The sequence below is a fragment of the Balaenoptera musculus genome, chromosome 3, assembly GCF_009873245.2.
Source record: "Balaenoptera musculus isolate JJ_BM4_2016_0621 chromosome 3, mBalMus1.pri.v3, whole genome shotgun sequence".
NCBI lineage: Eukaryota > Metazoa > Chordata > Mammalia > Artiodactyla > Balaenopteridae > Balaenoptera > Balaenoptera musculus.
In genome coordinates, this window is record NC_045787.1 from 112,803,285 (window position 1) to 113,865,785 (window position 1,062,501).

The following is a 1,062,501-nucleotide window of genomic DNA, read 5'->3' on the forward strand; positions in this document are numbered from 1 at the left end:
AAAGAAGTTAAACTATTGAAGAAATGATTTAACCATTTAAAAACTAATACACTTTAGAATTCTGATTTGAGATACAGTAGAATTTTATTAACAAAGGGCAAATCTCATTTTTACAAAGTGGAAATGTGTTGCTACTGGAAGGACAAAACCAAGTCTGGGAAAGTGTGACTCAGGTGATCAGCAGCCCAAGGTGAAATTAATACAGTGCTCAATGTCCTATTCATGAAACCCAGAAGGATTTCCTTGCCCTCTGACCCCTCTCTTCCCCCCCAAAAAACCCCAGGATGGCCCAAAGAAAGATATATGTAAAAATAATATCCCTCATATATGGCTTTTGGCCAGATCCTTGTGTAAATGAACATCTATCTCTAAGTTATTTATTCATAATATTAGCTCACATCCGTTGAACATAGGGATCATGTAGGGCATCTTACAGGTAATATTCCCTTTTCCTCTGTAACTCTATGGGGCGGGTATAATGATTTTCCTCAATTTACAGACGCTCAGAGGAATTGAGCAACTGCCAAGGTTAAACAGCTTCTAAGTGTGAGTGTTGGCATCCAAATTCTGGTCCATTTTCAAGGCACACTTTTTTTTTTAAACGATGCTTTGTGGTCTCCTGATATTTTTATTAGTTTCCTTGATAAAACTGTAGGAATTATATACCTGTAATCGTCAGTCCTAAAAGGCTTGATAGCTGCCCTTTGAAAAAGCCAGACACTCTCCTGCCTCAGGGCCCTTGCACCTGCTTGTATGTCTCCCTGGAATGTTCTTAGCTCAGATGCTTGCATCATTCCCTTCCTCATCAACTTCAAGCATCCTATTTAAATTGCACTCCGTAGCAATCCTTATTTCTCTTCCCGTTATTTACTTTTCTCCATAGCGCTTACATACCGCTTACATATTTTATACTTTATTTATTTGCTCATTATCAGTTTTCTCTCACTAAATGCAGGTTCCAAGAATGTAGGGATTTTTGTTGGTTTTATTCACCACTCTGTCTCCAGTATTTGGAACTATGCCTGGCTCATAGTAAGTGTTCAGTAAAAGTTTGTTAAATGTATTGTAAATAAATATGTATTATGAATAGAAAAACCAAGATGACATGTGTACTCATTAGAATGTAATTTCCATGAGGGCAGGAACTGAGTTTTGTTTGTCACATGGTCCCTGGTGCCCTGAAGAGGGCCTGATACATAATAGACATTCAGTATACCTTTATGAATTGGATGGATCAGAGCTCATTAATAAAATGATTGGAAATATTACTAGGTTTTTAAAGGAGAGATGAAGAGAGGGAGAGAAGAAAGAACAAGACAGAGAATGAATAAGTATTTGTATATAGAGCTCACTTTCATTTTACATTGGTTTTACAGAGATTATATATAGTTTATTAGGTTAGAGCTACAATTTCAAACAAAATTTGCAATTCCCCAAGAACAGAAAATCAAATTGTGAATAAATATAGCTTAACATGAAAACTCATATAGACTCCCTGTCAGCTGCCTTTTTTTTTAATGTATCAGTCGGTCTGAAGTGAGGTGCATTTAATGGTATGTCTTGTAAGTCTTGGCTGTACTAATCATATTCTGTATAGATGTCTATAGATGTTTTGGAGTCATATATAATCCAACAACCATTTACTCCGTAGAGAAAATAAGAAAGATTACTCTTGCAAAGTTCATTCTTTGTGGACCCAGGGACAAAACAGGCACTTCAGCTTTACCATGAACCAATCATCATCTACCTGGGAGGGTGCAGGGAAGGGGAAAAATATAAGATGAATTATAATGATGAACAGGACACTAGCATTTGAAGTGCCTGTTTATTACAAAAATGGGAAAGCTTCAGAGTTATTCTTTCTGCTGCCTGGGAACCAGAGCTAAGCAGAGAGAGGAAAATTGCCTTTGATTGAAGCTTGTGGCCAGCAGCCACTGGTATGCTGTAAAAGCAGAAATAGACATTATAAGATACAGAGGATCACTGTTTGACCCAGGTTATCTTTAAATATATTAAAGCCCATTTCTTAACATGGAGAAATATTAACAATGCTATGAATTTTTAGAATTTGGAATTTAGATGCTTAGATGTTTAAATAATCAAAAGTGTTCAGACATAAGACAATACAAGGTAGAACATAATACCTGAAAAGGATAGTTAAATTAAAACTGGGAGGGATGGACTTCCCTAGTGGTGCACTGGTTAAGAATCCACCTGCCAATGCAGGGGACACGGGTTCGAGCCCTGGTCCAGGAAGATCCCACATGCTGCAGAGCAACTAAGCCCGTGCACCACAACTACTGAGCCCGCGTACTGCAACTACTGAAGCCCTCGTGCCTAGAGCCCATGCTCCGCAACAAAGAGAAGCCACCATAATGAGAAGCCTGTGCACTGCAACGAAGAGTAGCCCCTGCTCGCCACAACTAGAGAGCCCGCGTGCAGCAACGAAGACCCAATGCAGCCAAAAATAAATTAATTAATTAATTAAAAATAAACAAATAACTAAATAAAAATGGGAGGGTGTTATGGGTGGCAAAATATTAAGCTTAGTCAGCAAATAATTAGTTTGGAGAAGGAATCTTGGTTAGTTCAGGAAAAATGGACAGTTAGACCTATTCAAGACTTTAGATAAGGTTCCTGTGATCCATTCATTGTATTATTGTGAAAATAAGCACTAGAACTAACTCCCAGCCTATTTCTAAGGGAGGAGTTTACTTCCTGACTCCTTGACAGCAAGCTTGGGCATCTGATTTTCTTTGGTCAGTGAAATGTAAACGGAAATGACATATGACACTAACAAAAGCTTAAAGAGCCATCATGAGATTCTGCCATTTCTCTTTTCCTTCTACCGTGACGTCAGGATGTTCCATATAGGGACTGTTCTTCAGCCTTGGTCCCCAAATGGAAGGGGCACGTAGTATATTCATAGCCATTTCATAGGGACATAAATGTGAGTCAGTGAATCAGCCTTTGTTTTTGCAAGCCAGTAATGTTGGAAGTCGTGTTATTGTTGCACAACTTAGCCTAAGCTGACTGTTATTGTCTCTGTATCTGTGAGGAGTATTGAAAACATAGTCTGGTCTTCTCAGAGAACATTCTCAGAGGAGTGGTGTCATGACTTAGATAGAGAACAACAGAGTTGTAAGAATTCAAAGTTTCTCCAGGTGTGGTACCACATCAGAATTAACTGTGAGCTGGTGAAACCTGCAAATTCCCAGGCCTCATCCCAGAATTAGTGAATCTGCATCTCTGGAGGTAAGGCCTGTGTATCTGCATTTTTCCAGACTCCTTAGATGATCCTTGTATAAACCCAAATCTGAGAACTTCTGGCCAAGATGTTGACCTAAGACTGAAGGGCTAGAGGAGAGAGGTAGTGAACAAGAAATTAGAAAACTTATTTCACAGGTCTTGAGATTGGGCCTGGTGTTGCCTGCCACTCATTAGCTTTGGGATCCTGAGCTAGTCACTTTAGTTCCAGTATTTGGATTTCTCATGGCTTCCATGGTTTTGGTGACAACCATTCCCACTACCTCTCAGACCTGTTGTGATAAAATAATGTGAAAATGCTTCATAAACTGAAAAACACTTTGCATTTCAAGATATTGTGGTCTTGTTAAGATATCATTTGCAGGGGGGAGGGGGAAGCTTTTCTCTAGGGACATTGGGAACTTCTGAGACCATATATTGAATCAAGATGGAAATCAACAGCATAGCATTGGAAAGCAGGCACAGCCTAGTCAATGCTAATTGTATTTTGCTCTTTTAATAACAAGTAGGAAAATGAATTAGGGATTATTCATGTCTAAAAGGTGGCTTAATGTCTAGAGCCCATCAGATTTAAGCTGCAGAACTGAGAAGACAGACACATCCCTGCTATTTCAATTGAGAATCCCAGATACTTGGAGAAGCCAAGAAGGGAGAACCTGCCAAGTTGTTCTTAGACAGCTCAATAAAGGAAGGGTAAAAGCTCCTCTAAACTCCTCCCCAACCCTGCTAAGATAGGGCATTTATTGAGTGCTCATCACGTACTCAGCATGTGCTAAGCACTTTAACTGAGGATTCACAATAATCCCAAGAGATAGGTATTTTTGCCTACTTTTACAGATAAAGAAACTGAAGCTTGGCAAGATAAAGTTGCTTGTTTGTCTAAAGTAACCCCTCTAATAAATGACGGGGCATGATCTTAACCAAATTTTGGCCTGACTCCAGAGTTTTTGCTCTCAGTCACTATGGTTAGTTTTTCTGTACAAAACAGATACAGTCATTGTTGATGAAAAGATGAAAACACAGGTATGTATTGCTTTTATAACCAGAAAAAAATAAAAGTGATATTTGGAACCAATGAAACTCACCACTCAAATACCAAGACATTCTACCTAGCTAGAATAAACTAGAAACTATAGTACAATAAATTATAAAAACCCAGTAACTCTCATAAAAACCATCTTCTTATCTTACATTAAAAAATAGTAAATGTAAAACAAAAAGACACCCTATGGAATGGGGGAAAATATTTATAAATGATGTGACCAACAAGGGATTCATTTCCAAAATATACAAGCAGCTCATACAGCTTAATATCAAAAAAGCAAACAACCCAATCAAAAAATGGGCAAAAGACCTAAACAGACATTTCTCCAAAGAAGACATACAGATGGCCAACAGGCACGTGAAAAGATGCTCAGCATTGCTAATTATTACACAAATGCAAATCAAAACTGCAATAAGGTATTACATCACACCAGTCAGAATGGCCATCATCAAAAAGTCTACAAGTAATAAATGCTGGGGAGGGTGTAGAAAAGAGGGAACCCTCCTACACTGTTGGTGGGAATGTAAATTGGTGCAGCCATTTTGGAGAATAGTATGGAGGTTCCTTAAAAAAACTAAAAATAGAGTTACCATATGATCAAGCAATCCCACTCCAGGGCATATATCTGGAGAAAACTCTAACTTGAAAAGATACATGCACCCCAGTGTTCATAGCAGCACTATTTACAATAGCCAAGACATGGAAACAACCTAAATGTCCATCAAGAGATGAATAGATAAAGAAGATGTGGAGTGTGTGTGTGTGTGTGTGTGTGTGGGTGTGTGGGTGTGGGTGGGTAGATGTGTAATGGAATATTACTTAGCCATGAAAAAGAATGAAATAATGCCATTTGCAGCAACATGGATGGATCTAGAGATTACCATATTAAGTGAAGCAAGTCAGACAAAGACAATTGTCATATGATATCACTTATGTGTGGAATCTGGAAAAATGATACAAATGAACTTATTTACAAAACAGAAATAGACTCCCATACATAGAAAACAAACTTATGGTTAACAAAGGGAGGGGGGGAGAGATAAATCAGGAGTCTGGGATTAACATGTACACACTACTATATATAAGATAGATAAAAAACAAGGACCTATTGTATAGCACAGGGAACTATGTTGGGTATCTTATAATAACCTATAATGGAAAAGAAAAACACATCCAGTGGAGCCAACTCTTTTTCCTGCAATTATAACCCATTTGAAACGGGCATCCTGTGTCTTCTTAAAGTGCTTTCCTTGATTTGCTCATCACTGTAACTCAAAATAATTCCTAAGGAAGGCATGCCAAAGAAAAAAATGCCCTTACAATCAGGAAAATAAAAATACTCACATTTATATTTTAAAATTGCAATGTTCTGAATTACGGTTAAGTACTTAAATGTCTGGTTATCTATTATATTTATACCTAATACAGGGCCAGGGTAAAGGAGCTGCTCTGGCAATAAAAATATTTCATATGCTAATATATCAAAACATAATTAATAAAATATGAATTTCCTTTACATGATCTAATGCACCTTAGTTTTTGGACCATTCTCTATCCAGCAAACTCCTGTGGCTCTAAATCTTTAAAATTCACATAAAAACAGCTGACACGCAATAGAGGCTACCATGTGGGAAAAGCTATATTGTCAAGAAATGGAGTACATAAAGAGAAGTAATAAGGCCAAGCAAGAGCTTTACAGGACTTTAAAACGAATCCAAACCCATAATGAATGGTGACCGTTTGAGTTCTTGGAATTACTTAAGAATTCATTTAACCATTTTATTAGTTATTTTCTTAGGCATATTTCAAAACATATAGAAATTGTCTTTTACTTTCCTCTCTTTTTCCCTTCCTCTTCTCACCTTTCCTTCCTCTTTCCTTTCCTTCTCCCCTCCCCCCACCCTTCCTTCCTTTCTTCCTTCCATCCTTCCTTCCATTGTTTCTACTATTCTTCCTTCCTTTTATTTTTACCAGCAAAGGAGAAAAAGCATGATTCTTTTAAGAAGTATTACAGCAAAGGTAAAATGCTGCTATATAAATAATCCCTTGCTCAGACTAAATAATTTTAAAAATTCTGAGTGTCTACTGTTGCTTTTTTTAAAAAAAATCACAGACTTGTTACTCATTCAGTCATTGTTTTTTGAGCACCTACTGTGTGCTAAGCTCTAGGCGTTTTCCCTGTCATATCCACACCAGGAGGGAGGTAGAGTTTCAGAGCAGGGAAAAAGTTTCTGGGGTTCTTCATTGATGAACTCTGGCTTTGGCACTTCTGTCCCATGGCCTCCCTTGCTGAGTGGAGTCAGAGACAGACTCTCAAGGTCAAGACAGGTGAGGGTTCCCCTCTTTTCCACTTCACTTTGGTCCACTTCTCACACCTCTGCAAGTTGACATTCCTTTACTGAACATTCCTGACCCTGAGTACTGCTGGAAATCGGTAACCCATCCACTTGTATTCTGTGGATTGGTACCTGGACAGCCAAGCACTGGCTGGAGAAATTATACCATCTGGCAATTATACCAGTTGGTTCCATTATAAACTCATGGTTACAGCTTCAGCTGCCTTCAGTGTGGACCTGTCTTGGCCCATCCAGTTCTCGTACCTGCATAAGATGTCTAAATTTGCTTCTATGCCCTTCATCCTCTCAGCAGATGATCTCCTCTTAAAGAGAAAGTAGAAGGCATGGGAGAGGAGTCCCTGGCCCCTTATCTGCAAGCCTCTTTGCCTTCCTCCTCTCAACTCTACTTGTAGTCTGCGTTCTCTCTCTTCCGTCTTCTCAGGAACCGTGTGCTGTTAATTACTCCCCCTCTCCCCAGTATCATCAATGTGATATGTCTCGATCTTCTTGGCAGCACTTTAACGTGTTCTGGTTTCTCCCAAATTACGAACAACTCTTCCTGAACGGTCCTCCAGCCTCACTATGCTTCCTCTAGTTTACTATAATGCCAAGTAAGGGACAGTGATTTTGTTGAGGTAGCTAATGCAAGCTGGACTTTGAGGAAAATGTGTGTCTTTCCACCTTAATAACTCCTGTGAAGAACTATAAGACTTCATGGACTGAGATTTATAGAAAATGCTTGCTAGTATATACTGAAACGGCCCTTCCATTTCTGTAGACAACATTAACAAGCTCAACAAATTAAGTGATTAAAAGCTGCTAGAAGCTGGCCTTCATGCAAGACATATCTTTCTCTGTTTCTCCTCAATGGCACACTTTTTTTAAAAAATAAATTTATTTATTTAATTTATTTATTTATTATAAATTTATTTTATTATTTTATTTTATTTCTTGGCTGCGTTGCGTCTTCATTGCTGCATGTGGGCTTTTCTCTGGTTACGGCGAGTGGGGGCTACTCTTCGTTGCAGTGCGGGGGCTTCTCATTGCAGTGGCTTCTCTTGTTGTGGAGCACGGGCTCTAGGGAGCGGGCTTCAGTAGTTGTGGGTCATGGGCTCAGTAGTTGTGGCTCATGGGCTCTAGAGCACAGGCTCAGTAGTTGTGGCGCACAGGCTTAGTTGCTCCACCGCATGTGGAATCTCCCCGGACCAGGGCTCGAACCCGTGTCCCCTGCATTGGCAGGCGGATTCTTAACCACTGTGCCACCAGGGCAGCCCGGTAGCACACATTTGAATGGGAAGTATTCACTTAATCATGGAGGATAGGTAAGAATTTAAGCTGAAGAATGCGTAAGAAAAACCAGTGTCAGAGTGCATGGTTCGTGGCCAGCCTGGACTCAAAAGATCTGAAGAATAGAATTTTTAAAATCTAATTTCCAGTGAGTCAGTAAAATAACTTTTTGTCTCTCTACTCTGAATTGTATTAAAAAGCCTATAGCTAACTTAATTAACATCATTCTAGTGAGGCTAAATAAAATAAATATGGAAAGAAAAAAACTCTGAGCCCTAAAACAAAACTGCTTCTGATAGTTTAGAATGAGCATTGGATTGGATACATTCTGATATTCCATTTCTGTATATGTATCCCATGGCTCCATGCACTTTAGGGAGGTGTGGGTCTCAACTGTAGAAAGCCCAAGCCCTAGATCTCAGTTGCCAAAACCCTTGCTCCTCTCTACATACCTGCAGCTGGAAGCTAGCGCACATGGAGAATATGGATGTTTATATTTTGAGGCTGAGCTCCCATTCCACATAGGAGAATTGGCTTTTTTCATCTGTCAGTATCAAAGGCAGAATAAATGGCTTCATAACACTTTTACTTTTGCTAATAGTAGTAATAAATCTGGATTTTATACTGACCTCTGTCCCAAAGCACTTCACAAGCATAAAGAGAAGTACAAATGTCCCACAAAGATTGCTTTATATAGTCAAAAGCCATTTCCTATGAAATGAAAGGCACTTGCTGTCTAACAACCCACGGATATGTTACAGAACAATTTGAGGGAGGATTATCCAATAGTAACCAAAGGCAGAATTGATTTAGGCAGGATGCAATTACCTCAGACGCTCCTGATCTCCATTTTACATGCCATGTGAAGGGACATTAAGGAGTCCAGTTAGCACACAACTCTCTATTTGGGTTCCATCCCGACTCCTTTTGGGGGGATCAGAGTAGGTGGCGCTAGTCCCTATGTGGAAAGCTGTTCATTTGACCCCAGGGCCCAGGCTACCCTGGTGAACCAAAGATTTTTCTCTTTATTTTTGTCTTCTTTTGCTGGTCAGTCTGTTCAGAGGCTCACCTAATTTGACTGTCTTTCCCTTTTCCAATTCTCATTTTCCTCCCGGTGTAATCCCTTTAAGCTTGGGCTGGAGCAGCATTTCTTGCCCAACACTTCTCAACAACCACAGTTCTGAGAAACAGTTACGAAAAATGATTCTAATCGTGAAACTGTTTGCAGTATTCTCCCTCTTGGAGACTTTCATCATCTACTAACAAATTAAAGGCTCTGAGAATTCCTGTAGTGGTACTGTTGGACTTTGCTTAAGTCAACATTTCCTAGACAAATTCAGTGACATTATTTTCTCCCTCTTTTGTGAAACAAATATTAACATCTGGCAAAACTTAGTCTCCAAGGAATACTCTTTCAAAAATGCTGTTTAACAGAGTGTCTCCCACATTGAGTTACCTTCTTCCAGGTTTTCTCATCTATGGAATAAAAATATTATTAGACTGGAACTTTTCTGAGATCCCTGTCAGTTTCAAAATAACATGCATATAATGTAAAATGTACTGCTGGAGGAAGTCATTCTCAAGGTGACCCTAAGTGTATAAAATAACAAAATTCTTCTCAACCTATACTTTCCAATAAACTCTCACCCAATATTCCAATTGATTTTTCTCTGCTAAGAACTGGAACTCTATTGTCAATAAAATCTAAGATTTATTGGTAGAGGGGTTTTATTAGCTGGCAAACACAGGAACCGAACAAGAATTCTCCTGAGGAGAGTATGTTCTTTATCTTTTCTCTCCTAGATTTTAATCTATCAGACCTCTGGATATTAGTCATAGACTCCATACACTACCTAAAATTATCTCAGTGTAAATCCTGAATTAGGAATGGATACAGACTAGAATTCTCGTTTTGGTCTTTAGCAGTCACTGTAAAACAGCACCTCTGACTTTGGCATATAACAAATGAACACATCAAAAGAGCCTAATAGGAGAAAAGGAGAGACATCTCAATTTTTCCTTTAGATCTCTGGATTATTTTGACACATGCATTCCAGTGATGATTTGGGGAATTTAGACAGATCTTTTAGTCAAGGATAATGGAAGAGTTTAGGCCGTGGAGGGTCAGTATACAGCAGTTGCTACTCACTGAAATGTAAGAACCACTAAGAGATCATTGAAATTTTAAATAAGTACTTCACCTGTTTTTTTCCTTCCTTTCTTACCTAAAGTTTGGCACTGATATTGAATCTGTTGGTGAGAAATTTTCTAAAGGGTACATGAGAAAGGAAGTACCTTGGGGCTATCAGTTCATTTAACACCAGTGCATTGGGCGCCTATGGCAGACTAGGTGCTTGGTGCTGGAGATACAGAAGCGGATGGAGAAGGCACATACAGGTACGGTTCCCTCTCTTGTGAGCTAGGAGTGTGAAGAGGGACACAGATGGTAATCACTTGACCACATTGCCAACTCTGTGACTTCAAACTAAGATACATACAGTCTCTGAAGGGAAGAGGTATGTTTCTGTGACAGCATCTATTCAAGGGGTCTGACTTAGAACAACAGGGGCATAGACCTCTCAAATAGGATACACAAGGATTTTGTGGAGGAGTAAGAGTTCTCTGAGTTGGAAAGAATATTCCAGACAAATGAAACATCATGAACCAATGTGCAGTGGAATGAAGGATACTCACAGTATGTGTAAGGAGTAACACGTTGGTATTTTGGGGGTACACAATTTTTGGATAAATTTGTACCTCTTTTTGGGTACATTTCTAATTGGGAAAGAGGACAGGAGGTGGTTGAGAGGAGACTGAAAAACAGGAAAGAGGTAGATCAACGAAGTACTTGGGTTCTGTGCTGAGGAGTGGCATACCTGCAGCATGTTGCATTCAGTGCCCATGGCAGAGATTGCCAGTCAACTGTAGGAATATTTACTGCTGAGTCCTGAAATCTCAGCCCAGAAATCTACTGTAATTGACTTGGGATTGGTTCTTGAGCTGAAGCCTATTTGCCATTCCTGCTGTAAACAATGAGGGAAGATTATTATTTTTTAAGCAATGTAGGTATATGATTAACAATGCTTTAGGAGGATCAATGACCAGAGGATTGATCGTAGAGGAGAGAGGAGTAGGAAGACCAGTTAGGAATAACCTTGAAAACAATGTGAATTATTGAGCCATTATTATTGAGTATTCATGTATATTTATGTGTAATATCTCATTTAGACTTCCTTGTAACATCATTGAGGTATATTATTATTCCTATTTTTATAGATAAGGAAAGTCAGCTTAATAGTGGTTTAGTAGTTAGGCCCTGGTCACATAGGTAGAAAGTGGCAGAGCTGGACTTGAATTTTGCAAGGCTGGCAGTTTAATGGCCCTTGCTCACTTATGTGGCCTCATTTCACACCACCTTCTCCCTACCTTTCTGGGTTCTAGTCATATTGGTGTTCTTTCAGTCTACACTCCCTTCCGTAGGGCCTTTGCAGAAACATGCATTTCTCTCTCTCTGAAACAACCTTTGTCCCTCTTCATATTCTTGACTCCTTCTTCATCAGTCTTCTCCATCTCATCACTTCTTCGGGGAAGGCTTCCCTAAAGACTTTTGCAGCACTCTGTTCATTTCCTTCAAACCTCTTGCCTCCCTTTGTACAAACACATTTACTTATTTCATAATATGATTAATGCCTGTCTCTCCATGATCTAAGTCCCTTGAAAGCAGGGACTGTAGCTGCTTTCAGTGACCACTGCATCCCAAGAGGACAAGGCATGATTTAGGGGAACAATATATATTTATTAAATCAATTATTCCATATCTCCTTCATGTTGTAGTTACCAAATATACCTCCCACTCTGGTAAGAAGGTAAAAGGGAGGACTGGAAAATGGTTATAGAGTTATGAGCTCAGAAAATAAGAGAAAAAGTATTGGGTAAACCGTATTGATTTTCTTCTGTTCCAGAAGAAACGTAATTAGCTGGATGCTCCTGGCAGCCCATAAATACAAGAAAGACATCATTACTCTTAAGTGATAAAAGAAGCTTTCTGTGCTATTATTAAAAGAATTTGATTATGCCAGATTTCCTTAGGAAACCATTGGACAAATTAAATCACTTTAAATTCATTAAATAAAATGAAAGGAGAGAGAGAGATTGGGAAATTCTTAAGCAAAAAGCATCAACCAAAATATTCTAATTCAGAAATAAAAACAGGCAACACAAATCCAAAAGACCAGAAGGGTCTACCAAAGAGAACCACAACAGGCACTTCAAATAATACTTAACCCCTTCTCTTATCTACTGTCAGAATATAAACACGCCCCTCCAGTATCATCAGTTGTGATTCTTAGACCAAAAAGTAAAAATACAAGTGTTGTGTGGCTTTGCAAAATATTTTCACATTTGAATATAAAAAACTAATCTTAAAATACCTTTAAATCATCTTAGAAAATTCCTTTTAGAAAATATCTCTCTCTGAGGTATAATACCTATTTAGGCAACAGGCTTTATTCATCAGAAAACGTGCATCAAATGTGGTATTTTTAAAAGCTAAAATTTTAAATTATAAATCATATAAGATCATTGTACACATATAAATGATACAAAAGTGTAAAAAAAAAAAAAAACGTTCTCAACATGTACCTGTGCCACTGACAATCTCACTGCCTATGGAGGTAACTGTAAAGATTTCCATTCTTAAAAAGTTTGTTGTGACCTCCGCAGTTATGGTCAATTGATTTTTGACAGGGGTACCAAGAGATTTCAATGGGGAGAGAATAATCTATTCACAAATGGTGCAGGAACAGCTGAATATTCTCATGCAAAAGTATGAAGTTGGACCCCTTCCTCACAGCATATACAAAATAAACTCAAAATAGATTATAGACCTAAATATAAGAGCTAAAATGATAAAACAATTAGTAGGAAATATAAGAGTAAATATTTGTGGCTTTAGGTTAGGCAAAGCCATCTTAGATATGATACCAGAAGTACAGGTAGATATAAGACAAAAAGATTAATTATAATTCATCAGAATTAAAACAACTATTTGACAAACTATAGATTTCTTATGAGAAAACATGGAGGTGAGAGGTTAGTGGACTAACCTCAGTGGAGGTTAGTGGAGGTTAGTCCACTGACTAACTTTAAAATACTGAAAGGAGGCTTCACAGGTGAATTCTATCAAACATTTAGAGAAGAGCTAACACCTATCCTTCTCAAACTCTTCCAAAATATAGCAGAGGGAGGAACACTCCCAAACTCATTCTATGAGGCCACCATCACCCTGATACCAAAACCAAACAAAGATGTCACAAAAAAAGAAAACTACAGACCAATATCACTGATGAACAGAGATGAAAAATCCTCAACAAAATACTAGCAAACAGAATCCAGCAGCACATTAAAAGGATGATACACCATGATCAATTGGGGTTTATCCTAGGAATGCAAGGATTCTTCAGTAAATGCAAATCAATCAGTGTGATACACTATATTAACAAATTGAAGGATAAAAACCATATGATCATCTCAATAGATGCAGAAAAAGCTTTCGACAAAATTCAACAACATTTATGATAAAAACTCTCCAGAAAGTAGGCATAGAGGGAACTTACCTCAACATAATAAAGGCCATATATGACAAACCCACAGCCAATATCGTTCTCAATGGTGAAAAACTGAAACCATTTCCTCTAAGATCAGGAACAAGGCAAGGATGCCTACTCTCACCACTATTATTCAACATAGTTTTGGAAGTTTTAGCCACAGCAATCAGAGAAGAAAAAGAAATAAAAGGAATCCAAATCGGAAAAGAAGAAGTAAAGCTGTCACTGTTTGCAGATGACATGATACTGTAAGTAGAGTTCTGGTAAAAAGTAAGAGTTCTGCCCAGATACGAGGATTAATTATGTGATAACCAGATTTAAAAACGGCCCACTACTGTCCATTTAGACTCTGTTCCCTACCTCCAGGGAGATGAAGTTTCTGGATACCCACACTAATAAAAGAAATAACATATGAGGCAGGGACTCCTGTGACATGTGGCAGAGAGGTAAGTTTCCTGGAGGAAGTGAGGTGTAGAGAGCTACCTCTTTGCTTGGTGTATTTGTCAGACTCCTCTGTATTGCTGAGGCTTGACCAGGCAGCAGCTATACCTGAGGCTTTGGTGGGAGTAAGTGAGAGCAGCCTCTGCCTTGTTTCTAGAGGATATGGGATGACTGGAAACAGGGCCTAAATGCGAGGAAACTGACTTGGAGCAAGTGTTTTGGGATGTTACAGCAGACAGACCACTTGACTCCTGATCATACAAGGTGGGGAGGAATAATGCACAGTATTGAGGGAAAGGGATTGTTTTAACTTAAAGGGATTGTTGTTTACTGAGTTCCTACATATTCCAATAACAGGATGTATTATGGAATGAAAGACCTTAACTTATAGCCTTATTAAAGCAGGAAAAACTAATCTAGCCATGGAGGGTAAAATATTCATTGCAGATATTTGGATTTTCCAAATATGTCTAATTCCTTAAAGAAAAAATACCTTAAGACAAGAGAATTTGAGAAAACCAATTCATTAACTAGAGGAAGTGACAATGGTGGACTGAAGCAAAGCATGACGGAAATTTCTTGGTGCAGGTGCATGCTTGTGTCTGTCTTTAAAGCACCTCTGCATCCCAAGATACTTCCTTACCTGGGCTCTTCTGATTCCTGTTCAAACACTCCCAGGCATCTTGAACCAGGGAAGGGAAGGAAGGGTGGTAGAAGAGAAAGGAGGACAGTGTCAAATGAAACTGTGACCAGTGTTACATAGTATTCATGGTTGTCTTTGTGAACTTTCAAAAGTTCTCTGTGTTTTTGGACTTACTTCCAAGTACTCTCTCATGTAATGGTTTTGGTGGTCATTCCCAAGTCATCTGCATTCATCCACTCATATTTTGGGGGATGGAACACGCCCATTATTTAATTCTAAGTATGTATCAAATTGTCACTTCAGGCTGCCAACCTAGATTTCTGGCACAGGATCACAGTTGGATTACACTGTGGGTGTCATACAGTCTACATCTGTTTGCTTTTCCATCTGAAAACTGATCACTAAAACTTCAAAACTTAGACACCCATATATAGATGACATGCTAATGGAATGTTTCATTCCTGCAGGTTATTGGAATGGAAAAGGGGGGGGGGTGGTTAAAATGCAATGCCTCACTTACAGAAATATTTTTGTGATGAGATTTATTAGTTAAGCCACCATAGAGGAATACAGTTTCTTCTAATAGGTTCCATTCTGGCTCGCTAGGTAAACAAAATACTTCTCAAAGAAATTTATGTATTTATACGTAGGCTGGAGATGAAATTGTTTTTGAAATTCAGTATTTAGTGGGCAAAATACAGCTCTAATTCATTCTAGATATAAAGTTTACAAAGACCTTGGCTGGGAAATTGATGAAAGGTCACCTTTTTAAAAAAGAGAAGGATAACAGACAGAGAAGACTCTCAGACGTGTAAATGTCCACTCAATGTGGGTGGTGGTGGGGATGAAAAGATGTATACTTTGGGCAAGGAGGTGATCACATGGATCACTTCAGACGCGGCCACTGGGATATGCCTTGTGGTTGTTTCTGATTTTCATGGCCTTGTCTATTCCTCTGCTTCTTAGCCTACAGCTTTCCTAAAGCACTAAGATGTTGTAGTTTGAAATAAGCAGCAATGTGTTGGGCAGCAGTAGCAATGGGCAGGAACTGTTTCACAGTTTTTGAATTTAGAAAAAAGAAAACCTTTACTAATGTGACTACTTGATGGCTTTACAGTGGTATATACAAAGTATTTTATCATCTTAGCATTTTAACTTTGGTTCTGTTACTCCTAAGATGAAGGTCATTAAGTTGCAATCCAAACATTTCTTGAACATCTACCACATACAGGGCCTTTTGCTAGGTTCTCCCAACTGTGAATCATTGATAACATTCTGAATTTCGTGAGGCAGCAACTACTAGAAAGGGGTGCCTTTCCAGGGACTACTTTATCTCACATGAGTCCTTAACATGACTGAAGACGTTTTCTAACTGTGAAGGCTGGTAGATTCAGTCCCAAGGCCATGGTTTTCTGGCCAAGGCCAAATGGATGTTTTCCATTGCTTTGTTTGTTATGTAGCACTTGGCTTTCCTCCAGCGAGTTGGAGTCATGGAAGACTGTTCATTACATATGCTTAATGGACAGGAAATTAACACAATGGAAAAATATGTATTGCTGCCCAGTCTTTGAGAGTACTTCATTTTAAACTAAGTACAGAGAAGAAGTATCTTGTTATTTTACAACATTTTAAAATTATTCCAGCAATACATATTTACTGTAGAAAAGTTAGAAAAATACAGATAAGCAGAAAGAAGAAATTAAAAGTCATCCTTGATACCTAAAGATAGCTGTTACTAACATTTTGATATATATCTTTTCAGAGTTATTTCTATGTTTTGATTGGATCATGCTGTTCATGTTTTACAATATGATTTTTCTTTGGTTTAGTAATATATGATTAAAAACTTCCTCTGTTGATAGATATATTTCTATAACACTTACAAATGGCTACATAGTCCGTTATGATACTTTGTATACCCCTGTTCATTTATTTGAACCCTCCATTGGTAAACATTTGTAGTATTTTCAATTTTTAGATAAACTAAATTGCATTGCAGTAAACGTTATTGAAATAAAGTTTTTATACACATTGATTACTTCCTTAGTAAAAATTGCTTAAAGTTTAATTGCTTTGTCAAAGGGTCTGCATTTTTATGTATTTTGTTATATGTTGTCAAATTGTCTTTTAGGAAAGTTATACCAACTTACACTTACAATAACATTGTGTAAGAGTGATCATTTTCTCTACATTCTTGACAATTTTAAGTATTATTACTTAAAAAATCCTTATCAGTTCTGATAGGTGAAAACTAGTATCTCATAGGTTAAATTTCTTTGGTTACTGGTGAGTTTAAGCAATAGTTTTATGTTTATTGTCCATTTTTACCCTTTTTTTTTTTGTAAATCACCTGTTCATGTCCTTTGTCCATTATTCTATTGATATGTTTACCTTTCTCTTATTGAAGTAGTCATCATTTTGGGGGATATCAATAACAAGATGATTTTCAATGTAATATTTATTTAAGAGTTAAGTTAGAGTTAAAGAAGAAACTATGTGAGCCAACCATCCTGGACTCATAGTTAATGAACACTAAAGATGTTTATATTAATATTTGAAATTTAATAACTGTCATTTATTAAACAGAGTTTACAAGGAATTCTCCATAGCTTACCATCCCAGAAAATATCTGTGCCTGCCTCCCCATCTCTCTTTCAGTAGGCGTACTATAGTAAAATAAATGAGAACCACAGATCTTTCTTCTTCTCTCATATAGGCTTTTTGCTTCAAGCTGAATGGAGGGATGCCATTAGCCCTTCTCCCACATCCGGTTAGATCCCTTTACCTTTTTTTATGCACCCTAGTTCCCAGGGCATTTTCACTCCAGACAGCCAGCACCTGCGTTTCTTGGTGGAAGGGCTGCCCTCCTGCTGTCTTAACTCCCTTTCCCTGCAGGGACCTGTGGACACACGCCTAGAGGCATTACTTAACCAACAACTGGGGCTGTGCAGCCCCCTTGTCCCCTGAGATGGGCAAGTCTGCAGTGTGACCTGTCCCATCTTAGTAGCTCTGCTGTGGAACTGCCAAACCTACCCTCCATTGGACTTGGCTTGATTTACACCCTAGCCTGACCTCTTTCCTTCTCAGTTACCACTTCCCCTTCTCCACTTTACTGAGAATATTTACCATTACATCAGTTTTACACAAATGCTGGTTGTTGGATGGGCCTCTGGGGAATGCCCCCTAAGGCACATATAACAACATCTAGAACTTATACTATTATGTCAAGGAAGGTCCCTTCATACTGTGAGCTCTAATGGCTAATGATAGCTACAGTAACTAACATTGTTGAGACTTTACTGTGAATCTAGCACTATACTAAATGTTTTTTCACATAATAACTCATCTAATCCACATATTATAGCATATCTATTTTTATCCGCAGAGGAGAAAACTAAGCTTAATTTCCTTAAGTCCACATAGATTCTCAGTGGCCAAAGTGGGATTCAAAGCCAAGTCTAGTAGACTTTAGAGCCCAAGTTCTGTAACCACAATGCTACTCTGCCTCATAAGAGGCTTGGTGAGCTCTGCAGCAGGGTCAGAAGTTCTTCTCAGCACCCTGGGGGCATTCTTGGGCACAGTCTAAGGTGCACGTGCACTGACCGGCCAAGGCAGTGTATGACTCAGTGTTCTGCTGGATCACTCACATCTACACAAGTTGCCTTTAAAGGACTACCCTTGTTTTCAGCTCAGCACAGTTTTGTAGGAGAAAGAAAATATGACAGAACTTTCTGTTGGGTGGAAAGTCAGGATAGAGACATATTTGGATGGTATAGAATCTGAATCATCAGGGATTTTTTTTTCTTTTTCATTTAGTGGCCTAAGTCTTCCCATAAAGTAGAATAAATTATAATTATTTATATGCACTTGAGCATAGCATGTAAATAATTTTGACTTATTTCTAACTTCAGTGACATGATGCTTTTATTTTGACTCTAGCCTATAGACCCAGACCAAAAAAAAAAAAAAAAAAAATACTGAGATTTAAGAGATTTCTGTACATTCCAACTATTTACTTGTTAGCTAACTCAGCCTCCTTATATAGAAATCCTTACTTGTAGGGTGCTAGACATAGGAAACAACAACAACAAGATACCCTGTTAAATTTGAATTTCAGATAAGCAATGGATAATTTTTTAATGTAAGAATGTCCCATGTAATTTTCCTCCATGCAGTATTAGGGATATACTTATACGAAAAAACTACTTATTGTTTATCTGGAATTCAATTTAAACTGGGCATCCTGTATTTTATCTGGCAACCCAGCTTACTTGGATGCCCACCCCAATAGCAATATTCCTTGTGTTTCAGCTTCTCATAGGCTGTCACAGCTATTCTCATGTGCTAAAAAGTGTCCCTGCTCAAGACAGGTGGCTTGGTCCCCACAGAGGATCTCTTACTGGTCCCATGCTTCCAAATTGCTGTCTACAAACTTGTTTCCATCCAGCTGTCTGAATGATTGTTCCAAAACATAAATTATACCACTCCCCTCCTCAAAACCCTTTGGTGGATTTCTGTCATGTGCAGAATATCTAAAGGGCTGGGCACATGTTCTATAAATCCTCACCTGGCCGGGTCTTCCTTACCTCACTGACCTCCTGTCCCTCTCCCCAGGCAAGAGGGCAATTTCAGGTCAAGTCTGAGCCTCCTCTGATTCCCCAGCAGAGCAGTGGGAGAGTCTTTCTCCCCTCAAAGGAGCTGGGCTTTCATCTTCTTGCAACAGTCAGTCATTGGCTAAGGTTTACTCTAGGAACATGTGACTCCCCTGGATTTTAGGCTCTCAGTATCTGGGTGAAGCAGCTTCAGTAACCAGCAGTTAGTTCTCTGATGAAGATTTCTAGAAGATATGAGCCACTAGGAGCAAACAGTACAGAAGCTGAGCAATGGATCCACAGAACCATTAAGGGAATCTGAGGAAGTTTGGATGGTTCTAACAGCATCCACTACAGCAGGACTCGGACAGGATCCTAGAGGCATATTGGCAGGGGAGTTTGGCTGCCTTCATTGCAAAAATGTCCCCAACTGTTGGCAGCAGCCTGTTAGATAATTAAGGTTCCCGGGCAAGTCAGGGAGTAAGAACGGGACACTCCAGTCACACTGAGGGTCAGGGAAAAACCAATGAATATCTGATTAGTTTAGTTATGAGACAGAATGAGCTGCTCGCTGGGCTTCTTTGGGGGAACAAAAGCAGAAGTGAGTTCTGTCCTCTTGGAGCGTAGCATTTTCAAAAAGGCGTTTGGCAGTATAGGGTGAAGAGACAGAGTATTAAGCAGAGCTTCTGATGAGCAAATCTTTAAGAAAGAAGCAGCAGAATGTAGTGCCCTCAAAGGTCTGAAAGTGGTGGTTGAGAAAATTGAAAGAGTATTCATTATTTTATAAAGGAATAACCACATGTAAGAGTCCAGTAGAAATATCTACATGCTCTAAGGAAATTTTACTTCAGCCCTAATGTGTGCCTAATCTTAAAAACTGCAGGGGTGTGTATATATCACCCATCAGGATGTAACAGCCAGGGAGGATGAAGGCACGCGGAAGGATCCTTCAAGTATACTTCTAAAAGCACACTGCTGTGTTCTGTGATCACTGCTTTATAATTGCTATAATCCGTCAATTTAATATTGTCATGAAAAGTTCTAATAAATCATGACGAAGTCATGATTGATAAGACATGAATAGGATCCTGGGCTATGCACTGAGTCCCCCTAATTTATTAGCCCATTTATTTGAAATGGATTGAAATTAAAGATCCTTTCACAATACTAGTTAAGTGGCTTTGGGCAGAATTCTGTACAGTGTTCAAATGAGGAAATCCTTTCCAGGATGAACTTGAGTTTGAGAGATTTTACCTGAAAACTCTTTTCCTCCCCATGTCCTTTCAGAAATATGAGGGGTCTGGGTCACTCCCAGGAATTCTCCCAATCCTCTAGACTATATACTATGCATCCCCAACTGTGCCCAAGTAACTCTTACCAAACTACCCCAATTCTAAATAGTTCAATCATCTTCAAGGTATAAGATCCTTTGGAAAGACTTTTTCAGAATTGAATAGACCTATTTCTTTGATTAAAAAAAAAATCCTTTCAATCAAAAAGGAACTAAAAATGTAGGCCACTCTCTTTAGAAATCAATTTCCTAAATTGTGCTCTTAATCAGAAACTTTGATTCTTTATTTTTGTCAGTGATTACTACTTCAAAAGGCCAGATGTCTGAAAAACATCTCTCTTGGTCTATGACAGTCATAACCTATTGCAAAATCATATGCCTATTACAAAATAGTTTTTTCTACAGCTGGATCCGTGTGTCTGGCTCGTTTAGAATGGTATCAAATCGTAAAGGTGTATGTTTAAAAATGGGAGTTATGTTTTTATAATCAATAAAATACTAGTAAACAAATGAAGGAGACCCTCAATCTTACTGGTAATCAGAAGAAAATAAACTAAAACAATAATGAGATGCTTTAAAGCCTGGCAGTGCCAGGGGTGGTCAAGATGGCAAAGAGATAGGACTCAGCCATCTCCCGTCCTTCTCTAGACACACACCAGAATGCAGGTTCCGTAAGGTCAGGAGCCTTGCTTGTTCAAATGGGAGTGTGAATTTGAACAAGCAGTTTGACAATAGCTGCTAAAATTGAAGATAAGTAAAACCTATAAGCCAGCTACGCTACTCCTGAGAATATATCATAGAGAAATTCATGCACATATGCACCAAGAGACCTAAATGAAGAGCTATTCATTACAGAATTATTTGTTTCAGCAAAAACAGGTAACAACCCAAATGTCTTTCATTAGAGGAAAGGAGAAATTAACTCAAGTATGTTCATAAAATGACATACTATGACACAGTAAAAAAGAAGAGATAGATCTATTTGATCAATATAGGTAGATCTCAAAAACAATATTGGGTTAAAACAAAACAAAAAAACCCAGATTGCCAAATGCCATGTACAGTATAATATGTTTTATATAGAAATATATTGTTAAAGCATATATACATAGTTAAAGTATAAAATGGCCTGGATTCATGCCAAATTTATGTTAGGGGTTACATCCAGGGGAGGAGAATGGGAATGTAATATAGAGAACAGGGGACACATCAACTTTATTTTTAGAGTTTTCTTTAAAAAATATGAAGCAAATATGATAAAAATGTTAGCATTTATTTCTCTGAGTGGCAGATACATTGATGTTTATTATCCTCTGCATTATTCTGTATTTTTAAAATTTCATAATGAAATAATCAATATGAAAATGACAATCATCCTGGAAGAAAAATGGGCAAAGAACATAAACATGGAATTTCTAACCATGCATAGAGAAATACAGATTAAAAGATACAAGTATTTTACATGTGACTGCCAAAGATTAAAATGAATGACAGTATTTGGGACTATAGAAGGTATAAGGAATTGTGAACTCTTAAACATGGCTAAAGTTAAAGGAAGTTGATACGATATTTCTGCAAGGTGATTTGGCTGTATATTAATGGTAAATAGGTATGTAGATAATTAAAAACGTTCAATCGTGTTGCTCCAACAATTCTTTTAGAAATTTATCTTATAACAGGAAATGTGTTCAGAAATTTATGCAATTATATATGCTTGAAAATGCAGAGAAGGTGTATTGACTGACTCACAAAAGAAGTGTTGACTGTGTCTCTGGGAAAGGGGGTGGGGCAATACAGGTTTGGGGTGGTATGGGGAATTTTCATTGTATATATTTTTATAGAACCTGATTTTTAAAGTCAAGTTCATGCTTTTCTTTATAATAGCTTTATTGAAATATAATTCCCATACCATAAAACTCACCCTTTTAAAGTATATAGTTCAGTGGGTTTAGTATATCCACAGAGTTGTGGAACCATCACCATTGTCTAATTTTAGAATATTTTCCTCATTCCCAGAAGAAACCCTATACCCATTTCCCCCTTCCCTTGGCATCTGGCAACAAGTAATATGTTTTCTATCTCTGTGGATTTGCCTGTTTTTGATATTTCCTATAAATGGAATCATACAATATGTGGTCTGGATTATTTCACTTAGCATGTTTTCAAAGTTCATCTGTGTGTCGCATGTAGCAGTACTTCATTCCTATTTGAGCCAGCATAATATTCCATTGTATGGATATACCACATTTTATTTATCTCTTCATTGGGATTATGGACATTTGGGTTGTTTTCCACTTTCTGGCTATAATGAATAATGCTGCTGTGACCATTTATGTACAAATACCTGTGTGGCCAAATGTTTGCATTTATCTTGGGTATGTAATTAAGGAATGATATTGGTGGGTAATATGGTAACTCTATGTTCAATTGTTGAGGAACGTCCAGACTGTTTTCCAAAATGGCTGTATCATTTGACATTCTCACCAGAAGTGTATGAGAATTCTAATTTCTCCAAATCCTTCCCCACGTTTATTATTATCTGGCTTTTTGATGTAGCCATATTAGTGGGTGTGAAGTGGTACTTCACTGTGGTTTTGATTTGCATTTCCATGATAGCTAATGATGTTGAGCATCTTTTCATTTACTCGCTGATTTTTTGTAAAATGATCAGTGAGTAAAATTTTCTTTGGTTAAATGTCTATTTAGATTATATTCCCATTTTTAAATTGGATCATTTGTCTCTCTGTTGTTGAGCTGTAAGACTTCTTTATTTATCCTGAATACAAGTCTCTTATCAGATGTATGATTTGAAAATACTTTTCACTGTTCTGTGGGTAGTATTTTCATTTTCTGGTGATGTCCTTTGAAGAACAAAAGTTTTTAATTTTTAAAAAATACATTTATTTATTTATTTATTTTTGGCTGCATTGGGTCTCTATTGCTGCACGCGGGTTTTCTCTAGTTGCAGCGAGCGGGGGCTACTCTTCGTTGCAGTGCGCAGGCGTCTCATTGTGGTGGCTTCTCTTGTTGTAGAGCACGGGCTCTAGGCGTGTGGGCTTCAGTAGTTGCAGCATGCTGGCTCAGTAGCTGTGGCTCATGGGCTCAGTAGTTGTGGCTTGCAGGCTCTAGAGCGCAGGCTCAGTAGTTGTGGCGCACAGGCTTATTTGCTCCACGGCATGTGGGATCTTCCCGGACCAGGGCTCGAACCCATGTTCCCTGCATTGGCAGGCGGATTCTTAACCACTGCGCCACCAGGGAAGTCCCAAGTTTTTAATTTTGATGAAGTCCAATTTATCTGTTTTTTTCTTTTGTTGCTTGTGCTTTTGATGTCTTATCTAAAAGGCTTTCATAACCCAAGATTACAAAGATTTACTGATAAGTTTTCTTCAAGGCTTTTTGGTTTTACACTGAGGCCTGTCATCCTGCTTTGAATTGATTTTTGTATGTGGTGCGAGGAAATGATCTAACATCATTCTTTCGCATATGTGTATCCTGTTGTTCCAGCACCAGCTGTTGAAAGACTTATTTCCTCCATTGAAGTATCTTGGCAACCTTGTCAAAATCAATTAACCATAAATGTAAGGGTTTATTTCTGGACTCTTAATTCAGTTCCATTGATATATATGTTAATCCTTATGTCAATACCACACTCTCTTGATTATTGTAACCTAGTTTTAAAATAGGGAAGTGTGAGTTCTTCAACTTTAGTTTTTTCAGAATTGTTGGCTATTTGGTGTCACACGTGTTTCCCTGTGAATTTTAGGATAAACTTGTCAATTTCAGCAAAAATTCCAGCTGAGATTTTGATAGGGATTACGATGAATCTGAAAATCAGTTTGGGGACTATTACTATCTTAACAGTATTAAGTTTTTCAATCCATGATCATGGGATGTCTCTCTATTTAGGCCTTCTTAATTTATTTTACCAGTGTTTTGTAGTTTTCAATTTACACTTCTTTTGTTAAATTTATTGCTAAATATTTTATTCTTTTTTGACGGTATTTTAAATGAAAAAATTTTTTTAAATTTTGTTTTGCATTGTTCGTTGCTTGTGTAGAGAAAGACACTTGATTTTTGTATGTTGGTCTTGTATCTTGCAACCTTGCTGAACTTGTTTATTAGCTCTAATAGCTGTGTGTGTGCGTGTGTGTGTATATGTGTGTGTGTGTGTGTGTGTGTGTGTGTGTGTGTGTGTATTGCTTGATTTTTCTATCCACAACATCTTGTCTTCTTGAATAAACATAGTTTTACGTCTTCTTTTCTAATCTGGAGGAATTTTGTTTCTTTTTCTTGCCTTATTACCCTGGATAGAAGTGCTGGTATAATGTTGAATAGAAGTGATGAGAGCAAACTTAGACATCCTTGTCTTGTTTCTGATCTTAGCCGAAAAGCATTCAGTCTTTCATCATTAGCTATGATGTTAGCTGTCGTAATTTGTAGATGTCCATTATCAGATTAAGGCAGTAACTCCAAATTCTTAGGTTTTTGAGACTTTTTATCATAAAAGGGTGTTGGATTTTGTCAAATGTGTTTTCTGCCTCTAGTGATATGATCATGTGGGTTTTGTCCTTTTGCCTATTAATATGGTGTATTACGTTAAATGATTTTTGGATGTTAAGACAACTGTGATGGTTAATTTTGTGTGTCAGCTTGACTAAGAGATGTCCAGACAGGTGGTAAAACATTATTTCTGGGTGTGTCTGTGAGGGTGTTTCTGGAAGAGATTACCATCTGAATAGGTACACCGTGTAAAGATCGCCTTCATCAATGTGAGTGGGCATCATCGAATCCGTTAAGGGACTAAATAGAACAGGGTGGAGAAAGGGAAAATTTGCTCCCTTTGCCTGAGCTAGGACATCCATCCTCTGCTCTTGGACTTGGATGCTTCTGGTTCTTGGGCATTTGGTCTCAGCCACGGACTTACCTCATTGACCCTCAGCTCCTGCTCTGGTTCTTGGGCCACTGGACTCGGACATACACCATTGACTCTCCCGGTTCTCAGACCCAGATTGCATTGTATTACCAGATTTCCTGGTTCTCCTGCTTGTAGACAGCAGATTGTAGGACTGACAGGCCTTCATAATTACATGAATCAATTCCTATAATCAGTCTTCTAATCTATATCTCTATATATCCAATTGCTCTGTTTCTCTGGAGAATTCTGGAAATTAACCAAAGACGTGGAACAGTACAACAACAGTCAATTTAAGAAAGATGACTGAATCTCAATTAGAACAGCCAGCTTTTTTCCCATCCTTCTCTCCAGATATGTTACAGTAACCTTGATACAGCAGCCTCACAATCACAGATGCTGAAAACCCAGCAGCCTCGCAGCCACTGGAGGGGGTAAAATGGGGTTGGAGCTCCCCCAAAAGCCCCATCTCCAGAGATTGTCATTATTTCACTTATTTGGCTGCTCTTTGCAAAATCCCCCTTCACAGCATTTGTCCTTATTTGACCTTAGAGCTTGCTCAATATCCCCAAGGTGTTTATTGCCACTCCAGAGGTTCTTCTCTACATGCATTACCTTTGCAGTGAAAAAAGTACTTACTTTTTAAAATGTTTGTATGGTATAATTGAGTTATTTAAGGAGTGATCAAGTAGAAACAACCTAAATGTTTAAACACTGTTCTAAAAAGAGTGATATATCCATAGCCTTCAGAATGAGTGCATGTGTGTATAGTGTGTGTGTAGTATGTTAAATAATAATAACTTTGCATTTGGCGATAAAAGTGACAGATAAACATATCCCCAAATATTGACGTTGGCTATTTGGAGAAGGATTGGATTATGGATGATTTATTTTTAAAAAATAATTTTAACTTTGTGCTTTTAAAAATGTGTATCTATGTGTTAAGTTTTCTGCATTAAGCATGTACTTCTGCAATTAAAGTATGATTAATATATCTAAGATAAATTTACTTCCTAATTAAAAGAATATATTTTCATACCATAGTTCTTTTAAAATAAATTGATACAGGCTTGCCAGCTATCTGTAATACACAAGTGGACACAGAATACTTTTTGATAGGTAATTTTCTACCTATATTGTTACTTTGAAAACCTGGGTCAGAAAGAAGGAAAAATAAAAAGATACTGCCTCCTGACCATTAGGTAGAGCATGTCACTTTCTCAGTTTAATTCAGTTGGGGTCCGGAGACACTAACCTATTCCCAGAACTACTTTTGCTTTTAGAATCTGCACAGATCCCTGGGAATGTATAATTTCTCCATTGCTTAGCAACCGTTCCACTATTTTCAGGAACTTGTTAAATGAATGAATGCATTTTGATGACAAGACAGCTTTATTCATGCCATACTCTGGGCCACCATGTAACAATAAGAGATAACAAAATGAAATATTGCAAAGATCATGTCTCTAGTCACTCTGCCCACAAAAGCCCTCAGAAGAGCTGGGTTGGAAAAGAAACTTTTATGCAAACAGATTTTAAAAGCTAATAGAAAAAGCATATTGATCTGAAATACTTATATTGTGGACACACATTCACATGTTTTTTTATCACTTCTTGGATGACCGTCCATGAATAAAATACAAGCAGAAGTGCTATGTGGACATCAGTCTTTAACAGTTTCAAAACCCCTAAAATATCTCTGGTTTCCCTTATACTTCTGCGTGTTAGAAACTCAGACCTATGTTGGAAGGTAACTGGTGGATGATCAAGATTCTCATTTTAAACAAGCTCAAACATTTGGCCAAGAAAGTTTGCAGACTGGAATAACACATTCTACAGGACTGGTTCCTCTGTAAGAAGCAAATGCTGTGTGTTAATACTCTTTGAATAGAAATAACAATTCTAAACAATTATGGCTTAAAATACTTACATTTTGGGTTTGACTGTCAGAAAACTCAGAGCAAAATTTTGGTGCCTAAATTCCAGTAACAAATTTACCCTGAGGTCCTGACAAATCTTATTTCCTCCTAAGAATGTTGAAGGAAACATATACATGCACATACACACAAACACACCCGTGCACACAGTGAATAACATTGACAACAAATATGAAAGGTCTAAAATGTACCAAGTTATGGGATTATGCCACCTAAAATATGTATGAATAATGAAATTTTGAGAATTAAATATATTCTCAGGCTTAAAGTCAAGGGGCAGGGGCAGCACTTTACAGTCTCCCTGCTTAGTCCCCTCTCTTTAGCTCAGGGAAGCTTTGAACCTTGTTCAAGGTAGAACCAAAACTGGGAATCAACATTTCTACTTCCAATTCATGCTCATCCAACTCACTGCGCTTCTCTTCCTGCCAGAAACTTTAAGCTCAGGGTTATAAGTAAAACTTTTGCTGTAAAAATCTAAATAATACAAAAGTACATGGAGTAAAAACCTCTCTGATTCCTCATTTGTGAAATTTTTATGTATGGGTATAGCTCTGCTGTTGGTTCTTAAGAAAATAACAAAAATATACTTTAATTACACAACTCAGTTCAGCTCAACAATTAAATTCCATGCCTTGTGTCTGCAAGCACCACCATTTGGGAAGTGAGGCAAATGGGGTCAGGGGGTGTACAGACATGTGTGCCACAGCTCTTGTCTTCGATGAGCTTGTAGGCTGTTTGGGGAGATAAAGCAAAGACAGGATCACAAATATTGTCAAGATGTGTAGTTCGAGAAGATATTATGTACTTCAGAGAAGGATAAGTTATGAATGAATGGTTCATGAAGGAAGTAGAATTTTAGGTGGGTCTTGAAAGATGGGTAAGATCTAGAAAAGCAAAGGGAAGAAAGAAAAACTCAGACTGTTTAATTTGCACACTACATTCTTCCCCAGAGGATTGTAGTGTGGGTTACAATAAGACAAACTACTTAACTTCTTAGTGCCTTACTTAGTTTGTCCTTGGTAAAATGAGATAATAAAAATAGAACCAACTTCATAGTATTGTGAAGATTAAATGAAATTCTATATCTAAGTAGCTCAGAAGAAGCGCCTAGAAGACAGTAAGGGTTCAGTCAGTGTTTACTACCTGTACTTCTGTTATTCAGAATGAAGTATGCAGGGTCATATATAACTTTGCAAAAGTTTCATTCATTCCTGTTCCTCACCAAGGAGAACAGTGATACTAAGTTTAGTTCAATTAGGCCCTTGAACGTGGAGGTGATTACTAACAGAAGAAGGGAGAGTGCAAATCCGTCAAGATACTTCTCAGAACGTGAGATGTAGTTTCTTACTACTACTTAACTTTTCTCTGTTGTTGAACTTGGAACTAAAAACAAAAAATCCTTAATATGTCTTGAATTCTCCTAGCTTAAAAGCCATGTCCTTTAGAATTGAGAGTTTAGGGTAATCCAGCTGAATATCTTAATATGCTATCTACTTAGACCTCTGAAACCCATAGAAGCTGGGCTTCAACCCATTGCATGCTCTGGCCTGAGGTACCTCAGCTGGTCATTTGTTGGGACTAGACTCAGTCCCTCCTCTCATCCCATCTCCATCCCAGCTCTGTCCAAGCATCTTTCCTAGTATCATGGATACTGCATTTCTAGTTCTGATAAGCGTTTATTCAGATGTGTTAACTAAAACCATAAACCTTGCTGTTACCATTATCCTTTTGTAGAAGCATCCTTGAGTCAAGGATGACGCAGAAGGTTCACGATTACTCCTGCAGTAGCAGACCAGAAAAATCAATCTGTTCCTTCTTAGGGAAATAACATTCGAGTGCAGTTAACTATAATGGGAGCAAGGAAATATTTCTTTAACAAGAAAAATATTAATGATTAAAAAGAGTGGGAATGGGGGAGCTTCAGATCAGCAAAGAGGCTGGAAGTGACTCCAGAGGTGGCAGATTTTGTCAGTTAAAATCTGTCTTAAAATGGGCTGCTTATTAAGATATTTTAGGCTGAATTTGAAAGCAAAAGTTGCACTTTTTTTGCATTTTCCTTCTAAACTTGTTTTAAAACCATTTGTATTGTAGAATATTGTACACATACAGAAAATACATAAAATATACATGTTTGGTTTAACAAATTATTATAAAGCAAGTCACATTTAACTACCTTCTCAAGCCAACACCCCCAGAACATTGCCAGCACCCCAAAAGCCTCTCCCAGCCTCTACCCATTATGACCACGTCCCTCCTCCTCCCCACTTTTCTGACTTCTATAGTAATCATTTCCTTGCTGTACTTCATAATTTTATCCCCTAAGTATGAATCTCTAAACACTGTACTAGTCTGTCTGTTTGAAGTTTAAATGAATTGAATCACACAACATGTGTTCTTTATGTCTAGCTTCCTAAGCATAACATTCATCCGTGTTGTGTGTAACTGTGTTCATTACTTTTTATTGCTGTATGGCATTCCATTGTGTGAATATACCCCAATTATGTCTCCGTTCTCCTGTTGATAGACTTCTGGGTTATTTGCAGTTTAGGGTTATCACAAATAATGCTGTCATGACCATTCTTTTGATTTCTTCTGATGCACATGTGCACACATCTTTCTTGGGCATACAGTCAGGAGTAGAATTGCTGGATCATAGAATATGCAAATCTTCAACTTAGTAAATAATGCCAATGGTTTTCCAAAGTGCTTGTCCCAATTTACACTCTTACCAACAGTATATGACAATTTTCTCTTAACTTTTAAGAGAGGAAAGATATGTTAAAATGTATTTAACTACATGAAATCCATACATTTGACTACTGCAAAAACAGGACGCGTTTTATGGACTAAGTTCCTACAAATGGTATGAGTGGTGTGCTCAATAAGTGCTTTTGCTCTGGGCTCTGAGAAACCTGAGTTCAAATGTTGGTTCTGCCACCTATTTTATGTGTTACATTAGGCAAGGCATTTAACATTTCTAATTGTTTTCTTATCTGTAAAACAGGGATGAAAATAGCATGTAATTCGTAAGATTGTTGTGTTGAGATAACATATTTAAGGTGCCTAGTACCTCGTCTGGCCCAGAGAAAAACTGAATATAATAGTACCTATTACATTATTATTATTATTATTATTATTACTACTACTGTTATGTATACTCAGAATTTCCTTTCTAATCATAGCAGTGAGAAAGATTAGGAAGCAGAAAGTTAGACTTGACCATCTACACTTGTATATTTTCCAGTAACGTCCCACATCAGGAAATAGTGGAATAGTCTCATAAAAGGAGAATCAAGTTGTTTATAAGCCAAGACTCAGTTTTGCCTGAGTGGCATCGTCAAGAGAGGACCTCCCAGGTCACTTTGACAGTTTTACCTTTCTTGGCATCTCACACAAAGTGGTTGGAACCCTGAGCTCTCCACCACCTGGCTGGGGCGCCCAAGTGCTCTGTTGCCCTCATTCCAGGCATAGCCCCTGGCGTGCTCCTGACTTCTGAGACCACAGCTGTGGTAGCAGCATGGCAGCCGCATCCACTTGGACCTCTGTTCACCATCGCGCTGGGATGCAGCTGCCAGGCTCTGCTCCCAGAGGACTATGGTGGCTGGCAGCCAGCAATACTGAGAAACATGAGTCATGGAATCCAGGATACAGGGTGGAAATTATTGTAAAATATCCTACAGTGAGTGAGCAGGAAGGCTGCCGATGAAATTCTGCACCAAGGTTGACTGATCCCACAGCAGCTTCTCTTCAGCACCTGTTCCTTTTGTCCATTTTTCTAAGAAGATGCCCAGAAGGCATCAGGAAGATTTCTGCAGAGCTCTGGTAGTTCTCTACATGAATGGCCCATCACGGTTTCATGGGGCAGGGCCTTGGGCTGGAACTCCTAAAGGCAGGAGGGATGTGACACCACATTCCTTGTCCTTTTAAGGCCAAGCCTTCCCACTCCTGACTTCTTCATTTTAGAGAAGTGATGTATTGGGAAAGGCTCAAGAGTCTGCTGGATAGGGAACTTGAGTCTGGGCTAGCCAAAAATCTGAATCAGAGTACACACACACACACGTACACATGTGCGCGTGCAAGTTCAGTGACTTTAAATTGGCTAAGTGGGTCTTGCATTAGAGAATCTATTTAATAAATCTTGGAATCACTCTAGACTACTCATTCTTTTCATGCTGCATATTGTATTTCTCCACTCGAGTCATTTCTCTCTGAAATGTTCCCATCTGGTGTTTCCCTTCTTACTTTGAATCTTGCTACCTTTATTCCTTTGTTACTGCAAAGATCTCCCACTCCAATCAATTTAATATCATTTAAGCAATTCTTTTATCATTTTAGGATGAAAAGCTCAAAAAGCCTCCCATCTACCTATGCAGTAATACAAAAATTCTTCACCCTGGAACTTAAGGTCCTTTACAGTCCATCAGTTTTTTAATTCTCATTTCCCACCAGTTTTCAGTGAATTCTTACATACAGTCAAATTAGGGGACTCATTTTTCCCTTTAACAAGCTACACCCTCCGTTCTTCTGGGGCTCACCTTCTGACACCATTCACTTTCTTTCCCTCTTCTACCAAGCTCAGTATTGACAGCATGTGATATGGGTATCTCTGGTGTCCCACGATATGATTAGGTGGTAGACCAAACTTTAAAAACTTTAATATGTAAACTTTTAATAAATATGTTTTATAGAATAATCAGATTATCACATCACACTCATGACTTTGTGGATATCATTGTCCAGGCTAGTCTAGAGCAGGTAATGCCACAGTATCTCACTTATGCAGACTGAATAATTATAGGTATTCTGCATCATTAGAATATAAATGGGGTAGTCACACACCCTTAGCCAGACTGGTTCAGGGAGAGGCACATGGTTCAATTCAGTCCATTGAGAAGAGGTCTACCAGGGACTTTGAGAAAGAATTTCCTCACTCTGAAGAGCCAGCCATCAGAAGTGATGGCCTCCCCTCTGTCTCTTTTTCTGGATGTTGACGCTGCAGATAAGAAAACTGAAACTGTTATAGTTACTTTGGTACCATAAAGGCAGGCAGCCAGAGGACAAATTCAGCCCCATGGTGAGGATAAAGTTGAGAGAAGTTCAGCAAAATCTGCATTAAATATTAAACTAATTCTAAGTGGACTTTTAGTTACATAAGCCAATGCATTTCCTACCAGGCATTTTAAGTTGGCCTCTCTGCCATTTCAGTCCAAAGTATCATAATTGATTCAGTATGGATGATACATGTTACTAATATAGATCCATGCTTCCTCATTTTTTTTTTTTGATCTAATGGCTATAATAGAAAAATGGCAAACCTGAAACATACTGGTGTAAATGGATAATACTGCTCAGAATCAGAGGGAAAGGGCCCCAGGGTCTCTGGCAACATCAGCTCCACAGAGAGCTGAGGGATTGATATGTTGGGACCTTATAATCCATTTGTGGTGAGTGCAACAATCCAGCATTTGGGAGGCTCTGCTGTAGATGATCCGTGCCTAGGGTTCTTTCTTTTCAGAAATGTGTAGAAATTTTACTTCTAGAAGCTGTCATTCATTTAGAAAGTGAGATATAAACATTAGAGTTAGGATTTTACTCTTTGTTTTTCTCTTGTGTAGAGCCCATTAGAGAGCCCTGGTTAAAAATGAGATTTTTACAGTGTAAAGGTGAGCCCATATTGGAAACATAAGTACTAGTAGTGACTGGTGTTTGAATGATTGCACTGGAAGTTAAATCTGCTGACCACCATATTCTGGCGAGCTTTATGGAAAGGTGGGTACACACTAAAACAATTTCTGTTTTGTTCTGAAGTTCTTGGGCTTTCAGATAGAAAGGTCCTGAACATCTATTACAAATCAGTTCTCCTCACTCACAGCTCAGCAGTCTTCCCCAATCAGTCTGCCTCCACAAAATAATGAAAATATGTATGTTTTGGGCAAGCCATAAACTTCATTTGTTTAGAAGGCTCTGGTCAGAAAAGAAGATGAAGAATTGGGTAAATGAGAGAAATTTATCATTTTTTTCAGTTACGGAGATAATTCACTCCAGAAAATAGGTATGGTGCCAAATACCTGCGAATGAATTCAGCATTTCTGGGGAATAGAATATTCAAAGAAACACCATTTATCACATGATTTAAAAATAGCCAAGATGAATGGATAAAGAAAATGTGGTCTATACATACAATTAAATATTATTCAGCCTGAAAAAAGAGGGAAGTCCTGTCATATGTGACAACATGGATGAACCTGGAGGACTCTATGCTAAGTGAAATAAGCCAGCCACAGGAGGACAAATACTGCTTGATTCCGTCTACATGAGTTATTTATAATGGTCAAACTCATACAAATGGAGAATAAAGTGACATCTTCCAGGGGCTGGGATGTGGGCGAAATGGAGTGTTGTTGTTCAATGGGTATAAATTTTTGGTTATGCTAGATGAATAAGTTCTAGAGATCTGCTTTATAACATGGTGCCGATAGTTAACAACACTGTATGTGCAATTAAAAACCTGTTAAAAGGATAGATCTCGGAGGAGCTTCAAGATGGCGGAAGAGTAAGATGTGGAGATCACCTTCCTCCCCACAAATACATCAGAAATACATCTACATGTGGAACAACTCCTACAGAACACCTACTGAACGCTGGCAGAAGACCTCAGACCTCCCAAAAGGCAAGAAACTCCCCACGTACCTGGGTAGGGCAAAAGGAAAAAGAAAAAACAGAGACAAAGAATAGGGACGGGACCTGCACCAGTGGGAGGGAGCTGTGAAGGAGGAAGGGTTTCCACGCACTAGGAAGCCCCTTCGTGGGCGGAGACTGTGGGTGGCGGAGGGGGGAGCTTCGGAGCCACGGAGGAGAGCGCAGCCACAGGGGTGCGGAGGGCAAAGCGGAGAGATTCCCGCACAGAGGATCGGTGCCGACCAGCACTCACCAGCCTGAGAGGCTTGTCTGCTCACCCGCCGGGGCGGGCGGGGGCTGGGAGCTGAGGCTCAGGCTTCGGTCGGATCCCAGGGAGAGGACTGGGGTTGGTGGCGTGAACACAGCCTGAAGGGGTTAGCGCACCACAGCTAGCCGGGAGGGAGTCCGGGAAAAGGTCTGGAGCTGCCGAAGAGGCAAGAGACTTTTTCTTGCCTCTTTGTTTCGCGGTGCGCGAGGAGAGGGGATTAAGAGCGCCGCCTAAACGAGCTCCAGAGACGGGCGCGAGCCGCGGCTATAGCGCGGGCCCCAGAGACGGGCATGAGATGCTAAGGCTGCTGCTGCCACCACCAAGAAGCCTGTGTGCGAGCACAGGTTACTATCCACACCTCCCTTCCCAGGAGACTGTGCAGCCCGCCACTGCCAGGGTCCCATGATCCAGGGACAACTTCCCCGGGAGAACACATGGCACGCCTCAGGCTGCTGCAACGTCACGCTGGCCTCTGCCGCCGCAGGCTCGCCCCACATCCATACCCCTCCGTCCCCCCGGCCTGAGTGAGCCAGAGCCCCCGAATCAGCTGCTCCTTTAACCCCGTCCTGTCTGAGCGAAGAACAGACGCCCTCAGGCGACCTACACGCAGAGGCGGGTCCAAATCCAAACCTGAACCCTGGGAGCTGTGCGAACAAAGAAGAGAAAGGGAAATTTCTCCCAGCAGCTTCAGGAGCAGCGAATTAAATCTCCACAGTCAACTTGATGTACCCTACATCTGCGGAATACTTGAATAGACAACGAATCATCCCAAATTGAGGAGGTGGACTTTGGGAGCACCAATATATATATATTTTTCCTTTTTCTCTTTTTGTGAGTGTGTATGTGTATGCTTCTGTGTGTCATTTTGTCTGTATAGCTTTGCTTTTACCATTTTTCCTAGGGTTCTGTCTGTCCGTTTTTTGGGGTGTGTTTTTTTTTTTTTTTTAGTATAGTTTTCAGTGGTTGTTATCATTGGTGGATTTTGTTTTTAATTACTTTCTTTTTTTTTAATTACTTAAAAATTTTTAAAAATAATTTTTTGTTTTTTATGTTAATAACTTTTATTTTATTTTATCTCTTCCTTCTGTCCTTCCTTCCTTCTTTCTTTTTTTCTCCCTTTTATTCTGAGCCGTGTGGATGACAGGCTCTTGGTGCTCCAGCCAGGCATCAGGGCTGTGCCTCTGAGGTGGGAGAGCCAAGTTCAGGACATTGGTCCACCAGAGACCTCCCAGCTCCACATAATATCAAATGGCAAAAATCTCCCAGAGATCTCCATCTCAACGCCAAGACCCAACTCCACTCAAAGACCAGCAAGCTACACTGCTGGACACCCTATGCCTAACAACCAGCAAGACAGAAACACAACACCACCCATTAGCAGAGAGGCTGCCTAAAATCATAATAACGTCACAGACTCCCCAAAACACACCACCAGATGTGGGCCTGCCCACCAGAAAGACAAGATCCAGCCTCATCCACCAGAACATAGGCACTAGTCCCCTCCACCAGGAAGGCTACACAACCCACTGAACCAACCTTAGCCACTGGAGGCACACACCAAAAACAACGGGAACTACGAACCCGCAGCCTGTGAAAAGGAGACCCCAAACACAGTAAGTTAAGCAAAATGAGAAGACAGAGAAACACACAGCAGATGAAGGAGCAAGGCAAAAACCCAACAGACCAAACAAATGAAGAGAAAATAGGCAGTCTACCTGAAAAAGAATTCAGAGTAATGGTAGTAAAGATGACCCAAAATCTTGGAAATAGAATGGAGAAAACAGAAGAAACGTTTAACAAGGACCTAGAAGAACTAAAGAGCAAACAAACAATCATGAACAACACAAAAAATGAAATTAAAAATTCTCTAGAAGGGATCAATAGCAGAATAACTGAGGCAGAAGAACAGATAAGTGACCTGGAAGATAAAATAGTGACAATAACTGCTGCAGAGCAGAATGAAGAAAACAGAATGAAAAGAACTGAGGACAGTCTCAGAGACCTCTGGGACAACATTAAATGCACCAACATTCGAATTATAGGGATCCCAGAAGAAGAAGAGAAAAAGAAAGGGACTGAGAAAATATTTGAAGCGATTATAGTTGAAAACTTCCCTAATATGGGAAAGGAAATAGTTAATCAAGTCCAGGAAGCACAGAGGGTCCCATACAGGATAAATCCAAGGGGAAACACGCCAAGACACATATTAATCAAACTATCAAAAATTAAATACAAAGAAAAAATATTAAAAGCAGCAAGGGAAAAACAACAAATAACATACAAGGAATCCCCATAAGGTTAACAGCTGATCTTTCGGCAGAGACTCTGCAAGCCGGAAGGGACTGGCAGGACATATTTAAAGGGATGAAAGGGAAAAACCTACAACAGTATTACTCTCCCCAGCAAATCTCATTCAGATTTGACGGAGAAATTAAGACCTTTACAGAGAAGCAAAAGCTAAGAGATTTCAGCACCGCCAAACCAGCTTTACAACAAATGCTAAAGGAACTTCTCTAGGCAGGAAAAACAAGAGAAGGAAAAGACCTAAAATAACAAACCCAAAACAATTAAGAAAATGGTAATAGGAACATACATGTCAATAATTACCTTAAATATAAATGGATTAAATGCTCAAACCAGAAGACAGAGACTGGCTGAATGGATACAAAAACAAGACCCGTATATACGCTGTCTACAAGAGACCAACTTCAGACCTAGGGACACATACAGACTGAAAGTGAGGGGATGGAAAAAGATATTCCATGCAAATGGAAATCAAAAGAAAGCTGGAGCAGCAATTCTCATATCAGACAAAATAGACTTTAAGACAAAGACCATTACAAGAGACAAAGAAGGACACTACATAATGATCAAGGGATCAGCCCAAGAAGAAGATATAACAATTGTAAATATTTATGCACCCAACATAGGAGCACCTCAATACATAAGGCAAATACTAACAGCCATAAAAGGGGAAATTGACAGTAACATAGTCATAATAGGGGACTTTAACACCCCACTTTCACCAATGAACAGATCATCCAAAATGAAAATAAATAAGGAAACACAAGCTTTAAATGCTACATTAAACATGATGGACTTAATTGATATTTGTAGGACATTCCATCCAAAACAACAGAATACACATTTTTCTCAAGTGCTCATGGAACATTCTCCAGGATAGATAATATCTTGGGTCACAAATCAAGCTTTGGTAAATTTAAGAAAATTGAAATCGTATCAAGTATCTTTTCTGACCACAATGCTCTGAGACTAGATATCAATTACAGGAAGCAAATCTGTAAAAAATACAAACACATGGAGGCTAAACAATACACTACTTAATAACCAAGAGCTCACTGAAGAAATCAAAGAGGAAATCAAAAAATACCTAGAAACAAATGACAATGAAAACACGATGGCCCAAAACCTATGGGATGCAGCAAAAGCAGTTCTAAGAGGGAAGTTTATAGCAATATGGTCCTGCCTCAAGAAACAAGAAACATCTCAAATAAACAACCTAACCTTACACCTAAAGCAATTAGAGAAAGAAGAACAAAAAACCCCCAAAGTTAGCAGAAGGAAAGAAATCATAAAGATCAGATCAGAAATAAATGAAAAAGAAATGAAGGAAACGATAGCAAAGATCAATAAAACTAAAAACCTGTTCTTCGAGAAGATAAACAAAATTGATAAACCATTAGCCAGACTCATCAAGAGAAAAAGGGAGAAGACTCAAATCAGTAGAATTAGAAATGAAAAAGGAGAAGTAACAACTGACACTGCAGAAATACGAAGGATCATGAGTGATTACTATAAGCAACTATATGCCAATAAAATGGACGACCTGGAAGAAATGGACAAATTCTTAGAAATGCACAACCTTCCCAGACTGAACCAGGAAGAAATAGAAAATATGAACAGACCAATCACAAGCACTGAAATTGGAACTGTGACTAAAAATCTTCCAACAAACAAAAGCCCAGGACCAGATGGCTTCACAGGCGAATTCTATCAAACATTTAGAGAAGAGCTAACACCTATCCTTCTCAAACTCTTCCAAAATATAGCAGAGGGAGGAACACTCCCAAACTCATTCTACGAAGCCACCATCACCCTGATACCAAAACCAGACAAAGGTGTCACAAAAAAAGAAAACTACAGGCCAGTATCACTGATGAACATAGATGCAAAAATCCTCAACAAAATAGTAGCAAACAGAATCCAACAGCACATTAAAAGGATCATATACCATGATCTAGTGGGCTTTATCCCAGGAATGCAAGTATTCTTCAGTATACGCAAATCAATCAATGTGATACACCATATTAACAAATCAAAGGAGAAAAACCATATGATCATCTCAGTAGATGCAGAGAAAGTTTTGACAAAATTCAACACCCATTTATGATAAAAACCCTCCAGAAAGTAAGCATAGAGGGAACTTATCTCAACATAATAAAGGCCATATATGACAAACCCACAGCCAACATTGTCTTCAATGGTGAAAAACTGAAACCATTGCCACTAAGATCAGGAACAAGACAAGGTTGCCCAATCTCACCACTATTATTCAACATAGTTTTGGAAGTTTTAGCCACAGCAATCAGAGAAGAAAAAGAAATAGAAGGAATTCAAATTGGAAAAGAGGAAGTAAAGCTGTCACTGTTTGCAGATGACATGATACTATAAATAGAGAATCCTAAAGATGCTATCAGAAAACTTCTAGAGCTAATCAATGAATTTGGTAAAGTAGCAGGATACAAAATTAATGCACAGAAATCTCTTGCATTCCTATACACTAATGATGAAAAATCTGAAAGTGAAATTAAGAAAACACTCCCATTTACCACTGCAACAAAAAGAATAAAATACCTAGGAATAAACCTACCTAAGGAGACAAAAGACGTGTATGCAGAAAATTATAAGACACTGATGAAAGAAATTAAAGATGATACAAATAGATGGAGAGATATACCATGTTCTTGGATTGGAAGAATCAATATTGTGAAAATGACTATACTACCCAAAGCAATCTACAGATTTAATGCAATCCTTATCAAACTACCACTGGCATTTTCCACAGAAGTAGAACAAAAAATTTCACAATTTGTATGGAAGCACAAAAGACCCCGAATAGGCAAAGCAATCTTGAGAAAGAAAAACGGAGCTGGAGGAATCAGGCTCCTGGACTTCATACTATACTACAAAGCTGCAGTTATCAAGACAGTATGGTACTGGCACTAAAACAGAAATATAGATCAATGGAACCGGAGAGAAAGCCCAGAGATAAACCCACGCACATATTGTCACCTTATCTTTGATAAAGGAGGGAAGAATATACAATGGAGAAAAGACAGCCTCTTCAATAAGTGGTGCTGGGGAAACTGGACAGCTACATGTAAAAGAATGCAATTAGAACACTCCCTAACACCATACACAAAAATAAACTCAAAATGGATTAAAGACCAAAATGTAAGGCCAGACACTGTCAAACTCTTAGAGGAAGACATAGGCAGAACACTCTATGACATAAATCACAGCAAGATCCTTTTTGATCCACCTCCTAGAGAAATGGAAACAAAAACAAAAATAAACAAATGGGACCTAATGAAACTTAAAAGCTTCTGCACAGCAAAGGAAACTATAAACAAGACGAAAACACAACCCTCAGAATGAGAGAAAATATTTGCAAATGAAGCAACTGACAAAGGATTAATCTCCAAAATTTACAAGCAGCTCATGTCAATATCAAAAAAAAAAACAACAAAAAACAAAAACAAACAACCCAATCCAAAAATGGGCAGAAGACCTAAATAGACATTTCTCCAAAGAAGATATACAGATTGCCAATAGACACATGAAAGAATGCTCAACATCATTAATCATTAGAGAAATGCAATCAAAATTACAATGAGATATTATCTCACACTGGTCAGAATGACCATCATCAAAAAATCTACAAACAGTAAATGCTGGAGAGGGTGTGGAAAAAAGGGAACCCTCCTACACTGTTGGTAGGAATGTAAATTGATACAGCCCCCATGGAGAACAGTATGGAGGTTCCTTAAAAAACTAAAAATACAACTACCATACGACCCAGAAATCCCACTACTGGGCATTTACCCTGAGAAAACCATAATTCAAAAAGAGTCATGTACCACAATGTTCATTGCAGCTGTATTTACAATATCCAGGACGTGGAAGCAACCTAAGTGTCCATCAACAGATGAATGGATAAAGAAGATATGGCACATATATACAGTGGAATATTACTCTGCCATAATAAGAAACAAAACTGAGTTATTTGTAGTGAGGTGGATGGAGTTAGATTCTGTCATACAGAGTGAAGTAAGTCAAAGAGAAAAACAAATACCGTATGCTAACACATATATATGGAATCTAAAAAAAAAAAAAACTCATGAAGAACCTAGAGGCAAGACAGGAATAAGTACACAGACCTACTAGAGAACTGACTTGAGGACACGGGGAGGGGGAAGAGTAAGCTCGAACAAAGTGAGAGAGTGGCATCGACATATATACACTACCAAATATAAAATAGATAGCTAGTGGGAAACAGCCACATAGCACAGGGAGATTAGCTTGGTGCTTTGTGACCAGCTGGAAGGGTGGGATAGGGAGAGTGGGAGGGAGGGAGACGCAAGAGGGAAGAGATATGGGGATATATGTATATGTATAAGTGATTCACTTTGTTATAAAGCAGAAACTAACACAGCGATGTAACGCAATTATACTCCAATAAAAATGTTAAAAAAGAAAAAGGATAGATCTCATGTAAAGTCTTCATACCACAATACAAAAGCAAAGGGGCAGAAGGAAACTTATAGACGTGATGCATATGTTTATTACCTTGATTGTGGTAATTGTTTCATGAGTGAACACATCTCTCCACACTTATCAAATTGTATATATTAAATAGATCCAAAATTTTTTTATGTATCAGTTATACTGCAATAAAGTTGTTTTCTTTTGTTTTTAAAGAAATCCCTTTTAGAAGCTTTTTTACACAGAAACATATTTTGGAATATGTATGATTGCTTTTTATAAAGTATAGAATTTAGCTTGTTTCATATGCAGTCGATACATAGAAAAGTCTGACTGTAACAGGTCAAGGCTCTTAAGGGAAAATGCTGTATTATTAATGGTAAATAAATATAGCTGCTGTGACAGAACTCTGAATTCCCAGTGACTTTACACAGTACAGTTTATTTCTCGTGTTGCAGCCTGGTGCAGGTTAGAGAGGGTTGATCATTTAGGGACCCAGTACCACCCTCCTCTGGGTTCTAGGAGTTCTTTCCATCCCACCAGCCAATGGAGAGGCAGAGAGAGAAACACACATGGGAAGTAAGGGCTAGATTGAAAATTGCACATGTCACTGCCACTCACTTTCTTTTGGCCAGAATTTAGTCCTAGGACCAGATTAGCTTCATGCCAAGCTTTATGCCAAGGAAGTAAGAAGCTCACAACTTTTGGTGAGGACCAGCTTTCTCACAGTTCTAACTAAAAGGAATCTACACAGTTATCCAAATTAGCAAACTTTCACCTACTCTGGCAAGGCACTGTGCTGGAGGGGTCATGGGTCTTTTCACCATGAGAATGTTCTAGGGACCCCAGCATCCTGTTTGTGAGTCCTACCACAAAGTGACAGGCTAACAGAAGCTTCCTCTATGAAGAATGAAGGCCTCAGATATGATATAGCCCTTGAATACCTGGCCTGGGTCACTCCTTTGCAACAACAGTAGAAGTTGTTAGGTGTCAGGCATAGGCATGAGGGACATGAGAACCCAGTTTGTTTTCAGAATATATGAAACATTAGAAGGAGATGTAATGCTCTAGAGTTTTCCTAAGACTTAAGAAAATAGACTGTGGACAGTCTGAATGTGCTCAGCTTGAAGCCTTCCTGGATAGACTGTGGTTCTGTTTTTCTTTCCAAGTACTTCTTTTTTTTTTTTTTTTAACAGTGACAGAACTCTCTACTTTGAAGTGTTTGTTTATTTATTTATTTATGGCTGTGTTGGGTCTTCGTTTCTGTGCGAGGGCTTTCTCTAGTTGTGGCAAGCGGGGGCCACTCTTCATCGCGGTGCGCGGGCCTCTCACTATCGCGGCCTCTCTTGTTGCGGAGCACAGGCTCCAGACGCTCAGGCTCAGTAATTGTGGCTCATGGGCCCAGCTGCTCCGCGGCACGCGGGATCTTCCCAGACCAGGGCTCGAACCCGTGTCCCCTGCATTGGCAGGCAGACTCTCAACCACTGCGCCACCAGGGAAGCCCCCCAAGTACTTCTTGCTCAAAGATGTGTTTCCTCCTGCTGCTTGAAAATAGACGCCTAAGGAAGAAATGAGAATGGTTTTGCAATGAAAGGTTAAGGCAGGCAGCAGTTATTGATGAGAGAAGTAAGCTGTGATAGTATGAGAATGTGTTTTACCATTTGCTTACTTTACCGAGCATAACTGACTGAGGGCCTCAGATGCTACTCTTTGAAAATTGTCTTGGTTTTGCACTGAGGCCACACTTCCCATGAGCAGGTCTCTGCTTCTGATAGTTACCTCTGTTCAAGAACTCCCTGATGGGTTTTTTGAACTTTCCTTTGACTTCATGAGTCTCAGACACTTCTACCCAACTTTCTCTCCCCCTCTCTCTTACCTGGGGTCTGACTTGCATCACAGTCTGATGCTCTCCCAGCCTATCCTGGCTTCTTCCTTATTGCCTTTTACGTGGGCATTTTCCTCAGAAAGTCCCTGCACATCCTTCTTGACATCTTCTTCTTGGAAGACTGACACAAAAGCATATGCTTAATATTACTTTGCTGACTGTCACTTACAAAGAAAACACATATACAAACATGCACACCACACGTTTCCACAGAGGTCAGTTAGAATAAGTCTTTCTTTAAAATTCCTGTGAATTAAGAGAGGGAATTGAACAACCAGGAACTTGGGGAGAGAGTTGTTGGGGAGATCGTGAAGCTTGGGGCACTGTTAAGTGATATTTGGCTAGGGAACGAAGAAGCCTGAATTCTCTCTCTCTAGGTCCTTAAGAGAAGAACATACACAGGAAACAACAGCAAGTGGGTGATAACGTACTACTTTACTGTTTATTATGTTTATTATTGGCTGGCTTGAACTCAGTGAAGAGCTTTCTAGTAGGCTGGACTGGACTTGAGCACCCAAGCTAGACTAAAGACCTAATGGACTCTTCAAAATCTTTAACTCAAACCTAAATTCCAGAATCCACCTACCCTTCAGCCAGACACATGGGACAGGAGACAAGTGAACAAGAATACCCAAGCCCATGTGCTTGAAGAAAAGAGAGGGCAAGATGGCTGCGTCTCCTCCCACATGGGAGTGGACTCTGCCTTACTTCACCACCTAAGCCAGGGGGAGAAATGGAACAATAAAAGAAGTCATCCCAGAAATCACACTGACCCCACCTGCTAGTGAACAAGACCTAGTCAGAGTCTTGGAAACCAATCCAATCAGATTACTATTTCCTTTTTTCAGGGGGAGAGAGGAGAGAATAAGGAGGAGCAGATAATATTCTCTCTCCTCAGGGAGCATACCTAGATCCTTACTAGAATGGACATCGTCAGCTAAGAGCTCTGTGTGTGTGTGTGTGTGTGTGTGTGTGTGTGTGTGTGTGTGTCTGTCTGTCTGTCTTATAGGAGGCAATCTCTTCCCTTGAGGAGTTGAAAATTTAATTGGGAGATGAAACACATGCATACAGAGCAATCAGATAACAATTTATAGCTCAGCTCTTTGATTCTGATCAATAGGATGGATGGGAACAACATGGGTCAGGCTGACTAGCCTGAGCTTCCAGGAAGAGTTAAACCAGAGTCAAGAGAGATGGAAGGAGGGGCATTGGTTAAGTGCTCATGTCCTGGCATGCAACAGACCTGGGTGCAAAACCTGACTCCACATCTTGTGAGGTTTAGCAGGTTGATGAATCTTTCTGAGCCTCATTTTCCTTATCTGTAAAATAGGAATAATAATCTTATATGACAGGTTGTTGCAAAGATTAAGTGGTAGATGACTGCCTATCATGATAGGTGGAGGGGAGGAACCATTCCAGCGGAGATGAGCAGCAGTAGCAGAGATGCATGTGGGGGACCAGGAGGAGACCAGCTGGCCAGAGAGAAGAATGCACTTTGTAAGGTCTTGGAAAGTCAGGCTGGCTCATGTAATGGGCCTAGTAAGGCTGCAAGGCTGGCTGATATTCCAGCTTGATGCAGAAAGAAAGGAGATTAAGAAGGTTTTCCAGTAAGCAGTGGCAGATGAGGGTGAGTGTTTAAATATTTAAATCCCTGGGAACAGTAGGGTAAAAGGGTTCAGCTGGACTTTTTTTTTTTTTTTGTCAGAAATGAGACTTGTACTCTTCCTCCTCTAAGGGTCCCACACACAGGATCCACAGCATGGAAGAGAAGATTGCATTTTCTCATATCAGTCAATCAAGGAAACTTGGAATTAGGGAAACTTGCAGAAGACCAAGTGGAGATTTTGCCTGTTGTGATGCTAATTGCTTGCAGAATTGTGTTCACTTCGTATAGCTACGGCTGCATTTGCAAATAAGATATGTAAGGAAGCTAAATGCAGAATGACAGTGTGGAGTCTTATTGAAAAAGTTATTTCTCAAAAATTTACAATTTACATTTTTTTAATCAATCACAACAAACCCAGATAAAAGGCACTTGGCCTCTAATTTTTATTCCAACCTAATTACAAAATGACTAATCTATTTACTGAGCTCTCTAATATTTATCCATATTTCCCCTGCCTGTTGAGTTTAATACACATCCAAGCCTTTTTGGTTCTTGGACCTACACAGATGTAATTTTCTATGTTATTTTCACATTAAGTTAAATACTCCTGGTCCTTCTGACCTTTTTCCTCCATTGGTTTTATCTTGACTTTATCCCAGACTCGACATGCATGGCTGTCTGTTTTTATTAAGATATTTTGGTCCGCCTTGGAAAACAAAAATTGCATGTGATGTAGCCCATTGGGATTTTAATCACAGCAAAAATGACAGCAGGATTAAAGACTCACAGCTTGATTTAAACAGTCTTGTGAATAAGAACTCCCCCACCCCCAAGATTCATTCCAGCCAAGGAGCACAGGCAATAAAATTGGCCAGCCCACATTTTTTCATCAATCATTAGTCTCCTGTTGCCCTGGTTCTGATCTAGTGGAGAGAATAAGATCTTCAGGGCCTGTGACTGCTCTGCTTTCCAGTATATTCTGGCTTGGTCCAACTCTAAGTCAACTTGATGGCTGTTTTTGTGGCTAAACTGGAGCGTCAGATTTCTTTCCTGCTTATCTCAGTCTAAAGCCCCAACGCCACTCCCCACGCTGCAACGAGGGATGCTCCTGAGCCAAGGGAATTACAGAGGCAGTGCATGGATTCCTTGCTCATGGACAGCTTCACAGAGACATCAACATTGGATGAAGAGGGTTCCTTTTTCTCCACACCCTCTCTAGGATTTATTATTTTTAGACTTTTTAATGATGGCCATTCTGACTGGTGTGAGGTGATACTTCATTGTAGTTTTGATTAGCATTTCTCTAATAATTAGTGATACTGAGCATCTTTTCATGTGCCTGTTAGCCATCTGTATGTCTTCTTTGGAGAAATGTCTGTTTAGGTCTTCTGCCTATATTTGATTGGGTTTTTTTTTTTTTAATATATTGAGTTCTATAAGCTGTTTGTTTATTTTGGAAATTAATCCCTTGTTGGTTGCATTGTTTGCAAATATTTTCTCCTAGTCCATAGGTTGTCTTTTCATTTTGTTTATGGTTTCCTTTTCTGTGCAAAAGCTTTTAAGTTTACTTAGGTCCCATTTGTTTGTTTTTATTTTTATTTCCATTACTCTAGGAGATGGATCCAAAAAAATACTGCTGTGATTTATGGCAAAGAGTGTTCTGCTTGTGTTTTCCTCTAAGAGTCTTATACTATCCAGTCTTACATTTAGGTCTTTAATCCATTTTGAGTTTATTTTTGTGTATGGTGTTAGAGAATGTTCTAATTTCATTCTTTTACATGTAACTGTCCAGTTTTCCCAGCACCACTTATTGAAGAGACTGTCTTTTCTCCATTGTATATTCTTGCCTACTTTGTCATAGATTAATGGACCATAAGTGGGTGGGGGTTTATTTCTGGGCTTTCTATCCTGTTCCATTGATCCATGTATCTGTTTTTGTGCCAGTACCAGACTGTTTTGATTACTGTAGCTTTGTAGTATAGTCTGAAGTCTGGGAGCATTATTCTTCCAGCTCCATTCTTCTTTCTCAAGATTGTTTTGGCTACTCAGGGTCTTGAAGAGTGTTGTTAGGGTCCATCCATAGCATGCATCAGAATGGTTTAGGGATAACCATGTACCAATATTGTTCAGTAATTTGCTTCCCAAGTGCTTGATGAGGAAGGAAGGAGTGGTACATGATGGAGCTCTATGGTTGCTATGAGGAGAGGAGCATGAAACTTGATCTGGTTGCTAACTATACCCAAGGCTTCTCTGAGCACCTGCACAGCCTCATGAAGGGCTTCCACAACCTGAGAAGCCCCTGGCAGATAAAATCTGTGCCCAGGAGCAACTGTGTGCTAGAAGAGGAAAAGAAATGCAGAGAAAACAGAAGGGCATGAAAATAAGAATGAGGAGAAGAGGGAGAAAAAGAAGGCAAGAAAAAGATTCATGTCATAGGGAAGGGTAGGGAAGGGACATCTAATGATATCCACAGTTGCAGCCTTAACTTCTCTGGCTTCCTAAATTGAATGGACATGAGGACCTATGCCCTGTATTTTCCAGAGAAAGTTTGATTTTAAATCATTGTTCTTTTTGTCATGCTGTGGATCTTAAATTTAAATTCAGAAAAATGGCCATCTGATGGAAAACACATGAAAATAGATGCCCTCCAAGTTACATGGACCGCACAGACATGTATGACAATCGACTTCTGGTGCTGGTGAACATATTGAATGTAACCTATTATTGAGAGTAAGTGAGTTACATATCTTACAATAGACAACATCAGCTCTGGTGATTGCTTCTCTGAATTAATTATGGTTGGCAGGGATTTCTTGGAAATAACTTGTGCTTAGGGATTTTTTTTCTTAGGGACTGTGTGAGCCTTATTTAGCTGGCATTTCTAATGCCTTTAAAGTTTTAGAAGTTAGACCCCTAGTAAGATTGGGCAATTACTGGCATTTAGCCACTGGTACTTTTGGTTTTCTTTTTAATCCAGTAGACGCCATTTAAGGAATAAAAATTTTTCCAAAATAAATAAATCTTCACTGTAGAAAATTTTCAACATACAGAAAAGCACAAAGGAGAAAGACAATATTATCAGTAGTCCACTCAAGAATAATGACTATTAACATTTTGGATTTTTATTTGTGGCCATCAAGCCTTTTCTCCAGATTGTGTGTGAGTGAGTGAGTACATACTTCTTCCAGGCCTATAAAAGTTGGGCTCACATCCTACATACTACTATTTTGTGGGCTGTTTTTTCACTTATGATTGTCATGAATTTATTTACATATCATTAACTTTGTTTCTACAGCATATTTTTAATAGCTGCATTTTATTTTGTCATAAGGATATATTATAATTGAAACAGTTCTCTGTTACTTGACATTAGGTAATTCCCAGATTTTTGTTTTAAAAGTACTGATATAAATATCCCAGACTATCAACTTGCGGTCACACGATGATGATTTCCTTAGAGAAAATGCTTCTAATTGGACTTTCTGGGTCAAAGGTTATTGGCATTTTAGGGACTTTTTATTTATATTATCTAATTACCCTCCAGAAAGAGAATTGGACTTCAGTTTCAGACTCGCAAGCAGTGTGAGCAACTGTCTGGTCACTGAACCTTTGCCAACACTAGATATTGACCATTGGTACATTTTCATATCTTTTTTGCGGTCGTATTAATTAGCTACACTAGAGGATTATAAAATAATAATAGCTACACACTGGCCCCTTCCTAATGCCAGATCCTAAGCTGAACACTTTACACACAAACATTTCCCTTAAAAGTCCCGTCCATCCTAGGAGATGGTGTTATTAATATCCCCATCCTTTAGATGAGGATATGAAGACAAGAATGGTTAAGTAACTTGCCTAAACTCTCACAGCTAGTAAGTGGCAAATTTGAAACGAGGATTGTGTGATTTCAAAGTTTGAGTTTTTACTGACAAACCATCCTGCTTCAATAGCATAAGTTTTTAGATGCTACATAATCTGTCTTAAGTTGATTCCCCAGAAAGGGATTCAGACTTTGAGATCTGTGTGCAGGAGAATTATTGGGGAGTGCTCTTGGGAACAGTCCCTATGGGTTCAGGGCAGGGGCAGAGAAGCAAGATGGACAGAGGGAGAAGTTAAATAGCAAAGCAGTTGTGACGAAGGCCTCAGTGAGTTCTGGAGCCAGGGTGGGGGTGGGAGGTCCTTCAGAGCGTCCTGAGTTGGGGCCAGAAGGCCAGACCTTCATAACCTTGTCACTGAATGTGGCCCTGGCCAGATAGTGACTTAACCTTGGATAAGGCAGCTCCATTTGCCCAAAGGCAAGTCCCAGAGAGACTCCGCTGTGAGCTGTCAGGCAGGCGCTACCCCTGGCAGCTGGGGGAGTGAGTGCCTTGGTGCTGCGTGGGAGTATGAGCGGCACACCACACCTCCACTCAGAACTCAAAAACAGTTGTTCAGGGGACTGACCTGATGAGTCAAGCATAGGCCCAGAGTCTTGCCTGTCTTTAGTCCTTCTGGGAAAAGTATAGTTTTCCAAGGAATTTTTCCTCCTTTTCTGGGACTAGCTGGGGAAGGTCATTGTCGCGGCTGTAATCAGCTTCAGAATGTTGGTGATGGGGGTGGAGGAAAGAACTGAGGCTGTGGTCAGAAGTCCACTGGTCACTGTTCATTAGCTGGTGATGTCACAAAGGGCCTTGTAGGAGACAATTTCTGGTGTCCTGTGACAGTGCCCCTCTTTCACTTCAGGAATCACCTCGCCCCATTTTCAGCTCATATGGTTTTATGGGGCTGGCCCTCTCCCCAGCCCCAGGAACGGGCACAGGACCAAATGCCTCTGGCTACAGTGATTGGTTAAAGGATAAACAGGAGACTTCCCCAGGGTAATGAGAGTCACACCTGGGACTTTGGCTGGAACATTTGGGAAAGAGATTCTCTTTCTACCATAGTTGCTCTAGCCTGGAGTTTCTGATGGCCATCTTGTCCTTTACTTGGAGAGTACTCACTGGGAGAAAACAAGAGGAAAAAGACACATGGAGGTAGAGACAGAAACAAAGAGATACAGAGACAGAGAGGGACTGATTTCAGTGACATGGTTTTAGCACTTGAATTCAGACAAGCCTGTGGTTATACTTATCACCATTCTTCAGGCTTTTCAATTACCATAGCAAATAATTTCCTTTTTCTCCCTCTTAAGAAAGTGTGGCTTGGGTTATGGCCTTTGCTTTTGACAGAGTTCTCATGATAAAAGAGATAGCTGAAGGTCTCAAAGCACAGTAAACAGGGCTTCTTGGCCACCAGCGGCAGTTTGGGGGGCGGGGGTGGTCTAGTATCCTTGAGCATCACAGAAGGCTGTAGTGACCACCAGAGAGGGGACGGCACTTACCTAGGGTCACACAGGTGCTGGAAAATCCAGTCGGAGGACATACCTCTCCCAATGCAGAGAAGGAACTAAATGTACACTGACCTTCCCTAAAATCTTTATGTGATAAATAACACGGGTATTGATGGCTGGCGAGGTGAGATGGGCTGCGTTATGTGCTGAGAGATACAAAGATGAATCAGTCATGAACTCTGGCCTCAAGGGGCTGTTCTCAAAGTTTTTTTCTTTTCTTTCTCTTTTTTAAAATAAATTTATTTATTTATTTTTGGTTGCATTCGGTCTTCATTGCTGCGTGTGGGCTTTCTCTAGTTGCAGTGAGTGGGAGCTACTCTTCGTTGAGGTGCGCGGGCTTCTCATTGTGGTGGCTTCTCTTGTTGCGGAGCATGGGCTCTAGCCATGCGGGCTTCAGTAGTTGTGGCACACAGACTCAGTAGTTGCAGCTCACGGGCTCTAGAGTACAGGCTCAGTAGTTGTGGCACACGGGCTTAGTCGCTTTGCAGCACGTGGGATCTTCCGGGACCAGGGCTCAAACCCGTGTCCCCTGCATTGGCAGATGGATTCTCAACCACTGCACCACCAGGGAAGCCCTCAAAGTTTTTTTCTTAAACTCAATGTATTTGAGGTAGAATTGACAAGATTTGAGTATCAGTGGAATGGAGGAGAGGAAAGGGATGATGGAATTAAGAATGACTGTAGCCAAAATGATTAATTAAGGTGGGGAGTAGAGGAGAATCTGATTAACTGAATTCTAGTTCACTGAGTCTTATTCATTGTAGGAAGAGCTGTGAGCCATGCAGTTTTCTTCCCTTCTTCCCTCCCTTCCTCCCTTCTTTTTCCCCTTCGTTCCCTTCCCTTTCCTTCCTCCCTCCCTCCCTTCCCCCTCCCTCCCTCCCTTCCCTTTCTTATGCCAGAGGTATTCATGAAGTCTGAGAGGCCAGAATTGGGAGTGCAACATGTGACAATTAAATGGCAGTGTCATAAAACTATCACTGTGCTAGATTCCAGGAATAAAATAGGATGTATTTGTACTGATTTAAAGTTATCTATGTTTATTTGCTTTTCTACCACTTGCTATTTTGAATGAAAGAATTACTTAATGTGTCAAAGATTATTTTCCTTAATACATGCCTCCTTATTTACCACTCACTCTGCTTCATCTCCTCTCTTTTTTCCTGTTTCCTCTTACTAAAAGCCAAACGTTGATAAGAAAGTAAAAGAAAATATAGAAGTTGTGTCTAAATAAACTTAAATTGTGTTCATTTCTCCCCATTTTTCAAATTGTCCAATTTCATCAGACAATGACCTCAGTCTAGCCTAGAATAATAAAGGCAATTATCAGCTACTCTGCTGCATGAATAAGCCCTAGTTTTACTTTGCCAAGCATTCCATTAACTGTTTGCTGGATTCTTCTATTTTTCTTCTTTGTGTCGGAATCAAGGCAAGCATCACAAGCCAAGTAGCCATACTGCAGACTGGAAGATAAGTGGAGAGCCAAACAAGGAAAACAGACTCAGGGACGATCAGTTTTCCCTGAACGAGAAACAACCTACTCTGATCAGAGAAGACCAGTGTCACTTAACATATGACCAACTACTATCCATGGAATGAATTACCATGGTAACCCAGGACTGCAGAGCACAAAACTTCTGGATCAGCCCCATTTTGTGCTCATTGGTCACATCTTGTGCCTTCTGACTCTTATTGAATATCTACTATGTGTAAAGCATGTGATGAACTTCATCATTACTAAATAGAATTTGGACAAAGCCTAACCCCCCTTTCCAATTCAAAATGTACCTTAGGAATAAGATTGAGCAGAAATATAATTCCATTCCATGCCCAGAGACTATACAGGTATCCACTTGAGATGGGACGATACACATTAGGCTTAGTCCTGATGCTCCAGGCAGGCCCACTTCAGCTCACTCTCAGGGCTGAATCCAAAGTACTAGGGTGGATACTGTCATGTGTCAAACTGACTACACAGCCAGAGAAAACACTGGAGAATAACCAAGCTGAAAGCATCTTTCCAAGTCAGGGCTTACACTATCCACAGATAGACCTAAATCAGTCTGTCTTTTGACTGTGGAATTGGAAAGGATCCTTAAATTGGACTGATGTCCATGAAGCTCAGAAAAGCTGGAAGAGAATAGGATGACATTTGGCACATAATAACCTTACCTTCAGGGAAATCCACAAAGCTTACTGGTTGTCAGAAATTCCCACAAGGAGCTCTGGCCCTGCAGGAGTCTTGCCAATTACAAAAAATTCAAAGCTTATTGAGGAGTCACTATCAGCCTGGCACTCTGCCAAAAGCTTTGTAAGCGTTATCTCACTTTAAATCATCCAGTGAGTATGATATAGTTTTTAATTAATCCCATTTTAAAGAGGGGAAAACTGAGGCTCCAAGCGGTTAATTAATTTGACTAGAATCACAAACTACAAGGTGGTAGAACCAAAGTAGTCTGACCCCAGAGCCTATGTTCTTATCAGCTCTGCTTTGCTGACTCAATGCCCAGCTTCTTTACCTGGCAAGGAAAACTATGGAAAACTGTGTATACGGACTGTAGGGCCCACACAGAAACATCTTACTTGAGCTGTCCTCTAGTATTGTTCCCTCTGCTTTGCCAGAACGTAAATGAGAGACTAACCTGGCTGAACCATGCCCTTATATCATTTGTGGAAATGTAGTAAAAGGCATTTGTTCCCTGCTATTCACTAATCTAAACAGGGATTGATTTGATTTATTTCTAAATAGTTTTACAGATTAATTTGGAGGCAGTATGCTGTAGTGGTAAAGAGCACAGCCTTAGGAATAAGCCTGCCTGGGATCAGTATCAGCTCTGCGTCTTACAGCTAACCCGCCTGACCCTCAGATCCTTTATGTGTAGAATAAAGGTGATCACGGTTCTCACTTTGGACGATTATTATGAAAATTAAAATACTTAGAAGTGTTCTGAGCACCGAGTTAGCCCTCAGAATTAGATATTAGAATTATTTCTCCGCTTGCTGTTTTCAGAAAGTAAGTTACATTCCCAGAGTCTCTTCCCTAGAAGTCTTGCAGCCAGGTGTGCTTTAGAAGTCACAATTTGGGGGATTTTAGAAAGGTAACAGGGCATCTGTACTGTATGTGCTTTATGATGTAGCTTCCTCGGGGGGGCCTGGGACAGCACACGATCAAATGCAGGAATATTTCTCCAGCAAAATGTATCACTTCTTACTCTCAGTGGGATAAGCAGAGACGATAAGAAGTCTCATGTCTTTTGTGGCAAGTGAGTTTGCCTGGGACTACAAATAAGTAAATAAATAAATGGGCTTGTTTTCAGAACTCTTTGCCTTTCAGAATTGTGGACAAGAGACTGTAGATCTTAACTACAGGACAGGAGTTTCACTGGGCATCCACTTCCATGCCCAGCTTCAGCCATCTCCTCACTGAAACGGATCCCCCATCAGCACTTCCTGGACTCACTTTCATGTCCAGGTGCAGAAAGGACAACTCCCGGTCACTTCCTGTTGGTACCGCAGGCCCGACTTGTTTTCTTTCCCATCAGACCTGCTCCTCCTCCCATACTTCCTCTCTTTATTAGCAGCATCTCAGGTTCCAGTCCCCTTGGAATCCCACCTCCCCGGCCAGTCGCCTGCACTGCCCTGCTGCTGGTGCTCTCCTGCTCTCCCTAAGTCTCTCCCCCATCGTCTGGTTGGAACCCCTCTCCCTCCCTGGTTGTCCCAGCCTGGCTGTCAGACACAGGCTTCTGGGTCCGTCTCCCCACATTGCCGCTCAGATCCCGGTCCTACACATTGGAAGATCCCTCTTGCTTTCAGGAGAGTCCTAGCTCGCCAGCCAGCTCTTAAGGATCTGCGGAACCTCTTCTTAACTTCTCTTTCCAGTCTCGCCTGCCCTTGCTCCACCACACCTGTGGACTTGCTGTTTGTCCCACAACCCATGCAGCTGTCTCTGTGTGTTGGTGTGTCCTCATACTGTGCCTACTTTACCCTTCCTCATCTCCATCTCTTGAAACCTTACTCAAGCCATTTGCTGCTTCTTCCCTGAAGACTGTTTTGATTGCTCCAGCGGGAAGTGTTCCCCTCCCACCACCCCATCATCCTTTCCTTGTTGCTTCCCTCATTCTCCAGTTGCTCTGTTCATCTTGCTGTCTGTAGGGAGGCTGCATAACATCGTAGTCAGGAGTCCAGGCATTACTTACCTCATCAGGTTGTTTGTAGCAGATTTACTGCTTTGCTGTGTGTAAAGGAAACCATTTAGCAGAGTGCCTTGGGGACAGCGAGTACCCTATCGTGTCTGATATTTTGTTGTTGTTGTTTTTCTTATTCTGTACGTTATACCATGAGCGCCCTCATGGAAGAAACATGTCTAGTTCATTGTTCAAATCCTCTTCAGTGCTTTTCATAATCTCTCACACACCATGGGTAAAATGAACATTTGTCAAATGGAATTCTTGTACCTTCATACTCTTCCTTTTTAATATTCAACTCGCCTACAGCCCTTTTTGGAGTGAAGGTCTCAGAAGCTCAAAAGAATGAAAAGGTAGAGCCAAAGTGAGAAGATTGTGTTCTTGTGTGTGTGTGTGTTTTTAGTATTTATCTGTATGTATAGTATTTTAGTATATTTTAGTATATATTTGTATATGTAATATTCGTATTTAAATACACAAGAGTCATAGGGACTATATCCATTTCTTTGAATGGCTCAACCTAAATAAAATCTGGAAAATTCTATATCCATCAGTGCTCCTGAGGAATAGCATATGAAGAATGAATGAGAAATAAATCAGTTTAGGGTATGAGAAGAGGACCACCTGGCAGAGGCAACGGGAAGCTTCATTACGGTCTGTTAAACCCCAACTACTAGGTCAATAACAGGGGGATTTGTTTTGAGCTCTGTAAAACCGTAAATATGTTTAATCGCACTGTGTAATCCAGGCAAACCGTTGACCCTTCTCAGATGCTCTGCTGTCAATCCAGCTGCTGTGCCAGCTGTTTCCTTTCATGCCGGAGCCGCTCCCCCAGGTTCAAGTGAGCCAAGGCAGCCGAGGAGATAAAAGCCTTTCCTCTCACTGGAACTGGATGCCTGTGTGACAGACCGTCCGCCACAGTCCTGCAGTATCTATCTGATCAGATCCCCCTCTGCCGCGGCTGTGGGAGGGGCAGCTGGGGAGTTGAGAGCAGAGGCATCACAGAGACCAAAACAGAAAAACTGCATCTAGTCCAAGTCATCGGATCCAAAGGGAAAGACACGCTTTACAAACAGAGGGCTTTGAAGCGTACGGTTGAGTTGCAGTGTGCGCAAAGAGGGTCTGCCTTCATCCACCGTCTCCAGCCCTGGAGGTAGGTGGGCACTGCCAGGACCCTCCTCAGGATTCCAGGTTGGACACAGTCGGGGCCTAAACATGCCATCCTGAGTGTGTGCGGCTTTTGCTTGGTTTTTTCTCCACACATAATCCATTCTTAAGAGCACCCCGCTTTCCTCTGGGGAATTATCGCATTCTGCAGTGTGCAGTCATGATGTGGTAGTAAATCCAGGGCATGTGTCCCCCAATCTGCAGTTGAATATTCCATGCCAAACCCTTCGGCCTTTACTTAGATCCTGCAAGTGTCCCCATTGCCTTCTAGAAGATTCCCTCTCTGCTGAAGTTTGCCAAAATAAGTTTCTATGGCTTTTAATCAAGAACCCAAACTCAGACCCTGTCTGACTGATGGGCATCTGAAAAGGGATTTTTGATTTTGGCCTTTCTACAGACACCATTTCCATTCCTTCTGGCCCTTCCCCAGAAGGCTTCCAGGCTTAAGGGAACATTCCCCGGAGAAGAAGAAAGAAACAAAAGACTCCCATAAACAAGTAAGCCAGGGAGCCAGCTGTGGGCAGCACGAGCAGCGGGGTGGCACTCACCCAGCGTCTCCGGAGCAGCTCTCTCTGGCTGGACCCTGCAGGGAAGTGTGGGCTGAGCTCATCAGCTCATTGAAGCCTCACCCAGCTAAGCATCCAAACTGAGTTTATGCTCTTTGGTTGAAAACCTTTTCTAAAATTTACTGATACGTTTTACATTTCTGCATCAAGCTCTAATGCAGCGGTGCCCTCAGTGCCCATTTCTTGGGCCCCCTGGAGTTGTTTGCCTCTGTACTAATTGCCGTGCTACTTGAGTGCCTCTGTCATTTTTAGTGTTCTCCCCCTCCCCACTTCCTTGACTTTGAGTAGTTTTCTCTCACTTCTCACCACTAAACGTGTCTGCACACTGTATCACTCTTCTAATTTTCTAGCAGCTTAGAAACCAAAAAGTCAAGCTGGTTAGAACTAAGTGTAAAGCAAGAGTGAAGGCTTTGGTTGTGAGTAAAATGCATCTCAGCACATGGGCTTTGTGGCATCACCTTTCCTCCTATAAAAGGAGTTTTCTCTTGTATTCTGAAATGATAAGATTGTCAGAGCTGAACTCCAGACACAAGAGGCGTTACTGTGCTCAGAAACAAATTTTATTTCTCTCAAATTTTACTGAACTTCCTCAGCTGCTTTTCCTCCTCCAATGGACTGTTAATCATCTTGACAAAAATCAGTAGAAATCACTGAGTTCTTACAGGCTGTTCTTGATGAGATGTTTACACCAGAGTCCACTCTTGTCAGAGAGGAGACGTGAAAGATGGATCAGGTAGCTTTTGTTGCATAACAAGCCACTCTGAAACCTAAGAGTTTAGAATGACAATCTTTGTCTGTTCATCTGTGATTCTGTGGTTCAGAAATCAGGCTCAGCTGGGGTGGCGTGTTCCTGCTCCACTTGGTGTCACTTGGGGACTTTAGCTAGGACACCGGGGATGGCTGGGAAGGCTGGTTCTCTCTCACCTCATGGTCTCATCCTCCAGGAGGCCAGGTGGCCAGCTTGAGCTTCTTCCTGTGGATGCTGGGTTACAAGACAGTGAGGATGGAAGCTGTGAGGACAGTAGGCTCAGAAGTCCCACAGTGTCACTTCAGCTGTATTTTGTTGGTCGAAGCAAGTCACAAGACTGGTCTACACTCAAGGAGTAGAGAAATAGACTCCATCTCTTGATGGGAAAAGCTGCAAAGATTTGTGATCATTTTCAATCTATAACAGCAGGAACCCCCAAACTCATCACTTTATAGAGGACCAATAAGGCATAAACTCTTCTGATTCTAAAATAATCATCTTTCCCTGGCCTTGTCCAATCTCTTGTTATCTGATTAGTGCTTGTGAATTAACAGATTGCTTTCATGTTCTGTATTTCATTTATCTACATGACAGGCTTTTGAAGTGTGTCATTTCCTGTTTTGAGATCAAGGATTAGAAGCCCAGTGAAGTTAATGACTCACTCAGGGTCCCACAGCTATGAAACAGGGGCACCTCAAGTCCTGTGCTTGTCCCCTGTGCTCTTCTAATGAGGAATTCCATTTATTTCAAGAGGTCGGTCTGCTTATTTAGTATCATGTTTGAGATCAGATTGAAGCTGGTTCTTCCCCCGGTTCAGGGGGAAGAGTGCTGGTTCAGGGCTACCACTGAATCATGGGAGATGAGCACACATTCGTCTGGGATGCACTTCTCCCTAACCACAGAGTTGTGCTTACAAATACCACATGTGCTTTCAGTGGGCTCTTTTATACCAGCAGCTAGATGGGCTGCACTGCAAGGAGAAGTATTGGTATGTACAGCTGGTACCCCTCAGAAGGGCTATTAAGCCATATCACTATAAAATGGTAGCAGCAGACTGGGACCTTTTATGGCTTCTAAACATATATAGTGAAATTCTTTAAACCTGTTTCCTTCAGAAATCTATAGCATCTAGCTATCCTATTAAATGAGGTATGCATGCCATGGTTCTCTAGCACAAATGAAGTTTTGAATTCAGCTGGAAACATGTTTGAGCTGTTAAATAGTCATCTTAAAAAAAAAAAGGAACGTTCTACCCACCCGCCTGAGAATCTTGAAAATTTACTAAGGGATGCTTTAAAAACGAAATGTGAATAAATTAAATCATTCAACAGAGCCTCCACACTGGACAGAAAGTTCAAGGATAGAGGGATCAGAGATCATTATTGCCAACTGTGAAGGAATGTCAGCCTTAAAATGACCACAGTGATACACTATTTATTTACCTACTGCATTTCTGTGCTTCCTCTAGTTTTTCATTTCAGATACCAAGGAATCTGAGGCAGGGTTCTCAGAAAGTCACTTACTTTTTGTACCTTGTGACACTTAGCGGTATGCTGTCATTGATGCTGCTTTTGAAGCTTCACATTTTTATTATATGGAGGATTCTTACTTGTAATTCCTTTCTTTATTCCCAGTTCTGTGAGAGAGCCAGGGCAATTTCTCCAGCGTCTGAGTGAGGAAGCTGAGACTATGAGGCTATTCTAAAATCACAAATTTAGTTAAGTCAAAAGTGAAGCTAAAACCCCTGTTATAATTCCTTCCACCTGTCACACTGCTGGCTTTTAAAAATATGTAATAGTCTATGGATCATTTTCTGAATATCAAATAAATAAATGCACAAATAAATAAAAGTCTAAACAAGAAACTAAAAATTATTTAAGATCGCACCACCTAGAAATAACCACTGTCATTCTGTCATTGGCTGGCTCTTTTTTCTTGTCTTTAGTATTACTGGAATTATATGTGTATACAGATTTTTATCATGATTTTTGTTGTTTGGCTTGTTTTGCTTAAACTTAGATCAAGAGTATTTTTCAATGCTATTATAAAATCTTTGGAAATATAACTATAAAATGCTGCAGTGATACTATGTCATATGCATATTCCATAATCATTTAATCAGTGCCCTATTGTTTGACATTATCATGGATACTATCTTGTTTTTAATCTAGTAAATAACAATGGAATGAAAAAGGTGTTATGTATAAATTTTCTTTTATATTTCTGGCTTTTTCCTTAGGACATATTCTTATAGAACTGTAGGGTCAAAAGCCATTATGTTTTTTAAGGCACTTGACATTTCTTAACTATTAAATCTCCCCCATTAAATTCAGGCGAAACTCAGACTGTGAAAGACAACTTCTCAATAGGAAGCACCATGGTTCTCTCTACTGGAAATTCTCTTCTAGGAGAGGCAGGAACATATTCGATGGACAGTGTCTTGGTCTCACAAATTAGACCCTACACAGAGATTGGTAATAATTTCTTTAATGGGCTTTGCTGTCTTACTTTTGCTCTCTGTGTCCCTGTTCTAAGATTCTGCTATAACTTCCACAAAATTCTCCACTATGAGATTAAAAAGTGGGAGTGAGAGGAATAATTAAAGTGTGGAAATCTGGTGAGAAGGCTGTGTTGTAGTTATCCTGGGCCTGCTCTCCTTTGCATCTATTCCTTCTGCCTGGAATGCTCAGTACAACCTTTTCATTCAGTTACTTCAACTCATCTTCAAATATCAGCCTAGTCCTTGCTTCCTCTGCGAAGCTTACTCTGTCCTCCTCCCCATTAAATCTCACTCTAATGGCTTCGTAGTACTTACTGCCTAACTGTGGTATTTATCACATTTTAAACTTTACATTTATTTGAAGACTTGTTTGGTTAGTATCTGCCTCACCTTCTAGATTGTGAAGTTCAATCACATCTGATTTTTGCACATTATTGTATGTTCAGTACTTGGCATATAAAGATTCAATAAATATTCGTTCACTTAATAAATGATTGAGTGAATGGATGAGTGAATACAAGGCTATATAAGTATCAAAATAGAAGAAGTCAGGGGTCAGGGAAAGTAGGGAGCAAGGAGGTGAGTGTGGTTCCAAAAGGGCAATATGAGGGATCCTTATGGTGATGGAAATATTCCCTAGCTTGACTGGATCAGTGTCCATACCCTGATTTGGCAAGACGTGGGTAAAGTGTAGACAGGATCTCTCAACTGCATGTGAATCTACAATTATTTCAAAATGAGGTTTAATTTAAAAAATAGAAGTAATGTTCAATCTGTGGAAGTTGGCCTAAAACACTTTTCTGTACACTGAGTTAAAAGGTGAGGAAAGGGCTTCCCTGGTGGCGCAGTGGTTGGGAGTCCGCCTGCCAGTGCAGGGGACACGGGTTCGTGTCCCGGTCCGGGAAGATCCCACATGCCGCGGAGCGGCTAGGCCCGTGAGCCACAACTACTGAGCCTGCGCGTCTGGAGCCTGTGCTCTGCAATGGGAGAGGCCGCGATAGTGAGAGGCCCGCGCACCGCGATGAAGAGTGGCCCCCGCTCGCCGCAACTGGAGAAAGCCCTCACACAGAAACGAAGACCCAACACAGCCAAAATAAATAAATAAATAAATATATTTAAAAAAAAAAAAAAAAAACACAGAAATAAAAGGTGAGGAAAGCTCCAAACTACTTAACATGGCTGCTGGTGGACTTGTCCACTGCATGATGAGTATAAGAATGTTGCAGGCGCTGTTTCTGTCACTGTGCTCCTACTATAAATGTTTGGCTGGAGAAAACCCAGATGTACATTTTCTGAGACATACAGAGGGTGTCAAATGTGAATGGAATGTTTAAGAGCTCTATTTTGTAAGGAGTAGAGAGCGGCCTTTTTGAGGATATTAGACCATCTGTAGTCATGGTCTGGCTTTTCTAGCACTGTAACGTATGAGCATACCATTCAGTACTATCTTGATATATCCTGCAGGAAAATATCTTCTCCTCATGCTTTTTTTTGGTACAGATTTATAAGTTTATGATGGAAGTGACTGTTACTCAGCCCTGGTCAGAATGTTGCCTGGGATCTACAAAAGCCAAGGTGTTTGCCATTGGTTTACAGAGCAGAGAGAACTTTCAAGATGTCAGTGGTAGCTGAGCTCTCTTCCCTAAGCAGGGAAAAATTTATTGCAAAAATCCTTTACTTAGAAAGTAATTTGGCGTCAGATAAAATAGGAGGGAGACCTTATCAGTATTAGGGTCATATCAAGAGCTTATCTTTTGATGTTTCTTTAACATATATATGTATATATTTTTAATGATCTTCCTTATAAACACATTAGGCTTTTCTTTCTCTTCAGATTTGTTATAGTAGCTGTGGAAGGATTCCCTTTAGATTTGGTCAGTGTCTGGTTAGTATATAAATCTGCATGTTTCTTTTCTAAAGGACAAGAAAATTTTGTCTTCAGTTCTTATAAACTACATTTCAAAGGCAAAATTTATTTGTATTTCTTATACAGTTCTTTGAGTATTTAAAAAATTTTTCTCCCAACTCATATCCTGCCTCTTCCTTTCTTCTATTTTCTCTGATTACTATCCTCCCATAGAATTTGCAGAACAAAATAACTCTGCAGTAATAGGTTGTAACTGCTCAATAATTGCAAGCACAGTGCTTGAGTGCTTCACGCAGTGGGTTGGTACAAAAACAGGACCCCTTCAGATCATCTCTGCTGGAGATATTTCTCATCAGAGAGATGCAAATACAGTCATCTGGAAAATGCTTTTTTAAAAATTAATTCAAAGGATGTTGGGTAAGAGTGGCCAAAATCTCATGATCCACAAAGCTACTAGCAATGAGAATAACGGAGTACAGAACACACAGAAGCAGCACTCGATTGATGCTAAAATGAAGGAAGGTTTTTGGGAAGGAGGCTGAAGAGCACAGGATAAGTCAGTTCTTGTTTGACAATCTGATTACTAAGAAATAAGAGAGAGTAAACAGCCTACTGGATTAAAGGGCTGGTGGGAACCAGTAAGCTGCTCTCTGAGCACAGTTGCCAGGGTGGTAATAAAACCATTGAGATGTGCAGAGAGATGGACATGGATCTTCTAGCAGGAGAAACAGCAAGAATAATGGAAGTGAGCATTGGCAAATATTTTCCGGCAAACTTGCAGAAGCTCTGTTCTTTGCAGCTAATGGGTAATGTGTTAGTCTTTATAAAGCTGCACTCAAGGCAAATTTTATTTTTCTTGTATAATGAGGTATCATAAAAGATGTGACTGGAAAACAAAACATCACTGAGAAAAGGACTTGAAAAACTTGAGGTGGGTAAGACTTCAGAGATAAGTTATCTACACTTTTCTTGAAAATCTCTGGAATTAAGTAGTAATGATGCTAAGTCCACAATACCAAATATTTAGAATGACTATAGGTCAGTTGAGTTATCCAGTCTGAGAATAAAAGAAATCAGAAAATAGTTTGAGATGAATGAAAATGAAAACACAACATACCAAAACTTACAGGCTGCAGTTAAAGCAGTATTTATGGGGAAATGTATAGCTGTTGATGACTGTATTTTTAAAAATGGATATAGATATCAAATTAGTAACCTAAACTTTCATCTTAAGAAACTAGGAAATGAAGAGCAATGTAACTCAAAGCAGCAAGTAATGAAGATTAGAGCAGAAATAGATTAAAGAGCAAATAGAAAAATGATAGAGAAAGTCGTTCAGTAAATATAGTTGAGCATGTTTATGTGCCAGGCATTGTACTAGGTATAGCTAACACCACGTCTTTCTCATCCCCTTGGCTCTGGGTTCCTCATGGGAAAGAGTTTGAGCGAATCGCCTTTGTGACCTCTACAGTGGTTTTTAGGTAGTACTCAATGAATGATAGTTGTTGAATGTGGCCCATCCGACTGAAAGATTAGTACTCACTCATCCTTATTTCTATCAACAATACTCAGAGGTTGCTACAGTTCATTAGGCCTGTTTGTGTAATAATATCACTAGCTAGAAATTTTTGAATACTTTCCAAGAGACAGACTCTACCTTAATCACTGATGTTCACAGAAATTTTGAAAAAAGTATGAATATCAGCCCTTTTTATGAATGAGGAAACTGAATGTTGAATTGTAGGTCACAGATAGTAATATGTGGTAGAGATGAGATGTGAGCTGAAGCCTGCAGTACTCTTCCCACCACACCATGGTGAGTACTAAAGGAAAGTGTCACTTGAATTGGACCGAATATTATGGAAAACAAGGTACTAAGGATTCCATGTTCCAATGTGCTAAACGACATGACCTCTGAGAACAGCTGCCCAGGTAGGCACAGCTGTCCAAGAGGGGTGCCTGGGAATGTCCTCCGACAGTAGCTGCTGCCTTTCATGGAAAGTGAGCTTTCAGACTTCAATGCTGAGAGCTATGTAAGGCCTTCCAAAATTGATTTTTTTCCTATGATGGCTTTTGTACTCTTTAGCAACCCAGGCTTATTTTTTGATTGAACTAGACCCTAGTAGTTTCCAGACTAAGTGGATTTCAGAAGTTCCAAAAGGCTGAACTGTTTGAAAACTACACAGCCTACATGTGGCCACAGAGGGAATCTTCCTCTTGAACCAACTGCATTCTGAATATTGAAATGTCATTTTTACAGCTAATGCAGTTTTTCCAGATGGATTCTTTTTCAGATTTGGTCGACATTACCAGAAATATAAGTTCTTGTTATTAAAAAAAAGAAACATTTATTTGAGTTTGAAATAAATCAAAGTTAGAAATAGTGTTCTGTGAGTGGAAATGTGAATTAAGATGCCTCTAATGTCACTTGTTCCTGATACAGTTTTCCCTGAGAATGTTGTCAGCAATGCACTGTGATTGAGAAGGAAAAAGAGCTACTTTATAATGCTTAGTAATCTCCCCAGAATTAATTCCATAAGGGACAGTCAGTACATCCATTTTGGCTAATAACCACAGTATATGGTAGTTATCCGAAGTAAGCACCCTTTCCACCTGGAAGACAAATTTGAAAGCTAAATTCTGGATTTTATCTTGGAGATGTCTCATTTTGTGGTGTCCCTGTGATTTAATTATCAAGCGTCTATGTTGCAAAGTTTTGTTTTTAACTTCTTAATTGAGGCATAACATGTATATAGTTAAGCATATAAATCTTCTGTGAACAATCCAGTAAATGTTTCCATATGTATACATCTGTGTAACCACCATCAAGATCAAGATACAGAACATTTCCAGCACCCCCAGAGAGCTCCATTGTGCCCCCTTTTAGCCAATAACCTCTTCAGAGGTAACCGTATTCTAACTTCTATCACTATATATTTGTTTTGCCTGTCCTTAAGCTTTGTAACCATGGAATCGTGAGTGTGTATTCCTTTGTTTCCGGTTTCTTTTGTTCAACATTATTTCTGTGAGAGTCATCCATGTTGCATGTAGCACTAGTTTATTCTGTTTTGTTCTGTGTAGTATTCCATTGTACCACATTTCCTTTTAAGGATCGTAGCCAAGATGACCATAAATTTACTCAGTGTGATAGGCAAAGAACCTATCACCGCTAGAGGAAGATACATTAAATTTTTAAAAATCCTATGATCTTATCTCATCCTACAGAGAGAGACAGAGAGAGAGAGTAAGCGAGAGAGAACATCATCTAGCCAGAAAAACTTCATCTCACATCGGCAGACAAGTCAGCCCTTTATTGGGTCTGAGCAGTTTCACTTTTCAACTGCCTCTACAATGGTTTGCAATATTCAGGGATTCCTAATAAGAAGGTAGTGTTGTTAATTGACAAGCGTGGAAGAAAATATTGCCTTTTTGGTTCATAATCAGTAAAGCGTATTTAGTCATTGAAACATCATTGGCAGCTTCAAGAAGAGGCAGTTTCTAGGAGCAGTACTCTTGGGTCAAGCGTTGATGGTGTGGAAGCCTGAGTCATGTTGACACTCAGCAGAGATCAGTGCGTGGAGTGTACTCAGTACACTCAATACGTGAGTATATGAGGACCAGGAAGAAAGAGGCTCTATAGGCAGTGCTCACCATAGACATGAAAGAGCAGGACAAAGTGAGATGGGTGAAGAGGTTTAATGGAAAAAAACCTGAGACTGGGGTGATTCTATATAGAAATACAATAGTATGGTGTATCTGAACACATATCACAGTTACAAGGGGGTGGAGATGAAAAGAGAAATGGGAGCCTAGATCATCTTCTAGCATTTGAGACTGTTTTATGATCTTGTAGGGGAGTGAGGCATTCTGAGGTCATTACAGCATGAAGTGCACAAAACGCCAGACCTTATTAGTGCCTTGTCTTGAGCCAGCCATCCTGATAGTCGTGCTAACTAGAAGCAGAGAGGCATTTGATAAAATAGTAAAACAGGAGGATGATGTAGAACTCATATATCATGAAAGAAAGAGCTTGAGGTGAGAACATAACTTTTAAACTCTTTCAGCTTCACCATTCCAGTTATAGCATTAAAATAAATATGTATTTTGTCTACAATTCATTCATTCATTCAACTAGTTTTTGTTGAGCTCCTACCGTGTGCCAGGATACGGGAAGAGACTTATAGGTACCAATGCCCATTGTCAATAACCACACTCTGAATCAGCATCTTAGTTATTTTTCAAGGACATTTTATCTTACAGCTGTTTTTGCTGCCTGTACTTTCAAGTCTGTGACTATATTTAGAGTTTTCTTTTTGCCTTTGACATTTGCACTTCTCAACTCAATGCTTCAGTAACTCTCCATGCCCTTTACATATCCTGCAGCTGATAGCTACGCTGCTTACCTAAGAAAAATAAAAGAATCTTGAGTTGGGAATTTGTTGAGAACTATGAGCCAAAAGCTCCTACATCCTGACTATGCATTTTCTGAGCATGGTTTACAAAGGAAAAGCATCTGGGTTTGCTTGGGTGTGGACGGAAGAGAAAAGTAGACATCTGCTGGTACTTGGGGTGTCGATAATGAAGTTCCTTCACTGTCAGGTACCCCTACTATAAGAGGGAGGGGAATTTGGTTTTCTTCATCCTTTAGGTTCAGATGGTCTGAGAAATGTATCTATCACGCAAGTTGCTCAGTGCTCAGGACAGGAAATTCAATAAGAAATGTCATTCAGGGGCTGAATTGGGTTCATTCTGGGTTGAGAAAGAAGGTCCAAGGAGGAGGAATGGAGAAGATATAATGGACTGATAAAACAAACCTGGAAGGAGAGAAAGCATTTGACCCTAGCTGAGGTTACAATATTACAACAGGACTCTTGTTTTTTGAGCACTTACTACTTGTCAGACCCTGTGCAGCTCCCAGGGCTTGCAGTATCTGATTTAAGCTTTCTGGCAATCTGACCAGGTATCTACTATTAATTTTATCATATTAAGAAGAGGAGACTGAAAATCAGATACTTTCCGTAGATCACAGAGCTTATACACAGCAGATCTGGGATTTGAACTCTGGCCTGAGTGACCCCAGAAGCCATGAATTTAACCAAGTGGCATGCTGTCCCCATCTCTATCTGTAGGTTGAGATAAGGGAAGCGGTATAGGACAGAGTGCTTTTCACTAGGAGGTGAAGGTAATCAGAGGCAGAGGTACCTGCACGTTTGGAGACAGAGAATTGGAAGGATGGATCCTCAAGTTTTATAAAAAACCAGGCTCTCTGCAAACCTCCGAATACTCCAGTGCATCAGGTAGCTCTATACTTGGAGGGGTGGGTATCACTGCCAGTCAAACCTGGATACGTCCTTCTATATGGAAACCTGATTTTCTTGTCTTTGTTCATCAACCACTCTGAAGCTAAACCAGGACCTCCACAACTGGAAAAGCTCGCTAACCTTCTAAGAGCTCTCTCCTTATGATGTCTCATCTGCATCTCACCATGCTGCTGTGAAGTATGATGCAGATGTAATTACTCCATTTTCATAGATGAGGAGTCTGAGCCATAGGAAACTACATGGAATTGGACTAGCTGGGTCCCTGCCCCCTCTCTGTTCTCCAGGCTGGTTCAGTTGTTTGTGCTTCAGTCTGTGTAACCCTGCCAAAGAACCAGTGCCAATTCTTGTCAGAATTTAAATTAAATTTCAGAGGGTTCGCAGGCTTGATTTCTTCTCTTGTTTGTTTGGTTTTTTTTTTCCCTTTTTAGGAAAATGGTCTCAGAGACTTGATGTGTTTAGTCACTTCGAGTCCTTCCTACTCTAGAGCCAATTCCACAAGCTGTTTCTGGGAAATGCAGGGAGCAGAGCCTCACCCAGACCCGCTGAAGCCTGAAGGGTGGCAGAGCAACCAAGGGCCTCCCTAGTGATTCTGGAATCATGAAGACTGCACAGCCTTCCCTACTGACTCCATCCCTGCTAGTTGGGCTATAGTCATGTCTTGCTTACTAAAAAGCATCAGCTCTTCATTATGCCAGGCATTATGCTGTGTGCCAGGGATTTAGAGGTAAATGAAACTCTGTCCTTATCTTCAAGGCGATCATAGCTCAGGCAAAGTGTGTTTGGGGGATAAGCCTGTTAACAGCCTACCCTTAATAAGCCATGGTTAAGCGTGAGACCAATTGCATGAATAATGTGCTACAGGATTTCTGAGGAAGAAAGAATTGATTGTGCTTTGGGTAAGGAGAATGAAGGGGGGAGGCTGTTTGAGTTGGGCTTTGGGGCACGAGGAGGATTTTACAGCAGAGGCAGCATTATGAGCAAAAGTGAGAAAACATAGGAATAGTTCGAAAATAATAATTCCAGAGAGGGTTCTGTGATTTTAATTACTTCCTTAAAGCCGTATTCATTTACTTGTTTATTCAGCAAATATTTGCTGGGTTGCTACCTGTGCCAGGGCCTGGCTAAGCTCTAAGGATGCAGCAGTGACTAGGACCAGCCAGATCCCCGCCCTGTGGGAGATGCAAGTCTCATGGAGGAAGGCAAAAGCTAATCGGCTAATTACACAAGTATTTCTTTGGTAACCGTAATGACAAGTAGAAGTAAAAGGGTACCAAAAATGTGCCTAAAAAGGGGCCAGAGCTTGTCGTTGGAGAGTGAGGAGGCAGTCAGGATGGGCTTCTTTAAGGAAGTAATATTTAAGTTGGAATCCAGAAGATGATTAGGAGTTAGTTAAGTGAACGGGAAAAGCATTCCTGACGTAAGAAGTCGTTATGGGCTGATTTGTGTCCCTCTCTCTGATTCATATGTTGAAGGCCTAGACCCCAGTTCCTCAGAATGTGACTGGATTTGGACATAGAGACTTTAAAGGGGTGAGTAAGTTAAAATGAGGCCATTAGAATGAACACTAATCCAATGTGACAGGTGTTATTCTAAGAAGAGGAAATTATGATACACAAAATGATACCAGGGGTGCAGGCTCACAGATCATGTGAGACAGTCACTTGCAAGCCAAGGGGAGAGGCCTCAGGTAATCAACACTGCCAACACCTTGATATTGGACTTATAGCCCCCAGAACTGTGAGACAAATTTCTGTTGCTTAAGCCACCCAGTGGGTGGTATTTTGTTTTGGCAGTCCTAGCAACTAATACAGGAGTAGGGTATGCTGAGGCCCTAGGGTGTGTGGGGCTCTGTTTGAGGACTGGAAAGGTGGCAGCTGTGGCTGATGACAATTTTGGTTTTGACTTGGTTAAGTCTGTCCCCTATCCCTGGAACTTGGAGTTCTCTCCTTGTAAGACAAAGGTCCTGGATTGATTGACCATCTCTGAGGTTCCTCCTGGGTCTGTGATGCTCTAAATTCAGTGCATGAATCCTGATAATCCTAGGACCCTAGGGAATAAATGGGCAAGATGATTATTTGAGAACCTTTCAAAACATTCATTTTTCCTCTCAGCTTTATTGAGGTATAATTGACAAATAAAATTATATACTTTCAAGGGTACAATGTGATGATTTAACATACATAAACTTTGTGAAATGCTTATCACAACCAGGTTAATGATCACATCCATCATCTCACATAGTTACTCCCACCCTTTTGTGTGTGTGTGTTGAGAACACTTAATATCTGCTCTTTTAGCAATTTTAAGTATGTATTATTATTAACTGTAATCACCATGCTGTACGTTAGATCCCCAGAACTTATTCCTCTTATAACTGAAGGATTGGACCCTTTGAGCAGCCTCTTCCCCAACCTCTAGCCCCTGGTAACCACCATTTTATTCTCTACTCTCCATTTCTATGAGTTTGACCTTTTTTTTTGGATTACACATATAAGTGAGATCATAGAATATTTGTCTTTTTCTATCTGGCTCATTTTACTTAGCATGATGTCCTCTTGGTTCATCCATTTTGTTGCAAATGGCAAGATTTCCTTCTTTATCATGGCTGAATAATATTCCATTCTCTCTCTTTCTGTTCACACTACATCTTCTTTATCCATTCATCCATTGATGGACACTTGGGTTGCCTATCTCTTGGCTATTGTGAATGATGCTTCAGTGAACATGGGAGTGCAGATATCTCTTTGAGATACTGATTTCATTTTCTTCAGAAATATACCCACAAGCGGGATTACTGGATCAAATGATAGTGTCATTTAAAAATTTTTGAGCAACCTTCATACTGTTTTCCATAAAGGCTGTACCAGTTTACATTCACATCAACAGTGCAAAATGTCTCCCTTTTCTTCACATCCTTGGCAACACTTATCTTTTGTCTTTTTTATAAGAGCCATCCTAACAGATGTGAGGTGATAACTCATTGTGGTTTTGATTTGCATTTCCCTGGTGAGTAGTGATGTCGAGCACCTTTTCATGTATGTGTTGGCCATTTGATGTCTTCTTTGGGAAAAAGTCTACTTGGGTCCTTTGCCCATTTTTATATTGAATTATTTTGTTTGTTTGCTGTTGAGTTGTATAAGTTTATTATATATTTTGGATATTAACCCATTATTAGATGTATGGTTTGAATATATTTTCTCCTATTCCACAGGTTAGCTTTCCATTTTGTCAATTATTTCCTTTGCTGTGCACAAGCTTTTTAGTTGGTTGTAGTCCCACTTATTTTTCTTTTTGTTGCCTGTGATTTTGGTATCCTATCCAAAAAAATTATTGCCATGGCCTATGTCAAGGAACTTTTTTCCTATGTTTTCTTCTAAGAGTTTTTCAATTTCAGGTCTTATACAGTAGTCCCCCATTATCCATGGGGGATGCATTTTAAGATCCCCAGTGGATGTCTAAAACCATGGATAATATCAAACCCTGTATATGCTACATTTCTTCCTATACATAGATACCTATAATAAAGTTTAATTTATAAATTAGGCACAGTAAGAGATTAACAATAATAATAATAAAATAGAACAATTATAACAATATATTGCAATAAATGTTATGTGAATGTGATCTCTCTCTCAGAAAATGTCTTATTGTATGATACTCTTCTTCTTGTGATGATGTGGAATGATAAAATGCCTATGTGATGAGATAAAATGAGATGAATTACGTAGGCATTGTGACACAGTGTTGGGCTACTACTGACCTTCTGACAATATGTCTTTGGATGTTTTTGGATCATTGAGCCATGATGATGTTGATGGTTGGATGTCAGGAGGAGACTGTGTAGATGGTTGGGGATCCCAGGTAGGATGGAGCAAGATAGCATGAGATTTTATAATGCTACTCAGAAGAGCATGCAATTTAGAACTTATGAATTGTTTATTTCTGGAATTTTCCATTTAATATTTTCAGACTGCGGCTGACTGTTGGTAACTGAAACCATAGAAAGCAAGACCATGGATGGGGGAGACTACTGTGTTTAAATCTTTAATCCATTTCAAATTAATGTTTGTGAGTGGTGTAAGTAGTGGTCTAATGCCATTCTTTTGTATGTGGATATCCAGTTTTCTCAACACCATTTATTGAAGAGACCATTCTTTCCCTATTATATGTTCTTGGCACCCTTGTCCAAGAGTAGTTCACCATTTATGGTGGCTTTTTTCCTGGGTTCTCTATTCTGTTATATTGGTCTGTGTATCTGGTTTTATGCCAGTACTATACTGTTTTGATTACTATAGCTTTGTAATATAGTTTAAAGTCAGAACGTGTAATGCATCCACATTTGTTCTTTCTCAAGACTGCTTTGGCTCTTTGGAGTCTTTTCTAGTTCCATACAAGTTTTAGGATAGTTTTTTCTATGTCTGTGAAAATATCAATGGAATTTTGATAGGGATTGAATTGAATCTTTATATTGCTTTGAGTAGTATGGACATTTTAACAATGTTAATTCTTCTAGTCCATGAATATGGGAATATCTTTCTATTTATTTATGTCTTCTTCAGTTTCTTTCATCAGTATCTTAATAGTTTTCAGTGTTCAGATCTTTCACCTTCTTGGTGAAAGAACATTTATTTCTAAGTAGTTTATTGTTTTTGATACTGTAGTAAATGGATTATTTTCTTAATTTCTCTTTCTGATAGTTCATTGTTATTGTATAGAAATGCACGTGGTTTGTGTGTATTGATTTTGTATCCTGCAACTTTGTTAAATTCATTTATTAGTTCTAACAGTTTTTTGGTAGAGTCATTAGGGTTTTATATACATAAGATTATGTCATCTGCAAACAGAGACAATTTTACTTCTTCCTCTTCAGTTTGGATGCCTTTTATTTTCTTGCCTAATTGCTCTGTCTGGGACTTCCAGTACTGTGTTGAATAGAAGTGGCAATAGTGGTCATCCTCATCTTGTTCCTGATCTCAGAGGAAAAGATTTCAGCTTTTCATCATTAAGTATGATGTCAGCTGTGGGCTTATCATATTGGCCTTTATTATGTTGAGGTACATTTCTTCTATATCTAATTTGTAGAGAGTTTTTATTATGAAAAGAAGTTAAATTTTATCAAATGTTTTTTCAGCATCTGTTGAGATGCTTGTAAGTTTTATCTTTCATTCTATTAATGTGGCATATTACATTTATTGACTTCCGTATGTTGCATCCCTGGGATAAATACAACTTAATCATGATTATGATCTGTTTAATGTGCTGTTGAATTCTATCTGTTATATCTTGTCTTTGATACTGATTTCTGGTGCCCTGGCTTAGTGTTATTTCATCTGGCTTCTGGTATCTTGGATGTCAATAGAGGTGTTGATATTTTTCCCTCCAAAAATAATAAGTAACATGAATTGAGCATAAACCGTGTTGTGGGCGCTGTACAGAATGTGTTACATCCATCTTATCCCTTTTAAATGAGGAGATTGAGGCACCAGGGGTTTAAGTAACTTGCCCAAGTTTCCACATTTACATGTAGAGGAGCAGGAACTTGCATCTAGCAGCCTGTCTCTACACACCATATTTTTAACCTCTATTATATACTGCCTCCTGTGTAATTATGGTATCTATGTTGCAGGGATGTGTGAGGACTAAAAGAGATACTGCATACACTGATCTGTGTACACAGGAGGCACATATTGTATTATTATTATTAAAAGAGAGAACACATGTTGGCTCTAATCTGCACGGCTCTACTATCATGCTTGATGTCCACATTCTAGCACAGAATAGCCAAACAGTGACAGATATGGATGCATTTACACTCCCATGTTTAAGAAGGATGGAAGAATGTGTGGCACTGGATTCTGAGGGGTTTAGTAGGGACAGACCTTGAGGACTTTGTGGGGAGCCGGCTACTTAGCAAGACCAGCGACCAGGAGCTCCTGTTTCCATACACCTTCAGGAGGTCATTTTCTGGTCTTCAGGCCTAGATCTTGTAGGCACAGGCCTGACCTCTGTCACTGCAGCCTGGCTTCCTAGTTTGTGCTTGGCTTGGGCAGACTCCCCAGGTGCCCTCCCAAACTCCCAATCACCTTTCCACTCTGTTAAAGTAACTTTGCTCTGGGGGAAGAGACAGGAAGAGTTAAGCTATTCTCCAATGATGTCAAATAAATTGGCAAGGTATCCAGGGAGGGAAACTGGGTGACTGGAACAGTGGTGTAAGAGATACTTCTCCCTGTATACCTTTTTCAGTCTTTTGGCTTTATATCCAGTGAATGTATTATTTATTCCCACAAAATGAAATTCAAAACTAATGCATAAATAAACGAATACATAAATCATGTTCCCTGGGTGGTTCTGCTGCACAACCAGGTTTGAGAATCACTGCATTAACTCATCATAAGGAAAATAAAGTCAAATTGCTTAGCCCATTTGTCAGTCTTCTAGTGTAGGCATCTGCCTTGTATCCCCAGTGCTTAATACAGGGCATGGATGAAGGGTACTCAAGAAACATTTGTTGAATTTAAATCATTCTTCACCTGACCTCTACAACAGACTGAGGTGAGCTGGTCTGATGTTCTGTGTGTGTATCTTTACCTGCCACCTGTAACACTAAGGGCCACATCATCATGTCCTGCGTGAAAAACTCTAATTTCTAAATATCTAGCACTGAAATGCATTTCACTGGGTAGCCCCAAGGAACAGTGGGTCTCCTGCGCTTATCCTGTTCTTTCAAAATTGTGGCCTTTCAAGGTAAATTTGGAAAGAGCCTCAGGGCAAAAGTCAGAACTCTGTGTTTACAGGGAGTAATGCAAGCTTGGGAACATCTCCATGGAGGAGGGTACATCTTGACCCAGCCTATGAGAATGGCTAGGATTTCATAGTGCTGTCATGGGACAGGTGGACTTGGGGGCTAATACACTCCAGGTGGAGATATGGAAATGGCAAAGCATAGCATGGGGAAATGCTTCAAGTGGGAAAGTATGTGGGTGTTTATGGGAAAATGGGAGCAGCCAGCTACGGGAAAGGCGAACTAGGAGATGCAGGCTGGAGAAAGGAGTGGGCCAGATTGTGGGAGGCCTAATGCAAATAGTGTAAAAGTATTTGACATGATACACACACAGAGGAAATGATTAATTGCTATCTCATTAGAATTATTAAGACGTGGTTGAAGAAATAATGCAGATTATGGCCTTGTAGCTAAATTGGGCTGCTATTTTAAGCAAGAAATATACCACAGAGCTTGCTGTAAAAGCAGATAGCACATGTGAAACTACACTCTCCAGAAAAAGAATGAGTTCCTGGGACAGATTCAGGCAGGTTTTGATGTTGAACCTGCTGAGAATAATCAGGAGGGAAATAGTGAGTGGGAAGAATAAGACCATCATTCCTTAAAGAAAGAAATGTAGAAGCAGAGAAAATAACTGTTTTCTCGTCTCAGTGTAACAGGGAAAGAAAGGCTGAGTTAGGTGATGATAAAAGGTGGCCCAAGATGAAATGGAGGATCAAGTGACAGAAATCGATTCCCTGGCAATTGTATATCCCATCCTGGGCTCAGAGACAGAGCCACCCTAGACTTTTGTTCCATATTCTCAGCTCAATAAATTCCTCTCCTTTTCCCTAAAGCACTTCTCACTGAGCCTTTGTTGGAAAGGATGGGGTGTGCTCTTCCATCGCGGTCTGAAAGCTGCCAGGCAGCCTGAGTGCGAGCCATGTCAGCATGCCTCCCCACAGATGGCAAGGAACCCTCGACAACATGAAAGAGTCCAAATTAATGGAAAACAGAGCAAAATAAAGTACTCCATATGTGAGCCCTATTTGCCCACAAATGTTTTGAGGGAGGAAATAGGAAAGACATCAAGCAAAATTATCTTCTTTCAGAAAGTCAGTTTTATTCCTCTAGGAGAGCAAAGGAACCTGGGGAGTATGGGTCACAGTTATAAATTCCACCCCCAAACTGGAAACAGGTATTTGTTTTATAAGCTAAAAAATCTTAAAACGTGGGAGTTACCTTTTGATACAACCTGATGCAAAATATCCCCTCCCTAATAAGTTTCAGGTCTTATAAATCAAGGCACATGCCTTAATAGGATTATTTTTTTCTCTTTCTCACTTTTAATGTTCAAATTCCTATTAACAGCTCTTTTCATGGGAGATGGGGATGAATTTAGGAAAGATGTTCTTCAGAGACTAGATGGAGCCCACACTGTTTCCCTGTCAGGCTGAGTGAAATTTCCTCTTAGGCTAACACATAACTAGCTTACTCCAACTTGGTGTGTAGGGAGCTATGGAATGTAAATTTGCATGGAAAAAGGTCTAGGGCAGAATAAAAGATCAAGAGAGTCCATTTGCTGTTGCAGCTGAAAGATCAGCCTCAGCAGGGCCAGTACAAGGTTGTGGTGAGTAAGGTGCCTAAGGCTAAAATTTAAGGAGGCACTCACTATTAGGGTTATTTAAATGCAGAGTAAGCCCCAGGAGCCTCCTTAAATTTTGCTCCCCATGTGCCTCATTCTGGCCCCTGCCCAGAACCTCAGTGTTCTACTCACAAACACCCAGACATTTTATGTCTGCCTTGACAGTTTATGCAACTAGGTCACCATTTATCCAGTAGGTATGTTTCTAAATATTATTCACAAATATTGAGAAGCTTGATCTGTTTCTTAGGAACTTCTACTGGCAAGGGCCCCAACCCTGTTAATTTTCTATTTACCTTATTGCTTCATGCAGAGAACCTTAAATGCACTGCAAGAAGTTAACATTGAATGAATTGGTAAAAGAAAAATAATCTTGGGTGTTAATGATCACCTCCCAAATTTACCTGTTTTATAATTTTGTTTTCCTGTTTGATTTTCTACAATTTGAGACCACCTGTGATAAATTTGGATTTTTGCAGTTAACTGTCCCTCCAACCAACCAGGAAGCTAAACAAAATAAGAGTTACCATGACTCATCTTACTGCCCATTCATCATGCATACATTCTAGGTCAAAGCTATATGCTGTATTTAAGGGTCTTACAGTACCCAATTGATCCCGTATTCTCAGGGTTGAATTAATTGGGAACCTACTATTAACCACCTGGAGAAATGGATTCTCACATTCTATGGTCCTTGATTTAGCATCTTGCTAAATAAGGGCATCTATATCAATCTGGATAACAGGATTCAAATCATTTGGTTTTAATCTCTTTTTTTTTTTTTTGTATATCATGAGGTAAGTTTTGGCCAGTACAAGCCTGAATCCAAAACAGTTTTAAGACTATGGCCAACAGAGGACATTTTCAGGTCATTTCATCCTAAGTATCAGACAAGTTGTGTTATCTACATCATTCATTGCTGAATGCTATGGCAATATGATAACTGAATATCTAAGAGGGATACTTCTCACATGTACAACTCTATCAATACCTTTTTTCTGACTGTTTCCATTGCTTTTATGCTTAGAAGGTCCTTTACTATTAAAAAACAAAATTCAACTGAGTAAATTTTAAAAATCATATTAGCTTTATTCAATGATTCATGAATCAGGCAGCATCTAATCTAGCAGACAGAAAGAAGTTCCAAGGAGCTGTACACAATGAAAGACTTTTATGGGCAGAGGGAGCAGGAACAAGGAAGTTACATTGGACAAAAAAACCGATTGGCTATAGCAAGGTTATTTCCTTTAGGAGATGGTAGGGGTCTATTGGGCAGAGTACCTAACTAGCTCTGATTAGGTGATTCCTGATTGACTGGTTTAAAGTGGCATTTCTGGGAGAGCTGAATCTTTAAGAGTTGGTTTGGTGATGTGGGGCCTAGCATAAGTGACTCCATTTTGGGCTTGTTGTCTTGTTTTAAAAAATTTCCCCCTGATCAGACTCTCAGCCTATCTGAGAGATGTGATTAAAAAGTTAAGGCGTGGGACTTCCCTGGTGGTCCAGGGGTTAAGAATCTGCCTTCCAGTGCAGAGGACGCAGGTTTGATCCCTGGTTGGGGAACTAAGATCCCACGTGCCACAAGGCAACTAAGTCCACGTGCTGCAACTACTGAGCCCACACCGTCTAGAGCCCACACGCCATGACTACTGAGCCTGCACGCTCTGGAGCCCACATGCCACAACTAGAGAGCCCGAGCACCACAACTACTGATCCCACGTGCTCTGGAGCCCGCACACTGCAACTACTGAGCCTGTGCACTCTGGAGCCTGTGTGCCACAACTAGAGAGAAGTCCGCCTGCCGCAGTGAAGAGCCCATGCGCCACAGTGAAAGATCCCACATGCCGCAACAAAGATCCCGTGTGCCACAGTTAAGACCCAACTCAACCAAATAAATTAATTAATTAATTTTAAAAAGTTAAGGCATCAGCTTAACAGCTAAGCTACTCCCAGCTACCACTCTGGAGTTCTCACAGGTTTTGCTGAGGCTTTGTGTGATATTCACAGGTCACAACATTGGGTTCACATTCTTTGTTAGTCATTCTTTGTTCCTTTTCTAAGGTTCTAGTCTTAGGAAGATCATTTTCTTGGTGGTTCCTATGTTCTAGATTTAGAGCTGTTTGTCTTTGGAAAGTTTTTCTTTCCCTCTGGGTACATCGTTTCATTTAGCTTAGGGGAGAAGGTCTAAAATAATTTCCCCTTAGACTCTGAATATCAGCTTCCTAATGGCCAACTTCTGACCATAGAGCTACTTATAAAAAAATCCTTTCAAATATCTTGTCAGGTTTCAGCTGGAACAAATGCTAAATAGTCCTGGAAGTACTGAACAATGCTTTGGACAAAGAGGCATCCCCGAAGAGGGTGCAAAGGAGACTTCTCTCCCAAGATTCAGAGCCATTCCCCAAAGATAGTCAAAAGAAAGAAAGACTTAGTTCCTCTGAGAGCTGGCAACAGGTGGTAGGACCCTCACTGCAAATGGAGTGCAACCCACGTTTCTGTCTGGCCATATTTTTGGGCCCCCAACCTGATGGTTGAGCTGCCTGTGTATGCAAGAACTAACAACTGGCATGTCCCAGGCAGGCAGAAAGCCAAGCTAAGTTCTCAGGATACAAAACAAGACAGATAAGAAGGAAAGAGCTGTCCCTAGGAGAGAAAGGATCAACAACGAATGGGTACCCCGAAACTGAATTCCCAAGAGTCTAAATTTGGAAAGGAAGGGACAACCTGAAATTTTACTTTTCTCTCTCAACTGGGCACTACAAAGATCCATGAGAGCTGACTCTGGTAAGATTTCTCATGCTCCACTGGCTTTTGCCACTTTCCCCAGGACCTGAGAGTGGGGTTTAAAGTAGAGAGTGTAGCCCAAGATTCTACCAGAATTTGTCAGTTTTTACCACTAATTTTAATTTTGGTTTCCCCTTGGCTATTTAAGGGAATAACTGGTGCAATTTAGCAGAAAATCCCTCAGAGTCCCATCAACCCTGGGAGGGGCCCATATGGGGTCACTGCTTCAAGGGAGATATGGGGACTTCTGTAAGGATACTAACTTGGCAGACTTTTGTTTACAGTCTTGTGATCTCTTCAGAGTGGAGTGGCAGTTGAGCTAGAGGATTTGTAGACTGTGTGTACTCAGGGGAAGGAGGGTAGAAGGGAGTAATAGGAGCCATGCGAGTCCTAACAGTCTTTTGTTTTAGGTACCACTTGTGTCTTTAATTTGCATTAGCCTTTTGCAATGAATTTTTCAATGAAGCTATTTTGGAATTTTGAAACATTTTTGGAGGCTTTTGCATGCCAAAAATAATTTGATTTGGGAAACTTGCTTTCAAGTGCACCTCTTAAAAGAACGATCTTGTTTAATTGGAACATTCCCCATAATGGCCATTGTCGTTCTAGGTTGTCTTAGTAAGATTTTGCCATTTTTGTGGATATCTACAGCTTCTGGGACCACAGTTCTTAAATATAAAGTAAGTAGGTGTGCCAGAAGGTGGCACATTCAATTCTTTGAAACTTGAGGATCCCATTTCTTCAGCTAGGCTTTGGGTCTCTCAAAGCCAAATTAATACCTAAGAGGTATTAAATACAAGCAGATAGGGACAAACCACCAATGGCCACAAGATCTTCATGGTGTTGGCATTTTTGTGGAAGAAGGAAACAACAGGGCAGCATCTGATAGAACTGAGAGTAGGAGAACCCAAAACAGTCAATAGGTATTCACTGGAAAGCAAGCTAGGCTGATTTGAGAGCAGCAGCTGAAATGAGGAGGGGTGTTTCTTTCTCTAATACTGGGTGAGTGCAAGGAGTCCACACTGAAAAGGTTTGAGGGAACAGCAGTAGTCCAGCCCCTGTGAATTCTCAAAACCAGCCAGCCAGAGCTCCTATCAGGACAGTCCCACGCTGAGGAGTAACTGCTGGAAGTAGAATGAAAACTGAGCAGGACAGAGACAACAGGGACAAGGAAAGACAAAACCAGGGAGTGGAAGAGCCAGGAAGCCTCAAGAAGTAAGCGGCCCTATTTTTGAACATTACAGCACAGCTGAAAAGGGTGCTGTGAGAAGTTTTAAACACTATCCCGAACCACGCCTCATTCTAAAAGTTCAGGAAACCAACTGCACACAAAAATCAGCAACAGAAAAATATGGAAGTCAAATCCATACCAAGTTATTATAAGATAAAAGAATAAGGAGCAGAATAGCATCCCTACAGACAATGAAAGCATGCCAGAAAGATATGCTCTCAAAATGGAATAAAACTATAACCTGTTATTTTAAAACAAACTTAAAGAGACTAAGAAAAAGACATAAGATATTAAAGAACAGTACAAATCGGAATTAGAAAAACTCAGAAATGAGGTGGCAAAACTCAGGAAAGGACTAAAAGTAATATAAAAGCTTGTGGTCTTCACATAAACTTTCTTTTTTTACCAAGTAACTAGAGAGAGAATAGATCTAAGGGCCAGTAGTGAGTATTGGATACATAGGTACGTATAGAACTAAAATGAAATGAGAGCTAAGGAGAGGTTGTAGTTTATAATTATATCAGTATTGTCATTCCAGTACTGTCGTGTGTATAATGTGTGAAAAGAGAAATGAGTAATTATTAAATATTCTTATTCTGTCAACCCTGCTGTCCTTGAATGCCAGGATCCTCAGTGTGAAATAAAGGAGGTATATATATACATATATATATAAAATACAGAAAAGGGTAAGTAAAAGTTGTGCAGGCTTAAATTTGAATTTTAAGTAGCAAAGTGAACTCATGAAGTCCTGTGTGTGTGTGTGTGTGTGTGTGTGTGTGTGTTTCCTAGTTCTGTGTACTAATGAAAAAGCCTAGAGATAATGACCAACCCAGTAGCAATGAGTTAGTACCCAGACTGTGGTCTTGAAATAAAATTTTTTGCTAAAAGTAACTTAGGCTTCATAAAGAAATAGCTGATTCTAGGTCTGGGGCAGGAGAGCTAAGATGAGCATGGAATATCTTGTCTCACGCCCAGAGGGGACTGCTCAGAAGCTACCAAATCCTACTTGGGTCATGACAAAAGGACTCTCCCAGCCAACTTAAAGAGGCTCCCACTGGATAAGGGTGGGGCAAATTGTGTTTCAATAATGATAAAAATCACAGTGGGTTGAAGCCCAATAAATGTGTTTAAACCCATGAGTTTATAGCATTAAAAAATTAATCACCTTCAGAGAATGACAGAAAACTACTTCATTGAATTGAAAACCTGTAAATAAATGAAAAGGACCAAGCATCTTCCTTCCTTTCCCGTATGAACTGTACCACAAGTAGTCAAAGAGTAGAAGAGGACAAGTGTCTCTTTATAAAATATTCCAACAAATAAACTAATAAAATGTCTGACTCTGTTTTTTTGATGTTTGACTGCTGTCAGCTTTTAAGCCTCATTCTTTCTCTTTTCACCTTTTGCTCCGAGTCTGGGCAAGCTGATAAGACTGGGTGCTCTCTCCTTTGGCACCTATGGAAAGTTCAAACCACACAAGTCCCATCCATGCATAGAAACCCTCACCTCAGCCTCACCTTCTAATCAAAATAAAAACCCTAAGCCAGTGTCCTTTTCTTGGTCTCTCAGGTCATTTCTGGGCTAGCTGAGAAGACCAGCCATGCTGCTCTAGAAGCTTCATTATGTAAATAATAAGCCTTTTCATTCCCTCTCGGTATGTGTGTGTGATGTTATCAGTCTTGACATCCAAACCAATTTTGGATGGGGATCCATTCTTTCTCTTCAGAATGATCTCGTCATAAACTAAAATGAAAAGATAGACTTAGAATGTTTGTAACACCCAATTAAAAAAATGTATCTAAGCATTCAGTGTCAAAGGCTACTAACATCATAAAATGAGAGACACTTCAGACATGTGTTCCTCCTATAGTTTTGATAGAATCTGAATCTGTGTGTGTGTGTGAGTGTGTATTCAGAACAAGTTAAGACATGATGGATCTGGTTCTCATACCCTGCTTGTGGAAATATATATTGGTACTATTTTTCTGGAAAGAAATTTGGGAATAAATTTTAAGAAGCTTAGAAGTTGTGAAGTTCTTTGTCACATCCTTGCAGATATTAAGTCTGAGGAATGATTAGTGACATGATAAAATATTTATACATAAATATATATTTACAGTATAGTAATGTAGTATCATTTAAAGTAGCTAAAGAAGGAGGATATGTAATATCTAAATGTAAAGGAAAAGGCTGAATGACATACAATAAATTAAACGATGCTTTTGAAAAAAAATGTAATAAACATCAATGCTTGAAATATGTGCCATAGTGTTAAGTTTTTTTAAAAAGCAAGAAACAAATGAGTGTTTAAAATGGTTATATATATGACTAGTAGAAAACCTGGGAGAAAATTCAGCAATGCAAACTCTATGACTCCTGATGAAAACCAATGTTTGAGAACCATTCTCCAATCAGCCTGTGAGAAATGAGAGCTCCTTAGCAAAGTCAGCAGGCAGCACTTACCACATTCTAAGGCTACATGTTCACTGTAGACTGGGTCTATAAACCTCATTCCTTCCTTGGTCCAAATACTCTTGCAATAATAAGTAGGGAAAGGAGCCTTAACATTCCCTAAAGGGGGGTGATAATAGAGAATGCCTTCACCTTTTCAAATAAAAGATGCAGGTCATCATTATCATCATCATTGTCATCAATCATCATTGATTCTGTGCTTGTCAGGGATGGGCTCATCGATCCCAGAGCCCCTGGGGCACTGAAAGGCAACTTTTCGTATCACACGAGAACACACACATGAGAATTTTAGTCTCCCTGGCAAGACTGTAAGTTCCAAGGAGCTGAGTGTGTGTCTGTCCTGATCCCTGCTGGGGCCCTGGCTCCCAGCCCAGAGGCTGGCACAGGAGAGTACCTGATTAATATTTGTCAAATGGATGAACAAATGTTCCTGTGACAGATGTGCTCCTAGGGAACCAGTTCTCCAGTGTTTAAGCCTTCTTTCTCTAGTGAGAGATGGACTGAAATTATCTCTAGGAAAGGATGTTCTATGCCCTACCCCAACATAATGGATTGGTATTAAATGTGGGAAGCCTGCTACTTCAATATTAACACTATCTACCATTTATTGTACCCTAGAAGGTATAATAAATATGTGTTGAATATTTCATATTCATTATGTCTAATACTTGAACCATGTTATCTCTCCATTTTGCCTATATGGAAATTGAGACTCAGAGAATTTAAGTGACTGGGCTGAGACCACAGAGCTGGGAGCCCCCAAGTCAAGGTGACTGTATGTTTCTGTAGCCCACATGCAGTCATAAGGATCAAATCAAGAAAAGAGAGAAGATGAAAGTTACCTCTAGATGTCTCCAAAGGAGGGAATGAATAAATAAGAATATCATCAGTAGGCGGTGAGCTTAAGTTGGTGGGAAAATCCCGAATATTTCAGTTGGTTTGCTCATTTTCATTTGATAAGGAAAAATGGAGTTCTTCAATCAGTTACCTTAATCCTATCTTCAGGGAAGGCAAAACATGGTGTTAGAGATGAGAATAGCTTAAAAAAAAAAAAAAAGAGCTTGAAAATTCTTGAAAAGATGAAACACAAGGGATGCTGAGGAAAATGGGGACTTGAATCAGGTAGAGATTTTTTTTCGGGTTTTTTATAAACTTTGGCTGTATGGAGATTCACTATTGGTAGGTGAAGAGGAATGAGCAATTAATTAATGTATTAATGGGACAAACGTTAGCAAAAATGAAACAAATATCCAAATGATTTCCATTTGAATATTTCATCTAGAAATGTATACGCATGGAATTTTAATTTGTTTATTGACACTAAAAATGGAAATTAAAGGATAGTTTCTATTCTTAAATATTAATCATTTAGGAGAAATGGTTAATAATGGGGAATTGAAATACTTTCATAAATGGGATTCAACACCAATAATAAAAGTAAAGATTTTAAGATTAAAACAATGAAAACCTGATTGTTAAACAGTATTCAGCCAGAGAATACAGTAGTGATAAAAATAATTCAAGTGTTTTATAGATGCTGACATTTTTGGAGAATTTGTAAAGTCCTTACTTTTGTAAGAAGAATTTATTTTACCACCCTGAGACAGAAAATGTTCTAGGTGTCTTAAGGAAAGTTAAATAATATACAGATTTGCAAGATTCTTACTGACCATTATCGTCCACTGATTCTCAATACTGGCTGCACATTAGAATCACCTGGATAGCTTAAACAATGTTCATCTTGGGTCCCTACCCCAGACTAATTAAACCAGAACCTCTGGGAATGAAAATCAGTATTTTTAAAAGCTCCCCAGATGATTATATTTTGCTGCCAGGGTTGAGGATCACTAATTTAAACAGTGATGAGTAAGATTATATACCTGATGAAAGTAAGAACCATGCATGATTTATTTAGCATGGTATCTGGGACATGATAGATACTCCATAAAGACTTGTTGAATGAATTTAGTAATGCTGTGGCATATCTATAATTAGGGAAGCCTACCAAAGCTTCCTCCCCCATAATGTCATTTTTTAAATTGCCTGTGCTGAGTGATAACTTATTTCCACTTCTCCTTGAGTATGTGTTCAAATAATATTTTCTGATTCGTAGTCTAAAAAACTGAAAGGTCCTATGAAATGGGACTAAATTAGAATGTGGCTATTTCTTGTCACCCAAAGGAACCAGCTAACTCTCTTGCCATCAAATGGTCTCTTAGCACCTGATACTGGGTGGGACAATACTGACATTCTGACACCAGAAGCCATGCTTTGACACATTTTTGATGGTGACCTGCTGTAAGATATATTCTACATAAGAACCAGTATATCCATACATTTAAATCTGAAACGAAAATCAGTACTTCCCTTTAATATGTGAGATAATCTCTGATGTTTTCTATTCTATTTTGTTCGTTTAAAATGTTAGTAAAATGTAATTTCATGACCCGCTAGGGGATCTTCACTCACACTGAAAGACACTGCAATAATTGGACAGTGCACATAGAATGGCCAAAGCAGAATAACAATGCTTTCCTTGCTGTGGAAGAGAAAATGGACTTTCAGTGCTTATAACTAACTCATAATACACTTGCCGGAAATGTAAATTTATTGTTTACTGTCTATTTCTTGCAATATGAATGTATGCTTCCTGGGGGAAGAACTCCCATCTGCCCTGTACATCATTGTTATCACCAACCAGATAGAAACACAGTGCCTGGCTCATGTTAGCCACTCAAAACATGCTCATTAAATTGATGAACAAATCAATGAATAACTGTACTATAATGATTTCCCAGACACAATAACATTACATGAAATTTTCAATTATTTTCCAAACAGCTTTCATTTCCAAAGTCCTAGTTATACAATTTTCATCCTCTTGAAAAGCCAGCAATGTCATTATTGTCTTAAAAGGGATTATTAAAGAGATACATGGCATATTCAGTGGAAAATATCATGCGGCTCCTACAACTCATGCCAGAGTTTAAAAAAAAATCGTCTTTGTTCATGGCCCTGAGACCTATGAACCGAGAGAGAGAGACAAATCTATCTTTTGAATATTTTTCTGGGAATAATAATTTCCAAATATCTTGGCAGGGAATTAGGGAGCCTTTGGAAGTAAGAGAGCCATCAAATCAGGAGCCTGGGAGCCATGAATGGTGAATACCAGTGAGGCTGCCGAATCACAGGAAGGTCCTGACCTATGAAGGAGGGGATTGAGAAAAAGTGAAAATGACCAGTAATAGCCGCACAGTGGAGGAAATGAAGAAACAAAGGGCTACACGGCAGGGGACCTGGGAGCACAAAGGCAACCCAGGGAAAGAGAGAACAGAGGAAAGGGTGAGAACATATATCTATAGCTATCCATCCATATACACACAGAGCATACCACAGATATCACATAAGTCTACGTCAGCCAGCTCTCATGGAGCCAAGTGACTCACAAGGTTCAGCTCAAAGATTTGTTGCACTTAGAGGTACATAGTCCAAGCTTCTGGTGTTGATGGAGGTTGCGAATCCATCTGTTCACTTAGTTGGTGAATATTTATTGAACATTCGCCTTGTGTAAGTATTAGGAAGAGAATGGCCAGTATAGTAGACGCACTACCTGTCCTTATGAAATTTTTATTCTAATGGGGAATTTAGACACAGTTAATACTAATAAATGAATTATACAGTTAATCGTTGATCTCAATTTAAAAGATTATGGAGATGGCCAATGGTATTGTAAACACTTGAGCTATGATCTAAAGCATGAAGAGGAGCCAACTAGGGCATTCCAAGTAGAGAGGACAGTATTTGCAAAGGCCCTGTGGCAGGGAAGTCTGTTCCATTTGAGGACAGTATGGCTGGAGCGCAGTGAATGAGGGCAGAATCACTAGGGAAGTAAGCAGGGTCTGGACTTGCAGAGCATGCTAAGGATTTGCTATTTTCTCCTGAGAGAAATGGGAATCCATTCAAGGGTTCTAAGCAGAGTTCAGAGGGGCAGCACTGGGGAGAGATCAGGGGCAGGATTTAACATGAGTATATCTGTCTAAGGCCGATTCTGTGGCACATGTTCCAGCCTGCTGGTTGTCAGTTGCTGTGAGCCTCTCATTCTATTTCTAACGGATGAGGTTTTGTTAGGCCCAACAGCTTTAGTTCTTTTACTGAATGATCTTTCCATTATGTCCCTGAATCTGTCCATGTTACTGTGCAGAGAAGTTCCCCGTTTTAAACCATTTCTCATTAGAGAATGATTAAAAAAAAAAACAAGCTTTGCCTCTCTGTTACTACTGAAAAAAATGTTCTTGAGAGAGAGGCTTGTCTTAATCTTGGGCCTGTAACTCGTGCACTCCAATAATGATTTGCAATAAATCTGCTTAAATCCTCATCGTATCTCCCTTTTAATCCACAGCTCCTTCCCGACATATCAAGCTTGGGAAGACACAAATCCCCTCACTTATTAAAAGAAACCCACGGTTCCATAACCTGAGAGTGTAGTTCCATTTGTACAAGAGTGTGGCTAAGTACAGCTTTGTGAAATTTTGATGAAAATGGAATTTTACTTTCCAGATGAGGAAGGTGAGAGCCAGAGGGCTTGGGACTCTAACAGTCCAAAGAGCCCTATCTAGGCAGCTAGGATGCATCCTTCTAGGGTTTTTATATTGCTTTTCAGATTCGATCAAATTCAATTTGACTATGAACCATTATTTCTAAAAAAACCTATTCTTGAAAAAATTCAGGTGTGAAATCTGAACCTTAGTGGGAACATTTGAGTTTAATTACCACATCTAAAAATGAGGGAAGATTGGGAAAATTCTTTTAAATATTTATAAAGGAGTTATTGTGTGTCAGGCACTGTGCCGAACACAGCTTTAGATGCACTGTGTCATTTTACCCTTGTAACTGTTCTATGAGGTAGATGCTACTAACATCTCCATTTTACAGGTGAGGAAAATGAGACTCAGAATGGTTAATTCAGTGCTTGAGATTGTGGAAGAACCAGGATCTGAACCCTGTTTATACATTTCAAACACCCTCTCTTTTAATTCCAATACAATACTATAATATTAATTACCTAAAATGTATGAACACCAGGCCAGTTTTGACAGGTTCCTAGTATTGTCTAATAATGTGACGTTAGTAACTCAGGCTGGCATCTAGGAAAGGTGGTGACTTGAGTTTAGAAATCAAACCCCTCCCTCCCCTCTCTTCCTTCCCGTAAACTGACCAAAAAGACCAAAGGATCCAAAAACAGGGGGAAGAAAACTTGCGTCAGTACAAGAGACCAGAGATGGTGCCATACCCATGTCAGAAACTTGCAAGAATTTCTGATATGGTACAGAAATCACATGTGAAAGTAGGGCAGTTTTAAGGGAACGAAGCAGAAAGGAATCTGCAGAATCCTTAACAGCCTCTAATTTGGACTCACATTGGGGTGGGGTGAGGCAGGCTGCAGGACAAAGGGGTTTCCCTCAGAGCCCCTGCTACACTGGGGTCAGTCAGCAGCAGTCAGCCCAGCAGGCAGAGGTTCCATCAGGGAAAAAGCCCTGGGGAGGTGGACTGCACATTGAGAGGCAATTTAAGAGCAACTGGGTGGATTTATTTTCTTTCTCTCCATCCGTGATGTCAAGAAGGTAACAAAACATTACCTACAGCAAACATTTCAATCAGAACATGCAATTCATTTAGAATACAAACTTCCTAAGTAAGATAGGTAGTCTGTCCCAAGGAATGGAACATGCATTTGTTTCTTAGCCTTGGGATTACACGGGGAAGAAAGATTCCATTGGTATTTGTGGTGCAGAGAGAAAGATGGTGTGCTGTTTGCTGGTTTTCAAGGTGTGGAAAGTTGATTCTTATCATTCCTTTTTTTCCTCTCTGTAAGTTCTACCCCCTGCCTATCCTATAAGACCCAGCTCAATTGCCCATTCTTTCATAAAACCATTACTAACCTCCTTATTTTTCATCCCCCTAAACCAGCAGTAATGTCTACATCCTTTTGTGTTTGTTTACTAATTGTTGTTGTTTACTTAATTTTTAAAGTTATAGTTGTATAGGGTTAAAATCAAAACTCACTACTAGGAGGGTATAAGATGAAAATATATCTCCCTACCACCCCAGCCCTCTACCTTCTCCCCAGAGGCATTTTCTGTTTTCAGTTTCTTAACTATCTCTCCAAAGATAGTCACCTATACCAGCAAATAGAAGTTCCCTCTGCACATTTTTCTGCCCCTTCCCTCCTTCATTTTAGCATGTATCTTGGAGATTATTCTACATCAAACATAAATCCACCTCATTTATTTCCATGGCTGTCTAACATTACATTCATGTCTCCCTCTTTTGAATCCCACTGGTGTACCTGCATTGCTGCTGTTAAGAGACATGTCTCATTGACCTTGAGATCTAGTGTCCGTACACTTCTCTGCTGGATTTTAATTCATTAATGGCAAAGACTATATATTATTCTTTGTTACATTTCTTTAAGTCTTATTATCATCTTAAGGTAGAAGTATGAAATAATTAAATTATAAAGCTCTGTCAATGTACCATTTTGTCATAGAATAACAAGTTTTTTTTAAAAATTGAGGTACAATTTATAAGCAATAAAATGCTCAAATCTTAAGTGTTCAGTTCGATAAGCTCTGACAGTTGTAACTAACGGTCAAAGTAAGATACGGAATGTTTGCATCACCCTGGAAAACTCCCTCATGCAGCCCTCCAGTCAATTTTTAACTGTCCCCCACACCAGAGGCAATGATTTTCTGATTTCTGTCACCATATGTCAATTTTCTATTTTCTTGTACTTAATTTAAGTGAAATAACGTAGTATGTATTCTTTGGTTCCTTTTCATTGCTGAGTAATAACAACTTTCATGTATAACATACAGCAGTGTTAATTATATTTTTCATGTTGCACATTACATCCCTAGTACTTATGTATCTCACAACGGGAAGTTCGTAGTACCTTTTGACTATCTTTATCCAACTCCCCCCTCTCTTACCCACAACCTTTGGTAATCACAAATCTGATCTCTTTTTCTATGAGTTTGTTTGTTTTTGAAGTATAGTTGACCTACAACACTATGTTAGTTCCTGTTATACAACATAGTGATTTTTTCTATACATTTTAAAATGATCACAACATTAAGTCCAGTCACAATATGTCACCATACAAAGATATTACTTAGTTATTGCCTATATACCCCACACTGTACATTTTGTAATCATGATTCATTTGTTTTGCAACTGTAAGTTTGTACTTCTTAATGTCCTTCAACTATTTCTTTCTTCCCCATGCCTCCCTCTCCTCTGGTAGTCACCCATTTATTCTCTGTATTTATAACTCTGTTTCTGTTTTGTTATGTTCCTTCATTTGTTTTGTTTTTTAGATTCCACATGTAAGTGAAATCAAGCAGTGTTTGTTTTCCTTTGTCTGACTTATTTCACTTAGCATAATACTCTCTAGGTCTATCCATGTTATTGCAAATGGCAAGATTTTATTCTTTTTTATGGCTTAGTAATATTCCATTGTGTTTGTGTGTATGTGTTATATATATATATATATCACATCTTTTCATACTCTTTATCCATTCATCTGTTGATGGGCACTTGGGTTGCTTCCACAGCTTGGCTATTATAAATAATGCTGCAATGAACATAGGGGTGCATATATCTTTTCTAATTAGTGTTTTTGTTTTCTGTAGATAAATATCCAGGAGTGGAATTGCTGAATCATATGGTAGTTCTATTTTTAATTTTTTGAGGAACCTTCAAACTGTTTTCCATAGTGGCTTGGCTGCACCAATTTATGTTCCTGCCAACAGTGCCTGAGGGTTCCCTTTTCTGTACATCCCTACCAACACTTGTTATTTGTTGTCATTTTGATTGTAGCCACCCAGACAGGTGTGAAGTGATATCTCATTTTGGCTTTGATTTACATTTCTCTGATCATTAGTGATTTTCTTCTAGAAGTTTCATGGTTTCAGGTCTTACATTTAAGTCTTTAATCCATTTTTAATTTATTTTTCTGCATGGTGTGAGAAAGTCCAGTTTGATTCTTTTGCATATAGCTGTCCAGTTTTCCCAACACCATTTATTGAAGAGGTTGTATTTTCCCCGTTTAATATTCTTGCCTCCTTTTCCATAGATTAATTACCCATGTAAGCATGGGTTCATTCTTGATTCTCTATTCTGTTCCCTTGAGCCATGTGTCTATTTTTGTGCCAGTACCATACTGTTTTGATGACTGTAGCTTTGTAGTATAGTTTGAAACCAGCTTTTTTCTTCTTCCTCAAGATTGTTTTGACTCTTCAGGGTCTTTAGTGTTTCCATACAAATTATATAATTATTATAATTCCGTGAAAAGTGCCATTGGTATTTTGATAGGGATTACATTGAATCTGTAGATTGCCTTGAATAATATGGTCACTTTTACAATATTAATTCTTACAATCCATGAACATGGTATATCTTTCCATCTGTTTGTGTCATCTTCAATTTCTTTAATTAGTGTCTTATCAATTTCCAAATACAGGTCTTTTACCTCCTTAGTTGATTAATCCCTAGGTATTTTATTCTTGTTGATATGATTGTGAATGAGATTATACTTTTAATTTTGCTTTCTCATAGTTTGTTGTTAGTGTTTAGAAATCCAGCAGATTACTGTATATTAATGTTGTATCCTGTAACTTTACTGAATTCATTGATGAGCTCTGGTGGGTTTTTGGTGGCATCCTGAGGATTTTCTATGTATAGTATCATGTCATCTGCAAGCAGTGACAGTTTTAATTCATTTCCAATTTGGATTCCTTTTATTTCTTTTTCTTGTCTGATAGCTGTGGCTGGGACTTCCAATACTATGTTGAGAGAGTGGGCATCCTTGTCTTGTTTCTGATCTTAGAGGAAATGCTTTCAGCTTTTCACAGTTGACTATGATGTTAGCTATGGGCTTATTATATATGGCCATTATTATCTTGAAGTATGTTTCCTCTATACCAACTTTGTGGAGGTTAGTTTTATCATAAATAGTTGTTTGATTTTCTCAAAAGCTTTTTTTGAATCTATTGAGATCATCATATGGTTTTTATTCTTCAATTTGTTAATGTGGTGTATCACATTGATTGATTTGCAGATACAGAACAATCCGTGCATCCCTGGGATAAGTCCCACTTGGTCATGGCGTATAATCCTTTCAATGTGTTGTTGAATTTGGTTTGCTAGGATTTTGTTGAGGATGTTTTCATCTATGTTCATCAATGTTTTAGGCCTGTAATGTTCTTTTTTTGTGTGATATCTTTCTCTGGTTTTGGCATCAGGGTGATGCTGGCCTCACAGCATGAGTTCAGAAGGCTTCCTTCCTCTGCAATTTTTTGGAATAGTTTGAGAAGGATAGGTGTTAACTCTTCTCTAGAAGTTTGGTAGAATTCATCTGTGAAGGCTTCTGGTCTTGGACCTTTGTTTTGGGGAAGTTTTTAAAATTACTGATTCAATTTTCTTCTGGTAATTGGTCTGTTCATATTTTCTGTTTCTTCATAGTTCAGTTTTGGAAGAGTGTACATTTCTAAGAGTTCGTCCATTTCTTCTATGTTGTCCATTTTATTGGTGTATAATTGTTCATAGTAATCTCTTATGATCCTTTGTATTTCTGTGGTGTTGGTTATAGCTTTTCCTTTTTCATTTCTGATTTTATTGATTTGAGCCCTCTCTCTTTTTTATCTTGGTGAGTCTGGATAAAGGTTTATCAATTTTGTTTAACTTTCAAAGAAAAGTTGTAGTTTCATTAGTCTTTTCTATTGTTTTTTAGTCTCTATTTCATTTATTTCTGCTCTGATCTTTATGATTTCTTTCTTTTCACTAGCTTTGGGTTTTGTTTATTCTTCTTTTTCTTACCTTTAGGTGTAAGGTTAGGTTATTTGAGATTTTTCTTGTTTCCTGAGGTAAGCTTTTATTGCTATAAATTTCCCTCTTAGAACTGCTTCTGCTGCATTCATGGATTTTAGATTGTTATGTTTACATTTTCATTTTTCTCCAGGTATTTTAAAATTTCTTCTTTGATTTCTTCAGTGATTCATTGGTTGTTTAGTAGTATATTGTTTAGGTTCCACATGCTTGTGCTTTCTGCAGTTTTTGTCCCTATAGTTGATTCCTAGTCTCATAGTGTTGTAGTTAGAAAAGATGCTTGGTATGATTTCAGTTTTCTTTAATTTACCAAGGTTTATTTTTTGTCCGAACATGTGATCTATCCTGGAGAATGTTCCATGTGCACTTGAAAAGAATGTGTATTCTGCCATTTTCTGATGGAATGTTTTATATATATATCTATTAAGTCTATCTGATAATAATGTGTAGTTTAAGGCCAGTGTTTCCTTATTGACTTTCTGTCTGGATGATCTGTCCATTGATGTAAGTGGGGTGTTAAAGTCCCCTCCAATTATTACGTCACTCTCAATTTCTCCCTTTATGTCTGTTAGTATTTGCTTTATGTATTTAGGTGCTCCTCTGTTGAGTGCATATATATTTACAATGGCTATATCTTCTTTTTAGATTGATCCCTTGATCATTATGAAATGTCCTTCTTTGTCTCATGTTACAGTCCTTGTTTTAAAGTCTGTTTTGTCTGGTATAAGTATTGCTACCCTGGCTTTATTTTTATTTCCATTTGAATGGAATGCCTTTTTCCATCCCCTCACTTTCCCTCTGTTTGTGTTTTTAGATCTGAAGTGAGTTTCTTACAGGCTGCATATATATATAGGTCTTGTTTTTGTATCTGTTCAGCCACTCTATGTCTTTTGATTGGAACATTTAGTCCATTTACATTTTAAGTAATTATTGATAGGTATGTATTCATTGTCATTTTATTAAATTTTTTTTAGTTCTTTTTTGTTCCGTTCTTCTTTGGCTGTCTTCCCTTGTTATTTGATGACCGTCATTATTGTTATTTTCAGATTCCTTTCTTTTTTCTGTGTTTATATTATAAATTTTTTGTTTGTAGTTGCTGTGAGGTTTATAGATAGCAATCTATCTATATGTACATATCTGTATATTTATATCTATATCTATATGATTATTTTAAATTGCTGATCTCTTAAGTTCAAACACATTTTAAAAACCCTGCATTTTTATTCCCCCACACCACATTTACTGTTTTCAGTGTCATATTTTGCATCATTTTGTTCTGTGTATCCCTTAACTACTTATTGTGTATGTAGATATTTTTACTACTTTTGTCTTTTAACATTCCTACTTGCTTTATACATGGTTGATTTACTACCTTTACTGTATATTTGCCTTTACCAATGAGCCTTTCCCTTTCATAATTTTCATGTTTAGGTTGTGGCCTTTTCTTTTTCACTTAGAGAAGTCCCTTTAACATTTCTTATAAAGCTGGTTTGGTGGTGCCAGCTTTTGCTTGTCTGTGAAACTTCTGATTTCTCCATCAAATCTGAATTAAAGCCTTGCCAGGTAGAGTATTCTTGGTTGTAGGTTTTCCCCTTTCATCACTTTAAATATATGCTACTCCCTTCTGGTCTGCAGAGTTCCTGTTGAAAAGTCAGCTGATAGCCTTATGGGAGTTTCCTTGTGCATAACTTGTTGCTTTTCCCTTGCTGCTTTTAATATTCTCTCGTTATCTTTAATTTTTGCCATTTCAATTACAGTATGTCTTGGCATGGTCCTCTTTGGGTTGATCCTATTTGGGACTCTGTGCTTCCTGGACCTGGATGTCTGTTTCCTTTCCCAGGTTAGGAAAGTTTTTCAGATATTATGTCTTCAAATATGTTCTCTTCTCCTTTGTCTCTCTTTTCCCATCTGGGACCCCTATAATATGAATTTTAGTACACTTGATGTTGTCCTGGGGTCTCTTAAATGGTCCTCATTTATTTATTTTTTAGTTTTTCTATTCAGCTTCAGTGATTTCCACTATTCTGTCTTCCAGCTCACTGATACATTCCTTTGTATCATCTTATCTACTGTTGATGCCTTCTAGAATATTTTTTTATTTCAGTTATTGTATTGTTAAGCTCTACTTGGTTCTTCTTTATCTCTTCTAACTCTTTTTTAAACTTTTCACTGTGTTCAACCATTCTTCTCCTGACTTCTTTGAGCATCTTTACAGTCACTACCTTGAACTTTTTATCAGGTATGTTGCCTAGATCCACTTCAGTTAGTTCTTCTTTGGGGGCTTTACCTTGCTCCTTCCTTTGGAACATGTTCCTCTGTCTCCTCATTTTGCCTAATTTGCTGATTTTATTTCTGTATCAACATTTGGTAGTTTATGTTTCCCAACCTTGGAGAAATGGCCTTTTGTAGGAGATTGTCCTGTGTGTCCCATCAGCTCACTCCCCTCTGGTCACCAGAGCTATATGCTCTAGGGGTGCCCCTTATTTGGGCTGCATGGGTTCTTCTGTTGTGGCAGGGTTACTCAGTGGGTGGTCTGGTAGGCATGGCTGGTCCTCTGTCTGGTTGATTGCCAGATTCTGCCTTGTGTGAAGGCTGGCTGCTGGTGAGTGGGACTGTGTTACAAGGCTACTGGCTGTGGGCCCAGGGTTGGGGGTCCTGGGACAAGTGCTGGCCCACTGGTGGGCAGAGGTAGGTTCTGGAGTGGTGGACGTAGGGCTTGGGGTCTCGGATAGAATGTCAGCCTGCTGGTGGGCAAGGCTGGTTCCTGAGATGGCTGGCTATGGGGTCCAGGGAGTCCCAAAGCTGGTGTTGGCCTACCAGTGGGTGGGGCCAAATCCCAGGGTGGCTGGCTGAAGGGTTCTAGTGGTCCTGGGGCTGGTGTCTGCCAACTGGTGGTCAGGGTTGGGGCCCAGGGGGTCCCAGGGCTGGTGCCTGACAACTGGGTTGTGAGGCTAGTTCCAGGGCTAGTGTGAGCCCACTGGTGTGTGTAGCTGGGTCTCACGGTCTCTGTCTGCAGGGCCCTGGTGGTGCCGGGGCTAGTTTCAGCACACTGGCATGCAAAGGCAGGTCCAAAGCCCTCTGGTGGACAGGGCTGGGTCCTGGGGCAGCAGGCCTGTTGGTGGGTGGGGCTGTGTCTCTGCCCAGGTGTTGCTTGGCCTGAGGCAACCTGGTACTGGTGCTAAGAGCCTATTGGGTGGGGCTAGATCCTAATATTAATAAGCTAGAGGGAGAATTCCAAAGTGGCACTTGCCAGCACCAGTGTGCTCGTATTAGAACATGCTCCCCAAAATGGCTGCCACCAGTGTCTGTTTCCCTGGGGCGAGCCCCAGCAGTTTTCTGCCTCTCCAGGAGGCTCTCCAAAATCAGCAAGTGGGTATGATCTAGGCTTCTTTCAAAATACTGTTTCTACCCTGGGTCCCAGAGCATGTGAGATTGTATGTGCACCCTTTAGAGTGAAGTCTCTATTTCTCACAGCCCCTAGCTCTCCTGAAAGTAAGCTCTACTGGGCTTCAAATGTCCTGGGTGCTCGTCTTCCCTATGCAGGACCCCCAGGCTGTGGACCCCAATGTGGGACTCGGACCACGTACTTCTTGGAGAGAACCTCTACAATTATAATTATCCTGCTGTTTATGGGTTGCCCACCCATGGCTATGGGCCTTGACTATACCATGTCTCTATTTCTCCTACCCTCTTATTATGGTTCCTTCTTTATATCTTTATTATTTATTTATTTATTTATTTAATACAGCAGGTTCTTATTAGTCATCAATTTTATACACATCAGTGTATACATGTCAATCCCAATCACACAATTCATCACAACCCCACCCCCACCCCCCTGCCGCTTCCCCCAACTTGGTGTCCATACGTTTGTTCTCTACATCTTTGTCTCAATTTCTGCCCTGCAAACTGGTTCATCTGTACCATTTTTCTAGGTTCCACATACATGCGTTAATATACGATATTTGTTTTTCTCTGTTGTTCTCTGACTTACTTCACTCTGTATGACAGTCTCTAGATCCATCCACGTCTCAATAAATGACCCAATTTCGTTCCTTTTTATGGCTGAGTAATATTCCATTGTATATATGTACCACATCTTCTTGATCCATTCATCTGTCAGTGGGCATTTAGGTTGCTTCCATGACCTGGCTATTGTAAATAGTGCTGCAGTGAACATTGGGGTGCATGTGTCTTTTGAATTATGGTTTTCTCTGAGTATATGCCCAATAGTGGGATTGCTGGATCATATGGTAATTCTATTTTTAGTTTTTTAAGGTGGTTCCTTCTTTATATCTTTAGTTGTAGAAGATGTTTTCTGTGAGTTTTCTGGCTTTTCTCATCAACAGTTGCTCTGTAAATAGTTGTAATTTTTGTGTGCCTGTGGAAGGAGTTGAGCTCAGGGTCTTCCTACTCTACCATCTTGGCCACGCCTCCTTGATTACTATAGCTTTATTTTGAATTCATAGAGTATAAGTTTTACCATTTTGTTCTTTTTTAAGATTGTTTTTTCTTATTTTAGACCCTTTGAATTTTTATATAAATTTTAAGACTTTGCAATTTTCTTCAACAAAGCCTGCTGGGATTTTGCTTAGGACTATATTAAATCTATAGGTCAATTTCAAGAGAATAGACACTTTCACCATTTTAAGATTTATGAGTCATGAAAATTGTATACTTTTCCATTTATTTGGATCTTATTTAATTTCTCTGAGGATGTTTTGTAATTTTCAATGTAGAGGTCTTACATATCTTCCATTGGGCTTATTCTAAGGTGTTTGATATTTTGATTGCTATTATAAATTTAATTTTATTTTCCAATTGTTTATTACCAGAATAATGCAATACAATTAATCCATGTATTATATATTGGTATATATTATGATAGTTATGATTTATCAATGAATTGCTCTTTTAATCATTATGAAATGTCCTTATTTTTCCTCTTGTAACTTTCCCTGTTCTGTCTTCTTTTTCTGATATAATATGGCTGTGTCCCTTATATGTTGTGGTATGCATGGTATATCTTTTTCAACCCTTCTAATTTCAACCTGTCTGTGACTTTATGTTTAAAGTATGTTTCTTGAAAACAGCATATAGTTGGATCTTGCTTTTCTATTCAGTCTGACAGTGTCTGCATTTTACATATAGTGCTAATCCATTTACACCTAAAGTAAGTATCAATATTGTTGGATTTTAAGTTTAGCTTCTTGGTATTTACTTTCTGTATGTCTGTATTAGTTTGCTAGAGCTGCTATAACAAAGTACTACAGACTGGGTAAGTAACAGAAATTTATTTTCTCACAGTCTAGAGGCTGAAGGTCTTGAGATCAGGGTGTTTGCAGAGTTGGTTCCTTCTGAGGGCAATAAAGGAAGGATCTGTTCCAGGCCTCTTTCCTTGGCTTGTAGATGACCATCTTGTCTCTTTGTCTTTACATTGTCTTCCCGCTATCCCTATGTCTGTATCCAAATGTCCTCTTCTTATAAGGATATCAATCATATTGGGTTAGGGCCCACTTTTAACTTAATTACCTCTCTAAAGGCCCTAGCTCCAAATGAAGTCACATTCTGAGGTACTGGGGCTTAGGACTTCAACATATGAATTTTGCGAGGAGGCACAGTTCAGCCCATAACAGTGTCTCAAAGGTCCTTAGTTCCTTTGTTCCTCGTTTCCTGCCTTCTTTTGGATAAATCAGGTACATTTTTAGTGTTCCATTTTATACTTTTTACTGACTTCTTAGTTTTACCTCTTTGTGTTATTTTTTAGTTGGTTGCTCTAGAGATTACTATCTGCAACTTTAACTTTTCACAGCTACCTTCAAATATTATACCACTTATGAACATTCTAAGAATATTACCACACTATTATTCCTTTTACCCCAAGCTGACCTTTGTGCTCTTTTTGCTATATATTTTACTTTTACATAAAGTAAACCCTATAGTAATAATGTATGTAGAAATAAATATGTTTATAAACCCTATAGTATATTGATATTAGTTTTACCCTAAATAGTCAGTTATGTTTTAAAGATACATGAAAATGAGAAAAAGTTAATAGTCTTTAAGCAATTATGTATAAAAGTATAATTAAAAGATATATGGTATTTTAAAGAAATATAAAAATACGTAAACGTATTTATTTCTACATGCATTATTACTATTATTAAAAGTAAATAAAAATATGATGTATTTTCATTTGGCAAGTTGTACATACTGTTCTGTTGACTCTGGCCTCCATTAAAGCAGCAGTTTCTAACCTTAGCTGTTACAACCAGAGAGATGAAGGCTAAGTGCAAAGGGAAAGTCCCTATAAAGGAAAGAAATCAGTCTTCCATGTAATACTGGGCTTAGAAAATACTACTCCCTGCTCAGACATAGGCATACTGCATTCCTTCTCTACCATGGCCCCAGGAAGCTCTTTGTCAAGGCTCAGCAGGGATTTTGCACACTATTAGAAAGATATACCTTCTGAATTTTAGCATCCAGTGAGTCTGCATAAGAAATCACAGATGGATCTTTATACCACCCATCACTCACCTTTTGCAAGGAAAATGGAATAGGGCAAAGGCAAAGAGAGAATGAGGTCTTCTGAAGATAAGAATGATCTGGTTTACAGGAGTGACTCTCCACTGGTGAAAATACTGGGGCTTGGAGAGATTGAGAGTTTTTTTTGGTATGTAATTGTAGAGCTACCAGTGAGGATGGGGTGGTTTTGATGGTCCTCTCTGTCCTTCTGAGCAGCCCTCCATTATTCCCATCACATAGCCTTATGGCCTTTATGGCAGAAATGAGAATGAAGATGCGATGTGCAAAGTGTGGGTATCTTGGCATTAGAAAGGGCAGTGCTTTGCATGCTTGTCGTCTCTCTTTGCTTCACATACCCCTGGCTCTCACCCTGGTAGTGCCAGCTCATATTCTGAACTGAGATTCTCATTTGAGGAGACCCTAAGCCTTCTAATATCAGGCAGGGTCCTACTGCCTGAATGAAAAGAGAGTCACTGAATTCAAAATGAGAATGAGTAGTGGTAAGTGCTTCATCTAAATTATTTCATATGCATAGTGCTTTAAAATTTGCCATATGTGAATGTAAATGAAACCTCATTAGAATATGCCATTATGCAGTGATCATTATGATCTGATAGATTTGACAGATATTTGCAAGTCATTTTTTCAGATATCAGCTGAAATTGCAAATATCCATAGTGACTTATGCTTAGAAAATATTGCTAGGTATTTGTTTTACACAAATGGTTAATACTTGGCGTGAACATTCTCAGGCAATAAATTGAATAATCTCAGAACCTGCTTGTCTGTCATCACCAGTTAGGAATATTTTGGTTGTAAAAGAGAGAAAAAAATGACTCCAACCAAATTAAGCAAAAAATGGGAGTGAGGAGGGTAGTTCTTGGCTCACAGATCTGAATGATTCAGAAATGATTCAAGCAGTGCTTTATCCGATAACATATGTGTTGTAACCAGAACCTGGTTTTTCTCTTTTGCTCCGTCTTTTGTAGTGTTGGCTTCATCTTCAGGCTCTACACACTGCCCAGTCCCCATTCCCAGATCTTTTCTTTCTTACAACTGGCTGCTGCTAGCTGCAAGCTCATGACCAGCCTTGAACTACATTGTCCAAGGGAAGAGGACGGGTCCCCTCTGGTTGTTCCTGCCTAAATCCTTAGATATCCTATCTCTTATTGGCTCACATTTGTTCATGTGTCCCTCTTGAATCAATCATGGTGGTTAGGGGAGGAGGAGACCATGTCTGGCTTAAATCCCTCAGGGCCTGGCCGTGGAACCTAGTGTGAGTCAACCCTACCGGAACCACAGAGCGTCAGAGGAAGGGAGGGAGGGATGGTTCCCCACCGTGGTCTGGGGACACTGGCCTGGCACCTGTGTTAGCATCTTGCTATCACTGTCTGGAGATGGTGACCTAAGAAGTGTAATATTGCATCACATTCAGTCCTTTCCTTGTTTTATAAACCCCAGGCTTTGGGATTTTCCTTATCACATAGCTGATGCCTCCTTTTAGGGCATCTACAGGTATGTTTTGCCCTTAGCAGGGACCTCCCCTTCTTGTCAAGTATAAAAGTACCTCTAATTCAAAGACTTCCAGCAACAAAATTAAATAGTCTGTGTTTCATTTCAAAATGTATACTTAGCTGTTTTATTCCTGGGTACTGTAAGAAGTGTATCTACCTACAAGCTGCAGAATTGTTTGAATTACCATCATCATCATCATTTTCACTGTAGACACTGTACTAGGTACATTGCATGTGCTGTTCTATTCCAGTCTTGGAAGTCACTCCTTTTTAAGTCATGTACACATTTCAAGGCCGAGTTTCAGATCTTCTTCCTCCAGGAAGCCTTCTACAATCACCCTTACCCAATATCTTCCTTGGGTGATCTTTTTTGTCTGAATTATTTATCATGCTCTGCTTTAATCTGTCTTCCAAACTGGATTGTTAGCTGCTCAAGGGAGGTGGCCTTAACTCCTGCTTCCTGTATCCTCAGAGCCTAACACAGTGGCCTTGAACATCAGGGGCTCAGTAATTATTGATTATTACTCAAGATTGTGGGACTCTCATTCCTTGGAGGAAATCAGGAAAACTTTGTGCCACATAAGAAAGCTATTTATGCAGGCCATATCCCAGGACATTCTCCTTTGTCTGCAGGTTTATTCTGTAAAATTACATTGTTCTGAACACTTCTCACACTAAGGAGACTGAAGACCTAGGACCAGAAATGTTTCCCTTAGCAGTTCTATTTTCAGCACCATTCCCAGTAATGGCACTGGGATAAGCAATTATAATATCTGAACTTTGTGAAAGTTAGAGAAGATTGGCATAAGACAGAAGGATCACAGAGCTCGGAATCACATAGATCTGGGTTTAAATTCTACATCTTTTCACTTACTACCTGTATTACCTGATGAGAATTACTTAATGTTTCTAAACATTAGCATTTTCCCCTATAAAACTAGAAATATAATTCCTACATCAAAAAGTTGGGAACTGTTCTTGTCTCCATCCCAACTGGAAATGCTGCAATACAATTGAATTCTGACACTAACCACCTGGAGTTAGCATCTGACACCACAGGTTTAGGGCATGGTCCACAACAAGACTTCAGTTCAGGCACTAGCCACTGGGATCCTCAGGCCACCTACACCTCAGACCAACAGGCTATCAGTCCGTGAGTTTCCTGCAATGCCCCTCAGATTTGATAATTTGCTAGAACCATTCACATAACTCAGGAAAAGAGTGCTTATGTTAACAGTTTGGTTATAAAAGATGACCATAGGGCAAAGTCTGGGAGGTAACACAGAGCTTCTGTGCCCTTTCCCCATAGAATCAGAATGTATCACTCTCACAGTACATTGATGTGTTCAGTCACCAAACTCCACTGTGCTTTGGTGTCCAGAGATTTTATTGGAGTTCCATTATGTAAGGATGATTCATTAGATCAGTGGTCATGTAATTGAACTCAATCTCTAGCTCCCTCTTCTCTCCAGAGGTTGGGCTGGCTCAAGTCCCAAACCTCTAATGACATGGTAGGTCTTTTTGTTGACCAGCCCAGCTAGCACAACTGAAGCTAAGGGCTCCACCATGAGTCACCTTATTAGCATAACAAAGACACTCCTATTGCTCAGGGAATATCAAGGGTTTTAGAAGCTCTCCACCAGGAAACAGGACAAGCAGCAGACAAATTTTTTGTTATGCTTAAGGAAGTTTATGAGGTAATGAATGAAAACATACCTTTATGGTAAGAAAAAGTGAACATGGAACTAAGTAAAGCATTGAGTTTAAAGGCTGAGTTTTTAATGATTATATTGTTAGCATGTTGTCCCTTCCTCCATTTTTCAGTTCTTCAGGACTCTACCAAGATTCCAGCCATGAAAAGACACAGAACACGGAGTGGGTAGTGTAATCGTGGCATTACTCAACATGAAAAGGGATCTGTTGTAACTTATGTTTGGATTTAATTAGTGATGTATAGGACAGCTTCTGAGTAAAGAAACTATTTTAGCCACTCTTCATAAATAATGTTTCCATAACAAGAAGAACAGAGAGAAGGCCAGGTAACCTACTTAGGATAATGTCGGGAGGAGGAATGACAATGGAAACAGGCTTAGATCTCATCAAGTTACAGATATAATGAACACACATGCTGAAGACTTAGATATGCCAGAGTAAAAAGCTGTGATCTTCACATTCTGCAGTGCTACTTTGGATCTGTGTCCCTGGATGAACTCTTTTGAGATTCCACTAGGTTTTCATATCACATCTAGCCTTGAAAATAGGCAGAAAATACTTTGAGAGAGTCTTTCGGTGGGACCACTATGGCGAGCCACTGGGAGCCACACATCCATTTTCCAGCCATGGAATACTATAAGAGGTCAGAATGAGTGATATAGACAAATGTTTGTATTATCATGCTCAGTAAAAAAAAAAAAAAAAAAGTCACAAAATTAAACACGAATATGATCCTATTCTTATCCTCATGCACACATGCAGATGAACATAAAAATACTGGGAAACATGTCAGGATATTAATAGTTCAAAATTTCTGAATCATGGCATTACCATTTAATTTCCTGCCCTTCTTTATTCTCTTCAGAATGTTTACATTGCTTATGCATTAGTTTTATCATAATAAGAATATTTTAAGACAACACGGCATGCTTGTGTATATATCGCTCTGTAATTATTTTCACTTTATTCCCTGTGTGTCTAAATGATAAGCTTATCTCCCCAAGTGGAATTAAGCACCTGAAAGAGGCATAATGCCTCCGATTTTAGGCACGTGGTTACCTTTATGTTAGGTTCTCACTGTTCGTCAGTTTCTGGGTGGGCACATTTGCTGCCCACATTTGCTTTCTCTGAGCAATTGAAAAAGGTAGACTCCTAGAGACCAAAATTTGGAATGAATGTGTAAGGTCAGCAAAAATATTTGTGGCTTAATTTTATGTTAAAACTCTACACAATCTTCTCTAACCCCTTTCACAATAAAGCCCATAAGATTTTAGACAGCCATCCATTCATAAAAGTTCCCTACTAAGTCTAGACTTGGCATATCACAATCCTTAAAGTAAGGCTGATGATTCAAACAAAGTACCTGGGAGCAGATTGCCTTTGAATGGATGCTAGTTCATTTTTAGAAGTAGAGGACTGGGAGGAAATATTGAAGAATGAGTAATGTTTTTTCATGGACTATTGCAGAGCAAGCCATTCATTGATTCAAAAAATATCATGTTAGAGCTTTTAGAAAACTATGGTGAGCAGAACAGATGAGGTCTTCATTTCATGGAACAAACCCTTTCGATGCAGAGAAAAATCCTCTCAGCAAATATATAACTTAAGAGCATTTTCCCCTAGCCCATAATGTGTCATTGGCAATAGGTGCTGGCTATAAAAATAACCACTTTTGAACTTAAAGACACCTCATTTTCTACTTTGCTGCATCATTCATTCATTTATTCATTCACTCCCACACTTTTCATACAAACAAAATTCAAAAAAACCAGCAGGCACCTTCACTATAACACTGTGCTAGGCATTGAGGGAATATGGGGGGTAGAATATTAGGTCTGACATATTTCTGTTGAAAACCATCACCCAATAGACATGATGCTTCTGATCAATGATGCATATTATCTGGATTTCAAAGTTTTTCCAGCCCTCATAGTCCTCAACTTAAAATGACTAAATCATCTTTTTTCTTTGCAATCTATTAAATATAAACTTCAACATAATTTAGAACACATGGATTTTGAATATACCAAATTTTAGTATATAAGACTCTTTTCCATCTCCAAATAACTAAGAAATAAGGAAACAAGATTTCCTTCTGCATATTAAACTTTAAATTGAAGTAATGAAGCCTCCCATTTTCTGATCCATGGGGACTGGCCATGGTGATCACAGCTGACCTTCTTCAGGTAATGCCCCTGCTGTTGTCATGAATTAAATATTGACAGTAGAAATCTCACCATACAGAACCAATTAAACAATTCAGAAAAGTTAAAGAGACCTTAAGAGGCCCAAAGATAAAATACACATATTATTAGGTGAAGAAACAAATTTCCTAGAGATGTTTAGAAATATGCTTTCTTAGTGAGCTCCAGAAGCTTTTTCTCCCTTTGTGATATTAAAAAAGGAATAGACTCTGGCAGAAGGTCTTACATCATCTTTCCTGCCAAGGTGAATTCTGAGATAGGCATTTTCTAGTAAATGTCCTTGTTTGCAATAATTGCTTCCCTGGCATTGGGATATAATGCTGCCATTTCCTTTAATCTAAGTTGTACGTGTTTCAATACCTGACCATTCAAGCTATTATAACAAGAGATACAAAAAGGAATTACTTTGGCCAGTTTCCTGAGATGTTAGGATAGATGCTGTCATTTACAGTCATAGGTGAGGAGAAATCTCTTTAAAGGACAGGGGAATCTGTCCCTGAAACCTTATCTGTGTTATTGCAACATGATGGAATATGAACACCATCACATATCGTGTTTCCATCCACTGATTGACTAGGTCTTTAGTCTTAAGTGATGGTGACAAATACAAATACTCATTGACTTACCAACAAGATGAATAGGGATTTACCATCAATCATCTTATAAAAAGCCCCAAATGAAATTTGAAACTAGGAAAAGGAATTCAAGCAAAATAGAAATTCCTCATGGGCCCATCAGTCACATCTTTGTGTCTCCGCTAAAAGTACCTCTTTCTCTTTCTCTCCAAGATGGGCAAGTGGCTCATCTCCCAAGACCCTAGCTTCACTGAATCTGTGCTTCATCCCCATGCATGGCCTCAGGGACTTCCCTTTCTTGCAAATATAATTTGTCTAGGAATTGATTCAGTGTTTCAGTAGGAAATTTACTCTACTGTTATGCTGTGTGCATAAGCAACTAGGTGATTTTCTTTAAAAAGTCAAATAATGGGTCATTTCAGCAAACAGATCTCAAGGGCTGATGTCGGATCAGCATTTATTTAAACTTTGCATGATCAAAGAGGGACAGTTCTTTCATTTCTAAAGATTTATCAAGGCCTTAGTTTACACTAGGTGACGTTCTGGGATTTTGGTGGTATAAAGACAGATAAACTTCCTCCTCTCATGGTAGGTATGTTGGGGGAGAACCACAATGAGTGAATTAACAAAAAGGGAGAGAAAGGGCAGGAGAGAGAGAGAGACGGAGAGAGGGAGAAGGCGAAGAAGGAGAAGGAGAAGAAGGCAAAGGCTACGAAGAAAGAAAGGAAATTATAAAGAAAGGAGGGAAGGAGGGAGGGGGGGATGGAAGGAGCAATAAGAACTCTGAAACAAGCAAGAGATAGAGTATACGTGTGTAAACCATGGCCTTACAAGTATCACAACTCTAGTTCAATGGAACTTACAAATTAGAGCCACGTGATTTTAAAAGTCAGAAGCCTCTAATAACCCAGCAGCTCTGAATTATGTCATTGATGGGCTATGGCCGCATTGGTCTCTGCAGTGTTCCTAAAATAATGTGATGTGAAAACAAGACTCCACTCCCTACTCCTACAGTAGAAAGAGCACTGAGTTTCACTTATACCCCTTTCTTGAAGAGTCATAACCAATATTACCATATGAAAGATTCTGGAAAGTTACCTATTCTATTAAACTTATTTTGATGTGGAAACTTTATTCCTGTTCTACTTATTAACCTCCACCTTACTTGTGTCCCAGTGGTTATCACATGAGTAGGATGGCTAGTGGAAGAGGCATCTTTAAACAAAAAGCATTATCACGTGGGCACTCAGCCTTATTAGAGAGTAGTCAAAAGACAATAAAAAAAGCAGTATCCACCTTCTAAAGATTTATAATATGAGCATGGGTCAGTTCAGTTCATTAGCACCCATCCTGTACCAGTCCTGGGAATCAAGATATGAGTAAGGCACAGTCTGCCTTCAAGAAGTCCCAAGAAGGTATGGTGTAATAGAAAAGGTATTTCCATGTAAATTAAAATGTAATTCAGTATTACTTGCTACAGTAGAGAGAAAGGCACAAGATACCAGGGAAGCACAGAGATTACCTGGTAAAGTCTGAAGGAGTCCTAAGGGGTATCATGGAAGGCTTCATAGAGGAGGTGACAAGAATTACACACATAACATCACTGGAGGATAATCCATGACAGTACAGCTATCATATGGGAAATGCTCTCGGTTCCCAACCCTAAATCTACAGACCTATTTCCACCTGCTCTCACTCTCTCTTCCTTCTCTCATGCTTACTTCCCTTTTCTCCAGGACTGCACGTGGACGATAGATTGTCCTTCTCGTTCTGTTTTCAACCTTTTTCTTGAAACCATCAACATCTAAACATGTTCAAGTGCCTCTTATGAAAAACAAACAAGCAAAACCAATTCTCCCGTTAAAAAGTCCTCTCCTGATACTATGTCCCTCTCCACTTTCCTTCCCTTTACAGCCTGTCTTTTTGTAAGAGTTGCCTTTAATTGTGTCTCCATGTCCTCACCTATTACTGCTCACCCAGTCCAAAATGCCTTATGATCACATCAAGCCAACATCACAGTGCTTATTAAATGATCAGTAACCACCACGTTTCTAAATTCAGTGACCACCTTTCAGCTCTCCATTATTTAATCTCTCTGGAGCATTTCTTGGTGTTAACTTACCACTCCCTACCCTCTTGAATCACACTGTCTCTTTGGCTTCTGTGACATGACATTTTCCTGATGTTCCTCTAACATCTCTGTTCAATCCCTCTTTAGGTCATTAAATATTAGAATTAGTCAGGCTTAATCACAGGACCCCTCTACTTTGCACTCTGTACTCTTTACTCTATACTTCCTGCCTCAGTTTCACTGATATCCATGGATTCAGTTATTACTTACACATGATGAACCATTAATATATATCGTCAACTTAGCTTCCAACACGTAGACCTGTCTACCTGGCATGTACACTTGAATACTTCTAGGTACCTTGATCTCAACATATGCACAATATCCAGTTTAGTCCCTTTCCATTGTCTTCTGTCTCAGTGAGTAGCATCCCCATGTGTCTAGCTCCATAAGCCAGAATCCTAGGAGCCAGACTTGACCTCCTTCTCCCTCACTCTTGCATATCCAGTCTATCAACAAGCTCTCTCAACTTCCAAATCTGTGCATACCTCTTTCCACTGTCACAATCTTAACCCAAGCAGCCATCATTTTTCATTTGTCTTCACTATATGGTTAGCCAAGTATTTTCTAAATGCAAACTGACCAGGCCTCCTGCCTACTCTTAGCTGGAAGACTGAAATCTTTAGCATGGTCTACTAGGTCCTTCTTTTTTTTTTTTTAATATGGACCATTTTTAAAGTCTTTATTGAATTTGTTACAGTATTGCTTCTGTTTAATGTTTTGGATTTTTGGCCCGGAGGCATGTGGGATCCTAGCTCCCTGACTAGGGATCGAACCTGCACCCCCCGGCATTGGAAGGAGAAGTGTTTGTTTATTTATTTATTTATTTATTTATTTATTTATTTATTTATTTATTTGGTTGGTTGGTTGCACTGGCTCTTAGTTGTGGCAGGCAGACTCCTTAGTTGTAGCTTGCCGGCTCTTTAGTTGTGGCAGGCAAACTCTTAGTTGCGCCATGCATGTGGGATCTCGTTCCCCGACCAGGGATCTAACCCAGGCACCCTGCATTGGGAGCATGGAGTCTTAACCACTGGACCACCAGGGAAGTCCCTATAGGCCCTTCTTGTGTTTATTGTTGCATTGCTTGATTTATTCCTTTAAGAAATGTGTTTTGAATGCCCACACTGTTCAAAGCACCACAGAAACAGTGGTAAAGAAAACAAATACAGCTCCTGTCCTCATGGAGGCATGGAATATATATTCTAGTTGGGGAGATCAACAATTAAAAAGTATGAAAAATAGAGATTTATTTTCAGGGGTGATAAGGACTATGAAGAAATATTAAATAGTATAAGGGATTAGGGAGTAACTAGCTAGGAGTAATTTTAGAAAGGAGGTGGAGGAAGCCTCTTTAAAGAGAGAACTCCCATGCAGAATACTATAGGAGGTGAGAGCATACTTGGGGCCCTAGCTCTCTGCTCTCCCTTGTTCTCTGTGCTCTAGACTGGCTGACAGTTTTTATATTCCCCAATGCCTAAGGCTACCCCAGGGCCTTTACACATACCCCCAGCGCTTCCTCTTTACCTCCTCATATTCCCCTGCTTCTTCTTCTTTTTCTCTTCTTCCAGTACTTGTAATGCTCTTCTCCCCTCTCCTCACTGGACCTCTTTTTCTCCTAATCTTCAGATCCAGGCTAAACTCACTTCCTCTAGGAAAAACCTTTTTGGCCCCCTAGACCAAATCAAACTTTGTTATCATGTATTCTTACTGATTATGCCCTTATCTTCATGTTGTCAGTTGAGTTTTGTAATGTATGTGGGTGGATTTTACACATTCAGTGGAATATTTACTATTACTTGTATTTTAATTAATACTAAAATTACTGAAATTGAAATTTTTAAAAACTAGCTTCTCTTAATAAGTTTTAATCTCAAGGATGAATCACTTTTTAAATTTACAGATCTAGTTATTTTCTGTATAAATATAAGAAATGTCTTATTTGTTATTTGATTAATATAATTTGATTAATAGTAATGTTAGTTATAAATTTAACAGATTACGTTTTCCATAACACTTAATCTAACTTGTTTAGTTAATTAATCATATCTCCTTAGATGTTTCAAATTACAATCACAAATGTAATAGATCTGATTCTCCCAGGGCACAGTTATAGGCAGATCTAAAACTCAAACACAATTTTCTTAGACACTTGAACACTACTTTCAAAACTAATAAATCTCAAATTTTGGACGTAAGGGATCAGAGTATCAAATAAACAGTTTACAAATACAATCAATCTCATTATCCTATACATTTCCAATTAAAATCACGTTACCAGTTAACCATTTAAAATCAAAATAACAAGTCCAGTGGGTCAGTCAGCTTACCCATTTCATACAGTGTAAATCAGCGTTTATCCCCCAGTCTGCCCAGTGTGTCTCAGGAATTGATGTCCTCAATCTGTGAGGCAGGTGGGGCTTGAGCTGGTCAGAGTCCATGGCCGGATTGCATCCTGCCAAGAACAGCCTCATATGGGGTTCCAAATCCCTCCAGTTAGCAACTCCAGTATTCCTTTGAAATATTATTTGTCTCATGACATGGTAACGGTTGGGAAGCACTGCCACAGATAACAAACACACAAATTATTATGATTGCAAAACCTGTCAAAGCCAGATAACAGAAGTGTTAATACTTATGGGTGTGTTTTACATATTTTACCACCTCTTGGCTTTATTTCGAGACCTCACAGAATGCAAAGACACTTACCCAGATAAGCAGAGCAGACTTGCCATCTCTGGTCAACTGAGGTCACTGGCCTAGGATACAGGATATTGATGGATTTGGCTACATGTCCAGAATAATTCTACCTGAGCCTCAGATTTAAAAGCTGAGCCCTATTTTGTAGTCAGGCTCTGCATCCTTTCCTAGTTCTTAGAAAACTGCAACCTCTTTCTGATTTGAGTTGGTTCTACTCACCCTACCTGGACTGAAACTAACTCCTTTCCTATCACGTGGAAAATGTCTACATTCCTTATATTTTAGCTTCTCCTGTCTCTCTTGCCGCCATTATTCTATAGTCTCTTATTTATATATAACGTTATCTCAGTTTTAATTTTACATTTAAGACCTTGATTACTTGATTCTTCTCTCTCTCCTTCACTGGACTGTGAATTCCATTAGAGACCTGACTATGTCTGCCTTTTGCTCAACATCTTATCTGTATTCTGTGGGACAGGATACGTATATGATCAGTTTACCAATGAGCAAATGAAGAATGAAGAAATAATTGTCCAGAGCTGTGGTATCCACTAAGATATAAGAGAAATACATACAATGTGCTCTTAACCTGTTACATTTCACTGGACCTCAAATCTAGAGCAATCTTCCTTATAACTTGCAAAAGTCATCATATAGGTAATACATAGATATACATCAAGGGATATGTTCCCTGGACAAACAATTTGGCCATAACAAATATCTAATTGCTTTCAGAGAAATGAACAAAACATCAAAACATAATAGTTCGGGGTAGTTATGTACAAAGATAGAAAATATTCCAGGCCAGTGGGATTAGTTTGATTTTTCAACAAGAGGATGCTACTCAATGGGATACTCACCAAGGGAGACACTGAAATTAGCCTTCCTAGCAACGTCCAGTGGAAAAGGTACCCAAGGACACCTGGTCTGGACTTTGAGGAAACCGTATCTCTACTGTGGAAATAATATCGTCTTCGAACAACCCTGCAGAGCAAAAGGCCTACAGTTAACGAGCCGAGAGAACTAAGACTTGGACGCTCTTCCCTGCCTCCCTCTCCCTACCACTCCCAACAAGCCTTGTCTTAACTTCATCTGCTACTCTTAAGCCATCCTTTAGGTCTTAGCTCCAGGATCACTGCCTTTAAACTCTTTCCAACTCCCCTCCACTTCAGCCCCTCTTACTGGGAGAGAGGTCTCTGCCCCGGGCTCCCATAGCATCATACACCTTCCATGTCACATTATGCAAGTTCCACGTCATTTCATACTCACTTCTCTACCTGTTTATGTCCTTTAATAGATTGTGGATTATATGATGGCAAAAGTGAAGTATGATTTGTTTATCATTCACAGTGCCTTGCACAGAGCCAGACTCATAGCAACTGTTCAATAAGCACTTATTGAATGAATAAATTGTTCTGCTCCCCTGTTTAGAAGACACTTTCTGATTATTATCGACCTTCGCATGACAAGAGGGTGCACAGGGAAAGGGGTGCAAGTCAAAAGAAGAACGTGTGTCATCTCTTTAGGATTTCTAATTTCACTGCAAAGTGATAAGTTGGTGCTCTGACATATACATCAGTCCCTGGGCGCTTAGTGAGTCCATTCTCGAGAGAGAAGTCAAGTTTGGCCAGTTTCTTCAGCAACCTCCCTCAGGCAGATCCTCTCTCCATCTGCATCTCTTTCTGACCCCAAGCTTTGCTTTTGAAACATTCATACATGGGAGGAAAAAATGATTCAAGACTCAACCTGAAGGCAATTCTACACTGAAAGAGATGAGCTAGTAAATGATAAAAAGTGGCTTGCACAAAGACTGCATTCATTGGAGGTGCCCTGACGTTAGATTTTTATTCAATTTAGTGGCTGTGTAGCTGTTTAGCTATTGAATGTTATGATCTAAATTTATTCTACATTGAATCTGAAAAGAATTTGACCTACAATGAAAAAACAGCTTGTCTTACTGGTTTCATCCCAGGAACCTATTTTCACCTTAGGTGAAATATCATGCAGGGCTTTACTTTCCTCTTTTTCCAGAAGCCTTGGGGTTTAGTGAAAATGGAACTTAAAGCAGAGGTAGGGAAATATGGAAGGCACTCTCACTGCTGCCTCAGGAGGGTGGTGTCCAAGGGAGGGAGTGTTTTCCATGCCAGGCCAAGCTCTTGTCTCTTCATTGCATTCTTCTGATCTTAACTTCCATACTGATCAGCTGACCAAAAGGAAGGGCTAAGTAGCAGGTCTTTGGGAGCCATTTGAAGAACTTTGTACCATCTTTATTTTAAGAATGGACCTTGGCTAGAGTTACTTTAACTTGTAATTGTGATTTGAATGATTACTACCATTATTGCATATTTTCAATATCCCAGACCCTGTGCTAAACCCATACTCTTCATTTATCCCCTTTAATCCTTACAATGGTCCTATAAGTTTGGCACTCATTCCGTCAATTGCCAAGGCTTAGAGACATGAAATGACTTGTCCAAAGTCACAGAAAGGGAACTGGCAATGCCACGACTTATACTCATGTCCGTCTGATGCAGAAGTTCATATTCTTCACCACTGTGGTGGCTTCCACAGGAGCAGGTTAAACATCGCTTGGTAAGCACTGGCAGTTCTGACTCAGTGGTCACTGCCACCAGCCTGTCCTAGGCTATAGTCTGTTGTGGTTTCCATAGCTCTTTGAGGCCACAACCTCCAACCTTACCGTGGATAATATAGCAGAGTGATGATTACTTATAGGACAGTCTCGCCAAAAGTAAGAGTGACATATCAAGAATGCTTCCCAGGCACTGAGACAAGAACCACTCTGGGTTAACCAAGGGAAAAAATTCAAGGTCTTTCTCTGCTTTCCAGGTTAAAGGTTTTGAACATTTTAAAGAAAGAAGAGATACATGTGAGCGAGCGTGTCATGTTCAGGGTGAAATAGAATTATTAACATTCAGATAAGGCCAGTCATTTGTGTTCAGTATAGATAAAACAGGTAGCATTTAGTAAAATGAAACCCAATCACATGAAATCAGGGCTCATGATTTCAATCTTTTATTCAACAAATATTTAGTATTTAGTTTACTTTGTGGAAAGCTCTGTCCTAGATGATGGAGATTTTTTCCTCCACTTAAGCTTCTATTATAGTTCTCAGATCATAATGTAATTAAAGACAACCGGTGATGATTCAAGGATGACATGGGATCCAAGCTTTCCCCCAGAGCGAGGGCCAAAGCCTGCCTCTTGGTGCAAGGAGTCCTGCAGGGGGACGCTGTAAACCAGCAAGGCTGTCTTCAGGAGTATCAGATAAGGGGCCAGGACACGATTCTGCGCTTTGAATAAGGATTTGGGAGAAGGGGAAAGAATGGTTATAGAATTACATTTAGCTTTGTATTGAGCATTATCCCGAGGTGCTTTACACATGTCTCGAAGAAAGTGCCTAGGATCTAAGGAAATAGGGTACTCTGAATTTGCTTTTTTTTCCCCTTGGACTTCTAAAAATGAACTTCGTAGATAAGGTCAATTGAAGTTCAGTGCTTCTTTTTCTTGGGTATTTGTGTCCCTAAGATATACAAATCCTCCCTCCATACCAGTAGACTGTGTGGCCTATCCCTTCTTTTCAAACTTCTGAGAGGATTTGCCTAATATAAAATACATGATGTGATAGCTAACATTTTACTCAGGACTTGCTATGTGCCAGGCCCTGTATCAAGCATTTTTATAGAAGCTATGTCGGGCTGGTTTTCTTCTTATGCCCATTGTATGGATGAGGGAAACTGAGGGTTAGCAGATTTAGGTAGTTTGTTCAAGTAAGTGACAAAGGTGGGGTCAGATCCAGGTCCAACTTCAATGCCCTTGACCTTAAACAAATACTATACTCACCACTGAACAAGTAAGTATGGAGTGCTGGCTGTGTGCTAGATCCTCTAGACACTGGGGATGTAGAGGAGAGGAGAATAGGCAAAGTTGTTGCCTGCAGAGATTTCTTCTGGGATGTGGGGGGAACCATAAACAATGAAACAAACGTGAAATCTACTATCAGGGAGTGAGAGTTGTATAGGCAATGTGATCCTATATTGATAGCTACATGTGGATATGTGACTAAAAAAAAAATAAAGACACATACCATAAGGGTGATTATCTCTGGGTGGTCAGATTTTTATTCTCTTCTTTACACGTGTTTGAAAATTGTCAAGTATTCTGTAGCAGCTATATACTCCTGATATAATCAGATGAAACCCATAAATATTATTAAAAACAGAATTTGATATTAGAAAATCCTGACAAACTGCATATAGTTTAGGCACACTCCTCTTAGCCTTTTTCATTTCAGTCCTTTATATTATAAAAGAAGCAAAGTTTGTTTTTTTTTTCCATCTGTATGAGTCTGAAATGTTTATTCCTCCCCCAGGAATCGTGCGGGCTCCCTCTGCCCCAGGCTTTTCTGAGTTTGTGCGCATCAGGCCTCTCAGTGCCGGCTCCACACTTGAATCTCCTGGGCAGTGTTTCAAATACTGATGCCAGCGCCTCAGCCCCCAGCCCCGAGACCTGCTAAAGCAGAAGGGGTGTGTGTGTGTGTGTGTGTGTGTGTGTGTGTGTGTGTGTGTGTGTGTGTGTGTGTGTGTGTGTGTGTGTGTGTGTGTGTGTGTGTGTGTGTGTGTGTGTGTGTGTGTGTGTGTGTGTGTGTGTGTGTGTGTGTGTGTTAGCCTCCCAGGTGACTCTCTTGTGCAGCCAGGGTTGAGAATCCTTGGATGGTGAGCCCCTTCCCCCTGATCCGCAGAGCCCTCACTTTCCGGGGAGCAACCAGAGCCCCAGAGAGCACATCCTCAGCCCCTGCCTTCCTCTCTGTCTCACTGGGTCTGGGATGGTCAGGGAAGAGAAGGAGGAGGGAATGGGCCCAGGCAGGTGGCCAGAACCAGGCAGAAGCTGGGCAGATCCTGAGCGGTCCCAGCACCTGGCTGCAGCCCCACCCCACCCTTCTGACCTACTTACTCAGGGCCTGCAGTGTGAGCGACTCGGGCCTGGAGGAGAGCGGAAATTGTTAACAAAAGCCAGACACTGCGCAGATGGGGAGCAGGGGACACACTCCAACCACAGGAGAATTCTCACCTTTCCGGAACACAGCACTCGCTGTCACAGCTTTGGGCCTTTGCCTGTGCTGCCCTCTCAGACTGAAATGTCCTTTGATGCCAGCTCTCTCCTCCCCTGGGGCTGAGCTGTGCTCCTCCTTGAAGGCTAAGCTCCGTGAGTTCCTCCCTGACCCTCTGCTCCGCAGACGGGACGACTCGCTCCCTCTTCACCTGTGGCTCCCACCAGCAGGAATTTGTTCCCAGCATTAAGACAGCACTTCGAGGCTTGTGTCGCCTGGGGAGGTGTCTGCCTCCCTGACCAGGTGGGGAGTCCTCAAGGGCAGCGCATGTCCTCATTCATCCCTGTGCCTCACACGACTGACGGGCGAGTAGAAGGGCCCAGGTCTTAGAGTCAGACAGAACCTGGTTCAGTCCCGGCTCCGCTCTTATGGCTGATTACATACCCAACCGCTGAGCCTGTGGTACTCACCGGCACAGGTTAGACATGCAGAATCCTGAGTCCCGCCCCAACCAGTCTCTGCATTTAGCAAGATCTCCAGGTGATTCAGATACACACTCAAGTTTGAAAAGCATCAGCAGGCCCCTAATCCTCAATTTCCTCAGCAGTGAAATGGGCATAGTAACCGCGAACTTACAGGGTTGCGTGAGGCTTGAATAAGGCAACATGCTCAGAGAGTCTACTGCAGAACGGAGCACATAGGAAACATTTTTATTGCTTCTGCTCAATGAATGTTGCCCTGGGAGCAAGCAGGAGTCTGCGGTGGCCCACATTAACGGCTCTGGGGTCTGCCCCATTGAGACTTAAAGCACTGTAGTGGAGCAGGCTTCCCAGCCCACCAGCGGGAACTGGGAGGGGTACATAGTCTCCCTGTGGCCCAGGTTTGAGTAGGGGCTGTGGTCTCTGCTGTACTTTTTTTTTTTTTTTTAACATCTTTATCAGAGTATAATTGCTTTACAATGGTGTGTTCATTTCTGCTTTATAACAAAGTGAATCAGTTATACATATACATATGTTCCCATATCTCTTCCCTCTTGCATCTCCCTCCCTCCCACCCTCCCTATCCCACCCCTCTAGGTGGTCACAAAGCACCAAGCTGATCTCCCTGTGCTATGCGGCTGCTTCCCACTAGCTATCGATTTTACGTTTGGTAGTATATATATGTCCATGCCACTCTCTCACTTTGTCACAGCTTACCCTTCCCCCTCCCCATATCCTCAAGTCCATTCACTAGTAGGTCTGCTGTACTTTTTAAGGGGCCTTGATCCCTGCAAAGAACAAGTGTGTGTTGAGCTGCAGTGCTCTGCCGTGCTGAGCTATCCCCTCCCCTGCTCCCCCCAGTGAAGTCCACCTTGGTCTCCCTCACTTTGTGAGGTCCAGTATCTGAACTGGGAAAACCCCTTTAAGATCTCAGAGAGCTGCAAGCAATTCATGCACAACTGAGCTGCGGAACAGGAAAGTGTGGCTATTTGGATTGGGCATCTTTTTATTAATTAGACGTTAGTACTGATTACTAATTCCATGTAGTGCAAGGAATGTATCAATATCACATCATCACTCATTTATGAGAACTTTTTTTCAATTGTCTATATCATTTTGTACTTATTTATTTAATATTTGAGAATCATGATGAGCTCTACACAGAGATCAGTTTTGAGGGAAGTTATTAGGGTTTCAGAAAGATAGCCGGGGAAACACTGCTCCCATGTAGTGATGTCTTTTCGCCCTGGAATTCCCTGACTCAGTTGCTGCTGGAGAGATAGGCCCACGTGTCTGTCGGGCTCACAGGCTGCCTCTTTCTGGGGCAGGGACAGAACTGAGACATCTTTCTGCTCTCATCAGATCCTGCTAGCCAGGGCAAATAGCCAAGGGAAACGACATCATTTCAGCGACACCAGCCTCAAGTTTGAACCTTCAGACCTCTCTCCCAGACAAATTAGATCAGGGTTGCTCTTCAGTCTACTCTCTGGGACGTGGTAGAGAAGCCTGACCCAGAAAGCCAACAGAAGCCCCTGGGGAGATGCAAATACATACGGGCAAAAGGCATGTGCATCTTTCAATGACATGGCCTGAGGCTGGTTCAGGCCAGGATTGAGAGTTGGGGACTCTGGGCAGCCAGCAGGCATTTCTGGCAGGGCTAGAAGGCAGTTGCCAGGGTGGGGTCAGGCTGACTTCTAATGACACAGCAGACTCAGGACCCACAATAGATTGGAGCTGCTAGTAAGGTGGCAGAGCAGGGAGTGGGAAGCCAGCAGGTGCAGCACTGGGGGTATCTAAGTATGAGAATTTGCCTTTCAGGACCTTATAATCTAATAGGAGAGATTAGACTCCCAGCGAAAAAGAGTTCAGATAAATGCAGTTGTTGCCAGGGTGACTCAGCATCTGCTCCAGCCTTAATTCTCAGATAGGGCTTGGAGGTTGTAGAGAGTGAATGAGACTAGAAAGTGAAGTGTTGAACGTGTTTTTACACAGTGTGATGGAGGGATAATTGACATACAATTAACTACACGTACTTAAAATATACAATTTGATATGTTTTATGATCTGTATACACCTGTGAAATCCATACCACAAACAAGGTAATGAACATATCCATCACCCCCAAAAGTTTCCTGTGCCCCTTTGTAAATCCTTCCTTCCATCCTTCCCTGCTCTCCCCAATCCCCAAGCTACCACTGATTAGCTTTCTGTCACTGTAGAATAGTTCGCATTTTCTAGAATTTTACATGAATGGAATCATGCTATGTATACTCTTTTGTCAGACTTCTTTCACTTAGGATAATTATTTTGAGATTCACTCATGTTGTTGCATGCATTAGTCATTCATTCCTTTTTGTTGCTGAATAATATTCAATTGTATACCACAATTTATTTATCCATTCACCTGATGATGGATATTTGAGCTGTTTTCAGATTTCGTCAATTATTGCTTTATTTTGTTTTATTCTATATTTATTTATTTTGGCTTTATTTCTGCTGTAAACATGTATATACAAGTCTTTGTATGGACCTATTTTTCATTTACCTTGGTAAATGCTTCAGAGTATAAGGACTGCATCATATGGCACATGTGTATCTAACTTTGCAAGAAACTTCTGGACTGTTTTCCAAACTGGTTTTATGCATAAAATATTTGGGATACTTACACTAAAAAAACTACTTGTTTATCTGAAGTTTAAATTTTACTGGGTGCCCTATATTTTATCTGGCAGGCAATTCTATCCCCAAATAAAAGCCCAAGATCAGACCATTCTCTCCCAGATCAGGAACTGAGAAACTTTTTCTGTAAAGGCCCAGACAGTAATCAATTTAGTCTTTATGTGTTATATGGTTGTAGTTACTCAACTGTGCCATTATATTTTGATGACAGCCATAGACAATATATAAATGAATGAGCATGGCTGTGATCTAATAAAATTTTACTTACAAAAACAAGGGGCAGCTGGATTTGGCCCACAGGCCATAGTTTGCTGACCTCTGTCTTAGGTCACTGATTCCCAAGGTGTGGTTTCTGTTATCAAATGCAACTTTGTGTGCCCAATGCACAGTGAGGCCAAACAGTAGTGAAATGTCAGAGTTTGTAGCAAAGAAAGCTTTATTGTAGGGCCATGCAAGGCAAACGGGTGGCTCATGCCCCCCACCCCAAACCCTGAACTCCCCGAAGGGTTTCAGCAAAGCATTTTTTAAAGGCAAGGTGAAGGAGGGGGTTGCTTGTTGCAGACTTCTTGGTGTCGGAATCCTTTGTTCTTGCAGCTGTCTATGTAGGTCAGGTCATGATGTTCCTGTAAATCTCCAGCAAGAGAAATATTGTTCTCTGTTCTGCAGCTTTTTATCTCTATATGGATGGAAAAGTGTTATACCCTTAAAGGTCAGAGCCTTGAGAATGGGCTATCCTGTATGTTTCAGGCTATAGGCAACATTCTTAACTTGAAGCAAAAGCAATAGAATACAAAGATTAAAATAAAAGAAACAGATCTAATATGGAGTCAGATTTGTTCTTCCCTATTACAGTTCCAGGATCAGGAGCATGAGTATCACCTGGGAACTTGGTAGAAAAGTAAATTCTCTATTTCTGCCTGAGACCTACCAAGCCAGAAGCTCTAGGGATGGGTGGGGCTCAGCCGTTTAAGCCCCGGGAAGTTCTGATGCACACCAAAATGAAAGAACCACTGCTCTAGAGTCTTAGTTCCCAAACATGGATGATCATCAGAATGCCTGGGGCACTTCTTAACTATAGACATAGGTTTTTCCCTTTCACCACTTTAAATATGTCCTGCCACACCCTTCTGGCTTGCAGAGTTTCTGCTGGAAGATCAGCTGTTAACCTTATGGGGATTCCCTTGTATGTTATTTGTTGCTTTTCCCTTGCTGCTTTTAGTATTTTTTCTTTGTATTTAATTTTTGATAGTTTGATTAATATGTGTCTTGGCGTGTTTCCCCTAGGATTTATCCTGTATGGGACTCTCTGTGCTTCCTGGACTTGATTGACTATTTCATTTCCCATATTAGGGAAGTTTTCAACTATAATCTCTTCAAATATTTTCTCAGTCCCTTCCTTTTTCTCTTCTTCTTCTGGGACCCCTATAATTCGAATGTTGGTACGTTTGGTGTTGTCCCAGAGGTCTCTGAGACTGTCCTCAATTCTTTTCATTCTTTTTTCTTTATTCTGCTCTGCGGTAGTTATTTCCACTATTTTATCTTCCAGGTCACTTATCCGTTCTTCTGTCTCAATTATTTTGCTATTGTTTCCTTCTAGAGAATTTTTAATTTCATTTATTGTGTTGTTCATCATTGTTTGTTTGCTCTTTAGCTCTTCTAGGTCCTTGTTAAATGTTTCTTGTATTTTCTCCATTCTGTTTCCAAGATTTTGGATCATCTTTACTGTCATTACTCTGAATTCTTTTTCAGGTAGACTGCCTATTTCCTCTTCATTTGTTTGGTCTGGTGGGTTTTTACCTTGCTCCTTCATCTGCTGTGTGTTTCTCTGTCTTCTCATTTTGCTTAACTTACTGTGTTTGGGTTCTCCTTTTTGCAGGCTGCAGGTTTGTAGTTCCCGTTGTTTTTGGTGTCTGCCCCCAGTAGCTAAGGGTGGTTCAGTGTGTTGTGTAGGTTTCCTGGTGGAGGGGACTGGTGCCTGTGTTCTGGGGGATGAGGCTGGACCTTGTCTTTCTGGTGGGCAGGACTGTGTCCGGTGGTGTGTTTTGGGGGTGTTTGTGACCTTATTATGATTTTAGGCAGCCTCTCTGCTAATGGGTGGGGTTGTGTTCCTGTCTTGCTGGTTGTTTGGCATGGGGTGTCCAGCACTGGAGCTTGCTGGTCGTTGAGTGGAGGTGGGTTTTAGTGTTGAGACAGAGATGTCTGGGAGAGCTCTTGCCGATTGATATTACATGGGGCCGGGAGGTCTCTCATGGACCAAGGTCCTGAACTCGGCTCTCCCACCTCAGAGGCTCAGGCCTGACACCAGGCGGGAGCACCAAGACCCTGTCAGCCACAGGGCATGAAACTGATATGAAATCGTGCTACTGCGAAACTGGCAGACGTTCTTTCCTGCTCTTGACTGAAAGACTCTCCACTGAGGATCTGGGGTATCTTTTCTTTTACACTTCATTGGATTCATCCACAGTTAATAATAATAACCATGATGATGATGATGATGATGATGATGATGTAATAGGTGGTGTCTCTTGATAATCCAAAGATTTTCTCATATGAAATCCCTGTACTTCTTCCCAGTTCTCAGTTTTGTCTCCAGTGGTGCTAACTGGCAGAGGCACCTCTGCGCCCCTGTCTCTGAGGGCTGCTGCCCGCCTTCGCCCCAGCCCAGCAGCCCCTTGGCACCTAGGAAGTGGACCACGAAGCCCCAGCGGCAGCCCAGATCTGCTCCAGCCACTTGCGTGCACCTAAGAGTTTTACATACTTTAAATGTGAGTATGTAATACTCGTAAGAACCCTTTAAGGGAGGCGTCATTTGTGTCAATTAACAGGTAAGCAAACTTAAGAGCAGAAAAATAAGTTGTTTGCCTTCAGCTGACATAGCTGATTAGTAAACTAGCAGAGATTTGAACTGAGATCCATTCAGTTTTAAAATCTTGTCCACCGCACATTTCTTCTTCTCTTTAGTTTCTGTACAGCTGAGTAGATAACAATTGAGTAGCTATTAATAATAATACAATAAATATAATAATAATAATTTTAAAATACATGTTTTTATTAACTTTTACTTACCCCAGTTAATTTTCTTTCTACCTCAGTGGAGTATAATCATTGTAAACAACTTCTAAAATGTCAAAGTTGGAAATAGTCAAAGTGAGCCCAGTAAGACCTTGTATACTTGAGTGCTAGTATTTATTTTCTTTTACTGGAGCAATGCAAAATTTCTTCTACCCAATTATCTTGGGGTCTAGAGACAAAATAGTGGTCAAGACCATGGACAATTCCAGGCTCTACCGCTTGAAAACTGCATAATTTTGGACAGTCTCAATCTCCATATTTGTAAAGTGGGGATAAAAGTGGCATTTATTTTATGGGGTTTTTGGCGGGTTAATAACATATGAAAACCATTGGCCTATTCCTAGCACATAATAGGCATTCAGAGAGTTTTATTTTCCCTTTCTGCTTTCTTTCTGATCTAGTTTGCCACTATTTCTAAGCTCCTATTTGATAAACATGACAGGCAAATACACTCTACTTATAAACTTGAAACTCTGTCCCACTATATATACATATATATGTGTTTAAATATACGTGTGTGTGAGAAATAAAATTTTTCTTTAGTTTTGTGGCATGTAAAAATGCTGTTATCTAAATCCTTTCTGCCATTTTTTTGAGTAGAAAATCCCTCTCTCCGAATATTTCCTTTTCTATTATTTCAGTCAGCAAGACAAATAGACTAAGGAAATCACAGCCAAAAAACCCAAAACAAACAAAACACACACACAAACACACACACCAGGGAAGGCGTTGTACGTCAATCAAAAACAGAAAGAAGGAGTCTTGCTCATCTGAGAGCCCTTAAAATCTCCTTGAAGATTCTTTCAAAAAAGAAAAAAAAAAAAGCATCTTTTTCATTAAGAAGGCAGGAGAAACTCCCGTGTCCCTCTCACCCTCTCAGCCAGGTACAGAACCAGCTGATGCTCCAAGGGCGTCATTAAGTTAACTGAGGAAACCTCACTGACAGGTGGGCCAGACTGGAAGGTTTGCATGTCCTGGGCAGCTCTCCGCCCAGTCCCCGCTCCACTGCCTGCCAGCACCTGCCAGATCACAGAGACGGAGCAGCTCAGCTCCTCTCAGGAGCAGCTTCGAGATCAAGCCAGGCATGTTGAAAGACCCAGCCTACGTTCAGGGCTCCGGAAGCGGTCTTTTGCCATTACCAGGAGGCACCACTCTCCTCCGTGGAGCCTTTTTGCAGCCCAGGCATTCCCCCAATTTTTAGTAGGCCAAAGGGAGATTTTGAGCTTGCAGTAATAAGATTTTCTTTAGAGAATTAGGGAGAGGTGACAGCATTGAATAGCCCTCACTGAGTCGTCGGTCTTTGTATCTTCACGTGTAATAGCTCCCATGTATTGGGTGTTGGCAGATGGGGCACTTTTTATACATTATCAAATCTGACCTGGATAACAACCCTACAGGATAGTTATTATTATCATCTTCAGTCTGTTCATGAATACAGAGGCTTAGAGAGGCTAAGTCACTTTCCTAGGGACGTACAGCCAGTAATTGGTATAGCTGGGGTCTGCTCCAGGCCTGTGCTTCCTTTCTTTTTCTTAAAGAGTAAACACTAAGTCCTAAAGAGGAAAGCAGAGGTGTGGACACATAGTAGGCCTACCTGCAAGTGGCTCATGGTTTCTCCTAAAGCTCTTCCTGGCCTGACATAAGTTTCATGGAGGGTATTGGATTTGGGCACTTGAACAACAGACAGGATGGCTCTGGGCCACCCTCATCCTGAGCATAGTATGTATTGTGTGGACCTATAAGCAATATTGCATAGCCTCTCACTTGGGTATCACATGGGGAGCATTCAGGGATTACTTTTGAAGAGAGCTCTGTCATTTCTGGTCGTTACAGAACCACCTTAATATGAATTTTTCCATCCACAGAACAGAAATGCAAGAGCAGCACCTCCTGAGAGCAGGGACTGTTGAGATGGGCAAAGCAACAAGAGAAGAAGGTTTTGCCACCACCTTAGTATGAGCCTCAGGATTCCTCAAGAAGCTGTCAGCATATCCTGAGCAGGCTGGTCAAATCTCCTTAAACCACCTACCCCTGGAAAAGGCAGCCTTGGGCAGCAGAGAGCATGGACCGGGGGAGGCCCCTAGCAGATATCACTTACTGGTAAATGAGAAACTAAAATAGGAATGTTATTCTATGCCATTTGAGAACTATTTTACAGTATTCAAAGAGCCACCGCAGGTAATTATGGGATTTGGTCGTAAGTCCAGTGGAGTCTCCACCCAGTCTAATTGTGCATGAGGAGCAGATTCGAATTCCTTTGTCTCTTTTGTAAAGTCTGCACCTCCCACACCGTCCCTGCCCCACTAGTACACTCGGAGACCCTCAGTGTGACAGCACTCTCTTGTAGCTCTGCATCCCCACTGCCTAGCATGGTGACTCAAGGTATGTTGGTTGTTGAACCGAATTGAATGGATTAAGCTCATTAGCCCTCTTGTTATTATGGGACTCCTCACCTAGCCCAGATTCCCAGACTTAACAAATCATTAATACCAAGAAGACGTCCTCAACGTCCCTGATGTGTCCATTATTAATTTCTTGGAAGGTTTATACAGCGGAGGGGAGACCACTCTGCACGCTGCCCACATAGCCTTGAGCTCCAGTGGATGACAAAGGCTTCTGACCATTACCCACCGAGGACATGTGTTTTCTGAAGTTCCTTTGACAGGGTCCTTCTGCACTTGGATTCCACCATCTGTTAATGTGTCTATAAAACTCTACTAAGATCCCATCATAGGGCAGGCCTCGCTGGGTAAGGAGTGGAGGTGTCTGATTAACGTTAAGCAGGCATATGAGATTCTATCTTAGGTGCATGACTTGGTTCCTTAGTGACCTCATCGCAGAGCTGAAGCTACATGATATCTCTCAGTAGCAGTTGTCCATACGAGCACCTGCCCCTGGAGGAAGAGCTGCTGACATGGCAGAAGATCCCAGGCCCCTCCATCTGATCCTTGACCATCCTCTCCATGTCTTTGCCTCTGCGTGGCTTCTTTGGAAGAGGCTGAAAGAACCTGTGGTAAAGAGAGATTGGGAGAGGATCCTTATGAGCTGTGCCAAGCTGAAGCTCTTCTGATTCCCCTTGCCCTGAATTTGAGAACCCTGAATGGAGAAGCCCTGTTTGCATTGCTTTGCATTCAGTTCTGCCAATGCCATTTACCCTGGTTTTGTGGGACCACATGGACCTCAGTTACCTCAAAGGCAGTAGAATAGGAGTGGAACGTGGTAAAAATTGCAAAAAGAAGCTGAGCTTGGAAATAATGAATTAAAATTTGTTGGAAAACAGAATGTTAAGCTGTATACTACCACACCATATACGCATCCAATGTGAGGATGTGTACGTGCACGCAGCCTGCAGGCACAGGTGTACAATATGCGTGTGAGGTCATCATCCCATGACTCAGTGCATACCTGCCATGTCCAAGGCCAGCAGCTTAGAGTCAAGGAGCAATTCCCAGTCACCTTAGTGTGTCTCAAATAAGCAAAAAAAGCAGAGACATATTCAAGAGTTTCTTACGTGGCCAGGGGACGGGAGACTGGATTCGAAGCTTGACGGTAGCACATCAAGGAGGGTTTAGCAGGCATCCAGGCACACAGTAAGTGCTGAGTACAGTGACATCTTATTAGTCCATCTCTGAACAAGCAGACAGAATCACTCTGGCCCCAGGTGTGGCATTTTTGTGAAAAATGGGGTCTCAAATTTACTACTTGGCAGAAGGTTGCTTCACAGCATAATTAGAGACAGAGCCCACAAAGGTGACAAAATTAGATGAGCTGATCCACTACCTGAGACGCTTTTGACCTTGTCCATCCCCCTTGGAAGAGCCAAGTAAACACCAGTCTCCTGGAGACAGCAGAGCTTTCATGAGAAAGGACTCTGGAAGCTGCCACTCAGAGCCACCAGAGCCCTTGAGATTTACACAGCAGAGAAGGAAGACAAGTCTCCTTCCCACTGTGTGGCTTCTCCACCCTACTCTGTGTGGATGTGCCACACCCCCCTCCTACCTTTCCATTCTGCTGCTACTGGGGAAGAAGCCCAGTCCACTCAACAGGCATTTACTGAGCACCTCCTGTGTGCCAAGTGCTGTGCTTACCCACATATCCCTGCGCCCCCAGCTGAGGACATGAGTCACCAGTTCAGATCATGAGGGATTATTAACTATTTTATTAATAACGACTGCTTCATACATATCTAAAATGTGCCAGGCAGTGAGCTAAAGAACTTTATATGTGTCATTTCAGTTAATGGTCCCAACGATCTAGTGAAGTCGGACCTATTATTATATGTGAGGCTCAAAGAGGCGAAATAGCTTATGGACATAGAATTAGCCGGTGGTGGAACTGGGTGTGAACTCAGGCTCCAGAGTCCACACTTCAGCCAGATCGCTAAGGAGAGGTGAGCCAAGTAGCAAAGTGGGAGTGAAGCCTCTCTGTGCCTTGGTCGGAATCTGGGCAATATCAGTGCTGAAGTGTTGATGACGCATGGCTTTCTGGAATGGGACCATGGCAGGCAACAGAAGAGGGAGGGATGTGGGAGTACAGCTTTTGCTCCAAGAACTCCCTACAGGCCTCTGTGCTCCTCCAAACTCTAGCTGGGCCGCCCAGGCCAGGAGCTTTGCTATTACACAAACCTCTGTTCTGTTGCTTCCCAGACCAGTGACCCTGGACAGCTTCCTTAGCTTCTCTGAGCCTCGGTTTGGTTCTCTATGGAAGGAGTTGATATTCCTCCTGTTTAAAGTGCATTAGAGGATTAAGTGAGCGACCGCATTTAAAACAAAGTCCGCCACAAAGTGGATGATCAATGAGAACTCACCAGATCATCTCCTCTTAATTCAAAGGATCGTGGCTGGCCTGTGAACCCAGATGTACTGTAATCATTCACTTATGCCTCTTTCCAGGCATCGCACAGACTTGATCCATTCAGTTAATGTAATAATGCTGGCTCTGGTCTCAGAATGCCACGGTTCAAATCCTGTCTCCACCACTTACTACAGTCTTGAGCAAGTTACTTGAATTCTCTGAGCCTTGGTCTTGTTATCTGTAAAAAGGGGATAGTAATGGTACCTACAATGTAGGGTTGATATGAAGATTAAATGAGATAATCCATGTAAAGCAAAGTGTCCAGCACGTAGTAAGCCTTCAATAAATAGTACACAGTAAGAGAAAAAAAAAGCTATAAACCAATATTTACACAGCATTGTCTGTGTGTCAGACCCAGCACCAGATGCCAGGGATACTGTGGTAAATGAACTGACCTGGTCGCAGCCTCCCTGGAGGTCCCAGAGTCCAGAGAGGAAGACCCACAAACCAGTAAACCAAGAAATAAATCTAACATTACAAATTGTGGTTCAGCCTGGGGAAAAAATGAACATGGTTTGGTGATAGAGAGTAACAGGTGGGACCTACCTTGTGAAGGTCAAGGAAGGTTGTGAAGTCTGAAAAATTCTGCATATTATAGTTCCCCTCTTCGAAAGTCATGTTCGTTAACATATTAAAGACTGAGAAATCTTCAATAAAGAAGTGAAGAAATCCATTTAATTTTGTTTAACCTAGGTTTTTCCAAATTGTTTTGACTACAGTCTGTTTTTCTCTGCAGAAGACCTTTTAATCATCTTTTAAAAGTTAGTGTTCTGCTGAGCACATTTCAGAGGCTGAACTAAGCTAATATTTCTCTGTAATTAGCTGTTTTTGGCAGCCCCAGGCAAGAATCTTTCATTTGCTTATTCTTTAGATTACAATGACAATACTGCTTGTGAAAAATGTGTTTCCAGGTGTCACATTCATCCTGTTTTTCTTCAGTGCTATTGATTCCTTCTCTCTCTTGGAACTTCTTTCTTGGTGTATTTCTTCCTGTCTCTTTATTAGCAAACTGGTTTTCAGTCTTGTCTTTTTGCAGAGGGGTGAAAAAGATCCTTTTCAATGGGCAGTGAATTCAGGTGAGTTACACAGCGGGCATCACAGCATGAAGGCTTGACGGCATTTTCCCAGAGCCAGCTCGAGGCATCTGTACCTGGGTTGTGAGAGCAAATGTCCTGTTTAGAATTCAGAAGTGACAGTGAGGCCGTCAAGCCAGCTGGCAAAGATGTCCAGGGCATTCCCTGATCCGCACCACCAGGTAAGAAGAGAGAGAAAAGAGATACAGAGCTTCCAACCTCAGTGTCACTCTCCAGAGTAAGTGAGGCTAATCCATTGCTGCTCAGCTTCACAGTAGAGCCTGGAGTAGGCAAAGAATGACCTTGGGGCACAGGAAAATGTCCTTGTGCACAAAATGTTTCATACTTCAAACTTGAGAGGGAACCAGAAATTCTACTATTTGTCTACCATGGGGAGGGCTTAATAAAATACCAGTATTTCCTGAAATTGAATTGCAAATATTTCATGAACTTGGAATCAGATGGACCTGTATTTATCCTGACACCACACGGAAGCTCTGTGACCTTACTTACCCTCTCTAAGCCTCAGATGTCTCATCCATAAAGTGGGGCTACTGCCACACACCTAATATGAGGATTAGCTGGGAAGGTGGCAAGTGCAGTGGCAGGCACTTGGTAGGGTGTTTTAAAAGGGCATTTTGCCTCTCCTGCCCTTTGTGAGCCACAGTCAGCTGGTAACACCACCAGGATGAGTAATTCACTAGATTAGTCCTGTCACAGAGTGGGGGCAGGGAGCAATGGTGAGGAACAGAAAAACGGATTTGAAAATGTAGGAGCACTCAAATATATGGGGCACAGGGCCCCCAGGGCTTGCACCCCACTGGCTGCAAACAGTAAAGTGTGGAGGCCTTAGAGGCATATAGAGAAGGAAGGAAATGCAGGGATGAGTATGGGAGGGCTCCAGGGAACACTTTGGATCCCTGACACCATGGCTCAGAGCAAGACGTGGACCTGCAGTACACAGTGAGAGCCAAGGACCAGTTGTGTGACCGGCGGTGATGTTCTGCTCTGTGCCCCAGGTGGCCACCTGGTCAGCAGCAAAGCGCCGTCTTTCTCTTCCCGAGGATGCCGCAGCTATTGGCACCGAGAAGTATACCGGACAGGACTTTAAAAGATCATCCCACTCAGCTTCCTCGTTACACAGGTAGAGAAACTGAAATACGGGACAAAGACTGTTCTACTCGGTGGGACAGTGTAATCTAAGAAACCCGGCTCTTAACCCCTAGTTTCCTCTTTCCACTAGACCTAATACTATACACCAGGACAAATAAATAGCCTTGCATGGGGAAAACTTCCCTGCTAATAAGCTTTTGCTTTGGGAACTAGGAATGTCTCAGTACCTGGCATAATGCACAATGCCAGCCAGTGTATGTGAACCCAAATATAAAGAAGACATTTTTTTTTTTTAATTATCCCCATGATATCATTTTATTTATTTATTTATTTATTTATTTAAATGTCTTTATTGGAGTATAATTGCTTTACAATGGTGGGTTAGTTTCTGCTTTATAACAAAGTGAATCAGTTATACATATACATATGTTCCCATATCTCTTCCCTCTTGCATCTCCCTCCCTCCCACCCTCCCTATCCCACCCCTCTAGGTGGTCACAAAGCACCGGAGCTGATCTCCCTGTGCTATGCGGCTGCTTCCCACTAGCTATCTATTTTACACTACCAAAGAAGACATCTTTTATTCTATCCCTTTTCTCCCTCCTCTTTTTGCCTTTTTTGAACATGGTGATGGTGCAGCGACCACTCTGTGACCCTGAGCATACTTTGAGGATGGGGCCCAGCACCAAGGAGGAAGGGGAGAAAAGTGGAAGGAGGCTGGACCGTTGAAAGCCATTCATGGAGCCACCATAGCTGTCTGGACTGTCAACTGTGGGTTTATTTTACATGAGAAAAAAGTCTCCATTTTACAGTGGGTGTGGGCGTGGTATGGACCTATAATACAATGTCAGACAAGCTTGGCTACAAATTCCAGCTCTTTATGACTTTAAATAGCCTAGTTAATTTTTTTCTGGAATTTCCATTTCTTTGTAATCACATAAATACTGATTGCCATTAATTACTCTGTGCCAGGAGTTGTGCTGCCTACTTTACATGCATCATAGAGCGAGTGTCACCTCCATCGTACAGATGAGAAAACTGAGGCTGAGGTTGGCAAGTAAGTTGCCTAAAAAGGAATTCAGACCTAGAATTATCTGACTCTGGAAATCTATGTTCTTAAAACAACAGGTATCCATACCAAATGGATGAAAAAGTTTTCTACGTCAAGGTTTGTTGGGAGGATTATGTAAAATTGTGTACCAATGGAACACCGGAAGCCCTCATTAAATGGTAGCTTACTATAATAATTTTTAGATAAAGTTTTTTTTATTAGTTTTTATTATTATTTTTTGGTTTTTGTTTGTTTGATTTCTGAGACCTAGAAAAAATCTGTGGGCCAAAAAGGGAGTAATCCCAGAAGGTAAGTGAAAGGATTAGGATAGGAGGGAATTTTTCCTCTGTTATTCCTGGCAGTGGCCAATTATTTATAGATGATTAGAAGCTAGTACTTTCTACTGTATCTCAAGGCCATCAGAAGGGGCCCTGCCTGGGAAATAGTAGGAAATGTGTTCTAATCCCAGTGTATTAGTAACTCACTGTGTGAACCTAGACAAATCCCTTCCATCTTCTGGATTCTAGTTTTCTGCTCTGTAAAAGGGGATGGTTAGATTGGGTTATCTCTAAGGACCTCTTCCTGTTGCTTCTCTGATCATTTCACGCTCACGCAGAATGGGCGTACCCCCCATAGAATACTTATTTCAATGAAGTCTTCAGTCCGTCATTTCAAGATACTATATATTCATACTCAAGACCTATATTAATTTCAAGGCCACTACTCATATATGTTAATTTTAGCATCTTATCACCATATCATTTTTCCTTAACACAGGTACTACAGTTACTTCCAAAAATTCCTTTTAAGGTATTAGAAGTAAGGAAAACTTACAGATAAAATCAAAGTATCAGTAATCCTAAAATTCGACTTCCTTTCCAAATTATGTTTTGTTTAGACCGCTATGAAAAATGAATCAGTATTTCCCACCTGACAACAACACAAGGTGTTTGCAAGCTTTCAGGATAAAGAAGAAGCAGCCCAAATTACACATGCATTCGTAGAAAGGCTGTAAATCACTTGAGTGACTCTGGCAGCTGTCCTAATAAAAGCTGCATTCTACACTCACTCCCATTATATATACATTCCAAGATCCCAAGGCTTCCAAGCTGTCAGCAGTGGGAATAATTGTGAGGAAGATTCAGAGACAATCTTGGGGAAGATACCTATCCAGGAGATTGCTGGAAATTGGTGTTGTCTTCTCAGCACCAGCCCTACATGCCCATCCCCAGAGGGCAGAATAAGAACCCGTGGTCCAAAGTATTTAGGAAAATATAGGGAGGAAGTTCCTAGCCAGCAGCTACTTATAGGCAGTGACTTCCTTGTCATCATAAGAAGGCAGGTCACCTCTTAATGGTGATGTTGAGGGATCAAACTTTAGGTAGAGGTTGGCCTTGATGAATGTCATCTTCGCTTCTATCAAGACTGACTAGGAGTGCAGGCTTTGTTTGCGTTACTGTTAACTAAACTCCAGACTTTGTTTGGATTTCATTAGTTTCTCCATTAATGTCCTCTTCCTGTTACAGAGAAATCCAAGGAACCACACTGCACTTAGTTGTTATGCCTCCTTAGTTTCCTGGGGTCTGTGACAGTTTCTCAGTCTTTCCTTGTTTTCCATGACCTTAACGATCTTGAGGATTACTAGCCAGGTACCCTGTGAAGTCCCCCAAACTTGAGTGTTTCTAATGTTTTTCTCATTGTTACATGGCTGTTATGGGTTTTTTGAAAGAATAAACAGAGGTTAAAGAAGTAATATCATACCAGGGGACACATGACATCACATGACAACACTGGTGAAGTGAACCTTCATCACCTGGTTAGGGTGGTGTTTGCCACATCTCTCCACTGCAAAGTTACCGTTTTCCCATTTCCCTCTGTTCTTCAGACATGAGTCACTAAGCCTAGCCCACCTTCAGAGGGTGAGAGGGGACAGAAATTAAGCAGTAAGATCCATAAGTGGTATCTTTTTAAATTGTTCATTTGAGCTGTTTTTGCTGGTATTTAAAAGAACAGTTTATTTTTGCATGTTGACCTTCCATCTAACAACCTTACTAATTCACTTATTACTCTAAAAACTTTCTTTAGATTCTTCTGAAATTTCTGGGTACAAAATCATATCTATTGTGAAAAATGACTATTTACGTCTCTCCTTTTCAATCCTTAAACATTTATCTTTTTTCTGCCTTATGACACGGACTTTCAGTATAATGTGAAATCGATGTAGTTATAGCAAGTATCACTGTCTCACTCTCAGAGAGAAAGTTTTCAACACTTTACCATTAGGTATAGAAATAACCTATGTGATACTTAGAAAGTTCCCTTCTATTTCTATTTTGCTAAGAGTTTTTATTATGAATAGATGTTGGATTTTAAGAAATCTTTTACTGTATCCATAAAATTGATCATATGATTTTTCTTTTTAGTTTGTGAAGGTGGTAGAATATATTGATCAATTCCAAATGCAAAATCAACCTTGAATTCCTAGAATAAATGTGATCAAGATGTATTATCCCTTTTTTGTATTGCTGAATTTGGTTAACAGATTTTGTCTTTTAGAATTTTTGCAGCTGTGTACATGAATTATTATAGCCTCATTAAATGAGGTGGGAAGTGTTTCATTTTTTTTAATCATCAAGAAGAGTTGTTCTAAAAATTCTTGTATCCCTTTCTTAAATGTTTGATTTTACATGAGGAGATACCTGAGTCTGCATTTTGGTGGTGGGGGTGAGGGGCAAGTTTTAAATTATGGATTAAATTCCAGTAATATTTAGAGGAGCATTCATATTTCTATTTCTTCTTCTGTCAGTTTTGAAATTTTTATTTTTCTAGAAATCTGACTATTTCATGTAAACGTTCAAATCTATTTACATACATTAGCTTATAGTATTCTTATCCTGTGTTCTTTTTTCATTCCTGATGTTTGGTATTTGTGTCTGCTCTCAATTTTTTTAACTTGATCTGTCTTGTCATGGTTTATCTGATTTATTAGTCTTTATAAGACCAACTGTTTCTCTTTATTTTATTGATTCCTGCTCGTACCTTTATTGTTCACTTCCTTTTACTTTGGGTTCAATTTACTTTTATTTTTCTAATTTTTTGAGAAAACCTTTTGTTAATGCCTAGACTTCTGATTTCATAACCGTCTCCCTCCGCCCCACTTATACGTATTTCAGGCCATTAATGTGTCTCAAATACACTTCTAGCTTCATGTTACAATTCTGATGTTTATGTTTTTTATTATTTTGTTCAAATATTTTCAGATTTCTACTACAATTTCCATATTGACCCATGGTTTATATGGAACCATGCCTGCTAATTTTGAAACGCATGGGGATCTTCTAAGACACACACACACACACACACATTTTCTGCTTGTTCTCAGTGGGGAGGTTGGCCTTTAATCTCTCATTCCCAGAAGCAGAACTCCCTTTCCTGTTTATTTTTGAATACTTTGTAAAGACTTACTTCTCAATGAAGCTTTCTCTAATCATCCCCATTCCATTCTCTTCCCTCAGCGTATCCTGTCTGGTTCCGTACTGCTCAATGTGCTCCTGTATTTCCGACAATGGGAGTTATGCTTGCATTCATGCTCCTTCCCACCACTGCTTACACCCAGGACACTGTATTTTAATTCATCCATGTCTCACCTCAGCACCTCACATGTAGGAGGAAATGCCACGGATGTATTCCAGCCCCTGGCTGACAGGTTAGCCTGCCACTGGTCATGCCTCTCGAGGGGGCATCAACCACTGCCTGCTGGTAGAGAAATGGTGGTCAATGGTCAGTGACTGACTTTGATGCAGTTACCCCACCAGACACACAGCTGACCACTCTCACAAGAGTAGGAGTGCTTGTCTTCCCACCTGGCTTCTCTCCTTCTATATCTGGAGCTCTGGCTTTGTTATCTGAGTTCAGAAGCCTTGACTACTGTGGAACAAGATGGGTCTGAATCAAGCGTTGGCCCTTCTGGAGCTCAGATGAGGCACCTAAAGGAGATTCTGTCAACTTGGACTCTTATCACAATTGTTTAGAGAGAAAAATGAGGGTGTTTGGGAGTGATTTAGCTGTGTGGATTGTGGTGACTTGCCTTGCTACTGATTTTATATATTCAGGGGTCTCTAAAGTGATTGTTCTTGGAATGGTCAACCACCACCACCACATCGATTTCTATGAATCTGATGGTATCTGGAGAGGGTCCAATCCTGCTTGGCAGAATACATTGGGAAGTGAAGTGGCAGGCCCTTTCTAATGAGGCTCAGAGCAGAATGTTGAATATGGAGGAGTGAGGGAGGGAGGTGGCGGGCTCAAAGCAGATTGCTTTAAACACAGCCAGCATGGTCCACTTCTGTGTCCCCTTTCCTTCATGTGCAAATCCAGTCCTGTCCTGCAGTTGGACATTCATTCCCCCCCGCCCCACCTGCCCCAACCCTGGGATTCTGGACTCTAGGATAAGAGGGTCCCCAGAAAATTTTAGTATAAGAGGTAATTACTTAGTCCTAATACCATTCTTATTTGAGTTTGTATTTGCACATGAGAAGAAATATATGTATCAGTAAAAAAGGTAAACGTATTAGCAGTGATTATCTTCTGGTAGATAGAGCATAGGTTATTATAATACTCCACAATTATTTTTTATATTCAGAAATATATTGATATGGCCAAAAATATATTTCAATAAAGGACTATGTCCTCTGACTCAATGGTCTGCCTCTTGGAATATATCCTAGGTTAGTAATTTAAAACACAGGAAATATAGTTATGTATAAACATGATGATCTATAACAAACTAGTTTTTGTAACAGTGAATGAGCTATACTTTTAAAAATAATCTAAATATGCAGTAAAAAGAATATATAGGATTACATAGATGTTGATACAGTTATAGTGTGGACTATTATGCAGACTTTAAAAACATTTTTAAAGGGTTTTTAAAGATTTGGGTGAAAGCACAGTGTGTACTGTGAAAAGAAAAATGTGACTTTCAAACTTTCTTCACAATATAATATGTTTTAAATATAATTATAATTCTGTAAAATATACAGAAAAATGTTCAGTAGGTAGCTTTGGATGGCAGAATACTGGGTGACTTTCGCATATTTTTTTTCTACTTCGTTTAACTTTTCCTTAGTGAACATGGTTTATACACACACATACACACACATATCCATTGAAAAATTCATATCAGAAGGAGCTTTAAACCCTGGGAGTTAGAGGTTTGCTTACTTAAACTCTGAGGAGAGCAATCGAGGCTTAAATGAATATAAATTTTTATGTTCATGTAATTTTTTCCCTAAATTCAACATTAAATTCTTATGCAATTATTGAACCAATATCTAGAATAACCCCACCAATTATTTGGAAATCATGTTAAATGGAAATGCAAAGGCACACAACTCAAATGAGCCAGAGGGTCTGAAGTCAGATGTTATTCCATCTTCAGAAGATGATACTCCAGCAGGTGCATTAATCAGCCTCTGTCTTTCTCTAAATAAATGCTTATTCTGCTCAGAGACCAAGTTCTAATTTGATCCATTCATATTTGAGGGGGTTGGCATTTATAATTCATTATGGGCTTTGGCTTATTGCTGCATTCCTCACATTGCCACCAGACTGTACAACTGTGAGAGGCACGGTTCTCTGTGTTCAGCACACCCTGGAGCACTCCATGCAAGCCATCTTGAGAACTGTCCTCTAGGATGCAGTTTCCACATAGCATTCTGGTGGACAATGCCCCCTGGAGTAGCAGGGTCCCTGAATTTTACACAAATTCCTGCTGTACATGACTTCTCACCTCTCTTCTCCCATCTAACTTCATAATTCAGTTGGGAATTGTTTATATTAACCAGAAACTGAAATAGCGGTCAATATAGACATCAGAGGAGGAGGTGGAGGTAGTTAAAAATGTGGGGAAATATGACAGTTCTTACCCAAATCAGATTCTGTAATCCTTAAAATAGCAAGTGTTTTAAGCTTCACTTCCTAAATAGAGGTCTACTGACTCTACTGTTATGGGAAATTGTGATCAAATCAATACTGTATATTACTAATATTATATTGTAATGTGCCAAGTTTGAATGGGAACAGTAGGTTTAAAGCAGGGTCATTAGTTTGATTGGCTAAATTTTTTAAGTGGCTGCACATTATGATTATAGTATATATGAAGATTCAATCAAAGCTGAGCTCCCGCCTCCCCCCAGCCCCCCAAAAAGAAACAAAGGGTAAAAGTTTTTTTAAAAAAGGGTGTCTTCATCAGGGTGGCTAGTCTCGTCCATGCTGCAGTAGAATAACGCCCCCCCCCCCAACGTCTTAGGCTTACAACAGCAAAAGTTTGTCTCTCACATCAGTCTGATGTGGATTGGAGACTTCCTGAGTGATTTCTCTACAGGCAGTGGCTCAGGGACCAAGGCCACTTCCATCCTGCTGTTGCAACATCTTGGAGTCTTTTGCTTCTGACTGTTCAGATAGATGACAGAGAGAGGGACCAAAGAGAAAGCACTCCCATTCTTAATTCATATGACACCCCCCCCCCAAAAAAAAGATGCTTAGTTACTGGCTATTCAGTGAGGAGTTACAGCCTCTGCCACAGGCAGGAAGTGAATTGTTGCATTCTAGCTGGAACAGTTTGTTCCCATCAGGGAGCTCATGTACCTCATGCGGCAGCTTGGTACCTTGTGGGCTCCTGTGTGAGTCCCCCAAGGAGAATGAATCTGTCTACAAGGCTAGTGAGTTCCTGACATGAAACTCAGCTATCCTTTCAACCATCGCCCACTTTGGTGACATCTTCTTTAAACTAACACGTCCATTCATTCCCCAGGACACGTGCGTATTCCGACTTTCCAGTTTCCTTGAGAATTGAGACATCCACCTCTGGGCTTTTATTCACCCTGCTCCTTTCTGCCATGATGACCCCTCTACTCTAACTCCAAACCCTACTTGTTGAAATCCTTCCTTTTTTAGGAAACATTCTGAATGATGCCACTTCTTTTACGAAGTCTCTGATCCTATCAATTAAATGTTCGTTTATTTAACAGATATTATTGAACATTTCTTAAGTGAGAAGCACTGTCTTAGTCCCTGAAGAACTAGTGTCAAACAAAATAGATAAGTTCTCTCATCTTGTGGAATTTTATCTTCCAGTTGAAAGAGACAGTAGTAAAGAAAGTAAAGGTTTTTAAAATCACCAATTGTAGTAACGGCTGTGAAGAAAAGAGAGTATTGTGACAAAGGGAGGTGGACTGCTTTAGTTTGGAAAGAAGCCTTTTTGAGAAGGTAACACGTGGGCTGACACTTGAATGTGTGCACTTTCCTTCGTCCAGGGCTCACAGCAGAGTGTTTGTACCACTTATAAAATACTTCTCATAATCTATGTGATATTTGTTTTCCCTCTACCTCCTGGCCCAATGTGGTAGATTATGAGCTTCCTGAGGGAAAGAACTATGTCTTATTTATCCCTTTCACTGAAGTAGCTTTAAATTCTAGTTTCTAATTATGACATCTAATCAAATGGCTAATACCTAACATAGTGCCTGGCACTTAATAGTTGCCTAATAAATGGAAACCTAGCTTACTGAACACACACACACATACACACACACAGAATAAGTGTTCAGACATGGGTGTTGGATTGAAGAGAATTGAATTGACTAGACATCATCAGAAGTAACCCACAATGTTAAAAACAGTTTCCTCAGGTCTAGCTTGACAGTGAGTCAGCCTCTCTGTGGCATCTCTCAAGTCATTTTGAGAGTCATCCCCACTTTCTCCATATGCCACTCTGAGCACACAGCTAGCCCAAAGGAATTGCTTGGCATCCAAGCACATTTCCTCATGCAATTTAGTGGCTAGGGCTCATGCTTAAAAGAATAGGATAAAATATATTCTCCTACAGAGCGTGGCATCTTGTCAAAGAGTGAATATGGAGTGCACCAGACTGCTCTAGCTATCAATCAGTGCAGTCCTGGCCAGTTTCTAGAGTGCTGAGTGGAGAAGGCCATACTGGACTTAATACCCTTGCTGTTACAAGGCAAACGGTATAATACTACTTTTATTATTGTTATCGCTCTTGTTATTATCTTGTTCCCGAGCAAAGCCCTTGACCTGTCTTATTTCTTTTAATCCTCCCAACAGCCTTTTGAAATCAATTCTGTTACCTCCATTTTCCATAATGAAGAGCTGAAGTGTCACCAAGTTAAGAAACGTGTCTAGCTGGCAGAGCTGGTAAGTGGTAGAGCCACGTTCGGAAGTCTCATTCCAGAGCCCATGTGTGTCATCGAAACTCTTAAGACCGACATTGCTCTATTAATTAACTTGGCACTGCCTCTCCTGTGTAAGGCAGGGAACATTTCCCGGGACCTCCTTCTCCACGTGGTCCTGAGTTAGGGCCACCAGAGGAACTTGTATGAGATCTGGGAAGTGGAAGTGAAGCAGAGGCTGTCCTCTCAGAGGGAGAGCAGCCAGGCACGATGACGAATGATGCCCAGGTGCCTGGGACGCCTCAGCCAGCCCCTGCTCTCTTCCTGTTGCTCGTGCAGTTCATCTGTTTTCTGCCACCCAGCAGCAGCCTCAGGGGCACTCCCACGTGCTTGGCCCCCGGCTGCAGGTGAATTCCTAAGGGGCAGCTATTCTACAGAGCAGGAGTTGCCCAGCCCTCTCCAAGAACTTCCCCTTTGTAGCCCCTTGTTGACAGACAGGTGCACGCAGCTTCTCATGTTTTCCTACAAGCTCTGACCTGTCCGCCTTCACCAGTGTATCAGGTGCGTGTGGCTTGTGACTCTGATTCTCTGACGCTTACTTCAGGGTTTTCATTTTCCCATATCACCATTTGTATGAACAATGATTCTTCCACTAAATCCTTTATTCTCATAATAGTTGTAGAGGCTCTGTTTTCATGATTGACACACATGTGAAATAGAAATGATAATAAAAAATAGATGATAATGATAAGACCACCACTCCCTGCAATGTAGCAAATGCCTCATGCTAAGGGCTCTGTATGCTTTACCTGGTGATTATGCAGATTGTTTCTTACATGAGGCCATTTCTGAGTTATGCTGGCCATTCTTCTGGCAAAGAAAAGGACTGGGTTTATAAAAAGGAATTTATGACTAAAAACCCCAGCAAGGTGACTTTCTCAAACACATAGGACTTTGGTGCTGATGTGCCTGCCTGTTTAATTGCCCTCTTTAGTGCTCTAGTCTCTCAAAAGGATTATTTTCATGAGCCGTGAGTGACTTAGCTCATATGGTGACGTGTATCCTTCATCTGCTGCAGCTGAGAGGCGTTAATCAGCACGCTCACAAGGTGACTCACCAGGGATGTTCCTGCCAAGCAAGTATTGGGTGTTCAGACAGCCCCCATGTCAGAGTGAATGTAAGCCTCAAATTTCACTTCACCTCCTTAAAAATCTTTCCCTTTCAAGAATCGCTCTCCAGTTCCAGCTCCACAAGCTGTGTGATAAATATTTTTATGCCAAAAATTAGCCTTGCAAAGGGTAAACTTTATCATTCTTTCCAAAGGATGACCACAAACGTTTCACTCAAGGATGATGAAGTTCTTGATGCCATCATTATCAATTCGCCTTCTCATACCAGCACCCTGATCCCATCTCTTAAGTGTGCGTATCACCACACATCCAGAGGCAGGAAGCTATATGCAGCTCTTCTTTATTTGACCACTGCAGTGAGTCACATTGTGTGAACCGATAGGCCTTCAAGGCCTTGCCTGCAAAAAAAACTCTCAATTCCCAATAAGTGGGTACCATAGCCACCTGTACATTCCACTTTTAGAGAAGTTAAAAAGCCTACCTTACAAGAATAGCTAACCCTCATCTGACCTCATAGAATGGAGGGATGCAGGATTCAGGCCCGGGACATTCATAAGGAGCTGCCTGTGGTTATAGGCATAAGAGGGACCAATGATTCTGAAAGTGGGTACCCCACAACCCCAAGGTATAGTGTAATGAAGTGTCTCCTGCTCCCCCAAATGACTCCTTGACACTATTCCTTGATCACTGTAAGTCCATAGGTCCAACAATTAGCTCGCTACCTTACACAAAGAGAAAACTCAATAAAATGGTAGATGAATGAATGGCAAATGAAAAAAGTCCATAGGAATCCATGTGTGAGACGACTAAGGCTTTTCTTCAAGGGGAAGTAACTTGGATCACAACATAGCAATAAGCAGAGTTTCAAGGGACTTGGGTGCCGGTTTATAAATTGTGTCTTTTAGAGTAAGCTCCATCTGTACCCAGTGAAAATATGGCCCTCAAGACTTCCTGCATCCAGAGATACGGACAGATGGTGGCTAGAGGGACCAACTCAGCCACTTAGCTGGCTTCCTAGTACCAATCAGTGTACCACCTGAGAGACAGGTGTATTTCAGGTAGAGACCCATGAGTTTGATGAGCAGACCATGACTTTACCCAGACCTTCATGTGACTGGATGTACCTGTTTACAAAACACCTCTCTGAGGTTAGATGTACTATATGTGATCAAAAGATCCATCAATCTACCTACAGAATATGGGTCTTGCCTCATTCTCCTAACCCTGTAACCACCCGACTTCCCATAGCACACCATTCCCATCTTCCTTGATTCAGTGTTGTCTGTAAGTATATACACTTGAAATGAAAAATGGCAATAATGATGGTGAGGATGATGATGATGATGGTGAGCCTTTAAGAAGTGCTTGAAAGGCTAGGTACCTCTTTTAAAATTTGATCTCCATGCAGCAGCAGCTATTATTCTCATTTTACGGATGAAAAAACTAGGTCTTAGAGTAAACATCTTGCGACGGTTAATTAGAGCTTAATTTGCTTACTTGGTTGATCCTTTGCACTCTGAGGAAAGCACCCTTATTTTCTTCTGTTTTCTGACTAATTGAAAATCAATTCTTCCTACAAAAGTCTTATAGAATACTTACTTTATATTTCCTTCACAATCCATAAGAAAAATGAGTTGAAGTTTGCTAAATTCCATTCCAGTTTTTCTTGGTATAATTCAAATTGTTTCCTTGGAACATGTTGATCAGTAGCATAGTAGAGTAAAGATGTTTTAAAGCCATAAAGATGAGCACAGCATAATTTTAACAGCAGCCACAGAAACATACATATAAAGCTATCTTAGAGTATTTAAAGCACTTATATTTCTAAAATCTAAATTATCCAAATAGCGTCGTTAAAGAGGAAAACATATAAAACGTATAAAATTAAAGTGATTTTTGGAATAGCACATATGGATTTTGTGACAAGCTGTGGGCTATGTCAGGAAAAGGTCACTTGCTGGTTCTTTTATAAATGATGCTGTTTGGGAATTCTTCCCAGGGTTGTTAGAGACGGATGCAGAGCAACAGTTCTTAGTCTGCATCTCTTTGCCAAGTCTGTGATCAGCGGGCTACATTTGCTCCCTGGTAGACAATGGATTTGAGCGGGAGCTGGGAAATTCTATCCCTTCATCTTACATGCTTTTCCTCTTGGCTGAATGTAGGATGAGGACAACAGTGCCAGCCCCTAGTGGTGTGAGGTGCTGGTGTAAAAGACGAAGCGATGAAAGACCAAAGCGATTTTCAAGGCTGGGGGTCCTCACAGAGTTTGGCCAGGATTCTGGCTCCCAACCCACCTCCCACCTTCACTCCCTTACCTGATCCAGACCTGTAGCCTATTCAGAGACATACTAGGACTCAGGGCCTTCTTAGCTTTGGACTGGTTGTTCTGGTACAAACATAACACGACTGAACTTCAGGACAGTGAGCAATTATAGATCTGCCAGGGGGCACATGCTAGAGAACTGCTCTTCTTATATTGTTTCACACTAGGTCCTGGGGGCAGGATCAAGTTTTGTGAATGCCAAAGGGCCCTTGAGAATGATCAGCATTTTGGTCTTGCCAAGCTGTTTTTAGGTCTAGTGTGTATTCCTTTTTCCTCCTGGTGACATGCCTTGGCTCTGTAGGCAGCCCACCCAGATCATGGTTTGCCCCTGTCTGGTTCAGTAAGAGCTCACTGCAGGGCAAGCCAGCAAAGCGAAGAGCAAAGCATCAGGCCTCAGGGGACCACACACCAGATTACTGGACAGTTTGACCAACTCTTCTAGGTTTCTTCTGTTTCTCCCAAGACATCTCAGAGATGTTTTCTGTCAGATTTATTTCACTGTGCCATCTTTATTTCAGCCATATTTTGTGAGTTAAGCTTTGTATTTAGGAAGCAAATGGTTTTCATGCTAATTTCTCCCCGAAGGCTCTCTAGGCAATGTATAAACCAATATTTGCTTTGCTCCGAGGTACAGGAATAATGATCTTTATGCAAAACACATTAGCTTCTTTGGGCCTCTTTCCTATTTCCAGTACAAATGTTTTTATAAACACATACCTGAAGAATTTTAGCAAATGTATCACTTTTCTTCTTTGTTCACTAGATATTTGTTAGATTATCTCTAGTATTCAGTTAACTTTCAGTTGGCCAGAAGAACAGGAAGCTAGTGTGCTTTGGGAGAGTAATGGAGTTGAAGGGCTAATGAGATGATTGCCCTGAAGTTTCCTTGCAGTCCGACAGTGGACTTGTGGATGGGAGGCTGTGTTACAGATAGGTTATGTATAAAGGTATAGAGCCGCAGAGCTGGATTTTAATGCCTGCTCTGGTACTCACTGAATATGTGACCTGGGCAGGCCTCCTAACCTCTCTTAAGCTTGGGGTTTTCAGAATATGGAGATTGATTATCCCCAGATCAGAGGGTTAGTGAAAGGATAATATGAATTTATATATATATATATACCAATAGGTGCTTAGCATTGAATCCAGGATATGTTAAGTATTCATCACAGTGTAGCTGTTATTACTACAAAGGACTTCAGTGAAGGGGCTGGCCAGTCTTAATACTATTATTGACTGAGATCCTCACGTCAGGACTTGTGTGAACCTGTATCTGGATTTACAATTGCAGAAAAGTAAATATCAGCTTTCCAAAAAGCATTGAGTGGATCACTAAGGTCACCGAACAGCTGGTTATTTTAATACAGAAAATTGCACCACTAAATAATATTTTGGTCTTACAACTCTCCTCAGCCAATTCTTAAATCACTTCTAAGACCATTACGTGGAGAAAGCCTTAGGTAATATTCTGATATCTGTTCTTCCAACCTGTTTCTCCGCCCTCACCACCCTCTATTTACACACACACACAGTATTACATAAAATCAAATGGGATGATAACATATAGAATATTTTGTAGCCCTTTTTTTTCACTGAGTGAAATACTGTGACTATTCCAGTCTACCTAATTAATAGCTGTATGGTGTCAAAAGTTGACTTCATCGACTGTTTGAAATTTATTTCCATTTTTAAAATATTCTAAGTGACATTTTGATGAAGATCTTGAAACATATATATGTGTACATATTGCTATTATGTTCTTATCAAAACTTCTAGATGCAGAAGTTTGGGGTTCTAGGATATACACATATTTTAGGGCTTTTGTTGCATCTTGTCAGATTTCTAACAGAGATTCCAGATCAGTTTATACTCCTGTCCGGTGAATTCTGGTTTCTCCTAACCATTGTTAACTGTGGTATAGTCATTTAAAAAACTTGCCAACTTGAAAGATGGAAATAGTCTATCAATCTTCTTTTAATTTGCATATCTTTGATTCTTTTCACACATTTATTGGCTCTTCCTCTTTAGTAAACTGCTTTTCCAAACTTTTTCTTTATTAAAAAAATTGATAAGTTGTGGGATGAAGTTGGGAATACAATATCTTAACATATTTTGTTGGCTTTCAGGACTGAAAGTAAAGTAAATGTAACAGCAATGATAGACAGTTGCTTCTTCACAACAGGAACTGTGCCCAGTAGAACACAGTGATCTCTGGAGACGCTAAGTGTGCTGTGGACGTCTGACAATGGTTAGAACAAGGTCTTCTAACAGTAAAGTCATGATAATTAAGGATTTAGCCCCCAAATAACTACCATGAGACAATGAACGAAAACTCCTCCATCTTAAAATATAAAGGTTTATTATGGCTCACCTAGAAATGGTACCTAGACCAGTTTCCAGATTTTTTCAGGAAATCTGGAAAGACATTTCTGCAAATCATACTTGTAGAACACTAAGTTAATAGTCATACAAAGACACTCAGAAGTTCAGAGATATATAATATATAAGGTCCTATGTATTATATATATAATATATGAGGATATAAAAATACAATATATAAGGATATATATATATACTTATATATGTATCTACAGAGAGAGAGAGGAAAAGAGAGAGAATGTATGAGAAGGTCATTCTTACATCATTTCTGTTTCTGTTTTATAGTAGGTGTTTCACAAAAGCTGTTGTATGGATGGTGGTCATGGTGACTTTCATGCTTAACTTGCCTCTAGGCTTAGCATTTAAAATGAAAACCTCTGAAGGAAACTTCTACCATAAGGCAATGTGCCCTGGAGATCAGAGAGAGCCCACTCACGTTCAGACCTCGTTAAGGCTTATAAATTCACCCTTCCTGGACCCAAACGATTTAAAGTGACAAGTCCTGGTTTGTGAGTGAGCATGTGTAAGAGTGTGTGTGAGAGAGAGAGAGTGTGTGTGTGTGTGTTTAGAGGAGCACATGGGAAAACCCTTGATTATAGGGTCACAGCTCACAACTCTGAATCAAGGGCCCGGAGTTGCAGAATGGATGCTTAAAATGAGAAATTGTCCATAGAATTTGAGAAATGTAGTTGCAATTTAATCTGCTTCTCCTTCTAAGATCCAAGGACAAGTGAAACACTTGAGTACCTCACCCAAGTGAAACAGGCCCAGTGCTCTCACACACACACACACACACACACACACACACACACACACTTGTGCACACTCTTGAACACAGCCCACTCTTGAACACAGCCCTCTTATCCCTAACATAAAGGCTCCATCTCTCACAGCCAGCTCTCATGCACACTTCCCTGGGAGGTATATAGGTCACAGATACCTTCTCTGACCCTGCTCTTCAGCTTCATATCATGACCTTAAATCCCTTCTCCTTCAGTTTAAAGAGCAACGTGGTAAAGAGGTGGACAGTTTCTGCTTCAGAGCCTGACAGATAAGGATACAGTCTGACCTCTGCTACTTACTAGCCCTGTGACCTGAAAAAAGTTACCAAAAGAAAAGAAAAGTTACCAGCTTCCTGTTCAGTGAAAAGAGCATAAAAATAGCATCACCTTCCCAAGCTAGTCATGTGTATTAAATGCGATAAAATGTGCAAAGAATTTAACCAAGCGGCACAAAGTAAGTGTGCAGTAGTTGTTAGCTCTCATTGTGGTTGTGACTGAAACTCTCCCAAATAGAGATTCTGCAGTTAATGAAATATTGGCCCTGAACTTCACACAGAAGGGAGGGTGAAAGAAGGGCAGAGGTTTGTAGTATTTAATGATAAAGCAAAATTGCTAGACACCTCTGTAGATTCTCTCCCTCAGCTCCTTTCTGTTGCTTCCAGCTGGTTCTCAGAATAAGCTATGTGTACCTAGTTAAATTTCCACTTAAAAATAAGGCAAAGCCACTTTCCTATTTCATTTTAAGAACTGAACAAGGGAGAGAGAGTCAGCTGAGGAAACAATGGTGCACCCCAGGTGGAAGGAGCCTGAGTCATCCTCACTATTAGGCACAGGGCACTCTGCTGGAATTCTGGCCCCCTACAAGCTCCTCCTGGCTCCAGGAACAAGGCAGCTCCGTGCCAAACCCATCTCTTCTGCACTGAGGCAAACGTCCCAGGCTAATGTAGTGATCAGATCCTTCATCGCATCTGTAAAAGGAAAGAAAGAATGTTAACAATATTAAACATTTTTCCTTTTTAAAGTTATCTCCATTTTAATTATAAAAATAACATTTGTTACAGCAAATGTTGGAAATTCCCCCCAAGTACAGTAAAAAAGTTAAGTTTATTATAATCACATTATTGTTAAGATATTGGTATATGTCCTTCCAGACTTTTACATATATATTAAAAAGGTGGGATAATATTTTAGCATCATTTCCCCACTGAATAGAACATGAGTATATGTCCATATAAATAGTTAGATATAAAACATAATTTTGATGGTTCCAGAGTACTCCACCTTGTAATGATATCCTTAGTTCTTTAACCTACGTCTTATTTTTGTACATGTGACTTGTTTCTGATTTTTTTTTATTCTTATAAACACCTAAGTGATGAACAGCCTTCTAGCTACATCTATGAGCCCGTCTAAGAGCATTTCTTCTGGAAGAAGTAGAATTGTGGGTTAATTGGCATATGTAGTTCTAATGCTTTTGATTTTTTGCCTGGGAAGTTTGCATCAGTTTATACTCTACTAGCAGCTTATAAGATTTAATTCAGACTCAGGGGATAAATCTTAGCTAGTTTAAACCAGTGGTGGTGAATTCCATATCCCTTTCTAGTGACTAAGTTAGTCATGGGCACATCACACAGTCCTGGTCAGTAAAACTGAAGGGACATCTCCTTGAGGGCATCTAGGAAATGTATTCCTCTTTGATTAAAAGAGACACAGAACGGAAAACTGTCCATTTTTCCAGTTCTTGAAGTGGAAGAGGATGTCTGGAAAGAGCTTCTGCACCCAGAGAGTGACCATGAGGGTGCATACATAGAGGACAAGAGACAGTGTGCAGAGGATGACAGAGGGGAAGATGAGAAAAGTGAGTCCTTGACAGTGTGGAGGCACCAAATTAACCACCAGGGACCATGTCCAGACCAGACTCCTGTATGAGGTAATAAACGTTCTAATTTTCTGAGCTACATTTATCCAGGTTTTCTGTAATTTGCAATGAAAAACATCCTACCTGCAAAAATGATATACAATTGGTTTAATGTTCATTTTCTTGATTACTTGAGCTTTTTTTGAACTTGAACTTGAGCTTTTTTTTTATAACTTGGCCACTTATGTTGCTTCTTTTGTGAACCATCTGTTATGTCTGTTGCCATTTTCCTACAAATGTATTGCCTTCATATTGATTTACTAAATTTTCTTTAAATTTTAAATATTAACCCTCTGTTGTATGTGTTACAAATATTGTTACTACTTCCAAACTTTTCAATATATTGAAGTTTTAAAATTTTCTGTATTTGACCTATGAATCTTTTTTTCCTGCTTTCTTCATTTGATTTTGTGCTTAGTATTTTCTCGCACAGAGAACAGATATTCATCTATATTTTGCCCTAGTTATTGATCGGTTTTATTTTTTATATTAATTCTTTAATGTACATTTTGGTGAATAATATGAAATAAAGATCAAGTTTTCCAAGAATGCAGGGAACTCCTAACACTATTGAAAATGACAACACTTCCCCTATGATTCATAGTATCCTTATCTGTATTTGTACTACACCCAGGCCTGTTGGATAGTTTCCTGGTCTTTTTTGTGAATATCTATCTGTTCTCCTCTTATACTAGTTCATACTACTTTAGTAATTGTAACTCTTTTTTTTTTTAAAATAAATTTATTTATTTATTTATTTATTTTTGGTTGTGCTGGGTCTTTGTTGCTGGGAGCGGGCTTTCTCTAGTTGCGGCAAGCGGGGGCTACCCTTTCGTTGTGGCGCGTGGGCTTCTTATCGCGGTGGCTTCTCTTGTTGCAGAGCACGGGCTCTTGGCACGCGGGCTTCAGTAGTTATGGCTCACAGGTTCCAGTAGTTGTGGCTCGCGGGCTCTAGAGCACAGGCTCAATAGTTGTGGCACACGGGCTTAGTTGCTCCGCGGCCTGTGGGATCTTCCCGGACCAGGGCTCAAACCCGTGTCCCCTGCATTGGCAGGCGGATTCTTTTTTTTTTTTTTAAGAAAGAGGGGAAGGGACAGGAGTCAGCATAGGTGAACTTTTTTTTTTAAATTTTATTTATGGCTGTGTTGGGTCTTCGTTTCTGTGTGAGGGCTTTCTCTAGTTGTGGCAAGCGGGGGCCACTCTTCATCACGGTGCACGGGCCTCTCACTATCGCGGCCTCTCTTGTTGTGGAGCACAGGCTCCAGACGCACAGGCTCAGTAATTGTGGCTCACGGGCCTAGTTGCTCCGCGGCATGTGGGATCTTCCCAGACCAGGGCTCGAACCCGTGTCCCCTGCATTGGCAGGCAGATTCTTAACCACTGCGCCACCAGGGAAGTCCTGTAACTCTTTAATATATTTTGTTATCTGGCAACACAAGCCCAACTTCACTATTACTTTGCAAACTTTTTTGGTTACTCTCACTGATTTCTTTTTTATATATGGGTTTTAAAATCATGTTTAATCATGTTTAAATGTCCCCCAAATCCTATTAGGTGGTTTGTTTTTTTGGGGGAGGTGGGGCTGATTACAGTAAGATTATAAAATAATGTAAAGAGCTGATATCTTTATAACATAGTGACTTCCTGTTCAGGACTGCATTTTATTTGACACATCTTTTAAGTCTTATTTGATTTTCCCCAGTATTTTGTTTCAATTTCTGCATGTAGTTTCTATCCCTTAATTTTAATATTTTCTCTAAATGATTAGATTTTTAGAAAAGTGATGCATTTGCCTCTATGGATTATCAGAGAGGCTTTTTAAAAACTGTACAATACAGATGTCAGTAGCAACTCTTCGGTACTAAATATAGTCAGTTAATTATGCAGTTCTCAATCTTTCAAAAATATTAATGCATATTAGACAGAGCAGGATCCAAGTAGACACTTAGCTTTCATCAGTGTCCTCAAAGTTATGAACTTTCTGCTGATGCCAAGGTGGCAAACAATCTAATTTTAGAAAAAAAGAAAGATAACCATCATCCAATAAACCTAAAATCTCTCAAAGGTTGGACAGGTTAAGATGATCATACCAATTACTAGATAAATACAGCATCTGCCTATTATATGTTTAAAGTCAAATAAAATGTGAATAAAACTATTTTTACTAAATTACTTAAAAGTATTTATAAGTCAGTCTCCCACTTGGCATTTTTTACATAAAAATAAGACTGTTTCATAGCACAAGATAAAAGGATAGTATTTGGAGGAGCTTTGAAAATACTACACATTCAGAATCTGGTTTTCTTGGGAGAAGCTCAACCATGTTAAGAAGAGCCCCAGCCTCTCCCCCCTGTCTAGAGCAGACTCCCTAAAATTTTAAATTGATGTTACTCCTCACCCGTTTTTAAGTTTTAAGGTCTTATCACTATCACATTATAAATTAAAAAATAACATTTTAATTTGTTTTATGTTCTTTGCAATGTATATTTTTTAGTTATGTTTTTAGAGGTTACTCTAGGGTTTATCATATATATCTAAACTCATAAAAATCAGTATCACATTTATATTAGCTTAATTCCAGTGATGTATATAAATGTTACTCCTATAAAGCTCTATTCCCTTCCCCTCCTTTTGTAGTATTATTGTTATACATATTACATCTATCAGTGTTACAAACCTAGTAATACATTGTTAAAATTATTGTTTTACCATCTGCAGTAATTTCCTTATCCCAACACAGTTTTGCTCCTACCCACCACCTTTGTGCTATTATTGGCAACTGTAATACACGTATGTTACATTTCTATATGTTACAGGCCCAACATTATGATATTTACATATTATTATATAGTTGCTTTTTAAAACAGCTGTCAGAAAAAATGAGAAGATATGCATTTATACTGTTTTTTATACCTTTACCAGTGCTCTTTGTTTTATCATGTGGATTTGAATTACTATCTGGGGTCACTTCCCTACGGCCTGGAGAACTTCCTTTAGTTATTTCTTTTTTTTTTTTTTTTTCCTTTAGTTATTTCTTATCAGGTGGTCCTACTAGCAACAATTCTGTCAGTTTTTGTTATCTTGGAAAGTCTTTATTTCACCCTCATTTTTGAAAGATAGCTTTACTGGATATAGGATTCTTGGTTGATGATTTTTTTACTGAGAATTTTGAATGCTGTCCACTGTCTCTGGTCTCCGTTGTTTCTGCTGACAAGTCAGCTATTCATATTATTGTGTTATTTTTGTAAGCGCTAAGTCATTCTTCTAGCTGTTTTCAGGATATTCTCCTTGTCTTTGACTTTCAGAATTTCAGACACTGTGATATGTCTTTTTGTGGATCTCTGTTTTTTATCATACTTGTAGTTCATTGAGCTTCCTGGATATGTAGATTATTGTTTTTCAAAAAATTTGGGAAGTTTTCGCCATTATATTTTGAATATTTTTTCTGTTCCTCTCTCTCCCCTCTCCTTCTTTTACTCCTTTTATGTGCATGCTAATGCACTTGATGGTGTCTCACATTTCTCTGAGGCTCTGTCTACTGTTTTTCATTCTTTTTTCACTGTTCTTTGGCTCACACAACCTCTGTTGCTCCATCTTCAAGTTTGCTAATTTTTTTTCTGCCAGTTAAAATCTACTGTTGCACCCCTCTAGTGATTTTTTTTAAATTTCAGTTATTGTACTTTTCCACTCCAGAATTTCCACTTGGTTCTTTTCTCATAATTTATATTTCTTTATTGATATTCTCTATTTGATGTGACAGTGTCATTATATCTCCCTTCACTTCTTTAATCATGATTTCCTTTAGTTCTGTGAACAGATTTGGAATGGCTATTTTAAAGTCTTCTTCTGATAAATCTGACATGTGTTCTCTCACAGGTTGTTTGTGTTGTTGCTTTTTTCTCCAGCAGCGTAGCAACTCTGGGCACTGGTCTCCCTCCTCCGGGGCTTGTTACCATTATTTGCTGGTATATATTTTAGTGGCTGGATCACTGTAGTGGAGTCTGCCCCCCGCTCCCTTCCCCATCCACAGTGTGTAGCCTCTGGTGTTGCTCCTGAGGGAAGCGCAGCTTTGGCTGAGCCCAGTCACCCCAGGATGACAGTGGTTTGGGCAGGGCTCTCTTTCTTCCTTTCCCTGATCACATCCACGTGTACATGCCATTGACTGCTCCCTTGTTTTCAACAAAGCCCTGGGCATAAATTGCTCTACAAACAAATCCAGTCAAATTGTGGCTCCGCGGAAGGACATAGTTTCTGAGGTTGGTGTTTGATGTTTGCTCTGTCCCCAGGCGGGGGTGGGGGCGGTAGAGGACGAGGGGCTGCTCTCAGCTCTTTTATTCCATGATTTTCTGCTACCAACTAGCCAGCCTAAAGTCCAGGCTGTATCTTCAGTAAATCCACAGATCTCCTCCCAAGTTGCCTCTCATCTCAACCTCCTCTCCTCTTGAGAGCACCTTTGAAATTCTTCACTCTCTATTGCAAATGAAGTTAGTTCCCTTGCAAAGATATTAGGAGCTATCTGTTTTATGGTCTGCTTCTCCCTTCCAGGCATAATCGCCCAGCCAGGGCTCTGGAGCTAGAGGTGGGGACAATGACGAGCTGCTCTCTGAGTGACACTTCTGCTCTAGGACCTGAATGCTCATTGTGTGTGGGTGTGGAGAGGAGAGGCTAGTAGCCTGAGGTCCTCCCAGACGTGGAACCACGATGTCATGAGCCAGCAAGAGTGTTGAGGGCATCAGTATTCTCAGCATGCTGTGCCCAAGGTAGAACCTGCATTCCACAAATGGGGCCTGGGTGGAAGAAGGGAGTCCCCATCTCTCGACTGGATTCAACTGGGACTTAGCATCAGCAACGAGTAGCTTGGGGCATGATGAGAAATGCTGAAGCCTTGCTCCCTCCGGGAAGAAAACCCTCTAACTGGGAGCTGGCAGGAGAGGGCGCCCTGTGTTCTTGAGGGCAGCAGTCAGGAGTGGAGCCTCGGCCTTGCTGAGCTAGGAGGTGGGGAGGAAGGAAGGTTTTTGCTCAGATACCGCAAACTCTAGTCTTTCTTAACAAAGTTTTCTAGGTTTTCTTGAACATAATGTTTCTTCCTCTGCTGTTTATACATAGGACTATTTCCAGAGGCTTTAAATTGTTGTTTTTAATCATTTCCACCAGTGTCACTGGGGAGCAGGTCAGTGGAGCTCTTTATGCTGTCCTGCTGGAGGTAGCCCTCTTCTAAGAGGAAAGACAGAGAGCAGTCGGCCTCATTCCCACGACACAGCCCTGTGCCCTTCCTATAGGTGTAGGTACCTAGTAGGTCATTAAAGCTTATTTATTGACTTGACTTTTCTCAGTTTAGTAAAGCTGTATTTCCAGCAGCGTTTATAGTTATAGTTTCTTCTACATACACGTAGTTGTGCTAAAAATCTCTTCTTTCTATAAACATCAAATATAAGTTAGCACTCTTTCCCTTGAAATAACTCAGAGAAGATTTTTCAGAGTTTATGTTATTCAGTTGCTTTAAAACACTTGGCATCCAATCTTGCAGTTTACTGAGACTTAATAAAAAATGATTTTTCTGAAGTTTTTACCCAAGTAATCAATTAGATCAGTAGGACCAAGTCACATACCCACTGCTACGATTTTATAATCTCCTTCTGGTAGGTATCAAGTAACAGATTTGGATTTATTGGTGATACTGTTTGAAGCTGAAGATAATTAATTGTATTACTTTGAACTATTCATGCTTAATTCCACTCAAGTCCAATCCGGAGGAGGGGCGTGATGAAGGATTACTGACAAAAGCAGGACAAGACTCCATATGCACTTAATTTACATTTAGCTTCTGGCCCATATTTGGGATGGGTTGCATCCATTCACATTCTGTCCGGGGGAGAGGGTCTCCTGCTGGGCTCTCTGCCCCTGCCGTTGCTATTATAGTTGTGGGGATTCTCAAAGTGTGGTAAAGTTTGTTGAAAGTACAGATTCCTGGGCCCCATCCCAGAGATTCAGGTTCAGTAGATTCAGGGTGTGGCACAGGAATCTGCCTTGTGAAGAGTCTACTGGGCTGGTCCTGATGCAGGTAGTATCCACCGGCACTCACGCTGAGGAACACTGAGCCAGGTGCCACTCAGCGAGCACATCATCCAACTCTTCTTGCTCTCATTTTCTCCTGGCCAAACATACGAGCGCTTGATTTCCCAGTTGCTCATTGACTAGGAAAGAACGTGGTGGTCATGTTGACATTCTGCTTATTAGCTTCTTTCTCATTACAGATTCATAAATTGATATTTGGATTTTATTAAATATCTGTTTACAGACCAAGTTTGAATCCACCCAAATCACCAAGGCTATTCATATTAAGAGGTAGCTATCTTTATACCTGCAGATTTCAGATCATCTGACCACTCCTGGGAAGAATGTAAGCCACCTTTCTGAGAGCAAGCTGGCATTAAGGGCACCAGTATCTGGTATCTTGACTCTCTCAGTGATCTGTAGAACACAGCAATTCCTTTTTCTCTTTAAGAAAGGAGATAGGATGGTAAAAAGATTGAGTATAGGCTTCGGAGTTGGGCAGACCTGGGTTTGAATCCTTTGTGTGCAGCTTCTGAGCAGTGTGGACTTAATTCAGTTGCTTATTCTCTTTGAGCCTCAATTTCTTCATGTGCAAAGTAAAAGTAACAAATTCAATGGGTAAGAAATCTCTGGTTGAGTCAGAAAACCCACATTAATCTGGCAAAATATATACATACATAGGAATATCTTGACTCCAAAAGCTCTGAGGTAGGGCTAGCCTCAGGCAGAGTCGAATCTAGGCATTCAGATGAGTTCATGTGAACCCATTTGCTCCCCATCTCTTGGCTCTGTGTTCCTCCCTGTAGACTCCATTCTCAAGCTCCCTGTGGCTGCAGCCAGCAGCTCCATTTATATATATCTTTATATATATCTTCCCAGGTTAATAATGTCCAGCGGGAGAGAACAAATGCTCGTGCCTCCCTGAGCAATCTCAGCAAGCATCTCGTTGTAAATCATTCTCTTTGGGCCAAATGCCCATCCCTCAATCAGTCACCATGACTAGGGAAACATGATGTTCTGATTGGCCAGGCCTGGGTCCCATGACCTTTTGGAGCTAAGGATACATCAACTCCACATGCATCACATGGCTGGGAATAGTGTGGCCTCCAGAGGAGAAAGGAAATGCTGCTACCAAAAGGAAGAGCTAGAGAGAATACAGGACCAACAATCTGCAGCTCTCTAATACATGAAGACCGACATCACAGGTCTTAAGTGAGGTAATCCTGGTAAATCGCCAGGCACACAGTAAGTATTCAATACGTGATAATGGTTTAGAAAATAAACCATTTCTTACGGTGAACTGCATCCTGTCTTTATCATAAGCTATCACTTGTTAGGAGGATCATCTCCTAAAGGAGAAAAAGATGACCTGAAATCATTTCTTTTTCCCCTAAAGTCTAAATGGAAACAAAGTTCTTAGACGTTCGAGTCTTTCCAAGGTTGAATCCCTGTAGAGAGAGGTCAAGGTAAAACAGAGGAAAAGTGGGAAAAAGAAAGGGGAAGGGAGGCATAGCGCACTGCTGGCACCCAATGAGAGCTGGGTTTGAACCCTCGTTCCAAGACTCTCTGAGCCTCAGTTTCTTCATCTGTATATTAGAAATGATGAGTATTGCCCACTTGCTTTTCTATAGTGATAACCAAACAATATGATGGCTGTGAAAAATGAAGAATAACAAAGGGAAAAAAATTAAATAGTCAAATTACTATGAAGAGAATAATAGCTATATTGATATGCTAGGTACAAGTGAATATCGAATATCTGGGGGCCAGGCACTGTGTTGAGTTCTTTAACAAATGTCATCTCATTTAATTCTTGCAGTCATCCAAGGAGGCAGGTACTACTATTGCATCTTCACTTTACAGATGAGGCTCAGAGAGATTGCATAGCAAACTCAAGATCACACAATTTATACGCTGGGATTCAATTTAGGTCTCTGATTACTTCTTTTCATTCAGCCTTATAGCGTGCCCTTTCTTTTTAGTCCGATGCCCCTGTGAATGTGCTGGGACAGTTGTGGATGGCTACTTACATCTCTCTTACCCAGTCATCTCCAGTCGCATGCACACACACAGTCACGTTAGCACATGCCCCTTCCTCCTCCCTCTTTTCAGTGGAGTCACTTTCTCCTCCACTTTATGTTCACTAGTCAGAAGTTCCTCCAGGTAAAGGAGACAGCCCTAGAAATCAGAATCTGCACAGACTACCTTTCTGCAGCAGCCAGGATCTTGGTAGCCTCCCAGGAGCCGAGGTGTAGGGGAGCACCTTCCCCACTAGTCTCTGCCTGCCTGCTCTTGAAGAGCTGCTCTGTGTTTACCTTCAGTAAAGTGTACTGGCTGCCAGGGGTCCAACTTAATAGAAATTCAATGGCCCTTAGGAGATTTACGATGACATGAACCGTAGAATTTGGACTCATCATATTTATCGTATAAAGAACCATTCTAAGAGCTAGAGAGGGAACAGAGGGAAGCTTCTGTGTGCCAAGCTTATATGTACAGATTGCACAGTCACAAATTGGATGCATTTCCCCATAAAACCCTATTTTATGGCTTCATGTAATTTCTTTGTCCCTGGGCCTCCATGCATTTCAGGCGTTCAGCACAGGCAATCATTCTAGTCCGATCAGAACTTTATTCTGGTACAAGACCCCGTGTCTCTGATTTCCCAGGTAGTTCCCATGAGAGTACTTGAACTTCTCATCCGTGTGTCCTGATTTTTGTTCTTGTGCATTTGGGCCCATTAAGGCTCATTACACTCTTGAATCAGGCCTCTTACCAGCTCCTGAACTTCCTCGATGCATGATGTGGGGCAGATATAGGAACACTTGGGGACTATACTTCTGCTTTGAAACAAGGCAGAAATACAGCACAGAGAATTTAAGCAAGTTGCCAAAGGTCACACAGCTGGTGAGTAGTAAAACCATGTTTTGATGCTAAAAAGTCTGGTCTCAGAGGCAGTGCTCTTAGTTACTACTCTGTCACTGCCTCTGATAGCAAGTATTCAACCGGTGTCACTTCCTCTTTTTCTCCTTTTGTATAATAAACTGTACTGGCAATAAGGCCTTGATTTCTGTTTGGAGTCATGAAATCCTTATTGCAAGCCACTCCTTTGAATCTCAAAAACCCTTACACAGAGAGTCTCAAACTTGGCTTTCTGTTGTAATCACCTGGGGAGCTTCAAAAAGTAGTAATATCTAGGTCTCATCCTGAAGGTTCTGAGGGAATGAATCTGGGCTGCGTCCTGAGCGTGAGGGTTTTTGAAGGCTCCTTAGGTAATTCTGATGCACAGCACGGCTGAGAAGCCTGGCTCTAACAAACCTGAGCAGTAGCACGTTCACCTGGCCAGGACCATCGCACTCCATCTGACCCGATTTTATTGCCAGGTGTTGGTGACACAAGCAGACACACACACAATGTGTCAGTTTAGACACACAGCCAAAGGGAAAATTCGGGTCCATCACATTCCCGTAACACAGGTTCACACACATGCCTGTAGCTGCCGGATCCCTGTTTTTGCATGTCCTTCACCACTGGGCCCTTGAAGGGTGTGTGTTTAGGTGTAATAACACGGTGCTGTGTCTCAGACTATTTATACTAATCCCTATAGTTGGTGAAACTGTCACTTCGTAAACGCCATTGTAATATGAAGGGCTTTTCTAAAAATAGAGTGTTTTTGTCTTCCAAAGTCTATGCCACCTGGAACCGTTGAATGCACACAGCTCCAGTGCAACTACAGTAAAGGTGAAAACCTGCTTACCTTCTTTCTGTTTTACACCTGCCATTGCTTCTAGATAGCCTTACCCCCCTAGTGGAGCCAGGAAAATATTTAGCAATTTGAATTTTTATATTCCCAAGTAAAATCATGGCAGAGTAGCATACACTAGGGCTTGTGAGAAAGCTCAGCCGCTCCCAGGAAAGTGACTGGCTCCTCCTTCTGGAAAGGCAGCCCCTTTTCTTCAGAAAAGAGTCTGAAATGCAGACTGGTTCCAGTGAGCTTTGTTTGATAGGCTGCTGAGGGAGGTAAGGTGGCCACGGAAAGCCAGAGCTCAGGATTCGCTCACACATCCATCCACCAGCATGTTCATGCCACGAGCACCTGCCCTGGCCTCTGGCAGGCCCCAGGGGCTAGCAGTACACAAGGCGAGCGTGGCCCTGCCTTATGGGAGCTCATGGGCTAATGAGGAGGATGGACGTTAAATGATAAAGTCACATAAGTCCACAACTACAAATTGTGATACGTGCTGAGAAAGAAAAAAAAGATGCTGTGAGACAAAGTAGTAGAGGAGATCTCCTTGAGATTGGATGGTGGTGGAGGGACAGAGCAGCCACCCCAGGCCTGAGGGATGAGTCAGGCCTGGCTAAGGGAGAGGGAGAGGAGTATCCGAGAAGGGGGCTTTATGAGGGAACGCTTACCCATCCCTCAAGGAATTAAAAGGACTGGAGGCAGTGAACCAGGGCAGGAAGGATATTAGGAAGGTGGGAGAGGGAGGTAAGGACAGACCACTTAGGGCCTTGGAAGCCAAGGGGGCAACTTGGGATTTTATCCTGAGCCCCATAGGAAGCCTTGAGGGCGGTTTAAGTGGGGGTCTGCTGGGGGAGTAGATGGAGAGATTGCATGACCACTGTTTGCCGTCCAGGTGGAGAAAGGATTGGAGAAGCACTAATGGATGTGAGGACACAGGAGGGAAGGAGAGAGGTGATGGCTCACAGCATCTTTGCCCTTCTGATCAACCTCACCTGTCTCTTGGCTGTATCCTTGAGGAGAGGAAGCGGCAGGTATGTCCGTTGCAAGTCAGCACTTGTGTTTTCTGTATCTGGAGGGATGAGGCGGCCAGGATGGAGTTTGGCCCTGCCTCTGTGTCCTTATTCTCATCCGCACTGTCCTCTAGGACCAGCAGAGCTGCAGGTCTGCTTCCCACCTGACCAGCAGGATTCTTGCCCTTGCGTGTCTCTGTCCTTTGGTGATAAACAAACACCTGGTATGAATATATTTACCCATCTATCCAGCTCCTGTCTGTCTCCTTTCTTGCAGCCTTTCTGCCAGTGTCTCAGTCTGGGCCCTGACCTCCTTTCGCCTGGCTTGCTGTAGTAGATTTCTAACTTCCCTCGCAACTGGGTTTAGAACCTCCAATGCCTTCTGCTAATCAGGCCTGTCTTGAAATCTGACTCATCCTTCCAAACCCCAATCTTCAGAACATCACTCCCCTGATTTTTCCTCAGCTCATCATTGCAGAACTGAAGTTCTTTCATTTGCATTCAGGTCTCCTGCTCCCTGGGTTCTCGACCAGATGGGACCGTTCTTTATTCTGGGCCCATGGCCTTTGGTCTCCTCTCTTCTGTCTTTGGCATATGCTCTGCCTGACAGACTTGAGTGATCCCTTCTGTGAGGGACAGGAGCGTGTCCTCATGTGATTTACTCCCCAACCTCCATCCTCGCTCTGCCCTGTACTTGTTCCGGGAGGGCAGGTACCATAGCTTGTTCCTCACTGTCGCTGCCCGTCTTAGTCATGGGGCCTGGAGACACTGAGCACACGTGGACACGTGCACCTGGAATTTTCTTCCCTTTTCACCCATCCTCGGGGGACGCTATCAGTTTAGCAATGGATCAGAGCTGAGAGACACCTCTGTTCTTTACATCTAGAAGCTCACTTGCTTTCTCATCCTGCTTTGTCTCTTTCAGCACCAATCTTGCCAGTCAGTGTTTTCTTTTAACAGAATAGAGGGCTCGAGAGACTTCTCTCTCAGCCAGTGTAACAGTATTTGCAGCAAGCCTTCCACCGTGTCAGCTCCCCAGCTCCAGAAGTCCCTTTCCTTAGTGATGGGAAGGTAGAAGAGGACCAGTTCCATTTTCACCTGCTCTGCTTGCAAATGGCCACAAATTGATAGTGCGAGCCAGCTGCTGGTTGACTCAGCCCCACTGAAGGGAGTGAAAGCCTTGAATGTGTGTTACCTTCTCTGGGTCCCTGGTGGGTTCACAGGCTCCCACGTCTGCAGAGCCGTGTTAAGTGGGCATGTCATAAGGCATCAGCAGATCGTTAGCTGATGCAGAGAGTACCCTTAATGAAGTGTCAGGAAGCATAACCATGGCCCCTGAATGGCATGGCTTCCAACACTGCAGCTTCTGATTGCTGAGTTCTCAAGGACCTTCCTAGGCTTCAGGGACGCCACAGCTCTTAAATGTCAAAGACAATAGGGACGGTGCCACCCAGGACTTAACGGGGAAATGTCTGATGACAACTTGACAGGCATGGGGCAAGATTCTCCAAAAGGTCTGTACTGTCCCCAGCGTCCTGACTTCCTCTGCACACACCTTCTTAACTTTCAAACTCCATTCAACAAGAAATTATGAGGATACTGACAATACCAAACATTGGTGAGGATTTGGAGCAACAGGAATTCTCATCTGTTGTTGGCTGAAGTGTAAAATTGTACAACCACCACTCTGAAAAAGGTTTTCATCTTCTAAGACTAAGTATACGTTTGTCCTATGATCCACTCTTAGGCCTTGCCCCAAGAGAAAGGAAAATACATTCATAGAAAGACTTCTACGCAGATGTACATAGGAGCCTAAGTGTTCACTAATAGAAGAATGTATAAAGAAACTATGACGTAGTCATACAGTGAAATACGACACAGCAATAGCAAGGAACACACTACTGATATATACCTCAACATGGATGAACCTGGAAAACATGATGCTGAATGAAAGGAACCTTACGCAAAAGAGGACATATTGTGTGATTCCATTTATGTGGAATTCTAGAACAGGCAAAACCAACTTATAATAGAAGTGATCAGAACAGTGGTTGCCTCTGAGGGAGCTGAGGGCAGGGATCAACTGGGAGGGGCCATGACAGAACTTTCTAGGATGATGGTACTGTTCTCTATCTTGATAGCAGTTTGGTTTACTCAGGTGTCTGCATTTGTGGAAACTGAGAATGTACACTTAAAACTTGTGCATTTCATTGTATGTAAATTTTCATCAAAAGAGAAAACTGTACACAAATATTAACCTTAATGATTTTCATGCTGAAGTATTTAGGAGGAAGTATGCTATTGTCTGCAATTTACTTTGAAACAAAAAACATAAGATGGATCAGTGGATGGAGAGAGGGATGGGTAGATGGATGAAGATGTGATAGAGCGAGTATAGTTGAGTGTCAATGCTAGGACATAAATGATGGATGTATAGGTATTCATTGTAAAATTCTTTCAACTTTGCTGTATGGTGAAAGGCCTGAAAGTAAGGTTCAGTATTATGTGCTGCCTTGACACCTGGTAAAATCAGGAGGGCCTCGAATGGCCTTACCTCAGGTTCCCCTCCCCACTCTGCTTGCATGGATAAGGTCCCCAGCCAAACAATCCTCTTTACCCAGGAGGCCAGATGCACTGCCTGTAGATGCAGTCCCTGAGCTGGGGGCTTCAGTTCCCTGCTAGTCTGAGGAATTATTCAACCAAGTCAGTCCCATCCTCCCATGGGGCCAGGGGCACCCCATCTCCTTGATACTACAAAGCTTGCTCACAACCCTGGTTGTCTACTCTGTTCCTGGAGGCAACCTCTATGGGGTCCTGTCCAGTGTGTGGTGTCCTCCTCCCCAGGCTGTGAGTATATGTGGCTGATTTGGGACTGACATGTACACACTGCTGTATTTAAAATGGATAATCAACAAGTACCCACTCTGTAGCACAGGGAACTCTGCTCAATGTTATGTGGAAGCCTGGATGGGGATGGGAGGGGAGTTTGGGGGAGAATGGATACATGTATATGTATGGCTGAGTCGCTTTGCTTTGGACATGAAACTATCACAGCATTGTTAATCAGCTATATTCCAGTATAAAATAAAAAGTTTAAAAAAAAAGAAATATGAAAAAAAAAAATCTCATCTGTCCCGTGTCGGGTGTTGTGTGTCTAGCCATCCCCATTACTCCAGGGTGGGATCCCCCCCTGGCAGATGGAGTGAATAGGAGACAATTAAAACTTGCTATATGTTTGAAATTTTACTTTAAAATGTTGGGAAAAAATGTACGTGCCCAGTAGTGAATGATGTTACAAAGGAGAAAGCATTGCTTCTAACTTTATTGAGCTTAGAGTTTACTTAGGGAAATTCTAAGTAGTATTAAACCACACACTGGGCACTTAAATGTGGCACACACTTTACCTGCTCTCTGTCATTAAATCCTGACTTGCCCAGCATCTGTCAGTGAGTAGAACAGTATGAGAACTAATGTATGAGAACCTAGTGGCCTGAGGGTAGAAAGTCCTGCCCCACTTTCTAGCTCCGTGACTTCTAGGCAAATGACTTCCCTCTCTGGACCTCTATGCTTTGTCTATAAAAAGCAAAGGTTGCCACAATTCACCCTTTCAGCTCTAACAGTCTAAAGATCTGTAATTTTTAAATCAGTGTACTTATAATTACCTTATGACAGGAGAAAGGAAAGAGGCATCTTATTTCTGGGTCCCTGATCCCTGCATTGTCACTCATTTGGGAAATAGTTTATTCCAGTGCACACTTACCCCCTAGTTTCCACCTGAACATAAACCCCCAAAGAGCAGGAAATTATTTGCCTGACTCATTTAATCATCTGGTTTTGAGAATTTGCACATCAGCCAGGGAAAATAGCTTTTTTGTTGCTGCTGTTAACACTAATACTTCCCATTGTGAATCACATAGTCAGATAATTCAACCCAGCTTCCTTCTGGACAATCATTTAGAGGCAAACCGTGGTTTTCCTCTAACTCTCAGGAAGGTTAGTGTGAGGATTTCATACAGGGACAGGCCACATCTGTGCAATGAAGCTGAGTGTGTGACTAAGCAGTCTGGATGTGTGGATAAAATTGTCGCACGTGGTCAGGACAGATTCACTGCATGTCTGCAGAGATAGCAGCTTTTTCCTTTTATTCTTCTCAGGCTTCAGCTCTCTGAAGATCAGTGAAAGATGATGGCTGATCTGGGGCATATTCACTGAGGACAAAAAGAGACAGATTGTGCTTTGGACACATCATTCTGAGGTACATTAAAATCTGGCTGAAAGCTTGTGGGAGAAAGGACAGATAGTCCCAGTTATCTGCATATACCCACATACCTCTGCCTGTGAAAATAGTCAGTTACCCATCACCAATGGGAATGTTTTCACTGTAGGAGGAATGGGCTTGCTCTAAACCAGGATTTCTCAGCCTCAGCACTAGTGATATTTTGGAGATCGTTTTTCATTTTGGGAGCCTATCCTGGGCATTGTGGGATGTTTAGCACCATCCCTGGCCTCTTATCAGTAGATACCAGTAGTATCTCCCTAGTTGTGACAACTAAAATGTCTCCAGACATTGTCAATTTCCCCAAGCTGGGAATCACTGCTCTAAACCATCCACACTGCCTTTACTTGACTTCTGGAGACCAAGCTAGACATTTATGAAAAGGTTGGGTAGGGTAAGGGAAGGAGCAGATGCTTCACCACCCTGACCTCAGGTGGCTGTGAAGAAAGCTTAGTTTCTAAAGAATGCCCTCAACTTGGCACACATTTTTTTAATTGTGGTAAAATACACGTAACATATAATTTACCATCTTAATCATTTTTAAGTGTGATGTTGCTAAGTCTATATATATTGTTGTACAACAAATCTTCAGACCTTTTTCATCTTCCCAAACTGAAACACTATGCCCATTGGACAACTTCCCATTTCTGTCTCTACCCCGCCTCTGGAAATTACCATTCTACTTTCTCTCTCTTTGAGTTTGACCACTCTAGGTATATCACATAATTGGAATCATACAGTATTTGTGTTTTTGTGACTGGTTGTCACTTAACATCATGTCCTTAAGGTTCATCCATGTTGTCGGAATTTTCTTCCATTTTAAGGCTGAATAATACTCCGTCATACTGTTAATTCATTCATCTATTGGTGGACCCCCTTGGGTTGCTTTGGGCTATTGTGAATAGTGGACGTGGATGTTCAGATAGCTGTTCAACATCTTGCTTCAGTTCTTTGGGGTATATACCCAGAATTGGAATTGCTGGATCAGATGGTAATTCTAGTTTTAATTTTCTGAGGAACTGCCATACTGTTTTTCATAGTAGCTGTACCATTTTAGTTTCACAACAAGAGCACACAAGTATTGCAATTTCTCTATATCCTAGTGAACACTTGTTATTTCTGTTTTTTTTTTAATAGTAGCCATTCTAATGCATGTAAGGTGGTATCACATTTGGTTTTGATTTGCATTTCCCTAAAGATTAGTGATGCTGAGCATCTTTGCATATGCTGGTTGGCCTATATATTTTTGAAAAAAATGTCTATGCACATCCTTTGAACATCTTTTAATAGAGTTATTTGTTTTTTTGTTGTTGTTAAGTTGTATGAGTTCTTAATATATTCTGGATGTTAACCCTTTATTAATTATATGATTTGCAAATATTTTCTCCCATTTCTGGGTTGCCTTTTCATTCTGTTAATTGTGTTCTTTGATGCACAGAACTTTTTTTTTTTTTTTTTTACTTCATGATTCCATTTATATATCATTTTTTAAAACATCTTTATTGGAGTATAATTGCTTTACAATGGTGTGTTAGTTTCTGCTTTATAACAAAGTGAATCAGCTATACATATACATATATCTCCTCCCTCTTGCGTCTCCCTCCCACCCTCCCTATCCCACCCCTCTAGGTGGTCACAAAGCACCGCTCTGATCTCCCTGTGCTATGCGGCTGCTTCCCACTAGCTATCTATTTTACATTTGGTAGTGTATATATGTCCATGCCACTCTCTCACTTCGTCCCAGCTTACCCTTCCCCCTCCCCGTGTCCTCAAGTCCAGTCTCTACGTCTGCGTCTTTATTCCTGCCCTTCCCCTAGGTTCTTCAGGACTTTTTTTTTTTTTTCAGTTCCCTATATATGTGTTAGCATACGGTATTTGTTTTTCTCTTTCTGACTTACTTCACTTTGTATGACAGACTCTAGGTCCATCCACCTCACTACAAATAACTCAGTTTTGTTTCTTTTTATGGCTGAGTAATATTCCATTGTATATATGTACCACATCTTCTTTATCCATTCATCTGTCGATGGACACTTAGGTTGCTTCCATGTCCTGGCTATTGTAAATAGAGCTGCAATGAACATTGTGGTACTTGACTCTTTTTGAATTATGGTTTTCTCAGGGTATATGCCCAGTAGTGGGATTGCTGGGTCATATGGTAGTTCTATTTTTAGTTTTCTAAGGAACCTCCATACTGTTCTCCATAGTGGCTGTATCAATTTACATTCCCACCAACAGTGCAGGAGGGTTCCCTTTTCTCCACACCCTCTTCAGCATTTATTGTTTGTAGATTTTTTGATGATGGCCATTCTGACTGGTGTGAGGTGATAACCTCTTTGTAGTTTTGATTAGCATTTCTCTAATGATTAGTGATGTCGAGCATCCTTTCATGTGTTTGTTGGAATTCTGTGTATCTTCTTTGAAGAAATGTCTATTTAGGTCTTCTGCCCATTTTTGGATTGGGTTGTTTGTTTTTTTGATATTGAGCTGCACGAGCTGCTTGTAAGTTTTGGAGATTAATCCTGATTTTGATGTAGTCCAATTTACTTTTGTTGTTCATGCCTTTGGTATCATATCCAAGAAATCCTTGCCAAATACCACATCATGAAGCTTTCCCCCTATGTTTTCTTCTAACGGTTTTATAGTTTCAAGTCTTAGGTTTAGGTCTTTGATCCATTTTGTTGGGTGATACACACTTTTATATTTAATATTATCACGTGACATAGTTCTCTGAGGCCTGAGGCAGCCAGGCCTCACCTGGTCGCTTACGCATGGAGTCATGGTTACCCTGATAAGCTACATTTCCCAGGATCGTTCTTCTCTAGCTACAACCTCCTGTAACGTCCCTGACACCATTCTTTTTTTTTTTTAATGATATTTGTTTTTATATTTATATTTTTATTTTTATTTTTTTGGCCACGTGGCTTGTGAGATCTTAGTTTCCCCGCCAGGGCTCGAACCCGGGGCCCCAGCAGTGGAAGCTCCGAGTCCCAACCCCTGGACCACCAGGGAATTCCCTCCCTGACACCATTCTTGGGAGTACCAGCAGGGCCCGCACATGAGCTCACAGGCAAACTTGGTCAGCCACTGTAGTTAAGTGCCCTTTCAACTGGGCATCACCAAGTCCAGTGAATACCACTGCCTTGTCCAGACCTAAATCATCTCTCAACCATTGACACTCCTGCCAGGCATGCCTCTACTTTTCATTAAGCACTGCCATTTCCCATAATCCACTGCTGCCACTTCCACCAACTCGCATGGGGACTGCCAGCACCATCCTGGAGCTGGGTGCCAGAGCTGTGCGGGAGATTGGGTTGACGTGCGGGCACGTGTCTACCTCTCTATGCTGGTACATTGTCCTAAAGGGGCTACCCAGCTTGGATTTTGTTTTTTGTTTTACTTTAGCAATAAAGCACTTTCAGCATTTGCTGCCAGTGTCCTCTCTCCCTAAAACCAGACGTGAATGCATGGGGGTAAAGCTAAGCTTGAGACATCCAGTGGCAGGGCGGCCACCATGCCGTGCTCAGACCCAGCTCCAGTAACAAAGCTTTGTAACAGGGTGAAGCTGGTGGAACCTAGCTGCTCTTTCCCTTGGGATGAGTACTTTCCCATCATGGTCCCCAGTCCCTCATGCACATGGACTTCTGTCTCTCTGCCTTTCAGTACTCCAGCTTAGCATTGCCCTGAAACCCCCCACCTTAATTCTATTAGAACAATCGTGAGCTCAGGAGAGCGGCTTGCCTGCCATGCTGAGGCTTCGCTGTGCTTTAGTCATGGCACTGAATAAAAGCTCCAGTGTAGGGTGTTCCCAAGCAGGTGCATAAATCTCATCTATGAAGAATCTCTACGCTTTACTTAAAAGGGGTATTTATCATATACCGTCCAATATTTGAGTTAATTTGAATCCCACGATGGAACAAAGTACAGTATCTCCCAGAAAACACCAGTAATCCTTCCATTGTGCATCACTGTTGACACTCTGTAAATTTCAGTCTAATTGCACAATCTAATTGCTGAAACATTAGCGTCTGTGTGGCAGTAATTCAAAGTGTTCCAACTCGAGGGGGATGGGAAAACAACGCAAAATAAGCTGGCAGTGAAACCATGAAAAAAATGGAATTAGGAATTGCAGCATCTGGTTGTCAGCACCTGTTAGGTAGGCAGCAGGGTTAAGTGGCACCAAAAGCCATAGAACTTTCCCCTGGTTGAAGAGAAAAATGATTTTGCTTTGTGCCTAAACCTCTCCTTGGAGTCATGAATGGGTTCTCTAAAGTTATATGGATAATTAACAGGTGCATTAATAAAGAGGTGTTCAGTGAGGCTTTAATGAGACGATGCAAGGAGAGCAGGCAGCACAGCCTGGTATTTAGCTCAGTAAATACTAGTTTAAAAAACTTTCTATTCCTTTTTAAATGTACACTGAGTGCACCGTGTGGTATGGAAGAAAGGAAATGTGCTTTGGAATCCTACAATTGTGATCCAGTGACAGTACTTAACAAAATAACCCCTCTTCATTTACCCTGGGAACCTCATCTTCCTCATCTATAAAATGGAGACGCCATTACATTCAAAGAATTGGTGTGAAGATTAAATGAGATAATACAGTGCCTAGCAGAGTGCCTAGTTCATCACCATCATCATCATCATCATCATCATGTAGCAGCAATAACATTTAATGTTTGTTGATCGCCAACTGTATGCCCAACACTTAGCTTAACATTCTAAGTAGGTGCTTTTATTATATCTATTTGATAGATGAGGAAACTGAAATTCTTACAGGGTAAGTGACTTGCCCAAGGTTGCATAACTAATAAATACTCATTTTTTTAATTGAAGCCATATTAGTTTGATGCTCAAGCTCATGAATTTAATCACTCTGCCAAATTGACGTGTCCCTTTGTTGCAGGACTTTCAATGATGCTCAGTGGCTTGGGGTCTGAGAATCCAGAAGGAAGGCTGACTGAAGGTAGGGATGGATGAGGCAGGAGGATGGGAGAGGCAAAAGTTAATGGTCCCAGGGAGTACTCTGTTGAAATGGCTGTCTGTGAAATGACTCAGACAAGAGAGTGTGTGCATGTGTGGGTGGGAGAAAGGGACATAGAATAGATGCTAGGAAACTGACATGAAGCCAAAGGAGTAATGAACTGAGGAAATTGAGCAAGTCAGATGATTAGAAGGCAAGATAAAGTCCCCAACTATTCACCCAAGAGGTCTCTTCTTCAAGCAGCTATGGATCCAATGGCTTGTAAAGGCTCCTTAGTGAAAAGTGGAAACACACTGTGCTAAGCTGACTGGATTCTAACAGTGTGATACTTGTAGAAATGAAACCACATCCAGAGGAGGAAAGCCATGGTAATCTCAGCATCACTCACAATGTAGATACCTTCCTCTAAAAAATTTTAGGAGGGAAGAAAAATGCATGGTTGAGAATCTTAACAGCATAGGAAAAATAGAGTTGAGAGGACCAACGTCACAGAAACCCTATGAACACCCTTATAAAACTTTCACATTCATCACTACAAAATAAATCCAACTCAGTCCAATTAAAAGAATATCAGCTGTGTTTAATACATTTAAAAATAACATTAACTGGTACTATACAATTAATTTATGTGTCATAGAAAATTTTAATATTACCCTTCCTTGAGGCTTCAGAAGAATACCTGGAAATTCATTTTGCTTTGTCATAGACATATTTTTTGCTATTTGATTTTCAATCTAAATGTATAATTCCTTTTGATGAGATGACTCAGACTTTTTGACTCCCATCCCTCTGGTCTTATTGTGGTCCCAGGGACTGAGCCCTAAGTACAAGCACATCCATCAGTATCCTCCTAGAGATTTGTACAACTCAGCTCTCTCTTCCAAACACATGTCAGAATGTAGCTCTGAGCCCTGATTGACCTCCTTTAGCTTTTTTTTACTCTCTCCCAAGTCTTCACCATAAAAAACCTCCATTCTACTTTGTTCTTTTCTATTCTCAAGCCCTGATTTCTGCTTTTTATGTTAACAGCTAATAGAAGTGACTCATATGCTGTCACTGGAGTTCTTATGGATGTATAAAAGCTGATGCAAGGGAAGCTCTGTACTCTAGTATTTTCAGCACAGGATAGGCAAGTGGTTTGGGAAGGATTACAACCTAGTGCTTCAGAATCAGAATCAAAAGTATTTTCATATTGTTCGCTGGCAAAAAGTTTCTTTCCAAATTCAGCTTGAGGCGTATCCAGTGAACTCTCCCTCAGATAAAGCCATGAAGGTCATTTCTATCCAGTTGTCTTTCTGTGGAGCCTCACAAAGACCCAAAACAACCTCTTCATTAGAACTGTGTGTGACATTGATTGACATGGTACTGTTAACACACCCAAAAGATGGAAAGAGCATTTCAAAAATGTCATTTAGTGCCAATTGAGGCAATGAGAATGGATGTTAGCCTGCAAATTAACTAAAACTGTTTTACTGACGACCAGCGTTGGCAAGAGTGTATTAAAACAGGCACTGATACACAACCAGTGAGATCATAAGTTGGTATGTGCCACCCTCCTGAAAAGAGACTTGGCAATATGTTCTAAGAGCTTTTAGTGTTAGATTTCATATCCACAGCAACTTCTAACTTAAGTTTGGATTCTTATGTTTATCTCTTTTGGGGAGAGACAGCACTGGCATTGGCACGGCCTATAGAGAGTGATTTTTTTTTTTTTTTTAATCATAAAATTGGCCCTGTGAGTCTACTTAAGGCTATGAGAGCTGGAATGATGTGAGTCTGTCCTAAGAGGCAGCTCTCCTTCGGAGACTCCAGCAAAATCAGGCATCTGGACCTATGAGACTGAAGGCCAGCCCCTGGACTGTGGTTAATTGAACAGACTGAGTTCCCTGGGGAGACCTCTTGACGGCGATGCCATTGACAATTCTCTGCAACACCTTGGCCAGCTACTTCCTGGTCATGCAAACTGTGACAGAGAACATAGATATAATTTACTCTGAGAAGAAACTCAGACGATGATGTGCCTCAGTGCTAGAATGGGAAGAAATGGTCCGAGAGAGCAAAACAGAAATATGAGCAAAGGTGAAGGGCAGCAGTAGATATCAAATGCATTTTAGTGTCATTGATAGTTTTGAGCCTTGAATGAATAACTTAGGTACAGGTGACAACAGAAGTGACTCAAGAATCCTAAGGCAGTCAACCTGTTGAAATAAGGTGATTTTAGAAAAACGAATTATGGCAGGTTTTGGAATCATTTCTTGTCCATTACTGAGGTTGGGGTTGTGAGGAACAAAAGAAGACAGCAGTAGATATTAGTGAAAAAGGAAGAAACTTCAAGGACACATGAGGTAGAGTCTCCTGGTTGTCAGGGGCTATAACCCTAGAACTGGATGCTGTTGAGGCAAGGATTCCTATCACTGGCAATTTTCAGGGAGGAAACTGATACACCACCTTTCCTGTCTAGTTTAGCCAGACAGGGGCCTGGATTTCGTAACCCCTGAGGAATCTGAACCAAGTCTTAAAGATTCAACTGTGATTATAGGGAAAGCTATTTGCTTTCCTGCCTCCTTCATGTCATCTCTAGTCTTCAGCTCCCTAATTCTGTCCCAGATTATCTGGGAGCACAAAATTCAGCTCCCTATTTCTGTCCCAGATTATCTGGGAGCTGTTTGCATTTTACAGAAACAAGTTAAGGGAAATTGATTGTTAGATTCACAGTGGATTGCTTAAATCTCTCACAATATGCAATCTTACAGTGAGTGTATTTACAGAAACAACAATGAAGCCTACTTTCTCTAGATTACTTTTTAAGTTGAAAATAGAGATGCTAGTATTTTTTCAGAAAGCAAATGTTTTTTTTTCATTTCAATGAGTATTAAAGTGTGTAGTACTTTGATTTACTAATAAAAATGATGGTATATTACTTATTCAAAATCCAAAAGGATGGTGTGTGAAATAAACTATGAACACTATACCAAGCATTATCAAGATGTATAGAAATGCATATGCTTTCAAATCTACAAGTTATAAAGCAATCTTATCATCATAAATGTTATAGCAATGAAATAATGGCTCTAATTTAGCTAAACCTATTGAGTGAATATTGTAAAATTCCTAAATGGTATAGTTTGAAGAAAACAAGCTGACAAGAACCTTGATATATTGAATTTAAACCACATAATTTATCAGTTAAGATGATTTTAAATGCAGGAAATAGTAACTCAACTGGCTTTAAAAATAAGAGAAATGCTGCTCTTGCATAAAAGCAAGTCAAGAGGCAAGGCAGGATTTGGGGCTGATGGAGTTGGGGGTTCAGCCATATCATGGTGGAACCATGGGTTTTTCATCTGTCTGGACTGCCATGCACAGCATCAACTTCATCCTAAAGCCCCAGAAAAATGTTTTCAACTCTACAGCTTGTTTTCTTGTTTGTAATACCACAGTTGTAACACTCTCTGCATTTTCTTACTTAGCAGGTCTTTCTGCTTCGAGATGAACTCCAAGAGAACTCCAGGCCTTTGATCTCCCAGGACGCAGGTCCAGATTGCAGCTCCCACAGCAGCCAATTCAACCTGGTCCTTGGCACCTCCAGTGCCTGCGTCCCCACCACTCTTGACCTGGGGTAAGGGGCATGGCCAGGTGGTGGTGAATTCTCGGTTGTCTTGGCCTCCAAGCAAGGAGCGGAGCAGCCTCTCAGCCTCTCAATCACGTAGTTCTCTTTTGGGTTAAAGGTAGGCTCTTGTATTGTAAATAGAACCAATAGGATGTGTGTATATATATGGAGGGAGAGAGATTAATTTTAACCAATCTTCTCACGCAGCTGTGGAAGCTCCAAGTGGAAAATCTGCAAGGTAGGCTGGCAGGCTGGAGACTCAGGCAGGAGCCGATACTGGATTTTGGAGCCTGAAGCAGTCTGGAGGCAGGATTTTCTCTTCCTCCGGGGACCTCCTTCTTTTTTCTCCTAAAGCCTTCAACTAATTGTATCAGACCCACCCACATTATTTTAGGTAAGCTGCTTTACTCAGTCTGCTGGTTTCAGTGTTAATCTCATCTAAAAATACCTTCACAGCAACATTTAGACTAATGTTTGATCAATATCTAGGTATCATGGCCTAGGCAAGTTGACACATATAATTAACCATCACAGCCCCCATGCTGAAAAGTGGTCCAGCAGAGGCAAGGTGTTCCTGGGGGCCAGGCAGATAAAGGGGTAGAGCTGGTAGTCCACTGACCCCGCCTGAAGCATCAGGATCACACCTGGCTACAGAGAGTAAAACCCCAGGCTGGACAGCACTCCATGCCTCCAGCTGCTGTGTCTTTTTTCTCCCATGACACCAAGAACACACTGAGCCTTGGAAGGAGCCCATGCAAGTGAGGATCCTTGGTGCCGAAATTTCATTATCTTCACGGTAAGTGTATTTCTGCCTTTGGCTAAGAGACAATTATGTTTTTAAATTCCCAAGCCAAACCATTACTCAATAGTAAAGAAGGAATGGGTTAATAATCCTAACACTTTCTATTTAGAAAGGAGAAAAAGGAAACATTGTGCAGCGGTCCCGAGTAGTGGTGTACCCTGCTGCTTGACAAAACTGGTAGGAAACTTCTGCCCTGGGAATGGAATGAATCTTTGGCCAGCCAACTTGACATTCCTTGATTCTACTGTCTGGGACAGTACTTCTCTTGTTGCAGTTTCCTCCATGGCTACTCCTGACATGTGTACTGGGGGATGATTTGTGCTCCTTTGGGGGATGCATAGTTTCTGCAGTCCAGTTCCTAATACGACAAATTCCAAGGTCAAGGGATTGCTTAGAAATTAGGTTTGTAGGCTATGGTCAGCCAGACTGGGGCTTTCTTTAGCCATAGAGGTCCCTTCTAAACTCAGTAGTTTCCAGTCTATTTGCTTCTAGGAACATAGAAGACTAGGCCAAGCTGGAGGTGACTGTGGTCTAATATAAGACTCTGTGCTGTGTACTTATATCGATGAGGATGTTTTGGCTGCAAGTAACAACAACAAACAGTAAAGGTGGCTTAAATCTGTAAGGATATTTCTTGTTTACAAAAAAATACAGGAAATCTGGAGATAAATGATTCCAGGGTTGATTCAGAGGACTAGCAATGCCAGGGCTCTGGGTCTACACCCTGCAATGCTCTTGGCCTTTCACTAAGAGTAACAGGATGATTACTGAAGCTTTAAGCAACATATTCTTAAGTAATATTCCAGGCAGGCTGTAGGGCAGGGGTAGCAAAGGAGACCTTCCTCTTGCAATATTCTCTCTTTTATTATGAAGGAGAAGGCCCCCCAGCAGATGTCCCCTTAGTCTCACTGGCCACACTGGGTCACATACCCCCATCCAGTGCAATCCCTGATGGAGGTGACTGGCGTTACCTGGCCAGCTTAAACCGCTCACCCCGGGGAGGTGAAAATGCCAGTCTTCCCTGAGGCCACTGCTGCCTACCTGCTGCCTACAGGATAAGGAAGATCAGGGGTGGCTGAGGGAAGGGCGTCTGCCACAGATCTGTAGAAAGAGAAACACCTGAAGACTGGAGAAGGTGGTGCCCAGAAAATGTCGAGTATTTGTGGAATCCTTTTGGAGACATACTAAGGAAGGGTGTAAGACCTGCATGAAGTTTCTGCTCCACTGGTTCAGGGGCCGTAGCATGAGATACAGACAACAGAGAACAAAAACAACCCAGCACAACAGGGGAAGGGTAGAACAAAGGAATGGAGAATCGAGGAGGGAAAATGGCAAAGGAAAGGGGAAATTGGAGAGCACAGGGAGGCAGAAAGGAGCCTTTTTTTCTTTTTTTTTTTTTAAAGATTTTCATAGTGAAAAGGTTATGAAGGTTTTCAGCATTTTCTTCTGGGAAAGAGAGGGTACATGGAAAAAGACTCATCCTGTGGACAGGGGTCAGTCCAGGTCTTAGGGGGTCTGAACCTTATACAATTTGAAGGGTCTTCTTTAAGAAAAAGAAAAAATTCTAAGTATAAAATTAGATATAAAAGTGAATATTTATTTAGAATGAGGAAAGAGATCTAAATAAACTACAAATTTAAAAAATATGACAAAAACCAGAAAATGACATTATTTTTATTAACTGGCTGACACACCTCTTGAATAAGTTTTCCTTCAGTTTTGCCTGTGTACTCAATACCTCTTCATACTGATGATGATTTTGTAATATATTTCATAGCTAGCTTAGGAAGATAATTCAGTCTTCTAGCATAGTTGGTTAAAAAAAGATATTTTTTATTATAGTTAGAATACGTAAAACATATGACATCACACACAGATGTCCTCACTGCTTGTTGCACTGCTTCAGGCTTGTGCCCTACAAACGTAGGCATTCGGTTAAATTCTGTTTCACACAATTCCATTCAGAAAAGGGAAACATGTGTACGGTGGAACTGTCATTGCATTCCTGACCATTTTGACAAGGTGTCGATGAGAACCAAATTCTCCACTTAGAATTTTACACATCTAATGAAGTTTCCCTGACTTGGCTTCTGGCTCTGTATTTTAAACCTTGTCCGTCCTCCCTATTCACATACTTGCAGCGCCAGGCCCTTGAAGCATGTGTCTGTGCTGGCAACCTCACCTTCGCTGTCATGGGCCCAGGTGAGTGAGCAGAGCAGCAGTGTACCTGGATAGTATTCTTCCACCAGATGGCTAGCAATGACTACGCACCCCCCATAAACATATCCCACTAGGCCCAAACTAAATGTGTTCAGAAGCCAACTTCTCCTGAGCCAGATCCAAAAGAAATTGTCACAGCTACTCCAGCACCATCCGACACGAGGAAAGTGACAGAAGGGAAGTTGGCATGGGAAAGAGATAGCAGTCTCAACCATCTGTGGTTCAAATAGCTGATTTTTCAAATTTCACAGAAACATATGACAATGTGTAGAGATTACTAGATCCCTCCCAGGACCTAAATCATAAGCTTCCTTTGCTTTGGGTAAAACTACCTCTGTCTGGAGGGAACAGAGGGTATTGATGGGAAGATGGGGGTCACTAATAAATAATTTCATCTTCTTAGTGTTTATTCCATGGCCCACCATGCAAGTTTTGCCACCAGATTCCTGACTCAAGTGCCCCTCTGTGACCAAGGCAAGATACCAAGCTGCTGACCTTTGTTGTCACCTCAGGCTAAAATGTGTTCCTTCTTCACACATGTGGTGAACTCACCCTTCAAGGCTGCAATTCCAACTCCATGAAGTGTTTCCTGATCTCCAGAGCAAAGCTGATTTCTCTTCCCTTCCTTTAAGTCATCACTGTACCCCTTCCAGCCTCTCCTAAAACACTTTTGGAAATCGTTCACGTAGACTTTGGGCTCCTTCACTTTCACAAGGCATTTGACGGCATCACTACATCCCAGTGCTTAGTCTGGTACCCAGCATAGTAGAGGCAGCCCTGGAGATATGTTTTGAAAAGAAGTTTGGAGAGAGTGCACTGATGTTAATATAAATAATAATATCTTCATCATTAATAACATCAATAATAATAGCAGATAGGAGTTTTGAGCATTTACAACGTGGTAAGCCACTTCATATAGTTATTTTCCCATTTACACAATAGCCCTATAGAGTAGGTACACTTATCATTCCTACTTTATAGAGCTCAGAAAATTGAGGTAGCCACACAGCTGGTAAGAAGCCAGAATTCCAACCTAGGTTTGTATAACTCACCAAGCCCATAAATAACAAATTCACCTTCTGTGTGGAGATCACAAGGCTGACCCCATGAAGATTATATGGTCCAGGATAGTCAAATCTATTCTCTTTTAGTCATAACTGATGGAGATGATCAGGACACTTTTGTCATCGACTTTGGAAGTAATGTCTGCATCCACTTCCAGGAGCTACTCTCATATCACTGGAGGAGGGATGAGAGCTGAAACCTACTTTTCTCCCTGCATCTACTCCATCCCCTCAGTCGAGAAGAGGGGTAGGCAGTGCAGAGAGGGGAGGGCACTTGCTCAGGTTTAAAAAAGGAACTTGTTTGTCTGGGTCAACGACCTCCACTTTCCATTCAGTGGTCTTTGATCTACAACATGACCACTAACCTCATATCTGGTAATTGACTCTTTGTCTTGGGATATGACTCCTTAAAAGAAATTCCCAGTGAGTTAGTGTGATTTAGACAAGCTATCATAGCTGTTTGAGAAGTTAGGTCTTTCTGTAGAGAGCTACATGCGGCATTTCTTCCAAGGACCTTTTTACCCTACAATTCATCTAAATATGTTATACATATCCCTAGTAGATATAACTGTACAAACATATCAACTCTGAATTATAATTTGGCCTCTTGCTCTTTCCTTTTTCAATTTTATCAATTTTATGGTGATTCATACTCAGCCAGTCACGTTAGATCTACCAATGGCAGAAACTAATATATTATGAGTGTTGAAAACTGAACTTGGAAGACAGAATTTGCTTCCCAGAGTACTCCAACCTAATTTACATCAGAAAAATATCAAGTCAATTTTGGCCAGAATGGAATGAAAAACACCTAACCTGAACTGATGTGTAATACATGCCTCTCTGGAGCCTCAAGTTGTCTGTCACTAGAAATGAAAATGTGCGTGAGCAAACTCAAAAGTCAAGCCATGGTGGCAGCCTGCACTGCACCTGTGCCTTTAAGGCTGGCCTTCCTCCCAGTTCCCTGAGTGACTCCCTAAGACCTCTTTGGGCACTGCTTGCTCACCACCCCACTGAACCCTGCTGCTTCCGCCAAGATTCTAGTCTTTCCTTTCTCAGACTCAAGCAAGTCATCTTTTCTCTATCACTGAGTTCATATTTCACAGTTCTCTTACTCTTCTCATCTCAAGGCATTTTCCATTCCTCCATCACATCCTGAGAGGCCCATTGAGAGCGTGCTTACAACCCAAGAAGTGAGGTTAGAAGCAGTCACACAGGCTAGATGAAAGACCACTGGGTGGAGAGTAGACACTTGAGTCCTTGACCTAGACCTACAATGAATTCCTTTGGTAACGCTAAGCAAATCTCCTTGCTAGTCCCTTAAAATTATCAAGATAAATGTTCTTTCAGAATCTCCTGCGTGCAAATAACATGTTAGCAAACAGAGAGTCGATCAGGTTTCAGAAATTCACACTCTATTTGAAGCCCACATGTTGCCTCTAGATCTGAGGAGCCCTCCAGCCTCAAATTTGCACATCCCACCCTTGAGCTCTAGACCTTTCTATTGCCAAATCCTAATGCCTCCATCCCGTCTTCTCTGAACGCTGATTCCTCCTGGTTCTTGTCAGCAGGTACTAATGTCTTACTTCTGCCTAATAACAAAGTTGCATTCAGTAGGGGCCTTTAGTTCACTTCAGTGCAGCCTGCATTTGAGGTCCTTAAAGGCCACAGTGTGACCCTGGCCAATGAGAAAGATATTCTGAGACTAGTTTGGTAACACAGCAGGTATCAACAAGTGTTGGGTGAGCTGAACTGAATTGCGTGGTGTGTCTTTTAGTACCTTCCAAGTCAGTCTTTGGCTATTCCACCATCCTGCTGCAGATGGAAAGATAAGATATAGAACAAAAAGCAGACGACGCCTAGACATCACCTCAGGAAGGCAACAAGCCCCTCCCTCTGATTTATGGAATCCGCGGCAAGGGAAAGCATTATAACATGTATTCTGCACCTACCGCTTTCCAGAAAGTGCTAAGTGCTTTCCAGTGCTGATCGTGCTCAGCTTTCTAATAGGACAGACCATCCTGTGGGTTCCAGTGATACCACTGACTCGCAGGTGAAGGTGTGGCTTTGACCTCTTACGTAGCAGTGGAGATCTCACAAACTCATCCACTTCTCTCCCTCCTCCCTGTGCTGCTTTAGTTTCTTTATCCATCCGTCTCTTGAAGGGCATCTTGTTCCTGCTTTGTGCTTATGAATGAAGCTACCGTAGACATTCATTTGCAGGTTTTTGTGTGGACATGTGATTTTTTTTAACATCTTTATTGGAGTATAATTGCGCTACATCGTTGTGTTAGTTTCCGCTGTATAACAAAGTGAATCAACTATACGTACACATATATCTCCATATCCCCTCCCTCTTGCGTCTCCCTCCCACTCTCCCTATCCCATCCCTCTGGGTGGTCACAAAGCACAGAGCTGATCTCCCTGAGCTATGCAGCTGCTTCCCACTAGCTATCTGTTTTACATTTGGTAGTGTATATATGTCAATGCCACTCTATCACTTCATCCCAGCTTAGCATTCCCCCTCCCTGTGTCCTCAAGTCCATTCTCTACATCTGCGTTTTTATTGCTGGCCTGTCCCTAGATTCTTCAGAACCATTATTTTTTTTTTAATCCATATATATGTGTTAGCATACAGTACTTGTTTTTCTCTTTCTGACTTACTTTACTCTGTATGACAGACTCTAGGTCCATCCACCTCACTACAAATAACTCAATTTCATTTTTTTAATGGCTGAGTAATACTCCATTGTATATATGTGCCACATCTTCTTTATCCATTCATCTGTCGATGGACACTTAGGTTGCTTCCATGTCCTGGCTATTGTAAATACAGCTGCAATGAACATTGTGGTACATGACTCTTTTTGAACTACATTTTTCTCAGGGTACATGCCCAGTAGTGGGATTGCTGGGTCATATGGTAGTTCTATTTTTACTTTTTTAAGAAACCTGCATACTGTTCTCCATAGGGGCTGTATCAATTTACATTCCCACCAACAGTGCAAGAGGTTCCCTTTTCTCCACACCCTCTCCAGCATTTATTGTTTGTAGATTTTTTGATGATGGCCCTTCTGATCGGTATGAGGTGATACCTCATTGTAGTTTTGATTTGCATTTCTCTAATGATTAGTGATGTTGAGCATCCTTTCATGTGTTTGTTGGCAATCTGTATATCTTCTTTGGAGAAATATCTATTTAGATCTTCTGCCCATTTTTGGATTGGGTTGTTTGTTTTTTTGATATTGAGCTGCATGAGCTGCTTGTATATTTTGGAGATTAATCCTTTCTCAGTTGCATCATTTGCAAATATTTTCTCCCCTTCTGAGGGTTGTCTTTATGTCTTGTTTATGGTTTCCTTTGCTGTGCAAAAGCTTTTAAGTTTCATTAGGTCCCATTTGCTTATTTTTGTATTTTTTTCCATTTCTCTAGGAGGTGGGTCAAAAAGGATCTGCTGTGATTTATGTCATACAGTGTTCTGCCTATGTTTTCCTCTAAGAGTTTGGTAGTGTCTGGCCTTACATTTAGGTCTCTAATCCATTTTGAGTTTATTTTTGTGTATGGTGTTAAGGAGTGTTCTAATTTCATTCTTTTACATGCAGCTGTCCAGTTTTCCCAGGACCACTTATTGAAGAGGCTGTCTTTTCTCCATTGTGCATTCTTGCCTCCTTTATCAAATATAAGGTAACCATATGTGTGTGGGTTTATCTCTGGGCTTTCTATCCTGTTCCATTTATCTATATTTCTGTTTTAGTGCCAGTACCATACTGTCTTGATTACTGTAGCTTTGTAGTATAGTCTGAAGTCAGGGAGCCTGATTCCTCCAGCTCCGTTTTTCTTTCTCAAGATTGCTTTGCCTATTCGGGGTCTTTTGTGTTTCCATACAAATTGTGAAATTTTTTGTTCTAGTTCTGTGAAAAATACCAGTGGTAGTTTGATAGGGATTGCATTGAATCTGTAGATTGCTTTGGGTAGTAGAGTCATTTTCACAATGTTGATTCTTCCAATCCAAGAACATGGTATATCTCTCCATCTGTTTGTATCATCTTTAACTTCTTTCATCAGTGTCTTATAGTTTTCTGCATACAGGTCTTTTGTCTCCTTAGGTAGGTTTATTCCTAGGTATTTTATTCTTTTTGTTGCCGTGGTAAATGGGAGTGTTTCCTTAATTTCTCTTTCAGATTTTTCATCATTAGTGTAAGGAATGCAAGAGATTTCTCTGCATTAATTTTATATCCTACTACTTTACCAAATTCATTGATTAGCTCTGGTAGTTTTCTAGTAGCATCTTTAGGATTCTCTATGTATAGTGTCATGTCATCTGCAAACAGTGACACTTTTACTTCTTCTTTTCTGATTTGGATTCCTTTTATTTCTTTTTCGTCTCTGATTGCTGTGACTAAAACTTCCAGAATTATGTTGAGTAATAGTGGTGAGAGTGGGCAACCTTGTCTTATTCCTGATCTTAGTGGAAATGGATTCAGTTCTTCACCACTGAGAACGATGTGGGCTGTGGGTTTGTGATATATGGCCTTTATTATGTTGAGGTAAGTTCCCACTGTGCCTACTTTCTGGAGGTTTTTTATCATAAATGGGTGTTGAATTTTGTCAAAAGCTTTTTCTGCATCTATTGAGATGATCATATGGTTTTTATCCTTCAGCTTGTTAATATGGTGTGTCACATTCATTGATTTGTGTATATTGAAGAATCCTTGCATTCCTGGGATAAACCCCCCTTGATCGTGGTGTATGATCCTTTTAATGTGCTATTGGATTCTGTTTGCTTGTATTTTGTTAAGGATTTTTGCATCTATTTTCATCAGAGATATTGGTGTAGTTTTCTTTCTTTGTGACATCTTTGTCTGGTTTTGGTATCAGGGTGATGGTGGCCTTGTAGAATGAGTTTGGGAGTATTCCTCCCTCTGCTATATTTTGGAAGAGTTTGAGAAGGATGGGTGTTAACTCTTCTCTAAATGTTTGATAGAATTTGCCTGTGAAGCCATCTGGTCCTGGGCTTTTGTTTGTTGGAAGATTTTTAATCACAGTTTCAATTTCAGTGCTTGTGATTGGTCTGTTTATATTTTCTATTTCTTCCTGGTTCAGTCTTGGAAGGTCATGCTTTTCTAAGAATGTGTCCATTTCTTCCAGGTTGTCCATTTTATTGGCATATAGTTGCTGTAGTAATCTCTCATGATCCTTTGCATTTCTGCATTGTCAGTTGTTACTTCTCCTTTTTCGTTTCTAATTCTGTTGATTTGAGTCTTCTCCCTTTTTTTCTTGATGAGTCTGGCTAGTGGTTTCTCAATTTTCTTTATCTTCTCAAAGAACCAGCTTTTAGTTTCATTGATCTTTGCTATCATTTCCTTCATCTCTTTTTCATTTATTTCTGATCTGATCTTTATGATTTCTTTCCTTCTTCTAACTTTGGGGGTTTTTTGTTCTTTCTCTAATTGCTTTAGGTGTAAGGTTAGGTTGTTTATTTTAGCTGTTTCTTTTTTCTTGAGGTAGGATTGTATTGCTATAAACTTCCCTCTTAGAACTGCTTTTGCTGCATCCCATAGTTTTTGGGTCATCGAGTTTTCATTGTCATTTGTTTCTAGGTATTTGTTGATTTCCTCTTTGATTTCTTCAGTGATCTCTTGGTTATTAAGTAGTGTATTGTTTAGCCTCCATGTGTTTGTATTTTTTACAGTTCTTTTCCTGTAATTGATATCTAGTCTCATAGCATTGTGGTCGGAAAAGATACTTGATATGATTTCAATTTTCTTAAATTTACCAAGGCTTAATTTGTGACCCAAGGTATGATCTATCCTGGAGAATGTTCCATGAGCACTTGAGAAGAAAGTGTATTCTGTTGCTTTTGGATGGAATGTGCTATAAATATCAATTAAGTCCATTTTGTTTAATGTGTCATTTCAAGCTTGTGTTTCCTTACTTATTTTCATTTTTGTTGATCTGTCCATTGGTGAAAGTGGGGTGTTAAAGTCCCCTACTATTATTGTGTTACTGTTGATTTCACCTTTTATGGCTGTTAGCATTTGTCTTATGTATTGAGGTGCTCCTATCTTGGGTGCATAAATATTTACAATTGTTATATCTTCTTCTTGGATTGATGTAGTGTCCTTCTTTGTCTCTTGTAATAGTCTTTATTTTGAAGTCTATCTTGTCTGATATGAGAATTGCTACTCTAGCTTTCTTTGATTTCCATTTGCATGGAATATCTTTTTCCATCCCCTCACTTTCAGTCTGTGTGTGTCCCTAGGTCTAAAGTGGGTCTGTTGTAGACAGCATACATACAGGTCTTCTTTTTGTATCCATTTAGCCAGTCTATGTCTTTTTGTTGGAACATTTAATCCATTTGCTTTTAAGGTAATTTTCTATATGTATGTTCCTATTACCATTTTCTTAATTCTTTTGGGTTTGTTATTATAGGTCTTTTCCTTCTCTTGTGTTTCCTGCTTAGAGTAGTTCCTTTAGCATTTGTTGTAAAACTGGTTTGGTGGTGCTGAATTCTCTTAGCTTTTGCTTGTCTGTAAAGGTTTTAATTTCTGCATTGAATCTGAATGAGATCCTTGCTGGGTAGAGTAATCTTGGTTGTAGGTTTTTCCCTTTCATCACTTTAAATATGTCCTGCCACTCCCTTCTGGCTTGCAGAGTTTCTGCTGAAAGATCAACTGTTAACCTTATGGGGATTCCCTTGTATATTATTTGTTGCTTTTCCCTTGCTGCTTTTAATATTTATTCTTTGTATTTAATTTTTGATAGTTTGATTAGTATGTGTCTTGGCATGTTTCTCCTTGGATTTATCCTGTATGGGACTCTCTGTGCTTCCAGGACTTAATTGACTATTTCCTTTCCCATATTAGGGAAGTTTTCAACTGTAATCTCTTCAAGTATTTTCTCAGTCCCTTTCTTTTTCTCTTCTTCTTCTGGGACCCTTATGATTTGAATGTTAGTGCCTTTAATGTTGTCCCAGAGGTCTCTGAGACCGTCCTCAATTCTTTTCATTCTTTTTTCTTTATTCTGCTCTGCAGTAGATATTTCCATTATTTTATCTTCCAGGTGACTTATCTGTTCTTCTGCTTCAGTTATTCTGCTATTGATTCCTTCTTGAGAATTTTTAATTTCATTTGTTGTGTTGTTCATCATTGTTTGCTCTTTAGTTCTTCTAGTTCCTTGTTAAACGTTTCTTGTATTTTCTCCATTCTATTTCCAAGATTTTGGATCATCTTTACTATCATTACTCTGAATTCTTTTTCAGGTAGACTGCCCATTTCCTCTTCATTTGTTTGGTCTGGTGGGTTTTTACCTTGCTCCTTCATCTGCTGTGTATTTCTCTGTCTTCTCATTTTGCTTAACTTACTGTGTTTGGGGTCTCTCTTTTGCAGGCTGCAGGTTTGTAGCGCCTGTTGTTTTTGATGTCTGCCCACAGTGGGTATGGTTGTTTCAGCGGGTTCTGTAGGCTTCCTGGTGGAGGGGACTGGTGCCTGTGTTCTGGTGGATGAGGCTGGACCTTGTCTTTCTGGTGGGCAGGACCGAATTTAGTGGTGTGCTTTGGGGTGTCTGTGAACTTATTATGATTTTAGGCAGCCTCTTTTCTAATGGATGGGGTTGTGTTCCTGTCTTACTAGTTGTTTGGCATGGGGTGTCCAGCACTGGAGCTTGCTGGTCATTGAGTGGAGCTCGGTCTTAGCGTTGAGACAGAGATCTCTGGGGGAGCTCTCGCTGCTTGATATTACGTGGGGCCGGGAGGTCTCTGGTGGTCAATGTCCTGAACTCAGCCGTCCCAGCTCTGAGGCTCAGGCCTAACACCGGCCGGAGCACCAAGACCCTGTCAGCCACACGGCTCAGAAGAAAAGTGAGAAAAAAGAAAGAAAGAAAATAATAAAATAAAGTTATTAAAATTAAAAATTAAAAAATATATTATTAAAATAAAAAATTTATAAAGTACTAAAAAAAATGGAGAGAGCAACCAAACCAATAAACAAATCCACCAATGGTAACAAGTGCTAAAAACTAAACTAAGATAAACATGTAAATCAGAAACTAGTTAGTCGCATATAGCAAATCCCAAGTCTACAGTTGCTCCCTAAGTCCACCGCCTCAATTTTGGGATGATTCGTTGTCTCTTCAGGTATTCCACAGATGCAGGGCTCATCAAGTTGATTGTGGAGATTTAATCCGCTACTTCTGAGGCTACAGGGAGAAAATTCCATTTCTCTTCTTTGTTCGCACAGCTCCCGGGGTTCAGCTTTGGTTTTGGCCCCGCCTCTGCATGTAGTTTGCCATCTGGCGTCTGTTCTTCACCCAGACAGGAAGGGGTTAAAGGAGCAGCTGATTGGGGGCTCTCGCTCACTCAGGCCGGGGAGAGGGATGAGTATGGAATGCGGGGCAAGCCTGCGGCGGCAGAGGCCAGCATGACATTGCAACAGCCTGAGGCGAGCCGTGCGTTCTCCCAGGGAAGTTGTCCCTGGATCACGGGAGCCTGGCAGTGGCGGGCTGCACCGGCTCCCGGGACGGGAGGTGTGGATAGTGACCTGTGCTTGCACATAGGCTTCTTTGTAGCCACAGCAGCAGCATTAGCATTTCGTGCCTGTCTCTGGTGGTCCACGCTGATAGCCACAGCTCGCTCCCCTCTCTGAAGCTCGTTTAGGCAGTGCTCTGAATCCCCTCTCCTCGCACACCCCGAAACAATGGTCTCTTGCCTCTTAGGCAGTTCCAGACTTTTTCCCGGACTCCCTCCCAGCTAGCTGTGGCGCACTGGCCCCCTTCAGGCTGTGTTCATGCAGCCAACCCCAGTCCTCTCCCTGGGATCTGATCTCCGAAGCCCGAGCCTCAGCTCCCAGCCCCCACCTGCCCCGGTGGGTGAACAGACAAGCCTCTCAGGCTGGTGGGTGCTGGTCGGCACCGATCCTCTGTGCGGGAATCTCTCTGCTTTGCCCTCTGCACCTCTGTTGCTGGGCTCTCCTCCGTGGCTCCAAAGCTTCCCCCCAACACCCCCCATCTCAGCCAGTGAAGGGGCTTCCTAGTGTGTCGAAACATTTCCTCCTTCACAGCTCCCTCCCAGAGGTGCAGGTCCCGTCCCTATTCTTTTTTTTTTTTTTTTTTAAATGATTATTCTGTGTTTATTTTATTTATTTTATTAATGGCTGTGTTGGGTCTTCGTTTCTGTCCGAGGGCCTTCTCTAGTCGTGGCAAGCGGGGGCCACTCTTCATCACGGTGCGCGGGCCTCTCACTATCGCGGCCTCTCCTGTAGCGGAGCACAGGCTCCAGACGCGCAGGCTCAGTAATTGTGGCTCATGGGCCCAGCCGCTCCGCGGCATGCGGGATCCTCCCAGACCAGGGCTCGAACCCGTTTCCCCCGCACCGGCAGGCAGACTCTCAACCACTGCGCCACCAGGGAAGCCCCCGTCCCTATTCTTTTGTCTCTGTTTTTTCTTTTTTCTTTGCCCTACCCAGGTACGTGGCGAGTTTCTTGCGTTTTGGGAAGTCTGAGGTCTTCTGCCAGCATTCAGTAGGTGTTATGTAGGAGTTGTTCCACATGCAGATGTATTTTTGATGTATTTGTGGAGAGGAAGGTGATCTCCACGTCTTACCCCTCCGCCATCTTGAAGGTCCTCCTCCTGTGGACATGCGTGTTGAACTCAGTTGGGTAAGTACCTAGGAACATGGTGATTGCTGATTCTTATGTTTACTTTTGTAAGCAGCTGCCAAACTGCCTTCCCAAGTGGCTGTACCATTTGTATCCCCACCAACACTGAATGCATTCCTGTTGCTCCTGACTAGCATTTGGTGCTGTCAGTGTTTTGGATTTTAGCCATTCTATTAGGTGTGTAGTGATACTTCATTATTGTTTTCATTTGCAATTCCCTTGTGACATATGGTGTTGAGCATCTTTTCTTACGCCTATTTTTTAAATTGAAGTATAGTTGAGTTACAGTGTTGTGTTAGTTTCTGGTGTACAGTAAAGTAATTCGGTTTTATATATATATATACTTTCAGACTTTTTTCCATTATAGGTTATTGCAAAATATTGAATATAGTTCCCTGGCTATACAGTAGGTCCTTGTTATCTACTTTATATACAGTAGTGTGTATCTGTTAATCTATACTCCTAATTTACTCCTCCCCCTGCTTCCCTTTGGTAACCATAAGTTTGTTTTCTATGTCTGTGAGTCTGTTTCTGTTTTGTAAATAAGTTCATTTGTATCATATTTTCTAGATTCCACATATAAGTGATATCATATGATATTTTTAATCTGTCTCACTTCACTTAGCATGATAATCTCTAGGTCCATCCACATTGCTGCAAATGGCATTATATCATTTTTTATGGCTGAGTAATATTCCATATATGTGTGTGTGTGTGTATATATATATATATGTGTGTGTGTGTATACACACACACACACACACCCCACATCTTCTTTATCCACTCATCTGTTGATGGACACTTAAGTTATTTCCATGTCTTGGCTATTATAAATCGTGCTGCTATGAACATTGCGGTGCATGTATCTTTTTCAATTAGAGTTTTTGCCTTTTCTGGATACAAGCCCAGGAGTGGGATTGCTGGACCATATGGTAGCTCTATTTTTATATTTTAAGGAACCTCCATACTGTTCTCCATAGTGGCTGCACCGATTTACATTCCCACCAACAGTGTAGGAGGGTTTCCTTTTCTCCACACCCTCTCCATCATTTGCTATTTATAGAATTTTTGATGATGGCCATTCTGACTGGTGTGAGGTGATACCTCGTTGAAGTGTTGATTTGCATTTCTCTGATAATTAGCGATGTTGAGCATCATTTCATGTGCCTGTTGGCCACCTGTAAGTCTTCTTTGGAGAGGTGCCTATTTAGGTCTTCTGCCCATTTTTTTAATGGGGCTTTTTGGTTTTTTGATATTGAGCTGTTTGTATATTTTGGAAATTAAGCCCTGGTCTGTTGCATCATTTGCAAGCATTTTCTCCCATTCCGTAGGTTGTCTTTTTCTTTTGTTTATGGTTTCCTTTGCTGTGCAAAAGCTTTTAAGTTTGATTAGGTCCCATTTGTTTATTTTTGCTTTTATTTCTATTGCCTTGGGAGACTCACCTAAGAAAACATTTGTACGATTTATGTCAGAGAATATTTTGCTTATGTTCTCTTCTAGGACTTTTATGTTGTGATGTCTTATATTTAAGTCTTTAAGCAGTTTGAGTTTATTTTTGTGTATGGTGTGAGGGTGTGTTCTAACTTCATGGATTTACAAGAGGCTGTCCAGCTTTCCCAGCACCACTTGCTGAAGAGACTGTCTTTTTCCCATTTTATATTCTTGCCTCCTTTGTTGAAGATGAATTGACTTTAGGTGTGTGGGTTTATTTCTGGGCTCTCTATTCTGTTCCATTTATGTGTTCTGTTCTGATTTATGTGTCTGTTTTTCTGCCAATACCATGCTGTTTTGATTACTGTAGCTGTGTAGTATTGTCTGAAGTCTGAAGGGTTATGCCTCCAGCTTTGTTCTGTTTCCTCAGGATTGCTTTGGCAATTCTGGGTCTTTTGTAATTCCATATAAATTTTAGGATTATTTGTTCTAGTTCTGTGAAAAATATCATGAGTTTCCTATGCCTATTTGCATCTTCTTTGGTAAGGTGTCTGTTCAGATATTTTGTTTGTTTTTCCATTGGATTATTTGTGTTCATAATGTTGAGTTTTAAGAGTTTTTTGTATATTTTGGACTCAAGTCCTTTATCAGAAGTGTTTTGCAAATATTTTCTCTCAGTCATTGGGTCCTCTATATGATTATTGTATGATTCTAACTAAATAACATTATGGAAAAGTTCAAACTACAGAGATGGAAAACAGATCAGTGGTTACGAGGAGTTGGAGGAAGGCAGATGGATGAATAGTTTATGCACAGGGCCTTTTTAGTGTGGTAAAACTGTTCTGTAGGATACTTGTGATGGTTAATTTTATGTATCAACTAGACTAGGCTATGGGGTGCCCAGATATTTGGCCAAATATTATTCTGTATGTGTCTCTGAGGATGCTTTGGATGGGATGAACAATTGAGTTAGGTAGACTGAGTAAAGCAGATGCCTTCCCTTATATGGGTGGGCCTCTTCCAATCAGTTGAAGGCCTGAGTATAACAAAAAGGCCAATCCTCCCTTGAGTAAGAGGGAATTTGCTCCTGTCTGACTGCCTTGAACTAGGACATCAGTTTTCTCCTGTCTTTAGACTGAAACTGAAACATCAGCTCTCGAGTCTTGAACCTGGAGACCTTTGGACTCAGACTGGGACAATACAATCAACTTTCCTGAGTCTCAGCCTTGCTGGCTGAAGATCTTGGGATTTGTCGGCCTCCATAATTGCATGAGCCAACTTCTTATTTTAAGTATGCATGTATATGTAAAATAACATTTTAATTAAATAATATTTAATATTAATAATGTAAAGTAAAATATATTTTATTGGTTCTGTTGAACCTATACCTATATATCTCTTAATGGTTCTGTTGAACCCTGAGTCATACAATACTATAATGGTGGGTACATGCTATCATGCATATAGAACTGTACAACACAAAGACTGAATCATGATATAAACTAGTTCATAGTATAAATATAAAGTATTTCATCATAATGTGTCAGTATGTGTTAATTACTTATAACAAATGCATCACATTCATCCAAGATGTTAATAGGGAAACTGTGTGTAAGGGAGAGGGCGGATATGGGAACTCTATACTATCTGCTCAGTTTTTTTATGAATCTAAAACTGTTCTAAAATGTAAAGCCCATTAATTAAAAGAAAGGAGAGTATGCAGGTCTTGGTGGTATTTGAGGGAAGTAAGACTGATTGTGCAGTGGATTTATGGTTGCTGCTGTGAGATGCCAGAAGCAAACTGATAGTTAATTCAGAGAGTAAGAGTGTTTAAGTAGAGGTGGCCAGGTGCAGTGCAGTGCTTCCCAGGAATTTCCAGATGAATTGGTTGGTGATGGTGGAGGTGGTAGTGGAAGCTGTGAGTTTACTATTACATGTGGGTTTGGCATCTGAACCAATTTAAAGTAAAAGTTAAAGGATTAAGTGACTTAAATGGTATTGTGTAACCCCTCAGTCTATCTGCAAGTTTGGAAATGACAGGTAGGTACCCCATCACCAAAAAGAGAAGTAGATTAAGCACACTGAATTCAGATGGTGGTGCAAAATATTTCTTGACTTTCCCCCTGATTCACTTGCAGTATAAATGAAGTCTGCCTTGGAGGGCTGTCCAGAGGACTCCTTTCTCCCTGTGTTCTCCAGTCACCCTGCCCTTGAGTCTTTCTGTCTTTATATCCTGTCGAGCCAAGCCTCAGTTCTCTCCTCAGGACCTTCATCTTCATCCAGGAGGAGGGCTGCAAATGCTCCGTGGTCACTCTGAGCCTCCTCCTGGCCATCTACGGTGGGTCTTTAGATGCTGCAGTGTGGATGCCTCTTGGGACTTGGGATACTTTCAGCAAAGCCTCAGTCTCTCTACACTGTCTTATCACAGATACCCTCTTCACTAGGGAGGAGGAGGGGAGGAAGGAAGACATGAGGATGAAAGGAAACCCTATCTTGCCCGCATTAGGTATTATTATTGTTATCATTATCATTGGTATTGCTGGCACCTAGAACTGCCTGCTGCTTGACTGCTTTTCTGTCTCTGCTCCAGACCCTGGATATCCCAACACTAAACCCTTTTTTCCTTTGAAGTAGCATGAGTGAGCCTCTGGCCAGGACATCAGCTGTTCTCCAAACCCCCTGATCTTCACACTGTGGGGCAGGGGCTGCTTATGCTGCAGGAGATGAGAAGGGAGCACCATCCAGGTGCTTCCACAGGAAGCATCCAGTTGTGTCCACAGGAGGCAAAAAAAATGGAGAGGTTGATACCCAACATCTCCGATGTCATCTTTTAATGAGAAATACATAAGGAAGAAGGCAGCTCTGACAGGCCGCTGCAGGGAAGGACCTGGCTGACGGCATGTGGGGTAATGATTAGGAGCATGCGCAGAACTGACTCGGCAGCTCTGACTGCTGCTGCCTGTCTGATCTCCCACTGCTCCTGCCGTTTCTGCTCCATTCCCAGGCTGAAGGTTAGCCCCCTTCATGAGCAGAGGTGTGGCCAAAAGGCTGGGGCCAGCCCGCCCTTCCAGCATCCCATTTAGACACACCAACCTTGTACATCAAAGGAGGATGAGCAATTTCACTTTCTGCCCTGAAGGCCAAAATAAACAGACATTGTAATGCTAGCCCTTAGGGAGAGAGGGCAGAATCGGAGCCTTTTAATCCAATTCATTCATATCAATTTCAGATCCAGAGGGTTGGACGCCTTTGTTCATAAAAGGTCACAAGAAGAGCATGTTGACTCCAGTAAGCATTCTTAAGCAGTCTCCTGGGTCAGACCATTCCGGAAGGCTCTGTCTTTGGAGCCATACCACACAATGACAAGAAACACAGAAAGGGCATAGCGTTCTCACAGCTCAAAATTCTTTGTCTAATTATCCGGAGCCCACTGTGCTCTGCCAGAATGGGTTCTGAGCTCTGGTCCTGTTTCTGTCTCATACCTGGTAGGGGAGTCCGCTCTCTGGGGCCTCAGTTTCCTCATTCTGCAAAGTGTGAGGATGGACTGCACCAGAACAACCACCTACAACTCTGGGTCCACTTTGGAAGAACCTGGCAAGCTTCTTTTTTTTTTTTTTTAATTGGAGTATAGTTGATTTACAATGTTGTGCTGCTTTCAGGTGTACAGCAAAGTGAATCTGTTATACATATACATATATCCACTCTTTTTTATATTCTTTTCCCATTTAGGCCACCTCAGAATATTGAGTAGAGTTCCCTATGCTATACAGTAAGTCCTTGTTAGTTAACCTATTTTATATATAGTTGTGTATATATGTCAATCCCAGTCTTCCAATTTCTTCTTTCCCCGCCCTCACCCCCTGGTAACCATAAGTTTATTTTCTACATCTGTAACTCTATTTCTGTTTTGTAGACAAGTTCATTTGTACCCTGTTTTTTAGATTCCACGTATAAGCGATATCATATATTTGTCTTTCTCTCTCTGACTTACTTCACTCAGTATGACAATCTCTAGGTCCATCCATGTTGCTGCATATGGCATTATTTCGTTCTTTTTTTATGGCTGAGTAATATTCCGTTGTATATATGTACCGCATCTTCTTTATCCATTCCTCTCTTGATGGACATTTAGGTTGCTTCCATGTCCTGGCTATTGTAAATAGTGCTGCAGTGAACATTGGGGTGCATGTATCTTTTCTAATTATGGTTTTCTCCAGATATATGAGAGGGCTTTTTATTTTTGGCTTAATGAATGCAGATTCCTGGGTCCAATGCCAGGCTTGCTATGTAAAGATGTCTAGGGCTGTGGCCTAGACCCTTGCATGTTTAATAAGCTTCCCTGGAGATGCTGAGGCAGCCAGCTGGGTACTCAGAAAAAAACATGCTTGGCAGCCACTGAACTAAATGATCCTTAAGGGCTCTTTCTCAGATGATTATTGTTAAAATATTTAACTATATTTTAATAACATAAAATATAGGCACTTTTCAGAAAAGTGGAGAAAATAGAATTTTTCAATGATAATCATTCTACCAGGCGGAGATCTCTATGTCGTTATTTGTCCTTATACAGAGTTTTCTGGGTTTTTCACTTTTGTTGGTTTGCATAATTATAACCACACTACAGATACAAATCTGCATCTTGCTTTTTCTTTTAACATTACCTTATAAACATTTTCCCTTGTTTCATCTGTGTTTTTGTAACTAACATTTTAAAAAGTAAATGACATAATCTGAGAGCATGGTCCCTGGCTTACTTTCTCACTGCCTTCTACTGGGGATTTTCAGCTCCATGAATCTGAATCACTTGCTCTGTTGCAGAGCTCCTCCTCTGAGGGATATGAGAGCACTGGGGGGGCCTGTCTACCCTCCTTCCCTGGCTTGGCAGAAACCTGACAACCCATGTTCTGCCCACAAAGTGCCCTACTCTGGCATTTGTGCCAGATGAGGACCAGTTCACTGAGTCAGATGCTGCTAAGTGAAACCAGCACGGGTGCCTCTCCATTGCTCTGTGACTCCTCTCCTGAGAATCCTGTATCACTGCTGCTGGTGGAACACATTAACGGAGAAACTGATGGATCTGACCCAGAAAACATCTCCTGATCGCTCCCAGTCAGTTTTCATTTGCTATGGTTTGTTTGACCACTTAAGGGCTGCAGTGAACTTCAGTCTTAATTGGTGAAATCTCAGCTTTGGGAAGCTCATTCATCGACCCAAACATGAGCCCCCTCAGACTAAGTAACAAGCAGAAAACTCAGGGCTAGGCTTTGGGCAGAGAGGATGCTTGATATCTGGTGGCCCAGGGCATCATGACTCTCAGCAAGCTTCTCTTCATAGACGCCAGAAGCCAGAGAATCCAGCTATGCCACACGTTATTCAAGCAGGAAGCTGAGACTTTTCCTGGGGAAGGGACCTATTTAGGGTCTCACAGTGAGTATGTGGCAGAGCCTGTAACCAGGATTGGCTGCCTGCCCCTGACACCTGGCTGAAGTGCTGATACAAGGTGTCTGTGACTGCTCCTCCTTCAGGATGTCCCAAGAGCTCAGATTGGCTTTGTCACTCCACCATATTCCCCAACCAACTACTTTGCCTCGAGCCCATCATGTCAATATAACGTCCTTATGGTCCTTGCCTTCCCTTCTCTTCCCATCCTTTCTTTGCTTCTTTCCTCCCTCCCTCCCTTCCTCTTTTCCTTCCACAAAGTTTTTTGAACGTTAAGCAAATGTCAAGTACCGTACTGGAGACTGTGTAGGTTCACCAACTATTGGGAGTGACAGACTGGCCCACCTGTATGGTAGTTTCAGCCCCAGTGTGATGAATACCGTGATGGGGCTGTGGGAGCAGAGGGAAGGGCGCCGATCCCAGACTTCAGAGGGGAGGGGCTTCCTGGAGCGGGTGACCTCTAAGTCGAATCCTAAAGACTGAGTGGGGATGCACAGAGAGAAGTGTGGGAAGGAGCAGAGAGAAGTGTGAGGAGGATCGTTCACGCTTGGGGCTATGTGTAAGAAAGCACATGACCCACGTGAGGGACCGCAAGTCATTCTGCATTTAGGGCCCACAGGGTTTGGAGTGATGGAACATGACCCTCCGTGCGAGCGGTGTGCCGTATGCCACTGGCGGAGCCTTGTAGGCAGTAGGTTTCCACTCCAACAGGGGAAGAGCTATGGCTCTGTGTGCTGGGGAAGCGGAGGGGTCTACCTGAGTCCCGAGAGGGAAGGAAGTCTCCTTTGGTTGAATAACACTGAACGCCTCTGTAAAGTGCAGAGGTGACCAGGAAGAGGCTGTCATATTCAGCAGTTCTCACTGGCTGACCTTGCCGCTCTTCCTGTGCTTAATTAGGCGGGCACCCAGCCAGGCACGGAAGTGACAGAACCTAGGAGTGATGGGCTTTGTGGGGAAGAATCAGATATTTCTGGAGGAGAACGTGCCCAGATGGGACTCCACTGTGAAGGTCGCCGGGCAGCTGGGCAGGGAGTCGGCACGGGCAGAAGACGCCCACAGAAAGGACTGACTGAGAAAGAGAGCTGAGAGCACCAGCTTTGCCTTGTCCTGTATCAGCTCTGTCCTGAAAGCCGAGAGCACCCTTAACTCTGGGCTCAGAGCATCTAGTCTGTTTAAAAGCCAGTGCCCTGGGTTTTCTTTCTCATAGCATCTAATTTATTAAAACTCAAGCACCATGGACAAGACTTTTTTTGTTTGTTTGTTTTATCAAGACAAATGGTGGTCTAAGCCTTTTATAGGAGTAATCTTCTTCTTGAGGAGTTTGGATTTCAGTCTTTATAAAATCATCTTCACTTGAGACATGGGCTAATTCTGGATGATCTCAGCTCTCACTGCCCTCCAAAAATCAGATAGCCGGACATTATCTATTAGTTTTTGCTTTTAAATCTACACTTGTTACTAAGCATCTCATAGAGTCATTTCATAGGCATGCAGTCCGGCTGGTGTCTGTTCTCAGGATAACTCGGGCACAGCTAAGAGACAGGCAGCCCAGAATAAACAGGAAGAAGAGAAGAGACCTGCAGTTACTAAGTGGCTCTTTCACGAATTTTATTTAATCTTCCCCACAAGTCTGGGAGATAGGTTTATTTATCCAATTTTCCAGTAGGGAAACTGACATTCAAAAGGGGCTAATGTAGCCTGAGGAGCTGGGGTGAACAGAAAGCTAAGATGAAACCACTGAACCTTGCCCTTGTATAATTCCTTTCCCTTGAATGTAAACAGAACCTGTGGATGTGATGGGTCAGAACTGTCCTAATTAGGTTATGTTATATGGCAAAAGGACTGTGCATATGTAATTAAGATTACTTATCGGCTGACTTTGAGTTAATCAGAAGGGAAAACATGCAGGTGGGCCTGACAAATCACATGACCCTTTAAATCTGTGTGGAGAGGCCAGAGACAGAGAAAGTCAGAGATTGGAAGAATGAGAGAGGCTAGACATGAAGGACACTCTCCATTGCTGGCTGTGAAGTTGGAGAAGGCCATGTGAGAAGGAACACAGGTAGCCTTAGGGGTTGACACATTCCCAGCTGACAGCCAACAATAGAACGGGGCCTCCATCCTACAACCTCAAGGAACTGAATTCTGCCAACAACCACTTGCGCTTGAAAGCCCTGAGCCCCAGAAAGGAACTCAACTCACCTGATGCCTTGACTGCAACCTTGTGAAGCTTTGAGCAGAGAACGCAGCTCAGCTGTGTCTGGACTCCTGGCCTACAGAAGCCAGGAGATAATAAACAGCTGTTGTTTAAAACCACCTAGCTTGTGTTAATTGGTTGCACAGCCATAGAAAACGAATAGAGAAGGTGATGGACCAGAATTTAAAGCCAAGGCTGTTAGGACTACGGCCGGGCTTGTCCTACTGCAGCAGCTACCTCCTCTGCCCTCTACTCCATCGGGGGGAGAAAGTGAGAAGGGCTTATTGGACAATTAAACTCTACAAGTGTTCACTGAGAGGCTTTAGGTGCATAGCCCCGGATTAGGCAGCGGGTTTATGAGATGATTAATACTCAACAGCATCCCTCAAGGGGCTCACTGTGTAGCGTGAAAGACAAACAAGAGGCAGATGGTGGAAGTGATGTGGGAGAGCCTATGGCAGACAAGCAGCAATGCACTGTGAGAGTTGGACTCAGAGAAGGCTCCAAAGGAAAGGAGGCTTTGAGCTTGGACTCGAAGACTGTGCTGGAGGTCACAGCAGACAAAGTGGGAAGTGCATATGTGAAACATGTCAAAACCAACTGCACACCGAGTGAAACAAAGCAGAAAGGTGAGGTTATCACGAGGGTTTCAATCCACAAGCCAGGAAACTCAAGGCTGCAAGAGGCGATGAGTTCTGAGTTGTTCACAGACTAAGGGATTTTCAAGGGGTAAATGCCAAAGTTCTTGCTTTTTTAGCTGATTGGTCACCTGGTGGTCTTCTTCCTTATTTGCATCAGGTAGCTGAGTCAGGGGAACAAGGAAGTCCAGAGATGGTGTGAACAGACTTGGCGTTTGGGGATTGGCTGGCATCCTCTGCTGATCTCTGAGAAGAGCTGTAAATTCCTACAACTTAGGTAAGGTTAATTTGCATTTTCTTAATGTGCCTGCGTTGGTCTACTGCGTTTTTTCCCTGACATAGTGACTCCATTTTAGTTTGGTTCTACAGAGGGTGACAAGATGGGCAAAAGCAGAGACAGGACACACAATAAGCACTCCGTGGTATCTGGACCGTCAGTTGCGTGCAGGGCAGGTGGGAGCTGTAGCTGGGAGTGTGGATTAGACCAGAGAGGGGCCTTTCATCCTGTGATACAGCGTTCCGGCCATTTCCTCTAGGCGGCTAGAATAATTTCTCTATTCTGCCAGCCCTGCCTGCCCAGAGATCTCATAAAAATCAAAAGGCAATTTACTAGATGACATTCTAGGCTGCCTTAATATGCATTAAATATCAAAATCTACGACCTCAAATGGCTGCCATTTCTTTGGTCAACTCCTTTTCACTTAATTTAATCTGGGGTTCATTCCACGAACATTTCCTGTGCAGCAACTCTTGCTGGACACTGTGTGGGCCCCGGGGGCACAGCAGGGAACCACAGGACGCCCTCCCCTCAGGGAGCTGCACTGACCAAGCCTGTGGCGGGGGTGAGGGAGGAGTGACAAGGGTTAAGAAAGTGTGTCCAGAAGGAGAAGGGAATTTGATTCCTGGGAAGTGAGGGAAGGAAGAGGCCAGAAAGCGTCAAAGGCTTCCTTTTCCAGAACACTCCGGAATTCTCTATGCTCCGAGAACCTGTTGCTTCTGAGGAATCGCTGTCAAGCTTCAGCTGGAAAGTTTATACAGGTTACGAGAACCAGTTCAGAGCTGGCAACTGCGTGCAGCCTCACTGGATGCTCAGGGCTGAATTACCGTGAATTCTTTGCCTTAATTGCATAATGGCTTCTTTTCTTTGTTAAAATTTGACATAATGATATCATAGGCAACAAAATATTTCAAGGGGCATTTTGGAAAGGATTATGGTTTTTTTTTTTTTTTCCTACAGCAGATTTCTCTTTCCTAGTCTCAAGTTTAAAGTTTTTCAGTCTGTTGTAAAAGGAATAAAAAATTGGGGTAGGTGGATAGAATTGTTTTGTTTCCTGACTGTAGTGGTGGTGGCTTCATGAGTGTCTTAGCTCAGGCTGCCATAACAAAATACCGTAGATTGGGCAGCTTAGACAACAGAAATTTACTTTCTCACAGTTCTGGAGGCTGGAAGTCTGAGATCAGGGTGCCAGTACGGGCAGGTTCTGGTGTGTGCTCTCTTCCTGGCTTGTAGACGGTCACCTTCCCACTGTGTGCCTGCATGTCAGAGAGAGAGGAAGAGAGACAGAGAGGCAGAGACACGGAGAGTGACAGACGGAGGCAGAGAGACAGACCAAGACAGACAGACAGAGACAGAGAGAAACAGAGACACACAGAGAGAGACAGAGACACACAGAAAGAGACAGAGAGAAAGAGAGGGACTGAGAGAGAGATGCAGGGAGACAGAGAGAGAGAGACAAGTAGAGCAAATAAAGAGAGACAAATAGAGACAGAGACAGAGAGATACAAAGAGAGACAGAGAGAGAGACATGAAGAGAGAAAGACAGAAGGAAAAAGAGAGAGTGCTCTGCTGTCTCTTTCTGTTCTTATAAGGAGAATAATCTTATTGTGTCAGGTACTTCATTTAACCTTAATTATCTCCTTGTAGGCCTCATCTCCAAATACAGTCACATTGAGGGGTTAGGGCTTCAACATATGAATTTTGGGCGGACACAATTCAGTCCATAGCAATCTCTGTATAAATCTGTCAGAACTCATCAATTTCTATGCTTTAATTAAGCACAGTTTATTGTAGATAAACTAAACCTCCATAAAGTTGTTTTAAAATGTATATATAGAAGAAGAAGCTGGAAACAACCAGACGTGGCCTTTTAGATTTAATGCAGACCGTAAATGTCAAGTTAGTCCTTGCTCTAGGATTGAATGACTAAGTCGCTTGCTATTCAGGAGAAGAATTGGAGCAGGAGCCACCGCCTTCCCCAAACCCCCGTCCCCTTGGGCTTACACCTGCCCCTCTGTGACAGAGGACACGACTGGATGCTGCCTTTGGGCCCACTGACCACAAGCTGGTTCCTCCTCTTCCTCAGGCAGCGTTGGGCACTGGTAACCCCCTGCACCTCACTTGGCTTGGGGGCTCTCAGAACCCAGATAAAAGACTGACCTGCCCCTGCTTTTGAGGAGCAGGTCCATTTTCCACCTATCTTTGAGCATAAGGTATTTCCAAAGGGCCCTGGAAGAGCTGTGCAGTGGATGAAGGGTCTCAACCAGTGCTGTCCCCACTACACCAGGACACCCACCAAGGCTGATCCCTTCTAGAAGGCGTCATGCTCCAGCATTTTCTGCCCATTCTGGACCCCCTCATGACACGTGCGCTCTGTCTCAGGATCTGCAGACTCAGTGTTCAGATGATGTACTGGTGGACGGTAGTGGCTTGCATGACCCCGGGTTGCCTCTGAAGGTAACAGAAGCATTCTGGAGACAGCATCTGAACCCCAAAGAGTCTTGATGGTTTTTTTCTACCCCCATCTGAACTCTAGCCCATCTCCCCTACCATGTCAGGGGGATTCTTCTAAAATGCTAAATGGATCACATCACTTGGCTGATTATAGTCCTTCATTATTCATTCCTTTATCCTTCCAGAATTTATATATCAAGTTTCTGCTGTTCTCAGCATTGGGCATACAGGAGTGAATAAGACATAGTGCCCACCCTCTAGAAAATCACTGTCTAGCAAAGGCAGATAGACTTGTGAATACATAAATGTGACAAAGGGCTTTAGGTGCTTTGAAAGAACTGAATATGGGATTTAGCAGAGCCCAAAGGAGGGAGATGTCATTCTTTCCTGGGAAGCAAGAGGGTGTCAAGTAGGGAAAGCTTCAAAGAAAAAGTGACCCCGAGCAAGGTTTTGAAATGAGAGAGTCAAGACATTTCTAAAGAGGAAACTACGTGGAGGAAAGGCATGAAGCAGTGTAGACATACTTATCCCCATTGTACTTATAAATGTTGAGGCTCAGACAGGTTAAAAGTTTGCTTATAACTGTACTGTTCAAATTGCTAGAAAGAGCTTCTACCACATATTGTTATAGGGGCTAGGAATACAGCGGAAAACAAATTCAAATGCACGTACAGGGCTCTCTCCACCACTTAACACTGCAACTCATCTTTTCAAGTTAACAATTCTATCAAGCATCCCTACTATGCACAAGGCACATTGGGGAACATGGAAATGAGCTCTACAATGCTGCCCTCAGAAAATAAATGTTATATAGGAAAGGAGATGATATACAGGCATAAATAATTGTGTGGTCCTTTCAACTTTGTAATTTTATCTTGAAAAAAAAATCATTGTTTTGTTTTGCTTGTTGTATTTTCCTGATGCCAAAGTGCAAACATTACAACAAAACAAAAGTATTATTGACCTGGTACTTAGCACTTGACCAAGGTTTCGATTAATATGTTCTTATGAACAAAATAAAATGAGCTCCGACCCAAAGGCAGTTGGGAACTGTTCTATTTGTACTCACACTTAGGCCAAGTAACATGAGTTGTCATTCTAAGAAAGGTCAGTCTTTGTAGTTAAGCTGTTGGGTCTGCCATGTAGACTCCTTGTCCTATCTCCTGGAGGGACCTCCGAATCCATAAATGAGAATCAATACTCAATCTACTTTAATGCCGAGAAGCTTTTCACATGGATGCTTGAACATCTATTTCTGGCTGTCAGAGGGAAAAGCAATGATTAGATCCAGATAGATAATGTCACCATCCCCCACATGACACTTGGGTGTTAAGTGAAGGTGAATCATGTCATCTCAACTCGAGTCTTTACATTCCCCTAGGCCCTCCTGGCCTGGGCCAGTGGCATCCAGGATTAATGATGTCCTGGACCATAGCACAAGAAACTTGAACATCACTTCTCTGTATGGGAGAGAGGGCAGGAGCCTGGGAATGATTCTTGCTCACTGAAGCCCACCCAAAAGTGCCACCCCCATCCGAATCCCCAAGTAACCAACAAGACTTCTGGAAGCCCTACCTGACCCTACAAGGGATTTAGGTCCCAAATTCCAAAAATATCTGTGTATAAAACATGGGGCATCAAGGGTAGATTCTGTTAGATTTTTTTCAGGGCCAAGAGGTCTAGGAACACTGCCTGCCCATAATGTATTACTTTCCGTATGAATCCCCAAGAGAAGTAATGTACAGGACAAAGATAAAAGACAGGCTCAGTTTAGTGTTAGCTGGGCTTTTGACCCTAAACCCCAATATAAGAATGACAGTAAATTAGACTGGGCCACATTAGTTGTGCCCACTCTCTAACCCTGGGCCCGTGGCAGACATCACTAATCAATAATGGTACTCTACTATAGCTCCCACACTTAGCCTCAGACTTCTTTTCAATACAAAGTTTCAAGAAGCCATTCCTAATTCATAAAATTAGTACAAAGATTAAGCCCTTTTGCATTTTTTTTTTTTTTTAATTTGGACCAGAAGATGAGTGAAACTGCTTTGTACTGTCCCTGTCTTGCTGCTTCCTACTAGGATCTCCTGCTGTTCTAAGCTTGGCTGCGTACCCACAGATTTCATGCTATTAAGAAAGATGTCACATTCTTGGATTCGGGTCACTGAAGCCCTGCCATGTATCTCCTCTCCTTCCTTAACTCCTACCAGCCAATGATAAGAGAGCGTTGTTTTCCATTGATCTTCCTCCATTTGTGTTTTCCCCTCATTCTGAGTTGAGTCACAACCCTCTGCTTGGGTTGTAATTTTTTCATCCTCTCCCCGCCAGCTCATATACTCTAATGGTTTTCATAAAAATCATATCTTGGAAAGTTTAAACAAAGAGTCATTTAAACTTTCTCTTTCATTGTTAATAACATAGAGAGTCTTATGTGCCAAATGAGCTGGTACCTCTGACTCCAGTGTCTCTTAATTTATAATGGAAAATGCTGTCACCCACTGTCTTGGGGGTATTTTATGTCCCACCATCTCATGTTGTCTCTGAGGCTCTTCTTAAGTAATATTACTCTCAGTGAAGTCTGAAACCTTCCTGCCTCTTTTAGAAAACTTTCTCTGCTTGATCTTATCTTCCCTTGGCTTCCCAGGCTGGGCCTAAATCTCCCTTTAGTGCCCTTGCACGAAGTCAGGGGAAGATGCTAGTGCATAGGCATAAGTGGCCTCAGTTACTAACAAGCCCAAAGGCTCTTAAGAATTGATAATTTCTTAGTTTCTTAATAATTTCTGCTTCCTCTAGAGGATGGAATTCAAATCCATGTTTCCCTCTAACTCCATTGATTTCACTCTCAGGGAGGTATTAATCTGATTGGTCAGATTCCAATAAGAGACAAGTCTTAAGGGCATAAACAAGCCCTAGTGGACAGACACGTTCTCTTTGATTTCATCCCCCTTTTAGCTGGTGAATGTCTATTTTGCCTGATAATAATAAGATTCTCAAGACTTGGGTGTGGAAGCAGTGGTAGGTGGGGAATAGGCAGAATGTCCTCATGGCTTCTTTTATCTAAAATTACTTAAGTTCAACTCAGTCCTCACAAATGTCCAGAGACAAAAAGTGTCCTCACCGTCCTTTATCAGGACTGTTAAAATGACTCTTCAGAAGTCTCTCATTCTCCAGCCTTGTCTTCTTCTGATGCATCCTGCATCCTGAAGCCATCGTGATTTTATGAAATGTGAATCTGATCATATCTCTGCTCTTGGAAAGAGGAAACACATGCAGAGCTCAGGACAAGGATCAGAAAGTGATCTTGCTTAAGGAAGAGTGGCCCCCGCATGCCCACGAGTCATGGCTTATTAGAGAATTCAGGTTCTGATAAAGGGCCACCTATACTTCAGCCTCTCCAGGGAAGGCTATTACGGTGAGAAGAAAAATGAAAAGGAACTAGAAAACAATTTTTAAACATTTAAAAATCTAAGGGTTTTGCAAAATAGGCAAACCCTTGTAGGATGCTACATTCTGATTTTTTTTCTAGTAAGTGCATATGGGGTCTCCTCCCAAGCAGAGAATTCTGGGTCTACTTTTATATAGGATTATGGGGCTGTAGGCCCCAGCAGTGCAGGCTGGCCTGTTCCCATTTCTGGGTGAAGCCAAAAGCACAGCTTGGCTGCCCTTTTTCCCCTTCCAGGACTCTGGGCCTGATTAAGAAGCAACTCAGATGTACCCAGCTGGGAAGGAGCCTCTCTTCCTTAGCAGTTCAATTGGAAGCTGTCGCAGCCAGCTGTCAGGACTGAGGCAGGAGAAGCCAAAGTGGGGAGCTGAGGTCAGGTGTAGGGGAGTGGGGCCAGCGTCAGACTTGGGAGTGTGAAATGAGGCCAAGCTGGGGCAGGGAGGATGGAGGGGTCTGGAGTCTGAGGCTGGGTCAGCTCTACAGGAGACATCTAATCTGAGCAGTGTGTGAAAATTGGAATTTGGAGTCAGATTCAAGGGCAAACAGAGCTTGTTAGAATGGCAGGGCCAGCCTTCAGATCAAATCCTTGGCCAGCTGAAAAAAAAAAATCCCTTCTGGGGATAAAAGACCAGAGAGGCCAAGCCTGTCTACAACCTCCCCACTGTTCTGAGAGTTTCTACCACCTCTGGTCTTAAAGGCACAATCATCCAAAACTAGTGTCTGCTATAGGTTGAGGTGCCAGCCCCCATTATGCAATCAAGACATCAGTGTTGTTTGGGGAACCCAGGGTTGTCCACATCTTAGCAGAGGAAGAAAACCTGTGATCATTACCTTGTTGTGTGGGGCTCACTATTCATTAGTTTGTGGTACAGGCATAAGCTGGACAGCCCAGCCCTTCTTTGGGTCATAGGCATATATATTGGCAAGTGCCTTTTATTTCAAAACATTTTAAATTTTCTGTGATGAATTTTGAAATAGTTATTCATCCTGAGGCATCGTAAAGCTAAAACTGAAAGCCACAAACATGGTAGCTTTGCTATGGACCCGTGCCACATGCCATCTCTTACCTTCCTCCTGTCCTCTGTGAGTACTTACTGAGCACCTTTCTGAGCCAGGATGCCCTTCCCCCAGTGGAACACACACTCTAAGTCAGGCTTCTCAAAACACACTGGCAATCTCTGCTCAGTCTCCCACCTCTCCAAAGACCTAGACTGCTGACTGATTTTTTCATACTCATTTTCTAAGTTAAGAACAAAAGCCATAAAATGGCCTTATTCTTTTTTAAGTCAAAACAGTGGTCAAAGAGAAGATAAACCATCTGCATAACTCAGGAATGCTGGATAAGAGTAATGTTTATGTTAGGATTTTTTTTTTTCTCTCCATGATGTCTCTTTGCCTGGAGGAGAACTTTCAAACAACTCTCACATTAAATTATATGTAATTCAATAGGAAAAAGTAGTGGGCAGTCTAGCCTCCCACTGAGTGCTCTGACTCATAATTTTAACGGCCTTGATTTGCAATGCCCTGTACCTGACCTTGAACGTCGATAGAAGGGATGCTCTGAACAGTCAGTGTTTGCAGCCTAACCTTGGAACCGTAAGATGATCATATAGGAAATCCCCATTTCTGATGCTGGGACTGTCGAGGGTGTTGATTAAAGGAATAACTGTCTTCCTTTTGTGCAAATATCCTCCCTGAAATATCCGTTCCTAGCCCTGTGCCATCATCACCTGCAAGGAGCATCTTGAGGGTGAGGCCAGGTGCTACTCAACCCTGCTTGCCTCCCTGATCTTCTCACTGAGTCTTCACATGCGTGCTGAGTGCAGCCTCATTCAGGCCAGCAATCATCCCCTCTGAGAACCACCTGCAGCCCCCACACGAGTGGTTTTTTGCTGGGAGGCAGCTGGTACACTGGGAAGAGTGGTTTTTGGCAACAGAATCACTCAGAATGGAATCCTACTGCTGATATACTTGCTAGATGTGTGGCTTTAGACACAAGACCCTCATCACTGAACCTGCTGCTTTGTTAGAAAGAAGAAATGAGATGACAAAAAGAACGCCCGTATCGTAAAACTGAATTTGAAAACCATGAATGTGCGTAACGGTAGCTTTGAGGATAAAAAGAACAGGGCCCTGTCCTGCGCAGCCTCTTTGCTTCCTTCTTTTGTCCACTAGCACTTCCTGAGCGCCTCTCTGTGCCAAAAGCAGAGCCAAATGCTAAGGGTGTAGCCATCACCAAGAAAAACATGACCTTTACCCCAGAGCTGATACCTGGAGGCAAGCGTCTCACAAATCATTCTGCCCCTCCCTTGTTTTGGTCTTCTGCAGCCAAAGAGAGAGCAAGAATCGTTGTTCTTTTCTCTGTAATTAGTACAGTGTTCCCAGGAAGAGTTCAATAAAATGTTCGTCACTTAACTAGCAAAACTCAGCTTCCAGGCGGGATTTTTCAGAACAGCCTACAGTGGCAAGAGTGGCATATTGAAAATCACATCTCACACTTTGAGCTCTAGGTCGAGACCGAAAAGGGAAAAAGAAGAAAAGTATTTGCTCTTCTATAGTTGGCTGGGTGAGGCAGGGGGTCCCACAGAGTAATCCAGGCAAACTCGTATAAACAGGTCACCTACCACCAGTGGGGAGGGACACAGACGCAAAGACAAATGTAGCTTTGCTGGGTCTCACTAACACCTTATGTTTACTTTGCCCATTTTACTACTATGAGAAGCAACCAGATAAGGGTGTTTGAGGAAAAAAAGTAAATAAGCGCATAAAATGTATTTGTTACTCAGCGTGGCGTAATGTAGGTCATTTTAACAGCAGGCAAAAATAAGCTCCTTCAGTAAATCAATTCGATTGTGGTGACAAAGCACCCTGAAGTCAGAGAGGCTGCCCCTGGCAAAGCCTCGGTTCCTTGGCAGCAGTGCTGAAACCCTACGTTATGTAATTAAAACAGGGGAAGCTCCTTTCTGGGAGAACGAGCCAGGAAAACCAAATAAAATAGCAGCTTCTCCAAATGAATTTTCTTCTCCTTACTCTTCAAGAAAACACTGATCAAATGAGCAGAATAAGTTAGTTTTGTTTCTGAAATAAGAAGGCTGATGTCTCGGACAGTGGAAGTTATGCCTCAGGCCCTTTTCTGTTGAAAGGCAGCTCTTATATCTCCTCCTGTCACAGATGCCCAAGGAAGCCCCTCCTCACCATAAAACCAGTGCAGCAAAAACCACACCAGATTCATTGTGGTTCTGACTCTCAGAAATGTGAAGCTAAGGAAAATCAGGAAAACCAAATAGGAAGAACTTCAGATAGTTTCTACCTACATTTGTTTTTCTTATTTATAAGTCTCATCCATGTGGACATAGACATCACACAGTTTATTTCAGTTTTGTTGAAAATGTTACACAATTGTTTGGTAAGTGAAAGCTAAATAAACTGTGTGACTGGGGTACCCGCTGTGGCCCAGGGCTGGGGGAGATTCCAGCAGAGCCCGGCTTACGTTCCTCGGTAACCTCTCGTCACCGGAAGCAGGCCTCCACTATCCGGCCCTGGCCAACCTCCCCGGCCTCATCCTCATTGTGCTCATCTTGAACTGATCTCGCTCAGCTGTTTCCTAGCGCCATGCTTTGTACCAACCCTCCTCTCTGCCAGAATGTCTCCTCCCTTCTCCATCTCCTCCTCCCTGGTGCAACTGAGAAATCCCCACACATCCCTCAGACCTGGCTGCAGAGTTTCTCTTCTAAGAATCCTCCCATGGCTGTCCTCCCCTTCCTGACAGCCAGCCTGGCCCAACTCTCTCCCCAGGGCCTTGCCCACACCTGGCATGGCTCTCTTGACAGGCATGACCTTAACTTACAGGTTTGCTTGTAGTTGGTTTACCTGTCTATCATTACTCCTGAACTCAGCTCCTCAAGGGCAGGGGCTATGTTAACACTCGTTTCAATCTCCCGCACTGCGAAAGTGCCTGGAACACCGTAATTGAGCCACTGGTGGTGGAAGGAAGGAAGGGAAAGAGAAAGGGATGGTGGGAGTGTCAGGACAGAATAAAACAGTTACCTGAGAAGGTCTGGGGCAGAGCGTGAAGGAGGCACCAGTGCTGCCAGGGAGAGGCCAACACAGCCAAGGAATCAGAAGAAATTATGAAGCTTCACAGAGGAAATGGAGGGTCTACCTTGCTTACAGGGATGATAACTTGAATGAAAGAGGGAATCCTGGGCACATAAAGGTAGATGGTCCCAGAGTCCCTTTCTTAGGTGTACAGAAGCCTTACATAGAAAGGCCCAGCTTTGTTTGTGTTTTAGTCAGGGACCTCCAGAGAAACAGAACCAGTAGGATGCATGTATACATAGAAAGAGATTTATAATCAGGAATTGGCTCGTGTGACCATGGAGGCTGACAAGTCCCAAGATCTGCAGGGAATGTCGGCAAGCTGGAGAGCCAGGAGGACCACTGGTGTCGTTCTGATCCAAAGATTGGCAGGTTTGAGACCAAGGAAGAGGTGAGCGTTCAAAATAATTTCATAATAAGGTGCTTTTGAAAGAGAATGAACAGAAGAAAAGGCTTCTGCTAGTTTGAAGACTCCCACACATACCCAGGTCACAGGTTTGTCTCAGCAAGATGATTTCTCATTAGCATACATACCTGATATCAGATTTGGGTGAATATTCTCACCCTATTGCCCCACTCCTTGGAACTTTATTATTTTTTTCATTTTTTTGCAAATTATAGTCCATTATAGGTTATTACAAGATATTGGGTATAATTCCCTGTGCTATACAGTAAATCCTTTTTGCTTATCTATGTTGTATATAATAGTTTATCTGTTAATCTCATACTCCTGATTTGTACCTCTTCCCCCTCCCTCCCCTTTGGTAACCAAAAGTTTGTTTTCTATGTCTGTGAGTCTGTTTCTGTTTTGTATAGTTTGATTTGTATTATTTTCTAGATTCCACATTGAAGTGATATCATATAGCATTTGTCTTTCTCTGTCTGACTTTTTCACTAAGCATTATATTCTCTAGGTCCATCCATGTTGCTGCAAAAGGCAATATTTCATTCTTTTTTATGTCTGAGTAATATTCCATTGTGTGTATATATATATATATATATATATATATATATATATATATATATATACACCACATCTTAAGCCAGTCCTCTTTTGATGGGCAATTGGGTTGCTTCCATGTGTTGGCTATTATAGATAGGGCTGCAGTGAACGTTGGGTGGATGTATCTTTTCAAATAAGAGTTTTCTTTTTTCTGAATATATACCAAGGAGTGAAATTGCTGGATCATATGGTAGTTCTATTTTTAGTTTTTTTAAGGAACGTACACACTGTTTTTCATAGTTGCTATACCAATTTACATTCCCACCAAGAGTGTATAAGAGTTCCCTTTTCTCCATATCCTCTCCATCATTTATTACTTGTAGACTTTTAAAAATTATTTATTTATTTATTTATTTTGGCTGCACCAGGTCTTAGTTGCGGCATGCGGGATCTTCGTTGCGGCATGCAGAATCTTTAGTTGTGGCATGTGGGCTTCTTAGTTGCGGCATGCGGGATCTTCGTTGCGGCATGCAGAATCTTTAGTTGTGGCATGTGGGCTTCTTAGTTGCGGCATGCGGACTTCTTAGTTGCGGCATGCATGCGGGATCTAGTTCCCTGATCGGGGATTGAACCCAGGTTCCCTGCATTGGGAGCACTGAGTCTTACCCACTGGATCACCAGGGAAGTCCCACTTGTAGACTTTTTGATGATGGCCATTCTGACTGGTGTGAGGTGATACCTCATTGTGGCTTGATTTGCATTTCTCTAATAATTAATGATGTTGAGCATCATTTCCTGTGCCTGTTAGCCATCTGTATGTCTTCTTTGGAAAAATGTCTATTTAGGTCTTCTGCCTATTTTTTAATTGGGTTGTTCCTTTTTTTGATATTGAGTTGTATGAGCTGTTTGTATATTTTGGATATTAACGCCTTGTCAGTCCCATCATTTGCAAATATTTTCTCCCATTCTGTAGGTTGTCTTTTCGTTTTGTTGATGGTTTCCTTTGCTGTGCAGAAGCTTTTAAGTTGGATTAGATCCCATTTGTTTATTTTTGCTTTTATTTCTTTTGCCTTGGGAGACTGATCTAATAAAATCTTGATATGATTTATGTCAGAGAATGTTTTGCCTATGTTCTCTTCTAGGAGTTTTATGGTGTCATGTCTTACATTTAGGTCTTTAAACCATTTTGAGTTTATTTTTGTATATGGTATTTGGGAATGTTCTGATTTCATTGTTTTACATGTAGCTTTCCAGCTTTCCCAACATCACGTGATGAAGAGGCTGTCTTTTCTCCATTATATATTCTTGCCTCCTTTGCCAAAGATTAATTGACCATATGAGCATGGGTTTATTTCTGGGCTTTCTATTCTGTTTCATTGATTTATGTGTCTAGTTTTGTGCCAGTACCTTGTTGTTGTGATTACTGTAGCTTTGTAGTTTAGTTTAAAGTCTGGAAGGGATATGCCTCCAGCTTTGTTCTTTTTTCTCACGATTGCTTTGGCAATTCTGGGTCTTTTGTGGTTCCATATAAATTTTAGGACTATTTCTCTGAGTTCTTTGAAAAATGTCCTGGGTGTTTTGATAGGGATTGCATTAAATCTACAGATTGCTTTGGGTACTATAACCATTTTAACAATATTAATTCTTCCAATCCAAAGGCACAGAATATCTTTCCACTTCTTGGTATCATCTTCAATTTCCTCCATCAGTGTTTTATAGTTTTCAGGGTATAGGTCTTTCACCTCTTTTGTTAAGTTTATTACTAGGTACTTTATTCTTTTTGATGTGATTTTAAACAGAATTGGTTTTTTACTTTCTCATTCTGATATTTCGTTATTAGTGTGTAGAAATGCAACAGATTTCCTTATATTAATCTTGTACCCTGCTTCCTTGCTGAAATCATTTATTAGTTCTAAGAGTTTTTGTGTGGAGACTTTAGGGTTCTCTATATAGAGTAGCATGCCATCTGCAAATAGTGAGTTTTACCCCTCCCCTTTCAACTTGGTTACCTTTTATTTCTTTTTCTTTTCTGATTGCTGTGGCTAGGACTTCCAATATTGTGCTAAATAGAATCCATGTGAGTAGACATCCTTGTCTTGTTCCTGAATTTTAGAGGAATGCTTTTCAGCTTTTCACTGTTGAGTGTTATGATGGCTGTGGGTTTGTTGTAAATGACCTTTGTTATGTTGAGATATGTTCCCTTTATACCCACTTTGATGAGAGTTTTATCATGAATGGATATTGAATTTTGTCAAATGCTTCCTCTGTGCCTATTGAGATAATCATGTCTTCCCCTTTGTTAATGTGGTGTATCACATTGATTGATTTGCATATGTGGAACCATTCTTGTGACTCTGGAAAGAATCCAGCTTGATCATGTTGTATGATCTTTTTTATGTATTGTTGGATTTGGTTTGCTAATAGTTTGTTGAGGTTTTTGCATCTATATTCATCAAAGATATTGGCCGTAATTTTATTTTTTTGTGGTGCCTTTGTCTGGTTTTGGTATCAGTGTAATGGGGGACGCATAGAATGAATTTGGGAGTGTGCCCTCTTCTTCAATTTTTTGGAATAGTTGAGGAGGATAGGTATAACTTATTCTTTATTTGTTTGGTAGAATTCCCCAGTGAAGCCATCCAGTCCTGAACTTTTGTTTCAGGGAGTTTTTGAAATTAAAGATTCTATTTCACTTTTAGTGATCAGTCTGTCCAAATTGCCTGTTTATGCTGGACTTAGTCTTGGAGACTGTATGTTTCTAGAAATTTGTCCATTTCTTCTAGGTTGCCCAATTTGTTGGCATATAACTGTTCATAGTATTCTTTTATGATTTTTTTGTATGTCTATGGTATCAGCTGTTGTTGTTCCTATTTCTTTTCTTATTTTGTTTATTTGGGTCCTTTCTCTTTTCTTCTTGATGAGCCTGGCTGGAGGTTTGTCAATTTTGTTTATCTTTAAAACAAACAAACAAACAAAAAACACAGATCTTGGGTTTATTGCTCTTTTCTCTTGTTTTTTGATCTCTTTTTTATTTATTTCCTCTCTGATCTTTATTATTTCCTTCATTTTTCTGACTTTGGGCTTTATTTGTGCTTCTTTTTCTAATTCTTTTGGATGGTAGGTTAGCTTGTTTGAGATTTTTCTTGTTTTTTGAGGATGGCCTGTATTGCTATGACCATCCAACTTAGAACTGCTTTTGCTGCATCTCATAGATTTTGTAAAGCTGTGTTTTCATTTTCATTTGTTTTGAGATATTTTCTGATTTCTTCTTTGATTTCATTGTTGACCTGTTGGATTTTTGGTAGCATGTTGTTTAGTCTCCATGTGTTTGTTCTTTTCCTGTTTTTCCCTCTATGGTTGATTTCTAGTTTCATATTGTTGTAGTCAGACAAGATGCTTGATATAATTTCTATCCCCTTAAATTTGTTGAGGCTGGTTTTGTGACCTAGTATGTGATCTGTCCTGGAGAATGTTGCATGTGCACTTGAAAAGAAAGTGTACCCTCCTTTTTTTGGATATAGAGTTCTTTAGATATCAGTTAAGTCTAACTGGTTTACTGTGTTGCCTTATTGATCTTCTGTATGGATAATCTGTCCGTTGATGTCAGTGGGTTGTTAAAGTCTCCTACTATTATTATATTATTGTCAATTTCTCCCTTTATGTTTGTTAGTATTTGCTTTATGTGTTTAGGTGCTCCTATATTGGGTGCATATATATTAATGAGTATAATATTCTCTTCTTGTATTGATTCCTTTATCACTATATAATGCTCTTCTTTGTTTTTCTTTATGACCTTTGTTTTAAAGTATATTTTGACTGATGTGAGTGTTGCTACCTCCACTTTCTTGTTGTTTCCATTTGCATGAAATATCTTTTTACATCCCCTTACTTTCAGTCTCTGTGTGTCTTTCATCCTGAAGTAAGTCTCTTGTAGGCAGAGTATTGCAGGTTTTTGTTTTTTTTTTAAATCCAGTCAGCCACTCTATGTCTTTTGATTGGAGCATTTAGTCCATTGATATTTAAAGTAACTGTTGATAGGTATGTTCTTATTGCCATTTATTATTTTCTGGTGGTTTTTGTAGTTCTTCTTTGTTCATTTCTTCTTCTTTTTGTTTTCCCTTTTGTGGTTTGATGATTTTCTTTTGAGTTGCTTTCTTTTTGGTTCTTGTGAATCTATTCTATGTTTTTCGTTTGTGGTTACCATGAGGTTCATGTGTGTTGACCCATAACTATATATACTTGCTTTAAATGGATAGTTATTCAAGTTCAAACACGTTCTAAAAGGTCTACATCTTTTTCTCCCCTTCCTCACATTTTATGATTTTTAACGTTCTACTTTACATCTTCATGCTTATTCTTTTACTGTTTATTGAAGCTATAATTCCTTTTACAAGTTTTGTTTGTTCTTTAATCTATGTACTGGCTTATTTAAGTGATCCTCAGTCCTTACTATATATTTACCTTTCCCAGTGGGTTTTTCCCTTTCCTATAAGTTCTTGCTTTTTTTTTTCCATTTAGAGAAGACCCTTCAATATTTCCTTTAGGGTAGGTTTAATATTGCTGTATTCTCTTAGTTTTTGCTTGTTTGAGAAATTCTTTATCTCTCCTATTCTAAATGATAATCTTGCTTGGTAGAGTATCCTAGGTTGCAGGTTTTCCCTTTCAGGACTTTGAAACTTTGAATATATCATGCCACTCTCTTCCAGCCTGCAAAATTTCTGCAGAGAAATCAGCTGATAGCTTTAGGGGGGTTCCTTTGTATATGACTCTTTATTATTCTCTTGCTGCCTTTAGAATTCTCTCTTTAACTTTTGCCATTTTAATTACTGTATGTCTTGGTGTGGGTCTGTTTGGTACATCTTTTTGGGAACCCTCTGTGCGTCTTGTGCCTAGATACCTGTTTCCTTCTTTAGGTTTTGGGAATTTTTCGGCCATAATTTCTTCAAATACCTTTTTAAACTTCTCTCTCTCTTCTTCTTCTGGGACCCCCTATAATGCAGATTTCAGCACATTTTATATTATCTCATATATCTCATATGTTGCTTTCATTTTTTTTTCATATGTCTTTCTGTCTGCTGTTCTGATTGGGTGATTTCCATTATTCTATCTTCCAGATTACTTATGCATTCTTCTGTGTTATTTAGTCAGCTATTCATTGCTTCTAGATTGCTTTTTATCTTGGAAATTGAATTATCTATTTTTGATTGATTCATCTTTATAGTTTTAGTTCCTTATTACAGTGGTCTGCATTTATATAGATAATCTTTATTAATTCAGTTAGCATTTTTATTACCAGTTTTTTGAACTCAGAATCTGGTAGACTGGTGAGCTCTATTTCATTATTTATTTTTTTAGGGGATTTCTCTTGCTCTTTTAATTGGAAGTAGTTCCTCTGCTTTTTCATTTTACTTAACTTTCTCTGTGTCTATAAATACAGGAGAAACAGTTATGTAGTGTGGTCTTGAAGGAGTGTTTTTATGTGGGAGCATCCCTGTGTAGACCGTGTGTCTGATGTCTTTGGTGAGAAGGCTGGTTTTGCTATGAATGCCAGCCACATCTTTCCTCAGGATGTGTTGGCTGCTGTCACCTTGATACAGGTGTGCTTGGTGTTGGAGGATCTAAAGCCTGTGCAGGGTGTGAGGTGGGAGTTCCTTTCTGCTCTGTGGCTGTTGCTGCCCTATCAGGAGCAGGATCCGCTCCCCAGTTGTTGGAGTAGGAGCCCTGGGGGTTGGGCTTGATTAGGTTCCATCCCTCTTGAGTGCATGCCCTGCCCTAAAGGAGGGGAGTGCTGAAGCAAGCCAGGCCTGTGCAGTCACAGAAGACCAGTAAACCACCTGTGTAGGCATCCATGGCTCCACTTAGACGTCATCCAAGGTCATGTCTTTACCCCCACTGTGGTCATCCCTGATCTAGTACAGGGCTGCGGTGTGGAGTGGGCAGGGCTGGAGCATTTGCTAGGCTGGGACTGGGGGTCAGGGTGTTGTGCCTGTAGGAACTGAGGTGGCCATGCTGCCGCCAGAGATCTGGGCTGCCTCTGTGCCTCTCTCCTCCCAGGACCTGTCTGCCCCAGATCCAGCACCAAGTTGTGGCATGCAGTGGGAAGAGCCAGAACACTGGCTTGGCTGGGAGATGGACCAGGCATGCGAGATGGGGTATCTCTTGTAGCACTGCCCAACTAAGTTCTGACAACGGCCGCTGCAGCCCCACCGGGACCACACCCCAAGTCCCCGGGCTGTCCATGCAAAACTAGACGAAAGTCTTTTCCCAGGGCTCAGCTGGCCCAGATCTTGTGCCAGGCTGGGGTGTGGAGTGAGCAGGGCTGTGGTGTGCGCCCTTTTCATATTGGGAGGTGCAGTGACATGGCAGCCACCAGTGCAAGGCTCTCTCCACCCTGACTGTTGGCAAGCCAGCATGCATGCACTCCCCACAAGCAGAGACTAGGCTTCTCTAGCCCTTCTATCTGTCCTGGTGTAGTGGGGGACAGCACTAGTTGAGCAGGTGGGTACCTGGGACCTTTCATCCACTGCACAGCTCTTCCAGGGCCCTTTGGAGATACCCTGTGCTCAAGGGTAGGTGGTAAAATGGATCTGTCTCTCAAAAGCAGGGGAAGGTCAGTCTTTTATTTGGGTCCTGAGAGCCCCCAAAGCCAAGCGAGGTGCAAGGGGTTACCAGTGCCCAGTACTGCCTGGGGAAGAGGAGGAACCAGCTTGTGCTCAGCCGGCACAAAGGCAGCATCCAGTCCTGTCCTCTGGGGCTCAGTCACAGAGGGCGGATGTAAGCCCAAGAGGATGAGGGGTTTGGGGAAGGGAGTGGTTCTCCCAGCAGCCACGGGGGCTTGTCTCTTCCCTGTAGGACCCCAGGCTGGGACACTCAGTCTGTGGCTCCACCTGCTCGCTACCCAGGGGGAGAGTCTGCCTATGCAGACCTTCTCTTCCTTTCAGATCCCTCCAGGGGCCACAGATCCCAACCTTATGCCTTTATTCCATCCTTCCTGGTTATGTGGAAATCTGTCTTTCGGCTTTGGTTGTATAAGAGTTCTTCTGCCAGTTTCTAGTTTTCTGTGAGATTTGTTCCTCATGTAGGTGCACTTTTGATGTGTTTGTGGGGGTAGGTGAGCACCATGTCCTCCTACTCTGCCATCTTGATCCAACCTCTCGGGCACTTTAAAAATTACCCATATTTTTCTTTAGGCAGCAGGATGATTTGTGGGACCCAGGGGGTGTTCCATCTCAGTGGGGCCTAACTGTCAGGTTGGGAGAGAGTCACTATTTAGGAGATCCTCTGTATAGCTGGAATAGAGGCCTAACAGGAACTAGGGAATAAATAGGACCCTCTGGGGTCTTGAATGGAGGGAGGAGTCTCCCCCCAAAATAGAGCCAGATTGGCTGGGTTCCAGGCTGATTTCTCCATGTATCAGTTTTCTGATTTGGGGCAAATTCTGTAACTCAGTGCCACTGTTTCCTGGAGAGATGACATCTCTCTTAGAACTTTGTGAAAATAAAAAAAGAGGTATATAGCCCAGCAGAGCTGTGTGGTCCATAGAAGGCACCAAACATTTCTTCTTTCTCTCTTCTTTGGCATCCTTCCCATCTTGGAAGGGTAAATCCCATCAGAATATCCCAGTACTCAACTCTATGGCCATGGGATTTTTGCTTTACAAATGATTTTGGTCTAAGTACCAGGGAAAGAAAGATGGATTATTCCAAGGCTTTAGTCAAAAACAGATGATTTTGTGCAGTCCTTATTCCAAATGGAAAGACAGACACTGAACTGGAGTCAGGAGAATTGGGCTATCACAGATTCTCTCACTTTCTCCATGGTTAGAAGGAAACATGCCTACAGTCTCTTATAGTAGTAAGATAATATAATTTTAAGAATAGAGGAATGTAAAATAGTTAGAAATAAGGATAACTGTAAGAAAAAGTTTTTATCATTATTATTCCATATATACAGTCACCATATGGGTTTATGGCCTAATTCTTATTTACACAGTCATCATGAAATATGAATATGGGAACCATAATTAGCATGGTTCTTATTTGATGAATGTTATTCAAAAACAAGGCACAAAGTGAACTCTGTTATTTTTTCTAAGTACTCAGAGACCTATATAGGCCTTTTCCCTAACTGTGGGTGATGAAGTAGCAGAGGCCCAAGTGTATTAATTTCCCAGGTTCCCTTAGCTAATAGCAAGAACATTCTGTCTAGTACATTTAGTAAACAGTTTGTACTCTGATTTGAATTCTGAAATTTAAAGGTTGTTGAAGGGAGAAACTACCTGAAAACGGCTTTTTACAGTTTATTCAGGTCACCATGATTGAGCTTTAGGTTATTGAAAATTGTCATTTCCTTCCCTGTTTCGGAATAATAATTGTCCATATGAACAACCATTGTTTGCTTATTAAAGCAGGACAGCCAGCTGATATGTCTTAGGAAGATTTTCAACCCCGCAGGTTGAAATTAAAAGCTTCTAGGGCTAAAATAGAGTTAACCAGAAAATTCAGTTCAGAAAATACTATATTCACTGATATTCCTGGTGACTCAACATTTTGTTATATTTTGCATTAAAAAGGAAGATCAATCATGCCCTGCTTGATGAAATGCTGCCTGGCATAATAGGGTGGGCGGAAACAAAGCAACTCAGCTTTGTTTTTGCTCTGCTGTGAATTAGTCTGGTGGTTTAGGGAAACTGTGTAACCTCTCTGAGGCTCAGAGTGCCGACCTGGAAAATTAAGGATCAAATTAGAGACAATTTGAAACCCTGTAGCTCTTGGTGCCTACCTTGTACCAAATCATCTACCAAGTACTACAGGTAAAGCCAGAGGCATCAACCAAGAGTTATCTTCAAGAAGCTCAAGTGTAATATTATTAATCCCCTCCCCCAAACTTTCAACCTATTTCCCAATCCCTGTTGAACAAAGTTCTGAGAATAACATTGAAATATTTTTATCTCTGAGGTTAAAGGAAAGAAAGGAAAGGGACCATCTTTGCCCCCCGGATCTGTAAGTGAGAAATAAAGTCACTTTCACCATTGTATTTTCTAACATAGCAATTTCTGCTAAGCCAGCAGTTCAACAGAGTGATGGGAGGTTTTAAACAGACATGACGTCTCCCTTCTAGGGACCCCCCAGGGTCAGTGTCAGTGAGGACTGAATGGATTCTGGGATTCTGGGTCCTGGAAGCTGTGGCAGAGACTCACTAGCTGGTTACCAAGGCCATTTCCCTCTCCTGGGAACACAGCTGGGTTAAGTATCCCAGCCTCCCTTGCAGGTAGGTGTGACTTTGCTCCTGAGCTCTGTCCTATGGAATATGGATAGAAGATACCTTTTCTAGTGTGACTCATGAAAACTTCTCACCTGATCCTCAAGTCTCTCTCTCTACCCATCTGTCAGCTGAGTACCCATGCCCAGGGCAACTTTGAAAGAAGTCACACATTGAAAGATGGAAACCTGTAGCCTGGGTTCCTGAATGAATGTCTCCACTACAGATTGGACTTTGCAAGAGTAAGAAGTAAACTTTTGTGTTCACCTGCAGAAAATTTGGAGTTTATTTGTTACAGCAGCTAGCTGCATATAAAAATGCCTGCCTGCATACAAAAATGGTATTTGCATTATTGATTATTTCATGGCATACAGTCAGTTAAATGGCAGCTTTTAAGGTTTCACCTAATTAAGTCAATAAACCATCCGCTATGGTCCTGAGATCTTAATGAATGAATATTGAATAAGTCATCGGATACATAAACAATGGATACATAAACATTGGATAAATAAATAAACAGTGCTGTCAGGAGTGGGTAAGATGGCAAAAATGTCTTCTTCCCTGTGTCTTCTTAGCTATGTGTGGGTCAGCTTAGAGCCACCGCTGATTACTCTTGTAGAAGTGAGACATAAATTGTGATGCAGCCACAGGACTCTCTGAGGCAGTTAACAAGAGACCCAGAAAGAGACTGACTGACCCACAGGTGCTGCCCAGCTCCGGTAGGGATGAGGGAAAGAGACAGATAGGCGGAAGTGCCATTAAATCAGAAGCCAGGGCGAACACACTCCTGGAACTGGGAAAGAAAGAGAGGCTGTCTCCCCATTCTCCATCCTGCAAGGGAAGCTGTGTACAATTATAATTTTCAAACATTTAAAAGCAATAACTCTTGTAATATAGAATGAATATGTGTCAAAGATTCTAAACTAAAGTAATGAGGGAGCTGGTATGATGATGGTAAAGCTGGTTCAAAGAGCATTTTGAAGAATAAGGGTTATATGATCTATCAGAAAAGGCATTCTGAAATAAATTTGCTGAGTTAGACACAAAGCTGGAATATCCTACAGTCAAAACATAACCTCTAGGGTTATCTTTTTCACCTGAGAGAAATCTACATGGTAAATTCATTGGGTCTAATCCCTTAATAGCAGAGCCAAATACAGGCATATTCCCCTAGATAGGTAATTAACCCCTAGATAAGGCTGTGAAACAATTCTCCAAAATAACATTAAAGAGACATGCTGCCCCCTCTTTGCCTTACTTAAAAGTTTCAAAAGATTATTCCTAACAGCCCCCCTATTTTGATAATAAATAATATGCAAAAATTATTCCTGATCACAAAAAAAGGCTGGTCTCATTATATTTTAGCTTGATTATTTACCAAGGTGAAGCAAGAGGTATTAATTAACTATATAATCCTCCTTGAGCATATAGTATTGAGCAAATACTTAGGCCAGAGAATTAACTTCTATCTGGAAATTTCATTAAGAAATCTCCTTAAGGGTGGGCTATTCAAAAGGCTTGATTATTTGCTCTTCTATTTTGAGGCTAGAAACTAGGCCCAGGAAACCCCACCAGACTTCATATGCCATATCAATCAATACTGGTGAGTTCTTCTCTCTTCTAGATTCTCCAAATTTTATTAAGGTCACTAGCATGCCAGAAAGTGCCCTTCCACACCTCCCGTGAGTCTGGGATCCTGTAAGCCACAGACACGTCACAGGACAGATGTCCTAAGCGGGCTTTGTAAACATGGGCACCACATGTTAAATGTACCTTTTTAAAGGTGAGCTTGTCATGCTTGATTAAATGAGGTCAATTTTAAACATGGAACTCCAGATATGACCTTGGTTGCACAGCTGATTTATCAAAGTACATCTTGGTAAAAAAGGAGACCAAATTCTCACTGAGCATATGCAAACAACAATACTGATGTGTAAAATGAAGAAACTCAGTATTAGTTTTTGAGTTCTGAGGTATCAGTGAGAAACAGATACAATTAAAAGTGTCATATTTCAGTTTGCCAAAGCCTCGTCTACTAAACTAGAAATAGATTAAAAGGAAAGAAAAGATATTTCCTCATATACCTATCAAAAATAGAATATTAAAAATGATAACAATATTCAAAGTAAATAAGTATAATTATATTTCTCTCATCAGTTAATTCAGTCCTATGTAATTAAGTTTATTTCACTGGGTCTTGAGTCAGCAGCTGCTTTCCTGAAATTGTCTGCTTCTTAACCAAAGAATTCTGGATATTCTGACCAGACCCCTGTTACAGCCTGACAGTTGTCTAAGTAATGTCAGCTTTACACTGTGGAGCTTGTACCCATGAGTCTAGTCCTTGAAACATCAGTAGTTATTGGTACCTGGTACAGTCCTTTCCTCAAGACTCTGAGTCTCTTCTTCTTTGTTGAAGATACAGATTCTAGCCTGTGGGCCTTTAGGAAAATATCAGAGAAAAGTGGAAGCCACCTGTAGATGAGACCATATGTTTGTGGTTCACTTTTTAGTGAATAATATCAAAATAGAGGACAATTAAATTCTTTGTTGGGATATAATATATAACTTTTTCCTGAGAAGTCAATGTCCGTCTTGGACAAGATCATGTTATAGACAATGAGAGTGCTGGAAAACCGCTAGCACCTGCCATTCCCCTCTGTAAAGTATACACCTCTGGAACATTATTATTAATAACATTTTACCTATATGTACAAAACTATTTGATTTCACAGATCAATTTTCATCATTCAGCTCTTACAACTGTGCTGAGCAGACTAAGAAATATGCAAAACAAACCTAATTATTTGAAGCATCCCTCTTTTTATAAAACTAAAGAATAAATCTTCATGAGTTCCCAGCAGAACTTTGGAACATCACAAAGATGTTTATGTCTAAAAGAAATGCTAATTTTTTATAAGTTATAGTCCGATTTGGTGGTGGCAAAATCAAGAATGATTAGAAGAAATTTGGGCACCTGATTAAGATAGAAATAATAGCTTGGTTACCCATTAATCAAAGTGGCAATACAGTATTTTAAATAAACAGAGAGGAAGGTGACACAGTTTCATGGAACCTGAGCGCCTTGAGAATCAAGGGCATAAAAAAGTTAGCACAAAGCACGGAAAATTATTCCAATGAGAATTGTAATCCTTGCTATCCAGGCAGATAACAGAATGTAAAGAATAAGCTTTTATTCCCCTTTTAAGAGCAGACTAAATGCTCTAAGATCAATTTACCTTTTAACAGAGAAAAATCAGATTCCAGCTGTATGTTAATATCAGATTTGACAGTAAGAACTCTCTAGCTCCTCCCACTCCATTTATTAAACTTATCTTACGAATAAGCCCATCAACACTGAACACAGTTTTCCAAAATTTTAGCGCACTTCTTTACTTCTTGCAGGATCATTATTTGCAGGTGCTATAAACCAAGGTAAATAAAATTTCATTTCTACAAACCCTCTACGACTTTCTGTATCCAAGTTTTGTCTTTAATTATTCTTTTCCACATTCAAGAACAGCCAGATACTATACTTTAGGTCAAATCTAACCTTTTTTTCCCTTGAGAGACACATCCCATTATCTTACAAGTAGTTGAATTTCCTTGCCATTACTCCTAGTATAGTCTTAACCATTCATATTGATTAAAACTTTTAACTAAAGTAAACAAATTCTATTTTAAAGAAAGAACTGTGAGGTAGGTAAGTAGCTGAGAATTTCCCATCATACACAAGGACTTCAGCAGACCAAAAAGCTCACAGAACACATACTATGACCCCCAACAGCTACCCACATTCCTTTATACCCTCTTCACATGACAAAAAGGAACACATTCATTAATAAAACACAAAGATATAGCTGCTCTATGACATATGAAAATAAGAAGCAAAAGTACATATATGTATTTATATAATAAGACTGTACTCTGTAACCAAGATTTCTGTATTCTCTTTCACCTAGAAATTATCCAAGTATCTAAAAATTATTTATCAATTAACTCAATTTAATATTAGCCTATGGTTTTAAAGTGAACTAAGAGTGTTGGAAATTATGTTCAAACTGGCAAACTACAATCGTAATTGCTGTTGATATAAAAGGTTTGTCAGAATTATAATTCATTTTAGTTGTAATTTTTGCATTTTTCACAATCCTAAATATTATGTAGGAGTAACTTTAGATTATCTGATCAGTAAATTAGTCTAAAAAGTTTAAGAAGTTCAGGTTAACTAGTCTTTTCATGAAAACATACCAAAACCTTACTTTTTAAAAGATATTGCATGATACCTCATAGTGATAAAACCAGAGAAAACATAGATAACTATGGTTAAGCTAAAATTTTTAAATCAATCTGATTTGACCAAGGATTCACCTTGATTACCTGATTTTTTATTCTTTTTTTTTCATTTTTATTTCATATTGGAGTATAGTCTAACAGTATTGTGTTAGTTTTAGGTGTACAGCAAAATGATTCAGTTATACATATACATGTATCTATTCTTTTTCAAATTCTTTCCCCAGTTAGGTTATTACAGAATACTGAGTAGAGTTCCCTGTGCTATACAGTAGGTCTTATGGGTTATCTATTTTAAATATAGTAGTGTGTACATGTCGATCCCAAACTCCCAATTTATCACACACACACCCCCCACCTTTCCCCTTTGGTAAGTTTGTTTTCTGTGTCTGTGAATCTGTTTCTGTTTTGTAAATAAGCTCATTTATATCATTATTTTTTAGATTCCTCATATAAGCAATATCATATGATATTTTTCTTTCTCTGTCTGACTTACTTCACTTAGTATGATAATCTCCAGGTCCATTCATGTTGTTGCAAATGGCATTGTTTCATTCTTTTTAATGGCCGAGTAATATTGTATATATGAACCACATCTTCTTTATCCATTCATCTGTTGACGGACATTTAGATTGCTTCCATGTCTTGGTTTTTGTAAACAGTGCTGCAATGAACATTGGAGTGCACATATCCTTTCAAACCATGGTTTTCTCCAGATATATGCCCTGGAGTGGGATTGCTGGATCATATGGTAGCTCTATTTTTAGTTTTATAAGTAAACTCCATACTGTTCTCCAAAGTGGCTGTACCAATTTACATTCTCACCAACAGTGCAAGAGGGTTCCCTTTTCTCCACACCCTCTCCAGCATTTATTGTTTATAGACTTTTTGATGATGGATATTCTGACTGGTGTGAGGTGATACCTCATTGTATAATAGTTTTGATTTGCATTTCTCTAATATAGCAGTGTTGAGCTTCTTTTCATGTGCCACTTGGCCATCTGTATGTCTTCTTTGGAGAAATGTCTGTTTAGGTCTTCTGCCCATTTTTTGATTGGGTTTTTGTTTGTTTGTTTTTTTTGATATTGAGCTGCATGAGCTGTCTGTAGATATTGGAGATTAATCCCTTGTCAGTAGCATCATTTGCAAATATTTTCTCCCCTTCTGTGGGTTGTCTTTTTGTTTTGTTTATGGTTTCCTTTGCTGTGCCAAAGCTTTTGAGTTTAATTAGGTTCCATTTGTTTATTTTTGTTTTTATTTTCATTACTCCAGGAGACAGATTGAAAAAGGTATTGCTGCGATTTATGTCAAAGAGTGTTCTTCCTATGTTTTTCTCTAAGAGTTTCAGAGTATCCAGTCTTATATTTATGTCTTTAATCCATTTTGAGTTTATTTTTGTGTATGGTGTTCAAGAATATTCTAAATTCATTCTTTTACATGTAACTGTCCAATTTTCCCAGCACCATTTTATTAAAGAGACTGTCTTTTCTCCATTGTATAGTCTTGCCTCCTTTGTCGTAGACTGGTTGACCATAGGTGTGTTTAGGTTTATCTCTGGGCTTTCTATCCTGTTCCATTGATCTATATTTCTGTTTTTGTGCCAGTACCATACTGTTTTGATGACTGTAGCTTTGTACTATAGTCTGAAGTCAGGGAGCCTGATTCCTCCAGCTCCGTTTTTCTTTCTTAAGATTGCCTTGGGGACTTCCCTGGTGGCGCAGTGGTTAAGAATCTGCCTGTCAATGCAGGGGGCACGGGTTCAATCCCTGGTCTAGGAAGATACCACATGCCATGGAACAACTAAGCCTGTGTGCCACAACTACTGATCCCACGTGCTGTAACTATGGAAGCCTGTGTGCCTAGAGCCTGTGCTCCTCAGCAAGAGAAGCCACCGCAATGAGAAGCCCACACACTGCAACGAAGAGTAGCCCCTGCTCGCCACAACTAGAGAAAGCCTGCGCAGCAGCAAAGACCCAACACAGCCAAATAAATAAATAAATAAATCTTAAAAAAAAAAAAAGATTGCTTTGGCTATTCAGGGTCTTTTGTGTTTCCATACCAATTAAAAAATTTTTTGTTCTAGTTCTGTGAAAAATGCCATTGGTAGTTTGATAGGGATTTCATTGAATCTGTAGATTGCCTTACGTAGTATACTCACGTTGACAATATTGATTCTTCCAGTCCAAGAACATGGTATATCTTTCCATCTATTTGTGTCATCCTTGATGTCTTTCATCACTGTCTTTTTTTTTTTTTTTTTTTTTATAATGCACATGACCTGTCAGAATACAGGTCTTTTGCCTCCTTAGGCAGGTTTATTCCTAGGTATTTTATTATTTTTTTATTATTTTATTATTATTTTTGGGGTGTTAAAGTTCCACACTGTTATTGTGTTACTGTCAATTTCTCCCTTTATGGCTCTTAGTACTTGCCTTATATATTGAGGTGCTCCTATGTTGGGTGCATATATATTTACAACTGTTATATCTTCTTCTTGGATTGACCCCTTGATCATTATATACTGTCCTTCTTTGTCTCTTGTAACAGTCTTTATTTTAAAGTCTATTTTGTTTAATATGAGTATTGCTACTCCATCTTTCTTTTGATTTCCATTTTCATGGAATACCTTTTTTCATCCCCTTACTTTCAGTCTGTATGTGTCCCTAGATCTGAAGTGGGTCTCTTGTAGACAGCATATATATGGGTTTTATTTTTGTATCTATTCAGCCAGTCTATGTTTTTTGGTTGGATCATTTAATCCATTACATTTAAGGTAATTATCAATATGTATGTTGTCATTGCCATTTTGTGAATTGCTTTGGATTTGTTTCTGTAGGTCTTTTTTCTTCCCTTCCTCTTTTGTTCTCTTCTCTTGTGATGTGATGACTAACTTTAGTGTTGTGTTTGGATTCCTTTTTCCTTTTTGTGTGTGTATCTATTGTGGATTTTAGGTTTGCAGTTACCATGAGGTTTTGATCTAGCAGTGTATATATAAACAAGATTGTTTTAAATTGCTGGTCTTTTAATTTCAAATGCATTTCCAATATCCTGCATTTGTACTCTCCTCTCCTCATGATTGCTGTGTTTTTTTTTTTAATTAATAGATTATTTATTTATTTATTTATTTATTTTTAGCTGTGTTGGGTCTTCATTTCGTGCGAGGGCTTTCTCTAGTTGCGGCAAGTGGGGGCCACTCTTCATCGCGGTGCGCGGGCCTCTCACTATTGCGGCCCCTCCCGTTGCGGGGCACAGGCTCCAGATGCACAGGCTCAGCAGTTGTGGCTCACGGGCCCAGTTGCTCCGCGGCATGTGGGATCTTCCCAGACCACGGCTCGAACCCGTGTCCCCTGCATTAGCAAGCAGATTCTCAACCACTGCGCCACCAGGGAAGCCCATGATTGCTGGTTTTGATATCATATTTGTGTGTGGATGATTTCCTACCTTTTCCATATGTTTGCCTATACTGGTGAGCTTTTCCATTCATAATTTTCTTGTTTCTAGTTGTGGCCTTTTCCTTCCTGCCTAGAGAAGTTCCTTTAGTGTTTGTTGCAAAGCTGATCTGGTGGTGCTGAATTCTCTTAGCTTTTGCTTGTCTGTAAATCTTTTGATTTCTCCATCGAATCTGAAAGAGAGCCTTGCTGGGTAGAGTATTCTTGGTTGTAGGTTCTCCCCTTTCTTCACTTTAAACATATCATGCCACTCCCTTCTGGCCTGCAGAATTTCTGCTGAGAAATCAGCTGATAACCTTATGGGAATTCCTTTGTATGTTATTTGTTGCTCTTCTCTTGTTGCTTTTAAATCTTTTCTTTGTCTTAATTTTTCTCAATTTGATTACTATGTGTCTCGGCATGTTTCCCTTTGGGTTTATCCTGCCTGGGACTCTCTGCACTTCCTGGACTTGGGTGACCATTTTCTTTTCCATGTTAGGGATGTTTTCAGCTATTATCTCTTCAAATATTTTCTCAGGTTCTTTGTCTCCCTCTTCTCCTTCTGGGTCCCTTATAATGCAAATGTTGGTTCGTTTAATGTTGTCCCAAAGATGTCTTAGACTGTCTTCATTTCTTTTCATTCTTTTTTCTTTATTCTGTTCCACAACAGTGATTTCCACCATTCTGTCTTATAGCTCACTTATCTGTTCTTCTTCCTCACTTATTTTGCTATTGATTCTTTCTAGTGAATTTTTTATTTCAGTTATTATACAGTTCATCTCTGTTTGTTTGTTCTTTAGTACTTCTAGGTCTTTGTTAAACATTTCTTGTATCTTCTGGATCTGTGCCTCCGTTCTTTTTCTGAGATCTTGAATCATCTTAACTCTCATTACTCTGAATTCTTTTATAGGTAGATTGCCTATCTCCACTTCACTTAGTTGTTCTTGTGGGGTTTTATCTTGTTCCTTCATCTGGGACATATTCCTCTGCCATCTCATTTTGTCTAACGTTCTGTGATTGTGGTTTCTGTTCCGCAGCCTGCAGGGTTGTCATTCTTCTTGCTTCTGCTGTCTGCCCCCTGGTGAATGAAGCTATTTAAGAGGCTTGTGCAGGTTTCTGGTGGGAGGGGCTGGTTCCCGCCCACTGGTGGGTGGAGCTGAATCTTGTCCCTGTAGTGGGCAGGGCCATGTCACGGGGTGTGTTTAGCAGGGAGCTGGTGGTCAGGAAGACTTTAAGCAGCCTGTCTGCTGACGGGTGGGGCTGTGTTCCTGCCCTGTTGGTTGTTTGGCCTGAGGTGTTCCAGCACTGGAGCCAACAGGCTGTTGGGTGGCGCCAAGTCTTGGTAAGAAAATGTTGGCCTCCAGAAAGGCTCATGCCAATGAGTACTTGACAGAGCTGTTGCTGCCAGTGTCTTTGTCCCCACAGTGAGCCATAGCCATCCCCGCCCTCTGCAGGAGACCCTCCAATACCAGCAGATAGGTCTGGCCCAGACTCTTATGAGGTCACTGCTTTGTCCCCTGGGTTCTGGTGTGCGTGTGACCTTGTGTGGGCCCTCCAAGAGTGGAGTTTCTGCTTCCTGCAACCCTGTGGAATTCCTGAGATCAAACCCCGCTGGGCTTCAAAGCCAGATTCTCTGGGGGCTCCTCCTCACGTTGCCACACCCCCATGCTGGGGAGCCTGACATGGAGCTCAGAACTTTCACTCCTGTGGGAGAACCTCTGTGGTATAATTATTTTTCAGTTTGTGGGTAGCACACCCAGTGGGTATGGGATTTGATTTTATCGCAGTTACACCCCTCCTACCGTCTCGTTGTGACTTCTTCTTTGTCTTTGGACGTAGGACATTTTTTGGTAGGTTCCAGTGTTGTTGTTGTTGTTGTTGTTTTTGTTGATTGTTGTTCAACAGTTAGCTGTGATTTTGGTGTTTTTGTAAGAAGAGGTGTGGTCACGTCCTTCTGCTCCACCATCTTCAGATTTTTGATTCTTTATAAAGATGCCTCTTAGCTAGGATTTTCTGTAAGAAAGGATTTTTGTAAGCCAGCCCATTTAAAATATTAGAAGTTCAGCTTTTTTATTTTTGGGGAATTCTGGCAATATTATTTGTGTGTTTAAAATTTCTATGAACCAATTAATTAACTGAATTTAACAGACATTGTATTCTAATTTATTAATGCCCTTTGGGAGAAGGAAAATATTTCATGCCCTCATAATAAGAAGCAAAGGCCTTTCTTAATTTCAGACACACAAACCTACAGTGAACTTGCAGCTTCAGTTCTACAAACTCAGTCATAGATCAAGAACACACATAGAAACACAAAAATTCATTGGTCCAGATCTCAAAGGGCTATTCAAGGATGAACAAAATTTATTTTTCGTTGTTTTGAGCTCACAATTAGCCAAATAGACAAACAGAAAAGACTGCAAAACTGCATTATCTGTTTCTCACCCAACAGAGAATAGATCCCATTATCCCAGTAGAAGTGGTCAGACCATAAGACTGGAGTCCCAATCACAGCAGTCACCAATGGAAAATAACAAACTGGTGATGCATAAATCAGAATGAGGACTAAAGCTGGTCAAGGACCAGAAGTAAAAAGAAAAACACAGAGCTAAGTTAGAGAGAGAGAGTGTGTCAGGGAAGATGAAGTTTTATTACCATTTGGGATCCATCCCAGGGGCCAAAAAAGCATGCTAGGCTGAACATGAGGTGCACTGCCCTGCACCACAGCTGAATTGGCCCTGATAGGTTAGTCCACTTGGCAATCTCATTGAAGTCTCCCAAACTGATGATTATAATTATTACAATTTTCAAAAAGTTAAAAACATATAGCTATAGAAGGAACATGTGTCAAAGATTTACTGACTTATCAGTAAGAGAACCAGTAAGATAGTAAAGCTAGTTAAAATTGCATTTTGAGGGACAGAGGTTATATAGTTTACCACCCCCTCTCCCAAAAGCATTCTTAAATAATGATGGTTCTTACAATGTGGTAAGCTGAAAAATGATTCCTCAAAGATGTCAACTCTCTACTCCCCTGAACCTGTGAATGTTATCTTAATGGCAAAAAGGATTTTGGAGATGCTATTTAGGCTAAGCATCTTGAGATGAAGAGATCATCCAGTATTATCTGAATGGGCTCAGTTTAATCACATGAGTCTTTAAAAGTAGAAGAGGAAAACAGAAGGGTGGGTCAGAATGATGCTATGTGAGAAGGACCTGCTACCGCTGGCTTTGAAGGTGGAGGAAGGGGGCCATGAGCCAAGAAACATGGCAGCTTCTACAAGCGGGGCATGGCCCTCAACTTCCAGTTAGCAAGAACACAGGGACCTCTGTCCTACACCTGAGAGGGACTGAATTCTTCTAAAAACTGGAATGAGCAGGAAAAGTATTTTCCTCCAGAGCCTCCAGGAAGGAACACAATCTGCCTACCACTTGATTTTAGTCACATGAGACCTGTGCTGAACTCCTGACCTCCAAATATGTGAAATAATAAGTTTATGTTATCTTAAGCCCCTAAGTTTGTAATAATTTGCTATGGCAACAGTAGAAAGCTAACACAGTGAGACAGAGATAAAATTTGTTAATATCCTATAGGCCAATAAAATGATAACCTTTGAGGTTATCTTTTCTACCAGATAGATCCCTACATGGTGCATTTAACTTCACAAGAATCTAATTTCATAGCTAATAGTAAACAGCCAAGTCAAACACAGGTACATTACTCTAGATAATTAAATAATCTTTGAGTAAGTATGTTAAACAATACCCCAGTTGACATTGAAAGAACATGCCACTCACCTTTTTGCCTTATTTCCAAGTTTAATTAATTTTTTCTCAACAGGCGAGACAGGAAATATCATTTCATTTTACAAACAATAAGTTCCATGAGGGCATCACCTTATTTATATCAATTAATGTTGTCTTTTCACAATACTTGACACCTAGCAGGTTTGTTGAATGGATAAAGAAACCCCTGCAACCTCATCTCCAAATATTTCCTCCTATGAAATCTGTGATTCAACCACACCAATTTCCTTCTTTTCTTTAAATATAAACAAGGCATGTTCTCTCTCACCATGAGACTTGCATTTGCTTTTCCTTCCGCCTAGAATCCACACCCCCATTCAGCTTGGCTAACAAGCAGTCATACGTTAGGTCTCAGCTTAGACATGACATTCCCTGGGAAGTAGTGTCTAGTCGCCTCATCTTCTCACATGTGACTCTTTCTGCGCTTATAGCTTCTGTAATTAATGCCACAGCACTTAATACATTAAACTTGCCTTATACAGACCCCCGTTGATGGTCTAATGCAGCAAACTGTAGTAGTTTAAGCATCAACTCTGGAGTCAGACTGCCTGGATTCACATCCTGGCTCTGCAGCTAACTAGCTGTGTTATTTTAGGTAAGTTAACTGATCTTTTTGTGAATCAGTTTTCTCATCTAAAAATGGGGATAATATTAATATAACCACTACATAGAGTTGTGGTGGGGATTAAATGTTAAGGGCTTCGGAAAGGGCCTGGTATATGGCTAGAACGTGGGAAGCTGTTATTGTTTGGTAAGTTCCTTGAAATCAGAACCACCATCTTGTTCACCACTGTCCTCAGTTTCTGATGCAGGATGCCTGACATTAAGTGCTCAGTATCTTTTGGTGACTTGAGTCGACTTGTGACCCACTGAGAACCATCCTTTTCTCAGACCAGAATTGGAGATAAAAGAGCAACGTCTTGATAGTGAGATAAGCTACCCAGAGAGACTTAACCCTAAAGCCAGGAGAGACCTTCCCCCTGAAATGTCTGGAAGTGAAAGTACTGGACCTAGTGCTCCCTGAAGGAGGCTGTTGACTTGAGCCTTCTGCAACATGGGCCTCATTACATCACAGGTGCAATTAGCCTAGTCCCAAAAGGACCATGGGTTCTCAGTAATGGCAGACCCTTCCATCCCTACCTCTCTCTCTCTCTCTCTCTCTCTCTCTCTCACACACACACACACACACACACACCCCTTTCTCCATCCCATCCTCATTCTTCCTGGACCAGGAAATTCTTCAGCAGCCTAGAGGCCCATTACACTGACCCCAGGGATCAGCCTTTCAGTTTCCTAACAAGGTGAGTTTCCAAGCTTTTGCTCAGGATATCCCTTGGAGGAATATAAAAGAGCTTGCTCTGGCTGAGAGAATGTAATGCGACTCTTTTCCTTGTTTGTTATTGGTGTTACTAGCTGAGCCATCACACTCTTTTTGATACACAAACTGAGAACTGTCCTCCTTCAGCCCTTCTTCCCAGGGGGATCTGGAAGCACCAGCCCAGCCAGGAACAGCACAGAGCCACCCACGCGGGCTACAGCCTGCAATGACTTAATCAAACTCAGACTCCTGCAGGCATCGGCGTTCAGCCCCCACGGAGTGAAGAGAGAACATAAATTATGGGAAAGGCACAGTCATTTTGCAGAAATTACCACGAGCCAGCATGGAATTTGTACATGGACAGAAGCTATGAGATTTAGTATGAATTTTTAAAGGCCTGGTCTTATTACATGCTGAAATGGCTGTTTGGGCTGCATCTAAATGAGCTATGAGGAAGCCTCACCGATGATTGTCTACACCCTCCTGGTTTCCATCTGTTATTGAAGAAGGTTTTATAATCATTACCTTTGCGATTCTCATTTCCATGCTTTTACTTCCCCTAACACTAAGGAACTTGAAAACACTACACAAATACAAGCATTAAACAATGAAATAAAACTGAATGGCATCCCCCTGAATAATAATAATTATTATTTTGCCTTTGAGAAAGGTGAGTCAGAAGAAAGTTACACAAAATTTCTCGTATAGTATGATAGCTACAGAGAGCAGACTACTGGATTCCAGATTTCTAGAAACATTACCCCATCGAATTCTCATTCTACGAGTTGGGTGCTGTTATCCCACCATTATACAGCTAAGGAAGCACTCTCTTGAATGAGATGAGACTGGATTCTGAGAGTAGATATTTAATGAAAAAATATAGTTAGAATTTTGCATACTTGGGTGACTGAGAAAATTTTAACTGTAAGTAAAGGCATTCAAAAAGCTTAGCAGTGGTGGCAAGGGGAATTCCAAATGCCATGCCCAGGCTGACTTTCTTCCCCTCATCTCTCTAGGATAGCGGTTTGTTGACGTTTGAAGGTTTATGTTCCCAGAAGGCAGCTTGCCTGGGCCCATGGCACTGCCAGAAATCCTAAGACCATGCTGAAAAGACACAAAGAGGTTCCCCCTTTGGCTCTAGGCACCTCCTGGCTTGAATAAAAGATAGCATTTTGGCAACACTGGACTGCCATTTCAGAGAATATGGCATTTTGGCATCAACCCTTTGAAAAATACCATCTTGAGTCCATCTTAGGAAAGAGTGGGAAGTAGGATTGTTTTCAAACCTAATCCCCTTCTAGCACTTCCATCCTCTGCAGCTCTCCCAGGTAGGTGGGTTGAAGGGGAAACACTAATGCTGCAAAAGGGTCAAGGCCACCCCTTGATAAACAAGGAGAAGAATTTGACTTACCAGAGGCCTCCTTTCCCAAGCTTTAGCCTATAGTTATGCATTGTTCCCTCTCTGCCCCCAGGAAGGCCTTGCTGGGCAGAGCCCTGTCTGCTCCTCCTTTGCCATCTTTGCCGTCTCCCTCCCAACCTTCACTCCTGGAAAAGACCCACCCTGGCTTCTGTCTCCAAAGAATCTTGAAGCAGCTTCCTGGTGAGTACTTGAGCTACTTTCTCCCTAACTGGTATTGGTTAATGTGTTCTACCTACCAGGTGATATTATCCTGTTTTAACAAGGGCTTCTTGAGACAGCTGAGACAACATCTTTTTTAAGAAAAATTATTTGCCTTTTGAAACTAACTACATGTCTTACTTTGATTAAGAGAGGAGTTATGTAAAAGAAGAAAATCATTGAGGTTTTACACATTAGTTTTCCCCTCTGTAAATCAAATAATTACAGTTCTAAAACAATTCCTTTTGAATAAGTCATTTTCCAATTTTTATTATTTGATGTGATTGATTCTTCCCTGTGAATTCCCCCAAAACTCTCAATGTAACCAAAATACTTCCCAAAGGACCCCAAAATATATGTGATCTGATATATACTTCTCTTTTTAAATTTTTATCTTTATCACATTTTTCTTGGCATTTATCACTAATGTCTAATTTATTTATTTATTTTTAAAAATCATGTAATTGCTACTGTTTTATTTTTTAATTTTTATTTTTATTCATTTTTATTGAGGTATAACATTGACATACGTTTTATTAGTTTCAGTTGTACCACATTCTATACATGTATATACTGTGAAATGGTCACCGCAATATAGTTAACATCCATCACCACACATAGTTACAGAATTTTTTTTCTTGTGATGAGAACTTTTAAGATTTACTCTTCTGGCAACTTTCGAATATGTAACATAGTAGTATTAACTGTAGTTGCCATGATACACCTTACATCCCCATGATTTGTTTATTTTATAACTGAAAGTCTGTATCTTTTTCTTCCTTCACCCATTTGGCCCACTTCCACCCCCACCCCTGACAACCTCCAATCTGTTCTCTGTATCAATGAGGGTTTTTGGTTTGTTTTTTTGTTTTTAGATTCCACATATAAGTGAGATCTTACAGTATTTGTCTTTCTCTGACTTATTTCACTCAGCATGATGCCTTCAAAGTCCACTCTTGTTATCACAAATGGCAAATTTTCATTGTTATAATGGCTAAATAATATTCCATTGAATATATATACAGTTCGCCCTCTGTATCTGCAGGCTCCGCATCCTTGGATTCAATTAACCACGGATTGAAAATATTTGAGAAAAAATTCTGGAGAGTTCCTAAAAGCAAAACTCAAATTTTCTGCATGTCAATGACTATTTATATAGTATGTACATAGTGTTAAGTATTATAAGTAATCTAGAGTTGATTTAAAGTATACAGAGGATGTGCATAGGTTGTATGCAAATACTATTCCATTTTATATAAGGGACTTGAGCATCTAAGGATTTTGATATATGGCATGGGGTCCTGGAACCAATCCCTCATGGATACTGAGAGATGACTGTTCAACATTTTCTTTATCCATTCTTCCCTGCACAGACACTTAGGTTGTTTCCACATCTTGGCCATTGTAAATAATGCTTCAGTGAACCTGGGGTGCATACATCTTTTTGAATTAGTGTTTTCATTTTCATCGATAAGTACCAAGAAGTGGAATTGCTGGATCATATGGTTGTTCTATTTTTAATTTTTTGAGGAATCTCCATATTGTTTTCCATAGTGGTTGCACCAATTTACATGCGCACCAACAGAGCACAAGGGTTCTTTTTTCTCCACATCCTCATCTTACCTTTTTTTTTTTTTTTTTAATTTTTTTAAAAAATTTATTTATTTATTTATTTATTTTTGGCTGTGTTGGGTCTTCGTTTCTGTGCGAGGGCTTTCTCTAGTTGTGGCAAGTGGGGGCCACTCTTCATCGCGGTGCGCGGGCCTCTCACTATCGCGGCCTCTCCTGCTATGGAGCACAGGCTCCAGACGCGCAGGCTCAGTAGTTGTGGCTCACGGGCGTAGTTGCTCCGCGGCATGTGGGATCTTCCCAGACCAGGGCTCGAACCCGTGTCCCCTGCATTGGCAGGCGGATTCTCAACCACTGCGCCACCAGGGAAGCCCCTCATCTTACCTTTTGATAATAACCATTCTTACAGGTGTGAGGTGATATCTCACTGTGGGTTTGATTTGCATTTCACTGATAATTAATGATGTTGAGCATCTTTTCATGTACCTGTTGGCCATCTGTATGTCTTCTTTGGAAAAAAGTCTAGTCAGCTCCTCTGCCCATTTCATAATTGGATTGTTTGTTTTTTTGATGTTGAGTTGTATGAGTTCCTTATTTATTTTGGATATTAACACCCTCATCAGATACATGCTTTACAAATATGTTTGCACATTTGGTAGGTTGCTTTTTCATTTTATTGATGGTTTTCTTTTTCTTGCAGAAGCTTTTTAGTTTGATATAGTCCCACTTGTTTATTTTTGCTTTTGTTACCTTTGCTTTTGGTGTCAAATTTTTAAAAATCATCACCAAAACCAGTGTCAAGGAGCTTACTGATTATGTTTTCTTCTAGGAATTTTATGATCAGGTTTTTCATTCAAGTTTTTAATCCATTTTGAGTTACTTTTTGTGTATGGTGTAATATGGTGGTCTAGTTTCATTCTTTTGCATGTGACTGTCCAGTTTTCCCAAAACCATTTGTTGAAGAGACTGTCCTTTTCCCATTGTATATTCTTGGCTCCTTTTTTTGTAAATTAATTGACCATATATGCATAGGTTTATTTCTGGACTCTCTAGTTTGTTTGATAGTGTTTTTATTACTGTAGCTTTGTTATATAGTTTGAAATCAGGGAGTGTGATGCTTCCAATTTTGTTCTTCATTCTGAAGATTGCTTTGGCTATTGGGGTCTTTTGTGGTTCCATACAAATTTTAGGATTATTTGTTCTAGTTCTATGGAAAAATGCCATTGGTATTTTGATAGGGATTGTGTGGAATCTATAGATCGCTATAGGGTAGTATGGGCATTTTAATAATATTAATTCTTCCAATCTGTGAGTACAGAATATCTTTTTATTTATTTGTGTCTTCTTAAATTTCTTTCATTATTGTCTTATAATTTTCAGTGTAAAGGTCTTTCACCTCCTTAGTTAAATTTATTCCTAGGTATTTTATTCTTTTGGATGCAATTATAAATGGGATTGTTTTCTTATTTTTTCTTTCTGATAGTTCATTATTAGTGTATAGAAATGCAACAGATTTTCTGTATATTGATTTTGTGTCCTGAAAATTTACTGAATTCATTTATTAGTTCTAACAGTTTTTTGGTGGAGTCTTTTCTATTTATAATATCATGTCATCTGCAAATAGTGACGGTTTTACTTCTTATTTTCCATTGTGGATGACTTTTGTTTCTTCTTGTCTAATTGCTCTGGATAGGACTTTCAGTCCTATGTTGAATAAAAGTGGTGAGAATGGGCATCCTTGTCTTACTCCTGATTTTCAAGAAAAAGCTTTCAGCTTTTCACTGCTGAGTGTGATGTTAGCTGTGGTCTTGTCCTATATGGCCTTTATTATGTTGAGGTGCATTCCCTCTATACTCACTTTATTGAGAGTTTTTATTGTAAATGGATGTTCAACTTTGTCACATACTTTTTCTGCATCTGTTGAAATGACCATATGATTTTTATCCTTCATTTTGTTAATATGTTGTATCACATGAATTGATTTGTGGATGTTGAACGTTTGCATCCTTGGGATAAATCCCACTTGATCATGGTGTCTGATACTGTTAGTGTATTATTGAATTTGGTTTGCTAATATTTTGTTGAGGATTTTTGCAACTATCTACATCAGGGATATTGGCCTGTAATTTTTCTTTCTCGTGGTGTTGTTTTCTGGTTTTGGTATCAGGGTAATCCTGGCCTCATAGACAGAGTTTGGACGTGTTCCCTTCTCTTCTCATTTTTGTAAGAGTTTGAGAAGGATTAGTATTAATTCTTTTTTGAATGTTTGGTAGAATTCACCAGTGAAATCATCTGGTCCTGGACATTTGCTTTTTAGGACGTTTTTGATTACTGATTAAATCTCCCTACTGGTAATTAGTCTGTTTAGATTTTCTACTTCTTCATGATTCTGTCTTAGAAGGCTGTATATTTCTAGGAATTTATCTGTTTCTTTTAGGTTGTCCATTGACACAGTATTCCAATCTAAAAGTGTTGTGGTAACCAGAGGGAAGATTACCTGGGGGTTCTTGAACTAACTTCAAATAGGCAATGGCTAACAATAACTTTCTCTAGCATTTTTTTGTTATTGTTGTTGTTGTTTTACTGAAGTATAGTTGATTTACAATGTTGTGTTAATTACAGCAAAGTCACTCAGTTATACATATATATACATTCTTTTTCATATTCTTTTCCATTATGGTTTATCACAAGATATTGAATATAGTTCCCAGTGCTTTACAGTAGGACCTTGTTGTTTATCCCTTCTATATATACCAGTTTGCATCTGCTAGTCCCAAACTCCCAATCCATACCTCTTCCACCCTCCTTCCCCTTGGCAACCACCAGTCTCTTCTCTATGTCCGTGATTCTGTTTGTGTTTCATAGATAGGTTCACTTGTTCTCTGGCATTTGTTAATTGCGACGGCCCCTCCCCTTACCCCAGTGCTTGACTGGCTCCTCTAGATAGGGCCAGGAGAAGGCAACAGGTCTCAAATGGCAGTGTATATCAAAGCCTGGCTCACCAGCAATGCCTGCTTCTGCCCAAGCAGGTAGGAAAGATTCCAAGGAACCTTTCAGAAGCTCCATATCTCCTAGCCTATTATCCCAGGTGATCACGGGCAGGTATAGACAAAGCGTATCCATATCCACACATGAGTCTTGACTGCAGAGGAAGGGGAATGATTAAGAATGTTAGTAACTCTGAGAAAGGAAGAAGAAAAGTCAAACTATGAGCCATGAACTCTCAGGATTTTTATGACACAGAACAGCAGAAAATGAAGACTTGAAAACACAATGGCTGTTTAGGGTGAAAAGAATCTGGGAACTTAACAATGAAAAATCACACGACCAAGTGAGTGTTGTTCTTCAAAGTAGTTTTCTTAGCAGACTTGATACTTATTCTAAAAATGCTTCTTTGCTCAAAATGTTTGGCCAACTCCAGCTTCAAAATTACTTCCCAAGCTTGTGATACATTCTTTTGATATCTCCTTAGTGATGCCAAGTCTTTGTCTTTTGAGGATGAATTTAAATTTTGTAAAAAGGACAAAGGTCATTAAGAGTCTCATCTGTTGGGTAAGTTGAATTATACCATCCCATCACTTCCCCTGATCCTCTGCAAAGTGATTGTGAGGTAATGAAGCTAAATTTCTTGTACAGTTTGTAAAATGACCCTAAGAACTATCTTAAAAGAAGAATAGAAGAGTTACTGAAAGGTCTGTTTGGAGCAACCAAAGCATCTTTGGAATAAGTATACGACCTTTCAGAGTTGTTACATAGAAATGGGTAACTCACTAGGGTGCACAGGTCTGAGGAAGATTCCTTAAAAAAATACAGTGTGCGTCTATCAGAGCCACAGTCAAATCTAGCCACAATCAAAAACACATAATATTTTGCCTTATCTCCATTTCTGAACACTTAAATAAGGGAAACAAACTCCTTAAACTTCCAGAACCTTCCAGAACCCCCTCCTCTCTTTACCTCCTGCCACATACACAAGCCAGCAAGAGACTGAGAATGAGCATGAGATCATGTGAATATGAGAAAGCAAAACATAGTGAATTTTGCCAGTGGCTTCTGCCGGTTTCCTTTTCCTCCAGCTGGAACTGTTTCTTCACTTGATAATTCACTAATTCACTGTAGAAAGGCTGAGTATTGGGTCTCTTGTCTCTAAGCTCTTTAGCCCAAATGTGTAAATTCTATCAGTGCATGCATTTAAATCGAAGGTGATTATAAACACAAAATATAATTTGTAAAACACATACACACAGATCGAGTGTATAAAAATAATTCACGTTTAGCATTCACAAAGGCCACGTTACTGATTTTAGAAACCAGATGCCAAGAGAATAGAAGTGTTGAATACTATAACCCCACTGTTCTGAACTGAGCAGAAGTAAATTTATTTGAATAGTTTGATTAGATCTTTTAGATCCTATTCTGCCTGTCACTAGAGCACAGCCAGTCCTGTGAGACCTCACTCACTGCTAGATTGCCCACTGACCAGAGGTTGAGTGTGGTACGTTGGAATTTGGGTCAATCGGAAACCTCCCCATCCGAGTGCCACCTTGCCAAAAGGAAGCAGCAGGAGTGGGTCGACGGTGAGCTGGTACTCACCATGCTGAGGCTGAGGCAATGTGGTCTGATGGAAGGCTGGAATCTTGGGTTCCCCTTCAGTCTTCCCTCATGTGACTGCCTGCAGTGTCTCACATCCACCACGGGGCCAAGACTCAGAACAGGGAGCTTTGGAAAGAACCTAGATGGCTGGGCATGTGTCCAGCTCCCTGGACAAAGTGTGCTGCCTGAAACCAGTAATGGTGTCCCTCGGTTCCCCTCCCTGCAACCGCAAGTCTGCAGCAGAGCCAGACTCCCTCCCCACTTCTCTTAAGGCTGCTCTGAGCTCATGGGCAGAGGACCCAGCTGTCATTGAGGAGGGGAAGACCTGAGAAAGAAGGTGGAGCCAAGATCAAGCCCTGGACCCTCAGGGAATTGCACTACCTGCACAGCTCCCCCAGATCCCAAGGATGACCCAGGTGGGCCCTGGAAGTTCCCCCACTCCCATCCCTGCCCAGGACACTCATCTCTCCCAGCCCTTCTGACCTTCGACGGAACTAAGGGTCTTAACCCTGAGCGCAGCTGAGGCAGGATGATGCAAATAGTGCAGCAAAGACCAGGAAGGCGCAGGCACTCTCCTCTCCCTGCAAAAGGAACAGTGATCATGATGATGGTGATGATGATACAGAACTTGGGAGAGCAAATACCATGTGCCAGCCATTTTACAGACTTTATTGTGTTAATATCCAACGAAACTTTATAAAGAGGCAATGGGGAAACACAGCTTGGACTAGATGAGTCACCTACCCCAGAGTCTTTATTCTTTCTGCTTGCTTTTCTTTTGGGGCGTGACCCAGATGCCTCCTCCTGTGGAAGAGCTTCCCTGCCCTCCCTCCCTCCCCCATAACGGGGTGAGCATCTTCCCCTGTGCCCCCATAGATTCCTGGGTTTCTCTCTGTCGGACCACTCCTCCCCCCTCCGCCCCCCCACCCCGCACTGGCGTTGTCTGTTAAACGTACCTGTCTCCCTCTGTTAGGCTGTGAGTCGCAAGACACTGGCTTGCGTGGGGAAAAATATGGAGGTTCCTTAAAAAACTAAAAATAGAGTTACCGTATGATCCAGCAATCCCAGTCCTGGGCGTATATCCAGAGAAAACTCTAATCCATGCACTCCAATGTTCATAACAGCACTATTTACGGTAGCCAAGACATGGAAGCAACCTAACTGTCCATTGACAGAGGAAAGGATAAAGAAGATGTGGTGTACAGTTGCAATGGAAATTTCTCAGCCAAAAAAAAAAAAAAAAAAAAAAAAAGATGAAATAATGCCATTTGCAGCAACATGGATGCAACTAGAGATTATCACACTAAGTGAAGTAAGTCAGACAAAGACAAATATCATATGATATCACTTACATGTGGAATCTAAAAATGTGATACAAATGAACTTCCTTACAAAACAGAAACAGACTCACAGACATAAAAAACAAACTTATGGTTACCAAAGGGGAAAGGGGGTGGGGAGAGGGATAAATGAGGAGTTTGGAATTAACAGATACATACTACTGTATATAAAGTAGATAATCAGCAATGTCCTACTGTATAGCACAGGGAATTATATTCAATATCTTGTAATAACCTATAATGGAAAAGAATCTGAAAAAAAAAGAGACTGGCTTTATTTATCTCTGCTAAGTTGAACCCAGCCCAGCAGAGGATGTACTCAGCAAATGGTTGTCACATACATGGATGGATGGATAAAAATCTACACACAATGCTTATAAAATAGATATTGAATACCTTTTATGTGCCAGGCATTTTGTTAGTGCTAAGAGTTCAACAGTCACCAGACAGTCAGGGTTCTTGCCTTTAAGGAGCTTCTAGCTGGGTTTATAAGTTTATGAGCCCCAACTCCCTTCCTTCTCCCCACCTGGGGAAACCCGCCTCAGAGTCTCTTTCTCGGTGTTTGGAATGTGCAGCCAGCCTCCCCTGTGTGTAGAGGACAGAGTAGGGGTCTGGGCCACATTCCCAGTCCTCCCTGGAGAAAGGATCATGTAAAATGGATGGCAGTGGTGGGAAAGAAGCATATGTTTCTGTCTTTTGCTTCGCTATCCAGAGGCTCCTACTGCCTGTGACAGTTGCTCTCAAGGCCACACTGCAGCTATTCACATTTCCAGGTGCCTGCTCTCCTGCTGACCTCCTTGGTCATGATCTAGTGCAGCAGATGCCAGAACTTTCCGTCTCTCCACACTGAGTGCACGTCACATAGTATCATGTAAGACCGACCCCAGCACCGCTCACCTTTGTTCCCTGCCCTTGGGGAAAGGAAATGATAACAGCCTGCTTTTGAGCCCATGGTGTACCTCAGGCAATTACTTTTCTAAGCCCTCAACCCAACTGCAAGATAAGCATCGCAAATAAGCGAACAACGGAAGTTCTCAGAAGTTGTGCAGACTTACTCAAGACCACACAGGACTTGAACTCAGGTCTTGGTAGATCCATAGCAGGTGTTCATCCCACTACATCAGACTTTATGGAAGAAAATGAAGGGCTCCAATTTGGAAAACCAGTTGGGGCCATTTGCTGAAATGAACAAACCGAGATTCTTTGCAGTCTTACCGACGGCTGTGGTATTTCTCTGTGGAACTGCAGTCTTTCCTCTTACAACCTAAAGAAGAAACTAATATTTGCCCATGGAACAGAACTGCCAGGAAGGAGACCAGGAGGGCTTACCAGGGTACTGTTAAATCGCTGGTGAGCCAGAGAGCTACGGCAAATGCTTCACTCATGAACAACTTTATAATCCAGCTGGGGGGCGGCACGCTGCCTGGCATGCAGATGAAATGCCAGGAAGATGGGCTGAGGTCAGGGAAAATTGGGACTTATTCCCAGAGGATATTGTGAGCTGACTTCTGGGGTGCTCTTGAGACCCCAGTGTGTGATGGCGGGTTTCAATCATGGCAGCTAACGCGTGGCAGGCACTACCTCTGTGCCAGGCTGTGGGCTGGGCTAAGTTTTCAGCTATGATACTGGCAGTGCCCAGGGGATGGTGAAGTGGCAGTCAAGCAAATAGAGGTCGCGCAGCGTGAGAAGTGCTAAAGTAGGGGTAACTCCTTTTCGCACCTCTGCAAGTGTAAATAACAGGTCCTCACTGCCCTCCGGAGCTTACGGCTGGGCTGCTGTGACCTGCATAAGAGAAGGGCACAAATACCTGACAGCACATAGCACTCCTCCATTCACTGAGCACCTATAGACCAGTGAGAGGACAAGGCTAGTTAGACACAGCCCTTAATCGCAAGTTGCCTGTCTTTTCGTCATCATTCCACACATTTTATAAAAGAGAAAAAATACTTCCAGGAGGCTTGTTAATTTGCCTGGGGTCGTGGAGCTGGCGTGTGGCAGATGTAGGACTAGAACACTAGGCTATCTGACCACAAAGCCTAGATCTATCTTTGCATGACACAACAGATGCTGAAGTGACTCTGAAATGGCCCTCTAAGTGAATTTCACATGACCTGCCTCCGTCTGTAAGCATTCTCAGGAGTGTGGAGAGATGCGCTGATACAAAGCCAGTGGCTTGTTCGTGAGCCCAATCGGGCCAGTTAGCTCAGAGACCTAGAAAGAGCCGAGCTGTTGCAGAAACTCTTCCTGGGAGCCAGTTCATATCACAGAGGCGGGGACTGTAGGCCTCGCCTGAGCAGCCCACAGCAATTAGATACTCTCCATGGAAGACACAGAGAAGCACCACCCCGATCCCTTCAGGGAAGGCCCTGCTGTCCAGCTGGGGGAGTGCAGGCAACAGATACCCCACACTGTCAGCCCCAGCTGCAGGGGGCCATCACGCCTGGGGCCACACCCTTCTGGGGCAGCCGTGCTCAGTGGTGCAAGGCCAGGCTATTTCAGCTCAGCACGGGATGGGTGATGCTGGCTCCCAGGCTCCCCACCGGGTTGGCCAAGGCTTTGTGGAGCCTCCATCATAATTCGACTTTTTCCTCTGCCCAACGCTGCTTTCTCCCATTCCTTTCATGGGTTCATCCCTCATAAACATCTTGGACTCCACCGTCTATCTCAGCATCTGCTCTGGGAGACTCGAGTCTGCAACAGTATTGAAGCCTGTAGGGGTATGTGTGTGTGAGGGGTGGGTGGGGGAGAGTGATACAGAGATACAGCACAGCCCTTGCTCGGAAGATGCCCATCATTGGGCACGAGGGGAGAAATATGGGTAGCTCAGCTGAGACTCCCATCTGCAGATGAGCTCAGAGTAGAGTCCTCCTGCCTCTGCCCAAGAGCCAGCACAGTGAGGCCATCCTTGGTGCCCCGCCTGCAGAGGGATAGTCACAGAGGTCTGGGGCCACATGAGGTGTCCTTCTGGCCCCAGACACCAGCTTCGTCCCGGCTGATCCACCAGTTATTTCTCACAGCCTTCCCTTTGTATCCATGGGCACCATTAGGGTCCAATCCACCAGCCTCTTTTCTGGGCTATCCTGCCAGCTCCACCTCTAGCCCCCTGCTTCCGGTCATTCTCCGCAGCCACAGTAAACTCAAAATACAAGGCAGAGCACTTCCTTCACTGCTTAAAGCTTTCCAATGGCTTCTTACTGCTTTTAGAATAAAATCTATACCACTTAAATGGTCTGTGATATTCTCCATGGTCTGGCCCTGCCTATGTTTCTGACCTCAACTAATATTTTTTTGAGGATCTGCCACATGCCAAGCACTGTGCTAGGTGCTGGAGATAACAGCAGCGAACAAAGCAAAGTTCCATCGTAGTGGGGAGCGACAGGCAACAAACAAACAAACAAATAACAAATGTGTCAGATAGTGCCAAGTGTCATGGAGGGAAAAAAAGAAAGTGCCTGGGGTGAGTGAGGGGGGCAGCAGCAGGGCAAGGAGACAGAGTGTCCGTAATAAATTGACATTTTAGCAGAGACATAAAGGGCTTTAAGAGAGGGAGCCATGTGGATATCCGGTATGTGTGGGTGGGGCGGGGTGGGGCGGGGCATGCACCAGCAGAGGAAGGAGCCAGTGCAAAGGCCCTGAGGTGGGTGCGTGCTCGGTGTGTTTCAGGGAAGCAAGGTGGCTACTGGAGCAGAGTGAGTGAGGAGGAATGGTAGCAGAAGAGTTCAGGAGCATGTAGGGTCTCATGGGTGACCACACGAGCTTTAAATTACACTCTGAAGGAGATGGGAGCTGTGAGAGGTTTGAGCAGAGCAGTGCCTTATCTGACTTATGAATTAAAAGGGTGCCTCTGGCTGCTGGGGGGTGGGGGGTGAGAGGGGAAGCAGGAGACCAGGTAGGCATACTCCAGGTCAGGGTAGACTAGGATGGCAGCAGCAGAGGTGGGAAGAGGCAGTCAGAGGCTACACGTACAGTGGAATTGACTGGACTTGGCAGTAGTTGGCTTTAGGGTGTCAGAGAAGATCAAGGATAACTTGGGACCTGTACAGTGTAAGGATAGCTTTTCCTTTTACTGAGATGGGGAAAACAATGGGGGAGGGGCAGGGTTTGTACGGGGAACTGGAGTTCCACTTGGGCATGTCAAGTTCAGCATTTCATCTCCTACCACTCCCCCTGAACTCACTGCACTCTCACACTGGCCGTTGGTCAGATTCTAGAAGATCAAGTTCCTTTAACCTCAGGGCCTTTGCACTTGCTGCTCCCTTGGCCAGCTGCTCCCTGACTCCGCTTAGGCAGCGGGGAGCAGCTGTCAGCTAGACAGGGCTCTGACCTTCCGGCACCTTCTTCCTGCAGATCTCAATACGGCTGTCACTTCCTGCACATATGTTGAAAGTAGCTACCATCCCCTCCCAGTCACATAAGTTGGTGTTTTGCTTTTGTTTTTGCTTTTTTTTTTTTTGGTAGCATTTATCACTACACATAACCTTTCTATTCCTCTGTTTATCTGCGAGTCTGTTAGTTCCATGAGAGTCGGGACCATGGCTCTCTTGCTCCTAGCCCTTAGCTCAGTGCCTGGCACATTGTGGTTGCTCAATAAACATTTGTTAAATTAATTTAACAAAGAACAGGAACTGTCACTATACTCCAGGGGCTCACAGCCCAGGAAAGGAGGAGATGTCACTAATTATTAGTCACATGTAAGAAAGAATCAGTGCAGACAGGGCCAAAGGAACACCTAGTGACAAAGGGGCAGATATGGAGTCTGGCCGAAGCACCTGGGCAAGGCTGGCTCAAGAAGAGAGCTGGAGCAGGTGGGGAGCTGTGAGGTGCAGGCAGGAGGGGGCAGTGTGGACTTTCAGACCCAGGGCAGGTGGGCCAGGCCCGGTGGGAGGGGAGCAGAGGCAGGCAGGGTAGGCCAGGCTGGCCTTTTCTTCTCCTCCGCAGCTAGCAGAGGGAGAGTGAGCAGTGCTCGGCCAGGGCCAGGGCAGGGAGCACCAAGCATGGAACGATCAGCATCGCCTGCCACAAAGCCCTTCCAGAAGCTCCTTCTCCAGGGGGCGGAAGGACGTGCAGGGACCATAAATCAGAATTAATTGCAGCTGTCACGCAGAGGGTAGTTCCCCTTACAGACACCAGAGGAAAGAAACCCCACTGGGTTCAGCCATCAGGACCCGTCCATTGTGTGTTCTAGCCCCACGCGCCCCTGCTGGACCCCTGCAACTGCAATCAAACTTCTTTGCTGACAAGTCCTGTCCTCAAAAACCCTTGCCTTGAACACAGTTGGAAAGTAGCCCTCCTGCCAAGGACAAGGCCTAAAGGAAACACAGCTGCTAAAAATACTGAAACACTCTCTGTGCTTCATACCACACCCACCCCCTTGGACCCTCCCCTCCCCAGCCCAGAAGGTTTCTAGGAGGCTGTCTGTGGGTGAGGCCCTGGGGAGCAACTTTTCCACATCACCAGCAGAGGGAGGCGGGTTGTGTCAGCTCAGAGCAGAGAGCAGGGGCCTGTGGTGGGGCAGGACAGCTGTGCTGGGGACTCCAGTAGGGATAGAGCCAGTCTGGCAGGTTTCCTGGCAACTCTTGGTGCTGGCTGTGTTTAGCAGCAACTTTCAGAGCAAAGCTTGCTTGAGCCCATGGATTCCTCTCTTCTGGGGTATTTTTCTTGGCTTCCTGAGGCCTTAGTGTGGTCTCTCCTCCCCATGACTCTGGCTGGGGTCTGTACCAGGGTTAAGCTGTCTTCCCTGAAGGACAGGCCCCCACTGCATCAACACTGTGTCTGGCACAAAGGGGGAATACTCAAATGGAAGAAATGCCCCCCCACCAGATTTCTGGGCACCCCAGTGTCAGCCGCAAGCACTTCTGGGTTTATAGGGGGCATACCTACAAGTGTGGGAAGATTGGAAGGACCTGGCTCTGGGTCGTTTCCTCTCCTGGGTTTTTCACCCTCCTCTGAATTTTGTTGGAGAACTCTCTCTGGGTCATCCTCCCTGATTGTGCTGTGACGATGACACTGTTACCTGAATACCCACCTGGGTTCCTGTCCAGAAGCCCCAGACACGGTCACAGTCTTGTCCTCCACTGCCCCCCAGTGTCTGACTAGGCTCACTACACCCTGACTGCTGAGCCTTCCCTTAATTCCCTTAAACTTTAGACACTGCATTCTTGCCATACACCTAACCCTCTCCCTAGGGCTGTAAGAGATGCAGTGCTTGCCCTAAAAAGAATAAAAACTCCCCAGGAGGTGAAGGCATACCCACAAGGGGACACTGAAGCCAAATAAGGCAGTATGTACTCTCAGAAAAGTGTGAGATTATTATTTACAGTAAGAAATATATATTTGACCTTTGTCCACTGTTCTTGGCACAGAGCTCTAAAACCCTTGGAATTTATTGATTGATGAGAGTGGTAAAGGTGTCTTTTGTTAGGTTAACGAGGTGACTTTTCAAATGCACCCGAGGTTGGGGCTGGTTTCCAGGAGAGCCAATCATGTGATTAAGAGAGTTGAAACTTTTCAGGCCCATCAGTCCTCCAGGGTGGCCCCATACCTCTGACCTCCAGGGCGAGACGAGAGGCTGGAGGTTGAATTAATCACCAGTGATTTAATCAATCATGGCTAAGTAATGAAACCTCCATAAAACCCAAAAGGACTGGTTTGGATACCTTCCAGGTTGGTGAACACGTGGAGGTTCAGGGAGAGAGGTGCACTTGGAGAGGGTATGGAAGCTCCTCACCCTTTCCCCATACATTTCCCTGGGCATCTCTTCCATATAGCTGTTCCTGAGTGTATCCTTTTATAATGAACTGCTGATCTAATAAGTAACATGTTTCTATGAGTTCTGTGAACTGCTCTAGCAAATTATTTGAACTCAAGGAAGGGGTCCCTGGAGCTTCCCATCGATAGCTTGTCAGTCAGAAGTGCAGGTCACAACCTGGGCTTGTGACTGACATCTGAAGTTGGGGGGCAGCAGTCTTGTGGGACTGAGCCCGTAACCTATGTGATTTGATGCCCTCTCTGGGTGGCTAGTGTCAGGATTGAGTTGAATTGCAGGACACTCAGTTGGAGTCTGAGAATTGCTTGATGGTATAGAGGAAACCACCCCTCTCCCCCAACATACATATGGGCATTGGGTTCCAGAACCCTTTCAGTTGGTGTCAGGAGTGGGATTTGCTAGATCGTCCCTGGCTCACAGAAACATGGTTTGGGAAGAAAGGATGAAACAGTGAGGAATGAAGAACCTTTGATTCTTGGGCCACATGGTCACCTGTGGCATGGAGCACAGGGGTGCTGCAGTCAGCTACTGAAGGTAAAAGTTACCAGTGGAATTTAGAGATGGGTCCAGGTCCTGGGGCATGGAATCACTGGATATATAAGGAAACACAAAATAGTAAGCATGCTCAGGATATAGTCGCTTGATTATTGTTATCTGTAATAGCTAAAACAAAAGTGGAAGAAAGTGCTGGGTTGGACCTTGATGCTAAACCAGGCTCAGATTTGGATCCATCTGAGCTTTGGCCACTAGCCTCCAAGCTGTCTAGACAGGGAAAAATTATGCAGGGGCAACAGAAATTACCTCCAAGACCTCTGGTTACCAAGAAAGTAGTCAGTGTAGGGGGAGGACAAAACCAAGAAACTCCTGAAACCAAGGAGTGTAATGTAAGGAACTGTCTCATTTTGTATCAGTATCATCAGCTTCCTGAGGAACCCTTACTGAAATGGATTGTGAGAGTAGCTAATTTAGGAGCCTTGTCTTTGGTTTTGAGTGCTGCAGAGTGGAAGAGCATGTTTGGGTTGACACAGAACCCACAGCTCACTATGGAACAATCACAGATGTCTGTACATGAGCTGGACATACAGGAGGTTACTCCCAAAGGGAACTCTGTAAGGTCTATTTACCCTGAGAAGGGGGACTGCCCATCTCCCCCTATGAATGCCAAGTGGAAACCCCAGAGGAAGCAGCTGATATGCTTTCCATGCAAGCCACGTGGGACTGATTTTAAGATGACTGGTATATTCACCTGCTGAATATGCCTCTTACCCAGGTCATGGTAACTGTTGTGGTTGAGGGGGACCCTTCCACATGGGCACCCCATATAACCTTATTGTTGCAAAACCAAAGGATAGTTTGGGAAGCTTTATCTGCCACTGGAGAGGGGCACAGTGACCCTGGCTGAGTCTTCTAGCATAGGGAACATCTTGAAGGCCGGAGGAAAGGAGTTTTTCCCCTTCAAATCTCAGGAATCTCAAAACAGATGCAAGATGTATCTGAAGCTGAGCATGGCGTTGGTAAACTCAACAGGCTCCAGGAGTAATAAGCATAAAGGGAGCCCTTCAGAGGTCCAGCCTGCCCCCGCCTTCTTGAAGTAGCTCATCCATGGAGGAGGAGAGGTACTGACACCCAAGATGGCCTGAATGTGTCTGATCCATGTGAGGTGTCTTATCACCTGCTGCCTTAGTTAAGCCACACAGTGGTCTTGTGTGGGAGGCATGTAAAATTGTCCCCACTTCACAAACGGGCAAACTGAGGCTCAAAGAGGTCAAGTAGGAGGTCACACAGCTCGTAAGTGGCCAAGCAGGGCTTCAAACCCCTCAGAGATTCCACAACTGGCTGCCCCTTAATAACAACAACAGCTAACCCTGCGTGTGAATTCATAATCTGCATGGTGCTCTCATATGTTGTAAATTTAATCCTCATTGTCAACCCCATGAAGCTGGAGGTGGTGTTTCCATTTTACAGGTAAGAAAATAAAATCCTGAAGAAGTAACATACCCATGACTCATTGTGTAATGGGTGGCTGAGCTATGATTTAAAATTTAAGCAGTGGTGTGTCTGGTAACCCAGGATCCTTTATGACATCACAAGGTTCTGGGATTTATCCCTCTTGCCATTAAAATCTGGCGACTGAGAGTTTTCCTGGAAAAGTTGTTCTGCTGTCTCCCAGCCGAAGCTGGCTATCCCCTAAGCCCCCCTCCCCATCCCTAAACATCTGCCCTGTCACAGGCAGTCAAGAGCACATGCCCTCCAAGGAAGTCAAGTGCCACACGCAGTCCCCACCCCCACCAGCAGGGCTGGCTGGTAGTATTGTCATTTTTGTCCCTGCTCCCCTGAGCATCTCCACTGCCAGGTCCTGTGACAGGCCACGGTTAGGAACAAATGTCCCTGAGATCTCTGCTAGGGCCCCTCAGCATGTCCTGTTGAAAATCACCCCTGCCATCTCCCTTGAGAACCCTTTTCCCCTGGAGCTGAACATTTACGGGCATTCCCTTCATTTTGAGGGCTTGCCTTTGGGGGAGAAATAACTCAGCAGCAGGTCAGACACACATCCAGAGATGGGACGGCAATGATCTCCACTCCCTGAGTGTGGGCCCAGGATGACTGAGTAACAGAAACACAAGAGGCAGTGCAAAGCCAGCATTCGAGCAACTCAGGGGCAAAACCAGGGCTCATGCTTACTAGGATTTGACCTGCTAAGTACTGGATGTGCTCCACTCCAATATAAACATCATCACAACCCAGTGAGGGCAGAATTGTCATATTCCTGATTTACAGATGAGAAAAGGGAGACTTCGTAAGCTTAGGTAATTTGCTCAAGGGCTCATAAACTGGTCAGTTTGATTCCTTCCTCTCTGTTCATAATCATTTTGATACAGTACCTAAAGCAGTGGCTCTCAGAATCACCTGGAAGGCCCTATCCACAGAATTTTTGATTGAATAGGTCTGGGGTAGCTTGAGAATTTGCATCTTTTAAATTTAAGTATAGCTGATTTACAGTGTTATGTTAGTTTCAGGGGTACAGCAAAGTGATTCAGTTGTACATATACATATATATGTGTGTATATATATCTACATCTATATCTATATCTATATATCTGTTCTTTTCAGATCTTTTCCCTTGTAGGTTACTACAAAATATTGAGTACAGTTCCCTGTGCTATACAGTAGATCCTTGTTGGTTATCTATTTTATATATAGTAGTGTGTACGTGTTAATCCCAAACTCCTAATTTATCCCTCCCCTGTCCCTTTCCCCTTTGGTAACCATAAGTTTGTTTTCTATGTCTGTGGGTCTATTTCTATTTTGTATATAAATTCATTTGTATCGTTTTTTTAGATTCCACATAAAAGTGATATCATATAGTATTTGTCTTTCTGACTTTTACTTCACTTAGTATGATAATCTCTTGGTCCATCCATGTTGCTGCAAATGGCATTCTTTCATTCTTTTTTATGGCTGAGTAATATTCCACTGTATAAATATACCACATTTTCTTTATCCATTCATCAGTCGATGGTCATTTCCATTTTTAACAAGTTCCCTGGTGACCTGGGAACTTTGAGAACCACTGCTCTGGAGGCTGGATGGCTTAATGAAGAGTTTACTCAAAACCAACCCAAGTGCATGGCAAAAGGGATTTGTTTCCTTCAATATGTACCATCTGGTGATGCCAGAGGGCTTCTTGAGCTGTAGCAGTAGCCGACCCTGAACCTGACCCTCACCCTCAGGGCTGGCTCCCATGGAGAGGACAGGGAGATGGGCTTTGCACTGTTGAACATTTAAGGAACCCAAACAGGGACTCCAGTTGGCTAACCCATCAGACGAGGACAGCACCACAGTGGTGGTCTTAAGGGTCTCTGCCTGGCCAGTGGGTGCTGCGCCGAGGGAGACCTCACCAGCCCTGAGCATGACCAGGGCAGCCAAACTCTACTCCTCCTTTTGTCCAGACCACAAAGGTCTGAGTCCCTGGGGGTTTGGTTTCAGTGTCGCAGGATCAAGAAGCAAGCATACTTGCTCTGCCTGCAGCTGTGAGGGCAGGCAGCCTCCTCCCTAGCCCTGCCCACCGGGAGACAATGACGGTTGGCAGGAGGAAGAAAGGGAGGGGGAAGAGGCAGCTAGGTTGGGGGGAGGTGCTGAACGTGGGAGCTCAGAAGACCTGACCCCTTCTTATCTGAGGCACTGTCTGCTGAGGCCTGGCCAAGGTCAAGTTGCAGGTGGTGGCAAGAGATTGAAATTCACAGTAAAAGAACAGTTACCATCCTTTCCTGTGTGGCTGTTTCTCTGTGCTCTGCTGCAGGTCGGGCTGACCCTGGGCTCTTCATGTGGACAGACAGTCCAAATGCAGCTATACTGTGCGTGCAAGGAGTCATCCAGCTGGCAGACACACTCTCCCATGACTCCACACTTTGGATCTTCCTTATGGGAGCAGTGCAAAATCAAGGAAGCAGGGAATTTGTAGGAGCTCTGTCTAAAGGCCTGTGTTGAAAATTCATTGCTCTGCAGCAGCTACATGGTACTCTTCTGGGGAGCCTGCGTGTCACATGTCCTCACAGGGATGGGGGGCATTGGTGGGTCACATGGCAATATCCAATGGGAAGATAGAAATGGTTTTCAAAAAAAACGTCTTAGTATATGGAACATGACCTTACAGGAAGCCGGCCACGTAGATTAGGAAGCAGAAGTCACAGTTCCATTTGTTTTGTGTCTATTTAAGATTCACAAAATTTTAAAATCAAGGTAAATACAAAGCAAAACAAAACAAAAAAGAATGAAAAGGAAAAAATAAGGAGAAAAACTATTGGGTTGGCCAAGAATTTCGTTCGGGTTTTTCCATAAGATGTTACAGAAAAACCTGAACAAACTTTTTGGCCAACCCGATGTACGTGTACGTGTGTGTGTGTGTGTGTGTTTCTGTCTGTCTGTGGAGTTGCACCTCCAGATGCTCAGATCATGCGCAGCCAAAAAAACCAAAAAACATCTGCTACCTCTTCAAGTAACATTTTTTTGGTACATGTGAGAATGTGGTAATTCTGAATTTTTTCTAAGAAAAATTACACCAGACAGACAGGTCTTAGATAATTTTTCCCACTTCACCACCATTCTCTTGTCTTATTTTTTTAAAAATTCTTTTAGAAGTGCCTCTTCCAATCAAAGGATGGCCATTTATTTCAAGATCTATAAATAGCTTTGGTTTTTTTAAGATTCTTCTAGCATATTGTATTCCTCTTCTCTCTGCAGTGTTCAATTTCTTCCCAGTTTTTTAATACCTACACAGCCTGAAAAATATTTCCCTGTGGGGAAAGTTATGACAAATGCCCTAAAACAAAAGCGACCATGCCAAGTGCTCAGAGAGTGCTTAGTAATTAATGAATGAATGGAAAAATAGCAAAGTGTCTTTCTAGCCCAGGTATAGATTTCAGCACTAGGAATCACCACACATTCCTAGGTAAATATATATGTCACAGTTCTGGAGAAATACCTAGAGAAAACTGTGCTGTTATAAACTTTGCCAGCAGCCACTACCATAAGCCATTAGATAGACTGACTGTCCAATCTCCGCTTTCATCTCTGCTCTGAATCTCTACTGCATCTTGGGGAAAACCTGCTTGGATTCAGAACGAAATGAAAAGAACTGAGATCATTTGGTGACTTAGGGACTTTGTTTATTGCCACTTGAGATAATCAAATTATTTTTATTTTTTATCTCAATCAATTCACCTATTTTCTGCATTCATGTTTTTGTCTTGTTCCTATCTTTAAACCATGCATCCTTCAGTATGACACATTTAGGCATGCTTCCAGGTTGTCAACCACCTAATCTTTAGGAGTAGCTAATGACTGAGCAAAATGTTTTGTTTCAGGATTTAAATCAAATATGTCTAAAAGATATGTTTCGTATGTCTAAAAGAAAATCGACCACCAGGAATCACGCTCAAATCTTTAGTGGACCCAGCTTGTCTCCTCCCCAGTCCAGGGTTTGATGGTCTGTGGAAAAGACCCTAGATTTTGGGAAGACTTGTTTTTCAGTCTGTTCTCTGCTCTTTCCAAAGGTGTATTACTTTTTCAAAGAGGAGTAAAAGTGCATTGTTTGGAAATTTAGTTCTTGTTTTGGCTAATAGGGTGGGGTTGGTTATTTATCTGATTGTATTAATTGTTGACCTGCCCCATGATGACCAATCTTAAGGAGACTAATCAGTTTGGAGAGAACACAGGTAAAAACAGACACAAGATTCATCAGCCCCCTCTCAGCTAGACTGTCCCAATATGCCGCTCTTTCACAAGCCCTGTATTTCCATACCAGAATTCCTTAATGGTGTTTCTCCACCAGTTTCCTGAATTCCCAATTCTGAGAAAAATGGATCAAGAAGTCTGGAAAAGGGGAAACAAGTATTAGAAATCTCCTCTGAGAATTAAAGCTTAACAAGTTGTAGAGACTTTGCTGGTCACAAGGAATCCACTGACTTCAACTTGAAAGCAAGAGCAGAGAAGCTGACAAGGGGAGTGAAAGTTTGAGGGGGACATTTCTGGGAACCTAGTCGTTGACAATCTAATCCATTCCCCTTGTAGGTTTTGCCATGCTTGTAAGTGGGTGGCCGTGCTTGTAAGTGGGTGACCCTGCACCTGTCTGCTGCTAATGGTGAGTCATTCTTGCAAATAAAATAAATATTAATAAGATTATACACATAGTATACTTTCTACAAATCCTATGAGTGATGTTCCAAGAAGTAATAAGTTTTGCAAACAAATGAAGTCCTTAAATTGGCAATTTTAATATGTGATTCTGTGTCATGTCATTACTCTTCCTGGGAGATCTGAATGCTACATTATTGGAACGCTATCTTATAATGTTTGCTTGTGTTTATCCAGGATGTGAATATTGCTGTAAGATACAGTTCTTCATAATGACATTAAACTTAAAATTTCTTATTCTTCTTATTTATTCTTATATATCAAACAAATTTTCAGATTATCATAATATTGATTGAGTATAAAGAGTCTTAGAAGTATTTTAAGAAAAACTTATGATTTCAGAAATTCCAGAGAATTCCCGAGAATTCTTCCTTGCCCTCAACTATATCTCCTAAATTTCTCTTAGAGTCTGGTGCCCTATCTATAACCCTGACCTGAGCTGCCATCCCCTTTGGAGAGACCTCATAGAAACACAAGTGTGTCCATTTCATCCCCTCACATAAGACATTTTAATGGCTGCCCGCATTAAAAGGTACCCAATCTCATTAGCAACCTGAGAAATGAAAATTGCAACCACAATTAGAGATCAGTACATACCTATCGTCATGGCACAAAATGAAAAGTCACAGCTCCATGAGGCAGAGACAGTATTTGTTTTTGCTCACCATTTTATTTATAAGTTTAGCACAGTGCCAGACATGTAGCTCAGTGCCCCTCTGTAGATGGATGAATGGGTGGATAAATGAATGAGAATGGACACACCAGAGCTTCATGCTATATATCGCACACAGCATCACCCAGACACCTGGCTAAATAGAAGGTCCTTTGGGTATTGTCCCAAGTGGCTTTTTTCTCTGAGGCTGACAGTCAAGGTCCCTTCATTTATCCACAATGCCTTCTCCTATCACAGTGGAGAAATTGATTCTTTTGAGCCCAAGTTTTCCCATCTTGAACATAGGCCTGGTATTTCCTTCCTTTTGAAAATTTATCAAGCTGTATCAAATTATATGAAACTCCATTCAAACATAGCCTAACATCAGCGACACCATTTCCTCATGTTTTGCCGAATTGCGGTGAGAAACAAATGAGATAATGCACATAAAATTTCTCCATAAAGCACAAGACATCGTGCAGGATTAGTATCCAGCATGATTAAGTCAGCTTGCCTCCAATCACAACCCTGTCCACCTGAGCTTACACCACAGGGCCTGGGCTCAGCCTTGAGCCCACCTGGAGAGATCCTCTGTCTATCTGGAAACCCCTTCTTTTCTGGCTCTCTCTAACCTGCTTTGGGTGCCTAATATTCTAGAACTTAACTTCGTTAATCAAGGTCCTCATTCTCTCTGGACAAAAATGGATTGTAGAATGAAACCCATTTGGCTTTGGGGCTTAGAATTTCCTTGACCCTTGACCAGTTTCTTAACATTTCTGAACCTCAGTTTCTACATCTGTAAAACGGGAACGATAATCCCTCCTTAACAAGGACGTTTTTGAGAACTGAATAAAGCTGCGTGCTCAAAGTAGCATTCTCACTATCTGGTTCACAATGAGTGTAAGATATACATTAGTTCACCTCCATTTCCCTCTGAGTGATCTCAACTAATTGAAAAGCTCATCTTCACTAATTGAAGAGGGCAAAAATGCAGGGTTTGGTATGACAAAAGGTGGAAATATCAGGTTGGGCGAGGTAGCTTTCAGTTCCTTAATAAAGCAAAGGGTGAGAGATTTCATCACACAGAAGCCCTCCAACCTCTCCTAGTGATCACTGAACCTTCTGGGTGATGGGAGGATTGGAATACTAAGAGCTGACCTGCTGAGCAAAGACCTTTGTCTGAAAGTATGTTCTAGAAGCATGATGGTTTTATAGATCTCAAAATCATGGCTAGCTGGAACTTGCCCATCCTAAGTTTGAGTGGGCCACTTCAACGCATTCTGGGAACCATGCCAGCAACAACTGAATACCAGTTGGTCGCCCCCAAATCACTTACTCCATAAACCTGGACTTTTAGTCTAAGGAATTATTTTCTTGGACCAAGACTTGCAATAGGGTGCCCTTGTCATCGGCTTGTAGTGAGAGTTCATTTAAGACCACCCCTTGCTGCGCCCTCCTCTGTGCACCTACGCACTGAGTAGGCTGGGTCTGCACAAAGGACCCTCCCCAGTCTTGTACTCTGTCAATCAATAGTGTAAACCTTTGCACATGGAAACATACCTCAGGATCAGGGAATGTTTCCCTTGGTTTTGAATCAAAATAATTCCTGCTGTATTTGAAGTATGTTTTTGTTGTTGTTGTTGTTTTAAACAGAGAAGGAAGAGCTTTTCACTGTTGCCAGCTCCCAGAACCATCCTTCCTCTGGTTTCTGATTTCTTGCTGCCCACTCACACTGAGGTTCCCGGCCTCAGCTCTGTGACAACCAGGGTGCTGGCTGTCGGCACCATGGATGTCGCGTCATCCCTGAAATGCTTTGGTTCTGTGTCCTTTCTCCGTTGCTTTCACACAAACAAGGATTTGGTACACAGTATACAAGTTTGCCTATTTCCACTCTGACTCAATACATGCATTGAACCTGAAGGGACTGTAATCAGACACAAAAGGCTCTTAAATATCACCACCTCATGCCAGGGATCCCCTAGCAGAGTCCCGATTTCAAATATTACATTCTATTTCTAAATCAGGAGTTTTAAATGTCTATTGTGAAAACAGTCACTTCGGTGAAGATTAAGAGCAGGAAAATGGTGGTGAAATTGACCTGTCAGACATGGAAGTGCTGAGGAGGGTCCATGTGTAGTAGTCAGGGCAGAATCAACCTAGGCAAGAAGAAAGTATGCATTTTACAAGAGCCTTTTTTCACTGTGGAACCCACAACAACAGGATGTGCATTTTTAATTGAGTGTGGTTTTACTGCCCTCCAGTGTCTCAGAGTGTTAAGGACTTATTGAACCTAAAAATGCCTTCTCACCACTGGCTATGGATTTTATAGTCACTGGAAAAATATTAGAACTCAATGAAAAAACCATTAGAGATAGTCTAGTGAACATCATCAGCCTTTGTATAGGTGGAAAACCGGGGGCCAGAGAGGAAAGGCAGGCTCAACCTGCCAAAATTAGAGACAGCATAGCAAGGATTAATCATCTCATTCATTCATTTGTTCATTCATACATTCATTCACTTGTAGCATGTGTTCCTTTTCTTGTATAATATTGGAAAACATAAATTGTATTCTTTGTTCCCTACGTTATATCACTTTCTCTGAAGTCCCTGAGGACTCCAGAGCCAGAGTTCTTAATTCAAACTTTGTCCCTCAACTCCTTTATATCCCTTAGGAGAGAGGAAAGCCTGGGTCCTTGTCACTCAGAACTCTGTTCCAAGTACTTTACAGAGTTTGGCACATGTTAGGTGTTAAATCAGTATTCATTGAAGCAGTCAACCAACTAATGAATGGAAGGATAATTTGTTGCAATGTTAATTGTGGTGTTATTGTTGTTGTTCTCATTGCTATAGGTATGTAAGCATTTCATTGAAAGAGCAGAGTTTAACAGGATACCAGCATAAAAGAAAACTCTCTCCCAGTTACTGTACTTTTATACCTGCTTGGTGGGCTTTTTTTTTTTTTTTTTTCCCCTTCACACATTGCTTAAATTTAGGTTGGGTCTTACGACGCTTGTGGTGACTTTCCGATATAAAAATGACCTCTGGTCACTTTTAAACATAGTGATTTAATTTTCCAATCACTTGAAGGTGGACTTCTCCACTGTTCTAGTACTAACCTTAGACATGGGGAGAGGATCATGATGAGATACCACTTATGCTATCAAACTGACAAAGACAAAAGCATGTTGTAGTGAATTTCTGCTTCTCGAAATATCTGACTAACGTATTTCAGGCCAACCCTTTTCCCACAATTAAAAAGTCTGAAAAGAAGTTTGAGAAAAATTTGCTGACAATATTAGAAGAGAGTTATAAAAACAAGTGAAACTTGAGAGATTCAAGATTTTTAAGACACAGGAAGCCCAGAGAGGTGACCTAACGTTTGCAAGGGCTCCTTGCATGAAACAATTAGAAATTGGAAAGCCGTGACAAAGACTAAAAAGATGAGCAGAATGCAGTAGGTGAGAAGCTGAGAATCTGAGCAGAGATTTTATCTGTCTCATAGGATTGGGGGGAAATTGGAATTCAGGGCTTGCCATAGAGAGGGGGCCTTGGTAAATATCCCAGAGTTTCAGTCTTGACCTCCTTACCCCTGAGGACTTCACAGTGGGTTAGGCTAGCCTCCACAAAGAATGAAGCTTAATCCATAACTGCATTAAGATGATTTGCCCCCAGGCTAGCTGCCTTCTGGAAGTAACAGTAAATCCTCTCTAGAGGAGAACACTATCCACAGCCTCAAATGATCTCTATAGTTGTTTAAATGCACAAGCCTCATACTCAGTCAAAATTAACTGGACATAACAGAATATAAGATATCACCCAAAATAAAATCAACTAGACAATAGAAACAGACTCATGGAAGATCCAGATACGGAGTTATCAGACAGGCACTTTTTTTTTTTTTTTTTAATAAAGAAGGGAGTCATTATTTTTTGAAGTATTTGTTTATTTATTTATGGCTGTGTTGGGTCTTCGTTTCTGTGCGAGGGCTTTCTCTAGTTGTGGCAAGCGGGGGCCACTCTTCATCGCGGTGCACGGGCCTCTCACTATCGCGGCCTCTCTTGTTGCGGAGCACAGGCTCCAGACGCGCAGGCTCAGTAATTGTGGCTCACAGGCCCAGCTGCTCCGCGGCACGTGGGATCTTCCCAGACCAGGGCTCGAACCTGTGTCCCCTGCATTGGCAGGCAGATTCTCAACCACTGCACCACCAGGGAAGCCCCAGACAGGCACTTTAATAGGACCATGAGTCATGTGTTCAAAGAGTTAAAAAAACAAATGGAGACTTACAGTAGAAAACCATAAAACATAAAAAGAAAAGGATAGAAATTTAAGAAATAAAAAAAAAATAACTGAAATAAAGATTTGATATAGTTAAGGATAGTTAATAAACCAGAACATAGATCAGAGGAACATATCAAGACTGAAGCACAGAGAGACAAAATAATGTCAAATACACAAAAGAGCATAGGAAACATACATATAATTCGAGTCCCAAAAATTGGGATGGTAAAGAATGGACCAGAAGCAATATTTGAAGAGTTAATGGCTGAGAATTTTCCAAAGCTGATGAAAGAAATCAAGCCACATATTCCAGAAGCTCTGAAAACACAAAATAAGATAAATACAATGAAAACCACATCTAAGTACATCATAATAAGTCTCATTAAAAAAAAAACAATCAAAGGCAAAGTGTCTGGGAACAGTGTCAAAAAAAGCATGGACAGGGCTTCCCTTGTGGCGCAGTGGTTGAGAGTCTGCCTGCCAATGCAGGGGACATGGGTTCGAGCCCTGGTGTGGGAAGATCCCACATGCCACGGAGCAACTGGGCCTGTGAGCCACAACTACTGAGCCTGCGTGTCTGGAGCCTGTGCTCCGCAGCAAGAGAGGCCGCAATAGTGAGAGGCCCACGTACCGCGATGAAGAGTGGCCCCCGCTTGCCACAACTGGAGAAAGCCCTTGCACAGAAACGAAGACCCAACACAGCTAAAAATAATAAAATAAATAAATAAATAATAATAATAAAAAAAAGAATTCCTTTTTAAAAAAAAAAAAGCATGGACAAATAAATTGTGATATATTCACACTATGGAATGTTATACGTTAGTAGGGATGAACAATTTATAATTACTTGCAAGAACATTTTAAAATCTCTAAGCATAACACTGAGCAAAGAAGCCAGACACAAAAGGGCATATATATACATATATATATATATATATATATACATATATATATATATATATGTATATATACACACACACACATATATATATTTTAAAATAAGTTTATTTATTTATCTTTGGCTGTGTTGGGTCTTCGTTGCTGCATGTGGGCTTTCTCTAGTTGCGGTGAGTGGGGGCTAGTGGGCTTCAGTAGCTGTGGCACGAGGGCTCAGTAGTTGTTGCTCAACAGACTCTAGAGCACAGGCTCAGTCGTTGTGGCGCACGGGCTTCGTTGCTCCACGGCATGTGGGATCTTCCCAGACCAGGGCTTGAACCCATGTCTCCTGCACTGGCAGGTGGATTCTTAACCACTGTGCCACCAGGGAAGTCCCCAAAGGGCATACATTTTTGAGTCCATAAAAATCTTAAAGTACAAAAAAAAAACAAAATCAGCATAGATTTATAGTGAATGAAATCAGAACAGAGGTTAACTTTGGAGGGATAATAGTAATGGGAGGGGGCTTCCCTGGTGGCGCAGTGGTTGAGAGTCTGCCTGCCAATGCAGGGGACGCGGGTTCGAGCCCTGGTCCGGGAGGATCCCACATGCCGCGGAGCGGCTGAGCCCATGAGCCACAACTGCTGAGCCTGCGCGTCTGGAGCCTGTGCTCCGCAACAAGAGAGGCCGCGACAGTGAGAGGCCTGCGCACCGTGATGAAGAGTGGCCCCCACTTGCCGCAACTGGAGAAAGCCCTCGCACAGAAACGAAGACCCAACACAGCCATAAATAAATAAATAAATAAAAACAAAACAAACAAACAAAAAATCCTTCCTTGGCAAAATAAAAACTTGGTAGCCCTAAGCCAATCCCAATTAAAAAAAAAATCTGCATTATTAATTAGTATACACAATAGAATTGGTTTAAAAAAAAAAAAAATAGTAATGGGAGTATGAGAGGTAAAATGTGGTTAAATCTATAAAAAGGTTTCATTAAGCTATAATCATAATACTGCCTTGTGATATTTAAATATATGTGAATATACAGACCCTCTTATATATGTATGCATATTTATTAAAATATTTTAATATATAAAACAGATTAGAAAATTATAATACATGCATATTAAAGTAAACAATAACAATATACAATAGGCAGGACAGAGTTAAACTGGAAATTAAATATTCTAAGGTCTTTGTATTGTCCAAGAAGTATAAAAAATAACCAATCTGTATTAAAAAATACCAAGCTATGTTTTAATATTTAGAATGATAAATAAAAGACTAGTAAAAAAATATATGGCTAATAAGCAAATGGAGGAGAAAAATAAAATAATAAAAAAGAATTATCCTAAAGAGAAACTAAGACAAAAGAGAAAAAAAAAGATTGTAGAACAGATGGAATAAATAGACAACACAGAAAGATAGCAGATTTAAGTCCAAATATGTCAGCAATCACATTAAATATGAATAAATTAAATATGTCAATTAAATGACAAAGATTGTCAGACTGGGTGAAAATTTTTTTAAAAACTATTTGTCACTTACATGAGACACACTTTAATATATAAGGATAAAGAAAGATTCAAAGTAAAAAGATGAAAAAAGAAATATTCTGTAAGCAGTATTGCTATGGTCTGAATGTTTGTGGCCCTCAAAATTGATAGGTTGGAATCCTAACTCCCAAAGGTGATGGTACAAGGAGGTGGGAGCCTTTGGGAGGTGATTAGGTCAGGAGGGTGGAGTCCTCATGAATGAGATTAGTGACCTTTTAAATGAGGCTTCAGAAAGATCCCTCACCCCTTCAACCATGTGAGGTCACAGTGAGAAGTCTGTGACCTGGAAGAGGGCCCTCGTTCAACCCTGCTGGCTCCCCAATCTCAGACTTTAGCCTCCGAACTGTAAGCAGTAAATTTCTGCTGTTTTTAAGCCATCCGGTCTGTGGTATTTTGTTATAGAAGCCAGAATGGACTAAGGCAAGTGTGCAGAAGAAAAGCTTGTATACCAATACTAATATCAGACAAATTAGATTTTAAGGCAAAAAGCACTGCTAAAGATCAAGAGATACAGTGATAAAAGTTTCAATTAACTAGGAAGGTTGTGATGGTTAATTTTTATGTCACCTTGACTAGGTACAGTACCCAGATATTTATTCAAACATTATTCTAGATGTTTCTGTGAAGGTAATTTTTAGATGAGAGTAACCGTTAAATCAGTAGCTTTTGAGTAGAGCAGATTACCCCTCATAATGTGAGTGGGCCTTATCCGATCAGCTGAAGGCCTTAATAGAAGACTGACCTCCCCAGAAGAACAGGAGATTTCTGCCAGTAGAGAGCCTTTGGACTCTTCCCTGGGTCTCCAGCTGCCAGCCTACCCTGCAGATTTTGGACTTGCCAGTCTCTACAGTCATATATATGTATATATGTCAGAGATGATCAAATATATATGCATGTAAAACTACTTACTGAGTTTGTACCTTGATCAAGCCCCCAAGATATCCTTTTACTACCTTGTAAGGTTGGTAGTTAGGATATTCCCATTTATAGGCACAATAACAGTACTAAATGGTTGCATAACTTGCTGAAGGACACACACCTACTAATTATTAGGATCAGATCAGAACCCACATCTTTCTCACACCAAACTCATTTTCTCTTCCCATTGATTCGTCTCCTCTTTTCAATAGTCTTACTAATTTAGTCTGGCCTATTCCCCCGTTTTGAAGAGGGAGATGATGGACTTGATTTTCTAGCCTGATGGACCCATAGCACAGCACCCGTGGAGCTCGCTGGGGGGCCCCTGTCTTTCCACACAGGCTGCCCTGCCCTGCCGACTCCCTGCCTTTGCTCGCAGCTCTCTCTGCCGAGTGCACATCTAACGCTTTCAGGGCACTATCACTCTCCAAGTGACAGATCTTAATGCTCCTAATTGTCACCCATTATATCATCATTACTTTTTCTGTGGAATTAAAATCCTTTTCATGAAAGGGCAAAAAAAGTTCATCTGCCTTACAGCATATCCCAAACTTCTCTATTGGAATAGTTAGTTCTTTAAAATTTCCAGCTCCGGCTCCAGAGTGACTTTCATTATCTTTCCCCGTGGCAGTTTGTGGGAAGGCTGTTGCAGTCACACAGTAACCTCTCCTGTCAGTGTCTTCCTTTTAAAATGAAAGCTACTAAACAGTGAGTCCTGGAGGGTAGAGGCTATATCTTAGTACCCTCTGTGTGCCTGGCGCCGTGCCTGACACATCATAGGTGATCATTACATGCTTACCAAATAAGTTATTGGGCCTTCACCATTCCTTTTTTCAAGCACATTTGAATCCTCTGCCTTCAAATCTATGGGGTGGTCCTCAAGCTTGATAGAACTAGAGCAAAACAAATTTAAAAAGATACAGGTGGGAATTTTATGTCCCATTTTACAGGTGGCGAAACTGAGGCATGAGGCACTGAGATGCCGAAGCCAAGAGCTACACAGCAGAACCACAGCAGAGGCAAAGCCAGTCGGAGATGATCAAATACCTTTCCTCTCTGCATCCTTCCGCCTGGACCCCTCCCAGTCTCTTGGGTTGGTTCACTCTTTCTTTTCTTTTTTCTGTTGTTGCCATTGCAGAAGTTCCTCCTCTCTTAAACCAGTGTAGAAAGTACTGGCAGCATAGGGTCAGTGAGGTATAAACCCTTCTTCGTCAACATCAGAGCAGGGACCAAAGGCAAGCACTGTGAAATTCCTTCCCATCTAAGCTTCCAAGGCAGCACCTTTGACCCATGGGTCAAAAGAGAGTGGCTCACGTCACATTCTGTGGCCATTGTTTGCTGGCCTGTTAGTTTCCCCATGGGGTGGCTGGAGGCTCCTGGAGAGACCGTGAGGAGTCATCAGGGGGAGAGTTCAGACCCTGGAGTTACAGCCCAGCTCTGGGGCCTTGGCTATGCGCTCATTCAGTAAACACTGACTGACGGGCACCATGCTGCCACTGGGGGATGTTATGGTAACAAGATAAGCATGGTCCCTGCTTCATGGAGCCTTCAGGGTTACATCTAGAAGATAGGCATTTGATGAATGAATAAAAACATGGCTAATGTTTATGAGTGCTTACTATGTGCCAGACGCTGTGCAGTTTCATGCATTATTTGAAGAGGAGCCAGTAGGCAGCAGAGCTAAAGATTCAAACCACGTCCATTTCTGTCTGACTCTAAGGCCCAAACTGATGAAAAGAGAAGATATAGAAAATACTGAGTAAGATGTCTAGCACTTAGTGAGCGTCGTGGTAGAATGGAATGAATCTGGATTTGAGTCAGAAGGTTAGGGCTTGTATCCTGCGTCTGCCCCCTCTGTGATGATGGACCGCAGGGGTGAGGCCACATCAAGGGAGATGAAGCTCCCCGGGGCAGGGCCAAGCAGGTTCACCACCTTGCCCTTAGCATCTGGCACAGAGAAGGTGCTAGAGTTCAATTACATTGGCCTGACTTCAAATATCTTGGGATGCTACAACATGGATGAACCTTGAAAACATTGTGCTAAATAAAATAAAGCAGACACAAAAGGACAAATATTGTGTGACTCCACTTAGATGAGGTACTTAGAATAGTCACATACATAAAGAAAACACAGTAGAATAGAGATTACTAGGGGGTGGGGAGGAGGTTTAGTCTTTAATGGTTACAGAGTTTCTGTTTGGGATGATTAAGAAACTCTGGACGTAGATAGTGGTGATGGTTGCACATTGTGAACGTACTTAATGCCAGTGGATTGTTCCCTTTAAAAATGGTTTAAAATGGTAAGTTTTATGGTATGTATATTTACCACAGTAAAAAGTAATATTTTTTAAATTAAAAAATTAAATATCCTGGGAAACCAAGCACTGTCACAAGAGCTTAGAAAATAGTCAGAGGGGACCGACCTGCAAGATACAAATGGAGAAATCATTTCTTGATGATATGCTGTGGCTGATTACCTACTGATACTGATTCTCACTAATAATACCTTCCCGTGTACTCTGTGTACTCCACTACCACCAGAATAGAAGCTATTATTTCTCTTTTGCACAGAAGAGGAGAGCTTAAGTGCTTTCCTGTCAGCTCCACACTGGTAGAGTCTGGCCTTGAACTTAGGTCCTTGAACTCGGATGTAAGCATCCCAGCAGGCTCCCCTTCGGGAAAGCAGCCTCAGTCCAAGCAGACCCTGATTGGGGTGGAGTAACAGCTGTCATTTGAAGATGAGTTTTAATGAGATTCCAAGGTTTCCTGGACCTGAAGACTGAGTTTACTTTGGAAGCAGTCACAATTAAGATAACAGGAAAGCTCTAACCAAATCCGTATGCTCTCTGGGCCAATCAGATCTTCTGCTAACAAGAGCTCTATACAAATAATGGTGCACATGAAATGGGATTTCTTTTTTTTTTTTTTTTAATTTGTTTATTTTATTTATTTATTTTTGGCTGCACTGGGTCTTTGTTGCTACATGCGGGCTTTCTCTAGTTGCGGTGAGCGGGGGCTACTCTTCGTTGCGGTGCGCGGGCTTCTCATTGCAGTGGCTTCTCTTGTTGTGGAGCACAGGTTCTAGGCGCGCGGGCTTCAGTAGTTGTGGCACACGGGCTCAGCAGTTGTGGCTCACGGGCTCTAGAGTGCAGGCTCAGTAGTTGTGGCACATGGGCTTAGTTGCTCCGCGGCATGTGGGATCTTCCTGGACCAGGGCTCGAACCCGTGTCTCCTGCATTGGCAGGCAGATTCTTAACCACTGTGCCACCAGGGAAGCCCAAAATGGGATTTCTTTTGAGCTAAGGAGGAAGACTAGCTTTTCTCCAGTGGTCTAGTCCTCAGCTGTACCTTCTCCATCCCAGGGGAGTGGATGAGTGCGTGAGGCTAGGCAGCTACCATTCCTTCTAATGCAGCATCTGTCCATTGCCCTAATATAGCGCTTCTCCAGAAGTTGCCATATGTCCTCGAGGGGCAAATTTTCCCCTGGTTGAGAACCACTGCCCTAAGGGAAGACCTCTGTGGGGAGGGATTGATTCATTCAGGTACTCAGCTCTCCTTGGTGTGCTAGTCTTTTCTCCTGCCCCTGCCTGCTCAGTGTGCTGCTGAGCCTATAATTCAGGAATGGTACACGCTGAATTAAAGAAGGGAGCAATTCCGATCCCAGACTCGCCCCACATCTCCCTTTTATTGTATGTGGAAGGCCCTGTGGGAGCTATAAGACATTTGCAGTGTGTTATTCAGTGATGTAAATGAATGAAGAAATTAAATAGATGTTACGAGTGGTTGCTGAGGGCCCAGGCCCCAGATAGGCCACTAAAGGGAATCTTGTGGTCCTAGCTCTTGGATAACCTACCAGAAATGTCTCAGTGAAGGGACTTGGCAGGTGTGTCTCAGTGCAGCGGGCCACACACGTGCTGGAATGCCTCGTCCATGGGAAACGGACTTTGCAAACTCCCATACTGGGGATGCTTCAGCCTGTCCTTGGGGGTTGGTGTGTATGAGAGTCACCTCAACGCATCAGAAAGCCACCCTGCCACCCCCCTTGCCCCGTGAGGACAAAACAGTGGAGCTGTTAACAGCAGGTCACAACAAAGTCACAGGCAGAGAGCAAGACAGTGTTTAGCCCATTATGAACTTTCAGTAACTGCTGGTCAGGACTTTTCTTCTGGATATGACAAAGGAGGCAGCATGTTCTCTGCCAGATAAGAGAGGACCTACTCCCTGTTAGTCACAGTCTCATAAAACAAAGGTCAGCAATTTCTGAACAAATTCGATTTTAGAGTAACATTTTCTGTTTACTGGTTTTGTTCATTTTAGACTCTTTTAAAATGAATGATAAATGTAATATTTATTACAGAAAAAGTAACTATCTACAAAGAAGTGCAATGGCACAGAAGATAATTCACAATAATCCTACTGCCAAAGAGAGTGCAGCAAACAATTTTGACGTTTTTATCATAATTTTGTCAAGGCTTTTTTTCTTCCGTGATTTTTATTTATTTTATTATAAATTTATTTATTTGATTCATTTATTTTTGGCAGCGTTGGGTCTTCGTTGCTGTGCACAGGCTTTCTCTAGTTGTGGCGAGCGGGCGCTCTTCTTTGTTGTGGTGCACGGGCTTCTCATGGCGGTGGCTTCTCTTGTTGCAGAGCACGGGCTCTAGGCGCGTGGGCTTCAGTAGTTGTGGCACGCGGGCTTAGTTGCTCCGTGGCATGTGGGATCTTCCCGGACCAGGTATCGAACCCATGTCCCCTGCATTGGCAGGTGGATTCTTAACCACTGCGCCACCAGGGAAGTCCTATTTTTATTTTTAGAAGTAATGTGTCGTATTACAGTCCCACCAAAAAATCAGCGATACTTGAAGAGAGTTTAGTGAAGTTACTGTTAATAAGGGAGTGGGCAGGGTGTAAGGAAACCGCAAGAGATGGTGCAGCACCCACCCCGGGGTCTAGTGACAGGGAGGCACCATCCCCACCCCCAGCCTAAAGAGGATGGGGGAGAAACAGTGATCACACCCAAGACAGTGAGCTGGAAGGCTGCGTCGGGGGAGGACCCCTTGAGAAGAAGAGGGGTGATGGGACATCACAGGAAGGGAGTAAATACCTTGTCCTCCAGCTTCTGCCTCCCTGCAGGGGCCCCAGAAACCAGTCAGCATGGTTGCAGAAGCACATGCCAGGGTGGGCAAGGGTAGAGGGCCAATCTGGAGGAGCAGACAGACATCCAGCCCAAACAGGAGCACGTTCCTGTGGTCTAATATTCAAACGTTATGGATAAAGCTACCCCTCTCCACAAAGAGGTGACCATTGGTTTAAGTGTGGTCCAGATCCTTCAGACATTTTTCTAGGTAGTTAACTGTATACTATGTGCCATCATAAAATGTGCAGTTTTGTTCTGTGTATATGTGGGGCGGGGGTTATAAATGGTATGATGCTGGTATTGTTAGACAACCTGCCTTTTCACTCAACAGTATATCGTGGACTCTTTCTGTCAGCTCGTGTAGAGCTAACATGTTATTTTAACCCACTGCAAGGTGTTCCCCAGTGTGGTCCATGGGAAGCCTGTTTCCCAATATCGTGCTTCTTGCTCTTGACTTTTGGGGCCATGGCAAGATTGCAGTTCCCTTCTCTATTAAACTCAGGTGTGCCAGTGCAGTTTCCTTCAGTCAAGGACATATAAACCAAAGTCCCATGTGTTACTTCCAGGGACAAGCTGTAAGAGCCAACAAAAGCTTCCCCATCTCTCTCTTTTCCTCTGCCACCGGGACTAGGAATGTTTCAGACCAGTGATGTCCAGTAAAAATGTAATACAAGCGGCTCTGTAATTTGAAATGTTCTAGAAGCCACATTTTAAACATTTTTTTAATAGATAAAATTAATTTTGATTATATGTTATTTATCCTATATATTCAAACTATTATCATTTCACCATGCAATCGAGATTAAACATTATTGAGATACTTTACTTTTTTTTTAGACAAAGCCTTTGAAATCCAGTGTGTATTTTACACTCACAGTGCATATCCGTGCCAATCAGCCACATTCCCAGGGCTCAGTAGGCACTCGCAATAGCCTCAATAGATAGCAGCTTCCATATGGGACGGCACAGTCCTACCTGGCTCTCAGGATGACACAGAGCTGAGCTCACAGCCAAAGCATGATAGGCATACAGTGTGGCTGAGAAATAAGTCTTTTCTGTTGTTTTAAGGCATCAAGATTTGGATGTTGTTTGTTCCTACAGCATCACCTGGTCCATCCAGACAGGCACATATCCTAACTCATGTAATCATTTTCCTATGGATGGACATATAAGTTGTTTCAGGTTTCTCACTGTCATAAAAATGTGTTGATAAACATCCTTATGTGCATTTCTGGTGCTCATATGCAAGTTTTTCTCTGGAGTAATTACCCAAGAATAAAATTATATGAACACATTTTAACACATATGTCTAAAAAGTTGTCCAGATGGACTGTACAAATTTTCACTTCCATCAGCGGTATCTGAAGGTAACTGTTTTTTCCATATCCTTACCAATATTTGATATCATCAAATTTTTCATTTAAAAGTTTGTTTTCTTTTTTTTGTATTTACCTTTTGATATAATACTTGACAAAATAGATAGCTGTTCTTTTTAACATCATAAATATTTTAATCTAATTAAAAACTTTTATAAACCTTGATTTTAAGTGGCAGCATAAAAACATGGTACAGATATGCAAAGTTTATCTAGCCATTTCCTTAGTTTATTTGACATTTGGATTGTTTATAACTCAGGTTATACATAACATAATGAACATCTTCGTACATTCAACTTTTTCCACAGTTCAATTATTTTTCCTTAGGAAAAATTCTAAAAGTGTAAGTTTTGGGTCAAAGACCCATAAGCTTTGTTTTAGGTTTCTTGATATTTGCTAACAGATTTTTTTTTTTTTTTCTCCAGAAGAATTGTATCAATTATACTCCTTTAGGGAAATTTCAGATTTTTATATAAGATAATATTGGGCATTTAGCATGTGCAGATGCCCTCAGATGCATTATTGCACTTAGTGCTCACGAGGGTGAGCAAAGGGGAAATGACCTGTCCAGGGTCACATGGTAGGTAAGGGGCAATCCTGACCCTTGAACCCAGCTTTGGACCACAAGTTTAGGCTTTTTGTTTGTTTGTTTTGTTTAATGCTTCAGCTGTCTCCTTTACACTGCTGGTGAAAAATAGCCTTCTCCTTGACCTTTATTCCAGCCACCACTCGTCCCATTAATTAGCTAATTAATTAATTTAGGTCTCCAAGTAGAGAGAAGTAGTATTAACAATGGCTTCTTTCTATGGGAAAAACCTCCTCAGTGTTTGAAAAAGGGCATGTCAAGCTATAACCTCAAGGTGCCAGGAGAGGGCACTGCTGGCCCATAATATGCTTTAGAAATAAACAGAAAAGCTGTCAAGAGGAGGCCGACAGTTTTTGAGATGGTTTCCCTAGGAGAGAGAGAGACCTTCTACTGAAGGAAATTAAGCTGTTGTGTGGCATACAGAGCTGTTTTCCAGTGAGACTCATCGGGGTTCTTTGTTCAGGTGATTTAGCCACACAAACAAACTACCTTGTTTCAAAATGAAACGGGAGTCACCCTAAGGTGTTTTAAGTGGAAACCATCACAGATATTTCTTAGTATAGTTCTCACCATCGCAGACAACAGTGAAATGCAAATGGAGAAGTAGGGCTAAATACAAAATTTCCTTTTAGCATGCAATAGAGTTGAGTGTGTTAGAAAAGATCAGAAACCATCTCTGGACATTTTCCCATTTTGTTCTTTGGACAACTGTTGATGTTCTGTAAATGTTAGCTGAAAGCAGGTTTGTGCTCACTGAGGATGGACAGAGCCATCTCTTCTCTGCTGCAATCTGAGCTCTATTCTTGCCTGGACCGTGGCCATAGTTTTCCTGATTGGTTTTCCTTCCCCCACTGCCACATCTCCAACCCCACTCCTGTCCCACACTGAGGCCTGAATGGACTCTCTAAGAAAGACTTGGATCCCATCACCTCTGTCCTGAAAACCCCGTAGTCATTCCCCACCACCTTTCAGATAAAAGTCTTTGCACGTCTTACCCTACTTTCAAAATCAAGCCCCACCCCCACTTTCCCAATCCCATTTTATGCCACTCTTCCTGCACCCCTCCTACTACTGTGTTCCAGCCACACTGAACTTCTTGCCTTCCCCCCAACATGCTTTGCCCTTTAACATCTCCATGCTTCACACCTCTATTCCCTCTGCCTGGGAAGTTCTGCACCATTTTTTTTCAACCTCTCAAGTTCCTGCTCATTCTTCAAAACCCAGCTGACAAGCCACTTCTTCCTGATGTTCTCTCCAAATCTCCAGGCACAGTCACTTCTCTGTTGGTACTCTCATGGGTGATTCTAGGTCTACATCGTGCTGCTGTTTTTCATTCTGTTTGTCCATCAGTACCTCTGTACAGAGAGCTCTTACAGGAAAGGGACCATATTTCATATATCACTTCATCTAAGCTTAGCTAAGCTTATGCCTGGCATGTAATAGATCCTCAATCAACTATTGTTATTTGCATTTGCATTTGGATAGAGAGGCTTTCCATCAACTTCACTAATCTGGCAACATGCCATATATATATCATTCTAAAAGTTTTTAGAGGTTCTAAGCTATCATTCATAATTTTATAATTTCATACTTGAGATGGAAATGTTTGTTTATGCTTACTTTTATGTCTTTCTTCTGGATGATTTTATTTGGAAAGAGGATATCTGAGGCTAGAATTTGGACAAAGACCAGCATAAGTTTCTTGACAGAGGTGTAATTTCAATGAAAGGAGAGTTTCTAGTGGGTAAGAAGGGAAACTCGCTCCGAGTATTTAACAGAAGAAAACAGAAAGATTAAAGTGGAGAGGGAAGCAAGGATCCTTGAGAGCTGGTTTGTCACACTCTAGGGCAGGCGAGATGGGAGATAACAAGAGTGAGTTAGGAAGGAGAGAGAAGGGTGAGTATGGGCATTTATTCCTCCTCCTACAGCTTCTATTTTTGCTCCCAGTGGCAGGAATTAACATTGGTGAAAGTCAATTGCCAAGTTTCTACCAACTCCCCATATTCTTTCATATGGTAATGAGTTCTGAATGATCATTACATCTTGAAATGTAGAAGGTCACTAAAGGGAACATTATTCACTCAGAGATCTATGGAGCTTGTCACTTCACAGTGTACACTATTTTAATGAGTCTTGAAACTCTTTGTACTGGTCCTATACGCACACAGAGAGTTATAACTAATAGCCTATAAAAGCACATGCCTGCACGTGCACGCGCATGCAGACATGGGGCTTCACACATCCACTATCCCACATGGGGCATGACTCCATTTGCCTATTGATGGATAGAGTTCTTAGCTTGAGATGAACCGTCTGTCTACCAAATGGCATTTCTACTGCTTCAATCACATCTCCAATAATCACTTCCCCTAAATACATTAGTGGGAAATGATGTAAAAAATAATTAAATGTAACTATCCATTCCATTAGAAATTGATGATATCTGTGTTTTGTAAGTTAGAGACATGTAGGAGAAAATGATTATTCTCACAACTCATTGCTACAGAAAGATCTCTTCATTATCGCATAAAATGTATCCTAGTAAGAGGAATATTTGAAAACTTGGTGGTTCAAAGGAAAGAAGTAAAGACTTTAAATCAAAGAGGTTCTTGGAAAAATAGAGGAGACAGAGATACTAGGAAGCTGATGATAAGGGCAAGTAGAAAAAAGGGGTTAAGCCAGTAAAACTTGCTTCTCAGCTTAGGGAAATTAAATACAGTCTAGAATTGATTAGCATAGCCTCTATGACCTATGAAAATCAGGTAGACATTTTGGTTGTTAAAATGTTGGCTTCTGGCTTAGCCAGACACGGTGTTTCTCAAATTTCCATTAACCCACCTATGGAAAAGCTCTTCTCATCCTAAAGGAAGTAGATAGAATCTTTGTTCACCACTGTCCACGTGGTTCAAAACACAACAAAGAAAAGGGGGCAGTCCCTTTCAGTTGTTTGGATGTTGTTTTTTGGGTAGACAAAATATTGCTCCTTTATTTCTTCAGTGCACTATTCACACAAACACACACACACTTTTTTCAGCAAATTTTTTACTATTCAGGGACATAAACTCTGAGAAAACAACTAAAGAAAATGTGTTAGGAAGGGAGTGTGTATGGTGTGTACAACTCTCTCTTTGTGTGTACAACTCTCTCTTTGTATGTACAAGCATGTTTTCCTCGAGTGGTTTTTTGGGGGGGGGCTTTGTTTTTAATTCTCAGTCATAAGTAAAATTATTCAGATACGCATGAAAGAGGTATTCTGGTAATAAGGCATATTTGGAGTCATAGCTTGTCACATTCTCCATTCATTAAGAATGTAAGAAGTCCAGGAAGGCTAGTAGATGCCTTCTCAGGCTAAATAAGGACTCTGGCTGAGTGCCTCATGGAAACAAGCAATTGGGCTGGCAGCTCTGCATATCATTTTGCTCTTTGGTTATAAAATAAAGAAAGAAAAGTTGACTAGTGTTCAAAGGGACCAGAGATGGATAACACATATAGCAGTATTTAGCTCTGGATAAAGCTCACTTATTCAAGCACATGAGAGAAAAAAACACTATGGGGTTTATGAGAATAGTCTCTAGGATTGGTGAAAGGTATATTATTCTGAAGGTACAGGGGAATAGCAAATCTTTGAAGATAAATTACTACAGGAATCAGAAAAAAAGTTTAGAACATTATTAGACTACATTATAAGATGCCAGGAGATATGGCCTCTGTGAAACAGAAGCAGAAATCCTCAAGGATGGGATAAGCGAAAATGAAAATACAACATAAACAAAATAAGGATTTCAGGGACGATAGAGAAAATAAAGATAGAAAGAGGTTTCAGGTAAACTAAAAATGCAGAATTAAATCTACATTGAAGACATCAATAATCAGAGATTGCAAAAAAAAATCAATATACTTTAAAACATGTATGATAATTAGAAGAATGGAACAAATATTAAAATGGGAGTGATAATATATATAGAAAAAAAAAGACACTAGACATCCCACTTAACAATGATAAGAATTTCTGAGGAAAAATCCAGAATAATTGGTATTGAATTGTTAATCAAGAACATAAGCAAAGAAAATACTGCAGTTTTTTTTTCTTTTTAAAGAGGTATTTTAATAGGAAGCTCTCCCAGGGTAGGGGAGACAGAAGTTACTACATTCCCACATAGAATCAATGAAAATGACTATACCTAAATATAAACCTGAAATTAACTATTTTATTTATTGTATTTATAAATAAAAAGAACATAGTTCTGCAAGCATCCTTTCAGATGACACACTAATGACCCACAAAGAAACATATGTCTGGCTGACCCCAAACTTTTCTTCTGTTTTTCTGATACTAAATAACAGAGGATAAGAGAACAAAAATTTTGAGGGGAAAACAGTGAGCTCCAGTAATCCATATGTGAAAGCAATAGGAAAATACTCTAAGACACACTGATGTTAAGTAAGTGTACCACTCACAAAGCCATCCCATAAAAAAAACCCCACAACTTGAAGATATGACTTCAATTGGTAAAAAGAGTCTCATAAATCAAGAATTAGGACAACATGTATAAAAGCACGGGCATTTCTGCTGCATTTGAAGTTTCTGTTCTAAGGAAATAATTTTATATTCTACATTTTATTGTTCAGAGATATTAATTGAAGCATTATTTCTTTGAGCAAAAGTTGTAAACAAGCTAAATGTTTAACATTATAGAAATATCCAAATGATGGATCATTAAAAGTGATATTTAGGAAGAATTTTAAGGATGTGAGAAAATATTTATGACACAAAGTTTAATGAAGGAAACATGGTAGGAGTTTGTGTAGAATAACCTTTATGATGTAAAAAACACCAAAGAAAATAGATTAGATGAAAATATAATGAATGTCAACTGTGGATGTCCCTAAGGAGGGGGATTAGGATTGAGCTTTATACTTTTGTGCAGTTTCTAAATTTTCTAGGAAAACCATGAAGGTCAGGATGGAGAAGGCAGAAAGAATTATAAAATTTTAGAACTCGAAAGGACTTAAGTGATTGTCTACTGTTGTAATTCCCAACCATGAGCCCATTTTAGAACTCCTCAAGCCATTTTTAGTGCTTCAAGTAATAACAAACTACATTTATTACACATTGGTTGTGTGCTAGTCACTATAATTTCTTTAAATATAATCCCTCCAAGTTTAAAAAGTGTCATACATTTATTTATTCATCAAAAGGTCAAGAAACTATATCTCAGGTTTTCTAACAACTGGTCTAATAGCCTTTCTAATTCCCCACACTTTGCATGACCTGGAGTGTTCTCACAGGACTAATGGTTGAGACACCTGGCTTAGACTGGAGTAGATCGTACTGTACTCCAGAGAGGAGAATATGTGGCATCTTTTTGCAGAAGGAGACTTGTCATGCAAAGTGCTTGGAGTCTGACAGAATTGGCTTTCATATATGACTCAGCAACTTAAAAGCTGGATGATTTTAGGTAAGTCAACGAACCTTTCTGAATCTCTATCCTCACAGAAGTGTTCTAAGAATTTAATCAGATGAGGCATATGGAGCGCGAGGCACATTTCCTGGCATATAGATCCCGCTTATGTCTACTGACTCTCTCTACCCTGTCACAGAATCTTCAGCATCCACACTGATGGTCCGTTCGACACGCTGACCTCTTAATCTGAAACGGGCAGCACTCTATGCCCTGTTTTCAAACATAATGGGACCCGCTCCCTTTGCCCTGTAACTTGCTCCAAGCGCCCCCTTTTATTGCACTTTCTAACTGAATACTGAGCACTTAAGTCCCTCTCGGCAGGAGCTCTCAGTGGCGTCCTGCTCCCTGCAGATCTGCCTCTGATACAACCTATTTTCTTTGCCTCTCACAGTGGCAGCACTAGCCCCTGTGGAGACCTCAGCCAGGCTGGCTAAACCACGGGGAGCGGACAGCTACCTGACATGCAGGACGGACATCTCTGTTCAGACCCCAAGGCAAGGGTGAAGGAGGAAGGTTGAGTTTGAGCCGTAGCTGGCCCCAGACTACTGCTTCACCCCTGTCCTCCTCTCATCTTCTCACTGACTGGCATAGACCACCCTGCCCTCCCTTCTGGAGCATTCTTACATCCCCTTGTAGCTCTCCAGGTGGTAGCCATCCTTTAGTCCTCGTTCTGATCTCACTGCCTGAGGAATCTCGCTCTCCCTGGCCCAGCCCACCTCATTGCCTACCTCCCGTCAACAGCTGTGGCACTAGTTACTCCCCTTACTCAGTTGTGTTTGAGAATTAGGACGCTGGTGCCAGATAGAATAGATCTGAATCTTGGCTCTTCCTCTTACTAGCTGTGTGATCTTGAGAAAGCGACTGATCTTTTCTAAGGAAGAGTTTCCTCACTTGTAAAGTAGGGGTACTAATAGTACATGCCCCGTAGAAGTGCTATGAAGATTAAATTAAAAAACAGAAAAGTGCCTTGCACATAGCTAAGTGTTTAGTGAACATCTCCTAAGTTGCTTATATTTTTCAAAGTAAGCTCCTATATGACAAGATTGATCATCTATCCATCCATTCATCCATCTATCCATTACTTGGGACCCAGAGGCAAACCAGACCCAATCTTCGCCCTCAGGAGCTGGCAGTCTCACTAGGGAGACAGAAGTGTGAGCACACTGATTATGATGTGATATACCTGAAGGGCTTAGGACTTGCCAACTTCCCCATTGATGCGGCAGCTAAGACAGAGCATTCTCATTTGGCTGCAGTGTGCTCTCTGCCCATCGCTCCTGGCTGCTCACTGAAGCCTCTTGGTCCCAGAGGAAAAGCTGGAAGCTATGGCTACACTGAGGTCTGGAGGGACCTGTGCTCTATCCTGATTCCAAGGCCGCAGTAACCTCCTCTTTTACTGTGTGGGAAATGGAAGAACTTCTCAACGTAGCCTGCTGGAGCTTCTAGGACCTTGACCAGGATTTTAATCCATCCACACCAGTTCTTCCAAGCTGAGGGTCAGTGGGCCAACTCTGGACTTGATCCTAGAGTCAGACAGCAAAGCTTGGCAGTCCCCTGATACCCTCTCAACACCTTCCACCCAGCAGATCTGTCTGAACCATCCCCAACAAGGAATAAATTCTATCTTTGGAAGATTTTCAGGGGAGTCAGTTCACAGATGCCCCTTCCAGTATGAGATTATTCATAAAGCCTCTGAATCATCATACAAAGATGTGAGAGCACACAAATATAGAAATAGTGTCCAATTAGCTCAGAGGATTACAAAAGCCTGTGAGCCTGGCCTTGGTCAGGGCTGTGATTCCCACATAAGCCAGCTGGCCTCTCTCTGATGCCTGCACACCTAATGCTGATTGGACAACATGTGGTCTTCAGGGAGCAGGGGAGAGCATGGGCAGCTCTGCAGAGTCCCCGTGACCCCAAATCAAAGGCTATATCCTGAATTACCTCTGTGCCTTTGCCCATAATATTCTTTACAATTGACACCCTACCTGGCAAGATCCCTACTGTTCTAGAAATACATAGCTTATGTGTCCTCCCTTCTGTGAGGTTTTCCCTAATAGACCGTCCATCACCTGATGCTTCCAGTTCTGTTCAACAGGCATTTATGAGGTTCTCTTTTTATTACGATGTGCATGTGTCACTGCATTTGATGACGTGTGTACATGTCTCTGTTAGACTTGAACTACCCAAAAGCAAGGTCGTGTCCTCCCTATCCCAATGCTCAGCATGGAGTTGGAATTAGATGCGAATAGATAGGACCAAGTGCATAGATAAGAGATCCTAATTCCAACCACATTAGTGGGGAAGGCATAGAGTTGCCATCAGCAAAGATTTGAGAGGAATGGAGCCTCTGATAGTCTCCAGGTGAGAGGAGCTGAAATGGTCAGTTTCTGAGCTGAGATGGAAGATATCAACCCCTTATTGGCTGTTTTCCCACAATGCTTAGCAACTCTTTTACCTCCTTGCTACCTGGCTTTGCTTTTTTCCTAATTATTTTACTACACTTTACTATTATTTAATCTCTCAAGCTTATGTACATCTACTGTATCTGTAGGTGAAAATACTATATAATGGTACACCATGGAGATACAATAGATGTAAGTAACCTTAAAAGCAAAGATAATAGTAAAATGCAGCAAAATAACTATAAAGTGATGTTTTGACTATATATTACTTTTGTTTTAATGTACTTTATTTAATCATAAATTTATATAACTTCATATTTAACATGGCTGTGTTTAACAACCAGCTTGGAAAATTCCTAAAAATGTTAACGATCAGCACCTGTGAGGGGGCGTGGGCCAGCTCCAGCCTCATTGTCAAGATAACTAACCCTGATCACTGCCAGGACCACCCCTCCAGGACTCCGCCCACCGAAGGGAACGCTCGGTAGGAGAATCCACGCTCCCAGGACTAGAGACTTGAGCCTCAAACTGGCTCAGATACACAGAAAAGCGAAGAAAGTCTGCCCGGCTGGAGAACTGCCACTCTGCCGTCAGAGAGATTGGAGACCACAGAGGCTACAAACAGGTCCGTCCTTTCCTCCGCTTGCTAGAGGCTGGGTTGCTGGAGGTCAGGGTGTTTCTGAAACAGAGATTTGTGTTTACTGGGGCGCGCGGTTGGGAACACCACCTGGGAGGGAGTGGAGGCCGCAGGACCGGGCAGGGAGAAGTTGAGCTGTGATGCAGGTGCAGTGAGGGCCCCAGTGATCCCCTGGGGAGCCCCAGCACTGGGCGGGCTCTTCAGGGCTGTTTTGCTGTGAGGCACAGGGCCAGGCCTTTGCAGGCCGCGTCACCCCGGTCATGGGATGCGGGCTGTCCCCGGAGCGGAGGTGGTGTTGGACCGGCAGCTCCCTCTGCCAAGGGCAGTGCCTGAGGAGGACCGTGGCTGTAAGCCGCCCAGCAGGCAACACTCATGGCAGCGGGGATGGGAAATGAATGCTTGGCCTTACAGGGGTCTGGTCTGCACGCCAACCCTCCCTTACACCAGAGTGGGCCCCAGAGCAGCATCAGCTGGGAACTTGTCAGAAATGCAAGCTTTTAAGGCCTCGGGGGATCGGGCCTAGCAATCTGTTTGAACAGGTTTCTCAGGTGATTCTGTTGCAGCCTGGTGTCTGAGAGTAACTGTCTCACACCAGCAGTTCTCAAACTCTGGTCTCAGAACCCCCTGATTGTCTTAAAACTTACCTAGGACCTCAAAGAGCTTTCGTTTATGTGGGTAATATCTACCTGTATTTACCACACTAGAAATTAAAGCTAAGAGATTTTTTAAAAATAGTCTATCGGTTTGTTAAAATAACAATAAAAGCCTATAATTTTATGGAAAAAGCTAGATTTTCAAAATTAGAAAAAAATTAGTAAGAAAAGTGGCATTGTTTTCCATTTTTGTGAAATTTTTCAATGTCTGGCTTAGTAGAAGGCAGCTGGATTCTCATATCTACTTTCATATTCAGTCTGTCGTAACATCAGATGTCATGTAGCTTCTGGAAAACTACTGTACACTTGAAAGAGAATGAGAAAGAAACAAGGCTCATAACATCTTTGCATCATTCTAAAAATAGTTTCGACACTGTAGGCCTTAAAAGCGTCTCAGGGACCCCCGCTTTGAGAACTGCTGCGCCTCACTGTCTCTCCGGCAGGAGGTCAGGCCTCTAGGTCAGATACTGGTAGGTTTTCATGTGTGGAGTAGTTTGGGATTGTGCCTTGGACCTTGTGAATGTCACGTCGAGGAGACTCTGGGTTATGTTATATCCTAAGAAGAGTGGTTTCTGTCTTCGTTTTTGTTCACCAGTAGACAGTGCACTTGGTTGGGCTCAAAAGGCAAGCTCTGTCTCTGGGGCAGCAGCTCAGTGCATTCCTGCAGTCTGTCCTGTGTATGTGTGTGGTTCAGGGCTCAGCCGGAGACTTGGGCAGAATTTAAATGTAGAATTTGGGGCTTTCTCCTTTCTGGGTACCCCCCTCACTTTTCAGCAGCTATGGTCGTCCCATACTCAGCTGTCTGGTTTCCACTGGCGTTTTCATGTCCGCCCCACCCCCGGCAAACACAGAGTGCAGATTCCCACTGGCCATCAGACCAAAAATCCCCTTAAAAATCTCGACCGCATGATGCCATTCCTTTGTTCTGTGTGTCATGTCCCCTCCAGAACCTGCCTGATTTTGTTCGCTCTCCAGTGCCTTTGGATCATTGTTTTTGGTATTTTGTTAGGTCTAGTTGTTATTTGCAGGAAGGTAGCGTCATCAGGAGCTATCCAGTCACAGGGGAGAGGAAGGGGCATGGGACATTGGAGGGGACATTCTCAAGCCTCCTCCTTCCCTCATCCTCACTTCCCTCTGGGGTCCTACCAAGAAGGAATAATACTAATATAGCTTCCAGGACCCTGTGAGTAGAATTGCTGAGTTAACACTTGGTACATGGGCATGATTCTCTTTTTAGCTGCTTCCCTTCCTGTGGCAAAGGGCCTGGCAGACACAGGTCCACTCCCTCCAGCTCATTCAGCCAATATCTGTTTTTCCCGGGATGCTCTTCTTTCTCGTGCTAGGCAGTGGGCCCAGGACGTCTGCCTCAGCTGAGGACCAGGATGGCTCAATGCTAAGGACCCTTTCTTCTGCTACCACTTCTCTCTGGTAGCATTCCTCTGATTGATGCGTTTGTACTGGATCAAACTCTGGTCTGCAGTTCTTTAGGCCTAACTGGCTCAGGAAAAAGGTATTTACCAGATTGCTAGAGTTCTCTGTTTTGGGGTTTGCGGCAGAACCCACAGCTAATAATATATTGTTTTGTTATATTTGCTGTATTTTATTTTTGCCAGGCATTTTCCCATATTTATCTCTCTCTCTCAGACCTCAGAGGGAGGAAGATGGATTGGCAGGGCAGGGTTAAGGAGTCCCCAAGAGTGCTTAGCAAAAACGGTATCTAACAGTACCCCAGAGTCACCATCAGTGCCACCTGCAGGCACCATTGCAACTTGGCAGGCGTGTTCCTTCTCTCATGCTGCGTCCCAGAACCACAGGATCTGAAGGCAGAGTCCAGAGTCTGTAGACATGGGAGACCCTGATCTGGGACAGAAAGCACCCAGGACTTGAGGCTAACCCAAGCCACACATCTTTCAGGGCACCTACCAGGCTGGGGGCACAGCTGTTACAGTGTGTGACATACTGGGCTGCAGGTGTCTTTCAGTCTTGTCTCCTCTGCTAGAATAGGAGCTCATCTCTTTTTCCTTTTACCCCTGGCAACCTCGTGGCACTCGTTATTCTATTTCTGTTCTCAGACTCAACATGCTCAGAAGTCAGACAGATTCGTTCTATTTCAGCTCCTTCCACAGAACGTGAAAGGGGCTGGTAGCGCCATTCAGCATGACCCCTACTCCAGTCCAGAGGACCCCCTCCCCACCCGGCACCTGCAGCACCTCTCTGACCTTCTCTACCTACCACAGACCCCACTGCCACCCTCAGCCCCCTCTTTCAGGGATGCTCACGGGCCTACTTCACTGACAGCCCCTCCTCTTCTCTGTCTAAAGCTTTCTGTGTTCTCTGTACCAGTAAGAGTCCCAACAGGGAACAATAGCATATACAAGCTGGATAATTTAGGAAGAATTTGATAAAGGGACGTTTTACAAAGGTACAGTCAGGGTATAAAGAAAAATCAAGGGATGGTATAGTCGTCTGGGACTGGAGACAGAGGTGAATGTTCCTGGCACCTGGAGAGGGGCCTCTGCGGTGAGGATGGGAACTGGCCTGTGGTAAAGGGACACAGGCAACCTGTGGGCCACCCACCAGAGACAGAGGCAAGGAAAGCTGCCCCAACATTCCTCTCCTCCTGTCTTCTGATCTCCTGCCTTGGCTTCCACCGCCACAGATCAGTGCAGTGATTTTCCACTGCAGGTGACCTCAACCAGAGGCCAGAAGGCAGGAGAGCCTGTTGAAGCAATACTTAGAGGTCCAACCCCTGGGCACAGGGCAGAGTGGTGACGGGAGATGGGAGATGGGTCTGGAGGAGCAAGGAGAAGACGATCCAAGAATAGAGGGACTATTTTATCCCATGGAAGGTAGTACGGTATAATGGATAGACATTTTTGTTTTAATCTTACCTGCTGTATGATCTTGAGCAAACCGCTTAATCTGTGTGCACCTCAGTTTTCACTTCTGCAAAATGATGATAATACAGGGTTTTTATGAGGCTGTTGTGGGTATTAAGTCCATAGGCTGAGGCCTATCGCATAGGAAGCCTTAGTAAATGGCATATATCCTTACCAGGACAGTCTTTTCTTGTGTGCCCTTAATCATATCGATATTCCCTCTAGCTTTTGCAACTTCATTCTCTCCAAGGAATTCTTCCCTTTTGTCTGCAAATATGTCTGGATAGCTCTTTTCCTCATTCAACTTTAGTTTGGTTTACAAAGATAAGTGCAGTGATGGGCATTCTCAGAGTGCTGGACACTTTTGGAGGGCCAGAAAGCTGGTCTGGTGCACGGCCTTGGGCCACCAGCATGCCCTTCATTTGTGGTCAACCCAGGGGCCATGGCCAGCAAATTATCTTAACTATCTGATTGACTCAGACTGCAGGAATCCAGGTGAAGGATGATGTTTGTTAGCAAAGGCAACACCAAAATTGGGCAGCCAATCCCATTAGGAATGGTCGTGTTAAGTTTTCCACAGAGAAGGAGCAAAAGACAAATCTGAAAAAGACTGCCTGTTTTGGGGTCTGATTAGTTATGAAGTGTGCATGTTTATGGTTCATTGACCTCTTCCAGTTGTGTCCTGAGAGTAAACAATCCTCAGGCCCTAAGGGTCAGGAGAGGTTCCTTATTGGTGATGTGATAAAGTCACAGCTCTTAAGTAAAGTCTAACTACCATCAGGGTTAGCAGCAAGTTAATGATATAAACTATCAATACCCAGATGCCCTCTGCATTAGTTTTCTAGGGTTGCCATAGCAGAGCACTACATATTGGGTGTCTTAAACAATAGAAATATATTGTCTCGCAGTTGTTCTGGTGCTAGAAGTCTAAAACCTGTGTGTCAGACGGTTGGTTCTTTCTTGGGGCTGTGAGGGAAGGATCTGGTCCAGGCCTCTCTCCTTTGTTTGTAGATGGCCATCTTCCCCCTGTGTCTCTTTACATTGTCTTCCTTCTATATGTGTCTCTGAGTCTAAATTTCCCCTTTTTTATGAGCACACCAGTTGTATTAGATTAGAGTTCAGCCTAATGACCTCATTTAACTTGATTATTTCTGTGAAGACCCTTTCTTCAAATAAGGTCACCTTCTCAGGTCCTAGGGTCTGGGCTTTCAACATGTGAATTTGTGGGGGGGGGGTCACAATTCAACCCATAACACCCTCTAATGGCTCTTGAATCAATGGAGACTCATAAAAATAAATATATGTAGAAGATTCTCAAGTTGGTCACATCTCCATAGTTTATTTTCTAAACAACCATTTTCTTGTGAAGGGAAAACTTCTTTCCCATCCTCCTTTGCAATTTTTTGGGGTAGTGCTTATGTATGCCAAATGGGTTAAAGAATTCACACACAGTGCAGGGAAGTTGACCACACTGGCCTCTTCCTTTTGCACAAATCAGGGCAGGTCCCTGGGTATCCTCCAGTGAACTAACTGGCAGAGAAGTCACGCTTTCAGCCTGAACCTGTCTGTTCACCTGAGTCTGCCTCTGTCCCGTCCTTGGGTAATACTGTTTGAAAGCCATTATTTGTCCTGTCAACACAGACCAGGAAAAGAACATTAAAACCGAGCTCTGTCAACCTTGTCTTTTCCACATCTTGTCTTATACATCGTCTCCAGAATCCCAGAGTGTGCCTGGCACCTACCCTCAGGGCAACATGAGGAAAAGGCTTTCTCTCTCCAGGGCTTTAACTGTTCAGACTGATTCCTCTGGCTTCAGGCTGCTGAGTCCACAGATGTTCTGCTGCAGAAAGCTGATGTTTATCCAGGGTTCAGAGGTGGTGGAGAGACAGTGGGCTTCTGGTTCCCGCATGCAGTCTCTGAAGAGAACTATGCGCTGGGAGCTGAGCAAAGCACGGGGGAGGGGGAGCTCTGCCCCCAAGGGCCTTAGAGTGACTCTGAGAGACTTAGGTGGGCAGTGAGGAGATTCAGGCTGAGGGGAGTGGGCTGGAAACATATTGACCTGGGTTTGTGGCCCTGCCTGGACTGGACTGTTTGGGGATGCATCTCACGGGTTTGTCTTGAGACTGAATAACCCAGACTCTGGGGTATATTGATGTTGGTCTCTTGTGTGGTTTTCTTCTGAGGCCCTTAGGATCAGACTGGTGATGGAGGGAATCCCGAAGGGGTGGAAACTATGCACTATGCATCATCTAGGGCAGGAGGTGATTGGGAAGGCAGGCTGTAGGTTGGCATCAGGCAAAACTCCCCCCACCCCAGGGTCCATCTGACCCAACTCTGAGGCATGGAGGGGTCCTGATTGAGGGGTAGATAGAGGGGAGATGAGCTTAACCTGCCAAAAGGAAGCCACTCCCTTGTGAGTAAAAGAAGCAGTGGGATGAGAAGCCCCAAGGATGGGGCTTGCTGCCCTGCCGTTGAATGCTATTCCTCTGTATTATGCATCTCTGTCATCGTTCTTGAAACTTTGCTAAAATTGCAAAGTTACACCTGGTCCATGCCCTACTACAGGTAGTGAAGGGAAGGGCAGGTCCCCTGTCATGGGGAAGCAGACAAGACTGGGGCGGAGAGTCCTCTGAGGCCGTGTGGTAATAGAAGCTGGGGCAGGAGGCATGAAGGCTCTGTGTGCTCAGACACGAGCCCCTGTGAGGGGGCCCCTGAGGAATCGGGGGACAGGTGGAAGAGGGCATTTCCTGACAGAAGAGCTGGCGGAATACATGTCCCTGTGATTCAAGTTACACACGTAAGCAATCGGTTGAAATTCAGCCCGATAAATCCTGCGGGACAGGTCAGCACAGATGTGAGGAGAAACCCAAAGTGGTGTGGATGGTGGCTCAGAGCCTGGGAGTCTGACTACATAGTTAGAGAGGCTCAGAGCTTGCGTTCAGACAGCTTGGTTTGAGGGCCTTTGGCACCATTTGCTGGCCGTGTGATTGTGGGTAAGTTAATTTGGCTAAGCCTTGGCTTCCTCATGTAATATGGGGATGATAATCGTACCTTGTGGGATTCCTATAGGATGCAGCGAGGTAGGTAATCCATGTAGGGTACTTAGTATCATTCATTCGTTCATTCATAATTCAAGTGTATATGGATCACTTCCAATGTGCCAGGCCCTGTTCTAAGCACCGGTATACATCAGGGAATAAAAGCAGAGAAAAATCATGCTCCCCTCTGCACCACCACTGAGTTTATATCCATGTGGTGTTGAGAGTGAGCCCACAAAAAAGATAGCAATATGATCTTTCTTATATGAGAAATCTATACATGAATGAATGAATGAAATCAAGCTCATAGATACAGAGAACAGATGGGTAGTTGCCAGAGGCAGGGGCTGGGGGTAGGAGAAATGGGTGAACTTTTTTTTTTAAGTTTAAATAAATTGGATAAAAATCAATAAAATTTATAAACCAAGACAATAAGCTGCCAAGTAAAATGTCTTTCTACCTTACAAATACACTTTTATAAGGAAAAAAAAGTGTCAGTAAGTGTCTATATACCTTAGGTTAGTGAATAATACACTGAAATATTGCTAACTATGTTGTAATATTAGAAATTCAGTATGGTATTCAGTGATTCTTTTATTCTTAGTCATCAAAAAACAATACAAAATGTAAGATGAAAGTAAATTGGAAAATTAGAAAGGGAGGGATGCTTATAATTCTGCTTAAATATTATTGGCTAGTTCATAACCAGGTACAGAGTGAGAAAGTGAAATGGTTGTGGTATGAGTTATACACTGTGGATACTTCTGTGAAAAACAAACAAAAGCAAAAGTCTGTTATGAGAGAAGCTTAAGTGACTATGAATAAAAGGGTAAAGGAGAAAGAATTTTTACATCTTGGGCAAGTAATCAAGATTAAAAACTCCAATTTTTGTAGTCATAGAGAAATAATTCAGTTATTCAGCAATCTAAAGGTATCACTTGTGATTAAAGTACTGAATAGATAAGTACCATTTCCTTACAGTTTTGAATATGTACCAAGGTGGAAAGATGGGGATACTTTAAGGTGTTTCAATGGTCTGTTCCAGCTGTGAACCATCATTAGACTATAAAGATGTCGATTAGAATCAACTTTTCAGAAGCTGGTTGTCCAGTTAATCTATTTCCATGTCCTGTTTCTCAATATTTGTCTTTTCTTTTCCATTGTTAGCAAAAAGGAGAGGCAATGGCCTTGGAAGCAAAATTAGTTGATTTTGTGTAAAATGTAACCTGAATTTTAGGTATAGTTGGGGATTAAGAAAAACCCTTAATTTAAATAAAGTTTGGGTATCCCTTAAAGATTTCACTTATTCATGTATTTTATTCCTGAACAAAGTACTTTCAATATGTCTGTGTATTTATACCTTGCAATAAGATGCTGTCAAATAATGCCATAAATACACTGAAAAAATACATTTTCTTTTCAATAAATATGTGAGTATATAATGATGGACAAATGATTTTTTGATACTTTACACATTAAATTATTGTTTATTTCTACTGTTAAACAGTAAAGTATTTCCAATTTAAATCAACAAATCGTTACCTAATAATAGACTTTGGGTTTTGTTTTTTTTCTCAGAGATATTTATTTTGCATAATCCATGCCAGAGCTGCCTCATTTTCTTGCTCTATATCTAACTATGGATTGGTTAATACTATCTGAACAGGAATTAAAATGTTCTCCTGATTTGCTCCCTAATTTTCCAATTTACTGTGTAGGTAAAATCTCATTATATTTTAAAATATTTTTATATTGATGATAAGGCTTTGCTAGTATTCCCATCAATAAAAGATAACTTTGAAAATAATGGAAAAAAATAAAGATTATTATTCCTCAGGTAGCATTTGAGAAAGAAATTAAAGGGTGAGTGAGGAAATGGGAAAGCAGAAAGGAGGTGAGGTAAAGGCATTCCAATGGAACCATCAGCACAAGCAAACCTGGAGGTGACATAAGGTACATATGAATTGGGATTTCAGTGTCCATTAGGCGTTTAAATCCTCAACATGCTTTCCTGCGAGCAGCCACGTCAAGGCAGCCCCCCGAGTTGGAGAGCATCTCACCAACTTTGTAGCTGAGATTTCCCATTTTCGATCCTAGGGATTGCTATAACTCACTGAGTGCACTTTCAGATGGCCTGCACCACACAGACTGGCTGAACTGGAGTGAATTCCACAACGGGAGAACCTTGCCTCACTTTTCAAATTTCGGTAGCACTGTGGCAACCTTCCAGTTATTTTACAGGGTCGAATGAAAAGGGCAATTAGAGAACGAGAAAATTATATAGGACTTCAGCCTGAGAGAGCATAGACATTAGCAGTTCATTATTGGAATGGAAAATGTGACAAAGGGATTTTGAGAGTGGTGATAACCTAGCTGAGACAGGCAGCTGGTAGAAGATTCTGGTAACACTGTAATAAACCATCTCCTAGTTCAACTGAACTAAAGGCTCTCACTGCTTAGAAAATTGTGCAGCATTCTTTCCCTCTCATCGCAGGGCCCCTGCCATTCCGAGCAAGCAAGTGTGCATGTGATGTTTGCAGGGCTTATTTGCAGAGAATCTCCATTTGTTTCTGGTGTAATCAGTTCTCTGAGTGCTGTAAACCAATCACCACCTATGATCCATGTGGGCTGTTTGCAGTGTGTGCTGTGCAGGAACACTTAATGGGATCCTAACACCTGCCTGGATCTCAATGCAGCCTTGACAGAAGAGCCAGGCATAGGATGTTAGCCATCGGCATCATTACGTTCTGGGAGCCAAACTTGAGTCTTATGACCTGTCTAGAAGTGATAATTATAGAAGAAGAATAGCTAACATTAATTATGGAATAATAACCACTAACTGGAGTACTTAACTATGAATAAGGTAGTATGATTCTAAGCATACTACATGTACTATGTTAATCTTCACAAAACCTCTTTAAGATAGGTACGATTATTTTTTAATTTTTAGTTGATTTTATTGCAGTATAGTTGATTTACAATGTTGTGTTAGTTTCTGGTGTATAGCAAAGTGATTCAGTTTACATGTATATATATAGTAGTTTGCATTTGCTAATCTCAAACTCCCAACCCATCCCTCCCCCACAGCCCTGCCACCTTGGCACCACAAGTCTGTTCTCTATATTTGAGAGTCTGTTTCTGTTTTGTAGATTGTTCATTTGTGTCATATTTTAGATTCCACATATAAGTGATATCATATGGCATTTATCTTTGTCTGACTTACTTCATTTAGTATGATAATCTCTAGGTCCATCCATATTGCTGCAAATGGCATTATTTCATTATTTTTTATGGCTGAGTAGTATTCCATTTATATATGTACCACATCTTCTTATCCATTCATCTCTCAATGGACATTTAGGTGGTTTCCATGTCTTGGCTATTGTAAATAGCGCTGCAGTGAACCCTGGAGTGCATGTGTCTTTTTGAATTATGGTTTTGTCTGGATATATGCCCAGGAGTGGGATTGCTGGGTCATATCTGGGTCTATCTTTAGTTTTTTGAGGAACCTCCATACTGTTTTCCATAGTGGCTGCACCCATTTATATTCCCACCAACAGTGTAGGAGGGTTCCCTTTTCTCCACACCCTCTCCAGCATTTGTTATCTGTAGACATTTTAATAATGGCCATTCTGACTGGTGTGAGGTGGTACCTCATTGTAGTTTTGATTTGCATTTCTCTAATAATTAGTGATGTTGAGCATCTTTTCATGTGCCTATTGGCCATCCATCTGTCTTCTTTGGAGAAATGTCTACTTAGTTCTTCTGCCCATTTTTAAAATTTTTCTTGCAAATTGAGTTAAGCATCAACAAGGTAACACTCTTCTTTGTGAATCTGTGAAGCAGTGGTCACCATCTCAAGTTACTGGGCATCGAGAGGCCAAAGTGCAATGTCTCCAGCAGCCCCTGTTTCCTTGGACGGCTCCAGAGTCCTGCACAGAGGGTATCATGGCACTTTGGCTTCGGTCTAATGGGGTAGCTCTTTCCTGTCTCTTCTCCAGGGGGAAGGGATGATTTCTATCAGACTGGGAGATGTTTCCCTATCTCTAAGCCAGAGAACAGAAGGATGCTGGGCCCGCGGGGACAAGGCAGTCACCCAAGGTGCAGACCCCACCCCCAGCATATTCCCCTTAGAGAACCAGAGCTGCCTCCTTCTCAAGGACAGAGAGCCAAGACTAAGATGCACAATGTCCCTGTATACGAAGATCCAGTGTTGTTAAAATGTCAACACTCCCTGAATTCCAAATCAAAATCCCAACAGGATATTTCATAGAAGCTGTCAAAATGACTATAAAGTTTATATGGAAGAGAAGCTGTTTAAAAAAAAAGAAATAAAGAACAATTGAAAGAGACCAGTGATGGATTACTTAACATTTATCAAAATATACAACAAAGACAGTAACTAAAACAGGAGAAATTAAGTGAGTAGATCATTGGAATAAAACAAAATACAAAAATGGTTCCATGTATATAGAGGAATTTAGATTGTGGGAAAGATGGAATTTCACATGGGTAGAAAGAGGATGAACTATTTCCCCTGAAACTGAGAGCTAGTTATCCCAATATCATTGGTTCAGTGAAGCTAGACGTGCCCCAAATCACCACTCCCAGTGCCAGTGAGATGGGCTAAAGAGCTCTTTATGCAAAGCAATAATAATATTAGGTGAAAATGAATGAGAATATTTTGATAACCCTAGAGTAAGTTAGAGCTTCTACGTAGGATGCAAAATGCCAGAAGTTTAAAAAAAAAAAACCACTTTTAACAGATTGTGAAATAAATTTAAACTCTGTATACAAAAAACATAAGGGAAGTTAAAAGAAATAAGCAACATTGTTTCAATTTGCTGAATGTTTGAAATTTTTCATAATAAAATTTTGGGAAAACAATAAATGCCAAAAAATGAAAAATTGACAAAGAATACATATAGGCAATTAAGAAGAAATGCCAACAGATTATAAACATAGGAAAAGTAGTTCAAATTGACTAGTAATCAGGGAAATGAAAATTAAATCAACAATTACCTAACATTTCTTATCCGTTAGATTGGAAATAATTAAACATATTGATCATATTCTGTGTTGTTAAGGAAATAGACACTCATCCTCCTTGTTTGAACTGTTCATATCAAAGTCTTTGGGAGGGCAACCTGGCAGTATTATTAACATTTTAAATGTGCACACCCCTTAATCCAGAAATTCTGTATCTCGAAATTTATTCCAAAGAAAGACACATTTGCTTCAAGATTCATGTAAAAACATTGGGGGAAATGCCCATTGTTAGAGGAATAAACTGTTGATACACATAAACTATAGTCACTAGGAAGAATATGGTAAATACATATGTATTGACACAAATTTTTTTCCAAGGCATTTTTCTTTGTCAGTGAGAAAGGCCAGTCAGTGAACGACTCATAGGGCATGATTTGCATTATATAAAGGAAAAACAAAAATTCTTGTTTTTCATGGATCCGTGAGTGGAAGAATGGCTATTACATTTCCCCCTCTCTCTCAAAGCTAACAATTCCCCCATCTCTCCCTAACCCCTTCACAAAAATAAAAGCATGCGTGCGCACACACACACATGCACGTGCACACACCACTTACAGCATTACATCCGAATTAGGTTCTAAGCTTCTTTCCCTACTCTGTGTTCTCATAGCACCCTGTACTTCCACTTCCCCCGTCTATATCATAATTGTTGATTCAAACTCTCTTTTTAACACTAGCTTCCAGAAGAGAGGGACAATGCATGACATGCTGGTGTGTTACATATTTGGGACTAATTATATGCTAGCCCCAAGGCCCAGCACTGTGCTTGGCACACAGCAGGAACTCAATATTTGTCAAATGATAAATAACTCCTTTGTAAAAAGGCAACATTGAAATACATCAATACATTGGTAATTAATAAATAAAATGACCAATAAATTCACATCCCCTCTATCAAATGACTGATTAGAGGAGAATAAGAAATTTGCAGGTGAAGAGTGGGGGGCTGTTTCATAAGCACCCCCTCTTCCAAGGATACATGCAGCATTGTTTTCTCTAGTTGGCAATGAGAAGAGGTCAGCTGTTTGTCCTCACTTTGTATGGATATGAGCCGAGACTTCACCTGGCATCCTCTCCATGCATTTGGTATGTGAAATCTCAAAGGAGAAGTGACAGGACAGTGGATAGAAGAAGTTTTTTTGTTGTTTTTTGTTTTTTTACAGTTTATCAGGGGAATACTGGCACCTCAATTTTTTATTAAAGATAAAGAAAGAAAGCAAGCAAAGATAATGTGGAATTTGGGTTCCAAAACATAGATAAATGATGGAGGAAACGCAGTTTTCCTGTAAATACAGATAATATATTACGACCAGAGAAACCCCATATCTCACGGGTGGAATGGATCTGAGAGGATATCCATTCCAGTGAAATTACATTTGGTATAACATAAAAATCTTCAGTAGATAAGTTATCACTATGTGTAAGTTTTCAGAGAGGGATAAAGCTGTATGTGGGTGTTGGGAGGAAGAATGCCATGTGGTAAGGACAGATGGAACTTGTAAGAAAACTGGGTAAAGCGAACCCTCTTGTCTTTGTCTTAATCTTCAAGCCTGCTTCTGGTCACGTTTGAATGTATTTCTAGCAGGCAATGCATCTGTGGGCTTTGTGAAAGCCCTGTGAGAAAAATGAGATGAAATCACCAGGCAAATGTATAATATCACGCTCACCCCTTGAGCTGGAATTCCCTGTGCACCTGTCTGTCTCATCAATCCGCGGGAATCTGTTAACTGCCCAGTTCTCCGGTCCAGGTGTCACCGGGATGTAGTAGGCAATCCAAAGAAGTTTATTGAACTGATAATATTAGATGCTTTTTTTTTTTTTTAACATGGAAAGCATGAGCTGGTTCTTTATTTGAAAATGATACATGGCTTTGGAAGATGGGAAAAAAGACAAAACGTTTTTTATCTCTGAAATATTCTTTAGGATTTGGTATATGATTTTTGCCCTATTTGATAAATAACATTGGAGACCTCGAGGCTCAATAGAAAGTAAGTCTTAGGCTCATTATTACTCTACTCTTAGAGGATTACTGTCTGTCAGTCGTTCCCCTTTGAGAGGGGATGGGTAGACCAGAAAGTAGGGAAGCAAAAAAGTGATTCCAAGTTTTTCTGTTGTGCACATTGTATTTTTCTCAATAAGCTTCCTTGAATTTTGTGGTTCTGCCCGCAGCCCTATTCTCTAGGAAGTCCCTCCATCCACAGATAGCCTGTTGCAAGGGCAGCCCTAGACAGTGAGCAGAAGCAACCAGGCTGAGTGAGAGTCTGTGGTGGGTGAGAGACAGGAGAAAAAAGATCAAGATATTCAAACACACAGACTCCGAAGCTATGTATAGTGACCTGCCAGTGGGCAACTGGGAGATTGCCTCCTGATGATGAATGCCCTAAAAAGGGTCCTAATTTAGGTGGATGTCTATTCCTTGCTATCAGTAATCTCTGACTAAGACGTTTTTGTTTGATGAAAGTAAGCCACCTTTTGAGTAATACTTGCTGGTGCGGGGTGTTTGTGTGTATGTGCCTGTGTGTGTACACGCTCTCGCCTCCGTCTCCGGCCTCTAAGAGTTCCGCTCGTAGTCTCTCCAGGCTTCTGTGTGTTCTCCACCAGTAAAGACACATACCCATTACCAGATGGTAACAATTTTAAATGGAAGAGTTGGTCTCTAGAAACTGAGCTCCCTAAGTATATGTTTAATAAGGTTTATTAATACACAGAATTTTAGGGATGTTCTATCTAAAACAAGGTCACGTTGAATACAGGTCCCATTCTCACCTGTCTTTCTCTGGCCAGCAGCATTGTTGCCTTTGCCTTGCAGCATCTTTACACTGTTAGGGACCTAAACTGTTACAATCCTTTCCTTTACAGATGAAGAAACTGAGGCCCAAAGAGGTCAACTGACCTACTTACCCAGGGTCACAAAGTGATGCAGGACAAAGCTAGACTGGACCTCAGGTGTCCTGAAATGTCAAGTCCCATGACACTCCCCTTTCCTCGGGTAGTCTCCTTATCTTGCCAATGCTCACTCCATCCCAGGCTGTGACAGGCCTCTCTTGGCTGGCTGGATCTAAACTTATACTTTCTTTCTTCTCCAGTGAAGTTTTTCCATATGGTTCTTTATATATATATAATTGGTCCTCAGCTAGAAAAGAAAATGTATGCTGGTGTCAGGAGGTAAACCCTCTAACTGTTCCAAAGTTAGCTTTCTGCCCGCTACACTTTTCAGTTACAGAGCCAAGTAAATCTAGGACAAATGCTCTCATGAATCACTGATGGGGTCTGTAAAGAAGGATGTTTCCAGGCCCTCAGAGACCTAGCTTGAGAAATGCAAGTAGTTTTAGAAAAAGAGAAAGGCTGCCACTTTTCAAACCACTGCTTTGTCCACCCTCTGAGTCTCTGACCTGCCAGCACAATATTAGCTCAAACAGACATGATCCACTCAGCTTCACCTGGCTTGTCATCTCAAATCCCCAACCACATTTGAGGAGCAACCCTGTTTGGAGGCAAAAGACTACAAAAGAACTAGAATAACAAGCCCAGGAGAAGCAAGAGAGTCAAGAGGGAGAGACACTTGGCAATGGCCAGAAGCACTGGAGCTGGTGGGCAAGAAGTTCAAGAGCATCAAGAAATCTCATTTCCCTGCCATGTTCCTGCCCAGGGCACCGGCATTTGCTACTGCTAGTGTAAGTAGGTGGAAAGCGCCAAAAGGAAGGAACTGAAGGCATGCACACAGCTTGTAAATCCTTGGGATGAAGGAAGCAAGGCTTCAGAGACAGAAACTAATCAACCATGAGAGAAATACAGGACCAGCCTTTAAGCATGTGCTTTGAGCCTGAGCTGGGCCCTTCTAAGGACCAAGTACTTCCTGAGGGGGAAAGGGGGAGGGTTGTCCCAAACCCTCCCAGCTCTGTTGCACACTGCTTGGTACAAATAGTAAGAAACACTTAGCATTTCCCCTAGTGCTATCCTGGGCACTCTTTCCAAGTATTAGGCATTCATTTAATCTTCTCCCAAAGTCTGTTATTATCCCTATTTTCCAAATGAAGAAGCAAACTCTGCAAAGTGAAAAATCTTCCCCAATTTACATATTTGTCATGGAGAAAAGCCAAGATTAAAACCAAAGTTTCTCTGACTCTAGCACCCACAGTCTAAATCATTAGGCTAATTATCTCTTGCAGTGCGTTTGCTGTACAAGAACTTGCTGACCCTCTTGCTAACCATGCTTAGATGCGGCCGAGGTCATTCAGAGGGCCCAGGATTTCTGATCAACTTAAAAGGAATCTACGATGTTCTGGAATGTCCCATTTCCTCCCTCCTTCTCTCTCGCCTTTTCTCTTTCTCTTCTCATTCTGTTTTCGTTTCCTTCTACATCTCTACTGAAGCTCTCCTTGCCCCAAACAATATTGTTGAAGCCAGTATTTGGTTCTGTGTGTCAAAAAGTTTTCTATTTGGGGCCAAAAGTCACACTCTTTCCTTTCCTTTTGGAATTTCCAACTCTTCGCTTATCAGAACTTACTTTCAAGGGTCTAACATTTACAATAAAGTATAAGTGGTTGACGAGTCTCATAAAGGAGGTGCCAAGACCTACCCATAAAGAAATATCACCCAGAGACCAAGAACCACAGAAGAAATTAGATCAAAATGGAGATTAAGTCACCAAGGAAAGGAATCAGTCACCAAGAAAAATTGAAGGTGTCATCAAGGCCAGACGGGGGTGTGGGGAGAAGAAATGGCTAGTAGACTGAGTATATGAACCTCCTTAGTTGACTTTCATACCACCAGCTGGCAGTGGTCCTTCTCCCAAGGCTGCCTCCCTACAGCCCAGCCCAGGAAATGGCCAAGCTGTCTTCTCTCCACCCCGCTCTTGCCATCCTTCTTTAGCTGACCCAGAATCCTGATGCACGTCCTGACCAGCATGCGTCTCAAGGCAGCGCAGTTCCTCCTATCCTGTGGTGTGACTGATTTATCCAGGTCCTGGACGAGGAGTCTTCATGAACACCATTCCTCCCTCCCTCCACCTTCCTCACCACAAGAAATTGTATGCGGGGATCACACCTAGAAAAGAACATTCCCAGAGATATTCTCAGAAATTGCAGCTTCTCACTGCTGGGGTGAACAGAGAAGCTAAGGGAACTCCTATTCCAAGCCATGGAATTACAAAAACAGCCAACATCACTGAGGACCATCTCTCCCTGTTCCTGTGTTTCATTAGCTCAGCATCAACTGACTTAACTAGAACAGACAAAGGCTCATTACAATATCATGTTGGACGAGATGTAATTCTCAGAATAATGTTAACATTAAACAAGCAATTGGGAGACGGCATTGCTCTGGCCCTGCAAGGGAGAGAGTATTTTTCAAGGTAAGCACTCTTCTTGCCAGTGGGGTTTGGATGCTGGGTGGAGGGAAGATGATTATGGATGAAGAGGCTGTTACTGTGAGGGTAGAAACTCTATGTTGACTACACCAGGCCCTATTCTCTGAATATTTGGCTTCTCAAAACGTAACTCTTTTCTAAACCTAAGCGCAGTAATGACATCTCTAAACTGACTACTCAGCAATTCTTCCTTACAGGTAAACCACCTGTCCACTTTTAAGAGAAGCTGTCAGATTAACTCTCGAGTTTGCCAGTCATCTTCCCCGTAGAGAGGCTCAGTCAGGTGTGAGGCATTGTGGGAAATATCACTAAGGCAAAGGAATTTCAGAGGTAGCTGGTTTGGTATAATATAAAGGACATTGCCTTGAGTTAGATCTCACTTTTAGTACTAGCTCAGTCACTGTACTGGGTTGAAGGGTGTGCCCCCCAAATTTATGTCTACCCAGAACCTCCAAATGTGACCTTATTTTGAAATAGGGTTTTTTTTTATTGTTTTGTGTGGTTTTGTATACATATAATTAATTAAGATGAGATCATACTGGATTAGGGTGGGCCACACTAATGACTGATATCCTTATAAGAAGAGGAAAGGCACACAGAGACACACAGAGGGAAGAAGCCCATGTGAAGACAGGGGCAGAGATTGGGGTGATAAAGCTACAAACCAAGGAGTGCCAAGGACTGCCAGAGCCACCAAAAGTAAGGAAGAAGCAAGAAGGGTTCAGAGTGAGTGTGGCCCTACTAACATCTTGTTTTAGGACTTCTAGTGTCCAGAGTTGTGAGAGAATAAATTTCTATAGTTTTAAGCCATCCAGTTTGTGGTAATTTGTTGTGGCAGCTTTAGAAAATGAATACAGTCATTAATTAGCTGAGTAAACTTGAACTAGTTAGTTATTCTCTCTGAGCCTCAGTTTCTTTGTCTAGACCAGAGTTTAGATCTATGACTTTGGTGAGTTATTTAATCAATTTTCTCATCTTAAAATGAGGTACTATAACTTAATATTTTGATAAAGAGAATTAGAGTTAACATGTGTAGGGCACTTAGTACATCATAAACATTAATAGGCGTCTCACTAAATATTTGTTACCTCTTTCTATATCCTGCCTTGGTCTGAAAAGAAACTGAGATGGCTTAACAAATTCTTGTCATAAAGCATGATGCACTTGCACAGAATTTAATGCTAAGCTTTCCAACATCCAATGCAAAAAGGGAATAATGACATTTTATATAACTCACATAACCACAGGGCAAATTATCACAATTTTTAAAATTTTATTTTATATTGGGCACAGTTGATTCACAATGTTGTGTTAGTTTCAGGTGTACAGCAAAGTGGTTCAGTTATACATGTATATATATATCCATTCTTTTTCAGATTCTTTTCCCATATAGCTCATCACAGAATATTGAATAGAGTTCCCTGTGCTATATGGTAGGTCCTTGTTGATCATCTCTTCTATATATAGTAATGTGTATATGTTAATCCCAAACTCCTAATTTATCCCTCCCCCAGCCTTTCCCCTTTGGTAACCATAAGTTTGTTTTCGAAGTCTGTGAGTTTCTTTCTGTTTTGTAAATAAGTTCATTTGTATCATCCTTTTCGATGCCATCCATAAGCGACATCATATGATATTTGTCTTTTTCTGTCTGATTTACTTCACTTAGTATGATAATCTCTAGGTCTTCACTTAGTATGATAATCTCTAGATAATCTCTTAGTATGATAATCCATGTTGCTGCAAATGGCATTATTTCATTCTTTTTCATGGCTGAGTAATATTCCATTGAGTGTGTGAGAGTGTGTGTGTCTGTGTGTTTGTGTGTATGTGTGTGTGTATACACACACATACACACACGCACCACATCTTCTTTATCCATTCCTCTGTCATGGACTTTTAGGTTGTTTCCATGTCTTGGCTATTGTAAATAGTGCTGCAATGAACATTGGGGTGCATGTATCCTTTCGGATTATGGTTTTCTCTGGATATATGCCCAGGAGTGGAATCACTGGGTCATATAGAAGTTCCGTTTTGAGTTTTTTAAGGAATCTCCATAGTGTTTTCCATAGTGGTTGTACCAATTTACATTCACACCTACAGTGTAGGAGGGTTCCCTTTTCTCCACACCCTTTCCAGCATTTATTGTTTGTGGAATTTTTGATGATGGCCATTCTGACTGGTGTGAAGTGATACCTCATTGTAGTTTTGACTTGCATTTCTTTAATAATTAGTGATGTTGAGCATCTTTTCATGTGCTTTTTGGCCATCCGAATGTCAAATTATCACAGTTTTATCCTGGCAATCTTAGGGGAGATACTGGTGGGCCAAACTGTACACTCCCATGGACCCAGAGTTTTCCTGTATATGTTTCCAGATTTGATTTAGCCTCACATGTTATTAAATTTCTACCGTGTGTAAGACTAACAGTAGCAGAAATAAGGAAGGATGCAATTTCTGTCCATAAATAGCTTTTAGGCCAGTAGTAGGGTAGTGAGTGGAGGGCAGTCAGATAAGTCTACAAGAAACTGATGTGAGGCATGATAGGATCCTGTCCTCATTCTTTGAAGGTTGAAAAGAGAGATAAATCAGTAACATTCTGAAACAGCACAAACCTATGTCTTATCTTACAGCCAGGGAACACGTTTCTTACCAAGTAGTGGTAAGGTCATTTCACCTCCTGTCCCCAGCCTAGTGCCCTTACGGGGCAGTTTGGAGGATAAAGGGCTTCATTTTCCTGATAAGCCTACTCTGAAGATTGCCATTTCCAAGGAAGTTAGAGTCTAGAAATTGAAGCAAAAAGCAGTGTGCTCAGTGCTGGGAATATACTGGTGAGAAAAACAGTCGAGATCCTTGCCCTGATAAGGTTTTATTCTCACAGGGGAGACAGACATCAACTGATCATCACCAAATTGAAGGTGAAAATGTTTTGTACTAAGAGAGTAGCCAATAGAGAGAATTTTTCTAGCTGGGGAGGTCAGGGAGGTTGTCCTGAAGAAGGGATGTCTGAGCTGAGATTTGAATTTATCTCAGTGAATAGGGGAGAAAAGAGCATTCCAGACAGCACGGGCAGCATGTGCAAAGGCCCTGAGATGAGCAGGGCTTGACTAGTAGAAAGGATAGAGTCGAACTCAATACCAGTGCTCTGGAGGAACAAAGGCAAGGCACAGAGGGAGGAGGAGCCTGCTGAGTGAGACGGCAGCAAGACCATGAAGGGCCTCGTCAGCCACGTTAAGTTTCGTCCTTATCCCAAGAGAAATGAGAAGCCACTTGCAAGCTGAGAAGTTTGCAGCACAGTGTGGTTCATGGATCAGCAACATGGGCGCCACAGGGTGGGCAGGTTAGAAAAGCAGAGCTCAGGCCCAGCCCACACCTACTGCTGAAACAGAAGCTCTTCCCCATTTGATTGGCGTGCATATTAAAGTTTGAGAAACACCGGCGTAGAACATTTTCAGGTCGTGTAGGAATTGCACAGTGTGGAACATCTACAGGAAACATTTGTGTTATTTAGTATGTGTGCATGCATGCGTGTGTGTGTGTGTGTGTGTGTGTGTGTGTGTTAGACAGGGACGATACTAAATCCCAACAAAGACACCTGGTTAATGGTAGCGTGTGTCCTGTTGTCCTGTGAACGCTTTCCTTGAGAGCATTTTCTACTGTGTCAGAGCCCCTCTGTGCACTTGGGACACTGCTGAGTATGTTTATTATGCTCCATGATCATTGTGGCCCAAGGAAGCCTCTCTCCATGGTGGCACATGGCTCAGGCATCTTGGCGGGGCCGGCTCCTGCCCCAGACACCTCTCACTGATCAGCCTTCTTTTTACCCTCCGTTTAGACATGGCCTGAGACTCTCTCCACACAGTTCACCAGTGCATACCAATTGATCTAAATTGCAAGATTAGATCAATTCCCCACCCTCAATTTCTTTGGGCAAGGCATGAAAACGAATTTCTGCAACAATCAGCATTTCTGAAGCTTCAGATGTATTTGCCCAGGATCCTTTAGGCTTGCAAGCCTAATTTCTAGGAATACCTTTCCAGGAGGGGAGCAGAATCGCAGCCCCTTGGAGCTTGGCCACGAGGGGCTGTGAGGGTCACACAGTAGGCTCCCCAGCCAGAAAAGGAGGAAGAGGTACCAGCTCAGAGAGCCTGCTTCTCGCAAAGGCAGCAACAGCTCAGGGAGGAACAGCAGAGACTTCTCCAAGAAAGCATTTGTCTTTTTGAACCATCAGAGCTGCCTCTGGGTCTGCAAAGAAGGATGGCTGGAAGCTATTCAGAAGGGCAACTTAGGAGCTGGGCAGCTTCAGCTACCACAAGCTTAGACAGAGACGGATAGGTTGTCAAACACCAAAAATTAATCCTGAGTCTCTGAACCAAGCAAGATTCCCAGCAGCATGAGTGTCCAGCTTCATTTTTCCCTCAAATTATTTATAAAAGAAGAAACTAATCTTTCTCTCCCCCCAACACATGCATAGAGGTGAATGATAAAACTGGATTTGCCACTGACTGTCCCAAATCCAATATTTGGTCAGTCCTTTCAAGAACAAGCATTTTTCTGCACACTCAGATACAGGGCTGTGATCACATGAGATTGATTGTGTCTGAATGGATCAACTTTATTATTCTGGAGTTACGTGGACTTGGCCTAGATCAGCATTTAGTTTGTATCCACTTGGTAGATTCAAAAAGACCGCTGGACACTCCCATATTTGAGTTTCCTTTGAAGCCTAGTGGTAAGAGGGACAAGCAAGAAACTCAGGGCACAGCTGCAGTCCTCAACATCATTGCCATCATTAACTGACATTTTATCCATGTGACATCAGCAGAGGCAAACACATGGCAGACTAATAAACAGAGTTAACATCGACCAACCAAACAGAAGGATTTGGGTAGTGAGGAAAAACCAACAAGGCATAGTTAACGATGCAGTACATAACACTACAGTACAATGGGATATAGAGTAACAGTATAGCACAGTATTGCTAACCAAGGCTGCAGGCTCAAAGGAAGAGGGGGAGACATAAACTGAATGCTAGGAGTTGAAAAAAAAAAGTTGAGCTGTTGAGCAAGTCATCCAGTGGCTTCCTTGAGCACGTTCAGAAATTCTGAGTTGACACAATACACCTTACATCTAGAACAGTCTTCCCAAGGAGACAGTCAAGGATGCCTCAGATTGGCAGATCTTGAAAGGATGATCATTGAAACAGGTAAAGACATTTTTCCAAACACGAGTTACTTCTCTGCAATGTTCAGAAAGGCTTACTCTGAAACACAAAATGTAAGCAGCTAATTCCAGCTTTCATATCTGAGTACTATAATTTCTATATTCCCCTGGGAGTTATTCCATCATAGTTTTATTTCATTACTGTGTTCAGTTCTATGCACGGCATGAAAAGCTAACTTTGAGCCACCAGATCCCATAATGCTGATTCAATTTTTTTTTTATACTTTAGCTAACTCCTCTGGGGAAAGTACTTTTGAGCTGTATTCCCATTTGAGAGAGCTATGATTGTGCTAATTACACAAAGCACGCTGCTGAGCAAAAGACATGGATCTGAGTGTGTTCATGATGCATCCTTGGCATGAGTGTAAGGCTCTCTATACAATGAGGAAAGTGTCTATTTATTATTTATTAAAATGGTAACTTTCTATTTTTTCCAACTTTATTGAGAAATAATTGATGTATAACATTCTGTAAGTTTAAGGTACACAACTGTGTTAATTTGCTACACCTACATGTTGCAAAATGATTACCACAATAGAGTTAGTTAAAACCTACATCACCTCACATAACCGCCACTTCTTTTTTGGATGAAGGGAGAGAGAAACGGGTATCTTTGGCAGGGTCCTGCATAACTGGGGAGGCTGGGTACTCTCTCGCATGATTTCACTTTCCCTTGAGAGGAAATCATACTCTGAGAAAGTCTCTCTTGGCCCTGAGCTATGCTGCCTTCGGGGAGGGGTGATGCAGAAAAAGTTTCCAATGTGTCCAAACTCCTTTTTTTTTTCTTTTGTTGCTCCATTGGTGTGCTAGGACTTCTCCACTGGAAACCTTGACTCCCGCAAATGCTTTCTTGTCTGTGGGTGATTGCTTAAGCCAGTGTTTTCCAGGGTCTTCTGGACCACACCTGACAGGGGCTGGAGCTGGTTCATGAGCCACTGTAGGGTCCGCTGCTAGGACCAGAGGTCTTGTATGCCTTTTACCTGATGCACGGGCGGGCGAGACTTGTCTCGGGTCCCATGGCATATGGTGCTGGATCCCAGAATTCTCACAATGACACTTTTGTCTATGGATGGATGCCAAATTGTTATTGCTGGGAGAGGGACGTGACAGGGTATGCCTTATTCAGTCGTGTTGCTGATGTAAGCTGTCAGTTCATTTAGAAAGTTGGTCAAAGCAGTTGTTGATTTCAAACAGAACATCTGCATGAGGTATGGAATTTAAATGAATTGTTTGAAATTCATTAATGCAGTGGTTTTAATGAGGAGTGGGAGGATATATAAAGGAGCCGTCATGTTATTTAGCTCACTTGCTTGAAATGGAGATCTAAAACCAGAGTGACATAGACTTTAAGCAGTAAATAAAAGTAAACACATCCCAAGAAATAACCTTCTGCTCAATTCTGATCAGATACAATGGGAAAAAAATGCATTTAGATCTGGGCTCCTCTTCTTAACAAACATAAATTTTCATGGAAAAGTGTCCAGGGTGGTGAAGTATTTAGAAACTGCATCACGTGAGGAACGACAGAGGCTGCCTAGCCTAATTTTAATCCTGGGAGGAAGCCTTCAGAAAAAGTGTCTTTGAATGACTGAAAAACTCCTTTGTGGAAGTAAATTCCTCCTGTGTTGTCCTAGGAGGGCAGAAGCCGTAAAGAAGTAAAGCACAATGACAGAATTTCCAAGCTATCAGAACTGCCCAGTGACTGAATCGGGGAGGCAGCAGCAGAACAAGATGTGACATAGCAGCTGAAAGACCCATTTGGGACAAAAAAGAAAAAAGAGAGCTAGGTCAAAGGGTGAGGAATTGAATTCTTTTTCCTGATTCAAATTCTCTATAAAAAAGGAATCAGAACAAGGAGAGGCTTTTTAAAACAAACAAACAAAAATAAACTTTAAGAACAGTTTTAGATGTACCAAAGAATTGATAAGATAGTACAGAGAGCTCCCATATACCCCACACCCAATTTCCCCTATTATAGTAATAGCTTACATTAGTGTGGTACGTTTATTACAATTAGTGAACTAATATTGACACAATATTGTTAGCTTACTTAAGTCCATACTTTATTCAAATTTCCTTAGTTTTACCGAATGCCTTTCCAGGATCCCATCCAGGATGCCACATTCCACTTAGGTGTCATGTCTCCTTAGGCTTCTCTTGGCTGCAGAGGTTTCTCATGCTTTCCTTGTTTTGGATGAGCTTAACAGTTTTGAGGAGTACTGGTCAAATATTTTGTAGGATGCCCCTCAAAGGGACTTGTCTGATGTTTCCTCATAATTAGACTAGGATTATGGGTTTGGGGGAGGAAAACCACTGAGATAAAGTACCATTTTTATCATCTCATGTCAAGGGTTCATATGATATGTAGTTTATCACTGTTGTTGTTGACCTCGATCACCTGACTGGGATAGTGTTTATCAGGTTTTCCCCTGTAAAGTCACTTTTCTCCACTTTTCCTTGCTGTCCTCTTTGGAAGGAAGTCACTGTGTGAAGCCCACTCTTAATGAGTGGGATTTATGCTCTCTTCCCATCCCCTGAGAGTGGAGTATCTACATAATTCATTTGGAAGTCCTCGGCAAGGGAAATTTGTCTCTTCATCAATTATTTATTTATTCAATTATTTTTTTATATCAGCAAGGACTCATGGATATTCATTTTATACTCTGGGTTGTAATCCAATACTACTTTATTTTGTTGCTCAAATTCTTCTAGCTTTGACCCCTGGGAGTTCTTTCAGTTGGCTCCTGTGCTCTTTCAACATAACTCATCAGTGTAGGTTTTGTTTTCGTTTTTGAGCACTTCCTTACTTTTAGGCACTTGAAGAAGCTCCAGGCTCATCTTGTATATTTACTGCCCCAGTACTAGCATCAGCCATTTCTCCAGGGAGTCCTGGCTCCTTTTAACAGAAGATGGTATTATAGACCAAGATCTGGGTGCTAGATGTGTTCATTGCTGCTGGGTTCTTCTTGCTTTTGCACCATCTCCGCTGACAAAACAAGGACACATATGTGTGTATATTAAACCACTTGTATACATTTATCCGTAAATATTTCCATATGTAGCTATCTGTAGGTATATTAACACTGAGTTCATACTGATGTCTTCAACTCTCATCTATTACCACATGGACTATTCCAGCCTTCTCCCCTTGCTTAACTGTGATCCCCACTTGAACAGTAAGAAACCTGGCTCCCTCAGTCCACCATCCATTTACTTAATTGTTCAATTCCAGTGTCTGAATCGTTCATCTGAACCCCCATAGGAAACAGTTTTTTCAGCTAGTGTACAGTGTTTATGTGTGGCTCCTTTTGCCTTTAGTCTTGCAGACTCCAAAGTTACATAGGTCAGCACCTTTCCTCTCACCCCTTTAATGAGGTAGTTTCATTTATTTTTGATACAGTTAGATTCTCTTGTCACAGTCTGAATTCTTTCCTGGAATTCCTTGACCTCATTTGTTTGTTTTGTTTTTAAATTTGTTTTCATTAAGTTTCACTCTTTGTTCTGTAAAATTCTGTGGGTTTTGAAAATAATATCTTCAATAATTTTCAAATAATTTTGACAATAATGTATCTACAATTAAAGAATCATGCAAAATAGTTGCCCTATGTTCCCTGTGCTTCCCCTATATAACCCTCTATTTCTCCCCTGAAAACCCAGGCAACCACTGATCTGTTTACCATCTCTATAGTTTTGTCTTTTTCAGAATGTCATATAACCAGAATCATTCAGTTCGTAGCCTTTACAGTCTGGCTTCTTTCACTTAGTAATATGCATTTAAGGTTCATCCATTCTTCTCGTGGCTTGATAGTTCATCTCTTTTTATCAGTGAATAATATTCCATTGGGAACAAACCACAATTTGTTTATCCATTCATCTATTGAACAACATCTTGGTGGCTTCCAGTTTTTGTCAATTATGAATAAAGTTGCCATAAAACATTCAGTTGCAGATTTTTCTGTGGACATAAGTTTTCAGTTAAGTTGCGTAGATACTTAGAAGTGTGATTCCTAGATTGTAAGGTAAGAATATGTTTAGTTTTATTAAAAAAATGCCAAACTGTCTTCCAAAGTGACAGTACTATTTTTCATTTCCACCAGCAATAAAAAAGAGTTCTTATTGTTTTGCTTCCTTGCCAACATTTGGTATTGTCAGGTTGGTTTTTGTTTTGTTTTCTTGGCCATTTTAATAGGTATGTTGTAGTGTCTTGTTGTTGTTTTAATTTGAAATTCCTTAATGATAGATATTGTTGAAAATCATTTCATATGGTTATTTTCCACCTGCTTATCTTCTCTGATGAGATGTATGTTCAGATCTTTTGCCCAATTTTTAATTGGGTGGATTGTTTTCCTTTTGTTGAGCTTTGAAAGTATTTGCATTTTGGATATAAGTCCTTAATCAGATACATGTTTTGCAAATGTTTTCTCTCAGTCTGGGGTGGTCTTTTCATTCTTTTAATAGTGTTTTTCACAGACCAGAATGTTTTAATTTTAATAAAGCCCAATTTATCAATTTTTTTCATGAATCATATTTTTTGTGTTGCATCAAGAAAACCTCATCATCAAACCCAAGGTCACCTAGATTTTCCCTTATATTTTCTTCTAGAAGTTTTATAGTTTTGCATTTTACATTTAGCTATACAATCCATTTTGAGTTAATTTTTCTGAATGGTGCAAGGTCATGTCCAGAGCCTTTTTTTTTTTTTTTTTTTTTTTGCATTTGGACATCCAGTTGTTCCAGTACTATTTGCTAAAAAGACTATCTTTTCTCTACTCAATAGCCTTTGATCCATTGATGTGTTAACTCTCTTTGTATGGATTTATTTCTGGGCTTTCTATTCTGTACCACTGATCAATGTGTCCTTTTTCACCCCCACCAATACCATACTGTAGCTTTGTAGAAAGTCTTGACATCCTATCATGTCAGTCCTCCAACTTTGTTCTTCAGTGTTTTGTTATTTGCAATCTTTTGCCTTTCCATATAAACCTTAGAATAAGATTATCGATATCTATAAAATAGTTTGCCTGGATTTTGACTGGTATGGAATTGAATCTTTAGAAGAAACCTTGGGAAGAATTGACATCTTAAAAATATTGAGTCTTCCTATTGATGAACACAGAATCTCTCCCCATTTATTTTGATCTTCTTTTATTTTTCTTATCAGTTTTATAGTTTTCTGCATGCAGACCTTGTACATATTTTGTTAAATACATAACTAGGTATTTCATTTTTGTTCTACTCTAATGGTGTTGTGTTTTTAACATTTTAAAATTCCAATTGTTCATTGGAATTGAGAGATTACATTGGTATATGAAAGAGAGAGGGATTTGGGAGAGGAAGAGAGAGAGGAAGGAGAGAGGGGGAGGGAGAGAGAGAGAGAAGGGAGAATTGGCTCACAGGATTCTAGTGGGCTGGCTGGTCCAAAATTTGTAGGTCAAGCTGGTATAGGCTGGGAATTCAGGTAAAAGCTGATGTTGCAGTCTTAAGTCACCAACATTTTCAGGGCAGGAAAGCAGGCTGGTAACTCTGGAGGGTTTTCTGTGTTGCAGTCTTGAGGCTCTAAATTCCTCCTTCTGTGGGAAACCTTAGTCTTTATTCTTAAGGCCTTCACTTGATTCCATGAAGTCTCCCCATGTTATGGAGGGTAATCTGGTTTATTCAAAGTCTACTGATTTAAATGTTAATCACATCTAAAAAAATCTTCATAGCAACATCTAGACTAGTGTTTGACCAAGCAACTGGTCATGATAGTCTAGCCAAGTTGACACATAAAATTAACAATCACATTAGTGTACCCTCTGATTCTATATATTTTCTGGAAGAGATTTGGTATTATTTTACTCTTAAATGGTTAATAGAATCTACCAATGAAATAATGTAGACCTGGTGCTTTATTTTTGTAACATTATTAATTATTGACTACATTTCAATATAGACCTTTTCAGATTGTCTGTTTCTCCATGAGTGAGTTTTTAATAGTTGTGTCTGTCAAAGAATTGGTCCATTTCATTTCAGTTCTCATATTTATGGGCATAGAGTTGTTCATAGTATTCTTTTATATTCTTTTAATGTCCAAGAGAGCTATAGTGATGACCCCTCTTTCATATCTGATATAGTAATTTCTGTTTCTCCTTTTTTCCTTGGTTAGCCAAATAATCATTTTCCCTCACTCCGTACAATTTCATTGATTTCTGCTCTAGTTTTTATTTTCTCCTTCTTCCTTAGGCTTGATTTATTATACTATCCTCTGTTTTTTAAGTGGAATTTTAGATTATTGATTTTACATCTTTCATCTTTCCATACATATATATGCATATATATATATATATGCATTTTAGTACTATGAATTTCCCTCAAGTACTGCTTTGCTGAATCCCACAAATTTTGATGTTACATTTTCATTTTCGTTTAGTTCAAAATATTTTAAAATTCTTTGAGATGCCTTCTTTGGTATATTTGTTGTTTAAAACGTTGTTTAATCTCCAAATATTTGGGGATTATCCAGCTGTCATTTTATTATTGATTTGTGGTTTAATCTCATTGTGGTCTGAAAACACACTTTGTATGATTTTAGTTCTTTTAAATTTGTCAGGTTATGCTTTATGACCCAGAATGTGGTCTGTCTTGGTGAATGTTCCATATGAGCTTGATGAGAATATGTATTCTGCTGATATTGGATAAAGTATTCTATTAATGCTAATTAGGTCCAGTTGATTGATGATACTGTTTAATTCAACTATCTTAGTGATTTTTGCTTGGTAGATCTGTCAACTACTGATAAAGGGTTATTGAATTTCTGACTATAATAGTAGATTTGCCTATTTCTCCTTGTAGTTCTATCAGTTTTTGCCTCATGTATTTTGATGCTCTGTTCTCAGATGCATATACATTAAGGGTTATATCTTTTTGAAGAATTGAGCCCTTTATTATTATGTAATGACCCTCTTTAGCCCTGATAATGTCCCTTGCTCTGAAATATGCTTTGTCTGAAATTAATATAGCAACTCCACATTCCTTTCGAAATTAGTATTAGTATGGTATATCTTTCTCCAATCCTTTATGTTTAATTTATCTGTCTTTATGTTTGAAGTGGGTTCTTCATAGACTACATGTAGTTGGATGTTGGATTTTTATCTGATATTACAGTTTCTGTCTTTTAATTGATTGTACTTAAACCATTTTACATTTAAAGTGATTATTGATCTGTTGGATAATACTTACTATGGTTATAACTATTTCTTCTTCATTGTAATTTCTTTATTTCTTCCTTTTTCCCCCCTTCTTCTGGTTTTAATTGAGCCACTTTATATGCTTCCATTTTCTCTCATCTCTTTATCATATCAATTCATTTTCTTTTGAAAAATTTTAGTGGTTCCTTATAGTTTGCAATATACATTTACAGCTAGTGTAAGTACACTTTCAGATAAAACTATACTGCTTCCCAGATGGTGCAAAAACTTTATAACAGAGTATTCCTAATCCTTCCCTTCTATCCTTTATAAAAATGATGTCATTCATTTTACTTATATATATGGTATAATCACATAATACGTCTTGAACAGTTATCTATGATACCAATTTAGAATAAGAAAAAAAAAAGGTTTTTAACCTACATTTATTCCTTCTCTGATGCTTTTCCTTCCTTATGCAGGTCCCATTGTCTGAGCTTTATCATTTTTCTTATCCCTGAAGAACTTCTTTTAACGTTTCTTGCAAGGCTGGTTTGCTGGCAATGAATTAGCTCTGTGTTTGTTTGTGAAAGTTTTATTTTCCTCACTTTTGAAGGTTTATTTCACTGGATACAGAATTCTAGGGTGGTGAGGTTTTCTTCCTTTCAACACTTTAAATATTTTACTCCACACACTTAACTTCTTAAATGGTTTGTTATGAGAAGTCTGTTATAATTTTTCTTCTTTTTCCTCTAATGATAAGGTGTTTTTCCCTCTGGCTTCTTTCAACATTTTCTCTTTGTCTTTGGTTTTCTGAAATTTGAATATGATATGCCTTGGTGTAGAATTTTTATTTTTATTTTGCTTGGTGTTCTCTCAGCTTGCTGAATCTGTGGTTTGGTGTTATTGATTGAGAGAAGTTCTCAGTAATTTTTACTTCTGTATTTATTCTACTTCATTTGTTTTTTACAATTAAGCATAGGTTATATACCTTTTTAAGTTATCTTGTAGGTCTTGGGTATTATTTTCCGACTTATTTTCATTCCTTTTTTCTCTTTGTATTTCAGTGTGGGAAGTTACTAACGTATCTTTAGACTCACTGATTTTTTTTCTTCTGCTGTGTCTAAAACCGTTTGTTAAAGGCATTCTATATCTGTTACAGTGTTTTTTATTTCAGCATTTCCTTTTAATTCTTAAAGTTTCCATCTCTACACTTACATTACCCATCTGTTCTTGCATGTTGTGTACTTTTTCCATTAGAGGATTTAACAGATTAATCATAAATGTTTTAAGTTCTCAGTCTAATAATTCCAAAATCTGTGTCATATTTGAGTCTCATTCTGATGCTCGCTTTGTCTCTTTAGACTCTTTTTTTCTTGCCGTTTAGCATGACTTGTAATTTTTGTTGAAAGCTGGACATGATATATTGGGCAATAGAAACTGAGGTAAATTGGCCTTCAGTGTGAGGCTTTATATTAATCTGTCTATGACTCGAGTTGTGTTTAATGTTTGATGCATCTGTGGGTGCAAGGGCTTCAAATTCCTCTCTAGTGTCTTTGGTTTTCCTCCCTGTTGTCTTTGGGTTTCCCTAAGTACTCCTTCTTAAATAGAGTCTGTGCCTTTCAACTCTTCTAGTTGCATTGCACTATTATTGTACTGGAGCACTGGTGATGTGGTGGTAAGGCACAGGGAAGAGAAAATGTTCTATGATCTTACAATTAGGTCTCAGTCTTTTAGTGGGCCTTTCTCCGTGGGCTAACACCCTCACAAGTGTTTCTTAGCTTTACCTTCTGTTTCTTTAGGTGAGACAGAAAGGCTACAGGGGGCTGAGGTTGGGTAATTGCCCTTCTACCTTCTGCCTTGGTAAGTTAAGGTGATGATAAATTCTTTTTCATTGGAGAGTAGGCCTTTGTTATAGAGAATGCTCAGAGTACATTTCAAAGTGTTCACTTTTCCCCTCCTCCTGCCAGAACCATGAGGTGATTTTTTTTTTTTTTTTTTTTTTTTTGGCTCTTCATCATGAGAACCTGGTGGGTACCTGAAGTTAAAAACCACAAAAGTTTAGCCCACTCAAGAAACAGCCCCCAGGGGTTTCTCACTGTCAAGTTACCCACATTCCACCTCCAGCAATTCATCAAAATTGCCATTTAAATATTCCTACCAGTTTATGACACCAAGGTCTTTCACACTAGGGAAGCAGAATCCCCTGGGTTCCTGAAGAATCCCCTGGCCATGATTTTCTGTATTTTGGGATGGTGATTTGTCCTGCAACCTCAATTATCTGCTAAGCCCAAGAAAAGTTGTTGATTTTCAGTTTGTTAAGCTTTTTTTGTTGTTATTGTTGTGAGTATGGGAGTGATGATTCCCAAGCTTTTTACATGATGTAAGTGAAACCAGAAAACTTTGGGAGAATGAGGCAAGGAAATAAATTACAAGAGAGGTGCAGATTTATAATTTTATATTTTTAGTCTCAAAAAAGATTTTCAGCTGTGTCCTACTTTTTCTCCCATCAAATGAAGGAGTCTGTGAGCATACAGCATAAGATGTTCAGCCATAGAGATGGTGAGACATCCATTCAACCAATCTGAGGTAACTAAAACTCAGAGAAGGCAGGTTTCTTAGGCTTTCATCTGATGTGGCATGGAGGGAGGGCATGAACTGCTCATGATATCTATGTCATATTATGTCTGGGTGCTCTAGCAGATGGCCCAAAGCTGGAAAACATACTGTTCTCATTTGCTAGCGTTTTTCTTTTTTTTTCTTTTATTAAGGCAGAAATTTATTAACTCATTGTTAATGTTTGTATTATTTGCTTAATCATCCACTATATATAGACAGATCCTTTTTTGTCTGAACTATTTGTTAATTGCAGACTTCTTAATGCTTCTCTCTATATATCTCCTAAGAATAGGAATTCTCCTCAATAACTACAATATAATAATCACACTCAGAAAATTTAATATAGACTCAATATGATTATCTAATATCCAATTCATTTAAAATTTCCAAATTCTTCCCAAGAGATTATTTATTGCAATGTTTTGATCCATTATTCAATCAAAGATAATGACTTGATTTAATTGGCATGTATCTTAAGTTTTCTTTGATCTAGAATAGTTGCCCAAACTTTTTTTCAGGGGTTCTTTTATGACATTAACAATTATTAAGAATCCAGAATATTTTTCAGAGTGTCCCTATGTTTGTATTTGTCTTATTGTTTTCTGATGACTTGATTCAGGTTGAACATCTCAGGCAGGGATTCTACATTGGTTATTTTGTGTTCTTTTAAGGAATCACTTCAGGGGACACAGGACATCAGGTTTTACCTCCATTGGTGACATTACATTTGATCACCTGTTTAAAGTGATCCACCAGAGTTTTCTATTATGCAGGAATCTTTTCACATTTGTAATTAATAAGTAATTTGTGGGGAAACATTTTGAGATGTTGTGAATCTTTGGTTCCCCAGAATTCTTTTCCTCAGTAGTTTAAACATCATTGATGTTTCCTTCCTGAACCAATTTTTAGTCCTTAGCTATAGAATGGTGGTAATTTTTCTGTCATTTTCTCTATATTTATTACTTGGCATTCTTCTGTAAAATAGAGCTTCATACCTCCTCTCTCTTTATTTTTTAATACTAGTAAGAATGCATGTATATATGTATGTATATGTGTATACATACTGGGCATTAAAGGAATTTGAAGCCCCTAGCACCTACGGCTATAGATAATATCAGCATGAGCTCCTAGGATCCTTTTTATTTAGTGTATCATAATCCATTCCTGTTATTTTTATACTCAGTTATACTCTAATTTGTCCAGTGATTACCTCTTAAAACTGGCTGTGGAATCCTTTTGACACGTTCCCTTTAGTCTTTGAACAAGTTCTTATTTTCTGTTACAACTAGATATTCCAGGTTTGCTTTATTCCTTCTATTTGGAAGACCTAGAATCAATCATTTCTCAAAGAGCCCAGATTCCTTTTAGTGAGAAACAGTATTTAGAAATCAAAATCTGGGCACTAAGTGTGCTCATTGTTACTGGGGTGCCATTGCTCCTATCCCCTTTTGGTGGACAAAGCTAGAACATATTTTTAAACTCCTATTCATTCTAATATCTTTAATTCAATCCAGTATCACAGAATTCTTCATCTTTTTCCTGTATTCCATATTTGTATCTTCTCTCATTGTGAGAACCAATATTGTACAAATAGGCATAGTAATAACTCTGGTTCCCAGCATCAATATATTTACTCATTTGCTCAAATCTACAATACACAAAAATAAATAGTTTCAGAGTTGCTACATCAATACCACTACCAACAACAAATCTCCTAAATAAATTTCAAGATTTCTTTGCTGTTCTTTTTGTCTTTAGAATAAATCTCAATGAAGGTATCTGGAGTAGTGTGTTCAAAACTTACTTGAACAAATCCTATTTATCTTTTGTGTAATTTTGATGTCTGTTTTTTATAAAGAAAAGATAAATTGCCTGTTTATATTAAATTTTATCCTTCCTATCTTTGTCAATATATTTTGATTGTTTGAGCGTGTAAACCTAGAATCAAAGGAAAAACTAAATAAAAAGATATGCTCAGAGATGTACCGATTCTTTCTCTTGCTCTGGCACGCTATTCCCACCCATCCCCTCTGGGTTATTAATTAGGTAGCTAATTTCATTAGTTTCTGGCTTATTTATCCTTTTAGTATTTCTTTTTGCAAAAATAATAGACATTTTCTTATTCTCTGATATTTTTACATAAAGAGTAAAATACTATATATAATCTTTTGCATGTTACTTCTTTCCACCTAAAGACACATATCCTGAAGATCACTCCATATCAGTTCATAAATAGCCTCCTCGTTTATTTTTACGGATGTATAGTACTTCATTATGTGAATGTATAATAGTTTATTCAACCAAACTTCTAAGGATAGGCATTTAGTTCATTTCCAGTATTTTGCTACAATAAATTATGCCTCAGTGAATAATCTTGCTCACATGCTGTTTGTTTCTTTTTGATATTATTGCAGATAAATCTTTAGGGTAAGTTCCTAGAAGTTGAAACAAAGGGTTTTTCAGGTTTTTTTTTTTTCATTTGCCATGAACAATTAGACTCAATTTTGAAAGCAGGTTTTATTATTTTTTTGTATTGTGGAGGTGTGGGGAAGCATATAAGAATATTTTGGTTATGTAAAAGTACCAAAACTGAGGCAATGAGGAGTCAAACTCTTGAGTGTAATAATAATTTAAAAGTTAAACTTAACTGTTGCAGATCTCCATCAGGAGGCAGGCCTAAAATTGGAAGTAATGAGGAAACTAGATTTATTCTCACTCTGGACCTCAAAATAAACAAAGAGCTGGGAACCAGCATGGTTGCCATACTGCCAACTCCATGGGTGCTGTGTTTATGGAATAGAAATTGAATAGTGTCCCCCAGGAGTTATGGCATGTGACAGCCCTGGGAACTTGGACTACAGAGAGGGATAGAGCTATTCAGATCATTGACATTGGGCACCAAAAAGAAGGGTGTCACTACGGACTGGAGAAATCAGGAGTATCTGGACAACATCAACAACAAAAATCTGTTTTGGAGCCATTGGATGGATTCGACTCCATTCAACCCACATTTATTTGGCACACACTGTATACAAAGTTCTGCAGGATACTTGGAAAGCAAACTCTCCACGTGTACCTACTATATGCCATAGACTATACTGTTCATTATTTCAGTTAGCATTAACAGGTTTGTAGTGAGGTAATATCAATATCCCCATTATATAGATGGGGAAGCTGAGGTTCTGGGTGGTTCAGGTATATGTCAGATCAACCTATTTCAAATTGCAGTTCAGCTCCTTACTAGCTGTGTGATCTTGGGTAATTCAGATAACCTGAGACTCCGTCTTCTCATCTGTAAAAAGGGGAGGATAATAGGAAAATTGGCAACATAATCTAGAGCAGCCTGGTGCCATTAGCATCTATATCACCTGGCAACGTTTTAGAAATGCCTACTCTCGGACTCCACCTCAGAACCAGAATCTCAGAGAGTGGGTTTAGCAGTCTGTGTTTTCACAAGCCCTCCAGGTGATTCTGATTTTTGGAGTTGGAAAACCAGTTGTGTAGAGGTTAAGAGCATGGATTCTGGATCCCGACTCCATGGGTTGAATCCTGGCAAGACTCTGCTTTTTAGCTATGTGATACAAGTTACTTAATCTGAGTTCACACCTTTGAAAGTGGATATAATAATAGTACCTACCTCGCCGAGATCCCTCTGAGGATTTAATGTACATAAAACACAACAGTGCCTGGCACATAGGGAGTGTTACGGTGAGTATTTTAAAGCTTTTTGTTAAACAGAATAGATAAAGGTTGCTGGGGGGGGGTTTAGATAGTGTGTATAAATTGTGCTTGGCATATAGTAAGCCTCAACACATGTTAACAGTTATTATTGTTAGTAGTGATAATGCCGTAAAAACTTGTTCTAAAGTCCCAGAGCCAGTAAGGGAAAGCACTAGGACTGGAATGAACTCTGTCCATTTCTAATGTCTGTACCCTCCCTATACATTACACTGTATCCCACATGAACAGTCTCTGCTTTCAGGGGGAGATAAACATAAAAAGTCCACACTAAGCAGGTGGGCATCATGGCAGAGATCAACCTAGGAGCTGTGGACAGATGCATGCAGACAGAGCTGCAAGAAACAGAAACTCTGTTGGCCTCAGAGGGAGGAGGATATCGGTATTGGGGAAGTGATGGAGGGAAGAAGTTGATGACCTGCTGGGTAAGAATTTAAAGGGACACATCATTTCAGCTGGAAACACTCAAAACATCATTATTTCGAAATTGCTGAGCAAAGTCAATGGCTGGTATTGCTGTGCTAATGTGTTAATAATAAATCTGCAGTTAGGGACAAGCCTGAGCTTTTAGCATTCAAGGCCACTTAAATTTTAAAGAGTCATTTTATGGAAAGTTTTCATTAGCTCTGGATTGGAACTAACATTCTCTTTAAAACTGTGGTGGACGTTTGATTAGGTCTGGTTTCCAGTGGATGGAAACTAAAGCTGGATTTTACTCATTGCTCTGCCTTTGGGGCCAAGGCAGTTCATCTTCTCTGTGGCTCAGCTTGAACTCCATGTAGCAAGGCATTGTGCCCGCCAGAGGATTCAGGCCTGCGGGTCCCCTTGTCCTCTGTGCAAAACGAGAAGGGTAACAGGACCACTCAAGGCTGAAGGTTGGTCTGACCTCTGACTACAGCCCCTGCGTCTCCTCCCTCAGCTTATATTCCTCCTCCTAACGCCTAGATGTCCTGCCTGGTTTTCAGGACAGTCTCCTGGGTACAGATGCACATTCCAGCTTCATGCTGTGCCTTCACCTGCCTTCTAAAACCCCGCTGAGATGTGCAGGCCCAGCTCTGTTCACCCTTTTTTTTGCAGCATGGTATGGTGGGACCAACATGAACAGGGTGCTAGTAGACCTATGTCTGTAAGCTGACTTTGCCATATGTAAACTGTATACTTGAGGGTTTTTCATCTCTCACACTCAGATTTCTCATCAGTAAAATGGAGATAAAATACCTTACTGTGAGGATTGGAGATAATCCAGTGGTTGGCCCATAGTAAATATTCAAGGAGCGATTATTGCTTATCATCATCCCATCACTTCCAACCATTCTCCACTTTAGTTCTCTTCTGCCTGTGTCCTTCTCGAATTACTTTATGGAGTCTTCCCTTCAACCCTGAGGGCTGACCTTCTTTGAGTCCCTTTCACTGCTCTCGCACCCTAGTTCCCCTGTGGTGATCACATTTTTGCATTGACTGGAAGCCCCACAGCAAATAAGCACCCTTGTTACTGGTGGAAATGGGTTCTTGCAAGTAGCGGGGCTCATGATGGAGGAGTATAAACTGGCTCCAATGGTGTAGCACTTAACCAGCAAGAAAAATAACCAAGTTTAAGATCTGGAACTTTAAGAACCATGCTGAGTTTGGCAGTACCAGGAAGCCCAGGTCTGAGGGCTGATGGTGCAGTTCTGGGATCTGTTGTTATTTGAGGGTCTGGGAGGCTCACAGGAAGTCCAGAGATTGAGGGGGGTGAAGTGAATCTCACTACACCTATGACCGGGCAGCACGGAGCAGAGAGTCCAGCAGGGGAAATCAGCCAACAGGAATGGTGTGTCTTCAGGCCGCTGTCCCAAAGTGGATCCCAGGGCTTCGCATAGCAGAGTAGAAGGGGGGAAACCAGAAAGGCACCAGAGAGTGTGCTGCCAATGACATCCGTGAGTTTCTTCCAGTGGTGGACCACTTCATACCTCATGACTATCTTCCTACCTCTTTCTGGCCATGTGCCTGTTTCAAATGTGACTGGTGAGTTTATCCTTGGGAACGAGAGCTCTGATTTTTAGATTCTGAAGTTTGGTTCTTGCCCTGTGCCTCACCACAACAGAGAAGCTAAGTGGAAATATGCAGACAGTATGGTCTTTGGAATTAATCAGATCCGAGTTTGAAGTCAGGCTGTAGAATCTACCAACCTCTTTATATTGGACAAGTCTCTTCATATCTTGGCAAAATAAGGCTTATCTTTCAGCTGTGAGGTTTCTTTACTAAGGCACATGTAGCCTATTGCCTGCTCAATGAATGGTAGCTATTTGGTGCTTAATCCCATTGGTGGCTCTGATGAGGTCTTGGCCTAGAAGATTCGGTGAGTTGTTCAGGGGATGACAAACTAACCCCAAGTGTCTAAGGCTCTTCTTTTCTTCAGCTAATGTAGTCCAACCATCTTTAGCTAATTCAATCATTTCTCATTCACCAATGCATAAATTGTCCTCATCATAGGCTTAACCATGCAGCTAATATGGTTTGGAGAGAGATTGATTAACAAAGCCCTAATTGAAGCTCAATAAATTAGATAAATCCGAAAGTCTGTAAGATCAAGCAGCAGTCCAGAGATGACCATTGGCAATATTCAGTTATCCAATTCATCTAGCAATATTTCAACAAATACTTATTGTGTATACTTTATGCATGTCAAGCCTAGGACTATCTCCTTTGTCAAAGATGGATATTAAGGGAATGCCAACTCAGCCATGGTCAGTCTGAGTAGACTATAATTAGGAAAGATGACCACTGTGGGGGTCAGAGCTAGGGCAGGAAGTTTAAGGCAAGTCAGGCGATGGAGACAAGCTGAGAAAGGGACAAGAAGGTGAGGCCAAGAGACCATAAGGAGGCAACTAAAAGGTCCAGAGGTAGTTATCATCTACCAGAGGTGAGGAACAGAGCAGAAATTGGTGACACGGGGATCCGGGAGTGATCAGGCTGAGACCAGTGTCTGTGCATGTGGTAGATGGGTGAGGGCTGGGATTGGAAGGTGAAAGAGTTGAACACAGATTTCTTTTATACTCTGGTGGGGAAAGGTGTATTGGTGCATGCTTGGGTGAGTTCATGTGACTTACAGGGACCAGACAGACCACAGGTTTGTTAGAATCAATGTGAAATGCTACATGCTCAAGTCAAATATGAGCTGTTGGCTTTACAGTTGTGAGCCTATTTGTTCTTCCCCCTGAGAGTAGGTAACTGCACAGATAAGCGAGTATGTGTCTGTTTCCCTTGACTTTAATTGTGGTCTCAGCACTGAGCCCATGTCGTCTAAATTTACTTCACGTTGTATTTTCTGAGTTGTTCCCATCTTCACACACTTGGCTCAGCTTGCCGAGGTCGGATTCCAGGCACTGGGTTTGTGCCTTTTCCAGTCTTCACAAAACACTGTGTAGGCTAGTAGAAGTTGACTCGGTGGCCACTTTATTGTTCAATTCAAATTGGGCTGATCACCCTTTTCCTAATAGAAGTGTTTGCCAGTCTTCACCCTCATCCTGGTACCTCTGTCCCCTCTGGCAGCTATGGCTAAAAACAGAGATGGAGTGAGAGGACTCTGCATTCTTCCTGGACACTTTTAAACAGATCCTTGATCACCCCCTCCACCTCCATGCAACCGAGCTCAGGCAAGGAGTGTTTGAACTTAACGTGCATTTTCTTCCCTCTTCTGTAATCAGCTGATGTCTCCTGTTGCGCCTTTGAGTGGACTTGCTCCGCATGTTAGCTCACAGAGCCTATTTCATCTACCTAGGGTCTTTATTTCTCGGGTTCTTTGTCCTGCCTCAGAAGGATGTGTGCTGTTTAAAGAAAATAGTGTATTGTGTGATATGAAATTTCTCTCTGTCTGCGGTTCTGGAAACCAAGGTTCCAAAAAAGGTATCAGTTTAGGGAAGTGTCAACAAACATTCCATGGGCAAAAAAAACTATTCTCTAGTGACGTGTCTCAGTATCAGTTAGCCCCTGAATATGCCCTAAATTTCTTCTGATGTTTGACTTGGTTATAGTTAGTTGGAAACGTCGCTGATCAGGGATTATATCCTACCACTGAAATGATGATTGTGCTCAGAGAGCTGTGGGACCCTAGGAAAAGGTTTAGAGGGCCTAGAGCTCTCTAATCCTTCATACTCTTTCTGAGCTTCTCTTTCTTTATGTAAAAGGAGAGATAACTTCACTTCTTGAGTCCCATTTTAGAAATGCAACCTGTAACAGAAAGCTTTTCTAATAGCAGATCAGTTTCCCCCCTAATTGGGGGTGAAAGAGAGATCATTAATTTGCAGGGAAATCAGTGTCATCCTTATCTAGCTTCAGCTCTGAAGGTTACACAGGCTCGAAAGAAGCTTGTTTACAGGAACACTTGTATGCTCCCATCGCAGATGTTAGACATCAGCCATGGTGCTTAATGCCCCCTATGTAATATTCTGAAATGAGTGTGGACTTACTCTTCTATGTCATCTGTCATGGGGAACTTGAGGAATAGAAAAACTTGCAGCACAATGCTTTCCTCGGGTTCAAACTAGTGGCTGGGCAGTTGGAATCCTCTGACCTGCACCTTAACCCCTTTGCTTTGAGTTAGAGGGCCTTTCCTTGCACAGAGCATGTGTTGACTTCTACTGTTAATTATTTAAGTAGGCCCCATGACTCTCCCCTCTCAATGGCTGGAAACCACTCCTACGTTCCTGTTTCTCAGCTCATCTACTTCTAATCTAAATTCTTCGAATGTATTTTTAGAACAAGTATGCTTAGAAGTAGGTTTTTGACATTTTCAAATATTAGAATTGGAGCATATTTTTTTCTGTATCAAATGCACAATGGCAGAATGTACTCTTAATTTCAAGAAGACTCATTAAAAACTTCCATCTTGATACATAATTATCAGGAGTCAAAGTGGTCATGATTAGTCAAGCCTCACAATTAAAATCCTCTGTTTGATGGACTTTTGAAATAAAATGCCATTATTATCTAAAACCTCAATCATCTATGATAATAAGGTTCTCAATTACTTCTTTTGTTCTTCACAAAAAGATTAATAATGCTAGTTCGTATTTTTTTTTTAAGTATCAACATCTGCAAGAGGCATACCACATAAACCATATGTAGCTAATCTCTTCCAAAGGGAATAAGAAACAGATTGAGGCATATGTTTTACGGACAGCTAATATTGCCCTACAGTAATTGTTCATGCTAATTATCTTTCTTGAATTGATTATTGCTAGTTTCAGGAAAATGTTCAAGAAATAATTGGTGGTTAGTATAAGTGACCTTGCACTGAGTTAGTGTTCAGATAAATGCCACATTAAGTAGATAATTGTTGTGATCTGATTCTTACCCTTAACAGCTCCTTCTGGTCCAGCTGCTGCTTTAGAAATCTTGAGCACCCAGGTGGAATTCTACAAGTATTAAGAATACATTTGAACCTCTTAGATAAGTCCTTAAGTTTATGCGGAATATTGTCCTGGACATTATCACGACTTTAACTTAGGTGGCCATTTGTGACTATAGTGATGACCTTTGCTTGTTCCAAGGTAGTGATCCATCATGAGAGCCAAGGACAGATTGAGTCTTCATTTATCAATAGGACCCATGGCTACAAATGCAATAGACTAAGGCAATATTTGATCATCTCCCTATACAAACTCTCCCAATGTTCATAGTCTTCATGATCAACAAGTTCCTCCTTTATAATTGAAATTTATTCTTCATCATGTGTTATCCTTGGTTGCAAAGATAACTAGGAACTAGGTGCTCAAACTTCATTAGTTTTTTTTTTGAATTTTACTTTATTTTTTTATACAGCAGGTTCTTATTAGGTATCCATTTTATACACATCAGTGTATGCATGTCAATCCCAATCTCCCAGGTCATCCCACCACCACCCCACCCCACCCGCCACTGTCCCCGCTTGTTGTCCATACGTTTGTTCCCTACATCTGTGTCTCTATTTCTGCCCTGCAAACCAGTTCATCCGTACCATTTTTCTAGGTTCCACATATATGCATTAATATATGATATTTTGTTTTTCTGACTTACTTCGCTCTGTATGACAGTCTCTAGATCCACCCACATCTCTACAAATGACCCAATTTCGTTCCTTTTTATGGCTGAGTAATATTCCATTGTATATATGTACCACATCTTCTTTATCCATTCATCTGTCAATGGGCATTTAGGTTGCTTCCATGACTTGGCTATTGTAATTAGTGCTGCATTGAACACTGGGGTTCATGTGTCTTTTGAATTATGGGTTTTCTCTGGGTATATGCCCAGTAGTGGGATTGCTGGGTCATATGGTAATTCTATTTTTAGTTTTTTAAGAAACCTCCATACTGTTCTCCATAGTGGCTGTGTCAATTTACATTCCCACCAACAGTGCAAGAGGGTTCCCTTTTCTCCACACCCTCTCCAGCCTTTGTTGTTTGTAGATTTTCTGATGATGCCCATTCTAAGTGGTGTGAGGTGATACCTCACTGTAGTTTTGATTTGCATTTCTCTAATAATTAGTGATGTTGAGCAGTTTTTCATGTGCTTCTTGGCCATCTGTATGTCTTCTTTGGAGAAATGTCTATTTAGGTCTTCTGCCCATTTCTTGATTGGGTTGTTAAACTTCATTAATTATTGGTAGGCCATTGAGAGAGAGTAACTATTTATAGAGAAGTATGATCCACAGTAGCTAACAGCATATATTGATTACCTACTGCATGCAGGTCCTTGCATGTTTTTGTTAGGGAAACAACTCATGAAGTAATCAAGTACAAATGGGGTTCAAGCTAAATGTCTGGATTTACCTTCAGCAAAATGAGCCGAGGATCCTAATATTTCTAGGTCTTACTTTTTATCCCTAATATACCACCAGCACAGCAATATTCAACAAATACGTGAGCCATTCTTATACTGGATCCTGCAGAGCACAGTTGTGAATAAGACATTCATTTCCCCTGAGCAGTCTTCTGAGGGATATGAAATAGGTAATGGCAAAAAATAAGGTCATGACAATACAGGGTTACGGTGTGGTTAGGGTATGGGATGTCCATGGAACTGGAGGATCACAGAGAGGTGCACCTAGTCTAGGAGGGGAGACAGAAGATGTCTGGTAGCAGTGACATCAAAGTCAAGTTCTAAACGATGAACAGGAGTTAAGAGAATTCGAGGTGAGCTGGGCGAGGATTGGGGAGGCACACAGAGAGTGAGTTCTGGCTTCTTGACAACGGGAACACATATATAAGTTCCGAAGGCCAGGAAGAGTGTGGCACACTTTGAGAACGATAATGGAAGTTAGTTCAGGATGGCTGGGACATAAAGTGCAGATAGTAGCTGAGCCTGTAGGTAGAAGTTTGGCTTTTGCACTGAAGATAAAGGAGAGCCATTGCAGTGTTGGGAGGGGAGGGACATGCTCAGATATGCAGTTTAGAAAACACACGGTGATAGCAACCTGGACTACCATTGAAGGGAGGGCAGGGGAGACCCATAAAGATGCCGGAAATAGAATCTAGAACGAAGAATGGCCCCCTCCAAACACTCTTGCTTTTCCATGTTCCCTGCAAGTAAAAGCCCATTTAGGAACCAAGTTAACAGTTGAACGGTGTTTTTCAGTTATTCTGGGGCAATACTATAATCTACTTCCTATGAGAAGAATGCTGTTTGCCATGGCTGAAAAATGCTCAATTGGTAGTTCTCTGGGAGAAACTACTCAATTTGCTAAAATTTAAATACCCACAGAGTAAAAACAAAAGAACCTAATAAGAAATGTGTCACTGAAATTGAACAGAAGCTAGAAAAGTCCCATTTCTTGTTCTGTTTTATCTTTTCAAAAGCTTGGCTCCACAGCAATTTACCCACGTTATCATTCATCCTTTGTATCATTAGCATTTGGGAAAATGCCTGAAACTGTCACCATGAGACAGGCAACATGCAGAAACTAGAAATGTGGCTTGAGGAAATTAGAAAATAAAACTCTTAAGGAGGAGGGATGAACGTTTCATTAAATATAAAGATGATGCTAAAGAAAATCCTTCCTGACTTCGAGTTGCTGGCTACTGAAATGTCATCATGAATTCAGTCTTCTCTGCATGCTCTGTGGTACAAAACCAATTATTCTGACAGTCCCTGTTCTCGGAACACAGAGACCACTGATGTGGGCAGACAAAACAAGGGCCAGTTTTGAGCCAAACATATATTAAAGCAGATACTAGTTTTAAAAAGAAAGGCATTGGTATTTATTCATTCTTTTATTCATTCACGCCGTCCATATCATACATAAGGCAGGGGCCCCAGTGGAGGCGGGCAGTTCCAGGAGAACTAGATGTGGGCATGCCCGTGGTAGGCTTAATTATAGTCGAGTAGAAGTGTTAAGTCATGGCCTTAAATGGCGAAAATAAAGTGAAAGTAGTAAGTTAAGTGTCAGTAGAGAGTGTGCTTTCAGTAAAAGTGGGTGAGGAAAACAGTGGGGAGTGGGTGAGTAGAAGGAAGAGGGAAAATATAGCAATTAACCATTTTCCCTGAACCAGGCACTGTATTTAGTGTATACATATCTTATCTACAAATGGATATCATGTGGTACGGACTGTAATTACTCCATCTTTTAACACGAGGAACTAAGACTTAGAAAGAGTCAATAGTTTACTAGCCCTGGAATCTTAGCTCCTGTTAGCACTGGGGGTCACCCTGGTACCTGTTGGGACTTCATGGTACATCATTTTATTTCTAGTACTCTGGAGTTGAGGGTCTCAGGTAAAGAAGAGATTAATGATTTTGGTTTCAAGATTTTGCAGACTTCACTAGTTCGAGGAACCATGAGAATTTCCATGTATATTCTTCAAGAGTAAGACAGAGGACAAAAAGCATGGAGCTGATGTGTTATAGGGTCTCTTCTGGTATGGTACCAGCATAGGGAGTTCAGATTATGAGAATCTCGGTATGCCAAGGAGGCTTCTTAGAAGAGGTGAAGGCATAGCTGGACCTTTGAAAGTAGGACTGACAAAAAGGAGAACAAGGGAATTCTTTGGGAAGGAAGAGAGCTGAGGAAATAAACCAATCCTGCACCCACTGGAAGGGTAACATTGATGCCAGTTCAGATAACTGAGAAAGACCTCTCTCTACCAGTGTCTGACTTGAGGTGAGGAGACCAAGAAATAACACCATGAGGTTGTACACCAGATATGATCTGGGATTTTGGCGTTGGGAAGAGACATGATTTAGAGAGGCGGCCGGTGGTAGACAGGAAAAGCTGAGCAGCTCCCTTGGTCTCCACTTGCCCCTCTCCATTTTTGGATATGCACAGTGGACATTCTCCAAGTTTTGACAAATGCAGTTTTAAACCTTCCTCTCGTCCCACCTGGCTTCCAAGTAGAATGTATTTATTTGCCCCTCTTAACAGCCAACACTTCAGAGAAGGATGAGTTAGAAGGAAGAGGGTTGGGGATATTAGAGTGTACCACTGATTCTCTGGCTGTCATTGTCTCTGTCTACTTTTTAGATTTATTTACCTGGTTTGTAGTTTTCCTCCCATCACTGGCTGAACATACCAATAAATACATTCAATGTTGGAGAGTTTCCTTTCTGTCTGAACATGGCATACTCTGGTAAGGGTTAGGGCAGTGGGAGAGAGGGCCAGTTGCTGAAGGTAGGACATAGGATTTGGAGACCTTGAATACAGTCTGGACATTGGGCTCAATCATAGCTGAGACATAGGAACAAGTTTGTTTTTATGAGACCTGGGTTATGTCCTACACAAATCAGAGAAGTGTGGGCTGGAAGGAAGAGGGAAGAGTGGCATTTTCTTAATGGCTCTCTACTTCTCCATTTGAAGTTTGGCTCTGTGATACATGGCTTGGATGTCATAGGCGGATGACCAAAAAATGCACTGAATTCTAAAGAGCTCAGCTCTGCCTGTAATGGTGGTAACTCTGTTGAGTTACTCTTGGAGTTCACAGGTGGAGTGAACTATGGAGGCTGAGGATCACTGACATAATTTAGAGAAATAGAATACGTTCAACAGGAGCATACATATAGCCTCAGGGAAGCAGTCTTCCTGGGTCACAATTTGGTAGCATATTTCAAATTTGGGTCTTTTGACACAGAAATTTTACACCTAAGTATTTACCCTATAGAATAATAAAAATAATTGGCTTATAGCTAATGCCTACTGTACATTTACTATGTTCAAGGCCCTCTGCCAAGCAATTTTCCTGCTTTATCCATTTAATCTTCCCGACAATCCTGTGAGACAGGGACCGTTAGGTACTATTATTTCTTCGTCTGGGGAAAGAAAAGGTCACCCAACTAGTAGGCAGTTAGAAAATAAAATAGTTGCTTCCTGTTAAGTATTGTTTTAATTCTGAAAAACAACTGAGACAGCTTAAAATTCTAATACAGGAATTTGTTAAATTATGTCTCAGTTATTCAATGGAATTCAGCCATCTTGACATTGAAAGTAATGGTGTAGAATATTTTTAACATACACAGATGTCTCTGCTGTATTAAGTGTGAGAAATAAGTTACAAAAGAGTGTATACAATATGATTTCATTTTTGTTTAAAAAATAGTATCTGTATATTTTCCTGTGTATATACAGACATCTTTATAAGTCTCAAAATCTATACATCAAACTATTAATAGAATTTATGTCTGGAGGGTGGGCTTGTGCCTGGCATTTACTTTGTTCTTTTTGTTGATTGCTTCTTATTTTTTTCTACATTGAACACATTTTTACTTGTTTAATATAAAAGGTTGCTCCCCACCCTGAAGTCTTTGAAAAACAGAGCAAAGTCAGTTAATAGTTGTTCATTTTTATCTCAATTGGAAAATAGAAGATCCAAGGGCAGTGTGCTCAGTGGACAATAAAACAAAGCAGGCTGAAGAGAAATAGGTTTCAGTTGAACTCTCTAAAGATTTTCTTGACTAGTAGTGAGTAAAAATTGAAGTACTCAGCAGAGGTAGATTTAGAGCTACATGGCTTTATACAGAGCAAGAAGGAGGTTCTCTGAAGCTCAAGTGCTCAGTCATTTCCCCAAGTACTCCAACCTAAAACAGGCAGGGATTCTAAACTTGGGTCTCCGTGGGTCCCTGGATAGAATCAGGGATGTCCATGAACTTGGGTAGAAGGAAACTGCATCTTAATCTTCTTAACTGTCCAGCTACACATTAGAACTTCCTTCCAAAACCACTATTAGTGGCGCCTATGACTTTGTCACCAATAGAAAGCCCATGTATTTTCATGTCATGTTACAGACTTTTTTTTTAGTTTTTGGCCACACCCCACAGCATGTGGGATCTTAGCTCCCTGACTAGGGATCGAACCCATGTCTCCTGTACTGGAAGGCAGAGTCTTAACCACTGGACCATCGGGGAAGTCCCCAGATGTTTTTATTGTTATGTTTATTATTACTTTGAAATTATCATAGATAATGCTTCACAGATCTGTTCCTTAGTCTTATTATTTAATGCAATAATAAAGAAGAATACATACTGCCGTATCTTTTTTTTTTTTTTTTTTTTTAAGCTAACCATGTTTCAATATCATGGTTTCCTTTTGGAATCCTGTGTCTCTTAATCTTAGGTGTTTAAAAACATGCCCCTGAACAGGGGTCAGTAGACTTAACTGGATTGCCAAAAGAGTCCATGGCACACGATCGGCTAAGTGCCTCTGATGCAAAATCTGTAGATCAGACAGCTCTGGCCATTCGGAAGGCATCTCTGCTCTTCTAAGTTCCTCCATGAGGTGTCTTGCCTTGAGGTTGAAAGATGGGTCACAGAGCTTCTAGTTACAAGAGTGTGAGCACAGCAGCTGGCACACAGTAAGCATTTTAATATAGGTGTGTAATCTTCTCTCTTTCCATTCTTTACCTGCCTCTTTGAGTGGCCAGCAGCTATCCCTGTCCCACAAGCCAGTTAAAAAATAAAAAGTTAGCATTAACTATTTTTTTAAATGGCCATCTCTTTCGCTGTATTGAATGGGGCTTATCCACCTGACATCTGTATAAACAGATCATCCTTTCAGACATCTGCTGAGCACACTTCAGGTACAAAGGCCCACAGTGTACTTCTTGGAGGCACAAACTGTTGGCCCTTTGTCCTCCAGGAGAGCATCGTCTGACAGGGGAGAAATGAGGTACATGCAAACCGTTTTCACAGAAGGTGGTCAGTGGAAGGAGCAGCTGAGCTTGAGTTTGGGGTGTGGTGGCACACTTATTTCTGGAATTCTGTGCTTGCCTACCTTTTTCTTTATGGAAGTATGGTTAGTTTTTGTTGTTCTTGTGAAAAAGGGACGCACACAAAAAAATACTAACCACCCTTTCTCGTTCTCCTATTTGAGTTATTTTTCTATCCCTTTCACCGTTATGTCCCTACACTTGCCCCTGAGCAACACGTGGTAGGCATCCGATTGTTATTTGCTGATGGATGAAGGTAGCATGCATCCTGGTTTACAAGACACCATTGACTTAAACCAGTGTTTCTTAAAGTGTGATCTGAGAAACAGAGAGATTGTTAAAAGTAGATTCCTGAGGCTGACCCCAACCTTCTATGTCAGAATCTCTGAGCTTAGGCTACAGAAACCTGAACTGTAAAGAAGTTCTCTCTCTTCCCTTTCTGGTCCACTTCTGTGGTGATTCTTACACACACGAAAATTAGAGAACTACTATCTTACATGATCCTCCAAAAAATCCTATAAATTAGGTACGGCCAGCACCATCAGCCCATACCAGAAATTAGGCAGATGAACAGAGGAGAGGTTAAGTAGTTTTACAGAAGATGATACATTTATAATGTGGCAGCTGGTTAAGAGTATTATTCAGAGAGAAGGAGCTCGGCAGGTAGAGGAAGGGAATTTTACAAGCCAGAGCCTGTAAATCCAGTCCCAGAGAATGGAGAGTGTAAGGTGGACGTGGAAAGTCTGAAGCTCAGGCAGAAAGATTGCGCAGGAAAGTTCATCCAGGCAAGGGGAAGTGAAGGCTTCAGCGAGGGCAAGAGTGCTGGGTACGAGAAGGAGAAAGTACAGCCAGTTCTCGTCATTCGCGCATTCCGTATTTGCAGCTTCACCTGCTAGCTGAGATGGATCTGTAACCTGCAAATCAATACTCAAGGTGCTTTCGCTGATATTCACAGACTTGCACAGAGTGGTGAAAAAATCCAGGTGCCCAGCCTGCATGTTCCCAGCTGAGGTGGAGCAAGGCAATTGCTGTTTTAGCTCTCAGACTATAAATACATGTCCTTTTTGTGGTCTACCTAGTAGTGCTATGTGTTTTGCATTTCTGTGCTTTTTGTTGGTGGTTTCTCTGTTTAAAATAACCCCCAAGTGTAGCAGTGAGGCACTGTCTAGGTTCCTAAGCACAAGAAGGCTGCGATGTGCCTTAGGGAAAAAATACGTGTCAGATAGACTTCATTCAGGCAGTAATGAGAGTGTGGGTGGGCATGAGTTCAATGTTAAAGAATCAACCATGTATATTAAATAAGGTGTTTTAAAACAGAAACAAGCATTAACAAAGTTATATATTGATCAGTTGATGAGAATATTGTGATAAGAGGCTGGTAGGAAGCTAACCCTGGATTTCCCTGGGAGCCGTGGCTCAGTGTTCACTAATTCAGTGTTCCCGGTGACGTCATAGAGTGCCTTTATCAGGAAGAATAAGACTCAACTGTAATTAACTGTCAGGAAAAAAAAGACTCAACTGTAATTCTTGTAGCAATGGCACCTGGAAGTGTCTACCCTGCCCCAGTCCCTCTGTGTTTTAGTGTCAGGGCTAGGAAGCCTTACAGCACTGCAGTGTGTTTTGCCATGATCTATGTGCAAGGGTTGGGAACTGAAGCTCAGAACTGTGAGTTGATCTGATGTCACTCAGCAAAGAAATACCAAATGCTGGTTTGCCATAGACATTGCAGTCATAACCAACAGGGCTTTACTTACTGTTGGGGTGAGTGGGCAAGAAAGAAGGGAGAGTTGTAAAAATAATCTCAAGATGTCAAGCCCAGGAAACAGGAAGGTGATGGTGCCACGAGGAAGAAGAGCAAGGTAAGATTTAGTAGCAAAGCAAGACTTGATTTTAGCTCTAGATCTGGAAGTCACCCACAGAGATTCATTTATAGTCAGAAGAAAGAGAATTTGGCGGAAAAAAAAGGTTTGTATTTAAAGAAATAGAGGGAGAAAAGGGAAGCCAAGAAAGAGAAAACAGAAACCTTAACCAGATGTAGGGAAAGAATAGAAGACTACAGGTATGGAAGCAAAAATGGATTTTCCAAGAAGCGGAGAAGAGATGGCCTACAGTGTGAGACACTCAGAAAGGTCGAGCAGGATGAAGACTAGAAAAGGTCACTGCATTTGCCGATGGGCTGTCACTGGCGACCTTTGGAGAGTGGCTTCTGTGACGGTGGGGACGGAAGACAGAGAAGGAAGGAGTGAGTAGGTCCTGAGCCGTGGAGGCTGCAGATGTGGATGGCTCTTCTCCCAGCTGCAGATTTCCAGAGGGGTGAGATGGGAGGGTAGCTTAGAGGAGACAGGAGCAGCCCTGGAGACAAGGAAATGGAGTCCAGGGAAAATGAAAAGGCAGAGAAGATGTCATTTTGAAAACCCAGAAGGGGCTAAGAGGGAAGGAACACGCAGATTTGTCCTGTGGGAAGAGAAGGAGGTGTTTTTCCTCCTTGAGGCGGTGTAAGGCTCGCATCTGCTTGGGGCCTGGAGAGACAGAGGAATCTGAAGTTTCAAGCTAAGACCCAACCAGGACTATGGTCATCCTGAAAGACGGAGATGAATGAACAGCAGGACGATGGAGACACCTACTAGGTTCACATTTTCAGTCTCAGAGAGATGATGTTGTCATCATCAACTCTGATTGCAGAATGTCTAGTCATTTTGGGAAACAGCCTTGTTGGAGACATAGACTGTTATTTCAAAGCAGTTAGAGTTACTTGGCTACTTCTAAAAAGTTATGACCTAGAAATCTTGCTGACTCTGCATTGCCATTAATAACAACTATTTAGGAGCTGGCATTTTCAGGCAGACACCTTGCTTAAGTTCTTCACAAATAAAACAAAAGAAGTCACTTAATCTCTCAAGTAGGTTAAACGTTTTCCATCCTCACTTGTCTGTTTTCCTTATTCATCAAGATATCTGGCAAGCCTTTTATCTACAGATGTTGCAGAGGCAAACTTCAGCCAGGCTTATGTGAAATTGTCACAAACCCCACATTAATAAGACCTGACTGCCTAACACGCACTCCAGCTGGACCTGAGTGCCCCTAATAGCCCTGCCCATGGGAGTAGGAAAGTGAGCTCGGCGGTGTTACTGCGTCTTGGTTAAGACTCTTCAATGATAAAATGCTTCCAGGTATAGAATGTTCCCAACAGCTTGTTCCCTGGGAAATGCTGTGTAGAAGCTGACGGGTAATAGCGGCTCGCTCAGCAGAGTCCAGCCTTGAGAATTGAGATATTAAAGTTTGATATGCGAGGGAAGCAGTTCTAACCCTGAGTCCAGCTCACAGCTCTTACTCTCTCTGCCCCACCACCGGGCTCGGAAGGAAACTGCTCACCATCTCACCCGATGCCCCTGTTCCGTAGCCTCCAGCTTGACCTCTTGGTACGAGGCAGCCCTCCAGCTGCATCCTTCCCCAAGTCTTCTGCAGTAGACCAGACCTGGATTCAAGTCACCTATGTCCCTTACCAGTGGTGCAATTTTAGGCAACTTACTGAGCATTTCTGAGACTGTAAAATGGAAGCATAGTGTTGTCATAAGATGCAAACGGGTGTTTCTGACACACCCAGCAGTGGGCAAGATGCATAATAGGCTGCAAGGCAGTGCTTACTGTTATCATTCAGTACTGTTTGTTATCTTAGATGCTAAGCAATTTAATATTTCTAACCATTTTATTATTCTTTTTAATCTCAGATTCCAGTAATGTGTGCTCGTCATAAGTCAAACAGTAAGAAGTGTGCAAATAAATCTTTTTTTTTCCTTCCTTCCCTTCTACCACCTCACAACGCCCTTCCAGAAAGTATCCACTGCTAAGTTCTGTGGGTACCCCTCACACCCTTCTTTCTATTCGTACTAACACATTCATAAATATCAGGGATTTCCCCCCTAAGTGTGTATGTGGGGTTTCTGTAGTTTTTTGTAAAATGGGATCATACGGGGCTCAAACTTACTCTTTCTGATGTCACAAATGTTTCTCTAGGTCAGTATTCCAAATAAACATATTCTTTGGAAGAGCCACATGTTACCCTAAACAGCTTATTAATAATATAATCTGTGCATAATATATTGCTGCTGTAATTGCCTCAACCAGCCTCCTATTGATGGAGAGTCAGGCTATTTATAGTTTTGTTTCTCTAGCATAAATATTATCATTATTATTTCATCATGGGCATAAAACTGGGCCTCCTGTAATATCACAGTTTAGATGGGAAAACCAGAATGCATAATTAAGTCTCGTATTCTGCATTATTCTTTCTTCCACTCTACCTTATCTGCCTTCAATTCTGCTGTCTCCCTGCTCTCCCCCTCCATCTCTTTCCACCTCTCCTCCCTCTCTCAAACCTCACCGTCTTTCTTCTCTCCATACAGTTGCTTCTCACATCCCTGATAAACCTGGGAGCAAGGGGAGATTGAAGGTTTGTTTTATTTCTGCATTTTATTGGATCTGGCCTTCAGGGAGCCTGTAGTCATTTTTATGACAAAGCATTACTTGTAAGAGGACTTTGCAGTCTCTAAGCAAATGAATGTAAATGAATTCCTTATGTAAATGAATTCCTAGGCTGTGCCCTACCTGCCCAGTGGGCACCCTGTTGGGTTCATTTTGTTCCATTTAGTATCCTCAGGAGAATTAGAAATATGAGATTCTTTTAAGCAGAGGAGAGCTCTTATTTCACTCTGGAGAAGCCATGTTGGAAATTTTGGACACTTTTGCTACAAGCTGCATTTTTAGATCCGCAGAGTTAAATGCATAACCGCTCCTGAAAGTTTAGTTTGTTCGCTTCTCCCCATATCCTCAGCCTCTGGCACGTGTAGAGACTGGGCTTATTTTGAAGCCAGAGACCCAAAGCCTTGGCCCATCTTGATACAGTGGTGGTACCCACAGGTGGCCAACACTGGACACACAGAGGCTAGGCCAGTGCTGGCAGAGAGGGATGGGGCTGGTCCCTGGTAGGGACAAATTCTGGCTTCTAGGGCAGGAAAGACCAGTTCAGGCAAGCCCTCATGCTTCTGTTTGACAAAGAGAAAATTCCTTTAGCCTAATCCACTATATTTAGTTCAACCTATAGTGTTTTAGTCACTTGTAGTTTAAAAGTCTTGCCGAGGTATTGAGTCAAATTTACATTCTGTCATATTTAGGAACTTTTCTCAATTGAGAGTTCTCCCTCCAGGTTTTACACACACACATACAATTGATTCCAAGCTTCTTTTTTTTTCCTTTTGGAAGTTCTTTTATATATATATATATATATATATATATATATAATATATATCTATATTATAGTATATATATATCTTTGAGTATAATTGCTTATATGTTGTAGTTTCTGCTGTATAACAAAGTGAATCAGCTATATGAATACATATATCCCATATCCCCTCCCTCTTGAGCCTCCCTCCCACCCTCCCTCTCCCACCCCTCTAGGTCGTCGCAAAGCACCGAGCTGATCTCCCTGTGCTATGTGACTGCTTCCCACTAGCTAGCTATTTTGCATTTGGTAGTGTATATATGTCAGTGCTACTCTCTCACTTCGTCCCAGCTTACCCATCCCCACCTGTGTCCTCAAGTCCGTTCTCTACATCTGCGTCTTAATTCCTGCCCTGCCACTAGGTACATCAGTACCGTTTTTTTAGATTCCATATATGTGTATTAGTATCCGGTATTTGTTTTTCTCTTTCTGACTTACTTCACTCTGTATGACAGACTCTAGGTCCATCCATCTCACTACAGGTAACTCAATTTCATTCCTTTTTATGGCTGAGTAATATTCCATTGTATATATGTACCACATCTTCTTTATCCATTCGTCTGTCGATGGGCATTTAGGTTGCTTCCATGTCCTGGCTATTGTAAATAGTGCTACATTGAACATTCTGGTACATGACTCTTTTTGAATTATGGTTTTCTCAGGGTATGCCCAGTAGTGGGATTGCTGGGTCATATGGTAGTTCTACTTTTAGTTTTTTAAGGAACCTCCATACTGTTCTCCATAGTGGCTGTATCAATTTACATTCCCACCAACAGTGCAGGAGGGTTCCCTTTTCTCCACATCCTCTCCAGCATTTATTGTTTGTAGATTTTTTGATGAAGCCCATTCTGACTGGTGTGAGGTGATACCTCATTGTGGTTTTGATTTGCATTTCTCTAATGATTAGTGATGTTGAGCATCTTTTCATGTGTGTGTTGGCAATCTGTATAAGACCTCACACCATTAGAAAGACCAGAAAGAAGGAGGAGGAGGGGTCTACCTATGGGTGCCTCTCTGGGTCCTCCTTCCCCACCCTCCTGGAACTGGAGGTGTGGAAGTTTCCACCAGCCTTTGTTATGCTCTCTGGCTTGGTCTTGCCCTGCTGAGTGACCTTGGTGCTGCCTGCTACGCTGGCCCATGTCCCTGTTGCCTTCTTGCCCACTCTAGGCCCACAGGAATCTGCTGTGCCAGATCGGGCTTGCAGGTTAGGGACCAAGCTTTGCCACCTTCTTCCCTCACTCTGCCAATCTACTGTCATTGCTGTTTTGCTCATTTCCCCACAGGGATTCTGCTCAGGAAATACCAGTAGAGAAGCAAGTACCAGACCCTATGTTCATAGTCACCCCCGAGGTAAAAAGAACATTCTCTTGAGGTCACCCAGAGAGGAGGGGTCAGCCCAGAGATGTAGTTTGTCCTCCTTGTCAATTTTCCCCAAAGCCCCTCTCCTCTCTTTCCCAGTCTTTTTTTTTTTCGGTAATATTTATTTATTCATTCATTCATTCATTCTGCACCAGGTCTTAGTTGCGGCATGCGGGATCCTTTGTTGTGGGGTGTGGGATCTTTAGTTGTGGCATGCATGCGGGATCAAGTTCCCCGACCAGGGATTGAACCCGGGCCCCCTGCATTGGTAGCGCCAAGTCTTACCCATTGGACCACCAGGGGAAGTTCCCCCAGTCTTTTTTAACCTCTGTCTTGGTGGCAAAAACCTCCAAATCATTTGTGCTTTATTTTCTACTTGGCACAGATTGGGAGAGTCTGGCCCTAGGAAGTATATCTCTTGTCATTTAGGAGACGAAGGATTTAACCTCTCTGGTTATCAGCTATGAGCTTGCTCTTCTATAATGGGGGTATTTGGTTGGAGGAAGGGACTAGTGGATAACAGGATAGAGAAGGGAAGGCATCTTTCAGGTGACACTTTACGTCATCTTGTCCCAGCATTCCATAATCAACTATGTAACCATTTGCTTTGTGGCTGTGTTTCTGTGGTGGCGGTGATTGTACTGTTGTATCCCCAACACTCTCCACTCTGTCACAGGTGCTCAGCTGACATTTGCTGAATGAATGAAGGAGCCATCACACCAGTGCCCAAGATCAGAACCTGCCTGCCCACAAAGGTGAGCTCTGTCAACCCAGGAGGGCTAACTGGTGAGTCCTCATCCATGCGCCAGAACTGGTGAGAGAAGCTGGGGAAACCCAGATGAGCAGTTGGGAGAAGAGGGGTCAGGATGTGGGGAAGGAGGTACGACCTCACAAAAGGAGGAGATGGAATACCTACTATCTCTATAGCAGTCTCTTTTTTTTTTTTTTATTTTATTTATTTGTTTATTTATTTATGGCTGTGTTGGGTCTTTGTTTCTGTGCGTGGGCTTTCTCTAGTTGCGGCAAGTGGGGGCCACTCTTCATCGCGGTGCGCGGGCCTCTCACTATCGCAGCCTCTCTTGTTGCGGAGCACAGGCTCCAGACGCGCAGCTCAGTAATTGTGGCTCACGGGCCTAGTTGCTCCACGGCACGTGGGATCTTCCCAGACCAGGGCTCGAACCTGTGTCCCCTGCATTGGCAGGCAGATTCTCAGCCACTGCGCCACCAGGGAAGCCCTATATAGCAGTCTCTTGATCTGAGATGCCAAGGGCTTCTGAGATGGCCATTTTCTATGCCTTAACTTGGGTTGAATTCGTAAAGGAAGGGAAGAAAGGAATCTAAATCCCATCCACTTCACTCTTTCATTTGAAAGGGCTTTGTCTGTGTGCCTGGCTGCACGTGACTGAAATTTACAAGTGTGGTGCTCTCCCTTCATTCTTGTACCAGCATTTGTTATTCCTGATTTATGTGGGAGGCAGAATAATACAGTGTTTCAAAGGGTTTGGAATCCAAATTCTGCTACTTGTTAGCTCTGTGACCTGTTAGTAAACTCGCTAAGCCTCAGTTTCTTTATCAGCAAAGCAAGGGAATGGGCTTGCAATAAACATACAATAAATGTTAGCTTACCTATCAGGGGGAGAAAAAACACCCCTCCCACACTTACCTCTGTTGTCCAGTTAGTCTCACAAACATTATGCAAACTTAATTTCATTCATTCTTCTATAAACTCATTCATCTGACACATCTTTTTTTGAGCCACTGCAGTGTAGTTGCTGAGACCACAGACTTTGAAGGTCAACTATCTGGGTTTAAATTCTTGTTCAGATATTTGCTGGCTGGGTCACCTTGAGCAGGTTACTTAACCTCTCTATTCCTCAAACTCCCATCTGCAAAGAGAGTGTCCCAGTGGTATCTATCTCATAGGTGATTATGAGGATTAAATTAATGGGTTAAAAAGGTGGAAAGTATCCAACAAATATTAACTGTTGTTATGGTTATGAGCCAGGTACTGTGCTAGGGTGTGGAATATGGTGGTGAGTAAAAATACATCCCTGACCTAACAAAGCTTACCACCCAGCAGAGAGGATGGTCTACAAATAATTATACAAATATAATTATCATTGTAGTAAGTGCTAAGAAGGCAGTGGAAAGGGAACAACAGTAGGCCAGTGGATCAGGGACTTGAAATGGGTAGAGAAAGGCTTGAGGGAAGATCTCCCAGTGAAGTGACAGTCAAACCAGGTTGTGAGGATTAGGGTGAGTCGACCAGGCCAAAGGCAGAATCTGAGCTAGAGGTACAAAGGCCCTAGATGAGCAATGAATGGTGTTGTGGTGGGGAAGACAGAGGGTGACCAAGCAGGAGATGTATGCAGACTTTGGAGGCGAGGTAAGGATGTTAGGCTTGGTTCAGAGAGCATCGGAAGACACCAAGGGTTTTAAAACAGGGGGGCGATATGGCCACTTTCTCCCTGCCTTGTTCTATCTTTGGAGCTACAAGGTGAGATTAGGACATGGCCCTCTGGCCACTGGGTCATCCTAATGTTTTCCTTCTGCATATCTTCATTAGCTAATCCATCTCAGCAGTCTCAAAGCCAGGAACACATGTGAGAAAACTCTAGGGGCTGGACATTCAGGGCCTCAACCATTCTGTCTGGCATTCCCCTGTACGAGGACATACTGTGGAGGAAAATGATGACACATCCTTGTCCTTCTCGAATCCCACCCTCAGTGCCTCACACAGTGTGAGGTGTGATATGAAGTGGTCCATCCATGAAGGGTGGTGGTTCCGAACCATCACCACGATGACGTCATCAGGAGCTCATCACACCATGCCCGGCTCACCTTTCACTCTGGTCTTTGTGGCTCTGGCAGGTGGGACTGGGGCAGAGGGCCTGCCCATTGGGTTTCTGCCCTGAAGCCCTGGCACAGCCTGAGTCAAATTTATTTCTGATTTTAGGAAACTGTGAGGTTCACAGGGACAAGATGCTGTGACACAGCTTTTAGTTTTATTTCTGCATGTTGCTCTCAGCAGCCATTTGTTCCCTCCTCTTATACCTCTTTGCAAAGCTCCGGATTCCCTAAGAAGGACTGAAGCCATTTGAATTACAATACATTGTGTTCCCAGCCAAGGTGTCTGTGCTGGTGAAACCTTCCCTTGATCAAACGCTACACCTACCGTTGAGCGTTTGGAACAGCATGGCGCTTTCTTTACTATGCCTGAGGAGTGTATTTCAAGAAGAAAACACTGCATTCTCAGAGTAACAAGTCATACCTGTCAGGCAGGCTGCCCATCTGTGGGAGCATTAAGCACAAGACCAAACTCTCTGCTCTCTTCCCTGAACCGCAGCTGATTTCTGGAACACTGATTAAACGGCAAATGCAAAGTCTGTACAGACAAATATAGGTCATCTTCCCCTTTGATGGCTGAATTGCTAGCGTGCAGCTGGAGCTGCTACATGTCAGATCCCTGACAGGGTTTTGTTTTACATTCCAGACACAAGCAGGCTCCTGGAATCTTCTGCCACCCACATACGCTCCGTCTCTTAAGCTCCCCCTGCACAAACACGGCCCTCTGCTCCTTCCGCAATGCGAGGACTTGAACCAAATGAAATAACAGTACAATTCAATTCAGATTCAGTTTAGGGAATATTTTGATTTTCTGGTTGAATAATTCTAGAAAAGATACAGGTTTAGTCCTGAATCCAACTGGCTTATTGGATGTATGTATTTAAAAACAACTTTGATTTGCTTCATAGCTCACTTTAAAATAAGCTGGGCTTCATCTGATTCTGGAAATGAGCGTGACCTCTCCTCACTTTCTGCCCAGTGTTCAGTTCGAGACCCCAATGCCCCACACATGAAGCGACATGAAGCTCAGTTCTGAAAAATAAATCTTTCAGGGTCCTCGTCTGACTGTGCTTGGGATCCAAGGAGAGTTGAAAAGGCCCAAGAAGCCCATTTTATGCAGAGAGTTGGCCTACAGCCAGTTTTAATAAAAACACCTTCACTTTGGGGCAGTGAATGTAAGACCAGCATCCAAAGCGCAAGACAAGCTTACAGGGTAGCAACTGGACATTTCGCAGCTAATCTAAGCTCTTCCAGGAAATAGAGAATTGACTGTAGTGCAGTTCAAATCATAATGGGCTAAAGGCTTCTCTGTGATCTCTTATTGTGTGTCTCACTTTTTCTTGATCCCCTATTGTCTGTAAGTTCATTATTCCTCTTGCTGTCCCCGGAACTAAGCACTGGGCCTGATGTCTAATAGGTGTTTGCCATGTGTGAGTTGAATTGAACCCAAATCTTATCTTGTAGAAGTTAGGATTAGGTTTGGCTGCAAGGAACAGAGATCCCCTAAATGGTGACTTAAACAAGATTGGGGTTGGTTTGTCTGTTGGGTGAAAGGAGTTCAGAGGTGGGCAGTCCAGGACTGACGTGGTGTCTCCACAATGACCGGGAGCCCTATTTTCCCTCTGCTGTCTGTACTGAGTAGCCCTCCTCCTCCATCAGGGAAGGAAGGAAGAAGCCCGCCATTCACTCTTTTTTAAAAATTTTTTACTTATTCATTATGGAATATAACACACATGTAGAAAAATGTAAAGAAAATATATACAACTCAATACATTATCATAAGACAGGCAAACATATAATCAATATCCAGGTCAAGAAATAGAACATTGCCAGCATCCGCAAAGTTCCCTTTCGGGTTCCTGCCTAATCTCTCTCCTCACCACCACACACCCCCCGCCCCAAAAGAAAACTACCATCCTGACTTTGATAGTTGTCAGTTCATTACTTTTCTTTATGGTTTTATCAATTCAGTTTATCCCAGTTCACTACAGTTTAGTATTGTCTATTTTAAAGTTTTTTTAATAAATGGAATCATCTAGCATGTGCTGTTGTACAGCTGATTCCTTTTGCTCAACATTATGTTTGTGAGATTCAGCCATCTTGTTGTGTGGAGAACGTGTTTGTTTTCATTGTGTAACATTCTGGTGAGTAAACAGTGGTATCTCCTCGTGCTGCTAATTAGCATTTTCCTGATTACTATTGTTGTTAAGCGCTTTTTCATGTGGATTTTAGCTATTGGGATAACTTCTTTTGTGAATCACCTGCTCAAATCTTTCTTTTTTTAAAAATTTGCATTATCTATTTTATTTATTTGTAAGAACTCTTTATGTATTCTGGATATAGTTTGTTATTTACTGTGTTCCAAATACTTTCTCTTACTCCATAGCTTGCCATTGCATCCCCATAGGAGTGTCTCTTGATGGTAGAAGTCCTTACTTTTAAGGCAGTCAGAATTATCATTCTTTTTTTTTACAATGGTGAGTGTTTTTGGTGTCTGGCTAAGAAATCTTTCTGTACCTTGAGGTCACAAAGAAATTCTCCTGTTATTTTCTAGAAGCTTTGTTATTTTGCCTTTCATATTTAGATCTACAGTCTAAATAGGGATTGCTTTTTATGTATGTGTGAGGTAAGGTCTAGGGTCCCCCCACTGGATATCCAGTGATGCCAGTCACCATATATTAAAAAGCCCATCATTTCCCCTGCTGCTCTGCAATGTTACCCTTTACCTTAATCAAGTGTCTATATATACATGGATCTCTTTTTGAGCTCTCTATTCTATTCCATCAAGTTATTTGTCTCTCCTAGATTCAATACCACATAGTAAAAATTACTGTAGTAATTTTACAATTGTAACTTTACAGCAGATCTTGATATCAAGTAGACCCTGTCTTTTCATTTTTTTCTTCAAGTTTCTTGGCTTTTCTTTTAAAAAATTTCTGTATACATTTCAGAATCAGTTTGTCAAGTTATACACACACACACACACACACACACACACACACACACACACATACACACATACCTGTTGGGGTCTTGGTTGGAATTTCATTAAATTTATAGATGAAGTTGGGAGAGAACTGATTTCTGTATAATACCGAGTTTTCAAATCCAGGAACATGGCACATCTGTTTTTCTAGTTAGGTCTTCTTTAATTTCTCTCAGTAATGTTTACAGTTTTTTATGTGAAGCTTTTACACATAAGTTATTTATAGATATTTGATACTTTTAACATTATTGTAAATTGTTTCTTTTAAAATTTCACTTTTTAACGAATACATAGAAATGCAATTAATGTTTATGTTCTGATCTTATAACCAACAGTTTTTCTAAGCTCAATTATTATTCTAATTATTTCTCTGTGGATTATTTTGGGTCTTTTACATATATAATTATGTCTATAAATTATCTTATGTAGTTTAGGTCTGTTCAAGTTTTCTATTTTTTCTTGGGTCTGTTATTATTAACTTCTTTTGTTTTTATCTCATTCTGTCTTCTGCTTGCTTTGTGTTTCGTTTGCTCTTCTTTTTCTAGTTTTTTAAGATGGAAGTTTAGATCATCAATTTGAGTCCTTTCTTTACTAATATAGCCTTTTAAACTAATAACATTCCTCTAAACATTGCTTTAGCTGCATCCCAAGATTTTTGATGTTTGTATTTTTATTATCATTCAGTTCAATATTATCTAATTTCTCGTGTGATTTCTTTTTTGAACCAAAGGTTATTTATACTTATGTTGTTTAACTTCTAAATACTAGGGATTTTCTTGGTTACTTTATTGTTATTGTTGACTTCAAATATATTTTTTTGCACCTTGACACTCTCTTCTCCTGTCGCATTTCAAATATATGTATGCTTCCGCCTTGATATCATCTAATAGGTCCATAGGGTTCTGTTAATTTCTTTTTCAACCTTTCTTCTTCATCTTGTATAATTTCAATTAATCTATCTTCAAGTTCGCTTACTCTTTGCTCTGTCATGTCCATTTGGCTATTAAGTCCATCCCATGAATTTTTTTTTAACTTTGGAAATTGCATATTTCAGTTCTAGAATTTCCATTTCTTTCTTTTTTTATTATTTTTATTCTCTGCTGAGGTGTTCCTTTATTGAAACATGTTTTGTTTTGCATCATTGAGAATAGTTATTTAGTGCTTTAAAATCCTTTTATATTGGTTTCAACATTTAGCTCATCTTAGATTTGGACTCAGTTGACTTTTCTCTTGAGAATATGCTCCATTTTCTTGGTTCTTTGAAAGTCATGTAATTTCAGATTATATCCTGAACATTATGAATGTTCGGTTATGAGAATTTTGGAATCTATTATTTTTACCCAATTTGTGTTTCTTCTTTTGTTTTAGTGAGTAATTTTCTTGGCTGGGTTTGGCTTGCAAATTCTATTTTTGGAGGCAGCAACTTTGGTCTTAATGCAGTTTTTTTGTTTTTAGCTTAGGTGCTCTGAATCTGTTCTGTGCCTGAGTCATTCAGGGGTTATACAGAGATAGGGGTAAACAGAGCTTAGAGATCCCCCATCTGGCTCTTTCCCTTTTGAGGGTCCTTCACTCTCTTTAGCACCTGTGAGTGCCCAGGCTCACTTTTCTGGTTCCCCAGGCCAGAAAAACTATAGGGTTTTTTGTTTGTTTGTTTCCTGCAACCCTACCTGCTCTGTATATGCAGCTTAGCCCCACGCTAAAAGCCTTGGAGGTGGGAGTTTATTTGTATAGCTCTCTGGCTCCCTCCTCCAAGCTAGCATGCACTCCTCACCAGTCAGTCTGCTTCTGTTCATTTTCCAGCACCTTCAGGCAGTTGGCTTTTCAGTTACATCCAGGATTAGTAGTTGTTTTCTGCAGGAGAAGGGGAATGTCTTAGTCAGTCATACCCAGAAGTGGAAGTCCTCTTTCAGAATTCCATCAGGACAGTGAGGAGAAGAGGAATCCAATGGCAGTGAGTCAGGCTCCAGACTGGCCTATTGCTCCATTTGATATAAATTCACCAGTAAATTTCCTTGTTTCTAACACTAGGATAAGGGCAATAGGCTCAGATCACTTCTCTTTCTATCTAAAATGCCCAGACACACTGGCCTTCTGAACAGGTGGCCTCAAAGTGACATGCCTACAATAACTATGTGGAAAGTTTTTGGCTTTCAGATATGTTTAGTAGGATGTGAGTTAAGTCTGGAAATCAGAATCTCTTGTTCCATGAGTAAGACACTTCCCTGACTCTTGTCACCAGTATTTTCCAGTAAGGATAGTATGTATGGTCTTGTAGAACTCAAACACAGGAGAATTAATCAGGAAGGGCTGGAAGCTGGAGGAAGACAGGAAGGACCCACCATGAAATTCAAATAGGGAAATAGAAATATAAAAAGTACTGGAGTTTATTATTACTGACTTACTGAACCATCTGGGAAATAAAGTCAGGAGCAAGTTATGGGCACACAAAGGGATGCTCAATATGTCCATTTGGGACATGTGTTCCAGGGAGCGGGGACAGCTAGGTATTGAGTGCCCACAATGTTCTGGGGCTGCCACAGCTGCCTTATGGCCCCTCTTTGGCAGAGAAAGAAATTGAACCTCAGACAGCTTTTATCACCTGCCCAGTATTTCATGGCTAGGGAGTGGCAGATTCAGTCTGAATCATGGTCTGCTTGGCTCCAGAAGAGAGAGAACTTTGACCCATTTTCTGAGTCAGAGGTTCTCAATCTTTACTGTAGTATAAGTAAGACAGATAGTGGATCTTTATCACCCATTAAAGAAAGCAAATTGAAAAGCAAATGGGCAAGACTGCCATTGCTAAAAAAATTAACCATGAATCTCAATTAATTTAAGAAAAGAAAAAGTCATTTGCACATTGCAGTATCTTGATCATTATTCATAACAAATTACTAGAGCCACCACTTTATAACTTATCCCCACACATTTCATCAGGGTGAAAGCACTCAAGGGCTAGAGAACATTAACCTGGAGAAAGGGAAATGGCCCACATTTGGATGCAGGGACTCAGTGAGAAAGAGGCTGAAGCAGACAGTTTCCTCCAGCCCCTTATAGCTGAGCAGCAAGAGGCAACCAACCAGAAGCCTGGTTTCTCTCATCCACTCCCAGACCCTCTCCACCTCCTCGGCTCACTCCTGCCTGCAATCAATCTGGCCTCTTAGAGCTATTGACCGGCTGCCTCACAGTCATTGCCCAAATTCCATCTCCTCTAAAATCCATTTTCCCTGCCTCAGAGAGAGCCATTGGATTTCTCAATTATCAAATTGTACAGTCATGAGCTTACATACTTCTAAGAGGTAATACGGTGTAAAGTTTCTTTTCCGTGGAAATGTCATATTGGTTCCTCTGGGGAGTGAATGGAATATTTAAAATATTCTTTCAGCCTCAATAGCCCATTAAGAGGGATGCAAAGGTGAAATGTGACTTTGCTTAGGCTGGAATAGAAGTGTGTGTTCTTTGAGAAGCTCTGAGGCAGTTTGCTTCCTGATAGCATCACTGCCTAATCTTTTATTATCCGTCTCGCTTTCTACTTTTTGGATTAAAAAGTACATAAATGGGCAAATGAAATTTCTCTGCTAACACACACCTTTGATAAACATAATTTTAGGCACGTAGTTATATGCACGTTTACAGTTAATTCAGTCAGCGTTGCTTGTTTATTTTTTAAAATAATAAATGCAGCTACCATTTGTTGGATGTGTACTTTGTGCCAGGCAATACTTAGGCACTGTACAAGTGCTATATAATTTTATAAACTAATTTTTTGGCTATAAAAATAATATATAATTACATTCTCCTTATAAAAATTCAAATAATTTAAATAACACTGAAGTCCAGTTTGATCTCAATCCCTGTCCTCACCCAAGATTCTGCTGTCCTACCAAAAGGTAACAGCTTTTTCACCTTTTTGTGTCCTTCCAGAATTTTCTATGTACTTACATACATATGTTCCTGTAAAATAGATATAGGAGTGTGGTTTTGTGTGTATGTTTGTTTTGTAAATAGAATCATCACTGTGTTTCATGCTGCGATTTGTTTTTCACACTCAACAATATGTCTTGGATATTTCCCTGTGTTGCTGAGACAGTTCTGGCTGCCTTCTTTTAAACTCCTATTTCATTGTCCATAACAGCATAGCACCAAATTTTACTTAGTTATTCCCTACTAAAGCAGAATTAGGTTGTTTTCTTTTTCTTTTCTTTTTTCCTCTTGCTATTACACACAAGGGTAAATTTCTATAATTGGGGTATTTAGCGTTTATTAGCTTCCTTGTTAGCAATAAGAGGATGCCAATAGTCAGCCAAGTGTAGTGTGTAGCTCACACAGACAGATTTCAAAACCTCAGTTCCAGTACTAGAGTACAGACAGGATTATCTGCATTTTATTTTGAGAGTGGTAGGGGGTGAGGGGAAGGGAGGAAAAAAAGAAGCTAAAAATACAAATGATAACTATTGAGATATCACATCTGGGATCAGTTACATATTTTTCAGACAATAAAAAAGGACATCCAAACCATAGGAAACACATAGTTGTTATTTTCATTTTGGCTTTTTTGTGTTTTTAATTGGAAACCAGCAGAAATCTCCTGGACAGATGAGGAAAACAAATTCTTAATTAGGAAGCATGTATTAGGTACGTGGAGAACCTGTTTCTCTCCAGACACTCCATGTAAACGCTACTTCCTGTCCTCCCCATGAGCTCTTGAAGGGAAGCAGAGTATGCCACCCCAAAATATGCCACTTTGGTATGTGGATTGTTTTGAGCTGAAGGCAATCAAGACCCCAAAGACTCAGGAGAAACTTCTACCTCTCCCTTAACTACCTAAAAGAATTTAGACAGGGGTCCTATACCAGAAAGAGAGCTATTGGCAGAGAGAACTTTTCTAATCTGAAAGACCTCTCTACGTGGAAGAGCAAACTTCTAATTACCAATCAGCTGCTCTTAACAGCCTGTGAGTTACGCTCCTCCCCTTTGAAGCCCCAAGCCCCTTTCACATTCCTTAATTCAGGATGGCATAGAAATCTCAATTGCCTGACTTGCTCCTGGGGCTCATCATATCTTTGGAGAGCCCGTACATATAAAATTAAATTTGTTTTTCCCCTGTTAGTCTGTCTTGTATCAATTTAATTATTAGACCAGTGAAAGAACCTAGAAGGGAAGAAGGGAAAATTTTTCCACCCCTGCGCTCTGATTACACTGCTGTGCTCATGGCTCCTGATGGCAAGTAGCTACCCTTCAATCCTGCAACCTTCAGAAGAACAAAACACAAACGTTTGCATTTGTTTATCTTTCCAAAATTGGTAGTGTTGTTTAGGAGGTTTTATTATAAATCTGACTTATTCTTATATGAGATAGTCAAGCATATGGAGATGTTTAAAGAAGAAATTTTTAAAAATCTCCCCCAATGTCTCGATCCCAATATTAATTAACATTTTGGTAAACAGCTTCCAGATAGTGCATTTTCTATCTTTTCTGAGAAATATAATTTTCTATAAATGTGATTCTAACACTCATGCATTTTTATAGCTAACTTTTTTTTTTTTTCACTCAACAGCATATTCTATAAATCTTTCTTTAACAATGCTAATAGATGTGATCTCTCCTTGATATTGACTAAATCATAGTCAATCACGTGGTGGTGTGGTACGTTTGACCCTTCGTTCTTTCCCTTGGTCCCTCATCCATTTATCCCCCAAATCTTTGTTTTGTGGCCTGTTGTAAGTCAGGCATCATGCTAAGCACTGAGCATACAATGGTGGGCAATACAGGTGCAGTCTGAGGGCCTTAGGAGTTTAGGTCTAGTAGGGAAAACAAACAAGCAATTGTTTGTCTTGTGATAAACCCTATGGGTCTTGGTTTAGAAGCTGTGATTAAGAGAGGCTCCTTGGAGGAAGTAATAGCCATGCTGCAGCATCACAGAGGATGAGTGGGAGTTTGTAAGACAATGGGGGGGGGCAGGGGTGTTTAAGCAGGGGGAACAGCATTTGCAAAGACTTGGAAATGAGAGAGATCTGGCCCTTCTGTAGAAACCAGGCTGCTGCTTTGTCTTTATAATGGGCTGTTGACACTGCCTAGCTGAGATCAGTGATCTCTAGGGCTGGTGGTGGTTGGCAATGGTGGTGGCACCCACCCTGATGTTTCTTCATGGCTTTGGTACTTGGCTAGAAAGAGAAGGTATAAGGAGGAAGCAAGAGCACTTCCTCTGCCAGCTTCAGCAGGGAGAGGATAAGAAACCACAGAGAAGGGGCTTTCCCCAGACCCCCAAAGCTCTGCCTGGACAGAGTTCCAATAGGCTCCCAGCAGCCTGGGTCCTCGCAGGGTCAGAGTGAACCTGCTGAGGGGTGAGGGGCCCACTGAACATGGATCAGTGTCAGAATTGCTGGCTTTGAAAGACCAAGGGACAATTAGCAAGATTCTGACCTCAAAGATGGGGATAAAGGGGCTAACACAGGCAGTCTGAAATTAAGCAATAACTTATAATTTTGCCATTTGAAGGTAGTGTCATTTCCTCAGATGTGGCTGTGAATTGGCATTTTTATACCCCCACCAAGGGAAATTCTGATAAATGTAAGTAAAGCCATGGTCCTCCTTGCTTTCCAAATTGTAATTCCCCGAGCTTTCTGGTTAAAATATCCATTTTTTCTCTGTGTTGAGTAAGAGTATTGAGTGCCTTGCAGGACACTAAGGTAAGTTAGGGACTGTCCAAGTATCAAAGGAAAAAATACATTTGATCACCTTTGGACCCCAATAGTCAGGTTGGAAGCACATCATCCCCAGACAGTGGGAAAGGATTTGCAAATGAATTAAATTCCTGTGACTGACACTGCAGGTAGCTGCACATTCCAGGGAAATGTTTATTGACTACCTATTACACTGAGAAATAGAAAAGATAAATATTTGCACTTCCGTTGAGACACATTTAAAATTCCCAAACAGCCATCATATAATCTGCTAAGCAATTTACCCAATTGTTTTACATTTTTTTTTTACTGAACAGGTGATTATAATGATATTTATTCTAGTCTGTGTAGATTTGTTATTGGTGATTATTTGTGGCTGTTATGCATCTGCTGCTGAGGTTTTTTTCTTTTGAGGGGGTGGTAACAACTTAATAGAAATCACATGTAAGGTACAATGATAAATCTCTTCTGATTTTTAAAATCAGAATCAACTTGGTGTCTCCAATGACAAAATGTACAAATCCACAATCTTCAAAATTGCTTGCGGTACTAAATTATTAATTAGGTAGTATAAACTCTGCTTTAAGACTTATGGAACTGGGCTTCCTGGTTCTTCAAATACACTGGCTAATAAAATGTTACCACATATACAATACAATTAGAATACAATAAAATGCCTATCACTAAACTGGATCAAACTGGTATTTTTCTTTGACGTTAAGTAGGAACCTCAAGATCTTAGAATGCCTTGAGGGGTCACCATTCATCATTCCTTACTGTATAGAAGATCTGTGGAAATAAAATGCATTAGAGAGCTCTTATTATCCAAATGCTGAATAGCAAGGGTTCACCATTCATTTTGCTCATTTCCCATTTTCATATTCAGAGATTGCTTGTTCAGAAGACTAAATGGGATGAAATATTTTAGGAATACTCACCTGGCAAGTACATATATGATAGAAAGGATTAAGAGGAAATGGGAGTGGTAAAAGACCAGTAATGAGGTTACAGGATCAACCCACGCAAGAAATGAAGAGGGTCTTGAGGAACATGAGGGCAGCAGAAGCAAAAGGAAAGAATGAAAGTTGGCCAGGAAAGAAGCCAAAGAGTAGGGAAAAGGAATCAAATATGTTCAAGTTTTAAGGCAGCAGGGATATGTGGGTTTAGGGGAAAAGAGGCGTTTGGTTTATTACTTACAGAGACTGCGGTCATCCAAGACACTCCATGCTCCTTTGGGTCATGTTGGCATTCTGTATTTGTGAGAGCTTTTTTGGTAGGATTTAGTTAATGCAAGAACTTTCCCTATGTATTATAATTGCCTTTTGCCTTTCTCTTTCCCCAAACCATGAACTCTTTGATGGCAAGGTCTTTGTCTTTCATCTTTGTATTCCTAAAGCACCTAGCACCATACAGGGCACATAATAGATACTTAGTAAATGTTTGAAAAAGGAGGCATGTGGTGAAGAAATCAAAGGAAGTTAGGGACTAAGTGGAAACAGGGCAAATGTCATTTGATATTTGTCTTAAAATTTAATATCCAAAAGGAACAAATTCTAGAGCAACATCCTTAATTTACCAACTGGTAAACTGAGGCCCAGGCAAAGGAAGCAAGTTGTCCAATCAAGGTCAATCAAGCAGTTAGAGGCAGAGGTAAGGTCAGAAACTTGGTTTGCACTGCACACTGCTCTATCCTCACCTGGTGAGTACTCCTGCCCCCTTCAGAGAAAGCAGTGCCTGTTTTATTTTATTTTATTTTTTCTTTATTGAAGTATACAGTGTTGTGCTAATTTCTGCTGTACAGCAGAGTGACTCAGTTATACACTTATATACATTCTTTTTTATATTCTTTTCCATTACGGCTTATCCCAGGAGATTGGCTATAGTTCCCTGTGCTATATAGTAGGATCTTGTTGTTTATCCATTCTAAATGTAATAGTTTGCATCTACTAACCCCAAACTCCCAGGCCATCCCTCTCCCTCCCCACCTTCCCCTTGACAACCACAGGTCTGTTCTCTGTGTCCATGAGTCTGTTTCTGTTTTGTAGATAGGTTCATTTGTGCCATATTATAAGATTACTTATATGTAATAAGTGATATCTATGGTATTTGTCTTTCTCCTTCTGACTTCACTTAGTGTGATAATCTCTAGGTCCATCCATGTTGTTGCAAATGGCATTATTTCTCTCTTTTTTATGGCTGAGTAATATTCCATTGTATATATGTACCACATCTTCTTTATCCATTCCTCTGTTTATGGACATTTAGGTCACTTCCATGCCTTAGCTATTGTAAATAGTGCTGCAGTGAACAGTGAGGTGCATGTATCTTTTCGAATTAGAGTTTTCTCCAGATATGTGACTAGGAGTGGGATTGCTAGATCAAATGGCATTTCTACTTTTAGTTTTTTGAGGACCCTCCATACTGTTTTCCATAGTACCTGCACCAATTTACATTCCCACCAACAGTGTAAGAGGGTTCTCTTTTCTCCACACCCTCTCCAGCATTTATTGTTTGTAGAATTTTTGATAATGGCCATTCTGACTGGTGTGAGGTGGTACCTCATTGTAGTTTTCATTTGCATTTCTCTAATTATTAGCGATGTTGAGCATCTTTTCATGTGCCTACTGGCCATCTGTATGTCTTCTTTGGAGAAATGTCTGTTTAGATCTTCTGCCCATTTTTCAGTTGGGTTGTTTGTTTTTTTCGTTGTTGAGTTGTAGGAGCTGTTTGTGCATTTTGGAGATTAAGCCCTGGTCAGTTACATCATTTGCAAATGTTTTCTTTCATTCTGTAGGTTTTTTTTTTTTTTTTTTAATGGTTTCCTTTGCTGTGCGAAAGCTTGTATGTTTGATTAGGTCCCATTTGTTTATTTTTGCTTTTATTTCTGTTGCCTTGAGAGACTGACCTAAGAAAACATTTGTATGATTTATGTCAGAAAATGTTTTGCTATGTTCTCTTCTAGGAGTTTTATGGTGTCATGTCTTAACGTTTAAGTCTTTAAGCCATTTTGAGTTTATTTTTGTGTATGGTCTGAGGGTGTGTTCTAACTTCATTGATTTACATGCAGCTGTCCAACTTTCCCAGCACCACTTGCTGAAGAGACAAGCAGTGCCTGTTTTAGTTCTCTCCGAGTGACCAAGGATTGGGACACAAAGAAGCAACTCCATGAAAAATATCTTTTACTAAGCAGAGATGACCCTGATGACCCTGACAGAGCTAGGTTCAAGCCCATAAGACTGACCACAAAATACAGAGGTATTTTCCAGAAAATTGAATTTTAAAAATTATTACCTGATTAATTTTTGATGGGTAATACAATGGCATGATTTGAAACCTTAAAAGAATAAAGAGGTATAGATGTTGAGAAGTCTCTTTCCCTTGCCTGTCCCCCACCAGGCCAGTTACCACCCACCATATAGGTATGTACTTTTTTAGTTTCTTACGTATCTTCCACAGTTTCTGTACAGTTATATAAGCCAAATGTGAATAAGTATTCTTATTTACTTCCTTTTTGGGTAAACAAAATGTAGCATATTACAGACACTCAACTGCACCTTGCTTTTTCTTTAACTTAAAATTGATCTTGGAGAATTCTCATACCAATACAAAAAGAACTACCTTTACTAAGCTATTACAAAGTAGTCTATGGAATGCATGTAACATAATTTAATTAAACGCCCCCATGTTTGTGTATATTTGGGTTATTTCTAATCTCTGGATGTTAGAAAAAATCCTTTAATGGCTAATATTGTATGTACACCAAGGGTTTGTGCATTTGTAATTTTGACATATTGTCAATTACCCTCCTAGTGGTTGTACCAGTTTACATTGAGTTGGCAGTTTGAGAGTACCCGAGACTTAACAGCTTCTACATCAGAGTTTGTTATCAAACTTTAGGATGTTAGCCAACCTGATGGGTGAAAAATGCCATTTCAGGGTAGTTTAATTTGCATTTGTTTTAGGAGTGAGGTTGCACATCTTTAAAATGCTAGAAAATGGAAATAGAAAAACCAAAACAGGATTTCCTCCACTTACCAAGATCAATAACCAGCACACAGTTGGCCCTAGAGAAGGAGACCTCTGCCACCTCTGAGAGGCATTTGAAGCCGACTACCCCTCAGTGCCGGCACTTCACATGGATTATCTCATTCAGATTCACAAGCCCTTGAATAGTAGGCGCTGTATTCCCATTGTACAGATGGGGAAACGGGTTGACAGAGGGTAACCTTCCCAAGATCTGGTAAGTAACAGACCAGGGGCTTGAACTTCAGTCTGGAGTACTCCAGGACCCTGGACCAGCCACTCCCCTGCACTGTAGAGGATGCTGTCTTTCTGCAGAGAGTTTGAATGAGGTCATTTGTATGTCGTTCTACTCCCATTGGATTTATGCTCTTCTCCCTGGTCTAGGCATCTCCCTACCCTGCGCCTGGTTTGGAAGGATATGTGTTTTCTTTAATGTGGCTGTGCTTCATTGCTTTTCCCTGTAGGATTTTGAGATGCAGCAAGTTTACTCTTGGGCAGTCTCTCCCTCTCTGCACTTTACCCTTTTCTGCTGCTGTCTTTAAACAAGCCACTGTGTGTTTGTAGCAAATTACAAATATTGATCTGTTTTCTCTCTCACCTTTTATATTAACATGGGAGTTTGGGCATTGGGCTGCGTAATGAAGAAAAACATTAAAAAAAAAACAGTTGGGAAAATTTATTATTTTCTTGGTTATATATGAGGAATGAACTCAACGTAATCATGTGAGAGCAAAATAAAGTAAAGTAAGACTGTCAACTTCTGAGCTAACCACAACTGGACTTTTCCAAAATTACCTGAGAAAGCCTAGCTCTCCCCAGGTAGAACTATTACTTGGAAAGGGGTAGGGAGTTTACAGTGCCACCCACCCTGTTAGAACTGGATTGTTAGCCCCATCAGCTGCAGCTGTCTATCTAGGAAGCTAGGAAATAACTAAGGTGTGCATGACTCTCTCCTCTCCAGATCCGTTTGCAAACCCTTCCAGGTTCCTTTGATCTAATTATTGTCTGTAGGCATATGCCCCCTCTCCCAGTAGTCAAATTAAGAATTCCTCCTGTAGGTATGCAGAGCAGCACTTCTAGAAAGCACTTCTGCCTTCTCAGTCTGGCCCTCTCAGTTTTTCCTCCTATCCTGAAGCCTCAGCATGCCTGCTGAAGGAAGGTAGGCTTTATGAAAGCCGGGTCCCATTCCCATGAACCCTGCACCACCACCAACTGAGTATGACAGTCTCGGGTCATAGATGTCCGGGAAACCAAGGACCAGATTAAGGCTGTTTCCAGGGGCAGGACTGGAATAAAGGCTCAGACGTAGAGAATGGAATTGAGGACACGGGGAGGGCGAAGGGTAAGCTGGGATGAAGTGAGAGAGTAACATTGACATATATACACTACCAAATGTAGAACAGATAGCTAGTGGGAAGCAGCCTCATAGCACAAGGAGATCAGCTGGGTGCTTTGTGACCACCTAGAGGGGTGGGATAGGGAGGGTGGGAGGGAGATGCAAGAGGGAGGAGATATGGGGATATATGTATATGTATAGCTGATTCACTTTGTTATAAAGCAGAAACTAACACACCATTGTAAAGCAATTATACTCCAATAAAGATGTTTAAAAAATAAAATAAAAATAAAAAAAGAAATGATTGAGAAACAGTAAAAAAAAAAAAAAAAAAAAGGCTGTTTCCAATCAAAATCAAATCACTTAAAAATGGCTGTGAAATGCACCTTTCAAGTGCCTGACAGGCACTTCAGTTGACTGACAAAGGGGATCAAAGGGATCTAGAGAACTGCCAAGCCATGCACTGCCATATACCTCATCCCAGGGCATTTTTCAGGCTGTTGCTTTCTGTCCTGGGGAGTCAGGAAGAAGGGCTTAGCAGGAAGAGAGGGAAGAGGAACCAAGACGCAAATACTACTCTTTTTCTTTTCTCTGCTTCTGCTGTGAACAGCCTCTTTTTAGTTTATTTTTTTTTTTATTTATTTTTTAACATCTTTATTAGGAGTATAACTGTTTACAATGGTGTGTTAGTTTCTGCTTTATAAAAAGTGAATCAGTTATACATATACATATGTCCCCATATCTCTTCCCTCTTGCGTCTCCCACCCTCCCTATCCCACCCCTCTAGGTGGTCACAAAGCACCGAGCTGATCTTCCTGTGCTATGCGGCTGCTTCCCACTAGCTATCTGTTTGACGTTTGGTAGTGTATATATGTCCATGCCACTCTCTCACTTTGTCACAGCTTACCCTTCCCCCTCCCCATATCCTCAAGTCCATTCTCTAGTAGGTCTGTGTCTTTATTCCCATCTTACCCCTAGGTTCTTCATGACCTTTTTTTTTTTCTTAGATTCCATATATATGTGTTAGCATACGGTATTTGTTTTTCTCTTCCTGACTTACTTCACTCTGTATGACAGACTCTAACTCCATCCACCTCACTACAAATAATTCAATTTCGTTTCTTTTTATGGCTGAGTAACATTCCACTGTATGTATGTGCCACATCTTCTTTATCCATTCATATGTTGATGGACACTTAAGTTGCTTCCATGTCCTGACTGTTGTAAATAGAGCTGCAATGAACATTTTGGTACGTGACTCTTTTGAATTACGGTTTTCTGAGGGTATATGCCCAGTAGTGGGATTGCTGGGTCGTATGGTAGTTCTATTTTTAGTTTCTTAAGGAACCTCCAAACTGTTCTCCATGGTGGGTGTATCAATTTACATTCCCACCAACAGTGCAAGAGTGTTCCCTTTTCTCCACACCCTCTCCAGCATTTATTGTTTCTAGATTTTTTAATGATGGCCATTCTGACCGGTGTGAGATGATATCTCATTGTACTTTGGATATGCATTTCTCTAATGATTAATGATGTTGAGCATTCTTTTTTTAAAAAATATTTATTTATTTATTTATTTTTAATAATTTTATTTATTTATTTATTTATTTATTTATTTATTTATTTTTGGCTGCGTTGGGTCTTTGTTGCTGCGCACAGGCTTTCTCTAGTTGTGGCGAGTGGGGGCCACTCTTCGTTGCGGTGTGCGGGCTTCTCTTATTGGGAGCACCGGCTCTAGGCACTTGGGCTTCAGTAGTTGCGGCTCGTGGGCTCAGTAGTTGTGGCTCATGGGCTCTAGAGCGCAGGCTCAGTAGCTGTGGCACATGGGCTTAGTTGATCCGCGGCATGTGGGATCTTCCCGGAGCAGGGCTCGAACCCGTGTCCCCTGTATTGGCAGGTGGATTCTTAACCACTATGCCACCAGGGAAGGCCGATGTTGAGCATTCTTTCATGTGTTTGTTGGCAATCTGTATATCTACTTTGGAGAAATGTCTACTTAGGTCTTCTGCCCATTTTTGTATTGGGTTGTTTGTTTTTTTGTTATTGAGCTGCATGAGCTGCTTGTAAATTTTGGAGATTAATCCTTTGTCAGTGGCCTCATTTGCAAATATTTTCTCCCATTCTGAGGGTTGTCTTTTCGTCTTGTTTATGGTTTCCTTTGCTGTGCAAAAGCTTTTAAGTTTCATTAGGTCCCATTTGTTTATTTTTGTTTTTATTTCCATTTCTCTAGGAGGTGGATCAAAAAGGATCTTGCTGTGATTGATGTCATAGAGTGTTTTTCCTATGTTTTCCTCTAAGAGTTTGATGGTGTCTGGCCTTACATTTAGGTCTTTAATCCATTTTGAGTTTATTTTTGTGCATGGTGTAAGGGAGTGTTCTAATTTCATACTTTTACGTGTAGCTGTCCAGTATTCCCAGCACCACTTATTGAAGAGGCTGTCTTTTCTCTTCTGTATATTCTTGCCTCCTTTATCAAAAGATAAGGTGACCATATGTGCGTGGGTTTATCTCTGGGCTTTCTATCCTGTTCCATTGATCTATGTTTCTGTTTTTGTGCCAGTACCATACTGTCTTGATCACTGTAGCTTTGTAGTATAGTCTGAAGCCAGGGAGCCTGATTCCTCCAACTCCATTTTTCGTTCTCAAGATTGCTTTGGCTATTCGGGGTCTTTTGTGTTTCCATACAAATTGTGAAATTTTTTGTTCTAGTTCTGTGAAAAATACCAGTGGTAGTTTGATAGGGATTGCATTGAATCTGTAGATTGCTTTGGGTAGTAGAGTCATTTTCACAATGTTGATTCTTCCAATCCAAGAACATGGTATATCTCTCCATCTATTTGTATTATCTTTAATTTCTTTCATCAGGGTCTTATAATTTTCTGCATACAGGTCTTTTGTCTCCTTAGGTAGGTTTATTCCTAGATATTTTATTCTTTTTGTTGCAATGGTAAATGGGAATGTTTTCTTAATTTCACTTTCAGATTTTTTATCATTAGTGTATAGGAATGCAAGAGATTTCTGTGCATTAATTTTGTATCCTGCTGCTTTACCAAATTCATTGATTGGCTCTAGTAGTTTTCTGGTAGCATCTTTAGGATTCTCTATATATAGTATCATGTCATCTGCAAACAGTGACAGCTTTACTTCTTCTTTTCTGATTTGGATTCCATTTATTTCTTTTTCTTCTCTGATTGCTGTGGCTAAAACTTCCAAAACTATGTTGAATAATAGTGGTGAGAGTGGGCAACCTTGTCTTGTTCCTGATCTTAGTGGAAATGGTTTCAGTTTTTCACCGTTGAGGACAGTGTTGGCTGTGGGTTTGTCATATATGGCCTTTATTATGTTGAGGAAAGTTCCCTCTATGCCTACTTTCTGTAGGGTTTTTATCATAAATGGGTGTTGTATTTTGTTGAAAGCTTTCTCTGCCTCTGTTGAGATGATCATATTGTTTTTCTCCTTCAATTTGTTAATATGGTGTATCACATTGATTGATTTGCGTATATTGAAGAATCCTTGCATTCCTGGAATAAACCCCACTTGATCATGGTGTATGATCCTTTTAATGTGCTGTTGGATTCTGTTTGCTAGTATTTTGTTGAGGATTTTTGCATCTGTGTTCATCAGAGATATTGGCCTGTAGTTTTCTTTCTTTGTGACATTTTTGTCTGGTTTTGGTATCAGGGTGATGGTGGCCCATAGAATAAGATTAGGAGTGTTCCTCCCTCTGCTATGTTTTGGAAGAGTTTGAGAAGGATAGGTGTTAGCTGTTCTCTAAATATTTGATAGAATTCGCCTGTGAAGCCATCTGGTCCTGGCCTTTTGTTTATTGGAAGATTTTTTTTTAATGGCTTATTTATTCATTTATTTATTTATTTATTTACGGCTGTGTTGGGTCTTTGTTTCTGTGCGAGGGGTCTCTCTAGTTGCGGCAAGTGGGGGCCACTCTTCATCGCGGTGCGCAGGCCTCTCACTATCGCGGCCTCTCTTGTTGCGGAACACAGGCTCCAGACGTGCAGGCTCAGTAATTATGGCTCACGGGCCTAGTTGCTCTGTAGCATGTGGGATCTTCCCAGACTAGGGCTCGAACCCGTGTCCCCTGCATTGGCAGGCAGATTCTCAACCACTGTGCCACCAGGGAAGCCCTGTTGGAAGATTTTTAATCACAGTTTCAACTTCAGTGCTTGTGATTGGTCTGTTCATATTTTCTATTTCTTCCTGGTTCAGTCTTGGCAGGTTATGCATGTCTAAGAATTTGTCCATTTCTTCCAGGTTGTCCATTTTATTGGCATATAGTTGCTTGTAGGAATCTCTCATGATCCTTTGTATTTCTGCAGCGTCAGTTGTTACTTCTCCTTTTTCATTTCTAATTCTATTGATTTGAGTCTTCTCCCTTTTTTTCTTGATGAGTCTGGCTAATGGTTTATCAATTTTGTTTATCTTCTCAAAGGACCAGCTTTTAGTTTTATTGATCTTTGCTATTGTTTCCTTCATTTCTTTTTCATTTATTTCTGATCTGATCTTTATGATTTCTTTCCTTCTGCTAACTTTGGGGTTTTTTTGTTCTTCTTTCTCTAATTGCTTTACGTGCAAGGTGAAGTTGTTTATTTGAGAGTTTTCCTGTTTCTTAAGGTAGGATTGTATTGCTGTAAGCTTCCCTCTTAGAACTGCTTTTGCTGCATCCCATAGGTTTTGGGTCGATGTGTCTCCATTCTCAGTTGTTTCTAGGTATTTTTTGATTTCCTCTTTGATTTCTTCAGTGATCACTTGGTTATTAAGTAGTGTATTGTTTAGCCTCCATGTGTTTGTATTTTTTACAGATCTTTTCCTGTAATTGATATCTAGTCTCATAGCATTGTGGTCAGAAAAGATTCTTGATACGATTTCAATTTTCTTAAATTTACCAAGACTTGATTTGTGACCCAAGATATGATCTATCCTGGAGAATGTTCCATGAGCACTTGAGAAAAATGTGTATTCTGTTGTTTTTGGATGGAATGTCCTATAAATAGCAATTAAGTCCATCTTATTTAATGTATCATTTAAAGCTTGTGTTTCCTTATTTATTTTCATTTTGGATGATCTGTCCATTGGTGAAAGTGGGGTGTTAAAGTCCCCTACTATGATTGTGTTACTGTCGATTTCCCCTTTTATGGCTGTTAGTATTTGCCTTATGTATTGAGGTGCTCCTATGTTGGGTGCATAAATATTTACAATTGTTATATCTTCTTCTTGGATCGATCCCTTGATCATTATGTAGTGTCCTTCTTTGTCTCTTGTAATAGTCTTTATTTTAAAGTCTATTTTGTCTGATATGAGAATTGCTACTCCAACTTTCTTTTGATTTCCATTTGCATGGAATATCTTTTTCCATCCCCTCACTTTCAGTCTGTATGTGTCCCTAGGTCTGACATGGGTCTCTTGTAGACAGCATATATACAGGTCTTGTTTTTGTATCCATTCAGCCAGTCTGTGTCTTTTGGTTGGAGCATTTAATCCATTTACATTTAAGGTAATTATCGATATGTATGTTCCTATTCCCATTTTCTTAAATGTTTTGGGTTTGTTATTGTAGGTCTTTTCCTTCTCTTGTGTTTCTTACCTAGAGAAGTTCCTTTAGCATTTGTTGTAAAGCTGGTTTGGTGGTGCTGAGCTCTCTCAGCTTTTGCTTGTCTGTAAAGGTTTTAATTTCTCCATCACATCTGAATGAGATCCTTGCTGGGTAGAGTAATCTTGGTTGTAGGTTTTTCTCCTTCATCACTTTAAATATGTCCTGCCACTCCCTTCTGGCTTGCAGAGTTTCTGCTGAAAGATCAGCTGTTAACCTTATGGGGATTCCCTTGTGTGTTATTTGTTGTTTTTACCTTGCTGCTTTTAATATGTTTTCTTTGTATTTAATTTTTGATAGTTTGGTTAATATGTGTCTTGGCATGTTTCTCCTTGGATTTATCCTGTATGGGACTCTCTGTGCTTCCTGGACTTGATTAACTATTTCCTTTCCCATATTAGGGAATTTTTCACTATAATCTCTTCACATATTTTCTCAGTCCCTTTCTTTTTCTCTTCTTCTTCTGGGACCCCTATAATTCTAATGTTGATGCGTTTCATGTTGTCCCAGAGGTCTCTGAGACTGTCTTCAGTTCTTTTCATTCTTTTTTCTTTATTCTGCTCTGCAGTAGTTACTTCCACTATTTTATCTTCCAGGTCACTTTTCCGTTCTTCTGCCTCAGTTATTCTGCTATTGATCCCTTCTAGAGTATTTTTAATTTCATTTATTGTGTTGTTCATCGTTGCTTGTTTCCTCTTTAGTTCTTCTAGGTCCTTGTTAAATGTTTCTTGCATTTTGTCAATTCTATTTCCAAGATTTTGGATCATCTTTACTATCATTATTCTGAATTCTTTTTCAGGTAGACTGACTATTTCCTGTTCATTTGTTAGGTCTGGTGGGTTTTTACCTTGCTCCTTCATCTGCTGTGTGTTTTTCTGTCGTCTCATTTTGCTTATCTTACTGTGTTTGGGGTCTCCTTTTCGCAGGCTGCAGGTTCATAGTTCCCCTTGTTTTTGCTGTCTGTCCCCAGTGGCTAAGGTTGGTTCAGTGGGTTGTGTAGGCTTCCTGGTGGAGGGGACTAGTGCCTGTGTTCTGGTGGATGAGACTGGATCTTGTCTTTCTGGTGGGCAGGTCCACGTCTGGTGTTGTGCTTTGGGGTGTCTGTGGCCTTATTATGATTTTAGGCAGCCTCTCTGCTAATGGATGGGGCTGTGTTCCTGTCTTGCTAGTTGTTTGGCATAGGGTGTTCAGCACTGTAGCTTGCTGGTCGTTGAGTGAAGCTGGGTCTTGGTGTTAAGATGGAGATCTCTGGGAGATTTTCGCTGTTTGATATTACGTGGAGCTGGGAGGTCTCTTGTGGACCAGTGTCCTGAAGTTGGCTCTCCCACCTCAGAGGCACAGCAGTGACTCCTGGCTGGCGCACCAAGAGCCTTTCATCCACATGGCTTAGAATAAAAGTGAGAAAAAATAGAAAGAAAGAAAGAGAGAGGATAAAATAAAATGAAATAAAGATAAAATAAAATAAAGTTATTAAAATAAAAAATAATTATTAAGAAAAAAATTTTAAATAGTAATAAAAAACAAAAAACAAAACAAAACAAAAAAAACAAACAGGCGGACAAAACCCTAGGATAAATGATGAAAGCAAAGCTATACAGACAAAATCTCACACAGAAGCATACACGTACACACTCACAAAAAAAGGAAAAGGGGAAAAAATAATATATCTTGCTCCCAAAGTCCACCTCCTCAATTTGGGATGATTCGTTGTCTATTCAGGTATTCCACAGATGCAGGTATATCAAGTTGATTGTGGAGATTTAATCCGCTGCTCCTGAGGCTGCTGGGAGAAATTTCCCTTTCTCTTCTCTGTTTGCACAGCTCCTGGGGTTCAGCTTTGGATTTGGACCCGCCTCTGTGTGTAGGTCACCTGAGGGCATCTGTTCTTCGCTCAGACAGGACGGGGTTAAAGGAGCAGCTGATCTGGGGGCTCTGGCTCACTCAGGCCGGGGGGATGGAGGGGTACAGAATGCGGGGCGAGCCTGCAGTGGCAGAGGCCGGCATGACGTTGCACCAGCATGAGGCGCGCCATGCGTTCTCCCGGAGAAGTTGTCCCTGAATCACGGGACCCTGGCGGTGGCGGGCTGCACAGGCTCCCGGGAGGGGAGGTGTGGATAGTGACCTGTGCTCACACACAGGCTTCTTGGTGGCGGCAGCAGCAGCCTTAGCGTCTCATGCCCGTCTCTGGGGTCCGTGCTGATAGCCACGGCTCGTGCCCGTCTCTGGAGCTCGTTTAGGCCGTGCTCTGAATCCCCCTCTCCTCGCGCACCAGGAAACAAAGAGGCAAGAAAAAGTCTCTTGTTTCTTTGGCAGCTCCAGACCTTTTCCCGGACTCCCTCCCGGCTAGCCGTGGTGCACTAGCCCTTTCAGGCTGTGTTCACGCCGCCAACCCCAGTCCTCTCCCTGGGATCCGACCGAAGCCCGAGCCTCAGCTCCCAGCCCCTGCCCGCCCTGGCAGGTGAGCAGACAAGCCTCTCGGGCTGGTGAGTGCTGCTCGGCACCAATCCTCTGTGCGGGAATCTCTCCGCTTTGCCCTCCGCACCCCTGTGGCTGTGCTCTCCTCCGTGGCTCCGAAGCTTCTGCCCTCTGCCACCTGCAGTCTCCGCCAGCAAAGGGGCCCCTAGTGTGTGGAAACCTTTCCTCCTTCACAGCTCCCTCCCACTGGTGCAGGTCCCAACCCTATTCTTTTGTCTCTGTTTTTTCTTTTTTCTTTTGCCCTACCCAGGTACGTGGGGAGTTTCTTGCCTTTTGGGAGGTCTGAGGCCTTCTGCCAGCATTCAGTGGGTGTTCTGTAGGGGCAGTTCCACGTGTAGATGTATTTCTGTTGTATCTGTGGGGAGGAAGGTGATCTCTGCGTCTTACTCTTCCGCCATCTTCTCCTGGCACATGTTGGCCATCCTTGGTTTCACATCAACGTGGTCTCAGGCACAAACCTCCTTGTTTTTGCATTTTGTCTTTAAGGTACTTGTTGAAACAACCGGCCTGCCGTCCCCATGACTGTCACGGCTTCGGCCACTGGGGCCCCTCCAGAGCCGGCAGCCTCAGTGAGGCCGCCCTCCCCTCGGGCTCCGGGGCAGTTCCGTGACGGCGGAGGGAAGAGACCCCGAGCTGGGAGTTGCCTCCTTTTACTTTAAATGGTGGTTCTCAGCCTTGGATGCACATTGGAATTACCTGGAGAGTTTTTAAAAATACTGATGTCTGGATCCTATCCAGAGATCCCTAGACTGTTTGGATAGTCTAGGTGCAACCTGGACACTGAGTTGTTTTAAAACTCCCTGGAGGTTACACCCATGTTCATAATAGCACTATTCACAATAGCCAAAAGGTAGAAGCACCCCAAGTGTACGTCAGTGGATGAATGGATAAACAAAATGTGGTATATCCATATAATGGAATATTAGTCACTCTACATGCTACCACATGGATGAACCTTGAGGACATTTTGTTAAGTGAAATAAGTCAGACATGAAAAGGCAAATACTGTTATGATTCTATTTATATGAGGTACCTAGAGCAGGTGTAGACTTTTTTCTCCCATCATGGACATCGGTAGTACCCCATGACAGTCTCCAGATTAGCTCTGTGAGAACCTCCAGGGGCCTCTAGTTTCCTTCCGAAGATTATAGTCAGAATTTTAATGGTCGGAGCTTGGGTCTATGAATTTTTATCATCTCCCCAAGTGATTTCTGATGTGCTGCAAGGATTGGAAATCACGGCATGTCATAAAATCCAAACTCCTTGATTTTACCTGAAGGTCTTGGGCAATCTGGCTCTAGCATGCTTTTCCAACCTTACTGCCTATCTTTGCTGTGTCCCTCAGACAGAACTTTTATCCTCATCCTAACACCCTGCACTTTCATGATGCCCTGGTTCAGAATTTTCTTTCTGCCTGGAGTGATCTTCTGCTACTTCTTTGCCTATTACAATCCTCCTCAACCTTTGAGACTTGGACTGACTCTTACCCCTTCCACAGAACTTTTCTGGATTCCTTTCCCATCTTCATGCCTTCTCTCTCCTCTCCCTCGCCACTGGTTATCATAGTTTTGAGCTTTAGGGTCCTTTCCATTGTACGTGATTATTTTACTCTCAGCATTTCCAACATATGGTCTTATGCTTGAGACTGATTCTCTGGGAAGACAAGGTCCTAGCATGATGCTTGGCTCAGAATAAGTGTTCAGTGTTTATCACATGAAATTTAATTTCACTTTCCAACCCTGAGCTTACTTCTAAGCTCCAGATAAATATATCCAGTGGTCCACATGATGTCTCAAGCTTTTCAACCAAAACACAGTTAAAACAAGGTTTTCATTTAGCACTGCACATTTACCCTCCCCTCCGTGTCCTGCTTCTCAACAGTAGCATCTCCAGCAACCTGATTGGTCGTTCAGCTCAAAATGTTGAACATCACCTTTTATACCTCTCCATTTCTCACCTCCTACATCCAATCAGCCATCAGGACGTGACAATTCCATCTCCAAGACAGAACGTAACCCTTCTCTTTTCTCTTCATCTCTGCTGTCAACCGCCAGACACCAGCTCTCTGTCTACACTGAAGAGCCAACTGGTCTCAAACATTACCCCTCACTCTGCACCCCTTCCAGTTGGTTCTCTTGGCTGCAGTCAGACTGGAGTGCGTAGCATGTCTGGCTATGTCACTCCATTGTTCAAGCCCTTTCATAGATGTCTGCTGATCCTGACAGTCACAGGATTTAATAGAATCTAGAAGGCTCTGTGTCTCCTGCCACTCACCCTGTTTTTGCTTCCTGTTCTCCCAACACCAGTCCCTTCTCTTCTTTATTTTGATCTTATGTCTTTCCTCCATCAGAAAATTTGTTCACAAGGTTATTTCTGCCTAGGATGCTATTACTGTGTCCCAAACCCTATGACTGGCCACCTACTACCCTTCTTTCCGACTTTATTCTAAATGTCACTGCCCCAGGGAGACCTCTCCTCAGCCCAAGTGTAGTAGCTTACCTTCTCAGAGCACCCATGATTTTTCCATCTTAGTGTGTAACACAAGTGTGCTTATAAAAATTTTTGGATACTCACTTGATTGGGTTTCATCCCTGATTGTATGCCTGTATTCAAGCATCCACAAATTGTTCAATAAATATTTACTGCACGAATCAGCTCCATACAATCTGCCTGACTACGTAGACCGTACTCATTTTCTGGGAGCCACTCCCAAAGGAGTGAAAATCATTAATACTTCTGCCACAGAATTGCTTCTTTCTTGAGCTGACCCAAGCTAATCATTGAAACATAAAGTGGTGGTGGTCGGGGGTGGGTGCTGGCTTAGGAGGGAGAAATGCAGGAGTGGGTCCCTAATCACCATCATGTGGAAACACTCAAGTCCTCCAGCACATCTCTGAGCTCCCGTCACAGCTGGCAACACAGTTCTGTAGCCTCCAGTCCCCTACCCACCAGACTCCCTACCTAGAGTTGGGGGGTGGGAGGGAGGAAGACCCCACCCCTTTCTCTCTCCCACTCTGGGCACATTATCATGAACAAAGAAGGGAGAGGAAGATTATTTTCTTGTGATGAATGCTGCATTTTAAGCAATGTTCCCTAGGCATTTAAACAGTCACATTTATTCTACATGCAACAATAGTTTCATTATATATAGTGAAAGTCCTTCTAAATGTTAATGTAACATTGGCCCAAGAACCTCACATTTGGAATGAATAAACCAAGAAATGGCCTCACATTAGTGAAAACTTATTGAGCCCAGTTTTCTCTCTGCTGCAACACGTTTTAGGGAGAAAACAGTTTCTCATAGTTGTAAAGAATACAGCCTTTGAAGTCGGAAAGATATGGGTTCAAATCCTAGGTTACTAACTCGGTGACTTTAAGAAAATTATTTACTATTACTGAGCCTACTTTAAAGAGTTTTTGAAAAGATCACATGAGAGAACATATATCAACTAATGAGTACAGAAGGCTGTTAGTATGTGGTTTATTGTATATAGTTATAATGTATAGTATAGATAGTATATAGTCAGTACTCAGTAAATGGTAATTAGTAGTAGTTACTAATATACAAATTCTCTGTCTTCTAGCTCAGCAGTAAAGCTTACCTTGGGTCAAATTGAAAGTTGCCTAATATCCATAATTTATCCAATAAATATTTCTTAAGCCCCTACTATGCTCAGGCAGTGCGCTTGGTACTGGATAATATTTGAGTGAATAAAATGGGCATTTTTTAAAACTTGAAGTATAATTGATTTATAATGTGTTAGTTCCAGGTGTACAGCAAAGTGAGACAGTTACATATACATATATATCTATTTTTTTCAGATTATTTTCCCTTATAGGTTATTACAAAATATTGAGTATAGTTCCCTGTGTTATACAGTAGATCCTTGTTGGTTATCTGTTTTATATATAGTAGTGTGTATATGTTAATCCCAAACTCCTAATTTATCCTCCCCCCACCCTTTCCCCTTTGATAATCATAAGTTTGTTTTCTATATCTGTGGGTCTATTTCTGTTTTGTATATAAGCTCATTTGTATTTTTTTTTTAAGATTCCACATATAGATGATTATCATATGATATTTGTCTTTCTCTGTCTGGCTTACTTCATGTAGTATGATAATCTCTAGGTCCCTCCATGTTGCTGCAAATGGCATTATTTCATTCTTTTATATGGCTGAGTAGTATTTTATTGTATAAATATACCACATTTTTTTTTAAAGGAATTCTAAATATACATTTAAATTTTTATTTATTTATTTATTTATTTTTGGCTGTGTTGGGTCTTCGTTTCTGTGGAGGGCTCTCTCTAGTTGCGGCAAGCGGGGACCACTCTTCATCGTGGTGCGCGGGCCTCTCACTATCACGGCCTCTCTTGTTGCAGAGCACAGGCTCCAGACGCTCAGGCTCAGTGATTGTGGCTCATGGGCCCAGTTGCTCTGCGGCATGTGAGATCTTCCCAGACCAGGGCTCAAACCCGTGTCCCCTGCATTGGCAGGCAGACTCTCAACCACTGCGCCACCAGGGAAACCCTATACCACATCTTTGAGAACAGTATGGAGGTTCCTTAAAAAAACTAAAAATAGAGCTACCGTATGATCCCTCAATCCCACTCCTGGGCGTATATCCAGAGAAAACCATAATTTGAAAAGATCCGCGCACCCAATATTCATTGTGGCACTATTCACAATAGCCAAGACGTGGAAGCAACCTAAGTGTCCATTGGCAGAGAAATGGTCATGGTTTTGCCCTCATTGAGCTTAAAATTCAGTGAGAGACAGTAAAACAAGTAAGCAAACCAATTAATATATAGCTATAAAATGTGCTGAGCCGCACAGGGGAATGAGCTGCATGGTCTGAGAGGAAATGAGGGAGAGGGGCTATGTAGATAAAGAAGTCAGAGGAGTGCCAAGTGAGCAGCTGACTGGCTAGGTCCATGGGCTTATTCCTGTTCCCACCCCAACACAGAATCAAGAGAGACTTGGTCAAACACCTTGTTTATCCATCGTGATACTTTTCAGATTTCCTGATACATTTTACAAAGCTGCCCTAACTGATGCTCTAATCTGACCAAAACTGATGAGTGTGGAACAAACATCCAACCTACAGGCGAGCAGATGAAAAAGCAAAATCCTTAAATAAAATGCTAGCAAATTAAATCCAGCAGCATTTGAAAAGGGACAAACTCCAAAGGTAGATTGATACAAAGAAATCTGCTAATATCATTTATCCTATCAGTTGGTCAAAGGAGAAAGACTGTATCCTCATATCCTACAAGGAAGAAAAATCCTTTCATTGTATTCAACATTCAGAATAAGGGTTTCCTTTACTAATCATTGCTGTGGTTGGTTTGTCTGAAATTCTAATGCTACCAAATATCATGATGCAAATCAGAAAACCTTCAAAGCTAGCAAAAGAAAAAAAAAGCGTGTGTGTATGTGTAGAGGGGGTGTAAACTGGCCATCTCTACCAGGTTAGTCTGGGTAACATCAGTATTCGTAAGACTTCAAACCAATATAAGCACCATTCCTGCGCAATCCGAGCAGTCTGCTCAACCCAACAACGTTGACAGAAGCAACAGAAACAAACCCCCAGAGGCTGTGGCTGTTCACATGTGACATGGTTGATGCCAGCATGTAACTGACTGACAGCCTCCATTTTTGAAATTAATTACTTTTCTTCTGGAGTTAAATTTGCTGATGGTGCTTCTCACAAAAATATGAGGTCTTTCCATAGCAAATGCTCTAATTAAATAAGAATAAAGGCAGAAAACTTCCAGACCTAAATGAGATACATTTATTCTGTGCATGTGCTTGAATCTTTAATGATTCGAAATGTAACAGTCTCTTCCCTCCTGGGATAGCAATGATATCTTGCTCTTTCCTAAATTTGCATCTGGCTCCTTTCTAATGTTTATTTATGACTGTGGCAAAGAGGATAGGTGCATTCATTTTGTTCTTTCCCTGCCATCCCCTACCCAGTCTCCCAACCCCCCAGTGCAGTAGACTGAATTGTGTCTCCACAAAATTCATATGTCGAAGCACTAACCCCCAATGTGACTGTATTTGGTGATATGGCTTTTAGAAGATGATTAAGGTTAAATGAGGTCATGAGTGTGGGGTCCTAATCCAATAGAACTAGTAACCTATAAGAAGAGGAAGAGCTTTCTCTTTCTCTCTCTCTCTCTCTCTCTCTCTCTCTTATCCCATATCTTCCTTATCCCATCTAAACATTCTTTCCGGCTTTTGACATTTGGCCCACTCAGGGAAGAATGCTTGTTTCTTGTGTCCTTTGAACTGGCTTCTAGGGCCCCAAGGGCTTGTGTACATTTCCCTGCATTAGGGACCACAGACATTATTGTTGTCTAAGAATCAATATCCCTTTTCTGCATTCCTCCTCCTCTCCTCTACTCTCTTCACGTGAAGGTGCATGGAAGAAACAGTGAGGACACTATGTGTCAGATACCGGGCCAAGCACCACAGCCCAAGATTAGCCCCTTTAATCCTCATATCCGCTGCATCAGGAGAAACACAACAAAGGAGTCCCCGTGCCATATCTCCTGTAAGTAGTAGATTTGGGGTGTGTCTGGCCTTGAAGCCATTGCTCTTGGCACAGTTCTGTACCCACTTTGTGGTGCTCTTAAGAACCAATAATCAGAGGAGCCACTGCTGTCCAAGAACAGGTATAATGCAGAGATGAAGTTGATTTCCAAATGGCCAGGCTACTGTCAACTTCTACTTTCCCACGCCTCCCCAGTCTCCCTTACACCAGACCTGGATCCATTAGACAAAGGGGACAGAGAAATCCCAGCACTCCACGCCCTCAGAGCTCCCCAAGGTTACTCTTTGATGTATTGGAGGAAGGGGAAGCCAAAGAAAGAGAAGATATCAAATCAGAATCTTTGAGTTGCAAGCTCACTTGGGAAGGGGGTGGGGAGGAATTTAATGAAAGAAGAGTGCTATCCCGCACAACCCAAGAGCAGAAAAGTGTCTGGGCCTTGGGAAGGGAACTAGCAGAACTAGGATGTAGGAACTGGACAGAATGCCTTCCGTCTCTTGTTCTTTGCCCTTCATTGCTTAACTGCCTCGTTCTCTGCCCTTCCCATGTGACAGTTGCTTTGTCCAGTCTGCAAGGTGGAATATGGTTGCCTCACAGAGTCAAGGTTATATATTCTTATCTCAGATGTCCAGAAACTTTTGGAATATCTTTTAGTTACACTTCACCCTAGGAGAGAGGACCTGATTGACCCAGCTTGGATGAGCATTCCACCCTTGTCCATGTTGCTGTGGCCCAGATAGGCATGATCACAGAATAAGCTAGTAAGCAAGGCAATGGGCTAGGGATAAAGAGGCCTCCCCCTAACCCCCGCAAAAGTGTATACCACAGGAAAAGGAGAGGAAGGAGGACAGAGGTGGAACGCCAGCTGGCCAGCTTTTGTTGAGTTCCTATGGGTTATCTTACATGTATTCTAGACGCCCTGATGAATGCCTAGAGAATAAACCGTGATCCTCTAAGGGCCTAGTTGGGGAGACCAGGAATACCTAGAAGAGACAATTCCTGAGCAATATGAACAGTGTTACTCAAGAGCTAAATGATATGGCCCAGGTGCAGTCCTCAGAAGTTCAGAGAGTGATTAGGGTCTGTACTGGTGAGAAGGAAACTCGTGTTTACCGTGACAAGCACCTGTTAGATGTGTTTACATGTTTTGCCTGATTCCAGCCTCTCAACAACCCTGTAAGATAAATGCTATCTGAGAAGACTTCCTGGAGGATGCAAGGAAAGGGCATTCTACTGGAGCTCATGGCATGAGCAAAGGCTTGGCAATAGGAGAGACCGTGGTTTGTGCAGGGAAGAGGCAGGTGACCAGTCTAACTGAAGCAGAAAAATGCTTTGGAAACGGTGGGATTTGTAAAAAAGAAGCTCAGTAAAGGCACAAACTAATGAAATTACCACCATTCATTTATTCGGTTTACTTCTTGATCCCTATGGTGGTATGGCAGGCTCAGGAACTTGGCACTGGAGATGAAGAGACCAGTGAGGTGCAGCTCAAACTGAGAATTCCACAGCCTAGCAGACAGAGGAGTAAGTGATGGAAACAACAGGCACGCTCTTCACACATTTCAGACATGGAAACATCACCTGTGGATTTTGGCTTCTCAGTATATGAGCCATGTTTTGCCATGGCAAAGAGGGAAAGCAGAGAATTAAATCCAGAACATCACTACTGCATTTCCCCTATGTCTCTATCATTTTAAAGGGCCCTGAAGAAGATTTTTAAGAGATCTAATCATCAAATGGCCAAAACTTTGGGGATTTTTAGGGTGACCTGGTATCCAAAACAACAGGCTGAAGACATTAATCTGTAGTGCCAACTATGCATAATTTTCCAAAAAAGTTGATGCCATACCATTGGGCAGCAACTTTGCTATGCTGTTCATATAGAATAAATCTCATTTTTAATAAAAATGTATCTTTAAGATATATACAACGATTACCCTAGAAATAGATTGGACTGTCTATTATATTGATATATACACAATCTCGGAAATTTGTCTCTAGTGCCTGGTTTACTATATATACACCAACAGAATTTAGAGCTCAATAAAAATACTTTATAGTATTCAGGCAGCAATGTTCCTATTTCTTATGTGGATACACTGGAAATGTGGTCAGGGCTGTCATTCATCCCTGGCACTTAAATGTTTTCCACAAATAGTTGCTGCCTTCGGAAAGCATCACCAAATAAAATGTTTTTATTTGGTTCTTCAATGATACGTCAATAGACATTAAATTAAAAACTTCCTTGTACTGAGGTGCTATACCTCCCTTCAGAATGTTTTCAAGGGGAGCTGGAGGGTCTCTAAGGACCCATCAAGGGGGATGAGGAGGCAGAGCTGGGGGGTTATTACCTCTTAAAAGGATGGCTTTGCTATTGGCCACTTCACCTGTATTGGGTAGGAGGGAGCATAATAGAATTTTATTAAGATGTACCCTCACCTGTCCAGAGGGGGATCACCATATCCCTGTGCCTCGTGTCTCTGCAGCACAGGAGAGGAGACCTGCAGATCACACGTGTCCTTCTTTCCAGACACCAAAGTATGAAGGTTTCCCTTTCTTCAAGCAAACTCAGTCCATGGTGGTATTTTTACCCACTGGATGTGGCTGAAGAGGAGGATGATATGTAGACTTTGCCAAATGATTCATCTATAATCTGTTTAAATAAGGTGGTTTGATAGGACATTGAAAATAGACTTTTGCATTCATAAGTTACACCTGCCTGCCCAGTTGTATTACAGTCAGTTCCCCATCCACAGACCAACTGCAGATCAAAAAGTATTTGAAAAAACAATCCAGAAAGTTCCAAAAAACAAAACTTGAATTTGCTGTACGCAGGCAGCTATTTACATAGCATTTCCATTGTGTTAGGTATTGTAAGTAATCTAGAGACGATTTAAAGTTTACGGGAGAAAATGTACAGGTTAATATACAAATACTATGCCATTTTATATAAGGAACTTGAGCATCCATGGATTTTGGTATCCAAGATGGTTCTGAAACCAATCCCCTGAGGATACCAAAGAATGACTGTACTTGGAGTGGGTCACATAAATATAATAATAATAATAGTATTACTACAAATAACAGTAGCACTCCCATAAAGCCCCCTTCCTTGCCTTAGTTTTCTACATAACACTTATCATATTTACCATTTATTTTATTATTTATTATTTACCTTCCTTCACTAGAATATATATCCTATACAGGAAATGATTCTGTCTTTTTTTTTTTTCCTCCACTACCCCACACTTCAGTGCATGGAACAATTCTGGCTCAAAGCATGTTCTAATTAAATATTTTTTGACCAATTAATCTTTATTAACTTTTATTTAATATTTATTAATCTTTATTAAATCTTGATTATATTTTTATCTCATTTAATTAGTATAATACTGTACATAATACAATTTGTTATTCCCATATCTTTAACTTAAAAGAATGAATGAATGTATTTTTCTTTTTATTGAATTTTATTTTATTTATTTATTGTATACAGCAGGTTCTTATTAGTTATCTATTTTATACATATTAGAGTATATATGTCAATCACAATCTCCCAGTTCATCCCACCACCACCACCCCTCTGGCTTTCCCCCCTTGGTGTCCGTACGTTTGTTCTCTATATCTGTGTCTCTATTTCTGCCTTGCAAACCAGTTCAACTGTACCATTTTTCTGGATTCCACATATATGCGTTAATATAATATTTGTTTTTCTCTTTATGACTTACTTCAGTCTGACTTACTGTCACTCTGTATGACAGTCTCTAAGTCCATCCACGTCTCTACAGATCACCCAATTTTGTTCCTTTTTATGGCTGAGTAATATTCCATTGTATATATGTACCACCTCTTCTTAATCCATTTGTCTGTCGATGGGCATTTAGGTTGCTTCCGTGACCTGGCTATTGTAAATAGTGCTGCAATGAACATTGGGGTGCATGTGTCTTTTTGAATTATGGTTTTCTCAGGGTATATGCCCAGTAGTGGGATTGCTGGGTCATATGGTAATTCTATTTTTAGTGTTTTAAGGAACCTCCATACTGTTCTCCATAGTGGCTGTGTCAGTTTACATTCCCACCAACAGTACAAGAGGGTTCCCTTTTCTCCACACCCTCTCCAACATTTGTTGTTTATAGATTTTCTGATGATGCCCATTCTAACTGGTGTGAGGTGATACATCATTGTAGTTTTGATTTGCATTTCTCTAATGATTAGTGATGTTGAGCAGCTTTTATGTGCTTCTTGGCCATCTGTATGTCTTCTTTGGACGTTCTTTAGGTCTTCTGCCCATTTATGGATTGGGTTGTTTGTTTTTTTAATATTGAGCTGCAGAGCTGTTTATATATTTTGGAGATTGATCCTTAGTCCATTGATTTGTTTGCAAATATTTTCTCCCATTCTGAGGGTTGTCTCTTTCTCTTGTTTATAGTTTCCTTTGCTGTGCAAAAGCTTTTAAGTTTCATTAGGTCCCATTTGTTTACTTTTGTTTTTATTTTGTTTATTCTGTTTATTTCCATTACTCTGGAAAGTGGGTCAAAAAAGATGTTGCTGTGATTTATGTCAAAGAGTATTCTTCCTATGTTTTCCTCTAAGAGTTTTATACTGTCCAGTCTTACATTTAGGTCTCTAATCCATTTTGAGTTTATTTTTGTGTATAGTGTTAGGGAGTGTTCTAATTTCATTCTTTTACATGTAGCTGTCCAGTTTTCCTAGCACCACTTATTGAAGAGACTGTCTTTTCTCCATTGTATATCCTTGCCTCCTTTGTCATAGATTGGTGGACCATAGGTGTGTGGGTTTATCTCTGGGTTTTCTATCCTGTTCCATTGATCTATATTTCTGTTTTTGTGCCAGTACCATACTGTCTTGATGACTGTAGCTTTCTAGTATAGTTTGAAGTCAGGGAGTCTGATTCCTCCAACTCCATTTATTTCCCTCAAGATTGCTTTGGCTATTTGGGGTCTCTTGTGTCTCCATATAAATTTTAAGGTTTTTTGTTTTAGTTCTATAAAAAAAATACCATTGGTAATTTGATAAGGATTGCATTGAATCTGTAGATTGCTTTGGGTGGTACAGTCATTTTCACAATGTTGATTCTTCCAATCCAAGAACATGGTATATTTCTCCATCTGTTTGTATCATCTTTAATTTCTTTCTTCAGTGTCTTATAGTTTTCTGCATACAGGTCTTTTGTCTCCCTACGTAGGTTTATTCCTAGGTATTTTATTCTTTTTGTTGCAGTGGTAAATGAGAGTGTTTCCTTAATTTCTCTTTCAGATTTTTCATCATCAGTGTATAGGAATGCGAGAGATTTCTGTGCATTTATTTTGTATCCTGCAACTTTACCAAATTCATTGGTTAGCTCTAGTCATCTTCTGGTGGCATCTTTAGGATTCTCTATGTATAATATCATGTCATCCGCAAACAGTGACAGTTTTACTTCTTCTTTTCCAATTTGGATTCCTTTTGTTTCTTTTTCTTCTCTGATTGCCGTGGCTAGGACTTCCAAAACTATGTTGAATAATAGTGGTGAGAGTGGACATCCTTGTCTTGTTCCTGATCTTAGAGGAAATGCTTTCAGTTTTTCACCATTGAGAATGATGTTGGCTGTGGGTTTGTCATATATGGCCTTTATTATGTTGAGGTAGGTTCCCTCTATGCCCACTTTCTGGAGAGTTTTTATCATAAATGGGTTTTGAATTTTGTCAAAAGCTTTTTCTGCATCTATTGAGATGATCATATGATTTTTCTTCTTCAATTTGTTAATATGGTGTATCACATTGATTGATTTGCATATATTGAAGAATCCTTGCATCCCTGGGATAAATCCCACTTGATCATGGTGTATGATCCTTTTAATGTGTTGTTGGATTCTGTTTGCTAGTATTTTGTTGAGGATTTTTGCATCAGTGATATTGGTCTGTAATTTTCTTTTTTTGTGGTATCTTTGTCTGGTTTTGGTATCAGGGTGATGGTGGCCTCATAGAATGAGTTTGGGAGTGTTCCTTCCTCTGCAAGTTTTTGGAAGAGTTTGAGAAGGATGGGTGTTAGCTCTTCTCTAAATGTTTGATAGAATTCACCTGTGAAGCCATCTGGTCCTGGACTTTTGTTTGTTGGAAGATTTTTAATCACAGTTTCAATTTCATTACTTGTGATTTGTCTGTTCATGTTTTCTATTTCTTCCTGGTTCAGTCTTGGAAGGTTATACCTTTCTAAGAATTTGTCCATTTCTTCCAGGTTGTCCATTTTATTGGCATAGAGTTGCTTGTAGTAGTCTCTTATGAAGCTTTGTATTTCTGCAGTGTCTATTGTAACTTTTCCTTTTTCATTTCTAATTTTATTGATTTGAGTCCTCTCCCTCTTTTTCTTGATGAGTCTGGCTAAAGGTTTATCAATTTTGTTTATCTTCTCAAAGAACCAGCTTCTGGTTTCATTGATCTTTGCTATTACTTTCTTTGTTTCTATTTCATTTATTTCTGCTCTGATCTTTATGATTTCTTTCCTTCTACTAGCTTTGGGTTTTGTTTGTTCTTCTTTCTCTAGTTCCTTTAGGTGTAAGGTTAGATTGCTTATTTGAGATTTTTCTTGTTTCTTGAGGTAGGATTGCATTGCTGTAAACTTCCCTCTTAGAACTGCTTTTGGTGCATCCCATAGGTTTTGGATCGTCCTGTTTTCTTTGTCATTTATCTGTAGGTATTTTTTGATTTCCTCTTTGATTTCTTCAGTGACCTCTTGGTTATTTAGTAACGTATTGTTTAGCCTCCATGTGTTTGTGTTTTTTACAGTTTTTTTCCCACTGATTTATTTCTAACCTCATAGTGTTATGGTTGGAAAAGATGCTTGATATGATTTCAGGTTTCTTAAATTTACCGAGGCTTGATTTGTGAGCACTTGAGAAGAAACTGTAATCTGCTATGTTTGGATGGAATGTCCTATATATATATCAATTAAATCTCTCTGGTCTGTTGTGTCATTTAAAGCTTGTATTCCTTATTAATTTTCTGTCTGGATGATCTGTCCATTGGTGTAAGTGAGGTGTTGAAGTCCCCCACTATTATTGTGTTAGTGTAGATTTCGTCTTTAATAGCTATTAGCGTTTGCCTTATGTGTTGTGGTGCTCCTATGTTGAGTGCATATATATTTATAATTGTTAAATCTTCTTGGATTGATCTCTTGATCATTATGTAGTGTCCTTCCTTGTAACATTCTTTATTTTAAAGGCTATTTTGTCTGATATGGGTATTGCTACTCCAGCTTTCTTTTGATTTCCATTTGCATGAAATATTTTTTTCCATCCCCTCACTTTCAGTCTGTGTCCCTAGGTCTGAAGTGGGTCTCTTGCAGACAGCATATATATGGGTCTTGTTTTTGTATCCATTCAGTGAGCCTTTGTCTTTTGGTTGGAGCATTTAATCCATTCACATTTAAGGTAATTATCAATATGTATGTTCCTAGTACCATTTTCTTTTTTATTAATTTATTTTTAATTTATTTTATTTTTGGCTGCATTGGGTCTCATGGCTGTGCATGGGCTTTCTCTAGTTGTGGCAAGTGGGGGCTACTCTTCGTTGCTGTGCACAGGCTTCTCCTTGTGGTGGCTTCTCTTTCTGTGGAGCTCAGGCTCTAGGCTTGCATGCTTCAGTAGTTGTGGCATGTGGGCTCAGTCGTTGTGGCTCCTGGGCTCTAGAGCGCAGGCTCAGTAGTTGTGGCACATGGGCTTAGTTGCTCCGAGCATTTGGGAGCTTCCCGGACCAGGGCTTGAACCTGTGTCCCTTGCATTGGCAAGCAGATTCTTAACCACTGTGCCACCAGAGAAGCCCACTAGTACCATTTTCTTAATTGTTTTGGGTTTGTTTTTGTAGGTCCTTTTCTTTTCTTGTGTTTCCCACTTAGAGAAGTTCCTTTAACATTTGTTGTAAAGCTGGTTTGGTGGTGCTGAATTCTCTTAGCTTTTGCTTGTCTGTAAAGCTTTTGATTTCTCCGTCGAATCTGAATGAGAATCTTCCTGAGGAGAGTAAACTTGGTTGTAGCTTCTTCTCTTTTATCACTTTAAATATATCATGCCACTCCCTTGTGGCTTGTAGAGTTTCTGCTGAGAAATCAGCTGTTAACCTTATGGCAGTTCCCTTGTATGTTATTTGTCATTTTTCCCTTGTGGCTTTTAATAATTTTTCTTTGTCTTTAATTTTTGTCAATTTGATTACTATGTGTCTTGGCATGTTTCTCCTTGGGATTATTCTGCCTGGGACTCTCTGCTCATTCTGGACTTGGGTGGCTATTTCCTTTCCCATGTTAGGGAAGTTTTCGACTATAATCTCTTCAAATATTTTCTCAGATCCTTTCTCTCTCTCTTCTCCTTCTGGGACCCCGATAATGAGAATGTTGGTGCATTTAATGTTTTCCCAGAGCTGTCTTAGGCTGTCTTCATTTCTTTTCATTCTTTTTTCCTTATTCTGTTCCACGGCAGTGATTTCCACCATTCCGTCTTCCAAGTAACTTATCCATTCTTCTACCTCAGTTATTCTGCTATTGATTCCTTCTAGTGTATTTTTCATTTCAGTTACTGTGTTGTTTATATGTTTGTTCCCTAATTCTTCTAGGTGTTTGTTCTTTAATTCTTCTAGGTCTTTGTGAAACATTTCTTGCATCTTCTCGATCTTTGCCTCCATTCTTTTTCAGAGGTCCTGGATCACCTTCACTATCCTTATTCTGAATTCTTTTTCTGGAAGGTTGCTTATCTCCACTTCATTAGTTGTTTTTCTGGGATTTTATCTTGTTCCTTCATCCAGTACATAGTCCTTTGCTGTTTCATTTTGTCTATCTTTCTGTGAATGTGGTTTTCATTCCACAGGCTGCAGGATTGTAGTTCTTTTTGCTTCTGCTGTCTGCCCTCCAGTGGATGAGGCTATCTAAGAGGCTTGTGCAAGCTTCCTGATGGGCAGGACTGGTGGTGGGTAGAGCTGGCTGTTGCTCTGGTGGGCAGAACTCAGTAAAACTTTAATCCTCTTGTCTGCTGATAGGTGGGGCTGAGTTCCCTCCCTCTTGGTTGTTTGGCCTGAGGTGACCCAGCTCTGCGCCTACAGGCTCTTTGGTGGAGCTAATGGCGTACTCTGGGAGGGCTCATGCCAGGGAGTACTTCCCAGAACTTCTGCTGCCAGTGTCCTTGTGCCTGTGGTGAGGCACAGCTGGCCCCCTGCCTCTGCAGGAGACCCTCCAACCCTAGCAGGAAGGTCTGGTTCAGTCTCATATGGAGTCACTGCTCCTTCCCCTGGGTCCCAATGCACACACTACTTTGTGTGTGCCCTCCAAAAGTGGAGTCTCTCTTTCCCCCAGTCCTGTTGAAGTCCTGCAATCAAATCCCACTAGCCTTCAAAGTCTGATTCTCTGGGAATTCCTCCTCCCATTGCCAGACCCCCAGGTTGGGAAGCCTGACTTGGGGCTCAGAACCTTCACTCCAGGGGGTGGACTTCTGTGGTATAAGTGTTCTCCAGTTTGTGAGTCACCCACCCAGCAGTTATGGGATTTGATTTTACTGTGATTGCGCCCCTCCTACCATCTCATTGCGGCTCCTCCTTTGTCTTTGGATGTGGGGTATCTTTTTTGGTGAGTTCCAATGTCTTCCTGTCGATGACTGTTCAGCAGTTAGTTGTGATGCTGGTGTTCTCGCCGGTGGGAATGAGCGCACGTCCCTCTTCTCCACCATACTGTCCGCTTCCCTTGGTGGCACAGCCACCTCCTCATCCACGTTGGTGGCTGTTCACCTGGATGCTACTCCTGACTCTTGCTCCTTCCCTCTCACTTCCCCCGAATGTATTTTTCATATAAAGCGTTAAAGTACCACTGGAGCCTAGATTATGGTCTTAAAATACCATTTCCCAGGAAAAGAAACAAGGTTTCCTAGAGAAGTGGCTGATTCCAGATCTGGGGTGGGAAGTGCACAGGATGAGGCTGGAACATCTTGCCAGAGAACAAGGAAGCTGTCAAACACTACTTGACTGGTTTCAAAAGGTCTAAGAGGCCAACTTGAAGGAGCTCCCACTGGGCAAAGATGTGGAAATTTAAGAATAAAAAGAATAATTGCAATAGCATGAAACCCTGAAAGTCTTAAAATCCATTAGTTCATAATGGTAGTTTTTAAAAAGTCCTGACTGGTTACCTGAAAGTAGTAAATAAAAGAATCATGACTTCCTGTTTTGTCTCAGAGATCTAGAGAGCTGGTAGCAGCGCTGTTCCCACACTTACAGCAGGAAAAACCTGGATAAATGCAAACGAGTGTCTTTTCTTGAACTTATAGTGAGCTGAGGTCACAGGGCAAATAACTAACCTGAAATCTGGTGTCAAAGACATAAAGCACCAGACCATTAAGGAGGTGATTTTATTCAGACTACTGCAGTAGGACCGCACCCAGATTCAGAGATCAAGGCCTCTCAGTGGTGGTTTTGCCTTAGGCTTTTATAGGGAGCAGTAGACAGGTTACAAGTGGGGGATTTAGAGGTGGGATTGTTTTGCAGTCAGGGACAGTCTCAGCTGAAGTGGAAATGTTTATTTCTGTGTCTGGCTGGTTTCAGGGGGGAACTAACAGTTCTAACTTTAGCTATTCCCTCATGAGACAAAAAACGGGGAGTCAGCCTGAGGTGAAAGGGGAAGGGCTGGTTTTGTCAGCAGGTTCAGGCAAAAGGGGGAAAAGTCTGTGTTTGGACCCCTGTCAGGTAAACATGGGAGTCACCTTGAGGGTTATGCCAGTCATGACAAAGAGTAAACAGCAAGTCTTATCTGAGTCATATGGGGAAGGGTGGTTCTTTGTGTTAAGCCATTTCCTGGAACAAAGAATGGTAGGGGGATTTCTTACTGTCACTGTTTGATGGGAGCACAGGGTGAGGTAAAGTTCAACGTTGTCACTGGAGTGACAGGTGGCTAAGGGCGTCTAACAGTCTGCAGCTGCTTCCCAGGGACAGACTACCAGCTACCAGAGAAGTGCACAGGAGATCCAGGCAGAGACTTAAAAAAATTCCTAAAGGCTGGTGGTGGGCTATGTTAAAGAGTGTGAATCCCAGACATAGGGAGGTTTGCAAAGTCTTACAGGTGTGTTTCTCTCAAGAACTGCACCAGGCGTTCAGCTAGGTGCTGGCTGGGGGAGGGGGATGGCAGCCCTGCTGAAACTCCGCTGAGACCAATCTCCCCATGAAACAAATGCCTTAATCTTGCTGAGGAACAGGAGGCTGGAGCCAATCCTTTGCAGCTGGATATGGGGAAAGGAAGAGAAAAAGCTCTACTCCAGGGAGAGGGGCAGGCATAGTGTAAAGCCCAGCACTAGGTCTGGAGGAGGGGCAAGATCACTCGTGAGACCATGCCCCCAGCCCGAGGGGTACGGTGATTGCCCACGGCTGAGCCTCAGTCAGTCGAGGGTCAGAGGACATCTCCGTCCCTGCATCTCTCAGCACCACACTAATGAGTATCAAGGAAAAATAGCAGTGGAACATGCATGCAAGAAGCGCAGGAGAGAGATTTTCTCTGGGAAGCAGGGCAAAGGGAAGACTGGGAAGATGAAATACCAAGCAGGGAGCAGACTCTGAGAAACACACCCCAAAACAAGGTAGAACTACTTATGACTGAAATGGGTTTGTAGTTGGTTTTTCTTTAATCAGCATAAAATATTTCATCCTTTTTTGCCTTCTTTTCTACCTCATCATATATTAGCAATTGACTTTCTGGTTATTAATACTTGCTTTCATGTTTTTTCATTCCTTTATTTTCCATCTTCCTATGTCACTTTATTTCAGATGTTCTCCTTGTCAAAGCACATCTCTGCTTTTGTTGATCCTTGTTGGTATTTGTTGTGTTGATATTTTATAATGGCCTTTTTGATTCTCTCCAGAGAGGTGTATCCTTTGAGGGTTTAGATGGGATCCTAACCTTGGTTAAATAACTTGTTTGGCATAATGATTGTAGAGCATTTGCTTTATCTTTTATCTCTTTTTACATGGGCTCAACCCTTATGATAGCCATCTCTCTAGAAAGTAGGAGTGCACCTAAAAGTTCCTTAACTTGCTGTTCATGTGTGATGGGGGTTCCAGCAGAGGTGAGAAACCCCCTTTGTTTCCAAAGCATCCCAAAGTCATGTACTACTCCAAAGGCATACCTACTATGTGTATATATGCTTACTCTCTGGTCTTTGGCTAGTTGACAAGCTCTTGTGAGCACGGTAAGTTCTGCCATCTGGGCTGGTTTTACCTCAGGTAGAGGACTGTACAGTATTCTATGGGAGAGCTTGGATTAGTGGTAGCACATCCTGCTGGATATCCTCTAGTTTCACTTTTGAGGTCTGGTCCATCAGCAAATAACATTAGGCTGAGGCCTCAAGAGAAGTCTTTACTAAATCTAAGCAAGGTACAGAGAGTTTCCTAACTGAGGTATACCAGTGTTGAGGCTCCCCTTCTCGTAAGGGCAGGATTCAGGGTGTTGCAGTGGTGAATGGTAAAGTGAGAGGGAGAGAGTAATAGAATTTCCTAAGAAGTTAATCAGTTGGCTGAAAAGTGCCATGGGTTCTCTGTCAGCAGTAATGTCTGTATACTGCATGTGGACCCATGAGGTCAAGCGGGAGCCTAGAACTGGTTCCGGCAGAAACAGCATTGTGATGTGGCAGCTGTTACCCTAAGACAAGGGGGATAAGTCTTTGCAGCTGGGTCAAGGATAAGGCTATATTAAGAGATGGGTTTTCAATGTTTCCCATGGAGCTCAGTTAAAACCCCAAGAGATTGTTTAGATGGCTCACACACAAATGGTTGAAACAACTTTTTGTGGTTAGGGATGCCTGGGGAAGGAGGTTGTTGAAGAGCCTCCTCCAGATTATATACAGCTGGTTCTTGTTTGAGCTCTCAGAGCAGAGAGTTCTTACCAAGGACTTGGTCAATTCATAAAAAGCGTTGCAATTTCAGAAAAATCTGGCACCCCTTGTTTGCAATATCCAGTGAAACCTCAATTGTTGTTTGTTAGGGTCTAAGATATATTTGAACAGCCTTCAGTCCATTAGGAGAGAGTGATTTTCCCTCTTAAATAGGTCATGCCCTAACTAATAAACTGTTTGGCAGAATTTAAATTTTTTTTTTTGAACCTTTATGTCCCTTTTCTGCTGAGACTGAGTACGAGTATATGGCATCCTTTTCTTAGGCTTCTTTGTTCTCTGAATAAAGTAGATCATTTACATATTGTATCAGAACTGAAAAACAAGGGGGAATTTAGGTCTTTTAAGTCATGATTGAGGACCTGGGAAATGTAGGAGGGGGGCTTCAGTGAACCCCGGGGACATGACTGTCCAGATAAACTATTGTGCTCCCCAGGCGAAGACAAAGAGAGGAATTGATAGTCCTGGTCTAGAGGTATCCTGAAAACAGGCAGAGCAAAGATCCACTGTGGTGAAGCAAGTGGCTTCAGGAAGAGTTGATGACAGGATTGTATTTGGGCTAGGTGCTATAGGGAAGCAAGGGATAATAATTTTGCTGATGGCCCTGAGGTCTTGAACAAATGGATATTGCCATCCACTTAGTTTCCTTGCTGGCAGGATGGAAGTGTTACAAGGACTAGTGTAGGGTATGAGAAGACCTTTGGATATAAGGCTTCCAAATAGATTTGATGACTCTTCTTTGCTGCTGGTGTCAAGGAATATTGTGGAAGTTTAGATGATGGTGTGGTTGGATGTATCTGAAGTTTTAGAGATTCTATTCCAATTATTTTGCCTATGTATGTGAAATTTTTAGCCCGTAGAGTGTCAGGTACAATGTCAAGATCCCTGTTTGTGGTATGCACTAAATATAATGAAGGAAGCAAAGGTACCTCCAGAGCAGACACAACTTAATTATGAATAGACAAGTCCTCTAGAACCTCAAGAAATAGTCCTTCTGGAGTGCATTTGATTTTACAATTCCATTGGCAAAGTAAGTGTCTCCTTATTAAATTTGAAAGGGTGATATCACAGAGCAGGAAGAAGTTTTTATCAGTTAAGGGCTTGCTCATATGGGAAATCTGTTGGCTTACTTGAAATACGTACCATCCATGTGATATGTTACTCTGAGGAAGAGGTTGAGCAAAAGTGGCAGGATTTAGTGCAGAAAGAGTGGCACCCATATCTCCTTGAATATGAGTGGCAGGAATTGGTGAGAAAGACTTTGTATTTATAGTTAATTTGCCTTGAGTGTTTAAGGATATGTGTCCAGCGTTTAACAAAACCACTGCATAATATTGCTGCCTCGGCATTCGTTTTGTGTGGCCAAGTGGCCTGCAGGGGCCTTGAACTGACATTAGCCCCTCCCTGGAGTGCATGCCAGAGATGATAGCCTGCAAGGGCACAAGTCAAGGTAACTTCCTGATATGATTCCCCCACCTCCCAGGGCCTTGACCTTATAACTCCATGGATAAGAAGACCCTCAGTGATCCTAAACGAGGGATCTTCCTTTGTCTTGGTTTTCTTTCATAAGCTGGGGCAATTCTTTCCTCCATGTTCTTCTGTAAACAATATCTACAAGTGTCCTTGTCAGTAGGTGGTTGGTTGGGTTGTGAGCCACCTAGGTGTTTGATCTGCAGGGCTAAGTTTACTTTGTTAAAGTCTTGTTTCATTTTTGTTCTAAAGCCCTATCAAAATATTCTGCTAGGTGTTAGTTACAGTTTAGCTCAAGTGCCTATTTTCCATTCTGTTTTCTGTTTTTGAATTAGATCTCCAATTTCACATTTAACTCCGTCATCAAAATGAGATGGGAGATCTGCTGCTACATCAGCACCTTCTTTAACTCACAAGTGTTGTCAGGAGTTATTTTCTAGTCAACCCTGAAAATCTCCTATAGTTTCGTCTTGTTTGCATACCTGAATTATGGTTCAGTCAACTTTGGAGTGGGAAATGCTTCAGGTATGGCTTTTAGGAGATGAATTTCTTTTCTGGCACTATATTTTCTTTTTAAGTTTATTGTGGTTTATTGTGGAAAGGGGGGCCTGTAGGTCCCTTTCCAGATAAGTCCAAACAGCTTTTGCCACCCAGGATTTAGCATCTGAAGTTCCAGCCAACGTGTGTACAAGTTGACATGTCAGGTAATCCTAGGTCATATGTACCCAAAGAATTTTAAATTCTTCTGTGAATATTTGTGATCTTGTTTGGATTTAAGGAAATCTTTAATTATAGCTCTTAATTCAGCTCAGGTCCAAAGCTTAAATTCTATAGTTTCTTGTACACCTGGCTCATGGGAGGGATGGATCCTTACAGGCAACTGGTATTTTGAGGTTTTAGGTAAGTGGTTGGGAAAAGGTAGGGTGTCTGGACAAGGGGAGGAGGGAGGAGGAAGTATGGAAGGAGAGAGGGCAGAAGAACAGAAGGAAGAGGGAGGGCTGAATGGAGAGAGGCGGCCAGGGGACAAAGAGGGGAGGATTTATTAGGGAACGAATTCTCCTTCGTTCTTGCAAGTTTGTCAAATTTTCCTTAGCTTTAGGGCAAAGAATCTTTTAGTGAAGTAATTGCTTATTCAGAATTTCATTTGGAGGCCTCTGCATACCAATCAAAAAATGATGCTCAATGGGATTGTGAAATCTTATTCCCTTTCTTTTCTAAGGCACCTCTCAAATGAACAGTTTTGTTCAGATCAAATGTTCCCAAGAGACGCCAGTGAAGGCCCAAATCATCCTTCATGAGGCTATGCCACTTAGAAAGTTAGACACAAGAATTAGGATATTAATCAGAGTACATATAGGAATCAGTAGTTTTTCTAGGTAGTAGAGAGGATTTAGACTTAGGTGACCCCAGGAGAGCTGGAGATGGTTGGCAGGAATGTAATACTTATATTCCTTGTGTCTTGGGCACCAGCCTGAGAGCTGACCACCTCCTAATGCAGACCCAATAATCTGTGCTCCTGGCAGGTGGAAAACCAAAGAGAATACTCTCTTTAGATCAAAGCCAACCTTTTAGGACATAATGTAGAAGGGAAAACTTATCCGGTTCTATTGGTGACACACAGCAAAGTTTATTCAGTGGATGCCAATCTGGTGAGAACTGAAAACTCAAAAGGTCTGTGATGCCAGCTCAAATAACAGGCATTCTGCTCTATGAGTCTCCTTCATAGAGCAGTTTTGTCCTCCTTCATAGGACAAAAAATACTTTTAGACAACACAACACCAAACAGTAACACAAAAGAAAGCAAAAAGAGATGAAAAAGAATGGTCTCATTCAACCAAGGAGGCCAACAAATGTAAACCAATAACAAAGCCTATGTACCACACAGAGAATAAATAGCTGAGCAACTCAACACAAAGAGAGAAGAGTTCAGACCTGGTGATGGGTCATAGACTAGACCAGCAGCAAGGCACAAGGAGGCCCTATGGGTACCACACATGGTTGAAGATAACTATGGAAATACAACCAAATGAGAATAAGCTAATGTTATTTATTCAGAGGTTGCTATAGAGGCAGACAGAGGAGTAAGAAAGCTTTATAGTGGAAAAAAGGGGAAGGCTTCTACGCCCTGATTGGAGGCTGCTGGTGCAGGGAAGTTGTAGGCAGGCTAACTAGAAGTGGGACATCCTATGTGGTTGGTTAGGGGTACATACTTTGCTTTCTCTGGTTGGTTCTTAGTTGGAAACAGGGGTAAAATTAGGGAAGCTATCAGTTGTTAATAAAGTCCTGGTCGTTTGGGGATGACTATGACAGAAGTTATTGCTTGGCTTCCCACAAGTCTAACTTACAGAAAGCAGTCTGCCTTCCTAGCGTACGTACTACAGATCATGGATTGGCTTCCTGGGCAGGTTGCTGCAGATTGCGGGTGAGAGTTGTAGTTATGTATAGCCTGCCCAGTACTGTCTGTATATTCAGTCTCCCACGTCAATCTGTTTTTTCATGTATAGGTATTTATTCTGAGTTTCCTAGCAGATTTTAGAGTTTTACACGCATGCTTGATATTATCTTGCTTGACACTCAGTGGTTTCTTTCAGACGGAGGACTCATCAGTGTCCATCTTCAGTTTTGGGCTGTTCTTCCTTTTCTTATTGCTATCTCTCCATTATCAGTTCTCATTCTCTCCAGAATTTCCCTTAGAAACTTTTTGGTTTCTGGATTTATCTTTCACATTTTTTAACTTACCTGTCCTCTTTTTCATCTTATCCCTTTGGCTTCGTTCTGAAAGAATTCTTTAACTCAGTCTTCCAGCTCACTAATTCTTTCTCTCTGTGTGTTTATTTGGCTTTTTAATCCATCTATTGTTAATACTCCGGAACCCTATCAATTATGTTTGTCACTTGAAAGAGTGAATAAACAATGTGTTTTGTTTTAAAGTTTCTGAGTACAGTAACTATCTTTTTTGAAAAAGTCCTCTTCTGACTGCAATATTAATTCTTTGTCCTCAGATATAAATTCTGCCATTGGTTGAGTTTGTTGCCTCTTTCAATTTTGGGTGATTTTCCTGAATTTCCTGCAGTATTGGATGATTTTTGGTTGTGTTTATCTCAGTGATTAACATTTCCTGTTAAATTATCTGTTTTCTCTGTGCTATGGGGCCTTACCAAGTGTACTGTTTTGAATGAACTGTGTATGGTGAGAATGGGTAAGTGTGGCTTGACGGCTGGGTGGAGTATTTGTCATTCTGTGCTTGAGCAGCTGGTTTCTCCGGGCACCAGAAGTTCTGTCTAGCCTCTCTGATCCTGGCTCCCACCTATAGACAGATACCCCTCGTTGCTGCTGCCTGGTCTCTGAAGAAGACAGGAATGATGCACAAGGTTTTATCTGCCTGGAGTGCCTCAACTTAGCTAGCACCCAGTTAATTGTTTCTGGGTCACCTTCAGGTTTTGAATTCCATCATGTCAATGCATGGACTTTTTAATGCTTGAATGCTCCTTCAATGAATCCCCCCAACCCCGTTCTTTTATTTTTTTTAATTTTTATTGGGATGTAGTTGATTTACAATGTTGTGTTAGTTTCAGGTGTACAGTAAAGTGAATCTGTTATACATATACATATATCCACTCTTTTTTAGGTTCTTTTCCCATGTAGGCCATTACAGAGTCTTGGGTAGAGTTCCCTGTGCTATACAGTAGGTCCTTATTAGTTATCTGTTTTATATATAGTAGTGTGTATATGTCAATCCCAAACTTCCAATTTATCCCTACCCCCAGTTCTGTCATGTTCTGTTTTTTAAGCCCAGCCATACATTTTTTATTTTAACATATTTTCTGTAGTTCAGTTTTGTGTAGGAAACAGAAGATTGCAACATGTGTTCACTTTGCAATCTCGAAACTGGAAACTTTTTAGTCTAGGGCTTGTTAAAGTATGGTCCAAGGATCCTGGGTGGAGAGGTCCCTGAGACCTTTTCCGGATTCCACAAAGTCCTTCCTTTTCCAGCTTTGTATTTGTGTGAAGTTGGATTCTCTTCACATACTTCAACCAAAACGACATATTGCAATAGATTGAATGCTGAAGCAGCTATAAGAATTCGGCTGTCTTCTAAGTCAGATATTAAAGAGATTTGCATAAATGTGGAATAGTGCTACTCTTCTCATTAATTATTTTTTGTTTTAGATTATATATTTTTCTTTTTTTAATATTTATTTATTTGGTTGCACTGGGTCTTAGTTACGGGAGGCGGGCTCCTTATTTGTGACAGGCAAGCTCCCCAATTGCAGCTCCAGGGTTCCTTAGTTGTGGCTTGCCAGCTCCTTAGTTGCAGCACACAGGTTCCTCAGCCATGGCATGCGAACTCTTAGTTGCAGCATGCATGTGGGATCTAGTTCCCTGACCAGGGATCGAACCCAGGCCCCCTGCATTGGGAGCACAGAGTCTTATCTACTGCGCCACCAGGGAAGTCCCAGAATATATGTTTTTCATAAAATATATTATTGATATCAACATGCAATAGGTTTCTTATTGTTATTTGATTAATGAAGAAACAGAAAATATTGATAGATATAATGACCCATATAAACAATACATCTTTGAGGTCCTTAATCATAAAAGGGTCTTGAGACCAAAACATTTGAGAACTGCTGTATTAGTCCCATTTCACATGTGAGACTTCTTGCCCCAGGGTCTCACCTAGAGGACGATGGCACTAAGAGCCACACCCATGGAATCTGACTGCAGAGCTGTGTACAGAACCACCATGCATACTGTTTTCCTGTATTGCAGCCATCTCTCTAGTATCTGCAAGTGTTTATTTTTATTTAACTGATTGTATCACAGAGAAACTATAAGTGTTCTCTTGCCAAAGTAGGGCAGGTGTATATGGTGTGGGTGCACACACATTAGTCTATCCCCATTGTAAAGTGAATAGAAATTGTTTATTGCTGTGTTATTAATGCCTTCCTGTAAGGGGCTTTGGAATTGGAACTTAATTGCACTAATATCATATTTTCATAGATTCCACAATCTTTCACATGCCCTCTTTTTTCCCCAGAAGCTTTCTTTCCCTATAAGCTGTTTATGTTGTTTTAATTAGATATCAAATACATACAAAGACTGTATCGTAAACATAAAGTAAAAAGTAGTTAAACTGGATGGTAGGTACCCAAACATCAAAGAGTATCAGTCCCCTAAGTCTGTTTTCTGATCTATGTCCCACCTTCTACCACCCTGAAGTAACTACTTTCATGAATATAGTATTTATCATTTTCTTGCTTCTCTTCATAATTTTACCACATATGGATGCATTCTTAACCAAAATATTTCCTGAAGTTTGACCCATATGAACCATACATAGAATACATTATATTAATTTTTCTGCAAATTTTTTCCCCACAATTAGAATTTTTTGGAGATTGACCTGTGTTGATATGTGAAGCTGTAAATTTTTCATTTTCCTGCTGTACAGTTTTCTGGTGCCTAAATATATCATGATCTATTAATTCATTCTCCTACCAAAGTGACATCTAGATTGTACACAAGATTTTTTCACTATTAAAAAATTTTTTCTGAGACTTCCCTGGCAGTCCATTGGTTAAGACTCTGTGCTTCCACTGCAGGGTGCACGGGTTCAATCCCTGGTCAGGGAACTAAGATCCCACTTGCCACACAGTGTGGCCAAAAAAAGAAAAAATAACTTTTTTCTATGAACATTTTAAAAACTTTTTGAGATTATTTTACATTCACATGCAGTTGTAAGAAATCATACGAAGAGATCTCTATGGACTTCTTCCAGTTTCTCCCAATAGCAACATCTTGCATAACTATAGCACAATATCACAGCCAGGAAACTGACATTAATACAGTCCATTTACCTTATTCAGATTTGACTAGTTCTCATGAACTCACGTGTGTGTATGTGTGTGTGTGTGTTTAGTTCCATGACATTTCATTACACAGTCAAGATACAGAAAAGTTCCATTATAACACTCTTTTATGCTACTCTTTGATGGCCATAGCCACCTCTCTCCCTTTCTTCTTCCCTCACCCCCGGCGACCAATTTGTTCTCCATCCCCATAATTCTGTCATTTCAAACCTGCTATATGAATGGGAACTCACAGTATGCAACCTTTTGAAATGGCTTTTTTTTTTTCAGGCATCATATTTCCTTGAGATCCATCCAAGTTGTTGCATGCACCAACAGTTTGTTCCTTTTTAACTGAGTAGTATTCCATGGCATAGATGTACCACAGTTTAACATTCACCTGTGAAGGACATTGGGGTTGTTTCCAGGATGGGGCTAGTTCACAAAGCTGCTATGAACATTTGTGTACTGGATTTTGTGTGAACGTAGTTTTTATTTCTCTGCGATAAATGCCTAAGAGTGTGATAGCTGGGTTGTATGGTAAGCACATGTTGAGTATTGTAGGAAACTGCCAAACTATTTTCCAGAGTGACTGTGTCATTCTACATTCCTGTCTATTAACATTTTTATATGTCCATTTTGTGTACACACCCGAATACATCCTAGGTATGCACCCAAGGATGGGTTTGTTTTCTAAAGTGCATGCACTAATGTATTCTTCAGTATATACAAGCTCTGTTTACTCCTTGTCCTCAGTGACACTGGATAATGTCTAACATTTTCATTTCCTCTCTTTGGGGGAAGTATAGGCTATCTTGTGGGATTAATTCACACTTCCCTAAACATTTTTCTTATGTTTATTACCATTTAGTTTTCCTCTTCAATGATAATCCTGTCCTACTCCCTTATCCTTGTTTCTCTTGGGTTGCTTGTCCTCTGCCTAGTGATTCTTACAGCCAGGATACTAAAATTTTGTCAGATATAAATATTACAAACATCTCATGTTTGTGGTTTGGTTTTTCATGGCCTTTCTGAAACCTTTTTGGGAATAAAATTATTAATTTTAATACAGTCAAATGTATAAATATTTTCTTTTATAGTTGATGTTCTTGTGTATGTTTTCCTATATTCTAAAAGTTTGATAGGCTAATCTCCTCTATTTAATCCACTTGGAATTTATTTTAAAGCATAGTGTGAGGTGGGAATCCGAATTCACTTTTGTCCATAAAAGTACCCGGTTGTTCCCATATACTTTCCTGCATTCCATACTCCATTCCCAATCACTTGCAATGTCAGTTTTGTCATATGTCAGTTTTGTCATATGTCCATGTAAGTGTGGCTCTGCTTTAGGGCTCTCTGTTCTGTTATCAATCACTGTACTAATTACACAGTGCCTTCCATATAGTATTACTATAATTGTATTCTAAATTTTGATATCTGGTTGCGTAAGTCTACTCTCCTGCCCCCAGCCTGGTTCTTTATTCCCAGGAGTGTTTGTCCATTCTTCCCCCTTTGCTCTTCCCTGTAAACATTTTGAAATGCCTTCTCAAATTTCATCAAAGTTTGGAAGGATTGGAGTTAAATTGAAACCATAGAACAATCTAAGGAGAAATGCATCTTTATGGTTATAGTTTTTCAACCTCTACATGTGGAATCACTCCATGTATTAGATCCTCTATGAATGTCTTTCAACAGAGTTTTCTAATGTACTCCAAAAAAGTCTTGCACACCTTTTATTTACTTTTATATAAGAAACGTATATTTGGTTGCTATTACAAATGATGTCTTTCTTTATTACATCTTTTAAGAAGTTGCTGGTATATAGAAATGCAATTAGGTTGCTAAACCATTCTCTTTTCACATTATCCCGAGTACTTATCCTTTTTCCTACTTGAGCTTTTTCTGTAGTTATCATTTTCTAATATACTGTATAATTTTCTTCCTCATTTTGTTTATTGTACATTTTCCTTCACCAGAATGTAAGCTACACTGGGGCAGGTACTTTTTCTATTTTGTATACTACTTTTCCTCCAGCATCAAGAGTAGTATTCTGCTTATAGTAGGTATTCAATAAATATTTGTTAAATAAGTGGATGAGCTCTTATTAATTTTAATAATTTATTGTACATATTTTGGGGGGACACTGTGCAGTTCAATTATATCATATGCAACTAATGACAATTTAATTTCTTCCTTTCGGCCCATGTCTTTTTTTGTTGTCTAGTTGATCAGGTTACTTCCCTTCATATAACATTGGATAGAATTGATGACATTGGTGAGGGTGGTATTCTTTTCTTGCTACAGATTTTAAAAGTAAAACTTCTAGTATTTCTCTGTTGCATATGATGTGTGTACATGTACATTTTTTATGAGGGGGAGATTTTCTTTATCAACTTAAGAAAATTTCTTTTTACTCCTAGTTTGCTAATTAAAAATATATATTAAAAAAACTGGATATTAATTTATTGATGTTTTATTTGTATCTATTGATAAAGTCCTATGGGTTTTCATCTCTAATTAATTAGTATGGTGAAATGGATTAACAATTTCTAGTATTAAACCAATCTTGGTCCTGCTTTGGTTACTTGAGGTAAATCTGAGTTTTAATACTTGGTGTCATATTATTTTCTTACATTGCTTTATTTGGTTTGCTAGCATTTTTTAAACATGAATTTTATGTCTACTTCTTGAGTAAAATTGGTCTTCAATTTTTTATTTCCTGTAATATCCTTCCCTAGGTTTGGTGTCAAGATTTTGCTAACTTGATAAAAAGGATTGGGAAGCAGTCTTCTTTCCTAGTCTTGAAAAAGTTTGCCTAAGATTATAATCTGTTTCTTCAGTGTTTCGTAGAATGCTTGTATAAAATCATCTGAGCCTGGGTATTCTTAAAGGAAGTTGTTATTTTTAAAGTTAATTATTCAATTTTTAAAAATAGTTTTAAGGTTTTGAGTCAACTATTGTAGTTTATATTTTTTCCAAGTAGTGTTCGTTTTCATTTAGGTTGTAAAATTAGTAAGCATAAGGTTCATAATTATTTTTATTACTTATATAGGAGCTTTTAAATCTCTGCTACATCAGTGGTTATGTCCCATTTTCATTCCTAATAGTATGTATTTGTATTTTTTCCTTCTTTCTTTGTTCTTACTAATTTGTCAAATTTATATATTTTAAAAGAATCACTATTAATTCATCTTAATTCAATTTCACATTTTCTATTGTATCTTTTTTCTCTATTATTCCTAAATTCCAAACAAATGAATTTTTTTCTATTTACTTTTTAGTTATTGACTTCTAACTTTGAGCTCAGAGAATGAAGTCTGTCTGATAATTATTGCTTGAAATTTATTTTTGTTTTTTATATTTAAATATTTTTAAATTGAAGTATAGTTGATTTACAATGTTGTGCCAGTCTCTGCTGTACAGCAAAGTGACTCAGTTATACACATATATACATTCTTTTTTAATATTCTTTTCCATTATGGTTGATCCCAGGAGACTGGATATAGTTCCCTGAGCTATACAGTAGGACCTTGTTGTTTATCCATGCTAAATGAAATAGTTTGCATCTACCAACCCCAAACTCCCAGTTCACCCCTCTCCCTCTCTCCTTCCCCCTTGGCAACCACAAGTCTAATATCTATGTCTGTGAGTCTGTTTTGCAGATAGGTTCATTTGTGCCATATTTTAGATTCCACATATAAGTGATATCATATGGTATTTGTCTTTCTCTTTCTGACTTACTTCACTTAATATGATAATCTCTAGTTATGTTGCTGCAAATGCATTATTTCTTTTTTATGGCTGCAAATGGCATTATTTGCTGCAAATAGCATTATATCTTTTTTATGGCTGAGTAGTATTCCATTGTATGTATGTACCACATCTTCTTTTATCCATTCATCTGTTGACCTAAACAAACACTTAAGTTGTTTCCCTGTGTTGGCTATTGTGAATAGTGCTGCTGTGAACATAGGGGTGCGTATATCTTTTTGAATTAGAGTTTTGTCCTGGTGTATGCCCAGGAGTGGGATTGCTGGGTCATATGGTAATTCTGTTTTTAGTTTTCTGAGGAACCTCCATACTCTTTTCCATAGTGGCTGTACCAACTTACATTCCCACCAACAGTGTAGGAGGGTTCGCTTTTCTCCACACCCTCTCCAGCATATGTTATTTGTAGACTTTTTAATGATGGCCATTCTGACCAGTGTGAAGTGATACCTCATTGTAGTTTTGATTTTCATTTCTCTAATAATTAGTGACATTGAGCATCTTTTCATGTGCCTACTGGCCATCTATATGTCTTCTTTGGAGGAATGTCTATTAAGGTCTTATGCCCATTTTTCAATTGGGTTATTTCTTTTTTTGTTGTTGAGTTGTATGAGCTGTTTGTATATTTTGGAGATTAAGCCCTTGTTGGTCGCATCATTTGCAAATATTTTCTCCCATTTCATAGGTTGTCTTTGCTTTTGTGTGTGTGTGTGTGGTTTCCTTTGCTGTGCAGAAGCTTATATGTTGGATTAGGTCCCATTTGTTTATTTTTGCTTTTATTTCTATTGCCTTGAGAGACTGACCTAAGAAAACATTGGTACGATTTATGTCAGAGAATGTTTTGCCTATGCTCTTTTCTAGGAGTTTGATGGTGTTGTGTCTTATGTTTAAGTCTTTAAGCCATTTTGAGTTTATTTTTGTGCGTGGTGTGAGGGTGTGTTCTAACTTCATTGATTTACATGCAGCTGTCCAACTTACCCAGTACCATTTGCTGAAGACTTTTTCCCATTTTATATTCTTGCCTCCTTTCTCAAAGATTAATTGACCGTAGGTGTGTGGGTTTATTCCTGGGCTCTCTATTCTGCTCCATTGATCCATATGTCTGTTTTTGTACCAATACCATGGTGTTTTGATTACTGTAGCTTTGTTTGTATTGTCTGAAGTCTGGGAGAGTTATGACTCCTGCTTTTTTTTTTTTTTTTTTTTTTTTTCCCCTTCAGGATTGCTTTGGAAATTCTGGTTCTTTTATGGTTCCATATAAAATTTTGGATTATTTGTTCTAATTCTGTGAAAAGTGTCATTGGTAATTTGATAGGGATCACATTAAATGTGTAGGTTGCTTTGGGTAATATTGCCATTTTAACAATATTAATTCTTCCAATCCAAGAGCATGGGATATCTTTCCATTTCTTTGAATCCTCTTTAATTTCCTTTATTAATGTTTTATAGTTCTCAGTGTATAAGTTTTTCACCTCCTTGGTCAGGTTTATTCCTAGGTATTTTTTTTTTTGGTGCGATTTTAAAAGATATATATTTTTTTACATTCTCTTTCTGATATTTCACTGTTAGTGTAAAGAAATGCAACCGATTTCTGAATATTAATCTTGTATCCTGCTACTTTGCTGAATTCATTTATTAGATCTAGTAGTTTCTGTGTGGTGTCCTTAGAGTTTTCTACATATAGTATCATGTCATCTGCATATAGTGACAATTTTACCTCTTCCCTTCCAATTTGGATACCTTTTATTTCTTTCTCTTGTCTGATTGCTGTGGCTAGGATTTCAATACTATGTTGAATAGAAGTGGTGAGAGTGGGCATCATTGTCTTGTTCCAGATTTTGGTGGGAAGGCTTTCAGCTTTTCACTGTTGAGTATTATATTGGCTGTGGGTTTTTGCATCTATTATATATTCATCAAAGATATTGGCCTGTAATTTTCTTTTTTGGTGGTGTCTTTGTCTAGTTTCGGTATCAGGGTGATGGTGGCTTCACTGAATGTCTCTGGGAGTGTTCCCTCCTCTTCAGTCTTTTGGAAGAGTTTGAGGAGAATCACTATAAGTTATTCTTTGTATGTTTCGTAGAATTCACCTGTGAAGACATCTGGTCCTGGACTTTGGTTTGTAGGAAGTTTTTTGTTTTTTTTTTTAATTACAGATTCTATTTCACTTCTATTGATCAGTCTGTTCAAATTATCTATTTCTTCTTGATTGAATTTTGGTGGGCTGTGTGTTTCTAGAAAGTTGTCCATTTCTTCTAAGTTGTCAAATTTGTTGGCCTGTAATTGTTCACAGTATTCTCTTATGGTTTTTTGTATTTCTGCAGTATCAGTTGAGATCTCTCCTTCTCATTTCTTATTTTGTTTATTTGGGTTCTCTCTCTTTTCTTCTTGGTGAGCCTGGCCAGAGGTTTGTCAATTTTGTTTACCTGTTCAAAGAACCAGCTCTCGGTTTTATTGATTTTTTCTATTTTTTTAAATCTCTACTGTATTTATTTCCTCCCTGATCTTTAGTATTTCCTTCCTTCTGCTGACTCTAGGTTTTGTTTGGTCTTCTTTTCCTAATTTTTTTAGGTGGTAAGTTAGGTTGTTTATTTGAGATTTTTCTTGTTTTTTGAGGAAGGCCTGTGTCACTATGAACTTCCCTCTAAGATCTGCTCTTGCTGAATCCCATAGATTTTGTATGGTTGTGTTTTCATTGTCATTTGTCTCAAGGTATTTTTTAATTTCCTTTTTGATTTCTTCATTGAACCATTGGTTTTTTAGTAGTATGTTGTTTAGTCTCCATGTAATCATTTTTTTTTTCTCATTTCTTTTCCTTGGATTGATTTCTAGTTTCACGCTGTTGTGGTCAGAGAAGATGCTTGAAATAATTTCTACACTCTTAAATTTGTTGAGGTTAGTTTTGTGCCCTCATATGTGGTCAGTCCTGGAGAATATTCCATGTACACTTGAAAAGAATGTGTATTCTGTGTTTTCTTGGATATAATGTCCTGAAAATATCAATTAAGTCTAACTATTCTATTGTATCATTTAGGATCTCTGTTGCGTTACTGATTTCCTGTCTTGAAGATCTGTCCATTGATGTGAGTGGGGTATTAAGGTCTCCTACTATTATTGTACTCCCATCAATTTCTCCCTTTATGTCTGTTAGTATTTGTTTTATGTATTTGGGTGCTCCTAATTTGGTGCATATATGTTGACAAGTGTAAAATCCTCTTCTTGTATTGATCCTTTTGTCATTATATAGTGTCCTTTTTTATCTTTCTTTATAGCCTTTGCTTTAAAGTCTATTTTGTCTGATATGAGTATTGCAACTCCTGCTTTCTTGTCATTTCTGTTCGCCTGAAATATCTTTTTCCATTCTCTCACTTTCAATCTATGTGTGCCCTTTGCCCTAAAGTGGGTCTCTTGTAGGCAGCATATTGTAGGCTCTTTTTTTTTTATCCAGTCTGCCACTCTGTGTTTTTTTTTTGGAGCATTCAGTCCATTGACATTTAAGGTAATTACTAATACATATGTATTTATTGCCATTTTAAACCTTGTTTTCCAGTTGATTCTTTGTTTCTTCTTTGTTCCTTTTTCTTTTTTGTTTTTCGTTTTGTGGTCTGATGATTTCCTTTTATTTTATGCTTGTGTTCTCTTCTTTTTGGTTTTTGTGAATCTATTGTATGTTTTTGATTTGTGGTTGCCCTGTATGTTAACCCCTTCCTGGATCTGCTTGCTTTAGACTGAGAGTCATTTAGGCTCAAACACATTATAAAAAAAAAAAAGAAGCTACATATTCTTACTCTCCTTCCCCATATCTATGATTTGATGTCCTTTTTTACATCTTCATATTTATCCTTTAGCTGTTCTTTATGTTGATCATTGCTTTCACAAATAGGTTTTTTGGGGTTTTTTTTGTTTGTTTTGTTATTTTATCTGTATATTGGCTAATTTAAGTGATTTACTTTCCAAATGTGATTTCCTTTTTCCTATATCTTCTTGCTTCTTTTCTATTTCGAGAAGGCCTTTCAATATTTCTTTTAGGATAGGTTTAGTATTGCTGTATTCTTTTAGTTTTTGCTTGTCTAAGAAATTCTTTAATTCTCCTCCTATTCTAAATGATAATCTTGCTGGGTAGTGTATTCTAAGTTGCAGATTTTTCCCTTTTAAGACTTTGAATTTATTTTGTCACCCCCTTCTGGCCTGTAGTGTTTGGTTTTTTTCCTTTTAATGTTTATTTATTTTATTTATTTTCTTTTATTTATTTATTTATTTATCTGCATTGGGTCTTAGTTGCTGCACGCAGGATCTTTCGTTGCGGTATGGGCTCTTCATTGCAACACTCAGGCTCTTGGTTGCAGTGCACAGGCTTCTCTCCAGTTGTGGCATGCAGGCTCCAGAGCACGTGGGCTCTGTAGTTTGCAGCACGCGGGCTCTCCCATTGAGGCATGCAAGCTTGGTAGTGTGGCAAAAGGGCTTAGTTGCCCCGCGGCTTGTGGGATATTAGTTCCCCGACCAGGGACCGAACCCATGTCCCCTGCATTGGAAGGTGGATTCTTTACCACAGGACCACCAGGGAAGTCCCCTGGCCTGTAGTGTTTCTGTAGAGAAATCAGCTGACAGCTTTATGGGGGTTCCCTTTTCATTAACTCTTTGTTTTTCTCTTGCTGCCTTTAGAATCCTCGCTTTAACTTTTGCCATTTTTATTATAATATGTCTTGGTGTAGGTCTGTTTGTGTTCATCTTGTTTGGGACCCTCTGTGCTTCCTGTACCTGGATACCTGTTTCCTTCTTTAGGTTTGGGAAATTTTCAGCCATAATTTCTTCAACTACATTTTCAATCCCCTTTTCTCTTTCTTTTCCTTCTGGAATCCCTATTATGTATAGACTGGCATGCTTTATATTATCCCATAGATCTCTTATATTGCTTTCATTTGGCTTTCTGTCTGCTGTTTTGATTGGGTAATTTCCATTATTCTATCTTTCAGATTACTTATTCTTTCTTCTGCATTATTCATTCTGCTATTCATTACCTTAACTCAGCTTTCATCTCAGCAAATGAATTTTCTAAGTTTTTTGGCTCTTCCTGATGGTTTCTAGTTCCTTTTTACAGTAATCTGCATTTCTGTGAATTGCCTTTCTTAATTCCTTCAGTATTTTCATTACCTCCATTTTGAAATTTGTGTCTGTTAGACTGAAGAGGTCTGTTTCATTGTTTGTTTCTTCAGGAGAATTCTCTTGGTCTTTTAACTGGGAGTGGTTCTTCTGCTTCTTCATTTTGCTTATATTTCTCTTACTCTGTGAGTGTAGGAGAAACAATTATCTACTGTAGTCTTGGAGGGCTGTTTATATGTGGGAGCATCCCTGCATAGCTTGTGTGGTTTAATATTTTTTTGGCGTGAGGGCTGTTTTAGGTTGGCATGCTTGCCATCTCTTTCCTCAGTGTGTGCTGGAAGTTATGCCCTTGATAGGGGGTATGCAGGTGGACAGCCCACACATGCTCCCAGGAAGGCAGGGGAAGCAGTTGGCTCCCGGTTGAGGGACCCTCGGCGGCAGTGGCAGCCAGCTGCGCTCACTTCCAACGAGGTGGGAGCAGCTGCTTGAAATTTATTGAGCTCTGCCTTATGGCCTGGCTTATGTATTTTTTTTTCCTCACGCAGGATTTAGTTATGTACCTGTCTATTAAACCAGCTGTTAAGTATAGCATACAATTCTTTTATAGCCTAACTCTTTTTCCCCATGTTTGATTATCAGAGAGGTGTGTTTTTTTTAACTCTCATATTATTATGGTGAATAGGGAATTGTATCTTGTAGTTCATTGATTTTTTTTCCGCTTTTTTAGGGTTAGAAGTATGTCATTAGGTATATACAAACCTAGAATTTTAAATCCACTTCTTGTGAGTTTCTTAATTTTGTTCACTGCTGTATACCTAGTGGCTAAAATAGTGGTTAGCATATAGTAAACTCTAAAAAATGTTTATTGAGTGGATAAATTGATATTTTTATCTGTCTCTCTGTCTGTCTGTCTATCTATCTATCTATCTATCTATCTATCTATCTATCTATCTGTGATCCTGTAAAACTCAGTAATTTCTTTTTTGTAAAGTGTATTTGGTCTGAGAGTAATGAAGTTTTTTTATAATTTATTTATTTTATTTTTGGCTGCATTGGGTCTTCGTTTCTGCATGTGGGCTTTCTCTAGTTGTGGTGAGAGGGTCTACTCTTCATTGCAGTGCACAGGCTTCTCATTGTGGTGGCTTCTCTTGTTGTGGAGCACGGGCCCTAGGCACGTGGGCTTCAGTAGTTGCGGCACACAGACTCTAGAGCACAGGCTCAGTTGTTGTGGCGCACGGGCTTAGGGGCTCCGTGGCATGTGGGATCTTCCTGGACCAGGACTCAAACCCATGTCCGCTGCATTGGCAGGTGGATTCTTAACCACTGCGCCACCAGGGAAACCCAGTAATAAAGTTTTTAATAACAAAATTTTGGTTTGTATTTGCTTCATACAGTTTATACTATCATTCACCTTTCAAGTATTCTACATCCTTGTGTTTTAGCTGTAACCTATATACAGCAGGTGCCTGAGTCTTAATTTTTATCCAATCAGACAGTCTATATTTTAACTGGAGCGTTTAGTCCATGTATACTGACTATGATTATTGATATGTTTGCATTATTTTCTACTAATTTTTTTCTTTTTGTAAATACCCTTAGATTATATTTTTTCTTTTCATTTCATTCTATACTTTCCCTTCTACTGATTATGTTAGTATATATTCTGTTACTGTTCTCAGAGTGAATATACTGGACATCTTAAATTTATATTTAAATTTATAAGTCTAAATTTAATAAAAATGTATTATTTATTCTCAAATAAAATAAGGATCTTAGAGATAGCCTCATCCACCAGAGGGCAGACAGCAGAAGCAAAAAGAACTACAATTCTGCAGCCTGTGGAATGAAAACCACATTCACAGAAAGACAGACAAAATAAAAAGGCAGAGGACTATATACCAGTTGAAGGAACAAGATAAAACCCCAGAAAAACAACTAAATGAAGTGGAGATAGGCAACCTTCTAGAAAAAAAATTCAGAATAAGGATAGTGAAGATGATCCAGGACCTCAGAAAAAGAATGGAGGCAAAGATCGAGAAGATGAAAGAAATGTTTCACAAACACCTAGAAGAATTAAAGAACAAACAAACAAAGATGAACAATACAATAATGAAATGAAAAATACACTACAAGGAATCAATAACAGAATAACATGAGGCAGAAAAACGGATAAGTGACCTGGAAGACAGAATGGTGGAAATCACTGCCACAGAACAGAGTAAAGAAAAAAGAATGAAAAGAAATGAAGACAGCCTACGAGACCTCTGGGACAACATTAAACGCAACAACATTCGCATTATTGGGGTCCCAAAAGGAGAAGAGAGAGAGAGAGGACCTGAGAAAATATTTGAAGAGATTATAGTCGAAAACTTCCCTAACATGGGATAGGAAATAGCCACCCAAGTCCAGGAAGCGCAGAGAGTTCCATACAGGATAAACCCAAGAAGAAACACGCCGAGACACATAGTAATCAAAGTGGCAAAAATTAAAGACAAAGAAAAATTATTGAAAGCAGCAAGGGAAAAACGACAAATAACATACAAGGGAACTCCCATAAGGTTAACAGCTGATTTCTCAGCAGAACTTCTACAAGCCAGAAGGGAGTGGCATGATATACTTAAAGTGATGAAAGGGAAGAACCTACAACCAAGATTACTCTACCCGGCAAGGATCTCATTTAGATTTGATGGAGAAATCAAAAGCTTTACAGACAAGCAAAAGCTAAGAGAATTCAGCACCACCAAACCAGCTCTACAACAAATGATAAAAGAACTTCTCTAAGTAGGACACACAAGAGAAGAAAAGGACCTACAAAAACAAGCCCAAAACAATTAAAAAATGGTCATAGGAACATACATATCAATAATTACCTTAAACGTGAATGGATTAAATGCTCCAACCAAAAGACACAGGCTTAATGAATGGATACAAAAACAAGACCCATATATATGCTGTGTACAAGAGACCCACTTTAGACCTAAGGACACATACAGACTGAAAGTGAGGGGAAGGAAAAAGATATTCCATGCAAATGGAAATCAAAAGAAAGCTGGAGTAGCTATACTCATATCAGATAAAATAGACTTTAAAATAAAGAATGTTACAAGAGACAAGGAAGGACACTACATAATGATCAAGGGATCAATCCAAGAAGAAGATATAACAATTATAAATATATATGCACCCAACATAGGAGCACCTCAATACATAAGGCAAATGGTAACAACTGTAAAAGAGGAAATTTACAATAACACAATAATAGTGGGGGACTTTAACACCTCACTTACACCAATGGACAGATCACCCAGACAGAAAATTAATAAGGAAACACAAGCTTTAAATGACACAATAGACTGGATAGATTTAATTGATATTGATAGGACATTCCATTCAAACACAGAAGATTACATTTTCTTCTCAAGTGCACACAGAACATTCTCCAGGATAGATCACATCTTGATTCACAAATCAAGCCTCGGTAAATTTTAAAAAACTGAAATCATATCAAGTATCTTTTCCAACCATAACACTATGAGGTTAGAAATAAATCAGTGGGAAAAAATGTAAAAAACACAAACACATTGAAGCCAAACAATACGTTACTAAATAACCAAGAAATCACTGAAGAAATCAAAGAGGAAATAAAAAAATAACTAGAGACAAATGACAATGAAAACAGAACGATTGAAAACCTATGGGATGTACCAAAAGCAGTTCTAAGAGGGAAGTTTACAGCAATACAATCCTACCTCAAGAAACAAGAAAAATCTCAAATAAGCAATCGAACCTTACACCTAAAGGAACTAGAGAAAGAAGAACAAACAAAACTCAAAGTTAGTAGAAGGAAAGAAATCATAAAGATCAGAGCAGAAATAAATGAAATAGAGACAAAGAAAATAATAGCAAAGATCAATAAAACTAAAAGCTGGTTCTTTGAGAAATAAACAAAATTGATAAACCTTTAGCCAGGCTCATCAAGAAAAAGAGGGCGAGAACTCAAATAAAAAAATTAGAAATGAAAAAGGAGAAGTTACAATGGACACTGCAGAAATACAAAGCTTCATAAGAGACTACTACAAGCAACTCTATGCCAATAAAATAGAAGAAACCTGGAAGAAATGAACGAATTCTTCTAAAGGTATAGCCGTCCAAGACTGAACCAGGAAGAAATAGAAAATATGAACAGACCAATCACAAGTAATGAAATTGAAACTGTGATTGAAAATCTTCCAACAGAAGTCCAGGACCAGATGGCTTCACAGGTGAATTCTATCAAACATCTAGAGAAGAGCTAACACCCATCCTTCTCAAACTCTTCCAAAAAATTGCAGAGGATTGAACACTTCCAAACTCATTCTACAATGCCACCATCACCCTGATACCAAAACCAGACAAAGATGTCACAAAGAAAGAAAACTACAGGGCAATATCACTGATGAACATAGATGCAAAAATCCTCAGCAAAATACTAGCAAACAGAATCCAACAACACGTTAAAAGGATCATACACCATGATCAAGTGGGATTTATCCCAGGGATGCAAGGATTCTTCAATATACGCAAATCAATCAATGTGATACAGCATATTAACAAATTGAAGAATAAAAACCATATGATCATCTCAATAGATGCAGAAAAAGCTTTTGACAAAATTCAAAACCCATTTATGATAAAAATTCTCCAGAAAGTGGGCATAGAGGGAACCTACCTCAGCACAATAAAGGCCATATATGACAGACCCACAGCAAACATCATTCTCAATGGTGAAAAACTGAAAGCATTTCCTCTAAGATCAGGAACAAGACAAGGATGTCCACTCTCACCACTATTATTCAACATAGTTTTGGAAGTCCTAGCCATGGCAGTCAGAGAAGAAAAAGATATAAAAGGAATACAAATTGGAAAAGAAGAAGTAAAACTGTCACTGTTTGCGGATAACATGATACTATACATAGAGAATCCTAAAGATGCCACCAGAAAACTACTAGAGTTAATCAGTGACTTCGGTAAGGTTGCAGGATGTAAAATTAATGCACAGAAATCTAGATCTTTTATAAATCTAGAATACACTAACAATGAAAGATCGAAAGAGAAATTAAGGAAACAGTCCCATTCACCAGTGCAACTAAAAGAACAATGACCTAGGAATAGACCTACCTAAGGAAGTAAAAGACCTGTACTCAGAAAACTTTAAGACACTGATGAAAGAAATCAAAGATGACACAAACACATGGAGAGATATACCGTCTTCTTGGATTGGAAGAATTAAAATTGTGAAAATGACTATGATACCCAAAGCAATCTACATATTCAATGCAATCCCTATCAAATTACCAATGGCATTTTTTACAGAACTAGAACAAAAAAATTTTAAAATTTGTATGGAGACACAAAAGACCCCAAATAGCCAAAGCAGTCTTGAGGGAAAAAAATGGAGCTGGAGGAATCAGACTCCCTGACTTCAGACTATGCTAGAAAGCTACAGTCATCAAGACAATATGGTACTGGCACAAAAACAGAAATATAAATCAATGGAACAGGATAGAAAGCCCAGAGATAAACCCATGCACCTATAAAGGAGGCAAGAATATACAATGGAGAAAAGACAACCTCTTCAATAAGTGGTGCTGGGAAAACTGGACAGCTACATGTAAAAGAATGAAATTAGAACACTCCCTAACACCATACACAAAAATAAACTCAAAATGGATTAGAGACCTAAATGTAAGCCAGGACACTATAAAACTCTTAGAGGAAAACATAGGAAGAACACTCTGACATAAATCACAGCAAGATCTTTTTTGATCCACCTCCTAGAGTAATGGAAATAACAAAAATAAACAGATGGGACCTAACGAAACTTCAAAGCTTTTGCACAGCAAAGGAAACCATAAACAAGACGAAAAGACAACCCTCATAATGGGAGAAAATATTTGCAAAGGAATTAATGGATGAGAGATTAATCTCCAAATATATAAATAGCTCATGAAGCTCAATATTAAAAAAACAAACAACCCAATCAACAAATGGGCAGAAGACCTGAATAGACATTTCTCCGAAGAACACATACAGATGGCCAAGAGGCACATGAAAAGCCGCTCAACATCACTATTATTAGAGAAATGCAAATCAAAACTACAATGAGCTATCACCTCACACCAGTTAGAATGGGCATCATCAGAAAATCTACAAACAGCAAATGCTGGAGAGGGTGTGGAGAAAAGGGAACCCTCTTGCACTGTTGGTGGGTATGTAAATTGGTACAGCCACTATGGAGAACAGTATGGAGGTTCCTTAAAACACTAAAAATAGAATTACCATATGACCCAGCAATCCCTCTACTGGGCATATACCCAAAGAAAACCATTATTCAAAAAGACACATGCACCCCAAGGTTCACTGCAGCACTATTTACAATAGCCAGGTCATGGAAACCACCTAAATGCCCATCAACAGACAAATGGATTAAGAAGAGGTGGTACATATATAAAATGGAATATTACTCAGCCATAAAAAGTAATGAAATTGGGTCATTTGTAGAGATGTGGATGGACCTAGAGACTGTCATACAGAGAGAAGTGAGTCAGAAAGAGAAAAACAAATATTGTATATTAACGCATATATGTGGAACCAGAAAAATTGTACAGACGAACCGGTTTGCAAGGCAGAAATAGAGACACCGATGTAGAGAAAAAAACGAATGGATACCAAGGGGGAAGGCGGGGGTGGGATGAATTGGGAAATTGGGATTGACATATATACACTAATATGTATAAAATAGATAACTGATAAGAACCTGCTGTATAAAAAAATAAATATAAGGATCTTAGAATGTTTTAAATCTGATCATTCCAATTTTGTATGCTTTTTTATTCTTGGATAGTACTTCTAAATTAACTTTTGTAGCCCTACAGATTAGAGAGTAATATTTTTGTTTTGCACAATTAATGTTGGCTTAAATTAATGTTGGTACACATTTACCACTTTCTGTACTTCCACACTCTTTCTTCCATCTCAGACCTTCCTTCCAGGATAATTTTTCTTCTAAAATCATATATTTTAGAAGTCATTTCAGTGAAAGTCTATTGGTAAAAAACTGTCAGTTTTTGTTTGTCTAACAACATCTTTATTTTGTACTTGCTCTTGAAGGATAATTTTCCTGGGTATCAATTCTAGGTTAACAGTGATGTTTCTCTTGGTGCTTTACAGATATCGTTCTGTTTTCTTTTGTCTGATACTTTTGCTCTTTATAATGCAAGTATCAGTCTAATTCAGTGGTTTTCAAAGGGTGGCTCCTACACCAGTAGCATTTGTATCACCTTAGAGCTTATTAGATATGCATTTCTTTCAAACTATTCCAGACCTACTGAATCCACACCCTGTGGTTGGAACATAGGAATATGTGTTTTAAAAAATCCTCCAGGTGATTTTGATGTATCCTGATGTTTGAGAGCCGTTGATATAACGTGATTCCTTTGAAGGGGAAAAGTAATCTTTTATTTTTGGCTGCTTTTAAGATTTTTTATTTGTCTTTGGTGTTCTATAGATTATGATGAGTATAGGAATTTCTAAAAATTTATTTTGGTTAAGATTTCTTGGGCTTCCTGAATCTAAGGATTTGCGGCTTCAATTAATCCCAGAAGACTGTAACCCATTACATCTTTAAATATTTCTTTTACCCATTTTCCTCTACTGTATTCTTCTGGAACTTCATTAGACTTACATTGGACCCTCTTACTTCATAGTCCTTATTTTTAACTATTTACCCATATTTTATGTGTCTTTGTTATCTTTATTATATTTGGGGTCATTTCACCAGTTATCCTCCAAAGATGATTTATATTTGCTTCTGCTTGGGGCACATTAAATTTGATTTACATCTTGGGGTTTTGGACCACATAAGAGATATGAATTCTACCCTCAAACCCATGTGAATTCAGATTGTGTTAGGTATTCTCATGGGAATGTTTTCTTTCTTTCTCATTCTGCTCTAAAGTGAACCAAGGCTAAGACTTGGATGCTTAGCTTCCTCCCCTCATTTCCTAATTTTTAAAAAACAAATTAATCCCCTGAGGTCATTGCCTTTTGAAGGTCTTGGCTTCCCTGGTGTTTCTGAGCTTAACCCCATCCTGCTGAGGCCTAGTCTTTGTCTTCTATCTCCTGTACCTATGAACTATTAAAACACAGCTAGAGACTGCCAAAAGGTAAGCAAAAGCTAGCTCTAATATTAGGTTAACCCTGTGGATTTTTGCTTTTTTGTTTTTTGGGGTTTTTTCCTGCTAATTAAGTAATTAGCGTATTGATCAATAACTGATCAAGGATGGCTTGATGGCTGAGCTATCAGGAAGGTAAATGAATTTTATTCAGTATTTTGGGAAATACTGTATCAGGAGTAATTTCTCTGAACACCTGGTCAGCCCTATTGCCAAACGTTGAGATCACTTGAATTTTATTCTAACCCCTCCTATCAGTATCCATACTCCTCATCGAGCATCCTGGAACTAGTGACCATGCTGGCCCCAGCACTCAGTGGATAGTTTGGAGAATTCACTTGCTCATAGGCTCGGGAGATGGGGTGGTAGGCATGTTCAGATGCCTTGGGTGGCCTGTAGGTATTTTGTCCAAAAGAGCCCAAACTTCACCCTGGCTTCCCCAAAGTGTCCTGACCCGAGATAACCTGACAGCCAACTTGAAGGAGGTGGCCTTTCGGGGTCATACTGCCGAAAATTTTCCTTCTATCTCAGCTCAGCAGGGTCAGGCCCTAATATGTCAGGGAAGCACAAACAAGAAGGTTGCAGGTCAGAAGCCATAGAGTAGCGGCAACAGTACACTGAGTATCTTAGATCTAGACTGCAGTCCCACAGATGTGGCCCCAGAGAGTGGACATTCCCTCTGCTCTGAGTGTCATAGATCCTAGGGTGGAAAAAAAAGTACCCATCAACTAATACAGGACGAAATAGGAGCACAATAAATATTTGTCGAATGGATGAATTTGGAGAGATTTCTCTGAGCCTTGGAATATTACCAGATGTTCTAGTCCATGATGGGCCCTGGTTTATTACCATTTCTTTGTTCTTTCAAGATGTTTGTATTGAGCAACATGTACTATACCTTGTTCTGTGCAAACCACATAAAAATAAACTTGATATTTGCTATATTCAGTTCAGAAAATGGTCCCTAAGCATGCAGCAGCCAAAAGGCCCAGGGCTATGTTTCTGTGGAGCAATAGAGAATTGGCACCTTCTGATGGTTGAGGGGAACCATAGCAGGTGGTTAGACCGTCACCTGAAAGATGTCAGGGATGAGGCATGGGCTTCAGTCAAGCACAAAGATGGTAAGAAGTGAGAATATTCCAGAAACAAAGAAAACTACTGTAGGATACAGGTAAAGCATGTTGAGGGGAAGGATTAAGATGGTAAAGGAAGTCAGGGCCCATAGTGTTAGTACATTGAAGAGAAGTTGTGGAATTTATATATTATTTACGTAGCAAAAGGGAACTCTGGACTTCTGATCAAAAACGGCCCAGGATATTTTCATGTTAACAGAGGTGTTTGAACCCAGGCCATACACAGGCCAGACATTTTACATTGGGGTAGAACGGTTTCAGGGTGTCTCTAGAGTTCCCCTCCGAGTGACTGGTACAGTTGGTTTCAGGTGAGTAGGGACTGTCTGGTGTCAGGAACGGATGGCCAGCTGGCTGTGACATTAAGTAGTGTCGTTACACTCAATGTGATTCTGGAATGTGGCTTCATTTCTATCAGTTAACGTTAGGCAGCTCCTAAATCCTGGCTTGGTGCTCATCCAAAGTGCTAAGATCCTTTTTTGGCGAACTATTTGTTAAAGTATAAAACAACTCAGAATTCCTCTGCACGCACAAAATGTCAAGCGGCAGAATAAATAACCATTCCCCGCATTAATCTCTATGGGCAGCATATGTTTGAGAGCTTGGCTTTTCCATAATGAAAATATGTCAACCCTGAATATACATTTGCACTCTTGAGACATGTATACACTACCAAATGCAAAATAGATAGTGGGAAGCAGCCACATAGCACAGGGAGATCAGCTCGGTGCTTTGTGACCACCTAGAGGGGTGGGAGAGGGAGGGTGGGAGAGGGAAGGTGGGAGGGAGACGCAAGAGGGAGGAGATATGGGGATATATGTATATGTATAGCTGATTCACTTTGTTATAAAGCAGAAACTAACACACCATTGTAAAGCAATTATACTCCAATAAAGATGTTAAAAAAATTTTTTTTAAATAAAGAAATATGGCAGTTTGTGGTGAATGAGGCGCCCAGTGCAGTAAAGTTGAGATCGAACTTGGAGAAACCACAGAGAGGCTGAGATCAAGCGAGACAGGGGAGGGCAGCGTGTGGTGAAAGTGAAAAGCAATACCAAGGAAAATTCATCTTTATCTATGCCCATTTTGAAGAGAAAGCTGTGCTACATAATACAGCTGGGTGTTTAAGAAATACGGGAGGCTTTGTTGTCCTCGAAGCTGTGGAAATCAGCAGAAGTTCTGCAGTCAGGGTTTGATATGCAGAAATGGTGTAAACACAGGAAGCAAAGACCACAGGCTGCAGTGAGTGCAGAAATCACAGGGGCTCAGAGACCAGAGCACCCAGCGCATTCATTTCACAGGCAAGAAAGCTGAGGCCTAGAAAGGGAAGGGACTTGCTTAAGGAATCACAGGGAGCCAGTGCAATTCTTAATTCACGATGGCCTATACTCAGGCTAGCCTCTTCACTTGACGGTGAACCCAGGCTGTGTCTGTCTGTCCTCTGCTCTAGCACAGACATCTGGAATTCTTTGAGGACAAGGTCTGATTGCCTCAGCAGACAGTGCAAGGTACATGGTAGGTGAGAAATGTTGTGAATTGATGTATTGCCAGACCTTTTCCCAAGGTCCAGGGTATCTCTTTTGTGTGTGTGTGTGTGTGTGTGTGTGTGTGTGTGGTTATCTTTTATTTCACTTACTTATCTATATTTCATTTTTTTAAGTCAGCACACAGCCCCACAGTGTAATTTAATAGTGAAGAACATGGGCTTTGGAGACAGCCCGTCCTGGTTCAAATCCTCACTCTGCCATTTACTAGCTGTGTGACTTCAGACAAGTTGCTTAACCTCTCTGTAAAAGAGGAAGAGCAATCACACCTATGTACGGAACTGTTGTGAGACTTGTAGGAGATAATATAGATAAAAGTAAGCAGCCTACAGTCAGCCTTGGCATCTAGTGATGGTTGTTACATTATTTCCTTCTCCTCCTGACTCACTCCCGTACCAGTTTTGCCATGACAGGTTAGAGGTGCAGAGGTTGAACTGCGTCCATTTGAGACACAACCTTCTTTGGCTGCCTGTCACAGCATTGCTGCTCTTCCTGGCTTGCAAAGACGGCTCCAGGCAGTGTTGTCCCCACTGGGGGATGAGTGGAGCCGCTGAGTAGACTTGATGTTTTTCAATGGTTTTTGAAAATGAGCCCAGATGACCAGGAGATAATAAAGGCTGCCTAGGGTCCCAGATCCACAAGACACGGAAACAGTGTCATCTGGTCCCTATTTTAAGAACTAGCCACAATTTTGAGAAGAACTACGTTATAGATTTTAATGAGTCTCATTGTTTCTTTTGACAGAATGTGATTAGTACTACCACTTTAAAAAATCAAGCTTAGATTTATATGAATAAAGTTCAAATTTGTGAAAAAAAAAGTGGGAAGAAATTTTTCTGTACACAATCTCTAAGTCCTTAAAAAAGAAAAAGAAAAGGAAAAGGGTTAATAGTAAAACTAGAAATAGTAGAGCAGAATAGTAAAAACATCAGGAATGTCAGGAAAAGAGGATGGCTCTCCAACTTTGGAGAACATGTGTTATCAGCTTTGTTAACAACATGTGTTAACAGACCCCCTCTTACAGAGACTTGCAAATCATTATTTGGCACCAGGATGGCCATCCGAATTTGTAACCTTTAAACTTGTGAGTAATAGAACTCATTGGCATGGTATATTTGTCATCAATAGTCCTACAAAGAGCCCACATGTTATAGGATTGCCTCTATATGAAATGTTCAGAAAAGGCAAGTCTATAGAGGCAGAAAGTAGTTTGATGATTGCCTGGGGTTCAGGATGGGAAAAAGGAAGAACTATAGCTGGGCATGAAGTTTCTTTTTTTTTTTTATAGTTAACTTTTTTTTTAAACATCTTTATTGGAGTATAATTGCTTTACAATATTTTGTTACTTTCTGCTGTATAACAAAGTGAATAAGCTATACGTATGCATATATCCCGATACCCCTCCCTCTTTCGTCTCCCTCACACCCTCCCTATCCCACCCCTCTAGGCGGTCACAAAGCACTGAGCTGCTCTCCCTGTGTCATGCAGCTGCTTCCCACTAGCTATCATTTTACATTTGGTAGTGTATATATGTCCATATCACTCTCTCACTTGGTCCCAGCTTACCCTTCCCCCTCCCCGTGTCCTCAAGTCCATTCTCTACGTCTGCATCTTTATTACTGTCCTGCCCCTAGGTTCATCAGAACCATTTTTTCTTTTTGGATTCCATATATATGTGTTAGCATACGGTATTTGTTTTTCTCTTTCTGACTGACTTCACTTTGTATGACAGACTCTAGGTCCATCCACCTCACTACAAATAACTCAATTTCATTTCTTTTTATGGCTGAGTAATATTCCATTGTATATATGCGCCACATCTTCTTTATCCATTCATCTGTCGATGGACACTTAGGTGGCTTCCATGTCCTGGCTATCGTAAATAGTGCTGCAGTGAGCATTGTGGTACATGACTCTTTTTGAATTATGGTTTTCTCAGGGTATATGCCCAGGGTATAGAGGGATTGCTGGGTCATAAGCTGGTTCTATTTTTAGTTTTTTAAGGAACCTCCATACTGTTCTCTATAGTGGCTGTATCAATTTACATTCCCACCAACAGTGCAAGAGTGTTCCCTTTTCTCCACACCCTCTCCAGCATTTACTGTTTGTAGATTTTTTGATGATGGCCATTCTGACCAGTGTGAGGAGTTACATCATTGTAGTTTCGATTTGCATTTCCCTAATGATTAGTGATGTTGAGCATCTTTTCATGTGTTTGCTGGCAATCTGTGTATCTTCTTTGGAGAAATGTCTATTTAGGTCTTCTGCCCATTTTTGGATTGGGTTGTTTGTTTTATTGATATTGAGCGGCATGAGCTGCTTGTATATTTCTGGAGATTAATCCTTTGTCAGTTGCTTTGTTTGCAAATATATTCTCCCATTCTGAGGGTTGTCTTTTCATCTTGTTTATGGTTTCATTTGCTGTGCAAAAGCTTTTAAGTTTCATTAGGTCCCATTTGTTTGCTTTTGTTTTTATTTTGTTTATTTTGTTTATTTCCATTACTCTGGAAGGTGGGTCAAAAAAGACCTTGCTGTGATTTATGTCAAAGAGTATTCTTCCTATGTTTTCCTCTAAGAGTTTTATAGTGTCCGGTCTTACATTTAGATCTCTAATCCATTTTGAGTTTATTTTTGTGTATGGTGTTAGGGAATGTTCTAATTTCGTTCTTTTACATGTAGCTGTCCAGTTTTCCGAGCACAACTTATTGAAGAGGCTGTCTTTTCTCCATTGTATATTCTTGCCTCCTTTATCAAAGATTAGGTGATCATATGTACGTGGGTTTATCTCTGGGCTTTCTATCCTTTTCCATTGATCTGTATTTCTGTTTTTGTGTGAGTACCATACTGTCTTGATTACTGTAGCTTTGTAGTATAGTCTGAAGTCAGGGAGCCTCTTTCCTCCGGCTCCATTTTTCTTTCTCAAGATTTTTTTGGCTGTTTGGGGTCCTTTGTGTTTCCATACAAATTGTGCAATTTTTTGTTCTAGTTCTGTGAAAAATGCTATTGGTAGTTTGATAGGGATTGCATTGAATCTGTAGATTGCTTTGGATAGTATGGTCATTTACACAGTGTCGATTCTTCCAATCCAAGAACGTAGTATATCTCTCCATCTGTTTATATCATCTTTAATTTCTTTCATCAGTGTCTTGTAGTTTTCTGCATACAGGTCTTTTGTCTCCTTAGGTGGGTTTCTTCCTAGGTATTTTCTTCTTTTTGTTGCAGTGGTAAATGGGAGTGCTTCCTTAATTTCTCTTTCAGATTTTTCATCGTCATTAGTGTATAGGAATGGAAGACATTTCTGTGCATTTTGTATCCTGCTACTCTACCAAATTCATTGATTAGCTCTAGTAGTTTACTGGTAGCATCTGTAGGATTCTCTATGTATAGAATCGTATCATCTGCAAACAGTGACAGCTTTACTTCCTTTCTGATTTGGATTCCTTTTATTTCTTTTTCTTCTCTGATTGCTGTGGCTAAAACTTCCAAAACTATGTTGAATAATAGTGGTGAGAGTGGGCAACCTTGTCTTGTTCCTGATCTTAGAGGAAATGGTTTCAGTTTTTCACCATTGAGAATGATGTTGGCTGTGGGTTTGTGATATATGGCCTTTATTATGTTGAGGTAGGTTCCCTCTATGCCTACTTTCTGGAGAGTTTTTATCACAAATGGGTGTTGAATTTTGTTGAAAGCTTTTTCTGCATCTATTGAAATTATCATATGGTTTTTATCCTTCAGTTTGTTAATATGGTGTATCACATTGACTGATTTGCATATATTGAAGAATCCTCCCATTCCTGGGATAAACCCCCCTTGATCATGGGGTATGATACTTTTAATGTGCTGTTAGATTCTGTTTGCTAGTATTTTGTTGAAGATTTTTGCATCTATGTTCATCAGAGATATTGGTTGGCCTGTTGTTTTCTTTTTTTGTGACATCTTTGTCTGGTTTTGGTATCAGGGTGATGGTGGCCTCGTAGAATGAGTTTGGGAGTGTTCCTCCCTCTGCTATATTTTGGAAGAGTTTGAAAAGGATAGGTGTTAGCTCTTCTCTAAATGTTTGATAGAATTTGCCTGTGAAGCCATCTGGTCCTGGGCTTTTGTTGGAAGATTTTTAATCACAGTTTCAATTTCAGTGCTTATGATTGGTCTGTTTATATTTTCTATTTCTTCCTGGTTCACTCTCGGAGGTCATGTTTTTCTAAGATTTTGTCCATTTCTTCCAGGTTGTCCATTTTATTGGCATATAGTTCCTTGTAGTAATCTTTCGTGATCCTGTGTGTTTCTGAAGTGTCAGTTGTTACTTCTCATTTTTCATTTCTAATTCTATTGATTTGAGTCTTATCCCTTTTTTTCTTGATTAGTCTCACTGAAGGTTTATCAATTTTGTTTATCTTCTTGCCACTCCCTTTTGGCTTGCAGAGTAACCTTTTGGGGATTTTCTTGTATGTTATTTGTTGCTTTTCCCTTGCAGCTTTTAATATTTATTCTTTGTATTTAATTTTTGATAGTTTGATTAATGTGTCTCGGCATGTTTCTCTTTGGGTTTATCCTGTATGGGACTCTGCACTTCCTGGACTTGATTGACTATTTCCTTTCCCATGTTAGGGAAGTTTTTGACTATAATCTCTTCAAATATTTTCTCAGACCCTTTCTTTTTCTCTTCTTCTTCTGCGACCCCTATAATTCGAATGTTGGTGCGTTTAATGTTGTCCCAGAGATCTCTGAGACTGTCCTCAATTCTTTTCATTCTTTTTTCTCTATTGTGCTCCCTGGCATTTATGTCCACCATTTTTTTTTTTTAATTTATTTTTGGCTGTGTTGGGTCTTCGTTTCTGTCCGAGGGCTTTCTCTAGTTGCGGCGAGTGGGGGCCACTCTTCATCGCGGTGCGCGGGCCTCTCACCGTCGCGGCCTCTCTTGTTGTGGAGCACAGGCTCCAGACACGCAGGCTCAGCAGTTGTGGCTCATGGGCCCAGCCGCCCTGCGGCATGTGGGATCTTCCCAGACCAGGGCTCGAACCCGTGTCCCCTGCATTAGCAGGCAGACTCTCAACCACTGCGCCACCAGGGAAGCCCTATGTCCACCATTTTATCGTCCAGGTCACTTATCCGTTCTTCTGCCTCAGTTTCTCTGTTATTGATTCCTTCTAGAGTATTTTTAATTTAACTTATTGTGTTGTTCATCACTATTTGTTTGCTCTTTAGTTCTTTTAAACTCTCGTTAAATGTTTCTTGTATTTTCTCCCTTCTGTTTCCGAGATTTTGGGTAATCTTTACTATCATTACTCTGAATTCTTTTTCAGGTAGGTTGCCTATTTCATCTTCATTTATTCGGTCTTGTAGGTTTCTACCTTGCTCCTTCGTCTGTAACAAATTTTTTTTGTCGATTCTTTTTTTTTTTTTTAATGGGTGGTGCTGTATTCCTATCTTACTGGTTGTTTGGGCTGAGACGTCCAGCACTGGAGTTTGCAGACAGTTGGATAGAGCTGGGTCTTGGTGCTGGTATGAGGACCTCTGGGAGGCCTCACTCTGATTGATATTCCCTGGGGTGTGAGGTTCTCTGTTAGTCCAGAGGTTGGGACTCAGAGCTCCCACCACAGGAGCTCGGGCCTGACTTCGGCCCTGGGAACCAAGACCCTGCAAGCTTCGTGGCACAGTAAAAAAATTAAAAAAGAAAAAAAAGGAAGGAAGAAAGAAAAGGAGCAGTACAATATCAAAGAATAAAAAACAAAATAAAATTAGAAAGATAAAAAATATATTAGGAAAAATAAAACTATATTTGAAACAACTGGTCGCTGGGGGTTCCTCCAGTCCCTTTAGGTGTCCTTGGTCCCCTACTGGTGCCTGGTAGGTGCCATAGTTGTGAGGAGACGTGAATTCTGTGTCCTCTTAGTATGCCATCTTGACTCTGTCTCTCTGAATTTTCTTTATAATATCATAAAATTAGATATGATGTGGTTGACAACTCTATACATTTAATAAATGTCACAGTTAAAATGGATAGATTTTATACTAAGTAAATTATACCTCAATAAAGCTGTTTAAAAAATCCAACCTTATGTGAATTGATGGAAAAATCCAACCTGTGTGAAGGTATTGATCAAACGTCATCCTTTCTACGAGGTCTATTTAGAAAAAAATCTTTCCATGCAGAATTAACTTGTCAGTCTTTTTTTTGTTCCCATTACTCTTTGCTTGTATTCAATACTCATCCAATAGACAGTAAATGATAACGATGTATTGGGCACTGAGGAATGAGAAAGAGCAAGATAGAACGGCATCTCTTTCTTTTTTTCCCCCTTTTTTTACTGTGGTAAAATATATATAAGTTATGATTTTAACAATTTTTAGGTGTACAGTTCATTGGGACTAAGTACATTCACATTGTTGTGCAATCATCACCATTGTCTCAGAACTTTTTTCATCATCCCACACTGAAACTCTGTACCTATTAAACACTAACTCCCCTTCCCCCATCCCCAGGCCCTGGTAACCTCTAGTCTTCTCTGTCTCTGTGAATTGGACTATTCTAAGTACCTCATATAAGTGGAATCACACAGTATTTGTCCTTTTGTGTTTGGTTTATTTCATTTCGTATAATATTTTTAAGATCCATCTAAGTTATAGCATGTATCAGGATTTGCACATTTTCTTTACCCATTCATCCACTGATGGACATTTGGATTGTTATCTTTTGGCTATTGTGAATAATGCTGCAATGAAGATTGTTGTACAAGTAGTTGTTCAAGTTCTTGTTTTCAGTTCTTTGGGGTATATACCTAGGAGTGAAATTGCTGGATCACATGGTAATTCTGTGTTTAACTTTCTAAGGAACTGCCATTATATCTTCCACAGTGGTTGCAACAGTTTACAATCCCACCAGCAATGCATGAGAATTTCCATTTCTCTACATCTTTGCTAACTCTTTAATAACTCTTGTTATTATTATTTTTTTTTCTCTAAAGCACTGCATTTTTTTTGAATTTTTAAATTTTATTTTATTTAGTTTTTATACAGCAGGTTCTTATTAGTTATCCATTTTATACATATTAGAGCATATATGTCAATCCCAATATCCCAATTCATCACACCACCACCACCAACCCCCACCGCTTTCCCGCTTTGGTGTCCATATGTTTGTTCTCTACATCTGTGTCTCAATTTCTGCCCTGCAAACTGGTTCATCTGTACCATTTTCCTAGGTTCCACATATATGTGTTAATATATGACATTTGTTTTTCTCGGACTTAATTCACTCTGTATGACACTCCCTACATGCATACACAACTCTACAAATGACCCAATTTCGTTCCTTTTTATGGCTGAGTAATATTCCATTTTATATACGTACCACATCTTCTTTATCAATTCGTCTGTCAATGGGCATTTAGGTTGCTTCCATGACCTGGCTATTGTAAATAGTGCTGCAATGAACATTGGGGTGCATGTGTCTTTTTAATTATGGTTTTATCTGGGTATATGCCCAGTAGTGGGATTGCTGGGTCATATGGTAATTCTATTTCTAGTTTTTAAAGGAACCTCCATACTGTTCTCCATAGTGGCTGTGTCAGTTTACATTCCCACCAACAGTACAAGAGGGTTCCCTTTTCTCCACACCCTCTCCAGCCTTTGTTGTTTGTGGATTTTCTCATGATGCCCATTCTAACTGGTGTGAGGTGATAGCTCATTGTAGTTTTGATTTGCATTCCTCTAATAATTAGTGATGTTGAGCAGCTTTTCATGTGCTTCTTGGCCATCTGTATGTCTTCTTTGGAGAAATGTCTATTTAGGTCTTCTGCCCATTTTTGGATTGGATTGTTTGTTTTTTTAATATTGAGCTGCATGAGCTGTTTATATATTTTGGAGATTAATCCTTTGTCCATTGATTCGTTTGCAAACAATTTCTCCCATTTTAGGGTTGTCTTTTTGTCTTGTTTGTAGTTTCCTTTGCTTTGCAAAAGCTTTGAAGTTTCATTAGGTCCCATTTCTTTATTTTTGTTTTTATTTCCATTACTCTAGGAGGTGGATCAAAAAAGATCTTGCTGTGATTTATTTCAAAGAGTGTTCTTCCTATGTTTTCCTCTAAGAGTTTTATAGTATCCTGTCTTACATTTAGGTCTCTAATCTGTTTTGAGTTTATTTTTGTGTATGGTGTTAGGTAGTGTTCTAATTTCATTCTTTTACATGTAGCTGTCGAGTTTTCCCAGCACCACGTATTGAAGAGGCTGTCTTTTCTCCATTGTATATTCTTGCCTCCTTTATGAATAATAAGGTGACCATATGTGCATGGGTTTATCTCTGGGCTTTCTATCCTGTTCCATTGATCTATATTTCTGTTATTGTGCCAGTACCATACTGTCTTGATTACTGTAGGCTTGTAGTATAGTGTGAAGTCAGGGAGCCTGATTTCTCCAGCTCCATTTTTCTTCTCAAGATTGCTTTGGCTATTCGGGGTCTTTTGTGTTTCCATACAAATTGTGAAATTTTTTGGTCTAGTTCTGTGAAAAATGCCATTGGTAGTTTGATAGGGATTGCATTGAATCTGTAGATTGCTTTGGGTAGTAGAGTCATTTTCACAATGTTGATTCTTCCAATCCAAGAACATGGTATATCTCTCCATCTGTTTATATCATCTTTAATTTCTTTCATCAGTGTCTTATAGTTTTCTGCATACAGGTCTTTTGTCTCCCTAGGTAGGTTTATTCCTAGGTATTTTATTCTTTTTGTTGCAATGGTAAATGGGAGCGTTTCCTTAATTTCTCTTTCAGATTTTTCATCATTAGTGTATAGGGATGCAAGAGATTTCTGTGCATTAATTTTGTATCCTGCAACTTTACCAAATTCATTGATTAGCTCTAGTAGTTTTCTGGTGGCATCTATAGGATTCTCTATGTATAGTATCAGGTCATCTGGAAACAGTGACAGTTTTACTTCTTCTCTTCCAGTTTGTATTCCTTTCATTTCTCTTTCCTCTCTGATTGCCGTGGCTAGGACTTCCAAAGCTATGTTGAATAATAGTGGTGAGAGTGGACATCCTTGTCTTGTTCCTGATCTTAGAGGAAATGCTTTCAGGTTTTCACCATTGAGGACAATGTTTGCTGTGGGTTTGTCATATATGGCCTTTATTCTCTTGAGGTAGGTTCCCCCTATGGCCACTTTCTGTAGAGTTTTTATCATAAATGGGTGTTGAATTTTGTCAAAAGCTTTTTCTGCATCTATTGAGATGATCATATGGTTTTTATTCAATTTGTTAATATGGTGTATCACATTGATTGATTTGCGTATATTTAAGAATCCTTGCATCCTTGGGATAAATCCCACTTGATCATGGTGTATGATACTTTTAATGTGTTGTTGGATTCTGTTTGTGAGTATTTTGTTGAAGATTTTTGCATCTATATTCATCCGTGATATTGGTCTGTAATTTTCTTTTTTTGTAGTATCTTTGTCTGGTTTTGGTATCAGGGTGATGGTGGCCTTGTAGAATGAGTTTGGGAGTATTCCTTCCTCTGCAAGTTTTTGGAAGAGTTTGAGAAGGTTGGGTGTTAGCTCTTCTCTAAATGTTTGATAGAATTCACCTGTGAAGCCATCTGGTCCTGGACTTTTGTTTGTTGGAAGATTTTTAATCACAGTTTCAATTTCATTACTTGTGATTTGACTGTTCATATTTTCTATTTCTTCCTGGTTCAGTCTTGGAAGGTTATCCCGTTCTATGAATTTGTCCATTTCTTCCAGGTTGTCCATTTTATTGGCATAGAGTTGCTTGTAGTAGTCTCTTAGGATGCTTTGTATTTCTTCGGTGTCTGTTGTAACTTCTTCTTTTTCATTTCTAATTTTACTGATTTGAGTCCTCTCCCTCTTTTTCTTGATGAGTCTGGCTAATGGCTTATCAATTTTGTTTATCTTCTCAAAGAACCAGCTTTTAGTTTTATTGATCTTTGCTATTGTTTTCTTTGTTTCTATTTCATTTATTTCTGCTCTGATCTTTATGATTTCTTTCCTTCTACTAGCTTTGGGTTTTGTTTGTTCTTCTTTCTCTAGTTCCTTTAGGTGTAAGGTTAGATTGCTTATTTGAGATTTTTCTTGTTTCTTGAGGGAGGCTTGTATTGCTATAAACTTACCTTTTAGAACCGCTTTTGCTGCATCCCATAGGTTTTGGATCATTGTGTTTTCATTGTCATTTGTCTCTAGGTATTTTTTGATTTCTTCAGTGATCTCTTGGTTATTTAGTAACGTATTGTTTAGCCTCCTTGTGTTTGTGTTTTTTACATTTTTTTCCCTGTAATTCATCTCTAATCTCATAGCATTGTGGTCAGAAAAGATGCTTGATATGATTTCAATTTTCTTAAATTTACTGAGGCTTGATCTGTGACCCAAGATGTGATCTATCCTGGAGAATGTTCTGTGCACACTTGAGAAGAAAGTGTAATCTGCTGTTTTTGGATGGAATGTCCTATTAATATCAATTAAATGTATCTGATCTATTGTGTCATTTAAAGCTTGTGTTTCCTTATTAATTTTCTGTTTGGATGATCTGTCCATTGGTGTGAGGTGTTAAAGTCCCTCACTATTATTGTGTTACTGTCGATTTCCTCTTTTACAGCTATTAGCAGGTGCCTTATGTATTGAAGTGTTCCAATGTTGGGTGCATATGTATTTATAATTTTATATCTTCTTCTTGGATTGATCCCTTGATCATTATGTAGTGTCCTTCCTTGTCTCTTGTAACATTCTTTATTTTAAAGTCTATTTTATCTGATATGAGTATTGCTAATCTATCTTTCTTTTGATTTCCATTTGGATGGAATATCTTTTTCCATCCCCTCACTTTCAGTCTGTATGTGTCCCTAGGTCTGAAGTGGGTCTCTTGTAGACACCATATATATGGGTCTTGTTTTTGTATCCATTCAACGAACCTGTGTCCATTCATGTTTAAGGTAATTAGTGATATGTATGTTCCTATGACTGTTTTCTTAATTGTTTTGGGTTTGTTTTTGTAGGTCATTTTCTTCTCTTGTGTTTCCCACTTAGAGAAGTTCCTTTAGCATTTGCTGTAGAGCTGGTTTGGTGGTGCTGCAATCTCTTAGCTTTTGCTTGTCTGTAAAGCTTTTGATTTCTCCATCAAATCTGAATGAGATCTTTGCTGGGTAGAGTAATCTTGGTTGTAGGTTCTTCTCTTTCATCACTTTAAATATGTCATGCCACTCCCTTCTGGCTTGTAGAGTTTCTGCTGAGAAATCAGCTGTTAACCTTATGGGAATTCCCTTGTATGTTATTTGTCGTTTTTCCCTTGCTGCTTTCAATAATTTTTCTTTGTCTTTAATTTTTGCAAATTTGATTAATATGTGTCTCGGCATATTTCTCCTTGGGTTTATTGTGTATGGGACTCTGTGTGCTTGCTGGACTTGGGTGGCTCTTTCCTTTCCCATGTTAGGAAGTTTTCGACTATAATCTCTTCCAATATTTTCCAGGTCTTTTCTCTCTCTCTTCTCCTTCTGGGACCCCTATAATGCAAATGTTTTTGTGTTTAATGTTGTCACAGAGGTCTCTTACCTGTCTTCATTTCTTTTCATTCTTTTTCTTTATTCTGTTCCACAGTATTGAATTCCACCATTCTGTCTTCCAGGTCACCTATCCGTTCTTCTGCCTCAGTTATTCTGCTATTGATTCCTTCTAGTGTATTTTTCATTTCAGTTATTGTATTGTTCATCTCTGTTTGTTTGTTCTTTAATTCTTCTAAGTCTTTGTTAAACATTTCTTGCATCTTCTCGATCTTTGCCCCCATTCTTTTTCCGAGGTTCTGGATCATCTTCACTATCATTATTCTGAATTCTTTTTCTGGAAGGTTGCCTGTGTCCACTTCATTTAGTTGTTTTTCTGGGGTTTTATCTTGTTCCTTCATCTGGTATATAGCCCTCTGCCTTTTCATCTTGTCTATCTTTCTGTGAATGTGGTTTCCATTCCACAGGCTGCAGGATTTTAGTTCTTCTTGCTTCTGCTGTCTGCCCTCTGCTATTATTTTTTGATAATAGCCATCCAAATGTTGTAAAGTGCTATCTCATTGTGGTTTTGATTTGCACTGCTCTAATCATTAGCAATGTTGAGCCCCTTTTCATGGACTTAATGGTCATTTGTATATATTCTTTGGAAAATGTCTGCTCAAGTCCTTTGCTCCTTTTTTAATTGGGTTATTTGTTCTTTTGTTGTTGACTTGTAGTCATTCTTTCTTTATTCTGGATATTAATCCCTCATCAGATGTATGATTGCATATATTTTCTCTGATTCATTATCTTGATAGTGTTCTTTGATGCATAAATCTTTATGTTTTGGTGAAGTCCAATTTTTTTTTCTCTTGTGGCCTGTGCTTTTTGGTGTCGAAGAAATCATTACCAAATTCTGTGTCATGAAGCTATCTTTCTATGTTGTTTTCTAAAAGTTTTATAGTTTTAGCCTTACATTTAGACCTTTGTTCTACTTTGAGTTAATTTTTGTATATGGTATAAATAAAGGGCTTAATTTCATTATTTTGCATGTGGATATCAGTTTTCCCAGCATCATTTGTTGAAAATACTGTCCTTTACTCAGTCAATGATGTTGGCACCCTCATTGAAAGTCATTTGACCATATATGCAAGGATTTATTTCCAGGCTCTCTATTCTATTCCATTAGTCTAAATGTCTGTCTTTATGCCAGTACCTCATAATTTTTATTACCGTAGCTTTGTAATAAGGTTTGAAATCAGGAAGTCTAAATCTTGCAACTTTGTCCTTTTTAATGATTGTTTTGGCTATCCAGGTTCTCTTGAGATTTCATATAAATTTGGGGATGGATTTTTCTTTTCCTTCAATAAACATCATTGGGATGCTGATAGGGAGTGTGTTGAATCTGTAGATTACCTTGGCTAATAGTGATAACTTAACAATATTAACTCTTCCAATCTATGGACACCAGATGTCTTTCCATTTATTTATGTCTTCATTAGTTTCTTTCAGCAAAGTTTTGTAGTTTTCAGTCCATAATTATTTCACCTACTCTTTTGAATTTATTCTTAAGTACTTTATTCTTTGTGCTGCTATTGTAAATTGAATTATTGTCTTAATTCTCTTTCAGGTAGTTCACTTTTAGTGTATAGAAGCACAGCTGATTTTTGTGTGTTGATTTTGTACCTTACAATTTTGTTGAATTCATTTATTAGCTCTAAACTTTTTTGTGGGATCTTAGGGTTTTCTACATATAAGATTATGTCATCTGCAAACAGAGACAATTTTACTTTTTCCTTTCTTATTTGGATGCCTGTAGTTAATTTTTCTTGCCTAATTGCTCTGGCTAGTACTTCCTATACCATGTTGAATAGGAGTGGTGAAAGCAGACATTCTCATCTTGTTCATGAACGTAGAGGAAAAGTTTTTCAGTCTTTTACCATTGAGTATGCTGTTACCTGTGGGGTTTTCATATATGGGCTTGATTACATTCAGGTAGTTTCCTTCTATCCCTAGTTTATTGGGCTTTTTTCATGAAAATGTATTGAATTTTGTCAAATGCTTTTTATGCATCAATTGAGATGATTACTTGGTTTTTTCCCCTTCATTCTGTTAATGTGATATATTACACTGATTGAGTTTCATAGGTTGAACCCCATCTTGCATTCAAGGGATAAACGGTTTGGTCCCGGTTTATAAACCTTTTAATATGTTGCCAAATTTGGTTTGCTAATATTCTGTTGAGGATTTTTCCATGAATAATCATAAGGGATATTGGTCTATAGTTTTATTTTCTTGTAGTTTATTTGTCTGGCTTTGGTATCAGGGTAATGCTGGCCAAATAGAATGAGTTAGGAAGTGTTCCCTCCTCTTCAATTTGTTGAGAAGGGTTTGATAAGAACTGATGTTAATTCTTCCTTAAATGTTTGGTAGAATTCACCAGTGCAGCCCTCTGGCTCAGAGACTTTCTTTGTTGGGAGATTTTTCATTACTGATTTAATCAAATTTTCTATTTCTTCATAATTCAATTTTGGGTGGTGGCGTCTTTGTAGGAATTTGTTTATTTCATCTAAGTTATCCAATTTGTCATACAATTGTTCACAACATTCTCTTATAATCCTTTTTATTTCTATAAAATGAGTAGTAATGTCCCCCACTTCCATTTCTAATTTTAGTAATTGAGTCTCCTTTTTTTCTTAGTCTAGCTAAACTTTGGTAGTCAATTTTGTTAATCTTTTTGAAAACCAACCTTGGTTTTGTTTATTTTTTCTATTTTTCTATTTTCTATTCTATGTATCTCTGCTCTGATCTTTATTTCCTTCCTTCTGCTACCTTTGGGTTTATTTTGTTCTTCTTTTTCTAGTTATTTAAGATGTAAAGTTAGATTGTTGATTTGAGATTTTTTAAATGTAAACATTTAGAGTTATAAATGTCCCTCTTAGCACTGCTGTTGTTGCACCCTGTAAGTTTTGGTATGTTGTGTTTTCATTTGCATTTGTTTCAAGATACTTTATAATTTCCCTTGTGATTTCTTCTTTGACCCATTGGTCATTTAGGAGTGTGCTGTTTAATTTCCACCCATTTGTAAATTTTCTGGTTTTTCTTTTATTATTGACTTCTAGTTTCATTCCACTGTGATCAGAAAAGATACTGTATGATTTTAATCTTTTTTAATTTATACAATGTAAAATCTTAAAACAATAAGATGAGTTTTGTGGCCTAACACATGGTCTATCCTGGAGAATGTTCAGGTCCACGTGTAAGAAAATTGTATTTTGCTGTTGTTGGACAGAGTGCTCTGTATATGTCTCTTAGGTCCTATTGGTTTATACTGTTAAGTCCTTTCTCTCCTTATTGATTTTCTTTATAATTCTATCAATTATTGAAAGTAAGCTATTGAAGTCTCTACTTATTATTGTAGGGCTGTCTATTTCTCTTTTCAAGTCCATCAACATTTTTGTCACATATTTTGTAAGTGTAATTTTTGTTGCATATATGTCTTTAATTGTTATATCTTTTTGGTGAATTGACCCTTTTATCATTATATAATGCCATTCTCTGTCTCTTGTAAGAGTTTTTGACTTAAAGTCAATTTTGTCTGATACCTGTATAGCCACCCTTTCTCTTTTGAATACTGTTTTCATGAAATACCTTTCCCATCCTTTCAGTTTCAACCTATATTTGCCCTTATATCTAAAGTGAGTCTCTTGTAGACAACATATAGATGGATCATGTTTTGTTTTTGCTTTTTAAATCCATTCTGCTAATCTATGCCTTTTGACTGAGAAATATAATCCATTTGCACTTAGTTAATTATTGATAGAAAAAGTCTTACTTTTGACATTTTGTTGTTTTCTGCATGTATTACAGCTTTTTTTTTATGTCCCTTTTTTCTTCTGCTATTGCCTTCTTTGGGTTTAGTTAATTGTTTTGTCATTCCCTCTTTTAAATATTCTATACATATTTGTGGTTACCATGGGGATTACATATAACATCCTAAAATTATAAAAATTATTTTAAATTGATAACAACTGAAATTCACTTGCATACAAAACTCTACCCTTTTATAGCTTCTTACCTCTCCTTTATCTATTCTTGTCCCAAATTACATCCTTTTATATTGTGTACCCATTAACATAGATTTATAATGATTTTTATGCATTTGTCTTTTAAATACTGTTGAAAATAAAAATGTTAAAAGCCAAAATTACAACAATACTTTTAAAAAATATTTGACCATGTATTTACCTTCACCAGAGAATTTTATACCTTCATATGGTTTTGAGTAACCATCTAGCTTCCTTTCATTTTAACCTGAAGGACTCCATTTAACATTTCTTATAGGACAGGTCTAGTGGTAATGAATTCCTTCAGCTTTTGTTTATCTGACAGTGTCTTAATTTTTTTGAAAGATATTTTTACTAGTTATAGAATTCTTTGTTGCTATGTTTCTTTCTTTTTTCTTTGTCACTTTAAATAATTTCATTCCACTGTCTTCTGGCCTCCAAGGTTTCTTGCTGGTAAATTGGCTGGTAATCTTACTGAGGATCCCTTGTATGTGATGAATCACTTTTCTCTTATTGCTTTCAAGATTCTCTCTCTTTCAGTAGTTTGATTATGATGTGTCTTGGTGTGTGTCTCTTTGGATTTACCCCACTTCCAGTCTATTGAGCTGCTTGGATGTGCAAATTCATGTCTTTCCTCAAATTTGGCACATTTTCAGCCATTATTTTTTCAAATAATCTCTCTACCCCTTTCTCTCTTATCCTTTTGGGATTTTTATAATGTATATACTGGTCTACTTCATGGCATTTCATAAGTTCCTTAAGCTCTGTTCACTTTTCTTCATTTTTTTTTCTGCTTCTCAGACTTGATGATGTCATATGTACTAATTTGATTTTTTTCACCAATTTTTTTTCTTATGCCTGCTCAAATCTGCTGTCAAACCAGTGCATTGAAATTTTCTATTCAGTTCTACTTTTCAGCTCAAGAATTTCTATTTGTTTTTCATATATATAATTTCTATCTTTGTTCATATTCTCATTTTGTTCATGTATCATTTTCCTTGTTTCCATTAGTCTTTTGTTCATGTTTTCTTTTAGCATTTTGAGCATATTTATGACAGTTGTTTTAAATTCCATTGCCTTTGCTTCTTCAGGGGTTATTTCTGCCACTCTATTTTCTTCCTTTGAATGGGCCATATTTTCCTGATAGTTTGTGTACCTTGTGAAAAATAGGGCATTTGAAAAAAAATCCACCTTTTTCAGACCTTGCATACCAGTTCTGTACCAGGGAAGTCCTTCGCTAATTAACTGGTCATATATGAGGCTTGGGATCAGTCCAAGGTGAAGATGTAAGGTTTTCTCATGTGTCTTAGCTGAGCATGCATTTTGCCTGAGCCTGTGGGCAGCATTTTTTGATTCTCCTATGTACACAGTTGCTTTTAAATGTCTTAATTTCCCAAAGAGTTTACTTCACTTTACCCATACTCTTCTGTCTCAGGTGTCTGCAGGTCTCTAGTACCCTGCAGCTTTCATGAGCAGTGCTAGCTGTTTCTCCCTGCCTGAGCTTTGAGTTAGGCATCACAAAGTCCTGTCCTTTAGGAAGCCCCAAGATAGGTTAGAATATTGCAGAAAAGGTCTTTTTTGTTCCCTCTGGTTCATGGGATAGAATTAGGAACTCTGCTGCCACCTCCTCCAGATCAAGACCATTATGCTCTGGGGAAGCAGTGGTTCAGGGCAAGTAAAACACCATGGAATTTACTACCATTTTGAATGTGGCTTTTTATTGCTTGGGTGTTCACTTGGTTGTTGTAGACTTTAACCACTTAATAGCATTCCTATAAGGTTATCTTAGCCAGTTTTGGGTTATTTTTGATGTCTCTCTGGGGGAATGATGGCTTAGAGCTTCCTAGTCTGCCATTTTGCTTTATCTATGGCTTTTGAAAGGTTCATATTTGATGAGAGAATTGGACATGGCAGTTACCAAGCACTGGTTTGCAGATGCAGGGTTCTAGAGAAAAGGGGAGGAGTGCTTGGTAATTCTCAGAGTAATTGAAAAGGATTCCTAGAGGAATAATAATTGAGCTGGTACCTCTCGGGTGTTTTGATAAAGGAACTATCAGGAACACAGGCAGAAGCTTGAGAAGGGTGGAGGTGCTTGGGAAAAAGATTAGGATTTGAGATGTGAGGAATGCAAGGAGACAAAGAGGTGGAAAGGGATCAATTACAAAGGAGTGTATTTTCCAAGCCAAGTAATTTAGATTTGGTCGTGAGAGTGATGAGAAACCTTGAAAATTTAGTAGGGCAGTGACATGATCAGATTTGCCTTTGAGAATAAATTACTTTGGCAGAAGCAGCATGTAGGATGTATTGGAGCTGGGCAAGAATAAAGCAGGGTCACTGGTTACAAAATTTCTAAGACAATTGAGAGAGAGGATGGTGGTCAGAACCATGACAGCAGTGGTGAGATAGAGAGAAAGAGATATTTAGAAAGAAGAATTGACAGAATTTGGTGACTTACTACAGTTTGGGAGTTGGGGAGAGAGGGGTAGATGGTGGTGCTATTTCTGAAGTCAAGGAGTGTATGAGGAGAAGTCTAGAAGAGGAAGCTAATGAATTATTTTGAAATCATACAAGACATGGTGTATTGCTTTCATGATAAAAAGCAAAAGTGAAACATAGAGATGAGGCTGATCAGTTCAAGTCCCAGTCCTTTCCTCAGAGGTCACCACTGCTACCAGCTTGGTGTGTGTCCTTTCAGACCTTGTTTTGTGTATCTCCATATTTACTCAGAGAAAGTGGATGTATAATCTTTTATATATCTAACTTACATATTGCATACTCTATATCACTTCATTTTTTTCTTCATACAACAGACATTTTAGAAGTTTTGATAAGTCAGTGCATATGAAATTACTTCATTATTTTTGACTGCTGCATAGTATTCCACAGCATAGAGTTGCCCATTGTGCCCACTGATGGATACTTAGTTTTGTACCAAATTTCCTGTTCTAACAAATGATGCTACAACGGATATACATACATTTTACATATATCTTTGTAAATTAGTGTGATTTTTTTCCTCTAGGAGTAATTACTGAGAAGTGGAATTATTCAGTCCTAGGGTATTCACTCTTACTTATCTAGCTGTTACCAAACTGCCCTCCAATGGCTGATTGGACTGTACAGTGTGTAAGAGTGTTCCTTATACTGCACTCTCAACAACACTTGACATGATCATGATTTTTTTCTGAGTGAAACTGAGAGATCATTGCTTAATTTGTGTTTCTCTGATCATGAGTGAGGTTAGGCATGGTTTCTTTGCCATCTGTATGTCTTCTATGGCTCACTTGTTTTTATCTTTCCCCATTAGTCTGTTGAATTCTATTTTTCTTATGGATTTGTAGGAGTTAAAAAATTTTATATCCTAATCCTTCATCTGTTTTATGTCCTCATTATCTTCTTTAGTCTCTCGTTTATCTTTTAAATTTGTTCATGACGTGCTATTAATTTTGATGGAGGAAAATTTATTAATCTATTCCTTTATGGCTCATGTTTGCTAGGAATTGTTTTTAAAGAAGCCTTGCTGATTCCTATTTTCATAGGCATATTCACTCTATATTTCATTCTATCATTTTGATGTTTTAAGGTTTGAAATTGAGGTGTTAATGGGAAATTTGAGTAGAATTATCTAAATGTCAGGTGACTTTTTCAGAATGGAATCAAAACCTGCACTTGAAACATAGACCGGGGCTTCTCCAAGTGGAGGAGTTGGTTGAAACCACTGATGTAGATAAGATTGTCTAGAGAAAGCATGTAAAATTAAAGAGGAATGGGCCAGGGACACAGATCTGAGGAACACGTATATGAACAGAACTGGGTGAACAAAAGGAAATACAGGAGACCTAAAAGGAATAGCCAGAGAGGTAGGATGAAAATCAGGGAATGATGGATATGAGAAACCAAGGAAGGTGAGCTTTAAACAAGGCTGCAGTAGCCGTTGGTGTCAACTATGATATCCATCAACCCATACTGTAACAGTTATTTGTCTTTTTCAAGGAGATAACTTTACAGAGCAGGACCCCCTAGGTCTTATTCACTTTTCTTGATATATTCCTAGCACTGAATGTGGTGCCTGCCCATAGTGGCATTCATCCATCCATCATATATTAATCTATATATATACAAATCTTCTAATTAACCTTAAAGTCTTGTTGAATGAATAAATTTTGAAATCTTCCTCTTTCCTTGAACCAGTTTGTCAAAGCAAATCTGAAAACTGACCCAGAATTTTGAGAGGTGCTGGGACGTTTTTACTCACGCCATATAACTAATATTCCTTTGGTCCTGGCCTTTAATGGACAGAGGTGGCTTCCATGAAGACACAACTTGAGGAGACATGTGGGGTTTGACTGTAAATCTGATGATTTAAGAGGAATTTCGGGAGTGTCCACAAATGCCAGCTGCTCTTTAATGCACCCTGTACCTACCCTGGAGGCTTCATATTGGCCACTGTTCTTCTGACCTTAGTTATTTTGTAGATTTAGGAAGCACCTTTCCTTGAACTGTCAATCTGTAAATTGTCTGTAAGATGCAGTCCATTGGGTAAAGAATTAGAATTATTCATAAGATAGATTCTACCTCAGCTGGTGGTGAAATTACTCACTCAGGGTATAATTAAGTCATGGATACCCTGGCTTTAATGTGGATAAAGGTGGAAAGGAAATAATTCCTGTTCCAATTTGGGTGTTTTCTGATGTTTGACAAGCATCTGGTGTGTTCAGCCATAAACTGAGCACATCTCAGAGTCCCTGTAAAGGAGTTTTTTTTTTTTTTTTTTTTCCCCCAAGAGAATTGGAGAATAACTGACTGGGGAGGGAAGGAATAAGAAGAATTGAAAAAGCGTAAGGTTGCAAACAGGATGATAACAGTGAAATCTGATGCATAAGGACTAAGTAAGAAAGTTGTGGCTTGAGAGAGGAGAAAGCAGCAGAAAGAGGGGTCGGGTGAGAAGGTTCTAGGCTGAGGGGGCACAGGGCACGGATGGGCCAGGGTGTGCTGGGAGGGGTCAGGACAGGCTGGACCACCAGCAGGTTGGCCTCACAGAGGGCCCTGCATTGGTGATCCCCTTGACCTGCCCATACTCTTCTCCAGAGGTCATGTGTGGACATGGCCTGGCGAGTGCACGTGCAAGCTAACAAAATACAAACACTCCGATGTTGCAGACAAATTAAAATTTATTGAGACAGACAGAAATGCACCTACCCAGGACTACAGTTAAGCATTTACTATTAACCAAAGAGTCGTGTTCACATTCCAGATAAGTCTATGTGGGAAAGCATTCAGAATTTACTAGGTTTTTCTACTTTGCTATTTCATCTACAATAGGGACAACAAACTGACACTCAGGATTTGGAGGGCTCTCATTACAATGCTGCACATTGAACAGAGACAAACATCAGTGACTTTGAGAAAAAGGTATAAAAAGACCAAAACCACCCACTGTAGAAAGGGCTCTCGGATGTTACTGTACAGTGTGGTCAAGGTAAAAACTAAACAAAACTGTAGATGGCATCCCGTGAAGAGGAGAGGGGCAGACCTGGACAGATGTGCTGTCATTCACTGCTGGGCGTGGGAAAATGGGCATAAAGGAGGAGGACCTGATATAATACCTCGAATTCAGCATGAAAGTATTCCCATGCCTAGAATGTTCGTGGAAACAAAAAGACAGTAATATGGTAGACAACTAACCATTGTGGAAGAAAATTCTGGGGCTTAACTTAGATGCCAAGGAAATGGTATCAAATAAAAGAACCATTTATGGAATAAGAATAAAACTATTTACTAAGGAGGTTCCAAAAATGAGCCAGTGAAATTTCAACTCCATATCTGTCTCCAACTAGGAAATGATTATCACAGTACTATTTTTTTTTAATCAAGATTTTTATGTATACTCCATCACTAGCTAAAGGGCTCCTGCCAAAAGAGAGGAAAGCAAAAATTCTTCTAAGGATGAGGTAACTAAAATATCAAATCTTTACTACTTATGCAAAGTACCTTTAAAAAAAATCTAATGCTGTCTTGCCAAAGTGAGGCATGAAAAGTGGCGTTAACGTTGCTCCATTGATTTTGGGTTCCAGTCTTAGGAGGGCTTTTTATTTAATATTTTAATGAATCAAAATATCTTCTTGGAATGTCTCTGAAAATGAGCATCTCATTACCTTCCTGGGAATTGACTGGTGAGCACTCTTCTCCATCATTAAGTTAATGCTAAGGATCTTTAAGTGTCATCTTAATTTGACACTTGTCATAAGATAATTAGGCAAATTAAAATCAGTGTGGTTCACTCTGTTCCTAGAAGTTTCTCTAAGTGAAATCAATTTGTCGATTTTAATTTGTTCTCTTGTGCATTTTTCCAAGCTCAGAGGAGATAGTAACCATGGTTTTCTTTGATGGTCTAAACTGAGATTTTTTTTAGTATGTCTCGATTCTTTTATACATTCAATTGTAATTTAGCTGCAATTAAGCACCTGTTTTCTAAATTATCATCTCAGAGTTTTGTTCAAGTGAGAAAAAAAAAAACAACAACTGAAACAGAGGTGAAGGAGTTGAGGTCCCAATACAGAGCTTGCCTATGGTCATCTGATACCTAGGGTCCTGGCTGTACTCATGTCTATCAGGCCAAATGAGTTTGCCATATCAAGTAAGTTCATGTCCCATCTGAGCCAAGTCCAGGGATAATGCCACTGCATCTGGCCAATGCAGGGATTGGAAAATACTAGTTTGAGGTGGGCTGGTAAAGTATAAACAAATAGTTAGTTTGGAGCAGGGGCTGGTCAGCTGCCGCTGTAATCATGGTTTGGCTGAGTATATTTTTCGCCTGAGTTTATGTCGTCTCCTTGTAGACTGGCTGGAGTGCAGGAAGGGAAGAAAAACAAATGTGGGCAAGAGAGCCTTGCTGGCTGGCTGATGAGGGCATCCATGTGGGTGGAAACCAGGTGGGGCAGGAGCTTAAGGCCCTGTACTGAGCTAAATGGGGCCACTTTGAAGACTACTCTTTGGTACTTGTATGGGGGCCAGCTTGATAGGGGGAGAAATCCTAAAGACTATAGAGATGATGACCCTACCAAATTTGGAGATAGACTCTAGTCATGAGTTAACTTAGGGAAAAGAAACGCAATGGTAAAGGGCTTTCTTCATTAGTACCTTGACACTAGTGTCGGGGAAGGGATGAGGGCAGGACTAGCTCTTTAAAATCTAGCCCTAGTTTCCCATGTGCTGTCATGGAGTTCTTTCTAGGCCTCCAGCTGAGATTCTTTACAAATGATGAGCGATCAAAAATCTGTAGAGCTTTTATAGCCTCATCATGATGTGTGGATAGAGAGCGGCAAAACTGCAACATTGAGTTAAGCATCCTGAATTTTCTTCTGCTAAGGAACAGCGAGGGACTGTCTTCCCAGAGAGCAGAGGGTACGTGTACATGCCTTAGAAAAAGCCCTTGAGTAGGTAGGAAGGGAGGGGCCTGCCGCACACAGGACTGCTGCAAGCCCGAGGGGGGCTTGAGCTGAAATGAGAGAGATGGCTTGTGAAGCTGCCCACGTGGGAGTCGCATGGCTTCTGCGGGGAAAGCAATTTAGGCAGACAGAGGCTTATCCAAATCAAAGAGGCTTCCAATAACTCTGCTGCCGCAGACGGAAGCAGCCTCCTCAGTCTGCGGGCTACAAGTGCCAACTGTTAGTGCAAAAAAGGACTCTGATACACATTTCCTATTCCAGAAATGATGATCCAGGTCTGGACAAGCTGACAAATGTGTAATTGTTTTTCAAATGAGTTTTTAATAGATAGCCAAACCCTTTTTTTCTGACAGGTGTGTACAGTGTCTTCTGTACGTACTTACGTGTTTATGTACGTACAGAGAGAAGCATCCAGACACCTCTTCTAATAAAGGAGATCAGTTCCCCAAAAGGACTCTGGACTGAATTAAGGCTGTTGTTTGTAGGAAGCCAGATCGAGTAATGTGAAAAACTAATTTGTAATAATAGACCCCAGGGGTGGTGGGGGGCAGGGGGAACAAGGTACAGTGCGGTGTGTTTTCCACAACATCTACAGGACACAAGAAAAGCACTTAGACACGGTAAGGCCGGGAACCATGCTGTACTAACCACCAGTGTCGGTGATCGTGAAGGGTCTTTGACGTTTGAGGGTAGGGGCTCCCTGCGCTGTCAGAGTCCCACATAAATCACATGCTTGTTGCAGAAAACTCACGGGAGGGAAGGAGGCTCTAACTCAGCCAGCCTTCCCCTGTCTAAAAAACAAAACACAACACCCTTTTTCCCACACGCCGTATGCAAAATCAGAATGCTCCGGGAACAAGGAGTTGTCTTCCTCCGAACCTTAGGTTGGGTGGAGAGGGCAACAATGTAGAAGAGGCCGTGTGCCGTGGAGTCTCAGATACAAATGCAGGAACAGGAAGTGACTTGCAGTGTTGTGCGGACCTCACGTCCTCCTCCTTGTGGGGACTACCATATGTACCCGACCTCATCTTCTTTCTCGTCGTCCTCGTCCTCATCATCCTCCGTCACTGCCCGGGCGTGCACCCGCAGCTTCCCCGCTTTGTCCTTTGGTCCCAGCTCCCATTCATCCTCTAGGTCATCCAGCAGGACCACAGAGCCACCACTGCCAAAATCCCCTGAAGTTTCCTGCTCCTCTTCTGAAACATCATTAAGAAGGAAGAAAAGATCTGAGGTTAGTTTCTGCTTATGCCTCACGACTTCCTTAACTGTAGGGCAGAATCATGCAGTTCACCTTCTGAACATGAGAGCATCCCTGCCTACCTGGCATGGACCACAGGCTTTATTCTGATATGAGCCCCAGAATTCTTGAGATGTTTCTACCTTTTTGGGAGGTTTATCTGAGTCGCTCTTTGCCTGCAACCGTTTCTGACTGTCAAAAACTGTTGTCCAGTTCATTGGTCATAGTGAGCTCCTGGCACTTGGAAAACTAGCTATGCATTATCTCATGTGATTTCAGGGTTACTTTATCTCCATTGTAAACTCACTCACTGTAGACCATAACGACCTCTACAAATTCTTCTGCCCAGATCCTCATACAGTGAGTACCTGTAAGTCACCAGAGGTCATTGGGGGCTGATGCAGAAGGGCTTACTCACCACAGCTCACAGCACCCTGTTTCCTGGAGCCAGCCAGCTCGTTCCCGTATTTATCCACACACCAGCACTGCCCTGTGCTGCCGTGGCACTGCGTGGCTTTGTAATAGCCCTCCTCATTACACCGAGGTATGAATGCTCCTGGGAGAACGAAAGGTGCAACTTGAATCAGAGAAGTGCACAGATACTTGAGTTAATGCCCTCAAAAACAGACAAGAGGGCTCACACATCAGACAGGGTATTTACTGCAAAGCCAGTGAGAAAGAATGGCATGCTTGGTTATTACCTAATCAAAATTACAGGGCCCTAGGACTTGCTCAAGGTTAGATAGGATTCCTTCTTGGATGAGTTCTCTTTTTCCCTGTGGTTCTACTCTTATTAATAACTTTTTATTACAGAAGTTTTTCCAGTTTTATTGAAATGTAATTGACCTATAACTGACACACAGCACTGGATAAGTTTAAGGTGTATAGCGCAATGATTTGACTTATATGTTGTGAAATGATTACCACAGTAAACTTAGTTTACATCCATCATCTCATATAGAAAAGTTTTTTTCCTTGTGAGAAGAACTCTCAGGATTTACTCTTAACAACTTTCATATCTACCATACAGCAGTGTTAACTATAGATATCATGTTGTATGTTATATCCCAGCACTTATTTATCTTATAACTGGAAGCTTGTACCTTTGGACCACCTTCATCCAATTTTCCCACTGCCCATACCCTGCCTGTGTTTACCACCAGTCTCAAAGTTTGTTTTTAGATTACACATACAAGTGATCATACAGTATTTTCTTTCTCTGTCTGACTCACTTCGCTTAGGATAATGCCCTCAAAGTCCATCCATGTCATCACAATTGGCAGGATTTCCTTCTTTTTTCTGGCTGAATGATGTTCTTCTCATATATATATATAAAAACATATATGAACTTCTTTAGCCATTCATCCATTGATGAACGCTTAGGTTGTTTCCACATCTTGGCTAATGTAAATGATGCTGTCATGAATATGGGTGTGCAGATATCTCTTTGACATAGTTTATTCATTTCCTTCAGATATATTCCCAGAAGTAGAATTTCTGGATCATATGGTAGTTCTATCTTTAATTTTTTGAGGAACCTCCATACTGTTTTCCATAGGGCTGCACCAATTTATAATCCCAGCAACAGTGCACAAGGGTTCTCCTTTTTCCACATCCTTGCCAAGATTTGTTATCCTTTGTCTTTTTCATGATAGCCGTTCTGACAGCAGGACCTGATATCTTACTGTGGTTTTGATTTGCATTTCCCTGATGATTAGTGAGGCTGAGCACCTTTTCATGTACCTGTTGACCATTTGAATATCTTCTTTGGAAAAAATGTCTGTTCAGTTCCTTTGTCCATTTGTCAAATTGAATTATTTGTGGAATTTTTTGTTTGTTTTGTTTTTGCTATTGAGTTGTATGAGTTCTTCATATATATTGATATTAACCCCTTATCTGATATATGGTTTGCAAATATTTCTTCTCATTCCATAGGTTGTCTTTTCGTTTTGTTGATTGTTTTGCTGCGCAGAAGCTTTTAAGTTTGATGTAGTCCCACATATTTTTGATCTTGTTGCTTGTGTCTTAGGTGTCATATGCAAAAACTCACTGCCAAGGCCCATGTCAAGAGCTTTTTTCCTATGTTTTTTTCCTAGCAGTTTTATTGTTTCCAGTCTTACATTTAGGTCTTTGATCAATTTCAAGTTAATTTTTGTGAGTGGTGTAAGATAGGGGTCTAGTTTCATTCTTTTACATGTGAATATCCAATTTTCCCAGCACCATTTATTGAAGAGACTGTCTTTTGAATATATTAGTTGATTGTATATGTATGGGTTTATTCTGGGCTCTCAATTATGTTCTGTTACTCTATGTGTGTATTTTTATGCCAGTACAACCTTGTTTGTTGACTGTAGCTTTATAATACAGCTGGAAATCAGGAAGTGTTCTTCTTTGTTCTTTCTTAGAATTGCTTTGGCTATTTGGGGTTTTTGTGGTTTCATATAAATTTTAGGATTGTGTTTCTATTTCTGTAAAAAAAAATGCTACTGGGATCTTTATAGAAATTGCTTTGAATCTATACATGACTTTGGGTACTATAGACATTTTAACAATATTAATTCTTCTAATCCATGAATATGGGATTCCTTTCATCAATGTCTTACAGTTTTCAGCATAGAGATCTTTCACCTCCTTGGTTAAATTGTATCATCTGCAAACAAAGAAAATTTTACATCTTCCTTTCCTTTAATGTGCTGCTAGAGAATTTTTGCATCTGTATTCATCTGGGATATTAGCTTGTAGTTTTCTTTTCTTGTAGTGTTTTTTATGGCTTTAGTATCAAGGTAATGCTGGCTTCATAAAATGAGTTTGGGAGTGTTCCCTCCTCTGAAATTTTTTGGGAAGAGTTTGAGAAGGATTGGTGTTAATTCTTCTTTAAATATTTGGTCAAACTCACCAGTGAAGCTATCTGCTCTTGGTCTTTTCTTTCTTGGGAGATTTTTGATTATTGATTCAATCCCCTCACTAGTAACCGGTCTGTTCAGATTTTCTATTCCTTCCTGATTCAATAACATTAATACTTGAGAGAATCGTAGGATTTTTTATCCTTTATATGCTTTTAATGAGTGGCACAATTTTTAAAAATATATCTTTGCTTTCCTGGAATAAATACTACTCGGTCATGATATATTGGATTCAATTTGCTGATCCTTTTGCATCTATGTTACTAAGTGATAGAGGCATATAGTTTTGTTTCTTCAATTTCTGTATCAAAGCAACTAATTTGTAAAGTGATTCAGGTATTTTTCTTTTTCTATACTCCAGAAGTTTTGTATAAAATGAGAATGATCTCTTCCATGGATTCACCCATAAAAATATTTTGAGCCTGGTGCCTATTTTAGGAGGTGACAGTAGTATTTTGATTTAAAATTAATGTGTTTTTTTTTTTTTAATCCTGTTGGGTCTTCTTTTTCTTCATGGCCCATACTCATAGTATCCTTTTCAACTAGGTTTTCGTAATTGCTGTAAGTTGGTTTATAGCAATGGTTTCCAAAGTGTGGGCCCAGGACCAGCAGTTGCATCATCAGTGGGAAACAAACTGCTTAGAAAAGCAAATTCTTGAGCCCACCTCAAACCTACTGAATTAAAGACTTTGAGAGTGGGGCCCAGCAAACTATGCTTTAATAAACTCTTCAAGTGTTTCTGTAGTTCTCAAACTGTGAAGTTTGAGAACTACAAATTTATACTATTCATCTATATCTGAGGTTTACAGCCCATTTTTAAATTCATGAGAGTATTTGAGGCTTTCACATTGTCAAAGTTTTGTCTATTTGATTTCTTTTTGCTTTAGTCTTAACTGTGTTGTCCTTATAGCTTTTTGATTTGAAATTTTAGTTTTTTTTTTTTTTCCAGAAATGCATTTGAAGCTATGAATGTTCCTCTAAGTTTCATTTTAGTTGCTTCTCTGTTTTTGGCACATAGTGCTTTCATTTTCATTCAGGGCTAAATGTTTTGTATTTTTACTTTATTTCATCTTTGACTAATTATTAAAAAAAAAAAAAACCCAGACATATAAGATTGTGTAACCTCCTTTTTTACTTCTATTTGTATTGTGTTGTAGAGAATGAATATCATCTATGATACTTCTTTGAGATGTTTAGTTTATTTTCTTTTGTGTAATCTATGACAAATGTCATGTGTGTTTGAAAAGACTGTCTATTCTATGCCTATGTACAGGAATACATATATAAAAATGCTAATGAATTATGTTGTTCATTTCTTCTTTTGTATACTTGAACTGTAAGTTTTCAAGAAGAGGTATATTGGAGTCTCTGATTAGGCTATAGATATGAAAACTCCTCCTTGCAGTTCTGTTACTTTGTGTGTGTGTGTGTTTTTTTTTTAATTTTTATTTTATATTGGACTATGGTTGATTTACAATGTTGTGTGAGTTTCAGGTGTACAACAGAGTGATTAAGTTATTCATATATATGTATCTATTCTTTTTCAAATTCTTTTCCCATTTATGTTATTACAGAATATTGAGCAGTGTTCCCTGTGCTGTACAGCAGGCCCTTGTTGGTTATCTATTTTAAATGTAGTAGTGTGTACATGTCCATCCCAAACTCCCAATTTATCCCTCCCCACCTCCACCTTTCCCCTTTGGTAACCATAAGTTTTTCTATGTCTGTGAGTCTGCTTCTGTTTTGTAAATAAGTTCATTTGTATCATTTTTTTCGGTTCTGCATATAAGTGATATATGGAAACAATGGAATATTACTCAGCCATTGAAAAGCAACATGGATGGACCTGGAGATTATCATACTAAGTGAAGTCAGACAGAGAAAGACAAGTATCATATGATATTGCTTTATATGCAGAATCCAAAAAAAAAAAAACTATACAAATGAACTTATTTAGAAAGCAAACAGACTCACAGAATTAGAGAATGAACTTATGGTTACCAGGGGGAGTGGGGGAGGGATAGACTGGGAGTTTGGGATTGACATGATCATATGGTTTTTATTCTTCACTTTGTTAGTGTGGTGTATCACACTGAATGATTTGTGGATATTGAAAAATCCTTGTGTCCCTGGGATAAATTCCACTTTACCATGGCATATGATCCTTTTAATGTATTGCTGGATTCAGTTTGCTAGTATTTTGTTGAGGATTTTTGCATCTATATTCATCAGTGATATTGGCCTGTAATTTTCTTTTTTTGTGGTATCTTTGTCCGGTTTTGGTATCTGGGTGACAGTAGCCTCATAGAATGTGTTTGGGAGTGTTCCTTCCTCTGCAATTTTTTGGAAGAGTTTGAGAAGGATGGGTGTTAGCTCTTCTCTAAATGTTTGATAGAATTCACCTGTGAAGCCATCTGGTCCTCGACTTTTGTTTGTTGGGAATTTTTTAATCACAATTTCAATTTCAGTGCTTGTGATTGGTCTGTTCATGTTTTCTATTTCTTCCTGGTTCAGTCTTGGAAGGTTCAGTTCTTTCTAAGATTTTGTCCATTTCTTCTAGGTTGTCCATTTTAGTGGCATATAATTGCTTGTAGGAGTGTCTTAGGATCCTTTGTATTTCTGTGGTGTCAGTTGTAACTTTTTCATTTCTAATTTTATTGATTTTCAGCCTCTCCACTTTTTTCTTGATGAGTCAAAGGGTTTATCAATTTTGTTTATCTTCTCAAAGAACCAGCTTTTAGTTTTATTGATCTTTGCTATTGTTTTCTTTGTTTCTATTTCATTTATTTCTGCTCTGATCTTTATGATTTCTTTCCTTACTACTAACTTCGGGTTTTGTTTGTTCTTCTTTCTCTAGTTGCTTCAGGGGTAAGGTTAGGTTGTTTATTTGGGACTTTTCTTGCTTCCTGTGGTAAGACTGTATTGCTATAAACTTCCCTCTTAGAACTGCTTTTGCATCATCCTGTTTTCATTGTCATTTGTCTCTCTCTAGGTATTTTTTGATTTCTTCAGTGATCCATTGGTTGTTTAGTAGCATATTGTTTAGCCTCCACATGTTTGTGCTTTTTTCCAGTGTTTATCTTATAGTTGATTTCTAATCTCAGCACTGTGGTCAGAAAAGATGCTTGATATTGACTGCAATTTTCTTAACTTTACTAAGGCTTGCTTTGTGACCCAAGATGTGATCAATCCTGGAGAATGTTCCATGTGCACGTGAAAAGACTGTGTATTCTGCTGCTTTTGGATGGAATGCTGTATAAATATCATTTAAGGCCTGTGTTTCCTTATTGATTTTCTATCTATCTATCTATCTGGATGATCTGTCCATTGATGAAAGTGGGGTGTTGAAGTCCCCCACTATTATTGTGTCACTGTCAATTTCTCCTTTTATGTCTGTTAGTATTTGCCTTATATATTGAGCGCTCCTATGTTGGTTACATCTATAGTTACAATTTTTATAATGTTACATTTTGTTTTAAAGTTATGGGTATAGCAATTGATGACATAACAACATAGTAAATGTAACATTTCAGCAAGATAATAATACCTCTTTCTCTTAAGAATTGAAAACAAAGTATTTGCTCTTGTCAGATTTTCTCAGTCTCTGTCTCATAATAAATGAGTTTGGCCCAGTCACATTTATGGTGATTACAGATATGCGTGTTTTTATATCTACCACTGTATTTTGTGTTTGCTATCCATCTTCCCCCTTTCCTGCTTTCTGTTGAAATGATCAAGTTTTCTTTATTCTGTCTTCCATAGGTTTAAAAACTATATATTCTTTTTCCAATATTTTTACTGTTACCTTAAAATATGCACTGAGAAGCATATTTTTCTTAAGTCTAAAGTTAATCTATATTTTCTTTTATTCCTGAATAAACCAGACACATTTTTCTCACTGACCCCAGCAGTCTGAAATTTTAATTCTACCTTGATATCAAAACATTTTTATAGTTCATATTTGTTTAGATTTAGCAGCATGCCTTATTTCTTTTCCACATTGTATCTCAATAATTCCTTCTGGTATTGTTTGTCTTCTGCATATTAAAACCTTTAGTAAGTCTACGGTTAGTAAGCTTACTGAATCTGTGGTTTGAGAACATGTCTGTCATCACACTTGGATGATCACTGAGATAAATTTAACATTCTAGGTTCAAAGTGATTTCCTCTCAGCACTCTGAAGATAATATTTTCTCTGCTTAAATCAGTGGTACCAATCTGATTCTCACTCAACTGTAGGTAATATTTATGACAGTTTTTAGTTTTCATTTTTCTTAGGGGGCATGTGTGTTTGATGATTGTGTGCTCATCTACTATGGGACAATTCTCCTCAGTGTAACCTGAGTAGTAACATTAATCAGCCATGTGAAGATGGAGGTTTCTGCTTACCACTGGCTTCTACTGCCTAATTTTATTTGTGATTTTTTAAGAGTGACTGTGTTTTTAAATTGACCTTTTATTTTATTTCATAGAACAGATCTGGAAAGAAGAGTGGCATGGCAGACAGCAACCTCAGATCCAGCTGATTGTAGCAACTGCTCACCAAGCTATTCCAAGATGACCACGTTCTCAAAGATCACAGCTAGGAAGTTGCCCCCAGAAAAATCCCTCCTAAGTGACAGGTAAGTCTGCTGGTGCTGCAATTAGAAGTAGTGCCCATACTCTTAGTTAGTTACTCAGCCAGCACCCCTGGTCTTGAGGGAACAGAAGGAAGGACAAAAAAAAAGCAGATGCTTTCAATAACCAAAAAGCAGAGAAGTTTTTGAGAACAAGTAGAAAGGTGAGGAAATGCTGATCCTCCTCCTTGAGCTGCAGTTGGAAAACAAGAGCAGTTAATAGACCAAAAAAAAAAAAGCATACTGGGTTGAAGCCCCAGGTTGGTAGGAAGCAGATGCTGCTCTATATCTATAATGTAATATAGAATTACCATTTTTTTCTAAGTAGGCAGTAATTATAACTGACTATAATTTGTTATTGCTAGGAATCTGAATGCCCCTGAATACACATGTGTTATATTAGGAGATTTCCCCATGCAAAAAATAATTTGTAAGCAGAGAAATGGTATTTTTATGAGTCAGCTAGAATAATATCCCTATGTGGGGAGATGTGGTAAAGTGAGCTTTAAAACTAGGTGGGCTTCACAGTAGGAAAAAGATAGGCCTTTCATTCCTGTGAACTGGGGAAAATAAAAGATGAGACATTTTATCTGAGGCCACATACTTTAAAAATATCTCATTATCAATGAAGCAGTAAGAAGATATCCATGCATCCAAAAATAGCACTCTCTATTAGTTCTCTTAAGCACATCACTCAAACCCAAAATAACCTCGCACATGGAAGAATCAGATCCTTGAGCACAAGTCCTTGCACTGGAGGAAAGCCCAATGGAAAAGAGATCCAGAAAGATGCTTTTATGTCGTCAACGCTGGAGAAGAACCTACACTCAGGTCCAGATCACAGTGACTTTGGAGTTCTTGGTGAGCTGAAAAGGGTGTTATCAGAAGTGGAAAGTCTAAGGCAAGCCAGTGAAATAAGTAATTTTCAAAAGTAGAAGGAAGGAAGTAAGATGCACTTTGAGGTGGCACAAACATCAGATGAAGAGGAATGGCCAGAGTTCACAGACCAATCTGCAAAAAACGTGCCCGTTTCCTTCAAGAAAATAGATAAATGCCTGAAATGGCAGGCTGTTTAGGCGGTGAACCTGCTTCTGAATGCTTAACAAGAATAATTCGTGTTGTAGCTGTCAGCTCTCTTTTTAAAAAGCAAGGGAAGCAGTGCAGCCTCTTTTTTGGGCAATGGCCTGGTCTGCGTGCTGCGGAAAGGAGGGTTTGGAGCTAAAGGGAGCCTTCAACAGCCAGCATTTGTTACCTTTACCTTGGCCACAGATTTGCATGTCAGGGAAAAAACACACTCGCACAACCCACTTGCTTCCTTCCACCTCAACATTTGGACAAAAGGTAAGAGGAGAAACGTAGAGACAGGGTCCAGTGATCATGCACATGAAACACATGTGTTTAAGTGCACTCGAGTCCTTGGCCCCTGTCTGATAAATTTAGAAGGGACTCAGCTCATCTTCCTCGTTGAATGGACAACTTGATCTGGAGAATATAGGAAATTCTATAATTTAGAGATCTTATCATTTTAACTTGGAAGGAACACTTGAGAGCTCCGTTTAATGGCCATACGTGAAAGAAGGAAAAGCCAAGATCAGGGAGGGGTTAGCTCGATTTCAGCCTGGTGACCTGCCCACTGGTCATGGGCTGACCTTTGACGTCTCCTCCCGCTGATGGCGCATGCAGCATTTCTCAGCCAGCTAACTGAGCCTCAGAGATGTCCTGTGGACTACCACATATCACCAGCTTCCTGGAAGAGCCGTCTCGGGTAAAATGAGGCATTTTTTTCACACAACACTGGTCCCTAATTGAATAACCATGGCTGTGCTCAATATTACGAGAGACACGGATGGTTTAATTAGTTGTTTAAATGAATGGCAAGAAATGGTACTTACCCAACAGGCTTTTCCCCTTGCTCAACTTCTGAATCCTGTTCATTTCATTCTGGCAAGGGAGACCTAAAAATAATTTATGAAAGTCAGTTTCCAGATGGTAAGGGATATGATCGCTAATGATTGGCTTCACTCTTGACATGAAATGTAGACAATGACACACCTGGGAGTGGAATTACTCCATCTGCTGTTACTACGCAGCAAAACAAATTCAGGCCATTAGTGGCACTCATTTTTAAAAAACAACATTTTATACCACTAGGTACTTAAAATAGTATTGGGGGGCTACTTGCACTGTACAGGAATCTTTCTTCCCACCACCCATTCAAGCAAATAACAAGTGTCTCATCAGTGATTTCATTATTTACTTCCTTATATAAAGGAAAAAATATCTCTTATCAGCCAAGACTTCTATGAGGTGAGAACCAGGATGATGATAGGTTACTAGTGGGTACGTGTGTTGAATCCACAGACTGTGACAAATACTTAATCTACCCCAGGTCTTACTGCAGGATAGAAAGACAATTAGAATGGCTACTTCCAACCTCATGGCTCACTACCCCAGGAAAGTAAAGCACAGGCCTCAAGGGACAACTATGAAGATACAGAAGAGATCCAGAGGGACAGAAGGGTGACACCTTAACTCTGGGCTTTGCCACCTCCTAGGTAAGTACTTTGGGCCTGTCTCTTTCTGTCTCTCAGCCTCCAAGTCTTCAGTGATAAAACAAACATGTGTTACTACAAACGAGCTCAAAACTGTCCATTCTCAAGTGAAGGGCTGATACAGTGGGAGCCACATGGCTAAAGTAGGGCATATGAAAGTGTGGGGTACCCTTCTGACTTCCACTCCAAGCAAAAAGAAAGGCGACCTCACTAATCTTAATTTTACTGTGACCGGCCTTTGCAGATGCTGTGGCTCTGCTATCTGCTCATGGTTCTCCAGCAAAGACCATGACATTTGGATTCTCAGGGCACTTACCCTACCTCTGTAAGTACAAGTGTGGGGTCTGCAGAAGGTACCTGAGTGCCTATTTACCTCTGTTACCCTTCGGATTTCACAATGCCACCTGGTCTTGCTGCTCATTCCTTGAGAGAAACTGACTATCAAATACATGTTTTTGACTTCTGGGTTTACGATGATTTCAGAGTACAGGAGAAAGATACCACCTGAAACCAACAAAAAAGAGCCCAAACTCCATCTTTGATGATTAAAAGTAGCATCTATAGCAAATAATGAACATTTTTCACTGAATTCTCAGAATGCACCAGTGAATGTTTTAGAACTTTCTCCTAATTAATTTAATCTTTACAGTCACCATATGAGGTAGGTACAAATGGAAATGCTCATCTCACTATGAAGAAATACAGAGAAAAAAATCTTTAGGCGTTTAGAAGACTGCTCCTGAAGAAGCATCACAATCATAAACACTTGCCCAGTTTACTAGGAAGAGAGTTTCTAATTAATTGTCAAGCCCCTTTCTCAAACTGTCCTATAGTAATTTTAAAAACTCTACTTATTGAAAGATAAGTAAAAATGAATCAAGACTGAGACCTACTCAAAATGCTGCAAGAAAAAGAGAGGAACGAACAAGAAAAAACTTCAGAAGAAAAATTTGTAACAGAAAATGTATGCTGCTGAGAAGAAAATATTTACCAAAAATTCTAATGAAAAAAGACCATCTACAAGTATTTTAATGCACAGATGATACAAAAGCTCAAGGATATAAATGACATAAAAAGAGGAAAATTAAGCCGTTAAAGAAAGGAAGGCTATATCTGAAGCAACAAAACTGATGTGAAACGTCCATGTGACTGATGAGAAGAGACTAAACACGTGGGACAAAAAAGTTTTAATTCTAGAGCTCAAAAGAGCATAACATGTCTCAGGAAAAAGCGATTGATTGATGATATAGCCTGAGCAAAACTAAAACATGTCCAAGGAAGTTCATATCCGTGAAAGGTAAAGAATCCTTTTGGCTTCCAGGCAAAATGGTCACAACACCACCAAAAGGGAGAAAAATTCGTATGGGTTCACTCTTTCAGTAACTACATCCAGGGCTAGGAGAATAACGTTAAGGTATCAAGAAAGCAAACTATGATTCCAGGAAGTTTATACTTAGCATCTTTGCTTCTGTATAAAGGAAATTTATATATTTTCAAACATTCAAAGACTAATTCCCATGAGAACTTCTGAAAAAACTTCTAAAACTTGGCAATAAAGAATGATCTCAAAACCAGTCAACACGAAGAGTTTAAAAGTGCTCTTTAAAAGCTTTATTGGGCCAAAGAGGTACCCAGATCCTTAAATGTAGAATATCTACAAATTAACCATAATAAAAATACAAACTATGAATACCTATGGCCTATAGCTAAAGGGGAGAAGTACACAAAATAAGAAACAAAGAACGACAACAAATTATTTTGCTCAACTCCTCCTAGATGCCATTCTTTTCCATAGGTGGGTCCCGGCTCCCTCCCACAGTTGCTGAAAGGGCAGCCTATCTGGAGACATCGCATGTGGCTAGGGGCTCAGCTGTGTCTTGTGGTTAAGGCAGTTACTTCCCTCTCGGGGCCCTGGCATTACACCTCCAGGTGAAGTATTAGCAATGAGGCTTCACTTCACTCAGCCTCAACCTGGAGCTAAAGCCACATGAATTCGTATGAACTCAAGCCCAAAGCTATCATTAAGCTTAATGCTGAACCACCACAAGCATTCCTACTGAAGTAAAAAGCATGGCTATTATTTAACATCGATTTGGAAGAACTACCTGATGTGATTAGAAAGAAATGAGGTATAAAAATTGAAAAGAGAAAAAATTATCACTATTTGCAGATAATATGACTGCACACCTGAAAAATTCAAGGAAACCAACCAGAAGAACTATCATAAATAAAGTGAGGATTTAGTATGGTGGCCGGGAACAAATTTAATAGTGAAGCAATCACCAGTGAGGAAATATAATGGGAAAAAATGGATTTTGTCTATACTGGCAACAACAGTAAACACAAGGGAAGTATAACATCTGTGAAAACAAAACTTGTAGCTTGCTGGTTAACAGACAAATCCTGTTCTAGGATAAAAGGGTTCAATATTATATAGCTATCAACTCTCTCTAGATTAATCTAATTTTGCCTGATTCTAAAAGAAATACCAGTTTTTTTTTAATTGAATGAACTGATTATAAAATTCAAAGAGTTCAAACATATAGGACATATAACAATATTCTGAAAAAAGATTAATGGTAGGAGAGAGTGGTCCACTAAATAATAAAACATGTCAACTAGTAGGACAGAGCACCCAGGAATAGACAGATATACATAGAGCATATAGGAGTTTTATATATGATAGAGGAAGCATTTCAAACTAGTGGGAGAAAGATGGGTTAGTCAATAAATGACAAATGGGCAAGTGGACAACCATCTCAAGGGATCGGGGCTGGGACCCTACTTGACTGCACACACACAAAAAACTAAAGTGATAAAAGACTTCAATAAACAAAACCCCACAAAGGTACTAAAGAAAACAAAAGAGAATTGCTTTACTATCTCACAGTGGGAAATGCCTTTCTAAGCTTAACGTAAGCCTTATGGCTTCTAAGAAGCCCCAAAATAAAAGATGGAGAAATTTGACTATCTTAAAATTTTAAATTTCACCCTAGCAAAAATGCACATAGTCAAATTTGGGGAAAAAAACTATTTGCAATACATATGATGAGACCAATTCTAATGTCTTAGTATAGAGAGAGTGCCTACTAAAAACAGAAACACATAAGAACCTAATCTGAAGAAAATGTACAAAAAACAAAGACATTAAGGATCTTACACTGACTTTGGGAATTATGTAGCAAAGGTTTCTACGCCCATCTTACAGATGGAAAAGCTGAGGCACAACAGTTAAAAGATTTTCCTAAAAGGAGGAGTGGAATAACACACTCCTTAATTATGCTCCTGCATTTTCCCTACCATGCTGAAAGTGGAGGTCAATGAGGAGAAAAGAGCGTTTGCTTTATTCTCTAGCTGTGTCTTTCTGCTTGCTGATCCCTATCTCCCCAGTACGTGATAGGGGACCCTTCCCTGCACAGCATGGCGGCCCTGCCCTCTGGGCCCCACCTCCCTCCTGCCTTACCTCCAGGCTTCTGGAAGCAGTAGCACCACTCATTGTTAGAGAGCTTGCCATCCTTGAAGGAGTCACAAGAATTGAAGAGAGGCTTGATACAGGGCTCGTACTTATCCAGGTAGATGGCGTTGATCTCTGAGTGGTCAAGCAGGAGGTCATAGTTCATGTCCAACTTGTTGAACATCCAGCCCAAGGAGTCCTTGCAGATGGGAAGGATGCTGGTGTCAAACCCTGTAGAGGGAAGGACATGTCTCAGCTGCCACCAAGCCCGCTCTCGCCACCTGCTCCCCTGATGCTTTCCCCCTCCACGGGTACAGTCTCAGCAGCCTTCTACCACAACATGTGGTGGTGGTTGGTTGGTTTTTAAATGAAACAATCTAAAATGTGCTAAAACAGAAGTCAGCATTTGAGGAGAATACGTTCTAAAGGGAATAAATCCCCAATGCTAATTTATCTGTGATGTAAATAGGGGTTTTCATTTACCAGACTTGCTTAAAACAGGGGATGCCTGAAAGGAAGAGTGCAAACATGGTGAGTAAGAGGACTAAAGGATAATACTGCAATCTATGCTTTTATATTGAGGGAAAAAAACTACTTGAAAAACCAAAACAAGACAACTATCGTAAAAGGATGGCAGTGAGATGAAACTCTGTGGCATAATCCAGAAGCACTGATTATATCCCAAAGGACTGTTCAATCCAAGCAGTCTGAACATTAATGGGAAAACAAGCCAGGGTACCTGCCTCTGTTCCCCATTTTTCTTTTCTGCAATCCCCTCAAGAGATACATGACATGGAATCATGTATGACTCAGAAAATTATTTCTTTTTTATTTATTTCCCGGGGTGCGGGGAGGAGGGTTGGTTTTCTTAAAGAATTATTTGTTTCTACAGTGGAAACTGTATGCACTCGAATAATAACACTTGGCTTAACACTCGGGATACTGAGTGTACTGTAGACAAACCCCAGAGAAGGCATGCCCCACATGTAAAACTCGTCTTTCTTTCGTAATCAAAGCACCAGCAAATGTTAAATTATTCCATAATCTGGATTTCTAGGACTGGTTTTATTTTCCCCAGAAAAATGATGAAAAGAGTTCACTTTTGTGTTACTGAAGGCACTCTTCTCAGCATTTTATACTTAATTATCTCACTGAATCCTTATAACAGCCCTAAGAGATGATGCTTTTATCCTCCCTATGGATTATAGACAAGAAGCTCAAGATTTAAGTTACTTGCTCAAGGTCATACAATTGTGGGGCTGGAATTCAAGCCCAGGTGGCCCAACCCTGAGTCTACATTCTCAGTCCCTCCTCTCCCAGGGCTGCCTCTGCTTCGCATGACACAGGCGCCTCCTATCCTGAGGACATCCAGTTGGCTTGGGCGCCAAGTTTAGGGATGAGCAATGCCAGGGCTGCTGCAGTGACTGTCACTGAGGATCCTGAGGGGATCGATTGACCCTCTAGGGTTCTAACCTACAGCCTGCTTATCAGGCTCTATGTGCCTCACCAGGGACTCCTGCTTAGTCAGCAGGATGTAAGACAGCAAAGCATGCCCACCCTTTAAAGTAGCATCTTTACAACAGGGTCTTTGCCATCCAGAAGCCAGTAGCCTAAGTGTTGCACCTTCTCCCCTGAGCTCTCACAGAAGCCTGTGCTTCCCCTCATTGTCGGTGCCTGTAAATTAGACCCTAAGCTCCTGAGGGCAAAGACTCTCTTGTTCCCTTCAGTAGCCTCAGCCAGTACAGGCACACAGGAGGTGCTCCACAGAAGAACCTGTTGAGAGAAGTTTTCTAGCTACTGCGAAGTTTACTTACCCGTTCCAACATAAAAAAAATCTTTCCATTTTTAAACTTATACCTTTTGATATCTTAAAGCACATCTTAGAAAAGATCCTGATTTTCAAGAAGAGAGACTATGGAACATCATCTGGCCTCTTCTTTGACTGAAGGTCATGACTGAACAATCTCTGTGATGATGATGTCCTCAGGGGTGACTGAATAAAGGAAGATAATTGACTCTGACACTAAATGGCTCCACACTTTTGTACAGAATATTTTATGTAATATGCGTCAATGTTGTAGGATATTACCATTTTAATACTGCTGACTGACCACCAAAAAGAAGTGCCAAGCTGGCTGGGCAGTAGGCTAAGGTCAAGCCTACCCACACCTATTTGGAAGGCTCTAGAAAAGAGGCACCTGCATCTGATATCCAGGGGAACAGAGCAGCCCTTCTGGCTGGCCCTGAGCTCATGGCACTTCTAGGGTTCCGTGGTTTTTGTTCAGAAAGTCCAGGGACTCAGCGGCTCCTGGAAGATCCCTGGGAAAAGCTTCTAGAGACTATCTGTGAATTAACTGTCCACAAACTCCCAAAGAAACCTTTGGCGGGGATGGAAAGAAAGACTCTTACATCCCCCTTCCCACAGATACAACCCCAGGACCCACTCTTCGGACACTTAGCATTTGCTTCCCAGAATCTACCTTTCCCTTAAGGTAAAAAAGATCCAAACTGGTGAAAGAATTGTCCACTAGGATCAACATTCTCTACTAGTATCTCTAGATGGCTATGAACAGCAAAGGATAAACCCGAAATTAAGAAGATCATTCTAATTTGGGCTGAGGACCAGATGCTGGTTAAACTCTGGGTCCCACCAATTGCCAGTATCACTTCTTACCTACTTAGTTCAATCCAGGAGCATTACATTCAGAAATCCTGTCCACACAAGTGTGGCATCAGGGATGGGGTGAAATACTCTCTGCTTTAAATAACGTGTGTTTTTATATTTTGACAAATCAATATAAAAATCTCTACACAGAAAAGGCTGTGGCAAAGCTCCACGCATCTCAACAACTGTATTGTTGAGTAAGCCGTTCTGTGCCAATCGGCCACAGTGTGCATGAGCTCTCCCCTAACGGCCTTTGCGTTAAAGGCAGTGAGAGGCTCCGTCAAGGTACAAACAGGCAGACCTACTCTGAGTTTTCTCTCCAGCTTATGGAGAGGCTCTGGGTATGGTCTCTGCCAGTTCAGTGATGGCGGAGGGAACACTTGTCTGGGAGTTTATCTATGGAAAACAAAATGCAATCTGATTAACGTCCATAAAGCTAAGTTATCAAAGATGTTTGCTACCGTGTTGCTTATAATAGCTGAACATTAGGAACAACTTCAAACCTCCCAAATAAAGGTCTAATTACATAAATTATGTTGTATCTATACATTGAGATTCTATATAGTGATTACAAGGCAGAATACTACTCAACAGCCTAGAAAGATAGTCATAGTGTATTGCTGGATGATAAAAGAAGGCCATAAGACAGTCTGTAAAGTGTGTGTGTGTGTGTATACATACACACACAGACATAAATATTTTTTTCTACGTGGCAAGGAAACATTTGAAGTATATGCCATGCCACGACGTGTTTACAGTTGTTAAAATGGTGTGTTTCTATACATTTTTAAATTGAAGTATGCTTGACGTACAATATTGTGTTAGTTTCAGGTGTACAGCATAGTGATGCAGTATTTTTGCAGGTTATTACAAGATAATGGCTATAATTCCCTATGTTATATAGTATATTGTTGCTTATCTGTTTTATACACAGTAGTTTGTTGTTTTGGTATCTTTACATATACTTAAATGTATTTTCCAAAAGGACTGTACTAAACACATGATAATTTTGCAAGCAGACTTTAAAAAACATAAGTTGTTGTAGTATTTTCTTGATTCTAAGGCATTTCCCTCTCCTCCATATTTTAATGTTTCTGAAACGGGGGCATATTTGAAGTCAGTGTATACATTTAACTTAGTGTTTCTTTTAACAACCGCATCTCGGGGTGGTCCATCAACGACATCCAATAACTGAGGAGGGAATGTGGTGTTTAAAATGAGATAAATTAGCGAGAGTAAAGCGGTCTTACTGCCTTGGGCTGTGTCGGAGCTGGTGGGCTTGACGACCCTGTTTGCATCCTCATGAAGGGCTCCAAACCAGTCTTTGAGCCGGGAAGCGAGGTTCCTCAACTCCTTGTCCGTGCAGGCTGGAGAAAAGCAGATGGAAGAAACAGTGAGTCTGTGGGCCTTCTCCTCTTTTGAGCTCTCTACTCTCGACGTGGGATGCTCCTAACAGACCTTCCTCTCCAACCAGGATACAGCTCCTTACGCCACTGTGAAAACGCCCCGAAGATGCTGCTCTCACAGGTACAGAGTATGACAAAGTGAGAGCCGAGACGCCCATGGCAAGCAGCACCACGCACAACTGAACTTGGACTGCCTTGGCGCTCTGAAAGCAAGCTGGGATGGCCTCGCGATCATGCACCAGCCTCCAAAGACCGTCACGGGTCCCTTTTGCTAACCCGATCAAACTTGCTATTGCAGTTGCCAGAGAAGATGTTTTCCACTGAACTCATGCCAAGAGATTAACATTTAGGAATAGCTAATGCTCTTAGGGAAAGGCTGCCTGGGACACCACAAGATCCCAGTAAGGGCGACTCTCAATTTTGCTTTAAGCCCATGTTTGGGTTTGTGGATGTGGCTTATGTTGCCGGCCTTTGAACAGACTGACTTGACTTTCCCCTGTGGACAGATGGATGCCTTGTCCCTGGAAGAGTCCTTTCTATATGCAGCCCATCTTTAGCTATCCGGCTCATCTTTTGGGGTATGACAGAGCAAGGCCAACGAATACTCCTGAGACCAAGAAGAAAATCCAGATGGGTGGATGGGTAGGTGGGTGCAGGCTATTTGACAGTCTCATAGAGAGCTAAGACTGGAGGAGAGAAATCCCCAAAGGAGAGACAATGGTGCAGAGGAGGGAGCTGACTTTCCCTAGCTGCCTGATTTTACCCTAATTCTGGGTGCTGAGAATTCTGACAAAGGGTCCAGGCAGTGGGCCACTCCCAAGAGGCAGAAAAACCAGCAATGCATTTAGCGGTTGTTCGCATCTGGAGGGACGGGAATTAGAGAACTGAGGAGGTAAAGCCTCAGTAAATAAGAAGTGAACCCCACAACTGTCAGTTTTCTCAAATTCTAAAGCTGCAGGAGTCAGGCTGTGAAGCCAAGCAAGCCACATTACAATGCAGAGCCAGGTTCTGAATGTCTCACGGTGCTGACAAGATGTAGATTAAGGCTAGAACCTATCAGTGCGGAGAGACCCCAGTGGAAGGCACGGGGGTAGTGACGGATGAGCAGAGGGTCTCACTCAAACTCCCATCCAGCCTTCACTAAGTGCGGGCTCTCACTCAACTGAGGCGACCAGCCCCCATCTGAGTGACAAAGGGATGAATCCCCTCCAGGAGACAATACTATGCAGAGCCTCTCCTCATTTTTATAGTTCATGTCTGCTTTCAGGAAAGACCATCTTTCCTGAGCCTGGGGCTTGGTCCTTGATGGAGAACAAGAGCCAAACCTCCCAGCCTTCAGGCAGGAAAGGACTCTCTTGCCCTCCATCTGAGGGGAGGTGGTGAGCAGACCCAGACTGGGTCTGTGCAACCTCAGTGCACTCGTGTATAGCTGCTTCCTTCCTTCCAGCCAGGAGCCAGAGCTAAACTCTGTAAAGCATGGAGTGTGTGGCCATTGTTTATACGCAGGTTGCTAACGACCTGAAGACAATACCTGGCGTTCAACAACCAGGACACGACTGTATCTTAAAACACCAGGCAGGCAATGGCACTGAGGACCGTCTGGAGAGGCAGCAGGGTATATAAGGGCTCTGGGGTCTCACTGCCTGCTGTGAATCCCAGCTGGACCACTGGCTGGGTGACTCAAGCCAGCCACTTAACCCCTCAGCGCCTCTGTTTCGTCACCCGTAAACTCAGGGTATCATTATGTGACTATAAATTAGATGAGGTGTGTTAGAGGGCTTAGCAAAGCACATGGTATATAGTAATTACTCAGCATGTGCCAGCTATGATTTTTATTACCTCTATGAGTGTTTTTATTTTTAAATTGACAACTTATCGGTAGGTTTGGAGCAAATAGAACAGCATTCAGAAAACCAGTAAGACAAATATACCTAAACACAACTGGCTTTGGCCACACAGGAAACAGGTGAACACACATACCTGTGCTATCCAACACAGTTACCATGAGCCATATGTGGCTATTTTCATTTAAATTAACTAAAATGAAATAAAAGTCAACATTTAGCTCCTCAGTTGCACCCACCCCATTCCAAGTGCTCAGTAGTCACACTCGGCTAGCTAGCGAATGACTCCATCTGGGAGAGAGCAGATACAGACTATTTCCAGCACGGCAGAACGTTGTATGGCGAGCGCTGGATGAAGTTAGCTATCCCTTTGGGATTTCCAGCTTTTGGAGGTCCATCATGATATCCTGACACGCAAGCCTGTGCCTCCCGTCCTTCCCTCCAATCTGTGGAGATTAGCCGAGGAAGGAGATCACAAGCTCGCTCAAGCTGGGAACCCGCATCTCATGCTGAGCCACGTGCACAAATAGGAGGAGGAGGCACTGTGGCTGATGGAGGCGCCACACGGCTCTGCCAGGTACCAGGACTGGCCCCCGGGCGCAGGCCCCCACTAACATGCTTATCGGCCCCAAATCAGACCCTCTGGGGAATAGAAGGCCCTCTTTTCTGACTTTTCAGACAGTGCACAGCTCTAAACGGGAGAGGATGTGGTCTGCTTTTCCGAGGAGAATGGGCTCTACAGTCAATCTCACATTTGGAAAATGGAAAATTAATAGCATCTATTTCTTCCTGATTGCCATGCACACCATCTATTCTAAATGTTCTTTGAGCAGAGAAAATTGCCAAGTCAACTTGCAAAGGAAATGAATCCCCATCTCACACTGCAGGATAAATTAGTCAGTCATGTTTAACTAAACCCTGACAGATGTGCAGTTAATCTATATCTTTAGAAGACGGCTAAATTCCCAGCCGACTTTCCAAAGTACACAGGCTTTGGATGGCTGATGGAATCAGGGGCTGGAGTCTTGAAGGAGGAAATCTGTCGCTCAGGGAGAAGTCCTCAAGCAGGACGCCACTGGCCTGGGTAGAGAGAGATCAGAAAGCTGAATCGGAGATAGGAGGCGCTCAATTACTGGGCCCTGTTCATTCACAGTGTCCTCAACCGAATGGTCCTTACAAGGAGAAAGTCAGGCACAGTCTGCCTGGAGCCAGATATATCCCAGAGAAAAAAAATAATCAAAGACGACAGCACACAGAGAACTATTTGCTCAGATTTGGTATTCTAGCCATAACAGGCTGGCAATGGGAGAAAAGCGCTTGCCTTTTAAGATGCCTATTACAGCCCCTGATAAAGGTCGGAAAGGAGGACTAACGCTTTGAGAAAGAGGTGACCCGAAGGGTACCTCTCACACACTCGGTTCCTTCCTGGGGGAAAAGTAATTTCTGTGTGGAGGAAACCATAAGACCACATCCACCTGCCGTCTCACACTCTGCCTGGAGGTGGGCAACTCCTGTGATTTCTAGATGGGTGTCTGACGGTCTCTCCACTCCTGGTGAGAGAAGCAAGGTCCTCAGGCAACCGGCATCAGATCATCAGAGGGAAAGATGCTTCTGCCTTGGGAAGGGATCTGGCTTGGTCACAGAGGCCGGGACTGGATCCCTGTCCACTACCTTAGCTTCCCAAGTGGTGGGCGCAGTCAGCGCCCTGCCCTCCTACTCTCCATTCTCTTCCCTCTCGCCCCCAGCCCTGGCTTCAGCTCAGTTTTAATTGCTATCATCCTCCCAGTCGTCTCTGCCCAGCATCCTCTTCCTCAGTCTTTCCATATCTGCCTTCCTGTTCCTACAGGTTAGTCTCCATCTTCCTTCCATGATCTCAGTCTGCCCAGCGTGGCTGGTGTGTTGGCGGCGTCTCGGAGATCCACTGACCCCAATCCCCGCCTCCTCCCGTAGTCAGAGAATGGCCCTCAGAGCCTCAGGGCAAACACCTGGGCCTGATGTCCTGGACTCCCCGCAAAGTTGCCTGCTTCTTGCTACCCACTGCCAGCCCATGGTGCCACCATGACCTCCCGCCACCAAGACAATGGTAACAGACTCCTAATCGGTCTCCCCGTCCTGCTCCCACGTTCCCTTCGCCGAACAGCAGCCAAAGTGATCTTTCTAAAATGCAGATTTGATCAAGTCGCTTCCCCACTTAGCTACTCCAGAGGCTCCCAGTTGCTCACCCAAACTCCTCTATGTGATCCATCGCTAGTCTCTCCTCCTCGGCCTCCAGGCTCTGCCCTCACTGTCCTTTCCACACACCTGTTCCCCCTGGAGCACATCTCTTCTCTTTGTCTTGCTAATGCCTGTTCTCCATCAGATCTCTGCTTTAAAGGTATTTTCTCTCCGACTTCTCTAACCCTCACACCGGGTGAGTTTTCCCGTTTATAATGCTTTCGAAGTGTTGCTCCTCAGATGGCACTCAGCACACCTGTAACGTCTGGCTCAGTTGTCTATCTATCTCCCCTTCTAGATCATAGCAGCACAAAACATGCCCCGAGGCATGCCTCAGCCCTTGCGGCCCAGCACCTTATGCCCTCAGCTCCTGGCATAAAGAATGGGATTTCCCTTGTGGCACAGTGGTTAAGAATCCGCCTGCCACTGCAGGGGACACGGGTTCGAGCCCTGGTCCCGGAAGATCCCACATGCTGCGGAACAACTAAGCCTGTGCGCCACAACTACTGAGCCTGAGCTCTAGAGCCTGTGAGCCGCAACTACTGAGCCCATGTGCCACAAGTACTGAAGCCCGCCCACCGCCACAAAGACAAGCCACCGCAATGAGAAGCCCACGCACCGCAACGAAGAGTAGCCCCCGCTCGCCGAAACTAGAGAAAGCCTACGCGCAGCAACAAAGGTCCAACACAGGCAAAAATAAATAAATAAACAAACAAATAAAAAAGAATGCTCTCAACGCATAGTTATTAACTGGGTATAACAGTTGTCTTGCTGCCTTTTGTAAACTTCAGTCTGTCCATCTGCACAATGGCGTAATAAAGCTTAGCTCATAGCCTCACTGCATGGAGTAAGATGAGACACTATCAATAAAACATAGCTCACAGTTACTGGCATACAGCAGGGACTTGATAAATGTGTGTTCCCCTTCCCATTTCCCAATTGTCTGTCTGCATAACACGTTAGAATTTTATTCTTCTGCTTTTTCAAAAAAAAGCCTGAGGAGATGCCTGGGATATAAAGAATGACATCTCTCCTCTCCTTATTTTGTAGGTGGGTCAGTACAAGTCCAAGAGATTCAGGTTGTAATATATAGCTGCCTTCCTCCAGGTGGAAAAGCTCCATGATGGGAGGGATTGGTCTGATTTCCCCACACCTGATATTCCCAGCACTTACCATAAGGATTGGTACATAATTGTTGTTCAAAATATATGTATTGAAAGAAAACATGAACACAGTGGTTATAAAATCCCCAAGTCAAACAGCTATCAAGTGGCAGAGACGACAGGATTTGGATCTCGGCTGTTATCTTGCTGGGCTGCCCCTGGGTCCTGGACCAGCTTTTTGGATTGACTGGGCTTGTGGGTAGCCAGTACTAACTGAGGCAATTAATATTCTCGGTCCATGATGCTCTGGGTTGAAAAAAATCGAAACATCAGGCCCTCACAGGTAAAGGAAGCTCTGCCAGCAGAGTTCATGGGAGGAAGCTAGCTGAGTATCAGAGGAGGGAGGGAGCGTGCAGGCTCCCACCTTCATTAGCTTTGCTGTGAGAACAGTGGATCTTTGGAGGGACTGCGTCCGGCCTGCTGCCTTCCTGCTATGCTCCCAGAAGCATGTGTAACCTGTGCAGCCACTGGGGCTTCCTTAGAGGAAAGTACAGGGCCACTGCATTACTCCAAATGTGCAGGAAGACAGTTCCCTCCCCAAGGAAAGCACAGCGCTCGGGCAGAGAAGGGCCCAGGTAAGGGCTCTCCCAGTGGGCTTTCCCTGTCTGTTTGGAAAATATGAACAGAATGCAATAAGCAAGTGTACATAAGGCACATGCAGCCTGTGTGGAAGGTATATAGCCCTGGAAAGAAAATGTAGAAATCACTTTTTCTACCTGGGCACTCTCTCCCCTCTCCACAAGGCCTGAAGCTTTAAGGGGTATTAAGCGCGATGGGCTCTGAATGCAGATAGTGTTGAAACAAAGCCCGGAGTGCATCATGAGTGGCCCAGCTGACGGGAGGGAGAAGGATGCACTGTGGCCAACATCGTAGGGTAGAAAGCGGTGACAGGGTCACTGCAGCCCTGGTGGGGTCATGAGAGAGGAGGGGGGCGCTCTGATCTATGAGTGTTTGCCTATGGAGAAGTTAGCCCAGGTAAGCACCGCTGGGGGAGAGAGCGGATTGCTCCTTCACTGAATGAGCGTCTGCCTGCCCCCATCACCCCTTCTTCCCTGGCTCCTCTGTCTTCCTTCAGACAAAGCCAAGGGCTACTGAGGAAGTTTCAAAAGAGGTAAAGTCTTTGGAAGGGGAGAGAGAGGAGCTGGGAAACCTGTGCTCCTTTGAAAAGTGCTCCCAAGGGTGATGACTGGTATTCCAAGCTGATCTCGGCTTATTGCTGACTTTGGGGGCTGAATGACACGCTGCAAAGCCCTCTTAGAGGATTAGAAAAGGGGAAGGTAAGGAAACAATCCGAGGTATAAAAATATGTTAGAGATGAGGTAAAAAATAGAAGTGGGGACAGACCGTAGACATTCTGCATTTAGAGCTACAGTGTTAATATCTAACAGAGAGAGCAAGCGTGAGTGTGTCTGTGCATTACAAATCCTAACGGAAGCCACATTTGAACACCCAATTGGGTATGTCTGAAAATGCCAAATCCGACACGCAAGCATTATAGGATATCTGTAAGCCTCTGCTAGGGAACCAATTACCGGTACACTCTTGAAACTCATGAAATCTTGCAACTAAAGAGCCAAATGAGAAAACCACCCTGCCTGTCATATGGACCCTCCCTCCCCAACCCTAGCCTCACCAATGCTTAGCTCAGGACTCAGGCAGAAGCTAATATGAAAACAATAAGAATGTAATTTAAACTTTAGTGCCTCTGAAGGTAATTAAAGAGTTGGGCCAGACTGGAGTTTTCTCTGGAGCAGGCCGGGAGGCCTCTCAGAAATGGAGACCTGGTGCTGGTCCTTTCAAACTAATCTCCTTCAGCCCTTCTAGGTGCTGTTGTGCATAATTAGATAATCAGAGCAGCAGCGGATCGATGCACTCAGAGTGTTTGCAATTAGCATCTTCTGTAAAAGGTCCAGCTGAGCCTTCTTCAGGGCCGAAATAGATGCTGGGCAGAGCCTGGACTGGATCGACTCAAGGAAGTGTTCCTGAACCGCCTTGCCTAGGGTCCAGCCTCTTCTTTCTACCCTGGCATCCTCATGCTGCTGGGAGCCTTCAGCCTCCTCTTCCCAAGAGGGACTGGGTCCCTCGTGCCGCTGAATATCTAGCACGCGGCAAGTGCCCCAGTGCTGGTGGGGGGAGTGTGCAGGAACGCTGAGCAGGGGGTGCTACACTCCACGGGAGCTTGAAAGACAGGGAGGAGGAGCAAGGCTACAGCTCCCTTGGGAACGTGGGCGCCAATCAGCTGGAACTCAAAGAGGTGAGGGTTGGTTGATTCTGCTTAGCATGGTTTTTAGGAGCAATAACCAGTCATACTGCTTTAAAAGAATCCCAGGGAGGCAGGAGAGAGTAACTAGGCTCTGGAGAAAGAGCTGAGCTCTGAAGCCAGCTCTGCCGTCCTAGCTGAGACTGGACAGGTGACTTTTCCAATCATCAGTTTCCTCATCTGCAGAATGGAGGTGATGACAGAACAAGCTCGCAGCATTATGGGAGGACTGGACTAGAACAGATTTAAGTGTTCAGCACTCGGTAACGAGCGGCTCTGAGATTATTTGTGTTTGTGGATCCACCAAGTGGAAGAGTATGGGAATCCAGATCATGCGTGTGGTATTTTCACATGAAACAACCCCTGAAGCCAGCTAGTAAGATACGATACTCCCCTGCTCTTTCTCAGAGGTTAGGCAACATTGCCAAGGTCCTACAGATGGTCAACAGTAAAACGGACATTCAAACCCAGTTCTCCTGATTTGACATTCACTTGATCTGCTCACACACCACGACACCTGGTGCCTGCACCTGCGCCTCTACTCCGGCCCCATAAGCAAGGGAGACCCTCTTCCACAAGTTAAAGACCACGCACTTGACTACAGGGGTCAGAACCCCACTCCCTGCCCTGAATACAAACAGGGGTTTGGCACTGCATTAAGACTTCAAGCTTCTACATACAGATGGCCAATAGGCACATGAAAAGATGCTCAACATCGCTAATTATTAGAGAAATGCAAATCAAAACTACAATGAGGTACCACCTCATGCCGGTCAGAATGGCCATCATTAAAAAGTCTACAAATAACAAATGCTGGAGAGGGTGTGGAGAAAAAGGAACCCTCTTACACTGTTGGTAGGAATGTAAATTGGTGCAGCCACTATGGAGAACAGTATGGAGGTTCCTTAAAAAACTAAAAACAGAATTACCATATGATTCAGCAATTCCACTCCTGGGCGTATACCCAGGCAAAACTATAATTCGAAAAGATACATGCATCCCTATGTTCATAGCAGCACTATTTACAATAGCCAAGACATGGAAACAACCTAAATGTCCATCAGCGGGTGAATGGATAAAGAAAATGTACACACACACACACACACAATGGAACATTACTCGGCCATCAAAAAGGATGAAATAATGCCATTTGCAGCAACATGGATGAACCTAGAGATTATCAATACTGTGAAGTCAGAAAGACAGACAAATACCATATGGTATCACTTATGTGTGGAATCTAAAATGCAACACAAATCAACATATCTACAAAACAAAAACAGACTTACAGATATAGAGAAAAGACTTGTGGTTGCCAAGGGGGAGAGGCGGGTATGGGAGGGAAGGATTGGGAGTTTGGGATTAGCAGAGGCGAACTATTATATATAGGATGGATAAACAATAAGGTCCTATTGTAGAGCACAGGGAACTGTAGTCAGTATCCTGTGATATTTTCCATAATGGAAAAGAATATGAAAAAGAATATATAACTGAGTCACTTTGCTGTACAGAAGAAATTAACACAACACTGTAAATCAACTCTACTTCAATCAAATTTTTTTAAAAATTAAAAAAGAGTTCAAGCTTCTGGGTCTGACAGCCCTGGGTTTGAACACCAGCTCCCAGTGTACAAGTGGTTGTTTTTCACATAAGTCACTGCTCTTCTCCAAGCGTCGGGTTTTTCATCTGTAAAATGGTGACATTAGCAGCCTCAGCCTCATGGGGTTGTGGTAGGGATTCACCGTGAAGATGAAGCTTTCAGAAACCGGCAGGCAGCCACTGGCATCTCCTCTTCTGAGGAACGTCAAGGGCTGGTAGCACTTACCCTTGGGAGGCTAAGAGATACGCTCCCAGCCATAGCGGTTTTAGTGGCAGAAAACACAATCAGGGCTTCCTGACGGGATTTTCAAGGCACATACAAGGTGAATCCCCACTTCTAATTGGAGATCATCTAACAGAGATTTGAGCCAGGTTGTGCCTGCTCAGATTAAATTGCATTATTATATGTAATTCCAGTTTTTACTTTTCAGTGCCTAAAACATCAATATACATGCGTGTTCTCTCACCCTTAGAGAGTGCATCGTTTTGTGTAAAGACAGGCATGAGCAAAGGAACTAGGGCCCCATTATTCAGGAGCTCACTAATAAAGTCCTTTTTAAAAAGCAACCTTTGAAAGAGCTTAAGATACTGACATTAAACTGGGAGGAAGATGAGTTAAACTAATTAATGGTACAACCTACAAGAAAAGACAGATAGATTTCCCTATTAAACCCCTTAAGACTATTCTTAGTAACCAGATTTGAGGAGACTTTAATGGTTCTCTTGATTCTAATGATAATCCTTCACCTGGAAAAAGAAATACATTTAGAACTTGCACAACATTTGTAAATGTGCATTAGTGGAGTAGCACTTATTTTCCCCCCTGAATAATCTGGAGCAGGGAGGTTAGCTCAATGAAATAAGCTTTTAAAGCTTCTGATAAGATCCACAGATTTTCCACACTCTGGGGCAAAACAAAATGTTGAATATGCAAAATATTGGTTAAAAATGCCAACTCTGGCTTTAATTGTGTTTCCCAGGCAGTGGGTAGGCATTTCCCTACATGGGAAACTAGACTAGATGAGCAGTACTGCAGAAAACAGCAGTTTTACTAAAGGATTTCATAGCCAACCAGATTTCCTAGGTCCTCAACTAATAAAGACTAAGCCGGAAAAAATGACATCTGTTCTCACCTAAAATCAGCAATGGCAGATGCTTCAGGACAAGGTGTGGCATGCAGCCTCCACCTGGACTTCTGAGAGCAGTGGGAGTGGGCAGAGCCCTGGGAAAGGGGCAGGGATGGGGAGGGTCAGTCCCTGCCTGGGTCATCCCACCGCAGAGAGGCAGACTCAGTGTCTGCAAGTCACTTTGTGTTTGTTAATGTATGAGCTCAAATGGCTGGTGACAGTCAGGGAAGACTTCTAAGAGGAGGCGGGACCTCATCTGAGGCTCATGTGCGGTGAGGACTTTGAAAAGGAGAAGACATTCCAGGCAGGTCTTAGAAATAATGAGGAAGCCAGTTGAAATGAAGTGACTGTTTGATTTTTACAGCTGATTTATATTTAAATTAGCCCTGCTCGAATTAAACACCAACTTTAGCATAATTCACTCTAATTCTAAATCATAAACATATATAAAAATCAAACATATAAATGTGTGTGTATATATAAAATCTTCTGTGTATCTGCTCAAAGATATTCCATTATTTTACACATTATATAAATGCTTACGTGCATTCCAAGGACCATTTTCTGACCAGGTAACACTTACTATTCCAGGACTGATACTAGCCTGTATCTGCAAGAGGTTTTAATAACAGAAAACATATCTTTAAGGTACATATAAGAAGAATCTCTGGGGCTTCCCTGGTGGCGCAGTGGTTGAGAATCTGCCTGCCGATGTAGGGGACACGGGTTCGAGCCCTGGTCTGGGAAGATCCCACATGCCGCGGAGCAACTAGGCCTGTGAGCCACAACTACTGAGCCTACGCGTCTGGAGCCTGTGCTCCGCAACAAGAGAGGCCCACGATAGTGAGAGGCCCGCACACCGCGATGAAGAGTGGCCCCCGCACAGAAACGAAGACCCAACACAGCCAAAAATAAATAAATGAATAAATAAGAATTAAAAATGAATATCTGCTTATTAAAAAAAAATTAAAAAAAAGAAGAATCTCCATTCCTAACTGGCAATTTGTGTCCAGTGTAATCTGTTCAAATTCAACGTCCAAATCTGGGCATTTTTAAACATAATTTAAGTTTCCGTGTTTTTTTAATACCTAAAGAACCAATACATGCATGTATGTTTTTACCCTTAAACACGGCATTAACTTTGTTATTTAATGGGACAGGAAGCCACAAAGGATTGGCAGAAGACCATGACTGCCAAGCTTGGGACGGAGATCTGATGCGAATGGCCTGGGACGTAGCTTGGGACGGAGATCTGATGCGAATGGCCTGGGACGTGTATGGAACCTGAGATGGCCTCTTTAATTTGTGGGTGAGAGGGGGACATCAGATTAGGTGGGGACCAGGAGTAGATTTAGCCCAAATACAGAAAACCACAAGCTCCTCTTAGTCCTTCCCCAGAACTCCTCCCCTTCCTGGTCTAGAGTGGATGGTGACATGGGTATAGGGGCTGATTGGAAGATTGGTAGCACCACCCTCTTCCTGTGACAAAGGTCAAGCAGTACCTCCAGGGGTACTGTAGTTGGAGTCTAGGGTAAGAGGGTAGAGGTGGGAGCTGGAACTGAAAACTCCCAATTGGAACTGAGGCCAGGACAGAATGATCCTGGAGATGCCTGGAGCAGACGCATCCTGGCATCTTCACTCTCATGCTTCTAGTGGACAAACTGATAGAGGACCAGGATAAATAAGGCAATGTCTAAGGAAGAGCTGCCTTCTGAAGCCATAAAGGGTGTCTTAAGCTATTCCAAGACTTGCCAGGTTCAGTGTCTGACTCACTATTCTTTTCACTCTTCAGGTTATGCAACTCACTCTAAATTTGTCTCCACCTTACCCTGGAAGACTTAGGGCACAAATGGGTATAGTGACTTGACATGATAAGATGATGGTATCCAAGCCTCAAGGGACCTCCTCTGGACTCACAGAGGACCTTGTGACTGGCACAAAGATGAAATAGTAGCTACTATTATTTCTATTTTTAGAAACACTTCTATATTTGATCACAATTGCCTGTTTAGACATCTAGTATCTAACAAGGCAGCATGACACAGCTAGCAATTTCCCTGTTCCCCTCCTAAATATCATATATAATCAACAATGTAAACAGAAAAAATACCACAAATTCCATTTTCAGTGAAACTAGAAAAGAGATATAATCCCTAGCTTTGAACAATATTGCAGAAGCCACCCAGATGGAAGTATAATGTCCAGACAGGCCAGTAAAAAAATATCAAAAATATGTTTCTGATAAGTGACGGACTCCTCCTGAAGTGATAGATAAGCATTTCCTGTTCAGCAAAAACTAAGGGATCTGAAGAAAGGACAGGGCACAGATCAAGCAGAAGCTATACATGTAGAAGAAAACCAATAAGAAAGCAGGAAAAGAGTGTAGTGGCCTAGGGGCAGCAGGTCTCAGAAAATGCTCACAGCATTGCTCTTCCTGTTGGCAAGAGGCACTCCAAAGTGCAAGAGCAGCGGAGACAGCTGATGAGAGAAACCCTCTTGAGGCTGATCTGTTTCATAGAAACAGAAAGAAACACAGAGGAGCCATTTTAGCAGGAAGCCATCTGTCACTGGTGACACTGAAGCAGAGTTGTTTTGGATTGTGAAGGCTACAAAAATAGAAGGGTTCCCCCCCCCCCTTTCATCCATAGGACTCCCTTTTGAATAGGTAGGCCATTAAAGTCTAACGTACTCCAATATTTTTTAAAAGATGCTGTCATGTTGATATTTTATATATACGTATGTAGTTTCCATATGTATGTACGAAAATTATGGAAAAGAGCAGCAAAACAAAACTTACCACAGAACACTCAGCAGAAAAATGGAAAAGGTGAAAATGTGTACCGAGTATGACACCATGAATTAAAACAATCACTTTTATGAAGAAAGACAATAAAACAGTATACAAGAACTCAGAGAAGAGATGAAGAGACCACAGAGGAGATGGCATGTGAGCATTTAGGTCCCAGGAGAGGAGGAGAAAGAAAAACCCAAATCATCATAAAAATGAAGCCAAATTGGAAGAAGCACAAGGGAGGACACTGTGGGAAACTCACTAAGAGAGAAGGATGCCGGAAATGAGAAGAGTGAACAACATGGAAAGGAAATAAGGGATTACAAAGGATTAGAGAGCAAAAGACAGCTATAGAGAGGAGGCAAAGGACATACTACAGGTGCATACCTGGAGCCTGTGAAGACACAAAAGAAAACAATGGAACAGGACATATGTTTAAAATGCAATTCATTAGACCATTCCTAAAATAAAAGAAGAACTGAATCTACATATTGAAAAGGCACAGCATTAGCCAGGGAAAATCAACCTAGAATAGTTGATACTAAGATCAACTTAGTATCAACCAAGTTGTCTTTTTAACCCAAAGGGGAAAAATAATCCCTAAACACAGATTTTTTAATCAACACGATCTGTGTGCTGTCCTCCATCCTGCCTTGTGACCTTGGGCAGGTCTAAATTCAATTTCAGCACTCCCTGAGTCAGACACACGGGGGGATGCAGAGATGATTAGGACATGGCCCTTGCCTGGTGCTCAGTCTCCCCTCTCCTTATTTGTAAAAGGACAACGTTTTCCATTCACTGTATCTGTGGAATTTTAATGACAAAGACCTTTCTCCCAGAATGTTCTTTGCTGGAGAACCAAGGCTCAGTTCCAATATATGTTCATCTGTGGAATCCTCTCTCTACCCCCCCAGGAAGGTTCGACCGCCCCTTCATGGGGTGTCCCCAGAGCCCTATACTAAAAGAATTCCACTTTTATGTGCTATGTCACAGCCTGTCACCCCTCCTGGACCCTGAGCCAACGCAGCAAAGATTCTGCAACAGTCACATCTGTACTCACCCGCAGTTCCCAGCAGAGTGTCTGGTCAAAGGTAGGCATATGTGCAGAAGGTACAAGGGAAGTAATCTGAATATTCTGAGCTAAGTGAAAACACTGTTCCCATTACCATAAAAGTACCAGGAATAAACACGGTGAGGAGGTCAAATAAGAAAATGCCGGTGTGTGCATTTGAGGATGAGGGAGAGAGTTATAACTACCACCAAGACAAATAACTTCCAGCCAGAAGATGACTGGACTTGGGTGGGGGAAGAGGCGGGAGAGATACATGGGTGCCCGACTCTATGACACTAACTATATACAAAGACACACACTGTCTTAGTGAAGCCTCAGGAAGTCCTGGGAGGGTGATCCTATGACCTCCACTTCGCATTTGAGAATACCAAGGTCTAGACAGGTTGGGGCCTTGCCCATTCTCACCTCGTCTCCCTGCAACACACATGTAAAGGCCAAAGCTGGCATTAGAACCCAGGACCAAAAGATTCTAGTCCGTGCTCTTTACTCCACCCACGCCGACTCGCTTATGGGAAGGGAGGGCTTATTCTTCTATCACAGATATCATACTGATTCCCCCTATCCAAGAAAAGAAATTACCAGAAACCCTGGCAACTCTGAGCTCAGGGTTCCATAGGCTGAAGTCTGGCTCACGGGCTTACAGATTGGCGCTAACCCACCCTGCTAACACCTCAGCCGGCCTGGCAGCATCCGGGGGTCCCTGGGATCTCACTGTCCTATTTATTTGCATATTGTGATGGAAAGATGCAAGAAGGACTCCACGCACTTGGCTTGTTTCAGCACTGGCTTCTCATTCCTGTCTGGATAGTTACCACTAAGTAATTTAGTTTATCTGTGTCTCCGTGAGCTTATTTGGAAAACATGGAACACCACTTATGGAAAATTAAGCTTCATTTACTTTAAGCGTTCAGCCAATAGTGCAGGAAATGGTGATTTGGAGGTAACTGGCTTATGCATATGTAAACATGATACATTTAGCAAATTATGTAGACTTCACACTTCAGAGCATTGAAGAAAACAAAGGTACCTTTCAAGGAAGCTTTAGTGCAATAGAGCCATTCTGAAAGGAACAGAATTATTGGTTTGTAAGAATAGTTGAACTCAGATACAAATGGAAAATAATGATTTACACTGTGGAGCAGGGGGTGGGCATAAGCAGAATTTGAACAGGTCTAATTTGAAGTGGTGTTAAGGTGTCTCTAAGGACTTCAGAAGAACTATAGCCCATGGTGTGCTTTGAGATTGAATTCATGGTATGATGAGGTCGTGCATTTCAAACTCAGTTCCTCTGTGACTCAAGGTTTCACACAATTTCCCAGCATATGTTTTTCTCCTTGAGCCTACAGAGAGAATTCTAGGTGTACCTTTAGCTCAAAAAGAATTGCAAGAGTTAAAGCATCCCTCAAACCGATTATCTTTTCTATTCTCCACTAAGACCTATTGCCTAAGTCCCTTCTAGTATCTCATCAGTAATTAATTGCACTGAAAACTTAACGTTATCACTCCACGCAGGGCAACCTTACAAGCCAGCACTGCGGATTTCAGAACTCCTGGACAGGGCAGGTTAGAGTGCCTGAACTTGAGGGTTTCCAGCCTGCAGACCAAAGTGAAGGTGCTGCACGTGTCCGCAGGCACTGCCTCCAAGGGACCCACTAACTTGCAGGGCCCGAACAGCCCACCATTGACTGTAAGAGACAAAATCACCAGGGCAGCTTGGCTGCGTTGCTTTCATCAATACTAACACCAGTACTGATACTATGTTCCAAGAGCTGCCATATATTAAATACCTACTATTGCTGAGAACCATAAGAGCACCTTGCCTTCATTTAATCCTGGTGATAACTCATCAAAATCGTTACTATTACTTCTCTCTTACTGATAGAAATAGGTTAGGGAGGTTAAGTGACTTCTTTTCTGGCTGCCACTGAGTGCTTATGATATGACAAGTGCTATACACACAAACATGACCTCACTGAATCATCACCCCAACTCTCTGTGAGGTGGGGAGTTTCATTAATATCCATTTCCCAAGCTGTGAACCAGAAGGAAGTTACATTCCATGTCTCAGGTCAAGCTAATAAAGGGTAGAGCCAGCAGTCACATTCAGGTCACAGCCACAGCCATGTCTGTCCCACTGTGTGCTGCATTCTTACCATTTGAAAAGAGGTCCCCATTGCCGGAAAAGGAGGAAGAGTGGGGGAAGGAGCATCTTGAGCTTGCGGAAGTCATGCTGGTCTCTGGTACCCAATGCTCCCCCTCCCATCCTCTCCCCCCACCCCTGACAACATGCTCCCAAATACACACACACCCCATCCCCATTCCAAGTGATAGACTTGTAAATCCCTGCAAGAACCCGTTGAGGGAGGCACTATTATCATTACCATTTTATAGCTGTAGAGACTGAGGCTTGAAGAAGTTACATAAACACCACAAAGTCAGTGACGTGTTAAGCAGCAGGGTCAGGGTCTGCACCAAGGCTGTCTGACTCTGATCCTGTACCCTCAGCCAGGCGGCCACAAAAGAGTCAATCTAATCATTAGAGACATGGTATGGATGGCCCAAGAGTCGGTTCTAATTAGGGTTCTGGCTCAGGATGAAGAACACACACTGAAAATTATGACCCTTTAGCAGATTTTATATGAGACTTAAGCAAGCACAGATGGCTACAAAGATTTAGTTGTATTCTTACCAACACTACAGTGGTTACAACACACACACACACAACCTAGAAACAAATGTCCAATAACAGGGATTAAACTATGGTTCACAAATATGCTAGAAAACTGAGAAGCCATTAAAAAGTATGAAAAGAAGGATATTATGACATACAAAATGTTTACAATATGTTAAGTGAAAAAAAAGCAGAATACTAAGGTATTTATGGACTGATCCCACTTTTGTAACACAAAATGGGTAGTGTAGTGAGTCATGTAGTGAGTCAGAGAGACAGACAGAGACAGTCAGAGATGGGAAAATATACAATAAAAGACTAAAAATGGGTCTGTTATGTGGGAGGTTTCTCTATTGAGTTTCTGTCTTTTGCCTGTTGATGTTGTCTAATTGTTTACAATCAACAAATATCCATTATTTTGTGATTTTTTAAAAGTTTTTTAGGCCTAAGATAAAAACAGTCCATTGAGGCTCTGAAAAGATTGCTGGAGACCAGAGCAGCACTTCCCAGAGTTTGGAGTGCATGGATGTTCCCAGAAAAGAGTTTCATGGAGAAATTCATTTGGCAAACATTCTATTTATCTTTGGTGATTTACAGTGCAGAGTCTCATGTTAAGGAGCTGGAGGAATCAGGCTCCCTGACTTCAGACTATACTACAAAGCTGCAGTAATCAAAACAGTATGGTACTGGCACAAAACAGAAATATAGATCAATGGAACAGGATAGAAAGCCCAGAGATAAACCCAAGCACCCATGGTCACCTAATCTATGACAAAGGAGGCAAGAATATACAATGGAAAAAAGACATTCTCTTCAATAAGTGGTGCTGGGAAAACTGGACAGCTACATGTAAAAGAATGAAATTAGAACACCACACAAAAATAAACTCAAAATGGATTAAAGACCTAAATGTAAGTTTGGATACTATAAAACTCTTAGAGGGACATATAGGCAGGACACTCTTTGACATAAATCACAGCAAGATCTTTTTTGATCCACCTCCTAGAGTAATGAAAATAAAAACAAAAATAAACAAATGGGGCCTAATGAAACTTAAAAGCTTTTGCACAGCAAAGGAAGCCATAAACAAAATGTAAAGACAACCCACAGAGTGGGAGAAAATATTTGCAAACAAAGCAACTGACAAGGGATTAATCTCCAAAATATACAAGCAGCTCATGCAGCTCAATGTCAAAAAAACAACCCAATCAAAAAATGGGTGGAAGATCTAAATAGACATTTCTCCAAAGAAGACATACAGATGGCTAAAAAGCACATGAAAAGATGCTCAACATCACTTATCATTAGAGAAATGCTAATCAAAACTGCAGTGAGGTATCACCTCACACTGGTCAGAATGGCCATCATCAAAAAATCTACAAACAGTAAATGCTGGAGAAGGTGTGGAGAAAAGGGAACTGTCCTACACTGTCGGTGGGAATGTAAATTGGTAAAGCTGCTATGGAGAACAGTATGTAAGTTCCTTAAAAAAACTAAAAATAGAGCTACCATATGATCCAGCAATCCCACTCCTGGGCATATATCCGGAGAAAACCATAATTCGAAAAGACACATGCACCCCAATGTTCATTGCAGCACTATTTATAATAGCCAGGGCATGGAAGCGACCTAAATGTCCATCAACAGAGGAATGGATCAAGAAGATGTGGTACATATATACAATGGACCATTACTCAGCCATAAAAAAGAACAAAATAATGCCATTTGCAGCAACATGGATGGACCTAGAGATTGTCATACTGAGTGAAGTAAGTCAGACAAAGACAAATATCATATGATATCGCTTATATGTGGAATCTAAAAAAAAGGGTACAAATGAACTTATCTACAAAGCAGAAATAGAATTACAGATGTAGATAACAAACTTATGGTTACCAGCGGGTGAGAGGAGGGGAGGAATAAATTAGGAGATGGGGATTGACATATACACACTACTATGTTTAAAACAGATAACCAACAAGGACCTACTGTGCAGCACAGGGAACTCTGCTCAATACTCTGTAATGACCTATATGGCAAAAGAATCTAAAAAAGAGTGGATACATGTATTTGTATAACTGATTCACTTTGCTGTACACCTGACACTAACACAACACTGTAAATCAACTACACTCCAATAAAATTTTTTTAAAAATAAAGAGAGTTTAATTTAGCCTGGAAGTTCCTCAATTCTTCTGGCCACAGAACACTTCTTTTCGTGTGCAGGACACCATTACTATCTAGCAGCTCAGAGGAACACAGTTTGGAAAATGTTTGCCTACGATTGTTATTTACTCATCTCTAGAGCCTACTCATGGTCCAGATATCAGCCTCCCCCTCCCAGGCATTCCCTTTCTCTAACACCTGTGACACTAATGAATGTTTTCCTTTAAGTGTCCCCCATACTTTCAGAATTTAAGTGAAAAAAGAAGAAATATTCTAATTTCCTTAAGACATGGGACACCTGGAACTGTAGACATCATCTGAAGTCAAAATATTTTGAGATGCATGAAATGCTTTTTTTTTTTTTTTTTTTTTTTTAATGCTGCTGCTGTTAACACCAGTGTTATCACTGAGTATATACTTTCTTTGGAGAACTTGTTTGGAGCCATATCAGCAAGCCTTCATACCCTTCAGAGGAGATTGGCAGCTGGCTGAGACAGTGGTGGCCAGATCCGGAGGCACAGCGTGCAGTGGGGTGGGAGTGATAGCTCTGATTATAAGGCTTCCTTGTTGAACCAAGTTTTCCTTGGCCTCGTGGTGCCCAGTGGTGGTGTGGCCTAAAGACATTCCTTATACTCCATGTGTGTGGGTCTCAGGGCATCAATATTTGGGGACTTATTGGAAATGTGGCCTCAGACATAATTTACCAGCTAGTGAAGCCTGCAGTGTCAAGATTATAAGTGCCCAAGATAGAGAGAGAGGAGACCGACCCTCTTAGCTCCCTGAACTCTACTGGAAAGGTGACGTTCTATGTCAATACGCCTAAGCTTATCACCCATAATGAAATATGTACATAGCTAAGACTCATTAATCCAATTTTCTATCTTAAGGGATATAAAAATCTTGAGAGGAACAAATTCCTTAGAGGGTCAGGATACATCCTCTTTTATTTAGTTTGCTTTCCTTTTTAAATCCTGTGTAATGATATGAAAACCTCCAATGACTGTGACAGAAACCACCCATTCCTCTGACTGACAGGAGTTATTCTGGAGGCAACGAGGGTCTCTCGCAAGACAGTTTGGCAGGGGGAAGAGGCAAAGGCCAAATCGTTTGGAGGTGACTTCCCCAAGACAGATGATTGTGATCCTGGGAAATCAGACTTGGGCTGATTCAAAAAGTCTTTTGGGGTAAAAGTCAATTCTAAAAAGACTCAATTTTCCACTTTCACCAAGAGGCGGCTTAAGTAGCTGTGGAGAAGAGTTTATAGTGTGGTTATCACATTCGTCTTGGGAAAGAGACATCAGTGTGCTTTTTTTTTTTTTAGCATCCTTATTGGAGTATAATTGCTTTACAATGGTGTGTTAGTTTCTGCTTTATAACAAAGTGAATCAGCTATACGTATACATACATCCCCATATCTCCTCCCTCTTGCATCTCCCTCCCACCCTCCCTATCCCACCCCTCTAGGTGGTCACAAAGCACCGAGCTGATCTCCCTGTGCTATGCGGCTGCTTCCCACTAGCTATCTGTTTTACATTTGGTAGTGTATATATGTCCATGCCACTCTCTCACTTCATCCCAGCTTACCCTTCCCCCTCCCCGCGTCCTCAAGTCCATTCTCTATGTCTGCATCTTCATTGCTGTCCTGCCCCTAGGTTCTTCAGAACCATTTTTAGAGCAGGGATTCAGGTGCTAGTATCGGTAACGCTCACATTCACGTCAGGGCCCCTTTCCCTCCGAGAGTCTCCCCTCCCAAACAGAAGGCTCAAGGAACCCAAAGACCTGCTGGGAAGAACAGTCGGAGCCCTAAGAGATCCTGCTTCTGATGCTGTCACCCCTTTACCGGGTCTCAATGGGGAAGGCAAAGGGGGCCCGCTTAGCTGTGTGCAGACATGTGAACGTAACAGACCACAGAGGGGCACAGTCCCAGCCTATCCTCCCTCAGTCACACACCCACGAGTTGCCAGATTTATTCTGGGCCGCGAGTGTGGTCCAGGCCTCTGGAGGCATAGGGGGAGAAGGAGACCCACAGTGGAACTGTTTCTTCATGCTACCAGGTCAGGACAGCATTTCAGAAGGGCCTGGCACTGGAGCACATGACGCCGAGGCTGACAACACAAGCCTTGAAGGGAATCCCACCAGGTCAGGGGGGTGTGGAGGGAAGGAGACAAAGCATGCACATCCTGGACTCAAGATTTGGAGTCTGAAAGATACTCTGAATGAAATGGCTAGAGTCCAGCAGGCCAAGGCCGCTGCTGAAAGGGAGGGAAGCTGGGGTGGGTGAGGGTGTGGACTCAGGACGCAGGTGCCCCTCTGCACCAACGCCACTCTGCTTTGCACAACCAGACCACTAACCAACACGTGTGTGTCTGTCCTGGGTCCTCTGCAGACACGAGCGTCACTAAGGAGCTGCTGTGCTCCTCTGTGAGTTCTGAGACAGCACTCACGTGGACACCAGCAAAAATGCTGTTTCCATCTCACACTCTGTCATAAAGAGGAAATGAAGGTCCCGCAGAGCCTCAAGCATGAGCACGGCACGCGGCGGGTGTTGAAGGCGTCAGGTATTTCCCAGATCGCTCGCTCTTGGGCTTGCTCACTTAGGGCTCCTTACGAGCGAGGAGTCAAATAGCTGATACATTCTGAAGTTCACATTCAAATGTATATCTAAGATAAGAGATTTAGAAATCAGTAGGAAACAGACTCATACCCAAAAGGCAGAGCCCAGATTATAAAGCCTTGGAAAAGTCAGACAGGTCAGCTTAATACCCACTAGTGTCTACCGGCTGTGACAGGAAAGAGTTACCTAGTTCTCATATAGTTCTGACCACAGGGGTCTGGTATGTTTTTCTAGACTTCTGGAAGGAAGCCAACTAACCAACCTTAGGGTTAAAAGTTAGGTCAAGGAAAGCTTGCTCAGGAACCCAATGAAACTGCCTGGGACCCGAACCATTTGTGATATTTTAAAAGAACAAAAGACCCAGAAGTACCAGCCCAATATAGCCCCATGTAGACAGTGCTGTGAGGCTGCCCCTGGGGAGGGCCAAGGCGGAGATCAAGAATGAGGGGGCTTAGTTCTGGGTCCAAGATTTGAACCAACTGTGTGTGCTCAAGCACATCTGGGGTGCTGGAGAGCTGGGGCTCCTCCTGCCGACTCTCGCAAGTCCATCAGGCCATAAATCACGCTGTGGCAGACATAGTGTCCCTCCCGGGTCCTCCAGGTTGGCCTCACTGACTGGAGGAAGGAAGGACTGCGAAAAGAAGCCCCACAGCCAGAGGCTCTGCCTGAGCTGGCCTGTGATGGGCGCTCTCGAGTCTACCTGCTGTTCACGTGAAGGAAGGCTCGTCTCCACCAGGGTGACGGTGACACAGAGTGAACATGGCCAGAGGAGACTTCACTGTGGAGGCCGTCTCCCTGCCAGACCACAAGACCTTAGCGGCTCCAGGCAGCATTATATTTCTGTCTCTCTCGTGGTGCAACCTTGATGCGGGAGGAGCTTAAGATACAGTTGCTACTGGTGCCCCACTGAGGGAGGCTCAGGCTGCCATTGTTTTTTGTTTTCTGAGTCAAATTCCAAGGGAAACATTTAAAAAATCACAAAAGAAAACTAGGATCAAATTTTCACATTAGGTTATTCCCAACACCTAGCTGTGTGTGTGTGTGTGTGTGTGTAAACAAATAATGTGTAAGGAGCTTCTTCACTCTAATAATTTTTTTAAATGCATGATAAATATTGCAAGAATCTTTAGACAGAACCAAGAAATAGAATACATGACTGTGAAAACAGAATCTATTGACTGTGAAAATAGAATCTATTGACTGTGAAAACAGAATCTATTAACTCTTTGTCTTAAGGAACACCATAATGGAATTACTCAACCAATGGCATCATCACATTTGTTATTTTGAAAGAAAAACATAAAAAAAGTTAAGCCTCACCTCCCAATACACATCAATGTAAGTTTCATATGGATTAAAGGCTTAAGGTAAAAACAATTAGCAGTACCAACTATTGCACAATAAATAAAGAAGGACTCTGCATATATCAAAGCAACAAAAGACATTACAAAAGTGTTAATAAAGTGGAGGATAAAAAGAAAAGGTTTCTGTTCATTAAAAGACTCACCATAGGCCCACACTATGGAAGAGAAACCTGTGGACAGCCGGCCTCAATCCTATCAAATTGGCATCAAAACAAGTTGAGCCTAAAACCTCTGCAAATTACAACTCAACTTAAAGGCCCCCAAAGCCTAGAAGGAAACCTCGAGCTTTCACTGCCCTGTGTCAGCTTCAACTTAAAGGTCTCCAGGGCCAATTTTACCCTCCGGGGGACATCTGGTAAAATCTGAAGACACTTTTGGTTGTCACAACTGCAAAAGTACTACTAGCATCTAGTGGGCAGAGGCCAGGGATGCTGTTAACATCCTAAAATGCACAGGCGGCCCCACAACAAAGAATTAATCTGACCCAAAATGTCAGTAGCAACAAGGTTAAGAAGCCCTGGCCCAGAAGAGAAAAGGGAAGTACCTTGTGGTTTTCATGACTGACAGTGATGACTGCTCAGGTGACATACAGGAAGAAATGGATACAGGTCCAAACCTCAGGACAATCAGTAGAAAATGGAAAAATCACAGGGTGAATTCCTACTCTGAACTGCATAAACCTTTATCTTGCAGTTTGCTTCTGCCTTTATTTCCTCTCACTTTATCCACTCCTTAGTGTACTTTATAGGGATCATGAATAATCACAACCCTTAGAAGGGTAAAATGATAGCCTATTAAATATATAGATATAATGTATGGATCTGTACATCCAGAGAGGGCAAATAATGAGACAAGTCACTACCATCCTCCCGTCAATTAAAAACTCTAGGGGAATACTCTGTCTTCTCTCCCCACTGGTAACCACTAGTTTGTTCTCTATATCTGTGAGTCTGCTTCTTTTTAGATATATTCACTAGTTTGTTGTAGTTTTTAGATTCCACATATAAGTGATATCATACAGTATTTGTCTTTGTCCAACTTATTTCACTTAGCATAAGACCCTCCAAGACCATCCATGTTATTGCAAATGGCAAAATTTCATTCTTTTCTAAGGCTGAGTAGTATTCCATTGTATATCTTCTTTATCCATTCATCCATTGATGGACACTTAGGTTGCTTCCATATCTTGGCAATTGTAAATAATGCTTGGGGTGCATTATTTACTTTGGGGTGCATGTATCTTTTCGAATGAGATTTTGGGGTTTTTTTTTGGATGTATACCCAGGAGTGGAATTGCTAGATCATATGGTAGTTCTATTTTTAGTTTTTTTGAGAAACCTCCATAATGTTTTCCACAGTGGCTGCACCAATTTATATTCCCACTAACAGTGTACAAGTGTTCCCTTTTATTAGAATCTTTTTTGAATGTATATTTCACCTTACTCATAATTATTCCTCTTCTTTTTTCAAAATGTATACCTGAGTCATTTTAAAAATGAAATATTAAAAGAACCAAGTTTTTATAAGTGATATTTAAAAGACAAGTTGGCAAGCACTCTGAACAAAGGCAGGGTCAATATTCTTAATATATAAAGAGTTCTTTCAAATCAATAGGAAAGCCATTAAGAATGTAATTGAAAAATCGACAAAGGGTTATGAACAAATGCTCTAGTGAAAGAAGAAATACAAATGGCCAATAAACACACACACACAAAGCATTCTACTTCAATACTAATAAAAAATGTAAATGGAAATAACAATGAAATACTAGAGTATACTTATAAAATTGGCAAACATTAAAAATATAATTGCTACTCCTACACTGCTGGGGTGGAATGTGAGTGTAAATGATCCAATCTTCTTGCAAATCATTTTGATTATGGGTAATTTTTAAAAGAAATAACTGGTTTCTAATTATAAATACTATGTAGACGGTCCCCAACTTACAATGGTTCGACTTAACGACTTTTCAACTTTATGATAGTACGAAAGCAGTACGCGTTCAGTAGAAACCATACGTCAACGTTTGAGTTTTGATCTTCTCCAGGGCAAGTGATCTGTGGTATGATACCCTCTCATGATACTGGGCAGCAGCAGCGAGGCGCAGCTCCCAGTTAGCCACGTGATCATGGGGGTAAACAACCCCTAAACTTACAACCATTCTGCACCCTTACAACCACTGTGTTTCTCACTTTAAGTACAGTATTCAATAAATTACATAGGATACTCAACACTTTATTGTAAAACGGGCTTTGTGTTAGAAGATTCTGCCCCACTGTAGACTAATATAAGTATTCCAAGCATGTTTAAGGCAGGCTAGGCCAAGCTGCGATGTTTGGTAGATTAGGTGTATTAAATACGTTTTCATCTTACCATATTTTCAACACATGATGGGTTCATGAGGATATAACCCCATCATAAGTCAAGGAAGATCTGTACTTGCTTTTGCAGAAAGTTTATACAATACTGAAAAGTATACCAATGAAAATCAGAATCACCTAGCGCTTCAACACCTGAGAAACAAAGAATTTTAACTCTTTGCTGTATTTTCCTCAGTCCTTTTTTAGGGTGTTTATGTAAGCGTGTGTACTGTATTATACATACAGCTTGGTACGTTGCTTTTTTTTTTCACTCAGTATTGTGTGTGAGCATGATCCTCTGCCATCACATTATCTTTAAAAATGTGATAATTTATGATTGTATAATATGTCATATGGCTGTATTTGTATGATAAACCACTCCCCTTCTGTTGTCCCTGTAGGTTTTTCACGAAATTTTTTTCTTTTTTGGTCTGTCATAAACAAGGCTGTGAAAGCATCATTGTGACTCAATGTTTTCTGTATCCTCAATAATTGCTATTTGCCTAGGTTATTCTTAGAATAACAGGAAAACAAAGACATCGTGAGACAAACAAAAACTGAGATACTTTGCCACCGACAGACCTTCATCACAAGAATTTCCAAAGAATATGCTGTAGACAGAAGGACAGTGATCCCAGAGAGAAATTCTGAAGTGCAAAGAGGGGTGATGGGCAAAGAAAAAGGCAAATATGTGGGTAAAAGTAAATAACTATTAACTGTATAAAACAATGATAACATCTTGGAAGTACAAAGGATGTAGAACTCAAACACATACCAACAATAGCAAATAAGTTGGAGTAGAAGTACCCTAAGGTTCTTCCTAGTATTGCCTGGGAGGGGGGCAAAGATACTGATCAGCATCATAAAGTATGTCAAAATTTCTGGATTAATCACTAAAAGAATAGAAACAGAGTGACTAGCTTTGAAACTAATGGACCAAATAAAAAAACAGAATTAGAAAAAAATAATCCAAAAGAAGACAAAGGGGAAAAAGAAAGAAAAAGAATCATGGAAAAGGCAAAATTAAAAGCAGAAAATATTAATGAGAATGGAACTATTGTAAATATATGTGCTTTGAATGCTTTAGTTAAGATAAAGATTGTAACACAAAGTGAAAAATAAAACCCAGCTGTCTGCTGTTAACAGACAACTAAGACCAAAAGACAAAGAATGGCTGAATGCAAAAGGACCAAAAAAGGTATCCTAGGCTCATACTAACTCAGAGAGCTGATGTAACTACAGCATTAGAATAGTTGGAATTTTGACATCAGAATTCTTAAATTATCAAAACTTAAAGCAGAAGGACTACTGAAAAAACACAATGATAAGAGCTTCACATCACTAGGAAAGCAGTCTTCCTAAACATGCCTGCAGCTAATATTACAAAAGGCAATCCAGGTGTACTGAACACTAAAGTATCAAAGAAAACACGGCAAAGCATTCAGAAGAAACTATAAGAGAATATATTTACTTACAACCTCAAGGTCAGGAAGGATTTTTTAGGTTAAGACACAAAAGTGCCAACAACAGGAAAAGTTAAAAAAAAAATGACAGTTTTAAATGAACAATTTCTATGTATTAAAAGACACCACAAAGAAAGTTAAAAGAAGCAGCCCACAACCTGGCAAGAGGATATTTGGAGCACATAACTGAAAAAAGGTTAGTGTCCAGAAAAGAATAATAATACTCCTATAAGTAAGAAAAAGACACCTCAATACAAAAATCAACAAAAAGCTTGAACAGGAAGTTAATAAGAAAACTAGAATGAACAATAAATATAAGAAAAGATATTCATACATGCCAAAGAAAACCACAACACGACACCACTTCGTACCCATCAGGTTGACAAATGTTTAAAACACACACACACGCACACGCGCACACACACACACACACACGCACAGAACCAGAACTTTCATATGCTGACAGTACAAATGTAAATAGAAGAATCACTGTGGAACAAAATTTGGCATTTCTAATAAAGTTGAAAGCAAGCATTTGTTATACCTTGAAATTTCATTCCTAGGTATATGCCCTGGGAAATGTTTGCACATGTATACCTGGAGACGTGTAAGAATGTTAATATTAGCATTGTTTATGATAGAAAAAGTGGAAAATGACATGTCCATCAAACGATAGACGATGTTACTGTTCACAGTGTTGAACACTATATAACAGTGAACATGACTGACATAGAGCTATATGCAACAACACAGATAAATCTCAAGAACAGGGGCTTCCTTGGTGGTTCAGTGGTTAAGAATCCGCCTGCCAAGGCAGGGGACACAGGTTCGAGCCCTGGTCCGGGAAGATCCCACATGCTTGGAGCAGCTAAGCTCGTGTGCCAGAACTACTGAGTCTGTGCTCTAGAGCCCAAGTGCCACAACTACTGAAGCCCGAGTGCCTAGAGCCCGTGCTCCGCAACAAAGAGAAGCCACCGCGAAGAGAAGCCTGTGCACTGCAACGAAGAGTAGCCCCCACTCGCTGCAACTAGAGAAAGCCAGTGCGCAGCAACAAAGACCCAACGCAGCCAAAAATAAATAAATAAATTTTAAAAAAATCTCAAGAACACAGCATTTCGTGAAAGAATATAGTATGAGTCCGACTATGAAAACGTTCTGAAGCAAGCAAAACTAAACAAAATGTCATTAAGGGATGCAAATATGGGCCAAACTATAAAGAAACAATGTAGCAATAAACACAGAAGCCAGGATAATGGTTACCTTAAAGTGGGGAGGGAAGGGGATGTCATGGGTGACTTCAAAGTTAACCGCAATGATTTATTTCTCACTGCTGCTGATAGATACACTGGTGATCTTTGTATTGTTACCATTTATCCTTTTATGTGTTTCATAGATAAAAAATGATTATCTATTTTATATTAAATAAAAATAATTCTAAAATGAAAAATAGTAAGTATGCTAGTTTAAAATGTTTATTCATTAAGGTAGGTCTGGCCTAACCCTGTTCACAACAATATGGTACCCATGAGGGAGCATCCCTCTGAACTAGAAAATACCAAAATGGAACATGACATGGGCCCCTGCAGTGGCATCTTGTAAAGAAACTCCAGTAGCCATTGCTCAAGAGCCACTACGGACAGATCTGGGGGCCGGATGTGATCGGCCAAGAGCTGCTGTACTTCTAAAGTCTGCAACAGACAACGTGTGCCCCGAAATAATCGACATGAAAAGTGTGACTCACATACCAGACAGTGCCTAGAAGCATAGTTTAGAAAATGAGGAAGTGTGCTACTGACGGAGAAAAGGCTCAATGAAGAAGACATCCTTTCATCCGCAATGCAGCACCCAGACATGTTCAATACCCTAATTATATAACACAGGAGAAAAAATGCCAATTCTTTGTCATCCTAAGGGATGTTCATCCCCTGTCTGTCCCTTCACCCTGTCTGCTCTCACAGAAATGAAGGAGAACGAGGCTGATTTGGCTATTTTAAAAGATGGCTCCACCAAAATACACTGAGTATCGTAAGCAGGAAATGCTTCTATAGAACAATGCAAATACAGGTAGTAAAGTTCACATAACCAGGGCTTCCCTGGTGGCGCAGTGGTTAAGAATCCACCTGCCAATGCAGGGGACACGGGTTCGAGCCCTGGTCTGGGAAGATCCCAAATGCCACAGAGCAATGAAGCCCGTGCGCCACAACTACTGAGCCTGCACTCTAGAGCCTGCAAGTCACAACTACTGAGCCCGCAAGCCTAGATAGAGCCCATGCTCTGTAACAAGAGAAGCCACCACAATGAGAAACCTGCGCACTGCAACGAAAAGTAGCCCCTGCTCACCGCAACTACAGAAAGCCCACGCACAGCAACGAAGACCCAACTCAGCCAAAAATAAATAAATTAATTAAATTAAAAAATAAAATAAAATTCACATAACCATAGCAGGCTACACGGTGAAATTGGATCTAATTAGTAAATGTCAATATACTACTCCTTGCTAACTTTAACACTTGCATCCTTGGCTATTTCAGGAAGTCTACAGAAGATTCCGTCAGACATGTGACCTAACAGCTTGTATTTCCTATTAAGTCTCTTTATGTTAATAAGGTAGCCTCTCTCTGAAATTCAAGGGCCAGGAAGCTCCTTAAATGACAGGAAAGCAAACTTTGGCTTTTGAGCAGCAAAATTCAACAGCATAGCCAGCGCTACTCTGATAAGACTAGCATAGAATGAGGGAAGGCGACGAGGGTGACAGGTGTAATTAAAATTATGTTCAGCTGCTGATCTGCCAGACAGATAAATTCCATAAGCACTAAATTGCATCAGTTTACTGAAAAAAGTTACAATTGACTGCTCATTTTTGTTGAATACAACATTGATTTAAAGCTGGGATCCTGGAACTTCACTGTGATTAATGAAATCTCACCAGGTCTTTGGAACAAAAACAGCACCAACCTTTGACCCACAGAAATGTTTAAGGTATTAATGCAGATCATGTGAGAAAAATGCCCTGGTTATTGCTATCCATTCCACTGTTACTCTACAATTTGGACACCTTAATCATGAAAGCTAATCTCCTCTTTTAGTATAAAGCAATTCCTAGGAAGGGGGCCACCTGGCATGTAAGAAAAGTAGGAGAACCAGAAAGCTAGGCAGGGATAAGAAAAAGATTGAATAGCCAATGATGTCATGATATGTCAATCATCTCTACTATGCAGGTGATGTAAGACTAGAGGCAGCAGAGGTGAGACAGCCTGGAAGCAGGACCTAACAACAAGCCCAACAGTAGTGGGAAAGAAACCTACACTTACAGTATTTGCTACATACTAATACGCCTGCTCACATCACCCCCTTGCAATTCATTCATTCAACAATTAATCAACAGATATTTCATGACCATCTATTATATTCTAGTGACTGTTCTATGTACACAATACATAGTCCCTGTCCTCAAATACAAGAAGAACAAGCAGATGAAGAGGAAATTCCAAAACTGAATAAAAAGTGCTACAAAAGGTACCATGAGACAACTATTCTCCCATTTTACAGATAATAAAACTGAGGTTCAGAGAGGTTAGCCCTGGTCAGCAATAGAACCAAGGTTGCAATCCACATCTGTCTAGCTCCAAACCTGTGATATTCCCACCCTATCATGAGCTTCCTTCTAGGTGCAGGAGGGAGAAGAAACTGTTGAAGGCAGCTGGGGAGATGGTACCTCTACTTGGGACTACATGGCCAATGAAAACTGGGCTCAAGGAATCATCTATAAAAAAATAGGTGAGGAAGCTGGCTTGAGAAATGGTAAAACAATTGCTAAATAGAAGATGTGCAGAGACACATATATGCAAGAGGTGCATTTCTATATGCCTGAGATCATCTAGCCCCCATGCTGGACATAAAAGGGAGAAGGAGTGGCCTTAGCAAAGAACCACGTAAGAAAGAACATTCATGCTCAGTGTGGTAGGGACCAAGACAGGAACAACTCCACCAAGTGGAGGGAAGATAAGACTACTGTGATGGTCAACTTTATGTGTCAACTTGGCTAGGCCATGGCACGCAGATATTTGGTCAAATATTATACTAGATGTTTCTGTGAAGGTATTTTTCTAGATGAATTAACATATAAGTCAGTAGACTTTGAGTAAAGCAGATTACCCTCCGTAACGTGGGTGGGGCTCATCCAATTAGTTGAAGGCCTGACCAGAACAAAGACTGACCTTCTCTGAAAAAGAAGAGGAATTCTGCCAGCAAACTATCTTTGGACTTGAATCACAGTATCAGCTCTTCCTGAGTCTCCAGCCTACCTGTCTACCAGGCAGATTCTGGACTTGCCTGCCTCTGCAATTGCATGAGCCAATTCCTTAAAATCCATCCATCCATCAATCTCTCCCTAGATATATGCACATGTATACACACACACACACACACACACAATCCATCCTATTGGTTCTGTTTCTCTGGACAACCCTGACTAATACAACCACATTAAATTATGGAACTAGGGAACCAGCTCCATGGCCCAGAGAATCCCACCACACCACACCTAATACAGGATGACTCTGCCTCCTAGGTGCTGGTCTGAGTAGCTGGGCCTATTACCCCCACAAAATTCATGGGAAGCAAAGAGGATCAGCAGACTGAAGGGCTCAGTGGACTTTTTCAAGGTGAATAATTTATTCATTCATTTGATAGACATTTATTGAGTGCCTACTATGTGCCATGCCCTGAGTTAGGGGCTGGAGAATCTGGGCTCTGACTGGTACACAGTAGGCACTCGATAAAGACCTACTGAATAAGTAAAACCTTCACTCTAAAAAAATTAAACTTACTTATTTTTATGATTGTTACATTTTAAAAAGAACTCCAAACCCAGGTGACTAAATCTGGAACCCAGGTCAAGATACCAGGAGGGCAAGGATCCTGTACAGGCTAGGGTGACAGTGGCAAGAATTCCTAATGAGAGGCGAAGGGTTCTGGGACCCTCCTTCACAACCTGGAGATTTTCTCCTTGAGCACTTTTTATCTTTCAAACTTGATTCTATAATTAGTGGAAATGTGTATGTGTCAGAGAGACTACGCCTTTAGAGACAAACGGGCCCCAATTTACACAAATAATGTAGTTATCAAAAGCTCTAAGGCCAGTTTTATATAAATTCAATGCTTATAAAAATATTCTAGGTTAAAGGACCCCCAAGGTTGATTCTTTTGCAGAGCCAATGATCACTTCCTAGAGTGGTACTAATAGAACTTTCTGTGGCAACAGAAATGTTCTATAGGGCTTCCCTGGTGGCACAGTGGTTAAGAATCCACTTGCCAATGCAGGGGACATGGGTTCAAGCCCTGGTCGGGGAAGATCCCACATGCCACGGAGTAACTAAGCCCGGGCGCCACAACTACTGAGCCTGCGCTCTAGAGCCCGCAAGCCACAACTACTGAGCCCGTGAGCTACAACTACTGAAGCCTGTGCGCCTAGAGCCCGTGCTCTGCAACAAGAGAAGCCATCGCAATGAGAAGCCTGTGCACCGCAACGAAGAGTAGCCCCCGCTAACCACAACTAGAGAAAGCCTGTGCGCAGCAACGAAGACCCAATGCAGCCAAAAATAAATAAATAAATTAAAAAAAAAAGTTCTATATCATAGTATCCAATATGGTAGCCACTTGTCAAGTGGATCACTGGAAATGTGGCTAATGTGACCAAGCAATCAAACTTCTAGTTTTACTGAATTTAAATTCATTTTAATAGCCATATGTGGCTAGTAGCTATCATATTGGACAGCACAGCCCCAGACTAACAGGAGAAAGTTGTTAAAGGGTATTTTAACAGACTAGGGCTATCCAGGCATGGGGACACCTCTTCCATCAACCCTATTACTGCTAGATTGGCTCCTCAGTAGTCTGGCTGTGATCTCCCCTCCGGCCCCAGTACCCACCACCCCTCTGTGGCCCTCATTCTCTTCTGCACGTGAGCAGGCATGGAGCTAAACCTCAAGGAAATCTTGTGGCTGCCCCCTACTGAAAAGCCTGCTGAGCAAGGAACTGATAAGGGTGACGGGAGGGACCACAGGGGGATGACGGCAGAGTGATGTCTATGAAGCTCTATGGTCAGAATAAACGTATCACCCTAAACACCTGTCTCCTTCAGATTGTAGGAAGTCAACTTTCCCATTTTCCCCAAAATGTGATGGCAGAGGGGGAGGGGATTTTTCTACCTCAGGGTACCCACACCTCTTTTGCTCCTCCCTTTAAGTCAGGATGACTCTGACACATCAGAGGGTCCAGTTGTCAAAGGAGACTTGTCCCCGTGTCAGAGCTGTGAGTCTCCTCTGTGGGAGGCAAGCTGCCTTCCCAGGAACAGAGGTGACAGGCTGAGTGACTGGCAATTACAGGGAGAGGACACGTGTTCTCTGACCATGTGAAACAGAGTAGAAAAATCATCTCAGCCAGACTCTCACTGGGCAAAACGCTATGTCCCAGAGGAAATGTAATTCATACTACTACCACTTGCTGACTGTAAATGACGGCAAACATGACTTGGCAGAGAACGTTTGCACAGCCGGCATGGCAGCACGGGGCTGGTGGTTTTTTAGTGTGGTCACAAACATAGTCAGGGGCACCTCTGAACAGCAGGTGACCCTTGAGGTTTCTCCCAGCTTTCTGGGGACACCAAGAGATAATGTATGTGTCAGTGGGGAAGTCATACCTGGTGGTGGGTTTCATATCCAATACCACTGCTTAAGGTAGCAAGTCTGCAGAAGGGTCACGGGGTAGGGAGGGCAGTGAGGTATGTGCCTCTCACCTACCCACCCACTCAAGGGCTCTCCAGAAATGAAACTGACCTCAGAGAGGTGAATGACAGAATCGATGCCCAAGGGAACACACGCAAAACCTCCTACAGAGACTCAACTCTAGAACGAAAGACTCAGTGGTAATTAGTAACTGATTTAAAGACAGTGACACAGCCAGACAGGCAATGTGTCAGTCAGCAAAAGAAATGGTCAGTGGAGAACCAAGAAGAAAATAAGAGTTTAAGAGGCAAGTATGGGCAGTGCCCATCGAAACTCTCCCTGAAGGATCCATGGTAGATGGATGGTCATGTAAGACTAATCCTATAAGAAGAGCTAAGAATCCATCACGGTGTCTTAGCTGGAGTGTTGGGGGGGACGTTGGCTTCTTACCATCAATGAAATCCCATTGTTCCCATTCCCTGCTCACCTCACAAGCACTGATTATAAGCTGGCTCTCACAGAGCTCTCCTAGAGGGAGAGAAGGGCTGAGCTGGGGTGTGCGTATCCCAGTCCTCACCTGTCTGACAATGGGCTGAACATGATAAGCTATCTTGTTTGGGGTTTATACAATGGTCTCTTGGGAATTTTGGTGAATGTGCTCTCATACCACTCTCAAACAGAAAATGAAATCTAGTTTCAGATCTGTGAAACCAAGGTCCAAACAGATCCAGAACATGGCCAGTGTGTTGAAGTAAAAGCCAACTTGCACGATCTTTGGTCATAACCAACCATAGGTTTCCTTAATGGTAAACGTATATGACTTTACCATAATGATAATAGCTGTTATTTAGTATCTACTCTGCACCAGATACTTTAAATCATCACCTTGACTGATCCTTAAAACAGCACTGATGAAATAAGGTTTATTTCCCAACTTTATATGCTAGGAACCGGAGACCCAGAGAAGATGAGTCATGAGCCGGAGAGCTGGGATTAGGCTGTGGGTCTAGCTGACTCCAAAGCCCTTGCACACCTGACTCCAGCAGTGATTTTCGTGCTTAGTTTGGCAGAGAGGTCAGAGATCACGCTAAGGGGCAAAAGGTGGAGGCCAAGAAGGAACCACATTTATTAGCTTCCACAAAAAAATGCACTAAAGGAAGTTTGGGTTTGTTTTCTCCAAGCTGAATTGACCTGTTTGGTGCTGAAATTTGCCTCTCAGAGGATGCATTTAAGAAGAGAAGGGGCACACATCCTCTAAAATAAGGTGCGCTAAGAAACTTCTGCCTGTTCATGAAAACATGTGCACTTACTAGGAGTCAAACACATCCTCTTTAAGATGGACTTGTATTCTGAAGGGTTTCCTTTAGTGAATTAACACACTGTATAGTAAACACCTCTCCTTTAGATTAAAGTTCTGGAAAGCAGGAACTAAAAGCCTAACGCACAGTCTAGCACACTTAAAAAAGCATATGGGGCAGAGTGATGGGTGAGTGGAGGAGGAGAGGAAGTAATGTCCTGCCACTCCTGGGGAGAGCAACCAAGAGCTCTTGGCCTTATGGCCACCCACCTACCACATTATCATTCCACAAACATTGATTGTTAGACAAATGACCAGTTTAAAGATCTGATCCAAGATGATTCAACACAGCTTAATGAACCATTAGTGACTATGCCTCAGCAATTCAGTGCAAGAACAAAGATGTTTAACACAGCCTCTAAATACAAAGGACACCAACAGCAGTTCACACAAGAAGAACTACAGATCACCAAATAAAAAAGAAAAAGGGTGCAACCTCGCTAGTGATCAAAGGAATACCAACTAAAATAAGAATTGATTTTTGGGGTGTCTAGCAAATAGGCCACATTAAAAAAAAATGTGTCTTTCAAAGCAATATTCAGGACTGGAAAGGATGTTAGCAAATGGTCAGTATGACAGACTATACGTTGGTACATCATTTTGGGGTGGGTAAGTTGGAAGTATGGATCAAAAGACCTAAAATTATCTGTATCTTTGAATTTGTATTTTTATTAAAACCATTTATCCTATCAAAGATGTGTATGGGCCTTCCCTGGTGGCGCAGTGGTTGAGAATCTGCCTGCCAATGCAGGGGACATGGGTTTGACCCCTGGTCTGGGAAGATCCCACATGCCGCGGAGCAACTGGGCCTGTGAGCCACAACTACTGAGACTGCACGTCTGGAGCCTGTGCTCCGCAACAAGAGAGGCCGCGATAGTGAGAGGCCCGCGCACCGCGACGAAGAGTGGCCCCCACTCACCGCAACTAGAGAAAGCCCTAGCACAGAAACGAAGACCCAACACAGCCAAAAATAAAATAAATAAATAAATAAATAAATAAATAATTTTTTAAAAAAAAGATGTGTATGAAAACTTATGTATAAAGATGTTTATTCAGAATAGCACCAAAAAAACAAAAAATGAAAAAAAGGAGCCAACAGCTTAAACCAAGGGACTGGTTAGATACATCATATAACAATGCTATGCGGCCATCAATAACCAACTCCTCAAGAAGTTGATTTGGGAAATGTTTGTAACATGCTTCAAAGCGACAAAAGCAGGTTTCAGAGCACTACCTAGAAAATCATTTGCGTTTTGTTAACAAAAATCCACATTTTCTCGATTTTTCTCTATATTTTCTCTTCTCTATGTTCAAGTATATAGAGACTTATAAGATAAAATTTTATAGTTTTATTTTGAAAATAGCATAAGTCTCACAAATAAAACCAACGGTAACCTCTGACACTTACGTGGGACCTCATCCTGTCTCCGTGCTCTCTGTTCATCCCCCACGGTAGCCCTGGTGTGGAAAGAGATGAAATGACTTGTCCACGCTTTCTACTAACTAAATCCCAGAGCTGGCCTCACACTTAGCTCTCTCGCTTCAAGAGTACAATTCTCTTCATTACACTAGAGCTGGATTTACCCTTAACCGGTACCAATTTCCAAAATTCATCAGATCTCACGGTGAAATTCTCAGAGTTCACATAACCCAACTGCATTTGAAAATGGCAAATGTAATTATGCCATGTGCCTAGATGTAAATATTTCCCAATGGGAGAACCCAGCAGCTACCATATGTTTTAAATTCTAATTCTCCCCAAAGAATTTTTTAAAAATTATAATATGTTCTGTAATGAAGAGTTTTGTTTCGTAAGCGTTTTCCCCAGAATCATAAAAGCACATTCTTCCTTGTAAATTATACATGGCATAATTACAACAAGATGGGCCATGCTTTGGGTCTCATTTCAAAGTGATTCCATTTTAAAGCATTCCCTTTAATAAACACAAAACACAACCTCCACTATGGAACTGTCCAGAATTAGTTAACTCTATTTTTAAAGGGTAGATACTAACCATGGGATTAATATCAAGTTTTCAAAGCCTTGCTTTATTCTATAAAAACTCTTTTTATCATAATCATAAGATCAGGAATTGAGAGGGTTGTAAAAATGACAGTGGCAAGAACAATTAACAACTAGATAGCATACAGACCTAGCTTGTAGGTGAACTGTCAAAGAGGAGTTTAGACTATATCAATATATACCATAATTTCTCTGGAGATGAAATGATTTCTCTAGCTTTCTCTACATCCGTCAATCTCCGCACGTACACTAAACATTTCTGGATGGCCTGATATGTGGTAAGAGCTCGATAAATGTTTGCTGGCTAGCTGTGAACACCAATGAGAAAGACCCCCCTCCCCTCACCCCCAGAAAAGTTTTATCCCAGATAGGCTAGGGTGGCTTCGTGGGTTGAGAAGGGAAGAGAGTATTGCAAGGCTTGGGAACATGATAAGTGAGAGTGAGAAACCAAGTTCAGGGGAAAGTGAGTTAATGAACTCGATTATACCAAAAGGGAGGGCCAGATGTTCCCCAAGGAGTGGTTTTAAAAGATTGGTCTGGAGGTGGGGTACAGCAGGGTGGGAAGGAGAAAAGAAGAGGCAGGACACCCTGTGAGCAGACACTGCAGTGAGGGAGGTGGGAGGGGATGAAGACCAAGGTGAAGTCAGCGGAAAAATGTGAAAGAGATGTCAAATGAATAGAAGATGCGGACTAGCCAAACGTGGAGAAGATGGTACAGGTGAGAAAACCAAGGAAGGAGAGATCAGCACAATTCGTGGAGAAGCCCAGCATTCCACTAAGGAGAAAGGAGAAGGGAGAAGAGTTTTCAGAAGGAAGAAGGCATGGAGGAGGGAGAACCCAGGATTTAGCGTCAGGACTGCTGCTGTGGGCCTGAGGACCAAACAGCAGGGTTCGGAAGGGGTGAGTGTTGAGACAAGGAATGTGGTAAGTACACTCTACACAATGAAAGAGGAAGATGGAGGGGCCTCAGGAATGAAGGAATTCTCCTCCCATTCCTGAGGAGGAGGGATGGATGGGCACCCAAAGAATCAAAGAGCCCAGCTCTCACAGCCTCAGGGCAGCAACCTCAGGAGGTGGTCCACCTGGTGAAGGGACAGGGCAGGTAGAGAGGCAGGGCAGCGGCTGGGCTGATAGAAGACGAAAGGAAGTGCCTTCTCCTCACTGCTCCTCCTGCAGGTCAAATCCGTTCTTCCTTCATCCCAGGGACTCACCGTGCAAGCTGTCCTAGAGCCCCTCAGATGCATGAAGGTGCCTCCCCACCAGCCGCTCAGCGGACACTTCTCCCTGGGCCTCACTGACGCGTACTAATCCCTCCAGCCTCGGGTCAGGTGCCACTCCCGATGGAGGTGTCCGCCCCTGAGCACACGCAGCAGGGCCAGCTCTGCCCTCCTCCCTGCCAGGCACCCGGCACCTGACCTTCGGCGCTTCCCTTCCAGGGTTACCACCCTCCCAACCAGTGATGTGTTCTACGATCCTATCATGGCCGTCCTCTCTCTCATGAAGCTCCATGAGAGCAGAGAGAGCTGATCTTTTTTGCTCACTGTTACACCCTAGCCCCTAGCACAGTGCTGGCCCCGAGTGGGCACTCAGGAAGCCCCTGTCAGGTAAACAGCAGGCGAGTGAGCTGGACTCTGACTGTTTACATGCTACACTCTCTCCCACACAGGGGAGGACCGTCTCAGGTTCCTGTGGTTCCCCAGGGCCTGGCCCCCGGGAGGTCCTCCCTAAGGGCCCGCCTGCTGATGGGCTGCCTGCCTGGCTGGGAAGGGTGGTAACCCCCCACCCCGGGCCTCAGTTCCCTGTTTGGCATCAGAACAGCTGGAGACCCTGAGTCCTCAGACCCTGTGATGATAAGGGACCTGTGAGAACGGAGTTCTTCCCAGGCTCAGCACCTTCTCCTAAGGGCCGGGCCCCATCGCGGGTGCAGGGAGATGGTGGAGAGTGAGACAGCTCCTGCCCTCAAGGAACTCTGGGCCTCGGAGGGAGACACATGGAAACAGGGTGAAGAATACGGCGAGAGTATGTACAGCACCAACACCGAGGGGGGGCCGCTCCCGCTTACGGAGAACTTAGCAGGTGCCGACCTCCCTGGAAGCGCGTCACAAAGACGGCCTCGCGCAGCTCCGCGCAGTATCCCTAAGAGAGCCAAGAGGTGAGGGTCTCCACGGTGGGCTGTAAGCCCCTACAGGCAGCTGTTATAACAACGGCGACAGCAGATGGCATGACTGAGCATCTACTAGGGTCCAGGCCCGTATGAAGTATTTTACAGGCAACATCTCATGGTTCTGTCACACTCCCATGAGCTAAGCATGATCCTCACGTACATTTTACAGCGGAGAGAGGTTAAAAGATTCGTCCAGGCTCAAAGCTCGGATGTAACAGAACTGGGGATGAAACCCAGGTGTGTGGGACTCCAGAGTGAACTATTAATCTGTAGTTAAGGAAGCATGCAGCCCCTGGAGGAACCACACGGTGATGACAGATCGATACTTGAGAAAGGGCACTGCAGACCTGGCATCCAGGGCAGGGCTGGCACAGATGATGGGCATGGATGACGGGCAGCTGTCTCTGCCAGCTGACAAAGCTTAAGGAAAATCAGGCAGCACAAAAAGGTAAGAGCAGGTGGTCCAGAGAGGTCCAGGTGCAGGCCTGCCCAGCCTCCTCTGCGGGGAGGGGAAAGGGCAGGTACGGCTGCAGATGGCTGGCCACCAGGAGTCCTGCCGTATATGGCCTCCTTCCCTACAAGTCAGACCATAAGCAGCTCCGCAGACCCTGGGCCTGGCGTACAGAAGACTGCACACTTTAGCACCTGAATTTAAATCAGGCCAATTTCGTGCTAGTCCTGCAGGTGTCTGTGCTGCAGCTTCTTTTTTCTCTCCCTCTGCCTAGTGGGGGAGAGGTTGAAAATGAGCAGCCCAGCAGCGTCACTGCGTCACGACCAGAGTCGGCTGCCTGCAGGGCAGCTCCCCCAGCCAGCGTGCTGTTAGTCTGAATCAGAGAAGACCTGCGGAAGACGTGAGATCTTCACACTATCCAGAAAGCCACTTGCAAGCAGAGAAAGGGCACAGTTGCAGATACCTCTGCAAGGCGGCTGCTTTTCCAGAAGGAACGGGCAGATGGGGGAAAGGATGGCAAAACTGGAGCAGGGCAAATGTAGCTAGGAGGGGAAGGGGGTGAAGAGCCATGACCAGAGAGAATGCTCACCTGGGCCCTCTGCTCTCGGGAGCCTCTGGCCACTGCCCTATGTGGCTGGCCTGTCTTGTTTACCACACCCTAGGGGTGGGGTATCCAGCACCTGTGACTAGATGGCAGGGAAGCATGGTCCTGAGCTCACTGTGTGCCCTTGCCCTCCCTTGTCACATGAATGACTCTTAACCAAGCCTTGCTGGGGAAAGCAGCTCTTTTGCCCCTTTCCTGTTTGCCCATTTCTGTTCCCCTCTAACCTTAAAAGAACCTAATTATAGGAATGAGATCACTAGGCAGTTCAACCTAACTCCTGACTTATGCTCTCCTGAATGCACACCATGCCTTGCCTAACCTGTTGATTCTATTCCTAGGTTAAAAGAAGTAAATATGAAGAATTAAGGAGTTAAAGAATGACTAGCTCTCTACCCCCATCACCCCCCTTAGCAATCCTGCAGGAAGATCACGTGGGCAAGATAACATCTGAAGAAAGAGTCAGCCAGTCTGCATGCAATGGAGAATGATGCAGAATCCAACCTCCTGCCTCGATGATTCACTGAGCTTCTTTCCCCTTTTTCCCTTTAGAAACTGTCATGGCTGAGCAGACTCTTTGGAGTTGGTCTCAGAACATGAGTCTATCTTCTCCCTAGATTGCCGGGTTTTCTGATTAAAGCAACTTCCCTTTCTGCTGATACTTGCCTCTTGATTATTGGCTTTTGAGTGGCAAGCAGCCGAACCTGAGTTTGTTAACACTGGGACCATGCCTAACTCAAGCTGCGATGTTAGGGTGGGCCATGTGTCTGCTGGCACCTCAACCACAGTGCCTGGGTGACCACCCAATTCGCCTTCCCTCTTTGGCTAAGCTCTACAAGGGTGGTGAGGACCATTCAGAAAGGAAAGACCAATTGCTAGGGTGGGAGCAGGGCTGCACTTTCTCTCTGCTTGGATGCCCTCTGTGTGTCAGATGCTGCTCTGTGCTGGGAATTAACCAGGGAACAAGACAGATGTGGAGCTTGCCCCAGGAAGCGCCCCCGCCAAAGATAAGAATGCAGAGCCTGGCAAAAACGAGGCCACCATGAGAATGCACCTGGGGGCAGCGGGGGAGAGAGAGCTGGGCTTATGTAAGAAATCTTGTGCCCCGGCAGCAGCAAAGGGCCAAGCCATACTTGGGAGCAGAGGCTGGGGAACAGTCTATCCATTTTCCTGAAGGGAAGGGACCTATACCCACTTGGGCCCTAGCTCTCGTCTACATCACTTTATTTTCTATCAATTCGTATCCACCAAGTAACCTGAGCAGGGGCTGATCAGACAGTCCCAGGTTTCTGGGCTTGCCACACCCTGACCAATGACTTTTGCCACACTCAGGAGTTCTGGAGCAAAGGAGTAAGGGGTAGTCAATGACAGGAAATCCGAAGACTTCCTCCTCTCTGACGACTCCCCTCCCTCCTTCCCCCCAGGTTCCTTCTCTGTGCTCCCCCAGCCTGTCTGCCTCTCTTCCATCAGGACACAAATGACACAACTACCATGACTGACCTGTCTGTCTCCCTCCAACAGGAAGCTCTTTGAGGGCCAGGGTGGTGTGGCCAGCTATCAGCACAGAGCTCAGAAGATGTATCCTGGTGAATGAATGAATACTGCCACTCCTTCTTACCTCCCAAGCGGGCTGATTCGCCTTGCAGCTCAAAGAGCCCAGGCCACTCAGGAGCCAGGCAAGAATGGGAAGAGAGTGAGGCCCTTCAACCTTAGCAGCTTTTCCTGCTCCAGGCGTTCTGGCTGCCCTGAGCACTGCCCCAGGCTCAGTCCCCAGGGAATCTGCTTCATAAACACTTACTTAGCAAGACGTTTAAGACGCTATTGATTTCTCCCCTCAAAAGCAGAGGTGATTTTTTTTTTTTTTTTAAATTTAGACAGAAAGTCACAAAAATTATACTCATCCTCATCAGTTCACTCAGTCCCATGTAATTAATTTTTTTTTCATCTTGATCTTTTGTTAGCACTTTTATGAGTTCATCAGTTTTTCATTAGAGTTCTGAAAATGCTTATTCATTCAGTTCAGCAGTACAGTCAGTTACCAGAAACCTGTACTTGTCAGAGTCTTTTCCATGAATTTCTTGAAGATGAAACCCTTTTATAGGAACATATTTGCAAAATCATCAGAGTACACCCAGGACTGTCTGTAAATGACAAAAGACTTAAAAATGACCACGGTTAAAGATTTGATGAAAGTTCATAATAATGCAGTTGACAAGAAAATTAGTTATTTCTGAGATATACATTTTAAAGTAATAACTAGGATTATTACTTATAACATTATACCAGAACATATAAGATTTTTAGAAATTTCATGTAATGTCTGAAACATTTATATTAACATATTTCCATACATATTTCCATACAAATACAAATATAAGATTTTTAGAAATTTCATGTAAAAAAATCCCACAAGGACTCAGAGGCAAAGAATATAGAAATCAATTTTCACTGCAAAGTAAAGGAGCTGTTACAGTGGAGGATTACTGGACTGAATGTCAATATTATGACATAGTATGAGTGTGTTTCATGTTTGGTAATTGCAATCATTGTTGCTTTTGTTGTGGTCATCCATGTACAATGCTTGGTGTCAGTCTATTTATGTCTTGTAAAAATAAAATACAGTGTGTGTGTGTGTGTGAATAAAAAAAAAAAAAAAAAAAAAAAAAGCAGAGGGGAGACAGTGATAGACACGTGAGCAGCCAGCAACAATGAGTCCCCTCCACCCCTGTGCCGAAGTTATTTCCCTTTCAGATCACCAGCCTGGCAGCCCGGGGTGAGATGCAACATGCTAATGCAGGTGGCCACTAGAACCAGTAGCAATTGGAGGCTTAAGCTCCCTTTTCCATGAGATGAGGGAAAATAAAGCTGACTGCAGACAGTGTACTTGCTTGCAAGGCATCTTTCTCTCCTATTAAGGAAGAAAGACAGGAGGCCTCACCTCTCCAGGAGCCAGGATCAATGTCAGGCCACCACGGACAACATTTTCAAACCCATACTAGGTGCTGGACACATAAATGCATGGCAGTAGGTAGCAGGGACATGAAGGTCCCTGCATAAAAACAGAGCCCTTGTCCTTGAATAGAGCTAGATGATGCCCCCCCTAGAATATCAGCTCCATGACAGCAAACCCTTCCTCCCTATTCTCTGTTGTTGGGGTCTGTTATGGACTGAATGTTTGTTTCCCTCCAAAATTCATATGTTGAAGCCCTAACCCTCAATGTGATGGTATTAGGAGGTGAGGCTTTGGGGGAGGTCATGAAGTTTAGATGAGGTCATGAGGGTGGAGCCTCCATGATGGGATTAGTGCCCTTATAAGAAGAGGAGGAGACCAGAGCCCCATCTCTTTCCACCATCATGTGAAGATACAGAGAGAAGGTGGCAGTCTGTGGGCCAGGAAGAAGGCCCTCACCAAGAATAGAATCTTTTGGTACCTAGATCATGGACTTCCACCCTCCAGACTATGAGAAACAAATGTCCATTGTTTAAGCCACCCTGTCGGTGGTACTTTGTTACAGCAATCCTGAGCTAAGGCAGGGTCCCAGAACTTAGCACGATGCCTGTCTCATATCAGGTGCTCCACCAACATTCTTTGAATTAATTTCTGCATGAGTTAGGGTAATGGTAGCTACTGTAACAGATAATCCCCAACATCTAAGTGGTTTAATATAAAAAATATATAACCATTCACTGTCCCCTCCAACTAAGACAAGGGGGTTGCAAGATCATCATGCATATAAACTCTTGGCCTCATTTACTGAGGTGGGCTCTGCCCCTTAAACTCACAGTCTCCTGATATGTAAACATGCATTGGAAATAATAAACACAGAAATGCAGTTTCAGAAACCCCAGTCACCTATACCTGGTATTTGAGGGCCAAGGCACAGCTGAGCAGGGAGAGGTAACCCAGAGGTGCTGGCCTCAGTCACCGGTGGAGCACTGCCGGTGGCTGCATTTACATATTTTAATGATCACATAAATGGGGGTTTGTGGAAGAGGAAACATCAGATTTGTCACAGAATAGAAAAATGCCTTTGGGAAATGAGGCATTAGGGAACAGCTGAGATGAATGCTCTTGCCTGAGGGTGGAGCCATCTCCCCAACGGGCCTGTTATTATGGGAAACATTGCACAGAAGCCCTCAGGAGTGGTTTAAAGAAAGAAAATGCACTGAATTAATTCTCTCTCTCCCCTTGACTTGGAGAGGGCAAAACAGTTGAAGCAGCTATTCTAAATCCACAGTTCTGGTCACCAAACTCTGGGACTCATGAGTGATTTCAATGGATGCCAAATTACTCTGTCTCAGGGGAAATCTGCACCTCTGGGGCCCCCACAGAACCTCCCAGGATACAGGATGCTTGCACCTGGCAGGGAAGGAGCAGGTAGATGACAACACCCAGAAGCAAGCCCGGGAAGAGGAGAAGATCACAACAGACATGATCTGCATCTTACCTTCTCCTCCCAAAGAAATTTTTAGAGCACCAAGGTGTCAAATGCCTATGTGGTTTGAGAGTGAAGAAAAGGGCAGGTGGAATCGGGGGGATTCAGGAGGGAGAGAAGGAAGAAGGCAGAGAAGGGGAAAGGGAATATCTATTTAGTGCCGAAACAAAAGAATGGTGAGGAGCTTTGTGCCTGTGATTTGCTTCTCTGTACTCTCTGGGTCTCCCTGACCCTTCATGGCAGCAGTATTTTTGTGACACAGATTGACAGTGATACAAACCAAGGAAAGACCTTGTGGGTCAGGGCTGTTTGTAAACAAGCTACTACCATTACTTTGGTTTTCCAAGCAATAGTAACCACATATAGCATTGCTTATTTTTATACTTACCATTGAAATGTAATAAATTTGTGAACTTTCACCCCCGGAAGGTATAAGTTCTATGACAGCAGAAACTGAAGCTGCACGTACCTGTCTGTATTCCTGAATACAGCAGGAATCAAGAAGGGTTTTACGATTTTGTTTTAACGCAAGGTGCTAACGACAGAGCATAAAAAGGGTGCTGTTCAATGGACCTTCCTATTAGCAATCATAATGTGGCTGATGATGGTAATGGTGATGACAGTGGTGGTAATGTGTGAGGTGATATACCAGGCCCCACTGCAAGAGCTTTACATTGATTATTCCATTTAAACCTCAAAACAACTCCATGAGGACGCCTCCTTATCCGTATCGCCATTCCTCCAATGAAGACATGAATACAAACTGGTTAAAGTATCTGCCAAAAGTCATCCAAAGTGTAGGTTTCTGGACTGAACACAGATCTGTCTGAATCTGGAAGCAGGATTTTTCACCACTCTGCTTTTCTGTCTGTCCTGCCACGCCTTTTACAGCAGGGACATTCTGCTCACACCAGGAGCTCTGGGAGGACAGAGGGAAACCCAAGACATGTGCAGACAAAAGAAATTGTGAATCTTGATCCTGGAGGACCTCAGTGCCCAGGTCCGTGCTGATGGTCTGATGGATGCTTGAATTTCAGTTAGTACTTCTCTGCAATGTCATCCCACCCTTCATGCCGCCTTGCAGGAGACCCGAGTTGGAAGATGCAAATTCAGATTATAAAGCCTCATTTGCCATCCTTCTGACTCCCCCACAAACCCAGGGCACCCTTGCACCAGGGCCCCTCAGCCCATGAGCAGGGCCCATAGGTTCAGCGGGCACAGCTTGTTAACCACAGACCAGAGAGAGGCACGGTCCTGGCATCAGGGCCCTGAGTAGGATCTAGGCTATCCACCCGCTGCTGCTGGTAGCTACTACTGAGCCATGGCACTGGGCAGGCCCTGCAGGAGGAGAACAGAGCACTCAAAGGGAATGCTGGCTCCTGCCTTCCAGGCACCCAGGACATGCTGCACATTCACAGGTGCACAGGTGGCTGGCCGGTCACCTGAACGACAGCCTCCTGCCCATGCCAGGCTTCCTCAGGTTATGGTTGGATCAAATTCCCCCCAAAAGTAACCCATTCACTGTTCAGAAGGTTTGAAAAGTAATAAACCCAGCTGCTGGCTTGGGTCTGCCAGGGAGTGCTTCTCCGAAGGTTAATGTGGTGCTGTCATGCACAGCGAGCTTTCCACTAGGGCTTCTGTTGTTCCGCGTGCCCTTGTCTCCCTGCCCTGGTTCTGTCCAGCAGCTGCCCAGTGCCTGCTGGCCACTGGTGCCGGCAGAGACTGGCCTCTGAGCCTGGAGCAAAAGGGCTGTTGGTACTGATGGGCTTCCTGCTGAAGTGGGCCCGCCCCGCAATCCAAAGAGGCAGGAAAGACTGTTAAAAGCAGGCTAGCACTCCATGAGGGCTTGGACAACTGTTCTAATGCATCCTGATGAGCTCCATCTGCTGCCAATCTACACCGGGCATATGTCTCCTCGCCCCAGCACTGCATTTTGGCTGGAAAATTCATCACAAAGTATGTATCTGCCTTACAGAGAGGAGATGGTCTTCAAGCGTATCTGGGAGCAAAGGAAGGCAGGTGGGGGAGAACATTCTGCAAAGACAGATCCACAAAATGCATAAGGGATGGATACTTCCTGAAATATTCACCAACACCCAAACTGCCAGACAGCACCAGAGCATACAAGTGACCCACACAAGTCTTTACATCGGCTGCAGCCTCAACTGAAACCATTTCATGAACTGCTTTTCTTGTTTCTGTTTGGTGTGGTCACTGCTCTCATTCTCACTCAGTTCTGAGCTCCAGTTTATCTCACATCTCTAGTTTTTTATTAAGAACCGTTATTTCACAAACCTCTTCACATCTCTTCATATTAATGATCTTCACTAGAAATCAGTTTTCTTTTGGGAACTGTGAGTGTTTATCACCTCATGAAAGATGCTGAGACGCAAGAGCCCACTGAGATGACCATGCCTGACCATCTGCTGGACTCACACAATAGCCAAGGGAACTGTCCCCCATGCTTTCCTTCTAGGCAGTGAGCAACTGGTAAACGAGGGCCTACTATGTGCTTGGCCAGCACTGCATTACCAGGACAAAGTACATGTTTCAGGCAAGAAGGCTGAGAACCAAACATATTTCCTTTTTAAAAAATATTTTATACTACAAAATATAAAAAGAATATTGTAATACTGAAGAAAAAAAGCAAAGTAGGAATGCTTATACCACCAGATTTCAAGACTTACTATAAAGCCGTAGCCTTATAACTAGACAGTATGGTAATGGTTAAAAAAAAAAAAAAAAAAAAAAGAAAGAAATAGACAAATTGATCAATGGCACAGAATAGAGGACTGAGATGTAGACCCACACAAACAGAGTCAACTGATTTTTGAAAAAGGAGCAAAAGCCAATGGATTCCATTCAATGGAGAAAGGACAGTCTTCAATAAATGGTGCTGGAACAACTAGATGTCCAAATACAAAAGAATGAACCTAGACAGAGACCTTACACCTTACACAAAAATTAACTCAAAATGAATGATGAGCTTAAATGTATTATACATTGGAAAACTACAAAAATGCTAGAAGAAAATGCAGGATAAAATCTATGTAACCTTGGGTTTGGTGATGAATTTTTAGATATAACACCAAAAGCACGATTCATGAAAACAAATAGATAAGTTGGACTTTATTAAAATAAAAAACTTCTGCCCTGTGAATGACACTATAAAGAGAAATAACACACAAGCCACAGCCCAAGAGAAAAGATTTGTAAATGTATATGTGACAAAGGACTTGCATCCAAAATGAAATGCTCTTAAAACTGAACAACAGGAAAATAAACAACCCAATTAAAAAATATACAAAAGATCTATACAGATAACTCACCAAATAAGATGGAAACTAACCATATGAAAAGATTCTCAACCTGAGTTGTCATTAGGGAAATGCAAATTAAAACAACAGTGGCATAGCACCACACACCTAGGAGGGAAATGTGAGGGGAAAAATCCCCAAAAAACCACAAATACCAATTGCTGACAAGGATGTGAAGCAACAGATACTCTCACTATCGCTGTAGGAATAAAATGGTATAGCCACTTTGGAAGACAGTTTGGCAATTTTTTTTATAGCTAAACATCTTACCATATGATCCAGCAATAGCATTCCTAGGTGTTTACCCAACTGATTTGAAAACTTGTGGTAACACGAAAAGCTGCAGTCAAATGTTTGTATCAGCTTTATTCATAATTGCACAAACTGGAAGCAACCAGGATGTCCTTTAAAAGGTGAATGTATGAACAAATTATGAAACATCCATACAGTGGGGAATACTGGTCATTGATAAAAACGAATGAACTATCAAGCTACACAAATACGTGGATGAATCTTAAATGAATTGCTAAGTGAAAAAAGTACAAAAAGCTACCTACTGTATGGTTCCATTTACAGGACATTCTAGAAAAGGCAAAACTGTAGAGATAGTTTGCTATAGTTTGCATTTGCTCTGCCAGTGGTTGCCAGGGATTTGAGGTGGGTGAGGGGGAGTGGTTGAAAAGTGAAGCACAGGGAATTTTTTAGAGTGGTGAAACTAACTATTCTTTATGATACTATAAGAGTGGCTATATGACTGTATGAATTTGTCAAAAGCCATAGAACATTCCAGCACAAAGAGTGAACCTTGATGTATGCAAATTAAAAAAAAATCATTTAGGAGGTTGGGAGCTCCCAGGCTGAAAAGCAGAATATGACAAAACAATCTAAGTGTATTACAGAGGTGCTGACCTGAGTAGCTTTGGAAATGAGTAGAGCCTGTAAGACTAAAGGCCAAAGGACCATACATAAACGCTGTGCTCTAGTTGATGAAGTCATTTCCCACAGAGGTAGGGATCAGCAATTTGATACAACTGTATGTACCTGCATACCATAATTGCAGAATGAAGTAAATGGATGGTGGATGCTGAGAGCCAAGTTTCTCACTGCTGCAGTGGGAGATTATAGACAAGCAATGGAGGACACTATAATGATCCACGTGGTGATGGGCCACAGTTGCAGACATTAGTATGAACTCATATTTAGCTTAATACAGATTCAGATGGATACATACAGAAGAATTTACAAATGTAGACGTGTGTTAGTATGCACACATATATTTCCTTATTCTGTTAGCTGAGAGGGCAGAAGAGTGACACTGCGGTGGTAGTGAGCACACCTAGTGCCCAGATACCCAGATCTTGGTCTCTAATGCTGTTCTCCAATAAAAGTAACCAGGGCTGCCTGGAGAAATGGCTGATTCTATGGCTGGGATAAGGAATCTGCAAGATGAGTCTGGAGCATCTTGTAGTGCCAGAAAGTAAAGAAGTACTCAAATGTAAGTAAATAAAATAAACCACAATGAGAGTATATCAAAGGGACACAGGAGCCACCAAAAAGAGCTCCCTACGTCCAAAGCTGGAACAATGTGAACAACAAAACCTTAGCACTGGATTAATCTAATAGTATTAGATTATAACCTCAGGTACCAAACAAATGTCTATGAACCATAAATTCATGTTTGATTGATCAAATGAATGAGTACATAAATAAATAATTAAACAGGAAGAAGAAACAAATCTTTGGTGCAGAAGAATTGCAAATAATTTATGTAGATGCTCCATCCTCAAGGAGATAGAGCATTAACTCTCCACTCCTTAAGTGTGGATTGTGCATAGTTACCTTCACCCAAAGAGTACACTATGAAAAGAGGGGAAAAGAGTAACACCACAGTGGAGAAACCTGATATAAGGGGAAAATGGCTGTGGGGCATATGGGAACTCTGTACCTATGTTTGCAATATTTCTGTAAATCTAAAACTTTCCTAAAATAAAAAGTTTATGTAAAATAAAAAAACAAACACTGAATTAAGGGTATTGGGAAATAAAATCTTGTTGGATATCAATTGCTGAAAAAAAGAGGTACACAGTGCTCTAAGCATGAAGAATGACCAAGGATTGACGAAGCCAAGGAAGCGAGGAAAGGGCCCTCTGCAGGCGATGCATGAGGAGACCAGTCACAGAGGGACAAAGGGTGCCAAAGCCTTCACAAGCCCTGATTCACACTGGTGCCCCAGCAGAACTTAAAAGTGCCACACCACGGGCATCTTAGTAAACAAGTACCTTATGTACTCCATTCTGGAAGTTTTATCCAGATCACTGAGACACAAAAAGAAGTGTAACATACTTAGAGGCAGTAGAGTGAAGTACTTAGAAGCAGGGGCCTAGAAGTCAGACTGATCTGGGTTCAAATCCTAGCTCTGCCATTTACTAGATGTGTGACCTTGAGCAACTGGAATGAACAGAGGTCTATTTTCTCAGTTTTAAATGGATATAAGAGTACCTCCCATCACTGGGCTTTCAGGATGACTATATGGAAACATACACACGACACACAGTGTTTAGCAATAGTCAGTAATCCCCAAATGGCAGCTATTCCTTAAAATTTACATTGGAGAGGAAGATAAAACGCCCATTATCTGTAGATGAGATAGTCTTCTATAGAAGATCCAAAATGATAAAATAAAAAACTATCAGAATCAAGATTTCCTGTTTGAAAGAAATAATCATTTTAACAAAAATAAAAAACAGTTTTCATTCACAAAAAGCAATCACAAACATCAACTCTCTAGTCATAGGTGTAATGAGGAATACAGGAGCCCATATGAAAGGAAACTGCAGACATTTCCTGAGGAAACTGGGAAGAACTGTGCCATGTTTCCAGATGGAACAACTTAAGTGTAAAGTTATCAATTCGTCTCAAATTACTTTGTAAATCCAATCTAAATTTCATCTCCTGCAAATTTTCAAAATGATTTTTAAGATCATCTGGGAGAACACGCAAGAAGGGCCATGAAAAATGTGAAAAAGAGGACAGCTTGTTGTTAGACGAAAGATGAATTACAGAGTAAAAATCATTAAGAAAACTGGCTATTTAAAAAAGAAAAAAAAACCCTTATAGTTCCATTTCTCACAGTATACCCCAGAATAAGTATTAGATTGATTAAAATCGTATTTTTTTCAACTAGTGATCACAATGCATGAGTGGGTGATGAATGTAACTTTCTAAAATATGAAGTATAATGGCAGAGAATAGAAAATAGCACATATTATACAGAGTAAGAGTGAGTATTGCTTGGTGGAAGCTTTAAGTACTGGCTCACAATATAAACTATTTCTTCCTGTTTGAATGCCATTGGCCTAATGCATCAAATATGAAAAATTCAAGCCGTGAAAGAACAAAATGAAAACACAGGTGGAATTTTTATTTGGTCTCAGAGTGGGGGCGATTTCTAAACATACATCAAAGCCAGAAACTCCAACAGAAAAGAAAAAAAAAAGATGGACCTAACTGGATAAAAACATCAAAATCTTAGTCTATCAGAACACACCATTAAAGGCAAGCAACAAATTAGAAAAAAAGAAATTGTGAAATATACATGATGGGTTCATACTCTTAATACGTAAAAGAATTGCCTTATAAATTATTGAGAAAAATACTGTGAAAGGGAAAGAATAGAGTATATGAGGCAATTCATAAAGAAGAATTACAAATATTATATATATATGTGTGTATATCCACATATATATATGAAAAAAATGTTAAACCTGCAGTGTAGTCAAAGAAGTAAAAAAAAATCAAACTTCGATAGAGCCAAGTAATTGTCTCCCAGGATCCATTCTTCTGCTTTTTTTTATTGACAAGAACTCTGATTTTTAGCTGCCTTCCAGCTTAAAACTCTACATTCCCCAGCATCTAGGTAGACCATGTGACTAGACTCAAATTAAATTCAGACTAAGTTGACCACTGAGATGTAAAGTGAATTATATCCAAATTCACAAGGGTCTGCTTGAAGGAAAGTAGTGTGCCCTTCTTTGCTCCTTCCCTTTTCCTGTTGACTGGACTACAGATGGAATGGCTGGAGCTCTAGCAGACATGCTGGACCATGAGGTTGCACCAAGGTCATCAGAGCAACAAAATGAAAAGGTTCTTGATGACTGAGATGTTCCATACCAGCTCTGGACTTCCTACCATTTGACTATATGAAAATGAAATAAACACTCTTTTGCTTAAACCACTGTTATTTGAGCACCAGAATGTTGATCATGTACTGCTGAGCCAAATCCTAACTAATAAAAGTACCTTTTAAAAAACTCACACAATAGAAAAATTCTTTAAAAATTATAGTATCCAAAGTTGATAAGTGACTTCTGATAGGCATTCTCGTACATTGCTTATGATATACATTTTTCCGGAAGAAATTCTGCCAGTATGCAACAAAAGACATACAATATGCATACCCTTTTACCCAGAAATTCTACTGCTGGGACTGTATCCTATGAAAATAATTAAGACATGTGCAAAATTAATATCCAACGATGTTCAAAGAAGCAGTGTTTATAATAACGAAAAATTAGAAGCTAAGTGCTCGATAGAGGACCAGTTATAAAAATTATAGTGCATTTATAAAATCAGACACCAGACAGCCATTAAAAATCAAGTTTTAAAAGGATAATTGATGATATGGGAATATTATTAAGTAGTATTAAGCTAATAATAATGATTTTAAAGTAGTATGTGATTATACTCAGATTGGGAGACTACGGGTAATTTTAAAACTTTCTTCCTGTATTTTTTAGAATTTTTAAAATGTTCTGTAACGAGCATGTAAAACTTCTATTTTTTAAAAAAATGCTACTTAAAAATTTGCATGTGTCTACTGCCTTTTACCACACACCTGTGTTTTCCAGTTGGGCAGTTCCTTCCGCTCACCTTCACGTACACTGTGTTCTAGTCCAACATGCCTCACTCATTTGTAACAAGAAATATCCTTTCCGCTCCCTTATCAGAAGTCTTTGCAAGAGATTGCGGAACACCTGATACACAAACGTACTTTACTCACAGATCAGATGCTCCCACTCCAGAACAATCCAAGTCCTAGTTGGATTGGTGCCTAGTTCTGGGAACTACATGCTCTCCTGACACTGAGTGACGCTCCTGAGACCACCTCGGGTCTCCCCTGCCCTAGATACCAAGATACCATTGGCCCTGGCTCCTTGGGGGCTCCTGGCATCACACAAGCACGGCCCGTCTCTAAGCAAATGCTCTTTAAAAGGAAGGTGTTCTGTATCAATTAGAAAATGTATTTAGCTGCAAATAACAGAAAGCTTGATGAACAGTGGCATAAGCCCCTGGAGGTTCACCTTGTGACATAAGTTAGGAGAGAGGCAGTTGTGACTCTGATTCAGCAGGGACTCAAAGTCACAACTGCCCACTTTCTAAGCTCCTGCCCACTCATCCTTAATGGGAATTCTTGGGTTTGTCGCCTTGCAGTCACAAAATGGTTGCCACAGCTCCACTCAAACCTCTGATTTTCATGAAAGCAGTAGCCTTCTCAGAAATCTCCAGAAGACTTTACTTGCATTCCATTGACCAGGACTGATTCCCCAGGCCACACCACCAGCTGGAAGAGAGACTGAGAAACTAAGAATTCTGGTTTTCCTCAAAGAAAACCAGAATTGAATGGGTATGGGATCGACAACTGACAGTGCCTCCTAGTGTTGGCAAGACTGATTCTAGAATGCAAAGGTCTTTCAGAAGGCAGTGTGTTACCAAACTGTACAAACAGCAGACCAGGTTACTCGTGTGTGCGTGTGTGTGTGTGTGTGTGTGTTACCTATATTCACTGAGCATCCTTCAGAACCAGGAGCTTTCATAATTATCTCATTGAGTTTATTTCATTCTTATAATAATCTTTCAAGATGGGCCTTATTCTCTTTGTTTTTACGGATGTGGAAACTGACACTCAGAGAAGTAGCTTGCCCAAAGCCACACAGCCAGGGAGTTTTGGGGCTGGACTTCAATCACACAGCTGTCTAATCCCCCAGCCCCTGCATCTGCTAGTATACAACACTAGCCTCCTGGCCAGTTCCATCATATGTAACCTGGAGGGCAAATAAGGGGACTTATAAATGTGTTTGCATCAAAACTTGAAGATGCACACAAAGACCTATGGGAGGTCCGATGGGGAGCACCCTTCTGTGGGCAACAGGTATGCTAGTGACCTTGACCTTGATCTCTCCCTTAACTGCTGCTCATGGACAAGGAGGCAACAAACCATGTACACAGGACCCCAAAGAGCCAAGTATTCAGGACGGTTATCACAGAAAAGACTGGGTAAAACAATGCAGACACTTTAGACCCAAATCAGAAGTTTGAGAGTAAACTGAGGAGGAGATGTGTCTCCACGGTACATAGAAAGAATAATAACTCACAACAGACAGGAAGGAGAAAGGCACCAAACTGAACCTGGATATTTATTTATTTAAATATTGCTCTCATTAAATAGGTAACAGATATGGTACACATTTATATTTATACTTAGTTGTGTCCACTCATGCCACAAACCCTATGCTAGGGATATAAAGACAAATAAATTAGACATAATCCTTGCTTTCAAGGTTATGACAATCTAGTTGATAGATGATATTTAAGCTAGATTAGTTTCCTTGTCTCAACCATGTGAGGTGAAGTCTAGCTCTTCTGACCACTGGGACTGCAACAGCAGGTCTAAATTCTAACAAAGCTCTCGGAAAATAATTTTTAAAAAAGCCTTTGGAGTCCCAGACTTATAAAATGGGATGGAAAACAGCCCAGCCCTAGACAATTGTTACCTTGGGACAGAAGTGACCTCCCTATGCAGACACACTGAAATAACAAATTATTGGTATGTTTGGTGTTGATTTCTTCTCATCTGCTTACAGGAGGGACAGCACAGGACCTGGGCACAGAATAGGCATTTAATAAATGCTGGACGGATGGATGATGGATGGACAGATGAACAGACAGACGGATGCTGGGTGGATGAAGACACATTGCTCACCACTACCTCCAGATTCAATCACTGCCCTCAGTTTTAGGAAAAAAGCAAACAAAACAGAACAGCTGTCAGAGTGTTGCCTTAAGCTTTACATTTTGATTTTAATTAGGGCTTAGAGGCCTTCAGAAGCAAGGTACATGAAGTCACAGATCAGTGCTGTTCTAGTTCACTACATTTTTCCTGAATAGGCAAGTTTCCTACTGGGCGCAGAGGTAATCAGTATTTAATCCAGCTATCTCACAACAGAAGTATGCACAGTTCTTGCACCAGAAGCTCTCAACCCAAATGAGAACAAACTCTTGCTATCTCCAGATACTCCCTCTTTTGCCTAGGAATGTTCTCAGGAGAGCCCGTTCATGAACTGAACAGAATGTTCTATCCCAAAGGATGCTATGCTTCTGTCATCAAGGCAAAAAACATTTGCTTCCCGAGGCAACTTGAGCCCTCTCTTCCTAAGCTGGGGAGGCAGGATACAGGCAGATACAAGAACTGGGTGAGCTCAGGCTGGATGACGCCATCTGTCCCAAACCAGAGGAGCCAGAAACACACGCAGCACTTACGTTCCAGTCTGAGCTCATGCCCCAGAATGTCTGATGCAAAGAAGGCCAGAGACAGGTGTCTCAGAATCGCTGAGCCGGCCTCTTCAACCTAGGGACCTAATTCACCTACCATCCCCAGCCTCTTCAAGGGCTGCAACATCCACAAGCTCAAGTACATCAAAGTACTTTGAAAACCTTACGAGCCTATACATTTCCTCAGTTAATTTGTTCTACAAATGATTGAAGATGGCCCAATCTGTGCCATCCACTGGCCCATGCATGTGCTGGGCACGGTGCTCACAGCAGGAAGCTGAAGGGAAAGCTGGGACAGAAGATCCAGGTGAAGAGGACAGACTGGCAGGTGCAGAATCACAGACAGGAGCCCGGCAGGGAAGGGAGCCCACGGCGGCCACCCTTCAACACCTGGGGAAAAGAAGTGGGGGAGGGCTTCCGGGAGAAGTGCCGATGCCAGAGCCTGAAGCCTGGGGAGGCCCTGAAGGAACTGAGTCACAGACTGGGATCCAGATGCAGATCAGGCTAAAGGAATAAGGGCGTACGATTCTACTCTCTCCAAGCTACTGACGTGAAGCTCTGAACAGCCCACAGGATTAGCCTAGTGCGGGACAGCGTCTCCTAAGTTCTAAGATCTGGAGGGATGTAGGGACAGGGATCTAGACCTCTTCAGCCTCAGTAACACCCCTCAGGGTAGCAGTTCCATAGCATTAGCAACCCCCATAAAAGGGGTTTTTGTTAAAAAAAAAACTTGGCTTCAAGTAATGTTTTGAAAATCTTTTTTTTTTTTTTTTGGAGTATTACTTGGCCTTGTGCATTGGTACATGATCACAATTCTGATCAAACCCCCTGTCAGCACTAATTTTCTGGTCTTTGACATTCATCTTCTAAATCTGGTTTCATAGCATGAGTGCCCCTTGCCTAGGTGATTTTAGAAGCTGGAGCTACACTCAGCAGCCCTTGCTAGGGTAGAACACAGAGGACTCACTGGGGTGATAGCCACACCCCACACCTCCAACACACGACAGAATGAAAAGGGCCAATTAGAAGATTCAAGCTTGGACAAAGCATAACCAGGCCAAGGATGCCAAAATAAATGGATTCTTCATAGGATGAGATGGGAGGAAAAAGGCCCACGCAAATGCCTTCCTGAGATTCCCAGGCGGACATGTCACAGGACAGCTGCACTGGTTCCTTACATAGAGCCTTCTACATGGTGAAGTTTAGTCAAATCTGAAGGACTTGCCCCCCAGACGACCTGCTATTGCATCACTGGGAAATCTGAAAGCAGCAATTTTTACATTCTATGGACCTGTGACCATCCTCATCATCGCCTCGGCCCCAACGTCATGGTGCCTCCTCCACCTCTCAGAACTGCCCCTAAATTGTGCTGAAACTATTTCTTCTGTTAGCTCACTCTAGATCTTGAAATAATGAGAAACAGAAGCAGAACCTCCGCTGTACAAGGAGATCTACCGTCTCTCCCTGCAAAGCTCCTTCTTTTCAAGCAGGAGGGAGGGGCCCCGGGACTAGAAGTGGAACACAAGGTCTCGCCCTCATGACACCACTGTGATTTGGAAGCGTCTCTCAGATCTCTCTTCTCTTTTGGTCTCCACAGGCTGAAGAGAGCTGGCTCGTTGTTTTTGCTGTGGCTATGCTCCCGAGCGATCTGTATATCTATTACCATATATTCAAACAACAGCTTATTCTGAGCTTTACCTGGTGTCATTATATATTCCTCAAGTTCAATAATCAAAGTGACATTATGCATCCTTTATGTCTAAGTGCCATTTGAGTTTTGTTGTTGTTGTTGTTTTTTAATTAATTAATTAATTTATTTATTTTTGGATGTGTTGGGTCTTCGTTTCTGTGCAAGGGCTTTCTCCAGTTGAGGCAAGCGGGGGCCACTCTTCATCGAGGTGCGTGGGCCTCTCACTATCGCGGCCTCTCCCGCTGCGGAGCACAGGCTCCAGACGTGCAGGCTCAGTAGTCGTGGCTCACGGGCCCCGTTGCTCCGCGGCATGTGGGATCTTCCCAGACCAGGGCTCGAACCCGCGTCCCCTGCATTGGCAGGCAGACTCTCAACCACTGCGCCACCAGGGAAGCCCCACCATTTGAGTTTTTAAACAGAGAACCATCATCAAGATGATGATGATTATGATGATGATGATACAGCTGTATTTTTTGAACTCTACATCTATAGTGGAAATTGAATTTACTTCTCACTGCACCTGTTAGGAAGGTGCTGCCCCTTCCTTTGCTCACCCCTCGGCCAAGGCCCCAGTGCCCACTACAACCCTTGGCCCTAGGAAGGACGAGACCTACCAAGATTTTACTAAGCAGCTGCCTTGGTGACGGGACAGCCACTTGCTCTCTTTTGATTATAATTTCAATTTATTTTGTATTGTGATGCTGTCTTTTCTTCTCACAGTAATAGATAGCAGGGCAATGAAAGAACAGTCGACTTCAGGACAGATTAGAAATGAATTTTTATCCTTAAGAAGCTAGGTCGAAAACTTGTGGCTATCAGGAAAGCGTACTACGCGGTGGTGAGGAATGAGCCCACACCAGGGTGCTGATAAACTTCAGAGAGCAAGGCGCGTTACAGAAAGAAAGAGGAGAAAATGAGTGAGGGCACTGATTCTCTCACCTTGGAAAAATCCCATCAGAGAGGGCTGTGATATCAGTGGCGGAGTGCATTCTCTGAGCACTGAAAGCACAGGGAAATTTAGTTTAAAATGTGTGAATGTACGTGTGTGGTTTTTTGTTTTTTTTTTCTTTTTCCAAAGGCAGTCTGCCCTTTCGATGGATATTCAATTTAGGTTAAAAACACAGTATAACGTGAGGATAAGAGCACACGTTCTAGGAAAGACTTCAAATCCCTGCTCTTTCATTTATTAGCTGGGTGGCCTTAGGCAAGGTGCCAAAAAGCTCCAAATCTCAAATTTTCTCACCAGCACTACAGATGACATTTTTTGGTTGTTAGAAGAATTAAACATATACACCAAGGGCTTAATACACATATTAAGTACCTTCTACAGATGATCTCTTGTCACAGTAAATCTTTTTTTTGGCCATTTTAAACATTATAATCTATGGTAAATCTATATAATGGACAATGCTTTAAAAATAATGAGGTAGAATCATTCAACATTTGACCAATAATTGTTGGAAATCCAGACAAAAAGCCCTCATATAACTTCCATTCTAGTTGGGCAAGTCAGACAATAAACAGAATAGGTAAACAAATTATCTAATATATTGGAAGGTAATAAATGGTATGGAAAAAAATAAAGGAGGAAAGAGAGATAGGAAGTGCTGGGGAGGGTTTCCTGAGAAGGCCATGTTTGTGCAGAGATTGAAGGGTGGCTGATGGAGGGAGCCATGTAGATGTCTGGGAAGACAGTCCAGGCTGAGGCAGGATATGATGGCACATTTGAGAAACCCACTGCGACCTGATCAGGGACCTGATCATGCTGGGCCTTGCAGGTCACTGAAAGGATTTTCTCTTTTCCTCTTAACAAGATGGGAAGTCAGTGGAGTGGCCTGAACAGGGAATTATACAATCTGACATACAGTTTACAGAATGTTTAACTCCTATGTTCAAAAGAGAATGTAGGGGCCAGGAAATTAATTAGGAAGCTATCGAAATAAAAGATGAGGATGTCTTGGACCACTAGGGTGGTAACCGTGGAGGTGGTAAGAAGTGCTCATATTTGAAAATCTATTTGAAAGTAGACTGAAATGATGATTATATGTGGCACATGAGAGGAAGAAGGTTTTTTGTTTTCTTTTTTTTACTTCAGCAGATTGAAATATGAAGCTGCCATTAATTAAGATGGCAAATACTACAGGAAGAAGGAACAGATTTGGGGGGAGATCCGGAGTTTCATTTTGGACATGTTAAGTTTGACATGCCTATGGGCGTCCAAACAGAAATGTGGAGCAGTCTTTACATATTTAAGTCTGGAGTTCAAGGGAGCAGAGCTGGCAGGGTGGCTAGAAAGAGAGCAAGGTGGGGGCAGGGGGCTTGGGCAGGAGGAGAGAGAGACAGACAGACAGATAGATGTGACCCTCCATGAAAACATACGTACGACACACAAAAAAGGCAGGGTGCAAAATATTATGTAGAATGTGATCCTGATTTTGGATGGGTACAGTTTTAAAAGTATATTAGTATATGTTTACAAAAAATAATTGGAAGCATATGCAACAGAAAGCTAATAGAACTGGGAAGATGAGACACTTTTGCCATAATACTTGGATTTTATATAAGAATGGGTATTAATTTATAAATAAAAAATAAGGGCAGGAGAAGAGTGCTGTCTGAGGGAATTAGCAAAGCCATTAATTTCTAACACCAACCTCTATCTCCTTCTCTGGACTCCAGCTATGACGCTGGCCACGCTCTCCCTCAGTTTACCCTTCTCTGTCTTTTCACCTTCAGCTTTCTCCAATCAGTTGCTACCAAGGAAGCTTCAGAATGACCAGGAGAACCTGTGGTCTACTTTCCCAGAGCTGAACTCACAGAAGAAGAATCTGAGTTCAAAGCCAAAGTCGGCATTTACCTCCAGAGTCCTGACAAATACGTTTTTCTTCTTGGATGCAGTTGCTAATTTAATCCCCAACTGTTTTTTCTTTAAAGCTCATGACATTTCTATTAACAAGGCCCTAAAAATGAAATGTTCCTTTACATGTTTAATTTTTGACCATACTGTAGTACTGAATAATCAGTGAGCGAAGTTGAATGGGTATGGAAAAGGTTAATATAAACCGCTTTTAAATTGCAAGTTTGCAAGCCCAAGGCCTTCACCCTGTTACAGAATAGGCATTAAAGAAAAATGTTCTTTCGTGGTTGCAAAGATAAACCTTCATTTTGCTGGGAGCCTCTGCAGCAGGACCCTTTTAGGATTTTTCCATTGAGACATCACAGCGAGGAAGGACTTTTCATCCCGTCTCTTTGGCACCACCTCCTGTTCCCGTTTAAACACATTTCCCCAGCTCGACTTGTGATAAGTAATGGAATTAGACAACTGTCTGTCAGCCCAGGACTTTTCCCCCCAGAATCGAGCCCTCAGGTTGAAATCACCATTTGAGAAAAGAAAATCACTGTAGACTATTTTTCTACTGTTCCCAAGAGCTCAGCTGGAGGAAGGTGTTATTTCCTCTTTAGCATGCCCTGCTGGAAGGATCTGTGGAACTTCCTTCCCCACCTCCCAGCACAGTCAGGCCAGGAAGGGGTTACAGCTCCACGGTCATCTCCAGAACAGCTGAGGCCGCCTGGCTGGGCCCCCATCCCTCCTCCGAAAGCTAACCTGTGACAACAGAAGCAAAGAAGGAGCTGGCCTTAGAGACAGTGCTGTACGCTCTACTCTCTCCTCCAAAGGTGGAGGAGGACGGGGCGGGAGAGACTCTGCAGGATGCCTTCCAAACACTGCTGCCTGTGGGAACACAGGGCCACTCTCTGCCTGATGCTTCACACTTCAAGGTCCAGGCAAGTGACGTCAGACCCCGGAGAAATAAATCTAACTCCCACCCACCTCAGCTACAGACCCTCGAGCATCTTTAGGCGGAGGACCTGGCTGGCTGTGACCTAAGGGAGGACACACGGGGGACAAGGGCACTAGCCCAGGCGTCGAGAGGCTCGGGCTCTGACCCTGCCCCACACCTGCCCACTGTCTGACCTGAGGAGAGATGCTTTCTCTCCATAGGCCTCCAGTTTTCTCTTGGGGTAAATGGGAACTGAACAATGGCTCCCTGGTGCCGAACTCCTTTCCTACAGATGTGATCTGAGGTGGTAAAGCATAAAGATGGAGCCACTCTAGGGGAGGTCGGAGGCCCGACCCACTGGGCCTACCCCTGGTCCCCGTGGGGAAACCCGAGGCGCCTTCGAGGAACACAAGGGTCCCCTCGTGCGTGGTATGGAGGAAGACAGGGGAGATCTTTCCTGACCTGATACCCTACAACTACGAAGTTTTCACCTCAGCCATGAGGGAGCAAACAAGGCTGCTGGAGCCCAGGCCAAGGGGAGAGGTCTGTCTCTGAGCGAGCGGAGGGGAGGGGAGTCAGCGCGGGGAGAGCAGCAGGTATGGGGGGGGCTAGTTTAAAAATGTATCTTCAAGACCCTAACAGTCCTCTATTTTACCCCTAAAATGTCAACCACTGTAAAGAAATCAAGAAACAAGTGCTTCAGACACTCCTCATATTCTTCACTGAGGACTGAAGAAAAAGCAGCGGCAAAACCCGGAACTAAAGGGTTAACATTAGATGTGAGAGGTGACTTCCTAACTGGGCTGGCTCTTGGCTACTGGAAAATACCAACAGAAACTGGGGGAGGGATCATTCCTAGGAGACTCTTAGAAAAGGTACAGAAACCCAGGCTTAATGTGTAGACTTCAATCTCCCTCTTTTTTTTTTTTTAACTTTTTATTTTATACTGGAGTACAGCCGATTAACAATGTTGTAATAGTTTCAGGTGCAAAGCAAAGTGATTCAGCCACACATGTACATGTATCCGTCCTCCCCCAGACTCAATTTCCTTCTTTTTAATTTTCCCCTTCCTTTGGACAATCATTAGGCTATATTCTTGAGGATGGTCTGGTATCACAGAGATGAGAGAGAAAGCAATTCAGTAACTTGTCCAAGGTCATGAGTAACTGAGAGGTGTGAGAGGAAATATTCAGAGGTATTAAAGGATGACTCCACCCTCCACCATCTCCCCAGGGGCCACATCAAAGGAGAGATGCCAGAAAAAACAAAGAGAACACACAAAGAAAATCAACGATTAGTCTCTGACTTCCTAAAAATGATCTCAAAACCAAAGCTGAGACAAGAGACTTTTGATTTCCAAGAACCGGGTTTGCTGTAACTCAAACGGCCAAAGGCTGGAAGAAGCAGAGTGAGATCAGAAAGAGAGCTAGTTAGACCCTGGCCTCACACACCCTGGACACTCACATCCAGTACTGATCACAGCTGGGGCTACAAAAGGAAGGCGGACAGGCAGAGGCCCATGAGTCCCTAGGAAACGTTCCGCTCACCACAGCTTTCCGGTCTCCAAACTCAGCTCTGGGGCCTGGGCAGGAAGAGGCACTCCTGAAACCCCAGACAGCTGGAGGCCCCGCAGCAAAGAGGACCTGTGTCTTTCTACCAATATGAAGCCCACTTTGAGGTAAGTCTCATAAAGATGTCCTCTGAGTGGAAGAGAAATGGCTGCTGGGCAGATCCAAGGAGAGACGGCTTGAGAGAGCAAACTCACCACAGTCTTTCTTGACACCAGAAGGTCACAGAAGTTACGTGTGGCCCTGAAGGGGGCCAAGGAGGGGCAGTGAGAGGATGAGTGAACTCAGAAGAGTCGGCTTAGAAGAAAGAGGACTCGGTATGAGTGAGCAGAGGTCACGGACAGGATCGTAAACATCTCTCCTTGGCCACACTGAGGATGAAACATTGCTGGACAGCTCATTAAAAACTGCAAAACCCCAGAGGGGGAGATTCCAAAGAAAGAGACACACCAGGAGCCACCTCACACCAGTATGGTAGCTCATAAGCCCTCATCCCACCCCTACTTCCTAGAATTTAGATAGAATCCCGAATTGACAGAATTTACCTGGAAGTGACTTCACTAATGTTTGTATTACCAGAAGGAACCACGGTTCAACAAAGAGGTAAGGTTGAAAATAAAATATCATCATCAACAACAGTCATGTCACATTTTTGACATACCTGCATTTGTGAGACTGTCAAAGGTCATTTCTGTAATAGGCACAGACACAAGACTGCTCTGGATGCTGTTCAGAGCCACGGTGTGTCTCATGGATAGAGCCTGCCTGTAGACGCCACTCCCACTGCAGCTTCAGAGAGGGGGCGGCTGCCAGGTAAGGGGGGTGGGTGGACGGGTGGGCACTCCTCCTCCGCCCTTCACCCAACAGCCAAGTGGCCAAATGAAAGCTGCCCTGCATTTCACCTCCAATCCCTCTTGGGCATCCATCCCCTCCTCCTCATCCCAACTGCCACAACCTCAGTTCAGCGCTCACTGCCTGGCGCAAACTATTGCGAGAGCTACGTGGAAAGAATCGTCAAATTAAAGGAAAAAGTCAGCCTTCCCTTGACTGATTCTGTCTGGGTAAAATGTTCTTCATTTAAATGTTTCATTTCACATAATGACCCTAGGGATCTATCAGTGCCCTCACTGCCCGTAATATGCCCTTATCCACCAGGGAAACGCTGATCAAATCCGTATTAAATAGTTAAGCATCCTATCCTGATAGAGGATTATACTCTCCTTCATTAGGAAATTGTTGGATATGTAATAAATTAACTACATTCAGTCTTATCACCAACAGGTAGTTCCTGCTTCCCCTCATGCTTATATAAAATATTTGCTTTAAGTCACAGCAGAAATTGGGTCTTTAACCAAAAAGGACAATCTCAGAGCCTCATGGAAAGAAGTGTACCAAGTTTCATGGATACTTGAAATAACAGATGCCTTGTTACAGGCTTCCAAGGTGATATTTCTTAGATAATTGCCAGATGATACTAGAGACAGAGTGTGGAGTTCCAGGACTCTGATGACTTCATGAGAGCAGACAGTTGACCCAAGAGCCAGTGGAACAAAAAATAATTAGACAGGACTGCAGGAACTAATGAAGGAAACATAATTTTGATAATTGGTTTTAGAATATTGCTGGTATTATTTTTTATTGTTCTCATTTCTGACAGGCATATAATGAAGTCCTTTTGCGTTCTTCCTGACCCATCTCTCGCTATTAACTTAGTGGTCTGTGCTTTTACAAACATTTGGAAATGAAACCCTTTCAAGTGGTAATCTTGTTCTCACTAACCTCTCAGAATTCTGGAACAACACTTTTTTTCTGAGTCTTTTTACTTTCAATGCCAATGTAGTTACTCTCGCACAGGCTCGATAAGAATTTGTTCTAGTTTTCACCAGTAAGTAACTGAACAAATAGATGGTACAGCCAAGGCCATACCTGGAGAGTCATATTTGAGAGTGAATCTCATTTAATCAGATGTGAGAAACCCGCCATGAAGAAACAAGGGTTGTACTTTGTTTAAAGAACCACGAAGCCCTCCCAGAAAACTACAGGCAAAATGGTAGTAATGGCTTTCTTGGATTGGTTTCCTTGTCTCAGAATAGAAGACTAAATAAAAGCAATAAAGAATATACTTGAAATAAGAGAGGCTACTGAGACTTCCTAAGAAGATTCTTAAGAAATCTCCAGACAGAAGTTAATTTTGTGGGCTTTGTAGTTGCTTACCACAGCACGGCTTTAGGTTTTCTGACCAAAGTACAAGGAGGCTTGTGTAGATCAGTTAACATTCCTTTTTTTAAAAAAATTAATTAATTATTATTATTATTTTTTGGCTGTGTTGGATCTTTGTTGCTGCGCATGGGATTTCTCTAGTTGTGGTGAGTGGGGGCTATTCTTCGTTGCAGTGCATAGGCTTCTCATTGCAGTGGCTTCTCTCGTTGCAGAGCACAGGCTCTAGGCGCACAGGCTTCAGTAGTTGTGGCACGTGGGCTCAGTAGTTGTGGCTTGCGGGCTCTGGAGTGCAGGCTCAGTAGTTGTGGTGCACAGGCTTAGTTGCTCCGTGGCATGTGGGATCTTCCCGGACCAGGGCTCAAACCCGTGTCCCCTGCACTGGCAGGCAGATTCTTAACCACTGCGCCACCAGGGAAGTCCCTCGTTAACATTTCTTACTAGAGTTATATAGATGATCAGACCAAAATGCAATGAGATCAGCTTTTTGGTAACCAAGAGTAATCTATGGAGATTATTTGTGACCCCAGTGCTTTACAGTTTACAATGTCCTTCCACATCCTGGGTTAAACCTCCCAAAGAGCCTTCTAACACAACATTCCAGCAATCACCATGAACAAATTTACACCTGAACATCTCCATCTATGTGCCTTGGAAAAGACAAAACAGCTTAGGAAGAGGTAAGTGGATAAACACACCCTATTCATTCTCCTCCATCACAAATACCTGCAGGCTTTAGAAGACACGCGTGTGCACGCACGCACACACACTCACACACGGATGTCCAACATTTTCCAGGGGACAGCCACCTACAGCTGAGAAAGCCCAGCTCCACAGAAGGCCAACGCAAACTTCTATCTTGGGTCTCATTACGGAAGGCTTGTAAGGGGCTGAGACCAGTGGGCCAACATTACTTTCTCCATCATGAAAACATCCAGATAAGCCCGACCTTTGCCGCCCCTCTCAGCCATGGAAGAGAAACCACAGCGCCTGGGGAGTTATTCTTCTTCCATCCACCCCCTGGCTCTGTGTCGCATGCCAGGCAGAGGCGGAACATAGTAGTAGAGAATTGCTTTTGTGGGGGGATACTGTCCATCATCGTGACATCTCTGCAGTCTATGTTTTGAAATCTGGCCTTTCAAAGGATTTAGAGATTAGAGTTCAAGGAAGACCAAGGCGCACCCCAGGGCAGGCCTGGTCTTAACGCTGAAACCCTGCCCTTCCTACACCATAGCCAATTTGACCTCTGGAAGAACCTAGTGCATATCTTGGTCTAACAGAATTATTTTCAAAGACTCTCAGCTCTTCTTTTTCTATTTAATGGCAGCTGAAGGCGGTTCACTTTGGCGTCCCTAAATAGAGTACTTGCCGAGCATAACGGTCTCCCCAGCCCGAGCTAGAATGCCCCTGCTAAGGGCCAGGTTCCTGGCGTCTGGGGAGGGAGGACCTTGGCCATGTCAGGCCGCCCTGACCACACAGCCCCCCTTCAGGGGGTGTCCTGCGATGCCCACTCACCATTCTTCTCTGCCTTGAGTTTTGGTGGCTTGGGCTCCGGGAGACATGGACAGGGCCCGTCGCAGAGGGCGGTGAGACTTTTGCCAGTAGAACAAGCATGGAACTCCAACTTGCACTGCAAAAGACAGACAGAACAAGCCTTAAGAATACTGCCACGCAGACCCCTCCCCAGCTTCCTAAGGAAACCGCCAGTGCCCTTCTAACCACAGTTAGGCTCACAGAAGCAAAGACAGAGCGAAGAGGCGTTCACCTCTGTTAAAGGTCTGAATTACAGGATGCTAACTAAGGAATGGCCTTCTATGTTTTCCCAAATGCACAGGATAACATCTAAAAGCACTGCCCAGGGAGGCTTAGTTTAGTAAGTGGTAAACTCAACCGTAACTGTTTATGCGAGTATCAGGATGAAACTTAACATCTGCGGAGTCCCAGAGGGTCCACAAAGACAAAAGGCTGAAGGTTGCTCCAGCTCGTTCCCTTACCCCCACTAGGGAGGCTCTGCCAGTGTAGCCCTCCTCGGCCTGCTCAGCTGCTCACCCTCTGCCTGGGGAGGAAGGGTAACAATCTACTTAGTAAGTTTGGATGGTGTGTGAGGCCCAGCCCTTTCCCCGGGAGCAAGCGAGGAGTGAATGCTTTGGCCTCAACCATCCAAAACCTAAGTGTGACACAGTCTTTCCCCCCAGAGGATGCCTGTGGTTGTCTAAGTAGCCTGGGACTGGGTGGAAACGTCCACTGAATTCTAGGATTCAAAATTAGAAGCCCCAAAGCCATACAACGTCCTGTCAACCCCTTCATATTTTGGCCGCTCTCTCCAGTTCTTCACCCTTAAGTCTCAACTGATTCAGAACCCAAGCAGGAAAGAAGGAGGTTCTTTACAGATGCAGAAGACCACAACGATTAACAGCATTTCATTATTACTACATTATGGAATAAGAAATGGAGACTCAGAGGCTAAATAACTTGTGAAAGCTCAGGACACGCACAATCCAGGATTCCAAACCCCGTCTGACCGACTCCAGGGCCAAGCACTTAACCGTCGCCATCACTGTGTCTGTCACGTGGAGGGACGGAGAGAACAGATGGCCTGCACTGGACTCCGTGTGTGGCTAATTATGCGGCTGGGCTATTGGCCTGGGTCTGAGTTGTCTGAGAGTTCCCTCCCTTTTTGACCTGCAAAATTCTCCAGATCAAGGCCTGTGTGCAATCAGGCTTCTGCAAAGGCCCACGGGCCCAGAATCACACTGGTATCTGCTGAAGGTTCAAAGGAAGGGGAGACGGGCAGAAGGGACGGAGCACCCACGGTGCGTGCAGCTCTTACCAGGCGCCACGCAGAATCTTTCAAAGGGAAGAAAAGGGGAGATAGGGTCCCTGCCCTCGGAAAGCACAAATGCATACCTTTGAAAAGGCCGCCAGCGTCTGCAAAGCAACACATGAGTGCAGATGAATCCCGGCTCCTTGTGAGACGACGGGGTATTCAGTCCCCACACTGATTACACACCGAGGATAGGGAGAGAGGGCTTTCAGCCTACACGTGCTGCAGTCACTCGTGTAATTCCTACCGTCCGTCGGCCACACAGTCGCCTGCGACCCTTGCAGAGAGAGCACGGCAGATGAGCCGACGGGGAGCCGGCTTCCTCTCGATGCAAAACTCCCTTTTGTGCACACTGCTGGGTGTCTGGCGTGGCCCAGTGTGGTGGCAGGCGTGCTGGGGGCTGTATGAAAGGAAGCCACGGCCCAGACCGCGAACGTCGATTGACGTAGTGAGGAAACAAAAAATGTGCGACCACGTGGATGTGACGATGAGGAGAGGAGGGATATATGTGTATGTAGGGATGCAGCACAAAAGAGACCCCAGGTACGCGCCGTGCCTGCAGATGGTCCAAATGGACAGAAGACGCACCAAGGAGAACGCTGGAAGGTGGCACGTGGGTCCCCAGCGTAAGAAGCTTCTTTTCAACTAGCACAGCCTGTGTTCACATGCCCAGGGCTAGAGGGGAGACCACTGCTACTGGCCCCGCCCCCTCCTCCTCCCCTGGGCTAGCTCTCTGGAACAATCCTCAGGTTCAGGCTAGTGATTCTCATACTATTTTCTCAACAGAATCCCTAAAGCTAATTTAGAGGGGGAAATGCACTTTGTTTTTACATGACAACTTATTTTATGAAGTCAAAATTACTACAGTGACTCGCTGTAAAGCCTTATCATACTGTGACTGCAATTGCCTGCTTGTATCTGTGATAGATGGTAATCCTCTTCCCAAACATTCTCTGGCCTCCCCGGAAGAGGAATCTATACTTTGCTCAGGGCCGTGTGTCATGAACTCTGATGTCCCCTCTGTGGTGACAGCAGTCCTGACCACATGACTCGCTCTGGCCAGCAGATGGTGAGTAGGAATGATCCAAGCCAGGTTTGTGTGACATTGGAAAAACCACTGCTTGGTTTTCCCCTCTTGCTTTTTCCCTCTGTTATGGAAACGGCATGTGTCCCATAAGGGCCGCTCCTTCTGCCTGGGACCCAGACGGCAGAGGACACGGAACAGAGCTGAAGTGAACCCACGGCCAGCATGCAACATGAACAGGGAACTAATGCTTGCTGTCACGAGCCACTGATGCTTGGGGATCGCTTGCTACCACAGCATACTTTAGCAAAAGGTGACTTCCTGCTAGACCCTAAAGTACTTAATGGCAGGGAAAAGTCTTAGTCGCGGTCTTATCCCTGGCATGATATGATACACATATAGCCCTGGCACACAGTAGGTGTGCGGTCAACAGCTGCTGAATGATAAAGGCAGGAGGATGGGGTCCCTGTTCGCTCTGCAGCTCTGAACCTCTGTTCCGGCCACCAGGAGCCACCAGTCTGCCTGCGCAAGGAGTGTAGGTGCCAGAGCTCAGCATCTGAGATGCTCGTCGTGAACCATCCTTGACTCACAGCGCTCCCTGGTCCTCTCTCTGAGCTCCACATTTAACGCTCTGCCTTTCAGCCTCCCCGCTCACCCGAGTCTATCACTGGAGTCGGAATCAGTCCATCTGCTTCCCAGGTGCCCAGAACAACCGCCTCTTGGGCGGCCTGGCTTGGCCTAGGGACTCCTGCGCACTGTGATTCTAGTAACACAGCTTCCGCGGCTGGCCCCGGCACCCCTCTCCCGCACAGTCGCTGCCTCAGTCTGTGGCGGCAGCCAGGCCTCTTCCTGACTCCAGGAAGGGGCCACCAGAGAAAACAATATTTATCTGCAGTGGTGAAAATGCATCTTTCAAGGACACAGATCTGCCTTTTATCTTCCAGAACAATATGTGGCATTTAAATGAAGCTCAAAAGGCTATAATTTCATTTTTTTATAAAGCTCAAAATGTGCTATTTAGAGATATACACATATGTGGTAAAAGCTACTTTAAAGAAGCGGGGGGGGGGCGGCGTTGACAGACACCATCAAGATAGAGGTCACCTCCAGAGAGGAGGCAGGGGATGGCGTCAGACAGGGGCCCACAGACGCATCGTGAAAATTGGGATTGGTTTATTTCGTAAGTTGGGCGTTGGATTCTGAGACTTTTGTTTTGTTAGTAGCCTTGGCAACACATGCATAATACATATATGTTTACGTGTCAAGTACTTTATGATCAAACATAAAACACAGTTTATAGGCTTCTATCCAGGTAAGGACCAACTATCACCACATCTCCCGAGGAAGCTGGTTAGGAGGAGTGAGAGCACGTGTGCAGGGACGCCCCTGGGAAGGGTGGCGAACCCTGAATATCTCTGGGCAGAGGCATCCGAGGGCCTACAAACCAAGCATGTCACACATGTTCCCTTCCTACAGCTCTTCTCCAAGTCGCACCCGTGGAGTTACCTACCAGTCTCTTACCCCATCCCCTCTTCCCCAGGTCCTTGCTGGGCAAGAACAGATATAGAAGCCAAAAGGTGGTCACTGCACCAGCTTTACCCAGAGGGGACGCAGAACTCTCACAGTACTGGGCTTCCCATTAGACCGGGCTGTACAGCGTGCCTGGGACCGTCACACCTCCAACTGCCTCTCCCAACCTGCAGGGAACGGAGGCCTAGGAAAGCCCTGGTCCACTTACCACCAATCACAGGCAGAGACAACACACAGACCTGGGTGGACCTGGCAGAAGTGTGCCCGGGTCTGTGCACACAGAGGTTTTGCAAACATAAGGCAGGTACGCTACCCCTTGAGTATAGACCCGCCAAGAGAATGGGAGCCAAGAGAAAAAGAGGTGCCCACGTTACCTGGCCAATGCAGGGATGCCACTGACTATGAACCTGATCCAAGAGATGCCGGGCTCCCACCCAACAGGACATAGGCAGCTTTCCTGGGAACGGGGCAGCGGGGAGCAGAGAGCAAGGGAGTGAAAGGGTCCTCCCAGGGAGATATGGGGAGGGAGAAATAAGTGTCCCCCAACACCACAGGGACATCACTAGCTCCCGCCCTACCTCAGGGCCAAATGACAAGCCTTCAGAACTCCCACACCTTCACCCTCACAGGGTTCTCAAAACAGGAGTTGAAAACTGGCAAAATGATGGATGGTGATTTCTTGGCATTTAGGACTTGCTCAGAAAGCACGTGTCCGCTTCCTCCACGTGTGCCCTGCAGGTCCTGAGGTTCCAGGTAGCCAGCCGGCACCCCACCCTGCCCTGCCCCACCTGGGCTGTTGTCCTGCGTCAGAACAGGGTCTGCAGAGCTCCAAGTTAAACAGGGGGGCCTGTGAGCCTACCTCTTAAAGAGTCTGTAGCCTGGAGGTGGACTCTAAAAACAAACCGAAAACTGACATTCTTGGGAAGTGACACCCATAACTCCTCATTATAGGAAACAAATTGGGGTTGGGGGATAGAAGAGGAACAAACAGGTACAAACAAAGTATATGGGTTTGGAGTGGAGAGCCATTCAATCTACAAAGTTCACAAAGAGCCAAAGGCAGAGGTGCTCCCTGGAGCTTGTCCATCACAAAGGGAAAGAGTCACAGCTCAATAAATGTAGAGCTACCACCAGAAGGTCACCGTGGCCCATGGGGGAGAACCCTTCCAGCCCTGGCCAACACTGGAAGCTGGTCTAAAAAGAGATGAATCACTACTGTCCTGCCCACCTGCTCACCCTCGGGGAGGGAAAGATTTACACCTTGTGCTATGGGTTGAATTACATCCCTCATGTTGGAGTCCTAACCCTCAGGATCCCAGAGTGTGGCTTATTTAGAAATAGGGTCTTGACAGAGATAATCATGTTAAAATGAAGTCATTAGAGTGGCCTCTAATCCAATATGACTGGCATGCTTACAAGAAGGGGAAATTTGGACACAGAGACAGACACGCACAGAGGGAAGATGATGTGAAGAGTCATGGGGGGAAGAGGACCATCCACGAGAAATGCCTGAGGCTGCCAGAAGCTGGAAGAAGCAAGAGACAGCTTCTCCCTGGCAATCCCAGAAGGAACCAACCGGGCTCACACCTTCACTTCAGACTTATACCTCTGGGACTGTGAGATGATAGACTTCTGCTGTTTAAGCCACCCAACACATGGTACTTTGTTACAGCAGCCCTCGCAAACTAATACACCTTCCATTTTTAAAAAGAGAGCCTCTAAGGGATGGATCACCTTGTCTTAGGTTCATAAAGCACAGACCTTGTGCCAAGATGGCTCAATTCTCCTAAAAAGAAAGAAGGTAACATGAAACGGCAGCCTCAGGATATGGGGCAGTTGGACATGAAGAACTTGGCCAATGTACAGGCTGAGACTCATGCCCAGAAGAGAGGAAATATGAAAAACTCAAGGCTTTATATTGATTTTATGATAAAGCAGTTAAATAAATAATTAGCCATAACTATTGAAAGGAGGAGAGTTGAAGAAGTGGGAAATAAGTTAAGGACTTTACATACAGTACTGGAACCCATATTCATACAAACACAAATATAAAAATAAATACAAACCCCTGAAGCTTCTAGACCCCTCGACCTGCTGGGACAGAAATGCCTTCCCCAATCATCACAGAAACAGAGAAGACAGAAGAAGAGCCAGAGATTTCACAAATTGGCAGAAATATTCAAAATGTTGACCTACTTAAAAATAAACGCGCCAGCAGATTTTCCAACCAATCTTCCCTTCCATTTCGCATAACACGCCAACACGTTGGAATGAGTGAATGTTTTCCCGTGAATGGCCAGTAAATCTCTCTCCTCTGTGATTTGTAAAGCAAAACTAATAACCTCTCTCTGGTTCACTGCTCACGCAGGTCTCCGCTGCTCACATTCTCCACCGCACCGCACTTTTCCTGTTGCCTCGCCCGCTTTGGGTATTATTTTTAACATTTTATTTAAATTGCTTTCCCTGCTGTATTTCATCAACTTCTCATCTATTTTAAAACCAGACTGTTGACAGTTCACAGTTGACAATTTTTGTTCACAGTTGATGAATTCTGATTTGTTTTTATTCCCCAAAAATCATGTCAAGGAAGGTGGAGGTGGTGGGGGGGCAGATAATTTCCCGACTCTGCAGGCTTTCATAACTGGGCGCCAAGCTAGCGGTTGCTGATGGCACACGTTATCCCGGGGCTGAGGAACAGCTGTCCTGTCTACCCAGGGCTGGAGGGTCTCTGCGGTCATCTGGAGGGAGCAGCGAGGAGAAACAAGGGAAGGGGCTCTGGTCTCGTTCAGAGCTTTACCAAACATGCATGCATATGTGTGTTCCTTCTTGCATTCACCAAATATTTATGGGCCTATGGTAAGCCAGGGCCCATTCTAGGCTCTGAACCAATGGGACAAGGGGCCTGTTCTCATGAAGTGTATGGGGCAGGTGCTGATGAGGGCTGTGGAGGATACACAACGGAGAGTAAGAGACAGAGAGTGATGGGGAGGGGCTGGTACGTTATATGGGTGACCAGGAAATCTTCTGACCAGATGACATCTGGGCAGGGAACGGAATAAAGTGAGCCATGCGGCTATCGGGAGAAGGGGGTTCCAGGCAAAGGGAAGTGCAAAGGCCCTGAGGTGGGGGATGTTGACTGCACTCGAGAAATAGCCAGGAAGCCAGTGAAGCTGGAGAGGAGTGAGCAGGGAGCAGAGTGGAAGGGACCAGCTCAAATGGGCTGATGGTGGGCCTTCTCAAGAAGGCCTGTGTGTGTCAGGGCTCAGCCTTTACATCTCATTCTGTCTCTGTCTCTCTCATACAGGCACACACACTCCTTCTCACACTCTCTCTCTCACACACACTTTCCTTTTCTGAATTAAGAGTTCTAAAGAAGGTAGAACCTTAAACTTTAAAACCAAGTTGCTAAAAATGTGAAAGAAAAGCTCTTCTTTACAGAAGAATGCCAGCTAAATAAATTTAGAAGGAATGCTGGAATGAGAAAATTATCATTTTGCTCCCCCCGACCAATGTAATAATTGAGTCAGGAAGGAATCATTTGATATTTACTAAAAATATTGGGTGAAAGTCACTGGGGAATAGGACATTCACACAGTCTCCAAGTGTCACCCCATAGAATACCTAATTAAAAGAGGAAATGTACATTTTTCAATAAACATTTGGCAGTCACCTCTTAAGAAAGGGACAAAGGGGCCAATTTAGTGCCATCAGCAGTGGACCACCTGGCGTGTCCCTCCTGATGCGCCTCAAAAGGAAGTAATAACAGTGCCTTTGAAGTTCCAGTGCCAAAAATCCTTAACTTGAATCTATTCATTACAAACCAAATCCAAAACTGAGGATATTTTATAAGATGACTGCCTAAACGCTCAAAAAATAAAACAAACAAAAAACCCCTGAAGTGAGTAGGTCCTTGTTCTAGAAGAAATTAAACAGTTGAAACAAAAGCAATGAGTGAGACTTGATTGGTTCTTGAATAATAATAATAATTATACAAAGCTCTAAAAGGCATTTTGGGAAAATGCTGTGATTGTAATACGGATTATATGTTAGGTGATGCTGAATTATTGCTCTCGTAGGTGTAATAATACCTACTAAGGGGCTCGTATAGGAAAATGCCTGTTTATTTTCTTAGGGGTGAGATGTCACGATGTCTACAAATTACTTCTAAATGGTCCAGGGGAAAATTGCACATGTGTACAGAGAGAGGAAATGGGGCAAAATGTTAATAACTGTCAAACCTTGGCAATGGGTATACAGTATTCATCCCAATATTCCTTAAACTCTTCCATGTTTCATAATTATTAAACCAATCCCTAGGGAAAAATAAACGTTGCTTTGCCCGGCGGTGCTAGAATTCTTCACAGAAATCACTCCTATCTCCTCCCCTGAACTGCTCCCTCCCTCGGTACTGCGCTGAGTTTTTCTCCTTCGCCTGCCCACTAGGGGGCGAGCTCGGGGTGGGGGGGTGGTGCGCAGAGAGGATCCTGCACCGCCGCCTACAGGACCTGCCTGGGATTGCAAAGACCAGGCCTTCAACAGGGATAACAGGGATTGGTGAGACCAAGGATGGACTGAGGTTTTCCTAAAGCACACATTCTCTTCACTGACGTACACAGGCACCAGTACAGTGAGAAGACTCGACATGGGCACCATGAATTGCAGCATCTGAGGTCTTGCAAAGACTCTCTTTCATGTTGCAGATGGGGAAACTGAGGCTGGAAGAAGTCATGCATCTCGTGGGAGGTCATTCTCTTAAGTAGCTTCCTCACCTGCTCCCGACCTTGCTCATCTTGTCAACAATTTAGCAAACCCTTTTGAGCAAATGAAGATTCGTGTAAAGAATGTCCCAGGTCTGTTTTCAGGGGCAAGGCTGAATAAAGCTCCTTTAACTCGTATAACAAAGCCAGTGGAAGGTCCTGCACAGGAAACGCCAAAGGGACAAGATACCCTGAGGGGGCCTGAGAAAAAGATACCCTCTCCCTAAAGGCAGCCAACTCCTACAGCCTTTGACTTGGGGAGCCCTCCAGGGGCTGCATCCCACCTCCCTGACCAGACCCTGGTGAGGCGAGCGCCCCCTGCAGGTGTCACCTGTGTCAGTCCCACCTCACACGCGCTCAGCCTCATCTCCACTACTCCCTGCCCCTGGTCCACACTTTTTGCTCCCAGACATCACAACTCTGGGGCTTCCCGGCCTCACCTCCACTGCTTCTCACCTCTGAGTCATTCTCCTGATGTCTGCTCTGCGTGGGATCCTCTGAAGGCTAGATACTATTTAAAAATTTCAAATTTCTTTGGGATTTTTCCTCTATCTGGGATTTGGGGAAGACAGTGCAGATGAGGAAGGAGTTGGAGTTCCCAGGCCCTGCTTCCTGTTGGCTTCGTGGGGAGACACCTGGGAGGAAGGACCGCCAGGTATGCACCAAAAGAGATGGAACCCCACACAGCCTGGCCAAGCATGGCCCGGAAGCAGCAGGGAGCCCCAGACCCATAGGGGCCCTGGAGACAGGGACGGTTAAGGGCCCCTCCCTGCATCCCCTCATCTTCTTGAGGCCTTTGCTCAAATGTCACCCTCTCACTGAAGCCTTCTCTCAGTACCCTTTTAAAACGACAACCTGGCATTCTGATGCCCTAACATTGTTCTACTTTGCCTTTTTAAAATATGAAATCTATCATCTTGTAATACACTGCTTAAATTACTAATTTGCTGCTTTCTGTTTGTCTTGCTAGAATGTGAGTTCCATGAGGACAGGGATCTTTGATTTATTCATTGTTATATCCAAAGCTCTTGGAAAAGCACCTGGCACATAGTAGGTGCTCAATGAAAATAAGCTGAGTAAAGGAATGAGGGAACAAAAGCAAGGGCCTCTGTGCAGAGGTGACGGGCAGAGCAGCACCTCCACCCCAGCCCAGCGTCTGACTCCGAGTAAGAGCTCAGACCCTTGACAGGACCCAGGAAGGAGGCAAAACTCATAAAACGACTGAGGTCAGGTTTCCCCCCAGCCCTGTAAGAAAGGGGCTCCAAGTAGAAATGAAACCATGAAACCGGTTTAATAAAAAAGAAGAGGCATGCCACTCCCAACACTTAAGCATGAGAGCAGAGACTCAGACCTTCCCTCTTGCTTGCCTGGCTCCACGCCCCCTCCAGGCAGGCCTCCGTGGGCTCCTGCCTGAGTGCCCAGTGCTGTTCTCCTCGCTGCCCTGACCGCAGGCACCTCGGCTACCTGTGCATAGGGCTGCGTCCTGAAGGAAATGTGCCCCTGCGTCTCAGCCCCAACACACAGCAAGTACTTACGACGGGCCTGTTGATTTATGTGATGCACCTCACATAACCCTGGGTGAGAGCTGGTGTTGGTTTTATAGACCAAAACACTTTGCAAGCTTGAGAAAGCAAATGATGGCCTCAAGGTCACAAAGCTGTTGATGGCAGCTTCGCTTTTAATCCAGATCATTCCACCTCCCCCTAGTCTACTGCTGTGTGTGGTGCCTCACAGACTCCTCCACTGCCAGGGGTCTGGCCAAGCCTTGCCAGGCATCCCAGGAGGGCTGGATGAAGACGGAGAGGTCAAGAGGAGGGGAATGATCCAGAGCTGGGGAGATGCAGGAAGGAGGCTGCCACGACGCTGAGCTCTAGAGGGGAAATGAACCGCTGGCCACATCTCCCTAAACCATGCCCAACGAAACCCTTGCTTGTCAGCTGCACTACTGATAGTGATGTTATTCAAAGTCACTTTGAATTACTGTAATTAGCTAAGAGAGCTCACAGAAGTCAAGCTGGTTAGCCAACAGAACTGGACAAGATGATGTGAGCACCCTTCCTTCGCGTTCCGGAAGCTGAAGGCACCCAGACTTACCTCCCCTGGAGGCGTAAGGGCCTGAAGCTGTTCCAGGCTAACAGAGTAACTGTCGGAGCACACGGGGCCTCTCCCCAGCAGAGCACTTTCAGAGGCTGGCGGTCCAGAGTGGCCCAGCCGGGGCCTCAAGCAAGCGATCAGGCCACTGAACTTGACTCCCACCTGGCGGGAAGCTCCCTGAGAGCAAGAACTGGATGCTGCTTGTACTCACACCCCCCAGGGCCAGACAGAAGCCCCACACTTGGAAAGTGGGTAGAAAGGGCTTGCTGAAATAATGAACTAATCATCTTCCCAGGAACCCTAGGAGGTCAGGGACCACCACTCCCACCTCACAGATGAGGAGAAACACAGGTCAGGAAGGAGAGGACACAAATAAGAATGAAAGGGGAGAGGAAGAAAGGACGACAGTGGAGAAGGCACGACAGAAGGAGAGGCGGGAGGCACAGTGAGGAGGAATACAAGGAAGAGGGTGGGGGCAATGCCGCAGGCGGAGGAGAAGCAGAAACCCTCTGGGAGGTGCGAGGGGCGGGCGGGAGCAGGGGCCCGTTCAGGCGTCTCAGGCGGGCTCAGGCAGCTCCAGGAGAAAGGGAGAGAGTGTTCCGAGGTGTTGGCACCTGCTTAAAATAAAATGTTTCCACTGCTAGAAATGCCCTTGGGATGCCTGTCTCTCCCTCTGTCCCGGCTTCCTTGGAGGCCCTGCCTTTTCTCAGCCGCCATTCCCACTCGAGGTCCCCTGACACCTCTGGGGCAGAGCCTCCCACACAGGACTCACAGGAGGCGGCAGGCGAGTCGAGTCGAGGTGGCACCTGATTTCTCTGAAACTCTCACCTCTGCAGCTGTGATGACGGAAGGGGACAGGTTTCTGCCCCCTACTCCGCCTGCAGCTCTCAGTGTTAAGTAGAAGGAAATCCGACACTCAGGGCTCTGGCTGCTTACTGGAGGTGAGAACCGGAGCGATGTGCATAACCTGCCCAAGCCTCCCCTCCGTATCGCTGAACAAAAGGAATCCTCCTCCCGCAGCTGTCCGGAGAGTGGAAAGGACAGCCCAGGGATCCCCTGCGCTGGCAGCTCTCCTGTTCCTCCGGTCCACCCAGCCCTGCCTCCAAGGGCTTCTCCACACCTGAGTGAGTTCTGTCAAATGCAAATATGTTTGTGATGGGCTTCCTTGGTGGCGCAGCGCTTAAGAATCCGCCTGCCAATGCAGGGGACACGGGTTCGAGCCCTGGTCTGGGAGGATCCCACATGCCGCGGAGCAACTAGGCCCGTGAGCCACAACTACTGAGCCTGCACGTCTGGAGCTTGTGCTCCGCAATAAGAGAGGCCGTGATAGTGAGAGGCCCGCGCACCGTGATGAAGAGTGGCCCCTGCTCGCCACAACTAGAGAAAGCCCTCGCACAGAAACGAAGACCCAACACAGCCAAAAATAAATAAAAAATATATAAATAAAAAAAATTAAAAAAAAAATATGTCTGTGATGTTCCACCCGCTCACACCCATTCTGTGTTCCCTGTCATCCTCAGATGGAAATAAAGATTTGAGCCCAGCAGGAAAGGCCCCTGGTGATCTATGGCCCCAACCTCATGCCTTTGCTTCTCTCCCAAACCCGCCCACTCTGCTCCAGGGTACAGACCCCCTAGTCGACCACACACGCTCCACCTGGGCCCCTCCGTCTCGACACCTTGCTCTGTCCGCAGCCCCCCCACACAGAGCCTGTAGCAGATGTCCCCAAAGGCTCCCAGCCCCTGTGCACCCCTCAACCCCAACGCCGGCCCTCTACTGCCATGACGGCTTTCTTGCCGGTTTCTCTCATGAGCTCCATAAACTGGAGGTTTTCATTCACTTGTTTAGCCCCAGTGCCCAGCACAGCATCTAAGAAATAGTAGGTGCTAAATTAACAGTGGATGGACAAACAGCTGCTTGGACAGATGAATGGATGGATGGTGGTCCCACCCACCTCACCGCCTGCTGAGCGATTCCACATGGCTCTGGGTCATCGTGTCCGGTCAAGCTGCCCAAACGATGTCATCTCTCACCACACAACTCCAGGCCTTGATGCTGCTTGGCCCCGTGAATGGCATCCGGACTCTCAGAGTCTACCAGATGCAAAGCTTGGACAGTCCTTTCTACTACCCAGTGTGATTCTCCCTGCTTACTGGGGACTCAGACCGAAGACCCCCAAATGCTGACATTTTCCCCACAGGCCTAGGTTAAACTCAAGTCCTTCTTTCTGAGGCCCGTCACCTCTGGTCCTGATTTTGCTTCTCCAGCAACAGTGCCCCATTCCTTCAACATCTGTTCTCCACTCCACTCCCCAGTCCTTGTGTCACTCAGATGTTCCTCTCACCCAAACGCTTTCATCCTTTGCTTCCCAGCCTCCCCACTCAGACTAGGGCTCCCCGAACACATCCCGGCCTCTCCTGCTCCAGCAGAACCCCTGCTCCAGGCACATCTCCAGCCTCCACGACCCAACCTCCAGGCCCCCGGCCTGCTCCTCTTGTTGCCTCCGTCCCCCTAATGTGTTCTCCCTGTTTATCATTTCGCTGCTGGACTGCAGGGCTTTTATGTAATACACCTGAGCATCCTTCAGAGTAAAGCTACGAACACTAAGTATATCTGTATCCTCCACAACGCTGGTAGAAAGGGATTATAAAGCCTTAATAATATATATAATGTTCACTGCAGTTAGTCACGGAACCCCAGGCATTGGGCTACAAGTTTACCTACACTTCCTTCTTTCATTTTCACCCCAGTGCCTATGAGGCTAGAACTATTATAATAGCCATATAGGCTCAGAAATGTTGTTTGCCCAGGGAAAGCCAGCTCTAAGTTGCAGAGCCAGAATTCAAGCCCAGGCCATCTGACTCTAAAGGCTGTGTTCTTAAGAGTTTAATTATATGGTCTCGTGTCTAGATGTTTACCAAGTCCAGTGCTGAGCTGACTACGGTCCACCTGGTCAGCCCACCCATGGTGCCTGCAGGAACCACTCTCAGTCACGCAGCTGGGAGGCACTCTCTGTGACGTGTACCAAGGCAGCACATCCTTAGGGTTACGATGTTCTGCATCTGAAAAGGCAACGAAGTGGTGTCCCTCCAAAGTATCTCTGCAGAGCTCTTGTCACGATCCCACTGGACCCTGGGCTCCAGGAGGGCAGGGATCTTCGACCTTATCTTCCCTGCTGCATCTCGGGCACCTAAAGGTGTGCCCAGTACATACTAGGAACCCTTATTTGTTCAATGAAGGAAGAAATGAATGACAACAGATAAGCACCTCCTCCGCCTCCCACAAGCCCTGCCAGACCTATCACCAAAGAAGGAATGAGTTTCTCAGAGAAATGAGGGAAGAAAACCACAGACATTTGAAGTGGCTACAGCAGAAAGAGCACTTCGCAGTCAGCAAAAGACTGGGAGGACCATGTCACCCACAGAAGGAAGGTCAGAGTGAGAAGTGTGTATCAGATCCACAACCTCTGCCAAGCAGCCCAGCGAAGGCCTCTTCTGGAGCTTCAAACTAATTTTCTCCTGTTCTAAACTCCTGAGAATGCAGGCTGCGTAGGGACTTAATCGTTTGGGGCTCAGAAAACGGTGAAGTCACCTTTCTGCTCTGGTCCCCGCAGCAGGAGGACGTGTGGCCTCCTGCCCCAGAGCATCTGTGAGGGGCGGTCCCAGGGCACCTGCTGCGCGTTGTCTTCATTTCTTTGTCATCACGAACACACTGTAGAGACAGGCTCCTGAGTCTTGGTTTCTGAAGCAATGACTTCTCGTACGGCCTCTTCAGAAAAACCCCTCACTTCACTTAGAAACAGAGACTTCACAGATGAGGGAGAAGAAATACAGACGGAGAAAGAGAAGCAGCAGATTTCTAGAGTGATAAAGCGTCCAGGTCGCATCCCCAGCAGCCCCTGACATTTTTTTTTTTTTAATTTATTTTGGCTGCGTTGGGTCTTTGTTGCTGCGCGTGAGCTTTCTTCTAGTTGCGGCGAGCAGGGGCTACTCTTCGTTGCTGCGCGTGGGCTTCTCATTGCGGTGGCTTCTCTCGTTGCGGAGCACGGTCTCTAGGAGCGTAGGCTTCAGTAGTTGTGGCATGCGGGCTCAGCAGTTGTGGCTCACGGGCTCTAGAGCGCAGGCTCAGTAGTTGTGGCACACGGGCTTATTTGCTCCGTGGCATGTGGGAGCTTCCCGGACCAGGGCTCGAACCCGTGTTCCCTGCATTGGCAGGCGGGTTCTTAACCACTGTGCCACCAGGGAAACCTGCCCCTGACATTCTGAAGAATGAGAAAACAGATGCCAGCAAAGCATATCCACCAACTCTTTTCCCAAAGCTAACACTTGCCAAGGTCAAAAAAAGCCATTAACATCTCACAGTGGCCTCACATAAGATAACCATCACCAGCCATTCAGCCTCACTTTATGCCTGCTCTTTAGCCCAATTCCTTCCTCCCTCCCCCTTTGCTTGCTGGAGAAAATAAACCCCAAATGCCTTTCTGAATAAAGCCTGCATATGTTCATAAGAGCCAACAAAATAAAGCTATAGATAAAGCTGACCAAAAATGCCAAAGCAGACTTTGACCAAGCGCAAAAGGTTAAGGTGATATTTTTAAAATGAAACAGTAACTTAAACTTTGAATTACTGCCTGATTTTACTGCTTAGAGATGAAAGATCCTGCAGTGCTGAACGATAAAGCCATGTAACTCAAAGAGGATTTTCTTTGCTCAGTGTCACCTCTGTGAGAAATACATTTAAGTAATAAAACACCCTTGCAAGAGTTCATTCTCTGAAACTGGTGAGGGTTGGACAAAGTCTGTCATTTTCCTTTTCTTTTGATTACACAGTTTTCCCCCAACAAGTCTCATCTCATTTCTCCAAAACCTGAGAAGAGGGCATCCAGTTAGACCAGGAGCCTCCATGAGGTGACCCTTGCCCCCATCCTGCCCTGTGAGGCAAGCATGAGCTGATGATTCCCACTGCTCATCCCATGGCCAGAAATGTCTAAGTCCCATCAGTCACGGGGACCCCCTCTCCTTTTGTACTTTTTCTTGAGGCTGTAGATCCTGAGATGGCCATGACAACACTGGCAAACTTACAAGGGTAGGTGAGGTGTAGGCATCTGATATTGAAATGTAGGTACCCGCCTAATTCCTTGGGATGTACAAAGAGAGGCAGATCTGAAAGTAGAAGGTCAGCCCTGGGGACAAAGGGAGCAGAGATATGCCTGGCACTTACAAAAAGCACAGTCTTGTGATGAGATGCCAGGACCCAACCAGGCAGGCGGGGGGACGGTCATGTAGGTAGATCCAAGGGGTGAACAACTGACAAGGATCGAGGCAGGAGGGGCAGGAATAGGGACCCAGCTATAAGGAGGCGGGCTTGGAAGCAAGAAGCCATTGCAAGTCCTCGTGAAGATTGCAGGGGATGGTGAGTTTAGATGAGGATGCATGACAGTTATCCAGGTGCTGAGGGAACGGGGCACGAGAGAAGCAGCTGGTACAGCTTTTGAGGGGCAATCAGCCTTAGATACCCCCACCCCTGGCTCTGTGTCCTTGGGCATGGAATGGGGCCAAGAAGTGCCTGGAGTCTGGGCTGGGCCTCAGTCCACAGAGGTCTGAGCAAAGCAGTGCAGCTTCAAAGATCTGGGAACTCATTACACACTCAGTCCTCAGCTCCAGGCTTCACACAAGCCTTTCCTTCCCCTGACTTCAAAGTTAGGAAGTTCACCCTAGTCTTCTCCCACCGCTACCAAGTTTCTACTTGCATATTTTGATGTCAATACAGAACCTGTGTTAATCAGGCCAAAATTCATTAATGAAGGCCAACTGTGATCTCCAGGAAGCTAGCTGCTCTCCATCTAGTATAATTTGTGTGTCATACAGCCGAGCGATTTTTCAAACACTGTAACACCGAGCTCCAGGGGGGACCCCCGTGAAGCAAACTGGGACAGCTCCCGTTGTAGTAGGCTCCACCCCTTTTCGAGGAATTCTGCGCCGCCAAATAATAAGGAGCACTCCCGTTGTGGCACCCTCATCATGTCATTGCCACAAATAATTAAGCTCATCAATTATCTCCTTCCCTCTGCTGCCTTAGGATGACGCCACTTGCGAGGCTCACAGGAAGCCCATCTATCAGCCACTCAAACCCTCAGGAACTGCGCTGCTGACTTCCCAGAAGAGCTGAGTGGTTAAAGCAGAAGCTCTAGAATGAGCCACCCTGGGTTCCAATCCTCTCTGGCTCTAGAGCTATGGGAAAATTAACTAACCCTCTTGTGGCTTATTTTCCTAATACGTAAAATGGGGGTAATAATCATACATGCCTCAGTGGGCTGCCCTTATCCATTCTTTCAACTAAAGTTTGTTGGGCACCTACTGTGTGCTTGGCAGTGTTCTAGGTGCCAGGGATACAGCAGGGGACAAAACAGGCGCAGCTGCTGTCCTCTCAGAGCTTACATTCTAGAGTAGCAAGCCACATACTAGAAAAAATTAATATGAAATGAAACGATGTATATAAAATATAAAGTGCTCAGCCCAAAGCCAGACACAGAGCGTGGGCTCACGAGCACACTGAAACACTGGCTGCATTTGGGTACACATCCCCCCTGCCATGCCTGCCCACAGAACCTCGCAGGGCTTGCATCTCTGCGTGTGACAGGAGTGAACAATGATACAGTAAGAATCCTACTGCGGTCAGGAGGGAGGCAGTGTCATGGAGAGGAAGGAATTTGGAGGCAGACAAACTCAGACTCAAATTCCAGCTCTCGCTTCCTCACTCCACGACCTTGAGCATGTGACTTAACCCTCCGAGGCTCAGTTTCTGCCTCTGTGAAGTGGGGGTGACAGTGGCACCTTCCCCCTGGCGTTGTGAGAGGATCAGCCAGGGCTACGGTCAGGGCTCAGCCCGGTGCCTGGTACCGGGTCAGGGCTCACCCCCTCCGCCATCCCCGCCCCACCCCGTGTGGACGCGAGCAGCTGCGGCTGTTACGCTGCCCCCATTCCACTGCTGAGAATGCGCCCAGGGTGCCTGAGTTGCTTCACTTGTCATCCATAAAAATGCCATAAATTCCATCCCCACCAGATGCCTTTGCCCCCTTCTGCTTGTAACAACAGCACTGAGCACACAGGTGCACCTCGGAGCTACAGAGGGGCCTGGGGACTGTGAAGCGGGGGCAGCGCACGGCTCCCCATTCAACCTGGAGCCTCAGCAGATGACCACCCTCCTCCCCCCGCCAGGCTGTGAGCTCCTGCAGGGCGGTGGCCTGAGCATCCCTCTCGGTGCCCGGATGTGGCAGGGGCACAGAAAATACCTGAGGGGTGAAAGCAGCTGAAGCAGGAGCAGTCCAGGGGGGCATGGAGAAGCCACTGTTAGAGGGGGACTTGTCACTCCAATTCCCCCACAGTAAGTCCTCTGTAAGAAGCATTAGTGCAAACGAATGTTCTGCTCCAGACGCTGTAGGGCCCCAGAGGAGAAAGTTGTATCACGGGTCCCTAAACCTCAAGCAAGAGAAAATCTCTATTGGATTCTTCGGTCTCCTCCAGAAGTTCCCCTTCAGCGGCCACGGACCCAGTCTCTGCTTCAGCTCTCCAGGCCAGCCCCCAATCCACTGGCTCCTCGTATTCATATCCCGCTAAGGAAGCAAAGAGCCCATTTAGGGACCCACCATCTGCAGAAGGCAGGGGATTTAGACGAAGCCCATAACTGTCCACAATCACACAAATATTCTGCATTTATTATAATTCTAATCAGAACAAAGCAGTAAAACTGGTATTAAGAAAAACAAAATTTCCTTGTATCTAGAAGACAACCAAATATGTGATTCTAACAGAAGGGATCTTCGGCATCTAGAGTGACAAACCACAAGAGGAGGTCACACATTGGAGGGTTCCCTAAGTAGCGCCCCCGAGACCATCCAGAACTGCTCCCATCTGACCCTCACCCCCGTCCCCTACACACACACAGGGCAGGCGACCAAGGACAGCACCTGTGAAGTGGACCTAATGGTAGCTGTCAGAAAGAACCCATAAGTTGCTAAAAAGGAAAAACCAAGATTTAAATTTAGGGCCATGACAAACCACAGCTCTGAGGCATTTGGGAGGCAAGAGCAGGAAAGTGACATTTCCCCAAGCAGAAGCTCAGCTCCAGCGAAACGATCCCACTCGCCATCTGTAACGGGTGTCAAACTGCCTCCCCTCCTGGCTTTCCCACCCCCGAAGGAGGGAGGGGGCTGCTGACAGAGCGGGCTGGGAGGGGTGGTCTTAGAGAGAGAGGGATCAGGGTCTTTGCGAACACTGAGAGCACTTCTGCTCTCTACGCTGGGGAGGAAGAACCTTACCTTTCCCATGGGAGCAAAGAAAGACAAAGCCAGGTGCACACCCAGGCAGAAGAAATGGCCCCCTTCATTGCTGCTCAACCATTACGAAAGTGGGCGTCCAATGATGAGGACAGTGGCAGAAGCATGACGACAGTAACTGCTGAAAGTAGAGCTTTATACCCACGAGCTCGTTTGAACCTCACCATAAGCCTCCAAGGTAAGCATGCTTGGTTCTTAAAATATCTGCCGATCTGATGAGTGAAAAATTGCATCTCACGCGATCGTCTCACCAACGTAAACCTCTCCCTTCCTGTTTCCACAGGGTAGTGCCATTCAGGGCTGGGGGCAAGGGCTCCACAGGCAGACAGCCCTCGCCCTAATCCCACTCCCGTTAAGTCCGGTTCTCCCATCTGCAGGCGACGATGTACCTGCTTCAAAGCGTGCTCACTTTGAGGCAAATGAAATAAAAATGCTCACAGAACGTTTAGCATGGGAACTCCTCATCTGGCCTTCTTCCCTTTTCCTCACCAAGAAGGCCTCTGCATTGTCCTGTCCCGCTCCCTAGGTTAGCCTGTCTCCCAGCAGCTGATGACACCTGAGCCCCACTAAGGACCCAGAGAAGCTCCCCCCGACCCCGACTCCTTCCTTCTGCTCCCCTCCGCCATCTCTCCCCGCAAGCCACACTCTGTCCCACCACAAGGTGTCTTGTTCGGAACAAAACAAGCCACCCCAAAGGTTCTAGGATGTCAAGGGCTCATGGTCCCTCAATCCGCCCCCAGCTAAGTGCAGAAACTGAGCAAGGACACTAAGAGCGCCTCTGGCATCATTAGCTTTCTCTGATAGATGAAGAAATTGAGACTCAGAGATCACGTGATCCGTCCGAGGTCACCAGGAGAATACGAAGTAAAGCTGAGGCTTGACTAATGTTTCCTGAGTCCTCATCAGATACTCTTATTATGTAACAAGCTGTCATTTCCCCAGCTGCTGGGGAAGTCCTTGTAGGTATTTGCTGAAATGAATTAAATCAAAACAACAAGGATACACCAGGAAAAGCTTCCTAAAGAGAATGATGAAGTCAGCAGTGCACAGCCTGTTCTTCTTTCCCTCCCAACTGATTAACTGCAGCAGGACCAGAGGGCAGAAGGGTCACTGAGCGACCTCCTTTCTTAAGGTGACAACCACACCCACAGGCTGCATCTGAAAGGGCTGAGGGCTAGAGGTCTCCACCCCTCGGACCTCTGCTCTGCCCAAGAGGCCCAGGGTAGGTCAGGTGTGTCCTGGACGCATGAATTCAGACAAGTCACCTCAGCTCTTTGAGCTTCCACATGTTCCTCTGGAAAACAGGGACAGTACCACTGGCCTTTTTGGGTTATGTACTAAGTGAGATAATATAGGTCAAGTTCTTGGCATGGTGCAGCATTCAATAAACAGTAGCTATTTTATCTCCATCATCATCGTCGTCATCATCATCATTATTGATATTGTTACCCATGTCATCAAGTTCATCTGAAAGAGCTATCTCCTCAAGATCTCTCGCCCTCAAAAACCCCGCATCCTTAGGTCTCGGGATGGCAGGGAGGGCTGGAGATTTTGCTTCTCTGTGAAGCAGTACCCAGCAGCATCTCTCCCACTGAACGGCACAGGATGTGTGTCAGGGCGGGGGACCCAGGGAGCACTGTGACCGTGACATGCAGTAGAGGCTGGTGACAGAAGCGCAGCATCCATCAGATCTTTCAGGGGGCCCAGAGAGGGCTCCCCATGCCACACGGGAGGGAGAACACGGAAGAGTCTCCAAAAGGAGGTCAGGAAACGGGCAGAAAAAGAGAACAAAACATGTGAACCAGGGGAAATGCATGGGTAGCTCTATTTAACTGGAGCCCCCCCACCCAGGATTTCTGCTGGGGCTGGTGACACTACGTGCTTCTCTAAGCTAACTGGTGTCCAGAAGCATCTACCACCCTCCCATGAAAAGCTCTCAGTTGGGAGTCAGGTGACTCAGGTTCTTGTTTCCACTCGGAATAATCTGACTTCTCGGGTCTCAGTTCCCACATCTGTAAACATGGTTGCAGGGCGGCAGCGGGGACCAGGAGGGGCTGGGCTAGTTGGGTTCTAGGCTTTCCTCCAACTCAGATCCACTGTGCCTTCACGAGCCAGCAGAACAGCCTACCTCAAGACTGAGGGGCTCCTTCTCCTACTCCTACACACCTCTCAGGGAAGCGACTGAAGTCCCGAGCAGTGTTAGGAATCTGAAGTCACATCCCTGCCTCCTGCATATTCATTAGGAAAATTTAACTTCGTCACCCCACTGGTTCCATCAGTGTGAGCTGGTTGCATGTTTTTCATTTCCTCAGCAATCTCTCATGGATTTGCAAGATGAGGAGCATCTGTCTCCCAAATGGGCTTGTTCCTACTTTTGGATACAAGTCACCGGATCAGCTTTCTCCAAGGCATTTGTAAAGAAAGATAAAAATAATGGTGTCAGGATGTCCAACCTATCATCCTCTTAGAGGAAGTTTGCTAATCATCCTGCCTCTCCTCTCATCCACCATCGCCCCCACCCTTCTGGCTACCCTTAGCCTGTCACGCCAGTCACTTTTGTTTTGGTAGAGACTACATGTTGAGAGATACACAAAGAAGTGGCAAGGTCACGGTCCCTGTCCTCAAAGAGTTTCCAGACTGGCCGCCATTACATGGCGGACCATGGCAAGTGACCTTGAGCACTGCAGGGTTTGAGAGATGGAAAACGGTAGTGGGGAGACGTCTTCGGGGTGACCTTGCAACTTGGTGCAAAGTTCTGAGGATTTGGAAAGAATGAGGCATGTGGGAGACCAGGAGCAAAGATAGAGATTAGGAAAGAGGCTTAGAATTCAAATCAGATTCTGGTCCAAAGCAGGAGCAGGAAGCAGCTACTGCATTTGCTCGAGGAGAGGAGAAGCACAGCCCACGTGTCAGGAGAGGCCAGGAAGAGCACTCTGAACGTGGCCAAGAGGATGCACTGGAGAACTGGGGAGGGACAGAAACAGGGCGGGAGCACAGCCATGCAGGCACAGGGAGGGGAGGAGAGGGTCTGTTCCTGACAGAGCCAAGGCACTGCCACCCCCCCCGGCCTCCCATCCCTCCCCCTGTCCCACCACAGTCTTTGATACTCCCTCTGAATCAAACTGGAAGAACACAAAACCAAAAACCTTCAAAGCCACCCTGTCTCCACAGCATATTCGAATTCTCTGGTTAGCTGGGGAAAGCAAGTAGACATGCCTTTCAGCTTCCAGACTCAAAACTGTAGTGACAGCTCCTATCTCACACTGAATGCACTAACCCTAGAAGCCGACACGTTAATTCCCCGGATGTGGCCACCCTCTTCTTTCTCGGACACCTGCCACAACGTGACAGCTGAGGGCCTCAGTACCAGTGACCAGGGCAGTGGGACACCAACAAGGTCACCTTCACTCCCAGGACCTGGAGGACTGTACGGTTGCCTCTCAGTGCCTCCTCAGGGACCTCGCCCAGCCAGACCTGCTTGTGACTTGATTCACCCAGAAAAGCAGGGGCTGACTTCAGGAAGCCATGCAAAGTGGACGAGCCTTTACAAAGGAAGTATTCTCCCCGGAGCTTGGATGTCCACTCAGCCTCAAAGTTCATCAGATGTATCATCTCATACTGAGACAAAGACATCCAAATGTACACTAATCTTTAGTAACAAGATAAGCACAGAAATTGAGAGTAAGCTTTAAAAAACTTAAGTTTCTAAACATGCTTTCTGAAGCCCTGGGTTAGAGGGCTTTGTAACTACAAAGGAGAGCTCCACGGTGTGAGCTGGAAGGAGGAAAAGGAGGGCAAAATACACCCCAGTGGTGAGACAGGAATGAGACAGAGGCCACCAGCTGGCCGGAGACTTCCACTCCCCAAATAATCAGCCGGGGTATAAGAACACACTCTAACACCTGGACACTGGACATTTTTTGCTCACTGACTTAGCTGGGAATCCGTGGAGAAATGGACTCAACGTGGAGATGGTCCATCGTTTAGAACAACAGAAATGGAAGCAATACTTTCTAGAACAAAACGTGCAACTCCCACTCGAGATGCTAGTTTGAAGGTTCTACTTCAATAAGCAAGGGTTGAGCTTGCCACAAGAACAAAACCATATTTTGGCAAAACAGCAATTTGAAGTTCGTCCCTTTGTCAACAAAATTGCTGTGTAATTTCCAAACTTCTCATAGAGAAGCAATTAGCCAACAAACACCTCCACGAGTCATGACACAGTGGAAGAAAGAGAAGAATCCCTGTTCTGTTCTCCACCCCACAGCGCCTCTCTCATCCTGGTCTGGAAGACAGCATTTCACCCCCCGGGCTCTGCCTCTGGTCATATCCAGACCTTCCCGCTCTGCGCACGGCAGGCATCTGGCACACAGCTATAGACAGCTTGGGAGCCCTTGAACTTCCACTTCAGTGCTGCTCAGAGTACAGATGGCATAAGTAAGCAGCAGCTAAGATTGAAGAATGCCAACTCTTCGAGGGCAGGTACCATGTCCAGCCCACCTCCATCCTCCCCACGGCACCCCAAGCACGGGGACCAGAACTCAGCAAGCCCTGTTGCCGACTGCAGTTAACGAAACAGCAGAATCAGTCCAGTTTGGTTGCCATGTAGTTTCATCTTGAAAGCATGAAACACCTCTCAAATACTCCATAGTTCCCAAGCTGGGAGAGAAGAAGGGTCATCGCCCAAACAGAATAGGGAGATTTTGTGAAAGGAAAATCCGTTTGTTCCCCCGGGCTTTTAAGTCAGGAGCCTTGACAAGATGCAACATGATTCTCCTGAGACTCAGGCACCTGTCGTCATGAAGCAGTTTCCTTTCTTATGGTCCTCGCTGGCTCAGTTTCAGATTCCAGCCGCCCTCCATCCTTCCCCGACCTCCTTACGTGCTTATACAGCCACGGAACTGAGCCAAGACCCAGGGGAAAAAGGCAACACAAGAACAATGAAAATTGGGTCGCAGGTTCCCTTTCCCCCGCCTGTGTTTAGCGGCCGAGAGGCACAGGGGAGCAGAGGGGTACAAAGGGAGAGGCACGGTGAAGATGGCCAAATGGGATGCAAAGATATATCTCACAAATCTGCTTCTTTATGAGTGTGGGGACAGTGCCTTCAAACTTGGCAACGTCATCTCCTCCATCTTCCCAAGGACTATCTCTTCTCGACGCCATCTTTTCTTTCTACCAGCATTTACTGAGCATACTAGCTGTTAGGCATGGGAGTAGGTTGCCAGGGATATAAAGTAACAGCTCTAGCAAAACAGGGCCTGGACAAGATGAGAAGAGACTCCCAAGGGAGATACTAAACTGAAATGATAAAACCTTCGCCTCAGCTGAAGCTGAGAAACAACCCCTTCAGAAAAAAGCATCAATACCAGGCAGCTAAATGCCCTGGGCTGTACTTGGAAAAGGTCCGTGCACATTTCCACTGAGAGACATGCCCACCGGCAGCCTTTACGTTTAGGCTTGGTTTCTGGGTAAGGACAAATAAAAATACCAGTTCTGTGGACAGCCACGTTTAATTTAACTGCTGGCTCTCCTTGGCTCCCGGCTCTCTGAGCTTCCCTCCGCCTCAGCAGTCCAAGTTTGCTCACTGTTGGAGGATTGCAGGTTGGCTCTGCCCTCCCAATGGAGAGGCAGGGGTCTTCAGTTGTTCGTGTCTGTCACCCCCAGGGCTGGGCACGAAGTCCGGCAGGACGGTACGTGTATGCGGATGGTGAAGTTCATTAACCCTTTTCTCCAGAACTGAAAGCTCTTTGCATATGGGAGTTCATTTGTCCTTAGAGATTCTTTATTGGCTCACAAAACCATTCCATCCACCGAGACAAAAAAAGACTCCCCAAGGCACTCAATCATGTCGGTTCACATAGACGTGCTAAACTCACGTTTCCGTTATTTTCCTGTCAAGTGCCTCAGGGGCCACACAGAGACCTTCATGACCTGCCCTGATCACCTCTCCTGCCTCATCCTCGTCCCTACCCACCTGCCTTTCGATACCTAAGTGTCTACTGAGTCATTTCTCTGTGCCAGACATTGTGCAAGCTGCTGGGTATAAAATAGCCGGCGAAAAATAAATATAGTTCCTACTCCGAGGTGCTCCTAGTTTACTGGGGGAGAGAAAGGTTAATTAAATCATCTTTCAAATACAAAATTAGACAATATGTGTGGTGAAAGCCAAGAAAAAAAGGTATGTGGTGCTGCTGAGACATTTAACAGGCCCTGGCCAGCTCCAGGGCAGCAGGAAGGCGTTCCTGAGGGAGTGACCTAGGAGCTGAGGCCTGCAGGATGAGTGGAGTTTGCTACAGGTGTGTGAAGCGGTGGGGGCAACCAGGGCTCACTCCTACCTCCGTGCTTTTGCCCATGCTGCTCTCTGTGCCAGGCACCCTTCACGCTTCTCTGACGCAGCTTAGCTACCACCTCCTCAGGAGGCCCTCCACCCCTGATTGCCCAGGCGAGGTCAGATGCTCTCCCGTATGCCCATATGGTGCCCGGTACATGCCTACCTTTATCAGGTCACTTAACATGACTGGTCCACCTCCCCTTCAGAACTGAGGATTCTATAATGGCAGGGACTTTGCCTAATACATTTTTACTTCTCTAGGACCTAGAGAGGAACAAGCACCCAGTTCATTCCTGCTGAATGGAGACGGATGGATGGATGGATGGATGGATGGATGGATGGATGGATGATGGAAGGAAGGAAGGATGGAAGGATGGTAGGAAGGAAGGAAGGAAGGAAGGAAGGAAGGAAGGAAGGAAGGAAGGAAGGAAGGAAGGATGGATGAACGTAGTGTTGGTCACTCCCATTCCCCTCTCCTTCCTCTTTTGGGCAGGGTGTTTGCACACAGCGGTATCTGGGCAGTCAACAGCATCTTTGTATTCAGTATCATGATTCTGTTTTCTCCCTGGGCTCCCAGAAGGACCGCCAGAAGAGCCTGCCATCCTCCTCATTGGGCAGAAGAACAGGATCTTCCCACAGCTGCCAAGAGATTTTGGACTAAAAGAAGCCCAAAGCTCCACGCAGCAGCTACTCTGGCACATTTTGAGAATCCTTTACTCCATTTGATCATTCACTCTTTCACTCACAAATATCCATCACGTGTTAGATACTATTCTGGAAACTCAGCAGGGAACATGACGGACACAGTCACTGCTTTCAGGGAGCAAAGTATTGAGTAGCAATTAAAAAAAGATGACATCAGATCCCAATAAACAGTCTGAAGAAAGCAGAGCAATGGACTAGAAAGTAACTGAGGGTGAGGTCGGCTCTGTTGTGTGGTATCAGAGGGAACCTTTCAACTGAGACTCAAAGGATGAGAAGGAGCCAGTCATGCAAAGTTCTGGGAGAAGAACATTCAGCAGAGAAAGGCCATACACACAAAATCCCTGATGTGGGACCAGCGCGGAATGTTGGAGACAGAAAAGCACATTGAGGTGGCCAGACAGAGCGGTGGAGAGAGAGATGTGGTTAAGATATGGTAAGACAGAGCCCAGGTCCTGAAGGACCTGGGTAAGGGTTCAGATGTCATTCTTCAAGTGATGGGAAGCAAATGGGGTGTTCCAGCTGCTCACTGAGCTGTCCTGGGAGGAGTGCAGATGGAAACAGAGGGAGCAGTGAGGGGGCCAGGAGTGGCCCAGGTGCCCGACAACGGTGGTTTGCATCACTGTTGGGGGAGGAGCAATGGTGGCGAGAGGTCACATCAGGATACAGTTTTGGGGGAAAAAAGACAAGGCTTTTTATCCATTCATCTGTTGATGGGCATTTGGATTCTTTCCATATCTTGGCTACTGTGAACAGTGCTGCCACAAACATGGGGGTGCTTATATCCCATCAAATTCCTGTTTTCATTTCCTTTGGGTATATTCCCAGAAGTGGAATTGCTGGATGGTATGGTGGGTCTACATGAAGGAGGGATATCCTGCCACGTGTGACAACATGCATGGACCCTGAGCATATTATGCTGTGACATAAGCCAGACAGAAAGACAAGTGTGGTGTGATATCAGTTATACGTGGAATCTAAAAAAAAAATCAAACGTGGGGAAAAAAAAAAAAAACCAGAGTAAAATGGTGGTTACCAGGGGATGGAAGGTGGGGGGTAAGACTGATGGTATTTAAGGGTACAAACTATGACGAGTAGTAAAATAGCCATAGAGATTTAATGTACAGCTTACTGGACATAGACAATAATGTTGTACTCTATGTATGTAATGTGATAAATATCATTAAGACAACAATCATATTACAAAATATAAATGTATCAACGTAATGCAATGTACACCTTAAATTTACAGGTCACAGTCAAATTTGTCCAATTAAAAAAAAAAGAGAGAGAGATACAAGGCTTGCTAATGGGCTGGCTGGAGGGGATGACAGAAAATGAGGAGTCAGAGACGACCTTGTGGTGTGGGGCCCAGCCACCGGGAAGGGGGTAGAGTGTGGCCAAAGGGGGAGGCCCTGGGGGATGAGGAAAATCAGGAGCCTGACGTGAGACGCTGATCAGAGAGGAGTTCTAGCCGGCCGTTCAAAGCCACCCTATAAATGCACCGTGCTCCTGCGATCCACTGCCATTAACCAGCAAAGTTTAGTACTTCACACACTTCAAGTACTGGCAAAAAAAAAACCGTGTGGGTTCGGCTAAGTCTACACTCAGATCCACCTGTGACTTTAGGCTGTGCCATCTCAGGTAGGGAACAATCTTTTTGTGTCAGTTTCTTTTATCTGTAAAAGTGAGGACAAAACTGTTTCCCCCCAGGGCTGGGAGGGCAGAGTCCACGGTGAGTGGCAAACACCCAGGGTGACGGCGGGCAGGGGAGGCCACTGTAGGCAGGCTGATCTCCAGGTCCTGAGGGCCAGGCCCTGCCCACCGGCAAGAGCCTGGGTGGAGGCGGCTGTGGTTCTCCATTCTTCTCATTATTTATGATTCTCCCTAGGTTGATGGAAACTTTATGAAGGAAAAAAGCCCGAGCAATTCCAAAGCAATACGGTAATACTGTCTTGAGTGACTGAAAAAGCAGGTCAAGAAAAATGACAGCTGTAGGGATAAAAACGTGGATCTACAAAACATGCAATCAAGAAAACCTGTGAGCTGTGAAAACCGAGTAACCTCAGGAACCCCCCCTGGCTCCCCACAGGACCAGCTCGCAACAGTACAGAGGAATCTGGGTGGGTGGGCAGGAGGGAGGGGGAGGGCAGTCACCGGGGAGATTAGACTCAGGGAGCTGTCAGTGCCCTCAGCACCCAGGGTGCGCGACAGAAGCCCTTTGTTTATACGGCACAATAATGGGGTGGTATGGCCAGGGCCCTCCCTGAGGGCGCCCTAGGCCTGCCCCATCCTCAGCCTCCAACTGTCTGCTGTGGCCCCTGAAACGGCTCAGTCACAAGCTCTGCTCCTGCGGCTCACCTCCCGTGGACGGGCACTCCACTCTTCCCACGTGGCTATGATAAAGTAATGATCGCTGCCCAAGACAAAAACAAACAAACAAGGAAACAGGTTTCCACGACAAGCACTTCTGAGCAAGGTACTTGGGATGGCACCGCACAGAGGCAGCGCCAGTGGGACCAGCTGTGGTCCACGGAGACCCAGCGTCCATCACACCCCACCAACACCCAGCACCTGTTCAGGGCGCTGTGAAACATCATCCTGGGCTGGGCCCAGGGTCACCAATAACCAGTTTGGGAAAGAAACAGTCCGCTGACGGGGAGGAATTGATGCGGACACAACTGCGAAAGGAACATTTCAAATACTCAGGAGAAGGGGCTGCTCGTGATACTTGAAAACAAATCATCAGAGCAGCACAGTTGTATCTAAGAAATTGATGAGCCAGCCCAAGCCATTATCTGTAAGTATCTGCCAAGGCAGGATTAATAGCCCTTCAGGCTGCAGCCATAGTACTTCTTGAGAGTTAAAGAAAAAAACTCCTTAGAAATATGATTAAAATCCATTTTTCTTGCCAATTCTAACTGAATTCAACACCTCCTAGATGAGTCTGAATTGGGCAAGTTCTGTTGTACTGGCTTCAGCAGTGTGGGAATTATGTCTGTCTGGACATGGCAAGTTGTCAGGGTGATGTTGTGGGAAAGCCTGACTCCTCATTTAGTTGCTGAGGGACGGCAGGAGTGTTAATAGCTGAGTCTGACCTGCTTCATTATATGAATAAGGGGTTAAACACTAGGGCCCACCTCATAGGATGGGTGTGAGAATTCAGCAAGATCACTGCATGTTCATGCAGCACAGGGGGTGACACAGGACAGACACTCGATGTGGTATGGGCACCGGTGTTTGTGTGATCAGCAGTGCACATGGGGGGCTGGGGTGTGACGCCCAGGGCAGGAGACATGAAGCTGGTCCCCGGAGAGGGGTTCTGGAGCAGACCCTGGCCTCTGGTCTTGTGAGCGAGGGACTGCCTTTGCTTCATTCCTTAAAGTGGGGGGCTTTCCAGGCAGGGGCAGGCCTGAGCCCAGTTATTAACTCCCCTTGCACATCTGGCAGACTTGGCTAGGGTCACATTTCTGTCCTTCCCTTCCAGTAAAGGAACGGTGAGGCCAGCAATGAAAGCTGCTGGTCACTTAGACCTCCAGCAAGGCCCTGTCTCAGACATACATAAACCCCAGCTCAGAAATCCCAGCAAAGCTACTCCAGCTCTAGAAAATGCAGTCAGCTCAGCCCACCCATGTCAGTGATCTGTACACATGCCGAGCAGAGAAGAAGGTCTCAGCAAGCGATGGATGGATGAATGGATGGATAGATGGATGGATGGATGGATGGATGGATGGATAGATAGATAGATGGATAGATGGATGGATGGATGGATGAGTAGTGGGGTGAGAATGAGGTGACATCAGGGCGAGTCAGGTAAAGGGGTGAGTGTGCAAAAAACATTCCCACCTGCCATACTGTGCAGGCCTTTGTCTACTTCCTACTGCCTCCTCACCATCTCCTTAAGACCACTCTGAACTCAGGCCCACCCTGATCTCACCAATAGAAACTCAGCCACACCTGAACCTGCTCGGCCGCACGCTCACTACAGGTGCACAGAATGAATGCAGATGGACCTCAGCACAATTTCACACCAACAGCTGGAGCCTCTACCATGGTGGGTGCTGCCATGGGACCAATAGTGAGTGAGAGAATCCTTGTGCTGGCCAGTGCCTGCTACAGAGTATGCCTTCAACAAAAGGTGCCGCTGTCATCATCCCCATCACCACCTCCACGGCTCAGAATATGAAGCAATCCCACCTACTTGGGAGAAAGAGGCAGAAAAGACCTCGGGAAGAAAATGGAAAATATGATATAAAAGTTGGGCCGTTGGGGCCACAGGGAGGAGTGGCTTTCTAGAAGAGGTCCTTCAGATTTCCTTGGGTAGAGGGCAATTACTATATACAGATGGCTTTTCTGTGTGCCAGAGACTGTTCTAGGAATGTAATACGTGACAACGAATGTAACCTTCGCAAAAACTCTTTGAGGTAGGCATCCCCATCCTCGCTTTGTAGACAAGGGAACTGGAGCACCAAGGGGCTTCCTGACTCGTTCAAGGCCACAGAGCTACCAAGTCAAACTGGGATTTGAGCCTATGCCATCCAGCTCCACTGAACAAGCTCTTAACCTTGACAGTGATGTGTCAACCCTTCCCCTGTCCTCCCACGAGGCACCTCCCCCGTTCATACCTCTACCACACCCCTCACCTGCTGACCTGTGAACTATCTATGTTTACACGCCTGTCCTCTCCAGAACCAGGGGACAACCTGGGACAGGAGCAGGGTCTGGCATGGGCCTGGTACACGGTGGGCATGTCTGATGACTCTAGAGGAGCCACCCTGGAAGAGGGTCCCACAGCAGGCACCAGGAAAGTTGCAGCCTTTTCCAACTCTGCAGACTTGGAGGTCTGAGATGGGAATCTGAGAATGAACACTTGCAGAGTCAGAAGATGAAGCAGCCCCTCCCAACCATGTGGTCTGCAGAGGTGCCATCTCCCTTGTTCCCCTGTCACCTACAGGACTAATGGCCTTATCACATCAGTCACAGGGACCATGTCAAGCACGTTGCTCTTCCCTTACCTGCACTGACCACAGATTCTTGTCTCCCAGGCGTTTATACACTTTGAGTAGTTTCTTCTTGCCACACAGTGACCCTGAACCATCCCTCTCACCCAAGTAGCCAAAGGGACCAAAGGGTCCTCAGGTCCCACAGGGCCACTCCAGGAGATCTGCCCCCCACCATCCCAGTCATGCGCTGTGTGGCTCTTCTGGCCACTGCTCAGTCCCCCAAGACCTCTGCTTCTCAAAGAAGGGGCAGCAGGGCAATGCCAACAAATGAAAACTGGGTTCTGTACCCAAAGGGATGTAAAAATCCAGGACATACTTCCAGGACAGAGAATTCTCCAGAAGGAAGAATCCAAAGTGACTGGGTGTTCAGGGTAACCTACATCTTTTTCATCTTTTGATTTTTCACTAGAAAAATTTTTGAAAACTGTCAACTCGTATCTTCTGACGTTGCTCATCCTAGTTGAGGCTACAGAGTGGGATGCTTCTGAATGATGGAGGTTACCAGTGTCAAAAAAGAGAAACATGGAAACGAATGTGGGTATTTGGAAGAATGTGCTAATCTTGAGACACACTCCACAGGTCTGATCATCTTTTGAAAAACTGTTAAACAGCTGTATTGAGGTATAGTTGGCCTTCAGTAAACTACACATAATTAAAGTGTACAACTTGATCAATAAAAATATACACACACTTAAGAAACCATCACTATAATCAAAATAATTACTGTATCTATCATCCCCCAAAGTTTCTTCATGCCCCTCCTATTCTTCCCCCCACCACAGGAAACCAGTGATCTGCTTTCTCACACTACAGATTAGCATGAATTTTCTGAAGTTTTATATCAATGTCATCAAATAGTATGCACTATTATTTATCTGGCCTTCATGCAGTATAATTATTTTAATATTCCATCATGATGTTACATGCATTAGCAGTTCATCCCTTTTTATTTCTGGGGAGTATTCAACTGTATGGATAAACCACATTTGTTCATTCATTCACTTGATAGACACGAGGGTTATTTGCAGTTTTTGGTTATTACAAATAAAGTCGCTATGAGCATTTATGAACAAGTATTCCTACGGACATATTCTTTCCTTTCCTTGGGTAAAGATCCAGAAATAGAATGGCTAGATCATATGGTAGGTTTTTTTTTTTTTTAAAGAAACTTCCAAACTGTTTTCCAAAAGTGGGTTGCCCATTTTACACTCCCACCAGCAGCGTATGAGAGTTCCAGTTTCTCCACCTGATGGCCAACACTTCATATGACCAGTTTCTTTAATATTCAACATTCTCATGTAGTGGTATCTCATTGTGGTTGTAATTTGTATTTTCTCAATGATAAATAATGTTGATCTTTTTTATGTACTTATTTACCACCTGTATACCTTCTTTGGTGAAATGCCTGCTCAAATCTTTTGCCCACTGTTATTGGGCTGTTTCTTCACTTATTGAATTTAGAGAGTTCTATATATATTCTGGACACAAGTCCTGTATTGGATACATGATTTTCAAATATGTTGTCCTTAGGCCGTGACTTCATTTTTCATTCTCTTCACAGTGACCTTCAAAGGGAGAATTTTTTTTGAAGTATCATTTTTTTATTTTATGCCTCATGCTTTTGGTTTTTCATCTAAGAAACATTTGCCTAATCCAAGGTCACACAGATGTTTCTATGTTTTTCCTAGAAGTACACAATTTTAGGTTTTATATTTATGTATATGAGGTATGTATTTTTATACTTTTACAAATTTATCACTTTTGCTTTTCCTAAAACCATCCTGCAAATATAATTTCCTTTCCTCCACTCATGTTCCTTTTCAGCATTCGACACTGGAGATAATAAGATTAGCAGGAGGTACTTTCTCCCCTCAAAGAGTGTACTTTGTTTTATTTAGGAAAAATTTTGAACATATGCCAAAGTAGAGAAATTAGTACAATGAATCTCCATAATGCCAACTAAAAACTGTCTCTCACCACCTGGTTCTATAAGAATGAAATCAATAGCCACTGCAGTCGCTGACTTTCAAGACACCCTGAAAGGGGTTCAGGGTGGAGATCAGGAATGAGGCCCTCTGTGCTCTGGGAAAAACTGGCAGAACAGACCTTTAGATAGTTAGATATTTTCAGAAGATCGTATGAGTCCAATTTCTTGCATCTTCTCATATCTAGAAAAGTACTAAAATCACTAATGGACATCTGTTCCTTGTGACTAGCAGCAACCTTCTGCCAAAATGTGTGCCTGATTGCCTGTATGCCCCTTCACCAAACCCACATATACACTGACTTCCCCCACTTACCTCTTTGGAGCAGTTCCTCAGTGCTGAGAGGCTGTCTCCCAGGCTTATAGTTTTCATTTTGCCCCAAATAAAACTTAACTCACAACTCTCACGTTTTGCATTTTTTTTCAGTTGGCAATAACCTCCGTTCAAAAATTTTCAAGATTTTGCCACATTTGCTTGATCTTACCTAAATTATCTTAAGTTATCTTAAAGCAAATCCTCTACGTTCTTCACAATGTATCTCTTAAAAAAACGTATGTTTTCCTTATTCAACTACAATGCTATCGACACATCTAATTCTCAGTCCATAATCAATTTCCCTTAAAGTCCCCAAAACATCTTTTTCTTTTAAAGTTTTTGTTGGCTTTTTTCACTTTGGGTTCAACCAGTGTTCAAAAAACATTTGGTAGCCATGTCTCCCACTCCACCTTTTTTCATGAAGAAACTGGATCCATTTTTTCCACACACTCCCAACATACCTCATATTCTGAATTTGTCTGTTTGCCTCTGCGTGGCCTCCTTTAACACATTCCTCAACCCCTGCTCTTTCTGTTAACGGAAGTCAGCACTGTAGCCTTGACTAGATTTAGGTTCAATTCTTTTTGGCAAAAATACTTCACATGCCTATGAAGCACACATATGACTGTGACACCAGAAGACACCACATGACACCAGAGGACAAAAAATGCCAGCTGCCCACTGAAGTGATTCTATGATTTATCCGATGACTCAGGTGGTAATAGTGTGAAGTTCATCATCAACCTTTGTCTAATGGTTTCACCCGTGCTTGACTGTTGCCTACATCAGCTATATCTTTTGGGGCTGAAAATGTCAATTTTCTAATTCTAGTGTTACTTTTGCATTTATTAGCTATACTCCTTCTGTAAATAATTTTCCCTTATTGAATAGAGCTTTAGGGTTACCCTGAAATATGATTTGTACAGAAACAGTATGGATTTAATTACTTTTTCATTGCAAAATTTAGAATAAGGAGCTGGAATCCTAGTTTTGTTCCCATAGTGAAGGAGTTTACATGTGTGTTTTCATCACTAAAATGTACTTTTAAAGATAATAAAAATTGATAAACCTTTAGCCAGACTCATCAAGAAAAAAAGAGGGCCCAAAATAAATAAAAGTAGACATAAAAGAGAAGTTACAACTGATACCACAGAAATACAATCATAAGGGCATACTATGAACAATTATATGCCAACAAATTGGCAAACTTAGGAGAAATGGATAAATTCCTTGAAACATACAATCTTCTAAGACTGAATCAAGAAGAAATAGAAGATCTACACAGAGCAACTACTAGTAAAGAAACTGAATCAGTAATCAAAACATTTCTGACAAACAAAATCCAGGACCAGATTTATAGATTAATTCAACCAAACATTTAAAGAAGAGTTAATATCTATTCTTCTCAAACTATTTCAAGTAACTAAAGAAGAGGGAACACTTCCAGACTCATTCTATGAGGCCAGCATTACCCTGACATCAAAACCAGCGAAAGACATGACAAAAACATTAAATTATAGACCAGTATTCCTGATGAACGTAAGAGCAAAAATCCTCAACAAAATATTAGCAAACTGAATTCAACAATACATTAAAAGGATCACATATCATGATTAAGTGGGATGTATTCCAGGCACGCAAGAATGGTTAAACATCCACAAATCAACCAATGTGATACACCACATTAAAAAAATGAAGAATAAAAATCACATGATCAACTCAAAGGATGCAGAAAAAGCTTTTGACAAAATGCAACATCTATTCATGACAAAAACTCTCAAGTTGGTAGACAGTGAACATACTTCAATATAATAAAGGCCATTTATGACAAATCCACAGCTAACATTATACTCAACAGTGAAAAACTGAAAGCTTTTCCTCTAAGATTAGGAACAATACAAGGATGCCTTGTCTCGCCACTGTTATATAACATTGTTTTGATAGCCCCAGCCACAGCAATCAGACAAGAAAAAGAAATAAAAGGAATCCAGATTGGAGGGGAAGATATAAAATTGTCACTATGTGCAGATGACATGATACTATATATATGTATATCCCTAAAGTATATATATGATACTATATATATACTATATATGTATATATAGTATGTATATATATATATATATATATATATATCCCTAAAGACTACACCAAAAAACTATTAGAAATAATAAATGAATTCAGTAAAGTTGCAGGATACAAGATCAATATACAGAAGTCTGTTGTATTTCTATACACTAATGAACTATCAGAAAAAGAAATCAAGAAAACAATCCCATTTACAATCGCATCAAAAAGAATAAAATACCTAGGAATAAATTTAACCAAGGAGGTGAAACCTGTACTTGGAAAACTATAAGACACTGATGAAAGAAATGGAAGACAACACAAGTAAAATGAAATATATTCCATGTTTATGGATTAGAAGAATTAATCATGTTAAAATGTCCATACTACTCAAAGCAATCTACAGACTCAATGCAACCTCTATCAAAATACCAATGGCATTTTTCACAGAAACAGAAATAATCCTAAAATTTGTATGGAACCACGAAAGACCTCAAATAGCCGAAGCAATCTTGAGAAAGAAGAACAAAGCTGGTGGTATCACAATCTCTGTTTTGAAACTGTACTACAAAGCTACAGTAATCAAAAACAGTATGGTAATGGCACAAAAATAGACACATAGATCAATGAAACAGAATAGGGAGCCCAGAAATAAACCCATGCACTGATGGTCAATTAATCTATGACAAAGGAGGCAAGAATATACAATGGGGAAAAGACAGTCACTTTAATAAGTGGTGTTGAGAAAAGTAGCCAGCTACATGTAAAAGAATGAAACCAGATCATTTTCTCACACCATATAAAAAAAAAACTCAAAATGGACTAAGACCTGAAACCATAAAACTCCTAGAAGAAAACATAGGCAGTATGCTCTTTGACATTGGTTTTAGCAGGTTTTTTTTTTTTTTTTTGATGTGTCTCCTCAGACGAGTGCAACAAAAGCAAAAATAAACAAATAGGACCACACCAAACTGAAAAGCTTTTGCACATTGAAGGAAACCATCAACAAAGCAAAAAGGTAACCTACTGAACAGGAGAAGATATTTGTAGATGTTACGTCTGGTAAGGGGTTAATATCCAAAATATATAAAGAGATCATACAACTCAAGTAAAAAAAAATCTGATTAAAAAGTGGCAGAGGACCTGAATAGGCATTTTTCCAAAGAAGACATACAAATGGCCAACAGGCACATGAAAAGATGCTCAACATCGCTAATTATCAGGGAAATGCAAATCAAAACCACAAGGAGACAGCGCTCACACCTGTCACAATGGCTACTTTCAAAAAGAAAACAAATAACAAGTGTTGGTGAGGATGTGGAGAAAAGGGAACCCTGGTGCCCTGTTGGTGGGAATGTAAATTGGTGCAGGCACTATGGAAAACAGTATGGAGGTTTCTCAAAAAATTAAAAATAGAACTACCGTACAATCCAGCCGTTCCACTCCTGGATATTTATGCAAAGATAAATGAACCTAAGTGTCCACTGATAGATAAATGGATAAAGAAGACCTCTCTCTCTCTATCTCTCTCTCTCTCTCTCACACACACACACACACACACACACACACACGCACACACACAGAGGAATAATATTACTCAGCCATAAAAAAGAATGAAATCTTGTCGTTTGCAGCATCACGAGTGAAAGTGGAGGGTACTATGCTTAGTGAAATAAGTCAGAGAAAGACAAATATTTTATGTTTTCACTTATATGTGGAATCTAAAAAACAAAACAAATGAACAAATATAACAAAATAGAAACAAACTCACACGTACAGAGAACAAACTAGGGGTTGTCAGAGGGGAAGCGGGTAGACGGATGGGTGAAATAGATGAGAAGGATTATGAACTCCCAGTTATAAAATAAATAAACAAGTCATAGGGATGTAATGTACAGCACAGGGAATATAGTCAGTAATATTATAATAACTTCATATGGTACATAATCTATAAAAGTACTGAATTACCATGTAAAAAAATACCATGAGGAAATTAATTTCTTATGACTTCAGACAGGTTATTAAATTACCTTGGAAAACTCTACTAAATACACAAGGTTAATTGCTTTGAGCCTACCATGAAATAAAATCCAAATACTTGAAAAAAATAATAAATAAACTAATTAAATGTGTTTTTAATGATTGTATTTCTCACTTTTAGAAGTTTCAAAATGATCTGGTATGTTTTGCTACCATATCATTCATTGCTTAAGTTTTGAATCACCATTTTTATTTAAACATTTGAACTGATTTCACATTCTGTACCTGAAAAATCCATCTCTCAAAGTTTTTGGGGGTCTAATTCTGCTATTTTTTAATCTGTGCTGCCTCTTGCTCATGGTGGCTTATTTCCTTCTATGCTTTAAAGAATTATGAGTTACGTTTGGCATTTTGAGGGAATCCTGTAAAGTCTGAGTTGATAGTTCCACCCTCCAGAGAGGACTTACACATGCTTCTTCCAGGAGCCCTTGAGCATCCCATAGCCAGGGCCACTTTAAGTCAATTTACAATTCAGGTTTCCAGCACAAAGAGGGTAAACTGGAACCACACACTTGGGCTGCTATTCACACAGTAAGCAACAGGACACCTTAACAGCAGTTACCTGTTCTGATTGGTTTACATCTGTGTCCTATATCAGCCATCAAAGGTTTTGTGTACCACCGTTGCCTTACCTGAATAAATGCAGGTTCTTTGTTAAAAAGTTTCGCAGGTCATCTTTTCCCTCTCTAACCAGAGCCCAGGCCGAAGTTGAGAAGTGTTATTGTCTCACTTTACTAACAAGCATATTTAATTTTTTAAAAACAATCGAGCCCACCCTGTAACTCGAGGTGAATGCTATTTTTTTAAAACCAAGCCCACCCTTCAACTCAGGGCAAGCATGCTGAAAGTTCTGGATTTATGTGTGGGGTCTCAGCTGCAATTTCCCACCTTGTAAGCATTTAAGGCATTATCTCCAGTCTGCAGGCAGCAGTTACCCCAAAACCTCTTGGCTCGATCAGCTGCCCTTTATCTCCCCACCCAAAGGGAAGTGGTCAGTATCCACTCTGGTTTTCCTTCTCCCTACCCCCCAACTACCTACCCCCCCCAAAACTACTAGAGATCATAGTTTTTAGGATCTCTAGCTCACCATATGGATGGATATACACACTTATCTACAGACAGTTCTAGTGTGGTACAATGAATGCTCCAGCAGAACTATGCACATGGTGCTGTTGTAGCTCAGAGGAAAGAAATGGCTTATCCTAGCACCAAGAGCTCAAGGATGCTTCACTGAGGAGATGGTGCTTAGGCAGAGCCTTCGAGTTGAAATCCCAGGAAGGTGTTTACGCCGTTTTTGGCAGAGGTGGGTGTGGGTAAGGGAGGCTCAACCCATTCTATCCCGTTACGTGCATTAAAGTTCAAAAAAACGATTGATGAATCCTCTCTACTCCACCTCTATTTTGCTTGGTTTGGTGCCAGGGAATTGGGTCATGTGGTGGTGTGCTACTACTATGGGCCAGGTGGCTGTGCTGGAGAGCTCCCAGCAGGAAACAGTGGAAGACATGAGAGATGTAGCAGATCTTGCTCAGAACCACCTTTGGGGAGTACCACCCCACTTATACCCAATAGCATCTTTTGGTCTCTCTACTAGGAGAGGAGAAAGTAAATAAACCCTTAAAAGGAGCTTCATCTGATCAATCTGGTCAGGGTCCCTGGGTTCCGGTGTCATCTGATCTCTTGCCTGGCCGCCACTGCATAGCCTGCCTTTGGGGAGGTTTGCATCCCAAAGCAATCCCCAGTGCCTTTCGATAAGAACTTGGGGAAAACTGTTCTTTTGGACACAGGGTCTTCCCTGCTGCGGAAGGTCTGCTGTTCTGAGCACCTCACTGGACAGAACCCAGCATCGCAGGAAGGTGCCACCCTTGGCCAAAGGATGAAGCATTTCTATCTCATGCGTTGTATATAAAGATGCAAAAACGTTTCATTTGTTTTAGAATGGGAAAAAACCACCAACTTGCTACGGTAAAAGGGAGAGCATCATTTAAGTCATATCTCTCAATAGGCAGTTATGGTATCAATTCATGGTAAATTCTAACCCAGCTAAATATTCCCTCATTCTCTGACATAACATACAGGTCCTAACCCAAGGCATAGAAAGTGAGATCAGCTTCTATGAGCATTACCCATATCTAGTCCCGAAACGTTCTCTTGGAAAATGTCATGAATAAGTCTGACTGTACTCATTTGAGCAGTATGCCAACAGGGAATGTTTTGTTTGTTTGTTTGTTTAAGAAAAACAAAAGCAACATGAACCTGAACTTCATTAAAGTTTTTTGTAATGATTTAATTAGATTTATAGCACTGGGCATATTTATTCTGGCCAGGGACGCTTCTCTCTTCTAAAGGATTGGTTGGCAGAGATCTCATGTGCTTTGCAATTTTTTCCTAATCCTTCGTTTCATCTCCTGGTGAGGTGAGGATAAGCATAATCGTGTTCAGGTAATTGCTTTATCAGATGGCTTAATTGTGCATTCAACAGCACTGACAACAAGAAGGTTATTCTTCCTAACGTGTTTTTAACAAAAGCGCTAACTAATTACATGGCATTCTACTCAGGGCATTTGAGAAGAAGACATGAAAACCTATTCTTCAAATCTTGGTTAAACACATGTTTGCGTATACAACATAGAAATAAGTGGTAAAATACTTAGTTGAATTGCTTCCTTCTGCTGTAACTTCATAACTAATCTGCATGTTGACGTAGACCATGTAAATTCTGAGGATGCATTTCACCGTGGACGGTGTTTGAACATCTGTGCTTTCTGAAAATGTCACAATAAACATTTTACCTGAAAGTTTATCCTCGGGAGCCAAAAAGACTGTGTTATCTTGGTATGTTCCAAAAAGAAAGAAATGCTTAATAGAACTGAGGACAGATGTGTCTCATGATTAGAAGGAAGTATTACAACATTAGGCCAAATGGTTTAAAAGATTTCTGAATTAAAGTGGTGCTGAATCTACTTTATTTTGCATGAACTTAGCTAGATCACTAACACGTCTGGTATGGACCTGTATTATATGCTCCTTTTTGCCTACCACTCCTAGAAACACAGTACACCTTAACAGATTCTTACAGGCTCAAAAGCTAGTGGCATTTAGCTGAAGGCTTTAATGACACAAATACTTAATAATATTTGATATTTTAAAAGGTGATTATGCAGTACACTACTTTAAAATTTTTATTCAGTCCAGTAAATACTCTTTCCCTCTTCTTCTGGTAAAAAATACTACCCTTGATCATAGTGAAGGGTGGGGGTAAAGAGGGTCATGTTACCATAGTATTTGATTAAAGGATGGGCACATGATTCAAAACAGCCAATTGGAATCCTTCCCTGGGATTGAAAAACAGATACTGACAAATTTCTTTGCAGTTTCTAGGCTAGAAGCAAATGAATCAGGGGCTGTCAAAATCCATCTTCCCTGCTAAGGGGAGAGAGCCTCTTGGCAGAATGAAGCCAAGCAGAGATGGACAAAGATGAGAAAGAATTTCCACACTGAATTTCCCCTTCTTTCTCTGAGGTCTGCCCACCCCAGTATACTTGCTAGCCTTCTGTGCCAGTAAATCTTCATTTTTTGATGAAGCCAAGTTTGAGTTCTGTTTCTGTCACTTGAAATCAAAAGCATCCTGATGCTACAGCTGGTATTTTATATTACTTTTCAGATGGCATTTCCCTCGTAGAAGTAAAGACTGTCACTCGAGAACCAGACAGACCAGGGTTCCAATATCTACTCTGCTGCTAAGAGCTGTGTTGATCTTGGACAAAGTTTTGCAGCTGCAGTTTTCTCCTCTTTGAGACTACTAATAGCCCCTACCTCAAAGGTTCATTGTGAGAATTAGATGGAATAATAGAGGAAGTAAAATAATTCTGTGGCACTTAGTACAATATCACAGTACTTAATACATGTTCAACAATGAAGTACTGTTGTTTTCTTGTTATTGTCACTGTCATTATTTAAAATATTACTATGGTAGAGACGGCTAGATTACTCCAATATTCACTCTATCCTTCTTAATAACAACACAACTCTGAAATTTCAGCTGGATACGGAGCTACCCAGAATAAACCCACATTTCCCAGCCTCCCTTGCAGCTCTGCGTAGCCCTGTGACTAAGTTGTGGCCAGTAGGATGTGAGCAGAAATGACACATGACTCCCAGACTGTGCCTCCTCCCTCGCCCCCTTCCTACCGGCTGGGGCACAGCAGCCATCTTGGACCAAGAGGCAGAAGCTCAACAGTTCCAATTGTCAGGATGACAGAGCAACAAGGTAAATAAAGGACGCTGGTCACTGACAGTCTGGAGGCAGCATATCAGCCCCAGGCTGCTTATCTTTAGAATGTCTACATGAGAGAGAAATAAAACTGTATCCCATTCAAGCCTCTGTTCTGTTTGAATTTTTGCTATAGCAGCCAGAACTAATACACAGTAAACATCTTAAATATTATTTATACTTGTTCCTTCCAAAAACCCTGTGAAAGAGAAAAGGGGACGACAACCAAACAAGGGCAAGAACTCTATTTAAACTAATAGTTGAGGGTCTTCGTACTATGAACACTAGCTTCTCATTATCCAGTGATGTTTGGCTACCACAGACTGAAGAGAGGACAATGAAAATGGACAAGGCCTCAGGGGGAAAAGCAAAGTTGGGGCATCTGCCATGGGGAACTTGTCCCCATACCTCCAACTGTTTAATGTATAAAACAAACTTGCTTAGAGTTGGTTAGATGCCACTGAGTATGTCTCCAAAGTCATAACACCTCTTGTGTTAGTTTTTTCTAAACAACAGAAAATCAAAATAGTGAAGTCTACGACCCGACTCCCACATCAGACCATTGGTGTCCATGTGGTCTATGGGCACACGACCCGACCTTTTTCTCCCCCCCACCACCTGAGAGCATGCAGGATGGGGGCAGGGTACTTACTACTTCTTGGCCCTCCACAGGGCCGCCCAGATGGCAGTATCCAATGTCTTGCCTAATTGCTGCTACACCTCTTGTTCCTGGGGCCATGACCATGGCCATCAGGCTCCAGTTTCCTGATGCACAAAATGTGCAAATGCAAGCCTTCCACCTCAGTGTCCAATCATCTTCTCTTCTGCTTAGTCAGAAGTGAGGCCCTTGCCAATGAGCCATTTGCAAGTGAAGACAATTCTCACCTGGCAGGTTCTATGGAGGCAGGGCTATCTAAAAATGTCCCCCAAAACACCGACAGCCTCGACTCAGCCAAAAAGCAAAGAAGAGGAGCCGCACATAAAAAGCACCCACGCCTGTCATGGATGCAGGGCCATAAAAGTCTGGGGAGACTAAGACATACCGAGCTCGACACTGTCTTGAGAAGGCTTAACAAATCCATGCCCTGGATTGGCTCTGACCCTCAGAACAGCCTGTTCGTGGGAAATGCCGGCCAAGAGAGTCTCCATTTGCCAAGAACTTCAAACATGACCTTTACTTGGTAGCAATTGTTCGAAACTATTAAGACGACTCTGAAAATAATATAATCCGCAGCAACAACGTGTTGAAAGAAATGCCAACGCTGTAAGGCAAGCTCTCTCTCCCCCTCCCTCGCGTGTGCGCACTCAGAACAGAGGAGAACCATCTTCCTTCACAGCGCTTCTTAACTCTGCATCTCTCTTCTGCATCTAGACAGAAATGAGCCATTTGCTAATTGTTTAACAGCTGTTAATGAACTAAACGTCGTGGGAGGAGGGGAAGAGCAGACGGGTGTTTGCCGGGCTTGTTTGTCCATTCCCAGCAGCCGGGCTGATGCCAGCTAGCAGGGTGAACAGGGCTCCCAGGGCCACTCCAAGGGCCCTCCCCTCAGAGGTCAGGCCGTGCAGCTTCTGCCTGGACACGAGCAGTCCCAGCCCTGACGTCTGAGTTCCGGTCAGGTGGGTGCAGGGGGAGAGATGTCAAAGCAGTCCTATTAAAAGAGGCCCAGCCAGGAGACACCTACCAGGGCCAGAACCTGGAGCAGCGGGGACCTCCACTCCCGCTCCCTTCTGAGTTTCCAGGTCCCCAGCACCACTCCAGATCTGCTCACAGTTTTCCCAAACCGCTCTCCCCTCCAAAGGGAGAGAAAGCTGAGATTGCCCACCTGAAGCCTGGGCTGGCCGGATTCCATCAGCCACAGTGCTGCTTCCCTTCTTACAGGCAAAACTAGAAACTGCCAGCCAGGACACCAGGAGCCTTCATCTTTCTACGCGGATAACAGCAGAGAAAGGAAAGGCACTCACAAACGACGGGGTCCCTCTGGTTTAGGCTGAGGCCACAAAGCTGCTGGCAAGAGCAACCGCAAGTCCCATTGGGATCCAGATGGGGAAGATGTCCTTCTGCTGAGCTCAACTAAAATGACTCTCTGTATTTGAAATTGAGACAGTCACCAAGTCCAGCTATGACTTCCTGAATGCCTCTTCAGACTGCTTCCCATCCATCTCTGCAACCACAAAACAAGTCCAGGCTTCCAGGCTTGCCCAACCGCTCCCATCCTGCAGCCAGTGTAAGCCAGTGAAAAAATCGAAGTCCTTAATAAGACCCCCAGTGTTCTTAGCGTAAAGTGCAACCCCTCTCATTTGGCCTTCAAGGCCCTGGAAAAGTGGCCCCTGACACTTTTCTAGCCTCATTTCTGTGTCTAGTTAACCCCTGTCCCCAATCCCCATGCGACACTGCCATAGTGACACATTCACCGGTTCCTTCAAGAGGGTCTGTGCTTTGTTTCATCTCTTGAGCCCCCTCTTTCCTCTGATGAATGAACTCTCTGTACCTTCCACCTCCATTCATACTCCAGGAGACTCTTTCCAGCCTTGAGATCTCAATGAGCCATCACTTCCTCTAAGAAGACTAAGTCACACCTCCAAACTGGCTGAGGAGGCCCTGTTCTGGGTCCTGCAGCATCCCGAACATCCCTTATCTGAACACCTATTTTAATGAAAGGACACTGCTTTGTAATCTGTCTACCTTCCTTGTAAGTTCCGTGAAAACCGGGGCTTCGTCTTCTGTCATATCCCCAGTATTTAGCACAATGCGTGACACAGAGTAAGAAAGAATTCAATAAACACTTGCTGAATTTCTGGACTCCTTCAGTTTTCCTGGCCAGGAGAATGTGACATCAGGGCAAGTTAAATGATAAGGGTGATCCTTACTACCCAGAAGCCACGTCGAGGGGCAGGGTCTCTACCACATTCTCAAACCAGCTGCAGTGCTGGCCTCCACTTGCCTATTCCCAGCGGGGAGTTTTCTGTTCCTTATCTTTTGTGAGTTATGCTTTGTAGAGTCTGAATATAGAGTCATTTATTGCCATGTAACATCTTATATCCCTTCATCTCAAGATGTTGTGCATTCTTGCGGGTTTTATCTTTGACCTGGGGGAGTCACAGAGGTCTGAGTGGTGTCCCTGATGCCAGGACACTGGAAGAGCCCTGCTACAGACAGAGGCTTCTAAATGCATCCCCACCCCCATTCTAGGAGCTTCTGCTTGTTCAGGGCCCAGAAGCAGAAAGCAAGCTTGTTTGATGGAACCCGAAGACAAACACCAGGCATCAAGGACAGAGCTGATACCCACGCTCCTTCCTCCCCCTTCTCCTGTCAGTGCTCCCCACAGACCTCAGATCCATCTGTGAAAGGGTGAACACTTCCCCTGGAGGACTGAGATTATTTATTACAGGTTTCCTTGATGATGACAGGACTGGGCTGCAATATATTTTTGCCAAAACTGATTTTTTGTGAATGTGATTTATGACATCAAATCACTTCCAGTTGTGCATGCATCCTGGTCTCATTTGTCCTTTGTTTCTTGACCCCAATGACCCAAAAAAGGCCATAACTCCAGGGAATGGGAAGTCACTTGTTCACTAACAGTTAACTCATTCACTCTATTAACTGCCCATCTACTGGTGGTCCTGCGGCAGCTTTGTCTGTGAGACTAACATGTGTTCTTGAACCTCAATAAAGAAGTGGCCATATGTTTAGGGGCAATAGCTAAATCACTCCAATACTGAACCCGACCAGTCGGAAATATCCCCCTTGGAAGGAAGTCTCATTGCACACCACGAGGGTTTAGAATTGGTCTTGGCTTCAGAGGTCTTGAGCAGTCAACGCATGCCTTCAGCATGAGTCATTTGATTCATTTCTTTAGGAAAAAGAGAACGCCAACTTTCTGGAAGTGGATAGAAAACTAGGAGATGAATGTCAAAAACCAACACCCACACCATTTTCCATTGCACTGCTGCCCCTCCACCAGCCTCTCCCCTTTGTTTTAACTGGAAGCAGGTGATCACAGATATCCAGGCAAGAGACTCTGAGTGTCAAATTCTGCCACTGCCCTTGACTCTTTGGGCCTCAGTCTACCCCACATGGAGGATGGGGAGAAAGGCACTACAAGTTCTGATAAGAAGGCATCAGGTCTCTTCTCTTGCTCCAAGAAAAGACAGCTGACCAGGTCTGGGAAACTCAGGACTGAGGCAGGTGCAGGAATTCAAGGGCACTAGAGGAATAGCAGGCTGGGGCAGGCTTTGGGGCTCTGCCCAGCAGTATCTGGAAGCCATTCCTCTTTTGAAAAATCATTGCAAAGGAGCCTTCCAAATCCTGGTCCTGCCTCTTAAACAGCCTGTAAGCAGGCAACCTTCTCTAACCCAAAAGGCCAACTTTCCTGCTCAAACTGCAGGGGGGCCCTGACCAGCAAACATTTGCAGAGGCATTCCCTGGGCAGCTGACAGCATTTCAAGCCACATCTGACAGGTTACGACTGCTCCTTGTAGCTCAGGGGTCATGGGCAGCTGGCATTTGAATCTCCTTCTGCGAACGAGAGACAGAGGCGAGCGGGCAGGTTGCTGCTGGAGTTTGATGTGCAACGTGCCACTTGCCCAACAGCCCTGATCACTCACTGACATTTCATGGCTCGTCTCTAATCGCAGGCTCCAGGATCAGACAGTTCACTCCAGAGCTGGAGGGAATAACTGAACAGCACAAACTGATCTTCACAAAGACAGAATCATTGCAAAGAGCCTCTCTCTGCCGGGGCTCCAGGCTGGGTGTTTAGCTAAGCAACTTGGCCCAGGCTGGGGATGGCTTATTTCTCTCAATCACTAAGCTCTCGGCAACCCCTTCACTCGAATCCCAGAGGGGTTGCACACACTGGAATCTCACCATTCCTTCCCCGCTGGAGTCCTCAGTGGTTCTTCTCTCTTATCCATGATACCGAGCACCCACTGTGTGTCCTGTGCCTGGTGAAGGTAGACAGGCATTGTTTCTACCTCTAGGGCCACACACGCTCTTAAGCCTGCCACTTAAGGCAGACGTGGGCAAGAAGGCACTTACAGTAGCAAGCGTCCTGCAAGCCTGGCATTGCCTGACCACCTGCTCACTTTCCAAGCTTTGGCTTAATGTCTCCTCTTGGACTGTCCTCACATCCGCCCTCTCCTCCTCATCCCCTGTGCCTCTCCCCTCACTGTCACAGCCACCAATAGGGCATCCTCTTAGCTCTTCAAACTCATCATCCTGCCTTAGAGCCTTGGCCTATGCTGTTTCCTCTATCTAGAACATTCTACCAATGCCCCCTCTCAGAGTTTAAAGGACACCTCCTCAGAAAGGCCTTCTCAGCAGGCAACCTTCTCTAACACAAAAAGCCAACTTTCCTGCTCAAACTGCAGGGGGGGCCCTGACCAGCAAACATTTGCAGAGACATTCCCTGGGCAGCTGACAGCATTTCAAGCCACAGCTGACAGGTTACGACTGCTCCTTGTAGCTCAGGGGTCAGGGGGAGCTGGCATTTGAAGCTATAAGCACTCTGTCTCTCTTTCAGAGCACCACATGTATTTGCTTGGTACCAGTTACCAAAATTTGAAGTTACCTATTGATTTGTTTGGTCAGTTATTTCTGTCTGTCTCCCCTACCAGAGCGTAACCTCCAAGTGAGCAGGGATGGCGTCGGTCTGGCTCCCCACTGCCCTTCCATGCTCTGTACAGTGCCTAGAACAATGACAAGTGTCCAAGAGATAGTTGCTGGACAAACGAATGAAGGATCTGTCTAGAGTAGGTGATTACGAAGACAGACTCTGGAGGGCTGTGCTGTTGACGGTGAAGGGTCTCAGCTTAGTTGCGACCGCAAGAGGAGAGCTATCCATACATTTTAAGTGGGGGAGACGTACAAACAGACTTTTATTGCAGAATTACCCTCACCTCTTATGTCATGTGGAAATGGATCTGGGGGGCCGGGGAAAGGCAGACTGGATGTAAGGAGTCCCAATAGGAGGTGTCTATAGAAACCAAAGTCCTCACTACTCAAAGTGTGGTCCGTGGACCAGCAGCATGGATGTCACCTGGGAACTTGTCAGAAATGCAGAATCTCAGGCACCACATCAGACCTGCTCTGTCATAATCTGCATTTTAACAGAATCTCCAGGCAATTGTTCACATACCTAGAAGCTGGGCTTTAGGTGAAAGACAATGATGGCCTGATCTGCCTTCGGGGAGTGGGGGACGGATCTGAGTCATCAATGTTATTATAAATGCACTAGTCCAGACAGCACAGGGTGTTAGAAGCAAGCCTGTGGTTCCTTTGGGGTCAGGGAGAGACGCGAAGCGGGGATGGTAGACACACTCAGCCAAGCTGGGCTGAGCTACTGAGCCAGGATGTTGTGGCTGTGACCCTGGGCAGAGAAGCTGTAATTCACACGGCAGGTCTGACGTTGGGAGGTGTGGCTTACTGACTCTGGCCGTGAAGAAGAGCCAACTTTCTAATTTCCACTCTATCATAAGTTTCCCCAGCACCTGGCACAGAGCCTGGTGCATAAGAAGGGCTCTAGTGATACCTGTTGAAAGAACAAAGGAACTACCAAGCAGTAATTATGATCCTGATATCCTAAAGCAGCTTACACGGGTCTGGGTGCAAGCTAGGTGAACCTTCTGGCTTCCCGCTTTGTTACATATATTCCCTTTGGTTAGAAAACTGTGAAAATCCGAGAGAATAAACATCTACTTTCAGTGAATAAAAGTACATGACTCACTCTTTTGGTGAATAATAATACATGATTATCATTATTACTTGTAATAATCCTGATAAGCTTCTGAGGACAGCAGGCAGTGAGGGACCCCCAGGCCTATGCAGTCTCCACGCTGTAAAGGTCAGGATGGTGAGGGGATCGCAGAGAACAGAAGCTATGTGTGCAGTGGGGGAGGGACAGAGGTGGGACCGGCGTAAAGGCCCAAGCCCAAGGACCACAAGGCAACAAGTGACAGGGAGTCACCAGTTACAACTCTTATCAGCCCCAGACTCCCTTCTGCAAATGATCCCTACAGAGAAAACAAGAAGAGAGATAAAAGCGGTGCAGCTCTGGCTGGAGGGGATGGGAGAGTCAGAGCCCAACTCCTCGCCCCCCACCCTGTCTCGGACACGCACACACAACTCTTCACGCCTAGCACTAAGGGTGTGGGAGCGCGTGCTGATTTATATTTGTTGAATGAGAGAATAAGCAAACCCCTGTCGATTCTGTGGTTTCTTTCGTTCATTATCCCACCGAAATGTACCCATTCCCAAACACAAATGGACAATCTTAGCCCAAGGACACTGCCTGGAGTTCCAAGAACAAATGGTCACCTCCTTCCTCCACCCTGGTGATCCCTGCTTCCCTGCCTGCAATTCCTTTTATTAGAGCCCAGATGAAATGCTCCTCCTCTGTGAAACTTCTCCTCCTTGCTCCAGTAAGAGTAAATAGACCCACTTTATGCCTAGTCCCTTTTTCTATGAAACCATTTTCTCTTCACTGGTTTGAGTTAAAATGACCTGTCACCATACTAGCAACCCTGCCCCTCCACCGCATTAGACTGTAAGCCCTGAAGTCCCCAGAGAAAGGAACAGCAGCCCCTCTAGCCCCAGGACCTGGTGTCGTGCTGGATACATTCTAGATACACAATAAATGCAGCTTAAACGTGTGCCGACATCATACACCTCCCTATCACCACGCTGTCTGTAAGGCAGGCATCCTGGGCCTCCCTCACATCTTTGCTCCCCATCAGCTGAGCTTTGGAACAGCTTACTTCCTCACCTCCTCCAGGAAGCTGGCCTAGATTCACTTCAGGATCACACACCACTCTCAGAATCACCCTTCCCCTAAGCCCTTGATCACTCCAGTTACATAGGAGAGAACGCTTTTATCTTGTCTCTTAGGCCAAAGAGTCTGTTCATGTGGCAGCTTCTCAAGGGCAAGCCCCAAAGTCCACTGAGATTCACAGGCCCCAGTTTTGGCCCAGAGAGCCTTGTCAGAACAAACAGACACAGAGTGCTTTTTGATGACAAAAAAGAGAACGAAGAAGACCGACCTTGGACGTATAGGTGTGGCCGTCGGAGCCGCAGACCATGGCTGACTGTGCCGTGGGACAGGGCTTGCACTTGACCAAATTCGAAGGTCCAACCCAGTGTCTGTGGGCTACATTCCCCTTCTTTTGCCTGAGGATGAAAAAAAGAGGGCATAAGGTAACTGAAGCTCTGGTCTCCATGGTCTTTCCTCCAGGTTACCTGGATACAGGCCAAATAAATAAAGGCTGGTCAAATAGCCAGGCACATCCTGAAGGCCCCTGGCCAGCACCCCCATTTGTTCCAACTTGCTGACAGGGGGCAGGAGACAGTTCCAAAAGCCTAGGTTCAACCCACCAGATGGATGGAGGAAAGCAATGTGGCCATTAAAAATGCTGTAAACACATGACTTATTGACATGAAGAGACATTCACGACACACTAAAAAGACAATGAGAGAATGACTCTGTCAGCTTCCCCAGCGCCCCATCGGGGGTGTGGCAGATCGCAGGTGCCCCCAAACAGCACCCAGAGCCTCAGACGCCTCCGGGGCCGACCAGCAGCCTCTGAGTGGGAGGGTGCAGAGACAACTCAGAGAACAGTCTAGATAGAAATGCATCTCCAAACACAACCAAATGACTTTATCACAGCTGTGGAAAACCATCTCGGGATACGTTTTAAAGCAATTTCAGTCCGGCTTTCAATTTGCCATTCAATAGCGCGGTTCTGAGGTGATGTCACTTTCAACTGCTAAAATCATCATAATTCTGCTCTTTCATTCCAGCTCCGGTCTCCCCCTATCCTGACCTTTGTCATAATGATAAATGGTGCTATTAGGATGGCTTATGTCGACGGCAGGAACCCCATCACCATATCATAAACCATCGAAATAAAGGCCTGCAGTTACGGCCTCCCTTTCTCTCTTAGTTGAGGCTGCTTTCCCAGCAAACCACTGGGAGCCACTCTCCCAGCTGAGGGGCGAGTTCTGGGTGGAGGACAAGTGAGTGTGAGCTGCCCATCAATCAGGCGGGCACTGTGCCCTTGAAGTGCTTTGCTCTGGCAGTCCTGTGAGGTGCTTATTCGGGCGCTAGAGTCAGAAAACACAGGTTCAAAAGTCAGCTCTGCCTCTTACAGTGTGATTGCAGCAGGATATTTCATGCTGTAAATCTCAGTTTCCTTATCTGTAAAATGGGGGTTGGGGGGGGCTGGGAATAGTATCTCCTTCAAGGGGATGGTATGAGGTTTGAAATGAGCTGATGTATGTAAACGACTCAGTATAATGCCTGGAAAATAGGAAGCAACAAAATTGGTGTCTGCTGTTATCATTATTATTTGCCCCAATAGATGGAGGTATAGGGAATGAAAGTACTGTTGCCATAGAAATATGACTTAATTTTAAAGCCCTAGGTTTGGAACGGTGCTGAACTCCCCACAACTCATGGGCCCCAAGGAGGACATCTTTTCTGCCAGGTGTGGAATGGATCTCCAGCTCCTCAGGAATTGGGGTTTGGCATCTGACATAACCTACCCTCTTCCAAATGAAGGAAAGTGAGAAAGAAACGGCACCCACCAACTTGGTTCTTATCCTACTTCAAACCTGCCCCAGCGATTTGGGGGAGGCAGTAAGAGGAGGAAGGTCTGTTTGGGGAACTGCCTTGGAGGCTGACATCGAGAGGAGGACCACGTAGCCACAGCACAACACTTGGAGCCATCAGGGATCCCAGGCTGGACGGGTTGTAGGGCTGAGCCTGTCGGACCAATGAACTGGTAGAGGAAGTCCTACGAGGGCACTTGGAGATGGCCTGGTCCAGGTGACTCATTTTCCTAACAGAAGCAACTAAAGCCAAGCTGGGGAAGAGTCTTGCCCACAGTGATGGAGACAACGGGTGTCTAGGTGTGTGGTAACATTCACATAGCTGTAGTGTGTCCAGGGATGACTCTTCTTCAACCCATCTCAGTCCCACCTAGATGAGCAGCCTGAAAATTTGCTGGGGCACCTGCATGTTTGTCACTGGGGCTCCTGTCTCCAACGCCTCCCCGCTTCCAGAGCAGCTACCCACCTTGTCCCTGCCTCTCTGTCTGGAATAAAAACACCTACTGTTTGCATTTCTAAATCACATGGACACGAGGTCTCCTATTATCCTTAACCAAACACACTTTCTTCTTTCAAGGTGTGTCCTGGACTCCTGAAAAGGGGATCGTAGGGGATGGGATGCCATGCAGCGGACAAGCCGGCTGCCGGCGCAGGGTTAATCTCAGAGGACGTGATTCCTTCAGAAGAACGCCACACATTTATCATCATTCGCAGAGCAGACTGTCTGATGCTGATAATGAATCAGCAAATACAGGCAGCAGTTCTGGTGTCTGGCAGCCCTTCTCCTGGGTCAGTCCCCAGCGTGCGTTGCCACAACTGAAGCAGTTCTTGTTTTGAGTTGCCAGAAAGCGGCAATAAAGTCCAAAGAGTGGGCTGCTTTGCTGGAGCAGACATAACCGTGTGCAGTGATGCCCCAGAGGAAGGAAGCCTGAAGGAGCTCAGCCAAAGGCAGACAAGGGAGAAGTGAACACTGAGCCACTGGCTTTGAGGAAAAGATAGAACGACCTATTAATCACCAGCTAGTGGCGGGTTATCCCTGTCTCTGGACCTGAACGTCACTATCAAGCGCGTTAAGGGGAGGCAAAGAGGTGAAGCTGGCCAGTGCTTCCTAGTGGGCCTGATGCATCAAGGATGCTCGATATATCCTTATTGGGTGAGTGGGTGGTACCCTGCGTGCTGACCACTGCAGCGGTTACTAGCAGTTAATCACAAAATCACAGACTATCTGAGCCAGAAAATACCTTAAAATGAATCTAGTCTAAGAACTTTATTTTATAAATGAGGAATTGGACACACATAGCAGAAGTGAACTGCCCAGTGTCACAAAGAAATATGGCCAAGTTCCTCCATATGCATCTGTCAGGTTGAAGTCATCCTGAAAATGACTGCATTGCTCTAGGACCATTTTAATTCCCCTATTTTGGCATCTATATTTTCACCATCAGGGCTCAGTTTTATAAATAAAATCCCCGTGAAGCACTGTCCTTGACTCTGCACCTGCAGTGGAGAAAGCGCTCTCTCATACCTGATGCCAGGTGGTCATGGATTATGCCCAGGAGGAACCACGTCTGACTTCTCCTGGGATGCCTTGGGGACTAGAGGTACAAAGGCCAAGCCATTCTGAGTTTTCCCATTTCTAATGAGACAAACATACTTATTATATCCAGGCAAACCCAGGTGTTCCTTACCCCACTAGGACCCTAGCGGAGACGGCACCCAAACCTATAGTCTCCGTCCAGAGGCCAAATTACACAAAGTAATGTACAAGTATATGTGAGCCCAAGGAGGCATAACTTCCCTGGTTATTGTGTGTATATTTCAATCCCCACAATTCAGTGCAAACCATAAAAAATAACCAACCCAGTCAAGGCAAGGGACTAAGCTTTCTGGCTCTAAGATATTTCACTTCTTGAGTCAATGAAGAGTGAAATCCGATGAAGGTGTCTTGATGGGACTGCTATTCCCAATGTCAGAGACATTCATCAACTGGGGCGACACAAGCAATTTAGTCCAGGAGGCAGGTCCTGCCAGCCTTCCTTTTGGCCACAGAGCCCTAACTCCATCCCAGCCTGGCTGCTGCTGGGGGCAGCCACGCCTCCTACCCTACACACAGCGCGGCACAGAACATCCCAACCGACAAGAGGGAGAGAAGAAAGACAATCGGAAGATCGCCGGCATTGCTTACTCTCTTTCGCTCAGTTCCTTATTCTTGATCCTTTTTTTTTAAGTTTACCAAAATTCCCAGCATGTATGTTTTTGAAGCAGAGTGATGATTCTTAAGTCCAAATCTGGTGACGTGACTCCCATGCTTTAATTCTCCATCTTCTCCCCACCTCCTAGGGCATCATCTGAACTCCTAGTTTTGCTGTTAAACTGACTGAGCCTGTCTTCACTGGGTCACTGTCTGTCTGCTTCCCTCTCCAACCTCCCCGCCACACACACATCCATGTATACACACACATACCTATGCATGCACATACACACATACCCCATGTACACACACCCCCATGCACACTCACACCTATGCACGTGCCTACGCACATACATCATGCACACGCACACACCCCATGCACACGTACGTGTGCACGCATATACACACCCATGCACACAATGTGCACACACACACTGACCACCAATGCCAAATATTTTTTCTCCAGCCACCCTTTGCTACTTCCCAGAGGCCACCAAAGGGCTCTGTACCCTGTGCCATCGTGTGAGCTTTTCCCAGATCTGAAACACCTTCATTCCCACCCACGTTTCTCTCCTCCAACCCTCTCTGCCTCATAAGGCCTTCTTCAAGGCCCAGTTCAAAAATCCCCTCCCCCAGGAAGTCTCCAGGACTTCCACAGGCAGGCAGGCCGCACTCGCAGCCCAGCACGGTCCTGTGATCACTTCTGCTCAGTCTCCCCCACTGGTCTCCAAGCAAGCACCTTGATTGACTGGACCAAATGTTAAGACGCTACTATGATTCAGATAGGACCTGGCATACACCCAAGCTAAAAGCCTTGGAGCCCATCCTGGACACCTACCTCCCTTCCCTGCCCTCACCACTTCTCCCCATCACTCAGGTCCTACTGATTCTACCTCCAGCCAGCCATATCAGCCCCTTACATGTGCCATGCAAACTCAAGTCTGTATTGACTTGGTAAACGCTTTCTACCTACAGAGCAAATATCTGCCCCTTGTCTAAGCTGCAAATCGACTGCTTTCCATGAAGTTTCTCCTCCCCCTGGGAGCCCTACCCCAAGCAGAATTAACCATGACATTATTTGTCCCAACACACAACTTGTTCAGACCCAACTGTGACAGTCACCACAGCACAAAGCAGTTCATTTTGTTTCTGTCTTCCTCAATAGACTGTACACTCCTCAAGGGTAGTGACTGTGTCTTAATCAAATTTGTGCTCCTGGTGCTTGGAAACATGGTTGACCCTTGACACACAGGTGTGCTCAGTGAAATAAGTGAATGTATTAATTTGGACTTTTAGAACTTTCTCCTTTTATTTCTGGAAATTATTAGCACTAACCAGAAGACAAAAATCGCATGTTGTTTAAGCAGTTAAGAATTTGACCGACTAAGAAATCCTAATTCAGACTTGCAAAAAACAATTAGCAAGAATGTCTGAAGACAGCAGAAAAGTGGGTAGGGAGGACTCTCCTGTGCTTCTGAGGGCTGAGGGACCCCCATCCTCTTGAAGGGAGATTGTCTCCAAAGCTGGGGGAGGACCTCCGAGACAGAGCTTCCAAATTCCCAACTGAGAGCAATTTTTAAACTTGGGAACGAGAAATGAGAATTCTCAAGAACTCTGGAGAATTGCTGAAATAATAAGTTTTTCTGTCTTCTTCTCAATACTATATTTATGTGGTTTTTTAAAACAAATAGGAAATATTAAGTTTAGTAGTATTTATAAAGAAATGTAGCTTAAAGTGAAAATTCAAATACTAGAAATTGCCAGCAAACATGATTGGGTAGTATTCAAGTAATGTGTTATTTGGATCTTCTAGCAAGTTAACAGCACTGCACAGAATCACATGTTCATACTTGTTCTAAAACTACTTTTTGGAACACCACTCAGAGGATTTCTATAAGGTACACTATGCAAGTACATTTATTACTATTCATTTTATTTACAAGAGCAACTCACCACTGGCAGCACAGTGGATGACGACCACATATCTTATAAGACGGCAATAGCTGCAGGCAAGACAGACCAGATCATGACTGCCCTTTCCTGTCCTAGTTCCTGGAAAAGTCAACCTTAACCTACAAGTCCACACGTCAGCATGTCCTGCTCTTGCTTCCCATTGGACCCTGCCACTCTTCACTCAGAGATCCCTACCCTCACCAATCAAGGCAAGTCCCAAGTCCTGCCACTTCCCCAGATGACAAGCAAGGGAGTCTTTGATGACAGGAGTTGTGACCCAGTATTTCACATGACCATGGGCAGAGTAGGGCCATAATCAGGGCCCACAGTAAAAGTGTCAGAACAAAGACTTCTAGAGAACTTTTTTCCAGCAATCAATATACATGCAGGTGTAAATTTCCTGATATCAATCCCACAGGATGAAATTCAACAAAGTGCATCAAAATATTTGAATGATGCAGTGGGGTAGGGGCTGCAGCTGTATAGAACTGCTGACATTTTTTTCAAAAAAATTTTTTAAAATTATTTATTTATTTATTTTTGGCTGCTTTGGGTCTTCGTTGCGTTGCCCAGGCTTCTCATTGCGGTGGCTTCTCTTGTTGTGGAGCACAGGCCCTAGGCACACAGGCTTCAGTAGTTGTGGCTTGTGGGCTCAGTAGCTGTGGCACATGGGCTTAGTTGCTACGCCGCATGTGGGATCTTCCCGTCCCAGGGCTCGAACCCGTGTCCCCTGCCTTGGCAGGCGGATTCTTAACCACTGCGCCACCAGGGAAGTCCTTTCTTCAGTTATTGAAGAAGACTCCTTCATTTTATTTAATACACTGTGCATTCTAACGTGTTTGCATAACTTTTGACAGAACTGTTTTACTCTGCATATGAACAGCTGGTAAAAGAGAAAAGCAATTCCAGGTCACAAACAGTAGCAGCAGCACTCCAGTTCTTTTCTGTGACTGCTCCACTCCAGTCTAAATGCCCTGAACACTTCTCCCTGACTCCTCGCCCACAACAACACCCTGGCAGTAGATGCTGCCATTACTCCATTTAATGGAAGGAAAAAACAGAGGCCTACATAACCAGTCCCAGGCCCTTCTTCTCTGTCCTGTCTTTGTTCTCTCATCAAATCTCTACGGCAGACCTGTCAGCTCAGAGGCCTGGAGAACCCACCCAGGAATCAACCCTTTCCATTAATCACAGTGCCTGTTTGCTGGCAGCCAGCATTACTGCATTTTACCTTCATGTTAATGTCAAACTGCCCATTGAAAACCAAGATTGAATTTGTTTGCAAAATCAGAACTAATTGCTTCTGAAACAAGGATGGAAGATACTCAGATAGTTGATATGGTGGCTATTTTGAACCAGAGACAAAATAATGAATGTTAATTGGAACGAAAACATGTTAACCACTGAAATAATCTGTCCTGTAAAATGAGGCTATAATTCCTCCATTGTTAGGATTATTTGAGTCATTATACCAAGTCATAAAATTACACAGGAGGAGCATAATGGCCTGTGTCATTTACAAAAGCTGTTTTGTGAGAGAGAAAGGCTCCCACATGAGACATGCTCCATCCTGGTGCCCGTGGGCTCAGGAGTCTCCTTCCTTTTCCAGGTGAAGAAGGTCCCAGACGCAAGATCCTGTCCAAAGAGAGTCCAAGTTTCCTAATAAACAGATGTCTATTAGAGAACTGTGGAAAGAACTCCCAGCCTCCGTGGAGTAACTATTGTTACTATGTTGTGCATCTCGGAGTGTTCTAAGGGCTACTGGGCACTCACATGGTATAAGCACATGCTGTTTACAGAAGCTTGAAATTTAAAAGGGCAAATGTATAGTAATGATAATAGCAGCTACACATTTATTGAGGACTTATGATTCTGCTGATACTACTGTTATTACTACCAGCAACAATAAGGACCATGTTCTGAGCTCTCGCAATGTTCCAGGCCCTTTACATGAACTGTCACGTTCATTCCTCCCGGCAGCTCCAAGAAGGAGGGAAGTAATAGTGCAACATGGGAAGAACATGGGAAGTGTCGGGAGTGAGTATGAGTCGAGGAGACTTCGTGAGCAAAGCAGACTTATGGGAGGATCCAGACTCACAAGGGGGGCCCTGGTCATCAGGGTTGAGCATCTCCTGATCCACTGATTCAAGCTGGCATGTCACTCACAGGGAAGCCAGCACCCTTATGTGTCTTCACTCCATCTGGCTTGGTCCAGGTAAGGAGGCTGAGGGTTTGACATACGCCAGGTCGAGGCTCAGATCCATCAGAAGAGATAAGCAGGTGCCAGAATTCGCAGAGAGCCATCAGTCCCCAGGCATGCTTCCAAACCACCACCAAGCCAGCTTTCTAAAGCACCTTCAAACCCATAGGAAAAGGATGTATTTTTTAAGTTTATAGAGCAGAACCAGGGCCACCAAAAAGATATGTGCCTGGTATGGATGCAATTCCAAAAGCAGGAACGTCTCTCTGGGTGTATATGAACGGCAACCTCTGGACTACAGTTCATTTCAACTTGAGCCTCCATGACCTGCCTTTCACCTGAGCTGTGTAATGGCCCAGGCAGGTGAAAAGCATCTAATCTTCATAGATGACAAGATTCAGTAGCCAGAGGAGAGTTTCCAACAGCACTGTACGTGCATGTGTAAAAGAGCTGAAAATGTTTAAGAGGGAACACACCACAGGGAACACACCCTTAGCCAGGTAAGACTGAGGGCGTGAGAAAGGGAACCTCCACTTTGTTACTCTATATGTCTAGTATGTGACTCTCTTACAACCACGTATTGCTGGTTTAATCTGTTCAAAATCTAAAAAAGGAATGCATTTTCAGAATTTTTAAAGAAGTGCATGTTTTCAAGCCTACCCCTGTTTGCCAACCCTCCATTTCTCCAGTAGTGTTTAAAAAAGTCAAGGTAATTGAAACAGAAGAAAGATCTCCCAGGTGCAGGAAGGAGGGCTGAAAAAAAGGGAGTTTATCTATGTAAAAGCCGCCTGACCAGTCCTCAAAGGCTTCAGTGAAGAACAAGGGGTCAGATCTATCTGAACTAAGTTTCTACATTACTGCATTTTGAGGGCCTGTTTAAGCAAAGCCGTCAAAACTGAAGGTATAAGTATTCCAAAGGTGGTTAGGATCCTAGAGACAGTCTACTTTTTCAGTAAACATTTATTATATACCTACTATGGGCCAGAAATTGGGCAAAGAATTCAAAGATAATGCTAGATTTGTGTTAAATGTAGTTCCTATAACACACATCACATGTAACAATTATTAATTAGCATAATGATATTTAATTACTCTGGATGGCTGAATTTATTTGGGGTAGGTGTTACTTTAACTGTTTTTATTCTTACATCCTGAAACGGTAAAGATTCTCTGAGAATGCTAACTTATCCAAGAAAACTTCCACGTGGCAAATTTCTACGTGCTATTAATTTCAGGACCCCCCATCACCACCCTCTAGCCATTCTACATTTAAGAGCATCAGAAGCAATTTGTGTGACCAATGGGCAAAAGACAAGAAGGAAAGGAACCTGCCGAATTACAAACCCAGATCTCTGGTGTTCCTCACATTTCTGGACATTACTTGAATCAAGGTTTCCTTATACCTGAAACCAAATAGATATGTCCAGGGATCCTAATCAAACCTAGCTCTCACCTAAACTCACAATGCCCTCAGCGTGCCCACATCAAATCATGAAGATTAGCAGGCTGATGTGATTATGTAAATTCCACTAAGTGGCCTGAGACTCTGTGTCTGCAGTCACCTTCCATTGAGGCAACGACAGAGCACGGCCACTGGCACCAAGGGGCTCTATGAGGCAGCAAAGGTGGGGTTTTAACTCAAAGTTCAGCTTGTTGAAGAGCTCGGCCACTGGGGCCTGCAGGTAAAACCCACACACGTACACATACACTTACAGGCCCCAGCTAAAATTCTGCTTTATTAATGCAAAGTGCCAAGCCAGCAGTGTAACAGCAGCTATTAGGAAAATGTAAGTGAATGGCTGGGCTTTCTTTATTCCCTTAGGATAATGGATAGCGGAGTACTGTTGTAAATTTCCATTTCTTCCTAAAAGGGGGCAGGAGAGGAACTGTTACAATTACCCACTGGCCTTTGGCATTCCCATTTGATTTCTTGTTTGCTAATTGTCTTTGTTTGCTGGCCCAAGAAAGCAAGGTCCCTTTCTAGCCCTGAGACCTTAGAGGAAATCTTTAGCAATGGATACGCTCATCGGAAAAAAATCAAATGAAAGCCCAGGGCCAAGAATTTCCTTTGCCTCCCTCTCTGAGTGTTCATAATCCTGCCTCTTCTCGGGAGGGGCTAGAATTACCGAGGGTTTTGCTACCACGACTTCCAGCTAAGTGTGTGTGAGCTCAGGTGTGCACACGAGGGTGAGTGCAGGCACATGCAATTCTACCATAGGCTCTGCTGCTATCATCTTAGAAAATACGTGCTTGCATTCCTGAGGGGCAGTTAATTATTATGGGACATGTGTATGAGAGAAAACATAGCCACGTTTGTTTTCTAGTCACCAGCAGCAAAGCAACCCCATTCTGGGAGGGCCGCATATGATCCACTTTAGGAAGAACAAGTCGGCAAAATGAAGCAGAGGTGGGTAGATGGCATCGGGGATACCACCTTTTCAGGACAGGCCCAGAGACAGGCTGGAAGCTGACAGATACATGGATCCAAGGAGACCCAGCTGAACACCATCATCTGCAAACCATCAACATGGCGCCATTCACCACCAGTGCCGCAGAACACAGGCATGGCCACATCTACATCATAACTTTCTCCTGCTCTGAAAGTTTTCTTCACAGTCAAGGTCAGAGGAGAGAAGCTGGAGCCCTTGACAAGTTCCTTCTTGCCTCTGTGGCCTTCACTGGTAGGGAATTTTCTGGGTGGGCGGCCAAGAATGAAGCCTAGCTCCCTTGGTCTTGTGTTTTCTCCAACACTTACCTTCTCCAGCCAGGTTCCTCCCACCCTTTCCCAAGGGCCAGCTCCAAGGCTACTCCTCACAGAAGATGTCTCAGACAGCCCCGCCCCTTCCCTGAAGTATGTCTGTCCTGTGTTCCCAGTCCCTTGTTCGTGCCCTGCAGCTCTTTATCACTGGCTACTTTGGACTATGCTCATTCAGGTACCCAGCGGCTCCTATGCACAGACAAGATGCTCAAGAATGTGTTGGCACAGGGAGCAGTAACCCTGTGCCCTAATGCTATTCCAGAGTAGAACCTGCACCAAAGTCTAGAAGTTACCAAGAGAAAACCTTCTGAGTCAGTGTAAGGAAGATCTCTCGACACAGTGAGTGAGAGCTGTCCCAGGACAGAGGTTCCGTCTCAGGAGGTTGGGGAGGAGGCCCCCAGTACCGCAAGAGTTAACGCAGAGGTCACCTAGAGGAAGGGGATTCTACAGAAGGCACACTCTGATGGGTGCAAGCATTCTTCTATAATGGACAAGGAGGAGGTTGTTTCTATTTCTTTAGTACTGTAGTCAAGGGCACTGAACAGCCTTGAATACAGATCTTTACGTGTATCTCTATTTGCTTCCATGAGATAGATTCTCCAAAATGGAACTAGAGGGCCAATGAGGCCAAAATACCCACCAGAAATGCTGTACTGTGAATACCTGCAGAGTGCCAAGGCCTGGAGTTATACTCCAGAGGGAACTAGGTATTACAAGTAAGTGGGATGAGCATGATCGGGGTAGGGGGGGATGTGCTCTGTGGCAGGGAACCCACTAGCCATGACTACTGACACCAGCCAGCCAGAACGTGAAGAACAGCAGGGTCTCTGCAGATGTGAGCTCACGTGAGGCTGGCAAGGATCATCACCCCACCTGATGGCTCCTTGAGCAACTGGAGGCTCAGATGGGAGACTGGCTTTCACTGGACACCTACTATGTTCCAGCATTACTTTAAAGTCATCCACTGATAACAAAATGCAGATTCCAGGTAGGAAAGTGTCTGGAAGGCAAAGTGGCCCTTACACAGAAGATAGGCTTCGGGCAGCCTTGCCCTGGTCCCCCGTCTCTGCCACATAAAGGCTGGGCAGGATTGAGCAAGTCACACAGCGTCTGAGCCAGAGTCCTTACATGCCCTTAAACTACTAGGGATACTAGTAAATACCACTGGTCCATGCTGCCCCTTCCCTGCCTTCTACCCATGTCCCAGCCCCAATTGCAGGGGGAAGCGGCTGCTCCCTTCTTGGAATTTTAACTTTAGTTCATGGGACTTTTGACTTTCTAACCTAGACTGTATGCACCTGTGTCCCTAGTCCCCTCTACTAGGCTACCAGCTCCAACGAGGGGAGCTTTAGGATCGTCCTGTGAGCGCATGTGTGCGTGAACGTGTGTGAACGTGCGTGAATGTGCACACACACACACACTCACACCCAGAGTCCTCCAGCTCCTCTCACATAGCACACAATCTGGTTTTAAGAACAAGAATTCAAGAAAATTCAGTCCACATTTTCTTGTCGATTATATTATAAAAAACTCTTACCAGATCTTTAACAGTGGTCATTTTAAATCTTCTTCAATTCATAGACAATTGTTTTATTCTGATGCTTTCTTAAAAGCTTTTGCAATAAACTATAATCCAAAAGTAATAAAAAAATTCAGTCCATCCTAAGCCACATTTTTATGTCACTCTCTGGCTTAAAGCCACATAAAACTTCCTTTCATACCTGGCCTGAGAGCCAACCCCATCCGTGGCCTTTGAGGCTCTGTAGGGTTGGGCCCTGCCTCCCTCTCTGGCCTCATGCAGCCAGGTCCCCTCTGTCACTGCCTTCCTGCAGCTCAGGCCTCTCTCCTCTCACTTCCTTTAGGACACTAAGGCCCTTTCCCTTCCCTGAACCAGGGCCTTTGCAAAGGCTGTTCCCCAGTTCCAAGAACATGTCTCCCTACTCTGTACCTTCTCCCCAGCTGGCACTGTTGGTGTAAATTGATACAGCCACTATGGAGAACAGCATGGAGGTTCCTTAAAAAACTAAAAGTAGAACTACCATATGACCCAGCAATCCCACTACTGGGCATATATCCTGAGAAAACCATAATTCAAAAAGAGTCATGTACCACAATGTTCATTGCAGCTCTATTTACAATAGCCAGGACATGGAAGCAACCTAAATGTCCATCAACAGATGAATGGATAAAGAAGATGTGGAAAAGACAGCCTCTTCAATAAGTGGTGCTGGGAAAATTGGACAGATACATGTAAAAGTATGAAATTAGAACACTCCCTGACACCATACACAAAAATAAACTCAAAATGGATTAAAGACCTACGTGTAAGGCCAGACACTATCAAACTCTTAGAGGAAAACATAGGCAGAACACTCTATGACATAAATCACAGCAAGATTCTTTTTGACCCAGCTCCTAGAGAAATGGAAATAAAAACACAAATAAACAAATGGGACCTAATGAAACTTAAAAGCTTTTGCACAGCAAAGGAAACCATAAACAAGACCAAAAGACAACCATCAGAATGGGAGAAAATATTTGCAAATGAAGCAACTGACAAAGGATTAATCTCCAAGATTTACAAGCAGCTCATGCAGCTCAATATAAAAAAAAAAACAACCCAATCCAAAAATGGGCAGAAGACTTAAGAAGACATTTCTCCAAAGAAGATATACAGATTGCCAACAAACACATGAAAGAATGCTCAACATCATTAATCATTAGAGAAATGCAAATCAAAACTGCAATGAGATATCATCTCACACCGGTCAGAATGTCCATCATCAAAAAATCTAGAAACAATAAATGCTGGAGAGGGTGTGGAGGAAAGGGAACACTCTTGCACTGTTGGTGGGAATGTAAATTGATACAGCCACTATGGAGAACAGTATGGAGGTTCCTTAAAAAACTACAAATAGAACTACCATACGACCCAGCAATCCCACTACTGGGCATATACCCTGAGAAAACCATAGTTCAAAAAGAGTCATGTACCAAAATGTTCATTGCAGCTCTATTTAAAATAGCCAGGACATGGAAGCAACCTAAGTGTCCATCATCAGATGAATGGATAAAGAAGATGTGGCACATATATACAATGAAATATTACTCAGCCATAAAAAGAAATGAAATGGATGTATTTGTAATGAGGTAGATGGAGTTAGAGTCTGTCATACAGAATGAAGTAAGTCAGAAAGAGAAAAACAAATACAGTATGCTAACACATATATATGGAATCTAAGGAAAAAAAAAAAAAGGCCATGAAGAACCTAGTGGCAAGACGGGAATAAAGACACAGACCTACTAGAGAATGGACTTGAGGATATGGGGAGGGGGAGGGGTGAGATGTGACAGGGTGAGAGAGTGGCATGGACATATATACACTACCAAATGTAAAATAGATAGCAAGTGGGAAGCAGCCGCATAGCACAGGGAGATCAGCTCGGTGCTTTGTGACCACCTAGAGGGGTGGGATAGGGAGGGTGGGAGGGAGGGAGATGCAAGAGGGAAGAGGTATGGGAACATATGTATATGTATAACTGATTCACTTTGTTATAAAGCAGAAACTAACACACCATTGTAAAGCAATTATACTTCAATAAAGAAGTTTAAAAAAAAAAAAGAAGATGTGGCACATATATACAATGGAATATTACTCAGCCATAAAAAGAAACGAAATTGAGTTATCTGTAGTGAGGTGGATGGACCTAGAGTCTGTCATACAGAGTGAAGTAAGACAGAAAGAGAAAAACAAATACCATATGCTAATGCATATATATGGAATCTTAAAAAAAAAAAAAAGGTTCTGAAGAACGTAGGGGCAGGACAGGAATAAAGACGCAGACGTAGAGAATGGACTTGAGGACACGGGGAGGGGGAAGGGTAAGCTGGGACAAAGTGAGAGAGTGGCATGGACATATATACACTGCCAAATGTAAAATAGATAGCTAGTGGGAAGCAGCAGCATAGCACAGGGAGATCGGCTCGGTGCTTTGCGATGACCTAGAGGGGTGGGGTAGGGAGGGTGGGAGGGAGGCTCAAGGGGGAGGAGATATGGGGACATGTGTATGCATATGGCTGATTCGCTTTGCTGTGCAACAGAAACTAACACAGTATTGTGAAGCAATTATACTCCAATAAAGATTAAAAAAAAAAAAAAAAAAAGAACACTTCTCCCTACTCTGTACCTTCTCCCCAGCTGGCACCTTTCACCTTTCACCCCCTTCAACCAACCTAAAGTGACTCTCTCTTATGGCACCCTGCTCTTATCCTACTTAACGCATAGCACAATTTATATGATACTTTCTTTCTACCCGTCTTTTCCAACAGACTTTAATCTCCACAAGGGTAGACTGTGTCCATTCATCACAGAATTCCAAACACACAGCAGTGTCTGGCAAGTGGAAAGCACCATAAATACTTGTTTAAGAAATGATCGCAGACTCCAACTTCGTGGAATCTGAATTAATGACCTTTAACCCACCATCACCAGTGCATGGGAGCCCCTTTCTGAGAACTAGTCCTGCCAACGTGAGGACAGGAGGGACTCAAGCCCGAAAGCCCTTCATCACCATCACCTTCACAGATGGCCTCCCTGGTACCTGCCAAGAGAAGGACACTAGTTCCAGGCTGGAGGGGAGCCCTGACACTTTGCCCTCCACTTGGGAATCCTCAGAGCCATGGAGGTTTGGGCCAGAGCCTCCTTCCTCACGTCAGGTAAGTGGGAAGCAGGACACCCCAGCACCCCAGCTGCAGCAGGACCATGGAAAAGACAGTCTGGAAGAGGGGCCTTTCACAGTAAGACAGCCACGTTCATTTCAGTGCGTACCCATGAACAACATCACTTAAGAGTGCGCCCTGGAAAGGTACCAAGGTCCCCAGACTAATTCACTTTCATCCCTCCTGTCCCTCTGTTCATGGAAGGCCTTGCTGGCTGCCCATCCCCTCTGTGAGGAACATTAAAGACAGGATATTAGCTTGAGAACATTCTATTTAAAACAAAAGTACATCTAAAGATAGCCTCGGATGCCCATCTAAATCATCCCGAGTCCATTTTCTGGCCCCAGAACCCTCATGGTCAGTGCCCCAGATAGGCCCTACTCTGGCGCCTGATATCCATAAAGAATGTCTTTCACGGTTCATTGGTTGAATTAGTCTGATATAAAATGTCTAAACTGGAAACCTGTGAGTTGGGATCTTGATGAGTTTCAGCAGAGCAGCAAGCCGGCCACAGTAGGTTTATTAATAACAAAGGTGAAGGAAAGAGGTTTAAGAAAATTAAAACAGAAGTAAGTGAAAGGGGGAAAATCAATCTGATCACTTCTGTAAAAGAAGATGATGTGTCCTGAGGCCACACCGGCCTTGCTCCCCTGGACACCACGACACTACTCTCCCTGGATCCTGGAAAGTGGCCCAGAATGTGCAGGCAACACACACCTTCGCTGAGTTGCAGGGGGGCTTGAGCTTGTCTGTTTCCTTATGTTTAAAGGCAGGTGTGTTAATATGACGATTCACACCTGTGTGCCACCCAGCAAGCCTTGAGCCCTGGTGGAAATCATGCCTCACAATGACCTCTCCAAAACCTGCACACCCCCCTTAACCCCCTCTTTCTAATCCATTTCAATTTGATGCATAAAACATGCCACTCCGTGCATTCCTTAACATGCAAGGGCACCAGGAAGCACAGCAACTGCAACCCAGTGATCTGGGGCAGAACCACAGAGCAGGGTGGTACACTTAATGCTTTCTAACAGAGACGGGGAGGAAATGAGAGCGGCGTTCGATCAGTCCCTGGTCCTGTCAACAGCCACTCCCATCTCCACAGATGCTTGGCTCACTAGCCCTCCAGCAGCTTTGCATCTGGGCACATGCATCTTCTGAGAATTCCACCACAAAACATTCTCCAACTCCTCCAGATAGTACTTGGTTCAAAAAAAGACAAGGATCCAGTGCTTTGGGGTCCATTAGAAACTGAACTGCCCCCTCTGGAAGGAGGTCCTGCTCCAGCAGTGCAGCCTGGGAGGCGGAGATGGCAGACTGGCGGAGGGTGCTGGAGAGAATGCTGGCAGGGCAGAAGCTCTGGTCCTAGAGAGCCTCACCCAGAAACTGCCTAGCCAGGCAGAAGGCCACGAGACAGACCAGGAGGCCTCGCCAGGTAACCCTGTCCTCATCCACTCTTGTCTTCCGACATAACACTGCTTTGGCACCGGAAGTGCGGTTTAAAAAAAAAAAAATGAAAGGAAACCAAGGCAGGGCAAGATGTGAGTCTGGGACATTTCACTGGCAGTTGTGATTTTAATATATTTTAAATGCATTTATAAAACTTGCCTAGTGAATTGGCCTTCCAATGTAAGTTCTGCCTCTCACTCCTCTCCCCTGCTCCAGGGGACTACAAATTCCACACAATTATTCACATCTCCATTATGAATTGTTTTTTACTCTCTGCTGCTTTGGTCCTCAAGCTCATCTAATCAATACCCTCAGCTTCAGAGAGGAAAATAATGGCAGAGAGTGGGTAACTGGCTTGCTTGAGCTGTGAAATCTTGCTCAGTGAAGGCCTCAGAAGCAGCTGGGTCCTCATGGGCAGAGGCATAGAATCCTTCTGTTCTTTTAAAAAAAAAATTGCTGCAGTTTAAAGTAATTAAATATCTCTATGTCTAAGTGACATGCGGTTTGAATGACTGCTTTTGGAAAAACCACAAAGGGAAAAAATGCATCCAGAATTATTGCTTTTGGTACAGAAATGAAGAAATGGGGTTAATACCCGGGCCCCCACCAATCGCTCTGTAAGGGGCAAGAGTTAGGAGAGACGGTCCCAGGCCTATGTGTCACGGGTATCTAGGATCAGGAACAGATTGGCTGGTGGGCTGGTGCAGCCCTGCAGGCAAAAGCAGCCAGTGAGAGCTCATACCCATAGCTCTGCAGCAGAGGAGGCTGTATGGCATCCCTCCATCCTGGTTCCAAATCTACCCCTTACGGCCCTGTGCAACCAAGGGAATTATTTATGGAACCTCAATAGTCCCATCTGTAAAATGGGGATCATAATACAGACCTACAGACTGCTGTGGGAAATCAGCAAGGATGCTTCTGCTAAGTGAGCCTAACATGGTAGGTGGTCAGTGAGTGGCAGCTCTGGAACCAACCACTCTCCCTACGTTTTCCTCAGTGCCCAGTGGTAGGTGTTTGCAATACAACAGACCACAGTGGTGCTTTTTCTGTTTAGAAAGGTGACTGACTCAGAAGTTGGCCCAAACTCAAAACTCAGCTGCACTAATTCCACAAATAGCCTAGAAATAGCACCAAGCCCTCATTAGCACCCTACCCAGAGAAGATGGCAAACGAAGATCCCTCGAGGTTAGCACAGAACGCAAGGCAATTCAAAGGCCCCTTGGAGAAAGGGTATGAGTTATACAAATATAAAATCGTAGCAAGGGATGTGGGCATTATCACATTTTGCTTGGTAATTGGAAACAACGCCTTGAATTGTGAAGCACCAGAAAGCCTAGGACTCACCCACTTTCCACGTGGCCGTGTGTCTCCCAAACTGAGACAGGCGTGTGTGTATAATCAACCTGTTCAAAGCCCTTGTAGCAGGAGGCAGTGCTTTGTTGTAAAACAAAACTGAGATGAAATAACCGTCATCCTTTCAAATATCCTCTGAGAGTTTCGTATTTGAGGCACATTCTGTGATGTAATTCTCTCTGACCTCAGACACTTTGATTCTTTTTTTCAAGTTCACATAAAAGACTGAGAGCTCTCAAATTGGTCTACTGCACTGCCAGCCTCGACTGGATCTGAATTCTTCACTGGTGCAGAGAATTCGTTGTTATTCCAGATAATTAGGAAGTAGAGATAAAGGGCCATTACGTTAGAGAGGCCTGGCCCATTGGGAAGACCAGCTGTCGGCTCCTTATTTAAAAACAGAGTAGTTCCCACTGCTCCCGGAAGGCTTCCAAGGGCACACTCAGACACCCAAAGTCCCATCCTGACATCCTTTCCTCCCAGTCACAATGCACGTGCAGAATTTGAGAATGTAGCTTATCTGGAAGACTTAAAACAAATGCTTCAATTTTCCATTCTCCAAATGAAAATCAATGGCAACAGAGAGGTAAAATCAATGTTCAGTGCTCTGAAGGGAGAAGCCCTCCCCATCTCTCGCCCACCCAGAACAATAAATCAGAACGAGCCATCCCACGGGCAGCGAATTCCTGAGAGCAGATCCCTCTGCAGGTAGTATGACCTTCTGTCCATTTCTTCCATAAATCACCCCCTAGAGGGTATTTTCTTTAAGAAGAGCTAAGAGAATATTTTTAAAACTTAAATCAGAAAGAGTAACACATTGCTGCATTAAAAACTCTTCTTCCCCAAACAAAGCCATTTGCCAATGGGATCTTTGGCATCTAAGACCAGAGTTTGACTGAACTGTTTCCCCAAGGTCCATTTTGTAATATCAAGCATTAAAGAATGCTCAGGCACCCCAATGACCTGCTCCCCGAGACAAACAATGATCTGTTTTCTGTCACCATAGGTTAGCTTATATCCACTAAAATTTCATATAAATGAAACTCATACAATATACATTTTTGTCTTCTTTCACTCAGCATAATTATTATAAGATTCGTCCATGTTATAGCATGTATCAATAGCTTACTCTTTTTTAACTGTTCAGTATTAATCCATTGCAATGAATATACCACAACTTGCTATCTGTTCACCTGTTGATGGACATTTGGGTTGTTTCCAGCTTCCAGTTATTACAAGTAAAGCTGCTATGAACATTTGTGAGTGAGTCTTTATATGGACATATGCTTTCATTACATATTCTAGAAACAAACCTTTTGTTGGACATACGTTTTACAAATATTTTCTCCCAGTGTGGCCTGTCCTTTTATTAGTCTAACAGTGTCTTTTGAAGATCAAAGTTTTTACTTTTGATGAAATCCAATTTGTTGATTTTTTTTTTTTTTGGTATTTATAGTTCATGGCTTCCTTGTCTGCTATTTAAGAAACCTTTATCAAACCCAAGGTTACTACTTTTGCTTTCTTCTAAAAGTTGTATCATCTTTGCTCTTATATTTAGGTCTACAATCCATTTCAAGTTAATTTTTTGTACTGTATATTATGCAATCACTAAGAGTTATATCTATAAGGTGTTTTAAGTATCATAAAATACTCATTTATAAATATCAATTGAAGGAAGCCCAATACAAATTTTTATGTACAGGATAGGCACCACTTGATAATTAAGTTCTGACAAAAACAAACCAGTGGACAAAACCTACAACTAGACGAAAGAATGCAAGGCAATGTGCTGGAATATTTTAATTCCTGTTTTTAGATTATGTGACCATCGCCTATTTCCTGTTTCTTTTTGCTTGTCTACACTCTCAGTCTTTTCTGTAATGAGCATCAACTACTCTGATATCAACAGTAAATTAGAATATTAAGAAAAAGTCATTTAAGAGAAGGCTTCGTGACTCCAGGCTGCCTTCACACTGCTCTTAAATGCATAAATGGCTCCCTTGGAGCACCTAAAAGATGAACAAGCTACCAAGAGTTTACCCTCTCCCAACCCTGCTCAATACTGCTCAACAGCAGGAAAAGATGAAACAGAGAATTTCCAAAGAGAATCCTCCAAAGGGAATGTGAGTTTAGTTGAAGCCTCTCAATGAAACCAACTACAAACCCAAATGCCATTCTAATAAAGGGGAAGCGTTCCAGCAGGGGCTGGGGGGAGGTGCCCCACTCGGTCTCCCACTGAAATTACTTGTCCAGCTGCCCTGACACTGTGCAGTCACAGACCCATGTGTCAAACCATGTCTCCACTCACTCCACCTCCGAGGGCAAAGAAAGCTAATGAAATTCTCTCGCGGATGCGCTTACTGTCCTCCTGTCTCAGTCTGCTTGCAAAGACAGCCCAAATCTGCAGCCTCACAAGCAGCCCCGGGCCGACCCAGCTGCCTCGCCATGTGTGTGCGTTCCTGACTGTCTGGCAGGCGGGATTTACCTCTTGAGCTGCTGCAGAGGCCAGACTGGCTGATGAGATTGCTTGCAGATGTTTCACAGAGAGAAACATTACTTCCCTGATTGATGAATAAATAGAATTGTCAACATGGCCTCCCTGGTCAGAGGGGACCCCTAAAGTATAATGAGGAAGGACAGATGTTTCATCTGGGAAGGGGTCCAGGACCCTAAGAAGAGGTGTGCACTGGGCTGGTACGGGCTGAGTAGTTCGGCCTCCCAGAGGGAGGGAGGGGGAAGGCTAGACCCACAACGACAGCCACCACCACTGTACAGCCTCTCGCCGGTGCAGGCCACCTCCCAAGTCCTGATGACGGAGTGGGCATGCCCCTCAGTCAAAGCCTCCTCTTTGGGCTGTTTTGCCAGTGAATGAAGGGTACCTATCATCAGGAATGTCATCTTCTTCCAAGTCCTCACGCGCTGTGAATCACAAAGCGGGCAGCAGGCTTCCTCGGGAAGAAACTCCAAAGGCCAGGACAAGAAAATGGGCAGGGCCCCTGGAGTGAGCTACTTTTTCTCAGGAGCATGCAAATTGAGGGTTTTCTGGCTGACCTTCCAGAATGAATCAGACAATAATAATACCTCTTACCATAATTGTTTTAGTAATTGTAAGTGTGGTTGTCATTATGTGACACTGGACTATGTACCTTACACCCCTCCATCTTACTGACCTCTCACAAAATGAAATACATACAAAATGCCCTAAGCAAAGTATTAGTAAAACTTAACCACCAGTAAACCCTCTCTGCAAGAATTACTAACGGATGTATCCCAGCAAATGGTAAAGATGAAAGGGGTAAGTACTTTCATTAAACCTGTTTTACAGCTAAGGAAGCCCAGATTCAGAAAGGTCAAGTAACTTGCCAAGGTCACATAGCTAGAAAGTAGCCAACCCAGAAATGGAGCTTAGAATGGTGTCATTCCCAAACCTATGCTCTTAACCACTGTAATTCTGTGGCCACCAGGAGATGCAGGAGATGAGAATTACACTTCCAACACAAGCAAAAAAGTGGTGGTGCTTCCAACACACAAACAAGGTGTGCCCAGAAAAACACCACTGACACCTGGATATGCTCAAATACCAGTGAGGTTGCTGCCTCTGTCTCAAACAGATTTGAGTTTATAAATAAAAATCTCCTGTCTGGGACTTATAGAAAGGGCTGTATTCTAGGAGGAAACAGGCAATGGACTATCCATGTTACACACACACACAACACACACACAAACACACACACAAAACCACATGGCTGAACAATACAACACTTTTCCAAAGAGTATTTGGTATTTGCTGCAAAAGAGGCCACATCTTCCCTCCTTCAGAGAAGGAAGAAGTCATGTGTGGCAGGAGAATCTAGGAGAGTTTTTTCAGAGTATGCATGCCTTAAAAGTATTTTTGAATAACAACAACAAAAAAAATGTTTTTCACATCCCACTCTGCAGTGGACTTGATTTTCCTTGAGGGTAGGAATAGGGTCTCTTGTTTACCTCTGTAGCCTCAGGGCCTAACACAGGCCTGGCACATAGTAGGTACTCAGTACCTTTTTGTTAAATGACAAGGAATGAATGGAGAGAATGACGAGGCCAACACGTGGTACTGACGAAAAACATAAGTTTTGGACCTCGACAGCCCTGGGTTTGAATCATGGCTGCCACTTACTAGATATACAAGCAAATGACTGACTCCTCTCTCTGCCTCAGTTCTCTCATTTTTAGAATGAAGACAAAAATAAGTACCAGTTTGACAAAATGGATGAAGGAATTCAAGGATGCAGGTTCTGCGCACAATGCCTGGCATATGCTAGGTTTCAGGGTTGAGATCTATCTTTGCTTCCAGGGAGAACACTCCAGCCTGGGGGAAGAGCAAAGCATGTTACAATACCTTGAATCTCATTCTTATGGAGACAAAGATTGACTATTTTTAGGTGACCAGAGAGACTAGGTCCGTTGCTGCAGTGCCAGGTTTGCAGGGGCAGAGGGGGCAGAGGCTCTGCTCCATGCTCTCAGGCCACTCCCCGGATGCTGATTCTCTGCTGGACCACAATGCCAAGGATGGGAGCTCCCGACACACGTCCTGCAGAAACCACGGACGGGACTGAGGGAAATTAAAGCATGTACCAAGAGGGGCAGCCAAAGGGGCAAGCATTGCTCAGACTTCAAGAACTAAGAGGTGGTTGGAACTTCCCCGGTGGCGCAGTGGTTAAGAATCAGCCTGCCAATGCAGGGGATGCAGTTTCGAACCCTGGTCCAGGAAGATCTCACATGCCATGGAGCAACTAAGCCTGTGCACCACAACTGTTGACACCACACGCTAGAAACCGCGAGCCACAACTAGCGAGCCCACGTGCCACAACTACTGAAGCCTGCGTGCCTAGAGCCCTTGCTCTGCAGCAAGAGAAGCCACTGCAATGAGAAGCCCACGCACTGTAATAAAGAGTAGCTCCCATCCGATGCAACTAGAGAAAGCCCGTGTGCAGCAACAAAGACCCAACAGAGCCAAAAATAAATAAATAAATAAATTTATTTTTAAAAAATAAAATAAAATAAAGAACTAAGAGGTGGCACAGTACCCATTCTACATGGTCCCAGGTTCAAACTGGAACTAAAGAGCAAGTTACAGGGAGGCCGATTTCAGTGGGAATCGAGTTCCAGAAAGGCTGCTTTCTTTGCCTAAGGTTATGGTGCAGTGCAGGTGAATAGCAGAGAAAGTCGCCAGGTCTAAGTGTGTGTAACTCTAATGCCCATCGCAACACCTCTCCATCGTACAGGTAGTAAAGGGAGAAGGGTGAAAATGACATTAAAATCACCTTTCTCCCACCCCCACCCCACCCAACTCCATTCTTAAAGCAAGCCTAGAGTCCAGGACTCTCCAGACTGGAAGCGTGAGCAAATCCAAAAGGAGCTTCGAGGAGGGGCGGGGACTCGTGTGGCTGACAGGATCTTGGTGCTCTGGCCGGGTGTCAGGCCTGTGTCTTTAAGGTGGGAGAGCTGAGTGCACGACACTGGTCTGCCAGAAACCTCCCAGCTCCACATAATATCAAATGGTAAAAGCTCTCCCAGAGATCTCCATCTCAACGCTAAGACCCAGCTCCACTCAACGACCAACAAGCTACAGTACTGGACACCCTATGCCAAACAACTAGCAAGACAAGAACACAACCCCACCCATTAGCAGAGAGGCTGCCTAAAATCATAATAAGGTCACAGACACCCCAAAACACACCACCGGACGCGGTCGTGTCCACCAGAAAGACAAGATCCAGCCTAATCCACCAGAACACAGGCACTAGTCCCCTCCACCAGGAAGCCTACACAACCCACTGAACCAAACTTAGCAACTGGGGGCAGACACCAGAAACAATGGAAACTACGAATGTGCAGCCTGTGAAAAGGAGACCCCAAACACAGTAAGTTAAGCAAAATGAGAAGACAGAGGAACACACAGCAGATGAAGGAGCAAGGCAAAAACCCACCAGACCAAACAAATGAAGAGGAAATAGGCAGTCTACCTGAAAAAGAATTCAGAGTAATGACAGTAAAGATGATCCAAAATCTTGGAAATAGAATGGAGAAAACACAAGAAACGTTTAACAAGGACCTAGAAGAACTAAAGAGCAAACAAACAATGATGAACAACACAATAAATGAAATTAAATATTCTCTAGAAGGAATCAATAGCAGAATAACTGAGGCAGAAGAACGGATAAGTGACCTGGAAGACAAAATAGTGGAAAAAACTACTGCAGAGCAGAATAAAGAAAAAAGAATGAAAAGAATTGAGGACAGTCTTAGAGACTTCTGGGACAACATTAAATGCATCAATATTCGAATTGATAAGGGTCCCAGAAGAAGAAGAGAACAAGAAAGGGACTGAGAAAATATTAGAAGAGATTATAGTTGAAAACTTCCCTAATATGGGAAAGGAGATAGTCAATCAAGTCCAGGAAGCAGAGAGAGTCTCGTAGAGGATAAATCCAAGGAGAAACACACCAAGACACATATTAATCAAACTATCAAAAATTAAATACAAAGAAAACATATTAAAAGCAGCAAGGGAAAAGCAACAAATAACATACAAGGGAATCCCCATAAGGTTAACAGCTGACCTTTCAGCAGAAACTCTGCAAGCCAGAAGGTAGTGGCAGGACATATTTAAAGTGATGAAAGGGAAAAACCTACAACCAAGATTATTCTACCCAGCAAGGATCTCATTCAGATTCGATGGAGAAGTGAAAACCTTTATGGACAAGCAAAAGCTAAGAGAATTCAGCACTACCAAACCAGTTTTACAACAAATGCTAAAGGAACTTCTCTAGGCAGGAAACACAAGAGAAGGAAAAGACCTACAATAACAAACCCAAACAATTAAGAAAATGGTAATAGGAACATACATATTGATAATTACCTTAAATGTAAATGGATTAAATGCTCCAACCAAAATACACAGACTGGCTGAATGGATACAAAAACAAGACCCATATATATGCTGTCTACCAGAGACCCACTTCAGACCTAGGGACACATACAGACTGAAAGTGAGGGGATGGGAAAAGATATTCTATGCAAATGGAAATCAAAAGAAAGCTGGAGTAGCAATTCTCATATCAGACAAAACTGACTTTAAAATAAAGGCTATTACAGGAGACAAAGAAGGACAGTACATAATGATCAAGGGATCAATCCGTGAAGAAGATATAACAATTGTAAATACTTATGCACCCAACATAGGAGCACCTCAATACATAAGGCAAATACTAACAGCCATAAAAGGGGAAATCGACAATAACACAATCATAGTAGGGGACTTTAACACCCCACTTCCACCAATGGACAGATTATCCAAAATGAAAATAAATAACGAAACACAAGCTTTAAATGATACATTAAAGAAGATGGACTTAATTGATATTTATAAGACATTCCATCCAAAAACAACAGAATACACTTTCTTCTCAAGTGCTCATGGAACATTCTCCAGGATAGATCATACCTTGGGTCACAAATCAAGCCTTGGCAAATTTAAGAAAACTGAAATCGTATCAAGTATCTTTTCCGACACCAACGCTATGAGACTGGATATCAATTACAGGAAAAAAAATCTGTGGAAAATACAAACACATGGAGGCTAAACCATACACTACTAAATAACCAGGAGATCACTGAAGAAATCAAAGAGGAAATCAAAAAATACCTAGAAACAAATGACAATGAAAACGCGACAACCCAAAACCTATGGGATGCAGCAAAATCAGTTCTAAGAGGGAAGTTTATACCAATACAATCCTACCTCAAGAAACAAGAAACATCTCAAATAAACAACCTAACCTTACACCTAAAGCAATTAAAGAAAGAAGAACAAAAAAACCCCAAAGTTAGCAGAAGGAAAGAAATCATAAAGATCAGATCAGAAATAAATGAAAAAGAAATGAAGGGAACAACAGCAAAGATCAACAAAACTAAAAGCTGGTTCTTTGAGAAGATAAACAAAATTGATAAACCATTAGCCAGACTCATCTGGAAAAAAAGGGAGAAGACTCAAATCAACAGAATTAGAAATGAAAAAGGAGAAGTAACAACTGACACTGCAGAAATGCAAAGGATCATGAGAGACTGTTACAAGCAACTATCGGCCAATAAAATGGACAACCTGGAAGAAATGGACACATTCTTAGAAAAGCACAACCTTCTGAGACTGAACCAGGAAGAAATAGTAAATATAAACAGACCAATCACAAGCACTGAAATTGAGACAGTAATTTAAAATCTTCCAACACACAAAAGCCCAGGACCAGATGGCTTCACAGGTGAATTCTATCAAACATTTAGAGAAGAGCTAACACCTATCCTTCTCAAACTCTTCCAAAATATATCACAGGGAGGAACACTCCCAAATTCTTTCTACGAGGCCACCATCACCCTGATACCAAAACCAGAAAAAGATGTCACAAAGAAAGAAAACTACAGGCCAATATCACTGATGAACATAGATGCAAAAATCCTCAACAAAATACTAGCAAACAGAATCCAAAAGCACATTAAAAGGATCATACACCATGCTCAAGTGGGGTTTAACCGAGGAATTCAAGGATTCTTCAATATACACACATCAATCAATGTGATACACCATATTAACAAATTGAAGGATAAAAACCACATGATCATCTCAATAAATGCAGAAAAAGCTTTTGACAAAATTCAACATCCATTTATGATAAAACCCTCCAGAAAGCAGGCAGAGAGGGAACTTACCTCAGCATAATAAAGTCCATATATGACAAACTCACAGCCAACATCATTCTCAATGATGAAAAACTGAAATCATTTCCACTAAGATCAGGAACAAGACAAGGTTGCCCACTCTCACCACTATTATTCAACATAGTTTTGGAAGTTTTAGCCACAGCAATCAGAGAAGAAAAAGAAATAAAAGGAATCCAAATCGGCAAAGAAGAAGTAAATCTGTCACTGTTTGCAGATGACATGGTACTATACATAGAGAATCCTAAAGATGCTACCAGAAAACTACTAGAGCTAATCAATGAATTTGGTAAGAGGCAGGATACAAAATTAGTGCACAGAACTCTCCTGCATTCCTATACACTAATGATGAAAAATCTGAAAGAGAAATTAAGGAAACACTCCCATTTACCACTGCAACAAAAAGAATAAAATACCTAGGAATAAACCTACCTAAGGAGGCAAAAGACCTGCATGCGGAAAACTATAAGACACTGATGAAAGAAATTAAAGATGATACAAACAGATGGAGAGATAGACCATGTTCTTGGACTGGAAGAATCAACATTGTGAAAAGGACTATACTACCCAAAGCAATCTACAGATTCAATGCAATCCCTATCAAACTACCAATGGCATTTTTCACAAAACTAGAACAAAAAATTTCACAATTTGTATGGGTACACAAAAGACCTCGAATAGCCAAAGCAATCTTGAGAACGAAAAACAGAGCTGGAGGAATCAGGCTCCCTTCAGACTTCAGACTATACTACAAAGCTACAGTAATCAAGACAGTATCGTACTGGCACAAAAACAGAAATATAGATCAATGGAACAGAATAGAAAGCCCAGTGATAAACCCATGCACATATGGTCACCTTATTTTTGATAAAGGAGGCAAGAATATATGATGAAGAAAAGCAGCCTCTTCAATAAGTGGTGCTGGGAAAACTGGACAGCTGCATGTAAAAGAATGAAATTAGAACACTCCCTAACACCATACACAAAAATAAACTCAAAATGGACTAAAGACCTAAATGTAAGACCAGACAGTATCAAACTCTTAGAGGAAAACCTAGGCAGACGCTGTATGACATATATCACAGCAAGATCGTTTTTGACCCACCTCCTAGAGAAATGGAAATAAAAACAAAAATAAACAAATGGGACCTAATGAAACTTAAAAGCTTTTGCACAGCAAAGGAAACCATAAACAAGACCAAAAGACAACCCTCAGAATGGGAGAAAATATTCACAAACGAATCAATGGACAAAGGATTAATCACCAAACTGTACAAGCAGCTCATGCAGCTCAATATAAAAAAAAAAACAACCCAATCCAAAAATGGGCAGAAGACTTAAGGAGACATTTCTCCAAAGAAGATATACAGATTGCCAACAAACACATGAAAGAATGCTCAACATCATTAATCATTAGAGAAATGCAAATCAAAACTACCATGAGGTATCACCTCACACCGGTCAGAATGGCCATCATCAAAATATCTACAAACAGTAAATGCTGGAGAGGGTGTGGAGAAAAGGGAACCCTCTTGCACTGTTGGTGGGAATGTAAATTGATACAGCCACTATGGAGAACAGTATGGAGGTTCCTTAAAAAACTAAAAGTAGAACTACCATACGACCCAGCAATCCCACTACTGGGCATATACCCTGAGAAAACCATAATTCAAAACGAGTCATGTACCACAATGTACATTGCAGCTCTATTTACAATAGCCAGGACATGGAGGCAACCTAAGTGTCCATCGACAGATGAATGGATAAAGAAGATGTGGCACATATATACAATGGAATATTACTCAGCCATAAAAAGAAATGAAATCGAATTATTTGTTTTGAGGTGGATGGACCTAGAATCGGTCATACAGAGGGAAGTAAGTCAGAAAGAGAAAAACAAATACCATATGCTAACACGTATATATAGAATCAAAAAAAAAAAAAAGGTTCTGAAGAACCTAGTGGCAGGACAGGAATAAAGACACAGACGTAGAGAATGGACTTTAGGACACGGGGAGGGGGAAGGATAAGCTGGGACGAAGGGAGAGAGTGGCATGGACTTATATATACTACCAAATGTAAAATAGATAGCTAGTGGGAAGCAGCCGCATAGCACAGGGAGATCAGCTCGGTGCTTTGTGATCACCTAGAGGGGTGGGATAGGGAGAGTGGGAGGGAGACACAAGAGGGAGGAGAAATGGGGATATACATATATGTATAGCTGATTCACTTTGTTATACAGCAGAAACTAACACACCATTGTAAAGCAATTATACTCCACTAAAGATGTTAAAAAAACAAAAAAAGAAAAAAGCAAGCCTATTGGGGGGTGTGTGTGTGTGTATGTGTCTGTGTGTATGTGTGTGTGTGTGTGTGTGTGTGTGTGTGTGTTCTTGCTTTAAGTATTTCTGCAGGACTGAAGGCAGATGTAGCCTGAATTCAAAGGCTCCTTCTGTCATCTGTAAAAACCTAAGCCCATTGAATGCTGGGAATGGGTGGGGGGTAAGGGACAAAGGCTTTAACCACCCTGAAGAGGAGGGGAGAGACTTCCCCTGGGCTGGAGAAATAGAAAGGCACACTCTCAGAAGGAATGGCGGACTAGCGGTCTTGAGGCAGCAGGACCCCACACCAGGACTCTCGGCCTGGCAAAGACCACGCCCCACGGAGCATGGAAGCAGACAACCCCCAGCCCCGCCAACCTCAAGGGACCTCCGAGGATTATCATAGGGAGGATGCCAGTGGCAACCAGAAGACTAAAGGTACAGCCCCTGTTTTCTTAGCTAGAAGCTTCCTGGATCCTGAGGTCACCCAGGAGGAGGAAGGGCTGCCATAATCACCAGGAAGGGATTTTCTGTTCATCTGCTCAGATGAGGGCTCAGAGTCAAATAAAGTTGATTCAAAGGAAATTAAGATATTAACTTTCTTTGCAAATATGCGTGTGAGAACTGAGATTCGTACCACAGCAAGAGTTCCTACACCACGTACCATATGAGACACAGATCCATCACCTGCTCCCCCTCTCTCCGTTGTCCCCCAGTCCGAGGTCAGGTACCCCAGATCTGCTGGCTGGAGAGTACCTCACAGCCTGCGGCTTACCTGGGGAGCAGGTGCTTGCGGCTGACACACAGGGCAGTCTGGTAGTCCTGGGTCACACACACCTTGTGAGGGCTGCATTTCACCTTTAGGCAGGGGTCTTTGGATGGGTCCAGAGCTGAGGCAAAAAGAACATGAAGAGAGGAGTTAGGACCTCCAGGGAAATTTAATTTCTATTTCTACTCAAATAAACAAGAGGGAAATAAACAGACCATGTGTTTGCACCCTGCACTGTTTACTTAGGCTGGCGGGGATTGGAATGAAAATCCACACCCGGGGGGGGGGGGGGGCGGGGGGGGGCGGAATTCTGTGTCTATTCCACGTGGTTTTCTTCAACATCAGGAGAGTGATTCTTTTGTGCTTTGGGGAGTTTCAGTATCTTCATCTTGGCCAGGAATTACTTTTAAAAATCCTTTAGAATCTTGTGTGTTCAGAGGACCAAAAGCTACATTTCCCTCTTGGGTTATTTGTCTGCTATTGCTTTTTACGACTTTGTGCCCAATTTTACTTATTTCCTATAATAGAAAGTCCCAGAGGATGGAGTTTTTTGGCTTCAGTTCCATCAACACAGACTTTGAGCACAAAGAAGCCTATTTTAAGTTTTGTGAAGAACTTCAGGACAGTTTTGAGCCACACAAACTTATGATATAAACAGGTGGGGGGGAAAAGCTGACACACAAATATTTATTGTGCAAGGGAGAATTAGATAAGGGCCATGACAGGCATATAAAATGATAACAGAGGTTGAGGGAAAAAGAGAGATCAATTTCTGGGGCAAGAATTAATGAGGCATTAGTATGTGAATTGGATCTTAAGGGATGGGCAGGATTTTAGAAAGCAAAGCTAGAAAAGGCAATCTAGGCAGGGCGGCCAGCACACTCCAAGGTAGAGAGGCACGGCTGGGCAATCCTAAGATATTCAGTCTGACTAGAAAGTGGGCCTTGTGGGTGGGAATAATGAGGGCAGGGGTTGATTCGACCAAGTCACTGGAGAAGGGTCTCCAAAGCCAGCAGATCATACCCTGCAGCGTTTCCTAGAACAGGCAGGGCAGCGGGCCCCTGGCTAAGCAATGCTCCACAGGCTGAGGTGGTGTACACGCTCATTAGGGCAGACGAGAGGCCACAGGAAATCCTCCGCAAAACAAAAGCAACGGTGCCATCTCCCAGCTCTGCGGCCTAAAGCCTATCAGGCGGTCAATCTGCCATAACTGCCCTCCACAGCCAGGCGAGGTCATGTTCCCCACACAAACATTCAGTTAAACAAATCGGCGTCCCAAGCAGGGACAGCAAAACTGCTACAAGAAATGGGAGGACTCCCATCAAACCCTGGGCCCCTCAGCGATCATGATTCCCCCTGCACTTAGAGGAAGTCAGGATTCCTGTCAAACCGCCCAGGCCCAGAATCGCAATGCCATTTTCTTCCCACGGCTGCTGGGAATTCCTCAAGGGACCTGAACACACTACACCCGAAGGTATTTCTTTCCGGGGCTTGAACGGCTCAGGGCGGCTCCCTGCACTGAAGCAGCTTCAGCCTCCGCAAACAGAAACCAGGGTGTATTCTCAGGCCGGTCAGGTGAGCAACGAGACCCAGGTCATGGTCCCAGGGGAGTCACCTGGCAGAGCCCACTCCCCAGCGGACGTGCCCGGCTGCCTGGTGCTTAGCAGCAGGAGATGCGCTGCAAGAGAGAGAGGCTAAAGCCCCAGGGACAGGGCGCTCACTCCGAGCTCCTAAGCTAAGGGCTTCGCCTCTGGGAAGGGAGGAGCTGGGGGCCTGTGTCCGCCCTCAGAGCCCTCCGAGGCTGGGCCTTCCAGAAACTTGCAGCAGGGACTTCCTGGTCCCAGGTGGAGCTCTCTTGCTTCCTGAGACGTCCTCACGAGAAGCCAGGAGGCTGGTGCGTCGCAGGCCAGTGGCCTTCTCCCTGTGCTTTGCCCTCCACCTTCCCCCCAGGGCAGCAGTCCAGCCAGCTGTGACTTGCCTTCCAGGACTCAAGCAGCACCGAGCTAACCATGAATGAGAATCAGATGGCTACTGACGATGACCATGCTGGCCCTTCACTGCCCCGTCTCACGCTCCTGGCCACCACAGGATGAAGACAGACACTTAGGGGTCTGAAGAAACTTGGGGACCAGGCCCCTGGCAGCCCGGGCCACAGGTACCAAGTGAGGCATTTCCTGACAGGTGTCAAGCGCCGTAGAACGCTTGGGATTTTCACTGGAGTGGATCTCAGAGATGGCAAACACCAGGCTGGCCTAGGGTCTCAAGATCTGCAGGACCTTAAGACAAGATTTATTGCCGAATTTGAGCCTCTTTTTGCTTTTGCAGCCAACTTCACAGACATGCAATGTCCACACTGGGATCCAGATGGCCTCAAGGGGCAGCGCAATCTCAAGGAGAGGAAGTCAGCTGAGCACAGCAGGGAGGGGCACAGACTCTAGGCCCAGTGATCAAGGTGAATGCTGCCCTCACTGCTTCCTGACCTTCCATACCTCAATTTTCTCTTCTGTGAAACGGGATAATAGCAGTCCCTACTATCGCTTTTGGTTATCATGAGGATGAAATGAATTCATCTTGGTAAGTGCTGAGAACAGACCTGAAACATGTGAAGCACCTCATAGGTGTTTGTTATTTGTTGTGTGTCTGGATTTTGTTCCCAGAGTGAATAGTAAGCCTCCAAAATAACCAGAACGATAGCTCACACGTATCCAGTGCTTTTGACATGCAGGCAGTGAACGAAGCCCTCTAACTGGATTACCGCACTTAATTCTCGCAAACACCCAAGTTGGCGGCTGCCGTTCCTATGCCCGTTGTACAAAGAAGACGAGAGGGGCGGACGGTATGTGATACCTGGTCGGTTGACTCCAGAACCCAAACTCCTCACCACGATACACCAGCGGCATGAAAATCACCTAGAGTCTCCTTTAAAAGGTGGATGTGGGGTCCCACCTTACACCAAGTATTGAGCCCAGATGTGCCATGTTCCTGAGAGGCCTTCAGGGCAGGCTGAGACTTAAGGAGTAAAAGTAGAGGGAAGCCAGGGGGTCTGGCTGGCTCGGCCACACAGGATGCCCCAATGCGCCATCCACGGCCCCAGTGCTCCCCGGAAGGTGGGGATGCCAACCCTGGGCAGTTGTGCCCTCTGCCCACCCCCTCTGAATGCAGCAACCCCCCAAAGGAGTCACCTGACCAGTGGTTGTCAATTTTTTTCCTGCAACCTTGCTACATCTGTCACCCTACCATTAGGCTAATACTATAGATCGCCCTCCTCCAATTCTTAAGGCTAACGTTTCTTAAAAAAAAAAAAACTCCAACCAGAAATACTAATAAATAAAAATCATCAGCTATTTAACTTCAAACACATACTTACTTAACAATTTGCATATAGAAATCAAGTCTGCTAAAAATTAATTACCAGGGTCTGAATAATTCAAACATGTATGGGAATTATTTAGAGTAAATGAACTTCACAGCACAACAAAACAGTAACAAATCAAGCCGTCAGCGTTTATTTAATCACCAGGACGCATCTTGTTTTTGAAAAACAGCAGTACTGGAATTGAAAGGGGATGAGGATGGTAAAGGAGCGTGCCACTTCCATGTAAATGCTGCCTCTCAAATACACTTCTCCCAGCAGCCCCGAGACCCGCCGTGACTGAAAGGCACCCGCACCTGTACTGGGCAGGGCTGTGCTGCTCCACTTTCTAGATGAAATGATAGGAGAGCAGAATAATAAGTGGCACTTGAGAGGCCCTTTAATAAGGTGCAGGGAAATTGTGCAGGTGAGGAGGTAGGGAGAGAGGGCTGAGAGTTCATGATAACCCTTACCAGGGGTAGAAGCTTCCTTGTCAAGGTGCTAATGATTTCTGGAAATTGCGCTCCAAGTTCCTCTCTTCCCCAGTGCATGCTTGATGATAGGACGCAGCACTCCCCACAAGACGCTGAAGCCCTGCGTCCCCTCTACCTCTTCTACCATAATACCTGCAGGACTCATGAGGACTCAAACAAGAGAGTATGCCTAACACAGAGCAGATACCCATGGGAGGTTAATTTCATCTTTCCTGCCCATATACAAAAACCAATCAAGTGTCAACTGGCATAGGATACATGTCCAATTAATTTTTTCAATAATTTTTACAAAAACTTTTTTCAAAGGGAAAAAAAAAACAAGAATGAATTAATTTAAACAGAAATTTGTCAAGCTGAAAAACATCAAATTCAAAAGCCAGTTAATTACAGGCTTCATGTAAGCTTTTTTTGAAAGTAATTTTATTTTTTAAGCTCACTGCTTGGTCTCAATTAAGGTAGTGATATTTTAATTATTGTAATTGTTTCTGAACTTGTTTTTCAGTATGAGTTAATTTTTAATTAGCTACGTCGATTTTAAAATTCTGAATCAAGACTTTTTGCTGTCTTTGGGCACATCCTACAAGCTCACTGTCAAACAGTCATAATACCTGGAACAGCAGAGCAGGGTACCACCTCAGAGATGCTAAGATGAGAGAATGTTCCATTTTATGGGCTGACCAAAGGGTCCCTGAGAGTCACCTGGGGGTGTGACATATGCTTGGGTTTATTCCGTTAATATTTGCAGAGCATCAGTTCTGTGCAGGCCCATTTTGTCAGGCTGGAGGCTGGCACTTCCAGAGTGAATGAGATGTCATTCCTGCCCTCCAGAAGCTCACAGCTCAACAGAGGAAACACGTGATATGAGGGTAAGTTCTGTATGTTATGGGAGATGGGGGAGGTACCTCATCCAGCCTTTCAGTGGGTTAGGTGAGACTTCCTGGACAGACTGCTATCTATGGAAAAGTGGGTTTGACCCAGGTAATAGGATGAGGAAGAACATTCTAGGTAAAAAGAAGCTCCCATTCCAGATGTAAGAGAAATTGTGGCGAGTCTGGGGAAGGGCAACATTTCGTCAGGCTGGCGGCAGGCTGGAGCAGGGGTGGTGTGAGACACGACTGCAGAGAGTGGCAGCATTGTCATGGGGGGCCTTGAAACCACAATGAGGACTCCGGGGGGGGCGTGGCCACCAAGTTCCACACTGACGACAAATACGGCACACCCTCCCATGCTGAAGTTGGTGGAGAGGGGGTAGGAAGAGAGAACCCTTTATACACATTTTACATGGAAACTGGTCCTTTGATAAGAACGGACAAACTCTACACCACTCGTACCCTCCAAATGAGAGGGGGTGTCAAGTGGAGGGCCCGGTGGTCAACTCTTAGTGCCCCCTTTCCTCCTCTGAGGAACCTCCGTGACCCCTTTCCCTGGGGACATTAAGCTACCTGGTGAGACCGAGAAGCTAAGATTTAATCCAAAAACACCATGTGAACTTGTGGTCCACTCCTGTGACTTGTGGAAACTTCCTCTGACAAAAGGGCACTCAATTTTCAAAGCGTTGACAAATTAATGACTGTTTGTTGTCTCCTTCTTCCTTTTAAGGTTGCTCTCTGCCCGAATCGTGCTCATGTGAGGTTCATCTGAAGAGCAAAGACGCTCCCAGTGATTCATTAGGAGTGACTTAATGGAAGATTGACAAAGAAATTACTCCAAACTGCTAAAACCTTGTCAAGCTAAGATCCCAAACATTTATTACAGCTTGTCTGTCCCCATGGTAACCCGTGCAAGCATCTTGCTTCCCCCCACCCCCTCCAGAGGGGCTTGTTTACTAGCTCACGACAGAGCCTCACAGAATACAAAACAGAAGATTCCACCCATAGGATTTTGCTGGAACCATAGAAGAATGGCAGCTTGGAAAGCTTTCATCACTGATCTCAGTTTTCAAATCAAGGGGTTGGCCATGTTCTCTGAGGCCAAACAAAGGGGCCTATTGGCCATGCGTCTAAATAGGACAGACAGGTGAGTGATACAGAAGGCTGAATGTGTGTGTCCAAGGACTGGGAGATGGGAGTGGGTGGGGACATAGGACAGACAAGGACAAAGGGAAGAGGATAAAAAGATGCATCTGACCAAAAATACCCTCCTGGGAAGAGACCTTTTCTTCCCCCTTCAAACCAAGGGTCTGAAGACACATTTCTTTCTGTTAAAACTAAAAGCATCCTCTCTCTTATATTTGTGTGTGTGTGTGTGTGTGTGTGTGTGCGTGTGTGTGTGTGTGGGTGTGCGTGTGTGTTTACAGCGGGTGGTATAAACTATGAAGAGCCCTTTTGGAGGGCAGTTTTTCAACCATGTCCTCAAATGATAATAACCATTAAACATAGGTAGATAGGTATTTATTATATCATTCCCTCAACTTTTTTATATATATGAAAATTTTAATAATAAATGGAAAGAACGGAAAAAAGAAACATCCTACGACCTAGCTGGTGAATGTGTTAAGCAAAAACATGTATCTTAATGATCTACAATAAGGGGAAATTATAAACAGCTTGAGGGTTCATCTATATCCGTCTGCTCAGACTGCCACAAAATACCAGAGATTGGGTGGCTTGAATAACAGAAACCTATCTTCTCACAGTTCTGGAGGCTGGAAGGCTGAGATCAGGGTGCCAATATGGTCAGTTTCTGGTGAGTGCTCTCTTCCTGGCTTGCAGACGACCACCTTCTGTGTCTTCACATGGGTTTCTCTAGGTGTACTCAGAGAGTGACTAAGCTCTCTAATGCCTCTTCTTATAATGATACCTATCCTACTGTATCAGGGTCCCACCCTTAAGACCTCACTTAATTACTTCCTTAAAGGCTCCATCTCCAGAAACAGCCATAGTGAGGATTATGGCTTTAACACAAGCATTCATTCCATCACACCATCTACAGGGAAATGGTTGCCTTAATTATAAGACATCCATTTATGAGATATTGTCCACCTACTATAAAGGAAGAAGTAGGTTTATATGTATTAACATAGGTAGATGTTTATGGTACATTAAGTGAAAAAGGAAGGTAAAGATGAGAAAATGGATTTGAAAAAGATAAGTAACTTTCTGACAATACACGGCTAATAAATGGCAAAGCCAGTACTCAAAACCAGGTCTGTCTACATCCAAAGGAGATGTCCTTTCCCTTTCCTATAGTGCTTCCCTTGAAAAGAAGCACCAGCCCCAACCTCCACCCATTCACACAGAGGACATCCTCCTGAATGTCCTCTATCTCCTGGGGCCATCTCTGCAACAAGCAGTGAATCAATTCAGATGCCCTACGGCTGCGGGCCACCACCACTGCAGCCTGTCACTGAGTAGTCTAGAAACATTACCCAGAAAAGGCAGAGTCTCTTGCTTCCTGGAGAATCTCTACAGCAGGGAGACAATGACAAGTCATGACCATCACTGGAGGCAAGAGCAAGTGTCCAGCCTTGTGAGAGTATGGCACTTCTGCCTCTGAGATGTAAGAGTTAAGGATGCCCTATGCTGGGCTAGAAGTAATAGCAGTGGCAGGGAAGAGCTCTAACCCCCTGCTCATGTGCAAAACAAGACATTATGAGCAACCACCGATAAGTCCAACATGGCTAATTTACACATTCTGATCATTAGAAACGAACGTGTTCAGAGGGGTCTACTAGGGCAGCTGTGAAAATAGGTGCCATAATATCACAGGCCACAAAATGTTATTAGCCTGGCCAGTCAATGCTCTTTCTCAAAGCTCTCATCCCACACCTTCTCCCGTCCCCCAGCTGCTCTGGGATGGTGAAAGCAAGGACGCTCACTCTGCGTTTTCACCAAGAAACTGATTTCCCTTCAAAAGTGGGATGGAGGAGAGGAAGAAAAAGGAGAGGAGAGGAGAAGAATTAAGTGGAAAAAAGGGAAGAAAAGAGCATTTTATTACATAAAGCATCACCTCGTCAGGGGGCTGACAGAGACAGTGACATCCACCGACCTGTAGAATAATGCACTATTATTCTAATTCACCACTGAGGTAACTGACATACAGATCAGTTTAATATGAATTTACTAATAAGGAAATTGGCACAGAGATGTTAAGTAACTTGTCTGTGGTCACACAGTTGCTCAGTCTGGATTTCAATCTAGGTGAGTCTCACACCAGAGATGATACTTGGAGCCACTACACCTCTCACAAAAACAGCTTATGATGGGGGTAAAAGTCACGACTCCAGTGCCAAGCAGCAGCATACGGAACCCCTCTGTCCACCTCCCCCAAGAATCATGTCACCCATAGGATCCCTAAGAGAACTTCTCACTGTGAAGAAAACATTGTACCAACTGAAGTCAAAGCCAACTGCTTGGATGTGTGAATAAACGTATATGATTTTTATAATGAATACAAAAGTCAAAGTTTCTTTCCAAGGCAATACTGATGCCCGGTGAACTTAACACTCTCTCTCTCTGACATAAGAAACAACATGGAACAAGCGAACCTCGTCGTTCCTTCTGGGAGTGGGTTTTGTGAAGCATCTATATGGTCCATGTCACTGGGGAAACGCAGGATGGCTGGCGGTGACATGGGACAGGCAGCATGATCAATGGGACCTGAGAATAGTCACAACTCTCAGCAGAGGGACAAGACACCATGCACAGAGAAGTCTGAACCTTCTCATCCATCAAAATGGCCCGAATTTATTAAAATGTTGCAATAGTTGAAGCACTTGGGTTCTATTTCATTGTAATTGACAGAAATTATTCATAAGACATTTATGAACAAAGGGGACAGAATTACTTAAGACCAGTTCCATAACCTAGGAAAATAAGAGGATACGAAAAGCACAATAAAAATCAAATATTTCCAGGAAAAAGGTATACTTAAAAGAGTGCTATAGCTCATAAAGTCTACCTTTTGTACCTGCGCCTCACTTCAATGCAATCAAAATTCCTCTAAAACACATAGCTTTCCTCAGAGAACTAACTCCTTTGGTGCTAATGAGCGTGATTCTGCCATTATTCTGCAGCCGTAGTAGTTGACCACGTAAGAATGTGGAAATTCAGAAACTCCACTAATTTCCAAAAAAATAAAAATTAGTGCACCTAGAAGATTGCCCAAGGGTCTGGATCAGCGAGGTGTGGGTTTGAGAGGAGAGGCACAGGTGGCTGCTTCCTGGTGATGTGATCTTGACGGGTCATTCACCACCTTAGGATTCAGCTGCAGACCAACAAATCTACCTCACTGGGGTGTCATGAGGCTCTGCCAGGATAACGCAGAAAGGTGCTGAGCACAGGGCCTGGAATATGGGGCAAGTTCTCATCCTCACCACTCTTACCAGCTCTTCAGATAAACAAAGGGGATGTATACCAAGGGCAAGTGACCCCAGGTATTTCAGAGACTCAGGATCCTGGAGCTATGATACTGTTCACCCTTTCCAATCCCAAATATTAGACTCATCTCCACAGGAAGAAACATTAAAAGTTCTTTTTGAGCATCAAGCTCAGGGCCCAGTTTACCCAGAACACGTTTGCTGACTAACCAGATCTTCACCACTGCTGAAGCCAGAGTATGACAACTAAGGCATTCATATATCTCTAATAGGGCTGTGCTCTGCTTTTTCTCATCTCAGAGACTGTAAGGTCTAGAAATGAAGAATAATAACCTTTCCTTCCCCTAAATTATGTTCACCAAGAGCACAACCTACATGGTCATACTCTTTTTTTTTCTCTTTTTCAAGAGAAGGTCTTTGGGCTTTGAAAAGTCTCTACTGGAGAGTCAAGGAGTTTGAGTGTTAAGGTATCCCAAGGGCCTACATTCAAGCGTCACTGGTAAAAGGCTAGAAAAAGAGGGAATAATTAAGGGGAGAGAATCTGGCAGACACCGTTGATCCCAGCAGCCAAGGGCTTGAGTCCAGGAAGGTTGGTAACATGTGGTACGCTGGGGATAAATGGGCAGCAAGTTTCATCCAGGCAGGTTTGGTGGACCAAGTTGGTGCTTTCCGATCCTCAGCCAGAGGATCTCCATCTGGCCTCTTTCTGCCTTGCCCCAGAGAGGCTGGCAGGAACAGGTGTTAACTGAAACCAGAACAGCAAAGTCTGCGGGGAAAGCCTGCCCCAGCTTGGAGATCAAGATGCTCAAGTGACCTCTCAGAGCCTTGCGTAGTGTGGCATCATTCTGAGGGGCAGAACCTCGGTGCAGAGCTCTAGTTAAGTAACATGGTGTTCATTCACTGGACACCCCCGACAAGTCTAGAAATCAGTGGAAGGTGGGGAAACAGGCAGTCACACACTATCACAGCCTGGTCTCCTTTCCCTGTTTTCCACAATCTAATCTACTCCTTGCTTCTCAGACTGTGGTGGGCCCAGGAGGCTGCACATTCACAGTGACTCTGCCTGCAACGTCTATGTTACCAGATGGTAGGTAATTTTAAACTTTTTTATTATTAAGTCAGTCACTGGTCTACTGTGGAATACGATGCAAAATTCACATAAACTCGGATCAAAGAGGCTTCAAAAATGTATGGGCTCACAGTGGATTCTGCCCCCTAAACCTCAGAGTAGGTATTTGCTCTCACTTGCCCTTAGGGGTGTTTTAGTAGAAAAGTGTGAGAAGTGTTTAAAGGGTTTACCGAGTTTAAAGGGTCCTAGAATGAAGCAGAGAGCTCTCCAGGGTAGTGACATCTAAGATGGAAAATCAATAGCAGTATAAGTACATACAAAGAACCTTCATAAGCAAATTGTTCATTCTTGCAAAGACCAGAAAGCAGCTCCAGTTAAAGCTGGTCAATCGAAAACATATCCCATGCCCCCTAGAACAGACCCCCTCCCCGCCCAATGCCATCTGTCCCAGGGCTCTATCACAGTCCCACTGGTGAAAGGCCCCAAGGTTTTTTAGAGAACTAAACCTGCAAAATCCAAAGCTTTCTTGAGAGTTTCAAGAGTGCCAAGCATCGGGTGAGGTTTATAAATGAGCTACAAAGCATTTGTGGCTCTCCAGGTATAACTATCAAAATTAAAGCTGTTATTACTTTCATCCCTCCCACTGTTTTCAGAAACTCTTGGCTCCGGATTTAAAAATGGGTAATCGGAGACTATTCATTTCCAAGTCCTTTCTTTCTCCAATTAGGGCAGATTCATTTCTGCTTTCTCGGGATGGTTCCCAAGGTTATTAAATTCCATTCCTTAACTGTTAACATTGAAGCAATCATGACAAAGTTAGTGCTGATTGGAGCTGAGGTTTCTTGGAGCACCTTCTAAGCTATTAGAAACCACCTCAAGCTGAGAAAAGAATGCTTGCATCTCCCACTGTAGGTTTTAGTGAGTGCCGTATCATTTAAATCTTGTGTTTTCTTGTTCCTCTGGTTTTTGTGTCCCACACTGTTCAATCATTTCGAAATATAATTTTCCACATGCATCCAAATAAGCTGAGCAATTCACAGTTCCAACCTTGCTCACAACTATCTCTCTTTCCTGCCTGTCTCTTCACCAATGTGCCACTCAAGGGCCAATTCCCCTCCCCCTTGCATTACTCTAAGCTAAGGCTGCTGGTGCTAATATAAAATATAAATCAGGTCTAAACTGCACATGGAAGACAGATGCAATAATAAATTATGGGCAAGTACCTATGAGGTTTCCCTAAGACAAATGTGGAATAAACACAAGGAGTAAAATCTTTCATTTTCATTCTTTAGCAATAAATACTGGGTACCCAGCAGGTAAGACAGAGTAGGGAGACAATCATCTTTAGATACTATAATGGCTGCAAAGTTTTGGGTTTTTTTTTTCCCCCACTAAAGGAGGGGAATTGATGTTCTTGTTTTTGTTAAAGTTATGGATTCTAAATTTTAAAAACAATTTTTTTAAGAAAGAGCTTCATGACTCTCTCTTCCACAGTCTGGCCTCAAACTTCCTTTCCAAAATTTAGTTCCCATTCCCTGCCCATTCTCTCCTCTTCCTCCAAGATTTACCCTGCCCTCAGTTACAGCAGACAACTCATAAGCCCTCAAACACCTGGTATTCCTTCATGCCTCTGGAGTCTAGACTGCAACATCCGATACAAAGAACCATTCCATTCTTACAATTACCTTATAAGGCCAGTATTTTCTCCACCTGATAGATGAGAAAAAAATATCAGAACTTGCCTAAGGTCATGCAACTAGTAAGTGGCAAAGCTGGGATGTGACTCTTAAGTCTGTCAAAAATCTAGCAGAAGCCTCAGGAGACCACAGACAATAACTTTCTTCCTCACTCCTGCTTGCCCCTCACCTCCACACAGTCTGGAATATCATCGGGATACTAACGGATGTTGAATGAGTGCGTGAATGGCCCCCAGCCCATGGACTTAATCACTCCTTTGTCTTACTCTGTGAGGCCAGGGACAAGTCTGGCTCATCATTTCTGAACCCCAAGTCCCCTGACATTATGTCTGCTCCAAGGGATATATTCAGTTAAGGCTGAATAAACTGTCTGTGCCAGGAGTATCTTTCGATAAATCTTTTATTTCTAGGTCACAAAGATTCAGAGCTAGAGGTGTCCCTGAAGCGTCTGCCTCTAGACAAACATGTTTGTATTTAGCATAGGAAAGACTTTAGCCCATCAATTCTGCAAACATTTATGAAACTCATTTTACATGCCAAGTACTATCATAAGCACTGGGCATTTGGAGATGGGCAAGACGAAAGAAGCCCTTGCTCTTAAGGAACTGACATTCTCAAAGAGGAATAACAAGAAAGAGAAGGAAGGAAGGAAGGCAAGAAGGGAAAAAGGAAGGGAGGGAGGGAGGGAGGGGACATTAGATATTAGTGAAAGCTAAGCAGCTCATTTTAAAAGAGTGAGGCAAAAGAGAGCTCCTGAGTAGCCCCGATGGATTAAGTAGTCAGGGAACTTGGATCCATCTTCATGACCACCAAGACATGGCAGGCCAGGGACTGTGCTTCAATGCAGGGCTCTTGACTGGCTGTTGCTCATGTTGTTCAAGCTAAAGGTGAACAGACTGCAGAGAACCCAAATCTCAGGCTTCCTGGACACGTCTTTGCTCATACAAGCAAATCACCAATACGTGTGATATGGATGATACGGTAAGGTCAAAGGAGCATGAACTATGGGCTCCAGAAAGATCCCATTTCACATATGAGTTCAGCTCCTTGGGTGCTGTGTGACCCTGGGCAAGTTATGCAGCCTCTCTGAGCTGTAAAGGGGAGGGGTAATATCTCCCTCACATGGTGCTTAGGAGGGCAGGAGACAACATATCAAAAGCTTAACCTTACTCTCAGCAAGTAATCAACACATGTTAGTTTCAACTCTTTCCCACAGGATTCCTCTTCAACATTCCTTACAGTGGCAGCAGCCCAAACTGGACCCATTTTCCTCTCTAGATTTCTCTACTAGGTCATCTTTAAGCCAAGTGCAGCCTTGAAGTCATCTTGCCTCTATTCTCTACTTCCCAGGGGACCTCCAGAGAGCCACCTCCACTGCCAGCCTGGTCTTGCTCTCTGCAGCAGTTCCCGCCTGTGACTGTCTCCCCGGCCCACCCTCCTCATCCCCCTCCCACCCTCGCCACCCCCTGCATCAGAAACCTGCTCGCTCCACTCAGCACCCATCACCAAGCAGGCAGCCAACGTGGCGAAGGTGACTGGAAGGTTTCCCCCCTCCTCTCAGTGAGGTCACGCTGGAAACGCATACCTGGCACTCCGTAAATACACGGAACAGAGTGAAACGAGAAGACCAATGATGACATGAAAGAGATTCCCTTTGTCCTGAACACTGCTTCCCTAAGCAAATGGGTAACAGAGATTTTCTGGCGCCAGATCCCACTGGCTGGGGCTAAATCAGCCATCAGGCCTTTTGTGATCCTGAAAAAGCTAATGAGAAGATGTGTTTCTCTGTAATCCAAACAGTATCCATTTCATGCCCAATTGTTTTTGAAAATGGGCAACAAATCTCCCTGGTGTGTTCCTTCCTCTGACAAACAAAAACTCTGTCTGCTCTCTTTGTGGGCCCTGTCCAATCAAAGGGCCACGGGCCCTGACGCCAATTCAAAGTCGCTGTCACAAAGGCAGCCCCACTGGGCCATCTCACTCCCTCCTAATAAGTTACCCTCATTGGAAGCCAAGCCCAAATCCCAGATTTTGAACTCAGACTGATGAAGCAGCCCAGTGATTTTTAACTCATGTCAAAATTGCAAGCTGACAACATTTCAGACTGAATTCCCTACTGTGTCAGGCAATGGCATTAACAAGATGGGAGTATGACAAAGCTTCAACAGATACAGGAGAAATTCCCAGAACCACAGAATAAGGGACCTCAGGAGTACCTTCACGGGGAAGCAGAAGTGCCTTTGCATGCTGAGAAGCGGGGAGGGGCGGTGGCAGGATGACCACCAATTCTTGCTGCAGAAACGAAGCGACATGTCGGACATGGTCTGATGTGCCCCACTGGCATCTGCTACTATACGTTTCCCAGGTCAGAAGTACCGTCTCAACCCATCCCTTCCCCCACCAAGAGCTTCCATATTCATCTCTTAGGGGATAATTCCTTATGGGAACACCTCTCCTTAGCAACCCCTTCCCTATGAGTTCAAGAAGAAATCGAGAGGAGAACACAGTTTAAAGGAGTTTGATATCTAATAATTCATCTACTGATTAAGCACAGACCCTCAATGAGTCCTACTATGTGCCAGCCATCATTCCGGGTGCTGAACAAGAGACAGCCTCTCCCCATGCTTGTGGCACTGCCAGGCCCCTGAGTGATGCCAGGTACCTGCCACATCTGATCTCACAGAATCCCCACAGCAACTCCATGAGACAGGTGGTACCATCATGCTAGTTTTACAGCTAAGGTAACAGAGGACCTTGTAAAGAAAGGACGCAGAACTTGCTCAGGCATCTAGGGCCAGAAGAGACAGAGCAAGAAATCAGACAGAAGTGGATCCAGAGCCACCCGGCTCCAGAGGCTCCAGAGGGCAGGTCCACACCCCACCGGCGTGCTTTGACCAGCCGAGACAGTGCTTTGAAAGTTTGAATACGTTGTTAGCAATAACGAATTAGAGAATAACGTATAGAACTCCAGCACACACTTCTGGGTTACTTTTTAGTGGAAGAGCTGGCCACTCGGGCTTGCATTCCCCCGTGGCTGCCTTCTCCACCGTACCTTCTGTGCCCCCTTTACACTCGCTTTCACCTCGGTCCCTTCCTTTCCCCTTCTCTCCTACAGGACTCGCCTGCCTGGTCCTGAAGGCACTAGTGTTTGTATCACCCACGGCTTCATAAGAACATGCCTTTTCTTTACAAAATGAACAACGGCACGATGCAAATTCTATACTTCCCTCTCTTAGCAAAGATTCCCAAGACAATCAGGATGAAGTGTTCCTGAAGGGTTAGTCTTCTTTAGTTGGAAAGCACTTCAGCATTTGGCAAAACAACATACTTTTTTTTTTTTTTTTTTTTTTTTAGCTTTAACAGACTAATTTTTCTTCCTTTGAATTTTCGCATCTGTGTAACTAATTTAGCAATCCTGTGCCCTGCAGACTTCTTCCCTCCTAACAGGCTTTACTCTGCTTTTTCTTCTTAGAGTCTTGACTGTGCTGAACATCAGTCTTAGTGCTGTCAGATCCCAGAGGTGACTCTCTGGCAGGGGAGCAACCAAGGGGCCTCATCCCCCCGATATTTTCCTTGAGGTGGGGCATTCACCATCAATGTATCCCCAAGTGGCAGATAAGGACATCTTCTACATGGCTTCCCTCCCTGTATAGGTTTCTGCCATTCGCATGGCCTGCAGTTTACATCCTCTCCACATCACAACCCACAGAAATCCCATTCCCTGGGCACTAATGTCTGGAATGATATGACCAAACAGAAATTCCTGTGGATGAAAGGTTATTAACCAGGGGTCTGTGGACAGGCTTCAGGGGGCCTAAAACCTGCACCCCAAATTTTATGGACATTTTTGTGATGCAAGGGACCCCGCGTGGATGTTTACCTTGAGTCCTTCAATCCCCCCTTCCTAGCAGCATCTTGTTTTCCTTTACGCAGAATCACCTCTCCCCACTGAGCACGGGCTAGGTGGGACAGTCGTTCAAATTGCCTCCTTCCCACTAAAAAGACAGGAGTGACGGGTGCCATCTGGTCCTTCCTCCCCGTGCCCTGCTTCATTCAATCCCAGTGAACTTCCTATGACTCGGCAAGGTGAAGGGGGGCCCCAGGGCAGAGGGGACATTGGGGATCATTAGTCTGTGGTTCCCACTGCCCGACCCTCTGGCGCTGCCTTAGTCCTCTCCCATTTCTAAGCCAGGGTTTTCCCACCCGGCCTCTCGCAACCTCTGTGAGTCTTGGATACTCTTCTCGAGATACCTGAGCCAGGCTGTGTTGCTACCATCCAGAGAACACTTAAGCAATACAGATTCATGGTCTGTAGAGACCATCACAGGCTCTGTGGTTAGAAACCACAGTTTCAGGGTGTTGAGCAGTCCTTGTTAGTAGAAATGCAGCCATATCTGGAAAGTTAATGCACTGAACCATCACTGCTGTGAGGGCGCAGGGTAACTGGGGTGGGCAGACCCTTCTCAACATTACAGCTCTCAGAAGCTGTTCCCTGGAGATGAAAAATACTGTGCGTATCATGGCAATGTGGGTCGTGAGATTTCCGCAGAACACTCCCACGAAGGTCAGCAGGGGAGGGGTTGCTGGCTGTGCCTTAGAAGGGCAGGAGTCCTTGGGGGCACTGTGACGAGGGAGGGTCCTTTAAGAGAGAACAGGCTGGGCTGTGAGAAGACCCCTAGGCAAACCCCATTCTCCACAGGGTGGGCCTGTGATGACCGGGTCAGTGTACCGGTGACCCGTATACCCAGGATCTCGTTCAGAGAAGGCAAACCACCAACTTCTCAGGTGGTTTTTCAGGCTTCACAGGGCAGAGGTGGCTGCACTGACTCCCAGATTCACAGGCACAGGTCCAGTCATGAGCCTCTTAGTCCGAAGTCGAAAGTCTCAGGCCAGAATCAGGTCCAGCTGAAATAAGGTGTCCACCTTGGTTCAGTCACCTACAGCCTGGGATGAGGGGGTCTGCTATCAGAAAGCAAGCATGGCGACCAGAAGCCCACCCATGGGAATTTCTCTTCTTCTTTTTTGATGGAGACACAATATTCCTAGAGAATGGGTCATTTTGAGTTGGGAAGATACCTCAAAGGATATCAGCCTCAGGAAGCACATGAGGCAAGAAAAGACGTGCCTTTTAAAATGGGCTCACCTCTGTTTTGAATAGTCTAAGCCACTGTAACACACTAGAGTTGACACTTGATGTCAAGGGTATGTTGTCTCACCAGTCACCAAATAGAGCTAATTAGGATCATAATCAACCCCCCGATGCTCGAGACAGAGTCCTTCAGGGTATCCCGTGTTCCTCGGGAACCTCTAAACTGTCTCCCCAAGTAAGGCTCGCCTCTGTTCCTGTCAATCTGAGCTCACAATTGTATCTCTTTGGGCTCCAGTGGCAATTACTGCTTATGCTGTAAAACCATTACTGCTTTCACCTACACATTTAGCTATGGTTTAAATTTCCACCAACTTTTATCTTGTGTCACCTACTGAATTGTGAGCTCCTGTCTTATAAACAGTTTTGACTTGCCTCAGAGCAGCCAGTATCATACTTCCATTGACAAAATGTTACCATCCAGTTTACAATAAACACATGACACATTGTTTATAATATCCTGGCACCACTGAAAATGTTTTGTCCAAATTGCTCCTGTATTCAAAAATCTCTAGGATGTTCCTACATCTAAGATGTGAGCAAGATGGAATATTTTAAAAACCTATCTTTTTCATCAAGTATTCAGTGCCACCACTATCCAATTTCCATGATGTAAGAATAAGATGCAATAGCTGTCACAGTCTGGGTAAGATCTAAGACTTGTCATTCTCTAATCTCGTCTTTGGTGATGTATTATACATAGAATTATCTTGGTGTGAATCCAGAGCCCCAGCACAATATTTGGGCTAGCTTTATATTTCTACTTTTAAGCGGGTAAGAAAGTTGTTTTCTTCTTCTTTTCTTTTCCTCTATCCCTCAGGGGAAAAGAAGCCTCTGATCAATACACTCTGCCTATTTGCTCTAGTCTCCTGAGAAAATCGTCTGTCTTCTTACAACACCATCTGAAATAAGACTAGGGAAGAATTTGTGCTTCCATCCGGGATTATTTACAGACGACCCCAGCGCCACCCCTACCCCTTGCAAGAGACATTTGACAATGTCTGGAGACACTGTACTTGTCACAGCTGGCGTTGGGGGTGGGGGGGGAGCTGGGGAGGATGTTACTGGCATTTAGTGGGTACAGGTCAGGGATGGTGCTACACATTCTACAATCTATAGGGCAGACCCTCACAACAAAGAATTATCTGGCCCCAAATGTCCATAGTTCTGAGATTGAGACAGCCTAGCTTAGACAGGCAAGGTGTGTTGGTAGGAGCTATTGTTGAAAACATCCTTTGGGTCTGGATTCACGTCTATGTGGAGGATGAGAAGTAAGTGAGCCTGGCAGGAAAAGGAAGGCATGAAAAAGAGGGAGCAGGAAAGTGGGGTTTGTCCTTAAGAAGAACCTTCAGAGAACATCTCTGCCCAACATCAGCACTGGAAGGTCATTCATAAATTAATAAACCAAATTCCAGATGACACTGTTGAGGAAGTGATGTCCAGAGAGGGGAAGCTAACTTGTCCAAGGTTCCGAAGCCAGCTGCCTGCAGAGCTGAAACCAGAACCTGGTCTTGTACACCCAGCCCACTGCTCCATCTACTCTGTCGTGCTGATCTCCAGAAAAAGAGAAAAGGAAATACAGCTCCAAAACTACTGCTGGCCTTTAAATTCATTAAGAGAGATGGGAAGTAAGAAGAGAACTTTCTGACCCAGGAAGGAACCAGACATACAATATGAAGATTGAAAGGCAATGGATTTATTCAACACAAAATATGTAGAGCACCTACTATATGCCAGGCTCTGGTTTAGGTGCTGGAAGCACACCAGTGAATGGAGAGACAAAGTGCCTGCTGTCACGTGACAGGCTTTCTGGTGATACGTGCAAGAGTGGCAGGCATGGCCACCAGGGAAAGGCAGGAAAGCTAAGGCCAAAGGTAAACAGAAGTTTAAGGTAAGTCCAGTACCCTAATATCCCCTCCAGGGCTCAGAGACCTATCAAAAGGCAAACTCCCTAAGTACCTTTAAAAAGGATGTTATAGGCTGATGCAACATTTTGTTTCAAGCTCTAAAGCTTTCACAGGTCACTAACTATTCCATTACTTAGTAATTACCTAGCAATGCACTACTAGGTAATGCAATAGTAGTAGTAGTAATAATGGCCAACATTTCCCGGATACGGATGTACGTGCAGAGTACTGTGCTCTGCACTTTACATACACCATCCATCTCATTAAATCCTCCTAACAGCCCTGCGATGGAGGTATCAGTACCCTAACTGCTAGATGCAGAAACTGGGGTCAGGGATGTCAAATAACTAGTCCAAGGTCACATAGCGAGAGGAACTCACACCCTGGTCTGTCTGCTTCCAAGACCTAATGATGAGGCTGGATGACATCACGACTTTCTAGGCTTTCAGCCTAAGACCTACAGTCAGCATGGCGGCCACTCTGCACCAGTGTGGGACTCTCAATTTTCCTGTCCCTCCTACATGGGCCAAACGGCATACCTGCAGTTTACCCATAAGGTCTTATACCAAACAAACAACCATCTTCGTTAATATACATTGTATTTCTGTCTGTTCAATGTGGCTTCTCAGAAAATTTAAGTTGTCAGCAGACCATCTATGTCAAAGTCATGTATTTCACACAGACCATAAAAAGACACATCAGCATGAGGACCACCTTGTATGAAATGTAAATGTTCGCACGCTGCTAAACTCTGAAAAGCAGGGAGGTTAGATGAAGTATTCATTTGCACTTTTGAGCACCATCAGGCAAGACAGATTGCTTGCTGCCCCATAAATTTTCATCACCAGATTAAATTTTGTTAATGGGATCAAGAACATTCAAAATAACCCATTTTTCTATGTGAATATTGGATCTAAATCATTACTCCCCTACCAAATTAAGTTTTGTTTTTTTGTTTTTTTTTTTTAATCCCTCTCAAGAATCTCCTCGAAGGGCTACATGCCCAGGCTCACACCCGCTGGGTCTCAAAGAGCAGGAGAGTCCAGGCAACACAGGAGTTAAGACCACAAGCTGACTTGACTTCTGCCAACTCTCGGAATGCCTCATGGATAAATGTGTGAGCACCTCATCCCGCCAACGTTTAGAGAACACCCGCTATGTATCAGAAAATACAGGTGCATTCACACAGGTTGTCTCATTTAAGCCTCCCCAGAAGTCTGGGAAATCAGAGTTCTGCCATCTCACTGATCAGAAAAAAATTGAGGCTCAGAGAGGTTCAGTCACTGCCCTGGGGCACACAGCTAGGACATGGCCAGGCCAAGAGCAAATCTATTGTTCTAAATCCAAGCTCTTGCTCTCCTTTCACAGGTGTTTCCATTACACCAGTCTCTTAAGTGGGGTCAGAATCTAGCTCATGATGGGTGCTCTGTAAAAGTTTGCTGAATAGAGGAAAACGCACTCATGGGTTTTAAGTAACTGAGAGCTACCCGTATTTACATCAAGACAGCTTTCGCTTATTCCTGGATCAAAATAGCTGTCATAAAACATTACAAATGACAAAAAGCAACAACAACAACAAAAGAAGGCAAGAGAGGACAGCCCATGCTGGCACACAGTAGGCATCCAACAGTGTTCCTTGGCCTGCTGAACTCATCAGCTAACAATTCCTACCAAGAGAAACTCACGCTGGAGTTTGAAGTGCCATTCACGTCTGAGAGGGCAGCATGACAACGACCATACCTTTCTACTAAACATATGTTATCTGTGTGCCTCCAGTTATAAAGGTTACTGTGACTTAAATTTCCAGTCCGAGAACCAGGGCAGCTGCTCAGGTGCACCACGCACGTCTCATATATTAAATCACCAGGGACAGTCTGCCTCCCCGGCCATCGAATGGCCTGAGCATCTGGCCTTTGAATTGTACGTTTTCCTACTTCGCTTCCGCAGAACAGCCTTCTCGAGGAATTCAGTGATGACTGCAGTGAAACCCTCAGCGTCACAGAATGCAGCCCCGGCCTGCAACACCAACAATTCTCAAGTTTCCAGATGGATTTTAAAAAGTAATAATTCTCCACCAATCTGTAAAAAGGTGGTCAGAATGGCCCTCAGACTGAACCCACAAGAAGTGTCTGATCCTGCAAGCTGATTTCTATGGAAACGTCGATACTTTGCTGTGCCCTTCCATTCATTTGGCTGCCTCGGTGAGGGCAGGATAATGAGGATTTGGAGAACAAGACTCACCTGGTCCATCCCTCCACTAATAGATAGGGGGATAGTAACAGTATACCCGAGCTAGCTTAGTTGCTAGGTAGAAAAACCAATTATCCAGCGGTCCCTCTCCCCTGCAGGAGGACGAGCTCTCTGTGCATCAATGTTTCATGCCCTGTCATCTGTGCATTATTTAATAAAGCAATTGAGGGGATGAGGGTTTTTTTATTTTTCAACCTCCCCGCCAAAGACCCAGGCCTACAGTACACGATGCTGGAACTCAGCTGGCAATCAGAGCGATGTATTTGCGGATTTTTTTTGAGACCAAGGGGCTGTTTCTAGCCTTAACTACGCACTCCCAGTGTCTGACCCCAGGGACACCCAGGCATCGTCTGTTCCCTCTGCCTGGGGTGAACTAACTTCAGAATCCAATCAACAGTGATGCAATCGATCACCAGATCACCAGACACTTACTGAGTGCCACGCTGGGGGATACAAAGCTTACCAACAAGGATGCCTGCCCTCGTGGAACCTAGAGGCTCCCTGTGGAAACAGGATGAAAATACACGGGCAGGCAAATGATGAAGGCTGCAAACCAGCTAAGCACACGACTAGCTTACCACGTCGGTGGTGCACAGGGCCCGGCACGTGAGTATGACGTGTAGATATCTGCCTTCTCCTTTCCATGCAATGTTTCACTCCCTTCCTTCCAGCACGCAGGCTCCCCGTTTGTGCGTAGCATTCGTGGGCATGTGGTTTCCACTGATGCTTGCCTTTCACCCCGCGGTGGAGCAACCAGATCCTTCTTTTTCCTGAGGCCTGGTTTGGTGGACAAGCAGGCGGTCTGAGCCCAGCCCCAGACCTCTTTCAGAGTCTTCAGAAAATCCGAAGATTACATTCATCACAGCCAAGGTGAGGGCACTTGGACTTGATGGCTTCCAATGCGTGGCCTTCAGCAGGGCTCTCAGTTTCTGCCCTATGTTCAAGCCCACCCCCAACCGCAGCTGTTCTTTGAGCTCCTGTCATCCTTCCCACAAATCACCTGTTTCTGAAGCTTTCTTCAGCCAAGAGACTTGGCTTCTGTTTCTTGCACCCAAGATGCTGCCTGAATCAAGAACTGTTCGTTGAGCAAAAGTTGGAAGCTGCAATCCATCTCATCACCAGTCCGGATTAGCCAGCCATCAGACTAAGCATGTGCTTAGGGTACTAAAGTATTTTTTTATGAGACTGGTATTTCAAAAACAACTCAACACCATCAGGCTGTGGACTAGAATCAGGGTAAATGTGAGAACTGTGTTGGTCCTTCTTGCATTTATTCTGTAGTTTCGCATGGTTTTCTTTTGGTTTTCATTTTGACTTGCCTATCTATGGGGTCAGAGCTTAGGGATCTGAACCATCGTCGTCTGGCTCTGCCTGCTGAACACACATCTCTGCACTTATCACATCTCCTAAATCAGGGTACCGAGTCCTTCAGGGTAAAGACTGGATGTTTCTTGTCCTAAATATTTAGCTACTATATATTTAGCACTACCACTGTGTTAGGTAGTTACTATATTCTGTGTATACCTGTTAGCACTTAATCCTCGCAACAATGCCACAAAGTGTGCATTATTATTTCCATTTTGTAGTAAAGGGGAGAGATGCCCAGAGAAGGTAAGTAACTTGTCCGAATGTATACAGCTGGCAGGAGGCAGAGCCAAGAGCTTTGGGTCTAACCTCACCACCAGATTATGTCACTTACTGATTACTCGCAGGCACCTATGACGGTGCCTTTCACAGTCAAATCCAACGACCAAGTCCTGGAGGCTAAAAAAACGTTGAGCTATAACTAAGCCAGTCCCCAGTTTCTGCCTAAGCTTTTCCTCTAGAAAGAGGGACACCTTCTGCAACTTTGATGTGAGCAGTCTTGAAATGGCTCGTGCCAGCAGGGAACTATCCCACATTTAGCGGAAACCCTTCCTCTTCAAGTTTAAACATACTTTTCTCTCCTCTCCATGGGAAAGAGACAGGCTGGCCTGACTCGGTGGTATAATTTGCTTTCATATGCTTGAAGACAATTACTAGGTCTCCCTGCAGGCTTCTTTTCCTGAGGCTACAATTCCTAATTATTTTTCATACATGCCCTAATTTCCAACTCCACAATCAAATCTGTTGCTCTCCTTTGAACCGTGTCCTAGCTGTCCTTTGCGGTTAGTGGTCCTGACACATGGCATCACGCCCTGGTGCCCGGTTTTATCCATCCTCTTATGCCCGACTTAGGTATCTGTATCAGATGGGCAGAGGTAAAAAGGTTCATGCCCAAGATGGGTGATGGCCTCCACTCCAAAAGGTAGCATGTGCCTTGATCAGAGATTCTGTTCCAAAGCTGGTTCATCGGCAGGTCCAAGCATCCAGGAGTTGGTATTAGATAGGGAAGAAACACCATCCGGGCTTGGCATCAGGGAAGTCCTGGCCCTTGACCAGCCCTGGTGTCCTCTGATGAGTAACAGACACAGCCAGAAAAGAGGGGTCCAGCACACGTCTATGGAAAGGAGTGAAAGGAGAAGGGGTACCATGTGCCCCATGGAGAGGGTATCACCAAGGAATGATACCTTGCCAGGGACAGGGTCACCATCACCTTCTTACACATGCTATGTCTCAAACAACACAGGTTCCCCCACACGCCAACACAGACACAGAGAGACACACACACACCCCTAGGCAGATCTAATTCCTACTCATTCTTCAGGTGTCTACAATTCAGTTGGTCCCTGCCCTCGAGGAGTTTACATAATTACATAACGAAAGGTGCCAGGTGTCCAAGAGAGAAAAAATGACAGACTACCATGGGAATGAGAGTCATGAAGAGAGAGAAATTGTGACCTACACCAGGCACGAAGAAGGCTTATAGAAAGGGAGCAACGGAACTGGGGACATTGGAGGTAGGCTCTGAAAAATGGGTAGTCCAAGACATGAAGAAATTGTGGGTAGGGAAAACAAGTGATCAGAGGCAACAATAAAAGCACTGGTAGATTGGCTTGGTGGGTGGGTGGGGACTGAGGCCTATGAGCAAAATCATGATATAAGTGGAACTGCACATGATTTACAATTAAATGCAACATCTTCACAAAGCGCAAATGTTTGATCTCTATAATTCCCATGTAAGCCGCTTGGGGCAGAGTAAAGTTGCACCAGTGAAAAAGGACAGTAGGAGATTGATAACTGTGTGTTATGGTTTGGTCTATCCACTACTGGGAATTGCTGGATTGTTCTATTAAGTGTTACTGTCAGTCAATATAGTGTAGTGATTAAGAACTTAGGCTCCAGTTTCTAATCCCAGCTTTACCATTCACTTGACCTTGAACCAGTTACTTAACTTTTCTTGACCTCAATTTCTTTATCTTTGAAGTGGAAAAATAATTACAGCTACTGCAAAGAGTTGTCAAGTAATAAGGCAGGCAATCCATACAGAGCGCTTCGCAGAGAACCAGGCATATGACAGTGTACAAAAAAGCTGCTAAACCACCCCCTGAAGCCCCAGCAATGTCCCCAGGACTATCCATTTGGATGAGCATGATTTAGATCTGTGTATGTATAATAGATATACCTCAACACACACATATCTGTTTATGACAAGCAATAAGCAGTGACTCCTTTGGAAAAGACACATATTTGTTCAAAATGCACAATAAAATTAAAATGTATTTGCATTAAGAGTAAAGGCAGAAGGCTTGCACTGCCCACATCTATTTTTGACTACACTGATGCTAATTCTACTGCTATAAAAAGAGGCCTCTAGACCTGGGTAGCAACCCCAGGGGGCTGCCAACACCGTTAAATTTTTACCCAATCTTCCTAATGACTGAATTAACCTAAGGCAACAACCATTAAAATCAGTAACCCATCTTGCTTTATAAGCTCCTACAATGAAAAGCACACAGCAAATCCCACAACGTGTTTTACTTGTCTTCAAGGGAGAAAAAGCCCATTCCTTAATCACACAAATGGCCAGTTTGTCCTCAATTCTTTTCAGCGTATGCCATCAAGGTTATCTTGAACAGGCTCAGAGTGAGGGCTCTCTTCAGGCCTCCCAAAACTCCTGGAAGAAGAAGCCCTGCTCCCTCCTTGGCTGTGGACACAGTAACAAGTGGGCTGGTGACATGACTTAGCACATGCTAAGCTGGGCAGATCTGTGTGTGTCTCCAGGGACATCTAGACTCTGGTAAAATGAACCTGAAATGTTACTGAAAGGCTCAGAATCCTGATAGGCTTCCCGTGATTACAAAAATCTCCCTCACCTCAATCTACTGTGTGTTTTCGTGTGTGTGTATATGTGTACATGTATACAGACACACACACTTTATTCATCAATAATTAAAACTGATAAGAACCCACCACCTGTTAAGTACTCAGAAAGATTACTCCTTCATCAGAGAAGGCAATAACCCTAAAGGCAATAATGATATTCTCATCAATAAAAATCAGCCATAGGAGGAGGACAGGCTGAAGACTAGTGTGAATAAAAAAGAAAAATGATGCTACTAAACTGCATATGGTTAATCGAGTGCAACGACAGTTGATGCAATGCCAACAAAATCCTGAGGATTCCATGTCCCCTTCTTATGACCTTCTCCTAAAGGGCATTCCTGGTGGTAGAGGTGGTGGTGGTGATGGTGATGGTGGCCAGGGGTGGGCAGAAGGGTGGTGACCAGGTCTGACAACATAAGAGCATAACCACAACTCCCTCTGCTTTCCTTTTTTGCAAGTTCTGATTATGTTCTCCTCTGCCAGAATTTTTTTAGCAGCACCCAATGCCTGGAATTGCAACTTACAGAAGGGAGTCAATCCCCATAGACTAGAGGAATTAATTAACGTAAGGCTGGACACAGTGTGCTCAGGGAATGGAGAATGGTCAGCCCGTAGAGCAGGGTCTGCCCCTCGATAATGGAATGTGGGGGGTGCATTTCTCTTAGTATCTGCAGAAATTCCTCCCAGAGAAAATCCAGCATGTGGAGTTAAAGACAACATTTGCTTTCTTTGAAATCAGGGCAACCTCAGCCAGTGGGCAAAGCAGACGTCCTGTGCACAGGTGTGCCGGGAGCCATTCCACATTATCGAAGGCATTTTCAAAGAGATCCAGGGTGGGAAGGAGTCCAGAGGCCCCTTCACTGGGAAAACAGCCCTGGGCGGCAGCTGGGTTAAGAAGCTCGGGGGTGGGCGCCCAGTTTGGACAAGAGTGAGGATAAGAGAGAACCAGGGAGCAACACATGACAGGGAGAGGCGAGAATCAAGAGGGAGTGACACAGGGGAAAGGAGGAAAACAGATAAGGAAAGAAAAGGCAAAAATACTTCAGGAAAAGAGGCTTAAGAAGGTTGGGAGGGGGGAAATGTAGGGGTTCGGGAAGGAGGGGCACAAAAATGGAGAGCTTGTAAGATAACCAAGTTTAAAACTCCCTCTCACAGGAATGCAAGGATTCTTCAATATACACAAATCAATCAATGTGATACACCATATTAACAAATTGAAGGAGAAAAACCATATGATCATCTCAATAGATGCAGAGAAAGCTTTCGACAAACTTCCACACCCATTTATGATAAAAACCCTCCAGAAAGTAGGCAGAGAGGGAACTTACCTCAACATAATAAAGGCCATATATGACAAACCCACAGCCAACATTGTCCTCAATGGTGAAAAACTGAAACCATTTCCACTAAGATCAGGAACAAGACAAGGTTGCCCACTCTCATCACTGTTATTCAACATAGTTTTGGAAGTTTTAGCCATAGCAATCAGAGAAGAAAAAGAAATAAAAGGAATCCAAATTAGAAAAGAAGAAGTAAAGCTCTCACTGTTTGCAGATGACATGATACTATACATAGAGAATCCTAAAGATGCTACCAGAAAACTACTAGAGCTAATTAATGAATTTGGTAAAGTAGCAGGATACAAAATTAATGCACAGAAATCTCTTGCATTCCTATACACTAATGATGAAAAATCTGAAAGAGAAATGAAGGAAACACTCCCATTTACCACTGCACCAAAAAAGAATCAAATACCTAGGAATAAACCTACCTAAGGAGACAAAAGATGTGTATGCAGAAAATAAGACACTGATGAAAGAAATTAAAGATGATACAAATAGCTGAAGTGAGATACCATGTTCTTGGACTGGAAGAATCAACATTGTGAAAATGACTATACTACCCAAAGCAATCTACAGATTCAATGCAATCCCTATCAAACTACCACTGGCATTTTTCACAGAACTAGAACAAAAAATTTCACAATTTGCATGGAAACACAAAAGACCCTGAATAGCCAAAGCAATCTTGAGAAAGAAAAATGGAGCTGGAGGAATCAGGCTCCCAGGCTTCAGACTATACTACAAAGCTACAGCAATCAAGACAGTATGGTACTGGCACAAAAACAGAAATATAAATCAATGGAACAGGATAGAAAGCCCAGAGATAAACCCACGCACATATGGTCACCTTATCTTTGATAAAGGAGGCAAGAATATAGAGTGGAGAAAAGACAACCTCTTCAATAAGTGGTGCTGGGAAAACTGGACAGATACATGTAAAAGAATGAAATTAGAACACTCCCTAACACCATACACAAAAATAAACTCAAAATGGATTAAAGACCTAAATGCAACACCAGACACTATAAAACTCCTGGAGGAAACCATAGGCAGAACACTCTATGACATAAATCACAGCAAGGTCCTTTTTGACCCACCTCCTAGAGAAATGGAAATAAAAACACAAATAAACAAATGGGACCTAATGAAACTTAAAAGCTTTTGCACAGCAAAGGAAACCATAAACAAGACCAAAAGACAACCCTCAGAATGGGGGAAAATATTTGCAAATGAAGCAACGGACAGAGGATTAATCTCCAAAATTTACAAGCAGCTCATGCAGCTCAATATCAAAAAAACAAACAACCCAATCCAAAAATGGGCAGAAGACCTAAATAGACATTTCTCCAAAGAAGATATACAGATTGCCAACAAACCCATGAAAGAATGCTCATTATACGTTCTCTAATAATCATTACAGAAATGGAAATCAAAACTACAATGTTTTCATCTCACACCAGTCAGAATAACCATCATCAAAAAATCTACAAACGATAAATGCTGGAGAGGGTGTGGAGAAAAGGGAACCCTCATACACTGTTGGTGGGAATGTAAATTGATACAGCCACTATGGAGAGCAGTATGGAGGTTCCTTAAAAAACTAAAAGTAGAACTACCATATGACCCAGCAATCCCACTACTGGGCATATACCCTGAGAAAACCATAATTCAAAAAGAGTCATGTACCAAAATGTTCATTGCAGCTCTATTTACAATAGCCAGGACATGGAAGCAACCTAAGTGTCCCTCGACAGATGAATGGATAAAGAAGATGTGGCACATATGTACAATGGAATATTACTCAGTCATAAAAAGGAGAGAAATTGAGTCATTTGTAGTGAAGTGGATGGACCTAGAGTCTGTCATACAGAGTGAAGTAAGTCAGAAAGAGAAAAACAAATACTGTATGCTAACACATATATATGGAATCTTAAAAAAAAAAAATGGTCATGAAGAACCTAGGGGCAAGACGGGAATAAAGATGCAGACCTACTAGAAAATGGACTTGAGGACATGGGGAGGGGGAAGGGTAAACTCGAACAAAGTGAGAGAGTGGTATGGACATATATACACTACCAAACGTAAAACAGATAGCTAGTGGGAAGCAGTCGCATAGCCCAGGGAGATCAGCTTGGTGCTTTGTGACCAGCTAGAAGGGTGGGATAGGGAGGGTGAGAGGGAGGAGATATGGGGATATATGTATATGTATAACTGATTTACTTTTTTATACAGCAGAAACTAACACACCATTGTAAAGCAATTATACTCCAATAAAAACTTTAAAAAAAATAAAACAGAATAAAACTCCCTTTCACACGAACGCACGTTGAAAAAAATTCTTTCACCAAAATGCTGTCAGACTCAAAGATAAGAGGAAGGGTAGCCCCAAGCATTCACTTTGAAGAGTCTTTTTAAGACATGTCTTTGGTGTCAGCCAGTGAGGGAAAGGAGGAGTTGGGGGGGACGGAGATCTCTGATGGAGCATGGGACGGGGGTGGAGACAGGGAGAGGAGAGTTATCTGCAAAGCCTCCCAGATGGGGGCTCAGAGAAACAAATCCTATGGCCTCTGGTCCTACGTGGAGCCAGTCCAGGTAAGAGAAGGTGTGGCCGTTAGGCCAAGGAAAGGGAAGGACCTCCAGGGCCACAGGTTGGGAGGGAGACGTGCCTGCTCTGTGGCCACCTTCCAGAAATCACCTCCACACCTGCGGAGGAGAGGAAGGGCAGTGGCTTTGGAGAGATGAACCCCTGTGGCCATTTCACACACACACACACACACACACACACACACACACACACACACACACACACCCCGCCCCAGAACCGTCAGCCCATCTCACTGCCCAGTTCACAGCCAGGCCCGCCTCATCAAAGAGGCATCCCGACCGTCCAGCGCCTTCACAACAAACTGCCCAGAAATGGCCTCATCTGTCTGTTTGATTACTGACCACTGATTCCTCCGCTAGAACACAAGATCCACGAGAACAGGAATTTGTCTATCTGTTTACCTCTCAAACCCCTGTGCTTAACACATGGTAAACACATATTTGTGGAACAAGCCAAAGGATTTCTCCACTCGTCTAGCTGTTACTCACAGAAGTGTACTGCTGTGGGTGCCACCTTGTTAGGGGCTGAAGAGGGGAACGGTCGTGCTGGGCCTGTTCGTGAAGTCTGTTAGGCACCAGGCATCTGACCGCAAACCGTCCCTACAGCTTCCCAGAGGAAAGAATCCTAGGCACATCTCACCATAAAGAGACTGAAGCTCAGGGAGGCCGAGAAACTTGACTTTTTGCATACCTGGATAGCAGAGCAAGAAATCAAATTCAGAAGCCCAAGGTCCTTCTCTACAGAGCTTGGGGGATGACAGAGTCTGGCGGCAGCCCAGCCATCTTGTCTTGCCCTGAGAGAGACCAGCTGGAGCCACCCCCATCCTGGTCCCACACGCTCAGGGTGGGAAGGGGACAGAGATAAGCAGCGTGATTTTTTCAGACCCAGCTTGGTGCTGGCCCAACACCGACAACATCTCTGCCTCTGGATTCCCAGCTCCAGTGGACGCAGGGACCAATTCTGGAATCACAGCAAGTGTCAGAGGAGAAGCTTCTGGGGGCACACGAGTAGCATTTAGTGTTCCTTGGCTAGAGAGGGAAAGAAGGCGCCCTGGGCTTCTGTGAGGACACTGGGCCCCAGCTCTGCGGCTCCGGGCTTGACCTCTCCCGAGGGCCCACCTGTGACATCAACTGCCCACCTGACACCTCCACGTGTCCGCTCAGAGCCCACACTTCATGTCCAAAGACAACATTCTTTTTTTTTTAATTGAAGTACAGTTGATTTACAATGTTGTGCCAGTCTCTGCTGTACAGCAAAGCGATTCAGTTACATACATACATACCTTCTTTTTTAATACGCTTTTCCATTATGGTTTATCACAGGATATTGAATATAGTTCCCTGTGCTATACATTAGGACCTTGTTGTTTATCCATTCTAAATGTAATAGTTTGTATCTACCAACCCCAAAATCCCAGTCCATCCCTCTCACTCCCCCACTCCCCCTTGGCAACCACAAGTCTGTTCCCTATGTCTGCAACTCTGTTTCTGTTTTGAAGATAGGTTCATTTGTGCCCTATTTTAGATTCTCCATATAAGTGATATCATATGGTATTTGTCATTCTCTTTCTGACTTATCTCACTTAGTGTGATAATCTCTAGTTGCATCCATGTTGCTGCAAATGGCATTATTTTGTTCTTTTTTTTATGGCTGAGTAGTATTCCATTGTATCTATGTACCACATCTTTATCCATTCATCTGTCAATGGACATTTAGGTTGTTTCCATGTTTTGGCTACTGCGAATAGTGCTGCTATGAACATAGGGGCACGTGTATCCAAAAACAACATTCTTGATTCTGCAAAACATGTTCGTCCAGTCTTTTCCATCTCAGTCAACAAGAGCACCACTGACTCTGCCCTGAAGCCAGACACTTAGGAGGTCACCTCGATTCCTACGTCCATCCACCCATCAGTCTCACTGGCCCTCTTAAACATACCCTGCAAGTGGCCTCTTCTCTCCATCCTCCTGGCCTCTCTGGACACCTGCAGCAGCCTCCTAACTGGACTCCCTCTCCTCCCCTAGGGCCTTGTGGCCTCCCTTCCATGCAGCATCCAGAGTCATCGTTCAGAAACGTGAATCCCATTAGCACTTGAATCCTGCTTGAAATCTGTCCCCGTGACTCAGAAAGCCTCTCCCATGGCCTATAACATCCTACCCAATGTGGACCCTGCCCACTTCTCTGCCTTCATCCCTGGCCCCCCTCACCCTCTGGTCCAGCCACAATGGCAGCTCACCTTCCTTCTGACCCTTTGCCAGGAAGCTAGTTCTAGCCTCAGAGCCTTCACTATGGCTGGAATGGTCCTCCCCAGGTCACCGCCTGCTGGCTCCTTTTGTCACTTACATTCTCTGTGTCTCCTAAGGACCCTCCTAGACCACCCCTCTGAAGAAGCCGCCTCTGTCATATCCTGACTTTTCTTTGCAGCATTTAGCAGTCTTTGATATTTTATTTTTTATCTCTCCCAGTAGAATGCGTGCCCATGAGAGCAGTGATCTTTTCTGTTGTGTATCCCTGGATCTAGAAAAATGCCTAGAACATGGCAGGAGCTCAGTGTAAACTTAGCAAGGGGCTAAACGTCTCTCTGCATCACACCTGGCCCAGAAAAGGAGGTGCCCAGAAACATGAAGACATGTTTGGTAGAGGATGGCAACTTTCGTTTCCACACCAATTAATAAGTGACTGGTTATGGAGCGTTTCTAAGGCCATTCAGGTTATTCAAACTCTGGTATTATTTTCCTCCAATATGAAAAATAGGTTTTGATTACAAAAGTGGGACTGTGCAGAAAAGGCCAACTACATCCTGAGTCTGCTAAGAACCACACTCATAATGGGTTAAAAAAATTAAAGGGACCAGTTTTCTATCTATACCCAGTGAAAAAGCAAGATATCTGTCCCCTTTTCCTCATCTGATCTAAAAATAAAGGCCCTGCTCTGAGTCCCTGAGAGAGAGTCTAAGTTCTGATTCTGTGTGAGGAAAAGCTCTGCCATTTGCTCACCCTTAATAGGGCATAATGTCACTAATTAGTTAACTGACCCACACAGGGTGACACACAGGGTGAATTATAGGCTCCCAGAGCTGGCAGACCTTCAGGGGTCCTCCTGTCTCCTCCCTGCTTTGCTGGGGTGTCTTGAAGCCCTAAGAACTATTCCTGTCTTTAAGGGAGGGACACCTTCTCATGACACCTATTTTTCCAACCACTTTTACAGCCCAAAATTCCTCCAAGCAGCAGCCTAAGCCCCGCACAGCACTAATACCAATAGAGTGTCTGCCCTGCACTTTCCCCAGCAGAGATGGACCAAAGTTCATTCCCAGGTTGGGTAGCAAGAGTGGGAGGAAGCAGAGCTGCTCCAAGCCCCAACTCAGCCACTTGCCAGTGGTGACATCTGTGGCAGGGCCCTGACTTTATGGAGAAGGATGGACTTACAGCATTGGGTCTTTCTAACGCTTAGGGCTTTTATGAGGAGTCAGCCTAAGCGAGGCCACCTCCCCTTTGGCCCATGCCTCCCTCCAATAAGGTCCCTCACTCGCGGACTGTGCCCTCACTAGATGCCAGACACCAGAGCTTGACAGGAACCATCTCCTTCCCTGCCCAGGATAACTCCACACAGGGCCTGTCAGTGTCATGAGTTTACAGTGAAGAAACTTAGACTCCAAAAGGTTACATCATCTGCCAAGGTCACACCATCAACAAGTGTCTGAGCTGGGGGCACTGGAATCCTGCAGCGGTGACAGCCCCAGCTTTACCCCCCCCCCCCCCCCCCTTCTCTTTCACAGCTGGCCCGGAACACGGGGCACCCGGGACTCGCCAGCACTTACCGAGCTGAGTTGAACACACTTTGCAGAGCAAGCAAGAAAGATGAGACTGTAAGATGCTGCTGTCCACTTATATTACCTTTTGTAATGACAGCGTTTATAAGTCTCCCCTGAGCAGCCTAAATAAAGGGGTGAGGTGGGAAAGGAAGAAGAGTTTGACGCTCTGGAGCACCAGGCCCCTTACCTGAATTATCGCATCTTATTCCTCACTGACCCTGGGTTATACATTATGATCCTCATTTTATAGGGTAGAACATCAAACTCAAAGAAATCTCCAGCTTCCTAAGCCTGAAGCCAGTGGGTTTTATTTCCCAAAGACCCTGCTGTAAGATCCTCAGGGATTACAGTCACCACTCCCGGGGCCGTCTGATTCCCTGGCACCATGCTCTTGGCCACCTCCAGCTATGACCAAGACCCCCCACTCCAGTGCTTGGCTGAAGGAAAACCAGGAGAGCTAGTGGCTCCAGAATATGCAGGTCAGAGCTGTGAGGAGGCCTCATTTCCCCTCCTCAGCTTTCCTCCTTCCCACACTCTGATGAGCACGGTCTCAAAACAGAAACCCCCAGAGTTCAGGCACTGGGATGATGGAAAAACACAAAAAGGCCATGAATGAGCTGCCCACTATCCTCGTCCTCAAAACAAAAAACGGAATGTGTGATCGAGTAGATGGCTTGCTTAGATTTGACTTGGAACAGAATCCAATGCTACCTACGTGTGAGGTCTTGGGCTGGGCACTGGGGGAAGACGTGGGTAGTAAAGGTGACCTCGGGCTCATAAGTTCAAGGATCTTCCATCTCAGAGCGCAACCCTCACAAACAACCCTAATTCAGGGCCGAAAACACAGAGGGGAAACACAGATGCCCCCTCGCAGAAAGGGAAAGGCTCAGGGGAGGACCAGTATTGCGCTGGGCACTGAGAAGCAGATGCGATCTCCAGCAGGAATGAGGCACCCTGGGTAGAAGCAGCAGCAAGAGGGAACATGGGAAGAGAGGAAACTGAAGATGTGGAGTGGAATGTTCTAGTCTGGATGCGTGTGAGGGTGGCCCAGGCCGGAAGTAGACCAGAAGAACCACTAAGCCCTGCACTAGTCAGTTTGGACTTTCTTCCATAGTCAGTGCAAGCCCCACTGTCAGTTTCTGGGGGGAGAGTGACACCAAGGGATGTGCTTTAGGATCCTTCACTCCATCAGCCATGGGGATTGCTGTGAACTAGAAGGACCAATCAACAGGGGACAGGGGTGACCGTGGTTCTGCTGACAACACGGGGCTCTCTCCAATTCCAGCCTTAGAAATGAAACTTCTGAGCTGGATTGAGAAAATGAGAGAAACAGTCACAGGGGCCCCGAGGCTAGCTTCCCAATGCTCGAAGCTTCCAACTTGCCATCAACTGTGTCCCTCTCTTTTGTTGCATTCGAATGAAGCATTAAACAGAGCTGGAAGTGTGGTCCCCATGGAAGCTAGAAACTTAGGAGCATTAGCTGACAAACAGGTTCACTGTTGTGTAAACTCCCAGGGCAAATGCAAAGTGTGAGCTAATCTTGCCGTCATTACAAGTTCTCTGAGCTGAGGATAATGTATGGTAAACTAAATCTGGCCCTGCAAACGCCTGCCCGGGAAATCTGATTGGGATTTGTTTGCTGATTCCCTTCCATCCTCCAGGAGATTGCAGGACATGGCACACCAAGACCTAGTCACGAAGCTGACACGTCCCTAGTGCTCCAGTCCCCAAGGCACTCATCTGCTGGACCTCCACTGTTGGCTAGAAGGGACATGAGGATAACAATCTGCCAATAATTCTGCAGCAGTGGGTCCGTAGGAAGAAACCTACAGCTTGATCAGTGCATGGTTAAAGAGTTCAGAGTCCCCCTCTGTATACAGACCATGTGTAAAGCTCAACTGTGCCCCTCTCCTCCTTTGCTTAACATCTTCTGGAAGATTCCATCAATTCTGAAACAAAGTTTAAAATGCGCTGTCAGGCACACCTGTCCAGCCCTCGCCACCTGTGGCTCCTCACCACCTAAAACTCCAAACCCCTTAATAAATGAGCAGCCTGCAGCCCCCCTCACGAGACACACACATCTCCACACCCTGGCTTTGACAGTTCCCTCCACCTACGCTGCCCCTCTTCTCCTGGCTAAATTTTACTTGTTTTTCAAAACACAACTCACACATCTCCTTCTCTGGGAAGTTTCCTGAACAGTTTTCAGCTCTCAGTTATTCAGCCAATACTTGTCAGCGTTTACTGTATGTATACGAAGTATTATTACAATCCCTGCTTTACACTGAGGGAGATCAGAGAGGTTAACTTGCTGGAGGTCACAGAAACATAGTCTGGATTCACTCCACACTCCAGTCTGGATTTGGGAGCTGTGGTCTGAATGACTGCCCTGTTCACACTTAACCTCTGCACCAACATTTCTCTGTCTTAGTCTGTCTTTTCCACCAGATGGTCAAGTCCCTGAAGACAGAGATGGCCCAACCCATCTCTCTGGCCAGCACAGGGATACTGGCCTGCTGCAGGGGCTCAGTCAAGAGTCCCGGAGCCGGGACTTGCCTGGTGGCACAGTGGTTAAGAATCAGCCTGCCAAGTCAGGACATGGAAGTAACCTAAGTGTCCATCAACAGATGAATGGATAAAGAAGATGTGGCACATATATACGATGGACTATTACTCAGCCATAAAAAGAAACGAAATTGAGTTATTTGTAGTGAGGTGGATGGATCTAGAGACTGTCATACAGACTGAAGTAAGTCAGAAAGAGAAAAATAAATACCTTATGCTAACACATATATATGGAATCTAAAAAGAGAAAAAAAATGGTTCTGAAGAACCTAGGGGCAGGACAGGAATAAAGACACAGACGTAGAGAATGGACCTGAGGACACAGGGAGGGGGAAGGGTAAGCTGGGACGAAGTGAGAGAGTGGCATGGACATATATACACTACCACATGTAAAATAGATAGCTAGTGGGAAGCAGCTGCATAGCACAGGGAGATCAGCTCCGTGCTTTGTGACCACCTAGAGGGGTGGGATAGGGAGGGTGGGAGGGAGACGCAAGAGGGAGGAGATATGGGGATATATGTATATGTATAGCTGATTCACTTTGTTATAGAGCAGAAACTAACACACTATTGTAAAGCAATTACACTCCAATAAAGATGTTAAAAAAAAAGAATCTGCCTGCCAATGCAGGGGACACGGGTTCGAGCCCCGGTCTGGGAAGATCCCACATGCCGCGGAGCAAATAAGCCCGTGCGCCACAGCTACTGAGACTGTGCTCTGGAGCCTGCGAGCCACAACTACTGAGCCCACGTGCCACAACTACTGAAGCCCATGAGCCTAGAGCCCGTGCTCCGCAACGAGAAGCCACTGCAATGAGAAGCCTGTGCACCACAACGAAGAGTAGCCCCCGCTCGTCGCAACTAGAGAAAGCCCACGTGCAGCAAGACCCAATGCAGCCAAAAATAAAAATAAATAAATAAATTTATTTATTTAAGAAAAAAAAAAAAGAGTCCCAGAGCCAGTGGTCCCACAGCACCATCAGGCTAAGCTCCTCCAATCTGGATGCTCTCCTCTCTAGACCCACACGCCCTGGACTCTGGCCAACCAACTTCTAGGCCCACGTCGTCAATTTTCAGGGAGACTTGATGAAGAAATGTGAACGGTTTAGTAGAGAGACACTCCATTTCAGAAACAACTCCTAGTGTACTTGTTAGGGACAAGATACCAGCACTTGTGTTCTTGGTATGAAGAGGATAAGAAACCCCAGTCTCGACCAAGAAAGAACGGGTAACTCTGTGTGTAAACACGTGACATCTCATTATGTATTGTATAAATATATCCCTTTCAAACACCCCTTACTCCCACAAATCTTTACACACTGCTCACTACGTGGCAGAGACTATGCATAAAAAGATGAACAAGAGCCAGTACCACAGAGCCCCTGGTGAGGCAGAGACCTGCTTGGGGATGCAAATGGAGGACTGGCTAATTCTGGAACGAAGAAAGTTGGGAAAAGGTCAGGAAAAGGGACATGGAAGACATCCTGGCCTGCAAACCATTATTCATAGTTGTTAGTATCTGGGTCCATGTTCTAAACTGCACAACCAAATATGGATTCCTAGATCTCACCTCCTGAAATCAAAACCTGGGTGGCAGGGCCCAGGATTCTGCACTTTTCAGTTCCCCAGGTGACTCTTGCGCAGCCTGTTTCGCACAGGTCTAGGGATGGGGTCCTGGAGCCACTGCTCCAGGATACAGGGACCCCGAGAACACTGAGGGGGCTGCGGGTGGTTCAGGGAAGGCTGCAGAGCCTCAGACTCTAAGCGAAGAGACTGGCATTTACATTCAACCTCCAGCTCTTGCTAGCTGTGTAGACAAGGGCAAGTCACTCAGCCTCTCGGAAGCCCTGTCCTCACCGGCAGGCTGGAAGGTACGAAGGTTCAGAGTCAGACTGCCTGGATGGAAATCCCAGCTCCACTGTCTCCCCGTGGGGTGACTTTGGGCAAGTCACTCGTGCCCTCTCTGTGCTGGAGCTTTCCTTCCTTACAACATCGAGCTATGAATATTATCCACTCAGAGGAGAAGATCCACAATGCACTTCGCACAGCGGCTGTTACCCGGCATTCATGAACTGCTTATCTGCCATTACGATCACCATCCTCACCGTGGGATGGTGGTGTGGCCTTAGGATTTAGCCCAGTGACCACCAACAGAAGGAGGGTTCCCCAGGACAGGAACAAACTTTATCAGAGCCTTAAAACATAGCTTTGATTTCTTTAATTACTATGTAAAGCAGGCATTCTCCAGTGAGCATTTGGGGTTGGGCTTTCTCCCAAGGATCCACAGCTGTTGAAGAGGCTAGCAGAATCAGCTCCTGAGTGGCTGTGACTCAGACACGCAGAGCCAAAGGAAGCTGCTGAAGTAGGCACCAGCCTGGCGCAGGAGCGGTTCTGCCAGTCTCCTCGACTGACCCCAGCGCCCAGCCACGCAAAGCCCTTCTCTTTCCCAGCCCCACACGAGTTACTCCTGACCCAGACATCCACCCCTTTCCTTGACCCAGAATGTCCCATCATCTCCTGGCATCTGCTACCCACCTCAACCCACATTCCTGTCATTTGGGGGAAAGGTGAAGAACTCCCCAGGCTGGAGCTCCGCAGGATTTCAAGTAAAATCAACACCTATGTCCATACACCGATGCAATCAAACAAGAGGCCTCCTGGCCCTTCATGGCCCAGAGCAGAGAACATTAGGGCAGCCACTTAGCGTCCGGTTCGGGGCATGAGCACAAGCACGGAAGGCCTACAGCACTAAGACAAGGGGCTTCTCCAAGAGAATCGAGAAGTAGGTGGATTGGCACCAGCCTCTCTCCGACCTCCTCGACCACCCTTCTGGCCTCCCTCCCCATCTCACCCTCAATGCCCCTTTCAGTTTCTAGAGGATTCCAAGCTCTGTCCTGCTCAGAGGCCTTGAGATTGCTGCTTCCTCTCAGAAGCCCCTGCCCCTGCTTCCTCGCCCTGCCCCTTAGGATAATCTTATCCTCCAGGCCTCATCTTCAATGGCTCCATCTCAGAGAGGCCACCCCTGACGACCCCGTCCCTTTTATTCTCTCTCACCGGAACCTGCACGTCCCCTCCAGAGAACTTCACCATGCTTGCGATTATTCCGCTTTGTGCTTATCTTGCCGACCATCGCACCTCCAGCACCCAGCGGAGCAGACGGCCCAGAGTGAGTGAATGAAAGGACCAACAAAGGGAGGGGGCGGGGGTGAAATCAAGGCAGGAGGAGGAGGAAACAGAAAGGCTCAGTTGGGAGACGGAGGGAAAGGAAGAAATAGCGAGGCCAAAACAGAACAGAAGACAAAGTGCCTTTCTTGGGTCCTGGGTGGCCAGGGGTAGTTTTATTTCTTGTTCTTTGCTTGGAGGCACTACACAGGTTCCACTACATCCGTATCAAGTTGACTTGCTCCAGCGCTAAGGCCCCCTTCTCTGAAGCCTGGCTGCCCCCCCACACTGTCCAGCTGCCCCTGGGAAGAAACCTGTAGGTTCTGAGCCGGGGCAGGATCCTGAAATTTCTCAAGCAGATGGCACCGGCTTCCAGCACTGAAGGAGTCCTGGCGATTATTTTAATCTGTTGAGTTTCTCTTTTGAATTCAGGAAACAGATGCAGGCAAATTAGCTACAAGCTACACTTGCATGACTTCAATACCTGACAGTCTTGTAGCAATCGCCTTTTCAACCCAGGGCCCTCTAAGTCTTCATGAAACAAAGAAAGAAATAAAATCTTCAGGGAGGAAGGAGGTGAACACAGTGGGGACTGCTGTGTGATTAGGTGATGGGCTACAGTGGTGCCAGGGTGCCCAGAGGAGGCCATCTCACTGAGGGGACAGAAAAGAGATGTGAGCCAGGCTGGCATCTAAGGAGGCTCCTGCAGGACCACAGAGCAATACCACACAGGGAAGATGCAAGCTGTGTGTCCGCTAGATAAGGCCTTTCAAGGTACAGCCTGGTAATTGAAAACAAAATGAATGTGGGATTGCTACAAGACACAGGCAGTAACAAAATACACTGCTCCATCCCGGTAAGTCATGAGAAATGAAGTCTTCTTAAGGGGCTGAAGTGGGGATGGCAGCGTGTGGAAGCCAATTCCCTCTGAGACCAAATTTATCTGCGCCGCAGGACCAAGGCGATGACCGGGCATCCAACAAGTCTCCGTCCTCGCGGGCATGATGCCTCCCTGAGTCGGGACCTGCGCATGCGCCAGCTGAACAGGCTGAGCCACCCCCACCTCGAACCCAACACCTCTGGGCCCACGGCCCCCTTCAGCTGCTTTCCTCTTGCTTACCTTTCACAACCAGCCTTCTCAAAGGAGTCTGTGAGCAGTAACATTGATGACCATAAGGAGGCCAGTAAGCCAGGCCCTTCCCCGGGCTCCTCCTGGTGGAAACAGCTACATAATCGCTATGGCTCTTGTTCCAGCTATCTGTTTGGATTGCACCTGTTGTCACCAACATTGTCCTGGAAGGACTCAATTTCACTCCACGAAAACACCTGCAAAGCTCTGGACCAAACTGGACAAGCTAGCATGGGTAACCTTCCTCTAGCCCCAGAAGACATCAGGAAAGGGACAGAAGGAATGGGGGTTGGGAGGTTGCAACTGTTCCTATAAACTTCACGGAGGCTCACTAGCTGGGGCAGGCTTAAACGAGGGCACAACTGACACACGTGAAGCCACCAAGATTCCCAGTCTGTGAGCTAAGTGTTCCCCACATCCCTTTCATTATCTCAGAATCCTCAGGTGTCCAGCTTGGGGAGGGATGAGGCGGTGAGCCAGGCCCTCATCTGCATCTGGTCTAGTCCCGCTGTCTCCAGTGCCCCGGACCCCACCTGGCCTTCCTTCTGTATCATTTCACTCCACTCTTCCCAGGAGACAAACAACCTCCAGGCTCCTAACTCCAAAGGCCACATCTGCATCCTTACCTGGGTTGGCTCTCAGCCCCTTCCGGTCCCCTGACCACACCTTCCTTCCTGAATGCGTCCCTCCCTGTGGTTCCCATGACACTCTGGCTATGCCGCTCCCAGTCAACTTCCTGCCTTTCTGGCGCCTCCTCTGTCTCCTGTGAGCACTCCTCTTGCTTTCTATCCCTTCTATATTGTTGTTCCTTGGGGTTCTCTCCTAATTCTCTCTCTCACCCAGTCTGCTCTTCCTGAAAGAGCACAGCAACCATCTACCCTGCTCCATGGCTTCAAATACCTCCTTCAGGCTGATGGCTCCCAAATGTTTCTCCAGGCCCAACCTCACTACTGAGCTCCAAGCCCGTCTGTCCAGTTACCTGCTGGTCCTCGTTCCAGGGACAATCCACAGGCAATATGACAGCGACCCAGGCCCTACACTTTCCTCACCCTTTTTCTCCCCAAACCATCTCTTATCTCCATGTTCCTGTCTAGTCACCCTGTAACTCTAGGAACTTCATCACCTGTAACTCCTTCTTTTCTCTGTCCCCCTACATCAAAACTCACCCTTCTCTCTACCCTCCAGTACCCGCCTACCCTGTCCTCCTCCCCACCAACCCATCCTAGTTTCTCCTCTGACCTGCAGCAACTACCTCCTTACTGAGATCTTGCTGGGTTCAAGCTTAATCTCCCTCTGACCCACCTTCCAAACTGCCATCCTTATCTATAACTCATACATGCATTGAGCACCCACTGTGTTCTGGGCACTATAAAAAAAAATACTTTCACTCTGGGCATGTTCCTGGTGGCTGTAAATTCTAGAAAAGACATAAACAGACCACTAAAATTAAATATGTTAAAACAGGAGTTATGTGGAGTGCTGTGAGAGTGTGGAAGGGAGACTGAAAAAGCCAATCGTGTCACTTCCTATCAACAACCTTCAGGGACTCCCCTGTAGATGCCCTCAACAGAGCTGCCAGTGGTGGTGTCATGACACACAGGAGAGGGGGACCCATTATGAGGTATCCCAAGTAATTAGTTAGCCTATATTAGTGAAAACAATTAGGGCCCAAGAATAGGAGTTTTCAGACCATTATCTTTCTATACAGTAGAACAGATACAAGGCTGCCTGATAATAATAGCCCTGTTACTTAGTTGCAATCTGAAGCGGAGGAAATACAATCCTATAAGGTGAGCAACATCCCAGACAAGTCCACAGAACATCCTGGATCAGGTAGTCACTGTAGGAGAAAGGAAGGGAGCCGCTGGCCTTTCAGATACTCTCACTATGGTGTCTAAGGGCCACATAACATGTCCAGCCCAGGTCCATCCATCTCACACCTGTCCCCAACTTGCTCCTTGTTCCAGCCATACCTGATCACTATTTTCTGACTATACTCTGATCCCAACACTTTGGAACCTTTCTTAGATTGTTATCCCCTGCCTGAAATGCTGTTTCCACCATGTCTACCATCCTTCAGGTCACAGATTACAGCCCAGGAACAAATGACCAACTGCTTCCCTCCTCAGGGCCTCCAGAGCTCCATTTGTCCGTGGTCTTCCTCCCCCATCCTCCATGATATCCAGAACATGGTGGGGCGGGGCTGGAGCCTGATCCTGCCCTGTCTACCCAGGGCTTACTTTAGCCTCTGGCAATGGATACAGCCCCACACGCATTTCCTGGGCAAACAAAGAACTCATTGTGGGGTCCACCTGCTGCAGAGCCAGGAGAAGCAAGTCTGCACAGGGCAAGAAGGGAGCTTTGAAAGGGCTTCCTGTCTGTGTTCCCACTTTGCATCTAAGGACAGAATGTTCTAGGGTGTTTTTTAATCCTCTTCTCTCTTAGTTCCTCTGTTTTATCTTCCCACTTAGAAGCTGCAAAGGGCCGGGACCTGGCAGACACAGAAGAAAGACTCCAACTCTTCCCGGCTATGTGACCTTGAGCAAGTTCTTTAACCTCTCTGAGCACTTCCGCTTCTGTAAATGAGAAACGTTAAACATCCCACAAATGGGTTGGAAGAAGAAGAAGTAAGTTACCATGTGCCTTATAAAGCACATAGTGAGCCCTTAGTTAATGTGACATGCTTTTCCCTCCATCCCTTTGTTCTGTAATCCTCACTATGCAAAGGGACTGAGGGGGGATGAGTCTTGTAGGAGAGCCTGGCACATGTGAAAGCTCATCAGAAGAGTATAAACAGAGCTCCCCAGACCTGAAGACCAGGGCATCGGAGTCCAATGTGATCTATTATTCACCCACCACGAGCAGCCAGTGCCAGTTGAGAATAAAGAGAAGCCTAGAGTTAGCCTAAGTTAGAGGGTTTCTCCCACTCCCAAGGCTGCCTGTGTTGGGCTGTGCAGTCCCTAGCTTGGGCACAGACAAATAAGGCCACGTGGGCTGGGACAGCTGCCTCTCAGGGCACTGAAGGGTTTAAGCAAGGAAGAAACACAATCTGACTTATACTTTGAAAACATGCTTCAGTATCCATCAACAGAAGAATGAACAAATAAACTGTGTACACAATAGACCACCACCCAGAAGCTAAAGTGAATGAGCTAGAACTACATGAATCAACATGGATAAACCTCAAAAAAATGTTGAGATGAAAAAGCACAGTATGATACCGTAACGTGAGGTTTAGAACACACAAAAACATTAGTACATATGTTTACTTATGGATACATACGTAGTGAAAACATACACATACAATGCAAAACATACAATGAGAAATTCAGTTACCTCTTGGGAGAAAAGAAGGGCATACTGAGGTCTTTACTAACAAATCTATGATTTTTTTTCTTTAAGTAAATGATCTGAAGCTGACATAGCTGTGTTCGAGCTGGTAGGCAGATAGAGACATACATTTTTAAAAACTATGTTAGTTATAAAGAAGAAAGTGTCACTCTGATGGCTATGGGGCAAAGGGATTGGAGGGGGCAAGAGAGGAAGCAGATGGACCATCCAGGAGGTTACTGCCACAGTTCAGACAAGAGACGACGGGGGTGGAGAGCAGTGGAAATAATGTAAAATGGGCAGACTCAGCACACGTCTTGGCAGTGATCCAACAGGCTTTGGGTATTGATGGGATGTTTAGGGTAGCTGGAGGTTCATGGATGGGGAGGAGGCATTGTGATGTCCAGTTTCCTGGTTAAGTAAGTGGGTGGTAGAAACACTGAAGTTGGCGGACAGCAGTGGAGGAGAAGCATCTGGTCAACCCAGGGACAGATCCAGAACCAATGGCCCCCAGCACCATTCCCCAGCAAATGAAGTGAGACAGACATCTCCCCAGACTCATAATGGGCTGTCACCATAGAATATCATGAGAATTCTTTTATAAGCCATGCCTGGCACCTGGCTTTGATGAAATAACCCAATTAAGAAAGGGATGGGAAGGACAGAGCTGAAGCCCCCCAGTAAAATAAAGCAGCCGGTGCTTCATTCTGCCCTCAAACCTCTGGGTACAACCAGCAGAGAAAAATGGGAGGTCTGGATGGTGTCCATGAATACTTGATAGCTCAGTATAGCTTTGGGGGTGCCAAAGACTATGAAATATGGACAGCGCCTGGCTGCCCCTGAGACGTTACATTAGCGGTAATAACATGGTAGGCTATAGGTACAGGGTGCTGGTAATTTATTTCCCCTTTAAGGATATCTTAGAAAAGGCAGATTTAATAGTGTGGAAATGAGAATGGGTGAGAGATGATATTGCAATTGTGTAGATAACCCATCAGGCTACCCCAGCCCCCAGACGGCCCTAGGTCTGCTCTCCTTTCTCATAGGCACCTCTGAGGCCCCCTGCAAAGCTTCTTCCTCCACCCCCACCCCCCCCCCCAAATGCACACCTCATTCTGTTAGGCTGAATAGGAAAGTGCTTAATTGCTCATTTAATTCACAAGTCGCCCAGGGTCTTGGTTTTTGTGTATCTGATACACCAATGTGCCTGTTTCAGACTGAATATTCCTAGAAGCAGGGCTAGTTGCCGAGGCCAGCCACTCTGCCCAGTAACACCCACAGATGGAAAAAGAGATGGCTGCAACAGCAACTTCTTTTCCCACATGTTTTAGCATCAATAACCCTTCTTTCATCACCAAAGGGAGAGAAGTGGCATTGAAGACTTGGTCATTCACATTCGTTAAATAAGGCATTAAGTATTGATTATACAGGGCACTGTGCCCAGCTCTCAGGGGGCTCTTGGTGCAGGGGACAGACAGACAAGTGAGCAGGCAACAAAGAACTGTGGGAGAAGGGCGACAGCACAGGGAGACACAGGGTGTCTAGGGGAGCCCGCTTCACAGCTGGGAAGGCTTCCCAACAGAAGCTGAGACATGAAGGACCAGAGAGCGTTATCCAGAGGAAGGGAGTGGAAGAGTGTTTCAGGCAGAGGGAACAGCATGTGCAAGGCCCCAGGCGTAAGAGAACACGTGGCCTGTCAGCAGAACTGCAGCGATTCAGTCTTGTCGGAGCAGAGAGTGGTGGGTGGCACGTGCAGAGATGAGAGTGGCCGGGTGAACAAGGGCACGGTCTTTGCTTTCCCCAGACTGAGCCCCGGGCCACCCTGTGCTGGGCAGAGAGAGACTTGTGGACGGCCCCGCCCTTCGTGCCCTCTCCCTCCTGGCTCCTGTTTTTCTTCCCACAGCCTCCCCTTTCCCCAGACCCTGCTCCCTCCACTGGGCCCCACTTGATTTCCCTCCAGGAAGGTAGCTCTCACCCCTCTGCCATAGAGCCTCTGCTGACCACTATCCGCCCAGGCCCAGAGAAAAACCAGGACTCAGCAGAAAGTTTCCATCTGATCCCTCCACAAACACCACCTCTTGGGCCAGCAGTTACAGCCGCATTTCTGGTCAGAGCCTTCTGTAAAGGATGCTGACACTGCGTACAGCAGCACAAGGGTCCCCGGTCCTGTCTGGTCAGGGTCAGCGGGTTTAATTGTAATGAAAATAAAATGCTAAGAGCAGCCTCCCCCCGACACGATCCGGACTCCCTCCACATCCAGCATGTAATTAGGACGAGAGAACAGCCTGGCGGCAGTCCGTGATTAAATTCACCAAGCAGCGAAGGGGTCATCCATCACTTCTTTTGTTTTCTTCTCGCTCTAACAATGTAAAATTACCCTCTTAAAAAACTGAAGTGAATAACCTGATCTGGCCTCTCCTTTTAATCCCCCTTCACTGAAAGCATACCCACTGCCTGTGCACAGGTTTCCAATATCCCCTCTCCGAGTTTTAACTGTACTTCTTTCCAACCATAATAATTCTCTGTCTACTCAGTGGTGTGGATTCCACAGAAGGTGATCTTCACAGGTACCACCCTGCCAAAGCTGCCTTGATACAGGCAATAAGCAATTCACCTGAATTTCACAGACACTTAAAATGGTAACTGTGCAGAGCTCTGGTTTTGTCTAATATCATTTAAAAAAAAAAAAAAAGATATCTTAACAAAGCACATGGGTGACTGTGAAATTAGCTGAGATCCAGCCCAAACATCACTATCACCTTCAAAGGGCAGGAAGCAGAGAAGATGTGGGAGCTGGGGCAATGGATGAAGGATGGGGACCAGGCATGGTGGCCACCTTATTTGGCCACAGGCCAGCCTTGAGACTGGACAGCTGCCAGTGGTATGGCATGACATGGGGGTGGCCCACATTTCCAGATGTGTCACCCAAACCGTCCACTCCAAGGAAGGTGACTCAGCCCAGCCAGGTTCACCGCCCCCTATAGCTGGAAATAAGAGAGAGTTATGAGTACGTGCTGGTTGGAAGCAGCAGGGGTAACATCTCTCCAGAGATGGCTGGTGTAGGCTACTCCAAGCCAAGGATGCAGATATAGTACTCTGGGTGGCAGGGAGTATGCAGGATCATGTGTACCCGCCCACCCCCGTGATATTGTGATTTATAATAAGAAATGGGGTAGTTCTTATTCAACCCCATTCCTGGCACAGAGCTCCTAAAACCCTTGGAACTTCCTAAGTAATGAGAACAACAAAGGTGTCTTTGTTATATTAAGGAGGTGACTTTTGGAAAACACCCTGGTTGCCCATGGAATCAACTGCGTGATTGTAAGGTTGGAACTTTCAGTTCCCATCCCCGGAACTCCAGGGAGGGGGCGGGGCACAGACTGAGTTCAATCACACATGGTCAGTGGCTTAATCACTCATGCCTATGTAATGAAGCTTATCTAAAAACCCAAAAGGACGGGGATTTGGAGAGTTCCTGGGTTGGTGAACACAGGGATGTGCGGGGTGAGTGGCGCTCTTGGAGAGAGCCTGCAAGCTCCTCTGCCTCCCCCCACACCTTGCGCTGTGCATCTCTTCCATCTCGCTGTTCCTGAGTTACAGCCTTTTATAACAAATCGGTAATCTAGTAAGCAAAAAGTTTCTGAGTTCTGTGGGTCACTCTAGCAAAGCAATTGAACCCAAGTTGGGGCCCATGGGAACCTCCAATCTATAGCTGGCTGATTAGAAGCACAGGTGACAACATGGACCTTAGTTACCTTAAGGTAACTAAGATGCCCCATGCCTGGGAAGTGGAAAAGGTTCCTGAAGGAAGAGAATTACTCTTTCAGGCCATCCAAGGGCCCCTGAGTCTATCAAATTAACAAAATTAACATTTACTGTGTGTTCAGCACAATACTAAGCTAAGCGCTGCGAAGTATACTAAGAAATAAGAGTCTCAGAAACTCTCCTTTCCTCCCCATTATCTCGTCAATCACGGCCTCAGTCCCTCCCGTCCCTCCCCACACTGAGTCCATCTCCCTGCAGGCAATCCCTCCTAGCCCAGCCTAAGGCTGGAAGAAACAATCTCCCACCTGCAGACCCCAAACCCCAGCCCTTCCTATCCAGCCAGTGGGCACTTTTCAGATTGCAAATCTGTCATCCAACCCTCCACGTCCAGCTGAAAACCTTTCAGTGGGCTCCCACTGCTGCTAGGGTAATGACAACACTCCTTAAGGTGCCCTGCAGGGCCCTGTGTGGTCTGGCCCCAGCCAGTCCCTCTTCCTCATCTCCTGCCCCGCCCCCTTGCTCTCTGCACTCTGGCCTTCCTTTAAACCCTCTTGCTTACCCCACCACCTGTGATGAGAGGGCATTTAAACATGCTGTTCCCTCTGGCTGCAATGCTTTTCCCCTCTGCTTTACTTATACAGCTCCCTCAAGTCGCAGCTCCAATGCAACATTCACAGGGAAGCCTCCCCAGATCATTTCTAACTACGTCAGATCTTCCCTTTATAACCTGCTGGAGCTCTGTGTACCTAATTGGAACTTATCACTGTTTAAACACTACACTGACTTATGTGATCATTTGATTACCACTATGTGTCCTCTCTGAACTATAAGCTCCAGGAGAGCAAGAGCCATGCTTGATTTTGTCATCATTGTGTGGCCAATACTCAACAGGGTGTCCCACATACACTATGAGTTTGATGTATATTCATTGAGTTTAAGAATCTTGGCCCCCAGGGGCTTGCAAAAGCTGTCTAGTTCACGAGATGACCCACAACTAGCTTCGTGAAAACTGACATCCAGCAATGAAAATAACACAGCCACCCAAAAAAGCTGGAGGACCTGGGTGATGAGCATGACTCAAGCTGCCCTGTGACCTAAAGAGAATGTTTTGGGCAAGATACCCATGAGAGGACGATCACCTCCATCTTGACAACACAGTCAGGATCTTGGGTGCTTTGGACCACTGTGGGAAGCTCACTGATTCTGCAAAGCCCTCGGAACCCACTTAGACATGTGTCTCTCCAATCGCACAACCAAAACTTACTCTGGTCCCTGTACATGCTGGAGTTCCAGGGCCCATGGGCATCAACAGAAAGACTGTCTTGAGAGAGATACTGATGTCTGCTTGATTGGGGTCCACTAAAAAAAAAAAAAAATGTTGCTCAACAAACACAGAAAGACCACGATACCCTGTGGGATGAGGTATGAGGGTTCCTGCTTAGAAAGGAAGCAGAATCACTTTGAATCCCAGCTCTGCTATGCACGACAAGCCACGGACAAGCCACTGTACCACTCCAGGTCAGTTTTCTCATGCATAGAGTCAGGATAAGAATCACGGTATCTACTGTCCAAGGCCGTTCTGAGGATTAACTAAGATAATATATGCAGCATGCCTGGCACAAAGTAGATACTCAAATTCCAGATTCCACTACCAGAGAAAAATCCTGATACTACTTCTCTACAAAAATAGACAAGCTTAAAAATAAAATTTGGGAACACATTGTATTCTTTAAAAAATTTTTTTAAGATTCTTCTTTTCTGATTATCACAGCAATGCATTTTCATTGAGAGGCAATACGCAGGAGATGAGGACCCATTAAATGGATTCAAGTCTAGCACCAGTTCCTCACAGCTGTTTGGCCTTGGGCAAGCTACGTAACTTCCTGGAGTTCAGTCTCTACATCCATGAAAATGGAGATGATGGTATCCTCCAGTTTATAGCCTAGTTGTAGCAATTAAATGAGATAAACTATGTGAAGTTCTTGATATAACACCTGACACATGGTGAGGACTCAGTAAACACTATTTCAATCATCATCATCATCACTATTGTTGAGACTTTTTTAAGTCAGGAAGATACAAAATATGGGAAAGGTAAGATAATTTGAAATGCCACCATCCATAAATAAACATTTTAACATTTTAGTGTTCTTCTAATAATCACATCACTATTTTAATTTTACAAAATTTGGCTCATACAATATAAACTTTATTGTATTCTGATGTTTTCTGTCTCCTTATGTCCTAATTATTAAGAACAAGAAGTTAAAGTTTCTGTACTATTCCATCATGTGGTAGGACCAAAATTAATCCATCATAAAGTTTAACCAAATGTTGGTCTTGTAAATAATGCTGCAATAAATGTCATTTCTACATATGCATTTGTCCTCATTTCAAATTATTTCTTTCGGACATACTCTTAAAGGATGAATTACTGTTTAACAGAGTAAATTTTTTTTCTATTCTCAGTACTGGGTATGATGAATTGCTTTCCAGAATTCATATGGTGCCTAGCAGAGTACTTAACCCACTGAAGGGCTGGACAAAGAGCTGTCAAAAGGAGAGAAGAGAATAAGCATTGTCTTTTTAAAAAATATAGTCTAACAACAGAAGAAAGATCGTATCTTTATTTTATATTTCTTTGAATGCCAATGAAGTTAAACATTTTTTCATGCTGTGTATATTTCTCCTATGAAATTTTATATTTATGTATTTGTCCATCTTGTAAAGTTTTAGCATTTTTATTAATTTGTAAGTGCTTTTTATATATTAAGGCTATCATCTCTTTGACTTACTTGCGGTAATATTTTTCTTAATTTGCTTTGTGGTTTGTTTTTGACCCAGATCATATTTTAACTTTAGTGTAGTCAAAATTTCTAGTTTTACTTTTAAGGTCTAGGGTTCTTAGGTTAGATGCGAATTCAACCATGACTTTGTTTTTTATGTGTTCTCATTTTTTTATACATAACTCTTCTGAATAAATGCTTAACAATATGACTAAATGTGTTTGAGTGATTTATATGTGAGAACTACCTATCTTAAAGTATTTTGCAAACTCTCCCAGCACCATCGGTAAAATAATCCTTTTTGTGCTGTCGCTGTAATCATACGCCAAAGACCTTCCAATGACTATGAGGGTTTATTTTTGACTTGTGAATTCCAGTCCACCGTTCTGTCCATTGATTTTTTTACATCATTCACACTGAACTCTTAAGGGGGAAAAAACTCATCTTCCTCAGAGCCTGAGTCGGTGGATGCTGTGAGATGATGACCCAGAGGACCTGAGTTGCTGCCGTCTTCCTTCAGACAACCGCCACCTGTCACAGAACCAGCCTGGGCATAGTATGAAGACCCCGTGCTGTGGAAAAACGAGTGCCAGCCTGACACATGTCTCTGCTTTGTTAATATCATTCAGGCTCAGCACCTCCCCTCACAGATTCTCTTCCAAACCATGATTTGTTTTGTCCTGTGTGTATTATCTCAAGACCAGACTGGTCAGGAAAGAACCTGCTGGCTGCCTGAGTCACCACAGAGCCATCATCAAGAGAAAAGTCGATGATGTCAAGGATGGTTCTCAGCTATCTATGGCCGCTACCCAAACCCCATCAGTCCTAAGTCCTTATTTTACTTGCTCCATCAGCCATTTTACCCAGTTGATCTCCCTCTCTCCCTTGAATACTTTCTCCACTTGGCTTCCAGGACGTCACACTCTCCTGGTTTTCCTCCCTCTCTCGAGAAGTTTCCTCTCAGCCTCTTCTAGTGCTTCCTCCTCATTTTCCCAACTTCTGAACACTGGGAACCTGAGTCACGGGTCTTAGTCATCAGACCTCTTTGTTTTTCTGCCTACACTCACTCCCATGGTGATCTCATCCAACATCATGGTTCTAAAAGCCAAGGACAGGCTGATGACGCCCAAAACCTTTACATAGCCAACTTGGGTCCCTTCCTGACATTCAGACCAATATATCCAGCAATCAACAAGAGAAATTCTAACATGTCCCAACGTGAACTCCTGACCTACCCGAGGCAAACCAGCTCCTCCCAGAGTCTTCTCCCATCAGCAAATCTACCAAAAGACAGCGAGAATTCAACTGCATCTGACTGCCCTCACTACCACCACCCTGGTCCAAGCCACCATCACCCCAGCCTATGGCAGAACAAGTCTCCTAAGTGGTCTCCCCGCTTTGGCCCTTTGACCCTCTTCAGAGTAAAGTCAGAGTCTTACTATATTTACACGGCCCATCACCTCTCTGTTCTCATTTCCCAATACTCCCCCCTCTGTTCACTCTCCCCCAGATGCTCCTGCGATCCCTCAGACCAGCCAGGCTCACCTCCTCTACTGGGCCTTTGTACCTGCTGCCCCCTCACCCCAGTGTTCCCTTCATCTGACTCTTCACCTCCCCTGGTCTTTGCTCACTGTCACCCTCTTGGTGAGGCCTTCCCCAGCCCCACCCAAAATGTCAACCACCACCCCCCACCAAAAAAAAAGTATCAACTCTCCACTTTATATCTCCTTTCCCTGCTTTACTTTTTCTCCTTGATACTTGTACTAACAGATTCTAGATTTTACCTATTTAGCTTGACTGTCGACTGTCTCCCTCACCAGAATCTAAGCTCCACGAAGGCAGGCATTTTTGTTTACTGCCATAGGTGTAGTAGGATAGTATCAGAACACTGCTTGGCACATAATAGGTACTCAGTGAATGAATGAATGGATGCATAGATGGACGGATTTATGAATCCCTCTTTTACAAACAAGGAAGTGGAGGCTTCGAGTAATTAGAAAGCCTTCTTGGGTTGGAACTTGAGCCCAGAACTGATTCTACAAGGAGGCCTCTGCTCATAACACTGTGAATACGAATTGAGGGGTTGAGACGGTGACACCATGAATAGAAACAGGATCTATTTAGCAAGCCCACTCTGTTTCACAATGCAGTAGGCAAGTTTTCCACTGACAGCTTTAGCATGTAGTTTTCGCAGGAAAAAAAAAAATTTAAAAGGAACAATGTAGACACGGGGGAACTGTCCTCTTGAGTTGGCCCAGGAAGAAAAAAAGGCATCAGCAAGACAATGCCCAACGCGAGTGAGAGAGAGGGTGAGGGACCTGACTGACAGAAAAGGAGAGGAATTAATTCATCAGAACAAAAGAGACCAGAAGGCCTAGACCAACAGAGAAGCATGATACACATGGAGGAGCTCCATGAATGGAATGGTGATTACCAGACAAAACAGTCCTAATAGGATGACAGCTGATAATGAATCTGCTACAAAACTCTGGAATGATGTTAGGATTTTAATAAGCATCCCCCAAAGAGCATTCAGTCAATTTCACAAATGCCCATTCTCATCCCTTAATTCTAAGGGGGGAGGAAGCCCGCTCTACCTAGCTGCTTCTAAATTAATAATGCACTTCATTCCTGTCATGCCTCAGAAACAGAGCCACTGTAACATTTCAAGCTGTTTTGGGGAGAACTTTAATATTCTCCCTGTTAATATAAATAGAACCTTATTAAGTGGGCCCCAGAGATGTGACATTTGGGATGTAATCTAAGCCCCGGTGCCAATTCCAGTGTTAACATTAGAAAATACGTCATGTAGACACTTCATTTGAACAAGTAAGGCAATATAAGCTTTCCCCCAGAAAAATGAAAAGGAAAAGAAAAGGAAATTCTGTACCCCAATGAAAAAGGCTGTTTAATCCCAATTTTGACAAAGACTACAGTGAATGGTACATTCTGTCTCTTTCTCTGCATCTTTTTCACAACATCAACTGTCCCTCAGTGCTAAAGAATCTGTATTATAAATATAGCCAGTTCCACTCCACAGAGGGGAAAACAGGAAGAGAAAACCCATGTGACTTCTATATACATTGAAATTGCAACAGAGCAGGCCACGCAACTCCCAACCCAGGCGAGGCCCAGATGTGGCACCCATGCCTTGGCCCCCTGCCCAGCAGCTTCGCAGGGTGAAGGTGAATGCTCCATCACACAGGGAGGCCCAGGGCTTCAAGGCACAGTGTGCCGCCAACCCTGTGAGCAGAACCTGGCCCTGCGTCACTGGATACAATCATGTCCAAACAATCCTGATCCTATTCTCACGACTCAGTCTCTAATGACAGCCCAGCCTCCTGTAGCTGCAGCAAGTCCTCAGGACTTCCAATCCCAAGGCAGGGAAAACAAGTAATAGAATAGTGCAAAGGAGAAAGTGAAATGGTAAATAAAACGAGTAGGAGGAGGAGGTCTGTTGCCTGCTTGTTCATAATCTGGACAAAACACTTGTCATGGGAATATACTGCTAGTATACACATACATATTTTAATGTCCTCCTTGTATTGGAAATAAAAGGGAAAACCGGAAGGCATCATGCAACAGGACAAACCAGAGAAGCCAGACTAAAGCCCAGGACAAGCCGGTATGCAGCTCCCCTTGAGACCTGATTTATGCACCCTGATATAGACGTACACAAGAACATACACACACAAACGCACGTGACATATCAATTTCTCGGTGTTTCCAGCATGCATACATGCCTCCAGGAGCAGTAATGAGTAAAAATCGTGCTGAACAGCGCTTGGAGGCTTTATTTGAGCTCAAAAATTGTTTCCCCCATTTGTAAATGAGTTAGATGTTCCCAGCCTGAGACGTCTCCTTCATTTTGAGGAGCTCAGAGTTGGAAAAGGAAAATAACAGCAAAGCATTCTTTTCCTGGAATTAAAAATCAGGTCACAGTTAACTCAAAAATAACTTTGTTAAGGCTAAGGATGGGAATAGAGGAGTTCTTCTATAAATAATCACTAACATCCATATTCATCGTGAGCCTTTGAAACTCGCTGGACAAGTAGTTTCAGAAAAGCGGCGGCTGATCTGAACATGTTACTTGAAGAGCGTCATCCATATTCACGTCCTGGATGCGCTCTAATCAACAAATCAAAGTGCTCGACTAATTAAATGCTGATTGCTTGTTGCACAAGGGTGAAAGTCAACCATATTAGCCAAGGTTGGAGTTATTCTAAGAAATGATGACAGTTAAGCTTTTTCAAGCCATTTTATGCCTAATGAGTACCTTACCCTTAGTGAAACTTCATTTAGGCTAATGATTACCTCGGTTTAACAAACAACTAACTGAGGACTTTCTGTCTTTTCATGCCCTAAATTTGGTAACTGACACTGTGGACATGGCTGATAAACTCTGAACACCTTTCTGGGCTTGGCCACTGACAAGTCAAAGGACGATGATCTGGTCCTCCCACCCCACAAAGTGACTGCTCAGCCTCATGATGGAGGGAAAGGGGTGCCTGATCTGGTACCTTCGACGATGAGGCTCATGAGAGCTTCAGTATCACTATCCGCTTGGGATGAGGCCATTTCCCAAAATCGAGGCTAAAGCGTGAGACGACTCTCTCTCAGTAAAAAGGACAATGCAGGGATTCCAGGCCTGAGAGTCTTCTCGTTACCTCCCTAGGGAAATCCCAAGAGCTGCTTCTAATTACTGATGTTCAGTGTATGATTTCCTTATCATTACTGCTATTTACCCCTTTTTCCTTAGGATGGCATTACCATGTTTACCTGAAGGGTAATGCGTGCTTTAGCTAAATGAGAAAATCATTCTGTCTCTCTGAGCCTTAAGAATTTTGCATACGATACTGCTTAAATCAATTTAAAGTATCTCACCAAGTCATCAACAAAAACTGTTTACTCTACCTGGCTTACAACTTTTTGATTTGTAGCGTGCTTTCTAACGTTGCACATGTAAACAAGAAACTATTTAGATGAGGAGCGATGTCACTCTTGCATAACTGTCTCTCCTTCATAAATTAATCAGGCTGATGAGAGGGACATCAGAGAAAATCCCTCTTAAGTAATGTGGATTAATGACATGCTGCCACTTCCAAAAGGAAGGGGAAAGTAGAATTCTTCCAAAAGATGGGATATTGTCAACATGAGGAATACGTCCGGCTAGTGGGTAAGAGCTTAGGCTCTGGATCCTGACAGATCTGGATTTTAATCCGTGCTATATATTTGTTTGGTAGCCTTGGGCGGGTTCAATAAATCAGCTCAAGCCTTGGTTTGCTCCTCTGTAAAATGGAAATCATTACCCCTAATCTTGCTTTGTTATGAGGCATCAATTAATATCATGCCTCCAATGTCCTTAGCACTGGCTTGATAAACATAGATGCTAATGCTATTTTTAATTTTATTCTTAATATTATTAGTAATGTCCAGCCAGCAGCATAACAGTTTTCAAAAGAGCAGAAGTTTTTGTAAACTTGATCAAACAAAACCTAGAGAGGGGCATGCATCCCCCCACTGTGTCTGGGAGAAAGCACTGCCCTGCCAGATCTGGCTCAGCTCTGATGCAGAAGCAAGGCGGCAGGCTGACAAAAGGGAAACGTATTGATTGGTTTCTAAGAGTCATCAATAAATAGCATCACCCCCCCACCTCACGGTCGAGGTAGAAATCTAAGAGTCAGCCTTCATTTCACCTTCTTTCTCTGATTCCCTTTGTTCAACACATTGTGCTGTCCCATACGTTCTGCCTTTAAATCACATCCCCAATTCCCCACTCCCCCCTTGCTCGTACTTCGGCCCTTGACCCCGGGTGTCATCTATCTGCTCACCTGCAATATTGCAACTAGCTTTGCTCCTAGCCCCCACCTCTTATCTCCCGTCGCCTGCAGCCCCACCAAATCCAGTCTCCATCCAACTGCCAGGCTCATCAGCTTAAAACCCTTCCATGGCCGCCCATCACCTTTGGGGTCAAGTCCAACTCTCAAACAGGCCTCTGCTGACCCTGCAATCTCACATCCCGCCACGGTCCCCTCCCCCTGTGCACTCCGGGGGCACCATCCCTGCTCCCTGAATACATCAGGCTGCTCCCACCCCTGGGCCGTGCACAGGTGGCTTCCTCTGCGTGACAGGCGACTCCCTCGCCCTTTGCTCAGCGGGCTCCCTCCTTGTCATCAGGATGCAGCTGAAACATTTCCTCCTGAGAAGTGAGAATCCAGTGGCTCCGAAGAAGATGATTTATTTCCTGTCACGGTGCCCCGTCTGCTTCTTTACAACAGTCTTCTCCAACTGAATGCCACTTTTGCTTGTTTACCTGCATCTCTCCACGAGACCGCAGGCTTTGCAAGAGCGACTGGGGCCCGCCTTTCATTTACTGTTGTGCTGCCTGCACTTAGCAAAGTATTTGGCAAACAGTAGTAACCTGATAAAAAATGAGTGAGTCTGGTGTTGTCATAGGGTCAAGTAAGATTTAGACTTTATTCTGCATGGTTTCAGGGTAAAGAGAAAACTCATATGAGCAGCCGACACATCTAAGGGAAAGGAAGGCTTCCTTGTCGCAAAAGACCTGCCTTCCCTCTGAGTAGTGAGGTTCCTGTCCTTTAGAGTATTCAAGCAGAGACTAGTCAACAGTTCACAGGAAATGACTGATTGGACCATACAATCTGGCAGGTGGCTTTCACCTCCAAGACTCTACGAGATGAAAAAGCTCAGGCCTTGGCAGCGATGAGTCCTCGCAGCAGGGCAGCAGAAAGTAGATGGCAGGACTCTGCACCGGGATCCAGCAGTTCTACCAGCTGCGGCTGTGGCTGCAAGCGTCCCAGTGTCCTCAGGTCCTGAAACGGCTTCCTGGCCTCAGTTTTAGAGAAATGCACAGTCAGGTCCAGCTACCGGTGAAGGCAAAACAACACCTCTCACTGCTCCACAAACACAGACAGAGGCCAATGTCTGTGACAGGCTGGCCCAGGCTAGTCTCCGGAAAGAGCGACAGTTAAGTGAGAGGAAAAACAAACGACTAACGAAGCTTTACAGAGCACTTACAGGTGCCTGGCAAGGTTCTAAGCGCTCTGCACGAGTTAATTCACCTGGTAGTCACCAGAGCCCTAGGAGAAAAGTACTATCACTGCCACCGCCACGACTGGATGGAGAGCTGACATGAAGATGCCAAGAGAGGTCAACACACAAGGCCCAAGGTCAAACATTCTGCAAGTGGTAAAGCCGTGATGAGGACCTGGGCAGACAGACCAGAAAACACACTCATAACCCTAACACTATCCTGCAGCACAGAAACTCGAAAGGCAAGATTCACTATGTATCATTTTTTCAATTGCTCTAGAAGAACCATCAGTAGTGTTCAAAAACCCACTGAACACACTTGTTAAGGCTGACAGATGAGAATGGATTCCAAGAAGCCAACTGGAACCCCTAAGTCAGAGCACACTGAAGGGTGGGTTCAAGGAAGGGGTTCCCAAGAATGCAAACACAGAGCCCTGGAGTGACTGAGAACTCCAGTCAAGCACCTGCAGCTTATGTACCAAGGTGTTCGGGCCTCCCAGACGGCCCGCGCTGAGCCCACCTGCACGGCCCCCACAAGGGCTTCTCAATTACAGGGGACTGCCAAACACACCGAGAGGTAGGTGTGAGTCTCTGCCAGCTGGAAAAGCCAGACAAGGGGAAACTCTTTTAGAGAGGCTCACAGAAGAAAGGGAGAAGCCCAGGCAGCCACTCAGCTGAATTCCTGGCCCTTCTCTTTACCACGTGGGCACGTAAGACAAGTGACTTGCCCTTCTGGGTCTCTGTTTCCTCACCTGTGTTACCCAACTGCTTCTTAGGGCTGTTATGATACAAGTTAACAGACATATTTAGGAAATGCTAATATAGTCCTACAAATTGAAGTTGCTTTTAATCTGTTACAACCAGCGTAATTAATATAAACAGGAAAAACTGCACATAAATATCATCATAGTTGACATTTACTAAACATTAACTACGTGCCAGACAATGTCTTATGCAATCTACTTGGGTTGTTTTATTTAATTCTCAAATGCTCCATAAAGATAGGACAATTAACCGCATTTCACAAGCTAGGAAACTGAGAACCAGAAATCAAGGAACTTGCCAAAGTGACACAATACCGAATAAGTATCAGAGCCCAGAGACGAACCCAGCCATGTGACGGCAGAGGGCACATGCTAAACCAGAATCGCACCAGCCTCTCTGGAATAGGAGAGTACAGCACACTTTCACTGAACACATATATTTTTTTTTTACAAGTATAGTCCTTTGTCCTAAGTGACATAGATTTTCTCAGGTCCAGTCTCAACTCAGGCCGCTGGAGTCTCCTTTTGTCCAGGTTCTCTGGTATCCAGCCTGGGGTCTCTGAATGGCCTGTTGACAAGTCCTGTCCAGTCCTATCAGAGGTCAGCACAACTGTCCTTCTGTCTGGGTTGCTGACATCCCACACTGACCACGAAGGGCACCTGCAGGCTCGGAGCAGGCCCACCAGCAGAGAGCCTTTCCAGTGGGGGTCTATTGTAAGCTGGAACCAAAATACCAGCACCAGCATTCTCCTGATTTATTATCATGTGTAAGGGATGGTGAATAAATGACTTATAGAGGCACATATATTTCCTTCATGATCTTCTCAATCAAACTTTTTTTTTTTTAACTGTCAGGAAAGAGGTATAGGCTTCAGTTACAGCACTTCACTGAAGACTGGCCCTGGGTTTGCATTAGCTTTTCCTCCAGATTACAACAGGCCACCTAGGTTCCTACTCCCCCAGCGTGAGATGGTAAACGGGGCACCACCAGGGGCCGAATTAAGGAGAGGTGGCAGCAGGAGCGGGGCAGCGGAGGAAGTGGCCACCCTGCGTTATGACAGAGGGACAAAGGAACGCTTCCTGAGCGTAGGAGATATGCTGGGCCCTGTGCTGGACGCCTCCTAGGTTGTCTGAGGATTACACGAGATGAAAAGCATGTGAAGGGCTCAGCCCACGCTCCACACACGCTGACTGTACTTTCTGTGATTTACTATCATGATTATTCTTTTTAAAGATCATCCCTTACGCATCCCAAATCCTACACGGCTTAAAATCAGAGCACAGCTTATTCATTTAACTTAAAAAATGAATTCCATCCTTTAATACCTCTGAAAAGCATGTGAAAAGGATGCAAATACAGAGTCCCCAGCCACAGTGATGCACATGCCATCCTCCCCCCGCCACCCCCAGAAGAGCCTGACCTCACCACACACTCTCCACCAAAATCCCTCATCCTCTCCCAATTGAAATGTCTTTTTTTCTTTGGCCCTAATTATTTTGACCGGCTTAGCCTCTCTCCCAACCAGAGAGACTTTTTTTTTTGCCCTATTTACAAGGAAGGAGGAGAGAAAAAATGGGGTTGGCAATTCCAGGATTCTCTTTGGTGGCTGACAGAGCAGGGAGCCCCATGGACACACCCATATTAATAATTTTGTCCAATCCTGGTATCTATTATTAATAAGGACAACCATGTGAACTTCGGGATAGTGTCCCCATTTTTATAGATGAGGAGATGAAACCTTGGAGGGGTTAAGAAAACTGCCCAGGCCACACGCCCATAGATGGGAGAGACTGAGGTTTTCACAACTCCATTCAGCCTCCCTACAAGAGGCTGTGCCATCCAGACACCTTTTCTATATCTGAAATAAAACCACAAAGAACTCTACCCGTGGAGCAAAAGGAATGCGGATGTGAGAGAGCGCTGCCCGAGTGTGAAGCCCTGTCTCATCCCTTCCTGATGGCGTGAGCATCAATCCACGAGTTCCCTGACCCCTCCCACCTCTGTTTCCTCATTCACGAACTTGGGATAATAATTCTAGTTTCATAGGGTTGCTGTGAGAATTCAGAAGGCACACTCAGTAAAGGTTATTTCCTCCCTTTCACCTGATGAGCCAGCTTAAAAAAAAAACGATACATGAATCTGGAAAAAAAATCAGCCTTTGTAGTCTGTGGTTGCCTCACCACAGCAGGCAAAGTCCTCTTGGAAAAGTCCTTTTAAGACTTCTCTATGCCCATCGACAGACGAATGGATAAAGAAGATGTGGTACATATATACAATGGAATATTACTCAGCCATAAAAAGGAATGAAATTGGGTCATTTGTAGAGACGTGGATGGATCTAGAGACTGTCATACAGAGTGAAGTAAGTCAGAAAGAGAAAAACAAATATCGTATATTAACGCATGTATGTGGAACCTAGAAAAATGGTACAGATGAACCGGTCTGCAAGGCAGAAATAGGGACACAGATGTAGAGAACAAACGTATGGACACCAAGGGGGGAAAGCGGTGGGGGGGGGGGGGGGGGGGATGAATTGGGAGATTGGGATTGACATGTATACACTGATGTGTATAAAACAGATGACTAATAAGAAAAAAAAAAAAAGATACATTCTATTTTTCCTATCCTGAATGTGGCAGCAACAACGTTTTCTCCCTTTCACTATCAAATCCCACACCATGGTAAGAATTACTCACAAAGAGTGTTTACTATTTCCTATTTCCAAAATATATTTTCCATTAGGTACTTCAAAGCTGTTAAGGCTCCCAAAGCCCTAAAGAGCCAGGCCACATTGGAGCCAGCACTGCATATGACCCTCCGCTATAAACAAATTAGTTCTAACCCTAAGTAGATATGGAGGGTACTTGATGTTGCTCCGATATGACTCAGACTGATAGAAACACTGTAAATATCCTTCCCAAAGTTGGAAGCAGGCAGCAAATGTGAAACCATTTTCATAATAATTTGTTGAGCCAAGAACCACAAGAGAGGCTCATGCGACAGATAAGAAGAAGCCAAACTTGATTAAATCAGACCAACCATGAAATGCTTGACTGTTCTGTGCTTCCATTCTGGGCCCCTGGGGGTTCAGTCCCAGTGTCAGTCAAATCCAACACAAAACAAAGCCCAACCTTCCAGCCTGAGAATGGCCAGGAAAGTTATGTTATGTTAGAAGGCGGAAAATTGACTCATATGGTCAATGAGCACATAGTTACTGGGATCAAGCTTAAAAAGATTCATATACTACACTTCGTACCCAAATATAAAACCACAAGAAAAGCAGGGAAATATAAACTCTTCCGAAAACTAAATGTAATAAATCCATATTTTATGTTTTTGGGCATTAAGACTCAAGGACTTTTAGTGCTTTCAATGTTCCACTGTAGCCTTTTCGAGCCTGTGTCTTTGCCAGCACAACTAGATTTGATATTGATTTTTTGTTACAAAGCCAGGAACTGAAAGAGCTTGGGACCAAATATATGATCCAGGATAGCTGATTTTCCTCCTTGTATTTCCAATTCTACAGAATTTCAGGGTGACATTTTCACCCTGTTATACACAGGACAATGAGGCAAAGTGATGGGAGATGTCAGTTGCATAATATCAGTTAAGCGACATTCAATTTCCCTTCTTTTTGTACATATACACACATGTTCACACATACCCCCCCCCCCACGCATCATATAACAGGCAAAAGAAACTGGGCCAAGTTTTGTATGAATTCATCTCAAAGAAACACTGAAAATGGAATGGTCAAAGAACAGAGAGCTCCCTTACTTCCTTGTTACTTCTCAGGCTAGAACTGAGTAAACTACTTAACTTGGTAAGGGAGTCAAAGCAATATCACATCTTCGTCTTTGGAGAATTAAGACTGAACCATGTGCACTTGTGTCTGAAATGCTTGCCAATGATCAGTTTTGTTCAAGAGTCATGTCATTCTATTCCTTAGAACCTCTGAGCAACCCTATTTATTAACTCAGGGTAGTACAGGAGAGAACACAGAACACAAGATACAATTATAACACAGGTTGAGCACCCAGTCTGGGACGAGGGGTCATCTGGAGAGGGAATGAAAGCCTTTACCCAGTAAGTCATCACTGCGAGTCCCAGAGCTTTCATATTCAACGTAAGCCATCCGTCAGGCAAGGTGTGCAGGAGTGGCTGGGGTGAGGGGAAAGTTTGCCCAGGGGTCCATGTTACAGCTTTCGTCTTCTAATTGTCTAACTGCGTTCCTCCAGTCCTGTTCTGTGCCAGTTAAGGACCCAGAACCGCCAATAAGCCTGGCCTGCATGATGTGATGAGGGTTTGCAAGCTTATCTCATCCCGCTTAGCAGTCTGTCCACAAGACAGTGAGCAATGATTCCTGCCAATGAGCCAAAACAATATGGAAATACAGTCCCCCTCTCCTCAGTAGCTGGAACATCATTGGGAGACGAGCTTGGGGTAGCACTCAGCCCTATGCACACCTGATGCCCACAGAGAAAGAAGACCGAGAAGGACAGCTCTGGAAGGAACCTCCCAAGCCCCACTCCGGTGCTATTTCTTTAAAGATGAGGAAACTAAGGCTCAGAGAGGTAAGGGGCTACAATCCTTCACTTGAGCCCCCATTACCCTGGGTCACGTTTTTAGCGTAATAGTTAAGAGCAAGATCTTCAACGTCAAACACAGCTCAGATTTCCACCTCAGCTACTCCTTAGCTGTGCGACCTTGAGCAAGTAAGTCACTAAGCATCTGAGGTTCAGGTCCCACAACTATAAAATGAGGGGCCTGATGGCACCTACTTCAATAGGGGTGTTGCTAAGAATCCATGATGATTTGCATCAAGTGTTTAGTGCGGTGCCTGGTATGTAATAAGCAATGCAATACAGTGTAGCTAACCTGGTGATGATGGTGTAATTTCTTGGTATTCCTTCAAACCGCGGCAGGAATCTCTCATCAACCTTGGCCCGAATTGTTTGCAGGCTGCCTGGTTAACAATCACACCTTGGTCAGGTGAGGAGGGCACCAGGTGGTTACCTGTTTAGTCCATGACTGACCTAAAAGCCCAGGGCCAGGGGCAAGGAGTCTTAGCCCTTTCAGGCTGAATTTCCAAAATTTCCTGAATTTGTGTTTCGTGCATTGGCAGATTTGCTTCCCCTGCCGCCGAGCTTCCTTGCAGTAGACAAGGTCAGAGGCTCAGCGTCTTACACACGGATAACAGCTCCAGACGGTGGCTGGACCAAGGATTCTGGGTTGTCTGCTGCAGGAGGCAACCACAGCCCCAGGCTCTGCCTCTGACCTCCCAGACTCCAGCTGCTGGCTGCCTGGGAGAGGTCAAGGGAATGAGACCTGGTTTCAGGGCACTGCAGCAGCCTCTGCACCTCACTGAGGACCCTTTCAGGAAGGCAAGAGCCAGCTACTGCAGCAGCTAGAGGTGACAAAAGGCCCAGGTCTGAGGCCCACAGTCATGGGCTTCATTCTGGATGAGGGGGAAAGAGCAGAGAGGCAAAGCAAAATCATCGCCATCATAGTGGTAACGAACATTTGCTGAGCACTTGCTATTTGGACTGCGTGTGTTAATTGGCACTGTCCCCATTTCACTCATGAGGACACTGAGGCTTCGCAAGGATCAGTGACTAACCCAAGGTCACACAGCAAGTAAGCTGCAGAAACAGACTTCACACCCAGGGGGCCTCAGAGATTCTCCGCATGGCTATACCGACAAGAGCACTCCCAACGGCTCTTACTCAGAGACTCAGGAGCCAAGCTCCGTGCAGGGCCATTACATTCTCTCACGTCATCTCCACCAAACCTCTAGCAATGAGTGCTATTTCCCATTGTACAGAAGAGGAAACTGAAGCTCAAAATGGGTGCCAAGGCTGGCGTCTGACTCTAAACCCTGAGTCTCCAAAGCACTGGGAAAGGACTAGCTTAGGAATCAGGAAACCAAGCCCTGGTCCCCACTCTGCCACTCACTGACCGCACGTCCTCAGCTAAGTCAGCAATCTGGATGGGCCCTTGGTGCCATGTGTGAAACAGGGAAGCAATCCCTGCTTCCTGGAGTTCTAGCAAGGCTCCAGGGAAGGGGGCAACACACACACCTGGGAGTGCAGATATCACTGTGACGGCAATGACCTTCCTCCTGGCCCAGGTTGCTGCTCGATGCAGCAGGGTCCCAGACCAGACCAAAACACTGCCCTGGTGCTACCATTTTTATTCATTCTATTCCTAAAGCAAGAAGGGTAGCAACAGAATATGTCACCCCAAAAAAGCCACAAATTTAATGTGCATCCATTCATGTCTGCATTCAATTTATATCAGCACTAGGAAACTTTAGACCAAAGAAAATTGCTACCAAAAGTCTTTAAGAGTAAGGAGCTTTGTCACCACATACACACAGACCCCAATACTTGGCATAGCATCTAGCCCAGGATCTATCACACAATAGGAGCTCAAATATTTCTAAATTATACTGAATAGTTAACCAATTACTATTATTTGCTAAGAGCCAGGTGCTGTCTTATCTCAATTACAGTAAGTACCCTACATACGAACCTTCAAGCTGCAAACTTTCAAAGATGTGAACGTGCGTTCCATCAACGTCAGGCATGAGTGAAACTGCAGCTTGCCCTCCGTCTCCTATTGCTGACAATCCTTCAGCTCTACCATCTCCCACCTCCTCTCCCTCCTCCAGTCAGTAACTCTTCTTGCCTGTTCACTCAATGCCAGCCCCTGTATGCCAGCTGTTGTACTGTCTTATTGTACTTTTCAAGGTACTGACTGTACTGTAAGATTAAAAATGTTTTGTTTCTTGTGTTTCTTGTGTTATTTGTGTGAAAAATATTATAAACCTATTATAGTACAGTACTGTATAGCCGATTGTGTTAGTTGGGTATCTAGGCTAACTTTGTTGGACTTAGGAACAAATTGGACTTAACGAACGCACTCTCGGAATGGAACTCATTCGTATGTAGGGGACTTACTATAATCTTCCCAACCTATGAAAGAGATTATTTTTATTCCTATTTTATAAATGAAAAAACTGAAGCTGAGAGAGGAGAAATAAGTCGGCCACGGTCACAGAGCTGCTAAGTGGTGAAACCAGACCAACCCAGGCCTGTCTGAGTCAAACCCAGAGCCCTTCTATGTAGTATGTACTGCCACCTCAGTACAATCAGAACCATTCAGACACCAGAAAGTTATGTCACTTCTTGAGGACCAGTGTGCCCTCACAGGGGGCACTGATTTCATTATTCATTCAGAAAGAAGGGTTCAAGTTTATCTAGTTCACCATTATTTCCCTACAGCACACTTTTGGCACATTGCAATTACTCAACAACTACAAAATATTCAATGAGTGAATAAGCGTTTCTTGATAGCTGTGGTCTATTGGCCCTCAAACCAATTAGGATCAATAATGAGACATAGGCTTAATAAAACAAACAAAACCAATGCCTCACACACCAAGTGCCAGTTTCAGGACATAAATGATCGGGGCTAATAACAGGGGTGGAGGGAGAAATTGCTGGGGCCTGAGGAGGAATCTGCCCTTGAGCTCATTTTTAAGGAAGTTAATATGTGAATTAGAGATAATGGGAGGCAGAATTCACAGCACATTAAATCATGATAATTTTATTGTAGAAATATTCCATTCCTATGCAAATATATGTTTTAATTAGCAAGTTCTATCCCAATTTTTAAAAAATCCTCAATGTTTCCATTCCAAGGAAAAAATAAATATTTGCTCCTTAATTAGGTGCAGACCAAATGAATACCGTGTACTAAACGTTCACAAGCACTATGACTCAGGCAAATGAAAGATAAACCCTTGTCCAGTGAGGGATAAATACGAGCCGGGGTTGATGGGTGGCAGGGTATGTAATTTCAGTGGGAGAAAACGTTTTGAACATTTATTACATGCCAAGAACCAAGCTTTGTCTAGGCTTTCTCATCTAGGACCTGAGAGGAGGCTGGTTTTGCCCCTATAGAAAACAGGTATATTCCTTCTAAGAAATGTCAAAAATCCAGCTTCCACCTAAGCAAAGAGGTAAGCAGCCTCAACCCCTCAGAGAATTCACACTCCAACAAGGTACAGCCTTTGAGCCAGCAAAAGGAGAACCGCGCTCTGTAGGGCCCCTGAGATTAGACTCCCCCCATTCACCTAGAGAAGACACATGAACTAAGCTCTTGGGACAAGAGAGAAAGCTGGAGCGCCACCATATCTAATGTACAAAGGAAACCAGAGTAGCTATGATGGTAGCACCTCCCTGGAATATAAATTTTAGTGGGTGGCAATTTTACACATTTTCATACCACAGTAAACACAGACATTAAGGAATATAATTCAAAATGTGTATGAATTTTTAAAGATGAAACCTAAGATTCCAAAGGAATTTAAGGTTTGTGGAAGACTGCTTCAGGCCACACCCCAAACTTCTCAGCAGTATGGCTCATGTTCCTCTACCTGGGTATTTGTGGTAGAAAGTTCCATAAGGCCCTGGGTTAGTCAAATGTTGTAGTTTCCAGGCAGATCTGGAAACCACAAAGTATCTTTGCAGTGACTGCTTATTTCTGATCTGATGCATGAGGGTTCACTGTGGAGGGGAATCCCCAGACACTAGGCTAGCTACAAGTGCGTGGGAACATATAACTCCCTATTCTAGAGATAAAGTAGCTGAGATCTAAAGAGGTCAGTAACTGGACCAAGGTCAAAAAGTGGCAGGGCTGGGGGTCAATCCAGGTTCAAAATCAAAATACGGTCTCTCACTTATAGGAGTAAATGATCCAGGTGGCACAGTGAAATGTACAATGAAAAGATGACTCCTCACAAAATGCTCCCTATCAAACGAGTGGTGATCACAGGGCGATCCAAGGCATGGCAGGGGGATGGGGCACTAAAGCAAACCCTAAAAGACACAAAGGAATCAGACAGGTGAGAGTGGGCAATGCATTTGCTAGGTGAAGACCATCTTGGACAAAGACTGATCGCCATGCGTGACTTTCATTCACCATAGCATAAGGAGTAGGAGATCTGAAATCTCATATCCTGCATTCAGATCCCTACTCCATCACTTACTAGCCTATGCCTTGTAGACAACTTATTCTCTTTGTCCTTTTTTCTCAGTTCTCAAGTGGAGATCCTAATTGACAGTACCACACAAGAATCTCCAGATAGGGCTTCCCTGGTGGCACAGTGGTTGAGAATCTGCCTGCCAATGCAGGGGACACGGGTTCGAGCCCTGGTCTGGGAAGATCCCACATGCCGCGGAGCGACTAGGCCCGTGAGCCACAATTGCTGAGCCTGCGCGTCTGGAGCCTGTGCTCCGCAACAAGAGAGGCCGCGATAGTGAGAGGCCCGCGCACCGTGATGAAGAGTGGCCCCCACTTGCCGCAACTAGAGAAAGCCCTCGCACAGAAACGAAGACCCAACACAGCCATAAATAAATAAATAAAAATAAAATAAAAAAAAAAAATAGGAGCATGGTTCAACATCATTACAGCGAAAAAAAAAAAAAATCTCCAGATAATCAGGTGAGATATTTGTACATGGCCAAGCATTAGCTATTATGGTTCATTCAGTCATTCAAACATTTATTAAATATTTGCTCCAAGAAAGCCACTGTAATAGCAAATAGTAGATAAAGAATTGTATAATATAACATTATTTCCATTAAGGATCATGCAACATATTAGTAAGATAAACAAGTATGAACTGAGAGCAGAGAATAAAGGTGAACAAATCCCCACCCAATTTTGCCTGGATGGGCCCAGGTTGGGGGTGGTTTGTGAAGCCATCAGTGGGGAAGGCTTAAGAGAGGTGACACTTGCCTATCTTTCAGATTAAATAGGAAATCACAAGGAAAGGAGTGGGGGAAAGGCACGAAGGAGAGAGGAAGGCATGGGCAGAGGCCAGAGCCTGGAGGATGCAGCTTGGTGGGGCTGTGTTGGGGGCAGGGCCATGTTGGGGGCGGGGGTGCCAGAGGCCACAAGGGGCCAAGTTTTAAGCAGAGGCACGATGTGCTCAGATGTGTGATTTTAAAATAGGCATCAGGCAGGAGTTTGGGGGCTTAAGGGCATCGAGAGGGAATCCAGAGGGTGGGAGGTGGGTTAGGAGGCAAGATTCTAAAGGTGCCCTTCTGCAGAAGGGGCAGGAGAGTCGAGACTTCACGCTGCAAACAGAGAGAAGACAGGGGGGCCTGGGGAAACCATGCAGACTCAAGATAAACCGACAGAGAAAATAAAACTCAGTTGACTGAAGCATTTCTTTCCAGTACTGGAGGCTCTCCTCAAACATAATGAATAAATATATATGCTTCCAATGACTACAAAGCAACACTTTGCTTCCCTTTAAATCGCTCCCCAGAGCCAGTCCTAGGAGCCCTGAGTGACACCCAGCACACGGAGCTGAACCCCCTCCTCTCCCTGCAGGGGCCACTTAGCCAGGCAGCTCGAAGCAGAGGGCAGAGAGGGTAGAGGTCAGGAAAAGGGCCCACCTTGCCTCCACCTCACCTGGTGACCTTGGACAAGACCCTCCCCACCCTAGCCTCAAGTTTAACGTCCCACCTGGAAAACAGGGCCCCTGTGACCCCTTGTAGCTCATATGCTCCCTGATTGTAACAATGGGAATTTCCTTTCCAGGCTTGGCCATGACACCTGTACTTCTCTGAAGTCATCATCCACACCCAAAATGTGGACCAATCCACTATGGTTTAGAAATGAAGACTGCCTGAGGGACTTCCCTGGTGGTCCAGTGGTTAGGATTCTGTGCTTTCACTGCTGAGGGCGCTGGTTCAATCCCTGATCAGGGAACTAAGATCCCACATGCCGCGCGGCGTGGCTAAAAAATTTTAAAAATTAAAAAAAAATAAGAAACGAAGACTGCCTGGCAGTCAGCCATTGTTACCGGAGGAGGTACTGAGCACACTCCTTACACAGCTCAATCACATTTGTATTGATCACCTACTACGCAAAGGACTTAAAAATGCCTGACTCAACCCTCGTGCCATTCTCATGAGGTAAGGACTACAGCATTCTCCTTTTGCTCAAGAGGAGACGGCAGCTTAGAGAGGATAGGTAACTCATCCAAGGTAGCCTAGCTAGTAAGTGATGGAGCTGGGACAGAAATCAGTCCGTATGGCTCCAACCACACTCCCATCCCCTACGCCGTACTATCTCACTTGCACAAGCCCACCTCTCTGACGTTTCTATACAGATAGAGAACATCAGAAACAGGAGGGGCTTTGGCATTACCTGGCTCAGGGATGCCACCCCTCACCCTCTCCTTACCTGTGGCAGACATGGCTAATCAATCACAGAATTTTCCCCAACTGACTTATGACCACAGATCCATTTCTAACTGGTCAGAATTCAAGATGAAACCTGATCCTTTGTCTTCATCTTTGCCAGAGAAAACTGAATCCTGTTAGAGGGATGTGATGTGTTTAAGGTAACACAGCTGGTTCATGAGAGCTGGAACTAGCATCTTCGTCTCTTGACTCCCAGTTTAGCAGGCTGAGGGGGAGACCTCCCTATGCAAAGGACAGAGCCTCTTCTAATGGAGTAGAGATAAACAGGAGAAGAGATACACCTAAGATGACCACAACATCAAGTTCCAGAAGGAGAATGTCCCATGTCTAGCCCTAACATGTGGTTCTCAGATACTGTAAGTCCTCCAACTAACGGCCCACTACAGAACAGCATTTCTGCTTAATTCTGATTGAAACACATAGTTCATACAGCTGAGAAATTAACTTTTTTTCAAGCTAACGAATATTTGAAATGGGAATCCCAGAAAACTCATGAATTAAACAAAAGAACAATAATGCTACTTATTTAGTTCCTTCTGGAGAGACTAGATTTTCTTCAAGCTTTACAGGGAAAATTGACAAGTTGAGCGACTCAGCTACCTACACCCAAAGGAGGAGTTATCTATCCCATTCCCAGGACATGGCAGAAGCAAGCTCCCAGAATCAGGTCCTTAGGAACCAGCCAGACTCTTCCCCTACCCATGAGGCATACAGGACAGGTGGTCCCAGACATGCCCAGAAGGAGTTCTTCCTCATCAGACACCATGTCAGGAGAGGGGATAGGGGAGCGCAGACAGCACCACCAAAAGTCAGGAACGGGTAACCAAGCTGCTGGGCACGTAGGCAGAGGCAGGCACGGAAATAGGAAGGAAGATCATTAGCAAGGAAGAAAGCAGCGCCCAGGCTGCCTCCAAAAGGGCAATCAGAAAATTCAGGGTTCCCTCCGAGGTACTCCTCTTTGCAATCTCTGGGTGTGGGGAGAGGGGGGTCTTAAGCAGGCACATCAGAAGAAACCTGTTTGATACCAAGCTTTCTTCCCTGGAAGCATACCTGGAACCTCTCCAGATAGATGACTCCTGACAACTTTGCACCCAGGAAATGCTCTCATCACCGGATCAACCTGTGCAATAGCCTGTTTCCACAAATACACTGCGTTCTTTGTGTGAACAGGAATAATGATACTAAGGTTATAAAAATCACTCATCCAAAATTATCTGCAGAGCGGTAAGCAAGCAGGGTTCTGACGGTGAAAGTCTCAAAGGTCCATTCATTAAATATTAACTCTTACTTGTGAGAGGGAGAGCTGGCTGGGGGCAGCAGAGAATGGAAAATGGAAGACTGTCCCCAAACTTGACAGGGCCTGCTCCAGGGACAGTCATGTGTCTGCAGGATTAGAACAGGTCTAATGAGCCAGGAATTGGCATTTCTGCGAATAAGTTTCCTTCTAAAAAGGGAACTCATTATTCCCAGAATCACATTTCTGAATTCATGAAGGTAAAATTACAGCAGTTAAGAATCATGCCTTTTCTTCGCCAAATGAATAGAAGCTCAAAATACTGCCAAACAAAATCCCAGGTCAAATTCCACAAGCAAGCATACCACGTTACCAGAAACGCGCACAGATGTGGAGAAACACTGACTGGCACGGGGCCTCTACTTAACGTCCTGTGTCTCATCACAGTCAAAAGACTCATTCATCCCTCATCCATTCCTTCAGTCCACAAATGTCTGCCAAGCACGGGGCCCTGTGTTAAGTGCTTAGGAAGAGAGGTCTCAGTCCCAGCCTAGTTTACTGAAGATAACTTTTTCCAGGAGTGATGTGATGGTTTTATAGGGTTCTAGTCCTGGCTTTTAGAGATGCTTTGCCTTCAAAAAGTGAGGAGGTCCTGCAGAAGCCACTTTTTTAAAAAAAATGAACCTTTACAGAGCCCCGGCCTGCAAGATTCTCTGGCTCTAGAGTCTGGGGTAATAGACCCAGCTCTGTCTGCCTCAGCAGCAGATCCTGAAAGAGTCTGAATCTTGAAAGAGTCTGAATTCATGAAGGTAAAATTCATGAATTTTACCCCAGTAGAGGGCCCTCCTCTACTGGGGTCCCCTGCATCTCCTGACCCTGGAGGCTGGTGTTTCTGGGCAGAGCAGTTGGGGGTGGGGCAGGAGGAAGAAGACGGGAACAAAGACAGAGCAGTGAAGAACAAAATCAAACAACTTCCAAGTCACATCCTACACATCCTGTGTTGATCATCCCTCATTCCCACCAAAACACTATATTGGTAAGTGCTGTGGAAAAAGAAAATGCCCTTCCCGTGTTTTCCTATGGGCACACAAGTGATTCTGTCACTTGAGTTGCCCTGCCTGGTGGCATGTACCTGGATGTGTGGTGAGTCCCTCTCTACAGGACCTGTCTGTCCATCTATCGAATGGATGAACATCTTCTGGGCATTACCAGGTGCCTGGCACTATACTTTGTATGGATCTAGATCATTTAATTCTCAAGGAATCCTGTGAGGTTGGTCCTCTTTTTGTCCCCACTTTAAAGATGAACAAACTAAGCCTCAGAGGATATAAGGCATTTGGCCGAGGTCACACGGGGCTGACACCTAAATCTAGTCTCCTAACCACTGAACTCCACTGCGTCCTACTGTAATCACTGGACTACGTAACAGTGCCCACTGTACTGTGAGGACACTGAATGCCAGGACTGAGTCAGATTCTTCTCTGCCTCCCCAGCACCTCTCAGAGGGACCAGCACACAGTGGGCACTTAGCAAATGGCCACCAAGTAGATGTGTGAGCGAGTAAGTGAGTGAGCCAATTGGTGAACGTTGCTGGTCTCCATGCTGAATCCTCGGCCATCTAAGACAGTTCCAGAGTAGAAACATGCAACATTCAAATGAAATTCAAGTGAAAAAGTCCCTCAACTTTATTAAGATGTTTGACTTAATATCCATGTTTTCAAAGTTTTTTGTAATAATTCTCTTTTAAAATGACTCACTTAAATTAACATCCCCCTACAGTAAAACAACAGCCACAGAAGCAGGGCCAACAGAAGTACATCTGCTTAGACAAGTATGTGTCACTTTAAGAAAAACTGAGATACAAATCCCAAGTATCTATGTAGAAACCTATATAAGGAGAGGCACTTTATTATAAAAAGTATTCACCATAAGTTTCCTCCAAATAGCCCATTGCCTTGGAAATTTTGGGTTTAAATGTCTGATTTCAACACCTTTCAATAAACACATCTTTTGAGCTATGTCCATCCTAAGGAAAATGACCAATTAGTTATACTTATTAAGAAGAGTACAAGGCTTCATGTCATAAAAGTCCAAGCCAATATCAGAAACTTTTAGGGACATCTGTCTGTGACAAAGCTCCAGAAGATGTAACAACATTCCTAACCCCACCAAAACGAGAATTCTTACAAGGCAGTATTATATGACACACTTAGGTCTCATTGAAAGGAATCTGCCCCAACAAAGCAAATAAAAAATTCAAAGTCTTTTCACTTTCAGTCGATGACTAAGATGACAACAGATCCCAATTTTAGGAATTTAACTTCATTATTAAGCCATGAGGGTCAGACGATCAGAACCATTCATTATGATAACTGCTTAGCCTGTAATTAAATTCATTTTCTCGACATGAATATTCATATTTTCCTGTAATTGTTGGTATAAAAGTAAGTGAGAATGTTGGCCTTCTCTTCTAAGGAAATTAGCATTTGAAATATTTCTGTGGAGAAACAAGCTACCTAAAATGATGAATGAACACTTCCCTTCCTGGGAAAGCACACAGCCAGTTATTTCTCCCAAGGCCTCTCAAGGAAAGCAGAATCTACACCTGCACAAGGCTTCAGGCACTGAGTTTGCATCAGATGGGAAAGCCTTGGTCAGACTTAGTCTGAGAGGGTCTTCCTGGTCTCTGGCATCTTAAAAGACACACACCAATTATCTTGCTTTTATTACTATTCCCAACACACACAGGACAGCACGAAGCCTCAAGTTTTCTTATTTTGTTTAATGCAATAGAAATTGCTGGCTTTTATCACGCCACATATATAGTCCATCAGGAAGGAGGACAGAGAAGCTGCAGATTATCAGGTGATCTGGAAACATGCAAGGTGCCTGGGTAAGTCCACAGCATACTAAGAAGCTTTCTGAAGTGCCTCTGTTTGGTCCCCACCCTCATTCTGGGGTAATCCTCTGTTTGGGTAAGGCCACCATTGGGGGAGGGGGGGCTCTCTCATCAAACAGGTCAGTTTCAGGACCACAGCTTAAGTGGTAACAAAGGGTAATGCCAGTAGTTAGAGCAGTTAGTAGATCTGTGCGCTGGCTTTTTGTTCATGCATCAACCGTCAAGGATGATTACAGGTTTAAATAAGACCATCTATCAAAGTATTCCCTTTACTGGTTGATCACAGACTCATAAGAAGAATGAGCACTTCACACACTGTGCGAAGGATCCCTTCACATACCTAGCAAGTGGTTAGCCAACATTTGTTTGGCTGCTACTGAAAAAAAAAAAAAAAAAAAAAGATGAAATTTTAGAAATAGACACATGTAAACTACTATTGAGCACCTGCTATGCTCCAGGCACCCTTGTGGGCAGTAGGTCTAGAATGTGCATTCTCAAAGGGGCACCACTGCTCCTCGAGGGGTTTTTGAGGGATGGAAAAATTCTTACTCCTTTTATATACAAAGTACAGATATAGTACATAAACAGATGTATGGTATATGCGTGACAATAAAATTTCACGGAGGCGGGCAATTAGCAAAAAAAAAAAAAAAAAAATCTGAAAAGTCTCCATAGGAGAGTGATAATGCGGGGAAAAAGTTGAAAAACACTGGTCTAGAGTAATGAGTACACAGAAATTCTTCCCTTCATGGAGCTAATACTCTATTGGTATCAGACAGACGATCAACAAGTAAAATGTGGTCTATTAAGGATAAGCGCTATGGAGGAAAATGAAGCAGAGAAAGGAAGTAAAGACTGGCCAGGAAGGGACAGAAAGGAGGGAAATAGGAGAAAACTACCAGTTCTATGATTAATTCATCAATTTTCCTCCCAATTGTGGCTGCTAATGTAACTTCCATGTGAGAAAAATTAAAATCTGATGACAAATTAAAAGGGTAGTCCCTATAACTCAGCACAGCTCCATTATATAATACATAATGTGCTATAATATAGAAAAAAAGTAAGAAGTATTATGGTCAAACAAGAGATTTATACGTGGCAGGGGTAGTCTCAAGTCTTGAAAAACAGCATGAAATTCCTAATGACCCCATCTTAAACACCATCTTTGATGACATATTTTCAGCAGTTCATATGAGTCCTTTAATATTCTCTTTCCTCCCAATTGAATACACAGTTGACTATCTTAATTCCAATGTCCACCCATTTGAGACTAATGATTTGCTATTTGGGGCATGTTTAATGATTCCCAGTGTTATCTTCACATTTATGAGACCCAAGCTTCAACACCATTATTCTCATTTTATCACACATGTTTATGAAATAATGAGGAAAAATGCACTGAAAGTTTAAAGAATTGCTGGAACATGTAAGGCTATACAAGCAGAGATGATGATCTTGCCAATAACATGAACTGTCAGGCTCTGCCAGAGCTCAGAATGTCTGTCTGCCAGGGCACATCTGAACAGTGACACAAAACTAGCGAACGTAAAGATGTACAGGGGCATCAATTCATAATGTACTAAAACGAAGTTTACGCAAAAGTTGAATCTGAAAAAGTTGGGACCACCTTAGTGCATCCCCTATTAGATCATAGGAGAAGTTTCAAGAGTCACTTCGGGAAGTTTACTCCAGAGGTAGTTTTCTCCTAACTAATAATGCTACAAAGTTTCCAGTTTCCCATAACACTGGAACATCTTTACAGATGCTAGGCAAAGTTATCCTCCAGGGGAGCAGTTTATGATTTGAAAGGAAAAACAGCATAGCTCAGCCCGGTTTGTAGGCTGAGTTCAGCCTCCCTGTAGCTTTGCCACATCTTTTCTATGGGGAAATTAACAAGAAAAGCTCTCGGCTTAATATATTATTGGAACTTGACTACAAGCTAATTGGGAAAGAGAGATCATGGGGAAATGCTGTTTACTGCTGGTGTCTCCAATACAAATCTGGAAAATGGTAAGACACTTAGTGGACAGAGGACTGCTTACCAGGTAGGCAGGATATATGGGTACATGTGACTTACTGTGCGTTTTGCCAAATTCTTCCTTGGAATAAGTGACATGCTTTCAAGGAGCAGATTGCAAAATCATGGTCCATAAGGAGGAAACAGCCAAAGAGAAATCCTTAAAGAATGTAAGCTGGGAAAGGAAGCTGGTATAACTCAAAAGGCCAGTTTATATCCAGGTCCCAAAGCACCCACCTTCCTACAGATTTCAGGGACAGCTAGAAACTTGAAAAAGCATCAGAGATCTCCCTGGAAGCAGCAAGCTGAGATTCAGAAACTGTCTCTGCTAAGCCTAATAAAGCAGTAAACTCACATACATGCCTTCATGACGATTTCTAAATCTCAGCCCAGTCTTTTTTTTTTTTCCCCTCCCCTTAAATAAAAGAAAATTGTTATTGCTGCCTGTTTAATAACAAGAGGAAAGTGCATGGAGAGATGTGCAGGCAGCAAGAGGCCCACGTCCCTCTCGCAGGCTGTTCCAACCACCTGGGAAAACAATTAACCAGCCAGCCCTGCAGTTCAGCTTCTTATTTTAAGGGCCTCAATCACTGGAGACTGGGAGCTTGGGCCCAGTCCAATTTCATAGGCACTCGATTGCACGCGGCGCATTTCAAGTGTGAAACAGTTCAGTTGGTTTTTTTGGCTCTTGTTTGTGCTTCTAATATTACTTATTTGTGGAGAGGAGATGAAGTACCATTCTCCCCCCACAGCATGAAAGCCCTCAACACTCAATGCCTTCGCAGGGCTCTGTACTGAAACACGTCCACCACGCCAGCTCAAGGGCCCCCCAGGAAACCCAGGCAGTGCTGAGACCGGCCATGCCCAGAAGTACCAGTACCTGAGCAGAGCAGGAGGAAGGCCAGGCTGCAGCTCCGGGAGCGCAGGCTTTGGACACAGCGCAGATCTGTGCTTGGGTTCCCTCTCTGCCACTTTCTAGTGGGACGATCCTGAGCAAGTTAGTTACCTGCTATAAGCCTCACTCTAACTCATTATAAATTGGGGATCGTAAAACTACCTCATAGAGGGTATCATGAAAATAAATTGAGAACACGCACCATGCTTGGCACAGTGACGGGCACACCCCACGCTCAACAGCTGTTAGCTATCATCATCAACATCACTATTAGGTACCAAGAGGTACGAAAGATCTCTCCATCGTCACTCAGCCCCTACCCAGGTGCCCCCTATAGTCACTTCCCTGCACAGAACCTTTCCTAAGTGGTTCAGACGTGTGCACCCACACCCCAACACAAACTTCGACCTTCCACACGTTTGCATGCTAAGGCACGGAGCGTGACGCCCCAGTGCACACACACTTGCTAAAGCAGGGGTTTCCCCCTGCAAAGGAATCACCTGGAAAGTTTGTTAAAACACAGGTTTCTGGGCCCCATCCTCAAAGATGCTGATGCAGTATGTCTTAGGTGGGACTTAAGAACTGGCGTGTCTGATGCGCTGGTCCAAGGATCACATTTTGAGAACCACTGCGCTAAAGGAAGGAGAAATAGGAGACAAGCTCAAGAACTGAGAAAGGGAAATATGCCAACAAAAGTTACCTTCAAAAAGCTCAGAACCAGCTGGAGTCCAGCCCTTGACAAAACCAGGAGGGGACCCCACGTGAGCATCCGGAAAGGCTGTAGGCAGGCGTCCTCCCTCTCGAGGCACCTCGCCACACTCCTGCAACTTGCGCTGTGGGGCTGACCCAAGGCCACCGCGCAACAGGGACATCCAGACCACAGCTGGGCCCTGAAGAGAGGGGGTTTCTGGAAACAAGACCACAAGTGAGCTGTACATCATCCTGCTCTGGGATCGCCTCCTCCTCCGTGTATCTACAATGCCGCAGCCTAATGCTTCTTCACAGGGAGACTGATGGGCACATTTCACGCTAATTCTTTCTGGAGTTGGGAAGCTTTTATTTTCCTCATGTCAAGAAGAAAATGATGGCAGACATTTCCAGTAGAAATGCCACTGCATTCTTTATAATGTCATTCGGCTACTGCCAGAATTAAACTACTGACCAAATTAATCTGTTTACCACATACATTGTGGCTTGATCTTCTTGCCCTGAGGGCTGAAGTGTCATGCTGCAGAGGCATCTACATTTATTCTCAGTAAGTAATGCTGGGCCATGAACTGCCCCGTACACAGGCAGGGGCCTTAATGCTAAGAAAGCGACAAGGATACAGGGTCATCGTGTATCCACCATGCTTCACCACGTCCCTCAGGGTTATGCCAAACCCTCTAGCACGGTGTGAGTCCAAATGCTAAGACTCTCATCTACTCCCACAGCATTCATGTCTTCTGTTCCCATTCCCTGTGCTCTAGGCATCGTACCAAGGGTTCAGGACTCCCCCATCTCTGCGCCTGTGCACACACTGCCCTCTCCTCACTTCTCTGTGTGTTTAACTCCTACTCATCCTTCTGGTATTAGTGTAAGTATCACTACTGTGTGCCTCAATAGTGCCTGTTATGGACTGAATTGTGTCCCCCACAAAAAAAAAAAAAAGAGTCATAATCTCCAATATGACGGTATTTGGAGACTGGGCCTTTGGGAGATAATTAGGGTTAGATGAGGTCATGAGGCTAGGGCCCCCATGGTGGGATTTGTGCCCTTATAAGAAAAGGAGAAGACACCAGAGCTCTGTATCTGCCACGTGAGGACACGGCAAGAAGGCTGCCACCCACAAGCCAGGAACCAAAGCAGCCAACATCCTGACCTTGGACTTCCAGCTTCTAGAACTATGAGAAATAAATGTCTATTATTTAAGCCACCCAGTCTATGGTATTTTGTTATAGCAGCCCAAACTGACTTATACGTCCCCCCCATAGCATTCCTGTTTCTGATAATTATTTGTATCCAGATTATAAACTGTGTGAATCCAAGGATACTTACTGGCCAGGGTATCTCCAGAACATAGTAAAGCAAATATTTATCAATGAATGAACAAACCAACAAACGAATGAATGAATGTGTAACTCTGAGTACCTCCCCACCCCTTTCAGAGGCTCCCTTTATCCATCTGAAAAGTGAGCCATTTTGACTGAGGATTTCTAACAAAATTTGTGACCAAGGGATACAGCAGAGGCTCCACAGCAGCTGCAATGCCTCAAGTTCAGAGCATACAGGGAATCAGAAGACCCTACCCCATGCTAATTCTGTACTATGTGAGCTGCTCAGACCTCAGCATTTAAGGCAGTGCAGAAGGACTCAGAAAGCCAGCAGCCCACAAAGGAAGGACCCTCAAACCCTGAGCATCCAAGAAAGTGCCTCAGGATCTACTGTAGTAGGCTCAAGGCTAGGCTAGCCTTAGGAATTCTTAATCAGTTGTATGTACTAGGCCCTAGGTGCAATTTTATTTGACAGAAAAATAGAATTTTCTGCTTAGCAGAAAAAAATTAAATTTAATTTTTGGGGTAGTTGGGGGGAGGGATAAATTGGGAGATTGGGATTGACATATATACACTACTATATATAAAATAGATAACTAATAAGGACCTACTGTATAGCACAGGGAATTCTACTCAATACTCTGTAAGGACTTATATGGGAGAAGAATCTAAAAAAGAGTTGATATATGTATATGTATAACTGATTCACTTTCCTGTATGGCAGAAACTAACACAACATTGTAAATCAACTATACTCCAATAAAAATTAGAAGGAAAAAAAAAAAAAAGAAAGTGGTGGTTGTTTTCTAAAGCTTCAATCCCACCAGTTGGCATTACTCATGAGGAGGAAGAACTTTGTAAGGATAGCAAGTTGAATTATTTGCCATATTATGACTTAAGCCAACCATTTCATAGGGTCTTGAAATCCTGATGATCCTCTGGCTCTGGCAGAATCAAAATAAAACAAGAATCTGTGAGAGTTTGGCATCTATTGCCCACCTCAGTGCCAGGCATTGAAATGTGCAAAGGAGCCTGAGGTCTTTCCATTTTGGTTTAAAGAACAAGCTAACTCGCGCATCAGTGTCTGTAGGACGAGGGAACAGAGGCAATGACCTGAACCAGGGACTGTCTTGGAAGAAAGGCCTATGGCTTCAGAACAGACCCCTGGGCTTCGCAAACAGAGATCAGGTACGTTATCATAGGGCTTGTAGAAGCAAAGCAACAACAGCCAATACTGCCATTAATTATAGACTACAGACCACCTAAGCAGGTTTGTGACATACCAGCAAGCCTCTCAGACACTCCCATCCCCTGGATCTTTGCTGTCCTATTCCCTGGGGGCTTCCGTGGTTAATAGGGGCTGTTGCGAGGCTGATACACCTATGAACAGGAACTGCAAAACTCTGCGACCTAGACATTTCCCCATCAATGTCCAACACAGAAAGAGTGTAAATTCCATTTCTTTAACAAAGCTGACGAAACCAAAAAGCAATGATGAGCAAACCAAGCCTGCTTTCTTCTCATGCCTGCCTCTCCACTTACCAGCAGAGAGGAATGCGAGGCTTCTGATTGTTGCCAGTTGACCTGAGAAGCCCTGAATGACTCAAACAAGCTTGGGGACTTACAAATGGCACATCACCGGTGCAAGAGCAGGGAGGGCTCTGGCTAAACTCCAGGACGAGGAGGCTGCAGTGGTCCACTCTCCGTAGAGGTGGCTCCCAGGCCATCCGAGTGAGACTCAGATTGCACACACCACGGAAGCACGATCCCACCCAACACTACCCAACAGGATAGAAACACTAATCATCTTCAGAATACTGCTTGCGTGTTACTCCAGTGGAATTGCAGTACCAAAGTGCAAAGATTAAAAAAAATCACCTCTATGAATATTTTAAATGTTTTGCCGAGGGGCAGAAAGCATCTACAAATATAATATTTTCAGTTTAATTACTACATAGCAGCCCTTGCCCAGATAATGGATTTACCTCCAAGCAATGTCAGAATTTAGGAACAATCTAAATATACCTCCGCAATCACTCATCAGTCTTGATACATGAATTCGCTAGGACTGGGTGATGACATCGGTCTCTTCAGCAACAAGGTGAGCACAGACACTGCAAAAAAAAAAGGCACTGGGAGCAGCCTGAGCTGCTCTGCTCCAGGCCTTTTTAGTTCTGATTGTGGGTGGATTCTTGATGAGACTGGAGCCGCTCTTGCAGAAGCACCTGGTGCTCGCTAGACACACAAAGGGAATCATCATCTAATCTTGTCTGGGACACGGCAGGAAACTTAAAGAACAGAATAAAACGAGGCACTTATTTTGGCCTCTCCTTCTATGGCTAAGAACAGGAAGATGTAGGGAAGAACTGAGAAAGAAAATAATGAATTTCGATGTTACAGAGGGTATGAGTCAGGACACTTGAACACACGTGAAGGGAATTCAACATGAACTAGCTAAGCCAAGGAACACACTTCACTAGCTTTTGTAAACAGCCAGCTCAAAGGGTGGCTAGTCTTAGGGGTGACTGGTACCAGGGGCTGCTTCATCACTAGGTCAGGGCGGCATGGAAGCGCTCAGAGCCCTAGCGCCATCAGGGGCACAGATTCTATGGGAAGATGATACTCTCATTTGAATCACAGGGTTACAGAGAAGGAAAGACACATCTCCTAGAAAGGTAGATGCGATGGCTACTGCTCTGGGCAGACAAAACGACAGAGGTCCAGGACAGGGGGCTCAGAGAGGAGAGGAATTACACTGAGAGCAGTCTTGTCATTGCTATAGAGTGATGGGCAACAAAGATAGCCTTTTGCCTCTGAAAGAAAAGCAAACCAAGACTCCCTAGCACTCTGCTATTTAGATGCAGGAGAGAAGCCCTTATAACGAAAGGGGCTCGTCACATACAGGATTACATACTCCAGACCCTAAGCCTTCCCCATCTTTCTTTATATACAGACATCCACTGGCACCCCTTGAGTTACCACCTACTGTCAGCTCAGAGCTGCTAAGGGCATGGAGGAAGGCTGGTTTTATCCTGTGAGCAGCTAGCTTCTGAAATGTTATGCAAGAGCCTTGTCTCAAATCAACAGCATCCCTGAAGACACACTAGTTCAGTGGACAAACACCTTCACACCCAAGGACCTGGGGACTCTCCTTGGAAAGGAAAGGTCGCCTCACCCACCCACGATAAAAGGAACAGTAAGAGGAACCAGTGAGAGCAAAAGACCACAGGACCGCCGAATGATGTCTATTAAAAACAAACACGCGCAAGGGATGTCTATTTTATTCTTTGGGCTTACTTGGAAATTCCAAATACAATGAATCTTTAGTACTTTTGTAAGAAGAAAAATAAAAGTTGCTTCATTTAAAAAAAATATATTGAAGCATTAGATCAGAATAAAATGGATATATATTAATTTCTGTTAATCTATCAATTTGGGGACAGGAATTTTAGATGGCATACTGCTCATTCCTTTTCTATATACTTCTATGAAAATTTCATAGGACTATGAAATGTTTTCACAAGATACTAAATGCTTTTGAAATGCCTTCAAAAATATATTAAACCTGATTCCATCACATCATATATCTTTTTTCACTGAAATTTTTATTGAAATCATTGTAGATTCATAAACAACTGTAAGAAATAATCCAGAGAGATCCCATATACCTTTCTTCAGTCTCATCTTACAGTAACTTCTTGCAAGGCTATGGTACAGAATCACAACTAGGATATCTGCATTGATACATTCCATCCATCTTACTCGGATTTCTCCCAATTTTACTTGCACTGTGTAAAGTTTACCTCTATATACTTTCATCCCATGTAGATTTGTGCATCCACCATCACAGTCAAAATACAAAACGGTCCCATCACCACAAAGATCCCTGGCATAACCATTTTATAACCACACCCTTTTCCTCTTGACCCCTCTTAGTCATCCCTAACCACTGGCAATGACTACTTTTTCTTCCATTTCTCAAATTTTGGCATTTTGAAAATTTTATCTATAAATGCAACCATACAGTATGAAACCTTACAGGATTGGCTTTTTTCACTCAGCAAAATCCCCTGGCGATTCATCCAGACCATTGCATGTGTCAATAGCACATTCCTACTTCAGTGCTGGGTACTATTCCATGGTGTGGATGTACCACAGTTTAACACTGACTCACTGAAGGACCTCTGGCCTGATTCCAGGTTTTAGCTATTACAGATAGAGCTGCTATAAACATTCATGTGCACAACTTAAACTTGCACAATGTTATATATCAATTCTATCTCAATAAAGCCGGCGGTGGGGGGAGGTGAATAACAGGGAAAAAAAGTGGTAGGACTCATCTGGCCATTTGGAAACTGGTATATTTTTCTATATGTGAGCTGTATATTTTTTCTATGCTTTTAAAGTCAATGGTTACAAAAATCATTTGATTTAGATTATCTCCTATACACTGAGTCTTGGTCAATCATATAAAACAATCTTATGTTAAAAAATTAAGTGCAAGTTTTCACATGAACACAAGTTTCCATTTCTCTGGGATAAAGGCCCAAGAGTACAACTGCTGCGTTGTATGGCACTTGCATTTTAGAGCAACTATACCATTTTACACTCCTGCCAGCAACTGCGAGTAATTTTTGTCTCCACACCCTCACCAGCATTTGGTGTTGCCACTATTTTTTTCATCTTAGCCATTCTGCTAGGTGTGTAGTGGTATCTCATGGTTATTTTAGTTTGCATTTCCCTGATGGCTAATGATGCGGAAAACCACTTCATGTGGTTATTTGCCATCTGTGTATCCCCCCTGGTAAAAGGTCTCTTCATGACTCTTGCCCATTTTCTAATTGGCTTGCCAGTTTTTTGACTCTTGACTTTAGAGAGTTCTTTATACAGGGCCAGGTGCTAGCCCTTTGTTGGATGTGTGTGCTGCAAGCATTTCCAGTATATAGCTTGTCTTTTCATCTTTCTAACAAGGTCCTTCACAGACTACAAGTTGTTGATATTTTGATGAAGTCCAATTTATCAAATTTTCCTTTTATGGATCATGATTTTGTTCTCAAATCTGAGAATTCTTTGTCTAGTCCTAGATCCTGAAGACTTTCTCTTATATTTTTTTCTCCTATAAAATTTGTATGGCTTTACATTTTACATTTAAGTCCATGATCCATTTTGAGTGAACTTTTATGTTAGGCATGAGGTTTAGGATTTTTCCTCATGGATGACCATGGCTCTAGCATCATTTGTTGAAAAGGCTGTGTTTCCTCCATTGAAATGCTTTTGTACCTTTGTCAAAAATCACTTGAGCATATTTGTCTGGTTATATTTCTGGGTTTTCTATTCTGTTCCACAAATCTATCCCTCTTGGCAATACCACACTGACTAATTACTATAGCTATATAATTAGTAAGCTTTAATATAAAATAGAGGGAGTCCTACTATTCTTCTTTGTCAAGATCATTTTACCTATCTTGGGCCTATGCCTGTCCATATAAATTTTAGAATAAACTTACCTACATCTACAAAAATCCTTGCTGGAATTTTGATAGAAATTTCTTTAAACCTGTGCGCCAATTTGGGGCGATGGATATCTTTACTCTGTTGAGGTTCCCAAGTCATGAAAAAGATATGCCTATTTGTTTAGGTATTCTTTGATTTCTTTCATCAGTATTTTGTAATATTCAGAACACAGATCCTATGCATGACTTAAGCGTATATATAAAGATTTCATTTCTTTGGAGTCAACATAAATGGTATTGTGTTTTCAGTTTCAATTTTCACATATTCATTGTTAGTGTACAGAAACATGACTGATTTTTGTGCATTTGTCTTATATCCTGTTATCTTTGTGAGCTTACCTATTGGTTCTAGGAGGCTTTTTTTAAAAAAGTATTCCTTGGGGTTTCCTACATAGAACCCCGTGTCATCTACAAACAGGCACAGTTTTATTTCTTGCTTACCAATGCCTTTTCTTTTTCCCACCTTATTGCAAGGGCTAGAACTTCCAGTTCTATGGTGAATAAGAGTGGTGAGAGCAGACTTCCTTGCCTCACTCCTCAAAGCAAGGGGTTCCCCAGTCCAAGCCACTGGTGTCTCTTGGTTGAGAAGGAGAGTCTTGGGCCATGAGGATAAAGAGGTGTCCCTACTGCTTGTTGTAGAGGGCACCCTCCAGCCATCCAGGGGTCTCTGGGTAGGGGAGGGGAGAACAAAGAAGCCTTCCCAAGCCAGGCCGCATGTTGTGGAAGGGACTCTTTTGCTGGTGGCCCCCCAGCCACTCTTGTATCCCTCAGTGAGAAACAAAAGTTTCAGGCACCAGCAGGGAAGAACACTTCCCGTGGCTACCGTTGTTGGTAGAGCCAAGGTACTGGGTTCACCAAATGTTGAAGGTACTCTTATTGTATCAAGGGAGGGATATGCCGACCTGGGCTACTTCCTGGTGCTAAGCTGTAGGTCAGGAAAGGCCGTAAGACACTCTGCCACTGTGCTGTTCCTCCAGTCCTGGGTCGCAAGCCAACACCTTCCTCTTACCACCTTTCAGATTCTCCTTCGGTTGCCTCTTAATGCTTTATCCAGGGTTTACTGTCACTCTTAGTAGGGAGGAGCAGGGATGAACACATCTATGCCATTTCATCCAGACCCAGAAGTTGCACCAAATACCTTCACATCTTTTTAAAAGTGAGAGGGAGTGAAGTCTTTCTTTCAGCAGAATTCCAAATAATATGTGCAGATACTGCTCCTTCCAGGAGGTGGGGCTTAACTCCTGCCCTCCCCATTTGAGGGTAGACTAGAAGTAGTGACTTGCTGCCGAAGAAGAGTGTGAAGAAAGGGAAAAGTAGCTTTACAGAAGAGAGCACTGGAAAACACTGCTTTTACCAAGTGATGAAAGTCTGGAGTTAAGCTAACAGTCATGCACCAATGCCAGTGTCTTAGTTTTGACAAGTGTCCCGTGGTTATATGAGATGCTATCAATGGGTGAAACTGAGTGATGGGTATACACAAACTCTCTGTATATCTTTGCAGATACACTTCAGATTTACCTTTCTGTAAATCTAAAAGCATTCCAACATGAAGTTCATTTTTACAAAGTTAAGTCAAATGATATAGAATCCTACTACTGAATACCAAACATATTTCCAACAAAGTGTCCCATCACACAGTTGGACATCTTTTACTTTAAGGCAGACAAGACACCGACATGAGAGGGCTTTGGCCCAACTACTGCTGACCTGAAAGTGCTTCACTAAGCCCATATGGTTCCATCACAGAGACGGTGCTGCGATGGAAGTGACTAGAAAGAGTGAGCTATTTGCATCTGCCTCTGAGGCAGTGACCCGGAGATAAGATTTTTGGAGCTGTATCTTTGGCTAAGTGGGAGCTGAGGCCACAGGAACACGTGGTGTCACTCAGTCTCCCCTGCATGAGTTTCTCTGTGTCAGAGGAGAAAGGATGTGGGATGCTATAAGGAATCCTGAGTGCTGCTCCTAAAATACCCGGACAAGGGAGCCAGGGCCAAATGCTCTGCCCTGCGGGATGACACACGACAACCTTCGGCAGGACTGCGCCACCAACAGAAACACAGCAGATGTGTGGATGTTTGTGTCTGGACTACCCAATGGTCATCAGTAAATGCAACACGTTCAGTTTTCATTGTCTGCTGATGAGTCGTAAGTAGAATCTCAATAAAATAACCGCTCCTAAAATCCTGAAGCCTTACTTTTCACTTGCAAGTCTCAACCTGATCCTTGATGACACCAATGATGACCGGTGACAAGAGAAACATGCCAGATGAAGTAAGTGGGGCTACATGTCCGAGAAGTGAGTATGGGCAGAAAGAGGCCTAGGTTTGGGGACATGTGGACAAGCAACATGTTTGTGGGCGTGCATACGCGTGCGAGGCTAAGAGATACATGTCTGTGCATGAAGATTGATGACAGGTGTGTGGGTACCACAGTAAAGCAGACAAGTGACAGCTGCTGAGTGTGTGTATGTATATATAAGAGTAGCACGGATACATCTGCTGGGAGTGTGTCAAAGTGTGTGTGTGTAAGGGTAGAACGCACAAGGACCACGTGAGGCTCACACAGGAGGTTCTGTGCACCATCACAGGATGTAAACATCTGTGGGGTGGGGTGTGCATGAATACACAAGCCTGTGTTTAAGGCCTCTCCCTTGATTGAGACCCTGGACAAATGAAATCCTACTAACATTTCACAAGTTCACTTAGACCCAGTTAGACCAGGCAGAGGGACACCTGCCTCTGGCCCTCATCTGGAAGCCAGGCCTCCCCAGAACTCATGCTCCCCCTTCTGGGCCACGTCCTTGTTCCCTAGAATAAGAATTTCCTGCGAAAAGAGGCCTGAGCCAACTTCCAGGGCCTTTTCTCCAAGGTGCACTGACACCTTGACAGGTGGCCTGAGCTGCCAGTGAGGGCCCCTTAAGCCTAAGAGGCTATAACAGGGCAGGGGTCCACAGTGAGGAGGGGGCTTAGGATGAGAGTTTGGACGAGAAGGCTGGGTGCCTGCAAGCGGGCACGCAAGGCCCTGCACGGAGCAGAGGAAGCCGAGGGTGGGATGAGAAGGGGCTCTTTGTTCACACAGACACATCCAGGTCATTATGAAGGTTCCTTTGTCAAGGTAGGAGGACAGAGCATATGTTGCCGCTGGAGAGTCTGTCGGTCTGTTTATACTGTAACTTGGCTCTTTAGACGTCAGGTAATATGAGTCTCTGTTTACACTCTTGTCACAGGTCCCCGCAGTCATTAGACCCAGCCTGTGCGCAGACTCGCGTGTGGGCAGGCTCCCAGCTTCCCTGCGTCCTGCCAACCCCAGTCTCCAGCCCGCAGGCCTCACCCCAGAAGAACTATGGACCGAGGGTGGGTCACTTCTGTCCCGGATGCTGGGCGGTGTGGTTCAGTTAGAGTCAGCTCACACAGGAACACACAACTTGCAGTGCCTGGGAAGTGGTTCATTTAACACATCAATCCTAACCCATCATATATACACATGTACACACACACACGCCCTGTACATACACACACACAAATACACACGTACCCCATACATACACACACACACCCATACATGCACATGCACACATATAAACAGATGCGCACACCCACCAGGAAAACATTTACTAAGCACAGAAATACGTCAGTCTGCAAACTCCTAGAACTGGACAAGATACCTGAATATAATTAAAAGCTAGTTTCAGCAAACTATACTTGGTCGCTGGTAAACCCACAGCACCCTCAGAGCCCCGAGCTGACACCACTCCGATCTAATTACTCTGGGGGTGACAAATAATGCAGGGACGAGAGGCACGTTATCGAAAACCACTTTAGCAGCGCTCCCGCTCCCAGCCACACTGCCCTCTGTACTGACTTCACCCAATTAGCTTGCAAGCAGACTGCCTTTTGTAAATCAGTGATGCCAATGAAATGAATTCTGCACCCAGAAGAGAAGGGCAAGCAACTGTCAATTGCATGGAAATCATTAATTGGCATGAGCCTTTTAGGTTAAGTGAATTATCATTATTTCCTCAGTCTGGTGGCACTGTGAGGAGATAAGGTCTAGTGGGCAGACTGCCAGCATTTCACCTTCCTCCTGGCGATTACTTATTCAGGGGAACAGAACAAAGTCTTCGTGAGCCTGTCAGAGGCAGAGACCTGAGGCTGCTGGGTCCCTGCCATCACAGCCCCTTTCCTACATACACTGAGTCCCAGCAAAGTACATCCTGCACTGGGGCCATAGGCAGAAAACATGCAAATCTTCAAACTGTTTCACACTCCTAAAATGAAGTCTAATTAGTTTACTTACGACCTCTGCCTGGACTGAGGCTGTGAGTAAATGATGCTCTGTTGACATTTCACAAGAATGTTTAATTTTCACAAGTTTCCTAGGGAGCTAGGCTCAGCAAATACTCTCTTTTGTGAGCAAGCCATAAGGTGTTACACAAATGATTAGCCTTTATTTCTGAAGAGTAAATGGAGAAAATAAAGAATATTTGCCCTATTCATAGAGTCAACACGTTAACAACTCCTAAAATTCAGACTGCAGAAAGAAAGAGTAGTCTGAAGTTCCTAAAGCAGCGGTTCCCAAACTTCAGCGTATGGAGATTAGCATCGTCCGGAGGCCTTATTTATTTTATTTTATTTTTTTAACATCTTTATTGGAGTATAATTGCTTTACAATGGTGTGTTAGTTTCTGCTTTATAACAAAGTGAATCAGTTATACATATACATATGTTTCCATATCTCTTCCCTCTTGCATCTCCCTCCCTCCCACCCTCCCCATCCCACCCCTCTAGGTGGTCACAAAGCACCGAGCTGATCTCCCTGTGCTATGCGGCTGCTTCCCACTAGCTATCTATTTTACATTTGGTAGTGTATATATGTCCATGCCACTCTCTCACCCTGTCACATCTTACCCTTCCCCCTCCCCATATCCTCAAGTCCATTCTCTAGTAGGTCTGTGTCTTTATTCCCGTCTTGTCACTAGGTTCTTCATGACCTTTTTTTTTTCCTTAGATTCCATATATATGTGTTAGCATACTGTATTTGTTTTTCTCTTTCTGACTTACTTCACTCTGTATGACAGACTCTAACTCCATCCACCTCACTACAAATACCTCCATTTCGTTTCTTTTTATGGCTGAGTAATATTCCATTGTATATATGTGCCACATCTTCTTTATCCATTCATCCGATAATGGACACTTAGGTTGCTTCCATGTCCTGGCTATTGTAAATAGAGCTGCAATGAACATTTTGGTACATGACTCTTTGAATTATGGTTTTCTCAGGGTATATGCCCAGTAGTGGGATTGCTGGGTCGTATGGTAGTTCTATTTTTAGTTTTTTAAGGAACCTCCATACTGTTCTCCATAGTGGCTGTATCAATTTACATTCCCACCAACAGTGCAAGAGTGTTCCCTTTTCTCCACACCTTCTCCAGCATTTATTGTTTCTAGATTTTTTGATGATGGCCATTCTGACCGGTGGGAGATGATATCTCATTGTAGTTTTGATTTGCATTTCTCTAATGATTAATGATGTTGAGCATTCTTTCATGTGTCTGTTGGCAATCTGTATATCTTCTTTGGAGAAATGTACCTGGGAACTTGTTAGAAACGCAAATTCTCAAGCCCACACCCGCATCTGAAGCAGAAACTCAGGGATGAGGCCCAACAGTCTGTGTTTTAATAAGGCCTCCAAAGGGAAGCTTGGAGGACTTGGGGTATAGTTCCAGGGCCAAGACAGGACCAAGCTTGGACCAAGCATGGAGGTTAGGCATATGTATGCCAGGTCAAAGAGATCTAGGTTTAAAGTGTGATTCCATCCCTTACTGGCTGTGTGATCTTGGCCAAGTCATGCTCACCTCTTCAAAGTCAGTTTTTTCTTCCGTAAGTTAAAAGAAATTCCTCTTTTAAGGATTACGGAAGATTAAAATGGGCTAATACATGTAAAGCCAACCTACTATGTATTAAACTAATTAATTTAGTTAACTAATGATTGACTTTATTAGTTCTTATTAGTACCAATAAAATACTAATACATTATTTTCCATACTTTGCCTCCCCAAAGAGACAAAGCTTACCTTCATTAAGTTTAAACTGGCACCCACATACATGCACATACTTGTAAGTAGCCCTAGAAACTACTGGTTCCCTTAAGTCAAATATGTTTCCTAAAATCTTGTTCACAGTACAAACTTGTTTAGAAAACCCTCCTTCACACAAAAAGTAAGTTATTAAACAAAGTAAGTAAAAACCTCACAACTATAAGGTATCAAAGAAAACTCAAGACCAATTTCATCCATGAATATCAATACAAAAAAATTAACACATGGTATCAAGAAGCACATTACATCATGACCAAGTAGGATTTATACAAGCAAAGACTGCTCAATACTATACTAGTCAATCCATCAAACTAGTTCATCATATTAATAGAGCTCTAGTGTAAAATCATGTAACCATCCCCTAGACAGAGAATAAGGGATGAATTTGGGCAAAATTGAATTTGGGCAAAATTCAACAATCATTCTTAACAACAATGAATCAATCAAACAGGAATAAAATGTACACTTTTTTGACATTATAAAATATATTTAACACAAACCCAAAGCTAGGATCATACTTAATGAGGCAACACTAGAATACGAGCCAGTATGCTAACACATATATACGGAATCTAAGGAAAAAAAAAAAAAAAAAGGTCATGAAGAACCTAGGGGTAAAGACACAGACCTACTAAAGAAGACACAGACCTACTAAAGAATGGACTTGAGGATATGGGGAGGGGGAAGGGTAAGTTGTGACAAAGTGAGAGAGTGGCATGGACATATATACACTACCAAATGTAAAATAGATAGCTAGTGGGAAGCAGCTGCATGGCACAGGGAGATCAGCTCGGTGCTTTGTGACCACCTAGAGGGGTGGGATAGGGAGGGTGAGAGGCAGGGAGACACAAAAGGGAAGAGATATGGGAACATATGTATACGTATAACTGATTCACTTTGTTACAAAGCAGAAACTAACACACCATTGTAAAGCAATTATACTCCAATAAAGATGTTAAAAAAAAAAAAAGAAAGAACAGAAAAAAAAAAAGAATCAGGGCCAAGTACATATATACAATGGAATATTACTCAGCCATAAAAAGGAATGAAATTGGGTCATCTGCAGAGATGTGGATGGGCCTAGAGACTGTCATACAGAGTGAAGTAAGTCAGAAAGAGAAAAACAAATATTGTATATTAACACATATATGTGGTACAGATGAACCTGTTTACAAGGCAGAAATAGAGACACAGACATAGAGAACAAATGTATGGACACCAAGGGGGAAAAGGAAGATTGGGATTGAGATTTATACACTAATACGTATAAAATAGATAACTAATGAGAACCTGCTGTACAGCACAGGGAACTCTACTTAATGCTCTGTGGTGACCTAAATGGGATAGAAATCCAAAAAAGCGGGGATATATGTATACATATAGCTGATTCACTTCTGTGTACAGCAGAAACTAACACAACATTGTAAAGAACTATACCCCAATAAAAAATTTTTAAAAATTAAAAAAAAAAAAAGAATCAGGGCCAAGACAGGACCAAGACAAGGGTGCTCACTATCACTGCTATTATTTCACATCATATGAAGGGAAACCTGGGAAGGCCTTAAGAAGTATAAGAATTGGAAAAGAGTAGATAAAACTAGGACTGTTTAAAGACAAGTTACATATACTCTTGGAAAGCCAAAAAAAAGACCAACTAAAAACTATCAGACAATTCAAAAAGCTAGCAAGATACAAAAATTAACTTGAAGATACCCATAATTTCCTTCTATACAAACCTCCACTAATTAGGACATCTGTCTAAGAAAAAATTCCTTTTACTGTAGCACACGTGGAATAAACTATCAAGAAACTGACTAAATAATAAATGTACAAACCTATAAAAGAAAACTTTATAGCCCTTCTAAAGGACACAAAAGACTTGCACGAATAAGAAGATACACACTTTTCCTGGACAGGAAGACAAACTTACGGAGACGTCCATTTTTTCTTGAGGGTAATTTATAAACCTAATGCTCTTCTAATGAAAACACTGTTTTCAGTTTGGGAATTACACGAGTTTATCTTTAAGCATATTTTGAAAAATAAATATGTAAGACTATCAAGAAAAGAAAAAAGTATACAAGACTGAAAAAAGAAGAATAATTAAAGGCAGCCCTATCAAAGAGTCTAACATATTATAAAGCCATAACGTTAAAACAGCATGGTACTGGTAGTGGAATATGACTATAAAGACAAACACATGGATCAGAATGCAAAGTCCAAAGTCAATCCAAATACAAACTCAGAACACAGTAAAGGTGGGCATCTCATATCAGTGGGGAAAAATATATATATTCAACTAGTGATGTAAGGACAACTGAATAGCACCTGAAGGAAAAAGTGGCTTCTGTATCTTACAGCATACACCAAAATAAATGCCAAATGTGTAACACCATGGTGGGAGAAAAAATGAGAAAACTCCTTATTAACCTTGAAGTGGAAAAGGCCTTTTGAGTCTTACCTAAAAATCCAGATGTTACAAGAGTCAAGGTCAATAAATATGAACACATAAAAATGAAGTTTTTACCTGGGAACATACCATAAGTAGAATTGAAAGGCAAACATCACCACTGGGAATCTCATATTTGCATTCAAATTAGAGGCAAAGGGCTAATCTCTCTAATATATGAAGATCTCCCAGAACTTAGCACGTGAAAAACCAAGGACCTACTAGAAAAATGGGCAAAGGACTTGAATAGACATATCTATTGGCAAGGCTGTTTGGATAGTGTCAAATACTTACCATTATTGGCGGGGAGAGCAATTTGATAACAGTCATCAAAATTATAAATGCATTTATCTTCTGATCTGCTAATTTCTTTTCTGAGGATTCAGCATACTGAAGACCTTGCACTTGATGTGTGAAATGACACAGATACAGGGTTATTCATTCTAGCACTGCTTTTGATAGTAAGACACTGGAAACAACCTGAATGCCCACCAATAGGGGATTGATTAAATAAATTATGGTACACTTTTACATTGGAATACCACATAGTAGAAGGAGAAGAAAAAAAGACGACAATGGTGTCTGTGTACCTAACTAGAAAGATCTCCAAGATATATTCATACTTGTAAAAAAAAAAAAGCGGGTGCAAACACTGCCTATAACATCCTTTTATGTTTTGCAAAAAAAAGAAAGAAAAAGAATATACATGCACACACAAATTAATAAATGCTTAAATTTATCTCCAGAAGGATACACAAGAACCTAATAACAGTAGTTACCAGGTGAGAAAACTGGGCACAAAGAGACTTTTTCCTGTCTTCCTTCCTATTTATTTCTGAACCATCTGAATGTATCCCCTACTTAAAAATCTTAATTAAAGAACAAAGAAAATAAAAATGAATGTTATGAATGTGATCATCCTTTGTAGGGTGACTTTTTTAGAAACTGTTATCCAAATACACCCCAGGAGGTGCCTCATCCAACTTACAACTGAGCCTCTGATGTTCGCCTTGGCTCTCTCTTGAGCCCCTGCTCCCTTTTTCATCACAGCTAGCATCTAGGGAAGAACACACTGAGGTCTTAGGATACCACATAATTGGGAGTTATTTTATATCTCTCAAAGTTACGCTAAAACTCCGCGAAATGTCAAAGGCAGGCTAGAGCCTGCCTTTTAAATGCAGCACTAGAGCCTTTCTGTTTCCTTGAGTTTTCAGTCTCATTTTCCTAGGACCAAAGATGTCATCAAGAAGGTGATTTTCCGAAATTGATAGAAAAATGGTTAGTATCTAATCGCGGACTGGCATATCTGTATGTGGGTACCAACCAGAACAAACTGGTTTGGAGTCTCTGAGATAATGGAGGACTTATTCATGGAGAAAACTTCCTATCTTACTGTGTTACCAAGGACCCTAAACTAACCTGCATAAGAAATGGTTCTGTCCCAATCTACTATTACACTCTTTTACAGGAATTCTGCAGGAAAACGCCATAATTTAGTGCACTGATGGCTCTGCTGATTCAATTTTCTGCTTGCATAAATATCTGCTAAATCCCTTATTATGAATGAACATGGCTGGCCTCAGGTATGAGACCTCCGGTTCTAATCACTGCAGCCACCAGAACTGATGATTCTGTAATGACTTGAAAATGATCAACTAGCTGGCCAGCCTCACCCACCACACTGTTCTGAGGGCTCTGCATTCACAGCACTGACAAGGAGAGTCAGAATCTATGGGCAATGAACAGGGATTAAAGGATTATCTAACAAGATAAAAGCAATGAGAATGAAACCATTTCTAATAAGGCGGCAACAGCACTCTTTGCAAACAGTGACAGCAATCTCAGTAAATATTGGAGAGAAGGGTGTTGCAGCTTATGTTATTATTGATGAAAGATATAACTCTAATAAAAATTCAGTGCATATAAAAATGTCAGAGACGGTTTCATTTCATGTGTAATAAAGTAAGGCACATAAAAATAACATGTTGGCTATAAAGAAACTATATTGCGTTCGATACAGGTACACAAACACACACAGCAAGGGATTTAAAGAGACTGCCAGTGGCAAAGGCATCCACAGAAAATGAACCTCCACAGTTCAACATGTACAAAATTCAGATTGAAGCTAGGAGACCATGCTGGGAAACACACTGTCCTTCAGGTAACTGAGCCTGAAGCTTCCACGACCGACTGGATTTACTAAATGAAGGACATTCGGAGAAAAGGCACACAAGAGAACTAGAAAAAACATTTTTTTGAAGGTATTTGAAAGGAATCAGCAAAACCAGGGCTGATTTCTAGGTGTCTTCCCAAAGCCATGGCACCAAAATGGAAAAATTGATTTCTGAGAGAAGAACTAAAAAATGGAGGTAGCAGTCTTGAGCTGAAAAACAGTAGAACATCAAGTCTGTGGCTCTCAATTTCAGAGTGTCCTGTCAGAAGATGGAATCCCACCTGACCCTGGTCCTCAAGGTTTTATTCCACCCTTAAAGGAAGGTGCTCACACCCAGAGGAAAGGAATTGGGGCTGCCAGACCTGCATTTACGACTGCCAATGACTCCACTGGGCAAGGCTCTACATGACTGCTGGCTCCTGGCAGGCTTCTTGCCACCAGAAGCGCTGTGGTGCCAGCACCTGTCACCTTGGCCTAGTGTCCTCCAGCATGGGAACTAAAGATCAAACCCCCTATAGAGTGGGGAAGCCAGATTATCAACAAAGACCTTTGATAAATTATTTTTTAAGCACAAATGTGACAACTTACCAATGTCCAGGACAAGGTTTACCTGCATCTATCAGGAGAAAATAGCTCACAAAAATGGATAAAAAATTTAAAGGTCTGATTTTAAACTCTGAGTAACAGAAAATAATCCTCTAAGGATTTCAATAAAAAGATATTCACTCCCTCTTTCCAACCGCCACAAAGTTGAGGATATTAGTGAACAAGACCACTTGTCCCAGCAGAACTAGAAAATAAACATCATTGGTATTATGCTGCCAGGTGAGAGCTAACATAATTAATTGTAAACACATCGTGTTTCATTAGGATTCTCCTTGATGCTAGTATTAAAAAAAAAAAAATCAATGATCTTTTCAACTTAATAGCCAATCTGAAAAGCAATTTTAGAAAAATAATTGGTTTCAGTAATGGAAAAAAGAATGGTCGTAAGTATCTTTCCATTACTTTCTGGAGCTTTTCAAGGCCATTCCCAGGACTCATATAACATTTATAAGAAATAATTATACTTCAAATGATTATTATACCAATTGTTGGTTCTAATCAATAGTTAAGGACATAAGCAGGAAAGGGAATTAATTACACATTCAATATTGCTCCTTAAAAATGAAAACAAAATTGAGGGCAACACAAGCCTCAAGAACTTGTGGGACTGAAAAAAACACAAGTTCTGTAAAATATCGCCCAGGCACGGAGGGCTCATGCTTTGCAAAGCCCACCAGCTGGTTATGAAATGGGAATTACAGTGACATCAGCAACATCAAAGGATCTGTGGTCACATGGCCCAATCATGTAATCTCTGAAGTGTGAACTCTCACAGCTGCATCTGTATTAAAAAAAAAAACAAAAAAAACTTCTAAGGAATTCTAACTGCTCTGAGATACTCTTCAAGAATGGAATCCATGATCAACTAAGTTTGGGAATCACCATCTATGACGCTGTCTTCGGAGAACCACAATGTGCATTAGTGTATTAAAGGCTCTGAGAAGTCTAGCGGTAAAACACCTAATTAACTTCGTTTAAATCAGTGTCACCCCAATATACATACATATATAACTATTAATACCTATTAACAGTACAAGGAACTTCTTGTTCAAGTGATGTAGGTCTCCCCATTCTACATCACTAAGTCAGTGATGAGATCTCAGCACCCCATGAGCACCCAACATCATTACAGACAACTCTATCAAGAGAAAACAGCACAGGGGACACACTTCGGGTTTTAAAGTGAATCTGATCAATACTTGAATTCTCACTAACCATTTAATCACTGTATAATCTTGGCAACCTTTTAAATTACTTCCGAGCCCCGGCTCCATTATCTATCTAGTAGGGCAATAGTAACTATTTACAGTGATGCTCTAAATATCAAGAGACACTACATATAAAGTGACCAGTCAGTTTCCTAGCATCTATTACAACTGTCATTATGATGTAACATTTTCCTTATACTGAGCTCAAGTCGACCTCCAAGTTAACTAGCTCTACCTCTCAGAAGCAGATAGAACATATCCTATCCCACTTCCATCCTCCATGGTGGCTTTTTCCTAAACACCTTCAGGTCTTCCAGCTCTTCCCCATGGCTTCCAGACCCTTCACTGTCACCTCCACATCTCACTGCTTCTCTTATCTGCGAGTTTGTTATCCACTTTTGTTGGACTCTCTAAATCTGATGGATGGCCCAGGCGTGATCCAGGTGAGGACAGTGTGATCTGAGGGGACCTTCACACTTGGAGTCTGCCATGAATGACCACACTCACTCACCACGCTGGATCTTATTCTGCCCCACACGTCCTGCCCTGAAATTGTCCAAGCAACCTTGCCCAACCTTTGGTTGAGGCAGATGGGGCAGTGGAAGCAAGAAGTCAGGGAGAAGAAGCTAAAGGCCAGAGTGTGTTTCTAGCAGCTGCATTCAGTCACATGTATGGAGCTCCTGCTTCATCAGTTCTCAGGTGGGTCCTTGAAACACCTAAATCAGCACCGTAGACCTATTCAATACTAACCTCTGTGGGTGGAGTCCAGGATCTGTGTTTTAACAAGCACTCTAGTGACTCAAGTTGGAGGACCACTACCCCACAGTGTAGGGAGGACATTTGAAGCTGGACTCGACTCAATGAAGAACCGGTAGAACTATCTGAAGGATGAAGAGGCATTAACCAGATCAAAGAAGAGACCACGGAGGGAAGGGGGAACATGGCAGGCAAAGGCGGAGCATGGCCAAGGCACGATGCAAGGCCAGGTGGCAAAGTGTGGAAAGGGTGGGGCAGGGCTCCATGAGGTGGAGGCGGCGCCTGCCCAGGGAGGACCTGGCATGGAGCAAGCTCAGCTCTCCCACTAAGGCCTGGAGGAGCCCCTGGAGGTCCCACAGTTCCTGTGCAAGCCAGTGGCAAGCCATCTGGGTTACACCCACTCCTGATTTAGGTGCCACCAGCCACCCAGAAATTCTGGTTCTGATTTGATTAGGACCCACACCACCCTATGGTGTGGAATTAATGCAACTGCATATTTTCTTTGCAATATCCCTTCTGCTTATTTGTCCATAACAATCCCAAGCGCAGAAAGCAAAGCAGATACACCTCTTCTGGACCCCAGCTACACAACCAGTCATCATCACAGAAGTTCACAAGATACACACACACATGCGTGCGGAATGTTTCTTTACTAGAAAAAAAGGGCTTGTATTAACTCTTGTCTATTTTCCTACATATAACTTGGAGGCTAAAAGTTAGCTACCAAGCAAAGGTTTAACATACTAAAAATAAAATACACTATTTTTTTGGTTTCATTCATAGGTGAGGAAATATAGGGAAGTATACGTTTGTCTAGCCTTTTTTTCCCTTAAAAACCTGTAACATCTTACTCTCTATACCCTACTACTTAGCCCCTAATCATACCAAGGCTTAAGGGGGTCTCTCATTACTTCATATGGATTTGCCTAATTCATTCATTCATTCAACATTTCCCGAGCACCCTTCTACGCTAGGGTCGCAAGTATAAGTGACATACCATTCTGTCCTTGGAACCCACAGTCTAGTAAAAAAGCCTGTTCCCACCACGAGCTGTGATGCCAAAGGCAGAAGCAGCACCTACTTCTATGGGCTCCCCCATAATTACTGACTGATCAATTTCTATCACGGAGCACAAGATACTTCCACTATATTTAGACAACTAATGATAGAAAACAGCATACTTGGTGGTCAAGACTGGGAGTTGTGGAGTTAGAACTGGGTTCAAAGCCTGGCCCTACTACTTACTTGCTATGTGGGTCTCTCTGAACCTCAGTTTCTTCATCTGAACAGAGAGATGAGAAGAGTTCCAGCCTTCTGGGATCACTGTGCACATTCAAGGAGATCACTCATAGAAAGGGCTTAGTACAGAAGCTGGCACAGAGGCAATACTCAAAATTACTAGGGTTAATGGATGTATAAGCTATTAACAAATCCTCCCTTAGGCCTCAAGAAAAATTCATGGAGATTAAGTACAGTTTTCACAAACCACTGTTGCTTTATCAGAGAATTCTGGCCAGGCAGGCCAGAACACATTTCTTATGTTCTTAAATAAAAGGTGACTGTTCTTTAAATAGAAGTCAAATATCATGATAAGATCCAGAGCCCAAAACCTCAGTGTCACCATGTACGAATTCTCCACTAACTGTTTTGAAGATGAAACATGACCTATTTTCTCACCAAACAAAAAAACAGATAACTGGAAATATTACAGGAGGCAGGAGGGAGACAATTTCCCACCAGCAATGCTGTTCTTTGTAGACATTCTTGGCTCCAGGGAATAACTTGTTTGAAATTTCTTGTAAGAAAAACATTAACTAAGGTATCAAAAAAGCACATCTCCTTTGATACAGAGACTTCACTTCCAGGAACTTATCCTACAGAAATACTTATAGAAGCATGACAGACTGACTTACAGCAATATTCACTGAACTATTTTTGGTAATAACTAAAAAACTGGAAATGACTCAAATCCAAATATGGGAACACGATTAAATAAATAGCAGTACTTCACAAGTTACATACACAGGAGAATATTATGCATCCACTAAAAATAATGTATCAATGGAGGAATTGATAAGGAGAGCTCTCCAAGATGTAGTACGTGAAAAAGAAAGTATGCAAAGAGAAATGAATATGCATACACACACTGCTGTAGTCACCTAGTCAACTTCTAGAAGGATGCCCAAGAACCTGTTCACGGTGGTGGTTATCTATGGCAAGAGGAATTACATAACAAAAGGGAACAAGGGAGTAAAAGAACTTTACTTTTTATTTTATACACTTTTGACATGAATTTTGTATACCATGTACATGTTTGTTTCACTTTTTATAACTTGACAATTTCAAACTGTCAGTTCCAAGGTCAAAATGCATCTCCCAGTTGTAATGAACACTGAGCTAAGAATAAGTTCAGAGGGAATTAAAACCAGATCTCCCTTGAAAAACTTGAAAAACTCCATGATTAAGGCAAATAGTACTTTTAGTGCAGGACTTTTTGTTTCTTTGTTTTTGGAAACAAGTAAGTTGACAATCATCTACCTCTCCTTACTATAGACAGCACAGTGTAGTGGAGATTAAATCCTCATTGTGGAGACACACATGGATTTGAACCCTGACTCCAGGTGACTCTAGACCAGGGGTCAAAACCTACTGCCCCAGGGGCTACACTCAGGACTAATCTGGCCTGCCACCGGTTTCTACATAGCCTGAGAGTTAAGCATAATTTTTACCTATTTAAACAGTTGAAAATTAAAGCTAATGTTTGATGACACACAAAACTTCGATGAAATACAAATATCAGTGCCCATAAATAAAGTTTTATTGGAAGACAGCCACACCCATCATTTGCACGTCACCTGTGGCCGCCTTCACACTGCAAGGCAGGATTGCATCGTGGCGGAAGAAACCACATAGAGCCTAAAATACTCATTACCTGACCCTTTACAGAAAAAGTTTGCCGAATCCCTATTCTACACAATGGACTCAAATGAGTCTCTTTCTTATCTGTAAAGTAGGTACAGTAATAGCACTAATTTCACAGGGTAGTTGTGAAGACTGAACATAATAATGTGTGAATAGTACTCAGTACTTACTGTTTTTTATATAGTTTTTCATATTTTAACAGTGAAATCAGGATTTTTTTTTTTTTTTGGCCACACCATGCAGCGTGCAGGATCTTAGTTCCCTGACCAGGGATCAAACCTGTGCCCCCTTCAGTGGAAGTGCGGAGTCTTAACCACTGGGGAAGTCCCAGGATTTTTTTTAAAAACAATCAATGCTATGCCAGTTTGATTCGTATTGGGTATTTTTTTGTTTGTTTTTTTAGTGGTACTAACGTATCTTCAAACCGTGGTGTCTGAGATTAGATGAAAGCAAGCTGAACCTACCACATGTTGGTTGCCTGATACTTCTGACTATAATTGAGATGACCACTACCCTCACCGTAATCCTACACAGGTTATGCTCACCTGTCTCTTGCTGTGACTGCCCTCCTTTCTCAGAGCCAATCTCCCCAGGTCGTTTGCATGGTCCACGCACAGACCTGGCTCAGTTTCACAGCACAGCTCTCCTGTCTGCTATATTGTCTGTTCTACAGACAATGAAACCGAGGCCCAGAGAAGTCATGTGACACGTCCCAGGTCCCAGCTAATGGAAAGGCAACATGGGAAAGCAAAGTCCCATCGTCTTTCCCTCTCACCAGTGGTTCTCACACTTGAGTGTGCATCAGAATCACCCAGGGGGTTAGGTCAAGGTGACACAGATTGCTAGGTCCCATTCCCAAAGCCTCCCATTCAGCAGGGCTGAGGTGAGGCTGGACGATTTTCATTCTAACAGGCTCTCCAGCGAAGGCATGCTGCTCGCCGGAGGGTCACACTTTGAGAGCCGCCGAACACTGCTGAGTCACGGGAGAGCAAAGCCCTCACCCCCTCACCATCACCCCCACGTCCTGCCCCCTGAACCAGGTCCTCTCCAACCTCACCCACACAAGGAGAAGGTTCTCTTGTCTATTTGTCTCTTTGTCTTTAAGAAAAAGATCTCTCTTTTCTTCCCACTGTTGTCTTAGGGCTGATGGCAACACCAGGAGCCAGGGGTCAGCGGTCCAGTCCTGACTGGCCAGCAACTAGCTGGGTGGTTTGAGGCATCCTCTCCCCTCTGTGGCCTCCGTTTCCCCTCTGTGATGTGAGAAGGTCAAATGGGATGATTCTCAAGAACGCTCCCAGCAGAACAGCACGGTCGACGCGAGGATGCCGGCAGAGCAGGCTTCTCACCCGCAGCGCTCACTGTGGATCCGCGCAGCTCCTAGAGGGGGTCCCCCCTTAAGGAACGCCCTGACGGATGAGACCTCGCCGTGCAGGCACCCGCAGAACGGCGCTGCCGACTGGCTTCTGGAGGCCAGCACGACGCCTGATCTCAGGTAGCACATGACCTCGTAAATCACTAAAGGAGGTGATGGGGATCGTCCTCCCTCCTAAAAGAACTCTCAGTTTTCCCTCAGGTCGTGCTAAGGCACACAGAGGCTCCCACCCACCCTGCACCTCCTCAAGACCCTCTCTCTCTCCTAGCGATCACCTCCCTAACAGCCCAATGACCATCTGTCTGTCTCCAGCTCTCTTTTAAAAGCTTTGGTTGGGGATAACGCCGATAGGTGGTGTAACTTTTACTGTTTCCACTGGGCACCGAAATTACCTTCTGCTACCAGGGCTCATTAGGCCAGGGCCGGGCATCCCCTGGCCACATGGCCGATGGTCCTGTGGGGCCTAGCTGGGCACCAAGTTCACCAGAATCAGGATAGGACAGGACGCCATTCTGGAACAAGCTTCCTCAGCCTCAGCACTACTGACCTGGTGGGGTGGATAACTGGGTGGGGACTGGGGGTTGTCCTTTGCAGTGTAGGATGTTAGCAGCACCCCTGGCCTCAACCCACAGATGCCAGGAGCACCCACCCACCCCCCCACCCCGCAGTGTCAAAACCAAAACTGTCTACAGACACGGCCAAATGTTCTCTGGGGGGTATTGAAACTACTGTTGCAGACACATCAAAGGTATCGGGAACAGAACCCAGGCTATAGAGCCAGATGGTCTGGGGTTCAAATCCCCCCTCAGCCACCAAACCACCTACGTGGACTTAGGCAAGGCGTCTTCTTTCTCTATTTATTTAAAAAGAGAGGCTTACAATAAAAATTTTTAGATGACAATATATGAAAAACTGCAAAGTAAAATTGCTCATGCCCCTCCCAGCCCATTCCTCAGAGATAAATGGTTACAATTTGGTGTTAAGGTATTTTGTACGCAAATACAAGCACATTCATCAGTTATATACATACATAAACACTTTGTTTCACATAAGTAAAATCATATTAGGTACAGTTTTGCTTTTTCACACTTATATCATGAATACTTTTCCAGATGACTACTTATGAATTTCCTGAACCCTTTTTAAACCTGAATATTCTACTCTCAAGATTTGAACCCAGTTTTCCAGTTGTAAATGGGAAGAACCTGTTTTCTTTATAGAGTTGTAAGTATTAATGGTTATATGCCTGTGCACACACATTTTTTAAAGAGGGCTAGATAGTACTGGCATACAATAGGTGCTCAATAAACAGTAACTACTTTTTCCAACAAGTATTAACTCAGCACTTACTTTGTGCCCAGCCCTACACCGGGCCCTGGAGATACAGAAGTACACAAGACATATAAGCCTCGTCCCGAAGAGATCACAGTTTACCAGGGATACAAACAGTAAATAATTCTGAAAAATTATTAAACTACAACTGTGTAACAATGCAAAGCATAGACTATTAGGAGAGTGTGATCTAATCTAGTCTAGGGTCAATGACAGGAGGTTTCCTTGAGTAAGTGACATAAACTGAGACCTCAGGTATGTGTTGGACAGGGGGCCGGAAATATGCTAAGCAGAGGGCACAGAACGTGCAAAGGCCCTGGTGCAAACTATTTGCAAATTATTATAATATTATAGTATTAATATTAATACTTAAAGGAATAGTCAAATAGCCAAGAGATGAAATAACTAAAATTTGCTCTTAGTTACAATTCACCTATCTCCCTCCATACTATCTGAAAAGTTATACCACCCAGATAACTTTCCATTTTGTACATTTAAAGAATCACACTTATATAGGAAAACATGGTTCTCTAAGAAAAATGGAAAACATACAAAGAAGAAAATATAAACCACAGAGTTATGAACATACCAACAGCTAAGAATATTCTACAGAAAAGCTCCTATAGCACGATTAACTAGACGACTGGCATCATCATTTCTTTTTTTTTGTTTGGTGGGGGAGGGTAAGTCTTGGTGATTTCCATAATGGTATATAAATGATGTCCTTGCAAAAAATGTCTATCTGTCAAATCCCCAAGGACTCAAATACTGGTGCTCCAGCTGAGAACTCACTTCTGTGTGCAGTTCTGGAGAACAGCCCGGTCCCCTCCCCCACTTTGCCAGGTCAATTGTGAAACTCCCTGGAGCGCACCTCCCAGCATCTTTGCTTTGCCATGGGCACTCAGCTCCACTGATACTCAGCCCATCAACTAGAGAGAAGGGATCTAACATGTCCTGAGCTCCTGCCATGGGCAGGCATCAAAGTAGAACCTTCATATACATTTTGCTCAATTAATCTCTGACTGCAACCAAATAAGGTAGTTTTAGCCTTCTCCAATCTACAGACTGAAGTCAGGGATGTTAAGTAACCTCCCCAAGGTCATAAAGTGGACTCACAGTTTAGATCTAGGATAGGATGACTCCGTCTTGGATCCATGCTGACGCTAAGCAGACCAATCTCACCTGGTTTCCCACCCAAGAACTACCAGTCTGATCCCTGCTTACCTCCTGAGACCAGACAAAGTAGGCAGGGTTTCATGGCTATAATGACCTGTTGCTGGGGGCACAGCATGAATGCAAACATGCAAATGTTTCTACTCCAACTTTGCGTTCAGTGACGTAATCCTTTTCCTTTGGGTCACCAAGCTCTCCCCTTCTAACCTGTTCCTGCTCTTGAATCACTGGGTCGGTCCATGGTCTCCTGCACCTGAACTCCTTACATTTGATAAACGGGCCCTTCATAACTCGCCTGATTCCTCTATTCATGTAAGGCTCATTGCCCTGATACCAAAACAAGACAAGGACAACACAAAAAAAAGAAAAATCACAGGCCCAAATCATTGATGAACATAGATACAAAAATTCCTCAATAAAAAATGAGCAAATCGAATACAGCAACACATTAAAAGGATCGTACAACATGATCAAATGAGATTTACTCCAGGGATGCAAGGGTCGTTCAACCTGCAAATCAGTCAACATGATACACCACATTAACAAAATGAAGGATAAAAAAAAATCACATGATCATTTCAGTTGATGCAGAAAAGCATGTGACAAGTTTCAACATTTATTTATGATAAAAATTCAATAAAATGAGTATGGAAGGAATATACCTCAACATAATAAAGGTCATTATGACAAACCCACAGGTTAACCTCATATTCAACCAGAAGTGTCTTAACTGGGACGATGAATGTAAAATTTTTAGCAAAACGCCTGATGGTCAGCACTCAATAAACACTAGCTGTAAATATTATCATGACTGCTACTGTAATAACAACTACTACTAAAGAAAGTCTGAGATAAGGGAAGGCCACCAATCATGGTTTGTTCTCCTCCCTTTTAAAGTCTTCCTAACATTTGTTAAGTACTTTATATGTGCTAGGTCCTTTCTGTACTCTATTTCGTTATATAAGCATAAAAATCTATGAAGCGATTTTACTACAGTGTAGGAACCTGGAATTAGATAGGCCTGAGTTTAAATTCTAGGTCTGCCTTATTCTCGTTCTCTAATATATTTAGACATGTGCTTTACTAGTCCCCAGCCTCCAAGTGTATGACTTTTTCTATCATCACTCTACCAAAGCAGTTTGGTAAAAGTAAAGACTAGTTACACGATGAGTCTGCTTTCCGGAGAAGCAACAGCACGGTGGGGACTCACCAGGCCCCTCTCGGGAGGACTTTTTGGGCTCCACGTTGGCTCAAGGCAACTCTGCTCATTCAATGAAAAGGTGTAGAATGCAATTTAGTGAGTGTTCTCCATGGGACAGCATAAAGAAGGAGGTGGGCCCCCTGAAGACAACAATTTTGACTTTCAATGTGCTAGCCCTTGATTTTCCCAAGTGCTTCCGAGGGAAAGCAAGGTGTGGGCATTATCATTTCTGACCAATACCCCACTTCCCTCCCCTGACCTGATGGTTCAGCCTGAATGGCATTAGAGGCAGGGATGGTCCCTCCCGTTTTTCCTCCAGAGCAGACCCGCTCACTGTTGACACTAGGCACATACTTTCCCAACACACAAGAATCCATCTTTTTGTTGTTGTTGTTAGTTTCTGCTTTATCTTTATCTGAGAGTTGCAGGGTCTCTCCCTTGGTGTCTGAGATAGCACAAGGTTCTAAATATCTCGAGAGTCATCATTTGATATGCTAACAAAACCACATTTAATCCTGCCTGCACTGCAGATCTCTCCAACAACATAAGCTCAGTCAGATGACAGGCATTTGTCAAAGCATGCCTTTGGGGCTGTGGGAGGGGATCCAGGGATGTGGCGCTAGACTCTGAATCTGGACAACAGCCCACGGCAGGTTCTAGGCTTTCCTGGAGGGCGGAGACCAGCCTAATCTATTCCTACAGGCCCTCCCTGGCTTCTCTGTGAAGAAGAAGGCGGCTTCCCCAGACCCACTTTATTCACTCCCCCTTGCTCCATCATCTGAATGTAAGACAAAAACATTTCTTTCTCCACAGAGGACACCGATCTCTCTACGTGAGTCTCATGCTGATAAATCACAGTGCATTTGGAAATTTATGCCTGTATCTATGGCTCTGGCAAAATAAGACATAGCACCAGGGCCGTTTATTCCCCAGCCATTCTTGCCAAAGACAACAGAATCTATTCAAATGCAGTGTGCAGGAATGCAGGAACCGAAGCCTTCAACTGACTAGATATATTACTTTCCTTTACTAGGAACACCCAGTAAGCCAGCCATTTTACTTTCTCAGTCCCTTGTCTTTGCAATGAATGAGGCTTCAATCACCTCTGATCAACCCCACCTACTGATCAGGAATCCATACACAGCTGCGCAGACATAGCTTTGGTAAACTGAATCCACCTCAGATGTACCAATCAGGCAAGTTGTGTGAGAAAACCGTAAAGGGGATAATTTCTATTATAAAATAAATGATCGCTTCTCAACAGACCTGCCTTATCTTAGAACTACATCAACTCAAAGTCAGAAGCCATGTCAATGGTAAGTGCTCCTGCCCCCATCCAGAGTTTGGTTCCCTCAACCAGGTGGTTGGCCAGTCTTAGGTGTGCATATCCCAGCAATGGTGACTTTACCCCCACCTACCCCGAGGTGGCCCATCCCGTCCCCACACAGCTTGGGCTGTAAAACAGCCAAACTTGAACTCAGCCAAAGTCCGTCACTTTGCAACTCCCACCCACTGCTTCCAGGGCTGTCCTGGGGAGCCAGACAGCGTCCTCAACTCCCTCTCCACAAGCAACCCAACAAATATCCAAGTGCAGCTATTATACCAGAAGGAGTTCAAAACGCCATGCACTGTGCTGGCTTAATATGGCGACTGGCCCACATCCCTGTGTCTTATCACCCCACTCCTACTTTCAAAACTATACATAAAGCACTTGAAACCTTTCCTGGATGAAGAAATCTACACCTTGCTGTGACAACAGAATGATGAATGTTCACCCCTAATCTGGCAGTGTAATTCTGTCATCACTAACTGGGACTTTCTCCTCCAGGCCCATCACTAACAGAAAGGACTGACCTCTCTAAAAGTGAAAATCATCATTATTAGCAGATGCCTGCCGACACTTATATGGCCCACACCCCCAAATTGTATTTTTTCCTAAGGGAAAAATATATATCTTTATTTTTCAAATAGTTTATCCTAGCAGTACTGCTGAGAAGAGACACGGCTGAAAATTAGGCATTCTATGAGTTTCTATTGAGTTCTCAATGAGTGCTTCACAACACTTGTTTGAAAATATTCCGGAATAAAATTCCTGTGTCTATGTGCTGTGGCAATATGCCCAAATCCTTCTACCATGAGGACCCCTTTTCAACTGTCAAAAAACACCTGTAAACGGCACCCTCCCCTTCACCCTCCAAAGGTAGCTATCATGCTAATAGTTCTGTTGATGGCTGAGAATTTCATAACAACTAAATCTAATATGAATTTGGTAATACCTTTTTTTTAAACTTTTTATTTTATATTGGAGTACAGTTGATACTCCAATGTTGTGTTAATTTCAGGTGTACGACAAAGTGATTCAGTTATACATACACATGTATCTATTCTTTTTCAAATTCTTTTCCCACTTAGGTTGTTACATAATATTGAGCAGAGTTCCCTGTGCTACACAGTAGGTCCTTGTTGGTTATCCATTTTAAATACAGCAGTGTGTACATGTCCATCCCAAACTCCCTAACTATCCCTCCCCCCTCCATCCTTCACCCCTGGTAACCGTAAGTTCCATAAAGGTAACCGTAAAGGTAATACCTCTAAATAAAATGTCAATTTTATTGAGCACATCAGCATCTGCCCACATTTGAGAAACAGGGGTGTAAATATATAAGTGTGTGCAAGGAAAGCATTTCCCATCCTCGTAAAGCCTAAATCACATTATAAAGCTCCCGTGTGACATCTCTGTGACCCCCTGCGGTTCCAGTGGTATATAGGGCAGAACGCTGATGTTCATAATCATCCACTGTCTGTGGGTCTGAATTCACCTACAGGCTTGGCATGCAGGAAGGTGACTCTGTGTTCAGGTATCATAGTTCTGGGTTGGATTCTGCATGTCTGACTGAGGACATTGGCTCTACCCACCACTTGGCTGATGAAGGAGACCCATTTGCTTCCACTAATTGGCAGCACAGATGATCTGAACTCCTTGTTTCTGCCAGGAAAAGCCCAGAACTCTCTGTTCCCAATGCTAATCAGTTACCAGAAACAAAACAATCAGAGTATTCTCTGATGGAGACAGGCCATCCATTCTTCCGGATGTTGTCAATTTTATCCATGTATCAAGCCAGACCTTTAGAAGACTGTGTACTCTTTATTAGCCTGGCTTATCATCGAATTACCTTATAGAACTGCACTTTGGCACTATGCCACTGGCATACACCGAGAGATCCTGGAGGAAGCAATGGTAAAAATTTACTGTGGTATTTACTGTCAGACACTGTCAAGAAAGTGGTCCATGCCCACACAACTCCCTTTTTGAGAACTCACTGAAGGAAGGCATCTCTGGTCTCCATACCAGGAACACCTTGTATTTCTCATGAAAAGCTGCCTTTTTTTCATCTCCTGGGCACATAAGGCCGTGGGCTTCCTTCCTTCCTTTGGTTATTAGGAAGCCCCAGGGCCCGCTCTAGAAGTGCACAGAAATGTACTGTGCGTGTGTTTTGAGTGTTACCCTTGCTGCAGCTTTATTTAATTCACTCACATTTTTTCCTTAGATCCAAATACTGTCATCTATTCATTTATTACCTGATATTATAAATTCCTGAAAGTTACCCTTTCATGAATGAGACAGAAAAAACATATTTTTTAAAAAAGACAGAAATGTCAGGTTACCATCATTTGGTTACAAATCTGAGGACAGCTGAGTGACATTTCAAGTAAGTTCCTGCACGGAAACTGAGCATTTACAGACCTGAAGTGAATATAGCAGGAGAACTCAAGTGAAGTTATCTCCACATTTTGAAGTTAGGGGGAAAGACAGGGGCTGGAGTAGAGGCCAGGGCTCGTGGGTGGCACAAACCCTGGGCCACTTCGGCGCTAGAATGTCGGCTCAGAAGGACCACCCTCCACCTAACTGGGGTCTTCTCCTCTTGGCATTCAGGGCATCTGACATTTCCCACCTTTCTGATCCCTTTCTACCAATATTTTTTGGCCAAGGAAGAGCAGGGGCAGCGCAGGGCCAACTGCTGTACACAGCATTCACCTCCTGCTGAGGGCTCCTCAGGGATGGCACTGCCCACAGCCCTGCCCCAAGCTGCCCCACGGCGAGGAGACTCAGCACCTCACATGATCACCACAAGATCAAAGGGACTTGGCTCCGGCTCTCTGGGACACGGTTTGTGTCTCTAAATCCCCATAGCACCTTATTTCGTGTGAGTTGTGTGAGTGCTTGAATGCACGTGAGAGGGCAGGGGTGTGTTTCCCTCTTCTCGAGATTAAAACAATCCATCTGCAAGTGGTGTGGGAGGCCGCAGAGAAACAGCAGTAATAACCCAGAGGTCGGCCCAGCATTCAGGCTCCCCTGCTCATTACACGTGGCTGCAGGCCTCCTGGCATCTAATCATAGCCTGGCAACAATGACTCCATCCAGGCCGCGTGCCCCTGCTCCGCCAGGCGCTGCCTCTACCCTCGGGCCACCCTACTGTTCCAGGTCAGAGGCACCCCAAGGACTCCTCAGCCTCCAGAGCCTACACACCACAGGCGAGAGACGAGGTCTGACAACGCGACCCTCAGCTCTCCTCTAGGAGAATCCACAGACAGTCCAAGGACATGTTTACCCTCTTCTTGTTTTGTTTTTTTTTTTTTTAAATAATGGATTTATTTGCTAATACTGACGAATAAGGAGTTTGTACCCACATACAAAGACTTCTTCATTTCTCGTTCCTCTGCAGCAAGCAGAAGTCCTGGCGATGCTGGGCCCCAGCACCCTCAGGACCACCCTCGGCGACAGCCGGGTCACGGTCACTCTCTGGAGGTGGAGTAGGTGCTGGCTTGTCCCAGACCCCATGCCCCACCCCCAGTGTTCCTGCACCAGACCTACCTCACCGTCTGCAGTCCCCACTCTAGGGGTATTTCAACATCAGAAGGATCTGGAGAGATAACTGGCGACAGACAGAAGCAGCCTACTGAAGTCATGACTTACATTTTCTTCCTCTCTCTTAATAAATGTATTTTTTTAAAGCATCCTATCAAACTTCACTTCTTTGGTAACCGAAGTCTCACCCATCAGGAAACGTTTCTTTCCGTCAGAGGCTGTCCCTCCAGCTCACCTCCCAGCATCTACCCATCCTTAGAAAGGCTCCAGGTCACTTTCTCCACCATCCTTTTCCTGACTCCCACCCAGGAAGGGCTGGCTCTCCCATCCCCTGAGCGCCCCCATCTGCAAGACTCTGTCTGGGCGTCCCAAGCACACACCCTGGGTTATTTTATTTCACGTGTCCCTCTGTCTCTGTCTCGGCTACACAGACTACAAGCGCCCCGAAGAAAGCTGCCGTCACATTCCTCATCATGTTCCTGCATGAAACCAACTCAGCACCTACTAAGTGGTCAGGGAACAATTCACTGATCAATTAGCTCACACACCAAAAGGGAGAAGCAGACACATCAAAACCCCTAAGAGCCTCTCACACTGAGAGTCCAGAACAAAACACCAACCCTCCTCCTTTTACCAAAGCCTTATTGCCTTTCTCATGTACGTGATAATAAGACTGGATCAGGCACTACATCCAGAGTTTTACAGACCCTTCATGTCACAGCTGGGAAGAACATCATAATTTCTATTTTACAGATAAGGAAATTGAGGCCCAGAGAAGTGAAGCGTTTGCCTAGGTACACACAGTTATTAGAGGAAAGAGCTGGAGCTGAAGTCAATCATTGAGACTGCAATGCCCAGGGTCCTCCCAATACCTCACACTGCCTTTCATCATACACGGTTATTAGGGCAGGACAAACATTGGATAGGCCTCCAGCAATGAAGTGTTACATAACACACACTGAAGAACTTAACAGAAGAAAACTCTGGATCTTAGGCAGAAGCGCCATGGGGCACAGGTGACTCTGGCGAGTGCTTCTCCAGGCAGCCATCTCCCATCGGGAAAATGCTCTCATCCACTCTGCGGTCTCCAGTGAGGACAACTTAACCAGCATTACTGATCCATTTAAAAATTCAACTGACATTTTTTCCCCTATTGAGAATTTCCCCAAACCAAGGCTGTTTCATTAGGACTCAACAAATACTATGTAATTAATTCAGGGGCTGTTGTTCTAGCAGATGGAATAGCCGAAGGTTTGGGTTTGCTTCTTTTTTTTTTTTTTTTTTTCCTTTTTATAAAACTAACGTAACTACGTTTTATGAGTTTGGGGAAAGGTGATAAACGTGTCTTTTAAATGGATCTGTTCGTGCTAAAAGAACCTCTTAAACACAGTAATAGAAAGCCACAGCGCCCCATAATTGCACGGGAAATTTTACTAGCCTTCGTGATTCCATCCAAAGGGTGGAACACAACCCAGAATGGCTTTGGCTCCTTGGTTCTCAAGGGCCAGGGTGCTGGCAGCTGCTAGAGGAGCCAGAGGAAGCAGGGAACTTAACACCCACAGCGGCCGGCTCCTGTGAGGAGATGGAGCTTGCACAGGGGTCCCCGGCAGGGCTGAGCTGAGAAGAAACTGAGCTTTCCTGGGCACACGCCACATACCAACTCCCCAGCTCTCTGCAATCATGAGCTCACACAGTCGTCACAAATGTCCACCAGATGGATATCGTTAGCCTAGATAAGTCAGATGCCTCAAGTGGATGTCCCACATTCACGGGGGAGCCGAGATTCGAACTCGAGCCTTCTAAACCCTGGCTCTTTCCTCCACCTCTTGCAGTGCCCTCAGGACTCTGTCAGAAAACAAAGTACCTCCTGCTTTGGTCCTTTTTGCTTTTTATTCTGAGCCTCCCTCCCCACCCCTGATGGTTAAAAGGCTCATTTAATTCCATTGGTTTTATTGAAGCGATATTCATACCTCATTGGTTAAACTGTGACCTTTGAAATAAGGGCATCAGACTTCAAATTTTTCATTTTTCCTTCCTTCATGAGGAAAACATACACAGATTCTACATTGCCTGAAACCATGATAGCTTGGCTATCAGAAGGAAAGGACCTCAGGGGCCACCTGGCCCACCCCTTTTATCGCAGAGGTGGGCAAACGGAAGTCAAGAAAGGCCAGTGATTTGCCTGAAGTCGCACATTTTAAGAGTGGCAGAGTCCTGTCCCACCTCGGCCTCCCTTGGGGGACACCACACTCTCCAGGCCAAGGGGCTGGATGGACGAATCAGTCAGCATGTGTTAGAAATGCTAGGAGAAAGCAGCTCCAACAGCAAAGCAAATGAGACAACATAAATGTCCACCAACAGGGGAATAAGTGGATAAATTGGAGCATATTAGTACCACAGAACATCACAATATAAAGGAATTAACTGTATCGACAGCTAACCAATCGAAAACGATTTTCAGTGAAATAAACAGGTTAGAGGAGAAAACACTCATTTCTATATGTATAACAGTGTTTGTAGACATGCACGTATGACATAAAAGGACAAGAACATGGAAAGAAAAGCATGTTAACGATACGGTCACCTTTAAAGAAAAGAAAATGGGAAAGAGGACCAAGGAGGGGCCCCTGGGGGATTTCAGTCTTATAGCTGATGTTTTATTTCCTTAAAATAAGCAAACAGGCAAAGGCAGCCAGAGATGGAAGATAAAACTTTCAACTTGATCTAACTTCAAAGCAGATAGGCTGAGTTAAACGAGGAGCAAACCAATATTTGAATTAACAGTTTTCTGCTGCTTCTCTGGCAGAATTGACTTGGAAAATTTAAAAATCAATACTTTAAATTTTTAAAAATAGTAACCATTGTATGGTCATAATCAAGAAAGAGAAGAAGAGATGGCAGGAGGTGAGAGGCTGAGGTGGCTGGAGTGAGGTGTGAATGTCTGGGGCAGGAATTGGTTATTTTAAATAACAGGAGCTATTTCTGTTAAGGGGAGAGAATGGTCCTTAACTTATGTGCAAAGGCCAAGGTGAGAGGGAGGAACCAACCAGACCAAACATGAGGGAACCCGGAGAAAATTAAGATGCTTCCCACAAACCAGGCCAGCTGCCTCTGAGAATCAGTAGCCCGAAGGATCAGATAGGATGAACAGATCCTTAAACACTGAAAAACAAGGCCCTACAAATGCGAATCAGAGGCTCCTTTTGGGGTGAGGTTAAATTCCACATCAAGAGGAAAGCTATGGGGATTTAAGATTTCTATAAAGCCTATCATGTAAAATTTCAGATTAATCTAGAGGGAAAGAAATCTCCTTCTAAAGAAAAATATTAGAAATAAGCAATCTTGGCTCCCCCAGGAGCTCTTTAAAATTTGGACAAAACATGTTGCTGTGATGGTCCACGGGGCTCTGGTTCCAGAAACACGGCTGGAACACAGGAAGAATTCTCTCCTTTCGAGTTTTAGAATTTTTGCCTGAAAATAGTTCAGGGCTTTGGTGAGGATTTGAGCTTGTCAGGATCTTGGTATAATAGATTGGAAGTCAAAGGGCAAGGTTTTTCTTCTTTTATTCTACTCAAGTGAACAGCATAAATGAAAGGGGACCCTGCCTTTCGGAGCTTTATTTTTATCTGGAGATCAATTTCTACGAGTTCATATTCTGCTCTGAAGATCACCAGCATCATCTGAGATTTAGTCACAGCCGGGCCGCTCTGGAGGAAAAATGATTAATATTCACTCCAGAAGGAAAAACGTTATCCTTTAAACGAACACCTCCACACTTTACCTCAAACATTCATTTATTCCACATTAAAGGAAGCCACTCGTCTCAAAAAAAGTTCCATGATAAATCCCCTTCAGCCATTTTTCCTAAAATGGTTTGTCCCATCAAGTGGAACTTCTTACCCAAGTACATCAGTGGGTTCTTTCCTGAGCAGACCATGGCTGCAGTATGGAACCTAGATTAATTTGCATTCCATCACTTCGGACATCTTCAGGTAATCAGAATTTTATATTAAAGTGATGCAATGGTTTTATACACAAATTACCTTCTCAACCCTGCAATACAACGACAACAATAAAAACCTTTTACTTGGCAAAAGCATTATGAATAAGCTCCGATTTTCTTTTTCACAAAGGACTGGTCTAGAAGTTTTGAAGCTGCCTGTTAGAATTCACTTTGCTCCTTGTTCATCCCCTCCCTCAGTGAATCCCCAAAACAACACCTTTTATTTTTGTACCACAGTACTGTGGTTCAACCAATTCTCTCTTTCCCCTCCAGGCCCTTTGAATAACCTTCCTCATCAGCCACCCGACTCCAAGGAAAAAGAGGATCTGTGAGACTGCATCCTCAGCGTCTCCCCGAAGGGAATGTTGATCAGCTAAGGCTGGGGGCACCCTGATCCGCAGTCAACAGACACAGACTGAGTGAGGCCAGGGGGTCGCAAAAACTGTCATCCCGACTAAAACTGCCCTGTGTCACTAGGGTAAACAGTTGACATCATATGAGCTTCCCAGTTTCCCAGGCCAATACTTTTCACTTTCCCACCCCCACCAGCACTTGTCCCTGCTCCCCACCCCGTCACCCCCAGTACGGACACACACTCCGTGCTGGTGTAAGAACTTGGACAGATAACTAATGATTTATAATCCCGAGTGTCCCAAGAAAGACCTTCTTTAGTGTGGTCCTTACTATCTAGCGTAGGGGGTTTAAACGTCAGCATTCGGTACCTGTTGAATGAATGAATGAGCATTAAGTGCCTGAACCTTTTCAGCCCCAATAATGAGGATGTGGAGGTGCAACGGCAATGACTTGCCTAGTGTAAGACAGGTCAGCTCTAATTTAGCCCGGGAGCTCCAGAGCATTGCAACTGTGAGCGCCCCCATGAGGGAATACAAGAAGAAAGAAAGAAAACCTGCTTGGGAAAGGAGGGAAGCAACATGGAAAGGCAGCTAGACAGGAAGAGGAGGGAGTGAAAAAGATCAATTGCTGGCTAAAACAACACTTAACAGAGCGCCTGCTATCTGCCAGACACAGTAACTCATTTAATCCTCTCCGTGCTCTTATTGTTACCATTTCCAGACGGGAAGGCTTAGAATCAGAGAGGTTAAGCAACTTGCCTAGAATCACACAGCTAGTAACTGGCAGAGTCAAGTTCCAAATTTAGAGGATCTGACTACAAACCCCGGGACCCCATACTGCACTCACCAAAGTGTATCCCACAGAAGATACCACTTTTGCTGGGGACATGACAGGTATGGTGTGAAAAAAATAACAGCAAAAGCATGTGGTCAAAGGCAAATTTAGCACATGGTAAGTTAAATGGGCTTCTTTACTAAAAGACTTCTTAGAGCTTTTAAATTGCTAACAAACACTGTGAATCTCCACGAGATGAACAGAGCATATGTGTGTCCCAAACTTATTTGCGCAGGGACTGTTTTCTTGGGGAAGCATCTTGCTGGACCAGATGCCACTTTCAGAAGCATAAAACTCACGTCTGCTCAACACCCACTCTGTGCTCCAGGTTTGCTAGGGGCCAGTGGAGGGAAGGTGCCAAAGGCAAAAGCGGCAGAGGCCACCCAAAACTCTGGAATCACTCCAGAGCCCTCCAGGCTCGGCCAGCCTCCTGCAGAGGTCCACTCTGAGGGCCTCCACTCCTCCTGCCCATATAAGACAGGAAGCCGTTTGCATCTTCCAGTTGCCCTCTTGAACTATACAGCCTGTCCAACTCCCCGCAGGGCATCTGTCTTTGTGGACTTCACAAAGGAAATTTCTCACCTGAGTTAATAATTGTTGCCTTCTATTCTGAACTCCCAGTCTGTCCCTTCTGTGAGGAGATTTGGCGTTAAGTCATTACAATCAAAAAGGATAGACTACTTTATCCAAATCTCCGAGAGAATTCTTAGAAAAGCCTCAACGTGATAGCTATTATACTCCGCTGACAGAAGCATTAGTGATCCTCTTAAAGATAACACGTTAAAGACGTTTTCAGCCTTGTGGAAGGACACCTCCAGCGAGGCGCTTTTCTTCTAACTACCTTGAAGTCATTACATAAGTGCTTGCTCTATGAAGCCCTGTTGTTCAAAGTTCAGTAACTATCCTTCAGCAGAAAGAGCAATTACAGGGAAGTAACTATTTCTTGAATACTACGTGTGTCCTTACTATTCACACCAATACTTGAGACAGTCAGGAGCTACAGGGCATTTCAGAGGTCAAGCTACAGAGCTGAATGGTTAAGTCTGACCATCTGTGACCAAAGCCCAGGGATTCAAGACAATGAATGATGCAATGGAGAAGTTACCTAAGAGTCCGGTAGGAGGGGCAGCATTTAGCAGGTGTGTCTTGGGTTCCAAATCACTGCTGTTGAGCCACTAAACTAGGTCCTCTAAAGTATTGCCTTCAACCTGTCACTCCTCTGCTCAAAAACTTTCTGTGGGTCCCCACTGCCAAGAACACAAAGTTTAAACTTCATAGATTGGTATGAAATGCCCTTCACAGCCTGCCTCAAATCCCCCTCTGGCTACTCTCTACCCGAATCCCCCGTGTATGGCCTTCCTTCCCCTTTTCTCCCCCTGCATTTCAAGCCCACTCCACACCCACCTCTATCATGAAGCCACTTCCACCTCCACCTCAGAACATGCTTGTCATCTGGCCCTCTAACATGCTTTCCAGCAAGTTCCATTTCTATAAACTGAAAGTCATCCCCAACCACAAAACTGCCTGAACCACGTTGGATTCTTTTTTAGCTTGGGAGGGGAAACGACTTCTCTCTGCAGCTGACAATCTCCACTGGAGTTCGGCAATCCTCCTATTTTCTGGAAGATGAAACGCCCAATCTCTTCTTCCATGCCAGTGGTTTATATTGCGCCAGGCCGCGTCAGCGCTGATATAGTAACCTCCCATTTTTATTGAGCGGCACCCAGTGTAATTGATGACATCTGCTGGAGCCGATATTTTAAGGGAAGGCTATTCTCAGCCCTGCCTGCTCTCCCCCCAGCTCAGGATATAAATAGCCAACAGCAGCTACACCTGAGGTACAAAGTGGGGCTTCTCAGCTAAGGTCCTCAATTATACCCCAGAAGGTCATGAGGTTTTCTGCAAGGATTTATCTCAGCAGATCGAGTTTTCAAGCCTGCAGAGCTAGGAAAAGAGGGAGCAGGGGCAGGACGCTGCTGGATATAGTCGCTAACATTCCTTGGAGAGAAAAATCCCTGTTTGGACTTTTTGGTTAGGCAGATTTAAATAGCATGTTCAAAGGAAGCTATCATTTATATCATATATGTAGATATATCATTTACATATATGAAGTGACAAATGATGCCCACCTTCATGTATAACCTTTCCCAATGTGAATTAGTAAAAATTAAAATGTCCCTTGGTAAAGTTTTAGTATTTGTTTGCAGGCCTTGGGGAAGAGTAAATTTGGCATTTATTTAGGCAACATTTGATGCTTACAGGACTAGAACCTAAATCTTTTTCTGGACTGGAAAGCGTCAGTTCATGGTCGCCATCACCTGCGGTAGCTCCATAAGAAAGATCCTGGTAGGGGTGTTTGCAGAAGGGCTCATTTACCAGGTACACGCAGGGAACGTGTTGCTCTACATCTGAGTGTTCTTCCAACATGAAGGTGTAGCCTTTTGAGAAATTTTTAGAAATTTTGACCATTTTTGATGGAAAATTTCTAAATTACAAATACCTTCATATGTTTTACTGTGTGGTTTACTGTGATGATTCAGTCACTGTTAAAGTTGTCAGTTCTCCAAAGAAGACAGCAAGATGGCCAACAGGAACATGAAAAGATGCTCGTCATTGCTGATTATTAGAGAAATGCAAATCAAAACTACAATGAGGTACCACCTCACACCAGTCAGAATGGCCATCATCAAAAAGTCTACAAATAACAAATGCTGGAGAGGGTGTGGAGTAAAGGGAACCCTCCTACACTGTTGGTGGGAAGGTAAATTGGTGCACTATGAACAGTATGGAGGTTCCTTAAACAACTAAAAATAGAACTAACATATGGTCCAGCAATCGCACTCCTGGGCATATAATCCAGAAAAGACGAAACTAATTCAAAAAGATACATGCACCCCAATGTTCATAGCAGCACTATTTACAATAGCCAAGACATGGAAGCACCTAAGTGTCCATCAATGGATGAATGGATAAAGAAGTTGTGGTATATATACACAGTGGAATACTACTCAGCCGTAAAAAAGAATGAAACAATGCCATTTGCAGCAACATGGATGGACCTAGAGATTATCATACTGAGTGCAATAAGTCAGACAGAGAAAGACAAATATTACATGATACAACTTATATGTGGAATCTAAAAAATAATACAAATGAACTTATTTACAAAACAGAAACAGACTCGTGGACGTAGAAAACAAACTTATGGTTACCAAAGGGGAAAGGGTGAGGAAGGGATAAATTAGTAGGAGTATGGGATTCACAGATGCACACCACTATATATAAAATAGATAAACAACAAGGATTTACTGTATAGCACAGGGAACTATATTCAATATCTTGTAATAACCTATAATGGAAAAGAACTGGGAAAAATATTTATACCTATGTATAACTTCATCACTTTGCTGTACACCTGAAACTAACACAATATTGTAAATCAACTATATCTCAATTAAAATTTTTTTTTAATTTTTTTAAAGTTGCTGAAGTGTGAGGCCCTTGGAGCCCACTGGCATAGGTATAGCCCAGACGGGGCCTTCAAAAGAAAGCCTTCCCTAGCACCTGCCCACAACACACACATGCATGCCCACTAAGTCTCCCACCTATAGTCTCACCTGCACATACCTGCATCATAGCCATTAACACATCTCCCACTGCAATTGTTCACTGAGCTATTTCCCCACTCCCCACTCTGAGCTCCTCCCGGATGGGCACCACAGGTTTTCTGTTTTATCCCCAGGACCTGGCTTGGTGCTTGTTCCAGAGTGCTAGGTCAATAAATGTTTGAGAATGAATGAATGCATGCATGTATGAATGAACAAAGTGTTGCACTACTTGAGGGCATACGCTAAATGTCTATGAGAAAATTTTAATGCCAATTTTGCTTAAAAGAAAACCAGAGTCCGGATGGAGTGACCCATTAAAGTGACAAAGGAGAGAGCCGAAAGGGGCGCCTTCTATCGTGTTACACGTCAATGCTTTCCTTGACTTCTTTGTGTCAAGTTGACCATCGTGACCACATGAAATACTCAATCTACAGAACTGAAGCTGATTCTCAGAAGTGTGAACCTCTGAGACTTGGTAGGTAACGTTTTCCCTCTGAGTTGCAGCATTAATTGCATATACGTACTTGAAGTACAATCTGCCACCATTTCAGCAGCAGGGTCTGCGCCAACAGCAGCCCCACATGGAACAATAGAAACAGGGATGTGATTCACAGCAGGTCCTCGCTGTGTCTTAAATAACTCACAGGAGGACAGAGATTTACAATGGCCTTCAGGAGCCTGGCTTTGTGCTTGCTGGTGTGAGAGGAAAGAGCCCTCTGAAGACCAAGCTAAAACCCAAGCGGTCAGTGAGCTGCCCCTGAAACAAGCTTCCATTTAGAAACATGATGAAGTTATTTAACAAAGGAAATATCAGCGCCCCTGAAAGCCTCCCGGGATTAGCCTATTTCTAGACAAGAAAGTTTCATTTTTGTGGCTCCTGTGAATTGGACAGCGTCTCCAGGCACAGTCTGTTCCATGAATGAAATCACTGGACTCAGCCCAACAATCCACCGGGTTAGTCTGATAAGCATTTTACTGTTTTGTTTCTTTATGTGTTTGTTCTCTAACAAAACCAACCAATGATTATAGTGGTCAATTCAATAAAAACATTTTTTAATCTGTCTTAGACAACCTCAGACAAATAACCAATTTGATAAAAATAATTTCTATCACCCCACTCAATTCAGTCCACAAAAGTCAATAAAATAAGACAGCTAGCTGGCCTTTAAGGGAAGAGTAAATCAGCATTCAAGGAAGGAAAAATGAGACAGCATTTCCCATGGAATATACAGCAAGAAATAGTGCATCCTTTACCTTGGTCAAAAGGCTTGTTGGGATTCCAGTTTCTGAAATAATCATCCTATATGAGGGAAAAAAAATAGAAAACAAAGGTCAGATTTCAAGAAGCTTCGCACATAAATGCATAAAAAGCTGCCTTTCCCCCCACCTCCCAAAACACAAAGGAAAACACTAAGGGCTTAGAAATCTTTCCAAGGCATTCACGTGCAATCAAAAATATCAATTGACTTTTTAAATTCTTGTCTTTCAAACTGTATGGATTATACACTAGGAAGAGTTAATACATTTCAGCCTAATATGGAAACAGCACTGCTCTTCCTGTTTCGACAGATAAACAGAGACACCTTCAAAGTGCAAGACGTATTTGCTATCAATTATACCGCTAGTGGTGATGCCTAGCTGTTCTCACTTGGGATTAAGCCTCTGTGTTTGTAACCACTGATAATTCAACTGTCAACCTTTCTCCTACACGAAGACATGTAATTTTGGCGCACAGTTCCAGTTTTCTAACACTCCCCAAACCAAAAAACAGAGGGCCATTCAAATGTGAGAATTAACCACAGGCATATATTCAGCTTAATACCATGTGTCCCGGGTGTGTAAAGATAAAAACACAAAGGCTGGCCAATCTGGTTCGTTCATAACCATGTCCTTCTTGCATGAAGCTTGCCTCGACTTATGCTCTGAGGCTAGACACTTCACTACTTTGAAATTGCAAGGGTCCAGGTCACTCACTTCTCTATCGTCACATTAACCTCTTCCCCACTTCTAATAACCCTTCCCTTCCAAACCTCCACTGTCCGCTCTTCCTCCTCCCCATAAGTGCTCACCCACCCCACTGCGGCCGAGCTCAGCTCAACTGTCTGCAACATGCAGAGGCCTCACCCGTGGAAAACACCTCCACACCATTTTTAGGGCATGTGCCCCCATGCAGTTAATTTCCTCCTGCATATACTCAAATGATCTGCTGGATGTGTTTTCGGCTGGTACTCTGCATGCTGCAGTTCCAGAAAGCTGTCCAAAATGAGGCCTCGATGACTCTTCCAGAAAAGTTCATTTAGATCAAAGTGCACAATTAGTTTCAACTATGGTCCATGCCATCTCCTGCGGCTGTTTATCTCTGACACCATCTCCTGTGAATTTTATTGGCCTCTGTGTCATTCAATTACCTGGCTTTATTAGATCCTGGTTGAGTTCACCTAAGCTCTTAAATAGATTTTAGGAAACTGGATTTAGAGTAAAATCAGAACATTGCTCCTTGGGCAGTGATTCCATTTTCCAGAGCATGAATAAACATGAATGGGTTCCTCCAGATCCTGGGGATTCAGCATTAAATCATTTTTAACTCTGAGGAATTGGCCCACTTTGCTCTGGCTTTAAATTTATGGCATAACTGGTCTTCTCACCCATCTGGTTAGGAAGTCCCTGAGGTCTACACCATGAAATATCACTGAGAAAGTTTAAAAGAATCCCTCTGCCACATCTCTCTCCATTTATTATTTTAAATATAATCCTAGTCTTTTGAATTATGTGGCAGCCAGAGTTAATGATTCTAAGTTAAGTGCTGGATGATTGGTGGGAAATTTACCACTTGATTTCTCAGCTTTGATGGCCAATATACTCAGCACTAAATATAAGCAAGTGACTCAGACATTCTGCTGTTCACAAGGGCAAGAGAAGAGATAACCCAGGATGAACTCACCCTCACCACTGGAGAAAACATAACAAAACCTCTGCCCTTCCAATTGTGGTTCATCAGTGCCCTCTGCACATCCAGAGGATGGCACCACCCAACCACAATCTAAAATCACGTGAACTATTTTCTACTTGAACATGCTGTTCTAATACATGGAAGTCCTTGGAAGCTTAGGATGTGTGTTTAACAAGGAAGGACTGGAGCCAAAGACAAGTTCCTTTGCTTTAATTTCACATGTCACATTCTCTTTGATATCCAAGTGAGGTTTGAGCCAGTCTCAAGAACTGAATATTCCCTAGTGATTTCAACATACGTTATAACTTGGATGGAACGTGAAGTATTCTTCTGGACCTTGCCACATTTCCGGGCTAACTATAACTGCCATTTTTACATATTTCTTGGGGAAAATCATGGTTTTAAATATAAAACCTCTAAAAGTGGCTATCTGCATGAGAATATTTAAAAACTCATTGCACATGTAATAATACTGCCTAACTGCTGCCCAAATCTGAAGGTACACCTGAGTCAAAGCTCATTATGCAAAATGAGTCCTTCAAACAGCCTCTTGCCCAGCAAGGCCAAGTGGGGAAGGAAAATGATTTCCCTGCATCTGATTGCTTTTGCCCTGCCTTAGGAAAGCGGGTGCCAAAGCAGAACCCAATGAGCTAGCAGCCCGGACAACCTTGGGTGTGACCGCTGTGGCTACAGCTGAGAGAGAGGCACCAGAGCCCACTTGGGGGATGGCCGCTGAGCACGGGGAAGGGGGCCACTTAGCGGTCACTGCAGCAGCGAGGTCCAAATGTGAGCGGCCGGAGTTCACGGATCAGCCTTCCACACTGGACCAGCCAGGTCTGCAGACACGGGCAGTCCAAGCAGCTGGGCCTGTGCCAGTCAATCCACTCTGCCTCTGGGGCAACGTCTGGTGGGCGAGCATCCAAACCCGTGTGGAAAAAGCCAAAGCGAGAAGAACGCCCTTCTAGAGCTTCACCTCACCCCTGAGTCCCACAGTCATTATGCTCAAGGGACAAAGGACGGCTGGCTGGTCATTTCTTCAGGGCTTAACATCCAGGGGCACCAGCCCAGCTCTTCATCTTATTTTCTATCTAAAATTTTTAAATATAGCATATATTTTAGGTTATCCTAAAACAGACCCAGGACTTGCTGTGCTGTTGACGCTTCTACCTCCTTTCTCACAGTGACAAATCCCACCGTGGGAAGCAGTGTGCCAGCCCCACACCACCCAGGTGCTGCCCGGTACCTAAGGGCATTATGCTGCATGGACCCCAGAGCCCGGTCCGGAGACCGGAAAAGCACAGGACTTGAAAAGCCCTCACCTCTGATCTTCCTTCTGGCCCAACAAAGATGTGGCCTGTTAAAATTCAGACTGTGGTGGAAGGCATGGTGGACGTACTAGATCACACTTGCCAGGCGAGGTGTATCTGTCTGTGTTGGCCTCTTAACTGGTAATTTTATCTCTACTGATGAAGTTTTTAAAAATGACTTGCAAGGACCTCAGCAACAGTTAATTCTTAAAACATACACCTAAATAGAAGTTCGCATACCTAGATACAGTCATTTATTAAATTCAATAACTCCTATTAGTGCATTCTACAGGCTGAAGAGTGAAGTATGGCAGTGTTACCATGCATGTATATTTTATGGACTACACTGCACAGGATAATTATATCAGGCCTCTGCTGGACAGGGCAGAGAACAGTCTTCCTCTAAATTCTCACCATACGAGGAAGGGCTTATTCCATTTCATGATACCACTTCGAAAATGAAAATCACCCAACTCTTTAGGGACTGTTAAAACCCGGAAGAACCTATAAATTTAAAAAGACTCTCAAATGTGAGCATATTGAGTTATGTCCAAAATCATGAAACATTCCAGGTGAGCATACAGTCATAGTAAAAACACATCAAAAGTCAGCATACCTAAATGTCCATCAACAGAGGAATGGATAAAGAAGATGTAGTACATATATATACAATGGAATATTACTCAGCCATTAAAAAGGAATGACATTGGGTCATTTGTACAGACGTGGATGGACCTAGAGAGTGTCATACAGAGTGAAGTAAGTCAGAAAGAGAAAAGCAAATATTGTATAATAACACATATATGTGGAATCTAGAGAAATGGTATAGATGATCTTATTTGCAAAGCAGAAATAGAGACACAGACGTAGAGAACAAATGTATGGATATCAAGGGGGAAAGGGGTGGGGTGGGAGGAATTGGGAGACTGGGATTGACACATATACATTATTGATACTATGCATAAAATAGACAACTGATGGGAACATACTGTATAGCACAGGGAGCTCTACCTAATGCACTGTGGTGACCTAAATGGGAGGGAAGTCCAAAAGGGAGGGGATATCTGTATGTGTAGGGCTGATTTGCTTTGTTGTGCAGTGGAGGCTAACACAACCTTGTAAAGCAACCAAACTCCAATAAAAATTAAAAAAAAAAAAGCATACAGATCACAGTAAGAAAGCGACAAATGATAACGTCTAGAATGACGAAGGGAGTGGTGCTGGTGGTGGAGGGAGAGTCGTGTGAATGATCATGGCCCCAATTATTTTTTTAAATCCTCCACTGCTGATCAAAAGAGGTAAAACCATATTCATTTCACTAAATAAATATTCCACTAAACACAATACTGGATCCTGTGAAATTATTGGCACCCAGTGGCTGGTGCAAAGGAATTTAACTCTGGTTTTTCAACTACTTTAGAGATACCCAGTTTTGATAAACATCCATGGGAAGCGAAATCTTTTAAAAATATATACAACACGTATATATTATATATATAATAGATATTAATAAGGATATATTTATCAGGACATGTTAATAAAATATGTATATATACATACATACCAAAGGACATTCTGATCTATAATGCATCTTCCAAGAAAACTTTTAAGCCTCCCTACCATGAAATGATGCAAAAATATTCCTGCCATAATTTTAGTGATTAAGTCCCCTCATCATGGATGTCATAACGAATTGGAAAGTCTCTGGGTTTAGCCCATTTTGATTGGGAACCTGAATTTTTCTTCCCCTGTCCCACAGCCCCCAAATGGCTGATGCAATTTAGCTCAACTATTCCCCATGGGGTTGCCTTTCCAGAGATGCTTATTTCAGCTCCAAAGAATGTCAAAGCAGCTCTGAGGAAGAGATGAAGTGGCACAATCAAATGGAAACCACTTTTGAGATCCAACTGCTTTACTGCCACTTATGAAGATGATGATGTAATTTATATATACCTTACAGCTTTAGCTACTACAGATCAAAGACACTTAGCTCTCATGGAACAGATCATTTCTCCTTCACACATATTTTAGCTAAGTTGTTTGAACACTGAAGTATCATCTGAAGATTACCTGAGGTAATAAAAATTACCAGCCTAGAAAATAAATGGAAGCCTCATTTGTCTCGACCAGGAGTGAGCAGTGGAGACATGTACAGAAGGAAGTAAGGTGAATTGAGGGGAGGCAGCCCCTTGGGGTCATCTGAAGACCCCCTGCAGATAAATACAAAAAGGAGAAGCATTGCCCTGCAGGGCCAGGTGGACTAAAGCCAGGTTTATAGATCCTAGATGGAGGTTAATCCCACTTTATCAAACCCCAAACCTTTACAAAGAGATTAGTTAAGGGGCTATAGGCAAACTGCTCTCCAAAGGACTCAGTGCAAACTAGTTATTTTTCACACTAACTGACTGGGGAGAACAGGAAGGAGGGGTGGCTGGCAGGTGGGAAAAGTATCTCTGAAATGATAATAGAAGTCACTGGAAATGTGAGATTTCCAGATGACATTATATAAGTGCATCAGCTGTATGACGTGAAATTTTCCTGTAATTTCAATTTGTGTGCAGTGGAAACCCCTACTAATCACGCTGTTGAGAAATACAAAACATTCCATCTATTGGGAAGGAGCTAGCTTCCCAGACACCACCTTACCTCTGAGCTATTTCCAGTCACATCTCTGGGCAAGCAATGTGCTATCGGTCTCCTCTCCATCAGGCCTGTCCTGCCCACCCCCGGTGAAGAGCCCCAGTGACAATCCTTCTGAATGAAGCGATCGACCAACCAGCCCAGCTTGGGCAGTGACTTGAGGTCCCCCGCCCACCCCCCATCACTCCACAGACCCCACTCATGCGAACCCTGTACACCAGAGACTGGAAGCTGGGCCATTAATAATACATCTTCCATTGGCACATATCACACCCACACACCTGGGCCCAGGCTACTTCTGAACAGGGATGGGTCTTACTCACCTGCACATTCCCCCAGGGCAACACTCAACAGTACACAGTAAGTCCTGGCCGAACTGTATATAATTTAAGTAAGCTGTTCCAGCTTTAACATCTCTGTGTCCCTGTGAAATGCCCATAACTGTTCCTGGTGTGCGTGTAAGGACAGGTGGGTGTAGGTTTATACAGATATTCTAAATCACTTTCTTCCTGAATAGAGTGATTCATTGATAAATTGGTCTGACATTTGGTATAAAGTCCTGCAGGCCTCAGACAAAATGATTTAGAAAATAACAATGTCAGTTGCTCTGCTCTTTCAATAAATAACCCACCAGTAAAACACAGATAATAACTGACAATCATACTTGTACTGTAACTAATGAGAAAAGATAAAGCAGCAAATGGACTGTTTATATGCATTTGATAAATTGCATCCCCTGGATATACCCATGAAAAATAAATGTGTGTGGTCCTGGTTCACTGAACTAAAACAAATATTTACCACTGAGATTTAGGATTTAGAGTGAAATTTACATTTTATTTGGCAACTATTTTGATGCTATGTCTACACACAGTGGAAAAATCAAAAACCTACCTCAACTTCCTGAGTACGAAAGCATTATAAATGAGAAAAAAATAAAAGAATCACATCAAACAATAGGAAGGAATGTAAACATTTTTGATAATTGCATCAAAACTTCAAATTATCATAACATTAGAAAGGTCACAGGTAGACATTTTCCCGACCATCACTCCCTTGAAAAGGTCCCCTTGTTCACTAAGTTCATGAAAAGAACATTAGGTTCTCAGTGGAATAAGTGAAGTGCAGGGAAATCAGAGGGTCCTCTGGTGATCTGTGTCATTACTGTAGAACAAATAGCAACATCATGATTAAACCCAAATACGCAGGCATGATTATTATCTTTGAGAATTTCAAATGATTAATTTCCTATGACACTGGTCCAAAGGGTGAAATTCAATAAAAGTCCCGAGGTGACATCAGAGAGCGAGAATAAAAGACCTTCTGCATTTCTGCAAAGAAATTCTTTTGTCTCGCAGCTCCAAAATAGCTTGAAGGGGTCTAAAACCTGAGAAAGACGTGGATTTACGGTCTTGGGATGTAAAATGAATAGGACTGTCATGGCCCCTCAGGTGATTAATGGATTATAACTGCCACAAAGTCCCCTTCCTCATGATGTCTGCCTGTCCATTTCTGTCCATCCAAGCTGGGGTCAGGGGGAGTGACGGCTGATTTGGGCTTTTCTCAAAGAGAAAAACTGAGTCTGGGGTCCATTGCAGAAAGTGTGCCCTATATCTGGCTTCTTCTTCTGGGAATACAAATGGACCTACGATGCTGCATTTGTACTCTGACCAAGACAAGGGGCGTCTCCCCAGACGCAAAGCCACCCACACCCTTGACCTCATTAGCAAAATGATCAAAACACCTGAGCTAGCCAGGAGCGGGCTTCCGAATGTCAGATGGGAGTGAAGCAGGCAGGACTATGGTGTCAAAGACAGAGGAGACACTACGAACAGGACAGGCTGTGAAGCAGATACAGGTTCACATCCTGCCCTGAACACTCACCAGCCAGCTGGCCTTGCACAAACCCCTCAGCTTCTGAGATGCAGTCTCTTGATCCACAAAGCAAGACCGCTGCACCTGCCTTGGAGGATGGGTCACCATGATTCGCGACAATGTGGCAAAGTGACTGGCGTATTACCAGGCACAAAGAAGAACTCAATAAATAAAAATGTACACTTCTGTGTCCATCTCCAGAGGTTCATAATATTGACATGTCTCAAAAACATTGAGAGAAACAGGCTTTATAGAAACAATGACATGCTTAAAATTTCAGTAATGTGACTCTTGCGCATTTGAATCTTACCAAATAGGCCCAAGTGAAGGGAGACCAATTGCACTTGGGAACAATAATTATGAAATATTTCAAATGCATGCAATTTTATTAGTCTTATGAATGAAGAGTGACTTAGAAAAAATGCAGTGAAATATGAAAGCATGAGTTGCAGGCACGTCTCTGTTTAAAGGTCAGGCACCCATTCTCTAAGATTCAGTGACCCTGTCTATTAAAAAAAGATAATACTTACACCATAGAGCTGTTCTGTGCAACCAGTGAGGTGTTTTGAACCATTGTTAGCAATTACACATCATATAATTCTAAGTCAATTTAAGTTTCAATTTTGACTCACTATACCCCGTTAAGTGGACTGGACCTGCTCTGAACAGGTAAAATTTCCACATAATCATTAATTGACATGTAGAAAACAGAGGAAAGAACCCTGAAAAGGTCCATCTCATTGACACACCAAGTAAGGCCCTTGCCGTCTTGGAACATGTAAACCTTTACTTTACAGAAAATACAAACTGTACTTGCCGAAGGCCCAGCCCTGTCCGAGTATCACAAACTCCAAATTAATTAGGTCCCTCTATCTTTCTGAGAATGCCACTCCTACCACCCCCTAGGCCGGCAGGCCTCCATCGACATCCAGATGCTGCCTTTTGGAGTATAAAACACTGGCTATGAACTATCACCACACCCCTTCCTCCCCACCCACCCTGCACGGGAGGTGCCAGCTGCAGGCACTGGGAAGCAGTGGTTCTCATCCCTGACTGACCGCTGGGGTCACTGAGGACCCTTCCAGACACTGATGCCTGGCACCACCTGGGAGATGCTGATTCGGTGGTCTGGGTCGTGGCCTCCACAATGGGACATTTAAAGTTCCTCAGAGGATTCTAATGAGTAGCCCCCATTGGCTAAAGGAAGCCACACACTGATTCAGTCACAGTGACTGAAAGGCGACCAGGGGACCATCAGGCCCACCACAAACAGCAAACCCGGTGCGGCCCATCAGAGGCCTCCCTTCCCCCAGCTTCCAGAGCTTTCCAGAGTTATATTCACCTTCCACTGTCAGATCCGGCCTCAACACCTCCCAGGCTCAGTACACGGTACCTCTGGGCGCCCTGCTGGCCAGGCCAGGACCCAGGCTGGACTGGTCCCTCTTCCCTCCCTCTGCCATTCCGGCATCAACCAGGCCCCCTCCCTCCCTGGATCTGTCACACCTCCCACTCTCTGCACCCACAGCCCCTCCCTCAGTCGGGCCCCCAGCTGCCCCTCGGGTCACCACCACGTGCCCAGCCAGCCTCCGCTCCCTGCATCCTGCTCAGGCTGTTCACGCTGCTCCCACGGGGACCCTCTGAAGGGACGTCTGTCCTCGTCGGCCCCCAGTATCAAATACTCGAGTTGCTCCCCACAGCTCCCAGGCAAAGGCCAAGCCCAGGAGCAGCTTACAGAACCCTGCAAGGCGCAGTCCCTGCGGCATCCTCCAGACCCCCTGCAGTCACACCCCAGCCCACACGCTTCGCTCCAGCCCCACAAGAACCACTTCTTGGTTCTGCGACAGCCATGCTTACTTCGAGCTCTGAAATTCTGCACATGCTGCTCCTTTTGTGCCTGAAATACCCTTCCTCGCCCTCCTCTGATGAACATTCACTGCTCTATCAAATTCCAGTTTAGATTAAACGATGCTCCTTGTGCGCGAACCTCCGCGTCCCCAATCCCTCCACACCAAAGACGTCTCAGCCGTGTGGTCTACACCCCCTGTGCAGCCCCCAGCAGAGCACTGACGCAACCGCTCTGCGGTGGCCCACCACTCTCCTGCCGCTCAACCACACAGCCGGCAGTCCCCACGGCCAGGGGCGGCACACCCTCACCTCCACACCTCCAGAGCCCAGCACATGCCCATCTTGCAACAGGCACTCAGTGAGCACCTCCTGTGAAGAAAGAACCATTCAACCTCTGTTGCTTCTTTTACACCAGTATCTTGGGCCGCAACTCCCCCATTAATTCCCCGTTGACTCAGAACTTCAGGCTCCGTGACCTGGAGGTTTCCGAGGAAAGTGAAATGGGCAACTCCCTTAGTGTAACTTAAACTGGGGCAGTCACGGGAACCTGGCACCAGCAGGGATGACGGCAGAAGACCTTGGAGGGATCGACCAACGAGGACAGGTGGACCCCTGCCCGACAGCCTCACCCCACGTCTGCTAACACCCCGAGTCGCCGCAAGGAACAAACAGACTTCATGACTTGGCTCACCACAGCTGGCAGAAATCTGATGCAAGATTCAGGACCTGCATCAAGTTGAAGTTGAAATGAAAAAGTTGAAATCCAGTCCAAAAAATCCAAGTGATATTGATAGCAACGTTAACGTTGATCATATAGGAATAAGAGCAGCTACCATTTTCCGAGCGCTCCACATGCACCAGGTGCTGTCCAAGCCAACTGTGTTTTAGCTCACTGAACTCATATGATGACCGTGTGAGGCAGGCACAGTCAGCACCCCGATGACATAGCTGGGAAAGCAAGCTTAGAGAGATCGCATTTCTATATAAGGTCACACAGCGAGAAGCAGGAGGATTTGAACTCAGTTTTGCCTGACTCCGAAGATCATGCTCTAACCACTCCACGCTGCGTTAACGGCACCATGTGAAGGGAGGACCAGGTAGGTATGTGAAGACTGGAGACCCTGGGAGACAACACGGGGCTCGTTCCCTATTGGAGATGGAACACGATGGTTGCAGGAGATGCCAAGGGATGGAGATGAGCACAGAGGCCTGAGGCCTCCCAAGAGGCTCCCTCTACCACTGCACTGACCCTTAGTACATCTGAGCCTCAGCTTTCCCGTCTGTGAAAGGGGGGATTCAAACACCTGCCTCACGGTTCTTTGTGAGCTTGGACAGCAGGTCCATCTGTCCTGTGCCTGGCCCTAAGAAAGCAGTCAGGACATCCAGATGTCCTGACCACCCCGTACCCCAGATGGTTCCCCGGGCTTCAGAATCATGGCCAGCAGCATTGATGACAGCAGCCTCAGGAGCAAGCCCCCCTGAGGAGCACTTTGTGGGCTCTGGACCAAGCACTGCCACCACATCTGTCTGCCACCACACTCTCTGGGGCCCACTTCAAAGTAGAGCATACAATGCCGACATCAAGCCACTGCACAGAGGACATGGTGGCTTCGGCACTGACTAACTCTCTGAGAAGCCATGGCCACAGACTTTGCATGAAATTTTCATTAGCAGCACAGCAAGGCCTGCTGCGGTTCCTCCCAGCCCTACCATTCAGCCTCTTCTCTTGGAAGGAGCATCTGGGAAAGTTAGCAATAAACACTCCCTCACTGGGTCCCTAAAAGCATCCTAGCAGCCTCCCTGCCTGCCCTCCTCTGCATCCTGAGGCTCTGGCCCTTGGACCATGTACACAGCAGATGCTCCTTACCAAAGCCCCAGAAATAAATCTGGTCAAGGTCTTTCGTCCACTTCAAAGCAATGATGTCACCGTCAGAATCTGAGAGGGTTCATTTGAAATCTGCAACTTCTGAACTTCTTTCCCCCATGGTAAGAGGTCACCAGAGTAGACAAGCCTGCCAAATAGAGCCACACTCCCAAGCCACAATTTCCCTCTGTGATCACTGGCAAAGCTTCCACAGAGAAGGGGGAGTGTGCCCTGTCTGAGGTGCAGCCACTGCCGTAACTAGGGCTCGCCACGAGGGTAGAACAATCCTCTCACACTGACTGAAAACCCTCCATAGGACCCACACTCCCAAAGGCCGCTGGGTCCAACCAATCCTGGACCATGGAGATGGGCTAATTTTCCTCTCACTCAACAAGCACTTATGCAACTCTATGATGGATGTAACCCAGTCTCTCTCGCCCAGCACTGCCAAACAGATGCCTGGTAGACTCAGGAGACTTAGAGAAACAATCCCAAAGTACTTCAGCCAGGCTCCACACTTGGGAACTTGCTCACCTGGCCACTCGGACAGGTAGATGATGTACTTACGTCATATGACAAGACAGAGTCCAGAGAAGCTATAAGAGAACTGTCCTCATACCAAGATCAGTGTGCATGAGTCCCTGACTAATGGGGATCTGTGTGCTCTGTGAACATCTAGCTGTCCTGCTGCCCTCCAGGGCTGTTTCCATAATCTGTCCATGTTCAATGAGGGCCTGGGGCACCCACAGAGACAGAGCAAGGTCGAAGCTGCAAGGAAGTTGGGGGCAGAGACTCGAGAACCTCAGTGCCTGAAGAGATATCCACGCCTAATCTCCAGGCACTGAGGAGCCACAGGTGGGCGGACTTGGAGGTGGATCCCATCACACCAGTACTTTCCGAAGGAGCTGGGCTGACTGAGTGTGGGACAGATTAGAAGGAGCCCAACCGAAACCAAGGACACCAATGAAGAAGTTCATTCCATGTGCGCACATTATCACTTACAGCATTTGCTGCACATCTGCCTTTGTGCCAGAAAACAGACACGAGGAACACCCAGCCCTTACCCTCAGAAGCCCACAGTCTGGCCAGGGGAAAGGGAAGCAGAAATGTCAGCAGATGAAGGCATAATACTACCAGGCAATGTGCTTATTATAAAAAGAAAATAGCTACAGAACACAGAGGAGGAAGTCACCAACGATTCCAGGGAACCAGGGCTGAGTCTACTGAAGCAGTGGGACTTACGCTGGGTCTGGATGGACAAGGAGTTTTCCAGGCAAGGAACGTGGAGTAGGCGGGACAAGGAGCCAGCAAGTGCAATGAGCAGGGCTCTTTGCTGCAGCACCCCTCAGCTCAGGCAACAGGAGAGGAAGCCTGAGCCCAGGTGCAGCCACAGAGACAGGACAACAGGAGACATCTGCCGGCTTAGCCCAGGGTCTCCAACCCACCACGGCCACACCACTAGGTGTGCCATTTGCTCTGCGACTAGAAATCCTGTAGCTGCTGTGGCTGGTCACTGGCGTCACTGTGATCCGTCCACTCCAGCTGGAAGGCTGAGCAATGACACTATGTCTAGAGAAGACGCACTGACCCATGGCATGCCACGCCAGGGACAAGAGCCAGCTCACATCCTGGCCCTTCCAACCAGCAAGCGTCCCCATGCCACCTGTTACGAACATGTGTAAGTCATATGGGCCACAACTGGAACCAACTAGTCTCTGTGCCTGTCCCTCTCTCTGTGCTGCAGAGACACACCGCCAGCTTGTTCCACCTTCCTTTATTAAATAAACATCTCTCCCTTTGGAGTTGAGATCCCTGAGAACAAAGGCCATGCCATGTGACCATGCTCTGGGAACCAAGACCCTGGAGGTGCCCCCTCCGCACCCGCAGTCAATGACAACAATTAAGGGCCTCTTGCTCTCACCGAGCCTTTGAAAGGTTCCACTCTTGTTTGCAGGGGACAGTGGTAGGGAACCAGGGTTCCCTTTTACCCATCTTTTAAAATCAAAACGCTCCAGGGCAAAATTATCAGGTTACACCATTTATATGGTAACAAAATACACATCAATAAGGACATATTTGTTTCTTGTGGAAGAGTACTCAGCCAGCAGAAGCCATGCAATATTTTTATTTTTATGCTTCCTTTTAATTTATTATTTGGAAAATAAGAGGAATGTTAATAACAATGCAGGCCCCTTCCAGTCCTAAAATTCAATGATTCTAAATGTGTCAGATAATAAATCAAATACGCCTGACAGCTCTGTGTAAATAGGGCAATTTTACACTAGGGCTACGTGCTGCAATGTGTAAATAGGGAGCAATTTTCAGACTAGCAAGGACTACAGTGTACTGGAAGAATCCAAGGAAGACCAAAGCAATAAGCTGCTTTGTCTTTGATTTTTATTTCTGCTTCCAAATTTTAAGAGCCCAGCAAGAACACAAACAGTAGTTATGTCCTAGATCTTTAAAATCCCTTTCCTATTAAATAACTTATGAGCATTAAAGAAAGAGTCCAGTTGGGTTTTTTCACATGATGCTACTCAGAGAGAACTTTTGGAAAAAATTTCCAAGATCTAATTCTTTAGCTAAATTACCTTCTTGTGAGAGGTGGAGACTCCTAGAAAGTCACATACAAAAACATGGGAAGAAAGAAACCAAGAAGCAATAAAAAGGACCAACGATGCAATGTAACTATCTCTTCCACTCGATAACCACACCCTCCCCATGCCCAGAGCCCACCCCTCAGAGGTCTGGGAAGAAAGAAGGGGCAGCCACGGCCACCAGCAAGCGTGAAGCAGCGCTGGGTCCCGCTCATTAAAATCGATCTTCTCATTTAGCCAGTTGCATGGTCACATTTTCTAGGTATCTCAACTGTCCTTAAAGAGTGCCCATGGGGGCTTCCCTGGTGGCGCAGTGGTTGAGAGTCTGCCTGCCAATGCAGGGGACACGGGTTTGAGCCCTGGTCTGAGAGGATCCCACATGCCGCGGAACAACTAAGCCCGTGAGCCACAACTACCGAGCCTGCACGTCTGGAGCTTGTGCTCCGCAGCAAGAGAGGCCGCGATGGTGAGAGGCCCAAGCACCGCGATGAAGAGTGGCCCCCGCTCGCCGCAACTAGAGAAGGCCCTCTCACAGAAACGAAGACCCAACACAGCCAAAAATAAATAAATAAATAAATAAATAAAATTAAAAAAAATAAAAGAGTGCCCATGACTTACCATAAGAAGGAAAAAATACAAAAAAAGAACTAGAGAAAAGTCAACATGGTAACAATGGTTATCAATGGTTGGAGGAATACAAGAGTTTTCTTCCTGCTTCTACTGTATTATTTTTCAATTAAAAAACAACCTGTATTAATTCATGTGTTTGTATGTTGTCTCCTCATTCATCCATTTACCCATTCTTCATTCATTCATTCATTCAAAGTTCTATGGGATAGGGAAAATGAAGACAGCATTACCCTAACATTATGGTTGGGGCAACTCTAGCCAGAGAGGTAAAATCATTTTTAAATGAATTCACACAGCACTAAAATCTGCAGTATAAGATCTACGTACACCAAAAGATTAGACTGAGAGCTGTACTCACAGCCCCGACATGGGGAATAAGAAGGAAGAACCTCTTGGGCCATGACCTAGAACAATGACTAGGAACCTTTCCAGGCAGCTGAATGGAATCACAAGCCCTTCTAATTACCCTGTCTCTGGGCTGGCACATAGGGTAAGCATTCATTTATTCCTTTTGTCCTGGCACCCTATTATGGAACGAAAGATCTGGAATAAGCAGGGCGTGACCTTTAGCTCACTCACCAGCACAGAGCCCACGGCCCCTGCCAAAAACAGGTAGGAGAAGGACCCAGAGCTCACAGTAGAAATCATACATTTACTCACAAGGCAGTGACAGCTCCTGCAACAAACCCAAATTGTGGCTCAATTTAATAAGGCATCCGAGGCTCAGATGCCTCATCTGATTTACCAGCAGGAAACGTAAATCACAGCTAGAATCGGAGACACCTTGTCAGGGCTGCCTGCTGGAATTATTTGGGAACAACACTGCATGGGTTATTTTGGTGTTGCCCATCAAAGCCTCATACGTCTGTTTCACACACCTCTCTTTTAACAAAACTCAGCTCTTAACCCAGCTTGGAGCTAAAATCAATGGTTCTGCTTCTGGATCTGAAACATAAACAAACATAAAAGCCTATGGCAGTTTCTTAACTGGTAACTCCTCTTGATGTCCACTGTCACTGCCTAAGTGATTCTGGGTAAACATTTCAACCTTTTCAAGCTTCAGTTTCTTTATCTGTAAAATGAAGGCTATGGTGCCCACTCTACTAGGATTGCTGGGAGGATTACTTGGGACATAGATGCAAAATGTCCAGCATGTAGTATGCACCAAATATCCAAACATGGTCACTGCTATGTATCTATCTATCTATCTATCTATCTATCTATCTATCTACCTATTTATTTATTTATGGCTGTGTTGGGTCTTCATTGCTGTGCGCAGGCTTTCTCTAGTTGCAGCGAGCGGGGGCTACTCTTCGTTATGGTGTACGGGCTTCTCATTGCTGTGGCTTCTCTTGCTGAGCACGGACTCTAGGCACGCGGGCTTCAGTAGTTGTGGCACACGGGCTTCAGTAGTTGTGGCTCAAGGGCTTATTAGTTGCTCCGTGGCATCTGGGATCTTCCCAGACCAGGGCTCGAACCCATGTCCCCTGCATTGGCAGGTGGATTCTCAACCACTGCGCCACCAGGGAAGCCCGGTCACTGCTTTTTTTTAACTAACCTCAGTACATCCTCTGCTGTAAGCTGATAACAGAATTTAAATAAATAAATAAATAAATAACGCTAGCTTCCTCTGGATTAGTATATTTGTGATACTGCCATCCTGACTCTGCAGAAATTTTTAAGAAATCAAATCTGGGTAATGGCTGCTTTGGAAAAGCAGCAGCCACTGCTCAGTGCAAAAGTGTAAATAAAATGCCACTTAAATAATCACATTACTCATAGCTTAATGCATGTGATCCAGAGCTACAAGCAAGCAGGTCTGTGATGGATTTCTCATCTGTCGGCTGCCACTGCAGCCCATCCAAGCGTCTGCAGGCATCCTGACTGGGAACGTCTACATTAGCTCCTGATGGGACCCACACTCCCACTATCAATGAGAACAGACTCAGCAGGAAGGAGGTGATGCCTTCATAATAAGGTGATAATACAGACAGAAACGTTTGCTTGGGGAAGGGCTGCTAGGTTCTAGGTTGGCCATTAAATGTCCCTTCCTCAGTTCGCAGGGGCTCCCAGAGCAGTCTGGGATCCCTAGCTGAATCTTCCCAGCCCCTGCCAGGTAGGGATGGAGCCTCCTCAGATGCCGTGATATGGCCTACTTTTGACTCAGCAGTGCTGAGTACCAGACTAAACACCAAAGGAGACAACCGGCAATGCTGGACTAAATCTACCTTCTTTCTGAGGAGGGGCTCTGAAATCTCAGCGTTTTCCATTTAACCAGAGCTGCCCTCAAGGGCGCCAAGCTCTAACTGGGGATATTTGGTCCTTAGACCATTTCTCTGGATAAATGCAGAACTTCTAGAAAAGCCAATTCAGAATCCAACCACAAGCATGCTCTAAAGATGTGGGTGGGAGGAGCTTCAAGATGGCAGAAAAGTAAGACGTGGAGATCACCTTCCTCCCCACAAATACATCAGAAATACATCTACCTGTGGAACAACTCCTACAGAACACCTACTGAATGTTGGCAGAAGACATCAGACCTCCCAAAAGGCAAGAAACTCCCCATGTACCTGGGTAGGGCAAAAGAAAAAAGAAAAAACAGAGACAAAAGAATAGGGACAGGACCTGCACCAGTGGGAGGGAGCTGTGAAGGAGGAAAGGTTTCCACACACTAGGAAGGCCCTTCGCGGGTGGAGACTGCGGGTGGCGGAGGGGGGAAGCTTCGGAGCCATGGAGGAGAGTGCAGCCACAGGGGTGCGGAGGGCAAAGCGGAGAGATTCCCGCACGGAGGAGCGGTGCCGACCAGCACTCACCAGCCCGAGAGGCTTGTCTGCTCACCCGCCAGGGCGGGCAGGGCTGGGAGCTGAGGCTCGGGCTTCGGTCGGATCGCAGGGAGAGGACTGGGGTTGGCGGCGTGAACACAGCCTGAAGGGGTTAGTGCACCACAGCTAGCCGGGAGGGAGTCCGGGAAAAGGTCTGGAGCTGCCGAAGAGGCAAGAGACCACTGTTTCGGGGTGCGTGAGGAGAGGGGATTCAGAGCGCCGCTTAAAGGAGCTCCAGAGACGGGCACGAGCCGCGGCGATCAGCGCGGACCCCAGAGACGGGCATGAGACGCTAAGGCTGCTGCTGCTGCCACCAAGAAGCCTGTGTGCAAGCACAGGTCACCATCCACACCGCCCCTCCCGGGAGCCTGTGTGGCCCGCCACTGCCAGGGTCCCTTGATCCAGGGACAACTTCCTCAGGCTGGTGCAATGGCACGCTGTCCTCTGCCGCCGCCGGCTCGCCCCGCATCCGTACCCCTACCTCCCCCTGGCCTGAGTGAGCCAGAGCCCCCGAATCAGCTGGTCCTTTAACCCCGTCCTGTCTGAGCAAAGAACAGATGCCCTCAGGTGACCTACATGCAGAGGCGGGTCCAAATCCAAAGCTGAACCTCCGGAGCTGTGCGAACAAAGAAGAGAAAGGGAAATTTCTCCCAGCAGCTTCAGGAGCAGCGGATTAAATCTCCACAAACAACTTGATATACCTGCATCTGTGGAATACCTGAATAGACAACAAATCATCCCAAATTGAGGGGGTGGACTTTGGGAGCAACAATATATATATATTTTTCCCTTTTCTCTTTTTGTGAGTGTGTATGTGTATGCTTCTGTGCATGATTTTGTCTGAATAGCTTTGCTTTTACCATTTGTCCTACGGTTCTGTCTGTCTGTGTTTTTTTTGTTGTTGTATGTTTTTTCAGTATAGTTTTTAGCATTTAGTATAGTTTTTAGCACTTGTTATCATTGGTTGATTTATTTTTTTGTTTGGTTGCTTTCATCTTTCTTTTTTTTAATTACTTTTTTAATTTTTAAAAAAATTTTCATTTTTAATAATTACTTTTTATTTTAATAACTTTTATTTTATTTTATTTTTTCGTCCTTTCTTTCTTTTTTTCTCCCTTTTATTCTGAGCTGTGTGGATGACAGGGTCTTGGTGCTCCGGCCAGACATCAGGCATGTGCCTCTGAGGTGGGAGAGCCGAGTTCAGGACATTGGTCCACCGCAGACCTCCCAGCTCCACGTAATATCGAATGGCAAAAACCTCCCAGAGATCTCCATCTTAACGCCAAGACCCAGCTCAACTCAACGACCAGCAAGCTATAGTGCTGGACACCTTATGCCAAACAACTAGCAAGACAGGAACACAACCCCACCCATTACCAGAGAGGCTGCCTAAAATCATAATAAGGTCACAGACACCCCAAAACACACCACCAGATGCAGACCTGCCCACCAAAAAGACAAGAGCCAGGCTCATCCACCAGAACACAAGCACTAGTCCCCTCCACCAGAAAGCCTACACAACCCACTGAACCAACCTTAGCCACTGGGGGCAGACAACAAAAACAATGGGAACTACGAACCTGCAGCCTGCGAAATGGAGACCCCAAACACAGTAAGTTAAGCAAAATGAGAAGACAGAGAAACACACAGCAGATGAAGGAGCAAGGTGAAAACCCACCAGACCAAACAAATGGAGAGGAAATAGGCAGTCTACCTGAAAAAGAATTCAGAATAATGATAGTAAAGATGACCCAAAATCTTGGAAATAGAATGGAGAAAATACAAGAAACGTTTAACAAGGACCTAGAAGAACTAAAGAGCAAACAAACAATGATGAACAACACAATAAATGAAATTAAAAGTTCTCTAGAAGGAATCAACAGCAGAATAACTGAGGCAGAAGAACAGATAAGTGACCTGGAAGATAAAATAGTGGAAATAACGACTGCAGAGCAGAATAAAGAAAAAAGAATGAAAAGCATTGAGGACAGTCTCAGAGACCTCTGGGACAACATTAAACATACCAACACTCGAATTAGAGAGGTCCCAGAAGAAGAAGAGAAAAAGGGACTGAGAAAATATTTCAAGAGATTATAGTTGAAAACTTCCCTAATATGGGAAAGGAAATAGTCAATCAAGTCCAGGAAGCGCACAGAGTCCCACACAGGATAAATCCAAGGAGAAACACACCAAGACACATATTAATCAAACTATCAAAAATTAAATACAAGGAAAAAATATTAAAAGCACAAAGGGAAAAAAAACAAATAACATACAAGGGAATCCCCATAAGGCTAACAGCTGATCTTTCAGCAGAAACTCCGCAAGCCAGAGGGAGTGGCAGGACATATTTAAAGTGATGAAAGGGAAAAACCTACAACCAAGATTACTCTACCGAACAAGGATGTCATTCAGATTCGATGGAGAAATTAAACCCTTTACAGACATGCAAAAGCTAAGAGAATTCAGCACCACCAAACCAGCTTTACAACAAAGGCTAAAGGAACTTCTCCAGGCAGGAAACACAAGAGAAGGAAAAGACCTACAATAACAAACCCAAAACAATTAAGAAAATGGTAATAGGAATATACATATAGATAATTACCTTAAATGTAAATGGATTAAATGCTCCAACCAAAAGACATAGCCTGGTTGAATGGATACAAAAACAAGACCCATACATATGCTGTCTACAAGACACCCACTTCAGACCTAGGGACATATACAGACTGTAAGTGAGAGGATGGAAAAATATATTCCATGCAAATTGAAATCAAAAGAAACCTGGAGTAGCAATTCACATATCAGACAAAATAGACTTTAAAACAAAGACCATTACAAGAGACAAAGAAGGACACTACATAATGATCAAGGGCTCAATCCAAGAAAACAATATAACAATTGTAAATATTTATGCACCCAACATAGGAGCACCACAAAACATGAGGCAAATGCTAACAGCCATAAAAGGGGAAATCGACAATAACACAATCATAGTAGGGGACTTTAACACCCCACTTTCACCAATGGACAGATCATCCAAAATGAAAATAAATAAGGAAACACAAGCTTTAAATGACACATTAAAAAAGATGGACTTAATTGTTATTTATAGGACATTCCATCCAAAAGCAACAGAATACACTTTCTTCTCAAGTGCTCATGGAATGTTCTCCAGGATAGACCATATCTTGGGTCACAAATCAAGCCTTGGTAAATTTAAGAAAACTGAAATCATATCAACTATCTTTTCCAACCACAATGCTATGAGACTAGAATCAATTACAGGAAAAAATCTGTAAAAAATACAAACACATGGAGGCTAAACCATACACTACTTAATAACCAAGAGATCACTGAAGAAATCAAAGAGGAAATCAAAAAATACCTAGAAACAAATGACAGTGAAAACACAACAACCCAAAACCTATGGGATGCAGCAAAAGCAGTTCAAAGAGGAAGTTTATAGCACTACAATCCTACCTTAAGAAACAAGAAACATCTCAAATAAACAACCTAACCTTACACCTAATGCATTAGAGGAAGAAGAACAGAAAAAACCCCAAAGTTAGCAGAAGGAAAGAAATCATAAAGATCAGATCAGAAATAAATGAAAAAGAAATGAAGGAAACGAAAGCAAAGATCAATAAAACTAAAAGCTGGTTCTTTGAGAAGATAAACAAAATTGATAAACCATTAGCCAGACTCATCAAGAAAAAAAAGAGAGAAGACTCAAATCAACAGAATTAGAAATGAAAAAGGAGAAGTAACAACTGACACTGCAGAAATACAAAGGATCATGAGAGATTACTACAAGCAACTGTATGCCAATATAATGGACAACCACAAAGAAATGGACAAATTCTTAGAAATGCACAACCTTCTGAGACTGAACCAGAAAGAAACAGAAAATATGAACAGACCAATTACAAGCACTGAAATTGAAACTGTGATTTAAAATCTTCCAACAAACAAAAGCCCAGGACCAGATGGCTTCACAGGTGAATTCTATCAAACATTTAGAGAAGAGCTAACACCTATCCTTCTCAAACTCCTCCAAAATATAGCAGAGGGAAGAACACTCCCAAACTCATTCTACAAGGCCACCACCACCCTGATACCAAACCCAGAAAAAGATGTCACAAAGAAAGAAAACTACAGGCCAATATCACTGATGAACATAGATGCAAAAATCCTCAACAAAATACTAGCAAGCAGAATCCAACAGCACATTAAAAGGATCATACACCATGATCAAGTGGGGTTTATCCCAGGAATGCAAGGATTCTTCAATATATGCAAATCAATCAATGTGATACACCATATTAGCAAATTGAAGGAGGAAAACCATATGATCATCTCAATAGATGCAGAGAAAGCTTTTGACAAAATTCAACATCCATTTATGATAAAAACCCTCCAGAAAGTAGGCAGAGAGGGAACTAACCTCTACATAATAAAGGCCATATATGACAAACCCACAGCCAACATCGTCCTCAATGGTGAAAAACTGAAACCATTTCCACTAAGATCAGGAACAAGACAATGTTGCCCACTCTCACCACTATTACTCAACATAGCTTTGGAAGTTTTAGCCACAGCACTCAGAGAAGAAAAAGAAATAAAAGGAATCCAAATCAGAAAAGAAGAAGTAAAGCTGTCACTGTTTGCAGATGACATGGTATTATACAGACAGAATCCAAAAGATGCTACCAGAAAAATACTAGAGCTAATCAATGAATTTGGTAAAGGAGCAGGATACAAAATTAATGCAGGGAAATCTCTTGCAATCCTATACACTAATGATGAAAAATCTGAAATTGAAATTAAGGAAACACTCCCATTTACCACTGCAACAAAAAGAACAAAATACCTAGGAATAAACCTACCTAAGGAGACAAAAGACCTATATGCAGAAAACTATAAGACACTGATGAAAGAAATTAAAGATGATAAAAACAGATGGAGAGATATTATACCATGTTCTTGGATTGGAAAAATCAACATTGTGAAAATGACTATACTACCCAAAGCAATCTACAGATTCAATGCAATCCCTATCAAACTACCACTGGCATTTTTCACAGAAATAGAACAAAAAATTTCACAATTTGTTTGGAAACACAAAAGACCTCGAATAGCTAAAGCAATCTTGAGAAAGAAAAACGGAGCTGGAGGAATCAGGCTCCCTGACTTCAGACTATACTACAAAGCTACAGTAATCAAGACAGTATGGCACTGGCACAAAAACAGAAATATAGATCAATGGAATAGAAAGAAAGCCCAGTGATAAACCCATGCATATATGGTCACCTTATTTTTGATAAAGGAGGCAAGAATATACAATGAAGAGAAGACAGCCTCTTCAATAAGTGGTGCTGGGAAAACTGGACAGGTACATGTAAAAGAATGAAATTAGAACACTCCCTAACACCATACACAAAAATAAACTCAAAATGGATTAAAGATCTAAATGTAAGGCCAGACACTATCAAACTCTTAGAGGAAAACATAGGCAGAACACTCTATGACATAAATCACAGCAAGATCCTTTTTGACCCACCTCCTAGAGAAATGGAAATAAAAACACAAATAAACAAATGGGACCTAATGAAACTTAAAAACTTTTGCACAGCAAAGGAAAACATAAACAAGACGAAAAGACAACCCTCAGAATGGGAGAAAGTATTTGCAAATGAAGCAACTGACAAAGGATTAATCTCCAAAATTTACAAGCAGCTCATGCAGCTCAATAACGAAAAAACAAACAACCCAATCCAAAAATGGGCAGAAGACCTAAATAGACATTTCTCCAAAGAAGATATACAGATTGCCAACAAACACATGAAAGAATGCTCAACATCATTAATCATTAGAGAAATGCAAATCAAAACTACAATGAGATATCATCTCACACCGGTCAGAATGGCCATCATCAAAAAATCTACAAACAATAAATGCTGGAGAGGGTGTGGAGAAAAGGGAACACTCTTGCACTGTTGGTGGGAATGCAAATTGATACAGCCACTATGGAGAACAGTATGGAGGTTCCTTAAAAAACTAAAAATAGAATTACCATACGACCCAGCAATCCCACTACTGGGTATATACCCTGAGAAAACCATAATTCAAAAAGAGCCATGTACCAAAATGTTCATTGCAGCTCTATTTACAATAGCAGGACATGGAGGCAACCTAAGTGTCCATCGACAGATGAATGGATAAAGAAGATGTGGCACATATATACAATGGAATATTACTCAGCCATAAAAAGAAATGAAATTGAGTTATTTGTAGTGAGGTGGATGGTCCTAGAGTCTGTCATACAGAGTGACATAAGTCAGAAAGAGAAAAACAAATACCATATGCTAACACATATATATGGAATCTAAAAAAAAAAAAAGTTTCTGACGAACCTAGGGGCAGGACAGGGATAAAGATGCAGACATAGAGAATGGACTTGAGGACACAGGGAGGGGGAAGGGTAAGCTGGGACAAAGTGAGACAGTGGCATGTACATATATACACTACCACAAGTAAAACCAATAGCTAGTGGGAAGCAGCTGCATAGCACAGGGAGATCAGCTTGGTGCTTTGTGACTGCCTAGAGGGGTGGGATAGGGAGGGTGGGAGGGAGACGCAAGAGGGAAGAGATATGGGGATATATGTATATGTATAGCTGTTTCACTTTGTTATAAAGTAGAAACTAACACACTATTGTAAAGCAATTATATTCCAATAAAGATGTTGAAAAAATAAATTAATTTAAAAAAGAAAGATGTGGGTGTCTGTTGGGGCACGGGCTGGAATACCCACAGGAAAGGTCGTGACGGTCACTTCTTAATGTGAAATCCAGGTTCACCAAGGCACCTGCTGCCTTTGCTCACACAGATCTCCCTACACATGGGCAGCTTTGATTGCAACAAGGCAATCAGAGACTTTGCCCTTCCCACCTCTACCTCCCAGCAGGGTGCCCTCATGGTCTTCTCCTCTACTCTTTCTCATCAAAACTTGTAAAGAGGACTGGGGCAGCTCCACTCATATTCAGTAAGGGATCCAATCCCAAGGTGACAAAATCCTGCCAGAGTTTCTGCCAGTAGAAAGGTGAGAAATATTTGGGGAGAGGGCCTTTGCTAGCCCCTGAATTTAAAACACACTCATCAGCCTGGGTCCTGGTAAAGATGGAAGGTGAGGAGGATTAAGAACTAGTGTAGGAGACTTCAGACAATACTACAAAGCTACAGTAATCAAAACAGTGCGGCACTGGCACAATAACAGACATATGGATCAATGGAACAGAAGAGAGAGCCCAGAAATAAACCCACACACCTACAGTCAATCTTTGACAAAGGAGGCAAGAATGTACAATGGAGAAAAGACAGTCTCTTCAGCAAGTCGTGTTGGGAAAGCTGACAGCCACATGTATATCAATGAAGTTAGAACACACTCTCACACCATACACAAAAATAAATTCAAAATGGCTTAAAGACTTAAATACAAGACATGACACCATAAAACTGCTTGAAGAGAACATAGGCAAAACACCTCTGACATAAATCATACCAATGTTTTCTTAGGTCAGTTACCCAAGGCAATAGAAATAAAAGCAAAAATAAACAAATGGGACCTAATCAAACTTATAAGCTTTTGCACAGCAAAGGAAACCATAAACAAAATGAAAAGACAACCTACAGACTGGAAGAAAATATTTGCAAATGATGAGACCAACAAGGGTTTAATTTCCAATACATACAAACAGCTCATACAACTCAATAACAAAAAAATAACAATAATAACCCAATCGAAAAATGGGCAAAAGACCTAAGTATACATTTCTCTAAAGAAGACATACAGATGGCCAATAGGTGCATGAAAAGATGTTCAACATCACTAATTATTAGAGGAATGCAAGTCAAAACTACAATGAGGTATCACCTCACACCAGTCAGAATGACCATCATTAAAAAGTCTACAAATAACAAATGCCTGAGAGGGTGTGGAGAAAAGGGAACCCTCATACACTGTTGGTGGGAATGTAAATTGGTGCAGCCACTATGGAAAACAGTATGGAATTCCCTCAAAAAAACTAAAAATAGAGTTGCCATATGATCCAGCAATCGCCCTCCGGGCATATATCCAGAGAAAACTCTAATTCAAAAAGATACATGCATCCCAATATTCATAGCAGCACTATTTACAATAGCCAAGACCTGGAAGCAACCTAAGAGTCCATCGACAGATGAATGGATAAAGAAGATGTGGTATCTATACAAAATGGAATACTACTCAGCCATAAAAAAGAATAAAATAATGCCATTTGCACCAACATGGATGGACCTAGAGATTATCATACTAAGCGAAGTAAGTCAGAAAGAGAAAGACAAACACCATATGATATCACTTATATGGGAAATCTAAAATATGACACAAATGAACTTATTTATGAAACAGAAACAGACTCACAGACTATGAAAACAAACTTACAGTTACCAAAAGGGAAAGGCGCTGGGGGGAGGGATAAATTAGGAGTTTGGGATTAGCATATACAAACTATTATATAGAAAACAGATAAACAACGAGGGCCCACTGTATAGCACAGGGAACTATATTCAATATCCAGTAATAAACCATAATGGAAAAGAATATGTATACATATGGATAACTGAATCACTTCGTTCTACACCAGAAACTAACAAAACACTGTAAATCAACTATACTCTAATTTAAAAAAAAAAACTAGTGGAGTTGGGGAAAGGGAATGAAAAGAGTCTGCAAATGGTTTTGAAGGGAAAAGATACAGCAACCAGGAAAATGAACACGGGCAATGTGAGAATATTTTCTACTACAGACCCAAAATGGAGCCAGTGGGCAGTACAGCAAGGACCCAGGTCCTAGGGAGGTGCTGGGAACTTGCCATTTTCTAAAGGAAGATCAAGAAATAGCTACTCAAGCCTGTATTCAGCCTACAGTGGGAAGTAACAAGTGTCCACTGAACACCTACTGCCAGCCAAGCACGGTGCTCTGCTCTGCACTTTACGTTATCCCCCATAATCATCACAATGACTTTGCAAGGATGGAGGTAGCCTCTACATTTTACAGTAGAGAAAACTATGGCTCAGGGAGGTTGCGTAACTTGAGGAGGGGGTCAGCTCCAGCTCTGTCCAACAGCAGAGCCCTGGGCTCTTTCCACACACCATGACAGCCCAGTGCCACCAGTTGGTTGAGCACCCCACCAAGTTCTAGACCATCAGCTCCCGAAGGATGGATTCCACTGGACCTGACTCAGACCTGATCAACCTGCGAAGACTCAGAACAGCTACTGGTTGAATCAGAGCTGGTATGTGGAGAAATTATGATTCTCTTGGAAACTCGTAATTTAATCCTTTTGAAGGCAAAGTCCCACCTTTGACAAAGCCCAGGGAAGCTGAGCCTCTAGGGCTAAGATATGGGTGAAGCCAGAGTATAGAAGGGGAGGGGAGAGAAATCCCAGGAGGCACCTGGAGGGATGGGGGAGGAACAAGCTATTACACCAGATGTCTGTGTGGTTGCTGGGCTGGAGTCAGGGCTGGAGGACAGAGGGTGAAGCAGGATCCTTGCCCATAAGATGTACAGCATCGAGCACGTTCCAGGAGTGGCCAGTTCCCATCCTAAGCGAGAGCAGCTTGCTAAGCGCACCAGCCTGCAGTCTGATCCGTGAATCACCCCAGACTAACGTGCCTCCTCCTCCGGCCAACAGCCACGCGGGCCACGGGCGGCTCCCACGCGCTCGTGTACGGGAGCGCACACACCTTAACAGACCTGGGGCCCAACTAACTAAAAATTAGACACAAATTTGATTTGGGTCATTGCTTGCCTTCCTGCTGGTCCCTGCATTCTGCCACACAACCTTGGGGCCTGAATGACAGAACTGGAGAAAATATTGAATAAATTATGGACACACACTCAACCACAGCTACCCAGACCTCCTGTGCTTATTAACAATGCCTCTCTACCACGTTATTCTTAAATTTTCCACAACTAAAATCTACCTGGGAACGTAAATCTTCCTCACCATAACGTGAACAAGTCCCGTAATAGCAGCTCATTACTGAGCCATGTTGGGTTATATTTCTCCAAGAAAATAAATAACCAGTTTAAAGATTGTCAGAAAAATGTTCCACTGGTACTCAGGTTAAACATGATTATTTATTAGAAATTATCGAAAGCTACTCACACCTGTGGTAACTATAAGCACACAAGGTCCTCAGTGAGTTTTATACTGAAAGGTGAGAAAGAGATGTAAAACACACAACTGCTACAGATTTTCACTTTGAACAGATCTTCATTTCTTTGGCCTTTGGGGCTGATCTTGGTGATGGGAGCCTCTTGCACCAAATGCTCAGACAGAGAGAACCCTGGGGAAAGATTCGTAAGAGGTGGAAGAGGGGAAAATACCACATGGAGAGCTGTTACTCTGAGCCAGGCAGAGCTCAACCCCCCAAATTAGGAGTCAGAAAACTTTTTCTATGAAGGGCCAGAGAGTACATTTTTTTGGCTTTGTGGGTCACAAACAGACTCTACCACACCCTCTTCTCCCTGCCCCCTTTAAAAATATATCAAGCACTCTATACACACTATTATATATAAAACAGGTAATCAACAAGGACCTACTGTATAGCACAGGGAACTCTACTCAATATTCTGTGATAACCTATATGGGAAAAGAATCTGACAAAGAATGGATATGTGTATAACAGAATCACTTTGCCTAACAGCACTGTAAATCAACTATACTCCAATATAAAATAAAAATTAAATTCAAAAAAAATGTACCAATCACTCTAAACTAGTGACCTCAGCTGGATTTGGCTTTTGGGCTGAGTTTGTCCATCCCTGCTCTAAACAGACTACTTGTCTCAACTCTTTCCACTACTCTCTGCAGTAGATGCTGTTTGGGCTCCCATTTTAAAGACAAAGGGAACAAGGTGCTGAGATGTTAGGAAGCCTGCTTGAGTTCACACACTTGGCTTAAATGTCAAAGTACAAAGCCAGGCAGGAGCCAAGCCTAGGCCCACTGGTTCTCAAAGGTCATACTCCTCCCACTATACCTCATGGCCTCAAAAACGCTCTGAATGTGGCAACTCTCTTTTCAGCAAAGAGTGAATTTATATTATGAATAAGAAGGGATGACAAAGGAACTAATATTTGTTGAACATCTAGCGTGTATTGAGCCCTGGCCATGGACTTTACACATGAGAGTGCACAGGGCCAGCGTGGATAGTTGTATAAGTCACTCACTGTACAGGAATGCCCGGTCAGTAGTGGTTATTAGTGGGGAGAGAGAAGCGGGGAGGCAGGGGACAACATAGGGGTAGGGGAAGAGTTATTATGGGATAATATGAAATCACGTGTGAAACTTTTGAAAATTGTAAAGCACTAAAGAATTTAAAGACTCTGTCATTCAATTAAAAAAAGAAAAAAAGACTGCCAGGTCAGGAAAGGAGTGGGGGCTGAAATGCCATGCGCACTGCATGCATCAATCACACCCTGGAGCAAGGCTGCACCCACCCAGAGGGAGCACCTACTTCCACTTCGAAGGCACCACGGTGGCTGTAGCAGTCCCGCTGGTGTATCTCCCAGAGGGCAGGATGCGAGAGGAAGAGCCTCACCAAAAGCCAGGGCAACCTGCAGCCTGGGACAGCCAAGGGAGACAGAATAGAGTCCAAGCGGGCAGACTCGCAGAACACGAGGGCGATAGGAGAAGCCAGACACAGGAACCACGGCACCGAGCCTCAGTCGCTAAGGAAAACCAAGCTCACCCCACCCTCAAGTCCTAGGGTAGAGTTCTGCAGTCAGGAGAAAAGCCAGTTTCACACACCACGTGACTTAATGGACTTCATTACTCCCAAAGGTGATAAGAGTGGAAAACAGGTATTTTAAAGGAAGATTTACACAAATTCTATTAGTTCAACAGACACTTATTGACTCTCTTAGTGATCATGACCTAAGAGTTTATTAAAGGAAGCCAGGAGCAGCTGCAGAATTTCCCTAACATCATGAAGTTTACATGGTGTAGGTGTCATCCTTAACAAAAATGGACTCTTAATCACAAAGCAGAATGGGTGAGACCCAGTGTGACCGCTGGGTTCCTGCGGGCTCCTCTGCTGCAGCTCTGACCGCTGCAGCCCAGGCCATTATAACCCCTCCCCATCACTCACACAGTACAGGGACCGGGGACCTACGAGCACCCCACACAGCTGTCGTGGCATGAACCGTTTCCACCCAGAGTGCCCCGGCAGAAGACAGCCCAAGCACAGCCCTGAGACAGCCCATGTGTACCTGCCTCATACTCTACCTCCTGGGCTCAGATGCCCTGGTCTTAACTTGCAGGAGGCAAGCTGAGCCAAAGGCTGCAGGAGGTCCCGAAACACAGAGGCCTGCCCCTGCCTCAGCACATGGTGACACGTCCCAGGAGGGGCAGCGCTGGGAAAGAGTCCTTAAGGACCCATGAGACTTCCTTTCTCCCACACCCTACCCAAATGGGGAAAAAAAAAAACCACTCATAGGGACTTTCCTGGTGGCACAGTGGTTGAGAATCTGCCTGCCAATGCAGGGGACACAGGTTCAAGCCCTGGTCCGGGAAGATCCCACATGCCGCGGAGCAACTAATCCCGTGCGCCACAACTACTGAGCCTGCACTCTAGAGCCGGTGCTGTGCAACAACGAGAAGCCACCTCAGTGAGAAGCCCGCGCACCACAACAAAGAGTAGCCCCCGCTCGCCACAACTAGAGAAAGCCCGCGCGCAGCAACAAAGACCCAATGCAGCCAAAAAAAAAACACAAAAAACTGCTTAATAAAAATTAAGTAAGTAAATAAAAAAAAAACACTCATAATTGTCTTCCTGAGACCTCAGCAGGCAAAAACTTAAATTGTTGGGAATTAGTTAACCAGTGGAAGAAACTGCATTTTCTTTCCTTTATCATCTCCAACTCCAAGGACAAGATTTTTCTCAGATGCCTCTAAAAGTTTTTGCTATTGTCTCCAGACACTAGTGAGGAGAGAAAGTAAATTGCTCTCTGCAATTACTAAGCTCCAAACTCCCTAAACAGCCAATCTTTATGCCACCAGTGTAGCTGTGTCTGTGGACGGCTGCTTCAGGTGAGGGCAATCATCCCCTGAGCCCTCCCTTACTGCTCAATGTTCAAAAGGCAATGAGAAAATTACCCAGAAAACAGCTGTTTATGCTTTAGGTGGTACCTACGTGGAGAGAGAAGTGACGGGCCGGTGGAAGTCACAAGCCATAAAATTGAGAAAATACTATTTTCAGGTTAAATGTGAAGGGAATTCCCTCCGCAAGAGGTAATCAATAGTCAAGGAGAAGCACTACAGGACAAGACCCTCTGGTGACGGAGAGAAGGAAAGTGGCACGAGTCACCTCCGAGTGACCAGTCACTGAGCTACGATAGCTGCAGAGGGACTGAACTTCACCACTGTCACCATGCCCAGAGCAATGAAGGTGCTTCACCCAGCAAGAGGGAGCCAGGCCCAGCCCCCAGCTTCTGGATGATTTTCTCCTTCCAAGCACACAACCCTACAACATAGAGAGAGCGTCTAAATCAACTGTGGTAAACGGTGCTGCTCCAGGCGCAGCTCTGCGGCATTTTGAAAGAACAGGCAATGGCAGCTATGACTCCCTCCCAGCCGTAATCCAAGAATCTAAGAGATTTGGGAACCCTTGGACATACCCAACCCTGACTTTGTCCCAATCTTGACAATAAGCTGCCCACAACAGAGAGGGCCCAGCACAGCATCCTGAATCCTACTCAGTGCTTCGCTTATGAAGGTCCTATCTCCCCAACCAGGGCCAATTCCCACCCTCATGGCTGTGAGAATTTGGTCCAGTGGGCTGGAAAGTAATGGTCCTTAACCAATGAATACAGAGAGCATCCAGAAGCAGCCAGAGGTTCTAATCACTGGCCTCTCCTAGGTTCCTGAGACAAGGCAGTCATTTGCTGCCAAGCTTGGACACCAGGTTACATTTAAAAGGGAAATCTGGACTCATAATGATTTTAAACAGACATAATTCTAGACCAGGTTGTTGCCTAGCACTGAAGTCTACCTTATTTTACTCAAAACTTCCAGGTCCTCTGGACTGCACCCGGGGAACAAGATGCAATGCCTTCTGGAATGAGGAGAAATAAAATCACTTCAAAAGGCACTAAGGAGACAGTCAGCTTCATTGATTTATTTCTGAGATGGAAAACTGGGGAAGGAGAAGCTACCAGTTTTTCATCAGTACTGAGCTATTCATAGCAGGAGGCTTGACTTGTGGTTTGATTGGCTTGACTCAAACTGCAAAGAGCAAGGATGCATCTTCACCAGGAGGGCAGCACAGCAGAGCACTGAGCTCTGGGGTCCAACAGAGCCCACTCTGAACCTCGGCCCCAACATTCATTGACGGTGTGACCTTGCAAAGGTACTGAACCTCGCTTTTCCAATCTATAAAACAAGGTTATTAATAGGGCCAACTTCATAGAGTTTACAAAGTCCAAATGCGGTAATCCATGTAAAGGACTGATGAATGCTCATAAAGAGTAGCCATTAGAAATAGTACTGCTATTTAATATATGATTCTCATTTATGTTCATTTTAACCCTCGATGATTCTTCTTTCCAAAGCTAGCCCATCATATTAGGATTTTAGGGGGAAAAGTTTAAAAGGAAGGTTTGCTTGGCCTCTTGCTTTTCTTTGAAAAACAGCATTCTCTGGCTCCATGGTCTGAAAACAGGTCCAAAAAGACAGTGACTTAGTCTTTTAAAAAGGAGGGAAAAAAATACTTTCCCTCAAAGGTGAGGGAAAGTGGTTCTGTTTTACAATCAAGAAAAAGCAATTCAGGAGGAAAGACCCACATGTCTCTGTGTTGGTTGAAGCCAGAATAAACCCACAGAGAGCTGTACATTCTGCTGAACAAGAGCAGGCAACCACATTTCCCTAGACGCTTCTTTAAAATATGTAAGGGAAATGGTATGCAAAGACAAAAACTCATAAAGCAATCTTTCTCATCAAAAAACACCATAAGGAGGGTGAAAAAAAACAAGCCACAGAGTGAGAGAAGATATTGGCATCACTTAAAACCAACAAATGGCTTGCATCCAGAATATATAAAGAACTTATACAAATCAATTAAAAAGAAGACAGACAACCCAGTTAAAAGTAAAGGGCAAGAGATGTGAATAGGCACTTTACATAATAGGATACCCCTAGGCCAAAATGTACCATGAGGGCTAAAACGGGGAACTCTGACCACACCAAGTATAAGAAAAGATGTAGAGAAACTGGGACTCTCCTGCCCCACTGGCTGGAGTGGAGCCCTGCAATGGTACAGCCAGTTCAGAAAACCACTGGACAGTGTGAACGGAAGATATTCCTATCGGCCCTGTGACCCAGCAACCCCACCCCTGGGAATATATCCAACAGAAATGAGTACAGGTATAGAAAAAGATGGATACAGGAATGTTCATAAGCAGCAGCAAAGTAATCTGCACTTGAAACAACTCAAAAATCCATCAATAGCAAAATGGATAAACTGTGGTCTGTTCACACAACCGAGTACTACACGGCAATGAAAACCAGTGAACTATACTATACATTCCAGCCTGAATGAGACCACATGCATATAATACAGAGTAAAAAAGGGCCAGACACCAACAAATATAAACTGTAGGATGTCATTTACATGACATTCAGAAGAGGGCAAAACTAGCATTCACTGCAAAGTTAGACTAATGGTAACCTCTGGGGAGAAGGGAGCAGAAGTCAGAAAGGAAATAAGATTAGGGGAGGATAAGTGAGACTTTCGGGGTGCTGGTCATGTCCTGTTTCTTGATCTAGGGGCTGGTCACACGGGTCTGCGTACTTGGTAATAAGTCTATTCTATTTGTGCACCTTATATGCATATTACACTCCAACACAAAAGTTTAAGAAATGAGTGAAACAGATACAGTATATTCTGTTGTATTTATGTGATCTAGCTGGGTCATTGCTTAGTTGGAAATAAAGAGATGCAGTTGACCCTTGAACAACACTGGTTTGAACTGTGCAGGTCCATTTATACGTGGATTTTTTTTTCAATAAATACGTACATTATAGTACTACATGGTCAAGGGTTGGTTGAATCCATGCATGAGGAACTGTGGACACAGAGAAACCACATCTACAGACTATGAATTATATGTGGATTTTTGACTGCACAGAGGGTCGACGCTCCAACTCCCACACTGTTCAAGGGTCAGGTGTACTCTGAACCAGAAACAGCCATTTCCAGGGAAACATTCACATGGCAGAATGTGTTCTTCTGACACCCGGGGCACTGCCGGATGGGTACACCCCGCAGTCACTGCAAGGGAGGGACACTGTCCTAGTCTCAACCCTGACAGAAAGGTACATGGGAAGCCAGAAAGGTACACGGAAAACCTAATGATGGCACAAATAACAACAAATGTATTAATCACTTATTAAAGTCCTGGTGTTGTTTTAAACACTTAAAATGTATTAACTCGTGTAATCCTCCTAAGTCCCCATTTCATTTTTCAAACGAGCTAACTAAGCACAGAGGAGTTAAGTGGCCAACCCAAAGTCACACAGCTAGCAAGAGCCAGAGTGTGGATCCAGGCCAGGTGTTCTTGCTCCAGAACCCCACACACTTAGCCACGTGCTGTGCCACCTCCCTAAACTACCTGACAATCTGAGGAAGAACAGGAAGTCCAACCACTTGCCTCAGCAGAGGCATTCATGCCAGTGATGGGGAGAGGGAAGACAGAGGCCAGGAGGAGAAGAGCCACCATTCACAGAGCACCTATGTGCCAAGCAATGGGCTAAATACCCTCCTCACGCCAAACCTGGTTTAATTTTCACAGCAACCCTATGAAGTAGCTAGTAGTATTATCCCTATTTGGGAGATGAAGAAAATGGGCTGAGAAAATTTAACTAACTTCACATAGCCAGTGATGGGCACAGGCAGGATCTGAACCCCAAACTCCCCCACCTAAAAGGTCAGCAGTCTCCCAGATCCTACAAGCCAGCATAGGCCCTGGCATCATGGTGTTTCCACGGCAACTCCAGGAGGCCACCCCATTGAAATGGCATATGGGAGGGGAAGCTCATGCTTGCATAGTTGCTTCACAGACCCAAGCCAGAGCCAAACCCAGCTAGTAAGAATGCAGCTGGGAGAGGGGTGGACTAAGGCATAAGGATTCCCACACAGACAAAAGCTGGAGTGAGGTCTGAAGATGCCCCAGCCGGCATGGTGGAGGAGACATCTGTTTCGTCTGGCCCATAGGGTCCCCCTTTTCCTCTAAGACAACCCTTTACTTTTGGTTGAGGCCTAGCTGACCACACTCCCCAACCACACAGAGAACCACATGACTCAGGCATGGCCAATGTGAGTTTTCCCTCCTTGCCACACCACAGGGATTCACCCAGGAAGGGGTACATGATCCCACAGGTTAGTAAGAGTCTTCCTAGGGTTTGCATATGGATGCGGGAAAGACAGTGTTCTCCATTAGGAAGAGTTATCTTGGAACTGCCAGAGAACATCTTTCCAGTCACTGGGAAGAGCGTGTCTAAGAATAAAGCCAATGTGCCAACGTTGGTGCAGCAGAGAGATGAGGAGAGAGTGAGAGCAATCCCTGGATGCAGCCCTGCCTGAAGTCCACCGCTGGACTTTCAAATTATGTGGACCATTAACTTGGCTCTCTACTTAAGCTCGTCTAAATCAGGTTTCATTTGCCTGCGACCCTAAAGGTCCTAACATAGCAGAGGTCTCTGAATAAGGTATGATGTAGAGTACGGACATTTTTCAAAACAAGAGGTGGCAAACTGGATGGGGTGAGGCCAAGTTGTCTGAGTTACCTCCAAGGAGGTTTTCAAATTGGAACCACCCGAGGCTGAACCCCCAAAATCCTTACTCAGCTTCCAAGAAAGGAAGGCAGCATGGTGTCATGAGAAAACTCTATGCTGTTCCCACTCATTGGTATAGTTTAAAAAAAAAGAAAAAGTGAAAGGGAGGCAGACCAAAATGCTGGGGCAACTACCAGGGACGCAGATGTGATCTGAAACTGCTGAGTCGCCCATCATCTTCCAGCGCAAACAGATGTCAGAACTAAGCTCTTCTGTGGCAGCACTAAATGCACAGCCAGGCTTGTCTCCAACAAATGAATCTCTATGGTGCAATGAATCGACCCACCTTTAACGAGAATTTTTTGCGATTTTAATTCCATACAAGATTCAGCCAGTGAGAACGATCAAAATGGTATTTTACTACCTGCAGACACACACCTTACCTTTTAAATTCATATCTTCAGATAGAAAGGGGGTTAGCAGTAAGAGGAAATTAAATCCATAAATCCACTGATTTATCACTGCACAAACACACAACAGGCACCATGACAGTAAACTCTTTGCAGGCGGTATTTCCCCCAGAGTCATCACTGCAAACACAGTGGAAAATCCTGATTTGGAATGAGAAAGAATTCCATTTTAATCTTTTTTATCTTCTTGGTCTAGTAATCCCCCTGTGGCCACCGCCCATCTGGCATGTTCCTAGAAGAAAACTGTGGCCACTATTGTGTAATTCAACTTGATGACTGGTTTGTGGAATTTTTTTCAATGTGTACTATAGGCCTTTGGGTATTGGTTTTTTTCTTTTTTCTTTTTTTTTTAACAAATCTAATAAACCAATACTGAGTACCATTTATTTCAGGAATGTTTTGAAAGTACAAATAAGACACAGGTAGCTTTTATGAGAACACATGAAATGCTATCTGCAGGGAGTTAACAGAGCCCAACAAATTAGTCTAATCTCAAGTGGACCAGAAGGAAGGGAACTGATTCATCAAAGCAATTTGCAATTAGTAATAATATTGTGCAGTGCTGTAGCTCGCACCACCAGAGCATATTAGGATGTGCAACACGCCTTAATTAATTCTGACAGTGCCCTTTAGAGCCCCAAATCGCACACTTTACCCTGCACTGGAATCACAGAGGACGTGATGAAGAGGCAGATCCCAGGGCCTTACCCTCAGAAATTCTGATTCAGGAAATCTGTCACGGGGCTTAGAAATCCCATCCCACTTCCTCTCCCAAGTGACTGATCGTGGAGGTCCAGGGATAGTATTCTGAAATGCCACTACGAAGAAAGGTATTATTGCTCTCACCACACACATGGACCAGAGCTCAGAATGAATAGAGGTGTTCCACTTGCTCTAGAGCGGCACTGTCCAGTAGAACTTCCGGTGATGACGGCAAGGTTCTGTAGTCAGCATGGCGCGTACAGGAGCCACATGTGGGTAATGAGCACTTGAAATATAAGTAGTAGGACTGAGGAACTGAATGCTTCATTTCATTTCATTTCAATTAATTTTAACTTAAATGGTCACATGTGTCTATTGGCTTAGTTATTGAACTATGCAGCTCTCGATAAAACAGCAGCATTTAAGAACAAAAAAATGGAAGTTAACTGTATTAGAACATATTCCTTTCTATCTTCAGCAAATTGTCAGCTACTTCTTTAACATATGCAAAATGGCATGATCTGAGTACCTGCTATTCTCAAAACCTCTTATCAGGTAAGTTTTATAAATGAAAAAACTGAAGCTCAAAGAAGCTAAATGAAGTCACATGGCTGGATATAACAGAGACAAGATGCGAACCCAAGTCGTGCAATTCCAGCACCGTGATGCTTCCATTACAACACGCTGCCTCCACATATATGAGCTCAACCTAAAACACAAAAGGAAGAGTAATGGAACTGTCACCTCCCTTATCCTAAACTCCTGAAAATTTTCATTGTTTTTCCACCTATGAATTGGTATTCCTATGCAGGGTTCTATGAATAAACAAACACAGCATTACACTGAGAAAGGAAATGGTTCCAGGGCCAACAACACACTGCAGGATTTGGCCCTCACTGATCCTCTTCCTCTCCAGTTCTCCCTTCTGCTCCAGCCACATTGCTGCAGGAACATAGCAGGCACTCTCCTGCCTCAGGACCTTTGCACTAGCTGTTTGCTCACCTGAAATGTTCTGTCTTCAGATATCCACATGGCTTACTCTCTCTTTCCTGAGAACTCTGTTCAACTGTCCCTTAAAAATGAGTCCTTCCTTCACTATTATTATTTTTTAAATTCCTCTTTCCACTCCCACAAGCCATTAGTCCTGGCACTGCCTCTCTCCCTTTATTTTTCTTTGTAGTGTTTATCACTTGTTTATCGTCTGTCTTTCTCTGTTCCCATTGGGATATAAGCTGCAATGGGGAGAGTAATTCTGTCTTGTTCACTAATGTATCCCACCACCTGGCCTATAGGAGGCACTCAGTAAACACTCTGGATAAATACATAAATTTACAACAGAAGTTTTCTTGCATGGCTGCAATATAGGTATTATTCTTTCATTCTTCACACAATTCTGTATTTCCCCAATATTCCACAATAAACATCTATGCCCCTTGCGGTCATAAATCAATAAATAATTCAATCAACAAATATTCTTCACATAATCCTACTCAGTTGTCATTGTGTTGCCCTAATGCCACCCCCTCCATGAAGTCTCATCTCATACCTGCCCCTACTCTCCACCCTTCCTCCTCTGAGCTCCATTAACAACAGCATGGAGCTACTAGCCCCTGGAGACAGAGATGGTCACGTCTGTATTTCATCATAACTGCTGGACCCAAGGAGCTTAACCACAGAGGCCAGCCAACGAATCATACTCGAAAATCAAAATTCATTTAAAAAATATAACTCCATCATTTCTGACAATTTTACAATTGCATCAGAGACTAAGAATTAAAAGGCTCCATACTTGCTGAGATAGCTACACATTGTTCTCCCACTAAAGGCCAACTCTAAACACTCTTTTTAATGCTAGCATTAGGAAGCTGGGGGTACACTCAACCTCACTAACCAAGCATGCTTAGATAACGCCTGTTTTACTGGAAAAAGAAAAAAGCATTTTTGGATGTGGTCTCTGCTTAATATCAATCAAGTATCAGCAGAGTTGCATCATACGTAAAACAGTAAAGGCACATGGTGTATCCCTTCATTTTACAAAAGGCTTTTCCTCATGCATTACCTTATTGAGTCTTATCAACAACTCAGTAAGGTGGGTTTTATTTGTATTCCGGTTAAGAAGTTGAGGAAACTAAAGCACAGAAAAGCAATATGACTTCTCACATGTCCCAAGTCACGTAGGTAGACAGTCATGTAGGTGGAGCTGAGTTAAAGGACATAATCTCTAGTTATGAGAGTTATGAGCCAAGTAGCAAGGAAGGGTGCCCAGACAATAGAGAAGACGTGATGGGCAGCTACAAAGTGTGGCATGGCTGACTGAATACGAACTACAGCAGCATCCAGGCTGTGAAATTGTGCTCCGGGCTCTGCCTGTGAACATTAGTGTTTGACAAGTGCAGCCCAGTGAATCGGTAGATGGAAAGGTTTTCCCACTGGCCTGACACTAATGCAGGTCAGGTAAGTAAATAGCACTCATCTGTGACAAGTACAGATAAATCCCAGTTTAGGGCTCTCCTCTGGAAGGGCTAGTGGAGGTGTCCTGACACTCCACTAGGACAATTCATCATCCCAGGGAAACAGGTTAAAAGTTGCACTCAATACCACGTAGAATCTCAACACGAGTTCATACACCAGGGACTGGGGACCTGGGATTTGATAAGGCACACAGACAGAAGAGCACAGACCTGCACAGCAGGTTTCCCGAGCCCTCCAGCAAAACAATGAGTAGCACAGCTAACCCCAATAAACTGTAATACATTTGCTTACAGAATTTTAGTTTGAGTGAACCTCAAGAAATGACAGAAGAGACTACATATATACATAATTTGTGTACATTATTCGTATGATACATATATATACATGTATACATACATATGTGTGTGGATACATATACACGTACACATGTATACATACACGTGTGTGTACATATGTGTCAGAGGTTATCTCACCTACAACTAGGGAGGTCAGTGGATACCTTCAATTGAGGTGCAAAAGGGTAACTTCTGTGCACAGTTAATTTTAATAGAAACAGAATAATTACATGAAATAGAAAAAGTACAGCTATAAACTATAAGGGTTGACAACAGACACATTTTCATCAGACAAGACCATAGTTCCAAAAATCTTATCAGGAAAGGAAATGCAACTATACAAACGTGATTAAGAGACCATACTAATGTGGTCCAGAGGAGGGCCTCTGGAGTCAGAGAGACCCAGCCCCGACCTCAGCTGTCCCACCCACTGGCTATGAAACTTTGGGCAAGTCACTTCAGTCTCAGCCTTCCAACAGGGATAGCTGTGTGAGGATGACATGAATTACTGCATCTAAAGCACGTCTTAACACAGAGCCATGTGTGCAGTGAGGACTTATTGAGTGTCACTGCCTTCCCCTCTCACTGTGGTGGGCTGACCATACCCAACCCCGAGTACAGGGTGTCCTTTTGGACACCAGATTGGGGTCTTCCCAGAGGTCCTGAGGGAACTGTGCACACGGCATGATTTAATTTCCATTTACTTGGGATTTGGTTGCTATTGATTTCTAATTCAATTCCACTGTGGTCAGAGAACTCTAAGATTTCAATCCTTTGAAATTTGAGTCTTATTTTATGACACAGGATGGTCTTCCTCGGCATATTTCCACATGCACCTGAAAAGTAAGTATACCCTTCCATTAGGTGAAGTGTTCTATAAAAATCTATTAGGTCAAGAGGGCTGATAGTGTTTGTCAGATCCTCTGTATTCTGATTTTTTGGTCTGGTTGTTCCACCAATTACTGAGAAAGCAGTGTTAAGATTTCCAGCTACAATGAAGAATCTATGTCTCTCTTCAGCTATATGTTTCTGTTCAAGTATGCTGAAGCTATGTTATTAGGCAATACACATTGATGATTGCTCTTCTAGGTGAACTGACCCTTTTATTATTAAGAAATGTCCCTCTTAATCTCAGATAATACTCCTGGTCTTGAGGTGTACTTTTTCTGATATTAATATTGTCACTCCAGTTTTCGTATGCTTATTTTTTTCATGGTCTGCCTTTCTCCATGCTTTTACTTTCAACCTATCCAACCTTCTATATTTAAAGTGGGCCTCTTGTAAACAGAATTTAGTTGTGTTTCCTTTCTATCCAGTCTGACAATCTCTACCTTTTAAATTAATGTTTATTTACATTTAATGTAATAATGGATATGGTTGGACTCAGATCTTACATTTCCCCCTCCCCCATTCTCTTCCTATGAACTATTGTTGATGTTCATACATATGAATATACGTATATATATTTTATACACATCATCTACATACATTATAAACCAAATACAGTGGTATATTCTTTTTTTTTTTTTAATCAGTCATCAATTTTATACACATCAGTGTATGCATGTCAATCCCAATCGCCCAATTCAGCACACCACCATCCCCACCCCACCGCGGTTTTCCCCCCTTGGTGTCCATACGTTTGTTCTCTACATCTGTGTCTCAACTTCTGCCCTGCAAACTGGTTCATCTGAACCATTTTTCTAGGTTCCACATACATGTGTTAATATACGATATTTGTTTTTCTCTTTCTGACTTACTTCACTCTGTATCACAGTCTCTAGATCCATCCACATCTCAACAAATGACTCAATTTCGTTCCTTTTTATGGCTGAGTAATATTCCATTGTATATATGTACCACCTCTTCTTTATCCATTCGTCTGTCAATGGGCATTTAGGTTGCTTCCATGACCTGGCTATTGTAAATAGTGCTGCAATGAACATTGGGGTGCATGTGTCTTTTTGAATTACGGTTTTATCTGGGTATATGCCCAGTAGTGGGATTGCTGGGTCATATGGTAATTCTATTTTTAGTTTTTTAAGGAACCTCCATATTGTTCTCCATAGTGGCTGTATCAATTTACATTCCCACCAACAGTGCAAGAGGGTTCCCTTTTCTCCACACCTTCTCCAGCATTTGTTGTTTGTAGATTTTCTGATGATGCCCATTCTAACTGGTGTGAGGTGGTACCTCATTGTAGTTTTGATTTGCATTTCTCTAATAATTAGTGATGTTGAGCATCTTTTCATGTGCTTCGTGGCCATCTGTATGTCTTCTTTGGAGAAATGTCTATTTAGGTCTTCTGCCCATTTTTGGATTGGGTTGTTTGTTTCTTTAATATTGAGCTGAATGAGCTGTTTATATATTTTGGAGATTAATCCTTTGTCCGTTGATTCATTTGCAAATATTTTCTCCCATTCTGAGGGTTGTCTTTTAGTCTTGTTTATGGTTTCCTTTGCTGTGCAAAAGCTTTGAAGTTTCATTAGGTCCCATTTGTTTATTTTTGTTTTCATTTCCATTACTCTAGAAGGTGGATCAAAAAAGATCTTGCTGTGGTTTATGTCAAAGAGTGTGCTTCCTATGTTTTCCTCTAAGAGTTTTATAGTGTCCGGTCTTACATTTAGGTCTCGAATCCATTTTGAGTTTATTTTTGTGTATGGTGTTAAGGAGTGTTCTAATTTCATTCTTTTACATGTAGCTGTCCAGTTTTCCTAGCACCACTTATTGAAGAGACTGTCTTTTCTCCATTGTATATCTTTGCCTCCTTTGTCATAGATTAGTTGACCATAGGTGTGTGGGTTTATCTCTGGGCTTTCTATCTTGTTCCATTGATCTATGTTTCTGTTTTTGTGCCAGTACCATATTGTCTTGATTACTGTAGCTTTGTAGTATAGTCTGAAGTCAGGGAGTCTGATTCCTCCAGCTCCGTTTTTTTCCCTCAAGACTGCTTCGGCTATTCGGGGTCTTTTGTGTCTCCATACAAATTTTAAGATGATTTGTTCTAGTTCCGTAAAAAATGCCATTGGTAATTTGATAGGGATTGCATTGAATCTGTAGATTGCTTTGGGTAGTATAGTCATTTTCACAATATTGATTCTTCCAATCCAAGAACATGGTATATCTCTCCATCTGTTGGTATCATCTTTAATTTCTTTCATCAGTGTCTTATAGTTTTCTGCATACAGGTCTTTTGTCTCCCTAGGTAGGTTTATTCCTAGGTATTTTATTCTTTTTGTTGCAATGGTAAATGGGAGTGTTTCCATAATTTCTCTTTCAGATTTTTCATCATTAGTGTATAGGAATGCAAGAGATTTCTGTGCATTAATTTTGTATCCTGCAACTTTACCAAATTCATTGATTAGCTCTAGTAGTTTTCTGGTGGCATTTTTAGGATTCTCTATGTATAGTATCATGTCATCTGCAAACAGTGACAGTTTTACTTCTTCTTTTCCAATTTGTATTCCTTTTATTTCTTTTTCTTCTCTGATTGCCGTGGCTAGGACTTCCAAAACTATGTTGAATAATAGTGGTGAGAGTGGACATCCTTGTCTCGTTCTACAGTGGTATATTTTGCTTTTAATAGTTATATGTCTTAAATAGATCAAGAGATTTTAAATAAAGAGAAGAAAAATATATACTTAAACAGTCCTCTCTCTCTCTCTCTCTCTCTCTCTCTCTCTCTCTATATATATATATATATAAAATTCATTCATTCCTGTCGATCCGTATTGTCATCCAGTGTCACTTTCCCTCAGCTTTAATAACTTCCTTTAGCATATTCTGCAGTGCAATTATGCTGGTAACAAATTTTCTGCTTTTACTTCTCTGAAAATATTTCACTTTCATTTTTGATGGATATTTTTGTTGGATACAGATTCAAGCAGTGACAGATTTTTTTAGCGTTTACTATTTCAAATGTTTCATTTTCATCTGACTTCCATTCTTTCTAATAAAGAGTCAGTTTTTTAGTATTATTGTCACTGTATATCATGTGTCTTTTTCCTCACTGTGGCTGCTTTCAAGATTTCTCTTTCTTTGGTTTTTAACACTTTTGACTGTAATGTACCTAAAAGGCAGCTTTCTTTGTATTTGTCCTGCTTTCAGTTTGTTGAGTTTGCTCTATCTTTAAGTTGATTTTTTCTCCAATTTTAGGAAATGCTAGGCCTTTATTTCTTCAAATATTTTTTCTGCCTCATTTTCTCTTCCTTTCTCCTTCCAAGATTCCAATTACATACATATTAGACTTTATATTGTCCCGCTGTTCCCTGATGCTCTGTTAATTTTTTTCTATCTTTTTTTTTCCTTCTGTTTTTCAAATTGGATAACATTTGATTGATCTAACTCCAGCTTCAGTGGCTCTTTCTTCTGCCATTTCCAATCTGCTCTTAGCCCCATCTAATAAACTATTTCAGATACTATACTTTTCAATGCTAGAATTTTCATTTTTTAAATAGTTTTCATTTCTCTGCTTAGATTCCTCATTTGTTTATTCATTAAGACTCTTTCCTTTAAGTCTTTGAACATATTTATAATGGTCGCTTTAAAGTGTTTATCTCTTAATTCCAATATCTGGATCATCTTAGTCAGCTTTAATTGCTTTGTCTCTTAGCTGCAGCTTATACATTCCTGTTTCCTCTAGTAATTTTTATTGTATAGTGGATATTGTGTAGGATACAATGCAGAGGGTATAAAATCTTTTATCTCTTTTAAAAATATTTATTTTTGTGTTCTGGCAGGCAGTTAATTTGGCTAGACTCAAACTGCAAATTCAGTATCCCCTGCAGTGGGTAGCAACTAAAACTTCTCAGTTTCTTCAGCCTTTCAGCTATTGCTTTTTGTTGGGAACCTTGGAGTCTCCCCCATTCACATGAGCTCAGGCATCAGCCAATGATTCAGGCAAAGTTTACAAGATGTTCATGATCCTCCTTCTCAAGCTCCCTCCTTTCTGAAATATCTCCCCTCACTTTCCAGCTGTTCTGGCAGCTCTGAACTCTGTCCTCCAACTATTCAACTCAGTAGCATCACAGCTCTCTGCTGGCCCTCTAACCACCCATGCTGCAGTAACTGGAGTGTACCCACAAGCAAAACGCCACAGAAAAGTCTTACCAAGTCCAGCCCTCCTTCATGGACTTTTTACAATCAGAATGTAAAGGCAAAGACAAAAATCAAATTAGATTTTAAATTGCTCTGAACAAATAAATTGTGGGAGGGCATGCATATTGTAGGAGACTCCTTTCCTTTACAAAAGGAGTTAACCTTGGGGTTCCTTTAAATCTGTTTTAGATCCCACTGAAAGTCTATCTACATTATAAGTTCTCTAAAAAGCATACATTCACACACATACATTACAAGTAATTTCAGGGGGTTGGTACACACTTGAAAGTGCCCATGAATGTTCACATTCATTAGAAGTTCATAACTCAAGGTTAAGAAACTCAACAGTGCATCTCTCCTTTCCCACCCTGTCACTCCATCCTGGTGCATAAAGATGGGAGTTGTAAGGCTAGGGGAGTTGCAGTCACTTTCAGCACCCCATTTTCAGAGCCTTGAACAGGTACAGGGCTCGTACAAGGTAGGTGCTCCCTAAACACAGATGGCTGAAAATACTGTTGATGAATCAGCAAACAGAAACTTCAAACAAGGAGAGCATAAACAAACAAACAAATAAATAAACAGTGAAACATTAAATAGCCTTTACCTACTGAAAACACGAAAGACAGCGTTGCTGGTAATAAAAAGTGATTGAAATATTTTCATCCATGAGAAATTCGATTTTGATGTTCTAAGGCCCGAATGCACACCTAACACTGAAAGCAGAAAAAGAACAATGTTCTGTTTATCTCTGCCCCTCACACAGGCCCTTGCACACAGCAGGTTTGCCAATAAACCCCTGTTAACAGCCATACACAAACCCCATTCCAGCGCATCTCCTCCCAGGCCCCCCAGCACTCTGGCCTCCACAGTCTTCCAGGGTTCTCAAAGGGAAGGCATGTGATTTGCCAAGTTTAGCAGTTTCAAGTGTGACCAATGAAATATAAGTGTAGCTGTGCAGGGCTGGGGGCAGAAACTGCAGAATGTATGGAACAGTCAGGAATAGGATTTTTATAGTGGCAGGAATATGAATGTCCCCCAGAAGGCACTGTGGTGGGGTCTGTGCCACTGGGAACCAGCAGGGCTGACAAGGGAGCAGCTCCCATCCTGATGGGTGAGTGGGCAGCTCGTCCTGGTCCAAAGAGGAGCAAAATCCATACGCTGCTCTGAGCCAGTGATCCACTTGCTGCACGAACACCACCAGGATATCCTCTCCCAGAGAAGAGGGGAGAGAGCTGACCAGATGCTACCACGACTGGCTGTGTGCCCTCAACAAGCAACTTTACCTTTCTGTGCCTCAGCTTCCTCATCTGCCAGTGGGGGTTACGATTTTATTGCCCTCATACAGTTGTTGGAGAGGGGAGGGTACTGGTTTCCTAGGGCTGCTGTAACAGGGCATCACAAACTGAGGGGCGGGAAACAACAGAAACAATAGAAATCCAAAATCAAGGTGCTGGCAGCGCCGCACTGTCCCTGAAACCTGCAGGGGAGGACCCCTCCTTGCCTCTCCTGGTGGTTGCCAGCAGTAGCTTCAGCTTACAGGTACGGCACTTCAACCTCTGCCTCCGTTGTCACACAGCTTCTGCCTCATGTGTGTCTTTGTGTCTCTCTTCTTATAAGGTCACCAGTCAGACTGGACTAGGGTCCACTCTAACGACCTCACCTTAACTTGATCACATCTGCAAAGGCACTTTTCTAAATCAGGTCATACTCGTGGATACCAGGGGTTGGGACTTCAGCACAGCTTTCTGGAGACCACGATGCAACGGGGAAATTCAACGAGATGGGGTTGGAGGAGCTGGTAGCGCGGGTCCCGGCCACAGGAAGTGCGCAGTGAAGGGCAGCAGCTCCAGCGGGTCTGCTCAGCACCATGCAGGCTTCAGGCCGGCTGCTCCCGACACCTACTTCACTCCACCTCGCTGTGCTGCTTGCGGACCTTTCCTGTAAAACATGGCTCCTCCCTTGAGGCTGCTCCCAGTTCCATCACCTTCATCCCAGCTCAAATCGAGTTCCTCCTTGGAAGCCTCTACAGTCAAGGCAGCCCCAGGGATGCAGGGTTCCCCTGGCTCCAGGCAGGCATGTCGTGAAGGCAATAAGCCTCAGGACCCTCCTGGCATGTACTCCTTCCAAGACCTTGAGACGGGCCTAGCAATGTGCTCACATAGACACGTGTTTGCATAAAATGTGCCAAAGTAAGATCTTTTAACCACCGTCAGTTAAGACCCGTCTCCTTCCATGTCACAGCACACTCTGTCACACCCCAGCTGGTTCCAGCTAGCACTGGAATCCAGCCAAGAGGAATCAGGTGGACATACATGCAGGGAAAATTCAGTGGGATGGATTATGTAGTTTGTGGGCACCTCTATGTAGGGGCAAAATTACCACTAGCCGTCAAGGTATGGGAATGGTTTTTAGGAATGATTCCGTTCACCCACTGTCATGGTGACACGTAAGAACAGGGTTGGAAGTCACACCAAGATAGGAACACATCCTCCAGGGCCCAGCACTGGAAGTATGTGGGTGGAGAAGAACGAAGGTCCGAAACTTACAGAGACAGAATCCAGGCCACGGAACAATCTTCCAGTAAGAAATCAGACACGTACAACGGCGCTTGTTAAGGCCTATTCGAAACGGAAGCTCTCTCCCAACAGAAGGATCCCAGATAATGCAGCACACACGATTGCAAATGTTCAGGCTTAATTCCTTTCTTTCTCGGTGGGAGTCAGACGACATCAGATTAATTAGAATCCCTGTGCTTCAGGGGTACAACATTATGAACAGTGGGCAGAAGAGATCTGTGGGAGACATTGTGTGCTTTGTGCATCCAATCATCAAAAATAAAAAACAAATTTCACCAGCCATGCTGGAGGAAAGACTGAATTCTTTCTAATCTCTCTGTAGCAAATATTACAAAATTAATGTCATATGAACAGCCCCAAAACAAATACAGGGAAAGTTTACTGTAGAGGTGTGTCAGGCAGTTAACTTACAATGTAAATCTGTTATTTACTGGGCTGAGTCATCTAGGCTTTCTGGAATTTGTAAATTTGTGATGATCTATTTTCTCAGCCTAAACAACAAATAATTTTACTCCTAAATTTGTGTGTGCGTGTGTGTGTGTGTGTATGTATACATATCTGTGTTCTTTTTCATAAAGAGGGTCCCCTATATAAACTTCAGACCCCACAAAACCTGGATCCACCCAGGCTCACACTATTGTGGATCTCTGAGTTTACTCTCGCTGGAAAATCAAGTGGTCTCAGAACACACTGTGCACACACAGATCCTCAGGCAGGACCACTCAGGGGTCAAGACAGACCCCGTCCTTATCTAACTCTATCCCTTGGTGGATGTTTATCCAACCTCTTTGAGACTCTATTTTTTGCAATAAAATGGGGATACATTATATGGCAGCTTACATATTCAACCCCATATATATATATATGTATATATATATATATATACATATATATATATATTGCTTTTTCAAGTACTGCGCTAGGAGCTAGAGATAAAATCATGAGCAAAAACGGACATAAAAGCATGGCCCTTGTTGTCGTGAGGCATAGAGACTGGAGGGGAAGCAGGCCTTTGTTAACGCCCATCCACTTAACCCCTGCCTCTGAAATCTTTTCCTAACAACCCAAAACATACATACATACACACAAGCCATCTTAGTACAGATTTCATATGCATCTATGTTTCTCCAAGACCTACTTTTGCTCCCAGGCAGGGAGAACAAGCACAGCTCGCGGGACAGCTGAGCCTCTCGGGCAGCCTGTGCTCTGCCACACGACCCTGAGTTGATTCTACTCTGTGGTGTGTTTACTATGCTGTGGCCTCTTTTTCCACCACGGAGTTTGTGTTCTGGTCAACAACTTTTACTTATTGTGGCTTACACCCATAACGGCTGGCAAAAGATAGGCAGCAAAGGGAGAATCTGGCATGTGGTGATAAAAACGCCAAGTTTACAGATGAAAACTACAGGACACAGGGAGCAAAGAGAAGCAGACCCTTCGGGATTGGTGACCAACTTGGGGACTCGGGGGGGGGGGCATCATAAAAGCCACTGCAGCCTGGGTGGACCAGCCCACAGCTGTCAGGAACGGGGAGAGGAGTGAGAGCAGATGGACGTCTGGCACGACCTCAGGGAGCCTGAGCTGAAGGGTGACCGCAGGCATCTGCAGCCTAGGATGCGGCGCTACAGGGGCTCATGTACAGCGACCTTGCCGAGGGCTGATTCGGTGCGCACTTTCTTCTCCAGGAACACATCCTGCACTGAACAAGGTCTGTGTTTATATAATGACAGAATGAGATCAGCATTAAGAAGAAATGGAATGCTGTTCTATGAGCCGTGAAGATTAAAATGATAATATACATAAAGTACTGAGCACAGTGCCTGGCAGTTAGTAAATGCTCAATAAACAGCAGCTGTTAGCAATTCTTATTATGCCCCCTGCTCAACTTCGCTACAGGGCAGGGTAATGGCCTATAGTTCTTTGTATTCCCGACTGGACTTCTGCCAGCGCAGGGCGTACAGTAGTGCTAAAAAAAGATAGCACCTGATTCATTCTACCAAGTTTTTTCAGACACATAAAAAAAGCCTTTAGACTAAGTTGCCCATTTCCCACACGTGCCAGTCTCAGAACAATTCCTTGCTCTTCCTCTGCTCTGTATCAGAGGCAGAGGCATTTCTTGACTCCTCTGACCACTGGCTGTAGCAAGGCTGTCCAGCGACAGGCGGGATGAACGGCAGGGGACGGGAGAAGCCAGGGTGTTTCCCCCCACTTTCCCCTGATTCCAGTGGCATCTCAGCAGTCACTGTGTCTCCACCATGACCCAACTCCCTGCGGTCCCAGCTCAGGCAGGGCCGCCGCCCTCACCCTGGTCCTGGCTCCCGACCTCCGGTACCACCACTTCCTCCCATATGCCCCCCAGCCCAGGAGTGGAACAACTTCCTGCTCTTCTCAGCACTTCCATCTCCCATGTAACCAACTCTCTGTATGCAGTTTTCCGCATTGAGAACACCCAATAGTTTCTGCTTTCCTAACTGGACCCTGACCGATACGCCATCTTCAGAAGAACTTTTACACAACCATTCAATGGAGCACTCAGCAGCAACGATACACACTTCAATGTACAGACATATAAAGAGGACTGAGGGCTATGGTTAAGAGAATAAGAAGATGTGAAACAGTACTGTACTTAGGGAAAGACAGACAGTGAGAGGCAAGTTCATTTAGGCACTGAAAAAAATGCACTTTAAAAAAAAAAAAACCTAAGTATATATGAAATTTTGACTATCTCCAGGTGATTTTCTTTTTAACTTCCTTGTGCTTCTCTGGAGTTTCATTCTTTTGTAATAAGTAGGAATTACTTTTCTATCAGAACACCAAAAAAAAAAAAAAAAAAAAAAAGGCAATTCTACTTTAGGGGAAAATATCACCTAAAAGGAGACCGATCTTCAGGAAGAAGTGATGGGTCACGTATCCCATTGCCATCTGTCTCCTGGGCCTAACTGAGACTCCTAATGGAGACGGCGTTCCAACCTTGTTCCTGGCAGGAGGAGAGGGGAAGCAGGGAGTCCACAGGAAGATGGTACGGGCCATGAGAAAGGGTGGCAGAGAGTCACCAGAATTCCCGCTCAGAGTAATGGGTACCATGTACCCCCTCTGTGGGCCTCTCCCCATCACCCCACACTGCCCTCCCCGGCCACTTCTCCACTGGCTCCCTCCAGATAGATCCCTCCTACAAACCAAATCAAACATCTCCTCCTCCGGAAGCCTTCCCCGCCCTTCTCAGCCAATGCTATTGTTTTTCCCAAGCGTGCCTGCTCCCTTTCTTCTCGGCACAAGAAGAAGGCACAACATAAATGTTTGCTAAATACATTGACCCTCTACTGCAGGTTGAGCATGTTATGGCATGATTCCCACTGACTATAACTATGTGTTCACAAGAAGCTCAAACCTGAGTCCAAGTCCTAGTTCTGCCATTTCAAATCTGTGTGTCCTCTAGCAGATCATTCTTCTTCACTGAGCTGTGACTTCAGACTACAGACAGTTATCACATAGGATTATCACGCAGATTAAATAAGAGAACTCAGGTGAAGTATCTGGTATTAAAGCTGCCACGTAGTAGGCACTCAGACGTTGGGCTCCCCCATCATTCACAGGTCCAGCCTTCACTAACGGGGCTGACACACTGCAGGCATTCTGTAAACAGTTGTTGTTCAATGTCCCTTTGTACACACAGTCATCATTCATCTTGTCATCAAGGAACTCTCGCAGGAAAATGCCTGCCTCTTTGCACAATAATCCCACAAAAGCCTAGAAAGGGTATAGACTTTGGATACAGGGCCCTTTTGTTCACATTCAGATTGTGCCACTCACTAGCTGTGTGCCTCAAAACAAGTGACTGAACCTCTCTGAGCCACTTCTGTACAAGGGGGATGATACTTTCTGAAAAGAATTCTCATAAAGATTAAAGAAGAAAATGTATACCAAGTGCATCACATAGCTCCTGGCATGGGAGGGCTCTGCAAATATTAGCCTGAATCCCTCCCATTTAAATGGATGACACCAAGTCTTTTTTCAACTCATGAAAAAAAGCAAGCTAACCTTGCTGCAGTTATGAACACCACAGTATAACGGCACCCAGGTGGAACCACGCTAGTGTCATCTTCATTTAAGAATTTTATATTGTCAACTGATTTATTAACCATAAGAAGCAGTTCCTCAGGGGAGATTACAGTTGAAATAATTGTTTTGAAGAAAACAGGGTGGATCAACACGCCAGAATCATTAATCATCAGAATAGTAACATACATTTGATGAGAAGGCCTCCACGGAGCTTTCTTTCTGTGATGAAAGGAGAATTTGCACAAAAATCTACGGTATAGCTCTGTCATCAAACAATTCATCAGCATTTCTCCCGGCCCTGCCCTGCTTCACTCCACAGCAGTGGGACTCTGTGCCTGGGAATGACAGTTCCAGGGGAGGATGGGCCTCCATCATTAATCACTGCAAAGCAGCAAGAGTCTAATGGGTTTATTAATGAATTAATAACTTAGCAAACATTACTTGCTATTTTCTACTGAGTACTGTCCATGAAATACTGCAAAAGCAACCCAGGAAATGAGAAGTTGTGACACTGAACACGAGAAGAAGCTGCTTCTCCCAGATGCAGGTAAGACACGGCATTAAAATCAATTTGGCGCTTATTAGAAGGTAACAGGATTACTGTGTTCCCAAACACAGGCACTCCTTGAGAGAGGACAGGCCTCAGGGAACCCTCCGCTCATTCAAGAACAAACCTCCTACAGGCTGGTTTAGAAATCTCTGTTGTTTTCATCTTAAAAAGCACATGTTTCAAAGCGGGTATTAATCTCTCAGGCCATAAGGTAGAGCCTCCGGTGTTGGTTTAACGAACATAGCGAATCCAAAGGGATAAATTCAAAGTCATTTCTTTTTCCCCATTTGCTGCAGAATGTCATGGTTTTACTGTAATTAGAGGTAAAACCCTGATTTCAGAAAATGATGGCTGACCATTTTCTTTTGTCTTTTTAAATTTTTATTCATTTATTTATTTATTTTTGGCTGGGTTGGGTCTTCGTTGCTGTGCGTGGGCTTTCTCTAGTTGTGGAGAGCGGGGGCTACTCTTCATTGCGGTGCATGGGCTTCTCATTGTGGTGGCTTCTCTTGTTGCAGAGCACGGGCTCTAGGCACGCAGGCTTCAGTAGTTGTGGCACGTGGGCTCAGTAGTTGTGGCTCGCGGGCTCTAGAGTGCAGGCTCAGTAGTTGTGGCACACGGGCTTAGTTGCTCTGCGGCACGTGGGATCTTCCCGGACCGGGGCTCGAACCTGTGTCCCCTGCATTGGCAGGCGGATTCTTAACCACTGTGCCACCAGGGAAGCCAATTTTCTATGTACTTACTAGGTATCAGCCACTGCCTTAGATTATTTGGGGTGGGGGTGGCAGTGGGGAAAGAAGACTGGCCAAAGTGATGTCTATTCCTGAGCTCCATGCTATTGGTCGGCTTTCAATCCTGTCTATATATATGAAAAGCACCTGGAAAGTATTAAAAAAATACTAATGTCTCAGATTCTTCAGAGACATTCCCATTTGATAATTCCAACAAGCCTGTATAACAGATAAGGTTACTCCCACTCTGCTGAATCTCTCAGTTTCTTCATCTGTAAGCAGAAGTCATTTTGTTGAACATACTTTTAAATAAGTTCCAAGTGTCAACTCCCTTCCTCTTTTCTCACGTCCGATCTTTATACACACACATACTTTTATTGCTTTTTCCTCCTCTTATTTGAGAACTATCGCATGTATACTAAAAATAACCAACATGTAGAAATGAGAAAAAACAATCATCACCTGCAAAGTGAACTCCAGGAAGGGCCACTGTTCACATCTGATGCCTGCCTTGTCAGTTTTTTTCTATATATTTTTTTACATTACAAGAAAATAGGATAATTCTGTACCTACTCTTTTGTAACCTGCTTTTTACACTTAATAAAGCATGAACTTTTCCCCATGTCATTAAATATTCTACAGCATCATCTGAGTGGCTGTCTAGGGTCGCAGTGTATGTGTGTGCCCTCATTTCCTTAGCTCGTCTGAATTAACTAGGGGTTACTGTCTGACAAAAGTTAGTCTTCCGTTTCTATACCCGAACCAGAAGAAGCAGGTACTCAGGTATTTGAAAGTGTGGAGACCCTTTCATTGCTTGGCATGTCGCTGCATTAATATGCCACTTCTTTAGGGTACTTCTTTTTCAAAGGGATCTGAGACACATCTCATGGCAAAAACTGCCTGGAAACCCCCTAGGATGTGTCTCCATATTCAAAACTCAGCTCCCTTAAATTGCCAGCAGCAAGACAGCACTGAAAGGGCTCCCAGTGCCAGGCTCAGGACAGCCTCCTGTCAGAGAGTTGTGAAGTGGCGAGACAAGCAACACTGCAGGTTCCAGAGACCGCGTTCAGGCCCAGGTCTGATTTGGCTCGTGATCTCAGAGGGTCACAGATCCACGCAGTTTCATCCCTGCGGCTCTCAAATGAAAGCAGCATCCCTCAACCAATGAATCTCTCCTCCAGGAGGGTTTGAGAATAAAGCAGGAAGTTGCAGAACCCCTCGGGAAAACCAGGCTGTAAACATTCAAGGCCCTTTATCACTACATCAGTGAGGAAGGGACCTGATTTGTTGTTGTTATTCTTTTTCTTAATCCAAATTCAGAAATCAAGTTATAAAATAGGCTATGCCAAGAAGCACCAGCACAGTAGCCCGCAGCCACCAGGAGCCTAGGATGGTTCAGGTCGGGAACCCAGGCTCTTCGAGAAGCAGCGAGCCCCGTGGTCCAGCAGCCAGGGGACGGTGCACAGGAAGCATCACAGAGGCCCACTGGGGCTCAAGCCTTGAGGATCTGAGAACAAATGCTTTCGTGGCTCCAAACCCTCTTCTCTCCCCATCCTACCCTCTCCCATCCCCATCTGGTAAATATTCCACCAACAGGAGGTTCCTCTGTGATAGAAGGATTTCAGATACCCTTGGAAGAGAAATGCCCACTTATGACCGGAACTGAATAACTGGAGCTACACAGACAACGGTGGCTCCTGGGCGAGGCCTGTTTGTCCATCATCAGGTGGACATAAATCCCAATCCCGAGGACCCTGCATGACTGTTCTCCTCTGCATCATCCTGGATTAGAGCGAGCCTGGACCAGCAGAGGAACGTGGTTCAACCACATGGGGTCACAGAGGGTGGGGCTTAGGTATACTGAACCCAAACGCGCCCCTACCACCTGTTCCCTGAAGCACCTAAAATCCCCAAAGTTAGAGTCTCTGCTAAGCACCCAGTGGGAATGTGTGAGCTTTAATAAGTATAAAGCATTGTGCTTTTGCGAAATTGAAGGGGTAACGCATCAACTAGTCCCTACTAAACTAGTTTACTCAGCGCATCGTAGGGTACTCCCATCATCTGGCTGCAAGCAGGGATGAGGTATGGCCACACCCAAGAGGCAGGCTTTGAAAGGAGGATGAGGTGGAAGAGAGATAGGGCAGAGCCCAGCCTGGCATCTTGCTGCCGAAGGTGCTTCGCCTGCTGCAAGTGGTGGTTCCAGAATAACTGGAGAGCAGGCTGGGTGCCTGGGTCACCCAAACAATGGAGGGTTGGAGGGTCACCAAACACCTCAGAAGGAGAATCCCAGCTCCAGCCTCCCTTCCATCCCCTCAAAAGGAACCTGACCCCATTCCTCTAAGCTCCCAGAACACACTGCCACGTTGCACACCTACTGATGCTCTGGGAAAGAAGAGTTCAAATCTATCCAAGCTACGATTCACCCCTTGGCCAGGAGCCCACCCTGCCCTATGGGCTGTCCCCACAGTTCTCTCAGAGCTCCTTGGATCAAGGGGCTGTGTTCAGGCAGGACAGGAAAAAGGACGGTTCTCCTAACTTGAGTACATTTACTGCAGGACTCAGGGGCTCCGCATCTTGAGGGAAATGAAGACCAACCCTGTTGCAAGTGCTCCTTGTGGAAGACAGTAGCAGTAGAACTGACAGAAGCTCCTCACTGGGAGATGTGGAGCTGGCTGTTTGTCCTTCCAGATGGGTCCTGCCCCCGTCCCCTGCCCCACCTGTAGACACGCAGCCTCTCTCTCAGTAGGAGCTCCTGGTCCCTGCATCTTCTCAATTTGGTCTGGCCTCAGGCTTAGAACCCTATCCCTCAGGCTTCCCTGCCCTTGTGTTTGATCCTTTTGATCCTAAGCTTGCCATCAGGAGGCCTGGAAGGACCTCTCTGCTCCCGACAAGCAGGACCCACCTCATTCCCCCACTGCGCTTATTTCATTGAGCGAGGCACACAGTCCCATCCCTGCTCACTGGTGAATAAAGGACACGGAAACATCATTCCCTCATACAACACCGGGAATATCCTAACTTCCCCGGTAACAGTTCAAAGAGCTCCAAAATCCAGCCTCACCAACACTCTCACTTTTGCACTATAGTAACCCTGCCAACTTCTCCCGGCTTGATTAAAAACTGACATATGGTACACCAGAAAGAAGACGGGACCTGCCACAGGACAAAGCTGTGCTCAGATCCCAGCTCTGCCCCTCGTAACTTTTCTGAGCCTCACTTTCCTCACCTATATGTCAAAGATAATCAAAGCCGCTTTGGGGATTTAAAAAAATTAAATACCACACAAAAGGTATGGAGATAACACCCCGTCCTCTATGAAAGACAGTTAGGACTAATATTTGCCATGTGTCCATTGTTCCTCCCCAGGTGGAATCCTTGGCTATGGATTTATACCCTGGCTTTATTTAAAAAGACAAACAAATCCTGTTACAGCTGAAGTTTTTAGAGTGCATGGACCGCCTTTTCCCTCTTCACTCCCCGAACCCCACCTCCTCCCGAGCTCAGCACCAAGCAGGTACTCCACAAACGAGGCTCCCAGGAGAACCCCAGCCAGTCTCACGTGTTGAACTGGCCCGAGTGACATCAGCAGCACTGAAAGCTGTCTGTCCATCAACATGCACCGGCTCGATCTCAACACCAGCAAAAAATGAGTTGTCCTCAGGAACATTTGGGAAAGTTGCTGTGAGGCACCAAATCCAACTACGTGAGAAATCCCGCAGCTTCTCTAAAATCAGAACCCTCCTCTGTCTGCTTACCCCTGCCAATTCCGTCAGCCCGCGACACTCCTCCGCAGGAGTTTAGCAATGACCGCGCCACTCCGAGAGGAGCAAAGAATCTCAGAAGCTGGAGCTGGAACTACGCCCATGAACAGTTGCGTCGTCTCAGCTAAAAATCCATCTCTCTCCACTAGGAAGCCTTCCAGGATCCACCCAGACAGAATTCTATGCTGCTCCTCAGCGGCCCCGCCCAATTCAGTTTCCACAGGACTGTAATTCCCTCTGCAACCCATATGTCACCCCCCCACAAAGCCGTGAGCTGTGATGTGTCTTCAGCTCTACACCGAGTAACGTTTCGGGTGCACAGCAGACATTCAACGAACTTTTATTGAACGATCTTAGCCTGTGAAGCTGCTACTGCTTTTCCCCTGCATTTTGTACACAAGAAAACCGAAGCTGAGAGGGGCCTAGCACTTCACCTGGGATACCTCTGCTCCACACAGGGGGGAAAGGAGTCCTCCACGCCAGGATACCTGCCACCAGGGCACACTGGGCGGCCCCCTGCGGCCTTGGAGGCTTGAGACTCTCAGAACACACCTATGACATCAGTTTATCTTGTTTCATAATTATTTGCTTCCTCCTTCTAGATGCTATACTCCCTAATACCCGGCATCAGTCTATCTCCTCTCACGGCATCCAGCCCAACAGGGTGGCTGGGCTGGGCTCCCATAAAAACTGCTGCCAGAAGGCAATGGCTTACCTGTCCCTCAGCACCTGTCAGACTTTACTGGGCCTTCAAATCCCAGGGGGAGCTGGTTAAAACGCAGACTTTTGATTCACTAGGGCTGGGGTGGAGCCCGAGAGTCGGTCTGTATTTCTAATAGGCCCCGGGTGATATGAAGGCGGCTGGAAAGCAGGGCACACTCTGAGACGTGAGGGTAGTGTCACTGGAAGCTCGGCTAGCTTGAGCTAATCCTCTTCTTTTCAAAAAACAACTTGTTTTTCATTCCTAGGCACTTGGAGCTGTCCCTTCTCTCAGCTCTGTCATGAGAACACCCTCCTGATGCTTGCTATTGCGATTCCAAAAAATCAGAGAGTGAAGATTCAGTCCTGAAAGGCCGGGAGCTCCCGGGCTTACTCCCCTCTCTGCGGGTTCCACGCCCACGGTCAGGACCCAGGGCTCACACAGCTTATTCCTAACAACCCAGCCACGGCCACAGGGGCGTGAGCAGATGCTTCTGCTTTCGAATCCCCAGAATTCAGAACTGTAGATGGGGAGCCTCACTGCAACAACTTTTTCTCCCTGCAGGTTTCATCTCTAGCCTCTCTGCCCTCTGCATATTTCATTCATGCCCAGGACTGCGTCTTAAATTGCAGGAAACCGGAACTCTGCAGATCAATTAGCCTAACTCACAATGTGTCGTTTTTCTCGTTTCGCAGTTGGAATGACATGGTTTCTGTGTTGGGCATGCGCCTGCTGTGTCCCACTAGAGAGCAAACCCACCTGCCTTCGGAGGAGATGCATGAAAGAGCCACAGCCCTCTCAGTGTCCTGTCGCAGAAGACCGGGGACACTTCTGAGGATTACGCTTTTTTCCTCGTTGCTAAGAGGTTTGAATGGTCACTGGGTCCGGCAGAACAGGCAGCCCACCTGTCTTCCGAGGGCTCTGGGTACAACCCACCTGCTCCCTCCCTGTGCTGCACGGCTGACGCGGAGGGGCAGCTCCTCAGGCAGAGTTCAATGCTGATGTCCTACCGGCAGTCCCCAGTCACCAATCTACAGCCCTTGTCTCCCCACTCGGCTTCCACTACAGCTAGGTAAATTAAAAGGCTTTGTGGAAAATGTTAAAATCAGGGCTTCCCTCGTGGCGCAGTGGTTGAGAATCTGCCTGGCAATGCAGGGGACACGAGTTCGAGCCCTGGTCTGGGAAGATCCCACATGCCACGGAGCGACTGGGCCCGTGAGCCACAACTGCTGAGCCTGCACGTCTGGAGCCTGTGCTCCGCAACGGGAGAGGCCGCGATAATGAGAGGCTTGCGCACCGCGATGAAGAGTGGCCCCCGCTTGCCGCAGCTAGGGAAAGCCCTCACACAGCAACGAAGACCCAACACAGCCATAAATAAGTAAATAAATAACTAAAATTTAAAAAAAAATGTTAAAATCAAAAGAGAAAGGGCCTCTATTGCTGGCCCCTCCAGTGAAACTGCTAGAATCCCTTACCTTCTCACCCCTCCCGTCTCACGACCATAGAATGAGGGCACAGAGAACTCATGGTCTCTGACCTTCAGAGGCTCCAAGAATTCGTCCCTGACCTACACTGCCGCTGCTTTGGTGCAGTGCAGGATACTAGGGAGAACGTGGCCTCCAGCTTATCAGGAGTGCATGCGTTCCAAAAACGGATGGAGGGTGGTTATATGAAAGTCAGGTGAGAATGTGTGAAAAATTAAAAGTCTACTGGTATGACTGAAACAACAGCAGATTCAAATTGTCTATCTGAAGAGCATCTTCGAAACATCCTGCTTCAGGAAGTGAAGGTTCGGTTCAGCAGGTACTATTCTTCATCGTGTCTGGCAAACCAACCGGACAAGTCAGCGGGCTAGAGAAAAGTCTGACACCCACAGAAATAAAACATTACTGCAAAGGCTGCCTCCTTCCACCAGTGTGATGCATTTATGACAAAAGAAGGAATTCACCAACCATGACCCGCAAGTGAAACCAAATTACAATAGGCATATTTTCTCTTTTACTCCATCAGATGAAGCCAGCTTCCAAGATCTGAACAGCTATAATTTCCCACCCCACCTCCCCAGCAATTTACATTTTTCTTTCTCTTGGCAGACACTTTATTTTTGAGAGCTGTACCCAGTTCTGTTTTGATAGCTCACCAAAACCTAGGGTAACAAGCACTTTTAATTTGATTATTTGAAAAGTCTCATTAATTTTTCAAGCCACGCAACACACACAGGTACAAACATATTTGCCAGACATTTGCAACCAGTGAAGGTTAATAGTCACTTAATGTAACTGCAGACGTTACAAGCAATCGTCCTGTCCCACTGCATTTTCAAAGACCACATAATTATGTAATCTATTCCTCTCTTTTTCTGTCATTACATTCCACTGGGGCAATTCTGAAGAGCTGTCCCCCTGCCCTGCTGCCTCCTCAGTAAAGGGCTGCATGGTGCCTGATGCATAGACACCAGGTTTGAGTGAGGATGATTTCTGCAGCCATCCATAAACCTAACTCATTTAAATTGTTAGCTGTCGACCTGAGAAGAAAGAAACAGCTGTCTTTAAATTATTTTTTTTTAAAAAAAGTATGGCTCTATTGTCTCAAATTCAAGCACAGTTCCTATTTCCATAAAGCAAGAGTAAAGGACCACGTGCTCATCATGAGGGGCTTTGTCTTCTCAGCTCTCTTCCCCAGGACCACTCTCAAGAGCCTTGAGAAGAGGTAAGAGGGCTCAATATGCCTCTCCCTATAACTAGGTTTCTGCTGAGTGATGAACCAGATAATTCTTTACATGCGCAAGTGGATCTGAAGTGGGAAAAGAAACAGATTCAGGATGTCACTAAGAAAACCACCCTCTGGAGAGACCTTCAAGATGGCAGAGGAGTAAGACGTGGAGATCACCTTCCTCCCCAAAAATACATCAGAAATACATCTACATGTGGAACAGCTCCTACAAAACACCTACTGAATGCTGGCAGAAGACCTCAGACTTCCCAAAAGGCAAGGAACTCCCCATGTAACTGGCCGTGTGGCTGACAGGGTCTTGGTGCTCCGGCCAGGTGTCAGGCCTGTGCCTCTGAGGTGGAAGAGCCGAGTTCAGGACATTGGTCCACCAGAGACCTCCCAGTTCCACATAAAATCAAATAGCAAAAGCTCTCCCAGAGATGTCCATCTCAACACTAAGACACAGCTCCACTCAATGACCAGCAACCTACAGCGCTGGACACCCTATGACTACCAAGATAGGAACACAACCCCACCCATTAGCAGAGAGGATGCCTAAAATCATAATAACGTAACAGACACGCCAAAACACACCAACAGACACAGTCCTGCCCACCAGAAAGACAAGATCCAGCCTCATCCACCAGAACACAGGCACCAGTCCCCTCCACCAGGAAGCCTACACAACCCACTGAACCAATCTTAGCCACTGGGGGCAGAGACCAAAAACAATGGTAACTACAAACCTGCAGCCTGTGAAAAGGAGACCCCAAACACAGTAAGTTAAGCAAAAGGAGAAGACAGAGAAACACACAGCAGATGAAGGAGGAAGGTAAAAACCCACCAGACCAAACAAATGGAGAGGAAATAGGCAGTCTACCTGAAAAAGAATTCAGAGTAATGATAGTAAAGGTGATCCAAAATCTTGGAAATAAAATGGAGAAAATACAAGAAACGTTTAACAAGGACCCAGAAGAACTAAAGAGCAAACAAACAATGATGAACAACAATAAATGAAATTAAAAATTCTCTACAAGGAATCAATAGCAGAATAACTGAGGCAGGAGAACGGATAAGTGACCTGGAAGACAAAATAGTGGAAATAATGACTGCAGAGCAGAGTAAAGAAAAAAGAATGAAAAGAATTGAGGACAATCTCAAAGACCTCTGGGACAACATTAAACACACCAACATTCGAATTATAGGGGTCCAAGAAGAAGAAAAGAAAAAGAAAGGGACTGAGAAAAGATTTGAAGAGATTATAGTTGTAAACTTCCCTAATATGGGAAAGGAAATAGTTAATCAAGTTCAGGAAGCACAGAGAGTCCCATACAGGATAAATCCAAGGAGAAACATGCCAAGACATATACTAATCAAACTATTAAAAATTAAATACAGAAAAAATTAAATAAAGAAAAAAAATTAAAAGCAGCAAGGGAAAAACAACAAATAACACACAAGGGCATCCCCATAAGGTTAACAGCTGATATTTCAGCAGAAACTCTGCAAGCCAGAAGGGAGTGGCAGGACACATCTAAAGTGATGAAAGGGAAAAACCTACAACCAAGATTACTCTACCCAGCAAGGATCTCATTCAGATTCAATGGAGATATTAAAACCTTTACAGACAAGCAAAAGCTGAGAGAATTCAATACCACCAAACCAGCTTTACAACAAATGCTAAAGGAACTTGTCTAGGCAGGAAACACAAGAGAAGGAAAAGACCTACCAAAACAAACCCAAAACAATTAAGACAATGGTAATAGGAACATATATATCAATAATTACCTTAAATGTAAATGGATTAAATGCTCCAACCAAAAGACACAGACTGGCTGAATGGATACAAAAACAAGATTCATATACATGCTGTCTACAAGAGATTCACTTCAGACCTAGGGACACATACAGACTGAAAGTGAGGGGAGGGAAAAAGATATTCCATGCAAACGGAAATCAAAAGAAAGCTGGAGTAGCAATTCTCATATCAGATAAAATAGGCTTTAAAATAAATACTATTACAAGAGACAAAGAAGAACACGACATAATGATCAAGGGATCAATCCAAGAAGAAGATATAACAATTGTAAATATTTATGCACCCAACATAGGAGGACCTCAATACATAAAGCAAATGCTAACAGCCGTAAAAGGGGAAATCGACAGTAATACAATCATAGTAGGGGACTTTAACACCCCACTTTCACCAATGGACAGATCATCCAAAATGAAAATAAAAAAGGAAACACAAACTTTAAATGACACATTAAACAAGGCAGACTTAATTGATATTTATAGGACATTCCCTCCAAAAACAACAGAACACACTTTCTTCTCAAGTGCTCATGGAACACTCTCCAGGATAGATCATATCTTGGGTCACAAGACAAGCCTTGGTAAATATAAGAAAATTGAAATCGTATCAAGTAGCTTTTCCAACCACAACGCTATGAGACTAGATATCAATTACAGGAAAAAAATCTGTAAAAAATACAGACACATGGAGGCTAAACAATACACTACTTACTGACCAAGAGATCACTGAAGAAATCAAAGCAGAAATCAAAAATTACCTAGAAACAAATGACAGTGAAAACACGACGACCCAAAACCTATGGGATGCAGCAAAAGCAGTTCTAAGAGGGAAGTTTACAGCAATACAATCCTACCTTAACAAACAAGAAAAATCTCAAATAAACAACCTAACCTTACACCTAAAACAATTAGAGAAAGAAGAACAAGAAAACCCCAAAGTTAGCAGAAGGAAAGAAATCATAAAGATCAGATCAGAAATAAATGAAAAAGAAATGAAGGAAACAACAGCAAAGATCAATAAAACTAAAAGCTGATTCTTTGAGAAGATAAAGAAAATTGATAACCCATTAGCCAGATTCATCAAGAAAAAAAGGGAGAAGACTCAAATCAATAGAACTAGAAATGAAAAAGGAGAAGTAACAACTGACACTGCAGAAATACAAAGGATCATAAGAGACTACTACAAGCAACTGTATGCCAATAAAATGGACAACCTGGAAGAAATGGACAAATTCTTTGTAAAGCACAACCCTCCGAGACTGAACCAGGAAGAAACAGAAAATATAAACACACCAATCATAAGCACTGAAATTGAGACTGTGATTAAAAATCTTCCAACAAACAAAAGCCCAGGACCAGATGGCTTCACAGGCAAATTCTATCAAACATTTAGAGAAGAGTTAACAACTATCCTTCTCAAACTCTTCCAAAATATAGCAGAGGGAAGAACACTCCCAAACTCATCTACAAGGCCACCATCACCCTGATACCAAAACCAGACAAAGAAGTCACAAAGAAAGAAAACTACAGGCCAATATCACTGATGGACATAGATGCAAAAATCCTCAACAAAATACTAGCAAACAGAATCTAACAGCACATTAAAAGGATCATAAACCATGATCAAGTGGGGTTTATCCTAGGAATGCAAGCATTCTTCAATATATGCAAATCAATCAATGTGGTAAACCATATTAACAAATTGAAGGAGAAAAACCACATGATCATCTCAATAGATGCAGAAAAAGCTTTCGACAAAATTCAACACCCATTTATGATAAAAACCCTCCAGAAAGTAGGCAGAGAGGGAACTTACCTCAACATAATAAAGGCCATATATGACAAACCCACAGCCAACATCGTTCTCAGTGGTGAAAAACTGAAACCATTTCCTCTAAGATCAGGAGCAAGACAAGGTTGTCCACTCTCACCACTATTACTCAACATAGTTTTGGAAGTTTCAGCCACAGCAATCAGAGAAGAAAAAGAAATAAAACGAATCCAAATCAGAAAAGAAGAAGTGAAGCTGTCACTGTTTGCAGATGACATGGTACTATACATAGAGAATCCTAAAGATGCTACCAGGAAACTACTAGAGGTAATCAATGAAATTGGTAAGGTAGCAGGATACAAAATTAATGCACAGAAATCTCTTGCATTCCTATACACTAATGATGAAAAATCTGAAAGAGAAATTAAGGAAACACTCCCATTTACCACTGCAACAAAAAGAATAAAATACCTAGGAATAAACCTACCTAAGGAGACAAACGATGTGTATGCAGAAAACTATAAGACACTGATGTAAGAAAATAAAGATGATACAAACAGATGGAGACATATACCATGTTCTTGGATTGGAAGAATCAACATTGTGAAAATGACTGTACTACCCAAAGTAATCAACAGATTCAATGCAATCCCTATCAAACTACCACTGGCATTTTTCACAGAACTAGAACAAAAAATTTCACAATTTGTATGGAAACACAAAAGACCCCGAATAGCCAAAGCAATCTGAGAAAGAAAAACGGAGCTGGAGGAATCAGGCTCCCTGACTTCAGACTATACTACAAAGCTACAATAATCAAGACAGTGTGGTACTGGCACAAAAACAGAAATACAGATCAATGGATAGGATAGAAACCCCAGAGATAAACCTACACACATATGGTCACCTTATCTTTGATAAAGGAGGCAAGAATATACAAGGAGAATAGACAGCCTCTTCAATAAGTGGTGCTGGGAAAACTGGACAGCTACATGTAGAAGAATGAAATTAGAACACTCCGTAACACCATACACAAAAATAAACTCAAAATGGATTAAAGACCTAAATGTAAGACCAGACACTACAAAACTCTTAGAGGAAAACATAGGCACTACACTCTATGACATAAATCACAGCAAGATCCTTTTTGACCCACCTCCTAGAGAAATGGAAATAAAAACGAAAATAAACAAATGGGACCTAATGAAACTTAAAAACTTTTGCACAGCAAAGGAAAACATAAACAAGACAAAAAGGACAACCTTCAGAATGGGAGAAAATATTTGCAAACGAATCAACTGACAAAGGATTAATCTCCAAAATTTACAAGCAGCTCATACAGCTCAATATCAAAAAAACAAACAACCCAATCTAAAAATGCGCAGAAGACCTAAACAGACATTTCTCCAAAGAAGATATACAGATTACCAACAAACACATGAAAGGATGCTCAACATCAGTAATCATTAGAGAAATGCAAATCAAAACTACAGTGAGATATCATCTCACACCAGTCAGAATGGCCATCATCAAAAAATCTACAAACAATAAATGTTGGAGAGGGTGTGGAGATGGAACCCTCTTGCACTGTTGGTGGGAATGTAAATTGATACAGCCACTATGGAGAACAGTATGGAGGTTCCTTAAAAAACTAAAAATAGAACTACCATACGACCCAGCAATCCCACTACTGGGCATATACCCTGAGAAAACCATAATTCAAAAAGAGTCATGTACCACAATGTTCATTGCAGCTCTGTTTACAGTAGCCAGGACATGGAAGCAACCTAAGTGTCCATCAACAGATGAATGGATAAAGAAGATGTGGCACATATATACAATGGAATATTACTCAGCCATAAAAAGAAACGAATTTGAATTATTTGTTTTGAGGTGGATGGACCTAGAGTCTGTCATACAGAGTGAAGTAAGTCAGAAAGAGAAAAACAAATCCCGTATACTAACACATATATATGGAATCTAAGAAAAAAAAAAAGGAAGGTCATGAAGAAACTAGTGGCAAGACTCGAATAAAGACACAGACCTACTAGAGAATGGACTTGAGGATATGGGGAGGGGGAAGGTTAAGCTGGGACAAAGTGAGAGAGTGGCATGGACATATATACACTACCAAATGTAAAACAGATAGATGGTGGGAAGCAGCCACATAGCACAGGGAGATCAGCTCGGTGCTTTGTGACCACCTAGAGGGGTGGGATAGGGAGGGTGGGAGGGAGACGCAGTGCGAGGAGATATGGGGATATATGTATATATATATAGCTGATTCACTTTGTTACACAGCAGAAACTAACACACCATTGTAAAGCAATTATACTCCAATAAAGATGTTTAAAAAAATGAATTTTAAGTAAATTATGGAAAGCATCCATATAAATAAAACAGCAACCCATGAACCACTGGATACCTAAAAATAATAATAATTTAAAAAAAAATAATATTGAGTCCCTTTAAAAAAAAAAAAGAAGCCTCTGGCTTCCCTGGTTGAGCAGTGGTTAAGAATCTGCCTGCCAATGTAGGGGACATGGGTTCAATACCTGGTCCAGGAAGATCCCACATGCCACGGAGCAACTAAGCCTGTGCACCACAACTACTGAGCCTGCACTCTAGGGCCTGTGAGCCACAACTACTGAAGCCCACCTGCCTAGAGCCTGTGTTCCACAACAAAAGAAGCCACCGCAATGAGAAGCCCGCGCACCGTAAGAAAGAGTACCCCCTGCTCACCAGAACCAGAGACAGCCTGCACTTAGCAATGAAGACCCAACTCACCCAAAAATAAACAGATAAAATAAAATAATTTCAAAAAAAAAGGAGAAAACCACCCTCTGACGAAAAGGGAAATCAAAGATGAAACAAGTATTGCCTATCTGTGAATATTCCCTCCATTATACACAGAGTACACAGGCGGAAAGCTGGGACTCTGTAAACCAAGGCATGCATGGGAAAGCACAGAGAAGGCCCATTTTGGACATTTCACTTAGTCAAGATAAAATTTCTTCCTAACTCCAAGACATGCCGCTGAAGGCAGAGACACTCAGTGATGTGGATTTGCTGAGCGATTCACCTGCTTCTCTGCAGGAAATAAAACTTCATTCGTTTACAGACTTGCTCAGTCACTGAGGAGGGTTCGTGAACACCATTTTACCTAGGGCAAACAAGTCACATTTTTGTCCCTAAAATTTGCCAACGGATGCAGTTGTAAGCTAAGAAACATAATCAGTCACTTTCTCCACCTCAGCAGTTCCAGTTTGTTGAATCTCTGCCTCAGAGAAAAGAGGAGATGCACCCAAATTCCAAGGCTGTATATCATGAAGGCTATGAAGCCAGTTTGAGACATCATGAGAACTACCCAGCTGAATTTTAAGCTGCTTTTCCCCAGAGAACTGAGGACTCATGGATTCCCAGATAAACTACATTTGGAGGAAAATCTGTGAGTAAAAATCCAGAAAGAGCTCAATGATTCAGCTCCCCTTTGGTCTTTAATTGATTTGCAAGCAACACTCTGTGCCTAGTGTTGGATGAAATACCTATTAATTTAAAGCCATTTATTACCACTTTCTTTCATCCAGCACATTTTCCCAATATGTTTATTGCTCATTATAAGTAATAGATTGACATCCCTTGAAGAGAAAGTCTTTTTAATACTTGTAAAATGGTTTCTTGGAAGGCATCAATTATAAAACTAGCTATGACACCACTTGAGTAATGCTGCATTACAATTTTAGGAAATCCCATAAAACAATACTTAGTGTTCAAGTGACTTCAGCAAAGATGGCAAAACAGAAAGTCCCAGACTTCATTCCCCTGCAGAAAATCCAAGTGAAGAACAACATATGGTCCAAAAAGCCTTTATAAGAACTCCATAAATCAATCAGAAAGTCGTCGTAGCCTAGGCAAGCTCAAAGCCAAAAACAAATACATTAAAGGAGGTAATAAAAATCATTTCTTTGCAACCATGTCAGCCCCTCCCTTAACTTGGTAATGCTCATGATTGGGAGGAAAAGCCCTACTTGTAGCTTTTCCCTTGGAAGGGAGAGAGAACAGTGGAACATACATCAGTGCACTGGCTTTTTGGGGGGCTGCCCAAGAGAGTGGTTTCTGTCTTGCCCAACGCAGAGCACTGATGAGGAACAGCATACCTTGGATGCCTGGGGGCAGCAGAGAACAAAAAAGAGTTCAGCAGCTTATGGCAACACCAGAGAACTTGTAATACTGCAGAAAGAAATGGACACAGCTCGCTGCAACTGGGAGAAAGTGCCCAGCTGTGGCTCCTCCCTTGGGAGAAGAAAAGAACACTGAAACGTGCATCAGATATTCTAGCTTTTTGAAGAGCTGCCCGAGGGACGGGTTTCTGTCTCACATGACTCAGAGCACTGACAGAAATGGCATACTTTGGGTACCTGGGAGCCACAGAGAACAAAACAGAGCTCAGTGGCTTGTGGCAGTACCAGAGAACTTGCAGTGCCACAGACAGACACCAGAGGGATCAAGAGACAAGAAACTCCTGAAAAAGAAACTGGCAAACCTCTCTAACTGGGAAATCACATGCACAAGCCCAGCGACTGCACAAACCCAGTGACTGCACAAGCCCAGCAACTGCACAAGCCCAGAGATTACACATCCCCAGAAAATAGTTGAGAGGCTCCCCAAATCTCTAGCCTGGCTGATTGATGAAGTTCTTTCCCTGAATGAGGCAAATCTGTAAAGACTGAAAGAAATGACTTTTTTTTCAAATGCACACATCCCAACACAAAGTTACAAGTCTCATGAAGAAACAAAGAAACATGGCGCAAGCAAAGGAACAAAATAAATCTCCAGAAACCAACCCTCAAAAAACAGAGATATATGAATTACCTAACAAGGAATTCAATATAACCATCATAAAGATGCTCAACAAGCTCAGGAAAATTATTCATGAACAAAATGAGAATATCAACAAAGAGAGAATTTAAGAAAAACCAACTCAAAATTCTGCAGCTGAAGGACACAATAAATGAATTGAAAAAGTCACTAGAAGAGTTCAATAACAGACCTGATCAAGCAGAAGAAAGATCCGAGAACTTAAAGGGAGGTCATTTGAAATTATCCAGTTAGAGGAACAAATTAAAACAAAAAAATTTTTTTTGAAAAAGAGTGAAGAAAGCCTGAAGGAGTTATGGGACACCAATAAGAAGATTAATATACACATTATAGGATTCCCAAAATAAAAGAGAAAAAGCAGAAAGCTTATTTGAAGAAAGAATGCCTGAAAACTTCCCAAAAGGGGAAGGAAATGGACATCCACATGCAAGAAGTCCAACAGATCCCAGAAAGACATATCCAAAGGAATCTACAATGAGACACATTATAATAACATTGTCAAAAGTCAAAGAAATAAGTTTGAAAGCATCAAGAGAAAAGTGGCTCGTGGTGTACAGAGGAACTCCTGAGAGACTATCAGTGGATTACTCAGTAGAAACCTTACAGGCCAGAAGGCAACTGGATGACATATTTCAGAAACTGAAAGAATAAAACTGCCAATACTGTATCAACCAGTAATGTAACAAGCAAAACTGTCCTTCAGAAATGAAGGAGAAATAAAGACTTTCTGAGACAAACAAAAGCTAAGGGAGTTTATCACCACTAGACCTGTGTTACAACAAATGATAAAGGGAGTCCTTTGAGTTAAAATGAAAGGATGCTACACAGCAACAAGAAAGCATATCAAAGTATAAAGCTCACCAGCAAGAGTAAATATATACACAAATACAGAATACTATAATACTGTAATGATGGTGCATAAATCATCTTTAGTGCTGGTACAGGAGTTAGAAGACAATAGAACAAAAATAACTAAAAATTAATTAGTGGCTGCACAATATAAAAAGATATAATTTGTAACATCAATAATACAAAGTGCATGGCGGGAGAAGTAAAAGAGTAGAGTTTCTGTATGTAATGGAAGTTATCAGCTCAAAATAGATTGTTATAATTATGTTTTATTTAAGGCTCATGATAATCACAAAGAGATTATCTGAGAAGGGAGTCAAAGCATATCACTACCAAAAAGAAAAGAAAAGAAAAGAGGATACAGTGAGAGAGGAAAATAGGGATGAAAAGGCTAAAAGAAAGAAATAAAACATTTTTTAAAAACAATTTTTTTAAATGACAATATTAAGCCCTCCCCTCTGAGTAATTACTCCCAGATCAACAGACAGAGTCTCTAAATGGATTTTTTTTTAATCCAAAAACATGTTGTCTAAAAGAGACTCACTCAAGATTTAAGGACACACATAGGCTGAAGGCAAAAGGACGGAAAAAGATATTCTACGCAAATAGCAACCAAAAGAGAGCAGGGATGATCATAATTATACCACACAAAATAGACATTAAGATAAAAACTGTCACAAGAGACAAAGAAGGACATTATATGCTGATTAAAAAGGTCAATTCACCAGGAAGATATAACAGTTACAAATATACAGTTGACCCTTGAACAACGTGGATTTGAACCACGTGGGTCCACTTATACAGGGATTTTTTTTCAATAAACAAACACACAGCAGGCCCTCCTTGTTTGTATCCATGGATTCAACCAACCCAATATTGAAATTTCTGTCCGCAGTTGGTTGAATCTACAGATGTGAAACTTGTGGATATGAAGGGCAGACTGTATTCATTGTGCTATGCCATCTTATATAAGGAACTTGAGCATCCATCAATTTTGGAATAAGCAGGAGCTCTTGGATACTGAGGTATGATTTTATATGCATCCAACATCAGAGCAATCAAATATATGAAGCAAACATTGACAGAATTGAAGGAAAAAGTAGCAACATGGTAATAGGAAGAGATCTCAATACTCCACTTTAAATAATGGATAAGTCATCCAGAATGAAGATCAATAAGGAAGTGGAAGAACTGAACAACACTATAGACCAAATGAACATAACAGACCTATATAGAACATCCTACCCAACAAGAATACAGAATACACATTCTTCTCAAGGGTACATGAAATATTCTCAAGGATAGACCACATGTTAGGGCATAAAACAAGTCAACAAATTTAAGAAGTCTGAAATCATATCAAGTGCCTTTTATGATCACAACGGAGTTAAAGGAGAAGTCAAGAGTAGAAAGAAAATGGAAAAAAATGTAATATGTGGAAACTAAACAACACAAACAATGGGTCAAAGAAATCAAAAGGGAAATCAGAAAACACCTTGAGACCCAAAAATACATACCAAAACTTATGGGATATGGCAAAAGTAATACTAAGAGCAAAGCTTACAGCAGCAAATGCCTGCATTTAAAAAGAAGAAAGAGCTCAAATAAACAACTGAACATTATACCACAAGGAACTAGGGAAAAAACTAAGCTCAAAGTTAGCGGAAGGAAGGAAATAAGTATTAGAGCAGAAATAAACAAAATAGAGAAGAGGAAAACAATTGAAAAAAAAATCAATGAAACTAAGAGTTGGTTTTTTGAAAAGATAAACAACCTTGACGAGCCTTTTGCTAGACTTAAAAAAAAGACTCAGTTACTAAAATCAGAAATAAAAATGGGGGAACATTACTACTAATTTTATAGAAACAAAAAGGATTATAAGAGAGTGCTGTGACCAGTTATAAGCCAACGAGTTGGATAACTTAGATGAAATAGAAAAATTCTTAGAAACACACAACCTAGCAAGATTGAGTCATGAAGAAACAGAAAATCTGAACAGACCTATAATGAATAGGAAGATTGAATCAGTAATCAAAAACCTACCCAAAAAGAAAACCTTAGAACCAGAAGGTTTCACTAGAGAATGCTAAACATTTAAAGAAGAATTAACACCAATCCTTCTCAAACTCTTCCAAAATATTGAACAGGAACACTTCCAAACTTATTTAATGACGCCAGCATTATCCTGACACCAATGTCACACAAAGACAATACAAGAAAATAAAACTATAGGCCAATATTCCTGATGAATATAGATGCAGTAATCCTAAACAAAATACTAGCAACCTGAATTTAACAGCACATTAAAAGGATCATACACCAAGTGAGATTTATCCCTCAGATGCAAGAATGGTTCAACAAATGAAAACCAATCAATGTGACTGACAGAATGAAGGATAAAAATCACATGACCATCTCTAGTGAGGTGAACCTTAAGGACATTACGCTAAGTGAGATAAACTAGTCACAGGACAGACACTGCTTTATTCCACTTATCAGGTATCTAAAGTAGTCAAACCTTAGAAGCATGAATTAGCAGTTGCCAGGGATTGGGGGAGGGGATAAACTGGAGCTGCTGTTCAACGTTCATGCAAGATGAAAAAGGTCTAGAGCTCAGCTGTACAACAATGTGCATACCAGTAATACTGTACTGTATACTAAAAATTTGCAGAAGGTGGATTTCAAGCTATATACTTTCAGCACAATAAAAAATAAAAATAATACTTCCTGTCCAAGCCTAAAGTCTCAGAAGAATCCGAACCCCATGCCATCTCACAAGAAGTTTTCTCCATCCTAAATTTAGCTTCCAAAGGAACAACAGCAAACGCACCACCATCACTAAGCCATATAGGAAAGTCTGATGGCTCAATCCCCAAAGCAGAATGAGGGGTCAGCACTCGTCCTGGAAGATAAACATTTACCAATCCACTTACAGACCTTCAGTTTGACATACATGTATGTAAACACACAAAAGTATGCTTGGAAACAGAGGTGACAAACTGATAACAGGGCTGACATTCTGGGGGGAGAGGGAGAAGGCGGGGACAACTGAGACAAGAGATGGTCAGGATACTTTAGCTTTGGGAGTAGTAAGAGAATCTTTTAAAAGAAAAATGGTAATGACTTAATTGTGTAATTTAAAACAATGAAAGTAAAATTTCTTGATTAAAAACACTATTTACTGATCAGTTGTGGTATTATCTCTCAATATATGTCGTTGATACATAAAAACACCTAAGCCCTCTCTTGCATGACATCCCTTTTCAAGACAGGGAAATTTCACCTTTCTGTCCGTGACAACCCACACTGTTTCTGGCCACTGAGTTCATTGTCCTTGTTCCTTGAGACCAGGACAAAGTATCCCATCCACCCTTTATCAAGGGAGCCAGACCTCATGTACAGACACTTCTTCTCAGCACCCCTGTCTTTGTTCAAACTAACAGCACATATGCAGTTCCCAAGAACTAACAGCCCAGCCTTATGGAATGTTTGCCCAAACAGAACTCGAAGGCAATAACTTGTGATTATATTATTCAACAATTATTTATCAAGTACCCACTTTGTGCCAGACACTTCACTGCTCTCAGTGCTGGATACACAGCACTGAGAACAAATCAAAAGACCCCGCCTTCTTGCAACTCACCTTTGTGAGTGGTGTGGAGATGGGCACACCAACTCACACATGATGCGTAACAATGTCACAGAGAGTTAAGAGCTATGGAGAAAACAAGGAGGGGTAAATAATCTACAGAGGGACTTCCCTGGTGGCGCAGTGGTTAAGAATCTGCCTGCCAGTGCAGGGGACACAGGTTTGTGCCCTGGTCCGGGAAGATCCCACATGCCACAGAGCAACAAAGCCCATGTACCACAACTACTGAGCCTGCGCTCTAGAGCCCTCGAGCTACAACTACTGAGCCCACGTCCCACAACTACTGAAGCCCACGCACCACAACTACTGAAGCCCACGCACCACAACTACTGAAGCCCACGCACCTAGAGCCCGTGCTTCGCAACAACAGAAGCCACCACGATGAGAAGCCCGCACACTGCAGTGAAGAGTAGCCCCCGCTCACCGCAACTAGAGAAAGCCCGCGCACAGCAACAAAGACCCAACGCAGCCAAAAATAAATAATTAAACAAAATTTTTAAAAATAATAATAATAATCTATAGAGTGATGAGTGGTGCTAGTCTACATGGGATAGTTAGGTACCACCTCTCTGAGAAAGTCATGCCAGAGCCAAGGCCTGAAATAAAGAGTGAGCCAGCCATGCAAACAATTGTGAGTAAAGCACTGCAGACAGAGGAAACAGCAAGTGCTAAGGCCCTGGGGCCTTTTATTTTGATTGGTATCAACAAGTTGACCTCTAAAAGGGCTGTACCAGCTCACACTCACCAGCAGCATCTGGGAGTGCCTCTTTCCCTACATTTTCACGAGCATCTCATTTAACTTTTTTTTTTTTTTTTAATTTTCTATAGAAAACAATGACCGCTGTGTTCTTCAAGAGCTTCGGCTAGATGGACTCAAAGGAATGGATGATGGGAGCAGAGGACAGGAAAGGAAGGCAGCTTCCATCTGGTGCTTCCCATACCATGCACTTTGCTCCTTACTTTACAGGTGTTTCAATTCATCCTCACATCAACCATTCAAGAGATAAGCATAGGTACCTTCTTTTGCATGCAAAAGACCTGAGGCCTAGAGACTTTGGGAAATCAGCCCAAGGGCACTCAATCCTTAGGACAAAACTGGAATTGACCTCCAGTAAGCCTGACTCCAGAGCCTGGACTCTTTCTGTGACACTGGGCTTCCCAGCCAGAGGTACAGAAGCGCCCTAGGCAATGCCATACAAGTGACACGGGGACCTACTCAAAGCTCCCGCCTGAGTGGAGCTCATTATCCTGGGTAATTTCTTGCATACACATTTAATTTTCCTTTCACTGGATTTTTTCAACATTAGAAGCCAGTATTTCCCAATGCACCAGGAATTTATCTACAGCTGAAGTAAGTTACTGTCAGGAAGATGTGGATATGAATAATTAAGCCCCTATTAAACATGCACACATCTTGTAATAAATCTCAAATTAGATAGAATGTGGCAAGATCTTGTTAAACCTGCCAACACATATTCTTAAATAAGGTGGGAATATAATTTGGAGCTTATCAGGAGATTCAACCTTTTGCAAAAGATGCTCTTTGACTGCTCAGAATTTTAATCCAGACATTACCTGAATTCGCGTTGTCTATCATCCCATTGTGTTTATGCCCATTGTAAGAATCAACCAAGTAATTTATCTTGGGACATCCTCAAACAGAGGGCATCTCAATACATATTACATTAAACCTCATTATTTGGGATGAGACGCTGTCTAAAAGAGCCTCACTCTAAATACACTTCACCTAAATTCTGAAAAGTAATCATTTGCGTTCATCACTGACTTAAACAGAACCTTTCTAAGAGCCCAAGCATTGTGCTTTCTGTTGCAGGAGGGGTGGAGCGCTATGGCTAAGGGCACAAAATCTTGAGTCATACTGAGTCCCTGCCGCAGCTCCACCACTTCCCAATAGTAAAATGAGGACAGGGAGGTTTTAAAGAATCCATGAGTAAATCACCTAATGCGCTGCCCGCCCTATAGTAAGTGCTTAGTAAGTGTCAGCTGCAACTATTATGGTTTGGTGCACCCCAATAATGCAGACTGATATTAGTCAAAACATGTAACTAGCAGTTTTTAATAACTTTATTTTTCTGATATAAAAATAATAGTTTATTTTCATAATCTTAACCTACAAGAATAATTTTAAAAATAAGTCTTAAATATAACATAATGAAGTCTTAAATATCCCTATGACATTGGCAAAAGCCAACACAACTACATTCATTTTGCCATCAGGAAAATTAAGATACCAGTGGTTGAGGAACTGGTTCTTAACATCCCAGAGAAAAGTAAGGGGACACAGAGGAAGACACCCAGCCTTCCACAACTCTCTGTACGGTGCCTCGGGGCTTGCTAACCCCATAGGCCAGTACATTCTTTAAATATAACCCTTAATTTTACATTCAAGCTGTGTAACCTTGGGCAAAGCAAATAACCGGTCTGTGCCTCCAAGTCCTCATCTGTAAAGTGGGGAATAATAAAAATACACCATTGCCAGAGTTGCTGTGAAGAAAATGAACTAGTGTGTCAGAGTAGGTAAGTCCTGCCACCCACACGTAGTGTTGGCCAGCTTGATGAACTGCGGGGAAGGTACATCCCCCTGCCTTTTCTGGAGTGAGTCTTTATAACTCGGGAAATAATCCAGATTCTCAAGCTAAAAAAACAGGAGGAAAATGTCTTGGCAAGAAAAAAAGAACACGAATGCATGCTTCCAGCAGCAGCCCCTCAGATCCTAGAAGATCACCTCTTGGATTTAACTGTCCACTGTCCCTGCCCACCTGTGACACCATTGCAGGTGAAAAGAGCAGCAGCTCTTCGTAGCCTTCTGTGCTGCCTGACATCCAACTGATCGCTGAACTACTCTTTCCTGGTAACCGGGGAACCAATTATGAAACATGATTGGGCGGATCAGTGAATATGTGCCAGGAACCCTCTTGATGGACAAACTTGTGATTTTACAGAATCTCTAAATACTACCCAGCTGGATGGCAAATGTGCTGGAGTCCCTAGGTCAGGGACCTCGACCCCTAGGCCATGTCCCCATCAGGGCCCTTGTCTCCAAGCCCCCCCTCCTCCTCTGCACTCTGGAGAGAGGGAGAGCAGCATGAGGACGGACCCGGGAACAGTGACCGTTGGCCAAGGCCATCCAAAGGATGACTTACCTCCTCCCCAAAGAAATAAATCTCTTGTTAAAATGACAAAAGAGAGCTTCCCTGGTGGTGCAGTGATTAAGAATCAGCCTGCCAATGCAGGGGACACGGGTTCGAGCCCTGGTCTGGGAAGATCCCACATGCCGTGAAGCAACTAAGCCCGTGCACCACAACTACTGAGCCTGCGCTCTAGAGCCCACGAGCCACAACTACTGAGCCCACATGCCACAACTACTGAAGCCTGTGTGCCTAGAGCCTGTGCTCCGCAACAAGAGAAGCCACCACAATGAGAAGCCCGCGCACCACAACGAAGAGTGGCCCCGGCTCGCCGCAACTAGAGAAAGTCTGCGTGCAGCAACGAAGACCCAATGCAGCCAAAAATAAAAAAAAAATTTTTTTTTAAATGACAAAAGAAAAATTCCAGAAAAGAAAAAATAATCCACATGGCTTGTAGGGAAGAGAACAGATCAGATGCTAAGACCTGAACCTGGTTCCCGAGCAGACAGGCCACAAGGGAGTCCTGGCAGAGAAAGCATTTAACACAGTACCAGGCACACAGTGTTCACTTTATAAACATTGACCCTCCTCCTCAGCGCAGAAGACAGCTACAACAACAGCCAGCATGCCGCAGGCCAAGGCGTGATGCTAAGTGCTTTCATGCCTTGTTTATTCACTCCTCAGAACAGCGCCAAGGAGCAGGTGCTATTATCATTTACACATTCCAGCCGAGATAACTGAAGCTTAGAGAGGCCAGGAGACTTGCTGGATCACATAATTAGTTCATGGCAGAGTTACATCACCAAGCCAAGCCTTCTGCAACACTCCCTCTAAACTGTATCGTCTCCATAGACCACGTGATTTTTGAACAATAGTTTTGCTATGTCAAAGCCTTTGGGGACTTGGAAATGATATATGAAGTCATAAATGGCCCCTCTCACCTGGCAGGCTTCCCCCATGCCAGACTCTGGAAGCTGTGATGGTTAATTTTGTGTGTCAACTTGACTGGGCCATGGAGTACCCAGACATTTGACCAAACATTATTCTGGGTGTGTCTGTGAGGGTGTTTCTGGATGAAAGGAACCTTTGAATCAGTAGACTGAGTAAAGGAGATGGCCCTCCCTAACGTGGGTGGGCTCCATCTAATCAACTGAAGATCTGAATAGAACAAAAGGCTGAGTAAGATGAAATTCCTTCTGCCTAATTGAGCTGGGCCTCTGGGCTCTTCTTGCCTTAGAACCTAAATGGAAAAGCTGATTCTCCTCGGAGCTCAAGCCTGCCAGCTTTTGGACTGGAACTTACACCACTGGTTCTCCTGGTTCTCAGGCCCTTCAGACTCAGACCCGACCTACACCATCTGCTCTCCTGGGTCTCCAGCTGGCCGACTGCAGATCTTGGGACTTCTCAGCCTCCATAACTGCATAAGCCAGTTTCTGTTTTATTTATTCTTATATTTATATTTACTCCCCTGGCCCTCAAACTAGGCTCAGTGGGAATTAATCTGTCATCAGCCCAGTCAGATCAGCTATTACTGCATGTTGCATGGATTTATCTATCTCCATACTGTTGGTCCTCTTTCTCTGGAGAGTCCTGGATAATAACAGATGCCAAGTATCACCGAAGGCTCCACTTTGTTAACAGTGGAGCCTTCTTATGGGCTGTTTACACATTAAGCATCCAACAGCCCAGTTTTAAAACTGAACCTTAAGTAAATGTCCAACCAGAAGAAATGTTGTTTTGAAAATAAAATGGGAAGTGATTTGAAGAGGGAGCTCCAGGGGGAGAGGAAGGAGGATACAAGAGAGCTATGCTCCTGTGGCCCTACTCAGTACCTGTCCACATTACCGTTGTTTCATCAGCTCCTCTAACCCAGCACGTCCCTTGGAGCGCAAACGCTACCCCACGGAGCAGGCCTGAGAAGCATATCACCCACAGGTCTCCTCATCTTACTGAGTCTACCAAAGGGTCTGGAAGAGCCTAGACAAGTCACGGTTGGGTCAGAACCCCCTCTGCAGTTCCTGTCTCTCTTCCAGGTACAAGACAGACTCCCCTGGCCCTCCAGCTAGGCTCAGTGGGGATTCATCTGTCATGGGGCTGGAGTCAGACCAGCCATTATTGCATATTGCACAGAAAACAGACCTGGGACCCCACCTCTGCCCTGCTAGGCCTCCTGCCAGGGCTCTGCTTCTGAAAATTAGCTCCTTCATCATGACAAGCTGCCCAAAGCTCAGAAGTTAAGAGCTGACCTATGGGCCCAATTCACAACATTTATGTTCCTGCCACTTCCCTGCCTTCTATCTCTGCTCAGTACCTCTGGCTGGCTGAATCAGAGGTCCCCAGACATTGTGGCCATGGAAATTTTAACTGCAATTCCCAATCGTGGGCAACTTTTAGGGTGAGGGCTATGCATCTACAATGCTCCTAACATTTCCCAGCTCCTTCCACCAAATTCAACCAAAATGCAAACTGACACTACCTCCGTAGTTATACTAGGATAAAGCCAGCTGAACTCACTTTTTAAATACATCAGCACTTATTTTAAAGCCACCTATCTCTCACATCTCAAGACATGAACCTGCTCTAAATCTATCATCAGATGCATTATGAAAAATCACATGGAAAGCTAGAAGCAGAAATTTTAAAATGGATGTAAATGCAGGGTTGGTACTTGGTTATGCAGCCTGTTTTAAGTTCTCGATAGTAAAAACATTCATCCATGCAACGCTTCAATGAATACATGTTGAGGACTGACTACGTGCCAGGCACAGGCCGTGGAGACACAGAGATGGACAGGGGAGGTCTGCAAGAGTCCCCATCCACTCATGGACTCTGCCAAACCCCCTCCATTTGCCAAGAAAGGGTTCTGAGAATCTGGGCAGAGACCTGCCCGGCCCAATATTCATCCTGATAATTTTAGAGCTTTTATCTAAGGGAGTCGCATGCCGAGCATAACTCAGCCATACGTAGTTGTCATCATTCTGTTTATTAAGCACCTGGGTCGGGCACTGTGATAGGTATGCACTATGCACATGATACCCTTTAATCCGCCTGACATCTCTGCAAGGTAGGTATGAGCACCACTAGCTTACAGCTGAGGGCCAGAGAGCTTAAATGACTTGCCCAAAGTCATGGAGCCAGCAAACGGTGGTGGAGCTAGGATTCAAACTCCTCACCCGTCTGCTGGCAAAGCTCTGGTCTTCCCGGGCATCCGCTATGACTCCCAACGGGTTCAAAAGAGGCCTGCTCCTCACTCAGCCATACGATCACCTTCACACCACTTTGCCCCTGAGGCTAAGGGACCGTTGACTCCTCTGAGAACAGCTACGTGAGTGGCGGGGCTGTAGCAGCAGGCCCCAGACGTGTTGCTTCCCGTTCCTTGAGTCAGCCCTGTCATGTATCAAATGAGCAAGTGGAATAAGGGGATCCAAAGGATGTCTTCCAGCCTCAGGGTCTTCTGGATCCCTGCAACTGGAGGACCTGCCAAGGTGCGGCCAAGAGGTGCTAGCTCATTCCCAGGGCACGCAGCCCCACAGCCAGGCCTTGACGGGCAGCCACCCAGAGATAAGCCGGCTCCAGGAAAACTGCCCAGCCACGTCCCTGTCACACATGAAGCCAAGGCTGCCCTTCGTGCTCCTCCCCTAGCTCACCGCCCTTGCCGACAGAGCGCTGTGTAGTTTATATTAGAATTTTAGCAAACTCAGATCACATCTCTCCCCTGCATTAAAGGTAATATTCCCCAGTCGCTGGTGACAGAAACCCCTGGGCACGACCTGTGAGCCCCAGGGGCTCACTCTGGCCCCCGGCCCCACCTGGGCCCACAGCCCCGGCTCCTCCTCCAACCTCACCAGGTGCTCTTGCCCTTCCGTGTCTGCAACACTCTTCCCCTCTCTTTCCACGGCACAGCCCCCCTGTCCTTTAGGCCTGGGCTTACGGGTCCCCTCCTGTGAGAGGCCATCCCACTGGGTATTCGCTATCTCAGCCCATCTGGTTCCTCACAGCAGGTGCCACAATCAGTCATTTTTCTACTGAGGCTCCCCCGCTGAAGACTCTGCTTCACCTGCCATCTGCACCCAGCAGAGTGCCCAGCGCAAAACCTGCCTCGGTTAAGACGAGCTCAACGTCAGAAAGAACGACACTGCTTATCTTGATCAACCCTGTCCGCTTGCCGCAGCAAACGGCCAGCCAATCTCAAGGGTCCTCCTCAGCAGCTGCAGGCTGCCTGGCGGGAGGGGGCGATGGTGCCGAGATCCGCGCAGAAAAGCAAGCTCCCTGCTCTGTAGCGGCAAAGCCACACACGCGACAGTGTTTCCAGACTATAAACTGCCATGCAAATATGAGGCGGTTCTTTTAGATATAAATAACTGGTGTGAAAATACATCTATGACAAACACTTAAATCGTGGTCCAAGGCAGAATATGCTAAGTGCAAAGTGAGCATCACAAACGAGGGTGAGAGAGTGCAAGAGGGAGCAGGTGAGGTTTCCCCGGGAAACAGAACTCAGCCGGGCCCTAAAAGAGGCACAGCCCGGGACACATCAATAGGTGGAAGAGCTGAAGTGTGGCCCCTACCCAGTGCAGGGGTGATCACCGGAGGCGTTGGTTAAGAGCACAGATCCCGGCCTCACCCCCGACTCACCGGCTTAAGCTCTGGGCATCTGTACGCTTCATCACATCCCTAAGTGATTCTGATGCTCATTAAAGAAAAGTAATCACCCAGCTAAACGGAAGCCCACCAGGCAAAAGGGCCCGATGGCACCCAGCAGTGTTGGTAGGAAAAACAGTAACTTGGAAAAATCTAGCATAAAGGGAATTAAAAGTTGGAAATACATGTTAGGGCTAATAATGAGGGGCTTTGAATGTCAGGTTCAAGAGCTAGGTCTGGATTCTATAGGGAAAGGACGTGGGGGCAAAGTCATGACATGGTAACTGCAATATTCCAGAAAGAGATGAAAACAGCTCAGGAAGGATGGGGAAGAGAGCTGGATGAGAGCAGAGGAGATGGTCAGGCAGTCACAGAAGGATCCAGCAGACACTGGGTCGGCAGAGCCCCCCCCCCCGTCTCCCAGGGCCCCCCCCCCGTCTCCCAGGGCCCCCCCCGTCTCCCAGGGCCCCCCCCGGTCTCCCAGGGCCCCCCCCGTCTCCCAGGCCCCCCCCGTCTCCCAGGGCCCCCCCCCGTCTCCCAGGGCCCCCCCGTCTCCCAGGGCCCCCCCCCGTCTCCCAGGGCCCCCCCCGTCTCCCAGGGCCCCCCCGTCTCCCAGGGCCCCATGAAGGATTTCACGGGGGTGGCTACCATTGGCCACCACCACGCACAGACACCAAGTCTCCTTCACAGGCATCCTCTCTGGCCTTCCTGATAAGTCCAGGCCTGAGGACGCTCTGACAGAGGAAACACACAGGATCTCAAGGCACAAGTGAGACAATCTTATTTGCAGGCCAAGAGAGTAAGAGATCCTTCAGAATTCAAGTGCTCAAGCACTGGTATTTGGCAGAGATGGGCGGTATGCCAGGAGCCCAAGTTCCTGGAGACAAATAAATAGTAACCGTAATCCGGTCAAAGCCAAGAACCTGCTTTTTGGGGGAAAGCCGGCACGTGCCTGTTGCATCTATAAATGAGCAAAGAGTTCCGTGAACACTGAATGTAAGAACGTTATTTTCTAAACAGACGCATCTGTTTGTTGGGAGGTGAATCTCAATGGCCTCTACTATTTAATAAAAAAAGAAAGAAAGAAAGAAAGAAATCAGGAGAGGGTGCATATAGAAACATCACATCCAAAGCATCACTATTAAAGTGAAGCACAGTGGATAGTCTCTATCCCGACTGGGGAATTTAAAAGAGGCCCCATTAGAGCCCAGCAGAGCCTCGTTCTCCGGGGGTCTCTGTCAAGGGAGCCGTCTCTTCTTCCCTCCCTCCCTCCCTCCCTCCATCCCACGTCTACATGGCTCTCATACTGTGAGTATTGCTACTGACTATCTTTACAAGAGTACACAGATTCTGTGATATAGACTTGCCTCAAAAGAATGTAGTTACATAACTTGGACTCCAAAGGATGAAGTGTATGAACATCCAAACAACTTCCTTTTGTGCTGAGATAAACAGAACAGGTGACTTTTTAAAAGCTTCCCTCTTTGGAATGCATGAACAAGGTTCCAGCCAAAAGAACTGACATTGTTTCCACTTGTCTGAAAGCAGACAGGCTGTAAACATTCCAGCAAGATTTGGGGGGAGTCCTTTAAGGTCCACATAAGAAAGGAAATGGTTTGAGAAACATCTCTCCAGTTAGCTGAGGGCAAAGAGAGAGCAAAAATATTTCAATTCCAGGCAAATCTTCCAGGAAGATTTTTGTCATGAAATCAGGTCCCTGGGCTTCCTGCCCTGTCGCCTCACATTCTCTCCAAAGAAGAAAATGGTTTTCTGGCCCTTCTGGCTTCAAAGATAACCTTCATGGTGAAAATCAATAGCTGTAATGCAGTCTTTGATTCAGAATGAAGCAATAACCCTGGCCCAAAGATGAGGTTCCCTGGCGAGGTCAATGGGATGCTGACACAGACACCTCATTTTTTTCTCACAATCATGTCAACATTTGTCTTGGCACTTAGGCAAGAATCCAGCCCAATCCTGAAGAAAGACACCTGTGCTGTCCTGCCTTTCTCTAGAGAGAGAGATGCCCACACCATTCAGATTGCACTGCCCATTAAACCAAACACTGGTATATACGCTGCTGGCACGCCAGTGCTGCCTCGGAGGGCCCTCCTCAGTGATACAGATGCCATAATCATGCTCCAGGAAAGAAGCCAGATGCAAAAGACTGCATGTGTATGAGTCCATTCACGTGGCATGTTCCTAAAAGGTGCATTTATAGAGACAGAGAGACCGGGGTGAAAGTGAGAACTCGGGGGATTTGGGAGGATGCTGGAAATGTTCTCAGACTGGATTGTGGTGATGGGCTGCACAACACTAAAATTTTACTACAATTCATTGAACTGTACACTTAAATGGGTTAATGTTATGATATTAAATAATACTTCAATAAAACCATTACAAAGTGCATTCACTGAGTAGTGAAAGATATGGAAAATGTGATAAGTAAAAAAACAACAACAACAAAACAGAACACCAGCTATCACATCACATGGTAATTTGCTAGAACTACATATTGGCACACACAAGGGCATAAGAGAAATAAGAGAAAGAAATATACTAAATCAAAAAGACACATGCACCCCAATGTTCATAGCAGCGTTATTTACAACAGCCAAGATATGGAAGCAACCCAAGTGTCCATCAGCAGATGAATGGATAAAGAAAATGTGATACACACACACACATACACACACACAATGGAATATTACTCAGCCATAAAGAGTGAATTTCTGCCATTCATTTGCAACAGTGTGGATGGACCTAGAGAGTATTATGCTTAGTGAAAGAAGTCAAACAAATGTATGCTAACTTTGTCAAACACACAAAGTATGTTATCACTTATATGTGGTATCTAAAAAAATAAAACAAATGTACACAACGAAATAGAAACAGACTCACGATATAGAAAACTAGTGGATACCAACGAAGAGAGGGAAGGAGGGAGGGGCAAGACAGGGGTATTGGATTAAAAGGTACAAACTACTACGTATAAAACAGATAAGAACAAGGATCTACTGTACAGCACAGGGAACTATAACCATTATTTTTTAATAACTTTAAAGGGAGCATAATCTATAAAAATATTGAATCACTATGCTGTACACCTGAAACTAATATTATAAATCAACTGTATTTCAATTAAAAAGATAAACCAAAACATTTATAGTGGTTATTTTATATACGATTAGATTATAGATATATTATTAGATTTTAATTTTCTTCTTTACAATTTCTGTATGTTCCAAATTTTGATCATGAACATGTACTACTCTCATAATTAAGAAATGAATTTATTCAATAATGCATGTATGAAGTCATCAACCCAGTGTACATAACTGGAAAGGTTAACAGCAATATTTGAGAAGATACCACTTTGGGCCCCATCACCTGAGTACATTCTTAATTCCCTGGCTGTTGCTGAAATTCAGGGGCTTGAAAGAGTTAAGGCCTCTCTCTTCAAGTCAGCACATCCCTCTCTCCTCAGTGGGTCTACAGTGTGTGTTCCCAGAAGGGGGTCAGCACAGGGAAAGCCAACATTAATTAAGTCATGGATTGCACACGCATTCACCAGCTCCCTGTTAATACACTGGAACAAATTTCAATGTGTTCAATTCAATTAAATGTGGACGAGAGTAGCTGGAATGACATTAGCGAGCGTGAGCCCTGAGGTGCCCATCCCTAACCCACAACACAGCCTATTTGTACAAAGGCTTTTTTTCCCCCATGAGAAAGGCTCTTTATTTTCTTGGAATACACAGGCTTACTGTAATAGAGGATTTACTGGCCCCAACTAATGAGTTCCTATCCTTCAGAATTAATATCACACACTGGATCTCTAGGTACTTTGCTGATACAGAATTTTCTAAAACAATAAACACTTTGGACCATGCTAACACAGGAGTTTCTCCATCAGGGGTGTTAAGATTGAGGACAACGGTCACCCGAGGCCATTCCTGCCATTTGCTGGTTTGAAAAAGTGTTCTCAACTGAGGCAAACAGCATGTTTCCTTGACCTGGCCCAGTAGGGAATCTTGAGGGTAGAATCCTCAGCCTGTCAGCAGTTTCCCAAGAACTTCCCCCCACTTATCACACGGACAGGCCCTGCAGCCTGGTTTGCACCAAGAACCCATATCCCCTCTCAGACCACAGCTGCCGGGGCTGTGGGCAAAACCCCGGCCCAATTATCCTCTCTCCTGACATTAGAACCAAGATTGGCAATCCTATTCTCTCCATTGGTCCTTTGAAACATGGATCTATAAATTCCAGAGCAGCCATGTCCCAGCAATGCGCCTGGTGAAGCAGGTAGAGCCAGGCTCAGGGGACAGCACGGTAATGCAGAGAACACAGCTGTGAGAAAGCGAGTGCGGCCCTCTCGGTCTCCAATAGTTTGCTAGGTCCTCGTGACAGTCCCTGTGAGATCAGCTCTCAGGTTGTACAAACTATTCCTTTATTCCTTGTTTTGGCTTAAACTAGCCTTAGTTTTTGTGACTTGCATCCAAAGGAGCCTTCGATAAAGAATGTACAAAATACATTCCACTCTGAAAATAGGAAATACTTCCCTTGGCTCTCTGTCTGGACTCATTAACAAAGAGAGAGGCAGAAAAATGAATGTTCTCCTCCCCAGGACTGAAGGCAAGCTTCCTCAGAAAAGGGGGCCCAGGTCAGGTGTCCAGGCTGGAAGCCCAGTGGAGCCTCCAGAGTGATCGATTCACTCAGTGGATCAGAATGAGACTCCCCAAGGGCAAGGACCAGGGACAGCGCCTGCCTCGCGCACGGTCGTAACTCATGCACCTAGAACAGCATCTGCAGCATAGAAGGGGCTCAACTAGTACCCTCTGAATTAACCAGCAGATGCCTAAACACTTAGTGAGCATTTACTTTGTGCAAAAACCCATTCCAGGCAGAGGATCCAGAAGTTCCATATCCCAAGATAGGGTCTTTCCAGGAAGCAGGAAACAGCCCCATCTGGGAGAAATACCAAGCATGTTTGCAGAGCTACAGATTGCAACTACAAGAGAGAAAGCCTTGAGTATCAAACTAAAGAAGTCATCTTCAAGTTGACTCACCTGAAGGTCAGATCACACACACACCACAGCTAAAATATCTATGGAACAGAAGACATTTCCACTGCAGTTCCTTAAATCACACTTCCTACTTTGCTTCGTCACTCTACCTTCTAGATATTCCTACTTACCAGGAAGATTTTGAGGCACCTTCTCTTTCCGTATCACGTACCATGAAGATCCTAAGTGTACAGAGACCTATATGGTCTCAGACTCACCAGCACCTTCCACCTCTGGATGTTCTGACCACAGGCACCTAACAGCTCACGTGACAGGAGAGGAGAGGCCCCATCAGCTTCAGCAACCATCCAGCTCAAGGCAGAGAACAAGTTATCAGTTCACCCGAAGACCAGTGGTTCAACTCTCTCCATTCTACAACAGCACACTGACACACACCTGTACACTAACACACACACACACAGAGAACTCAGTTGATAACTGCATGGAATCCTGGCCCTCCTAAATGAAGACACTTTCCAGTTTTTGCCTAGCAAGAAGCATTAATAAATATCCAATTAACTTTTCAGTAAGTATGTCTATAGGAGGGGGTGAGTGATTCGATAGAAAGAGTACCGGCCACTAGACCAGAATAAGTTTTCACTGTAGCCTCTCCGCTAATTAACCCAGGTAACTATGCAACTTTCCAAGGCATTTCATCGCCCAGAGTCTGTTTCTCCATCTGTAAAGTGGGGCTAATAATACTCCTTTACAGTGTTATTTCAAAGATTAAGTCAGAGAATGCACATCAGAGAGTCTAGCAGTGCCTGTCACGTGGCAGGGACTCAACAAATGGCATCTGTGACCATAAGTACTGATTTTACCTAGTGTGAGCTATCATGTCAGTTTAAGCAGTGGCCAGGGTACAACCACATACCTGCCTGTGGAATACAGTCACAAGCGCACACAGAACCCAGAAACGGCCGGTGACTGGGGATCAAAGAGATCTAGCAGAACAGCAAGTGCAGTGAGTGGTTTTTCACATCATGGCCACCAACATCTACCTCCCCTTCTTTGGGTTCCTTTGGAGAACCAGCTCTCCCCCTCATTTAGTTCTTGGCTTTGGGTCACCCCAGCTAAGGACAGAGCATGGGACCCAAACCTAAGCCCCTCAATGCACTGAATTTTTCTGGTCATCTGGACGGGCACGTGATACAATCAGAGCCAATGAAAGACAATGAGATGTTTGCCAGGATGGCTGGAAGGCATTTGCTATGACATGTTAGTGTGCGAGGCTAGGAGCCTGGAGCCAGTGCTGCCAGCTCACCCCCATGAGGACACCGTGCACCTGAGAACAGATGCAACGCACAGAAGAGAACAGAGCTCGGAGACAGAAGGTGGGAAACCAGGCCCTGCAGACATCTATGAGCCTGCATCAAGCTAGATCTCAAGTCACAGCTACCTGCTGAATTCTTGGTTTTGTCTTAATGGGTTTTTTCCCCAATCAATTGTAAGTCAGAATTGTGTCTCCTGACACTGGGAGAGTCCTGACTGATACACAGAGTGAAAGGATGTGGGGCTGGTTAGAGGTGAGGGAGCAAGCAGAGAGGCCCAGATTCACTGTGGACAAGCTGCCGGACCTGACCCAGCAAACCCAAAACCGTGGGAGGCATGCTCCTAACCTGAGGACGCCACCCTCTAACCCGCAAACCCGAGGCCAGCCGTGGGGTCCAGCCCGGGTTTGATGTGCAGGTGCCCCTGCACAGAACAGCGCTTGACTTCCTCTCCATCCCATCCTTTGGGTGGGAGGCACCGGGACATTTACCAGGGCCAAGCTCCCTGCAGCACAGCTTGGGAGCGCCTCATAAATTCTACTTTACTGACTGCCTTCAAGGAAAAAAACAAACACGTGGTTAAAACGCACACAGGAGAAGGTGGACCGTTAAGGGACTTAGGATCTCTAGCTGTCATCGCTGGAGGAGAGCTTGATCCTGGATTGTGACAAGGAACTCCGAACACCTGGGGTGAAGCGCCCTACCCCACGGCACAGGTGCAGTGCGTCGTCATCCTGACATCAAGGCCATCTGAACTCTTGTCGGCCCCTTCTGGCCCCAGCCAGCTCCCCACAAGCTGGTCTTTACCAAGAGGCCATGTGGGAGAGTGGTTAGTGCCACATTCTAGAGCTTCAGCACTGCTGGCACTGGATTCCTGACCCTGCTACGTCACTGTACCTCTCCGAGCCCCAGGTTCTGCATCTGTAAAACAAGGCTAGTAACCCTACCCTCTCACAAGGTTGTTGCGAGGATGAAATGAGGAGTGACTTACAGGCTGAGTGGGGAGCAGGTCTTAACTTAGTTCTGCCAAGAAGACAGCAGAGGTCAGAGTGGATAAGTGACGTGCCAAGGTCCTGGAGGTAAGGATTTCAGGATTTTGGACTTGCATCTCGGTCTGACATCAGAGCCCCGACCCTCTGCATCCCTCCCCATGTCTGCAAGGCTGTTTCTCTGGCGTCCCACAACTCTGACAGTCAGTGCACATACCACATGCGATGCTCCCCTGACTGGCTCTACACATGCACTTTTTGTGGCATCCAGCCTGCAGTCTCTCGAGGGGGACAGCTTCAAACATTACTGTTCTGCACACACTTGGGAGCAACTTTATGTTCTAGGAAGCAAGGTCTCAGAGATGAGAAGCAAGTTCTAATTCCTAATGTGTGTGCTTGCTCGGGGTGCCTTGCAGGCATATTATAAATGTAGCTGTATTTTAAGGTCTGCTCAGAATAAAGAAAACCTGTTCCCGGAGCCTTTACTCTTCCTAAATGTCAAGGTGCCCCAGCAATCGAACAGGTTTATTGCCATACAAAGGAAATTAGGATGCTGCCAGGGCAGACGCCTTAGGCCTGAAGGATGCAACTCTACTGTCTCAGGTTTGAAAAAATCGTGGCAAAAAAAAAAAAAAAAAAGTGTCAACTCTCTGAATTTTGAGGCTGTGCCTACTAGCACAGAGGACATTTACATAAACCATAAGAGTGCCACAGGACTACCAAATTTTTAACATACCTTCTTGTGTTCATTTCTTCCAAGAATTTTCACTGAGACCCTACATGTCAGGCACTACAGGAGAACCTCAGGTTATAACCCTAAATGTGCCAGGTACGGCCCTTGCCCTCCCATAGGGAGCAGAGCCAACACCTCCCAGGGCCCTGCATTCCCTGCCAGTGGCTCAAACAGGTTTGCAAAAACTGCGTGTTCGCAGTGATGTGGCGAACAGCTAATCCCAAGAGAAAATCATTTCATGCAGCAACATTTCGAAAAACTTGTTCCTTCTAATAAGGTGTCAAGGGAAGAAAACAAAAAGCTTTTGTGGCCAAATTAGTTAAGAAGGACTGGTTTGTTTGTCTGTCTGTTTATTTATTTATTTATGGCTGTGTTGGGTCTTCGTTGTTGCACGCGGGCTTTCTCTAGTTGCAGCGGGCGGGGGCTACTCTTCGTTGTGGTGCACAGGCTTCTCATTGCAGTGGCTTCTCTCATTGCAGAGCACAGGCTCTAGGCACGCAGGCTTCAGTAGGTGTGGCACACAGGCTCAGGAGTTGTGGCACATGGGCTCAGGAGTTGTGGCACATGGGCTCTAGAGCACAGGCTCAGTAGCTGTGGCTTAGTTGCCCCACAGCTTGTGGGATCCTCCCGGACCAGGGCTCGAACCCATGTCCCCTGCACTGGCAGGCAGATTCTTAACCACTGCGCCACCAGGGAAGTCCTAGAAGGACTGGTTTTAAAGCCGGTGCACCAGTTTCTTTACTGAAGGATGTCTCCCATCCTTTACCCCGAGAATGTGCTTGGTCACATGCCAACAGGGTACCAGGGCTGCAGCGTGTGGGCGCACAGGGCCCGCCCAACCCTACGAGGCCAGCAAAGGTTTGCAAAAACGTATGTGATCAGGCAAACTCTTATCCATGGGGTGTTTTGATGGACCAGCATTCCACAGAAAGCACTTTGTAAAAACACTGCCATCAAGGAGGTGGCTGAAGTAGACCCACTGTGGCAAGAAAACTGCACCACCTGGTCCCTGCTCACCTGCCTATGCCATCTCCTCGATATGCCAAGATTCACTCCTATGTTTCTCTCAGAACTTCTTTCCATGGAAGAAAATTAAATTGAATAAAGCCATCTGAAAGGCATTTTATTCCTTAGGTTACTAAGAAGTATCTTATCTTGGGTACTTCTGTCAGCTCACCTCACAAAATTCATCACCGTGAATAAGTGACAATATAAATAAAGACGTTTAGTGGTCCAGCCAATCTCTATGGTGTCCACTGAAGGTGGAAATTGTTGTTATCTCAAGAGGCATCTTTATGACCTCCTTCCTGCCCATTCGGGACCAAAAAGAGTGACCAGCGAAAGTGATGAACAAGAGTGCTGTAGAGCAACAGAAACTGTGCGTCCTGCAAGAGAATGAGGATCTTCATGGATTATTTAAAATAAAAAAAAAGCCGGGCTAGAGTTTCAGACCAGAAGAGCAGAGCAGGTTGAAATGGGAGATGCTCGGCTATCCACAGTCCACGGCCCGTGACTGGCGCAGGAGTCCAAGAACCTTGCCCCTTGGCAACACTGGGCAGTGGAAGTTTCTTTTACCAACTCTGGTCTCCAAGGCCTGTGCCCTTTTAGTTCCTCCCGGCTTTTCTGTTCCACCCCTTGTGCTGACCTGACCCGCCCGGGAGTGCAATACCTATATCCTCCTCTCCCAGCACAATCTCATCGCATCTCAGGAAATAAGCTCAACTTCATTCACACCAGAATGTAATGACTAATACCAGATAAATGATTTGTCCTAGATTCAGTATTAAAGCAAAAGAACTGCAACGGCCAAAGCAGGGTTTTGGACATCAGAGAGCTGGTGGGTAAGTTTCTTTGAGCAGAAGCGCCTTCGATCAAGTCCAAGTACATTGTGAAACTTATCCGCCCCCATAGGTGTCAGAGAAAGACGTTGCAGGAGCACCAGTCACCAGGGGCGGGGGGTGGGGGGCGGCGGGGGGGAGGGCTTGCCACACCTGGTGCAGGTCAAGCCGCCATGTCCACGCTGAGGCAGAGACCAGCTGCATCTGCAGAGCTTTGGGAGAGGAAGAGGAGCTGAGGGGGAAGAGCAGAGCAGACTGAGATCAGAAATCCCACAGCATTTTCTCCCCCTCGCTGCTCAGGACCCTCTAGTTCAGGCTCACCCACAGCAGAAGAGCTGCAAAGGCCACCATCTTTCTCTGCACAAGAGCCACACACAGTGGAGTTGTAAGTGCCCTGGAGATGTCCAAGTTCAACACTCCCATCCAACAGGGGAAGAAACGGGGACCGAAGGGGAGGGGCTTCCCAGGTTCACTCAGAGGACTGGCAGAAGAGCCTTACAAAAAGCCCCTTGTTGCTTCCAACCCCATCAGCTGCATCTACTCCAACTCCCCATCACAGCCACCTGGGAGGCTCCAGGCTCTCAGCCCTGTGGTGTGAAATCCCACCTGCAACAGGAAGCATATGCACACAGATCCTCTTTAGGGTCTCCTCTGCTTTTAGACAACAAGGTGTCAAACCCTTCTGCAATACCGAGGACTCATCCTGTGACAGGTCCCTGAGTATCAGGCTGCTAACAAGACCCTCTGTCCCAGTATGAGAAGACCGGAAGGCTCGGCTATCCATGCTATGGAGGTGCCCTCCCTGGCTAGCTGATTCTCACTGAAGGTGTTAAGTCCAGGTGTTCATCTCTGGACACAACAGCTACACACTGGAGAATTCAGCTCTAGCTCCCAGAGCAGGCTTAGCAACGTTCATTTAACCAGACTGTGGTCCACATGGATGCCCAGTCACTCTCTGCCTAATGATGAATCTCGTCCGTAACGCTCTTGGAATATGTGTTTGCAGTACAGAAAGATATTTCATGCAATAAATAGCCCTCTCTTGCAATTGAAAAAGCTAATAGAATTTAATTACTTCAGAGAGATTCTAAGAGAAATCAAGTTACACCTTCCCCACTCCCTCCTCCAAGTGTTCCAGGCACCAGCAGTGTGAAGCCAACATGTGAACCTGGGAAAGTACACGGGTGGCCTCCGAGAGTATGACCAGATGTCCCCATCCAAGTGTGCTGAGTCATTAATGCCAGTCCATCCTTCACGAATGACTCTCCTCTATGACTATTCCAGAATCAAAACAAAGGTCATAAAGCCAGCATGTTTATTCTACTACAAGTCAGAAGTCATTTCACATTTGCATTAATAACCTCCTGTAAAGACAGTTGACATATCTTAGCTTTTAGTGACACGTGCTGTCATTGAAATGGTCTGGATGTTCACAGCATGCTTCAGAGCAGTGGTGCTTAAGCAGGAGCAATTTTGCCCCTGGGGACACTGGCAATGTCTGGAGACAGTTTTGATTGTCACAAATGGGGAGTGGGAGGGGCTACTGACATTTACTGGGGAGAGGCCAGGGATGCTGCTGAACATCCTAACTGCACGGGACAGCCTCCCACAGCAAGGAATTTTCCAGCCCCAAAAGTCAACCGTGCTGAGGTTAAGAAACCCTGATGCAGAGCAACAGGTTTCAAACCACACTGGGCATAAGGTCTACATGAAGACTTTACATGCAGGTTTCTGGATCCCACCCCCAGAGACTCTGTTTCAGGTGGTCTAGGGTGGGAATGTGCTTTCAAATAAAACAACAGAAACCGCTCCCCTTTCCCCAAGGGGTTTGTTTTCGCTGATGCCTCAAAAGCATGGGCTTGCAATTCCAGGAGTTGCCACCAGGGAGCAGTGTTCTTAGCTTGGGCAACAAACACTTCACCCAAAGTTCTTGGGGAGAATCTCATAGAACCACATATGCTCTGTTTCATACCACAGTTAAGGAGCAATATGGACTAAATACAGAAACTGAATAAACCCACATAATACAGTGCAACATCAAGGGCAAAAGGAATGCAAACGTCAAACACTGGAGGCACCTGCTAGCAAATATTCTCCTCTGCCTAAATTAACTTAAAACGAATCTTTCAGAGTCAAGCAACTTCAGAAATGGAAGGACTGAAGTCATCCAGTCCTACAGCCTCATTTGAACAGACAAGGACATGCTGGTTTCTAGAGCCTGTGACCTTGCCAGGCTGTGCCCACCGAGAGTCCCAGCCGTCAGCGCTTCAGGGAAGACCACAGAGTTCCGCCTCTGAGGGGCTCTTCCCATTTATGCGCTGAACCTGCATGGCTTAAAAACATATCCCCAGCTGCCTGAACCTCTTGCACAAAATACCGCCACCCCCAGAGATGGGCCTTACCTGGATTCCACAGCCCAGTGTTAGCCAAACTTGCCTTATCCTAAGACTCGCCTGGGACTTGATGAAAATGTAGGACCTCCCTCTGGAGAACCCCTTGCAGCAGGTCCGGAGCAGGGCTGAGAATACCTCTGAGCAAACGCTGAGGCTAGAGGACGCTCCACCTCCGGCTTCATTCCCAAGTTTCCCACAACGTGGTCCCTATGAGAATCACCTGGGCACCAGGTCAGATCGATCGGACCTCTGGGGGCTGGGCCCAGGATTGTCTATTTTAACAAACTCCTGGGTGATCCTTTTGCACACTAAGGTTGAGGACCCCTACATTCTCTATGGAAACCACTTATGGCATGATGCCCTTCCTTGTCTGATGGGAGTATCATCTCGAGCAAGGGGCTGGGGGAAGCTGGGGAGACACAAATGTATCAGATTGTTGCACGCACTCCACCCACACTGGGGGCAACATCTTGCTTGTTAGCATTCATCTCTGCCTCATCTAGTCCTCTCACACCTGTGCAAAAGAGATTCTCACCACCATTTCATTATGAGGAACAGACTTAAGTAGCTGCCCAAGACCACAGGGCTAGTGAGTGGCAGAGCCAGGATTCAAACTCAGGTCTGTTGCACCGAAAGCCCCGGTCTTTATTTGACAGGTGAGAGGCAATTTCACCAAGGCCTTGACTTTCCCTTTCCCTGCACTCAATTCCTTTCAGTTTCCTCTCCCAGGGCACAACAGAAGAGTCCCCCCACCCTTCACCCCCCCCCCAAAGAATGAGAAGCCCAGGAAGGCTGGGAGCTCGCATTTCCCTGCCGTCTCCTCCGGTCCTCAGATTCGGTTACCAGTCCCATGGGAGCCTGACCACGAATTGAGCAGGAACCTGTTCCCCTCCTCACTCAGCCTCTTCTCTGCCCTGTCCTTCCTCCCGGATGGCTGATTCACATGCAGAGAATTTATTGGCCTCAAACCTGCATTGTTTGACCCACTACCTGCTTCCAGCTGCAACTCCCAAGTCAAAAGGCGGGAAGTCAGAACAGGGAGGAGAGAAGGACTGAGATAATCAGCCCTTGATTAACACTGAGCTGTGAAAGCACCACCTTTTCCAAAGCTGCAGGGAGGGCTGATGGGAGGAATGCAAATGAGACGGCATTAGGAAAATGCTGCCTGAACTGGAAAGCACCACACAGAGAGGAGTTATCATTCACATTAAAGAGAAACAAAGAGGGAAACACAGCTTTTTCCAGCCAATTCTCTGAGACTCACCTTCTTCAACTGAAGAAGGGCAAGTTCTTCAGAAAAGTGGGTCACAGCTCAAGATGAGGACTCCAGACAGCACCCAGTACCAGGCTCTGTTGCTAAGCGCCATTAAGGAAAACCAAAATGTGTGAGACATGGCCTTGGCTTCAAGAAGCTCATGATCTAAGGAACAGGGGAGGAGAGAAGTACCCCAACCCCCAGGGCACATGTCTACAGGAGGTGAGAGTCAGAAGAGGTTACCCAGACCTTCCAGTTCTGGCCCCTAGGCCTGTCTCCCAGGCATCCACTTACCTCCCTGTACTGTCTTCCCTCGGTCCAAGCCCCATCATCTGTTGCCTGGACGGTGCTCCACTCTCCCCTGCACCAATCCATCTCCCACACTGCAGAGAAAGTCATCTTTCTACAATCCATCATGTTTTGAAATCCAACCCCACTTAAACACCTCAATGGCTCCTTGTAACTTTCTGGGGAAAGTTCAAACTTCTTGTCTGAAGCCCACTAAAAAGTTCACTGCCTCTCTTCTCCCAGCCTCCTACTGTGCTCTGAGCTCCTCCAGCAGGCTGGAATCTCTTCCCTCAGAGTTGAAGCACAGTGGCTTACCTGGGACCTAGTATGTCACATACCCACTCAATCTCTGCCTGGATCATGCTTCTGTATCCTTAGATTTCTTCCTTCTGAAGCCTTCCCTGAGCCCGTCCCGTTCCAGCAGAGGCATTACTTGCTCTGCCCTGTCAGTCTGCCCTACAGGTAAGCAATTCACACCTGAGCGTTTTCACATCCTAATATAATTACTCATTTAATGTGATTTCCCCTTCTATAAGGAATAGGCATCACCTGTAGATCTTGTTAACTGGATTCAGTAGGTCTGGGGTGGGGCCCATGATGCTGCACATCTAACCAGCTCCCAGGTGATGGTGATGCTGATGCTGCTGGGCTGTGGACCACGGATGGGCCACGATGGACCAGGCAGGGCCAGGCTCGTCTTGTTCACCGTATAACCCTAGCACCAGGTCCTAACCTAGCACGTGTTGACACTCAGTAAACTGTGACAGAACGAATAAACGAGGAAGGTGGAGGGGATGGAGACACACACTCGGCAGTTTGGGGTTCAGATAATAGTTTCATTAGAGCCATAGGGGATAGTGAGGCTGACAATGTCCACAAAATTAATACTGTCCTTTACAGATCAGACCTTCCTGAGGAATATGCAAGTATCCATTTATGAAGTTGATTTCCCACCTGAATCCAATTCACAGAGCAAGTATAAGACCAAAATAGAACATCTGAACTTGGTGATTTTGTGCCCTTTACCAAAGCTAAACAAATTGCTACTTGCTGCAATCTCAGACAGAGGGCCGCAGCGCCTGTGCTTAACTGTGAATTATTAATGTGAAAGATTTGCATGTGCTTTTTATGATTATGGCCGACTTTGATGTCTTTGTGCCCTGCTTAGGGCTTCCACACACACAACTATAATTTCTTTGCAAAAAAAAAAAAAAAAAAAACCAATTTGCATAGACCTAGTATAGAAAATGTATTGAAGTTGTTTCAATATAAAACGAAATTGCAACAATTATATTGCGCCTCCGTTCCAAGGGTAATCTGAAAGGATGAAGCACTGGGTCTTGTTTAAATCACTATCAAGAGAAAAGGAGAAAAGTAGCACAACGTCTCTTCGGCAGCCAGGCTCTTAATTCTGCAGACCAATGATTTCAATATCACTGAATGGGAAAAGTGGAGGTAAGCATCTGCAACAACTCCAATAACCGGCAGCAGATCAATACAGCTAGAAAGCTGCCCTCCTCGCCCTAAGCCTTCCAAAGAACTCAGCCCGACTTGCACGATTCCTTACAAAGATCACATTGTAGAACTCAACACACTGGTTCAGCTCGTACACAATGAAGAAGGAACTGGTGAAAAGGGAAATTTTAGGTAACTCTCCCAAGTCAAAATCGATATTTCTCTTAAGAATAGAAAGGCAGGCATGCTGCTGAGTGTTGACTTACATACATGTAGCTCTCAATATATGCCTGCCCCATGGCAGAAAGAAGAAATCAATAGTTTCCCACAGGAAACCTGAAGTACAGAGGGATAGGATAGATATAAAAGGGGTTTGGGGTTTGTATCTCTTTTTAATTCCAATTCTGCACATCCTCAGGCTAATATCTATAATTGCCCAAGACCTGCAATAGTTGAGGGCATCTATTTAAATAGTCGATATTATTGAGTGCCTAACTTCAAGCTGGCCCGGTTCTCTGTGCTGAGAATTCAGGTTTCTGGCTTGATCAAGTGGAGGAGCCATTCGCCAAGACCGGGAATACAAGAGGAAGTGTAAGCTGGCAGCACGGATGGCGTAGAGGAGTATATTAGCTTCCTAGGGCTGCCGTAACAAATCACCACAAACTAGGTGGCTTAAACGACAGAAACGTACTGCCTCGCAGTTCTGGAGGCTAAATGGCCAAGTCGAGGTGTTGGCAGGGTTGGTTCCTTCCCAGGGCTGTGAGGGACAATCTGTTCCAGGTCTCTCTCCTAGATTCCTATGGTTTGCTGGCCATCGTTGGCATTCCTTGACCTGTAGATCCACCACCCCCACTTTCACCTTCATCTTCACATGGCGTTCTCCCTGTGTATTCTCCCATAATCTTCCCTCTGTGCACATCTATCTCGGTGTCCAAATTTACTCTTTTCATAATAAGGACATCAGTTATATTGGATTAAGGGCTAATGAGCTCATTTTAACTTATTTTAACCTCTACCAAGACCCTGTTTCCACACACAGGCCCATTCTGAGGTCCCAAGGCTTAGAACTTCAATGCATCTTTTTTTTTTTTTTAAAGATTTATTGATTGATTGATTGATTGCTATGTTGGGTCTTCGTTTCTGTGCTAGGGCTTTCTCTAGCTGTGGCAAGCGGGTGCCACTCTTCATTGTGGTGCGCGGGCCTCTCACTATCGTGGCCTCTCTTGTTGCGAAGCACAGGCTCCAGACGTGCAGGCTCAGTAGTTGTGGCTCACGGGCCTAGCTGCTCCACGGCATGTGGGATCTTCCCAGACCAGGGCTTGAACACGTGTCCCCTGCATTAGGAGGCAGATTCTCAACCACTGCGCCACCAGGGAAGCCCCAATGCATCTTTTTTGAGGGGCACAATTCACCATCTAACACGGAAGCGAGGGAAGATGATAAGCCCGGTTTTCGGCCTGGTGAGGGTGAGCTATCTGTGCATGCATGGGTCCTCAGACCAGGAGAAAAATTTGAACGAGAGATAGAGTCAAGAGACATATGTTCATGTATCGGTTCAAACAGAAACAGATGTTCGAAGGTCAGGTTCTCGGTGAGGATGGTGTGGCTAAAGCTGTGACATGAATGAGATTGCCCCGAGAGAAGTTACAGTGCTTTGGAGAGAAGGGGCACCGAGCACGGAACCCTCAGCACATCGGCACTTCAGAGCTAGACGAAGGAGGAGGGGCTGCTGTGGAGGTGTGAGAAGACCCAGGAGGGTGACATCGCTGAGGCCCAGGGAAAAGAAGGTCTGAAGGGAAGGGTCTCTGCTTCCATCAAGGAATCCCAGTTGTCTATGACAGTATGACGAGCTTCCCAAATCTTGGCAGCTTAACGCAACCATCACCTGTTATCTCTCAGTTCCGTGGGCAGGAGTCTAAGCAGGGCTTGGAGCAATGCTCTTGCACCACGTGGCACTAACTGGCGTCACTGGGTGGTATTCACCTGGGGGATGAACTGGTCTGGAGGGTCCAATATTACTCCCTCCCATGTCTGGCACCTGGGGGTGGAAGATGGGCAGGGGAAATGGCTGGACTCAGCTGCACGTGTCCTGCGGAGCGCCCACCCATGGCCTCTGCAGCCTGTGGTCTCAGGGGCAGGCTCTATCTGGTTTGTGCCTCTTTATCCTTCTGGTCCCAGCGGAATCAATCTTCGGCTGCAAAATGAAACCGCGGGACTTCTCGTACAAAAAGAAGGAAAAAGTGTCGTTAAAAGTAAGAAAAATAATGTACACTTAAAAACTTGTTAAGAGGCTAGATCTCATGTTAAGGGTTCTTACCACAACGAAAAGAAGAGGATTAAACGAGATAACCAGGTAAAGACCAGGTACAGGCTCTGGCACACATTAATCATCCATCATACGGTTGCTATGATTTAACCAGTTCTACAAGGCTTGTTATGAAAAGCAATATGCACATCCACTTCCCTCTCTCCAGAGGCATTTTGGTAGCTATTTTTATAAACCAGCATTATCTTTTGGAGGGATGGGCTGGGCATAAAGGGAGTTAGGGAATAAGTCTGTTCAAATTCAAAAATGATAAAGCTTTAAAAATGGTTAAGACTTAAAAAAGAAAAAAACAAAAAAACTTAAAGAAAATCTGCACACTTCCAGTTAACTAGAGGATGGTATACTCTCCCTGAAAAGAAAAGCTCTTACAATGAGAATAGCATTGCTATTGAGTGAATCAGAGGTAAGCAAGTTAATTTATTCAGGCATGACTATTATTGACAGCATCCAAGTTACTTAAACATATTGGTTTAAAATGTGATTTAGACAGTGCAGTTACATGTTTCATATTTAAATATATTTGATGCCATTTTATGTTGTCAAATATCAAATTATTTTTAAAAATCAAAAGTGAAAAAATGTAAAACTTGGTATTAAAGTCCCCATGAAAGTACCACTACACTAAAAGCATTAAATCTGACCCGTTTTCATGGCATTTGGTTGGGATGTGAGTTTCTGTCTTATCAATAGGCATGCTTCCCATGAGTGCCATATGAAGGACATATTTCATTCTAGGTCAGGACAGCTGATTCCATCAGGACGCAGTAGAGTGCAGATGGTCATAATTTCCAACTAGGACTGAGCAGCAGGTTCAACAAGTGGCCACACCTGTTCCAGAAAACAGGCATGAAAACAGCCCTGATGCATCAAATATCACTGCACTTGAGGTGATCCCAGATGGAGAAGAATCTGGATGAAGACAAGCGCATCAACGAAGCAGGAATGCTGGGGTGGAAAGAGGACGGCCAGGAAAGGCAGAACATCGAGGATGCAATGCCCCCTCCCAGCAGAGCAGGGGGGCTGTAGAAAGAGCTCGGCCCGCTGGCTGGCGCTGGCGCTCACCGCCATGGCTGCAGCCGGGCGCTCAGCTCTCAGCCTCCCCACTGATCACATAGAAACACAACGCAGCTTCTCACCAGGGCGTCGTGACAACAGGCTGATTGGCGGAAAGCACCCTCTATGCAAGATACTCTCATTGTTAGGGTCCACCTCCTCCTGACAGGAGAACACAAGCTGGGCCAGAATCCAGCCTGAGAATTATCCATCTTCCCGGAGAGGAAGAAACCCCAGCATCACGCCGTCCAGGCCCTCCCAGTTCTGTGTCACCACCAGCCACCCTCTGTGCAAAAAGGCCCAACATTCGGCGGTGTGAATGCACAGCCATGACATGGGACGACTACATCAGAGGACAGTAATTTCACACACACTGCTGTAATCATATGGAAATAAAATGTCTCCCCAACATGTCAAGTGTCACCACCCTTTACAGCAGCACCTTTTAAAACACTTAAAGGACACGTAATTTTGTCATGTAGATCAGAATATCTACAAAACCCTGATATAAGTAGGGCCCGTCTAAACCAAAATTATATGACAGCAATAGGGAACTATCAGTCATAACTTAGCATCTAATCAGCCTTGCTCTAGAAGGCATAGCAGAGATGCTGCATGAGGAGCTTCCTTATTTGAGGCTCTGGGAGACCTGAAGGCCAATCACCAGCAAGGCCATGTGGAGAGACACAAAGGGCTCAGGTTCTGGAATCAGAACAATGTTGGAACCCTCTCTGCAATTTATTGGCTGTGTGTCCTGAAGTAAGTCTCTCATCTCCTCTGTGCCGCCTCTCTTCCTCATGAGTTAAAATCCAGCCTTGCCACATTGTTGAGAAGGTTTGAGAAAAGGTAGGCCCCAACGAACAGCAGCTACTATTATTGTTATTATTGTGCTAGTAAATATTTTAATAGATTTTTTTTCTTCAAGTCAGAGAACTAAATTTCATCTAAAAAGACATCTCTGTTAATCACACATTAAATATTTAATGAGCCCCTAAAATAGTCAAATACTGTGGAGGAGAAAAACAAACAAGATGCATGATGTCTCAACCTCAAGGTAGCTATAATGTCATGACGGCTGAAGATGCTCCATTCTTGGTCACATGATTTGTAAAGAATTTTCTGTATTTTTCATCAAGTTGTGAATAATCTTTTTATGTATGTAACCGTGGCATCCACTAAAGGGAAACCCCTGGAAGGACCAGGCCACATCTGTCACAGAGCTGGGAGAGTGCCCAGCACAGCCCTCATAGGAGGAGCTCAGCAAGGAGAAATGGGGATGGGGGTGAGGGTGGGAGACACTCAAGTCAGAAACTCCCTGAAAAAAAAAAAAAAAACAGCCACACCACTTACTGACAGGCTGTAGTCAAGGAGAACTCGGCACTTCCCGTAAAGGCTAGTGAAGCAACTTCTCTAGTTCAAAATAAAGACGGGGAAGGTAGAATGGGTGATTATTCATGTGTGGGTTGGACGGGGTGGGCTTGGTAGTGACCTACCTCCACGTTCTCTTCTCTCTTCACACATACACACGTTATTTTCTGTATTTGCAAAAAATGTACAAAGTCCTCCTGAAAGCCGTTTTCTAGCATTTACACAGCACACAGCTTTGTAGTTCTGGATTTATCCAGGACCACCACCGTTCTGGTCAAGTCAGAGCAGACAGACTGACAGAAGACAAATATGCAGAGCTTCAGGGAACACAGGATGAGAAGTGGACCCATTGGCTTCTTCCCGATAAACCAGAAGGCAGCCTGATCACAAAGCCTTCTGCTGGGCCCACACGGGCCACCGACCACCTCAGCGGTGGGGTTACCTCTGCACATCGGAAACGAACACCTCTGATCAGATAACACCGGCTCCGGATCAGATAGGGCAGCCCCTTAAACAGATACAGATTATTCAGTCCGTCAGAACTCTGTAACACTGCCAGATCGCTCCTGGGCACCACATTATGATCCCACCAGCAGGCACGGTGGCCACGTATGAATGAAATGTCCCTAGAACACAGCACACTCGGCGAGCACAAGTTCGTGACCTAAAACCCCTTCCTGGACGGGAGGCCCAGCAGGGGCGAGCAGAGACGGCCCCTCCTCGGCTCTCTGCCCCACGTCTTGCTCCCCGGCAGGCCCGGCTCCTTCCAGGCTTTAATTCCTGGACCACATCCTCCCTCCACAGATACCTGCCAGCCTCTCCAGCACCACGAGGCAAAGCTGAACACCACCCTTTCCCTCCAAGTGGCACGGCCAGCTGGACTTCTCAATGTGTGTGTTAAAGGTGCCTTGGGGTCCTCGGTGAGTATCCCCCCAAGTCACTCACAGTCCTTAAAAAGCTTCAGGGAGTCGTATGGTAATTCTATTTTTAGTTTTTTAAGGAACCTCCATACTGTTCCCCATAGTGGCTGTATTAATTTACATTGCCACCAACAGTGCAAGAGGGTTCCCTTTTCTCCACACCCTCTCCAGCAAAAAGAGTCACGTACCAAAATGTTCACTGCAGCTCTATTTACAATAGCCAGGACATGGAAGCAACCTAAGTGTCCATCAACAGATGAATGGATAAAGAAGATGTGGCACATATATACAATGGAATATTACTCAGCCATAAAAAGGAACGAAATTGAGTTATTTGTAGTGAGGTGGATGGACCTAGAGTCTGTCATACACGGTGAAGTAAGTCAGAAAGAGAAAAACAAATACTGTATGCTAACACATATATATGGAATCTAAGAAAACAAAATGGTTATGAAGAACCTAGGGGTAAGATGGGAATAAAGACACAGACCTACTAGAGAATGGACTTGAGGATATGGGGAGGGGGAAGGATAAGCTGGGACGAAGTGAGACAGTGGCATGGACATACATACACTACCAAACGTAAAATAGATAGCTAGTGGGAAGCAGCCGCATAGCACAGGGAGATCAGCTCGGTGCTGATCAGCTAGGTGACCACCTAGAGGGTTGGGTAGGGAGGGTGGGAGGGAGACTCAAGAGGGAAGAGATATGGGGATATATGTATACGTATAGCTGATTCACTTTGTTATAAAGCAGAAACTAACACACCACTGTAAAGCAATTATACTCCAATAAAGATGTTAAAAAAAAACAAAAAAAAGCCCCAGGGAGGCTGCGGGCAGGAAGCTCCTGCAGCCCTTTTCTCTGCACGCCCAGCACCCTCCCTCGCATCCAGATCTTCAGGCGCTCCGGCATCAGGTCCCCCTGAATGCACAGCCCGCACCCGCCTCCCAACGCCATCCCCAAACTCGTCCCAAACGGGCCTCCAGCCCACCGCTGGAGGAAACCCAACGGCCGGAGCCTCCCCGCTTTGCCATCCTGAGCACAAATCCCTGACCCCGGCCTCCGCCCACCCAGGCTCCTGCACTCCTCCATGTACACCCTTCACTCCAGCCACGCAGCCCCCGCCCCCGCCCCATCCTCTCCACACTCCCCAAGGGCTGCCTGGAAGCCGACCCCCACTCAGCCCTCACCGCGCGCTCTGCTTCTCCCCACCACCCCCAGCTCGGAGCTCCTTGAAGGTACGGCTTAGTCCTCATCACCTCTGCATACACCTCTCGAGGTGCCGAGAGTTTTATACACCACAAGTGTTTGATCGATACTCGCTGAACATACTACCTAATCCATCGACACAGCATAATGTCTAGAATGAGGGCCCTGGCAGCCGCGCTGATATCCGGTACTTGCCTGCTGACGGCTTTATTTTGTGTCTCCACCTCTAGAAGGTAACCTGCCTGAGGAGACAGGCCTGTCGGTCTGCCTGGTCCCCCCTGCACCTCAGCATCCAGGGGAGGAGCCGGCCCCCAGGAGGCACTTAGGGAATGTTTTACTAATTCAGTGATCCACTCTCAAGTCCCCGCTCTGCCGGTTATATTAGCTGTGTCACCTTGGGTCAGGGACTCGCTCTAAGCCATAGTTCCCATCTCGGTAAAACAGGAGAACAGTGCAGTATCCTCTCCAAGAGCTGTCATGAGGCCCCAGTGAAGTGATGCAGGTCCAGGGCTTGGGGTGGGGCTGGACACCAGAAACATCTGCAGTGACACTGTCACAGCGTTCCCGCCACACCTCTTTCATTAGGTTTGCTTTAAAGATCTGATCAGTTCAATGCACCTCGAAGCACTCTGGGCTGTGCCCCCAGCGCCCTCCACCCTCCTCTCTGCTCCCCTGGGCCCAGCTCACGCCCATCCCCCAGGTGGGGTCCTGCACGCCTCGCCCAGAGAGAGTCTAGAACACGGCAGGCCATGCGGATCAGAGCTGGGCTCTGGGAACTCGCCCCCCTGGAACTCGGCCTGGGGGGCAGCAAGCTCCCCTGAGAAGGAAGCAGGCTGGTGGAGCGGCTCTATTCTCCCCCCATCCTCCCATGCGAAGGGAGCTGTGCAATGCTGCTGCCATGGGACCACAACTGAGGTGCCGGGCCTAGTGAGCCCTGAGCTCACCCTCAGAGAAGAGGCTCCTCTGAGCCAAAGCACCCCACGCTCTGGCCCTCCTCCCACCGGCTCAACCTTGTTGCTGCAGTTGGATGAGGCTAGGCGTCCCGTTTCCATCTCACTAACGGTAACTCAGGCCTGATTTGGCCTTTCAAGGCCACCCCCCACCAAGTCCACCTATCAACTAAGGTACACTGCCAAGCGAGGTCAATTCATAATTTAAAACTTCACTGCATAATGCATAAGATATCTTATTATAAATTATTCACCACAAATTGCCGTCTGGACATTTAAGGAACTTGGGGGGACATTTAAAAGGGAAGCGGGCATTTGCCCAGCATCGTGTCAGTAAGCAAAGAGTACTCGATTTGGTTGTTGTTGCTGCCGTTTTATTTGCTAGGAACCCGAGCAGATGGACCCCACTCCCCTCCACCTAAAGCCACTGGAGAGCTGTGTGCTGCCCATCCTGAGGGCGGCCACTCGCCCAGTCCCTCTCCCTCCCCAGGTCCCTCCCCTGCTCCACCTTCACGACAGCTACAGGCACATGTATCACAGGAGCCTGTCTTGTCTCCCAAGAACACAAAGAGAACCATCACCTACTGCTGACCTGGTAATTATCAGAGACTTCTCCTCTCTTCCCCTCAAGTTGATAAAGAGAACTGATTTTCACTCACCCACAGCTCAGTATTCACAATAGAAGCTCCCCTAAAAAGGGGATAAGAGCTGACAATGGAACCCAATGAGGGTACCATTCATCGAGTTTGCCATTCGACACTAGTGCATCCTTCTCTTAGGCCACTGTGCCGAATCCACCCATTTGAGTAATCATAACTGAATGTCTACTACTATGATGCAGGTACTGTACTATTTGCTAAGTCACAAACATGAACAGAATACCTTCCCTGTTAGGAAGTTCACAGACCAGAGGCTAAGATGCTCATGCAAACACACCACTACAAAACAAATGAGATCTGAGGTCCACTTTGTTCTAGGCACAATCTGAGGTGATGAGAACTGTATGTAATACATTTATATTCAAGGTCAGTGGGGATGCAAAAGATTCTGTGATCAGCTCTGCTCGCATGGGGAAAGAGTGAAAGAAGGCTGCACCAAGAAAGAGATGTCTGAGCTGGGTCTTGAGGGATGAGTAGGAGTTTGCCAGGCAGACAAGGAGAAAGAGCATTCTGGGAAGAAGGCCCAACATGTGCAAAGGCTGCAGTCAGGTAACTGCAGCACACAGAGGGAACTGCAGGTGGGCTTGCATACATGAACACTTTAAGGGCGAGATGCAGCCTTGAGGGTGCTGCTGTCGGGGGGAGCAGTGCGGGGGGCGAGATATATGCTCTTCCTTTAAAGAGGTCAGTGTGTTTCCGCTTCATCTGTGACTGATAATTCTCACAGAATCTTTGTGAAGGTGGAAAGAAATGGAATTTTTCTCATTCTTTCGTAACAGAATAACTGGAACCCATGCAGCCTCCTCTTCTCGCCCTCTGTTAATAACCCACCCTTCACCAGAGTAAAATATTATAACTCTAAGGTACCATTCCATTTAAACCTTATGGATCTTCCTGGCAACCAAGAGATCATTGCCAAACTCACCCCATCCTGAGATACAAATGTGAAAGAAAGAATGGAAGCGTTTGCCTCCCAACAAGGACTTCTGGAGCCCTGTTTCTTCCCTGAAGACTATACCAGTTACTGAAAATCTGATGGGTTTTCTATGCAGCAAGCAACATGTGACCCAATTAGGCCTGCTTAGCAGGGAGGGGAAGGGTGAAGGGGCTTTGTGGCTGCATGCCGTGTGTCCCTGCGAGACATCACCAGACAAGGACAGAATAAGCCCAGTCGCTGTCCCCCAAGTAAAACATCTCATTATCCTCCTTCATACCTGCCAACTGTGCCCAGCACAAGGCGCTGTGTCCAGGTGAGGTTCGACCAACACCACTGTCCCCTCGACAGAAAGGGACACAGTACTGACCCAGGGCATGGCTCTTCGGCCCTTCATCTGTCACCACATTTGGCTCTGTTCACTTTCATGCAACGAAGTCAATAGACAGTGGATAGACAGACAGACAGACAGACAGACAAAGACCTGCTCTCTCCCCCAACAATATCTCCCCAGGCAGCCATAACTTTCCACCAACCAGGATAAGAAATTGAATCCATCCAACAGTTCTTCATCTGTGTCCTCCAAAACTTGAGTGCTCCAGGTGGTTGTGTATTTAAGGGAAATTCTCTATTGGTTTTTGATAAACTGTTTATATCACAGTTTGATATTCTTTGGCTAAACCCTTTCTGAGACTCTGTTCAAATAGATTAAACACTCAAAACTTTGAAGGGTTTTTCTATGCCTCCTGGACAAAATTTCAAGACTTCCACGATCAAATCAAGAACCTAGATACCCTGAACTCCAATTTAATAGGCACTTTCAGATGGCACTGAAGGTATGAACGCATCACAAAGCCTGCAGTATGGGAGAACAGAGGACAGCTTCTTAAGGTATCATTTCTAGGATGAAGGCTAAAAATTGTCTATCACAGCCAGTTAGCCTCAAAGGAAGCCTAAATAAATCAAGCCCACTGGGGAGCCAGTGGAACATAAAGCCTATATCAGGAGCAATCTTCTGAGCATTGTGTCCATATGAGGCAAGAATTCTCCCTCTAACTAGGGCACAGGACCCTCTTAGGAATGAAACTTTGGATTATGTTATAGTATGTTACTGTATCTTAGAAAGCAACCTAAGGATTGAACTGGAAGTCTGCGTTTGGATGATACTCTCATTTGATTACAAAATATTTTTCTGAGTTTTCATCATCAGGACAGCAGCAACACCCAGAAAGGTAAGCAAGGCAAGGTCATGCCATTCTCATGCACAGCTCCATCTCTGATTCAAAACCAAAATAGAGGTGATCCAGAGCATGTAAAATCAATTAAGAGAGTTAGTACACAGAAAGCACTTTGAACCCTGAATGAAAATTAGCTACTATATCAATAGAAATAATAACTTCCATTTCCTGAGTACCTACCATACACCAGGACAGGCGCTCTCTAATTTAATCTAAGAGCAAACCCTACAGGGTAGTGATAACTCCCACACTGTACAGATGAAGGTGAGGAAATGCAAATTTTGTTAGTTTCTGCCTTGCTTGCAGGCCTTTGTTAATGAAAAGTCATTTTTATTTTTATTTTTTTTTATGAAACACTGCATTCCATACTAAGAAGCAAATGCAGCCAGCATTTTACATCATTGCCCAACTTGGATAAAGACAAAAAGCCAGGAGGAGATACCTAGACTGATACATTTCCTGAAGTGGATTTTTTCCCCTCTGTGATGGACTTAATGTAGCACTGAGCTTTCCTCACATCACTTACACCCCCATGTGGCTGCCCTGTCCACTGCTGGGAGGTGGTTATGACCCAGAGATTCACCCTGCCACAACTTCAGAGATCCTCGTGGTGACAAACGCACTACGGACTAAGTACCCACCAGGCCCTCCCTGACCAATTTCATCCCCTGAATGTCTAAGCAACAAAGAGGGCCAACTTCCATTTCAATAACTCAGAGAGGATTTAAGAAAAATAGCAATTGGTGCCACTACTCCCTCAGCAGGTGCATCACTCTAGGGCCCAGCTCAGCTGTCAAACACAAATGTGCAAGATTCAATCTGCAATCAGTTTGTCACAACAGCCATCGCTCACTCTGCCGTTCCTCAGGGGAAACAATGTAAAAACAAACACACATGCAAGAATCAAGACAAAAGGCAGAAGGCAGCGGCATGTGGGTGCTCAGAACTTTGGAAGAGCACTGGGTCTGAGCTTTGACCTTGCAATAATGCCGTGTGTCCCTTCGCCTTTTACAAGGCATGCAGCCTTGTCCACATTAAACCCATGGTCATCGGGACCACATGGGTCTGGGGCATCTCCAAAGTCACCAGGAAGCAGAGGGGAACGAGGATTTCTCCACAGTGCTGTGGAATCTTCATAACACAAGAGCCTCTCCAAATACTACCCATCCTCACATGTGCTCTTGAGTCTATGGAGGGGATTCTCTTTGGAACGTTGTCTCCTGTCTCAGGAGTAAATTCAGCATCTCCAAATGAGTCTGCCTGCTTTTATCTCTGCAGTGTCTCACTTGATTTCTAAAGCGCCCCATGCTGGGAAGACAGTCTTGATCGTAACATAGTATAGCAATTTGGGGGGGGGTTCCACCACTAACAGTAACTACTAATTTCCTTTCCTTCCATCCCATTCAAGTGCACATTTCTCAGAAGGCTCTTTATCATTCCAAAGAGAGCTGTTTATCTGGATTCCTCAAGCTTCCTTCAACGAGATAACTAGGATTAACTTCCTGTGGAAAGCCTTTCTGCACCACTCCGAGTTCAATGATAGGTCCTGTCTATACATGTTCCTACAGATCCTTTATTTCCCCACATTAAAGCATTATCGTATGATGTTAGTTATGGACTGAATGTCTGTGTTCCCCACAACTCATATGTTGAAACCCTAACCCCTTGGTGATGGTGTTTAGGGGGTGGGGCCGGTTTAGAGGAAGTTGTGAGGGTGGGGTCCCATGATGAGATTAGTGTCCTTATAAGCAGAGGAAGAGACATCAGAGCTTCTTCACTCTTCCAAGTTAGGACACAAGTCAGAAGGCAGCCATCTGTAAGCCAGGAAGGGAGTCCTCACCAGAACCCAACCATTCTGGCACCCTTATCTCAGACTTCTAGCCTCCAGAACAGTGAGAAATAAATGTCTGCTGTTTAACCCACCCGGTGTATGGTATTATGTTACAGCAGCCCAAGCTGACTAAGACAATGTTACAATGATTAGTTCTCTCTCTCTACTCCCTATTAGGCTGTGATCTCTGTAAAGGGAGTGATAAGGTCTATTTGTGCCCTCCGCTGCATCCCTGGCACCTAGTACAGGGTTTGGGACATAAGAGACACTAAGGAAATATCCGTTAGATGGATGGATGGATGGGTGCATGCATGGGTGGGTGGGTGAGTGAGTGGATTTATGTGTACGAGCAAAGATGAAAATTATGGTTTTGAAGAATATTCAATGCTGGAGGAAATGGTTATGACATAATAAGTAAAATGCAGGAAACAAAATTATATAAACAATGTGATTTCAATTATGTGAACACTTACACATGATTAGGGATCTGGAAGGAAATAAGCTAAAAATGCTAATAGTGGTTGTCTCTGGGTGGTAAGATTAGGATTGATTGTTGCCCTTCTCTCCATTTCCCATGTTTCCATAAATTGCATGTATTACATTTGTGATCCAAAATAAGATTACATTTTTCAAAAGGAAATTACTAAGAGAAAAAACACCAAATGCCTCTGCATTTTAGGAGATTTTCTCCTCTAAGATCAGAGCGACTTGGGGTGGGGAAGCCCAGACACGGGTAGATTCGTGTGCCCGGAGGTCAGGTGCTCACACCTCTCCGGGTCTCCCGGAAGCATGCAGGATCCTCACACGCAGCCGTCCTCTTTTCACAGAGGGCTTCCCTGTTAAGCGTTCTTTCAGCTTCAGCCATTCAGAGATGGAGGTGAAGGAAGGGCCACCTCTGAGGACAGACCAAAAACTGTGAGGAATCATCAGACCAGCAGAAAAAGATGGGGCAGGAAGCTGACCCAAATCTTGAGAACCGTGAAGACCAAGACTAAAGGAATCACAAATCTGTTCACCAAGCAATTGAAGAGATCCTGCCAAAGCTCTAAGGAACAGAGGACGGTCACTGCTCTACAGGTAACTTTTTTATGGAGTAGAAGGGGCTGAAGTTATAGGTACGATAATAATTGTAACAACTCCAGCTACCATCTGTACAGAGCTTAACACAGAGGTCGGCAAACTCCGACAGTAAAGAGCCAGGTAGAAAATATATTCGGCTCTGAGGGCCATAGAGTCTCTGTGACAACTACTCAACTCCGCTGCTGTCGTGCAAAGCAGCCACAGATAACACATAAAAGGATGGGCATTGCTGTGTTCATATAACACTCTGTACACAAAAACAGGCAGCAGACCAGATTTGGCCTGAGGGCTATAGTCTGCCAACCTCTGACTTCACAAGGCAGGCATTATTAAACCTCTAATTTCATTCCCACAACCCTAGGATGGGGAAACAAACTCTGAGAAATAAGTCACTTGCCCAAGCTACGTCACCAGCAAGTGGCAGGGTCTGACTCAACTCCACGTCAGTTTGACTCCAAAGAGCCCACTCTTTACCAGGAGGTCATACTGAGCATATCCTCGTGCCAGCATCATGCTCAGGGTGGGGACCCAGGGGTGAGCAAGACCCAGGCCTTGCCTTCTGAGGTTCAGAATTTAAGATGGGCATCTGCCCCACGGGTCCCTACCTGGCACCCGCTCCCCAATACAAGTATGTCCCAACAGAAGAAAATAGGCATCAGGAACTCTAATACCCACAGCCCAGACACACACTGAGTGTACCAATTCCTCTACAAAAGGGTTTCACGCTCTCCACAAAGGATATTGCTAGGAAGTGAGCTCACTTGGGGCTTTTAAATACTGGTTTATACGTCTGTAAGTCATGAGGGCAGAAGCCAAGAAACAAAGACAGAGCATGAGGAATCCTTACCGGAAATTCACTGTACCAGGTCACAGTTTCACTTCATGGTTAACAGCATAGTACCTGAGGTCAGGAAGACCTGGATGGGGATCTCAGCTCTGCGTGACCTTGAGCAAATGGGCTAAGCCTCAGCCATCTCCCCTGTAAGCCGAGGTTAGGAATCCTTACTGTCCTGGGAATGTTAGGACACAAGACAGGGGGCAGGGACTGTGTTTATCTTGTCCATCATCATATCCACAACACCAGGATCAACAGGAAGTACAAAATAAACGGAAGTAAGAGAAATTAAAATGGAGACTTTCTGAAATAAATTAAGTCAGCAGGAAAATAAGACTAGCACGGGAAGCAAGGCACAGCTGTCTTGTAGGGCCGGGGACCAGCCTGGAGATACACAAATATACCCTCTGAGTGAGCCCAGGAGGTCTCTCTCTCTGCCCGAGGCAGGTGTGGATGGCAGTTAAAGCAAGCAGTGAGGGCACAACATGGCTTTTGCTTACCCATCTCAACACAGCCTGAGGTTCCAGGACCCTGGCCCTGCCTCCAGCCCCTGCCGCTGGTTTATTTCCCTAAGCTGCCCGCCTCCTGTTTCCCACTCTAGAATAAACTCTGACCTTATTAACCTTCAGCAAGCAGGGGAGTGAACACCCAGCCTGACCCTCCCCCCACTCCCCTTCCACAAGCCTTTCTGGGAAGCTGCCAAACTGGAAGATTTGCAAGCATTTCTCCCTAATGCTGAACCACCATCTGCACACCTGTGGCTACTTCATCAACTCCGAAGCCAGAGACAAGGGAGTGGGCAAGAAAAGTGATATTTTCTGCATCCGCAGCATGCCAGGGACCATGGGGCTAAATACACAAATTCTGTGATGGTTTCTGTATGGCAACCCTGAGAGTGTTTTCACCCACATGTTTAAGAGGGGGCTGTAGCACAGAGGGGTTATGTCATCAGCCCAAGGTCACACAGCTTGTAGGTGGCAAATCTAGGTCCATCTAAGCCCAAGGGCTCTCCAGCTCACCTTCACTCAATGCCCATCTTGCCCTACTTCCCCCTTGTCCACTGTACACCAGCCACAGCGGTCTCCTTTCTGTTTTAAGAATCTGCTGCTCCCCTTCCCTGGAATGTTCTTCCCCCTTCTCTTTACCTGGTTAATACCTGTTCAACCTGTGGCTCTCAGCTCAGGTATCACTTGCTCAGGAAAGTCTTCCTGGCCACCACCCCTGACAAAAGTCCAGCTTAACCCTCCACCCTCACCACTCTCTCCTCCACTGGGGCCCTGGGTCTTTCCTTCACAGCATTTATAATCCAATGGCAAGGTGGATGAATATTTTCTTGTGGTTTGCTTACCAAACAACACAGTGGATTCCAGGAAGGGAGTAACCATGCCTGACTTCTATGCTACTAAACCCAAGCACTTCCCATGGTGCTTGGCAAATGGCAGGTAGTCAACTGAATCTGATGAATGAACAAACGAACAAACGAACTACCATCTACACATATTCCCCGGACAGGAGGCCCAAACATCATCTTCCTTGAGTTTAGCACAAGCATTAATCACACGTGCACACATCCACACAATCTACCACCCATGTTAAGTTCTTGAAAAGCAAGATTACAAATCGCCCACCACTCTTTTCAAATTATAGCACAGTCCCACCCTGCAGTTTCCATACTGAACCTTGCACGTGTCATTTCTAGGTGCTACTGCCACTTCAGTTTATCTGCCATTGCTATTCAAATGACCTGAAAGAAGAATTCACACAATGCCAGAGAAAAGTGGAGTCATTTTTCATAAACTGTCGCAATATCTTTTTGGATCCACCTCCTACAGTAACTGAAATAAAAACAAAAATAAACAAATGGGACCTAAGTTAACTTAAAAGCTTTTGCACAGGGACTTCCCTGGTGGTCCAGTGGTTAAGACTTCGCCTTCCAGTGCAGCGGGTGAGGGTTCGATCCCTGGTCGGGGAGCTAGGATCCCACATGCCTCTCAGCCAAAAAACCAAAAGACATAAAACAGAAGCAATATTGTGACAAATTCAATAAAGACTTTAGAAATGGTCCACATCAAAAAAAATCTAAAAAAAAAAAAAAAAGCTTTTGCACAGCAAAGGAAACGATAAGCAAAACAAAAAGATAACCTACAGATTGGGAGAAAATATTTGCAAATAATGCGAATGACAAGGGATTAATTTCCAAAATATACAACCAGCTCATACAGCTCAATATCCAAAAAACAAACAACCCAATCAAAAAACGGGCAGAAGACCTAAACAGTCACTTCTCCAAAGAAGACATACAGATGGCCAAAAGGTACATGAAAAGATGCTCAACATCGCTAATTATTAGAGAAATGCAACTCAAAACTACAATGAGGTACCATCTCACACTGGTCAGAATGGCCATCATCAAAAAGTCTACAAACAATAAACACTGGAAAGGGTGTGGAGAAATAGGAACCCTCCTACACTGTTGGTGGGAAGGTAAATTGGTGCAGCCACTATGGAAAACAGAATGGAGGTTCTTTAAAAAACTGAAAATAGAACTACCATATATGATCCTGCAATCTCACTCCTGGGCATATATGTGGAGAAAATCATAATTCAAAAAGATACATGCACCCCAATGTTCACTGCAGCACTATTTACAATAGCCAAGACGTGGAAATAACCTAAATGTCCATCGACAGATGAACGGATAAAGAAGATGTGGTACATATATACAATGGAATACTACTCAATGAGTGAAATAATGCCATTTTCAGCAACATGGATGGACCTAGAGATTATCATACTAAGTGAAGTAAGTCAGACAGAGCAAGACAAATATCATACGATATTGCTTATATGTGGAATCTAAAAGAAAAAAACAGACACAAATGAACTTATTTCAAAAACAGAAAGAGACTCACAGACATAGAAAACAAACTTATGGTTACCAAAGGGGAAACGGGGGTGGGGGAGGGATAAATTAGGAGTTTGGGATTAACAGATACACTGTACTATACATATAAAATAGATAAAAAACAAGGACCTACTGTACAGCACAGCGAACTATACTCAATATTTTGTAATAACCTATAAGGGAAAAGAATCTGAAAAAGACTAGATATATAATGTATAACTGAATCGCCATGCTGTACACCTGAAACTTACATGATATTGTAAATCAACCATACTTCAATAAAAAAAATTTTTGAAAAAGAAAGAACAGAAAAGTGGACTCATTTTTATAAAGCACTTGGGTGAGGAATGGATACACAAAAGGCTACAGAACGTGAAGAGCTTTTACACAAAGGTCCCACAGCCCTGATGATACCTGGCAAAGAGACAACGGGGCAAATTCACTCACTCACTCAACTAACACCTACAGTGATGAGGATAAAAAGGGCAGGATCTTGACCCCCCTCCCCTCCCCCTGTTCCTGGGGCCCATATTGTTGGAACTGTGCCCAACGCTTTACACTTAGGACCAGACAGGACTTAAGAGCCAAGGTTGGAGTTGGGCAAAAAGCATGACTCCCTCACTTACCACTGTCTGCGTGGCCCTAAGTCTCCTCGTCTGCAAAATGAGGCTATCACTAGTGCCTCCTTCCAAGAGGTGCTGTCAGGACCAGGTGACCTAGATGCAGGCAAACTGCTTGTTAGTGCTCCCTGCGTGACAACTGTCACCCCATCATCTGTGGTCCCTGAAGGAATGTAGCTCCTCCCAGGGAGCAATCATGAGAGGTTCCACTTAGCATCCAAGCGCTCAACACAGGTCATGCTTTTGATGAGGACACTCACACAAGCTTGTAGGCTGCATCTGCAGAACACCCAGCTCTCCGCCGCTGCCCCCTGCTCAGCCTCCCCTCTCCTCCCGGCTGCAGTGCTCAGCCCAGGGGTCTCCACTAAGAACCTCCCAAGCGCAGTGCTGTGGCTGGAGAGCAGGAGAAGAGCCTCAGCCTTTTCCTTCATCAGCATGGGAGTCTCTGGCCAACCTAAATGAATCTTGGGTTCTTCCCAGCCCTCCACACATGGGCCTTGGACTCAAAGGTTCACGCCTCAAGAGGGAGTTCTGACCTCAACCTTACTAATTAAGTCAGGTGTGGGAGGAATTCTAGAGTCTACTCTGGAAGTGACAGAAATGGGTAGCCTCTCTCCCCTGCAAACAAATTTTCCCTCTTTGAGTAAAGGACCCTGAGATAGCCCCTTAAAAGTAACACCAATATTGGGGCAAACCTCCTTTATGAGTGTCTTCAACAGTTTAGTAAGCTAAAGTCTCCCTTTAAAAAAGCTAATTGTGGAACAATCGGCCACCTAATTCATTCATAAATCAGACATTTGAGTCTTAGAATAATTTCCCCATAATTCACGTTAATCATTCCACTCTCGTAACATGACTCATCTGTTTAAAGGAAACTTTTACCAAGACAGGCAAGAGCCACTGGATCTTGCTTTAAAAATCTCTCCAGAGCTCAGAAGATTTTCTATTATTGACAGAAAAGTTACTGCATTTTTAACAGGCACTTTAAATATTACTCATGCAATCAAAGCTGTTTTCCTAAGTCAACTTACACAGTTTTCAAACCTGTATTACGGCTGACCTTATTAAATATTCTGTAGCGCCACTTACACATCATGGCACACAAAAGTACAGTCCCAAAACTTCGGGCAGCAATGGGATAAAGGGACTCCTCATATATCGTCCAAGGGGAGCATCAAAGGCTCTGAGCAGGGCATGGACTCCCACGAGATGCCGTGGGAGGCAGAGACAGGGGACGGGTCCCCAGAAGAACTCTTTGCGCAGAAGTTCCGTGGGTAGGCAAGCAGACAACGATCTGGCTGTTCTCTACTTTCATCAAGAATTTCACTGAATTCTCTCCAAGAGCACTCTCCAAGCGCCCCAAGGACAAGACAGTATTTTTCAATCTTATTAAGGTCCAGAATGTCAAGGGGGTAACAGGACAATGTGATGTTTTCAAAATGGAAAACTTGGAACAACCTCTCATCAAAGTCTATAAACCAGATAATAATACCACAAGTAGCTGCGATTTACTGAACACTCACTACCAAGCATTGCGCTAAATGGCGTAAAGATTAAGATCTCCCTTAATCCGCACGATAATCCTATGAGACGGGCATTATCATCTTCATTTTTCAGACAAGAAAAGACAGCCAGAGACATTAGCAACTAGCCCATGGCCACCACACCAGAGAGTGGCAGAGCCAGGCTGGAAGCAGAGGCCTGTTCAACCCCAACACCCAGGCCCTAAATCCTTACTCCAAACCAGCCTAGGAGGTCAAAGCTAGAGTCCCGCCCCACTCCCACCTCCACCATATGGGACTATGTTCAGGTGAAGAGTCATTGCCATTAACCACCAGTCAACTATCAATATCCATCAAAATAGTTCAGCTCCTTTGAACAGGCAGGCCCTTGAGACCTCCGCGATTGAGCAGGAGTTTAATTAGAAACAGCTGGGGCAGGGAACCCACCTCCAGCTTCCAGGGAAATCAGAAGGGAACCAGAGGAGAAGGAGCATGGCTCTAAGTAAAGGTGAGAGAAAGGGAGATAGATGCTCCAGCTCAGTGTGAACCAGCTGGCAGCAAAATAAAACCAAATCAGACCAAGTAAATGAAGAAAACAGCAAACAACCATGGCTGCAATTGTTAAGGAAGAGGGAAAAGGAAGGGGGAGGGGAGAGGGAGGGGGGAAGAAGGGGAGAAGAAGGGGAGAAGAAGGGGCGAGGGGGAGAGAGAGCACAAGCTGTGACAACTGAGTCAAATAGCAGTGATTCTGTGCTTTGAGTGGTGTTGTTCTGTTTGTTCGCCTATTCAGTATGTTTTGGTGTAGATGAAATAAAACTACTTGTATTACACTGACTTTATATCAACCTGGATACAGGGGAGGGAGTTTGCCTGTACTTCCTAGAGTTTGTCTCCCTCTAGGCTTCCCTGACCAAGGGTCCCCTCCTTGGCTCCCCAAAGTGAACCACTGACAATCACTAGTCAGCAACAACTGGTGAGAAATGTATGATGCAGAGGAGCAGCCTGGCCTCTCCTGGACCCCCCCTTAAGCCTCCAACATCCCTGAACCATCACACCCAATGCTGTGGTCAACAGTCAGCAGGAAGCAGCACTTGAGCACTGTGCAGGAAAGAAAATAAAGCTGAATTTTAAAGAAATCAAGTCTCTGGGCATTTCTAGAGCAGCTCCAAACAGATCATGGCCCTGGATGAAACACATGAGAGACACTTTTGCTGAAGAAGTTTACAGCTTAGTGGAAAAAAATATAAGTAACTCCACTAGAGACGTGCCTAAGAACATTAAATAAGATCACGGGCATACAGTGAGCAGAACATCAGAAGTGCCAACACGTGGGACCTATTATTACCATTACTACCCCATGTTAAGCTCCTCTTGCTCCCCATTTTTATCTGCTCACAGTCCTTCACGCTGTCCCACATAAACCACACATCCCAACAAAGTTTTTCAGCACAAAAAGTTTGGAAATCTCTCTATACATCTTCTCCTCTCTTTCATACTGTTTGAACCAAAACTTGTTAGGCACCAACTACCTGTCAGGAACTCTGCTGAACTGTTGGGATGTTAAGATAAAGCAGAAAAGGCATTTGATGAAATTCAACATCCACCCATGATAAGAACTCTCACCAAAGTGGGTATAAAGGGAACACATCTCAGCATAATAAAAAGCCATTTACAACAAACCCACAGCCAACATAATACTCAACAGGGAAAAACTGAAAGCCTTCCTGCTAAGTTCAGAAATAAGACAAAGATGCCCACTCTCACCACTTCTATTCAACATAGTATTAGAAGTCCTAGCCACAACAATCAGACATGAAAAAGAACTAAAAGGTATCCAAAACTGGAAGGGAAGAGGTAAAACTGTCACTCTTTGCAGATGACATGATACTCTATATAAAGAATCCAAAAGACTCCACATAAATCTATTAGAACTAATAAATGAATTCAGCAAAGTAGCAGGATACAAGATTTATATACAGAAATCTGTCACATTTCTTTACAGTAGCAGTGAAATATAAAAAAAAATGAGAGAAAGTAAAAAAAAAAATTCCATTTAAAATCACATCAAAAGAAAAGAGAAAAAGAAAAAGAAAAACCCAGTAATAAACTTAATCAAGGAGGTAAAAGACCTATACACTGACAACTATAAAGCACTGATAAAGGAAACTGAAGATGATTCAAAGAAATGGAAAGATATATACCATGCTCTGAGATTGGAATACTTAATATTGTTAAAATGACCATACTACCCAAAGCAATCTACAGATTTAATGCGATCCCTATCAAAACACCGATGACATTTTTCACGGAACTAAAACGAATAATACTAAAATGTACATGGAAACTCAAAAGACCCTGAATTGCCAAAGCAATCTTGAGGAAAAAAAGAACAAACAAAGCTAGATGCATCACCCTTCCAGACTTCAGACAATACTACAAAGCTACAGTAATCAAAATAGTGTGGTATTGGCACAAAAATAGACATATAGATCAATGGAACAGAATAGAGAGCCCAGAAATAAACCCACACACCTACAGTCAATTAATCTATGACAAAGGGGGCAAGAATATATAATGGAGAAAAGACAGTCTCTTCAACAAGTGGTGTTGGGAAAGCTGGACAGCAGCATGTAAATCAATGAAGTTAGAACACTCCCTCCCATCATACACAAAAATAAACTCAAAATGGTTTAAATACCTAAATATAAGACATGACACCATAAAACTTCTAGAAGAGAACACAGGTTCAAAACATTCTCAGACATCAATCATAGCAACATTTCCTTAGATCAGTCTCTCAAGGCAAAAGAAATAAAAGCAGAAGTAAACAAACAAGACTTAATCAAACTGAAAGGCTTTTGCACAGCAAGGGAAATCATCAATAAAACAAACAGACAACCTACAAAAAGGGAGAAAATATTTGCAAGCCATGCAACCAACAAAGGGTTAACATCCAACATATATAAACAGCTCATACAACTGAATACCAAAAAAACAAACAACCCAATCAAAAAATGAGCAGAAGACCTAAATAAACATTTCTCCAAAGAAGACATACAGATGAACAACAGGCACACAAAAAGATGCTCAACATTGCTAATTACTAGAGAAATGCAAATCAAAATCACAAAGAGGTATCACCTCACACCGGTCAGAATGGCTATCATCAAAATGTCTACAAGTAATAGACACTGCAGAAAGTGTGGAGAAAAAGGAACCCTCCTACACTGTTGGTGGGAATGTAAATTGGTACAGTCACTATGGAAAACAGAATGGAGGTTTCTTAAAAAGCTAAAAATAAAGCTACCACATGGCCCAGCAATTCTACTCCTGGGCATATATCTGAAAAAGATGAAAACTCTAATTTGAAAAGATACATGCACCCCAATGTTCACTGCAGCACTATTTACAATAGCCAAGTCATGGAAACAACCCATGTCCATCAACAGATGATTGGTTTAAGAAGTTGTGGTGTGTATGTAAAATGGAATATTACTCAGCCATAAAAAAGAAGGAAATATTACCACTTGCAGCAACATGAATGGACCTAGAGAATATCATACTAAGTCAGTCAGAGAAAGACAAATATTATATGATTCACTTATATGTGAAATCTAAAAAATAATACAAATGAACTTATTTACAAAACAGAAATAGACTCACAGACATAGAAGACAAACTTACGGTTACCAAAGGAGGAGGGGGGAGGGAGAGAGAAATTGGGAGCATGGGATTAACATATACAAACTACTACACATAAAATATATAAGCAACAAGGTTTTACTGTATAGCACAGAGAAATATATTCAATATCTTGTAATAATCTGTAATGAAAAATAATCTGAAATATATATATATAAACAATCACTTCACTGTACATCAGAAACACAATACTGTAAATCAACTACACTTCCACAATAACAACAACGACGAAAGAAACAAGCAAACAACAACAACAAAGAAAAGTAAACAGCATCTTGCTACCTTCAAAGTCTAGGGCAGGACGCAGAGAAGCTATTGCTTTGGGGGCAGGAAAAGGGCTATAACCGAGTTGTAGAAAAGGGGGGCAAGAGCCCACCTCTGGTTAGGAAATGCACAGGGAATATCAGCCCATATGTCTGCCCACCCAGGCTTCCCCACCCTGCTTAACCTATACCCAACCACCCCAAAAGGCCATTTCTCTATCTCATGACCCTCTCCTCACTACACTGTTTGATCTGGGATGAACACCTGACCCCAGAAGACACGCTCAATAGTCCAAATTAATCCAACCAAATTCTCCCTCAAAAAGCGTGGTTAGCTAATGATGGGCTTTTGAACCAGAAGACGATGTTGAGCGAGGGCTGGGAGAATTGTTTTCAGACACGCACATACTAACGAACAAGAAGAGAATTCCAGTTTACCTAGTGACGTGTGAAAATAAACTAGACAAGCCAAGAAAATGGGGGCCAGGGGTTATACTTCAAGGTAAAATTACAACTGTGCAAAGTGCCACAAAGGAGAGCATGGGCCCCTGAGAGTGAACAATGGGCGCCTGGGACCCAGTCTGGGGGCCAGAGAAGCTTCCCCCCAAGAAAGGAGACCTGAAGGAAGAGCGGGACTCCCCAGGAGAGGGACAGGATGCCCCGGGCAGGAGGAACAGCACGTGCAAAGGCCCCACGCCACCCACACGAAGCCAGCCAGGCGGGAGGCAGGGCTGCGGGGACACACGGAGCACCCTGCAACCACCCCAGGGCGTCCACACACCATGAGAAACACAGGACACACCCAGGTTTGGGACCCCTGCCTAGGCTACTCTTCCTCCCAGCAAGTTTTCTAGGCCGACCTCCTCTGGGGCTGCTGGCCCGGGCTGGCGCCGCCCTCTCCCACCCCCAGGCCCTCAGTCCCTGATGCTTCTGCTTCTCCTGCGCACAGGACAGCTTGTTCCCTGGGAGGGCGTGCTCTGCTCCCTTATTAATCTTGCTGTATCTTATTAAAATGGCCTGGTGCCCGCCTGGTGTTCTTTTGCACAGAGCAGCGGGGTTCACGCGGCAAGTGGCAGCTGGGCGAGCTGTATTTCATTTCTTTTGTGTTGGAGGAATGACCTAGATGCTGCTCTGTACAACAGACTCACAGACTCACACTTGCAGGCTTTAACCCCTCCCTTCCCATCAGCCCGGTGCCCAGGTGGGAGCAGAGGTCTGGGCACCCACGGGAAGGTGTCAGCTAAGCTGGGACAGGACAATGTGAGACCACTCAGGACTGTTCCAGATGACCAGGGCAATGCCCCCTGCCAGGCGGGTGTCTCTGGGGAGGCCAGATGCAGCAGGGGAAACTTCTCTGGGGACCGTTTTTCATGGAGAGCGGTGCCCACGACGTGCGTGAAGGGAGGCGAGGGCCTCGTGGTTCCCTCCATCTGTCTCTTTTCTTAGCTGGCTTGCATCCCAGGCTGTGGTACTCACTGATTCATTCACTCATTCATCCCAGTCATTCATTCACTCTGCTGGCATCTTCTCAGTGGCTGCTCTGCACAGGCTCTGTGAGGGACCCAGAGGCAAATGACAGAACCATGAGAAATCCTCCCAAGGAGAACACAAATAGCAAAACGCCCACCGGCACCATCCCCAGGCACTTCCCAGAGGGGAAGAGGAGCCAGGGAGACCACACGGCAGATCATTACCCAGACTGGCCCCGGGGGCACTGACTGACTAGGCAACTCGGGTAAAATCCTCACAGTGGTAAAAGCAACCAGGACCACTGACTTAGTCAGCTCAGGCTGCTGTAACAGATTACCGCAGACTCGGTGGCTTGAACAATGGAAATTTCTATCTCGCAGTCCTGGAGGCTACAAGTCCAAGATCAAGGTTCGCCAGTGAGGACTCTCTTCCTGACTTGTATCAATAGGTGGCTGCCTTCTCACTGTGTCCTCACAGGTCAGAGAGAGAAGCGGCAAGCTCTCTGGTGTCTCTTCTTGAAAGGACAGTCATCCCACCATGAGGGCCTGGCTTGGTAGAATTAGCATGGGCACTAACTAGGATCCCATAGAGTCACCAACTTAGACCAGCCCCGAGCCCATGGAAACGCCCTGAGACGTGCTTGGTCCTGTGATCGACACGGGTCTGGTGCCTCGGGTGGGCGGCGGGTGGAATTTGTCTCCCGGGCCCCAGCTTGCCTCTCCGGATCCACAACCCCTCCCAACCCCTACCGACCCCTCCTCCCTCCTTCTGCCAAACCAGAGAGTGACTTGGAATTGAACTTTTTCCCTCCAGGGGTATGAAAGGAAACGCAACACATAAGACATGTGATTAAATGCTGACTGAGCTGGTCATCGTGCTGGGATCCGACAGTCGCATGCCGACCAAGTCTGGCAATTTTCCTCCTCTTAATCACGTCCCTGCCAGATTTAAAATGCACTGAACATCAATGAGAACAAATGCTAATAAGGCGTTAACAGGCATTGGAGGTCAAGAGGTGAGGAATGAGCCTTGCATATTTTGACTGAAAGAGGGTCAAAGAGGAAATAACCGGGATACTAAATAGAAATCTTTTGTTCAAGAGGAAGGGCTTCCCTGAAAGGCAGCTGCTCCAATCAGTGACACTCACTCATTAAAGAATGTGTCGCTCGGCGTCCCGCAGCAACAGAAACACCCAGATTCGTGACATGTACCTTTCCTGGCATTTAGCTAACGCGGTAAAGTCACCAGCAAATTTACACCAGGCCTCAACGAAAGATAAGGTCCTTTCTTGACACACGCGGTCATTAGAGTTTTAGCTGTAGTGAAATTTCTCGGGGAAAACACTGTGGCCTTGGAAACGTCATAGCAAATGCCTCCTGCAGGAAAGCACTGACAAAATTAATGCGTGTGTCAAGTGTGTGGGGCTGCGTATTTCTCTCCCTCTGCAGGGTCTCAGGAAAGCCTTGCTCGTGGACGGACTTCACATCCACAGAAGAATCACAGAACATCTATCTACCTGGCTGGGAGGAAGGGACAGCCCAAGACCAGGCCTGTCTGGTTTGCTCTGACTGCTGTGAGCATTGCTCTGACTGCTGGTCATCGTTCCTGGCCACAACCCTGCACTTCACTCTGGTTCCAGAACCCAGCGCAGCCGTGGCCTGAGGATTCTCAGCCATTTTCTGGGCTTCCTATGCCTTCAGACGTATGGCCTCTCCAGTCTCCCAGACATCCTGAAACACCCAGTCTGTGGCTGCTTTGGATTTCCTGATTAAGAGAGACCTGCTCTGAGTGCTAATGAGGCAGAATAAAGAGTGTAGTGACTTCCCAATCAGACAGACCTGGATTCCAGGCCCAACTGCCTCACTTGCTGGATATGAAACTTTGAGCACAGTCTTATGCTCAACCCTGCTTTACTCCTGTGCAAATTGGGGAGGCCTGTACTACGGAAAGCACTGAGCACAGGGCTAGGCATGTGAGGAGCACTTCGTAAAGGGCAGCTCTTATAACTGGTTTCATAAAAAATGGGTTTTTCACTCCAGTACAACAGTCAAAGTAGCTGGGTAAATAAGGAAGCCTCAGGGGGCTCGACAAAGCACTTTGCAGTGAGAGGCCATCCCTTTAGGTAACAGGGTTCACCATGGATTATACAAACAACCTTCCATTAAAAACACAAATGGGAAGCCGAGGGGAGCAGGATTCTCTCTATCACTAGAGCACCCCCCAATCACATATAATCTCTTTGGAGGAAGGAGAGGAGTTCACCTCGAACCATAATCCAGATGTCTCCAAATTTTCTCCTCTTAGCTTAGATTTCCACCCGTGATGACAAGATGATGACCATGGTGACTGTGACAGCCTTTAAGGTTCCCTGAATGCTTACTACATGCCAAGTACCAAACTAAACACTTTCATCTATTTGCCCATTTAATCCTCACAAGAACTCATGGAGAAAGGGCTCTATCAGTCCAGGTCGGCGCTGTCCAACAGAAATATAATGTGAACACAAACATGAGCCATGCACGTCACTTAAATTTTCTAGCAGCCACGTTAAAAAGTAAAAAGAAACAGGTGGAATTAAGTTTAGTGTTTTATTTAACCTAACATATCCAAAATATTATTTCAACACGTCATCAGTATTTTAAAATATTAATGATATGTTTTACCTTTTTCTTTATACTTAGGCTTCGAAATCTGGTGCATCAGATATAGAGAACAAACTTATGGTTACCAAATGGGTAAGGGGGGAATTGGGAGATTGGGATTAACATACATACACTACTATGTATCAAATAGATAACTAACGAGAACCTACTGTATAGCACAGGGAACTCTACTCAATGATCTGTGGTGACCTAAACGGGAAGGAAATCTAAAAAAGAGGGGATATACACATATGTATAACTGATTCACTTTGCTGTACAGCAGCAACTGACACAACATCGTAAAGCAACTATACTCCAATAAAAAAAAAAGATCTGGTGCATAGTCTACGCTCACAGCATATCTCAATTCAAATGCTCAGTAGACACATGTGGCTGGTGGTCACCATGGTGGACCATGCGGGTCTAGACAATGAGGAAACTACATGAAGAAACTTGGCCAGGGTCCCACATGGACCCAAGCAGGGCGTCCAGAGCCAAGCTCTTAGCTCAGATGCTCTCCTGCGTCCTGTTTGCTGAATCCATTAAACCCCACATTCTGCAGCCCACCACGTGTGCCAAGAGATAGGGGCTTCATCCTTCATTCCAAATCCCTTCCTGCGTGCTGAGGTTTGAAAATGCATGGAGGGAGACACCTGCGATTTCACTTGGGAAGATCCTGACAAGGCACCATCTCTAAAACCTGCTAAAAATGACCCCAGGGTGAGAAACAGATAAGAAGGGGAGACACGCATTTTTTTAGCAGCACCCAACTGACGTCAGAGGGTAGTTTCACAACTGTCCCAAAGAAGTCCAAATCTGTGTCAGAGCTTCCCAGAGAGGGAGGCGAGAGTGAGTGTTAGAGACTAGTTACGATTGGGTAAGGATCCCAAAGTAAAATACCAGAAAACGACAACGCTCAGCACAGAAAAATATGGAGTCAACAAAGAAGTAATACACACCTAACCGGGAACAGGTAAGTGCATATTTCCCTGGAGACAGAGCGGAAGAGATAAGCTGCAGGTGAAGAAGGCTGCGGGTGAGCAGCCCTTCCCCCGCCTGCATCTCACCTCAGAATCTTGAGTTGCCTCCTCACAGACACGGAAATCACTCAGCCCAGAGACTCTCGGCAGTTGTAACGTGTGGTATAATGGCATCATGGTAATTACTTGCTTCCTATTGTGCTGTGAGTAAAACTGCACTCAAGGACCAACATGGCTTGAAAGACCTCCATGAGATGGGCATGCCCAGCAGAGTTTCCAGCCCAGAGACAGCTGCTGGGAACACCCAGAGCTTAAAGACAAAAAGGGTGAAAACCCCCGAGTGTGAACTGCTTTGTCTGGAACTAAAGCACAAAACTGACCCAGTGTCCCTGTCAGGCAAGGGTGGGTTTCACCTCCTGCCCCCCAGCCCCCGTCAGCATCCCCGTAGAATGGTCCAGGACAGAAACATCTGCCCAGGGCCTACAGCACATGAGTGACGGGCCAAGCCTGAGGCCCACCACCAAGCCTCTGCCCTGCCAGGCCATGTGAGGGCGGCCAAGGCCTCAACCCCCGACAGGTGAGAGTCCTGAACGACCCCAGCTGGGTGGTGGGTGACGCACAGTGGCTTCATTACCACAGGGATGTGTGCCAACGCTGAGTTCAGAGTAACATCTCTCCATTCCATCCCAAACCTGGGCCTCTGTCCATCTGGGAGGGGCCCCCAACTCCTGCACAGGCAGCAGTTACCAGCAGGAGCTCAGCATCTCACACACCCAGCTCGGCTCTCACTCACAGAGGGACCTTGGTTGAGTTATTTAACTTCTCTGAGCTTCCATTTCTTCTTCTTTAATAGAGAGAATCATTTATTCATTTAACAAATATTTATTGAGCCTGGCCCTTCCTAGTTTCTGGGGGATACAATGGTGAAGAAAAGAAAAAAATAACTTCTCCCACGTGGAACTTAATCCTAGTTGGAGAAGGAGGTGCCCAGTGGGCAGATCAACATGTATCCACAAATATAACCCCAGGGCCTCTCTCACAGGGCTGTTGTGAAGATTCCATTAAACAGCACATCTAACGCAGGCTGCACGCACTAAATAAATGTAAGCTATTGTTAATATGAATAGTAATAACAGTTATAGCTATCCTTTCAGCTACAGCTGGGCATGGCTCCAAAAATCCAATTTGGCTGGAAGCCAGAGTCGGATAAAAGCCGGACAGGCGGGGCTCCCTTCTCCCCATCCTAACATCTTTCTGGATTCGCACCACAAGGGCATCCTGCCACAAGGATGGAGCCCCAGACAGCCTTCATTTAGCAAGCTCAACAGTCCCATCAAGCCCAGGTTCACAGCAAACGGTGAGTCTGGGATAGGGCTCCGGGGGATCTATTTCCACTACCCAGGAAAGGGCCAGCTTTCTGCCAGGCTCCACGAGGAGCCACGTACCTGCCTCCAAGGAGCTCACACACCGGCAGGGAGAAGAGCCGCAGAGCTACCCCAAGGCTCTGTGGCATGTGGCATGTGGCATCTTCATGGGGCTGCAAGGACAGTAAGGGCTGCGATCCTGCCAGTGGCGTGAATTCACGGCTTTGCAGTGGCGCCCCAGGGAGTACTAGGACCCTAAGAGATGGACATGAGGATGCCTACAAGGATGGCAGAAGCACTTAGCATACCACTTACCAGGCACTCGCTAAGTGCCAACGCTGCTTTGCATTTATTGCCTTAACGTTTTCAACGACCCTATGATGGCAGTACTTTTTTCAACCTCCAGTTTGTAAATAAGGAAACTGAGATTTGTCCAAAGATGCACAGCAAGGGAAACCAGGCAGGTGGTCCAACTCTAGAGGCCAGATCCTGACACAGTGAGTGAAACCTCCCCACCTGCAGTCACCCCAGGGGAAAGGGAAGGCAAAGGGGCCGAGCTGAAGCCACCAACCCGCAGCAGTCACATTCAATCTAGCTCCTAGGTACAAATTCCATGTGGAATTTCACTTGGGAAAAAAGAAAGCTCCATTGCTAATTTGTAAAAAATCATTCAAATAAATGATGACCAGTATCGAAGGATGGCTTAGACGCCCAATGTTTAAAAATGTCAAGAAGCCAAATGCCCATCAACAGGAGAAGAGCTGAATTGTGGTAATAAATTCATACAATGGACTACAACACAGCAATGAAAAAGAACTACTTCTAGGTACAACATGGCAATCTCACAGACATGATGAATGAAAGAAGACACACAGAAGAATACACACTGGATGAATTCATTCTATATCACGTTCAAAAACAGGCAAAACTAATCAATGGTGATAAAGGTCAGAATGGTGGTTACCCTTGGTAAGGGAGCATTGGCTGAGAAGGGCGTGAGCCTTTGCAGGTGTTGCAAACGATCTTATGTCTTAATCTAGACTAGGCTTCAGAGCAATATTAGAGATAAACATTTATTGAGCTGTACACTTAAGATCTGTGTACTTTTCTGTATTATACCTCAATAAAAATATAAAATAAAAGTCCAAGAAAATCTCTGTAAGTTATTTAATCCAGGATCCTGCCTTTAGGGAGGAATGAACCCAGACTCCTTTAAGAAAGAAGGCAACTGCCTATCTTGGTTGTTAAGATAAAAATAAAGATTTTTTTTAAACCCCAAAACAAAAATTCAGCCGCAACAATCAAACACTCAGCAGTGGAATTAGCCAGGGGAAGCCTCACGCTCCAGGTCTGCACAGGTCATACGTGACCTCCAGCGACCCCCAGCCTGCCCCGCTGGGGAGATGCAGTTTGATTCTGCAAAGACGTGTCTGCAGAGAACAAAGCCCACGCCCACCACTTCAAAGGGGCTTGGAAGAATATTCCCTTCCTCTGCACCCAGGAGCATCAGGCCTTTTCAGAAGGCACCGCAAGAAACTCAAAAGCGATCTTAAAAGCGCTGAATGCAATAAAACTGTCGCTGGCCATCCCAGCAACCAAGTACGTGAGGTAAAATGGGCATACATAACAAAAGGAACCCAGCGGCCACCAGGCTCGCACACCCAGCAGACCACTCCGAGCACACTTGCCTCTAATTATTTCTGGGAACAAACTGGGCTTAGCATAAAAGCTAGGGACCCACCCAGTCACAGCCCCTGAAAGCAACCCAGGACCCCAGGCACTCCTGGTCCCAGGAAGAGAGCAGCACAGATATAGCCTGGCCTCCCCTGGCAGCCAGCAAAGCCCCTCTCCCTCCTGCTTCCCCACCCGCTTACTCAACACGCAAAGCCGGCTTGCAGAGAATCACAGGCCAGGGTGCTGGCCTTTGCTGCCGTCATTGTGAACGGTTTTGATGCAAGAGGCTAAGGAGTAATGAGGGTCGCTGGGTCTGATCACAATCACACTCTGATTTGAATTACAGTTCAGCAATTACCAAGTCCTCAGACAGTAGAGGCCCTTGGGATTAGCAGGGAGGAAGGGGGCTTTTCAAAAGGAAATTTGACCCACCAAACAAACAGGTTTCACTTCCAAGCTCCTTGGGGAAGAGTCTTTTTCACAGAAACCCCCTTCTGGCGCTGGGTAAGCCTCACGGGAAAAGTAAGTCGTGGATTCATGTTATTTTCATGCCCTTGTGTTCTTTTCCTATCAGTTTCTTCTTTCTTAGATGGTGCTGTGTACTGGATCTCTGTCCCCACCCTTTCTGGTGTGCCTCTCTATATGTGCCTAGAAAAAAGACTAGATCGACAACAAAATGTTAACAGCTGTGAAGCCAGGGTAGCAGACTCAAGGGTGACTTGTGCCCTCCTCTTTGTACGTACTTGTACATAAAAGGGTGCATTATTAAGAGCTGTAATGGTGTCTTTTTGCTCGCCCCTTTGTTTTTGCTGCAGTATTCTCACCAATATGGCACCTCACTTCCCTGACCCATGAAGAGGAGTCCAGCTTGAACTTCTAAAGATCTGGGTTCTCCTTGCTCCACAGAGGAGTAAATGTTATTATTTGTGGGTTTCAGAATGAGGGGGGAGGAACTGAGAGGCAGAGGACAAGCGCTCCTCCAATTTCTGTGCTTTCAATTTCTTGGCCCAATGAGGAAAATTACCTCTATGAGCATCTCCACATGGCGAGAGATGCCGGTCGGGGCTCTAGCACTGAATCAGGGCACGGCCTCACACAGCTGGCTGTCTTGGGCAGGGATGAGCAAATGGAGGCCTCCAAGGGTGGGTTGGGGGAGCTTGACTCCTCTGGGCCACAGGGCCCTGGTCAGGGAGGCATCTGTGCAGGCCAGGCCCTCAGGGCCCGCCTCCCTCCTTTCTTCTCAGCCTCCCAAGTCTCTCTCAAGGGAAGGAGCCTTGAGAAATGCCTGACACCAGGCCTCTCGTCTATCTCAGCAGGTTGTGCCTCAAGTTGATTCAACTTTAGGAAAAAATTTTAATGTGTGATGTCTTGCTCTCCCAGCATTGAAAAACAATTTGGTCCTGTTACTTTTTTTTTTTTTTTTTAATTCTCTACAAGGAACATGTATTACTCGTGGAATAATAAAGTACACTTTTGGAACAAGGCAAGACATGAGCAATTAAATAAGCTGACAGGTCAATCGTGGGAGCGGGGGCTACTTCTTATGCTTCCGCTTGATCACCAGCTGTAGCAGAACTCAGGATTCTCTTCAGAACGTGTTCAGAAGAAACCCCTTGACGTTCTCTACACTGGACAGATTCCAAAGGCAACAAATTAACCAGATCAGTCCTGAAAGGCAGTCCTTGTCCCAAAGAGAAATTAGCCCAGGTCTGAAAGAAATCAGGCAAGACTAAACAAATGAGAACCAGGAGACAGAGCTAGAAGAAATGCAGCACAATCACCGCTTCCCCGCCGTTTCTTAGCTTCGTTCTGCATGGGAATTGTGGCCTGAGGGACACCAAGCCCAGGAGAGACCTAGGCAGATGCTTGGGCTATGGGGCTGGAGGAGGAAGGGGAGAGACCAGGGATGGGGAGGGGAGAACAAGGCGGCACTGGGAGTACAGGAGGGACAGGCACAGCCACCCCAGCTCCGTAAGATGTAGATGGGCCGGCTGATGATCAAAGCCAATCTTGAAGGTTGAGCTACACGGCAGCAATTTGCCTCAGACACGGATGGCTTCCGTATCTGAGCTGGAAACACAAATGAACCCAAAGGCCCTTCACGCAGATGAGGTCGGACGCCCCAGCGAGCCGGGAGAGGAGACTAAGGTGCTGCCCGCAGTTCCGCGCAGACGGCCCCTTACTGAGCAAAGCGGCCAGACGGGTTCCAGGACCCAGGTCAGCGTGTCTGTGGCACGCAGCTCCTCCTCCTGGGCCTTGGCAGGCCAAACCGGGTTCAGCGCCTGAGGCAAAGGCTCTCCTCCACAGAACAGCCAGCAAATGGTGAGCTCGAGAAGGAACGCAGTTCCCTCTTGGGGAGCTGGAATATGAGTCCTCTCCAGCCCAGCCGGGTGGAGAGAAGGGAGAGGCGGCAGAGGGTCAGAAAGGCAGCCTGGTACACTCTGAGGCGCCCACAGTGGCCGCTGCTGTATCCTGAACCACCTCCCAGCTCTCAGCAGCCTTGGCTGTTGGAGGGGTTTGGCTTTTGCACAACTGTTTCCTGAGCCTCTCCCCTCCCCGCCCCGAGACATGCGATACACCCCGCGCTCCTGCAGCGCCCTGAGCAAGCCTGAAAGAACCCAGCACCCGCTCCCTGCACCATCTAACGTGGAGGCCTACCTCCAGGGGGCGCTACACAAGGCAGTGCATGGTGGTCGGTGGGCAGGGAGCACCGGCCGACCCTCCCCCACGCCGGGGACTGAGGGTGTCAGGATCCTGTTTGGAAGCCACTAGCATGAAAACTCCTTCTGCCTTTCCAGCGCAACAAAGACAGACTAACCATCTGAAAAGAGTTTCATCATAATGAATCTATTTTAATCTCCTTCAAACACAAGAGAGATCAAACACACACAGATTTATCTTTACTGCAAAGGGAAAAAAAAAATCCTGGGTAATATGCGAATGTGTTTCTATGCTATCCTGTGGCTTTAACTAACAAAAAAGGAGGGTTTCATGTTCAAAAAGATACTGCTTAAGTGACAAGGTCTCTTAAGACTTTTGTTGCTTCCCAAGCAAGCTGCAAATACTGTTGAACGGCATCCATTGCCCACTGGAGGGTACTGGTGCTACTTAAAAATCACATAAGACAAGCTCATGATTTTAAACTTTTTACTCACTGCTTTGGCTTAATAGCTATAAATCAAACATTAAGTCAGCGTCTGATTGGAATGTGAAATCTTCCTTCCATAAGCCAAGACACATCTGGCAGTACCATCATGCAAGTCGCCAGCCAGGGCTTGACCGTCTGAGGCTGTGGAATGAGTGTGGTTGAAAACTATCTTCTCTTCGTGGATGCATCTAGAGACTGTCATACAGAGTGAAGTCAGTCAGAAGGAGAAAAACAAATATCGTATATTAACGCATGTATGTGGAATCTAGAAAAATGGTACAGATGAACCGGTTTGCAAGGCAGAAATAGAGACACAGATGTACAGAACAAACATATGGGCACCAAGGGGGGAAAGCGGTGGGTGATGGTGGTGGGATGAATTGGGAGATTGTGATTGACATGTATACACTGATGTGTATAAAATAGATAAGTGATAAGAACCTGCTGTATAAAAATAAATTAATTTAAAAAAAAAAAAAGGAAAACTATCTTCTCTTTCCAGAGTCCAAATAAACTCATCTCTCAGGTACTTCAGACCTTAGTGGTGGATCACTTCATGAGCCCCAATGGTGAGAGCACTAAAACCAATTCCCCTGCACAGACTGAATCATTGGACTAAATATTGCCGCTTTAACACTTAGTAAGAATTAAGAATGTCAGGGAAGAGCTTTCCAGGCATTCATCATTCCCCTCTTTTTCCACTAAGATATTCATATAACAACCGCCTAAGACCCACACCAAATAAACTCACCAGACTGACAGCTTGACAGAGCAAGTGTCACACGTGTGAATCACGCTCCATCTGCAGTGTAAGAGAACCACCTTCTACCAGCAGGAATCACTAAGGGCAGAGAGGTGGGAATAGAGAGGGTGGGGCACTGGGGGAGGGGAAAATGTGCAGAGAGGTAATATGACACGTTAGACAACATTCAAAGCCAAAAATGGATGTAACTCAAAGGAAGATGCATTCATGTAATTACTTTATTGGTGTAGTCATCTGGGTGCATTTTCCTAAGCAGGTAATGAAACGGTCTGTGTGTATCTAATATGTGAGCGTGACCTTCCGAAAGAAGCTGAGGCTTAGGAAGAGAGACCCCAGGGAAGAGAGTAGGTAGAACTGCCCAGTGGTAGAAAGTAGCTTATATATGTTCACCTTAAGATGGAAGCATGTAATACATGACTAGGTCTCAGAAGTTTGATTAGCTGCTGGGCCAGGACTGGTTAAAATTGTGAAACAGGTAAAGATTGTCCCCTTGTCTTTCTTTCCCTCTTCCACAATCTCCACATAGACTACCCACCAGGCCTGCCCCTCCAAGACAGCAACTCGGGCTCCAGAAGCACAGTGAAGAGCATGGCCTTTGGAGTCAGAAAGACCGTGGGCTCACATCCCAGCACTGCCACTTACTGTGAGTCCTTGAGTCAGTCACTTAGGCCTTCAAGCCTCCTCTTCCCATCTGTAAAATGGGGTATAAGAACTTCTCAAGGAGCTGCTGTGAAGCTCAAGTTATATAAAAACATGCAGAGGGCTTCCCTGGTGGCGCAGTGGTTAAGAATCTGCCTGCCAATGCAGGGGACACGGGTTCGAGCCCTGGTCTGGGAAGATCCCACATGCCGCGGAGCAACTGGGCCCGTGAGCCACAACTACTGAGCCTGCGCGTCTGGAGCCTGTGCTCCGCAACGGGAGAGGCCGCGATAGTGAGAGGCCCGCGCACTGCGATGAAGACTGGCCCCCGCTCTCCGCAACTGGAGAAAGCCCTCACACAGAAACGAAGACCCAACACAGCCAAAAAAAAATAAAATAAAATATAAATTAATTAATTAATTTAAAAAAAAAAAAAAAAACATGCAGAAATTTTAAAAAACCTCAGCACACTGCCTGGCCCACGGAGGGCTCCACAAACGGCAGCCCCAACTGCCTTCCTCCCACCCTCCCAGCCCTCGATTTCCACAGCTGACCTGATGACTTTTTTCCCGTCAACACCAGCAGCTGAGTTTTACCTACTCCTCTTCCCCAAGAGGGGATGGGAGGGGAGAGTAGGAGCAGCCTTCGGCATCCCCCTCATCACACTCCTCACGCCCAAGGATGCAAGCTGCCTTCGCAAGGCCAGCCAGTCAGGGCGACTTGACTCCTTCCCCCCGGCCAGGGAGGGAACACAGGCCAGGACCCAAGAGGGCAGCGCACAGGCTCAGGGCAGATGGGAGCACCCCGAAGTCAGCTCAGCCCTGACTCAGAGGGAGATGACTTAACAAGACTGGGGGCATCTGAAGCCTCTGAGGCCGGACCCCGGGCATCGCCCTGCCCTTTCTCTGCACCAGGAGGCACCTGCCACGGGCTGGGGAGACCACCAGCCAGCGGCTCCTTCTCAGGAAATGCCTTCAGTCTTTTAGGCCTTGGAGTCTATTCCACCTCCTTCCTCCCCAAGGAGCACTGAAGCAGCAGCAATTTTACAGTCAAAGCTCCCACTAAAACTCAGCCACCAGCTCCCTCCTCATCACCAAAGCAAGGTCACTGTTATTCCAAGTGCCAGAAAAGGGACACGTTGTCCTCCCCATCCCCCAGAACAAGCACAGAGGCCTTTCTCTCCTGCCATCTCTGTGTCCTGTGCCGCAGAGAGCCAGTCGGGATGGAGGCCACATTTTCCAAGGCTGCCCTCTGCGTCCCCAGCTGGCACAAGCCACACAGGCTCTGTTCCAGGCATGAGGGCTGGGGCCGAGGCTGTCAGCACAGCAGGGACATATGGCCCGGCGAGCTCACATGGGGACACAGGGGCAGAGAGGTGCCTTCTCTTTTGGGCTGGGAGCGTCTCAGGGGTCTCTCAGAGATAACCACAGATGCTCACTTAGAAAGGACGGCAGAGCTGACCAGTGGGGCTCTGCCCACAACAACGGTCTGCTAGTCAGGCTCTGTCCCACCTTGAGCCCAAACCCTGCCCAGCGGCTAAAGCAGACTAACTTGGGTCTGAGTCCAAGCTCCAGCACTCGCCAGCTGTGTGGCCCTGGGCAACTAACTCAACGTCTCCCAGTAGGATGGTAATTGGGCCTGTATTTGTTTCTTGTGGCTACCATCACAGATTACCACAGAGTTGGTGGCTTAAATTTTTATTTTTCACCTTTTTAGAGGCCAGAAATCAAAAACCCAAGGTGTTGACAGGGCCACGCTCCCTCCACAGGCTTTCAGGGACAACCCTTCCTTTCCTCCTCCACCTTCTGGTCTGTCTTCACATGACCATCTTCTCTGTATCTCTGGGTATCAAATCCCCTCATTCTTTCTTTTATAAGGACACCAGTCATTGGATTTAGGGCCCACGTTAAATCCAGGATGATCTCATCTCAAGATCCTTAAATTAATGACATCTGCAAAGACCCTATCTCTAAATAAGGTCATATCCACTGGTACTAGAGGTTAGGACTTGGACATATCCTTTGGGGAGACATGTTTCAACCCTATAGCGCCTATCACACAGGGTGACTCAGATTAAAAGAGATAATGTCTGTAACATATTTTGCATGAGATCAGGCACAAGCTAAACAATAAACATTATAAGTGGGACTTCCCTGGTGGTGCAATGGTTAAGAATCTGCCTGCCAACGCAGGGGACATGGGATCTATCCCTGGTCCAGGAAGATCCCACATGCCATGGAACAACTAAGCCCGCAAGCCACAACTACTGAAGCTCATGCACTCTAGGGTCCGAAAGCTGCAACTACTGAAGCCCACATGCCTAGAGCCCGAGCTCCGCAACAAGAGAAGCCACCGCAATGAGAAGCCCACACACCGCAACAAAGAATAGCCCCCGCTCGCCGCAATTAGAGAAAAGCCCGTGCACAGCAACAAAGACCCAACTCAGACAAAAGCAAAAAACAAACAAAAAAAATTATAAGTTACTATTATCACAGTCATCATCGTTATCTCCCTCTCCGGGAAGCCTTCCTGATACCTCATTCCAAAAAGAATCTGAGACAATTCAAACTGCCTCTCTAGACGACAACCTCCTTAAGAGCAGGGACTGTGCTTACTGACATTTTCCCAAGCACCCATAAGACTGTAGGAGAACATGGTCTCAGCAGCGAGATCATGGATTCTCAGGTCAGACAGACCCATGTCTGGAACTTGGCTCTGCCACCTTCTAATGATATGACCTTAGACTTGTGTATCAATGTCTGCTATCAGTCACTACCATCTGAGGAACAGGAATATTACAGCCACACAGGAATGTTATGAGCACCTCAGATAACACATAGTCCAGAGCGACCAGCAAACAGTATGTGCTCTGTAACTAGAGTCATGATGCACTGTTGGTGCTCAGCAACTGTCTGGTTCAATAAATATCTGATCACAAAATAAGTGGATGCCACCAGCCACTCCTCCTCATTGTCCAATCAAGGTACTAGATCACACTAAGCCAATCTACATCCTTGCGTAGACCTCACAGGCAGGGCAGGCATTGAGCCCACTACCTCACCTCCTCCACAGCCCTAGGAATGAACCCCCCCACCCCCAGATTGATAAACCACTTCCTTCATCCATCCTTCAGGCTCTGCCAGCTAGGTACCTACCACATACCAAGCACCTCTTGGATGGTCTTGAGCAGGGATCAGCAAACTTTTTCTGGAAAGGGTCAGAGAGTAAATATCTTAGGCTTTCTGAGCCATATGGATTCTCCTGCAACTACTCAATTCTGGGTCATGGCATGAGAGCTGCCACAGACAATGTGCACACAAATGAGCAAGGCTGGACTCCAGAACAATTTTATTTACAAAAACAAGTGTTGAGCCATGGGTTGTGACCCCTGCTTTTGAGGATATATAAACGAGTAAGACTCAGCATCCACACGGAGAGGAAAGGACAAGTGGAGAACAGAATCCAGGGGTCTCATCCCCACATCCGGCTATCGAACTATGTCCTACCTTGTCCACCCAGGATCGATGAAAAGTACACTTCAATGCAGACTCACAGATATAGAGAACAAAGTAGTTGTTACCAGTGGGGGAGGGCCAGTACAGAGGTGGGGAGGGGCAGGTACAAACTACTGGGTATAAGATAGGCTCAAGGATGTATTGCACAACATGGGGAATAGAGCCAATACTTTGTAATAACTGTAAATGGAAAGTAACCTTTAAAAAATTGTATAATAATTAAAGTTTTTACTTTAAAATTGTTAAGTTTTAAAAATTAAAAAGAAAAATTAAGTACACTTAAACCAGGGAGAAAAATAGTAACAGTTAAACCAAAACTATGTGTCAATGGCACAGAGGAAATATTTGTAATGTAAAATCCGACCAACAAATTGGAAGAGTCTGTTCATACAGACATTCAGCAGGTATTCAGTGAGTTCCTACTGTGTGCCAAGCCTCTGCTAGACGGCAGAGATATAACAGCAAGGAAAGCAGACCCAGCTCCTCAGGGGGCCCGCAACCCAGTGGATGAGAGCTTCATCTTGTGGGTGAAAGCACTGAGCTAAACGCCACTGGAAGGCACACAAATTATACAAACCCATGGAATACAAAGAAACCCACTGAACGCTGACAGCCTTTTCAAATGTTGAGCTAAGTTCTTCCTGTGCTCTCTGATGTGATCTCTGGGGGGCAGGGGCATGGAGAGAGTTGCCGTTCAATTCACAAGATACTGTAGAGAAAAAGCAAGGTCACAAAATTACATGCTTCAAAAACTATTTTTCCTGATATGCAGCCCGGTGCCCAGAGTTTGTAGGCCTATGATAACCCATGCCATCTCCTGCCCTTGAAGTCCACACGGTGTGATGGGTTTAAGGCTCCAACCTCAAGGGCTCCCCGCCCAGGTCTGCTCGGTGGCCACGAGGGCTGCTCTGACCTGCCAGCTCCACACGGACGTGGACCCAGTTTCCATCTTGGTGGGGCACTGACACATAGCCCACTGAATTGGCAGCTTTCAGCTCCTCTGCCAGGGCTGCAGATTCTGCTCTGCAAAGCCCTCTGACTGCTCGACAACCTCTTCAAAACAGGCAAAATTAATTTTAGACAAACATTTAAGAGGAAAAGAGAATCTATCTGGAGGACTTGCCAACACTCACAGCTGTGACACTGACAAGAAAAGGGCTGCATAGAATCCGCCTCACACCACTCACTTGTCCTCATATCCCGTGCTTTGCACAGACTGGCATAATTTAGGGAGGCAAGAAAATAGGCCAACTACGGCCAAATACCGCAGGCTCGTCCCAAAGACCAATCAAGACAGGATGTAAGAGGTACAGATAAAGCACACCGCCAAACACCTCCCGAGAGATGATTTTTATCACAGGCTTGCAAATGATAATCCAAGTAGAACTTGTAGTTCCAGGTATATCAGCCCTCTTTAAAATAGTATAGAAGCACCTCCAATTTCTCACGTGCTCTAGAGTCACACTGGACTACGAGAAGGGTCAAGGGCTTTCTATGCTTCCCAGGACACTCTGCCCAGGTCCTGTCTGCCCCTCAGAAGCCTACAGCCTCTCCTCTGTTAGGCGATGCCTGCCTCTGTGGACCCCAAACGTTTCCATCCCTGGGCTCTAATACTACTTTGACTTGTTTTAAGTTCTGACCGCACAGGGAAATGCTGGACCACACCCTCCCATCGGGATTCAAGGGGTCACTGCCAAGGTGAAACAGAAGCAGGAGGGAGCCCTGGCTTTGAAGACTTAACCTGCTTGGTCCCAACGCTTGACAAGCAATCCCAGAGCTGGTGCCGGTGGTGGGGGCCACCGTTTACGACTACGGCTGAGGAATGCATTTGACTCAAGCTCCTCAGGGCTGGAGCGTGGAAGGAAAGCTGCATCACCTTGGTTGAGCACAACATCGTGGGCTCCACACAGCTTAGCTGGGCTGTCCCGATCGCCACGAGCGCATGAACTCTCATCAGGGTTCAGACGGGGCATGTAGGTTTCAGGCATGCTTGATGGCCTTTTGTGGGGGAAGCCCTAGGCTATAAGTGGTACCAACAAATTCTGGGCTTCGTGAGAATGTTAAGGGGCCCTCTCAACATGCAGGGATACCACCACCCCTGCCTTACTCCACCCTCTAGGGTCCTGCCCACCCAGATCCACGCATACGAGTCCAGGGCACCCGTACCTCCCCTTGGCTTCACACAGCATTCTGCATGCTTCCTTGCTCTCATATAAAGCCCCATGTCTTTGTCCTGCGTTCCCTAAAGTTAGAGGAGACCCTTCCTCCTCTTCTCTGTACAAGGGACTCTGCAACCTGGGGGTACTTAGGGATTTTTCTATTTAATAAAAAGGGCAAAATAGAAGACAAGCTGGCAGACAGAAATCCCCTGTGGACTGAAGCAAGGTCACGGAGAAGTCACCGTGAGGAAATGATGCCTGCTGGAAGCTGTATGTATCTCTAAGCAAATAAAGGACGTTTGTTCCCGTGGCTGCTAACACAACGACCCCTGGGACCAAAAGAGCCTCCCAGCCTAACTCTTCTATATTTTTAATGAAAAATTGCAAATTAGATTAGCTTAATTTGACCACATCTGCCTTTTTAAATAAAGGAAATTACCATTTTAATAGGAATACCAGCTATTTGTCTAAGGAAAAAGGTCCTTGCGAGGTCTGCTTTGCCTGTTCTGTTTCCATTTTTAAAAAGAAAAGAGAAAAAGGGCATCAGAGGGCAGAGGGCAGCTGGTCAGGCTTGAAAAACACACAGTAGTTCTCCTGGTGAGCATCACAAAGGGCAAACACCCGACAAATCCCGCTTCCAGAGATGTTCTCAGCCACCAGCGGCAGCAAGGGCTTCTCGTGTGTTCACGCTGCCTGTCTTGATTGCCTTCGGCGAAGCTGTACAGAGCCCCTTCTGTGTGCCAGGCATGGTGCTGAGTGCTGGGGATTCAGCAGAGATCAAGGCACTTTCCAGAGGAGAAATGCAGGAGAGAAGCCAGAGGTCAAGTGCCTGAACAGAAGCCTGGAGTTAGAAAGGAAGGAGCAGGTGGGAGAGGGGGGTCGAGCACTCCAGCTAGAAGGAACAGGGTTGGTGGGAGCACTGGGGGAGGGCACGGCTGGACGGGGCCGAGGGGCCGGCAGCAACCACAACATGAAGGGCAGCCAGCATGCAGGCCACCTCAAGGAGCGAAGGCTTCATCCTGAGGGCATGGGGACCATCACTGGTTTTCTTTTCAAAAGATCCACTGGTTGCTGTGGGGGAGGTGAGCAACCGTGAGAGAGTTTAAGCAAAGCAATGATGCTGCCGCCCCGCGTTTGAAGGGGGCTCCCTTTCCCCCCAGCCCCACCTAACCTCAAACCCAGGCACGGAGCTCCCAGATCGCTTCCACCAGTCTCTCCCTGCTGCTCTCTGCGGCTAATCCCCCCCTCCTCTGCCTGTCCCTGATCTCCATCCCTCATGTGTCCCCCCCTGGGACTTGCACCCTCGATTAGTTCCCCTTTCTCAGGCATCCTCCATCACCCGCAACCGTCTCCTCCTGACCGCCCCCCAACTCCGTGATGTACAGGAGCCCCTGGCACTGCCACCCACAGTGGTCCTGGCTGGGTTGCCAAACGCCCTCAGCACAGGCTGTAAAGTGGACACGCGAGTCCTGTCCTTCTCAGTCATTCCACCCGGGCGGCAATGCAACCTGCCTTCTGCTTCCACAGCTTGCCTGAAAGGTGCTCTGCTCAACACCCGCAATGACCTCTGCATTGCCAAATTCCGTCACTCTTCTCAGTTTTCTTCCTCCTAATGGCCTTCCCCACTCCAGACCACAGACCACCCCTCCATCTTGAAACTCTCCTCCATCAGTCCGAACGGAACAACTGAATGGAAAACACGGATTCTACCGTGTTTTCCATCTACCTTTCAGATCACCCCTTCATTGGCTCTACTTCCTCTTCCTACTGCCCAATGCAAACTGGCCTCCAGGCTCCACGGCCCTTTACAGTTCCCTGTTCTCAGCCAGACCTTGTAGGACCACCGCTTCACCACTGCTTCCACTCACCATCCACAGACATCCACCTTCATCTTGACCTCAGCAACTTCAAAAACCACAACCCCAAGACCTCCCTGGCGCCCCAGTGGTTAAGACTTCGCCTTCCAATGCAGGGGCTGCGGGTTTGACCCCCGGTCGGGGAACTAAGATCCCACAGGCCTCGGGGCCAAAAAACCCAAAACATAAAACAGAAGCAATAGTGTGACAAATTCAATAAAGACTGTAAAAATGGTCCACATCACAAAAATCTTTAAAAAACAAAACAAAAAAAACCCAAACCCCAGCACACAAAACACCTTTCATCAAGTTTTCCTACTTCTGTCAAGAATACTAGTCCTATGACTAGAACACTCAGTTCTTTCCAGAACTTTCCTCTTTTCCTCTATAAACTGTTACCACGTCTTAGCAAATCTCCCTCAACAGCTACCAGGATGATTCCTGGAGTTACAGCAAAGGCTGCAGGCTCTGGAGACAGACTGCACCGGGTCATATCCTGGTACTGCCACTAAGGAGCTGTGAGACCTTAGGTAGACCAGCTGCCTCATTGCTATGCCTCAGTTTCCTGGTCTGTAAAAGGAGCGTAATGTAAGTACTGAGTTCATAGGATTGTTCTAAGGGTTCCAGGTGATAACACAAAGCATGTGGTACGGCATGTGATAGCACACAGGAAGAATTCAACTAACGAAAGCCGCAGTTATTAACTCAATTGTCCTGGTCCATCCCCTCCTTTCCATTTCCTTCTACCCCTAGGCCCACACTCGGATTATTCCAATACATACTGACTTGTCTCCCTTTCTCCAGCCTCTTTTCACCTAAATACATGCCAAATACCTCTTTCAGATTTACCTTTTGAGGTCCCACTGTTATCGTCTCATCCCCAGTTACCGACAAGATAAAGTCCAACCTCCTCCTCCCAGCACGCGATGCCCTCCACCCGCTGTTCCTGGCACACAGGCAGACCCAGCTCCCAGAAACCCCATGCTCCCTCCACACCTTTGCCAAAAACAGCCTGTGTTTAAACCTCACTCATCTACAGGCACATGATAGAATCCTGTGCAACAACTAAGAAGGGTAATGAGGATGGAGACTGCAGTACATCAGCTGCACTAAAGACCCCAGCTCCTCTCTCCTCCCTACATCCACACCCTTGATCATACAATCTTGTAGTGGTTTCCCTCACACTCTGTCCCTTGACCCAGCCATGTGACTTGTTAGCAGACATGACACAAGCAGAGGCTTGACACAGCACTTGAGCATTTCAGTTTCTGCTCTTGTGCCTTGGCCATGACCATGAGAACATGCTTGACCTAGCTGCTGGGAGGTGAGACACGTGTAGTTGTCCCAGCCAAGGCCATCTTAGATCAGTGGACAGCCAGAGGACCCACAGCAAGCAACACCGGCCAAGATGAGCCCAGCCCAAACCCAGCTAACTGCAGGCATCAATGCTCACTGATGCAATAACGCTCTGTCGTTGTTTGACAGGCAACAGATAACTGATACATGTATTAACCAGCATGGAGAAAAGATCACAGCACATTACAGAGGGAAAGTGACTGACAGCAAAGCAATAACGTAGAGCACAGCTGCAGCTGAGAGAGTGAGTGTGTGCCTGTGCTTAGATTTACAGGAACTGACACAATTGCAGTATTTATTTACTTAACTGTCTCTCAGCCTAGACGACTATGTCCTGGAGGAACCACATTCACTATGTTTACCATTATAGATTGAAGTGCCTAACTCCAGGCCAGGAAAACTAGTATACTCTGAATAAATATTGTTAAATGAATAAATGAGTGAATTTCCATGTATGTGCATGCATTCAAAGGTCCAGAGGTTTTACACCAAATGATCGAAAGTGGTTATCTTCAATTGCTTACACAATTGGTGGTATGTGTTTTAGGTTTATTTTCTGGTTTTTAGTAAAAAGTATTCTCTATTCTTCTACAATTAACATGATGATTTCTATAAAAAAGGACTAAGAGTTCAAATAAAATCCTTCAAGGTGAAGACCCTGGATTCAGGGTAGAAGCTGCCTCAGTCAGCTGACCAACCCCCCAGGCGATGCCCTCCTTCTCCCAACTCTGTGTCTGCTGTCATCCATTCTCACATTTTTAATTTGCTTTTTTATTGGCAAAGATCTTGTTTCCATGGGTATATAGCAAAACTCTTAATAATAACAGGAGTTTATAATTTAACCCGTTTAAACACTACAGTCCCAGAGCAGTTATCAATCAAGTTTATTTAAATTAACACATGAGCATATTGGATTCTCACAACAATGCTGAGAGGCAGAAGGTTCTAGAATTACTGACCCTACTGTACTTATGAAGAAACCGAGGCCCAGTGGATTGTCTATGATCACGAAGCACAGAATTAGAACTCATCACAAGACAAGAACTGGACCTCAAATCCTGACTCTCTCCCCACTGCTGGTTCAGCACCCTCACGGCCTTCACCCACCACAAAGCTCGTGACCACGAGAACAACCTCCCTTAGGAGATCGGGTATGTATCGCGTCCATCCTGGCACGCCCTCACCCGGCCCACTGCCTCACATACAAAAGGTGCTCAATAAATGTTCCCTGCTCTGAACCAGGCAGCTGACCAGGGAACTGAGGAGGTCAGCTCTCCTCGTCTCCTCCTCTAGAGAAGGGTGTTACCAAGTCAGGTGGATTCAAGATGGTCTCTAGAGCAGAGGGAGACTGTAGGGCTCACTGGGTCTGGCAGCCCTTAACTTGAGGCCCACGGATGGGCTTTGAGAGGTCCACCAAGCCATGGCGTTGTGTGAAAAATACTTTTTGGATGTGTGCATGTTTTTCAGGGAGAGGGCAAAGCATTCATCTGACTCTCAAGGGGAGTCACCAACCCCGCGAAGCTGAGGCCCAGCAAGATGCAATGACTTCTGCCCAATGGCAGTTGTGGTCGGTGGGCAGAGCTGGGGCCAGGACCCAGGCCTCCTCACTTCTATCATGGGGTATTCTCTTTCTTACAAAGTGCTCACCATGTGGCATATTTATGCCAATGTCATGGTCCCTGAATGCTGCATTTCTACAGCTTAGAAGGATGGTCAGACAGGTTTATGGCTTTATTGGATTCTGTTTTCCGCAGACCACAATTTTTTGTAATGGTAAAATATTTCTGACGTGATCTGGATCCATTCCTTTCCTTCATCAGCCATCCATACAAATGTCAAGCATGCCAAAGTAATTTTCTTTAAAATGATTTATCAGCCATATGAACACAAGTCATCCCATCTGATCTCTGAAATTAAAACCACATTTCTCTTCAGAAGAGAATGAATGTGCAGTCTTGACAAAGAGGATGCACTTTCATCAGTCTGGGATGAGCAGGTCTCTGTCAGGAGGCAGAGTGGTAAACAGGAGGGCACCCCATCCAGGCCTGCCATCTCCCCACATCCCACGGCACCACGTCTGGCACCCAGTGCCCGGTGACTCCTTCCCAGGGCCGACATTTAACAATGACAACCATCACGCATCTACGGCCAAACTGCAGGCAGCCGCTACACTGTGCGTGCCCTGGAAAACAGAAGGCAGGGCTGTGATGGGGTGAGGTGGCTGACGAAGCGGAAATAGCGTTCCTACAATGCAGCCTGACAGAGACACAAGCTCAGCCCCTGCAAAGCCTTGGGGCTAAATTCTTGGGAGGTGAGGAGGTAAGCCTAGGGGGCTAGTCCAGAGGCATGCTGCTAGCCTGGTAGGATTCTATCCTGGGGGTGCACTTGTACCCTGAGAAAAGCCTGGAATGTCAACCAGAGGTCAACCACTTAGTTTGCTTCCAAAAGGATCCCACACCCCACATCACCACGTGACGGCTATGATTTCGTGGGTTTCTTTTTGTTTTTTTTTTTAAACGTCTTTATTGGAGTATAATTGCTTTACAATGGTGTGTTAGTTTCTGCTTTATAACAAAGTGAATCAGTTATACATACGCATATGTCCCCATATCTCTTCCCTCTTGCGTCTCCCTCCCTCCCACCCTCCCTATCCCACCCCTCTAGGTGGTCACAAAGCACCGAGCTGATCTCCCTGTGCTATGCGGTTGCTTCCCACCAGCTATCTGTTTTACATTTGGTAGTGTATGTATGTCCATGCCACTCTCTCACTTTGTCACAGCTTACCCTTCCCCCTCCCCATATCCTCAAGTCCATTCTCTAGTAGGTCTGTGTCTTTATTCCCGTCTTACCCCTAGGTTCTTCATGACCTTTTTTTTTTTTTCTTAGATACCATATATATGTGTTAGCATACGGTATTTGTTTTTCTCTTTCTGACTTACTTCACTCTGTATGACAGACTCTAACTCCATCCACCTCACTACAAATAACTCAATTTCGTTTCTTTTTAGGGCTGAGTAATATTCCATTGTATATATGTGCCACATCTTCTTTATCCATTCATCTGTTGATGGACACTTAGGTTGCTTCCATGTCCTGGCTATTGTAAATAGAGCTGCAATGAACATTTTGGTACATGACTCTTTTTGAATTATGGTTTTCTCAGGGTATATACCCAGTAGTGGGATTGCTAGGTCGTATGGTAATTCTATTTTTAGTTTTTTAAGGAACCTCCATACTGTTCTCCATAGTGGCTGTATCAATTTGCATTCCCACCAACAGTGCAAGAGGGTTCCCTTTTCTCCACACCCTCTCCAGCATTTATTGTTTCTAAATTTTTTAATGATGGCCATTCTGACCGGTGTGAGATGATATCTCTTTGTACTTTTGATTTGCATTTCTCTAATGATTAATGATGTTGAGCATTCTTTCATGTGTTTGTTGGCAATCTGTATATCTTCTTTGGAGAAATGTCTATTTAGGTCTTCTGCCCATTTTTGGATTGGGTTGTTTGTTTTTTTGTTATTGAGCTGCATGAGCTGCTTGTAAATTTTGGAGATTAATCCTTTGTCAGTTGCTTCATTTGTTAGTGGTGCCCATTCAGAGGTCTGAAAGTCTCCCCAGAACAAGTTACATTTCTTTGCAGCCTGTACTACTCCTCAATTTTTTGCAGCTTTGTCAAGGACTACCTCGGATGAGACTTTTGGGTTCCACTATTCGGAAAGAGATGGAGATTTCAAACCTCAGGACCCAAATGCCCAAATGGATTTGGGGTTCCCCACTGCAATTCAGCCAGTTCTATTCCTTAAACTCCCTCAGATAAAAGTGTTGCCTCCACCAACCAACCTCCAACATGACCCCAGTATTTACTCTTGAGAAGTAACAGAGAGAATACTTGGAATAGGTATGAAGTTACCATAAACAAATCCAATTTGCACTGTGCTTTTCTAAGTATGGCACATACATCACTGAGGATTTTAAGAAGTACCCAAATTTTTTTATTTGTATAATTTGTTATGTGTATTAAACCTGTGGTTTCACATGTATTATTACTTAAGACTAGATTGGAGGGAAAGGAGAATTGCTTTAAAGAAAAATATATTTTTAAATAAATTCAAGTATTTGGAGATGGGGCAGAAATCAGGACAGTGGTACCCACAAGTCTGGGAGACACAGGACTGGACGTGAGATGGGAGATCCACACCCGCTGCCCCTGCAGCCGCCTATGAGCGCACACACAACAGCTCAGGTGTGATGAGGAAGGGCAACCAACATTCTCTGAGCACCTACTCTGCTTCAGAAGCCTTTCATGTGTCATCTCGTTTAACGTTCATAATGATCCTGCAAGGATCAAGTCTCCTCACTTGATACTCAGAAGAGAAACACAGAGAGGTCAGGCAGCCATCCAAAGTAACACACTTATTCATCCCAAGAGTATGAAGTGGGTCACCTGGCCTGGAAATGTGGTTGGACCAATGCACTGCCACACAAGAGAGGGCATGTCAGAGGCAACTTACCCGCTTCCACCCGGCAGAATAAGAAAGTATTATATAGCATTAAGAATGTGCTCTGCAAAGAGCCTTACACTTCTATACTTTGAGCTTTTCAAACCATGTTCACATCCATCAACAACCCCTTACCTTAAGTATTACTTTCATTTAACAGAAAAAGAAAACAGGCCCAGAGGTGGTGAGCAGGTTGCCCAAGGTGACCCAGTAAAGTAAGCAACAGAGGCAGGAGCAGAAATGAGGTTTCATCTCGAGCTTTCTCAGCCCTATCTTTCTAACTAGATCATAAGCTCCTAAGGATGGGGATCAAGCCATTCTTGCCACCTCAAGCTGCCCTCCTTTCACACAGTCAGCCCTGAAGGAGGTGAGGTTTACTCACTGTCCTCTCCCTCATCGAAATGCCTCCTTCTTTTCCTTGCCAACCCAGAGTCAAAGGGTGGATCTGGCCTGTCTGTCCAGTGTGAAGTTATAGTGATTGAACACGTGGGCTCTCAAGAGAGAGACTTCCGAGTTCAGGTACCCATTCTTGACCTCCGGCAAGTCACTCACCCTCTCTGAGATTCAGTTCCTCCTCCATCAAGTAGAAATAACATCAGTGCCTACTACCCACGGCTGGAAGGGGTCCAACTGAGAAAATCGGCAGGAATCATTCCACCTGGCTCTTACACGTTCTTCAGGACTCATCCCAGACACCACTTCCTCCACGAAGCATTTTTAGACACACCCGCTCTCCTGCCCACAGGGGCTAGTACCACACCAGGCATACAGTGAAAGTTCAATAAATATTTAGCAAGTGAATGTTTAATGAGAATTTCCAAAAGAGAAGAGAATCCTCAGACACTAAAAGAAGGAAGAGGAACTACTGAAAGGGTAGTGGGAGGGTCGATCTTCGGGAGCCCGGGGAGCCTGCCCAGGAAACCCTCTCCCCACCAGCTCCCACGGTGCAGGGGGCTGCCTCTCTCACCCACACGGGGGCCCGTTCTGCTACCTGATGGCACTTTCAGTGAGACCTGCCTGCAGTTTCCGGGTATGTGCAAACCTCCGCGAGGCAGTCTCGTTAGCTGATGGGTCGTGACAAGGTGGCACCATGACAGCAACTCGTGCCTTTGAAATAACTGGTGCCTGGAGACCAAGTGTTTGGTCCAAGATAAAGTGGCACGAGGCAGGTCCCTGTCACCCCAGGAGACAGGCCAGAGAAACCTGAACTGCCATCCATCCCTAGCTCCCCCAGGAAAAGCAGAACTTAGCGTGACTGTATCTGGCATTAAGCAATGTCTCTGGCCTTGGATCATTAACTTATATGGCTCACAAAAGTAGAGTAACAAATCTGAAATATTTGCTTAATTTATCTTTGTGCCCCTATCCCTTCTAGCAGTTTCTGATAGGATATGCAGAACACATCATTCTCTCAGGAAGACAGAAACAAATCTTTGGGGAAATCATAAGAGTAAATAGAGCAGGAGTCACCTGGAGACCACAGCTAAACAAATACCCAACAAATCTAACTGATACTCTAATTTGGAAATCTGGCAGGTTAACAGGGTTTTATGGCGATTTTATGGATATTATTTCCATAATTTCTTGCTGGTTAAGTGATCGATAAAATCTAATACTATAGCACCTGTTTATTCTTGAAAAGGAACAAGCGGCATGAAAAACACCTAATGATGGATTCCAAATGCACCAACCTGCAGTAACCTGGAGACCACAGCAGGAAAGAGAGACCAACCTGGTGGGTATATCGTGCACCAAACCATGTGGCTCTCCCAACAAACTGACACTGCAGGCAGCTGGGAAAACCTAAGACAGCCAGAGATTTTAGCCAAATGGATGGGTGGGGGAGGGCCATCTGTGTACCAATGACACCATCCCAAAGGGTATACCTTGGAAGGCAGGGAGAGGATGCATGTCACCTGGGAGATGTGCACTTATCATCAACATTTCAGTAAGCTTCTTATTTTCCCTAAAAGTTCTATTTTTCTGAAACACAGCAGCCCACGGAGAATGCTGAAAGTGATGCCCAAAAGTGTTTGAAATATAGCAGGGGTGGAGATGTCAAGGAAAGGTTGCATAATGTAACCATGATAACTAAGAGTTATTGAGAGTCGGGCATTGTGTGCGGCAAGCAAGAGCTCTTTTAATTCTAGCAAACCTACCAGGGAGTATCCAGAGTCCAGGTTCTTCACTGCTGGGCTATACTGCCTCTTTAAGTATTAAAAAAAAAAAAAAAAGAAAGAAAGAAAGAAAAAAAACTTGTGACTTTGTCTCCAGCATTGAAAAATGACTCCGTGCAGAAGCCCACCACCATAGCAGCTCCCAACCAGCTGAGGTCCAGGGTGAAGACCAGACCATTTGCACTGGAAAGGGAAGACCCCACCAGCAACAGAGGAAAGCTCTGTGTAGGGATTAACAGTTGACTTTTCCAAACCATATTTTTCAAATTAATATATGTTATTTTTAAAATTATTTTTAATAAAGAATAAAGAGATCACAATACTTGCTAACTCTGGGGGAGTTTAACTAACTTCTTTTCTGACTCTCTATCTCTGAGGTCAAAATCCCCCAAAATGAACAGAATTACTCTTCAATCTCTCAAAATTGTCTGTCCTGAAGCAAGTCTCATCCACTGAACTACAAATAAGCTGGCTCATCTGCAAAGGCCTGGTTTCCACACATGGACTTTAAGATGACCGTGGTCTTCTCACCTCTCCGTGGGCAGCTGTGGCCATGGACCCGGCCACCTCTAGCCAGCTCAGGCAGTCGCCAGGCCACAGGGTGGAAGAGGACAGTGTCCCACACGCAGCCTGTCCCCACAGGCAGAGGCTGCACCTAGGAGCCTACTGTAACCCCAGCCAGCACGCAGGTCCCCATGACACGTGCAGGTGACTCACGGAAAGATCCTCATGACCACCGGAGCTTCCACTGAGAAAAGGCTCAGGCCAGCTCTGTATGAGAAGATTCACAAACAGACTAGGAGACCACTGAGGTCTGCAGGGAAGCTACATGGAGTCTGGACCCCCGCCTGTGCCCAAGACATGCCCCGTCCTGCCCTGTCCACCCTATCCGGCCACAACAGCCAATCTCCAAGAAACACTGCATTTCCTAGAAAGGAGGGCCTTTGACTTACAACCTATTATTCCTACTTGGAGGGATCAAGAGGAAGAGCTTTTACCATAACTGGTCTCTAGGGTTTCACAGATAGCGTGTGGGCTGAGCACCATAGGGGCCAGGACCCCTTAGCACAGCACTCAACAGTTTCAGAGGGCCCTTGAGAAGACTTAAGCTCTGCTCCAGCCAAGGAGCTGGGTGCTGTGTGGGTAAACACACAAGCACAGATAGTCCCAAGAAAAGCTGGCAAAGAGGGAAGAAAAGAGTGGATCAAAGAGAAGAAGAAAGTCCAGCCCCAGAGAAATCAGGGGTGTTCCTGCTGCCCAGAGGGAGATCCTTCCACAGCTGCTTACAGACTTAACCAGCAGAGCATCTGCAGGAAACCCCTCCCCAACCCATCCCCTGGTGTCCTGCCTTTCCTAGAAAGAGTCAGTGGATGGGGCAGGGCAGAGGGAAGAGAGAATCTGTCTCCCAACAGAGGCCACAGAGCACCCTGGCACCACACCCGACACAGAACCAGGGGCCATCCCTGGTGGTTCTAGTAGACCCGGTCATCAGGGGAGGTATACACCAAGTCCTACTCACGGAAACACTACAGCTGGAGAAAAAGCAGTAGTGCTGAGGGCGTTTATACATTTTCATTATTCTAACATGGTTAAGAAATAATCTAATGCAAGGGTCGGGGGAAAGTTGGCAAAATGATAGCTAATAAAAACAAAATGTATCCAGTGCTAGTCACGTGCTGGCTCTACCTACATCATCTTATTTAGTCCTCAGAATGACCCAATGCAGCAGGTACTATTAACATTCTTGTCTTAAAGTTGGGAAACGGAGGTTTAGAGATTATATGACTTGCTCAAGGCCACATAACAAAGGCTTCTATCCATCTGAGATCTTAAGATTTGAGCCTCAGGTTTCTCTGGGAAGAAGGGGGCACTTTGAGAAAGCACATTTACTAGTGTTATCTCAGAAGCACGGCTATCCCCTGCCCGAGGAGCTCCAAGGAGCCCCATCTGTTCATGAAGATTTCACCTTGAGGCCAGCACCGAAAAGCCAGGGAAGACAGGTTATGAGTGTCACGTTGTCGTGTCTGGGAGAAAACAGACCCATTTATTTCAGTTCCCCTGAGTCAGAGGGGGTGTGCATTTGTTTCAGGAGAAGCTGTTAGGTTTCTCTTGGAAAAGCTTTTAGGAAAACGTACGACCACTGCAAATATTCTAGTTCTTGTGAGATTAATCTGCTTGTGGGCATTATAATAAAACAGACTTGCGCATCTCCCCCAAAATGAATTTAAATTATGGAAGAAAGCACCTCACAGGTTTGAATTTAGTCAGCATTTTTAAATGCCACTTTTTATTGACAACCATCTGGGGTGGGGATGAGGTGTGTTTTATGCCACTTGGCCAAGGTGATGATTGGCCCATATTATTTCATATTTGACTAATTAATTTTCTATCAGTAAGTACGAATGGAGGTGAAAAGCCGCACAACTATATTAGACATCACAGTGTGAATGCTGGGCTCCCAAAAGCAACCCCGGGGGTCAGAACTCAGCTTGTCTCCAAGAGAGAGGACATGAAACCACACTGAGTAAGGCAGCACGTGGGAATCATGTTGTATTTCACTGAGTGGAAGGAAAAAGTGTCTGATCCCAAGAGGAATTGCTAATGGAAATATGAAAAATAAGAAAAAGTGTATTTTTAATGGTATTGATCCAGATTTAGGAAACAATTCGGAACGTTACATTGCAGGTCGAGAGGCCCAAGTGATTTTACCTGGAGGTTCTCCTTTAAAGTGGGAAATACGGTCAGTGTGGACGGAGACCTCATCAAAACTACTGATCCACAGCAATAAAGAGCTGAGATGTCCTCGGAGAGGGTCTAAAGCCACAGGCTCATTTCATAGATGCTGATACTGAAGCCCAGAAAAATGTGCTAATGGTGACACAGCTGGATAAACTCAGAACTGGAGCCACCTACCTGTGTCCCTTCCCCTCTCCTTCCCCATTTCCCCTTTGCTCTGTTTGACAAGGACGCTGCCTCCTTCATCTTCAGTTACAGAGGAAAAGATACAGGAGTGAGAAGACCACATAGGAAACAAGACCCAGGGAAAGCCCTGGAGCCCCGGCCCTCTCGTCTCAGGCTCCACTGCACCCATGCTGCCACTTCCTCTGGTGAGCTCACCTTCCGGGTGGCAACCACTGAGATGGAAAAACAACTCCCCATTTCCATCATTCTTAGTTTCAAGCACCTTGGAGCTCTCGGAAAACACTCCATGATTTCAGCAACATCCAACCACAGGCATTGGTTACTATCTGCTGTGTGCCAGGCATTGTTCTAGATGCTTAGGATAAAATGGTGAACAAAACAAAGAGCCTTGTCATTGTGGAATTCACATCCTAACAGAGAGAGGAGGCATACAATAAATGTGTTAGAGAAAGCATCTAGTGTGCTTAAAGGTAATAAATACTATAGAAAAATGAAAATGTAGAGCCAGGTACATGGTGAAAAAATACAGAAGGTGGGCAGGGGTGGGATGCAATAATAAATAACATGGTGAAGGGAGATCTCATTGATAAGGTGAGATCTGAGCCAAGACCTGGAGGAAGTGAGGGAATTAACCAAGCAGGTATCTAGGAGAAGAGCTTCCAGGGAGATTGAGCAAAGCCCCTGAGGTCTGGCACATTCAGGGAACAGCAAGGGGCCCAGTAAGGCTGGAACAGAATGAGTGAGGGAGAGAGAAGACCAGCTCAGAGAGGTAACAGGAGGCCTGTAGGATGTGATGGGCCTGTAGGACAGTGAGCACTGTGGCCCTTCCTCTGGGAGAAACGGGGAGCCATAGCAAGGTTTTGAGCATAGGAGTGACATGGTCTGACATGTTTTAAAAGGTCCAGTCTGACTCCCGTGCTGAGCACAGCCTGCGGAGCAGTGAGGATGCAAAGGAAGAGGAAGCAGGCAGAACTGTGGGCAGGCGTCTGCACTAATCCAGAAGCAAGATGTTAGCTCAAGCCAGGACAGGTGCAACAAGAGCTGATGGGCAGTCAACCACTGGGCATTTATATCTACACTCACTCTGGTTGTAGAGTTGCAAACTCAAATGCCAAGTAGGGCCAAACTGATGAATTAAATAAACAAAGTAGATCAGGTGCAAACGGAGGTGCGTTGACAGAGAAGGTGCGCGTGCCCCATTGGAAGGGGCAGCCACTGTCCGCCAGCCAACTGTCTCCTTAATGGACCACGAGCCCCTGTGGCCGTGTCTGAGGATTTCCCGAGAGAAATAGGAAATCCAGATATGTGGGGTTTTGGATGATATCTTCTAATTTTTTAATGTTAACAACTGATTCAAAAAACTTTTTTTTAACATACTGTCCAAACAAAACACACCTGAGAGCTGGACTTGACCCATGGGTTTGTCACCTCCGATGCACCGACGCAACCAGTTTAAGTCATCACTGAAACACTGGCCAACTAACATCTGAAGACTTACACTGCATCAGCACTCTCCACAAAGCTACACTTCCAGGGGCTTATGGTTTTTATCTTCATGAATACCCCATCAGTCACTTTGAACCTGACTGTAAATGGAAGAAGCACTGACAAAAGGAACCAGAAGGCCGAAGTTCTTTGAGGTAATGCTCTTAATAAATATTTGATAATTAGGAAAATAAAGACATCACAACCTCATCAAAGATGCAGGGAGCCTCTGTCACCTGTGGTGCTGGAAAACGTCATCAGAAACCTCACCTAAGACAAGTTTGTTACAAAGCGATGGATGCGGAGCTCAGAAGTTATCCTGAATGGAAAGAAGCTAATGTCTAAATCCATCACTGTTTAGGTCAAAAATGCAAAATCAACCTGCAATGATTCTGCAAGCATCCAAGGGAAGGAAGAGGGAAATCCCCTCATCAATTCATATAATTACTGACAAGTCACATAATGAGCTTATTTTAGTCCCATAAATCAGCTGAGCTGTAAGTTACTATGTCTCTGAAAGGGGAGAGAAGCTTGAGGTGTGCACTGTGGGAGAAGGGCCAGAGGCGGGAGGCAGAAGGCAAAGACGGCAACTCTTTCTCCCTTGTACTGCCCTCCAGGCGGCAACGAGGGTCTTCCCAACGGCAGCGCAGGGGCAAGTGCCACACTCCCACCCCAGTCCCATCCCTCTCACCAGGAACAAGCCAAGGAGCTGCCCTGGTCCCCGCTGGGCCAAAGGGGGTTCCCGCTGTTCCCCCAACCTGGGGCTCTCAGAGGCTCCAGATGTCCTCCCAGCAGCCCAGGGAGAAGGACCACAAGGGACAAGCCTGCTGACAAGGCTAACACTGCAGAGACAAAGGACAGAGACGAGTCTGGCTAATTCCCTTCCCAGTTTAGCCAAATACAGTAAAATTCCTAATTTGAGAGGACACGTATTTACTCATGGCTAGAAAAGGAAGCAAGGAACCCGCAGCTGTGCTGTGGATCAACCGTGAAGCCTCACCACGCCTCTGGGAACACAGACGGGGCGAGCAGAGGCACCCACAAGCTTCCTGCAAGAGCCAAGCCCCAGCTCTACTGTTCACCAATCTGGCCCCGCCAACTGAGAGGAGAGAGAAAACAGAGAGAAAGCTTACGTGGCCGGGCAGTAGCCTGACTCCATCACCCCTCAGTTCAGTGCCCCGGGCAAGCCGCTGCCCTCCAGGGTCCTGCCCCACTCCCGCTGAGACGACATCCACAGTTCCAGGAGGCAAAATGAGAAGATGCAGTCTCCCCACTGGAGGGGCCCAGCATCCTACGGAGGAGACTCTCCACAGACAGGAACCTGCAGCCCAGGGCCAGGCATCCTCACCAACACAGCCTCCTACCAGGGCAGTCACGCTCAGGAACATACAGAAGTGGCGTCGGCCCTGGTGCTCCACGCCTGTGCCAGCCTGCGTGGGTGCTGAAGACGTCTGCAGGGAGGTATTAACTCTGGGGCTGAGGAGCATGCTAGACTCCAACAGGAGCAGCCAAGCCAGGCAGGAGTGGACACCTGCCCACCATCCCGAAGGCTGCCGACACGGCTGGGGGTCCCAGCAGATCACCACTTTCCTGACAGCTCTGCCGGGTCCGTGCCTGCCGGCTGAGCACACAATCCATCTTGAGCACTGGGAGCCAAGGGACTGTTGCCATCAGCAGGAAGCCCATCTGGATTCAAGGCCTCTGCCCTTCTCCTTAGAAGGCTTCCAACAGGACAACTCTTCAGAATTAGAGGAAAACACCAGAAGGGCACAGAATACCTGCCAGGCCCTGTGATAAGGGCAGAGCTCGCATTTTCCACTGATGTCTCCAAGGGAGGACCCGCGAAGAGGTTTTAGTTAGTTGCTAAGAACACAGGCTCTGACTTCATATCCCAGCTCTTCTAGTTTCTAGCTGAGTGACTTTAGGCCAATGACTGAACTATGCCTCAGTGTTCACACCTGTAAAGTGGAAATAATTACAGTACTTGCCATGTTGGGTTGTTAAGAGGATTAAGTCAATTATTCAAGTAAGTGCTTCAATAGCCTAAGTGTGAACATTAGCTACCACTAGCTCCTGCTGTTATATCAATTTTACATTGAGGAAACAGAAGCTCATGGGGAAAAAAGTAATTTGCCTAAGGCCAAAAAGCTAGTAAGTGGCAGAGCTGGGTCTTGAACCGAGGTCTCACCCTTAACCACTGTGAAACACTAACGGCATCCCGGGATGCTGCTGAAACATGGTTGAAATAAACTCAGGGAGAACTAACAGCTTAATTATAGCAGTGAAGTATGTACTGGTATAGGACATAATTTCATGGTGTGGAAAAAGAGGTATAAGATCTTCAACTCCACGGCTGTCACTTTAAACCAGCTCTCTTCCAAGGAGAATGGGCCATTTCAGAGCAATTTATCTTTTTTTCTCTGGGGAAAAGTGACAACACTGTGCTTTTCTACTTTAAACTACATTTCACAACTGGGGAGAAACTTAGGAAGAGACAGGAGCCAGAGAAAGGGCAGCAGTGACAGGCTTAACCCAGAGGGCAGGATGTTATAGTAAAGATTACACCTGCCTGGGACCCAAGCCCCTGGGGTACTCGCAGGCATTTCTCAGGTGGTGCAGCTGACAAGGGGAAGTGGTGATTACTTTAGAGAACAATGCAGTGATCCCATTAGTAGTGACCCAGGGATACCTAAATCCTGTCCAAGCCCACCTTGCCCTCCTCTTCAAGGTCCCTGGGGAAAAAATATGACCAAAAAAGCACAAACTGCTTTCTTGTGTCCAAACCCCAACATAAAATACCAGTGACCCAGGCTAGACCACATAGAGAATTAATATCACCTGGGCTACGAAGAGCCACGTTCTCTCCCTAACATGAAACTGGATCTCAAGTTCTTTTGCTCTGCAAGAAAACAAGCCATTGTACACCTGCCAGCATCAGAGAAAAGGGACACAGAGATTACGAAAACATCTGACACACAGATCACTCCCCAGCTTAAAACCCATGAGCAGCGTCCCCCATGCATCGAATGACATCCAACGTCCTGCTACCAAGCCACAGGCTCTGCAGAGCCTGTGCTGCTCGCCCGTTCTCCCACGTCTCCCCCTTCCTTTATTCCAACCACACAGGCCTCCTTGCTATCTCCCCCACCAGGCCCAGCTCTCAGCAGCTTGGAGCCTTCACAAATGCCGTTTCATCTCCCTGGAAGGTTATTTCACTTCATCCTGATGTATTTCCTTCCTGGCACTTAGGACTTTCTGGAAACATATGATTTATTTGTTTTCTGGCTTGCTGTCGATTTGCCCTACTAGACTGTAAAGTCCCACGAGGACTGCGACCTGTCTGTGTCATTCACTGCAGTGTCCGCAGCACTCAGAAGATATAACAGAAGGCAGAGTGGCTAGTCTCCCCCAACTCCACCATGACGACAGGGGCTGGCTACCAGATGGAAGAGAGTGGGGTGAGGAGAGAACACAGACAGACAGGGACACATGGATAGATGTCTGGGCTTCTCATATGGCTCAACCGTATCCTAGGTCCACTGATGTCCAAGAAGAGAGACGAGAGACCACGCCCCTTTGCTGGGACCGTCATCACCTTGTAAGCTCCACCTCTGGAAACCAATACCTCCTCAGTGTTCTTGACCTTGAAACACATCATTCCTTGCCCTCCTCCTCAAGGATAAAGAGTTTATATTTGACTCCAATCTACCCTTAGAAAAAAGAAAGAAAAGGAAGAGGGGAAAAGCCTGGAGCTCCCAGCTGTGGCCAACACATAAGGAAGAGACTCTCCGGACCCCACTTACTTTATTTTTTAGACAGCATGACTTTTTTTTAACATCTTTATTGGAGTATAATTGCTTTACAATGGTGTGTTTCTGCTGTATAACAAAGTGAATCAGCTATACAAATACATATATCCCCATATCTCCTCCCTCTTGCGTCTCCCTCCCACCCTCCCTATCCCACCCCTCTAGGTGGCACCGAGCTGATCTCCCTGTGCTATGTGAGACTGCATGACTTTTAAGGTCACTTGCAGCTCATACATTCTCTGATTTTATGTCGTGGTAAAGGACACCAGGTAAATCCACCAAGGACTGCTTCCCCTGGAAAGTGGAACAAGATGTCAAGGAAAGAACATGAATCCTGGCATGAAACAGACTGTGGGACATACCATCTCCACTACCCGCTAGCTGTGTGGCCTCGGCCATGCTTCCTAGACCCTCTGAGCCTCAGAGTCCTCAACTGCAAAATGGGAGGATAAGCCCACCCTCCTCTCTGGGTGGGGGTGGGTAGGTGCAGGCGGTGGGTGGATAGGGCCCAGTACTATGCCTGACACACAGCTTATGGTCCATGAAAGTCAGTCCCATCTCCTTCCCAACCCCTTCTCCCAATATGTACCTTAGAATACAGCCCATCAGACTCCTGAGCAGGAACTTCCAAGTCTGAGGGGACCCAGGCCACCTCCACACCCCCAAAGTGTCATGACAACCCACCCCAACCCCATCCAGGAAATGCCAGACATGGTCCCCCACCTCCCCATCCTTCAAGAGGATTTCCCTTTCTTCGTTCAAAGCCTGGAAGGAGACAGTACTGTTGAAACATCGAGAGGGTGCGTTCAAGTCCTATTTGTCATCCCCTTCACAGGAGGTATGCGCTTCAGAGCCTGAGGAGAAGGGCTGAACAAAAGCATGGGTTCAGGGAAATCTAGATCCACGAGCAGTGTACAGTGAGGGAGGCTGCACTGAATACACTGGCCTGAGGCTCCTAAACCTGCGTGGGATTGAACTGAAAGCCAGAGGACATCGGGGGAGGCAGTCTGGCCAAGTGATTCAGAGCACCGCTGGCCTCAGATCCCAAATCTGCCATGTCCTCGCTGTGTGTGCCTCTGTTTTCCTTTCTGTAAAATGGCACAATAGTGCCCACCCCATAGGGTCGTTGCAAGAGTTGAGGTGATGCACGTACAACACTCAGCACACAATAAATAACTATGTGGACAAGAGCCATATAGCAGCTGCTCATGGAAGACTAGCTGTCGTGTTAGCAGTCACTGGGTTGGTAACACTAGTTTTGTTTTGCTTTCTGAGGTTCCTCTGTCTCTCTGTCAGTTTGAAAGGATACACATGCAAGTCCCACATTCACTCAATGATTCAACATCTATGAAGTTCTAGGCTCATTAGGAAGTGCTGAGCAAAAGAGATGTCTGGCCCTTGGGGAGCTTACGGGTGAATGGAAATGCAGTTTAGCTCATTTCAACATTTACCAGGCACCTCGTATGTTTCAGGCCAGGGCCAAGAAAGGGGGCTGGAGAAGAGATGCGAAGCTGAATCAGATACGGATGGTCTTGCAATGGACCCTCGTGAGCTGCCTTCTCTCACCCTGTAACCTTCACTGTCCCCCTGGGTGCCATCACACCTCAAATCATCACACCAACACATTACTACCTTTTCAAGTCTTCCCTTTTTATACCCTTATTATCGTGCTCCTGAGATACGGCATTCACAGGCACTTAATCAAGGGGCTGGACTGGTTTATTACAACATCTTCCAGCTGACATATTTCCCCTTATCTGGGAACTCCACTGCCACGCCTGTTAGTGTTTAAAAAGACCTTTCCGAGGTATCATTTCCCTTGTTCCTGATGATGATTAACTTTCATAACTGATCAAGATGTTAGCAGGAACCAGCCTTTGGAAATTGGTGGCCATGGAGGTTTATCGTGACAACAGGGCCTTTTTAAGATGGTATGAGCAGGCCGGCTGCAGGAGGCGGGGAAAAGGCTGCTTTTTTTTTTTTTTTTTTTTTAATTAATTTTTATTGGAGTATAGTTGATTTACAGTGTTGTGTTAGTTTCTGCTGTACAGCAAAGTGAATCAGTTATACATATACATATATCCACTTTTTTAGATCCTACTCCCATATAGGTCATTACAGAGTATTGAGTAGAGTTCCCTGTGCTATACAGTAGGTTCTTATTAGTTATCTATTTTATACATAGTAGTTTGTATATGTCGATCCCAGTCTCCCAATTTATCCCTCCCCTCTACCTTTCCCCCTTGGTAACCATAAGTTTGTTTCTACATCTGTGACTCTATTTCTGTTTTGTAAATAGGTTCCATGCACCCCAATGTTCATTGCAGCACTATTTACAATAGCCAGGACATGGAAGCAACCTAAATGTCCATCGACAGAGGAATGGATAAAGAAGATGTGGCACATATATACAATGGAATATTACTCAGCCATAAAAAAGAACAAAATAATGCCATTTGCAGTAACATGTGTGTACCTAGAGATTGTCATGCTGAGTGAGGTAAGTTAGACAGAGAAAGACAAATATGATATCACTTATATTTGGAATCTAAAAAAATGGTACAAATGAACCTATTTACAAAAGGCTGCTTTGATCACTGCCTCAGTGGCTGCGGCGTTATGGCCATCGGGCTCTGTTATTAGTTTCATTACCCCAGACAAGTTCAGTTTTGTGCCCGTTGGATACCGGGCCACAAAAACATCTCTGCTTTCTAATGGAGCCAACAAGTATTACAGACTGAGTCCCACTTAGTCTAGAGCACATCACAAAGAGACAGCAAGCAGAATGGGCACTGCCCCTGCGGTCCATGGCCCTGAGAATGAGCTCGAGTTAGGAGGGGTGTGTGCCGGGCCCACGCTCTGAGGGGCACAGTCAGAGACACCCCAGGCACAAAGGAGGGTGTTCTTCTCCCCTCAGAGGCCAGGATGGAGAGGAAGCAACCGGAGGAGGGAGGGAGAAGGGGTACACACGGCAGCAGTGGCAGAAATGCCGCCTGAGAAGGACACATACTCCCAGATGAGCACATCAAGTTCAGGGACCACAGGAAAGGAAGTTTCCTACCATTGCGCTTTGAATAAAAGCCAGAGTCAAGTCACAAATTCCCTTGCTCCTGGTACCAGTGGCAGCACGGATTCCAGCAGGAAGGTCCTTACCTGGTCCCTTCTTATAGACCGGGCACAGTGCTGGGGGCTACTGAGGATTCAGGGGAGAACAGGACAGCAAGGTCCCTGCCCTCAAAGTCCAGCTGTTACTGAACAAAAGTTTGTGTGCCCGATGCACAGTGAGCCCAAACAAACCAAAGCGTCGGGGTCTGGAGCAGAGAAAGGTTTACTGCAGGGTCACGCAAGGAGAACAGGTGGCTCGGCCTCAAAAACCCTGATCTCCCCAAAGGATTTCAGCAAAACATTTTTAAAGGCCAGGTGAGGGACGGGCGTCCCAGGGTCTGTGATCAGCTCGTGCACAATTCTCTGACTGGTTGATGGTGAGATAACAGGGTGGTTAATTTAACATTATCAATCCTCAGGTGCCAGTAGGTCTGGGGACTATGTGCTCATGGTCATCAAGTAGTTAATTCCTTCCATTTGGTGGGGGTCTTAGTATCTGTAGAGCAACTCAGGAAATGTGCATCGGACACGGTTATCTAGGTACTTCAGAGAGGAGCTACGGTAGAGGATATGGGGGAGGATTCTGTCCTAAGAAGGCCCCATAGGGTCCTTCTGGGGACACACACCAGCACAGCACAATAGGCTGCTGTGCGAGAAGCTTAACCGAGATCAGGATTTAGCCAAGGCCTCCCAGACCAAGGGGCCTCGGAGCCGGGGCCTGAAGGAAGGGTCGTGAGCATCCACAGAAACAGGGCAGAGCGGAGAGATGGGCATGTTCCCGGGGCAGAAGCCAAGACGGAGCGCCCTTATATGGCTGGAGCAAGCCTGTGAGAAGGGCAAAGTGACAGTGATGGAGGCGGAAAGAGAGGTGAGGCCAAGTCACCCAGGGCCTTGCCTGGCTCGTTAAGAATCTGGGCTCTCTTCTGAATGCAACAAGGAGCCCTGAAGGATTTCAAGAACAATAAGGGCAATGAGATTGGCATTTTAAGACAGTCCTTCTGGCTAACTAATATGAAGTTCTGGAATGCACCCTGCACTGGCAGCAAGGAGGCCCAGGCTTCCGGCCCCTCTGCCGCTTGCCAGCTGTGTGGTTTCGGATGACTTGCCTCCCCTCATGAGCCTCACTTTACCATCTGTAAAATGGGGCTAAGCACAACCAGGCCCTGATCCCCTCACCAGGGCATGTGAGGCTCCAGGCACCAAATGAGAGCAGCGTGAACTGCAACGGGTCAGACCAATGCAACGGATGATGACAGTCCCCAGAACGCCCAAGTCTCACTTCATCCCACGGCTCTAGCCGTCTCCAGGGAAAAAAAGTCTATTTAGACCTAAAAACAGAAATAAGTGTTGAATGGGAGTTTCCATTGCTCTCTCCAGCCCTCACGTCCACAAGGAAGAGGAGGTCTGAGTGGCTAATGCAGCCACCGAGGAGAAAGAGGAACGTGGGACAAGAGGCACTCGAGGACTCGGTGAGGCAGAGCCCTTGGACTCCAGGTCACCCCCAAGATGAACAATCCACCCCAACAGCCAAGTGCTGAGGGAAATACCCAAATGTCATGAAGATGGAGTGCGTGAGCCCAAGGCAACAGTGCCCTCCTGTATTCCTTCTCTCACCAGACAGTCATTTTCCAGGACCACCGGGTCTCCCTCAGCTCGGATGAAACTGTGCATTCATCAGAGCACAGGTGCGCGCCCTGAAGGCCCCTTCTGCCTCAGGAGCTCACTGACACGGGGCCGGAGCGGAGCTGATGCTACCATCCGAGCGCTGCCAGCTGCAGTGCCTTGCTCCAAGCTGAACATCTGGCAGCCTGTTGAAGAAGCTGGGCCAGAGTGAGACATTAGCCGGACTTCCACTCTACAGCTGGCGAGCCTGAAGAAGGGGACCCGCGGGAGACAGCTAGGTGTGGGGAGATATTCCCCAAACAAAATACGCCACCCTGACATGAAGCAGTTAGAGAGCAACAGTATGGCTGTCCATTTTACTTTAGGGAGGAACACAGGGGAAGCACAAGGTCTCTTCCTGGAAAGCATCATTCCCAGACCAACAGGAAGAAACAGCACTGACACTAAGACCCCCGCCCAGCACAGAAAGAGGATAGACTCCCCCCCGCCCCTCCTGACTGCCCCACATCCGAGGAAGCCTGGGAACATCCGTGGAGTCTCCACTGGGGCCTGTGATCCAAGGCAGGGAGTGTGTGTTGCCTTTTCACAGGCCTCAAGCACGAGAGGTAGAGATGTCACCCCAGAGAAGAGCGTGACAAGGACACCAAGACACACGTGCAAGAATGGTCTCTGCCATCCTGGGAGGGGAGACAAGCGCAGGGGACCTAAATTTCAACAAAAACTTTGGAAAATAAAAGAGTCCAAGCACACTCTGATTAGATCTCTGTGTTCTAGCATAGAAAGCTGGCCAAAATCTAACGTTAGGTGGGGGGCAAAAAAAAAAAAAAGTACTTTTGAACACAATGTGTATTAGTCAGACCCTATTTTTTATAAAATCTTAAGAGTTCACTTTTTGGGGTGCTGTACCAAGAACTTATAGGCACCATCTCATTTAATCCTTTATGGGACAGGTATCTACTACTAATTCATTTTATAATTGAGAGCATGAGTTGAAAACTCTTAGTTTGCTGAATACAGAACTGCTTCCCACGGATCAGTGCAAGCAATTTTATTCTATCTTCTTCCCCCAGGATTATTCTTCATTCAAAAAGTACATATACACTTATGTATACACTTCATTCAAAGTGTACATACACTGATTCTCTTTTGCTTGTAGAAAAAACACCCACACACACAAGCAAAAAACAAACACATATACACCATAATCCATGATTTTACTAACTTCCCTTATTTCAAAAGTGACTTTGGGGACTTCCCTGGTGGTGCAGTGGTTGAGAATCCGCCTGCCAATGCAGGGGACATGAGCTCGAGCCCTGGTCCGGGAAGATCCCACATGCCGCAGAGCAACTAAGCCCGTGCGCCACAACTACTGGGCCTGTGCCCTAGAGCTCGCGAGCCACAACTACTGAGCCCACATGCCTAGAGCCCGTGCTCCGCAACAAGAGAAGCCACCGCAGTGAGAAGCCCGCGCACCACAATGAACAGTAGCCACTGCTCACCACAATTAGAGAATGCCCATGTGCAGCAACAAAGATGAAACATAGTGAACAATAAATAAATAAATAAATTTATTTATTTTTTAAAAAAGTGACTTTGCTCTTAAACATTTTAAATAAGTCAGTGGGTGAGTGGTTAGATGGTTGGAATTTATAGTCACACATCTGGGTAGCCCCAGCTGATCTTTTCCCACCTTCCTGAAGGTTCTTCTTTGCCACACCTACTCACTCCTAGCTCCTGGAATGAACTTTATCCCCCCTGGGCATAAATCATAGGCCTTCAACCAAGATCTGAGCTACATTCTTGGCTTCTCTGAAACCACAACCTTTGAAGAGAGCTGTGCCACACCCAGATCTCACAGTCTTATATGGAAATCTGCTGCCTCTAGACAAACTTCAGTCCCAAATACCTGAATAAACCTTTACCCCTCACAATCCTGAAATACTGAACAACTCATACAGAGCCCCTACCTGTTCCCATAAACAACCAGTTCGTCAATCACCAGGGTCCAACACGTGTGTGATGTCAACAGGCTATATTTACTCATCTCTGGACCCATTTGGTTTTTACAGAGATCATGCCCTGTCCACCCACCTGTTATCCCTAAATCCTGCCTCCGATTCTCCTGAGAGCAAAATTTGAGCACTCTGCAGGTCAAATAGCCTGTTTCCAACTAATGGTGCAAGAAAAGATCATCTGTAGACAAAGTATGAGAAATGATTCCAAATGGAAAGAAAACACAGAAAATGCTTTGTCCAACTCATAACAGTATGAACAAATTTAATATACAAAAGTTCATTCTATGGGGAAAGGCAGATCTGACTTCCTTCCTACCCCGACTCTGTTCTTTACAACAGTACCTGCAATCTCAGGCCCTTCCCCGTCCAGCAAGCCCCCTGGCTGGGTGAGAGGGGCGAGCAGGCCAGTGTCCCTGGGCAGTAAAAGACAGTGACCAAACATGCCTGTCCTTTGCCCCTAACCACCTTTCTCATTCCCCTTCTGCTGAGCCATCTGCAGGAAAATGTCAACATGTGCTGCAGGGAGAAAATGCATTTGCTAATTTATGTGCCGGGTAAACTCACTTATTCAGTAGAATAATAAAAATGTGACTGCTCACCACCCTTCCCTTCGAGGGTAAAGACATCTTTATTAATGACTTTAAAACCTGAAGAAACAGGAATGCTTGCTCTGTTTACATTTCCCTATATTAAACGGAAGACATTCTCTTGCTGGTGGCAAAACGTCAAAAATACCCTTCTGGTCATGATTTATTGCTAGAGAAATTTTATTAAATTGGGATGTGACTATGTGTCTAGCTATCAATTACATCACTGGAAAAAGAAAACAACAGAAATTTACATTTTCAGTAATTCCTGCAATAAGCGCTCTGTGTTCCTGGGAGATGTTAGAAAATATTTTCAAAGACCTCATATTTTAACCCCTAAGGTGCAGAGCTTCAAATGCTACATATCCTGGTGCTAAAAGGAGTCACAGGTGATCCCCAGTATCCTCCCCACCAAAGCCTTACTAACTGGAGGACATTATACATCGTGCCCCGTGTGCTACAGCTTTGCTGGTCAACGATTGCTCGACCACAGACCTCCCTGATTCTGAATTTGGCCTGAACCCACAAATTAGCATTCAATTCAGGGCAGAGAAGCATTCAATTCAGGGCAGAGAAGCATTCAGATTTAGGAACTAGCACAGTTATAAGTAAACCAGAAAATACAGGCTGATGTTTTTAAGTCCTAATTTGAGGACTTGAGCCATTTGAGGGGGGGGTGTCAAATTTCAAATAGATAAGGAAAAAAGGCATTTCAGGATAAATAGGTATTTATGACTAATTCCTGGATTAGAGAAAAAGGCAAGACAGATAAACAAGGTCCCAAATGTTTTAAGATTCCTACCATAAAAGGCAGTCCTTTCCTACTACAAGCACACAGATACTTCTAAGTTGAATCAGTGCTACTGGTAAGCCCCTGGGCTGACTTTTGAAATACAATTCATGGGATGAGGAGAAGAAATCCAACCTGTGTGTTTGTGCAGCTGTTGAAGGCTCCTAACAGAGGGAAAAATTGTGATCTCTACAGGCCCAGGGTGGAGTGACTTACACCACAGGTAGGGGGAAAGGTCCTCTAGGATGAGATCAAGGTGACAGCTAGATCTTGCCTTCTCCCTCCACTATAAAGAATAGTGGAAACCACCTGGATCCCCCTCATGGGGTAAATAGGCAGTCATTCCTGGGTCCAGACAAGCCATTCATTACACCTCAGAAGCTCCACCCCAAGGATCAAGCCATAAAGCCACAAATGGGAAATCTCTAACTAGTCAGTTACCCAAATGAATCAAAATTTTAATTTCTTTTCATTTCATTCATTAATAAAATTCATTTTCTTAGCCCAAAGTCTGGCAGCAAGCCCACCTTGCTTCTGGAAAAAACAAAAAAAACAAACAACAAAATAAAAACAAAAAACAAAGACACTGAACCACCATACTTGCTTCCCTGCTAATTCAACTGAATGAAAATTCATTAGCTAGCACACTTGATTGTTACCTTGGCAACCCTGAAAAATCACATATTCCTAAATATTCTAAAATCTCAGGTCATCTTGTTAACTCACAGAAATCTTAGCAGATAAAAACTATAAACCCACAGATCCAAGAAGCTCATGAACCTCAAGCACAAGAAACATGAAGAAGACTATCTGAAGTCACATCTTAATCAATTGCTCAAAACAAGTAGTAAAGAGAAAATCTTTAGAATAGCCAGGGGGAAAACAGATATGTCACACACAGAGAAACAAGGGCAAAGGAAACAAACAAATTTCTTGATTGAAACAATGCAAACAGAAGACAAAGGAGCAGTATCTTTAAAAATACTGAAAGAAGAAACTGTCAACCTAGAATCCTATACCCAGCAAAAATGGTTTTCGAAAATGAAGTTGTAATCAAGACTTTTTCAGACAAACAAAAGCTGAGAGAATTCCTCACCAGCAGACGTGAACTATTACAATAAATGTTAAACACTTCAGGCAGAAGGAAAACTATGGCAGATGGAAATATGGATCTACACAAAGATATAAAGAGCTCTGGAAAAGGAAACTACATGGGTTACCAGAACCAACACTGTCATATATATATTAACTGCTTTCTTCACAGTAATTATGTTATTGAACATATGTTTTAACCTTTTAACTCCTGCCTGTACAGTGTGGCTTTCTTTGACATTGCCTTGGGTTAAGCAGAGGAGCAAAAGTAGTAACTTCATATAATCCTGCTCAAAGATAACAATGTCAGGACTTGAGAAAATGTACTACTCTCCCTAAAGAGCTATAAAATTGGGGGAAAATAAATAAAACATACAGTGACAGAAGGAACCACTAACACACTGAAAAAAATCAGAAGGCTATCAATGATAACATGAATGAGAAACTGCCAAACACTTTTTGAAAATGGTTGTACCATTTCACACTCTTGGCAGCAATCCATTAGAGTTCCAGGTGTTACACATCCTCGCCAGCACTCCGGTATTGTCAGCCTTTTGAATGTTACCAAGTATAGTGGATGTGAAACAGTATATTATTATGGTTTTAATTTGCATTTCCCTGATGACTTACGGTGACATACAGAGGAACGGGGGAAAGGAAAAGAAAAAAAATTCTTGTTGGAAACAATGCAAAGGAGCAACATCTTTAAAGTACTGAATATCTTCGTCAATGAATACCTTTGCATGTGCTCACTGGCCATCTGTACATGTCCTTTTGTGAAGTTTTTATTCAAACATTTTGCCCATTTCCTGACATGAGTTTTTAACAGTGACAAGGTCCCATACATTTTTTTTCTTTTATGATAAGTGTTTTTTGTATCCTACCTAAAAAATCTTTGCCTACCTCAAGGTAATGAAGACTTTCTCCTATGTTCCTTCTAGAAGCTTTACAGTTTTACATTTTACTTTAATGTTTAAGTGTGCAATCCATTTAAAGTTTATGTGGTATGAGGTATGTTCATTTTTTTCCATATAGATATCTGGTTGTTCCAGCACAATTTGTTGAAAAGTCTGCCCTTTTTCCAGTGAATTACCTTGGCATTTTTGTTTTTAAAAAACCAACTGACCACGTATGTAGAGGCCTGTTTCTGGACTTTCTACTCTGTTCCACTGATCTATAAGTATGACTCAGCAATTCCACTACTAGGTATTTACCCCCCCAAATTAAAAGGTATGTCCACAACAGCTTTGTACGTAAATGTTCATGGCAACCTTATTCATAATAGTTCCAAGCTAGAAATAACCCAAACGCCCATCGACAGGTGAATGGATAAACAAATTATGATATATCCATGCAATGGAATAGCAGTTAGCAATTAAATATAAAGTATCACTGATACACACTATAACATAAAGAAATCTTAAAAATATTATGCTAACAGAAAGAAGCCAGACACAAAAGACTAAACGCTGTAAGATTTCATTTATAGGGCAAACTGATCTACAGTGACAGAAAGCAGATCAGGTCTCCTGGGGCTAAGGGACTGATTACAAAGGGGCCAGAGGAAACTTACAGTAATGGAAGTGTTCTAAATCTCAATTGTAGTGGTATTTACATGGGTGTGTACATTTGTTAAAACTGAAACACTTAAAATGGGTGCATTGTATTGCAGGCAAATTTTTCCTCAATAAAATTGATTTTCAAAAAGCAGTCTTCACTGTTATCAGTATGGGCTTTCTATTCTAAAAGTTTACCCAAGAGTCTGTCTACATTCCTAAGTATCAAAGATCACATTTATAAAGATTCTGGGCTACCCCTCATTTCTAGCAACTATTTCTAGAATGCTTTCACAAGGCTAATATTTTGAACTCACACTTAAGATTGGACTTAGCACAATGGATGGCCTTACCTAGTGGAGAAACATTTATTACTAATGTACTTATTGATCTGCCCTGGTTATTTTCCAGAGTTCCATAAAGCCATTGGTATGGCAAAAGACTATGATGCCAGAGACACAGCAGAAATATTCAACACAAATACATCCCACTGCATAACACCTTCTGCTCACATGTGTATCTTCCTGTCTGTGCACCATGCAAACATCCTTCCCAACCTGCCCTGCAAAAGAGAATGACCTGGAATTTTGCTACCAAATTCACTTCCAAAAAAAAAAGAAATATGGTTTGCATTTTCTGAAGCAAACAGCATCCATAATGATGTTGATGAATCACAAATACGACTCAGCTCTGCAGAGTACAGAGGTTTGCCCAGGCTGCCATGTTCACACCCCAGCTCCTGAAGGCTGATGACACATCCTTTTTTTTTAAGACTTTGTTATGACCCCATGACTGCATGAGTTAGGAAATTGACTTGGGTGATCCTGATTTATTTTCCATAGCTGTTTTTTCAGAGTGTCATAGCTTTGTAGCACAGCCTGAAGAACATGTTTTTTAAGAGTCATATTGTTTTATAAATTTATTTATTTTATTTGATTTTTGACTGCGTTGGGTCTTCGTTGCTGCGGGCGGGCTTCCTCTAGTTGCGGCAAGCGGGGGCTACTCTTCGTTGCGGTGCGTGGGCTTCTCATTGCAGTGGCTTCTCTTGTTGTGGAGCACGGGCTCTAGGCACACGGGCTTCAGTAGTTGTGGCGCGTGAGCTCTAGAGTGCAGGCTCAGTAGTTGTGGTGCACGGGCTTAGCTGCTCTGCGGCATGTGGGATCTTCCCAGACCAGGGCTCCAACCCGAGTTACCTGCTTTGGCAGGCAGATTCTTAACCACTGCACCACCAGGGAAGCCCCTGATGATACATCTTTTACCTCTAGTTTAGCCAAAAATGTATTGAAGGTACTCAAGCTGGGAAGTGCTTACCCCAAGCAGTGTCCTGTGTTTTACTAGGGAGGACAGAAAACCACAAAATAACATGGTGCATCTTCTCTGGAGCATGAATTTTACATGGAAATTTAGAACAGAGAAGATGTTTTTATGGTACAACAGTCATGCAATATTACAGAATAAAAAGCAATACTCACATAATTGGTTAAGATTTTTAAAAAGACACTTCCAAGACATTTCCTACCTTCAATAGCTGCTTCAGGTTCAATTCCAAAATCCTCAAATCCTTTTAGGGTATACGTTCCCTCTTCTATATTGTCCAGAAAAAAAAAACAATGCTGCCAGAAGAACCAGAGTATGATCAAAGCCATTAAACTGATAGAGATCTGAAAACCCAGGTCCTGGCACGTTCCTAGTCTCCCACCAACTCCGTCTACCCCAGTGCCTATGCAGGGTCAGGTGCCAGGCCCAACAGCCAGGACACCAACTCTGGCTTGGCCACAAATCTACATTACCATCTTGGGAGAACTACCAGGGTTCCTGCATCCATAAAATAGAGATGCCGATAGTACCTAGTTTATAAAGCATTGTGCAGTTCAACTGCCTGGCCTACGGTGAGTGATCAATAAATGTTAGCTGCCTTATCGTCACTGCTGTTTTATTATGGCTTTTAATTTCTATATACCACAGCACAACTTTTTTATATCAACTGCAATCCATTCAGTAATAGATGACTGACTATTCACCCTCAAATGCAGAGGGAATTCTGGACACCCAATCTGGAAGCACAGCCTTTCAGGAACTCTTACTCAGACACAGTATGCTCCCTGGAAAGCAGCTGATATCCGCAAAAGAAATAAAGACTCTTTTCTGGCTGAGCTTCAAAAGGTGACCTGAAGCGAGCTTTGGTGCTCAGTTTTGCAGTGGAGATGAGCTTAAGAACTAACTCAATCCTTCTGAACAAACATAAGACCAATTTATAACTTAGAATGCCCACTTACATATTCATATGCAACAGGAATATCTATGATCAAGAGCCAGCCATTCACCAAAGAGGCCCCTTCATGCTGAATGGGGCTTCCCAGGAGACCAAAGCACCCAGCAGAAGTCTGCCTTATAAGTACAGAATGAGAGCCAAGGCAATGGCATACTTTCAAAGGATATTTCTAACAATGGCAGCCTGATGAGTTATTCTACTACATTTCAAGGATGCTTCTACTTAAAGAATGTGGAGTGTCTCCCCTAGCAAAACAATGGAGAACTCTCATTACATGAAACCTGAGTTTCCGCAAACCTCATCAACAAAGGGGCCTTTCCCCACTGCCTGTCCCAACAAGACGTAAGACCTCTGACTTCCAGAAGTCTCGTCCAGTTATTTCTAGGAATCTCTGGGAGCAAAACACACAAGCTCACACACAATCCTTCCCTGTCTGGCTCCCCTCTATTGCAACGTTCTACCCAAGCAGCACCTCAAGAGCATTGATTATCTCCACGAAGGATACAGTCTCCAAGGGCTTCCAAGACCACCAACCCAGAGGTGATACTACACTACAGCTGTGTGTGGCAGAGTGTGTCAGCTTCTCAGAGAAGCTTTCCCAGCCCACACCCCACCCTCACTACCTCAGTTCTCTCATTACATATTACATGTAATATACATTATATTGTGCTTTGAATACAATATAATGCATGTAAATAGATTATATATAATGTAATGGAAATAATTACATGTAAGAAAAATACACATAAACCCATTATATTGTACTTATCCTCTGTGGCACTGATCGCAATTGTAATTAAATACTTATTTGGGTAATCTTTAAACAGCTGTCTCCTCTGCTAGAATCTAAGCCCCATGAAGGCAGGCATGTGTTCAACTTATTCTGTGCTATGTCCCCGGTGCCCAGCATCTCCACACATGGTAGACACTCAGTAAGTCTAATTTGGCTTAGTCGATCCAGCACCCCCATGTCATAGATGAAAAAAAAACGAGGCCCAGAGAAGGAAAGGGGCTTTTCCAAAATCTTGCTATCTTTGTCAGAGCCATAGTTTGAACCCCGGACTCTGCAATCCTTAGCCCATACTGACACCTAAGTCGCTCTAGCACCAAGAGATCGATCCACCCATAATCCAAAGGGGAGAATAAAACTTAAACTACAGAGACCAAAGATGCGTATTCAAATCCTAGATTTGCCACTTAAACCTTACAAGGCTGTGGCAGGAATTAAATGAGGTGATGTGTATACTGTGATCGGCATAGGATCAAGCACATATAACCTCTCTAGAGACCAGCTGTTCCTGGAACAACTTGTGAAGTGTGTTCTTCAATTCCCACACGTCGTCTTGATCAGGCCAGAAGAGCCAAGTCCTTAGGAGGGCAGGAAAGCATCTCCAAATGAGCAGTGACTGTTCCCCCGCCAGGCAGCCAGCAAACAGTGTTGGATGAAGATGATAAACACAGGATACTAATCTTACCACACAGATGTGTGTTCAACAGCGGGCACACAGAGCCACGTGGCAGGTGATCCATCTTAAAAAGATGGCATTGCCAGCTAACTGATTTCTGCCAGCCACGTATTTATGAGGAATTTAAATTTTGATTCAAATGTACTCATAGCATCATTATTGAATATACCAAAGGCTCGATTTCCACATGGACAAACAAGACCATCCATCACCCCAGGTCATACTTAGTCAACGCCCAGACAGCCTCGGCCTCTTGCAGGAAAATCAGTGTCCTGGAAGCTTTTTCACCACTGGCATATTAAAATGATGTTTCAGCCAGTTCTATAATCACCTATTTTTTTCTCATGATGTTTCAGGCCCTGTGCTAGGCCCTGGGGATTCAGCCATGATGAGATATAGCCTCTGCTCCAGGAAGTTCACAGTCCTGTGAACTATATTTACACAGTACTTCACAATCTACTAAGTGATTGCACTTCAACCTTTATCCATCTTTCCTTGTATTTTTATTATTATTGTTATGGCTTCTCTGGTCTGAGAACAATTTGACGTCAAATTTGTTTCCGATTAAAATCAGGCAGAAGAGCTTAATTACCCTCATTTTTGGCTAAAGAATTCTAAGTAGGGAAGAAAAAAATCGATAGATTCCTCTAGAAATGTACAGTGTGGCAGACTGTTGAGTGGCTGTCCAAACGCCATCGCAAACCCCCTTTTCCTTTGCTACCTCTCACAATAGAGGTTGAATAGTCAGACACTTGCCCGCCTCCTTTTCACTGAGGGGTCACCTAGTTCCAGCCACTGCAACATTTGTAGGAATCTGTTCTGAGGCTTCTAGGAAAGCTTTTGGTCTGATTTTAAGAACAGACAGTCCCAGCTAGGTTGGCCCTAATCCTCATCGCTGTGTTCACAACACAGGGATGTGATGCTTGGAGCTGTAAGAGCCAACCTGCCAACAAGAGGCAACAAGCAAGTCAGAAGGGAAAGACCCAGAGAATCAGAGTCATTCTTGTTGCTATTGTTGAGCTGCTGAGACAATGACAGCAGCTCTATCCCTTCACACTATTTATGAAGTAAGAAAAACCAAGCCCTGATTGTAAACCACTGTAGCAGAGGATTTCTGTTAACCCGCAGACACACAGTCCTGGAATACAGAGTTCAGGGCATGACTGAGCACATGCCTTTGAACCAGACACACTTGGGTTTATGTACCACCTCAGTCACTTATAAGCTACGTGAGTCTGGACAGTTATTTAATTCCTCAGAGTTCAGTTTCCACCTTCTATAAATGAAAATACTACAACTACTGGCGCGAATGTAAAAGGGTGCAGCCACTATGGAAAACAGTATGGCGTTCCTCAAAAAATTAAACATAAAATAACCATGAGATCCCACAGTTCCACTTCTGCGTATATATTTAAAAAAAAAAAAAAACTGAAAGCAGGAACTCAAAAAGATATTTGTACACCCATGCTCACAGCAGCATTATGCACAATAGCCTTGTGCAACCCAAGCGCCCGTCAACAGATGAATGGATCAACAAAATAGTATACATACAAGGGAGTATTATTCAGCCTTAAAAAGGAAGGAAATTTTGACACATGCTACAATATAGATGAACCTCAAAGTTCTTTATGCTAAGTGAAATAAGCCACTCACAAAAGGACAAATACTATGTGATTCTATTCATATGAGGTACTTAGAGTAATCAAACTCATGAGACACAAAGTAGAATGGTGGTTGTCAGGAGCCAGACGTGGGGAGAGGAATGGTGTCTCCATTTTGCAAGATGGAAAAAGTTCTGGAGATGGGTGCTGATGATGGGTCCTCTTAGTGTGATTATACTCAATGTGACTAAACAGCACACCTAAAAATGGCTACAATGGTAATTTTATGTTACATTGATTTTACCATAATTTTTAAATTAATAAAAATAAATAATAAAACATAACTTTAGAAAATAAATAAAATGCAAAAACCATCTTAATGAATTCATAGTTTGTCAGACCACACAACTGGCTGACCACCACCCTGGGTGAAGTCCAGCAATGCTTGCCTCCTTATGGATTTGTCCCAGACCAAAGGATCTAAAAAGTATTTCATTCGTGCAGCAAATAAAGACAACTACTCTCCTCTCTAGGACACCAGACATGAGTCAAATGGTTTCCTTCCCTGAGGAAGTCAAAAAGATATCCACAAATAGCCACCCGTAAGGGAGAATACACCTGTCCCCCAGAAAGGTAGAAACGATGCAGTTTTCAGAGGTCAGAGCCAATGCTCATGGCTTTGGAGTTTGAGGAAAGTTCCAAAGAAGAGACGGCACTGGAGCTAGACTTGGAGATTAAGAACGTTTATTGCTGAAACAGAAGTAGTTTTAAAGATGTTTCCTGCTAGCAATAATGGCAATGTGAGCAGAGGTAGGAGAGCATTCGTCTGGTTGGAGGTAATTGTGCATTAGGATGAACAGGAAAGATAAGAGCCAGACAAAGCTCCAAGCACCAGGAAGGAAGTCATATCTTTATTTCAATAGAGGACGCCTGAGATAAAGATGTGTGTTTGTACCCACCGCACCTAAGACTATTCTAAGCACAACTCGAGTCCTCAAAAACTGTCAACTCATTCAGTGGACTGCAGCATCTGGAGAGATGCTCCAAATGACTAGCATTGGTTATGAGAGTGGGCAGGCCCCACTCAGCTGCCAAGACACCTCCTACAGTGGGACCTGGGCTACTTCCACAAAGAAAGAGGAGCCACTACAATCACCTCCAAAGACCTCGGTTACTAATGGACACCACGGGCCAGTCCAAGCCCCCCAAAAGCCTTTAACATGCATGCTACCAGATGGGGTCAACCCCACCAGACAGAGCAGGGCTTCCCTTCTAAAGGGCGACTGGCCCACCTTCCTCCCAGCTCAACACCAAATCTGGGCATCTGGCTCCTTGAGAGCACTGGCCCTTGTCTTCTCTATATTGAAGGCAAGTAAACTACTGCAAATAACTGAGAGAAAAAGGAAGAAAAATGGATGAGATCCAATGCCAAAAAAAAAACTCAAATGAGTCCAAATTTAAGAAATTATTTCAAAGTTCTAATTGCTGTAAGTGATGAAACAATTCATGACAGAAATTGCAATTACCAAAGAAATGATCTGTTCTGCAACGGCAATTTTAGTGACATTTATAACACACAAGAAATCATGAAGCTTAATTTTTTGAATTTACTGGGGCTACAGATGCCGTGTTGAAATCTAATTAAATAGATCCAGAGAAACCGGCCAGCTGAAGAAATAGCAAACTTGCTGAACCGTGCGCTGGTTTTTAAAAGCAGTTCGTGAACAGCCTCCAAATAGGCAGTCAGTAATGATCTATCTTTCTTGCTCGACTGTCATTTCAAACAAAAAAAACAGAGAGACATTTCTCTATTGATCTTCAGTCCTTCACAATAGAATTTACTTCAACTTCTAAAACACATCCCTCATTCTAATGATCTTCGATAGATGACCAGGATAAGTGGAAACTCCCCCACTACTTACCTTTCAGGTCTTACATCCAAACTATCTCAGGTCTCAAGGAAGAAGGTGCAAATCATTAAGTGGTTGAAAAAAAGATTTCCCTCTTCAATTTCTTAAGAATGGTAACAGTCAAATATTAAGAGCCTCAATAAGTTCTGTAATTCCTGAAATCTCAATGAATTGCTTGTTTAGATACTAAGTAATCCATGAGGACAAGATTTTCATTAGGAAACTAGTAAATGCTCAAAGAAAAAAACATAGAAAGCACATAAAGGTACAAAAAAGAAAATTAAAATCGCCAACAATCCCAACAACCACCATATTTAACCACAATTAACATTTTGGTCTCTTTCCTTCCAATGTATTTTCTAAGCATACATATTTTTTATCACAATGTAAACATGTTATCAATATATTTATAGTCTTATATACCATTGTATCATTAAACATTATTTCAAGCACATTTAACATAATTTTTTAAACAATACCCTATTTCTGCATTTATAGTTTGTTCCCAAGTTTTAAGCTTTCATCAGTAAACTGATTCACATCCACTTACATAAACCTGTATCTGCAGCTCTGATTCATTCCAAGAGAGATTCTCAGAAACAAACTTCTGGGACAATGTTCATTAACTTTTTAAGGTTCCTAATAAGAAGAGCCTAATTGCTTTAACTAAAAGTTATACCAATCTACATTTCTACCAACAGTGTAATGAATAGCCCAAATTGAGAATAATCTTTTTTTTTCTTTCCAAAAGCATTATTAAACTTTCAGTGAATGCCTTGCCAATTTTTTCCTGTACGCTTCTCTTTGTTTTACAAATCTTGATATACTATTTTGTCCTGTTTTCAATTAATATTACAATTAACATTGGGACCTTAAAGGTTCTTTAAAAACATGATTCTCTTAGTGAGTACTTTTTGACCATCATATAAAATGTATTTCTTTAAGTAAGGGGAGGGATTTTTAAAAGGTTGGAAATGTTTTTCACGTTTATTAGCTATTTGTATCTCCTTTTCTGTGAACTGCCTGGTTACAGCCCTTGCCAATTTTCCTACTAGGGTTTTAGGGTCATTCTTATTTATTTATACATTAACAAAATTAATCCTTTATCGGATATGTTTTTCCAAGATTTTTTTACTGGAATTTTGTTTTCTTGGGGAAGTTTTTAGACTTCTAGAAATGTCCATTTTATGTAAAGTAATAATTTTCCTCCTTTGAAATTTTCATTCTGTTGACTCCAATATCAGCATCATATATAATTTTTCTTTGTTTTTGTTTTCTATGATGGTAATTTTTTTCCCATTTAACTCTTTAATCCAACCAAAATTTATTTTGGTATATTGTGTGAGGAAAGGCTATAATCATATTTTTCCAAGTAGTTAATTTAGGATGTATTAAACAGTTCCTCCTTTCCCTTCATCATGCACTAAACCCTCTCTCACATTAGGCTCTGTTTCTAGACTATTCTGTTCCATTCAACAGTATGTTCCTGCACTAATAACCACATGGTCTTAATTAGCATAGTTTGAGTACATTTTATATCTGGAAATGCAAATCTCCTCTGATTATACATCATTTTCAAAACTATCTTGGCAATTCCAGCTGGCTGATTCTTCAAGAATTTGAGAATAATTTGACACATTCCAAAAAAAGAAGAAAGAAAGAAAGAAACCCTCAGCTGAGATGTTGATTGGACTGGGGTGAAACGATACAATATTTGGAAAGAACTGACATCTTTATCATACTGGGAAAAACTGGCAGCCCTCATCCCCATTTATTCAAGTCTTCTTTTTTGTCAGTCAGTACGTTTTTGTGATTTTCTTCATATGGATTCTGCAACATTTCTTGTTATGTTATTCCTGTGTGTCTTACTTATTTTTACTCATAAGTAAACTACACCAAGCAAGGACGGTCTGAAATAATAGGCCTAAATTTCAACACCACATCATGAAGGATATGCTTATCTCTCCAGGCCCTGACAGAGAAGCTCACCATTTCAGAAATGAATGAAAGGACGAACAGCAAATGGATGACAAATGGGTCCAAAGCCCTGGTGCTGAAGAACTGGGTTGGCTAGACCACACAGCAGACTCAAGATGGTTCTATCATGATCAATACCCCCTTTCATATTTTCATAAAAAAAGAAATCATCTTAAAATATTCACAGAACTACCTCTGGTAGCTCTGTCCATCATGGCACACTCTCCCCAAGATTCCTGATCTTCAACTCTATCCCAAGGGGTGGGCACAAGCAAGCCAAGGTCTTTCTAGGAAACTTCAGTTTTGAACAGAAGGACACTGGCCTTTGGAACTGAGGGTGGTATCAGTCCTGATGAATATTATAAAAAGGTGGTTTGAAAAAAAGGGGATAATTTTATTGAGATACCATCTACAGGCCATATAACTCATCCATTTGAAGTGTATGATTATATGGTTTGTAGTACACAGAATTGTGCAACCATCACCCCAAAAAGAAACCCTGTAGGCATTTTAAACTATTTTTTTTAATTGTGGTAAAATACACACATAATATTTATCATGTTAACTATTTTTAACTGTCCAGTTCAGTAGTGTTACATACTTTCACATTGTTCTGCAACCAATCTCTGGAACCATTTCATCCTGCAAAACTGAAACTCATTCAACAACTCCCTATTTCCCCCTCCCTCCCAGCCCCTGGCAACCACTATTCTATTTTCTGTTGCGATGAGTTTGCCTACTCTATGTAAGTGGAATCATACAGTATTTGTCATTTTGTGACTGGCTTACATCACTCAGCAAAATGTCTTCGAGGTTTATCCATACTGTTGCACGCATCAGGATTTCCTTCCTTTTTAAGGCTGAATAAATTATAAGCTTTTTTAAAGGGAAGAGAAGGGAGGGAGGGAGAAGCAAGGAGAGATACAGGGATGAAGGGCAGAGACCAGGAGTTGGGAGGCTCCTGCAGTGGTCATGACAGGAGATGATAGTGGTCTGTCCTACAGCGGAGATGGAGAGATGGACAATATAGGTGAATTCAGATATATTTTGGATTAATGAAATATACTTCAAGATAGGATGACAGGACTTGCTGACGGATGTGATGTGGGACTAAGGGAGAGGAATACTACAGAATAATACCTTGAGTACCTGACAGAGGGAACACTGCAGGGGACAGATAAAGGAGGGAAGGGTAATACAGAGCCAAGCAGCCCCCAGGAGCTACACCTAAACAAGCCCAAGAAGAAGTACAAGTGCCTCGTCTCAGTGAAATCAAGGCTGCCCTGGGAGGGAGTGTCTATAGTTGACTTCCCTAAAATGTGTTGGCCAATTTGCCACCACTATTTGCTTTATAAGAAAACTTTATTCATCAGATTTCCTTTCCAGGTGTTTACACATGAGTGCGTATGCACACACTCATACAAACATGCATACACAGAAGCCACAAAGCTCAACCTGATGATGTGTCTGAATTCTCACCGAAAGATTAAAAAAGGAAGATAAAGAGTCTTCTCTTAGCCAAAAGGAGTTGAAGGGCAAGCTGCCGCCTTACAGAGGGAGTAGTAAGAAGTAGACCAGACAATCACACTCAGTCATAGGAAAAAGAATCATTCCTTAGGTTTCCCAAGTCAAGGCTGGCTATCAAAGCCATCACAAGAGTAAGGCATACAGATAGTTTAGTCTTTCAGTCAATGCCCAACACAGGACTTAAAAGCGTTCAGTGTAATGGTTAAGAGTGTGCACTTTGGAATCTGACACTGGCTCTACCACCAAATAGCTCTGTGGCCACAGGCAAATCCTATCATTTATCTGATTTTCAGTTTCCTTATTTATAAAATCAAGATAATCAAGCTTACCTTAAAGGACTGGTGGGAGAGTTAACATGAAACAGAGAGGAGGAGGAAGAGTATGAGTGAGTGAGTGAATAAATGAGAGAGAGAGAGTGTGTGTGTGTGAGAGTGTGAGTGTGTGTGTGTGTGTGTGTGCACGTGCATTACAGGGTGGTCAAGTACACTGGGTGGTTTCAGTGCTAGACAGGGAGTCAAAAGACCTAGTTTCTCCTCTAGCTCTGTACTAACTAGCTATGTGACAACAGACAAGTTACTTCCTTCTCTTGCCTTGGGCTTCCTCACTCATTAAAGTCTCACTGACCTGATAAACAGACTTATAAACTAGCATCAGGGAAAGCTAAGAACCAACCCATAATCACTTCAATCCCAAAAGGCTGAGGAATTCATCCTTTTGGGTTACTCCTGAGTTATGGGGTAAGGGCCTAAAGTAAGAAGGGTTAATTGAAATTCTGATCAAGAAGCAATTGGGGCCCCTAGATGCCCTCTGTCACTCTGCAGAGCTGAGTACTGCACTTTCTCTACCAAGGCAAAACACATGAGGTTTATCACAGGAGAGGGGCTATTAGAGGGTTTCTTCATTGAGGGACCCTAGCACAGGTTGAAGGTTAGGATAACTCACATAAAATAGAGGGTTAAGCAAACAAAGAAGGATGCTGAGATAATCTCACACATACACACACCCCAGCCCTCTCCTCTCCACTGGCCACCAGTAACAGTGATGGTCTGACCTTCACACTCCAGGGAAGAGATGTTAAGAGTCTTCTCTGGAGAGTCAGAGCAGCCCAAGAGGAAAGATCAGAAGATATCAGCACTGATTCTTTGGTTACACTGGTTTATAACATTATATAAATTTCATGTGTACAATGTGACATTTCAACTTCTGGATATGCGTGCTCACATATGTATGCATCACCACCACCCACCAGGTACTAAGGAAAACAGTATGAAGACTCCTCAAAAATAGGAATAGAACTATCACATGACCCAGCTATTCCAATTCTGGGTACTTATCTAAAGAACCCAAAGACGCTAACTCAACAAGATACATGCATCCCTTTGTACATTGCAGCATTATTTACAATAGTCAAGATATGGAAACAACCTCAGTGCCCACTGATGGAGGAAGGGATAAAGAAGACATGGTCTATATAAAGACAATGGAATACTACTCAGCCAACACTGATTCAGACATCACAGCCAGATCACTCTACAGGGAGACTCAGACATCCCACCCAGATCACCCTACAGGGAGACTCAGCATCAACAAGCCCCACCCATACACCAGAGCCTCCAAACAGCTTCACAGTCCCTCTTACAGACAAACTAACAACTGAACATTATCAAACACTGGAGGAAAGCTGTGAACATGAGAGAGAGGGATCAAAACAGAGGGGAAAGTAAAGTGAGAAACTTGGAAGAAAAAAGACTCTACAGGGAGGGAAAAAAGCAAAAATAATTATGATTAACATCCTCAGAGGGATAAAAAAGACACTGTAACTATAAAATATGAACAGCATGGTACAATAAAAGACCATTGGAAAAAAAATTTTTTAAATGTCTTGGGAAGGGGGAGACCTTCAAGATGGTGGAGGACTAAGATGTGGAGATCACCTTCCTCCCAACAAATACATCAGAAATACATCTACATGTGGAACAACTCATACAGAACACCTACTGAACGCTGGCAGAAGACCTCAGACTTCCCAAAAGAGTCGTAGTGCTCTGGCTGGGTGTCAGGTCTGTGCCTCTGAGGTGGAAGAGTCAAGTTCAGAACACTTCCCCCAGAGACCTCCGGGTTCCACATAATATCAAATAGCAAAAGCTCTCCCAGAGATGTCCATCTCAACGCTAAGACCCAGCTCCACTCAAAAACCAGCAAGCTACAGTGCTGGACAAACTATTCCAAACGACTAGCAAGACAGGATCACAACCCCACCCATTAGCAGAGAGGCGGCCTAAAATCATAATAAGGTCACAGACACCCCAAAACACACCACCGGACACGGTCCTGCCCACCAGAAAGACAAGATCCAGCTTCATCCACCAGAACACAGACACTAGTCCCCTCCACAAGGAAGCCTACACAACACACTGAACCAAACTTAGCCACTGGGGCCAGACACCAAAAACAACGGGAACTATGAACCTGCAGCCTGCGAAAAGGAAACCCCTAAAACAGTAAGTTAAGCAAAATGAGAAGACAGAGAAACACACAGCAGATGAAGGAGCAAGGTAAAAACCCACCAGACCAAACAAATGAAGAGGAAATAGGCAGTCTACCTGAAAAAGAATTGAGACTAATGATAGTAAAAATGATCAAAAATCTTGGAAATAGAAAGGAGAAAATACAAGAAACGTTTAACAAGGACCCAAAAGAACTAAACAGCAAACAAACAATGATGAACAACACAATAAATGAAATTAAAAATTCTCTAGAAGGAATCAATAGTAGAATAAATGAGGCAGAAGAACGGATAAGTGACCTGGAAGATAAAATAGTGGAAATAAATACTGCAGAACAGAATAAAGAAAAAAGAATGAAAAGACTTGAGGACAGTCTCAGAGACCTCTGGGACAACATTAAACGCACCAACATTTGAATATTAGGGGTCCCAGAAGAAGAGAAGAAATATTCGAATATTAAGGACTGAGAAAATATTTGAAGATATTAGAGTTGAAAATTTACCTAATATGGGAAAGGAAATAGGCAATCAAGTCCAGGAAGCACAGAGAGTCCCATACAGTATCAATCCAAGGAGAAACAGGCCAAGACAGATATTAATCAAACTATCAAAAATTAAATACAAAGAAAAAATATTAAAAGCAGCAAGGGAAAAGCAACAACTAACATACAAGGGAATCCCCATAAGGTTAACAGCTGATCTTTCAGCAGAAACTCTGCAAGCCAGAACGGAGTGGCAAGACATATTTAAAGTGATGAAAGGGAAAAACCTACAAACAAGATTACTCTACCCAGCAAGGATCTCACTCAGATTGGACGGAGAAATTAAACCCTTTACAGACAAGCAAAAGCTAAGAGAATTCAGCACCACCAAACCAGCTTTACAACAAAGGCTAAAGAAACTTCTCCAGACAGGAAACACAAGAGAAGGAAAAGACCTACACTAACAAACCCAAAACAATTAAGAAAATGGTAATAGGAACATACATATCGATAATTACCTTAAATGTAAATGGATTAAATGCTCCCACCAAAAGACGTACACTGGCTGAATGGATACATAAACAAGGTCCGTATATACGCACTCTACAAGACACCCACTTCAGACCTAGGGACACATACAGACTGAAAGTGAGGGGAGGGAAAAAGATATTCCATGCAAATGGAAATCAAAAGAAAGACGGAGTAGCAATTCTCATATCAGACAAAATAGACGTTAAAATAAAGACTATTACAAGAGACAAAGAAGGACACTACATAACAATCAAGGGATCAACCGAGAAGAAGATATAAGAAATGTAAATATTTATGTACCCAACATAGGAGCACCTCAAAACATAAGGCAAATGCTAACAGCCATAAAAGGGGAAATCGACAGTAACACAATAATAGTAGGGGACTTTAACACCCCACTTTCACCAAAGAACAGATCATCCAAAATGAAAATAAATAAGGAAACCAAGCTTTAGATGACACATTAAACAAGATGGACTTAACTGATATTTATAGGATATTCCATCCATAAACAACAGAATACACTTTCTTCTCAACTGCCTATGGAACATTCTCAAGGATAGATCATATCTTGGGTCACAAATCAAGGCTTTGTAAATTTAAGAAAACTGAAATCATATCAAATATCTTTTCTGAGCAATATGCTATGAGAATAGATATCAATTAGAGGAAAAAATTCTGTAAAAAATACAAAAACATGGAGGCTAAACAATACAGGACTTAATAACCAAGAGATCACTGAAGAAATCAAAAAATACCTAGAAACAAATGACAATGAAAACACGACGACACAAAACCTATGGGATGCAGTAAAAGCAGTTCTAAGAGGGAAGTTTATAGCAATAAAAACCCACCTCAAGAAACAAGAAACATCACAAATAAAAAAACCTAACCTTACGTCTAAAGCAATTAGGGAAAGAAGAACAAAAAAACCCCAAAGTTAGCAGAAGGAAAGAAATCACAAAGATCAATCAGAAATAAATGAAAAAGAAATGAAGGAAACCATAGCAAAGATCAATAAATCTAAAAGCTAGTTCTTTGAGAAGATAAACAAAATTGATAAACCATTAGCCAGACTCATCAAGAAAAAAAGGGAGAACACTCAAATCAATACAGTTAGAAATGAAAAAGGAGAAGTAACAACTGACACTGCAGAAATACAAAGCATCATGAGAGAGTACTATAAGCAACTATAAGCCAATAAAATGGACAACCTGGAAGAAATGGACAAATTCTTAGAAAAGCACAACCTTCTGAGACTGAACCAGGAAGAAATAGAAAATATAAACAGACCAATCACAAGCAGTGAAATTGAAACTGTGATTAAAAATCTTCCAACAAACAAAAGCCCAGGACCAGATGGCTTCACAGGCAAATTCTATCAAACATTTAGAGAAGAGCTAACACCTATCCTTCTCAAACTCTGCCAAAATATAGCAGAGGGAGGAACACTCCTAAACTTATTCCACGAGGCCACCATCACCCTGATACCAAAACCAGACAAAGATGTCACACAAAAAAAAAACTACAGGCCAATACCACTGATGAACACAAATGCAAAAATCCTCAACAAAATACTAGCAAACAGAACCCAACAGCACATTACAAGGATCATACACCATGCTCAAGTGTGGTTTATCCCAGGAATGCAAGGATTCTTCAATATATGCAAATCAATCAATGTGATACACCGTATTAACAAACTAAAGGAGAAAAACCATATGATCATCTAAATAGATGCAGAGAAAACTTTAGACAAAATTCAACACCCATTTATGATAAAAACTCTCCAGAAAATAGGCATAGAGTGAACTTACCTCAACATAATAAAGGCCATATATGACAAACCACAGCCAACATCGTTCTCAATGGTGAAAAACTGAAACCATCTCCTCTAAGGTCAGGAACAAGACAAGGCTGTCCACTCTCACCAGTATTATTCAACATAGTTTTGGAAGTTTTATCCACAGCAATCAGAGAAGAAAAAGAAATAAAGGAAATCCAAATCAGAAAGGAAGAAGTAAAGCTGTCACTGTTTACAGATGACATGATACTACACATAGAGAACCCTAAAGATGCTACCAGAAAACTACTAGAGCTAATCAATGAATTTGGTAAAGCAGCAGGATACAAAATTAATGCATAGAAATCTCTTGCATTCCTGTACACTAATGATGAAAAATCTGAAAGAGAAATTAAGAAAACACTCCCATTTACCACTGCAACAAAAAGAACAAAATACATAGGAATAAACCTACCTAAGGAGACAAAAGACCTGTATGCAGAAAACTATAAGACACTGATGAAAGAAATTGAAGATGATAAAAACAGATGGAGAGATATACCATGTTCTTGGATTGGAAGAATCAACATTGTGAAAATGACTATACTACCCAAAGCAATCTACAGATTCAATGCAATCCCTATCAAACTGCCACTGGCATTTTTCACAGAACTAGAACAAAAAATTTCACAATTTGTATGGAAACACAAAAGACCCCGAATAGCCAAAGCAATCTTGAAAAGAAAAACGGAGCTGGAGAAATCAGGCCCCTGACTTCAGACTATACTACAAGGCTACAGTAATCAAGACAGTATGGTACTGGCACAATAACAGAAAAATAGATCAATGGAACAGGATAGAAAGCCCAGAGATAAATCCACGCACATATGGTCACCTTATTTTGATAAAGGAGGCAAGAATATACAATGGAGAAAAGACAGCCTCTTCAATAAGTGGTGCTGGGAAAACTGGACAGCTACATGTAAAAGAATGCAATTAGAACACTCCCTAACACCATACACAAAAATAAACTCAAAATGGATTACAGACCTAAATGTAAGGCCAGACACTATCAAACTCTTAGAGGAAAACATAGGCAGAACACTCTGTTTCATCAGTCTCAGCAAGATCCTTTTTGACTCACCTCCTAGAGAAGTGGAAATAAAAACAAAATGAACAAATTGAACGTAATGAAACTTAAAAGCTTTTGCACAGCAAAGGAAAACATAAACCAGATGAAAAGACAACCCTCAGAATGGGAGAAAATATTTGCAAATGAAGCAACTGACAAAGTATTAATCTCCAAAATTTACAAGCAGCTCATGCAGCTCAATATCAAAAAAAAACAAACAACCCAATCTAAAAATGCACAGAAGACCTAAAGAGACATTTCTCCAAAGAAGATATACAGATTGCCAACAAACACATGAAAGGATGCTCAACATCACTAATCAATAGAGAAATGCAAATCAAAACTACAATGAGGTATCACCTCACACCGGTCAGAATGGCCATCATCAAAAAATCTACAAACAATAAATGCTGGAGAGGGTGTGGAGAAAAGGGAACCCTCTTGCACTGTTGGTGGGAATGTAAATTGATACAACCACTATGGAGAACAGTATGGAGCTTCCTTAAAAAACTAAAAATAGAACTACCATACGACCCAGCAATCCCACTACTGGGCATATACCCTGAGAAAACCATAATTCATAAAGAGTCATGTACCACAATGTTCATTGCAGCTCTATTTACAATAGCCAGGACATGGAAGCAACCTAAGTGTCCATCATCGGATGAATGGATAAAGAAGATGTGGCACATATATACAATGGAATATTACTCAGCCATAAAAAGAAACGAAATTGAGTTATATGTAGTGAGGTGGATGGACCTAGAGACTGTCGTACAGAGTGAAGTAAGTCAGAAAGAGAAAAATAAATACTGTATGCTAATACATATGTACAAATCTAAAAAAATAAAATAAAAATGGTTCTGAAGAACCTAGGGGCAGGACAGGAATAAAGATGCAGACGTAGAGAATGGACGTGAGGACACAGGGAGGGGGAAGGGTAAGCTGGGACGAAGTGAGAGAGTGGCATGGACATATATACACTACCAAATGTAAAATAGATAGCTAGTGGGAAGCAGCCGCATAGCACAGGGAGATCAGCTCAGTGTTCTGTGACCACCTAGAGGGGGGGGATAGGGAGGCTGGGAGGGAGATGAAAGAGGGAGGAGATATGGGGATATATGTATAGCTGACTCACTTTGTTATAAAGCAGAAACTAACACACCATTGTAAAGCAATTATACTCCAATAAAGATGTTTAAAAAAAAAGGTCTTGGGAAGTTAAATTTATGTACATGTGTGTATTCAAACTAGTACAAATGGTTACCCAGGGAGGCAGCATTGGAAATGGGATGGATGGTGGATGGGATAAAAATGAAACTCTCCATTTAGACCTTTTTGAACAATGTGAATGTGTTATCCATTTTTTTCTTTAATGGTGTCTAAATACCATGTGACACCTCACAACAATCTCTTTAGCTACATAATGGCTTACACAGATTTTTCAGGGCCATTTGGTAACCCGGTCATAACCTACAACATTATTTCCAGGGCAAAATGCATCCAAAGCTGCCTAATGATTCACTTATAAACAAACAAACAAAATTTATAGATGTAAGTTGGAAAAGCTGACATGAAATAAGAAGGAAGGAAGGAAGAAGGGAGGGAGGAAGGATGGATATAGGTCAGCTTGGGCTGCCATAATAAACTACAATAGCCTGGGTGGCTCAAACAACAGGAATTCATTTTCTCACAGTTCTAGAGGCCAAAGGTCCAAGATCAGGGTGCCAGCATGGGTGAGCACTGGTGAGATCCTCTTTCTGGCTTGAAGATGGCTGTCTTCTCACTGTGTACTCATGTGGCAGAGAGAGAAGGAAATCTCTGAAATGCTATCAAACCCCCCCTTTAACTTTAATTACCTTCTAAGAGCCCTATCTCCAAACATAGTCGCATTGGGGGTTAGGGCTTCAACACCTGGATTTTGGGGAGACACAATTCATTTCATGCAGATGGAAGAAGAGTTTATATGGCCCAAGAATGTAACTCTAGGGCAGAGTATGTACGCCTACCTTGGAAGGACATTCATCAAAGAGCAAAACCCATACAAAACAGAAACAGAGTCGTAGATCTCGAAATCAAACTTATGGTTATCCAAGGGGAAATGTGGGGGGAAGTGACAAATTAGGAAATTGGGAATAGCATACATACACTACTATATATAAAATAAGTAACTAACACGGACCTACTCTGTAGCACCGGGAACTCTACTCAATTTTCTGTAATAACCTATATGGGAAAAGAATCTGAAAAAGAATGGATATATATACATATATAGATATATACATATATAACTGATTCACTTTGCTATACACCTGAAACACACAACATTGTAAGTCAACTATACTCCAATAAAATTTTTTTTTTAAAAAAGACCAAAACCAAGATCAACAGGAATGAGCAAGTAACTGGGAGGCTCACCTGTGGAATCTTCTGATTGTGTCAGGGGTTAACCTCTACCACTTGCTGTTCATCACCTTCCTTACACACTCTCTCCAACCTCCCTGATCACTATTATTAGTGGGCCTATCTGCACGCTTCCTTATGAGCAATCATCTTACAGAACTCAGAATTGAATTTTGATTCTAAACCTCATTATGCTGAAGTGCTGTTATAAATGGAAATGGCATAGTGCTTTGGTTCCCTGAAAGTTACGTTTTATTTATTTTTTTTTTTATATCTTTATTGGAGTATAATTTCTTTACAATGTTGTGTTACTTTCTGCTGTATAACAAAGTGAACAAGCTATACGTATACATATATCCCGATACTCCTCCCTCTTTCGTCTCCCTCCCACCCTCCCTATCCCACCCCTCTAGGCGGTCACAAAGCACAGAGCTGATCTCCCTGTGCTATGCGGCAGCTTCCCACTAGCTATCTATTTTACATTTGGTAGTGTATATATGTCCATGCCACTCTCTCACTTTGTCCCAGCTTACATTTCCCCCTCCCCGTGTCCTCAAGTCCATTCTCTAGGTCTGCGTCTTTATTCCTGTCCTGCCCTTAGGTTCTTCAGAACCTTTTTTTTTTTTTGGTTCCATATATATGTGTTAGCATACGGTGTTTATTTTTCTCTTTCTGACTTACTTCACTCTGTGTGACAGTCTCTAGATCCACCTACCTCACTACACATAACTCAATTTCGTTTCTTTTTATGGCTGAGTAATATTCCATTGTATATATGTGCCACATCTTCTTTATCCATTCATCTGTTGATGGACACTTAGGTTGCTTCCATGTCCTGGCTACTGTAAATAGTGCTGCAATAAACATTGTGGTACATGTCTCTTTTTGAATTATGGCTTTCTCTCAGTATATGCCCAGTAGCCATATGGTAGTTCTATTATTAGTTTTTTAAGGAACCTCCATACTGTTCTCCATAGTGGCTGTACCAATTTACATTCCCACCAACAGTGCAAGAGGGTTCCCTTTTCTCCACACCGTCTCCAGCATTTATTGTTTGTAGACTTTTTGATGATGGCCATTCTGACCAGTGTGAGGTGATACCTCGTTGTAGTTTTGATTTGCATTTCTCTAATGATTAGTGATGTTGAGCATCCTTTCATGTGTTTGTTGGCAATCTGTATATCTTCTTTGGAGAAATGTCTATCTGAGTTTTCTGTCCATTTTTAGATAGGGTTGTTTGTTTTTTTGATATTGAGCTGCATGAGCTGCTTATATATTTTGGAGATTAATCCTTTGTCAGTTGCTTCATTTGCAAATATTTTCTCCCATTCTGAGGGTTCTCTTTTCATCTTGTTTATGGTTTCCTTTGCTGTGCAAAAGCTTTTAAGTTTCATTACGTCCAATTTGTTCATTTTGTTTTTATTTCCATTTCTCTAGGAGGTGAGTCAAAAAGGATCTTGCTGAGACTGATGAAACAGAGTGTTCTGCCTATGTTTTCCTCTAAGAGTTTGATAGTGTCTGGCCTTACATTTAGGTCTTTAATCCATTTTGAGTTTATTTTTGTGTATGGTGTTAGGGAGTGTTCTAATTTCATTCTTTACATGCAGCTGTCCAGTTTTCCCAGTACAACTTATTGAAGAAGCTGTCTTTTCTACACTGTATATTCTTGCCTCCTTTGTCCAAAATAAGGTGACCATATGTGTGTGGGTTTATCTCTAGGCTTTCTATCCTGTTCCATTGATCTATATTTCTGTTATTGTGCCAGTACCATACTGTCTTGATTACTGTAGCTTTGTAGTATAGGCTGAAGTCAGGGAGCCTGATTTCTCCAGCTCTGTTTTTCTTCTCAGGATTGCTTTGGCTACTGAGGGTCTTTTGTGTTTCCATACAAATTGTGAAATTTTTTGTCCTAGTTCTGTGACAAATGCCATTGGTAGTTTGATAGGGATTGCATTGAGTAGTATAATCATTTTCACAATGTTGATTCGTCCAATCCAAGAACATGGTATATCTCTCCAACTGTTTGTATCACCGTTAATTTCTTTCATCAGTGTCTTACAGTTTTCTGCATACAGGTCTTTTGTCTCCTTAGGTAGGTTTATTCCTAGGTATTTTATTCCTTTTGTTGCAATGGTAAATGGGAGTGTTTCCTTAATTTCTCTTTCAGAGTTTTCATCATTAGTGTATAGGAATGCAACAGCTTTCTGTGCATTAATTTTGTATCCTGCTGCTTTACCAAATTAATTGATTATCTCTAGTAGTTTTCTGGTAGCATTTTTAGGGTTCTCTATGTATAGTATCATGGCCTCTGCAAAACAGTGACAGCTTTAATTCTTTTTTTCTGACTTGGATTCCCTTTATTTCTTTTTCTTCTATGATTGCTGTGGATAAAACTTCCAAAACCATGTTGAATAATAGTGGTGAGAGTGGGCAACCTTGTCTTCTTCCTGATCTTAGTGGAAATGGTTTCAGTTTTTTACCATCAAGAGTGATGTTGGCTGTGGGTTTGTCATATATGGCCTTTATTATGTTGAGGTAAGTTCCCTCTATGCCTACTTTCTGGAGGGTTTTTATCATAAATGGATGTTGAATTTTGTCGAAAGCTTTTTCTGCATCTATTGAGATGATCATATGGTTTTTCTCCTTCAATACGTTAATATGGTATATCACATTGATTGATTTGCATATACTGAAGAATCCTTGCATTCCTGGGATAAACCACACTTGAGTATGGTGTACGATCCTTGTAATGTGCTGTTGGATTCTGTTTGGTAGTATTTTGTCGAGGATTTTTGCATTTGTGTTCATCAGTGGTATTGGCCTGTAATTTTCTTTTTTTGTGACATCTTTGTCTGGTTTTGGTATCAGGGCAATGGTGGCCTCGTAGAATAAGTTTAGGAGTGTTCCTCCCTCTGCTATATTTTGGCAGAGTTTGAGAAGGATAGGTGTTAGCTCTTCTCTAAATGTTTGATAGAATTTGCCTGTGAAGCCATCTGGTCCTGGGCTTTTGTTTGTTGGAAGATTTTCAATCACAGTTACAATTTCAGTGCTTGTGATTGGTCTGTCTATATTTTCTATTTCTTCTTGGTTCAGTCTCAGAAGGTTGTGCTTTTCTAAGAATTTGTCTATTTCTTCCAGGTTGTCCATTTTATTGGCATATAGTTGCTTGTAGTAATCTCTCATGATCCTTTGTATTTCTGCAGTGTCGTTACTTTTCCTTTTTCATTTCTAACTGTATTGATTTGAGTCTTCTCCCTTCTTTTCTTGATGAGTCTGGCTAATGGCTTATCAATTTTATTTATTTTCTCATGGAACCAGGTTTTAGATTTATTGATCTTTGCTATCATTTCCTTCATTTCTTTTTCATTTATTTCTGATCAATCTTTATGATTTCTTTCCTTCTGCTAACTTTGGGGGTTTTTTTGTTGTTGTTGTTTTTCTTATTTCTCTAATTGCTTTAGGTGTAAGGTTAGGTTGTTTATTTGAGATTTTTCTTGTTTCTTGAGGTAGGACTGTTTGCTATGAACTTCCCTCTTAGAATTGCTTTTGCAGCATCCCATAGGTTTTGGATCATCATGTTTTCATTGTCATTTGTTTCTAGGTATTTTTTGATTTCCTCTTTGATTTGTTCAGTGATGTCTTGGTTATTTAATAGCGTATTGTTTAGCCTCCATGTGTTTGTATTTTTTACAGTTTTTTTTCCTGTAATTGATATTTAGTCTCATAGTGTTGTGGTTGGAAAACATACTTGATACAATTTCAATTTTCTTAAATTTACCAAGGCTTGATTTGTGACCCAAGATATGATCTATCCTGGAGAATGTTCCGTGAGCACTTGAGAAGAAAGTGTATTCTGTTGTTTTGGGATGGAATGCCCTGTAAATATCAATTAAGCCTGCCTTGTTTAATGTGTCATTTAAAGCTTGTGTTTCCTTGTTTAATTTCATTTTGGATGTTCTGTCCATTGGTGAAAGTGGGGTGTTTAAGCCCCCTACTATGATTGTGTTACTGTTGATTTCCCCTTTTATGGTTGCTAGCATTTGCCTTATGTACTGAGGTGCTCCTATGTTGGGTGCATAAATATTTACAATTGTTATATCTTCTTGGATTGATCCCTTGATCATTATGTAGTGCCCTTCTTTGTCTCTTGTAATAGTCTTTATTTTAACGTCTATTTTGTCTGATATGAGAATTGCTACTCCAGCTTTCTTTTGATTTCCATTTGCATGGAATATCTTTTTCCCTCCCCTCACTTTCAGTCTGTATGTGGCCCTAGGTCTGAAGTGGGTCTCTTGTAGACAGCCTATATACAGGTCTTGTTTTTGTATCCATTCAGCCAGTCTATGTCTTTTGATTGGAGCATTTAATCCCTTTACATTTAAGGTAATTATCGATATGTATGTTCCTATTACCATTTTCTTAATTGTTTTGGGTTTGTTTTTGTAGGTCTTTTCCTTCTCTTGTGTTTCCTGCCTAGAGAAGTTCCTTTAGCCTTTGTTGTAAAGCTGGTTTGGTGGTGCTGAATTCTCTTAGCTTGCCTGCTTGTAAAGGTTTTCATTTCTCTTTCGAATCTGAATGAGATCCTTGCTGGGTAGAGTAATCTTGCCTGTAGGTTTTTCCCTTTCATTACCTTAAATGTGTCCTGCCACTCCCTTCTGGCTTGCAGAGTTCCTGTTGAAAGATCAGCTGTTAACCTTATAGGGATTCCTTTGTATGTTATTTGTTGCTTTTCCCTTGCTGCTTTTAATATTTTTTCTTTGCATTTAATTTTTGATAGTTTGATTAATATGTGTGATTGGCATGTTTATCCTTGGATTTATCCTGTATGGGACTCTGTGCTTCCAGGACTTGACTGACTATTTCCTTTCCCATGTTATGGAAGTTTTCAACTATATTCTCTTCAAATATTTTCTCAGACCCTTTCATTTTCTCTTCTTCTTCTGGAACCCCCATAATTCGAATGCCGGTGCATTTAATGTTGTCCCAGAGGTCTCTGAGACTGTCCTCAATTCTTTTCATTCTGTTTTCTTTACTCTGCTATGTGGTAGTTATTTCCCCTGTTTTATCTTCCAGGTCACTTATCCGTTCTTCTGCCTCAGTTATTCTGCTATTGATTTCTTCTAGAGAATTTTTAATTTCATTTATTGTGTTGTTCATCATTGTTTGCTCTTTAGTTCTTCTAAGTCCTGGTTAAACGTTTCTTGTATTTTCTCTATTCTATTTCCAAGATTTTAGATCATCATTACTATGATTACTCTGAATTCTTTTTCAGATTGACTGCCTCCTTCCTCTTCATTTGTTTGGTCTGGTGGGTTTTTACCTTGCTCCTTCATCTGCTGCATATTTCTCTGTCTTCTCATTTTGTTTAACTTATAGTGTTTGGGGTCTCCTTTTCGCAGGCTGCAGGTTGCTCAGTGGCTTGTGTAGGCTTCCTGGGGGAGGGGACTGGTGCCTGTGTTCTGGTGGGTGAGGCTGGATCTTGTCCTTCTGGTGAGTAGGACCATATCTGGTGGTATATTTTGGGGTGTCTGTGAACTTAGTATGATTTTAGGCAGTCTCTGTGTTAATGGGTGGTGTTGTGCTCCTGTCTTGCTAGTTATTTGGCACGGGGCGTCCAGCGCTCGAGTCTGCTGGCCGTTGTCTGGAGCTGGGTCATAGTGTTGAGACAGAGATCTCTGGGAGACCTCTCATCAATGGATATTAAATGGGGCTGGGAGGTCTCTGGTGGTCCAATGTCCTGCACTCCGCTTTCCCACCACCTCAGAGGCTCAGGCCTGACACAAGGCCGGAGCACCAAGATAATGTCAGCCACACAGTTCAGAAGAAAAGGGAGAAAAAAAAAAAGGAAGAAAAATAAATAAATTAAATAAAGTAAAGTTATTAAAATAAAAAATTTTTTAAATATTATTAAAATTTAAAAGTAATTAACAAAAAAAGAAGAGAGCAACCAAACCAATAAACAAATCCACCAATGACAACAAGCACTAATAACTATACTAAGATAAACATAAAAATCATAAACTAGTCTGTCGCATACAGGAAACCCCAAGTCTACAGTTGCTCCCAAAGTCCACTGCCTCAATTTTGGGATGAATCGTTGTCTGTTCAGGTATTCCACAGATGCAGAGTACATTGAGTTGATCGTGGGCATTTAATCCACGGGTCCAGATGCTGCTGGGAGAGATTTCCCTTTCTCTTCTTTGTTCACACAGCTCCTGGGGTTCAGTTTGGATTTGGCCCCACCTCTGCATGTAGGTCGCCCTCTGGTGTCTGTTCTTTGCCCAGACAGCAGGGGTTAAAGTACCTGCTGATTAGGGGGCGCTGGCTCACTCAGGCCGGGGGAAGGGAGGGGTCCAGAATGCGGAGCGAGCTTACGGCGGCAGAGGCCAGCATGACGTTGCAACAGCCTGAGACGTGCCGTGTGTTCTCCTGGGGAAGTTGTCCCTGGATCACGGGACCCTGGCAGTGGCGGGCTGCACAGGCTTCCAGGAGGGGATGTGTGGATAGTGACCTGTGCTTGCACACAGGCTTCTTGGTGGCTGCAGCAGCAGCCTTAGTGTTTCATGCCCGTCTCTAGTGTCCTCGCTGATAGCTGTGGCTCACGCCCATCTCTGGAGCTCGTTTAGGCGGTGCTCTGAATTTCCTCTCCTTGCACATCCCAAAACAATGGTCTCTCTTGCCCCTTAGGCAGGTCCAGAGTTTTTCCCAGACTCCCTTCCGGCTAGCCGTGGCGCACTAGCCCCCTTCAGGCTGTGTTCACACCGCCAACCCCAGTCCTCTCCCTGGGATCTGACCTCCAAAGCCCGAGCCTCAGCTCCCAGCCCCTACCCACCCCGGCGGGTGAGCAGACAAGCCTCTCAGGCTGGTGAGTGCTGGTCGGCACTGATCCTCTGTGCGGGAATCTCTCCACTTTGCCCTCTGTACCCCTGATGCTGTGCTCTCCTCCATGGCTCTGAAGCTACCCCCCTGCCCACCCCCCATCTCCACCCACGAAGGGCCTTCCTAGTGTGTGGAAACTTTTCCTCCTTCACAGCTCTCTCCCAGAGGTGCAGGTCCCGTCCCTATTCTTTTGTCTCTGTTTTTTCTTTTTTCTTTTGCCCCACCCAGGTACATGGGGATTTTCTTGCCTTTTGGGAAGTCTGAGGTCTTCTGCCGGTGTTCAGTAGGTGTTCTGTAGGGGTTGTTCCACATGTAGATGTATTTTTGATGTATTTGTGGGGAGGAGGGTGATCTCCACGTCTTACTCCTCTGCCATTTTGAAGGTCCTCCTCCTACATTTTATTTCTCATACCTAAATTTTATTCAAGCTTTATTCTTATAATCTGTCAGTTTTATTTTTTTCCCAAAAGCCTACTGCCCCAAAAGCAAATTCCCGAAAAAAAGAAGCCTAATATGAAAAAGATAGATAAGTGTCTTATGAAAATGATGTCTATTGACCCAGATCCTGCTGAGTGAGCAAGCGAATCCTTAGGTGCAAACGAGGCACTTATGACTGCTATCGAAGCCTCGGGAGGCTTCATTTATTACATGCCTGTCAGAGGGCACTAATAGTTCTTTAATAACCTGAAGAACAAGGGAGTGTTCTAACATAACAGCTGATCCTTGTTTACTTGGCAGAGAGTGGTTGAGCATTCATCACCACTATTCCTATGATTCTGGATAGAAATAAGTGAGGCAAAATCAAATGTTCAACATCAGAGCATCTGAGAAGAAACCCACCCAATGTCTACTGGAAGACTGATGAGGTTTCTCCAATGTCTTTATCATCTTCCTTTCCCATTTTCTTAGGCAACAGGATCAGCCTTAGAAGCATTTGCCCCTGAGATATCTGAAGTGGCAGCCCAGAAAAATTAGGGGCACAAGGCAGGGGGCTGCCTCAGCTTTCACCCCTGTGTCTCCCACAAGACCTAGAGAAGGAAATGACCTCCTGTCTCCTGTCTTTGTTTTCTCAGTTGCAAAATAAAGGGATTGAACCACGGTTCGTTCAGCTCCCCAAGTCTACGATTCCAACATTTATCAAATCACACTACTTAGGAAGATAAATCCAATCAGAAGTCTTGGCCACCTGCCAGGCCTAAACCTCTGCTCACCACAGGCTACTGAGCAAAGGCGTATTTGCAGGACTCCCTGTGTATAGGAAGGGTATGGGAAAGTGGCTAATGGTGCATCTTTTTAATTACCTCAGAGGCTCTGACCCCAGGTTCCAGTCCCACAGGGCTGGCAGCTGTGTCTTATGCCACACTGATGGTAATACCCATCCACTGTGCCCAGGCCGTTGACTCCCGGACAGTTCATTAGCAAGAGAGCACAGAACCACCCTGGTGACAGATGGAAATCCATAAGCAAGAGGCCTCAAATAGAGGAAATGTTTCTAAGTATTAAGACACTGGCTCTCAATAAGACATTCAGTCCAGGTCCCTGGGGATGAGCAGTTACCCATTCTCTACCAGGCAGGGGCAGAGCTGCTGGCAGAACCAGAAAGCATGCTCGCTGCAGGAATGAGGGGCCCCCAGAACTGCCCCTAAAGGCCCAGGGTGTTCAGTCACATCACAGTTTCCAGAGTCTCAGCAAGAGCCTCGTTCCACTTCTAAAGAAGCAGAAGAACAAAGCTTCGTTGGTGATGGGCTTGCAGTGCTCACTTACTGGTGATGGTCTGGCAGAAAATGGCCCACTCCTCCTGGGCCTCCACCTACTCCCCAGGCGTCAGCTACTCCAGCTGCAGAGGAAGGCCTCTGCACAAGTTACTTTAACTCTTCCAGGTCACTCAACCAGCTACCTCTTCAACAACCTTGCTAGCCCTGCAGGGTCTTCCAGGACGATCACAGTTGAGGGCCAAAAAAAAATAGATTCAGGCCAAGGAGACTGAGTGGACAAGATGCCAGCCCACAACAAATGAGGGAAGATGTAGAGAATAAGGGGAAGGTCAGAGAGCTGAGTTCAAATCCCTAATTCACCATTATTTGTCAAGGGGTCTTGGGCAAGTTGCTAACTTCCTTCAGCAGAGTTTCTCCATCAGCAAATGATCATTGTATTAACTAACTCACAGGGTTGTGACACGAGATAAATACCAGAACACAGGGACAACACTCAAGTACATTCCCTTGCACACACTAAGTGCTCCGTAAATGTCACACCACGGTGTGTGGCCACGCTCATGCAACCTGAGGACCACCCCACCACCACCATCACCAAACCCTTCACAGCCCAGCAAGACAATGCCAACACTGAGACTGTAGGTAAAAGCTAATCCATCAGGTGCACTCAAGGAAGAAAAAGTAAAGAGGCACTTGCCAACAAGAAGAAAAAAAAACAGAATTAATTATAGTAGGTCCTCTGTGTCTTGTGCCCAACAGAAAATGAGTTGGTTGCTAGGTTTCTTTTCTGGCCACAATTCATGATGCAATTACATCACTGGCATTCTTTTCCATGTTCCATTTTAAACAGTCTCCTGGTCCAGGTCACCATTACACGACCTAGTCAGTGAGAAAGGAGGTCAGTGGTCCCCACCTCCGACTTGTATGTGCAATGGTTAAGTTCCTGGAACTTGACATCTGCCCAAGTTGCTGAGGTCACCTGAAGGAGGAGGGTTTTCTGGACTCTGGTACCTCCCTCTCTACTGCAGCCACCCTTCCCATGGGGTGGAAAAGAACATGGTCTTTGAAAAAAGTCAGGTCTACCATGTTGGCTAGACAGCTAACCTTGGGCTTGTTACTTAAACTCTGAGCCCATAAATCATGACTAATACCCACTTGAAGGCTGTTGCAGGTTTCAAGAGTGAGGTACATGAAGTGCCCAGCGTGGTGCCTCAGTCATTCTAGATCTTCAATTAATGATTACAGATTTCCTCCTCCCTCTCCCGCTAGTCCTTCTCAGTGTCCTTTGTAGACTCATCTTTTCTTATCTTCCCCTTAAACACTGCCATCCCCACAGCTTAGTCTTGACTTCCTCCTCAATACATGACATCAGAAGTACATCTTTTGGGTAAAGGGAGGGCAACCCATGTAGGACTTCAAACATGGTACAAAGTCACTTCTCATAGCTCTCAGACCCAGCGCACACTCACTTCAAGCTAATAGATATATCGTGCTCTGAAATGGATGGTGTTCGGATAACCGGAACTAAATACAGTTTTATAAGTACAAAGAGGGTGCATCAAGGAATAGAAGGAGCCCACAATACAAATTGGAACCTTGGCCTAGTTCTGGCTCTGTCATGACCACTCCCCTAGTCAAAACCCCAAATTCCTCCTCTATAAAACAAGGAGGTTGAAATAAAAACCCTCCGAGATCCCTTCCAACACTAAAATTCTATGTTCTACGTTAAATCATGTACATGCAGGCTCCACAATATCCCTTTGGACCTAAACATCACACCAGAAAGCAGTGTCAGGCATTTATTAGCAGTAAAAATTCAAAAGATGCAGGAAAAAGGCTACATTTTCTCTCTGGGGGAAATGCAAGTACCCAAAGACTTTTTTCTTCATGAACCTTGTATACATTTGTTAACAGCAGAGTCACTTCAATTAAACCAACCCCAGTGATACAACTAATCAATGCAGCTACAGAAAATAACACAGCATTTGGGTCTCCAGAGAGTCATTGGGCCAGGAAGAAACAGATCATAGGTGGTACCCAGTGATGAAGAGTAGAAACCATCGCAGGAGGGCCCCAGAGGGGAAGGCAGTCTTCCCTTTGGTCTCTGTAGGAGCCCACAGGTGAGCAATCCCAAAATACATCCAACCTGGATTCTGAGGTATCCCCACAGGAAAAAGGTATATAAGATGCACAGTAAGAGAAAATTGGAAATGTGCCAACACCAGGGAAGAGCGAAAAGACAGGCACAGATAAACATGGCTTAGAGACTGAAAAAAAAGAAAAAAGATTGTTTTTGTTTAACTGGGGTAAAAAAAAAAAAAGTCACATAAAATTTACTGTTTTAACCATTTTTAAGCATACAGTACAGTGATGTTACATACATACACATTTTGGTGCAACAGATCTGCAGAACTCTCTCATCTTGCAAAACCGAAACTCTGTACCCGTTAAACAACAACTCCCCATTCCTCCCTCCCTCCTCAGTTCCTGACAACCACCATTCAACTTTCTGTCTGTATGATTTTGACTACACTAGGGACCTCATGTAAACGGAATCACCTAGCACTTATCTTTTTTGTGAGTGGCTTATTTCACTTAGCATAACATCCTCAAGATTCATCCAGGTTGTAGCACGTGTCAGTATTTCCTTCCTTTTTAAGGCTGTATACTATTCCATTGTGTATATACCACATTTTGTTTATCCAATCATCTGTCAATGGACACTTGGGTACCCTTCACCTCTTAGCCACTGTGAATAATCCCTGATTACATCCTGGCTGTATGAATGTGGCAATGATTCTTGTAAGTAGATTTTCATAAATCGAAATGCCTGTTTTTTGTCTTTTGTTTTTTCTTTTGGCCACACCGTGGGGCTTGCAAGATCTCAGTTCCCCAGCCAGGGATTGAACCTGGGCCCTCGGCAGTGAAAATGTGAGTCTTAATCACTGGACTTCCAGGGAATTCCCTCGAAATGCCTGTTTTGACCCAAAAAGTCAGCCTAATTTTTTTTTTAACTTATTCCTAACATACACTATCACTCCTTCTTGCCTAAGGTGGGAAAGAGCTGATAAAGACCTTCAGCAGCAAAGAGAAGACTGCCTGCCCTGGAAGAACGTCACGGTGCTTCCTAAAATGTGCCATCACGGCCCAGCATCAGGGCCCTAAACCAGTGGTTCCCTATTTGGTGTTTTTGTTTGTTTGTATAGGGAGATGTGGATGAAAAATATTGCCTGGCATATCAGTAAACAAAGGATGTTGCAGCCATCAAGCCATCAAACTACAGCTGCCCCAGTAGTGAGCGCTGAATGGTTCAGAGGAGACTCAGGATGAGAAAACACAGGATACTGGCCCCAGATAGCTGAGGTGCATATCAAAGGAATGATTTCAGTGAGCCCAGACTCTTCCATATTCCCACACATAGAAAAGTGCTGGGGAAGGCGGGGGGGGGGGAACCTTCAGGATGGCGGAGGAGTAAGACGTGGAGATCACCTTCCTCCCCACAAATATATCAAAAATACATCTACATGTGGAACAACTCCTACAGAACACATACTGAATGCTGCCAGAAGACCTCAGACCTCCCAAAAGGCAAGAAACTCCCCACATACCTGGGTAGGGCAAAAGAAAAAAAGAAAAAATAGAGACAAAAGAATAGGGATGGGTCCTGCACCTCTGGGAGGGAGCTGTGAAGGAGGAAAAGTTTCCACACACTAGGAAGCCCCTTCATTGGCGGAGATGGGGGATGGGCGGGAGGGAAGCTTCAGAACCATGGAGGAGAGCGCAGCAACAAGAGTGCGGAGGGCAAAACAGAGAGATTCCCTCAGAGAGGACAGGTGCCGACCAGCACTCACCAGCCCGAGAGGCTTGTCTGCTCACCCGCCGGGGTGGGTGGGGGCTGGGAGCTGAGGCTCGGGCTTTGGAGGTCAGATACCAGGGAGAGGACTGGGGTTGGCTGCGTGAACACAGGCTGAAGGGGGCTAGTGTGCCACAGCTAGCGGGGAGGGAGTCTGGGAAAAAGTCTGGAACTGCCTAAGAGTCAAGAGATCATCGTGTTAGGGTGCGCAAGGAGAGAGGATTGCTTCCCTGCCTGCCCACATAAGACAGAGCACCACCTAAACAAGCTCCAGAGATGGGCGCAAGCCTCAGCTACCAGCTCGGACCCCAGAGATGGGCATGAAACGCTAACACTGTTGCTGCAGTCAACAAAAATCCTGTGTGCAAGCACAGGTCACTATCCAGACTCCCCTGGGAGCCTGTGCAGCCTGCCACTGCCAGGGTCCCATGATCCAGGGACAACTTCCCTGGGAGAACACACGGTGCACCTCAGGCTGGTGCAACGTCATGCGGGCCTCTGCTGCCACAGGCTCACCCCACATTCCAATTACAACTACTGTACGCCACCCTCACCACAGCATGATGAGCCAGAGCCCCCTAATCAGCTGCTGCTTTAACCCCCTCCTGTCTGGGTGGGAAGAGATGCCTGATGGCGACCTACATGCAGAGGCAGGGCCAAAACCAAAGCTGAACCCCAGGAGCTGTGCGAACAAAGAAGAAAAAGGGAAATTTCTCCCATCAGCCTCAGGAGCAGCAGATTAAATCCCCACAATCAACTTGATGTACCCTGCATCTGTGGAATACCTGAATAGACAACGAATCATCCCAAATTGAGGCGGTGGACTTTGGGAGCAACTGTAGACGTGGGGTTTGCTGTCGGCAACTGATTTGTTTCTGATTTTTAAGTTTATCTTAGTATAGTTTTTAGCACTTGTTATGACTGGTGGATTTGTTTATTGGTTTGGTTGCTCTCCTCTTTTTTTATTACTATTATTTTTTTAATAACTATTTTTATTTTTTTTTAATTTTTTCTCCCTTTTCTTCTGAACTGTGTGGCAGACAGGGTCTTGGCGCTCCAGCATGGCATCACACCTGCGCCTCTGGGGTGGGAGAGGCAAGTTCAGGACACTGGACTACTAGAGACCTCCCGGTCCCAATACTTAGTATCAACTGGCAAGAGCTCTCCCAGTGATCTCCGTCTCAACACTAAGACCCAGCTCCACCCAACGACCAGCAGATTCCAGCACTGGACGCCCCATGCCAAACAACTAGCAAGACAGGAACACAACCCCACCCATTAGCAGAGAGGCTGCCTAAAATCATACTAAGTTCACAGATATCCTAAAACACACTACCGGACTCAGTCCTGCCCACCAGAAAGACAAGATCCAGCCCCACACACTACAACACAGGCACCAGTCCCCTCCACCAGGAAGCCTACACAAGCCACTGAACAGCCTGCAGCCTGCGAAAAGGAAACCTCAAACACAGTAAGTTAAACAAAATGAGAAGACAGAGAAATATGCAGCAGATGAAGGAGCAAGGTAAAAAGCCACCAGACCAAACAAATGAAGAGGAAATAGGCAGTCTACCTGAAAAAGAATTCAGAGTAATGATAGTAAAGATGATCCAAAATCTTGGAAATAGAATGGAGAAAATACAAGAAACGTTTAACCAGGACCTAGAAGAACTAAAGAGCAAAGAGTGATGAACAACACGATAAATGAAATTAAAAATACTCTAGAAGGAATCAATAGCAGAATAACTGAGGGAGAAGAACGGATAAGTGACCAGGAAGATAAAACGGGGAAATAACTACCACAGATCAGAATAAAGACAACAGAATGAAAAGAATTAAGGACAGTCTTAGAGACCTCTGGGACAACATTAAACACACCAGCATTTGAATTATACGGGTCCCAGAAGAAGGAGAGAAACAGAAAGGGTCTGAGAAAATATTTGAAGAGATTATAGTTGAAAACTACCCTAACATGGGAAAGGAGATAGTCAATCAAGTCCAGGAAGTGCAGAGAGTCCCATACAGGATAAATCGAAGGAGAAACAAGCCAAGCACATATTAATCAAACTAACAAAAATTAAATACAAAGAAAAAATATTAAAAGCAGCAAGGGAAAAGCAACAAATAACATACAAGGGAATCCCCATAAGGTTAAGAGCTGATCTTTCAGCAGAAACTCTGCAAGCCAGAAGGGAGTGGCAGGACACATTTAAAGTATGAAAGGGAAAAACCTACAACCAAGATTAATATACCCAGCAAGAATCTCACTGAGATTCGATGGAAAAATTAAAACCTTACAGACAAACAAAAGCTAAGAGAATTCAGCACCACCAAAGCAGCTTTACAACAAAGGCTAAAGGAACTTGTCTAGGCAAGAAACACAAGAGAAGGAAAAGACCTACAAAAACAAACCCAAAACAATTAAGAAAATGGTAATAGGAACATACATATTGATAAATACCTTAAATGTAAAGGGATTAAATGCTCCAACCAAAAGACATAGACTGGCTGAATGGATATAAAAACAAGACCCACATATATGCTGTCTACAGGAGACCCACTTGAGACCTAGGGACACATACAGACTGAAAGTGAGGGGAGGGAAAAAGATATTCCATGCAAATGGAAATCAAAAGAAAGCTGGAGTAGCAATTCTCATATCAGACAAAATAGACTTTAAAATAAAGACTATTACAAAAGACAAAGAAGGACATTACATAATGATCAAGGGATCAACCAAGAAGAAGATATAACAATTGTGAATATTTATGCACCCAACATAGGAGCACCTCAATACATAAGGCAAATGGTAACAGCCATAAAAGGGGAAATCGACAGTAACACAATCACAGTAGGGGACTTTAACACCCCACTTTCACCAATGGACAGATCCTCCAAAATGAAAATAAATAAGGAAACACAAGCTTTAAATGACACATTAAACAAGATGGACTTAACTGATATTTATAAGACATCCCATTCAAAAACAACAGAATACACTTTCTTCTCAAGTGCTCATGGAAGGTTCTCCAGGATAGACCATATCTTGGGTCACAAATCAAGCTGTGGTAAATTTAAGAAAATTGAAATCATATCAAGTATCTTTTCCAACCATAACACTATGAGACTAGATATCAATTACAGGAAAAAAACTGTAAAAAAATACAAACACATGGAGGCTAAACAATATGCTACTAAATAACCAAGAGATCACTCAATAAATCAAAGAGGAAAACAAAAATTACTTAGAAGCAAATGACAATGAAAACACGAAAATCCAAAACCTATGGGATGCTGCAAAAGCAGTTCTAAGAGGGAAGTTCATAGCAAAGAATCCTACCTCAAGAAACCAGAAAAATCTCAAATAAACAATCTAACCTTACACTTAAAGCAATTGGAGAAAGAAAAAAAAAAATCCCCAACGTTAGCAGAAGGAAAGAAATCATAAAGATCAGATCAGAAATAAATTTTTAAAAATGAAGGAAACGACAGCAAAGATCAATAAATCTAAAACCTGGTTCTTTGAGAAGACAAACAAAATTGATAAACCATTACTCAGACTCATCAAGAAAAAAAGGGAGAAGACTCAGATAAACAGAATTAGAAACGAAAAAGGAGAAGTAACAACTGACAATGCAGAAATGCAAAGGATCATGAGAGATTACTACAGCAACTATATCCCAATAAAATGGACAACCTGGAAGAAATGGACAAATTCTTAGAAAAGCACAACCTTCCGAGACTGAACCAAGAAGAAATAGAAAATATAGACAGACCAATCACAAGCACTGAAATTGAAACTGTGATTAAAAATCTTCCAACAAACAAAAGCCCAGGACCAGATGGCTTCACAGGCAAATTCTATCAAACATTTAGAGAAGAGCTAACACCTTTCCTTCTCAAACTCTGCCAAAATATAGCAGAGGGAGGAACACTCCCAAACTCATTCTACGAGGCCACCATCACCCTGATACCAAAACCAGACAAAGATGTCACAAAAAAAAGAAAACTACAGGCCAATATCACTGATGAACATAGATGCAAAAATCCTCAACAAAATACTATCAAACAGAATCCAGCAGCACAAAAGGATCATACACCATGATCAAGTGTGGTTTATCCCAGGAATACAAGGATTCTTCAATATACGCAAATCAATCAATGTGATACACCATATTAACAAATTGAAGGATAAAAACCATATGATCATCTAAATAGATGCAGAAAAAGCTTTTGATAAAGTTGAGCACCCATTTATGATAAAAACCCTCCAGAAAGTAGGCATAGAGGGAACCTACCTCAACATAATAAAGGCCATATATGACAAACCCACAGGCAACATTGTTCTCAATGGTGAAAAACTGAAAGCATTTCCACTAAGATCAGGAAGAAGACAAGGTTGCCCACTCTCACTGCTATTATTCAACATAGGTTTGGAAGTTATATCCACAGCAATCACAGAAGAAAAAGAAATAAAAGGAATAAAATCAGAAAAGAAGAAGTAAAACTGTCACTGTTTGCAGATACTATACATAGAGGATCCTAAAGATGCTACCAGAAAACCACCAGAGCTAATCAATGAATTTGGTAAAGTAGCAGGTTACAAAATTAATGCACAGAAATCTCTTGCATTCCTATACACTAATGATGTAAACTCTGAAAGAGAAATTAAGGAAACACTCCCATTTACTATTGCAACAAAAGGAATAAAATACCTAGGAATAAACCTACCTAAGGAGACAAAAGACCTGTATGCAGAAAACTATAAGACACCGATGAAAGAAATTAAAGATGATACAAACAGATGGCGAGATATACCATGTTCTTGGATTGGAAGAATCAACATTGTGAAAATGACTATACTACTCAAAGCAATCTACAGATTCAGTGCAATCCCTATCAAACTACCACTGGCATTTTTCACAGAACTAGAACAAAAAATTTCACAATTTGTATGGAAACACATAAGACCCCGAATAGCCAAAGCAATCTTGAGAAGAAAAACAGAGCTGGAGAAATCAGGCTCCTTCACTTCAGACTATACTACAAAGCTACAGTAATCAAGACAATATGGTACTGGCACAAAAACAGAAATATAGATCAATGGAACAGGATAGATAGCCCAGAGATAAATCCATGCACATATGGTCACCATATCTTTGATAAACGAGGCAGGAATATACAATGGAGTAAATACAGCCTCTTCAATAAGTGGTGCTGGGAAAACTGGACAGCTACATATAAACGAATGAAATTAGAACACTCCCTAACACCATACACAAAAATAAGCTCAAAATGGATTAAAGTCCTAAATGTAAGGCCAGACACTATAAAACTCTTAGAGGAAACCATAGGCAGAACACTCTATGACATAAATCACAGCAAGGTCCATTTTGACCCACCTCCTAGAGTAATGGAAACAAAAAAAGAAATAAACAATTGGGACCTAATGAAACTTAAAAGCTTTTGCACAGCAAAGGAAACTATAGACAAGACGAAAAGATAACCCTCAGAATGGGAGAAAATATTTGCAAATGAAGTAACTGACAAAGGATTAATTTCCAAAATATACAAGCAGCTCATGCAGCTCAATATGCAAAAAACAAACAACCCATTCCAAAAATGGGCAGAAGACCTAAATAGACATTTCTCCAAAGAAGATATACAGATTGCCAACAAACGCATGAAAGGATGCTCAACATCACTAATCATTAGAGAAATGCAAATCAAAACTACACTGAGGTATCACCTCACACCAGTCAGAATGGCCATTATCAAAAAATCTAGAAACAATAAATGCTGGAGAGGGTGTGGAGAAAAAGGAACCCTCTTGCACTGTTGGTGGGAATGTAAATTGATACAGCCACTATGGAGAACAGTATGGAGGTTCCTTAAAGAACAAAAAATAGAACTACCATATGAGCCAGCAATCCCACTACTGGGCATATACCCTGAGAAAACCATAATTCAAACAGAGTCATGTACCACAATGTTCATTGCAGCTCTATTTACAATAGCCAGGACATGGAAGCAACCTAAATGTCCACTGAGAAATGAATGGATAAAGAAGATGTTGCACATATATACAATGGAATATTACTCAGCCATAAAAGGAAACAAAATTGAGTTATTTGTAGTGAGGTGGATGGACCTAGAGTCTGTCATACAGAGTGAAGTAAGTCAGAAAGAGAAAAACAAATACTGTATGCTAACACATATACATGGAATCTTTAAAAAAATAAAAATGGTTCAGAAGAACCTAGGGGCAGGACAGGAATAAAGACACAGAAGTAGAGAATGGACTTGAGGACATGGGGAGAGGGAAGGGGACGCTTGGACGAAGTGAGAGAGTAGCACTGACATATATACACTGCCAAATGTAAAATCCGTAGCTAGTGGGAAGCAGCTACGTCGCATACGGAGATCAGCTCTGTGCTGTGTGACCCCTAGAGGGGTGGGATAGGGAGGGTGGGAGGGAGATGCAAGAGGGAGGGGATATGGGGATATATGTATACATATAGCTGATTCACTTTGTTATACAGCAGAAACTAACACAAAAATGTAAAGCAATTATACTCCAATAAAGATGTTAAAAAATAAAAATTAAATGCACCCCAATGTTCAAAAAAAAAAGTACTAAATTCCTTAACTTGAGATATTTAGTTTTCCTTAATTAACAGTAATCTTTTGATATTCCAACTACCTGGTCTTTGTTGCAGAAACTCTTATATATCCTGGCTCCCTCCCTTACCTCTTCAGGGCAGTCTCTCAGAGTTAGCTGAGATGCTGTGTCCTAGGCTTAAGTCCTCAGTTTTGTCTGCTGAATAAAATGTAACTCTCAAGTTTTAGGTTGTGTATTTGTTTCAGTCAACAGAGACGCATTTAAACATTAAAAGAAAAAAAAACTTTTAAAAAAGTACACAGTGACAAAAAGCTACTAGTAATTCAGAGATGTTTAAAATTAATTGGTGTTGTATTACATCAATGGCATCCTCTAATATATACAAATAATATAAGCAAAGCTTGGCAGGCATAAGGGGTCACAGACTTGAAACCACCCCACAGATGATACACACCACCATCACGACAGCCACCACCCGAGCCAGGGATCTGAGGTCCAGGGATGGGAAATGCCTCCCTGCACCACCCTTATCCACCAGGTCAGACGTCTTTCACCCATACCTGTACGAGAAATGATGAGCGTTCCATCTAGGCCTGCAAAAAATTCCTAAATAAACTTAACCCACCTCTGTAAGGCCAGCCAGAAACATTAATAACTCTGAGGTATATGACATCATCTGGCTCTTTTCAAAGGCCAAGGGCCTAATGCCTGGTTTTCCTTAATATTCACCTTCAGTCTCTCACATCAAGTAGGGTTTAAGCACTAGTACTGAAAAAATAAATACAAGCTCACTGGCATCGCAATCAGAACCACACCTGACCTCACGTTTGTGCTATGGAGAGGCACTCACTCTGAGAGCGAGGCACCATACAAACCTCATTTGATTAGAAACCTGGCAGTTTCTTCAGGTCCCCTGGGATGAGGAAAATTGGACAGATGAATTCCACTGTGAAGTGCAGCCTGTGATCCCTGAACCCCTGCAGAGGCCACCTGAGCTCCTCCACACCTGGGTCAGTGGAGCTGGGAGTCTGCACACCCCTTTCCACCAGGCACAGTCACCACAGAGAATCCAAATACAGCGAAGTTAATGTGCGAGTGAAAAAAATCAGACATGTTTTTAAATTTTCCTAGTGAGATATCCTTGAACCTTAAGTTTTCAAACAGCAGTACACTGAAGGACCTATTTTTCCTATCAGTCAATGTGAACCACTAATTTAGAATTAATTCAATGATGGATTTCAGATTCGAAAACAATCAGGTTCTCTGTTGTTCTGACATTCATAGATTTAGCAGACACTTTGCACAAACACACCCAGCATTTGGCAGCTGCTCTGCTTTCCACCCCCTCCCAGTGTTCCTGCTTCAGCTCTAGGCAGGGTCCCTCTTTGGGAAAGCCATGCCCTCAGGAGGAAGGTCTGATGTGCAGCAGCAATTTGGCCTGAGAGCTGATATTCCCTAAGTTGTCAGTTGGGCACCAAGGGAGGTGAGAGCTGATATCCCCTGAGTTGTCAGTTGGGCACCAAGCCATTTCTACTCAAGTGCTGATTTCTTCTCTACAAGCTCCCAATGATCTCCCTCCCTCGGGCCCTGCTCCCAGGCACTGGAGCAGCCAAGAAGCCAGGGAAAATCCTTGTCTGGGCCTCCAGGGTGTCTGGAGGACCAGTTGTCCTGATGCTCCCTACAGCCTGCTGGCTGGTCACAATCCACACACTGGAAGATGATTTCTCTTCAACTGACCCAAGGGCCAAACAATTCTGTCCAGTGAGACAAAAAAGAGCCGTGTCCTCCAGCAGACCACAGGCCTCCTGTGTCAGAGGTGATGCCACCTGACCACAATTTTCACCCCAGAACATACTCAGCCTCTCCTCTCTCTAGGCCCTGCATCCAAATTCCAGTTGATTCCCTCAGAAAATAGTTTTAACATTAGTTCTGCCACAACTTTTTTAAAAATCTTGAGCAGTCTATGTGTGTTTTCATGTCCAGGAAAGGAGGGCAGCAACACAACGAGAGACAGATCTTGCCAACTGGGAGCTGTGAGGTTTTAGACACTCTTGCCTCTCTAAATCTCAGTTTTATCTATAAAATACGGTAAGGATAGCCATATCAAAAAATTAGAAAGAGGGCTTCCCTGGTGGCGCAGTGGTTGAGAATCTGCCTGCTAATGCAGGGGACACGGGTTCGAGCCCTGGTCTGGGAAGATCCCACATGCCACGGAGCAACTAGGCCCGTGAGCCACAACTGCTGAGCCTGCGTGTCTGGAGCCTGTGCTCTGCAACAAGAGAGGCCGCGATAGTGAGAGGCCCGCACGCCGCGATGAAGAGTGGCCCCCACTTGCCGCAACTAGAGAAAGCCCTCACACAGAAACTAAGACCCAACACAGCCAAAAATAAATAAATAAATAAATAAAAACATGTCAATTCATTTAAAAAAAAAAATTAGAAAGAAAGAGAGACAAAATGAAAAGGCAGAGGACTATGTACCAGATGAAGGAACAAGATAAAACCCCAGAAAAATAACTAAATGAATGGAGACAGGCAACCTTCCAGAAAGAGATTTCAGAATAATGATAGTGAAGATGATCCAGGACCTCGGAAAAAGTATGGAGGCAAAGATCAAGAAGATGCAAGAAATGTTTAACAAACACCTAGAAGAATTAAAAACAAACACCTACAGGATTTAAAGAACAAACAGAGATGAACAATACAATAACTGAAATGAAAAATACACTGGAAGGAATCAATAGCAGAATAACTGAGGCAGAAAAATGGATAAGTGACTGGAAGACAGAATGGTGGAATTCACTGCCATAGAAGAGAGTAAAGAAAAAAGAATGAAAAGAAATGAAGACAGCCTAAGAGACCTCTGGGACAACATTAAATGCACCAACATTTGCATTAAAGGGGTCCCAGAAGGAGAAGACAGAAAGGACCCAAGAAAATATCTGAAGAGATTATACTCAAAAACTTCCCTAACACGGGAAAGGAAATACCCACCCAAGTCCAGGACGCGCAGAGAGTCCCAGGCAGGATAAACCCAAGGAGAAACACACCAAGACACACAGTGATCAAATTGACAAAAATTAAAGACAAACAAAAATTATTAAAAGCAGCAAGGGAAAAATGACAACATACAAGGGAACTCCCATAAGGTTAACAGCTGATTTCTCAGCAGAAACTCTACAACCCAGAAGGGGGTGGCACAATATACTTAAAGTGATGAAAGGGAAGAACCTACAACCAAATTACTCTACAGGAAAGATCTCATTCAGATTCGACGGAGAAATCAAAAGCTTTATAGACAAGCAAAAGCTAAGAGAATTCAGCACCACAAAACCACCTTTACAACAAATGCTAAAGAAACCTCTCTAAGTGGGACACACAAGAGAAGAAAAGGACCTACAAAAACAAACCCAAACAATTAAGAAAATGGTCATAGGAACATACATATCGATAATTACCTTAAACATGAATAGATTAAGTGCTCCAACCAAAAGACACAGGCTTGCTGCATGGATACAAAAACAAGACCCATATATATGCTGTCTACAAGAGATCCACTTCAGACTTAGGGACACATACAAATTGAAAGTGAGGGGAGGGAAAAAGATATTCCACGCAAATGGAAATCAGAAGAAAGCTGGAGTAGCAATTCTCATATCACATAAAATAGACTTTAAAATAAAGAATGTTACAAGAGACAAGAAAGGACACTACATAATGATCCAGGGATCAATCCAAGAAGAAGATATAACAATTATAAATACATATGCACCCAACATAGGAGCACCTCAATACATAAGGCAAATGCTAACAGCTATAAAAGAAGAAACGACAGGAACACGATATTAGTAGGGGACTTTAACACCTCACTTACACCAATGGACAGATCATCCAGGCAGAAAGTTAGTAAGGAAACACAAGCTTTAAATAACACAATAGACCAGACAGATTTAATTGATACAAGACTTTCCATCCAAAAACAGCAGAATACACTTTCTTCTCAAGTGCACATGGAACATTCTCCAGGACAGATCACATCTTGGGTCACAAATCAAGCCTCAGTAAATTTAAGAAAACTGAGATCATATCAAGCATCTTTTCCGACCACAACGCTATGAGATTAGAAATAAATTATAAGGGGAAAAAAAGTAAAAAACACAAACACATGAAGGCTAAACAATACGTTACTAAATAACCAAGAGATCACTGAAGAAATCAAAGAGGAAATCAAAAAATACCTAAAGACAAATGACAACGAAAACACAACAATATAAAACCTATGAGAGGTAGCAAAAGCAGTTCTAAGAGGGAAGTTTATAGCAATACAAGCCTACCTCAAGAAACAAGAAAAAACTTAAATCATCTAACCTTACACCTAAAGGAATTAGCGAAAGAAGAATAAACAAAACCCAAAGTTAGCAGAAGGAAAGAAATCATAAAGATCAGAGCAGAAATAAATGAAATAGAAACAAAGAAAACAATAGCAAAGATCAATAAATCAAAAACCTGGTTCTTTGAGAAGATAAACCTCTAGCCAGACTCCTCAAGAAAAAGAGGGAGACGACTCAAATCAATAAAATTTGAAATGAAAAAGGAGCAGTTACAAGGGTCACCACAGAAATACAAAGCATCATAAGAGACTAATACAAGCAACTCCATGCCAATAAAATGGACAACCTGGAAGAAATGAACACATTCTTTGAAAGGTATAACCTTCCAAGACTGAACCATGAAGAAATAGAAAACATTAACAGACCAATCACAAGTAATGAAATTGAAACTGTGATTAAAAATCTTCCAACAAACAAAAGTCCAGGACCAGATGGCTTCACGGGTGAATTCTATCAAACATTTAGAGAAAAGCTAACACCCATACTTCTCAAACTCTTCCAAAATATTGCAGAGGAAGGAACACTCCCAAACTCATTCTATGAGGCCACCATCACTCTGATACCAAAACCTGACAAAGATACTACAAAAAAATAAAATTACAGACCAATATCACTGATGAATATAGATGCAAAAATCCTCAACAAAATACTAGCAAACAGAATCCAAAAACACATTAAAAAGGATCATACACCATGATCAAGTGGGATTTATCCCAGAGATGCAAGGATTCTTCAATATATGCAAATCAATCAATGTGATACACCATATTAACAAACTGAAGAAAAAAATCTGTATGATCATCTCAATAGACGCAGAAAAAGCTTTTGACAAAATTCAACACCCATTTATGTTAAAAACTCTCCAGAAAGTGGGCATAGAGGGAAACTACCTCAACATAATAAAGGCCATATATGACAAACCCACAGCCAACATCATTCTCAATGGTGAAAAACTGAAAGCATTTCCTCTAAGATCAGGAAAAGACAAGGATGTCCACTCTCGCCACTATTATTCAACATAGTTTTGGAAGTCCTAGCAATCAGAGAAGAAAAAGAAATAAGAGGAATCCAAACTGGAAAAGAAGAAGTGAAACTGTCACTGTTTGCAGATGACATGATACTATGCATAGATAATCCTAAAGATGCCACCAGAAAACTACTAGAGCTAATCAATGACTTCGGTAAAGTTGCAGGATACAAAATTAATGCACAGAAATCTCTTGCATTCCTATACATTAACAACAAAATATCAGAAAGAGAAATTAGGGAAACCATCCCATTCACCACTGTAACAACAAGAATAAAATACCTAGGAATAAAGTTGCCTAAGGAGGTAAAAGATCTGTACACAGAGACCTACAAGACACTGATGAAAGAAATCAAAGATGACACAAACAGATGGTGAGATATACCATGTTCTTGGATTGGAAGAATCAATATTGTGAAAATGACTATACTACCCAAAGCAATCTACAGATTCAATGCAATCCCTATCAAATTACCAATGGCAGTTTTTACAGAACTAGAACAAAAAATCTTAAAATTTGTATGGAGACACAAGGGACCCCAAATAGCCAAAACACTCTTGAGGGCAAAAAATGGAGCTGGAGGAATCAGACTCCCTGACTTCAGACCATACTACAAAGCTACAGTAATCAAGACAATATGATACTGGCACAAAAAAAGAAATACAGATCAACAGAACAGGATAGCAAGTCCGGAGATAAACCCATACACCTATGGTCAACTAATCTATGACAAAGGAGGCAAGAATATACAATGGAGAAAAGATAGTGTCTTCAGTAAGTGGTGCTAGGAAAACTGGACAGCTACATGTAAAAGAATGAAATTAGAACACTCCCTAACACCATACACAAAAATAAACTCAGAATGGATTAAAGACCTAAATGTAAGGTCAGACACTTTAAAACTCTTAGAGGAAAACATAGGAAGAACACTCTTTGACATAAATCATGGCAAGATCTTTTTTGACCCACCTCCTGGAGTAATGGAAATAAAAACAGAAATAAACAAATGGGACCTAATGAAACTTAAAAGCTTTTGCACAGCAAAGGAAACTATAAACAAGACGAAAAGACATCCCTCAGAATGGGAGAAAATATTTGCAAATGAATCAACGGACAAAGGATTAATCTCCAAAATATATAAACAGCTCATGCAGCACAATATTAAAAAAACAAACAGCCCAATCCAAAAATGGGCAAAGGACCTAAACAGACATTTCTCCAAAGAAGACATACAGATGGCCAAGAAGCACATGAAAAGCTGCTCAACATCACTAATTATTAGAGAAATGCAAATCAAAACTACAATGAGGTATCACCTCACACCAGTTAGAATGGGCATCATCAGAAAATCTACAAACAACAAATGCTGGAGAGGGTGTGGAGAAAAGGGAACACTCTTGCACTGTTGCTGGGAATGTAAATTGATATAGTCACTATGGAGAACAGTATGTAGGTTCCTTAAAAAACTAAAAATAGAATTACCATATGACCCAGCAATCCCACTACTGGGCATATACCCTGAGAAAACCATAATTCAAAAAGACACATGTACCACAATGTTCCTTGCAGCACTATTTACAATAGCCAGGACATGGAAGCAACCTAGGTGTCCATCGACAGATGAATGGAGAAAGATGTGGTGCATATATACAATGGAATATTACTCAGCCATAAAAAGGAACGAAATTGGGTCATTTGAAGAGATGCGGATGGAGCTAGAGACTGTCATACAGAGTGAAGTAAGTCAGAAAGAGGAAAACAAATATCGTATATTAACGCATATATATGCAATCTAGAAAAACGGTACAGATGAACTGGTTTGCAGGGCAGAAATTGAGACACAGATGTAGAGAACAAATGTATGGACACCAAGGGGGGAAAGTGGGGGTGGTGGTGGTGGGATGAACTGGGAGATTGGGATTGGCATATATACAGTAATATGTATAGAACAGATAACTAATAAGAACCTGCTGTGTAAAAAATAATTTTTTTAAAAAGGCATCAAGGGGAAAAAATATTAAATAAGGTAGCATTCATAAACGCTTTCTAGAAGAGTGTGTCTGACATAAATTCGGTAAATATCCAGAAAAAAAGGTTAGTATCTTCTTTCCTCAACACAAAAATGCCCAGAGAATCTTCAGGCAATACACGTGAGAGTGTGAGATGCTGGTGTGGAGAAAGGGCAAAAAAGATGGGGAACCTTCTAAAAGCTCTTCAGCTTTCATAGTTTTCATTCAAATTTCAACTGAGACAAATGTCAGAGGACTTCTGGGTCCCCACCTATTCTGAGGAATTAATCACATCTGATAATGAGCTTATCACCAACGACTGGGATAGAATGGGTTCCGTTCCACTCAGCGATGCCTGTGATTCTTGTCCTTCTCAGCCACAGTTGCAGCCCCGCGGCATCCCGCACCAGTGCACACAATCCTGCTCTGTCCCCTTACTGAACATTCCCAGGCAGGCGGGCAGGTGCCCAGGACGAGCGTGGGGTGCACGTGCATTTCAGTACCTCTGGTTCTATCAGGGCCGACTTCATGGGTGAGCACCTGTGCATTCACACAAAGCCCATGCTTTGAGTCCAGTCTTGAGCTCCATCTTCACAGCATTTACCTTTTCTCCCAAACCTACTCTCCTGTTCCTGATAATGGCACCACTCTCTTCCCCACAACCTGGCCTGAAAATCATAGACACTCTGCAGCCACAAACCCTGCCTCCCCCACCAGCACCACCACCCCTGCAACAATGAAAGCTGCCAGGTACTGTCAGTTCTGCTCCAGCCTTGCATCTACATCTTCCTCTCCATCCCCATTATGGTTGCTCTACTGCTCTCTCTTTCACCTGGATTATTAAAGTACCCTCCCAACTCCTCCCCTCTCCTCCAGGCTCTTCTCTCACTCAACCACCCTTCCCGCCCACGCCAGATGGACCTCACCCAGGCAAGAGTAGCCACAGCATCTCCTGCCCAGTGCCTCGCTCTCTCCCAGTGCAGCAGTTCTGTGGTTCTGAAGCTACTGGCAACCCCATCCCTGGCCCAGACCAGCAACAGACCCACCCTAACCAGGACTCTTCAACATTTTAGGAAAGCCACAGGCTAGGGGCAAGGTCCTCTCTCCCTCCTTGATCCTTATTCTACAAGAGAACAGCACTCTCTTTCTGATCTACATACCGTCCTTACTATACTCTATGCACCCTGCGATCAGAACCCATGCTTGAACCACTCCATCTCTGCTTACGCCAAGCACTCCAGCACAATGCAGAATTTTTTAAAAGTGACTTCTCATAATACACATTTTCAGTGTTGCCCCAAGCTCACGTTTCAGCCTTAGCAGGGGTGAATTCAATGCTATCACGGTACTCTTTACACCGTATTCAATTTTGCAGGACATCTGTCATCTCCTTTTCTTCTTCCTTTTTCTCGTGACATTAAACACCGGGGAATTACATTAAGCATAAACAGACTCTTGAAATGTACCTCAAAGTAATATGAAAGATCTTTACTAATCCAGCTAATGTGCTTTCCTTCCAACACCCGCTGAAATCTAGTTCTCATTTGAATACTTAACAAGCATCATTTTGGAAAACCTCTTTCCTTTGATCTACGTAGAAATAAAAAATGTATTTAGCCCATTCAGGCTGTGTTTGGCCCTGCACGTACACTTTATGCCTCCATTTGAAATCTTAATCCTATTGCAGCACGTTAATTTTGGTTTATATGAAATGCTGCCAGCAGAATCCATTGATTTGCTTCATCCATTTATATGAGTTTCCTTCAGTGAGTCCTATAACTTTTTTTTTTTTTTTTTTGGCTGTGCTGGGTCTTCGTTTCTGTGCGAGGGCTTTCTCTAGTTGCGGCGAGCGGGGGCCACTTTTCATCGCGGTGCGCGGGCCTCTCACTATCGCGGCCTCTCTTGTTGCGGAGCACAGGCTCCAGACACGCAAGCTCAGTAATTGTGGCTCACGGGCCCAGTTGCTCCGCGGCATGTGGGATCTTCCCAGACCAGGGCTCGAACCCGTGTCCCCTGCATTGGCAGGTGGATTCTCAACCACTGCGCCACCAGGGAAGCCTAGTCCTATAACTTTTTAGCTAAGTAAATATGTATGTATGTTTTCTAATTCTACAGATTAGGATAATTTCAGACATGATAATAATTGCTTATTTTAGATCACTAGCTAATAGAGAAACTTGCAGATGTGGTTTGTAAAATAAACCAAGATCTAATGATCTATATTTGCAGTAATCTCACCACTATATGCTGTGTTTTTCATATCACTACAATGGTATACTGATTAGACAACCTTTTGCCAAGGAAGTTTATTTTTGTACCATTTCTGCTGTTTTATTGTTACACAGAGTAAAGAAAAATAGAGTGCTTTTCCTAGTTATTATGAAGCAGTCATTTTTGAAAGGGTGGCGCTTATTGAACCCCATGTGATTTAATTATCTATTCTTCCGTTTGAGTTGGCTACAGCCTACTGCCACTTAAGAACATAATAAAAATGGATCTGAGTCAAGGTTTAAACATAATAGTTTTGGAAGAACTCCCCCTTTTTACTTTGGGTGTGTCTAGGAGACATCATAATAATTGAGATTGTAATGTTAAATGCTCCAACTGACACTCATATAATAATTCTTAGTAGGAAAAAATTCCCAGGACATAGTTCTGACAGTGGTATTTGTATTGTTATGACTAGCTCTTCAGTTGCAAACATATAGCTTCACTCTTTGCTTATATGGCATCCTTAGTACATGGACATTTATCTTATGTCTGTTTTTTCTACTGCACTGTTGGCTATGTGAGGGGCCAGGTACAAAAAATACATATAATTGAATATCACTTTTGATCCTGGTGTTGGTATCAACGTAGCACAGCTATGTAGGTGAAAAAGAAAGCCTTCCCTTGTTTCCTGAGAATCTTCTAGGGCACTAGTAGCCTATGAATCGAGGACACCTTCAAGCCTATGAATCTGACTTTTAGGAAAAGAGAAGTTGGAGGTTATTTAATTTTTTTAAATCCCTTTCCACCATACAGTGTTCTTCACCTTCATTCAAACCAAAGACAAATATTAGGCGGCTTGTGTTTTCCTCAAATGTCACAACTAGTTGGTTTGTTTAGGAAAGGAAGACATGCTCCTGAAATAAAACTCAAAACCAAAGCCCATTTGGTGCTGCCAGAAAATGACTATGGAACTCACTGTCAGTGCAAACAGCACTAGAAGCACATCCCAAACCCCCTGATTCCACTAAAAAGCAGTGCAGGGAATTCAAAATGAGAAGCCGCTTCACATACACCTCTCATTAAAAATAATTGTCAATTCCCTGTGTGCTCTCTGTGATCCTCTGGGGTAGCTACAAGAAAGGAAAAATGAAAACATGAGCTGTATCTACCAGAAACAGTCCAGAAGTGAGAAACTCTCCCAGTATCTAGGACCAAGAGAACTTAAAACCAAAAAATCAATGCACTCAAAGAAAAAAACCATTAGTTTGGCTCAAACCAGTGAAATAATTATCCTCAACTCCCCACTCCTTTCAGTATGGCAAAACCCAGCCACGGGGCTCTAAAGCTCTAAGTGCAAGGAGCAAAAGGTTTGATTCCATCTGAGGCTGTCCTCGCTCAAGAAGAGTTTTCTTTTAAGCCTATCAGCACCATGGACAGTTCAGAGTAGCGTTACTGAGAAATAAATATTAACCACTGCACCACAGATATCCACATCATGACCGTGATGCAATTAGGAAGCAGACTGACAAGGGATAATGATGTCACTGTGTACTTTATTTTGCCCTGTTTTGTTGGAAGAGGACATGGAGGAAGGGAGTGAAAATATAAATGAAAAATCAAGGTCTTAGAATTCTAACATGACCCCTGGGTTTCACTTCTCCAAGCTAAATTTAGCTCTTTGCGCGTGGATTAATGCAAACATATACCATGTTCCCTAATGGTAAACATTATGGTTCATAAGGATGTCACAAGCTGTAATAGAAGACAGATATTATTTGGGATCAGGAAAAGAAAATGTAGGAGAAACAAAATCTCTGAGTCCATCCACCGTATTCAAGGATAGAGTAGGTGAGAAAAGTGAAGGATAAAATCGGATATTTGTCCCTTTTAGGGTGGTCCAGTCTGTACAACTTGAGGCTGGCTTATATGACAAGCAAAACCTGGGCCTGGATGGGTGTTCACGAGAATTCAACAAGAGATAGGAACACCATCACTGGAATCACCAAGGTGAATTCAACTACCAGGACCCTCCAAAATACCTAGGAGAGTGGAAAACACATTCAGAGGGTCACTGAGCTGCTTCTTAGATGTGGGTTAATAAAAATCACATGAAAGAGCATTTAAAATCTCTTTCACATGGCCAGTAGACCCTGAAGCAAATGTCACATGCCTGTAAATCCACAGAACACCTCACAATCCTGTGATATGGGAGAGGTGCACAAAGAGATCTAACTTGTTGGGATAATGAGGTGAGCCCCCTAGAAAAATTCAAAATGATTTCTCCCAGCAATGTTTGAGAAGGGTTCACAGTGATTAGTACTCTCATTTAAGAGTGGATGTTGATTCCTCCATGGAAGAATTAATAAACATGAAAGTTACATGATTTGCATGATGAGAATGTTGTTTTCCCTTAATTTTGTTTTGGCAAAGTACAATGAAGGCCCTTGAACAATTCATCACAATTGCTGAATTACACCAATAAATGACAGCTCTTCTACAATCCCAGGCCAAGAATGCTGTCAAGTCATATATATGCAAAGAGGTTGGTTCTTTGCCTTCAGATACCAGCTTATTGAAAAGCTGTCACACATAATTTGGAGCACTTGAAGATAAGCATAAATCTATTTCTTTTTTTAACCCAGAGAAAATAATATACTAGAAAACAATCTCTTCTTTCCAAATTAAATGTATCACCAAACCAGACCTCCACTGTCTTAAAGAGCTTCTCCAGATTCATATTCAGTTCTTAAACCTTTGATGAGTTCATTCAGCTAGAAACTGTGGAGAAATGAAGCCAAGTTTTGAGGCATTAACAACAGATTTTGTGTCTTACGCCAGAAAACACACCCATTTTTCATCATGATGACACTGCTTCACTGTCATCTTCCAGAGCATATTTCCTCAAAGGATTTGGATCTTATTATAAGGACAATACAGAAGTTATTTTCTCCACCTGAGAGGGATGTGAGGCCAGAATAGGTTAAGGGACTTGCCCGGAGTCCCACAGTAACTCATCAAGAAGGAAGGATCCTTCCTTACAGATGGTTTTGTTTCCAGGGCAGCCCTATAGACACCAGGCTGCCTGAATCAAACAAAGGTAGCTGCTCTCAGAATACTGAGCATGTCTCCTAGGAGACAGGACCATGTTGGCCTAAAAGGGTATATGAGAGGAAGGACTGCTTCGTGGTTCCTAAATGAAGACAATGCTACAGAGACAGTGGTCAAAGTCACAACCCTGAGATGGCCTGGAACAGTAGAAACCACTCTCAAGTTTGTGGGTTGACGTGGTCCACAACAACAGGTTGCTCCTTGGCTCTAGTACCTGCCGCCCCAGAAATCGGAGATACTCGGAGGATCTGCTCTTAAAATGGGATCATTCCTTCCTGGCAGCCACCAACTTTCTTCATGGCTTAGAATTCAGAGACCAATTTATGTTCCCAGTCTAATTTAATATGCCATACTGGTCACATTGAGGGCCACAGGATGGGCCGGAGAAACCTCTGTAGCTGTCCGGAGTCCTTACCTGCACTGCTCCCTGGCACTCACTCAGTCGCTTCTTCTAATCCTCAAACACTGGTGATTCCTGCCCAGGCCAGTGTTCATAGTTCTCATTTTAACAGGAGTGAAAACTATGATTTTATGGTACCTTGAAACTAACATCACCAATAACTCATGCATCACAATTTATGTAGCTGCTTACACATCTTTTACTATTTACTAATATAATGATTTCTTCTCCCCTTTCCATACATAGAGAGGTAATGTGCCCCTCATGCCTTCCCTCTGATTCTCCAACCGTATTAAATGCTAAAGAATCTCAGTAACCCCTGATCCCCGATGGTATCTTCATACCCAACTACCCAAAGGTGTTCTGACCCACCAGCTTAAGACTTTTGATATATTTATTCAATCGATCAACACTTACTGAACAGAATTGTCCTGGCATAATTATCACCACTGGGAATGTATACAAAAAGAGAATATTCTTGTCCTCAAGGAGAAAACAATTACTGATGGGGCAAGAACCCATTGCCAGTAAAATGATGATCTATAGGAACTACAACAGAAGTCTGTCATGGATGTGATGGTGGACCCAAACAATAACTGACCACCTAAATCCAATGGAAAATCTGTATAAATTTTATTTCATCTATGAGACTATAATAATTATACCAAACATTCTACTTCCACATAGGATAGCTTCACATCTACAGAAGAAATTCATTGTTAACACACTACCAACTACTACACATCTGGTAGTGGGTACATTAACCTTTGTTTCAAGAGACTATTCAATAAATCTGAAATAAAGTCTGCAAGCTGTTGAGTTACTAGTGTCTTCTCCTACTCATTCCACTTAATGGTCTAGGGCTTTTCAGTTTAGCTTGATATCTAGGAGAGAGAAAACTGAAATTTGAGAGCAACTCATCCTATGGGGAAATCACTAGGTAAGATGAGACTTCACTATCAAGGAGGAGTTTCACATATGGCTGGTTCTGAGCAGAAACCCACACAGAAGCAGATACCTGCAGAGGTCCTTATGAATTTTTCAGAGGAAGATCAAAGAGAAAATAGACATGAATGGGTTGGAGCAGAATGGTATGAAGTGGAAGCACTGCTGGCATGGATTGGAATTTAGATAAAGTCTATCCATGCAGGGTGAGCTTGAGCAGAATACAATGTTCCGAGGCTGAAGGAGACAAATGGGTCATATCAGTGTGGGACAGTGGGAGAGTATGAGCGGTTCCCAACTATTCCAACCTAATGCCACTCACAGAGATTGTTAAAACGATACCAAGAATCAAGAAGCTAATCAAATCTAATACCCTGGATTGACTATAGTTTCTAGACAGGTCTACTACACTCAGCCACACAGGCAGGACAATGCGTGTGAAAGATGTCCCAGGGGTTACGCAGTGTGACAGCCCTATATCAAGGAAATAAGTCAATAAGGATGTGTTGATGTTTGATTCAGTAATTCAACTAGCCATGTTTGAGTATCTACTATGTGCTAAAAAGTGTGAAAGGCACTGGGGATGCAAAGCTTACAAAGCACTTACCAGGTCCCTTATATTTCAGCAAAAATGTGCTGGCTTTTCTAATTATCTCAAAGAAACAAAAAGAGAAATCTGTTCCTCGAACGAGATAAATCTCCTTCAGTTCAAAACAAAGTGGGAGCTGCGTGTGGAGGATAAACCAAAGGACACAAAATGAGAAAATCCACAGAAGTGACTCACTTCTGTTCAGTGGTTACTGAAAATAAAACAGTGGCAGTCAGTTCATTGCCAGGAAATACAAGCAGGTACGTAGAGTAATGTTGAGGTGTCTTCTTAAAAAAGACTCTTCCTTTGAGGACTAAGCACCATCGTTCCAGTGACTCCTCATTCTGGATTAGGCTGAATTCTCCTTGATAAGTCAGAGAAGCACATTTCAAAGGGAAGACAACACGGGTGAGCTGAACCTGGCAAAGGACTTATATAAATAAACACACTTTTCTGTAAGGTTCAAGACACAGACACTGCACCAGCAAAATGTTCCTGAAGCAGCTACAAGCATTGGTCATCATTGCCAAAAACGGCTCCAAGATCAGGTTATCCCGACCACCCTGGGAGAGTCTCAGAAAGAAACCAAGAGATAACTCTGTTTTCTAAATTTCATACAGTGAATATTTATTACTTTTATAATAAGAAAAACAATGTTAAAAAAAAAACCCCAGAAAAGTACCAAATATTGCCTGGAGCAACATCTTTGGCCCCTAGCTGCCTTAACTTTGCAAAATAAGCCATTCTTCACGAAAAAGTCAGTGAGTCTTGGCCTTCAGTCAAGTTTTTATAGTAAGAACTTGTGTGCTATGAAATTTGCGAAACATTTCTGTTATTCAATTATCTTCTTTTCCTCCACCTAAATTTCTCCTGGGGTAAGAGTTTCATTTCTTGGTTTTTTTAGCTTTTACCAATAAAGACAGGAAAACATCTAATATTCTTGAGTATATCTTATTGTACCTTTGAGGAAACACGTGCGATCTGTGGGTAAAAGAGAAATACTTGACCACCAACAAAAGCATACCTATTAGCCCCCAAGTAATATAAAATACTTATTTCTAACACTTAGAAACATTTACGCCAAAATGAACATTAGGGAAAGCTGATTTGGATGGTTTTACTATCTTCTTAGCCCATATGCGTAGACCACCAACTTGGTTGTGCTATTTGAAACGATGTTTACGAACAGAGAAACAGAATACACACAAGGAGGGAAGAGTGCGTGTTCCTCAAATGCTGGCCACGCCAGGCCACTCCTCACTGAAGCCACACACACAACTAGGCGTGGGTAAGCAGCTCCGTGAACAGGCAGCCCAGGTTAAACGCCCTGTATCAAGTGAACGTGTTGGCGACTGCACGGTGGACAGAAAGGGTGAACAAGATGAGTGGGTGTGGATGTATGCGTCATGTGGTTTCCTGAGAACAAGACTCATTACTGAATTCAAGGGCAGGGGAAGCTCCCTGAGGTCTGAGACAAGAACATTTATCAAATCATTGCCAGAAGCAACAAGACGGTCCCTGTGACCAGGCTCAACCAACTCTAGAATTGACCTTCCTCCCCAGACTTCTTAAAAAGGGCACCTTCAACTCCAAGCCTTCAGGGAATTTTTCCATCAGTGAAGAGCTGGTTCCAAGAGTAAGATGTCCTTGCACTCTGCAAGGGATGGAAGCTAATTCAAGGCTATGGTGAGATAAAACACCTTTCCTCACAGCTGGAGTTCTGGGGAGAGATTTCAGCAAGGGACTCCTTTTGGAAACTATCTATAAAGCTGACCGGGACCGCCTAGAAATTTAAACAATGCTGCTCCCTCTTTCTGAACTGTTTCATATGGAAGAGACTCCCAGTGTGACCTGAAGGAGGTGCATGTGGTTTCCAGGGTGTTCACCGATGTTTACCATCCCTGAGGTTTTTATCATCATCATCATCAATAAGGCACCTGCTTCCTTCAGGAGCTGATGGTATATTGGGGGAGACACAAAGAAATAGTAACTACCTCATGAGGTATTACAATTGAAAACTGTAAGCACTTGAGTTGTTCAGAGGTACATGAAAGATCTTCATCAACTAAAGCGATCAGGAGAAGCTTCCTGGAGGGGCAGGTTTGAACTAGAAATTCAAGGTGCACCGGGGGTGTTAGGATGATAGAAAGGTGTGTTAGGAGAGAGGCTTGGCCTGCACAAATTCATGAGGCCAGAAAGTACAAGTGGTATTTAGAGACCGCAAGTAATAAATAAGTCTGGGATGTGGGCAAATCTGTGTAGGAGAAGAGTGAGAAGGATGGGGCAGTAAATAGGACGGAACTGTAAAGGGCCTTAAAGGCCAGGCGAAGAGTGTGGATTTAATTCATCAACAGTGGGCTGGTTGTGAAAGCACCCAAGCAGGTACATTTAAACACCATACGGCAGATTAATACGGAGCAGCCCACAACATGGTCTGGGGGGGGAAAGCCTGTGCTGGAGGATAGGAAAAGGCTCCAGAGGTCCGGGATGCCTGCCTCCCGCATCTGCAGGGCTGAGGAGGTTACCGACCATTATTCTTCTCAACCTTCCTGCCCTGAAATGGTCCTGGAGCAGGACCCGATGGGGCCTTCCCAGGAAGGACCCCTGCCCCCAGTGCCCTCCACCTGCCTTTTGACTAGAAGAACTTTAGCCAAAGAATAAATTTAATCAGAGAAGTGATAAAATGCAGAAGCAAAGGAAAACAGTCAAGACCAAATAATAATAGTTTAGTTATTAAACAAAGTCAAGGAACTTTGTTCCTCCTCAAGGGCTATAGATAATACTCTGAGCCATATCCTTTGAGCTATTTTTTAGATACTGAAACTCCCACCAGGTGGAAGACATTAACTACAGGATGACCAGACTGTAGCCATGACATAAGCTGCCACAGTTCCGAGAAGAGGCCTCAAAGAAATGGGAACAAACGAACCCTGGAACTGAAGATTAACTGTACTTAAAACAATCAAGGTGACGCTGATCAGACCACTGCATGACCAATTCCAAGATGACTGTCAGAGCTGTCTGTGGTGCTCTACACGTAGCCCCCTCCCCTCCACCAATACACCCCCGAGACTCCCCTTTAAAAGCTCTTGCCCACTGATCAGCGGTGGGCAGTTGGCCTGTGGACACGAGTCTGCCCTCCCCCCCTGATTGCTGGCCTCCGGAATAAAGCAAACTTTCCCTTCTACCAACACCTGCCTCTCGAGTACTACCTTTTGAGCGTCAAGCAGCCAGACCTGAGTTTCGGTAACAGTCCCGTCAGCTTAACCATCTTCCTAGCAGGGGAGCAAGCCCCTAGGATGTGAGGCCCCCAGGCAGAATCTTCCAGGTCAAGGAACAAGGCAAGGACCAGTCAGTTTAGGGGACACAGAAGAGCCTAGGACCCTCCCCTTGTGCCCCAACCCCACAGGAGACAAGGCCAGTTTGTCCAGTCAGCCAACAGACTTAGGCCAGGCTCCAGGCACATCCTGCACACAGAGGGAGGACCATGGTTGACCATCACCATTAGACAGGCAGGTAATGCAGGGTCACAAAGCCTCTCCAGGCAAGGTCACTCTGTGGGGTTCTACCTGTGACTCTTGAACTTGAAGAGTAGAGAAGGTGATCTCTAAATTCGAGCAAACTCTAAATCCTTATACTGTCTACAAGGCCCTGTACGGTCTACAGAACCCTGCCTACCTATTCTGCCACACTGCTGCTCACTGAACATACTCCAGACGCACCACTTTCTGTTCCTCACACAGGCAAGTTCATTCCCACCTCTGGGCCTCCGCACTTGCTGTTCCCTCCACCTAGAACGCGTTTCCCCAGATTTAGCCCAGCCGCCTCCACCCGACTTTCCTTTCTTTAGTGAGACCTTCCTGACCACTCTCATTTAAGTTTTGTGTCCACAGAAGTATTCCACACCAGCACACCTATCTCATCACCCTGTGATGGCTTCGGAATTGCACTCAGCTCTATCAGAAATCCTAACTTACCTAAATGTCTGGTGTGTTGTCTGTGTTCCTAGTAGAATTTGAAACCTAGACGAGCAGGGGCTTTTTCACTCTTGCCCAATTCTGCTTCCCCAGTGTCTATAAAAGTCCCTGGCCCATATTAGTGCTCAATAAATATTTGTCAAATAAGTGAAATAATTAATTAATCAATCCATGTCTTGGGAGATCCATGACCCTTCACCTCCCTGAAGGGTCATGGATGAAAATCTGGTCTGAGAATGTGATGCTCAGGCAGATCTTAAAGAGACTAGAGCTCTAGAGTTTCTTTTAAACCATCTGCATCCAAAATGTCGGCAGCTGCGTATTATATGTGTTCTCATCAAATGGAGGGAAAGCAATGGGAACGTGCTGAACACACGGTCAGTGAAAAAAAAAAAAAAAAAGAAACTTCCAGAAATGTCTTCATTAAGAAAGCGGCTTGTGGGGCAGCCCCTTGAAATGCCGTCATTGTCAGTAATAAAACTCCCCTAACTGTGGAGTTAAGGGCAGGGAGAGGGGTAAGAAGGCTGGCATTCCACTGCGATTGAAGGGAGAGAGTCTGGAAGGCTTAGGCCCTGAGTCCCGGCAGGGTCCCGGGCCCACACCTTGTTCTGCTCCTGCGTCTGGGCTCTAATGAGGCTTTATGAAAAGCAGAGCTGCCTTTTAAGAAAATTTCATCCTAACCTGGAAACAGCAAAATGCAGCCAAGTCTCAACTACTGGACTAACAAGGTGGAGAAAAAATAAATGAAACCTTCAGATAATTCAGAAATACCTTCCAGCAAACCTCTCTATGATCTAATAATAAAAACTTCTGTCATTTCTGTAGCATGGGATCACTCACAAAGCACTTTCACATCCCACCATCTCTTGTGATTCTCAAACTCCCCGCGAGGCCATCGTTAGCATCATCGGCATCTTACAGATGAAGACGCTGCGGCTCAGCCAGACAGGAGACGTACCTGAGTCCTAGACAGGAGGCAGAACAAGGGGCAAGACCCTGTGCCTGCTGACGGATTAACTCCCCACCTGGCCCGCACTCCTCCCCGATGGTGGGCGTGAGAGCACCTGGGACGGTCCCGCAGGGCCCTGATCTCGGTCCCCTGGGCCAGCACCGGGAGCCTCGCACCTGGACCGCCCCTGAGTCCTCACAGACGCATTCATTTTCTCCTGTCTCCCACTGCTGGGATTTGCTGTTTCATAACTTCCTCCAATTTTTTTCTCAAACGCTCATTTCTCCTCAACAACCACAACACGGAGAGGCCCAGAGGCACAGCCATGCCCACCGTGCCTGCTGTACCCCTGGCAGCAGCCAGAGGCCCGCACCTCCAGGCTGTCAGGTCGCTGGGGACGCTGTGACTAGATGCAGAAAAGGCTCCAGCTCACACACTTAGGTGACAAAAACCTCCTTGGATCTGACGGATTCCTGTGGGCCGCAGCCCTGGCAAGTGCAGGATGCACTGCTCAGAGGGCAGATTTGTGGTCAGACGGCCTGGCTCGGAGCCCCAGCTCGGTCACCTCCCAGCTATACGACCCAGGGCAAGTTACTTAGCTGGTGCCTCGGTTTCCTCTGAAAGATGAGGCTTATAACAGTACAGATGTCAGGGGCGTACTGTGAGTATAAAGGGAGAAAACACCTGCAAAGCACTTAGTGTCTAGCACTGTCAAGCAGGGGCTTAAGAAATGTTAGCTGTTGCCATTAATTGCTCTCATTCAGATACAATGTTCTTGAAAGGTTAAGAGAATCTCCAAAGCATGAGAGCTGGGAAGAAACATGTACGCATGTTAGGACGCAGCGTGCTTAGTAATACTGCAGAGAGATGAACAAAGCAGACTGGAAGCCAAATACCAAACCAAAAACTCACTGGAAGAGACAGAGAAAGCTTCCCTGAGAACATCAAGCTCATTCCAGCTTCAAGGTCTCTGCCCCCATCCTCCCATGGCTGGCTCCCACGTCCCCTTCTCAGAGGGGCTTCCCCGACCACCCATCTGAAGGGACCTCCCCCTACCCTCCATCACATCACCCTGTTGCACTGTCTTCACAGTATTTGTCACTCTCCGAAATGATCTTACGTGCTCACTTGCTTAGTGCCCAATTCCTCCACCAGAGTATTAGCTGTATGAAGCCAGGAACTTCGAGTGTTTTGCTCACTATTGCTTCGCCAGGGCCCATAAGAATGCCTAACACAGAGTAGAGGCACCAAAAAATTTGGCTGAACCAATAACTGGACACTGAACTGAGCCATGAAGAATGAGTGGGAACTTCCCAGGTTGAGAAAGGATGTGCCCGGTAGGGAACCGTGAGGACAAATGTATATCTGACTTGAAGTGCTGCCCGTAGCAGAAGTCCCAGAGGACTGTCTAATGTCAAATCAGATGATCTCCCATGACATGGGCTCCACAGGGTGATAAAACTGTCTTTAAGCTCTGAACCTCCACTCAGTCTTCCTAGAGCCTAGCATTCATACAGTTCGGCCAGGCAACTCTAACCCCCTATCCCAGTACCCCCCATCACAGCAGGGGGCAGGGGCACACCAGCACCCAGTGGACATCTGCCATGTGAGAAGGAAAAACCTGGGTCTTCATCCACCTCCTTGAGGAAAGGAGCATGTGTGTTCATGTGACAACCTCATGCCAGGGGCCTCCTCCAGCAAACTGCCAAGATCTCAAGGGACTCATGGTCCACTCAGAGACTGTGTCCCCAGCCACAGCCTTCATGGGGAAAATTCACTTGTAATGAAGTGTTGACATCAAAACATCTCAAGTGTTTGAAAATTAAGAATTATATTAGGAGAGAACTATATTTTATCTAATAATACATAACTAAACTTATGTTCACAATCAAGTATTCATGGCAATACTTAATATTTATTAAGCCCCTGCTTAAAAGTTTTGTTGATTTGCATCAGAGAACTCTGAATTTATAATATAAAAATATATGCAAATGAAATCATTCATTCAGTAAACATTTATTAGGTGCCTCGTCTGTGCCAGGCACTGAGATATGCTAAAAAAGTCACAGATCATTTCCTCATGGTGCTCCCAGGCTGTGTGTGATATAAGGAAGGAGTGATCATTTCTGCTTGAGTAGGTAAAAAACAATTTTTTTAATTAAAGAATAGATCAAACAATAATAATGATAATATCAGCAACTAACATTTATTGAGCAATTAAATACCTCCCATACACTGTCCTAACACTCTTCACTCATTTAATCCTCACAACACACATATGAGGTCGAATTATTATTACTTGCATTTTATATATGAGGAAATTGAGACACAGAGAAGTTCGCTCACTTGCTCAAGGTCACAGAGCTAGTCAAAGACTGCAGGAATGGACTGTGCTTGACCTGGGACAAAGTAAAAGAAGTCACCAAGCAGTATAATAGTGTTTCTCAACTTTGGCACTATTGGCACTTGGCACCAGTTAATTCTTTGTTGTGCGGCTGGCCTGTGAACTGTAGGAGATTTAGCGGTATCCCCGGCCCCCAGATGCCAGTAGCAACCTCCTCCCCGCCAACTCCTGTTATGACAAACAAAAATGTCGTCAGACATTCCCCAATGTCCCCTGGAGGGGAAAACCAACCCCAGCTGAGAACCACTGGGATAAAGGAAAAGCATGCCCACGGCGCCCTGGCAGGCAGTGGCATGGCAGGTCTGCGGAACTACGTACAAGTAGCATGATGTGGCTGGGAGCTGGGGCAATTCAGGGAATGGCAAAGAATGAGGTTAAAGGGGTGAGCAGGAACCAAATCATAGAGAGGTGTCACAGCCCACAGTAAGAATCTGGACTTTACCTAGAGGACAGTGGACAGCCACTGAGGTGTTTTAAGCAGGGACACGACAAGATCAGATGTGAGTTTCAGAAATATGGAGCTGGAAGCCACCTGGCTTAAAGATGGTGCAGCAAGTGGAGGGGGTGGGGCAGGTGGTACTAATTTGAGAGAGTCGCAGGAAGCCAGGGAAGAAAAATTTATTTGAGAGCATTGGAGATACAATGGCCAGGCTTGGGGATGGAGGACCCAGGGGTAACACCAGCCCACAGACCTGGGTGACTGCATGGATGGCAATGCCACTCACAGTGACAAGAAGCAGGAGGAAGGTGAGCTCAGCTTTGCACCTGCTGAGTTCGAACTGCCGTAGCAGAGAGGCCATGCATGTGGCGATGTGCCTAGGCAACTGGGTGAGCAGTGTCGTGAACCTCCAACCTGGGCTGGAGATATCTATTTAGAGGGTGAGCAGGTATGCGGTTGTAAAAACTTCGCTAGTGAATGAAATGATCCAGGAGAGATTAATAAAGTGAGAAGAGGCCTGAGGATAAACCCCCAGGTAATCATTAATATTTAAAGGCTTAGAGGAAGAACTGGACCCAGACAAAAAGCCAGAGCCAGAGATATCAGGGAGGCCACATCAGAAAACCATGAGAGAACAGTGCTGCAGAAGCTAAAGGAAAAGAGGGTGATACCAGGTGATGCTAGAATCCAGGGTCATGGCTGAATGGGAAGAAGCAACTGTTAAGCACCTAGGCCATTCATTCTGGTTATATTCATAAAATATATTTCCTTCCATGAGGAAAATATAAGTTACCAATATAAAAACACATTTCTCCAAATGTAGATACTTGAACAGGATACCAAATCAAACACTCCTTTAATTCACTTGTGATCTCACTCAGATTAGAAAACAACTCCAGTGTCAAAAGGCTGCCAAAATCATGACAGCTGAACACTGTAGGCCAAGCAGAGCCTTGGAATATAGAATCCAAGTTCCATCCAAACTCCCTCGCGTAACAACATTAAGACCATTAACGTACAAGCATATACTGTTGACAACTTGTAAACTGATCTTTTCATGAGAGCCCAAACTTGATTATTGTTTATCTAGAAAAGTTCTGTTGAACTGTTAGAGGGTTTTACCATCAGACACACAGGTATGCTTGTAGAATAGAAGGTCTTCTCTGAAGCAACATTTCAAATAGTTACACATTCAACATACTTTTTTACCCAACACTTATTTGCAATCTATACATGCCTGGTTATTTGTCCATCACTCAAAGTGAATCTATTTGGGTGAGCAATTATGATGCAACGCCACAGTACTCAAGAAGTGCGCAGAAATCAATTCTGAGGCGGGAGATATACAAGCACACCACAGGGCAGAAAAATGGATAACAATGGAGTCTTGGTCTTCCAAAATTTCCCTGAAAGAACGTGTATTCCAGAATCCCAGGCTCAGAATCATTCTGCATACAAAATTCATTTCCAACACAAAGCCTTGGAATTGCGTAACCTCAATCCATAGTGATCTTACACCACATTAGCCTTTCCCCCAAAACATCTTCTGTTCCGTTGCATTTTAGGTCTACAGATAAATGAGATAAAATGGGACATAAGCTTAAAGGGCTTTATTACTGGTTTAAATATTCACAATGCCACAATCTGCCACAGACAGATCCGAGTCATGTGGTTAAATGTGCAAACAATTACTCAATTTAATTTCATCTTGCAGAAGTTGAAAAACAAGCTGTAATCATGGTGGATGCTGTTCATTTTATTCCAAAAGCCACCATCTTTTATTTTCCTGATTGGATTTTATTCTTGGACACAGGAGGAGTGGGCTTCCACACTAAGCATGCTAACTCACAGGGCATTAGGAGGCCAGGCCTAAATCAGGCGACAGCTGGATCGCTCCTGGATGGGCTTGTTCCAGCTCCTTAAAGAGACAGGGTCCAAGCTGAGCCACTGCCCAAATCCTCATCCCGAATGGTGGCATACCCCACTGCACTAAGTCCTGGAAGTCCACATTGTCAGGAGCCCTGGTCTTTAGGTGAGGAAGGAGCCCCAAAGCACTTCAGGTTCTGTCCTGCCTTTAGCACAGGCTCCAGGATCATGCTCCCCGTGCTCTGCCAAGACCCTTGGACAAGTTACTCCACCTCTCTTTGCTTCATTTTTCTCATCTGTAAATTGGAGATAATAATAGAACCTACATCAGAGAGCTTATGTGAGGAATAGATAAGAATGCGCATATTAAGTGTTTAGCACAAGACCTGGCCTAGATTAAGTTCCCATTATCATCATTAATAATATCTAATAACCTCACAGAGAAAAATCTGTGTATTCATGATCTGACTCTATAACAAATTACCCCAAAACTCAGTGGATTCAATCCACAAGCATTTATTATCTCAGTTTCTGTGCATCAGGAATCTCAGCACAGTTTAGCTCAGTGCCTCTGCCTCAAGGATCCTCACAGGCTGCAATCAAGTTATGGGCCAGGGTCTCATCTGAAGGCTCAACTGAGGGAGAACTGCTTCAAAGTTCACATACGTGGTTGTTGGCAAGATCCAGTTCCTCCCAGGCTATTGGGCTGAGGGTCTTAGTTGGCTAGCGACCAGAAGTCTCCCTCAGTTCCTTGCCACGTGGCCTAGGCCTCTCATTGTGCAGCTCAAAACAAGGCAGCTGGCTTCCATCAGAGCAAGCAAACAGAGCACAAAAGGGCACACAAGATGGAAGCTACATTCTGTCTGTAACCTAATTTCACCAGTGACACCCTGTACTCTTGCCATATTCTGTTTGTCAGGAATGAGTCACTAGGTTCATTCAACGGGAAAAGCTCACACGAGGGCATGAACACCGGGAGGTGGGGATCGTTGAGGGACACCTTAGAGCTCTGCCAGTTATAATGTGAAAAGCCAAACTCCTAGCAATGAGCGTCCAACTCCTTCTTTCCATCTTTCAACACATATTTGAGTACCTACTTTGTACCAAGCTCTGCACAAAAGCCCTGAGAATATATTAAAGAACAGAGACATGCCTTTGTTCTCAGGAAGCTGATAATCTAGCAGGAGACATTAAAGAAATAAGACATATTACTATGGAATTTAAGTTGTGACAAGCGCCATGAAGAAAAAAATACATCACGTAATATCGCAGGAAGAATGTGAGCCACTGCGATTCATGTAAGGCTTCCCAGAGGAAGAGAGCCAGGCTGAGACCAAAAGGGTGAGCAAGAGTCAACCTGGTAAAGGGCAGGGCCAGGAAAGAGGTCCAGACACAACAGAACGACAAAAGGAAGGCTGTGAGGTCAGCACACCCTGCACATGGCGGGCTTACCGACAGAGGGATGGAGGCAGGACAGGGCCCGGCATCATTAAAGTTTCTAACCGGCCCCTGTTCTCAACTAAATTAAATTCGCAAAGTACAATTCAGATAGTTCAGCCCCTCCAGGATTTGGGTTATATCCACCAACAAACTACCGCAGAAACAATTAATAAAACCTACTTTGGTCTCAATTTTCCAGACCTTCAAACCTCCAATGTCTTGTATTTTAATAATGTGTCCATGAAGACAGGCTTCCATAAAGGACACACTACCTCTAACCACAAGCAGATCTCATTCCGATGAATTATGGCTAACCAAAAGCGCTCACTTAGAACCATGACGACTCCTTCTCATTCTGTTTCATTAAGTGCAATCCATTTTTCCATAAATAATGAGGCTAACTGACTCCTGGAGTTAAAGAGAACACGGGAATCGAGGGAGACCGAAACACTCAAAATAAAGCTGCTTTTCTGTTGGTTCTCAAGGTTAGAGAACAGACCCAAAACAGATGCAGCCCAGTGGGAGTTTAAAGAACTTTCCTTCAGGGCACTCAAATTCTGCCCAATGCCCTCTCTTCCTTGCCAGCAAGCTGCGGGTTCAGGTGTCAAACAGCCACAAAAGGACACATCTCAATGTATCTGAAACCCGATACATTTATACAGGAAAAGAAATTTGTAGCTCCTCACTATATTCATGTTAACCTGGGCTGAGATACTTAAGATAAATGGCCTACATTGTAATCCTATTGACAAAGGGCCATCTTTCCTACTGAGGCTGTGAGAACCCCTAGTACACTGTCAGTAGTCAATCCACACATAATTATGCAATTAAGGTGACACGTTTCTTATGCTCAAAAATTGAGTGTCGATGGTAAGCCAGCTCTGGGAACAGCACGCCTCCAGCCCTACTTCCCTCACACCTAACACCGGGATGGAATTCCCAAGATAAAACTCACAGACAGAACAAAGCAGACCAGATCAAAGTTGCATGCTTTTCTGGGGCAAGAAGGTGTAGTGGGATAAAACTGAGGAAGAAGGGCTGCCCATAAAAAACAAAAAAACAAAAAAAACAGGTTGTCTAGTCACCTGCATCATGACAGCTTCAGCCATGATATGGTGGAGAAAGGGAGTCAAGAATGATGGACCAGGAGAAAACTACTAAATGAGAGAGTTCAGTAAGCTTTTAGAGCAGCTTTGGGCAACAGCGGACGACTGGAGGCCCCTAAATTTAGAGTTTGTTGGCTGGCAAAACAAGCCTCTGGCTAGAAGTTGAAAGAACTGGATTCCAACCTCAACTAACTAACTTTTTGACCATTAGCAAACATCTTCAACCAAGCAATTAGCAAGTAATTATCGAGTAGCTGCTGTGTGTTCAGTACTGAGCAGGCTTCGGGGTTGACACCAGGGGAGTTAAGGCTCCATCGTTGCCCTCAAGGAACTTCACTTTTTAACTCAGGATGAAAAACATATATGCAATAGAATCTCAACCTTCCAGAACCTGCCAGGATTGACTCTTTGTTACTCAGTCTTCTATGAGTTGAGAGTTAAAGCTTTAAGTATAAGAGCTTTTAACATTTAAGTGCTTTTAAGATGGAAATCTTTCATAAATACACTATCTCAGCATTTCCAAAGTGTTCAAACACACACACGCACACACGTACACACATGTTCTGCTGTATATTAATTATTGTCTAAAAAAGTTGGGTGGTCTCACAGTCAGTAAGTTTTAGAAACAATGGGTTGAAAATTAAATAGGATTCTTTACTATAGGACTTCTCAGAGCCTTTTAAAAAATAAATGTGTACTGTGAGCATCTAAAAGGAGACATGACATATTTCTCCAGGGAATCATTTTTCTCATGGGATTAAGGTTTTGTACCGTGTACTTTGGAAAGACTGTGCTGTACACTTCCCTTTCACCTTAAATAAACACTCCTGATAGCTCAGAATTGTCTTATCACGGGCCTGAGTCATTGCGACGGGCTGCTGAGGAGGATGAACTGCTGCACAGAAAGTGCCTTCCTGCCACTGGCCACGCTGAACAAGCAGCTGGGTCCTGCTGGCAGCACTGGACACCCCCGAGTCATGCTGCACGACTGACTGTACCGCGGGGCTGGGCTTTCCGGGCAGCACAACCTTCATACTCTGATCTGGAACCCAGAGGCGGGCTATGAAAACCTTTCAGGACCTAGAATACCCCACCCCCCATATGCAACTCCAATGCAAGGTATCGCCTGCCCTCAGAGTCCCAGCTCCTTTAGGAAGATTCCAGACCGCACTGCCCTTTTCCTGCTCCACTCAGAGCACAGATGGCCTGCAAGATGTTCCTGGCACTTACCCGGGCACTGCCTTATGACACGTCCTATGTTTCCTCTTATGACTGCTGTCCTCTTGGACCGTTTCTTTGTGGAAGGATTTGTAGGCACATCCTCAACTAAACAATGCATTCCACAAGGACAGAGACTTTGCTTCTCCCTGCAGCACTGAGAATACAGGCTTTCAATTTTTTCGTGATTGACCAAGAAAAGTTGGAAGAAAAATGCAAGGTATTGTTATGAAAAGAAGTCAGCCAGCCCAGCACTGGCCCTCCTGAGATGAGAGCTGTGCTATTTGTCTTATCCCTGGGGACAGTGTGGGAGGCCAGCCCGCCTGCTGTGATGCGGTTACCAGTAAGAAGGCCAAATCCAAACAGAGGTGGAGGAGGCCACAGGCACATCTGAAAAAGGCTTCTGAAGCGGTGGCTGCCGAGCATGGTGCCTCCAAGACCCCAGCAGCGCCTGACGGGGGTCAGCCGTCTCCAAGTCCAGTCTGGGGGCTCATGCTGCCCTAGAGCCATGCCCTCTGCAGTGCCTGGAGACCACCTTGGTGCAGGCTCTCCAGAGGCGGAAAGGAATTCACCAACAATGAACAGCAACAGATCCTGGCTTCCCTCCCTCCACTACCCGAAGGGAGGGTCCACCTGGAGGCGCCGCCCAAAGGTCTGGGGGAACTTCCGCCCAAAGGTCTGGGGGAACTTCCCGAGCCCCAGTGGGAGGTGGTGCCACATGACAGGAGCATGGGTGTCTGGAGACAGGCCACCTAGGTCTGAATCATGGCTCTCTTGTGATTTACCAGTGTCCTTGGGCAATTCAGTTAATGTTCTGAGCTTCAGTCTCCTCATATGTAAACTGGGGTGAAAACAGTTCCATTTTTATAAAGTTGTGAGAATATATGACAATTGCACAGAGCGCTTAGCCCACACTGGGCACACAGTAAATGCTCATTGAACACTGGCCGTTCTTACTAATCACCACTTCCCCCTAACCACGGTCTGCTTGATGCAAGACTTAGCTCTGATCAACTCTCCACCCCAAGCTGAGGTCCCCACGGCCACAGGGGGTGATCCAGGCCTGATCTATTCAGATGACATATGCTTAAGAAATGAAAATTATATTTTGCATAATTAGATTGGCAAATTTTGCTGCCCTCCCCACCAGATGATAATACTCCCCAAAGGCAAAGTACTTGTGTACTTTCTTGCTTTGCCATTTAATAGCTGTGAGGGCTTGGGCAGCTTCCTCATCTGTAAAAATGCAGATGATAATAGCACCTACTTTGTTCTGCTGCTGCAAAGGTTAAATGGAAATACACATCAAGTGACCGTCACATAGGAAATTCGCAATCAATAGGAGTTGCTATTACTATTTGTGTGGCTACGTTTTCCAGAATCAAGAGAAAGATCCACTATCATGGCTTTTGCTGCCGTAGCATGGTTAACAAAGATGGTTGGAAACTGCAGGGCCTTGGTGGCTGTTCTGAGTTCATGTGAAAACCCAGAAGCAGTCCCATTACCACCAAGCATAATGATGGCTCCTGGGGACCAGCAGTCAGTAGATCAGACCCAGTGCAAATGCAGCCAAGCAGGAGGGGAGAGTCACAGCAGTAAGAAAAGGAGCACCTCCTCAGAGCGGGAGGGGCCTTGGCCCTCTCTCCACCTCTCAGCGGGGAAATGAGAGGCTGAGAACAAGGTGATCAGGGAACTCTGCAGCCTGGCAATCAGCAGCGAGGTAATTACATGTCCACAGGCCCTGAGGGCATGGAAAATAATGGGGCAGAGTGATTTAGCCCAGGTAGATTGGGCAGGAGAGGGGAAGCAAGCAGTTGACAAGGTGAGCAGAGAGAGGGGTGATGAAAATGCTCAAGTTGCAAGCTGTGGTCCTGGTGGCAGGCACTCTCTCCACCAAGGAATTCATCTGGAGAGCAGCTCGCCGGGGACTCGCTGCCATGAATTCATGCAAGGACACACCATCAGGCAGATCCGGGTCAAGCACTGCCCGCAGACCATGTGCACACTCACACTGGACCTTAGGCATGGAGACACTTCAGGATGGGTTTGGTCTGGGGCTGCAATTCTCCAGAGGCAGAGTTCCTGGTCAGACAGGAGCTATCCCTGCCACTATCTTCCCTTTGACACCCCTAGCCCCGTTGTCCAGGTAGAAGGGCGATCTGCCAGGAAAAAAAGGTGAGCAAACCTTGGAACGTAGGTGATATAATGCAGGAAAAGAAATACAAATATCTGAAGTACATGAAAAATGCTCAACGCAAATTAACACGTCACTGCGATTTCACGTTTCACCTATCAGGACAAAAATGCAAACGCTATAACCCAGTCTGGGAGGAAATAGGCACTCACGTACATTGCTGGTGAGGGTGTTAATTGGGGCAACCCATGGGAGAGGAGCATAATTTGGAAAGACCTATTAACATTATTAATGCATACACCCTTTGACCAAGCAAATCTACTTCTGAAATTTAACCTACAGATACAGCTGCACATGAGTGAAATGGAGTTTCCACAAATCATTCATTGCAGCATTGTTTTTAACAGCAAAATACAGGAATGAATCCAATTTCCACCAACAGGAAACTAAGTAACTAAAGTACATATATCCAGACAATGGAATACTATGTAACTTTAAAAAAATAATTAGAACCCAAGAGAAACACCGGCAAAATTTATAAACAATCCACAAGAAAAGACACGCAAAATACATTAAAAGATGCTCTACTTCATTTGTTACAAGAGGAATGGAAATTAAAACTACATTGTGATACCATTTCTTAGCTATCATATTTGCAAAAATTCAAAAGCTTTATCACATATTCTGTCTGTGAGGCTGTGGGGAAACCAGCTCTGTCATACATCTCTGGTAGGAGTGCAAAATGATTCAACTCCATGGAGGGGGATTTAGCAACACCTAACAAAATTGCATATGCGTCTACTCTGACCTAGCAATCCCACTTCTAGGAATTAACCCCCAAGGTGGAACTTCACAAACACAAAACAACAGATGCACATAGTTATTCACTTGCCTTCATGAATTTGCCAGAAAACACTGAAACAACCTAAACGCCCTTCCACAGAAGACTGGCTGAATAAACTACTATAAATCCACATGGTGGAAAAAACTCTGCAGCCATACTCAAAAATGAGAAAGATCTCCATCAACTGCTATGGGACTCTTTCCAGGATATATTGTTAAGTGAAAAAAGCAAGGTGCAAAAGTACATATGATATATATCCGTAGACCCACACACACTAAAAAAAGAGGAAATAAAAACATACACATATGTGTACTTATAGAAAGAAACACAGAAATAAAAACTATAAGCTAATAAAAACAGTTACCTATAGTAGGTAGGTGTAACAGACAGCAATGCACAGCTACAGGGAGTAAGATTTCTAAATAATCCTTTTTATATAGTTTTGATTTTGAACATGTAGATATTTCACATTTTCAATAAAAAAAATTTTCCATGACAAGAAAGCAAACTCTAAAGTTGAATACAAACAATAATAAACGAAACCAAACATCTGTTAAAGTGGTAACAAAATCACTTAGAAATAAGAATTTATTCAAGCAATTTTGAACACACACTACTCTGACTACAAACCCTTAGTGGGACACATTTTAAGGACAAAAAGAACTGCAAACAAATCTTGGACTTTACTTAGCAGGTTTGTTGTGAGTAGTAGCATTGATGCTGTAGTCCCTAGACTCTTTTGTGTACAAAGGAGAATAAAAAACATGAGTAATTGTATTGATATTAGGAATCAGGGCTCTCATTGCAGGAAAAACAAGTTTATGGCATCTAGCAGCGTGGTGTTCAATTTACACTGAAAGTATTGGTATGAGCACACATTTTACACAATCCCTACCTTCACGCACCTACAGAGCCTAAAAGTAATGACAAGTTGCAGTACTGACAAGCACGCCCAGCACCCAGACCTTGGTTCCTAAATATCAGTTCTCATTAGAGGGACCAGGACTCTTTGGATAAATGTCTGATTCCAGGACTGCAGAGGGAGAAACATGAGATAATCCTAGAACATCTTACCATGCCAGAAAGCAAGAGAGTGCCCAAAAGGACACACAAGGAAGCTTGAATGGGTTCCCACCGTCAAACCTGGGACAACGTGAGCATCAAGAGGAATAATGACAACACACTGAATGGTAACACATTCAATTTTTTTAAAAATCCATGTGTCCACAGTGTTACTAAAAAGTAATACTTCTTTGCTAAAGAAAAAAAAAAATACCAGCTACAAAATATAGAAAGAATGTAATTGGAAAATCATCACTTTGCAATCCCCAATGTAGTAACTGATACAGGCAAGGACCATCAATGCATGCTAAAACCACTGCGTAAAAGATTTTTAAGAACAGAACATTCACACGGTCTCAAAATTCCGCCCCACAGATTGTTTATTAAATACAAAGGGCATAGAATACCTTTACAATGAGGGATCTGGCAGACACCACCTTGACCAAATGATCAAACTAAGCATCCCCAATAGCGAAACAGATTGGTATTAGGTATCTCATGCGATATAGTGCTAAGTACATAACATCACCCATGTAATAGCGAAACAGATTGGTATTAGGTATCTTACGCGATATAGTGCTAAGTACATAACATCACCCGTGTGGTCTTCTTGCCAAAATGTCTAATCTGAATCTAATTGTGAAGAAGCAATCAGATAAATACAGATTGTGAAACATTCACGAGAACAACTGGCCTTAACTCTTTAAATATTTCAATGTCCTAAAAGACTCCCTGCCCAAAAAAACGTGGAGGTATTCCTCTTTTCTAGACAAAATGTGACACGACAACCAAATTCAATATTCAATTTTGACTAGTTCCTAGAATGGGGGGGAAAAAAGCTCTAATAGTATTTTTAGAAAGAAGGAGAAATTGTAATGTAGACCAGATAACATTATTGTATTAAAGGTTAAGTTTCTTGGGTCTGATAATTTTATTATTTAAAATGTGGGGTTCTTAGAAAACGTATCAGATAATGTGTCTTAAAAATAAAGAATGAAGAAGTTCTCTATGTTCTAATATTTCTGAAAGTCTCTTCAGACTATTCTACATTAAAAAGGCAAGATACATAACAGTGTATAAAGAATCCTACCTTGGTTTTAAAAGTGGGGTGGGGGGGAAATACACAGTTTTATTTGCTTGTATGTGCACATGAAATTTCTAGATGAATATACAAGAAATGAATAACAGTGGTTACCTGTGGCAGGTAGCAAAGAGGAGCAGGGAACAGAACAAGGGAGACAAGAGGTAGAGGTGGGAGCAAGTATACCCACCATGTACTTTTTAAAATATTTGGAACCATGAGTAGATATTATCTACTCAAAAAAAACCAGTGAACATTGTTTTTTAGAAAAGAAACAAAAAGACCTAGAAAGTGGAAGGACTAGGTCAGTGAAAGAACTTAGGGACCTTTAAGGAGAGGTGTCACTATGTTCTTGGTTTTGGAAAACATGGTCTTCCTAGTCTGAGTGGGGGAGAGCAGGTGTGCAGGGCAACAAAATACATCCAGAGTCTTAGATGTTTGCATATTCTTGTTCCCTGGCAATTCAGCAATTCTTTTCCTAAAAACTTATCATAAGGAAATAATTATAAAGATGAACAAAGATTTAATCACCAAAAAATATTAATCACATCACTGTCATAATAGGGACAACCTGAAAAAGCCCAAATGTTAAGAAAAAAAAAAGCCTTATTTAAATAAATTATGGAATATCTACCCAAAGAAATACTAGGAAGACGTGATCAAAGTATATGCCATGACATAGAAAGATGTTTATGCAGCATTTTAAAGTGAAAAGAGCATATGCATTACATCATTTCATTTAAAATTATATACATGTAGGTATAATAAATGCATAAACCAATATAGCTATCTTAGGGTGATGGGATTACAGATACTTTTTCTTCCTTCTATTTTTTAATTTCCTCAAAAAAGTGAGATTTTAATAACTATAATTTTTAAGAAGTGAATTTATTTTTGTAAATAGGACTGGAAAAGCCTTGTGCAGAAAGCTTCTACAGAGGTATATCCAGACACCTTTCCCACCAACTTCAAGGTCAGGAAGAGACCTGCAGATCACTCAGAGTTTGGGGACTGCCAACTCATGTCTCTAGCGCCTGTAACGTTTCTCAGTATAACTTGCGAAAGGGGAAAAGGGAGGGGAACCAACACACTGGCTAGAATATCAAAGCAAACCTGTCAGCCCGCCAACAACCCCTAAGAGCAGCTCTGCCACAAGAGTAGGTCAACGTCCACTGGACCATGACAACGCTTCCCCGCTAACTCCCCAGGGGATGATCACACTGGAGGGGGGAAACATAGCCTCAATTCAACCACGGGCCCCTTGCTAAGCTTGGCATGTCAGCTCAGACAGCACCTGAAGCTAAGGACTCCTGTAATAAGCTGACAGAAGCAGCTCCCACACATCAGCATAGCCTCGTGACTCTGGAAAGAGGGACGCTTGGCTTCATGTAATGAAGCTGAAAAAGCCCCCGTTTCCATCAATTTGCTGGCTGCCGAGCCAGTTAATAGAATGAGGCTTATTTCCACCAGCAGCACAGCATGCTCGAGAACGGAAGTTTGAAGTCCAACCCAGATCTGAAGCTCCCCTTCTTTTCTTTAGTTCTTCTGTTTGGCAAGTGTCTTACCCGTTCTGAGCCTCAGGCTCCTCGCGGATCTTCAGGAGAGCTATGAAGATGAAACAAACTATGTGCAAAGCACGTGGTAGAGAAGTTTAGTTTATGTGTGGGTATGCACATGCGCAGAAAGAGGATGCATAAACAGAAAGCAAAATGGTGACAGAGCTAAATGAGAAAAGCACCTGGCAGATACTAAATCTCTGTAAATATAAATTATTACTATCGCTAGAACAAAGATTAGTGAGCTAGAGTCATCCACCAACAGACCAGAAACCAAACATGAGGGCTTGAGACACAATCCCCTGTGGGGATTGTGGGGATACCAGTGGCAGGACATAAGACTGGCACTGGTATCTCAAAAAAGGAAGAAGTTACTGGATTAAAAAAAAAAAATCACACCCAAGTCCCACGTATATCAGGAACATAAGATCTGAAATAACCACTGGTTTTACTTTAAATGGAACATAAACTAAATGACCCAATAAAAAGTGACATGGACATATATACACTACCAAATGTAAAACAGATAGCTAGTGGGAAGCAGCTGCATAGCACAGGGAGATCAGCTCCATGCTTTGTGACCACCTAGAGGGGTGGGATAGGGAGGGTGGGAGGGAGACACAAGAGGGAGGAGATATGGGGATATATGTATATGTATAGCTGATTCACTTTGTTATAAAGCAGAAACTAACACACCATTGTAAAGCAATTATACTCCAATAAAGATGTTATAAAAAAAAAGAAATTAAATTCTCTCTCATGTCCCTAGTTAATTTGAACAGAAAAAAAACAATTGCATTCAGCAAAGCTTCCCATGTTGACCAACATGAGCTAGGTTGCAAGTCTAGAGGTTGTTTAAATTAGTAAGTAAATATATTAGTAGGACTTCCTATTCATCAATGAACTACTATTTTGCCAAGCAGAGAGTTAGGCCCCTTAAATAAGGAGTGTGTTGCGTGAGTGGGATTTCTGATGCCCTCCAAATATGATTAATACCAAAGCTGAGCACTAAATTCCTATATATTCTATTTTTTTTTTTTTTTAAAGTGTCAAGCAACAAGCGTCCAGATGTTGAGGAATGCTTCTTACCTAGAGGGCTTCCTAAAACGGGGCAGAACTGATCCCACCATTACCCCACTCTGGCCCTCACCTTCTCCCCAGTCTGTATGAGAAGAGGACCAGAGTGGGGGAGAAGGTGGTCATTGGAACATGCAGTGTTGACCAGGTTCCCCCAGTGAGGTGTATTTCCTCTTTCAAGTGCAATTTAAGAGGGTATTACAGAACAGCTTAAAAACTGGGGGCACCTGCAAGGGGGGAAGATTTGTTTCCCCAGTTGGAAATCTTCTCAAACAATGGACTTGCTCATCTGTCCCATGACTAATTGAACAGGAAAGAGAGAATTCAAGAGGACTGGCCAAACAGAGAACAGGCAGCACTGGGGGAGCATCTGTCCAGATTATTTAGTAGAACAAGGAGATGAGAGCTTAAGGAACAAAAGAACATAGAAGGCAGCTCAACTGGAGCCATTTTATGTGCATCCCTGCGTGGGGACCAGGTGACAGGACCTTATTAGCATAAGGCTATGGGACAGACATCTGGGAGAGGACGCTCTAGGGATGTTATTAATGCCACTGGCCAAACAGGTGACTTTCCCTCCTTCCAGGCACATGGCAGGATCAACCTTAACTGTCCCACTGATGTGGAATCTGGCCACATGACTTGCTTTATTCAAAAGAATGCCTCATTTAAGACAAAGCACTGAGCTTCTAGCGCAAGGCCCTGCAGCACACAGTTCCTCCTGCCATGGTGACTGTGAACCCACAGAGATGGAGTCTTCATCAGCCTGCTGTCCTGTGGACAAGACAGATCAGAGTCCCACCAACCCGTGAGAGATGGGTGCACCAGGGAGAAATAAGCCCTTGTTTTAAGCCATAAATATCTTTTTTTGGAGTTATTTGTTACCACGGCATAACCTAGCCTATCCTGACTGATAAAAAAGCAAAAGGAAGGAAGAGGTTGATCTGGAGTCAAACAACCCCACCAAGGAATTAGGTAGTAGGCAGGTCCCCTGCCTGGCCCTCCAGAGAACCCACCTTGATGCCAACCCTGGGAGGAAAAGGATTAAACAATAAATTATATATTCACCACCACACCAGCTCCTCAAGCCACAAGTCTAGACCACGCAGGCGAAGTGAAAGAGAAAACTCCAAATCTGTCACAAGATGCAAGTTTTAAACTCAACTGGCCTTAGTTTTAAAGCAAAAATGATGGAAAAGTATGGAATGTGCCCAAGATGTTATTAAGGGAAAGCGGCGATTAAAAATAAACAAAATTGTCTCATGTTTATTTCCTAAATTGAAGCTCCTCAATAAGCTGGCTGCCCATACATGTTTGGCAAACAGGGACATGTGTTTATGACTGATCTCAGAAAACTGCAGCTGTTCACCATTTCCTTAAAACACACACACACACACACACACACACACACATTACTGAAATAATCCAAAAAAGACAATCAATATTGCCCCAAGACAATCAGCTCTAATTGGCCCTACCAGCCATAGTGTACTAATCCTATTATGTGGCCTTCCTGCTTCTTTTAGAGAGAGAGTTGTTTTTCTTTGCACAAAGAAGTTACACCCTACAGGGAGATAGAAACGATTATGATATCACGAAATAATGTGTCCAAGAGAAGCGGGCTTAGAGCCCAACCATGCTACTGAGAAGGGTGTACACTGAACAGCCAAAGTGTGGACATCAGGTGTTACAGGGAGGAGACCCATTAACATGTAAAGGTTCTCTGACTTTCTACTCCATGTCTTCAGCCAAGAGAGACAAAGTCAAACTACATAACAAGCTACTGGAAGAAAAGGAAGGGAGAGAAGAGGAAGGGTTTACGGGGCTGTCATGTAAAAGACTCCTGAGTAACATAGGGACCAAAAGATTCAATAATTAAGATGATCTAGTCTCTGTGGAGAACAGAGGTTTTGAGAATGTAGTTGTGGGTTATGAATTGGATCTTCCCTGACATACTTTGAAAGACAGAAAGAAAAACTGGAATTCTTTCTGAAATCCTTTGGCTGCTGGACTGTGCATCTGTGAGCGGAATTTTAAACACAGCCTTGACTGTGTGGGGCCCTGGGATTTATCTGGGTGACAGATCCTACTGCAGAAACTTCTCTGCTCACAACATCCTTCCCCTTGCCCTCTTTATCTGATCCTCCCCAAAAGGCACCGCACAATTCAGAACATCCTTCTCCCCACAAGCCTCCCTGACCTCTCTTATGGGATTGGATGATCCTTGCCAGGGTCCCCACAGCATCCTGTGCTTCCCTGCATTCACTCACATCGCCTGTGTTACGACTGTTTATTTTTCTGTTTATCCAAGTAGAGCATCAGCTCCATAGGGCCAAGATTTAGTATTGAATTTCCACATTTGTGAGCCTGGCACCATGTCTAGCACACACGTATTCAATAATTAAGATGATCTAGTCTCCCTCAAGCTCAAAAACTTACTTGACCAAAATAATGAAAGGAAAGTGATTCTTACCTGCTCCCCTATCCACATAACACAAGCTGAGTTTCTTGCCTGTACGCCAGCATCTCTGCTACCTCTGCAGAGCCTCAGCTACTCTGCGTGTCAGTTTTGTACGCTATGAAAACATCTCACATAAATACTAACTCTGCGGAGCGGGGAGGAGAGTGGAGAGTGTGTGCGATTTAAAAATTATGACCGAAGAAAAGTATCTAAAAAGTTACTGCAGATTGGTTTGTGTGTCAAGGTCCCACTTTAGACAACTAGGAACAGAGTGGCCAAGCCTGCCACAGGTCTGTATAAAGATCACAACAGAAGGGGTCCTACAGAGTTGTGGAAAGGGGAGCAGAGGTGGTCAACACGGGTTTTCTTCTCTTTGCTCCTTGTCCCCAAAAGTATGCCCAAGAACTCAATGAGCCTTTTGACGTTAACTCAAGGCTAGAAAGGAGAATGACCCACTTTTAGCTTAGTATCACACACGACTTATGTTGGCGGCAAGTTAATCTTCAAAGTGGAAAGGGTCTTTCAGACCAGACCAAAAAGAAGATCTTTCTCCACACTCCTACCGATGCCTAAGACATCCAACCTTCCCCAGGGGTGAGACCAGGCAGGGCAGAGATAGCAACTCATGGGGGATGTAAAGGACAGAAACTGATGGGCCTTGAGGAGGATGCAGAATAAAGGAGAAAAAGAAGAGCACTTTTTAATGGGGAAGGGGGACACGATGGAAATGCCCAGTGGGACAGGGCACATGGTACACCGTCATCCTGACCTAAGGCTTCACATCCACGAAAAGAAGCCAGGGAAACATGCAAATAGGGGAGACAAACTACTCTCCTCATCTCCGCTACCATATGGACTCAGTGCAGACTGGCAGACTACGCAAACCAGAAGTAAAGGCTTGATCAGCTAGCCTCTGGGAGGCTGAGTGGGCCTGGTCACTTTCTTATGGGTTCTGCCCCCTTTCCCATCCCAAAGTGCTACAATTACACAGGGAAAGAGAAAAGGCCTCCCAGTACATCCTCAAACATGTAATGAACATCTGGCAGCCTCAGAGAGACCAGAATTCAAGAGCCAAGGCCCTGCAAAGTGAGAGAGTGGCATGGACATATATACACTACCAAATGTAAAATAGATAGCAAGTGGGAGGCAGCCGCATAGCACAAGGAGATCAGCTCGGTGCTTTGTGACCACCTAGAGGGGTGGGATAGGGAGGGTGGGAGAGAGATGCAAGAGGGAGGAGATATGGGGATATATGTATATGTATAGCTGATTTACTTTGTTATAGGGCAGAAACTAACACACCATTGTAAAGCAATTATACTCCAATAAAGATGCTAAAAAAAATTGAAAAAAATTTTTTTAAAAAAAGAGCCAAGGTCCTGTAATACAGAAGCTCACAAGCCAGGTGTGCCTCCAACAGGCAAAACAAGAACCCAGGGTGAGGAATACACTCTCTAGTACAAAGCTGTGTGGTGCGGGCTGTCACTGCTACAGAATTCAGAGGAGCAGGTCGTTAAAATCTGCTGTGCAGCATATGAGAAAGAAGTGAGTTGTGAACAAGGATCATCTCGTTGGAAGTGACAGCTACTACCCAAGATGTGCGGCAAAACGAGATTCAAGGGAGAGTCACCAGCCCAACCATCTGGAGACTGTCAGTTCTTTGGGGGAACAGAAATATTTTTATGCTGCATTTTCCTGCTCCTCAGGGAAACAAAATCAAACAGTGTCTCTGATTCACAGTGCAGGCAATTTACCCTGATTCACAGGTAAATACACAACATCTCACACAAAAACTCCCTGTGGCCATTTATCTTGGCAAAAAATAATAAAAATCGTATGGTTTTTTATTATACCTGATTGGCTGCGGTGATGCATCAGATTTCCTCAAGATATAAAAAATAATGTATGTGTTTGATTCATTCTTCCTTCTCTTGGCACTGGCAAAGTCAAGTATCTAGAACCTGAGGCGCTCACGTCCTAGAATGTAAGCTCCACTGGGGCAGAGAATTTTGTCTCTGTCCCAGGGCCTCAGACAGTCCCTGCCACACTGATTCCTTAATGAATGATGAAAGAATGACCCCCCCATATGCCCTTCACCCTCCACCTCATCCACCTGGACTACACCTCACGTTAAAAAATCATCCTCATAAAAGAAACAACCATATCTCTAAGGCCAGCATTTCTCAACCTTGGTGCATTTGACACTGCGGGGTAGGGGGGCGTGCAGGGAGTCATGAGCATGGTAGGATATTTAGCAACATCCCTGGCCTCTACTCACTAGATGCGAGTAGCACCGTCCCCCCACCCCTGCACCCCACCCCCAGTTGTGGCAATCAAAAATGTCTCCAGACATTGCCAAACGTCCCCTGGGGGCAAACTCTTCCCTAGTTGGGAATCACTGCTCTAGGCCTGCAGACAGCTCCCAAAGAGCTGACAGATGCAGAGAACTCATGTTTCCCATCTCCTGCACGATGCTGAGACAGCAGCCAAGGGAAACCCTTCTCCCTGCCTCTTCTGAGGTGAGCGCACCGGAAGGCCTGAGGTAGGAGGAAATACTGGGTAATGAAAGTCAGGCAGATGTCTTGAACACAAATGAAGACTGAGATGGGGGCCCCAGCCTTGTCTGTATTCGACAGGAGAAACCATTTTACCACCAGGCTGGGAATGAAGTCGGTTTTTAATGATCTCCTCTCACCCTCGTCCACCACAAGGGTATGAAAACATCTATACGTTGTACCAGTAGCAGGGGATCTGTCGGTAGCAATTTCACTTAGAATCAGACTTGGAGCATCTGCTCCTGCTCCTAATTATGAACAAGGCTGGGATTTGTTAATATCTCCACAACAAGTTTAATGTCTCCACAACAAACTCAGGAGGGATCAGAGAAACATTCCTCCCACTTGGGACTCTTGCAGGCATCATCTTACCTGTATCAACTCAGTACCTGCACATATCTTGGCATGTCAAGCTTCTATCACATTCTCCTTCTTTACCAAAAAAAATCACTAATAGCCAATGCTGGCAAGGGTGCAATAAAACATACCTTCCATAATTCTGGGGGTAGAATCAATACAACATGGTAACATACATCAATGGCCTTTAAAATGCAATGTCAGTACACCATGTATCTCTACTTCTGGGAATTAGATGGTAAGGAAATCTAACTGTTGAAAGGCTCATATGCCCAAATGTTCATCATATAATTATTTACATTAAGGAAAAATGGAAGCAACCAATTGTTTACTGTCAGATATTTTAGTCTGGTATATTGCAGTATGTACAGTCAATGGACTAATATATACCATTAAAATGTCATTTACAAACAACAGCATCATGCTATACTAAAATGTTTATGCTGTGTCATTAAATGAAAAAGAGAGAGAGAGAGAGAGAGAAAACCAAATCATATTAACAGCATGATATCAACCATGAAAATAAAAACTCTGACATTAAGACTTCGGGAAGCAAATAGACCTCCCCCCCCCCACACACACACACACAAATGTTAACAGTGACTGCATATGGGAAGGAAGTAAATTATTTCTCTTTTTCTGTATCATCTAAATCCTCTTTCCAAATTAGCTCTGTCTTTCAACTAGGAAAAGAACAATTTAAAGTCAAAAGAACAAAACTCACAGTAGAGCATAAATATATCCCCTCCATATTCCCTTTAACCTAGTTTTCCCCCCAATGTTACAAAAGAACATTGTGTAAGTTTAAGGTACACAAGTGATTATTTGATTCACGTACATACTGTGAAATGATTACCAACCATAATAAAATTAGTTAACACATCCATCACCTCATATAATTACCACTTTGATGTTGTTGTTATGGTGAGAACATTTAAGATCTACTCTCCTAACAAGTTTCAAGTATACAATGTAGTATTTTTACCTATAGTCACCATGCTACACATTAGATTCCCAGAACTTACTTGCCTTTTAACTGGAAATTTGTACCCTCTGACCAATATCTCCTTATTTCCTCCACCTCCTGGCAAATACCACTCTATTCTCTGTTTCTATGAGTTTGGTTTTTCTAGACTCCACATAAATGATACCATACAGCAATTTTCTTTCTCTGACTTTAACGTCACTTAGCATAACACCCTCAAGGTTCATCCATAGTCTCACAAACTGCAGAATTTCCTTCTTTTTCATGGTTGAATAATATTCTGTCGTGCATATATCCCACATTTTCTTTATTCATTCATGTATCTAGGGGCACTAAAGTTGTTTCTGTGTCTTGGCTATTGCAAATAATGCTACAATGAACATAGGGGTGCAGATATCCCTTCAAGACAGTAATTTCCTGTGTTTTCATGTAGGAGTTTTATGGTATCGGGTCTTTTTTGGGGGGGGGGTGGTTATAGTTGCTTTACAATGTTGGGTTACTTTCTGCTGTACAACAAAGTGAATCAGCTATGTATATACATATATTCCCTCCCTCTTGGACCTCCCTCCCTCCCTCCCACCTACCCCCATCCCAACCATCTAGGTCACCACAGAGCACCGAGCTGAGCTCCCTGCACTATACAGCAGGTTCCCACTAGCTATCTGTTTTACACATGGTAGTGTATATATGTCAATCCCAATCTCCCAATTCATCTCACCCCCTTCCCCCCCCCGCCATGTCCACATGTGCATTTTCTACGTCTGCATCTCTATTCCTGCCCTGCAAATAGGTTCCATTTGTACCATTTTTCTAGATTCCACATACATGCATTAATATACAATATTTGGTTTTCTCTTTCTGACTTACTTCATTCTGTATGACAGACTCTAGGTCCATCCACCTCTCTACAGGGAAGAAGCTCCTTGACATTGATCTTGGCAGGAATTTTTTGGATATGACACCAAAAGCACAAGCAACAAAACAAGTGGGACTACATCAAACTAAAAAGCTTCTGCACAGCGAAAGAAACCATCAACAAAATGGAAAGGCAACCTATGAAATGGGAGAAAATACTTGCAAACCTTGTATTGGATAAGGGGTTAATATTCAAAGTATATAAGAAACTCATACAACTCAATGACAAAACAAAACCTGATTAAAAAATAGGCTGAGGAACTGAATAGACATTTTTCCAAAGAAAACATCTAAATACCCAACAGGTTCATGAAAAGACGCTCAACAACAGCAATCATCAGGAAAATGCAAATTAAAACTATGGTGAGATATTACTGCACACCTGTTAGAGTGGCTATTACCAAAAAAAGAAGAAAAAAAAAAAAACAAGAAATAGCAAGTGTTGGCGAGGATGTGGAAAAAAGGAAACCCTTGCTCATTGTTAGTGGGAATGTACACTGATTCTGCCACTATGGAAAACAGTGTGAAGGGTTCCTCAAAAAATTAAAAATAAAGCTACCATATGATCTAGCAATCTCACTTCTGGGTATACAGCCAAAGGAAATGAAAACAGGAGTTAAAAAAGATATCTGCATTCCTATGTTTCTTACAGCATTATTCACAATAGCCAAGATATGGAAACCACCTAAGTGTCTATCAACAGATGAATGGATAAAGAAGATGTGGTGTACATATGCAATGGAATATTATTCAACCATGAAAAATAAGGGAATCCTTCAATTTGTGACAACATAGGTGAAACTTGAGGGCATTATACTGAGATGTCAGAAAGAGAAAGACAAATACCATAAAATGTCACTTACATGTAGAATCTAAGAAAACTAAACTCGGGCTTCCCTGCTGGCGCAGTGGTTGAGAATCTGCCTGCTAATGCAGGGGACACGGGTTCGAGCCCTGGTCTGGGAAGATCCCACATGCCGCGGAGCAACTGGGCCCGTGAGCCACAACTACTGAGCCTGCGCGTCTGGAGCCTGTGCTCCGCAACAAGAGAGGCCACGATAGTGAGAGGCCCGCGCACTGCGATGAAGAGTGGCCCCTGCTTGCTACAACTAGAGAAAGCCCTCGCACAGAAAACGAAGACCCAACACAGCCAAAAATTTTTTTAAATAATAATTAATTAATTAATTAATTAATTAATTAAAAAAAAAACTAAACTCACAGAAACAGAGAGTAGAATGGTGGTTACTAGGAGCTGGGAGGTGGGGGAATTTGGGAGATGTCATCAAAGGGTACAAACTTGTAACTAAAAGATGAATAAGTTCTGGAGATCTAACGCACAGCATAGTGATATAACCAACTGTATTATATACTTTGAAGTTGCTAAGAGCCTAGATCTCAAATGTTCTCACCACAGAAAAAATAATGATGATGATAAGTATGTGACATGATAGAGGTGTTAGCTAAAGCTACAGTGGTCATCATATTGCAATCTATACATGTATCAAATCAACACTTTGTACATCTTAAACTTACATAATGTTACATGTCAACTGTATCTCAATTTTAAAACAGTACACATCAACAGGACAAAAAGACAGTAATTTCATTTCTTTCAGATATATTATCAAAAGTGGGATTGCTGGATCATGTGGTAGTTCAACTTTTAATTTTTTTGAGGAACCTTCATGTTCTCCATAGTGGCTACACCAATTTACAATTCCACCAACACTGCACAAGGGCTCCCTTTTCTCCACATCCTCACCAACACTTGTTATCGCTCGTTGTTTTGATGATAGCCATTCTAACAGGTGTGAGGTGATATCACATTGTGGCTTTGATTTACATTTCCCTGATAATTAGTGAGACTGAGCATCTTTTCATGTACCTGTTGGCCATTTGTATATCTTCTTTGGAAAAATGTCTGTTCAGGTCCCTTTCCCATTTTTCATTTGAATTTTTTTTTTTTTTTTTTTTTTTGGCTATTGAGTTATATGAGTTCCTTATATATTTTGGATATTAACCCCTTATCAGATAGATTGTCTACAAATATTTTCTCCCATTCTGTAGGCTGCTTTTTCATTTTGTTGATCATTTCTTTTGCTACAGAATCGTTTTAGTTTGATGTAGTCCCATTTGTTGACTTTCACTTTTGTTGCTTATGCTTTTGGTGTCATATTCCAAAAATCACTGCCAAGACCAATGTCAAGGAGTTTTTCCCCCTATGTTTTCTTCCAGGAGTTTTACAGTTTCAGGTCTTATGTTTAAGTCCTCGATCCATTTCTAGTTAATTTTTGTGAGTGGTGTAAGATAGGGGTCCAATTTCATTTTTTTGCATGCAAATACCCAGTTTTCCCAACACCATTCATTGAAGAGACTATTTTTTCCCAACTAAGCTATCCTAGTTTATTTTTGCCCTTAGCACTTGCAACCAACTGTTGTATCTTAATCTGTGTATTGTTTTTCTCTCTCGACTAGAACACAGGCTCCATAAGGATAGGCAAGTACCTGATACATAATAGATGCTCAGTACATTTTGGTTGAATTGGATTATGAATTAGATTGAGAAATTTTTTTTAAAGTCTACAATCAGTAAAACAAAAATGTTGCTCCCAGTGAACTTTCATACACTAATGGAGGGAGAGTAACTGGCAGAACCATTTTTGGAAAACGATTTAACCACATCTCTGAACACTGAACATTCACCTACCGTATGAGCAATGGATTCCACATCTAGGCATGCACCCGAAAAAATGTACACATAGATGCACCAGAAGACATGCCCAAGAAATTGCTATTCCATAGCAGCCAAAACCCAGAAACTACCAAAGTGTCCCTCCTCAAAAGAATAGGTAAATAAGTTGTGGAGTATTTACACAGCACTGAGAATGAACAAACTACAGCCACACACAACAATGTATCACAAACTTAATGCTGAGAATCCAGACACACACACAAAAATACATCCTTATGATGCCATCTATAAAAGTATAAAAACAGGCAAAACTAATCTATAGCGTTGTAACTCAGGAGAGCTCTTCCCTAGGAGGGGGACAGGCAGTGAGTGTGGGGCTGACAAGACGGACTTCTCAGATGCTGGTAACATTCTGTCCCCTGACTGGGCTGCTGGATGTGTGGTGTGTTCACTGCGTGAGAGCACATCAGGCGGCACATGCATGACTGGTACCCTCACCGTGCACATCTTCCACTCCAGCGAAACATACTCCCTACCTATGCAGGGCTGCTGAGGACCAGGACTCTTCTGCAATTCTCTCTCCACTCGCTACAGGCCTTGACCTGGAGCCAGGACAAGGCTCGACACATCACGTTTCAGCATTTACACACATCAAGTCCTGTCTCACCTAAATGCTCCACCTCGACTGTATAGACCGACACCCTTTTGTTGTCAGTGTCTGGGTCCTAAACTCAGGCAAAATAGCAGGGGCCGCTCATGTATGTCAGTAAGAGTTGAATCAAGCTCATGTGGCTTGACCACCAGACAGATTCAGAGATGAAGGCTTATGTGACTTTCTCCCAGAAACATGGCCAAGGTCCCAAGGCCTCTGGCCTCTGGACATCCAGCTTGCCAGGACTGCTCTCGTCCCTTTGTAGACCAGGCCTTTCCCTTTGCAGAGGAACCCTCAATAGACACCAAGCACCTCTGTTTCTTCTCTTGGTCTTAGACAAGAGGGCTGTAGACTCCAGAGGACAGGGAGGGTGTTTTGCTCCCTGCTACATCTTACTTGCCCAGCACAGGGCCTGGTACATAGTAGTCTGGCCAATGAGTATCTGTGATACGAACATATGAATACATGAACAAACAAAACTACTGAATCTGTGCACCAGGCTCTGGTTACTAGAAAGGTGAGGATCTAGGTTCAGGATGACTATGGAAAGAAAGAAATATTTTTTAAAACACATGCAAAGGTCTTTCTGAGGTAGGAGGAACTTTTAAACCACCAAATTAATCTTATAAAAAAAAAATCACACAATTTATCTAACACCAGGAAAGACAGCATTATTTTATCTTTACCATGGATAGCATTTTCACTCTTTCACTCATTGCATCTCATTCAAGATAGCTGGTCAAAGGTTACAGACCAGGTGCAGAGTCACAGCAAGGCTGGCCGGCTCAGATGGGAAGCAATGCCTTGGCCTGACGGAAGTACTGGACACACCAACCCCACCAAAGTCACAGAGGAATCAGCATGTCCCATGAGCACAGAAAGACCTGGAAACTTCCCAATTATCCCTTAACAATGGGGCTATTGAAACACTCCAAATAACCACACAAGTCTGTTCAATACACTTAACTATTTTCTTCCTCTTGGCAGTAGTTTTGCCAATTGTAGGTGCCATTAATTAGAGGAAATTCAGCAACATAGAGTAAAGCAAAGTTTGAGAGTTTGTTCAGTGGGCAACAAGGAATACTGCCATGTCTTGTTGATCCTCATAAATTTTCTAAACTTTGACTAGTCTTTGCTTTTATTGTTCCCTGATCTTTCCAAAATGATCTGGCCAACCAAGCATGAAGATTTACTATACCAAGAAGAGAGCTGCAGGTAGTACCACTGTCCAGCCCATATCCCCCAGACCTTCTCTGTGTTTCCAACTGATAGTACAGTCTTCCCTCTCTATGCATGGATACAGAGCCCATGGATATGGAGGGCCACCCGTACTATGCCATTCTATATAAGGAACTTGAGCATCTGTGGGGTTAGGTATCCACAGGGAGTCCTGGAACCAATCCCATGCTGATACCAAGGGACGACTGTTATCTGCATCTCTGTGCCCACCTCCTGTGAGAGTAAGCACTGTTTACTACATCCACCATCTTCAATACCCACTTCTCCATAAACCAAAGCCAATGTCAGAGTCAATGGAGTCAATGTCCTTCAGTTCATCTGTGCACAAAACATTATCAATCCTGCTAGAGAAGATGCAAAGTCAGACCAGAGTCGGCTGTGATCAGATCAGGCCCCTTTGGAGACAGGAAATTTGCTGAGATGACCACCTGGGAGTCTGTCATGGAGAAGGTCCCACATCAATTCCACCAAGCTCATGTGCATAAGCAGCCCTGATGCCCTAGAAGCAGTGACAAGTCAAATGTCATTCTACTCCAGGAACACTTCATGACAATGGCTGCTGCTGAGACCCGTGCACATACACACACTGGAAAGCAAGCCCTTTCTTTCTATTGATGTCAGTGGTAGCCCTGTTGACATAAGGGGGAAATACAGCACTCATCATAATTTACTCCACATCTTCAAATGCTCATTTTGTCTAAACTTGTATTATTCATGGGCGCTAATGGTGTTGGTTATTAGGGATGAATAATAACTCTCCAGGGTTTTTCTGAAAATACAGTCTGAGAACCACCTGCATCAGAATCACCTGGATTGCTTATTTAAAATGCAGGTTCCTGGGTGCCACCCTTGACCTATTCGAGACTGCTCTGGACTAGGGGTCTGAGATCTGCATTTCAAACAAGCCCCACCAGTGATTTTTTTTTTCAATATTATAAAGATGTAAGCCTGAGAACTGCTGCTCTAGCACCTTTCTCTGGGCATCTTCCCTTTTGTTTTGGCCATGAAGGGTCATCAGCAACTTGGCCTGGCCTTTCTTAGAACTGAGTTAAAGTGATTCCATTTACATGGTGGGAAAGGAAGGGTAGAGCTAAAATACAAAGTGGAGTCGTTTGCTCTCTGCCTGTTTGTTTTCTCCACGCTTTATCTCTGCAAAGATTGCCTGGAACACCTGCAGTAAGTTCTACTTCCCTGCTCCAATCATAGGCGCCAATGGACTTTGCATAAATTCCTGCTCACCCACCACATAATTATGCTGGGGAATGTTGATGGTGTCTTCTGTAGTGTGACGTGTCACAGATCACACAGGAAGAGTTTGCAAATTATTACAAATAATTGTATAATATGTCCTTCCTTCCTTCCTTCCTTCCCCACTGCACCAAAGAAAACTTCGTCCTAAAGGATCAAGGGAGAGGGTCTCCTGAGGGACGTATTTGCATAGAATCCTAAGGAAAGCAACCCAGTGAAGTTAATTTGGACATCAGTGTTATCCTTCCAGGACAGTCCCCAGTAATTCACATCACTAGTCTGTGAACACACCTTACCTCCTCCCTCAAAATAAATCAACATCCTGACGTCTGTCACAAGGACACTGGAAGGACCCAGACCCAGGCACTATGATGCCACATACTGTCCAGCCCTCCAACTGCATGCATGTCTAAATTCTGACCCTTGTGTGTGGAAATCTTGGTTTCCATCTTTAGCTTCCAAGCCTGGCGTCCAGCTGGTTCTCAGAAATGGTAGCGGGCGGAGGTGGGTGGGGAGGAGGGCAAGGAGCAGTCCATATATACCAGTCTCGTTTCTGAAACAGAAACTTCACAAATCACTCTGTCCAAGAAATTCTATGGTACCCTGATTTCTACAGAGCAGTGGGAACTGTAGGAGCGCTAAAGCCCAGGACACTTGACCACAGAGGGAAGGAGAAACTCATGGGCCCCAGACACCAGAGGAGCAGGAAGTATTTTTTAAAGGGGGAGGCAGGGCGAGGGCTATTTACACAACAGAGATGTCTGTGCCAGGACCTACAACCAGAAAATCTAAAAAACGAACCACAGAGAACCGCAGACAGCCTTCCAGCCAGCAAGGAATAAAGACAGGCTCAAGGAAAATGGAACCAATTTCCCCAACATTTCTTCAAGACTTGAGACAGAAAGCAACATCTATAGCTGCGTGTCAGCAACTCACTCATGCTCCCAGGGCCCAAGGTAAGAGAAGTGACCCTCAGAAATTGTATCAGAATCACAGGTACGCCAGCCACTGAAAGATCACGAAAACCCCACAAAGCAGGTATGATCACTCCAGTTTTACAGATGAGGAAAGTGGTGCTGTAGCCAAGACCCGAGCTTATTCATGACAAGACTAGACGGTGAGCACAGGTTAAGAGGGGCCTCTTCACCAGGAAGAGCTTTTCACAGGCTCAGGGACTGTACATGAATTGTGAAGGGGGTGAGCTTCTCTGTCAGGCTCACCCTGCCTCTCGACAGCACGGCCCATCTGTTGGTATCCATAATCACTGTCAATTACTAACAGAATGAAAGACACGTGTCAAAAGCCAGCATGACTTACTGGGGCCAGCCCTCTACAAAGAACACCGCCTCCTCATCCTGGAGGTGTGCAAAATCCTGGTACGGAATAGTTCACTCCTTCATTCGTTCATTCACTCAAATTCAATCAAACGTTCACTGAGCAGATTTCTGCGCTGGGCTCAGTGGTAAAGGTCTGGGGACAATGAGCTCTGGACATCAGAGCTATAACTAAAAGGAGTTATAAAGTTGTAAGGTCCTGCTTAGAGATAGGGGTTAGACCAAAAAAAAAAAAAAAAAAGATGTTTTTCAATGTGTGTGTAACCTAGAATTTCCACCTACCAAACACTATAAACGCACGTGTGCCAGTAATTCTACAGGCTTTCCTCTCCCAGGGATTCATCAAGAGGTGTGCTTAAGTAATAATTCAAATCAGTAAAATGCTAACAGACCACCTACTGTGTGCAAGGCATCATAAGACTCAGGCTCTTACTTCAGGAAGAATACAACTATTAAAGAAGCTAAAATATAAATACATACAACCATAAATTGAGGAATAATGCATGAAAGTGTAATAGGAGTTGTTAATATTAATAAAAATAATAGCCTCCACTTAAGTATTAACACTTAATTGAGTATTAAGCCAGACGCTTTGCTAACGGCTTCACGTATATTAGCCAATTTACTCGCCACGCCAACCCAGGGAGGCTGACCAACACAGTGGACTCCTGTGATGTTTGCCCACAAGGCATCCATTTCCCCTTAAGAAACTACCCTTTAACCTTCCTTTAACCATGTAATCCAATGGAGTCCCCACCACCACTCTATGCCCAGGTCCCAGGCCCCGCCCCAGGACTAGGCATGTACCCAGGCCCAGCCAATTAGCATATATTCTACCAACTTGGCCACAGTGATTTACTGGAGAATGGGTGCATAATACAGGTAAATCTGACAAGTCTCAATTCTGGGACTTTTGTGGCAATATGGAGACATAAAAACTACAGTATGTTATAAACGTGTAGTTGCCATAAGTCACCACATGGAACTAATCAGCCTGAGAACACAACCAACATGGGGGAAATAAAGCCCAAAGATGGGGGAAATAAAGCCCAAAGAAAATGATAAACATACACACACAAATCCGGTGGTGCAACCCGAGCCCATGGATCCAGCCTTATCTAGATGCATAGTTTATCAGTGGAATTTTCAGTTAACACAAGTGAGTAAGTTTTCTTTTCCATTTAAGCCAGCTTGGACTAGATTTCAGTCACTTGCAGTTTGGAGTCCTCACCAGTATAAAGTGATCATCCCCCACTTACTAAATGAGAAGTCAGGGATTCAGAGAGGACAAACAGCCTGAAGCTAAATTAACTGTCTAAGGTTTGTTTTTCTTGATGGGGCGGGGGTGGGGGGGAGCACAATGATTGTGTGCACTGAGACCAGAAACCTGCAAAAGAGTCAGCCTGTCAATTGCTCAGAGCCTATTTTTCCCCTTCATCCACCAGTTCCAAGGTGGGGACACATGAATCGCCCGGCTATGGTCCCTTTTCTGCATCGTGAGTTTATTTCTTGTTTACCTCTACCCAGAGGGAGTACTCCTCTAGGGTCCCGGCGGCTTCATCCAGGGGTCTATTAAACTCTTCCTCCTGGACACTGTCTTCTTTCTTAGTAGTGCACAAAAATGGTACACCCTACAATTGACGGCATCTTATATTGGAGGAAATATGACCAAAATAAATACGTGTAACCTTGGGCAAATTATTCAATCTCTTACAGGAAATCTCTTCCATTTGCAATTATCTCACCTGGGGAGATGAGACCAAGTATGAGCTTGGGTCTGAGGAATTTCCTAAGGAATATAAAGTCACCTCCCCAGAGGAAAGGTAAAATGAGCCATCCTGAAGGGGTTCAAGTTTAGATATTGAGTGTGTTTGGTCTGAAATATACTACAATGAGTAAATGAGTAAGAAATGATTTATTATAAAATATTTAACTACTAACATTACTGTGTCTCCCCAAGCGAGAAAAAATAGTTGAGCTAATGTTTATGTCCCACTCTTCCGGGGTGGGGTACAGGTCCGATGATCCATTTGGGACCAGTTCTTGCGTTTGACAATAGTCTCATCAGCATACAGGAGAATACTTATCCTCCTAGCAATCCAGTTCTGCTGAAGTACTGTGGAGGCACAGTTGGGAGGCCCAGGAGACTCAGGGGAACTCAGCCTGGGAGGGTCAACTGGGGCAAAAGCTCTGCCATCCTTGCCAGGCAAAAACTAGCTTCTCTCTACAAGGGCAAACTGAAGGTTAGGACAGAAAACACAAGAATGGTCTTAGGGCTATCAACTTTTAAATTGTCCCTTTATAATGATTCCTGTGAAATAATTATTTCTATCAGTGGTCGTCTAGCACAGGGGATTTTAAGATAGTGGGTTCATTAAAGAAAGTCAGGATGACAAACTCATTTAATTCTCCTTGAACCTGTTTAATCAAAATGATTTTCTGCTACTCTCTATTACAAGCCGAGTTTCTGTGGTGACAGATTAATGACTGATCCACTAAGCCACATCACCTCTCTTGTCACCAACCCCACCGACTAAGCCAGCCACCATTCTGTCAACAAGCCTCACTTGCCCTTGAAACGCATTATAGCTGAGACGTTAAGATCAAATGAGCAGATCAGATGCTCACTGCCACCCCAGTTCTGCTACAGAGACCACCAAATCCCACAGCGTGTGCACAAGAAGGAAAAAGCACGTGGGCTGGTCTTGTGGTCTCATTAGAATTACAAACTCAGGTCACTCTGGAGTAAGATAAATGCCAGCCAAGGCAACACTTGAGTCTTCGGGCCTGCTAAAGGTAATTATTCCGGAGTTAAATGTCAGGGCTAGTTTCATGAGTGCAAAAGAAAGAAAATGTCATGTTTGGTGTAAGCAACAATATTATTTTAATCAAATCAGAAGCTCATTATTAGCAGAAGATAAGGCCTGATGTGACCCCGACAATAAGCTGTGTCCAGCGCCTGGCTTCCCACTCCACTTTGTCTCAACCTAAGGCTCTTCACTGATTTCCCTCAGACATAAAGCAGCAAAGACTTGCAGTGTGATACCAGTGGAGGCTCACAGCCAAAATCCACTCTGCTCTTGATGGGCTGCAGTGCAAGAGTCTCGCAAGAGTCTAGAGTCAGACTGCCTGGGTCCGGTCCAGCTGCTCCACAGCCCAGCTCTGTGGGCAAGAGACTTCACCTCCCAGTAAATAAGAACAACAGTACTTTTCTCCTAGAATTGTTACGAATATTAAATGAGATACTATATGTAAAGTACCTTAAACAATGCCTGGCACACTAAGTGCTGGGTAAATGTTAGGTATCATCTATTTCTGCAATGTTTTCTTTTTTTTAATTTCAACCAGCATGTATTACTTTTATAAGAAAAAAACTTTTTAAAAAAGAAAACAGAATAAGAAAGAAATACTGACAGCGTAAGTTAAAGGATTTCATCCAGTAGACAAGTGGTTACCTGAGAGAAGAGATCGCATTTATTTAACTTGCTCACCCTTTTGGCCACTGCCTAGCACATGGCAGACAGTCAAATATTTGCTGGAATGAATGGACATACAAATGAATGTAGGAATTAACAGAGGAAATTTCCTTATAGTAATGGTTATGCAAAGCCAAATGAGATTCAGAAAAAATCAGGAAAATGGTTGTGGCATCCTGACCCCTCAACCTCAAACCACAGAGGAGTTAAAAGCACGCCAGTTGGGGCAGCTGGAGGTGGGAAATTACTGTACAACTTAAAACAAACATCTGCCTTCTTTATCTTCTCCTTCTTAATACTATATCTGTGCAAAAGTCTGGGTCTCCATCTGGTCAAAACATCCCAACTGCTAGTCTTTATAAAAGAATAATGACCAAACTAACAGGCCACCAGTACATTTAGGAGCAAACATCTGTAAGTTGCTATATTCCTCCTGGCTCCATTGCCCCAGGCAACAAGCCACAGAGTAGCTGGGAAAGTTTTACTTCTGGAAAGAAGGCGACAGATTATTTGTGTATCTAGAACAACAGGACCTCTTCAAAGCATTAAGTAGGGGCTATCAGGTCATCTCTGGCAACATCACAGCACACTCAACAGGCAGGGGAACACGGAGCACACGGCCCACCACCATTTCCATTTCAAATTTAGCCAATAACCACCGCCAATGGGCATCATCAACTCTCTAAAAGAAGCCCTTAGTTTTCAGTTTCACAAGTTCAAAAATCCCTTCTAAATATCTCTCCCCCAAATGCAAAAAAAGTGACAAGTCAGGGGAAAGGCAAGAAGTTTTCTTTCACGGTGACTTTCAAAAATTCACAAGTATCATAACAATCTCAGGGCCCGGTCTTTCAAAGTTATCAGTGGTTTCCACAAAACTCAAAAACAACAGCAGAGAAGCTGAGCTTTGCTAACCTCAAGCAAGGCCTGGCTCAGTGAAAAACGACCAGGCTGGCTGAGCAATGACACCATTAGCTGGGGCTTTACCGACTGTCCACTGAACTACTGGCTCCTGTAGGAAGCAACTTTTAGTCCCTGGTCCCAGGGGACCGAGGCTCTGTGGTCATTCCAAGTAAAAGGCCCAACTGAAGACACTTGGACTTGGCCTAAAAGAGCATCTAGTTTGCATTTCACAACACTTTAAAGAGGTTAATGGCATTAAATTATGTCTGACCCACAGCTAGCAACAGAAGACTCCAGGAAGCATATAAAATGGTTGATGATTGAAGATATTTGTGATTTTGAAGCATTTTGGATGTTTTTAAAATAGTATGCTGGATTAAATTATCATTTTAAAAGAATATATGCTGCTAAAAATATTAGTCTAACACCTAAAATTGCTCCAGAAACAAAAAAGCTGTGCATTTGAACATAGAAGCTTTTCTCTTTCTGTTAAGCTTTGGACATTTTTACGAGGCAGAACTTCCTAATCATTCCAAGCATTACCTAGAATGTTCATTTAAAATACGGATTCCCAGCACTCATCCCAGAACTATAGAATCAGAATCTCTGAGGAGGAAGGGGTGAGTTTGGGTGCTACAATTTAACAAGCACCCCAGGTGAGAGCTTCATGATCAGCCGGGTTTGTATCAATAAAAACACTGATCCAAGAATTTAAAATGTCACCATTTGCAAGGAAGATGAGAAGTGAAGAAAAGCCCAATCTTTCAAAATTTAAATCTGAATGGGAAACAAGAATAATTCCATATTTATGATACACCCTAGACTAGAAAACCTTGAACAGACACAAAAGCAGAGTAAACCATTCCATACCCAAAGACCAACAAGCACAGCCGCTTTCCATCTGACCCAGCTGCCAGGCGAACCAAGGCGTGTGCAAAGGGGCCCTTGTCCTCCACACCTGGCCCAATTCTCCAGCTCCAGCCGAGTTAAGCATCTGCCCTTAACTCTATCTAAAATGTAATGGCAAAAGAAAGAAAAACGCAAGATAATTCCTACCCTATATGAGTCTGGGAATGGAAGCTTCCTTGGGGCATCTTTTGGGCATCTTGGCCATCTTTTTCAGCCGCAGGCAAAGGCAGTCAGTGCAGGGCTCCTTGGAGCGGAACCAAAAGGGGATCGAAGATGGTTAACAGACTAGATCAGGGACAGGGGGACGTGTGGCAGGGATCTCATGGTGCAGGTGGTGGGGGGAGCAGTAAGCTCTCAAATAACTTGTTCAATGAAAGTGTTTGATAGCCTCTTTCAAGGAAAAGACCATCATCAACTAGAGGGAGAGGGAAGAGGAACAGAGAGAAGAGAGATAAGTAAGCCCCCACTCAAGGCCTAGGCTCCTGTGGAATGGAACCTGGAGAGGTGCTCTTTAGAAAGTCCTAGAAGACACCTGGGTTCATTGGATTCCTCAGGCCCTCCCTCTGCAAGGACTGGGCATGCCGGGCATGGGGCTAAGAGGAATCCAGCGTAGGAGGTGACGCGCACACATCTCCCACCTCAAGGAGCCCTGTGCCAAGAACAGGGGCTCGGCAGTATGGGTCTCTCCCAAAGGCAGGAGTTCCCGATGTTAAGTGTCACCAAAGTTTTTCCTAGTCCGCTAGAAGCGCAAGGCCCCAGCCACCTGGGGCGGCCTTTGAAAGAGCTGGCAGCAGCTCCCACAGCACAGAGGGGATGCCATCTGCTGGAAAGACTGCGTCAGGTGCCTCTCGTCCGGCATCCTCTGGGGAGTACCTGGGGAGCAGCAGCCAGCCTGAGGCAGAAACGGGCAGCAGATTGCCTCTGGGTGCCCAGGAATAACTTTCTCCCCTCCTACAGCTCCCTCAGAGGAGCAATCCTCTGCCACCCAGGCTCCCCCTCACGGCGGTGGACCAACTCCACGAGCTGCCTGCTCCCTTTCCCTTCCCCTTCCCCTTCCCCTAAAGACGCCAAGGGTCAAAACCACCATGCTCCCACCCAACACTGTATCAGGCCTGTGGCCATGACTCTCCGAACCTCCTGGGACACCTGCCTCCCTACTCAGTGAGCTGGGCTCACCCCAAACCTAACCTCTGCAGCAGGCATTCTTCTGGAACACCCCAGAGATGGTCTAAATTGCCGCTGCCTAGGGAGGTCTTCCAGGGGGCTTGGCAAAGTCAACCACCAGCGTCAGGAGAACTCGGAAGCTTAAGGAGCCTCTCCCTCCGCAGCTGCTCGCTATTTACACCATGTTTAGTACAGTCACCTCCCCCAGTCCTATGAATACACACACCTGGGCCACAGGTAACAGGCGGAGAGCATCAAGCCTTCGAAGTTCTCTTTAAAGTTCCTCTCAGGCAAGATGAAGCCCAGGAACCCCGAACCGACAAGCTGCCTGCGAAGGCTGCCCCAGTGCCCTCCCCACCCGCTTCAGAGGCGCCCTCCGAGAGGCTCCCCCGCCCCCCGCAGGGCCCGGCGGCGGCTGTACTCACGTCTCGAAAGCGGTTCCAGTACTTGTCGCGGTCGTACTGGGAGACTGTGCTCAGCCACTGGTCATTGTCCAGGAAATTGCCGTTGTTGGGGGCCGCGCCTCCTGCGAGCGCGTCCAGGTGCCGGCTCTCGACCTGGAGGAAGCACCACGCCGCGGCGGCCGCCGCGAGCACCGCGATGGCTGGCATCTGCGGGGCAGGGGCACGCGGGGGCGGTGAGCCGGAGGCCAGGGCGGTGGCGAGCCCCGCGCCGGGCGACCTGGGCTGAACGCCTCCGCCACCGGCCCCCGCTGTCGGCGTGGGGGGATCTCCCAGCAGGGACAGGGTCAGCCCTCGCACACCGGGGGCGGATCTACAGACCTAGGGACCCCGCTCATGAATGGGGAGCTCAGTTACAAATGAAGAGGCTGCGTCACAAATTAGGGGCCGCTATCAAACTATAGAGGACCTTGTCATCTCTTCTCCGGGTGCCCCACTGGCCGCCACTCTCGGATAGGGGCTTCAGTACCCCTCCCCAAAAAACGGAGAGCCCTCGGTCCGCAAGCGGCACTCCCAGAGACGGTGCCCAGAGCCCCGGGGTAGGGAGACGGGGAAGAGGGCTCCGAGCAGCAGTCCAGGCTCCGGTTGAATGGGGGGGGGGGGTCTCCCCTCGCCCGCCCTGCCGCCTCGGGGAAAGAGGGGCGCGCGGAGATAGCCCCAGGCCCTGACCCGCCAGCCCCCCGGTGGCCGCGGGGAGGTCCCAACTACGCCAAGTTGGGGCGCGGGGTTCTGCGGGACACGTACCTTGGGGCCCGGCCCGGGTCCCCGCGTCCGAGTTGCTCAAGCTCCTGTGGCGCGGTCGCCGAGAAGGCTGACCGGCGGGCTCGCTCCCCTGCGCTCCTGCCACCCGCCGCCCAGCGTCCTGCCGCTTTGTGAGCCCGCAGCGCTCTGGCTCCGCTCGCTCGCAGGCTCGCTCGGGCGCGGCGTCCGCGGGCGGAGGAGCCCGAGCGCACGAGCCGAGGCCTCTGGCGACCCCTGGCGGCCGCGCGCTGCTGTGGGCGCGCCTGAAAGCCCCGCCGCCCCTGGTCCAGCTGCCGGGGATCTGGTTAGCCACATCTCAATGCAGGGATGAAATAAGCTTTCAGGCCCAAGCTGGTGAGAGACAGCTGAGGAGACTGAGGATCAAGGCCAAGAAGCGGACCAACGTGTGAGGCATTCTCAAAAGCAAGGTGGTGGGGCCACTTAAGTCAGAATCACCTCGATGGGGGGAGGGGAGGGCTTCTTAAAAACGGGAATTCCTGGCTCACGCCCCAGACTTGCTGAATCAGCATTCCTTAGGAGAGCCTCCCGGAGATGAGTGAATTTCTGCACTGCCCATCCCAGGTCATGCACCCACCCGCATCTCTGCACGTCCATGCCCATGCCACCTGCTGTCAGTCTCTTAAGACAGTCCTTCTGGCCTCCATTTCTATCATTTCCACAGCTTTGTGTCACCACATTGACCCTGTGGGCATCCCTTGGTGTTTGTTCTTATACAGAGAAGCCCGTATCTACTTCTGTCCCCACCCCCTTGGGAACTAGCCCCAGCACCAGCCTGTTGGGTTTTCCTAGAGGGGAGGGAGGGGAAGGAGGAGAACCAGGCCAGGCTTCAGGGACAGGAGACAGAAGCAGGAGACCCAACCCCCATCGGCTTTCCAGATCCTCAGGCAAGTCTGATCAAAAGGGCTGGAAGGGATTCGTGCAGCCCCTGCCTGGGTGCAGGGGACACTTACCTGCTGCCTTTCTCCTGTACAATCTCAACCCATTCCGCAGACAGCTGGGTGCTCTTTTGGCACAGGTCGGACACAGTCACCCATCTCCCCTCAGCACACTCTTAAATCTCTTCATGTTGCTTTCTGATAAAGACTAAACTCAAGACTAGGGCTCCAGGCCCTGCACAGCTGGCCCTGCCCCCCTCTCCAGCTGCCTCTCATGCCACCCCCTCCTCCTTCCTTGACTTCCTGGACAGACTGGCCTTGGCATGGGCCTCCGTGGAGATGGGTTCCATCCAGCACTGGGCGTTGACCTCTGCCTGGGCCGTTGACCACACCTGCCCCCAACACTGGCCTCACTGATTTCACCCCTTGGCTTAGTCACACTGGCTTCTCCAGGCAGACTTGCTGAACCTGTGGATGAGGCCAGGATGCTGGTGACTTTCTCCTTGAGAACACAATGCTTCTCAGCGGTAAGCTTACTGCACTTGAAATCATTCACTCCATGTCTGTGTCCCTGGCTGCCTGGAGCTCTGTGAGGGCAGGGGACAAGTTTGGCTTGTTCACCACTGTTCCCCGTGCCCAGAGCCAAGCTCTTGACATGAAGCAACTGCTCAGAAAATACTTGATGAATGAATGAATGGTACCCAACCATAGTCTGGAACCACACGCTTCTCAGCCCACATGCCCCAGCATGTGCGATACGGTCAGCTGTCAGTTGTACTGCGAATAATTTGGTTGCATGTAGTTTAATGTGTAGAAGTTGGATTATGATTTTTTTCCTAAAAAGTAGCAGATGCTTATCCCAACATTACTCTGACTGATTTACATTCCTAGAAGCTTTCTTAAAAGGGAGAAAAGGAGTGACGTCACAACTATTATATTGGGGACTACACGTCATCCACAGTTTATTTTACCGTGGGAATATTTTAGGGATTTCAATATCATGTCCTGGGGGTATCAGAGCAGGAGAGAGGTTTAGAAATGATGGAGAGTACATTTCTTACTTTCACATAGAAACCCAAGTAAGCAGCTACTGCCCCATTTCTCTGCCCAGTTTGATGGCAAAACTTCTCCAGAGAGTCATCCCCAGGTGTCATTTCTGCCTTCTCAGCTCCAATTCATTTTTCCACCCACTCTGTCTTTCATCCTCACTAGCTAACAGACATGACCTGTCACCATCAGCAACCTCCTCCGCGTGGGCAGCCCTCGGTCCCCCACACCCCGCCTTAACCTCTGAGAGGTTCCTTCAGGCTCTTGTGACACTATCCCTCCTGGCTTTCCTACTTCCCGCTGGGCGCTCCCACGTATAGACCAGAAGTTCTCAGGGCTCAAGCCAAAGCTCTCTGTCCTTTCTGTCTAAACCCTTTCCCTGGGTGTTCCTATCCTGTCCTGTGCTGAGATGGTCCAGGTGCATTTCTAGCCCAGAAGTATCTGATAACTTCCAGCTGTATGTCCAACTTCATACTCAACATCTCCTCTGGGTGCCCCATGGGTATGTCAAACTTTACCAGGTCAAATCAGAAGTCTAGATTTCCCTCCATGAACCTGTGCTCTGAGTCCTCCCTATAACAGTCTCCCCACCCACGTGGCTGCTGAAGTCAGAAACCTACAAGTCATCTTCAGTCCTTCCATTTCCCAGGTCCCTCACTGCCCGTCCATCAGCAAGCCGATCCCCTCCACTTCCAGACTCCCCTCCAGTCCTTCCTCATCCTCCACCTCCACGGGCACCGTCAGGTCCACTTGGCTGTCACTTCCCACCTGGAAGAGTGTCTTCTTGGCTACTTTCATTGACGCTTTTCTTTCCCTTCCAACCCATATCCACTCAGGGGTCAGAGCAATCTTTAAAACAGAAATTACTCCTTTGTATAAAACTGCTCAGTGGCTCACCATGACACTGAAACAAATCTCCAAACTCCTTCCCATGATCAATAAAGCCCTGCCCCATCTGGCCCCTTCCCTCGTGCCGTGATTCCCTGGATTCTAGCCACACTCCTGCTCATGGCTTTGCACACACACCAAGCATGTTCTCACCTTGGGTCCCCTGCACTGGCTGCGCCCTCTGCCTGAACGGTCCTCTCACTGCTCTTCAAAGGTCAGCTCCTTGGGCGTCAGATCTCAGCCCAAATGACACCACCTCATTGAAGCCTTCCCTGACCACCCATCTAAAATAGGCCCTCCCCATCCCAACCACATCACTACTCTCCATCCTTGCATTTGGTTGTTCCCTTAAGAGTATTTTGTCCCTTTGATTCTCTCTCTTCCAATGCAAATATTAATTCCAGGAAGACAAAAATAATGTCTTTTTCACTCCTGTATCCCCAGGCTTAACTCACAGCCTGACATCCAGTGGCCATTCAATAAATATCCAATAATTGAATGAATGATTTTTTTTTTTTTTTTTTTTTGCATGCGTTGGGTCTTTGCTGCTGCGCACGGGCTTCTCACTGCGGTGGCTTCTCTTGTTGCGGAGCACGCGCTGTAGGCACGCAGGCTTCAGTAGTTGCAGCACGTGGACTCAGTAGTTGAAGCATGCAAGCTCAGTAGTTGTGGCTCACAGGCTGTAGATCGAAGGCTCAATAGTTGTGGCACACGGGCTTAGTTGCTCCACAGCATGTGGGATCTTCCCAGACCAGGGATCGAACCCATGCCCCCTGCATTGGCAGGCGGATTCTCAACCATTGCGCCACCAGGGGAGACCCTGCATGAAGGATAGAAGCAAATTGCATAAACCTCAATTTACCCTAACGTTTGAAAACTGTCTGGAGATGTTTCCTTTGGTTGCCCTTAAACCCCTTGCTCTGCAGATCCAAGTTCTGCTTTTCTGGCAGGCCGTCCCCAGTTTAATCAGAGGGCATCTGCTCTTGGCCAAGCTCCAACTTCACAACTGGAATCTTCCCTGTAACCACCCACCGGGGTGGCAAGGGCAGCCAGAGCAGCCCAGGCAGGTGTAGGGGTGCTGGATATGGCCTGAGCCGAGAAAGGACGTAACCTTGGAGCAGGGGCAAGGAGCTAGGAGCTAGGGACCTGCCATCAGATCAGCCAGCACTTGAGGGGAGGAATGTCAGATTTATTTGGCTTCGGAAAGGACCAGGACCAAAATCAATACTGAGCCTTGGGGCTGTATTTCTGCTTGTCATCGGCTTACACACAACTATAATAACTCCTTGTTTTAACATAGTTCTTATTTCCAAAGAGCCCCACATGTTTTATTTTCAGTTTCATGGATCCTCAAACATGTGCTGTTGGTAGTCTGAAGCAGACATAACTACCACCATTTTATGCTGGGGACAGGGGCGCACAGAAAGGTTAGATGAATTGCTGAAGGTCGCAGAGAGAAAGATGGATCTCGCAGTGGAAACTTCTAGGTGTAGCCCCCACTTCATGACGCTATGCTGGCTAGAATGGGAAGCACCCTTTGGACTCCATCTGATAAAAGAGGTGCCTATAATACTTACATTGCCATCAACCCAGATTTATTTTTAGCTGCAAACTCATATACCTACCTGCTACATGGCATCTCCATTTGGCGGCTGTCTCACTGGCATTTTGAACTCATTGTGTCCAAAACTGAATGCTTAAGCTGCATCCTCTAGCCAAACCTGCTCCCCTTCCCACAACCCCACCTCGGGAAAGCGACCACCACTAGCCCGAATGCTAGCGTCATTCTGACCTCCTTCTCAGCTACCACCTTTAATGAATCACCCATCTGTCAAGTCTAGCTTTGCAATATTTCCAGTTCCACCCACTCCTTTCCTTTGCTGTACTTCTAGAGTCCACTTTCCCACGACGTCCCACCGCCACTCCACAGGGCCCCTTACAAGGGTCTCTGCCTCTCAGTTGGCCAGGTGTAATTCATTCTCCATACAGGCGCCAGAGTGGTCCTATCTCAGTATAAGCGTGATCACTTCTCTCTCTTCACTGACCTCCCTGTGCTCTCAGGGTGAAGATCAGGCACCCCACTGTAACTCCCCATGCACCTGCTAAGCCTGGATGCTGCCAGCCCCCTCCATCCCACACGTCCCTCGCCCTCCCCTTCTGATCACCTGCACCCTGCCCCCTCCACCTGAGGGCCTTTTTGTGGGGGGCTTGCTACAGCCTGGATGCTCTCCTCCCTCCCTGCCTTTTCCTAGCCAGGATCCACTCACCCTTCAGGTCACAGCTTCACTCCAAGTCGTCAGGAAAGGCTCCCCTGACCCCAACTACCTCATGGCACTCATGACAGCTGTATAATGTCCATCTCCCACCAGACACTCAGGGCACAAGGGCAGGGTCCAGCTGTGCGTCTGTCTTATTTGCTGCTGAACCCATAGTGCTTAAAAATGCATCTGGTACATGACAGGTACACAATAAATATTGTGTGAATCAATGAATGCTCACGGCTCAGTGAATTTAGTTCCTTTTCTTCTTGGAAGCAAAGAAGCTCCCAGGTTTATGTTGATATCTTAACCCCCAAACACTCCGTGGATGGAAGGTGGTGACAGTGGGGGATGACTTGAGCTCTCCACTCACAGGCTGTTCTGCTGATTTGAGGGTGATGCCGGAAACTCTCCTGGCCCCAAGAAGAGAACAATGAAATAGATGCATTTCTTGACACCGCTGAAAACAGCTCACCCAGCAGGGCCTGCAACTTTTATGAACATGTCGATTTCACCTATTGATTATATGTATTCAGCAGAGCCAGGCTCACTCCATCTCCCCGCATCCGCCATCGCCATCACCATCCCCCCCCCCACACACACACATACTTTCTTGCTTTCTTCCCTCCATGCAGAGCCATGGCAGGTGGGCAATCTAGCTTGGGAGGAATTGATTTTAAGCAAATGAATACCTCACAAATAAATGAAAATAACTGGCAGAAAAGCCTAATGGCCAAGTAACTAGCCAGGGACAGCGCAGAGGGGGTTGAAGTCCTGACCACAGAGAGAAAATCATGAAGGTGACAGTACCAGTAACATTTGCTGATGTGCACGGAGCAATTATAATGTATCAGATACCGCAGTCCTGTGTGTTATCTAATGTAATCCTCACGACAACCCCCTAGGAAGCAGGCACCAAGATAAGCCCCATTTCACAGATGGAAACACTGAGTCCCAGAGTTATATTATTGCCCATTCAGTATCCCTTGGTGAAGAAATGGAAGAGCCAGGATTTAAACTGGCTGCTACCTGGTGTCAAAAGTCCCACTATGACCCACCACAGCCCTCACCTCACAGCTGCCGTCTCCTTCACTGTGTCCTGCTTCCCTCACCTCCCTCGATAAATTTCACACCACTGGAAAGGTACCTTTTGATGCACACGTGCTGTTACTAGTTCATTTATACACAGTATATGTTGTCGTCATGAAGTTTAGTGTCTGTTCCCATGGAATGTAGGGTCTAGTCGGCAAGATTTAAATGGAAAATCATACTAATTATTTACGATTGTGATCGTATATGCTTCAAAAGGCACTGGCAACTGTGACTCATTGAACATGGTACCAAAAAACTTAATATGACACAGGGTCATATTAAGTGTAAAACAGTATTTGGCTATCAGGGGCCACATGTTTGGTCCTCACCCAGGAATACGGAGGCGCTCTCTACCTCTAATAGTGATGGCTGCTTACAAGATGCCTGGTGAAACAAGGTGAGGTGGTGTCTTGACCCACCTCTGCGGTCCTCCAGGCAGAGTCTAATGAGGTGGCCAGGGATCATGGGAGAGAGACTTCCAGGGACTGATGCATTTGTGAAAAGTCGCTGGGGGTGGGAAGGGAGGGCCTGGGTTACTCCGGGGAAGGCAACCTCAGAGTCTTCATTTACTCATTCAACAATCAGCTGTGGAGCAGGCCCTTTGTGCCAGGCTAGATGATGCTGGGGACACAACAGGGGGATGGGACAGATACAGCCCCTGCCCTCATGGAGCTCCCTCTAGCAGGGAGAGCCTCAGCAGCTGTTTGCAGCACTGGAGGCAAATGTGCCTGGCCCTGCTGGAAAGAGTTCTTCTTTGTTTGATTCCTCTGTGCTCCTGCAGGTTCTCAAAAAGCTAGGACATCCTTCTGCCTGGAATGGTCTCCCAATTCTCCAACAGTTAAAATGATCCTTGCAGTCAGCTGCATCCCATTTCAGAGAAGTTAACACAGCGCACATCTTAGAATCAATAGAATAGTGTAATGCCTTACCTCAGAGGGGTATCAAGAAGATTAAAGTATTTCATATATTTGATGTGCTTAGAACAGTTCCTTACACATAATAAATGCCATGTTAAGTGCTTGTTTGTTAAATTAAAAGTTCCTCACCCAACCCTGTGAAAAAATGCCACAGTTCTCCCACTTTGTGGTTAAGGACTCTGAGGTCGGGAGAGGTTAAATGACTTGCTCAAGATTATGAGGGATCTGAACCCAGGCGTTCTGGCTCCTGAGTCCATGTCTACACCTCGATGTGGGGCTGCCTCACCCTCTTCCCCGTACACTATGTTCTGTGATGGAAAATATGAAGATACCTGCTCTCTGTTGACTGAAGAACACACCCTCGGAGACTTGAAGACAATTTTCTTTTCCTCTCCCAGAAAAGCTATCCAAGCTCCTTTTCCTTTTCCCACTCTCATTTTTACGTTCATTTCAAGAAGAGAATTGCACCCCTGGGGTTGGCATCAGCCTCCGCACTATACTACAAAGATTCAAAATAGGCCAGCACGGGCCTCCTTCCCTCTCAGGGTCAACGCCAGGTCTCTGCCTTTAGAAGGGCTGCCGTTTTGGGATGATGTAGGTTCACACCTTTGGGAGATGGAGGCTGGGGAATGCCGGGCCCATGGAGAGTTTGTGCCTCCAGAGAGCAAGGCTCCCGAAAGAGGCCCCGACTCAGCAATGATCCCAAGACTGAGAGCAAAACGGGGTACCTCGTGAAAGCAGCTCTCCAACTGGGATGGAAACAAGAGAGCAAACTTGGAGCTGGAGAAGCCACACAGAGCCAGGTGAGCCTTGGAAACACAACACAATGAACCAGACTGGTTTGCCCAGCCCCCAGAAATGCCCAAGCATTAACAGTCTTATTGGATGGAACATGAACTAACTCAAAAGGATTTCGAAAACCACCCAGCAAACTAGCTTGAACCAAAAAGAAACCTTCTGTAAATATTTCCTACCACAACTTCCAAAATGGAATACAGATGGGTCACCAAGTCCTATACACTAAACTGAACCAGCTTAAGCCCCCAAGAATGAACAACTCTAAGAAGGCATCATCTGAAGGCAAGACAGTCTCGGAGGGCTGGACAGCTCGATAAGAGGACCCAAATCTTCATCACTGTGCTACCTGCCTGGAGTAGAGGCTCTGGGGACCTTGGTTCAAACATCTGCTCAGCCTCTTACTAGCTATGGATTCTCAGACTGGTCAATTAACCCTTCTAGACCAATTTGCTTGCTTGTAAAATGGGGATAATAATGTTGTGCCTTCTTTACAGGGCTGTGGGGAGGATAAAGAGGTATGGAAAACTCCCAGTGCCTAGTGTCTGCACATGAGAAGCACTATAAATATGACGCAGGCGTGTCACTGCCATTCCTATAAGATGCTTAACAACTTACCCAGCAATGTCTTATTAAAGTTTCACATATGAGGCTCACATAAGCAGGTCAGTCACCCCTTTAAAAACTGAGAAACTTAAACTCAGAGAAGAAATTTTAATCACTTACACACTCCTCTCCACTAGCTGTTTTCTTAAAGTCAAAGTGTTAGCAAGAATTTGCCTGACTACACACATATTCGTATATAATTTACAGATGCCTACAACTATGAAAGACATCCTTAGGCAATTTGCAAGTTAAATCTGTATCATTTCATTCAAGGCATGAAGTGAAAAGGGAGCTATCAAGTCAGGGAGAACTATAGACAAGACAGTGGGGTCCCCAGTTCTCCCCAGATCTGCAGTGGGAGAACACTAAACTCAGGAAGTTAGCATCTGCCCAACAATGGAATATTATGCACGTCATTAAAATGATGGCTATAAAACCTGTGAAGCAATATGGAGAAACATAGAGTGGAAAAAGTCATGTTACAGATTTGGATGTACAGAATGATTTCAGCAGGAAGGAGGGAAGAGAGAAAGAAAACACACCGGGGACTGGCAGTGACTATGTTAGGGGCGAACTGTGCATAATGTTCTTTTCCTTCTTCCAAAGATATCTCAACATGGAAGTGTAACATAAACAGTATAACCTTCGTGAAGAACATATACTCTGGAGTTAGAGAGACTGGGATTTGGATCTCAGCTCCATCACCTCATGCCTGTGTGATTTCCATAACTTTTTCACTATCTGGGAGCTTCAGTTTCCTTATCTGTAAGATGGGGTAATGGGGCTTTCCTGGTGGCGCAGTGGTTAAGAATCTGCCTGCCAATGCAGGGGACGCGGGTTCAATCCCTGGTCTGGGAAGATCCCACATGCTGCGGAGCAACTAAGCCTCTGTGCCACAACTACTGAGCCTGCACTCTAGAGCCCACAAGTAACAACTAATGAAGCCCGCGTGCCTAGAGCCTGTGCTCTGCAACAAGAGAAGCCATCGCAATGAGAAGCCTGCGCACAGCAGCGAAGACCCAACGCAACCATAAATAAATAAATAAATAAATTTATATATTAAAAAAAAAGATGGGGGTAATGATAGCACATACCCATCATGATTTTGAGACGATAATACCATATATATATATATATATACACACACACACACACACACACACACACACACACACACACACACACACACACACAGTGTTTGCACCACACCTGACATGTATTAAGTTCTTAATTACTGTTAAATGAGTAGGCATAAGAAGTGGAGCCTCTTTTCCTCCTTGTCAGTGGGGATTGGCCAATAGTGGCTGCTATTCTGTCAGTTCTTCTCATTCCTCACTTCTGATGAAGGTGGTAGAGAGAATTAGGTTGGAAGCTGTGAGGCCCAATCCATGCCATATTTTCCTGGCTGTCCCTGGGACTCCATTTCTCCTCTCTAAAATGAGGGGAGAGGGCCACAGCGCCTCTACCCCAGCATTCCTCTCTGAGGAGGTGTGAGGTGCCCTTGACATTAACAATTGAAAGCTCCATATACTTTGAATCACTTAAAAGAGTCAAACAAATCAGTGAGGGAAAGAATACACATCAATGGGAAAACAGGCAAAGGCCTTGAGCAGGCAATTCACCAAGAAATACAATGTCGAACTATATACCAGTCAACTGCCTCATAACCAAAAAAGTACATTAAAATAATGTCACCTATCAAATTTGTGCATTTTAAAAACTCATTATTCTCTAGTTGGCAGATATGGGGAAAAGTCACCCTCCTACACCGTTTGTGGGCTCATAAACTGGCACAATCCTCCTGGAGGCCAAGTTTATGATATTTACATTAAAAGCCATAAAATATTTGTGACCTTGGACTTCACAACTTCGTCCATAACAATTTAACCTAATAAGATAATTAAGAATGTTTACAAAGATTTATCAACAATATTATTCTTCTCAGCATTATTTATAATAGTGAAAACTTGGAAACAATCTTAATGTCTAGAAACAGGACTAGTTAAATAAACTACATTTATATAATAGAACATTATGTGACCATTAAAAGTCATGTTTTGGGGGAATATCTAACAGCCTGGAACATATGACATTATTGAATAAAAATAACCAATCAGTATTACCTGAGGGTGGTTCTCTAGAATCAGAGCCTGAGACAAGGATTCTTGAGAAAGTGATTTGTTGAGAGCATGCTGTGGGGAGAAGGGAGCAAAGGGAATGAGAGATTGCAGGGGAAGAGAGCCAGGCACGGGTGTGGTCCCTCAGGAGCTCTGGAACAGACTTGCACCCCCTTGTTGGTGCCCCTTGTGAAGCTGGTCTTTTGCGTCCCCACAGCATTGTCTGCTAACCGCAGGCAGCAGGGTGGTGATGAGGGTGTATAACTTCCCCAGATACCTCTGCCAAGGGCACGTCTCCTGAGAAGGGGCACCACTCCTGTCCACTAGCTCTTCATGTGAAGATCACCCCATCCACCCAGAGTTTCTTCAGGATTCTGACAGGTTACACTCTCTGGGAAATCAAGTGGGGAGCAGTGTTTAGTCGCTGCTGCACGTGATATTGAAGTCGTGGCTGATCCTTGTCCTTTCCTTCCCCTTGGCGAGCACTTCTGCTAGCCTAGGTGACCTGCCTGGTGGAGCATCCCAGGTCCTTATCCCGGAGGAGTCTGAGCCCCTGATGACCATGCTCTTACCAGGCTATGGCTGCTGTACGTGCCCATTTACAGTTACAATGGACCATGGAAGTACCAAGGGGCCACAGAGGATCATGTGATGTAAAACATTTCTTCTCACCACTGTCACAGAGCAGCAATCCTACCTCCTCATGATGATGAGGACCAATCACTCCTTTCTGTGTTTGCTGGTCTTCTGGTGTGAGACGAGAAATCCAAAGTGACGAGGCAACAGCCATAGCTTAAGTTTAGTGGAACACCTACTATGTACCTTGGTGGAAGCATCTCCCTTCTGGGACCCAGGATCTCTAGATGGACAGACTGAAGTTGCAAACAGGAAGCACAAATTCTCTGGGCGGGTCAGAGAGAGAGATGAAGAGTAGGGATGCTCCTTTTTACACCCCTTGATTCTCAGACCTATGTCATCTGTCTACTGGGGACATAGCACCATATAATGGCCATTGGTTTAAGATGCATACTCAGCCTAAAGGATGTTGCCCCATCCTTGCAGGGTGTCATCTCTAAGTTGATACCTCAGCAACATCTTTAAGAGGCCATTCCAATCCTCAGTCAGGCCAGCAGCTTCCAGAGGGTGCAATATATCAAAGGATCAGTGGATCCCATGGTTATGTACTCACTGCCATACCTCCTTTGCCATAAAATGGGTCCCTGGTCCAAGGCAATGTTGTATGGTATCCCATGTCAGTACATTAACAACAATTTGATTCTTATATTTGTTGGTGGTGCTGGCTGAGACACTGCAGGCAGAAGAGGTAAACCTGAACTCAGAATGTGTCAGTCCCAGTCAGAATGAAATGTTGCCCACCCCAAGTTGGAAGAGGTCTGATATGTAAAGGATTCAGCAATGATTTCTGGGTTTCGCAGGTCAAACATTCAGCTATGGCAGTAGCTAAATCAACCTTAGGGGAAGAAAACCCATGTTGTTGAGACTATGAATAGCCTTCATCTTCACCACCAAGGCCACTCCATACATCAGCCCATTGTGCAACTAACATAAATATATGTACATGTGTGGGTTAGTACTCATACATATAGTTCCTAGTCCTGTCTACTGAGAGGGTTAGAACAATCACACCTCAGTAGCAATGAGCAGACCCAGTGCCAGGTCTTGGTTTCTAAACACTGTTCTCGGGACTTCCCTGGCGGTCCGGTGGTTAAGACTCCTCGCTTCCACTGCAGGGGGCGAGGGTTTGATCCCTGGTCGGGGGAACTAAGATCGCCGCATGCCCCATGCAGTGTGGCCAAAAATAAAAAAAATAAATAAAATAAACGCCATTCTCTAATAAAAGAAACTAGGGCTCCTTATGAAGTGGTCGATAGTAGGACTACTGCAGGGAAAATAAAAGATGAGCTTGGAACGTGTTGTAGTGCGAGAAAGTAAGAAAGTGCTCGAAAAGATGTGGGCTTATCCAAAGAACAGAGTACAACCTGAAGGGGCTCTTAATGGCCAAAGCTGGGAAATTTGGGGGAAAAAAATAACAACAGTACTCAATTTAACCCATAGAATAAAATAAATATCCATGAGTCCATACTGATATGAGTGAATGAAGAAAGGAAAAAAATGGAGAGGGAGGGAGGGGAAGAGGGAGGGAGGGAGAAAGGACAGCTTTCTTGCAGTAGATTCCAATTAATAAAGGCAGAAAAAAGAGGGAAGTAGAAAATCATCATTACTCAAACACTACAGTAATAATTTGTGTAGACAATATCTACCAATTTGTGGTAAAATTAGTGGGTGAAAGTTTGAAGAGAAATAGGATGTGAGTAGTTTCAAAGTATCTTCCTCTAGATATTAAGTAAAAAAGGAAGATAGTAACTTTACAGTGGAGAAACCTAGCGGAAACCACCTTAACCAAGTGATGAAAGTCAGCATCACCAGTAATAAGACATCTTGACATTATGAACCTCTTGATTTGGTGCACAAGAAGGACGTAACTAATTTCTTTGGTATTCTTGCCCCCCAAAGGCATACATACCCTCATTCCAAACAGGAAAAAACAAACCAAATTGAGGGATATTCCATACGATAATGATCGGTACTTTTCAGAAATGTCAAGATCATGAAAAAAAAATTTTTTTAACTGAAGAATTGTCAAGACTAAAGATAAACAATAAATAAATGTGAGATTCTGGAACACAAAAAGGACATTGGTGGAAAACTGGTAAAATTCAAATAAAGTGTATAGTTTGGTTGAGTATTGTACCAATGTTCCTTTCCTGGTTTTGTGCTATGGTTATATGTGCTGTTAACATTAGCGTGAACTGGGTAAAGGACATAAGGGCACTTTCTATACTAATTTCACAGCAATCCTTTATGTCTCAAATTAATTCAAAATGAAAAAGTTAAAAAAAATAAACATCCAAAAATAAAATAAAATACACTTCACATTTTATAAACCAAGGAAAAAGGAAAAGAAAGTGTAGGCCCAGGTAATGCAAATTCTTTTTAGTGTTACCTAAGCCCAAGTAAAACAAACAACTCAGGTAGAAAAAATAAAAATTATGTTTACTCCCTAACCAAACAGAAATTCTACTTAGAGTCTCCACATGCTGTGTTCTTCCATTAGCATGGATCATTGGAAATTGACTACCTTTAGAAATGATGCCCAGTTTCTCTCTCTAGGTACAACACAAGATAAATTCCCAGGGCAGTGTCCTATGTTATTGAATCCAACAGTAATTAAGTTAATGTATCCTATCTTGTGTATAGAGGTGTCATTCAGGTGGTACAAATCCTTTATTGAACTCAAATTGAATAGTCATGTACAATTCCCCTATTTGTGCTATGTACAAAGGTTGTAGGAAAATTATAAAAGGTGATACATTATCATTATATTCCTATGACAGTTGGGTGTTGTCATTGACACAAGCCATTCATGGGGCACCCTTTCATTTGCACAGAGGAAAATGTTCAGTTGAGTAAACATCAGCACATAATCAATGGAGCAGAGGCCTGTGGCTTTTGCCAGCCCAGTATTTTTTCTCTTTCTTCTGCTAAATATACCCTGATTTTCCTTTGAGAAACCACCTCCTCCCTTCTTGTAGCCCATATAATTCAGGAGGGCAGGTGTCACACCCTAGTTCCAGACATGGGCCCAGGACCCCAGCCTGGCCAACAAGGTTCCCTTCTAGAGCTTTTGTTGGAACTGTTAGGAAAGAGAAGGACTCCTCCTTTCCAGGTGGTACTAAGATGATAGGGGGTAAACCCAGAGTCAGGGGTGCCCATCTTGCTGGTATCTTGGAAGAGATGCTGAATGAGGCCAATGGGGGGAAAGCAGAGCTAAGAGAGATGGTGACCAACCAGGTACATTTGTCATGTTTCTTTTCTTTCTTTCTTTCTGCCTTTCTCTTTCTTTCTTTCTTTCCTTGTTTTTTTCTTTCTGTAAGCCAGCTTTAGTTTGGTTTCTAATACTTACAGAGTAAATAATTAAAAAGAAAGATTTCCAGGCCAAAAAAATATTATTTATTTGAAACCTCAGCACCCAGATCTATCTCTGAATTCACTCACTCTGTTATTATACCATTATAAGCAATCCTATCTTTCTAATTCTTTTAATTATCCTCTCCCTCACTTTCCTGGTCTTCCCTCTCACCTCACACCTCAACAACACTTATGAATCTCACTTCTCCCCAGAGCAATCAAGCATCCCGCCTGCCCATTTCCCCAAGGGTCACACATTTGAAATCTCTGTAACTCAGACTTTGAATTTTCTCTAAGCTCTAAAATAAATAGTAAAAAGGAGAGAGACAGAGAGAGGAAGGAAGGGAGGGAAGGAGGGAGGGAGGGAGGGAGGGAGGGAGGAAGGAAGGAAGGAAGGGAGATGGGGAAAAGAGTAAGACTTGCATGGTCATCCTGGGGTTAAACGTGGAAGTTTATTCTAACAGGAGAGAAAGCCAGACTGGAATTTGCCACGGCCTGTGTTTTCATGGCAGCCACTAACCAGTTCATAAGTCTTGGACAAGACACCTAAAGGCATAGGCTTCAGGTCTTAGGCCATGAAAGGAAGGGTTACACTAGATGGGAGAGGGTGCTTTTTCCACCAACATGCTTTTCATCAAGTCACATCATCCTCCAGACAGGAAGTTGCAGGGAGGAAAATAATCTTCTAGTGTACCAAGAAACTAGACAAACTTTTACTTCCTGAGTCCCGATGTTCTTATTCAGCCTTAACATTTTACCCACCTTCCCCCATTAGCCAGCGTCCAAAAGGGCAGAGACCACCTACTCGCAAGCAAAGAATAACAACATTGGTAGCAAACACTTTCTGCATACCTACTATGTGCCAGGCACTACACTAGACATGCTTCTAACTGTATCTCCAATCCTCGCAGCATCCCTTTGAGATAGGTCATTTTAGTCTCCTTTTTTAAACAGGAAAACTGAAGTTCAAAGAGGTTAAATAACTTGACTGAGATCCCACAGCGAGGAAATGTCAGCACCATTGGTCAAATCCGGGTCTGCCTCGCCACAGAGCCTCTCCCTTTCCTCTACATCTCGCTCTATATCAGCTTCCAGTCTGAGCAGAAGAGCCACAGGCATGATCATGTGTGTTAAGCTGGTGTCTTTGGAGCTGGGCTGGGAGAGCTGGGTCTGCCAAACGGAGAGAGGACCCGACAATCACCTCCACACTTTCACCCAGCGCTTTAGATTAGCAACGATGAAGAAAAAGTGCAACTTTCCAATGCGTACCAAGGGGCAAATCACAACACTATAATGAAGAAAAAAAATCTGTAACCATCACCTGGGAAATGGCTAAGCCAAGTGCCATAGATCACGAGGACAGAGAGACTGTAGCCCTAAAAAATGATATTTGCTATTGTGTACATGAAACAAGATCAAGGGAAAAGAAAAAGAAAAGCAGGAACCAAAAGAATAAAAACATCAGTTAAATAAAATAACTTTTTTTGATCATACAGTATGTGCGGATATAGTGACTGGCACATTACTTGGATTACCTCACCGAATCCTCAACTGTAATGCTATGAAGTAGGCATTATTATTCCTCCCCATTTTTCAGATGAGGAAACTGAGGCTCAGGTTGAGTACAGTGCCCAAAGTAATTAAACTGGAACTCATTTTATAAGCTAGGGAAACTTTACCCCAGAGCTTCTCTGTTAAGTGTTTATCACTGCTATATGAAAACACAGATATGAACATGTATTCAAGAACAATGGATAGGAATGCCCACGTATGCCCGGCACTTTTAGTGTTCTGAGATACAGAATTAACAAAACAGAGAAGGTTGCAGATCTCATGGAGCTGACATTCTGGGGGAGGCAGAAGACAGACAAATGTGAGGATGGAGACATGGACTCTGACGAAATTGTAGAGCGAGTAGGAAGATGGGGAGGGTGCTAGATTAAAGGTTTGAATAGGGTCATCCAGAAAGGCCTTTTTGAGAAGGTGACATTGGAGCAGAGAAAGAAAAGGAGGGACCAAGCCGTGCAGCTGGAGTCGGGGTCAGTGGGGAAGGGGAGGGTGCTCCAAGGGAAAGAAACATTAAGTGTGAAGGCGCTCAGGAAGGATTTACCCATGCACCCAAAGAACAGCAAGAATGTCAGTGTGGCTACAGGAAGAAGGGGTGCTCAGAAGGAGGCCAAGATCCTGAAGGACTTCTCGGGCCATTGTAAGGCCTTTGAATTTTATGAAACAGGAACCACTTCAGGAGGGTTATGAGCGAGGAGTGACATGATCTGATTAGGTGGGCCTAAAAGGGGCACAGTGTAAGACTGAATTTCAAACTCAAAATATCTAAAGGCTGTGAGGTCTTTTAAGGGCATCTCATCCATCTATAAATGGGCAAACTGGTCCCAAAGGTGACTGACCTAAGGTCAAATCACAACATGTGTGAAAGGGCCGATTCCTTTGACGACCTGTACAACTTTGGGCAAAGGAAAGGAATGGGCAAAGGAAAAGGAATCTCAATGTTTGGAATCAAAAGAAATAAGGGACTTAGGACCCCTCAGGCGTAAGGTCACTGGGGGCCCCCGAATCTCAGTGTTCTTATGTGTAAAATGGGAATAATGGTTACCTCACAGAGTTTCTTTTAAGAAGATGAGACACGTACACTCATCTAGGTGTGGTTATAGATTACTGACTACACTGCACTGTGGTCACCCAATTGAGAAAGCTTAGCAGGTTCCCGGCTGTCTATAGAATAGAAGCTAAATGACTGTCATCCAGATTGCATCCTAAATATCAGCACTTATGTAACCCAACCCTTCCTTGCCTATTCCCTTGCAAGTTGTATCAACCCCTAGGTCTCTCTACCACATGTCCCTGTTTCATTTTCTTGATAACAAAAATCCCTGGTTTTCTTATTTATTCCCCTGTCCTGCTCATTGTTATATCCCAAGTACTTGAAACCGTATTTGTTACACAGTGCTGTCCTCTACAGTTGTTGACTGAATTGGCTTGAAATTAAAGACCTTGGACAAGACCCTCTTGAGAATGAAATGATTACCAAAGGACATTGTGACATCCCCTTTCCTACCTGAAATGGCTTGAAGACTGTCCTGCCAGTGGACAGAGAGTTGCAGCAGGACACCTCTTCAGGCCCTTTCTACTTTTTAGAATTGTTTTGCCTCCCCCTATGTCTCTTTGCCACTGGAAAGTCTGTCATTTGTGAGAAGAGACAATGAGCCAGCAGCATCTTCTACTTCCCTGTGAAGTAGAAGATGCATGTGAAACCCATGCAAAATTGTACAATCTGGTCACGCAGTTGATACTCAACTCTTGGAAGAGAAGGAGGAAGAGAGCTTTTTATACTCAGAAGCTAAGACTAAAATACGTAAAGAAAAATAACAACGCTGGCGGTAAGTACTGGCAGCTTCCCTGACAGCAAAATTCAATTTTAAAATAAATCAGGCAATTCTTCAAACTAGAGCTAGACTTTTAGGGTTTGTGTTCAAGTGGGCACATTACAATTTCATAAAAATTGTCTTAGCTCTTTCTCTGATGTGGACTTGGGACGATAATGATGGATGTGCTTAATGTTCCTGATTATGTTGCTGGGCAAATCGGGGACCATGGAATAATTGGAGAAGCAGAGACTGAAAGGTATTTGGAAAGAAGTAAACCAGAGGCCATCCTCTAAGACCTGTGTCTTCAGCTCACAGCTTGGCCCAGACCTTCACACCATCCCCCCACCTCACTCCTACTTCTACTTTGGTTCCTTTAAGTCAAATTCAACCAAAAGGGACAGAAGATCCTAAGTCCATTCTTAACAGGGATTTTTCTGTTTTCAAATAGACAGTGTCAAAGGGGAAAAAAACCCTGCTGTGTGACAAACCTCATAATGGGTAAAAGCAGCAGGGAAGCCCTTTCTCTGAGAGCAAAGGGTCACTTTGCCTTCCAAACCAAGATAATTCCAAGTCAAAAAAAAAGGTGTTTAACAAGAGAATTTACGATTCATCTCCTAGCAAGGAGACTCCATTAGTTTAGTTCCAAAAATGCCTTGCCTTAAAAATACCCAACATAAAGAAAATCAGGTCCTATGGATTGAAAATAAGCCCAAAGTCAACCCTCTCTCATTTCACACAAAAGGAAACAGAGGCTTCAAGACATTGAACACCATGCTCAAGGGGACTCTCCAGAGCCCAGACAAGATCTCAGTTCTCTTTACTCCCAAGTAGGGTAACCAACCATCCTGCTTTGCCTAGAACTACTCATTTTAATATTGCAAGTCCCTCATCTGACTTCCAGTTTCTGGTCTGGCATGTAAGGAGTTCAGAGTCTTCACTCCTATCCTAACAACAAGTAAAAAGCTGAACAAACTGAAAAATCAACAACTTTTCTTAGATCTATCAGAGAAGAGAGGTCACAGGGCAAACCACTGCCCCAAAAATTGGGGAAACACACAAGCAGATACAGAAAATTATAACTTACTAGAAGAGAAACCCACAAGCAGAAACCAGTACTAGGATAGGAAAACCTGAACTATAACTGATAAATTACTGAAGGTTCATCATGGACAAGTCTGAGAGTTAAAAACACTGGCAGGGCCCAGTCACAGGGAGCTCCTAACATTTGTGAGATTTCCCTCCAGGTAAGTCACAGTGAGGATAGAAGAGAAATTCCCTCATGCTTCAAGCAGGAGGAGGGGGAAGTAGCCATTTTGAAATACACCAGAGTATTGTGCTCTTTCTGACAAGGCCTACCCACAAGAGAAACTATTTTACTGGGGTTTTATCAGAGCCCAGCTGACCTGGGGGAGGGAAACACCCAATTCCAACCTGCTCCAGCCTTCCACATGGAAGAGGGGAAATAACCACCCTGTCTCACACAAGGGGGAAAAAATTCCAAGAAACATTGTGACATTCACAGTTCAGGGACACAGGTTCACTAAAAGATTGGGACCTAATCATATTACCATAGAATACTTCTCTTCCCCTATACCTCACCACCATACCACTGAAGGCCTATTTATCACAGTTCCTTTTACCCAGTACATCATGTCTGGCTCTCAAGAAAAAATTGCAAGGCATACTAAAATGCAAATAAAACACAGTTTTAAGAGGTTGAACAAGCACTAGAACCAAAGTCAGATATGGCAGGAATGCTGAAATTATCAGGCCGAGAATTTTTTTAAACTATGATGTATATGCTAAGGACTCTACTGGAAAAAGTAAACAACATACAGGAACAGATGGATAATATAAACAGAAAGGTGGTAATTCCAAGAATCCAAAAGAAATGTTAGAGATCAAAAACACTGTAACAAAAATAGAGAATTCCTTTAATGGGTTACTAGTAGACTGGATAATGCTTAGGAAAGAATCTTTGAGCTTGAGGATATGTCGATAGAAACTTCTAAAACTGAAAAAGTCAAAAGAAAAAAAGACTGAAAAAAATGGAACAGAATATCCAAGAGCTATAGGACAACTACAAAAGGTATAGCATACATGTAATGGGTAATACCAAAAGGAAAAGAAACAGAGAAATGAAGAGAAGCCATATATCAAGCAATATAGATTGGTAAGTTGCCTCAAATTAATGTCAGATGCCAAACCATAAATCCAGGAAACTCAGAGACAACCAAGCAGAATAAATGCCAAAAAAACTACACCTAAGTATATCACGTTCAAACTGAAAAAAAAATCAAAGATAAAGAAAAAAAATCTTGAAAGAATCCAGAGGAAAAATCACCTTACCTATAGAGGAACAAGGATAAGAATTAAATCTGACTTCTCCTCAAAAACCATTCAAACAAGAAGAGAATGGAGTGAAATATTTAGTGTTGAGAGGGGAAAAAAACCACCAACCTAGAATTCTGTATCCTACAAAATTATCCTTCAAAAGTAAAGGTAAAAGACATTCTCAAATAAACAAAAATTGAGAGAATTTATTACTATTAGATCTGCCTTGCAGAAAATGTTAAAAAGAAATTCTTGAAAGAAAAGAAAAATGATACAGGCCAAAAATTCTTATCTACATGAAGAAAGGAAGAGTATTGGAGAAAGAATACAAAATTGTAAAATTCAGAACTTTTATTTTTCTTATTCTTTATTGATCTAACAGAGAGCAGCTAGGATGAGTTCTGCTTGTGCCTTACTCAGAAATGGGGGTGAAGTGTCTCTGTAATGATCACAGAGGTTAATGGGGAAATAGGTCTTAAAGTTATAGTTGAGGAGAAATCTTCTGAAATGGGTCCCCTACATAAAGCAAGACGTACCTATTAACAATCCCCATAAATCAAGTATTTGAAAGTGGATTTCTTAAATCACAGGTCAAAATGAGTTACTTCAGTACTTCTGTCCTTAGGCTGTAAGCCAGCCTCTCAGAAGAGAGCATCTAAAATAAGTCCTTTCACCTCCACACACAAGGATTTACAGATTATTCTGGCATACACATCATTGAACTATTGGGGATGGGGGGGAGGTAAACTTGCCTTCTAATATACATATTTTAAGACTTTTAGAGAAATCACATTTTATCTATTAAGAAACCTACTCCACTTCCCTGAGGGCCCGCAGACCTTAAGGGCTGTGCAGGTTGTAATTGTCATGCGGGGAGGTGGAGAAAGGGGACTGGAGGAAGAGAAGAACGGGCACAAGGACTCCTTGCCGGGAAAAGACTGGTATAAGGAGTGAGGGTCACTTCTCCTCTCCCAGGTTCGTTCCACACACCTGCTTTCCTTCGAAGCTAATGCACCTTGCTGGGCCACAGGGTTGGGAGCTTTTTAGACTGCAGTGATGAAGGGGCCCAAATGTCACTAAAACCAGAGGTTGGCCCTTTCCTAAAGAACATTCCCTGATTCTTTGTTTCATTCCAGGAGGCATGCTGAGTGTTCCCAGAAACTCTAAAATGAGGTAATTCCACAGATAAGAGCAGCTTCTCAAACTTCAAGGTGCATTCAAATTACCTGGGAGCTTATAAAATGCAGGCTCTGATTCAGTGGGTCAGGGTGGGGTCTGAGAGTCTGCATTCCTAACAAGCTCCCAGGTGATGGCAATGCTGCTGGTCTAAGGAGTAACAAGGACTTGACGGTCTCAACCCATGGACTCGAAATTCATCCTTCACAGACAAACTGGATCCCACACAATTTTCCATAGTTGGAGCCTTATTCCTTGAGATTTAGAAACTTCATCTCATGGTTTTAGATACCTTGCATACACTGACAATTCCCAAAATCATACCTCGAGTCTAGATGTCTCCCCTCAGTTCCAGATTGGTAAATACCACTGCCTAATATCTCCATGTAAGTGTCCAATAGACACTTCAGACTTACGTGTCAAAAACTGAACTCCGGATCTACCCCCACCAAAAAATATTAAAACAGCTAATCAAACAAACAAACAAAAAGCTTCTTCACCACCAGCCTTCCTTAGCCCAGAGGAAAACGATCCTGTCTTTTCAACTCTTCACATGAAGAACTTGAAGTCACCCTGACTCCTCACTCTCTCATACCCACATCCCATCTGTCATCAAATCTTTTTGGCTGTTCACCATTTCTCCTGGTACCACTATGGCCTAAACCATTATCATCTCCTGCCTGGGTTGCTGCAGTAGCCATCTAACCAGTCTCCCTGCTTCTGCCCATGCCCCCTGTAGTGGGTTGAATGTCCCTCCCACCCCCCAAAGGATGTGTCTGTGTCCCAATCCCCAGAACCTGGGAATGTGACCTTATGTGACAAAGGGGTCTTTGAAGATATAATTGAGTTAAGGTCTCTAGATGAGATCACGCTGGATTATCTAGGTATGCCCTAAATCCAAAGACAAATGTCCTTGTAAGAGCAATACAGAGGAAGATTTGAGAGAGAAAGAAGAGAAGGCCATGTGAAGACAGAGGCAGAGACTGGAATTATGCAACCAGAAGCCAAGGAAGACCTGGACCCACCAGAAGCCAGAAGAGGCAAAGAACAGATACTGCCCTGGAACCCTAGGGAAGTGCAGCCGGCCAACACCTTGATTTCAGACCTCTGGCCTCCAGAACTGTGAGAAAATATGTTCCTGTTGTTTTAAGGCACCAAATGCGAGGTAATTTGTTGTAGCAGCCACAGGAAACTAATATATCCCCCTACAGTCTACTCTCAACGAGCAGCCAGAGGATCCATTTAAATCACAAATCAGATTTGATCACTCCTGTGCTCATGAGGGGAGTTCCTACAGCGGCTTCCCATGTCCCTCGTGATCTTCTGGATCCCCAGAGGCTCTGCTCCCCGCCTCTCCCACCTCATTACTCCTCTGACACCCTCCCCCCTGCTCTCCCTCCTGCCCCTCCACTCCAGCCGCAAGGACCTCCTCGCTCTACCTTGAACGCACCAGGGACACTCCCACAACAGGGCCCTCTGCAGAGATCTGGATGGCGATTCCTTCCCTTCCTTCTACACTTTGATTCAATTTCACTTTCTCAATGAGGCCTACCTGACCATTGTTTTTAAGATTGCAAGCCCCAGCTCCCAAATACCCTTACCCTGCTCTGCTTTTTCTTTTTCTATAGCACTTGTCACCTTCTAACATATAATTTCTATATTTATCATGTTTACTATTTATTATCTGTCTCCTCCAAAAAACTATAAGCTCCAGGGTGGCAGCAATTTTTACACCTTTGTTCACTGAAATATCATAAGTGCCTTAAATAGGGCTTGGCCATAGTAGCTTCTGAAAAAAGGAAAAAAGAGAGGAAGGAAGGAAGGAAGGAAGGAATGGGGGAGGGAGGGAGGGGAGAAAAAGAAAGAAGGAAAAGAAAGGAAAGGAAAGAAAGAAAAAAAAAGAAAGAAGGAGAAGAAAGGAAAAGAAAAGGAAGAGAAAGAAGGAAAGAAAGAGGGAGGGAGGAAGGGAAGAAAGAAAAACTGTCCTAATATCATAATAGAGCTGATATTCAAACCCAAGGCTGACTCGCTCTAAGGCCTTTATGTTTAATCCACACCACCACCCTAGATTCTTGTTACAATACTACCCTTGAAGTACCTGCCTTTGGACATCCTTGTAGGTTAAACCTCCTAAGAAGAAGCTCTCTTGGAACTCTCATTATAAACACACGTGGAGAGAATCCAGGGCAGACTTAGCTTAGCCACAGCAGGCACTAAGAAGCAGAGTGAGATGTGGACCCTCTGCACAAGGAGAGGGGGCAGTGCAGGGAAGAGCAGAGGTGAGACATATTTGAAATATGTCAGAAAATAAACCCAGAAGTAATATAAGTAATGCCACAAGGCAATAAGTCAGACACTTCTAAAACGGGAAAGGGATCAAGGGCCACCTGAGTCCAAACACCCACCAATGTTTAAATCGCCTCTACATCAATCCCACCAAGAAGGTAACTCAACTCTTACCTTCAATTAATACCTTAAATTTAACGTTTCTTCCTTTTATTGTATAAAAATAAGTGTCCACCATCAAATCCTCCAAATTAGACCTTCTTTCATACAGTAGACCAGAAGTCAGCACATGTTTTTTTTGGAAAGGACCAGATAGTAAACAGGCTTTGTGGACCATATGTTCTCTTTGGGAACTATTCAACTCTGCTATTGGAGCACAAAAGCAGCCATAGACGATACATGAAGGAATGGGAATAGCTGTTTCAAATAAAGCTTTATTTACAAAGGAAGCCAGCAGACCTTAAGTTTGTCACCCACTGCATTAGACCACCCAGAATAAGTCAAGTCTGTCTTTCACAGGTCAGTCCTACAGATACTGTAAGATAAATTCAATAACTCCTCTATTCTCTGGATCAAAAAAGTCCAATTTCTTCCTTTCTCGCTGGTATGGTCTCCAGCTGCTCCATTGGAACCCTCCTCTAACGCCCCCCATCTGTCTGTGTAGATCTCAGTGGGGATCCTACACTGAATAGGATGCCCCAGCGGGACCAGGCTGCACTAAAGAGGGCCCATCAGCTCCTTCACTCCAGCCAGCATGCCTCTAATAACATTGCCACAGGTCACGTGCTTCCCCGCATTCCACATCCCACTGTTGATTGAGCACACGCTCACCATCAGCTAAAACCCCGAATTATATCCACTCGGGCCAAGTCCCTCCCCTACCCTGGCCGTGTTTGTGCCCTTGGTATTTTAGGCCTGACCTTTGCCCCCTTAGCTTTTACCTCATCAGATTTCAGGCTTTGGCTCCGCCCAGTCAAGATCTCTCTGACTCCTACATCTGTCACTGAGTATACTGATCACCCTCCCATCTATGCCACCTACAAATTGATGAGCAGACCCTCTCTATCTTCACCCAAGTCCTTGAGAAGAAATCTCTAGGAGGACATGGCCACTTGCCCCTACATTCTCTGGCACTTCTACTCTCCCATGCAGCCCCTTCTGTGGTTCAGAATGACACCCAGAGTCATGATTCCCCTGGCTGCTTTTTCTCTCCTTCAGATCCTGCATCACAGGGGGTGTAAACACCAGGCAGAATAGGATAGAATTGTATGGAACGTGTCCCCATGTCAGTGGCCCTCGGAGGGTGGAGGAAGGGAGGGAGAAGAGCCCCTGCTGGGATACAGCCGTCACACTCCAGCACATTTAAAATCCAAAGATGTGCCTATGCCTACTTTTTAGGGAATCAACACGACTGCAGTAATTTCACATGATTGTCTCTGATGTGATATCGGATGGAGAAAATCAGCTATTGGTGTTTTTTCTCTCACTACCACTAAGGCATTGAAAATGGAAACTTTTTTCCAGTTTCTAGGCTGGCTGGGCTTTTTAAAGATCAGGTAAATGTGGTTTTTTCTTCTTTTTGAAGTATTTTTAAGAGAAAAACTAATTGTTTTTCATTAGGTGCTAAGCTATTTTTACTCACCGCACTTCTGACACCAAATTTGGTGTTTTTTTCCCTCACACCAACCAATTCTCCAACTCTCCAGACACCAACTGCGTGCCCTACGATTCAGTTCAATTGACACTAACCACCTGGAGTTAGCACCACATCCCACAGGGCTCAGTCCCACAAGACTGCCCCCACTTCAGATGCCAGGTGCCAGTTCCAGACCATCCGTACTGCTGACCACCTGGCTATAAACTGGGGATTCCCATGACCCTTTCCTCACGTTCAATCATTCACTAGAACAACTCACAGGACTCAGGAAAATGCTTAACTTACTATTAGCGGTTTGTTATAAAGGATACAATTCAGGAACAGCCAAATGGAAGAGATACATGGGCAAGGGATGGGGAAAGGGCACAGAGCTTCCACACCCTCTCCAGGCGTACCACTCTCCAGCACTGCAGTGTATTCACCAACCCAGAAGCTCTCTGAACATTGTTGTTCAGGAGTTTTTATGAAAGTTTATTGAGTAAGCAGAATTAAGTCATTGGCCATTATTAGTTATTGAAGTCAACCTCCAGCCACTCTTCCTGCTCAGGGGGTGACCGGAAAGTTCCAGCCCTTGAATCGCTGGTTCCTCTGGCTACCAGCCCCATCCTGAAGGCCACCAACTAGCTAGTCACCTCACTAGCATAAACTTAAGTATGGTTGACAGGGGCTCATTATAAATAACAAAAGACACTCCTATCACTCAGGAGAATCCAAGGGTTTTAAGAGCTCTGTGATGGAACCAGGCACAAAGACCAGTTATATTTTTTATTATATCACAAGTACACATCATTGACATCTATTTTTAAAATTTTAAACATCACATCTACTTGGGTCCCAAGGGAAAAGCAACTCAGAAGAAATGTTGGTCTCTCCCTTGTCAGTATCAATCTAGAATCATCTAGTGTTTCATGCTGCAACAGGGAATCAGACTTTCAAAATCAGAGAGAGCAGAAAGAGCCAGAAATACAAAATTCTTTATTGTAGCCCTAAGGAGTGAGGCTGGAAATTCATCAGACCTCAGTCGAGACTGAGGGTGGCTTTCTCTTCTATTTGAATAGAGACAGGCTTGGAGTATGTACGCGTGAGTATGTGTGCTTCCAGCCAGTTACCCAAATAGAATTTGGTATTCCTGAGTTTTATATTTGTCTGTTTAAGGAGGCTCAGACATAAATGGATCTTTAATTACAGGGTCTAAATATAACCCCATCTCCTTGCACACAACCCCACCTTTCACCGGATACATTCATTCGCTCCTACTAACATTAGCTCTTTCTGAGCTTTCAGAGAAAAGCCTAGGGTGACTCAGGGAAGGAGCTTCTTATGTGCAAAGGGAAGACCCCTCCTCAACAAGGAAGCCCTCCCTCTCTTCTGTGAGTCTTCCCCTTTCTAGGAGAAGAGAGCCTGAGGAGCCAACAGCTGCCCAATTGCAGCCTCACCTGCCCATCTGTTATTTGTGAATATCAGTGTTTTTTTTTCAGGCTGAGAAGCTTTGCCTTAATTGGAGGTGGTTACTAAGTCCAAAAAGGCTCCATTCCACAGCCCTGCGTGGGAAGCGTTGAGACCCAGGCTGGAAGTCGGTGTCTCTGGGCAAAGTAGGACCACCCTGGTCCCTGTCCCCAGGAAAATCTCTCAGCCACTGGCTTCCCAAAACCTGCTTGGTGCGCTGAAGCTTACTCTCTGCAGCATTGACATCCACCAGCTACTCTGATTCCCTGTCTGAATGTAGAGTTGATTCTGGGCTGGTGGGGAGGCAGTAAAGGCAGAGGAATGGTGGGGCAGGAGCTGTGTCTTAGGCAGAAGAACCTGGCTGTGTGTGTCCATTAGATTTGCCTCCCCGAGCCTCTTCCTGGAAACAGCCCAAGGCCTCCCCTTCTCCCGCCTGCGCTCCCTGAGCACACAGCCACACCCAGCTCCCCACCACACACTTCTACATGCTTTGAACCCTTCCTTGGCAACCCTGGGTTCTTCTTCCTTTTCTTCTCTGGATGAGCTCAGATACCCCAAGGGAGTGAGGCGAGGCCAGGTTCCAATGTACTTCTTTGCGCTCCAAACCTGAGACTTGTTCATTCCCTGGAACTGAGAGCTCTAATAGCCTGCATGTCACTACAACCACCCCACGCTGCAGCCGAGGCAATTTGCGTTTCAAAAGTAAGAGAGAGTACATTGCGGAGGAAATATTTTATGCAAATTAACCAAGCTTAACATTTTGATAAAGGGCCTTTTTTTTCCCAAAAAATCAAGGAATCCAGTACTCCACTGCAAGTTTAACACAAAAGAAAATTTCAAAAGCCTGAATTTTTTAAGTAGGTGACAGCAAGAGACATTAACCACCCGTAAGATGGAACAGAAGGCGAGTGCATAAATCTATTAGTTCAAAACAATATTTATGTGAGCTTATGGATTAAGGTGTTTCAATAATTTAAACAATTCTCTCCCTTCTTTTGAGTGGACTCATCGCTAAGCCAAAACATATTTGCAGTGGGATCAATGCTACATTTGCAAATGAGCTTGAAACCTGCTGTCAAACACAGGAGGAGGAGAAGGAGAACTAAGACTCCTCCAGCGTGAACTGGGCCACTTGGAAAGTGGGCCAGGCCCTGTGCTAGGCGCTCCGCATGTGTTATCCCCTTGCAACAAGCATGCTCTGAATTCCCTCAGAGAAAATGACAAAGGGACCAGGAAAAGCCACAAGCCGATCATTCTGGGTAAAGACAATTCCCTTTGGAAAGAAAATGGCTGAGAAGAGTTCATGTCTTTCTCACCTGCTCCCTGGACACCGGCATAAGATAGTGCTTCAAAGCTGAAAAAGGTGGGTTGAAGACAAAATTTTTTAGAAGCCTACTAATACTGCCACTCATCCCAAATTCAGGCTTCCCAGAAGCCCCGAGCCCACGTCCTCACAATTCCCAGCTAAACAGTTCAGAGGAAGAGGCAGGCTTCAGCACCAGCAAATGTTCTGAGTCTCTTCACCTACTAAGATGTGATTCCCAACAGAGGTTCCCAAATCTGGGGTCTTAAAATTATTACAGAGGGATCCAGCATCCACATGCACACCAAATTTGTCTGTAGACAGAATGCATGCTTCACACTTAGGTGCGCTGTTTCTCAAATGGGTGTCAGTGCTGTGGTGATTAATACAATGCAGATTCATATTTCAAAGTATCTGAATGTGTAGGTTTTGGTCATTATATTGGGTTGGTCAAAAAGTTCGTTCAGGTTTTTCCATAACATCTTACGGGAAAACCTGAACGAACTTTTTGGCCAGCCCAATATATTCTCCATCAACAGACTCTAAAAGTATAATCACTATCCTGTCGGGGTCCACAGTGTTTTTTACCTTAAAAAGACTTCCTAAATGCAATAAACTTGGAAAGTGGTGACCTCAAAATGGCTGGAACAGCTGTCACCAAACTCACATGCATTACTATGTAGGAAAAAAATCACAGGCCTGTGCTACGGCCTCAGTGACTCTTGTTTAGAAAGAAATCTTAAGAAGCTTGATTACCTATTTTTCCAGAGATAAAATTTACAAATTAGTAATGTGGGAGAACATAAAGGACACTCAAAACACTCAATTGATTTGACTATAGAACTTTAAAAAATTCCTGTGAGTCAAAAATTCTCTATAAAAATTTAAATCACCAACTGGGAAAATAAATATAAGCAAAAGGTTTAATAACCTTAACATTATATATATATATATATACACACACACACACATATATATGTCTTAATGTATAAGACAGCAGAGAGCCCCAAAGTAATAAAGGACATGAGTAAAATGCATAGAAGTACAAATGACCAATAAACACTTTTTAAAATTCAAACTCACCAGAAATCAAACATGTACAAAATTAAACAATTAGATATCGCTTCTTACCTATCCAACTGGTCAGAGATACTTAAAAATAATACCTAATAATGTCAAGAACCTAATGAGAAAGACATTTACATACTTTTAGTTGCAATATAAATTGGTACTGTGTTCTAGAAAGAAATTTGGCCATGTGTAACAAGACCTTCTTTAAAAAATAGCTTCATCAAGGTATAATCAACATACAATAAACTACACGTATTTGAAGTGTACTATTGATAAAAGCTGGCATACATGTATGCCTGTGAAATCATCACCACAATCAAGATAGCAAACATATGCATCACCCACCAGAAGGTTCCTTGTGTCCCTTTGTAAACCCTCCTTATCATTCTTCCTGCCCCCCCATTCCCAGTCAACCATTGAAATGCTTTCTGTCTATGCTAGATTAGTTTTTACTTTTTAGAATTTTATGTAAATGGAATCATATAGAATGTGCTCTTTTTTGATTCGCTTCTTTTACTCAGCATAGTAATTTTAAGATTCATCCATGAGAAAAGGGAACCCTCCTACTCTGTTGGTGGGAATGTAAATTGGTGCAGCCACTGTGGAGAACAGCATGGAGATTCCTTAATAAACTTAAAATAGACTTATACCATGTGATCCAGCAGTCCCAGACCTAGGCATATATTCGGAAAAGATGAAAACGCTAACTCAAAAAAGATACATGTACCCCAATGTTCATAACACCACTATTTACAATAGCCAAGACGTGGAAGCAACCTAAATGCCCATCGACAGATGAATGGATAATGAAGATATGGTACATATATATACAATGGAATATTACTCAGCCACAAAAAAGAATGAAATAATGCTATTTGCAGCAACATGGATGGACCTAGAGATTATCACACTAAGTGAAGTAAGTCAGACAGAGAAAGACAAATATCATATGATATCACTTATATGTGGCATCTAAAAAAATGATACACATGAACTTATTTACAAAACAGAAAGAGACTCACAGACATAGAAAACAAATTTATGGTTACAAAAGGAGATATCGGGGGAGGGATAAATTGGGAATTTGGGATTAACAAATACATATTACTATATATAAAATAGATAAACAACAAGGACCTACTGTATAGCACAGGGAGCTATATCCGATATCTTGTAATAGCCTATACTGGAAAAGAACCTGAAAAAGAATATATATATACACACATACACATATAACAGAATCACTTAGCTGTACACCTGAAACATTGTAAATCAACTATACTTCAATTTTAAAAAGATTCATCCATGTTGTTGCAGGTAGAAATAGTTTATTTCTTTTTATTGCTAAGTAGTATTCCATTGTATGGATATTTCACAATTTGTTTATCTATTTTCCAGTTGAAGGGATTTGGGATATTTCCAAATTTGGGCTACTGTAAATAAAGCTGCTATTGACATTCATATATGAGTCTTTGTATGGACATATATTTCCTTTTTTCTTGAGTAAAAACCTAGGAGTGGAATGGCTGGGTCATATGGTGGGTGCATATTTAAATTTTTAAGAAACTGACAACCTATTTTCTAAACAGCTTGTACAATTTTATTTTATTTTTTTGAATTTTATTTTATTTTATTTTTTATACAGCAGGTTCTTATTAGTTATCTATTTTATACATATTAGTGTATATATGTCAATCCCCATCTCCCAGGTCATCCCACCACCACCACCCCCGCCACTTTCCCCACTTTGTGTCCATACGTTTGTTCTCTACATCTGTGTCTCAATTTCTGCCCTGCAAACCGGTTCATCTGTACCATTTTTCTAGATTCCACATATATGCGTTAATATATATTTCATTTTTCTCTTTCTGACTTACTTCACTCTGTATGACAGTCTCTAGGTCCATCCATATCTCTACAAATGACCCAATTTCATTCCTTTTTATGGCTGAGTAATATTCCATTGTATATATGTACCACATCTTTAAAGAGGTTGTACAATTTTACATTCTCACAAGCAACATAGAGTTCCAATTCCTCCATCACCAACAACTGGTATTGTCCGTGAAAGACATGTGGCCATATGTATCAAGAGCTTTAAAACAACAACTCTACAATCTGATCTAGTAATCTCACAAGACCCGCAGGCTGTATGTCCAGCCCCCGATTTGTTGGGAGTTGCCCACAGTGTAAACAGAATCAGTGGATTTCAGAGCTGACGGGACACCTCTGCTTAGTAGGTCTTTTGGAGCTCAAGTCTCACGGGGTTGGTTGGGATATGAATACACTTCTCAACAGAGGGCTTCCAGATATTTCTACCCACAGGGTCACATTCCAGGGGAACACACACACACACACACACACACACACACACCTGAGGAAGACCGTGAGGTGATAAAGCCCCAAGAGATAGGTCTGCATCAGTGGGCCAGAAAGAGTGGGAGGCTCCCCAGCCATGAGCTTTTGCTGCCAGGACACAGCTCTGAAGTGCAGATTTTTGCTGAGAGAAAGCATTTCACAAAGGACTCACTGATACTAAGAAAAAGGAATAAAGTTATCAGTTGAGTCCCCAAACTCTTGAATTGAATTTCCTTGAATTCAACATTCAGAGAGCTACTCTCACTATAAAAAATATCCCCTGACCTGTCCAGCCTGCAGATGGAGATGAAGGCACATTGACCTCAAAAACTCAGATTCCCTACTCTTACCCCACCCACTTACAAAAGCCCTTCAGTTCTTGGAGATCCTCCATCACCAAACAGTCCCCAAGAAGTGTCCCTTCTAGGCTCATAGGCCCATCTATCACCTGCAGCCACTGTGCAGGACCCGTCACATCCCTCCTCTGCCTATCAATGTCCTCCCCATGAGCTGCAACAAAAGACAGCCTTACCCTTGTTGCTTCCGACAGCGCCCATCAGAACTCACCGATCGAGGCTTCCCTGGTGGTCCAGTGGTTAAGAATCCGCCTGCCAATGCAGGGGACACAGGTTCGAGCCCTGGTCTGGGAAGATCCCACATGCCGCGGAGCAACTAAGCCCATGAGCCACAATTATTGAGCCTGTGCTCTAGAGCCCGCAAGCCACAACTACTGAGCCCACATGCCACAACTACTGAAGCCTGAGCACCTAGAGCCCGTGCTCCGCAACAAGAGAAGCCACCACAATGAGAAGCCCATGCACCGCAATGAAGAGTAGCCCCCTCTCGCCGCAACTAGAGAAAGCCCGCGTGCAGCAAATGAAGACCCAACACAGCCAAAAATAAATTTAAAACAAAAATTTATTTAAAAAAACCTCACCGATCCATACCAACATCCACGCCAGATGTGCTCTCTCCTGACACCCCCAGAGCCTACAGAGCCACCCGCCTTCCATAACCATGTGGGAGCACGCCCCCTCCCTGACCATGCGTCTCTGTATCCTGTGGGCACCAGAGCATCCTCCAGCACTGCCATGGCTTATGGGGTCCTTTGTGAAAACAGCAACTTCAGTTTCCATCCCTAAGCCCTCTTGCCATCAGATTTAGGTACTGGGCTGAGACCAGACCCCATAGCATCCTCTCCACCACACTTGTCCTCTCCTCACTCTGCTCCAGGTGCTCTGGCCGCTAGAAGTCAGCTCTCATCCTTTAGGCAAAAATCCAAAAAGATGCATAAATTGTAACTCCTGCAAATAAAGAACTAAAGGGGTCCAAGACCTATATTTCCTGCTAGATATTTTCAGTCATATGGCCCATCTCTCCTCAGATTCAATATGGGTAAACTGAACCCTTCCTGCAAGCATAACCTCTTCCCTACCACTACCCCCTTTCTGTGTCTGTTAGCAAAATTTTCATTCTCCCCAGAGGGAACCAGACCCTCAGAGTTCTCTTGACTCCTGTCTCTCAACTCCAACCCCAGTCACCAAGTCCTAATGGTCTTTCCTGCTTGCTTCCCTCTTCCTCCAGCCCCAGCTCTGCCAACCTCATGCCCAGACAATGAGACAGCCCCTCACTGGTTTCCAGCCTTCCTCTCTCTCTTTCCCTCTGGTCCATAGCTGGACCACAGCTCAGTGAGAGCAAAGCTGCTAAAGCACCTCTCTAGTCACAGCCCATTCCACATGTCCACTGCAGTGCTGGGGTAGACAGTCACCCATGAACAGAGAAGAGTCATGCTCTATTACCCCATGAGCATCAGCAGTAGTGTCCATTTACTGTACACCTGAGCCAGGCACTTTGAATACTTTAGTGTACCAATCTTCACACAACTCTGTGAGGTAGGAGTTATTGCTCCATTTTACAGATAAGAAAAATGAGGTTCATACACTTAAATTACTTTTCCTCCAAAATAAATGTTCTAAACCTATTTGAGGTCTCAAAAACCTGTGAGAATCTAACAAAAGCTATGGATCCCCTCGCCCAGAAAAATACATGTGCTTAAGAATTATAATAGAACCATATTACATATGCATATGTATAATATACTATATATTATATATAATGCATATATGCATGCAATGCTAAGTCTTGCATACTGTTTCAAGGGATTAGTAGATACCGTGAAGGAATCCATATGCCCCCTATTGGTGTATCCCAGGTGAAGAATCCCAACTTAACAGTGTCTTTCACCCTCCCCAGAAGCAGGCATGTAGAATTTTAAGCTAATGGTCTTGAATGGTTAGGGGTTTTTTTTTTCATCTTTATTTTTTTAGCACATTCTACTCCCCTGGAATGGGGCTAAGGCACCCAGCTCATAACTCTAAGGAAAGACAAGAGGGTAAGCCATTACACCCTAATTCCCCTCGAAAAGCCAGTTCCTAAATGTGTTTCCCTGAATGTGTGAGAGGCTTTTCCCCTGGGCAGCCAGTGTGGCTTTGGAAGAGATGAGCAGAGCAGAGCTGTAACTGCATGGAAGGTAACCCACAGGGTTAAGAAACCAAGCACTTTCCTTCAAGAAGATCAGAATTTAATCTGATTGGTGTCAGAAATACTTCCTTGTGGCACCAAGATTTAAACTCATGACACCAAAAGAACAGTGAATGTCCAGCGTTACAATCGCTAAAATGCCCTCACCAGCCCCGGGCTGTCATTCAGAACACAGGTTTAGCCAGAAACAAACCACAGCAATGACAAAACAAAACCTCTTCCTCTCCTTCTCACTCTCCTCTCCATCCATCCAAAATTTATTAGTCACCTATTGGATGCTTGTGGATTCAGAAATGTCCCTGCTTTCAAAGAGCTCACAGCCTACAGCGAGAGACAGATGATTAAATGGATAATTATAGTGTCGTCTAAGTGTGGATAAATGTATATCACAAGGGACAGGTTAGATTAATCATGAAATAGCCATACACTGGAGTCCTATATAGCCATTAAAAAGAATGATGCAGGGGCTTCCCTGGTGGTGCAGTGGTTAAGAAACCGCCTGCCAATGCAGGAGACACGGGCTCGAACCCTGGTCCAGGAAGACCCCACATGCCGTGGAGCAACTAAGCCCATGCGCCACAACTACTGAGCCTGCACTCTCAACTAGAGAAAGCCCGCACGCAGCAACGAAGACCCAACGCAGCCAAAATAAATAAATAAATAAATTTATAAAAAGTAAAAAAATAAAAAGAATGATGCAGCACCATATTTATTGATAGGGAAAGATCTCAGTATATTAAATGGAGGAGAAAAAGCAGATTGCAAAACAGTATTTACAGTATTTTGCTCTCTGTAAAATTATATTTTACACACACACCAATGTTGAAAGGATGTTCACCAAACTACCAGTTAGCTCGGGGTGGTATGTTTTCAAGTGATTTTTACTTTATCCTTCATGCTTTTCCATTATATTTATACAATGTAATTTTTTCAAAAGGAAACATCTTTCTATGGTAAAAATGAGAGGCACTCACAGCAGAAAATTCAACTTGCTAAATTCAGTAATGGAGATACTCCCACACACAGACACACATGCACCCATACACACCCAACTCACTTGGAGTGCAAGATTCTCTAAGGATATGTGAAAGGTGAATGACTGTGTCTAGAGTTTTCTTCCATTTTTCATTAGCTAGCTAGCTATATGGACCAAAGTTTTCAAAGCTAAAGATTTTGAACTGGGAGATTGGGATTGACATATATACACTAATATGCATAAAACAGATAACTAATAAGAACCTGCTGTATAAAACAATTAAATTAAATTTTTTTAAAAAAGCTAAAGATTTTGGAAAATAAGAAATGATACCAAATGGCCTGCAGCGTTCACTACCAACAATGGCAACAATTTCCCCATTCTGCAAAAGTGAGCTTCCCTTGACTAACTGAGCAGCTTTCATTTGATTCTGCAAGAGTAACAAACCCCGCTTCCACCATTCTGGCCAGCCCCTCACGCACTCCAGCCCTCTGGGGTATGTCTACAAAGCACCCAGCAAATCCACTCAGCCCAGATCCTCTGCCTCGGATCTGCCTTTCCTGCTCTCACACCCAAGCAAGGTTGGGGGTTTAGGGTCATTGATTCACTTAACAAACACATACTGAGCCTCCCCTGTGTGCTCGGCTTCCGTCAGGAACTGAGGTGTAGAGATGAACAAGACAGGTACTCTCTCCATCCTCGTGGTCAGGACCTGGTGGGAGAGGGGGCTGAAACAAAGGTGGCTCTGGAGTCAAACTCCCTGTGTTTAAGTCCTGAGATCCCACTGACCAGCTGGGTCACGTGGGGATGTGGCTTAACCTTTCTGGGCTTCAGCTTCCCTGTCTGTTAAAGGGGTGTAATAAACCTCGTTGAGTTGCGAGGGGATTAAATGAGGTGAAATGCTTGGCACAGGGCCTGACATGAAGCAGCCCCAGGTGAAGGTTAATTACCATTGTCACAAGCGCTTGCACGCGTAGTGAGCTGTGTAAATGAAGAGAACGTAGAGAACAGAGCTGAGGAGCTAGCAGCAGGGTCGCTGCCCACCTTTCCAGATAAAAGTGGTTCAACAGGAAAAAGGGAAAATGTCATCAGATGTGGCACCATCACTCTCTTTCATTAAAATCGTGTCCATTGAGGATGCACAGCACTGCTGCAATTTCCAGACCACATGGTTCAACTTGGGCAATACTGAAAGGAAGGAGGAGGCAGAATGTTAATATCTCTCATTCTGGGAAAATATATAGTAGGAGCCCCACCATGCTGACCTTTTCCACACAGAATATTTTGATTAACTGGCCATCCTATTCCTCCCCTGCAGGTCTAAAAGGCTATCAGCAGAGAGCGGGTGACTGGTCAGTCAATCACATTTTTGGTTCGCTGAAAAGGTTAAGAGACTGCAATAAAGCACAGTGTCTGAAGGAGGAGAGGAACCACATCTGCAGTCGTGAAAGGGGGATGTAAGAAGGTGGAGCTTCCCCACCTTGGCTCCTGATCCTGAGCCAGGCTCAGCCCTTCTGCTGGCCAGTTAATTCCAAGCACCAACATCTGCCCTGAATACTTCAAGGTAATTAGCACCACATGTTATCAACAGGAAGCTGGTACCCACGGGCACTTGAGATAATTGTTTCAACACTGGCATATCTCTGCCTACCGTGAAAGGTCACTGCAGCCGATATATTCCCACCACCCCCATCCCTCTCGTTCAATGAAAAAAGCTGTCCCTTGTCACTGCAGTTCTGTCAGTTCTTTGGTGCCGGGCTCAGAGCACCCATACAAAGGCTTCTCAGAGGGAAGCATGCTCCAGGAGTTTGCAATGATTACTTCCTGCGACCTCTGACATCACAAGTATGGCAAACCCCTCATACAGGCAGTAGTTGAGAAATATAGCCTGGTCTGGTGTGTCTGGGACCTGGTATGCTCAGAAGAAAAAATACAATTGCATTAGATGATTGTAACCAAGACTCTCAGGACCCCCAACAAAGTTCAGAGAAGCGTCTTCAGGAGACCCAGGAAAAGTAGAAATCTCAGTGCCCTGGCCAACCGTGCACACGAGCTCCAGCCACAAAACTGAGCCATAGTCTCCTTGTTCTAGAACTACGTCCGTTCTCCTGTTCTCTTGTCCCTGACCTCACCCCTGCTGGCACATCCACCTCTAGGTCTCCCTTTCGGCAGCGTTGCCCGCCAAGCCTTCCCTGAAGCTGCTGGAAGAGGTCAGGTCCTCCCACAGCCCTCAGTCTCACCAGCCTTGTTTCACCCCAACCTACCCCCATCCCCACCAAAGGAGAGCCCAGTGGAGCAGGGATCCCAACGGCCTTGCTCACCCCCTCTACTTCCCGTGTCCCGAACAACACTCAATTAATCTTTAATCAGTAAACTTTGAACACACAGAGGGCATTGCTATTTGCTAGCTGATGCTCTGCTGCTTTGCACTTCAGGTAACATGAAATTCAGGAGAATATTAGTCCCCAGGGAGGCACAATCAACAAAATTCTTGATTCCAGCGCAAACGGGAGCAAGAAGAACCTGACTGTGAAGTGAGTCACCAGTCGGAGGCCCCAGCACAAGTTTCCCAGCAGGCAGCTGCATCCTTCCCGGGGAAACATTCCAACTGCATGGAAAGCTGACTGCACCCACAGGTCAAGGCACCAGACACAGCAGCGAGAAACTCAGAACGGCCCCAGGCAGCCATCGTGTATTTGCTATTCTGTGTGCCCAGCCCACAGAGGCCCCCCGCACCTGGGGCGGGATCGGGAGCTCGCCTTGTGCTGACACTTCCTTCCCGGCCCAGCCAGGCAAGAGCTGCACCAAGTCACGCGGGGAGGGAAGCTTTAGTACCCCCCCCCCCCCACCCCACCCCATCAGACCCTCACAAGCCCTCAACCCCAGAGCTCTGGCCACACTGGCTTCTCCCCACCTCTAGGAAGTGCCCGCACCTGGCTCAGGGCCTCTTGGCTTGGTTGATGCCTCTGCGTCCTTCACAGCTCCCTCAGCCACAAAGATGGGCAAAGCCCCGGAGGGCACCACACTCCTCTCCTGCGCGCACCTTCTCCTGTTGTCATTTTACATCCAGCGTGTGCTTACTTGATTAATGCCGTTTTCCCTCACTAGGCAGTCAACACCCTGAGCGCAGGCGCAAGCCTAGGTCTGCTTCCACTCACCATTTTGTCCCCTGTGCCTGGCACTCGGGTGACACACAACGGAAGTCTGCAGAGTGAGGAAATGATCAGCTGACCTAGGCGAGCCTTACCCAAACTGAGTCGTAAGGAAATGATACCACGTGCTCAATAAACAACGGTTTGAGCAACAGAATACTCTCACCTCACAATACACATCAGCATGTTATTTTTAAAACTCTGAGGGGTCCTGCAAGAAAGAAACTCATTCAACTTTAATCCAATGTTTCCCAAGTTACCTGAGTGTGAAATCCTTTTCTCATTCCTTTCAATATCCTAGAGAGAATAGTGTGCCATAGAACACCAGTTTGGGAAACACTATCCTGGGTAAGGTTTCCGTTTTTAAATATCCTATTTAAACAAATTGGGGAACTTGCAATTTTTCAAGAATGCTCTGAGCCGTAACAGTGGGGTGTGAAGGATCTTCTGTTCCCAGGCTCTGATTCCTACCTGCCCCATCCCTGCCCTTCCTTCCATGGTCTCTGCCAGGTTCAAAAAAAAACACGTTAATAGATGTGGACAGAATGCCCCAGGCTCACTTCCCTTGGGTTTAAATCAGGACTAAGAGCCAGGCTGGAACCTGCACAGACCTGGAACACTGTCCTTTTCAAGTTCACAATTCCTTCATATCACATGCTGGCCACACAAAATAAGAACAGCAATTAGCATTTACACTTCTCAAATCACATTACTGATGTTGTCCTTTTTGTCTCACAAGAAACCCAGTAGGTAATTCAGATATAATTTTCCTTATTTGAAAGAATACAGGCACTGAGACCCATGGGGTGTGAGTGACTTGCTCTAAGTACTCAGCCCCAGAAGTTACAGAGCATGAACTAAAGGACAGATCCTATGCCTCCCTGGCCGAGGCTCTTCCCTCTACAAGACAAGGTCACTGTTTCAAACTAAGACTCTTCCAGAAGAGACAGCTGCTGGCCCAAGCAGGTCTGGGAGCAGAGAGAACTCCCTTACACAGGGAGACAACCCCAGCTCACCATGGGCCGGGAGAGCCCAACACATCAACGGCAGAGGCTGCAAACAGGTAACCTCTGAGCTGAATCCAGCGGGTTTTGTTCAGTCTAAACAGTGGTGTTGTTTCTTAGCTGCCTGCATTCTAAAATCAACTCCGGAGACCTGGCCACCCGGGGACTGCGTTCCTGTGGCCAGCATCAGTGGCACAGTACGCTCTGTCCTTCTGGACAGGCACGACCCCTCCAGCTCACCCCAGGGCCCCCAGCCTACATCACTCATTTATTTACCCGCTGGGCCCTGTGGGCGCTGAAGTCTGACCTCCTGCTTTGTAGATGATGGTCCTGTTCCCAAGACCAAAGACTCAGAGGTGGGGGCAGAATGGAGGGACACAGGGACAGAGAAAGAAAGAGGGAGAAAGCACCGAGAAGGACATCTTCTGAGGTCTGGAAGAACAACCTCTGCCAAAACTAAAAGCAAGTTTCTGCAACAAAGAGAAAAAGCGGACATAAATTCCCTTCACCCAGCAGCCAAATGTTTTAATATTTATGCCTAGACTTTCCCGGGCGATTTTAATTCACATGTGAGCTTTCCCTATAGAAAATAAAAAGGAAGACAAAGGGTACGGAATGTGAAAAAATACTCAAAGTGCCATCATTTAAATGTAATTGAATCCATTTCAAAACACTGTGTCCAGCGAAGCCATTGCCTTGAGAGGTGTTTTGTCAGCTCTGTGTACCACTCAAAGCCCATCGAAAGCTATAAAAAGCACCTGCTGTCTTCAGTGAACTCCAGATTCGTTTGCTCTGGGGTTGGATTCTAACATGGCCCCTTTGCAGCAGGAGCAGAGCTGGGAGCGACAGCCGAGGAACTTCTCAGGCATGTGACAGGCGAACTTATCACATTACATTTCAAAGCCACACACTGTATTAAACAGAGGCAATTCCATCCCGGGCAGCAGCACCCCAGTCCCAACTTTATCAGGTCCGGCTGGCACCGGGGGGAGAATACTGATGCAGAAATCGCCAAGCACACTTTTGCAAGTCCTTCAGAGTTCAATAGTTCAAGTTGGCTCTTTCTTCCAGTAAATTCACCTCACTCCGGCTGTGGAGTTGGTCGGCTGGGCATTGCACGGGTATGGGAATTAATTTCTCCCCAAAGCGAACTCTCAAGTCAGCCTGCCTTACAGGTTCAGGTTCACCGTTGTCTCCTCCAGGGAGCCCTCCACCGTCTCTCCAACCTTCCCCACTCTCACTTTCCTCCCAACTGCTGGAGTCTTTGGTCTTTTTAACACTTGGTCTGCTTCCTTGAATTATTAGTTATTTTTTCTACATGTGGATCTTTGTGACTGGCAGCTAAACAGGCTGGTCCCTCAAAGCAGAATAGGGCCTCCTACTTCTCTTTGTAAAAACCTGGATAGATGCTGGAATGGCCATGCTTATGCAGAAGGCATTCTGGACATGAGATTCAGGGGCTCCAAGGGCGGCAAATAAACAGCAGAAGCGCGGGCCTGGAGGACCATGTGGCTGGGAGGATGGGCATCTCAGTTGCCAATGGCCAGGGCTTTCCCAACCCTTTGGCTGCCCAACACATGGCACCCTGGCACTCCCCAGAGGAGAGGCAGGACCCAGGAATGACCGAGGCTGAGTTTCAACCAGCCTGGTAGGATGAGGACTCAGATTTACAGAAATGAAACATGTTACACATCTGAGTTTGTGACCAGAGATTCCCATTGGCCTCAAATCTAATTGAGCGAATGACAGAGACACGAGAAATGAAGTGTAGGTTGTCATCCTCAATGCAGTGGAGGGAGGGATTGAGAACGTGTGGGAGGAAGTTGCAGCACAGGCTCTAGGAGCAGAGAATAGGGCATGAGTGTGCCCCAAGTCTGGGACCAGCAGAATAGGTTTGCTTATGGAACCACAGTGCCTATTTGTATATAATTTCTCTACTGGTCTCAATAGGTACCCAGAACCCTATTTTCTGTCCCCAAGGACAAACCATTAAAGGCCACCTGGAAGCCCCCAAGGAAGTAGGGCACCTTCTGAGCAAAGAGTTCTGATCTCAGGGAAGACACCGGGGTGCAAAACCATGCCATGTCACACTGCAAGTGGCTGTCCCGCCACAAAAGCTGCAGGATGTGAACCAAGTTTCCCCAAACCCCCTTCACCAGCAAGAAGCATGCCTGGCACATGGTTGAATGAAGAATGAATGAATGTCCACAGATAACAAACGCTGGAGACGGTGTGGAGAAAAGGAAACCCTCATACACTTTCAGTGGGAATGTAAATTGGTGCAGCCACTATGGAAAACAATATGGAGGTTCCTTTAAAAACTAAAAATAAAGCTACCATATGATCCAGCAATTCCACTCCTGGGCATATATTTGGAAAAAACAAAACCACTAGTTGGAAAAGATACATGTACCCCAATGTTCACAGCAGCACTATTTACAATAGCCAAGACATGGAAGCAACCTAGGTGTCCATCAACAGTTGAATGGATAAAGAAGAAAGGAAGCAGCTGCATAGCACAGGGAGATCAGCTCCGTGCTTTGTGACCACCTGGGGGGGAGGCTAGGGAGGGTGGGAGGGAGATGCAGAGGGAGGAGATATGGGGATATATGTATATGTACAGCTGATTCACTTTGTTATAAAGCAGAAACTAACACACCATTGTACAGCAATTATACTCCAATAAAGATGTTAAAAAAAAAAGAGATTAAGAATGCAGTAAAGAGACTGATAAGTCAGCCTATATATTCAAGGGGTAATTTTTAGATTTTTCATGTAATCAGCAATTCTGTGTGCTTCCCAATTTGGACGTATTTTGACCTGTTAACCGAACTGAAAATATGTTTATATCTATATGCTATAAGTAGTCTCAGATATATGTTTTGTGTTTATTCCATTAAGAAAATATGTTCAAAAATCTAGCACATATACTTTTACCACTTGGAGAGAATAAAAATTTGCCTAAGTATTCTTTTCTGTATGATCAAAAATTGCTAGATGATTATAATAATAAGAATTATAAAAATAATAATTTCCACAATTTATTAAACACTACTTGTATTCTCAACACCACGCTAAGTATTTTACCTAATTTATGTATTACTTAATAAATCATTTTGGTTTAATTATCAAAAAAAAAGAAGATGTGGTGTATATATATATATATATATATATATATATATATATATATATATATATATACACAATGGAATACTACTCAGCCATAAAAAAGAGTGAAGTTTTGTCATTTGCAGCAGTATGGATGAACTTGAAGGGTATTATGCTAAGTAAAATAAGTCAGACAAAGACAAATACTGTATGATAACATGTATGTGGAATCTAAAAAATAAAACAAACAAATGAACATAAAACAGAAACAGACTCAGACATAGAAAACAAACTAGTGGTTACCAGTGGGGAGAGGGAAGAGGAGAGGGGCAAGATAGGGGTAGAGGATTAAAAGGTACAAATTACTATGTATACAATAAATAAGCTACAAGTATATATTGTACAGCACAGGGAATATTACCAATATTTTATAATAACTATAGATGAAATATAACCTTGAAAAATTATGAATCACACTATTGTACATATGAAACATATAATATTGTAAATCAACTATACCTCAATAAACATCTGTATATAATTTCCCCATAACATGCAAATAAGTAGGAAAATCCACAAAGAACAACAATAAAAAACAATGAATGAATGAGTCAATCCATCAGTGAGGCCTACCTGTTCCTCTCATCCACGAAAGAAGTATTCATTCTGCACCCGTTGCCACTTGCCACACACCCTGCAACCGCTCTGGCACAAGAGATACAGCAGGAACCAGGGAGACATGGACAGACACAGCACCCCCCTTCATGAGGCTTGCCCTCTAGATGGGGGAGAAGACCACCCAAAACTGACACATGAACCATGTCAGGTAGGGATCCGGGCAAATAAAGAGAAGTAAAGCAAGAAAGAATTTTAAAATGTTGGAAGAGCAAGCGTCTAGATGGTCACCTGCAGGAAGGGTGACATTTGAGCAGAGACGTTGTGAAGATCCGGGATGAGTGTTCCAAGCAGGGGGAAGGGCAGACACAAAAGGCCTAAGGCAGGAGTGAGTCCAGCAGGAAGGGCGGGAAGGCCAGTCGCGGAAGGAGGAGCGTGGGAGGAGGGGCTGCACCGCGGCACCATTTATCATGCACACCTGCTCCGGGAACAGACCCACCTGCTACTCATCTTTCTAGCCCCAGCGCCAGCGCCGGAGGGAAATGTGAGGGCAAGGTTCCTACTCCTGCCCTGAGCCTCCAGCACCACTAAGACCCCACAAATCCTGCTCAGAGGGAAGACCTACAGAGCACCCATCCTTCAACGAGATAAAATGGAGTACCTTCCGACCCAGAACTTTCTGAACGTCCCCTTTGGGCCCAACATCTATGTTTGACACCAGCACAAAGGAAATTTTGTCTCAAAGCGTCAGTTACCTCTGTTCTGCTATTTCTACATCTGGGGAAACAGTGCCTCAGTTTAAAGAAGGTTCCAGAGGCTTCTCTCTCCCCTATTTGAATCACTGAAGGGACGCTGAGCTCCCCAGATGGAAACATCAAGGTTGGACAGATGGTCCTTAATCAGCCCTTATGACTGGGCCTGCAGGGGCAGTTTGCACCTACGCTAGAGACCACGGACCTGCCCCAGAAGGAGCAAACAAGAGAAGAGGCCAGGGCAGAGGCCATCAGTGCGGCCCTGGGGTCCTCCTCCGTCCCCCAGCCCCTCCGCTCCTTCCCCAGCTGCTGACCACCTCTCACGCGGAGTATCACCACAGCGGCAGCCTCACGTCCCATGTCACACTGCCCAGACCACAGACCCAGCCGTGACCTCGTTGCTCTCTGTTTACAACCTTTCAGAGGTTGCCACTGCCCTAGGGATAGAGCCCAAGCACCTTTCACAGTCCGTCCAGGCTCCCTCCCACCACCCACTCCTACACGCAGCCCAGCTCAGCCGGCATTTCCCACAAACCTGGGACTGTGCTCAGGGCAAGAAGGAGGTTTTGCGGGAGACCCAGCGCACATACCCACACAGGCTCGTGAGACACAGGTTTCAAGAAACACTGATCCTTACCATATACAAGCCCTGATGCTTTTGATTCCAGATCATTCTATTTGCTTTTAAAGCTGGTCATGACACACTAAATAGACTTCATGACCCACGAACAAGTCATGAACCACAGTTTGTAAAACAATATACAAAACCGATTTTGTAGTCCATTTGAGTCATCTCTCCCTCTTGTCCCTCTGAGATTTCATACATGCAGCTCTTCCTGGTGGAATTCCCTTTCTCTTCCCTATTTGCCCTTTCTTTTGCTAATTCAGTTGTTTCCAGTCTCGGGCTGCCCATTAGATTCACATAGGATGCCTTAAAAATATGCCAGTGCTTGGCCCCCAGTGCCCCAGATTCTGATGTAACTGGTCACGGTGGGGCCCTAACTCCCAGGTGATTCTCACTCTCAGCCAGGGGTTGAAAAGCCCTGGACTCACTCCTGCTCAGTCTTCAAGTTCATCTGAAACAGCCCCTCCAGACAGACAGACAAACAGACACACACATGCACACACACGTCTAGGTGACCCTCTCGTGAGCTTCTAAAGCTCCCTGGCCCAGTCTCTGTAGCACCCACCACGTGCTACTGTACTTGGTATTCTCTCTGTCTCCCTTTAGGTGGTGAGTGGTTTGAGGGCAGGGACTGTGTCACATGTCATCCCTGTAACCCATGGTGCTCAGCACACAAAAAGTGCTAAGGAAATATTTGCTACATGAACCTGTGAGGAAGGTTCTATTATGATCCCATTTTACAGATAAGGAAACTGATGTTCAGAACATTAAATAAATTAGCCAGTGTTGTACAGCTAGAAGTGGTAGAGGTGGGATGAGAACTCAGATCTGCCCAGTTCCAAGGTCAGAGCCTGCTAACCAGCACAGAGCTCCCTGTCGTGGTCTGATAGATAAGAGTCACACTAAGTCCACAGGCCCAACTCACAGCTGTTGCTGGTCCACAAGGATGAAGATCCAAAGAAAGCCATTAGGTCACATAGCAGGGCTGTTTCCCGCTGGCCCTTTTCCGGCCCTGGGTTCACACAGCATCCCCCAGGGACTTGGTCCCCAGTCCTCTTATATTTCCACTCTGCCCTCTCACCAAGGATGCCCCAACCCAGACCCCATACTGGTAATGCCAGTTGGACACTTGCAAATGGACATTCTCAGATAATGACTCATCCCAAACTCATGTTCTCCCTCCTCTCACCCAGTCTCACTTCCTCCTCTCTCTCTTAATGCTTCCAGTTAACTAAGTTCAAAATATCCTAACCCCAACATGGCTGACCGCCCCCTCCTCCCAGCTCCCCACACCATACCATCCTGCTAGGCACCTGGTCTCCTCTCTTGCCACTTCCCACACCCCACTTCTTTTTTTTTTTTTTTTTTTTTTTTTAAATAACATGTAATGATTTTTTTTTTTAATTCATTCATTTATTTATTTATTTATTGGCTGTGTTGGGTCTTCGTTTCTGTGGGAGGGCTTCCTCTAGCAGTGGCAAGCGGGGGCCACTCCTCATCGCGGTGCGCGGGCCTCTCACCATCGCGGCCTCTCCTGTTGCGGAGCACAGGTTCCAGACGCGCAGGCTCAGTAGTTGTGGCTCACGGGCCTAGTTGCTCTGCGGCATGTGGGATCTTCCCAGACCAGGGCTCGAACCCGTGTCCCCTGCATTGGCAGGCAGACTCTCAACCACTGCGCCACCAGGGAAGCCCCCCACACCCCACTTCTTAACCCCACCATTCCATTGGCCCACGGCCAACCTGCTCCCAGTTCATCCCCACTTTCCCTTGGACTGCAGAAGTGGTCTCCATACATCTTTCTGCTTCCAGGTTCTCCCCACCTATTGACCCCCCACAAATAGGCTACCTGACAAATCTTCCAAAGTCCAATTCTGGCCAGATCTCTTCTTCATTCAAAATCCTCCAGTGAGCCCATACTAGCCTATACTGGTAGATAAAGCCCCAGTGTCAAAGTCCACTGCTGTGACCTGGTAGTACGGGACCTTTCCAGCCACATCTCACCACGGCTCTGCCACAGGTGCCTGTGCCGCTAACTAACAGATCTGTCAGGTATGTCATTTCTCAGATATGCCTTCTACTCCCACCCCATCTAGGCACCAGTATCACCCAATTGCAGGAGAAGGGCTCAAGGGGAAATAATACCTCAGGAAGACCAGCCCAATAAACCAGATGATTCAGGCATTAACCCCCTGCTCTCCATGTTAGGACCATGACATTGGGCCATAGCTTGAGTTCATTCATAAGCTAAAAGTAGTGCCATGGGGTCATGGAATCTTGGTCATGTTAACCGTGAAAAAAAGAAGGTGGTGATCATAATGGTTTCTAGTGGGGCCATGGGGAAAGTGGCTGTGAGTAAGGTAGCACAAAATTATGAGAGTAGGAGGGCTGGCAGCCTGGAAATTGCACCAGGTCACGGGGCCTCTGTGGGCAATAGGGGAAGGGGATATTGGCCCCTGGTATGCCCTCAAGTGAGTTACATTTTCATAAGGGGAGGAGGCTCTGCCAGGGAATCTGTCTGTTCTCAAGTAGATAAGACTCAGAAGTCTTCAGGGAAATATTATTCAGAAACGTCTTCCCCTTGGCAGAGCTTTCTTTCCTTCCAGAGGCTGGGAAGGATGGGATCATGCCTCTTCCATCCCACTACACAAGGGGAATCAATCCCAAGGTGTCCCATCCCAGAGGGTCCCCAAGTCAACCCCTTCCTACCCTGCACCCTGTCCCTGGCTCAGGCCTGATGCTCCCTTGCCTAGGTTAAGTTGATTGGGGTCCCTACTTTGGCATTCCAAATGCCTAATTGGGAATAATTACAACTCTTAATTATATTTCAGTCATTACATACCAACACCACAGCTGCTTTTAAGTTTTATTTTTCATTAAAGCAATGTTTTCAAGAGCCTGTTTTAAACGAAGGAAAAAAACTACTGAATAATCATTTATAATTTAAAAGTAAACAATAACAAATTATGTTCATGTTTGTGAAACAAAATGCTCTATCCCATCCAGTTGGTTATTAACCTAAAAATCTCCTCGAGTCACCTGGAGCTTCACATGCACTAGACTCAGAGACTCTGAATCTAAGATCCTAGAGTTAGTTTCCAGTAACCATAGACCCAAAATATTTTGGGTCCATAGACCCAAACTCTACGGTTCTTCCAAGAAAGGATGGCTATTTGAAAGCAGGAGACACCTACAGACAAAAATAATTCCTTACACTGATAGAACACTTCATATACATATTCAGATGTATTTGTGCATAGCTCCAAGCCTCATTTTCTCTGGTGGTTCTTAACCTTTTAAAGATAAAGCTATGAAAACTCGTCTCCAGAAAAAGGCACATATACCAAATATACCTAGATTTTGCATACAGTCTTAAGAGGCTCACAAGTTCAATAAGGCCATCCATGAATTCCTTAAGATTTATGATTTGCAAGCTTCTCAATGTTCATTTGTTTGTTTCTAGTAAATGGCTAAAGCATAGAGGTACTTGTAAATTATTGGGTCGGCCAAAAATTTTGTTTGGGTTTTTCATACAGGCACTATGAAATTTTTAGGCATAATTATTTACAATTCATTCTACAAACAATAACTAAGCACCTACTATATTTCAGGCACTGAGCTCCTTGCCAGAAGAGAGCTAGGTTGTGGTGATGAATCAGATAGGGTCCCTTAAGGAACTCACAGCTCAGTGGGAGAGGCAAGGGGAGGACACGTTATAGTGAGAAGGAAGTGGGGGGAAGCACTGGAAGAATGCTGGTCCCTGTGATGCTGCCACGCTTGGCCTTGCTGCCATAACAAAGCTGCAGCCGGGGTGGGAGGGCAGGGAAATGCCTCAGCACAGACATGCAACGATGGCATTAATGCCAAGACCTGAACCCCATGCTAGGAATGTTGACACCCTGCAGGCAAGCCCTTGAGCCTGACCCAGTGACCAGAGAATGTGACCAGTTCATCCATGTACTGAGTATTCTCTAAGGACCCTAGAGTCCAGAAGAGACCTACAGGTCACAGAAGAGAATTTAGAAACTACCACATAAGGGTTTGAAAAATAAAACATGATCAAAGTATACAATTGACCCTTGAACAATGCAGGGTCAGGAGCATCAACCCTCTGCACAATGTAAAATCCCGGTAAAATGTACAGTCCACCCTCTGTACACGCAGTGCCCCGTATACAGGGTGCCTCTGCATCTGCGGTTCTGCATCCACAGATTCACCCGACCATGGATCACATAGTACCCTAGTATTCACTACTGAAAAAAATCTGTGTAAGGGAACCTGCACAGTTCAGACCCTTGCTGTTCAAGGGCCGATTGTATAAGAAGCAATTAGCCCTGCCCAGGACAGAAAAAGGAAGGTTTCCCAGTGGAGGACTTACCCAGGCTGAGTGCTGAAGGATGAAAAGAGCTCCCATCGGTGTGGTTGATAGAACCCTGCAGACACACTGGAAGGGAAGGCAGTTGGTGAGAAGCACAGTGCCAACCTCATTTTTTCAAAACTCTTGTATCTACCAACAGCCCTTATTGTCCATGTCTGTGACTTTTGTACATTATATACTGTTATCACTAGACTGTCCTTACACCCCAAAGCTGGACTTTCCTAACTAATGGACAAACACTTCAAACTATTACTGGGTGGCCTTGCTCCCTAACAACAGTCCAGTTTTGTTAGCTTTACTGCATTTGTGTGTAGTTCCTTATTTTTACAAATACTTTGATATTAGCTTATGGGAGAAAAAAACAAAGGCCTATAACAAGAGGGAAAAAAGCACATAAATTTTGTACAATTTAGAAAAAGAGGAGAACTATTTTGTGAGCCCAGAGTAGTACATCTTTAGTCCCAATAGTACTCAATGGGCTTAAGCCAATCCACTATGTATTCAAAAACATAAACATATAAGACTTGCAGTTAAATATGACCCATTGACCACAAGCACTTATGTCTTAGTACTTAAGCACTTAGTAATTTTTTAAGTACAACTACCAAGGGAAAGGAGAATGAGAAAGAAGATACCAGGGAGTAAACGTTTTCCACAGATTTTGGGAAGACAGAAAGTGGATGCAGGGTTGGTAAACCACACAGCTAGGCAAAAAAACAACCACCAATGTGCCCACAAAATAGAGATATCTGTGATATACAAACGAATCCCTTCTTCCCTCACCCACCCCAACACAGACCTGAGAAAGACTGAGGACTTAAGGTTCTAGGTGCCATCAAAGGCAGTGGGTGAGGAGCGTGAGACACAAAGCTGAAAGAAGGAGGACACGTGGAAAGTGAACACAGAATTATTTTGCCTCCACAGCCCCAAACAACCAGGTGACTAGCCCCACCGACCCTATTCCCAAAGGTTTATTCTCTGCAGAAGTCCATCCAGACAGGCTCTGGACTCAAGAACGTCAGGCATATTAGAGATATAACATAGGTTAACTTAAAGTCTGCAGTCTTAATTCCTCCTCTCTATTCCCAGAAAGCTGGAAACAGGCCATTCTCCTCCCAGGCTGGAGATTAGAGGATTCATATTCAGAGAAAAGATAGCCAGATTCCTACATATCACTACAGTGAAGTATACTACTTGACCAATCACACACACACACACACACACACACATAGCAAACAGCTTTTTAGGACCCTATTGTGAAACATTAACAGCCAACCAAAGATCATCTAACATCTGAGGAATTCTTCTGATACGAAAGATAGGTCAAAACAAACAAAAAAGTAAAAACAGGTAAACTAAACTAATCAAGAGAAATAAATGTCAAAATCTTAATTAAAAATGTATACTGCATCCAAGAAAAAAATAGGATTCTCTTTGTTAAGTGTACCGAGTTGAAAAAAAGAAATCTAAAATTAAAAATAAAATAGCAGAAATAAAAAATTCAATGGAAGGCCTGGTAAACAAAGATAAAGAATTTACCTCAAAAGTAGAGTTTTCACCTAGTTTCCTTTTTTCTAGAAAGAGAGACCAAACAAAGGGACAGAATTGAACCTGGGATGCAGAACATAATGGAGCAACACTTTCAAATGAGTTTTTAACCTGAGATTTCATAACCAGCTAAACTATCATTCATGTGAGAGTAAATAAATTCATTTGCAGACTTGAAATAACTTGAAACTTAAGCAGGGGTTCTGAAGCAGAAAAGCTGTAGTACCTCTGGGTGACACTGCCACAGACCTAAAGAATAATCCGTCCAATTTAGAAGCAGGATGATGGAAGCTCCCAGGAAGGAGGACTCTAGGAGGAAAACAACATCACAGAATTGACAAAATATCTATGTGTGTACTGAGAAAAAAGTTTTGATAGGAGTGTGGAGGTTGCTGACAAAAAAGAAATACAGGTTACATAAAAAGAAAACTCTTCTGGCTTCCCTGGTGGTGCAGTGGTTGAGAGTCTGCCCGCTAATGCAGGGGACACGGGTTCACGCCCTGGTCTGGGAGGATCCCACATGCCGCGGAGCAACTAGGCCTGTGAGCCACAACTACTGAGCCTGCGCGTCTGGAGCCTGTGCTCCGCAACAAGAGAGGCCACGAGAGTGAGAGGCCCGCGCACTGTGATGAAGAGTGTCCCCCGCTTGCCGCAACTAAAGAAAGCCCTAGCACAGAAACGAAGACCCAACATAGCAATCAATCAATCAATAAATAAATAAATCTTTAAAAAAAAAAAAAAGAAAACTCTTCAAGTAAAAAGTGGGGGTGGGCAGAGACGTTAACTTTAGAAAAAAATAAATAAATAAAAATTCCTCAAAAAAACCAGAAAACAACTATAGTACTGAACTTGGCTTGTCCATAAATTAAGCATAATCATGTAACCACTGACTTCAAATTCAAGCAAAATACACTACATAATCATACTGGAATGGGGAGGCGGCAGTGTGGTAAGGAATGGAAGGTGAGTAGAGGGTTGTGTGTAAGCATTCTAAACCCACTCAAATTAGAATTCAATAATGTCCAAAGTGGATAAATTAAGAAATGGTAAAATAAATAAGCTACAGGACATATTGTACAACACAGGGAATATAGCCAACATTTTATAATGACTATAAATGGAATACAACCTTTAAAAATTGTGAATCACTATGTTGTACATCTGTAACATATAACATTGTACATCAGCTCTATCTCAATAAATAAATAAACAGAAAGAAATGGCAGTATTAGCATATTATCTATAAATACAGAGTTAAGTTCCCAAAGAAATATTAAAGATGTGGAAAGCAGTTGACTCTGGGGGACAGAACTGAAAAGGCACAAGGTAAGGAGAGGGGGGACATTTGACTTCTACCTTCCATTGTAAGTATTTAATGACGGTGCATATATTATCTTGATAAAAGTAAATTTTATTTTTTAAAATAACACACATGAAACATGACCATATCATTTAAGAGTATGTTTAAATGGTAATAGGCTTTAAGGATTTTGTTACATTTTCAGTTCTCTGAGAACAGACACACTCTTATAACACATGTCTATCGTTCAACACCCATCATTCAACATCCACCTAATCACGTCTGACTTTCACCTGTACGTTCAGGCACATGTTATGGACAAAAGCAGGGGTATGACTGCTAACATTTTCCTACCACTCAGTAGCTAAAGGTTCCCCAGGCCTCTGCAGCTCTGAGTCCAGGCTTGGACTCATAGTTTCATGGTTGGTCCAGCCTGTCTGGCCCACATGCTAATGACTTCATTCATTGTTCCCTATGATAACAACAGCTGAGCCATGATTTTCAACAGCTGGAGCCCTGAGCAGCCTGCCAGGACTGGCCAATAAATCTCCCTATTGTGAATGTCACATCTTCCCAAGAAGTCAGCAGAAGTTAGGTCCCTACAATCTGTGAAGCTCCCTGGGGCTGGGGTCCTGAATAGTCACTGCATCTGGACCCTCCTTCCCAGAGGTGCCAGAAGCTCTCCTTCTGTCCCAATGTGAAAGCCAGTCTGTGTGATACAAGCCAGCTGTTGAGTAGACCATCAAGTGGGCCAGGCTTGACTTGGACAGTCTCAGCCCAAATCCAATCACATCCTAATCAGGCTTAAGTGAGATTAATAACCTCTCACAACTGACCCTTAAGTATTTCATCAACAGACATCCTGCTAAGGAAACAGCTCTGCCAGCCTCCAATCTGGCCAAACAATTTCTGCCCTCCTCCTTCCCCACCCTGGCTCCCAGCCCATCAGACCACCCAACCCTGCAGGAACAGAAGAAAACACCAAGGACACTCTCAGGACACAAAGAAGATGGGAGAAGCCAAAGCAGAACTACTCCTGAGTCAGAAATATCAGAAATGAGCGAGCCTCTTTGCCCCACTCTAATGGCCCCTATAGGGTAGACACAGGAAATTTCTAGAAGCAGTGTGGCCATCGTTGTTTCTGAGATGGGCCAGACCTAGACCATCTGCACTGTGGCTAATGCTTTCCAGCTCTGCCCACCTTGGCTGCCATGCTAGACTAAAAGTCATTCATTTCCTCAAAAGATATTTGTTAAGCACCTACTATGTTCCAGGCACTGAGTTGCAAACTAGAATTTACTGGAGAATAAGATAGACAAGGTGCTTGCCCTCGGGAGTTTAGAGTCTAGGCAGACAGACTAAGTTAATAATCTCAACATGTAGACATGGCCCAACAAATTTTAACAAGGGCTGTGAAGTGAGAGTGGGGGGTGGATGGTGGAGTGAAGAGAGGGAACCTAACTTAGATTAGGGGTCAGACAAGACCTCCGTGGGGCCAACTGAAGGAGGAGTGAGAATTAGCTGGATATGGAGAAAAAGAGCATCCCCGTCAAAGGAACAGTCTGTGCTGTGTCCCTGGGGCAGGACTGTGACAGGTGGTTAGTACAGCTGACACAGAGCCAGCAAAGGGGACAGCAAAGCAAGAAGAGGCCCCAGAAGTCCACAGAGGCTGGATTATGGCACACTGGGTAGGCACAATGGGAAGAAGTTACTTACTTCGGCAGGACGGCCCTTTCTGTGGTTTTGGCAAGATGTCTGGGCATAAGCTTTATAGCACCGTCCCTACTTTTCCCGTTTGGAAAACACTTTACCAGAATAAAGTACATTCATTCGTTCATTCATCCAGCAAGTATATACCAAGGTAATAAGACTGACTCTCCCACACCATGGGTGAAATCAGTGTCATATGGTCAGTGGAAGAGCCTGTCCTAAAGAAATTCTAGGTGCTTCACTGCCTGGGCACATGGAGGCCACAGCGGGAAACACAGGCTCCTGACCTCAAGGGGCTGGGGAGAAAAGGCAGGTCAGCCTGTGGTTCCCCAAACAAGAAAGGCCCTTTTAGATGCCTGCTCTAATGGGGTTCTTTTAACTTAGGACTTCAGAAGGAAATAAAACAAGTTGAAAGGAGCTGAACTTTACTTAGGAATGAGAATTCTGAAAATGTACCAAGCAATACAGTCACATGGACACACACGTTCCAATCTCAGTCTAAGGCATTCTCAGCTAAAGTGTGGTCCCGATAGTCAGTGCTATAAGAGTTAAGAGGGGGAAGGATGGGTCTCTGCTTCTTCAGATGGAAAAGCAAGAAAATCCCCCATCTAGCTTACCTCATCCCCATTAACTCACACTCTGCACATGGGCTATTCAAAGAAGCACTTTATAGAGAATCATAGCTGAACACTTCAAAAAGCTTCAACACTGAAGATGCTTTTTGATGGGGCCTAGAAGGTAATAGCTTTATTCCCAAGAGTTTTCACTGGCATCAACAGCCTATACAGAGCTTTTAAGGTGACCCAATCCTTGCGAACAGCTTTTCAAAAAAAAAAAATTGGAAATGGGCCCCTATCTTATCCATTGAGGCATGAATACTGTGCCTATTACCCAAACTGCCAGCTATGAAAGGAGAGAACATGAGATGACTGTCACAGTGAAAGCTGCAATTACCGACAGCTCCAGCTCACCTTTGAGCTTCCCCATCTCCGCTGCTTTTCAATCAGGTATTTTTTTCCAAACCTACTGAAACTCAAGCGCTGGGCTGTGTTCCTGTGGGTTGCCAGAGCTCTCTTTCCTAAGCCTCCCGGGAAAGCCAGAGGCCTCAAATTCTTGTCCTATATCACTCCTCTTGTCTGAGGACATTGAGTGAGGAGTCCCAAGCCTTGCCAAAGGCTCCTTTGGAAAGTCGGGTCCAGGAGCCCCTCTCTGCGGAGCAAAGGGTTAGAGCAGGTAAATGAGTATGAACAAGGTGCCTTTGGCTCAAAGGGAAGCAAGAGCTATAACGGGGCTGTGATTGCAGAGTTCTCAAAAGCTTAAAAATATAAATACTGAAACATGGGGTCTCATCTTGTTCTCATTCATTCTGTGCTCTGTTACAGTTTTCCTCATCAGGGAGTGTGATTCAATTTTTCATAAGATATATTTTATTTTGAAATGGAAATTGATGTCCTCTCAAAGTAAAATGTTGAGGAGCACTGAAAGATTTCCTCTTTTTTTTTTTTTCCTCTTCAATTTCGCTTTTGATAAGAAAACCAAACTGGGCACATTTCTAATTGGCTTTACTATTTTTATTTTTAAATTATGTTTTACTGTTCATTTGATTTGTACAGATTCTTTATTATCATTGTTCTTTTCAATATGTTTGTATTAATTTGTAAGAATATGCATCTTAAAATGGCAAGTTTTCGATATTTTTACACCTCAAAAAAAAAAAAAAAATATATATATATATATAAATACCAGCACACAAAGCAACCCATGATACAAACTCAAATCGTTCTCTCCTCTCACTTCCCACTGGCTTTGCCTGAAGTTAGGGACTTGCCACCCATCTTCTGGGCTATCGTAGCAGTCTCCCTGCCTCCAGCCTGGCCTCTCCAATCCAGCTCCCCCATAGTCACTTCTATCAGAGTGACTTTCCCCAGACTCGGTTGTGACTCTGTCACTCCCACACTGAACATTTCAACAACCATCCACTGCCTATTAGAAAAAGTCCAACCAATCTCCCTAGAGTAATGTATATGGCCTTTCGTGATCCATCTCCTGTGACCTTCACTGTCTCGTATTCCCCTCACTCTTCTCCTTCCCCAAAATGCACATCTTTCCCCCTCAACAGAAATGCACCACCAGAGACAACTCCTGGGTGTGCCATAGGGTTTGCATGCCTGTGCCTTTGCGTATGCTCTTCTCTCTGCCTGGGATGCTTTCTCTCTCTGCCTTATCTGTTCATAAACACTCAGTTAAATGTTACCTCCCTCTGAAGCCTTCTCTGTTCTTCTCTGATAACTGGTCTGCCCTCTATTGTCTAGTACGACCTGTAACACCAAACGGCAAGTGTTGATTTACAGGTCTGTCTACCTCACCAGACTGAGTTCCTTAGAACACAGATTAAAAGTTCATCCTTCTCCAGTCCCTTACCCAGCACCTAGAATGAAAGGATCTTTTTATCGTCCATAATTAGATAGAATCATTCCCATTTTACAGTTGAAAAAAGTGAGGCCTAAAGAGGTGAGTCACTTCACTATGCCTATTGGCAATAGACTTGGATCTAGAAATCAATTTATCCAACTCTTAATCCAGAGGATTTTCCACTAGGAGTCCCTTCCCACATGGCGCTGGGCCTGCCCATCTCTGCAGAAGGTGACATCTTCAACCTTAAGTCGCATTCGGCCAGAGTCACTTGATACAGAAGTCTCTGGGGTCTGGTGTCAAGATCAAAACACAGGGCCCCTCCTGGGCACTGCCATGTTACCTCACTGCCTTTTTCACCCATTTCCAGGGAGCTCACTAGACTCCCAGAAGCAGGTTAGCGCCAGAGACCTAAACTCACTCAAGCTCCTAAAAGTCCATAGAAGGCCTCACGTAAAGCACTGTTTGCCAAAGAGCAGAAAAGTGGCCTAGTTGAGAGGCCTTGGACAGAGGGTCAAGGCCAAGACGCAGCACAGGGGCTGAGAACGCCCATATTCTCCGCATCGTCTTAACCTCCCAGAGTCGTAAGTACAGAGAAGGCTATCGGGAGGGAACCTTTAATTACCTGCAAGTGTCCCAATTAAGCAGCATTGCCTTCCCAATTAGCAGTCCCTTCCATTGGAAATCATTAGGCTTAATTCCATTTCCCAGGAAACATCTTAATCAAGCAAGCTCTGTCCCGTCTCCTCAGGCAGCCAGACTCCTGCTGACGTCAGCCTGGCCCTGTCTGTCCTAGATGATGATGCTAAATGGGGCTCCGTGTCAATTTCCCAACTAAATACATCCCTTGAATTACACTGTTATCTAATGTTTAGCCAGACCAAGGGAGTAGATTTCTTAAATTACTTACTAAAGGTAAGAGCATGTTCAAAGAAGGCCCCTCCCTAAAGAAGGAGATAAATTTGTAAGCATATTCCAAAAAAAGCATCTCTGTTATAAAAAATAAATCTCAAATACCACAGGGTGAGAGCTACAAAGCACAGCCTGTTTATGTGATGTAAGACAGGAAAACTACAGGCACTTTCACTGTCAAAGCCAGAGGTGCCCTATTTCTCCCCCCCTTTATTTTCCTTCACTATTCCTCCAAATTATTGAGAAAGAATCTTAGGAGAGAAGAGACCTTTCCAGGTGCAGATGCCCATAGAACTTTTCAAATTCTCTGTGTCTGAATCCAAAACATTTTAGTCAAAAGGTGAGGGAGAGGGACCAGAGAAAGAAGAGGATTTGGAGTTGTCCCCAACCTGGATGACTATCAATGGAATTGCAGCCTATTACATGTCAGCACTAAAGCCAACTTCTGACCACCAGATATACAATTTAGAGATACTCCTTTTTGGTTGTGTCCAACTTGCTTGTTCCAAAATCATAGAGCCCCATTCGCAGGCTGACAGAGGGTTCATCGCCAACCAAGGGGCTCACTTCCCCTGTTACACCAGCCTGAAATCCTTTACACTGCAGTGTTGCTAAAGCGCCTTTCCTCCCCACTCCCAGCATGGCATCCTCCTCACACTCCACTGCTTTATTTTTTTCTCCCTCTTGCTTCATTACCAGCAGACTTAAACCTCCTGGAAAGGGGAAAGGGAGGGAGGAAAAGTACAAGATGAACTTGGTTCAATCACAATTTAGAGTCCCTGGAAACTTATCCACGAAAACCCTACAAATACATCTTAATTTTCACTCTGAAATAGACTATGAAGTTCAAATCAAATTCTGTTTCTTTCGACTTTTTTTTATATCCATGTTAATCACATTCCTATGAAATTGAAGAGAGAGAAGTGCCCCTCTCCTTGATGCTAAATTTAATATGGAGATGATTAGAAGCGCATTTGCCATTGTTGCCTGGAGAGCTTCACTCATTAGCCCTCCAGAAATTAGATCAACACCTAACCATTCCTGCCGCTCCCCAAGTCCTCACCGCAGTGCCAGCCTCTGCAGTAATAACCCTCTATTGATCTTTTCCCCAAATTATTTATTTTTTAAACTTCATAATCAGCTTACCTTAATTCATTACTATTCAACATTTAGGAACAAACTCCCAAACCCCAGGGAGCTCTGATCCTGTCCCCTAATAGGTGGGAAAATATACATATATGTGTGTATGTGTGTGTGTGTATGTGTATGTGTATATATTTGCTTGTGTGTGTATGTATGTATGTAAAACTTGTCTGAAGTCAATTGTTTTCTATTGACTTTTACCATTTCTTCCTTCTCTTCCCCAAAGACAAAAGTATTTAGATCTGATAAAGCATCTGGCCTGTTAGATGAGCTTTCCTTTCTCCCTTATAGAAATCCTGATTGAAAATGTCTCTGCTCTGATAGTGGGCTAGAGAGTTCCCAGGTGCAAGCCACAATTTGTCACTGGGTTCAGCTGCAAAGCTTTCTGGTTGGGGGGAAATGGGACCCTTCATATTTTCCTTAACAAGTCTCAAGTCAGCCCTGAGAATTCAGATGACACGTGCCCTGTGCCTTGCGACCCAGGCCGCCCAGGCCTCGAGGGAGGTTACTCGAGGCAGTAAGCCAGGTCAAAGCCTTGTGTTGATAGTACAGGTGCTCATGATACTAAACTGTTACTGATAATAGTTAACAGTTGAGTCCTAACTATGTTCCAGAAACAATTAAAAAGGCCTCTCCCTGTATTATCTCACTTATATGGTAGGTATTACTATTACCCACATTTTGCAGAAGAGAAAGCTGAAGTTTAGTAAAGTCAAGTAATTTTTTCAAGAACACGCAGCTAGGAAGTGACTGTGCTCAGAATTAAAACCCAGTCTGTTCTATTGCCAAGTTGTCTGAAACTTCAGAATTGACAAGAGAGGAAATTAATACTGAGCTGGAGTTAACATCTACTATGTTAGATACTAAACCTCAATTCCTGCCCTGTTTACATGACTGCAAATTATAATAGATCTCACCCTGGAATCAGGTTCAGACTTCAGGTGAATCACTTTCTCCCTGAGTGCTAGTATTCTCATCTATGCAATGAGAATATTGGACTAAGTGATCTCATGGAAAACTTCCAGCTCTTAGTCTAGGATTCTAGGTGGATGTGGTATAGATAGTGCTATGGACAGACATTTAAAGTTGGAGATGATCTAATCTAGGTATGCCAAATGCACAGCATACAAGCTACCTCTTCCCTCTGCTGTGCCCATGGCAGATATCACTAATGGATCACAATCCTCCTTCTTGCTGAGCCCAGTTGTAGCTTCAGGATCCTTTTCAATTCTATTCTGAGGAAGAAAGTGAGTGAGACAACGGCATACTGGATAAATCTATTTGCTTTCCAAATTTACAAATGAGGAAACTGAGACCCAGAGAGACTATGGAATTCAATAAACATATATTGGGCAATTAATACATGCCAGGTCTTGTGTTAGATCCTGAAGATAAAAAGATGAATGTGACAGTCTTGTGCTCTAATGACTTTCAGTTTAGTGAGAGATGTAGACTGTAATTACAGTACTGTGTAATGAGTCTTACTTGGCCACATGGGAAACCACCTAACCTAGACTAACAGATTCATGGAAGGCCTCCTACAGGAAATAGCACTTAACCTGAGACTTGAAGGGAAACAAGAGTTTGTCAGATGAAGAAGGGGTAAGAAAGCCACTCTAAAAAGAGGGAGGAATCCAACAGTGTGAGAGAGCTCAGACTACTCAAGGAGTTATAAGTTGCTAAGGATGGCTGGACCCTTGGAGCATAAAATCCAGTAAGTTAGGGAATGGTGAGCAGAGAGGAGGCCAGCAGCAGCCAGCCCATGAAGGGCCACACACGCCATGACACCAAGGCCATCCTCTAAAGACATGGCTGCACTCCTCCCTCTGAGAGGTAGGGTCTTTGTCCGTCCTCCTTGAATCTTGGCAGGTTTGTAACTCCTTCAACCAATACAGTACTATGGAAATGATGGCATATGGCTTATGAGGCTGAATCATGAAACACCACATAGCTTCCACCTTCTTCACTGGAACTCTCACTCTTGGACCATGAGCCGCTGTGTAAGAAGACCAACTACCCTAAGACCACCATGCTGGAGGGGCCACATGTGGGTGCTCCAGCTGACAGTCCCATCTAAGCCCAGCCTTTTGGTCCTCCCCACTAAAGTGCCATATATGTAAGTGGAGCCATCTTGGATTTAGACCAGCCCGTTACCAGCTGAATATGACCAAATGACCTCTGTTGATGCCCCATGGAACAGAAGAATTGCCCAGCTGAACCCTGCCTGAATTCCTGACCCACAATTTATGAGACATAATAAAATGACTGTTGTCTTAAGCTACTAAGTTTTGGAGTAGTATTTTTATGCAGCGATAAGTATCCAGAACAGCAAAGGAGCAATGAAGGTTTTTAGAAAGGAGAGTAACATGATTAGATTTGTTACAGAAGGAGCTGTGTGGGGAATGGTTTGGGGAGTAGGGAGAATGGAGCAGAACAATTCTTTGGGCTACTGAAGCTGTACAGGTAAGTGATGACCAAGAGACTGGCAGTGAGGTGAAGAGAAATGCTGAGCTGACTTGAGGTACATATAGAAGGTAGAGTCAACAGAATGCAGTGACTGATGGGAGAGAGGAGAGTCAAGAAAGATTCCTAGTGTTCTGGCTTGGGTGACTGGGTGGATGGCAGAGCCATTGCTGCGATGGGGAAGTTTGGAGGAGAAGCATGAATGGGCATCATGGGGAGAGAAGCGAGTCCATCTTGGATGTGTGAGGTAAGATCATGCAGGATGGGGTGGGTAGCAGCTGGAGAACTCAGGAGACCCACCTGGACTGGAAACCCAGATCTGAGAGTCATGCACCAAGGGATGGTGATGGAAGCCCTGAGGGGGTGGAAGGACCAGGGATCTCACTGCAAGGAATGAAAAGAGGAAAACTGGGCACAGAATCACAGGGAGTAGCAGAGCTGAGACGCAGCGGGAACAGAGCACAGCCTGGTCACCTAAAGCTACTCCTCCTGGCTGAGCCCCAGAAGTTTCTTACCACCTCCCTTCTCCTGTCTCCTGTCCCCTAGGAACTTTGAGGCTTTGAACATGACAAACACTGAGGCTGAGGAAATGTGGGACTAGGCTCTCTTCCCCTGGCGCTCATCAGCAATGCATATGCCACCCCATACCAACTTCTTTAATATTTTAAACGCTCTGCTTTGTCCTCCTCTCTCCATTCCCTCCAGCCTGATTGTTTTCTTTTAAATGCTCCTCATTTCTTTCCCATTTCATTTTCTTTCATCTGCAACCTGCTATGAAGGTTGTTTTCCCCACAGCTATTTTGACACCAAAGCAGCTTAATCTATTCTCCTAATTAGCTTGTGATACATACACAGAGCCCAACATAGCCTGCACAATAGCATCTCCTACACAATGGGGCTTTCTTCCTTCCCACTTCCCTCTTTCCTCCCTCCTGTTCTCAGGGTGATGGCTCTCCCAGCCAGATCTTCCTCTCTATGGTGAGGTGACCATGGACCTGGACCACTGACCTGCCCAGTGACTGCAGTAGTCATCTTTGGAGTTCTTCCATGGAGTGAGACATTGTCTCCATAAAGCCCCTGTTAGAATGCACCATAATAATTAAGCAGTATTAATGATATGTCAGACAGCTTTCTTTGAGAGTTAAATTCCGATGGAGTAAGGAAACTCCATCAAGGGGGAACTCAATTAAGACATTGAATGGAGGAACCAAACGCAAGTCCAAATAAAGGAAAATGTAAATATGCACCTGGAGAGTGGGCAGCCGGGTCTGGGGTGAAGTGTGGTGTAGGGGATGTTAAGTTGAGCAGCTCAGAAGAGAGTTCCCCCTGGTGTGGGATGCCTACGCCACGTGGAGGCAGTGCAACAGCCTCACAGAGTCTCACGGGCCTCGACTCCTCCCAGCTGCCTTCTAAACACACACACGTTCCCCCACAGAACAGGCTGCTGATAAAGCTAATGAGCCTAAGTTGGCCAGACTCACCTTGGAAATTGCGTGACTGGCTGAGCACAGCCCCAGCACAAGAGAGAAGAGGAAGAATCTGAAACAGAGGCCAAAATATCATGCTTTCTTCACAACCTCCCAATTTGTTGAACTTGTTGGCAATTGACTTAATAGCCTACAAAAACTCATTTTAGCCTCATGACAATCCTGAGTATTTTTCTCATCTTAAAGAGGCTTAGGGCTTCCCTGGTGGCGCAGTGGTTAAGAATCTGCCTGCCAATGCAGGGCACATGGGTTCGAGCCCTGGGCCAGGAAGATCCCACATGCCGCGGAGCAACTAAGCCCGTGCGCCATAACTACTGAGCCTGCACTCTAGAGCCCACGTGCCACAACTACTGAGACCGTGTGCCACAACTACTGAAGCCCGCGCGCCTAGAGCCTGTGCTCCGCAACAAGAAAAGCCACCGCAATGAGAAGCCCGCGCACCGCAACAAAAACCCAATGCAGCCAAAAATAAATAAATTAATTAATTTTTTAAAAAGAGGCTTAGAGGCAACTCCCTGAAAGCTGGACAAAGTCATAGCTTTCTCAATATTCCCAGGGTTCCCCTCCAGCCTTGGCCAGGACTCTAAGGATCACCCCAGGAGGCAGATGTTATCAAAGGATAATACGAGTAGAGGGATTTGCACCAGGTCTCAGATATGTTAAGTCCCCCACGAGTGGTTCTTCTCTAACTTCAAATGCCACAACTCTTTCCACAATGCTTCACAGTGTGCTGAAAACCAAGGGGCCTCACAGCACTGCCCATGATGTAATCCAGGGGTGTCACAACACTGTCCCTTAACATAATCCAGAGATGTCACAACATTGCCCATGATATAACCAGAAACTGCAGCACTACTTCTTCTGAAAATACTAGGTTCCTTAATCCCAAGAACAGTCTCCGTGGGGTGAGCCCCCCCACCAGCTGCCTATGAAAAGAACGACCAACCCCCAAAAGGAAGAATCTTTTTATCATCTGAACTGCAAACAATGTCTATAAACCCTCTGAAAAACCTACAATCACTTGTGGCCTGCATTTCTTTTTCTCAAGTTCACACCCTCCTGTCTAGCCCCCTAATTCTCTGCAGGAGAATTACAGAAACTCACCGTCACACTTCAATACACACCTCCTGCTCTTTCCCTAAGGGAACTTGGGCTATTCCAAACTCTCTCCCCAGTCTATATCAGGCTCCTTTCAATAAAGTTTATGGAGCTTGGACTCCCCAAATAATTATAGAAAACACATTTCCTAGACAAGAATATATTTATTCTAAGAAGCATTACCTTCTTAATCTGCCTTGCCCCTTGCACTCCTAATGACTTCCCCTTATCCTGTCAAAGCTGTTGGGTAAATACACACCTGCAGTTTCTGGAACATCCCAAACCTCATTTCTGAAAGCAGAAAAGTACAGAAACTGGAGGGATGTGTTCTTGCCCTCAGAGGTAAAATATTTGTTGCAGGTGGCTGATCTGGAGAATACACAAACAATACGGCCAAGAACATGGGTTTTAGACTCCATCAGACTGGAATTACTAGCTTAGCCACTTACCAGTCCCATGGCCCTAGGCAAGTTATGAATTTTTTCAGCACCTGTTTTTTTAATCCATAAAATGAAGATGACAACAGTACCTATCTCACAGGGTTATAAGAGAGAACATTATAAAGCTCCCAGCACTGAGCAAGGCATAAGGGAAGCACTCAATAAACAACAGTTATTACTTATACATTATGTTGGGGATGTCTTTTATAAACTCTGAGCTTTGTGATTTGGTGCAGGGGCTGTTCTTGGGATGAGAGAACCAGGTGCCTTCCTAAACAGTGCTGGGTAGCATCCATAATTCAGCTGTGATCTCAGGAACCATCTTCACTGCCTGGTAATAGGTTCTGGTGCCACCAAACTTCAGGCACCCCTACACCCTCAGATTGCTTAAAGCTGTCAGTGGCCTTCACACAGACTCTTGGTCCACTCTGAGCTGCAAAATTGCCATTTTGTTGTGTTATTTCAAGGTTGATTGGATGAAAGTGGGCATCAGCAACCACCTAGTCCAAAACCCAAACCCCACACATGGGGAAATTAAATCATTCAATTCAATAAACACCCAATCTACCTCCTATCCCAGCTCATTTCTTCTTACTAAGTCACTCCCACTCATCCTCTGGAATGGCAGTACATTAGCTGGGTCAGCAAACATTTAATGGGTACCTACTATGTGTCAGGAAGCATGCTAGGCAATGGGAGTAACAACAATGAACAACATGGGCAAAAATATCTCTGACTTCATGGAACTTATATTCTACTTAGGGAATACAGACAATAAACAACTAAATGAGTGAGTGGTATAGAGAAAAATGAAGCACGTTCAGGTGGGAAGGGAGCAGGGAAGGAGTCCATCAGTTTCTGTAGAGTAGTTGTAGGACTTTCTCCCAAAGGCTTTGATCAGAGGCCTGCAGAGAGCGAGGGAATGATATCTGAGAAGAGCATTCTGGAAGAGAAACCTACAAATACAAGGGCCCCAAGTTGGAGCAGAATAAGTCTGATATGTTGGAAGACCAGCAGGAGATCAGAGTTCATGCAGTGGAGTTATCAAGAGCAAAAGAAGGAGAAGAGGTCAGAGAGATAGTGAAAGGTCAGATCAGGCAGAACTTGCGAACCAAGGCGGCAACTTGGTCTTTAACTCTGGAAAGACAGGCAGTCAGTCTGAACTGTGAGTAGAAGAGAGACATAAGCTCACTTAAGCTTTTAAAGGATCACTCTGGGTGGTGTACTGAGAACGGACTGCATGGGTAGCAAGGTAGAAGCAGAGAGGTCAGTTAGGAGTTTCCTACATTATTCTAGGAGAGAGTGGGCCAGAAATGCCACTGAAGGTGGTGAGAGGAGAGCTCACACCCCATTTACTATAGGAAGCCTCATTCTCTCCCCTTCTGTGGTGCTTGCACCATCATACCACTTTCACCCTGTATTTTAATTGTCTCTTTCCCTCCACTGACTCTGAGCTCCTAGAGGTAAGAACCCTATTTTATGCGTTTCTATAATCTCAGCAGCTAACCCAGTGCCTAGCACAGAATACACAGTCCTAATAAAATGAACAAACTTTCATGCCAGGTACTGTAGGGATGAACACCAGTGGTCTATGGCCTTAGAGAATGTAGCGATGAATGTTTACAGTATCAAGAGTGATCCTGAAGGTCCCTGGTTTGTTGTTTTGCTGAAGCACAAATTCAAATTACTTGCCTGAAGATTGGTATACAAGAAAAAGACACTTGTTTAGTGACTGGGCCCCACGACTACCCAGAATACAAGCTCTATCCAATTTGTTTTTCTCTTTTTCCTCAGTGGCGTTTGGCAGAGGGATTCAGATATTTCAGGATCCACAAAGATCTCCCTCCTGAAAGTCAAGAATCTACTGTAGATGCGGTATCTACCTTCATCAGGCTCATATTCTATTGGGGAGACACAGACTATAATAAAATATAAGTGCTATAATAAGGTGGAAATATGGAATAGAAATAAGGAGGATATTTAACATATGAAAATCAATTACTGTAATATACCATATCAATAGAATTCAAAAAAAATGATTATCTCAATAGATGAAGAAAAAGCACTTGGCAAAATCCAATACCCTTTCATGATAAAAAACAAACAAAACCTCAACAAACCAGGAACAGAAGGGAATCTCCTCAGCATGATAAAGTGTATCTAGAAAAAATATACAGTTAACATCATATTAATAGTACCAAAAGTGGATGCTTTCCTCCTAAGATAAGGAACAACAGAAGTATGTACACTCTGCCACTTTTATTTAACATTTTACCAGATGTTCTGGCCGGGGCAAGAAAAGGAAATAAATAAATGACATCCATATTGGAAAGGATGAAGTAAAATTATCTCTATTCACAGATGACATAATCTTGTATGTACAAAATCCTAAGAAGTCCACTAAAAAATTATTGGAATGAATAAATGAGTGCAGCAAGTTTTCAGAATACAAGACTAATTTAAAAATTTATTGTATTTCTATACACTAGCAATAAACAATCTGAAAATGAAGTTAAGAACACAGTTCAATTTACAACAGCATCATAAAGAGTAAAAGAGTTTGAATAAGTTTAACAAAACTTACTACACATCTACAGTAATCAAGATCCTGTAGTACTGGCATAAAGATAGACATATGCATCAATGGATTAGAACTGAGAATTCAAAAATAAGTCCATAATTCATGGTCAGTTGATTGTTCAAAAAGGATCTAAGATCATTCAATGGGGCAAAGAATAGTATTGTCAACAAATTGTGCTGGGACAACTGGATAAGCCAATGCATAAGAATGAAGTTGTAGTTTTACCTAGCAACATATAAAAAAAATTAACTCAAAATGGATCAAAGACCTAAATGTAAGAGCCAACACTATAAAACTCTTAGAGGAAAACATAGCAGGAAATCTTCATTACCTTGGATTAGGCAATGGATTCTTAGATATGACACCAAAAGCACAAGGAATAAAAGAAAAAATAGATAAATTGGACTTCATCAAAATTAAAAACTTTTTTACTTCAAAGGACACTATCAAGAAAGTGAAAGACAGACCATAGAATAGTACAAAATATTTCCAAACCATGTCTGACAATGGAGTCGTATCTAAAATCTAAAAAACACATTCATTAATAAAAACAGATAACAACTTTCAAATGGTAAAAAAATCTAAATAGACATTTCCCCAAGGAAGATATACAAATGGCCAGTAAGCACATTTAAAAGATGCTCAACATCACTAGTATCAGGGAAATGGAAACTGAAACCAGAATGGGATATTACTTCAAACCCAGTAGAATGGATATAATCAAAAAGTCAGAAAAAACAAGTGCTGGTGAGGATGTGGAGAAATTGGAACTCTCACACACTACTGGTAGGAATGTAAAATGGCACGGCCACTTTGGAAAACAAACTAGATGTTCCTTAAAAAGTTATACATGGAGTTACTCAGCAATTCTAGTACTAGCTGTATACCTAAGAGAACTGAAAACACGTGTCCATACAAAAACTTGTACATGAATGTTTATAGCAGCATTATTTATACTAGCCAAAAGGTGGAAACAACCCAAAAGCCCACCAATTGATACAGAGATAAGCAAAATGTGGTATATCTATACAACGGAATATTATTCAGCCATAGAAAAGAATGAAATATGGATACAAGCTACAACATGGATTAACCTTGAAGACATTATGCTAAGTTAAAGAAGTTACTCACAAAAGACCACATATTATATAATTTTATTTATAAGAAATGTCAGAACAGACAAATATATAGAGACAGAAAGTAGATGAGTGGTTGCTTAAGACTGGACAGTTTCTTAGTTCAGGCTACTATAACAAAGTACCATAGACTAGATGGCTTATAAATTGACATTTATTTCTCATGGTTCTAGAGGATGGAAGTCTGAGATCAGGGTGCCAGCACTGCTGGGGTCTAAAGACCCTCTTCTGGGTTACAGACTGCTGATTTCTTGTTTTATCCTCAAATGGCTGAAAAAGAGAGAGTTAGCTCTCTGGTCTCTTATCATAATGGCACTAATCCCATGCATGAGGCTCTCCATCCTCATGACCTACTCACCTCCTAAAGGCCCCACCTCTAAATACCATCACATTGAGAATTAGATTTGAACATACGAATTTTAGAGGAAAACAAAAATTCAGACCATAACTGTTGGAATAGTGGGTTGAGAGATGACAGCTAAAGGACATGTACTTTCCTTCTGGGGTGATTAAAAGTTCTAAAATTGATTCAGTGATGGCTTCACAATTTTGTGGATATACTAAGAAACCACTGAATTCTATACTTTAGTGAATTGAATGGTATGTGAACTATATCTCAATAAAGCTATTTCAAAAACAAAGGCACAAGGGGGGTAGAAAAAATATATATAACATGTTTAATCAGAGTTCCAAAAGTAGGAGAAAAGAAAATATGTAAGAGATAACAATCCACAGATTCAAGAAGCCAAACAAATTCAAGAAGGATAAGTTTTTTTTTTAATCACCTGATGTGGTATAATGAAACCATAGAACACCAAAAATAAAGGGGAAGAAAAAAAAAAAACATAAAAGCACTCAGAGGAAAATGATAAAGAGGAATGAATTAGTTTGACAGCTGACTTGTCAACAGCAACAATAAATGCCTGAAGATGGAGAAATTACATGTACAATGTACTGAAAGAAAATTACTACCAATATAGATAAAATAAAGACAAATGATCACTGAGAGAATTCAACTCTAATAAAATAAGATGACAGGGAAGTTTCTGGGGAATATTTGGTATAATTTTTGTGTGTAACAGAAGAAGAGCTTTAGCACTGGAGCCACAAGAACTGAATGTGAATCCTAGCCCTGTTACTATTAGGGAAAATAAAAATTGGACAAGTTGAAAAATCTCTAGGCAACTCAGTTTCCTCATCTGTGTTACAGGAATGTCTGCCCACTTACCTCACAGAGCTGATACAAAGCTTAAATAGAATCACATATTCTGGACTTCCCTCGTGGCACAGTGGTTAAGAATCTGCCTGCCAATGCAATGGACACGGGTTTGATCCCTGGTCCGGAAAGATCCCACATGCCGCGGAGCAACTAGACCCGTGCACCACAACTACTGAGCCTGTGTGCAACAACTACTGAAGCCCACGTGCCTAGAACCTGTGCTCTGCAACAAGAGAAGACAGCACAATGAGGAGCCCGCGCACCGCAACTAAGAGTAGCCCCCACTCGCTCCAGCTAGAGAAAGCCTGCGCGCATCAACAAAGACCCAATGCAGCCAAAATTAAATAAATAAATAAATAAAGTTTTTTAAAAAAGCATCACATATCCTAAAAATCTTTGAAATCTCTAAAGAATGAGGCAACCTGATGTGTACTGATATGAAAATACCTCCAAGACGTTTTGTTAACTGAAAAAAAGTAAGATATATTATAGTGTGTATAGCAGGCTACTACTGGTGTATAAAGAAGGAGAGAATATAGTAGGTATATACTTTTATAGGCATAGACTATCTCTAGAGAGATTCACAAAAAATTGATAACAATACTTGCCTCTGGGTAGGAGAAGTACATAGCTGGGAGACAGGAAAAAGAGACTTATTTGAACATTTTCATGACATCTTTAAAAATAAAACCATAAAAATGATTGAAAAAGTATACAGTAATGTATATTTTTATAATTTTTGTTTTATAATTTTTAAAGTCTTAAAGTCAAAGGTTTTTAAAAATATGACACAAAACCTAGATATCATAAAAGAATAGACTGAGAAATTCAAATACCCAAAAGTTAAAGGCTCCTGCATGAGGACAATAAAAATATCACATCTTTTGCATGTCCTACCTATTCAAAAATTAATAGTAAAAAAATTAATATTTAGATGTTAATTTAAATTAATTAAATTCCCATAACATACCTGTCCCTCTCTACCTTACTATGCATCCTAGGACCAGCTTCTCTGGGTAGCAAAGCATCCCAGCCTTTGCCCCCCAACAGAGGGCCTCCCCTACTCATGGCTACTTGGGAAAAGGTTCTGTATCCCATCAGATCCTCCTTTGCTTCTGGGTGATGTTATTGATATTTAGATTATTACATCCCTAGCTCTGTGACATTCTGAAAACCACATGGGCTAATGGCAGCAAAATAGTGGCAGCCAATTTGCATGTTATTTAACACGCTATTCCTCTGAGAACAAAATATGTACCAGCTTCCCACCCATGACTCCTACAAATAAATGCCCACAAGTCTCCTTCTCAGGCAGGCTGCCCAAGATTCCTAGCTTACCAGTCACTACTCTCCTCTAAGGAATACACCTCCCCAATTCCAGCCCCGCAACCTCTGATCAAAGTCAACTCTAGATTTTTTTCCTTTTTCAATCTCATCAAGTGTCACATCCTCCCTCCCTACTCAAAACTAGAAACAATTAACTTTCTGCCACAAATTTTGGCTGTCAGGCTCCTAAGCATAAAATATTTTATTTCCTAGAACAACAGAGGACATAGTAGTCCAGTTTCAGCACTGTAGCTTCTAAATGAATATATAAATTTTTTCTATAAGTTCAGTCGTGCCCTACGATGATACAGTTAAATGCATTTTTTAAGTATCATATTGTATTAACATTTTTAAAATTTAAGTATACTTGATTTACAATGTTATGTTAGTTTCAGGTGTACAGCAAAGTGATTCATTTATATATATACATATAAATATATATATATTCGTTTATATATATATTCTTTTTCAGATTCTTTTCCATTATAGGTTATTACAAGATATTGAATATAGTTCCCTGTGCTATACAGTACATCCTTGTTGTTTATCTATTTTATATATAGTAGTGTGTATCTCTTAATCCCAAACTCCTAATTTAACCCTCCCCAAAACACATTTTGATTAAAAAGAATGACAAATCTTTTACATTCCATATGTAAGTGATATCATATAGCATTTGTCTTTGTCTCATTTATTTCACTAAGCATAACATTCTCTAGGTCCATCCACATTCCTGAAAATGGCAAAATTTCATCATTTGTTATTTGTAGGAATCTAAAAAATAAAACAAACCAATGTATATAGCAAAAAAGATCCCTGACTTCAGACTATACTACAAAGCTACAGTAATCAAAATGGTATAATACTGGCACAAAAACAGACACATAGATCAATGCATCAGGATAGAAAGCCCATAAATAAACCCATGCACTTACAGTCAATTAACATACAACAGAGGACACAAGAATATACAATGCAGAAAAGGCAGTTTCTTCAATAAGTGAAGCTGGGAAAACTGGATAGACACATGTAAAGGAATGAAATTAGAACATTCTCTAACACCATATACAAAAATAAACTGAAAATGGATTAAAGACCTGAATGTAGGACTGGATACTATAAAATTCTTAGAGGAAAACATAAGCAGAATACCATTTTACATAAATCGCAGCAGTAGTTTTTCTGGATCCACCTCCTAGAGTAAAGTAATGGAAATAAAAGCATAGCATTGACATATACACACTACCAAATATAAAATAGATAGCTAGTGGGAAGCAGCTGCATAGCACAGGGAGAGCAGCTCGGTGCTTTGTGACCACCTAGAGGGGTGGGATAGGGAGGGTGGGAGGGAGACACAAAAGGGAGGGGATATGGGGATATATGTATACGTATAGCTGATTCACTTTGTTATACAGCAGAAACTAACACAACATTGTAAAGCAATTATACTCCAATAAAGATGTTAAAATATATATATTAAAAATACATATATATATATAAATAAATAAATTCTTAAATTTAAAAATGGGACCTAATTAAATTTAAAAGCTTTTATTTTTTAATTACCAAGCATACGTTGTATAACATACATGAGGACTGACTGAATTCAGATTAAGAAGGAAATGTGACATTAGAGAGAGGGTAGGGTTTTTTTTTTAATTTTATTTTACTTATTTTTTTTGTACAGCAGGCCCTTATTAGTTATCTCTTTTATACATATTAGTGTACATATGTCAATTCCAATCTCCCAATTCATCCCACCACCACCACCATCAGCACCCGCCCCCTCAGCTTTCCCCCCTTGGTGTTCATACGTTTGTTCTCTACATCTGTGTCTCTATTTCTTCCTTGCAAAACGCTTCATCTGTACCATTTTTCTAGATTCCACATATATGCGTTAATATACGATATTTGTTTTCCTCTTTCTGACTTACTTCACTCTGTATGACAGTCTCTAGGTCCATCCACATCTATACAAATGACCCAATTTCGTTCCTTTTTATGGCTGAGTAATATTCCATTGTATATATGTACCACCTCTTCTTTATCCATTCATCTCTCGATGGGCATTTAGGTTGCTTCCGTGACCTGGCTATTGCAAACAGTGCTGCAATGAACATAGGGGTGCATGTGTCTTTTGAATTATGGTTTTCTCTGGGTATATGCCCAGTAGTGGGATTGCTGGATCATATGGTAATTCTATTTTTAGTTTTTTAAGGAACCTCCATACTGTTCTCCATAGTGGCTGTATCAATTTACCTTCCCACCAACAGTGCAAAAGGGTTCCCTTTTCTTCACACCCTCTCCAGCATTTGTTGTTTGTAGATTTTCTGATGACACCCATTGTAACCGTTGTGAGGTGATACCTCATTGTAGTTTTGATTTGCATTTCTCTAATAATTAGTGATGTTGAGAAGCTTTTCATGTGCTTTTTGGCCATCTGTATGTCTTCTTTGGAGAAATGTCTATTTAGGTCTTCTGCCCATTTTTGGATTGGGTTGTTTGTTTTTTAATATTGAGCTGCATGAGCTGTTTATATATTTTGGATATTAATCCATTGTCCGTTGATTCATTTGAAAATATTTTCTCCCATTCTGAGGGTTGTCTTTTCACTTTGTTTATACTCTCCATTGTTGTGCAACAGCTTTTAAGTTTCATTAGGTCCCATTTGTTTATTTTTGTTTTTATTCCCATTACTCCAGGAGGTGGGTCAAAAAAGAACTTGCCATGATTTATGTCAAAGAGCATTCTTCCTATGTTTTCCTCTAAGAGTTTTATACTGTTCTGTCTTACATTTAGGTCTTTAATTCATTTGGAGTTTATTTTTGTGTATGGTGTTAGGGAGTGTTCTAATTTCATTCTTTTACATGTAGCTGTCCAGTTTTCCTAGCACCACTTATTGAAGAGACTGTCTTTTCTCCATTGTATATCCTTGCCTCCTTTGTCCGAGATTAGTTGACCATAGGTGCGTGGGTTTATCTCTGGGCTTTCTATCCTGTTCCATTGATCTATATTTCTGTTTTTGTGCCAGTACCATATTGTCTTGATTACTGTAGCTTTGTAGTATAGTCCGAAGTCAGGGAGTCTGATTCCTCCAGCTCCATTTTTTTCCCTCAAGATTGCTTTGGCTATTCAGGGTCTTTTGTGTCTCCAACAAATTTTAAGATTTTTTTTTTTGTTTTAGTTCTGTAAAAAATGCCATTGGTAATTTGATAGGAATTGCATTGAATCTGTAGATTGCTTTGGGTAGTATAGTCATTTTCACAATATTGTTTCTTCCAATGCAAGAACATGGTATATCTCTCCATCTGTTTGTGTCATCTTTGATTTCTTTCAATAGTGTCTTATAGTTTTCTGTGTACAGGTCTTTTACCTCCTTAGGTAGGTTTATTCCTAGGTATTTTATTCTTTTTGTTGCAGTGGTAAATGGGAGTGTTTCCTTAATTTCTCTTTCAGATTTTTCATCATTAGTGTATAGGAATGCAAGAGATTTCTGTGCATTAATTTTGTATCCTGCAACTTGACCAAATTCATTGATTAGCTCTAGTAGTTTTCTGGTGGCATCTTTAGGATTCTCCCTGTATAGTATCATGTCATCTGCAAACAGTGACAGTTTTACTTCTTCTTTTCCAATTTGTATTCCTTTTATTTCTTTTTCTTCTCTGATTGCCGTGGCTAGGACTTCCAAAACTATGTTGAATAACAGTGGTGAGAGTGGACATCCTTATCTTTTCCTGATCTTAGAGGAAATGCTTTCAGTTTTTCACCATTGAGAATGATGTTTGCTGTGGGTTTGTCATATATGGTCTTTATTATGTTGAGGTAGTTTCCCTCTATGCCCACTTTCTGGAGAGTTTTTATCATAAATGGGTGTTGAATTTTGTCAAAAGCTTTTTCTGCATCTATTGCGATGATCATATGGTTTTTATTCTTCAGTTTGTTAATATGGTGTATCACATTGATTTATTTGCGTATATTGAAGAATGCTTGCGTCCCTGGAATAAATCCCACTTGATCATGGTGTATGATCCTTTTAATGTGTTGTTGGATTCTGTTTGCTAGTATTTTGTTGAGGATTTTGCATCTATATTCATCAGTGATATTGGTCTGTAATTTTCTTTTTTTGTAGTATCTTTGTCTGGTTTTGGAATCAGGGTGATGGTGGCCTCATAGAATGAGTTTGGGAGTGTTCCTTCCTCTGTAATTTTTTGGAAGAGTTTGAGAATGATGGGTGTTAGCTCTTCTCTAAATGTTTGATAGAATTCACCTGTGAAGCCATCTGGTCCTTGACTTTTGTTTGTTGGAAGATTTTTAACCACAGTTTCAGTTTCATTACTTGTGATTGGTCTGTTCATATTTTCTATTTCTCCTGGTTCAGTCTTGGAAGGTTATACCTTTCTAAGAATTTGTCTATTTCTTCCAGGTTGTCTATTTTATTGGCATAGAGTTGCTTGTAGTAGTCTCTTAGGATGCTTTGTATTTCTGCGGTGTCTGTTGTAACTTCTCCTTTTTCATTTCTAATTTTATTGATTTGAGTCCTGTCTCTCTTTTCCTTGATGAGTCTGGTTAATGGTTTATCAATTTTGTTTATCTTCTCAAAGAACCAGCTTTTAGTTTTATTGATCTTTGCTATTGTTTTCTTTGTTTCTATTTCATTTATTTCTGCTCTGATCTTTACGATGTCTTTCCTTCTGCTAACTTTGGGTTTTGTTTGTTCTTCTTTCTCTAGTTCCTTTAGGTGTAAGGTTAGATTCTTTATTTGAGATGTTTCTTGTTTCTTGAGGTAGGCTTGTATTGCTATAAACTTCCCTCTTAGAACTGCTTTTGCTGCATCCCATAGGTTTTGAATCATCATGTTTTCATTGTCATTTGTCTCTAGGTATTTTTTTATTTCCTCTTTGATTTCTTCAGTAATCTCTTGGTTATTTAGTAATGTATTGTTTAGCCTCCATGTGTTTGTGTTTTTTACGTTTTTTCCCCTGTAAGTCATTTCTAATCTCATAGGGTTGTTGTCAGAAAAGATGCTTGATATGATTTCAATTTTCTTAAATTGACTGAGGCTTGATTTGTGACCCAACATGTGATCCATCCTGGAGAATGTTCCATGTTCACTTGAGAAGAAAGTGTAATCTGCTGTTTTTGGATGGAATGTCCTATAAATATCAATTAAATGTATCCGGTTTATTGTGTCATTTAACGCTTGTGTTTCCTTATTAATTTTCTGTCTGGATGATCTGTCCATTGGTGTTAAGTGAGGTGTTAAAGTCCCCCACAATTATTTTGCTACTGTTGATTTCCTCTTTTATAGCTGTTAACATTTGCCTTATGTATTGAGGTGCTCCTATGTTGCGTGCATATATATTTATAATTGTTATATCTTCTTCTTGGATTGATCCCTTGATCATTATGTAGTGTCCTTCCTTGTCTCTTGTAACAGTCTTTATTTTAAAGTCTATTTTATCTGATATGAGTATTGTTACTCCAGCTTTCTTTTGATTTCCATTTGCATGGAATATCCTTTCCTATCCCCTCACTTTCAGTCTATATGTGTCCCTAGGTCTGAAGTGGGTCTCTTGTAGACAGCATATATACGAGTCTTATTTTTGTATCCATTCAGTGAGACTGTGTCTTTTTATTGGAGCATTTAATCCATTCACGTTTAAGGTAATTATCAATATGCACGTTCCTATTACCATTTTCTTAATTGTTTTGCATTTGTTTTTGTAGGTCCTTTTCTTCTCTTGTGTTTCCCACTTAGAGAAGTTCCTTTAGCATTTGTTGTAGAGCTTGTTTGGTGGTGCTGAATTCTCTTAGCTTTTGCTTGTCTGTAAAGCTTTTGATTTCTCCATCGAATCTGAATGAGATCCTTGCCGGGTAGAGTAATCTTGGATGTAGGTTCTTCCCTTTCATCACTTAAATATATCATGCCACTCTCTTCTGGATTGTAGAGCTTCTGCTGAGAAATCAGCTGTTAACCTTATGGGAGTTCCCTTGTATGTCATGTGTTGTTTTTCCCTTGTTGCTTTCAATAATTTTTCTTTGTCGTTAATTTTTTCAATTTGATTACTCTGTGTCTCAGTGTGTTTCTCCTTGGGTTTATCCTGCCTGGGACTCTCTGCACTTCCTGGACTTGGGTGGCTATTTCTTTCCCCATGTTAGGGAAGTTTTCGACTATAATCTCTTCAAATATTTTCTCGTGTCCTTTCTCTCTCTCTTCTCCTCTGGGACCCCTATAATGTGAATGTTGGTGTGTTTAATGTTGTCCCAAAAGTCTCTTAGGCTGTCTTCTTTTCTTTTCATTCTTTTTTCTTTATTCATTCTGAGGCCGTGAATTCCACCATTCTGTCTTCCAGGTCACTTATCTGTTCTTCTGCCTCAGTTATTCTGCTATTGATTCCTTCCAGTGTATTTTTCATTTCAGTTATTGTATTGGTCATCTCTGTTTCTTTGTTCTTTAAATCTTCTAGGTGTTTGTTCTTTAATTCTTCTAGGTGTTTATTAAACATTTCTTGCATCTTCTTGATCTTTGCGTCCATTCTTTTTAAGAGGTCCTGGATCATCTTCACTATCATTATTCTGAATTCTGTTTTTGGAAGGTTGCCTATCTCCACTTCATTTAGTTGTTTTTCTGGGGTTTTATCTTGTTTCTTCATCTGGTACATAGTCCTCTGCCTTTTCATTTTGTCTGTCTTTCTGTGAATGTGGTTTTCGTTCCACAGGCTGCAGGATTGTAGTTCTTCTTGCTTCTGCTGTCTGCCCTCTGGTGGATGAGGCTATCTAAGAGGCTTGTGCAAGCTTCCTGATGGGAGGGACTGGTGGTGGTATACTTAAAAACTTTTGCACAGCAAGGGAAACCATAAACAAAACGAAAAGACAACCTACAGAATGGAGAAAATATCTGCAAACAATGAAACCAACAAGGGATTCATTCCCAAAATATACAAACATCTCATACAGGTCAATATTTTAACAAAAAACAAAAAACAACCTAATCAAAAAATGGGCAGAAGATCTAAATAGACATTCATCCAAAGAAGACATACAGATGGCAAACAGGCAAATGGAAAATGTTCAACATTACTAAATATTACAGAAATTGCAAATCAAAACCACAATGAGGTACCACCACACATTGGTCAGAATGGTCATCATTAAAAGGTCTACAAATAATAAGTGCTGGAGAGGGTGTGGAGAAAAGGGAACACTCCTACACTATTGGTGGGAATGTAAATTGGTGCAGCCATTGTGGAGAACAGTATGGAGGTTCCTTAAACAACTAAAAACAGAGTTACCATATGATCCAGCAATCCCACTCCTGGGCATATATCCAGAAAAGACAAAAACTCTAATTCAAAAAGATACATACACCCCAATGTTCATAGCAGAATGATTTACAATAGCCAAGACATGAAAGGAGCCTCGGTGTCCACTGACAGAAGAATTGGTAAAGAAGATGTGGTATATATACAATGGAATATTACTCAGTGATAAAAAAGAATGAAATAATGCCATTTGCAGTGACATGGATGGCGATTACCATACTAAGTGAGGTAAGTCAGACAGAGAAATACAAATATCACGTGATATCACTTACATATTGAATCTAAAAAAATGATACAAATGAACTTATTTACAAAACAGCAATAGACTCACAGGCATAGAAAATAAACTTATGGTTATCAAAGGAGAAAGGCAGGGGAGGGATAAATTGGGAATTTGGGATTAACGGATATACATTAATATATATAAAGTAGATAAACCATGAGGACCTACTGTATAGCACAGGGAACTATATTCAACATCTTGTAATAACCTATAATGGAAATTTTTCTGAAAAATAATCTCTCTCTCTTCATATATATATATATACATATATATATATATATACACATATACATATACATACACATATATGTAACAGAATCACTTTGCTAAACAGCTGAAACATTGTAAATGAACTATACTTCAAAAAAACAGAAACAAAAACAGAAACAGACTCACAGATATAGAAAACAAACTAGTGGTTACCAGTGAGGAGAGGGAAGTAGGGAGGGGCAAGATAGGGGTGTAGATTAAGAGGTACAAACTATGTATAAGATAGATAAGCAACAAGGTTATGTGGTATAGCACAGAGAATTACAGCCATTATCTTGTAATAACTTTTAATGAAGTATAATATGTAAAAATACTGAATCACTATGCTGTACACCTGAAACGAATATAATATTATAAATCAACCAAACGTCAGTAAAAATTTAAAGAATGATGAATCTGGGGAAATATATGTGCATGTGTGGTGCTGTCCATGGTTCTGATCCTGCCTGCTAAAGTGCATTTTTTTTCTCCTAATCTGGGACAATGTGATCATTGAGTAACCTCTTCCAAGAATTCTTTTAAAATATGAGGGAAAAGGCAGTGGTGAGAGAGAAAGAAAGGGAGAAAAAGGGGGAGAGGGAGAAAGAGAAAGGGAGAAAGCAAAGACAGTTGCAAATGTAGAGACCACTGAAAGATAAATAGCCAAGTGAAAAAGAAGAATTTTTTTGTTTTATTTTTCAAACAATTGTAGTTACCAAGAAGGCATGACTAATCATAACTGAACAATGAATTACAAAATTACTGAAGGAAAGTAGTAAATTTATCAAGAGTACCAAGTGACGCTAAGATTTCCTGGTGTTGACGCCAGTAAATAGGTTCTTGGGGCTGGATGAGAACAGCAGGTAGGTAGAGATGATATGACTGAGTTGTGTTGTACCAAAGTTTTTACAGGTTTTCTTTACTTTTATTTTACATCTTCATAGCTTCTTTCCATCACGTCTCCAACAGCTAAATTATTTTTCTCTTTGAGAGGTTAAGAGGCAGTCCCCTCCCTGTCCCCCTTCTCCCATACCCATACCTCTCCGAGACCAGCACTGACAGCATACACCACATAGAGCGCACTCAGCCACTCAGCCACCGGAAGGTGACACATAGCCAGTTCCTTCAGCAGATAACAATTCTTCATAGCCTGTTTTCAAAACATTTGAACTCTATAATGTATGCTCACTCTGCTACGAGGAATTACAGAAAATTGATACGCTCCTCAATATCATAAAGCAGAATTATTGTTCTTAGTCTGTTTGTTTACATGTCATCTGGGCTTCAGGGCGTATGAGGAGAAACTGCAAAATTAAGGGCAGTATTCAAGGGGCTTGGAGCATGAGATGGCTGAGAACTTCTCAGAGCCTGGCAAGGACTTCTCTGCAAAGTAATCATGGGCACCAGCACAGAGGGATCACATAGAAATCAAGGTCAGATGGAGTGTTCTGCATGGGAGATAATTCTATTCAGTCCATTTTGGTGGCCGTTTTTATTCTCAGTGTAATTTTTCAGTATTCCAGAGTGTCAGAGATAGAAAGGGCTTAAATATACTCCACGTTTTCCAATGTTCTCATTTACAAGCAAACAACAATAAAACCCCGAAACCCCGAGAGGTTGGGTGACTTCTAAGGTCACAGAATTAGTGAGATAATCAAGGCTGGAATCCAAGGCTCTGATCCCAATCCAGTGCCTACTTTATTACATTATGGTCACTTGGGCTCTACCACTCACTGTCTATGAGTATGAGTAAGCTAATTACCTCCGCTGGGCCCCAGTTTTCTCATCTGTTGAATGGAGACATAATTAACCCCTCTCTCTCTTTGGGTTCATGTCAGGATAAAATGAAATCATTCATGTAAAATGCATAGCACAGTGTCTGGCTCATAGTAAATATTCAACAAATGAGAACTCTCATTATTACTAATGTTATTATTAATATTTCCACCTTACATGTGAAGAAACTAAGTATTAGAGCCTCGAGAAGATTGACAAGAGAAAAAGATTTCAAAATAATTGATTTTGAACTCTACACCCTAACTTGTTATGGACTCTTGAGATGATTACTCTCAGGAATATGTTTTTTGGGACAAACATGTTTTGAAGCCAGCAAGATTGTACCCCGCATACCCCCAGTGCCCCCAAGGGCTGGGCTGAGAGCTCTAATATCCAGAAAGAAAACTAAACTCAAATTGCCCTTCACTTTCAGTTTCCTCATCCTCAAAACCCAGGCTAGCAATGAAGCCATGAGCAGACTGAAATTCTATATCTGACCTGCCTGTAACTTTCATTGCTCAAAATCCCAATTTTTGTTAATCCTCTAACCTGCTTAATGAAGCACAATAAATGTTTGAGGATTAATGAACATGTTAATAAGAAAAAAAGAGATGAATTTACCAAGGATGCCTGGAAGATAAAAGAATGAAAGCTGATAGAGGAAAAATATTAAAGGATGTGATTAACTATACATGAGAAAGATGCAGTTACCGTTGTTGTTTTCAAAAAAAAAAAAAAAAAAACTCATCACATGCATCAGATTAAATTGCTCCTTTTTCCTGAAAATAAAACAGAGACTTGTCTCCTCTGTAATGGAATTCAACCCTCGGCTCTTATGAATCAGGACCAGACTGTAACATTCTTGTCCAATAAGTGTGGAATTATTTCCAGCCAATTCAGAAACTGTTCACTTTTGGTTATTTAGATCATTAACAGAATTAAAATATAGGGAAGAAGACCCAGCTTCCACACAAATCAGGGGAGAGGGAAGAGACAAGGGGAGAAAACCTGCAGGTGGGAAATCAGTTAGACTAGCTCACAGCCTTTGCATGCTCTAAGTCTCACTCAAAGGACCAGATCCAACACCAATTCATACTCCCACTCATCACTCATTCCCTAAGACCTCATATTCCTCTCGCAGAAAAAGTCACTTTAGGGCAGGCAAGAGACAACATAGACTAAGAGGGAAGGATGGTGCCTGCCACTTGCCAGAGATGTTGTATATTTTGAAGCTCTTTAGTGTACATGATTCTGTTCAAGTTTTGTACCAGCCCTACAGATGAAGAAGCTGCATTCCCAAGAAGTTCTGTGACTTACCCAAGTTTGTGGGGTTTTTTCCCTAATAATAATAGGGGAAGGATTCAAATTCAAGCTTTGTGGTTCCAGTACTAAAGCTCTTCATTACACACACACACACACAAATTATATTGGAAATACCCCCAGGAAATTCCCTGTCACTTGAATTCAGTAAGAGAAATCTAGCAGAAAGAAATTAAATTTGCTGAGCACCTGCTGCAAGCTAAGCACTATGCTGGGCCTGTTCCATGCACTACACTCTCACGATGGAGGCTCTGCAATGGAGATGCTATTTTATGAGGAGATGGCCCCATTTTACAAATGAGGAAACTGGGTCACAGAAAAGCAAAATGACTTGCATGGGCTTCAGTTTCCTCATCTATGAAATTGTAGGATTGAACTTGAGGATCTATAAGGTTTTTTCCATCTCTAAGATCTGTGATTCCAAGACAAGTAAAGAAGCCACCTCCCCCAGGCAGTGGAAGGAACACCTGGGTCTCATCTTCCATGCTCACTGGCTCTCTCCCTGGTGCACAGGGGCCAACCCCCATTGCCTGAAGCCCTCCTAGGCCAGAGGGGGAGAGGGGTCCTCTGAGAAGCGAGAAGCCCTGTGGAAGTTTCTTTTGTCCCTCTCCAGGTGAAAGATCTCCATGATGCTCAGCACGCAGCCCAGACCCACTAGCCCACAAATTCCCATGGAAATGCGGCTCCCAGCCAGGCAGCCCCATATGCTGAGTGGGAGGCCCACATACACACAACTGAAACAAACTTCCTGAGAGCCCCATGGAGACACCCACTTTCTGTGCGTCTCCCCACAGCCCACTTGTCTCGGCCCTCCACTCCTCACAGCAAGAGCCACAGCCCCAGAGACCAAGCCACACTGCGGAAGGGATTTATGGAAGTGTCTGGCCCAACCAAGGTTAACTTCCCTTTCCTGATATTAATAAGAGCGGCAGCTACAGCCATCTGTGCTCTCTCACCTCGTGCCACCCATGGCCCCCAGTGCTTTGTCTTGCACAGCCCACCCCAGTCAGTCCTTTCCATGACTCTGTGCTGTGGGCACTGCTTTTAATCGCTGTTTTACGGGTTTGAAAACTGAGGCTCAGAGGTTAACTGGTTAAAGTCACACCACTAGGAAGTAAAGGACTTGGGAGCTGCATCTAGGTTTTTCTGACCTGACAGCCTGTACTCTTAGCGGCTGGCAGTGGGCCCGGTGCTCACCAAGCGCCTGCTGGAAAGCGGGGGTGTCCATATGGTAGGACAGGAGCCCTGCAAGGGAAGAGTGCCTGGGCTTTGGGAGGAAACACACAGGGCTGCAAACAGGCTGCAAGCAAAGCAGTGCTCAAAACATGAGGGAGACCCTGCACACAACCCTGGGGAGACGAGCCACGCCCTTGCCAAAGGCTGGAGGTGAATAGGGACATAGGGTGGGACCTGGTTTTTGTGTTTAGGGGAGCTGCTTTTTTCCTGAGTGTCCATTCACTGTACAGTCAAAATTTACAAGTTTCAAAAAATACAAGGGAATCATCTCCAGAGAAGGTCTTAAGAGGGAAAGGGGGTGGGGTAAGCCAAGTGTAGAGAAAGGGAGGGTGGAGGTGGGATAAGCATTACAGGATAAGGGAACAGCATATGCAAAGCCCTGAAGTCTGAGGCACTGAAGGAAGGCCAGTGTGGAAGACTGTGACGAGGTGAGTCAGAAGGGACGGGCCTGGAGAGTCCCGCAGGACCTGATCATACCAAGTTCTGAAGGCTATGCTCAGGGTGTTCTGTCACTTTGCAAGCACCATGGGAAGTTACTAAGCTGGCAAGAGACAAGAGCAGTTTCTCGTTTTGGAAAAGCCATGCTGGCTGTTGTGCAGAGGATGGATGGGAGCTTGGGGGAGCTGGAAGCAGGGAGATGAGTTATGAGGCTAATGCTTCCATCCAGGTGAAAGTGAAAGGGTAGCAGATTACGGTGGTGAGACATGCAATGAGTCAGGTGACATTTTTGGCAGGGACTGGGATGGAGGTAACAAATAAGACTGGAAAGAGTTGGAGCCACATACCTTCCCATCTCCACCTCGCAGCAGCTCCAGGCATGAGGAGATGTGGGTCTCAGCCTCTCCGACACTACTCCCTCACATGTGCAGAAAGCTAAGCAGAGTCTGGGTACCTGCTCCCCGAGCTTTCACTCTCATGTGGGACCCTTCCCACTGAGAGCTAAGCGGCAGTCCCCAACCAGGGCTCCCTGGAGCAGGGGGAGGGGGTCGCACTCCTGAGAGGAAAACAGATAAAAAGCAGACGAGAGGACAAGAAGTTGCCAATATGCCTCACAAAAGAGAAAAGTTTCAGATATGAAGAGGCAGGGAGACCCAACCCAAACCCAGCCCAGCTCCAAATAAATGCTTTCTAATTGAAGAAAAATCCTGATACGATTACAAATATATACCCAGTCATTTCTAAATGCCATCCTTTATATCATCTCAACTTTTCTAGGGAGGATCAGTAGACACATTTGCCCTTATCAAACGCTTGACTCCAGAAAGAGGAGCAGAGATGATGACTCCATCCAGGGAGGCTGCATGCCCGACAGAGACCATGGGGAGGTCCCAGGTCACTCCCCACTTTCAGACCAGCCAGAGCCCTACACAGCCGTCCCCACTAACAGTTCACAGAACAGCTCCTTTTTCTTTTTTTGGGGGGGGGGTGTGTTGTCTTATTGGATTGTTTTTATTTATTTATTTATTTTATTTTATTTTTTTTACATGTTTATTGGAGTATAATTGCTTTACAATATTGTGTTAGTTTCTACTGTATAACAAAGTGAATCAGCTATACGTATACATATATCCCCATAGCTCCTCCCTCTTGCGTCTCCTTCCCACCCTCCCTATCCCACCCCTCCAGGTGGACACAAAGCACTGAGCGAACAGCTCCCTTTTCAATATCACCCCACACCCACCCCAGGGCTGGTGGTTCCATCATAACCCTACTAATGAGAATAATAGCTACAATTTATGGAGCATCTATTGAGAGCCAGACCCACATTTCAAATTGCGTTATCGCAGTTATACAGACGATGGATCTGAGACTCAGAAAGGTTAAGCAACTAGTAAGTGATGTAACTAGGACTCAAACCCCAGGTCTGTCTGACTTTTGAGCCACCCTTAACCACTTTGCTATATCTCCCACTGGGTGCCCTGGGCCACCCCTCAAGGTACTTTTGCATAAATCACCTGGGGCCCAGAGAGTGGAGAAAGGGCTGGCAGTGTCCTCTTCTGTAATGAGAATGAGAATGATGGTCCTCACTCTGTCCTCTGCCAGACAGCAAGCCCCCTGTTGCCTGCTGGGCTGAAACAAGGAGAGACAACCTCAGAGCTGAAAGCCAAGGGCCTGGGCGCTGGGTAGTCAGAGGCCATTGGATTGCAGCTCCCAGAAAGGATGGCCCTGGAACCCCAAATCCAGGGTGGAGGCTGATGGCTCTCCCTGCCCCCTCTCCACTTGTCTCCAGGACAGACACTATTATCCCCCAGGGCCTTTGGCAGGGAGGTCTAACCGGACATTGTCCTACCGCCCTCAGATTCCTCCCAGGTACAGAGAGGCAGGGGAGTGTGGTGGTTAAGAGCAGGGCCCTGGAGTCAGACCACTGGGATTCTAATCTTGGGAACCTTGAGAAAATGACTTTCCCTTTTTGAGGTCACAGTTTCCCCTTCTGCAAAATGGGAATGACATTAATAGTCCTCACTGGGTGGGGGTTGCTGTGAGTGCTGGGTGGGACAGTGCAGGTGAAGCCTGGCACACGGCAGGCTGTGTTAGCCGTCATCCCACCTTCCATCCCCGGAAAGGGCTCATGCATCCGGCGAGAATGACACTGATCACGTTAGCTCTGCCAAGAAGCCCTTCTGGCTGTGGGTGTGCACACACCCGCGTGCAGGAGAGCAGGGCGAAGCACCAGCCCTCCACCTGACCAGCACGACCAGGAACCCATTAGAGCCTCACCAGAGCCCTCTCAAATCACCCTTTCTATGCAACTGATGTGGAAATGGAGGCTCAGAGAGGCAAAGTGATTTACCCAGAGCTACACAGCCAGGGAGCAGTGCTCCAGGAAGAAGTGAACCCTGATCCAGCGCATGGTCCATCATTTCACATCATCGTTTGTTCTTCCTGTGTAAAGCATGCCAATGAGTATCTTACCATTCATTTATGGAGAACACAGTCTGGGCCAGACACTGTGCTATGCTCTGCCCTCAAAGATGAACACACCGGTGTAAACAGACGATTGCAATTTATGGCGTGGGTGTCTGCACAAGGTCCCTTAGGGACACATAGGAGGTGGCAATCAACCCTGCTGGGGAGAGGAAGATAGAAAGCAAAGGCTGCCATGAGGAGAGACACCACAGCCAGGAAGACAAGCAAGGCTGGGGAGGACAATCCAGACCCAGGCATTAGAGAGCTACTTCAAGGGTCTGAGCCTGGAGCAGTCACCTACGCCTTGTGTTCCTGTCTCCCTGTGTCTGTGCGCTGCCCTGGTCCACTCTCCTAGAATTCCCCCTGGTTAATCCCCAGAAGCTGCTCCTTAGATCACCTAATACTCTCCCAGCCAGTAGGCACGATATCCCACAAAGTGCTGCCCTCCGGGAGGCCACTGTGGTCCAGCCATGCTCAGCTCCCGACTGTGGCAGGAGAAGCCACCAAGGTTCAGGCAGCCTTGGTCTCAGGTCCACTTGAAACCCTTGCCTTGCTCCTCCCTCTAGGGCTGCTTCTGGGCCAGGAGCTGGGGACCACAGTGCCACCTGTGCTGGCGTGGCCAGGTTGAGTCACAGCATTCATTCCTGAGGGCTCTTCTCCCACTCCCAGCTCCAGGGTCCTCCCCAGGCCTCACTGAGCCAGCTCATCTAGCTGCTTTATTATTAGCAACAACAACTACTACTAATTTTTAATGCTTACTACATTCCAGGCCAAGGAAAACAATTTTTTTAGTTAAAGTGAATATTCTGTCCAGGATCTGCAATTCATGGTTAACACATGCTACCCAAGAAAGACAGTTGAGTCTATCTCCTTCAGAACCTTCCTTGAGAGGAAATTTCAACTTTTTATAGGCTAATCATATTTTCCTTTGGAGTGATAAAAGAACCTGAACGGTTCTACTCCAGAAAGAATGGATATTTCAGGATTATTTCAGGGACCAAATGTCTCTGTGGTAACAAGATCCTTTCTCCCCCCCTCCAAATGTGGGCCTGTGAGAATAAAATGATAGACAGGCCTGCTATTCTCCAGCAATCTGTAAAGACTGCAGTAATATACCCCAAAGTATCCCCAGAGATAAAAGAGTAAGATTAAATAATTTGAAGATAATTTCTTCCATGAAAAGAATAATGTTGCCATCAAAATGAAAACCCTTGTAATAAAACCAAATTATGCTGAGACCTCGGGAGTACTCTGACGCTCTCCTGCCATTTCGAGAGAGCACTTCTGCAAAAACGGTGCTGGAATTGTCAGCACAGGGCTTACACAGGAGGCGGAGGCTGGGGGGGCTGCAGATGCCCACCCTACCAGTCCCGCCAGGATAACATGGGGACCAGGTCCAATATTAAGTGCTAAGTGAGTGAGCACACAACAGGAGAAGAGAGAAAGCCTGGCCAACACCAAGGAGTCAAAACCAGGCTGTGTCAGACCTCGAGGAAATCAGAACAAACAGCCACTCTTTTGTCCTCTCCAGTTGGGTCCAGTCCAGTGGGTTGAAGCTTTCCCATTTGGTTTGGGGGTCTGTAAGTGGAGTGGGCCCACAGGCAAATCTGTGTATGATTGGAACCCAGTGGGCTGAGGGAAGAGAAAGGCAGCAGATGGGACTTGCAGGGGTGCCTGTAGAATCGAATTCTGCTGGAACCAGGGATTCGAGCAAATCATGTGCAAGGCTCCTCCAAAGGCTAGAGTGGGAGAAACTGGGCAGAGAATGTCTTTAAGCACGTACATAAGGACAATTCCATTTCTGTCTCAGCACAGTACACCAAAAAGGCTGGCGATATCTTTCCTTCTAATTAAGGGTGTGTTTGAGACAGTTTGACTTAAAACACAGGGACATAGACTCGTCACTTTAAAAGCACCGAGAGGTAACTCCTCCTCCTCCAAAGCATCTATTGGCGCCCACAGGCCAGGCCCTCAGTGAAATAGTTACATTCATATTAAGACAATACAGGCAGAGAAAACAATAGGAGTGCTCAGTGTGGGTCTTCAACTGAAAGTCTCAAACACAGACTGCCTGGCCCTCAGGATATGGTTTGTGATGGGGCAGTTTCTTACTGGGCAGTGAGTAGTACCAGGGATTTACTTATTTCATGGTGTTTAATGACTCACCTGAGCCTCAAAGGGGAGGCCAATTGGTCTTCACAACTAGCCAAGCAGAGAGCAGAGAGGAACGATGCAGAGCATGGCCTGAAGCTTCAGTATGGCCTGGTACCAACAGGACCCGCCTCCAAGGAAAGGCTCTCTCCTCCTGTGGCCTCTGCCTGCCTTCCTACCCTAAATGCACCTCTCCAGGGTGGCAGGCTTCCATGTGTGCCTGTCCTTCTCTCTCTTCTGAATGCAACTGCCTAGAGCAGGGCTGAATCATCCTGATGTGCCCAGAGTCCTGTGGAGGGCTTAGCACACAATGGGTGCTCCAGGGAGGGCTTGGGACTGGATAAACAATGACCAAGTCACTAGGTCTAAGGCCTGAAGTCTGTGAGGTTAACTGAAAGAGGCACTTTGCTATTCCTACCCCCTCCATTCCCATTCCTCCCCTACCTCACTGAGCTTCCTCCTACCTCTCTCAAATTCTGCTCCCCCAGAAGGACCTGATGCCATCACTTACCTAGCTCTTAGCTCTTTTCTCTGCCCTGGGACTCCTGCATTTTAAGCTGTGTCCCTGGGATGAAAGGTGTTGTCCCTATTTGAACAATGTCAAGCTTAACAGAGAAGGGAACGAGGGAGGCTGGAGGGAGGGAAGGAGAGAGGAAAGGAGGAAGAGAGAAAGGGGGAGAGAAAGAGATTGAAAAGTGTTTGACTTAGTTCAAGCAAAAGAAGCTGGAAAGCAAGAGGAAAGGCAGAGGGGGTCTATATGCCACCAAACCCAGAGGACCATGCCCCCTAAAAGAGAGTCCAAGGAAAGTATTAGTTAAGGCCTTGATGCCAGACAGACCTGGATTTGAATCCTAACTCTGCCCTTTCCTAGCTGTGCAATTTTGGACAAATCACTTGACGATCCTGAGCCATTTCATCATCAGTAGAAGGGGGATGCGAACACTAGGCTCTCAGGACTGCTGGAGTAAATGAGCTGATGTAGATAAGTCACTCAGGGGAGTGCCTGGCACACAAAAGAAATTCGAGGGCCAGTAGCTGTTAAACAATTTGTATTTCTAAATCAAAGAGGGGCCTCTGGTGTGCAAGGAAGGTATTTTCTTAAGTTACAGGACAGAACTGGCTTTTAAAATCTTTGAGATTCTCTTCACACAAAAAGGAAAAAGCTTCTAGGATCTCTCAAAGATATACTAAGGAATAAGGCTGGAAAACAGCTTTTAGGAAAAAAATGCTTTGGGGGGGGGGGTCACAGACAACCTGGTGTTAAGTCTCCACATAACATTGTTTATGGTAACTTAAAAAAATTCTCCCACTGTGAGAAATATTGCAAATTTTACACTATTTCAGGGGGTGGGGGGGAAGGGGAGGAAGAGTCGTGGCTTGTTTCACCTTTTTATATAGCCAATTTCATGCACTTTTGACAACTGTAGCATATCTCTAAGACATGATTCTCTTCCCCTGCTCCCATACATGGAATATCAAAACAATATATTAGGGTTGCCCCAGGCAAAAGAATACAAGGACAAGTACTCAAAACTGAGATGACAAATCAGGTTCATCACTGGTGCCAACTCTCATTGATTAGCAAGAGGCTGCCTGGTGCCTTGTCTTGCAGGGGTCAGTGAGAAGGTGTCATAATTGATTAGTGATGTCTGCCTTGGATGCAGAATAGGGTACCTAGGATTCTAGTGATATGTTTTTGACGTCACTAGATTCTGTGCTAATTCTCCAGCTACTTAGGAAGATGAATAATAATGACCAGATTCTGCTCAACAGTTGCTAAAGCAGGCAGGGGAGTGCCCCAAGGAGAGGCACTACTCAGGAGGAGGATGGACCAATGCTTAGCACTTGGTGAAAATGTACCACCTTTCAGAAGGAAGTGGAAGAACCAAACTTAGTCAATTGGGTCGTGATGAAAGGCATCTGTGATGGTTAATTTTATGTTAACTTGACCAGACTAAGGGATGCCCAGAGAGCTGGTAAAACATTATTTCTGGGTGAATCTGTGAGGGTGTCTCTGGAAGAGATTAGCAGTTGAATTGGTAGACTTGGTAAAGAAGATCGCCCTCACCAATGTGGTTGGGTGTCACCCAATCCACTGAGGGCCTGAATAGAACAAAAAGGTGAGGGAAGGGAAAATTTGCTCTCTGCTTGAGCTGAGACATCCATCTTCTCTTGCCCTTGCACTTTGGTGCTCCTGGTTCTCGGACTTTGGGACTCAGACTGGGACTTAACACCATTGCCGCCCCTCCACCAGTTTTCATGCCTTCAGACTGGGACTGAATTACACCAGCAGTTTTTCTGCTTCTCCACCTTGCGGATGGCAAATTGTGGGACTTCTCAGCCTCCATATCAACAGAAGCCAATTTCTATGATAAATTTCCATATATATATGTTGGCTTTATTTGGCTCTGTTTCTCTGGAGGATCCTAATACAATATCTTAACAAATAGCCGTTTGATCACATTACTCAATAGAAAATTTGGGGGGAAAAAAAGAGCAAATGTAGCAACAGGTTGTGCCCAAGAGCATAAAGAACTCTTAGCTGATGAATTTCCTGAATCTTTCCAAAATTGTGGAAAAATTAAAACCAAATGGGGATGAAGAAAAATGAAGATAGACTCCTGTCAGCCTCCTCCAAAACTGATGAGAATTTTGGTTTAGTTTCTACATATTTGGGATTCTCCCCCCTGGATATACTATTGTTATTGATTTCCAACTTAATTCCACTGTGATCAGAGAATGTACTCTGTATGATTTCAGTACTTTCTTTTTTTGAATTTTTGAATTTTATTTTATTTATTTTGTATACAGCAGGTTCTTATTAGTCATCCATTTTATACACATCAGTGTATACATGTCAATCCCAATCTCCCAATTCATCACATCACCACCCCCATCCCCCGCCGCTTTCCCCCCTTGGTGTCCATACATTTGTTCTCTACACCTGTGTCTCAATTTCTGCCCTGCAAACCGGTTCATCTGTACCATTTTTCTAGGTTCCACATGTATGAGTTAATATACGATATTTGTTTTTCTCTTTCTGACTTACTTCACTCTGTATGACAGTCTCTAGATCCATCCACGTCTCAACAAATGACCCAATTTCATTCCTTTTTATGGCTGAGTAATATTCCACTGTATATATGTACCACATCTTCTTTATCCATTCATCTGTCGATGGGCATTTAGGCTGATTCCATAACCTGGCTATTGTAAATAGTGCTGCAATGAACATTGGGGTGCATGTGTCTTTTTGAATTATGGTTTTCTCTGGGTATATGCCCAGTAGTGGGATTGCTGGGTCATATGGTAATTCTATTTTTAGTTTTTTAAGGAACCTCCATACTGTTCTCCATAGTGGCTGTATCAATTTACATTCCCACCAACAGTGCAAGAGGGTTCCCTTTTCTCCACACCCTCTCCAACATTTGTTGTTTGTAGATTTTCTGATGACACCCATTCTAACTGGTGTGAGGTGATACCTCATTGTAGTTTTGATTTGCATTTCTCTAATAATTAGTGATGTTGAGCAGCTTTTCATGTGCTTCTTGGCCATCTGTGTGTCTTCTTTGGAGAACTGTATATTTAGGTCTTCTGCCCACTTTTGGATTGGGTTGTTTGTTTCTTTAATATTGAGCTGTTTACATATTTTGGAGATTAATCCTTTGTCCGTTGATTCATTTGCAAATATTTTCTCCCATTCTGAGGGATGTCTTTTGGTCTTGTTTATGGTTTCCTTTGCTGTGCAAAAGCTATGAATTTCATTAGGTCCCATTTGTTTATTTTTGTTTTTATTTCCATTACTCTAAGAGGTGGATCAAAAAAGATCTTGCTGTGATTTATGTCAAAGAGTGTTCTTCCTATGTTTTCCTCTAAGAGTTTTATAGTGTCCGGTCTTACATTTAGGTCTTAAATCCATTTTGAGTTTATTTTTGTGTATGGTGTTAGGGAGTGTTCTAATTTCATTCTTTTACATGTAGCTGTCCAGTTTTCCCAGCATCACTTATTGAAGAGACTGTCTTTTCTCCACTGCATATGCTTGCCTCCTTTATCAAAGATTAGTTGACCATAGGTGCATGGGTTTATCTCTGGGCTTTTTATCTTGTTCCATTGATCTATGTTTCTGTTTTTGTGCCAGTACCATATTGTCTTCATTACTGTAGCTTTGTAGTATAGTCTGAAGTCAGGGAGTCTGATTCCTCCCGCTCCATTTTTTTCCCTCAAGACTGCCTTGGCTATTCGGGGTCTTTTGTGTCTCCATACAAATTTTAATTTGAGTCCTCTCCCTCTTTTTCTTCATGAGTCTGGCTAATGGTTTATCAATTTTGTTTATCTTCTCAAAGAACCAGCTTTTAGTTTTACTGATCTTTGCTATTGTTTTCTTTGTTTCTATTTCATTTAGTTCTGCTCTGATCTTTATGATTTCTTTCCTTCTGCTAACTTTGTGCTTTGTTTGTTCTTCTTTCTCTAGTTCCTTTAGGTGTAAGGTTAGATTGTTTATTTGAGATTTTTCTTGTTTCTTGAGGTAAGCTTGTATTGCTATAAACTTCCCTCTTAGAACTGTTTTTGCTGCATCCCATAGATTTTGGATCATCGTGTTTTCATTGTTATTTGTCTCTAGGTATGTTTTGATTTCCTCTTTGATTTCTTCAGTGATCTCTTGGTTGTTTAGTAATGTATTGTTTAGCCTCCATGTGTTTGTGCTTTTAACGTTTTTTTCCCTGTAATTCATTTCTAATCTCATAGTGTTGTGGTCAGAAAAGATGCTTGATATGATTTCAATTTTCTTAAATTTACTGAGGCTTGATTTGTGACCCAAGATGTGATCTATCCTGGAGAATGTTCCGTGTGCACTTGAGAAGAAAGTGTAGTCTGATGTTTTTGGATGGAATGTCCTATAAATATCAATTAAATCTATCTGGTCTATTATGTCATTTAAAGCTTCTGTTTCCTTATTAATTTTCATTTTGGATGATCTGTCCATTGGTGTAAGTGAGGTGTTAAAGTCCCCCACTATTATTGTGTTACTGTCGATTTCCTCTTTTATAGCTGTTAGCAGTTGCCTTTTGTATTCAGGTTCTCCTATGTTGGGTGCATATATATTCATAATTGTTATAGCTTCTTCTTGGATTGATCCCTTGATCATTATGTAGTGTCCTTCCTGTCTCTTGTAACATTCTTTATTTTAAAGTCTATTTTATCTGATATGAGTATTGCTACTACAGCTTTCTTTTCATTTCCATTTGCATGGAATATCTTTTTCCATCCCCTCACTTTCAGTCTGTATGTGTCCCTAGGTCTAAAGTGGGTCTCTTGTAGACAGCATTTATATGGGTCTTGTTTTTGTATCCATCAGCAAGCCTTTGTCTTTTGGTTGGAGCATTTAATCCATTCACGTTTAAGGTAACTATTGATATGCACGTTCCTATTACCATTTTCTTAATTGTTTTGGGTTTGTTTTTGTAGGTCCTTTTCTTTTCTTGTGTTTCCCACTTAGAGAAGTTCCTTTAGCTTTGTTGTACAGCTGGTTTGGTGGTGCTGAATTCTCTTAGCTTTTGCTTGTCTGTAAAGCTTTTGATTTCTCCATCGAATCTGAATGAGATCCTTGCTGAGCAGAGTAATCTTGGTTGTAGGTTCTTCCCTTTCGTCACTTTAAGTATATCATGTCACTCCCTTCTGGCTTGTAGAGTTTCTGCTGAGAAATCAGCTGTTAACCTTATGGGAGTTCCCTTGTATGTTATTTGTCATTTTTCCCTTGCTGCTTTCAATAATTTTTCTTTGTCTTTAATTTTTGCCACTTTGATTACTATGCATCTCGGCATGTTTCTGCTTGGGTTTATCCTGTATGGGACTCTCTGTGCTTTCTGGACTTGGGTGGCTATTTCCTTTCCCATGTTAGGGAAGCTTTTGACTATAATCTCTTCAAATATTTTCTCAGGTCCTTTCTTTCTCTCTTCTCCTTCTGGGACCCCTACAATGCGAATGTTGTTGCGTTTAATGTTGTCCCAGAGGTCTCTTAGGCTGTCTTCATTTCTTTTCATTCTTTTTTCTTTATTCTGTTCAGCAGCTGTGAATTCCACCATTCTGTCTTCCAGGTCACTCATCCGTTCTTCTGCCTCAGTTATTCTGCTATTGATTCCTTCCAGTGTAGTTTTCATTTCAGTTATTGTATTGTTCATCTCTGTTTGTTTGTTCTTTAATTCTTCTGGGTCTTTGTTAAATATTTCTTGCATCTTCTCGATCTTTGCCTCCATTCTTTTTCCGAGGTCCTGGATCATCTTCACTATCATTATTCTGAATTCTTTTTCTGGAAGGTTGCCTATCTCCACTTCATTTAGTTGTTTTTCTGGGGTTTTATCTTGTTCCTTCATCGGCTACATAGCCCTCTGCCTCTCCATCTTGTCTGTCTTTCCATGAATATGGTTTTTGTTCCACAGGCTGCAGGATTGTAGTCTGATTTCCGGACTTTTAAATGTATTGAGACTTGTTTTATGGCCTGCATGTGGTTGGCCTTGGTGTACAGATATGCTGTGGTAAATGGCAAAAGCCATTTACCCAGCAATGGCCCAGCAAAAGGTGAAGTCTCCTTTTCCATTCTCTGAGTCAGGGTTGGCCATAGGACATCAGCAAATGTGAGAGAAGCATTTGCCACTTGGGGCTTGACCTCTTGCTGTGCCTGAAGAGATCACCATGTGAAGAAGCCTGAAGTAGCCCCATCCCAACAACCTGCCAACCACCAGATATTTGAGTGCGGCCATCCTAGATCCTCAAGCCACTGGCTGACCTGCCGCTGACCCCAGCCACAGGAGCAATCCCAGCAGAGACCAGCCAGTCTGCATCAGACCAGAAGAACAGACTGACCAATCCACAGAATAGTGAGAAATTAAAAATAGCAGTTATTCTAAGCCACTTAGTTTTGAAGTGTTTGTTATGCAGCAGAAACTGACACGTGTGTATATATGCATGTTATGTAACACACAGTACACACAGACATATATA

At 42.9% G+C, this 1,062,501-nt stretch overlaps 1 protein-coding gene across 2 annotated transcripts; it reads right to left on the reverse strand.

Annotated features, from left to right (window-relative positions):
* Window positions 1-419,149: 419,149 nt before the first annotated feature.
* SPOCK1 (SPARC (osteonectin), cwcv and kazal like domains proteoglycan 1) lies at window positions 419,150-968,877 on the reverse strand. 2 transcript variants are annotated; one of them, XM_036848671.1, is made up of 12 exons: window positions 968,719-968,876; window positions 967,939-968,124; window positions 712,689-712,697; window positions 706,152-706,197; window positions 586,279-586,393; window positions 556,239-556,365; window positions 506,437-506,551; window positions 440,122-440,238; window positions 436,216-436,437; window positions 432,093-432,155; window positions 423,100-423,237; window positions 419,150-422,640 (listed from the first exon to the last, which is right to left on the reverse strand). In XM_036848671.1, exons 2-12 carry the CDS (start codon window positions 968,122-968,124, stop codon window positions 422,450-422,452), a joined length of 1,329 nt encoding a protein of 442 aa, XP_036704566.1. In that variant the 5' UTR covers window positions 968,719-968,876; the 3' UTR covers window positions 419,150-422,449. The 2 variants fall into 2 exon arrangements, with proteins under 2 accessions (XP_036704566.1, XP_036704567.1); XM_036848672.1 differs by lacking the exon at window positions 712,689-712,697 and having other exon boundaries at window positions 968,719-968,877.
* Between the last annotated feature and the right edge of the window lie 93,624 nt (window positions 968,878-1,062,501).

Excerpts from the sequence above, each read along its gene's own strand:
- SPOCK1 (XM_036848671.1), bottom strand. The coding sequence starts at position 968,124 with ATGCCAGCCATCGCGGTGCTCGCGGCGGCCGCCGCGGCGTGGTGCTTC. Across the intron at positions 586,394-706,151 it reads CAACAAGCCTTTTGACCAAG|CTCTGGACCCATCCAAAGAC; the intron begins GTAAAGGATGCA and ends TTTTTGCCTCAG. Across the intron at positions 423,238-432,092 it reads CAAGGGGAAAAGCCTGTTGG|GAGCATTCATACCTCGGTGT; the intron begins GTAAGTACCATT and ends TCGTTCTCCCAG.